Below are 941,258 nucleotides of genomic sequence, written 5' to 3'. Positions count from 1 at the left end.
CTATAAAATGGGAACATATTATGATCAATTCCGACAGCCAATCCCGCACACTTAAAGAAGAGTTACGACAGTCTGATATTCCTGCTAGAAAAGTGAAATACTATGGTCATGATTGGACAGTTTGCAATGATCTGAACGTGCGAACCATACTTGGCCAACGGTCGGGTTGCACAATATTCCATTACTTTCTGCACGAATGGGATATTAGAGCCAGAGCTGGTTATTGAATTATAAGTTGTCAAAAAGTACTAATCTCAAGCTTGGAAACTAAAATGCTATCAATGCGCGACTTCTCCTCAAGCAAAGTGCTTCTGACACCACTACATATAAAACTGGAATTATGAAACGATTTATTAAATCCATTAAGAAAAACGGTTATTTTCAGTAGGAAGTTTCAAAATTTCCTTAGATGCTAAACTTCGCGCAGATGTTTTCGATGAACCACAAATCGGAGAGTAGCAGCAAGATGGTAATTTTACAACTTCTGTATCCTAGCCCTTTTAATTTGAAATGCCAAATAAACAAAATGACTACGAGAAGATTTTTATCGACATGATTACTAGTTTCAGAAAATATCGATTGCAACAGAAGTGTAAAGGTTCATTTTCTGCATAGGCTCGAATATTTTGCACAGAACTTTGGTGCAATAAATTAAGAGCTGAATGAAAAGTTTCATAAAGATTATGGAAACCATAACAGGATAAATGTAATAAAGCAATGATGGTAGACTACTGTCGATGTCCTAAAGGTATTTATCTATTGAGCACAAGTTTCAAAAATGCGCAAATTTATCCTTGTTCAAAAAAAACCTGGTTGAACCTTTAAATAAAGTAATTTGATTTAGTGAGATAACTGAGTACCATGTACGTTAACGTTTGTTCTTAATACTCTACACTGAAACTGCTGAATGTTCAAAACATATTTTGCTTCATGTAGTATTATACAGGGTGTCTCAAAAATATTGGTACAAACGTTTAGGAGAGGTAGGTAACATCTAAAGGAATGTGAATCGCATAGGAACCCATAACCGAAAACGTCACCGTAAGTCGGTAGACGGCGCGGTAGTCGCCGCACGAAGAGTATGCATCGATATACGAACTGTGAGATGGCAGACATGCATCTAGTGTATGGATTAGCAGAGGGCAATGGACGAGCCACTCAACGAATTTATGGAGAACGCTTCCCAGACAGACATCTACCGGACCACCGTTTGTTTCGTGTGTGCATCAACATTTGTGCGATTATGGGTCATTTAGAGGCAACAGGAGTAGTGCGGGCAGACCACGTTCGACGCGAACTCCCGCCATGAAAGAAAGTGTGTTGAATGCCGTCCAGAATAATCCTACTACCAGCACATGCCGTTGCCTCTCCCCTAGGAGTGTCTCGTTGCAGTGTACAGCTTGTCTGGCACGACGATTCCTTACATCTCCAAAGGGTTCAGTTACTGCTCCCCCAAGATCATCCTGCACGTGTGGCTTTTGCGCAGTGGTTTCTCCAAGAAAGTGTTAGACTTAATTTTCCAGCCTATATTTTGTTCACGGATGAGGCTTATTTCACTCGGGAAGTCTTATTCAATCAGCACAATGCTCATGTGTGGGCTCACGACAACCCACACGGTGTGCGCCCCATGCGGCACATCGCTTCGCAATATATTTGTGGGCAGGTATGGTCGATGACTGATTAGTCGGCCCATACCTGTTACCATCCCGCATGAACTCCGCTAAATATCGGATCTTTCTTGAACAAGCTCTACCAGGGTTACATGACGATGTTCCAGCAAATGTGAGACGCAACATTTGGTTTCAACATGACGGAGCGCCTGCCGATTATGGAAGGTGTGTTCGTGACCATTTGAACAGGCGTTTTGGGCGTCGATGGATTGGCCGTGGTGGACTCGTTGCCTGGCCCCCACGCTCACCTGATTTATCGAGTCTTGATTTCTTTCTGTGGGAGCCCTGTTCGACTTGAGAACAGTTCGACTTGAGAATAAACAACACATTTTTCCAACACAAGGATAGCCATAAATATACTTGGTCACAGGAGACAAGACAAATTAGATCAGTTATAGATTACATTATTTCAAAACATTCAGGGACATATGTATTGAAAGATGTCAGAGTATATAAAGGAGCTGAATGTGGATCTGACCATTTTGTTGTTAAAACAACACTGAGGTGGAACTGGATTAAGCAAATGTGTGGACAACCAACAATACAGAGAAGGAGAAATGCTACAAGTGGATCAATTTAACATTGACCTACTCCAGGACGACAGCATTAGAAACACAACGCCCAGAAACTGGATGCTGCAATTAACATAGAGATAAAAGGTAATACTGAAGAAATCTACGAATATTTAAAAAATACTGTTAAAAAAAAGCTCATGAAATCCTACGCAAAAAGAAGAGCCAAGGACCAAAAAAGACCTGGATTACAGAGAAAGTAAGAGCTGCTGTAGAGGAAAAGAAACTTGCATATATATATCAGAAATGGTTGGGTGACAGGACTGATGCATATAGGAACATTTATGCTGAAAAAAAGAAAATAGCCAATCGGTTGGTAGTAGAAGCGAAGAATGGGAAAGGAAATGCGCAACTATTAATAGCAAATTGGGCTTCAAGTAATCAGCGGAATCTTGGAAGGTCCTTAAAGACTTGAGAAAACAGAATAAACACAATGCTGGTTTGCAATTAATACCTTTGAAAGACTGGATGGAGTACTATGAAGTACTTTTAAAAGAAGACCGGGAAGAGTTCAAGACGATGGAGGATTTTGGTGTAGAAGACTCGGGCTTGAAAGTTTCTGTCAGGGAAGTGGAACTCCTGCTAAAGGAAGGAAGGAATGGCAAATCACCTGGACCTGGAGGAGTTTACATGGAACTTCTGAAATAGGGAGGAAGAGGAGTGGCTGTTCTGATACAAAAACTGTTAAACACTTAGAGGAGAAGAAATACCGAAAGAAATGATAACAGGATATATTACATCAATTTATAAGAAGAGCGATCGGAAAAGCTGTTCAAATTACAGAGGAACATGCGTCCTGAACCGCTGTTAAAGATACTTGGAAAATGAATCAGGGACCATTTAGAAGCCCGAATCGAGGTATCAGAAAAACAAAGCGGTTTTTCAGCTGGGAGGTCATGTATAGATCATATCTCAACAGTACGACAGATACTTGAAAAATGCCAATCAAAAGGAAAAAAAATCTTTGATTTTCATTGACCTTGAAAAGGCATACGACAGTTTTCCAAGAAAACTCTTATGGGAAGCACTGAAAGAGGCAAATATTGATGGACAACTGATTAACATTATTAAGGCAAGTTACAGGAATAATAGATGCAGAATTAAAGGGGATCAGCTTTGTCACCTGAATTTCACACTTCAAAAGTCTTATTACAAGATTGTTGCATGTCACCAACATTTTTCAAAATTTATATCGACATCTGCCTAAGATCCTGGTCAAAAAATGTAATAAAATAGGATTGCCGATTAATAAGAACACCTATATTCACAATTTACTTTTTGCAGATGATCAGGTGGTGATAGCAAGACATAGAAGATGCGATGTACGCATGTCGTCAATTGTTTGAGGAATATAAACAATGGGGTCTAAAAATCAATTTTAGCAAGACTGAAATGTTGTCTTCAGGGCCAGGACACGTTCTAAATATTGCAGGTTTTAAAATCAAACAAGTCGATAAATTCAAATATTTGGAATCAATCTTACAAAGTGATGGATCATCCCAAGCAGAGATCAATAAGAGAATTACAGACGGAAGAAAGGCTATCGGCATGTTAAACTCTGTTCTGTAGAGCAAAAATATCCTAAATAAAACAAAGAAACTTATATTTCAAACGATTGTACAAAGTCTTCTATTGTATGGAGCGGAAACCTGGACATTGAATATGCGAGCGGAAAACAAATTGCTCTCCACAGAAATGGATTTTTGGAGACGCTCACCAGGAACTTCTAGAAGAGACAGAAAACGGAACGAAGACATAAGAGAAAAAATGGAAGTGAAAAAGACTTATTGACACCATCAAAGAAAAGCGTCTAACATGGTATGGACATGTAAAACGGATGCAAGAAAACAAATATCCAAAGGCTATCCTGGAATGGATACCTCCTGGAAGGAGAAGAGGAAGACCTAGGAGGACATGGATGGAGTACGGGAGTGCATGACAGCCCGACGCTTAACCGACCAAGACACCTTGAACCGCACTTCATGGCGGGAAAAAATTCCTAACAAGAAATAACTTGTAGGCTGAGGAAACCCATTGTAAATGGAAACACTCCTGTTGAAGAAGAAGAAGGAATGAAGCCACAATTATTAAATAAGGATACTGCACTATTAAAATAGTGGAAGTTTAGTTGGCTAGGTCGGGCATATGGAAAATCGGAAGACAGAAGGGTGTCTCATCGGCTTCAGCCGAATAATTAAAATTAAAAGTTGCACGAAGTGGTGGGGATGGGAACAGCCTAAGTAGTGCTACTGACCAATTTATCGAGATCAAAATACTGGGAGCTTTGAGAGTTAATATTTTAAAATATTTATACCAGTCTAGATGAAAAAAATTCACAAGCCAATCATTTCTTGAACAGAATGAAATGGCATATGCAGAGCGTTTCTTCATATGCCATTTCATTAACTTATTTTCATCTTTATTTTTACTGAATTTTATTTTATTTTTTATTTTTTTTTTACTTATTTTTGTCTTTAATTTTTCTGATTATTTTATTATTATTTTTTTTTTAATTTACTTTATTTGCTCATACTTTGAATGATTTCGACATTCAGTACGTGACACTCGAGGTTTGTTGCGGTTCACGCTCATTTGTGGCCCGCCTCCTCGCGGCGTAGACGGGTATCAGGACGCACCACCCTCGTGCTTGTTGCTTCCTGATAGCAAAGCGGCCATAAACAACAAACACATACACGGCACAAACACAGCATTACACATATTTCTGACCTTTCCGCAGAGTTTTTGTAACATCAGTGTACCACGGCGGAGTTGAACTAGCGTTTGGGAGCCGCCTTACATAAGACACTATAACATGTCTATTGCACTATAGCCATAGCAGCTAATGCGCCAATAAACACCCATACCACACACACACACACACAGAATAAAAAAAAAAAAAAAAAAAAGATGTCTACTGTTCTTGAATCGGGAGAGTAGGATGGACGGCTGATCTGTATAATGACATGTTTCGGTTGTTGTTGTAGTAGGATTTTAGGAGTACGGGCGACTAAGACCATATTGCTCCATGTGTACTGTCTGTGAAGTGCATATGTTTTGTGGACGATTTTCTGTTTGCTGAAAGAAAAACACGAGTTTCCGGGAGAAAAGACCCTGTTACCCTCCACCGTGACCGAATAACTCAAGCAATGTTGTGAAAAAGGCCCATAAAAATTTCTCACGTCATCGACGGGAATCGAATTCGTGTCATTTTCCACCCCAATGTGTGGAGGCCGGTGATTCTATCAATTCTGCTACACACGAGGGCCTACTGTGTTTCATCAGAAATACTACTATTATATTCAATAAGTGTGAAATGGTCGGAGTTATTGTCTTTCAACAAGAACCAGCTGCCTTTATCTAGAAATTGCGACCTCACCCAGGAAATGCGCTTCATTGGTTTTAGAAACACCTTACATAGAGCAAAGCATTGATTGCCAATATTCAAAGCAGTAGTCACCAATCCGGTGCTCGTGGGCACCAAGAAGCTTGCCAAGTCATTTTTGGGTACCCACATTTTTACGGAAAGAGGCAATAATGAAGGTCGTAATAAGAGAGTAAGGAATGCACATTAATAGTATAAACTAAACTCACGTGATACGTCAACTCTAGGCGCATGCAAAGTGTCTGAGTTTATTATTATAGCAAGTGATTTCTTTCACCCCTTTTACACAGCTGACCGGCCAGAAGGGTGTAACAAAAATGCAAGCATGGCAATTTTTACACTACAATATTTACAAAGCATGTTAACAATATTTACAAAAGTGCGAATCATTTACAGAATGTAATTATCGACAACATTAGAAGAGAAAATTATTCACAGTATCATATAAAAGTAGAGGTCCAACAGTTATTTTATATTTTGGTCATTCCTTCCTATTTATAAAGTTCAAGTTCCTAGCTTTTTTCTAGTTCAAGCAAGCTGTAAGCTTCAGAGAGGCTCTTCACTCTGTATTGCTTGCCTTCACAGTATCACAGGGTCTATTGCCAATTAACTGAAAAGGGGGACTGCGTTGTTCGGAAAGAAGTTATTCAGCCAGCGCAGGTTGGGCAGTGTAGAATGTAACAGAGGATTGTCATTACTGCGTCCAGCACGTGAAGTAGCGATAACTCCGTGAAGACTGGGGGCGTCAATCACACCAGTTAGCATCTGAGACAGAAGAAGAATATTCCTGGATGCAATGTGAACTCTCCAGGGAGTGATATTAAAGTTGGTATATAAAACAGCCCTGGAGATTGTTTGTTTAAGTTTATGTTAATTTACCTCCTGGCCAGCCCTGGCGGATAGTACAGTGCATATAAGCACCGTTCTCATACGTGTGGAAAAGGCACCGGTTCGAATCCCTCACTAATGACCACAGGAAATTTTATGGGCTTTTGTCACAACGTGGATGAGTTAGTCGGTCTCAGGCGAGGGTTCCATAAAATTGACCCGACAACTCAGTTTTTCCATTTAATTGTAAAAATGGTCACAATGATATTATAAGTAGTGATGGTTTACAAAGTCTTGTATAAAGAAATGTACAAAAAACTCCAATTTATTTATGCCTTTTCTGTTCAATATTACCTGTACAATTTCAGAACTGTACATTTTTCAATTGTATATTTATCATTTTTTAAGGGAACATCCCCTAAAAAGCCATTAGCTTATGTGTTCTCCCTTCTTTTTTGCTATTATCTCCCAAAAAAGTGTAACATAAAATAGGGATAAATAAATTATTATTAAATCGAGCTACCTTACAGAGCCGCATATTATGCAAATTACTCATGCCTGTAAAAACTGGTTACGAACTTATGACCCATTACCTCATTCCCGTTTTTTGGCTTGCTCAGTGGGACAGATACATCTCCAGTACTTAGGATGGCAAGTCATCGTCGTTTAGATGATTCTTTAAGATGGCGGGCCATTGCACGACTTGAAGCCGGGCAGTCGCAGGCCGCGTTGACTTAACGTCTCGTCTCGGCCCTATGTACACAGTTTGTCTGCGCGCGTAACACAATGGTATTGTCACCGTCCTCTCCACACCGGGTGGAATAGGCCCGAGTTCGAATCCCGTCGATGACGCGAGGAACTTTAATGGGTTTTTTTACTCCATGGCTGAGTTAGTGGGTTATAGGCGTAGATAGCAAAGGTATTTTGTCCAGCAAAACAGACAACTTGACCAGAGAACACACGCAATTAACAGATATAAAACACACAGCATGGCAGATGAATTTAATTATTCGGATGGCCTAAAAATAAGTTTGGTACCATCCCTCCAACATCAGAGAAAGGGACACTTACGCTGGGTGGTGTTGTCCTGTGGGACGGAATAATTTTCAACGGCCGCATCTCCTCTTCATGTTTTTGATAGGGATATCGTAACTTGGCAGAGGTACCGAGAACAGATCCTCGAACTCTATGTGTCACTGCACATAAAGCTCAAGTGGTGGAGCAATATCTTGAAACTGAAGATATCCAACGACTGCCATGGCCAGCACGATTTTCAGATTTAAATCTAATTGAGGATGTGTGGAATGACAGAGAACTGCTCGGTCACTTGATGAGCTGGGGTCTGTGCTGGTGGAAGAGTGGGATTTGTTGAATCTTAATTTCTCTCACAGAACCTTATAGACGCCCTTATATTGAGCATGGTTCACAGCATTCAGCCTGTTTAGCCGTTGTAGGGGATCACAAGCCGTACGGATGTCATGTGACCGTATTTTTCAGCATCTTGTATCACTTTGTAATGTGACCTCTTTCATAATTCTTATACATGTCCCATATAATTGTCTGAAGTTTCTTGCTGTCTCCTCATTTCATTGTTATTCTATGGTACACAATAATACCAAATTTTATCCCGCTTCATCTCAAGCTGTACGAGTTTCACCACGTTTTCTACGCATTCTGTTAATTTTGTCGAGCAGTGTATATAAGGAGCAGTAAGGTCTAAGTTACTGATGGGCCTAAAACCCTATTACAACAACCTCCTAACCGGATGCCAGTATCGCGCGACGTGCACTATATAGCTAGCGAGGGAGGGCGATGAGTGGTACTGTCCCCCACTTGAAGAAAGTCGCACAACAATTTCAGTAGTGTAGCTACTCTTTTTCGGGCCCTACTTAATGAAAATTGCAAAAACAGGAGACAGCCAAAGACGTCGGGCCCCTAAAGGGCCTGGGCCCGGAAGCAATTGCCTTGCCTTGCCTACCTACATTGTAGCTACGCCACTGCACAATTTACAAGACCTCGCTTTGCTTTTGCAGAAATTTTCATGTGCCGCGAAGGAATACTGCTTACCAGTCGTTATTAGTAAGTTGGCGCATCCGTAGCCAGGTGGGAAGGAGCAGCAGTGCATAGCACATGCTTCTTGATTAGACCGGGGTTGGAGCCCGTCACCACCAAATACGGAGGATGTGGAAAGGTCAGGGAATGACCACTGCATATCCCGGAGCAATATGGCCTTAGTTGCTAATGCTCCTACAAACCAAATAACTAACTAACTAATTAGTAAGTTTCGCGAACACAGAATGAAAATACGTGGAATGTGAGTTCTACTAACAAATGTTAACAAATCTGAAGCCATGAAAGCCTACATTGATAAAACAATAAAGGTAGAGACGACACTATTTAAGGCAGGACATGATGAATTCCCTCAACAACTTAATCCGATCAAATGGCTTCACTACATTATAAGATTTAAGCAAACGTTTACATCATACCTTAAGAACCTTCACAACAGTTGTCTGCGAGATACTTGTCTAGATACTATGATCATCTAGACAAGACTGCAGCAATAATTCAGACACAGCATGGGTTTGTTAAAGGAAAGTCTTGTCTGACATATTTGATTGGATATTATGATGTGGTTACAAAAGAACTGGATGCAAAAAATAATTTTGATATCATATACTTGGATTTCAGGAAAGCTTTTGATACTGTTGCGCATGGAAGACTACCGTACAAATTGGAGCAGAATGGTATTAATGGTAAGTTACGACAATGCATAAAAGGATGGTTGAGTGGGAGAAGACAGAGGGTGGTAATCAATGGGTGCTGCTTTTCGTGGACTAATGTTAATAGTGGAGTCCCCAAAGGGTTCGGTGTTGGATCCTCTGTTGTTTTGTATATTTATCAACGATATTGATGAAGGTATATCAGGTTTAATGTCCAAGTTTGCAGATGATACAAAGATTGGCAGGGTTGTTAATGACAGTAATAGCAGTGTGCTACTGCAACAGGATCTAGAAAATTTGGGCAGATGGGCTGAGAAGTGGCAACTGAAGTTTAACATTGACAAATGCAAAGTACTGCATATGGGTAGAAGTAACCCCAGAGAAACGTACCAACTGTGTGGTACTACGCTTAAGGTGGCAGAAAATGAAAAAGACCTGGGAGTAATTGTGCAGTCAGATATGAAGTTTTATGAGCAATGCAGACAGGCTGCCAGGGACAGTCATGGGGTTTTGTCAATGATATACAGGAATTTTGCTAGCAGGGAAAGGGAGGTGATTGTCCCTCTGTGTAAGGCAATAGTCAGGCCACGCCTTGAATACTGAGTAGAGGTCTGGAGGCCTCATTTCAGGAAGGATGTAGATTTGCTTGAGCGTGTACTGAGAAGGGAAACAAGATTGGTGAGGGGAATTAAGGGATCCTCTTTCGAAGAGAGGCTTAAGTTCTGCAAATTGCAATGGCTGGAGACTAGGCACCTGCGAGGTGATCTGATTGAGGTGTATAAGGCCTTGAATGGGTTGAGCACGCTGAATTCTGATGGGATTCTTCCACTTGTTCAGATTACGAACCTAAGGGGGCATAAATTCAAATTGAGGAAAGACAGATGTAGAATAGATGTGCGGAAATTTGCCTTTAGCCAGCGGGTGGTTAATTGCTGGAACAAACTTCCATCTGTCGTTGTGGAAGTTGATAGGTTAAATAAATTTAAAGAGAAACTGGACAAACATTTAGAGGGAATGGTTGTGTAATTTTTTTTATTTTATTATTATTATTTTTTTTATTTATTTTTTATTTTTTGGCTGATGCTGCATAAGCTCATACACTTGCTTTCTTGCATCACATGCCACTACTACTACTTTCGCATCCATGATCATTACAAAAGGAGAGCTCATCCAGGCGATCAATGGTATCCCACCCACGTCATACGCTGGATTTGATGAGATCCCAAAATTTACCGTTTTCATCACAGATGCGCTTCTAGGAATCCTAAATGAAATTCTCACAACTCAAAGTTTTCCAACAGCCTGGAACCAATACGTAACTCGGCCATTCCAAAAACACATGGAGCCACCTCACTATCACAGCTCAGGCCAATTATGAAATCCTCCTCATGTATCCTCAAAGTCATGGGGAAGTGGCTTCTTCCCACCTTAACCAACCAGGTTCTCCCATGTGATTTATCATTTATTCATTATGCACTGAAACTCAGGTCCACCATAACCAACCTGCTGGCAACCACAACGTCATTCTGGAGGTTGAAGAAGATAGAGCGGTGATGGCAAATGTTTATCGAGATATTCAGTCCTCCTTCGACTGCACTGACGACTTGCCCCTCCTTCAGTAATGCGAGAAGGAATACCAGATCAAAGGCAATATCCTTAAATTCTTAAAGCCCCTTCTTACGACCAGGGTTCTTCACCTGGCTGTGAATAAAAAATTCTTCACTAACAAAGTTAGTGCAGGTGTTGCCGAGGGAGGAGTCCTTTCTGGGCTCCTTTTTACGGCTGCCATCCACCCATTCCTGTGCCAGCAAACGGATTTTCTCAGCTGCAAATGATTTGAAGTTCCTCTATCGGATCCGTGAGACCGACCGACCGACTTGAGACTGCTTCTGAAACCATCATCATCAACAACCTAAAGAATCTTGCTACATACTTAGCACAGTTCTCTTAACATTAATCCACCCATTTCTGTAGCCGTAAAATTAGTAGAAGGTACACTGGTGTTCAGAGAAAGTGCATCACCCCTTAAAATTGCAATTGTCATCCGAATAACGTAAGTATATGGAAATATTTCTTACAGATTGCAGCAGATAAGATTAACATGCGTAGGTGATGACGTAATATTGCATTAGCTGTTACTTTCAGCTATATAAGCACGCTCTGCAAGAATTGCAGTCATTCCATGCTTGTGTCAAGATGGCGAGTTAAGTGCAGTTGACTCCACGAAGAAAGAGTGCTATTGTTTCTTTACGTGAGGAAGGATGCTCTTCCCGTAACATTTGCTTATACTGTCTTGTAATCAATCGAAAGTGAGTACATTTCTTTCCAAATTCAAGAATACTGGTTCTGCTGGAAAAAAGGAACCGGACGCAAACGAGTCTCTACGCCAAAACAGGACCGTGTTTTGAAGCGCTTATGCCTTAAAAACCGTAAAGCTTCTTCGTGTGACCTGAAAAGAGAATAAGAAGAACACACGGAAGTGGTAGCATGTGCAGTAAGAGTCAGAAGAGGCCTCTTCAAAAATGGACTTGTAGCCCGTCGTCCTAAGAAGCAGGCCCCTCTTCACACAAAAAATGAAAAAGGCCCGATTGATCTTGTGTAAGGAGCATGTCAAATAGATCCTCGAGCAGTGGAAGTCAGTTATTTTCTCGGATGAGAAGAAATTCAATCTCCATTGCTCTTCGATTCAACGTAGACGTGGTGAAGAATACCATCCAGACTGTATGGTGTCTACAGTGAAATTCCCTACCAGCCAAATTATATGGGGTTGCATTTCGTATCGCGGAGTAGGTCACCTGCAGTTTATAAAAGGTTCCGTAAATGCCAATGGATACCTGGCTATACCGGAAGGCAAATTGCCGCTATCATTAGAGACCATTTCAACCTGCTAAGTAACTGCATCTTTCAGGACGTCTCTGCTCATTGTCATCGGGAGAAAAGTGTAAGTAGGCACTTCTGTAGTTACTTTAGCTTCATTTATGCGTTAGTGGTTCGACGGTAATGTGTTTACATTTGTTACAGATGAAAAAATTGGTTGGAAGAACAGTCCATTATAACTCTTAGCTGGCCAGTAAACAGCCCGAACCTGAATCCTATAAGAACTGTTGGTCTGATGGAATCTGCAGTTGCCAGAAAGAAACCAAAGACACTTCTGGAACTTCAGGAAGCCATAATTCGTGTTTGGAACCACGAACTATCAGTTGATTATCTTCAGAAATTGATCTTGTCAATGCCTCGACGGTGTGCTGCTGTCATCAGAGCCAGAGGCGATTCAACTAAATATTAGTTTGCACCTAGTGAACTTTTCGTTTTGTTTTCCATTTAAAATGATAAACTGAAGCAAATTGAGGGCTTCTGATAACATTTCAGCCATAATTGTCGTGTTTACCAAAACTTTTGTATAAAGGTTGCAAATGCTCATTTTTGAATATTTTGAGAGCACCCGTCAAATATTACTTAGCTTTGCCTTAACTATTAATAAATATCTTTTTTGTATTTCTATTTGTGACGCTAGTCATTAATGTAACATACCATCGCGAAAAAGGGTTAGAAATGTGAAATTAATAGGTGATGCACTTTCTTTGAACATCAGTATATACTGTACTCTATGAATTTTTTTACGAAAAGCAGGACATATCAGGCTTATTAATCGAATTCCAGAGTATATACTCGTGTGTGTGTGTGTATATATATACACACACCAGATAAAGGTGGAAAAATTTAGTAAAACAGTGTAGAGAGGGGGGAAAGAATATTACAAAAAAAAAAATCGGATACGGGGGGGAAGAATATTACAAAAAAATTCTAATGCAAGCTATATATATATATATTTTGATACGTAATAGAGGTATTTCATCAGGGGACTACACCACCTAATTATGTATAAATGCCTTCGTTTCAATGCTTACCCGTATTTGTGAAAGAAAAAGGAATTCAAAAATGAGTGTGGAAAAAAAATTTACCTACCTTACCTATCTCTGTGGAAGCAAACCTTCCACAGAGATAGGTAAGGTAGTCTCACTGTGGTGTTCTTTGTAAAGCATAAGTAAAGTAAAATTAGTATATATAGTGGTGGACAAAAAAAACTGCATCACTTGTGAATTTTGCAAATAATGTGTTTTGCGCTGCATTGTGGGTTGCAGAAATGTATTTGTCAGATGGGATATATATCTCTGTGAATGAAATCCAATAAAAAGACTCCACCTGATATACCTAATTGCCATAAATAGCTTCCCAAAGGGTAAAATGCGTAATTAATGGAAATATGAAAAATCATGCAAATGGCAATCATGACAACCAAACATACATTTTATTGCATTTACGTGTACAAATTGAAATGACAAGTTAACGTAATAGTATTATGTACTTTAAATCAACAAAATTAAGTCCTCAATATTTATTGTTCCTTCTTGAGCTGCAATTACAGCCTTGCAACGTCTGGCATAGAGTTTTTAATAAACTTCCGGATATACGGTTGCCCAATTTCATGCTATCACACCCTTACAATGCTCTCCTGCAGCTGAATCTTACTCGTTGGCTTCTTCTGAGCAATTTTAGATGCCATCATGTACCAACAATTTTCAATAGGGTTCAAATCTAGACTACTGCGAGCCAGTCCAACACTAATGCCAGCATTTCTGAGGTATGACTGCACCTTAAGGGAGAAAAAACGAGCCTTGTGAGACAAGACAAACTCTTCATTAAATCTAAATAGCATAAAACTTACCAATTTTGCTGTGCGGCAAGGTGCTGAGTCTTTTTGAAAAATGCAGTTTTGGACGTCTGTGTAGTGATCCATAATAACGGGTTTCAGGCACTCCTCCAAGGTAGTAGTGTAGGTTTCTGCATTCACCGTTCCGTTAATAAACTTAATTTGCCCCACCCCTTTGCTTGTTATGCATCCCCAGGCCATCTGGGATTTTACATTCGGTGTTATGCAGTCAGGATGCCATGCCTCCGATTTTCGTCTTCTGACATATCGCTTCCCATCCAAGCCATGCGGTCCTGCAAACTAAAGTCCTAGGAGTAGTTATAGACCACAAGTCATTTCTTCCCCACCTCCAGCAAAAGTCAAGAAATTCACCACATCCATAGTTAGGATTTCCAGATGTGAGTGGAGACTGTCTCGCAGGACACTCTTATATTATAAAACTGTATTCTTGCCGATTGTAACTTACGCTGGCGGGGCCTAGTTTCACCGAGTGACTATGCAAAAATGCGAGAGAAACTCCAATCAATACAAAGTATGATCCTTGTCACCCATCGGTTCTGCCGGACTGTGTCCACGGTGGCCATTCAAGTCATCGCGGGGACAATCCCGCTGGATTTGGCTGTGATTTTCCTAGACCTTTGCTTTCGACTGAAGAAAATAATCCTGACCTCCACACAGAGCTGAACCTCGATACTGACGTCAAGCGAGAAAAGACTAGATGTTACAATGAACTTATCAATCTGTGGCAGACCAGATGGGACACCTCTACCACTGGAGCAGTAACTAAAAAATTCCTCCCGTTCGTAACCTTTGCAACATCTAAAACCACCATGTCATGGTTTTCATTGAGTCTGGAAACTACATATTGTCACCGGCCACAGTTCCCTTAACGACAAGCTCCACTAACTGGGATTAATCAACACAGATCTTTGCATCTGTAGCAACAAAGAAAACTGATACCACATCATTTCATATAGATCATATGAAGAAAAACTACTCCAGCTTTGCAACTGACCAAAACGATAAGTGTTTGCCTTTTATTTACATGATTGTTGTTTTATATTGTACTTAATACGTAGTCATATAGTTATAGTTACGCTGGTTATTTTTTATTTTAATTTAGATAAAGAGTTTTGTGGATTTTACTTACGATAGGTAAAACCGTTATTTTTGTTCGATTTTTGTAGCCATTGTTTTTGTATATAGGGAATTCAAAGTTTTTGTAGGGAATTCAAAGTTTTTAATTGAGGTAGCTCTAACGCATAATTATATAGTAATACGCTTCACTGTTTCTATTTCATAGTTTCTATTCAAATACTACTGACATTTAATTTATTGATTTTATTAATTTAAACTACCATGCCCCGAACTAGAGCAGCAAAGCAACGGGCACAAAGTGGCAGGAGTGTTGTGACTCGGGGGAGAACTGAGGGGGGCGATTCTCCAACGCGTCACAGCCTAAAAAAATGTGCAACTTGTGAAATGTTTGCCGAACTCTCTGGAACGGAACATGATATTGCCATGGGGGATGTCTTTGTGTGTGCGCGATGTAAGGAGTGTAAGGAAATCAGGCGACAACTCAGCGTTGTTATGGGCCTATATGAGAGTTTGAAGGACAGGGTGGATGCCCTCGAAGGAAATAAATTGAGGGGCCCATCAAGCTCTCAGCTGCCCACATCAACGCCAGAGCTTGCACTTGGTCATCACGCAACACAGCGGCAACCCCCAAGGCAGAATGCGCTGGTCCCACAGGAACTATTAGTTGTTGGTGACTCTATTGTCAGGGAAACGGGGAACATGCTATGTAAAAAGGATAGGTGGAACAGGACCAGGGTATGTCTGCCAATGGCAAAGGTTGATGACGTTGTAGAGCGGATATCATCTTTCAAGGGCACAAAAGGTGATATAGTTGTACACGTTGGCACTAATGATATTAAGAGTAGGAGACCGGCAGAATTACTCAACAAGTACAGGTCACTGTTGAAAAAAAGCCGAGAATTAGGGTTGAACTTAAAAGTGTCTGCAATTCTGCCCAGACACGATAGGAGGGAGTATATGATGAGAGCCTTGTCGATCAATTCGGCCCTGGAAAGATTGTGCAAGGCTCAAGGGGTAGAATTTTTTTCAGCCTGGACTGTACTTGTTAACAGGAGAGATTGCTTCTACAGGGATGGGATACACTTAAATAGAAAGGGTGCAAGAATATTTGCTGATGCTATCGAGGCAGTGTTAGGTGGGTCGGAAAACTGCTAGCTTGGGGGGATACAAAGACTAATAGTTTAACAGTAACCGCAGGCAGAGGTGAAGGTGATTCTTGCACAACTTCTATTAGAATAAGAAGCGACCTGGAGCGAGGGGTGTTGGGGGTTTCAGGGACGGATGGCAGTCATCCTGGAATAGTTGGGTATATGGGATGTGTTAGGGTAACAAGGAATAGGCATAGGAGCATGTATGCTTGCATGTATACCAATGCTAGAAGTATAGTAAATAAATTTGATGAATTTGAAGTGTTGGTCAAGACATCAAAGGCGGATATTGTTGGGATAGCAGAGACGTGGTGTCACAAAGATATAAGGAATGCAGAACTGGAATTTGGGGAGTACAATGTGTACAGAAAGGATAGACAGGACAGAAAGGGAGGAGGTGTTATGCTGTTAATTAAGAAAAACATAAAATCAAAAGAAGTGCATCCAGTTGATATAGATGGACAGTGCACTGTTGAGTCAGTTTGGTGTGACATAAGCACTGCAAAAGCAAAGATAAGAGTAGGAGTGTGTTATAGGCCTAATGACTCGAATGAGTACAATGAACAATTGTACAGAGAAATAGAGTGGGCCAGTAAATCAGAATGTCTTATAATGGGGGATTTTAACTTCCCAGATATTGACTGGAACTTGTGGGTTGGTCACTCACACACTAGTCAGACTTTTGTGGATTTATTGGATGATTGTTTTCTGCAGCAGCATGTTCGAGAGGCAACCAGAGAAAGTAATACTCTTGATCTGGTTATCATCAGTGATCATTCGTGTATTAAGAATTTGCAGATAAAGGAACCACTAGGTGGCAGTGATCACAGTGTGCTGAAGTGGGATTTACTCAAAGAGGTAACTACCGTCAGGGGTAAAGGAAAGGGTTTTTGCTTCCGTAAAGGGGAGTACAGTGGTCTCAGACAGTTTTTAAATTCTGTACAGTGGGATCGACTGACGATGTTACAAACAGTAAATTCTAAGTGGGAAGCATTCAAGGAATTAATCGTGGAAGCTACTAGACTTTTCATACCGATGAAGAAATATTGTTCAAGGTTTAGGCCTAAATGGTTATCAAATGAACTAATGAGACTCGTGACAGAGAAGAAAAATGCATGGGATGCATATAAATTATCAGGCGACGCAGAAGCCTGTAGCAGATATAAGCTAGTCTGTAATCAGGTCACAAAGGAGGTTCGGCAGGCAAAGGCGGATTACGAGAAATCTTTGGCAAAAGATGCTAAGAAAAACAGCAAGGATTTCTTTACTTATATAAATTCTAAAAGGAAGGGGCTGAATATGATTGGTCCACTTGACATCGATGGTTCGACTGTTGATGATCCTGCTCAGATAGCAAACAAACTGAATGAGTATTTTGCATCTACATTCACACGTGAGGAATCATTACAGTTTGAAAATGGAAGAAGGTTATCAAATTGTAGCAGTGTGCTTAATGATTTTGTAATAACTGAGAGCAAAGTGGAGGAGAAATTGTTGAAGTTAAACATAAGAAAGGCACCTGGGGCGGATGGGATCTATCCAGTTATATTAAAGGAGGCGGCAAAGCAACTAAGCAAACCCTTAGCCATAATTATGAGAGCATCCTTGGATTCAGGGGAGGTTCCCACGGACTGGAGATGTGCAAATGTATCCCCAATTCACAAAGGAGGTTCGAAGGGTGACACGAATAATTACAGACCAGTTAGTTTAACTTCTGTTCCGGGTAAAATAATGGAGTCACTGGTTAAAGATGCATTGCAGGATCATCTAGACAAGACTGCAGCAATAATTCAGACACAGCATGGGTTTGTTAAGGGAAAGTCTTGTCTGACAAATTTGATTGGTTATTATGATGTGGTCACAAAGGAACTGGATGCAAAAAATAATTTTGATATCATATACTTGGATTTCAGGAAAGCTTTTGACACTGTTGCGCATGGAAGACTACGGTACAAATTGGAGCAGAATGGTATTAAGGGTAAGTTGCTACAATGGATAAAAGGATGGTTAAGTGGGAGAAGACAGAGGGTGGTAATCAATGGGTGCTGCTCTTCGTGGACTAATGTTATTAGTGGAGTCCCACAGGGTTCGGTGTTGGGTCCACTGTTGTTTTGTATATTTATCAATGATATTGATGAAGGTATATCAGGCTTAATGTCGAAGTTTGCAGATGACACGAAGGTTGGCAGGGTTGTTAATGACAGTAATGGCAGTGTGCTACTGCAACAGGATCTAGATAATTTGGGCAGATGGGCTAAGAAGTGGCAACTGAAGTTCAACCTTGACAAATGCAAAGTACTGCATATGGGTAGAAGTAACCCCAGAGAAACGTACCAACTGTGTGGTACTACACTTAAGGTGGTAGAAAATGAAAAAGACCTGGGAGTAATTGTGCAGTCAGATATGAAGTTTTCTGAGCAATGTAGACAGGCTGCTAGGGCAGGTCATGGGGTTTTGTCAATGATATATAGGAATTTTGCTAGCAGGGAAAAGGAGGTGATTGTCCCTCTGTATAAGGCAATGGTCAGGCCACGCCTTGAGTACTGCGTACAGGTCTGGAGGCCTCATTTTAGGAAGGATGTAGATTTGCTTGAGCGTGTACAGAGAAGAGCAACACGATTGGTGAGGGGAATGAAGGGATCCTCTTACCAAGAGAGGCTTGAGTTCTGCAAATTGCAGTGGCTGGAGACTAGGCACCTGCGCGGTGATCTGATTGAGGTCTATAAGGCCTTGAATGGGTTGAGCACGCTGAATTCTGATGGGATCCTCCCACTTGTTCAGAATACGAACCTACGGGGACATAAGTTCAAATTAAGAAAGGATAGATGTAGAATTGATGTGCGGAAATTTGCCTTTAGCCAGCGGGTGGTTAATTGCTGGAACAAACTTCCATCTGTCGTTGTGGAAGTTGATAGGTTAAATAAATTTAAGGAGGAACTGGACAGGCAATTGGAGGGTATGGTGTGATTTTTTTTTTTTTTTTTGGCTGATGCTGCATAAGCTCCTACACTTGCTTTCTTGCATCAGGTGCCACTACTACTACTACTACTACTACTAGATCATATGAAGAAAAACTACTCCAGCTTTGCAACTGACCAACTGGAGCAACTCATCCAGAACCCTGAGAACCTCCCCTCCTTGGAGTTTCCCAAAGCTGTCTTTTTAAGGCGTCGTACCATGCTGGCAAACGCTAACCCAGCAATAATTAATATCCATAATCTCATCATTATTAATTTTTAATTTTTTTAAATATTATTTCCCCCCTTCTCTCTCCGCGCTCTGCTCTGACTCTAGGGCTGTCCTTGGAATTGGAGAAGCTCTTCTCTGCACTCCTTCCTTTTCCCCTTCTAATCCCATGCGGGATGAAAAATATTTTTTTTTAATCGCGTTCTGCTACTCTGAACTGGAGCTCCTCAGGACAGGGCAGCTCCTCTTTCTCCAAAAAAAAAAAAAAAAAAAAAAATTTATTTATTTTTTATTATTATTATTTATTTAATTTCTTTCCTCTTCTCTCTCATTCTACCTTGGATTGGGACTTCCCTGGGCCGGGGAAGTCGTCCTCTCTTCCCCCTTTCTCTCTTCGTCTTTAGATAGTTCTACTTCCTCCCTGAGAAACTCGTTCCTCGGGGAAGAGGGCGAGCAGATAGTAGGGAAGGCCTACTATCAGGTACTGCTCTCAGGTAGCCAAGAGGCCAATACACAACACAATATGACGGGACACATACAGGCAGTATTTATTTTCTTTCCTGTCCTTCTCTTGTGTGGAATAAAAAAAAAACTTTATTTTTTTTCTTTCCCCCCCTCTCGGCTAACTATCCTTTTCCTGCCTGTGCGGGAAAAATTTCCCGTGCAAGTGGAATTTTTTTTTTTTTTTAACACTACACACTGGCCTTACCTTGACAGTCTGTTAAAAAAAAAAGTAAAAAGTAACCAGGCGGAGTTGAACTTATGTTCTAGGAGTCCCCACCACACATACAGGTTTAATTTCGATTCGTCAGAAAAGATGACTGTGTCCCATTGCTTTTTTGTCCATGAAACAATGAGTTTTAGTCCAAGAAAGTCGCTTTTGCCTCATTTGTCGGGTCAACAAAGACTTCTTCTGGGACCGATAGGCATGCAGACCTCATCCGTGCGCGAACTATCCGTCTTTGGATAGTTCGCGCACTTGTTTCTACACCAGAGGCCATCTCAAAGTCCAGTTTTAGATGATGAGTACTAGCATGGCAATTACGGAGGCGTAGCCGTTTGAAATATCGATCTTGGGTATGCGTAGTCACTCTCTTACGGCCTGATCCAAGTCTTCTCTTCACAACACCGGTTTCACGCTTTAATTTCAGCACCCAGGATTCTGTTTACTGGTGGCTGCCTATTTTATTATTATTAGCTATATGATGTAAGGAAGCCTGAGGCTTATGCTGCATCAGCCAAAAAAAAAAAAAAATTCCCAAGTTACCCTGAGAGTGAGAGAGAGAGAGTCAAAAGTAGAAGGGAATCACCACGAAAGAAAAGAATGATGATATCCTGCACAGCACCCTGGGTATGCCAAGCCCATACCCACCAGATGCGAGCCCCTGAGGTTTTATCAGCGATAGCACGCATAGAAATTACTTCCTGGGACAGAGCAACAGCTACACTTTTTTTCTTGGTGTCAACTGAACATATGAAGCCATACTTACACCTCCACAAAACAGGATACTAATGAGCGTGTACACCCTTCTAACGCCGTATTTATAGAAACTGCTGCTGTAATTACTTTGCAAGGTAATTGCATCAGCAATAGAAGCGTTATCTAACGCAATACCTTTGCTTTATGACAAAGAAAATTACTGTAATCAAACAATATCTTATACGTTTCACTACAAATGTTACTTTAAGGTGATGCAGTTTTTTTGTCCACCACTGTAGTATACTATGCCTAGCAGCAGAAACAGCATTGGTTTGTTAAAGGGAAATCTTGTCTGACCAATTTGACTGGATACTATGACGTGATCACAAAGGAACTGGATGCAAAAAATAATTTTGATATCGTATGCTTGGATTTCAGGAAAGCTTTTGACACTATTGCACATGGAAGACTACTTTACAAATTGGAGCAGTATGGCATTAAGGGCAAGTTGCTACAATGGGTAAAAGGACGGTTGAGTGTGAGAAGACAGAGTGGTAATCAATGGATACTGCTCTGCGTGGACTAATGTTATTAGTGGTGGCCCTCAGGGTTCAGTGTTGGGTCTGTTGTTCTTTTGTATATTTATCAATGATATTGATGAAGGTATATCAAGCTTAATGTCAAAGTTTGCAAATGATACAAAGGTTGGCAGGGTTGTTAATAACAGTAAGCTACTACAATAGGATCTGGAAAAATTGGCTGAGAAGGGGCAACTGAAGTTTAACATTTGATAAATGAAAATTACTACATATGGATAGCAGTAACCCCAGAGAAATGTACCAACTGGGTAGTGGAGAATGAAAGAGACCTGGGAGTAATTGTGCAGTCAGATATGAAGTTTTCGGATCAGTGTAGACAGGATGCCAGAGTAGGTCATGGGGGTCTTGTCCATGATATACAGCAGTTTTGCAAGCAGGGATAAGGAGGCGATTATCTCCTTGTATAAGGCAATGCTCAGGCCACACCTTGAATACTGCGTACAGGTCTGGAAGCCCCATTATAGGAAGGATATAGGGTTGCTAGAAGGAGTACAGAGAAGGGCAACAAGACTGGTGAAGGGAACAAAGTGGTGCTCTTATGAAGAAAGGCTTAAGTTCTGGAAATTGCAGCGTCTGGAGACTATGCACCTGCGAGGTGATCTGATTGATGTGTATAAGGCCTTGAATGGATTTAGCAGGCTCAATGCTGATGGGATTCTTCCTCTTACTCAGATTACAAACCTGAGCATAGATTCAAACTGAGGAAAGACAGTTTTAGAATAGATGTGCGGAAATTTGCCTTTAGCCAGCGGGTAGGTGATTGCTGGAACAAACTTCCATGTGTTCTTGTGAAAGTTGATAGCTTAAATAAATTCAAGGCAGAACTAAAAAAACATTTGGAAAAAATGGATCAGTGAAATGGGAAGGGTTTTTTTTTTTTTTTTTTTTGGCTGATGCTGTATAAGCTTGCTTTCTTGCATCATGTGCCTCTACTGATGCTAATAAACTAGATACGATAATAGGAGCAAAAGGAATTAGCTACATTCGTGTGAAAGATAATGACGTGATATAGAAAAGATCGTAATTTTGAGTGTAGTATAAGAAGAATTTAGAGTTTAGTATTAGAAGAATATGTAATAAAATAGTATAAAGCAAGGCAATAAAGCGAGGTGAGGGAGGGAATGAAAGCGCATATAAAATTACGCGAAGATAGCGAAGGGTGAAAGAAGGTAAAAACGTTCGTATCGCCCTCGTATTACACTAACAACTTTACGAACGAGAAAAAGGAGGAGTAGAAAGATAAAAAGCAGAGAAAAGAATATTAAAAGTACTGGGCAAGCTGGGGGTGTAAATTCCCAACCTTTTAGAAAGGTCCATGGCTAAGCGAGTGTTAGTCGAAATCGAAGCTAATACCAAATGCTTGTAAAGTAAGAAAACAATGCTTGCAGAATGGAAGAAGACAATGTCAAGAAAAAATGTAATCCTTAGGAAAATTTTGACAAGAACTGAAGAAGTTCAAGAGGGAAAAAATGTATATTAAATCCATAGAGGCGTTAGAGATTGCAAAAAGAACATTCAATTCAGTATATAAAGGTTTTGTAAAATCCAAGATAGAATTGGAAGTATTTAGACTCTGGAAGATAAATAGCTAGAGAGTAGCTGTTGATAATTCTAGTAGTTAAAAATAAACGGATCTAACAGTGACAAAGGAGAATAGCAGCAGAATATAAGTCATGATCACTATAGGTGAACGTGTCCAAAAACCGATGTGTTGGAGTCTGTTTAAAGAAAGCTTCAAGTGAGTGCACGAGAGCTTTAGTAGTTCCAAGAAAAAAAAAAAAAAAAAAGTTAGATGATGAGTAAGGTATGGAGATGATTAAAACTGGTATATAAAAAGTCCTTGAAAATTCAAGATATGAAGTGAGGAATGTAGTTATCTGGACGCAGAAGGTAACTAACCAAACTACATTTGCAGTGATACCTGAATGCATAGTATGGCATGTTAGAACGATAGTAAATGCAATTACAGATGACCCCATGACAGAATTTTTAAAAAACACCAAATAATAGCAAGGAAACAGTTTATAAAAGGCATAAAGAAACTTAAGAGAGTAAAATAAAACAATAAGATCATTCCAAAGCAAATCATATGATGATATCACTCTAAGTGGTGGAAATACAGTACCACCATTCAATATTACATCTAGACGCTGAAATAAAATAAATCCAAATTTATGCTTGATAAACTGAATAACAACATTAAAAATGTAGTTAATAAAATGAATGAAACTTGCATATGTTAGCAAGTCTGATGATCTGAGTACATATATATATTTTAATAGAAATATTGTAATTCCAATTGGTGAGGTAAATAATGTTATAAAAGTTAAATTTCTTTAATATTAACATATGCAGTAACTAAATATTATTCACTAAATTGATAAGAAAAAATATCCCTGTTCATTTTATTAATACTCTCCTTTGTCACTGTTAGATCCGCTCATTTTTAACTACTACAATTGGCCCCGGGTGCCAAGCGAATGTGATCGAGCGTTTTCTCTGTACTTAAAAAGTGATTATCAAAAGCGATCTAAAGTTATATTAAGTTACTGTCCTTAAGAAATTTATTTTTTATATCAGCTACTGTCACAAAAAGTACTTGTACAGAGCAAGAAAGAAAAGCTACCTTTCTTTATTTTTCATACTTCTTTTACTAACACCTAATAATCTACGCTTGGTCACACCAGGCACTGCTCCTGCCTCCCCGTGGCGGGGCCGGAAGTCTTGGCAGAAAAGCTCATCTGCCAAGGACTAAAAGGAGCAAACATGGATCAACATGCCTTTCCGCCTCTCGAGCCGACAAGCTCTCGGCCAGAGTTAGACAACGAGCATAACACGTCGCAACCCAAGAGGATGAAAACCACTTCCTCAGCGACAAATTGTCCTGCATTTCTAATAATGCACTCTCTTGGAGATCAGCCTCTCAGTAAGCTCTCTCCGTTTGTTATCCAAAAACATCTGGAAAGTCTGGCAGGATCGCCTAAGACAGTCAAGAGGCTGCAATCAGGCGACCTACTAGTGGAGACAATAAACCATGGACATTCGCAGAAACTACTAAACCTTGCCAACTTTGCTGGAATTCCAGTAAAGGTTTCTCCCCATGCTACCCTAAATACATCCAAAGGGATTATATCCAGCTGGGATCTTTTGAATGTCACGGAGGAGGAGATAATGCAAGAACTTCAAGACCAAAATGTCATTGCAGTCAAAAGGATTAAGACTAAAAAAGACAATATACTTGCACCTACAAGGAACATTATCCTCACTTTCAATACACCAAATCTACCAACATCGATAAAAGCAGGCTATCTACATTGTCGAATTAGGCCCTACATTCCTAATCCTTTGAGATGTTTTAAGTGCCAAAAGTATGGTCACTCTCAAATGGCATGTAGAGGAAATCAAGTTTGCCCCAATTGTGGGTCCTCTGAACACACTCAAAGTGATTGCTCAGCAAAAGAAATGGCCTGCCCCAACTGTAAAGGCAACCATCCTGCCTATTCCAGGTCATGCGAGAAATGGAAAACTGAAAAGAAAATTGTGACATATAAGATTGAAAATAAAGTAAGTTTTCAAGAAGCAAGGAAAGTAATTGCTCCCAGTTTAACTAAGCGTACATACGCCAGTATTGCGCAAAAGTATCAATCAGTGGGCACCCAAACCGATGTTACAATACCTACAAACACTTCAATTTCTGACTGGGCTCGGGCTGTTCTCTCCTAGCAACAATCCAATACCCCTAAGCAGATGAACCAGGCAAATAATACTGCAATTACAGTACCAGCAACATCTCCTTCTCCACCCACAGTGACTGCTTCTACATCAAATAATCGGAGCTCACATTTAAAAAAGAATATCCCAGAAACATCTATGGATACATTCGACTCATCTAGACAAGAACCTATATTAGAATTACATGCGGAAGAAGAAATGGACACCGGTCGACCATTCTTTTCCAAAAAAGACAAACCAAAGCCTGAACGTCACAAGCCAACCACATTAAAAAAGCAGTCAGATACAGCTTCTTCTACTAAACACCAATAATGCCTTATATTCTACAGTGGAATTGCAGAGGATATCGTAGCAACCTTAATGATATCCAAGTCCTAATTCACCGCTATTCTCCAGTTGGTTTCTGTCTACAGGAAACCTACCTAACTCCACAAATTTCCACCAACATTAAGAACTATGTCATCTATCGACAAGATCGTAATACTTCAAATGCTGCCCGTGGAGGTGTGGCCATCTTCATCAGCTCAAAGATCCCGACCAAACAAATTGTTTTGCAAACTGATATTGAAGTTGTTGCCGTACGTCTGATAACCCAGATTGCGTTAACACTAGCATCGGTCTATCTCCCACCAAGTCATACTTTCTCTTACCAAGATCTTGAAAACCTGCTAATGCAATTGCCACCCCCGGTCTGTCTGTTGGGTGATTTCAATAGCCACAATCCCTTATGGGGATCAACAAAAGTAGATACACATGGCCGACTAATTGAAACTTTTCTAGACAAACAAAACCTTACTGTTCTTAATACTGGTGCACCCACTCACATACAATTGCCAACTGGACAAACTTCTGCAATTGATCTATCAGTATGTTCCCCGACTCTGTATCCAATCATAGAATGGTCTGTTTTAGATGACCCCTTGGGCAGTGATCATTTTCCCATTATTTGTGATCTGCTCACTGCTCAACCACCATTAGTCAATCCCTGCAGGAAATGGAAGTTTTCTCAAGACAACTGGGTCAAATTTAAATCTTTAGTCACCCTGGATGAGCAATATATACGGACACAGTCGATAGATGAAGCCACAGATTATATCACTTCACACATACTATCTGCAGCTGTGTTCAATTCCATTGTCGAATCCGCATTCCCGACAGCACCATAATTATTGGTGGAATGAAGACTGCACTAAAGCAAAGAAGTTAAAAAATAAAGCATGGAATATATTTCGCAGATCACCAACCACGACTAATCTAATCAATTACAAGAAACTAAGAGCGAAAGCACGTCTCATTCAAAGGCAAGCCAAGAAGAATTCTTGGATTCATTTTGCATCTACCATAAACAGAAACACTAACTCCAGGTTAATATGGAAGAAAATCAGACAGATTTCTGGAAAATTCCCTACAACCCCCTCACCTATTCTTTCATGGAATGGGCAGGAACTCTCAGCTCCTGAGGACATAGCAAATGCTTTGGGCAAAACGTTTGCTAAAGTTTCAGCGGTGTCAAATTATTCGGCGGATTTTCAGAAAATAAAGACCAAGACTGAAGAACGAGCCATAAACTTTCGAACCTCAGTTTTCCTTCCGTATAACCAGCCTCTTCAATATCACGAACTCCTACATGCCATGAAAACGACACACAACGGTGCTGCTGGGCCAGATGGCATATCTTATATCATGTTACAATACCTTGGTGACAAAAATTTACAAATACTACTGGTCTACTATAACAGAATATTTATGGAAAACATTTATCCCATCTCCTGGCATCATGCCACAGTTCTTGCCTTTTTGAAACCTGGAAAAGACCCTACAAGGCCATACAATTACCGACCAATTTCCCTCTCCAGTTGCCTCGGTAAATTACTTGAAAAAATTATTCATAATCGACTTGTTTGGACCATCGAAACACAACACCTAATGAGTAATAAACAGCATGGCTTTCGTAAGAACAGGTCCTCCTTAGATCTCATGATTAAAGCAGAGTCTGCAATTCGCAATGCCTTCGTAAAAAATGAACATCTCGTTTTGGTTTCCATTGACATAGAGAAGGCATTTGACACTACCTGGCGTCATGGCATTCTCAGCGACCTCCATGCCCTTGGTCTAAGGGGCAACCTTCCTATATTTATCAGAAACTTTCTCCAGAACCGTTCGTTCCAAGTCCGATACCACAACTCTCTTTCTAAGACATTTTTACAGGAAGAAGGAGTGCCACAAGGTTCTGTATTGAGTGCAACCCTCTTCGCCCTTAAAATTGATTCTATAACAAAAGAACTCCCAAATACAGTTGAGACCTATCTTTATGCGGATGATCTATCCATTTCTTGCCATTCTCAGAATATGAGATCCATTGAACGGCAACTGCAGTTATCCTTGAATAAGGTGCAAAGTTGGGCAGGACTCAATGGCTATCGTCTATCTCAGCAGAAAACTGTTGCAGTCCACTTTTGTAATCAACGAAAAATGCATACAGATCCTGAACTTCAGATGTCAAATTTTCCCATTCCAGTGACCAACAATATCAGATTCTTGGGATTAATCCTTGACAGAAAATTAAATTTCCTTGAACACATTAAATCGCTACGTACTTCCTGCCTTAAAAAACTGAACATACTGAGAGCTTTATCTGCAATGTCTTGGGGAGCAGACCGTACATCTTTGCTTCTGCTATATAGAGCATTGATCAGATCCCGTTTGGATTATGGTGCTCCAATCTACGATTCTGCCCGAAAGAGTACACTACGCTGGTTAGATCCTATACAGCATAGTGCACTGCGGATTGCCCTTGGCGCATTCAGGACATCCCCTACGCAAAGTTTATATATTGAAGCACATGAGCCCCCTCTTTGTCTCCGCAGGAAAACACTACTTCTTAAGTATGCAGCCCGAATACAAAACTGCTGTCAGCACCCTATTGGGCCGTATCTCTTTAATCCACCACTGCAAAACCTTTATAGAAACAAACCCAGTAAAATAAGACCGGCAGGCTTACGACTAATTGAAATAACACAGAGTTGGAATATTCCTAATGTCAACAGGCTAGACATAATGAAATGCTTACACCCACCTTGGACACCTCCTCCACAATTAACTTGTGATACTTACCTTCAAAAATGGGGAAAGAATCTTTTACCGTCACTGAACATGAAACAACTCCATGCAAGCCATATTCAGAAATATGCTAGTTTATTGCCAATATATACTGATGGCTCCAAATCACACTCAGCTGTTGGAGCAGCAGCAGTATTTCCCTCTACAATCATTTCTGCTTCCCTTCCACCTGAGTATAGCAGCTTCTCTGCAGAACTTCATGCAATAAAGTTAGCTTTAGAAAACCTGAATCTCTACCCATCTCTAAAATATATTGTATATACTGACTCTCTAAGCTCAATTACAGCAATACAAAACTTTCGTTATAAGGTTCATCCTATATTAAACCAAATCAGAAGCCTATTATTAAAAATTGAGGAACATCATCAATCAGTGACCTTTTGCTGGATCCCAGCCCATTCGGGGATAAAGGGGAACGAACTCGCTGACAAAACTGCCAAAAATCCAACAACTTATGATTTAACCCTTGCTCCTATTCCAATCTATGACTATAATCATATCATACAAACAACATGTCTTGCGATGTGGAAAGAGATATGGGACACCCAAAGCAATAATAAACTTTATCAGTTGAAACAGGATCCACAGCTTTGGCGCTCTAGCATCAAAACAGTACGAAGAGAAGAAGTAGTGCTTGCACGAGCACGGATAGGACATACATATCTGACTCACCTTCACCTACTTACAGGAGAGGATCCTCCTCATTGTCCACACTGTTCCTCGCACTTATCAGTCAAACACATTCTCGTTGACTGCCCTCACTATGATCAGGACAGAATATCCATCCTCCTTTCCCTAAAAAATTTTCCGGAACCGAAGACATTAAAAAATATTATAGGTGACGATGCAAACATCAATGAATTCTTCTCTTTTTTGAAAAAAATTGGATTGTATCATAAATTTTAAAACATCACTCTAATAAGCCATAAATTGATTCTATCCAAAATTTGAGTTTTATTATTTTCCTATGAATAGGCGCACTATAGCCCCAGCAGCTTGTGCGCCATTAAACCCCCATCACAACAACAACTACTACAATTATCAACAGCTACTCTCTAGCTATTTTTTTATCTTCTAGGCCAGTGGTGTCCAATCTACGGCCCGAGAATAAATTTTATAAGGCCCGCGCGGAAAGTGAACTAAAACAGCATCGATCGCCACTGTGTGTACAGGCATGCAAGCGTCCAGCTCGACTGTATCAAACTTGTACATGTGGTTCAGTGCAATCATATGTACGCTAAATACAGTTATGTATTTTGATATAGCTTGTTCATTGCATCAATTTGATTAAAAAAAAAAAAAAAAAAAAAAAAATTCTTAAAAATGTTCCAAAAGGGGAAAATCTATTTGGAGTGTCGTGTTTTTGATCCAAGGTGGACTGGAGACTATTTCTTCATTGATTACGACGAAAAAGCAGGGGGTTTGGTGTGTCAGGAGACTTGAGTTTTTTAAAGAATATAATTTAAAACGACACTGATTCCAATCATAAATCTTATGATCAACACAAAGGAGTGCTGCGAAATGAAGTGTTCAAAGTTACAAAACGAATTAAAAAAACAACAAAACATATTGAAAGCGTATCAGTCAAGAAATTTATCTGCTGTACGTACCAGTTATCAAGATTTCCTAGATTTTGTTGCATATTTTGATTGCTTTTGAAAGCAAATAGTTCAACGATGGTGAATTTGTTAAGCATTGTTTGTTAAAAGTTGTGGAAGAAATTTGTCCGGAGAAACGAACAAGACAAACAATACAAGACAGCTTGTCTCGACAAACAATTATGCGAAGAGTAGAAAAAATTGGAAAGAATTTGTTCGAACAACTTTTGGAAAACATAAAACAAATGAAATATTTTAGTGTGGCACAGGATGACAATACTGATGTAAATGACACAGCCCAACTCCTCTTCTTCATACGTGGAATTAATGATAATTTTGTACCAATTGAAGATTTAGCTCATCTACAGAGTATGCGCGGAACTACAGGTGAATCTTTTTGAAAATTTTTGCCAATTTATCGAAAAGTTAGGATTAAATATTAAAAACCTGGTAGGAGTCACAACTGGCGGTGCAAAAAATATGATTGGTAAAAACATTGGGCTTATGGGTAGGATAACCAAGAAAATTATAGATATCGGAGCTGAAACTCCGATTGGAATTCACTGCATTGTGCATCAAGAAGCTTTTTATGGGAAAGTATTGGATCTCCAACACGTTATGAATGTGGTTATTTCAACTGTAAATTTTACAATATCACATGGCCTTAATGTGGCTGTTGAAATATCACTGAATGTTTCATGGCGCCTCCGTAGCCAGGTGGGAAGGTACAGCAGTGCGTAGCACACGCTTCTTGATTAGACCGGGGTTCAAGCCCGTTACCACCAAATACGGAGGATGCGGAAAGGTCAGGGAATGACCACCGCATATCCCGGAGCAATATTGCCTTAGTTGCTAATGCTCCTAAAAACCAAATAACAAACAAACAAACTGAATGTTTCAACACAGAAAAAGGGAAACCAATAAAATAACTATCAAATATGGAATGGCTGTTTGATCTTGAAATTCATACATACATTTATAGTCATTTAAATGCTCTTAATTTAAAATTACAAGGGACAGGAAAATTGGTCTGATTTGTTTGGTGACATCAAATCATTTCAAAATAAGTTATTATTTAAATCCCAGTTGAGCAAGACAATTTAGTTCCCTTTGAATGTTGTACTGAGCTAAAGGAGAAACATTTCCAAATTATCGTTGCCTTTAATTACAATTACTTTTTGACAAGTTTGAAAGTCGATTTTCTGATATAAAATCCCATTAAAAAACAAGATTTTGTTTGAAAATCCCATTTATTTCTATGGCTCAAAGCTATAATCCCAGATTGCAACTTGAAATTATTGATCTTCAAGCCAAAATATGATTCAAAAATAAGTATATAGACTGCAAAAATAAACTATTTGAATTCTACAAGGCTTTCCCATCTGAAGATTTGCCGCTAATAAAAGAAAATGCCAGGAAAATGGCTACTTTGTTCGGATCAACGTATGTTTGCAAGCAGATTTTTTTTTTCACTCGTAAAATCAAATAAATATTTAAAAAGAAACAGAATAACACATGAGCATCTTTTTTTTATATATATATATAAAAACCCCAAACAAGAGAGGTATTAGAACCTATAGTACCGTGCATGGGTTGGAGGTTAAGAAGATATTTGTTGACATTAGACTTAAAGCTCTGTACACTGTAATTTTCAGGGAATACGTATGAAGGAAGGTTGTTCCAGAAAACGGCAGTTGAATGAATAAATGAGGAAGATGAAAAGTTGGTTCTGTGGGTTTGAAGTTGGACAGTAAATGAATGTTGGTTGGTGGCGGCACGTGTTCGGACTGTTTTGCAGAGAGCGGGAATTAAACGAAGAAAATTCAGAAGCGTGCCCATGGAAGTATCTGTAGAAAAGGCATGCAGCAGAAACAGTACGTCTATGAGACAGCGAGTGAAGAGACTCTGTTAGAGAGGAGTCATTAATTAACCTAACTGCCCTCTTCTGAATGGAATCTAGAAGCCTTAGAGGTTTTGGGGGCACCGCCCCAGATGTGGGAACAATATTCCATGGTAGGGCGAATTTGCGATTTGACCAGAGTGAACAGCTGTTTGGAAGAAAAGTAACGCCGAGAGCGAAAGAGAAAACCAAGTTTTTTAGATGCAGAGGAAGCAATATTTGTAATGTGCTTGTGCAAAGAGAGAGATCAGAAGTCAGGATAATCCCAAAAGAGATATATCAACTTGCCTAGAAATCAGAGTGTCACCAAAGATGAGCATAGGAGCAGAAGAATCCTCTTTTTTGAGCGATATAAGACAGGACTGAGTTTTAGGACTAAAATCAACTAAGTTGTCTTTGCCCCACTGGAGAATTACCTGGAGATCGGCATTTAAGGAATTGATTGCGGATATTCGAGAAGTTGAAGCTGATTTGAGCAGGGCAAGATTTGTAAAACTGGAAAGTGGAATGCAATGTGCTATCATCAGCAAAACTATGGTTAGGATCAATGAAAAAAGGTCATTATTATACAAGAGGAAAAGAATGGAGGGAAAGAACTGAACCTTGGGGGACACCAGCATTAGTAGTGGTTGGAAGACAGGGCCATCTACCATCACCCTCCGTGAGCGGTTAGAGAGAAAACTGGATAACCAATTACAAAGAACAGTTGGCAAACCATAAGATGGAAGCTTGTTTAGAAGCTCTTTATGTCAAACACGATCGAAAGCCTTTGAGATGTCAAGGGCAGCTGCTTGTGTTTCACCGAACTTTTCCATTGAAAATGTCTATAAATTGGTAACACAGGCCAGAATATCACCTGTGGATGGACACTGACGGAATGCATACTGGCGATCGTTGATCAGACGGAAGGTTTCTAGGTAGTTTAAGAGTTGACGGTTAAGTGATTTCTTCACTACTTTAGAAAGTGGTAGAAGTAATTGGATGGGAGGGATTTGTCACCCTTTTTAGGAACTGGCTGAATATTGAGCAAATTTCCAAGCAGAAGGAAAAACACCTTTGGAATAAGAAAGTGAATAAAGGTAGCATAGAACAGGAGTAAGTTCAAGAGCGCAGGTTTGGAGAATAAGTGGAGAAATACCATCAGGACATAATCTTCATTATGTATTGAGATTGGAGCTACAATTTTGCAACCAAATTTTTTTTGAACAATTATTTAAAAATTGTCCAGCCTCAGTCATCTCATTATATGAGAAGTTTTGTTCAGTAAATGTTATTTTGTATTGTACTTAATAAAATTTTCAAATATTTCAAGTTTAGGTTTTATCATTATACTGTATTTATTTACCTTAATATTGAAAAGCAGTGATCTTTTCAGGTTGTAAATTTTCTAAGAGCATTTAAAAGCAAAAGTAAAGTATTTTTTTTAAACAAAAGTGAAGTACGGTATTTCAAATAGAAACAACCAAAAGTATTTAAAAAAATAATAAGTCATATTTTTATAATTTTAATAAAATCTAAAAAATAAATCACTGACAGATTTGTTGCACATAAAACTGCTGGGAATTTGCATTTTTTTTATATATAGCTTGAAAAGAAAAAAACGATAACATGAAAATAGAAACTTCCTTTTCCGGGTAAAAAGTGTAAGCACCCTCTTTAATTGTAAGGCGCGCTCTTCTCCCTTGTTTTGGCACGCCAATTGTATGCGACCGCTTTTATTTAGTTCCTTTCTTACGTTAATTTTTGGGAGAATGCCTACTTTTATTTTAATAGGTTACTCTTGTTAGGTTACTTAATAGGTTACTTTTGGGCCACTGACTGCTTCAGAAAATTTCAGGATTACTATTATTCTTAGCTAGAATCTGAGTGAGGCAATGAACAACACACAGGATAAAATTTAACATGTTTAATTATAGAAACTGACTTAGATACAAACAAATTTTTATCAACAAAACTTTTCATATTAAAGTTTCCCTCTGGGAAAAACAATTTCAATAATTCCATACAGTATATCTCTTTTCTAATCTAACTAAAAGTTCCTTTACAACCTTCAACTTGTTATTCCAGCTATTTCTTAGGCTAGACAAATTAATCGTACTTAGGATTTCAGAATGCCTTTCCTTTCCATTTAGGATGACTAGAAACAATAATACAAAACAGTACTTACAATAAGTTTTACTTCTCAGTGTTTTAGGATCAGATCCTTGACCTTCCCGTACTATCTGTGACGGCTTCCACATCTGATATCCGGCTTTTAATTCCGAACTTCCCTTCGACCCAACTCGACTCCTCTTGGATGCTTTTAACTTAGTTGACTCCGAATAACCCTTTTCCTTTCCGAAATCCAGCAAAATTCGCCACTTCCCGAATAACTTCTATCTCCAATAATTCCACGACTACGCTTACTAAGACAAGACTACCTCCTCCTCCTCCTCCTCCTCCTCCTCCTCCTCCTCCTCCTCCTTCTTCTTCTTCTTCTTCTTCTTCTTCTTCTTCTTCTTCTTCAACAGCTGTATCACTTTCATTTCCCGACTCTTCAACTAACTTAACCCGTCCTTATATATCCGCTATGTTTCCCGGCATACCCTGAAATTTTGACTGACCTCTCCTCTGTTAGGTTGAAATGTTCACCGTAATTTCGCGTATCATGGTCTCGCCCGTAAATTTCCATAGTAACTTATAACTACTCTTACTGCGTGTATAAGCGTCCGTTCCCCGAGTGTGTTTTTTTTTTTTTTAAGTAAGCCTTAAGCTTACACAAGATATAGAAAATATGACAATTTTTTCTCGAATCATTCTGTGCGGCCCGCGAAACAAATCTAACTTTGAATACGGTCCCCGTACGGGAAAACGTTGGACACCACTGTTCTAGGCTGTTCACTTCCAATTCTACGCTAGTATGGATTTAACACCATCTACCTGCTTTTCAACAGATTTATTACTTCTACCACATATATCAGGGTCAGCAACATGCGGCTCTTTGAACATGTAAATGCGGCTCTTTAACTTTTAGCCCACATGAAGCACAATTTGAAATGGAGTTAGTGGACTTAAAAACCAAGGACGTATGGAGTGCAAGATTGAAATTGAGGATTTGGAGAGACAAAAAGGCTGCCTTTGCAATTTTACACAAATGGACAGCTATAGATGAGTTGAAAATGAAAGACCAAATTGTGTTCGATGCATGGAGTAGCTTACCAGACACGTATACAAATTTGAAAATATTTGCATTCTTCAGTGAAGAGCCATTTTTGAAGAGTCTTCACTCAAAAAAGGTTGCCGAACTCTGCCATATACAGTACAGTATACTTTGTATCTTTTGCTGCTGCATAGCGCACTTAGGTACAACTGTCATATTACTTTTATCACTTAATTAACTTTTCGCCTCATATTTATTATTATATATATATATATATATATATATATATATATATATATATATTTATATATTTAATAATATAATAATAATAAATTCAATAATAAGAATATAGAATATAGGCAATTAGAGTAAAAGTATACCTATTGTGCCATAAGGCAAAATACTTAAGTAACCTAAGTATAATAAAACACAATAAAATAATATAATGATAATTCAAGTATTCAAATTTCAAATAATTCAAATTCAAATAAAATTCAAATAATTCAAATTCAAATAAAATTCGAATAATTCAAATATTATTATTATATTATTTTATTGTATTTTATGTGTTTTATAATGGAGTATAACTTTGGGCCATAAGGTATACCTTATATATAGGTATACAGTGCCATAAGGCCAAATACTTAAGTATTTGGCCTTATGGCACAATAGGTTTACTTTTACTCTGATTGCCTATATTCTTATTAAATTTCATATGGCCTTTTGGTTCTCTTGGTATACCGTTCAATAAATACTGTAGTATATATTTTACAGACTGATGTAACGTTTAATCAACAATTTGATGGCATTAATCTGATCTGAGACATTTCAAATTTTCTATTCTTTATTTTATTGTTTTTAACATTCTATCACTTATCACTTATTTCAGAAATCTGTTATACACACACGGCATATTTACTTACTTATATATACGGCATATATATTAAAAATAATAAAACTATAAGTATTGCCTAAGAATCAAATTCTAATAAATTTATTTTTTAATTTTCAGTAAATATTTTAATAATATTTGTTTTTTCAACGCTTTCAAAAACCAGAAGGCATACGCTAATCACCCCAAAAAATACAGAGGATACAGTAATATAGGCACGTGATGCAAGAAAGCAAGTGTATGAGCTTATGTAGCATCAGCCAAAACAAAAAATTCACACAATATTATTTATTATTTAGATTATTGTAGATTATTATTTATTATTTATAATAATAAATAATAATCTACAACCATTCCCTCTAAAAGTTTGTCCAGTTCCTCCTTGAATTTATTTCAGCTATCAACTTCCACAACGACAGATGGAAGTTTGTTCCAGCAGTTACCACCCGCTGGCTAAAGGCAAATATCCGCACATCTATTCTAAAACTGTCACAAATTTGAATTTATGCCCCGTTAGGTTCATAATCTAAGCAAGCAGAAGAATCCCATCAGAATTCAGCGTGCTCAACCTATTCAAGGCCTTAAACAACTCAATCAGATCACCTCGCAGGTGCCTAGTCTCCAGCCGCTGTAATTTGCAGAACTTAAGCCTCTCTTGGTAAGAGGATCCCTTCGTTCCCCTCAATACGGCAATTTTCTGATTTTCCCCTAAATACGGCAATTCCTTATACGATGTATACCCTCCACTACACCCCTGTGCTTTATCTAATATACAATATTTTAATATATCTTAGTTAATATAAACGTAAAATCACATATCTGCGAAATATGACTTTTTTATTCCAAACGGAGACAAGTTTTACTACTCAACTCATTAATATTCGCTAAAGCACAGAGCATACATTATAATTAAATTAAGTTGATAATTTACCTGGGTAAATAAATTTCTTGAGAGGCTTTTCTTCGACTATTTCTATAACCAACTGAGCACAAATTATAATCATTTTGTTTATTAGCAAAAGCTTCTACATTAAAAACAATAATCTACTTTCAAACACCTACTACCCCCGAGAATCAGACGAAATTAACAGCGCAATTTAGCTTCACTTCTGCATTCACAACTAATCTAGCAGCCAGCGTTTCAGTAAATATACATACGGCTCAATGTTTAAAATTGAGAACTTTTTTAATGTCATTCTTTCTTTTAATATTATAATAGCTTCAATTACGAATAGCAATAGTATAGGATTTTCAAATGAAAAAAAATATATTAAGTAAAAATTTTCAATTGCCCACTGTCACTTAACAGAACAGCGCATATCGTACGAAGGGCCATGCGCTACGATTGTTTTATGTTAAGTGTCTACTTAAATCTTACGCGAAAGGTGTCTAAAACGGCATAAAAAAATTACTTAATTTTAATTATTTAAAAATCTTTTGTATGAAATAAATTATTTATATATACAATGTACTGTTGAAATTTTCCCTAATACAGTATACCCTCCCAGTAGACTTGTGGTTATAACCACTTTCCTTTTACATTGTGTGCAAGCAAAGACTATAGGCTCAAGTAGCTACAAGAAGTGTGGAATTTTTACTAGCTTTAATAACAAAGTGGAACGAATGTAGTCATCAGTGTTTTCGTTAAGTGTTCAATGGGAATTAAATGATTTTATGACAGTTAAGTGATGTGGGATTTATTTCAAGAAATCACTACATCAGAGCTAAAAGGAAGGGATATTGAGCAGAGTTAGTTATAATGGGTGGAATATATTTTTAAACTCTTTCAGTTGGCCAACTGATATTGTTAAAAATTCAAATGACAAAATGGGAAGTGTTCAGGGAGGTAACTTTACATAACATGTAAAGTTACCTCCCTGAACACTTTACTATTAAGCTTTACATATCAAAGGAAGTTGCTAGGTTCAGACTAAAATGAATGTCAGATGAACTAATGAGTTTAGTAGCAAAAAAAAAAAAAAAAAAATTGTAATAATATATTAGATAATCATAAATTGGCAGAGAGTGCGGAAACCTATAATAAACATGAATTAGTCTATAATTTACTCAAACCTATCGAGTTACTCAGGCGAGACATATTAAGAGAGAGAGAGAGAGATGACAAGAAGACTTTTGCAAAGAGTATAAAAAAGTAGCAAGGAATTCTTTGCTCATGTTAACACTTGAAGGAAAGTGATGAATCGCATTGGTCCACTTCATATGAATTGCATAATTATTAATAATCCTATTAATAATTATGCAATCCTATTTGTCAGCCAGGTGGCTGACAAATAAAGGGAACAAATATTTTTTGCTTTTACTTTCACACATGAAGAAGCTTTTGGAGATATGATTAGCAGCTACTTATCTAATACTGAGTGGGACTACATAATTTTATAATAAATGAAAGGAAGCTGGAAGAAAAATTTCCGCGGTTAAAAGCAATCAAAGCATCTGTACTGATGAGATCCATTCAACTATATTAAAAGAGAAGTGGCAAAAGAGATAGTCAAACATTATCTGTAATACTGAGGGCGTCCTTGGGCTCAGGAAAAGTACTTACAGAAATGTAAATGCATAACCTATTCACAAGATTATTATTATTAATGTGAAGTTTTTGTTGTTGTTGTAGGATTTTAGGAGCATCAGCGACTAAGGCCATATTGCTCTGTGTGTACTGTTTATAAATGGCGTGTGTTTTCTGGACGAAAAACCCGAGTTTGCGAAGAGAAAACACATACTACCCTCGCCTGAGATCGACTAACTCAGCCACATTGTGAAAAAATTCCGTAAAGATTCTTCATATCATCGATGGGACTCGAACTCAGGTCTTCTCCACCCGGTGTGGGGGAGGACGGCGATTCTACCAACTGTGCTACCCACGAGGACTGCAGATCTGTTCCTGGGAAATAATGAAGTCAACAAAGACCATAAACGTTCATGGCCTTTGTTACATTAGCATATACTTCTGTAAATTGCGTGTATTTAGTGATTGGTTTACTTGCTTTGCTGAATGAATATCATAAAAACCTGGAGAAAACCATTCAACCCACGCCTGACATAGTCTAATTCAGCAATGGTGTAAAAAACGCGTATAAAAATTCTGCTTATCATTATTATTATTATTATTATCATTAGCCATATGGCAAGGAAGCCTGAGGCTTATGCGACACCAGCCAAAAAAAATTTCTGAATTACCCTGAGAGAGAGAGAGAGAGAGAGAGAGAGAGAGAGAGAGAGAGAGAGAGTCCGAAGTTGAGGGGATTCATCAAGAAACAGAAGAATGATGATATCCAGCTCAGGACCCTGGGTGTGTCAAGCCCATACTCACCAGATGTGAGCCCCTTGATATGCTCACCAGATGTGAGCCCCTAATGATAGACGTCGAACCCAGTCTATGGAATGGAATGCCACGCAACCGTGAAAGACCAGCAGTTGTTACAGTTCTCTCTTCACAAGTCTGCCCAACCTATTTTGTCAATTCTAATAGTATTCTGTGCAGATAGATTAAAATGATGCCGTTTCTAACAGGACCTTGTAATGACATCTAGAGTTGAGATGCATGATTGATTTTGACTATCCCCTTCTTTTGTTAAACTATGTAATACCGATTTAAGAAAGGTTTATGGGACACTATAAACGTTATAAAGTGTTTATAATGTTACCGTTATACACATTATATTATAAACGTATCATGACATATTATAAAAACATTATATTATCTTTCTATGTATTAAAGTAATTTCCCTCCTAATGATATTTATTCAGCAATGGGAGAAGAGAGATGCGCGTTACGTGGTAATACGTAACAAATACAAAAATACGTAACAGAAGCTTGTTTTACTGTGGTAAAACAAACTTCTGTTTAATCGTGGTCACGCGCTATGTTTATCTAGCATGACCACGTGGTACCATTCTTTATTTCCGTATATAACATATTTATTTAAATAAATTAAACGCAACAAGTCGTAATATTTTAAGAGTTTAAGATTCTATATCAATATAATATCGGTGTAGATACACCATAGACAAGTCTTAAAGAAAAACTACGGTCGTAGTGTGAAAGGCACCCATCGATGAAAAGCCAACTACTTTTGAAACGGTGCCGTCTGGGTGGTAATACTCATCGATAATAAGTGACAATAGTCTTCTCTGTTAGTGAAGCGTTGCTTATTCGAGGTAATGTAATACATGGTAACTCGTTGTGAAGGAGGAGCACAATATTAGATGCAGATGAAATGATGCCTTTCACACTACGATCGTAGTCTTTCGTTAAGAGTTGTCTATGGTGTATCTACACCGATATTATATAGATATAGTAACGTATTTATGTATTCATAGCTGAGGAATACACACAGACACACACACAGTTGAAAGCTTCTGTAAGTATTTTATTTTATCAAAAGAAGCGAGCAGGAGGCGAAGCCCCCTAGTAAACATTAAAAAATTGTTATAGTAATTTATAACGTTACCGTTATAAACTTATTAAATCGTTATAAAATAGTTTAAGTCCTAAATCTTCTTAAATCTTTGTGTGTGCGTGTGTGTGTGTCAGCCAATGTCCTGCTATCCCTTCACAGGACCCAAGTTTCAAAGATAGAACAATTAGGAAAAGTTTGTTTGTAAATAAGCTTAATTTTAACCCAATTTTCTCATACTTCAGACACCAGGTGGTAGCGGTAGCAAGAAATGACGACTTGTGTGCTGTGTGTATCTGTTCCGAAGTTGGGTATAGTGTGAAGTATTATTAATAATTTTAGTTAGCCACTAGTTAGTTAAAAATCAATGCTAGTTTATACTTAGACTTTCTAATGTAGGAAAACTAGTTACAATTTTTGAGAGTTTTTTTTTTATTTTTGTTATAACGAAAATAAATACCCTGTTCAGTCAGCGCCGAAATTACATTTGTGTAACGCATTAGCAGGAAGATTATAAACATTAAACTAGGATTTAAAAGTTTCAGAATATTTTATAAGATATTTCCGTATGGCATATGCTAAAGAAATGGCAGTGCGAACTGTTCCTGGAGAACAAGATTCTGATGATGAGGGGGAGGTGTCAGTATTATACCGTCCTGACGAATATCGGCAGTCACAGGTGAGATATGACAATTTGCTGCTTGAGCGCATGATGCATAGCTAAAATATAATAAATAGGGTTCGGATTTTTATGACCTTAAAAATGTCAAAACATGATGAAAATATGTCATCAAATTTAACCATATATGACCTTAAATATGACTAAATAATTTACCTTTACATACCGTATAAATGATATTTACTTTTTTTATTATTTTAAAGTTGTACAACTTGTTATAAAAATTTCTAAAAAAAGTAATATAATGAAAATATCAATTTGCAACTTTTTTTTTGAAATATAAACATTAAAATAAATTTTTTTAAACATACAAAAACCAAAATGTATAGGCTAAGGTACTATGCTACTAACACTTAAGTTGCTAAGTACTTTCCATTGCATTGCGATACCTGTATCCACTCCAAATGTTTTAGAGTTAATCTCCTATCATCTGCTAATATTTGCTTGTAAGCAGAGAAGGACCTCTCAACATCACAAGATGTGATCGGTGCAAAATTAAATGCCTTAATGACATCAGGAGCTAGAGCAAGTCCCTCAATGGCCGTATCCTCTAAAACTTGGGAAATTTTGCGTATGTTGGAATAAGCCGGGTTTCTAGCAAAAACTGCATCTAGTTTATTAACAATTTTTTCTCTGATTTCCCCCGGAACTTGTTTCGAACGATTAAGAGCTGTATTCTTTAGAGCACCTTAATTAAGGAAGACCTTTTTAGTCAGTGATATCAGCTTATCAACATCTTTAAATTCCGAACGTACTTGTTCCGCTACACGGTGAAGACCATGGGCTAAACAAATAAGATGTATCATGCTCGGAAAAAATACCTCCAATGCTTTCCCATCTTTGAGCATGCAGGCTGCTGAATCCATTAATAAAAGAGGAAAATGATCAGTTTTTACACTGTCCAGCCAGAAAATACCTGAAACAAATAAGTAATTGTATATTAATTTTATTTATCATTTTATAAATTATACATTTACAATATTAAATAATTAAATAAGTAATTAATTATTTAATTGAATATTAAATAATAAGTTTAATTTTAACCGTATAGAGTCCCATTCCAATGTAGCAGCGATCAGTCGATCACAGAGATATGGTACTTACTAAGAGAATCATTAAGAAATCTAGCAATGGTTGCATGATTAGTTTTATCCAGAACCTTTGATGCAAGGAGATACGATTTAGATGGTTCATCTGAATCAAGCTTTCCGACAATAAAATTAGCTATGTATCTGCCTTCACAATCCATGGTTTCATCAACTGAACCCACACACAGCTGCTTCCAATATCTTCACGAATATTGTTTAGACACTGCAAGCAAGTAAGTAAATAAATAAACTAATTAAAATATAGCCTACACAGCGTTCAGTCTTGGATTTTATTAAATAATAAATTATTTAATAAAATCAATGAGAGCATTCCGATTTATAGCAGTCCTCAAGGTAATTTTTCCGCAATGTTGATTCATCCGGAATTTTTCGGGAGCAGTATTTTTCCAAGAAGCTTTTGAAGACCGGATTATTCACTTTGTTCCAAGGAATGTTTGCGGCAACCATTGCTTGGCATAAATGGTGGTTTTCTGCAGTAAGCAGCTGCTGTGTAGTATGCACCCCTGAAATTCTCTTTCTCCTTACTTTTGCTTCATGCAAAGCAGTAATGTTATGCTGTTGTAATTGGGATAATTTCGCACACAGAACCTTAAAAATGTATTTACGCATTTGTTTTAAGGTTATTATTATTTTCAGATTTATATGAAAAACTGTATGAAAAAACTAAACATGCATGAGCATTAAATTTGGAATGTCCGTATATCGAAGCATCCAAAAATAAAAATTATGATAGATCTATTACCAGGTAATTAATTAATTTACTTAAATAAACTAAATGCAACAAGGCATAATATTTAAGAGTTTAAGATTCTATATAATATCGGTGTAGATACACCATAGATAACTCTTAAATAACTACAATGGTACTGCGAATTAGTTCCTCTATATCTCGTAGTGTGCTCTTCCTTCAAAACGAGTTGCCCATGTATTGCACTACCTCGAATAAGTAACTAATAGAGAAGACTATTGTTACTTGTCTTACCACCACCACCCACCGATTAAAAGCTAACTAGCTTTGAAACCGTGCCATCTGGGTGGTGGTACTCACTGAGAATAGTTAACAATAGTCTTCTGTATTAGTGAAGTGTTACTTATTCAAGATAGTACAATACATGGGCAACTCATGAGGGAAGAGCACAATATGAGATACAGATGAAATGATGCCTTTCACATTACTATCGTAGTTGTTCTTTAACATTAGCATTAGCATTAGCATTAGTAGAGGCATTTGATGCAAGAAAGCAAGCTTATGCAGCATCAGCCAAAAAAAAAAAAAAAAAAAAAAGTAACATAAATAAATAAAAATAACCACTTCCACTTCACCCCTCTGTTCGTTCGAAATACCTGTCCAGCTGAGCCTTAAACTTATTTAGGCTATCAACTTCCACGACAAGGGATGGAAGTCTGTTCCACCCACCAACCACCCGCTGGCTAAAGGCAAATTTCCGCACATCTATCCTACATCTGTCTTTCCTCAATTTGAATTTATGCCCTCTCAGGTGATTTTTCTGAGCTAGAGGAAGAATCCCATCAGCATTGAGCATGCTCAAACCATTCAAGGCTTTGTACACCTCTATCAGATCACCCCGCTGGTGCCTAGTTTCCAGACACTGTAATTTGCAAAACTTAAGCCTTTCTTCGTAAGAGAACCCCTTTGTCCCATTCACCAATCTAGTTGCCCTTCTCTGTACTCGTTCCAGCAGCTCTACATCCTTCCTGAAATGAGGCCTCCAGGCCTGTATACAGTACTCTAGGTGTGGCCTGACCATTGCCTTATACAAGGGAATAATCACCTCCTTATCCCTGCTAGAAAAATTCCTATATATCATTGACAATACACCATGAGCTACTCTTGCAGCTCGTCTGCACTGCTCAGAGAACTTCATATCTGCCTGCACCACCACCCCCAGGTCCCTTTCATTCTCTACCACTGTCAGTGTAGTACCACAGAGTTGATACGTTGCTCTGGGGTTGCTGTTTCCCATATGTAGTACTTTACATTTGTCAATGTTAAACTTCATTTGCCACCTCGAAGCCCATCTGCTCAACCTTTCCAAATCCTGTTGCAGCAGCATAGTGTCAGTAGTGTCCTTGACAACCCTGCCAACCTTTGTATCGTCTGCAAACTTGGACATTAAGCCTGATATACCATCATCAATATCATTTATAAATACAGAAAACAATAAAGGCCCCAATACTGAACCCTGAGGGACTCCACTAATAACATTAGTCCACGATGAGCAGTGTCCATTGATTACCACTCTCTGTCTTCTCCCCCTCAACCACCCCTTTATCCATAGCAGCAACTTGCCTCCAATGCCACACTGCTCCAATTTGTGCAGCAGTCTTCCATGTGCAACAGTATCAAAAGCCTTTCTAAGATCCAAGTATATAATATCAAAGTTATTCCCTGCATCCAGTTCTTTTGTGACTGCATCATAGTATCCAATCAAATTGGTCAGGCAAGACTTCCCCTTAACAAAACCATGCTGTGTCCTAGCTATAACTGAAGTCTTGTCTAGATGATCCTGCAGTGCTTCTTTCACCAGTGCCTCCATTAATTTTCCGGGAACAGAAATAACGTTGGGATTTAGCCGTTCGTGCCTGCCCACACTGAAATGTGAAATGATTAAATGTAAATTCCCACGGTTTTTTAGAAATTTTAAGAGTTATCTATGGTGTATCTACACCGATATTATATATATTACTTAATTTACATACCTCTTTATTGCACTTGTTGCAATATATTATTTTTCCATCCATTTGGTATGTGTCTTTAGACTCTTCTTTAACAACAGAAGAAATCCATTTTCTAAAAAGCTTAATTTTGGCTTAATTTCGCCAACAGCTGAAGTTTCTACTGTATAAAATAAGTTGAACGAATAATTCGTTGAACTCAGTATAAGGCAAAACTATGGTAAAGTTTTAAATTACAGCTAAAATTACACTACGGTGTCGTTCTGAGTGACGAGCCATTCAGAATACTGTAACGTTGGGATTTAGCCGTTCGTGCCTGCCCACACTGAAATGTGAAATGATTAAATGTAAATTCCCACGGTTTTTTAGAAATATATTTTAAATCAATTTGATAAATAATTTGTCAGTTATTGTAAGATGAAATGTGAACATTTTATGTTGACGAGTATAAAATATGCTATTAAATTTTTTTGAAATTATGACCTACTGTGTAAAATATGATGAAATATGAAATTACAAACATGCTTGTAATTTCATATTTTATCATATTGAAACCGTGTAACATGGACTCTCGTTTCATGCCTTTATGTAAACGGAAAATGAATATGATAATACATAAAAATCCAAACCCTAATAATAAAATATAACTTAAGCAATCTAAAAGTAGGCGATAACTAGATATTTTTTTACTTCCAGTTGGAAATTATATACAGATGGAAATTGGACTTTTCATGGTATGTTCCTACATGCTGCTTCACGTTGAATTTTGGACATTCTGGTTTTGTAACGATGAATTAGCAACGACAATAATTACTGATGAAGTGATAGGAACATACTACAAAATGCCAGATTTCGAATGGAAATAAACCTATCTTTAGATCTTATATAAGTTAAGAGTGTTCGGGCATCTTTTAATAAATTCGATAGGTGATATTCGAAAGCAGTGTAGTGGGACAATAATTTAATGAGAAAAAGGACTATTAATATTAATAGTGACAAATGATGCAAGAAAGCAAGCTTATACGGCATTAGCCAAAAAAAAAAAAAAAAACTTCCCATATCACCTCTCTATCCTCTCTGATAGTTTTTCTAGTTCTTTTTTGAATTTAGTCGAATTACCCACTTTGATGACACCAGAAAGAAGTTTGTTCCAATAATCAGCTTAGATGGCCGATTGTTGGAATACTGGTCGAAGGCAAATTTCCACATATCTATCCTGCACCCAGCTGTCGATCCTCAATTTGAATTTATGTTCCCAGAGGTAGACTGGCCATAAGACTTTCTGGGGAAACCCCGGTGGGCCAGAGACAAATGGTGACTGGTGTGATTTTGGCCATAAACACTAGTATGAGGCCACTACAAGTTTTCCCCGGTAAGACTTTTTGAACTAGTCAGCCTCTGTATGCCCCAACTCATGTCTGAGAAGAGGAAGGATGACATTAGCATTCAGCTTATTGAATCTATTCATAGTTTTAAACACCTGAATCAAACCTCTTTGCATGTGCCTAGTCTCCAGATGCTGCAATTTGCATAACAAGCCTTTCTTGCTAATCTTGTTCACCCTTCTCCCCACCTGTTCCAAACTGAATGCTAATCTTAATTTGAATCTTAAACTTCAAATGCCACTTATCAGATTTGCCTAATGTTTCTAGATTTTACTGCAGTAACATACCCTATTACTGTCATAAACCACTTTGCCAATCTATCATCTGTAAACTTAGACATTAGGCCTGATATGACTTCGACAGTAGTATTAATAAATATTGAAAACAATGGGCCAAGCACTGAACCCTGAGGGACTCCACTAATAACATTACTGCAAAGAGAGCAGTGCCCATTGATATCCATTCTGGCATCTCCCCCTCAGCCATCCCTTTATCCATAGTAGTAACCTGCTCCTAATGCCATACAGCTCCAGTTTGTACAGCATTCTTTTGTGGGCAAAGTATCAAAAGCTTTTCTGAAATCTAAGTATATAATGACAGCATTATTTAATTATTTTAATTTAAACTATGAGATTGGTCAGTGCATTTGCATCATTTCTATAAAGCTGAATTTTTTAGATAAACTGAGGTTTGTACAGTGGAATCATTATTGTCCTCCTTATAGTGTCCTCCACAAATTGCCCTCCTTATACTACAAATAAGTAATACTTCTCCATTAAGGACTGCTGCTGTTACTTGTTTTCAGTTGATACCACCACCCAGACAGCACTGTTTCAAAGCTATTTGGCTTCTCATCAATGAGTGGGTAGATACCCAGAAGTATAGGGGTTGATGATCCAATTGCGATGATGCCACTGTACAAACTTTAGTTTTTCTAAAAAATTCGCCAATGGAGAAATGATGCAAATACGCTGACAAATCTCATAGTCTGAATTTTACATAGTTTGAGGCTTTCTGCCCTAAAATACCATTAGTCTAAGAAGAAGCACACCTTTTGGCATCTCATATTGTGAAACTAAGTCACAACTGAGTTTCAACCCAAATAGCTTTAAAACAGTACTGCCTGAAGAGATCCTTGCTTACTGAGAATAGAAAACAACAGTGTTACTTACCGAGATTTGAGGGATTTATGAGTGAACTACTGGAGTGAGTTTGAGGAGTAACTGCCCCTTCCATTTTTCAATGGCATTCCTTCTTCGTATCCTACTATCACTTTCCTCCACCCTTTCTATGTCTATGGACAGAGATATGGATGAGTGTTTATTATCCCATAGTCATACCCATAGCACAAACAGTGCTGTGTGGGGATCTGAATGGTGTCCATAGAGACTGATAATAAGTAAAAATAGTCTGCTTTATTTGGGAAGCAATTACTTATTCGAGGTATTGAGTGATTACCATGAGAGTGTGCGAGTGTTAACTTAGTAACTGCCCATTTCCTTTTCTGGAGCTTTCTTGGTATCAAGAACACTCTTGATACCAAGAAAATTAGAGAATTTTCTCATTCTCCGAATTCATGTTCAGGAGAATTCTTCTGACATCCTTCCACCAGAAGACCACAGGAGGCATTCAGTGGAGTGTGTTTAATATGGTAAAGAGGTGATTTACATGCAATCAATACACGAGTTGGAAAAATAAGTACAGGAGATTGCTTGATGACTTTCCAGCTTTGCAGCAATATTCCTTATTGTTGTAAGGATGTAATATCACCTTCTAAAACTGCATAAGAGTTGTTGCTTCTTTTCCATTGTAACAGCAGTAATGTGAGCAATAGTTCTTCTCAAATAATACTACTACTTAAATAATACTACTTAAAGGTGAAAATGGCCTTGATCCACAGATTTTCTTTTTCACTACTATTATTTTGATATGCTATTTTATATTATTATTTTAAATACTGAACAGTATTTTTTATATTATTTTGGAGTTTTATTATTGTTTTCGTTTTTTACTTTTCTGATTTTTTAAAATTTTTGTCTTTGTTTTTTACTTTTGAAATTTTTATTTAATAGTTATAAATAAAAACTGAACAAATATTCTAATCTTTGACTTATTTATTTTTGCAAATGAAAAAAGCTAGGTAACTATTTCTAGTTAATCGAAGAGTGTTCCGGTACTATTTTTTTAGCAATACACCTCTGTGTGAGAAGGCATAAATTCAAATTGAAGAAAGACTTGCAGAATAGATGTGCAGAAATCTGCCTTTAGCCAGCAAGTGGTTGATTGCTGGAACATACTTCCATCTGTTGTTGTGGAAGTTGATATCTTAAATAAATTCAAGGATCGAAAAATATTTCTTGACTGAATGTCTAAGAGTATGAAACAGGTTGTTTATGTATGGGTATAGCACTTCCATCATTTCTACTACCCAGGTAGTATGAATGCATCGTTTATTCATATCTCATATTGTGAATAACTTCACAATGAGTTGCCTAGGTATTGCATATTGCACTTCAAATGTGACACTTCTCTGGTAGAGAAGACTACTGTTACTTATTCTCAGATGGGCACCACCACCCAGATGGCACTGTTTCGAAGTTGGCTTCATCATCAGTGGGTGGGCAGGTACCAGCATCCCTCATATTGTGGAGTTATACTTCATAACTGGGTTGTCACTATTGCAACACCCATCCACTAATGATGAAGCCAACCAGCTTTAAAACGGTGCCGTCAGGGGGTGCTTTATGCTGCCTGGAGTTTCTGAGAACAGGTAACAACAGTCTTCCCCACTGGGGCAGCATTGCCTATTCGAGGAGTCTGAGTTTTTGAGTGGTGTGAGTTGGAATTAGTCCCTTTCATTCTTCTACACCGTTTCTTTTCTTCTTCCTCTCCTATAACTTTCTCTTTACTTTTTTGCTTTTCTAAGTCTAATAGCTACAAGTGGATAGTAGAATTATTATCCCATACATGTACAACTAGCTTCGAAACTGTGCCGTCTGGGTGATGGTACCCATCTGAGAATAAGTAACCAGTAGTCTTCTGTACCAGAGAAGTGTTACTTATTCAAAGTAGTGCAATACCTAGGCAGCTTGTTGTGAAGGTATTCACAATATTAGATATGAATAAACAATGCATTCATACTGCCTGGGTAGCAGAAATAATGGAAGTGCCATACCCATGCATAAACAACTTCTTTCAAATTCAAGGATGAACTGGACAAACTTTTGGAGCAAATCAATAGGTGAAATGGGCAGTTTTTTTTTTTGGCCGATGCAGTTATAAGCTTGCTTATGGCATCATATGCCACTACTAATGCATCCTACTTTTCTTCTAACTTTTATTGATGATCTTAGAAAACCACCTCTTACCATTCATTGCCCCCTGTGGTCTTCTGTCAAAAGAATTTTGAACGATCTAGATGCCAAGGAAGCTCCAGGTCCTGATGGTATTTATCCATTTGTTCTCAAAACCTGTGCTCCTGAGCTTTCTCCTGTTCTGTTTTGCCTTTTTAAACTCTTTTATTCCACTGATGTTTTTCTTTCTGCTTGGAAATTTTCTCATTCCAGCCAGTTCCTAAAAAGGGTAACCAATCTATTGCTTTGCACTTATTTCCACTCTTTCTAAGGTAATGGAGAAATCCATTAACTGCCAACTCATAAACTAACTAGAAGCCTTCCATCTGATCAATGATTACCAATTGTATACAATGTGTTGATCCACTGGTGATATACTGGCTTATGTTCCCCATCTATCAACAAATTCAATGGAATGTTTGGTGAAACTGAAGCAGTTGCTCTTGACATTTCAAAGGCTTTTTAACTTGTTTGTCATATAGGTCTTCCAAATAGGCTGCAGTCATATCAATTGCAACTCCTTTTTCTAAATGAAGTGTCCAGCTTTCTCTCTGACCGTTCACTGTGTGATTGTAGACAACTCTTGGTGTTCCCAAGGTTCATTTCTTTCTACCACTCTTTGCCTTTTGTTATTAATACCTTTTTCCATTGACAGGAAATCCTATTCATTGTTTTGTTGATGATAGCACATTGTATTCCACTTTCCAGTTTGAGAAACCTTACCCTACACAAATAGCTTCAACTTCTCAAATATCCATTACCAATTCCTTAAATGTTGATCTCCAGGTAGTTCTCCAGATGGACAAAGATAACTTAGTTAATTTCAATCCTTCTAAAACTCAATTTCCTCTTATATCCATAAAAAGGATTCTTCTGCTCCTATGCTTATCTTTGACAACAATCAAATTTCTTGGCAAGATCACATCTCTATTAGGGATTACCCTGACATCTAATGTTCCTTGGCATAAGCACAACAAAAATATTGCTTCCTTTGTATCTAAAATAACTGGGTTTTCTCTTTCGCTCTCAGTATTACTTTTCTTCCAAACAGTTACTCACTCTGTGGACATCTCGAATCTTGGAATGAGCATGTGCCAAGATGGTGCCGAAAATTTTAGATGAAGATCAGAAAATGAGAAGACTCCAAGTTTGTGAAGATGTTTTGAAAAAGATTGAAGTAAATCCAGATTTCTGAGTACTGCAGTTATTTCCAATGAAAGTTAGCTGTTACAGTTTGACCCAGAGACTAAAAGACAGTCAATACAATGGAAGACAAAACAATCTCACAGACCAAAAAAGCAAGAATGTAAATATCATGCTTTTTTGTTTTCTTCAATATGTGTGAAGAAATTAGGTATCAACTCAGCGTTCTGATGGGTATCTATGAGAGTTTGAAGTGTAGGGTAGATGCCCTCAAAGAAATTAATATGAAGGCCCATCAAGCTCTCAGCTGCCCAACTCAATGCCAGAGCTCACACCTGTGCATCAGGCAACATAGTAGCAGTCTCCAAGGCAGAATGCACTGGTCCCACAGGAGCTAGTTATTGTCTGTGGCTCTATTGTCAGGAAGACGGGGAATATATTATGCAAAAAGAATAGGTGGAACCAAACCAGGGTATGTCTCCCAGAATCAAAAGTTTATGATGTTGTAGAGGTAGAGCAAATATCATCTTTTAAGGGCACAAAAGATATAATATTGTTGTACACATTGTTGGCACTAATGACCTTAAGAGTAAGAGATCTGCAGATTTATTTAACAAGTACAGGTCAATGTGGAGAAAAAGTTGCTGGTTAGGATAAAATTTGAAAGTGTCAGCAATTCTGCCCAGACATGATAGGAGGGAGTATATAATGAGAGCCGTGTTAATCAATTCGGCCCTGGAGAGATTGTGCAAAGCTCATGGGGGCACAGCCGACCGGGCTAGCCGAGTGGGTAAAAGTACCTGCCCGGCAACCCAAAGGTCGCGGGTTCGATTCCTGCCTCGGGCTTGGATCAAAGTACTGCAAAAACCTTGGGAGGTGCAATATGGCCACAGAAGCCGATGCGCCAACAACTACCAAATCATGGGGGCACATTTTTTCAGCGTGGTCTGTACAGTACTTGCTAACAGGAGAGGCTGCTTCTACAGGAATGGGATACACTTAGAAAGAGCGTAAGATTATTTGCTAATGCTATTGAGGCAGTGTTAGGTGGGCCAGAGAACTGCTAGCTTGGGGGGGATTCACAGACAAAAAGATCAACAGTAGCTGCAGGCAGAGGTGAAAGTGATTCTTTCACTGCTTTTATTGGAGTCAGCATGAAACAAGTAAATACATGGGCTGTGTTAGGGAGAGTAAGAACAGGTGTGTGTATACTTGCATGTACACCAATGCTAGAATTGCTAAAATTAAAATTAAGAAACACAAAATCTAAGGAAGTGCATCCAGTTAACAGATGGTCAGTGCCAAGTTGAGTCAGTTTGGTGTGATGTAAGCACTGAGAAGGGGAAAATGAGAGTAGGAGTGTGTTATAGGCCTAATGACTCTGATGAGTACAATTAATAATTGTACAGAGAAATAGAGTGGGCCAGTAAATCAGAATGTCTTGTATTGGGGGATTTTAATTTTCCAGATATTGACTGGAACTTGTGGGTTGGTTACTTGCACACTACGAAGCCTTTTGTGGATTTATTGGTTGACTGTTTTCTATGCCAGCATGTTCGACAGGCAACCAGAGAAAGTAATACTCTTGATCTGATTATCAGCAGTGATTATTCGTGCATTAAGAATTTGCAGATAAAGGAACCACTGGGTGACCGTGATTACAGTGTATTGAAAAAAAAAGGCACCTGGGGTGGATGGAATCTATTCAGTTATATTGAAGGAAGCAGCGAGGGAAGTAAGCAAGCCCTTACCCATAATTATGAGAGCATTCTTAGATTCAGGGGAGGTTCACATGGACTGGAGATGTGCAAATGTATCCCCAGTTCACAAAGGGGATTCAAAGGGTAACACAAATAATTATAGACCTGTTAGTTTAACTTCTATTGTAAGGAAAATTATGGAGTCTGGTTAAAGAAGCATTGCAGGATCATCTAGACAAGACTGCAGCAATAGTTCAGACACAGCATGGGTTTGTTTAGAGGAGATCTTGTCTGACCAATTTGATTGGCTTCTATGATGTGGTCACAAAGGACTGGATGCAAAAAATTATTTTGATATCATATACTTGGATTTCAGGAAAGCTTTTGATACTGTTGCACGTGGAAGACTGCTGTACAAATTGGAGCAGTATGGCATTAAGGTTAAGTTGCTACAATGGATAAAGGGATGGTTGAGTGGGAGACAGCAGGTAGCGGTAATAAATGAACACTGCTCTTTGTGGACTGATGTTATTAGTGGAGTCCCCATGGTTTGGTGCAGGGCCCATTGTTGTTTTCTGTATTTATCGATGAAGGTATATCAGACTTAATGTCCAAGTTTGCAGATGATACAAAGGTTTGCAGGGTTGTTAATGACAGTAAAGACTGTATGCTACTGCAACAGGATATAAAATAGGCAGATGGGCTGGGAAGTGGCAACTAAAATTTAACATTAACAAATGCAAAGTACTGCATATAGGTAGCAGTAACCCAAGAAAAAAGTATCAACTGTGTGTTACTACACTCAGGGAAATGGAGAATGAAAAAGGGGATAATTGTGCAGTCAGATATGAAGGTCACTGAGCACTGCAGATGGATTGCCAGAGCAGGTCATGGAGTCTTGTCAATGATATATAGGAATTTTGCTAGCAGGGATAAGTCTCAAGATAGAATTTTTCTATCATGGCCTTCACACAAATTTCATCCTTTTACTATTGTTACAAAGTGCTACCATTGTCTGGGATATGGTTGTACTGCACAATTTTGTTCACACGAGTCCACATCCTGTGGGCATGTTTTTGCAGAGTGCTGCACAGAGAAGTGTGCAGTATCAATCATAAAAGGTGAAAGCACAACTACCAACATCCTGTCAGAGATGGTTCATGCCCTGAATATTTAAAAGCGCTAGATGCGGCACACCTAAGGACTGCCTATGAGTGACACAACTAATAGCCTTCTAAATACTGTATATTATAATCAAGATGTAAATAATTCTGATTCAATTTTGCCATATGTCTACTCATGTAATGGGAGAACCTCTCATCCAGTTCTGCAGGCTCTAGTACATTTGAAGATTATGCAAATTAATGGTCATCATTTCCAGGCAGTTACTGACGAGTTAAGGATTTCGGCAGAGGTTCATTCTGTGGACATTTGCAGAGGCATATGATACATAAAGCAAGCTTATGCAGCATCAGAAAAAAAAAAAAAACCAACTATTAAACTCGTCTATTCACTCCAAAATCTTATCCAGCAAAGCCTTAAATTTATTTAAGCTATCAACTTCCACAACAAGAGATGGAAGTCTGTTCTAGCAATCAACTACCCGCTGGCTAAAGGCAAATTTCTGCACATATATTCTACAACTATCTTTCCTTAGTTGGAATCCATGCTCCCCTCAGGTTCTTAATCTGAGCAAGAGGAAGAAACCCATTGGCATTGAGCTTGCTCAACCAATTCAAGGCCTTATACACCTCAATCAAATCACCTGGCATGTGCCTAGTCTCCAGGCACTGCAATTTGCAGAACTTAAGCCTATCTTGGTAAGAGCATCCATTTTCACCTTTTGAATCCCATTTGTGAATTGAGGATATATTTCCACACCTGTAGTCCATGGGGACCTCCCCTGAGTCTAAGGAAGCTCTCATAATTATGGCTTAGGGTTTGCTTACTTCCTTTGCTGCCTCCTTTAATATAACTGGATAGATCCCATTCACACCCCAGGTGCCTTCCTTATATTTAACTTCAACAAATTCTCCTCCACTTTGCTCTCAGTTATTACAAAATTACTTAGCTTCCTGTTAGAGTTTTATAAGCTTCTCGCATTCCCCTCCTTGAATACCTCGTGTGAATATAGGTGCAAAATACTCATTCAGTTTGAGCTACTGAGCATGATCATCAATAGTCAAACCATCTATGTTAAATGGACTAATCTGATTCATCCCTTTCCTTCTAGAGTTTACATAAGTAAAGAACTCTTTACTGTTTTTTTTTTGCATCCTTTGCCAAAGATTTCTCGTAATCTGCTTTTGCCTGCCTAGCCTCCTTCGTGACTTGATAGCAGACTAGCTTATATCTGCCATAGGCTTCTGTGTTGCGTGATAATTTATATGCATCTCATGCTTTTTTCTTCTCTGCCATGTGCCTCATTAGTTCATCTGATATCCATTTAGGTCTAAATCTTGAACAGTATTTCTTAGTTGGTGTGAAAAGCCCAGTAGCCTCCAAGATTAAGTCCCTGAAGACTTCCCATTTAGAATTCACCGTTGGTAACAAGTTGATCCCACTGTGTAGAATTTAAAAACTGTCTGAGACCACCATAAAATCCTTTATGAAAGCAAAAACCCTTCCCTTTTCCCCTGATAGTAGTAATATCTTTAAATAAATACCACATCAGTACACTGTGATAACTGTCACGCAGTGGTTCCTTTATCTGCAAATTCTTCTGCATGAATAATCACTGCTGATAATTAGATCAACAGTATTACTTCCTCTGGTTGCCTCTTGAACATGTTGCTGTAGAAAACAGTCATCCAATGTAAGCTCTAGTAGGAAGTGGATGAATCAGATTGCTGCACTTGATATCGATGGTTCAACTGTTGATGATCCTGCTCAGGTAGCTAACAAACTAAATGAGTATTTTGCATCTACATTCACACGCGAGGAGTTATTCAGGGAGGGGAATGCCAGAGGTGTATTAAACTCTGGCAGTGAGCTAGATGATTTTGTAATAACTGAGAGCAAAGTGGAGGAGAAATTATTGAAGATAAACATAAGAAAGGCACTTGGCGTGGATGGGATCTATCCAGTTATATTAAAGGAGGCAGCAAAGGAAGTAAGCAAACTGTTAGCCATAACCATGAGAGCTTTCTGGATTCAGGGGGTACCCGTGGACTGGAGATGTGCAAATGTGACCCCAATTCACAAAGGAGGATCAAAGGGCAACATGAGTAATTACAGACCTGTTAGTTTAACTTCTGTTCCGGGGAAATTAATGGAGGCACTGGTTAAAGAAGCACTGCAGGATCAACTAGACAAGACTTCAGTTATAGCTCGAACACAGCATGGTTTTGTTAAGGGGAAGTCTTGTCTGACCAATTTGATTGGATACTATGATGTGGTCACAAAGAAACTGGATGCAAAGAATAATTTTGATATCTTATATTTGGATCTTAGAAAGGCTTTTGATACTGTTACACATGGAAGACTGCTGCACAAATTGGAGCAGTGTGGCATTGGAGCAGGAAGATTGCTGGTATGGATAAAGGGATGGTTGAGTGGGAGACAGAGAGTGGTAATCAATGGACACTGCTCTTCGTGGGCGAATGTTATTAGTGCAGTCCACCAGTGTTCACTGTTTGCTGCATTGTTGTTTTCTTAATTTATTAATGATATCTATGATAGTATATCAGGCTTAATGTGTAAGTTTGCAGATGATACAAAGGTTGGCAGGGTTGTTATGACACTAATGACAGTACGCTATTTCAACAGGAACTAGAAAAGTTGAGCAGTGGGCTGAGAGGTGGCAAATGAAGTTTAACATTGGCAAATGTAAAGTACTACATATGGGAAGCAGTAACCCCACAGTAACGTATCAGCTATATGGTACACTGACGGTGGTAGAGAGCGAAAAGGAACTGGGGTTAATTGTGCAGTCAGATATGAAGTTTTCTGAGCAGTAGTTCATGGTGTCTTGTGAATGATATACAGGAATTTTTCTAGCAGGGATAAGGAGGTGATTATCCTCTTGTATAAGGCAGTGGGTAGGCCACACCTTGAGTACTCTATACAAGTCTGGAGGCCTCATTTTAAGAAGGATGTAGAGCTGCTGGAATGAGTACAGAGAAGTACATGCTTTCTTGCATCATATGCCTTTACTAGTGCTAGCGTTAATAAATCCACAAAAGTCTTGCTAGTGTGCAAGTGACCAACCCACAGGTTCCAGTTTTCCAGTCAATATCTGAAAAGTTACAATCCCCCATTATAAGACATTCTGATTTACTGGTCCACTCTATTTCTCTGCACAATTGCCTATTTTATTCATCAGATTCATTAGGCCTATAACGCACACCTACTCTCATTTTCCCTTTCCCAGTGCTTATTCACTCCATGCTTACTCAACTTTGCATTGTCCACCAATGTCAATTGGATGCACTTCCTTAAATTTTGTGTTTATTAACTAATAGCATAACCCCTCCTCCCTTCCTGTCCTGTCTCTTCTTTCTGTACACATCGTACTCCTCAAATTCCAATTCTGCACTGCTTATATCTGCGTGACACCCCATCACTGATATCCCAACAATATCCGCCTGTGATGTCTTGACCAGCACTTCAAACTCATCAGATTTATTAGCTATATTTCTAGCATAGGTGTAAATGCAAGTATACATGCACCTGTTCCTACTCTTAGTTACCCTAACACAGCCCGTGTATTTACTTGTTTCGCTCTGACTCCCAGCAGTCTTGGAAATCCCTAGCAACTTGCTTTCCAGGCTGCTGTTCATTCCAGTAGAATATTTGAATGACATAGTGGCTATTCAAGAGCCTTTTTGTGTACGTCTACACGAAGGACACTAAAATTTTGGGTTTTTCCTTGAGGACTAGGGTTTTATCCAGCCAGTGGATACAGATCCTAAATCTTGTGTGGTTGTTTTAAATTAGAATCTAAACATTACAGTTATTAATAGCTTGTGTAGCCAGTTTTCTACCCTTGTGTTATGGTCTCCTATTCTAATATTGAATTATACCTTATATCTTTATACTGCCCACCATCAGATGATTTGGATAAATTTTTGTTTTACCTGGAAAATGCCTTTAATCTTCCTGCTATATTTTAATCTCATCTGACATGAATGTTTAGCTCCTACAGTGATTTTTGTGGATTATGAACTCCTTGAGGAGTTTATAATTAGCTACAATCTCACCATTTTAAACAGGCCTCAAAATATCACTACTTACTCCAGTTTCACTGGTGAATCAAATATTGACTTAACTTTCATGAATTTACATTTTGATCTGATGGTTTCTGATTGAAGCATCAAACCTGACTGGTGTACAAGTGATCATCATGTGATCTTTTTCACGGTTTCATTCAAACCTATGTTACTTTCTGACTCCTTGCCTCTCCAGCCGGAACTAGTAAGATTCTCTTTGAAAAACATAAACTGGCCTGCTTTTGATTCTTCTATTCTTCGAGACTTCTCGGATACATCACCTAAATCATTGACATCCCTTTCAATTCCGGAACTTGTTGACAAAATTCAATAATTAAAGCTTCTTATCGATCTTCAAGAAAAAAGAAGATAATCTCTAGAACTTGCCTATTCCGGAACTTGTTGACAAAATTCAATAATTAAAGCTTCTTATCGATCTTCAAGAAAAAAGAAGATAATCTCTAGGACTTGCCTGTGGTGGACGCAGGAGCTATCCCGATTAAGAAAGAAAGTTCACAGTGCACGCTGTTTTTATCAGAAACATCAAGATTAGCCTCAGAATGATATAAGAGTATTCTACCAATGGTATGCAGACAGAAAAGAAATACGTTAAGGCTATTATTTCAACTAATTTTCTTTAAATTAATTATATTGCAACTCAGAAACAGGAAGCCTGGATGGCTTTTGTGCAATGCTCTGAGAATGCTGATCCTTGGGGCTTGCTGTATAAACTTTTGCACGAGAAAATGTTTACTCCAAATATATATGGATCTGTTTTGGCAGACTGGACTGAGCCATTAACTTGGACAGATAGTGTTAATGCTATACTAGACATTGTTTCTGGTGGATGGTGTGACCTCCGATTCTTTAGATCATTCACGGACTCTTGCTAACGCCAGTTATAGCGTTGATATCTAGAGAGCATTTTAATCTGCTTGAATTGAACACAGCTCTCCAAAAAATTAACATTGTCAAATATCCAGGCATGAATCTTGTTGAAAGTGCCTTTGTATTTTAAGACCTGAAATACTTCCATTTTTTGTTTAACGAATGCCTCAGGAGGGGTACTTTTCCAGAGGCTTGGAAAATCGCACTGGTCAAACTCATAAAAAAGCCTGGTAAACCATCATTTCATCTGTGGTCTTACAGACCGGTAGCACTCTTGGCAAACTTAGGAAAATTACTGGAACATCTTATGGCTATCTGTCTACACATCCTATCACAACTACAGGATTTAATATCTCCAAACCAATATGGTTTTTATCCTGGCAGGTCCTGTGAGGATGCATTGGTAGACCTGGTTGTTCATCTGGAAAATTCAACTTATAAATGTTTTAGCTATATATATTGACTTTGAGGATGCTTTCGATTCCCTTTGGTGGGTAAGTGCCCTCAAATGCCTTCGTATTGCTAAGTGTCCTCTATAACTATACCTCCTTTTCCGTAGCTGTTTTGACAATAGAGCAATAACCATAAAATATAAATTCGATCAAGTTTTTAGGCAGGTCTCGCGTGGGTATCCCCAGGGATCTATCTTGGGACCCCTTGTCTGGAACATGGTCCTGCAGCAGTGGATTTCTAGAACCTTTGAAAATGCTAAGATTATAGCCTACGCTGATGATTTAACTATCCTTGTCAGTGGCAATTCTCAGTCTAAGTTGGAATCTTTTGTCAGTAGTACACTTCAGGACCTATATGAATAGACTCTTCTTAACAAGCTAAATATTAGGCCTCAGAAGTCAAAGATGATGGTATTCGGAGGAAATTTAAATATCTTTCGTCCTCCAAGTTAAAATCAGTAATGTTCGTCTTCCTTTTGTCACAGAAACTAAAATGCTTGGAGTAACAATATACCGACAGCTAAATTTTATGATACACGTTACTAACTTGACAGTTAAAATCAAGAACTTTGCCAGAGTGTTAATAAGAATTTCAAGAGCTAAGTTTGGGGGTGCTTTCGAGAAGGACGTTAAAAATTTATAATAATGCAGTATTTATCCCAATGGCTACCTACGTCACCAGGACCTGGTTTCACATGGCATTAATTGTTAGAATCAGAAACAAGTTATATTCATTGCAGAGAACAATTTTATTATCTGTAGTTAGAGCATGTTGTACAGTGTTGACCCCTGCCTTACAAGTCTTAACTGGAGTTTTGTCCTTAGACCCACATTTGATCTTTAAATGATTCTTACAGGTTAAAGAAGCAAATCCTGACAGAGTTTATGGGAATCACTATTGACTGTCAACAGGATATCAAGTGTGAAAAAAAGAGAATTTGGAATGAATTGTTTAATAAGTGGCAGACCCACTGGGACACAACCTCTTTAGGATTGGTGACAAGATGTTTCTTCCCCAAAGTGACTTTTCTTCATGATAGAAAAGTAGTCTTGGCTTTCCATCAATCTATTCACTTCTTACCACAGGACATGGATCATTAAATCAGCAACTCTTCAGGTTCAGTTTGGCTACCACAGATTTATGTCTTTGCAGTGAGGCAGAGTTGAGATCACTTACTATAGGCTGCCGTAGCCTAGTGGTCAGGCGCGCAGGTGCATAAGTACACGTGCCTTGAGTGACCGGGGTTCAAGCCCATGACTGCTGAATACGGTGCTGTTTCTTGTATTCTGCCTAACTTGTGAACTCCTCTGACCGTTTGGTCGTCCCGGAGTATAAACAGAAAATTTATTTTTATTTTTACTATATTCATGTGCTAACTACGAGGATCAGAGAAGAACTCTCACAAATTATTGAGTTCTAGAGCCTGGCCAGGAATCTTTGCTTATCCAGAATGCTGAGATTTTTTCAGGCATTTCAAACTTTTGCCAGAGAGGTTTTTGAGAAAAGACAGCAGCTGTTATATACGGCTTCGTTTTCTACTGGATCATCGAATACCGGGATCTCTACTTCATAATTGTTCACATAGTCTTTAAATGGGACCTCGGTTAAGACTTCATTTGATACTGATTGTAACCTCATTTCTCTTAATTTTGTAAATAATGTATAACCGAACAATTTTTCTCCCTCTGGAGTGAACCCCCAGATTTATCTAGCCCACCTTTTGGCAACATCAGGTTGATCAGCGTCTTGAATTGAGCAGCATCAACACTATTGAACTGGTTCACCTTGTGGTGTTGACAAGTACCCAGAATCATCTCTCCAAGTGATTGATACTCCTGGGTAGCCAAGAGGCCAGAACAGAACACACATATAATACACACAAACCTACATTACCCACATATCTGGCCCTTTTCCAGTGGTGCCGACCGGGCTAGCCGGGTGGGTAAAGTGCCTGCCTAGCAACCCAAAGGTCGTGGGTTCGAATCCTGCCTCGGGCTTGGATCTTTCTATAGATATATCCATGGACACTGTTCTTCTGAATTGGCTTCTGTAATTCCTCCTCTCTCTTCCAAGGCACTTTGAACATGTGCCATCACAGTCCAGCATTCTTTTATTGTCCAACTTCAAACTCACAGAACAATTTTCTTCTTCCTCATTTATTCCTTCAACTCCCATTTTGTGGAATACCTCCATTCACACATATTTCCTCAAAATTACAATTACACAAATTCAAGTCTAATGTCAACAGATATCTTCTTTCATCTTCTCAACTCATGCACAGTACTAAGTACTATAGGTTCTAATACCTTTTGTGTTTGGAGCTTTTCATTAAAAAAAGAAAAATACAATTTATATTTATATTCAACTATGATTATCATATTAAGATAGTATATCTGTATGTATACAAATATAAGTTGGAAGTTTTGAATCTTTTAGATCTCACCATCCTTATCTCAGGGAATAGTAGTTTGTGGAGAAGCATCAGAATCTGATGAAGAAACAGGACTAGGGACACCTTCTGGATCCCAGACATCAGGTGATATGTTTAGCACATTTTATAAACAAAACAAAAAAAAAAAAAAAAAAAAGGCAAAAATAATTAGTATGGTTATGAGACACTCCATAATTTTCAAACTTTGTTTTAAATCCCTATCTTTGATTGAAAATTAGTGCAGTGGAACTACAGCTTCCTTGCAGATTCCTATTATTCTCTTCACTGGAAATTTCTTAAGGATAGTGAGTACTCAGTTCTTAATTTGCTGAGGACAAGCTTTCATGTGATACTAGTTTGATGTGATATATATGGATCTAATATATTTTTGCTCTAATGTTGGAGAGCCAAGTCTAAATAAGAACAAATTAATATTTAAAAGCATTCACAAACAAAGTATTTCTTTTTACAAAAACTTCAAAATTCCCCAAAGAAACTTGCTTCACAGAGCCACTGCCAACAGAAACTCATTACCTGTAGCCCACACACATTTAGGAAATTCAGCAGTGTTGGTCTATACAAGAACTAAATGTTACAGGCTATGTGCATTCATGAGCATAAGAAAGGGTTAATGAAATGGAAACTAAGTTGATCTTTAGGCTGAAAATCTTGTCATTTTGTGTTTTAATTAGCATTAGTACAGGCATATGATGCAAGAAACCAATCCTATACAGCTCATACCAGAGGAGGAAAAAAAAAAAAAAAAAAACTTCCCAATTTACCCATCCATTCTCTCCAAATGTGTTAGTTCTGCCTTGAATTTATTTAAGCTGTCAACTTCCACAACAACAGATGGAAGTTTGTTCCAGCAATTAACCACCTGCTAGGTAAAGGCAAATTTCTGCACATTTATTCCACAACTGTCTTTCCTCAATTTGAATTTATGTCCCCTCAGGCAATTAATCTGGACAAGAGGAGGAATCCCATCAGCATTGAGCTTGCTCAAACCATTCAAGGCCTTGTACACCTCAATCAGATCACCTCGCATAGGTGCCTAGTCTCCAGACACTGCAATTTGCAGAAATTCAGCCTTTCTTTTTAAGAGCAACCCTTTGTTCTATTCACTAATCTTGTTGCCCTTCTCTGTACTCGTTCCAGCAGCTCTACATCCTTCTTAAAATAAGGCTTCCAGACCTGTATATAGTACTCAAGGTGTGGCCTGACCATAGCCTTATACAAGGGTATAATACATCCTTATCCCTACTAGAAAAATTCCTGTATATCATTGACAAAACACCATGAGCTACTCTTGCAGATTGTCTGCACTTCTCAGAAAACTTCATATCTGCCTGCACAATTATCCCCAGGTCCTTTTTATTCTCTACCATTGTCAGTGTAGTACCACAGAATTGATACGTCACTCTGGGGTTGCTGCTTTCCATATGTAGTACTTTACATTTGTCAATGTTAAACTTTAGTTGCCACCTCTCAGCCCATTTGCTCAATTTTTCTAGATCCTGTTGCAGTAGGGCACTGTCATTAAGAACCCTGCCAATCTTCTACAAACTTAAACATTAAGCCTGATTATACTGTCATCAATATCATTAATGAATACAGAAAACAATGGGCCCCACACCAAACTCTGGGGTACTCCTCCTAATAATATTAGTCCACGAAGAGCAGTGTCCACTGATTACCACTCTCTGTCTTCTCTCACTCAACCATCCCTTTATCCATAGCAGCAACTTGCCCGTAATGTCATACTGCTGCAATTTGTACAGCAGTTTTCCATGTGCAACAGTATCAAAAGCTTTCGTAAAATAATGATGGAATTAGCATAAAATTTAGTTATCTTTTTGTGTGATATAACTTGACAAATCATTGAGTGTAAAATTTGCAGACTTTCCCCGCTTCAGCCTAGAGGTAACTCTGCCCTTAAAAAAATGTTATTATTTTATTATTAACAATAAAACATTAACCACATATCAGAAAAATGACTATATTACCATGTCTCAGTTAAAGGAGCTGAAGGCCAGAACATACAACATCCCAGCACTTTTTTGTCAGGTAAAGCTGCATAAAACCAGATTTCCTATTTGTCCCATCATTTCTTATAGGAACTTGGCATTTTTATCCTTAGCCCACATATGTATATAGTATTATAAAAATCTTTAGACAGGCGATACAATTTGGGATAAAAAAAACTACAATACATTATTTAATAACCTGAAGGACTATAGGCTCAGCGATAAAGGTAATTTATTCTCAGTGGATGTTGCTTCATTATATACAAATGTAAACATTGAATACACATTAGATATTCTTTGGGATATATTAAATAATAACTCTGTACTGATTAATGACCATATCACCTTTCGAGACAAAGTATACAAACTAATTTGTGGTTTGCCGATGGTATTGAGTCTAAGCGGCTTAATATCAGAGGTCTGCCTCTCAATGATTGAGCATATACATTTGATGCTTTTTTACTCCATATCACATATGTGGGAGGTATTTAGACAATGTTTTTATTATTATTATATTTGTTATTACTGATAGTTACACTATTCAAGACATTTTGCATTTGTTTAATAATATTCATTAAACAAATCTATTATATGTAATAAAATATATATACAGTATTATATTAGACTCAATTTTACGTTGGAAAGGGAAAATACTGAAACAAATCATTAAATTTTCTAAATTTCATGCTTACTTGAGACGCAAATGATGAAGTCCAATTTAACATCTATTGTAAACCAACAAACACTTGTATGAGTCTGCATTGTAACAGCTATCACCCATTCACCTACAAAAGGTCTATTATTTTTAATCAATTTCTCAATACCTATAAATATTCAACGACGGATTCTGCTTTAAACTCGGTAATATAGATATTAACCAGCAGATTCTTAAACAGGGGTTACCCCCTTGCTACAATAAACCGAATTAAGGTACAAACTAAGGATAGGATACAAAAAAAAAAAAAAACTACACCAACCACAATAGTAACATCAAAAAATACTTTTTTTCTGTCCCATTCATTGGACAGTGGCACAAACAGCGTAACACTCTTTAAAGATAACGAATTTAAAATTGTGGCTGGACCAATATGGAAATTACACACTATACTGAACAATCACTCAGTCCTTTCCCCTTTCACAACACAAATCAACGACCTGGTATACATTTCTTGCAGTGATTGCAACTCGTCTTATCAGGGCTCGACGCAGTGTATGATGGATGTGAGAGTAAAACAGCACTCATCCTCAGTCTGTGCTTATCATTCAGCAGCCACAGAATTGGCCTTTCATGCCATTAATGACAACTATACATTTTTATTCCAGTAGGCCAAAATACTTAATGTCAAATGTAATTATACTAGACTATTAATTGCAGAAACCATCGAAATTAAATTACATGAGAATTCTATTAACGTTCACCACCCATATCTAATCTCCGATTCATGGTCGTTTCCATGCATGTGCAAAGACAAATAATCTTGCTATTTAAGATCCAGGCTCTCACATACTCTGTAATTTCCATTCCTGTGATCAATACGTATGGTCAAAAAGTCCTGTCAGCTTCAGGAAGCTTCACTTTTTTATTTTTTAAATTAATTTTTGAATTGTTTTCGATTTATTACTGTAATCATTTTGCATTAATTTTATATTCATTTTAATTTCTGGAAAGTGTAATACAGAGGTGTTCTACATACCATATTGAGGTAAATTTCTCTTATTCCTCTACAAATATAAAAGATCTATTAATGTTAATGTTAGCTATATGGTGCAGCAGAAGCCTGAAGCTTCTGCTGCACCAGCCAAAAAATAAGCAGTAAGTAAATAAATAAATGTGATCATCATTTGTATATAAAACATTTCTTTTAAGTATTTTTTTTCATTTCCCCTTGGAAAGGTATAACACTTTTGATGGTTAAACATGTTTCTCAACAGTACAAGTTTTATATATTTTCCCCTTAATATTTGTCATGTTTTATATATTTTCTGCGTGTTCAATGTTTCATTAATAATTAATGAAGATTAGTAAAGGAGTGGTATTTTTATTTCAATACAGTAGTTGAAGTAATTAGATAAAAAATGCTACTTTGCATTCTGTTTAGCTGCCTTGGAAACAGTGTTTCTTTCAGGCTTGGGCTTATGCTCATTTTAGAAATTTCTTCATTATCTACAAGTCATAGCAGTAAAATTACTAATACATGTATTGTTTTTATTTGAATAACATCACCAAAATAGGTAACTCTGTCATTCACCTCTTTTGCCTTACAGATTTTAAAAATAACAAATTTGCCTATTTTGGTAATATTATTCAGTTAAAAACAATATTAGTAATTTTAAGTCAACTTGTGGATAATGAAGTTGTTTACAAAATGAGCATAAGCCCAATTCCATTGCTGTCAAATGAAGGAACATATTGTTCCTGTAACACTCAAACAGAAAAAGAGAATGTGCAGAAGCATTTATTCTTTTAAAAAATGGAATATGCTATACTTTTAAGAACTCTATTAATTACTCTCTAATTAATAGAATTCTTTTTTTTCCCTTTATAGAAAAGCAAGAGGTATGAAATATAAATGCATTCACTGTCACCTGTCGGAATGAAGGCAATTCATTCCGACACCATTTGGAAAAAAAAAAAACCTGGGTTTGTCTAGATGGAAAGGAGAAAGCTTTGTGGGGGGTTTCATACTTTTCATACCATGACTGAGTCAGTTGCTCTCTACCAAGGGTGCAGAACAAAAAAAAAAAAGTGTCCTGTCTTAGTAATCCTGGTTTGTATCCAACAATCTTTTTCTTTCAACTGGATGAAAGAGCACTTGGCACATATTTGTTTATGTTGAGTACTTTTTTGAGCACTGTGACTGGAAAGCCAAATGATGAAAAATGAGTTGGCTTGTCACATTGGGTTGCATGCAATGAAACTTTGGTGATTATATACCTTGCAGAAGAATATTACTAAGACTACAAATGTAATTATTAGTGGTGAATGTATTTGGAAGACTTTAGGTTGTGATTGTTCAAAGGCAGTGTGAATATTTACCCCAGGGGCTCACATCTGGTGAGTATGGGCTTGGCAAACTCTGAGTTGGATATCATCATTCTTCTCTTTCCTGCTTTCTTGGTGATTCCCTTCTACTTCTGACACACTCTCTCTCTCTCAGAGTAATGTGGGAATTTTTTTTTTGGCTAGTGCAGCATAAGCCTCAGGCTTCCTTGCACCATATGGCTAATATTTTTATAAGAATTATAAGACCAGTGTTTTCTTCCTGTTATTGAGATTTTGTAGTAAATGACTTACCTTTTGTTTTGTCTAGATGTAAGTTGTGGCCAAATGAAACTGGTAATATAGATTATATAGGGTGTTTTTTATTCATCTGAAGGAGATAAAATATTGTTTAGAAACAGAAATTCATACCTAAACTGTATTTAGTAGTGATGGGAAATTCATGCAGCAACATGTTCAGTGTGCCCTCCACATTTATCAATAATGTATTACAACTGGATTGTGAAGTTGGACATAATATGCCCCCAGTGTTTTTTTTCTCACACAGAAAAAATTTCACCTTCAGTTGTGTTTCTTCAGTGCGTGGATTTTTCTGAAACAGTATCTTTGGGAACTCCAGAGATAAATATGACATGAGTTTAAATCAAGTAACATTGGATGTCACACCAGTCCTTTGTCATATGCTACAGGTTAATGAATAAGAAACCATCTCATTGTCAAACTTTTATCCAGGAACTCCTGCAGTATTTAGTGTTGACAACCAAATCTTTCTGTACAGAGTAATGATGTTTTGTACAAAAAAATTTGAAGCTTGCAAAGAAAAGAAATAGTATGATAAATAAAAAATCACCCTGTGTAAGAAAGCATTTTAAAAACTCGTTTGGGATAAAAATTAGTAACATATTATTAAATAATAAGTATAAATTATTAATAAAAAAAAATTAAAACTGCATTGACATGTGTTGCAGATAATAATTTACGCCTAGAGGGAGAAGAAATTTTAAAAATCCGTTTTTGTTTTCCAGGTAGTGATTATTCATTTGCAGATCGATATTTATCTAGAGAAAGTGAAGAGAGATCAGATTATTCCAAATTTGAAGAAAGAATTAAATATAGCACGTAAGGGGAAGAACAGTTCCTATTTAGATTTTTTTTAAATGTATATTGTCTTGTATATATTTTATTCAGGTTATATTTTATTCAAAAGCTTAACATTTTTAAATCAATATTAAATCATTCTCTAGAGTTTTCTTCTGCTCCTCCTACACCTTCTTGGAACAGTTGTTATTGTTTTATATAATTTATTATATACATTTTTTACATTTTGACTGGACATGATATGCATATCTTCAAAAGTAATCTTAAAAATTTTGAATTTTATTCTCTTAAACTACAGTCACTTTAAATGCTGAATGAAAATAATTCCATGTTCTGTTGGCCTTTACAATATAGGATACTAGTAGTTAAGTATATACAAAAGAAACTAAAACAATTAATTGTTTAATATAGCAGTTTATGTCCTGCTATACAAGTATTGTAGAAAAACATCATTGTTTGCAGGGATTATATTCCTGAAAGTGTCTGGGAACTTCAAAGTTAAAGACCTGTGGGAAAAGAGGGGGCTTAGAGGGGAACAGGTATCCTGTGTGTGTTATCAGACACTCAGCCTAAAACACTGATGGATCCAATATCTCTCTATTACAGAAGATTTAGGAGAAGTCCGGTTGGCCTGCTTCCCTAAAATCCACTCATGCACACCTTCTCGATGGTAAGCCCTGTTACGTGACTTAGGTGGCAACAAACGTGTAGAATGGTTCTCTTCAAGACGCCTGGTCAGCGTGAAGAGGAAAAGACCAAACCCTCCAGCATATGACAGCACAACAAAACAAATGGCCCTCAGTCCCCAGCAGCTTTCACTCCCCCTCTTACGGCAGCAAGAGGATCAGAGTGGAATTAGAGGGTGCTAATAATCTCTGGGTATGACCAGGCTGCCATGCACGGAAACTGAACTTGACCTGTTTTAACATAAGATCACTCATCGGTGAAGACAGGATATTAGAGCCGGAAAAGGAATTAGAAAATGTGAATTGGAATATCATCGGTTTGGCTGAAACAAGAAGAAGAAATGAATCACCTATACGTTTATCAAGTTGAAATCTGCTGTACACCAATGGAAACAGTGAAAGGAGTGAAGGTGGAGTTGGGTTTCTGGTCCATAAAGATTTTAAAAACAACATTTTGGAATTCAAAAGCACATCACCAAGAGTGTCAAGACTAATACTCAAGATTTCTAAGAGATACAAGCTAAAGGTTATAATGATTTATGCACCAACATCGAGCCATGATGATGAAGAGGTTGAAGAAATGTACACTGAAATTGAGAGTCTTCTAGATGAGTAGAAAACCCACTACACTATTATTATGGGGGACTTTAATGCTAAGGTTGGAAAAAGGCAAAACAGCGCAGAAAGAGGAACTATAGGAAATTTTGGAATTGGTGAAAGAAATAAAAGAGGTGAAAGACTTGTGGAATTTGCAGAATCTCAAGGACTGTCAGTAATGAACACTTTTTTCAAGAAAAGGGTGAACAGAAAGTGGACATGGAAGAGTCCAAATGGATTAACAACTAATGAAATCGACTTCATCCTCACTAACAGAAGATATATTGTGAATGATGTTACCATCCTGAATAAGGTAAATGTTGGAAGTGATCACAGAATGGTAAGATGTACACTTGATATAGATGTAGGAAAGGAAAGGAAAAAACTGACTCTAGTAAATAATACAAAGGTCTTTGAAATAACAGAAGAGGAGAAAAGGCAGTATGTACTGGAACTTAAGAACAAGTTTGAGCTTCTACAGACTGCTCAGGACCAAGATATCGACGAGGAATATTACAACTTTCTGAAAGTGATAAAGCCCAAGAAACCTATAGGGAAAAAGAAATCCAAAGAAGAAAAAATTAGTCAAGAAACACTTGTCATGATGAACCAAAGACGACAAATGAAGAGCAAGAAAAACACTGACGGGGAGAAAATTGAGTATACTGAGTTATGCAAAGCCATTAAAAAGAGACTCGGAGAGGACATAAGAAGATTTAACACAAGAAAAGTAGAACAAGCATTAAGGGAAAACAAAGGATTTAAATCAGCAGCCATGAGCAGTAATACAGAAAGACAAATGATACTGAAACTGAAGAATAGCAATGGTGTACTTATAAACAGCATAATTCAAATAGCAGAAGACTACTATAGAGAATTATACAAGGAGCGAGGGAATGATGCCAGCAGTGAGGAAGATGGATTGCAAAGTAGCAACACATACGACATACCTGATATTCTTCCTGATGAGGTAGAACATGCATTGAAGAAAATGAAGAATCAGAAAGCCCTGGGGGAAGATGAAATTACTGTAGAGTTGTTAAAATTGGGAAGAAGAGACATAACACAAAAACTGGCAAGGCTCTTCACAAAGTGCATTAGAAAAGGTGTGACACCTAAGCAGTGGAAAAATGCAATCATAGTTTTGCTGCATAAGAAAGGAAATAAATCAGAAATTGGAAATTATAGACCAATTAGCTTGTTATCCCACATCTACAAGTTGTTCACAAGGGTCATTACTAACAGATTAGAAAGAATACTTAATGAGAATCAACCGAAAGAGCAAGCTGGCTTTAGGACAGGATTCTCAACTATGGATCACCTTCACATAATATCACAGCTAATGGAGAAAGAAAATGAATATTAAACACCATTATGCCTGGCATTTGTGGATTATGAAAAGACATTTGACTCCATACAGCATAAGGCAATGTTTCGGGCACTAGAAAGACAAGGCATAGATACCCCACATATTATGATTTTGAAGAAAATATATGAGAGTGCTACCTCCTTTATTAGACTAGACAAAGACAGTAGGAAATTTAAAATCGAGAAAGGAGTTCGACAAGGAGACACAATATCTCCGAAGCTCTTTACTGCTGCCCTTGAGGAAACTTTCAGAAGATTAGACTGGTTGCAGAAAGGAGTCAATGTGAACGGAGAGTACCTAAACCAAAATACCATTTGCAGATGACATTGTGGTCATAAGCCATGATCCCAAAGAATTAGAGGGAAATCTTAATCAGTTATGCACAGTTAGTAAGGATTTAGGACTAAAGATGAATATGGCTAAAACAAAAGTAATGATGAACAAGTATGCCACAGAAAGGGAAATAATGATTGAAGGAGCAGTAATTGAAAAGGTGGAGTCATATACTTATCTGGGACAAAGTTATTAGCTGTAATAATGATAAATGGCTGGAAGTCAAGAGAAGAATAAATTTTGGATGGATAGCATTCAGGAAATATAGTCACATACTGAAGAGCAATATCCCAGTTTGTCTGAAACGTAAAATAATGAATCAATGTATACTCCCCACCATGACTTATGGAAGTGAAACTTGGGCCCTCACCAAAAGAATGGAAGAGAAGCTAAGAACTACACAGCAAAGAATGGAAGAATTATATTGGGAATCAGACTGTAAGATAAGAAGAGAAACACATGGATTAGGCAGCAAACTGAAGTAAAGGACATTCTTATCAAAACTAAAGAACTAAAATGGTCTTGGGCAGGACACATAGCCCGAAGACATGATGACAGATGGACTAAAAAAATAACAAAATGGTACCCAAGAGGAGCTAGAAGAAATCCTGGAACACAAAGGCGGAGATGGATAGATGAAATTCATGAGTTTGTGGGCAGTAAATGGATGGCGAGTGCTCAAAACAGAAGGAACTGGAAAGTTGCTGGAGAGGCCTTCATCCTGCAGTGGATTGAAAATGGCTAATGATGATGATGAGAAAAGAGGAGTGAGTTCTCAGAAAAATGTTTTAATTGTTTAACTGTTGATTATTTTTTACCATCAAAACTCTATAGTCATTTTTAAAATTCAAACAGCCATAGCTCTGTAAGTGTTTAGAATCATACCAGTTTGGCATGAACTCTTTTTGCCTAAAACCACTCAAGAACTCGATCCCTGAAATTTGGCAGATTCTTCTGAGACAATTTATTTTTAATACCATATTGATGTATTTTATGCATACTGCACGTCATTGATTCTACTTGGTACACTGTGTAGCAATCTGGAGGGTAGCTGATTGCGAAGGATTTTGGTTTAAATTAACTTAACATTCCCAGAAATCAACAAAGAAAATTAGTCCTGTTCTTGCTCGGTAACAGAAAAATCAGTGTTACAAGGTGAAACAGATGATAGGAATAAAAAATACAGTTAGTTCCCTACTTTTGAGTTAATTCGTCCCTGGCATGCGCTCGTAAAATGAAAACTTGTAAAGCGGTAATTTATTTCCCATAGACATAATGTTAAAAACAGGGGTTACGTTCTCAGCAATGAAATTAGTTAGCTAATTAGTTTATGCTTAAACAATGATTGGTTATCCAAAGAAATAAAAACATAGCCTGTAAAATCAATCAAATTATAATAATAAAGAAATTATTTATGACTTACAAATGTTAAAGAATGTTCATTCTTCATCATCATTGACTAAATCAGTGGTTTTCAACCGGGGCTGCCGCAGCACACTAGGGTGTCGCAACAACATTCTTGAGGTGCCATGTAATTTCTTTCTGTTTAAGTTACTTAGTTATTTTTATTTTTTTTTTGAAATTTATACATTTATTTCGTTATAAAAAGGTGTACAGTATCCATTGTACCATCTTTTTAATTTTGTGGTGATCTATAATTGATCTTTATTTAGTACCTCAATATAAAGAATAAAATTTTGATATAGGTATATATTAAAAGGCCTAGGGGTGCCGTGAAAAAATTACTGGGACACTAAGGGCGCTATGAACCGAGAAAGTTTGGGAACCTCTGGACTAAATGCACACTCGTTGATTGCTCATTGTTGGCTTGGCACTCATTGGTTTGTTGTCTCGGCACTTGTTGTTGGTTTGTTGGAGCACAAGGAGTCATCTTCAGAAATGTGTCAAGAGGCCTTTGTTTCCAAGACAGTCTTCTCTTTTCTTTATTTGTAAAATAATAAGAGGAGTTTACCTCAGTATAGTATGTAGAACACTTCCGTATGATACTCTCCAGAAATTAAAACGAAAAAATCAAAAAACTTACATTAGAGTAAAAAATAATTAAAAACTAATTTAACACAATTAAAAATCAATTTAACTCAATTAAAAATATTAAAAAGAATCTATTGAAAATATAAAAAACGATTTTCCTTCCTTCTTAAATAGAGGTTATTCCCTTGCCACAATAAACCGAATTAGGGTACAGGCTAAGGATAGGATACAAAGGAAGGAAAATCATTTTGTATATTTTCGTTAGATTCTTTTTAATATTTTTAATTGCGTTAAATTGATTTTAATTGTGTTAAATTGATTTTTAATTATTTTTTACTCTAATGTAAGTTTTTCGATTTTTTTTCGTTTTAATTTCTGGAAAGTATCATACAGAAGTGTTCTATGTACTATATTGAGCTGTAATGCTCAATACGTTCTACATATCAATGTAGAACGTATTGAGCATTACAGCTCTGATTCATACTATCTCTTTTCTTTATAAATTTCACAATAGCATGCATAAGCATATTTTTTTAAATCTGTGGCAACTTTCCTAGTACACTAATTTTAATATTTGACTTGAAAATCTCAATTGCTTTTTCTATATGTTAAAAAGCTTTGTTAGCCCCTTGAGAGTGAAGGAACAAACAGGAGTTTCAGCTGTTAAATCTTCTTCACATTTTGCCATTTCAAAGAGGTCTTCATTTGTGAGCTCTCTATTGTGCTTGAAGCAGATCAGTTGCATCAGTTGTAGAAACGTCAAGCTGCAATTGGTTAACAATAGTAACGACTGCTTCTGTTTCTTTTTGTGTGATCTCTGCTGGTACTTGAAATCCTTCAAAATTATCAATAAACAGTTTATTCCAAACTCCCTTCATGTTCTTCTCTGTAATTTTGTCCCAGGTTCATTGTATTATTTTAATTGCATCTAAAATATGGAATTCTTTTCAAAATTCTTTGAGTTGGACCTCCTTCCTTATCTGTTGCATTAATTAGCATATCAAATGTCTCCCAAAGATAATGCGCTTTAAAAGTTGAAATCACGCCCTGGTCTGTTGGCTGCAAAAGTGATGTCGTATTTGGTGGCAAAAAAATTATTTTAACATTAGGGTGGTGACATTGCAGAAATTGTGGGTGGCCAGGTGCATCTAAAATCAGAATCACCCGAAAAGGAATATTTTTATCTTCACAATATTGTTTCACTTCAGATAATTCTGAAAATTTATTTATATTTTATGTATGATTAAAGATTTCAGTGAAGGGAAAACACATTTCAACATAATAATATAAAAACCCACACAATTCCAGCTATTGGTATTTTCGCAAATGTAATACCATCGAGTTTACCACCCGTTTATAATTGATTGCGCTAACAGAAAAGCCCAATAAACCGGAAAGTGCAAATTGTTTTATGGTCGTCACCTCCAGAAATGTGCTTTAGAAAAATATCACAAAGGTGTCCAGAATTCATTCTTATAGCAGAACATATGATAACGACGAAAGTGTAGTGATTTTAATGATTTGAATTGGTAATAGCTTAGTTATATAACGAAAATTTCAACTTCTGAGATTTTGGAATGAATAACCAAAAAAAAACTATGTTATTGGGTTCACATTAGGATATTTTCACGATCCGATGGTGCCTCTGGAACCGATTAATATCGTAAAGTGGGTGCACTGTATTGTATAGCTACGAGCATCATTTGAAATGTGGTATTTATGAATGTTTAACATTCATTTTTTGCAATTAATGTTCATATTTTTGATTTTGTTGATGCTTGATACTTGAAAAAAAAAAAAAAAAAAAAAACCTTTTAAACACGGGAACGCTTAAAGGGAGAACTGCCTGTACTTAAAAAAATCTAAAAGCCATTTTCATTATGTTCACAGGATACTCCCCCCCCTTTACCATTTTCATAATTTATAGCTTTGAATATGTATTTCCTATTGGTGAAAAGTCATACAGTTGTCTATAGGTAGCTTATCAGCAATAAAATCATCCAGAAAATTCATTAATTGACAGGCATCTTTCAGCCAATGAATACAAAGCTATGATAAAGTTTCCTGTGTAAATGACAATTTCCCCTAGTTAGCACAGTTGTTACAATCACCATTCTTTCACACCATGTAGTAAAGGCCTGTTTTCAAATCCTGTCGAGATGGGAGGAACTCTTATCAGTGTCTCACTCCCACCTCACTTAGTGCTCCTTGTGTTGTTTGTTTTATCTCCTGTAAACTGATTTTTTCATCCAGCAAACAAGCAAACTCACATCTGGTGAGTATGGGCTTGGCACACCCAGGGTCCTGAGCTGGATATCATCATTCTTCTCTTCTTGGTGATTCCCTTTTTTCTCTCTCTCTCTCTCTCTCTCTCTCTCTCAGGGTAACTCGGGAAATTTTATTTTATTTATTTATTTTTTTTGGCTGGTGCAGCATAAGCCTCAGGCTTCCTTGCACCATATAGCTAATAATAATAATGATAATACAAACAATTCCGAACACAATATATTAATGTCTTGGCACTTAAGCTATAACTGCCAAGCAAAGCTAGATTCATTGAATGATTGAACACCTGCTCAAGGATAGGTGGCCGCCTCCGTAGCCAGGTGGGCAGGAGCAGCAATGCGTAGTACACGCTTCTTGATTAGACCGGGGTTCGAGCCCATCACCACCAAATACGGAGAATGCGGAAAGGTCAGGGAATGACTACCGCATATCCCCGGAGCAATATGGCCTTAGTTGCTAATGCTCCTAAAAACCAAATAAACAAACAACAACAACAACAACAAGGATAGGTAAAGTGTGAGCCACAAAGAGTCAAAGTAGCTGCATGAGGTTCATAAAATAGTTTCAAAAACTAACTAAATGTAAACAAATCAGTGCACAGTAAAGCTGTGACCTACAAGGTTGCCCCGACATCAGGCGCAAGGGTGCAGAAGCACATGTGCTTTGAGTGGATGCAAATACATGTGACTGCAAAATACAGCTAATGATTGTATTCATTTTCAAAATAATTAATGTAGACTTTTTTTGAGTTAGTGGTCATGCTGAAATATAAGCAAGAACTTTTTTTTTTAAGTAGTTATTTAAAAAAATAAATACTTTTGTAACATAGTACATTTCCTACTTTGAATTTTAGAAGTGTATATTATGAGATGTATGATGCTTATATGTGTTGATATATAATTATAAGTGTTTATATAATAAGTAGACAATAATCCTGTGGTTCTCAGTTGGGGGTATCTTGAGTAGTACCAAGGTGTTACCTCAGGTGATTCATCCAAAATGGCAGATTTTCATATGCTTAGTTTTTAGTAAATTATTTATCAGCTAATTGTGAAATGTTACTGATTTTACCATGTATTTATTTCTGATACCCTAGAATTTATCGTGTTTTGTCCAGCTATCCTAGTGCTAAAGTGAACTCGTGTAATTTTTCCATATATCACTTGTCAGTTCATGTGTAGTTTTGTCTACTTTAGCCCTTAACAGTTTTTGCCATCCTAAGTGTAACTTCTAGTCGACAAAAGGATGTTGTGTTGTTGTTTACAAAAATTTATTTTGTAACTAATGTACTGCACTTGACAAACAGGAGCCATATTTCCTTCTAGAGGTAGCTGTTTGTAGTGTTCCACCGAAATACTTTTACTGCATTTCCAGGTGAGGGAAGAAACTGGATTTTTATAGTAATTATCCATTGATGAGTCCTGTTGTTGATACAAATATTACCAGGCAACTGAATATTCAACCTAAACGGAACCTAAATTCAACCTCTTAGAAATACAGATGTACAGTAGATACGAGTCCCAGAAATGCTTTGTGCTGGAGCGATGTGGTAGTTTTCTGTGTAACTATTTTTAATATTTATTTCACACCATCCAGTCATGGATAAATTTTTAGTAAGAGGAACAAAGACAGATTCTACAGAGAGAACAGCAAATCCTGAGAAAAGATGCAAAGATAAGTTGAGAACACCTCAATGTGACAGACCAGGTGGCAATAATCATGACCATTCACCAAGTCTGTCTACAAGCAAATCAGCACCACATAAGAACCAAAATTTTAAAAAAAGACGACAACGTTATCAAAATGAATGTTTTAAATATAGCTTCTGTAATTGTGGTAATGAGCAGAATATGTGAACAGAAACTCAGCAAAAATATGTGAAGCCCTTTATGTCGATGGGACATTATGAAAGAAATCGAGACTTGAATGGAAGCCTACTGCTTATTTTGAAGAGAAAAAGAATTGTTACATAAAAAACACTTCATTGGTGAAATCTATAATTGTTAACAGAAGAATTATTAGATGCCTCACTGAGAGTCAGCTATCACATTGCTTGTCAAGGAGAGGCCCACAATACTGTTAGTGAAAATTTGATAATGTCATGCACTATTGACCTGTGCGGAACAATATTTAGATCCAGTGAAACAGCAAAAATAAAACAGGTACTGCTCTCCAATGACACTGTAACTTATCCAGCTATATTAAAGGAGGCAGCAAAGGAAGTAAGCAAACCCTTAGCCATAATTATGAGCGCTTCCTTGGACTCGGGGGAGGTACCCATGGACTGGAGATGTGCAAATGTGATCCCAATTCACAAAGGAGGATCAAAGGGTGACACAAGTAATTATAGATCTGTTAGTTTAACTTCTGTTCCAGGGAAATTAATGGAGACACTGGTTAAAGGAGCACTGCAGATAATCTAGACAAGACTTTAGTTGTGGCTCGGACACAGCATGGTTTTGTTAAGGGGAAGTCTTGTCTGACCGATTTAATTCGATACTATGATGTGATCACAAAGGAACTGGATGCAGGGAATAACTTTGATATCATATATTTGGATCTTAGAAAAACTTTTGATACTGTTGCACATGGAAGACTGCTGCACAAATTGGAGCAGTGTGGTATTGGAGGCAAATTGCTGGTATGGATAAAGGGATGGTTGAGTGGGAGAAGACAGAGAGTGGTAATCAATGGACTGCTCTTCGTGGACTAATGTTATAAGTGGAGTCCCTCAGAATTCAGTGTTGGGTCCATTGTTGTTTTCTGTATTTATAAATGATATTGATAATGGTATATCAGGCTTAATATACAAGTTTGTAGACGATACGAAGGTTGGCAGGGTTGTTAACTACACTAATGACAGTACGCTGCTGCAACAGATCTAGAAAAGTTGAAGAGATGGGCTGAGAGGTGGCAAATGAAGTTTAATTTTGACAAATGTGAATTACTACATATGGGAAGCAGTAGTAGTAGTAGTGGCATGTGATGCAAGAAAGCAAATGTATGAGCTTATGTAGCATCAGCCAAAAAAAAAAAAAAATCACACCATTCCCTCCAAATGCCTGTCCAGTTCCTCCTTAAATTTATTCAACCTATCAACTTCCACAACGACAGATGGAAGTTTGTTCCAGCAATTAACCACCCGCTGGCTAAATGCAAATTTCCGCACATCTATTCTACATCTGTCTTTTCTTAATTTGAATTTATGCCCCCTTAGATTCGTAATCTGATCAAGTGGAAGGATCCCATCAGAATTCAGCGTACTCAACCCATTCAAGGCCTTATATATCTCAATCAGATCACCGCGCAGGTGCCTAGTCTCCAGCCACTGCAATTTGCAGAACTTAAGCCTCTGTTGGTAAGAGGATCCCTTCATTCCCCTCACCAATCTTGTTGCCCTTCTCTGTACATGCTCAAGTAAATTTACATCCTTCCTAAAATGAGGCCTCCAGACCTGTACACAGTACTCAAGGTGTGGCCTGACCATTGCCTTATACAGAGGGATAATCACCTCCTTTTCCCTGCTAGCAAAATTCCTATATATCATTGACAAAACCCCATGACCTGCTCTGGCAGCCTGTCTGCATTGCTCAGAAAACTTCATATCTGCCTGCACAATTACTCCCAGGTCTTTTTCATTTTCTACCACCTTAAGTGTAGTACCACACAGTTGGTACGTTTCTCTGGGGTTACTTCTACCCATATGTAGTACTTTGCATTTGTCAAGGTTAAACTTCAGTTGCCACTTCTTAGCCCATCTGCCCAAATTATCTAGATCCTGTTGCAGTAGCACACTGCCATTACTGTCATTAACAACCCTGCCAACCTTTGTATCATCTGCAAACTTCGACATTAAGCCTGATATACCTTCATCAATATCATTGATAAATATACAAAACAACAGTGGACCTAACACCGAACCCTGTGGGACTCCACTAATAACATTAGTCCAAGAAGAGCAGCACCCATTGATTACCACCCTCTGTCTTCTAGCACTTAACCATCCTTTTATCCATTGTAGCAACTTACCCTTAATACCATTCTGCTCCAATTTGTACAATAGTCTTCCATGCGCAACAGTGTCAAAAGCTTTCCTGAAATCCAAATATATGATATCAAAATTATTTTTCGCATCCAGTTCCTTTGTAACCACATCATAATATCCTATCAAATTTGTCAGACAAGACTTTCCCTTAACAAACCCATGCTGTGTCTGAATTATTGCTGCAGTCTTGTCTAGATGATCCTGCAATGCATCTTTAACCAGTGACTCCATTATTTTACCCGGAACAGAAGTTAAACTAACTGGTCTGTAATTACTCGTGTCACCCTTCGATCCCCCTTTGTGAATTGGGGATACATTTGCACATCTCCAGTCCGTGGGAACCTCCCTGAGTCCAAGGATGCTCTCATAATTATGGCTAAGGGTTTGCTTAGTTGCTTTGCCGCCTCCTTTAATATAACTGGATAGATCCCATCCACCCCAGGTGCTTTTCTTACGTTTAACTTCAACAATTTCTCTTCCACTTTGCTCTCGGTTATTACAAAATCATTAAGTATCTTGCTACAATTGATAACCTTCTGCCATTTTCAAACCTTAATAATTCCTCACGTGTGAATGTAGATGCAAAATACTCATTCTGCAGCAGCATGGGTGTGTGTTTCTCACACCCAGACCAAAATTCCCCACAGTCTTTTCTTCCCTTCTGTCTCCAACTACCGCATTCCAATCTCCCATAATTATCATTTTGTCTCTTGACCTGGTTTTCCATATTAATTCCTCCAACTGTTCATATGTATGTCTCTTCAACTAATTCATCACCACTATTTGAGGCTAGCATATAAACTTGTATAATTACCATGTCGACTGGATTTGCTGCAAATCTGACTATGATAAGTCTGTCCCAACGATTCCACATCTACTAGTGCTCTCATGAATCTTCTTATCTTAATTATTGTCACCCCCCCCCACCATTCGCCACTACTTCCAGAGTGCACAAATTTATAGACTCCACTTACAAATTTGCTCACTTCACAATGGCGGCAAAATTCAAACGTTCTTATCGATACAACACAGTGCTGGAAGAAGTCTACTGTGGTTTATTAAGCAATTATAAAGGCCAGGTAAAGAACAAATACACTAAATTAATCAGAATTACAAATAAATACTACACTGCTAATTTTAAATCAAAAGTTAGAGGAAAAACAATTTTAAATCAATAAATATAGTTCCACTTAGCAGCTCCCAAAAAAACATCTAGTCCAGTGGTTCCCAATCTTTTGTCACTAAAGTCACACTTTAAGTTAAAAGACGAATATTAGCGGTGCACAGAAATAGTGATTGCCATCAAACTCAGTGTAATTTTTCTTAATCTCTCCCCATACTTGAAAATGGTTGTAGCACTCCGATTGGAAACAACTGATCTAGTCAATAGCCTCTTCGACAGGAATTGCAGCTGTTATCCATAAGAATGGGGGCCCAACATGGTATTAGGAAGGTGGTCATAATACAGTGATCACTCAGTAAGTATATATACCTCATGGCCCACACACTAAAAACATATAATATACATACATAATCTGGAAAGGGTTAACATCCTTTTCCAGAATATTCATGTCTGTCATGAATATTCTGGAATTATGACGGTATAAAATAAAAATAAAATAATGCCAGCAGTACGGCAAGACAAGAGCGAAAGAACAAAATTAAACCTAATTTTAAATCAAGCAGGGGGGGGGAAGAGAGGGGTCTGTTTGGTGATATTTCACATAAATTTGGACCTGGTGCCCGTCAGAGGGGGCGCCGTTAAATTTCTATTTAATTGGCTCTTAAATTTCAAAGAATTATTATTCGTTCATTTAGATTTTCTAAATTAATTTAAGTTTCTGCTGCAATATTTTTACTCTTTTTACCCCTCTCTTCCCTCCCTGCTTGATTTAAAATTAAGTTTAATTTTGTCCTTTCGCTCGTCTTGCCGTACTGCTGGCATTATTTTATTTTTATTTTATACCTTATTTTAATTTATATGATTATATTTCAAGCATCATGTAGAGGAATATGCTTTTTGCTGCCCCTGATGTATGCTGTACCCTCCTTTTTATTTTTATTATGAAATATTTCGTTTTTCCAACTATTTTAACATTATTTAAATATATATATATATATATATATAAATAATTTTTTTTATTTTCCTTGGTTGGATTAATATTTTAAATCTGGTGTCAGTGTTTGCCCAGGTCGGATCAATGAAATTATTCTTGTGAGTGTGAAATCCTTTATTCCACACTACACCTTAAAATCTCATCATTTAACTAAACCATGGTTTTCTAATAAATGTGCTAATACTATTCAAGATAAGAATGTTGCATATTTCAATTGGCTTGCATCCAAATCTCCATTGCCTGGAGATTTGGATGCAAGTATATCATTTACTGCCTGATAGAGCTCATAACAGTGTAAAGCACTTTTTAATGTGTCCAAATTAGATACTGAACAGGGTGAGAGTAGAAAATTTGCTTCTTATCCAAATGGTAATTAAGCACTCTGGTCTCTTGCCAAAGCTCTTGGCCAGAAATTTTGCCCATCACTGCTCCCACCACTGTTAAAACCTGATGGTTCTATTGCTGCCTCAGCTAAAGATAAATCCAACTCACTTTTCCTCTAACTCTTATATTGATGATCTTGGTAAACCAAGATCATCAATATAAGAAGAATGTCAGAAGAATTTTGAACACCCTTGATGCCAAGAAAGCTCTGTGTCCAGATAGTTTCTCCATGTGTTCTTGAAACCTGTGCTCCTGAGCTTACTCCTGTTCTATGTTGCCTTTTTACGCTTTCTTATTCCACTGGTGGTTTCCCATCTGCTTAGAAATTTGCTCATATCTGGCCAATTCCTAAAAAGGGTGATATCCCTTTCATCGGATTATTGTCCCATTTCACTTACTTCTTCTTTCTAAAATAATGGAGAAATCCATTAACTGCCAACTCCTGAAATATCTAGGAACTTTCCATCTAATCAGTGATTGCCAATATGGATTCAGTCATTTTTGATTCATTGGTGATATACTGGCTTATGTTACCTATCTTTAGACAATTTCAATGGAAAAGTTTGGTGAAACTCAAACAGTTGCTCTTGACATTTCAAAAGGCTTTTGATCATGTTCTTCTTAAAGGTCTTCTTAATAAGCTTCCATCTTATGGACAGCCAACTGCTTTTTGTAATTAGGTATCCAGTTTTCTCTCTGACTGCTCACTGTGGGCTCGCTATGTATAGACAGCTCTCTGTTTTCTGACTCCACTAATTTTGGTAATTCCAAGATTTATTTCTTTCTCTTCTCACTTTTTACCTCTTGTATATTAATCACCTTCTTCCACTGACTGGAAACTTTATCCCTAGTTTTGCTGATGATAGCACATTGTATTCCACCTTCCAGTTTCAGAAATCTTCTCCTTCATAAACAGCAGTTTGTTTAGAGTATACTCAAACTTCTCGAATATCTACAAAAAAAAATTCCTTAAATTCTGATCTCCATGTGATTGTACAATGGCGACAAAGATAACTTAATTTAAATCTTTGTAAAACTTGGTCCTGTCTTATCCTGCAAAAAGCAGTCTTTTGCTCCATTGTGTATCTTGGATAACACTCAGATTTCTAGATTACCCTGACTTCTAATCTCTCTTGGCATAAGCATATCACAAATATTGCTTCCTCTGCATCTAAAAAACTGTTTTCTCTTTTGCTTGCAGCATTACTTTACTTCTAAACTATTACTTACTCTGTACCAATCTCAAATCCTTCCTACCATGGACAGATTTGATTTATTGTTCTCACCTTTAGGGTGGTCCTCCCTCCCCAGACATCTCTCTCAGACTTCTATCCTCCATTCAAAAAGAGTGCAATCAGGTTATTTAATGGCCCATCTCTTTACAAAATCTCTCTACACTGTCTCCTAGAGTTCTGTTTCTGCTGTATGCCATTTCTATTGATACTTCCATGGGCACTATTCTTTTCAATTGGCATCTATAATTATCTCTCTCTCTCTCTCTCTCTCTCTCTCTCTCCCTCCCTCCCTCCCAAACCAGTTCAACACCAACCCATTTCAGGGGAAAAAAACAACCTTCCTCTGTGTGTATTTCCTGAAAATTACATTCTACAGAAGTTAATGCTGTGTGCACATAGCTGTCATCTGTCTTCTCAGCCTTCAACTCATAAACAGAACTAAGTATTGTAGTTCCTAATATACCCTTTGTATTTTCATTAAAAAAAAAATAATAAATACATCTTTAGGCACAAAAATATACAGAAAGAACACACATATAGGTAAATTCTTACATTACCACTCACACCACCCTCTATATATCAAAAAAGCAGTTCTATACAACCAAATATACAACACTGTAAAATATAGTAACACACAAACAGACCTATCTGTAGAATTGTAATACCTCACCAAAAAATTCATCGACAGAAAATACCCATTACAACTAATAAAAGAAACCATCACCAAAGTCCATAATAACACTAATAACCCAAGCAAAATTAATAACCATGTGAATAAGAATAAGATACATAAACCCCTTATCGCCCTCCCATATCATCAACAATATGCTAGAAGACTTCAACAGATTTTTAAAAATACAGATATCAAATTAATATTCACATCTTATAACAAATTAAGTTCCAAATACAAGACAACACATGAGTATGGGACACAAGATCATAACAACATCATATATCTGATCAGATTGCCAAGCATGTTACATAGGCAGTACAACAGCAAAATTCGGAACATCAAAAATTTCTAACACGCGTGCATACTACCACTTTAATAGTTTCAAATCTAATTTAGCAAGTACAGAACTAACACAACACATCCAATCTTATAATCATAACCCACTCATTGATTCAGCCATCACAGAAGTCAAATTACATTCCAGCTATAAAATCCTTCAAAACGAAGCCCTCATCATTGAGTGGTTTAAGCGCCATACATCACTTAACGTATTAAACAAAAGGATTCCCGCCAACTTCTCCATTTGGAATTTAGCACGTATTAAGTTTCTACGTGCACTGAAATGCATTTCGGGAACCCAACCCATATATAACACACTCGCGCGCTCTCTTCCCCCCACTATAGCTAACTGAAGAAGATTTCGAAAATCGCTCGTGCGCAGTTATTAGCTTTTATCTTTCTTCATTTAATTTAATTTAATTAGGCAACCATAGAATGGAAGGTGCACTTTCCTTTCTTAGCAAAATTTTTAAAACCCATAACTTAGTTCTTAAATCCGTAATCCCCGTAAGTTATTAGAATCCTATAACCACTATGTATGTGGTAAAACTTTCCACCAACTAAGCGGATTACTATGAGGTGAGTGCTGAAAAATTAAGCTAAGCTATACATACGATCTAGTTATTACATTACAGCACATAAGGACTCCTTAAAAATCAAGAGTCAAAAAAAAAAATAATAATCAAATTAAACAAGTGAATTTTCCCAGAGAATATTCTTGTTATTCTGGGCAGCAACTACACCTTATTTTTGCAAGACTCCGTGCTTTCCTGGGTGAATATTCATGCTTTGTTAATTTGAAATTGTTTTTTGCAGTTTCATTGTTTTGTCTACTTTGGTTTATGGAATAATTACTTTGTAAGTAGAAACTCTTGAAGTGTGATAAAAAGTGATGAAAAAAAGTATTTAATCTGATGAATTATTAAATTTCTATACATATGATTGTAAATATGATTGCTGTTCTAAATTACTTCATTTCTAATACCTGTTGCTTTGTGTGATATAGGATTACTGCGCCATGTTATTGAGTCACATGAAATAAAATTAATAAATCAGTTCTCTGCCATTAGCTTGTAAAATAGCCTGCTTGTCATCTGTTTCATGCTGCATGTAAATTTTTTTTTTTTTAATTGAACATATGTGCCATGTTTGATTTTGTTTTGATTGTTATTTGTTTCATCACAATTTAAAAAAAAAAGACATAATATTATTAATTAAGGAAAGTAGGAAATTTTTAATGTTAATGTACATTTCTTTTTTTTTTCAGCCTCTTGCACAAGAAATTAAGTAAGCAAAATTTTATCTATTTATCTTATAATTAAATGTAAAAATTCATTAATTAAAAAAAAAAATTACATTGTATAGGATAACCAAAGAGTGTTCAGTAATATAATTGAATTTTTTGAAGATTTTGAAAATTCTTCATTTCAAAAGCACCATGTGCATTATATCTTAAATTTTGTTTTCTTAAAGCAGGAAATTATTTTAAAATAGTTGAGATGAGTTTAGTTTCAATGATTTTTCAATATTTGGTGAAGTTCATACTATATCAGTGAAAAATGGGAAAGCAGGTTAATTATCACTGGTTTACAGTGTATCTGGGGTTTGAGTAAAAGTATGTGGCCATTATTTATGCAAGTTTACTGATTACTAAACCAAAGTCCGTTTGTTTCTATCACGTAAAGATTCATGAACAAAATATTACCTAGGTATTATACGCAAATGTGTACATAACTATAGTTTCTGTAATGGTTTACAAGTTTTATGCCACTATATTCGTAATCAGTATCAAATATTTGCCTCAACAGATTGTGTATGTTTAACCCGTAACTACACACACTGCAAGGTAGCCGACCTTGACCCAGGAAGTAGACAGCCCCCACACCGCTCTTCCAGCCCATCTGTGATTCCCAGAATTTTATTTTCTGAGTGGTCTGGGAGACTCCTGTGTGTAGTTATGGGTTAAACTTGTCTGAGCATGCACTCACTTGTTTGTACAGTCAACTCAACCACAGACCCTATATAAGTGGCACATCCCTTATGCAGTCACAGTACTCCTGTAAAAACTATCATGAGTTCTCATTGTGTGTTAGTTTTATTTTAGTATGGCAACCAGAAAGTGTATAAACAGTCCCGATATGTTTTGTTACATATGTGGTTGTTTTGTTCCTGTAAAGCAGAGGCGAAATATTACCGATTTTGTAAAAAAAATTGTATTATGCATCATCATCATCATCAGCCATTTTCAATCCACTGCAGGATGAAGGCCTCTCCAGCAACTTTCCAGTTCCTTCTGTTTTGAGCACTGGCCATCCATTTACTACCCAAAAACTCATGAATTTCATCTATCCATCTCCGCCTTTGTCTTCCAGGTTTTCTTCTAGCTCCTCTTGGGTACCATTCTGTTATTTTCTTAGTCCATCTGTCATCATGTCTTCGAGCTATGTGTCCTGCCCAAGACCATTTTAGTTCTTTAGTTTTGATAAGAATGTCCTTTACTTGAGTTTGCTGCCTAATCCATGTGTTTCTCTTCTTATCTAACAGTCTTATTCCCAATATAATTCGTTCCATTCTTCGCTGTGTAGTTCTTAGCTTCTCTTCCATTCTTTTGGTGAGTGCCCAAGTTTCACTTCCATAAGTCATGGTGGGGAGTATACATTGATTCATTATTTTACGTTTCAAACAAACTGGGATATTGCTCTTCAGTATGTGACTATATTTCCTGAATGCTATCCATCCAAAATTTATTCTTCTCTTGACTTCCAGCCATTTATCATTATTACAGCTAATAACTTGACCCAGATAAGTGTATGACTCCACCTTTTCAATTACAGCTCCTTCAATCATTATTTCCCTTTCCGTGGCATACTTGTTCATCATTACTTTTGTTTTAGCCATATTCATCTTTAGTCCAAAATCCTTACTAACTGTGCATAACTGATTAAGATTTTCCTCTAATTCTTTGGGATCGTGGCTTATGACCACAATGTCATCTGCAAATCGTAAATGGTTTAGGTACTCTCCGTTCACATTGACTCCTTTCTGCAACCAGTCTAATCTTCTGAAAGCTTCCTCAAGGGCAGCAGTAAACAGCTTCGGAGATATTGTGTCTCCTTGTCGAACTCCTTTCTCGATTTTAAATTTGCTACTGTCTTTGTCTAGTCTAATAAAGGGTGTAGCACTCTCATATATTTTCTTCAAAATCATAATATATGGAGTATCTATACATTGTTTTTCCAGTGCCCGAAACATTGCCTTATGCTGTATGGAGTCAAATGCCTTTTCATAATCCACAAATGCCAGGCATAATGGTGTTTTATATTCATTTGCTTTCTCCATTAGCTGTGATATTACGTGAAGGTGATCCATAGTTGAGAATCCTGTCCTAAAGCCAGCTTGCTCTTTCGGTTGATTCTCATCAAGTATTCTTTCTAATCTGTTAGTAATGACCCTTGTGAACAACTTGTAGATATGGGATAACAAATCTCCTTTCTTATGCAGCAAAACTATGATTGCATTATTCCACTGCTTAAGCATCACACCTTTTCTAATGCACTTTGTGAAGAGCCTTGCCAGTTTTTGTGTTATGTCTCTTCCTCCCAATTTTAACAACTCTACAGTAACTTCATCTTTCCCCGGGGCTTTCTGATTCTTCATTTTCTTCAATGCATGTTCTACCTCATCAGGAAGAAAATCGGGTATGTCGTATGTGTTGCTACTTTGCAATCCATGTTCCCCACTGCTGGTATCATTCCCTCGCTCCTTGTATAATTCTCTATAGTAGTCTTCTGCTATTTGAATTATGCCTTCTCTGCTGTTTATAAGTACATTATCGCTATTCTTCAGTTTCAGTATCATTTGTCTTTCTGTATTACTGCTCATGGCTGCTGATTTAAATCCTTTATTTTCCCTTAATGCTTGTTCTACCTTTCTTGTGTTAAATCTTCTTATGTCCTCTCTGAGTCTTTTTCTAATGGCTTTGCATAACTCAGTATACTCAATTTTCTCCCTGTCAGTGTTTTTCTTGCTCTTCATTTGTCGTCTTTGGTTCATCATGACAAGTGTTTCTTGGCTAATTTTTTCTTCTTTGGATTTCTGTTTCCCTATAGGTTTCTTGGGCTTTATCACTTTCAGAAAGTTGTAATATTCCTCGTCGATATCTTGGTCCTGAGCAGTCTGCAGAAGCTCAAACTTGTTCTTAAGTTCCAGTACATACTGCCTTTTCTCCTCTTCTGTTATTTCAAAGACCTTTGTATTATTTACTAGAGTCAGTTTTTTCCTTTCCTTTCCTACATCTATATCAAGTGTACATCTTACCATTCTGTGATCACTTCCAACATTTACCTTATTCAGGACGGTAACATCATTCACAATATATCTTCTGTTAGTGAGGATGAAGTCAATTTCATTAGTTGTTAATCCATTTGGACTCTTCCATGTCCACTTTCTGTTCACCCTTTTCTTGAAAAAAGTGTTCATTACTGACAGTCCTTGAGATTCTGCAAATTCCACAAGTCTTTCACCTCTTTTATTTCTTTCACCAATTCCAAAATTTCCTATAGTTCCTCTTTCTGCGCTGTTTTGCCTTTTTCCAACCTTAGCATTAAAGTCCCCCATAATAATAGTGTAGTGGGTTTTCTGCTCATCTAGAAGACTCAATTTCAGTGTACATTTCTTCAACCTCTTCATCATCATGGCTCGATGTTGGTGCATAAATCATTATAATCTTCAGCTTGTATCTCTTAGAAATCTTGAGTATTAGTCTTGACACCCTTGGTGATGTACTTTTGAATTCCAAAATGTTGTTTTTAAAATCTTTATGGACCAGAAACCCAACTCCACCTTCACTCCTTTCACTGTTTCCATTGGTGTACAGCAGATTTCCACTTGATAAACTTATAAGTGATTCATTTCTTCTTCTTGTTTCAGCCAAACCGATGATATTCCAATTCACATTTTCTAATTCCTTTTCCAGCTCTAATATCCTGTCTTCACCGATAAGTGATCGTACGTTATAACAGGCCAAGTTCAATTTCCGTGCATGGCAGCCTGGTCGTACCCAGAGATTCTTAGCACCCTCTGCATCCACTCTGATCCTCTCGCTGCCGTAAGAGGGAGAGTGAAAGCTGCTGGGGACTGAGGACCATTTGTATTGTTGTGCTCTCATTGCTGGAGGGTTTGATCTTTTCCTCTTCACGCTGACCAGGCGTCTTGAAGAGAACCACTCTACACGTTCGTTGCCACCTAAGTGACGTAACAGGGCTTACCATCGAGAAGGTGTGCATGAGTGGATTTTAGGGAGGGAGGCAGGCCAACCGGACTTCTCCTAAATCATCTGTAATAGAGAGATATTGGATCCATCAGTGTTTTAGGCTGAGTGTCTGATAACACACAGGATACCTGTTCCCCTCTAAGCCCCGTACTTTGACATAAAACTAGGCGATCAGGATAAATCGTGGGCACCGCATAAAGTATGCCATACATGTGTCGAACATCTTAGAAAATGGAGTCGTGTGCTTGCCATTTGCTATTCCTATGGTGTGGCACAAGCCAATAAGCCATGCCGAATGTTACTTTTGTGTATGTGACGTTAAAGGTTACAATTCAAAAAATAAGATGGACATCAAATATCCAGATCTACCATCAGCCATAAGGCCGGTTCTGCATGGGCCTGATCTGCCTGTAAAACCTCCACCAGAAACTTTGGACTCCACATCTTCTTCCACCGAAGCAAAAGCTAAAGTTGTTAGTGAAGAGGAATATTATCAACCGGAAAATATTTTAACGCCACAGCAATTCACGCAAGTCGAACTGAACAATTTAGTAAGGGACTTAGGTCTTCCAAAGTATGCTGCTGAAATTCTGGGATCCAGACTTCAAGCGAAGAACTTAACTTTCTCCAGGTACATCATTTTCCTTGTACAGAAATCATGAAAGGGAGTTTATACAGTATTTTTCACAAGAAGGTCCTCTTGTATATTGCAGCGATATCACTGGTTTAATAAGTGCCTTATGAGCTCCATCATATGTTCCTAGTGAATGGAGACTATTTATAGACCCTTCTAAGACTAGTTTAAAATGTGTTTTCTTGTGTAATGGAGATAAGTACAGATCTGTGCCAGTTGCTCATTCAGTCCACTTAAAAGAAACTTATGACAATCTAAAGTTGCTTCTGGAGAAAATTAAATATCAAGATCACGAATGGCAACTATGTGGAGACTTAAAAGTGTTGTGTGTTGTTGGGGCAACAGGGTGGGTACACTAAAATGCCATGCTTTATTTGTGAATGGGATAGCAAAACTAAAGCGCTGCATTGGACAAAGAAACAATGACCATGGAGGCACAATCTTACACCGGCGTCAAAAAATATTGTGCACGAGAGTTTGGTAAAGCCAGATAAAATACTTTTACCTCCACTGCATATCAAGTTAGGTGTAATGAAGCAATTTGTTAAAGCATTGAATAAGGATGGCAACTGCTTTAAGTACCTTTGCAGTAAATTTCCCTGTTTATCTGACCCAAAACTTAAGGAGGGTATCTTCATTGGTCCCCAAATTAGAAAATTGATTTTAGATGGTCAGTTTGAAACTACTATGACTGACGTTGAAAGGGAATCCTGGATTGCTTTTAAAAGTGTAATGGAAAACTTTCTAGGAAATCATAAATCACAGGATTATAAGAAGATTGTTCAAAATATGTTCGAAAGGCTTGGCAATTTAGGTTGTAATATGAGCATCAAAATTCACTTTTTGCATGCCCATCTTGATTTTTTCCCCAAAAATCTTGCACAGATGAGTGAAGAACAAGGGGAGAGATTCCATCAGGACATAAAGGAAATGGAGCAGAGGTACCAGAGAAGGTGGAATACAAGCATGATGGCCGACTACGGCTGGTGTTTAAAAGGAGAGAAACCTGGCACTGTACATAAAAGAAAAAAATTAAATGTTCTTTTCAAACAAAGAGACGAAGGTCTGATTAATGAAAGTTTCAGAATTTTTGATTAATACTTGTTAGTATTTACGTATTTTTTGATATATGAAAATGTAATCCTATCAATTTGTCATTACTAAATACAATGAAGTTATATACTTTTGTAAAAAAACAATACTTTTTTATTTCTTAAATTGTGATGTATCTGGATGTGATAGGAAAAAATCTAAGTCTATTTGAAATCACAGCAACATATTTCGGCTGTAGGACCTATTGAAATTCAAACCCCAGTGAACAAACTTAAATTTGTAAACTAGTATTATTAGTTAGCCCATTTGTATTTATGCGAATATTTATATTTGTATGTACAGTAGACGTCCTCTTATCCAGTCTCACTTTAACTGGCCATATTTTCATCTAGATTTTTCTATGAATCAGATTTCCAATGTCATGGGCCCAGCAGGAAAACAAAATTAAGATTCTGGGAATGAGTACAGCATACTGTAACAATCCTATAACTTTTTTCACTTCAGTTAGTCTTTGCTATCTGAGCCATTTGGATTGCAGTCATTCCATGTGTACATATTTTCGTCATTAATTTTTGTTTTTTAAATTACGTTAACTTGAAATTATAGGCTCGAACAAGCGTAAACGGAATGTGTTAACTATTGATGTGTTGATAATGGCGAACCTGTAAAACAGATATGTAGTAGTAGTGGCATGTGATGCAAGAAAGCAAATGTATGAGCTTATGCAGCATCAGCCAAAAAAATCACACCATTCCCTCCAAATGCCTGTCCAGTTCCTCCTTAAATTTATTCAAGCTATCAACTTCCACAACGACAGATGGAAGTTTGTTCCAGCAATTAACCACCCGCTGGCTAAAGGCAAATTTCCGCACATCTATTCTACATCTGTCTTTTCTTAATTTGAATTTATGCCCCCTTAGGTTCGTAATCTGAACAAGTGGAAGGATCCCATCAGAATTCAGCGTGCTCAATCCATTCAAGGCCTTATGTAACGAACTGGCTGTCGGAAAAAGTATGGTGAATGATTGGCGGAGAAATGGGAAATCCCGTCAAGGCTTCAGTACACAAACAGAATCAAAAAAGTGCTCTCAGGCAGGTGCGTTATGAAAAAGCCAAAAAATGAAGTCGTTGACGATGCATTATGGATATGGTTCATGCAAGAATGACAAAGAAGAACACCTCTTAGGGGACTGGTTTTGAAGGAAAAGACAGTATACACTTGCACAAGAAAGTCAACAGCAGAGAAGAATTCTTAGCCAGCGAGGGATGGCTTTCGTGATGGAAAAAGCACCATTGAATTCATTATCTAGGTGTTTGCAGCAAGAAATTGTCAGCAGATCAAAATGCTGTAAGTGAATTATCCCAAAAATTTTAGATTATACAGAAGGAAAATCTGACTCCTGAACAAGTTTACAAGTTGCATGAAACAGGCATACATTTTAAGCTTCTTCCGACGAAAACGCTAGCAGCACTACAAGAAACATTTGCTACTGGTTTCAAAATGAACAGAGAATCACTGTGGCGCTTTGTACAAATGCTGCTTGGAGTCACAACCTGCCCCTTTTCATTGTAGGAAAGTCAACCAAACCAAGAGCGTTTAAAAATGTAAATTTCAATGCTTTACCAGTTTACTACAAAGCCCAGAGGTCAGCCAGGATGAATTCTTTTCTATTTGAAGAATGGTTTTCAACTGAATTTGTTCCAAAAGTTAAGGCACATTTGACATGTTTGAAATTGCCACTCAAGGCTGTTCTTGTCCTTGACAACGCTCCAACACATCCCATCAACCTATCTTCTGATGACATCTGGTGTTTTTACCACCTAGCGTTACATCTTTGGTGCAACCTGGTTCAAGGTGTGATAGTCTGAAAAGGCATTACAGAAACAAACTTCTTTCAGAAATTTTTGAGAAGACCTCCAATGAAGAAACGAAACTCACTGAGGCCCTTAAGAAAATTAACATCAAGGATGTGATTTACATGTTGTCATCTGCTTTTGAGGAAATGCCGTTATCAATGTTTTTGAGGTCATGGAGAAAACTATGGCCTGATGTCGAAAAATAAACTACAATCTGGACAAAGAGCCGTGCGCTGAGGATCTGACAGACCACGACAACATTGCTCTGCTTAAGGATTTGAGACAATTATCAGAGTTCAAAGACCTGGAAGAAAAAGACATCGATAAATGGCTTGTGGACAGTAACATTCTAGAGAATGAAATGTTAACAGACAATGAAATTATTGAAGCAGTTAGTCAAGGAGAAATGGTGGAAGATGAACCAGAGAACCCAGCAGGCATGAGCAGAAATAAAAATTACAAAAGAATAAGTCATTCGAAAAGAAAAAGCTCACGAAATTGCAATAAGATGTATCGAATAACATGATTATTCATCTGCCATTGATATAATTCTTATGAAAAAGTGCCATGATTTTGCTTCAAAAAACAAATTTAAATCAAAAAGACAAAATGAAAATTACCAATTTTTTGTCTAAGTAAATGCTTAATAAACATTTATATACAACATACTGTATACAGTATATATATATATATATATATTTTTTAATTTACAACATATAAATGGTATTTTGTATGTGTTTTCGGATTAACCGGACATTTGTTTATCCGGCCTGAGGTCCAGTCCCATAGGGGCTGGTTAATTGGGAGTCTACTGTAGTATTTCCTTTCATTCATATTTCAAACTAAAAGAGTACTTAAAATATTTTAAGGTTCTGTTACACTTTATCAACAAATTCCATTTATACGTGTGTGTATTCTCTCAAAACTCTACAGACACATGCTGCCACCTACCATTTGTCAACTATTTTTACAAGTAATAATAGTAGTTTTAATATTTACGATAGTTTTAAGAATTTGCATAGTTGGCATGACACTTTTAACAAGTTTTTTTAATTTTTATAGTTACGTTTTGTAGAGCAGTCCAGAAAATTTAGCTTTGAATCCAGTACCAGACATAGGAGAGGAAAAGTTATGATTACTGCAGTGCTTTCTAACTTTTTCGATGCTGTCTCACTATGTATATGCCAGATATTATGACATCCCTCCCATAATTTAGTAATTATTTATCACGCTACCCCTTTTTTTGTGTCTTTAAGTTGATGTTAAATGCAGTGGTAAGCAACTTCCTTTGACAAGAGTTAGAGGGGGAAGATAATAATGCAAGCTTAACCAAAACTACCTGAAATTGGCTATGTTAGTTATTAGCATTCAGAGAGAAACCTGGACAGGTTTCTCTCTGAATGCTAATAACTAACATAGGATGTGAAGAAACAAATATCATAAATTTTTAACGTTATTACTCAATAATTATCTTTCTACTAATCACAATGTATGCAGCGAAGGAAAATCAGCGTGAAAACAATACTGATGTGATACCACGATTTGATGTCCTATCAGATACAATGTTTTTGTGACCCTCATATGGAAAACTCTGGACTATTAGAATTGAAACGTTATTCAAGCATGTTGTTGGATCTGTGTACATAGTTTGCAACTTACAGAAACAAATGATGGTCAGCTTTGGACTAGCTATCTGGAATCCATTTCAATTCATTCAAGTCTCAATTTTACCAACTGCCAATTGTAACTGTCTTTCAGCAGCATACATGTATAATTAATAGTTGAAGGAATGACTTAAGCTAGATTATTTGCTCCGTTGGCAAAGAGAATTGTGCTGCTTTGAAGGATTCCTTCTTGTACTCAATGTTGAGGCAGCTGTCCAATTTGGACTTGAAAAGATGGACCACAAGGAAGTTTTGTATAAATCTGTGGACGTAACCTTTGAAGTTTGCTTTGTAAATATTTTGAAGGATTCACTATTTATGAAGTCAGAAGCATTTCAATATCAAAATTTATAGTAATTAAATGCTCTTTTCTAATGAAAGCATTTCTTTCCTGATTACTGTTTCAGCACATATATTTAAGGGGATCTGTGGGAATCTCGTACTGCTAACAGGATGTATGTAGGTGCTGTCTGTAGTGCTACAAGAGATGTTTTGTTTTCTATGTGAATAGTATAAAGAGATTAAGCAAAATGTTCAGCATTTATGATGACAAATTTGAGTGCTTGAAGAAAATGGTTGATGCTGCGAAAGGAATTAAAATGGTGGGGCATCAAGTGCTTGGCTGCCCAGTTGGAGCTAACTGTTTTGCATCAAGCAACATGGCAGGATCACTGAGGGCAAAAGACACGACCCACAAAAAGTCACTACTGTTGGTGACCTTTGGTGGTGGTGGTGGTGGCACTGCCGTTGCGGAGGTGAACAGGTGCATCTGCACGATGCTCCACTTGATGTCAACAGTGCAGTCAGATGTGAAGTTTGCTGACCAGTGCAGACAGGCTGAGAGCAAGTCATGGAGTCTTGTCAATGATATATGGGAATTTCTAGTAGACAAGGTGATTATCCTGTTGCAATACAATGGTCAGGCCACACCTTGAATACTGTGTACAGGTCTGGCGGCCTCATTTTAGGAAGGATGTAGAGTTGCTAGAATGAGTACAAAGAAGGGCAACAAGATTGGTGAGGGGAACAAAGGGATGCTCTTACCAAGATAGGCTTAAGTTCTGCAGATTGAAGCGCCTGGAGACTAGGCACATGCAAGGTGATCTGATTGTATAAGGCCTTGAACGGGTTGAGCAAGCTCGGTGCTGATGGGATTCTTCCTCTTGCTCAGATTAAGAACCTGAGGGGGCATAGAGTCAAACTGAGGAAAGACAGTTGCAGAATAGATGTGCAGAAATTTGCCTTTAGCCAGCAGGTAGTTGCAGTTGATAGCTTAAATAAATTTAAGGCTGTGCTGGACAAGCATTTGGAGTGAATAGATGAGTGAAATGGGAGGGGGATTTTTTTTGGCTGATGCTGCATAAGCTTGCTTTCTTGCATTGTATGCCTCTGTTAATGCTAGATGGCAGCCGGTGATCGTAGGACGACTCAGCTGGATTATGCATTTTCCTTAAGCATTCAACATGGATCTCTTGATTCCTAAGGTAATCACAGATGAAGAGAAATCCTTTATTTGAGGTAAGAGTTTTGTTCTTGATAGTTCATATATGTTTTTGAGCATATTTCTGTATGGCACGATTGCTACAGTGCTAGTTGTAGCGATCTTATTGTCAGAACTTATTATAATCACAGGTGGCAATGATTTTCCTGCCAAAACCAGGAAATCCCATTACTTGAGTTATAACAGGTCTGATTTGGGAATAGACATATCAAATTATTTCTCTCAACTGAAGAAACAATATATAGACAAAATGACTGAAAAGGAATTAAATATGGACAAAAAAAATGCAGAAACCAGGAATCACCTCTAACTTAAATATAGAAGATATCCCAGACTCAGATATCAGAGTTTTAAGGGAAACAACCCCTAACAATAATGAGGAAATAAATAGCAAAGACATTAAAGCATGCCCCTCGGGCCCCCTTGTTATGAAAATCTCCAAAAAAAGGGAGAAATCAAACAGAAATTAAAGAGTACAAAGAAAAACATAGTAATGAAAATGCAGAGAACAAAACAGAAGAGGAAATGAGGTTTGAAACTATTAACCAGATTCAAGACCTAATAAAACAAATTAAAGAGTTAAAACTTTACTAAGAAGACTTCCTCGAAAAGCAGACAAAATAGAATAATGCCTGCAACAAGGCTACAGATAATCAACTGCTGGACGGTCTTGGAGCAGAGAGTCAGAGTTGAATGTAGAAAACAGTTTTAAAAACCAAAGTGGAAACCGTGACAGAAGGAAAAAAAAAATAATTATAAAGAGATCAACACATTAATTATACCCAAGTAGCAAGGGCAAATAAAAGAGTGCCTACACAGCCAAAAGAGGTTAACAAGAAAAAGTAAAACGCACGTCTAGTTATCAAAAGGTTTCTGCCACAGGTGGCAATGGTTAGTACAAGGCCATCTAAGTGGTATGCCCCTGGACTTTTTACAACATTTATATTGACAGGTCACAGCTCCCTAAAGGCAAAACTAACCTCCTTAGGGCTGACTGATGACTCAAACTGCACCTGAGAGTGAAGACTGGGCACGCATTCTGTATGAATGTATAATTTATGACATCCCCAGAACACAGCTAATAGCACAGATTGACCCCCTTCCTAGTGGACTACATCTGTTCATTGTAGGAGAGGAAAACTATAGAGAGGGCGCTGACTCTCTTTAGAAAATACAGCTGCGAGTTACAGGCTCCGAAAAAAACGATAAGTGTTTGCTTTTTATTTACATAATTGTTATTTTATATTGTACTTAATACGTAGTCTTATAGTTCTAATTACGCTGGTTATTTTTATTTTAATTTATATAAACAGTTTTTGTAGATATACGTAATACTTTATAAAACTGTTATTTCGTTCGAATATTGCAGGCATAATTTTTGTATATAGTGATAGGGAATTCAAATTTTTAATTGAGGTAGCCAGGTAGCTCTAACATATAATTATAGAAAAAGTAATACACTTCACTGTTTCTATTAGATAGCGTAGTATTGACATTTAATTAATTTAATTTATTGATTTTATTAATTTAAAGTATCATGCCCCAAACTAGATCAGCAAAGCAACAGGCACAAAGTGGCAGGAGTGCTGTGACTCGGGGGAGAACTGAGGGGGGCGATTCTCCAACGCATCACAGCCTAAAAAAATGTGCAACTTGTGAAATGTTTGCCGAACTATATGGAACGGAACATGATATTGCCATGGGGGATGTCTTTGTGTGTGCGCAATGTAAGGAGTGTAAGGAAATCAGGCGACAACTCAGCGTTGTTATGGGCCTATATGAGAGTTTGAAGGACAGGGTGGATGCCCTCGAAAGATCTAAATTGAGGGGCCCATCAGGCTCTCAGCTGCCCACATCAACGCCAGAGCTTGCACTTGGTCATCAAGCAACACAGCGGCAACCCCCAAGGCAGAATGCGCTGGTCCCTCAGGAACTAGTAGTTGTTGGTGACTCTATTGTCAGGGAAACATCCTTTGTAAAAAGGATAGGTGGAACAGGACCAGGGTATGTCTGCCAGGGGCAAAGGTTGATGATGTTGTAGAGCAGATATCATCTTTTAAGGGCACAAAAGGTGATATAGTTGTACATGTTGGCACTAATGATATCAAGAGTAGGAGACCGGCAGAATTACTTAACAAGTACAGGTCACTGATGAAAAAAAAGCCTTGAATTAGGGTTGAATTTGAAAGTGTCTGCAATTCTGCCCAGACACGATAGGAGGGAATATATGATGAGAGCCTTGTCGATCAATTCGGCCCTGGAAAGATTGTGCAAGGCTCAAGGGATAGAATTTTTTTCCGCCTGGACTGTACTTGTTAACAGGAGAGACTGCTTCTACAGGGATGGGATACACTTAAATAGAAAGGGTGCAAAAATATTTGCTGATGCTATCGAGGCAGTGTTGGGTGGGTCAGAAAACTGATAGCTTGGGGGGATACAAGGACTAATAGTTTAACAGTAGCCGTAGGCAGAGGTGAAGGTGATTCTTGCACAACTTCTATTAGAATAAGTAGCGACCTGGAGCGAGGGGTGTTGGGGGTTTCAAGGACGGGTGGCAGTCATCGTGAAACAGGTGGGTATATGGGATGTGTTAGGGTAACTAGGAATAGGAGTAGGAGCATGTATACTTGCATGTATACCAATGCTAGAAGTATAGTAAATAAATTTGATGAATTTGAAGTGTTGGTCAAGACATCAAAGGCGGGTATTGTTGGGATATCAGAGACATGGTGTCACACTGATATAAGGAATGCCGAACTGGAATTTGGGGAGTACAATGTGTACAGAAAGGATAGACAGGGAGGAGGTGTCATGCTGTGAATTAAGAAAAACATAAAATCAAAAGAAGTGCATCCAGTTGATATAGATGAACAGTGCACTGTTGAGTCAGTTTGGTGTGACCTAAGCACTGCGAAAGCAAAAATAAGGGTAGGAGTGTGTTATAGGCCTAATGACGTGGGATTTACTTAAAGATTTAATTACCATCAGGGGTAGAGGAAAGGGTTTTTGCTTCCGTAAAGGCGAGTACAGTGGTCTCCGACAGTTTTTAAATTCTGTACAGTGGGATCAACTGACGATGTTACCAACAGTAAATTCTAAGTGGGAAGCATTCAAGGAATTAATCGTGGATGCTACTAAAAGTTTCATACCTATTAAGAAATATTGTTCAAGGTTTAGGCCTAAATGGTTGTCAAATGAACTAATGAGACTCGTAACAGAGAAGAAAAATGCATGGGATGCATATAAATTATCAAGCGACTCAGAAGCCTATGGCAGATATAAGTTAATCTGTAATCAGGTCACAAAGGAGGTTCGGCAGGCGAGGGCAGGTTACGAGAAATCCTTGGCAAAAGATGCTAAGAAAAACAGCAAGGATTTCTTTACTTATATAAACTCTAAAAGGAAGGGGATGTATCTGATTGGTGCACTTGACATCGACAGTTCGACTGTTGATGATCCTGCTCAGATAGCAAACAAACTGAATGAGTATTTTGCATCTACATTCACACATGAGGAATTATTAAGGTTTGAAAATGGCAGAGGGTTATCAATTTGCAGCAGGATACTTAATGATTTTGTAATAACTGAGAGCAAAGTGGAAGAGAAACTGTTGAAGTTAAACGTAAGAAAAGCACCTGGTGTGGATGGGATCTATCCAGTTATATTAAAGGAGGCGGCAAAGCAACTAAGCAAACCCTTAGCCATAATTATGAGAGCATCCTTGGACTCAGGGGAGGTTCCCATGGACTGGAGATGTGCAAATGTATCCCCAATTCACAAAGGGGGATCGAAGGGTGACACGAGTAATTACAGACCAGTTAGTTTAACTTCTGTTCCAGGTAAAATAATGGAATCGTTGGTTAAAGATGCATTGCAGGATCATCTAGACAAGACTGCAGCAATAATTCAGACACAGCATGGGTTTGTTAAGGGAAAGTCTTGTCTGACAAATTTGATAGGATATTATGATGTGGTTACAAAGGAACTGGATGCAAAAAATAATTTTGATATCATATATTTGGATTTCAGGAAAGCTTTTGACACTGTTGCGCATAGACTATTGTACAAATTGGAGCAGAATGGTATTAAGGGTAAGTTTCTACAATGGATAAAAGGATGGTTAAGTGCGAGAAGACAGAGGATGGTAATCAATGGGTGCTGCTCTTCTTGGACTAATGTTATTAGTGGAGTCCCACAGGGTTCAGTGTTGGGTCCACTGTTGTTTTGTATATTTATCAATGATAATGATGAAGGTATATCAGGTTTAGTGTCGAAGTTTGCAGATGATACAAAGGTTGGCAGGGTTGTTAATGACAGTAATGGCAGTGTGCTACTGCAACAGGATCTAGATAATTTGGGCAGATGGGCTAAGAAGTGGCAACTGAAATTTAACCTTGACAAATGCAAAGTACTGCATATGGGTAGAAGTAACCCCAGAGAAACGTACCAACTGTGTGGTACTACACTTAAGGTGGTAGAAAATGAAAAAGACCTGGGAGTAATTGTGCAGGCAGATATGAAGTTTTCTGAGCAATGCAGACAGGCTGCCAGAGCAGGTCATGGGGTTTTGTCAATGATATATAGGAATTTTGCTAGCAGGGAAAAGGAGGTGATTATCCCTCTGTATAAGGCAATGGTCAGGCCACGCCTTGAGTACTGCGTACAGGTCTGGAGGCCTCATTTTAGGAAGGATGTAGATTTACTTGAGCGTGTACAGAGAAGGTCAACAAGATTGGTGAGAGGAATGAAGGGACTCTTATCAAGAGAGGCTTAAGTTCTGCAAATTGCAGTGGCTGGAGACTAGGCACCTGCGCGGTGATCTGATTGAGGGGTATAAGGCCTTGAATGGGTTCAGCACGCTGAAATCTGATAGGATCCTTCCACTTGTTCAGATTACGAACCTAAGGGGGCATAAATTTAAATTAAGAAAGGACAGATGTAGAATAGATGTGCGGAAATTTGCATTTAGCCAGCGGGTGGTTAATTGCTGGAACAAACTTCCATCTGTCGTTGTGGAAGTTGATGGGTTGAATAAATTTAAGGAGGAACTGGACAGGCATTTGGAGGGAATGGTGTGATTTTTTTTTTTTTTTTTTTTTGGCTGATGCTGCATAAGCTCATACATTTGCTTTCTTGCATTACATGCCACTACTACTACTATCCTTCACACAGAAAGTATTCGAAATGCACAGAACTATCCAAAGAATGGCAATTCAGCCTCCCAGCAATTAAACAATAATCAATAGTTAAAATTGCCCACATTTCCCACCACACCCAGACGATGACTTAAAAACTGTCAGGATACCAGTATTCTGCACCCTGACAGAAACCTAACAGGACAAAACCAGATTGACCTCGGTACCACCCAGGACTATCCTGCCATGTGTAGGAACCTGGGGCACACCTAATAAGTAACCATGTAGGGGAGGTGTACAGGCAGCCTGGGAAGCAGATTAGCTGAAAAATAACAGCAAAGGGATACAATGTAGAATAAATGAGAATGAAAGACAATTAATGTGCTGGGCACTGAGTGAATTAGGAATTGTGATGAAAGGGAATAAATGTCAGTTTTTGGTGAAGGAAAGAGTGGCCTGGCAAGAGGGAAAGAGGAGTGAATGACTGTTATGGTTGAATGGGAATGAGTGGAAGAGCAAATGTAATTGGCTGAAAGAATACAAAGTTAATAATAACGTACATTACTTTATATATACTAACAAACATTCACTGACAACACAAACACTCTCACTGCATTCTCCCCTGGCCTGCAAAAAACTTGTGGCTAGGCCTGCACTACAACTGAAGAATTACATTAAGTTGAGGTGCCCACAGAGTACAGTGCAGAAAGCAAGAGTCGAACAAATGAAATGAAAGCCAGGAGAACGAATGAGAATGCAAGTGTATGAGAAAAAGAACACAAACCATAAATGATACAGTTAAGTGAACACTGACTCTAATTTAAATCTTTTATAATTTTGCTTATTTAGCTTATCTATTATGCATTAGTATTTAAATTTATATTACACACCATTGCATCCCCCCCCTGGTGTGTGACAAAAAGATGAATGAGTGAAAAAAAAAAAAAAAAAATATATATATATATATATATATATATATACAGTGACAAACAAAAAAACTGCATTACCTTAAAAAAAAGCAATGTTTGTAATGAAATGTATAAAATATTGTTGATTGCAGTCAATTTATTTGTCGCAAAGCAAAGGTATTGTGTCAGATAACGCTTATATTGCATCAGTCAATAATTGCAAGGTATTGCATCAGCCATTTCTATATATATATATATATATGGCATTGGAAGGGTATACATGCTCATTAGTATCCTGTTTTGCAGAGGTGTAAGCATGGCTCCATATGTTCAGTTGACATCAAGAAAAAAAGTATAGCTGTTGCTCCAGGGCCAGCAAGGGCTTTCTATGCGTGCTATCACTGATAAAATAGGCTGCCCCACCAGTCAACAGTATCCGGGTGCTGAAATTAAAGTGTAAAACTGGTGATGTGAGGAGAAGACCTCAATCAGGCCATAAGAGAGTGACTACGCCTTCCCAAGATCGATATTTGAAACGGCTATGCCTTCGTAATTGCCATGCTAGTGCTCCTGATTTTAAATTGGACTTTGAGATGGCCTCTGGTGTTGAAACAAGTGTACGAACTGTCCAGACGGCTTTTGGAATGTGGTCTGCATGCCTGTCAGCCCAAGAAGAAGCCTTTGTTGACTCAACAAACGAGGAAGAAGTAACTTGCTTGGGCTAAAACACGTTTCATGGATAAAAGAGCAATGGGACACTGTCATCTTTATTGATGAATCAAAATTCAACCTGCATGGTTCAGATGGGAAGCGATATATCAGAAGACAAAAATTGGAGGCATACCATCCTGACTGCATAACACCGACTGTAAAGTTCCCTGCCAGTCAGATGGTCTGGGGATGCATAACAAGCAAATGGGTAGGGTGAATTAAGTTTATTAACGGAACGGTGAATGCAAGAAACCTACACTGCTGTCTTGGAGGAGTGCCTGAAACCCGTTATTAGTGATCACCACACAGACAGTAAAAACTGCATTTTACAACAAGACTCAGCACCTTGCCACACAGCAAAATTGGTAAGTGTTATGCTATTTTTATTTAATGATGAGTTTGTCTTCTTGTCTCACAAGAAGGAAAACATACTTGTACCAATGGTTTCCTTCGTTTTTCTCCCTTAAGGTGCAGTCATGCCTCAAAAATGCTGGCATTACAGCGTTGGACTGGCCCGGCAACAGTCAGATTTGAACCCTATTGAAATGCTGGTACATAATGTCATCTAAAATTGTTCAGAAGAAGCCAACAAGTAAGATTCAATTGCAGGAGAGTTGTAAGGGTGTGGTACCACGAAATTTAGCAACCATATATTCAGAAGTTGATTAACTCTATGCCAGATCGTTGTATGGCTGTAATTGCAGCTCGAGGAGGAACAACAAAATATTGAGAACTTATTTTGCTGATTTACAGTACATAATACGTTAACTTGTCATTCCAGTGTGTACACGTAAATGCAATAAAATGTATGTTTGGTTGTCATGATTGCCATTTGTGAGATTTCTCATATTTCCATTAATTTTGCATTTTTCCCTTTGGGAAGATATTTATGGCAATTAGGTATACCAGGTGGAATCTTTTTATTGGATTTCATTCACAGAGATATATATCCCATCTAACAAATGCATTTTCAACATTTCTGCAACCCACAATGCAGCGCAAAGCACATTATTTGCAAAATTCACAAGTGATGCAGTTTTTTTCCCCGCCACTGTATATATATAACCTAACAGGGGAAGAAAAAAAAATTAAAAAATATAAGAAAAAGTATAAAAATAGAACGCAAGTAGAGTGAAAATGCAGATTATGAAGTAAATGTCTCTCCCACCCCCCACTGCCAGCTAACATATCCTACCCCCAAAGCAAGATGGGCAGTTTAGCCGTTCTACTGGAATCAACACTTACATGGACCTGACAGTGATCACCGAAGGAGCCATACTGCAGCTCTGCTGCCAACACACCATTTGGTGATCTGAACTGGGTACTCAAACCCAATTCCCTTTAAAACCCCAAGCAGGGGGGAGGAGATTAGTCTGTCTCCTCCCCTCCCTGCCTCCCCATACTTCTATCCTTTCTGTACAATGGTACAGAAAGGATAGACAGGATGGGAAGGGAGGAGGGGTTATGTTGTTAATTGAGGAAACAAAATCTAAGGAAGTGCATCCAGTTGGCATAGATGGACAGTGCAATTTTGAGTCGGTTTGGTGTGATGTAAGTACTGGGAAAGCAAAAATAAGAGTAGGAGTGTGTTATAGGCCTAACGACTCTAATGAGTACAATGAACAATTGTACAGAGAAATAAAGTGGGCCAGTAAATCAGAATGTCTTATAATGGGGGATTTTAACTTCCCAGATATTGACTGAACTTGTGGGTTGGTCACTCACACACTAATAAGACTTGTGGATTTATTGGATGATTTTTTTCTGCAGCAGCATGTTCGAGAGGCAACCAGAGAGAGTAATATTCTTGATCTGGTTGTCAAAAAAAGTAATACTCTTGATCTGGTTATCAGAAAAATACTTTTTTTTTTTTTCAAGGAGGAACTGGGCAAGCTTTTACGCATAAGCTTATACGCTTGTTTTCTTGCATCACATGCCTCTATTACTACTACTACTTTGCCTAGTATGGCTCGTCCTCACTGACCTCTTTGGGGAAGCCTACTCTACCTGTTTCCCTCAGTCTTCCATCTCTCCCCCCCCTCCACTGTGACTAAACTGACTGAGTACGCCCCTAACAATGCTACCAAATTCTAATTAATGTCTAAATTCTACCGCTTTCTCATAAACCTCTTTCAGCTTTTCCAAATTCTAGTGTTCACCCCTTTATATATATAAATGGGTATTCAATGTAACTCTATAAAGGGAATGTTTAAAGAGTTACATAAGAAAAAGGTATACAGTTGATGAAATGGTTTCAGTGAATGCAAAATTAATAAATAGGTATGACAGATGTACCAAAAAGCATAAAGCAGCATTAAAGGATGCAAGAGTAAATATAAGTTGGATTAATATATTGAATTAAATATGCATAAATGAATGTGATAGTTATACAAAGTGCCAGCAACTAGCAGGGTGAGGAAAGTAGAAAAAGAAGTGTAGTAGATTTATAAAAGGTGAAAGAATGTTAAAATCCTAGAGGTTATGATAAATTAAGAAAAACTATGGGCTGAATTACAAAGCCAATATAAAGTGGGGGAACTGTAAAGGAAAATTAGTACAGTCGATTCTGGTTATTTGGGACACATCGGGACTAGTGCATTTAGGCCCGATTAAGCGGCTGCCCCAATTATCCGAAGTTTCACGTAAATAGTTAAAAATACAATGGACCCCCCCTTTACAATTGGTTCACTGTACTGTACAATCAAATCACGTTACGATGGACTCACCATAGTAAAGTACCATTCACTATACGATGTGTAGTAAGCGCCGATCATTGTGATCACGTTTGTGAATCGAATTTTAATTCTATTAAACAGCGATTCTAATTAGCGAAAATAGGAGGAATATTATCCACAGGCTATAATATAAAAGTAAAGTATATTAAGCACAAATTTACCCTTTATTACCTTACCAATTAAAAAATTAAATGATACGTGAAATTTGGAAGAATATACGTGATAATCGTAATAATTAATACGTACTGTAATATGTACATACTAACTAGTTGACATTTCTGTTCACTCTACATTTGTGGGTGGGAGTTAAAATTTAAAACAGTAAAAAGATAAGCAAAATCAATAACAAAAAACACGCCATGCGCAAATTGCAAGTAACACGATACGCAAGTGAGAATGGAGTAACTAGTTATGAAGCTTTAAAAATAGGAATGAAGAGAAGATTCTGAAAATTATTTTTTTTTATATGATTGAAGATTCCATGGAAGTGTAAACACATTTCACCATAATAACCCACAGAATTCCAGCTTTCGGTATTATCGCAAATTCAAATTAAGATCGAGATTACTATCAGTTTAGTAGTAGTGGCATGTGATGCAAGAAAGCAAGTGTATCAGCTTATGCAGCATCAGCCAAAAAAAAAAAAAAATCACACCATTCCCTCCAAATGCCTGTCCAGTTTCTCCTTAAATTTATTTAACCTATCAACTTCCACAACTACAGATGGAAGTTTGTTCCAGCAATTAACCACCCACTAGCTAAAGGCAAATTTCCGCACATCTATTCTACATCTGTCTTTCCTTAATTTGAATTTATGCCCCCTTAGGTTCGTAATCTGAACAAGTGAAAGAATCCTATCAGAATTCAGCGTGCTCAACCCATTCAAGGCCTTATACACCTCAATCAGATCACCGCGCAGGTGCCTAGTCTCCAGCCACTGCAATTTGCAGAACTTTAGCCTCTCTTGGTAAGAGGATCCCTTCATTCCTCTCACCAATCTTGTTGCCCTTCTCTGTACACGCTCAAGTAAATCTACATCCTACCTAAAATGAGGCCTCCAGACCTGTATGCAGTACTCAAGGCATGGCCTGACCATTGCCTTATACAGAGGGATAATCACCTCCTTTTCCCTTCTAGCAAAATTCCTATATATCATTGACAAAACCCCATGACCTGCCCTGGCAGCCTGTCTGCATTGCTCAGAACACTTCATATCTGACTGCACAATTACTCCCAGGTCTTTTTCATTTTCTACCACCTTAAGTGTAGTACTACACAGTTGGTACATTTCTCTGGGGTTACTTCTACCCATATGCAGTACTTTGCGTTTGTCAAGGTTAAACATTCAGTTGCCACTTCTTAGCCCATCTGCCCAAATTATCTAGATCCTGTTGCAGTAGCACACTGCCATTACTGTCATTAACAACCATACCAACCTTCATATCATTTGCAAACTTCGACACTAAGCCTGATATACCTTCATCAATATCATTGATAAATATACAAAACAACAGAGGACTCAACACCGAACCCTGTGGGACTCCACTAATAACATGATAGATTTCACTAACAGAAAAGCCCAATAAACAGGTGACTGCTAATTGTTTTATGGTTATGACCTCCAGAAATCCAACCGAACTACATGGTACAGTCGGAGACAATCGTAGGGTAATCTTCAGTGCTGCAGTCTCCTGCCCCAATTAAACGGCATGTTGTCCCAATTAAGCGAAGTAAATCCTGGCTGTTTTCTCGATTGGGTTCTGTTTTTTAAGATTTGCCCCAAATAAACGGCTGCCCCGATTAACCGGTGGGCAAAATAACCGGAATCCACTGTAATCAAAATAATAATATAATGCAAATAAAATGAAAATAAAAATTAAGATGAAAATGTTATAGCTGTCATCAGATATGGGGGAACATATTTAGAAAAAGGTTGAATATAGGTAATGCAAATATGCATGATCTGATGTCAGCAGAAATAATTATTGATACATGATCAGGTATTTCATCGGGAGGGGGGGGGACTACACCTGACCATGTATCATGAACTGTGTTTCTACTTGTCCATAGTAGTAGTAGAAGAAAAGTGAATCATGGAAACAAGTTGTGATAAAGAAATTAGCACTTTCTAATACAGTATGGACAAGGTAGTCCCAACACAATGTAATTTATTGAGGTATAAATAATTTAGTTAAAATAGAAAAATGTTAAAATGAATATATAGAATTTATTGTAGGATTTAATTTTGTGTAGATAGGAAATCAATTTAGAAGAAGCAAATGGTATAAGGGTGAAGTATTAAGAGGAGGAAGGGAAAAAGGAGTATTTTAAATAAATAAAGAAGAAAAATAGCGATAGAAGTAGAATAATAGGAACGTTCATTTCACCCATGTATTGCACTAATAGTTCAATGAACAGGAAGAAATTAGAAATAGACAGCAGAAAGATAAAAAGCATAGAAAAAGTAATTAAAAGACATTAAGCTTGCTGGGGCTGTGAGGCCCAACCTTATAGTAAGGCTTTGGCATTTGTGAGCATTAGTATAAAAGGGAGCTAATACCAAAAGCTTGTATAGAAATATATGTGTTGAACATGCCGATAAAACAAATCTAAAACGAAACCGAAAGTAAAATAGGAAAGTGAACGTGTACCATACTTGGAATATTACAAGTAATGTGAAGTGAAAACTAGTCTGATGGGGAAAAAGGAGGGCAGATGAAGTACATCAATTCAGTAGAGTTGCTAAATGCAAGCAGATTTCAACCAAGTGAACAATATATTTACATGATAGAGCAATTTATAGCAGCGAAGCAGACTTAATAGTAAGCAGTGTAGAAATTCAAAAAGGCGGGAACGTAGTGACCTCTACAGTCGTATTTAGAATAAAAGTACAAGGAGATAATTTATAATAAGCATTGGAAAAAGTGAGAGATGCAATTGAAATAGTATAGCTTTAAATGTAATAAAGTCATACACAGTCAAACATTATCATTAATGTTGTGTCAAAAACCATATACACATATACCGAAAGATAGGGTTACGTTATAATAAGCTGAATATTAAACGTATCAGAGAAAGAAAATATGAATTGTAAATATTTTAAGATATAAATAAATTGATAATCTATTCAAATTTGCATGCAGGTACATCCAAGGAAAAATAACTGGTTTAGGTCCATGGAAAAGTAACATGGTGACTTGAGATCCTAAAATGGTATAGTAAAGGATACAATATTAAAAGAACATGCAATAGGCCCATGAGTATGAAACGATTCCAAAGAAACATTTAAAGTATAGAAGATAATAATTCAGTGTATATAAAATATACACATCCACAGGTAGTATTAGGTGTGTATTTTCTGTGGAAATATAAGTAAATGCAACCAAGGAAAAAGAATCAGTAGACATTATATCAAATGGTAGTAGTTGAGAATCCAGTTTTGAAGTGATATAAATTTCAGGGATATAAATAACATGGAATAATTAATGTAGTAATTCCATGGATACATTTAAAACTAGAAGAAACCACAGGAAGCATTGGTTGTGAATTAGACCAAGAAAAAGAATTAGTTGACATTATAACCAGTGGTAGTGTGATTAAGAATCCCATTATGAATAGGTATACTTCCAGGAATAAAAGTAATGTGGTGATTAAAGATCCAAAGGTGTAGCAAAGTCCGTGCAAAATAAGTAATTCCAAGGAATCAACTATAACATAAATGACCAGGAAATAATTCCAGGAATAACAAATCAGAAGCATCCACAGGTAAAAATTCACTGTGGAAAGAATAGTAGATGTATCCCAGGAAAAAGAACCAGTTGACAAATCCATTGGTAGTGTAGTTCGAAATAAATCCATGGACATGAAACAGTCTTTACTTTGGATGGAAGAATAAGTAATTCCAAGGAACCAAATATTTTGGATGTTTTTATAGTAAGAAGATTGTGTATATATATATATATATATATATACAATATGTATATATATATATATATATATACACAATATGTATTGTATATATATACAATATGTATATATGTATATATATATATATACAAGATGTATATATGTATATATATATACATATATATACAATATGTATATATATATACATATATATATACATATTGTATATATATATACATATATATACAATATGTATATATATATACAATATGTATATATATATACATATATATACAATATATATATATATATATATATATATATATATATATATATATATATTATGTGAAGTAAAAGTTAGGCAAAAGTAATAAAAATAAATAAATATGGCTATGTAGCTATCATTAGAGGCAGCAAATGCACATCCTCCACATGATGCCTAATTATATCTGATAATTAAAATAAATATGATATTTAAAATAAAAACATCAGCCAGTAGTATGGCAATAATGCAGAGCGAAACGAAACGCAAAAAAATATAAAATAAACAAACAGGGAAGGGAAAGTAAAGATAATAGGACAAAAAGGTAGTCGATAATCCCCTGTATAATTTAGTCAATTAAGTCATTAAACCCAATTAATAAAATGATGTAAATTTAAAATAATGCCAATGATAAATAATTTAGCGGTACCCCCCTCGAAGGTACCAGTTCCAAAAGACGTGAAATATCACCAAAAAAGGGTTAAAGAAACTACCAAAAACTAAAATATCAAAATGATAGACTGACCATCATGCCCCATATCGACAGAGGACCACGAGGCCAATAATGGTCATGGAATCGCTGCATTTCAATCGTCATACAAATCATCGCAAAGGCAGAAATATCGAAGGACCCAACCACCCCTCCATTCCCCGATAGATCAACCAATGCAGAGGATTTGCATGGCGGTGGTCCTTATGCAGCGAAACATAATCTATAGAACGGACAGCACTCTTGATCAGAGCCACACCACTGACATAATGCAAGCTTAACCAGCTTATATAATAGCAAGGAAAAGAATAGATGGCGGCACAGGCACTGCTTATTTAGCATATCAACCCACTACTACCATTAATTTATATTATGTGAGGTAAAAGTTAGGCAAAAGTAATAAAAATAAATAAATATGGCATGATGGTCAGTCTATCATTTTGATATTTTAGTTTTTGGTAGTTTCTTTAACCCTTTTTTGGTGATATTTCACGTCTTTTGGAACTGGTACCTTCGAGGGGGGTACCGCTAAATTATTTATCATTGGCATTATTTTAAATTTACATCATTTTATTAATTGGGTTTAATGACTTAATTGACTAAATTATACAGGGGATTATCGACTACCTTTTTGTCCTATTATCTTTACTTTCCCTTCCCTGTTTGTTTATTTTATATTGTTTTGCGTTTCGTTTCGCTCTGCATTATTGCCATACTACTGGCTGATGTTTTTATTTTAAATATCATATTTATTTTAATTATCAGATATATATATATATATATATATACAATATGTATATATATACACAAGATGTATATATATATATATACATATATATACAAGATGTATATATACCTATACAATATATATATAAAAATATTTTATATCAACATAGTTCCGGAAATGCTTGGTTTCAGAGTTTTGATGGTCTGTCTGTGACACTTAACTGTTCACATCACCTTATAGTAATTGTTCAAAATGTCCACCTTCTGCGGCGCCTCCGTAGGCAGCTGGGCAGGAGCAGCAGTGCATAGCACATACTTCTTGATTAGACTGGGGTTCCAGCCCGTGACCACCGCATATCCCCGGAGCAATATGGCCTTAGTTGCTAATGCTCCTAAAAAAAATAAAAATAAAAATAAAAAATAATAAATAAACCAATCCACCTTCCTCCTGAATACAGGCCTCACATCAACGTCTCATGGACTCACGAAGATGATGCCAAATTCCTGGCATGTTTCGTATTGTCCCACAATTCTATTTGGAAGTACGTACATGGGGGCCCAAATAACTTATCATCAAAAACACCCGCCCAGTTGTTTAGGCTGAATTGCTGTTGATGATGTGATGGAAGAATTGCATGTGGGTTTTCCTCAGCCCATACATGCTGATTTTGAAAGTTTTGGATTTTGTCTCGTGTGAACTGTGCTTCATCTGTGAATTTCACTAAGGCAGGAAAGCGAGGAGTTCTACCACACTGCTGCAAGAACCACTGGCAGAACATTACTCGCACAGGGTAATCTGCTGGTGACAAGGCCTGTACCCATTGCAGATGGGAAGGATACAGGTGGTGTTCTTGCAACACTCTCCAAATAGTTGTGTGCTGATTCCAGGAGTGGCATGCACATCATCCAAAATCTCCTTCTCTACTTCAGGAGTCGTAGATCTTGGTCATCCTCTGTCGGCAGCATGAGGTGTAAAGGTCCCATGTTCACAAAGGCAGTGATGGATACCTTCAAACGTTTTCCTGTCTGGACATCTTCATTCTGGGAACCTTTCGTGGTATAAACGATGAGCATTGCCGTCCGCCAAACCGCATAAAGTGCATATCCGCTTGCTCCTGATTTGAGTATATGGTCGGAATGGAAAACCACCAGATTCTGTCAGTACCTTGTGATGAAGGAAATCACCTGTGGGAGATAAGACATTCTGGTTAATAACTCGGGAACCAAGCATTTCCGGAACTATGTTGATATAAAATATTTTTATTGTCTACATATGAGGAACTCATTCCTGAAGTTATGCCGTGTATTTTTGAGACATCCTATATATATATATATATATATATATATATATATATATATATATATATATATATATGTGTGTGTGTGTGTGTGTGTGTGTGTAGGCCTTGTAGCTGAAATCCTCGGAAATTAGGTGGCAGGGCCTGCCAGAATTTTTAAATAATCTACTGGGTGTGCCTGACCTGCCTCCTCATGGCAAAGTATGGGCAACGGTGGGCCCAACAGCTAAATGGTCAGAGAAACAATCGAACATAACACTACACAACAAATCACTCCCCACACACTTTTTAAATCTCTGGCCTCCACAGAGTTCTGTGTCACACGTACAAAGAATACAATGTGGAGATGGGGGAAACCCCTGGTGCCATCAGAAAACTGACACTTTACTGCTCTTGGTGACCCTGTTTGTCAGGGAAATGGAAAATATATTATGAGCACATAGCAGTAGCTAAAAGATTGTGAGTAGGGCTTAAAACAACATCTTTTGAGTATATACACAGTGTTAACTTTAGTTTAGTGGGAAACTGCTTTGAGTGATTGATTACCTGCTTTTCTTATTTGTTGTATGTATGTACATGTACTGAAAATGGTGAAATTTGGACAATGTGCAAACATTAAATTTTTTTTTGTAAGCAGCCAGAAATGTGAAATATGAAATACTTGTCACAATTTAGGGAGATGATGCCAAAAAAAAAAAAAAAGTTTAAGTATTTTCAAAGGTTTCAGAAGGGAAATTTTTTGCTTGAAGGCGGCAGGAGAAGTACTTGCCCATCAAAATTCCAGAACTCAAGACGTCAATAAAGTCCACACTGTCATTCGATCATATTGACAATTGCCATTCAAGAAATTGCTGGAGAGATGCCTCTTTCGTTTGGTTTTGGTTCAAGCCCTTTTAGCTGAGGTTTTGGGCATGTGGAAAGTACATACCATGCATTTTTTGCTTGATATCAAAGACAGCATTAAGTTCTCATTTTGTGTAAGCTTGTTTGCATAAGTTGGGTTGGATCATGCATTTTTAACAAATTATGACATGTGGTAGGTCTTGGGTGTGTGGATATTATCCAGTGACCAAGCTTTTTTTTTTGTGCTTTTGATTGCCACACCTTTTTTGACCTTAGTTATAACATTGTTTCCTACTGGAAAACAGTGTCATCATCAAAGCCAAAAAAAGATATTTATAAGGTCTTGGTGATTGCATTTTTTGATGAGATGATGTTATCAGAATTCATTCTGTGAGGCATCACTGTTATTACAGTCTACTAGCAGTAAATTATAAAACAATTGAGCAATTCAGTCTACTGTAAACGACTTGAAAAATTACGAAAAAAGTTCCTTCACCATCAGAGTGCACTGTACCATATCACTTGCCCTTCAGCACTACTAAGATAAACATTACTGTCGTGCTTCACCAGCCTTTTTTGCTTGTCTGAAACCATGCAACATTTGGCTATTCCCAAAATTATAACATAACATGAAAGGAAAATGATTTCAGTCAGTTCAAGAAAGCCAATCAAAAAAAAAAAAAAAAAAGACTGTCTAAAAACATTTATAAAAGAAGACCTCTTAAAATGTTTTGATTTTAATAAACATATATCACATCTGAATAAAATTAATTTTCTGCAACACATTCACTGAAAACGTTTTGCCCAAACCTTGAAGTATAGTATAGTATATCTTCGTTAATTCAATATTGGATTATTCAAAATGCAATGAATTTTGAAGTCACTACTGTTCCCTGACCAATGATATAAAGTTTTATGTATATTTTAGTATGGATTATTTAAACTATATTTACAATGAGATCCTGTGACTTGTAAATAACTTTCTGATTCAACAAGCCTGCTTGAAACAAAACACAAGGCAAACATCATTATAATGAAATAGAACTATGATGAAAATTTGCTAGTACTGTAGAGCGACGAAAATCCGAATGTCAGTAATCCGAACGAGCCAGCATTTTTTTTTATTTTTTATGCTGGTGCCATAAAATAAGTACAGTAAGCACCAGTTATTGTGATCACATTTGTGAATTGAATTTTGATTCTTTTAAACAGCAATTCTAATAAGCGAAAATCTGAGAAATGTTATCCACAGGCTATAAAAATGAAGATATAAAGCACTGGTTTATACTTTTATTACCTTACCAATTAACAAAATTATATGATAAGTGAAAATCAAAAAAAAAAAACAATGATGAATCGACAAACAATCAAACCGAATGCTGTCCAACTCAATTACTCTTGCTGAAATGAGAGATCTGGCAATAAAGAAATGAAGTTCGAAAATGGTGTAGCAAAAAGTAATTATTTATATAAGTTAAAGGCCTATACATATGTGTTATTATAGCTGAAGGTTTCATTTGTTTTGTTACATATAAATAAAAATACATATGAGTAAAACTTGGTGTTTTTTTTTTTGTCTCCAGAACAGTATTTTTGATAAGTTCAAAAATTCAAATAAATCAGAAGTCCAAACTACCCCCGATCCCAATTAGTTCAGATTATCAGCACTCTACTGTATATTGCATATATTAAAGTATATGGCATCTTTAAATTTTATGCTTCTTTTTGCTTTCCAAAGAATTGCATGCGGAGAATTCACTTAACTGTAACTTGCTTACGGGTGCCCGTGAAATCCATTTTGTTTACATTGCAGGATAAAATGCATTGATCACTAATGCCACAAAATGATGACTTCCCAGTGTAGGTGCCATGCATCTTCAAGTTACTGCTTGTACATGCTCAGTTTGAGAAAGAATGATAATAAATGTGCTTCAGAGAGGAAAAATTCTTTCCCATTTGGGAATTTTAAAAAACTAACTATTCTTCATAACAGTAATAAAGAATGAATATAATATAGATGTGATAAAGATATAATAAGGATATAGATATATAAAGATGTAATAAAGATATAGAATCTCATCTATTTCTACAATAAATGAATAGGCGCATTATAGCCAAAGCAGCTTATTCACCATCAAGCCCCCATAATAACAATAAAGATATAGAGATATAATATAATAAAGATATAAAGACATAGAGATATAAAGATAAACAATAAAGAATTCATAACAAGGTATATGAAATCTTTTTAAATGCATCTCAGTGTATATGAGCTGTACATTAAAAACAAGTGCTGTTATACTTGTTTTAATGTACACCTCGTGTACATAGAGTATACCAGCTGGTAAGGTATATGCAATTATTATGTAATAATTGTACATACCTTGTAAAGAGAAAGTATCCATATTTGAGATATTTGCTGTTCAATATTTGTAATCCATGCAAAAAAATACTTCCTCTGATTCAGTAAACTTCAAACATGGTGCTAAACTACTCTTTCTTACAGCCACATAAAACTGGTCATATAGCACCTGTGTGAATTGGTGATGAGTTTGTTACTTTAGAGCACCTGAGAATGTAAGGGGGAGAATGCCCAGTGTGAGGATTTCATTACAGTTTCAAAATTTTACCTTGGTTTTGTGGAATTGAATCTAATTTTTATATGAATAAATTCGGTCACTGTTTACAGAAGAGATTAACCATAAAGCTGTTTTGGGAATTTTTTAATCTTATTCTCAGTATTACTTTGCTCAGCCAGGTTAATAGACAAAATATATAAAAATTTTATCACATACCTTCACATTCAAATTGAACAGTTTTAACACCCTGAAAATCTTTTCTCTTTTTGTTATATGTTATTTATTTTAGTATGGTTGTGCATTATATTTTAATGCAGCTTTCATAATTGATCTTTTCATAAATAGTAACTTATGCTCACAAAAAAAAAAAATTAATCCACATAATCAAGGTAAAATTTTCAAAATGTAATCAAGCATATTTTTCCTGCTGCACTCAGACACCAGGCATTTTCTGTATACCACTGCCCTAAAGTGATGCCTTCACTATCTTACTCCGTGTTGAGCATGCTAAAGCTAACTGACAACTGATAGATAATGTTTTGCTTTTACCACTCTCAGCTTTACTTATTATTTTCATTTTCTCATTAAGAATAATTGCGCATCTTTTCTCTTTTACCACAACAGTTGCAGGAGCACCCACATGTTCTTTTTTCATTTCACTCATCACAGCCACACGGTAAAAAATGCTTCTACAAGTTACTATTAAACTGAAGCTATGAAAATGGAGTATGTGTAACCACAACAGCAGTATTTGAGACTGCCAAAACAGTACTTGAAGAAAAACCTTTGTTTCTGTTCGTATTCAGCCATTCGTGGGATCAGAGAACTGTACAAGGCCGACCGGGCTAGCCAGGTGGGTAAAGTGCCAGCCTGGCAACCCAAAGGTCGCGGGTTCGAATCCCGCCTCGGGCTTGGATCAAAGTACTGCAAAAACCTTGGGAGGTGCATTATGGCCACAGAAGCCTATGCGCCAACAACTACCAAAAAAAAAAAAAAAAAGAAGTGTACAATTAGAGTAGTTGTTTCAAGGAAAGCATAATAGCATGTCAAAGACACAAAACTATATGTAAATGCAGATAAATGTATGCATATATATCAGACCAAGGGTATTAATATAGAATGCATGTATCATTGGATATCTGTTAACTGGATGCTGGGTGTACGCTTCTTGTTAATGGATGTTCAGATGGCTATCTGGGGATAATTGTAAAGTTTTAGTATATCAAAGAAAGAAAGAAGTCTCTTTAACAAAGTGATAAAAAGTGTGCTAGTGTTTTTTATAGGCATGTAAAGATCTCTTTCACTCAGCAGATAGTTCTCTTTCATTATATAGCTGGAAAGAAGAAAGAAACAGCTTTCCTAGGGGGGTAACTATTTTGATAAATGGCAACTGAATAATTGGAATTTTTGAGAATGAGACATAAATTTTTGAATTTTTGTGACATCATGCTAAGACTTGTTTTGGGCTAGGATAGTGAAAAGAAGCAGAATAATTCTCCACTATTGTACATGGATTTACGAGGCTAGTCAAAATGTTCCAAGAACAATGAATTTATATGAGTACTATAGAGTTTTGCAAGGTTCAAATGAAGTGACAGAACTGTGGTGTATTTGTAACCTTATACATGCAATACTATTATATCACCTACATTCAGTTATCATTTACACATTGCTGCGGTGGTATGTGTAAGCCTTATGTCACAATTGAAATGAGAATTTCTAAAAATACTATGTAATATGTTAAGCAGTAAATTAGGAAAATGGCTTCGGCACAAAGAGATTGCATAAGTTTTGTTTCAAGTTTTGTAAAGCTGCTTCAGAAATGTGTAATAAGCAGCCTTTCGAGAAGATATATTAAAAGTCTAAAACATCCAGGTAGTTTTTCAAGATTCAAAAGTAATTTATACTGCTGTCTTTCCAGCACTTTCTTGCCAAGAACTAAATGCTTGTAGTACCCACCCCACCCCACCCACCTTCCTTATTCCTCACACCTTCCCCTCGACGTGGGCACCTGTACGTGGTGAGGGGACCTCCCAGTGACGCTGCTGGACTTCCAGACTAGCATCACTGGGATCCAACGCCCACAGCCCAGGTTCCAGGCTTACATCAATGGAATCCGGCGTGTTTGCCGTGCGCTGCGACCCGTGGAAATTCGGAAAGGGGGATCCTGGTGGTTGAGGGGCCCATCTTCAATACACCACTTTGGCCCCTGCTTCGACAAGACGGGTGGTCCTGGAAGGCCCGGCTAGGATCAATCGGCTAGTAGGTTCGCCTGCAAGGGTCAACCGTGTCAATGCCACGCCCCTACCCTCATGGTCCGAGGGACAGGATTCAGGCTGGCGGCGGTGCGGGTATAGTGTCTGGGTAGCCCTGGCGTCCCACTCCCGAGCGCATTTATTGCATGCCAGGTAGTGGGCGTCCCTTTGGGCTCCGTGGTGGGTGGAGAGCCCGGGCACTGAACAATTTAAAATTTCTATGAATCCTGATAAACTTATTTCTTCAGGGGCCCCAACCCGGTCCCTATCTGAAAATACAGACGGAGAGGCAGATATTATTGCGAAAAAGAGACAGTGAACTGAAACATCATCATCAGGGCCTGTCCCAAGATTTTTAATTATACACTCGACGAATGAAAAACCGATTGGCAAAATGTCACCCTTCTTTATACAGAAAGGGTTAGATGGGTTAGTAGGGTCACCCAAATCAGTTAAGAGGCTCCGTTCTGGAGACCTCTTAATTGAAACCAAAACTGACAGGCAGTCTGAGCAGCTACTCCGTGCAACATCAATTGGAGGAGTACCCATAACAGTGACACCACATAGAACACTCAATTCATCGAGAGGTGTCATTTCAGAGTGGGACCTTCTCGACGTAACCGAGGAGGAAATCTGCTCAGAATTGAAACAACAGGGAGTTACTGCCGTCAAGAGAATTAACGCGCGTAGGGATGGGAAACTTGTTAAAACCAGGAGCATCATCCTGACTTTTAACTCTCCCAAACCTCCTGATGAGATTAAAGCTGGATACATCAACTGTTCAGTGCATCCGTACGTTCCAAACCCTTTACGGTGTTTTAAATGCCAGAAGTACGGACATTCTCAAATGGCCTGCCGTGGAGTCCTTGCATGCGCCCGATGCGGTGCAAAGGACCACGAAACAACAGCATGTTCAGCCACAAAACCCACCTGTATTAACTGTGAGGGAGAACACCCAGCCTACTCAAGAGCATGCCAGAGGTGGAAAGAAGAAAAAGAAATACAACGGCTGAAGGCAGAGCTAAACATATCGTACCAGGAGGCAAGGAAAGCGGTGAAACCGCTCAACATCAACAAACCTACCTACGCCCAGAAGGTAGCAGGGAGGTGTTCCATCGGAACACAGACGGACATGTCCATCCCTCCAAAGGAGTCTTTCACTCCCATCGCGCGTTATCTGTTAAGTCCGCAAAAACCTGCACAGAAGGACCAATCAACTGCCACTCCTGTATCAGTACCTCCTAATGCTCCACAAGTAACAAAGGCAGTCACCAAAGAAAAAATAAGAAAGGTGAAGTACCTCCTACTTCCCAAGAAAACATGGAGGTTGAGCAGAAGGAGGTACACGAAGATTCAGTCTTGGAACTCTTTGCGGAGGAGGAAATGGACACGGGACAGCGTCCATTCTTCCCCAAAAAGGACAAATCCAAGACTGATAAAAGTAAGCCCTCAGCACCTCGGAAGCCGCCTGATGGACCCACCAAGCCAAAATAATGGCTAAATTCCTACAATGGAATTGTCGTGGATTCCGGCGAAACATTGATGACATCAAGGCCCTCCTGCAAAAGCACGAGCCAGTTTGCTTTTGCTTGCAGGAGACATATCTAAAGGCAAATGATGATCCCACCATGCACAACATCACTTTTTTTCGAAAGGATAGAATTGCGGATGGCTCTGTACATGGGGGAGTGGCTATCCTTGTGGGTAACCAGACCCCAGTGCAGCCCTTGCTAATTACAACCAGCATAGAGGCTGTTGCAATTCGCCTTTCAGTGGGATTTTTAATAACTGTGTGCTTCATTTATTTGCCACCTGGGACTGACATCACCCAGGCAGACCTTGATGATCTTCTAACGCAGCTGCCTCCCCCTTTCTTACTTCTCGGGGATTTTAACGGACATAACACCCTGTGGGGTAGTGCTAACATCAACGGAAGGGGACGAGTCATAGAGCATATGCTCAATGACAATGACCTTTCCCTTCTAAATACTGGAACAAACACCTTCTTCCACATGCCTACCCGTACTTTTTCTGCCATTGATCTCTCTATCTGCTCCCCTTCTCTACTCCCTTCACTCACCTGGGAAGTCGAGGAGAATCCATACGGAAGTGATCACTTCCCCGTGATAACCTTGTTACACAGTGGGAGACCATGTCTTCCTTTTAGGTTACCACGGTGGAAGATTGATCAGGCTGACTGGACTGCCTTCCAACATCAGGCAAATTTTGATCTTAGCACAGTCAGTCAAGAGCCTATCAATGATGCAGTTAAGTACATCACAGAAAATATTGTCCAAGCAGCTGCGAATGCTGTTCCAAAAACATCTGCCCGGTTTCCACCATTTCCCAAACCTTGGTGGAATTCACAATGCACAGCAGCAAAAAAGGCTCAAAACAAAGCGTGGGGGATATTCCGTCGATATCCTACCACGAACAACCTTATAGCCTTCAAACGTGCACAAGCCAAAGCACGCTACATCCGTCGTCAGAGTCAAAAGGAATCGTGGATCCGTTTTACATCATCTATTAACCAGTCTACCAACTCTAAGGTAGTCTGGGATAAAATCCGGAAAATGAAGGGAAAATATACATCCCACCCTTCTTCAATCCTAGATTATAATGGATGCGCTATTGCAGATCCAACTGCAATAGCCAATGCTCTTGGGGAAACATTCTCTAACATCTCCGCAACATCCTCGTACTCCCCAGAGTTCCTGGTCCTGAAACATAAACTAGAAAAACAAGCACTTAATTTTAAGACCAAGGGCCTCTATCCCTACAACGGGGCATTCACTATAGAGGAACTGAAAAGAGCCCTCGCTCTTTCCAAAGCAAGTGCTGTTGGACCAGATGGCATCCATTATGACATGATTAAACATCTATCACCAAAATCTATGGATTGTCTGCTCCTTCTGTATAACAGAATCTTTACTGAAGGGCAGTTTCCGGACTCCTGGCGAAAGGCAATCGTTCTTGCCTTTCCTAAGCCAGGAAAGGATCCAAAAGTCACCACCAATTATCGTCCTATTGCTCTGACTAGCTGTTTGTGCAAAATCCTGGAGAGAATGGTTAATTCTCGTTTAATTTGGTATCTCGAAACAAATGACCTTCTCTCCAACATCCATTGCGGCTTCCGAAGGAACCGGTCCACTCTGGACCATCTTATTAGATTGGAAGCATCCATCCGGGATGCTTTCCTAAAATGCGAACACTTGGTGTCAGTGTTCTTTGACATGGAGAAAGCGTATGACACAACTTGGAGATTTGGCATCTTAAAAGATCTGCATAGCCTTGGCCTTAGGGGGCAACTCCCCATTTCTATCAAAAACTTTTTAGCCAATCGATCTTTCCAAGTTCGTGTGGGATCCTCACTCTCTCTCGTTCCTTCAGCCAAGAGGAGGGAGTACCACAAGGATCAGTATTAAGTGTCACGCTTTTTGCCATCAAAGTCAATTCCATCACAGAACAACTTCCTCCAACTGTAAACAGTGCCCTCTATGTTGATGACTTTAGCATTTTTTGCCAGTCGTGCAACATGAGGGTTATTGAAAGACAACTGCAGAAAGCCATTGATAGTCTGAATTGCTGGGCCCTTGCTAATGGCTTCAGGTTCTCGCCGGAGAAGACCGTTTGCGTACACTTTTGTCGCAAGCGTAATCTTCATCCTGAACCTGAATTAAGGCTCGGACAAAATGCTATTCCAGTAGCAGCAAACACAAAATTCTTGGGACTCATATTCGATAAAAAACTGACCTTCTTGGATCATGTTCGTCAACTCCGCACGAAGTGCACACGTGAACTTAACATTCTCCGCTCGCTCTCCTCCTTATCTTGGGGTGCAGACCGATGCACCCTTCTACGGCTTTACCGTGCACTTGTGCGATCCAAATTAGATTATGGGTCCCAAGTATATTCTTCAGCCAGAGACAGTGTACTTCGATGGCTGGATCCTGTCCATCATCAGGCTATACGTATCGCTACTGGAGCATTTCGAACATCTCCTGTCCAGAGTTTATACGTCGAAGCAAACGAACCACCGTTATCGTTTCGACGTAAGCAGCTGTCTTTAATGTACGCTTTAAAACTGAAATCCCTGCCAGACCATCCTACGTGGCCCTTCGTTTTTGAGCCACGATGGGAAAACTTGTACAATACCCGTAAGACTGCCAATCGTCCTTTTGGTGTTCGTCTCCAAGAGCTACTCAATGAACTGAATATCAAGGTAGACAAGGTTGCCCAAACATCAAAGCAACCCTTTCCACCCTGGCATGCTCTTGTCCCGGCATGCGACTTGTCGCTTAGAAACTGGGGAAAGTCGGACACGCCATCATGTGTCTACCTGCAGCTTCATTCAGCACACCGAACTGAATATTCCGACTTCGCGCCAGTCTATACAGACGGTTCGAAGTCAGAATCATATGTGGGATCTGCTTCTGTCTTTAAAGACAGCACTATATCAGAGCAGATTCCCTCTGAATGCAGTATATTACTGCAGAGCTGCACGCTGTAGAGTTAGCCTTGGACCATATTAGTAAATGCCAATACCAACGGTTCATTTTATATTCCGACTCTCTTAGCATGTTACAGGCTTTAATATCTGTGAGGTATAATCCTCATCCAGTTCTGTCTAGCATTCAGCAGAAGATTCACGTTCTCCATGAACGCGAATATGACATCCGCTTCTGCTGGATTCCCAGCCACATTGGGATTAGGGGAAATGATTTGGCTGACGCTGCAGCCAAATCAGCAATTCCCAATAATAACCGCTGCCTGTTAGTCCCCTGTACAGACTACAGGCAAATAGTACATCAAAAGGTACATTCCCAATGGCAGGATTCGTGGAATAGACAGACTGCGAATAAATTATATCGTATAAAGCCTGTAATTGAACCGTGGCAGTCTAGTCTACGCAGGAATCGTAAGGAGGAAGTTGTTCTAGCTCGTCTCCGCATAGGACACAGTCATCTTACCCATTCTTTTCTGCTGAGGGCAGATGACTGTCCTATGTGCGAGCAATGTGACACCATTTTATCCATTGAACATATTTTATGTGACTGTACCAGTTTTAGAAATGCTCGTTTTATCGCTTTTAATCATCTGACTGAGCCCTATACACTCAGTCAGATTTTATCTGACAATGACCATGTGTCTGCTATTTTTAGTTTTCTAAAATCAGTAACCCTTTTTACTAATATTTAAAAAAAAAAAAAAATCTTTTTATTTACTGATATTTGTCTTTTATAATTTATACTTGTTTTTTACCCGGACTTAGCGACCTAATTCTTTAGGTCACTGAAAATTTTACTTTTTATAACAAGTTTTTGGCGCATTATAGCCTTAGTTGCTGATGCGCCAATAAAACCCTATCAATCAATCAATCAATCAACCTCACACCTTATACTCTACATACGTTCTTCTTTCCAAAATTTCCTCTTTCTTCTTTCCAATATTTAAAATTGAAGCAAAAGGAAAGAGATTTAAACAAGCAGAAATTGCAGGGAAAACCTGACACTGCTGCATTTCTGAAATAACAATCCCACATTAATAGTTGATTAAAATTCTGAAATTTTTTTCTACCTTTCTAAATATAGTGAGACGAGAGGTATTAGAATCTATAGTACTTAGTACCGTGCTTGGGTTGGAGGTTGAGAAGATGAAAGAAGATATTTGTTGACATTAGACTTGAACTTCTGTACATTGTAATTTTCAGTAAATACGGACAAAGGAAGGTTGTTCCAGAAAATGTCAATTGAATGAATAAACGAGGAAGATGAAAAGTTGATTCTGTGAGTTTGAAGTTGGACAGTAAATGGATGTCAGCTGGTGGCGGCACGTGTTCGGAATGTTTTAAAAGAGAGAGTGGGAATTATAGAAGCCAATTCAGAAGAACAGTGCCCATGGAAGTATCTGTAGAAAAGGCATGTAGCAGAAACAGTACATCTATGAGACAGCGAGTGGAGAGAGTCTGTTAGAGAGGATTCATTAATTAACCTAACTGCCCTCTACTGAATGGAATCTAGAAGCCTGAGAGAGGTTTTGGGACACCACCCCAGATGTGGGAACAATATTTCATGGTAGGGCAGATTTGCGATTTGTACAGAGTGAACAACTGTTTGGAAGAAAAGTAATGCCGAGAGTGAAAGAGAAAACCAAGTTTTTTAGATGCAGAGGGAGCAATATTTGTAATGTGCTTGTGCCAAGAAAGATTAGAAGTCAGGGTAATCCCCAAAAGAGATATATCATTTTGCATAGAAATCAGAGTGTCACCAAAGATAAACATAGGAGCAGAAGAATCCTTTTTGCGAAATATAAGACGAGACTGAGTTTTAGAAGGATTGAAATCAATTAAGTTGTCTTTGCTCCACTGGAGATTTACCTGAAGCTCAGCATTTAAGGAATTGGTAGCAGATATTCGAGAAGTTGAGGCTGATTGAGCAGGGCAAGGTTTCTCAAAATGGAAAGTGGAATGCAATGTGCTATCATCGGCAAAACTGTGGATAGGATTTCCAGTCAATGGAAGAAGGTCAGACTAAGGCGCATTTAGGGCTAGAGCCTCAAGCTGCGAACAAATTTAGACTATGTATATAAAGTGCTTAGCATCATAATACACAGCCATTTCTGAATAAACAGAAAATTTTTAAGGTGGCATCGTTTTAGGTTATATCTCATATTGTGAATACCTTCACAACGAGTTGCCATGATATTGCACTACTTCGAATAAGTAACGCTTCACCTAAGGAGAAGACTAGTGTTACTTATTCTCAGATAGGTACCACCACCCAGACAGCACTGTTTCAGGGCTATTTGGCCCTTTGTCAGTGAGTGGGTAGGTACCCAAGTGATGCAATGATGGCAAAAACAGTTATGAAGTATAACTCCACAATATGAGAGATGCCTGATGGTGTATGATGTATTTAGACTAAGGCGCATTTAGGGCTAGAGCCTCAAGCTGCGAACAAATTTAGACTATGTATATAAAGTGCTTAGCATCATAATACACAGCCATTTCTGAATAAACAGAAAATTTTTAAGGTGGCATCGTTTTAGGTTATATCTCATATTGTGAATACCTTCACAACGAGTTGCCATGATATTGCACTACTTCGAATAAGTAACGCTTCACCTAAGGAGAAGACTAGTGTTACTTATTCTCAGATAGGTACCACCACCCAGACAGCACTGTTTCAGGGCTATTTGGCCCTTCGTCAGTGAGTGGGTAGGTACCCAAGTGATGCAATGATGGCAAAAACAGTTATGAAGTATAACTCCACAATATGAGAGATGCCTGATGGTGTATGATGTATTTAGACTAAGGCGCATTTAGGGCTAGAGCCTCAAGCTGCGAACAAATTTAGACTATGTATATAAAGTGCTTAGCATCATAATACACAGCCATTTCTGAATAAACAGAAAATTTTTAAGGTGGCATCGTTTTAGGTTATATCTCATATTGTGAATACCTTCACAACGAGTTGCCATGATATTGCACTACTTCGAATAAGTAACGCTTCACCTAAGGAGAAGACTAGTGTTACTTATTCTCAGATAGGTACCACCACCCAGACAGCACTGTTTCAGGGCTATTTGGCCCTTCGTCAGTGAGTGGGTAGGTACCCAAGTGATGCAATGATGGCAAAAACAGTTATGAAGTATAACTCCACAATATGAGAGATGCCTGATGGTGTATGATGTATTTAGACTAAGGCGCATTTAGGGCTAGAGCCTCAAGCTGCGAACAAATTTAGACTATGTATATAAAGTGCTTAGCATCATAATACACAGCCATTTCTGAATAAACAGAAAATTTTTAAGGTGGCATCGTTTTAGGTTATATCTCATATTGTGAATACCTTCACAACGAGTTGCCATGATATTGCACTACTTCGAATAAGTAACGCTTCACCTAAGGAGAAGACTAGTGTTACTTATTCTCAGATAGGTACCACCACCCAGACAGCACTGTTTCAGGGCTATTTGGCCCTTCGTCAGTGAGTGGGTAGGTACCCAAGTGATGCAATGATGGCAAAAACATTGCCAATTCAGAAATGGCTGTGTATTATGATGCTAAGCACTTTATATACATAGTCTAAATTTGTTCGCAGCTTGAGGCTCTAGCCCTAAATGCGCCTTAGTCTAAATACATCATACACCATCAGGCATCTCTCATATTGTGGAGTTATACTTCATAACTGTTTTTGCCATCATTGCATCACTTGGGTACCTACCCACTCACTGACGAAGGGCCAAATAGCCCTGAAACAGTGCTGTCTGGGTGGTGGTACCTATCTGAGAATAAGTAACACTAGTCTTCTCCTTAGGTGAAGCGTTACTTATTCGAAGTAGTGCAATATCATGGCAACTCGTTGTGAAGGTATTCACAATATGAGATATAACCTAAAACGATGCCACCTTAAAAATTTTCTGTTTATTCAGAAATGGCTGTGTATTATGATGCTAAGCACTTTATATACATAGTCTAAATTTGTTCGCAGCTTGAGGCTCTAGCCCTAAATGCGCCTTAGTCTAAATACATCATACACCATCAGGCATCTCTCATATTGTGGAGTTATACTTCATAACTGTTTTTGCCATCATTGCATCACTTGGGTACCTACCCCACTCACTGACGAAGGGCCAAATAGCCCTGAAACAGTGCTGTCTGGGTGGTGGTACCTATCTGAGAATAAGTAACACTAGTCTTCTCCTTAGGTGAAGCGTTACTTATTCGAAGTAGTGCAATATCATGGCAACTCGTTGTGAAGGTATTCACAATATGAGATATAACCTAAAACGATGCCACCTTAAAAATTTTCTGTTTATTCAGAAATGGCTGTGTATTATGATGCTAAGCACTTTATATACATAGTCTAAATTTGTTCGCAGCTTGAGGCTCTAGCCCTAAATGCGCCTTAGTCTAAATACATCATACACCATCAGGCATCTCTCATATTGTGGAGTTATACTTCATAACTGTTTTTGCCATCATTGCATCACTTGGGTACCTACCCACTCACTGACGAAGGGCCAAATAGCCCTGAAACAGTGCTGTCTGGGTGGTGGTACCTATCTGAGAATAAGTAACACTAGTCTTCTCCTTAGGTGAAGCGTTACTTATTCGAAGTAGTGCAATATCATGGCAACTCGTTGTGAAGGTATTCACAATATGAGATATAACCTAAAACGATGCCACCTTAAAAATTTTCTGTTTATTCAGAAATGGCTGTGTATTATGATGCTAAGCACTTTATATACATAGTCTAAATTTGTTCGCAGCTTGAGGCTCTAGCCCTAAATGCGCCTTAGTCTAAATACATCATACACCATCAGGCATCTCTCATATTGTGGAGTTATACTTCATAACTGTTTTTGCCATCATTGCATCACTTGGGTACCTACCCACTCACTGACGAAGGGCCAAATAGCCCTGAAACAGTGCTGTCTGGGTGGTGGTACCTATCTGAGAATAAGTAACACTAGTCTTCTCCTTAGGTGAAGCGTTACTTATTCGAAGTAGTGCAATATCATGGCAACTCGTTGTGAAGGTATTCACAATATGAGATATAACCTAAAACGATGCCACCTTAAAAATTTTCTGTTTATTCAGAAATGGCTGTGTATTATGATGCTAAGCACTTTATATACATAGTCTAAATTTGTTCGCAGCTTGAGGCTCTAGCCCTAAATGCGCCTTAGTCTAAATACATCATACACCATCAGGCATCTCTCATATTGTGGAGTTATACTTCATAACTGTTTTTGCCATCATTGCATCACTTGGGTACCTACCCCACTCACTGACGAAGGGCCAAATAGCCCTGAAACAGTGCTGTCTGGGTGGTGGTACCTATCTGAGAATAAGTAACACTAGTCTTCTCCTTAGGTGAAGCGTTACTTATTCGAAGTAGTGCAATATCATGGCAACTCGTTGTGAAGGTATTCACAATATGAGATATAACCTAAAACGATGCCACCTTAAAAATTTTCTGTTTATTCAGAAATGGCTGTGTATTATGATGCTAAGCACTTTATATACATAGTCTAAATTTGTTCGCAGCTTGAGGCTCTAGCCCTAAATGCGCCTTAGTCTAAATACATCATACACCATCAGGCATCTCTCATATTGTGGAGTTATACTTCATAACTGTTTTTGCCATCATTGCATCACTTGGGTACCTACCCCACTCACTGACGAAGGGCCAAATAGCCCTGAAACAGTGCTGTCTGGGTGGTGGTACCTATCTGAGAATAAGTAACACTAGTCTTCTCCTTAGGTGAAGCGTTACTTATTCGAAGTAGTGCAATATCATGGCAACTCGTTGTGAAGGTATTCACAATATGAGATATAACCTAAAACGATGCCACCTTAAAAATTTTCTGTTTATTCAGAAATGGCTGTGTATTATGATGCTAAGCACTTTATATACATAGTCTAAATTTGTTCGCAGCTTGAGGCTCTAGCCCTAAATGCGCCTTAGTCTAAATACATCATACACCATCAGGCATCTCTCATATTGTGGAGTTATACTTCATAACTGTTTTTGCCATCATTGCATCACTTGGGTACCTACCCACTCACTGACGAAGGGCCAAATAGCCCTGAAACAGTGCTGTCTGGGTGGTGGTACCTATCTGAGAATAAGTAACACTAGTCTTCTCCTTAGGTGAAGCGTTACTTATTCGAAGTAGTGCAATATCATGGCAACTCGTTGTGAAGGTATTCACAATATGAGATATAACCTAAAACGATGCCACCTTAAAAATTTTCTGTTTATTCAGAAATGGCTGTGTATTATGATGCTAAGCACTTTATATACATAGTCTAAATTTGTTCGCAGCTTGAGGCTCTAGCCCTAAATGCGCCTTAGTCTAAATACATCATACACCATCAGGCATCTCTCATATTGTGGAGTTATACTTCATAACTGTTTTTGCCATCATTGCATCACTTGGGTACCTACCCACTCACTGACGAAGGGCCAAATAGCCCTGAAACAGTGCTGTCTGGGTGGTGGTACCTATCTGAGAATAAGTAACACTAGTCTTCTCCTTAGGTGAAGCGTTACTTATTCGAAGTAGTGCAATATCATGGCAACTCGTTGTGAAGGTATTCACAATATGAGATATAACCTAAAACGATGCCACCTTAAAAATTTTCTGTTTATTCAGAAATGGCTGTGTATTATGATGCTAAGCACTTTATATACATAGTGGAAGAAGGTCATTAATATACAAGGGGAAAAGAGTGGGGGAAAGAACTGAACCTTGGGGGACACCAGCATTAGTGGAACAGTTAGAAGACAGAGAGCCATCTACCATCACCCTCAGCGAGCGATTAGAGAGAAAACTGGATAACCAATTGCAAAAAACAGTTGAAAAACCATAAGATGGAAGCTTGTTTAGGAGACCTTTATGCCAAACACAATCAAAAGTCTTTGATATGTCAAAACCCCGAACTTTTCCATTGAATTTGTCCATAGAAGCAGAAGAATATCACCAGTGGATCGACACTGATGGAATCCATACTGGCGATCCTTGATCAGACGGAAGGATTCTAGGTAGTTTAAGTGTTGGCAGTTAATTGATTTCTCCATTACTTTAGAAAGAGTAGAAGTAATTGCAATGGGGCGATAATTTGATGGGAAGAATTTGTCATCCTTTTTAGGAACTGGCTGGATATGAGCAAATTTCCAAGCAGAAGGAAAAACACCTTTGGAATAAGAAAGTGAAAAAGACGGCAGCAAAGAACAGGAGTAAGTTCAGGAGCACAGGTTTTGAGAAGAAATGGAGAAATACCATCAGGACCTGGAGATTTCTTAGCATCAAGATTCATCAAAATCCTTCTGAGATCCTTTTGACGAAAGACCACAGGAGGCATTGAATGCAGCATGTTGGGAATGGTGGGATCTGTTTTACCAAGATCATTGATACAGGAGTTGGAAGAAAAATGGGATGCTAGCAGGTCAGCTTTATCCTTGGCTGAAGTGACAACAGAACCATCTGGTTTTGACAGAGGTGGGAGCAGTGATGGGCAAAATTTACAGCCAATAGCTTTGGCAAGAGACCAGAATGCTCGGCTACCATTAGGGCAAGAAGTACGTTTTCTACTCTTAGCCTGTTCAAAATCTAGTTTAGACTGATTAATAACTGCTTTACAATTGTTGCGAGCTTTGGTGTAGGCAGAAAATGAATCTGAAGATCTGGAAACAAGCCAATTATGATATCCAGTGTTCTTGTCTTGAACAGCCTTAGCACATTTATTGGAAAACCAAGGTTTAGATAAAGGACGAGATTTTAAAGTGGAGTGTGGAATAAAGGATTCCATTCCTACAAGAATAATTTCACTGACACAATCTGAGGAAATGTTGACATCAGAAGTTTTGAAACAGTAATCTGACCAAGGAAAAGAAGAAAAGAAATCTTGCAGGTCATCCCATTTTGCATTCTTTTAATGCCAAACAATACGAGGTTGGGAATAGCCATGAGATAAAGGCTCCATTGGAGAAGAGACAATCACCAAGTTGTGATCTGAGGTGCCTAAAGGACCACTCACTTCGACCGTGTACTTAGAAGGGTTGTTTGTGAGAAAAAGATCAAGCGTGTTGTCTGCATGGTTAGGATTGTCTGGTATTCTTGTAGGTAAATGAACAATCTGTGCAAGGTCATTAGTAATTGCAAAAGCCTTAGCATCTCGACCAGCTGGGTCGGTGTGACTAGAAAACGGAAGCCAGCTGGAGTTGTGAACATTAAAATGACCAAGGAAAATTACCTCACTGTTAGGAAAGTTGGACTGGAGAAAGTCAAGTTGCAAAGAGAGGAAGCCAAAGAGCTCGAAGTGATTAGTGGAGTTTGGAGAATGGTAGAGACAACAGATGAATTTGACTCAATGATGTAGAGAGATTTTAAACCAGAGAAGATCGAAACTAGGAGATTCCAAATTACCAAGTCTCTGACAGGGAATATCAGAATGGACATGTGCACAAGTACAACCTTAGATGCGAAAGGAATCATACAGCGAATAATTTTGGTTATCGGTTGAATCAACCGATAACCAAATGGAAAATGGAAAAGGCTAATGGACTCATGTTTATGTTTCCTGAAATGTTTTTTTTTATTTTCAGCAGAACTGATTTTTACTGCATTTTTTTAAATATTTAATTTATTAAAAAAATAAAAAGTTACATGCAATAAATATTGCAATTCATTAAATATGACAAAATGTTGGTATTGTCCAAACAGAAGTCAAAAAAACCCAAAACGTTTTCCAGGCATTACAGAGAAATTAAAATTTGTATGTGTCAAATGCTCCACCAAAATACATGACATTTAAAATTTTTCACTCTTTTAAACTGAAAAATGGAAGATGCTAATAATTTTTTTTTCATTTTCAACAGAATTAATTTTTCGTTTTCCTTTTTTAAAATAGGTGTAAAGAAGTGCATTTCTTAAGTGTTTAATTTTTTTTATTAAAAAGTAAATTATATGCAGTAAGTATTGCAATCCATTAAGGATGAAATTTTGGTATTGCCCAAGCAGAATTAAAAAAAAAAAAAAAAAACAATGAGCTACAGGTATTAGCATTAGTAGAAGCATATGATGCAAGAAAGCAATCTTATATAGCATCAGCTAAAAAAAACCTTCCCATTTCACCAATCCATTCTCTCCAAATGTTTGTCTAGTTCTGCCTTGAACTTATTTAAGTTGTTGATCTCCACTACAACAGATGGAAGTTTGTTCCAACTATCAACCACCTGCTGACTAAAGGCAAATTTCCACACATCTATTCTACAATTGTCTTTCCTCAATTTGAATTTGTTCCCCCAGGAGAGTAATCTGAGCAAGGTTACTCATCTGAGCAGGTGAGTAATCTTAATGCCTATCAGCTTGCCCAAACCATTCAAGACCTTATACACCTCAATTAGATCACCTTGCAGGTACCTAGTCTCCAGAAGCCGCAATTTGAAAAACTTAATCCAGAAATTAAGAAATGTAATTATACTGAGTCATAAAGCAAAACTTAACTGGGAATAAACAAAGTGTTTAAAAATTTTTGAATTAGATAGAAATGGTACCATTATAAAAACAGATAAAAGCAATACAACAGCAGTTTAAATAAAACCAACTATATTAACAATTTAATGTGGCATTCCAAGACATTAAGAAACATTCAACTGCTAGTAGGAGAAGAAAGAAATCACAAAAGCTAAAAAAGACTTACCAGACAAAAGTATAATTAATAAAAGTGCACAATTTTATTAGTGCTATCAACAATGAAGCATGGAAATTGTTTGGAGCATAAAAATACAGTCTAGGGCAGAATTTGGCTAAATGGTTAATACACATTTTATAAAGCCACTCAAAAATAACCACTTAAACTCAGTTTACTTCATGAGCATTATCAAGAAAGAAAAATTTAATAATAGTATCGTTATTAATGCATAATGCAGAAGGCATATCTCTGAATGTTCCAGGAAGAAGCAATAGAAATAATTAAAATAGAAATAAGAGGGTGGAAAGTTAGAATTCCACAAACAGTATATTTTCTAATACTATGATAATTGAATTGTTACAATTAGCAGTTATTTCAAATTTGATGGAAAAATTTACATATAGACATGGGTTAAGCATATGGAATGCACTCTTTACCACTCACAGTGATATCTTTATGGAAGATTTTGAGGAGAGGTTCATTGGTTTGGTATTTACAAGATCCTTTATGCGGATGATATTGTTTTAATATGAAAACGCAGAACCACAATTAAAACAGATTTTGATTACATGAACAATAAATATAATTAAGTTCAAAAGAAAAAAAAAAAAGGTAAAGTGCAGCTATTATCAAACCACTGCAGGATGGAAGCCTCCTCAACAATTCATGCTGAAGGAAATGGACCATAATCTGCCACGCTGGTCCAGTGCGGATTGGCAGATCGACTGTATTCAGCAGTCAGGGGGCTTGAACCCCGGTCTACTCAAAGAGCGTGTGCTACTGCACTCCCGCTCCTGACTGCTCGGCTACAAAAGAAAACGAGAAGAAAATGGCGGAAAAATTCCTTCTTCACCAAGACCTAAAAATTGATATTAAAATGAGCATTATCAAAATGCTAACATGCAGAGCAATAAGAAACATCCAACTGCTTGTAGGAGGAGAAATATCCTATTGTGGCTAAAATAACCCATTTTAGCCACAATACCTCCCACCATTGCAGAGATGGATAAATTCAAAACAGAATTTGGATGGTTACCTTATGGGAATAGTGGAAATATTCTGTTTTATTTTATATTATACTTTTTTTTTTAAAATAATGATTAAGGAATTATTTGCATAGCATGCCAAAGCACAGAGGTCACTTGAAATCATTGATATATGGGTGGTCTTTGAAATTTATTGCATGCACTCTCTCTCTCTCTCCCCCCCTTATCAACATCATTAAATTTGTTATAAGTGAATAGTATATCTTTATGTTACATTACTTTGCATCACATTAACATAAATATCTGTATTTATTTATGCTAATGTGATGTATATATAAATATATATATATCTATCTAAATTACGATAAATTATTCATTTCATATCTCATTATTTAACTTTAAGTTGATTTGTAAAACATTTGTACTTATATAATATTTCATTTTTTTTTAGGAGAAAGGAATGCAAGTGTTCATAAAAATCTAGTAGAAATGGCTTGTCAACCTTATCAATCAGCATCTAAAGAAATTCATAGTATATCTCAACAGCTGATAAAATCTCAGTTATTAGTTCAGGTAGGTGTAGAATTTTTCTTTACCAGATACAAGCTCATCTTGTGAAGCTCAAAAGCAAAAGAAAGCAATTAAATTTCTGTTGGATTCTAGGACATGCAGGCATTGAAGGTAAGGAAAGTGCTGATCGAGCAGCAAAGAATCCTACAAATACAAATCTAAGGCTTTACAAAGTTCCACATTCCAATTACAGACCTATCATAAAACAGATTCTCCACACTCAGTGGTCACAAATGTGGCAAAATGAACCAAACAATAAACTGTTTAAAATAAAACATGAATTTCAGCCATGCAATTCAGTCTTCGTAACAATCGGCACGAAGAAGTCATTCTAACCAGACTGCACGTTGGACGTACACATCTCACACACTTGTACTTACTCACGAAAGCAAATCATCCAGAATGTCTTCACTGTTCTTGTCAACTCACTGTAAAACATTTCCTTATAGAATGTCTACAATACCACATGGCACAACAATCAGCCTTCCATATCCCTATAAATATTCAGGATTCCCTGACTTTATCACAAATCCTAGGCGATAACTCCAACATTGAAAATATATTTACTTATTTAAAACTAATAGGATATTTTAGCCAGATATAAACCATAATTAAGAAACATCGTCATTGTCACATAATACTAATAGATAGGTGCAATATGACCAAAGTTGCTTTTGTGCCAAAAAAGAAATCCAACAACAACAACCAACCTGTAGAATTTTTCCTTTATTATTAGTGATATATTAAAGATAATCAGAGAATCATTGAAGAAGGATGTCTTTTATAATTTTTTCAGAATGTTTCTTTTGATCCCTATTTCAGCCCTTCTACAGTACTAAATTATTGTAGGTTTCAAAAGAGCTTTGTGTATTGAGCCATATAAAATTTATTTTAAAAATCTTCTCTGAATGCACCATTTTTAAATGGAGATAAACCAAAACATGTTTATCACAAGATGCATAGCATCTTGTACTAAAATGAAGATAGTTCACGCTTTTGGAATACACAAATGGGTATATTGAAAACATCGTTTGAATTACAGTAAACTCTGTAAAATCCAATGTATTTTAAAAAACCAATTCAACACGCATATAATATAAACTCTCACATCCATATAATATAAACTCATTATAAACAACTGGATTTGTCCTTAACAATCCATGTAAAAAAGTGTATTTGGCTTAAGAATCCCAAGTGAAATTTCTTTCTTTATAAGATGCTTGCAGGACTATTTCATTCTTTAATCTATTTTGGTGACTAGTAGAATTTAATCTGTATATATAATGCAATGGTCATAATTGTCAAAAGAAATTTGCTTTTGCAATGAGTTGCCTTGCACTACATTCAAACAGATAACATCTCCAAAAGGTTAATTGGTCATACGTTTAGAAGATGAAACTGCTGTGACAGTCCATTTCAGAACTAGCTGGTCTCTCATTAGATAGCAGGTGGTCTCTAGTGGCAACACACAAACAGGTGCCTCTGTAGCCAGGTGGGAAGGAGCAGCAGTGCGTAGCACACGCTTCTTGATTAGACCGGGGTTCGAGCCCGTCACCACCAAATACGGAAGATGCAGAAAGGTCAGGGAATGCCCACCGCATATCCCGGAGCAATATGGCCGTAGTTGCTAATGCTCCTAAAAAAAAAAACCAAAATAAAAAACAAAACAGTTGTAAATAAGTTGGTTGATGCACAGTATACATAATCATCTTTCAAAGCTGTAATATAGCTTTGAAATCTGTTTAAAGTGGTGCAACACCAGGGTAACTCATTGCAAAGGCAAGTTTGTTGTTCTATGATAATTTCATTATCAGTACACCTCCTGCCCTCTGAAACATATGAAAGAACAAGATATGTTTACAGGTGTAAATAAGTTCAATTGTTTGTGCTTAATATTTATTGAAATGTGTTCTTCTAAAACTGCTCAACCACTAGGTACACCTGAAGGGGAAAGATATTTTGTTTGTTGATGACAGCTGAAAGATGTAATTGGAAAAAAAGGCCTAGTTACAGATTTGTGAGATGCTGATCTGTATGACAGTCAGCATCATATTTGTAACAAAACCACTGATGTAGAAAAAGGTCAAAACCCAGATACAAAAAAAGAAAGAAAGAAATTCACTGGCAAAGAGTTCAGAATGGGGGCAAGGAATGCCAGTCGTGTATGAATACAGAAAGAGATTAAATCTTATAGGTACCTTACAAGGTGGACATGGTGGATTCATAGACAATAAAAACTGCCACTTTATTCTTAGTTGTCTGTGGTGGATTTATAATAACCAAGAAGGAAGTGGCAGTTTTGTTGAATAGGTATTTTGGAATGCTCTTTACAATCAAAAGTACACCTGACCTAGCAAAAAATATTGGAGTGGAGTATCTCTGAGAATCATCTATTAGAAAATCTATTGATAGAAAGGAATAGTAAGGTCCCAGAGGTGAAAATGTACATTGAATTATATTAAAAAAGGTAATATATGAGTGTATTAAACTGACCATTAGTAATGTTAATGAGCTTATCATTAGACTTCAGGATGACCTCTTTGGACTGGATTGCTGCTAATGTTTTCCCAATCCATAAAGGAGGACCTAAAGTGGTGAGGGGAGAATGTTGATCATTGAGTTTAACCTCTGTGATCAGCAAGATCATGGAGTTTGTGGTTAAGGTCATGCTACTGTACCACCTCAATAAGAATGAAATTATAAAGGAATTGCAACATGAATTTGTGAAGGGGAAGTCTTTCTTAACCAATCTGGTTAATTACTGTGATGTGGTCACAAAGCAGTGGGATTCAAGAAACAACTTTAACATTATATAACTAGATTTTAGTAAATCTTTTGATATGGTCATCCATAAGGGTTTATTCTATATACTGGATTTAACTTGGGATTACAGGAAGTTCCTTAGTTGGATCAGAGATTGGCTGAAGGAGAGGTAATAGAATAGTCATAAATGGGCAATCTTCAGAGTAGACAAGCATAGCTAGTGAACACCCTCTCAGATATTGGTGCCAGAGTCCCCTCTTGTTTCTGATCTTCATTAACCATTCAGTCATGTCATTGCATGGAGGACTGTTGTCCTCCAGCATGTTTAAAACACATTACCCATGACTTGTACCCATGGGAATGTGCTGCATGTACTGTAACCAAATGCAGTACCTTGCATTTATGAATGTTAAACCTCAGTTACCAGTTTTCAGTCTATCTACTTAATTTATCCAGGTCTTGTTGGAGAAATGCTTCCCCCCCCCCGTTACAGAAAATATCCTTTCTTGCATCATTTATCCATTATAATATTGATACTACATATCCTGATTACTTCATTAGCTTCCCTGCCAGCCTTTTTTATTATCAGCAAACTTAGACAGTAAACTTGATATGCCTTCCTCAATATCATTTATAAATACTGAAATGAGTAAGGTGGGCCAAGAACGAAACCTAAGGCGACTCCACTAATAGCATTACTCCATGAAAAGTAGTGACCTTAATAACCATTCTCTGTCTCATTCCACTCAGTATATGAAGTCAGAATTATTTTTATATCCACTTCTTTTGTTACTGTCATGCTGACTAATCAGGTTCACTAGATAAGTTTTCCCCTTAACAAATCTCTACTGTGATTTTCATATAGCTGCCTTCCTGCCAAGGTGATCCTACATTACTTCTTTAATCACTGACTCCAATATTTTTCCTAAAAAAGAAGTTAAGTGGTATTGATCTACTTCCCTTCTGTCCCAGAGATTGAGAAAGCAAAGGAATTTAGTGAAATTACCTGCAAACCCAGAAGGTCTACCAGCACCTTCAGTTCTCATTCCATTCATGTCAATACATTCATTAATATGAATGAAATGCACAACAGGAATCAATGTCTGTATATTCCTGTGGTGAAGAAATACAGCCTTTCAAACTTTTATTTGAACTGTCTTTGAAAACATCCCACTATTCTGGAGTGTGACTAATACCAGTTTCTTCATAAAGCACAGTCAAATCAAAATATTAGTGCAAGGATTCTACAACGGTGTAAAACAAACACATGCATAATTGACACCTTTTTTTTTTTTCTGTATGTGGAAGCTGGGATCTAGGAGATTTCATTCTTTTAAATGAAACTTCAATAGTTCTGCATTGGATTTGGTTAGATCGAAGTCCTTGCTAAGTCATTCAGTTTTTGCTAATTAAGGAAATGAAGCACTTAATTTCATCAGCCTCCTGATGTGTATTCCCAATTATTGTTATGTTCACCCGATTCATCATCCAATTCCGAATTGGGAATTGCCAGGTATTCATTGTGTAGCAAATTTAGTATCCCGCCATAAAAGATTTGTGATACTACTGCTTTTTAAGCTGCAGGTATTTTCAATATTTTCAACTTGGATATATTCACCATAGAAAAGCAGCAGTCATCGTAATGATTTGTGGATTCTCTCCATTTTGTGCAACAACTGGTCTTCATCACCCATCGGCATTCCAGAATAGGCTTCATATGTGAAAACTCAGTGCCACCAACAGTATTGAACTTCACCAGCTTCAGACCTCTATAATATATACATATATAGCAGAAAACAAGTATGGAAATAATGTCTTTAGGTAGTAGCCATAGCAAACTGTGGGGGGGGGGGGCCTTATTATTGAGACACCTCCATAGCCAGGTGGGCAGGAGCAGCAGTGCATAGCACATGCTTCTTGATTTACCAGGGTTCGAGCTTGTGACCACCAAATACGGAGGATGCGGAAAGGTCAGGGAATGACCACCACATATCCCTGGAGCAATATGGCCTTAGTTGCTAATGCTCCTAAAAACCAAATAACAAACAAACAAACAAACAAGCAAGCAAGCAAGCTTATTACTGTGTCCAAACTTCATTTGCCACTAAAAATGATAGGCAACCAAGTCAGAATAAGAAGAAATTGATGTTTGAAATATCTTATATAATATCGGTGTGTGGATACACTATAGACAACTCTTAAGAAACTACAAAGTAGTTGTTGTAGGCTGGGTCGTCATGTCTGCAATACCAGGGTACCTGCCCACCCACTGATGATAGGCCAATAGCCTTGAAACATGTCTGGGTGGTGGTACTCACTGAGAATAAGTAACAATAGTCTTCTCTGTTAGTGAAGCGTTACTTATTCGAGGTAGTGCAATATCATGGCAACTCGTCGTGAAGGCAGAGCACAATATGAGAAAGAGCAAATGATGCCTACAACTACTTTGTAGTTTCTTAAGAGTTGTCTATGGTGTATCTACACACCGATATTATATAGATATTAAACTCTTAATGTATTATGCCTTGTGCATTTAGTTGTTTTAATTTTTACAGAATTTAAACTTTTATCAAGAAACTCACTCAATAGCCCCCCCCCCCCACCAATTGTAACCCATTATAGGAAGGTCACACTCATGAAAGGGTTATTGCTATTGAATAAAAGGCCTTGCACTCTGGAACAGAAATCCAGGAGTTCCTAACAGACTGGGGAGGGGGCACCGGATGTAAAAAAGCTTTAGTGTTAGAATACAGTCAAACATGAAGTTTATTATGCTGCATGAACAGGCTTCCGGGAAGCAACATGGTGTTCCATTAATGATTTATTGGATCACTGCAAGTAGGAAAAAGAAGTCATGATTCCTCTGTATCAGACAATAATGAGACTGCACTTGGATAATAGTGTCATTTTCTATACCTGCCCATTTTTAATTTGGAAATAAGCACATTTTCAAACTGTTTGTGTTATGTAGCAGTCATCTATGTTCTTGTTGAATGGAAATAAAATGCAGTTTTAAACAACTACATTTTATTTCCATTAAAAGTAGGATGTAGTGGCTAGCTTATTACAAAGTTTTGGTAATATTTAATTTTCTTTTTTTGTTATTAGGAAGTATCTTCAACATTAAGAAGACTTACTAATGAACTGTTTATGTTGGAAGATAGAGTACAAACCATACGTAGCTGCACATTCCTACCTGATATTGACATTCCCATCATTCCCACTGATGAAACTCCTTAAATTTGTTGTGTGTGCATGCATGTTTTTCCTTTTTGACAAAATCCAAGTTTCAGGATGACCAGACAATTCACATAATTATTTTCTAAAGTTGCTATGTTATTTTTTAAAATAGAATAAGGGTAGCTCTTTTGTTACTTGTGTTATATCATAAGATGACACCAGTTATTTTGTTTTGTTAGGATGTTGAGGTTTAAAATATATTTTACTTTTGAAGATTTTTTATTGTTAATTCTATATTTATTATGCTTGTTAGAATAATGAAAAACGTGCCAAATCTTAAATAGGATTTATCAATATAAGCAAAAAAGCCTATGTGCTCTGGATTCATATTTAATAAAATATTGTGCCATGGAGAAAAATAGAAAGAAAGGAAATAACAGGTTGCAGGTAAAAAATATGTTTAATGCTTACTATTCCCTCAACATGAATTGTTGAGGAGGCTTCCATCCCGCAGTGGGTTGATAATGGCTGCAGTTTACTACGTTTTTTATGAATAAAAAACACAGTAAAAAATACAAGGAAGTAATACGTCTTTCAGACGTGAGAGCGTCATTCATCAGTTGTGACCATTAATGGACAAATATACAGAATGTCATGTGCGTGCCATGGCAGTCGTATATGGTGAACTGCGTGCTACAAGTGCAGGTAACAATTAGCTGCTAGAAGGAAATGCTTGCAGTTGTAGCTGTAATGTTTGGGGATGTTGTAAATGCCAACGTTTATCAGCCAAGAGGATGGTCGTCTCAGTAAAGGGATACTCAACATCCTCTGTTCTGGTTAAAGGAACTGCTGCAGCACAAGATGTGCAGTGATTCTAACCAGATGTGGCGACAGTAATGGCGGGACCAATCAATAATCATGATGTCGTTCTTCTGGGTTGACCAGAAGTGCTCAGCAATGGCTGAGTGCTCCATGTCCGACCCCTGAGGAATGACCACAAACATCATCCACGTAGTGACACCAAAAGGCAATGGGAATCTGGCAAACCCACAAATGCACGGCTCTCTAGCTACTCCATTGCACTACCAAAGGTCAACAAGGAAGGAGTGCCCTTAAGACCTATTGTCTCCTGTTGTGGTTCACCAACCTATGAATTATTAAGTTTGTTTCGAGCTTGCTCTCGCTCCTAGTAGGCAAGACCACCAACACCATTTCTAACAGTGGGGAATTCCTGGACCGGATCCGTACCCTATCCACTCAGATGATCAAGTCACGGCTTCATTTGACGTGGTGTCTCTTTTCACTTCAATCCCATGTGTGCCAAGCAGTTTCTAGACGGCGACCAAACCCTCAGCAACAGATCTTCTCTAACTTCCGAGGACATTTGCACCACCCTTAGTTTGTGTCTGACTGGTGGAGCCGTCATGTTTGGTGACTCCATTTACTGACAGATACACGGTACAGCCATGTGTTCCCCGGTTAATTCAGTTACGGCAAACATCACAATGGTGGAGCTAGAGAGTTGCGCATTTGTGGGTTTGCCAGATCCCATTGCCTTTTGGTGTCGCTACGTGGATGATGTGTTTGTGGTCATTCCTCGGGGGGTCGAGTAACTGACTTTTGCACCACCTTAATTCTCTGTGACTATTTATTCAATTCACCATCGAACTAGAGTCAGACAATACTCTTCCTTTCTTGGATACCCTTGTCTTGCACGAGGGCATGCATCTGAAGACACCAGTCTATCTCAAGCCTATGTGTGTGTGTTGGCCAGTTCACCAACTACCAGTCAGCACATGCAGGCAGCCATCTTCTCGGCACTGCGTGAGCCCTACTAACCCGTGCCTGGACCCACTGTAGTTCTGCAGATGAGAGGCACACTGAGGTTACTATTGTTATGACAGATCTGGCAAAGTGCAGCTACCCCACCAGCGCCTTGGATTGGTGTGACCTACAAGCCCGCGACCACATAGCGGCCCACAGGACCATGTGCAGTAATGATTCCACCTCAACTGCCTTTATCCCCTTCTACCCGAACCTATCGTAACAAATTTCTCGAGTCACAAAGGCTCATGGGATAAAGTGATTACAACTCCCGAGCAGGCAGTTGTGATCCCTTGCCTTGACGGTTAACACATCAATTCCCCCCCCTCCCCCTGCTGCAGAGTGGATTAGTCTACCGTATTTCCTGCCATGTCTGCACTGGCTGCTACGTTGGGGAAACCGGTAGGAGACTCAGTATTCATGTCTCTGAACACGAGAAAGCTATCTGTTTAGCAGAATGGAGCACTTCTGGTCAACCCAGCACGACATTCATTGATCCATGCCACAATGTTGTGATTATTGATCGGTCCTGCCATCACCATTGCCGCGTCTGGTTACAGTCACTGCACGTCTCGTGCTGCAGCAGTTCCTTTAACCGGAACAGAAGATGTGTCGACCCCCATTACTGAGACAACCATCCTCTTGGCTGACAAATGTTGGCATTTACAATGTTTTTTCCAAGCATTACAGCTACAACTGCAAGCATTCCCTTCTAACAGCTAAGTGTTACCTGCACCTGTAGCACGCAGTTCACCATACGTGACTGCCATGGCACGCACATGACATTCAGTATATTTGTCCATTAACGATCACAACTGATGAAGGATGCCCTCATGTGAGAAAGCTATGTATTACTTTCCTGTATTTTTTACCTGTTATTTCCTTTCTTTCCATTTTGCTCTGTGGCACAATACTTTATTGAAAGAAGGATTTATGAAATTTTATTTCTCTTAAATGAGCATTCCAGTCATTGCCAAACATGTGTTTATCAAGTGTCATATTGGGCACTGTCTTCTCTGTTTAGAAATATTTCTTTTTCTGTAAGAAATAAAAATGGATGAACCTTTATCTTTCAACAATCATTGAATTATGTAATTATGTAATATTTGTGAATCCATTTTATCGATGTTTATTGTGATTATTTTCTTTCACAAAATTTTTAATAAATAATTGCTGCTAGATGTTTCAAATTATTGTTAAAGCACGATGTAGTGTTTATTTTCGTACCCTAATTGTGACTCTTTTGTTGAGCTGACTGGTTTATATAGGAAATGTGAAATATTTTGAGTATGAAAAATATGCAATGAAGGAATAAGAATTTGTATGTTTGAATTAAACATTATAAATATAATCTTTATAAATTTAATAAAATTCCTAAAAATATAAATTAAATATAAATATAGGCACATAACTCACTGATTTTGCTTCCTAAACAAATTAATGTGCACAGTTTGTTACATTTCAGGCATGTTAGCAAATAGCAATAATTTGTGATTTATAACAAAAGCAAACAGCAATAGACTTTTATGCGCAAACCAAGAACATTTAATTTCTGCACATCCACCATATTCTCATTCATTCCTCCAGTCAGTGCATAACAATGAATATAATAACCAGTTCTTTAGCTGTACTATACAGTATGTGGATGGCCTGTGTGATATTTATGAAAAAAGAATTAATTGCCTGATTTTTATTGGTCTGATTTTAATGAAATTTGGGAAACTTGAAAAATTATTCTAAAAGAGCTAAATCCATCCACTGGGTGTCATATTATTACGTGAAAATGGACAGACATGGTGAAGACAATAGGCACTTTATACATATTGCCAATGTACCCCTAAAAACGTTTGAGGCACATTTCTGTACTTTGTTTTGTTTTTATAGATTATAACCACATACATTTTGTGAAATAAATGTTTTCTCTGATGAAATTCACTTCTCATATTCATTTGGTTACTGCTTGACTAATTAGTAAAATTTTAAGATTTAACATAGGAATTGTCTCACAACAAATATAAATATTTATTGATAATAAGCTAATGTGTTGTTTTTATAAAAGTTTCTGTGGGCATTTGCTTTCAACACCACTGGAAAAGGCCTCAATTTCGTTTAAAAAAATTCATTTTATACTTTTCACATCCTGTTTAGTTTATAATATTGTTTATCTCAAAGTTATATATATTGTGCCATTATGCCATATGGTATGTAATATCCTTTGTGCTCCAAACATTTTCAATAAATTTTAGAGACTCATCAAAGATTTGGAAATCATGTCCCTTTTTATAGAATTTTAAAACCGTTTTCATTATATTTTAGAGATCAGCAAATACAGTTAATTTCACAGGACTTACATCCATCTTTTGTCAAACATGTTAACAGAAAAATAACAAAATATTAGTGCTATCTGAAAATACTTTTTTTTTTTCTTTCAAATAGATAGTGAAAAAGCTCTAGGCCAGTGGTTTTCAACCAGGGTGCCGTGTAATTTCGATTTAAGTTACTTAAAGTTATTTTTATTTATTTATTTTTTTTTTTTTTTGAAATTTATACATTAATTTCATTATAAAAAGGTGCATGGTATCCGTTGTACCATATCTTTTTAATTTTGTGGTGATCTATAATTGATCTTTATTTAGTACCTCTATAAAAGAATAAAATTATTATATAGGTATATATTAAAAGGTCGAAAACCACTGTGTTAGATATTTCTTGTGGCCCGGGGTGCTGTGAAAAAATTACTGGAACACTAAGGGCACTATGAACACAGAAAGTTTTGGAACCTCTGCTCTTGACTCCCTCCTAACATAAATATCTGTCCAGCTGACCTTTGAATTTCCCCAACCTGTCAGCCTCAACCAGCCATGGAAGCAACTTATTTCAGTAATTAATATCCCACTGGCTAAAAGAAAACTTCCTTCAAATCCAGTTTAAACTTCTGTCACTGTAATTTCAATCAATAGCCCCTAGTTCTGAAATCATAACAGTGAAAATTTCACCCTCATTCCTTTTACTTTAATCTCTCAGAGCCTGATACACTTCAGTCAAGTTTCCCCTAAAGTGCATAGTTTCAAGCTGTGTAGCGCACATTTGAAGTCTTATGGATGCCTTTTGCCAATCTCACCAGGTGCTTAGACTGTGTTTAGATCCTTTCAAGAAGCCCAACGTCTGTTTTTAGGTGTCTTCATGCTTCGGCACGTTATTCCACAAGTATGCCTTATACTAAAAGTACTTAAAGTACCGAAGCTTATAACAGCTACTAGGTGATCTGTAATAGAGCCACAGAAAAGGTTCGACAGGCAAAGGCAGTTTATGAGAAATCACTAGCAAACAGAGCAAAGAGGGAGGATAAGGAATTCTTTACATATATAAATGCTAAGAAGAGCAGGACAAACCAGATCGGACCTTTACATAAGGGTAAGGGGATAGTATTAAATACACCAGCTGCCGTTGCAGATGAACTCAACAGTTATTTTGCATCGATATTTACAAATGAAAAATCTTTTGTGGCAATGGGAAATTCTGTGAGCGAAGTTGAAAAATATGTAATTAATGATATTGAAATTTCACAAGATTATTTAATGAAAAAACTTTTGCACCTACAGGCCAGTAAGGCTCCTGGAGTTGATGGAATATACCCCATAATCTTAAGGGAGACAGCAAGTGAGCGCATTGAACCATTGAGGCTAATTAGCCTCAATAAAAAGGTAACAGCACCTTTTAGGGGATGACTGCTCCTTGTCATCGGGCGAAAAGTGTAATTAGGCACTTCTGTAGTTAGTTTAGCTTCATTTCTGCATTAGAGCTTCGACAGTAATGTATTTACATTTGTTACAAGTGAGAAATGGTTGGAAGCGGTCCATTATAACTCTTAGCTGACCAGGGAACAGCCCGGACTTGACTGCTGTAGAGAACTCGGCATCGTGCAGAATCTGTAGTTGCCAGAAAGAAAACCAAAGACCCTTCATGAACTTCAGGCAGCCATAATTTATGTTTGGAACCACAAATTATCAGTTGATTATCTTCAAAAATTAATCTTGTCAATGCCTCGAAGGTGTGCTGCTGTCAGCAGGGCCAGAGGTGGTTCAACTAAATATTAGTTTGCATCTGGTGAACTTTTCATTTTGTTTTCCATTTAAAATGATAAACTGAAGCAAATTGAGGACTTCTGATAACGTTTCACCCAAAATTATCATGTTTACCTAAACTGTTGTGTAAAGGTTGAAAATTCTCATTTTTGAAAATTTTTACAGCACCTGTCAAATACTACTTAGCTTTGCCTTAATTATTAATAAATCTCTTGTTTATATTTCTATTTGTGTTGCTACTCATTAATGTAACATACACCAATGAGCCGAAACATGACCAGCAAGTCATTATGACAATCGAAGCAACTGCAGGTGAAGGGTGCATGTGTGGGTTGGGATGGTATAATAAACACCTGATACTGAGCTCCGTTAATCAGCATTACTCTTGTTTTCATATGGAAATGCAGCAGACTTAGGTGAGTTTCACAAGGGGCAAATTGTAATGGTCAGATGACTGGGTCAGAGCATATCCGAAATGGCACAACGGGTGGGAAGCTCATGGTCAGCCATGGTTAGTACCAACCAAAAGTGGTCTGACGGGAAACCCACAAACTGCTGGTGAGGTGTTGGACCACCATAGCTCGATGCTTGAGGTGAGCGAAGGCTCTACCAGATGGTATGTGGCAACAGAAGGGCAACTTTGGTGCACCAAACCAGTAATTGGAATGCTGGTGACGGGAGTAATGTGCCACAACACACAGTATATTGAACCCTGCTGAAAATGGGGTTGCGTAGCTGCAGGCTGCTCCGAGTGCCCATGCTAATCACGGTTCACCAAGTATCGAAACTGGACCTTGAGTGATTGGAAGGTCATCTGGTCTGATGAATCAATTTCCTGTTGCACCATGTGGGCAGCTCGGTAAGTGTGCGTCATTTACCAGGGGAAATGATTGTGCATGGATGCACCGTGGGACAAAAACAAGCTGGTGGTGGTGCTGTCATACTTTGGTCAATGTTCTGCTGGGATACTCTGGGTGCAGTCCTCTGACTGCATCCAGAGCACCCAGAGTATCCTCATGTGCCAGGCACTCTGACATCTACCTCCTACCTAACGGGTGGTAGACATCAGAGCGTCTTCATCCCAGCCATGACATGCTGCGGAGGTGTGGTACACCAAGGCAAATATGGCAGTGAACAAAAGAAAGCTTGAATCCATTCAACGCTCCATGTTACGACTACTGGAAGTTTTGTGCTGTGGGCTGCTGTACCAACACTTGAAAGGAAGAGAAGTAACCCACATGGATTTCACTGTTGATCCAGCAATCAGCAAAACCTTACAACACAAAAGGCTTACAGAACACCTAAAAAAAAAACACCTGGCAGAACCGATGGAATTTATCCACCAAAGGTATCATTACCAAGAAGTTCCTCCCAGATATCAGCAGGGTGTATCTACTCTTTCCGGCATGGCTATCTCCCGGACTATACACCACATTTTTACTGACTGGGCATGGCTCCTTTAGAAGAAAGCTACACGAATTTGGCTCACAGACACCCTATTCTGTGCCTGTGGACAAGAAGAATCCCGGTAGCACCTCCTTCGTGAGTGTGACCTCTTTGAAGACCTGCGTGTACTACTATACACAACTATCCACTCGCTACTCAAGAATGAAGAGCACGTCATTTTACAGGAGCAGGACAACTACAGGGCCTTCACCCACTTTGCTCAGCTGCTGTTTACAAGACGAAAAACCCTTTTACCTCCTTAAAGAAAACGACACAACATAATAGGGGTAGGGTACATCTTTTGCCCCACACATCCAAATTTAATTAACACCAAAATTCTTGCCCAACCTATTAGGCCTCAAATCTTGATATTTCCAGCGCATAACCCCAACTATAGAAATTTTTAAAGTTATCGGCAGAATAGACTGCGTTCATCTTTTACTTCTTAGGTCCAACCACTGAAATCTCAGGAAAGTAGGTGGCAGGATCTGCCAGAGTAAATTTCTCCTAAGGGTACACCTGGTCAGCCTCCCCGTGGTTGGGTATGGTAACATCGGGTTCCACCAGGGGCGAGGTGGCTAACAGACCAGATGAACAATGGGCACAACACACTACATATCACATGATCCATGCACTTTTAAAATCTCTGGCTTTGACAGGGTACGGTCACTCGATACATAGAACATACGTGGAGATGGGAGAATTACCAGAAATCCCATACCTATATCTAACTCGTGGGCGCCCTCCCCCTGGACCTGGAGGTTGTGTGGCCTGCTCTACAACCTGACAAAAGGAAGGTCGACCACCTTCATGAACCACACCAGTGACCCGGAAAACAACCACTCTGTGGAAAAATGGCAACTCCACATTCCTCAAACAGACCTGGTAACAACGCTGGAATGACAACCAAAGGTGTAATAATGAAGGAATTCTTACCAGAGCTTGACAAAACCCACCCAGCACCACCATCCTGGTTCTCTCCAGGCCTCTTCACTACTTATCTAGACGCCTCCTTAGCCAGGTGGGAAGGATCAGCAGTGCATAGCACACGCTTCTTGATTAGATGGGTCCGAGCACATCACCACCAAGTACGGAGGATGCGGAAAGGTCAGGGAATGACCACCGCATATCCTGGAGCAATATGGCCTTAGTTGCTAATGCTCCTAAAAACCAAATAACAAACAAACAACAACTACTTACCTCTTGACTGGTCATGGTGCCATCAAAGGAAAACTAATCACACTAGGCTTGACTGACCCACTTTGCTCCTGTGGCCTCCTGGAATCCCATAACACTCAAATGTCTGCTACATTCGAGGTGAGCAGACGCATTTCATCAGGGCTCTTCAGTTAAGTGGATTGGATTACTGTTGATTATTGCTTTTAAATATTTGATTTATTTAGATATTATTCGATTATTTTTTTATAGGTTTTCCCATAACAGTTTGATTTTTATAATATTATAGACGTAATTTTTTAAAGATAATTTTCATTGATATTTAGCCAATTTTATAATGGTAGTTACGAGATCTGCCTTAAACACGTCACAGGGTATCGTGACTCACATGGACATAGACGATGGCTATTTACGGGTGAGTCGTGATTTAATCCATTGCGGAATCTGGAATGTTTTCGAATTCGACATAGTGACTAATCATAGCTCACCTGTGGATTCTTTATGATCGATGTAAGGAGTGCACCGAACTTAAATTACAGTTTGGTGCACTGATGGAACAATTTGAGTCACTTAAAAAACGGGTGCTAACCCTCGAGAATAATGCATCTGAGAGCTTGTCAGGGACTCAAGACTCCAGCAATCTACCAAGTGTTGCACAAGCGATTTGGGCCTCAAAACAGAAAAATCAAGTACAAACTACTGTGGTTCAAAAGGACATTGTTTTATTAGGAGACTGAGGGAAACGGAGAATATTTTTTGTAATAAGGATAGGATGAGTAGAACCAGGGTATGTCTGCCGGGAGCAACTATTAATGATGTCACCAAGAGATTGTCAGAATTTAAGGGGGGTAAAGAGAATATTCATGTGGGGACTAATGGCGTTAAATGTACAGGATCTGACGATTTATTGGAAAAAGTACAGGACCATGGTGGGGAAATGCCGCAAGCTAGGCCACAATGTCTATGAGTGTAATTCTGCCCAGACACAATTGGAGGGATTATATGTTAAAAGCCTTGTGGATTAACTCAAGATTTGAAGGATTCTGCATGGCTTTAGGGGGGAAATTTCTATCAGCATGGCCCACACCTGTATGTCGAAGGAATTTGTTTTGTAGTAGTAGTAGTAGTGGCATGTGATGCAAGAAAGCAAGTGTATGAGCTTATGCAGCATCAGCCAAAAAAAAGAAAAGAAAAAAAAATCACACCATTCCCTCCAAATGCCTGTCCAGTTCTTCCTTAAATTTATTCAAGCTATCAACTTCCACAACAGATGGAAGTTTGTTCCAGCAATTAACCACCCGCTGGCTAAAGGCAAATTTCCGAACATCTATTCTACATCTGTCTTTTCTTAATTTGAATTTATGCCCCATTAGGTTCGTAATCTGAACAAGTGGAAGGATCCCATCAGAATTCAGCGTACTCAACCCATGTAAGCCCTTATACACCACAATCAGATCACTGCGCAGGTGCCTAGTCTCCAGTCACTGCAATTTGCAGAATTTTAGCCACTCTTGGTAAGAGGATCCCCTCGCCAATCTTGTTGCCTTTCTCTGTACACGCTCAAGCAAATCGACATCCTTTCTAAAATGAGGCCTCCAGACCTGAATGCAGTACTCAAGGCATGGCCTGACCATTGCCTTATACATAGGGACAATCACCTCCTTTTTCCTTCTAGCAAAATTCCTATATATCATTGACAAAACACCATGACCTGCCCTGGCAGCCTGTCTGCGTTGCTGAGAAAACTTCATATCTGACTGCACAATTACTACCGTCTTTTTCATTTTCTACCACCTTAAGTGTAGTTCCACACGGTACTTTTCTCTCGAGTTACTTCTACCCATATGCAGTACTTTGCATTTATCAAGGTTAAACTTCAGTTGCCACTTCTTTGCCCATCTACTCAAATTATCTAGATCCTCTTGCAGTAGCACACTACAATTACTGTCATTAACAACCCTGCCATTACTGTCATTAACAACCCTGCCAACCTTTGTATCATCTGCAAACTTCGACACTAAGCCTGATATACCTTCATCAATATCATTGATAAATATACAAAACAACAGTGGACCCAACACCGAACCCTGTGGGACTACACTAATAACATTAGTCCATGAAGAGCAGCACCCATTGATTACCACTTCTGTCTTCTCCCACTCAACCATCCTTTTACCCATTGTAGCAACTTACCCTTAACACCATTCTGCTCCAATTTGTACAATAGTCTTCCATGCGCAACAGTGTCAAAAGCTTTCCTGAAATCCAAGTATATGATATCAAAATCATTTTTTGCATCCAGTTCCTTTGTAACCACATCATAATAACCAATCAAATTAGTCAGACAAGACTTTCCCTTAACAAACCCAAGCTGTCTGAATTATTGCTGCAGCCTTGTCTAGATGATCCTGCAATGCATCTTTAACCAGTGATTCCATTATTTTACCCAGAACAGAAGTTAAACTAGCTGGTCTGTAATTAATCGTGTCACCCTTGTAGAGATGGGATACACTTAAACAAAGGTGGTGCAACAGTTTTTGGCAGTATTATTGAGGATACTTTAAAGATTCAGGGAACTGCTAGTTAGGGGGGGATGTGGGTAATACTGACACGTATTTATCTGATAATATTGGTCAAAGTAACTCTTGCATATACATCAAGAGTTCTTATCTGATACCCCAACTGGACATATTATCTAGATGTTCTGGGGGTAGAAACGTTTCAAGTGAGCGGGTAGCTAATGCCAGGGAAGCGAGCCTAAAAAACTTCAAGGGTTGTGTTAGGGTTGTTAAATATACAAGAACAGTAAGTGTTAATTGTCTATATAATAATGTTAGAAGTGTCATCACTAAAATGAGCAAATTCGAACTGCTGGTTAAAACAAGTAACGCAAACATAATAGGGCTTACGGAGACGTGGTGCCACCCAGAAATTGGGGATGATAAGTTTCAGTACGGCTTGTATAATGTATTTAGGAAGGATAGGGTAGATAGAAGGGGTGGTGGGGTAATGCTCGTTATCAGAAGCAGCCTTAGTGCGACGATAGCTTTCCCGGATTCAGATGTTTCACATGCTAGTATAGAATCTGTATGGTGTAAGATAGTTGGAAACAAAAGTATAATGCGAGTAGGAGTAATCTACAAACCAGGTGATTTTTGAAGATTATGACGAAATCCTCTACATGCAAATGGAATGGGCAAGTAAGTGTCAATGTCTTATTATGGGTGAATTCAATTTGCCTCTAATTGATTGGAGTAAATGGGAAGGAAACTCGACATGGGGAACAAAATTTTTACATCAACTAGATGACTGTTATTTGTATCAACATGTCAGGGAAAGTACTAGAGAAAAGAATATCCTAGACTTCATCATCACCCATGAATCAGATGACAACAGGGCTGACAGTAGAGGAACCAGTAGCAGGAATTGATCCCGGTGTTCTTCGATGGATGATGATGAGAGAGGTAGCAGTAGTAAAAGGCAAAGGAATGGGTTTTAATTTCAGAAAAGGAAATTACGATGCCTTAAGGTACTACATGGCCTCTATTAACTGGGTAGATATCGCACAGAGAATGAATACAATTGAACTGTGGTATGCTTTTAAAACATTAATCACAGATGCCTTGAATGCGTATTTTACCATTAAAAAAATATATCACGAGGAGGATTCCAAGTTGGATGAATAGTAAAGTTGCCACATTACTTGAGCAGAAAAAGGTGGCATGGAAAGAACAGAGCAAAGAGGGCGGGGGGATAAGGAATTCTTCACATACAATTTTTTGTATATAAATGCCAAGAAGAGCAGGACAAACCAGATTGGACCTTTACGTAAGGGAAAGGGGATAGTGTTAAATAGACCAGCTGCTGTTGCAGATGAACTCAACAGTTATTTTGCATCGATATTTACAAATTAAAAACCTTTTGTGGCAATGGGAAATTGTGGGAGCGAAGTTGAAAAATATGTAATTAATGATATTGAAATTTCGGAAGGTTATTTTATGAAAAAACTTTCGAGCCTACAGGCCAGTAAGGCTACTGGAGTTGATGGAATACACCCTATAATCTTAAAGGAGGTGGGAAGTGAGTGCATTACACCATTGAGGCTAATTTTGCGAGCATCACTAGACTCTGGGGAGATTCCCTTGGATTGGAAAAGTGCCAATGTATCTTCCATACATAAGGGTGGCTCTAAGAGTGAAGTGGGAAATTATCGACCTGTCAGTCTGACTTCAGTGGTATGGAAAGTCATGGAGGCAATGATCAAGGATGGAATTCAGGATCATTTGGATCGAATTGAAATTCTCAAGGATACTCAGCATGGTCTTATAAACGGAAAATCATGTTTAACAAATCTGGTTCGCTATTTTGAAAGGGTCCTCACGAGCTGGATTTAGGGAATAATTTCGACATTGTTTATTTACATTTCAGCAAAGCTTTTGACTCAGTCCTACATGAGCGATTGCTTTATAAGGTGGAACAGGTTTGAATCACTGGAAAAATCCTTAGATGGATAGCAGGATGGCTTCAGGGCAGGAGGCAGAGAGTTGTGATAAATGGCTATTCCTCAGATTGGGTTGATGTAAGAAGTGGGGTTCCCCAAGGATCAGTATTAGGACCACTGTTGTTTTTAATTTTCATAAACGACATCGATGAAGGGATAGAGGGTGTGATGTCTAAATTTGCAGATGATGTTAAAATTGGTAGAGTAGTTAATGATCACTGTCAAGCTGAGCTTCTTCAGAGAGACCTAGTAGACTTCAGGAATGGTCAGAAAAATGGCAGCTATGCTAATCCAACCAAGTGTGAGGTATCGCACCTGGGAAACAGTAATCCCAAAATAGCTTATTCACTTGGTGGAGTTCAACTAAACCCAATACTGGAGGAAAGGGACTTGGGTGTTACGATACGGTCAGACATGAAATTCTCTGAGCATTGTAAACAGGCTGCAAGGAAGGCCCATGGTGTCCTATCGATGATCTATCGAACTTTTGCAAGTAAAGATAGGGACGTGATAATCCCATTATATAAGGCTTTTGTTAGACCACACTTGGAATACTGTGTTCAAGTATGGAGACTGCACCTGAAGAAAGACATCGAGCTTCTTGAAAGGGTGCAAAGACGGGTAAGTCGCCTGGTGAGATTGGCAAAAGGGCGTGGTTATGAAGAAAGGCTTCGAATATGTGGGTTGCATAGTTTGGAAACTAGACACCTTAGAGGAGATTTGATTGAGGTGTTTAAGGCTCTGAGAGGCATCAGTAAAATGAATGAGGACGAAATTTTAAAGATTATAAATAATGCTAGAACTAGGGGACATAAATTCAAGTTACGGCGGAAATGTTTAGATTGGACTGCAGGAAGTTTTATTTTATCCAGCTAGTTATAAATTACTGGAATAAGTTGCCTACATGGGTGGTAGAGGCTGACAGTTTGGGGAAATTCAAAGGTCATCTGGATAGTACCTTCAGGTGAGGGAGCGCATAGGATGATAGGTTTAGTTTCCTTTTTTTTATTAATCATTATTATTTATTTCTTTTTCTTTTTTTTATCATTGTTTTATTCCGGTTTATTTATTTATTTTTTGGCTGGTGCAGCATAAACCATAGGTTTTCTTGCAACCTGCAGCCATTACTAATACTAATACTAATATGAAGAGCACCGCTGCATACTAAAACTATTATTTTTAGGCCACCTGAATAATTAAATTAATCTTCCGTGCTGCGTGTCTGTTAATTGTGTGTGTTCTATGATCGATTTGTATGTTTTGCTGGACAAAAAACTCCAGTTTTTGGGAGAAAAACCTTGCTATGCCCCACGCTAACTGTTTAACTGAGTTGTCTTCCCTATCAACCCCTGAGACTAACTAACTCATCCATGGAGTGAAAAAAACCCATTAAAATTCCTCACGTCATGGACGGGATTCGAACCCGTTCCTTTTCCACCTGGTGTGGGGAGGACGGTGACGATACCACTGCTACCCACGCAGACTCCCTCCACTGCATACTGATCACAACCATCCATTTCAACCTAAAGGACCAGGAGCATTATCTTCTGGAATCAAAGGAAACACACAACGCCTTCACAAAATTCGCCCATGACCTGTTTGAGAGACGAAGAACAAGCCTACCACCATAACGTGACTCTCCCAAAGGAAAAATCACCACTCATATACCAAAGGAACTGACCATACCAAACTAACTGGTAGAAATCAACCACGCCTTAATGACTATGAATCTGGGATGGGATTCCTTCCACAAACGGTCCTAACACCTTGGAAACCAAGACTGGGATGCTGTCCTAGCCACGAGTTTTCTAATGGTTGTCAACCGACAGCTGTTGCCAATGTGCTGTACAGGCGATTTGAGCCAGCTCCCTTGCTGGCCACTATTCCTCCCCTCGCATGTGCAGGAGGGAGAAGACGGCTTCGCTGTCCCTCCCTTCTGCTACTCACACTTTCCCCTCTGGTGGGGCATGGGCATGCCCCACGATAACTGTTTAACTGAGTTGTCTTCCCTATCGGCTCCATATTTCTGTCTATCTCCCCCTCAGTCTTCAGGCTTCCCCCTACTCTACCTGAATGCAAGTGAATGCCCCACACAAACTAAATTCAACAATCTAAAATCAATTTCGCCCAACATTTTTGGCTTTCTTCTAGCGCTTTTCTACTATGCTACGAGAGCACTTTTTTTTTATTTAGGTCCTAGCCACTGAAATCTCAGGAAATTAGGTGTGCCAGAGTAATTCCTAAAATACTGGGTACCTGGTCTGCCTCCACGGGGCAAAATTTGGGAAACTGCGGGCTTCAGCTGAGGTCTGGCGGCTAAAGGGCCAGAAGAACAATGGTAAATGACATCACACACTTCAAGATCCATACACTTTTAAATCTCTGGCTTTTGCAGTGAGGCTCCTCCATAGCCGGGTGGGCAGGAGCAGCAGTGCATAGCACACGCTTCTTGATTAGACCAGGGTTCGAGCTCGTGACTACCAAATATGGAGGATGCGGAAAGGTCAGGGAATGACCACCCCATATCCCCGGAGCAATATGGCCTTAGTTGCTAATGCTCCTAAAAACCAAATAACAACAACAACATTTTGCAGTGATCTGTATCACCACACAATGTAAACTATATGGAGATGGGGGAAACCCCAGGTGCCATCTGACCCTAAATACACTACACTTTTACACTTTACCTAAACATCATTGATGACCAGGTACACCCTTTTTTGGCAACGGTCTTCCCCTCTGGTGTTGCAGTCTTTCAGCAGGGTAATGCACCATGTCACACTGCTTGGAAGATTGAAGATTTCCAGGTATTGCCCTGGCTTCCAAATTCCACAGACAGCAATCCCATTGAGCATCTGTGGTTTGTGTTGGAACAGCAACTGCGATCTGCAGCATCTCAACCACAGACCTTACAAGAGTTAAAGGATCTGCTGGTTATGCGTTGGTGCCAGGTATCACAAGACATATTTGAAATCATGTAGAGTCCATGTCTCGCCGGGTATGAGCGTTTTGGCTGCACATGTAGGGCCAACATCATATTAGGTTGGTCGTACATGTCCTGCATTTGGCTCATCGGTGTATTATGTAGGAGGTCATAATGTTTTGGCTCATTGGTGTACCATCGCGAAAAAGGGTTAGAAATGTGAAATTCCTAAGTGATGCACTTTCTTTTAGCACCAGTGTACTATATAGCACCAGTTATTATATACAGGGTGTTTCAGTTAAACGTTTCAGAACTTCTAAGAAGGGTAGGGTACATCCTGACAACTCGAAATCATATAGCAATGTGGGGTCGGAAATGCTTTCCTGAAGCGGTATTCTACACAGAAGTCGTCGTGCGACGTCGTGCAGCACAGATTCGATTTTCGGTCAATGTATGGGCCGGTATTATGGGAGATCATCTCATCGGACCTTACCCGTTACCGTGTCGTCTAACCGGACCTATCTACTTGATCTTTCTGCAGCAAGTATTGCCACAACTTTTGAGAGATGAACAGATTTCTGCATCGACGCAACAGACAATGTGGTTCCAACACGATGAAGCCCCTGCCCATTATAGCGGAGATGTTCGTAACTACCTGGATGTCACATTTGGTCAACAGTGGATCGGACGTGGTGGTCCCGTGCGTTGGCCTGCTCGGTCACCCGACCTATCATGTCTTGATTTTTATTTCTGGGGTCATATGAAATCGCTAGTTTATGACACCCCTGTTGACAATGCTGAGGAGCTGGTTGCAAGAATCGCAGTAGCTGCCGAAGAAATTCGAAATTCGCCTGGAGTATTCCAGAATGTTCGGATGTCCATGCGTCGGAGATGTGAGGCGTGCATTGTAGCCCGTGGAAGAAACTTCGAACACTTACTTTAATCCATGTACCTTTTGCTTCTTTTCATGTATTATTAAAACGATTTCTCACTTACGGTCTCTTTTCTTTATGGTGCTTCTGTGTACAACACCGCTTCAGGAAAGCATTTCCGACCCCACATTGCTATATGATTTCGAGTTGTCGGGATGTACCCTACCCCTCTTAGAAGTTCTGAAACGTTTAACTGAAACACCCTGTATACTGTATATGGTCGACCACTGTTTCGCGAGCCCCAGTTTGGGAAACGTATTAGAGCATGTAATGCCAAACTATCGTAGTCTGCTTTTATATTAAGGAAAAAGATGTCCAGCTGTGCTTTACTATTGAGTGTATGCTGAGTTCACAACAAGGTGTCAAGCAAGATGGAGATTGTGGATCTTCCCTGGACCACTGTGTTCAAGTGGGGATGCCTGTAACGGAAACAGTACTGAACGACATCGGACCATACGGAATTTTCAGATATCTTTAGGAGGGTGCAGGAGTTGGCTATTGGTCGGAAGTCCTTGAGTTCCTCGGATTCTTTGATTTGGGTACATAGTAGTGATTCCATATCTTTGGCATGGTTGCCTCATCCAAGATCTGATCAAACAGATGCAGGAGAGAGTCAATGGTGAAATTTTTGCATACTTTATCAAAAATTGTGGGAACCATCTGGTTCCACTGTGGTCTTATTTGGTAGAGCATTAATAATTTCCTTCAGGGTCTTACAAGCAATCCTAATTGTTCATAAAGAGGGTCTTCCGACTCGTCTATGGTTTGGAAATCCAAATATATTTGAACCTTTCAAATGTCATGTGAGTCCGCTCGAATGTTTTTTTCATTCATTTCAAAGCTTCAATGCCGTTTTTTTTATGTGTTTTTATTGCTCTTCTTTTACTCCTTAAGAAATTAGCTCTCTCTTTCTTATACATTATGTGGTCTTCTAGTCGAGAGGTCCGCTTCCATTATCAGTATGCTTTTGTCTTTTGAGAAAGTCCGTTTTCCGAGTTGAGCTGAGCCATGCCAATGTGCGGGGAGAGATTCAGACTACCTTTGCTCCGCCAATTGCCACCTGTCTTAGTTATTCAGCAAAGCAATTTGAGGCTTCTATCGATTTTAATTGCAACCCTTCCCAACACATCTTAATAGATATCTGAGAATTTTGACTGGTTTTATGAAATTAATGGAAAAAATTAGTTTGGTTGACTTTTTCCTGTTTCCCGAACTGCATACTGTTTCGTCACTGGTTACCAAATCGAATACACCTGCAAAAGGAGAATGATCTGACTGGAACTGACCAACAGTAAGCCTCAATTTAATCTCTTGGAGGTTGTGGAAGAGTAGATGAAGAGACTGTCCCCCCTGGAAGGTGGTGTTTCGAATTGATGTAGGTCATATATGAGAAGGGCTTTAGCTACAGCTTTCCTCGGCTCTAAACATTTAGGGTAGGGGCAAGTTGAGATCACCTAAAATTAAAGTGGACCAGTCAGGTTTCAGACTGCTCGCCATCCAGGTGATCACTTCTGTTCTGTCTTCAGTGTGGTCAGTTGGTATGTAAACTGTACAAATCTGAACGGTGAGGTTGACATTTTTTCAAACATAACACAAATTGATGAGTATTTGTAAGATTTGCTGACATGTATTCCAGTAAGTTTAAAGCTACTCAGATATAAAATACCAACTCTCTCCGCTTTCCTACCATCGCTGCGTCTGCCTATGAATTTGTATGAGGTCGAGAGTAGGAAAAATTCGAGATTCATGTCCTTTGACAGCCACGTTCTTGTTAGGCATATAAAATCATAATCCTCCACAAAGAGCACAGTTTATAAGAGTTAGAGTTTGTTAATTATACTGCTAACGTTTTGGTAGAAAAGGGCGAAAGACGTTTCCTGCGCAATTGGTTGTAAGTTACTCTTTGATTGCTATCCTTGGTTGCTATACTTTTGGGCATCACTGCAGGATGGAAACCTCCTCAACAATTCATGTTGAGAGAAATGGACCATAATTTGCCACGCTGGTGCGGGTTGGCTGATTGACCGTATTTAGCAGTCAGCGGCTTGAATCCCGGTCTACTCAAAGAGCGTGTGCTATTGCACTCTGGCTCCTGACCACTCTGCTACGGAGGCCGTTTTTTCACATACCAGTCATTTTTATGAATGGCTTGAACAAAACTACTGGAGACTAAAATTTAGCATCAATATTAGGGAGATCTTGTTTATAATCCCCTAACATCAACAATGAACCCATGCTAATTTTTGAACAGGCAATAATGTATTTCTTTTTTGTGTTTTGTGCCAAGCCTTAAAACAGAAATTTTGATTTTTTGAATGTTTTTGGACTCCCTCGATATTGTATACTGTACTAAGCCATTCCATCCATGTGGGAAATAACTCGGCGGGAAGGTAGTTGACTTCATATCTAAACCGGATGTGTCGTTATTTTATTTAGGCTAATAATATTTTATGGCAGAAAGCCTCAAACTGACAGCACAAATAGGACACCTCAGCTCTGGGGGAGGGGGATGTTGACCAGAAATTTTCTCCCAGATGTGACCTTTGTGATGTCCAAAAAGAACAGTGTCTGGTTTTCTCTCAGTCTTGAATCCTCGTTCCTTTGGGCATGGATAACTTAATGAAAAACTTCGTCAGTTTGGGCTTATAAATGCTAACTTATACTTCTGTGGACAAAGTGATAATTGTCACCACTTAATATTTGATTGTGTCCAATTGGTCAGGAGCCAGAGTGCATAGCATGCGTTCCTTGAGTGGACCGGGGTTCAAGCCCGTGACTACTAAATACGATAAATATTTGTATTGAAGATTTATTGTAAACTCTACTGACTTGGTTGTCGTGCCGGAGTATAAACAGAAAAATTTATTTATTCTTTAATCAAAACAGTATCAAAACTATTATTTTAAGGCCACCCAAATAATGAAATTCATCTGCCGTGCTGTGTATCTTATGTCTGCTAATTGCGTGTGTTCTATGGTCGATTTGTCTGTTTTGCTGGATGAAAAACCCCAGTTTCTGGGGGAGGAAACCTTGCTATCTACGCCTGAGACCGACTAACTCAGCCACGGAGTGAAAAAAGCGCATTAAAGTTCTTCTCCTCATCGATGGGATTCGAACCAACCCGGACCTTTTCCACCCGGTGTAGGGAGGACGGTGACGATACCACTGTGCTACCGCGCAGAGTGTGTCCAGTATCAAGAATGTAGAGACCTCCTCAAGAGGAGGAGGTCCATCAACTTTTCAGCACCTCAACCAAACTCGCTGCCTTTCAAGCCTTCGCCACAGACGTCTTTGCCAGCGGAAGTCACTAATTGCAAACCATCAACAAACTAACTCCAACTATAATTTCTTAATCATCACCTTAGTCCTGCAACAGTCATTGGTCCTTTACCACGTCACATACCCTTCAGCTAACGGAAAGATCGCAAAGCTGCAGATTCAGCGTTAAGGTAATAACATTTCACCAACAGTGCTTTATCCGGTAATAATAACATGACCTGACCGCTTAGCTTCTTTTCTTTTTCTTTCCCAAGCGTTCACTAAACTGCTTAGCTGTTGTTCTTGCAGTGCCTTTATAGCAGACACTTGCGCGACATCATTCACGGTACATCGCCACCTGGTGGACATATTTGGAACTGATTTTGACATTCTTTCGGAAAAATCCCCACGTAATTCTATGCATTTCTGCGCTAATGTCCTTACTATACGTCAAATACTGATTCTTTAGTTGTTTACTGACATTTGGATCACCCTGTATATAAATGCACCATGTAATATTTTTCCCTCTTCGTCTCTTTTTTATTTATTAATTTTCTTTTAATTTTTTTCCTCTGTTTTTTTTTTATTTTCTTCTTTTTTTTTCCCTCTCTTGTGTGCTTCCTTTTTTTCTCATCTTTTTTTGTTATTTTTTGTTGTTTCTTTTTTCTATTATTTTTTGTGTTTCCTTTTTTTTTCTGTTTTTTTTTTTTTTTTTTTTATATACACCACGAGAACCTTTTTTTATTATAAATACACCACGGGAACTTTTTTTTAATTTTATTTTCTCCTCTGGAGTCGGCTCCCAGAAGAATCTGGCCCACCTTTTGGCAACATCAGGTGGGTCAGAGTCTCGAATTGAGACACTACGAGCACAATTGGGACTGGCCCACCTTCCTATGGTGTGGACGAGTACCCAGAATCATCTCTCCAGGTGATTGATGCCTCTGGGTAGCCAAGTGGCCAGACACAACAACAGAATACATACATAATACACACAGACCTACGTCGAGCACAGCCCATTTGTAGTGATACTGTTCTTCACAGAGATACGAGGCGGGGTTGAACCGACGTTTCAGGAGCCGCTCTTTACAAAAACACATGTCCATGACATTAGCACATTTGCATAATTATAATGCTACCAGTGTACAAACTTCGTTTTGAATAAAAAATTCAACTGTGTAGTAATGATGTAAATGCACTAACTAATGTCGTTTATTTTATTTATTATTTTGACTAAAATATGAATCATCTCTAGGGGCAGTTCAACGTAATGTTTCCCTCAGAAAAGAGAGGTTGCTTGTATAGGCGAATTATACAATGAATGCTGAAAACTTTGGATACTTCTTTTGTTAAAATTAGAGTAGCATTTGACATAGAATAGTTTTATATCGCATGGAACAAGCACGTGGTGCTGTTACTGAACCAGCGCTCTATTTCATGAAAAGGATAGGTCTACCTAATAAAGCCTTTTCGACACTGTGTATGAAGGGACAACGATCATAACCACTGTACTGTTTGTATGGGGGAATAAGGTGATATCTCCCTTATAGGAGTAAAAGAAAAATACGAAAAGAAAACTTAAGCCTTTCCATTAATTCAAGAAGGACCCTTTGGACCGTTCAGATAATTTGCCACCTGCTAATCAGTGTTTTCTATTAGCGGAATGGCCGTGCGGCCACCTGCAGATTTAGATTTTGGACGCAACATGAAAAAGGACTCCGACTGCAGATTACATTTAATGAACCCCAAAGTATCGAATATAACGTAAGACATTAGAATTGATCATACTTCAGATGCTTCCCTTCCTATTGCTCTTTAACATCCATACGGTGCCACCGTCGATCTCCTGAATTCTAGCCTCGTCCCTTTAGTGGCGGATCTGACGGAATAATAGCTTCGTTACTGAAACAATACATAGGTTAAAGCTATGAGGCAACAGCATATGTGTCTGTAAATGTTTGCTCGACGAAAAACCTAAGTTTCCGGGACGGGAAAACCAGCCTGAACTCAACCCCAGGGGCTCACATCTGGTGAGTATGGAGCTTGGCACACCCAGGGTCCTGAGCTGGATATCATCATTCTTCTCTTTCTTGGTGATTCCTTTCTACTTCTCTCTCTCTCTTTCAGGGTAACTCGGGAATGTTTTTTTAGCTGGTGCAGCATAAGCCTTAGGCTTCCTTGCACCATATGACTACTACTACTAATAATAATAATATCTCAGCCACGTTGATAAAAAAAAAATAAATAAATTAAAATTTCTCGAAACCTCAATGTAATTTGATCCCAGGCATTTAACACCCAATATAAACATAATAGTGATTAATCAACTTCGCCACCCATGAGGGCCAATTTGCGCCTACTCAAGATATATGTTTTCAGATTATCTGCGTTAGCCGAGTAGTACTAATAATTTTGTCAAGCAATAAAGTAATAGCAAACTAAAACGCAAGAAAATGAAGTCGCCGTTTACAAAATAAGAATCACAAGCTGCTGCATGTGCATTGGAAAGTAAAATCTTATAATTCAATAAATTATAAAACAGAACGCAAATTCTAGCTATATTACCGCCAGTTATTTGCTGTTGTCTTTTTATGAAAATTCCGTTTTCGTTAAACATTTTGACATAGCACAGTACAGCAGAGCTGACGTTGAGGTGTTGCTCATATGGCGCATGGCCAAATCCCACAAATAACCTCGGGACATGCTTTTCGGCGTTGGAAGCCATCAATTTTCATTGCAGTTATTTATTCGGCTAAATGTATTGTGTGCTTTGCTTTCGCTGCACATTTTTTGGGGAATGGTAACACTCCGTTGTTCGGTCTCTAATATATCTCAAGGTACTGCTGCGTGTGTTAAAAAAAAAACCCAAAAAAAACCCAACAGTTTGTTACTACAGATACGTTAGTTGCTAATCTCGCTTTTTTTCCCCTCTATGCGGCAAGCATTGTAAAATACTCCCGAGTGACATGGTAATTCCACACTTTATACTCATCGCTAAGAAAAACTTTTCTTTCTAAGGTATTATTTGTTTAATTTTTTTATTTTTTGCTATCTCATGACGGGAGGAAAAAGTTCAAAAGTAATATTAAAACATGCTAATCTTTTAATTTAACATATAATACCTGATATTTATATTTGCATATAACATTTTACTATTAACACAGTACACAAGTCACGTCTAGGGGCATCGAGTAAGGACTTAGCTTCCTAGCAATTTTCCTTTTCTACAAATACGTCAGTGGTCCGGGCCCAAAATTATGTAGGGAAGGCCTGGAACATAAATTATAGAAACGAGGAATTGAAGGAGAAATATGGGCCAGTGACCTTATCTTTTTAAGATTTCCAGTTCTCAGGAAAATTTCGAAACTTAACTCTCCCCTCCTCCCCTTCACTGCCGGCAATTTCCTTCGGTATTTGCGTCCACATTGCATAAAGTACTATTACATATTTCTACAGTTATAGTTTGACAGTGTAAAAAAGTAATATGGTGTATGGTTTTTGGTGCTGATGGCATATTATATCCATCAGCACCAAAAACTTCAACTGCTTCAATAAAGAATGTTCTGTACAATTTATTAGACAAACCAAGATGTGAGATTTATCTTACTGTACTTCAACAAATTTCGAATCAAAAACATTAGCTAAAAAAAAAAAAGGAATTCATATATCAAGGAAACATAACCCCATGAAAACAGTAGCTGGTCCCGAAAGCTAGCTAGACTCATTCCTGGAAGAGCTCAACGCACACATCATTGCTTGAAGAAGTCGTTGTAAAACTATGTAGAACATCTTTGATTCTCAGACTATTCGAACAGCACCACAGTGACTGAGCGATCTACCGTTATTAAATTACAAATTTCATTCCTGTGTGTGTTCTTTATATCTGAGGGTGAAATTTTATTTATTTTATTTACGATTTCTGAGAATGAAAAACGTCAAATTTGAACATCCCGCAAACAATATAATTTTGCAAACCCGCTCCTGAAACATTGTAAATGGTGCTTCGGGTTTACCGAGAGGTTTCTCCGTCTGGTATTATCTTGTTGGAATGGCATTGTAGATTCAATAACGGCTGAAAAAGTTTAGCAGGCGATGATCGTGCTGAAAGACTTTTGACTACTCGATCACTCAAAAAAAAAAAAAAAAAAATTGAAACAGCCAGACAACTAGCGCATTAGAACATAGTGTCATGCTGTCATAGTGTGTTGAAGGCGCCACCCGTGGTTTCCCACATCTGCGCCATGGTACTTTGTGAGGAAGTACAGAAGCTCTGTAAAAGACAGAAAAGTGTAATATCTGGTTTGTGTCAGAGTAGTGTTATGTTCTGTTGTGTCTCTGGCTGCCTGGCCGCAGGGCCCCTAGTGGGACCCCACGTTGCCCGCCACCACCACTGGAAGGTGAGCCAGGCATGCTGCCCATCGTACTCTGGCTGGCCTCCTCCAGGATCGCCTGAGTTTCCTGACGAAGACCAAGTTAAAAAAAAAAAAAAAAATGTGTGCCGAGCACGCTTAGGGGAAGTTAAGTGAAACTTCTTTTGAAACATTTCTTATTTCAATACAGTGATTTAATATTTTATAATTGTTGTACACGTTTATTTAAAAGTTTTCACAGATCTCTCTTTTGTACTCAATGGAAGTGGTTTCGGTGGTCGCATTGCACTTATGCGTGACCTATACGCCTTACAACGCTTTCTATTAATATCTTTATTGCAATCAGCGAAATTAAGTAAATTTTACATGGATGCCTGATGCAATGCCCAATGTGCTCTCCATTTGGCAATTTAAATCTGTCTTAGATTAATTTAACAGGCAGTATTAATTATGATATTGACTGCTTCATTCAGTTCTCTAAAGAAATTTCGTTAGCATCATAATTTACGATAATGCGAAGTTTGTTCTGGTTCCTGATACAGTCAGTTAATGTAACCTACACCAGTTATTAAGTTCAAACAAAACCTGCTGTGACCTGGTTTCTAGTTGAATCAGTGAATTTCCTTCAATAAGCAACACAATACCATCGGCATATCCCACCATCTCTGTATGCTCGAAGTCCCTACGCAACAGTCCTCCAAAACTAGGTTCCACATTAGTGGTCCAAAAGCCGATCCTTATGGGCATCCGCTGGTCACCTCTCGTACACTAGAATCAACCGACGACTTAAACAGTCACTGTACGGTGCGTGAAGTAGTCGCATCAGAACAGAGTGTGTGTAGGGTGTGTTTAGTGTCAAACGGCACCAGGGATTTTCCCCATCTCCGCGTGCTATACATTGTGGGTGTGAAACAGAACACTGTCAATGCCAGAGGTTTAAAGTGTATGGATTTTGTACATGTGTAGTGTCGTGTACCGTTGTTCCTCTGGTCATTTAGCCGCTGGGCCCCTAATGGGGCTTAACGTTGCCCCACTCCGCCCCGTGGAGCCAGACCAGTCACATCAGAACAGCTTTGTGACTGTTGATAAACTTGCAGAAGTTATAAACATTTCACACGAAAGTTCATGGAACTTTATAGGATGATCTGAACATGTGCCGCGTTGCTTAGTATGTGGTGCCTCAACTGTATGCTTATCGATGATCAACGCAATGAGCGGATGACAATTTGAGGCAATCGTATAACGGCATCCGATAACCATCCTGGATTTCATCATCGCCGGGGATGAGACTTTGTGCTTTTTCTCTGACTCACAAACAAAGCGTGAGTAATCGATTTGAAAATCGCTTTATTCACCATGATCAAAAACATTTCGGCAGGAAAAGTCGAAAGGGAAAGTGATGTTCGATTTTTATTTATTTATTATTATTTTTTTTACTATCGTGTTATTTTGCACTACGAATTCCTACATCATGCTACCACGGTGAATAAAGAAAGATACGTAGGTATTGAGGTAGCTGAAAGAGGCAGTTCGGAAAAGCGTCCAGAACGGTGGACAGCGAAAGATTATAAGTTGTTGCATGATAATGCATCTCTTCCTCCTTTATATCGCTTCTTTCTGGTGTAACATGAACCCGCTAAAGTCAACAGTATTATGCTACCTTCTGCGCGGATAGCACAGTGGTATCGTTAATGTCCTCCCCATACCGGGTTCGAATCCTGTCGATGACTCAAGGAACTTTTATGAGCTTTTTTTCATTCCGTGGCTGAGTTAGTCTGTCTTAGGCGTAGATAACAATGATTTGATTTTTTTCCTGCATCACTTGTTGAAACTAACTTTCCAAGGGGTCCTAATATAATAGTTTAGTTTAGTATTATGCTACCAGATTTCCCTTATAGGGGGATGCAGTAGCATTGTGCCGACTAGGGACGATGCGACTTGGCACGATACATCGCCGTCTGCCACTCCTTGGGTAAAGGTCTGCGTTTGATTCCCGTCGTTGAGTGGAAGAATTTCCATCCTCTTTTACTAGCCTGACCATTCACCATACGATTTTTTCTTTTCCTTAAAATGAAGCGACATTTACGGGGTAGTCGCTTTCTTAGCCAACAAAAGGTTACTCTGAAACTATGATGCTATCCAGTCAACAGTTCTAGAACTACTACCAGCAATTCTACCAACGCTGGTAAAAACACAATATTCATCAGGAAGAGTTCTTTCAGAATGGCTGTCTCAAGGTTTAATTACTTTTAAAACGCGAGTCCGAGAACTTTTTGACTGTTCCACATAGATGGAACCCAATAGAAATTATGAACGTAATGGATTGCTGTAGGCAGAATCAGGTCTAGATACGACTAAGAGAACTCTTCATCAGACACTTCTATCTTCTAAAGATTGTAATTTCGTTTTTCTTCTTTTTGTTGGTGAAGGTCATTTGGGCAGTTTTCTTCAGATTTAGTTTCAGATCAATATAGTGTAAGTATTCTTCTAGCTTTCTAATTGTCTTGCTTGCTTCCTCGGATAGATGAAGTGCAGTTTCTTGCTCTTAAGAGATAACAAAAAATTTCAAACCATCAGCATATGTAATGAATTGGTCGCAATTTTGAGCTAAAAATGGGGCTAGTGCTATTGCAAAGAAGGTGGCGGACAATACACTCCATTTGGATACTCCCTGGTTGCCATTTCTTTTCTGTTAATTGCGATAATATGTCTTTCTTGAAGGTTGTTGGTCAGAACACTTAAGATGGCAAGGTGCTTCCTGTAATGAGGAAATGCTCCTCATTACAGGAATGCTCGATTATTGTCATAGCTGGGATAGAGATGTTGTCGAAGGCTGCTGCTACATCCAGGAAAATGATGTCTAACTGTTGTTTATTATTTAAGGCTCGCTTTATTCGTAGTAGTGGCTCCATTAAATTTGTATTACTTGACCTTCGGGGAAGCACAGAATGCAAGTATCCTGACCTGTCCCCAAATCGTGCTGATTTTGACGCTGTTTAGGATTGCTTTTTCAAATATCTTTTATAGAGAGAGAGAGAGAGTATCCGATTGCGATAGGCTTTAGGGTCTCAGGGTTGTTTGATTTTGCCACTGGTGTTACGTAAGATCTTTTTCATGCTTTCTGGATAACTTAGTATTCGTTGTAAGAACCGGTGAAGTGGGTTGATTATGTATGCACTACTTATTTTTACCATGAATAATGGGAGCTGGTCCGGCCCGATCGTTGCTTTACTGGGGAGAGAGTTAATAGCTTCCCTTAAGTTTTCCCTGGTAATATTCATTTCACATAATATTACGCTTCCAGCTCTATCTCGCTTAAGCACAAATAGATACTTGTAGCTTTCGAGGCCGAACGTGCCTCTTTATCAACAGAAATTAAAACTTTAGAGATAAAATTATTCTAACGGACACAGTTGTGCGAGCAGTGAGGCGTGCGAGGGCACGAAGTAGGCCAATCAATCATTAAACTGGTATTCATCGTTGTTGCATGGACGTGCGTAGTTTTTTCTCCAGCACTCATCTAGACTTAAAACGGTTGCCTCTAAGATGGGGTGTAGTCTCATGCCTTTGCAGCGGTTCATGGCTCTCGAATTACATAATATATTGAGTGACTCTAACCAGAGGCGGAGGCGAAAGTGTCGGGAGTGGTCAATTACTTCGTAGTCACGCTTGGGATTGAGGTCATGGTGAGTGGACCAGAAGTGTTCCGCGATTGCGGACTGCTCAGTCTCAGCAAGGCGAATCGCTCTGTCGTGTTCTGCAAGGCGGTCTTGAAGACGTCTCGAGGTTTCTGCTTGGTAGAAACTTATGTTCTCCAGTTTCCAATGTAAAGACCCCGGTCACTCCTCTCTTACACAGCAGTGTAATATACCGCATAGCCTGCAAAGACTGTGACAGTTGCTACATGTAGACATGTATAGTATCTTCTGTATAGCGGCTCCAGGAACGTAAGTTCATCTCCGCCCTGTTACTCTGTGATGATACAAAACTCTGTAGATCTGCCAGGAACGTGTAGTGTTATGTTTGTGTATATTGTGTGTTGTTGGGTTTAGTTGTTTCTGGCCTCTTTGCCACCGGGCAGGCAATCTCCTGGAAAGCGTGCCCGATGCCCGTCTACACCATGAGGAGGTGGGCCACAGCTAGATATGTCCTTAGCCAAGTGGAGATAGACCATTACAATCTTTGTCTGCCCTGAAGAGGGCGAAGTCCCGCACTCACTCGAGATAGTGCTATACCAGTGGGTGCCAGCAAATGCCGTACCCCCAGCTACCCAAACTTAGGGTACCAGCATAGAGGAAAAAATTATTAAATAAAATCATAATTAAAAAAAAAAAAAAAGTTAATTAGAAAAAACAAAAAAGTAAAATAAAATAAACTAAGATAAAAATTTATAGAGAAGAGTAGGAAAAAAATAACTAAAAAAATAAAATTTAAAAAACAAAAATAAAAATAAAATAAAACATTATTAAAAAAAACAAAAAAAAGGAAAATAAAATAAAAAATATATATCGATACAGAGTAAAAAAAAAAGAAATTGCTAATAAAATAAATAATAAATAAATAAAATGATGGTGAAGTAAAATCATATAAAATAAAATAAGATAAATAAATAAAAAAACCAGTTGCCCAGACTTTCTTCTATTTTCTCTAGCCGGTACCACTAAAGAAAATAGAAGAAAAGAAAAAAAATTACGCCAAAGTAAAAATAAATATATTAAAAAATAAATAAATAAAATAAAAAAAAGAAGAAAGAAAGAGAAAAAAAAAAGAAAAGAGAAAAATATATATAAATAAATTTAAAAGAAAGAAAAAAATAGATAAAAAAAATTTAAGTGAATTGTCTAAGATTGGACAAATCCCGCAACCACTGTAGGCAGTGCAATACCAGTGAGTGCCAGCTTCCTCGAGTTGCCCAAGACTGAGGAGATGAAAGTAAAAAAAATAATAATAAAAATAAAAATAAAAAAAAATAAAAAATAACTGGATCTATGTGATCTTCTAAGAGCTATTCAAGGTGACAATATTTTATCTTTGCAAGACATCGCTCACTGTTGCGGCTGACATTATTGAAGGTGCTGGAGGCTCCGTAGGAGGTGAAGCTGAAGCAGGATTGGTCAACAGAAGTTTTCTTCTAGCAAATAAATCAGAAGCAAATTGTTGTAGGATTCTAAGGTGTGAGGCAGATTCTACTAGATGTTTTTCGTTTCCAGGTGAGAAGGTGTTTATACAGTCTTGTAGGGATTTCCGTAGTCACCATAAAGAGGGCAGTGATAAAGCAGGTGGTTCCAGTCTTCCAGTTGGAGACAAAGGCAAGAATCGCTATTGCTTATTCTGAACTGAAAGAGTTTGGAGTTGAAAGAGCCATATCCAGTTATGATAAATGATGTGTAGAGGTTTGGAGAGAATCATAGGGAATTTTTCTTGTTGGCAGTAAAGGAGACATCTGGTATAAATTTATATGTAGTTCTGCCTTTAGGGGTTGTATTCCAACGATCTTGCCAAATTTTTGTTAAAGCAGACCAAATCCGGGTTTTTTCAGCTTTGGTGTCTACAAGGACGTCATTCTGTATTCCATAGAATTCCATGGACGTCTGATGTTTTTGAAAGTAGCAGAAGGCACGATGTAAAATGTGCAAGTCCAGAGGTAATACTCCAGCTATGACCTGCAGGGCATCAGTTGAGACAGTTCTGCAGGCACGGAACATTGTAAGAATCACGGATCTTTGCAGGGAGAGTAGTTTTGATTTCAGTTTGACGTTCTTAATTCTGTCATTCCAAACCGGAGCAGCATAGGTTGCAATAGGTATGAATACTGCTTTGTAATATAAGAGAAGAACTCTGCATCCAAGCCCTCAGTCGGTTCTCGTAATCCGAACAATAGCCATAGTAAATTTCTTGATTTTATCTGTTAAGTGGTTTACGTGGAGAGTAAAATTGAGCCTGTCGTCAATGATCACACCAAGATGTTTTAAGTGCTTGACATATGTTATTTGCTTGTTAGCTATTTTCAAGATACGAGGACGATGGATATTTAGTTGATCGGAGCAATATGGCCATAGTTGCTAATGCTCCTAAAAACCAAATAACAAACAAACAACAAACATTTAGTTGACCTTTAAAGATCATGAGCCGGGTTTTGTTTGGAGATATTTTAAGTTTGTTGACAGTTGCCTATTTAATGAGATCCTTTAAGACCGGAGAAGCCCTTGCTTGAATTTGTTGCCTGGAGTTGCCTGAGAAGACAATGACAAGGTCATCAGCATATGCGAATGGAGTAGCAAAATCGAACTGTATGGTTAGCCACGTATTTAGTGTAATGTTCCAGAAGAGCGGCCCCAGAACAGAGCCCTGAGGACATGCTCTATTGACAGCTCATGTTATGCTGCAGGTTTTTGAAATAACCTGTATTAGATCTGTCATCAAAGTAGGCTCGGATAGCTTGGTACAACTGAAAGGAGCATGAGATGTTCCGAAGGCTTGCGAGGGCACTCGCCCACATCATTTCACAATTTGATGTGGAATTCTGGATGTAATTTTTTAACGCAAGAAGTGCATCTTCACGAGACTTGCCCTTAACGAATCCATACTGGTGAGGTGAAAAGATATCTTGAGCTTGGAAAAGATCATAAATTCTTGGGGCAAGAAGTCGTTCGTAGAGTTTCCCCAAATTTGGTAGGAGAGAAATGGGACGGATGGCTCTTGGATCTGATGGGGGCTTGTTGGGTTTTCTTAGTAGGTTGACTAGTGCATTCTTCCAGAGACAGGGGGAAAGTACCACAGAGGAGACATTTGTTGAAGAGATTTAACAGGATGTTAGGATAAGTTTCTCCGAACTTCTTAAAGACAGTATTCTCCAGCAAGTGAGATTCAGGACATTTTTGGACATTGATTTTATTTAAAGCTGTTTGAAGCTCTTGTTGAGTAAACAGGTCAGTATCCACAGTGGAGGAGTATTGAAGATTGAGGGTTCTTGTTATGGGTTGAGTGGGGTAGTCTGTTGACTGATCATCCTGAGGGAAAAGTTTATCCAGAATCATTGTGACAGTATCATGCCAAGTCGTGGTTTCAGAGTCATTGGTCACTATGGAGTTGTAAATCTCATTAGTTGGCACTTTGTCTGTGCTAAGTTTATAGAGTAGCCCCCCCCCATGGGTTCGAGTTACCCACAGTGGAGACGAAAGACTGCCAGTTAGTGATTTTTTGCTTTCAGATTTCGAGATTATACTGATGTTTTACGGTTCTGTATTCATTTCTGAGTCTTTGTACTTCATTGGGAGGCCAAGAGCGTCGTCTTTGATACAGTTTCCTTGCCCTGTGAACACGTCTTCTTAAAACTGTTAGATGGCGATTCCATGATTCCACCAGGGAACAGATGATTTTTTGGAGCTATTCTCTTAGTTGAGCATTCAGTTGCTCATAGTAAGACAGTTTGGATATAGAAGGCTTGTTCTTCGGCATTAAGCTGACTAAATGAATCTAAAATTTCATCATGGAAGTCATGTTTAACTGATTCCAAGAACAATGGTCATTTTATATGCTTTATAGCAAATCTTGTCAAGTCCTGAGGAGGTAACCTCCGATTCTGTAAATTTGTGGTCAGTTTAAATGAAATTGCACTGTAGTCGCTACATGTTAGATCCTCAATCACAGCTCAGTTTGATATTTTGTTAGTGATGTTTGCAGTTGTGAGAGTCAGGTCGATGTTAGACTCACCATTTATTGTGAAGAAGGTACTGGATTGATTGGATTTATTTAGGATGTGCAGGTTATGGGATTCTCAGTGATGGCAACTCGGACTTCATCTGTGACATTCTTGGAGCGATGAGCATTCAGTTGCAGTATAGTAATATCCTGATGGTTAGGGAAAGTTGCATTAAGGGCAGAGGTCTGGTTGATGTTACTCATTAATGGTTCTTGTTTTAGCTTGTTCCAGTGCTCTAATGTATTCTGAACATGAAGTGTCCTTTACAGAGTGATCGTAATCCTTAAGACGCCTCTTCATGCCAGTATGAAGTTCTCTAGTTGTCCTCTGTGGTCAGTGGAGGTACTAAACCATAATGGAGAGGTCTGGAGGGCAGAGGTCTGGTGTTACTCATTAATGGTTCTTGTTTTAGCTTGTTCCAGTGCTCTAATGTATTCTGGAAATGAAGTGTCCTTTACAGAGTGATCGTAATCCTTAAGACACCTCTTGCAGTTGATGCATTTTGGTGTATCCTGTTTTTGAGGATAGTCTGCGTATACATGTCCTCCAATGGCGCAATGACCGCATGACACTACTTTTTGATTACAGTTGTGGGATGAATGACCAAAAGCCAGGCATCTTAAGCACTTGTTCACTATTGTAAACCGACGGTACTTATGGGCTTGATACCCAAGGTAAAGTCTGTCCTGTTCAAAATGACATTTTAGAAATTTTGCAGGGAAGCCAATGACCCAATTTGTTAAGTTGACTTTAGATCATGTATTAAACCTGAGATTTATGGATTCTTTGACTTCATCAAATTTGAAGCCAAAATTCTTATGATATATGTCAGATATGATATCATCTTTTGATAATTCTTTGGGAACATCATACACAACTATCGTGGGATCATTCATCTTCGGCTTGGCTGTAGCGAGACCTTGTTTTATAATTGTCTCAGAAGATGCAATCTTGTCTAGATCATCAGAGCTTGTGGTTTCCTGAACAATGCCTTTATTCTTAATTGTGCGTAATGATCTAATTTTAACATTTCTGTACTCTTCTCTCAGTGTTTTTGCAACTGTGTTTTTGATTTCATTACTTGTTTCCATTTTGCAATTATTCGTGGCACGTATGATCAATACATTTTGTTTTGGAGTTCTCTGGGAAGATTGATGCTGTTCATTTGATCTGGGTTGTCTTAGAATATAGTTGTCTTCTGCAAGTTGTGGTAAAACAACAGAGTTAGAGTAACTTTTGCACTTCACAGTGTTCAATCCCTGTTGCAAGTGTGGTGGCATATGTCTTCTTAGAGGAGTCCGATGGGACTTGAAAATGGCATTCTTGGTAGAGAACTTGTTTTCTGAGTTCTTCAGCTGCTACATAGGAGAGTCATCGAGACGTCTTCAAGACCGCCTTGCAGAACACGACAGAGCGATTCGCCTTGCTGAGACCGACCATTAGCATTAGCATTAGTAGAGGCATATGATGCAAGAAAGCAAGCTTATGCAGCATCAGCCAGAAAAAAAAAAAAAAAACTTCCACTTCACCCCTCCATTCGTTCGAAATACCTGTCCACCTGAGCCTTAAATTTACTTAAGGCTCAGCTGGACCAGTCCGCAATCGTGGAACACTTCTGGTCTACCCACCACGACCTCAATCGCAAGCGTGATTATGAAATAATTGACCACTCCCGACACTTTCGCCACAGCCTATGATTAGAGTCACTCAATATATTGTGTAATTCGAGCTATGAACCGCTGCAAAGGCATGAGACTACATCCCATCTTAGAGGCAACCGTTTTAAGTCTAGATAAGCGCTGGAGAAAAAACTACGCACGTCCGTGCAGCAACAATGAACACCAGTTTAATGGAACGAGAGTAGCTTTGTGCAGGAGTCGTTTTTACGGCTGAGGAACAGAGATGTTTTTTCTGTTTTATTAACATAAATTGGCATATTAACTTATTTTCTAGAGTAGCTTTATATTTCTTGTTACGATACTTAATTTAAATTTTAACGTAGATAGAGATTTTGTAGGTTATTACTTAGTATCGGTAAGGGTATCCAATCCACGTGTTTTACAAATTTTGCAGAGTCGGCAAACCGGAAGTTTTTTAATTAAAGTTAGCCACTTTATTGACCAACTGTTATATTATATCATTTTCTGTAAGTAGCTTATAGACCTAGGCAAGATCCTTGATTTATTCTGAATTGAGACAGCGAGATTTTGGAAGTTAATTAATATTTTAGTGTCCGCAGATTTACCGTTCGTAACTTGCCACCATTGTTATATGATACAACGTTATATCCCGAACTAGATAGCGTTAGCTTAGTATAGTATAGTATATAATATTATCAATTAATCAGTCAATTTATTAATCTTGTTGAACTTCATTGTCAATTAAATTGTACTTTTAATTAAATACATATAACGACTTAGATTTGACGAACGTAACATAATTAATTAATACATAACTTGATACGGAACTTATATAAAGAAACTCGAAGATAATACTTGACACTTAAAAAATATTTATACAGTATATATATATAGTGTTACAACTGCGTTGGGATACAAGTTTAGGGTTATAATTTTGTATTGAAATTGAAATTTTATTGAAATTGAATCAGAATAGAATCATGATTCAGACCAGAGCAGCAAAGCAAAAGGCTCAAGCTAATGGGAGTGCTGTGGCTCAGGGGAGAACTGAGGAGGGAGGGGGGCAGTTGCTCTCTGAATCACAGCCTTTTAAAATGCACTGCTTGCATGATGTTTGTGGAGCAATCGGGTACAGGACATGATATTGCCATGGGGGGATGTCTTTGTGTGTGCGCGATGCCAGGAGCGTAACGAAATCAGGCGTCAACTCAGCGTTGTTATGGGCCTATATGAGAGGTTGAAGGACAGGGTGGAAGCCCTCGAAGGATCTAAATTGAGGGCCCATCAAGCTCTCAGCTGCTCACACCAATGCCAGAGCTTGCACTTGATCATCACACAACACAGCGACAACCCCCAAAGCAGAATGCGCTAGTCCCACAGGAACTAGTAGTTGTTGGTGACTCTATTGTCAGGGAAAACGGGGAACATGCTATGTAAAAAGGATAGGTGGAACAGGACCAGGGTATGTCTGTCAGGGAAAAGGTTGATGACGTTGTAGAGCAGATATCATCTTTTTAGGGCACAAAGGGTGATATTGTTGTACACGTTGGCACTAATGATATTAAGAGTAGACGACAGGCAGAATTACTTAACAAGTACAGGTCACTGTTGAAAAAAACCTGTGAAATAGGATTGAATTTGAAAGTGCTTCAGTTCTGCCCAGACACGATAGGAGGGAAGTATATGATGAGAGCCTTGTCGATCAATTCGGCCCTGGAAAGATTGTGTAAGGCTCAAGGGGTAGAATTTTTTTCAGCCTGGTCTGTACTTCTTAACAGGAGAGACTTCTTCTACAGGGATGGGATACACTTAAATAGAAAGGATGCAAGAATATTTGCAAGTTGGATCAAAGGGCAACACAAGTAATTATAGACCTGTTAGTTTAACTTCTATTCCAGGAAAATTAATGTAGGCACTGGTTAAAGAAACACTGCAGGATCATCTAGACAAGACTTCGGTTATAGCTCGGACACAGCATGGTTTTGTTAAGGGAAAGTCTTGCCTGACCTGTTTGATCGGATACTATGATGTGATCACAAAGGAACTGGATGCAGGGAATAACTTCGATATCATGTATTTGGATCTTGGAAAGGCTTTTGATACTGTTGCACATGGAAGACTGCTGCACAAATTCGAGCAGTGTGGCATTGGAGGCAAATTGCTGCTGTGGATAAAGGGGTGGCTGAGGAGGAGAAGACAGAGAGTGATAATCAATGGACACTGCTCATCGTGGATTAATGTTATTAGTGTTGTCCCTCAGGGTTCAGTATTGGGTCCATTGTTGTTTCCTGTATTTATAAATGATATTGATGATGGTATATCAAGCTTAATCTCCAAGTTTACAGATGATACAAAGGTTGGCAGGATTGTTAACGACAGTAAAGACAGTATGCTACTCCATCTGGATCTAGAAAAGTTGAGCGGATGGGCTGAGAGGTGACAAATGAAGTTTAATATTGGCAAATGTAAAGTACTACATATGGGAAACAGCAACCCCTGAGCAACGTATCAACTCTGTGGTACTACACTGACAGTGGTAGAGAATGAAAAGGACTTGGGGATAATTGTGCAGGCAGATATGAAGTTTTTTTGAGCAGTGCACATGGTCTGCAAGAGTAGCTCATGGTGTCTTGTCAATGATATACAGGAATTTTTCTAGCAGGGATAAGGAGGTGATTATCCCTTTATATAAGTCAACGGTCAGGCCACACCTTGAGTACTGTTTGTATACAGGTCTGGAGGCCTCATTTTAAGAATGATGTAGAGCTGTTGGAACGAGTACAGAGAAGGGCAACAAGATTATTGAATGGTACAAAGGGTTGCTCTTACGAAGAAAGGCTTAAATTTTGCAAATTACAGTGTCTGGAGACTAAGCACCTGCGAGGTGATCTGATTGAGGTGTATAAAGCCTTGATGGTCTGAGCATGCTCAATGCTGATGGAATTCTTCCTCTTGCTCAGAATAATCATTTGAGAGGGCATAAATTCAAATTGAGGAAAGACAGATGTAGGATACATGTGCGGAAGTTTGCCTTTAGCCAGCTGGTGTTTGGTTGGTGGAACAGAGTTCCATCCTTTGTTGTGGAATTTGATAGCCTAAATAAATTTAAGGCTCAGGTGGACAGGTACTTGGAACGGAACATGTGCGGAAGTTTGCCTTTAGCCAGCTGGTGTTTGGTTGGTGGAACAGAGTTCCATCCTTTGTTGTGGAATTTGATAGCCTAAATAAATTTAAGGCTCAGGTGGACAGGTACTTGGAACGAACGGAGTTGTGAAATGGGAGCGTGGTTTTTTTTTCTTGGCTGATGCTGCATAAACTGGCTTTCTTGCATCATATGCCTCTACTAATGCTAATGCTAATGATTGATTGGCCTACATCGTGCCCTCACACGCCTTACTCGCACAACTGCTCGCACAACTGTGTCCATTAGAATAATTTTATCTCTAAAGTTTCCATTTCTGTTGACAAAGAGACACGTTCAGCCTCGAAAGCTACAAGTATCTATTTCTGATTAAAGATATTTCATTTTACAGGTTATACGTCTAATTATTTGTTATCCTACGGATTCCAGTACAACAGGCCCATTTATCCTCATATCCAGAGTATTCAAAAATATCCCATGACTGTACCTTTTCTCTTAAAGAGAAATGAGAATTACCCACCAGTAGATGGCACTATGCACTACAAAACTTTTCCCCCAAAGTTTGCGTTTCAAAATATGTGTCAAACAGGAAGATAGCATGTGGCGTCTCGTACTTGATAATGCCAGTTGACTGCAGAACGCGAGTCTCTCTCTCTCTCTCTCTCTCTCTCTCTCTCTCTCTCTCTGGCGGTATACTTTACCCGTCTTTTCGTTATCTAAAGCAAGCTAAAAATAAATAAATAAACCGCCGTGAATAATGCTTGCGTTATGTAGCTCAGCGGCTCTCAGACTTCCAGACTCAACGGCACACGTCTTAAAAATACAAACGTTCGGCCCGTACTAACCACACACGTGCATTATATTTAAAGCGCTGCACAGAAGATTATGTAACAAAAAGCATATGATGCATGGCGTGTAATAAAAGTATTAACGGTTCTGTGATATGCAATAGAAATTTTATACGGTGGTTTCTATATTCTAACACTGTCGTTTTAACTATCTGCTCATGTTTCCAAAGTTTTTGCTCTGGATTTGGAATAAAATGATTCTTCAAAGCTGGGAGTTTTTCGTGATTACGTGCGAGTCGTAAATGAAGTATGTCTATTATTATTCTGTTTATTATTATTTTTTAAAAATTTATTTCAATCAATCTGAAATAGACACTTCGCTCTGATTTTTTACCACGATAATGAATAACTCTGGGACGACTTCCACTTCTCTCCGTTTACTTGCACTCCAACAGAAAAGCTCTTACATTTGAGCTTCCAAAAATTATCAGTTACAGGAGCGGATTAAGGTCGGTTGAGACCCCGGGCGCAGAAGAAAATATTGGGCCCCTTAAAAAAAAAAGAGAGAGACAGGGAAAATAAAAATACATGTTAACCAATTTTTTAAATAAATAAAAAATATTATGTACTATTAATATTTTATTTCCAATAAAATTTGAATATAATATATGTATAGTATAGTTAATAATAGCATAATAATAATCACAAAGTTTTGAACTAATATGTTCAACTAATTTGTTGGGGTTTTTGGGTGGGCCCTTCAGAAGTCGGGGCCCAGGGCGCGCCCGGCGCGCCCGGTGCGCCCGCCGTTAAATCCGCCTCTGATCAGTTATTATTATTATTATTATTAGCCATATGGTACAAGGATGCCTCAGGCTTTTGCTGCACCAGCCAAAAAAAAAAAAAAAATTCCCGCGTTACCCTGAGAGAGAGAGAGAGAGAGAGAGAGAGAGAGAGAGAGAGAGAGAGAGAGAGAGAGGAATTACCAAGAAAGAGAAGAATGATGATATCCAGCTCGGGGCCCTGGGTGTGCCAAGCCTATACCCACCAGATGTGAGCCTCTGGGGTTAATTTGTGGTGGTTTAATTCCAATGATTGTTTTACAGACCTCTCCTATAAATGAACATTATATATATTTATTATTATTATTATTATTATTATTATTATTATTATTTTATTTTCATTTGTTTTAAAGGAGGACGACGTGTAATAATCTATCATACTAAAAGTCATGTAGCCCTTCTCTGACCACAGAAAATTGTGTGGGATTATGAAATGTTCAAATATTTTGGCCTAGAATGTGATCGGTGGTTAGCTGGGAATTCATTTCAAACTTTTACGCCGAACGATGAGCACATAGAATGCGCTAACAGAGTTTCAGAGTGGCAATGATAATTGGAACTCATGTAAGGAAAGCGCTCTGCATGCCGTTGCTCAAAAATAAGGCATTCTCACTGCTCGCAGTGCATGAAATCACGGAAGTTACGGGAACAATAAATAAATAAACTTTCTGTTTTTAGACTCCGGAACAGACACGTCAGGTCAGAGGAGTAAACAAGGGAAAATACAAGACCGTTCTACCATATTTCGTAGTCACGCAGCTTGAACCACGGTCATTTAAAGCGTGCGCACTTTTGTACCCCTGCCCTTGACCACCCTGCGCTTACACCTTATAACACGACAATACTCCATTTTTCAAAGCAAGGATTATGAACGTGTGGTTTAAAGAGATTAACATCCGAAAATTGCAGTAAACAGCACTAAGTTGGACCCTAACTCAACTAAACTCTATTGTCAGGGAAACGGGGAACATGCTTTGTAAAAAAGATAGGAGGAACAGGACCAGGGTATGTCTTCCAGGGGCAAAGGTTGATGACGTTGTAGAGCGAATATCATCTTTTAAGGGCACAAAAGGTGATATAGTTGTACACGTTGGCACTAATAATATTAAGAGTAGGAGACCGGCAGAATTACTTAACAAGTACAGGTCACTGTTGAACAAAAGCCGAGAATTAGGGTTGAATTTGAAAGTGTCTGCAATTCTGCCCAGACACGATAGGAGGGAGTATATGATGAGAGCCTTGTCGATCAATTCGGCCCTGGAAAGATTGTGCAAGGCTCAAGGGGTAGAATTTTTTTCAGCCTGGACTGTACTTGTTAACAGGAGAGATTGCTTCTACAGGGATGGGATACACTTAAATAGAAAGGGTGCAAGAATATTTGCTGATGCTATCGAGGCAGTGTTAGGTGGGTCGGAAAACTGCTAGCTTGGGGGGAGACAAAGACCAATAGATTGACAGTAGCCACTGGCAGAGGTGAAAGCGATTCTTGCACTGCTTCTATTAGAATGAGCAGAAGCCTGAAAAACAAGATGCATGGTATTTCAGAGACTGCTGGGAGCCATTGTGGTACAAGTAAACATATGGGTTGTGTTAGGGTAGCTAAGAATAGAAACAGGTGCAGGTATACTTGCGTGTACACCAATGCTAGGAGTTTAGTAAATAAATTTGATGAATTTGAGGTATTGCTCAAAACATCAAAGGCAGATATTGTTGGGATATCAGAGACGTGGTGTCACACAGATATAAGGGATGCGGAACTGCAATTTGGGGAGTACAACGTCTACAGAAAGGATAGACAGGATAGGAAGGGGGGAGGTGTTATGCTATTAGTTAAGAAACACATAAAAACCAAGGAAGTGAAGCCAGTCGACATCGCTGGACAGTGCAGTGTGGAGTCAGTTTGGTGTGACATAAGCATTGGGAGATCAAAATTGAGAGTAGGAGTGTGCTATAGGCCTAATGACTCTGATGAGTATAATAAGGAACTGTACAGGGAAATAGAGTGGGCCAGTAAATCAGAGTGTCTTATAATGGGAGATTTTAATTTCCCAGATATTGACTGGAATTTGGGGGCTGGATACTCACACACTAGCAGGGCTTTTGTGGATTTATTAGATGATTGTTTTCTACATCAGCATGTTCGGTTCGGGAGGCAACTAGAAGGAGTAATACTCTTGATTTGATTATCAGCAGTGATTCTTCATGCATCAAGAATCTGCAGATAAATGAACCACTAGGTGGCAGTGATCACAGTGTGCTGAAGTGGGATTTACTCAAAGAGGTAACTACCATTAGGGGTAAAGGGAAGGGTTATTGCTTCCGTAAAGGCGACTACGATGGACTGAGACAGTATTTAAATTCTATACAGTGGGACCAACTGATGATGTTACCAACAGCAAATTCAAAATGGGAAGCATTCAAAGAACTTATCTTGGAAGCTACTAGGCTTTACATACCAACTAAGAAATATTGTTCAAGGTTTAGGCCAAAATGGATGTCAGATGAACTAATGAGGCATATGGCAGAGAAGAAAAATGCATGGGATACTTACAAATTAACACATGACACAGAAGCCTATGATAGATACAAGTTGATATGCAACCAAGTTACAAAGGAGGTTAGGCAGGCGAAGGCAGATTACGAGAAATCCTTGGCAAGGGATGCAAAGAAAAACAGCAAAGAGTTCTTTACTTATGTAAACTCTAGAAGGAAAGGGATGAATCAGATTGGTCCACTTGATATTGATGGGTCAAGTGTTGATGATCCTGCTCAGGTGGCTAACAAACTAAATGAATATTTTGCATCGACATTCACACATGAGGAGTTATTCAGCGAGGGGAATGCCAGAGGTGTATTCAACTCTAGCAGTAAGTTACAGAATCTTGAAATAACTGGGAGTAAAGTGGAGGAGAAACTGTTGAAGATAAACACAAGAAAGGCACCCGGGATGGATGGGATCTATCCAGTTATATTAAAGGAGGCAGCAAAGGAAGTAAGCAAACCCTTAGCCATAATTATGAGAGCTTCCTTGGACTCAGGGGAGGTACCCATAGACTGGAAATGTGCAAATGTGACCCCAATTCACAAAGGAGGATCAAAGGCTGACACAAGTAATTATAGACCTGTGAGCTTGACTTCTGTTCCAGGAAAATTAATGGAGGCACTGGTTAAAGACGCACTGCAGGATCATTTAGACAAGACTTCAGTTATAGCTCAGACACAGCATGGTTTTGTTAAGGGGAAGTCTTGCCTGACCAACTTGATTGGATACTATGATGCAGTCACAAAAGAACTGGATGCAGGGAATAACTTTGATATTATATACTTGGATCTTAGAAAGGCTTTTGATACTGTTGCACATGGAAGACTGCTACACAAATTGGAGCAGTGTGACATTGGAGGCAAATTGCTGCTATGGATAAAGGGGTGGTTCAGGGGGAGAAGACAGAGAGTGGTAATCAATGGACACTGCTCATCGTGGACTGATGTTATTAGTGGAGTCCTTCAGGGCTCAGTGTTGGGTCCATTATTGTTTTCTGTATTTATAAATGATATTGATGATGGTATATCGGGATTAATGTCCAAGTTTGCAGACGATACAAAGGTTGGCAGGGTTGTCAAGGACACTACTGACACTATGCTTCTGCAACAGGATCTGGAAAGGTTGAGCAGATGGGCTGAGAGGTGGCAAATGAAGTTTAACATTGACAAATGTAAAGTACTACACATGGGAAACAGCAACCCCAGAGCAACGTATCAACTCTATGGTACAACACTGACAGTGGTAGAGAATGAAAGGGACTTGGGGGTGATTGTGCAGGCAGATATGAAGTTCTCTGAGCAGTGCAGACGGGCTGCAAGAGTAGCTCATGGAGTATTGTCAATGATATACAGGAATTTTTCCAGCAGGGATAAGGAGGTGATATTTCCATTGTATAAGGCGATGGTCAGGCCACACCTAGAGTACTGTATACAGGTCTGGAGGCCTCATTTCAAGAAGGATGTAGAGCTGCTGGAACGAGTACAGAGAAGGGCAACAAGATTAGTGAATGGAACAAAGGGGTGCTCTTACGAAGAAAGGCTTAAGTTTTGCAAATTACAGTGTCTGGAGACTAGGCACCAGCGAGGTGATCTGATAGAGGTGTATAAAGCCTTGAATGGTTTAAGCATGCTCAATGCTGATGGGATTCTTCCTCTAGCTCAGAATAATCACCTGAGAGGGCATAAATTCAAATTGAGGAAAGACAGATGTAGGATAGACGTGCGGAAATTTGCCTTTAGCCAGCGGGTGGTTGGTTGGTGGAACAGACTTCCATCCCTTGTGGTGGAGGTTGATAGCCTAAATAAGTTTAAGGCTCAGCTGGACAGGTATTTTGAACGAACAGAGGGGTGAAGTGGAAGTGGTTTTTTTTTTTTTTTTTTTGGCTGATGCTGCATAAGCTTGCTTTCTTGCATCAAATGCCTCTACTAATGCTAATGCTAATGCTAAACAACTTTGGAGTGAAATGGAATACAGAAATAGGGCAAAGTCAAGATGGTCCTCTTCATTGGAGTTGCTCACAAAAGCTTTAAAGGAAAAGCGGAGAGCAATACCATCAACTGTTTACAAAAAGTCAAGAAATCTTCCAACTCACAATGAACTGCCATTGTTGCCAAGGGTGGACCAATACGCTATTATTATTATTTTTTTAATAAATATATGCTTTGTTCATAACAGTTTATAAACAGGATGTTTATAATTAAAAACTGCATCACACTGGTAGACGGGCAATCGCACAAAGCTGAAAATTATTTTATATATTTATTTGATAAAACAAATAGGACAAATCTGCTGATAATATATGTGCAATTTGTACAGAAATATGGCCGACTGCCTCCATCGCTGAATATTGCATATAATATTTGGATATTTGCATAAAATATTTTAATACAGTATTTGCATAAAATCAATGGATATATGGTAGAGTATTTACGAATATGATGGAGAAAGCACAATATTTATTATTATTTGATTTGCCAAAGTAAACTTTAGTAGTAACTTGCCCCCAAAGATATTGTTCCAATTGTACAGCAGTCTTTCAAGTGGAACAGTATCAAACGCGTTTCTCAAAACTAATTATATGATGTCAAAATTATTTTTTTGCATCCAGTTCCTTGTTACTATGTCACTGCAGTTAATTAGATTAGTCAGGCAAGATCTCTCCTTAACAAATCTGGCCATATAACCGCATTCCTGTGAATATGAACCCCCTTAATTTCTTTGATTACGGACTTTATTATTTCCCTAGAACAAAGTCAAACTTACATGTGTATAATTACTCACTTTAGCCTTTGTCTCCTTTGTGAATAAGGGAGACATTTGCGCAAATCCAGTATGTAAGGATCTTCCCTGTACCCAAGGATGGGTGGCGCCTCCGTAGCAGGTGGGCAGGAGCAACAGTGTCGTAGCACACGCTTCTTGATTAGACTGGGGTTCGAGCCTGTGCCCACCAAATACGGAGGATGCGGAAAGGTCAGGGAATTACCACCGCATATCCCCGGAGCAATATGGCCTTAGTTGCTAATGCTCCAAATAACAAACAAACAAACAAAACCCAAGGGTGCGCTCATAATTAAGATTTCTTTATCTCTTTTGCTGTTTCTTGTAATATAAATGTTCTTGTTTATACTCCAGCAAGACCACCAGGTCAGAGAAGTTTTCAATAAATCATGAATATACAATCGTTAATCGTATTTAGCAGTCACCGGCTTGTGACCACGTCCACTCAAAGAGCATGTGCTAGAACACTCGCGCTTAACCACTCGGCTACGTCAGGCTTAAATTGGATGGATTCTGTCAGCCCCAAGAAGAAACTTTATTTACTTTTAGCCTCAACAATTTATCTTTCGTCTTCATTTAGTTATCATAAAATCATTTAACACCCACCCAGTTAGAGTTATGAATATTTTTGGTAATCCCATCTCTAAAAACTGCACGTTTGACTGTAGATGTAAAATATCTATTCAGATTGTCAGAAACTTGAATATGATCATCAATCGTTATGCCATTCATATCTAGTTGACCACTGTGGTTCATTTCCTTCCTTCTTTCTAGTGTTAACATAAGCAAAGAATTCTTTGCTACTTTTCTTCGCATTCTTAGACATTCTTAGACAAGACAATTAACTCAAGACTTGAAGGACTCTGCAAGGCTTTAGGGGGGAAATTTCTATCAGTATGGCCCACACTTGTATGTAGAAGGAATTTGTTTTGTAGAGACGGGATACACTTAAACAAAGGTGGTGCAAAAGTTTTTACCAGTATTATTGAGGATACCTTAAAGGTTCAGGGAAACTGCTAGTTAGGGGGGATGTGGGTAATACTGACACGCGTTTATCTGATAATATTGGTCAAATTAACTCTTGCACATACCTAAAGAGTTCTTATCTGTTACCCCAACTGGACATATTATCTAGATGTTCTGGGGGCAGAAACGTTTCAAGTGAGCAAGTAGCTAATGCCAGGGAACCGAGCCTAAAAAACTTCAAGGGTTGTTAAATATACAAGAACAGTAAGTCAGTCTTAATTGTTTATATAGTAATGTTAGAAGTGTCGTCAATAAAATGAGCGAATTCGAACTGCTGGTTAAAACAAGTAAGGCGGACATAATAGGGATTACGGAGACGTGGTGCCATCCGGAAACTGGGGATGATGAGTTTCAGTACGGCTTGTATAATGTATTTAGGAAGGATAGGGTGGATAGAAGGGGTGGTGGGGTAATGCTTCTTATCAGAAGCAGCCTGAGTGCGACGATAGCTTTCCCGGATTCAGATGTTTCACATGCTAGTATAGAATCTGTATGGTGTAAGATAGTTGGAAACAAAAGTATAATGCGAGTAGGAGTAATCTACAGACCAGGTGATTTTTGAAGATTATGACGAAATCCTCTACATGCAAATGGAATGGGCAAGTAAGTGTCAATGTCTTATTATGGGTGAATTCAATTTGCCTCTAATTGATTGGAGTAAATGGGAAGGAAACTCGACATGGTGAACAAAATTTGTAGATCAACTAGATGACTGTTATTTGTATCTACATGTCAGGGAAAGTACTAGAGAAAAGAATATCCTAGACCTCATCATCACCCATGAATCGGATGACATAACAGGGCTGACAGTAGAGGAACCAGTAGCAGGAAGTGATCACGGAGTTCTACTGTGGATAATGATGAGAGAGGTAGTAAAAGGCAAAGAAATGGGTTTTAATTTCAGAAAAGGAAATTAGGATGCCTTAAGGTACTACATGGCCTCTATTAACTGGGTAGATATCGCGCAGAGAATGAATACAATTGAACTGTGGCTTTTAAAACATTAATCACAGACGCTTTGAATGCGTATTTACCATTAAAAAAATACTCCACGAGGAGGGTTCCAAGTTGAATGAATAGTGAAGTTGTCACATTACTTGAGCAGAAAAAGGTGGCATGGAAAGGTTACAGAGGAATAAAAAGTACTGAAGCCTATAACAGCTACAAGGTGATCTGTAATAGAGCGACAGAAAAGGTTGGACAGACTAAGGCAGTTTATGAGAAATCACTAGCAAACAGAGCAAAGAGGGCGGGGGGATAAGGAATTCTTCACATATATAATTGCCAAGAAGAGAAGGACAAACCAGATCGGACCTTTACGTAAGGGAAAGGGGATGTTATGAAATACACCAGCTGCCATTGCAGATGAACTCAACAGTTATTTTGCATCGATATTTACAAATTAAAAACCTTTTGTGGCAATGGGAAATTGTGGGAGCGAAGTTGAAAAATATGTAATTAATGATATTGAAATTTCGCAAGATTATTTTATGAAAAAACTTTCGAGCCTACAGGTCAGTATGGCTCCTGGAGTTGATTGAATATACCCTATAATCTTAAGGGAGGTGGCAAGTGAGTGCATTGAACCATTGAGGCTAATTATGTGAGCATCACTAGACTCTGGGGAGATTCCCTTGGATTGGAAAAGTGCCAAAGTATCTCCCATACATAAGGATGGCTCTAAGAGTGAAGTGGGAAATTATCGACCTGTCAGTCTGACTTCAGTGGTAGGGAAAATCATGGAGGCAATGATCAAGGGTGGAATTCAGGATCATTTGGATCGAATTGAAATTCTCAAGGATACTCAGCATTGTTTTGTAAACGGAAAATCATGTTTAACAAATTTGGTTCGCTATTTTGAAAGGGTCCTCACGAGCTGGATTTAGGGAATAATTTCGACATTGTTTATTTAGATTTCAGCAAAGCTTTTGACTCAGTCCCACATGAGCGGTTGCTTTATAAGCTGGAATAGGTTGGAATCAATGAGAAAATCCTTAGATGGATAGCAGGATGGCTTCAGGGCAGGAGGCAGAGGGTTGTGATAAATGGCTATTCCTCAGATCGGGTTGATGTAAGAAGTGGGGTTCCCCAAGGATCAGTATTAGGACCACTGTTGTTTTTATTTTCATATACGACATCGATGAAGGGATAGAGGGTGTGATGTCTAAATTTGCAGATGATGTTAAAATTGGTAGAGTAGTTAATGATCACTGTCAAGCTGAGCTTCTTCAGAGAGACCTAGATAGGCTTCAGGAACGGTCAGAATAATGGCAGCTATGCTTTAATCCAACAAAGTGTAAGGTATCGCACCTGGGAAATAGTAATCCCAAAATAGCTTATTCACTTGGTGGAGTTCAACTGAACGAAAGGGACTTGGGTGTTACGATACGGTCAGACATGAAATTCTCTGAGCATTGTAAACAGGCTGCAAGGAAGGCGCATGGTGTCCTATCGATGATCTATCACGTCCCTATCTCGACTTTTGCAAGTAGAGATAGGGACGTGATAATCCCATTATATAAGGCTTTTGTTAGACCACACTTGGAATACTGTGTTCAAGTATGGAGACTGCACCTAAAGAAAGACATCGAGCTTCTTGAAAGGGTGCAAAGACGGGTAACTCGCCTGGTGAGATCTGCAAAAGGGCGTCCTTATGAAGAAAGACTTCGAATATGTGGGTTGCAGAGTTTGGAAACTAGACACCTTAGAGGAGATTTGATTGAGGTGTTTAAGGCTCTGAGAGGCATCAGTAAAATGAATGAGGATGAAATTTTCAAGATTATAAATGATGCTAGAACTAGGGGACATAAATTCACGAAGTTAAGGGGGGAAATGTTTAGACTGGATTGCAGGAAGTTTTATTTTAGCCAGCGAGTTATAAATTACTGGAATAAGTTGCCTTCATGGGTGGTAGAGGTCGACAGTTTGGGGAAATTCAAAGGTCACCTGGATAGTACCTTCGGGTTAGGGAAGCGCACAGGATGATAGGTTTAATTTCCTTTTCTTTTATTAATTATTATTATTTATTTATTATTATTTTTTTATCATTGTTTTATTCGGGGTTTTTTTTTTTTTTTGGCTGGTGCAGCATAAGCCATAGGCTTTCTTGCACCATGCGGCCATTACTAATACTAATACTAATACTAATACTAAGGACGCCTCACAATCTGGCTTAGCTTGCCTAATGACCTTAGTGACTTGATTGCAGGCTATTTTATATTTCCTGTATGATAATTTATAATTAATCATTTTATGTATTTTTCTTCTCTGCCATTAGTCTCATCAGTTCATCTGACATCCATTTAGATCTACACTTTAAGCAATAGCTTTTATTTGGTATAAAATGCCTGGTTACTTACACAGTTACTTCCGTGATTGATCCCATTTAGAATTCGCAGTTGGTAACATCATCACTTGATTCTACTGTAAAAATTCAAAAACTGTCCAAGACCATTGTAATCACCTTTACGAAAGCAAAATCCCTTCTCATTGCCACTGATAGCAGTTATATCACGAAATAGCAGGAAATCCAACATCAGAAGATTATAATCACTGCCACCTAGTGGTTCATTTATATAGAGATTTTTAATGTATGAAGAGTCACTGCTGATAATTGTATCAAGAGATCATTCTCTTGTTCAATATTTGGAAAGTTAAAATTCCCCAATATAAGACATTCTGATTTACTGGCCCAATGTATTTGTCTATATAGTTGTTCATTAGATTCGTGATAGTCATTAGGCCTATCACACACTGCTACTCTCTTTTTTGTTTGTCAATGCTTATGTCACACCAGACTGACTCCTCATTACACTGAGGCACTGCACACATCAACTGGGTGCAGTGCCTAGATTCTGTGTGCTTCTTAACCAAGAGCATACCCCTCCTCGCCTCTTGTCTTGTTTAATATGTATATATGAAATATTGTTTAGTGTAAAAATTATCGATCATAAAAGACCGACGAATGTTAAGTCGCAATTTTTTTTAAATACTGTACTTAACTAAATACAAAATTACACTAATAGTATTTATAGTAATGTTTATATCCAGTTAAATATACTTTTTTATATTGCACAAATAAATGTATATTTACTACGACACTCTGTTTTGGTGTCAAATTCACCGATAGCTAACAACAGCTGTTAATTCCAACAAGTATTTCTTCTTAAATACTGTACTTGCTTGTTTTAAGTAATAAACCCAGCTATGTGATCAGCGTTATTAAAAACTATAAAATGAAATAAAACGTTTAGATCATGTCTTTTGCATCCCAAATTTCTTCGAAGATCTCGATTGCTGAAGCTGGAATTCGTTTCCAATATTTTGATAATTTTCAACACTTGTGATTGTAGTAAACTTTCATGGCTACAATGCGTTTTAAAGTTTGGCAAAAAAATTTTGCCCAGTTTCAAGTTTTCGACAAAAAAAAAATCAAAAAAACTTTATAACATCGGGCTGAATAACAAAACTGAGCTCTCCCTTTCGGACATGGAGCTGAGTACGAATTAAACTAATAAAATAATGAAAATTTCTCCGTCTGTCCAACTGAATGAATTTGCAAAATAAAGAGAGAGAGAGAGAGAGAGAGAGAGAGAGAGAGAGAGAGAGAGAGAGAGAGAGAGAGTGCCTTCCAAAGTAGAATTACACAAAGTAATGACATCACAAATCGGTGTTTTCCTATACTTGTAGCATGCGAATATTTTGCTCTGTGTAACTTCTACGTTAATGGAAAAAAAAAAAAAAAAAAAAGGTCAGCTAGAAAGATACGGTGAATGTGGCCCTAGCCATAGGCGCCGAATGGAGTTAGACTTAGAATAACTGAATTTATAATTTATTTTAAAAATATGATATTATCTAAAGTAGTTATTAAAAAAGCCTCTCTTTATAAAAGTACCATTTCATGGATAACAATTTCATAACTATTTTCATAATATAATTTTAAAAAATAAATAATATTAATATTGTTAGTCCATAAATGAAATTATTAATATTGTAATTATAATTTAATTATTTTTATGAAAAGAGAAACGCAGTTCTGATATTTAGCCTTAGGTGTCAAAATTCCTAGTTACACTCTGCCCGTGTTTATTTCAGCTCTCTTCTCTGTCTCTTTCTACTCGTATGTCTGCCGTATGCCATTGTGTGCCTTTGGCAGACTTGCCATGGGAGCAGCATCCCTAAGGAGCTAAGAATAGTTGTCTCTTTGTTCTCCAAGAGTGCTTCCGCTACCAACCCTTTTTTGTATCTCTTCCTCACCAAAACATTTCGTAAGAAGCATCAATGGTAAGCAATGAATACATAATTGGAATAGGTAAGCAGTGAACAGATAGATGATAAACAATGTAACTGTAATGCAAAGTACAATTAAGAAGGGAATTCTAATCACCAAAAAAATAAATAAATAAAGTAAAATAAATAAATATTTTTATTTTATTTTATTGAAATATAAATATTTTTTTATTTATAATCCGGGACGACGTCGGAGGAGTTCACAAGATAGAGAAAATACAAGGAACAGCACCGTATTTAGTAGTCATGCAGGTTGAACCACGGTCAGCTATGTACCCTCGTACCAGACTACTGTTATAGATAAACGCATTAAATAAAAGAAATTAGAAATTATATTCCGGCACGGCCATGAGTCAAAAGAGGTGGTGACAGATTTACAAGAAATTCCGTATTTTTCGGGTTTAATAACCATTAAGTTGCAGTTGCGCAGATTTAAATAACAGCTATCAAATGTGCAGTTTCTCTTTATTTGAACCCCTGGCTCTGTGGCTGTCGTAGGCATAGCAACAATGTTTATATATATATATTTCTTCTGCTGTAATAAAAATTCTCTAAAATAAGTTTTTTTTTGTAAATTCATTTTAAGAGCTAATAGTACCTCAATTTAAATTAACAACTTCGTTCCACAGTGGCGGACAAAAAAACTGCATCACTTGTGAATTTTGCAAATAATGTGTTTTGCGCTGCATTGTGGGTTGCAGAAATGTTCTAAATGCATTTGTTAGATGGGATATATATATCTCTGTGAATGAAATCCAATAAAAAGACTCCACCTGATATACCTAATTGCCATAAATAGCTTCCCAAAGGGTAAAATGCGTAATTAATGGAAATATGAGAAATCATGCAAATGGCAATCATGACAACCAAACATACATTTTATTGCATTTACGTGTACACACTGAAATGAAAAGTTAACGTAATAGTATCATGTACTATTTTTAAACTGCTTCACATTCTTTATCTATGCTCCCTTTACACTCAAAATGTCCCATGTTGAATTCATATATTCCGTCTTATTGAAATTAATTGCCAAACCCCGTTCTCTATATTGTTCCAATAACTTTCTGCACATATAGTCAGCATCCTCCGCAATCGGTACCTGGTCATCTGCAAACAAAAGATTTGAAAAGACAGATGTTGTGAGTCACACATAATCCCATTGGTCTGCGTCTTTGGGACCAAGCCTCCAAAGTCACTTCCAGGTACAACTTGAATAACGAATCGGGATAAACAGTACCCCTGTAGCAAGCCTTTTGATGTTTTGAATTTCCTTGATATTTCTGATCCAATTTTAATGCAGCAAGTGTTATTTTTGTATATTTTTCTAATTATGTCGATCAGTGGTTGTCGTATTGATATTTTTTCCATGGCACTCTACAGCATCTTTCTTGGGACACTATCATAAGCTTTTTCCAAGTCAATAAACACTAATCCTATATCCTGTCCAGTAGCTTGGCATCTTTCCAGAATCTACTTGACTATGAATAAATGGTCAATACAGGACCGTCCAGTTGTAAATCCACACAGCTCCTCTGAAATCCTTATTTCTTTCTCTAGTTTAATTTTCAGTATCCCACTAAAAAGCTTTGCAACTGGGTTTAAAACACAGATTCCTCTGTAATTCGAGCAATTTAGTCAAAATATACCTTCAATTACCACCAAGATTTTTTTTTTAGCCCTGCCATTTCGTCCCCCACTTGTTCAATTTATTTTTTTCTTAAAACTCTTATTTTTGAAGATTCTAATGTTTGATCAATTTCTTTATTTCTTATCTAGCTTTCAACTTAATAGGCTCGGCTACAATTTAATACAAAATTCGTATCGTAAACAGTTAAGTTTATCTTTTAGCTAAATTTCTCTTTTGCTCCTAAAAAAAAATTGTTTAACTATTTTGCTACACTTCCTACTTTTCTCATTCTATTATTTATTTTAATTTCTAGTCTTCCATCTTCGGAGACTACCGAGCTACACAAAATCACTGACATCTGATAAGTTTTCAGGAAAGAAATCCAGATGGGAATGAAGGAAATGCATTTTCAATGACATTTGGCACCCCGTGTTCTTGTAACATTTCAGCAAGTTTGCTGAAATGTTACGAGAACCAGTTGCTCATAGTTGCTCATCTTCTTTTCTCTTTCCAAGGAATCCGTGTACCACAGTCTTGAAAGATCTCCATGCAGCCAGTTCAACATCATTCAGGTTTCTTTGAAATTCTTCATCTTTTAGGAGCTTTCTTATTTGAAGACCTATGAAAATTCCTCCCTTCAGCTTTTCATGAGATAAATTTGGAAATATTTTCAATAAATATGCGAATCTTCTGCTTTCTTTATCGAGTGCCTTAGTGAAATTCTTAATCAGTCCAAGCTTGATGTGTAAAGGGGGACGAAAAACCTTTTGTGGATCAACCAATGGAACATACTTTACATTGCTTTTGATGGGAATATATTCATCTCTCTTGTCCCAGTGTTGTACGACGTAGTGTTTGGCTGTTGCACGACTATCCCACAAACACAGGAAACAACAGTATTTAGTGAAACTACCTTGCAACCCAACAAGCAGTCCAATCACTTTGAGATCACCACAGATATTCCAACCATAGTCATTGTAACGTATAGCAGCAATAATCTGGTACATATTGTCGTAAGTTTCTTTCAGGCTAACAGCAAGAACAAGATGAATTGATGGTAAAGTATTTCCATTATGAAGCAATACTTCTTTCAAACAGCTTTGACGCATAAATGAACAAACGCCATTCAGAGGTTTTGTGAACAATTTTCAGTTCGTGCATAAGACCAACGACGTCTTTGCAGACACACATGTTGTTTTCCATTGCAAAATATCTTGAAAACTCTTCATTTCGCTTACGGTATATTGTAATGTTTGTACCTTTGGAGAGTAAGTTCCAATGTTGTAGTCTGGATCCGAGTAATTCAGCCTTCTCTTTGGGTAAGCCCAAGTCTCTGATCAAGTCGCTTAATTCTTCTTGTTCAATGTAGTGTGGAGCCTTTTCTTTTTTCTGGCTCGTAGTCCAAATCATGTGAAGTACGTGGTTCCGCGACATCTGGTAAAACGATTTCTTCTGTACCTTCATCACTACTTCCAATACCCCAAGATTTTGGTGGCACAGGTACTGGCAGTTCTTTACCGTGTGGCACTGGCCTAATTGCTGATGGGATATTTGGATATTTGATGCAGTGCTTGCTCTTTTTGGAAATACCTTTTATTTTTGTCATGCAGAAATAGCAGTCGTCGAAATGATTCTTGGGCTCGCGCCACATCATAGGGACGGCAAAAGGTAATGCTCTCAGCTTGCCATATAACCACAGCCTTAAGTTCATTGTACAAGTAATACAACAGACATGTGGAGCCCAATTTTTTTCTTGGTCACTGATCTTGCAGCCGAAGTAAAATGAATATGCAACTTTTGTAACATTGTATTTTTTCTTCCTCGGAGTTTTTGGAGTTAAGTGTCCACAAACATAGTAGAAGTTGTCTGGGTGGTTGACGCAAGTTTTGTGCTTTGTCTTGTCCATTTTAACAATGCATTAACCTAAAAATAGTAAAGGCAATCGATAAATTTGAACGGAAGGTGAATTCATGTAGCGTAGTTTATCATACACTATACACTTTGTATATTGAACAGTTGAATGGTGTAATAAAATTAATAAAAATACTGATTTGTCTGGAAAAGTGCATCAAAATCAAAATATACTTATTGCATGAACAGTGATGATGTACTCGCTTAACTTTTAGCTCAATAAACAAAACCAACCAAAAGTTAATAAGTTTAAAAATTGTATTACAAACAGTAATGCTATATATTTGTACAGAATCCAGTTATCTATCTATATCTTAAAACTGAGACGTGATAGGAAATTTTTATGATTGATTTTAAATTCTATACATAAAACTTGACCAGAAACAACCACTGATTTGCTGGAGGTAAAAATCATGTTGGGTAGTGTAAGCAATAAGGAATAACAATATCCACTATTCATAATCGTGTATCATAGTTTATTAATGTAGGATCATAGTCTATTAATGTGGGATTTATTCGAATAAATAATTACTCAAAGGAAAGTAAATACTTCATATATCATTAAGCAGGAACACACTGTAGAATGAGTGGTGTGTTCAAAACATGAAGCATTTCTGTAAGAGATGGCCACCCATTTTTCTCTTATTAGATTAAAAAAAAAAAAAAACTCAGCATTAAAATGATATGTAAAATAAATATCCAGCATCAAAACAAGTTCTTAAGAGTAAAGAGCATGTTAAGAATAAAAAATCATAAGGGCTCATAATTTATGAAACAAGTTAGTTCGTGTATGCGGTGCGTTTTTTCAGGCGCATTAGCAAATAATAATAATTCATGATTTATAACAAAACAAAAAAAAAAAAAAAAAACGAACAAAATGCAACGATTTTATGCGAGAAACGAGAACATTTCGTTTTTGCCCATCCTCCATACTGCCCATTCGTTTCTCCAATCACAATATTATTATTATTATTATTTATTATTATTATTATTACTAGCCATATAGTGCAAGGAAGCCTCAGGCTTATGCTGCACCAGCTAAAAAAAATTTCCAAGTTACCCTGAGAGAGAGAGAGAGAGAGAGAGAGAGAGAGAGAGAGAGAGAGAGAGAGAGAGAGAGAGAGAGAGAGAGAGAGAGAAAGTCAGAAACAGAAGGGAATCACCAAGAAAGAGAAGAATGATGATATCCAGCTCAGGCCCCTGGGTGTGCCAAGCCCATACTCACCAGATGTGAGCCCCTGGGGTGAATAAGTATAATATCCAGTGATGCAGCTACAATACTGTCCAGAATATGGAGAGCCTTATGTGAAATTGTCTGAAAAAAATAAATAAATAATAAATAAAGAATTGTCGGATAAATTGGTCTGATTTCAGTGAAATTTGAGATGATGTGATAAATCTTTCTAAAACAGCCAATTATAAATTTTCATGAAAATCCATCCACTAGGAGTCGAGTTATTAAACACAGATGGACGGACATGGTGAAGACAATAGCCGCTTTCCTAACGGGCCTAAAAATGATAAACGACAGAAGAATAAGATATAACGAATAATTACCGTAACTTGCACCAATCTATTAATGTTTGTAGCATCTTTTAAATGGCACTATGTGCCGGTGATGCCCTTTCCTTTGATGGTCCATAACGGAAACAATCATTAATAGATTGGTGCAAGTTCTGGTAATTATTCATTATATCTTATATAAATGCACAAATAACTTCAATTAAATGCACAAATAATATTCTCATGGAAACATGCTCTGCCTAGTATCATCTCTTCAATATGGAACCTACATAAAGAACATTTTAGACGAGTTTATAAGAGAGAGAGAAATCACGTGAACTTGAATCACGGTCACTCAAATGCGTGTATTTTTGTACCGTAGCGCATGATCACTAGGCCACAGTGGCCAACTGTTTCCACCGTATGCTTTCATCGTAAGAGAAATAAACAAAAAGAATAAAATATTAATTCAGTATCTCGAGTTTACTCAGGATAACCCTTATTAGTTAAACTTTTAAATTTGTTCTTTTCGTAAATAGGAATATCACTCGGCACTGTTTCAGATATGAATATTTTTCATATCTGAAACAGTGCCGAGTGATATTCATTAAGATGTTGATTGATTCCTGTTGATTCCAAGCCACTACAACAGTTGATGTGATAAAGCCATGGTAAAAATCGGTAGTGATATTTCTTTATCATATTCTAGCGCAATTGCTCCTAAGCTCGCGATTGCAACTGAGTTCTTGGCAGCAGCTTTCATGTGAACTACAGACCCCCAACGTAACGTCCTTTCACGTGATTTTCTAAAAGAAGAGTTTGATGCATGTGTCATTTTGGCAGGATGTCAACTCATCCTCTCTTTTAGACAGAAATACAGGAGAGACCGAATTCACGTGCAAGATAGACTTGAATTAGAAGAGACAACAATTCCTTTAAAACCAATCCCCTAATGGTAATAACAAAAATTATTAGCGGAAATCTCTATTTAGGATAATTATTTTTTTCTTTTTTTAGTAAAATATTACTTATAATCCTTCATCTTACCGGGAGAGTTTAAAAAAGAACTACTGGATACTGGAGTACTTTATTCGAACTGTGAAGTAGCGTGCAGCCTACTTAAGTTAGTTAAAGTTTTCACTGGGATTAAGAATAATAATAGCATTAATTAGATTAACTCATTAATGTTATTATTAAATAATAAATACATAAAATAATGGTAACATTAATGAGATTAACAATAATAATAACAAATTTAGCACCATATTTGTAATTACATTATATATACATAACAAAAACATCCAGCATTGTATAAATCAATCATACTGCAGGAATGGGTATAAAAACAACTAAATTCAAGGTAAAAAAAAAAAAAAAGGTTTTCGACATGTGTAGACTTTACGTGTTTGCTTTTTTTACACTTTTCTTCTACAGTGTGTCGAAAAGTGTATAAGAGCAAGCACGTAAAATAAACACGACAGCTATTTTAAGAAATGCGTAGTGCTTGAACAGAGAATTTTCATTTTCTGCGCATCCGCCATAATATCCATTAACTCAGTCGCAAGACTCGCAACATTAACTGGTTCTGTGGTTGCGGCTCATATTGTTTAATTTCCGCTGAACAACTATGATTAAACGACATTAACACATTCTCTTTCTGTAAATTGCGTGGTCTGGATGCTGTTTATCGGAAAAAAAAAAAAAAAAAAGAGTTTCCATTAGAACCGTGCAGCCACGCCCAAGACCAATTAACCCGGCCGAGGTAGGAAAAAAGCGAGGGTACATGTACACATGTCAAAAAAGTTATGTGATCGATAAAATTTTTATGCACATCAGGTAACAGACGTAGCTATCAAATCTGCGAACTTAACGGTCAATCAGAATAATGAAGTCGTATCTGGTAGCCCAGGTGCGTGGTCGGTTTGGGGCTGGGCCCCCCTTTCTTTTGATAACTTGTATTATAACAGCTAAAGAAACGCTGAGGGGCTCCCTTCTGTGTCGAGTCCCGGATGCACCACATCCAGTGCACCCCCATTTGCATGGCCCTGTAGTCAGTAAAAGTATACATATATATATCAATAAAAGCAGTTTGTTCCAGTTTTCTGGATGAAAAATGAAATTTCCTAGTTTTTCATCCAACAAACAATAAAACCGATCATATAATATGGGTAATTTACGGACGCAGTATACTAACTTTTTGTGACATTAGCTACCTCTTCACATAATTCAAATCAGTCAATCAAGTACTGCATCTGAATTACAATAAAAGGGCCAAAAAGAGGAGCGGGACTATTATCCGCGCCTTTCCATATAAAGTGGCCATCGCAAACAGAATCCGCCGCTTCCCCTTCCGAAATTCTCAACCACACTATAGTCAAGAGAAAGTTTATAGGCTGGTTGATGTTATTCGCTAGCATTCCTCTTCTCTCTCATTCCTTATGCCTTTCTTCTTCAAGAGGAGTGTTTCCATTTACAATGAGTTTCCTCAGCCTACAAGTTATTTCTTGTTAGGAATTTTTTCCCGCCATAAAGTGCGGTTCAAGGTGTCTTGGTCGGTTAAGCCTGGGGCTGTCATGCACTCCCGTACTCCATCCGTCCATGTCCTCCTAGGTCTTCCTCTTCTCCTTCTTCCAGGAGGTATCCATTCCAGGATATCCTTTGGATATCTGTTTTCTTGCATCCGTTTTACATGTCCATACCATGTTAGACGCTTTTCTTTGATGGTGAATCTTTTCTTTCATAATTCGTGAAATACCAACTGCTTACGTAAGCAGTGCATTTCTTAGTCTGTTGATGAGAAGGGGTGAAATTTTATCTTGAATAGATAAAATTTGACATTAGGATTCTTCATTTGTGAATTAATCTCCCTCCCAAAAATATGATTTTTTTATTAAATGGAAAATTAAGTTTAAGGTACAACTCCTCAGCTAGACATCAGGCTGGCTCCGAACGAATATGGAAGGACATTTTTTTTTTTACACTATTATCGCGTTAAAGACGCGAGACTTATTAAAACCATACTTAACATACAATCATGGGAGGTGGTCTTCTCTGTACAACAGAGGTCCTATGCTGATGTCTAATCCAACAACCATAGGTCCCCTGAAGCACCCTGACAGAGATTACTTTTATGTCAGATTTGATAAGACCAAGATATAACAAGAGTTTAGCAGAGTTCTTCGACCATATACCCCGATAAGACAAGGTAATGGTCGACACTACGGGTTTGTTTCCTTCCTGAGACTCTATTTGTTTCTTCAAGTAATGGTTCATATCATACTTACGTCTCTTTAGCCGATGTGCAGCCTCCAAACCATCTCCCGCATCCTGAATGCTGGCATAAAAATATGGATTTGGAACGTCTTTGGGGAGGTTCAGCCACTGGCGTACCGCTATTCTAATCTTTTTATCAAGGGAGTTGGGTCGCCCAGAAATTATCCGTCCAAGAACTAACCGATGACAGTACCTTGGAATTAGATAAGTTTTCAATATAAATAGCTTCTGCTGTGGTTTTAACGGGGCCTTTTTAAGACGACCCAACTCCACCTCGATACTTGCTTCAACTTTGGTTATGGCAGCATCTGAAAATTCAACACCAAAATAAGTCCATTTATCCTGCACTGATTTATTTGGGAGAGCCTCATTTAGCTCCGAACGAATATGGAAGGATTCATTCTGTAGATTCATTCGCCTATGGTATGTTGTGGGGAACTATACATCTCGTTATCACACATCAAATTAAATGGGATACTAAATTTCGTTAATGACTGCTACATATATTTCTTCCCTTATGTGATCTGACATTAGGATTATTCATTTGTGAATTAATCTTCATCACAAAAATATGATTATTTTATTAAATGACAAATTAAGTTTAAGGTACAAATCCTCAGCTAGACATCAGGCTGGCTCCGAACGAATATGGAAGGACACTTGAAGATGAAAGAGTCTAGCTCCAGATTTGACCATTCTTCCATCAGGATATTTGTCAGCTGCTGTATTGTGGTCGGTAGAGAAATGCAAGGTAAACTGCGTTTTCCAACATATTCCAGACATTCTCAATTGTATGCAGATCTGGAGAATTAGGAGTAATATTAATTTCAGCAAAAATCCGAAAGAAATACTGCTTTCACTATACTCCTCCAATTGTCAAGTTTAGTTACCATTGTGAACAGAATATGAATAAAAGTTATACTTATCACATTGTATTTTGATTTCCTATTAACAAAATCTTTTCAGTTAAACAGATAAGATAATTAAAATAATAAAAATAAAAATTATAATAATAATTAAAATAAAAATTAATTGAATTATTTTTTAATTAGCTGCAGAATGCGTGCCACATGTCCTCTCAAATTTGGTTTTTTAATCCATCGTATGTCTCTCTCACAATCCCCCCCCCCCACACTTTTTTTTTTTAGCGTTTGCTTTCTGTGTGATGTGAAAGCTTCTCAATAGTTCAATTGCATCAGTGCTATTGACATCAACTAGAAAACTGTAAGATGTTTCTGCCAAGTACTGTTAACATTCAAGGTTAAGGAAACACCTACAACGTTGTTTGGGTGGTGTGAAGTTCCAGAGAAAGTGTGAGAATTTAGAAATAGCAAGCCCTCAATAATATTGGCAGAGGAGTTTCCTAAAATTACCAGCGAGCGCATGCTATCAGTCTTGTTACAGATGAATAATTTTAAGGACGCGCAGATATTCAATTTAAAAACAAGGGATTCAATTTTCAAAGGCAACAGACCCATGCTAATCTTTTTAGCATCACAGTTCACAATCAGTTGCACACGAATAAGTTTGGTGCGTGTTGGATTCTCGTGTGTAATTCAGAAACCAGAACATTTTGGCAGTCTTTCAATATAAATTGGGTGGTTTCCACACGAGGGGGCGAATTTTTTTCACCGTGTTGCAATTGGCGATGAGACGAAAGCATTTCTAAGATCAAGGAATAAATGCTGACAGCCTGGTATGGCATCGCCCCTTTTCTACACATTTTGGCGAAGAAGAATTATGATAGGTAATAGAAACTTGTGTTCTGCGTGTGTGGAACATATGGAACAAGTGTCATTCTTATCTTTTTGAAAAGAACTGCCTTGCTCACCATGATTCATTACGAAATACTGCATCATCACTTAATAGCAGCGATGTTAGTACAAGGGTGCAGAACTGCCAACGAGGATTTTAATTTTGTAATATCAGTTGAACAAATTGGCATAACCTTGAGGGAAAAAAATATTTAACAGTACAAATATTGCAGTTCTAATTCTTGAAAACTAAATCGGATAAATTTACTACCTTGTCAGTCAGGCAGCTTTGTATTCTACACTGAAAATTTTCCATGACACAGCGTAATTAGAATTTTCTCTTGTAATGCAGCGATATGAAAGAACAATCGCGAAAAGCTATTTCCTTGAGGTGTCTTCACCGTTCCAATTGTTTTTAAAAAAAATTCCAGAGAAAAATGTTATGCAGGAAGGAATTGCAACGTCGGGACCATATTTTTCGAGGAGAAAGGTCAAACGGTAGCAGTGAATGAAGGATGATACGTTTATTTATCGCAGACGTTTTTTAAAAAAATTACTTACGAAGACTTGGACTTGACCAGAGTAGTATTTATCTCCAACGAGACGGCACAACAGCCCACACTTCCAGTGCAATTATGCAGGTCTCACGTAGAAGTTTTCTCAATCATTTTGTTTCAGGATTTAGCAACATTGTCTCCAAGTTTCTTGCATGGCTTCCAAGTTTCTCCGATCTCAGTGCAATTTTCAGCATAGATTAAAAAGCCGCGTAACTAAAGAGGGAACACATTTATCCCACTTTGTTTCTAATAACCACGTTATTTATAATGTTAATTAAAGTATTTTTCATAAAGTTATGTCAATTTGTTCAATTAATATTTCAAAATGCAAACCACTGGTTCGCAGTGCAGCACCCTTTTAAACCAAGTAAAAGAAAGTTTATCAAGAGAACTTAATAGGATACGGCCTGAGACACACACTTGAAAGGAAAATAAACATAAAATACTCGAAATTTTAATTTAGCATGGGATACGATATTATTATTTATTATTTATTATTATTATTATTATTAGCCATATGGTGCAAGGAAGTCTGAGGCTTATGCTGCACTAGCCAAAAAGAAAATTTCTGAGTTACCCTGAAGAGAGAGAGAGAGAGAGAGAGAGAGAGAGAGAGAGAGAGAGAGAGGGGGGGGGATCACCAAGAAAGAGAAGAGAAGCTCTCATTTTTTTTTTCTAAAATTAATTTTTATAGAAAAAATTATAATAAAAAATATTCTCAGATGTCACTCAAGTTTTTGATTTTTTTGTTCATTTCATTTATTAAAACAAATCGGTTAATATACGCAGTGCGTTACGTTATAAGCACGTGGACAAAGGGTGGAACGGAGATCGCGATGACAATAAGCGCTTTATGCATATGTGCTAACTCGCCTAAAAAGACTTATCTTATAAACAGGAAACACTAGAGATGTTTCTGTCTATCTATATCTAAAAATAAATATAGAGGTACAGTATATACATAAGAAGAGGGGCATAGATACGTTTTCTAAATATACAATGTTACGATGCATCGAGGTATATACATAAGAAGAGGGGCACAGATACGTTTTCCCTGGTTATCCTCCACTTTTTCAAGGAAGTAGCAGAGCAACCAGCAAGCAACAAGCATAACTGGTGCGAGTTTACATCATGTTTCTGCAAAGATGCATTAGTGTGCTGATCGAGCTTGCAGAAAGGTGGTAGTAAATTCTAACATTTGCTATGATTCATGAATGTGATAATTAATTATTATTATTATGATACTCAGCAGATATTGTAGTGTCAGTAATTTGCACTATACACGGCTGCAAATTACTGACCGGACCGCGCAGTGGCATCTTTGCGTGCTCGACTCGTTTTGGCGCCCATCTTTTGCTATAATAATTATATTTATAAAAATGTATCAAATGTGTATGTCCCCCTCTTTCTGTGGCACGACTGGAGAATTTTTGAACTCGCTATCCTCTTCCTTTCGTAACTGTCTTGATTTGTGACACCCCTTGATTTATTTTTTTTTATTTCCTTATGTTTCCCATTTTCTGAAGTACTGTATTGATGAACGTACATGCGGTATATAAGGTTCTTCCTCATGAGAGGCTATTACAGAAATTAGAGCAGGTTTAACAGGGAAAATCCATCGGTGGAACAGGGGCTGCTTGAAGGACAAGATATATAGTACAGTCATAAATGTGTATCCTTCAGAGCAGATTGGTAGCAAGTGAGATCCCACAGGAATCAATACTCGAACCTCTTTTGTTTCTTATCTTTTTAAATGATTTTAATGAGGGAATACAAAAGTGAACACAGGAGAATGTGCCAAAGTTTGCTGACTACTTAAATTTGGGTAGGTAGTTAACGAGCGGAAACAGTCTATGCTGCTTCAAAAAGGATTTGGGCCGATTGCAAGTAGTGGTGAAAAATGTCAGCCGAAGTTTAACGATAACAAATTTTAGATATAGGACTTTATAGATTAGGGGAAGGTGAATTAAAAGATGTTCAGGTGAGCAAAATTTAGGGATTGCGATGCAGAAATACATGCAGTACAACATGAGTATAACATGTAGCAAGAAGGGCACATGGTTTTCTGTCCATGATTTATCCGAATTTTTTTGCAAGCAGAAAGAAGAACTTCATTAATCCGCTCTATAAAATGATGGTACGATCACATTTAGAATATTGTATCCAGGTCTGAAGCCCTCATTTAAAGAAAAGCATAGAACTTCTGGAGATGAAAACAAGAGCTACCAGATTGAAAATAACATGCGAATACTTAAAGCTTTTCCGAATTTGGCGAGCACTAAGCATTATCCCTATGAGGAAAGGCTTAGAAGATGTGGTCTGCAGAACTTGGAAACTGGACACCTTAGGCCGGTTGCAAACGAAGGAAATAAAAGCGGAAGTGGCAGTGCTTATTGCCTCAACAAACCAAGGAAATAAAAGCGGAAGTGGCAATAAAACTAAAAACTCATTACTAGAGATGTGATGAGTCTTTAGTTTTATTGGTTAGTTGAGGCAATAAGCACTGCCACGTTCTCTTCTCTTCGCTAGCCTGCAACAACGAGTTTTTTTTTGTGTGTGTGTGTGTGGGGGGGGGGTTATCGAAAGGTATAGGATTTTGAGGAAGATTAGTAAAACGAATGAGGAATGAATATTCTGACTTGTGACTGAAACAAGAATCAGCAAAAACCTGTAATGGTGGCTGCGGCAGAGAGTTTGGCAAAAGCAGGTAATGGAAAGGCATTTTTGATGACGGGAATAATACGACACTTTGTTTTGGAATACATAGAATCAGTTGGCTTGCTTGTATCTATGCCAGTTTAATACTAAAATAAGCTTCGATATAAAATATTGAAATAAGGATTTCAATTTTAGTGTTTTCATGACATCTTTAGAAACAGACGAAAAGTCTGCAAATATCACAATTACCTTTTTCCTATATTAAATTTAAATAATTTTGAAAATACCCAGAATGTGAATAACTCATTATTTCCCTTTCATTCCTTATATCTTGTGAAAAAATTTCCCCTTTTCTAAGCAACGCTTCTAATCTCAGCTGTTAAATGTGTTCTAATCTCAGTTGGAATTGAAGGAGACAGTTTACAGTAACTTGTAGCTAACAAAATAAATAAATAAAAAACTTAGTTCCTTGCCAGATTCGCCTACTTGACACATAGACAGCGAGAGGAAGACAAAGAGAGTCGCTTGACAAAGACAAGCGGGAAATCCCACTCAGCTACAAGCAAAGATATGTCCACGTTGATGTTCATTCTTAGACGTCTGGGCAAAGTAAAGGAGCGAAGACAGAAATGACTCCAGCAGCTGTAAGAATGCGGAAGTACAAGTATTCGCAAAAAAAAAGGAAAAAAATTTCGTTACGAGAGGAAAATAAAAAAAGCGAAATCGAAACAGCGTGAAACAGATGAAGTAAAGAGAGTAACATAGTCTTTTAACTGTAATAGAATAGACCAAAGAAGTAAACTTCACCTGTGTTGCTACCGCTTTGTTTCTTACAAATATAAAACCACAGAAATGCCTAAAAAACATCATAGGCTGTTGCAGTGACCATGGATTATAACTAATCGCAAAGTACGATAAGTTATGTTTAATGTGTAATAAATTACAGAAAAAATATTGCACTGAAAGAGTACATGAAATATAACAGATGCTAGAAAATATATTAACAAATTCTTAATGGTTTTTCTTGCTTTTCGTTGGAAAGAAATCAGGAAAACCTTTTAGTAATCTTTTACCAGTAAGCCTTCTAGCGCCAACAACCAGTGGTGACTTGCTATTTTTTTGATTAACAGATTCCCTGATTTTGGAAATTAAAAAAAAGACAAAAAAGCGTACAAAAAATATGTACACAATTTATTTGTATTTTTAATTTTTCTCCGAACAAAACTGTCTGAAAATGAACATTGGCCTTAATAGGGTTTCTATCCAATTTTACCTTCCCTAAATTTGCTACGCTGATTTCAGAACTGAGATCCATTTTTAAGTATATTCGCCAAACTTAAAGCGCCTATTTTATTCACCTTGTCCATCAGTTCTTCCCATGTAACAACTCTTATTGAATGAAATGACACCTGGGTCTTTTGAAAGATTTGTCAAGCGATTCCAAATTTCATTAGAATCAGATTAATATAACTATAGTCCTTTATTGGAGTCGGGAGCAAGTTACATGTAATTTTCTTTCCGATGCCGACCAAACATGAAATGAAGCTTGCAAAGTGAACCAGAACGGTATCTATGACGACACAAAATTTTGACAACGATACTTATTTTTGGAATAACTGGAATTAAAAGAAAAAATCCAAAAACCCAGTGAGACGGTATGTCTCTTTAGAGCTTTTTCTGTAATGTAGCACATTGAAAGACTTGAAGAGAATTTCAGAAGTGAATACTCCAGAATGACAGTAAGACTATGTTTCTCTACTGTCCTAAAGCTATTATAAGGTGAAATGATGAATTAGAAAATAAATAAGGTCCGTCTAATGAAGAGAGGATGAAATTCATACATTGTATATAAAGAATAAGTGAAAATACCTGGAAAGAAGTAGAAGAATGCAGCTGCCGATATGCATTTCTTCAAAGGAAAGCTAAAGGCGACATTCCAATAGTAAAAAAATCAGATTAGGGTTACTTATGCTGATGATGTCCATAAATTACGTGTGTTCTCTAGTCGGTTTGCCTGCTTTGCTTTTCTGGACTCAAAAACCCGGGATTCCTGAAGAAAAAATCCCTGTTATCTCACTTGACGAGCCCGACTGCCTCAGCCACGATACAAAAAAAGGCCCATAAAAGAATCTCAAGTCATTGATGGGATTTATTTGAAATCAGACCTTTTCCACACGCAGTGAGGGAAAAGGTCTGATTTCAAATTCCACAGTGGACATACCAATGGGAGAAGGAAGAACATAGTGTTTCGATAACTTCTCAACTCATCAAGGCCTGAGTTGAGCGGCTGTAACCTCTACGCTACGATAACCAGTAAGCAAACATTTATTTAAAAAAAAAAAAAAAAGGCTAAGAAAAATAACTTTTTCACACCGAGGCAAAAATGTAATGGAGTTTTTTTTTTTTTTTTTTAATTTAATTTGAGATACAAAAAAAAAAAAAAAAAAATACACAGAGGGCCAAAAAAGTTCACATACTGCAGCCAGATAACATTATGAAGTTTCGGCAATATAAGTGCTAAGAGTAGTAAAAATAATGTGTTTACAGCTCCGTCTTCCTGGAGGAGAGGGTTGGGATCCCTAGGAATCAATAAGATACTAGAGTATGCATTCATGTGATTTTAATAAAGGGAAGGCCCATTCCATTCGAAACTGTTGCAGGGATCTGGAATTTGTACTTATGCCTCTGAAAGAACTTTATCACAGGTGAAAAAAAAAAAAAAAAAAAAGTCTTAAATTCTCAATTATACTTTTTTATTTTAGCTTCACTGCTGCTGTCACTAAAGGCATAATGCCACAACACTAAGACGGAACTCTTTAAATACGCACATTACTATTAGATGGAGGAGGACAAGACAGGTACTTCTCTGTGGCATTAATCAAGATAATGTCAGGCTAGAAATAACTTCTAATCCTAAAGTAATCGGAGACGGAGGAAAAATAAATTACTTGAGTTATGAAATAAAAAGAGTTGTTACTTGTGGATTACAGAAGATACTCGTTTTCATTGTTTTATATTAATTTCCGAAAATAAATAAATAACTCTACCAAAGTTACAATACTGATTGTTTGATTTTCACAAATTTTATAGAAATGTGAACTTGTTATTCTTTCATGAGTTTAAGCGTTGGAAATTTTGAACATAATATCTTTTGTTTATATTTCTAACGTACTTGCTTTCTGTACTTAGAGTTAGTGAGATTAGTATATCGGGGATGGGCTGTTTGGGTTCTAGACAAGGTAACTTAGTTCGTGAGAAAAGAGTGCCTCGTGTATATAAACCGCATGTAATCTCTGTCTCTCTTTAAAGCTGGTTTAGTGCAATATGGCCTAAGTAGCCATTGCACTTAAAACCCCATCAACAACAACAACAACAAAGCTGGTTTCACTGCATGTGCAAGGAAAGACAAAGGGAAACCCTCTGCGTAAAAATAAAAAATAAAAAAATCAGGCCATTTGAACATGCTCAACAAGAGCGACATCCAAACCTTTCCAAATGATAATAAATTATATAGTGGCAAAGCTTCTACAGAATTTATTGTAACAATCGTGTGTGGCCGTGGTTCAAGCCAATACGACGATGTTCTTGTGTTATTTTCATTTTGGGAGCTTCTCTGACTTTATGTGGTCGTCCCGGAGTGTAAACGGAAAATTTATTTATTTATTTATTCATTTGTTTATCCATCAAAGAACTAGAAAATCAACTTGCTATGAAGGTAAACGAACCACAACGAGCTGCAAGCATATTTCCGAATAGCCGTGCGTGTATGGGGGAGGGGGAGGAATAGAAGACCTCGCGACACGAAATTATAATTTCATCGAATGAAATTAATTGATATCAAAATGATTAATTGCCTGGCGAGGCATGCCAAAGTATTCAGTGAGCAGATATCAGAAAAGAAACTTGTTCAGTGAAAACCCAACTGTTGCCTGCCTAGTTCGATTTCTTAGTAATAATAAATAACTTATATATATATATATTTTAATTAATTGAATTATATTTTTCTGTGATTAATAGAAAAGAATATTAAATAATTAATTATATTGTTACCAGTTAATTACTAATGATTGACTAATAATATATATAAAAGTAACTATGTTTCATTTCAATGTATATACCTCCCGAAGTTCACTAGTGAAAGCATTTTGTAATAATTTGTAATGAACAGCGCATGAAACAAAATTACATTTCAGGCTCTGTAATCTTATGAATTAAACAATCGTGCTATGCTGTCAACGCTTTCGTAATGCAGTTTCCTTATTTCTTCCTGGATTTTCTTACAATATAACATGCATAACACGTTTAACGTTACTGCTATGATTAATATAATAAGAAAATAATAATAATTCATGATTTATGTCACAAAAAAAAAAAAAAAAAATGCAGCAGAAGCAAAGATTTTTTTATGTGCGAACCGAGAACATTTCGTTTTTGAGTATCCGCTATATTGTCCATCCATTCCTCAAATCAGAGCACGGAAACAAACAAAATATCTAGTACTTCACCCACAATATATGGCATCCTATGTGATATGAGAAATAAAAAAAAAAAAGAAATGATAATTGCCAGATTTCTATTGTTCTAGGAAGAAAACGCCAACGCATGAAGTGGAGCATGGAAATGAATACGTACATCATGCGAGCATACTATGAAATAACCAGGCTAGAGACCGATATGACAATGTACAGGTCGCGACTACATGCCCAGTGATTGGAACGATATCCGGATATTGAGGTCACCGAACAGCGATTAGCGGACCAAAGAAGGACCATTGTCACGAAGAACCTAATAGCTCCTGCCATCTTGGAAAAAATCAAGCAGGATGTCAGCGATCAACTACAAGCACAAAGAATATGGTCAATATGGAACCAGAGGAGGAAGAGCAAGAAGAAATACAACCCAGAGTTGCTGAAGTGGAAAGAGTCATGATATCCAGAATTGAAAACGAGTGGAAGAAGGCCCTAACAGAATTCGAAGGAATGGACCCCACAAGAACCCACGTGATACCTAAGCAGAGGCCAAATAAAATCCTGTGGAGAGTAATAGACCACCTCAATCGGCAAATAATGCCACATTACCTTGAGTTTATATTATTATGTTATTAATTAAAAAATTTATTAAAAATATTTTATAAAAAATAAAATAAATATAAAAATAAGTTTAAAATATTATGTTAAAAAACAATATTTTGTTTTTATGATTTTATTCTAGATATATAAACATAAACTATCTGTTTTTTTAATTTCTTTGTACTGTACTTATATGTCCTTTCTTTTTAGTTTATATAGAATTAAATTTTCTGTAGATATAAACAAATATTTGTAACTTTCTCTTTCTTCGATATTTTTGTTTTGTTATAAGCATCGTATTATTTAAATTATTTTTTTAATAAATACTAGGGGGCTCCGCCCCCAGCTCGCTTTACTCACTAACCCCGCACATGCTTTTCTACTTAACATGTAGAGGTATGACGGAGTAAGTCAAATCTTTTCTACATAAAAGACACACCTGTCGAAACATACTGATCGATATATAATCTAATGTATAAAAGAAAATAGAAAGTGTAAGAAAAAACTATAAGTAAAATTTTTTTGTGTGAATGTTGAGTGAATGAAAGTTATTATTAATTGCATATTTTATCTTAGCCTCTTCATTGGAGGATATGCAGGCCTCAGGGGCCTCATGGTTATCCAAGCTGGCAGGTACCAAGCTGGTGTAGGATGCTGGCACTGGCCATTAGGATAACCCAAGGCTAGTGTGGAACAGAGCTGCAAAAGCACGCTCCACCATAGGAATTTCTCTCCCTATGTTCTTTTATTCCTACCACCTGGGGTGGTTGAGTCTCCTTCCCCCACCCTGTGTGGCCCCTATCCCCTTTTGCCTGGTGGCTCACCCCACCACCCAGTTTCAACTCCCACCCTCTATACCAAGGATGGGCATCCTGTACCAGGGGTTCTCTTACTGTCTTCTCTTTTAAATCAGGCAAGTGCCTCAACACTGACCTCTCTGTTCTCTATCCCTTTTATCCCACCCTCTTCCTATCTTCCCATTATCTCCTTTCCAATATATTTTTTTTTGGGCTCTCCTTGGATGCCTAGGCTACCCCAGGGTTCACCCCTCTAGAGCTTTCTTCTCGCCTAATGTGTTCTGGCCTGCCTCCCCATGGCGGTGACGGAAACTAGGGTTGTTAGTGGCTCTGCACAGCCACCCCCCAACCCACACTAATACTTCACAAAACACGCTCTAATGCACACCTTGGCCTTATGCAGAGTATTGTATTCTAGACAAAGTAAAAATGCGGAGTTGGGGGAGATCCCCGGTGTTGCCAGACAAAAAAAAAAAAAAAAAAAAAATATATACCTACGTTCCCATAAATCACTTAGGAAAATGCCTTTTGCTATTATGTATGAGGAACATTGTTGCATCCGGAAGAGCAGGACTAAAATATTTACAAACAACTGTTATTTGGTTTTCAGGAGCATTATCAACTGAGGCCATATTGCTCCAGTGATCATTCCCTGACCTTTCCGCATCCTCCGTATTTGGTGGGCGCGGCCTAATCAAGAAGCGTATGCTACGCACTGCCGCTTCTGCCCACCTGGCTACGGAGTAGCCAGGTGGGCAGAAGCGGCAGTGCGTAGAGAGAATACAAGTTAGAGAGAATACAAGAAGTTAGAGAGAATACAAGAAACAGCACCGTATTCAGCAGTCACGGGCTTGTACGCCGGTCACTCAAGGCACGTATACTTATGCACCCGCGCGCCTAAACAACCGGCAACGGCGGTCTTAATTTTTACAAATACAGTGAAACTTCTCCTAACGGACACCTCTCGTTAATGGACATCTCTCTACAACGGACATTTTCAAATTCCCCAACTCACCTCCATTGGTTTTAACGTGTTTGCAGCTTCTAGCGGACATTCTCTGTAACGGACGCGGACAGGCAATCTGCACTGTTTCGTTTAGATTAGCACTTAATTTGATCTCCCCATAACGGACAGCGGGCGAGCTTACGGCCCTTTTTCTAGGAACTTTTCTTCCACATATTGCCTCAATCGTGTGTTTATTTTCTATTTCCGATTCTCTAAATTTTATCAAGGTTTACGTCGCGGTTCTAAACCCTTTTTCAAGAATTTTAAGGCACGTGTAAAACTTCCGATGAATTTGGTGTGTGCAAGGAGGGGGGGAATATGGTCGGCCTTTCGTCTTTTCAGTTTCAGTTTTCAGTTTTGTTCAGTGTCGTGTGAAGTGCACGATGTCTTCTCGTAAACATTTAACTTTAAAAGATAAAGTCCAACTCATTAATGCGTATGATCGGCAAAAAAATAGTGTTCGCAATTTCGTTGTAAAATTCAAAATCGGGAAGACGAGGTAAGCGACATCCTAAAGAAAAAAAATGAACTGCTCAAACAATTTTGGCAACACGTAAAAGATCAGGTTCAAAAATCATTCCCGAAAACTGTTGGACTTCAAATTTGTCGCGCACGTGCTAAAAAAATTCCCATTAATGGGCCTATTATTAGGGAAAAGGCTTTGGAGGTTGCGAAATCTATGGGAGTAAATGAGTTCAAAGCTTCTGTGGGATGGCTAGACAAGTTCAAAACTCGGCATAAAATTTCTTGGAAAACCGTAAGTGGTGAAGGTGGATCTGTTGATACTGGGGTTGTAACAGAGTGGACCGTCAAATTGGAAGATTTATGTCGTGATTTTGAAGCTAAGGATATTTACAACTGTGACGAAACAGAGTTGTTTTTTAAAGCTCTTCCTAAAAAAACGAGTCTAAAAAACGAAAAGTGCCAGGGCGGAAAAATTTCTAAGGAACGCTTGACTGTACTATTGTGTACAAATATGCTGGGAGACTTTGAACAACCTCTTGTTATAGGAAACCCACAAAATCCTCGTTGTTTCAAGGGCATAAAGTTGAATCTTTTGGATGTTGACTGGAAGTCTAATAAAAAAGCGTGGATGACACGAGATATCATGAGTGAATGGATAAATCACTTTAACCAAAACATGATTCGTCAAAACAGAAAAATTATTCTTTTCATGGATAATGCTGCATCTCACCCGCACATTGAATTGTCCAACATTGAAATCATATTTCTGCCACCAAACACATCTGCAGAGTGTCAGCCCTTGGATCAAGGGATAATAAAAAAATTTAAACTTCACTACAGAAAACGTGATTTAAGACATCTCATTGCAAACATGAACGATGTGACATGTGCGAGTGACCTTGCAAAGAAAATCAGCATCCTAGATGCGATTCAATGGATTTCCTCTTCAGTAAACGCAATTAGAAAACAAACTGTCGTGAACTGTTTTGTAAAGTCTGGCTTCTCAAACGCAAAAATTGAAGTTGTGAACAGCAATGTGGAGCACCAAGAAGAACAAGAACTTCAACATCTATTGATAATGTACGATACTCCCGCTACAAGTGACCCTGGATATATAGACTCAAACCTCACTACAGAAGATGGTACTCTAAATATCAACGACATTATCATCGATATTTTTCAAGAAGTTCCTCATGAGGATGAAGAAATGGAAGGAGGTCATTCTGACGAAGAACATATTAACGACGAACCACCGATGAAAATAGAAGAAGCGCTCATAAAAATCAATCTTTTAAAAGTGTTTTTCGCCGCTGAAGAAGATACTGAAGGACTTTCGATGGTTTCTTCACTCCAAACAAACGTTGAAAACAAAATTATCAGCCGGAAGAAGGTGCAGAAGAAAATAAGTGATTACTGTATGTATTTTTCTTAAGATAAAGTCATAATATGCATAGCACAATTGTATGTATATTATTTACAAAAATATTGTTCAAAATCTGTATATATTTTAATTTAATTTTACATTAAACGTTTAACGATTTTTCTTTCTTTCTTTTTTTTTTCCCCCTCAGACTTCTTGTTAGCGGACACTTCTCTCTAACGGACACATTTTCGTTCCCCATGGCTGTCCGTTAAAGGGAAGTTTCACTGTATACAATACTCATTAATATACAAAAAACGTTACAATGGAACATCAAATGTTAGAAGCGAAGCACGTGCAAGAAGTTAGTGAACGTTATGGAGGCAGTTGTCAATAATTAATTGCATTTGTAGTGACATAATTGCCTCGCTCTCTTTTCCCATTGGCTCGAATAAATATCACTAGGAGTAAAACTTTTTTAATGTATAGAGAGATATACAAATCGTAGACCGTTGCAATAGTTATTTTTATAAATTCATAAAGATTGCAGAGGCATAGCAAGGGGTGCAGAGGGGGATTCCCCCCTCCCCGGCGCCGTTATTCAGGGGCGCAAACTGAAGGAATTATCTCTCACAATCAGAGGCGCTGGGAAGACATGTTGCCCCAAAGACATTTTCATTTAATGACAATAAAAAATTATAGGAGTAGAAACTGACTGAAAAAAATAAATAAATAAACCCAAGCAAAATAAATTCGTATTAAGTATCAATCTCATCGCACGATGTTAAAAGAAATAAATAAAAATAAATAAATTAATAAACAGTTTCGCGAACGCATGGGTGTGTATGCGTGACGCCGCTAATAATTTGAGTGGAGTAGTTTAAGCACCTGTAGGACACCATTTCTGACATCCCTGAACGCATACATCCAAAAATTCACGCTTGACATGTGAATGTTTTTTTTTTAATGCAAAGTCTTGGTTAATAAAATAGCTGCCAACACTTTGTCACGTGTTCTACTACGCGAATGATGTCTTGCTAGCGAGTAATTGATAGCCAAGGTCGTGTTCAGTGACATTCAGGTTGACTTATAACGAAAAAAACAATTTAAAAATGTACCACACATGCTTAACACACTTAAGTGGTAGCTACATTCTACATTCAATGTCGCACAAAAAGAACTCGGTAAGTGTTTTGTGTACTATTGAATTCCATCAATGCCAGATTTGATGAAGCGCATAGGGAGCAGTACGGTGTTAGAAACCTGTCATCAAAGGTACCACGTCATAATTAAATTTATTTTATTTGTGATAACCACAAACATGATAAGCATTAGAAACCTTTAGTACTGTCGTACCATGTATTATATGGGTTGAAAGTTAAGAATGGACGTGAAGTTTGTTTGTTTTACGCTCATCAGCAAATGAGGCCATATTGCACAGTATACTCTGTAAATTGTCTGTATATGTCTGTAAATTTTATGTTCTTCATGTTATTTATAAAAATCTTCATGTTATTTATAAAGGTCTCTGCTATTATATTAAGAAAGGGATACCTATTCCCTTCCTATCTTTTCCTGAATCTACCCTTGGATTTCCTTAAACTTCTTCTTCAGGGTCCTATCCCTACTATAGGCTTCTCTGTTGTACTTTCGCCTGGGGATGTCTCTTTTGATATCCATTCTATGCCTTCCTCTTTCATTCAAACTGTTCCTACTATGAATCTCCTCTTCTTTTTTCATGGGCTTGTCTGCATTCTTATTGTGGTAAGAGGAGAGGCAATTTAACTAGCAGTTCTTTGAAACAGTTAAGGTAACCAGGACCTATCTTACTAACCCTCCGCGGATCACCTCTTGGTAAGCCCGGCTGGGGTACGACTTTTTCTAACAGTCTGTTGGAGGGCCGGATAACTCTCTGCCAACCCCCTTTGGGGGTTGGAATATCTAACCCCTTCTGGGATAGGAACAACGAGCAACTCCTTCAGCTGCTGACCCCTTCCGGGGTTGAATGAATTGCCAATCCCTTCTAGAGTAAGATTGATACCTATACCTCCATGTGGTCTGCGCGGGTAACAGAGTGGTATCGTCACATCCTCCTCACACCGGGTGGAAAAGGCCCGGGTTCGAATCCCGTCGATGACGTGAGGAATTTTAATGTGCTTTTTTCACTCCGTGGCTGAGTCAGTCGGTCTCAGGCGTAGATAGCACGTTTTTTCCCCCCAGAAATTTGGGTTTTTTTCGTCCAGCAAAACAGGCAAATCGACCAGAAAATGCACGCAATTTACAGACACAAATATATGTAGATTTAGATTTATGTAAGAAATTACGGGTGACCTTAATACAATAATTTGAATTTATACCTCCATGTGGACTTCATATGGCGCTCCTCATGGGCGCATCTATCTCCCATGACTTTTCTTCCTTGGGACAGTTTCCTTCCCCACTTCTCTCTGTTTCCATCTCTAGTAGGCCCCTTCTCCGTGGCCTACTCTTATTTAACTGCATTCTGACCCACCTTTCTTTGCTGTTTCCCTACTCATTCCTTTCCATTTTTTTTTTTTTTTTTTTTTTAGTTTCCGTCAAGAAGCTCAGGTGATCCTGGTAGAGGCCAGCCAGGCTCACCTCCAAGGGGTGGTGGCGGACAACGTAGGATCCCCATAGGATCCCTGCAGCCATATATCCCCGATATATGTACTGTGTTATGTTTGTAAATTGAGTGTATTCTCTGGTCGAGTTGCCTGTTTTGGTGGCCGAAAAACCCCCAGTTTCTGGGGAAAAACTCTTGCTATCTACGCCTGAGACCCACTAACTCAGCCTCGGAGTGAAAAAAGTTCATTAAAATTCATCGACGGGATTCGAACCCGGGCCTTTTCCACTCGGTGTGGGAGGACGGTGACAATACCACCGACTCCAAAATTTGTACAGAAATGGTTGTACCCCGGTCTCTGCACATCATACTTAATAAGAGGAAACGGATCATTGAATGTGAAGCTCTCACAGTTTAATCTCATCTATACAGATTCTTCCTTATGCGGTGGCATCGAAGACTGGCAATACATGCGTTATTCTTGCGAAATCTATCAAGGCTTTCAGCAGAAAATCTCAACTGTCTCATCATTTTTCTCCTGGAAACGAACATGATTTAATTTCAAATATTGGAAGTACTTCAGTTTTGAAGTACAGTTCTGGAATGTACTGAAACACCGAACACTCATCTTGAGTGATAATACAATCGGGGGAAATTAGGATTATCTTGACAAGTCTGGATGACGTCTTCGCATGATCCCACTCATTGTTTCTTCTGCCCATCAGTAAGTCTGCGTGGCACAAATTTTGCACCACACCTTACTTTTACCTTCATGCAGAATTTGACGAATCGTCTCATTAAAAAAAAATGAAAGTGCAGCCATTATCAACCCACTGCAGGATGGAAGCCTCCTCAGCAATTCATGCTGAGGGAAATGGACCATAATCTGCCACGCTGGTCCAGTGCGGGTTGGCAGATCGACTGTATTCAGCAGTCAGGGGTTTGAACCCCGGTCTACTCAAAGAGCATGTGCTACTGCACTCTCGCTCCTGCTCACTCGGCTACGGAGGCCTTATTCATATCCAACTCATTAGTCATCACTTTGAGGGTCAAAAGACGATCTCTTGTCACAGTTTCCCGAACTTTGGCAACCCTGTTCTCATTTCGAGAGGTAGATGAATGCCCATTGTGTCATCGCGAACAATTCTCAAGACCATCTTTAATCTGCTTTTGCCATTTAGACACACTGGTACGACTTAACGTTTCACCACCGTAAACAGTTTTTAAAATTCCATACGTTTCTGTTGCAGATTTTCTCAGTTTAAAGCAAAGGTTGATATTCGTTTGTTGCTTCATTGCAGGGTAGGGATCAGGTAACGTACTGGTCCTCCAGGTTGGGGGTTGTGCGGGAGGCTAGTTCCCACCCCATGTAAAAAAAAAAAAAAATAAAAACTCAAAGAGGAAAACCGGACGGACAAAAGGACTCAACTCGGATTAGGAAAAGGACGCGAAAAGGAATAATGGACATTTTAAATATTGTAACATGGAACATAAGAGGAGGATTAGGATATAAAGAAGTCGAAATACTTAAACACTTAAAACAGAAGAAAGTAAATATAGCAGTCATAACAGAAACAAAGAAAAAATAAAAAATTAAAAGGTACGAAAGATTACGATTCTTATATACAATGATATACAGTGGAGTAGATCAAAAGGAAAGAGCTAGTGGTAGCAATATTAATAGATCGGAAATGGAAAACCAAAATACAGAGCTACACACTTATGAATAATAGAATAATAACAGTAAGATTTAAATTAGACGGAGGTTATTTATGTATAATTGGAATTTATGTTACAGAAAATGGAAAAGAGGAAGAAACAGATAAATTTTATTTAGAGTTACAAAAAGAACTAGATAAGAATGTCAAAAAGGACTATGTAGTTATTTTAGGAGATTATAATGCTCGGGTAGGGAATAAGCCAATAAAAAATATGTGACCTCATGGAGAAAATAAAGTGAATGAATATGGATATAAATTAAGAGATTTTGCAACATTTAATAATTTAAAGATAACAAATACATTTTTTTAGAAAACGTGATATGCATAAATATACATGGTCGGCAAGAGGTACACAATCAATAATAGACTATGTAATAGTAAACCAAAAATTAGCAAAACAATGTCGAGATACTAAAGTGTTTAGAGGATATGATATTTATTCAGATCATTTTTTAGTGGCTTCAAAAATAGAGTTATGGGCTAAATGGAAGAAGAGAAAAGCTATTAAAAATAGCTTTTCTCTTCTCTTCTTTAAAATAGATTACAAAGTAGATACTTTGTAACCTTAAATAAGGTCTTGAATGGGTTGAGCAAGCTGAATTATGATAGGATCCTTCCACTTGTTCAGATTACGAACCTAAGGGGGCATAAATTCAAATTAAGAAAAGACAGATGTAGAATAGATGTGCGGAAATTTGCCTTTAGCCAGCGGGTGGTTAATTGTTGGAACAAACTTCCATCTGTCGTTGTGGAAGTTGATAGGTTGAATAAATTTAAGGAGGAACTGGACAGGCATTTGGAGGGAATGGTGTGATTTTTTTTTTGGCTGATGCTGCATAAACTCATACACTTGCTTTCTTGCATCACATGCCACTCCTACTACTACCACTACTTCAAGAAGAAAGTATACAGAATTTATATGAAAAAATGTTTAAAGACGAAATAAGTAAAACATCGGAGAGAGAACAAATAGAAGAAGAATGGAATAATATACGACATATAATTGAAAAGATAGCAAAAGAGACATTAGGACAATTCAGGAAAAACTATAAGAAGAGGGTCGGTAAAGATATGGAACGAAGAAATAGCTAAAGCAATACAAGACAAACAAGATAAATATTTTAAATATATACAAAACAGGACAAGGGGAATGAAGAAATATATAAACAAGAACGCAATAAAACTAAAGATATAATAAGGAAGGCTAAAGCAGAGTCATGGGATAGATTTATAAGCACAATGGAACATGATGCTCATGGAAGCCAAATTTTGGCATATAAAATAATGAAACACTTGAATAGCACAGACAAAGACACTGCAAGAATAAATATAATAAAGGAAGAATTGTGGAAAGACCCAACATCAAACAGAAGAGATACAGTTAGACCCAGTTAGTGATATAGATCCGATTAGGAAGGAAGAATTGGAAAAGGCATTAAAAGCTACAAAAAAATAGGAAAACAGTGGGAATTGATGATATAAATGCAAAAATGATCAAGTATGGAGGAAGATTTTTAAAAGATAGGATACTAAATTTATTTAATAAATGTTGGGAACAATATAAAATACCAGAGGAATGGAAGATACCAAAAATTAATTCAATATTTAAAAAAGGAAATAGAAATGATACAAAGAATTATAGAGGGATTAGTATATTAAATACAGTATATAAAATGTATAGCAAAATAATAAATAATAGAATTTAAATTATCTCTGATGAAATATTAATAGAAGAACAGGCAGGATTCAGAAAAGGAAGATCATGTAGAGATAATATATTTATATTCAAACAAATAATAGAAAAACGAAAAGAGTTTAATTTAGAAACGTATTTAGCTTTTTTAGATTATGAAAAAGCATTTGATCGAGTAAACAGATAAAAACTAAGGGACATATTGAGTAATAAAGGATACCCAAAGCATCTTACAAAAATAATACAGAGTTTATATTAAGGAACAAGGGGTAAAGAGAAGGGTTTTTGCTTTCGTAAAGGCAACTACGGTGGTCTGAGGCAGTATTTAAATTCTATACGGTGGGACCAACTGATGATGTTACCAACACCAAATTCAAAATGGGAAGCATTCAAAGAATTTATCTTGGAAGCTACCCAAAATAATACAGAGCTTTACACACCAACTAAGAAATTTTGTTCAAGGTTTACGCCTAAATGGATGTCAGATGAACTAATGACACATATGGCAGAGAAGAAAAATGCATGGGTTACATATAAATTAATGGGTGACATGGAAGCCTATTATAGATATAAGCTGGTCTGTAACCAAGTCACAAAGGCGATTAGGTAGGCAAAGGCAGATTATGAGAAATCTTTGTCAAAGGAAGCAAAGAGTTCTCTACCTATGTAAACTCTAAAAGGAAAGAGATGAATCAGATTGGTCCACTGGCTATTGATGGTTCAACTGTTGATGATCCTGCCCAGGTGGCTAACAAACTAAATGAGTATTTTGCATCTACATTCACACATGAGGAGTTATTCAGGGAGGGGAATTCCAGAGGTCTATTAAAATTTGGCAGTAAACTAGATAATCTTGTAATAACTGAGAGGAAAGTGGAGGAGAAATTGTTGAAGATAGACATAAAAAAGGCACCCGAGGTGGATGGCATCTATCCAGTTATATTAAAGGAGGCAGCAAAGGAAGTAAGCAAACCCTTAGCCATAATTATGAGAGCTGTTTTGGACTCAGGAGAGGTACCCATGGACTAGAGATGTGCAAATGTAACCCCAATCCACAAAGGAGGATCAAATGGCGACACAACTAATTATAGACCTGTTAGTTCTGTTCCAGGGAAATTAACGGAGACACTGGTTAAAGAAGCACTGCAGGATTATCTAGACAAGACTTCAGTTATAGCTCGGACACAGCATGGTTTTGTTAAGGGAAAGGCTTGCCTGACCAATTCGATTGGATACTATGATGTGGTCAGAAAGGAACTGGATGCAAGGAATAACTTTGATATCATCTATTTGGATCTTAGAAAGGCTTTTGATACTGTTGCACTTGAAAGATTGCTGAACAAATTGGAGCAGCGTGGCATTGGAGGCAAATTGCTGCTATGGATAAAGGGATGGTTGAGTGGGAGACAGAGAGTGGTAATCAATGGACACTGCTCATCGTGGACTAATGTTATTAGTGGAGTCCCTCATTGTTCAGTGTTGGGACCATTGTTGTTTTCTCTATTTATAAATGATATTGATGATGGTATATCAAGCTTAATGTCCAAGTTTGAAGACAATACGAAGGTTGGCAGGGTTGTTAAGGACACTAATAACAATATGCTGCTGCAACAGGATCTAGAAAAGTTGAGCAGATGGGCTGAGAGGTGGCAAATGAAGTTTAACATTGACAAATGTAAAGTACATATGGGAAGCAGTAACCCCAGGGTAACGTATCAACTCTGTGGTACTACACTGACAGTGGTGGAGAACGAAAAGGACCTGGGGGTAATTTTGCAGGCAGATATGATGTTTTCTGAGCAGTGCAGACGGTCTGCAAGAGTAGCTTATGGTGTCTCGTCAATGATATACAGGAATTTTTCTAGCAGTGATAAGGAGATGATTATCCCCATGTATAAGGCAATGGTCAGGCCACACTTTGAGTTCTGTATACAGGTCTGGAGGCCTCATTTTAAGAAGGATGTAGAGCTGTTGGAACGAGTACAAAGAAGGGAAACAAGATTAGTGAATGGAACAAAGGGTTGCTCTTACGAAGAAAGGCTTAAGTTTTGCAGATTACAGTGTCTGGAGACTAGGCACCTGCGAGGTGATCTGATTGAAGTGTATAAATATTGAGGTGTATTGAGCATGCTCAATGCTAATGGAATTCTTCCTCTTGCTCAGAATAATTACCTGAGAGGGCATAAATTCAAATTGAGGAAAGGCTAGATGTGCAGAAATTTGCCTTTAGCCATCGGGTAGTTGGTTGGTGGAACAGACTTCCATCCTTTGTTGTGGAAGTTGATAGCCTAAATAAATTTAAGGCTGAACTGGACAGGTATTTGAAACGAACGGAGGGGTAAAATGGAAGCGTTTTTTTTTTTTTTTTTTTTTTTTTCGCTGATGCTGCATAAGCTTGCTTTCTTTCATCATATGCCTCTACTTATGCTAATTCGAACAAAAAAAAAAAAAATAATAGATACAGGTAATAAATTAACAGAAGAAAATATAATAAATCAAGGAGTTAGACAGGGATGTAGCTTGTCACCAACGTTGTTTAACATATATATCGAGAATATGATATGTAAATGGAAAGAGGAAATTGATATAGGGATATATTTAAATACAAAGAATAGGATTAATACACTGTTATTCGTAGATGATCAAGTAATTATTCAAGATAGTGAAGATAATTTACAAAGAGCGGTATTTAAATTAAACCAAATAACAGAAGAATATAAAGTTAAAATATCAAAAATGAAAACTAGAACAATAGCTTTCAAGGAAAAAAATACGGTGAGAACAAAAATAGTTATAGACAATAAAATATTAGAACAAGTAAAACATTTTCTAGGATGTTATATAACATATGATGTTAAAGAAGATATGAACCAGAAATTGGCGAAATTTCAAAATATATGTGGAACAATAAAAAGAACTCTGGCTAAGAATACAAGGAAAGGAACACAATTGAAATTTTACAACGTAATGGCAATACCAACACTTCTCTACGGTTCTGAAACATGGATACCGAAACAAAGAGACATTAATGAAAAAATTGTAGAATATAGACAAAGATGGAAAGAACATGTAGAAAGAATGGAAGATAATAGATTCCCTAAATTAGCTTACACGTATAGAGCAAAAGGAAAAAGAGACAGAGGAAGACCGAAGAAAAGATGGACAGACCTCTTTGAGATCGGAATAGGTGGATCGCCTAATCCGTGAAGGAAGACAAGACAAGACAAGACAAGCTTCATTGCAATATCTTGACACTTCCGTGTCAAGATATTGCAATGAAGCAACGTTAACGCTGCTAACAAAACTGATTGTTTCTTGGAACTTGTCGGTCTCCTGGAAAATCCCTGTACCACCATCTGTTTGAAGAAGATTGAACTATAACATACCACTTCTATTTATTTTCAAACTCATCGAACATGACCACAAAAAGGCACCAGTCCGAGAACTTTATTATCACACCTCGTTTGTGTGTGTGTCTGTATTTATATATTTGTGTGTGTCTGTATTTATATATTTGTGTGTATGTTATTTCTTGATGAATTCAATCAGGAAATGGCATTCAGAAATCAATAATTAAAACACGAACCATACCTGTGGTTATCAACTAGATTAATCATATAAAAATTATCCATAATCCTGTCCACTTAATAAGTTGCTTTAGATTGCGTGACAAGTTAATATTTATCAAGGGTACGATTGTCAATCATACAACTAACGTCTCCAAGATGGAAGATCACGGTGGCTCTCTTTATCTTTTCCCTATCCATGTTAACCTGTCTGGTTTGGAGGACCCTCTTCCTCTAAGCCGGACAGGCCAATATGTAAATCTGAATTAGCCGGTCTCAGCGTATATAGCAAGGTTTTTCTCCGACAAAAACAGACAAATCGACGAGAAAACATATGCAACTTATATACATATTGCGAATGGGTAGGGGATTTTGTCTTAAGTTGCCCTAATTTGACAATTTTCCCCCATAAATTGAATTTATGAATCCTATTTCTGGAATAATTTATAACAGAGAAAACTTCGCCTTCATTCATTTTGATATTCCCTCTCAGAACCTTATAAATCTCAATCAGATCCGTATACAAAGCCTCTAGTTACCAAGTTCTGAAGCTTATATATTCAAAGTCTTTCTTTACTTCCGTCGTATGCCCTTTTGTCAATTTCACAAGAAACTTGCTCGTGTTTGGACCCTTTCAAGAAGTTCGATGTCTTTTTAGGTGTTGTTTCTACTTGATGCAGTATTCAAAGTGCATTTTACACTTGATTTATGCAATGGGATTCTGACCTCCTTATGGACGTCATTGCATTTTGCTGCATTAAACATGACTGCCCATCCCCTTTCTGATCATCCTTGAAGCTTGTACAATTCGTCCTGAAGGAACATTGCTTAAGTTGATCATTAACCATTCTCTCGCTCTTTATGTCATCTGCAAATTTTTGCAAGACATTGTTTATTCCTTAGTTGATGTCATTTAAGAAAATTAAAAACAACAGTTTCCCCAGTACTGATTCTTCAGGGATCCCACTTCTAATGTTAGCGCAATCTGAAGCGTACCATCAATGACAACTCTCTGCCTCTTGTCCTGCAACTACTACCATGCGATCCCGATTAGATTCTTATACGTGATCTCAATAATCTGAGGTTATTTCCTACATCTAGGTCATGAATAATTGTGTCCAAATAGTTAATCAGATTAATAAGTCTGCGCGTGTAGGACAGTAATATTGCAACCGTCTTCCGCACACTGGGTGGAAATGGCCTGGGTTCGAATCCCGTCGATGATGCGAGGAACTTTCATGTGCATTTTTTCACACCGTGATTGAGTTAGTCGGTTTGAAGCGTAGATAGCAAGGTTTTCTCTCGGAAACCGGGGTTTTTCGTCCAGCAAAACAGGCATATCGACCAGAGAACACACGCAATTGTGCAAAAGTACATATGGGTAGATGAAATAACTTTCCTGGTTACCCTAATAAATAGTTAACTGTATTAGTAAACACATGATCTTGTCTTAACAAAACCGCGTTGTGTATTCTTCAGAATTCTATCTAAATATTCCAGTAATGCACACTTCATCATTGCCTCAATGATTTTCCCTACCCAATGAAGTCAGATTGACCAGTAAGTAGTTGTCCGCTTCGTTCTTAGAACTCTCCATACGTATTGGCAAAAGGATGGCACTTCTCCGAACCAAAGAAATCTATTATTCAAAGATGCTTTCAAAATTAACCTTAATAGTTGAAAAAATTTAATCGATGCCTCCCTCAGAATTACTGGGCATATTATTTTCTATAAATTTCTTCTATTAACTCGTGCAGATGATACTAAGAAAAATCTTTCCCCATCAGCTTTTCAGAATCCACAAGATTTTCATCATACGTATATTCCCTCCTGTTATTCCTCGCGGGTTGGTAGAATCGCCTTCCTTCGCTCACCTGTTGGAAAAGAGTTGAGTTCGGATACCCTCAATGACGCAACGAAATTTTACGAGTCTTTTTCACAAAGTGGTTGGGACAGTTGGTCTCACGCGATGGTAGCATGGTTCCCCCCCCCCCCCCGGAAACTCAGAGTTTTCGTCCAGAAAACGCAGGGTTTTCGTCAAGCAAACAGCAAATCGACCACACGCAATTTTCAGACATATTATATACGGCACAGTATGGCTTAAATTACTAATGTGCCTAAAACCCTACAACAACAACCAATCACCAACTTCTCTTGTCATGCATCTGGACAGAAATGCAGACAAAAGTACATTTTTTGTCTCCTCGTAATAATTTTCCTACATTACTTTACATTTCTTGACCGAGTGATCTCTTCGTTTATGTTTTAAGTCATTGCTTCGTATATAGAGCACCATGCACCCTTTCATACCCATAAAAACTAATAGCTGGTTAGTTACATCATCATTTTTTTGGCTATGCATATGATGCAAGAAAGTAAGCTTTTTTGCACCCACTACTAATACTACTCGTTTTAACACCAGACAGATATTATAGTTCCGTTCCATTACAGAATTTGTTTCTGGTTTCTCTTACACTTGAATCACCCAATAAGAGATAGTAAAACCAAATAAGATTTCCCAATACGATTTACGTATTATGTAAATCTTACATAATAAAAACCTACAAAAGTTTCTTGCGTCATTGACCGGATTCAAACCCGGGCCTTTTCCACCCGGTATGGGGAGGATGGTGATTATAATCCTGTTCAACTCGTTCGAATGTTTTTAGGGAAAGAAGTTTAGACTGGATAACTTGAATAAATTACCTTCGTGAGTAATTTGAGACGTACAGCTTGTGGAAATTCAGAGGTATCAGTTGGACAACTGCCTACGTGAGGAGGAAAACACATGGGTAATTTATTTTCTTTTGTTGATTTATTTATTTATTATTATCGATTGATTTATTGATTTGTTATTATAATTATTAAAAATGGTAATATTTATGATAATAAGTTATATATTATTTATATATAAGAATGATATGATAGTAATAATGATAAATATCATTATAAAGGAAATATTTTCCTTTCCTTTTTATTGTTTACTCTATAAGACTAAATCAGAATGCTTATTTCTCTCTTTTCTCCTTTTGTCTGGGAGTGGAATTTTGTTGTTAAAGGTATTTATATTAATTCATTAGAATTTGTAAAACTTGCCAATAAGAAGCTAACTACTCCTTAACAAGTTCTTTGATGTATAAAATTTATTATTAGAATATTGTACTATTATTATTCTTATATTATTTCTCCCTGATTCTGGGTTCCACCTCGTGACGGGTATTGCTACCAAATACACAGGGTAGTTGTTGTTATGTCTGGTGTTACTGTTGGTCAAGAAACTCTCTGATTATCCTACAGGTGTTCAGGATTCCGACTTTCTGGAGTTCCTTGTAGGTGTTCGCTGGGAGACCCATTGCTGCTAGGCTGTTATGTAGAGTCTTTGGCACCATACCTGTGGTTGACAGGATGATCGGGATTGTCGTAACTTGTTGCATGTGCCACATTTCTTTGACCTCCTGTCTTATGTTCGTGTACTTCCCGATTTTTCCGCATGGGTTTTCTGCAGGTTGCCAGTGTTGGGTACTCCTATGTCGATTAGATAGGTAGCCTTTTCTTTCTTGTCCAAAAGGGTTATGTCTTGTCTGCTGTGAAGGATTGTCTTATTCGTTATTATGGCGCGGTCCCAGTACAGCTTGTAGGTTGGGGTCTCTAGTACTGCTTGGGTTCGTCCTTGTAGTACGGTACACTTTCTTCAATAAAATGGTATTTCCTTGCTAGCTTCTGATGTATTATCCTGACTACCTGGTCGTGTCTATGAGTGTTCTCAGTCTGGGTGATCACCTTGCATCGCGCGAGGATATGTTAGGATCGTTTCTGAGGCCAAGTGGCATCGTTGACATACGTCATCAGAAACTGCAGGCTCCTTGGCGATGTATTTTCTATAGTTTTTGGTGTTGATTGCCTAGTCTTGGATGGCAAGCATGAATCCTTCAGTCTCGGGGGAAGAGCATCCCGCTCGTGAGCCATGCATTGGAAGCAGTTTTATCTATGTTATCTTAATGGAGATCATTGTAGTTGCTTCCCATGAGTGTTTTCTCGGCCCATCTTTCTAGCTTCGTTTGTGTCTCCTGGTTGGGAGGGAAATCATTGCTTAGGTTAAGTGTGGTATACCGCTTGTCTATCTTCGTTATGTCCTGGTGGAGTACCGTTGTGTGTTTCTGGAAATAATCCTTCAGGTTAGCAATCACTGTTTTCTATTGCTCGATGAGGTCTTGTCAGGCCCCTTCCTCCTTCTTTCCGAGCAATTGTTGGTCTCACAATGGCTGACTTTGGGTGATGTTGGCGGCTCTTGGTCATCATTGTCTTTATCTTTCTCATGATATCCTCCATCTCGGCCTTAGTCCAATCTATGACCACGAAGGAGTATGTTAGCACTGGGACTGCACAAGTGTTTATGGTTCAGCAGGCTTCTGATTCTCTGACGGTATTTTTCGGCCAGGCAGGTCTTAATTTCCTTGTGCTGTAACTGCTGAGCCTGCATCATCCCCAAGTATTTGTAGGCCTCTCTCTCTGCCATGGCTTTGATCTCTTTACCAGCTTACAGCTGGTAGTTTCGGTTGACTAATATTCCCTGGTGCAATTCGTGGGTCTTGCTTTTGTCTAGACCAAATTCCAATCTAATATCATTGCTGAATTCTTCGGTGATCCGGAGTACTTGCTGGAGTTGCTTCTCGGTTCCTTGCATCCTCCTAGAACTTGATGTCATCCATGTACATCAGATGGGTGAAGGTGTACAGGTTCTTCCTTCCTTCATTGAGGTTATATCCATACTTGCTACTGTGGAGCATGGTATTTAGCGGGTTAAGTGCTAGACAGAACCACAGCGGGCCCAGGGCATCTCCCTGAAAGATTCCACTCCTGATGTGGATTGGGCTAGTTGAGATATTCTCGACCTTAATGGTGGTACTCCCTTATGCCATCTTTTCTCCTAGGAAGTTTGTCACTATCAGATTGACTTTGTAGATGTTCAACGAGTCTATTAGCCAGCTGTGAGGCACGGAGTCGAAGGCCTTGCGGTAATCGATGTAGACTGTGTACATGCTTCGGCGTTTCTTGTAGGCTTGCTTTATAACCGTGGCATTTATGGTTAATTGCTCCTTGCATCCTTTGCTCAGCCGCTTGCATCATTTCTGCTGTTCGGCCATTGTTCTGGCTCTCCAAGTGGTCTTATATCTTCCTGTTTATGCAGCTGGTCAGGATTTTGTACATTGTTGGGAGGCAGGTGATTAGCCTGTATTTCGCCGGGTTTCTTGAATCTTTGACTTTAGGATTCAGATATGTGATTCCTTAAGTGAGAAACTTTGAGATTGGGTCTGGGTGCCTTATCATTCGGGTTAACTGCTCTGCCAGGTGCTTGTATCTGCAAGTGAGCTTCGTGTACCAGTAGTTGTGGACGTTACCTATTCCTGCATTGCGCCAATTGTGAGAATTCTTGATCATCTGTTTTACTTCTTCTTCCCGAATCTCTCTCTCTCTCTCTCTCTCTCATCACTTGTACGTCCTTAGTTTTCTTGCGTTCTAGTTCTATCCAGAGCGCTCAGCTGTTTTGTCTTACTTCTCTGCTTCATATGTTGCCCCAGAGCTCCTTAATCGTCTTCTGCTCAGGTGGTCCATTTCCTTCTTCTACGAGACTCCTGTAGAAGCTTCCTTGGTCCTCATCGAAGATTCGGTTGTTTATTTTCCTCTCGGAGTCTCTTTGTATCGGCGTAGTCTCTTGCTCAGTACGAGGAGGTTCTGCTTCAGTGTGTCCAGGTACTCTCCTATTCTCTGATTTTTTTTTGTCTCAGGTTTGCTGTGGACGCTGTCTCTCTTGAGGATGCTTTTCACTTTTCCAATCAATTTCTACTCCTATTACCCCGTTGGTTCTGGGTCAATTGACCTATCTTGACTTTTAATTCTTCTCACTTCTGTTGAAGTATTCTTTCCCAAGCTGGTGGTTCCTTCTGTTTTCGGTTCTTCTGCTGCTGGTCTCTCGTTTCTTTTCCATTAATCCTAGTGGCTGCTATGGCAGCATAATACACGGCTGTGTGGATGGCCTCCAGTGTTTTACCATTGTTGTCGAGGTAATGTGGTATTATTTGCCGATTGAAATGGTCTTGACTCTCCACAAGGTTCTATTGGGCCTCTGCTTCGGTATCGCATGGGGCTTTGTGGTTCCCATTCCTTCGAATTCTCTTAGGGATTTCTTCCACTCGTCCTCTATTCTGGATTTCATGACCTCGTCTCTTACCACTTCAGCTGCTGTGGGTTGTATTTCTTCCTAATCTGGTTCTGCATTGACCATATTATTGATCCTTTGTAGTTGATCGCTCACGTCCTTCTTGATTTTTTCCAAGATTTCAGGAGCTGTTAGGTTTTTCACGACACGGTCCTTCTCTGGTCTGCTGTTCACTGTTCAGTGACCTGAATATCCAGGAATGTTCCAGCCACTTGGTATGTAGTCTCGCCCTGTATATTGTCATATAGGTCTCTAGCTTCGTTATTTCATAGTATGCTTGCATGCTGTACGTATTCATTTCGATGCTCTACTTCACTGCCGTTTTATTCCTTCCTGGATGGTCACTGGTGCAGTTGGGCAGGAAGCACTTCCAATTGGTGGGGCTGGATGGTCTTGCCCTTCTGCTTCAGGCCTGAACGTGAATGACTTTATTTTGTGCCACACTGGATGCAGTATGAGTAATATATCTCTCCCACATCTTCCATGTATTATTTATTAGGTATGTTCGGGGTCTGACGGCACTTGGGATTTCTCCCATCTCCCCGTATGTTCTTTGTATCGGACAAGCCAGAGATTTAAAAGTGTGTGGGATATTAAATCAAATTATTATATTAGGGTTACCTGTAAATGATTACATTAACCCGTATTCGTGTCTGTAAATTGCGTGTGTTCTCTGGTCGGTTTGCCTGTTTTGCTGGACGAAAAAACCTCAGTTTCTGAGGGAAAAAAACCTTGCTATCTATGCCTGAGACAAGTGTGTGGGATATGTACTATGTAGTTTGTTGTGCCCATTGTTCGTCCGGCCTGTTAGCCGCCGGGCCCCTAGTGAGACCCAACGTTACCAATACCCGCCACAGGGAGGCCGGCCGGGTGTTACCAATATTTGTACTCTGGCTGGTCTTGCCACTTACTTTCCTGGGATTTCAGTGGCTAGGACCAAAAAAAAAAAAAAATCGAGGTTGATATTAGTGATACTTAACAAGTTAGTATTAATAGTATGTGACGTGGGGCTGTGCGGTGAAAACGAGTTTTAAAAACCAAATAGGTTCGGGCAAGAATTTTGATGTTCTCTTTTGATTTTGAAATGTAGGGCTAAACGCTGCAAGTCAAAAGTTTGGGGGGAAGGTAGAAGACTGGGGGGAAGAAATTGGAAATAACTGGCCGACAGAGTAGATGGCCCTTGCAGGTAGTGAGGCATGCCCATGCCCCACCAGAGTGAGAAAATTGGGGAGGCAAGGAGAGGCTAGCCTCCCCCCCCCAAGGAGTTTGGAAAGAAAGATCTGCTCAAGAGAGTGCGGATTTGGGTCACCAATAGGCTGTTCCGGCGGGAGAGTGCCACCGTATGTCGTCTCCATCAGGTTGCACGCCCTAAAAAGCTGGCCGTTGAGTCTCATCTAGGTGGGACACTAATAGGTGGTTAAATCTGGGATGTCATCCTTCCAGACTGCATGTGGTCTGGGTCCTATTTTCTGGTCATTATCTTGAGGTCATAATCAAGTTTACTGGCTGTCATTATGGGGTTTTATCCCTTCCATGATGTTTGCTAGTCCTCACACTACCTTTTATCATTATGTAGTGGGTCTATGCTGCAAGGTCTTGGGGCAGTGTCCCTTTGTTCTGATGTCACGACTATTTAAAGTTGTTTTTCGCTTCCATTGGCGGTAATCATGACTCTTGTGGTTAGACAATATATTGTCACTTGTCTTTTCCCAGTGCATTTTGTAGTCAGTCCAAGGTCTGTATAGTCGGCTCCTCTGTGTCGTCTCCTGCTATTTGCAGGTTTGTTTTGTCTCGTTCCGTTAAGGTCGTCTGTATATTGCGGTTAGTGTTTGGCGCCTGGTAAATAATCCCTCAGCAAAATCAGTTAAGGCTAAATATTCTTCTTGTGTATCTAGTAGATGTGACTCAAGATCCCTCGGTAGATAGTGAACTCTAGTTATTAGTCTGCATCTAAGGTCTTCGTATTGTGCACACTCAAACATAATGTGCACCCAGCTTTCTTGTTCCCTGCAAGTACAATGCAGATCCTCCACTATTCCCAATGCTGTAAGCTTTGCATTGAAAGCCCCATGACCCGTAAGGAGGTAGGTTGTGTAAAGTCCGGGTTGCAGCCAGATTGGAAGAATGAGGTATACTCTGTCTACGTCCGGGATGAACTTTTTGGTGATATTCCCTTGTGTTGTGTTTGTCCAGCGGTATTGCCAGGTTTGTTTTAGGTATTTCTGCAGCCTGTTCTTTTCAGCCTTGTGGGTTACATTGTTATCCACTGTGTAGTCTAGATGGGTGCAAAGCATTCCTTTGGTTATATAATAGGCTATTCCAGTACGTATGATGTATGGAGGATGTATGATGTATCATCCATGTATGGAGGTGGACCTGTTTAGCTTCGGCTTATGTCCAGTGGTAGTTCTCGGGAGTGACACCAGAGGGCACCATAATCTACTTAGTCGCCACTCCGACCTTGGGGTAGGTAGGTCCATTGGAGCAACTTTCACTAATGTTTATTTATTTATTAATTTTTATTACTATTAATTAATTTATTATTATTATGATTTATTACTATTAATTTATTTATTATTATTATGATTTATTACTATTAATTTATTTATTATTATTATGATTTATTACTATTGTTATTATGATTTATTACTATTAATTTATTTATTATTATTATGATTTATTACTATTAATTTATTTATTATTATTATGATTTATTACTATTGTTATTATGATTTATTACTATTGTTATTATGATTTATTACTATTATATGTATTATTATTATTATTATTATATTTATTTTCTGGTAAAGCAAAAATCTCTTATTCCTTGCAGTATGTGGCTATTACTAATACTAATTTTTATGATTTTTATTATACCACGGGCGGAAGATTTCTGGACCTGTAACAAGCTTTGACTAATTTATTTTTACAAGCATAACTGGCTACAGTTGTAGCAACTTCTCGCACTTGCATAATAGTGTTTAGTTTGGATAATGCATAATGACTTTTGTGTATAAAATAAAATCTAAATAGTAATTACTGGTGTAAAAGTAATTTAAAATACTTTTATTCGCAGCACATCAAAGGGCAAAAGCGATAGTTAATGACGCATAACTGAATGCATCATAAAGGAATGTTGCTGCTAATGGCTTTGCAAGCTTATATTGATGCCCACATAGTGATGTATGGGATGATTGGTATTATTCCTTATGTATTATCCTCTAACATATGTAAACAAAACGTTTTCAGCTGATATTAACCTGAGCGATGGTCTTTTGTTGAAAAGTAACTCCACCTTTAAATTGCGCGAAGATTCATGGGACAGTCGGCATTCAGCCTCACGATGACGGTTCGACTGGTACGACTCATTCTTCTGCTGCTCTTAACTTCCTTCTGCTTTGCTAGGAGAAAATCTGAACCACAAACAAAAAATGTCATTGATGAAGTAAACAGAAGGGAGTTAGAGGAGCTGATACAAACCGAACAGTTTTTAGCAGTTTTCTTCTGTGAGTATTGCATCTCTGATTTTTTTTTTTTTTTTTTTTTCTTTTTTAAATCTTCTCTCCTGTTTCTTTACACGTGTACGTACTGACCCTGTAAACGCTAAGTGATGTTTACCGTAATCGCTAATATGAGATTTTTGGGAGCGCTATTCTGGTAAGGGAACATGCCACTAAGTCAGCGACGGTATTTGAGACTGTTGCACCTTTTGTTCCATTTTTGGCCCCTTACATGCCGCACTTCTCACATGTCCTACATTGCATTCGTATACATGATGTGATGTCGGCAACACTTCTTCATATTGCATAATAACTGCCTCAACATTGCATATACAGTAGGGTATTAACCTTTTTGTCACTAGAGGGCTCTTTATTCTAAATGGCGGCAATTTTGCATTCGGTGAAAGAGATTAGTAGAATGCAGGAGTGTTTTTTTGTAAATTTCTTATCTTGTGAATTATATGGAACGAGAATTTTGTTATGTTATTTGTTAAAAGGAATTTTCAGTGCCAAACAATTTGTGCCATTTATTAACAGTGGCTTTTGTCTTTGAATGATGTTTTTCTGTTTAAATTAAAAGTTATTATAATAACTGGTAATTACACATTAATTATCATATAAATACATCTTTGATAGATTCTTTACTATAAAGAATTGCCATAATGACTTTTATGAAATTAAAAACACTTATACCAGGTTGAAGACATAGTTTCAGCTGTAACAAGGAAAGAAGATGAAGTGCCAACTGCTACCTGCATACAACCTTGTCACATTTATTTTCAACATTTAATAAACTCAAATACAGGTAATTCCATGGGTCCATTGCATTTTATTTCGTTTATTATACCCCAACCCTCTTTAATTGGTATAATTCCATGGGTCTATTGCATTTTATTACTTTTGTTATACCCCAGCCCCCATTGACTGGTAGCCCAATTCTTGTCTGTTTAGTTAAGTTGCACATTTGTCTCTTACGTTTGTGTTTGGTTAGTAAATTTATCCAAGGTTGTATTTAATTTGAAGTTTTGTTATGTTGCAGATTTGCATTTTGTTTTGACTTACCAATTTGACAATCCACATCCAAAAGATGTTGTGGCAATCCAAAGATGTTGGCCCTGTGGAAATTCTCATATACTCGCATTTCTGTCATGCTTGCTAACAGCAAAAGAATCATGGATGCCCTTATGCAAATTAAGCCAGACAGATCAAACAAAAACAGGTCTTCAATAAGGCTAACCAATGACTAAGAAACAACTAATATTTTTAAAAAAATGCAAATTAGTTGTTTCTTAGTCATTGGTTAGCCTTATTGAAGACCTGTTTTTGTTTGATCTGTCTGGCTTAATTTGCATAAGGGCATCCATGATTCTTTTGCCGTTAGCAAGCATGACAGAAATGCGAGTATAAGAGAATTTCCACAGGGCCAACATCTTTTGAAAAAGTGGTAATCATGGTTCCCTTAACTTTCTTACTTTCTTTTTTTAGGATTTTCTTTTTTAGTGTGGTCAACATTGGCCCATGGGGGTTATTGGAGTGGGGATTTCTGAGCTTATTTCTGGTAGCAGTTGAGCTAATTTTAAGCAGGAAACCTTGGCATTTTGCTTCCCTGTGTAGGTTCAGGTTTCATTTATATATTTCTGAAAATTTTCTAATCCTTATTTTAATTTTCACTTATATAGGTAGCAGTTGGCACCTCATCTTCATTACTGGTTGCAGTTATAACTATCGCTTGTGTGGTATAACTGTGTTTTTAATTTAAAAACTCAGTCTTGTCTTATATCTTGCAAAAAGGATTCTTCTGCTCCTATGCTTATCTTTAGTGACACTCTGATTTCTAGGCAAAATGATATATCTCTTTTGGGGATTACCCTGACTTCTAATCTCTCTTGGCACAAGCACATTACAAATATTGCTTCCTCTGCATCTAAAAAACTTGGTTTTCTCTTTCGGTCTCGGCGTTACCTTTCTTCTAAACAGCTGCTCACTCTGTATAAATCGCAAATCCGCCCTGCCATGGAATATTGTTCCCACATCTGGGGTGGTGCCCCCAAAACCTCTCTCAGGCTTCTTGATTCCATTCAGAAGAGGGCAGTTAGGTTAATTAATGATTAATCTCTAACAGAGTCTTTCCACTCGCTCTCTCATAGATGTACTGTTTCTGCTGCATGTCTTTTCTACAGATACTTCCATGGACACTGTTCTGAATTGGCTTCTATAATTCCCGCTCTCTCTTTCAAAACAGTCTGAACATGTGCCGCCACCAGCCAACATCCGTTTACTGTCCAACTTCAAACTCACAGAACCAACTTTTCATCTTCCTCGTTTATTCATTCAACTGCCGTTTTCTGGAACAACCTTCATACGTATTTCCTGAAAATTACAGTCTACAGAAGTTCAAGTCCAGTGTCAACAAATATCTTCTTTTGTCTTCTCAACCTCCACCCAAGCACGGTACTAAGTACTATAGGTTCTAATACCCCGCGTGTTTGGGGTTTACATAAAAAAAAAAATAATAATAAAAAAAAATAAAAATCATTAATTGATTACACCACATTTATTTTCAATGTTTAATGAATTACTACAAGTAAGTGCCATTAAATCATTTTAACAACTAGCAACTTACTAAAGTAGTTCAAAATTGGCATCATTTAAGTATATTTCATATTGTGAATATCTTCACAACAAGTTTCAATGATATTGCACTACCTAGAATAAGTAATGCTTCAAGGGAGAAGATTATTGTTACTTATTCTCAGTAGATACCACCAACCAGACGGCACCGTTTCAAAGCTTGTTGGCTTCTTCTCAGTGGGTGGGTAGGTACCGTCAATAAACTTGCTCGCAATGTGAGGCTTTAGCCCTAAAAGGTTTTCATTCTGAATTACTATAAGTAATTTCTTTATTTTTCTTGTTCCAGAGTTTTACAAATTTGAATGGGATATATATATTTAAATGAAATATGAGATTCAAAAGTGAATTTAGACATTAGCATGCATACATAAAGATATTTACTCAAGGGGAGAAACAACCAATAATTTTTCAAGAATATGCAACATTTTTAAAAATATCATAAATCAGATAATATATTGATGTGAACAACCAAATAATAATCAGATGACTGGCTGGTATCCAAAGAGTACATGCAGTCTAACAGACTGTCCATAATTAACATTTAACGGCACAGTACAACAGTGGTGCGCAAAGGGATATATCAGAACACACAATACGTTGGATCCCAATGTATCGTATGTTCATGCATAACACACAACTTTCCTGGATTCAATTCTTATCAGACAAAAGCAAGCATCTTTAGATATGGTGGGCACAGAAACACTGACATTGGACATTTGATGAGAAGGGGGAAGTCTGGACTCAATCCTGGTAGGACCAGGGCATGGTGATGTCATGCCAGGTGTAAACATTGCAAGCTGGAGTGTGTTTTTGTATGTATTTGGTTCCTTGATACCAGCAGATCAATGACTGAATGCGACAACTTACTTGTTATTAACCTGGTGAATGCAACGCTCACTAAATGATTACTGCCTTATCATAAGGCACCTATTGTTTAGGAATGGTCCCAGCTGCACAACTGTGACTTTTCATTATTCATTGGTTGACTCAATCATTAGATGTAGACTGGAATGAGCTGTTCATGGCAGGCTTCTGCCACTATTCAGTCTGAGGCAACTGTGGGATGAAATCAAGCATTGATCGATATACCTGTGGAATGTTTTCACTTCTCAATAAAGTTCATTTAGAGGCTATTCTTCTGAGTAAAGGACCTGTGACTTGTTTGTGTATATTAACGAGAGTAAAAGTTCTTAATGGTTTAAGTAGCAAATTGCATTTCCTCAAAAGGTGAATTGAGAAATTAAAAAAATATATATAGAATTTTTTTATTAACAGTAAGAAATCAACAAAAAATAAGATACTTTATGACCCCACTTTTTATAACTTAAAAATTAAATATAAAACAGCAGAATAAATGAAACACTAAAATAAGTATTTGTGTTTAATATAAAAAATTATAAAGTATTTCAATGAAAATTTTTTAACACAGAAATAAATATAACTAGAATGCTTATTGGAATTAAGCAGTTAACACACAAATTTAAGTGTGATATTTGATGTTACTGAATCAATCCTCCTGTGGTCAAGGATTAATCTAATGTTTAAAGGCATTTCTCTACTGTGCTTGAATTCTCAGCCTTTTGAAATTTCAAAAATTCAAACATAGTGGCGGAAGAGTGTTTGTTAACTTTGAATATTTCATGATAATATAATGGTTACTGAACTATTACCAGTATTAGTGAGTAATAGTGATACCATATTAATATAAATGATAGTAAAGATAAATAAAATGCATAATCTTGCATTGTTAGCTTATGAAAATATTGTTTATTTTAGATACCAAACCATGTAAAAACTGTGAAAAAATTCTTCAAGAACTGGAGAAAATTGACAATGATGCTGAAAGTTTTGGTTTACAATTTGTTAAAAATAGTGAGCGTGCAACAGCAAAAACTTATGGAGTTACAAAATTTCCATCACTGGTTTACTTCAGAAATAAAGAATCAGTTGTATATAAGGGTATGTTACCATTTTTATATATTATAATTATGTGATATATTCAACAGTTTAAGCAATTTTAAAATATTTTTATTTTATTTATTTATTTTTTTGATAAAAAAGATAGCTTTGTTATTGGGGATAAGTAGGTCATTCTCCCATTGTACAAGGCAATGGTTAGAACACATCTTGACTACCACATGCAGATCTTCTGGAACAGGTGCAGAGAAGGGCAACAAGATTGATGAGGGGAACAAAAGGGTGGTCTTCAGGGCTGCATTTACACTTTTGGAGGCCCTAGGCACAACACAATTATGAGGTCCCAAAAGGTCAGGTCAAGTCAGTACAAAGTAAAAAAAAATTGCAACAAACGTTTATTTCAGTTAATCAAATTCATAAATATATTTTTTAATTATTGAAAATAAAAGTAGACATTTCTATAAAAACTCATTTTAATAAAATAAAAATAACACAGCACTGGTATATATGTATTAAAAATAAAGTATTATACATACATAAGTATATATGTATTAAATTAAAAAAAAAAAAAACTGTGTAACAGTTTTTTTTTTTCTGGCTTTGGTTTTAGCAAATATATCCATAATACCATCATAAATAATTGAGTCCATTGCATCTGATTCAATGAATAATAAAGATAGGTCACTTGTTTTATTTTGGTGCAAATTGCTTCTTAAATAATTTTTAATTCATTTCAACACCAAAAATGAGCGTTCAGCACTCGCATTTGAAATAGGCATAGTCAAAAATATTTTTAAAATAGTTGCTACGTTCAGGAAGGTAGACCTTAACCCATCGTTTATAAATTGGTACATATTTTTAATCGAAAAATTTTCTTCTTTCATCATTATTAAAAATTTCTTAACTTCGTCAATAAATTTTTCCAAATCAATATCAGTCCTAAAATTTTTTTTAGGACTGATATTGTTTGTGAAATTTTGTTAATACTATTCATGTACTTGTCTTGATCAGTGTCTTTCTTTAAAAGTATGTCAAACATGTCTAATATGTCTAAATAGTTTTTTGTCCTTTCGTTAATTTCCAAAATTAGCTTATCGCAAATGACATTAAAAGTATTAACAATGAAATTTTCTTTTCCATGTAATATAATGTCATCGTCGGATTGTGAAACTTCATCCACATTTTTTTCCTTTTTTTCATTCTTTTCTTCTCATCTTTAAATTGTGCCTCATAAATTCGCTTCTTCATTTAAAACAGCAAAACTATTTCTTATATCTAAAATAAAACCAACTAAAGACTGTAACAAATTATTAGCTAATAGCAAATCCATATTGGGATCTTGTAGAGATTTACGACTAGTAAATCTCTACAAGATTTGTTGTAAAAGTTTTTATTTGTTGTAAAATTTTGTCCCACACAATTGTTAAAATAGCTGTTTCTAAATTGTCAAAAATTTCAGCCAGTGATGAGCTTTCTAATTTAGAAATAGGTTTTTCATAAGGAGAAGTGGATAGTTCAAGTAATGCCTCCTTAATATGTTTATATCCACGTTTCAATGCCAATATAGCATCAGCTCTTGCAGCCCACCTTGTTTCACATAGTCTTTTATCTGTTAAAGATTTTTTTCTAAATGTTTTAGGAGTATGTCCCACCTTCTTGTTGAAGATGAAAAGTAATTATATACATTTTGAACAAAACAAAAATATTGCACTGCTTCTGGACAAGATTCTGTGGTATAGTTGCCAATTAAATTTAACAAATGACTAGAGCATGGTATGTAATGTGCAGAGGGACTATTTTTTTTCAGCGTAGCTTGTAAACTTGTATAGACACTTTTCATATTGGCAACGTTATCATAGCTTTGCCCTCTGCACATTTTTATATCCAAAGATAATTCTTCTAATTTTTTTAATAATACCTCTTCTAAATATAATGAATTATGTTGTGTAATACTGATGAACCCAATAAATGTTTCTCTAATGTCAGAATTTGCTGTAACTTACCTAATTATAATAGCCAGTTGGCCAATATGGGCAACGTCTGGTGTTGAGTCGAGTATTATTGCAAAATAAGCAGCTTCCTTAATTTCTGATATTAATATTTTTTTTTGTTTTATTAGCTATTAACTCTATGAATTCATCACAAGTGTGGTAAGAAAGATAATTTAATCTGCCAGAACCACAGTTGGCATACATTTTAATGTGATGTTTTAAAAAATCATCAAATCCACTTAAATGATGTAATAGTAATTGTGTAATAGTAAATAGCAAGAAAGCAAGCGTATGAGCTTATGCAGCATCAACCAAAAAAAAATTCAACCTGACCATTGCCTTATACAGAGGGACAATCATCTCCTTTTCCCTGCTAGCAAAATTCCTGTATATCATTGACAAAAGCCCATGACTTGCTCTGGCAACCTGTCTGCATGTAGACATAAATAATTTCCGCAAGAATGAGAAAAAATATCATTTGTATTGCCTCTAAATGATAGTTCCAGTTTACTCAGTAACTTAACGATAGCTATTATTCTTTTTAAAACCTCTCTCCAATAATTTTCTTCAGCTTGTATTTGTTTCATCAATTCAGAATCAATACAACTATTTGAAGAACTTGACTTTCTTTTGCAATATGTGCACATCGCTCGTATGTGCTCAGTAGAACGCTCGTGATCACATAAGGTTTGTGTTATATTTCTCCAGTCATTAAAACCCTTCATTAAGTTATTGTTTGACTTAGCAAACAAAGCAGTAAATTGATTTGCTCGTTTCTGAAAAAATTAGCCACTCTCGTTTCTCCTTTGTACCATTCGTCTTTTTACAGTAAAAATGTGATTCATTTACATTTCTGACATATATTCTATTGCGTTCTGTGTATTCTGTTTTTAAATTTTCGATTTTACCAACATTCTGAGGCGTATTTATTAAAATATGCTCGATAAATTTTTCATCTGTACTAATTGGTCACACAGCATATCAGTAGGATAAGAGATAACTTGCTTTCTGGTAAGTACAGACTCCGATTGAAAATTTTCTTCAAAATTCTGTTGATTTACTTCAGTCTATTCATTTACTTCTTCTATATTATGCACATTATTTTATGTTCTTCATTTTCGTCTCCTGATGCTGATAACAATGTTTCACTTTCATTTCGAGTAATTTTAGGTACATCTTCAGTTCTATGCAATTCTTCATTTTCAGAAAGTCGTAAGAAAGACAGAATTGCCCCCCTTTTGATTGTTTAGCTGTTTTGCCTTTTCTCCGAGTTGTTTTCTTTTATCAGCTCCGGATTAAAACTTTCTTGGCATCGTTATGTGTGTTATACTATTAAAAGCGAAATAAATATTTATTAAATTCAAAATATTAAAAGTAATTTTTATAATGAGTACTAAATTCTTGAGTTTTAGATCTATATTTATTTCTTTATATGTTACATATGTTAAATATCTTTACATATGATATTACTGTTATATACAATCATAAAGAAATAAGCATAGATCTAAAAACTCAAGAATTTAGTACTCACGATAAAAATTACACAAAAAGATCAAGAAACCAATTCAAATTAAGAATAACGTTAAAAGCTAAAAAATATAAAAAGAGAAAGAATAGTATTTTTCTGTACAAAAAAATCTTAGTTTTGTTAAAATAACAATAATAAATTTATTGAAAAATACATTCTTACTGACTCCAACAGCTACTTTAACCATATAATTAGGTATAGGTACTCGTATACTGCTATACCAATACTAATGGTAACTAAACTCTCAGTCGTTATGCGTGCATACGAATGACGGTTAACTTCGATCGGTTATGGCCATGTGATAAAACAATATTTCAAACGGAGGAGGGAGGCATCACAAATTTTTCAGGGATTCTAACTTTTATATTATGAATCTAATATTTAAAAATAAGTATTTTATTTTGCAACTATAACTGTACTGTTTTTTATATAGTTGTTTGTGAGGAGTTAGGTTTTAAAGTGAGGCCCCCCCAGCTTGTGCCTTATGGTAAATGCGGCCCTGGTGGTCTTACCAAGAAAGGCTTCAGTTCTGCAAATTGCAGTCTTGAGACTAGGCATTTGTGAGGTTATCTGATTGAGATGTTTATGACGTTGAATGAATTGAGCAAGTTCAATGCTGATGACATTCTTCCTCTTGTGCAGACTACACACGTGAGGAGAAATAAATTCAAATTGAGGAAGGTTGGTTGCAGGATAGATGGGCAGAAGTTTGCCTTCAGCCAGAAGGTAGTTGATTGTTGGAACAAGCTTCCATCTGTTAAGCAAGTGGGTAGTTTGAATAAATTCAAGGAAGAACTAGAAAAACTATTGGAGGGAATGGACATTTATTGTTATTTTTTCTTGTTGATGCTTTATAAGTTTATTTTCTTGCATCATTTGCCACTACTACTAATAATAATAATAAAAAATTGTTTTTTTATTTTTTTATTATGGTTATACATAATTATGTGTACAGACATTAAAACAATAACAATATGATTGTTATTGTTTTGGTTATTTTTATTAAAGGTAATTATTATTATATGTTTATTATACAAGCTTCACACTAGAGATTTTTATAATTTTTAATGAGTACATGTGAGGAATGCCATAAAATTAATGAGACTGATTTTAATGCAACATGGCAACCCTGTGCATGCATACTGCATATCAGTGTTGAATCCCCCCCCCTCTACACAACAAGAGTAATCACATCTCATTGTGTTCTGTTTGTGTGTGTGTTGGATCATTGTGAAGTAAGCAACCACGTGTTTGTCAGCTGCATCACAAAAAATGGAGTGAGAGAATATCAGTAAAGTTATGCTATTAAATTTTCTGTCAAACTCAACTAAAGCATGGTAGAAATGTACTAAAAGTTAAAAAGAGCTTATGAACATGACACTTTGTCCTGAGCCCAAGTTTCCTGATGGCACAAGGCCTTTTGAGAGGGTGTAAAGCTGTTGAAGGGGAACCGTGTCCAAGGTGACCTGTCTTGGTACCAACAGAGGAGCTTGTGTTGGTAAGGGTTCTGATTGTGTGTGACTGACGGTTAACTATGAGATTGATGGCCAGTGAGTGGAACATGAGTCAGCAAGCTGTCCATGACATTTTAATAGATCATTTGCATGTGTATAAATCTCACTGAAGAACAGAAGCAAAATTGGAAGAACATCTCTACCTCAACCTTATCGATTAAAACTGAGCCAGAATTCCTTCATTGACTGATAACAGGTGACAAAAAAAACAAAAATACAGAGAAGAATGGCACACTGCAAATTTGCCACACCTGAAGAAAGTACGAATGAGCAAAGATTCGGGGAGTCTACTTCTAGGAACTTCCCAAATCAAATTAATGTTCATATGTTTTTTTGATCAGTGTGTAGCTTGAAGGGTTTGTGCCTCAAGGTAACCAAGCAATAAAACTGTCAACCAACTTTCTACCAACAAGTCCTTGAATGGCTATGGAAAAGGAATCAGTGCTTTCAACCTGAAAAAGGCCCTAAACAGGATTTTGCATCACAACAATGAGCTCTGCCGCTGCACAATGTCTTACAGAGGTTTTGACCTCCAAAAATATTCTAGTGCTCCTGCAGCCACTGACTCTCTGCATCTGTTGCCATGCAACTTGTTTTTTTTTTTTTTTTCTTTTTCAAAGATCAAGAATTGTTGTTGTTTTGGTTTTAGGAGCATTAGCAACTAAGGCCATATTGCTCTGGGGATATGCGGTGGTCATTCCCTGACCTTTCTGCATCCTCCGTATTTGGTGGGCACGGGCTCGAACCCCGGTCTAATCAAGAAGTGTGTGTGCTATGCACTGCTGCTCCTGTCCACCTGGCTACAGAAGTGCCCATCAAGAATTGTGTGAAAGGACATCATTTTGGGATGATCAACAACATTCAGAGCACTGTAACCAATGCACTGCGGTACCTCACAGAAGATGTATCCAGCATCTCTTCCGGGGATGGAAGGAGCACTGTAGGCGAAATGCAGCTTCCCAAGGAAGCTACTTTGAAGGAGAGACCCTTCAGTTATAAAAAAAAAACAATTAGCAGTCACCTGTTTATTGGGCTTTTCTGTTGGTAAAATTTTTTTAAAATCAGTCTCATTAATTTTGTGACAGACCTCCTATGAAAAATATACTTCCTTATCTTTATATCCAGTGGCACCCAGTTTTATTTAGTCACTTTCATTTAATTTGGAACAACCAGGGCAGCTTGGGGGGATGTTGCAAACGGTCATGTGAATTGGGAGGAGGACACACTTTTAGGGACCCAACATGAATATGCTTTGGTTTGCCTCTTTATATCTTTATAGTTTAAGTGACATAAATCTTGTCTCCTGAAATCAAATAATTTTAGGCCTTCGAATTTTATTGAAATTTAATAACTAGGAATTTAGAAAAAACTATGTATAACTTGTTTCAGCCATTTAGCCATTCTTCGCTGTTTTTATAGATGGCAGAATATTTTGACAAAACATCTTTTCCTTTTGGTGTCTTGGAAAGTCCTATTCTCACTATGAAAGAAAAAAGAGCAGATTAATTGGCTCTTTTTATCACTTAAAAATGAAATAAAATGCTGTTCACACATTCTTAAGATGGTAGTTTAAGTAAATAACTTTTTGTGGTATTAGCAAGTGCACTTTAGAGAAAGAGTAATTTCTTCAATTATATAGTTTGGACCAACTTGATTGTATCATGTGTATTGGCAAAGTGCATTTCCATGGACTTGTCCCAGATGCTGATATACCTATGTCTTCTTCAAAAGTAGGCCTGCTCCTACTTTTTAAGAAGAAGTTATTTGAGAAATTTTCCCCAACATAGACAAACCCAGGTATGTCTGTGTTGGGAAAAGTCCCTAGAGGTACATCCTAAGATAGTGATGTAGCAAGGGATGATTGAAAAGGATAGGTGCATAAGGTGTAACTTTACTGGGGTGGGAAGGATTTGTTACATTCTTTTTATTCTAGTTCTTGAGTAAAAAGAATGAATCAAGGGACCATGGAGTTTCGGTGTTTCACTGAACCTTTCCATTGAATTAGTCCATAAATGGGTAACATAAGCCAGAACATCACCAGTGGATCGACACTGACGGAATTTATACTGGCGATCGTTGATCAGACGGAAGGTTTCTAGGTAGTTTAAGAGTTGGCGGTTAATTGATTTCTCCATTACTTTAGAAAGAGTAGAAGTAATTGCAATGGAACGATAATTGGATGGGAGAGATTTGTCACCCTTTTTAGGAACTGGCTGGATATGAGCAAATATCCAAGCAGAAGGAAAAACACCTTTGGAATAAGAAAGTGAAAAAAGGTGGCAAAGAATAGGAATAAGTTCAGGAGCACAGGTTTTGAGAACAAGTGGAGAAATACCATCGGGACCTGGAGCTTTCTTAGCATCAAGATTCGTCAAAATCCTTCTGACATCCTTTTGACGGAAGACCACAGGAGGCATTGAATGGAACGTGTTGGGAATGGTGGGAGGTGTTTTACCTAGATCATTAATATATGAGTTGGAAGAAAAATGGGATGCTAGCAGGTCGGCTTTATCCTTGGCTGAAGTAACAACAGAACCATCTGGTTTGGACAGAGGTGGGAACAGGAATGGGAAAAAGTTGCGGCCAATAGCTTTGGCAAGGGGCCAGAATACTCAGCTACCATTAGGGCAAGAAGCAAGTTTTCTACTCTTAGCCTATTCAAATTCTAGTTTGGACTGATTAATAACTGCTTTACAATTGTTGTAATCTTTGGTGTAGGTAGAAAATGAAACTGAAGAATTAGAAACAAGCCAATTACAATATGCAATATTCTTCTCTTGAACAGGCTTAGCACATTTATTGGAAAACCAAAGTTTAGATAAAGGACGAGATTTTAAACTGGAATGTGGGATAAAGGATTCCATTCCTGCAAGAATAATTTCACTGACACGATCTAAGCAAACGTTGACATCAGAAGTTTTCAAACAGTAATCCGACCAAGGAAAAGAAATCTCGCAGGTCATATCATTTTGCATTCTTGTAATGCCAAACAACACGAGGTTGGGAATAGCCATGAGATAAAGGCTCCATTGGAGAAGAGACAATCACCAAGTTGTGATCTGAAGTGTCTAAAGGCCCTCTCACTTCGATCGTGTACTTAGAAGGGTTATTTGTGAGAAAAAGATCAAGCGTGTTGACTGTATGATTAGGATTGTCTGGTATTCTTGTAGGTAAATGAATAATCTGTGCAAAGTCATTAGTAATTGCAAAAGCCTCAGCATCTCGACCAGCTGGGTCGGTGTGACTAGAAAATGGAAGCCAGCTGGAGTTATGAACATTAAAATCACCAAGGAAATTTACCTCACTATTAGGAAAGTTGGACTGGAGAAAGTCAAGTTGCAAAGAGAGGAAGTCAAAAATCTCCAAGTGATTAGTGGAGTTGGGAGAACGGTAGAGACAACAGATGAATTTTGCACAATGAGGTAGAGAGATTTTAAGCCAGAGAAGATCAAAGAGAGTAGATTCCAAATTGCCAAGTCTCTGACAGGGAATATCAGGATGGACATATGCAGAAGTACCACCTTTGAGGCGAAAGGAATCATACAGCGAATAATTTGGGAATCTGAGATGAGCAGTAGTTGAATCAACCAATAACTGAGATTCTGTCAGAAAAAGTACATGGGGTTTGGTAGACTGCAAGTGGAAATGGACATCGTTAAGATTAGAATTGAGACCACGTATATTTGTGAAATGAATTAGGAAGTGCTTGGGAGGTTTAGATCTTTTCGCAGATAAGCTTGCTCTATTAGTTTGACAATTCATGGTATATTCAATAGTAAGAAAAAGTGAGTGGGACATGCTGTATGATGTAACGAAATTTTTGGATATGACTTACACATGGTAAGAATATACCCAGATCCTTGACATAACGTGGCCTCAACAATGCTCCCCGCATGCGCACTACTCGGACTCCCTCCAGTCACTATCTGGCAGAGTAGAGGTAGCAAGATTATACACTAGCTGATCCCGAAGCCTCCTAGAGAGTTACCAATAGGTTCAGTCCGGTGACTAACTAGCGGCTGGCCTGCGAACACCATTTTAGAGCTGTACCCTCGAAATGTAAGGAATATTGGATCTCACCACGATTTCATCATAACCTCAAAAGTCATCAATCATACTGCATGATGGAAGAGATAGGGAAGGGTTGACCAGAACTTAGCTCTAGAGACTAAACATGGGTTCCATCACTTCAGGCCTCCAATGGAGAACCTAAGACCCAAAAATATTGCACAAGACCCTACCTCTGTTGACCCCTCTGCTCTATCTCTGACTGAAACTATTAGTTACTGGCCAGGGATCATGTAAAATTTTGCAAATCCTCAGACTACGCATGGATGCTTATGTTAATAATCTGATTGTAAGAAATGCACAATAAGGACAACATGCAACCAGTGGTGAGCTGTGAATTTTTAACAATGGGCTGGGCTCGCAGTTGAGTGGCAGTGCATAGCACACGCTTCTTGATTAGACAGGGTATCGAGCCCGTGACCACCAAATACGGAGGATGCAGAAAGGTCAGGGAATGACCACCGCATGGGATACATATAAATTATGTGACACAGAAGCCTATGATAGATATAAGTTGATCTGTAACCAAGTTACAAAGGAGGTTAGGCAGGCGAAGGCAGATTACAAGAAATCTTTGGCAAGGGATGCAAATAAAAACAGCAAGGAGTTCTTTACTTATGTAAACTCTAGAAGGAAGGGGAGAATCAGATTGGTCCACTTGATATCGATTGTTCAACTGTTCATGATCCTGCTCAGGTAGCTAACAAACTAAATCAATATTTTGCATCTACACTCACACATGAGGAGTTATTCAGAAAGGGGAATGCCATAGATGACGTAAACACTGGCAGTGAGTTAGATGATCTTGTAATAATTGAGAGTAAAGTGGAGGAGAAATTGTTGACGATAAATACAAGAAAGGCACCTGGGGTGGATGGGATCTATCCAGTTATATTAGAGGCAGCAAAGGAAGTAAGCAATCCGTTAGCCATAATTATGAGAGCTTCCTTGGACTCAGGGGAGGTACTCACAGGCTGGAGATGTGCAAATGTAACCCCAATTCACAAAGGAGGATCAAAGGCTGACACAAGTAATTATAGACCTGTGAGTTTAACTTCTGTTCCAGGAAAATTAATGGAGGCACTGGTTAAAGAAGCACTGCAGGATCATCTAGACAAGACTTCAGTTATAGCTCGGACACAGCATGGTTTTGTTAAGGGGAAGTCTTGCCTGACCAATTTGATTGGATACTATGATGTAGTCACAAAAGAATTGGATGCAGGGAATAACTTTGATATTATATATTTGGATCTTAGAAAGGCTTTTGATATTGTTGCGCATGGAAGACTGCTGCACAAATTGGAGCAGTGTGGTATTGGTGGCAAATTGTTGCTATGTATAAAGGGATGGTTGAGTGGCAGAAGACAGAGAGTGGTAATTAATGGACACTGCTCATCGTGGAGTCCCTCAGGGTTCAGTGTTAGGTCCATTGTTGTTTTCTGTATTTATAAATAATATTGATGATGGTATATCAAGCTTAATGTCCACGTTTGCAGACGATACAAAGGTTGGCAGGGTTGTTAAGGATGCTACTGACGCTATGCTGCTGCAACAGGATCTGGAAAGGTTGAGCAGATGGGCTGAGAGGTGGCAAATGAAGTTTAACATTGACAAACATAAAGTACTACATATGGGAAACAGCAACCCCAGAGCAACTTATCAACTCTGTGGTACTACACTGACAGTGGTAGAGAATGAAAAGGACCTGTGGGTAATTGTGTAGGCAGATATGAAGTTCTCTGAACAGTGCAGATGAGCTGCAAGAGTAGCTCATGGTGTCTTGTGAATGATATACAGGAATTTTTCTAGCAGGGATAGGGAGGTGATTATTCACTTGTATAAGGCAATGGTAAGGCCGCACCTTGAGTACTGTATACAGGTCTGGAGGCCTCATTTCAAGAAGGATGTAGAGCTGCTGGAACGAGTACAGAGAAGGGCAACAAGGTTAGTGAATGGAAAGAAGGGTTGCTCTTACGAAGAAAGGCTTAAGTTTTGCAAATTACAGTGTTTGGAGACTAGGCACTGGTGAGGTGATCTGATAGAGGTGTACAAAGCCTTGAATGGTTTGAGCATGCTCAATGCTGATGAGATTCTGCCTCTTGCTCAGAATAATCACCTGAGAGGACATAAATTCGACTTGAGGAAGGATAGATGTGCGGAAATTTGCCTTTAGCCAGTGGGTAGTTGGTTGGTGGAACAGGCTTCCATCCCTTGCTGTGGAAGTTGATAGCGTAAATAAATTTAAGGCTCAGCTGGATAGGTATTTTGAACGAACGGAGGGGTGAAGTGGAAGGGTGTTTTTTTTTTTTTTTTTTTTTTTGGCTGATGTTGCATAAGCTTGCTTTCTTACATCAAATGCCTCTGCTAATGCTAATGCATATCCCCGGAGCAATATGGCCTTATTTGCTAATGCTCCTTAAAACCAAATAACAAACAAACAAACTACTAGTAGTGTGATTAGAGTTTTTGATGCATTTTTCGTGACTGGTATGATATCTCGAGTAAGGGGTGGACAGATGGGACTTATTACCTCCTTAACCCTGCTTTTAGTGAATTTGTAAAATGTTCCTAGGTCTATCTAAAAAAAAAAAAAAAAAAAAAAACTTAAAAACCTGGTCGTCATGTCTCCGCTTATGATGATAACTGGATATGATAGTCTCTGGAGTTCTAACTTTTTAGAATTCTTGAATAGTAGAATGTCACAATCATACTTCTTGAAGTTACTACTGCAGTAAGTATGATTGCAACAATACAAGTATTTGTCAACAATTTCTTTTTTTCGTCTCGTATTTTCATTCCATTCCATTGTTAGGTGCCCCTAACAGCTGCGTATGCCGTTTCAACTACAAGATCGTTACTTCAATCGACACTGTTTTCCAGAGACATTAAGATACATTGCAATTGCAAGTATACATCGCTTACTTTAGTTATCATAAATCCATTGTATCTTGTCTTCCAGAAATTATGTAAATTTGTGAATGATCAATAAAATATTTATAATAAAAAGCTCTTTTATTTCATAATCAATATATACAAATCAAAATACCTAAAAGAAATGCGAAGGATGTTTCACATAAACTATCTACAGCACATGCGCAACTTTTTTATTCATCTTTTTTTTTTTTAATAACTAGGGAAATATAATGGATGCATTTTTTTTCTGATAAAATTTTAATATCGCAAATAAAAAATAACATGAAATATTTTCCATATCACAAATAACATAAAAACTATCAAAAAACATTCCACAATATAAAAACAAGTACAGTGGATTCCGGTTATTTGGGCCACTGGTTAATCGGGGCAGCTGTTTATTTGGGGCAAATCTTGAAAAACAGAACCCAATCGAGAAAATAGCCAGGGTTTACTTCTCTTAATTGGGACAACATGCTGTTTAATCGGGGCAGGAGACCGCAGCACTGGAGATTACCCTACGATTTTCTCTGACCGTACCATGTGGTTCGGTCGGATTTGTGGAGGTCACAACCATAAAAAAATTAGCAGTCACCTGTTTATTGGGCTTTTCTGTTAGTGAAATCTGTCATAAACGGACAGTGAACTTGATCTTACTGAATTTTCGATAATGCCGACAGCTGGAATTCTGTGGATTATTATGGTGAAATGTGTTTACACTTCCATGAAATCTTCAATCATATAAAAAAATTAATTTTCAGATCTTCTCTTCATTCCTATTTTTAAAGCTTTGTAACTCATTACTCCGTTCTCACTTGCGCATATCGTGTTACTTGCAATCTGTGTATGCCGTGTTCTTTGTTATTGATTGCTTATCATTTTACTGTTTTAAATTTTAACCCCTACCCACAAATGTCAGTGAATAGAAATGTCAACTAGTTAGTATGTACATATTATAGTACGTATTAATTATTCCGATTTTACTTACCATTTAATTTGTAAGGTTATAAAGGGTAAATTTGTGCTTAATATATCTTTACTTTTATAGCCTGTGGATAAATTTCCTCCTATTTTTGCTAATTAGATTCGCTGTTTTAAGAGAATTAAAATTCAATTCATAAACGTGATTACAATGATGGCGCTTACTACACATCGTATAGTGAACGGTACTTTACTATGGTGAGTCCGTTGTAACGTGATTTGATTGTACAGTGACTCAAATGTAAAGCGGGGATCCATTGTATTTTTAACTATTTACGTGAAACTTCGGATAATTGGGGCAGCCGCTTAATCGGGCCAAAATGCACTAGTCCCGATGTGTCCCAAAGAATTGGAATCGACTGTATTACATAAAGAACAAACTTTCTAGAAAAAGTACACAAAATCACAGATTACACAAAAAAAAATTATTACACAAATATTCAAGAAAAATTTATTCTAAAAATTGCCATATGCAGTTTACTTCTTTATTAATATTTGTTGTTGATCTTCTGCTTTGCTCAATAGTTGAGCAATGATTACAGAGGAAAGATTTGACGTAATGATCCAGATCAAACTGAAGCAATGGTTTTCCATTTAGATGTATGGTCATTATAATCTGCAACGTGTTTAATTGTCAACATTATTCATTCATTATGCTGAAAGCTCGCTCAGCTTCAGCAGTGTTAATCGCAATGGTTTCAAAGATATTTCTGGCTTTCTTAATTGAAAAGGGAATTTCACTCGATTTTAAAGATAAAACTGTCTTTGACAAAACATCTAAAATCATAAATTTTTATTATTTTATATTTTATCAGAAAACAAATATTTTTATTTGGTTTTCACCGTCTTGCCACTGAGATGAAAGTTCTTTCATATTCCATGATTTCTGGTAGCACATGTTTAAAATTTCTTTCAATTATATCATTATTTTCTTTATTTAATTTAAAATCACCCTGTTGCATTAATAACTTATCTTTTAAGGATAAAACAATGCATTTAATAACTTGTCATGAGGTAATTTTTTAAATGTGTTCTTACTTTTGAATTTGATTCCTTCAAATTCTTTCCACTTCAACATGCTCTCAATTTTAGCTTCATAATTTCCTTCAGAATTTTTCAAATTTGCAATAGCATTGATAGTTAAAATAAATAATTTATCTGCTTTTACCATAGTGATTCTGTAAAGCTTCTGAAAGGTAAGAGAGCTCCTTCAAGATGTTGATCACTAGTGCTAAATGGTTACGAAATTCCAGATTAAAAGTTGATTTAATAATCCGCAATATTTAACTTCTGATTCCAAATGTTTGCACAAAGCGGAATAATTCCTCTGACCTACAGTTGCTGTCTGCAAGCTACATCATGGCCTGAACACATGATCGATCTTTATAGTTTCCACATCAAGTTCTTTAGCAATCATCCTTAATTCACGTTGGTTTTTTGGAGATTGGTGATATAATGCATACAGTTTTTTTTTAAATTATTGCCTGTATGCCATTAAAGTATAGAATATTTTCTACGCAGTGAAAGCCTCGATGAAGTTTCAAAAGGCAACATTTCATCTTCGTAAAGTTTAGATAATATCTTAGTTGCTTCAATCCCCCCCCTACGTTGCTACTGTCACTAGTTCTTTGAATACTGTGCAAAATGTTGGAATCACTCGGATATTTAGCTACTGTGACCATGTAAACATAGACTGAGAAATTAACACTTGCATCACTCACTTCTCTGAAAAACACGTCCGTTTGTCGGAGTAAAGGGGAACCACAGCACAGGTTGACCACGGGCTATTATCCGTGTCAGGAACCTTCTTAATCCTCTGACTGGCTATGGAAAGCATATTGACTAGTGCGACTTCTCGGTATGTGACTGCATAGGTTTTACAGACACCACTAACATTGTGAAATGGTAATCCCTTTCACTCTTAATTTGCACTTTCTAATTACCTAAATTGCCTGAAGGCCAGAGGTAAGAACAATGCATACAAAGTTCTCTCCTAATCCATTCCTTACACGGAAATTTTCTTCATTCATCAGACACAATTTTAAATGTAATTACCAAGAGGAATTTTAAAAAATTTTCTATAAAGAAGTTGGTTAAACAGAGGTCCGACTGTAATTAAATCAAAAATGAAAGAATTTTAAAATACATAGCTGATCGATTGCACCATTAAAATGCTGGGGATGGGATCCTGCTCATTCCACCGTAGTTTCGGCTGTGGATACTCAATAATTGCATTCAGGATTTCATTTGTAAAATAAATGATCATCTCAACAGTGGGCTCGCAAAATTTTCAAAAAAAAAAAAAAAAATAGCAGTGGGCTCTTGTGAGCCTACTATTGCTCACCACTGCATACAACAATAAGCAAGTGTTTGTTGAGGAATGCTTTGCCCTCCACTAGACCCAGCAGTTATATAGGGTTAATGCCCTTGAAAGATTAAAAGAGAGAGAGAGACCCCTTCAAGCACTCATCTACCCAGCCCAATACTTGAGCCCATGTTCCAGCATCATACAACACAAAGACATCCTCTGCAGCATTTCCTTGGTCCTACAGGAAGTAGCTATAGTTGGTGACTTGACTGTCAGGGAAGCATTTTGTTCAAAACGGACATGTGGAATATGGCCAGGGTATACCTGCAAGAGGCTAAAGTAGATGACACTGTAGAGCAGCTGTCTTCTTTTAATGGCAGAAAAGGTGATATTGTTGTACATGTTGTTACTAATAAGATTAAGAGGGCTGATTTTTAATTAAAAAGTACAGACAAATGTTGAGAAAAAGTTGCAGAAGAGTTAGCATTGAAATTGAAGGTGTCTTGAATTCTGCCCAGACTATAGGAGGGAGTATATGATTAAGGGCCAAGTCAATCAACTTGGCCATGGAGAGGCTGTGCAAAGCTTATGCGGAAGGCACTTTTCTTAATGTGGTCTGTGTTTGTTAATAGGAGAGATTGTTTTATAGCAAGACTGCCTTGATAGCAAGAATATTCTGATGCTATCAAGGCTGTGTTAGGTGAGTAGGAAAACTGTTAGCATTGGAAGGGGGTACACAGACTAATAGACTAACAGTAACCACAGGCAGAGGTGAAATAGATTCTTGCACTGCTTATATTGGAACAAGCAGCAGTCTGTAAATCAAGGTGTTGGGGATTTCAAGAACTGCTGGAGTCCTCATAGAACAAGCAAATACTTGGGATGTGTGTTAGGGTTACTAAGAGTAAAAGCAGTAGTAGGTATACTTGCGTGTACACTAATGCTAGGAGCATAGTAAATATATTTGAATTTGAAGTGCTGATCAAATCATAAAATGCAGACACAGATAAAGTGGGGATATCAAAGATATAGTGGGATTCAGAATTTGAATGTGGGGAGAACAATGTGTATAGAATAGACAGGAAAGGAGGGGTTGTTCTCTTAGTTAAGGAGTACATAAAATATAAGTGCCTCCGTAGCCGAGTGGTCAGGAGCGGGAGTGCAGTAGCCCACGCTCTTTGAGTAGACCGGGGTTCAAGCCCCTGACTGCTGAATACGGTCGATCTGCCAACCCGCACTGGACCAGTGGTGTGGCAGATTATGGTCCATTTCCCTCAGCATGAATTGTTGAGGAGGCTTCCATCCTGCAGTGGGTTGATAATGGCTGCAATTTATTTTTTTTTTTTACATAAAATATAACGAAGTGCATCCAGTAGACGTGGATGGCCAGTGCAACTTTGAGTCTGTTTGGTGTGACATAAGTACTGAGAAACAAAAATGAGAGTGGGAGTGTGTTATAGGCATAATGACTGTGATGAGTATAACAAACAATTATATAGAGAAATAGAGTGGGTCAGTAAATAAGAATGCCTTATAATGGGGGATTTTAATTTTCCAGATATTGACTGGGACTTATGAGTTGGTCACTCACTCACTAGCAAGACTTTTGCGGATTTATTGGATGACTGTTTTCTACAGCAGCATGTTAAAGAGGTATCAAGAGGAAGCAATACTCTTGATCTGATTACCTGTAGTGATTCTTCATGCATTAAAATTCTGCAAGTCAAAAACCCAAAAGTGGTAGCGATCACAATGTATTGATGTTGGATTTACTTAAAGATGTAACTATTGTCAAAGGCACGGGAAGCATTTTATACCAACAAAGAGATACAGTTCAAGGCATAGACCTAAATGGCCATTAGATGAACCAATGAGACTTGTGGCAGTGAAAAAAAATGCATGAGATGCATAAGATTATTATCAGGTAATATAGATATCTGCAGTGAATATAAATTAGTCTGCAATCAAGTCATAAAGTAGATTAGGCAAGCTAAGGCAGATTATAAGAAGTCTGTACCAAAGAATGCAAAGAAAAGCAAAAAAGATTGTTTACTTATGTTAATAGTAGAAAGAAGGGGGTTAATCACATTGGTCCTCTTGATTATTTGTTATTTTTATTTATTTATTTTTTTTCTTAGGAGCATTAGCAATTAAGGCCATATTGCTCCGGGATATGCGGAATTCCGTGACCTTTCCACATCCTCCGTATTTGGTGGTCACGGGCCCGAACACCGGTCTAATCAACAAGTGTGTGCTACGCACTGCTGCTCCTGCCCACCTGGCTATGGAGGCACCGGCCCTCTTGATATCAATGGTTTAACTGTTCATGATACTCAGCTTGCTAACAAACAGATTGCGTATTTTGCACCTACATTCACACAGAAGGAATTTTGTAGGAATGGGGACCAGAATTGAGTCATTTTGGTGGGGAGCTGAATGATTTTGTGATATCTGAGAGGGAAGTGGAGGAGAAATTGTTAAAGCTAAATGTTGAAAAAAGGCACTTGTGGTTTATGAGATCCATCCAGTTATTTTAAAGGAGTCAGCAAAACAGGTAAGTAAACCTGTAGCAATAATTACGAGAGCAGCCCTGGATTCAGGATGGGTCTCTGTAAATGTATCCCAAATTCACAAAAGGGGATTTTTTCTTTTTCCTGGTAGTCTAAAACACTGATGAAACGGATATTCTGGTAACATTCAAGTCAAGTGGATCCAATTTTGGCAAAGACCGGACAGTCTGTGACAGCGAAATCCTCTGCTTGCACTTTCATGATGGTGGGGCTGTTAGTAATCCTGGGTATAACCTCTGTGCACAAGACTGTGCGTGACCACCCAGGTTTAAACCAACGTAAGCAGGGGTCCAGGTGTGGTGCCCACACCACATGGAGGAATGCCGCCCCTCTGTGTTACCAGGCAATACTAGGTGGTAGATGACTCTCATCAACCAGTGCAATACCACCACTTTGCTTATTGGAGGCTTTAAGTGGTAGAACCCATGTTTTAGTCTCCAGAGCTAAGTTTTAGTCAACCCTTCCCCATCTCTTCCATAATGCAGCATGTCTGATGACTTTTGAGGTTAAGATAAACATCATGGTGAGATCCAATCTTCCTTACATTTCAAGGGTACAGCTCTAAAATGGTGTTTGCAGGCCAGCCACTAGTTAGTATACTGGACCTATTGGTAACCTTTTAGGAGGCATCCAGATCAGCTAGTTTATAATTCTACTCTGCCAGATTGTGACTGTAGGGAGTCCGAGTAGTGTGTATGCCGGGGGTCATTTTCGTTATGTCAAGGATCTGTGTATATTCTTACCATGTGTACGGATTATCCAAAAATTTCATTACCTCATACAGCATGTCCCCCCCCCCCCACACTTTTTTTACTATCGAATACACCACAAATTGTCAAATTAATAGAGTAAGCTTTTCTGCAAAAAGATCTAAACCTCCCAACCACTTCCTAGTTCATTTGACAAATATATATGCTCTCAATTCTAATCTCAACGATGTCCATTTCCACTTGCAGTTTGCCGAACCCCATGTACTTTTTCTGACAGAATCTCAGTTATCGGTTGATTCGACCACTGCTCATCTCAGTTGCCCAAACTATTCGCTATATGATTCCTTTCGCCTCAAAGGTGGTACTTGTGTATATGTTCGTTCCGATATTCCCTGTCAGAGACTTGGTAATTTGGAATCTTCTCTGGCTTAACATCTCTCTACCTCATTGTGTAAAATTTATCTGTTATCTCTACCATTCTCCCGACTCCATTAATCACTTGGAGCTCTTTGACTTCCTCTCTTTGCAACTTGACTTTCTCCAGTCCAACTTTCCTGACAGTGAGGTAATTTTTCTTGGTGATTTTAATGTTCACAACTCCAGCTGGCTTCTGTTTTCTAGTCACACTGACCCAGCTGGTTGAGATGCTGAGGCTTTTGGAATTACTAATGACTTTGCCAAGATTGTTCATTTACCTACAAGAATACCGGACAATCCTAACCATACAGCCAACAAACTTGATATTTTTATCACCAACAACTCTTCTAAGTATACGGTTAAAGTGAGTGGTCCTTTAGGCACGTCAGATCACAACTTGGTGATGGTCCCTTCTCCAATGGAACCTTTATCTCATGGCTATTCCCAACCTCGTATTGTTTGGCATTTCAAGAATGCAAAATGGGATGACCCGTGAGATTTCTTTTCTTTTCCTTGGTCGGATTACTGTTTCGAAACTTCTGATGTCAATGTTTGCCCAGATCGTGTCAGTGAAATTATTTTTTTTATTTATTATTTTTTTTATGTGAACCCCAAACACGAGAGGTAATACAACCTATAGTACTTAGTACTGTGCTTGGGTTGGAGGTTGAGGAGACGAAAGAAGATATTTGTTGACATTGGACTTGAACTTCTGTAGATTGTAATTTTCAGGAAATACGTATGGAGGAAGGTTGTTCCAGAAAACGGCAGTTGAATGAATAAATGAGGAAGATGAAAAGTTGGTTCTGTGGGTTTGAAGTTGGACAGTAAATGGATGTTGGCTGGTGGCAGCACGTGTTCGGGCTGTTTTGAAAGAGAGAGAGCGGGAATTATAGAAGCCAATTCAGAAGAACAGTGCCCATGGAAGTATCTGTAGAAAAGGCATGCAGCATAAACAGTTCGTCTATGAGAGAGCGAGTGGAGAGACTCTGTTAGAGATGAATCATTAATTAACCTAACTGCCCTCTTCTGAATGGAATCAAGAAGCCTGAGAGAGGTTTTGGGGGCACCATCCCAGAGGTGGGAACAATATTCCATGGCAGGGCGGATTTGCGATTTATACAGAGTGAGCAGCTGTTTGGAAGAAAAGTAACGCTGAGAGCGAAAGAGAAAACCAAGTTTTTTAGATGCAGAGGAAGCAATATTTGTAATGTGCTTGTGCCAAGAGAGATTAGAAGTTAGGGTAATCCCCAAAAGAGATATAACATTTTGCCTAGAAATCGGAGTGTCACTAAAGATAAGAATAGGAGCAGAAGAATCCTTTTTGCGAGATATAAGACAAGACTGAGTTTTAGAAGGGTTGAAATCAACTAAGTTGTCTTTGCCCCACTGGAGAATTACCTGAAGATCGGCATTTAAGGAATTGGTAGCATATTTTCGAGAAGTTGAAGCTGATTGAGCAGGACAAGGTTTCTCAAAGTGGAATGCAATGTGCTATCATCGTCAAAACTATGGATAGGATTTCCAGTCAATGGAAGAAGGTCATTAATATACAAAAGGAAAAGAGTGGGGAAAGAACTAAACCTTGGGGGACACCGGCATTAGTGGAGAAGTTAGTAGACAGAGAACCATCTACCAACACCCTCAGTGAGCGATCAGAGAGAAAACTGGATTACCAATTACTAAAAACAGTTGGCAAACCATAAGATGGAAGCTTGTTTAGAAGACCTTTATGCCAAACACGATCAAAAGCCTTTGAGATGTCAAGAGCAACTACTTGTGTTTCACCGAACCTTTCCATTTAATTAGTCCATAAATGGGTAACATAAGCCAGAATATCACCAGTGGATCGACACTGACGGAATCCATACAGGCGATCGTTGATCAGACGGAAGGTTTCTAGGTAGTTTAAGAGTTGGCGGTTAATTGATTTCTCCATTACTTTAGAAAGAGTAGAAGTAATTGCAATGGGACGATAATTGGATGGGAGAGATTTGTCACCCTTTTTAGGAACTGGCTGGATATGAGCAAATTTCCAAGCAGAAGGAAAAACACCTTTGGAATAAGAAAGTGAAAAAAGATGGCAAAGAATAGGAGTAAGTTCAGGAGCACAGGTTTTGAGAACAAGTGGAGAAATACCATCGGGACCTGGAGCTTTCTTAGCATCAAGATTCATCAAAATCCTTCTGATATCCTTTTGACGGAAGACCACAGGAGGCATTGAATGGAGTGTGTTGGGAATGGTGGGAGGTGTTTTACCAAGATCATTAATACATGGGCTGGAAGAAAAATGGGATGCTAGCAGGTCAGCTTTATCCTTGGCTGAAGTGACAACAGAACCATCTGGTTTGGACAGAGGTCGGAGCAGAGATGGGCAAAAGTTGCGGCCAATAGCTTTGGCCTGAGACCAGAATGCTCGGCTACCATTAGGGCAAGAAGCAAGTTTTCTACTCTTAGCCTGTTCACACTCTAGTTTGGACCGATTAATAACTGCTTTACAATTGTTGCGAGCTTTGGTGTAGGCAGAAAATGACACGAAGAATTAGAAACAAGCCAATTACGATATGCAACATTCTTCTCTTGAACAGCCTTAGCACATTTATTGGAAAACCAAGGTTTAGATAAAGGACGAGATTTTAAAGTGGAGTGTGGAATAAAGGATTCCATTCCTGCAAGAATAATTTCACTGACACGATCTGAGCAAACGTTGACATCAGAAGTTTTGAAACAGTAATCCGACCAAGGAAAAGAAGTCTCGCAGGTCATCCAATTTTGCATTCTTGTAATGCCAAACAACACGAGGTTGGGAATAGCCATGAGATAAAGGTTCCATTGTAGAAGAGAAAATCACCAAGTTGTGATCTGAAATGCCTAAAGGAGCTCTCATTTCGACCGTGTACTTAGAAGGGTTGTTTGTGAGAAAAAGATCAAGCGTATTGGCTGTATGATTAGGATTGTCTGGTATTCTTGTAGGTAAATGAACAATCTGTGCTAGGTCATTAGTAATTGCAAAAGCCTCAGCATCTCGACCTGCAGGGTCGGTGTGACTAGAAAATGGAAGCCAGCTGGAGTTGTGAACATTAAAATCACCAAGGAAAATTACCTCACTGTTTGGAAAGTTGGACTGGAGAAAGTCAAGTTGCAAAGAGAGGAAGTCAAAGAGCTCCAAGTGATTAGTGGAGTTGGGAGAACGGTAGAGACAACAGATGAATCTGACACAATGAGGTAGAGAGATTTTAAGCCAGTGGTGATCAAAGAGAGGATATTCCAAATTGCTAGGTCTCTGACAGGGAATATCAGAACTGACATATGCACAAGTTACCACCTTTGAGGTGAAAGGAATCCTACAGCGAATAATTTGGCATCTTGTAGAAATGGAATGCTTTATTCCACACTCCACTTTAAAATCTCGTCCTTTATCTAAACCTTGGTTTTCCAATAAATTTGCTAAGTCTGTTCAAGAGAAGAATGTTGCATATCTAATTGGCTTGTTTCTAATTCTTCAGTTTCATTTTCTGCCTACTCGAAAGCAGTTATTAACCAGTCGAGACTAGATTTTGAACGGCAAAGAGTAGAAAATTTGCTTCTTGCCCTAATGGTAGCCGAGCATTCTGGTCTTTCCAAAGCTATAGGCTGCAACTTTTGCCCATCCCTGAACCCACCTCTGTCAAAACCAGATTTTTCTGTTGCCACTTCAGCAAAGGATAAAGCTGACCTGCTATCATCCCATTTTTCTCCCAACTCATGTATTGATGATCTTATTATTATTATTTTATTATTATTATTAGCCCTGAGGCTTATGCTGCACCAGCCAAAAAAGAAAAAAAAAAAAAAAAAAAAATTCCCGAGTTACACTGAGAGAGAGAGAGAGAGAGAGAAGTAGAAAGGAATCACCAAGAAAGAAAAGAATGATGATATCCAGCTGAGGACCCTGGGTTTGCCAAGCCCATACTCACCAGATGCGAGACTGGGATTTTTGATAAAAACACCTCCCACCGTTCCCAACACACTCCATTCAATGCCTCCTGTGGTCTTCCATCAAAATGATGTCAGAAGGATATTGACGAATCTTGATGCTAAAAAGCTCCAGGTCCTGATGGTATTTCTCCACTTGTTCTCAAAACCTGTGCTCCCGAACTTACTCCTGTTCTTTGCCGCCTGTTTTCACTTTCTTATTCCAAAGGTGTTTTTCCTTCTGCTTGGAAATTTGCCCATATCCAGCCAGTTCCTAAAAAGGGTGACAAATCCTTCCCATCCAATTATCGTCCCATTGCAATTACTTCTACTCTTTCTAAAGTAATGGAGAAATCAATTAACTGCCAACTCATAAACTACCTAGAAACCTTCCGTCTGATCAATGATCACCAGCATGTTGTTGTTGTTGTTGTTGTTATATGGTTTTTAGGAGCATTGGCAACTAAGGCCATATTGCTCCTGGGATATCTGGTGGTCATTCCCTGACCTTTCCACATCCTCCGTATTTGGTGGTCACGGGCTCGAATCCCGGTCTAACCAAGAAGCGTGTGCTATTCACTGCTGCTCCTGCCCACCTGGCTATGGAGGTGTCTTGCCAGTATGGATACGATCCACTGGTGATATTCTGGCTTATGTTACCCATTTATGTACAAATTCAATGGAAAAGTTTGGTGAAACACAAGCGATTGCTCTTGACATCTCAAAGGCATAAAGGTCTTCTAAACAAACTTCCATCTTATGGTTTGCCAACTGTTTTTTGAAATTGGTTAACCAGTTTTTTCTCTGATTGCTCACTGAGGGTGATGGCTCTCTGTATTGTAACTTCTCCATTAATGCTGGTGTTCCTCAAGGTTCAGTTCTTTTCCTCTTGTATATTAATGACCTTCTTCCATTGACTGGAAATCCTATCCATAGTTTTACCAATGATAGCACATCGATAAAATCAGCTTCAACTTCTCGAATATCCGCTACCAATTCCTTAAATGCCGATCTTCATGTAATCCTCCATTGGAAAAGACAATTTATTTGATTTCAATCCTTCTAAAACTCAGTCTTGTCTTATATCTAACAAAAGGATTCTTCTGCTCCTATGTTTATCTTTGGTGACACTCCGATTTCTAGGCATAACGATATCTCTTTTGGGGATTACCGTGACTTCTAATCTCTCTTGGTACAAGCACATTACAAATATTGCTTCCTCTGCATCTAAAAAACTTGGTTTTCTCTTTTGCTCTTGGCGTTACTTTTCTTCCAAACAGCTGTTCACTCTGTGGAAATCGCAAATCTTCCCTACCATGAAATACTGTTCCCACATCTGGGGGCGATGCCGCCAAAACCTCTCTCAGGCTTCTAGATTCCATTCAGAAGAGGGCAGTTAAGTTATTTAATGACTCATATCAAACAGAGTCTCTCCACTTGCTGTCTCATAGACATACTGTTTCTGATGCATGCCTTTTCTACAGATACTTCCATGGGCACTGTTCTTCTGAATTGGCTTCTATAATTCCTGCTTTGTCTTTCAAAAAAGTCCGAACAGGTGCCACCACCAACCAACATCCATTTACTGTCCAACTTCAAACTCACAGAACCTACTTTTCATCTTCCTCGTTTATTCATCCAACTGCCGTTTTCTGGAACAACCTTCCTTCATATGTATTTCCTGAAAATTACATCTACAGGAGTTCAAGTATAATGTCTACAAATGTCTTCTCAACCTCCAACCCAAGCACGGTACTTAGTACTATAGGTTCTAATACCTCTCGTGTTTGAGGTTTTCATAAAAAAAAAAAAAAAAAAAAAAAAAAAAACTATTAGATGGGATGGACAAGTGTAATGGGAAGTGTTTGCTGTTTTTTTTTTGGGAGGGGGGAATAGGAGGCTAATGCCTTATAAGTTTGCATTCATGGCAAACGATGAATGACTGGTCATTTTGCACACTGGTGTGCAAAATTTAAAGACCAGTAAGGTTTTCACCTGCAGCTTCTCATTTGAGTGGCCTGGATATTAGCATTAGTAGAGGCATAAGATGCAAGAAAGCAAGCTTATGCAGCATCAGTCAAAAAAAAAAAAAAAAAAAAAAAAAACCCTCCCATTTCACCCCTCCATTCATTCCAAATTCCTGTCCAGCTCAGCCTTAAATTTATTTAGGCAATCAACTTCCATAACAAAAAATGGAAGTCTGTCCCTCCAATTAACTACCCCACTGGCTAAAGGCAAATTGCCGCACATCTATTCTACATCTGGCTTTCCTTAATTTGAATTTATGCCCCCTTAGGTTCATAATCTGAACAAGTGGAAGAATCCTATTAGATTTCAGCGTGCTCAATCCATTCAAGGCCTTATACACCTCAATCAGATCACCGTGCAGGTGCCTAGTGTCCAGCCATTGCAATTTGCAAAACTTAAGCCTCTTTTGGTAAGAGGATCCCTTCATTCCCGTCACCAATCTTGTTGCCCTTCTCTGTACAAACATCTACATCTTTTTAAAATGAGGCCTCCAGACCTGTATTCACTACTCAAGGCATAGCCTGACTATTGCCTTATACAGAGAGACAATCACCTCCTTTTCCCTGCCAGCAAAATTCCTATATATCATTGACAAAACCCCATGACCTGCCCTGGCAGCCTGTCTGCATTGCTCAGAAGACTTCATATCTGACTGCACAATTACTCCCAAGGCTTTTTCATTTTCTACCACCTTAAGCTTAGTACCATATAGTTGGTACATTTCTCTGGGATTACTTCTACCCATATGCAGTACTTTTCATTTGTTAAGGTTAAACTTCAGTTACCATTTCTCAGCCCAAAGCCCATATTATCTAGATCCTGTTGCAGTAGCACACTGCCATTACTGTCATTAACAACCTTGCCAACCTTGTATCATCTGCAAACCTCGACACTAAGCCTGATATATCTTCATGAATATCATTGATAAATATACAAAACAACAGTGGACCCAACACCGAACCCTGTGGGACTCCACTAATAACATTAGTCCACAAAGAGCAGCACCCATTGATTACCACCCTCTGTCTTCTCCCATTCAACAATCCTTTTATCCATTGTAGCAATTACCCCTTAACACCATTCTGCTCCAATTTGTACAGCATTCTTCCATGCGCAACAGTGTCAAAAGCTTTCCTGAAATCCAAGTATATGATATCAAAATCATTTTTTGCATCCAGTTCCTTTGTAACTACATCATAATAACCAATCAAATTTGTCAGACAAGACTTTCCCTTAACAAACCCGTGCCGTGTCTGAATTATTGCCTTATACAGAGGGATGTTTAGAATAAAAGGATTTTACTCTTATCTTACAAAGATAATTACACTGCCACGATATGAGCAAACACTAACATCAGATGATTTAAAACAGTATTCCAACCAAGGAAAAGAAGAATAGAAATTTTGTATTCTTATAATTCCAAAGAACATGAGGTTGAGGATGGCTACAAGGAAAGGCTCCATTGGAGAAAAAGCCATCACCATATTGTGATCTAAGGTGCCTAGAGAAACCTTCATCTCAGCTATGTATTTGGAAGGGTTGTTTGTGAGAAAAAGATGGAGTGTTGGCTGTGTGGTTAGGATTGTCTGGTAATCTGGTAGGTAAATGTATAGTCTGTGTGAGGTTGTTAATAATTGCAAAAGCCTTAGCATCTTAACCAGTGAGTCCATGGTCTTCTTCTTGAGGACTTTATTATAAGTCACAACCTAGCAGTCCATAATTGACCAGGCCAGCTCTCCACCTATTGCAGCTCAACTGGGGAGTCGAACATTGACGTTACACTCACCAGCAGTGACTTAAATTCACGCATCAGTGACTGGGTTACATTTCCAGATTGGACACTCAGTGATCACAGAGCCATTGTGTTCCACATCTCTGTCGATTCGCCTAATGGCTGCAACTCACCTAGAACACCAGACTTCGTCCGATTCTGCACAAAAACTGTTGACTGGGACTCTTTTGATGCCTCCATCACTAATGACTTTCCGTCAAACCCTCCAGACAGCTTCAGCTTAACTTCTGCAGAAAATCCTAGCCCAACCTATCCAACAATCTCTTATAAAAGCCTCCTATAAATCAGCAAAGAAAAAGACCATCCGCTCTAAAGTCCGCTCCTGGTGGACCCAGGACCTTATTACTCTTCGCAAATCAATTTACCGAGCTCGAAGGTTATATCAGCGACACCGCAACTGGCCTGCTTACGTTATGCTATTATATAATGACTACATTGCAAAAAAAAAATGCCTTCTGTAAAGCAATTGCAACGAGAAAAAGAGAAACCTGGACCATCTTTGTAAAAGAATCGAACAGCAAAAACCCATGGGGCCTCATGTACAGGATAGCTCGGGAGAGAACATTTACCTCTGATGTCCTTGGTATTGTTACCACTGAGACTCGGCCCCGGGTGCCAAGCGTTCCGTGGCCAAGCGATTTCAGTGCGTTCGTTAAAGCGATCCTCCTAAAGAGCTTTTGCCAGATATAGATTCTTTTTCGTTCTAAATACCGTTTTCCTCATTTTCTATTAGAGTAGCTCTTTCGCACTACAAGTAGTAGGCAAAGGCCCAGAAAGGAAAGTCACCTTTCTGTTTCTTTTTCTTATTTCACTAACACAACTAACAGCCGCTTGGTCACCTCGTGGCACTGCTCCTGCCTCCCCGTGGCGGGGCCGGAAACCTGGAAGGAAAAGTTATCCTTCCGGGGCCAAAAGGAGCAATTATGGATACCGAAAATTTTCCACCTCTCAAGACTGTAAATCCTGCTTCTTTGGATTTGCAACAAACTGACTCTGACTATCAAACACGGAAGAGGATGAAAACAGATGTACCTCAAATGGAATATCCATCTTTCCTCATACTGCATTCCCTAACGAATCAGTCTTTGGGTACTTTGTCTCCTTTTTATATACAGAAATGTCTAGAAAGTGTAGCCGGATCACCAAAAATGGTAAGAAGACTGAAGTCTGGCGACCTATTAGTCGAAACCACCAATCGTAAACATTCTGAGTCCCTTCTGAAACTTACATCGTTTGGTGGAGTTCCTACTAAAGTATCTCCTCATGCTACCCTGAATAGCTCCAAAGGAGTAATTTCCGAATGGGATCTGTTGAACGTCAAAGAGGAGGAAATTGTTCAAGAACTCCAAGACCAGAAAGTTACTGAAGCAAGACGAATAATGGTGAAGAAAGATGGAGAATTTGTTCCTACTCGTAGCATCATTCTCACATTTTCTACACCAAACCTTCCTTCAGCAGTAAAAGCAGGATACTTAAACTGTCGCATCCGTCCTTATATACCCAATCCTATTCGATGCTACAAGTGTCAGAAGTTTGGACATTCCCAAACTGTCTGCCGAGGAGATTCAGTTTGCTCAAACTGCGGATCAAAAGAACATGTCCATACTGATTGTAATGCTGAATCATTACGGTGTCCAAACTGCAAAGGCAACCATTCAGCCTTTTCCAGATCCTGCGAGCAATGGAAGCTGGAGAAAAAAATCCAAAAATACAAAGTGGAGAACAAGGTCACATACCCTGAAGCCAGAAAGAACCTATTACAAAACATGCCTAAGCGTACATATGCTGAAGCATCCAAAAGACAACAAACAGTTTCAACGCAAACAGATATATCAGTCCCACCAAAAGTGTCAATTTCTGATTGGGCTCGATCATTGCTATCACCTGCATCACAGCCAACAAAACACCAAACAGTAGATAGGACAAACAATACCCCGATCTCGATACCATCCACTGCTAAATTAGATCCAGTTACTGCAGATCAGAAGGAAAATTCAGTTCATGTTAGAAAGAAATTATCTGATAACACAGCTATGGATATTGCAGAAAACAATACTTGTAATGAACCTATCCTAGATCTTCATGCAGAAGACGACATAGACACACGTCCAGTCTTTCCAAAAAAGGACAAAATAAAAATTGACCGTCACAAGCATAGTAACATTAAAAAACAGACAGATTCAACTTCTAATTCAAAACCAACACAATGAACAACATAATTCAATGGAATTGCAGAGGCTTTCGTAGCAACATAGACGATATATATGAACTAATTGATCGTTATCATCCTGTGAGCATATGCCTACAAGAAACAAATCTAACACCACAAGCGTCCGTGTCAGTTAAATATTACACTGTTTTTCGACAAGACAGGACAAACAGTGCTCATGGTGGAGTGGCCATACTCATAGACTCAAGGGTTCCTTGTAAACAAATTCCTCTTCAAACTGCCTTAGAAGCTGTTGCGGCTCGTGTAATGATTGGCATTTCTTTAACGATCGTTTCAATATATCTCCCTCCCAATCAGCAATGTACGATTCATGAACTAGAAAACCTTGTTTTGCAATTACCGTCACCAGTTTGCCTATTAGGAGACTTTAATGGACATCATACACTATGGGGATCCCCCGTCTCAGACAGACGCGGAGAACTCATTGAGACACTACTAGACAGACAGAATTTAACATTACTGAACACAGGTTTACCCACTTACATTCATTTTCCTACTGGAACACCATCTGCAATAGACCTCTCAATCTGCTCTCCGATCCTCTTCCCAAGTATCGAATGGACAACACTTGACAATCCTCTCAACAGTGATCACTATCCAGTAATATGCAGAATTCAAACCACGAACTCCAAAACAACTGATCCACAAATGAAATGGAAATTTTCTAAAGCAGACTGGACTAAATATAAAAATCATATCTCTTTTGATGATCACATCATTGAGTCTGCCTCTATCAATACTGTCACAAAACATATCACAATGCAGATACTATCAGCTTCAAAGGTTGCCATCCCACAGTCTCAATTAAGAAATCGTAGACATACCAACCACTGGTGGAACGATGACTGTAATAAGGTGAAAAGAGAAAAGAATGCAGCATGGAACTTATTCCGAAAATGCCCTACCACTGCCAACCTTATCAATTATAAGAAACTTAAAGCCAAAGCACGGTACATCAGGCGAAAGGCTAAAAAAGACTCTTGGATAAAATTTGCTTCATCAATCAATAAAGACACTGATGCCAGAATAATATGGAAAAAAATAAGGCAGCTAAATGGTAAATACCCTACATTACCTGCACCTATTTTTAATTGGAATGGGAAGGAGATCTCTAATCCCGAAGATATTGCAAATGCCTTAGGAACAGTGTTCTCTGAATTGTCCGCCTCCATCGCGTATCATCCATCATTCCAAAAAATTAAAGCCGATACTGAAAAATTCAAACTAAATTTCAAAACTACCCGCTGTTTACCCTATAATCAACCGCTCACACTATCAGAATTGAAAGAATCTATAAATATGTCCCACAACAGTGCCCCTGGCCCTGATGGAATTTACTATGTAATGCTTAAAAACCTAGATCAGCAATCGTTATCCTCTCTACTGAAATTTTACAATCGGATATTTTATGAACACACATTTCCTAGCTCCTGGCAACATTCATATGTAATTGCTATTCCTAAACCAGGAAAAGATCATTCGATCCCTAACAACTACAGACTGATTTCTCTAACCAGCTGCTTAAGTAAAACTTTAGAAAAAATGGTGCACCGTCGATTGACGTGGTACCTTGAGTCTAGAAACATAATCAGCGACAATCAGTTTGGCTTTCGGAAGAAGAGATCATCCTTGGATCTCATGATAAAGGCTGAATCAAATATAAGAAACGCTTTTATCAGGAATCAACATCTCGTCATGGTGTGTCTCGATATAGAAAAAGCTTTCGACACCACATGGCGTTATGGAATCCTAAAGGATCTCCATTCTATGGATATGAAAGGGCATTTACCATATTTTATCCAAAACTTCCTTTGCCACAGGACATTCCAAGTTCGATACCGGCAGGCTCTGTCTCACACGTACAGACAAGAAGAAGGTGTCCCTCAAGGCTCTGTCCTCAGTGCCACTCTATTTGCTATACGAATTAACAATATCACAAACAGCATTCCAAACACTGTTGACTCATATATTTATGCTGATGATCTTACCTTGTCCTGCCATTCTCAGACTATAAATTATATTGAGAGGCAATTACAAATATCAATAAATAATATTGAACTATGGATGACACAAAATGGATATCGACTATCAAAACACAAATCTATGGCCACGCACTTCTGCAACAAGCGGAAAATGCATCCAGAACCCGAGTTACACTTGGCCAATCATCCTCTTCCAATCGTTAACAGTATTCGTCTCCTAGGGCTAATTTTTGATAAAAATCTAAATTTTCAGGAGCATGTTAAACACCTACGAACCACCTGCCTTAAGAAAATTAACATACTTCGGGTCGTCTCCAGTACATCTTGGGGTGCAGACCGGTACACCCTGCTCCACATGTATAGGTCTCTAATTAGATCTCGCCTAGATTATGGAGCGCCTGTGTATGACTCTGCTAGAGAGAGTACTTTGGCTCGTCTTGCTCCAATCCAACACGCTGCCCTTAGGATTGCCCTGGGTGCATACAGAACATCACCTGTTCAAAGTCTGTATGTTGAGGCTCACGAACCTCCACTCAGTATCAGGAGAAAGATGTTACTGTTAAACTACTCGGCTAAAATTAAAAGCATCCCCACTCATCCTATTTGGCCACTACTGTATGATCCGCAGTGGAGAACACACTATGGAAACAAACCCAGAACAATCCGACCTGCCGGTATCAGATTACAGAACCTATTAGAATGCTGGAATATTTCCTTTCATAATATCATCAGAGATTTAAAAGACCCGGATCCCCCATGGATTACCTTAACTGTTTCATATGATGATTACTTTGAAAAATGGGGAAAAGGTGTTCTAGCAGATGTTAACATCAGACAATTGCATCTTGTCCATGAAGAAAATTATTCCCACTTTTCTAAGATCTACACTGACTGTTCAAAGTCTGGCAATAAAGTGGGTGCAGCTGCTATCTTCCCTAATACAACTGTTTCTATTCCACTTCCAGCTGAATGCAGCAGCTACACTGCTGAACTCTATGCAATTAAACTTGCCCTGGAAAATATTTCCCTCCTGTCAACGAATAAAAGTATAGTGTACACTGATTCCAAGAGTGCTCTCTTAGCTCTCACAGACACCTCTCCTTGCAATCCTTTGGTAAAGCTAATAAGACAAGAACTGATACATCTCCATGAGCAACATTGCACTGTTGTCTTCTCCTGGATCCCAGGTCACAGCGGTATTCCTGGAAATGAGTGCGCTGATGATGCCGCAAAGCATCCCTCCAACGTAGCCTTATCAAATGATCTTGTTCCCTATCCTGATTATAAACATAAAATACAAGAAATATGTATGGAACAATGGACTCTTTTGTGGAAAAAGCAAACACGTAATAAACTGTTTCAATTGAAACCCGAACCACAACTATGGACCTCTAGCCTCCGTAAAATCAGAAAGGAAGAAGTACTTCTAGCCAGAACCCGAATTGGCCACACTCACCTTACTCATCTGTTTCTGCTCACAGGAAATGATCCCCCTCAGTGCACGCACTGTTTGCAGCCGTTATCAGTGAAGCACATTCTGATTGAATGTAGCTTGTTTGACACTGCCCGACAGACTACTTTCAGCTCCATCTCAAACCCCTTGTCTCTCAACAGCATCATAGGTAATGACGCAAAACTCTCCGAATTTTTCACCTACTTGAAAAAAATTAAAATGTATGACCAACTCTAATTGCTCCCAGAGCAGTTATCACACGTACACTTAATTGCTTTGATAGGCGCAATATGGCCTATGTAGCCCTTGCGCCAGAAATCCCATAACAACAACAACAACAACAACACTGAGACTCATGAAACCTCTGGCTGGACAGACTCTATCAGCCAAATTCTTGATAACTTATTCCCTATGGATAATCCTTCTGAAGATTCTCCAGAGCATATGGCAATTCGGAAGGCAAATAACAAATACACCATTGAGGAACGTACCAAGCCATTTATTTTAGAGGAACTTACCTCGGTTGTCAAGACAATCAATGTGAAGAAGTGTCTGGGAATGGATATGATTGAATATGTGTTCATTCTCTGGCTGTTAAAATTAAGACCTCTCTACTTGCTCTTGCTCTTCAATAAATGCCTCATGGAAGGCATCTTTCCCTCTGTTTGGAAGGTTTCTTTGCTCCATCTTATCAAAAAACCAGATAAGCCTGCCTCAAATCCATGTGCCTACATGTTTCCTAGATTAGCAATTGCGCTGCTTGCTAATCTAGGAAAGATCTTGGAGCAGCTTATGGCTCCTCGACTAACAGCTCTGTTTCAACAACAAAATCTCTTTTCTCCCTGTCAATATGGCTTCGCCCCAGGTCATTCTTGCGAGGAGGCCTTGTCTGACATTGTCTGGCACATTATAAATTCTAAATCCAAGTTTGAACTAGCTATTATGGTCGACTTCGAGGGCGCCTTTGACACTGTCTGGTGGGACAGCGCCCTTGAACATCTCCGGTGTGCCAGATGCTCCTTTCATATGTACAAATTATTTCAAAACTATTTCTCTGACCGCTCAATAATTGTCAAGTCCAAATTCCTCCAAATCTCTAGGAAGGTTTTTCAAGGGTGCCCCCAAGGTTCAGTCCTGGGGCCCCTTATCTGGAACATTGTGCTTCAAGACTGGCTGGGCCACTCTCTCCAGAATTGCAAAATTTTTGCTTTCGCCGATGACCTGACAATTGTGGTCTCGGGCAGTTCTCGTGCAGTGTTGGAGGTGAATGCAAACCAGATTTTAACTGACCTTTCCACCTGGTCATCGGCTAACAAACTTAAAATTAATCCAGCGAAAACAAAAATGATGCTTTTTAAATTAGATCTGAGGCGGCTTCCCCAAGTCAAAATTTTTGGCAAGCGGCTTCCTATAGTCACTGAGGCAAAACTCCTTGGTGTCATTATTGACCATAAGCTTTCCTTCTATCCTCATCTGATTCACATAAGTACCAAAATCAAAAAGTTCACAGGGTCAATTATTCGAATTTCCAGAGGGGAGTGGAGTCTTTAACCTAAAATTAGGTTAAAACTGAATTCCATCCAGTGGAGCATTCTCCTCTCTGTTCTCCGAGTCTGTAGAACAGTTTCCACTGCTGCAGTGCAAGTTATTGTGGGGTCCCTCCCATTGGATCTATTGTCATCTATCGTGGCATCTGTTTTCGACACAAAAAACAAATACCTTTAGAATTACTTGGTATCCAGCTAAATTTAAATGAAGATCCTAAAAAAGAGAAATCCAGATGGTTTAACGAGCTAATTAGCATCTGGCAGACCAGATGGGACACCACCACACTTGGAGCGACGACAAGAAAATTCCTGCCTGATGTGACCTTCTTACTCTCTAAATCAGTTAAAACCTGGTGCTCTTTAACTATGCAAACTTCCTTTCTGAAAACAGGACATGGCTCTCTCAATCAAAAACTCTTTCAGTTTCGCTTGCATCACACCGATCTCTGCAGCTGCCGAGTATACAGAAGACTGGAGTCACCTGCTCTTTAACTGTGCAGTCTACGACGATCTTAGGGTGAAGCTCCGAACTGACGTTCCAGATCTCTCTCCGGGGAAAGAGGAAATGCTTCTGCATAATAAGAATCATCTCTCAGCTCTTCAGAACTTTGCCTCCGAGGTGTTTGCTTGCAGAAAAAGAATCAATGCCAGATTAGCGCATCAGAACAATCCACCAAATCCAACTGTGTAAGCGGGACAATAGTTTGCTTCTCTGATTTATTTTCTTCTATGGTTCATGTCTGCATGAATTGTCATTGCACTGATCCTAAAGGTCATCAGTTCCACATCTGAATTATTCTGGATACAAGAGTATTTATTGAAGACTACCCTTTTTTTTTTTTTTTTTTTCTCACCAGCGCCAGTTTGTGTTTTTTTTTTTTTTCTTTCTTTTACTATTAGTTTATTATTATTTTATTTTATTATTTTATTTATTTAGTATTTTTTTTTTTTTTTTTGATCGCAACGTGTCTCTTTTTTTTTTTTCTCGCTAATGATTTTTTTTTTTTTTTTTTTACCAGAACCACAGGTTGTGTTTACTTTATCATTATTATTATTATTTTTTTTTTTATTATATTATTATTTTTTTAAATTTCTTTATTATTATTATTTTATTTATTTTATTTTTTCTTTTCTCTCTCACTCCTTCCTTTTTCCTCTGGAATTGCCCCCCCCCCCCCGGAGGAATCTGGCCCACCTTTTGGCAACATCAGGTGGGTGGACGAGTACCCAGAATCATCTGTCCAGGTGACTAATGCTTCTGGGTAGCCAAGTGGCCAGAACACACACAATACACACAAATCTACATCACACACATATCTGGCCCATTTGTAGTGATACTATTCTTCACAGAGACACAGACGTTCTAGGTGCCGACCATTACACATACACATGTCCATGTGATTAGGAAATGGAAGCCATATGGAGTTGTGAACATTAAAATCAACAAGGAAAATTACCTCACTGTTAGGAAAGTTGCAATGAAGAAAGTCAAGTTTCAAAGAAAGGAAGTCAAAGACTTCTGAGTGATTAGTTGAGTTGGGAGAATGATACAGGCAACAGATGAATTTTACAGAATGGGGTAGAGAGATTTTAAGCCAGAGATGAGATCAAATACCACCTTTGAAGTGAAAGGAACCATATAATGAATGGTTAAGACAACATAGATGAGAGTGGTTGAATAAACTGATAATTGGGATTCTGTCAGAAAAAGTAAGTTGGTCTTGGTAGAAACTGTACAGCTACTCCCCGACTTACATAAAGGTTACATTCTGTGGAACTCTACGTAAGTTGAATTTTACGTAAGTGAATTTCCCTAAATGCTTATGCAGCAATCGCAACTATCCGCACTGAATTTAATTGAAAAATAATAATAAATTTTCAATGAACATGTAAATGGAATTATTTATTCAATTTCAATGATCAAATAAAAACCAACTCCATCTCTCAAGCAGAATGGAAGCAACACTATTCCAAACTATGGTATAACCCTGGCACTAGGGAATTGAAAGATGGATCTGTGGTAACCAAAGATGAAGAAAACATAACAATGGAAGAACTAGAGTTAATATTTCAAAAAACCGAAAAAGCCCAGGCATAGACAATTTGAATGTAGAACTATTTAAATATGGTGGCACCTTACTAAAAAAATGCACTACTAAAATTATTTAACATCATATGGCATAAGCAACAGATACCCAAAGATTGGGAAACAGGAATAGTAATAAATTTACACAAAAAAGGCTCTAGAAATAACCCTGACAATTACAGAGCGATAACACTATTATCAACTGCTTCAAAGCTATACTCTAATATACTAAAGAATAAAATTAATAAATACAGTGAACAATTCTTAGAAGAAGAACAATGTGGGTTCAGAAAAGGGAGAAACACAATAGATGCCATTTTCTCATTACAACAAATTTTGGAGAAAAGAAGTGAATTCAATCTACCAACATTTCTGCTGTTTATTGATTATGAAAAAGCATATGACAATGTAAACTGGGAAAAACTTTGGCAGATTCTACGTGAAGAAAATATCCCAACTCAACTCCGGAAAGCGATGCAAAGCCTATATAAAAACTGCATAAAATATTCTAATGACTATCAGACCCAATTAACACCAATAAAGGAGTAAAACAAGGATGTGGACTATCACCAAATTTATTTAATATCTACATCAATAAAATTATTAAAGAATGGAAACAAACAATTAACAACAGAATACAGTGAACAACAGCAGTAAAATCCAAACTATATATGCTGATGATCAAGTAATAATTGCAAAATCCAAAGATGAACTACAGATAGCAGCAAATGAACTGAATAAAATAGGTAAAAAGTAAGAGATGAAAATCTACACCTCAAAAACAAAATCAATGGGATTATATGGAAAAAACATAAAAAGAGTCAAAATTGTTATTGATGACAAAATAATAGAACAAATATCTGACTTCACCTATTTGGGAAATTTAATATCAAATGAAGGGAAAGACATCCACACTAAACTACAAAAATATAATAAAATGAATGGAATGATTAAACGCCACTTCGGAAAACAAATGACAACTGAAACAAAATTATGACTGCACAACATCACTTCAAAATCATTCCTCTTCTACAGCTGTGGGACTTGGGTCATAAATAAGAAATATGCACACAAACTGGAAGCAGCACAAATGAGATTTTTAAGACCATTATTAGGCTTTACAAGACTAGACCACCATAGAAATTTAGATACTGTGAGAAATTAAAAGTAGATAACATAGTAAATGACATACAATAGTGTCAGGAAAAATGGATCAGCCTCATAGAAAGAATGAACCCAGACCGGATCCCAAAATTAGCCTTTAACTACAAACCTACAGGCAAGAGAGATGTGGGTCGACCAAGACAATGATGGCGAGATCAAGACCACCTCCAAGAGCTACAACAGACAGGTCTTAAAAGACCTAAGCTGGACCAAGTTCATGATGATATTCAATTTTTTTATTTTGCACAGGAAAAATTACAAAAATGTGCTTCGAAATTTTCAATAAAAAGATTAAGACAAGTGGCAGTACAAACACCTCAGGGGCATTTGCTTCTGAATCAGATTTCCCATCCTTATTATTAATAGCTTTTCCATCTCCAATATAGCACCTGAACACTGTTTTGTCATCACTGTTGCTCCTTTAACATGTTCTTTTATATGTGCACTGTCCTTTAAAATAGAATTTAATGTTGAAGCATCAAGCCATAATTCTCATGCAATAGATAACATACTTTGTCCTGCTTCGTACTTACTCATTTTCACCTTCATTTCTAAATCACTTTTGTTTTGTTTCCTAGCACTGCCCCATTTGCACTTTCGTTTGGTCGCTTTCCCTTCATCATTGTAATAAGTAAATAGGAGTGGAGAGAAGATTCTGAAAATTTGTTCTTTATATGATTAGATATTTCAGTGAAGGGGAAACACATTTCACCATAATAACATAAAAACCCACACAATTCCAGTTATTGGTTTTATCACAAATACAATAAGATTGAGTTTACTACCTGTTTATAATAGATTGCACTAACAGAAAAACCCAATAAACCGGAAAGTACAAATTGTTTTTATTATTTTATGGTTGTGACCTCCAGAAATGTGCTTTAGAAAAATATTACAAAGGTGTTCAGAATTGATTCTTATAATGGAAAAGATGATAACGGTGAAAGTGTAGTGCAATTTCCATTATTAAAAATGACCTTTTAGAGAGATAAATAGCTTATTCACATTATGGTATTTTCACAATACCTCACAATACATTTATTCCTGTGGGATGCAAAATATGTTTCCATGATTTTTTTTTAAGATTGCACCAGCCGGCAAAAACTTGCACAAAGTCGAATTTGTGTAAGTCTAGTATTTTGTAAGTCGGGGAGTGCATGTATGTGGAAATGGACATCATTGAGATTGGAACTGAGACCACGTATATTTGTGAAATGAACAAGGAAGTTAATATTTAAATAAAATTAAAATTTAGATAAATAAAATTAATTTAAACTAGTGGATATTCCTACTGGTCTAAGTTACACCATATTTTGCATGGTACAGGTCGACCATCACTAATCCGGCAGTGTTGGAACCTCTGGGATGCCGGATTAGTGAGTTTGCCTTATCACTGGTGGTTATTTTAGCACATACATTTTACCCAACATTTTAACCTTAAGAAAAAAATTCCCCAGGGGCCAAAAAATAATTAGATTAGTAATTCTAAAATAAATATTGTAATGTCAGTGTTGTTGTTTTTTCACTTAAAATATATAAAAAAAAAATTCTTTTTTTTTATGTTGCATATATGTGGCCACATATGTTGGTTACTTTATTTCTTGAGAAGCGGTGTCTGGCACATACATGTAATGCTATTACGGCATGCATATGAAGGTCGTCTGTGATTAGTTATTGCATGCGCTGCATTAAAACTAATTGCGATAAAATACTCTCAAACGTCGCAATAAGTTTGTCAGTATTATTAGAGATTTTGTGAAAACAAGTTTGTTAGGGTGCTGTATTATCCATTATATTGTGTTGTGTTTTCCTGCAAATTTGTTGTAAAAAAAAAAAAAATTCTAAAAAGGAATGACTAAAAGAAAATTACTAAGATAAGAGGAACTGAGAGCAAGTTGCTGGAATTTACAATTAATCAGAGTTAAACTTCTCACAGACACACTGCTGTCGAGTTTTTTCAGAAGTTCAACTTTATCTGTTATAGACAATGTACAGTGTTTGGCTTTACACCACGAGAGGCACTTCCTTTATGCATTGGAACCATGGCTGGGGCTAAATGTGAGCAGGTTATAATAATAATAAATGCAGAGAAACAAGTGGGAATGGCTTGCCAGTGTTTACGATTTCACGCCAACAGCTGATGCTACAACCAACGCCACCAAAACAGTAGCGGCAGGTCGGGCGAACCCGGGAAATTTGAAATTATGTTTGCGGAAATTATGTCCGAATTAGGTGGAACCGGATTACCGGTGGCTGGATTAGTGATGGTCGACCTGTATTTCACTCTAGAATGATGTGTCCCTACTAACCATCCCAGAAGCGAGAATATAGTTTGTCCTTAATAAAAAGTTTGCATGAATTAATATACACATTTTTGTATTATTTATATTTAAATGTAAATTAATTCATGCATTGCCCTTGACATCACAAACAGATGCATTCCAAATATCACTTCAAGTGATATTTGGAATGCATTTGTTTGTGATGTTTAAAGTTAAAAAAACGTTATTCCAGATACACTCTGCAAATTAAATGTAATTCTGTTTTTTTTCTTTCTGTTTCTTTTTTTTTTCTTTCTTTTTTACGACAGTTCCTTACTGTATCAATATGCATATTATTGAATTTCCAAACATGGAATATTGTCCTTTCCATTATAATGAGAATAAGTAAGTTAAACTAAATATAGAAATATGTTTAAAGTAAATTATCCAATTTTAAATTCAATTTTTTTCTTTAAATTTTATAAATGAATTATTTTGATTTGCCTTTCTTAGGTGACTTGATGAAAGAAGATAGTGTTTTAGCTTGGTTGACTGATATTGAATCAATGGAATTGCCTGATGCAATTGAAGAAGTGAATGCCAAAGTATTGCAAAATATAATTGATGAAACAGAATATGTGGCAGTTCTGTTTTGTAAGTCATTTAGTATTTTATCATTTGAGAAAATGTATTATCAGAAAAGTTATGATCTGGAGTACTTAGAGTACTATCTTAATTTACAGAAAGTTATAATTTAGATTTAACCTAAATTAGGTTTTTAATGACATTAAAACATTAACTTCATTTAAACAAATGATAAATGAGATAGTCTTTTATAAAAGAAATATATCAAGCACAAATTATTATAAATAAATATATCTTTTAAAAGAAAAGGTTTGCACAATAAAAAGGACTCAGTTTGCAAGCTGCTAAACATGATGGTTGTGTTCATGGAACACAACCATCATATTTTGAGAATAAAAAAATAGAAAAAATTGATTATGGATAGAATGAATATATACAATTAGAAAATGTACCCACTATATACGTGAGACCCCCAGAAAGGAATTAATTGGTGATGGTTCTAATAGTAAGATCAACTACTGTTTCTGTAGCCAGACAAAAGGAAAGGATTCCCTTTAGATCACACACCAAAACGTGGACTGAGTCCAAGCATGTTATAATCATTGTGCCATCCCAGTAAATAAAGGCAAATAAATAAAAAAAAAAACATAAACAAGAGATCAGTTTAATCTGCAGATTCAGTAAATACCCAGAGTTCAGAACAAATACAAAAAGTCTGAATTCCTTGGCTGGTTAAATACTAGCACATGTACAAGTGGGTATGTTGTGACTTCCAAATAAATTTTGGAACAGAAACTAAATAACCTTGTTAAAATCATAATTTTATTCTTAAACATGGTGGTATTTTGTTCGTAAACATGGTGGTAAACCTGGCCGGTCCAACTTTTTTGACATTCATATCCTCAAACCAGTGTGTCACAATGCAAGCAGTATGACATGGAGCATTATCCTGCTCATACAGGCATGGACCTTCTATGACGTGCTACTGCAATGTAGGTGACACATTATTGTCCAGGATTCTAGTAGCCCTCAAAATTCATGGTTTTGAATGCTATCTGGACAACTAATGTTCCCAGTCCAAACCATGAAAAACAGCTGATCATGCTGTCTTTGCCAAACATCATTGTTGGGACGATACAGTCCAGCAGCTAGCTTTCTGTGGTATCTGCCACACCTAAGCATTACCATCAGACTGGTAGACTGTGTGGTGACTTATCACTCAAAAACACAGCTTTCTGTTGGTTTACAGTCCAAGAAAGGTGGGCCTTACACCAAGCTAGATAGCATCTGGCATTAGTTCAGACAATTAGTGGCTTGTGGACAGCTGTATGACTAGGGCTACAGGTATAATTTATGAAACCGGGATACAGGTATTCCAAAAAAAAAAACATTTTTCGCAATAAATTTTGATGACAATTAGGTGCAATAAAGTAAGGAAAGGACAAGTAATTACTTGAATTCATTTTAAATCAAACTTTTATTACAATAATAATTTAGAATAACTGTATGTTGAATTATTAAACATACAGTTATTCTAAAAACAAAAAAATAAGCATCCACGCTACCTGTCCGAATAAGTGAGCTCTCAAGAAACTCAATAGTGTTATCGTTTAAACTGGATCTAATTTTAGCAGCAGAAAACGTCCTCTTGGATTCTGTGCTGGTTGGTGTTTTGTACTGAGATAGTTGTAGATGAGTTGCAGTTTAATCCCTCCTTATTCCTTCATCTTTAAAAAATCTTATTTCCTTTTTATCAAAAATAAAAAAATATTTCCTTTTTGACTTTTTATGGCACTATATCCATATTAACAAAAGAGAGGGATTGACAGTTAAGCTTGGTGAGGAAACCAAATCTAAGTTATGGGGAGGTTATTTATTTATTTATTAATTTTTATTTCACTGTACCTTGGTATCGCCGTCAGTGGCCATTGTTGTGATTTTTGTACAGCAGCTCCCCTCAAGCACTAAGCTCCACAAGCTACCTGACTGCATTAAAAAATTAGAATTTCCAGAAGTGAGGGATGTTCCTCCCCATACACACGAGTATATATATTGTATGTGGGCTGTCAGTTTCTCAAGAGCAATGACACAAATATAAAACAAAAATCATTTATCATACAAATCTACTTACAATACATAATTGGTGTTTATTTACATCTAATTTATTCATTTTTAATCTGTTAAAAATTTAATCTGTTAGTACATGCTATCATTTCCATAAAATTTCTCTCAATTAACAATCTCAACTCTCTCTACAGCTTCAAACACTAAACTAATTCAATCTTAATCACTTCCTCATATTTCTCTTAATCACTAATATTAATTCTCTTCACAACAGCAATCCATAAGTTACTAACTTAATGCTAACAATTCCATGTAATCTCTCTTAATTTAGCAATATCAATTTTCTTTACAACTTCAACCAATAAACCAACTCAGTACTAAACATTTTGTTATTTCTCGTGTTTGTTCAACTTCAACCTTATCTCCCACTTTATCTATGTACCATTTCCAAAACAACACAGTTCACGGTGGGATTCCTTTGTGCGGGTTCCTTCCACGGAATGCAGTGATGTCTCTCTCTCTCTCTCTCTCTCTCTCTTCTTAGTTGAACTCTGCATCTCTGCAATATAGCTCTTCCAGTACTGTCTTATTTCAAGAACAGTTCTCTGTTAATACTGAAGGAAATTACCACAGCAGTAGTAGAAGCCAGGGCACTGTCTGACTGACTTGTTATTCAACTTCCGGATTAACTTCTAGCACAGGAACAAGCCCAGCGGAACTCTTCACTGTATACCTGGACACTTCCAGAACTGAACTCAGAACTACCACTGGAAGATGGCGCCTCCGTAGCCAGGTGGGCAGGAGCGGCAGTGCGTGGCACGCGCGCTTCTTGATTAGACCGGGGTTCGAGCCCATGACCACCAAATACAGAGGATGCGGAAAGGTCAGGGAATGACCACCGCATATCCCCGGAGCAATATGGCCTTAGTTGCTAATGCTCCTAAAAACCAAACAACCACCACTGGAAGTCTGCAACCCTTCCGAACAACAACCACAAACCCCCTCTTTTGGTGTGAGCACCTTATTTCTTTCCCATTTATTTATTTATTGAATTGATTGCAAGTTACAATTGCCCCTTGTATTACTTTTTTATATGCAAGCTTATGTGCAAACCCCAGAGGAGTTTGCACGCATTTATGTATCTCCCCCTATCTAATTTAAACCCGACACAATCACTGTGTTATTCTTTAAACTCACTCTTCTTCTTCCTTTGAAAAACAGAATATTTTTCCTACACAACGAAACGTTTTCATCTTTTACCTCTAGATCACCTGCTCACAATACCTTTGAACTGCTCCATACCCCGACACCCTTTCCCAAAATGCATTAAGTGTCGCATCCTCAAATAGCGGTGTAATAGAGGGATTAAATTATTGTTCAGAAGCTTTTAATTTTAACCCTTTTGCATCTGCCATACCATTTTTCACCATATTTCTTAATTGCATTACTAGGCCTACTGCCACTAATGGAAATATTTCTGTAATGATGTTTTCATTATTCCTTAAGTGCTTTACTTCCACATACACTATACTCACTAAGAGAAATATATTTGTAAGATTTTGTCTTGCAGTTTCATGACGTTTTCAAGTTTCCGTTGCATTTGTACTGTGTATAACAATCCCTCGTTTGCAAATTCAGCAGTATTAATGATTTATTGTTGTCTGCTTTATGTGAATAAATCATGGATAATTATTTTTTAAATTAGTACCAAAAAACTGGTGTTTTTGTATCAATACCGTGGCTGGGATCCCAGAATCTCGGTATTGTAAGCCCTATGTATGACTGTATGATCGCCCATGCTGGTTGGAAAAATCAATTCCCCTGACTTCTGGGATATATGCCAGTGGCATGTTCCACTTCCGTCCTTACGAGCCACCCCTCTTCTTCAGCTACAACGGAACAGGCTGAAGATCAGTGACAGATTCCTACCTGGACAAGTACTTCCGATAGTACAAGCCCTGCTAATGATCGGAGTTGACCTGCAGAAATTCGCTTCCGATCGCAATTACAGGCGCTCGTTGGCCGAACTTGTTCCCCTTTTGTTTGGCCCCTGATGTCGACTCATACTGATATCTCCACCTGCTATCTCCTATGAGGCGCATAACGGCACGTCGCAGGCAAATCGACGAACTGTCTTCACAAGAAAATGCAATACCGAACAATAATTTGGCACTGTGAAATATTCTGACTTGTGTGAATATGCTTAAATATGTGCTTTGTACATATGAACGTGTACATACCTTGGTGTACTGTCTGCTTCACATCTATGTACATACTCATATCTATTGAATGGTTAATGCTACGTTTTTAATTGTTATGTAATCTTTTATACTGCACAAATTTTTATACTGTACATATTTTTATATTACCCTATATCATTGTCAAGCCCCTGGCCTCCTGGCTGTGGCGGGCACATTATTGTATCTTTACTGTACAATAAAGATTTTCTTCGTCATGTAGTGACTTGCACACTGTAGTGGTGGTAACACATGTCCCAGTTATCTCACTGAGGGCTTGTGAGTGTGCGTACGGCAATGACATGAATCTGCATTCTGAGCAGACAATTAGTGGAGGACTGTCCTATCATATTCTGTCAGCTTTGAAGTTTTTCTAGATCATTTTTTGACGGTTTCAGCACCAGTTATGTTATGTTGCTCTACCTAGGGGATCATGCTTATGTGGCATCCTGCTCTGGAAGTTGCTTAATTCTGTTGATCACAGCATTTTGTGTTCACAATCCTACTACTATCTTCTTGAAGACCTACAAGCATATTTACAGTTGTCTAGCACATGGTCTTGGGTAGGACATGAACTATTAATGAAGGAGTGTCTGGGTATTAATGGTAGGGCAGTGTATATAAAGGATGTTTTGTAATGTATTGGTGAAAAATTAGGAGAATGTTTAGAGGTTCAAGTACATTAAAGTTTCACTTAACATTCAGCCTGTTTTTGTCAACTTAAAAGTTTACATTACAACTAAATTCAGTTTTCAAAATGATCGTTTGTTACTGTATGCTTGTTGCCAGGTGTTGCTCCCTTAAACCTCCCCACTACATGCATATTTGTTTTTGCTGCCACTAATAGCTTCCTTTATGTCTGTCAACATCGGTCTTGTTTCTGCCTTACTGTTATAGTACCTTAGACTAAGGAGGAAATTAATGGGAAACTTACCAAGGTCAACTTGGGTGACTGAGCTGGCCGTGCAATTATTTCCCCTGTCTCTGTCCATTTTCCTTTATGATTTTTGTTCAAGAATTGCACAATCTCTCTGCCAAAATATGGAGATGCTCCATCATGTTTTATCCACATTCATCCTTGTGTTGCATGAGGTACACTCTCTGAATACAATGGCAATTAATTTTCCAGAAAATTCTTGTATTATACAACTGATCAGTGCCTCTTGATAAAATGTGGTCCAAGTAGGTTGAATTAAAACTATACATAACAATCCACCCAATACATTTTTCAAAAATTATGTTTTGCTACATGTGGATTTTCTTGTGCCCAGAAGTGAGAATTTCTTGCATTGTAAATACCATCATTGGTAAATTGAGCTTCGTTTACGAACAGCATATCACAGAAAATTTGTACCCATGCTCCTTTCTGAATGTACAAGATGTGATATCCCAGAAAGAGGTTTGTGCTCTTTGGGGGTAACATAGATAAAACCCATCACTGTTCAAAATCCTCCACACCTTTGACAGTGCAGAACCATTCATCATGGAAATTCTGCACACTTGTACATGGATTTTGCTGACTGTAATCCAGACATTTTCTCCAGACCATTTTGTTCACATTTTGCATTTGTTCATGGGAAGGAACTGGTCCCCTGCAAAGTTTTGTTTAATTATGTAAATGTTTGCTGAAACATGTTGCATTACGGAATTCTACGATGTGGATATCATCACTGGTTTTTCGTTACAGTAGTTCTACCATTTTCATTTTAGAAACTGTATGCAAGATGCATATCAGCATAGTCTTAGTTTGTGAATGTTTTCTGGATTATAAATAACTCTAGAAAACAACACCACCACCATACCACCCAAGATGCACAAGCAGACTAAGAGTCGCATAGTAGTCAGCTCACTGTTATACTAACACTTAACTTGATAATGGTAAATGATTTATAGGACATTTCAAATCTAAATATCCAAATCCAGAAATCAAACTTGCTCTAGAAATTTGGCAAGTACATTGCAGAACATCCTGTATATTAGCATTAATAGAGGCATACGATGCAAGAAAGCAAGCTTATGCAGCATCAGCACAACAAAAGATGGAAGTCTGTTCCACCAATCAACTACCCCCTGGCTAAAGGCAAATTTCCGCACATTTCTCCTACAACTGTCTTTCCTCAATTTGAATTTATGCCCTCTAAGGTGATTATTCTGAGCAAGAGGAAGAATCCCATCAGCATTGAGCATGCTCAAACCATTCAAGGCTTTATACACCTCAATCAGATCACCTTGCAGGTGCCTAGTCTCCAGACACTGTAATCTGCAAAACTTAAGCTTTGCTTCATAGGAGCAACTCCCTCGTTCCATTCACTAATCTTGTTGCCCTTCTTTCCAACAGCTGTACATCCTTTTTAAAATTCGTTCCAACAGCTGTACATCCTTTTTAAAATAAGGCCTTCAGACCTGTATACAGTACTCAATGTGTGGCCTGACCATTGCCTTATACAAGGGGATAATCACCTCCTTATCCCTGCTAGAAAAATTCCTGTATATCATTGACAAGACACCATGAGCTACTCTTGCAGACCGTCTACACTGCTCAGAAAACTTCATATCTGCCTGCAAAATTACCCCCTGGTCCTTTTCATTCTCTACCACTGTCAGTGTAGTACCACAGAGTTGATACGTTACTCTGGGGTTACTGCTTCCCTTATGTAGTACTTTACATTTGTCAATGTTAAACTTCATTTGCCACCTCTGAGTCCATCTGCTCAACTTTTCTAGATCCTGTTTGTTGTTTGTTATTTGGTTTTTAAGAGCATTAGCAACTAAGGCCATATTGCTCCAGGGATATGTGGTGGTAATTCCCTGACCTTTCCTCATCCTCCGTATTTGGTAGTCACAGGCTCGAACCCCGGTCTGATCAAGAAGCGCGTGTGCTATGCACTGCTGCTTCTGCCCACTTGGCTATGGAGGTGCCCCCTCTAGATCCTGTTGCAGTAGCATACTATTATTACTGTCATTACCAACCTTTGTATTGTCTGCGAACTTGGACATTAACCCTGATACTTTCATCAATATCATTGATAAATACAGAAAACAACACATGAGTTGTAAGATTACTTGTGCTTACACTTCACATGTACACTGAACTGGCTTTGTATATGCAACACTTCCTCGTGTAGACTGGTCAGTGATGCTGCTGAAGGTTTTGGAAAGTCAGGAACAGTTGATATAAGAGTGTAGTTTGCACACATGGTGATCACATCTTCAGTGTCTGTAAGGAAGAATAGGTCAGTGTCAAGATCTTTCTGACTTTGCATGCATAATGGTTGTGAAGGCAAGATGTGCAGGTGCCAGTATCTCAACAAGAGCCAATGTGATTAAGTGCTCCGATTCTGTGGTGACACAAGTCTAATATGACTGGCTTAGCAACAGTTGAAAAACCAGCAAAAGGACACGTGGGATAGCCACGCATAGTCAACACCTGTGATGATCATTGTGGGTCTCATCTCATAACATAGCAGTAATGCAGCAAAGTGGCCCAGCTAACCACCCAGTACAACATAGGAATAGCAAGTCCAATATTCACATAGACTGTGCGCCAAACATTAGCTTGTATTGGCTATGGCATTTCATGGCTATCATGGGTACTTGTGCTCACTGTGAGAACCAAGAAACTGCAACTTGCATTGGCATGTCAGTACAAAGACCAGACCACCAATGTGTGGAAATCTGTCACCTGGTCTGATGAATCTTGTTTGCAACTCTGTCATGCTGATGGGTATATCTGCATTTGACGAAAGCAGTATGAGGCCATGGCACCAATGCACTCACTGTTGTTGTTTAGCAGGCTGGAGGTGGTGATATTATGCTTTGGGGACTGTTTTCATGCCATACCATGAGTCTTCTGATCACCGTTAATCAGCAGCATGATGGGAATGTATCTTTCTATTGTCGCTAACCAAGTACACCCAGGACAGTATATCCAGGCAACTCCGGCATCTATCAACAAGTCAACATGCCATGCAGTAAGGATCAACAGATTGCTAACTGGTTTCAGGAACATGACAGTGAATTCTGCATCTCTCCATGGCTGTTCAATTCATCTGATCTCAACCCATTTGAGCATGTTTGGGACCTACAGGAAAAAGATGTAGTAGTAGTGGCATGTGATGCAAGAAAGCAAGTTCATGAGCTTATGCAGCATCAGCCAAAAAAGGAAAAAAAAAAAAAAATCACACCGTTCCCTCCAAATGCCTGTCAAGTTCCTCCTTAAATTTATTCAAGCTATCAACTTCCACAACGACAGATGGAAGTTTGTTCCAGCAATTAACCACCCGCTGGCTAAAGGCAAATTTCCACACATCTATTCTACATCTGTCCTTTCTTAATTTGAATTTATGCCCCCTTAGGTTTGTAATCTGAACAAGTGGAAGGATCCTATCAGAATTCAGCGTGCTCAACCCATTCAAGGACTTATATACCTCAATCAGATCACCGCGCAGGTGCCTAGTCTCCAGCCACTGCAATTTGCAGAACTTAAGCCTCTCTTGGTAAGAGGATCCCTTCATTCCCCTCACCAATCTTGTTGCCCTTCTCTGTACACGCTCAAGTAAATCTACATCCTTCCTAAAATGAGGCCTCCAGACCTGTACGCAGTACTCAAGGCATGGCCTGACCATTGCCTTATACAGAGGGACAATCACCTCTTTCTCCCTGCTAGCAAAATTCCTATATATCATTGACAAAACCCCATGACCTGCACTGGCAGCCTGTCTGCATTTCTCAGAAAACTTCATATCTGACTGCACAATTACACCCAGGTCTTTTTCATTTTCTACCACCTTAAGCGTAGTACCACACAGTTGGTATGTTTCTCTGGGTTTACTTCTACCCATATGCAGTACTTTGCATTTGTCAAGGTTAAACTTCAGTTGCCACTTCTTAGCCCATCTGCCCAAATTATCTAGATCCTGTTGCAGTAGCACACTGCCATTACTGTCATTAACAACCCTGCCAATCTTTGTATCATCTGCAAACTTCGACATTAAGCCTGATATACCTTCATCAATATCATTGATAAATATACAAAACAACAGTGGACCTAACACCGAACCCTCTGGGACACCACTAATAACATTAGTCCACGAAGAGCAGCACCCATTGATTACCACCATCTGTCTTCTCCCACTTAACCATCCTTTTATCCATTGTAGCAACTTGCCCTTAATACCATTCTGCTCCAATTTGTACAATAGTCTTCCATGCGCAACAGTGTCAAAAGCTTTCCTGAAATCCAAATATATGATATCAATGATGTTCGATGATATGACTATCTACGTGACAATGTGCAGACATTACTGGATATATTGTACAAGGATAGCACTACCACAATACTCCGCAACACCTTGTGGAGGCCATGTCAAGACATGTACAGGCTGTATTATGGCAAAAAGAAGCTTTGTTAGTTTGTTATTTGGTTTTTAAGAGCATTAGCAACTAAGGCCATATTGCTCCGGGATATGCGGTGGTCATTCCCTGACCTTTCCGCATCCTCCGTATTTGGTGGTGACGGGCTCGAACCCTGGTCTAATCAAGAAGCGTGTGCTATGCACTGCTGCTGCTTTCCACCTGGCTACGGAGGTGCCTCAAAAAGAAGCTGCACGAGGTATTATGTAGATGTTACTAATGGAAAGCCAACTTAGTGTGTATGAAGTGTAAGTACTGTAATGTAACATATCTCAACACATATTCCTGTGTTGAGTAAATATCAATGAAAAGCAACAAAAAAATACAGAGACTGTTCTTCAGTAGTTTCCTGACTCAACACAATGGAATATGCCTGAATGGGAAGTTAGTTTTATTATATTTGATTTGAAAGTAGTCAGCAAAGATTGAAGTTATTACAAGACAATTCCTTCCATCTATAATGTGAGGGTAGACAGGATTGTCTGACATGAGATGATTATTTTTTTTTTTCTCATCATCATGGCACGTACTGGACATACCTAAAGTTGAAAGCTTGTTAATTAATAACTGGGTTTTTTTTGTAATGTGCACAGTATCAAGATTTATGACTGTTTGCACTATAATCTGTGACACTGTAAAAATGTCTGTACCATAATGTGCAATACATTGTAGATATGCATAAACTTAGATTTAAAGGCAGTGCTCAATACTATGGTAGTATTGAGCACTGCCTTATATGGTAGTATTTGTAAGGCATAGAATTTCTTCTGTTTGCTGTAGCACAGACTGAAAAACTTGCGCCATTACTCATATTACGCAGCAGAATGTCATTACAAAGTTGAAACTGAAACTTCTACAATTCAACAGACTTGCAGCTGTGGATTACTTATATTATCTCTCTTGTAAAAAGTATATGATCAATAAAAATGTTGCCTCCACTAACTTCTAAATTGTAAATGAAATGCTAACTTAATTGCTTAAATTTCTATGAAATAATCTCCAAGTAAACTGAAACGCTTGTACAACCAGCATTAGGGTTCCTCGAGGAATTGTTGAAAACAATTTTGATTTCTACATAATGAAATAATCTCTATTCTATGAAATAATCTCCAAGTAAACTGAAACACTTGTATAACCAGCATTAGGGTTCCTCGAGGAATTGTTGAAAACAATTTTAATTTCTACATAATGAGCATGTAGAAACAGTTGAAAGATACATTATACCTCTCACATGACAATTTCTGACAAACTATATTTGTATTAAAATATAACTTTTTTTTTTTTTTGAATATCACTAGAGATTTGTAACATAGCTGACTATCAGCAAATCTCTCATTGTTAGAAAACTAATTTCTCTGGCTCACACAATATAGAACTGCAAATAGGGAGAAAGTATTACTATGGGTAATAACCTGATAGGCCAACGTACATGAACACCCTCCAAAGTATCCAGATGCATATCAATTTCACATCGACATCATGGCTGCTTGCTTCAATAGAGTTGACTTGGCACATTATAGCCTTAGATGCTAATGCGCCATAAAACCCTAAAACAAACAAACAAACAAGCTTCAATAGAGTGCCAACTTATGTTTTTTTTTTTATTTATATTTCAACCCTTACTGAGTTTTTTCTAAGCTCCAAAACTAGAAGTTAGTAAACATGATATAAATATTGAAATAATTTACAATAATCAAGTGAAAAATGCAGAGAGCTAGAAATAAAAAAATAAAGAAAACAGACTTGATAAAACTGTCTAGTTAAAAAAAAAATTTTTTTTTTTTTGCTTACTTAAAAACTTAAGCAAATGCTTATTAAACATTTTAAAATTTACAGACAGATTGAGGTTCAATTAATTTGCAAGGCTCATTGCTCTGATAAATAATTGGTAGATTTAATTATTTGTTTTAGATTTGTATAAGTAAGGACAGTTCAACCTTAATATGTACAGTGCCTGGTTATACCACAGTTTTAAATATAATGTAAGTTCACACTTGTATTGTGTCCCCCAAGATGAACATAAAATAATGAAGCCTATAGCAAACGTTAAATTTCCCAACAGACACTAGTAGAAGGAAACTTCTCTTCACAGAGAGGAACCAGCTGCTGTAATGGTTTCGAAAGTGGGGACTACTGAGCTGTTGTATTCTATTCTTTTATGAATAAGAGTAGCTATCCATGATTAATTATAGATGTTCAGCTTCTCTCCATCTCACTTCAATTAACAATTCAATAAAACAGAAAAAAGTAGTTAATTTTTTAATTGCACATGGGACAATTGCAAAACTAAATTTTTAGCAACTTTTTTTCAATAACTGGTCCTTTACTCTCAGAGGAGACCAGTTATTGTATTTGTTAGTTTCAGTATATTCAGTTATAAATTTTTGTAAATAACAGCATCAAGAATGAAATGAAATTGCTCTCCTTAATTATACTGAAGTATTGTAAAATTCACTTGTGTTGTTCAAACCCAAAGTAGTACATCCTTGTAGGGGGAAGTCTCTGATCCAGAATGTAATCCAGCTGTATTGCACTATTTTTTTTTTTTTTTTTTATGGAAAATGATTTCCTTAGATAGTAAGAGTATTTGCCATATAGTGCAAGGAAGCCAGAGGCTTTTGCTGCACTGGCCAAAAAAAAACCAAAAAAAAACCAAAAAAAAAAAAAAACAAAAAAAAAAAAACCCACCAAGTAGATAAGAATATACAAATTATATACTTCCCACTTCATACAGGTATCCTATCCAGTTGATGAGTTTGAAAATAAATGGAAGTGGTATGTCGTATTCCAAACTTCTTCCAACAGATGGTGGTACAGAGATTATCCAGTAGGTTGCCAGACATTGCAAGTAACAACCAGTTTTCTTGTTATTGTGCCACAATGGTAGAATTATGCATAATTCATGCATAGGTTATAATTGGAAATTATTCTTATGCTAGCTTTATTAAAACTGAAAAAAAAAATAATAATTAATAAACACAGATAAGTGTGAATTAAAAATAAAATAAATTTCAGTTATTATGTATTCTGATTATCTGTGCTTCCCACCAGGATAATCAGAAGTCTACCATAGTATATTTAGAACAGTGTTCTTATGAAAAAAATAAATAAAGAACATAAATAAAAGCAATTAGACTTTTCATAAGTTTTCATTATGCTGTAGGTCACCCATTGACTATGGAGAATAATCAATTTTTTGCAGAAAGGAAGTGCATTCTGAAATTGTATTTGAAGCATGAAAACATTAAAAGGGTTTAGTGTGTGCATGAAAACATTGCTATGGAATGAAAGCATCAATGCATCTAAGAATAATTTTGCTACTGTCATAAGTTTGAAGACTGTAGAGCTGTTCACATTCTTAATAAGGAAAGCTGTGGAAGGAAAAGAACATCAAGAATTGATGTTTTTTTTTCCTTTCACAAAATCATTTAAGCTATTAGAAGTGAGTTCCAGACTTCACTGCCCAACCAATTACTAGTGAAGTCACCAGGACAACATTCTTGAGAACTGTGTTTGAGTCAATGGAATATTATGAGAATCTTAAAGGACATAAAACTCAAACCATTCATGCTTTGACTATTGTTGCACTTCAGGAAGGCAATCCTGATCAATAAGCATAAATTTTTTTACTAGTGGTGATGTCAGAACAACACTGAAGCTGGCAATGTTCAGGATGTAATCAATATGGTCAAATAAAGTGACATTCAAATTAAATTGTCACTAGAATCATCATAGGCATTTTTCCTGGGCCAGTGACATTCCTCACCTTACTCTACAGATAGATGTTAACTCATCATAGGTCAGTGCATGGATGGGACTCTCCTCTCATGAAATATTTAGACCTTATAGATGATATTGTTACTGAGTGGAATTATCTCAGATTGTTAGTGAATGATGCAATTCCCCCAATAAAAAGCATTTTTCTTGATACGTTAGAGAACTTTACTTTCGACAGGATGGTTCACCATCACATTTTCACTCTGTCCATGCCTAACTAGATAGCGAATTTCCCAAATGATGGATAAATTGCAGGAGGAATGCTTTTGAATGGTCCTAAGGTCTCCAGACCTCACTGCCCTAGACATTTTGTATGGGGATACCTGAAAGATAAGTTGTACACTCACAGGTCATAAACATTGCAAAATTTGGGTGTTTGGGTGATAATATAACTGTGAGCAGGCACAATTACAGCTGGTATGTGCACCACTGGGGTTGGACTGTTGAGAAACGATGTTGCTCATGTATGCATGTTGGTGGCAGACAGTTTAACATCTGATGTAACTTCTGTAATTTAGTATACTAGATACATATGGATGATTCTAGTATACTAAATACATTTTGGTACATGTTTGCTCCAACTTTGTGATGAAACTTATCCAGGTGTTTTATACATAATTTGATTCAACCTGTATAAATAAATCAATTTTATTGCAATACAGCTGTTACTGTATGTCTATAGAGCCAGTGCTATGCATACATTATCACCAATATACATATTAGAATTGTGTGTGTGTGTGTCACTTTTCTGAGCAAAATTTTTTATGTAATTTTTTTTTTTTTTTTCTGTGTAAATGGAAATACTGACAACGAAAACCATTTTACAGAAAGATAATGAAATTGCACGAATTTGCTACCATTGATTTTTTTAAAGTTCTACATATAGATCAGTTGAAGTTAGAACTCTTTTTAAAGGCTCAGTGCGTAACTGGCAAACCCAAGGGAAGTCTTAACATCTCTGTTGAGTAAATATTAGAAATGTGGTGTACACTTTCTTTATTGTAGTTGAGTCATAGCTGATAACATAATGTTTCTGTTATGAATTCTTTATCTTTTGTGAATGGTATGTGTGATCCATCCTCTCTACTAACACCTTTATTAATAACGTAACATTTTTTAATTTAATAGTTTGAAATTCTTTTGAGATCATATTTTGTTTCCTGTATTTTTTCATATAACACCACTCTGCATGATTTTTGATGTTTGTAAACTAATAGCTGTTTTTAACTCAGTTTTTATGCTGATTTCAGAAATGTTATTTGTCTTTTTCTATCATGTACCATTTTTTTTTCACAAATCTCTTAAGTTGATGTCATGTTCTATTATTGAATGTATTAAGTTAGGAGTAAATGCTGGGAATTTGTAAACTAAATCTTCACATGTTGGCAACACTGCCTTCAGTCATTTGTTTCTTGACCTTGAGAGCTCCATTGCAGCAGTGTTTATCAATGTGAGCTCATTTTATTTTTGAGGTTATGTCAGAATTCTTGAAAAGTGAGTAAAATGTTTCATGCAAGTGTTTGAACAATCTGAGCTTCTTTTGTTATATTTGTGGAAGATTAGTCCTCAAGCAAAGACAGGATATTACGTAATTTTTAAAAAATGTGTATTGTTTTTTTTTTTTTTTTTTTTCTTGGTAGTTGTTGGCGCATTGGCTTCTGTGGCCATAATGCACCTCCCAAGGTTTTTGCAGTACTTTGATCCAAGCCCGAGGTGGGATTTGAACCCGCGACCTTTGGGTTGCCAGGCAGGCACTTTACCCACCCGGCTAGCCCGGTCGGCATGTGTATTGTGCTTATTTTGGAATGAAACTTTGGTGACCAAGATAAGCAACGGGCTCCACATAAAGTTTGCTGAGCCTGCATTGAGATTGTGGAAAAATGTTAAAAAGGAGGCCATGCCATTTGCAATTCCCATGATTTAGTAGTAGCCTACAAACCACTGTGATGACTGTTACTTTTGCTTACTTAATGCAGAGGGATACAATGCAAAGAGTAAGAAGGACATTATGTATCCTAATATTCTATCTACCATTAGACCAGTCCCACATGGAAATAACTGCAGATTCCATGCCCGCCACTTATATTGGAGACAATAGCAGCAGAGTGCTGAAAGTGAAGCTTCTGAAGAGATGAAATTGATGTCTACATGTCTGGAGACATTGAGTCCAACCCTCAACTATTTTCTGTGAAAACAATTGAGGGCTGGGCTCAATGTCTTCAGGTGTGTAGATCTAGTAAGAGATTTTACCAAACGAATCTGCAGAATTCCTTGGTTGTAGACTTAAGTCAAAAAATCTTCTAGTACATGCAATGTTTTTCTCACAGTAAGGACACAGAGAATGAGAACTAGAACTAGTCCACTACTTTTCTGAGGATGATTATGATTCTGTGGTTTTTTGCACTAAAATAAATGCCTTAATGAACTATTTAGGAATTAGTTACAGTCATACACAGTGAAGACTTTTTATTGACTCATCAAAAAGAAGTCCCCAAGATGCATTGCTCCACAATAGAAATAAATATGGGTCAATTCCAGTAGCTCACTTGAAAGAAACATATGAGAACTTGAAGTTGTTGACAAATATTAAGTAGGAAGAACATGGTTGCTAGGTCTATGCTGACTTTAAAGTGATAGACATGTTACTTAGACAGCATTCCGGCTACACAAAAATGCCTACTTTGTTGTGTGAGTGGGACAGGCGGGCAAGGAGTAAGCATGGGATGTCAAGGTCTGGTTAGAGAGGTGCAGTTTTTTGCCTGGATCAAAGAATGTAGTTGATAAACTACTGGTAGACCCAAAACTGTCCTCCTTCCACCCTTGCACATCAAACTGCATTTAATGAAGCAGTTTGTGAAAGCTTTACTTCAGGAAGGTTCCTGCTTCAACTACCTTTTTGCTCAATTCCCATCAATCACTCAAGAGAAGCTAAAACAAGGTATTTTTGTTGGACTTCAAATTTGCAAACTGATGAGGGACTAAGATTTTGAGGGAATCAGAATAAAAGAGAAAAACAGGCATGGGTTAGCTTGAAGTCTGTTGTTGAGAACTTCTTAGGGAACAACAAGGATCCAGACTACAATAATATAGTTGAAAATATGTTGGCAAACTTCAAGAGGCTGGGCTGCAACCTGAGTGTCAAGGTACAATTTTTATGCTCCCACATAGAATACTTCCCAGAAAATCTAGGAGGTGTTAGTGAAGAACAGGGTGAGAGGTTTCACCAGGACATTAAAGACCGGGAGGTGAAATGTCAACACAATAGCTGACTATTGCTGGATGCTGAAGAGAGAGAGAGAGATTCTAGAACGATCTGCAAGAAAATCAAAGAAATCAAAATTTGACCCATCGTAGATCAGTTTTTAAAATGAGAGGTGAGTGTTTAGTGGACTTTTTACTTACACTCCCCTTTTTAATAGTGTTTTCAACATGTATTTATATATAAGAGTCTGGTAAAAGTAGCATTTTGTTATAATTTTAGTGCATAAATTCTGCCAAAATTAATAAAAATTTGTGAAAAATCAAATTTTCTTTTGTGTTTTTTAAAGAATGATAATGTGATGGAAACAAACAAGTCATTTTTCAAATCAGCATTAGAAAATGAGAAAATAACTGAATTTTTTTTAAAAATGCAGAGTAGTGTAATCAATATTTATATTACTTTGATGTATATGAAAATTAAACTGAGAAATATTTGCCTAATAATATAAATATTGAAAATTTTTATCTTATATTCATAGTTGCCAACTCTGGGTTTATGACAGAGAATCCATCTTTTTAACATGATTTCACCATTTCTCTGTCATAACATATAACTATCTTTTGGCAGTAATGTAGATTTTCTTCTTTTTCTTTTTTTTGAAATAACATATTTTTTCCCTCTTTTTTTTTCAAAAAGAAAAAGAAAAAAAAAAAAAAAATGGTAAAATTTAAAAAATTCTGTAAATTTATTTTCATTAATAAACTGACCATCCCTGGGCTATGTCATGTGCATTGTATTGGAAATTAAAATAACCTTTATATAACTTATAGGGCTGACTGGGCTAGCTGGGTGGGTAAAGTGCCTGCCTGGCAACCCAAAGGTCATGGGTTCGACCTGCCTCGGGCTTGGATCAGAGTACAGCAAACCCCCGCTATTTGCGGGGGTTACGTTCCTGAGAAATGCTGCGAATACCAAAAACGTTATGGCTCCCATAGTAATAAAAGGGTTCCGTTCCAAAGTATGAAATATATAAGAAAAACTAGTCTAAAATTTTGTCTATGTATGTATTATATGTACCTTCATAATATGACTATGTACATAGACAGCACATAGTGAAATGCAAGCATATGGCATCGAAATGAAAATAAGAAACAATTTAATATTAAATGTAATATTTATTAGAAATTTGAAACAAATCTTTCAAACCAGTGCCTTTGCTAGCTAAAAAACTTATCCCGCCAGTGCTATCACCAGTTTCGCTAAAAGTGTTCATAAAGGAGTTTTGCCTTTTCAAGAATGATGAGTGAACTTAATGGAATTTTATTTTGAGTTCGGTCTTCTATCCACAGATTTTAAGCTTTTTCAATTTTTTTCTAATTTAACATCACGAGTTACAGAGCAAATTTTTGAAGCAATTAGCGCGTTTTCACAGACACTACGGCAGATTTTTTCTTCCGATTTCTTGATTGATCGTAGTGTTGACTCATTCATTTTATAATGTTTTGCCACTGAGGAGACACTTTCACCATTAGAAATTTTATCTAATAACTCAATTTTATTCACTAATGTTATCACCTTCTTTGATCTTTTCACATTTCCCTTGTTATTCGCAGCCATATTTTTGTATGGGTTAGAAAGAACTTGTCCACAATAAAATCACTTTCTTCCATTAACACACTCCAAAAAGTCTGTTTTACACTGCAAAACGATAGATTTATCACTTTTATAAGCATATCAATTTTAAATTGATAAATACATTCAGTTTATAAGCATATAAATTAAAAGCAAACGACGAAACCTTCCATGACAAGCGCATAACACATACTAAACAAGGATTAGCGAGAAACATCCACGCTCGCGATTTTGTCACCCCTCTCTCCCCACTCACTGAGCGCTGTTTTGACGGGGAAAGATAATTTTAGCCACGTCCATGTTTTTTTATGGCGGAAAATGGTCACGGCGCTTTAAAATTCATATTTTTTTAGGTTTCATTTAAATTAAATCAGTGACCGCGAATACAGATACTGCGAATAGCGGGGGTTTACTGTAGTGCAAAAATCTTGGGAGGTGCATTATGGCCACAGAAGCTGATGCACTAACAAAAAAAAAAATAATAATAAAATAAAATAAATAAAAATAAAAAATAACTTATAGAATATAGTTTGCTTTTATTTTTGTATTACTAACTGAAATATTACATCCTCAAACAGGCCTATGGAGCTGTGAAAGTCCATATTCAAGAAAATTAATACTCAAACACCAGCCAAGTATTTAATAAAATAAGATGATACAGTAAACTGGACTATTACAATAAGTACTAAAGATATATATAAAATCGATATGATAAAACAGTTAACAACAATACTAAAATCATTAAAATACCGGAAATCCAAAGTTTTCGGAGACAGCTGTCTCCTTTCTCAACAGTGTACTGTTGCTACAATGACACATCCTTAAGTAACAGGCCCATGGCACTCATGTGACTCACCAGTAACATCATCAGTATTCTCTATTTGCGCACCGGAGACGGAAGTGACCTGGGAGCGTGCCACGTGGAACCGATCATTGCGTCTGAGGACATTCGCCTCAAACGCGGGGTGTAATCACACACCCCTGTCCCTTTTAATGGTATGACAGGATGAACCAATTCGCAAGCTCTTGAGCCACTTGCATTCCAAGAACCCATGCGCACGGTCAGTAATGACCGCATCCTCAGGGGAGATCCGATGCTGCTTCTCCCAAAAGTGTTCCGCCACAGCAGACCTAGCATAGTTCGCAGTCTTGAAGGCGGTCAAATGTTCCCCCAGATGGTCTTTTAGACGTCGCCCTGTCTCCCCCACAATCCGGGCACTTAATCTCATAAACTACACTACTGGTGGAATCCCGGGTTACAGGGTCTTTGACCTGAGACACCACTGTGTGCAGACTCCGCCCCAGAAGCTGCACACAGCGGGTCTAACACTCCCGCAGTGCCCCAGCCGCACGCTCTGAAAGGCTCGGATAGTAGGGAATGTAAGCAGTAGCCACTGAGGGAGGGGGTTTCCGGCGATTGGACCCATCCTATAAACATATTTGTCTAAGACCCTCTGGGGGTAACCACACTTACTAAGGTCTGCCGTGATCTTACTAACTTCCATTTCCCTGTCCTCGGGGGTACTGCAGCAGGACAACACCCTATTTATTAATGCCCTGGCTACGCTATCTTTATGTTGGTAAGCCTGTGCTGAACTGTAATGGACATACTGACTACGACACATTGATTTTCTATAAACTGTAATCTTCACTCTAGCACCATCTCTAATAACCAGGACATCAAGAAACGGGAGGGTACCAGCTGTTTCCACCTCCGAGGTGAATTGTATAAATGGGGAGAAGCTATTAAATAAGTTAAGTATTTCATCTTCCTTCCCCTTTTTTATAATGGTAAACGTATCGTCAACATATTTCTTCCATTCGTGCATTGGAAAATCTAACTGTAGTCACGGGCTCAAAATCCCGGAAAATCCTGGCTTCTAGTTCCTCCATAGCTAAATTAGCCACTATGGCACTAATGGGGGAACCCATGGCTGTGCCATGGACCTGTTTATACATAACATTTTGGAAAATCATAGTGGTACTGGCAAGGCAGGATTCCACCCCTTTACAAATGTCATCAATGCTTAACAAACACCTGGCACTAATAGCATCAGTGCCTCTGTAGCCAGGTGAGCAGGAGCAGCAGTGCATAGCACACGCTTCTTGATTAGACTGGGGTTTGAGCCCGTGACTACCAAATACGGAGGATGTGGAAAGGTTATGGAATGACTGCCGCATATCGTTGGAGCAATATGGCCTTAGTTGCTAATGCTCCTAAAAACCAAATAACAAACAACAACTAATAGCATCGTCTTGTTCTAAGGCTGATCTTACACAATGAACCCCATGTTTAATTGGGATACATGTGAACAACGATACCACATCGAAGGAGATCATAAGATCATCATCACCTATAATCTGATTTCTTACATACTCTACAAATTCTTTGCTGTCCGTGACCACTAAACCGGTACGTCTATAGGCGAAATAATCCTAGCTAGAAATTTCGATAAGGCATAGGTGGGACTACCCACAAATGAAACTATCAGTCTCAACGGAACAACGACCTTGTGGGTCTTCGGGAGACCATAAAACCGAGGTATCCAGCATCCTGAAGCATGTAAAGGCCAATACCTTCTTTATATTCGGCTTCAGGATGCCGAATACCTCAGTTTTATGGCCTCCCGAAGACCCACAAGGTCAGTGTTCCATTGAGACCGATAGTTTCATTTGTGGGTAGTCCCACCTATGCCTTATCGAAATTTCTAGCTAGGATTATTTCGCCTATAGTAGGACGTTCCGGTTTAGTGGTCAAGGAGAGCAAAGAATTTGTAGAATATGTAAGAAATCAGATTATAGGGGATGATGATCTTATGATCTCCTTCGATGTGGTATCGTTGTTCACGTGTATCCCAATTAAACATGGGGTTCATTGTGTAAGATCAGCCTTAGAACAAGATGATGCTATTAGTGCCAGGTGTTTGTTAAGCATTGATGACATTTGTAAAGGGGTGAATTCTGCCTTGCCAGTACCACTATGATTTTCCAAAATGTTATGTATAAACAGGTTCATGGTACGGCCATGGGTTCCCCCATTAGTGCCATAGTGGCTAATTTAGCTATGGAGGAACTAGAAGCCAGGATTTTCCATCAGTTAGATTTTCCCATGCACGAATGGAAGAGATATGTTGATGATACGTTTACCATTATAAAAAAGGGGAGGGACGATGAAATACTCAACTTACTTAATAGCTTCTGCCTATTTATACAATTCACCTCGGAGGTGGAAACAGCTGGTACCCTCCCGTTTCTTGATGTCCTGGTTATTAGAGATGGTGCTAGAGTGAAGACTACAGTTTATTGAAAATCAATGTGTCGTAGTCAGTATGTCCATTACAGTTCAGCACAGGCTTATCAACATAAAGACAGCGTAGCCAGGGCATTAATAAATAGGGTGTGGTCCCACTGCAGTACCCCCGAGGACAGGGAAATGGAAGTTAGTAAGATCACGGCAGACCTTAGTAAGTGTGGTTACCCCCCAGAGGGTCTTAGACAAATATGTTTATAGGACGGGCCCAATCGCCGGGAACCCCCTCCCTCAGTGGTTACTGCTTACATTCCCTACTATCCGGGCCTTTCAGAGCGTGTGGCGCGGGCACTGTGGGAGTGTCAGACCCGCTGCGTGCAGCTTCCGGGACGGAGGTTGCACACAGTGGTGTCTCAGGTCAAAGACCCTGTAACCCGGGATTCCACCAGTAGTGTAGTTTATGAGATTAAGTGCCCGGATTGTAGGGATTGTTATGTGGGGGAGATAGGGCAACATCTAAAATACCATCTGGGGAACATTTGACCACCATCAAGACTGCAAACTATGCTAGGTCTGCTGTGGCGGAACACTTTTGGGAGAAGCAGCATTTGGATCTCCCCTGATAATGCGGTCATTACTGACCGTGTGCATGGGTTCTGGGAACGCAAGTGGCTCAAGAGCTTGCAAATCGATTCATCCTGTCATACCATTAAAAGGGACAGGGGTGTGTGATTACATCCCCTGTTTGAGGCGATTGTCCTTAGACGTGATGATCGGTTCCACGTGGCACGCTCCCGGGTCACTTCCGTCTCCAGTCCGCAAATAGAGAATACTGACAATGTTCCTGGTGAGTCACATGAGTGCCATGGGCCTGTTACTTCAGGATGTGTCATTGTAGCAACAGTGCTGTTGAGAAAGGAGACAGCTGTCTCTGAAAGCTTCGGATTTCCGGTATTTTAACGATTTTATATTGTTGTTTTTAACTGTTTTTATCATATACCTATTTTATATATATCTTTAGTACTTATTGTAATAGTCCAGTTTACTGTATCATCTTCTTTTATTTTATTAAATACTTGGCTGGTGTTTGAGTATTAATTTTCTTGGATATGAAACATTACAGCAGTAAACACCTGAGAATAGTTTGCTGTAATGTTTCAGTTAGCCATACAAAAATAAAAGCAAACTATATTCTGTAGGTTATTTTCATTTCTAGTACAATGCATATGATACAGTCCAGGGATGAAACCCTCTCCAATTTAGAAAGGAATAATGTTAATGAGAGAACTTAAAAAAGTTTATTAAAAACTAATATTATCACAAATTTATTTTCAAAGAAAATAAATATATGGGCTGGCAACTTCTCCAACTTATATTGTCAATATAGTCTAGAAATATGAGCCAAAACACTTTCCTCCTTATCATTAAATTAATAAAAGCTGCTTTCATTGCAATCGAAATTATAAAAAAACAACGAGATATGAGTACAGAGGCAGTACATCATGAACATCAAGTTTATGGATGAATAACTGATCAGTGGTATGCCACAACTTTCGTGGGAAAGTATGATAAGTGTTTTATACATATGCTAAAAAAAAAAAAGTGTAGTTCTGCCAGCGTTATGTGACTGAGATGTTTGTGTGCTGATATAATCCAGTGAAGGCTTATGACTTCAAATATTTCATACACTCATAGCAGAAGTTGTATGATTTTTATGAATTAGTTTGATAAACTGCTGTCTTAGTTTGGAAGCCAGCTGACTTTCCATTGTGAATTCCTAAGGCAGACTGATGCGTTTCCTCATGGTAGTCAAATGTCTGTTTGCTTCATATAGAATTCATTGATAAAACATTGACAAACAGCATTTTAAGAAGTGTTAAGTATTATTCACCTTAAAGAAATATAATTGTGTAATTGTAACTTAAGTATTTGAAGAACCAATTCATCATCCATATAGAGAACAAGTTTTTTTTAAACCAAGTTGAAATTAATCACTTTGGAAAGCACACACATCCACATGCAGTTTCTGTTACTTCCCAGTATCATTGAGGATAAAGAGATAGATATTTTGCAGTATCAATATTGTCAATTCTTTTTTCATTATTATGAAAGAAGAAAGAATTGATGTATATGGTCCTTGACAGATGAACTGACAAGTTCACGAGGAACCTTTAAATATAGCAAACTATCCCAAGTTATGCTTGGCATTTTAACAGTTGCTCATAGCAGTGCTGCATGTGATAGAATATTCAGTCAGGTGAAAAAATGAGTTCAGCTCTCTCTCTTTGGTGAAGCTTTGGAAATGCTTTTGGCAACAAAATCTAAACAGTAGTGCCATTGTTATGAACAAAACTTTTGACTCCATATTTCTGAAGAGGGCAAGTCTCCAACAGTGTCTTTCTTGAAACAGTAATCTATTGGTATCCAATAGACAATTGAAACAGAAATCTACAAACAGAAGAATCTGAGATAAGTTAATATTTGAAAACATATTGTACTGTTAAACAATTGTATGAAATTTAATTTCTAGTGCAGTGTGCCCTAAATGTCCTGCCTTTTTGCTAAAAATTGTCTTTTTTTTTTTTTATAAGCTTCTTTTTTGACTAGAAAATTTCCTGGTTTCTAGCTGCTTATAGTTACTCAATGCTCAGTTTATTTTCAAAGTCAAACGTTGGCAGCTATGCATATTTATATACATCGTAATGTCAGATAGGTGTTTGAGATAAAGTGATTTCATATTGATAGTATTATTAACTATGTGATATCTATTTTTCAGCTTTGATAAATAGAAAGTTTTAATGCATGCTGATTTCCTCATTGAGATGGCAACAGAATAAGAAATGTTTCAATGATTTATGGTTTAGCGGACATCTGCATGACCAGCATGATATTCAGGTTGGACTAATTTGTGAAATGAATGAAATTAAGTAATTATTAAAGTAGCAGTTGTTAAAATGTTCCAAGTTGTGCATATAAAATTTATTAGTTCTCATTTTACGTTGTGCTTGTAAATTTCTAATTACTTATTAGGAATAAAAATAAACAATTTGTTTTCTAAATAATCAGAGTAACATTATAATGGTCTTTTTGTGTATTAAATAAAGGTATAACATTTATAAATAGAACTATTCACTAACACTACCCGACATATTTTTTTGTTCATCATACCTCTGGAATGAAAGTTGGTTATTCTGAACAAAATTAATGTTCTGATTATGAAAATATCAATCTTTTACTTCTGTAACATCTACATCAAAAGATATATGCATTTTTTAAATTCCTTGTTTTTATACAATATCAGCTTACATGGTTGTAATTATTACACACAGTATATGTTATTTAGACATGTTTCCCACTGAATGATTTCCTTTTATACTCCAGATTTATTTCCTGTTTAAGGAACCAACAGTAATCTCCCATCATGTCAGAGTTCCAGCGACCTTGGTATCGTTTTTCCATTGCAGATACATCCTGATGGAAGTGCTCTCCTTGTTTATCATTGACATCTGCTAAGTTTTCAGGAACGAAATCCAGATGGGAATGAAGGAAATGCATTTTCAATGACGTTCTGCACTCCATGTCCTTGTAACATTTCAGCAAGTTTGTCACCAGTATCTCATAGTTTTCTTCTTTTCTCTTTTCTAGGAATCCATGTACACAGCCTTGAAAGATCTCCATGCAGCCAATTCAACATGATGCAGGTTTCTTTGAAATTCTTCTTTTAGGAGCCTTCTTTATTTGAGGACCTATGAAAATTCCTTCCTTCAGCTTTGCATGAGATAAATTTGGAAACATTTTCAGTAAATATGCGAATCCTCTGCTTTCTTTATCTAATGCCTTAGAGAAATTCTTAATCAGTCCAAGCTTGATGTGTAAAGGGGGAAGAAAACCTTTTGTGGATCAACCAATGGAATATACTTTATATTGCTTTCCCAGTGTTGTATGACATAGTGCTTGGCTGTTGCATGACTCCCACAAACACAGGAAACAACAGTATTTAGTGAAACCACCTTGCAACTTAACAAGCAGTCCAATCACTTTGAGATCACCACAACTATTCCAACCATAGTCATTGTAACATATAGCAGCAAGAATCAGGGACATACTATCATAAGTTTCTTTCAGGCCAACAGCATTAACAAAAGGAATTGATGGTAAAGTATTTCCATTATGAAGCAATACTGCTTTCAAACTTAGCTCTGATGCATCAATGAACAAACGCCATTCAGAGGTATTGTGATCAATGTTCAGTTCGTGCATATGACCGACAACATCTTTGCAGACACATGTTGCTTTTCATTACAAAATATCTTGAAAACTCTTCATTTTGCTTACGATATATTATAATGTTTGTACCCTTGGCGAATAAGTTCCACTGTTGTAGTCCGGATCCGAGTAATTCAGCCTTCTCTTTGGGTAAGCCCAAGTATCTGATCAAGTCGCTTATTTCTTCTTGTTCAATGTAGTGTGGGGCCTTTTCTTTTTCTGGCTCGTAGTCCAAATCATGTAAAGTACATGGTTCCGCAACATCTGGTAAAACGATTTCTTCTGTACCTTCATCACTACTTCCAATACCCCAAGATTTTGTGGCACAGGTATTTTTGTGGCACAGGATTGTTTTCTATATCAGCATGTTCGGGAGGCAACTAGAGGGAGTAATACTCTTGATCTCATTATCAGTAGTAATTCTTCATGCATTAAGAATCTGCAGATAAAGTAACCACTAGGTGGCATTAATCACAGTGTGCTGAAGTGGGATTTACTCAAAGAGGTAACTACCATCAGGGGTAAAGGGAAGGGTTTTTGCTTTCGTAAAGGCGACTACGATGGTCTGAGACAGTATTTAAATTCTATGCAGTGGGACCAACTGATGATGTTACCAACAGCAAATTCAAAATGGGAAGCATTCAAAGAACTTATCTTGGAAGCTACTAGGCTTTACATACCAACTAAGAAATATTGTTCAAGGTTTAGGCCTAAATGGATGTCAGATGAACTAATGAGACATATGGCAGAGAAGAAAAAAATGCATGAGATACATATAAATTAACTTGTGACGCAGAAGACTATGAGAGATATAAGCTGATCTGTAGCCAAGTTACAAAGAAGGTTAGGCAGGCGAAGGCAGATTACAAGAAATCTTTGGCAAAGGATGCAAAGAAAAACAGCAAAGAGTTCTTTACTTATGTAAACGCTAGAAGAAAGGGGATGAATCAGATTGGTCCACTTGATATCGATGGTTCAACTGTTCATGATCCTGCTCAGGTAGCTAACAAACTAAATGAATATTGTGCATCGACATTCACACATGAGGAGTTATTCAGTGAGGGGAATGCCAGAGGTGTATTCAACTCTGGCAGTAAGCTAGATAATCTTGTAATAACTGAGAGTAAAGTGGAGGGGAAATTGTTGAAGATAAACACAAGAAAGGCACCTGGGGTGGATGGGATCTATCCAGTTATATTAAAGGAGGCAGCAAAGGAAGTAAGCAAACCCTTAGCCATAATTATGAGAGCTTTCTTGGACTCAAGGGAGGTACATAGACTGGAGATGTGCAAATGTGACCCCAATTCACAAAGGAGGATCAAAGGCTGACACAAGTAATTATAGACCTGTGAGTTTAACTTCTGTTCCAGGAAAATTAATGGAGGCACTGGTTAAAGAAGCACTGCAGGATCATCTAGACAAGACTTCAGTTATAGCTCGGACACAGCATGGTTTTGTTAAGGGGAAGTCTTGCCTGACCAATTTGATTGGATACTATGATGCAGTCACAAAAGAACTGGATGCAGGGAATAACTTTGATATTATATACTTGGATCTTAGAAAGGCTTTTGATACTGTTGCACATGGAAGACTGCTGCACAAATTGGAGCAGTGTGGCATTGGAGGCAAATTGCTGCTATGGATAAAGGGGTGGTTGAGGGAGAGAAGACAGAGAGTGGTAATCAATGGACACTGCTCATCGTGGACTAATGTTATTAGTGGAGTCCCTCAGGGTTCAGTATTGGGTCCTTTATTGTTTTCTGTATTTATAAATGATATTGATGATGGTATATCAAGCTTAATGTCCAAGTTTGCAGACGATACGAAGGTTGCCAGGGTTGTCAAGGACACTACTGACACTATGCTGCTGCAACAGGATCTGGAAAGGTTGAGCAGATGGGCTGAGAGGTGGCAAATGAAGTTTAACATTGACAAATTTAAAGTACAACATATGGGAAACAGTAACCCCAGAGCAATGTATCAACTCAGTGGTACTACACTGACAGTGGTAGAGAATGAAAAGGACCTGGAGGTAATTGTGTAGGCAGATATGAAGTTCTCTGAGCAGTGCAGACAGACGGGCTGTAAGAGTAGATCATGGTGTCTTGTCAATAATATATAGGAATTTTTCTAGCAGGGATAAGGAGGTGATTATTCTGTTGAAGAATAATCACCTTGAGGTCAGGGCACACCTTGAGTACTGTATACAGGTCTGGAGGTCTCATTTCAAGAAGGATGTAGAGCTGTTGGAACGAGTACAGAGAAGGGTAACAAGATTAGTGAATGGAACAAAGGGTTGCTCTTATGAAGAAAGGCTTAAGTTTTGCAAATTACAGTGTCTGAAGACTAGGCACCGGCGAGTTGATCTTATAGAGGTGTATAAAGCCTTGAATGGTTTGAGCATGCTCAATGCTGATGGGATTCTTCCTCTTGCTCAGAATAATCACCTGAGAGGGCATAAATTCAGATTGAGGAAAGGCAGATGTTATCTTTTATTTTTGTCATGCAGAAATAGGAGTCGTCGAAATGATTCTTGTCCCGCACCACACCATAGGAACAGCAAAAAAGGTAATGTTCTCAGCTTGTCATATAACTACAGCCTTCAGTTCGTTGTACGTACAAGTAATACAACAGATATGTAGAAAACAAATTTTTTTCTCGGTCACTGATCGTGCAGCCAAAATACAATCAATATGCAACTTTTGTGACATTGTACATTTTTTTTCTTTGAGTTTTTGGGGTTAAGTATCCACAAACACAGCAGAAGTTGTCTGTGTGATAGATGCAAGTTTTGTGCTTTGTATTCTCCATTTTAACAATGCATTAACCTAAAAACAGTAAAAGCAATTGGTAAATTTGAACTGAAGGTGAATTCTTGTAGTGTAGTTTTTCATACACTATATATTGATCAGTTGAATGGTATGATAAAATTAATAAAAATACTGACTTATCTAGAAAAGTGCATAAAAACGAAAATGTACTATATTGCAAGGACAGTAATGTTGTACTTGCTTAACTTTTGTTTTTTGTTTTTTTTTTATGTAAACCCCAAACACGAGAGGTATTAGAACCTATAGTACTTAGTACCGTGCTCTGGTTGGAGGTTGAGAAGATGAAATAAGATATTTGTTGACATTGGACTTGAACTTCTGTAGACTGTAATTTTCAGGAAATACGTATGAAGGAAGGTTGTTCCAGAAAACGGCAGTTGAATGAGTAAACGAGGAAGATGAAAATTTGGTTCTGTGAGTTTGAAGTTGGACAGTAAATGGATGTTGGCTGGTGGCGGCACATGTTTGGACTGTTTTGAAAGAGAGAGCGGGAATTAAAGAAGCCAGTTCAGAAGAACAGTGCCCATAGAAGTATCAGTAGAAGTATCATAGAAGTACATGCAGCAGAAACAGTACGTCTATGAGACAGCGAGTGGAGAGACTCTGTTGGAGATGAATCATTAATTAACCTAACTGCCCTCTTCTGAATGGAATGAAGCAGACTGAGAGAGTTTTTTGGAGGCACCACCCCAGATGTGGGAACAATATTCCATGGCAGGGCGGATTTGCGATTTATACAGAGTGAGCAGCTGTTTGGAAGAAAAGTAATGCCGAGAGCGAAAGAGAAAACCAAGTTTTTTAGATGCAGAAGAAGCAATATTTGTAATGTGCTTGTGCCAAGAGAGATTAGAAGTCAGGGTAATCCCCAAAAGAGATATATCATTTTGCCTAGAAATTGGAGTGTCACTAAAGATAAGCATAGGAGTAGAAGAATCCTTTTTGCGAGATATAAGACAAGACTGAGTTTTAGTAGGGTTGAAATCAACTAAGTTGTCTTTGCGCCACTGGAGAATTATTTGAAGATCTGCATTTAAGGAATTGGCAGCAGATTTTCGAGAAGTTGAAGCTGATTGAGCAGGACAAGGTTTATCAAAATGGAAAGTGGAATGCAATGTGCTACCATCGGCAAAACTATGGATAGGATTTCCAGTCAGTGGAAGAAGGTCATTAATATACAAGAGAAAAAGAGGGGGGGGAGAACTGAACCTTGGGGGATACCGGCATTAGTGGAGAAGTTAGAAGACAGAGAGCCATCTACCATCACCCTCAGTGAGCAATCAGAGAGAAAACTGGATAACCAGTTACTAAAAACAGTTGGCAAACCATAAGATGGAAGCTTGTTTAGAAGACCTTTAATACCAAACATGATCGAAAGCCTTTGAGATGTCAAGAGCAACTACTTATGTTTCATTGAACCTTTCCATTGAATTAGTCCATAAATGGGTAACATAAGCCAGAATATCACCAGTGGATCGACACTGACGAAATCCATACTGGCAATTGTTGATCAGATGGAATGTTTCTAGGTAGTTTAAGAGTTGGCAGTTAATTGATTTCTCCATTACTTTAGAAAGAGTAGAAGTAATTGCAATGGGATGATAATTGGATGGGAGAGATTTGTCACCTTTTTAGGAACTGGCTGGATATGAGCAAATTTCCAAGCAGAAGGAAAAACACCTTTGGAATAAGAAAGTGTAAAAAGGCGGCAAACAATAGGAGTAAGTTCAGAAGCACAGGTTTTGAGAACAAGTGGAGAAATAACAACAACAACAACAACCTGGAGCTTTCTTAGCATCAAGATCCGTCAAAATCCTTTTGTCATCCTTTTGATGGAAAACCACAGGAGGCATTGAATGGACCATGTTGGGAATGGTGGGAGGTGTTTTACCAAGATTATTAATACATGAGTTGGAAGAAAAATGGGATGCTAGCAGGTCAGCTTTATCCTTGACTGAAGAGACCAGAATGCTTGGCTACCATAGGGCAAGAAGCAAGTTTTCTACTCTTAGCCCGTTCAAACTCTAGTTTGGACTGATTAATAACTGCTTTACAATTGTTGCGAGCTTTGATTTAGGCAGAAAATGAAACTGAAGAATTAGAAACAAGCCAATTACGATATGCAACGTTCTTCTCTTGATCAGCCTTAGCACATTTATTGGAAAACCAAGGTTTAGATAAAGGATGAGATTTTTAAGTGGAGTGTGGGATAAAGGATTCCATTCCTGCAAGAATAATTTCATTGACACGATCTGAGCAAATGTTTTCATCAGAAGTTTTGAAACAGTAATCCGACCAAGGAAAAGAAGAAAAGAAGTCTTGCAGGTCATTCCATTTTGCATTCTTGTAACAACACGAGGTTTGGAATAGCCATGAGATAAAGGTTCCATTGGAGAAGAGACAATCACCAAGTTGTGAACTGAAGTGCCTAAAGGACTTCTCACTTCGACCGTGTACTTAGAAGGGTTGTTTGTGAGAAAAAGATCAAGCGTTGTTGAAAAAGATCAAAAGAAAAAGGTTGTTTCAGAGAAAAAGATCAAAAGAAAAAGGTTGTTTCAGAGAAAAAGATCAAAAAGATCCAGGATTACTAACAGTCCCTCCATTGTATGATTAGGATTGTCCGATATTCTTGCAGGTAAATGAACAATCTGTGCAAGGTCATTAGTAATTGCAAAAGCCTCAGCATCTCGACCAGCTGGGTCGGTGTGAGTAGAAAACGGAAGCCAGCTGGAGTTGTGAACATTAAAATCACCAGGGAAAATTACCTCACTCTTAGGAAAGTTGGACTGGAGAAAGTCAAGCTGCAAAGAGAGGAAGTCAAAGAGCTCAAAGTGATTAGTGGAGTTGGGAGAACGGTAGAGACAAGATGAATTTGACGCAATGAGGTAGAGCGATTTTAAGCCAGAGAAGATCAAAGAGAGGAGATTCCAAATTGCCAAGTCTCTGACAGGGAATATCAGAATGGACATATGCAAAAGTACCACCTTTGAGGCGAAAGGAATCGTACAGCGAATAATTTGGTCATCTGAGATGAGCAGTAGTTGAATCAACCGATAACTGAGATTCTGTCAGAAAAAGTACATGGGGTTTGGCAGACTGTAAGTGGAAATGGACATTGTTGAGATTAGAGTTGAGACCACGTATATTTGTGAAATGAATTAGGAAGTGCTTGGGAAGTTTAGATCTTTTTGCAGATAAGCTTGCTCTATTAGTTTGACAATTCATGGTGTATTCAATAGTAAGAAAAAGTGGGTGGGACATGCTGTATGAAGTAATGAAATTTTTGGATATGGCACACATTGTAAAAATATACCCAGATCCTTGACATAACGTGGCTTCGAAAATGCTCCCCGCATATACACTACTCGGACTCCCTTCAGTCACTATCTGGCAGAGTAGAGGTAGCAAGATTATACACTAGCTGATCCGGAAGCCTCCTAGAGAGTTACCAATAGGTTAGGTCCGGTGTACTAACTAGCGGCCGGCCTGCGAACGGCATTTTAATGCTGTACCCTCGAAATGTAAGAAATATTTGATCTCGCCATGATGTTTATCATAACCTCAAAAGTCATTAATCATACTGCATGGTGGAAGAGATAGGGAAGGGTTGACCGGAAGTTAGCTCTAGAGACTAAACATGAGTTCCACCACTTCAAGCCTCCAATAGGCAAAGTGGTGGTATTTCACCGGTTGATGAGAGTCATCTACCACCTAGTACTGCCTAGTAACATAGAGGGATGGCATTCCTCCATGTGGTGTGGCTGCCACACCTCAACCCCTGCTTACGTTGGTTCACACCTGGGTGGTCACCCACCATGTACTTGTGCATGGAGGTTATACCCAGGATTACTAACAGTCTCACCATCGTGAAGGTGCAAGCAGAGGATTTGGCTGTCACAGACTGTCCTGACTTTGCCAAAATTAGGTCCACTTGACTTGAGTGTCATCCGAATATCAGTTCCATCAGCATTTTAGACTCCCAGGTAGCAAGTACAGCTTGTCTGGCATATCTGAGAGAATGTCTGTGACAATCTCAAGGACCAAATAAACAAAACCAACCAAAAGTTAATAAGTTTAAAAATTGTATTTCAAACAGTAATGATATCTTTGTACAGAATCCAGTTATATATCTATATCTTAAAACCGAGACGTGATAGGAAATTTTTATGATTGATTTTAAATTCTATACATAAAACTTGACCAGAAACAACCATTGATTTGCTAGAGGCAAAAATCATTTTTGGTAGTGATAATTAGTGTTTTTTTTTTTATATTTAGGGTATTTGGGTGTGATGTATATATATATAGATATTTTAAATGTTCCTTTATTAAAAGTAAATAAAACAGCAATACGATATTTATGAAATAATATTACATGGTATTCACAAAATGCTTGTTACAGCATTTGCTTTATCAATAATGTGTGTGTGACTAGAATGCCTGTTACGCTCTCTTCCTCCATACCCAGTAACAGGGAATGATGCATTATTTTTGCTGGTTTCTGTTGCTCATTTGTGATAGAGTTGCAGCATAGAGAATATTTTGGTTAGTTTTGCAATTCTGAGTTTTTTTTATTTTTGATAGATCTTGTCTAATGAATTCCAAGGTTTTTGATATAGCTTATCCAAAGGTGACTCAAATTTTCCAGACCAGACTGGAAAGGGAGAATAAGTTTAATCATGAACAGTTTTTTCTTGTAATTTTCTGTTCATTAAATCATGAACCAAGTTTCAAGAGGCTATGTTTCAAGAAGAGTTATTAAAAAGTGTCACTAAAAAGTTTCTACTTATAACAATAATCATTTATTGTACAGAATTTCTGATCAAAACCATGCATTATGGTGAGACCTGTATTTTTTAGATTGTTAAGTTTTGGGAATAATGTTCTTCATAAAATTGCTGCTTTTTTATGCAGTGTCAATTTCAAATATTTTTCTGTTACTAGTATTTAAACTACATGGAATTTGCTGATGTGAAGTGATATACAAAAAAAGAATAAAGAGTTGGGGGAATATAATCACACTAAACTTGTAAATAAGCCCGTGATATCATTTAAAGGTTCAAAGTACATGTTTGCATAATATTGTGATTACTTGGGCAATTTATTTTTGCATTTCCAAGTTTTATTGTTGTAAATTTTTTTTTACAAGTTTTCATTTTTTATATATTAATATCTACTTTATATATTAATTATATAAGAGGAAACAACTCCATGCTAATGTGACTTGAAGAGTATGACTCAGAATTTACTAAGAAAGTATTACAATGAAAACATTTAAAACTACATGAGTAAAGATGCTATTTAATGAGCTCATTTGAGCAAGTAATTAAACTGATAAATAGCAATAATTATATACAACTTGTTAACAAAGGAAAGAGGTGTGGCAAAAACAAGAGACATGTATTTAACCAATCACCTAGGTGATGTTAAATAGTCCAATACAGATTTCAATAGATATTATACTCTCATTATCAAGCACATTGAATATTATTCCATGTGCTTGATAATGAGAGTAGAATAGCCTTAGGAAATAATGACAGTAGAACAGCCTCAGGAAATAAAAGGGATAGACAGCCTCAGGAAATAAAAGGGATAGACAGCCTCAGGAAATAAAAGAACTAGGTATGAAAGGTACAAATAAGCCACACAAATACAGCCAAAATTTGAAAAGCAATGCAGAATCCAGGCACCAGTGTTAACACTATAAAATGCATTTGTAAAGAAGTCAGTAGTCATGCCATGATTTGAAAACTTTTTTATGAATGTTCCAAGATTTATATTGGTAAATATTGAAGATTACTGTTCTCATGTGTTCAGGTACATTGAAGGAAGCAGTAATCCATTCTGTTGAAGGAGGTTGTGGATGGTTCTCTCTTCAGAGAGAAAGTATAGCTTTTGTAGTATACTCTTCCCTGATGTTCTCCCAAATGTTATGTTCATATTACTGATATGGGAATGGAAACTAACAACTATCTATTGTGCTTCCAGACAATAAGATTATTACCAAGACACCAGACCTAGAGCTCAGATATGTTTGAGAAACTTGTTAGAATAGCTTATCTTTTCCAAATCTGCCATGAAGGCCTCTGCTAGGAGGATGACAGCAGTCTTCCATTTTTTTGGGGGTAGAACAGTCTCAGAAAAGAAACATGGGTAAGCTTGGTCTACCATAATATTTCATGATGTTATTGATCAAGAGTGGTATAGGATGGTTAATGTATGTTTCTGTGTCAAGTTTGTTTGCCAGGCTAGATTTGGACTGGATGGTGGAGGATACATAGATATCATGTTAAAGCTTGCCAGCATGTTCATTTATAATAAGTTTTGATAGGATAGAGGCTTGCCACTGTGCTTGTCCTGGATGAAACTTGCCACTCACTATGGTACATGCTGGGAAGCCTTCTTTGTGAGCTGTAATGATCTCAAAGGTGAATAATTGAATATTGGGATTGGTGTTCTAGTAAATGGTCTCATCTGTTTTCTTGGCATGTGGTGGAGTGGTTGAGCAACACTGTTGAGGGCACTATATGTTTCTTTCTCTTGTAATACATTATCGATTTTTTAATCAGATAGGCTTATCAGTTGATTCTACCCACTTCATACATTGATCCCATGATTCTTAATAAGCTTTGCAAATATGGTGGAGTGGTCTCTCTCTATCTCTCTTGAAAGACTCGAGAGCTTTGGTTTCTTCTTGGCTGAGGTTTTGCAGTTTGACTATTTTTGTTGTGATTGTTATTTTAGTGATCTGTTATGCAGGTGAATGATATCATGGGTGATGTTCTTTCTAATATAGGGATCTAGAATTACTTCTATATCTTCAGATGAGTTTACAGAGTACCATTATACCTTAAAAATCAGTGACTCATTTTTGTTATGTAATAAAATTCAAAAATGATACATGTATGGTGACTCCATTTAATACAAATGAATGTTGAATACCCAGAGGAGATAACAGAATTACAGTAGTTCATGATGAGGAATGTAAAACCCATTTCAACCAAGGTTGATGTGTGGAACTTGGGCAGGAAAAATGTCCACTTTGTATCCACACTTGTGGAAGAAAAATGTTTGTTCTTGTTAGTTTTCCTTGCTTCATAGCTAGTCAAGAAGGGATTGAGTACTATCAGCAATCCCCTGTCCACAAAAGAAAAAAAAAAAAAAAAAAAATCCTACAAGTAACAGAAAGTGAAAATCTTCAGACCCTTAGGGTTTAAAGCCTGATATTGATTTCTTGGTTAGTAGACGTAAAGTACACATTAAAATATCTGTCAGATATTTGTTTTAATGTAGTATTTGATTTGGTTAGATCTGATGTTTTTTTAAACATTTATTTTATCAAAACTTTGTTGCTAAATTGATATGGAAAGTGGTCAGTGAATTAATAAAGCATAGAGACCACTGGTCTATAAGTCTTACTAGCATAAAATCGTATTTTATTTTGTTTCAATTTATTAAGAATTGCAGGTTTTCCAGATATCTGATTGCCATGCATTATTCGAAGTTTCATATTGATTACAAGTTTATGTACTTAGATTCCATATTTGATTATAGTTTTATTTATTTGCAGGTTTCATATTTGATTACAGGTTTATTGGTTACATTTTATATGTGGTTCTTTAACTCTTTTGTTTGGATGGATTTATTCTGCAGTGTTGGAAACCTTACTAGGTAATTCCATTTCTTAAAATTAGTCACATGTATGAGGCAGAGGTGGGAATTATTAGAATAAAAATTAGACTAAAACAATGAATCCTTATTTAATTATTCATTGGGAAGGTCTCGTTTTTCATTCATTATTTTTATTTGCACTTCAGATAGATTATTACGTGTCATTTCTTATAGCTTTCTCCCCTAGTAACATGCAGTACACTGTATGTACTGTGTAGTTTAACTAAAGACTTCAGTGAAATGTTTATTCTTATATAACAGTGAATGCAGAATACTTTTTCTTTCTTCATTGACTGTTTTGCTTATATTTCATTACTCAAGAGTGTTTTTATTTTATTTTTTATTTTTCATTTCAGTTTGAGAGATTTTATTTCTGTCACATCTGCTTTATCAGATTTCAGTTTTTTTATTGCATTTCTGAAGAAATTATGTTAATTTACTCTTTAATTTTTTTTTTCTTCTCTTTTGAACCCGCCACGAGTGATAGTAATGCTTTTGAGACTTTTGACTTGTTATACCGACTTAGATTACAAACGTAACATAATTAATTAATACATAACTCATACGGAAGTTATATAAAGGGAACTCGGAGATAGTTAATACTTGACACTAAAAAATATATATACCGTTATAACTGTGTTGGGAGATAAGTTAGGGTTATAAACTGGAATTGAAATTTTATTTAAATTAAAAGTAATCATGACTCAGACCAGAGCAGCAAAACAAAAGGCTCAAGCTAATGGAAGTGCTGTGGCTCAGAGGAGAACTGAGGGGGGCAGTTGCCTTCTGAATTACAGCCTTCTAAAATGCGCAGCTTGCATTATGTTTGTGGAGCATTCAGGTACGGGACATGATATTGCCATGGGGGATGTCTTTGTGAGTGCGCGATGCAAGGAGTGTATCGAAATCAGGCAACAACTCAGCGTTCTTATGGGCTTATATGAGAGCTTGAAGGACAGGGTGGATGCCCTCGAAGGAACTAAATTGAGGGGCCCATCAAGCTCTCAGCTGCCCACATCAATGCCAGAGCTTGCACTTGGTCATCGTGAAACACAGCAGCAACCCCCAAGGCAGAATGCGCTGGTCCCAAAGGAACTAGTAGTTGTTGGTGACTCTATTGTCAGGGAAACAGGGAACATGCTTTGTAAAAAGGATAGGTGGAACAGGACCAGGGTATGTCTGCCAGGGGCAAAGGTTGACGACGTTGTAGAGCAGATATCATCTTTTAAGGGCACAAAAGGTGATATAGTTGTACATGTTGGCACTAATGATATCAAGAGTAGGAGACCGGCAGAATTTCTTAACAAGTACAGGTCACTGTTGAAAAAAAGCCGTGAAATAGGGTTGAATTTGAAAGTGTCTGCAATTCTGCCCAGACACGATAGGAGGGAGTATATGATGAGAGCCTTGTCGATCAATTCGGCCCTGGAAAGATTGTGCAAGGCTCAAGGGGTAGAATTTTTTTCAGCCTGGACTGTACTTGTTAACAGGAGAGATTGCTTCTACAGGGATGGGATACACTTAAATAGAAAGGGTGCAAGAATATTTGCTGATGCTATCGAGGCAGTGTTAGGTGGGTCGGAAAACTGCTAGCTTGGGGAGAGACAAAGACGAATAGATTAACAGTAGCCACTGGCAGAGGCGAAAGAGATTCTTGCACTGCCTCTATTGGAATGAGCAGAAGCCTGAAAAACAAGATTCAGGATATTTCAGAGACTGCTGGGAGTCATTGCGGTACAAGTAAACACATGGGTTGTGTTAGGGTAGCTAAGAATAGAAATAGGTGCATGTATACTTGCGTGTACACCAATGCTAGGAGTTTAGTAAATAAATTTGATGAATTTGAGGTATTGCTCAAAACATCAAAGGCAGATATTGTTGGGATATCAGAGACTTGGTGTCACACAGATATAAGGAATGCAGAACTGGAATTTGGGGAGTACAACGTCTACAGAAAGGATAGACTGGATAGGAAGGGAGGAGGGGTTATGTATTAGTTAAGAAATACATAAAATCCAAGGAAGTGAAGCCAGTGGACATCGCTGGACAGTGCAGTGTCGAGTCAGTTTGGTGTGACATAAGCATTGGGAGATCAAAATTGAGAGTAGGAGTGTGCTAAAAGGCCTAATGACTCTGATGAGTATAATAAGAAACTGTACAGGGAAATAGAGTGGGCCAGTAAATCAGAGAGTCTTATAATGGGAGATTTTAATTTCCCAGATATTGACTGGAGTTTGGGGGCTGGTCACTCACACACTAGCAAGGCTTTTGTGGATTTATTGGATGATTGTTTTCTACATCAGCATGTTCGGGAGGCAACTAGAGGGAGGAATACTCTTGATTTGATTATCAGCAGTGATTCTTCATGCATTAAGAATCTGCAGATAAATGAACCACTAGGTGGCAGTGATCACAGTGTGCTGAAGTGGGATTTACTCAAAGAGGTAACTACCATTAGGGGTAAAGGGAAGGGTTATTGCTTTCGTAAAGGCAACTACGATGGACTGAGACAGTATTTAAATCCTATACAGTGGGACCAACTGATGATGTTACCAACAGCAAATGCAAAATGGGAAGCATTCAAAGAACTTATCTTGGAAGCTACTAGGCTGTACATACCAACAAAGAAATATTGGTCAAGGTTTAGGCCTAAATGGATGTCAGATGAACTGATGAGGCATATGGCAGAGAAGAAACATGCACGGGATACATACAAATTAACACATGACACAGAAGCCTATGATAGATACAACTTGATCTGTAACCAATTTACAAAGGAGGTTAGGCAGGCGAAGGCAGAGTACGAGAAATCTTTGGCAAGGGATGCAAAGAAAAACAGCAAAGAGTTCTTTACTTATGTAAACTCTAGAAGGAAGGGGACGAATCAGATTGGTGCACTTGATATCAATGTGTCAACTGTTGATGATTCTGCACAGGTAGCTAACAAACTAAATGAATATTTTGCATCGACATTCACACACGAGGAGTTATTTAGCGAGGGAAAAGCCAGAGATGTATGCAACTCTAGCAGCAAGCTAGAGAATCTTGTAATAACTGAGAGTAAAATGGAGGAGAAACTGTTGAAGATAAACACAAGAAAGGCACCCGGGGTGGATGGGATCTATCCAGTTATATTAAAGAAGGCAGCAGAGGAAGTAAGCAAACCCTTAGCCATAATTATGAGAGCTTCCTTGGACTCAGGGGAGGTGCCCGCAGACTGGAGATGTGCAAATGTGACCCCAATTCACAAAGGAGGATCAAAGGCTGACACAAGTAATTATAGACCTGTGAGTTTAACTTCTGTTCCAGGAAAATTAATGGAGGCACTAGTTAAAGAAGCACTGCAGGATCATTTAGACAAGACTTCAGTTATAGCTCGGACACAGCATGGTTTTGTTAAGGGGAAGTCTTGCCTGACCAATTTGGTTGGATACTATGATGCAGTCACAAAGGAACTGGATGCAGGGAATTACTTTGATATTATATACTTGGATCTTAGAAAGGCTTTTGATACTGTTGCACTTGGAAGACTGCTGCACAAATTGGAGCAGTGTGACATCGGAGGCAAATTGCTGCTGTGGATAAAGAGGTGGCTGAGGTGGAGAAGACAGAGAGTGGTAATCAATGGACACTGCTCATCGTGGACTAATATTATTAGTGGAGTCCCTCAGGGCTCAGTGTTGGGTCCATTATTGTTTTCTGTATTCATAAATGATATTGATGATGGTATATCAAGCTTAATGTCCAAGTTTGCAGACGATACAAAGGTAGGCAGGTTGTCAAGGACACTACTGACACTATGCTGCTGCAACAGGATCTGGAAAGGTTGAGCAGATGGGCTGAGAGGTGGCAAATGAAGTTTAACATTGACAAATGTAAAGTACTACACACGGGAAACAGCAACCCCAGAGCAACGTATCAACTCTGTGGTACTACACTGACAGTGGTAGAGAATGAAAGGGACCTGGGGGTGGTTGTGCAGGCAGATATGAAGTTCTCTGAGCAGTGCAGACGGGTGCAAGAGTAGCTCATGGTGTATTGTCAATGATATATAGGAATTTTTCTAGCAGGGATAAGGAGGTGATTATTCCCTTGTATAAGGCAATGGTCAGGCCACACCTAGAGTACTGTACTGTATTCAGGTCTGGTGGCCCCATTTCAAGAAGGATGTAGAGCTGCTGGAACGAGTACAGAGAATGGCAACAAGATTAGTGAATGGAACAGAGGGGTGCTCTTACGAAGAAAGGCTTAAGTTTTGCAAATTACAGTGTCTGGAGACTAGGCACCAGCGAGGTGATCTGATAGAGGTGTATAAAGCATTGAATGGTTTGAGCATGCTCAATGCTGATGGGATTCTTCCTCTCGCTCAGAATAATCACCTGAAAGGGCATAAATTCAAATTGAGGAAAGACAGATGTAGGATAGACGTGCGGAAATTTGCCTTTAGCCAGCGAGTGGTTGGTTGGTGGAACAGACTTCCATCCCTTGTCGTGGAAGTTGATAGCCTAAATAAGTTTAAGGCTCAGCTGGACAGGTATTTTGAATGAACAGGGGAGTGAAGTGGAAGTGGTTTTTTTTTTTTTCTTTGGCTGATGCTGCATAAGCTTGCTTTCTTGCATCAAATGCCTCTACTAATGCTATACCTTACTAAATCAAATGAACTGGAACCTTCACAAATTACTAATATGGATCAGGCTTACATTATAAGAGAAAATAAAAGAATGAATTGGCATCTGACTTAATCATTTTAGATGGTAAGTTTTTTTAAAATTTTTACTAGAGAATAGCTCTCTAGACTCCAATGCTGAAACGGCTCTGCAATAATGTTAACGAGAGAACATTAGCATATAAGTTAGTGCCCTAGCATCATATCTGGAATCCGGAAAAGTTGCCCCCCCCGGCACATTTTGCCCCCAACACATTTCGCCCCCAGTAGATAATGAATAGGCTATAGAAATGTAAATAATACACCTAATTTTTTATTAATTCTAATTTATTTTGTTTTAATAGAATCAATCAATCAAAGGTAAAGGTAATCAAATCAAAGGTAATCAATCATAGAATAAATGCGCATTATTATTGTTTAAAACTCGAAGTTGTATGCAATGCCTCTAAGGTAATCAATCACATTACGATTTTGAAAATCTTGGACTATTCTTTTGATTCTAGCCGAAATTGCAGCATATTTCTTGTTCTGTCAGAAAACCACTCCTGGCTACGTGCCAATAACTGACGATTGTTACTAGTGGAAAAAATAAGCATGCGACCCGGGAGCAGTTCGTCCTGAGAATCGTACAAAAATTTGTACATTAAAAACTGTTTAATAGATTTGATAATTGAGAGCTATTAAGTGCTCGATAATTCCTATATTATATTATATTATATTATAAATCAAAGGGATTACCTTTATTTTAGATATAGGAAGCTTCTTTTCCAACTCTTCTAGTCTAACTCGCTAATAATTCTTGAGGATGGCGATTTCAATTTTGCAAAACAGGTGGGACATCTTCTCCACTGTCAGAACCATAGTGTTCAGACCGTGCGGACTCACCGATGAGCACTCAAGACTTCTGTCTTCAAACACCATACCTCTGGCAACAAGGAAACCATTACATGGATTGGCATAAAATTAGATTTTTGAAGGTCTAAACTGTTTAATAAATATGGACCGATTATTTCTTTTGGTCCTGTAGCTGGACTTTAGAGTTAAATTTAGGGGTCTAATAAAATTGGATATGGGGGGGGGGGATTATTCTCTACATTACTTAAGTCGGACTAGAACTTTTCAGGTGTCATGTTCACAGGAATAGAGCAACTCACAATTAATCATTGATATCGCCATCCTCAAGAATTATTAGCGAGTTGGACTAGGAGAGTTGGAAAAGAAGCTTCCTATATCTAAAATAAAGGTAATCCCTGTTGATTTATAATATAATTAAAAACTGTTGTACGTTGCCATCGATAATAATTTCTTGATAATTTTGTGGAATTACTAGGTCCTGGAGATTGCTCGGTAAAGCAGGAGTACCATTAGTGTATCGAACATGACGAATGGTTCGTTTAAGTGAATCCTTTTTACGAAGTAATGCCGTGACATCGGTATGAGCCTCTGCAATAACTGATGCAACAATTTGCTGTGGCCCTTCGTTCGTGGTTGGTCCATGTTGCCGTATTTGACCAATCAATTGCAATGCTTCTGACCTTGCAGCTTGAGCTGCATGGTTATGTTTAGTTACGACTTTCACAACTGGGCCTTCCAAAACCCTCTGTCCAAACACGCCATTTGCAGGTGGAACATTTTTGAATTGAGCAAGAGACCACTCTGTATCTTACTTCTCTGTGGACACGGCGAAAACAGCAAATGCGCACTGTCGACTGCGCCACGAAATGTGAGGAGAGCCAGATGCAGGAACTTTTGTTTGAATTTAGACAAATCAGAACAAGATTCACTTGTTACTGAAAAGACTCCTATAAGATTAGTCACTGTTCCCTCCCCCATGTCCTTCACTAACCACGTGACTATCGCCCTCGTGGTCGAGTATGTATTCTTTCCATTGTGAAAGGATTAACAGTTCCAGTTAATCCTTTCACAATGGAAAGAGAACCCTGAAGACATACAAAAGGGGAGAAATTAGTTTAAAAGCTATGTGACAATTTGTACACAAATCATTTTGAAAATTTGTTTTGAAAAGTTAAAGTTATTGGAAGTTCAGTTTGAGTCGAGAGAGTTTAACATGGAATCTCCACTAAAGGGGCTGGGACTTCAATAAAAATTCGAGTTATCGAGAGTTGACTGTACAGTATTTACATTTCTGTAGCCTACTCATTATCTACTGGGGGCAAAATGTCCCGGAGGCGAAATGCGGGGGGGCACTTTACCATAAACCTCATATCTATACGTAACCGACTGCTGAGTAGTTGAAAATGGCATTTAAATATATCTCATATTGTGAATACATTCACAACCCTTTACCATGATATTTCACTACCTCGAATAAGTAGCGCTTCACCAGTGGAGAAGACTACTGTTACTTATTCTTGGCGGATACCACCATCCAGATGGCATCATTTCAGAGCTTTTGTCTCCTCATCAGTAGGTGTGCAGGTACCCTAGTGTTGCAACCCAGTTGTGAAGTACACTGAGTGGAGAGAAATCATGGGATACTTACCTAGTAATGAATAGGCCCACCTTTCTCCTAGATAAGTGCAGTTACAGATAAGGCATTGAGTCCACTAGTTCATGAAAGCATTCCACAGGTATTTCCATCCATGCTTACTGCACCGCTGTCCATAATTCCATTGCATCCCTGGGTGAAGGATCCAAAGCTCAAATGGACCTTTCCACAGCATCTCAAAAGATGCAGGGTTCATGTCCGGTGAACGGGGAGTCCATTCCATGGTAGTAAAATCTGTGGAATGCTCAGCAATGACTAGAACCATGTTCTAGTCACTGCTGCTCTGTGGCGAGGCGCATTATCCTGCTGGAAAAGTCCATTGCCCTGTGGGTGCACGATGACCATGAAGGGATGGAGATGGTCTGCAAGGTTGGACATGTGTAACCTGGACCGTTCAGACGTGTGTAACCTGGACATGCCAGTTGAACATGCCCCAGACCATTACTGACTGTCCACCTGCCTGAACAATTCCTTGTTGACATGACGGGTGCATAGCTTTATGCGGTTTCTGGCGGATATACACCCTCCTGTTTGCTTGAAACAGGACTCGTTCGGCCGGGAGACCTGCTCCAATCATCAAAGGTTCAGTGCAGGTGTTCTTTCGCCCAGTTGAGGCATAGAGTCATTTGTTGTGATGTTAGCAATGGGACTGTGGTGGGTTGATGGCTCCCATAACCTATCGTAGCTAATGATCACCCGATGGTCTTGGTGGAGATGTTTCTGGCTCCTCACTCATTGAAGTCGGCTGTGATTTGTGCCACTGTCACTCTCAGGTTGGCTTAAACAATGCAAGACAGATGTCGACAGCTACGTTCATCCACCACCTTTCTACGCCTACAGCGTTGTCCACAATGAGATGTTATTCCAGAAATGGCATATTCTCGATACTCTTGATACTGTTGAACGGGGGATAGTGCGATTTCTGTACTAACTCTGCAATAGAGTGACCCATGCGTCGTGCACCCACTGTCATCCCTCTTTCAAAGTCGGTTAACTCGCGACGTTTATTCATACTGACATCAAATTGCCATCTGTGTGAATGCAGTGATGCAGTGTACGTATATACCTGCCAAGCGATGGGTTCGTCCACTAGTGAGAGGGGTGACAGTGTCGCATTGCTCAGGAACCAGGTATCCCACGAATTCTGTTCATTCAGTTTATAACTTCACAATATGAGAGATGCATATTGGTGTTCAGTAATTTAGATTACATAATACATTTAGGGCAATAGTCTCAGGTTACATGGAAGTTAACTAGCATATAAGTTAGTGCTAAAGCATCATGTCTAGCACTACTTATATGCTTATACTTTTTCTCAATTGAGCAGCAAATAAAGACTTTTTTTTTTTTTTTTTTTTGTTTGATCCTTCTGGATAAAGGGATAGTTGAGTGGGAGAAGACAGAGTGGTTATTAATGGCTACTACCCTTTTTTGAATAATGTTATTAGTGGAATCCCCCAGGGTTCAGTGCTGGGCCCATTGTTGTTTTCTGTATCTATTAATGATATTGATGAAGGTATATCAGGCTTAATGTCTAAGTTTGCAGATTATACAAAGGTTGGCAGGGTGGTTAATGACAGTAATCAAGGTAAGCCATTGCAACATGATCTAAAAAATATTGGCAGATAGGCTGAGAAAAGGCAGTTGAAGTTTAACATTGACAAATGCAAGGTACATATGGGTAGCGGTAATCCCAGATTAATATACCAGCTGTGTTGGTACTACACTCAGGGTGGTGGAAAATGAAAATGATCTGGGAGTAATTGTCAGACACAAAGTTCTCTGAGCAATGCAGACAGGTTCCCACAACAGCCCATGAGGTTCTATCAATGGTATGCAGGGATAATTACTGCAGATAGGCTTTGGAGGCCTAATCATAATAGGATAATTGCTTCATTTGAGGAAGGATGTAGATCTGTTGGAACAGCTGCAGAGAAGGAAAATTAGATTGGTGAAGGGAACAAAAGATTGGGTGGTTTTACCAAGAAAGTCTTCAGTTCTGCAAATTGCAGCATCTACAGACTAGGCACCTGTGAGGTAATCTGATTAAGGTGTTTAAGGCTTTGAGTGGATTGAGCAAGTTCGATACTGATGTCATTCTTCTTCTTGCTCAGACTACACAACGAGGGGCATAAATTCAAATCGAGGACGGATTGTTTCAGGATAGATGTGTGGAGGTTTCCCTTAGCCAGTGGGTAGTTGATTATTCAAAAGGAACTTCAAGAACTAGACAAATTATTGTAGAGCAGGGGTCGGCAACCTTTTTTGAGTGAAGAGCCATTTTTCATCTAATTTAAAAAAAAAAGAGAATCCGAAGAGCCACAGCTCAGCTCAGCTAAAGGAGGGGGGGGGGAGCGTTTTTTAAGAAAGAGTGGGAAGGTGTTTTATTAAAACTATATATATTACATAATTTGTAATATATATATTTTGTGTATATATATATTATAAAAATATATATTTTCAAATATCATTTATTAATACTGAAAAAACATAAACATCCAATCAGGTACAAATTAACTTGGATTTTGCTGCTGAACTTCTTGAGCTATTCTCTCAACATCAGGCGAGTATGCCATAATTTTCATCTTTAAACATGTTGAGAGTCTCGCATTGTTCAGACGGTTTCTTGATTTATTTTTAAAATAGTTAATGTTCGAAAATATTTGCCCGCAGAAATACGTCAAACCAAAAACTGAGAGAAGTCTAAACACAAATTTTGAAATTTATATACTTGTCTGATAAGCTAATCCACACGTCAAACATAATTTGGTCTTGCATTTTCAACTCATCTATCGCTGCGCTGTCCATTTGTGTAGAATTGCACGGGCAGCCTTTTGCCTCTCAAAATCCTCAATTTCAGTTTTAAGGCATTTTAGTCCTGCACTCCACCATGTCCTTGATTTTTAACTAATTCCATTTCAAATTATGTTTCATGTGAGCTGAAAGTTAGAGCCACAGTTACATGTTCAAAGGGCTGCAGGTTGTGGCTCACGAATGATGGAGGCTTACAGGTGATGGAGGCTTTTTTTTTTTTTTTTGTATGCTTTTTTTGGCAGACACTTTATAAGCTTGCTTTCGTGCATCATATGCCACACCACCACCACCACCACCACTACTACTAATAATAATTATGCAATCTAGCATCAAGTTTCGAGACAGTATGATTCCCATAATGTTTTTTATATGATGTCAGATATAAGGGATGCAGAATTTGAATATGGGAAGAACAATGTGTACAGAAAGGATAGAGAAGATAGGAAATGGGGGGTTTATGCTCTTAGTTAAGAAGCACATAAAATCTAAGGCAGTGCATTCCTCCCTTTCTTTTTAGTATTCATTTGACTTGAGTACATTATATCCCATGCACTTCCTATACATTTCAAAAAGGATATGAAGTAGCAATGTTAATCTGTTAATCATTTGTTTAATTGTAGCTTCAAATTACTACTTCATGTCCTTTTGATTTTCATTACTAAGTCATTTCATTTCAATTTTCATCATTAATTTGCATGCTATGGCTGACAATTTGATTTTCATAGTCTTACAATTGATTTATGACTATAATTTACTACTTTACTAATTAACAATGCATAATATGGAAAATATGCACTTTAGTCAAAGTTTCGCTCGCATATGTACTTTGTTTGTAATAAATATCCGCACCTCAATTATAGTCAATGCATGATATTTAATTGTATTACAATGGCATTAGAGATTATTTCCAGATACATGTGTAATGTAATTTATTTGTATTTACAGACAAACATGGTTGCGAAGAATCTAGTAGTGTATTACGTGATCTAGAAGAAATTGATGATGAAGCTGATCAAAATGGCATCGCATTTGTAAAAGTCATTGATGAAAGTTTATCAGTAGATTTTGGATTAAATAAGCTTCCAGCACTGGTTTATTATAGAAACAGAATGCCAATGCTTTATGATGGTAAACTTTTAATATTTATGGAAAAATAATTTTAGAGAAATTCACTTTTCACAATTTTAAATTAAATATTTTTAATCCAAATAATATTGTGTGAATCATAATGTTATACTGTTTTTTCATTGCATAGTTTGTTGACATGACCTAACGTTATTTCAAAAAAGCAGCGTTCACAGAATAGCCAAAGTGCTGTGGCTCGCGGGAGAACCAAAGGGGCAATTCTCTAATGCATCACAGTCTAAAACAATGTGCGAAATGTTAAATGTTTACAGACCTATCTAGAACAGGACATGATCTAGCCAAGGAGGATGTCTTTGTGTGTTTTAGGTGCAGAGACTGTGAAGAAATTAGGTACCAACTCAGTTCTGATAGGCATCTATGAGAGTTTGAGGTGTAGGGTAAATGTCCTCGAAGAAATTAATATGAGAGGCCCATCAAGCTCTCAGCTGCCCAACTCAACGACAGAGCTCATTCATGTGTGTCAGGCAATCTCCAAGGCAGAATGTGCTGGTCCCACAGGAACTAGTTATTGTTGGTGATTATTGTCAGGGAGATGGGGAATATATTATGCAAAAAGGATAAGTGGAACAGGACCAAGCTATGTCTGCCAGGGGCAAAAGTTGATGATGTTGTAGGGCAGATATCATCTTTTAAGGGCACAAAAGATGATATTGTTGTACACGTTGGAACTAATGACCTTAACAGTAAGAGATCTGCAGATTTACTTAACAAGTACAGGTCAATGCTGGAAAAAAGTTGCTAGTTAGGGTTAAATTTGAAAGTGTCTGCAATTCTGCCCAGACATGATAGGAGGGAGTATATGATGAGAGCCTTGCCAATCAATTCGGCCCAGGGCTCACAGGGTAGAATTTTTTTTCAGCGTGGTCTGTGCTTGCTAATAGGAGAGACTGCTTCTACAGGGATGGGATACACTTAAATAGAAAGGGTGCAAGAATATTTGCTGATGCTATCGAGGCAGTGTTAGGTGGGTCGAAAAATTGCTAGAGTGGGGGGTGGATTCACAGACTAAAAGATAAACGGTATCCACAGGCAGAGGCGAAAGTGATTCTTGCACTGCTTCTATTGTAATGAGCAGCAGCCTAGTTCCTGGGGACTTCTAGAGGAGCTGCTGGAAGTCATCATGGAACAAGTAAATACATGGGCTGTGTTAGAGTAACTAAGAGTAAGAACAGGTGCATGTATGCCAATGCTAGAAGTATAATAAATAAATTTGATGAATTTGAAGTGCTGATCACGACATCAAAGGCAGATATTGTTGGAATATCAGAGACTTGGTGTCACACAGATATAAGCAGTGCAGAATTGGAATTTGGGGAGTACAATGTGTACAGAAAGGATAGACAGGGAGGAGAGGTTATGCTGTTAGTTAAGAAACACAAAATCTAAGGAAGTGCATCCAGTTGACACTGGTGGACAGTGCAATGTTGAGTCTGTTTGGTGTGGCATAAGCACTGGGAAAGGGAAAATGAGAGTAGCAGTATATTAGCATTAGCATTAGTAGAGGCATATGATGCAAGAAAGCAACCTTATGCAGCATCAGCCAAAAAAAAAAAAACCCTCCCATTTCACCCCTCCATTCATTCCAAATGCCTGTCCAGCTCACCCTTGAATTTATTTAGGCTATCAACTTCCACAACAAAAGATGGAAATCTGTTCCACCAATCAACTACCCCAATGGCTAAAGCCAAAACTCCGCTAATAACATTAGCCCACATAGAGCAGTGTCCATTTATTACCATTCTCTGCCGTCTCCCACTCAACCATCCCTTTATCCATTGCAGTAACTTCCCCTTAATGCCATACCACTCCAATTTATACAGCAGTCTTCCATGTGCAAGAGTATCAAAAGCTTTCTAAAATCCAAATACAGTCAATCTTCGTATAACACGTGTTTACACTACACAAATTCGATCATACATGATTTATAAATAGGGGAACAATATCGTATATAACACAAACCAATATTCGCTTATGCATGATTCGCCTTTGTGTTTACAAGAAATGGCAATCGAACATGGAATCACTCCAATTGAACGCAACACGATAGGAATGAAGAGAAGATTCTGAAAATGTATTTATGTTTTTTTATATCAGTGAAGGGGAAACACATTTCACCGTAATAAGATAAAAACCCACATAATTTCAGCTATCGGTATTATCGCAAATGCAATTAGATCGAGTTTACTACCAGTTTATAGCAGATTCCACTGGAAATTGTTTTTATTATTTTATGGTAGTTAATCCCCAGAAATGTGCTTTAGTAAAGTGTGAGGTGTTAATAGTGTATCTCTGCCTTTACGGTGTTGTTTATTCAGTTGCTACACACATGTGCAGCTTTGTTTATGTGTATCAAGCATGCCTCCTCGTTTTGTAATTGTGCTTTATTCCCTAAAAATGAGTAAAATACTTAAAAGGTGTGAAAAGGAAGTATCCTGGTGAAGACACTGCAGATTCAGAGAGAAAAAGAAAAGCAATATCGATAAACAGAGGCGGACTGGGTCAAAAATTCTTACCCGGGAAAATTTGTAGTGGCCTCATTCTATGGTTTATGGCCAAAATCACACCGGCCTCTGGCCCACCGGGGTTTCCCTGGTAAGGCTTATGGCCAATCTGCCTCTGTCAATAAAGAAAAAATATGAAATTGTGAAATGCTTTGAGCGAAATGAAAGACCATGTGATATTGCACGTGCTACAGCCCTAAATGAGGCAATGCCGAGAATTAGAAAGATGCATAAAAACAACTTTCATAGCAGGAAAAACTCACAGTGTAATTAAAATCGATTAGATCAAGACACAAAGAATTTTATTACGTAATAGTCATAATAAAATACATAAGTATTTTATAAATTTGATAATCGAGAGCTATTAAATGCTCGATAATTCCTATGTCAATTCCTATGATGTTATGTCAAGGATCTGGGTATATTCTTACCACATGTACACCATATCCAAATATTTTATTACTTCATACAGCATGTCCCACCCACTTTTCCTTACTATTGAATACACCATGAATTGTCAAACTAATAGAGCAAGCTTATCTGCGAAAATATCTAAACCTCCAAAGCACTTCCTAATTCATTTCACAAATATACGTGGTCACAATTCTAATCTCAAAGATGTCCATTTCCACTTGCAGTCTGCCAAACCCCATGTACTTTTTCTGACAGAATCTCAGTTATCGGTTGATTCAACTACTGCTCATCTCAGATGCCCAAATTATTCGCTGTATTATTCCTTTCGCCTCAAAGGTGGTACATGTGCATATGTCCGTTCTGATATTCCCTGTCAGAGACTTGGCAATTTGGAATCTCCTCTCTTTGATCTTCTCTGGCTTAAAATCTCTCTACCTCATTGTATGAAATTCATCTGTTGTCTCTACCGTTCTCCCAACTCCACTAATCACTTGGAGCTCTTTGACTTCCTCTCTTTGCAACTTGACTTTCTCCAGTCCAACTTTCCTAACAGTGAGGTAATTTTTCTTGGTGATTTTAATGTTCACAACTCCAGCTGGCTTCCGTTTTCTAGTCACACCGACCCAGCAGGTCGAGATACTGAGGCTTTTGCAATTACTAATGAACCTAGCACAGATTGTTCATTTACCTACAAGAATACCGGACAATCCTAATCATACAGCCAATACGCTTGATCTTTTTCTCACAAATAACCCTTTTAAGTACACGATCTAAGTGAGAGGTCCTTTAGGCACTTCAGATCACAACTTGATGATTGTCTCTTCTCCAATGGAAACTTTATCTCATGGCTGTTCCCAACCTCGTGTTGTTTGGCATTACAAGAATGCAAAATGGGATGACCTGCAAGACTTCTTTTCTTCTTTTCCTTGGTCGGATTAATGTTTCAAAACTTCTGATGTCAATGTTTGCTCAGATCATGTCAGTGAAATTATTTTTGCAGGAATGGAATCCTTTATCCCACACTCCACTTTAAAATCTCGTCCTTTATCTAAACCTTGGTTTTCCAATAAATGTGTTAAGCCTGTTCAAGAGAAGAATGTTGCATATCGTAATTCGCTTGTTTCTAATTCTTCAGTTTCATTTTCTGCCTACACCAAAGCTCGCAACAATTGTAAAGCAGTTATTAATCAGTCCAAACTAGAGTTTGAACAGGCTAAGAGTAGAAAACTTGCTTCTTGCCCTAATGGTAGCCGAGCATTCTGGTCTCTTGCCAAAGCTATTGGCTGCAACTTTTGCCCATCTCTGCTCCCACCTCTGTCCAAACCAGATGGTTCTGTTGCCACTTCAGCCAAGGATAAAGCTGACCTGCTAGCATCCCATTTTTATTCCAGCTCATGTATTAATAATCTTGGTAAAACACCTCCCACCATTCCCAACACCCTCCATTCAATGCCTCCTGTGGTCTTCCGTCAAAAGGATGTCAGAAAGATTTTGACGAATCTTGATGCTAAGAAAGCTCCAGGTCCCGATGGTATTTCTCCACTTGTTCTCGAAACCTGTACTCCTGAACTTATCCCTATTCTTTGCCACCTTTTTTCACTTTCTTATTCCAAAGGTGTTTTTCCTTCTGCTTGGAAATTTGCTCATATCCAGCCAGTTCCTAAAAAGGGTGACAAATCCCTCCCATCCAATTATTGGTCCCATTGCAATTACTTCTACTCTTTCTAAATTAATGGAGAAATCAATTAACCGCCAACTCTTAAACTACCTAGAAACATTCCATCTGATCAACGATTGCCAGTATGGATACCGTCAGTGTCGATCCACTGGTGATATTCTGGCTTATGTTACCCATTTATGGACTAATTCGATGGAAAAGTTCGGTGAAACACAAGTAGTTGCTTTTGACATCTCAAAGGCTTTTGATTGTGTTTAGCATAAAGGTCTTCTAAGCAAGCTTCCATCTTATGGTTTGCCAACTGTTTTTAGTAATTGGTTATCCAGTTTTCTCTCTGATCACTCACTCAGGGTGATGGTAGATGGCTCTCTGTCTTCTAACTTCTCCACTAATGCCGGTGTCCCCCAAGGTTTAGTTCTTTCCCCACTCTTTTCCTTTTGTATATTAATGACCTTCTTCCATTGACTGGAAATCCTATCCATAGTTTTGACGATGATAGCACATTGCATTCCACTTTGAGAAACCTTGTCCTGCTCAATCAGCTTCAACTTCTCGAAAATCTGCTACCAATTCCTTAAATGCCGATCTTCAGGTAATTCTCCAGTGGGGCAAAGACAACTTAGTTGATTTCAACCCTTCTAAAACTCAGTCTTGTCTTATATCTTGCAAAAAGGATTCTTCTGCTCCTATGCTTATCTTTAGGGACACTCCAATTTCTAGGCAAAATGATATATCTCTTTTGGGGATTACTCTGACTTCTCATCTCTCTTGGCACAAGCACATTACAAATATTGCTTCTTCTGCATCTAACAAACTTGGTTTTCTCTTTCGCTCTCGGCGTTACTTTTCTTCCAAACAGCTGCTCACACTGTATAAATCGCAAATCCGCCCTGCCATGGAATATTGTTCCCACAACTGGGGTGGTGCCCCCAAAACCTCTCTCAGGCTTCTTGATTCCATTCAGAAGAGGGCAGTTCGGTTAATTAATGATTCATCTCTAACAGAGACTCTCCACTCGCTTTCTCATAGACGTACTGTTTCTGCTGCATGCCTCTTCTACAGATACTTCCATGGGCACTGTTCTTCTGAATTGGCTTCTATAATTCCCGCTCGCTCTTTCAAAACAGTCTGAACAAGTGCCGCCACCAGCCAACATCCATTTACTGTCCAACTTCAAACCCTGTGTATGGTAAAATTAAGGAAGTTTATGGAGTGGGTTTCTGCTTCTATTTCTAATTCAAATTTTAATCTCTGATGGATGTTATTAAAAACCTGAAGAATATTGTGTATGGTCAAATGTTGTTTATGGTCAAACATTTGACCATAAACAATATTCTTTAGGACAAAAACTAAATTTCAGCATATATAGAAAACTCACTAATAAGGGGATGCTTTTGCATTTCCACAGTTATCATCCCCAACCATACAAAAAATTGGTCATGCTGAACCAATTTCTTAACGCCTTTAAATATTCTTCAATCCAAATTTCTCTAACCACTGAAATAAATGAATTAACTACAAGTTTCTCAAATAGGGGTTACCCGCTAACCTATATAAATAAAGTCAAAACAATAGCCCGTGATAAAATAAATAACAACAACCTCGCAACAAACATTGCAAAAAAATCTGACAAGACCAAAATACATTTTGTCACAATTCCATATGTCGAGTACTGGTACAATAAACTTAATAAAATATGCAAGGGAACCAACATGAAAATCATAGCAAAACCCATGAACAAATTATACACATTCTTCAGTAATTGACCTTCAAACACCACATTCCAATCACGGCATGACCTCGTATACAGCATCCCATGCAAAAATTGCAGCGCTGTCTATGTAGGATCTACCATGGAAGTGGCACAGCTTCGAGCAAAACAACACAAAGCTTCTGTGCGGGCAGGTCGTTCAAATGCATCGGAACTTTTGTTCCACGCAATAAATGAACGACATTCATTCAGCTTTAATGGCACAAAAATTATAAATATTCAACACAACTATCACAAACTACTAATTGCAGAAACCTTAGAGATAAAACTACACAAAACTTCAATCAATATCCGTAGGCCATTCCTATTGTCCGACGATTGCTCACTTATACGCATGCTTGAAGAACAAACACTACAACATAAGACAAAAGTTTCGGATTAATTGTGAGTTGCCCGTTCCTGTGAACATGATGCCCGAAAAGTTCTAGTCCAACTTAAGGAATGTAGAGAACAATCCCCCCATATCCAATTTTATTAGATCCCTAAATTAAACTCTAAAGTCCAGCTAAAGCACCGAAATAAATAATAGGTCCATATTTATTAAACAGTTTAGACCTCCAAAATCTAATTTTATGCCAATCCAAGTAATGGTTTCCATGCTGCCAGAAGTATGGTGTTTGTAGACAGCAGTCATGAGCGCTCATTGTTGAGACTGCACGGTCTGAACACTACGGTTCTGACAGTGGGGAAGATGTTCCACCTGCCTTACAAAATTGATATCGCCATCCTCAAGAATTATTAGCGAGTTAGACTAGGAGAGTTGGAAAAGAAGCTTCCTATATCTAAAATAAAGGTAATCCCTGTTGATTTATAATATAATAGAATATATTTTTTTTTTTTATGAGAACCCCAAACACGAGAGGTATTAGAACCTATAGTACTTAGTACCGTGCTTGGGTTGGAGGTTGAGAAGACGAAAGAAGATATTTGTTGACATTGGACTTCAACTTCTGTAGATTTTAATTTTCAGGAAATACATATGAAGGAAGGTTGTTCCAGAAAACGGCAGTTGAATGAATAAATGAGGAAGATGAAAAGTTGGTTCTGTGGGTTTGAAGTTGGACAGTAAATGGATGTTGGCTGGTGGCGGCACGTGTTCAGACTGTTTTGAAAGAGAGAGCGGGAATTATAGAAGCCAATTCAGAAGAACAGTGCCCATGGAAGTATCTGTAGAAGAGGCATGCAGCAGAAACAGTACGTCTATGAGAAAGCGAGTGTAGAGACTCTGTTAGAGATGAATCATTAATTAACCGAACTGCCCTCTTCTGAATAGAATCAAGAAGACTGAGAGAGGTTTTGGGGGCACCACCCCAGATGTGGGAACAATATTCCATGGCAGGGCGGATTTGCGATTTATACAGTGTGAGCAGCTGTTTAGAAGAAAAGTAACACCGAGAGCGAAAGAGAAAACCAAGTTTTTTAGATGCAGAAGAAGCAATATTTGTAATGTGCTTGTGCCAAGAGAGATTAGAAGTCAGAGTAATCCCCAAAAGAGATATGTCATTTTGCCTAGAAATTGGAGTGTCCCTAAAGATAAGCATAGGAACAGAAGAATCCTTTTTGCGAGATATAAGACAAGACTGAGTTTTAGAAAGGTTGAAATCAACTAAGTTGTCTTTGCCCCACTGAAGAATTACCTGAAGATTGGCATTTAAGGAATTGGTAGCAGATTTTCGAGAAGTTGAAGCTGATTGAGCAGGACACAGTTTCTCCAAATGGAAAGTGCAGTGCAATGTGCTATCATCGTCAAAACTATGGATAGGATTTCCAGTCAATGGAAGAAGGTCATTAATTACAAAAGGAAAAGAGTGGGGAAAGAACTAAACCTTGGGGGACACCGGCATTAGTGGAGAAGTTAGAAGACAGAGAGCCATCTACCATCACCCTCCGTGAGCGATCAGAGAGAAAACTGGATAACCAATTACTAAAAACAGTTGGCAAACCATAAGATGGAAGCTTGTTTAGAAGACCTTTATGCCAAACACGATCAAAAGCCTTTGAGATGTCAAAAGCAACTACTTGTGTTTCACCGAACTTTTCCATTGAATTAGTCCATAAATGGTAACATAAGCCAGAATATCACCAGTGGATCGACACTGATGGTATCCATACTGGCAATCGTTGATCAGATGGAATGTTTCTAGGTAGTTTAAGAGTTGGCGGTTAATTGATTTCTCCATTACTTTAGAAAGAGTAGAAGTAATTGCAATGGGACCAATAATTGGATGGGAGGGATTTGTCACCCTTTTTAGGAACTGGCTGGATATGAGCAAATTTCCAAGCAGAAGGAAAAACACCTTTGGAATAAGAAAGTGAAAAAAGGTGGCAAAGAATAGGGGTAAGTTCAGGAGCACAGGTTTCGAGAACAAGTGGAGAAATACCATCAGGACCTGGAGCTTTCTTAGCATCAAGATTGATCAAAATCCTTCTGATATCCTATTGACAAAAGACCACAGGAGGCATTGAATGGAGGATGTTGGGAATGGTGGGAGGTGTTTTACCAAGATCATTAATACATGAGCTGGAATAAAAATGGGATGCTAGCAGGTCAGCTTTATCCTTGGCTGAAGTGGCAACAGAACCATCTGGTTCGGACAGAGGTGGGAGCAGAGATGGGCAAAAGTTGCGGCCAATAGCTTTGGCAAGAGACCAGAATGCTCGGCTACCATTAGGGCAAGAAGCAAGTTTTCTACTCTTAGCCTGTTCAAACTCTAGTTTGGACTGATTAATAACTGCTTTACAATTGTTGCGAGCTTTGGTGTAGGCAGAAAATGAAACTGAAGAATTAGAAACAAGCCAATTACGATATGCAACCTTCTTCTCTTGAACAGGCTTAACACATTTATTGGAAAACCAAGGTTTAGATAAAGGACGAGATTTTAAAGTGGAGTGTGGGATAAAGGATTCCATTCCTGTCGATCGGTGTGACTAGAAAACGGAAGCCAGCTGGAGTTGTGAACGTTAAAATCACCAAGAAAAATTACCTCACTGTTAGGAAAGTTGGATTGGAGAAAGTCAAGTTACAAAGAGAGAGGAAGTCAAAGAGCTCCAAGTGATTAGTGGAGTTGGGAGAACAGTAGAGACAACAGATAAATTTCACACAATGAGGTAGAGAGATTTTAAGCCAGAGAAGATCAAAGAGAGGAGATTCCAAATTGCCAAGTCTCTGACAGGGAATATCAGAATGGACATATGCACAAGTACCACCTTTGAGGCGAAAGGAATCATACAGCGAATAATTTGGGCATCTGAGATGAGCAGTAGTTGAATCAACCGATAACTGAGATTCTGTCAGAAAAAATACATGGGGTTTGGCAGACTGCAAGTGGAAATGGACATCGTTGTGATTAGAATTGAGACCACGTATATTTGTGAAATGAATTAGGAAGTGCTTTGGAGGTTTAGATCTTTTCGCAGATAAGCTTGCTCTATTAGTTTGACAATTCATAGTGTATTTAATAGTAAGAAAAAGTGGGTGGGACATGCTGTATGAAGTAGTGAAATTTTTGGATATGGCGTACACGTGGTAAGAATATACCCAGATCCTTGACATAACGTGGCCTCGACAATGCTCCCCACATACACACTACTCGGACTCCTTCCAGTCTCTATCTGGCAGAGTAGAGGTAGCAAGGTTATACACTAGCTGATCCGGAAGCCTCCTAGAGAGTTACCAATAGGTTCGGTCCGGTGTACTAACTAGCGGCCGGCCTGCGAACACTGTTTTAGAGCTGTACCCTTGAAATGTAAGGAATATTTGCTCTCGCCGCGACGTTCATCATAACCTCAAAAGTCATCAATCATTCTGCATGATGGAAGAGATGGGGAAGGGTTGACCGGAACTTAGCTGTAGAGACTAAACATGGGTTCCACCACTTCAAGCCTCCAATAAGCAAAGTGGTGGTATTTCACCAGTTTATGAGAGTCATCTACCACCGAGTACTGCCTGGTAACATAGAGGGGCGGCGTTCCTCCATGTGGTGTGGGCGCCACACCTCGACCCCTGCTTGCATTGGTTCACACCTGGGTGGTCACCCACCATGTACTTGTGCATGGAGGTTATACCCAGGATTACTAACAGTCCCACCATCGTGAAGGTGCAAGCAGAGGATTTGGCCATCCAGACCATCCAGACTTCATTGTATAAGCAGTTCTAAGACTAATTAACTAGAGGCTGGTTTGTCTGACTTCTGTGGTGCGAAAAATGTTAGTGGCAGTAATTAAGATTGTAATCAAGGGACATTTATATAGATACGGCATTCTGAAGGATACACAACATGGCTTTTTTAAGGGAAAATCATGTTTAATTAACTTAGTAGGCTATTTTGATACAGTTATTCATGAACTGGATTTAAGGAACAATTTCAACATAGTTTATTTGGATTTTAGCAAAGCATTTGGCTTGGTCCCTCCTTAAAGGTTACTGTATAAGCTTGAGCACATTGGGATTACTGAAAAATTCTAAGATGTGATGAAGGTTGTGATTAATGGATATTCTTCAGATTGGTGTAACATCAAGATTGGGGTCCCTCAAGGATCAGTTCTTGGACCACTGTTGTTTCTCATTTTCATAAATGACATTGACAGACGGATAGAAGGCATGATGTCAAAATTTGAGGATAATGTAAAGATTGGCAGAGTTGTTAATGATCAGTGCCTCTTCGTGATGACTTAAACAGACTTCAGAGATAGTCAAAGAAGTGGCAGCCATGTTTTAATGCTGCTAAATGCAAGGTCTTTCACTTGGGGAATAACGACTCACAAATATGAATTATATATTTAGTACAGGAGGAAAAGGATCTGGGAGTTACAGTACGGGCAGATATGAAATTATCTGAACAGTGTAGACAGCATCCAGGAAAGCCCATAGTGTCCTATTGATGATTTATCGAATGTTATGCTGAAGAGATGAAGAGGTCTTAATCCCACTGAATAAGGGTTTTGTAAGACCACATTTGGAATACTGTGTTCAAGTACGGAGACCTCATCTGAAAAAAAACATTGAGCTTCTTGAAAGGGCCTAAAGACAAGCAACTTGAATGGTGAGATCAGCCGAAAGACGACCATATGAGGAAAGACTCCGATAATGTGGGCTACAGAGTTTGGCAACCAGGTACCTCAATGGTGACCTATTTGAGGTTTATAAGGCTCTGAGGGGGATTAGTAAAATGATTGAAGGTGGAATTCTCACTGTTATAAAGAATACCTTGCCTTCTTGGGACTTCGTCTCAGGTGGGTACAGCAAGATGTTAGTAGATCCTGGCCACTTCCATTTGGTGGGGATGGGATGCGGTGACCAGGTGTTGCTACTTTTCACCTGCTAAGAGTGGTGCTGGCCAATAACAGAACACATCATTACACTTACAAACTCAACACACTACATACAAATGGCCGGCTTTGGCGCAAGCTTCTTCACAAGATGTACAATAGCAGCTAATGGGAGTAACCGTGGGGTCCGCCACAACAACACACGAAATCCCCTGTTATAAAGAATACCAAAACTAGGGGTCATAAATTCAAATTACAGGGGTTGAGGTTATCTCCAGTCCATGGGGACCTCCCCTGAATCCAAGGATGCTCTCATAATTATGGCTAGGAGTTTTCTTAATTCCTTCGCTGCTTCCCCTAATATAACTGGGTATATCCCAGCCACTCCAGGTGCCTTTCTTATGTTTAACTTCAACAATTTCTTTTCCACTTTCCTCTTTGTTATTACAAAGTCATTTAGCTCCCTGTTAGAGCTTGATAAACTTCTCTTATTCCCCTTCCCTAAAGAATTCCTTTTGTGTGGATGTAGAATACTCATTCAGTTTGTCAACATCCTGAGCAGGATCGTCAACAGTCAAACCAACAGTATTGAGTGGACCAATTTGATTCATCCCATTCCTTTTACTGTTTACATAAGTAAATAAACCTTTGCCGTTAATCTATTAGTCTGTGTATTCCCCCCAAGCTTTCAGTTTCTTGACACACCTAACTCTGCCTTAATAGCATCAGTGAATATTCTTGCACCTCTTCTATTTAGGTGTATCCCATCCCTGTAAAAACAATTTCTCTGTTGTTAACAAGCGCAGGCCGTGCTGGGAAAAATTCTGCCTCATGAACCTTGCACAGTCTCTTCTGGGCTGAAGTGATTAACAAGGCTTTGAACATATACTCCCTCCCATCATGTTTGAGCAGGATTGCAGAATTGTGCAGGATTGTGACTTTTTTCCCAACATTGCACTGTATTTGTTAAGTCCTGATATTATTAGTAACCTCGTGTACAAAGGTATCACCTTTCGAACCCTTAAAAGACAACTTCTCTTCACTGTCATCTACTTTTGGCCCCATAAACTATAAACTAGAGCTTAAAATGATTGCAGTGGAAGTGATTATAAGTATTTAGATTGCATGCAAGCAACAGGTGGGTACTGTCTATTAGTGCCTATAGTGTCACATCACCAGTTTTTTGATTATTAGAATTGGACTTCCTTGTACACCTCCAGTTTTTTTTTTTTTTTTTTATGAAAACCCCAAACATGAAAGGTAACAAAACCTATAGTACTTAGTACCGTGCATGGGTTGGAGAAGTATGGGTGAGGGGAGGGGAGGGGGGTGCCGGAAACTTTGCTGTAGAGACTAAACATGGGTTTCACCACTTCAAGCCTCCAATAAGCAAAGTGGTGGTATTTCACTGGTTGATGAAAGTCATCTACCTACAATAAAATTAGAATCTTTCAGTAGCTGCTGTTGGAGTGTTTGATGTAATTGGCAAAGAATGAATTATATATTGTTCATACAATGCTTACATGGTAGTGATAATGATTAATACTGTCAGGAATTTGTATCTAAATTTTAATACTGTGTTTAATAAATGTGTTATACTAAAGTATTAAAATAATAGTCTATAAAGCATTTAGGGCATAAGCCTCAAGCTATGGAAAAGTCTAGACTATGTATAAGTATAGTGCGAAAGCATCAATAATACATAGACAAATCTGAATGAACAGAATATTAGCAAAGCGGCATCGTTTTAAGTTATATCTCATATTGTGAATACCTTCACAACGAGTTGCCATGATATTGCACTACTTCGAATAAGTAACGCTTCACCTGAGGAGAAGACTAATGTTACTTATTCTCAGATGGATACCACCACCCAGACGGCACCGTTTCAGGGCTATTTGGCCCTTCTTCGGTGGGTGGGTAGGTACCCGAGTGATGCAATGATGGCAAAACAGTTATGAAGTATAACTCCACAATATGAGATATAACTTAAAACGATGCCGCTTTGTTAATATTCTGTTCATTCAGATTTGGCTATGTATTATTGATGCTTTCGCACTATATTTATACATAGTCTAGACTTTTCCATAGCTTGAGGCTTACGCCCTAAATGCTTTATAGTCTAAATACATCATACACCATCAGGCATCTCTCATATTGTGGAGTTATACTTCATTACTGTTTTGCCATCATTGCATCACTCGGGTACCTACCTACCCACCGAAGAAGGGCCAAATAGTCCTGAAACGGTGCCATCTGGGTGGTGGTATCCATCTGAGAATAAGTAACATTAGTCTTCTCCTCAGGTGAAGCGTTACTTATTCGAAGTAGTGCAATATCATGGCAACTCGTTGTGAAGGTATTCACAATATGAGATATAATAACTTAAAACGGTGGCGCTTTGCTAATATTCTGTTCATTCAAATTTGGCTATGTATTATTGATGCTTTCGCACTATACTTATACATAGTATTAAAATTATTAAAAATAGACTAACTTCTCTTGTAAACATTTCATTTTCATTGAAATATAATATGGTGACACTCTCTGGACATGATTGGAAGGACTGTGGGACAGCTCTGTTTGGCATTTCAGTTTCAGTTTTTTTGCAGCGCCACTAGTATTATTTCCATACACCTTCTGTATGTTGATAGTTTCCTTCTCACACACACCAAGAATTTAATAACAGCGTACTGCTTCTGATGGATGTTCACATAGGTGGCCATGTTTGATAACTACCACAGCAACACTACCATGGGAAGACAATGTCATTTGAATAACAAGAGGCTGCAAAGATGTATCTATACAGTTAAAAAAAAAAAAAAAAAAAAAAAAAAAAAAAAAAAAAGGACATTACTTTGGAATGAGTATACGTAAAGATAATGGACTTGTTTATTTACTATTTAACCCCTTTGGTGCTAGCTTTACCAGTTACCTTTATAAACCAAATTCCAAAAATTATGTGCAGAATCAATCAGGATTGGGAGGCAGAGACATTTTTAGGCTTTTTTCTCACTATGGCTGAATTAGTCATCCATTGTTGGTTACTTGACAGAAGTATCTGATTTTTCTTCTGTCAATTGGAAGAAAATAGTTCTTAAAGTCAGTTTTTTGTCCAAGTGGAATAAAAATTCCATGATGCACATGTGCATCAGCATGCAATTAACATGTTAATGTGTAGCCACATGAAAAGAAGGTTAATCCTTGTACTTAGCTTTGATCTCCCAGGTTACAATACTAATACTATGAGTTGCAAAAAAAAAATAAGTAATACTTATCTTGGAAAAACGATGAGGGTGATATGAGAGTTGATTGCTTCTTGCACTTGGTCTGACAAGTTAAGATGCAAGTGGTAAGATTGTAGCTGCCACTTAGAGAAACTGTATTTATTGAAATATAGTATTTGTAGAAAGTATATCCATTAGAAAATGAATGTTTTTTTGTAATATAAAGTAGAGCGAATTGTGTAAGTAAGAATGGGTCATTGACTAATTGGATCAGTCTATTTGAAGCAAAAGTAAAGTTTTTTACAGAAACAAACTTGTATAAGCTTGGTTTAGCAAGTTGGTATAGGCTTGGTCTGAAAAACTGCTCATTGAACAACTAATTATTAAGAAAATTAGTTGTGCAATGAGCAGTTTGTTAGTCTTTTATAAATTGATTAGCAGTACCACTAATAGAATCAGTGATATTTAGACCAATTTTAAAATTTTACTGGGTTGATATCTATTCAAAAGAAATATAGCAATTTGGTGTAAAATCTAGCATTTGGATGTTGCAAAGGCTGTTCTTATGTCAGCAAAGATAGAGACTGAGATTATCCCAAGCATGTAATAGCTAGGCAAATTTGTTAGAAGCAAGCAGAGGAGAAAATTATCATTTTTATACAGCATTTGCATTGTAATGCTATCTCATCCAATTGAAGAAGCCTGGAATTTGGTATGGCTAAGAAACATTACATTGTATAAAAAATAATTTAATAAGATTTTCAGTTCTATATAATTGTATACATTATGACCTCACCCTGAAGGCTGTAATAATTTAACTTAATATTACACACTAAGTTAAATTATGATTTCATACTAAAGAATACTTGCAGTGCAAAATACATTATAGTTTGTTGTAGGAGCAACAAAAGTTGACAATAAAAGATTGTTAGATTGAAACAGAGTTCTTTTCAGTTTTGTTCAATTCCTTAATGTATGACACTGTATGAATTTGGATTTTGTTTTTTCAAATTATTTTTTGCACAGTGAATTGTTTTAGTCGTATTTATAACTTGTTAGTGTACCCTTCTGTTCAATATGTAAGTCAGGAGTTTAGCATTGAAAGAGCCAATGGAGGGTAATTTCAAGGAGCATTGAAGGAGCTGATAGAGTAATTTCAAGGAGCATTGAAGGAGCTAATGGAAGATAGTTTCAAACAGCTCAGCTCTGAAGTAGCTCATGGAGGAATTTTTGGACTTTAGTAAGAAATTTGGATTTAAGATTTTTGGACTTTAAGATTTATTAGATGAATTAAAGAAATCCTTAATATTTGCTGGGAAAAAATATTCGGTAGAGGTATAGCATTTTGGGTACTCCTGCATTATTCAAAAAGTTGCTAACTAAAAATAAAAAAGAAAGAGGAAAGCCAATTGCAAAAAAACTACTCCATTATTCAAGTAAGGTGACATTTTGAATTATATATTGTGTTCTATAGTTGTGATTTTATTTATACTATATAGTATTCAGTATTGATAGGAACTTTGTTTTATGGCTAGATAACCTTGAAAATACCACAAACTTGCCATATAAGTATGTTTATTTGATTACTTAATTATTTGATTTTTCTGTTTGCAAAGAATCCATTAAAACTTGTAATGAAAACTTCATATCCATAGCTAATGCAGAGCTTGTTTCAGGCCTCAAAATTTTTTAATTGAATCAGAAACTTGGCTGTTAGTGGATAAGTGCAAAAGGAATTATACTAATAAATTATATGAATCTCAAATAAACATCTTATTTGAGAGTTAGTGAATTGCCAAGGATTTTTTACTAGCATTAAAGTTTGTTCTTTTTAGGCCTATCATTAGTTGCAGATTCTATCCTACCCTCAGTCTACCGTCTACCATCATTTTATTGAAAATGAATTGACTCTCTATGATAGAATCTGAGTTAATTGTACATCAACATTGTTCGGTGGTACAAGCATTGTAAATAGGTTGTGGGGTTGCCAGGAAAGCTGGTGGCTGGAACTACATAGTACGATAACTAAAAAAAATAATAATAATAATAGCCAGCCGTCCATATTTGTAATTTATATACAATGAAAGAAAGGTCAAGATTAATATTGAAAGAAGCTTAGCATGAAAACTGTTTCCATTTTTTGATATAAATCATTAAATGCAATTCACATACTTTAAATATCAGAGTGTAATTGCACTGAATTATGATTTAAGTGGTGATAATCTTTTCATTTAAACTTACTGCAATTCATATTATAGAAAATTAGTTTTGTTAGGTATTTTAATTATTAATATTACATTTAAATATAAAAGAGCTTCAAGTCTAGATAAAAATATGTGCTAAGCAAGAGTTGAACATGCAGCATTTTAGTGTTATACATTTCTTCATTCCACCTGCAGTCCCACATTTTTATTTTTGGTGCAAAATTCATTTTGTAATATAGCTTATCATAGCAAAAGAATATTACCATTAGCAGAAGCATATGATGCAAGAAAGCAAGTTTATACAGCATCAGCCAAAAAAAAAAAAAAAACCTTCCTATTTCGCCCATCCATTCTCTCTGAAAGTTTGTCCACTTTTTCCTTGAATTTATTTAAGTTGTCACCTTCCACAACAACAGATGGAAGTTTGTTCCAGCAATAAACTACCCGCTGGCTAAAGACAAATTTCCGCACACCTGTTTGACAACTGTCTTTCCTCAGTTTTAATTTATGGCCGCTCAGGTTTGTAATGTGAGTAAGATGAAGAATCCCATCAGCATTGAGCCTGCTCAATCCATTCAAGGCCTTATACACCTCGCAGGTGCCTAGTCTCCAGATGCTGCAATTTGCGGAACTTAAACCTTTCGTCATACGAGTACCCCTTTGTTCTCCTCACCAGTCTTGTTGCCCTTCTCTGTACCCGTCCTTGCAACTCTACATCCTTCCTAAAATGAGACCTCCAGACCTGTACATAGTACTCAAGGCATGGCCTGACTAATGCCTTATACAAGAGGATAATCATTTCCTTATCCCTGCTGGTAAAATTCATGTATATCATTGACAAGAATCCACGAGTTGCTCTAGCAGTTTGTCTGCACTGCTCATAAACTTTAACATCTGACTGCACAATTACCCCCATTTCTCTTTCATTCTCTCCTACCCTGATCGTAGTCCCACACAGTTGGTACGTTACTCTGGGGTTACTGCTTCACATATGCAGTAATTTGCATTTGTCAATGTTAAATTTCAGTTGCCACTTCTCAGTCCATCTGCCCAATTTTTCCAGATCCTGTTGCAGTAGCATACTGTCATTAACAGCCCTGCCAACCTTTGTATTATCTGCAAACTTTGTTGAAGGTATATCAGGAATTGATGAAGGTATATTAGGCTTCGACATTAAGCCTGATATACCTTCATCAATATCATTGTTATTGTTGTTATTTGGTTTTTAGGAGCATTAGCAACTAAGGCCATATTGCTCCGGGATATGCGGTGGTTATTCCCTGAATGACCTTTCCGCATCCTCCGTATTTGGTGGTGACGGGCTCGAACCCCGGTCTAATCAAGAAGTGTGTGCGAATATCATTGATAAATACAGAAAACAACAGTGGGCCCAACACCGAACCCTGGGGGACTCCACTAAGAACATTAGTCCACGAAGAGCAGTGTCCATTGATTACCACTCTCTGTCTTCTCCCACTCAACCATCCTTTTATCTATTGTAGCAACTTGCCCTTAATGCCATACTGCTCCAATTTGTACAGCAGTCTTCCATGTGCAACAGTATCAAAAGCTTTGCTGAAATCCAAGTATATGATATCAAAATTATTTTTTACATCCAGTTCCTTTGTGACGACATCATAGTATCCATTCAGATTTGTCAGACAGACTTCCCCTTAACAAACCCATGCTGTGTCTGAAATATTACTGCAGTCTTGACTAGATGATCCTGCAATGCTTTTTTAACCAGTGAATCAGAACAGAAGTTAAACTAACAGGTCTGTAATTACTCACGTCAACCTTCGATCCTTCTTTGTGAATTGGAGTTACATTTTCACGTCTCCACTCTGTGGGGACCTCCCCTAAGTCCATCGATTCTCTCAATTATGGCTAAGGGTTTGCTTCATAATTAGCCATAATTATGTTAGCGTCGATGCTAACATAATTATGGCTAAATATATCTTAACTATTAATTTGCTTAGTTTTAATATTATGCAATAAATCAATTATTCTAAATCTGATAGAAGTTACCTGACTATTTGATCTGGTTACCTCATATGCAATATCTCTGTGATTTGATTCCTTTTATATATATTTTAGGAGATCTTCATAATGAACAAAGTGTGTTAGATTGGTTAATAGAGCACAAAACTCTTCCTGGGGATGCTGACTATATAGAAGATATTTCTAGCAGTACTTTAATTTCACTTGTTGAAAGTTCTCCATTTTTGGCAGTATTGTTCTGTAAGTAATATCAGTAATATGTTTCATTCCTTTTTAAAATTTTAGGAAGTCTTTATTATCACAATCCAAAGCACAAAAGCACAACTTATATCAAAAATGATATAAGTTGTTGAAACTTATATCATTTTAGCTGTGGACAAGGTAAAGAAGGCAGAAATTATTATATACCCTGAATGGCCACTTTATTAGGTATACCTACCTAATAGAGTGCAGTTCCCACTTTAGCCCTCAGAACAGCTAGGATTTATCCTCAGTAAAGAAAGCACTTTACTAGATCAGGAGGAAAAATAACCTTCTTTCTTTCTTCTCTTAGTTTCTTTTTTAATTACTGACGCACTACTGTTTGGTCACAAAGGTGGCACTGCTCCTGCTTCCATGTGGCAGGGCTGGTAATCTGCAGGGGGAAACCTTTCCCTTCCAGGATAGAATGGAGAAACATTTTGTAAAGCCCAGAAATCCACTGGTTGCATAGATAAAACCCTTGCAGGGTGAAAAGAAGCGGAGCCTGATTTTTTACAAACAAATCTCAAAAGACTGACATAGACAGGATCCGAACTCCAACATTCTTCATTATCCACTCAACTCAAGAACAACTAACAGGAAAACTATTGCCATTTCTAGTGCAGAAATGCCTTGAAAACACAATAGGTACACCCCACTCCCCAAGATATTTTGTCATTTATGATTGGGAGATGAACTATCTTTGTGAGGGGGGGGTACCTATTGTGCTTTCTGGTTTTAGAAGTTGACGCTGCTCTACAGTCCGAGCAACTACTAAAACTAAAAACATATGGTGGAACTTCTTTGCTGGCTAAAGGCAAATTTCCTCACATCTATCCTACATCTGTCTTTTTTCAATTTGAATTTATGCCCTCTCAGGTGATTATTCTGATCAAGAGGAAGAATCCCATCAGCATTGAGCATGCTCAACCCATTCAATAATATTAGACCGCAAACTAAATTTCCAAGCTCACATTACTTATTTGAGAACTTCTTGCTTAAAGCATTTGAATATACTTCGTTCGGTCTCATCTATGTCATGGGGAGTTGATCGGTGTACTTTGCTGCATCTCTATGGAAGTTTAATCCGTTCACAGTTAGATTATGGTTGTCCAGCGTATGGCTCTGCCAGGAGTACTACTTTAAAACGGCTAAATATGATCCATCACAGTGCTCTGAGGGCTGCGCTGGGAGCTTTCAGTACTTCTCCGATCCAAAGTCTATATATTGAAGCTCATGATCCCCCATTACACCTGCGTAGAAAATCACTACTGCTTCACTATGCTGCTAAGATGCAGAGTCTACCATCGCACCCAAGTTGGGAGTATCTCTATAATACTCGTTGGGAAACCTTCTGTGAGAGCAAGCCAAATGAAAATAGACCCGCCTCTCTCAGGATCAAAGAGCTTGTTCAGATTTGGAATGTCAATCTAAATGAAATCTTCCAAGACACAACTACACCTGTTGCTCCTTGGACTTATGTGTCTGTCTCTCAAGATACACACTTCCTCCAGTGGGGGAAAAATATACCATCCTGCAATATCAGACAGTTACATTGAGCTCATGCTATGAACAACCATGCCTGTAAAATTTATACGGATGGTTCAAAAACTGAGAGTATGGTAGGTGTTGCGGCAGTTTTTCCTTTATGTACAAGTTCAGCCACACTACCGCTTGCCTGCGGCGTCTTCACAGCTGAATTATATGCCATTAAGTTAGCACTTAGTAAGATAATTGAGCTTTCCATCTCATCTGCCATAATTTACACAGATTCTCTTAGTGCTGTCTCTGCCATAAGGAAGAATTCCTCCACTTCTCACTCTACATTGAAACAAATTCATTCCCAGTTATTCGCTTGCAGTGTGTCCAATCAGGAAATCAGTTTTTGCTGGATTCAGGCATTCCGGGAAATGAAAGTGCTGACTTTGCTGCTAAACATCCTCAATCCGCTCTCTCACAACATCCTCAGGTTCCTTTCTCTGATTTTAAGTCTGTCATATGCAAAGCCTGCTACGATAAATGGTCACAGACCTGGAAAAGTGACACTACCAATAAACTTTACCAGATAAAAGAAGATCCAAAGCTGTGGCTGTCTGGCTTACGAAGAAACAGACGAGAGGAAGTGGTATTGGCAAGACTCAGAATTGGACACACTCACCGTACTCATCTCTTCCTATTATTGGGTGAAAGCCCACCACAGTGCTCATCCTGTCAGACGCAACTTACAGTCCGTCATTTCCTGGTTGATTGTCCCTTACATTCAACCATCCGGTCAAACACTTTTCAGTCACTCTCTACATTGAATATATCACCTGATTTATCTCGCATCTTAGGAAATGAAGCAAATATTGAAGAACTTTTATTATATCTAAAACATATTGGTTTGCAGAAGCATATAATTTAATCTCTCTAACAATACGCTTTTTGTCAATTAACGACGAAGAGACACAATTTGGCCTTAGTAACCCTTGTGTCGTTACACTGAACTACAACAACTTGGAACATAATTCTCACTTTTGACCACTAAATTACTAACAATAATCAAAGCAGGTTACCTTAACTGCTGTGTTAAGGCCAGCATTCCAAACCCCTTACACTGCTATAAGTGCCAGAAGTTGGGCATTTGCAGACAGTGTGCAGAGGAGCAGCTGCCTGTGCCACATGTGGATCCACTGTGCACATTAATACTGATTGCACAGCCACAACACCCAGTTGTCCTAACTGCAAAGAATCACATTCAGCATTTTCCAAGGAGTAACCCCTTTGGAAGTGAGATAAAAAGATAAAGCAATATAAAGCTGAGCACAGTGTTACCTACCAAGAGGCCAAAAAATCCATATGCACCGTGAATATGAATAAGCTCATTTATGTCCAAATAACCATAAGAACAATGTCAATTGCTACCCAAACAGAGGTAACCATACCACCAAGCGAACTGCTATATGAGCGGTCAAAGTTAGTATTTACCACTGAACCAATAATCAAATGCAAGCAAAGTAAAGCTGTTGATATACACTGAATTACGACCACTACCTAATACTTTGTAGGTCCCCCTTTTTCCCTCAGTACAACAGCTATCCAACATTGCATTGATTCAACAAGATGTCGGAAGCGTTCAGGAGATATGGCCAATCAAGCTCTGTGTAATGCAGGTACGGAGGTGATTGGTGTATCCAGACATCTGATATGCCTTTCCATAGGGTCCCACAAGTGCTCTATGGGATTGATATCGAGGGGGAGGGGGGGTGTTGGAGACCAGTCAATATGCTGGGAGTCAGAACTGTGTTCCTCAAACCATTCCTGCATGAATGCCCGATGGCTCGACGTATTGTCATCTTGGAAGACACCATCACCATTCGGGAAAACTGTAACATACTGGGATGAACACAGTCAGCAAGCAGTTGACGATAGCGGAGTCCACCAATACGTCGTTCCACATGCACCAGGGGTCCAAGTTCCTGCCAGTGAAACATGCCCCACACCATACAACCGTCTCCACCGGCCTGCACTTTTGATACCATGCATAATGGATCAAGAGCTGCATGTTGTTGACGCCGAATCTATACACGATCATCCACAGTGTGGAGTAAATGTGACTCATCTGACCAGCACACCTTCTTCCAGTCTTCTAATGTCCAACTTGTATGCTCTTTGCGTCAGGCGAGTCTTTTACGCCGATGACCCTTGGTTAGGAGAGGATGCTGTAGAGATTGTCTGCTGGTATAGCTCATATGTGCAAGCATGCAATGCATGGTCATGCCAGATATTGTTCTGTGTCGACCCATGTTGTATTGGGTAGTCAACTCTTCAACAGTGCTGCACCTGTTCGCCTGTATGAGTTGTTGGACCTGGTGCTCACCTCTAACATCAACCTTTCGCTGACATTTCCAGGTTTGCCGTCGGGTTGTTGTTTGACCATTTAGATGCTGTTAAAGTTTACCAGGACTGGTGTTGTTTGACGCCAGTCCTGGTACACTTTAACTACAGCGGCTCTCGAACACCCCACCAGTTCAGCCGTAAATCGAGGCACCAGCTTGTTGAGCACCCACAATCTGTCCTTTATCAAAGTCTGATAAATCCTTTTTACCCATCACGCTCAGAATTTTACTACCTACTGAACCACTGACACCTTATCTATGCTATGTAGGTCGACTAACTCCGCAATCTCATGCCTCACATGATCAACGTGTTACATTCAGTTTTCATAGGCGTGATCATAATTCAGTAATCACTCAGTGTATGCTGATTATTGTGTAACCAGATTGACATTCCACAGCAGAATATTACTTTATCTACTGCTCCAGATGAAAACCAAACCAACAAACAAACTGCATGGACCTAGGAGGTAGTTCACACCAAGATGACCAAATATTAGAACTGTTTACTGATGAGAATACAGGGAAACTATACTTTCCAAAGAAGGGAAAAAGTAAATTTGAGCAATGTAAATCTGCAACTCCTTAAAAACTAATCAAGGGTTTCTTTTTTTTTTTTTTTATATCGTACGATGCGAGCAATACACGAAGGTAACAGTTTTTTTCTGCTTCCTTTGTGTATCGTGGCTGTGAGATCCAACCGAATAGTGGCACCATTGTGATATCCAAGCCCGAGGTGGGATTCGAACCCCCGACCTTTGGGTTGCCAGCCAGGCAGGCAGGCACTTTACCCAACCGGCTAGCCCAGTCGGCAAGGGTTCCACTAAATCCAAATAATGCTTCCCTTCTTGCAGTGAAACTGTAAGGCTATCGTAGTAACTTGGCTGATATCCAAGCTCTCATCTCACAATATGACTTTATAGCCTTCTGCTTATAGGAAACCAATCTAACTCCATATATAACTGTTTTCACTCTGGAGTTACATAATAATCAGCAAGATCATGTTGCACACATTCTGAGCAATCTGGCACATGGAGGGAGGGGTAGTGCTGACAATCAACTCTCAAATACCCTCGAAACCAAGCCTACTAAAAACAAACCTCGAGGCAGTTGCAGCACGAGTCACCATTAACTTTGATTTAACTATAGTCTTGTTATACTTCACCCTAACCAAAATATAAGCTCTGCCAACTTAAAAGAATTGCTACAACTACAACTTCCTTAAACCTACTGCATGCTAGGGGACCTCAACAGTCACCACCCGCTATGGGGAAATCAGCACCTGGACAAACTGGTGAAAAATTACTTGACCAACACAGTCTGATAACTCTCAATAATGGAGCACACACTTATATGCAACTTCCTACAAGATCTACTTCAGCTATTGACACTCTCTCTCTCTCTCTCTCTCTCTCTCTCTCTCTCTCTCTCTCTCTCTCTCTCTCTCTCTCTCTCTCTCTCTCTCTCTCTCTCTCTCTCTCTCTCTCTCTCTCTGCTCAGCAATCGTATATCCTCTATTTGGAAGGACTATTCATAGCAAACCACAGTGCAGTGATCATTACCCTGTGATATGCTGCATTTATACAGCATTCTGCACTTTTCTAACCGAATTGCCAAATGAAACTTTTCCAAAGCTGAATGGGATGTATACAAGCAGTTAGCAATCATCATCATCAAGAGGAATGTTTCCATTTACAATGGGTTTCCTCAGCCTACAAGTTATTTCTTGTTAGGAATTTTTTCCCGCCATAAAGTGCAGTTCAAGGTGTCTTGGTCGGTTAAGCCTCGGGCTGTCATGCACTCCCGTACTCCATCCATCCATGTCCTCCTAGGTTTTCCTCTTCTCTTTCTTCCAAGAGGTACCCATTCCAGGATAGCCTTTGGATATCTGTTTTCTTGCATCCGTTTTACCTGTCCATACCATGTTAGACGCTTTTCTTTGATGGTGTCAATAATAGTCTTTTTCACTTCCATTTTTTCCCTTATGTCTTCATTCCGATTTCTGTCTCTTCTAGAAGTTCCTGCTGAGCGTCTCCAAAAATCCATTTCTGTGGAGAGCAATTTGTTTTCCGCTCACCTATTCAGTGTCCAGGTTTCTGCTCCATACAATAGAAGACTTTGTACAATTGTTTGAAATATAAGTTTCTTTGTTTTATTTAGGATATTTTTGCTCCACAGAACAGAGTTTAACATGCCGATAGCCTTTCTGCCGTCTGCAATTATCTTATTGATCTCTGCTTGGGATGATCCATCACTTTGTAAGATTGATCCCAAATATTTGAATTTATCAATTTGTTTAATTTTAAAACCTGCAATATTTAGAACGTGTCCTGGCCCTGAAAGACAACATTTCAGTCTTGCTAAAATTGATTTTTAGACCTCATTGTTTATATTCCTCAAACAGTTGATGACATGCATACTTTGCATCTTCTAAGTCTTGTGCTATCACCACCTGATCACCTGCAAAAAGTAAATTGTGAATATAGGTGTTCTTATTAATCGGCAATCCCATTTTATTACATTTTTTTGACCAGGATCTTAGGTAGATGTCAATATAAATTTTGAAAAGTGTTGGTGACATGCAACAACCTTGTAATAAGCCTTTTGAAATGTGGAATTCAGGCGACAAAGCTGATCCCACTTTAATTCTGCATCTATTATTCCTGTAAATTGCCTTAATAATGTTAATCAGTTGTCCATCAATATTTGCCTCTTTCAGTGCTTCCCATAAGAGTTTTCTTGGAACACTGTCATATGCCTTTTCAAGGTCAATGAAAATCATAAAGATTTTTTTCCCTTTGGATTGGCATTTTTCAAGGATCTGTCGTACTGTTGAGATATGATCTATACATGACCTCCCAGCTGAAAAACCACATTGTTCTTCTGATACCTCGATTCAGGCTTCTAAATGGTTCCTGATCCATTTTCCAATGATCTTTAACAGCAGGTTCAGGACGCATATTCCTCTGTAATTTGAACAGCTTTTCCGACCGCCCTTCTTTTCTAGCACTACATGTAACCTTGCATATAGCTGCTTGTATTGCAATTTTTTTTGTGAAGTTTGCTCTAGTTAGCATCCAACCATATGTCAATTGATGAGATGGCAGATAGTATTGAAAGAGCTATTACACTGTTATCATCTACCTTTTAATAAATAAATACATAATTTTTAATAAATAAATAATTTTTTTTAATAAGTGAACAACTTAAATCTTTTAAGTTGTTTATTGGAGAGTAGTACAATACTAGAACCAGCTCACTATAAAGTGCTCATATTGAAAGGATTTTTCATTAAACATTAATTTGTAAAGCATTAGGCAAAATGGGGGAGAGAAAATATTTTAATCATAAATGGAATGTTCAGTCATTTAAACTGTTACTTTCAGCATTACAGTTTTCATATTTTTTTACAGGTTTTTACTTTATTAATAATGCTTTTTTTTAGATGATAAAAATAGCGAAGAAGACTTAAATACTTTATCAGAACTGGAAACTATTGATGATGATACAGATCGTTATGGTATTCCTCTTGTGAAGATTAATGATCAGAAAGTAGCCAGTGATTATGGGATTGATGATCTTCCAGCACTTATATACTTTGAAAATAGAGTGCCAAATTTTTATCAAGGTAAAATTCAAATGCTATCCAAAAATTAAATCTTTTACATTAATATTTAGAAAGTTCACCTATTAGCTAATTGCAAATAATTCTTGTAAAGTTTTATTTAAATTTAGGCCTCAATTTCCATTAATATTTTAGTAATTGTAGAAGTGGTTTATATATGCCTACTTAACTTAAACAGATTATATTTTAATTTGAAATAAAAATGTTTTATATCTCTAAGAATGCTACATAACATCTGCATTTTTTCATTCTCTAGTAGTAGTAGTGGTAATGGAGGCATGTAATGCAAGAAAGCAAGTGTATCAGCTTATGTAGCATCAGTCCAATGCTATCCAAAAATTAAATCTTTTACATTAATATTTAGAAAGTTCACCTATTAGCTAATTGCAAATAATTCTTGTAAAGTTTTATTTAAATTTAGGCCTCAATTTCCATTAATATTTTAGTAATTGTAGAAGTGGTTTATATATGCCTACTTAACTTAAACAGATTATATTTTAATTTGAAATAAAAATGTTTTATATCTCTAAGAATGCTACATAACATCTGCATTTTTTCATTCTCTAGTAGTAGTAGTGGTAATGGAGGCATGTAATGCAAGAAAGCAAGTGTATCAGCTTATGTAGCATCAGTCCAAAAAAAAAAAAAGAAAATTACAATTTCACACATCCATTCCCTCTAAACGTTTGTCCAGTTCCTCGAATTTATTTAAGCTATCAATTTCCACAATGACAAATGGAGGTTTGTTCTAGCAATTAACCACCCACTGGGTAAAGGCAAATTTCCACACATCTATTCTACAACTGTCTTTCCTCAATTTGAATTTATTCCCCACAGGTTCGTAATCTGAGAAAGCGGAAGAATCCCATTAAAATTCATTGTGCTCAACCCATTTAAGGCCTTATAGATCTCAATCAGATCACCTCACAGGTGCCTAGTCTCCAGCCACTGCAATTTGCAAAACTTAAGCCTTTCTTCGTAAGAGGACACCAATCTCATTGCCCTTCTCTGTACATGCTCAAGCAACTCTACATCCTTCCTAAAATGATGCCTCCAGACTTGTACGCAGCACTCAAGGCGTGGCTTGACCATTTCCTTATACAAAAGGATATTCACCTTCTTTTCCCAACTAGCAAAATTCCTGTATATCATTGACAATACCTCATGACCTGCTCTGGCAGCCTGTCTGCATTGCTTAGAAAACTTTATATCTGACTGCACAATTACTCCCAGATCTTTTTCATTTCCTACCACCCTAAGTGTAGTACCATACAGTTGGTACATTTCTCTTTGGTTACTGCTACTCATATGCAGTACTTTGCATTTGTCAATGTTAAACTTCAGTTTCCACTTCTCAGCCCATCTGCCTAACTTTTCTAGATCCTGTTGCAGTAGCATACTGTCTTTACTGTCATTAACAACTCTGCCAACTTTTATATCATCTGCAAAATACCTTCATCAATATCATTGATAAATACACAAAACAACAATGGTCCTAGCACCGAACCCTGGAGGACTCCACTAGTAACATTAGTCCGTATAGGGCCGCACTCTGCCATCTCCCAGTCAACCATCCCTTTTTCCATTGTAGCAACTTGCCCTTAATGCCACACTGCTCCAATTTATACATCAGTCTTCCATATGCAACAGTATCAAAAGCTTTTATGAAATCCAATTATATAATATCAAAATTATTTTTTGCATCCAGTTCCTTTGTGACCACATTGTAGTATCCATTCAAATTGGGCAGAAAAACCTCCCCTTAACAAAACCATGCTGTGTCTGAACTATTACTGCAGTCTTGTCTAGATCATCTTGTATCACCTCTTTAACCAGTAACTCCATTATTTTCCCTGAAACAGAAGTTAAACTAACAGGTCTATAATTATTTGTGTCACCCTTTGCACCCCCCTTTGTGAATTGGGGATACATTTGCATATCTCCAGTCCATGGGAACCTCCTCGGAATCTAAGGATGCTCTCATAATTACAGTAAACCCCCGCTATTCGCGGGGGTTACGTTCCTGAGAAATGTCGCGAATACTGAGTTATTGCTCCCATAGTAATAAAGGGGTTCCGTTCCAAAGTATGAAATATATAAGAAAAACTAGTCTAAAATTTTGTCTATATGTATTATATGTACCTTCATAATATGACTATGTACATAGACAGTACATAGTGAAATGCAAGCATATGGCATCGAAATGAAAATAAGAAACAATTTAATATTAAATGTAATATTTATTAGAAATTTCAAACCAGTGCCTTTGCTAGCAAAAAAACTTATCCCGCCAGTGCTATCACCAGTTTCGCTAAAGTGTTGATAAAGGAGTTTTGCCTTTTCACGAATGATGAGTGAACTTAACAGAATTTTATTTTGAGTTCGGTCTTCTATCCACAGATTTAAAGCTTTTTCCATTTTTTTTTTTTTTTTAACATCACGAGTTACAGAGCAAATTTTTGAAGCAATTAGCGCGTTTTCACAGACACTACGGCGGATTTTTTTTTCCGATTTTTGGATTGATCGTACTGTTGACTCATTGATTTTATAATGTTTTGCCACTGAAGAGACACTTTCACCATTAGAAATTTTATCTAATAACTCAATTTTATTCGCTAATGTCATCACCTTCTTTGCTATTTTCACATTTCTCTTGTTATTCGTAGCCATATTTTTGTAGGGGTTAGAAAGAACTTGTCCACAATAAAGTCACTTTCCTTCCGTTAAAAAACTCGAAAAGGTCTGTTTTACACTGCAAAACGGTAGATTTGTCATTTTTGTAAGCATAATAATTTATAAATTGATAATGGCTGCAGTTTACCTTTTACTGAAAAAATATTGCGCATCAAGGGAAAAAAATAAACGCAAAGATAAAAAAAAATGATAATAAGATCAATTTATAAGCATATAAATTAAAAGCAAACGACGAAACCTTGCATGGCAAGCGCATAACACATACCGAACAAGGATTAGCGAGAAACATCCACGCTTGCGATTTTGTCAACTATCTCCCCCCACCCACTGAGCGCTGTTTTGACCGGCAAAGATAATTTTAGCCACGCTCATGTTTTTTTATGGCGGAAAATATTCATGGCGCTTTAAAATTCACATTTTTTTTTAGGTACCATTTTATATTAAATCGGCGATCGCGAATACGCGAAACCGCGAATACAGATACCGCGAATAGCGGGGGTTTACTGTATAGCTAAGGGTTTGCTTACTTCCCTTGCTGCCTCCTTCAATTTAACTGGATAGATTCCTTCCACCCCGCGGGCCTTTTTATGTTTAATTTCAGCAATTTCTCCTCCACTTTGCTCTCCATTATTACAAAATCATTTAGCTCCCTGTTAGGGTTTAATTTACTTCTGTCCTCCCCTTCCTTACAGAATTCCTCATGTGTGAATGTCGATGCAAAATATTCATTTAGTTTGTCAGCTATCTGAGCAGGATCATCAACAGTCGAACCATCAATATCAAGTGGACCAATCTGATTTATCCCCTTCATTCTAGAGTTTATATAAGTAAAGAAGTCTTTGCTGTTTTTGTTTGCATCCTTTGCCAAGGATTTCTCGTAATCAGCCTTTGCTTGTTTAACTTCCTTTGTGACTTCGTTACAGACTAGCTTATACATGCCATAGGCTTCTGCCTCACCTCATAATTTATATACATCCCATGCATTTTTCTTCTCTGCCACAAGCCTCATTAATTCATCTGACATCCATTTAGGTCTAAACCTTGAATAGCATTTCTTAGTTGGCATGAAAAGCCTGGTAGACTTCCAAGATTAATTCCTTGATGGCTTCCCATTTAGAATTCACTGTTTTTAACCTCATCAGTTGATCCCACTGTATAGAATTTATTTAACAACTGTCTGAGACCACTGTAGTCACCTTTAGGAATGCAAAAACCCTTCCCTTTATCCTTGATGTAGTTACATCTTTAAGTAAATTCCACTTTAGTACACTGTGATCACTGTCACCTAGTGGTTTCTTTATCTGCAAATTCTTAATGCATGAATAATCACTGCTGATAATCAGATCAAGTGTATTGCTTCCTCTGGTTGCCCCTTAAACATGATGCTGTAGAAAACAATCATCCAGTCAATCCACAAAAGTCTTTCTAGCATGCAATTGGCCAAATCACAAGTTTCAGTCAATATCTGGAAAGTTAAAATCCCTCATAACAATCTGATTTACTGGTCCACTCTGTTTCTCTGCACAATTATTCTTTGTACTCATTAGAGTCATTAGGCCTATAACACACTCCTACTCTCATTTTTCCTTTCCCAGTGTGCTTATGTCACACCAAAGGAACGCAACATTGCACTGTCCACCAATGTCAGCTGGATGCACTTCCTTACATTTTGTGTTTCTTAACTAACAGCATAATCCCTCCTCCCTGACTGTCCTTTCTGTATGCATTGTACTCCCCAAATTCCAATTCTGCACTGCTTATATCTGTGTGACACCATGTGTCTGATATCCCAACAATATCTGCCTTTGATGTCATGACCAGCACTTCAAATTCATCAAATTTATTTATTATACTTCTAGCATTGGCACCTGTTCTTACTCTTATTTATTATACTTCTAGCATACAGCACCTGTTCGTACTCTTAGTTACCCTAACACAGCCCATATATTTACTTGTTCCATGCTGTCTCCCAGCAGTTTTTGAAATCCTCAGCTACTTGCTCTCTAGGTTGTTGCTCATTCAAATAGAATCAGTGCAAGAATCACACCGCTGCCTACAGCTACTGTAGGCAGCGGTGAAATTTATTCTGTGAAATTTATTCTCCCCAAGCTAGCAGTTTTCTGACCCACCTAACACTGCCTTGATAGCATCAGCAAATCTTCTTGCACCCTTTCTATTTAAGTGTATCCCATCCTCCCTGTAGAACTAGTCTCTCCTGTTAGCAAGCACAGACCACACTGAAAAAAATTCTACCCCATGAGCGTTGCATAATATGTCCAGGGCCGAATTGATTAACAAGCTCTCATCATATACCCCCTGGACAGAATTGCAGATATTTTCAAATTTAACCCTAAGTCAGCTACTTTTTTTTCAACATTGACCTGTACTTATTAAGTAAATCTGCAGATTTCTTAGTCTTAAGGTCATTAGTGCCAATGTGTACAATAATATTACCTTTTGTGCCCTTAAAAGATGATATCTGCTCTACAACTTCATAAACTTTTGCCCCTGGCAGACATACCCTGGTCTTGTTCCACCCATTCCTTTTTGCACAGTATATTCCCTGTCTCCCTGAATAGAGTCACTGACAATAACTAGCTCCTGTGGGACCAGCGCATTCTGCCTTGGAGATTTTCACTGTGTTGCCTGATGCACAGGAGTGAGCTCTGGAGTTATTGTGCAGCTGAGAGCTTGATGTTCCCCTCATTAATTTCTTCGAGGGCATCTACCCTACACGTCAATCTCTCATAGATGCTCATCAGAACACTGAATTGATGCCTAATTTCTTTGCGCTCCTTGGCTAGATCATGTCCTGTTCCAGATAGCTCCTCAAGCATTTCACATATTGTGCATTCCTCCTTGGCTAGATCATGTGTTCCAGATAGTTTCTCAAAGATTTCACATTTTGTGCATTTTTTTTTTAGAGTATGATGCATTGGAGAATCGTTCCCTTTGGTTCTTCTCCGAGCCACAGCAATCCTGCCACTTTGTGCCATTGCTTTGCTGCTGTAGTCTGGGTCATGATTCAGTTTAAGCACAATTTAATTAATAATGAATTTTAATAAGATTAATAAATTTTGCTCATTAATTGAAAATACTATACTAAGCTAACAGATTTCTAAGATAATGCTACGTATTATGCGATCTAGTTTTATGTTTAACTTTAAGCTATCAAGTTCAGGATATACTTTACGCTATTCCTTATCGTTTTACTATGGTTAGAAACTCAAACTTCATGGATAAAGGAGCCACTAGGTGGCAATGATCACTGTGTGCTGAAGTGGGATTTTCTCAAAGAGGCAACTACCGTCAGGGGTAAAGGGAAGGGTTTTTGCTTTCATAAATGTGACTACGGTAGTCTGAGACAGTATTTAAATTCTATATGGTGATGATGTTACCAACAGCAAATTCAAAATGTGAAGCATTCAAAGAATTAATCTTGGAAGCTACTTTTCTTTTCATACCAATTAAGAAATATTGTTCAAGATTTAGGCCTAAATTGATATCAGATGAACTAATTAGACATGTGGCAGAGAAGAAAAATACATGGGATACATATAAATTAACATGTGACACGGAAGCCTATGATAGATATAAGTCACAAAGGATATGTCACAAGTCACAAAGGAGTTTAAGCAGGCAAAGGCAGATTACAAGAAATCTTTGGCAAAGGATGCAAAGAAAAACAGCAAAGAGTTCTTTTCTTATTTAAACTCTAGAAGGAAGGGGGTTCCTCCATAGCCAGGTGGGCAGGAGCAGCAGTGCATAGCACACACTTCTTGATTAGACCGGGGTTCGAGCCCGTGACCACCAAATACGGAGGATGCGGAAAGGTCACGGAACGACCACCGCATATCCCCAGAGCAATATTGCCTTAGTTGCTAATGCTCCTTAAAACCAAATAACAACAATAAGAAGGAAGAGGAAGAAACAGATTGATCCACTTGATATCGATGGTTCAACTGTTGATGATCCTGCTCAGGTAGCTAACAAACTAAATGAATATTTTGCATCTACATTTGCACATGAAGAGTTATTCAGGGAGGGGAATGCCAGAGGTCTATTAAACTCTGGCAGTAAGCTAGATAATCTTGTAATAACTGAGATTAAAGTGAAGGAGAAATTGTAGAAGATAAACATAAGAAAGGCACTTGAGGTGGATGGAATCTATCCAGTTATATTAAAGGAGACAGCAAAGGAATTAAGCAAACCCTTAGCCATAATTATGAGATCTTCCTTGATCTCAGGGGAGGTACCCATAGACTGGAGATGTGCAAATGTGATCCCAATCCACAAAGGAGGATCAAAGGGAGACACACAGGTAATTACAAACCTGTGAGTTTAACTTCTGTTCCAGGAAAATTAATGGAGGCACTGGTTAAAGAAGCATTGTAGGATCATCTAGACTAGACTTCAGTTATAGCTCGGACACAGCATGGGTTTGTTAAGGGGAAGTCTTGTCTGACCAATTTGATTGTATACTATGATGTTGTCACAAAGGAACTGAATGCAAAGAATAATTTTGATATCATATATTTGGATCTTAGAAAGGCTTTTGATACTGTTGCAGAAATTGGAGCAGGTGTCATTGGAGGCAAATTGCTGCTTCGAATAAAGGGATGGTTGAGTGAGAGAAGACAGAGTGGTAATCAATGGACGCTGCTCTTCGTGGACTAATGTTATTAGTGGAGTTCCTCAGTGTTCGGTGTTGGGTCCATTGTTGTTTTCTGTATTTATAAATGATATTGATGATGGTATATATCCGGCTTAATTTCCAAGTTTGCAGACGATACAAAGGTTGGCAGGGTGAGTATGCCAGGTGCCAGTACGTCTGTGGTGGGTATGCCTGGCAGTTTTTTAATAAAAATGACACTAATGACAGTATGCTGCAACAGGATCTAGAAAAGTTGAGTAGGTGAGCTGAGAGGTGGCAACTGAAGTTTAACATTGACAAATGTAAAGTACTGTATGTGGGAAGCAGTAACCCCAGATTAATGTATTAACTGTGTGGTACTACACTGACAGTGGTAGAGAGTGAAAAGGATCTGGGGGTAATTGTGCAGGCAGATATGAAGTTTTCTGAGCAGTGCAGATGGTCTGCAAGAGTAGCTCATGGTGTCTTGTCAATGATATACAGGAATTTTTCTAGCAGGGATAAGGAGGTGATTATCCGTTTGTATACAGCAATGGTCAGGCCACACCTTGAATACTGTATACAGGTCTGGAGGCCTCATTTTAAGAAGGATGTAGAGCTGTTGGAATGAGTACAGAGAAGGGCAACAAGATTAGTGAATGGAACAAACGGTTGCTCTTACGAAGAAAGGCTTAATTTCTTAATTTGCATCTTCTGGAGCTAGGCACCTGCGAGGTGATCTGATTGAGGTGTATAAAGCCTTGAATGGTTTGAGCATGCTCAGTGCTGATGGGATTCTCCTCATTGCTCAGAATAATTGCTTGAGAGGGCATAAATTCAAATTGAGGAAAGACAGTTGTAGGATAGATGCACGGAAGTTTACCTGTAACCAGCTGGTGTGTTGATTGCTGGATCAAACTTCCATCTGTTATTGTATTGTAGAAGTTGATAGCTTAAATAGATTCAAGGGAGAACTAGAGAGACATTTCAAGCGAGTGAATGGGTGAAATGAGAAGGGTGTGTATGTTTTTTTTTTTTATTTGGCTGATGCTATATAAGTTTGCTTTCTTGCATCATGTGCCTTTGCTAATGCTAACTCATATGCCATGGAAATATGGGCATCTGCTGCTCAACCAACTATCCACAGAAGCTTCACAGACAGATTTTGGTTTTTGAAATGGATTGCATACAAACATCAATCTGGTCAGAATTTTACACATCATAGCTTGCACCACTTCTTAACTATCAGAGAGTAAAATTTGATAAGAAGGCTGTTAGTAACGATTAAAATGCTCATCAGTCATTTGAATCTTTCTGATACTTGGAAAAACCACTGAATGGTGAGTATGCCAGGCAGTTTTTTAATAAAAATCTTCTCTCTGTGCCAGCAAGCAATGCCTTCAACTGTCAGGATAGTTTCTTCTTATCGATTTCTAGAGATAAAGTTTACCAGCATTAAGTACTCATAGTCCGTAAGCAGGTGACTTTAAATGAAGCATGGAGCTTTTTACTCTTATCCCTTTAAAATTAATTCTTGATTTGCTTACATTATGCTCAACTATTTTGTAGCCTGTTTTCATTTTAGTGCATGGTGATGCCACTCCTGTTGTTTTCAGCCAGAGCTTATTATTTTGATGTGTTTTCAAGTTGTACTTTTTTCTTATTCTCTCTATTTTACTTTCTTATTTTATTTTATTTTTACTTTAATTATTTTCTTTTACTTGGTTTTATTATTTCAACTGTATTTTCTGTAAAACCTGTAGCTTCTGATTTTGATGGCCTGTGTTTGTTATTTGGTTTTTAGGAGCATTAGCAACTAAGGTCGTATTGCTCTGGGAATATGCGGCGGTCATTCCCTGACCTTTCCGCATCCTCCGTATTTGGTGGTGACGGGCTCGAACCCCAGTCTAATCAAGAAGTGTGGGCTATGCACTGCTGCTGCTGCTCCTTTCCACCTGGCTACGGAGGTGCCTGATGGGCTGTGTGTGTAAGCATGTTGTCATGCAGAAGTAACCAGTTCCCATTACAAAAATTGTAGTCTCATTTGTTGTGTTCTTTCCAGTATGATTTCATTGACTTTATAATATTTACCATTGAAAGCCTGCTTGAATTCCTTATGGACGATCTTTTCTCTCTCAAGAATATGGCAAGCATGGCTTTGAGTTTAGATTTTGTGCAGCATGGATAACATTGGTGATCCTCATTTTGCACTTTGTTTCTTGGTTTATCAGGCTTGAAAATTTGAACACACCACAGCTCATCACCAATTAGAGTTGATTTGAGTATTGAAGGCCACCATCTGCTCTTTGCACGGCATCTATTTATTACTTTTTTTGATCAGTCATAGCATATAGAACTAACATAACAGGGAGAGCATAGTGATTAGAGAGGATTAGATTAGGACTAAGAGGTTGGATTATTGATTTTAAATAATTTAATATATTGTAAAATTTATTTTGATATGTTTTTCCTGTAATAGTTTGTAAATATAATATTTTAAAAAGTTACTTTTTGTGGTATTTAGTAAATTTAGCAGTGGTTGAGACAAGATCCACCTTGAACCACTTTGTCAGGTGGTATCATGACTCATACAGAAATAGCTGATGGCGATTTCCAGGTGAATCATGATTTCATCATTTGCAGAACCTGTGGCATGTATTCCAAATTTGACATCGTGGATAATCATAACTCACCTGTCGATTCTTTTCTTTGTCACTGTTGTACAGAGTGTACCGATCTAAAGTTAAAATTAATGCATTGCTAGAAGAATTTGAGTCACTGAAAAAATGGGTGCTTGCTGTCAAAAAAAAAATGTAACTGGAAGCTCATCGGGGACTCAAGACTCTAGTAACCTATCAAGTGATGCATTCCTGATTCGGGCCGTAGAGCAAAATAACCAAGTGCAAACTGCTCTGGTTCAGAAGGACTTTGTTCTATTAGGCGGCTCCATTGTTAGGGAAACGGGAAATATATTTTTTGTAATAAGGATAGGTGGATTTCAACCAGGGTATGTCTGCCGGGAGCAACAATTAATGATGTCACCAACAGATTGTCAGATTTTAAGTGGTGGGGTAAAGAGAATATTATTATTCATGTGGGGACTAATGATATTAAGCACACATAATGTGATGATTTTTTAGACAAATATAAAACAGTGCTGAAGAAATGCTGCGAGTTAGGTCAGATGTGTGTGTGCGTGTGCGTGCATGCAATTCTGCCCAGGCACAATATGATGGATTATATGCTGAGAGCTTGTGGATTAATCCAAGACATGGACTCTGCAAGGATTTTGGGGAGAAATTTTTATCAGCTTGGCCCACACTCTAGGTAGAATTCTGGAATCAGTTTTGTAGAGATGGGATAGATTTAAACAAAGGTTGTGCAAGAGTTTGTGCCAGTATCATTGAGGATACCTTGAAGATTCAGGTAAACTGCTATTTTGGTGGGGGGGACAAGGTTAATATAGATACATGTTTATCTGATAATATTGGTCAAAGTAACACTTGCACATACCTCAAGAGTTTAAGTTTGTTACCACAACAGTTCATATTAGCCCGATATTATGAGGGCAGAAATGTTTCTAATGAGCTGGAAGCTAATGCCAGGGAAGCAAACTTAAATAACTTCAAGGGATATGTCAGGGTAGTTAACTATAGAAGAACACTAAGTCTTAAAGAAGTAAAGGTGACTACAGTGGTCTCAGAGTTTTTTAAATTTTATACACGAGACCAATTGATGATGTTACCAACAGCATATTCTAAATAGGAGGCATTCAAGGAATTAATCTTGGAAGCTACTAGGCTTTTCATACCAACTAAGAAATACTGTTCAAGGTTTAGGCCTAAATGGATGTCAGATAACCTAATGAGACTCGTGGCAGAGAAGAAAAATGCATGGGACACACAAATTATCAGGAGATAATTTGTGTGTCCCATGCCTATGGTAGATATAAGATAGTCTGTAATCAAGTCACAAAGGACTTTAGGGAAGCAAAGGCCAGATTACGAGAAATCTATGGAAAAAAATGCAAAGAAAAACAGGAAAGACTAATTTACCCTATAGGGAAGTGAATGAATCAGATTGGTCCACTTGACATTGATGATTCGATTCTTCATGAACCTGCTAAGGTAGCTGACAAACTGAATGAGCATTTTGCATCTACATTTACACATGAGGAGGTGTGTAGGGAAGTGGCCAGAAGCTTATCAAACTCTAGCATGGAGCTAAATGATTTTGTAATAACTGAGACTAAATTGGAGGAGAAATTATTGAAATTGAACATAAAAAAGGGTGGGTGGGATCTATCCAGTTATATTAAAGGAAGCAGCAAAGGAAGTAAGCAAACCCGTAGCCATAATTATGGGGGATGTCCCCATGGATAGGAGATGTGCAAATCTGGTCCCAATTCACAAAGAGGAACAAAGGGTGACACAAGTGATTACAGACCTGTTAGTGTAACATTCTGTTCCAGGGAAAATAATGGAATCACTGGTTAAGGAAGCGATCACGTAGACAAGACTGCACTTATAGTTCAGACACAGCATGGGTTTGTCAAGGGGAAGTCTTCTTTGACAAATTTGATTGGATACTATGATGTGGTCACAAAGGAAAAAGGATAAAAGCAATGGTTTAGTGGGAGAAGACAGAGGGTGGTTTTCAATGGACACTGCTCTTTGTGGACTAATGTTATTAGTGGAATCCCCCAAGGTTCGGTGTTGTGCCCATTGTTGTGTTCGGTATTTATCAATGATATTGATGAAGATATATCAGGATTAATGTCTAAGTTTGCAGATGATAGAAAGGTTGGCAGGGTTGTGAGTGACAGTAATGATAGTACGCTACTGCAACAGGATCTGGAAAAGTTGAGAAGATGGGGTGAGAGGTAGCAACTGAAGTTTAACATTGACAAAAGTAAAGTACTGCCTATGGAGTTATGCAGTACTGTAAAGTACTGCATAACTCCATAGGCAGTACTGGGGTTATGCAGTACTGTAAAGTACTGCATAACTCCAGAGTAACGTATCAACTGGGTGGTACAACACTCAGGGTAGTGGAAAATGAAAAGGACCTGAAGGTAATTGTGCCATCAGATATTAAATTTTCTGAGCAGTGCAGATGGTCTGCAAGAGTAGCTCATGGTGTCTTGTCAGTGATATACAAGGGATTTTGCCAGCAGAGATAAGGTGATGATTGTCACCTTGTATAAGGCAATGGTCAGGCCACACCTTGAGTACTGAATACAGGTCTGGAGGCCTCATTTTAAGAAAGATGTAGAGCTGCTGGAACGAGTACAGAGAATTGCAACGAGATTGGTGGGTGGAACAAAGGGTTGGTGTTACTAAGAAAGGCTTAAGTTCTGCAAATTGCAGCTTCTGGAGACTAGACACCTGCTAGGTGATCTTATTGATTTGTATAAGGCCTTGAATAGTTTGAGCAAGTTCCAGTGCTAATGGGATTCTACCTCTTGCTCAGATTACTCACCTGAGGGGACATAAATTCAAATTGAATAGAATAGATGTGTGGAAATTTGCCTTTAGCCAGCGGGTGGTTGAAAGTTGGAACAAACTTCCATCTATTGTAGTGAAGGTAATAACGCTGACATAATGGGCATACAGAAATGTAGTGCCACCTAGAGATAGTGGATGACGAGTTTCAGTACGGTACATACAATGTATTTAAGAAGGACAGGGCAGATAGAAGGGGTGGTGGAGTCATGCTTCTTATCAAAAGCAACCTGAGCACAATGAAAGCTTTCCCAGATTCCGACGTTTCTCATGCTAATATAGAATCTGTATGGTTTGGAGATAGTTGGAAGAAAAGGTATAATGAGAGTGGAAGTAATCTAGAGGCCAGGTGATTTTGAGAATTATGATAAGAGCCTCTACATACAAATGGAATGGGCAAGTAAGCATGAATGTCTTATTATGGGCGATTTTAATTTGCCTTTAATTGATTGGAGTAAATGAGAAGGAAACTCGACATGGGGGAAAAATTTTTACACTAACTAGATGATTGTTATTTGTATCAACATGCCAGGGTGAGTAGTAGGGAAAAGAATATTCTTGACGTGATCATCACCCATGAACTAGATGACATAGTAGGACTAATAGTACAGTAAACAGTAGCAAGAAGTGATCATGGAGTTCTAAGGTGAGACAATGAAAAGAGAGAGGTAGCTGTGGTTAAAGGCAAAGAAATGGGTTATAATTTCAGGAAAGGAAATTATGACGGCGTAAGGTGCTACATGGCCTCTATTAACTGGGTGGATATCTCACGGAGAGAAAATACAATTGAATTATAGTATACCTTTAAAACATTAATCGTAGAATCTTTGAATGCGTATATACCATTATAAATATACTCCATGAGGAGGATTCCAAGTTGGATGAATAATGAAGTGGCCAGATTACTTGAGCAGAAAAAAACAGCTTAGAAAAGTTAGAGCAATAAAGTGCTGGAGCCTATAACAGCTACAAATTTATCTGTAATAGTGCCACAGAAAATGTTAGGCTGGCAAAGGCAGATTATGAGAAATCACTGGCAAAAAGTGGAGATGAGGAATTCTTCACTTATATAAATGCAAAGAAGAGAAATACAAACCAGATCGGACCCTTATGTAATGGATGTGGGATAGTGTTAGATACCCCACCTGATGTTGCAGAACTTGACAGTTACTTTATATCCATGTTTACAGAAGAAAAACCCTTTATGTAAATGAGAAATTATGGAAGCAAAGTTGAAAAATATGTAATTAATGATATTGAAATTTCTCATGATTATTTAATGAAAAAACTTTCAAGCCTACAGGTGAGTAAGGCTCTTGGGGTTGATGGCATATGCCCTATAATTTTAAGGGAGGTGACAAGTGAGTGCATTGAACCATTAAGGCTAATTAGGAGAGTATCACTGGATTTGTGAGAGATTCTGTTGGATTGGAAAAGTAAAAGTGGCAATGTATGTCCAGTACATAAGGGCAGTTCTAAGAGTGTAGTGGGAAATTACTGACTGGTCAGTCTAACTTCAGTAGCAGGGAAAATCATGGAGGCAAGATCAAGGGTGGAATTTGGGATCATTTAGATAGAAATGAATTCTGAAGGATACTCAGCATGATTTTGTAAAGGGAAAATTATGTTTAACAAATCTGGTTAGACTCAAGCGTTTAGGGCATAAGCCTCAAGCTATGAAGGAGTCTAGACTATGTATAAATATAGTGCAAATGCATCAGGAATACATAGCTGTATCTGAATAAATCAGATTATTAATAAAACGGCATCGTTTTAAGTTATATCTCATATTGTGAATACCTTCACAACGAGTTGCCATGATATTGCACTACTTCGAATAAGTAACGCTTCACCTAAGGAGAAGACTAATGTTACTTATTCTCAGATGGATACCACCACCCAGACGGCACCGTTTCAGGGCTATTTGGCCCTTCTTCGGTGGGTGGGTAGGTACCCGAGTGATGCAATGATGGTAAAACAGTTATGAAGTATAACTCCACAATATGAGAGATGCCTGATGGTGTATCATGTATTTAGACTCAAGCGTTTAGGGCATAAGCCTCAAGCTATGAAGGAGTCTAGACTATGTATAAATATAGTGCAAATGCATCAGGAATACATAGCTGTATCTGAATAAATCAGATTATTAATAAAACGGCATCGTTTTAAGTTATATCTCATATTGTGAATACCTTCACAACGAGTTGCCATGATATTGCACTACTTCGAATAAGTAACGCTTCACCTAAGGAGAAGACTAATGTTACTTATTCTCAGATGGATACCACCACCCAGACGGCACCGTTTCAGGGCTATTTGGCCCTTCTTCGGTGGGTGGGTAGGTACCCGAGTGATGCAATGATGGTAAAACAGTTATGAAGTATAACTCCACAATATGAGAGATGCCTGATGGTGTATCATGTATTTAGACTCAAGCGTTTAGGGCATAAGCCTCAAGCTATGAAGGAGTCTAGACTATGTATAAATATAGTGCAAATGCATCAGGAATACATAGCTGTATCTGAATAAATCAGATTATTAATAAAACGGCATCGTTTTAAGTTATATCTCATATTGTGAATACCTTCACAACGAGTTGCCATGATATTGCACTACTTCGAATAAGTAACGCTTCACCTAAGGAGAAGACTAATGTTACTTATTCTCAGATGGATACCACCACCCAGACGGCACCGTTTCAGGGCTATTTGGCCGTCTGGGTGGTGGTATCCATCTGAGAATAAGTAACATTAGTCTTCTCCTTAGGTGAAGGGTTACTTATTCGAAGTAGTGCAATATCATGGCAACTCGTTGTGAAGGTATTCACAATATGAGATATAACTTAAAACGATGCCGTTTTATTAATAATCTGATTTATTCAGATACAGCTATGTATTCCTGATGCATTTGCACTATATTTATACATAGTCTAGACTCCTTCATAGCTTGAGGCTTATGCCCTAAACGCTTGAGTCTAAATACATGATACACCATCAGGCATCTCTCATATTGTGGAGTTATACTTCATAACTGTTTTACCATCATTGCATCACTCGGGTACCTACCCACCCACCGAAGAAGGGCCAAATAGCCCTGAAACGGTGCCGTCTGGGTGGTGGTATCCATCTGAGAATAAGTAACATTAGTCTTCTCCTTAGGTGAAGCGTTACTTATTCGAAGTAGTGCAATATCATGGCAACTCGTTGTGAAGGTATTCACAATATGAGATATAACTTAAAACGATGCCGTTTTATTAATAATCTGATTTATTCAGATACAGCTATGTATTCCTGATGCATTTGCACTATATTTATACAAATCTGGTTAGCTATTTTGACAGGGTCACTCATGAGCTGGATTTAGGGAATAATTTCGACATTGTTTATTTAGATTTCAACAAAGCATTTGAATCAGTTCCACATGGGTTGTTACTTTATAAGCTGGAACAGGTTGGAATCACAGGGAAAATCCTTAGATGGATAGTAGGATGGCTTCAGGGCAGGAGGCAGAGGATTGATAAATGGTTATTCCTCAGATTGGGTTAGTGTAAGAATTGGGTTCCCCATGGACCAGTATTGCAAGCACTATTGTTTTTGATTTTCTTAAATTACATCGATCAATGCATAGACTGTGTAATGCCTAAATTTGCAGAAAATGTAATGATTGGTGGAGCAGTCAATGATCACTGTCAAGCAGAGCTTCTTCAGCATGACCTAGATAGACTTCAGGGGTAGTCAGAAAAGTGGCAGCTTTGCTTTGATCAGCAGATTGTTAAGATCTTACACCTGGGGAACAGTAACCCCAAAATAACTTATACACTTGGAGTTGAACTAAAGTCAATAGTGGAAGAAAGGGACTTGGGAGTTACGATACGGTCAGACAAGTTCTCTGAGAATTGTAGACAGGTTGAAGGAAGGCCCCTGGTGACCTATCGATGATTTATCAAACATTTGCCAGTAGTGAAGATGTGATAATTCCATTATACAGTAAACCCCCGCTATTCGCAGTATCTGTATTCGCGGTTTCGCGTATTCGCGATCGCCGATTTAATATAAAATGAAAACTAAAAAAATGTGAATTTTAAAGCGCTGTGAATATTTTCCGCCATAAAAAACATGGGCGTGGTTAAAATGATCTTTCCCGGTCAAAACAGCGCTCAGTGGGTGGGAGGAGAGGGTGAAAAAATCGCGAGCGTGGATGTTTCTCGCTAATCCTTGTTCAGTATGTGTTAGTCATGGAAGGTTTCGTCGTTTGTTTTTAATTTATATGTTTATAAATTGATATGCTTACAAAAATGATAAATCTACCATTTTGCAGTATAAAACAGACTTTTTCGAGTGTGTTAACGGAAGAAAGTGACTTTATTGTGGACAAGTTCTTTCTAACTCCTACAAAAATATGGCTACGAATAAAAAGAGAAATGTGAAAATATCAAAGAAGGTGATGACATTAGGAATAAAATTGAGTTATTAGACAAAATTTCTAATGGTGAAAGTGTCTCCTCAGTGGCAAAACATTATAAAATCAATGAGTCAACAGTACGATCAATCAAGAAATCAGAAGAAAAAATCTGCCGTGGTGTCTGTGAAAACGCGCTAATTGCTTCAAAAATTTGCTCTGTAACTCATGAAGTTAAATTATAAAAAATGGAAAAAGCTTTAAATCTGTGGATAGAAGACTGAACTCAAAATAAAATTCTGTTAAGTTCACTCATCATTCGTGAAAAGGCAAAACTCCTTTATCAACACTTTAGCGAAACTGGTGATAGCACTGGCGGGATGTTTTTTTTGCTAACAAAGGCGCTGGTTTGAAAGATTTGTTTGAAATTTCTAATAAATATTACATTTAATATTAAATTGTTTCTTATTTTCATTTCGATGCCATATGCTTGCATTTCACTATGTACTGTCTATGTACATAGTCATATTATGAAGGCACATATAATACATACATACATAGACAAAAATTTTAGACTAGTTTTTCTTATATATTTCATACTTTGGAACGGAACCCCCATAGTAAATGGGAGCAATAACTCAGTATTCGCGTTTTCAGTATTCGCGACATTTCTCAGGAACGTAACCCCCGCGAATAGCGGGGGTTTACTGTATAAGGCTATTGTTAGACCACACTTGGAATACCGTGTTCAAGTATGGCAACTACACCTAAAAAAAAAGACATTGAGCTTCTTGAAATGGTCCAAAGACTGGTAACTTGCCTGGTGAGATTGGAAAAAGGGCATCCATATGAGGAAGGACTTAGAATATGTGGGTTACAGAGCTTGGAAACTAGACATCTTAGAGGAGACTTGATTGAGGTGAGTGAGAGACAAAAGTAAAATAAATGGAGACAAAATTTTCAGTTATAAATGATTCTAGAGCTTGGGGCCATAAATTCAAGTTGCAGGGGGAGAAGTTTAGACTGGATTGCAGGAACCTTTATTTTAGCCAGCGAGTTATAAATTACTGGAATAAGTTACCTGCATGGGTGGTTGAGGCTGACAGTTTGGAGAAATTCAAAGGTAAGCTGGATAGGTTACCTACGGGAGGATGGAAACACATACATTATTTATTTCCATTTCTTTTATTATTTATTAATTATTTGTTTTATTTTACGCTTTCTTTCTATTTTTTTTTTTTTTTTTTTGGCTGGTGCAGCATAAGCCTTAGGCTTCCTTGCACTATATGGCCATTACCACTATGAACACTCCTATTTTATTAATTTTTGGTATGAATTGGCTTTATCATTTCTTTTGTTAATATGAGGCTCTTTAGCCAACATTCTTAATGTCACATGATCTTTTGACTATTAATTAACTCATTGATTCCACTATCTCTGGTGTTCAACTTGGCTGTTCTGAGTGAGTATCATCATTACGCTCTTCACGTCCTTCTTAAAACTGTGCTTGCATTTCAAACATTCAGGAGTGATAGTTTAATTAAATTTTTTATCATTTAATATGTTTCTCTAGCACTTTTACCCTGTTTGGAACAAAACTTAATCAAAACCTAGAAGAGCCTTAACTTGTGGAACTCTTCCTGAAAGAACAACTATGTAGAAATTGGATTTCAATAAAATCCATCAGGATACTTACTTTCCTGATCTGACTGGGGCTCTTACTCCTTGCTGTAATGACTCCTTCACACAATGGGATTTGACAACCCATAGTTTCCAACAATGGGTTGGCAAATCCAAGTAAATTTCCTTCAATACACAGTATACATGGATGGAGCGAAATCTGACAACCGTGTAGGTGCAGAAGCCATTTTTTCTTCCTTCACAGAGCGTATTCACTACCACTAGAATGTAGCATACCGACAGCTGAGCTGTATCGTGCTCCAGATAACCTTGATAAAATTCTTCAGTCTTTCCTTATGCCCTGCCACAATTTATACAGATTCCTCAACGGAGCTATTCAAAATAATCTCTCCTCTTCTCATCAGTATTGAAAGACATCAGAAATCACCTTCAGTACTGTAAAGAACAGGAATAATGCATTAATATAATAATAACATGCTGAATACTAGGGCACCCTGGTATTCTGGAAAATAAAACAGCAGACCACATAGCTGAATGAACTGACCATTTGTCTCTGTCTTCTTCTCTAGTTTTCTGTGTGGATTTTCAGAACATAATCCAAAAAAGCATGCAATCTTGAATATTATTATTATTATTATTATTAATAGCTACATGGTGCAAGGAAGCCTGAGGCTTGTGCTGCACCAGCCAAAAAAAATTCCCAAGTTACCCTAAGAGAGAGAGAGAGTGAGTGTGTGTCGAAGGGAGTCACCAAGAAAAAGAAGAATGATGATATCCAGCTCAGGACCCTGGGTGTGCCAAGCCCATACTCACCAGATGTGAGCCCCTGGGGACAGGTGTGGAGAGGACAGGCTTGTAACAAACTCTGTTATCAAATTAAAACTGAATCACGAAAATGGATTCCTAGCGCCTGCTGAAGCAGACCAGAGGAAGTTATACTAGCATGTTTATGCACTTATTGGCTACATATATCTTACTCATCTGCATTTACTTATGGGTAAAAGTTCTCCTAAATGAAGTTAATGTGAACCCAGCCCACCGTCAAACATATCTTAATTGGCTGTTCCCATTACGCAAATATCAGGTCTGTCACTTTTCAGACTCATTCAAACTTACATGGCCCTCCAACACTGCAACATTTAGAAAATGCAGCAAATTTTAATGAGCTTTTTTCCTTATTTAGCCAGATCAAACTTTGTCTAGATTTAATTGACAATTAATGTGCTGCTGATAATCAGATTTTCAAGTGAATTGCCGAGAGACACATTTAGACCTCAGCTGCCCTTGTGTCATTAAGCATTGCGCGCTTGTGCGCACACACCTGTTCCTAACTGCTTGTTGTAATAAATAAATAAATAAATATATATTTACTCTAGAATTGCTCCCTAAGTTCAGAGGAGTTTACAAGATAGAGAGAATACAAGGATAACACTTTGTTTAACTGTCATGTGGGCTAGAACCGTGGTTAACTTAAACATGTACTACTACAGGCAACTCTTGATTTACGAACGAGTTCTGTTCCAAGACGTTCGTTATGTGTATCTTGCATTCCTGAGCTTTTATGACATGTATCGTATACGTTAGCAGCCATTTTAAAGCATTAAAACCATGCAATAAACATCAAATGGTCTATACCAGCATTTCCCAAACTGTGTTCTGCAAAAAATTTTAATTAATAATTCAAAAAAATAAATAAAATAAATAAAATAAATAAATTTTTGCATATTTGTGCAGACACCACTTTTGTATCATTATAATTTTTAGCGTTTTTTTTTTTTTTTTTTTTTGTTGTTAATATGCTGGCATAGATAGATAGATACCCCACCTTATGTTGCAGAACTAATATTCAAATAGACCACGGAACACTTTATTTTGGTGGGCTTTGAAAAAAGGAAGTATGCATAGAGGTAATGACATCTACAAAAAAGTAGCAATGTAGTGATCTAATATGTTATTCGTATGTGATTTAGCCTGGAATACACAGGTTGAAGTGAACCCATATCATAACTAAACTCGCTTCCATTTTTAAATTTTTTTTGATAATTATCAGTATTTTGAAATACTATTATTAAAAAAAATGACCATGGATTTATGGTTGAAAAAAGGAACTTTAAAATGAGAAGCAAGTACTTCTAGTATTGCAACTGTTGTTGATGAAAAAGAACACAATATTGTCACACTTCAAAGTGAGGATGAACAGTTGTAGCCTTTTGTTCCCCAAAAATCCAAAGTGAAAAAATCAGGAAACAACTATTAAAAGACCAAAACGAAAGTATGATGACAATTATTTGAATTTTGGCTTTATGTGTATTGGAAATAAAGATGCTGCTGATGCACAGTGTATCATGTGTAAAAATATTACAAATGGTTCTTTGGATCCTGCTCAACTTGTTTCATAAGTGTTCGGGCACCTCCGTAGCCAGGTGGGAAGGAGCAGCAGTGTGTAGCACACACTTCTTGATTAGACCAGGGTTCGAGCCTGTCACCACCAAATACGGAGGATGTGGAAAGGTCAGGGAATGACCACTGCATATCCCGGAGCAATATGGTCTTAGTTGCTAATGCTCCTAAAATCCAAATACCAAACCAATCATAAGTGTTCTGTAAATACACTGGTGATCAAAGAAAGTGCATCACCCCTTAAAATTGTAAGTATATTGCAATATTTCTTACAGATTGCATCAGATAAGATTGAGACGTGTAGGTGATGACATAATATTCCATCAGCTGTTACTTTCAGCTATATAAGCACACTCTGCAAAAGTTGCAGTCATTTCTTGCTTGTGTCAGGATGGCGAGTTGCATGCAGTTGACGCCATGAAGGAAGAGTGCTATTGTTGCTTTATGTGAGGAAGGATGTTCTTCCTGTCATATTGCTTATAGAGTGTCTTGTAATCAGTCGACAGTGAGCAGATTTCATTCCAAACTGAAGAATATTGGTTATGCTGATAGGAAAATAGGGACCGGACCCAAATGAGTCTCTATGCCAAAACAGGACTGCGTTTTAAAGCACTTATGCCTTAAAAACTGTAAAGCTTCTTCGTCTGATTTGAAAAGAGAATGGGAAGAACATACAGGAGTGTTAGCAAGTGCAGTAACAGTCAGAAGATGCCTCTTCAAAAATGGACTTGTAGCCCATCGTCCTAAGTTAAGAAGCCTCTCCTCACACAAAAAATGAAAAAGGCCCGATTAATTTGGTGTAAAGATCATGTCAAATGGACCCCCCGAGCTGTGGAAGTCAGTTATTTTCTCGGACAAGAAGAAATTCAACCTGCATGGCTCTGATGGGAGACAAACGATTCGCCATAGATGTGGTGAACAATACCATCCAGACCGTATGGTGTCTACAGTGAAATTCCCTACCAGCCAAATGATATGGGGGTGCATTTCGTATCACAGAATAGCTCACGTGCAGTTTATAAAAGGTTTTTGAATGCCAAAGGATACGTGGCTATATTGGAAGGCAAATTGCTGCCAACCATTAGAGACCATTTCACCCTGCCAAGTAACTAACTATATCTTTCAGGATGACTGTGCTCCTTGTCATCAGACGAAAAGTGTAAGTAGGCACTTCTGTAGTTACTTTAGCTTCATTTCTGCATTAGAGGTAATGTTGAGGTGCATTAGAGGTAGAGTTTGACAGCAATATGTTTGCATTTGTTAGAGGGGAAGAAATGGTTGGAAGAACGGTCCATTACAACTCTCAGCTGGAAATAGCCAGACCTGAATCCTATAGAGAACTGTTGGCATCGTGTGGAATCTGCAGTTGCTAGAAAGAAACTAAAGACACTTCGTGAATTTCAGGAAGCCATAATTTGTGTTTGGAACCATGAACTATCAGTTGATTATCTTGTCAATGCCTCGACAGTGTACTTCAGTTGAACTAAATATTGGTTTGCACCTGGTGAACTTTTAGCATTAGCATTAGTAGAGGCATTTGATGCAAGAAAGCAAGTTTATGCAGCATCAGCCAAAAAAAAAAAAAAAAAAAGTAAAATAAATAAAAAAAAATAAAATAACCACTTCCACTTCACCCCTCTGTTCATTCAAAATACCTGTCCAGCTGAGCCTTAAACTTATTTAGGCTATCAACTTCCATGACAAGGGATGGAAGTCTGTTCCACCTACCAACCACCCGCTGGCTAAAGGCAAATTTCCGCACATCTATACCACATCTGTCTTTCCTCAATTTGAATTTATGCCCTCTCAGGTGATTATTCTGAGCAAGAGGAAGAATCCCATCAGCATTGAGCATGCTCAAACCATTCAGGGCTTTGTACACCTCTATCAGATCACCTCGCTGGTGCCTAGTCTCCAGACACTGTAATTCGCAAAACTTAAGCCTTTCTTCGTAAGAGCACCCCTTTGTTCCATTCTCAAATCTTGTTGCCCTTCTCTGTACTCGTTCCAGGAGCTCTACATCCTTCTTGAAATGAGGCCTCCAGGCCTGTATACAGTACTATAGGTGTGGCCTGACCATTGCCTTATACAAGGGAATAATCACCTCCTTATTCCTGCTAGAAAAATTCCTATATATCATTGACAATACACCATGAGCTACTCTTGCAGCCCGTCTGCACTGCTCAGAGAACTTCATATCTGCCTGCACAACCACCCCCAGGTCCCTTTCATTCTCTACCACTGTCAGTGTAGTACCACAAAGTTGATACGTTGCTCTGGGGTTGCAGTTTCCCATATGTAGTACTTTCATTTGTCAATGTTAATCTTCATTTGCCACCTCTCAGCCCATCTGCTAAACCTTTCCAGATCCTGTTGCAGCAGCATAGTGTCAGTAGTGTCCTTGACAACCCTGCCAACCTTCGTATCGTCTGCAAACTTGGACATTAAGCTTAATATACCATCATCAATATCATTTATAAATATAGAAAACAATAAAGGACCCAATACTGAACCCTGAGGGACTACACTAATAACATTAGTCCACGATGAGCAGTGTCCATTGATTACCACTCTCTGTCTTCTCCCCCTCAACCACCCCTTTATTCATAGCAGCAATTTGCCTCCAATGCCACACTGCTCCAATTTGTGCAGCAGTCTTCCATGTGCAACAGTATCAAAAGCCTTTCTAAGATCCAAGTATATAATATCAAAGTTATTCCCTGCATCCAGTTCTTTTGTGACTGTATCATAGTATCCAATCAAATTGGTCAGGCAAGACTTCCCCTTAACAAAACCATGCTGTGTCCAAGCTATAACTGAAGTCTTGTCTAGATGATCCTGCAGTGCTTCTTTAACCAGTGCCTCCATTAATTTTCCGGGAACAGAAGTTAAACTCACAGGTCTATAATTACTTGTGTCAGCCTTTGATCCTCCCTTGTGAATTGGGGTCACATTTGCACATCTCCAGTCCATGGGTACCTCCCCTGAGTCCAAGGAAGCTCTCATAATTATGGCTAAGGGTTTGCTTACTTCCTTTGCTGCCTCCTTTAATATAACTGGATAGATCCCATCCACCCCAGGTGCCTTTCTTGTGTTTATCTTCAACAATTTCTCCTCCACTTTACTCTCAGTTATTACAAGATTCTCTAGCTTACTGCTAGAGTTGAAATCACCTCTGGCATTCCCCTCACTGAATAACTCCTCATGTGTGAATGTCGATGCAAAATATTCATTTAGTTTGTTAGCTTCCTGAGCAGGGTCATCAACAGTTGACCCATTGATATCAATTGGACCAATCTGATTCATCCCCTTCCTTCTAGAGTTTACATAAGTAAAGAACTCTTTGCTGTTTTTCTTCGCATCCCTTGCCAAGGATCTCTCGTAATCTGCCTTCGCCTGCCTAACCTTCTTTGTAACTTGGTTACAGGTTAACTTGTATCTATCATAGGCTTCTGTGTGTAATTTGTATGTATCCCATGCATTTTTCTTCTCTACCATATGCCTCATTAGTTCATCTGACATCCATTTAGGCCTAAACCTTGAAAAATATTTCTTAGTTGGTATGTAAAGCCTAGTAGCTTCCCATTTTGAATTTGCTGTTGGTAACATCATCAGTTGATCCCACTGTATAGAATTTAAATACTGTCTCAGTCCATCGTAGTCGCCTTTACGAAAGCAATACCCCTTCCCTTTACCCCTAATGGTAGTTACCTCTTTGAGTAACTCCCACTTCAGAACACTGTGATCACTGCCACCTAGTGGTTCATTTATCTGCAGATTCTTAATGCATGAAGAATCACTACTGATAATCAAATCAAGAGTATTACTCCCTCTAGTTGCCTCCCGAACATGCTGATGTAGAAAACAATCATCCAATAAATCCACAAAAGCCTTGCTAGTGTGTGAATGACCAGCCCCCAAATTCCAGTCAATATCTGGGAAATTAAAATCTCCCATTATAAGACTCTCTGATTTACTGGCCCACTCTATTTCTCTGTACAGTTTCTTATTATACTCATCAGAATCATTAGGCCTATAGCACACTCCTACTCAATTTTGATCTCCCAATGCTTATGTCACACCAAACTGACTCGACACTGCACTGTCCAGCGATGTCGACTGGCTTCACTTCCTTGGATTTTATGTGTTTCTTAACTAATAGCATAACCCCTCCTCCCTTCCTATCCTGTCTATCCTTTCTGTAGACATTGTACTCCCCAAATTCCAGTCCTGCATTCCTTATATCTGTATGACACCACGTCTCTGAAATCCCAACAGTATCTGCCTTTGATGTTTTGAGCAATACCTCAAATTCATCAAATTTATTTACTAAACTACTAGCATTGGTGCACGCAAGTGTACATGCATCTGCTCTTCCTCTTAGCCACACTAACACAACCCATGTGTTCACTTGTACCCCCATGATTCCCAGCAGTCTCTGAAATATCCTGCATCTTATTTTCCAGGCTGCTGCTCATTCCAATAGAAGCAGTGCAAGAATCACTTTCACCTCTGCCAGTGGCTACTGTTAATCTATTAGTCCTTGTATCTGCCCAATCTAGCAGTTTTCCGACCCACCTAACACTACCTCGATAGCATCAGCAAACATTCTTGCACCCTTTCTATTTAAGTGTATCCCATCCCTGTAGAAGCAGTCTCTCCTGTTAACAAGTACACACCAGGCTGAAAAAAATTCTTTTCATTTTGTTTTCCATTTAAAATGATAAAAGGAAGCAAATTGAGGGCTTCTTGGTAATATTTCAGCCATAATTGTCGTGTTTACCAAAAGTGTTGTATAATGGTTGAAAATGCTCATTTTGGAATATTTTGAGAGCACCTGTCAAATATTACTTAGCTTTGCCTTAACTGTTAATAAATAACTTTTGTTTATATTTCTACTTGTTGATGCTAATCATTAATGTAACATACTATTGTGAAAAAGAGTTACAAATGTGAAATTCCTAGGTGATGCGCTTTCTTTGAATACCAGTGTATATGTGTTCTGTGAATATATTGTGAGATGAAAAGTGTTCCGTGACTAAAAAAGTTTGGGAAATGCTGGTCTATCAATACAAAATTTATTATTATAATGTATGTATGCATTATGGTTTATTGTATACTATACATAATGTAAAATAAAATAAGAAAAGAATAAATGATCATGTAGTACAATTGCATTTATGAGTTGCCTTCATACTGTAATTTAGCTATGTAATTGTATACTGTATCTTAGCTGGAAACTGCAAAATAATGCTACTTATACTAATATGAAAAACCAGCTACTCTGGAACTTTTCAAACCACAGTAGACAGAAAGAACTTTGTTTCCTTTTGTTTAGATTATTAAAACTTTTCAGCATTTGTTTAGTGCAGAGTAGAACACACCAGCAATATAAAATTTAATTTGTTATTAATATTCCAGCTTGCAGTTGTTTATTTTTATTTGAATAAATAATAAAATGTTTAATGTTTAATAAATAATAAAATATTTAAATACAACTAACTGTTAAATATCATGATTATGACAATTCATATTTTTAACAGGAGACCTTTCAAATGAAGAAGAAGTCCTGCAGTGGTTAATAAGACAGAAAGAATCTGATGAAATTGAAGATGTTACAGACAAAGTTCTAGAACTAATGGTTAAAAATAATGACTATTTATCTGTTTTATTTTGTAAGTATCAGTTTATATGCGGAGTCTTAGATAAATTTCTAGCCTCATAGAAGAAAGATATTTGGTGCATATATACAATTTTTCAATAATCTGAAGCTTTATATGAACACATGCAAAGTTATTACTACATTACTTGCAACTTTTTTTTGGATCATTCAAGTATGAGCCTGCATAAATGGAAAAAATTTGAACATCAAGCTAAAATAAAATATCTTTAATATAAAGTGTTATCTAGCAACGATATTCATAAAGACATGGTGAATACATTGGAATAACCTGCCCCATCATGTGCAACTGTCACAAATTGAGTGGCAATTTAAACATAGCAGAACTGGCATTCATGATATGTTGGTGGTAGTGGTCAATTGGCAAATAACTATTAAAGAAATGGTAGTGGCTACATGTATCTCAATTGAATAAGTGCACTCTGAGAAGGATTTCTATATAATGGCGCAGAAACCTTCTAATGGTTAGTGCATGTTACGTGGTTGAAGGCTCACTGATTACTTCACAATAAACATATATCTTTCTTTTTGAATCGTCCTGTCTACACACACACACACACACACACGGCAGACACATGCTGTGAGCAAATACTCAGGGTGGGCAGTAGGCATTTATAAAGTAAATTGTAAGCAAAAGGCCTTGTTGCTATAAAACAATATGTAAAAATATTTTAAACAAAAAATATTCACACACAGTTTTATTTGTAGATGAACTTCATTCTTCTCTCTTTGCTAGTACTAAAAATATTGGTCACTTTTTCATAGAAATTGTAAGTTGGACTTTGCTGCATTTTAATTAATCTTTCCTTTTCAATGGAAATTAAAGCAAGTAACAGAAGCCTTTCATTTTTCGTTCTATTTCTGGTGAAGCTTTTGATTCTTTTCAAAGCTGAAAATTACCTCTCAGCAGAAACTGCTGTGGCTGGAATTGTTAAAATCAGAACTTGAAATTAATGTAACTTCTGAGATTATGTCATGGTTTAAAGAGTGGAAATGTGTTTGTTTATTTTTTACTTTAGAACATTTATTATATTTAGGAAAGAATGTTATCACAGAAGTTAGATAAAGCAGAAATGTGTACCGGGAATTTTGAATTTAAAATTGAACATAAAAAAAGGCAATGTTATAATTTTTTCATGTTATTGTTGATAAGTTGTTTGAATAAATTGAATGAAATTCTACCTTTGAAACCAACACTACTTTCACCTTATGCAATATTTCTTCTTGGAACAAAATATTCATAAATGAATTTCCTTTTTTTCTGTTTTATTGGTGAGCAGATGACATACAAAATATCTACTGAAATCTCTTCATGCTAAATACATTAACTACATTTTCAAAAAGCAGAATTTTGTCTGTCCATTTGTCTGACCAATTTTCCTTTATATTAGTTTTTTTTTTTTTTTTTTCCATTTAGTCCTACATTGATAAAAACACCAAAAATGCCTATTCATTTAGTGAAAGCAAACCCAGTCATACTATATGGAACAGTTGGAAACTATACTTTATTAGAACAAGTTTCCTTTGCATAATAATTTGTTCCTTTTACAAAAAAATTTTGTAATTTAGTCGACTTCTGTAATTTATTTACTATGGTGCATGAGATAATTAGTTATTTGAGTTTTTTGACCTGTCAAACCAACTAAAGGAGTCTGATAGACTGTAAAAAGAAAGATTTTTCTTTTGTGGAAAGATTTCCACAGGAATATAGGAGCTCTTCACAACTTGAAGATAAGTTACAAAATAAAGCTTTACATAATGTACTGATGACTTACAAAAAGTTTATTATGGTCTAGGTAACTCAGTTTTACTTAGAATTTTGTGATTCATGTATGAGCCTACCCTACCACAACCTTTAGGAAGGAAGCATTTAGCTTAACGTGTTGATTTTAAAGAGAAAATTTATTTCTTTGGTTAATTTAAAAAATAAACGGAACTTTAAATTTTTCACATGAACATATATTATTTCAGCTGAAATATACGATTTTTTTTTTGCTTATAAACTGAGTAACTTAAGAGCTGGGGATTAATTTTATTTTCATTGTTATTAAGATAGCTTGGTAACCATGGTTTCTAAACTATGATGGACAGTTATGCTCAGGGTGATCAAACAGGAAATGTATTTTTTTTTAACATTTATTGTTGCTATCAATAAAAATTGTTCATTTATCTTTTAAACGGTGAGAATGTTTTATTGGAATACACAAGTAGCTCATCGAGATAATAAGCTATATTTTGAACCTTTCAAAAATACATCATGACATTTCCACTTTAACTGAAATCAGTTTCAGCTTGTTCTTTGAATTTGTAATAGTTCTGTTGCCTAGTTTTTGTTGTTTTTTTGTTTGTTATTTGGTTTTTAGGAGCATTAGCAACCAAGGCCATATTGCTCCAGATATGCAGTAGTCATTCCCTGACCTTTTCGCATCCTCCATATTTGGTGGTCACGGGCTCGAACCCCGGTCGAATCAAGAAGCGTGTGCTACACACTGCTGCTCCTGCCCACCTGGCTACGGAGGTGCCAACAAGCTATTGCCTAGTATAAATCATGAATCTATACAAAAATCTTAGCACTCTCCCCATTTACAAATAATTTTCACACTAATTTTTGAGGTTTCATTGGAAAATACTTCATGCAGTGTCTTACTTTGGCAGCACATGCAGTTTATTGATTTCACCACCAGTCACTTGTTCGGAGAGCTCTGTTTTCAAATTAAGTCATTAATTGAAAGAATTGTTCAAGGCTGCTTCACTTAGGAGAACAGTGAGGCATCTCAGGCAAAGAGTTTTGTGACACCCACAGGTTATTCAAAGTATTTTTCAGCCTGCAATACATAAATCAACCTATGAACACATTTAGTTTATATTTGCATAACAGTGCATCAGTAGTAGTAGTAGTGGCATGTGATGCAAGAAAGCAAGTGTATCAGCTTATGCAGCATCAGCCAAAAAAAAAAAAAAAAAATCACACCATTCCCTCCAAATGCCTGTCCAGTTTCTCCTTAAATTTATTTAACCTATCAACTTCCACAACGACAGATGGAAGTTTGTTCCAGCAATTAACCACCTGCTGGCTAAAGACAAATTTCTGCACATCTATTCTACATCAGTCCTTTCTTAATTTGAATTTATGCCCCCTTAGGTTCGTAATCTGAACAAGTGGAAGGATCCCATCAGAATTCAGCGTACTCAACCCATTCAAGGCCTTATACATCTCAATCAAATCACCTCACAGGTGCCTCATCTCCAGCCTCTGCAATTTGCAGAACTCAAGCCTCTCTTGGCAAGAGGATTCCTTCGTTCCCCTCACCAATCTTGTTGCCCTTCTCTGTACACGCTCAAGCAAATATACATCCTTCCTAAAATGAGCCCTCCAGACCTGTACGCAGTACTCAAGGCGTGGCCTGACCATTGCCTTATACAGAGGGACAATCACCTCCTTTTCCCTGCTAGCAAAGTTCCTATATATCAGTATATAGTAGCATTATCTTCTGTTCACTGCAGCACCATTCCATATGCAAATAAATAAATTACTAAATTGACACAATTTCTTTAAAATGGAATAATTGAATAACTTTCAGGTGTTTTATGATTTGACCGAGTTGATGAAGATGATCGTGGTCTTTGTGATCTGTAATCAAAAGTTTTGTTTCTCATTGAAATTAATGTAACACCTAATCATTGTTTTTGACTTGCTGTATTTTTTTTTTCAACAAAGGTGGTTGCTTCAGTAATTATACATGCTTAGAAAATGAATTACAGCTGTGTCCTTGTATCTTCCTAAAAAAAATAATAATAAATTTGCCTCATTTCATATTTTATCCACTTCTAAGAACAGGGTGTGCTAGAAATCAGGGTACACTTTAAGTTTACTGGAAAAGTAGAAAAACATTATAATAAAAACTAAATTTTATTATTTATCAAACCCAAAATATTGTTATGGCCACACAGAAATGTATCTTGAACTTCAAAATGGTGCCCTTTAGCCTTGATGCATGAATGCAGTCTTTTTTACAAACTCAAACATAAGGCATAATTAGCTTTGGCAGATTCCCTAGTTATTATTGTTTTTAGGTTCTTTGTTGTATTATGTTTCTGGAATAAAGTCTTTTAAATAGCCATACAGAAAAAACTGTTGCAGTTAACTGTGGTGACTGAGCATCCACTTTTTAGGACCATAATGCTCACTCCACTTGTTCAGTAATTTTTCATTTAGGAATTCATTAACTTCAAGGAATAATGTGCAGAAGCATCATCCACTTTAATTTTACGATAAGAAATATTGTATAACGTTGATAAGGAGCTGCCTGAAGTAACACTTTAATGAAAAAAAAAAAATGGTCTATCAGTCATATCTGAGCAAATTCTGACCCAAACAACAATGCCCAAAAAGTTTAATTCTGTTTCAGTTTTCAGTGGCTCAATAAACATAGTTGTATTGGTTAACATGGCCATTCACCTTGAAAATTGCCTCATCAGACAAAGTGATTTCATAGGTAATGCACTGGAGAAGGTCCTAAACTAATTTTCATTAGTTTCATACATCTGGAGGAACCCTTTTACAAATGGAACTCCCTGACCTGGATCATTCTCATTATGACGCTAGTTTGTAATATAAACATTATGTTCTGAATCTTTTTAATGTTCTTATTGAAATCAAAGTTTTCAGCGTTCTGAATCTATTAAAATTCTTATAGAAGTTTGGGGTATTTTTATCTCACTTGAAAGCTTTGTTGTAGATTTTTTTGAGTGGGAGTATAGATTGATCTTCAGCTTGCTTAGCACATCTAGCATTATCTTTTATTCAAGTGTAATGTGGTCTTCCACTTCTAGGAGAGTGGTAGTACTTCGTATCTCTTGAACACGTTTAGTTAATTGATAGATAGCATGTTTCTAAGGAAGAGTCAGAAAACAAGCCATTAACTTCAAATGGTTCTCACTTGAATGTTTTTAATAGACTTTTGCTTAAAAATTCTCTCCTTGGTTGTTATTTCAGCCATGATGAATGCAAAAAAAACTTAAATTCTTCCTGATATTATTTATAGAAAGCTTTTCTCCCCCTCCCCTCTAAAAAACATTTTCTGCATATATTTTAAGATATATATTTTTTGTTTATGAAAATAGTTAGTTTCCTCCTTGCAGCATTAAACTGCTCTTCCACTCTCTTGGGCATTACAAAGGTTAAATAATGAGAAAATAGCTCCTTGTTAAAGTTTAATCTTCTTTTAGGTTCAGAAACTCAGAAATATCATATTTCTGAATTTAACAATTTCAAAATTGAAAGCAGTGCTAAATTTTCATATAACTGCATTATTACATTATTTGCATTTCTATTGGCATGATTCATTCTCTTTGCAAAAGAAATCAAATTAACAGAATAAAAGATAAAGTTAACATATTCTTAACCTTTTAAGTTGCGAGTCCAAAGTTCAAGCACTGTGTTTGGTTTTTGCTGTTCTGCATGAATACACAGAAAATCATTTAGTGCACTGGAGAAGGTCCTAATTCTGATTAATTCATGTGGGGCTACGAAGACCCAGAGGCACACACCCATTGGGTCAGGGTAGTCTTTGAACATAGTTTTGAACATTTATAGACTAAATAATCAGTTGAGTGAGCAATCAGTTGATTGGGCAAACAAGGCAGTTCTATCATGATTGTCCATTCATGACACACACACACACACACACACACACACACACACACACACACACACACACACACACACACACACACACACACACACACACAATAGAACCCAGATAAGAAATTCCCGCATAAGAAGTTTTCCCCTGTACAGGCAACTCTCGGTTTATGATATTCGATTTACGAACATTCGCTATAATGAATGTCACAATCCATTCAAAATTTCTTAAAGCTCCCAATAGATAGTGTTCCTTATAAAACAAAATGCCAAAGGTATAGTGAACATAACTGTAAGATTTAAATTAATAAAATTTTTAAAAATGTATTCATTACAATAATTATCAGAAAATTATTTATGATAATTATACTATAGATGTAAAAACACCATAGACAACTCTTAAAGGAAAAAACTACAATTGTAGTATAAAAGGCATTTCAACTGTATCTCATATTGTGCTCATCCTTCACAACGAGTTATCATGTATTGCACTACCTTGAATAAGTAATGCTTCACTAATAGAGAAGACTATTGTTACTTATTCTCATTGGGCACTACCACACAGACGGCACCGTTTCAAGGCTAGTTGACCTTTCATTGGTGGGTGGGCAGGCACCCTGGTATTGCAAGCATGACAACCGAGTTGTGAAGATAATCCCACAATATGAGAGATGCCAAAAGGTGTACGTGATAATGATTAAGTAAGACTAAATGCAACTGGGCATAATATTTTTAAGAGTGATCTATATAATATAGGTGTAAAAACACCATAGACAACTCTTAAAGGAAAAAAAAACCACGATAGTAGTGTAAAAGGAATCATTTCAACTGTATCTCATATTGTGTTTTATCCTTCACAATGAGTTACCATGTATTGCACTACTTGGATAAGTTGTTATTTGGTTTTTAGGAGCATTAGCAACTAAGGCTCCGAGGATATGTGGTGGTCGTTCCCTGACCTTTCAGCATCCTCTGTATTTGGTGGTCATGGGCTTGAACCCTGGTCTAATCAAGAAGCGTGTGCTATGCACTACTGCTCCTGCCCATCTGGCTATGGAGGCGCCCATTGAATAAGTAACGCTTCACTAATAGAGAAGAATATTGTTACTTATTCTCATTAGGCACTACCACCTGGACGGCACTGTTTCAAGGCTAGTTTGCCTTGTTTGCAATACCAGGGTGCCTGCCCACCCACCGATGAAAGGCGAACTAGTCTTTAAATGGTGCCGTCTGGGTGGTGGTGCCCAATGAGAATAAGTAACAATAGTCTTCTCTATTAGTGATGCGTTACTTATTCAAGGTAGTGCAATACATGGTAACTCACTCTGAAGGATGAGCACAATATGAGATACAGTTGAAATGATGTCTTTTACACCACTATCTTAGTTTTTTTTTCCTTTAACAGTTGTCTTTGGTGTTTTTACACCTATATTATATAGATCACTCTTAAAAATATTATGCCCAGTTGCATTTTAGTCATACTTAGATAATTATACTGAACTGTTCTTGGTTAATAAAACTAATCTAGCCAGTAAAAAAACATTGGTTTACATGCCATGTAGAATGTTGCTGTGATGAAGATATTGACGAGTAAAAGTTGAATACATATGTATGTACAATACATATATTATGTTAGTACTCATTTTATTTATTTTTATTGTGTAACTCTTTATTTTTAATTAAAATTAACAAGTACGATATTTTGTTTTTTTTATTCTTTTCTTATTTTATTTTACGTTATGTATTGTATACGATAAACCATAACGCATATGTACATTATAATAAAACATGTTGTATAGACCATTCAATGTTTAGTACATGGTTTTAGTGTTTTAAAATGGCTGCTAACATATACGATATGTATCATAAAAGTTCAGGAATGCAAGATATACATAACAAACAACGTCTTGGAACAGAATTCGTTCGTAAACCTGTTGCCTGTATTGGTTTGGTTTCTTAAGTCCCAGTTTCAACTCTATATGTTGTAATGTATTATTTTCCCGAGTAAGAAGTTTCCCGGGTAAAAAGTTTTCCCACATAAAAAGTTTATGATAAAGAATATTATATAGTGGTCTATAACTATATATTTCCCACTTAATACATTTTTTTTAAATATAGAAATTATTTATTTTTAATATTAAAAAATATTAAACAATATAAACATTTGGTAATTGAACAAGTTAGTGCCAAGCATCATTTTAGTTCGTATAAACCAATGAGAATAAGTAACAATAGTCATCGTTCTATTGTTACTTATTCTCGTAAATGGAATCGTTCTTGATATTCATGTATCTCGTATTGTGGATGTCTTCACAATGAATTGCCTGATATTGAACTACCTCCAATAAGCAATGCTTCACCAATGAAGAAGACTAATGTTACTTATTCTTAGTGCAGTGGGGTGGTTGTATCTGCTGAGAATCCATTGGCGTAGTAGTAGTAGAGGAGATATGTGATGCAACAAAGCAAGCTTAAGTAGCAAGCTCAATTTCACACATCCATTCTCTCTAAAAGTTTGCCTATTTCCTCCTTGAATTTATTTAAGTTATCAACTTCCACAACAACAGATGGAAGTTTTTGTTCCAGCAATCAACTACTCACTGGCTAAAGGCAAATTTCTGCATATCTATTCTATAACTGTCTTTCCTCAATTTGAATTTATGCCCCCTCAGGTTCATAGTCTGAGCAAGAGGAAGAATCCCATCAGAATTGAGCTGCTCAACCCATTCAAGGCCTTATACACCTCAATCAGATCATTCACAGGTGCCTAGTCTCTAGATGCTGCAATTTGCAGAACTTAAGATTTTCCTGGTAAGATCACCAACCACTTCGTTCCCCTCACCAATCTTGTTGCCCTTCTCTGTACTCGCTCAAGCAACTCTACATCCTTCCTAAAATGAGGCCTCCAGACCTCTACGCAGTATTCAAGGTGTGGGCTGACCATTACCTTATACAGAGGGATAATCACCTCCTTTTCCCTACTAGCAAAATTCCTGTATTGCCTATTTAAGAATCCATTGTTAAAGCGTTGCTTATTCGAGATAGTTCAATATTGGGGCAACTCGTTTTGAAGGTATTGACAATATAAGATATAGCAGAAATGATGTCATTTTACCTACTTCAGTGATTTACTACAAAATAAAATGATTCTATTCACTAATTTGTTTGATTAGTGAATTTTCCTTAGTCTGAGGCTTTTAGTGCTAAAACCTTTTTAGTATAAACATTTTGATATAATGGAAGTGACATATTGCATTTGTTTTCATCGATATTCATAATCGGATACATAGACCACGTTAAGCATTAAGTTCTGATGGTTGTGAAAGTTCTGAATTACTTACTGGATTTTTACTCTATCTTATTGTAATTGTGACCTTTTAAAGGTATGTTGAAACTCCAAAGGAGCTCATTTTCGAACTTAGTAATGAGGGAACAGAATGTTAAGCAATTAGAAATCCTCAGAAATCCTTTAAAAATGTTTCCCATAGAATTCTATAATAGTACTTAAAATTTATCTTTAACGTTGTATGTGTATCTTTTAATTTTTCTTTGTGTAGTTAATATTACATATCCTTAAGTCATTTTCCCTTCTAAGACGTTTTCCCGCGTAAGAAGTTCTAAACCTCCACTCCTTTGGAAAACTTCTTATCTGGGTTCTACTGTATTTTTTAATGTGTACCCTGACTTATGGCATTTTACCTTCTTTATATCCAATCCTTTCTTGAATCTTCATAAATTCTTTAATTCTGCAAGGTTGAGGTTATGTTATCTTGTTTCAAAAGCTGACAACCGTTATGTCAAATGCAGTTATTTTTCTTTAATTTGAATTTGATTTGATTTGATTTTTTTAATCCTGTGTTTGTATCATTTTTAGAAAAATTAAATATGTCCATTTAATATTAAATGGTAAAAGTAAAACAAACTTATTTAATAATAAGTTTGTTTTACTCTTTTAAGGCCTTAAAAACTTGAATTCGATTACTCTTCAACTATCTAGTGTTTCTAGACGTACATTATATTCATATTATATTCATATTATACTTCATATTAAATCTGTAGAAAGTCTGTTAAGTTTCTTAAGAATATCTCTTTGTATCCACAACTGGTCTTTGTTGCCCTACTTTGTACTCTTTCATGAAGTCAGTATCTTTCTAAAAATGAGGTTTTCAGCTTATATGTATATGTTCTCCAAGCTGTGTTTAATTTAAGTAGGATAACGTAACAGGTTAGTGCATTAACATCATGCTTATACATAGTGAATTACCAAAAATCGTAAAACGCCATTGTATTTATCCTGTCTCATATTGTAAATACCTTCACAAGTTGTCTTATATTGGACTACCTTGAATAAGTAATGCTTTACCAGTAGAGAAGACTGTTGTTACTTTTTCTCAGTAGATATCACCCAGATGGGCATTTCAAGGCTGTTTGGCCTCTCATCGGTGGGTGGGTACCTACCCACCGACAAGAGGCCAAACAGCCTCTTCACAATATGAGATATGATAAAAATGATGCCATTTTACCATTTTCGGTAATTCACTACTTACGAACATGATGCTAGTGCGCTAACCTGTTACGTTTAGTGAATTTCCTCTAAATTGAGGCTATTGTACACCATCTGGCGTCTATCATATTGTGGAGTTATACTTCATAGCTGGATTTTCACTTATTGAAGCACCAGGGTACCTACCTACCCACCCACCAATGAGAGGCCAAACAGCCTTGAAACGGCCATCTGGGTGGTGGTGGTGGTATCCACTGAGAATAAGTAACAATAGCCTTCTCCACTGGTGAAGTGCTACTTATTTGTGCCTCCATAGCCAGGTGGGCAGGAGCAGCAGTGCGTAGCACCCGTTTCTTGATTAAACTGGGGTTCGAGCCCGTGAGCCACCAAATAAAGAGGATGCGGAAAGGTCAGAGAATGACCACTGCATATCCCTGGAGCAATATGGCCTTAGTTGCTAATGCTCCTAAAAAAAAACAAATCGAGGTAGTGCAATATTAGGCAACTCATTGTGAAGGTATTTACAATATGAGATATGATAAAAACAATGCCATTTTGCCATTTTCAGTAATTCACTACATACAAACATGATGCTAATACACTAACCTGTTATGTTTAGTGAATTTCCTGTACATTGAGGCTTTAGCCCTAAATATTTCTAGTCTAAAGTAGGATAATTATCTTTTTATCTGTAGTGACAAAAATCTTGTTACTAGTAGAACTCTGTGCCCTATCCTAATAGTGCACTCCCACTGCTCTGTTAAGAGAATTGTCTGTCTGTATTACCATTTCTAGGTGTTTTTCATCTTCATCTGTGTTGAGTGTTATCACCACCCCTACTAAAATAGTTGGTAATTCAACTTGCAATTATTGTGATTTATTGGAGAACCATAAATTTACAGTTCAGTTAAGCATCTGAGCTTAAATGCCATTTTTAGGCTAGATGTGTAATGTATCCATTTACTAACATCAAAGCATAAATGCCATTTTTTTTAGATTAATTGTGTAATTATATATTTCCGTTAACAGCTGTACCTATTTTAATATCATGGTATTAATATCATCTTAATGTTTCAGTTAAGAACTCATTAATCATTTAATCCTAATCATTTTATCTTTTTTTTAGAAATTATTTTCATGTTTTAGGGTTATAGAATTTTGAAAATGTGTTTAACTTTCATTTCCACTTATTACTTATTTATATAGATGATAGTAAGGATCCACGAAGTCTGCATGTGTTACAGGAACTTGAAGCCATTGATGATGATGCTGATAAGCATGGTATTCCATTTGTGAAAATTGATGATAAGGATTTAGCTTTAGATTATGGAATTAAAAAATTACCAGCTTTGGTTTATTATGAAAATCAAGTTCCAAAGTTTTATGAAGGTAAGCAACATATAAATTTTCTTTTAGATAACATAGTATATTTCACCCTTTGAAAATATTCAAAGAAATAATTCCTTCATGGAAATGGGCGATTTCCATCTAAATGATTTCTCCTCAGTTAGAAACTTTTTTGCACTGATTTATCATTTAATATTTTGATCACCCTTGAGAAAAATTAGTTCAGCAATGGCATGGGTAAAAAATGTAGACTGCATATGCATTTCTGGGTTGCAATTTAGTCTCCATTATATTATGTGGAGACTAAATTTTCTGTGGCCTTATATGTATATTCTGCTTATGAATTAGCCATTCATATGAAAAATGGGCTTCATCTCTAAGACAAGGTACATCTTTCTTGTTAGAACAGTAAGATTAATCTCCAAAAAACATGCAGAATTAGACCAAAGCAGTCAACTCTCTTGTCTGTATTACTGTTATTCAAGAGAATGATGCATTTGCATTTTTGTGTATAAACTGTGAAACATCTTTTTTGAACAATTCTACATGTCGATAGCTTTTCTAATTTTATTTGTCGAGCAAGACATCTTACTGATTTTCTAAGCACTTCATAACAGTGTATTATGAACTTTGTTTGATGCCATCCTCACTATTTTATTTTTACTTATCATGTCATTCTTATTGTCAGCTATAAACCATCTGTCATAATTGTTAATTAGTCTGTTTATTGCAGACTTTGGAGCTTTCCTGTCAGCTGCTCAATCCATGCTGAACTTAACTAACACTAGCAGTTTGGTAAACTCATTTCACTAAGATCCCCATGCTGTTCTGTTGCATATGCTATCTTCTTCAATACTGCTTTCTTAAAGTCATCAACAGGGGCAGCACATTCTCCCAAGACTGCTGAGTTCATAGAGCTTATTGATACATTATCGTGTATTTTGCTAAATATATACAAAAGTATATACTTAGTAAAATACTTTAGAAAAATACATAAGTCTTGATGCATTTTTCTAAAAAAAAGATGAATTTTTTTAAGACTGATGCATCTTTTTGGAAATGATAATATAAACTAGAGCTGTGATGCTCAATATGTTCTATGTTGATTTCAATATTTGTAAATTTTACAACTCTTTTTGGAAAGAATCTGTTTATGTAATAATTAATATATTCTTTATTTCAGAGAACTGCTGATTTTATTATTTTCACTTCCTATTCAATCTGTAAAATTATTATTATTTCTGAAAAATTGGTCATCCTATACTTTATTTGTAGAAAGGAGAATGTGTGCAAATAAAAGTATGTGAACACTCAAGAAAAATTATGCTATGCATTCAAATTGAACCAGTCTTTCTATATAGCCCTTGCCATGAGCTGGTGCCCTTAATCTTTCATTCAAATTGAAAGAACATCCTACTTGTCTCATTTTTCAGATTGGCTGCTTATTGACCATCTTAGGAAAAGCCAGCTTTTGGTACTGTTAATCCTATAGTCTAATTGGGTGCTGAAAAGTGAGCATGCAATAATTACATGCTATTGGTTATTTAGAGCTACTGTGTCCATTGATGACCATTTGTGCATTCTCATAATTCTAACATATCCTTATGCCAGTTTAGTTACATTGCACTCTTCATTATATACTCTCATAAGTAATTATATTCCATTAATACATTATATGCTGATTATATGTTAGTCAGCATATCTTAGATGGGAATTGCCTTTTAGCACATGTGCTAAAGAGTAGTTCCCAACAAAGAGCAGTTTATTTATTATTGTTTAATACCGTGAAATGAGAAAAAATAAATATACAGGGTGGTTATATAAAGCCTTTGATCATATTTGGAAATTAATAACTGGAAAAAGAAGTCCAGTTAGAAAAAATACAGTTTACACTTACCTATATATCCTGTATGGAACTTTTTGAAGCCAAAAAAACAGTTGCATTGATATTTATAAAGCAAAGAAATGTTTTTGGCATAATGTAGCATTTGGAATTTCACAAGACCAAGCATTACTAGTTTGCCTCTGCTGCAAAAACAATGCCAGTGTCATTCATTATCATCAGCCATTTTCAATCCACTGCAGGATGAAGGCTTCTCCAGCAACTTTCCAGTTCCTTCTGTTTTGTGCAATGGCCATCCATTTACTTCCCACAAACTCATAAATTTCATCCGCCCATCTCCGTCATTGTCTTCCATTTTCTTAGTCCATCTGTCATCATGTCTTCGAGCTATTTGTATTTCTACTAAAGACCATTTTAGTTCTTTAGTTTTGATAAGAATGTCCTTTACTTGAGTTTGCTGCCTAATCCATGTGTTTCTCTTCTTATCTGTCTGATTTCTAATATGATTTGTTCCATTCTTCGCTGTGTAGTTTTCAGCTTCTCTTCCATTCTTTTCGTGAGTGCCGAAGTTTCACTTCCATAAGTCATGGTGAGGAGTATACATTGGTTCATTATTTTAAATTTCAGACAAATTGGGATATTGCTCCTCGGTATGTGACTATATTTCCTGAGTGCTTTCCATCCAAAATTTATTCTTCTCTTGACTTCCAGCCATTTATCATTATTACAGCTAATGCCTTGTCCCAGGTAAGTATATGAATCCACCTTTTCAATTACTGCTCCTTCAATGATTATATCCCTTTCTGTGGCATACTTGTTCATCATAACTTTTGTTTTAGCCATATTCATCTTTAGTCCGAAATCCTTACTAACCTGCATAACTGATTAAGATTTTCTTCTAATTCTTTGGGATCATGGCTTATGATCACAATGTCATCTGTAAATCATAAATAGTTTAGTTACTCTCCATTCGCATTGACTCTTTTCTGTGACCAGTCTAATCTTCTGAAAGCTTCCTCAAGGGCAGCAGTAAACAACTTTGGAGATATTGTCTCCTTGTCGAACTCCTTTCTGAATTTTAAATTTACTACTGTCTTTGTCTAGTCTAATAAAGGTGGTAGCACTCTCATATATTTTCTTCAAAATCATAATATATGGGGTATCTATGCCTTGTCTTTCCAGTGCCCAAAACATTGCCTTATGCTGTATGGAGTCGAATGCCTTTTCATAATCCACAAATGCTAGGCATAATGGTGTTTTATATTCATTTGCTTTCTCCATTAGCTGTGATATTACGTGAAGGTGATCCATAGTTGAGAATCCTGTCCTAAAGCCAGCTTGCTCTTTCGGTTGATTCTCATCAAGTATTCTTTCTAATCTGTTAGTAATGACCCTTGTGAACAACTTGTAGATGTGGGATAACAAACTAATTGGTCTATAATTTCCAATTTCTGATTTATCTCCTTTCTTATGCAGCAAAACTATGATTGCATTATTCCACTCCTTGAGTGTCATGCCTTTTCTAATGCATTTTGTGAAGAGTCTTGCCAGTTTCTGTGTCATGTCTCTTCCTCCCAATTTTCAGAACTCTACAGTAACTTCATCTTCCCCCGGGGGCTTTCTTATTCTTCATTTAATTCAACACATGTCTACTTCATCAGGAAGGATATCTTCTATGTCGTATGTGTTACTAATTTGTAATCCATCTTCCCCAAACCTGGCATCATTTCCTTGTATAATTCTCTATAGTAGTATTCTGCTATTTGAATTATGCCTTCTCTACTATTTATAAGTACACCATCTCTATTCTTCAGTATCATTTGTCTTTCTGTATTGCTGCTCATAGCTGCTGATTTAAGTCTTTTGTTTTCCCTTAATGCTTGTTCTACTTTTCTTGTGTTATATCTTCTTATGTCCTCTCTGAGTCTCTTTCTAATGGCTTTAACTCAGCGTACTCAATTTTGTCTTTGTCAGTGTTTTTCTTGCTCTTCATTTGTTGTCTTCGGTTCATCATGACCAGTGTTTCTTGATTAATATTTTCTTCTTTGGATTTCTTTTTACCTATAGGTTTCTTGGCCTTTATCACTTTCAGAAAGTTGTAGTATTCCTTGTTGATATCTTGGTCCTGAACAGTTTACAGAAGCTCAAACTTAAGTTCCAGTACATTCTCCTTTTTTCCCTCTTCTGTTATCTCAAAGACCTTTGTATTATTTACTCGAGTCAGTTTTTTTCTTTCTTTTCAATATCAAGTGTGCATCTTACCATTCTGTGATCACTTCCAACATTTACCTTATTCAGGACGGTAACATCATTCACAATATATCTTCTGTTAGTGAGGATGAAGTCGATTTCATTAGTTGTTAATCTATTTGGACTCTTCCATGTCCACTTTCTGTTCACCCTTTTCTTGAAAAAAGTGTTCATTACTGACAGTCCTTGAGATTCTGCAAATTCCACAAGTCTTTCACCTCTTTCATTTCTTTCACCAATTCCAAAATTTCCTGTAGTTCCCCTTTCTGCGCTGTTTTGTCTTTTCCAACCTTAGCATTGAAGTCCCCCATAATAATAGTGTAGTGAGTTTTCTGCTCATCTAGAAGACTCAATTTCGGTATACATTTCTTCAAACCCTTCATCATCATGGTTTGGCATTGGTGTATAAACTTTAGCTTGTACCTCTTAGCAGTCCTGAGCAGTTAGTCTTTGACACCCTTGGTGATGTACGTTTGAGTTCCAAAATGTTTTTTATATCTTTATGGACCAGAAAGCTAACTCCACCTTTGCTCCTTTCACTGTTTCAATTGGTGTACAGCAGGTTTCTACTTGATAAACTTATAAGTGATTCATTTCTTCTTGTTTCAGCCAAACTGATAATATTCCAGTTCACAATTTCAAATTCCTTTTCCAGCTCTATCCTATCTTCACCTGATGAGCGATCTTACATTGTATCAGGCCAAGTTCAGTTTCTGTGCATGGCAGCTTGGTTGTACCCAGAGATTCTTAGCACTCTCTACTCCCACTCTGATCCTCTTGCTGCCATAAGAGAGGGAGTGAAAGCTGCTGGGGACTGAGGGCCATTTGTTTCGCCATGCTGTCATGAGGTGGAGGGTTTGGTCTTTTCCTCTTCATGCTGACCGGGCATCTTGAAGAGAACCACTTTGCACGTTTGTTGCTACCTGACATAACAGGGCTTACCATTGAGAAAGTGTGCATGAGTGGATTTTAGGGAGACATCCCAAACAGGCCTTTCTGTTTCAGAAGATTTAGGACAGACTTCTCCTAAATCTTCTGAAACAGAAAGATATTTGATCCATCAATGTTTTAAACTGAGGGTCTGATAATACACAGAATGCCTGTTTCCCTCTAAGCCCCTTATTAATTTATTGGACATTACTAATGAAAAGTGTCATTATTAACGTCCAATCTACTCTGTATTAAAGTGTCATTATTAACATCCAATCTACTCTGTATTATAGTCATAGAGGAGAATGAGTAGGTACATTCCAGCAATTTTCCATTTTCATGGCCTTCAGGTTTAGACCTGTCCATTTCGACAGACTTGAGGTAAGAGTTCACTTATAGAGATATCCCTCTTTATTTGCATTTTCTGAATGTCTATTCAGCACAAGGTTTATTCCATCTTTTCTGGCATGCGTCAGGTGAGTGTCAACAAAAAGGATATAAACCATGGGAGTGGTTGCTGGAACTCTACTAATAACATTAGTTCAAGAAGAGCAGCCCATTGATAAGCACTATGTCTTCTCAACCATTCCTTTATACATAGGAGTAACTTGCCACTAATGCCACATTGCTCCAATTTGTGCAGCATTCTACCTGGAACAATATCAAAAGCTTTTCCAAAATCTATGTATACGATGTAAAAATTATTTTTTGCATCTAGTTTCTTTATTACTACCTCATGTTTTAATGCTCCTAAATGCAAGGTCTTATATATACATGGGGAATAGCAACCCATAAATAAATTATACACTTGGTGGGGTTGAATTAAAAACAGTGGAGGAGGAAAGGGATCTGGGAATTACAATACAGACAGATCAAATTTTCTGAACACTGTAAAGAGGCAGCCAGGAAAGCCCACGGTGTCCTATCGATGATTTATCAAATGCTGTAATAAAGAGATAGCATTAGTAGAGGCATTTGATGCAAGAAAGCAAGCTTATGCAGCATCAGCCAAAAAAAAAAAAAAAAAATAAAATAAAATAAAATAAATAACCACTTGTTCGTTCGAAATACCTGTCCAGCTGAGCCTTAAACTTATTTAGGCTATCAACTTCCACGACAAGGGATGGAAGTCTGTTCCACCAACCAACCACCCGCTGGCTAAAGGCAAATTTCCGCACGTCTATCCTACATCTGTCTTTCCTCAATTTGAATTTATGCCCTCTCAGGTGATTATTCTGAGCAAGAGGGAGAATCCCATCAGCATTGAGCATGCTAAAACCATTCAAGGCTTTATACATCGCTATCAGATCACCTCGCTGGTGCCTAGTCTCCAGACACTGTAATTTGCAAAACTTAAGCCTTTCTTCGTAAGAGCACCCCCTTTGTTCCATTCACTACTCTTGTTGCCCTTCTCTGTACTCGTTCCAGCAGCTCTACATCCTTCTTGAAATGAGGCCTGTAGGCCTGTATACAGTACTCTAGGTGTGGTCTGACCATTGCCTTATACAAGGGAATAATCACCTCCTTATCCCTGCTAGAAAAATTCCTATATATCATTGACAACACACCATGAGCTACTCTTGCAGCCCATCTGCACTGCTCAGAGAACTTCATATCTGCCTGCACAACCACCCCAGTTCCTTTTCATTCTCTACTACTTTAAGTGTAGTACCACAGAGTTGATACGTTGCTCTGGGGTTGCTGTTTCCCATATGTAGTACTTTACATTTGTCAATGTTAAACTTCATTTGCCACCTCTCAGCCCATCTGCTCAACCTTTCCAGATCCTGTTGCAGCAGCATAGTGTCAGTAGTGTCCTTGACAACCCTGGCAACCTTCGTAGTCTGCAAACTTGGACATTAAGCTTGATATACCATCATCAATATCATTTATAAATACAGAAAACAATAATGGACCCAATACTGAACCCTGAGGGACTCCACTAATAACATTAGTCCACGATGAGCAGTGTCCATTGATTACCACTCTCTGTCTTCTCCCCCTTAACCACCCCTTTATCCATAGTAGCAATTTGCCTCCAATGCCACACTGCTCCAATTTGTGCAGCAGTCTTCCATGTGCAACAGTATCAAAAGCCTTTCTAAGATCCAAGTATATAATATCAAAGTTATTCCCTGCATCCAGTTCTTTTGTGACTGCTTCATAGTATCCAATCAGATTGGTCAGGAAAGACTTCCCCTTAACAAAACCATGCTGTGTCCGAGCTATAACTGAAGTCTTGTCTAGATGATCCTGCAGTGCTTCTTTAACTAGTGCTTCCATTAATTTTCCTGGAACAGAAGTTAAACTCACAGGTCTATAATTACTTGTGTCAGCCTTTGATCCTCCTTTGTGAATTGGGGTCACATTTGCCATCTCCAGTCCATGGGTACCTCCCCTGAGTCCAAGGAAGCTCTCATAATTATGGCTAAGGGTTTGCTTACTTCCTTTGCTGCCTCCTTTAATATAACTGGATAGATCTCATCCACCCCAGGTGCCTTTCTTGTGTTTATCTTCAACAATTTCTCCTCCACTTTACTCTCAGAGATTACAAGATTCTCTAGCTTATTGCCAGAGTTGAATACACCTGTGGCATTCCTCTCGCTGAATAACTCCTCATGTGTGAATGTCGATGCAAAATATTCATTTAGTTTGTTAGCTACCTGAGCAGGATCATCAACAGTTAACCCATCGATATCCAGTGGACCAATCTGATTCATCCCCTTCCTTCTAGAGTTTACATAAGTAAAGAACTCTTTGCTGTTTTTCTTTGCATCCCTTGCCAAAGATATCTCATAATCTGCCTTCGCCTGCCTAACCTCCTTTGTAACTTGGTTACAGAACCACTTGTATCTATCATAGGCTTCTGTGTCACGTGTTAATTTGTATGTATCCCATGCATTTTTCTTCTCTGCCATATGTCTCATTACTTCATCTGACATCCATTTAGGCCTAAAACTTGAAAAATATTTCTTAGTTGGTATGTAAAGCCTAGTAGCTTCCAAGATAAGTTCTTTGAATGCTTTCCATTTTGAATTTGCTGTTGGTAACATCATCAGTTGGTCCCACTGTATAGAATTTAAATACTGTCTCAGTCCATCGTAGTCACCTTTACAAAAGCAATAACCCTTCCCTTTACCCCTAATGGTAGTTACCTCTTTGAGTAAATCCCACTTCAGCACACTGTGATCACTGCCACCTAGTGGTTCATTTATCTGCAGATTCTTAATGCATGAAGAATCACTACCGATAATCAAAGCATGAGTATTACTCCCTCTAATTGCCTCCCAAACATGCTTATGTAGAAAACAATCATCCAATAAATCCACAAAAGCCTTGCTAGTGTGTGAGTGACCAGCCCCCAAATTCCAGTCAATATCTTGGAAATTAAAATCCCCCATTATAAGACTCTCTGATTTACTGGCCCACTCTATTTCCCTGTACAGTTTCTTATTATACTCATCAGAGTCATTAGGCCTATTGCACACTCCTACTCTCAATTTTGATCTCCCAGTGCTTATGTCACACCAAACTGACTCGACACTGCACTGTCCCGCGATGTCGGCAGGCCTCACTTCCTTGGATTTAATGTATTTCTTAACTAATAGCATAACCCCTCCTCCCTTCCTATCCTGTCTATCCTTTCTGTAGACATTGTACTCCCCAAATTCCAGTTCTGCATTCCTTATATCTGTGTGACACCACATTTCTGAAATCCCAACAATATCTGCCTTTGATGTTTTGAGCAATACCTCAAATTCATCAAATTTATTTACTAAACTCCTAGCATTGGTGTACACGCAAGTATACATGCACCTATTCTTTTTCTTAGCTACCCTAACACAACCCATGTGTTTACTTGTACCCCAATGATTCCCAGCAGTCTCTGAAATATCCTGCATCTTATTTTCCAGGCTGCTGCTCATTCTAATAGAAGCAGTGCAAGAATCACTTTCACCTCTGCCAGTGGCTACTGTTAATCTATTAGTCCTTGTATCCGCCCAATCTAGCAGTTTTCCGACCCACCTAACACTGCCTCGATAGCATCAGCAAACATTCTTGCACCCTTTCTATTTAAGTGTATCCTATCCCTGTAGAAGCAGTCTCTCCTGTTAACAAGTACAGTCCAGGCTGAAAAAAATTCTACCCCTTGAGCCCTGCACAATCTTTCCAGGGCCGAATTGATCGACAAGGCTCTCATCATATACTCCCTCCTATCGTGTCTGGACAGAATTGCAGACACTTTCAAATTCAACCCTAATTCACGGCTAGGAGGACATACCCACTGTATTAGGCAATTGTAAGACCACATTTGGAATACTGTGTCCAAGTATGGAGACCTCATCTGAAAACAAGACATCAAGCTTCTTGAAAGGGTCCAGGAGGCATCGGTAGAAGGACAACTGTATGAGGAAAGAGTCCATTTATGTGGGCTACAGAGCTTGGCAACCAGGCACTTTGGAGGTGACCTGATTGAGGTTTACAAGGCTTAGAGGGATTAGTAAAATGAATGAAGGTGAAATTGTCACTGTTATAAAGAATTCTAGAAGTAGGGGTCACTAATTCAAATTATGCTTGAGGTTTAGATTAAATTGTAGGAAGTTTTCTTTTAGCCAGTAAGCTGCTGATTACTGGAACAAGTTACCCTCACAGGTAGTTGGGGCTGACAATTTGAATAAATTCAAAGGTCAACTGGATACTTACCTTTGTGTGGAGGGAAGCATATATTTTGTGTTTTCTTGTCTACTTGGTTGTTTTATTTTTTGCCAGTGCAGCAAAAGCCTGTGGCTTCCTTGCACTATATGGCAAATACTATTACAATAATGTCTAGTCAGACAAGATTGTTGCTTAACAAGTGTATGCTGTGACTGCTGTGTAACTGCATTACTGTTTAGATGGTCCTGCATTACTACTTTAACCAGTGACCTCATTTTTTATGGGACAGAAGTCAAGCTGACAAGTCTGTAATTCACTCTTTGATATTCATTTGTGAATTGGGTATACATTTGCACACCTCCAATCCATAGGGACCTCCTCCGAATTCAAGGATGCACTTATAATTATGACTGAAGGTTCATTGACCAAATTTTCTGCTAGTCGAGAGCTTTTACTGCAAGGTGAGATATTCAGATGTTTTCAATGTGTCAGTTGAAACTTGATGGAACCATGCGCAGTATTACTCTGAAAATGTTGAACTCCGACAGCTGAAGGCTGTGTACATTGGGGGAGGAGTGTAAGTTGTTTTCTAAAGTGTTAGTTATGAAAGTTAGTTGATTGAAAGTGAAGAAAATTACAATGCTCAATACAATGGAAGTTCTTTTGTTAAATGTAATGATGAAAAATGTGATCTTTTGCTAAAGTTCTTCCTGATCAGTTGTTTTTGGGCATCCCTCTCCACAGCAATCATTAAGTGAATATATTCATGAATGTTTCTCAATACTGTCTCTAGCCATAGTTTGTCTTATGATCTGAATGAACTGAAGAGAGCTGTTTTTGGAAGAAGATGCTAATTATTTGAGGAATTTATTCAGTAATGTCTGATCCAAGATTCAAGTCAAATGAAATGAAAATGATGTAATTAGAAACAAATGGAACAAATGATGTTACCAATGTTGCATTCTAAATGGGAAGCCTTCAGGGATTTAATTTTGGAGGCTGCTAGGCTTTTCGTTCAAACTAAGAAATACTGTTCAAGGTTTAGGCCTAAATGGATATCAGACGAACTAATGAGGCCTGTGGCAGAGAAGAAAATTGTATGAAATGCATATAAAGTATCAGGTGACACAGAAGCCTATGGCAGATATAAACTATTCTGTAATCAAGTCACCAAGGAGGTTAGGCAGGCGAATGCAGATTACGAGAAATCCTTGGCAAAGGATGCAAAGTAAAACAGCAAAGAGTTCTTTACTTGTGTAAACTCTAGAAGAAAAGGGATGAATCAGATTGGGCCACTTTACATAGATGAGTTGACTATTGATGATCATGCTCAGCTAGCTAATAAATTGAATGAATATTTTGCATCTATATTCACACATGAGGAGCTATTCAATGAGGGGAGTGCCAGAAGTTTATCAAACTCTAATAGGCAACTAAGTAATTTTGTAATAACTGAGAGCAAAGTGGAGGAGAAATTGTTGAAGTTAAACGTAAAAAAAGGCACTGGGGTGGATGGGATCTATCCAGTTATATTAAAGGAGACACCAAAGGAAGTAAGCAAACTCTTAGCCATAATTATGAGAGCTACTTTGAACTCATGGGAGGACCCCATTGGACTGGAGGCGTGCACATGTATCACCAATTCACAAAGGGGGGGTTTCAAAAGGTGACACTAACCTATAGACCTGTTAGTTTAACTTGTGTTCCAGGGAAAATAATAGAATCACTGGTTAAAGAAGCATTGCAGGATACCTTAACTATTCTTGGGGGGATACAAAGACGAATAGATTAATAGTAGCCACTGGCAGAGGTGAAAGAGATTCTTGCACTGCTTCTATTGGAATGAGCAGAAGCCTGAAAAACAAGATTCAGGATATTTCAGAGACTGCTGGGAGTCATTGCGGTACAAGTAAACACGTGGGTTGTGTTAGGGTAGCTAAGAATAGAAATAGGTGCATGTATACTTGCGTGTACACCAATGCTAGGAGTTTAGTAAATAAATTTGATGAATTTGAGGTATTGCTCAAAACATCAAAGGCAGATATTGTTGTGATATCAGAGACTTGGTGTCACACAGATATAAGGAATGCAGAACTGGAATTCGGGGAGTACAACATCTACAGAAAGGATAGACAGGATAGGAAGGGAGGAGGGGTTATGCTATTAGTTAAGAAATACATAAAATCCAAGGAAGTGAAGCCAGTGGACATCGCTGGACAGTGCAGTGTCGAGTTAGTTTGGTGTGACATAAGCGTTGGGAGATCAAAATTGAGAGTAGGAGTGTGCTATAGGCCTAATGACTCTGATGAGTATAAAAAAAACTGTACAGGGAAATAGAGTGGGCCAGTAAATCAGAGAGTCTTATAATGGGAGATTTTAATTTCCCAGATATTGACTGGAATTTGGGGGCTGGTCACTCACACACTAGCAAGGCTTTTATGGATTTATTGGATGATTGTTTTCTACATCAGCATGTTCGGGAGGCAACTAGAGGGAGGAATACTCTTGATTTGATTATCAGCAGTGATTCTTCATGCATTAAGAATCTGCAGATAAATGAACCACTAGGTGGCAGTGATCACAGTGTGCTGAAGTGGGATTTACTCAAAGAGGTAACTACCATTAGGGGTAAAGGGAAGGGTTATTGCTTTCGTAAAGGCGACTACGATGGACTGAGACAATATTTAAATTCTATACAGTGGGACCAACTGATGATGTTACCAACAGCAAATGCAAAATGGGAAGCATTCAAAGAACTTATCTTGGAAGCTACTAGGCTTTACATACCAACTAAGAAATATTGTTCAAGGTTTAGGCCTAAATGGATGTCAGATGAACTGATGAGGCATATGGCAGAGAAGAAACATGCATGGGATACATACAAATTAACACATGACACAGAAGCCTATGATAGATACAAGTTGATCTGTAACCAAGTTACAAAGGAGGTTAGGCAGGCGAAAGCAGATTACGAGAAATCTTTGGCAAGGGATGCAAAGAAAAACAGCAAAGAGTTCTTTACTTATGTAAACTCTAGAAGGAAAGGGATGAATCAGATTGGTCCACTTGATATCGATTGGTCAACTGTTGATGATCCTGCTCAGGTAGCTAACAAACTAAATGAATATTTTGCAGTAAGCTAGAGAATCTTGTAATCTCTGAGAGTAAAGTGGAGGAGAAATTGTTGAAGGTAAACACAAGAAAGGCACCCGGGGTGGATGGGATCTATCCAGTTATATTAAAAGAGGCAGCAGAGGAAGTAAGCAAACCCTTAGCCATAATTATGAGAGCTTCTTTGGACTCAGGGGAGGTACCCACAGACTGGAGATGTGCAAATGTGACCCCAATTCACAAAGGAGGATCAGAGGCTGACACAAGTAATTATAGACATGTGAGTTTAACTTCTGTTCCAGGAAAATTAATGGAGGCACTAGTTAAAGAAGCACTGCAGGATCATTTAGACAAGACTTCAGTTATAGCTCGGACACAGCATGGTTTTGTTAAGGGGAAGTCTTGCCTGACCAATTTGATTGGATACTATGATGCAGTCACAAAGGAACTAGATGCAGGGAATAACTTTGATATTATATACTTGGATCTTAGAAAGGCTTTTGATACTGTTGCACATGGAAGACTGCTGCACAAATTGGAGCAGTGTGACATTGGAGGCAAATTGCTGCTGTGGATAAAGGGGTGGCTGAGGGGAAGAAGACAGAGAGTGGTAATCAATGCGCACTGCTCGTCGTGGACTAATGTTATTAGTGGAGTTCCTCAGGGCTCAGTGTTGGGTCCATTATTGTTTTCTGTATTCATAAATGATATTGATGATGGTATATCAAGCTTAATGTCGAAGTTTGCAGACGATACAAAGGTAGGCAGGGTTGTCAAGGACACTACTGATACTATGCTGCTGCAACAGGATCTGGAAAGGTTGAGCAGATGGGCTGAGAGGTGGCAAATGAAGTTTAACATTGACAAATGTAAAGTACTACACATAGGAAACAGCAACCCCAGAGCAACGTATCAACTCTGTGGTACTACACTGACAGTGGTAGAGAATGAAAGGGACCTGGGCGTGGTTGTGCAGGCAGATATGAAGTTCTCTGAGCAGTACAGACGGGCTGCAAGAGTAGCTCATGGTGTATTGTCAATGATATATAGGAATTTTTCTAGCAGGGATAAGGAGGTGATTATTCCCTTGTATAAGGCAATGGTCAGGCCACACCTAAAGTACTGTATACAGGTCTGGAGGCCTCATTTCAAGAAGGATGTAGAGTTGCTGGAACGAATACAGAGAAGGTCAACAAGATAAGTGAATGGAACAAAGGGGTGCTCTTACGAAGAAAGGCTTAAGTTTTGCAAATTACAGTGTCTGGAAGCTAGGCACCAGCGAGGTGATCTGATAGAGGTGTATAAAAAGCATTGAATGGTTTGAGCATGCTCAATGCTGATGGGATTCTCCCACTTGCTCAGAATAATCACCTGAGAGGGCATAAATTCAAATTGAGGAAGGACAGATGTGGGATAGACGTGCGGAGATTTGCCTTTAGCCGGCGAGTGGTTGGTTGGTGGAACAGACTACCATCCCTTGTCGTGGACGTTGATAGCCTAAATAAGTTTAAGGCTCAGCTGGACAGGTATTTTGAACGAACAGAGGGGTGAAGTGGAAGTGGTTTTTTTTTTTTTTTTCTTTTGGCTGATGCTGCATAAGCTTGCTTTCTTGCATCAAATGCCTGTACTAATGCTAATGCTATTACACTGGAGTCTAGACAAGACTACAGTAATAGTTAAGACACAGCATGGGTTTGTTAAAGGGAGGTCTTGTCTGACCAATTTGATTGGATACTATGATGTGGCCACAAAGGAACTGAATGCCAAAAATAATTTTGATATCATATACTTGGATTTCAGGAGAGCTTTTGATACTGTTGCACATGGAAGACTGCTGTACAAATTGGAGAGGTATGGCCTTAAGGGTAAGTTGCTACAATGGATAAAGGGATGGTTGAATGAGAGACGACATAGAGTGGTAATCAATGGACACTGCTCTTCGTGGACAAATGTTATTAGTGGAGTTCCCCAGGGTTCAGTGTTGAGCCCATTGTTGTTTTGTATATTTATCAATGATACTGATGAAGGTATATCACGTTTAATGTCCGAGTTTGCAGATGATACAAAGGTTGGCAGGATTGTTAATGACATCAAAGACAGTATGCTGCTCCAACTGGAGCTAGATAAGTTGGGCAAATGCGTGGAAAAGTGGGAACTGTAGTTTAATATTGACAAATGCAAATTTTTATGTGGGTAGAGGTTTAGACTGGATTGCTTGAAGCTTTCTTTTAGCCAGTGAGTTCTTAATTATGGGCATAAGTTGCTTCCATGGATTCTGACAGGCTGGGGAATTTCGAAGGTCAACTTATAGGTGCTTGAGGAGGGAGTCATATAAGTGGTTTATTTTGTTATTTATTTATTTATTATTATTTTTTTTAAATTAATTAAATTACTTTTTAATTACTGCAGCAAAACCTTCAGGCATCTATACACCATTCATATGGCTAATACTAATACTTAAGCTGTATCTGTTAAGATAAGTGATATTCCAAAAAAGGAGGCATTATCAAGGTTTTCATTCCAGCAAGGGCATTCATCCTTGCATCTACTGGCCCTAGGTCATCTCAAGATTACTGATCATAGAGTTCTTGTTAAGGCATTTTTCTGTCTTGAGGTGTTTCCAGGTTCATGGTTCATTTAAAGAGTAGAAATGTTATTCCCCTTTAAGTAGAACAAACCTCTGTAGCAAATCTTGAAATTCATTGGCAGCTACCCAGTGAGTGATGAATTATAGTGCATCTGTCAAAGCAGTCCATCAGGCTGTAAAACTGTACAGGAGCATGAAACATTGCTGTGAAGCAACCGGGCCTAGTGCTGGGGGTGTGCAAGTGAAGCACTTGCCACATGCACTGCTAGATGCACTACTGCATATATATATATATGTGTGTTAAGATATGATATGAATTAGGGACTGTTAAAAGGTTTTGCCTCAGTTGTTGTTGTTGTTGTTATTTGGTTTTTAGGAGCATTAGCAACTAAGGCCATATTGCTCCGGTGCGGTGGTCATTCCCTGACCTTTCCGCATCCTCCGTATTTGGTGGTGAGGGGCTCGAACCCCGGTCTAATCAAGAAGCGTGTGCTACGCACTGCTGCTCCTTCCCACCTGGCTACGGAGGCGCCTTTTGCCTCAGACACCACAAATGCTAGGGCCAGCTTTGGAAAAACTGCTTCTTAATAGTCACTTATCGATCATTTATGAACTGTGGTATCAGCCCTTGCCTTCACAGCTCATAAATGAGAAATAAGGGTTAAGGCTTTTTCTCTAAGACCCCAGTTTTTGTGGGTCTTAGAGAAAAAGTATCTTGTGGGACCTTCAAGATGCATTTTTTTTTTTTTTTTTTTTTTGGTAGAAGAATCCTCTTTCCACACAATTAATTTAGACCCGGAAGCATGTCTTCAGTATATTACAAGATTTGAGCCTTCTATCTTCGTGTCATCTCCTACTCTCACTGATGGGACTCACTTAGATGTGTTAGCTACCATCAAATTTACAAAAGACCAGCTAACATCAGCTATCAATTCAATGTCTCCAACAATAACAGCAGGGAATGATATAGTGCCACATTTGTGGTCAGATGTGTGAGTCTATATCTTATTGATTGCCTCCTCAGAATCTTTAATGACACTGACTTCAGAGTGTCATTAACTCCAACTGCAGATGTCAGACCCATTGCCATAGCCTAAGCTGCCTACCTACTAAAACTACTCGAGAGACCTGCTGCTCCCAACTTTGCCCCTGCAGTTCTTGCAAATAACCCCCTCAAATCCACTATGTCACTATCTATGAATCTGTTAGACACTTCCTCCAGAGTTCTCAACTCTTGAAGAAAATGCAGAGATCAAGTGTTGTTTACATTGATCTGTAGTCAGCATTGATTGCCTCCTCTATCTCTGCCAGGAATACTACCACATCAAGGGAGAGTTAACTTGCCTCTCCAATAGGAGACTTGCTTGCATTTCTCCAATCTCTCTTCACCTCAAGAACATGTTGTTTAAAAGTAGGCTCCAAGGTTCTCACCCAAATGTTCATGCAGCTGTTCCTCAAGGAGGATTGTTGTCTGGCTTTCTTTTACTGCTGCTGTACCCTATTGTCACCTCCCTTCCTAATATTGTCTACTATGCAGATGACATAAAGCTATTCACAGTTATTAAAGCTGGATATGATCCACAGCCTAACTCATCACTTGAATACTACTCTCTGTGGATTGTCTCAATATTTTTCTCACTTTGGTCTTAGCTTAAACCTTAATAAATCAGCTCCGATGACCTGTTCCCTCAAGATAAGTACCAACTGCCTTCAACCAGCCATACTACGAACATCCATTCCACAGGTTGTTTCTCACATTGACTAGAGATCACGTTTGATTCCAAGTTGACCTTTCATGATCATGTCACTCATCTATATACAAAGAGGTTCACAATGTGATAGTGAGCAAAAACAGCAATTACTTTGTCTCTGATCTTAAGAACACTGTTAAATATGTCAACCGAATTATCCACTTGGTAGTCCTATATACAGTGGAAATTTGAACATCCACTGCTCCCACAACTATTTACAGAATGTTTGTGGATGAATACTGGTTGTTGAAGTGGATTACTTACAAATATCCTATCTATTTAGAACTTTGCACATCACAAGCTCTTGCAAGAGCTCTTGATTATCAGAGGTTAAATGTCAAAATTTATAATGCATGGCTGGTTGCAACCATTAAAATGCTCATTGGTGATCTGAATCATCCTGATGCTTGAGAACCAGAGTGGAGGATAGTCCAACCAGCTTTTTGAGTGAAATCTCATCTGGACTAGCAAGCAATGGCTTCAGTCCTTGAGAAGATTTCTCCCAACACAAATACTACCTGCAGTCCAAGTTCTCAACGATGGCTTTTATAGGTAAGTAAACCTGTCTGCCATCTTGTGTATAATGCCAAGTCCACCACTGTATTCTACCAAGGCCAGATATCTCAATGTTGACTTTGGCTTTTTCCATATTAAATTTTATTTCACTTTCTCATTTATTTTACTTTCATTTTACTTAAAATTTTATTATTTCCTCTTATTTGAGTTATTCTTTCAGCAAAATACTCTGTAAAACCCTTAGCCTGTGGCCATTGTGGGTTCTGGCAACGAAGATCTTATGTACAGTAAATTCTTGTTAAACTCATTTTATACAAAGTACTCATTTACATGAAGCACATAACCATTCCCCTGCAAAAGGATAGGCTTTTCTATGTAAATATATTCATTTCTTACAAAATTTGGTTAATATGTATTACAAAGTTATTTTTCACCCTGTGAGAAATAAATATTGTCATTTTGTATGTTTAATACAAATCTTGGTAGAGCTGTCTGATTATTGCCCCTATTATTGCCTCTGACCACCTGGCTCCCTACTTCCCGAAGGATGGCACTGACTTGTTAGAAATTAGTTTTGTGTAAACAAAAGCAGTTTATGGTAGCTACAATGTCAAGTGCACTTGGAAAAACATCTTTCTGAAGAATGAGTCGTTAAATTAACAAAAGAATAAAAAGTTTTCTAAGTTGTTTACATGCACTCCCTCTCTCTCCACGGGAATAAGGTCAGTTGCAATTGTTACCCCAGTTCAAAGAGTCTTTTGCTACCGTATGCAGCAATCTATTTTTTGTGCCATTTTATCTGAGCCGATGTCTTTTATGGAACTTGTCTTTAAATTAATTTAAAATTTGTTTATATTAAATCTTATCTAGCAGTGTTATGGTGACAAGATGTAAATGGACGGAAATAAGCCTGGAAATTAAACTAAAAATTATACAAAAGGCTGATAGGATGGAAAGAAGCAAAACAGGCATTGCAAAGGAATACAAAATCCTTTACCTACTTTATCTACAATACTGAAAAAGACTTGAAGAAGTGCGTGGCACTGGAGCAGTGATGAAAAACAGGAAATGAATTAGCATTAGTAGAGGCATATGATGCAAGAAAGCAAGCTTATGCAGAATCAGCCAAAAAAAAACTTCCACTTCACCCCTCTGTTCGTTCGAAATACCTGTCCAACTGAGCCTTAAATTTATTTAGGCTATCAACTTCCACAACAAGGGATGGAAGTCTGTTCCACCAACCAACTACCCACTGGCTAAAGGCAGATTTCTGCAAATCTATCCTACATCTGTCTTTCCTCAATTTGACATTTAATTTGAATTTATGCCCTCTCAGGTGATTATTCTGAGCAAGAGGAAGAATCCCATCAGCATTGAGCATGCTCAAACCATTCAAGGCTTTATACACCTCTGTCAGATCACCTCGCCGGTGCCTAGTCTCCAGACAGTAATTTGCAAAACTTAATTTGTGGTGCAAAACACGAGGAGCTTGAAACAAAACTTTTCGAGTGGTACCAACAAATACATGCATTTAATTTGCCAATATCAGGTCCAATTTTATAAGAAAAAGGAAAATTATCTAGCTCAGCAACATGGAATTAGTGATTTCAAATGCAGTAGTGGGTGGCTTCAAAGATTTAAGGACAGGAATAACTTGGTTTCGCGAAATGTTTGTGGTGAGTGTGGATTAGTCGACAAAGAAAAGGCTACAGACTGGTTGTGTTCTGTACAGTCCAGTCTTGAAAAATATGCGGCAAAGGATATTTTTAATCATGACAAGTTAGATTTATTTTATAATTTGCTGCCAAACAAAACATTTGCTGTTCGAAGAGTCTTGTCATGGTGGAAAATTTAGTGAACAAAGACTCACTGTTCTGTTATGCTGCAATTCAGATGGCAGTGAAAAACTACGCCCACTTGTGATTGGTAAGTTTTCCAAGCCAAGATGTTTTTAAGCAGTTAACCAACTTCCCTATGATTATGAGGCCAATAGAAGTGCTTGGCTTACAGTCAGAATTTTTCAGTCTTGGTTATCAAAAGTGGAAAGAAGAATAACTTCAGAAAAAAGGAACATTTTGATGATTCTAGATCGTTGTACAGCACATGCTGCCAAGAAACTTAAGTTGACAAATATACGGCTGTTGTTTTTCCCCCTATACCACCAGTTTAATGCAACTACTTTTTAATGAAAGCACACAAGGCATTATTTATAACCTCAAGACAGCATACAGAGCCCACCTGATAAGGTACTTGATCCGTAACATAGAAGGAGGGAACAATTTGCAGCCAGATTGGAATGTCTTGGATGCTATCCGTAATCTTGTTATTGCTTGGGACAGTATTGCATCAAGTGTAATAATCAACTGCTTCAGAAAGAGTGACTTTGGAGAGAATATCATCGAAAAACATGGTCCCGCAGAACGAATGTGATAGTTACATTGAGGAATGGAGGTATTTGAAGGAGCATATGGATTTTGTTGGCAAATTTAAAGAGTTTGTGAAGGTGGATGATGAAGTTGCTACCACTGCAGTGGTAGCAGTGAGCTTCACTGCAGAAGAGCTGCTGAGCACCAATCAAATTGATGATGTTTTTATTACCAGCGGCAGCAAATGTAAAGAAGCGCACACGCTGCCATCTAAAAAATGCCCAAAATGCATTGAACATAATAGAGAATGTGTTGGCCTGCAGTAACATTAATAAAGAAACAACTATTGCATTTGATAATGTCTGTGCTGTAGTTAAAAATGCATATGTTGTTTGCACAAAAATTGTGCAAACAACATTGGATTCTTTCTTTAAATTAGATTAATTTATTAAAAAGTTAATGGTTTGTATGTCTTCTTTTATATTAAGATTGTAATTATTTTTAATGCAACTACCTCTATATACTACTAAAATATTGTATATATCAAAATTACTGTACTGTACAAAAATACTGTACAATATTTTAATTTCCGTTAATTGCTTTTTTCTTAGTTGCCTTACAAATAAAATCTTTAAAAAAATGTTATTCCTTTTACTGTGTTGTTAGACAAAGCTTTTATTTTATTAATTTAAATTAATTTATTTTTGATATTTGATATACAGTATGTACCAAAAAAAAAAAAAAACAGTAAAATTTTAACGCTTTTGGGGGATCTCATTACTACAAACCTTGTTATTACAAAACATGAAAATTTAGATCCCTTGAACTTTGTATTATTGAAATTGAACTGCATAATCCAGAATTAAGGCTTGGACAAAACATCATCCCAGTGTTAGCAGAAGCCAAATTCTTAGGACTTCTTTTTGACAAGAAGCTGATCTACACATTGTCCTTAGACATCTGTCAGCTAGGGATGAGGTTTACAAAGAGTTTAACATTCGCTATGCCTCCTCCCCAACTTCATAGCATGCAAACTGATGTAACATACTTCACCTATACAATGCTCTTGTCTAATCTAAACTAGTTTTTTTTTCCTGGTGTATGTTTCTGCTAGATATGACACTTTAGTCGTAGACCTAATCCATTCTTAGGCTATCCATATTTTCACAGATAATTTTATACATTTTCTGTCTGAAACTTCTATGTCAAAGAAAATGAATAACTTTTGTCTTTTTTAATATATGCAGTTGACTTTTGCTTATCAACTGAAATTTGTGTCTTAAAAACTCTTTATGGACATCAGTTTTTAGCCACAATGGTAAAACTTATATAACACTAGTCAGTCTGTCATTGGATCCTTTGGTATTGGATCTCAGAATTATTAATTGATCTACACAGTTTTCTTCACTGTAGCATGTTAAGTTTCTGACATATGACTTTTCCCTTGAGAACTGGAGCTGGAGGAATGCTGCTATGCATTTGCTTATCAGGAGCTCTTTGCAGAACATTGAGTTTATTTTGACTTCTTGCATCAACACAGCTAGTTTGAAGTGAGAATAAATCTCTGTGATCACCTGCCATCCTCTTTCACAGCAAACATCCAAACAGATCTCACCAGAAAGTAGCATATACACAGCCAAAGTTACAAGTGACAGAACTAGCTTTAGGGGGTGTAAAAACTAACCATTAGTAGAGATGTATGGTATACACTGATTTTTTTTAAAGAATATTATGGATTTTATCAGTGGCATATCTCGCTCGGCACTGTTACAGATTCGGAAGTTGCTGCACTCTTCAATCTGAATTTGATATCTGCTTCTAGAATCCAAAGCCACATTGTGATCAGGGTAAATATTCATAGATTCCTTTTATTTTTTGACTTGTTGCTTTAAAACCTAAGCTGCTGATTCACAGTAAAATGCTAAATAATCATTTCTCTCTCTCTCTGTCTCTCTCTCTCTCTCTCTCTCTCTCTGTTCTAACCTTATAAATTCTTTGAACCAACTGATCTAATCTCTTTGGGTTGTCTTTTTTGTATAAAGACATATTTATAATTATCATGATTGATTTGGTTTGTAAAATAACTCACTGTAATTTTTCATTCATACTAATTATTTTTTGTACTGTATAAAGATTTATTTGAATTCTATTAGGTGATCTCACCAAAGAAGACGAAGTCTTAGATTGGTTAGTGCATCAAATGAGTTCTGATGAAATTGAGGATGTTACTCCCAAAATACTTCAACAGATGATTAAAACTACAGAGTATTTGGCTGTCTTATTTTGTACGTATAATTTTAGAAAAGTTGCTAAAATTGATATGTGATTTCAAATAAAAGTCTTGCAGCAGCAGCTGTGCTTTTCAAATTATTATTGTGGAATTAAATATTTTTTCTATTATGAAAGCAAAATAACTTGCGCTAACAAATTTTAATTGTATAAAATATAAGATATATAAAATTGTATAAAATATAATGTATAAAAGTATGCCACTTTAGGCTACAAGTGTTATGATGATCATGAAAATGAGAAGTAGAAAGTTGTAGCATATGCAGTATTGTTATCTAGTTTATTTTTATGCAAGGTAGATGAGCATATACATTTATTATGTGCTTTGAAATAATAATATTATTTAAAAGAGAATATACTTTTATTTGCTAAACATCATATTCTTTTTTATATAGAAATATTAAAACAGAAAATGCAAAAGCGGGCTGAAAATTTAATAAAATATAGGTAAACCTCATTAATTTAAATCTCAAGGAAACTGAAATTACCACTCAAGTTAAATAAATTAGAATTATGTGAACATTTTACAAAATTTTAGTAAGGGTAAAAAAAAGAATGAAATTATTTTCTTCTACTGCTATCACTGCCAGTTAATCTTTACAAGTAGGTATCCCTTCCTTGGATCTTTGCGACAATCAATGATAGACAAGTGTAGCTCCTCCCACTTATTGCTCTGACAGGCTGCTAATTACCAGTGGTTTGTGTTAGATCGAATGCAGTCTTTCCACTGACTAAAGCCAGCAGGTTTTCATTAGAGTTTACGGAAACACAGTACCATATTCTAAAGATGTGAAGAATGCCACCAAGGTCCATAGGATACTGGTTGCATTGACAAGTTGCTAATTAACAGTAGTTTGTTAGAATGAATACTGTCTTGAATCTGGAAATGAGTTCCCCCACCCCTTGGTGCTGGTTTAAAATAAGGAAATGGGTCTGCCCATGGTGCTGATTTAAAATCAGAAAATGAGTTCCCTCCCTCGGTGCTGGTTTGAAATCGGGAAAAAAGTCCCACCTCACCCACCCTCTGGCACTGGTTTGAAAGCATTTTCCGATTTTAAAACAGTGCCAAGATGGAGGAACTCATTTCCCGATTTTAAATGAGGATTAAGGGAGACTCATTTTCTGATTTTAAACCAGTACCAAGGAGGGGGAACTTTGATTTCAAACCAGCACCAAGATGGCATTCACTCTATGCATTATATTGCTTCTTTACAAGAGGATATCCATATTCCCTCTTATCACTTGTTGCAAAGATCCAAGGGAAATCACTTGCATGGCAGCATAATGTCACGTGACCAGTCTGTTGGGAGGAGCTGTGCTTGCCAAATGTACTGTGCTGGGAATGGAGAGAGGTGGTTTACCAAGATCATCAGTACAAGAGTTAGAGGATAAGTAAGATGCTAGTAAGTCAGCTTTATCTTTAGCTGATGTGACATTAGAATCATTGGGTTTTATAAGGAGTATAGATGGGCAAATGTTGCGATCAATAGCTTTGGCAACGGACCAGAATGCTCAACTGTTGTTTGTACAAGAAGCAAGATTTCTACTTTTAGCCTGTTCAAAATCTAGTTTGGACTGATTAATAACTGCTTTACAATTGGTGTGGGCTTTGCTGTAGGCAGTAAATGAACCTGGAGATTTTGATGCAAGCCAATTGCTAGCATCATTCTTATCTTGAACAGCCTTGGCACATTTATTGGAGAACCAAGGTTCAGATAAAGGACGAGATTTTAAGTTGGAGTGTGGAATAAAGGATTTCATCCATATAAGATTAATTTCACTGATACCATTTGAGCAAACATAGAATCAGACAATTTAAAACAGCAATCCAACCAAGGAAAAGAAGAATAAAAATCTTACAGACTATTCCATTTCGTGTTCTTGTAATGCCAAACAACACGAAGTTGAGAATGGGCACAAGAGAAAGGCTCCATTGGAGAAGAGACTGTCACCAAGTCGTGATCTGAGGTGCCTAGAGGACCGCTCAACTCAACCATGTAGTTGGATGGGTTATTTATTAGAAAAGGATCAAGAGTGTTGGTTGTTTGGTTAGGATTATCTGGTATTGTGATAGATAAATGAACAATCTGTGTGAGGTCATTAGTAATAGGGTCAGCATCTCTGTCTGTGTGACTAGAAAATGAAAGCTAGCTGCATAACAGGTAAACAGCTGGATGCACAAGCAGAAGGGAGCGAACTGTTTATAAGAAGCATTAAAAAGTTGCTTTCTTTCTGCTCACTGTAAAATAAGGTTTTGAATTTATTAATGTTAAACCCCTAGCATTGTCGCTGTTGTGGGTATTATTGATTCAGGCAAACCAATCACTGCCTGCAATAAAGATATATTAATTTGAATGTGAATCACATCAATTCAGATTAAAAATTAGTCACATTTCAAAATAATTGTACTGATTCAGCATACAAAACCCCATTTGCACGACAGGAGAATGAATTGAAACCACTTTGGATTATCAGTTATGTGGAATTAGCTGATATAAATTAACAAGATTTACCTGTAATTTCTTCCCTTATATACAGTTTCAATTCTTTGTAAAGTCCAATGGTAGTCTCCTGTTATGGCTGAGTCCCTCATTCTTTGATATCATCATTCCATTATACTTGTATCTGTGTGGAACCTTTCATCTTCTTTAACACCAATAAACTCCAAATTATCAGGTTAAAAATCTGTCTACAAATATTAAAAGTGCATTTTAAGGGACATCAACAACTTAATTTTCATAGTGTAACAGCTCTTCCACCACTTGTTTATAGGTTATTACCTAAAAACCTGAGAAGTAAAGATTTAAAATATTGTTATGCAATTGGTGGGTAATTTTTGTTTTAAATTGCTGTCAAATGTTAGTTTTCTAAATTTGCAGTCCAACAAAGATTACTTTCTTGAATTTTGGATCAGTTAATTTTAATAATTTTTCCTGGTTAAAACCATCACTTTCTTTATCCACACTCTTTCACTAAATATTTCATTAAGACTGAATTTGTTATCAACAGAGGAAGAAATAGCAATATTTGATGAAGACACCCTGCAATCCAAATAAAAGCATGTTATTAAAAATCACCACACAACTGCTACTAATGTTCCTTATATTTGATTGCATTCAGTATTTAGGATAGTCTCATAAGTTTTTTTTTTTTTTTTTTTTATTCAAACAGAAAGGTTTACAGCTGTTATCATAAGCATTAGTAGAGGCATATACTGCTAGAAAGCAAGCTTATATAGCATCAGCAAAAAAAAAAAAAAAAAAAAGGCCCTTTCCCATTTCACCCATCCATTCACTCCAAATATGTATCTAATTCTGCCTTGAACTCATTTAAGTTAGTTGTTGACCCCCACTATATAAGATGGAAGTTTGTTCCAACTATCAACTACCCACTGGCTAAAGTCAAATTTCTTCACATCTCTTCTACAATTTTCTTTCTTCAATTTGAATTTATATCCCCTCAGGTGAGTAATCTGAGCAAGTGGAAGAATCCTACCATCATTGAGCTTCCTCAAACCATTCAAGGTCTTATACAACTCAATTAGATCACCTCGCAGGTGCCCAGTTGTCTGCAGAACTCTTAAGTTCTTCATATTGCAGCATCACTGCAATTTGCAGAAATTAAGCCGTTCCTGGTAATAGCAACTCTTCGTTCCACTCACCAATCTCAATGCACTTCTCTGTACTCATTCCAGCAGCTCAACATCCTTCCTAAAATGAGGCCTCCAGACTTGTATGCAGTACTCAAGGTGTGACCTGACCATTGCCTTATACAAGGGAACAGTCACCTCCTTATTCCTGGGTGACTCCGTAGCCAGGTGGGCAGGAGCAGCAGCAGCAGTGCATAGCACACGCTTCTTGTTTAGACCGGGGTTTGAGCCCGTAACCACCAAATACGGAGGATGCAGAAAGGTCAGGGAATGACCACCGCATATCCCCAGAGCAATATGGCCTTAGTTGCTAATGCTCCTAAAAACCAAATAACAACAACAACAATCCTTATTCCTGATTGTAAAATTCCATGAGCTACTCTTCAGCCTGACTGCACAATTACACCCAGGTCCTTTTCATTCTCCAACACCCTGATTGTAGTACCACCCAGTTGGTATGTTACTCTGGGGTTACTGCTATCCATATGCAGTACTTTACATTTGTCAATGTTAAACTTCAGTTGCCACCTGTCAGGCCATCTGCTCAACGTTTCCAGATCCTGTTGCAGTAGTGTACTATCATTACTGTCATTAACAACCCAGCCAACCTTTGTATCATCTGCAAACTTGGACATTACCCACGATGTACCTTCATCAATATCATTGATAAATACAGGAAACAACACTGGACCCAACATCGAACCCTGGGGGACTCTACTAATAACATTAGTCCACGAAGAGTAATGACCATTGATTACCACTCTGTCTTCTCCCACTCAATCATCCTTTTATCCATTGTAACAACTTGACCGTAATGCCATACTGCTCCAATTTGTATAGTAGTCTTCCATGTGCAACATTATCAAAAGCTTTTCTAAAATCCAAGTATATGATATCAAAATTATTTTTTGCATCTAGTTCCTTTGTGACCACATCATAGTATCCACTCAAATTTGTCAGACAAGACTTCCCCTTAACAAACCCATGCTGTGTCTGGACAATAGCTGCAGTCCTAGATGATCCTGCATTGTTTCTTTAACTGGTGACTCCATTAGTTTCCCTGGAACAGAAGTTAAACTAACAGGTCTGTAATTACTTGTGTCACCCTTTGATCCCCCTTTGTGAATTGGAGACACATCTCCAGTCCATGGGAACCTTCCCTGAGTCCAAGGAAGCTTTCATAATTATGGCTAAAGGTTTGCTTACTTCCTCTGCTGCTGCTGTTTCCTTTAATATAACTGGATAGATCCCATACACACCAGATGCCTTTCTTATGTTCAGTTCCAACAATTTCCCCTCCACTTTGCTCTCAGTTATTACAAAATCATTTAACTACTTGCCAGAGTTTGATAAGTTTCTGGCCTCCACTTCCCTACAGACTGCCTCATGTATGAATGTTGGTACAAAATACTCATTCAGTTTGTTAGCTACCTCAGCAGGTTCATCAAAAATCGAACCATCGATGTCAAGTGGACCAATCTGATTCAACCCTTTCTTTCTAGAGTTAACATAAGTAAAGAAGTCTTTACTGTTTTTCTTTGCATCTTTTGCTTGCCTAAAGATTTCTCTTTAGGCAAGATTTCTCTTTCTCTTTGCTTGCCTAATGTCTTTTGTGACTTGATTACAGACTATCTTATGTCTATCATAGGCATCAGTCTCCTCTGATAATTGATATGCATCCATGCATTTTTATTCTATGTCATGAGTCTCATTAGTTCATCTGAATGTTTTATGCTTATTTTATGTAATATAGTGCTTTTAAATTTAATATATATGAGTTAGCAAATAGTTACTATTTATCAGCGTTGTTTTCAAATTCCAGTTCTTTCTTCCATCAAGATATATATATATATATACAGGGTGTATCGTAAATAGTGATCCAGAGTAAAGGAGTCGGTACACTGTGTTCTTAGGTATCACGTACAGGAATTTCAGTTACTTTTAGTCAAGATTCGCAAAGATTAAATTTTTTGCGAAACGACCTCCCTGAGTTATTGAGAGATGTCGACCAAGAAATACGAGACACAATGTGGCTGCAGAATGATGGCTGTCCCGCTCACTTCGCTGTTATTGTAGGAAAATAAATCAAACTTTTCCACAAAGATGGATTGGGCAGTTAGGCCCAATTTTATGGCCACCACGTTCATCGGATCTCAACCCCCTAGATTTTTTCTACTGGGGGTGTCTGAAAGAAAAGGTCTACAAAGAGGAAATCACTTCTGTCGAACAATTGCGTCAAAGGATTTAAACAGCGGCTGAAGAAATTAATGCAAACGGATTTGCTCGCAGACTCAAACGATCTTTTATTCGGCGATGCAGAGCATGCATCACCGCTACTGGTGGCCATTTTGAGCATTTCGTTTAGTTGAAATAAATAGTTAATTTGAAAAGAATGTTTTATTTCAAAAAACCCAATCAAAGAACTTAAAATAAAAAAGCTTTGAATCCAAAATATCTTAGGCAATTAAGCTGCTTTTTGTTTTAAATGCCAATAACTTTTTTTTCTGAACTGTTAGCAATTAATGTTGTACCATTTTAGAATTTTGATTTGATAATGATTTTTTTAAATTAATGGGCACTGACAGTGTAGTACATTTTTTTTTTTAGACAATATGCACCTAAAGTCACATGACTTTTTGGAGATGAGTATCGAAATAGGAAAAAAATGAATTTCTTTAAAAACCTTTGACTTTAAATTAGTTGAATGTATTTGTTTACGATAGTGCACCTGTTCAGAAGTAATAATAAAAAAACAGATTTAAAAAATATTGATATTTGTTGAAATTATAGGCAAATTAGTGATGCAAGACACAGAAATTTAAAAAAAAAATGAAATTTATTTTTTTCCGAGAATCTTGACTAAAAGTAACTGAAATTCCTGTACGTGATACCTAAGAACACAGTGTACCGACTCCTTTACTCTGGACCACTATTTACGATACACCCTGTATATGTCTTTTTTTTTGAAAATGATATGTACAAGGCATAATTCTAATTGGTTTTGGTAATTAACTATATAGTATCAGTGTAAATACACCATAGTTAACCCATAAATTTGAACTACGTAAGTAGTGTAGAAGGCATCGTTTTAATTGTATCTCATATTGTGGTTGCCTTCACAACAAGATAGTGTCGAAGCAAACGAACCACTGTTATCGCTTCGACGTAAACAGTTGTCTCTAAAGTACGGTTTAAAACCTGAAATCCCTGTGAGACCATCCTACATGGCCATTTTTGAGCCATGATGGGAAAATTTGTACAACACCCGTAAGACTTCCAATCATCCTTTTGGTATTCGTCTTCAAGAGCTATTCAAAGAACTTAAGATCAAGGTAGACAAGGTTGCCCAAACACCAAAGCAACCCCTTCCACCCTGGCATGCTCATGTTCCAAGTGTGACTTGTCCCTTAGAAATTGGGGAAAGTCGGACACGCCATCATCTGTCTACCTGCAGCTTTATTCAGCACACCGAGCTGAACATTCTGACTTCGCACTAGTTTACACAGATGGCTCGAAGTTGGAATCATATGTGGGATCTGCTGCTGTCTTTACAGACACCACTACATCGAAGCAGATTCCCTCTGAATGCAGCATATTTACTGCAGAGCTGCACACTATAGAGTTAGCCTTGGATCACATTAGTAAATGCCAATACCAACGGTTCATTTTATATTCCGACTCTCTCAGTGTGTTACAGGCTTTAATAACTGTGAGATATAATTCTCATCCAGTTCTGTCTTGCATTCAGCAGAAGATTCACTTCCTCCGTGAACATGAATATGATATCCGCTTCTGCTGGATTCCCAGCCACATTGGGATTAGGGGAAATGGTTTGGCTGACACCGCAGCCAAATCAGCAGTTCCCAATAATAATTGCTGACTGTCAGTCCCCTATACAGACTACAGGCAAATAATACACCAAAAGATACACTCCCAATGGCAGGATTCGTGGAATAGACAGACTACGAATAAATTATATCGTATAAAGCCTGTAATTGAACCATGGCAGTCTAGTCTGCGAAGGAATTGTAAGGAGGAAGTTGTTCTTGCCTGGACCCGCATAGGACATAGTCATTTGACACATTCGTATTTGCTGAGGGCTAATGATCCTCCTATGTGTGAGTCCTGTGGCACAATTATTATCAATCAGACACATTTTAATTGACTGTCCAGTTTTTAGCAATATACGTCTTACCGCTTTTAACCATCTGACTGAGCCGTATACACTCAGTCAGATTTTATCCGACAATGACCATGTGTCTGCTATTTTTAGCTTTTTGAAATCACTAAACCTTTTTACTGATATTTAAAAAATTGTTACTTGTTTATTGATATTTGTCTTTTACAGTTTTTACTTGTTTTTATACCTTGACTTAGTGACCTAATTCACTAAGGCCTGAAAGTTTTACTTTTTTTATGACCAGGTTTTGGCACATTATAGCCTTAGTTGCTAATGCGCCAATAAAACCCAATCAACAACGAGATAGTTGTATTGCACTACTTCAAATAAATAACGTTTTTACCAACACCATTTGGCAATCTCTCATATTGTGGATATAACTTTATAACCATGATGGCATGTTGTATTACCAGGGTACCTTCCCGCCCACCCATGATGAAGCCCAATAGCTTCGAAACGATCATCTGGGTGGTGGTATCCTTTGAAAATAAATAACAGTAGTCTTCTCTACGCGCCTCCATAGCCAGGTGGGAAGGAGCAACAGTGCGTAGCACATGCTTCTTGATTAGACCGGGGTTCGAGCCTGTCACCACCAAATACAGAGGATGCGGAAAGATCAGGGAATGGCTACCACATATTCCCGGAGCAATATGGCCTTAATTGCTAATGCTCCTAAAAACCAAAATAAACAAACAAACAATCTTCTCTACTAGAGATGCGTTATTTATTGGAAGTAGTGCAATACTGCTATCTCGTTGTGAAGGCAACTACAATATGAGATACAATTAAAACGATACCTTCTACGCTACTTACGTAGTTCAAATTTATGGGTTAACTATGGTGTATTTACACCAATACTATATAGTATATATATGTTTATATCTAGGACTAAAATTGAATGGTGCAGAAAATTGTAATCAATTTCCAATTTTCTGGACCATTTCCTTTAAAACCAAATAGCATAGAAAATCTTGTAATGTAATTATGTAGGTCTATGGCACAGCATACTAGATTTGAATAATGATTGGTAATTTACATGATTTGTAAGATACTAATGGTAATCACTGGTCCTGTAAGCAAATACCTGCAGCATGCAGCCATTTGCTTACAAGCAATGAACCTGACCTCACAGGTGTTTCCTCTGTTTAAGTGCTGTACTTGACAAGGCAGAATGCTAAAGGAAGTGTTGCCATTCTAGTGGATAACAGAGTTATCCACTAGAATGGCAACACTTCTACACAATGGCAACACTTCCACACAATGGCAAGTGAGATTTCTTGAAAAAGGGATATGTCTAGAGGGCTTGCATTTAATCATCTAAATTTTCATTTAGAATTACACTTAACCTTTGCTCAGTATATTTTTCATGAGATCTGACATATTCTTATAGAACTTAATGCACTTATCTTACAAATACTGACTCCTTTCTGATTAAGAGGAGAGTTTACTGGACATTGCCCTCTCTGGGGATGTGCCCATGTAATAACATGGGCACATCTCAGATATTTAGTACTTGAGGCTGTGAGAGATTCTCTCAGGTATGATAAGCTAGTCATTGCTACCTGGGAGTCTAATATGCTGATGGAACTAATATTCAGGTGACACTTGGGTCAAGCTGACTAAATTTTGGCAAAGTGTGGTTGTTCTGTGACAACCAAATCCACTGCTTGCACCCTCATAATGGCAGGACTGTAAGTAACTGAATATACTATCCGTGTGCAAGTTCTGAAACATTGCATGTAGTACGCTAAAGGTGACCATCAGTTGTGAACATAAGCATGGATCAAGGTGTGGTGCCCACACCACACAGAGGAATGGTACCACACTGTGTCACCAGGTAACTAAGTGGTAAATGACTAATCAGTTGGTGCAGTACCACCTCTTTGCTTATTGGAGGCTTAAAGTGATGAAATAAACTAGTCTGTAATTAATCACAAAGGCAATTAGGCAAGCAAAGGCAGATTACGAGAGATCTTTGGCAAAGGATACAAAGAAAAACAGCAATGACTAATTTACTTATGTAAAGTCTAGAAAGAAGGGGTTGAATCAGATTGGTCCACGTGATATCGATGGTTCGACTGTTGATAATCCTTCTCAGGTAGCTGACAAACTGAATGAGTATTTTGAATCTACTTTCACACATGACTAATTCTTTAGGGAAGTGGAGGCTAAAAGTTTATCAAACTCCTACGGGGAGCTAAATGTTTTTGTAATAACTGAGAACAAAGTGAAAGAGAAATTGTTGAAGTAAAACCTAAGAAAGGCACCTGGAGTGGATGAGATCCATCCAGTTATATTAAGAGAGGCAGCAAAGGAAATAAGCAAACTCTTAGCCATAATTACGAGAGCATTTTTGGATTCAGGGGAGGTCCCCACAGACTGGAGATGTGCAAATGTATTCCCAATTCACAAAGGGGATCAAAGGGTGGTACGAGTAATTACAGACCTGTTAGTTTAACTTCTGTTTGAAGGAAAAAATAACGGAGTAACTGGTTAAAGAAGCAATGCAGGATCATCTAGAGAAGACTGCAGTTATAGTTCAGAAACGGCATGGGTTTGTCAAGGGGAAATCTTGTGTGACCAATTTGATTGGATTCTATGATTTTGTCACAAAGGAACTGGTTGCAGAAAATAATTTTGATATCATATGCTTGGATTTCAGGAAAGTTTTTGATACTGTTGCACATGAAAGACTGCTGTACAAGTTGGAGCAGTATGGCAATAATGGAAAGTTGCTTCTGTGGATAAAGGGATGGTTCAGTGGGAGAAGACAGAGAGTGGTAATCAGTGGATACTGCTCTTTGTGGACTAATGCTATTAGTTGAGTTCCCCAACATTCGGCGTTGGGCCCATTGTTGTTTTCTATATTTATCAATGATATTGAAGAAGGCATATCAGGCTTAACGTCCAAGTTTGTAGATGATACAACAGTTGCAAGGTGGATAATGATGGTATGCTACTGCAACAGGATCTAGATAAGTTTGGCAGATGGGCTGAGAAATGGCAATTCAAGTTTAACATTGACATGAAAATTACTGCATATGGGTAGGTATAACACCAGAGTAATGTAGCAGTTGTGTGCTAATACACTCAGGGTAGTGGAAAGTGAAAAAGACCTGGAGTAATTGTACAGTCAGATATGAAGTTCTCTGAGGAATGTGGACAGGCTGCCAGGGACAGCTCACGGGGTTTTGTCAATGACATACAAGAATTTTGCTTGCAGGGATATCAAGGTGATTATCCCATTGTATAAGGCAATGGTCAGGCCACGTCTTGAGTACCACACACAGGTCTGGAGGTCTCATTTTAGGAAGGATGTAGAGCTGCTGGAATGGGTACATAGAAGGGCAATGAGGTTGGTGAGCAGAACAAGGGGTACTCTTCCAAGAAAGACTTCAGTTCTGCAGATTGCAAAATCTAGAGACTAGGCACATGCAAGGTGTTCTGTTTGAGGTGTTTAAGACTTAAAATGGATTGAGCAAGCTGATTACTTGGTTGCCAAATTGATGTGTGGAAGTTTACTTTTAGCCAGCAGGTTTGCTGGATCGTACTTCCATCTTTTGTTGTGGAAGTTGATAGCTTGGAGAAATTCACGGAAGTCTAGGCAAACTATTGGAGGGAATGGATAGGTGAAATAGGAAGCGTGTTTTTTTTCTTTTTTTTTTTTCTGATGCTGTATATGCTTGCCCTCTTGCATTATTTACCACTGCTAATGATAATGTTAACCCAATTTTAGTCTCCGAAGCAAAGCTTTCGGAACTCCCCATCTCTTCAATCATGTAGTATAATTGATGGCTTTTGAGATTATGATGGGCATCACGGTGAGATCCAGTCTCCCTTACATTTCGAGGGTTAATCTCTAAAATGGTGTTCACAGGCCAGCTGTAAGATAGTCCATCGGATCACACCTATTAGTAACTCTTTATAATCTCGCTGCATGTACTCTGCAGATAGTGACTGGACAGAGTCTGAGTAATGTGTGTATGGAGGGAGGGGGCTTTATCGAGGCCACATTATGTCAAGGAGATGGGTATATATTCTTGCTGTGTGTATGTACACCACAATCAAAAGTTTTCATTACTACATACAACCCCACCTTTTCTTACTACCGAATACATTATGAGTAGTCTAACTAAGAGAACAAACTTAACTGCAAAAAGATCTAAACCTCCCAAGCATGTCCTTGTTCATTTCACAAATATGCATGGTCTCAGTTCCAATTCCTAGCCACGTGGGAAGGAGCAGCAGTGCGTAGCACACGCTTCTTGATTAGACCGGGGTTCGAGCCCGTCACCACCAAATACGAAGGATGCGGAAAGGTCAGGGAATGACCACCGCATATTCCCGGAGCAATATGGCCTTAGTTGCTAATGCTCCTAAAAACAAAAAAAAAGTTGTTCCAGTTCCAGTGATGTCCACTACTACTTACAGTGTGCCAAGCCCCTCTAACTTTTTCTGACAAAATTACAATTATCAGTTGATTCAACTACTGCTCATCTCAGTTTTCCTAATGTTATTCACTATACGATTCCTTTTGATTCAGAGGTGATACTTGTGCATATGTCTGCTGCTCTGATATTCCCTTTCAGAGACTTGGCAATTTGGAATCTCTTCCTTTTTGATCTTCTCTGGCTTAAAATCTCACTATTCCATTTCTTTTAAATTTTCCCAATTCCACTAATCACGTAATGCTTTGACATCCTTTCTTTGAAACTTGAATTTCTCCAGTACAACGTTCCTAACAGTTAGGTAATTTTCCTTGATGTTTTTAATTTTCACAACTCCATATGGATTCCATTTTCTAATCACATGAATCCAACTGATTGAGATGCTAATACTTTTGCAATTACTCACACAGGCTGTTCTCAGACAGATTGTTCATTTACCTACCAGATTACCACACAGCCAACACTCTTGATCTTTTTCTCACAAACAACATTTTCAAGTTCATGGTTGAGATGAGTGATCTTCTAGGCATCTCAGATCAGAACTTGATGATGGTCTCATCTCCAATGGAGCCGTTCTGTTGTGGCCATTCTCAACCTCATGTTGTTTATCATCACAATTTGTAGATAATTCTGGCTTTGTTCGTACCAAGTGTCATATGGTTGATTTGCTGCATTCCAAAAATTAAAGCAACTGAAAGGCGGAAAAAATAAATGAGGTAAGTACAGTGTAGTTGATGACATTAATTTTATAAAATACATTTCTCTATTTTAATAAAATATTGCTTAATTGAAAGACACCTTGGTTTAAAGATCTATACCAGAGGCTTTTGGTCTGTTTATGGCTGTTCTTTTACACTGAGTAGACTGTGACTATAGGTAGTTTTTCCTTATGTGTCCCCTGAATTTAAAACTAGTATTTCACAAAATATAGTTTTGCATTGACTTTTGAAAATATTGATTTATGTTAATATTTGATTTTTTTTTGTTTTTTATGATGTTTTATATATTTTACTTAGTGTTTAACAATATTATTATAACTATTAGTGTTATATATAATAATTGTTATAAATAATACTTATAAATAGCAGAAGACTACTATAGAGAATTATACAAGGAGCAGGGGAATGATGCCAGCAGTGGGGAAGATGGATTGCAAAGTAGCAACACATACGACATACCCGATATTCTTCCTGATGAGGTAGAACATGCGTTGAAGAAAATGAAGAATCAGAAAGCCCCGGGGGAAGATGAAGTTACTGTAGAGTTGTTAAAATTGGGAGGAAGAGACATAACACAAAAACTGGCAAGGCTCTTCACAAAATGTATTAGAAAAGGTGTGACGCCTAAGCAGTGGAAAAATGCAATCATAGTTTTGCTGCATACGAAAGGAGATAAATCAGGAATTGGAAATTACAGACCAATTAGCTTGTTATCCCACATCTACAAGTTGTTTACAAGGGTCATTACTAACATTAGAAAGAATACTTGATGAGAATCAACTGAAAGAGCAAACTGACTTTAGGACAGGATTCTCAACTATGGATCACCTTCACGTAATATCACAGCTAATGGAGAAAGCAAATGAATATAAAACACCATTATGCCTGGCATTTGTGGATTATGAAAAGGCATTTGACTCCATACAGCATAAGGCAATGTTTCGGGCACTGGAAAGACAAGGCATATATGCCCCATATATTATGATTTTGAAGAAAATATATGAGAACGCTACCTCTTTTATTAGACTAGACAAAGACGGTAGCAAATTTAAAATCGAGAAAGGAGTTCAACATGGCAACTGGCAACACAATATCTCTGAAGCTGTTTACTGCTGCCCTTGAGGAAGCTTTCAGAAGATTAGACTGGTCGCAGAAAGGAGTCAATGTGAATGGAGAGTACCTAAACCATTTACGATTTGCAGATGACATTGTGGTCATAAGCCACAATCCCAAACAATTAGAGGAAAATCTTAATCAGTTATATAGAGTTAGTAAGGATTTTGGACTGAAGATGAATATGGCTAAAACAAAAGTAATGATGAACAAGTACGCCACAGAAAGGGAAGGGACATAATGATTGAAGGAGCAGTAATTGAAAAGGTGGAGTCATATACTTATCTGGGACAAGCTATTAGCTGTAATAATGATAAATGGCTGGAAGTCAAGAGACGAATAAATTTTGGATGGATAGCATTCAGGAAATATAGTCACATACTGAAGAGCAATATCCCAGTTTGTCTGAAACATAAAATAATAATCCAGTGTATACTCCCCACCATGACTTATGGAAGTGAAACTTGGGCACTCACCAAAAGAATGGAAGAGAAGCTGAGAACCACACAGCGAAGAATGGAACGAATTATATTGGGAATCAGACTGTTAGATAAGAAGAGAAACACATGGATTAGGCAGCAAACTGAAGTAAAGGAAATTCTTATCAAAACTAAACAACTAAAATGGTCTTGGGCAGGACACATAGCTCGAAAACATGATGACAGATGGACTAAGAAAATAACAGAATGGTGCCCAAGAGGAACTAGAAGGAAACCTGGAAGACAAAGGCAGAGATGGATAGATGAAATTCATGAGTTTGTGGGTAGTAAATGGATGGCCATTGCACAAAACAGAACAAACTGTAAAGTTGCTAGAGAGGCCTTCATCCTGCAGTGGATTGAAAATGGCTGATGATGATGATGAAAATAATTGTTGAATTTTTTTGAACAATTAAAATATGAAATTAAAAAAATGAAACTAAATAAAATGTTATTAATTAAAATCAAATTCTATTTTTTAAAAAATTAGTAATTAGTAACTTGCAACCTGCTTTCAAGACGCCTGGTCAGCGTGAAGAGGAAAAGACCAAACCCTCCAGCATATGATATCATGACAAAACAAATGGCCCTCAGTCCCCTCTTACGGCAGCGAGAGAATCAGAGTGGAAGCAGAGGGTGCTAAGAATCTCTGGGTACGACCAGCTACCATGCACGGAAACTGAACTTGGCCTTTTATAACGTAAGATCACTCATTGGTGAAGACAGGATATTAGAGCTGAAAAAGGAATTAGAAAATGTGAATTGGAATATTATCGGTTTGGCTGAAACAAGAAGAAGAAATGAATCACTTATAAATTTATCAAGTGGAAATCTGCTGCAGAAAGGGGAACTATAGGAAATTTTGGAATTGGTGAAAGAAATGAAAGAGGTGAAAGACTTGTGGAATTTGCAGAATCTCAAGGACTGTCAGTAATGAACACTTTTTTCAAGAAAAGGGTGAACAGAAAGTGGACATGGAAGAGTCCAAATGGATTAACAACTAATGAAATCAACTTGATCCTCACTAACAGAAGATATAATGTGAATGATGTTACCGTCCTGAATAAGGTAAATGTTGGAAGTGATCACAGAATGGTAAGATGTACACTTGATATAGATGTAGGAACTCATAAAAAAGCCTGGCAAACCATCATTTCATCTGAAGTATTACAGACCTATAGCGCCCTTGGCAAACTTGGGAAAATTACTGGAGCGTCTTATGGCTATACATTTACACAACCTATTACAACTGCAGGATTTAATATATCCAAACCAATATGATTTTATGTCCTGCGAGGATGCTTCAGTAGACCTGGTTGTTCATCTGGAAAACTCAAATTATAAATATGTTTTAGCTATATATATTGACTTCAAGGCTGCTTTCGATTCCCTTTGGGGGGGAAAGTGCCCTCGAATGTCTTCATATTGCCAAGTGTCCTCTACAACTATACTTCCTTTTCTGGAGCTATTTTGACAACAGAGTAATAACCGTAAAATCTAAGTTTAATCAAGTTTTTAGGCAAGTTTTGCGAGGGTGATACTGTTCTTCACAGAGATACGAGGCGGAGTTCAATTGACGTTCTAGGAGCCACCCTTTACATACACACATGTCCTCCCTGTCTACTCCCCATACTTCGCCTGATGGGGCTCGTCTCCACTGACCTCTTTGGGGATGCCTATTCTGTCTGTTTCCCCCATCTTCAGTCTCACCCCTCTCTCACTAAACCGACTGAGTACAATGCTGCCAAACTCTAATCAACGTCTAAATTCTACCATTTTCTTGTAAATCTCTTTTGGCCAAATTCCAGCGTACACCCACCCTTTTTTTTTTTTTAAGGCCTTGCCACTGAAACCCTTGGAAATGAGGTGGTGGAGCCCCCCAGAGTACTTAAATAATGTACTGGGCACCTGACCTGCTTCCTTGTGGCAAAGTGTGAGCAACGATGGATCCCAGTAGGGGCCCAATGGCTAAATGGTCAGAGAAACAACAGAACATAATTAGCATTAGCATTAGTAGAGGCATTTGATGCAAGAAAGCAAGCTTATGCAGCATCAGCCAAAAAAAAAAAAAAAAAAAAACCACTCCCACTTCACCCCTCTGTTCGTTCAAAATACCTGTCCAGCTGAGCCTTAAACTTATTTAGGCTATCAACTTCCACGACAAGGGATGGAAGTCTGTTCCACCAACCAACCACTCACTGGCTAAAGGCAAATTTCCGCACGTCTATCCTACATCTGTCTTTCCTCAATTTGAATTTATGCCCTCTCAGGTGATTATTCTGAGCGAGAGGAAGAATCCCATCAGCATTGAGCATGCTCAAACCATTCAATGCTTTATACACCTCTATCAGATCACCTCGCTGGTGCCTAGTCTCCAGACACTGTAATTTGCAAAACTTAAGCCTTTCTTCGTAAGAGCACCCCTTTGTTCCATTCACTAATCTTGTTGCCCTTCTCTGTACTCGTTCCAGCAGCTCTACATCCTTCTTGAAATGAGGCCTCCAGGCCTGTATACAGTACTCTAGGTGTGGCCTGACCATTGCCTTATACAAGGGAATAATCACCTCCTTATCCCTGCTAGAAAAATTCCTATATATCATTGACAATACACCATGAGCTACTCTTGCAGCCCGTCTGCACTGCTCAGAGAACTTCATATCTGCCTGCACAACCACCCCCAGGTCCCTTTCATTCTCTACCACTGTCAGTGTAATACCACAGAGTTGATACATTGCTCTGGGGTTGCTCTTTCCCATGTGTAGTACTTTACATTTGTCAATGTTAAACTTCATTTGCCACCTCTCAGCCCATCTGCTCAACCTTTCCAGATCCTGTTGCAGCAGCATAGTGTCAGTAGTGTCCTTGACAACCCTGCCTACCTTTGTATCGTCTGCAAACTTCAACATTAAGCTTGATATACCATCATCAATATCATTTATGAATACAGAAAACAATAATGGACCCAACACTGAGCCCTGAGGGACTCCACTAATAACATAAGTCCACGACGTGCAGTGTCCATTGATTACCACTCTCTGTCTTCTCCCCCTCAGCCACCCCTTTACCCACAGCAGCAATTTGCCTCCAATGTTACAATGCTCCAATTTGTGCAGCAGTCTTCCATGTGCAACAGTATCAAAAGCCTTTCTAAGATCCAAGTATATAATATCAAAGTTATTCCCTGCATCCAGTTCCTTTGTGACTGCATCATAGTATCCAATCAAATTGGTCAGGCAAGACTTCCCCTTAACAAAACCATGCTGTGTCCGAGCTATAACTGAAGTCTTGTCTAAATGATCCTGCAGTGCTTCTTTAACTAGTGCCTCCATTAATTTTCCTGGAACAGAAGTTAAACTCACATGTCTATAATTGCTTGTGTCAGCTTTTGATCCTCCTTTGTGAATTGGGGTCACATTTGCACATCTCCAGTCTATGGGTACCTCCCCTGAGTCCAAGAAAGCTCTCATAATTATGGCTAAGGGTTTGCTTACTTCCTTTGCTGCCTCCTCTAATATAACTGGATAGATCCCATCCACCCCAGGTGCCTTTCTTGTGTTTATCTTCAACAATTTCTCCTCCACTTTACTCTCAGTTATTACAAGATTCTCTAGCTTACTGCTAGAGTTGAATACACCTCTGGCATTCCCTTCGCTAAATAACTCCTCATGTGTGAATGTCGATGCAAAATATTCATTTAGTTTATTAGCTACCTGAGCAGGATCATCAACAGTTGACCCGTCGATATCAAGTGGACCAATCTGATTCATCCCCTTCCTTCTAGAGTTTACATAAGTAAAGAACTCTTTGCTGTTTTTCTTTGCATCCCTTGCCAAAGATTTCTCGTAATCTGCCTTCGCCTGCCTAACCTCCTTTGTAACTTGGTTACAGATCAACTTGTATCTATCATAGGCTTCTGTGTCATGTGTTAATTTGTATGTATCCCATGCACGTTTCTTCTCTGCCATATGCCTCATCAGTTCATCTGACATCCATTTAGGCCTAAACCTTGAACAATATTTCTTAGTTGGTATGTAAAGTCTAGTAGCTTCCAAGATAAGTTCTTTGAATGCTTCCCATTTTGCATTTACTGTTGGTAACATCATCAGTTGGTCCCACTGTATAGAATTTAAATACTGTCTCAGTCCATCTAGTCGCCTTTACGAAAGCAATAACCCTTCCCTTTACCCCTAATGGTAGTTACCTCTTTGAGTAAATCCCACTTCAGCACACTGTGATCACTGCCACCTAGTGGTTCATTTATCTGCAGATTCTTAATGCATGAAGAATCACTGCTGATAATCAAATCAAGAGTATTCCTCCCTCTAGTTGCCTCCCGAACATGCTGATGTAGAAAACAATCATCCAATAAATCCACAAAAGCCTTGCTAGTGTGTTGAGTGACCAGCCCACAAATTCCAGTCAATATCTGGGAAATTAAAATCTCCCATTAAAAGACTCTCTGATTTACTGGCCCACTCTATTTCCCTGTACAGTTTCTTATTATACTCATCAGAGTCATTAGGCCTATAGCACACTCCTACTCTCAATTTTGATCTCCCAATGCTTATGTCACACCAAACTGACTCGACACTGCACTGTCCAGCAATGTCCACTGGCTTCACTTCCTTGGATTTTATGTATTTCTTAACTAATAGCATAACCCCTCCTCCCTTCCTATCCAGTCTATCTATCTTTTCTTTAGACGTTGTACTCCCCGAATTCCAGTTCTGCATTCCTTATATCTGTGTGACACCAAGTCTCTGATATCCCAACAATATCTGCCTTTGATGTTTTGAGCAATACCTCAAATTCATCAAATTTATTTACTAAACTCCTAGCATTGGTGTACAAGCAAGTATGCATGCACCTATTTCTATTCTTAGCTACCCTAACACAACCCATGTGTTTACTTGTACCGCAATGACTCCCAGCAGTCTCTGAAATATCCTGAATCTTGTTTTTCAGGCTTCTGCTCATTCCAATAGAAGCAGTGCAAGAATCTCTTTCACCTCTGCCAGTGGCTACTGTTAATTTATTTGTCTTTGTATCTCCCCAAGCTAGCAGTTTTCCGATCCACCTAACACTGCCTCGATAGCATCAGCAAATATTCTTGCACCCTTTCTATTTAAGTGTATTCCATCCCTGTAGAAGCAATCCCTCCTGTTAACAAGTACAGTCCAGGCTGAAAAAATTCTACCCCTTGAGCCTTGCACAATCTTTCCAGGGCCGAATTGATCGACAAGGCTCTCATCATATACTCCCTCCTATCGTGTCTGGGCAGAATTGCAGACACTTTCAAATTCAACCCTATTTCACGGCTTTTTTTCAACAGTGACCTGTGCTTGTTAAGCAATTCTGCCGGTCTCCTACTCTTGATATCGTTAGTGCCCACGTGTACAACTATATCACCTTTTGTGCCCTTAAAAGATGATATCTGCTCTACAATGTCATCAACCTTTGCCCCTGGCAGACATACCCTGGTCCTGTTCCAAAATGCTAGACAACAGACCACTCCCCACACACTTTTTAAATCTCTTGCCTTGACAGAGTTCTGTGTCACTTGCAAAGGATACAATGCGGCGATAGGGGAAACCCCTGGTGCCGTCAGACAACTAACACTTTAGTACATCGAACCCTGCTGAAAATGGGGCTGCGTAGCTGCAGGCTGCTCCGAGTGCTCGTGCTAACCACAGTTCACCAGCGACAGTGCCTACAATGGGCACACGAGTGATTGGAAGAAGGTCATCTGGTCCAATGAATTATGTTTCCTGTCGCAACATGTGTACAGCTGGGCATGTGAGTGTTGTTTACCTGGGGAAGTGATGGCGCCTGGACGAAAACAAGCTGGTGGCAGCAGTGTCATGCTTTGGGCGATGTTCTGCTCGGATAGGCTGGATACCCTCATTCATGTGATGGGCGCTCTGACATCTACCACCCACCTAAACATCATTGCTGACCCGGTACACCCTTTCATGGCAATGGTCTTCCATTCTGGTGGTGCTGTCTTTCAGCAGGATAATGTGCCATGCCACACTGCCTGGATTGTTCGAGACTGGTTCACAGAAAATGAGGAAAACTTCCAGGTAATGCCCTGGCCACCAAATTCCTCAGACATCAATCCCATTGAGCATCTGTAGTTTGTGTTGGAACAGCAACTCCGATCTGCTGGTTACGTGTTGGTACCAGATACCACAAAACACATTTAGAAATCTTGTAGCATCCATGCCTCGCTGGGTACGAGCTTTTTTGGCTGCACATGGACCAACATCATATTAGGTTGGTGGTCATAATGTTTTGACTCATCAGTGTATACGACCATCTAGCATGGGATATATGAAGGTTTTTCATAATTTGGATTTTTTTTACAAAGAAACATTGATAGGATTCTTTCTCTTGCTGAGATTACTCGCCTGAAGGGACATAAATTCAAATTGAGGAAAGACAATTGTAGAATAGATGTGCAGAAATTTGCCTTTAGCCAGCAGTTGGTTGATAGTTGGAACAAACTTCCATCTATTGTAGTGGAGGCCAACAATTTGAATAAATTTAAGGCAAAACTAGACAGATAAAAGATGGAAGTCTGTTCCACCAATCAACTACCCGCTGGCTAAAGGCAAATTTCCCATCTATTCTTCAACTGTCTTTCCTCAATTTGAATTTGTCCACTGCCAACCAACCTTTGTATCATCTGTAAACTTGGACATTAAACCTGACATACCTTCATCAATATCATTGATTAATGTACAAAACAACAATGGGCTTAACACCGAACCCTGGGGAACTCCACAAATAACATTTGTCCACGAAGAGCAATGTCCATTGATTACCACTCTGTTGTCTCCCACTCAACCATCCCTTTATCCATTGTAGCAACTTACCCTTAATGCCATATCTCTCCAATTTGTACAGCAGTCTTCCATGTGCAACAATATCAAAAGCTTTGCTGAAATCCAAGTATATGATATCAAAATTATTTTTGGCATTCAGTTCCTTTGTGACCACATCATAGTATTCAATCAAATTGGTCAGACAAGACCTCCCTTTAACAATCCCATGCTGTCTCTTAACTATTACTGCAGTCCTATCTAGATGATCCTGCAATGCTTCTTTAACCAGTGATTTCATTATTTCCCCTGGAACACAAGTTAAACTAACAGGTCTATAGTTATATACCTGTGTCACCTTTTGTGAACCCACTTTGTGAACTGGTGATACATTTGCACGCCTCCAGTCCATTGGGACCTCCCCTGAGTCCAAGGAAGCTTTCATAATTATGGCTTAGGGTTTGCTTACTTCCTTTGCTTCCTCCTTTATTATAACTGGATAGATCCCGTCCACCCCAGATGCCTTTTTTATGTTTAACTTCAACAATTTCTCCTCCACTTTGCTCTCAGTTATTCCAAAATCATTTAGCTCCCTGTTAAAGTTTGATAAACTTCTGGCACTCCCCTCGTTGAATAACACCTCATGTGCGAATGTAGATGCAAAATACTCATTCAGTTTATCAGCTACCTGAGCATGTTGCGGGTTAGAATCCTGCCTCAGGCTTGGATCAGAGTAGTGCAAAAACCTTGGGAGGTGCATTATGGCCACAGAAGCCGATGCACCAACAACTAACAAAAAGAAAAAAAAAAAAAAAAAACCTGAGCATGATCATCAATAGTCAACCCATCTATGTTAAGTGATCCAATCTGATTCATCCCTTTCCTTCTAGAGTTTACTTAAGTAAAGAACTCCTTGCATCCTTTGCCAAGGATTTCTTGTAATCTGCCTCTGCCTGCCTCACCTCCTTTGTGACTTGATTACAGACTAGTTTATATCTGCCATAGACTTCTGTGTCACCTGATACTTTATATGCATCCCATACATTTTTCTTCCCTGTCACAAGTCTGATTAGTTCATCTGACATTTATATAAGCCTAAACCTTGAAAAGTATTTCTTAGTTGGAATGAAAAGTCTAGTAGCTTCCAAAATTAAGTCCCTGAAGTCTTCCCATTTAGAATTCAACTTTGCTAACATCATCAGTTGATCTTACTGTATACACAATTTAAAACCCATCTGAGACCCCTGTAGTCACCTTTATGAAAGCAAAAGCCCTTCCATTTAGCCTTGATGGTAGTTACATCCTTAAGTAATTCCCAAATCAGTACACCTAAACCTCCTTTTACACGATAGATACGTTCCTAAAAATTATGCGTAAAAAGAACTACTGACTCCATAGAAAAAGTGAAGATTGGTTCCAAACCTGAAATATAAGCAAAATAATGAAAATAAAAATTAAATTCGTTAGGATTATAAGATTTTTATTTACATTTCATGGAGAACATACATACATATAATGAATTTTAATAACTTAAAAAAACATATTCATTTCAGTTGTTTGCTAAGGATTCTATAAAAAAATTGTTATACTCTATCAGTTTCTGACAATAAATGCGAAAGTTTTCATTTTTGTGAGACTGTAATATCACAAGGACTACTAGATATGGTATTATCATCATCGACTTCCGCCTCGACTTGTGGAATTCTTCTTGTCATGTCTTGAACAAAAGTACCACTGGTTGTTTCAGTAGTTTTAGGCATCAACTCAGTTATTAATTGCTGCATTGATGCTTTAGATAAGTTGCGATATAATTCTCTGTATGAAGACATTAACAACTGAAGCTCACGTGAAAACTTCAGAGCACATTCTTCATTGTGATCATGTCGGGCAAAATAATTGCGTAAATTACTGGCCAGTTTAAGACCTTATTTCATTATATCAGCAGTAAAAGTAGAATTATCTTGATCATTATCATTAACTTCTTCGAGTCTCAGAAACAATCTCCACTATTTCATCTTCGCTAAGAGATGTACATTTTTTGTCAATTAACAATTCTTCGATATCTGCTGACGTAAGATCATCGAATCCTTCTCTGCCAATTTCACATGCCAAATTTATTATATTGGGGAATTCTGCAGTATGAGTGAAAGGAACAGGAGCATTTTCTTTAACACATATGCGCCAAATAGCGTTCCAGCATGCATTCATAGTTTCTGGTCTCAATTCAGATAACGAAAATCAAACCAGATCAATACAATCCATAATTGAAAATTTTTTCCACACACATCCATAACTGACGGTGTTTCATCATCATTTAGCTTGTTCAAAATGAACTGAAATGTTCGTCTGACATATGTTTTAAAATTCGCAATTATACCCTGATCTAGACGTAGCAATGATGTGGTATTGGGCGGCAGAAAACAAAATTGCACATTTGGGTGTTCTATGGCAGGATGACCAGGTGCATTATCAAGAATCAAAAGCACGTTAAATTCGAGACACTTGTCATTTAAATAGCATCTAACTTCTGGCACAAAATGTTTGTGGAACCATTCAGTGAAAATATCAATGGTCACACAAGCTTTTTTGTTGGCCCTCCAATGAACTGGCAATTTTTGAAAATCTACGCTTTTCATTGGCCGTGGTCTTAATGATCGATTTATGAGCAGTGGTTTTAACATCCGATCTAAAGCGTTCGAACAAAATAGGAGTGTTATGCGATCCTTTGCTGCTTTGAAACCACCAACAATTTTTTGTGTTTTTGATATGCAAGTTCTGTTTGTCATTTTTATCCAGAAAAGGCCAGTTTCATCCATATTTCAAACTTGTTCACGAGTGTAACCTCCATCTTTAATTATTTTAGCAAGTTTTTGTGGAAATGCTGTAGCAGCTGTTTCATCAGCAGAAGCCGTTTCACCTTTAATATTTATATTATGAAGAGCATGTCTTTTAATAAACTTAGCCAGCCAACCATTGCTTGCATGAAATTCATATTTTTTCCTTGATTGAGATGAAGTATCTGGCTGCAGTTTTTTAATCTGTTCATAAAATTTCAATGCTGATTGCTTGATGGAATTTCTGTCAACTGGCATTCTTTTTTGTACATTATCTTCTATCCACATCACTAAAGGTTTTTTGGCCTTTTCTAGAACAATATCTCTTGTGTATGATGATAATTTCACACTTGATTTTGTACCAGAACATACCACTTTTCTAATAGCCTCTTCATTTCTCTTTATAGATCTGGTATTTGATTCATGTACTCCAAAATGCTTACCCACAGCCGTCGCACCTTGTTTGAAGACGATCTAAAATTTGAATTTTTATATCCAAGGAAACGGCTCTCCTTATTTTTTTGGTTATCGGCAACATCATGTGAGGGCTGGATTAAAATCTTCGGTTAATGAAATGAAAGTTTGAAAATTACATAAATTGTAGCTTATCATTTATTATTTCTTAGCAAAATTATTAATTTTATAACACGATTTTTATTTTGATTTCACTTAAAAAATGCAAATGCAAAAAATGCAGTAACTGTGTTGTCTACTCAAACACCAAATTCAAACTGCTAAGAACTGCTTCTTTATGCGCAGTCAGTTATGTAATTCGGGGAATTCCGAATAAATGAAATTCGTAAGAATTTTCTAAGTTGATACGAGAAACCAAATTCAAACTGCAAACAACTGCTGTTTTTTTTTGTTTATGCGCAGTCAGTTATGTAATTCGGGGAATTTAGAATTTTCTTAATGGAAACGAGAATGCAATTCTACGAAATTCTCAGAACTTTCTTGAATTAGGATTTTTTCCTAACTTAGACTTTAGGTTTGTTGTGTAAAAGTGAATAAAAATCGCGTAAAAAAAATTATTTTTAATATCCCAATTCTTGTAACTCCGAATTCGCATAAAGAGAGGTTTAGGTGTACATTGTGATCACTGTCACCCAGTGGTTCCTTTATCTGCAAATTTTTAATGCATGAATAATCACTGCTGATAATCAGATCAAGAGTATTACTCTCTCTGATTGCCTCTTGAACATGTTGCTGTAGAAAACAGTCATCCAATAAATCCACAAAAGTCTTGCTAGTGTGTGAGTGACCAATCCACAAGTTCCAGTTGATATCTGGAAAGTTAAAATCCCCCATTATAAGACATTCTGATTTACTGGCCCACTCTATTTATCTGCACAAATGCTCATTATACTCATCAGAGCCGTTAGGCCTATAACACACACCTACTCTCATTTTTTCTTTTCCAGTGCTTATGTCACACCAGACTCAACATTGCATTGTCCACCAACATCAATTGGATGCACTTCGTTAGATTTTGTTTCTTAACTAACAGCATAATCCCTCCTCCCTTCCTGTCCTGTCTATCCTTTCTGTACACATTGTACTCCCCAAATTCCAATTCTGCACTACTTATGTCTGTGTGACACCACATCTCTGATATCCCAAAAATATCTGCCTTTGATGTGTTGACTAGCACTTCAAGCTCATCAAATTTATTAACTATACTCCTAGCATTGGTGTACATGCAAGTATACATGCGCTTGTTTCTACTCTTAGTTCCCCTGACACAGCCCATGTATTTATTTGTTCCACTATGACTCCCAGCAATCCTGGAAATCTCCATTGCCTTGCTTTCCAGGCTGCTGCTCATTCTAATAGAAGCAATGCAAGAATCATTTTTGCCTATGCCTACGGCCACTTAACCTTTTAGTCTGTGTATCCCCCACAAGCTAGCAGTTTTCCGACCCACCTAACACTGCCTCGATAGCATCAGAAAATACTCTTGCACCCTTTCTATTTAAGTATACCCCATCCCTCTAGAAGCAGTCTCTCCTGTCAACAAGCACAGACCAGGCTGAAAAAAATTCTACCCCTTGAGCTTTGCACGATCTCTTCAGCGCCAAATTGATCGACAAGGCTCTCATCATATACTCCCTCCTATGGGGTCTGGGCAGAATTGCAGACACTTTCACATTCAAACCTAACTTGCAACATTTTTTTCGACATTGATCTGTATTTGTTGAGTAAATCTGCAGATCTCTTACTCTTAATGTTATTAGTTCCAACGTTACAACAACAACATCACCTTTTATGCTCTTAAAAGATATCTGCACTGCAATTTCATCAACTTTTGTCCCTGGCAGACATACCCTGGTCCTGTTCCACCTATCCTTCTTACATAGTATATTCCCCGTCTCCCTAACAATCGAGTCACGAACAATAACTAGTTCCTTTGGGACCAGCGCATTTTGTCTTGCAGATCGCCTCTGTGTTGCATGATGCACAGGACTGAGCACGGCCGTTGAGCTGGGCAGCTGAGAGCTTGATGGGCCCCTCATATTAATTTCTTCAAGGGCATTTACCCTACACCTCGTAGGTGCATTCTCGTCTATGAGAGCATAGACGCCCATCAGAATGCTGAGTTGGTGCCTAATTTCTTGACACTCTAGGCATCTAGCACACACACACACACAAAGACATCCTCCTTGGTTAGAGCTTATCAAGACATGATTCATAAAAGTATCCCACATTACAAAAAAAGCCAGAATGTTATTCTGACATGTAGTGTGTATCATGTTAGTAAAAATGATACTTCAAAAGAAAAAAAAAAGCCTGAGAGCATAACATTTTACATTTTGAGGGGAGGGATGACATATTTGGGTGAGTTGTGTGCCATGTATGATATCAGCCAGAATACTTACTATATGCTGATCTGTGATGCATTTTTACCCCTCTAACCAATTTAGCAGCAATCAATTTGGAAGTGACATACAGGTGGTAATATGTAAAGAAGCAGGTCATAAGGAAAACAAAAAATGATTATAGTAAAAGATGAGTGCAAAAAGCAAAGTATCGAAATTATTTTTATATTTCAGCAATGCAAAATTTTCATACGAATGTCACAAGTATTTTGAAAAAAAAAAAAAAAAAAAAAGTGAGTAATTGCACATTTATAATATTCATTACTTACACACAAAATTAATTGAAACATTATTTTTTTCATTGAAATGCATTAATTTCAAAGTGTTTTTCATAAATATTGACTTAATTTGTTTTGTTGGAGTAATGCTGAAGTTACATGCAATTAATACCTCCACAAATGTAAATTTGTCAGAGATTAATCGTTTCATGTTTTCATTTTACATTACCAATATTTTTCTGAAATTTAAAGTATAATTAATAAACTTTTCTTTTCATTGAAACTAATGTGTATTTAGTGCCAAAAAAGTATATAACAAAATTTTAAATTTTTATTTAAACAATGAAGAACTGAAAATTAATAAGCATTGCAATCTACTAGCAACAGGTCAAGCATTAGTACTTTCCAAGCACAATTCAAAAAACCAAATAATTTTTTTCAAATATTAAAGGTAAAATCTGTCAGGTGACTGATATCACATTCAGTTACAAACAGGGTAATATTATGCCAGGTTAAGATATTTCTTACTTTATTTCAATTTTCAATATTTCTTACTTTGTTTCAATTTAGAGACTAATTGGTGTCACTCATGTTGCAGATGTGTTTTCATTGTTTCTGTTTTGACACACACTGCACTCATAGTTGTGAAGCAATCTGAAGTAACAGTATGTTGAAACAACTATGAGGATGGTGCCACTATATTTCTCTATAGAGAAGTGCCTTTTATTTTTACTAGTTAGATGCAATTCATGGGTGATTGCCTTTTATATGAGAGATCAATATCTTATCAGAAACAAAAGGTTATCTTAAACAAGTCTAAGATTTTTTTATCCCTTTATAAAACAAGGGATATAAGTCCTGCTCTTTTAATTACTATACATTATTTCTTTTTCTGTTTATACTTCTTTATTCAATACAAAATTTAAAATACTTTAATATTATAAATTTCTAGAAATTTAAATCATTATTTATCAACTAACCCCTAGATGATAAAGAGGATGAGAAGTCAAAAAAAGTGATTAAAGAACTAGAAAATATTGATGATGAAGCAGATCAGAGAGATCTACCATTCATCAAAATTGATGATTTTGAATTGGCAAGGTCATATGGCATTGATGATGAATTACCAATATTAGTGTACTTCGAAAAACAAATTCCAAGCTTGTATCAAGGTAATGTTTTATAAATAATAATAATCATTATTATTATTATCATTAGGGGTATTAGTATTATAATTGTCAGTATAATATATATATATATATATCAATATGTACTTTAGCTAACATCAGATTTTTGCAAACATGTTTTTCGACTTATAACTAAATTTGCCCACCCATTTCTGATGATAGCTATCTCACCTTTTATTTTATTTGTTTTATCATTTTATATTAATCATCTTACTTTACAGTTCCCTCACCTTTAATTGGCTTTGCAATTCAGCCTATAATTTTCTTAATTCATCATAACATCTAGGATATTCACATTCTTTCTCTTTTTTTTACAAACCTACAGTACTTCTTATTTCTGCTATCCGCACTCTTTTGGCACTTTGTATTTTTCACTTCCATCTGTGCACCTTTATCAGACTTATCAACTTCTACATACATATATAAACTTTTGCATCCTTTACTGCTGCTTTGTGTGTTTTGGTGCATCTGTCATACCTTACTTATATATATATATATTTTTATCTATCAACTGAAACTACATATTTAATATTACATTTCATATACAGTAATACCCCGACTTACGCTACCCCGACTTACGCGAACTCGGAGTTACGCGGTTCTTGATTTTTTTCGTTTGGCAACGCTGCCGCCCACTATCTTCAAGGTCGTTTTTCGTATGTTATCGATATACGGTGCGACGGCGGAGAATGAGAGCGAAAGATGAAAAAAATGCAACTTTGTTGCTTTTATGTTTTTTATATCAGTGAAGGGGAAACACATTTCACCATAATAACGTAAAAACCAACACAATTCCAGCTATCGGTATAATCGCAAATGCAATTAGATCGAGTTTACTACCAGTTAATAACAGATTTCACTAGCAGAAACGCAACTGGATTTTTATTGTTTTATGGTAGTAACCCCTAGAAATGTGAGGTGTTAATAGTGTATCTCTGCCTTTATGGTGTTGTTTATTCAGTTGCTACATGCGCGCAGCTTTGTTTATGCGTATCAAGCGTGCCTCCTCGTTTTGTAATTGTGCTTTATTCCCTAAAAATGAGTAAAATACTTAATTAAAAGGTGTGAAAAGGAAGCGTCCTGGTGAAGACACTACAGATTCAGAGAGAAAAAGAAAAGCAATTATCGATAAACAGAGGCGGACTGGGTCAAAAATTCTTACCCGGGAAAATTTATAGTGGCCTCATACTATGGTTTATGGCCAAAATCACACTGGCCCACCGGGGTTTCCCCGGTAAGGCTTATGGCCAGTCCACCTCTGTCGATAGAGAAAAAATATGAAATTGTGAAACGCTTTGAGCGAAATGAAAGACCATGTGATATTGCACGTGCTACAGGCCTAAATGAAGCAATGGCGAAAAGCACATGACAATTGCAAACTTGACAGGTTGAAAATTGAAAAGGGCTCAATTGTAAAGGGCTTAAAAATTTTAGAAAACATAGACTCCAACGAAGAACGCGTTATAGCTACAAAACAAGGAATAAAAAAAATTATTAGCTTGCTACGAAGAAATTCTGCGTGAAAAAAAGAATGCGCTGTATCGTCAGACGAATTTGTTAGATTTTATGAAGCCATCGACATCGAAATAACTTTTTTACGTAAGTCATTTGTTTTTTTTAATACATATTTTGTATTAATATGTATAAAGAACTGCAATTTTATTAATATTTTTCTTCTAAACTAGTGTTTTTGTTAGTCCTTGGTCCCAATTAAGCAAAATTTATATGTATTTATATGCAAAGTTGTACCCCGACTTACGCGAATTCGACTTACGCGATTTTCGTCGGACCCACCTATCGCGTAACTTCGGGGTATTACTGTATATATATATATATATATATATATAATGTAATATAAAAGTTAGGCAAAGGTAATAAAAATAAATAAATAAATATAAAGCTATCATTAGAGGCAGCAAATGCAAATCCTCCACATGAAGCCTAATTATATCTGATAATTAAAATAAATCTGATATTTAAAATAAAATAAAAACATCAGCCAGTAGTACGGCAAAAAGGTAGAGCGAAACACAACGTAAAATAATATAAAATAAACAAACAGGGAAGGGAAAGTAAGGGTAATAAGACAAAAATAGTCGATAATCCCCTGTATAATTTAGTCATTAAACCCAATTAATAAAAATGATGTAATTTTAAAATAATGCCAATTATAAATAATTTAGTGGTTCCTCCCCAGAAGGTACCAGTTCCAAAAGACGTGAAATATCACCAAAAAGGGGGTTAAAGAAACTACAAAAAATTAAAATATCCAAATGATAGACTGACCATCATGCCCCATATCGACAGAGGACCACGAGGCCATAATGGTCATGGAATCGCTGCATTTCAATCGTCATACAAATCATCGCAAAGGCGGAAATATCGAAGAACCAAACCACCCTACCATTCTCCGATAGATCAACCAATGCAGAGGATTTGCATGGCGGTGGTCCTTATGCAGCGAGAAATAATCTATAGAACAGACAGCACTCTAGATCAGAGCCACACCACTGACATAATGTAAGCTTAACCAGCTTATATAATAGAAAGAAAAGAATAGATGGCGGCACAGGCGCTGCTTATTTAGCATATCAACCCACTACTGCCACTAATTATATAATGTAATATAAAAGTTAGGCAAAGGTAATAAAAATAAATAAATAAATATAAAGCTATCATTAGAGGCAGCAAATGCAAATCCTCCACATGAAGCCTAATTATATCTGATAATTAAAATAAATCTGATATTTAAAATAAAATAAAAACATCAGCCAGTTTCAATTTCAATCGTCATACAAATCATCGCCTTTGCGATGATTTGTATGACGATTGAAAGACTAGACACCTGCAAGGTGATCTGATAGAGGTGTATAAGCCTTGAATGGTTTGAGTATGCTCAATGCTGATAGGATTCTTCCTCTTGCTCAGAATAATCAACTGAGAGGGCATAAATTCAAATTGAGGAAAGACAGATGTAGGATAGATGTGTGGAAATTTGCCTTTAGCCGGTGGGTTGGTTGGTTGGTGGAACAGACTTCCATCCCTTGTTGTGGAAGTTGATAGCCTAAATAAATTTAAGGCTCAGCTGGACAGGTATTTCGAATGAATGGAGGGGTGAAATGGGAGTGGTCTTTTTTTTTTTTTTTTTTGGCTGATGTTGCATAAGCTTGCTTTCTTGCATCATATGCCTGTACTAATGCTAATAGCTGATCATATAAGGATAAAGGGGAAAATAGACTAACCAGATTAAAAAGAGGACCACATGTGTGTGGGATTTATGTATTATGTTTCATTAATAATTTCCAAACCACTTTTTGTTTTATACAGGGTGTCTCAAAAATACACGGCATAACTTCAGGAGTGAGTTCCTCATATGTAGACAGTAAAAATATTTTATATCAACATAGTTTCGGAAATGCTTGGTTTCCGAGTTTTGAAGGTCTGTCTTAACTGTTCACATCACCTTATAGTAATTGTTCAAAATGTCCACCTTCTGCCCGAATACAGGCCTTACATTGACGTCTCATAGACTCGTGAAGATGATGCCAAATTTCTGGCATGTTTCGTATTGTCTCACGACCTACCACAATTCGATTGTGGAGAGTTTTCCATATCAGCTACTGGAGTCAAATGCACCAATGACTTTAAATGGCCCGACATGAAATCTAGATCAGGAGGGTTTAAATCAGGAGGGAGCATGGTGGCCAGGCAGTTGGTCCACCCCTCTACTTCAGGAGTCGTAGATCTTGGTTGTCCTTTTTCGGCATCACCGACCCCCTCAATTGAGAACAACTGACATGGCTGAGCAGATAAATGCACCTGGGCTCTTGAGGTTAATTGACAGCAGACATTTAATGACTATATTAAAAATGTACATAGGAGTCATAAACGCCTCAAACATCTGGGATATCTGTCAGTGGTAGAAAACCCAGATATTGGGAAATTCCTGATTGTGAAAAATTTGGATTCCGTCTCGTGCAAACTGTGCTTCATCTGTGAATATCACTAAGGCAGGAAAGTGAGGAATTGTACCACACTGCTGCAAGAACCACTGGCAGAACATTAACTCGTGCAGGGTAATCTGCTGGTGACAAGGCCTTTACCTGTTGCAGATGGAAGGATACAGTTGGGGTTCTTGCAACTCTCCAAATAGTAGAATGTTGAACAGCCAGTTGCATTGCTATTCTGCGTGTGCTGATTCCAGGAGTGGCATGCACAACATCCAAAATCTCCTCCTCTACTTCAGGAGTCGTAGATCTTGGTCGTCCTCTGTTGGCAGCACGAGGTGTAAAGGTCCCATGTTCACAAAGGCGGCAGTGGATACCTTCAAACGTTTTCCTATCTGGACATCTTCGTTCTGGGAACCTTTTGTGGTACAAACGACGAGCCTCTAGAGCATTACTGTCTGCCAAACCGTACATAAAGTGCATATCTGCTTGCTCCTGATTTGAGTACATGGTCGGAAGGGAAAACCACCAGATTCTGTCAGCCTTGTGATGAAGGAACTCACCTGTGGGAGATAAGACATTCCGGTTAATAATTCGGGAACTAAGCATTTCCGGAACTATGTTGATATAAAATATTTTTATTGTCTACATATGAGGAACTCACTCCTGAAGTTATGGCGTGTATTTTTGAGACACCCTGTATATTTCTTATATATGTAATTGTTATTATATACCTTGATTTATGTACGGGATTATTATTAAGCCCAACATAAATCAAGGTAGCCTTTGATTTATGTTGGGGTTAGGTTCCTGGGGAGATAGGTGCAAATATAATCTGCGCAAATGGAACCCTTTATATAACGGAGTCAATCGGAAATCATAGGGTTAGGTTCCGGGCACCAAACATTTTACCTACCACTTTGCATCGATTGTTTTATTTTATTAGCATTCTTTATAGTTGTAGTAATAAACTTCGGAGGCATATTCATAGCCCTACACACACACACACACATTAGGCCGGCTTTCACCAGATTCCATACTCCGAATATTGCACTAGGATTCAATAAACTTCTTTTACCAGACATGGTGTTTCTTTATTCTATTAAATTAAAAACTTTATAACATGATTGGTAAAAACTGCACATGGATATCACTATTATTTTTATTTAATTTATTAATAGCACAATTAATAAAAAAATGCCAGTGTAATAAATTTCCAACACGTGTAAACAGCGTAAACAACAACCAACTGAATGGTTCACTGCATGGACCTTTACTACCCACATCCACGAGTGGTTACTTTGAGGGCGAGAATCTTTCTTGTCTCTGATATGGATGTGCTAATTGCAGATTGCCTCAGATTGTCCTAAATCACATGAACGGTGGATAGCACAGTATGATGCCGATAAATAAATAAAAATAAAAATGGTGTTGTGGTTAGTGATTGGCGCAAATCGGACCAGCACAAACCAAGGGCTACCTGTATTTGCAAATATAAAGTCATTCGTTTTGCAAGAATTCAATACTAATTCACAGTATAATACTAGAAGCAGTGGTATTTATTTAGTTTTTAAGGAGATTCAATTGATGAAATCATATATTGCACTGTTAATTACTCATATTAAAAGATGGACAATTGCAATGATTGTACTGGAGGCAGGATTGGCTATCACTCTGTGGAGATTAGGGATCAGGGTTATGTAATTGGCTTTATCTAATAAGAATATTCAAATATGATTTCAAATAATACTTTTATATTATTTAGTTAGAAAAAAGTATGCTTATTTTATTATGCAATTGAAAGCTTCCCCAAATTCAACTTAGTAAAATTAGCATAATGTTCCTAATATACAACTAACCCTTTCACATTAATAGAACTTAAAGAATCATTAAATAGATCTTCCAGTAGTGCTGCGGACCCATGGAGTTCATTACATTATGCTGAAACAATTACTTGAAGTGAAATTGCATACCCTGTTGATTTTCTACAATTGGATTTTCTCTAAAAATGCCTATTCTCCTTCTTAGAAATTCTTTCATTATTGCCTTATCAAAACCAGGCAAATTTTACCCATGTTGGTCATAAGAGATATTGACATAGCCAATATCTCTTATGAACAACATGGGTAAAATTTTTCGAAAGGATGGTTCATATGAAACTCATAGATCCTAGAATCATAGAATCTCCTGACAGGTCATCAGTATGGCTTTTGGAAGAGCAGATCAGCTCTAGACATACTCATCTGATCTTGTTTCACGATTTGCCTCTGATCATGTGACTGCATTAAATTATGCTATCAGCTCACCTGAGCTTGATTTCTATAGAATACATACATAATATGAATGTATATATCTTATAGGCTATGTGCATAATGTTTCTAACATACAACCAACCCTTCACATTAATTAAAGAATCAACTAATAATAGAATAGCAATTGCTTAAAAAACGGTACTCACTTTGAATAAATCTGCAGTGGTATATTGAGAAGAGGTGGTTAGTATTTAGGTTGAATTGTTAGTTAAGAAACTAAGGGGGGAAAAAGAAGAAAAACGGAATTTAAAATAAGCGCAAGGAGGTAGAAGTGTACACATCCGATCCTTGGTTGTCATTGAAGAGGGAAGAAGTATTTTGAAAGCTTGAATAAAATAATATGGTGAGACCAATAGTCATTACGAAGGACTTTCATTAAATAATAACGTCTTCAGTTGGCAGTTGAATGGGCAGAGAATGCGTGTTGTTTTAAAGGTTTAAGTTTATACTCTCGTGATGCACTTTTTGACATGTGGGAAATTTAACGGCTAAAGGTTCCAAGCTGGTGAAAGGTTGAAGGGGAGTTTAGCGTTAATAATTTTAAGATTAGAATGATGTCAACACCATTCAATCACGAGTGCTTCATATTGAAGAATTCTATAATTAGATTTGAGTTTAATAATGGAAATAGCAGAGTCGACGAGAGGGGTGTGATTGTGAGTTTGGGCATGAATTGTGAGTTCTGTACTGGCTTGACTTGTTCTAAAACTGTTGAAATGGTAATATGCGTGGGTGTTGGAAGATTTCTAAGAACCGAATTTGGTGGTAGTACTGCCAATGTAACAGGCGTCACAGTTTGGCTGACATTTTATGAGGTATATTATATTATTAAGATCGCTGGTGGAATAAGTGTGTGTATCTTTATAGGAAATAAAAAAAGATCCTAGTTTATTGTAAGCGGAAAAGATGAGAGAAATAATTGTGTTATTAAAAATATGACGGAATTGTCCTGCAAGTTCACTATGGTAGGGGAGGACTATACAAGTGTTGGTTTTGTTATTGTGTCCGGTTGGATTAATAAAAATTCATGCCCAAACTCACAATCACACCCCTCTCGTTGACTCTGCTATTTCCATTATTAAACTCAAATCTAATTATAGAATTCTTCAATATGAAGCACTCGTGATTGAATGGTGTCGACATCATTCTAATCTTAAAATTATTAACGCTAAACTCCCCTTCAACCTTTCACCAGCTTGGAACCTTTCGCGGTTAAATTTCCCACATGTCAAAAAGTGCATCATGAGAGTATAAACTTAAACCTTTAAAACAACACGCGTTCTCTGCCCATTCAATTGCCAACTGAAGACGTTATTATTTAATGAAAGTCCTTCGTAATGACTATTGGCCTCATCATATTATTTTATTCAAGCTTTCAAAATACTTCTTTCCTCTTCAATGACAACCAAGGATCGGATGTGTACACTTCTACCTCCTTGCGCTTATTTTAAATTCCGTTTTTCTTCTTTTTCCCCCCTTAGTTTCTTAACTAACAATTCAACCTAAATACTAACCACCTCTTCTCAATATACCACTGCAGATTTATTCAAGGTGAGTACCGTTTTTTAAGCAATTGCTATTCTATTATTAGTCCACCAATACGGTATTATGAGATTTCTAAACTTTTATATTGTTAAAGAATCATTAAATAGATCTTCCAATAGTGCTACAGGCCTAGATGGTGTTCATTACGTTACTCTGAAACAATTACTTGAAGAGAAAACTTTTATACCCTGTTGACTTTTTATAATTGGATTTTCTCTGAAAATACCTGTCATTCTTCCTGATGCCAATTACTTTCATTATTGCCTTACCAAAACCAGGCAAAGCCCAGTCATTTGGAAAAATTATAGGCCAATATCTTATGAGCTGTGTGGGTAAAATTTTCGAAAGGAAGTTTCATATGAAGCTCAAATAGATCCTAGAATCACAGAATCTCTTGATAGATTCATCTGATCAATATGGCTTTTGGAAAAATAGATCAACCTAGATGTACTCATCAAAGCTGAATCTCATATCTTGTTTGGTTTTTAGGAGCATTATCAGCTAAGGCCATATTGCTCCAGAGATATGCGGTGGTCATTTCCTGACCTTTCCGTATCCTCTGTATTTGGTGGTCAAGGGCTCGAACCCCGGTCTAATCAAGAAGCATGTGCTATGCACTGCTGCTCCTGCCCGCCTGGCTACGGAGGCACCTAATCTCATGTCTGCAATGCCTTTGTTATGAAACAAAGGTGTTATGATGTTATGGATCTTTATCCTGTAGGACTAAGGGACCATTTGCCTGAAATAACTTAATTTCCTGTGACTGTGTTCTTTTCAGGTCTGATATCAAAACATACTGTTTATGTATGTTTTGAACAGAGAAGAAAAATGCATGGGATGCATACAAATTAACACGTGACACAGAAGCCTATGATAGCTACAAGTTGATCTGTAACCAAGTTACAAAGGAGGTTAGGCAGGCGAAGGCAGATTACGAGAAATCCTTGGCAAAAGATGCTAAGAAAAATAGCAAGGATTTCTTTACTTATATAAACTCTAAAAGGAAGGGGAAGAATCTGATTGGTCCACTTGACATTGATGGTTCGACTGTTGATGATCCTGCTCAGATAGCAAACAAACTGAATGAGTATTTTCATCTACATTCACAAGTGAGGAATTATTAAGGTTTGAAAATGGCAGAAGGTTATCAAATTGTAGCAGGATACTTAATGATTTTGTAATAACTGAGAGCAAAGTGGAAGAGAAACTGTTGAAGTTAAAAGTAAGAAAAGCACCTGGGGTGGATGGGATCTATCCAGTTATATTAATTAAAGGAGGTGGCAAAGCAACTAAGCAAACCCTTAGCCATAATTATGAGAGCATCCTTGGACTCAGGGGAGGTTCCCACGGACTGGAGATGTGCAAATGTATCCCCAATTCACAAAGGGGGATCGAAGGGTGACACGAGTAATTACAGACCAGTTAGTTTAACTTCTGTTCCGGGTAAAATAATGGAGTCACTGGTTAAAGATGCATTGCAGGATCATCTAGACAAGACTGCAGCAATAATTGAGACACAGCATGGGTTTGTTAAGGGAAAGTCTTGTCTGACAAATTTGATAGGATATTATGATGTGGTTACAAAGGAACTGGATGCAAAAAATAATTTTGATATCATATATTTCGATTTCAGGAAAGCTTTTGACACTGTTGCGCATGGAAGACTATTGTACAAATTGGAGCAGAATGGTATTAAGGGTAAGTTGCTACAATGGATAAAAGGATGGTTAAGTGGGAGAAGACAGAGGGTGGTAATCAATGGGTGCTGCTCTTCTTGGACTAACTAATGTTATTAGTGGAGTCCCACAGGGTTCGGTGTTGGGTCCACCGTTGTTTTGTATATTTATCAATGATATTGATGAAGGTATATCCGGCTTAGTGTTGAAGTTTGCAGATGATACAAAGGTTGGCAGGGTTGTTAATGACAGTAATGGCAGTGTGCTACTGCAACAGGATCTAGATAATTTGGGCAGATGGGCTAAGAAGTGGCAACTGAAGTTTAACCTTGACAAATGCAAAGTACTGCATATGGGTAGAAGTAACCCCAGAGAAACGTACCAACTGTGTGGTACTACACTTAAGGTGGTAGAAAATGAAAAAGACCTGGGAGTAATTGTGCAGGCAGGTATGAAGTTTTCTGAGCAATGCAGACAGGCTGCCAGGGCAGGTCATGGGGTTTTGTTAATGCTATATAGGAATTTTGCTAGCAGGGAAAAGGAGGTGATTATCCCTCTGAAATAGGCAATGGTCAGGCCACGCCTTGAGTACTGCGTACAGGTCCGGAGGCCTCATTTTAGGAAGGATGTAGATTTACTTGAGCGTGTACAGAGAAGGGCAACAAGATTGGTGAGGGGAATGAAGGGATCCTCTTATCAAGAGAGGCTTAAGTTCTGCAAATTGCAGTGGCTGGAGACTAGGCACCTGCGTGGTGATCTGATTGAGGTGTATAAGGCCTTGAATGGGTTCAGCACGCTGAATTCTGATGGGATCCTTCCACTTGTTCAGATTACGAACCTAAGGGGACATAAATTCAAATTAAGAAGAGACAGATGTAGAATAGATGTGTGGAAATTTGCCTTTAGCCAGCGGGTGGTTAATTGCTGGAACAAATTTCCATCTGTCGTTGTGGAAGTTGATAGGTTGAATAAATTTAAGGAGGAACTTGACAGGCATTTGGAGGGAATGGGGTGATTTTTTTTTTTTTTTTGGATGATGCTGCATAAGCTCATACATTTGCTTTCTTGCATCACATTCCACTACTACTACTACTACTTGATAAATCCATGACAGCCATAGCCACATCTTCAACATGAGAGGAGCCCACTCGTTTTCGACCTCTACCTGGTTGAACACCAAGATGTCCTGTCGTTTCAAATTTTGCAATCATTTTGCGGACAGCACAAACAGCCATAGGTCCATGCCTTATGCACTTCTGACACCGTAATTCTCTGATAGCCGCAGCTGCATTGTGCTGTTCTGATAGTACAGTTTCACTAATAGCACCTTCTTCTGCAACGTTGTTGGCATTGCTGCTGTAGTGCAGGCACACATCTACTGTATGATTTTGAAGAGACTGCTTTGCTTTTATACAGTACAGTAGAGCTGAGTAGTGGTGCTGTGGCAATAATTCATGATTATGCAAATAACTTACATTATTTGCATAATTGTAACTACAATAGTTATGTGCCATACAGTGACAAATTTAACTAATTTTTTTTTTCAAATAAGTGGCAAGTGCATTCTTTATTGTACCTGTCGTCCAAATTTCTCTTCAGCCTTAGAACTTGCTCCAGAGCCCTCTACATAGGGATACTTTAATTTTAACAACCTTGTAGTTTGAATAAATTCAGGGAAGAACTAGATAAACTGTTGGAGGGGATGGTCATGTGAAATGGGAAGTGTTGCCTTTTTTTTTTTTTTTTTCTGGTGTTGTATAAGCTTGCTTTCTTATATCATTTGCCAGTAATAATAATAACAATAAACAAGTAATATACCAGTATATAAGGAAAGTTTATGAGCTACACAGGTTAATTGTTCATCATTGCACTTAGAACCAGATGCTGATTTTGGGAAGGGGATTATTTTTGCTGGATGTCCATTGCTAGCATGTCAATTTGCATAACTATTGATATTGCTCTGTGCTATACTGCTGGTGCTGTTCAGTAATAGTTAATTCACATGAACATGAATGTACAAATGTTATTACTCTGAATAAAAATCATTGCTCTGAGTAATTTTTATTTTTACTTTTTTTTTTTAAATTTGTATATTTATGCATTTGTTGTTGTGTTTGATAAAAATGAACGATTAATTTTCATATGTCAAAAGGCAGCTTACAATTAGTTCTCAGGTTTAATGAATGACATAACTCTTTATTTTATTAATATATATATATATATATAAAAATTTATTTATTTTTTATTTCCTGAAGGTGAACTAACAAATGAAGAAGAAGTGTTGTCCTGGTTGGTGAATCAAATGTCATCAGATGAAATTGAAGAAATATCAGACAAATTGCTTGACCTTATGATTTTAAAACATGATCATCTGGCAGTGTTATTTTGTAAGTTCCCTAAAATGCAAGTTTTGTTATTCGTATCATAAGTGTGACTTATTTGCTAATTTAATTTACTAGCAAATTAAGATTGTATTTTCTTTAATATCTTTTTTTTATTTGATTTAATTTACTAGCAAATTAAGATTGTATTTTCTTTAATATCTTTTTTTTTTATTTGATAGGCACTAAATAAATAAATATCTATATAAGAGTATCTTTTCTACCCTTTTGTCAGTTTTGTCATCACTGCTTAGAGTAGTAAAGAGTTTAGTCTGATTTAATTATACAGCTCAAAAGGGTTCTGAAACATGGAATTTAGATCTGGATTATCTGTGCTACATTGTAATACACTTAGGAACCAATAAACTTATTCAAGTTAAATATAATATTCCTATTCCATTAAGTGCTTCAAGAGTTGGTATTAGTATTAGCCATATGGTGTAAGGAAGTTCTGAGCTTTTGCTGCAAAGCATAGGGCTTCAGTGCACCATGAAGTTAATAGTTGTCAGATATCTTTATTGTCATCTTGACAAATCAGACATCTTGAGCTCTGGCTCAAGATCAGTCCTGCTAAGTCTGAATTCATGATGTATTCATTGAAGCAAACTCCTTCTTCTCTCCAGCCTTCGGTCGGCAACACCCTCATCCCAATTGTGTCCAGCTATCGTGATCTGGGCGTTGTATTCGACTCCAAACTTTGATTCAACGCCCACACAGACATGCTCCTCACACGTGCTTCAAGACTCCGGTGGATAGCAAAACAGCATCTCCTTCATATCAGAGATAAAAAGACCACCGTGAGGTACATAAGAACGATTATCTTTCCACCTTTGCTCTATGCTGCTGAAATTTGGGCATCAGCGGCACCGTCAATAAAGAAACCACTCTTTGCCACAGAATTCTGGCTCCTAAAGTGGGCCAACAGGAAGCACAACCTTCCAGCTCTGATTCGTACCATGCAGCTTGCCAACTCTCTCGGGATTCCACGCCTTTCCACCTTAGTCGACGACCAACGCCTCCTAGCAACAGTCAAGATGATAACAGGCATAATTGCAACACCTTCATTCTGGGATACCTGTGGCTGGAGGATCCCCCTGCTGCCCTTAGGGCCAATCCTGAGCTCTACTCGCATTCAGCACAACTCCATCTCTCGGACAGGTTCCTCCCTCAGCAGATGTTCAAGCAAACCCAGGAACTTGACGCCGACCTGAACAAATTCGCTGTTGACCGGACTTACTGGAAAAAAATTATGACTAGTAGGACTAATCAGCAATGACTGATGTGTACCTTGCATCTGCCCTGTCTGATTGAGCTGGTGCTCTTATCTCGATGTTAAGCCAGCTCAATCAAACATAACTCTCGTAAGGAGTTCTCTCCTTTGTATTGTATCAAAATATGTTTTCATTTGTAAAATTACCTCTTTTTTTTTTTATAAATAATTGTTCGATTTTCCCGGAAGTTTCGGGAGGCTGTAAAAATGTAAACCCCTGGCTTTTTGGCCGTGAAGGGCATTAAAGATTATCTCTCTCTCTCTCTCTCTCTCTCTCTAAATCCCAGAGATGGACATGTGGCCAGAATGAATTAGTTAATTTCACAAGACAAATATAGAGATATCTAGTTATATAATTTAAATATCAGTATAATACTATTTCAGATTTTTGCATGAAATATAGGTTTCAATGATGGTGGTGTGTAGGTTTTTAGTTTAGAAGAGTTAGAATTACATCATGCTGGGGAGTCAGTCAGTCTGTTGGGATTGCAATACTTTTGTTAACAAAACTCTATTCATTTCTATCTAGTATCATAATCCAATTCATGAAATGCTGAAAAATTGTATTATTTCATTTAGAAACCTATTGTAAACATTTACTAGTAGTGAATGAGTAGCATTTGTCTTACTGCAATAAAAATTTTGTGCAAGAAAATTGCATTTTTTTTAAGGAATGGTAAGCAAGTTAAAAATTATTTATATTCATTTAGTAATTTCACTAACAGAAAGTTATTGCACTTCATTGCATTGCAGTTTTTGTCATGTTTATTATTACCATAGTACTTGCATGTATTAAAAATTAAATATTAATACTGTTGACATGTAATTTGTCCTCCTCCTATAATTTTATTCAAAATTGTATTTCCTTTAAAAATCTACTAAATTTACTGAAATTCTTAGCAAAGTTAAATTCTTGTAATAGTCTTTTTACAATAGTAAAAATTTTGTAATAGAATTTATTATAATATATACAATATACAATAATATACAATATTTTGTAATAGAATTTATGATATTTCATGTAAATATCAGTGTTGTGACCCTTGATTACATGAAAAATCAAGGGTCACATGATTTTTATTCCTGGAAAATTGGGATTTTCATCAAGCAAACAATAACTTGACTGAAGAACACACAGTTATAGACATAATATATTGATGCCTCATAGCTTAGTTCTTTGGCATTTAACACATACCTAACTTATATATATAAAAATATCTTTCAAAATCCTTCTTTTAGCTTATATCACTTTGTTTTTTTTAGATTGAATTTTGTGCACAATTTATTTCTTGTTTTGTCAGTGTGATAACTTTCACATTAATGACATGCAGTCATTAATGTGACATCAGTGTCACACTGACAAAAACAAGAAAGTTATCACACTGAGGAAGTAAGGTCCATGATGTTTGTAAATAATTTTTTGATGGATTTCAGTTTTAGTTTCACCCCCCCCCCCGGCATTATACTGGCTAAGAACACAGCAGAAAACAAATATTAGTATTTTCTGCTATATTTCTAAGTTCAGAAAAAAGTAAACACTGAAAAACTCACTATGACAAAGGAACAGGCAGTACTGTCTGCCCTTTCCAAGTGGGCTGAGAACAAAAAACTTTCAGTCTCTACTGAAAAGAGCAAAATCCTTCTACTGAAAGGAAAGTTGGATGTGAGGAGGCCTCCGACCATCCGTTATAAATGGCAATCACTCAAAAACCAACGCGCTGTCAAATATCTGGGTATTAAACTGGATGACCGAGGAACTTTCATTTCCCACCTATGTTCCATCAAATAGAAAATTAAAGCCTATATTAACATGCTGACACACTTCACCTGCAAAAACAGGGGCCTCAAAGGCTGGGTTTTACATCTTCTTTACACGGCTGTATTTATTCTCATTGTCACATATATGGTGGCACAGTGTGGTATAACAGGATGACAATAGTAAGAATGCAACGTGTGATCCTTCAGGTCCAGCGGCTTATGATGCTGCAAATACTCGTGCATGTCAGACCATGTCAACTGTTGCACTAAAAGTTCTTACTGGATGCCTACCCCTAGATCTCCATGTCATGTACTTCACCCTCTCTCATGCTATCAAGAAGAATAAAGAGGTTGAAATACTCACCATTAAAATGCGTACAGACACTAATATCAAACATGAGATGACCCATGTGTGGACTGAACTGGTTTCCCTATGGCAGACACAGTGGAATAACTTATCAACAGGTGAAATTACTAAACTCTTTATTCCGGATGTAACCTTCCTCAACAAACAACATCATTGCAACTGGTTCTATCCTAACGTATACACATCCTTTCTTTTGACTGGCCATGTATCATTTAAAAGTGTCTTCTCGACTTTGGTCTGGCTGACGATGCTTTTTGCATCTGTGGGGAGTCAGAGGACTGGAACCACATGATGCACTCCTGTCCAATCTATCTTGACCACTGCAACCATCTTCTTCTGGACTTCAATGCACTGACAATCCATCCAGAGGCTAGGGTATTGGAATCAGAAGAAGCCTACAAAGCATTCTTGACCTATGCCACCGTGGTCTTCAACAGATGCCGCTATCACTCACAACCACCACCAACTGGCACACCTATTACAGCAGCTCATTCTGTCGACTAGCTTCCCCACTGCCAGTCACACCAGAAATTAAATAACTTGTCAGCTATAAGGATATACCAAACCCAGTAATGATTCTCTACTTCACAAGATACACCATTGCAATCACATCACCAAGTCTCTATTATGTGGCCACTCGAGAGCTGCCTCTAATTTTTTCCCCTGTCCATCCAGAGTAACTTCATCTTCTCCTGCAAATGCTCCAACATGTTCTCTGTTGCTCCTAGAAGACTTCACCAGGTGAACTTTTCTTGACAAAGCTTCCACCAGAGATTCTTGCCGACGCCGACACTTCTCTCTGGAGGGGATAAACCAATGGGATTCTTGCCTTCAGATCTTCTCCTTGAAGCTCCTTTGCTGACCCCGCCTCTCCATCAGTGTGGGATTAGATGCTTTTGGGCTCTTTTGTTGGCCTGGGACACTCCCCAGGTGGGATTTTAACCACCCTCGATGAATCCTCATCAAAGGGGTTCTGCTGGTGCTGGTCAACTGACAGGCATGGGATCATCTGGCCATTTGGCCCTCTGCTGGGGGTAGCCTTCCGCTCTGCCTACCCTTGCTTTCTTCCCCTTTTCTTACCTTTCCTATCCAACTCGCTCTGTTCCTCTAACCTGGCCTCTCTCCTCCCTTGCTTTGCAAGTGGGGAGAGAGCCGTCATGCATTCCTTCTTGGCCTGGTTCCTCGTGCCAGTGGACGGATGCCGAAAGGCTCCTTCCATGGTGATCGAGCCTCCCAGTAACTAAGAGGCCAGTCAAACAACACACTACTCACACTGACTGGCTTTGCAAGGTTGTGCATACATCACAGTGTACTCAACGCAGATTTGTGGGGAACCACAGGAACTGCTTGACAAAAACACTATGACAAAGGCACATTATACACTCTTCTTTATTGCTTTAACCAGACTGCCAAATCCATATATAATGATAAGTTTAGGTTTAAAAATATATTTAATATATTTCCATTATTTAAATTAATTATATTTAATATACCAGGGGTTCCCAACATGTAGCCTGTGAGCTACTGTAGTTTAAAAAAAAAAAAAAAAAAAAATTAACAAAATGAATGGAATAAATTGAAATGAATAGTTTAGATGAAGTTGCTCTACTAAATAAACTTATTTAATAAGCAAAAAAAAAAAAAAAAAAACTTTAGTATAATATGATAGATAGATTCTCATTTATACAGGGGCAGATTAACTGGAATCTGTAAGATCCATGTAGGTCTAAATTAGATAACAAAAAGAAATACATGGAATCTGTTACAGGTGTTGTCAGATTAGATTTTGTAATATTCCTTTTCTACTGTTTGGGTAATTTTAACATTCTTTCATAGTTTTTTTTTTTTTTTTTTTAATTTGCGTCTGTACATGACCATTCAAAAAATGGAAAAGGATTATTCTTTCTACTGAACAAAAAACTTCAGCCCATTATGAATCTCCAAATGTGGAACAAGGGGATGCTGCTGTCACTTATCGGATTGTGCTTTGAAATTTAAATAGTACTATTCACAGTAAGGTAAACTAAGAGAAAAAGAAATCTTGTTTTCCCTTTTTAAAAAAAATCATTTGCATTAAATTTTTATATCAGGTATTTTCACACTATTATATATTTTTTGAAATATGAATGATGTGTATGCAAATAATTTTTTTTTTTTTGTCACATTTAAAGAATTTTTCTTTCATTCTGTTATGGCTTATCCAAGTTTTGATTATCCAGGCAAATTTAATTCCCAACCTCACTGGATAATTAGGAGTCTATTGTACATGTGGTATTTTTTGACATATTGCTTGCTTACTAGTGCATTGTGTTGCAGTGAATTTGTCATATGCAGATTTCCAAGTTGGTAAAAAGCTGCAAAAAATCTATTTATATTGAGAGTGCTTATTTTTGCAGCTGTCATGATCCTTATGCAGTATGGGCAATAACATACGCTTTTGTTATCGTGCCTATTCTTTCTAGATCTAGTTTTAGAAGTGAGTTCCTTTTCCTTTACATGTTTTAAAATATATTTCTTATGTCTTGCAAACTAATCTCAGCATCATTATTTATTTTAAGCTTGAATTTTCATTATTTCTGAAATGTAGATGATAGTTCATCTGAAGACAGTGATGAAGTTCTGCATGAATTGGAAAAAATTGATGATGAAGCTGATCAGAATGGTATAATATTTGTAAAAACTGATGATCTTACAGCTGCTGAAAAATATGGAATTGAAATTCTCCCAGCCTTAGTATTTTTTTATAAACGACTTCCCAATGTTTATGATGGTAAGTATTATTTATATGATTATTCTACTAAAGTGTTTGTTAACCCTTTCTTATTGAGTTCCTAGTAGTGAATTTCTATAGCAGTGTCTTTCTGTAGAAGTTTCTTGGTTTACGCATCAAATGATTATTTTCTCAAACTTACTGATCAGAATTCCCAAGAATTTATCTTTTGTATGTCCAAATTGGACAACTGCACTAATAGGTATGAGTTATATTCAAAATTATTTTCTTGCTACCACGACCTGTTATAAACGGTGTCTACAACTTCTTTGGAAAGAGAGATAAGATACCGCAACACATATTCGAAAAATTTATGCATCAATGAACATATCATAGAAATGACCTTGAAACATAGGTACATGATATTTTCATTAAAAGCCACCAGGGACTATCTTGCTCATTTTTAGGATTTAGGCTATTTGATGTCTGGAACTTTTTTTGTCATATTTAGGTTGAAATTTTTGAATTTGATGTTAAAATTGGACTAATATTACTGCTGAGATTTTAGTTTCAAAATGAAATTGTAAAATCTGTTGTGGGTTTATTCAATGTAGTAATACGTAGCTTACTTGAAATTTTGCCCAATCAACTAGTTTTTCTTAGGGACACAGTATTTATTTCCTGTCATCAGTTTAGTGTGCAAAAATTATCGTTGTACTCCTGAAATGAATGTAAGCCAATTTTATTCACATAAAATTGGCTTACATTCAAACAGAATGGTTATAAGCATGAGACAAAAATTACCCTTGTACAGTTAATCCCATGCCTTCTAATTGCATGTACCTGAGCAAACATCACATATACCATTGTTTTTTTTTTTTTTTTTTTTCCCTCTAATAAAATCAGTTTTTGCATTTTGCACATAATTGGACTAAACCAAGAAAAAGGAAAAATTTTGCCATTGAAAAGAAATGCAGTTTATTAGGCAAAATTTAAATTTATAAATACTAAAATCTGAATCGTAATACGAAGTCATCAGTTTAATTCAAATCGATGAATTTAGCATAAAATTCAAAAATTTTAGCCCAAATATACTCTGTAAAAGGTAAGAAAATAAATGGGCCTAAATCTGAAAATAAAGGAGACAAATCCTATGCCTTCTAATTGAAATATCCTTTGTGTACATACTCCACAAATCCCACACTTGATAATTTATTTTTCCTTATTTTGTGTTACACTTGTTGGGAGATAACAGCAAGAAGGAAGGGAGAACACATAAGATAGGCTTTTTAGGGGATGTTCCCTTTGAAAAAGATATGAGTAATAATAAAAACAGATCTGAAATTGTACCGGTGTTATTCAAGATAAATCATAAATAAATCAGATATATTTCTACATTTCATTACAGAGACCTTTGAAAACCAACCACATGTGTCACATGGCTTACAATAGTACTTATAATTACATTGTGAACACTTTTACAATAAGAAGTATGTCACACAGACATAAGCAGTGCAGAACTGGAATTTGGGGTGTACAATGTGTACAGAAAGGATAGATAGGACAGAAAGGAAGGAGGGATTATGCTGTTAGTTAAGAAACACACAAAATCTAAGTAAGTGCATCCAATTGATGTTGGTGTACAATGCAGTGTTGAGTCTGTTTGGCGTGTCATAAGCACTGGGAAAGGAAAAAATGAGAGTAGGTGTGCGTTATGGCCCAAATGAATCTGATGAGTATAATGAGCAGTTGTGCAGAGAAATACAGTGGGCCAGTAAATCAGAGTGTCTTATAATGTGGGATTTTAATTTCCCAGAGATTGACTGGAATTTGGGGGTTAGTCACCCACACACTAGCAAGGCTTTTGTGGATTTATTGGATGATTGTTTTCTGCAGCACCATGTTCGGGAGGCAACTAGAGGGAGTAATACTCTTGATTTGATTATCAGCAGTGATTCTTCATGCATCAAGAATCTGCAGATAAATGAACCACTAGGTGGCAGTGATCACAGTGTGCTGAAGTGGGATTTACTCAAAGAGGTAACTATCATCAAAGGGTAAAGGGAAGGGATTTTGCTTTCGTAAAGGTGAATACGGTGGTCTGAGACAGTATTTGAATTCTATATGGTGGGATCAACTGAGGATGTTACCAACAGCAAATTCAAAATAGGAAGCATTCAAAGAATTAACCTTGGAAGCTACTAGGCTTTTCATACCAACAAAGAAATATTGTTCAAGATTTAGGCCTAAATGGATGTCAGATGAACTAATTAGACATGTGACATAGAAGAAAAATACATGGGATACATATAAATTAACATGTGACACAGAAGCCTATGATAGATACAAGCTGGTCTGTAACCAACTTACAAAGGAGGTTAGGCAGGCGAAGGCAGATTACGAGAAATCTTTGGTAAAGGATGCAAAGAAAAACAGTAAAGAGTTCTTTACTTATGTAACAAACTCTTTGCTGGAACGAAGGGGATGAATCAGATTGGTCCACTGGATATCGATGGTTCAACTGTTGATGATCCTGCTCAGTAGCTAACAAACTAAATGAATATTTTGCATCTACATTCACACATGAGGAGTTATTCAGAGAGGGGAATGCCAAAGGTGTATTCAACTTTGGCAGTAAGCTAGATACTCTTGTAATAACTGAGAGTAAAGTGGAAGGGAAATTGTTAAAGATAAACATAAGAAAGGCACCTGGGGTGGATGGAATCTATCCAGTTATATTAAAGGAGGCGGCAAAGGAAGTAAGTAAACCCTTAGCCATAATTATGAGAGCCTTCCTGGACTCAGGGGAGGTACCCATGGACTGGAGATGTGCAAATGTGACCCCAATCCACAAAGGAGGATCAAAGGGAGATGCAGGTAATTACAGACCTGTTAGATTAACTTCTGTTCCAGTGAAAATATGGAGTAACTAGTTAAAAAGTGGTACAGAACCATCTAGACAGGAGTGCAATTATACTTCAGTCACAGCATGGATTTGTTAACGGGAGATCTTGTCTGACCAGTTTTATTGGGTACCATGATGCAGTGACAAAGGAACTCGATTCAAAAATGAATTTTGATATCATATACTTGGATTTCAGGAATTATTTGATACTGTTGTATATAAAAGGCTGCTGTACAAAGTGGAGCAGTGTGGCATTAAGGGAAAGTTACTGCTATGAATAAAGGATTGGCTGAGCGGAAGAAGACAGAGTGATTATTAATGGACATTGCTCTTCATGGACTAATGTTCTTAGTGGAGTCCCACAGGGTTCAGTACTAGCCCATTGTTATTTTCTGTATTTATTAATGATATTTATGAGGGCATATCAGGCTTAATATCTAAGTTTGCAGATAATACCAAGGTTGGCATGGCAGTTAATGACAGTAATGAAGGTATGCTGCTGCAACAAGATCTGGAAAAATTAGGCAGATGGACTGAGAAATGGCAATTGAAGTTTAACATTAACAAATGCAATGTACTGTATATGGGTGGCAGTAATCTCAGAGTAATGTATCAACTGTGTGGTATTACATTCAGAGTAGTGGAAAATGAAAAGGACCTGGGGTAATTGTGCGGTGTGATATGAAGTTCTGTGATCAGTGCAGATAGACAGACAGACAGACTGTCAGCACAGCTCATAAGGTTTTGTCAATGATATACAGGAATTTTGCTAGCAGGGATAAGGAAGTGATTATCCCATTGTATAAGGCAGTGGTTAGGCAATGTCTTGAGTACTGCCTACAAGTTTGGAGGCCTCATTTTAGGAAAGATGTAGAACTACTGGAATGAGTACAGAGAAGGGCAACAAGATTGGTGAGGGAAACAATGAAGTGCTCTTACCAAGAAAAGTTTCAGTTCTGTAAATTTCAGCATCTGGATACTATGCACCTGTGAGGTTATCTGATTTAAGTGTTTAAGGGTTTAAATGGCTTGAGCAAACTCAGTGCTGATAGGATTCTTCCTGTTGCTCAGACTATGCACATGAGGAACATAAAATCAAGTTAAGGATGGATGGTTGCAGAATAGATGTATTAAAGTTTGCCTTCAGCCAACAGGTGGTTGATTGTTGGAACAAGCTTCCATTCATTGTTGTGGATGTGGATAGTTTGAATAAATTCAAGGAAGAACTGGACAAACTATTGGAGGGGATGGATAGGTGAAACAGATTTTTTTATTTTTTTTTTATTTATTTATGTTTTTTTTGGCTGATGCTATGTGAGCTTGCTTTCTTGCATCATTTGCCACTATTTATACTAATTGTTTCCATACATTCTGCCACATAATATTCCATAAAATAGTTGAGCTTTCAGCAAATGTTGTAGAAGCATGCGATGCTAGAAAGTATGCTTATGTAGCATCAGCCAGAAAAAAAAAAAAAAAAAAACTATTTCACACATCCATTCCCTCTAAAAGTTTGTCCAATTCCTCCTCGAATTTATGTAAAACTGCCAGCACTGTCCTCAAAAAACTGCAAATCTGTATGTATGAGGATTAATCAATTTTGTTATCCATGTGTGATTTCCACCCCCCACCACTTTGTTTGATAACTTATTGTAGAGTTATTAAATTGTAATGAAAGAAAACACAGTAGGAGTTTGTAAAAATTCAACTCCTGTTATTCTGTTTAGGTTTTATTAATAAAATGTACATCAGGAGGAAGTATGTACAAAAGTCATAAAAATAAAGCAAAAATTAATCTACCAAAAAAAAATCCTGAAGTCATGACATTTCAGTACAAGTGACCCCCATTTAACGCTGATAATTCTTTCTGGAAAAACAGAGCGCTAAATGAATCCGCGCTAAGTGAGCGCCGCATTCCCATAAGGTAACATATGTATTTGTGAGTTGCGATCGGTGCCATAAGATATTTCCTAATCAATAATAAACGGTAGTGAAAAGATGCACAAATGTCGGTTAAAATATTTTTTATCCAAATATTTGTACAGTAACCCCTATTCGCAGGGGTTATGTTCCTGAGAAATGCCGCAAATACCGAAAACGCGAATACTGAGTTATGGCTCCCATAGTAATAAAGGGGTTCCGTTCCAAAGTATGAAATATATAAGAAAAACTAGTCTAAAATTTTGTCTATGTATGTATTATATGTACCTTCATAATATGACTATGTACGTAGACAGTACATAGTGAAATGCAAGCATATGGCATTGAAATGAAAATAAGAAACAATTTAATATTAAATGTAATATTTATTAGAAATTTCAAACCAGCACCTTTGCTAGCTAAAAAACTTATCCCGCCAGTTCTATCACCAGTTTTGCTAAAGTGTTGATCAGTGGCAGATTACCCATTAAGGCAATGAGGCATGTGCCTAGGGGCCCCAAGCCAAGACTATGGCGTTCTAAAATAGATTAACGTTTTCAGTAAACATCATAAAAACTTGATTAATTTAAGTGAAAATTTAAGCAAAAAATTCAAAAGTACAAAATTTCATTTATTTGCCACCTAACTTTTATTCTTTTTTTTTTATTATTATTTTTTGGGGGGAAGCCCTCAAATATAATTTGCCTAGGGGCCCCAACTATCCTTAATCCACCACTGGTGTTGATAAAGGAGTTTGCTTTTTCACGAATGATGAGTGAACTTAACGAAATTTTATTTTGAGTTCGGTCTTCTATCCACAGATTTAAAGCCTTTTCCATTTTTTCTAATTTAACATCACGAGTTACAGAGCAAATTTTTGAAGCAATTAGCGCGTTTTCATGGACACTACAGCGGATTTTTTCTTCCAATTTCTTGATTGATTGTACCATTGACTCATTGATTTTATAATGTTTTGCCACTGAGGAGACACTTTCACAATTAGAAATTTTGTCTAATAACTCAATTTTATTCGCTAATGTCATCACCTTCTTTGATCTTTTTACATTTCCCTTATTATTTGTACGGGTTAGAAAGAACTTGTCCAAAATAAAGTCATCACTTTCTTCCGTTAACACACTTGAAAAAAGTCTGTTTCCATGACAAGCGCATAACACATACTGAACAAGGATTAGCGAGAAACATCCATGATAGCAATTTTGTCACCCTTCTCCCCCCACCCACTGAATGCTGTTTTGACTGGGAAAGATAATTTTAGCCACGCCCATGTTTTTGTATGGCGGAAAATGTTCACGGCGCTTTAAAATTCACATTTTTTTAGGTTTCATTTTATATTAAATCAGTGACCACGAATAGCAGGGGTTTACTGTATATATAAAATATTCTACATTACATATGAATATAATTATGTGGTAACTACTTTATGTATCAAAATTAAACTTAAAATTTCAATTAAAATCATGAATTTAATTGATTTAATCACGAAAATTGTGTCGATTTTGGATTGTACTTCAGCCCTGTTCCTGGTAAACTAAAAGGGGTTTTAATTTAAAGTCCCCTGCAGCATTACCACCCAACAAAGTCAACCGATCCTTCGCCGCTTCGAAACCTGGCATGTTTTTTCTTTCAATATGAAACTTCTTTTAGGCATTTGTTTCCAAAAAAAAGTCCTGCTTCATTTATGTTACAAACTTGTTGAGAAGAATAACACATAATATCCCTCTTCAATAATTTTAACAAGTTCTTTTTTGAAAGTTTCAGCTCCTTGATCTGCACTTGCGGCTTCTCCCTGGATTTTAAATCTATTCATCCAGACCTTACTAGTTTTAAATGGTTCCACATTTTTTTTTTTAGTTGAGCTTTCTTCAGATCATCATATAGGCTAATCTCCTTTTATATATACAAATATATATATAGAAAATTATTTTTAATGTTATGTGTAAATCTTTAATTTAACTTATGCTAATAATGAAAATACCGTGTACCCTGGGAGCGATGTATGTTGAATAAAGGGGGAAGAACGGAAAAGAAAAGTGTAACGTTATAAACAAAGTGCGAATTTTGAAAAAATGCAAAATTTGAAAAGAACGACCAAGGTAGAAATAGCAGATTTTTGAAAAGAACGACCAAAGTAGAAATAGCATTGCAGTATCTTTCATAATTTCTGTGTCTTCTTCAGAGGTCATCCACCTAAATTATGAAAAAGAACAGCAATACTCTTACTTCTGTTTCTGACATGTTCTGTATGTCAAAAAACACGTGTACGCGGACACATGGTAAAAAATAATTTAGAATATAAATTTTGAATAAATAAAATACAAGTTAAGCAAAAATATTATGCCAAAGTATAACATACAGAACATGGATGACCTTACAGAAGTAAGTAGCCCGCCAAAAAGAGAAGACAAAGGAAGCGAGTGTCCGAATGACAAGAATGACAATAACTTACCGCTACTTGACCGGTCGACAAAAAAGAAAGAGCCGGAGGCTAACCCATGTATATATGCGAAGAAACGCTAGCGGCACCTAGCGTTAGATGAATTTTGGTGTATGTATATTTTGTAATTTACGTAAGCGGTGGAGCTACGCTAGGTTAAAGTTAAGTACATGATACTCAAACACCCGGGATAGCAAAGAAATATAATAGCTTACAAAGTAGCAGTAGAGTAGCTAAACTTTGTTAAGGCGAAAAATTATGATTGGGTATAGTAAGAAAAATAGTACTCTGATATTGCTTTCGTTACACTAATCGCTCACAGAGCATAAAATGTAGAATTTAGTAAAGCAAAAAGATGATTAAATTAGGGATATGAAGTTGGGCTAGGGTAGTTCGGGGTTGCAAACCTGTTCCTATAGTTAGGACCCTGAACGAATGTCCGAGAGTAGGTGCATCATGTACTTAAGTCAGTTGTGTTAAAGTGTAAGATATATATAAGTTACAATTAACAATTAAATAGATAAATAAATCAAGATATAATTAAAATTAATTACAAGGTAATTACAAGGTAATACACTATGTTAGACCAATCGGTGGGTACAAGTTTTCCAGACCGTAAGACACCAAAGAGGCCTAGTGTATTGTTTTTACACTATTTACAAACTTGATGCGTATGGGAGTAATTATTAGTTATAAACTAATAATGCTGTTTATATTGATATCTATTAAGTTTTTGTGCCTTAATATGTTAAGGGCTTTATTGATATGATGACGCAGGTATTTAATAGGAAAAAGATTTCTGGTCAGTTTACTGTACAATATTCTGATGTTATCAATAACTGTTGTTTTGTCGCTGCATATCGTTGCTATTCTGATGCATTGTGCTAAGATAACATTAGCATGTACCTGTTTGGAAATATTGGAATTCCATTGTGTATAGTTTACTATGCTAAAGTTGAAAGCTTCACGTTTGTTGTACAAATTGATGGAGGCTATACCGTTTTTTATATTGATGTCTAGATCCAAAAATTGGGCTGCTGTGTCAAATATATATATATATATATATAATATTTAACTTAACTGAATTCTGTGTTGGATATTATCTTCAATAAAATTAGTTGAAGTTTCTCCATTTCAATCATAATAGCCGGTCTAGCCCTAGTTGCTTAAAGTGGAACAACTGTCTTTCCAGCTGTCAGTGGAACTGCTAAAATTAATTCTTTATTTTTTATAATTGTTCTTACAGTTAAACTTGCCAGTCCTAAATTATGGTACACATTCGTTTGTTGTTGATTGGAATTGATTTGCTTCAAAACAACTAATTTAATTTTCAAATTCAGTCTTTTTCTTACATTTGTAGTCTTCATACTGTGTCCAGACGTTGCTTTTTCATTCTTATCTGTCATTATTAACTCTTCAAAAATGTAACTGCATTGGTTGCATCAATTATGATACAATGTTCGAGTAAACTGTCCGAAACTGTCCGTTATGTGTGATGTCTAATACTGTACTGAGTGATGACTTCGGATAAATCCATATAACGCAAATATTACAAGCGAGATACTTGATCATTGTTTAAAATTTTGATCTCGGAACTACGTAACAAGTCACTGTATTGCAATTAAATTAGCGTGCGAGAAAATTTCACTGAGCGTGGGAAAATTTCTCAAGTCGGCGTTGGAAACGTTTTAATACTGTTTTGCTATCAACTTTTTCAAGCTATCGACTCCATCAGATGAAACGTTTTCATTAAATATGCCAAAAATGCAATCTGTAGGCTGGTAAAAGAGCATTATAGTGAGTTGTTGTTATTTGGTTTTTAGGAGCATTAGCAGCTAAGGCCATATTGCTCCGGGAATATGCGGAGGTCATTCCCTGACCTTTCCACATCCTCCGTATTTGGTTGTGACGGGCTCGAACCCTGGTCTAATCAAGAAGCATGTACTACGCACTGCTGCTCCTTCCCACCTGGCTATGGAGGCACAATAGTGATTTGTGACAGTGTTATAATCAGATAGGGGTTTATAATATAAGAACAGCATTATAGCAAATCAGCGTAAAGTGAACCACGTTATAACAAGGGCCTGCTGTACTTTAATAGGAGCTGTGTACTGTGCTGTGCTGTGCTGTACAGGCGCCTCCGTAGCCAGGTGGGAAGGAGCAGCAGTGTGTAGCACATGCTTCTTGATTAGACCGGGGTTCGAGCCCGTCACCACCAAATACGGAGGATGCAGAAAGGTCAGGAAATGACCGCCGCATATTCCCGGAGCAATATGGCCTTAGTTGCTAATGCTCCTAAAAAAAAAAAAAAAACCAAACAAGCTGTGCTGTGCTGTACTGTGCCGGTAAATCTAAAAATAATTGGTGTAAATGGCCACTTAGAGCCTCAGACTTCAGTGCAGCTGCAAAATTATCCATCCACTCCAACAGTAGTTCTTCCTTGAATTTATTCAAGCTATCCACTTCCACAACATCAGATGGAAGTTTGTTCCAGCAGTCAACCACCCACTCGCTGTGGTGTTATCTTAAAGTAATTGGATTACTCACTGGTCTACAGATGGGTTTCACAAAATGCTGTTGTTTTGTATGTTTGTGGGACAGTGATGCAACAGAAAAACATTATATTGCAGCAGTGGAAAAAGAGGGAGGAATTTTTACCGTGGAGAAGTAATATAAAATGTTCCACTGATTGAACTCAAAAATAGTTCTTAATTTTTTCATATAAAGCCTGAATAATTGAAGAATTTTGTTCTGGTCTGTGGATAAAGAATGAAATGCATTCTACCTAAGGGAAGTGTTACCCAGTTTAATAGATGCAAACTGAAAGAAGGAATTTTTCATTGGGTCTCAAATAAATGCATCTTTATTTCGATTACATCCTCAAAGATAATTTATTTGAAACAAAGCTACACAGAAGCTCATGGATTTCTTGAAGATGGAAAGAAGATAATTATCTATTTCTGGTATCAACTGTACTGCAATTTTATAAAGATTTTGGTTGCCAAAGTTCCTTCCAAAGGTCTTTGAAAATTAATTTTCATCATTCCCATCTCAGTTTTTTCCCTCAAAATTTGGGAGGTGTAAGTGATGAGCAAGGGTAACTCTTTCATTAAGATATATCTATGTTGGAAAAGTGATCCCAAGGTTGCTAGGATATTGGGATGATGGACGAGCCCTGCTGGTTTCTTAAGAGGGAAAGCAGAATGGACTATAAGAAAAACCGAGTGGAAAACATAATGTATCATTACATTTCTAAAGAAATAGAATGTATGTTTTTCATTATATGCTTGATTAAAGTGTTTTAAAATAAATGAGACTCAGTTTTAAGATAGATATTTATTATTCTATGATATTTGAAAACTGAAAGGTGTGGGGATTTACAGAGCCTGCTGAGGTTCTTTTTTTCTGTACCATTCTCAGATACACAGGTTGTGTTAAAGTTACTAAGAGAAAAACAGATGCATTGGTGCAGGCATTCTTTCTTTCCATTGTCTTTTTTTTTGACATAACTTCCAGACATAATTTCCATCATGTCTTTCTTTCCATTATGTCTGAGTAGTGCCACTTGGACATAAAGGGATGCAGAATTTGAATATGGTGAGTGTAATATGTAAAGCAGGGACAGATAGGAGAGGCGAGGGAAGGGAGGAGAGAAGAATTATGCTCTTGGTTAAAATGCATGTAGATTCTAAGTCAGTACACCAATTGCCATGGACAACCAATCTAATGTTGAGTCATTATGGTATGGCATAAGCATTGGGAAAACAAAAGGGAAAGTGGGAATGTGTTATCATCCAAATGACTGTGGTGAGTATAATAAACAACTGTACAAGACAGAGTGGGCCAGTAAATCACAATTTCTTATCATGGGCATATTAAGGGAATTTTAACTTTCCAGATGTTGATTGGAACTTCTGGATTATTCACTAACTCATTAGCAGAACATTTCTGGATTTATGGGTTGACTGTTTTCTATAATACCACATTAAAGAGACTACATGAGAAAGCAATGCTTTTGATCTAATTATCAAGAGTAAATTATGTGGAGAAGTCTGTGGTCAGGGGTGGATTTGCTAACAAAAACTGAATTTTTTTTTTTTAGTTTAGTACACATTATTTTTATACTTTTAAAATGCTGAAATAAGATTCATGTGGGGATGGGTTAACTAATTAGGTAACATTAGGTAACAACTGTCTTTATACTTGTGATAAATTTTCATTTTTGCAACTATATATTAGGCAAGCAGCATAAAAATGCTATTAAGCAAGCAGCAATTTCAGAAGAAATCAAGGAGAAACTTTTTTGAGATTTTGACTAAGAGTATGCTAAAGATTGCAAGGCATTGAATTTATTTCTGTGTCCTTGCAGAAAATAAAGGGTGACCTGGAACAACAGTTGAGTAATGTGTTCTTTACAGAATTCCTTTCATTCACATTAATCTGTTTATGTGGGGCAAGTTCTTTGCTATGACAGAATTATTAAAAACAAAATTAGAAATCTTATGTCACCAGAAAATAATTTAATTGCAGTCCTAAACAGTTTAAAAAATATAATTGAACTTTTGATTTTGTTTAAAAAAAAAAACTAAAATTTTGTTTTAAATTAATTGTAACATTTCTTGTAATTTTATTGATCACTGTTTATTGATGTATTTATGTAATATATGTATATGTAACATATATGTATGAATAAGAAATAGAGCTTATTTTTATGCTATTCTAATTTTTGTTTAGACTGTTTTGCATAGTTATAAGTATATGATGGCAAATGTATTGCTTGTGAGTAATTTTTTCCCAACTAATCAATTAGAATTAATTTGTTTAAGATTTAAATAAACCTTGGCACAATGGTAGAAAAAAAAAAAAAAAGTCTAAAAATTATAGGTACTGTGGTACTTATAATATTTCTTTTTAAAAAAGAAATCCTTTGCCAAAAAGATAAAGAAACATTGATGTATACATATACTATTCCTTTTAAGTAGTCTGAAAGATAAAAATCTGGGAATCTTGGAAAATGATATGCCCCCTTTGTGGTAAATAATTTGCTACTAGTTAGAGACTAAACACTAACATACGAGGGGTTTCCGAAAAGTAAGGTAACAAATTTTTTTTCTTAATAATTGTGAAAGGGAATAGGATGAAATGCAGTGGACAGATAGATCCGTTAATAACATTCAAAAAGACTGCCAGTGCAGTGTTGTGGTACTGCCGCCTCACAGCAGATTCCAGTTGCAGAATGGCAGCTATTGTGCAAGTGTGCTCTAAAACAGGTGTTTGTGAAGTTGTTTGCTTTTTGCAAGCAAATGGGTCGTCACCAAGTGACATTCACTATGAACTGGTTGCTGTGTATGGCGAAAAGGAGATGACTAAGAAGCAGGTGTGTTTTTGGTGCAATGAATTTAAAGCGGGCCACGTTGACATTGAAGATTGACATCAGGCGGGCAGGCCTTCATCGAGCAAGACAGAAGACAACATTTTGCACATTAAGGGCATCGTTTTTGAAAACAGGCAAGTGAAATTGCACAAATAGTGAACGTGGTGTTATTCTTGTTGTTGTCATTTGGTTTTTAGGAGCATTAGCAACTAAGGCCATATTCCTTCGGGGATATATGGTGGTCAATCCCTGGCCTTTCTGCATCCTTCATATTTGGTAGTCACGGGTGCAAATCCCATCCTAATCAAGAAGCATGTGCTATGCACTACTGCTCCTGCCCACCTGGCTACAGAGGTGCCTAGTGAATGTGAGTAAGTCAACTGTTCATGATGTCCTTGGCTTTCGAAAGGTGTGCTGCCACTGGGCACCCTGACAATTGTCAGAGCAAAATGCATGGGGATGTGTCTGGAGAACCTGTTGCGATACAGCGACTAGGATTTTCTCGCTCGCATAGTCACAGCAGAAGAAACATGGGTTCATCACTTTACCCTGGAGAGCAAACAAGACTCCATGTCCTGGAAACATCCACAATCTCCTGTGCGCAAAAAATTCAAAACCGTTCCCAGTGTCCGAAAAGTCATGGCCACAGCGTTCTGGGATTTCCAAGACATTCTGTTGGTGGATTTCTTGATGAAGGGAGGAACAATCAATGCACAGCTTTACTGTGCAACGTTGGAAAAACTGAAAGCCAACATTTAACACAAATGACTAGGACTCCTGACAAGTGGCGTGATTTTGTTGCATGACAACGCAACTCCACACATTGCCCACACCACTCGTGAGTGATTGTGCTGTAATCGTTGGGAAATTCTGTCACATCTCCCTTACAGCCCAGACTTAGCACCTTCAGACTTCCATTTATTCGGCCCTCTGAAAAAACACCTTTCAGGAAAGTTTCACCACGGATGAGGAAGTTCATCAGCTGGTGCAATGTTGGTTATTGCGTGTGAGTAACCGGTACTGGTATTTATCAATACCACTACTGACTATAAGCTGGTCTGTACAGTCAGTACTGAGTATAAGCTGATGCTCTATAAACTTGCTTTCTTGCATCATGTGCCTTTGCTAATCCTAATACTTCTTCAGTACTGGTATTGATAAACTGATCCATCGTTGGGACAAGTGCATCAGTAAAACAGGAGACTTCGTGGAGAAGTAGTGTATGTTCACTTATTTCTTGGTGTGTAATTTCAACTTCATATTATTAAACATCATCGAAAGAAAAATTGTGTTGCTTTACTTTTCGGAAACCCCTCATATAACAGCAATGACTGTTGGATACTTGAAGATGATCAGTGCTACTACTGTAGCAGTTAGAATCAGATTCTATCAAGTTGTTGGTGAACACTCCCAATCAACCTGGAGTGAGAACAGGCTCTGTTTTCACCACAAACATTTCCTTTATTATGCTGGAGTGAACTTCAAGTGGAACTGGTGTGCCACTTCCATTTGAAGTTCACTTTGTCTTTATACATTGTACAATGTTCTCTCCAGAAAATTTTACGTGCTAGGTGGCATTATGAAGTAGCTGGGCAGGGAAGTGTAATACTTCGCAATATTATAAAATTTTCTGTTATTTATAAATGTGACTTAAGCAATCAAGCAGAAATTAATTGCATAATTTAATGTTATATTCCCCTGTTGCATTGATCTTGATAGCGTAGTATGTTTGAATTAATATTGATCGAGATCAGTGAGCATTGTATATATATAAATGCCTTATAAAGGCATTTATAATATGTAAAATCATGTCCGATTGTCATCAAATGTCAGTGTATGAGCAATGTAAGAGATCTGGTAATCCCAAGATGATAATTAACTTTTCCAAATCAAACTAGACAGTCTCTGGCAGTCCAGTATCTATTCAAGCAGAAAAGTAGTAGTCAACTTTCAAGATTGCCCCACCTACTTTTCTCAATTTTACAAGATCTGAATCCTCAAACTGTTTAAAGTGTAAATGCATATCTCTCACTCCACCATATCCTCCTTGAATGTCTGCTCCTACAGGATTAGACAAGCTGCTCTTTTGAGTCAGACTGCCCAAGATCCTCTATTTTCTGAGGTCTGGATCTGGTATGACTAAAGTTTTCTCTTTTAAAAACATATTAATTGCTATGATGGTGTATGGCAGTTTTACTTTATCTTGAACTGTGTACCTCAAACTTATGTTTTGTGCATTATGGTCCTGGCAGCCCATGTATTGTGAAGCCTTTACAAAAAAGAACAACAATATTTCATATACTTTGTATTAATATGAAATAGTTGTTCTTTCATTAATATTCTTAGTTATTTCATATATTAATATTCTCTACTAAGAATATTAATATATTTCATATATTAATATTCTTAGTAGTGAAAATGTAACTTTTTAATGATTTATAAATTGTTATTTTTGTTATGTATACATTTAGGTATGCTTGTTTGAGAGACCCACAGAATTGTTTGAGGGTTTTGTCTTCTTTTTCTTATACACATAATTTGTGAAAGAATAAGAGAAGTTTACCTCAATATGATATGTAGAACACTTCCGTATGATACTCTCCAGAAATTAAAATGAATATAACATTACAGTAATTAAATTGAAAACAATTTAAAAAATTTAAAATATTAAATTACAGTAAAAAATAAATAGAAAACAATTAAAAACCAATTGAACACAATTAAACATTTTGCTAAACAATTTTCCTTCCTGAAGCTGAACGCTTTTCGACTGTATGTCATGATCACAGGAACGAAAATTTTCTGGAGATTTTCATATTGGTTATTATTTCTTATTCTTTTCATTATATACGAATGTAAACATTGAATACACATTAGATATTCTTTGGGACATGTTAAATAATAACTGTATACCAATTAATAATATGAAGCTTCCTATTAAAGAAATTTTTCACTTAATTAAACTCTTAGTTGAAGCCAACTACATCACCTTTCGAGACAAAGTACACAAACAAATTTTTGGTTTGCCAGTGGGATTGAGCATGAGTGGCTAAATATCAGATCTATCTCTTAATGATTGAGCATATAAATTTGACATCTTTATACCCCGTATCACATGGGAGGTATTTAGATGATGTTCTTGTTATTACTGATAGTAGCACCCAAGACATTTTACATTCATTTAATAATATTCATCGTAGGCTCAATTTTACATTGAAAAGGGAAAATTCGGATACTAAGTCATTAAATTTTTTCAATTTAATCAATTTTTCACTTTAATCAACTTCTCAATGCCTATAAATATTCACCAACGAAATCGGTATTGGGCTCAGAAATACAGATATTAACCAGCAGATTCTTAAACAGGGGTTACTCCCTTGTACAATAAACTGAATTAGGGTATAAGCTAAGGATAGGATACAAAAAACTACAATAGGAACATCAAAAAATACTTTATTTCTGCACTATATGTTGAAGATTGACACAAACAGCTTAACGGATTCTTTAAAGATACTGAATTTAAAATTGTGGCCATACCAATACGGAAATTACACACTATACTGAACAATCGCTCAGTTCTTTCCTCGTTTGCAACACAAATAAGTGACGTGTACAACATTTCTTTCGGTGATTGTGACTCGTCTTATCAAGAATCTGCGTGATACTCTCTGAATCTTCATGTTAAACAGCACACGTCCTCAGTTTATGCTTCTCATTCAGCAGCGTCAGAATTAGCCTTTCATGCTGTTAATGAAAAACATACTTTTTTATTTGACGAGGCCAAAATACTTAGTGTCCAATGTAATTATATGAGACTATTAAGTGCAGAAACCGTCGAAATTAAATTACATGAGAGTTCTGTTAACGTTCGCCATCCATATCTAATCTCCCATTCGTGGTCTATGTGCATGCACGAAGACAAATAATCCCTATGTAAGATTCACGCTCACACATATTCTGTAATTTTCATCCCTGTGATCATCATATACATTGTCAGCTTGTAATTCTCATTCCTATGATCACAACATATGGTCGAAAAGCATTGTCAGCTTCAGGAAGGAAAACCATTTCGCAAAATTTACATTAAATTCTTTTAATTAATTTTTAATTGCATTCAATTGGTATTTTAATTGTGTTCAAATGATTTTTAATTGTTTTATATTTATTTTTTACTGTAATGTAATATTTTTGATTTTTTAATTGTTTTCAATTTAATTTTTTACTATAATATTATATTCATTTTAATTTCTGAAGAGTATCATAAGGAAGTGTTCTACGTTATCATATTGTTGTAAACTTCTCTTATTCTTTTACAAATATTGAGATCACTGTAGAACATATTGAGCAGCACAGCTCTGGCTTATACCAGAGCTGTGCTGCTCTGGTATAAACAGACATCTCTTTCTATAAGTAATTAAACGAAATTTAATTACTTATAGAAAGAGATGTCTAAGTGTTTAACTTCGCTTACATACTTACAGAAAGGGGATTTTTCTGTTGATGTAATTTGTATATTAAAAAAATGATATAAGTACCTTTTGTATCTGAATTACTTTTAACTATAGAATAGCTTTATTTGAAATCTAGGTGACCTTGCTGATGAAGAAGGTGTGCTAGAATGGTTTGTAGATCAGTTAACAAAAGATGAAATCGAAGATGTCACTGAAAAGATGTTGATTAACTTAATAGAAATGTCTCCAAATCTAGCTGTCCTCTTTTGTAAGTAAATACTCAAAGTAGGTATTAAAAATTGTAATCATAATTAATATATGAAATATTGCAATTTTTTCCCTTATGCAATGTATTATAATCACAGATTACATTAATTATTTGAATTGAATGGACACTAATTTGCATGAATCTAATCCTGTCCAGCAGGCTCAAACCTAATTACAGATAATGTTGGTACTGCCAGTACTTCTTGATTGCAAAAACAACAGTAAATAGCAGCACCTAATTGACATACCAGCAATTAGAGGACATGATTGAGAAGAAGCAATGCCAAAAGAGAGAGACAGTAAGTTGTCAGTCAGAAGGGAACATGCTAAGACAGTTTAGCCTGGCTTAGTACAGTATTTAAAGGGACAAAAAGTAAAATGAAAAAAAAAAAAAAAAAAAAAAGGATAAATTTTTATAGAATAAGAAAATGTACAAGACAGGATGTGGAGAGCCTTTGTCCACCACATTATGAGGTAAAAAAGAGGTCGATCTAATACTAAATAAGAAGCTGTCTACAAAAATTATCACGAAAAATATTTGAAATTTGAATTTGTTTCAATTATTGTTAATGATAAACCAGATCATAAATATGTATTTTGCCTTGAGTTATTAGCTAATGATAATATGAAGCCAATATGATTAGCAAGACATTTAAAAACTAAGCATCCAGAACATGAACATAAACCTGTACAATTTTTTTGTCGATGTTTAGTCATGCAAAACTCAATCCAGTACTTTAAGAATTTCACCATACTTAATGATAAATATTTTGAAGCTTCTCTGAGGTTTCTTACTTAATAGCAAAAGATCAAAAGCCATATACCATTGAGGAAACACCTATTCTTCCTGCTGCAGTAAAAATGGTTGAAATAATACATGGAAAACAATACACCTACAAACTAAAATCCATTCCTTTGTTACAAACACCATTAGAAGACATACAGAAACTGAAGATTTAAAAACACAAGTAATAGAATAAATTATGCTGTGTGGGAAATTTACTATAGAGTTGAATGAAAGTATAGATGTTTCTAACATGTCTCAGCTTTTGGCATTTGCTAGATTCTGTTTTAATAATGAAATACACAAATCAATAAAAATAATATTTTATGGGAAAACTGTTTGAGTATAACTAGTGATGGAGTGGCTGCTTTGACCAGGGCTGTGGAGCTGGAGCCTGGAGCCAAAGCTAGTAAAAAAAAAAAAAAAAAAAAAACTGGCATCGTGGCTCCAACTAACTTGGTCAATCATAATCATGAGGGTGGCATATATGTCATATGCTTTGATGCTTCATGGTTTAGTTTTCATTTCCCTGTTCTTTTTGTTTACTATGTTTTTTTAATGTCTGAACCAGTGAGTGGTGTTTGAATAATGCACATTTTATTTTTTCAGAAATGCCAAATGTCTGGAAGCCCTCAATGATGAACAACGAATCTAGAACAAAGTCTAATGTTTTGAATATTTTAAGTCACTGAAGATGATAAATACTATATTTGCACATGCCAAGTGAATGACACTAATGGCAAGATTTTGACTTGTGGATCAAAAATTAGTAAACCTTTGACCAATAAGACTAATGTTTCAACAAGAGCATTCAATTTGAAGCGACACATAAGTTGTAATCATCCTGAAGTGCTTAAGAGTATAGAAGAGAGAGCCTCAAGCTTAATAAGCCAAGCACTTCTAATTTTTCACCATAAAATAGTCAAGTAAATCAATGAAATATTTTTAAATATTTTGTTAGTCAAAAAGTCACTGTGTTCATGACAGCAGATCAATTCAAGTATTACATTATTGAGTTAGTGGTTAAGAATTCTTTATCTCTGAGTGTCTTTTGTAAGCCAGCCATGCTTGGTTTGATAGGAGAAATGGCCCAAAAATTCAAAATTAGTTTGGACAGAGGGTATTCGAAGTTTTATAATAGAGAAAGCAAAGAAAGAGAAGTTTGCCTTTATAAATGATCTAAAAGGACATTTTGCATATTTGAAATGGATGCTTGCACACATTGTAGAGTAACTGCTTTGCAATAAACTTTTGATTTGTTGATGCCAACAATAAAATAATTACACATACATCAGCAGTAAGGGATACCAAAGCCCAACCTACAAGCAAGTACCTTCAACTAGTGAAAAGACATTCTGAAAGAGTTTGAAATAGAAAAAGAGCATGTATTTTACATTGTGACTGATAATGCCTCCAACATGTCAACTACCTTTCACATGTTGGAGGCATTATCAGTCTTTTGAGAGGTGATTCAATAACAGATGACGAAAGTAAAAGGATGAATCAGGTGGTCAGACTCCAGAATTGGAACCTGATAATGACGCAGAAGCAGAAATGGATTAAAGTGACATTATGGATAAAATTTCAAGCCTCTCGAGCATCCAGCACTTCTGTTGTTGTTTTAGCATTAGCATTAGTAGAGGCATATGATGCAAGAAGGCAAGCTTATGCAGTATCAGCCCAAAAAAAAAAAAAAAAAAAAAAACCACTCCCATTTCACCCCTCCGTTTGTTCAAAATACCTGTCCAGCTGAGCCTTAAATTTATTTAGGCTATCAACTTCCACAACAAGGGATGGAAGTCTGTTCCACCAACCAACTACCCACTGGCTAAAGGCAAATTTCCGTGCATCTATCCTACATCTGTCTTTCCTCAATTTGAATTTATGCCCTCTCAGGTGATTATTCTGAGCAAGAGGAAGAATCTCATCAGCATTGAGCATGCTCAAACCATTCAAGGGTTTATACACCTCTATCAGATCACCTCATCGGTGCTCTTAATACCATTCTGCTCCAATTTGTACAATAGTCTTCCATGGGCAACAGTGTCAAAAGCTTTCCTGAAATCCAAATGTATGATATGAAAATTATTTTTTTGCATCCAGTTCCTTTGTAACCACATCATAATATCCTATCAAATTTGTCAGACAAGATTTTCTCTTAACAAACCCATGCTGTGTCTGAATTATTGCTGCAGTCTTGTCTAGACGATCCTGCAGTGCATCTTTAACCAGTGACTCCATTATTTTACCCGGAACAGAAGTTAAACTAACTGGTCTGTAATTACAAGTGTCACCCTTCTTTCCCCCTTTGGGAATTGGGGATACATTTGCACATCTGCACATTTGCACTCAGGGGAGGTCCCCACTGAGTCCAAGGATGCTCTCATAATTATGGCTAAGGATTTGCTTAGTTGCTTTGCTGCCTCCTTTAACATAACTGGATAGATTCCATCCACCCCAGTTGCCTTTCTTATGTTTAACTTCAACAATTTCTCCTCCACTTTGCTCTCAGTTATTACAAAATTATTAAGCACCCTGCTACAATTTGATAACCTTCTGCCATTTTCAAAACTTAGTAACTCCTCATGTGTGAAGGTAGATGCAAGATACTCATTCAGTTTGTTTGCTATCTGAGCAGGATCATCAACAGTCGAACCATAGATATCAAGTGGACCAATCAGATTCATCCCCTTCCTTTTAGAGTTTATATAAGTAAAGAAATCCTTGCTGTTTTTCTTAGCATCCTTTGCCAAAGATTTTTCACAATCTTCCTTCGTCTGCCTAACCTCCTTTGTGACCTGATTACAGACTAGCTTATATCTGCCATAGGCCTCTGTGTCATTGATAATTTATATGCATCCCATGCATTTTTCTTCTCTGTCACGAGTCTCATTAGTTCAGTTGATAACCATTTAGGACTAAACCTTGAACAATATTTCTTAATAGGTATGAAACGTTTAGTAGCTTCCACGATTAATTCCTTGAATGCTTCCCACTTAGAATTTACTGTTGGTAACATCGTCGGTTGATCCCACTGTACAGAATTTAAAAACTGTCTGAGACCACTGTACTCACCTTTACGGAAGCAAAAACCATTTCCTTTACCTCTGATGGTAATTATATCTTTAAGTAAATCCAACATCAGTACACTGTGATCACTGCCACCTAGTGGTTCCTTTATCTGCAAATTTTAATACAAGAATGATCACTGCTGATAACCAGATTAAGAGTATTACTCTCTCTGGTTGCCTCTCGAACTTGCTGCTGCAGAAAACAATCATCCAATAAATTCACAAAAGTCTTACTAGTGTGTGAGTGATCAACTCACAAGTTCCAGTCAATATCTGGGAAATTAAAATTCTCCATTATAAGAAATTCTGATTTACTAGCCCACTCTATTTCTCTGTACAATTGTTCATTGTACTCATTCGAGTCATTAGGCCTATAACACACTCCTACTGTTATTTTTGCTTTCACAGTGCTTATGTCACACCAAACTGACTCAACAGTGTACTGTTCATCTATATCAACTGGATGCACTTATTTTGATTTTATATTTTTCTTAATTAACAGCATGACACCTCCTCCCTTCCTAACCTTTCTATACACATTGTACTCCCCAAATTCCAATTCTGCAGTCCTAATATCAGTGTGACACCACATCTCTGATACCCCAACAATATCCGCCTTTGATGTCTTGACTAACACTTCAAATTGATCAAATTTATTTACTATACTTCTAGCATTGGTATACATGCAAGCATACATGCACCTATTCCTATTCACCCTGACACATCCCATATACCCACTTGTATCATGATGACTGCCATCAGTCCCTGAAACTCCCAGCACCCCTTGCTTCAGGTCGCTACTTATTCTAATAGAAGTTGTAAGAATCACCTTCACCTCTGCCTGCGGCTACTTTTATCCTTTTAGTCTGTGAATCCCCCCAGCTAGCAGTTTTCCGACCCACCTAACACTGCCTTGATAGCATTGGGATACCTACTCGACCATTGATGAGAGGCAAACAAGTTTCAAAACAGTGCTGTCTTGGTGGTAGTGGTTGTATCTGCCAATAATAAGTAACATTAGTCTTCTCTGCTGGGGAAGCATGGCATATTTGACGTAGTAAACTAACAGGTAACTTATTGTGAAGGCATTCACAACATGAGAAGTAACAAAAACATTTACTATGAACATTTGTTCATACTAAATCACCTAGTTTGAACTATATCACCTACTTTGAATTTACTGTGAACAAAATGATGTTTGCACTAACTTTTGTCATCAGTAAAAGATTGTTATTGACTTGAATGTGAACTACTGTACTGGTGCTTTTTACATTTCAATAGCTCGACCTCATCACCAGAACCCCTTCCCTAGTTCCCAAGAAACTTTATTAATGTAGAATGAAATTTTAATTTTCCTTTGTTCTTTCTTCTAGAACACCTAGTTTTGCCTTCATATCAGTACAGGTAAATTACCGTATTTCCCAATGTATAAGATGCACCTTTTTTCGAAATATTTGGGTTCTAAAAACTGGGTGCATCTTATACACTGGTTGTAGATTTTTTTACTTGCATTTCCCACTTTTTCACGCTTGTTGTCGTTGCGCTCATTGTTTCGCACTTGTTACTGGTATATTAGGTTACGTTTTGCTACGTTCTGCCCAGAAATGGCTCAGAAAAGTTTTCGTACAGTGCTGAATTCAAGTTAGGAGTTGTATGAATTTTATGATTTTTTTTTTTTTTTTTTTTTTCATGTAAACCCCAAACATGAGAGGTATTAGAACCTGTAGTACTTAGTACCATGCTTGGGATGGAGGTTGGGAAGACGAAAGACGATATTTGTTGAGATTGGACTTGAACTTCTGTAGACTGTAATTTTCAGGAAATACGTATGAAGGAGGTTTGTTCCATAAAACGGCAGTTGAATGAATAAACGAGGAAAATGAAAGGTTGGTTCTGTGAGTTTGAAGTTGTACAGAAAATGGATGTTGGCTGGTGGTGGCACGTGTTTGCACCGATTTCAAAGAGAGAGCGGGAATTATAGAAGCCAATTCAGAAGAACAGTGCCCATGGAAGTATCTGTAGAAGAGGCATGCAGCAGAAACAGTACGTCTAAGAGAAAGTGAGTGGAGAGACTCTGTTAGAGATGAATCATTAATTAACCTAACTGCCCTCTTCTGAATGGAATCAAGAAGCCTGAGAGAGGTTTTGGGGGCACACACGAGATGTGGGAACAATATTCCATGGCAGGGCAGATTTGCGATTTATACAGAGTGAGCAGCTGTTTGGAAGAAAAGTAATGCCGAGAGCAAAAGAGAAAACCAAGTTTTTTAGATGCGGAGGAAACAATATTTGTTATTTGCTTCTGCCAAGGGAGAATAGAAGTCAGGGTAATCCCCAAAAGAGATATATCATTTTTCCTAGAAATTGGAATGTCACTAAAGATAAGCATAGGAGCAGAAGAATCCTTTTTGCGAGATATAAGAAAAGACTGAGTTTTAGAAGAGTTTAAATCAACTAAGTTGTCTTTGCCCCACTGGAGAATTACCTGAAGATCGGCAATTAAGGAATTGGTAGCAGATTTTCAAGAAATTGAAGCTGTTTCAGCAGGACAAGGTTTTTCAAAATGGAAAGTGGAATGCAATGTGCTATTGCCAGCAAAACTATGGATAAGATTTACAGTCAATGGAAGAAGCCATTAATATACAAGAGGAAAAGAGTGGGGGAAAGAACTGAACCTTGGGGGGGCACCGGCATTAGTGGCGAAGTTAGAAGACAGAGGGCCATCTACCATCATCCTCAGTGAGCAATCACAGAGAAAACTGGATAACCAATTACTTAAAACAGTTGGCAAACCATAAGATGGAAGCTTGTCTGGAAGACCTTTATGCCAAACACGATCGAAAGCCTTTGAGATGTCAAAAGCAACTACTTGTGTTTCACCGAACCTTTCCATTGAAATGGTCCATAAATGGATAACATAAGCCAGAATATCACCAGTGGATCGACACTGATGGAATCCATACTGACGATCGTTGATCAGACGGAAGGTTTCTAGGTAGTTTAAGAGTTGGCGGTTAATTGATTTCTACATTACTTTAGAAAGAGTAGAAGTAATTGCAATGGGACGATAATTGGATGGGAGGGAGTTGTCACCCTTTTTAGGAACTGGCCTGATATGAGCAAATTTCCAAGCAGAAGGAAAAACACCTTTGGAATAAGAAAGTGAAAAAAGGCGGCAAAGAATAGGAATAAGTTCAGGAGCACAGGTTTTGAAAACAAGTGGAGAAATACCATCAGGACCTGAATCTTTCTTAGCATCAAGATTTGTCAATATCCTTCTGACATCCTTTTGACGGAAGACCACACGAGGCATTGAATGGAGCTTGTTGGGAATGTTGGGAGGTGTTTTACCAAGATCATTAATACATGAGTTGGAAGAAAAATGGGATGCTAGCAGGTCAGCTTTATCCTTGGCTGAAGCGGAAACAGAACCATCTGGTTTGGACAGAGGTGGGAGCAGAGATGGGCAAAAGTTGCGGCCAATAGCTATGGCAAGAGACCAGAATGCTCGGCTACCATTAGGGCAAGAAGCAAGTTTTCTACTCTTAGCCTGTTCAAACTCTAGTTTGGACTGATTAATAACTGCTTTACAATTGTTGCGAGCTTTGGTGTACGCAGAAAATGAAACTGAAGAATTGGAAACAAGCCAATTACGATATGCAACATTCTTCTCTTGAATAGCCTTAGCACATTTATTGGAAAACCAAGGTTTAGTTAAAGGACGAGATTTTAAAGTGGAGTGTGGGATAAATGAAACGATCTGAGCAAACGTTGACATCAGAAGTTTTGAAACAGTAATCTGACCAAGGAAAAGAAGAAAAGAAGTCTTGCAGATCATCCCATTTTGCATTCTTGTAATGTCAAACAACACGAGGTGGGGAATAGCCATGAGATAAAGGTTCCATTGGAGAAGAGACAATCACCAAGTTGTGATCTGAGGTGCTTAAAGGACCTCTCACTTTGATCGTGTACTTAGAAGGGTTGTTTGTGAGAAAAAGGTCAAGTGTATTGGCTGTATGATTAGGATTATCTGGTATTCTTGTAGGTAAATGAACAATCTGTGCAAGGTCATTAGTAATTGCAAAAGCCTCAGCATCTCGACCAGTTGGGTCGGTGTGACTAGAAAACAGAAGCCAGCTGGAGTTGTGAACATTAAAATCACCAAGGAAAATTACCTCACTGTTAGGAAAGTTGGACTGGAGAAAGTCAAGTTCCAAAGAGAGGAAGTCAAAGAGCTCCAAGTGATTAGTGGAATTGGGAGAATGGTTGAGACAACAGATGAATTTGATGCAATGAGGTAGAGGGATTTTAAGCCAGAGAAGATCAAAGAGAGGAGATTCCAAATTGCCAAGTCTCTGAGAAGGAATATCAGAATGGACATATATACAAGTACCACCTTTGAGGCGAATGGAATCATACAGCCAATAATTTGGGCATCTAAGATGAGCAGTAGTTGAATCAACCGATAACTGAAATTCTTTCAGAAAAAGTACATGGGGTTTGGCAGACTGCTAGTGGAAATGGACATCATTGAGACCACGTATATTTGTGAAATGAATTAGGAAGTGTTTGGGAGGTTTAGATCTTTTCGCAGATAAGCTTGCTCTATTAATTTGACAATTCATGGTGTATTCAATAGTAAAAAAAAGTGGGTGGACATGCTGTATGAAGTAATGAAATTTTTGGATATGGCGTACATAGGGTAAGAATATACCCAGATCCTTGACATAACGTGGCCTCGACAATGCTCCCCGCATACACACTACTCGGACTCTCTCCAGTCACTATCTGGCAGAGTAGAGGTAACAAGATTATACACTAGCTGATCCAGAATCCTCCTAGAGAGTTACCAATAGGTTCGGTCCGGTGTACTAACTAGCGGCCGGCCTGCGAACACCGTTTTAGAGCTGTACCCTCAAAATGTAAGGAATATTGGATCTCACCACGATGTTCATCATAACCTCAAAGGTCATCAATCATACTGCATGATGGAAGAGATAGCGAATGGTAAAACTTGAGTTCAATAACTTTATGTAATATATATTTTTTTTTTTTTCAAATTTTGTTCACCAAAATTAAGGCGTGTCTTATACATGGGGAAATACGGTATCTCATTTATTATTTTTATTTATTATTAGTAATTTATAGCTTCATTTTGAACCACTGATCTTATATAGAGATGATAAGAATTGAATTAATAGGTTCTGTATGGAATCTGTGTTTCTTGCTAATTGTAATAAAGATATTACAGTGAAACTTCTCCTAACGGACACCTCTCTTTAACGGACATCTCTCTACAATGGACATTTTCAAATTCCCCAACTCTCCTCTATTGGTTTTAATGTGTTTTTGTCTTCTGTGTAGCGGACATTCTCTGTAACGGACGCAGACAGTCAATCTGCATTGTTTCGTTTAGATTAGCACTTAATTTGATCTCCCCATAACGGACAGCGGGCGAGCTCACGGCCCTTTTTCTAGGAACGTTTCTTCCAAGTTTTGCCTCAATCGTGTGTTTATTTTCTATTTCTGATTCTCTGAATTTTATCAAGGTTTAAGTCGCGGTTCTAAACCCTTTTTCAAGAATTTTAAGGCATGTGTAAAACTTCTGATGAATTCGGAGTGTGCATTGGGGGGGGGGATTTTGTCAGCCTTTCGTCTTTTGAGTTTCAGTTTTCAGTTTTGTTCAGTGTCGTGCACCATGTCTTCTCGTAAACATTTAACTTTAAAAGATAAAGTCGAACTCATTAATGCGTAAGATCGGCAAAAAAATAGTGTTCACAATCTCGCTGAAAAATTCAAAATCGGGAAGACGCAGGTAAGTGACATCCTAAAGAAAAAAAATGAACTGCTCAAACGATTGTGGCAACATGTAAATGATCAGGTTCAAAAATCATTCCCAAAAACTGTTGGACTTCAAATTGACAATGTTATGTATGAGTGGTTTTGTCGCGCACGTGCTAAAAAAATTCCCATTAATGGGCCTATTATTAGGGAAAGGGCTTTGGAGGTTGGGAAATCTATGGGAGTAAATGAGTTCAAAGCTTCTGTGGGATGGCTAGACAAGTTTGAAACTCGGCATAAAATTTCTTGGAAAACCGTAAGTGGTGAAGGTGGATCTGTTGATACTGGGGTTGTAACTGAGTGGACCGTCAAATTGGAAGATTTATGTCGTGATTTTGAAACTAAGGATATTTGCAACTGTGACGAAACTGGTTGTTTTTTAAAGCTCTTCCTGAAAAAACAGAGTCTAAAAAACGGAAAGTGCCAGGGCGGAAAAATTTCTAAGGAACACTTGACTGTACTATTGTGTACAAATATGCTGGGAGACTTTGAACAACCTCTTGTTATAGGAAAACCACAAAATCCTCGTTGTTTCAAGGGCATAAAGTTGAATCTTTTGAATGTTGACTGGAAGTCTAATAAAAAAGCATGGATGACACGAGATATCATGAGCGAATGGATAAGTCACTTTAACCAAAACATGATTCGTCAAAACAGAAAAATTATTCTTTTCATGGATAATGCTGCATCTCACCCGCACATTGAATTGTATCATTCAAATCGTTTTTCTGCCACCAAACACATCTGCAGAGGTGTCAGCCCTTGGATCAAGGGATAAGAAAAAATTTTAAACTTCACTACAGAAAACGTGTTTTAAGACATCTCGTTGCAAACATGAACGATGTAACACGTGCGAATGCCCTTGCAAAGAAACTCAGCATCCTAGATGCGATTCAATGGATTTCCTCTTCAGTAAACGCAATTAGAAAACAAACTGTCGTGAACTGTTTTGTAAAGTCTGGCTTCTCCAACGCAAAAACTGAAGTTGTGAACAGCAATGTGGAGCACCAAGAAGAACACGAACTTCAACATCTATTGATAATGTACAATACTTCTGCTACAAGTGACCCTGGCTACAAAGATATAGACTCGAACCTCATTACAGAAGATGGTACTCTAGATATCGACGACATTATCATCGATATTTTTCAAGAAGTTCCTCATGAGGATGAAGAAATGGAAGGAGGTCATTCTTTCGAAGAACATATTCACGACGAACCACCGATGAAAATAGAAGAAATGCTCATACAAATCAATCATTTAAAAATGTTTTTCACCGCTGAAGAAGATACTGAAGGACTTTCAATGGTTTCTTCACTCCAAACAAATGTTGAAAACAAAATTATCAGCCGGAAGAAGGTGCAGAAGAAAATAAGTGATTACTGTATGTATTTTTCTTAAGATAAAGTCATAATATACATAGCACAATTGTATGTATATTATTTACAAAAATATTGTGCAAAATCTGTATATAATTTAATTTAATTTTACATTAAACGTTTAATGAATTTTCTTTATCTCTTGTGTATGTAATTGTATATTATTTGCAAAAATATTGCTCAAAATCTTTATATATTTTAATTTAATTTTACATGAAACGTTTAACGATTGTTCGTCCTTTCTTTTTTTTTTTCTCCCTCAGACTTCTTGTTAACGGACACATTCTCATTCCCCATGGCTGTCTGTTAAAGGGAAGTTTCAATGTATTATGTTTAATATTAACAGTGTTTTGTTTTATATGTAATCAGATGATAAAGAATCAGAAAGCAGTGCCATAGTTTTAAAAGAACTGGAGAACATTGATGATGATACAGAGAAGAATGGAATTCCTTTTGTAAAAATTGATGATGACAGCTTTGCAAAAGATATGGGATTAAATGATGAACTTCCAATATTAGTATACTTTGAAAACAAGCTTCCTAGTGTTTATGAAGGTAGGAAAATCATTTGTCATGTTTTTTTTATTCATTTGTATGGTGTTTTAAATGTCATTTGCGTAACTAAAACAAAAAGTTAATTTGGAATTATTACGTAAAGTATTTTTTATAGGTGTTTTAAAATAAGAATAGCTACATTTGAATGTGTGTTCATTAAATTTATAACTTTAACAGTAATAAAGAATAAAGTTAAGTAACTTTCTTTTTTTTTCTATTGGTAGTAATGCACAGGACAAAGATTTGAAAACTTTCACTGAGAGATGCCAGCTTGCTAAATTTTTCATTGTTGGTATTGCTTTTTAAGGGCTTTTATATGGTCTATAGTTTACTTGTCATTTGGAATATAATGACATGAAATATAGTACTTACAGATCAAAAAACACTATTGCTTATAAGTAAAAATTGTAGGCCTATCACTGGTGTATTACTGTATTTTGTAATAATAAATGCTGATGAAGTTGTTTCTTTTACAACATTTAATGGTTCAGAAGGTGTGTAAATTCCATCAAGTGAATGGTGTGTGTGTGTGTGTGTGTGTGTGTGTGTGTGTGTGTGTGTGTGTGTGTGTGTGTGTGTGTGTGTGTGTGTGTGTGTGTGTGTGTGTGTGTGTGTGTGTGTGTTTATTGGCAGCATTAGCTGCTATGGCTATAGTGCGCCTATTCGTAGCAATAATAAAAAATAATCCAGTTTAAATTAGTTTCAGTTCTGAAGCCTATTTATAAAAGATGATACACTCCAATTTGTTTTAAAAAGCAGAAAAGCTCTTTAACATTTGCGTCCTCTCCAATGATATGATGTAATGTCAATGGTTCTCGACGATTAGCCAGATTTTGAAGTATTGTAGCTCGATGTTGTTGATACTGTGGACAGTCAAACAGAATGTGTTTGACTGTTAGATATTCTAAGCAGTGTGGACACTGAGGAGGATCATCGCCCATTAGTAGATGGAGGTGAGTCAGATGGGTGTGTCCTATTCTCATTCGTGTGAGTACCACTTCTTCCCGCCGCACTGTCTGATTGCTGGAGTGCCAGAACTTTGAGTATTGTTTCAGCTGGAAAAGTTTGTTATTCGTTTGGTTATGCCATAATTCTGTCCACTGTGCATGGCATGCTGCTTGAATTAAGATATTATAATCGGGTGCTGGAATAGGGACAGAAGTTTGGTCTGAACTTGGACTTTTGGCAGATATATCAGCCACTTCATTCCCTTTTATGCCTGAATGTGCTGGAATCCAGCAAAACTTCACTAGTTGTTGACGATGATAAATCTGCAATAACAAACTCCTGATTTTCATTACAATATGGTGATTCTTTTGAGATGTATTGTGCATTGCTTTAATTGAGCTGAGAGAGTCAGTATAAACTATATATTTTGCAGATGGATGTAGTCAAATTTTCTAGAGCTAATTGTATTGCATACAGTTCTGCTGAAAAGTTGCTATACTCAGGTGGAAGAAAAGCTGATATGATAGCAGTGGGAAACACTGCTGCTGCTGCTGCTCCAACAGTTGACAGAGATTTGGAACCATCTGTATATATCGGCAAGAAGTCAGCATAAGTTTGAATATGGTTAGCATGGCGTTGTTGCACATTCACTGCCGCTAGGCAATTCTTTCCCCATTGAGAAAATAGGTATCAGAGGTCAGTTGAGGAAAGGTGGTCCATGGTGGATGAGAGTAATTCTTTATCTGTTGCCTATTGTGGAGAGGAACATTCCAGTTCTGTGATATTTCAAGGAGCCATAGGCCAGCTGGTTGGATTTTACTTGGTTTATTTCTATAGAGATTAACTAGTGGTTGATTAAAAAGGTATGGCTGAATAGGATGTGAAAGGCAAGTCTGTATTTTGGCTGCATATTTAAGTAGTAACATTTTTCTACGAAAATGCAAAGGGGGCTCATTAGCTTCAATGTATAGACTCTGAGTTGGAGATGTCCTGTATGCACCAATTGCAATCTGCTGTGCATTATGTTGAATAGGATCCAGCCAGCATAGCACACTATTTCGGGCAGAATCATAAACTGGAGCACCATAATCTAGATGGGATCTGATCAGTACTCTATATAAGAGCAGCAAAGTTGTACGATCTGCTCCCCAAGAGAGGGCAGATAAAGCTCTTAGCATGTTGATCTTTTTAAGACAGGCAGTACGTATTAATTTAACATGCTCAAAGAAGTTGAGCTTACTGTCCAGGATTAGTCCCAAGAATTTCATATTGCTGGCATTCGGAATGGTGGAATTTGAAATCTGAAGTTCAAGATATGCATGCAATTTGTGTTGACAGCAAAAGTGGATCGCAACTGTTTTCTTTTGGGAAAGACGATATCCATTGAGCTCAGCCCAATTTTGAACTTTATTGAGGGACATCTGCAATTGCCTTTCGATAGATCTCATGTTCTGCGAATGGCAAGAAATAGCGAGATCGTCAGCGTACAGGTAAGCCTCTACAGTATTTGGGAGTACTTTTGTAATGGAATCAATTTTAAGGGCAAACAAGGTTGCACTCAAAACTGATCCTTGCGGTACTCCTTCTTCCTGCGAGAATGTAGCAGAAAGGGAATTTTGATATCTCACCTGGAAAGATCGGCTCTTGAGGAAGTTCCTAATAAATATGGGTAGGTTGCCTCGTAGACCAAGATTATATAGGTCACTGAGAATGCCGTACCGCCAGGTAGTATCAAATGCCTTCTCTATATCGATGGAGACCATGACAAGGTGTTCGTTTTTCACAAAGGCATTGCGAATTTCAGATTCCGCCTTGATCATCAGATCTAGTGATGACCTGTTTTTGTGAAAGCCGTGTTGGCAATTACTCAGTAGATGTTGAGTTTCAATGATCCAAGTCAGTCGACTGTGGATCACTTTTTCAAGAATTTTACCAAGGCAACTTGACAGAGATATTGGTCTGTAACTATTAGAACTTGAGGGATCTTTTCGGTTTCAAAAACGCCAAAACTGTAGCGTGGTGCCAAGAGGTTGGATAAATATTTTCCAGGAAGATCCGGTTAAAAAAGATTAGAAGCAGTTGTAGGTTTTTCTCATCGAGATGCTGCAGCATGACATAATATATGCCATCTGGCCCAGAGGCACTGTTTCTTGTTGTTCTGATGGCCTGTAAAAGTTCACAATATTGCAGAGGCTGATTATATGGAAGTGACAGTGAGGTTCGAAAGTTGATAGGTCTCTGTTCGTTGGCGGTCTTAATTTTCTGGAATTTTGGAGTGTAGTTTGATGCAGCCGATATTTGAGCAAAGGTTTTGCCCAAGGCATTGGCTATATCTAGAGGAGCAGAGAGTTCTTGCCCATTGCAGGAGAGAATTGGGGAAGGAACAGCTGGAAACTTCCCAGAAAGATGCGTAATTTTTTTCCATATTAGTCTGGAGTCAGTGTTTCTATTGATAGTTGATGCGAACCTAGTCCGAGAATCTTTCTTGGCCTGCTTTTGAATGTAACGCGCCTTTGCCCTTAGTTTCTTGTAGCTAATTAGATTAGCCGTGGTTGGAGATCAACGGAATAAATTAAATGCTTTATTTTTTTCCTTCTTTGTTTTTGTGCACTCTTCGTTCCACCAGTAGTTGAAATGCCGTCGGGACGGGGGATTTGATAATGGAGTTGAGTACTTAGTTGCAACTAAAAGGCAGGATGTAATATAATCAGTAACTTCATCTATGGGCTGTAGTTGAATAGTTTTTTTGTCAAGAGTGATTGCTGACTTAAATTTGGCCCAATTGACTTTAGAGAATTTCCATTTCCTGCAGGGCTGTTGTAATTGTGGTTGTGTAGTCAACAGATTACAAACAATTGGAAAATGATCACTGCCCATGGGATCATCCAGAGTGGACCACTGCATAGCTGAAAACAGTATCGGGGAGCAAATCGATAGGTCAGTGGCAGAAGTCTGTCCATTAGGTAACTGTATATGGGTGTGCGAGCCACTGTTAAGAAGAGTGAGGTTTTCTTTTTCCAGTAAAGTTTCAATCAGTCAGCCGCGTCTGTCTAATTTAGATGAACCCATAAAGGGTGGTGGCCATTGAAATCCCCTAGCAGGCTGATAGGGGAGGGTAGCTGTAATAAAAGTTCTTTAAGATCATTATAAGAGTAAGTATGATTTGGTGGGAGATAAACTGAGACTAGAGTTAATGCAGTCTGAGTAATCAGATGCACAGCGACAGCTTCGATTTGAGTTTGGAGAGTGATTTGCCTAGCTGGAATCCATGTACTAATTAAAATAGCTACACCACCACGAGCAGAATCAGATGTATTCCGATCTCGTCTGTAGACCAAGTATTTTTTTATGGAAATGGAAATTTGAGTAGTTAAATAGGTTTCTTGCAGGCAGAAACCAACTGGAGAGTAGCGATTAATTAAGTAACGGATGTCGTCAATGTTTCCACGAAAGCCTCTGCAATTCCATTGCAAGATGTTAGGCATTACTTGAATTTAGAAGAAGAAGCTGTACCTGACGTGGCTGTCTTATGGCGTTCTGGCTTTGGTTTGTCTCTTTTTGGAAAGGAAGGGCGACCAGTGTCCATCTCTTCTTCTGCAAATATTTCCAGAATTGGATCTTCCTGTTTGGATGGGTACTCTGCCTCCATCAATGTGTCCCGAATAATCTTTTTTGAAGTCGAACTATCATTATTTGTAGTAGTGGCATTCACTGGCGGAGATTGAGATTTTGCTGGTATTGAGAGACAGGCGTATTATTTGCTTGGTCTGAATGCTTAACGGCACTGGACTGTTGCTGAGAGAGGACAGCCCGAGCCCAGTCAGAGATGGAAGTGTTTGAAGGAACGGTAACATCGGTTTGTTTGGCAATGGTTTGATATTTTTTTGCAATATTGGCATAGGTACGGTTAAGTATACTGCGTGCAATTAATTTTTTTGCCTCCTGATAACTAACTCTGTTTTCAACTTTATATTTCACAATTTTTTTCTCTGTTTTCTACCTCTCACATATTTTAGAGTAGGCCGGATGATTGCCTTTGCAGTTGGGACAGATCATTTCTTTCACCGAACAATCACTTTGAATGTGATCAGAGGATCCACAGTTGGGACAAACTGGGTTGCTTCTGCATGTCGTTTGAGAGTGGCCATACTTTTGGCATTTATAACATCTCAACGGATTGGGTATGAAAGGACGAGTGGGGCAAAGTAGATATCCAGCTTTTTCTGATGAGGGTAGGCTTGGACTGTTAAAGGTGAGAATGATATTTCTGGTAGGTGTGAGAATATTGTCTTTTTTTATCATAATTCTTTTTACAGCAATTACATTTTGTTCCTGAAGCTCTTCTTTAATTTCTTCCTCCATCACATTCATCAGGTCCCAACTAGATATTACACCCTTTGATGTATTTAGGGTTGCATGTGGAGTTACTTTCACTGGAATACCAGCAAAAGTTGTCTCTTTTAGTAATTTTTCAGAGTGTCTGCCATTTATAGTTTCAATAGGTAAGTCCCCTGATTGCAGTCTCTTAACCGTCTTGGGAGACCCTGCAATGCTTTCCAGGTGTTTTTGGATTAGAAAAGGGGATAGCTTACTGAGAGGCTGGTCAGATAGTGAGTGCATAATTAAGAATGCAGGTAAGTCTGTCGCCGAGGGATTGGTTTTCAACCTCTTTGCTTGCGACGAATCATGGTCATTTTCTGTGTTTGGCCGACAGCTCGACGACTCTGAAGTTGGAAACATACTTTGTTCCATGTTGGCTCCTCTTAGCCCCTGGCAGATGAACTTTTCTGCCCTGGTTACCGGCCCCGCCACGGGGAGGCAGGAGCAGTGCCTGGTGTGACCAAGCGAAAAGTAGTAAGTGGTTAGTAGTAAACTGGAAGAAATAAAGAAAGGTGTCTTTCCTTTCTTGCTCTGTACAAGTGTTTTTGTAACAAGAGCTGTTTTTAAATGAATAAATTTATTAACGTCAAGAACGTAAAATAACTATAAATCACTTTTCGGAAATCGCAGTAATAGCACAGAGAAATCACTCAGTCACAATCGCTTGGCACCTGGGGCCTCAAGTGAATGGGAAAATTTTTATTTGCCGGTTTTTTTTAACTTAGGCAAGGAAAATTTTAAAATTGTTTTTTGTTTCATGCCACCCATCTTTTCAATGTGTAATTAATTAATGCATCTGTAAAGAGCCCATTTTTTTTTTTAAATTAAAAACATATACGGTAGTTCTCGACTTTACGAGTTAATTCATTCCCAGCGCGCGCTCGCAAAGCGGGAATTTATCTCATAGATATATGGTTAAAAATAGGGGTTACATTCTCAACAATGAAATTAGTTAGCTAATTAGTTTATGTTTAAACAATGATTGATTTATCGAAATAAATGAAAACATAGCCTATAAAATCAAGCAAATTATAATAATAGAGAAATTATTTACGACTTACAAATGTTAAACAATATTTATTTTTCTTCATTGAGATCGAGTTTACTACTCATTTATATTTGCTTGCAGTAACAGGAAAGTCCAATAAACCGGAAAGTGCAAATTGTTTTATGGTCACGAACTCCAGAAATGTGCTTTAGAAAAATATCACAAAGTCGTTTAAAATTGATTCTTATAACGGAATGTATGATAACGGTGAAAGTGTAGTGCATTTTATATGGCCTTAAGGTTACGCTCATGACCTTAAAAATGACATTTTAGATAGATAAATAGTTATACAGTGAAAATTTCAACTTCCGAGATCTTGAAATGAATTACCAAAAAACAGTGTTATTGGGTTCACATTACGATATTTTAATGATACGATGGTGTCTCTATGATGGAACTGATTAATATCGTAAAGCATAGTACATTCTATTGTATAGCTACTCACATGGTTTGGAATGTGGTATTTATGAATGTTTAACATTCATTTTTTGCAATTAATCTTCATATTTTCGATTTTGTTGATACTTGGGGAAAAAAAGCCTCGCAAACTTGGGAGCTCGTAAAGCAAGAATTTCCTGTATTTTAAATATTTTTTCACATAATGCCATTGTGGCTTGTGTTTGAATTCACCTTCCTTCTTTGAGTATGGCATAATTTGTTTCCATGGGAAGAATAAGCCTCATGCTGCTAAGATTAGTGGAGAATGGCACTTGTGAAAACAAAACTAACACATTCTGTGTAATTGGCAGTTGGAATTGTTTACATTGGCACCTTTTGTTTTCACAAGTGGAAATGAAACTCCTGCATTCTTCAGTATTGGTGCTTGTATTGTTTATATAAGCCAGCACATATCAACAATTCAAGCTGCTCCTAAAACACATTAGGACACTGCACACTGCCAGAATGACAGATAGATCTTGCTAATTTTAAATTCATATTTTTAATGATTGCATACCTTAGGTTTAATGAAAAAGTGTTATTTTATTCATTTATGGCAAAACTTCTTCATTAACAAATCAATTAACGATACAGATAAAAAGCAAACAAAGCAGTTGAGGAATATTAAAAGTGTCATTCTTGATGATAGGCTTCTTTTTTTTTTTGGGAAAAAAATGGCTGCCTTTGCACATTGCAGATATATGTACTTACTGATGGGTTAAAAATCTCAATTGTTTAATATCTGATTTTTACAGTCCACAGTCCACTGTTTTGGAAACTAAACAAAAGATAGTTACTTACATTTGGAAACATAGACAACAAATTCCCTTCCTGTGACGAAAAATAATACAAAGTGACTTATAACTGAAAACTTTTCTATAATAGATACAATAAAAACAAAACAATTTGGTATATTCTCTAAATTACTTTTCACTATATGTTGACAGTAGCGTTTTTTCGTGTAAGTTAAGCAGTAGAAATGATTAGTGTGAAAATATTCATCAAGAGGTCAGAGGAACTGACCTCTTGATGAAGATAAGCATTCTATAAGAGAGAGTTAGACTTGTATATAATCCACAATTGATACTAAGATGAAGAAATGAGCATGAAGTGCTAGTCAAGACATCAAAGGAAGATATTATTGGGATATCAGAGACATGGTCACACAAACATAAGCAGTGCAAAACTGGAATTTGGAGAGTACAATGTGTAAAGAAAGGATAGACAGGACAGGAAGGGAGGAGGGGTTATTTGCTGTTAGTTAAGAAACACATAAAATCCAAAGAAGTGCATCCAATTGGTGTTGGTGGACAATGCAATGTTGAGTCTGATTGGTGTGACATAAGCACTGAGAAACGAAAAATGAGTAGGTGTGTGTTATAGGCCTAATGAATCTGATGAGTATAATGAGCAATTGTGCAGTGCAGAGAAATAGTGGGCCAGTAAATTAGAGTGTCTTATAGTGGAGGATTTTAATTTCCCAGAGATTGACTGGAATTTGTGGGTTGGTCACGCACACACTAGCAAGGCTTTTGTGGATTTCTTGGATGATTGTTTTCTACAGCAGCATGTTCAGGAGGCAACTAGAGAGAGTAATACTCCTGATCTGATTATCAGTATTTGATTCTTCATGCATCAAGAATCTGCAGATAAAGGAACCACTAGGTGGCAGTGATCACAGTGTGCTGAAGTGGGATTTACTCAAAGAGGTAACTACCATCAAGGGTAAAGGGAAGGGTTTTTGCTTTCGTACTGTTGTCTAAGACGGTATTTAAATTCTATACGGTGGAACCAACTGATAATGTTACCAACAGCAAATTCAAATTGGGAAGCATTCAAAGAATTAATCTTGGAAGCTACTAGGCTTTTCATACCAACAAAAAAATATTGTTCAAGATTTAGGCCTAAATGGATGTCAGGTGAACTAATTGGACATGTGACCGAGAAGAAAAATGCTTGCGATACATATAAATTAATATGTGACACAGAAGCCTATGATAGATATAAGCTGGTCTGTAACCAAGTTACAAAGAAGGTTAGGCAGATTACGAGAAATCTTTGGCAAAGGATGCAAAGAAAAACAGTAAAGAGTTCTTTACTTATGTAAACTCTAGAAGGATGGGGATGAATCATATTGGTCCACTTGATATCGACAGTTCAACTGTTCATTATCCTGCTCAGGTAGCTAACAAACTAAATGAATATTTTGCATCGACATTCACACATGAGGAGTTATTCGGGGAAGGGAATGCCAGAGGTGTATTCAACTCTGGCAGTTTGTTTGTTTGTTTGTTATTTGGTTTTTAGGAGCATTAGCAACTGAGGCCATATTGCTCCGGGGATATGCGGTGGTCATTCCCTGACCTTTCTGCATCCTCCATATTTGGTGGGCACGGGTTCCAAATACCGGTCTAATCAAGAAACGTATGCTACGCACTGCTGCTCCTGTCCACCTGGCTACGGTGGCGCAAACTCTGGCAGTAAGCTAGATAATCTTGTAATAACTGTGAGTAAAGTGGAGGAGAAATCGTTGAATATAAACACAAGAAAGGCACCTGGGGTGGATGGAATCTATCCAGTTATATTAAAGGAGGCAGCAAAGGAAGTAAGCAAACCCTTAGCTATAATTATGAGAACTTCCCTGGACTCAGTGGAGGTACCCATGGACTGGAGAAGTGCAAATGTGACTCCAATCCGCAAAGGAGGATCCAAGGGAGACAGGTAATTACAGACCTGTTAGTTTAACTTCTGTTCCAGGAAAATTAATGGAGGCACTGGTTAAAGAAGCATTGCAGGATCACCTATACAAGACTTCAGTTATATCTCGGACACAGCATGGGTTTGTTAAGGGGAAGTCTTGTCTGACTAATTTGATTGGATACCATGATGTAGTCACAAAGGAACTGAATGCAAAGAGTAACTTTGATATCATATATTTGGATCTTAGAATAGCCTTTGATACTGTTGCACATGGAAGACTTCTGCACAAATTGGAGCAGTGTGGCATTGGAGGCAAATTGCTGCTATGGAAAAAGGGATGGTTGAGTGGGAGAAGACAGAGAGTGGTAATCAATGGAAACTGCTCTTCGTGGACTAATGTTATTAGTCGAGTCCCTCAGGGTTCATTGTTGGGTCCATTGTTGTTTTCTGTATTTATAAATGATATTGATGATGGTATATCAGGCTTAATGTCCAAGTTTGCAGATGATACGAAGGTTCGCAGGATTGTTAATGACACTGAAAGTACACTGCTGCAACAGGCTCTAGAAAAGTTGAGCAGATAGGCTGAGAGGTGGCAAATGAAGTTTAACATTGACAAATGTAAAATACTACGTATGGGAAGCAGTAATCCCAGAGTAACGTATCAACTCTGTGGTACCACACTGACAGTGTGGTACCACAGAGTTGATAGAACGAAAAGAATGAAAAGGACCTGGGGGTGCAGGCAGATATGAAGTTTTCTGAGCAGTGCAGACAGTCTGAAAGAGTAGCACGGGCTCCAACCCTGGTCTAATTAAGAAACGTATGCTACGCACTGCTGCTCCTGTCCACCTGGCTACGGAGGCACAAACTCTGGCAGTAAGCTAGATAATCTTGTAATAACTGTGAGTAAAGTGGAGGAGAAATTGTTGAATATAAACACAAGAAAGGCACCTGGGGTGGATGGAATTGGATATACAGGAATTTTTCTAGCAGGGATAAGGAGGTGATTATCCCCTTGTATAAGGAATTGGTCAGGCCACACCTTGATTACTGTATACACATCTGGAGGTCTTATTTCAAGAAGGATGTAGAGCTGCTGGAACGAGTACAGAGAAGAGCAACAAGATTAGTGAATTGGACAAAGGGTTGCTCTTACGAAGAAAGGCATAAGTTTTGCAAATTACAGTGTCTGGAGACTAGGCACTGGCAAGGTGATCTGATAGAGGTGTATAAAGCCTTGAATGGTTTGAGCATGCTCAATGCAGATGGGATTCTTCCTCTTGCTCAAAATAATCGCCTGAGAGGGCATAAATTCAAATTGAGGAAATACGGTTGTAGGATAGATACGTGGAAGTTTGCCTTTAGCCAGCGGGTAGTTGATTGCTGGAACAAACTTCCATCTGTCGTTGTAGAAGTTGATAGCTTAAATAGATTCAAGGCAGAACTTGACAAACATTTGGAGCAAGTGGATGGGTGAAATATGGATTTTTTTTTTTTTTTTTTGCTGATGCTATATAAGCTTGCCTTCTTGCATCATGTGCCTTTGCTAATAAAATAAATTTTATTAATTCTTGATATATCCTGTTATACTGCTTGCCAAAAGTCTTTTGAATTCCAGAAGGGCTCGACAATTCAATTCCCATTAACCAAAGTAAACATTTTTTGTTACATTTATTTATTTAATTTTTTTTTTTGCAGAGTCCCTTAAAATATTTTCTAAGCATGAAACCTTTCACTTGAGGTAATTACACATTTTTAACTTTTACAAACAACAGAAAACTCAAAATATAGATAACACTTATCTTTTCTTTTTAATTTTTATGCAAATTTATCACTAGGTGCAGGCAGTGCTAACAACCAAGTATAGTTCATGTGGGAAAATGCAATAGAAAATGCCCTACATGAAATGTGGAAAATGTGAGTGTGAAGTACAGAGAGAATAATACTGCATATCAGGTGTGTGAACTCAGCAAAAAATGTAATTACTATTGAGATTGTATTATTCATAAAAATCAATGGATTACGCAGGGTTAACAAGGTAAACAAAGATAAATCAAACTAACTATATATGCAATATTTTGTACATAAGTAATCTCTTGCAACTACTAATAATAATGGTAATGGTGGAATGCATTATACAGCAATAACAGGTGTGATGTGGGAAGATAATCCGTGAAGATAAGATTAAAAGTACTAATTGATTATCTACAGTCCAGATACTTCTACAAGACATAAAATTCAGTTCATAAAAATGTCCATGAAGAACAAGTACAGCTTCTACAGTTAGCACATGCATTTGAGTTAACTCTGGTTATAGCTCACATGACTGTTAAATAGTTAATGGTTGTATTTGTTAACAAAATGATTAATTGTAAACTTTTTTTGAGCTGGTGTAAATGCCTGAATATAAACAGAACATAAGAACCATCAGGATATAATGGAAATAGAGGTTATGGACAGCAGTTGCATCCAGTAGCTTTAATAAGAAGACTTAGTTACCATTAGACAAGAAGCAAGTTTCCTACTGTTAGCCTGTACAAAATTTGTGTAGATTGATTAATGCCTCCTTTTTTTTGTAATTGTTGTGAGATTTGGTTTAGGAAAAAAATGATACTAGATATATATTAGATTATTCCTCTCCACTTATATTACTTTATATATATATATATATATATATATATATATGATCAAATTAATCCGAAAATTAAATAAAGAAATAGAAATTAATAAAATATATATTAAAAATAAATAAGAAAAAATAGTGGGGGTAGCGTGACGATGTGCTAACGCTGTGTTCGTACCGCCATCTATAGCTTAATTTGATTCTATATATTTTCAGTTCAACTATTGTTTTGTCAGTGGTGTGGTTTGGCCATGCGATTACTAGGCTTTCTGTTTTATTATTTTTTGCTGCATAAGGACCACTGCTATGTAAATCTACTGCATCGGCAGTCTGATCCATAGTATCATTCTGTCGTTGCATCGATTTGTTTAGCGTTCGAAATGCAGTGATTCCCTGACTATTATTGGCCTCGTGGTCCTCTGTCAAGATGGGGCATAATGGTCAGTTTATATTTTATTCTATTTCATTTTATTTTATTTTATTAATTGGACATGTAATGTTGTTAGTCTACGTTTTCAGTTTAGTGAGATTTCACATAATTCGGAAACGGGTTCCTTCCGGGGAGCGCTGCTAAATTTCTTTTAATTGGCTTAATTTTCTAAATTATTTTAGGAACGTTGCTTCGACACTACCCTCTTCTTATTTATCCCCCATATATATTTTTCTGTTAATGTTATGTTATTTTTTATTTAAGTTCTTTTTCACTCAACTGGTTTGCCATGCTACTGGCAAATATCCTATTTTAATTTAGTTTATTATATATATATATATATATATATATATGAATTGGCTCTAGATAGCGTTAGTTGAACTTCGTTAGCAGTTAAATTGTACGTTTAAATAAATACATATAACGACTTAGATTACAAACGTAATATAATTAATTATATTTAACATAATTAATAACATAACATAATTAATTATAATTAATTAATAAATTAATAGAATCATGACTCAGACCAGAGCAGCAAAGCAAAAGGCTCAAGCTAATGGAAGCGCTGTGGCTCAGAGCAGAACTGCGGGGTGCAGTTGTCCTCTGACTCACAGCCTTATAAAATGCACTGTTTGCTTGATGTTTGCAGAGCAATCGGGTACGGGACATGATACTGCCAAGGGGGATGTCTTTGTGTGTGTGTGCGCGATGCAAGGAGTGTATCGATATCAGGCAACAACTCGGCGTTCTTGTGGGCCTATATGAGAGCTTGAAGGACAGGGTGGATGCCCTCAAAGAAACTAAATTGAGGGGCCCATCAAGCTCTCAGCTGCCCACATCGACGCCAGAGCTTGCACTTGGGCATCGCGTGACACAGAGACAACCCCCAAGGCAGAATGCGCTGGTCCCGAAGGAACTAGTAGTTGTTGGTGACTCTATTGTCAGGGAAACGGGGAACATGCTTTGTAAAAAAGATAGGTGGAACAGGACCAGGGTATGTCTGCCAGGGGCAAAGGTTGATGACGTTGTAGAGCGAATATCATCTTTTAAGGGCACAAAAGGTGATATAGTTGTACACGTTGGGACTAATAATATTAAGAGTAGGAGACCGGCAGAATTACTTAACAAGTACAGGTCACTGTTGAACAAAAGCCGAGAATTAGGGTTGAATTTGAAAGTGTCTGCAATTCTGCCCAGACACGATAGGAGGGAGTATATGATGAGAGCCTTGTCGATCAATTCGGCCCTGGAAAGATTGTGCAAGGCTCAAGGGGTAGAATTTTTTTCAGCCTGGACTGTACTTGTTAACAGGAGAGATTGCTTCTACAGGGATGGGATACACTTAAATAGAAAGGGTGCAAGAATATTTGCTGATGCTATCGAGGCAGTGTTAGGTGGGTCGGAAAACTGCTAGCTTGGGGGGAGACAAAGATCAATAGATTGACAGTAGCCACTGGCAGAGGTGAAAGAGATTCTTGCACTGCTTCTATTAGAATGAGCAGAAGCCTGAAAAACAAGATGCATGGTATTTCAGAGACTGCTGGGAGCCATTGTGGTACAAGTAAACACATGGGTTGTGTTAGGGTAGCTAAGAATAGAAACAGGTGCAGGTATACTTGCATGTACACCAATGCTAGGAGTTTAGTAAATAAATTTGATGAATTTGAGGTATTGCTCAAAACATCAAAGGCAGATATTGTTGGGATATCAGAGATGTGGTGTCACACAGATATAAGGGATGCAGAACTGCAATTTGGGGAGTACAACGTCTACAGAAAGGATAGACAGGATAGGAAGGGGGGAGGGGTTATGCTATTAGTTAAGAAACACATAAAAACCAAGGAAGTGAAGCCAGTCGACATCGCTGGACAGTGCAGTGTTGAGTCAGTTTGGTGTGACATAAGCATTGGGAGATCAAAATTGAGAGTAGGAGTGTGCTATAGGCCTAATGACTCTGATGAGTATAATAAGGAACTGTACAGGGAAATAGAGTGGGCCAGTAAATCAGAGAGTCTTATAATGGGAGATTTTAATTTCCCAGATATTGACTGGAATTTGGGGGCTGGTTACTCACACACTAGCAGGGCTTTTGTGGATTTATTGGATGATTGTTTTCTATATCAGCATGTTCGGGAGGCAACTAGAGGGAGTAATACTCTTGATTTGATTATCAGCAGTGATTCTTCATGCATTAAGAATCTGCAGATAAATGAACCACTAGGTGGCAGTGATCACAGTGTGCTGAAGTGGGATTTACTGAAAGAGGTAACTACCATTAGGGGTAAAGGGAAGGGTTATTGCTTCCGTAAAGGCGACTACGATGGACTGAGACAGTATTTAAATTCTATACAGTGGGACCAACTGATGATGTTACCAACAGCAAATTCAAAATGGGAAGCATTCAAAGAACTTATCTTGGAAGCTACTAGGCTTTACATACCAACTAAGAAATATTGTTCAAGGTTTAGGCCAAAATGGATGTCAGATGAACTAATGAGGCATATGGCAGAGAAGAAAAATGCATGGGATACTTACAAATTAACACATGACACAGAAGCCTATGATAGATACAAGTTGATATGCAACCAAGTTACAAAGGAGGTTAGGCAGGCGAAGGCAGATTACGAGAAATCCTTGGCAAGGGATGCAAAGAAAAACAGCAAAGAGTTCTTTACTTATGTAAACTCTAGAAGGAAGGGGATGAATCAGATTGGTCCACTTGATATTGATGGGTCAACTGTTGATGATCCTGCTCAGGTAGCTAACAAACTAAATGAATATTTTGCATCGACATTCACACATGAGGAGTTATTCAGCAAGGGGAATGCCAGAGGTGTATTCAACTCTAGCAGAGCTACAGAATCTTGAAGTAACTGGGAGTAAAGTGGAGAAGAAACTGTTGAAGATAAACACAAGAAAGGCACCCGGGTGGATGGGATCTATCCAGTTATATTAAAGGAGGCAGCAAAGGAAGTAAGCAAACCCTTAGCCATAATTATGAGAGCTTCCTTGGACTCAGGGGAGGTACCCATAGACTGGAAATGTGCAAATGTGACCCCAATTCACAAAGGAGGATCAAAGGCTGACACAAGTAATTATAGACCTGTGAGCTTAACTTCTGTTCCAGGAAAATTAATGGAGGCACTGGTTAAAGAAGCACTGCAGGATCATTTAGACAAGACTTCAGTTATAGCTCAGACACAGCATGGTTTTGTTAAGGGGAAGTCTTGCCTGACCAACTTGATTGGATACTATGATGCAGTCACAAAAGAACTGGATGCAGGGAATAACTTTGATATTATATACTTGGATCTTAGAAAGGCTTTTGATACTGTTGCACATGGAAGACTGCTACACAAATTGGAGCAGTGTGACATTGGAGGCAAATTGCTGCTATGGATAAAGGGGTGGTTGAGGGGGAGAAGACAGAGAGTGGTAATCAATGGACACTGCTCATCGTGGACTAATGTTATTAGTGGAGTCGCTCAGGGCTCAGTGTTGGGTCCATTATTTTTTTCTGTATTTATAAATGATATTGATGATGGTATATCAAGCTTAATGTCCAAGTTTGCAGATGATACAAAGGTTGGCAGGGTTGTCAAGGACACTACTGACACTATGCTGCTGCAACAGGATCTGGAAAGGTTGAGCAGATGGGCTGAGAGGTGGCAAATGAAGTTTAACATTGACAAATGTAAAGTACTACACATGGGAAACAGCAACCCCAGAGCAACGTATCAACTCTGTGGTACTACACTGACAGTGGTAGAGAATGAATGGGACTTGGGGGTGATTGTGCAGGCAGATATGAAGTTCTCTGAGCAGTGCAGACGGGCAACAAGAGTAGCTCATGGAGTATTGTCAATGATATACAGGAATTTTTCCAGCAGGGATAAAGAGGTGATTATTCCATTATATAAGGCAATGGTCGGGCCACACCTAGAGTACTGTATACAGGTCTGGAGGCCTCATTTCAAGAAGGATGTAGAGCTGCTGGAACGAGTACAGAGAAGGGCAACAAGATTAGTGAATGGAACAAAGGGGTGCTCTTACGAAGAAAGGCTTACGTTTTGCAAATTACAGTGTCTGGAGACTAGGCACCAGCGAGGTGATCTGATAGAGGTGTATAAAGCCTTGAATGGTTTAAGCATGCTCAATGCTGATGGGATTCTTCCTCTAGCTCAGAAAAATCACCTGAGAGGGCATAAATTCAAATTGAGGAAAGACAGATGTAGGATAGACGTGCGGAAATTTGCCTTTATCCAGCGGGTGGTTGGTTGGTGGAACAGACTGCCATCCCTTGTGGTGGAGGTTGATAGCCTAAATAAGTTTAAGGCTCAGCTGGACAGGTATTTTGAACGAACAGAGGGGTGAAGTGGAAGTGGGTTTTTTTTTTTTTTTTTTTTTGGCTGATGCTGCATAAGCTTGCTTTCTTGCATCAAATGCCTCTGCTAATGCTAATTTCTTTTAATTGGCTTAATTTTCTAAATTATTTTAGGAACGTTGCTTCGACACTACCCTCTTCTTATTTATCCCCCATATATATTTTTCTGTTAATGTTATGTTATTTTTTGGTTAAGTTCTTTTTCACTCTACTGGTTTGCCATGCTACTGGCAAATATCCTATTTTAATTTAGTTTATTATATATATATATGTATATATATACATATACACACACACACAGGTAGCCCTCATTTTGTGCTGGTCCAATTTGCACCAATTCATAATAGCACCGATCACTAACCACAATGCCATTTTTATTTATTTATTTTTCAAATTTTTTATAAATTGAAAGTTTAAAATTGTCAGACAAAATTTATCGGCATCTTACTGTGCTATGTATCATTCACGTTATTTAGGACAATCTGTGCCAATCAGCAATTAGCACATTCTTATCAGAAATGAGAAAAATTCCCGCCCTCAAAGTAACCACTCGTGGATGCAGGTAGCAAAGGTCCATGCGGTGAGGCATTCAGTTGGTTGTTGTTTACGCTATTTACAAGTATTGGAAATTTATTACGCTAACATAATAACATTTTTTATTAATTGTCCTATTAATAAATCGTGTTATAAAGTTTTTAATTTAATAGAATAAAGACATGCCATGTCTGTTAAAAGTAGTTAATTGAATTCTAGTGCAATATTTGGAGGATAGAATCTGATGAAAGCCACCCTAATGTGTGTGTAGGGCTATGAATATGTCTCCATTGACTATTACTACAACTATGAAGAATGCTAATAAAATAAAACAACCTAACCCTGGAACCTAACCCTGTGATTTCCGATTGACTCCATTATATAAAGGGTTCCATTTGCGCCTGTCCCCCCCAGGAACCTAACCCGACATAAATTGAGGGCTACCTGTGTATATATACAGTCGAACTTCCCTATAACGAATTCGATAAATCCAGCGAAAAAATTTGGTTATAGAGATTACAGAGAATATCTTTTTTGTTAGAAATTGTTATCCAATTAGAAAATGAAAACGATCTACATATATTTTTAATTCAAAAACACTTATTTAAATTACATTTACACAATTTTTGCCAGTATCGCAAATTAAAAATAATCGGTAATTTTCGTTTGCACAGTAAAATTAAAAAATGTCTGATTCTCAAAGAACACCTCACATTTGTTCAGAGCATTAAAAACATTATCAGGAACATTTTAACAAAACTGTAGACCCATATGAACCGTTTTAAAAGCATGAATCATTTCTTCGCAAGTTGGCTTTTCTACTGGTTGTTCTGATGCGTCTTCAGCGTCATCGTTAATTTCTTCGTGATCATGGTCGCGTCTAACACTGTTCAGCAGTATTTCATCTTCATTTGGATGTTCTGTTGTAGTAAGATCTTGATCTACATAAACATAACCATCCAGTGTTATTTCATTTTCTCGATGTTTCCAGACGATTCTAATAATGTCCAAAAGTTTTTCAGTTGTGAAAGAGGCAGTTCATCTTGTTCGTCCAGTTGTTATCCGACTTCTGTATTCAATGCAAATCTCGCTTTTGAAAAACAAATTTTGAATAGTGTATTCAGTGACATCATTTGTCCAAACATTTTCCAGTTCAGAGATGCAGTCTCTAAGGTTAATTGTAACCTCCAAGTTTTTATTTTCTGATAATGCATTGACAATCTTCATTATTATTCTCTTTTGATAATGAAATTAAAAATTTTTATTAATGCCTTGGTCCATTGGCTGGAGTTTTGACGTTACGTTTTGTAGTAAAAACAACAACTTCACACTTAAGTTTGGCAGAATTACTGGCAGGATGTGCCGGACAGTTGTCAGTTACCAACATGATTTTCCTTTTTTCTTTTGTTATATGCTTGTCTAGTTTTAATATCCATTCTTCAAAAATATCACTTGTCATCCATGCTTTTTTATTAAAGGTGTAGTCAACTTCCAAAGATTTTGTGCCTCTAAAACATCTTGGGTTTTTTGATTTTCCGATGACTAAAAGTCTTAATTTTTTACTTCCTGTCATATTTTCTCCAATTAGCACAGTGATTCTTTCTTTGCTTTGTTTTCCACCAACACATTTATCATCTTTAAAAGCAAGCGTTCTATTCGGGGAAACATTTAAAGAATAAACCCATTTAGTCAGCATTAAAAACGTCCTTAGGTTCATATTATTCCAAAATTTTCTTTAAGGCATTTTTCCTCCAACTGTTGCAATCTTTTTCACTTACATTAACACTTTCTCTGCAAATAACCTTTTCCACAATTCTGTGGAGCTTCTTAAATTTATCTAGCCACCCAGTGCTCACATTAAATTCTGTATGTCCAAGGGACTGTGTAAATTTCAGAGCTTGTTGCTTAATTATTGGACTCGATATTGGTATATTCTTTTCACGTAACATTTGCACCCATTTTAGATTACGAAGATGTTGATAGCTTTATCAACATCTTCGTATATACACAACTTAATTCGCTTCTTGTCTGCTCCTCCTTCAATTGCATTTAAAACTGATTCTCGATTTTTTAAAATCATGGATAAACTGTTTGCAGGTATGCCATATTTCTCCGCAACATCTTTTTTCTTAAAACTCTGGTCAATATCATGAAGAATCTTTACTTTATCATTAATACTTGAACACTTTCTGTTCGACATTGTTTCCGCAACTGTAAAAATTACTCAACTGCAGCTGTTGCCGATACACACACCACAAACTTCGCTGCACCAGCAATATAGTGGATTGTTAGTACTGCCTACTGAATGACGTCTGCTTGCCAATTCAACATTATCATGTGACCTTTCCTATCTGTCACTTTGAAAAAACATACGACTTTGTGAATTTCTTTTATTCTGCTTTCATTCATATATACACAACAAAAATTTATGGTTAATGTATTCTATATGTTACTTTTCAGGAAAAAAAAAAAAAAAGTGCATACAGCCTATGTGAGTGATGATAAATTGTTCTAAAAGAACGACATAAAAAAAAAAAAAAAATCATGAAAACCATCTACTGGGAGTCCAGTTAGATAAGAACGGACATATCATATAATGATTGACAGGAAGGTCACATGGTATGGTTGAAGTGAGAACAGCGATTGTCACTCAGTAGGCATTACTAAAAACTGACTATGGTAGCATTCTATGTATTGTCGCCGCAGCACGCTAAAGGTTTACCGCAGCGAATTTTGTTTTCCCCTTAGCCAACATCAATTTACAAATCTACCCTATTTATTGTAAAGTTTATGACCACTTTTAAGAAAACCCATTTGGTTTTATAACTGTAACAAAAATGAAACAAAGACCTTCCTACTGGCGTCAATGGCCACAAGTGTTCACTAAAAGGACGACTAATTCCAGATGCTAATGTGCAATTTCGCAGGGAAAGAGGCCGTATATTTGACCAGCTGTTTAGCAGTAAATGCTTGAAAATCTTCAAAAATGCTTTTACTAATTGTTTTAAAAATTCATTATAGAGAGACTAACACTTTGCTATATGGGGTTAATTTTACATGTAATTTCGTTTCAAGGTGCAATGTTTTGCGAAAAAATTCGTAATATAGAGAAATTCGTTAAATAGAAGTTCGTATTAGAGAAGTTCTACTGTATGTATTTATATATACATACATATATATATATATATATTTTTTTTTTTTTTTTAATTTATTCTTTTTTTTATTGATACATTTTTGCAAAATTTAATGATGTTATCCACAAAGGTGTTTTCCACTGAGACAAAATACATCTTTATAACTGGAGAAACATATCACATACAAATTTTTACAAGCTATGTCAGGACAGACAGGGTCGTTCAAAAGTGCGGGGAATGCGTGATCAATATGCAGGCGGCAAATACCATAAAAATTGAAAACCAGAACTAGCCTCTGTGAATATGTTTTATATCAATAGCACCCCTACTACTTTGTTTTTCATGTTATGTATGATTGTGTCAATTGTTATGGGTATACTTTGTGCAGAATTTGTATTAAATGATTGTGGTGCAAAGTCACAGACAATGTACTTGTGTGTTTGTGCAAGGATTCCATCGTGACTAAAGTAAGAGACGCATAGACACTGTGTATGAGAAGAAAGAATATCATTTAGAAAAGCGTTTCTTTTGCTAACCATTTTATTAATTTAATAGTAATGAAATTTTATGATTAGTGAAAATAATAAAGGTAAGTGTTTTTAACTTTTTAAATAAAACAGTTAAAATTACTGAAATATCTCAGAGCAAAATACACTAAATATTAATTTTTAAAATCATTAAAAAAATTATTGTTTATTGAACCAGGTAAAATGTTTCTGAGGAAACAATTAAGTGGAGCAGAATATAAAAAAAAAAAAAAAACAGAAAAACAAGAAGAAACAATATAATGAGAAGGAAGCATGTTAAAATATTGCAAAAGTACTACATCTATTGCACATGCAGAAAAAGATCATGAATCGGAGCAAGTTTCTGATGATGATAAGGCAATAGGACAACCAATAGCAGAACAAGAAAATTATGCTTCTATTGAAGGGGTAAAATCAGAAGCAGTGGATAAAAACATTCCCAAACAACTAATCCCATTTGTTGTTTTAAATTCCAGAAATATGGACACTCCCAGCAGGCATGTAGAGGTGATGCCATATGTCCTATCTGTGGTTCCAAGGAGCATACACAAGCAGATTGTTCAGCCTCAACTCCCGTCTGTCCTAACTGTAAAGAAATTCATCCAGCCTTCTCTAAATTTTGTGAAATGTGGAAAACAGGGAAGAAAATACAGAAATATAAAATAGAACATAAAGTCACATACCATGAGGCACGCAGGCAAGTTATGTCGACCATGCCCAGTCGTTCTTATGCATCTCACACTCAAAGCTCTCATTCAACAGCAGCTCAAACAGATATAACAATACCACCCAGAATATTTCTAGCAAACTGGGTTAAAAATACACTGTCAAACTCTGGAAAAGATATACTTCAAACTAAAACCAGCGAGCAACCAACACTCCAATCAGCATTCCTACTAATATTCCTACAGTCCCACATGACAAAGAAAAACTGAAAACTAAAGACAGCAAGAAAACTGAATCATCCACTAATAGTATGGAAATATAAAAATGTACACTCAGATTATGAGGAACCCATAACCCATAGAACTTCAAACCCATAGAACTTCATGCAAATGACACCGTGGAAACTGGACGCCCTACCTTCCCAAAAAAAGACCAGAAAAAATGCTGCTCAAATAAAAAACTGTCAGATGAATCATCCTCAGCTAAACCAAAATGATGCACAACATTTTACAATGGAACTGCAGAGGCTTTTGTTGCAACACAGATATTAAAGACCTAATTAACTAATATTCACCAGTTGCCATTTGTCTTCAGGAAACTTACCTAACCTCGCAAATTTCTTCTTCAATAAAGAACTATTGCCTTTATTGAAGAGATCATAATACAGCAGATGCTGCCCATGGTGGTGTAGCAATCCTGATAATCTCTTCATGCAGATATCTCTACCTGTCTGTATGCTAGGAGATTTTAATGAGCACCACCCCTTATGGGGTGATCCTAAACCAGATAGATGTGGTTGACTCATTGAACGCTTTCTAGAGCACAAAATCTCACTATATATACTCAATTCTGATGCACACTCACATACAGCTTCCATATGGACACACCTCAGCAATAGACCTCTCAATTTGTTCTCCAGAGCTGGTCCTGACCATAGAATGGTATGTTATAAATGATCCCATGGGCAGTGACCATTTTCCAAACGTATGCAACTTTCTATTAGCATAGATGCCTTCAACTAAATCCTGCAGTAAATGGAAATTTATCTGAGCAAACTGGGCAAAATTTCAGTCCTCCATCTCTCTCTTGATGAGCAAAAAAAAAATCTGCCTCCAGCATATTGATAATGTGACAGCTTACATCACATCTCTTAAAAGTGGCCAAAGACACAATACCATTATCAAATCCTCCGGGCAAAAAGCATTATAATAACTGGTGGAATGAGGAATGCACAAAAGCACGAAAGCAAAAAATAAAGCCTGGAATTTATTTTGATAACATCCAACCACAGCAACCTCATTAATTATAAGAAGTTAAGGGCAAAAGAATGTTTCATACAAAGCCAAGCCAAGAAAGAAAGAATCCTGGACATGTTTTGCATTGAGCATTAACAGAAATACTCACATCAAGATAATATGGAAAAAAATTAGAAAGCTTTATGGTAAATTTCCTACCACACCTTCTCCAATCCTTTCCTGGAATGGGCAAGATTTATCCAGTCCCTCAGATATTGCTAATGCTTTGGACAATACTTTTGCTGAAATCTCAGCAGCATCAGCTATACAACAACATTCCAACGAATTAAAAACACTACAGAGAAGCATGCTATCAACTTTCACTCTGCCTGCCTTCTTCTATATAACAAATGTCTGCAATATTCTGAACATCTGCATGCCATTAAAACAGCCCACAATGGTGCTATCAGGCCAGATGGGATTTATTATGTAATGCTACAACATCTTGATGACAAAGTTTTGCGCCTGCTCTTGGTTTTTTACAATCGTATACAGGGTGTTTCAGTTAAACGTTTCAGAACTTCTAAGACGGGTAGGGTACATCCTGACAACTCGAAATCATATAGCAATGTGGGGTCGGAAATGCTTTCCTGAAGCGGTATTGTACACAGAAGTCGTCGTGCGACGTCGTGCAGCACAGAATCGATTTTCGGTCAATGTATGGGCCGGTATTATGGGAGATCACCTCATCGGACCTTACCTGTTACCGTGTCGTCTAACCGGACCTATCTACTTGATCTTTCTGCAGCAAGTATTGCCACAACTTTTGAGAGATGAACAGATTTCTGCATCGACGCAACAGACAATGTGGTTCCAACACGATGGAGCCCCTGCCCATTATAGCGGAGATGTTCGTAACTACCTGGATGTCACATTTGGTCAACAGTGGATCGGACGTGGTGGTCCCGTGCGTTGGCCTGCTCGGTCACCCGACCTATCATGTCTTGATTTTTATTTCTGGGGTCATATGAAATCGCTAGTTTATGACACCCCTGTTGACAATGCTGAGGAGCTGGTTGCAAGAATCGCAGTAGCTGCCGAAGAAATTCGAAATTCGCCTGGAGTATTCCAGAATGTTCGGATGTCCATGCGTCGGAGATGTGAGGCGTGCATTGTAGCCCATGGAAGAAACTTCGAACACTTACTTTAATCCATGTACCTTTTGCTTCTTTTCATGTATTATTAAAACGATTTCTCACTTACGGTCTCTTTTCTTTATGGTGCTTCTGTGTACAACACCGCTTCAGGAAAGCATTTCCGACCCCACATTGCTATATGATTTCGAGTTGTCAGGATGTACCCTACCCCTCTTAGAAGTTCTGAAACGTTTAACTGAAACACCCTGTATATTTAGAAAATGTTTTTCCGTCTTCTTGACATCACTTTACAGTTTTGCCTGGAAAAGATCCAAACAACCCTCATAGCTACAGACCAATATTTCTTTCAAGCTGCCTCAGCAAAATCCACGAAAAAATTGTACACAGAAGACTCATCTGGATCATCGAGTCTGAACATCTGAGCCATAGTCAATATGGCTTTCACCAAAATAGGTCATGCATGGATCTCATGGTGGAAGCAGAATTTGCCATTCATAATGCTTTTGTTAAGCATGAACATCTAGTAATGGTTTCAATAAATATAGAGAAAGCTTTTGACACCACCTGGCAGCAAGGCATACTTAATTGGCTTTACTCTCTTGGTTTACAGGGCAACCTTCCTATATTTGTTCAAAACTTTCTACATACTATATCAACATTCATTCGGGAAAAAGGTGTCCCACAGGGATCAGTACTGAGTGCCACTCTTTTTGCTCTTAGAATAGATTCTATCACTAAACAGCTTCCAAATACAGTTCAAACTTACCTTTATGCAGATGACCTTTCCATCTCCTGCTATTCCCAAAACATGAGATCCATTGAGCAGCTTCAGATATCACTTAAGAAAATACAGCAGTGGGCCAGAATCAATGGCTATTGACTCTAGCAGCAGAAAACAGTTGCTATCCATTTTTGTAGACAAACAAACTTCATCTGGATACTGAACTTCAAATAAATTCAGTTCCAAATGTTGTCATATCACTGAGAAATTTTTTGACTCTTCCAATTTCTGTTTCAACTGTTGAAAGAAATTTTTCTAAATTAAAGATCTTTGCAAATTATTTAAGATCTACAATGCTTCTAGAAAGACTGTGATCTTGCAATAACTGTCGATCAATTCTGCTCTGGAGAGATTGTGCAAGGCTCAAGGGGTAGAATTTTGAGAGTTCTGAGAGCAAAGTTGGAGGAGAAATTGTTGAAGTTAAACATTAGGAAGGCACCTGTGGTGTATGGGATCTATCCATTTATATTAAATATAATAATATGAGCGTTACCTCAGTATCCAAATAGAAGATCTTTTTTTCAATTTCTAGCATAAAATGAGATAAATTAAAATTACATTAAATTAAAAACACCGAATTTAAATAAATAAATAACCTAAAACACCTCAATATGCTCATACTTCCCACACATGAACCCTCCAAGCACCGGAACACGCCTAACATCAACCATCCCCAGACATCAGATAACCCATGCACTAAAGAAGACTGAGCACATTTCTGTCAAAAATAAACCTTATTTTAAAATGCATAATCTTTTATTATTAAAACCCAGGTATCCTTCGAAGGGACCAAACTTTTCGTCTACGAGATGTTTTCACCAGAAGGTTAATGATACTGAAATCTCAAATTTCCCCCCCTAAATTTAAAAGTTGATATGAAAGATTGTCAGTTGCGCATGTGCACAAAGACACATGAGTCCGAGATTATGTAGGGACAACGAATGTTAATAGAATGTTCTTGAATCTTCATTTCTATGGTCTCTCTGCTATGAGTAGTTTAGTAAAATTTCACTGTGTATTAAGAACCTTCGTTTCATGAAGTGAAAACGAATGGCCTTTATGTATCACGTGGAAAGAAAGTTCTGAGGCTGCTGACCTGCGAGCCCTAACTGTAGCCTCACATTGTTTCCGTCTTATGCAAAGCATATTTTTTGAAGAACCTATATATAGCGCATTACAATCACCACATGGAATACAATAAACAATATCATTCTTTTCAACACTATTATTTAATACCAAAGAATTTTTAATTAAAGACTGAAGTTTATGGGTGGACTTTGCCACTATCTTAAATGCTGTGTTCTTAAAAAGTATATTTAATTTTTTATGCCACTGTTCAATATAAGGAAGCGAAATAAAATATTTTTTTGAAATTGTGTTATTGTATGGTTTATTCTTTATTTTATTAAGGCTGTAATTTAATATTATTTATGGTGTTTAGGAGATAACGCCTATTTAAAAACCGATTTGTCACTTCCTCTATTTCATTCCATAGGTCTACCTGTGGAATGAAATAGAGGAAGTTATATATTTATAGGCATTCATAAACTGATTCAAAATAACCGACCATTTATACGAAAAGGGGTGATAGTTTTCATAATGTAAAAATAGTCCTACATTCGTGGGTTTTCTATATATTTTAAATTGAAGAGAGCCCATTCACTCTTATTAGAGTGAAGTTTAGGAAATTAATTGAATTTTTGTTTGCATCCTTGTATTCCAATGTAAATTTTAATCTACTATGATTTACTATTTGGAATATTATTTGGAAAATATCAACTATTTTTTTTTTTATCAGTTGTAATTAAAATGTCTTCAAGATACCTTCTGTAAAATTTTATGTTCGATAAAAAGGGGTAATATGTAATTGTTCAATCCTATTGAGGTAAATCTGCACAACCAGACCACTCAAACTTAAACCCATTGGTAGGCCAAATATTTGTCTGTAGACTTTGTTTTGAAATTATTTTATATAAAATTATATAAAATTTGTATTAATAATTTTATCAATTTAAACTTTGAGTTTTGGTAATCTAATGGGAAAGATACTAAAGGAATCTTTATTTAAAAGATCCCACAATATGTCTAATAAAAATTCAATATCTACATTGGTATAGAGAGACTCTACATCTCGAGAACATAAAACATTATCTGCTTCCAACTTACAATCTTTTAACATCATAAATAGGGAGTCTGAATTTTTTATATTAAACTTTAGCAAACTTCTAAATGGTTTTATAATATAAAGAAACGTTGCCAAAGGGGCAAAAGCTGAGTTTCTATATGACACTATTGGTCTTATTGGATAACCTACTTTATGGAGTTCTTGCTTTTAATTCTTTTAGTTGGTAAATTGTAATGTAGTCAGATTTCCTATATTCCGTCAAAGTTCTATTGTAATCCTTAACTAAATTATCAAACACGGTTTTATCTCATATGTAGAATTATCTGATATAATATCATTTAATTTTTTTACATAATCAGCATTGTTCAAAACTACCACAATGTCAATCATATTGCAAGCACATTGTATAACTATATCTTTATTGTTTTTTAATTTTTTTATAGCTAATCTCTCCTCTCTCTCTCTTTAAAATAGGTACATTTTACCTCTTTAGAGTTATTAATAATATTATTCGCTTGTTGAATTATTAATTGAATTATTAATTCAATTAATAATTTAATTTTCTTGTTGAATTATTAATACAACAAGCAAATTAAAGGAGGCAGCAAAGGAAGTAAGCAACACCTTAGCCATAATTATGAGAGCTTCCTTGAACTCAGAGTAGGTCCCCATGGACTGGAGGTGTGTAAATGTATCACCAGTTCACAAAGGGGATTCAAAAGGTGACACAATAACTATAGACCTGTTAGTTTAACTTGTGTTCTGGAGAAAATAATGGAGTCACTGGTTAAAGAAGCATTGCAGGATCATCTAGACAAGACTGCAGTAATAGTTAAGACACAGCATGGGTTTGTTAAAGGGAGATCTTGTCTGACCAATTTGATTGGTTACTATAATGTGGTCACAAAGGAAGTGAATGTCAAAAATAATTTTGATATCATATACTTGGATTTCAGAAAAGCTTTTGATACTGTTGCACATAGAAGACTGCTGTACAAATTGGAGAGGTATGTCATTAAGGGTAAGTTTCTTCAATGGATAAAGGGATGGTTGAGTGGGGATGACAGAGAGTGGTAATCAATGGACACTGCTCTTCGTGGACAAATGTTATTAGTGGAGTTACCCAGGGTTCATTGCCGGGCCCATTGTTCTTTTGTGTATTCATCAATGATATTGATGAAGGTATATCAGGATTAATGTCCAAGTTTGCAGATAATACAAAGGTTGTTGTTTTGTTTTGTTATTTGATTTTTAAGGCCATATTGCTCTGGGGATATGCGGCGGTCATTCCCTGACCTTTTCGCATCCTCCGTATTTGGTGGTCACGGGCTCGAACCCCAGTCTAATCAAGAAGCGTGTGCTATGCACTGCCACTCCTGTCCACCTGGCTACGGAGGCACCGATAAAACGGTTGGCAGGGTTGTTAATCGCAGTAAAGACAGTATGCTACTCCAACTAGATCTAGATAAGTTGGGCAAATGGGCTGAGAAGTGGCAACTGAAGTTTAACATTGACAAATGCAAAGTACTGCATATGGGTAGCAATAACCCAAAAGAAATGTACCAACTGTGTGGTACATTTCTTTTGGGGTTCTGGGAAGTGGAAAGCGAAAAAGACCTGGGGGTAATTGTGCAGTCAAATATGAAGTTTGCTGAGCAGTGCAAATGGGTTGCCAGGGCAGGTCATGGAGTCTTGTCAATGATATATAGGAATTTTGCTAGCAGGGACAGGGAGGTGATTATCCCATTGTACAAGGCAATGGTCAGGCCACACCTAGAGTACTGTGTACAGGTCTGGAGGCCTCATTTTTAGGAAGGATGTAGAGATGCTAGAATGAATACAAAGAAGGGCAACGAGATTGGTGAGGGGGAATAAAGGGATGCTCTTACCAAGATAGGCTTTAAGTTCTGCAAATTGTAGTGCCTGGAGAGTAGGCACCTTGAATGGGTTGAGCAAGCTGATGGCTGATGGGATTCTTCCTGATGCTTAGATTAAGAACCTAGGCATAGATTCAAATTGAGGAAGGACAGTTGTAGAATAGATGCACAGAAATTTGCCTTTAGCCAGCGGGTGGTTGATTGGTGGAACAAACTTCCATCTTTTGTTGTGGAAGTTGATAGCCTAAATAAATTTAAGGTTGAGCTTGGACAGGCATTTGGAACAAATGGAGGGATGGAATGGGAGGGTGTTTTTTTTTTTTTTTTTTTCTCCTTTGGCTGATGCTGCATAAGCTTGCTTTCTTGCATTGTATGCCTCTACTAATGCTAACTTATTGCTGTTGAGAATGATATTTCACAGAGCATTGATATGGACGATTTAATCAAAGTACTTGCTACAATTAAAGCATGAAAATTTATGTAAAATTAAACGTTGAGTTGAATGGATAAGTATTTTTTAATGTTGTTTTATTATTTTTGTAGTTTAGTGTCTTTTACTGTTATTTTTTATATACTTAATAATACTGTGTATATGCACCTGTATGAAATTATTGAAATTGAAATAAAAAAAAATTCTAAGCTAAAATTGTTTGTTTCCTACATTAAAAGGCGTATTTTTAAAATTAAAACGAGGCACACATATCCCTAGGAACCAAAAATAGAAAATTAGTTATGATGAAACATCATAATTAGTAGGAAAATGTATTGAACTTTTGTCATTGTATCGAAGAATGTATGCAGTGAGAATAAAACCCTGAAACTCCATAATCAGCATTTAATTCCATTAGTTTAGCCGTTAAATAAAGCCCAGAAAATCAAGAGCATATATGAAGTTCATCGCATGGAAATTATTAAAATTTTGTCAAATATCGTTTTAATCCAAATATTTTCAGAGGAATTACGAAAATGCCCATTAAGCAGCACAAAAATGTATTATGTAATAATACCTTTATCTGATGATTTCTTAATACAGTATCTCATGATTCTCAGTAATAAATATGGAATGAAATCTGTAAAAATTACAATTGTATATCCAAAATGAATGAAAATATTTTCTTATGAAGTTTGATTATAACTGCATTTTTTGTAAGAGAGTCAATACGAATGGCATTGCATAACAATATTATTAAATAGATTTCTAACTATAAAGTTGTTTATAGTTTATTCTAATTTGAATAAACATCTCAGAATTCCATAAAATATTATTCTATTACTAATCTTCAAGCCAATTTTTACTGTCTTTTTCATAGGCTGTAATGAAGATCTTGGGCACACTTCAGTATGGTGGACAAGGAAATGCTAACCCAAAATCTTTTTTTTTTTTCCTTTTTTTTTTTCAACTAGCTTCCAACCTCTTTTGTATTATGTGAAGGAATTGGAGCCAAAACTAAAAATTTGATAACAAAAATAGAAATATTTATGGAATTGTCTTTAAAATGATGCCCGTCCCATTGTAGTTAGTATATAAATAGTAATCTAATTCTGCAAAAGAAAATGATGCCGTAAAGTTGAAAAATCAAATTGAATTTCACATTTATTATTTTGGAAATACACAACTTTCTTCTGGGGTTGAAAATGAATAGTTTTCCTAGGACCCTCCTAGTGAGTAGAAACAAAATTTACCATATGTCTCTCTAAATCAAGCGATTTTTAAAATAGAGCAGGGGGACGAACACTTCAAGAATTATGTATAGGATAGGATTATTATGCAGTTTTGTGTATCACTTTCAGTAAAAATTTAATTTAAATTTGTATCATTGTGTTCATATTACTACTAAAAACTGAGTAGTAATTATATGATGAAGTTTTTTCTTAGTCAGTAATTATATGACTAAGATGAAGTTTTTCAGAAAAGTTTTTTCCCTTTAAAAATACAATGTAAAAGGGTGCCAAATACTTGCTGCATGCAGGCGGCCAAGAAGTAGGAATGGCCCTGTGTCAGGAAATATATAAAATTCACATAAAGGGTCTGCATTGTCGAATTTATTGCTGATAATATATCTGAGTTTCCTTTTACAGAATTTTAAATTCTGTAAAAAAAAGTACAGTGATTGAGAGTTGTTGTAGGTTTATGAGGAAAAGAGAAGAGCCTCATAAACCTCTGTCATACTGTTTATTGTGGGGGCATGGAGCATTACAATTTGGGCACTGAATAATGGAGTCAGGCTATGTTTTCTAATGAGATAAGATTCAGCCTAAATAGTGATTCTCACCAGTATTACATCAAGAAAGAACATGGTGTACAATATCAGCCCTCCAATATACAGGAAAAGAGCAGTTTTTGTGGAGAGAGGAATAATGGTATAGGGCAGCCTAGCTATAAATGGCTATGCAGCCCTTTATGTCTTTGAGATTGGAAACTTAGTGTTCAGTGATCTAATTATGAAATCTTAGTCCTGTGTGAGGCTGTTGCTGGGTACAGTTGGTTCTGAGTTCTGTTCTGTATACAATAATGCAGTCTCTCTCTCTCTCTCTCTCTCTCTCGGCCCCGGGTGCCAAGCGAATGTGATCGAGCGTTTTCTCTGTGCTTAAAAAGTGATTAAGCGATTTAAAGTTATATTAAGTTACTGCCCTTAAGAAATTTATTTTTTATATCAGCTACTGTCACAAAAAGTACTTGTACAGAGCAAGAAAGAAAAGCTACCTTTCTTTATTTTTCATACTTCTTTTACTAACACTTAATACTCTACGCTTGGTCACACCGGGCACTGCTCCTGCCTCCTCGTGGCGGGGCCGGAAGTCTTGGCAGAAAAGCTCATCTGCCAAGGACTAAAAGGAGCAAACATGGATCAACATGCCTTTCCGCCTCTCGAGCCGACAAGCTCTCGGCCAGAGTTAGACCCTGACCATAATACGTCGCAACCCAAGAGGTTGAAAACCACTTCCTCAGCGACAAATTGTCCTGCATTTCTTATAATGCACTCTCTTGCAGATCAGCCTCTCAGTAAGCTCTCTCCGTTCCTTATCCAGAAACAACTGGAAAGTTTGGCAGGATCTCCTAAGACAGTCAGGAGATTACAATCAGGCGACCTGCTATTGGAAACAGCGAACAGTAGACATTCAGAGAAACTGCTAAAACTTACAAGTTTTGCTGGAATTCCAGTAAAGGTTTCTCCCCATGCCACCCTAAATACATCTAAGGGTGTTATATCCAGCTGGGATCTATTGAATGTCACGGAGGAGGAGTTAACACAAGAGCTTCAAGATCAAAATGTCACTGCTGTGAAAAGAATTATGGTGAAAAGAGAAAATATACTCACACCTACAAGGAATATTATTCTAACTTTTAACACGCCAAATCTACCACCATCGATAAAAGCAGGCTACCTACTCTGCCGCATTAGACCATATATTCCTAACCCATTGAGATGTTTTAAGTGCCAGAAGTATGGCCACTCTCAAACGGCATGCAGAGGAAACCAGGTTTGTCCTAATTGTGGGTCCGCTGACCACACCCAAACTGACTGCTTGGCAAAAGAAATGACTTGTCCCAACTGTAAGGGAAACCATCCTGCCTACTCAAGGACGTGCGATAGATGGAAAACTGAAAAGCAAATCGTTAAATATAAGATTGAAAATAAAGTGAGCTTTCAGGAAGCACGGAAATTAATTGCTCCCAGTATGAATAAACGTACGTACGCCAATATTACGCAAAAATATCAATCAGTAGCCACTCAAACTGATGTTACAGTCCCTTCTACCACCTCAATCTCTGACTGGGCTCGGACTGTTCTCTCTCAGCAACAGTCCAATGTCCCGAAACAGTTGAACCAGGCAAGTAATACTGCACTTACAGTACCAGCTACAACTTCTTCTCCTTCCCCAGTGATTTCTTCTATACCGAATAATCGCAACTCAAATTTAAAAAAGAATATCCAAGAAACGTCTATGGATACTATTGACTCATCCAGACAGGAAGAACCGATCTTAGAAATATATGCGGAAGAAGAAATGGACACCGGTCGACCATTATTCCCAAAAAAAGATAAACCAAGGCCTGAACGTCACAAGACAGTCACATTAAAAAAACAGTCAGAAGCAGCTTCTTCTACTAAACATCAGTAATGCCTTACATTCTACAATGGAATTGTAGAGGATTTCGTAGCAACCTTAACGATATTCAAGTCTTAATTAACCGCTACTCTCCAGTTGGTTTCTGTCTACAGGAAACCTATCTAACTCCGCAAATTTCCACCAACATAAAGAACTATGTAATCTATCGGCACGATCGTAATAATTCAAATACTGCCCGTGGGGGTGTGGCCATCTTAGTCAGCTCAAATATCCCGACCAAGCAAATTTTTTTGCAAACTACAATTGAAGTTGTCGCCGTACGTTTGATAACCCAGATTGCTTTAACACTGGTATCAGTCTATCTCCCACCAAGTCATACCTTCTCTTACCAAGACCTTGAAAACCTGCTAATGCAACTAGAACCCCCTGTCTGTCTCTTGGGTGATTTCAATGGCCACAACCCCTTATGGGGATCGACAAAATTAGATATCCATGGCCGCTTAATTGAAACCTTTCTGGATAAGGAAAACCTTACTGTTCTTAATACTGGTGCACCTACTCACATACAACTACCAACTGGACAAACCTCTGCAATCGATCTATCAATATGTTCCCCGATTCTGTATCCAATTATAGAATGGTCTGTTATAGACGATCCCATGGGCAGCGACCATTTTCCGATTATTTGCGACCTGCTCACTGCACAACCACCATTAATCATACCCTGCAGGAAATGGAAGTTCTCTCAAGCCAACTGGGTCAAATTTCAATCAGATGTCACCCTGGATGAACAATATATACAAACACAGTCGATAGATGAAGCCACAGAGTATATCACTTCACATATAATATCTGCAGCTAAATGTTCGATTCCATTGTCGAATCCCCAGTCCCGACGGCACCTTAACTATTGGTGGAATCAAGAATGCACAATAGCTAAGAAGTTAAAAAATAAAGCGTGGAATTTATTTCGTAGATCCCCAACCACAGCTAATCTTATCAATTACAAGAAACTAAGAGCAAAAGCACGTCGCACTCAAAGAGAAGCAAAGAAGAATTCTTGGATTCGGTTTGCATCCACCATAAACAGAAACACTAACTCCAGGTTAATATGGAAGAAAATCAGGCAGATTTCTGGAAAATTTCCAACCACCCCTTCACCAATTCTTTCATGGAATGGGCAAGAACTATCTGCTCCTCAAGACATTGCAAATGCCTTGGCTAAAACTTTTGCCGAAGTTTCTGCGGCATCAAATTATTCTCCGGATTTCCAGAAAATAAAGACCCAGACTGAACAACGAGCCATCAACTTTCGAACTTCAGTTTTCTTTCCATATAATCAGCCTCTGCAATATCATGAACTTATACATGTCATTAAAACAACACGCAACAGTGCCGCTGGACCAGATGGAATCTCTTACATTATGTTACAACACCTTGGTGAGAGAAATTTACAAATACTGCTGGTCTATTATAACCGGATATTTATGGAAAACATTTATCCCAGCTCTTGGCATCATGCCACAGTTCTTGCCTTTTTGAAACCCGGTAAAGATCCTACCAGTCCTAACAGTTATAGACCTATTTCTCTATCCAGTTGCCTCGGTAAATTACTTGAAAAAATGATCCATAATCGCCTTGTTTGGATCATCGAAACGCAACAACTAATTAGCAATAATCAGCATGGCTTTCGAAAGAACAGGTCCTCCTTAGATCTCATGATCAAAGCTGAGTTTGCAATTCGTAATGCCTTTGTGAAAAACGAACATCTTGTTATGGTTTCCATAGACATAGAAAAGGCATTTGATACTACCTGGCGTCGTGGCATTCTCAGTGACCTCCATGCTCTAGGTCTACGAGGCAACCTTCCTATATTCATCAGGAACTTTCTCAGGACTCGTTCGTTCCAAGTTCAATACCGCAACTCGCTTTCTATGACATTTTTACAGGAAGAAGGAGTGCCACAAGGGTCCATACTTAGTGCAACCCTGTTTGCCCTAAGAATCGATTCCATCACAAAAGATCTTCCAAATACTGTTGAGACCTACCTTTATGCCGATGATCTCTCTATTTCTTGCCATTCTCTGAATATGAGATCCATTGAACGGCAGCTGCAGATATGTTTAAATAAAGTCCAAAGGTGGGCAGAGTTAAATGGCTATCATCTATCACAGCAGAAAACTGTTGCAATCCACTTTTGTAATCAACGGAAAATGCATACAGATCCCGAACTTCAGATGCAAAACTTTACTGTTCCAGTGACTAACAGCATCAAATTCTTGGGCTTAATCCTTGACAGGAAACTGAATTTCCTTGAGCACATTAAATCTGTGCGTATATCCTGCCTCAAAAAGCTGAACATACTAAGAGCTTTATCTGCCTTGTCTTGGGGAGCAGATCGTACATCTTTGTTGCTCTTATATAGAGCATTGATCAGATCCCGATTGGATTATGGTGCTCCTCTTTATGATTCCGCCCGTAAGAGTACATTGAAATGGCTGGATCCTATACAGCATAGCGCATTGCGGATTGCACTTGGTGCTTTCAGGACATCTCCTACTCATAGCTTGTACATTGAAGCTGATGAGCCCCCCCTTCACCTCCGCAGAAAAACGCTGCTTCTAAAGTATGCAGCCCGAATACAAAATTGTGGTCATCATCCTGTTCAGCCATACCTCTTTAATCCACCACTTCAAAACCTCTATAGAAATAAACCCAGTAAAATAAGACCAGCAGGCTTACGCCTCATTGAGTTAATGCAGAGTTGGAATGTTCAGATTTTCAACAGGCAACATTTAATGAATTACTCCCAACCGCCATGGATTCCGCCTCCTCAGTTATATTTCGATACTTATCTTGACAAATGGGGAAAGAATCGTCTACCAACACTCAATATGAAGCAACTCCATGCAAGTCATATTCAGAAATACGTTGATTTTTTGCCCATATATACTGATGGCTCCAAATCACATTCAGCCGTTGGAGCAGCGGCAGTATTTCCCTCTACTATCATCTCAGCTGCCCTTCCACCTGAGTACAGCAGCTTCTCCGCAGAACTTCATGCAATAAAATTAGCTTTAGAAAACGTGAATCTCAACCCATCTGTAAAATATGTTGTATACACAGACTCTCTCAGCTCAATAACTGCAATGCAAAACTCCTCCTACAAGGCTCATCCTGTGTTAAATCAAATCGGAAGACTCCTATTACAAATTGAAGAACGTCATCAATCAGTGACCTTTTGCTGGATCCCAGCACATTCGGGGATAAAGGGTAACGAACTTGCTGATGAAAATGCTAAAAATCCGTCAACCTTTGATTTAACCTCCAGTCCGGTTCCAGCCTCTGACTACTGTCACATCATACGAACAGCAGGTTTCGCGAAGTGGAAAGAGCTATGGCACACACAAAAGAATAATAAACTCTATCAGTTGAAACAGGATCCAAAGCATTGGCGCTCTAGCACCAAAACAGTGCGAAGAGAAGAAGTGGTTCTTGCACGGGCACGTATTGGACACACATATCTGACCCACCTCCATCTGCTCAGAGGCGAAGATCCTCCTCAATGTCCATACTGTTCAGAAAATTTAACAGTAAAACATATTCTGATAGACTGCCCTCAATATCAACAGGACAGAACATCCGTCCTCTGTTCCCTGAGAAATCTACGAGAACCAATGACATTGCAACATATTATTGGAGATGATGCAAACATCAACGAGTTTTTCTCTTATCTGAAAATAATTGGGCTTTATGATAAATTCTAAAGTATCTCTGTAAACGCAACCAAGCTGTTATGCCTAAATTATGTTTTTAGCTATGCTTAAATTTTGTGTTTAGCATTTTCATGTGAATAGGCGCATTATAGCCACAGCAGCTTATGCGCCATTAAACCCCCATAACACACACACTCTCTCTCTCTCTCTCCCCCCCCCAAGGCTCAGTTTGTTGATTAAATTCCAGGACACTTCAAAGAATGAGTAAGTGGCCTGTCAGGTCCCCAAGACCTGAACCTTATAGTACATGCCTGAGATGCTCGAAAGTGAACTGCAAGCTTCTCTCCTACCCAACAAGAATTTTTTTCTTAAAAAATAATGGAATTTATCCTGCTGACCTGAATAACTTTGTTAGCTGCATGAGGGAAGAATTGTATATCAGGCAGGGAGAGCTTTTAAGCCTTGTATAATTCTTTCTTTGCAATGTGGAATTTGTATGATTTTTCACAAAATGATGATTATTGCTTGTTGCATTCTTACAAGTTATTCATTTATAAACATTTATGCAAAAAGTTGAAGTTAAAAGTTCAGCAAAATTTTAACAGGAGGCAATCAGATATTTCAAAAAAAGAAAAGTGTATCTTTCGAACATAAGTATGTGTATATATATATATATATTTATGTCAAATTTTATCATTGTGTCCAATGTAGGTGACTTGAAAAATGAAGAACAGGTCTTAGCATGGCTAATCAAACAGATGTCAGAGGATAGCATTGAAGAAGTAACAGAAGAAATTTTGGAAGATCTCATTGCCAAAAAGCGCTATGTTCTCGTATTTTTTGGTAAGACTTATTTTAATTAATTTCAGCTTGAAATATATTTGAAAATTGCTAATATAATTTAAGGAGAATGATATGTGATGGTTCATTATGACCTTGGTAAAGAAAACAGATTGACCCATATGAAATATTTGTATAAGGGCCATTCAAATGAACACAACAGAACTAACATAAATTGAAATACGTTGGCAACACTGAGTGCCTATGTGGCACCATCTGCTAGCATTATTTATGAGCAAATTTCAAGATGGTAGTACCTCTGCAGATATAGAGATACAATCTGTAATTTAATTTTTGATTGCAGAAGGATTAAATTCTGAAATTTATTGCAGAATGTTGGCTCAGTATGGTGAAGCATGCATGATTCATTTGGTAAATCTGCTATTTGGTGAATAATATAAGAATGGTATTAAAGTTGTTGAAGATTCTCCTTGGCTAGAACAAGCACATTGTGTTATGATACCAGAAGTTATAGTAACAGTATAAGAAATCATACTAGGAAAATATTGCATTACTGTTAAAGCATATGCCATGGTGTGCAAGATTAATGTTGGTTCAGCACATAGTATTGTTAACAAAAAGTGTGCGCTCAATGTATTCCTCGACTTTTAACACCAGAACTGAAGGAATTCCTTCAGTTCTGGTGTATAATGGAACATAAACATGAATTCCTTCATATTTATGTTCCTTGACAGTAAAGATGACACCTTCTTAGGGCATATTTTGCAGATAAATTCTGAGTGCAATATTACACACACCAGAAAGCAAATGTACAAGTCCAGAGTGTTACCATACAGGCTCACTTCAGCTAAAGAAAGTCCACACAAGTATAAGCCAGGAAAGTATTACTCACTATATTCTGAGATCTTATGATCTCAGAATATCATAAGGGAGTGATTCTATGACTTTTTGTAGATAGGAGAGTGATGACTGACAAATACTGCGATATACTTCTGAACCAATTAAAGCCAACAATTTGGGAAAAAAAAAAAAAAGTCATGATTTTCTGTCCTCGGGTGTGTAATAATAACATTCTATGCTGAACAGATACATGAGATAGAGTTTGAGGTATTATCTCATCATCCATATTCACCAGATGTAGCTCCATGCAATTATCACCTTTTGTGGGAGGGGGACTACTTGTAAAAGATGCACTTGTATTTAGATAAAGTGGTGAAAACAGCAGTGCACAAATATTTTCAACACCAACCACAGAACTTATCTTGAGAAATTTGGGTATTAATGCAGCATTGGATAAAGTGTCTTGAATCAATGGGAAATACACCAGTGAATATTGTAGTGAAACTACACAATCATGTGTAGTTTCCTTGTCATTTGCAAAATGCAATTTTTATTTAACATTTGTGAATTTTATATGAATGACCTTTGTGTAATAAATTGTGTTAAATAGGGTCCAAACAGTCTGCCAACTGACCACAGTACAACTGCTAAAATAAGGCAAGCTTAATTTAGTAATTGATGAAGAAGCTAGAAATGAACTCGGTTCTCTTCTGTCTGTCTCCTTCTACGCCGCATCCACTTTTTGGCCTTTGTAACCTGATGATTAGATTCAAAACTGAATCCAGAAACTGCATTAGCTTAGTGTATTGTGGTGAATTTGTTGACTTTCTGTAGTTTATTAAAGGGTTAACCGTCTCATTATTGGTTAATTGATTGTTGGAATAAACCTAAACTTCCATCTGGTGTTGTTGAAGTGGATAATTTTAATAAATATAAGGAAGCATTAAACAAATTATTAGTCGGATGGGCAGATGAATTAGAATTTTTTTTTTTTTTTTGTGTGATGCTGTATGAGCTTTCTTTTCTGAATTATTTTTTCTTTTTATACTAATTGGAAATATTATTAGAAATGTATTTGAAAAAAAAAATATTTTTTCCTGATACATTTTTTTTTTTTTTTTTTTTTTTTTTTTTTTCAATATACAATAGTATTTGAAATTGCTTTGAAAAAATGTAGATCCAAAGTACGAGTCAAACTGTTTCCAGAGTGGTGCAATAAAATTAATTTAGGCTTCCATTAATTCTATGTTGGTGTTGTCCCCTCCAGAGTTTATACATTAATTTTAGTGCTTCTCACACCTTTTGAAGCATTTTTGGAACTCCTATGTTGTGATGCTGTCCAACACTTTTTGCACTTGAGCTGGAATCTCCATATGTCTTCAAAACTTCAACCTTTTTAATGGAGGAATGTGTTTTGGGGAACATGAAGAAGTCACAGGAGCCATGTCAGAAGAATAGTAAGATGCGGGACCATCACCATTTTGTTCTTGGCTAAAAACTGCTGAACCAACAAAGCTGTGTGGGCTTGGCACATTGCATAAACTAATTCAGAAGGCACCATTTGTCTGAGAACTTTCTTCTGACTACCTCCCTCAATTGTCTTAGGCAATTTTGATGTAGAACTGGTGATTAACATATTGCCCTGGTAGAAGGAACTCGTGAACAGTTACTGCATTATTGAAGAAAACAGTCAGAATGCTCTTGACGTTTGATCTCACCTGCCGTGTCTTTTTTTTGGATATGTGGAGGTGGACTTTTCCACTGGGATGACTGCCGATTTGTTTCTTGGTCGTAACCGTAATCATTTCTTGTTAAGACCTTGTAGATCCAAAAATCTACAAGGGAAGGCAGTTTCTGTTTTCTCTGGCCTTGCAAGCACAGGCAAATGCTTGCAAGTCTCTGCACACAGAAAGTCAATTCTGTTTCTGTTTGTCACTCAGGAAAGGACAAATTTTTGCAGCAATCTATGTCCTGTTTAAATTTATCAGTTAAAATGCATTAGCATGTACTGTACAAGAATGCCTAAAATGTCACAAATATTTTTAACTGTATGCTGTCTCTACTTGTGGATATCTTAATGCATTTTTTCCACATTTTCTCCAGTCTAACTTGATGATAGATGATCTGAGCACTCAAAATCTTGAATAAAAGTTTGGCTGCCTTGCAAATGAGAATACCATTAAAAAGATTGTGTTCTACCTGTAGCATTATCATCACCAACTTGTTTAATCATTTTATACGTCTCCAAAGCTGTTTGGTGCCTCAGTGGATAGGAGTAGCAGTGCATAGCACACGCTTCTTGATTAGACCAGAGTTCGAGCCCGTGACCACCAAATACGGAGGATGTGGAAAGGTCAGGGAATGACCACCGCATATCACCGGAGCAATATGGCCTTAGTTGCTAATGCTCCTAAAAACCAAGTGACAACAACAACAACCAAAGCTGTTTTCCAAAGTTTATGAAGAAAAAACTGCTGAACTAACAAAGCTGTATAGACTGACACATTGCACTGATAAAGAAAATAATTCAGAGTGCACCATTGGTCTGAGCATTTTCTCCTGACAACCACCCTCAAACGCCTTAGGAACCCTGATGTTGAACTGGTGATTTACAGTTTGCCCAGTTGGAAGGAACCCTTGAACAATTCCCTCATTGTTGAAGAAAACAGTTATTATCCCCCTGATGTTTGAACTCACCTGCCTCGACTGTTCAGTATGGAGGTGATGAACTTTGTTTCTGGGTCATTTGTTTTCTACAACAATATGTTAGAGAAGTGACAAGAAGAAGCAATACTCTTAGCATTAGCATTAGTGGTGGCATATGATGCAAAAAAGCAAGCTTATGCAGCATCAGCCAAAAAAAAAAAAAAAAACAACACTTCGACTTCACCCCTCCGTTCGTTCTAAATACCTGTCCAGCTGAGCCTTAAATTTAATTAGGCTATCAACTTCCGCAACAAGGGATGGAAGTCTGTTCCACGAACCAACTACCCGATGGCTAAAGGCAAATTTCCACACATCTATCCTACATCTGTCTTTCCTCAATTTGAATTTATGCCCTCTCAGGTGATTATTCTGAGGAAGAGGAAGAATCCCATCGGCATTGAGCATGCTTGAACCATTCAAGGCTTTATACACCTCTATCAGATCACCTCATCGGTGCCTAGTCTCCAGACACTGTAATTTGCAAAACTTAAGCATTTCTTCGTAAGAGCAACCCTTTGTTCCATTCACTAATCTTGTTGCCCTTCTCTGTACTCATTCCAGCAGTTCTACATCCTTCTTGAAATGAGGCCTCCAGACCTGTATACAGTAATCAAGGTGTGGCCTGACCAATTCCTTATACAAGGGGATAATCACCTCCTTATCCCTGCTAGAAAAATTCCTGTATATCATTGACAAGACACCATGAGCTACTCTTGCAGCCCGTCTGCACTGCTCAGAGAACTTCATATCTGCCTGCACAATTACCCCTAGATCCTTTTCATTCTCTACCACTGTCAGTGTAGTACCACAGAGTTGATATGTTGCTCTGGGGTTGCTGTTTCCCACATGTAGTACTTTACATTTGTCAATGTTAAACTTCATTTGCCACCTCTCAGCCCATCTGCTCAACCTTTCCAGATCCTATTGCATCAGCATAGTATCAGTAGTGTCCTTAACAACCCTGCCAACCTTTGTATCGTCTGCAAACTTGGACATTAAGCGTGATATACCACCATCAATATTATTCAGCCTGGACTGTACTTGTTAACAGGAGAGATTGCTTCTACAGGAATGGGATACACTTAAATAGAAAGGGTGCAAGAATATTTGCTGATGCTATCGAGGCAGTGTTAGGTGGGTCGGAAAACTGCTAGTTTGGGGGGATACAAAGACTAATAGTTTAACAGTAACCGCAGGCAGAGGTGAAGGTGATTCTTGCACAACTTCTATTAGAATAAGAAGCGACCTGGAGCGAGGGGTGTTGGGGGTTTCAGGGACAGATGGCAGTCATCATGGAATAGTTGGGTATATGGGATGTGTTAGGGTAACAAGGAATAGGCATAGGAGCATGTATGCTTGCATGTATACCAATGCTATGCTCGGGGGGAGACAAACCAACTGCTAGCTTGGGGGGGAGACAAAGACTAATGGATTAACAGTAGCCACTGGCAGAGGTGAAAGAGATTCTTGCACTGCTTCTATTGGAATGAGCAGAAGCCTGAAAAACAAGATGCAGGATATTTCAGAGACTGCTGGAAGTCATTGTGATACAAGTAAACACATGGGTTGTGTTAGGGTAGCTAAGAATAGAAACAGGTGCAGGTATACTTGCGTGTACACCAATGCTAGGAGTTTAGTAAATAAATTTGATGAATTTGAGGTATTGCTCAAAACATCAAAGGCAGATATTGTTGGGATATCAGAGACGTGGTGTCACACAGATATAAGGAATGCAGAACTGGAATTTGGGGAGTACAATGTGTATAGAAAGGATGGACAGGACAGGAGGGGAGGAGGGGTTATGCTATTAGTTAAAAAACACATAAAATCCAAGGAAGTGAAGCCAGTCGACATTGATGGACAGGGCAGTGTCGAGTCAGTTTGGTGTGACATAAGCATAGGTAAATCAAAATTGAGAGTAGGAGTGTGCTATAGGCCTAATGACTCTGATGAGTATAATAAGATACTGTACAGGGAAATAGAATGGGCCAGTAAATCAGAGAGTCTTATAATGGGGGATTTTAATTTCCCAGATATTGACTGGAATTTGTGGGTTGGTCACTCACACACTAGCAGGGCTTTTGTGGATTTATTGGATGATTGTTTTCTACACCAGCATGTTCGGGAGGCAACTAGAGGGAGTAATACTCTTGATCTGATTATCAGTAGTGATTCTTCATGCATTAGGAATCTGCAGATAAAGGAACCCCTGGGTGGCAGTGATCACAGTGTGCTGAAGTGGGATTTACTCAAGGAGGTAACTACCATCAGAGGCAAAGGGAAGGGTCTTTTCTTTCGTAAAGGCGACTATGATGGTCTGAGACAGTATTTAAATTCTATACAGTGGGACCAACTGATGATGTTACCAACAGCAAATTCAAAATGGGAAGCATTCAAGGAACTAATCTTGGAAGCTACCAGGCTTAACATACCAACCAAGAAATTTTTTTTTTTTTTTTTTTGATTTGGTAGTTGTTGGCGCATCGGCTTCTGTGGCCATATTGCACCCTCACAAGGTTTTTGCAGTACTTTGATCCAAGCCCTAGGCGGGAATCGAACCCGCGACCTTTGGCTTGCCGGGCAGGTACTTTACCCACTCGGCTAGCCCGGTCGGCCAACCAAGAAATATTGTTCAAGGTTCAGGCCTAAATGGTTGTCAGATGAACTAATGAGACATATGGCAGAGAAGAAAAATGCATGGGATACATACAAATTAATGGGTGACATGGAAGCCTATGATAGATATAAGTTGGTCTGTAACCAAATCACAAAAGAGATTAGGCAGGCAAAGGCAGATTATGAGAAATCCTTGGCAAAGGACGCAAAGAAAAACAGAAAAGAGTTCTTTACCTATTTAAACTCAAGAAGGAAAGGAATGAATCAGATTCGTCCACTGGATGTTGATGGTTCAACAGTTGAGGATCCTGCTCAGGTGGCTAACAATCTAAATGAGTATTTTGCATCTACATTCACACATGAGGAGTTATTCAGGAAGGGGAATGTCGTAGGTGAAGTAAACATTGGCAGTGAGCTAGATTGTTTTCTAATAACTGAGAGGAAAGTGGAGGAGAAATTGCTGAGGATAAACATAAAAAAGGCACCAGGGGTGGATGGGATCTATCCAGTTATATTAAAGGAGGCAGCAAAGGAAGTAAGCAAACCCCTAGCCATAATTATGAGAGCTTCTTTGGACTCAGGGGAGGTACCCATGGACTGGAGATGTGCAAATGTAACCCCAATTCACAAAGGAGGATCAAAGGCTGACACAAGTAATTATAGACCTGTTAGTTTAACTTCGGTTCCAGGAAAATTAATGGAGGCACTGGTTAAAGAAGCACTGCAGGATCATCTGGACAAGAATTCAGTTATAGCTCAGACACAGCATGGTTTTGTTAAGGGCAGGTCTTGTCTGACCAATTTGATTGGATACTATGATGTAGTCACAAAAGAACTGGATGCAGGGAATAACTTTGATATTATATATTTGGATCTTAGAAAGGCTTTTGATACTGTTGCACATGGAAGACTGCTGCACAAATTGGAGAAGTGTGGCATTGGAGACAAATTGCTGCTATGGATAAAGGGATGGTTGAGTGGCAGAAGAGAGAGAGTGGTAATCAATGGACACTGCTCAACGTGGACTAATGTTATTAGTGGAGTTCCTCAGGGTTCAGTGTTGGGTCCATTGTTGTTTTCTGTATTTATAAATGATATTGATGATGGTGTATCAGGCTTAATGTCCAAGTTTGCAGACGATACCAAGGTTGGCAGGGTTGTTAAGGACACTACTGATACTATGCTGCTGCAACAGGATCTGGAAAGGTTGAGCAGATGGGCTGAGAGGTGGCAAATGAAGTTTAACATTGACAAATGTAAAGTACTACATATGGGAAACAGTAACCCCAGATCAACGTATCAACTCTGTGGTACTACGCTGACAGTGGTAGAGAATGAAAAGGACCTGGGGGTAATTGTGCAGGCAGATATGAAGTTCTCTGAGCAGTGCAGACGAGCTGCAAGAGTAGCTCATGGTGTCTTGTCAATGATATACAGGAATTTTTCTAGCAGGGATAAGGATGTGATTATTCCCTTGTATAAGGCATTGGTCAGGCCACACCTTGAGTACTGTATACAGGTCTGGAGGCCTCATTTCAAGAAGGATGTAGAGCTGCTCGAACGAGTACAGAGAAGGGCAACAAGATTAGTGAATGGAACAAAGGGTTGCTCTTACGAAGAAAGGCTTAAGTTTTGCAAATTACAGAGCCTGGAGACTAGGCATCGGCGAGGTGATCTGATAGAGGTGTATAAGGCTTTGAATGGCTTGAGCATGCTCAATGCCGATGGGATTCTTCCTCTTGCTCAGAATAATCACCTGAGAGGGCATAAATTCAAATTGAGGAAGGACGGATGTCGGATAGATGTGCGGAAATTTGCCTTTAGCCAGCGGGCAGTTGGTTTGTGGAATAGACTCCCATCATTTGTTGTTGAAGTTGATAGCCTAAATAAATTTAAGGCTCAACTGGACAGGTATTTCGAATGAACGGAGGGGTGAAATGGGAGTAGTGGTTGTTTTTTTTTTTTTTTTGGCTGATGCTGAATAAGCTTGCTTTCTTGCATCATATGCCTCTGCTAATGCTAATGCTAGAAGTATAGTAAATAAATTTGATTAATTTGAAGTGTTGGTCAAGACATCAAAGGCGGATATTGTTGGGATAGCAGAGACGTGGTGTCACAAGGATATAAGGAATGCAGAACTGGAATTTGGGGAGTACAATGTGTACAGAAAGGATAGACAGGACAGAAAGGGAGGGGGTGTTATGCTGTTAATTAAGAAAAACATAAAATCAAAGGAAGTGCACCCAGTTAATATAGATGAACAGTGCTCTGTTGAGTCAGTTTGGTGTGAGATAAGCACTGCGAAAGGAAAAATAAGAGTAGGAGTGTGTTATAGGCCTAATGACTTGAATGAGTACAATGAACAATTGTACAGAGAAAGAGAGTGGGCCGGTAAATCAGAATGTCTTATAATGGGGGATTTTAACTTCCCAGATATTGACTGGAACTTGTGGGTTGGTCACTCACACACTAGTCAGACTTTTGTGGAGTTATTGGATGATTGTTTTCTGCAGCAGCATGTTCGAGAGGCAACCAGAGAAAGTAACACACTTGATCTGGTTATCAGCAGTGATCATTCGTGTATTAAGAATTTGCAGATAAAGGAACCACTAGGTGGCAGTGATCACAGTGTGCTGAAGTGGGATTTACTCAAAGAGGTAACTACCGTCAGGGGTAAAGGAAAGGGTTTTTGCTTCCGTAAAGGGGAGTACAGTGGTCTCAGACAGTTTTTAAATTCTGTACAGTGGGATCAACTGACGATGTTACAAACAGTAAATTCTAAGTGGGAAGCATTCAAAGAATTAATCGTGGAAGCTACTAGACTTTATATACCGATTAAGAAATATCGTTCAAGGTTTAGGCCTAAATGGTTATCAAATGAACTAATGAGACTCGTGACAGAGAAGAAAAATGCATGGGATGCATATAAATTATCAGGTGACGCAGAAGCCTGTGGCAGATATAAGCTAGTCTGTAATCAGGTCACAAAGGAGGTTCGGCAGGCGAAAGCGGATTACGAGAAATCTTTGGCAAAAGATGCTAAGAAAAACAGCAAGGATTTCTTTACTTATATAAACTCTAAAAGGAAGGGGATGAATATGATTGGTCCACTTGACATCGATGGTTCGACTGTTGATGATCCTGCTCAGATAGCAAACAAACTGAATGAGTATTTTGCATCTACATTCACACGTGAGGAATTATTACAATTTGAAAATGGAAGAAGGTTATCAAATTGTAGCAGTGTGCTTAATGATTTTGTAATAACTGAGAGCAAAGTGGAGGAGAAATTGTTGAAGTTAAACATAAGAAAGGCACCTGGGGTGGATGGGATCTATCCAGTTATTTTAAAGGAGGCGGCAAAGCAACTAAGCAAACCCTTAGCCATAATTATGAGAGCATCCTTGGACTCAGGGGAGGTTCCCACGGACTGGAGATGTGCAAATGTGTCCCCAATTCACAAAGGTGGATCGAAGGGTGACACGAGTAATTACAGACCAGTTAGTTTAACTTCTGTTCCGGGTAAAATAATGGAGTCGCTGGTTAAAGATGCATTGTAGGATCATCTAGACAAGACTGCAGCAATAATTCAAACACAGCATGGGTTTGTTAAGGGAAAGTCTTGTCTGACATATTTGATTGGTTATTATGATGTGGTCACAAAGGAACTGGATGCAAAAAATAATTTTGATATCATATACTTGGATTTCAGGAAAGCTTTTGACACTGTTGCACATGGAAGACTACTGTACAAATTGGAGCAGAATAGTATTAAGGGTAAGTTGCTACAATGGATAAAAGGATGGTTAAGTGGGAGAAGACAGAGGGTGGTAATCAATGGGTGCTGCTCTTCGTGGACTAATGTTATTAGTGGAGTCCCACAGGGTTCGGTGTTGGGTCCACTGTTGTTTTGTGTATTTATCAATGATATTGATGAAGGTATATCAGGCTTAATGTCGAAGTTTGCAGATGACACAAAGGTTGGCAGGGTTGTTAATGACAGTAATGGCAGTGTGCTACTGCAGCAGGATCTAGATAATTTGGGCAGATGGGCTAAGAGGTGGCAACTGAAGTTTAACCTTGGCAAATGCAAAGTACTGCATATGGGTAGAAGTAACCCCAGAGAAACGTACCAACTGTGTGGCACTACACTTTAGGTGGTAGAAAATGAAAAAGACCTGGGAGTAATTGTGCAGTCAGATATGAAGTTTTCTGAGCAGTGCAGACAGGCTGCTAGGGCGGGTCATGGGGTTTTGTCAATGATATATAGGAATTGTGCTAGCAGGGAAAAGGAGGTGATTGTCCCTCTGTATAAGGCAATGGTGAGGCCACGCCTTGAGTACTGCGTACAGGTCTGAAGGCCTCATTTTAGGAAGGATGTAGATTTGCTTGAGCGTGTACAGAGAAGAGCAACATGATTGGTGAGGGGAATGAAGGGATTCTCTTACCAAGAGAGGCTTAAGTTCTGCAAATTGCAGTGGCTGGAGACTAGGCACCTGCGCGGTGATCTGATTGAGGGCTATAAGGCCTTGAATGGGTTGAGCACGCTGAATTCTGATGGGATCCTTCCACTTGTTCAGATTACCAACCTACAGGGACATAAGTTCAAATTAAGAAAGGACAGATGTATAATAGATGTGCGGAAATTTGCCTTTAGCCAGCGGGTGGTTAATTGCTGGAACAAACTTCCATCTGTCGTTGTAGAAGTTGATAGGTTAAATAAATTTAAGGAGTAACTGGACAGGCATTTGGAGGGAATGGTGTGATTTTTTTTTTTTTGGCTGATGCTGCATAAGCTCCTACACTTGCTTTCTTGCATCATGTGCCACTACTACTACTACTACTATTTAAAAATACAGAAAACAATAATGGACCCAGCACTCCACTAATAACATTAGTCCACTATGATCATTGATTACCACTCTCTGTCTTCTCCCCCTCAACCACCCCTTTATCTATAGCAGCAATTTGCCTCTAATGCCACACTGCTCCAATTTGTGTAGCAATCTTCCATGTGCAACAGTATCAAAAGCCTTTCTAAGATCCATGTATATAATATCAAAGTTATTCCCTGCATCCAGTTCTTTTGTGACTGCATCATAGTATCCAATCAGATTGGTCAGGCAAGACTTTCCCTTAACAAAACCGTGCTGTGTCCGAGCTATAACTGAAGTCTTGTCTAGATAATTCTGCAGTACTTCTTTAGCCAGTGCCTCCATTCATTTTCCTGGAACAGAAGTTAAACTCACAGGTCTATAATTACTTGTGTCAGCCTTTGATCCTCCTTTGTAAATTGGGTTCACATTTGCACATCTCCAGTCTATGGGCAGGCGCCTCCGTAGCCAGTTTGACAGGAGCAGCAGTACGTAGCATACGTTTCTTGATTAGACCGGGGTTCGAGCCCGTGACCCACCAAATACAGAGGATGCTGAAAGGTCAGGGAATGACCACTGCATATCCCCGGAGCAATATGGCTTTAGTTGCTAATGCTCCTAAAAACCAAATAACAACAACAACCAGTCTATGGGCACCTCCCCTGAGTCCAAGGAAGCTCTCATAATTATGGCTAAGGGTTTGCTTACTTCCTTTGCTGCCTCCTTTAATATAACTTGATAGTCCCATCCACCCCAGGTGCCTTTCTTGTGTTTATCTTAAACAGTTTCTGCTCCACTTTACTCTCAGTTATTACAAGATTATCTAGCTTACTGTCAGAGTTTAATACACCTCTGGCATTCCCCTCCCTGAATAACTCCTCATATGTGGATGTAGATGCAAAATATTCATTTAGTTTGTTAGCTACCTGAGCAGGATCATAAACAGTTGAACCATCGATATCAAGTGGACCAATCTGATTCATCCCCTTCCTTCTAGAGTTTACATAAGTAAAGAACTCTTTGCTGTTTTTCTTTGCATCCTTTGCCAAAGATTTCTCGTAATCTGCCTTCGACTGCCTAACCTCCTTTGTAACTTGGTTACAGATCAACTTATATCTATCATATCTCTTGATGTGGTTATCAGCAGGGATTCTTTGCACATTAAGAACCTGCAGTTAAAAGATCCTTTGGATGTCAGTGATTACTGTGTGCTGATGTGAGATTTACTTAAAGATATAACTACAGTCAAGAGTAATGTTAAGGGGTTTGGCTTTCATAAGGATGACTGCAGTAATCTCAGACAGTTTTTAAATTCTATGTGGAGGGACCGTCTGATGATGTTACCAACAGCAAATTCTAAATGGGAAGCATTCAGGGAAATAATTGTAGGTGCTACTTGGCTTTTAATATCAAAATGAAATGCTATTCTAGGCTTAAACCTAAATGGATGTCAGCTAAACTATGAGACTTGTGGCAGAGAATAAAGATTCATGGGATGCATTTTAAATATAAGGTGATACAGAAGCTTATGGTAGATATAAAGTAGTCTGTAAGCAAATCACAAAAGAAGTAAGGCAATCTAAGACAGATTATGAGAAGTCTCTGTCTCAAAGAATGCCAAGAAGAGCAGCAAAGACTTCTTTACTTATATTAACTGTAGAAAGAAGGGGTTTAATCACATTTGTCCACTTCATGCCAATGGTTTAACTGTTGATGATCCTGCTCAGGTTGCTGACAAACTGGATAGGTATTTTGCATCTACATTCACATATGAGAAGCCCTATAGGGAGGGGGGATGTATAAGTTGTTCAGTCCTGCAAATTGCAGCTTCTGGAAACTAGGTACCTGCAAAGTGATACAATTGAGTTGTTTAAGGCTTTGAAAGGGTTTTTTTTTTTTTTTTTTCCTTTGGCTGATGCTTTATCAGCTTGCTTTCTTGCATCATATGATACTGCTAATAATAATAATGATATTCATAAGATTTCATCCCCAGATTTCATTAAGGAACAGCAACTTTGATGCAAATTCACTGTTCCTTATTGTCTGCCATCTTACTCCAATACAAAAATTGCAAGACACACCCAGCAGAAACAAACTTAAATGGCAATTGCCTAAAAGTACAATGTCTTATTTTTGTGAAACTTGCCACACAAAATCGCAATGAATTAGTTAAGCAGTATCTAACAGCAATTTCTATACTACTTGTGATTAGTGCTCCACACTTCCAGTCCAGAAACTTTTGGCTTACAGATCATGTGTGTACATGTTCCTGGGAGCCCACATCTGAAAAACACTGAGCAATGTACATACTTTTTGGAAAAGCTTAATGTACTTGAAGGCCTTATGGCTGTAGTGCATTTTATTGCTATAATATTAGGCTAAACCACAATCATTTATAACCTCATATCACAGCTGCCATTGCAAAATATTGAATAAGTGCATCAATGTGTATAACTTCATGTATTTGGAGCTTTAATATTTCAACAGAGATGTCAAAGCTTTTCGGTTTTATTAAGTCTGGAATGATGATAATTTTCTGTGAGTTGACATCAACCAAAGTTATTTAATAGCTCATTCTGCAAACTTATAGAAGTGACAGGGTTCTTCCTATTCATTCTTTGAGGTAATGCTGTGAGAATGATAGAATTTAGTATTAAGTGGGGTGTTTCTTTCTTAATGAACTTTTATTGTCCCTAAAGTTTAGTAAGAATCATTATTACAGATAATAGCAGAGTTACAAATCTGCTTGAAGATTATATTCAAAAAAATTATTTAATGAAATAAATGAAATTGCCTTTGCTTCTTTAGAAGATTGGAATCATCTGAGAAATGGAGATCCTGAGAGAGAGAGAGAGAGAGAGAGAGAGAGAGAGAGAGAGAGAGAGAGAGAGAGAGAGAGAGAGAGAGAGATTAGATTAGATTAGATTAGATGCTATTACTCATTCTCATTTTCTATAAATTGCTGCATTTCATAACAAAGAAACTGTTTAACATGTGTGTGTATGGGGGACCTAACATTATGGTAATTTGCTAAGACACTTATCTCTTCTAAATTTCTTGTAAGATTCAGATAAAATATTCTTTATTTTATTTTTCTAGTATTCATTAACACAGATTGTTGTTGAATTTATATTCCATTAGTACAAATAGGTTTGATGAACATAAAGAATGGATTGACATCGAACACGAATATCTCATCATCATCTAAATCTGTTAAACCCAGTCAGTGTACAGGTAATTGTGATAGTGGACTCGTTCCTTCTGGACTATCAGCCCTCCATTCACTGTTTTACTTCATTCTGTCATATTTTCTGTTACATCTTTAAAACCATCCTAGGTAAGCATTCTTTCTTTATGCCCACTTTATACAATTGATCTCTTATTATATTAGCATACATTGCAAGAAGAAATTGGATGCTTTGGCTGCATCAGTTAGAGGTGGGGACATTACTCCGTTTGTTTCTTTTTCTTCCCATTGTTACTTATCCAACAGGCTTTGAATTCCCTAAAATTGTCTTCCTAACTACCTGTAGAAGCAACTTGTTCTAACAATGAACATATGGCTAAAGGAAAACCTCCTACAGGCCAGTCTATAATTCTTCCTCCTTTTATTGTCAAAAGTTTCTCCATTAATTTTATTCAGCATCATAAATCTCAGTTGTATTAAATCTTTGAGGTATTTAATTACCAAGTTGTGTTAATTTTAGTCGTATAATACAAGTAAACCATAAGCTTATACTGCACCAGTCAAAAACAAAAATAATAATAATAAAGTAAAAAATAAAATATATAAATAAAGTAAATAAGCAGCTATCTATGTATTTTCTTCCTCACATAGGTAACTATCCAGCTGACCTTTGAATTTACCCAATCTGTCTGCCACAACTATCCATGGAGGTAACATAACTCAGTATCAGAGCCTTAATAGACCTCAATCAGATGCCTTGTAAAGGTACCTAGTTGCTAAGCTCTGTAGCTCACATAATTTGTGCTCCATAGCTTTTTTCATAGTAAGTGTGTTACTTTTAGTAATGCTAAGTATTTAGTATCAAAACTCCTCTCGAAGAACTGAATAAGAATATGTACATTCTACGTGCAAAGCACGAACAGGTAAACATTTATTTGAATATTTCCCATAACAAATAACCTCTATAATGTCTTGTGAAACACACAGTCAAGTTCAAGGCCGCCTACACAAGCACAGAGGAAGTGCAAAGAAGACAATGAAAAGTCTAAGTTGCTAAGACCTCCCTTCCTTCCTTCCTTGAGTCAATTTTTAATCCCTTGAACTTCTCTTATCCTTGTGAATATAGGTCACATGAATAAGCTCTTTCTCACTAACAGCGTTTCTATACTGAAATCTAAAATCAATAAAACATAGAGAATGCAAAGTAAATTAGAACATAGGCCATATGTTCTAATGGTGACACTACCAATCTGCTTAATTTGCAGTAAGGAAGTGGAAATCCATATCATGTGCACTTCCTGCTGTAGGTCTTTCTGCGAATTCTGTCTAACGGTTGATATTAAAAACATCGGTAAGCAATAAAAAAAAAAAAAAAAAAAGCCCAACTTATCGGACAAAATGTGACCAGAATATCCAACAAGCAGCAGAGGTGCCTACGTAGCCAGGTGGGCAGGAGCAGCAGTGCAAAGCACACGCTTCTTGATTAGACCTGGGTTTGAGCCCATGACCAAACCAAATACAGAAGATGCGGAAAGGTCAGGGAATGACCATCGTATGTCCCTGGAGCAATATGGCCTTTGCTGCTAATGCTCCTTAAAAAAAAAAAAAAAAACCAAACCAACAAGTGGCAGAAAAGAACCTTATATCAATTATGAACAAATAGGAAGGGCACAAGAGATGCTAACTTGATAACCGACGAGAACATTTCTTCTGGAAAAAGCTACAATGCATTAGATAAAGATGACCTAGTTGACAGGCTGTATGAAACTTACCACCTACCAGTACAAGAATTGAAAATAAAACACAACCGCCAGGCCTACCTTGATCCTCCACAAGATTCCCTCTTAATTGAAATTTCCACAGTCATTAAAAATACCCTGTGTGAACAGATTGCAGAAATCACCAAGATTCTAATGGCGTGTCTACAGTCTCTCTCTCTCTCTCTCTCTCTCTCTCTCAGAGAGGTACATGCAGATTCAAACTTGCATGCATCTCTGTGTCCAGGACTTTACAAATTATGCAAAAACTTCTTTGCCACATAAAAAAGGGACTCTCCCTGCCAAAAAAAAAGTATTTTTTTTTTAATGGCCTAAAGTCCTAATAAGAATAGTAATGCTGACCCATGTTCCATTAGTGTGTTTCAAGTGACCTCAACCCGGCACCACCGAAGACCAGGATGCAGTCTCTGGTGGTGCACCAAACAAGTTTTTGAGACTGCATCAAACTGGTCTGATGCAGTCTCAAAAACTTCTGTGATTGTTACAATAATATTTTATTATTAATTTTAATAAAAACATTCTATTTTGTCTAGTCTGTAGCTACTTGCCAGCTGGAAATATCTACTTGCCATGGGTGAGTGTATTTGTTTGATCCCTGTCTGTTGATTTCAGAGAAAAATCAACTATGAAATCAAAATGCAGTCATCCAACAGAGCCTGGATGAAGTGAAAGCCTACCTGCATGACCTTAAGCAGTTCATCGGGGAAGTTGAAATATCTTCTATATGGCCTATGTTCATGGAACCTATACTGTCCCACTCTTCCTGTCTTGTAGAACTGACTGGGCTGGCTGATAGTCCAGTCTTCATGAGTGAAAACCACAGGACCGGTCCTTTCCTGTCTCTGAACAAAAGATATTAATGATTACTTTGCCAATTACAAAACATGTGAACCAGGAAATAATGCTACACACCAGTGCTCAAGTTTCAACTGGAAATTCTAGGAGAGGGGTATCTCCCTCCTCAGAACCATTACATTCAAACGAACAGATGGAGGACGATTCTCCTCCTGCAGAGGGAAATTTAGGCCCTATTGGGCTGGCTCCTCCCCCTAGTCAGATATTTGTATGGCAAAAGCTTAATAGTCAAATCCAAAGTAGAAGAACCACTTATGCTCAAGTGGCATCTCTCCAACATAGCCGTAGTCCTTGGAACCAGCAATGTTCACACGACAACCTTACTGTGACCCAGATCAAACCTCAGAGAGGGCCCATCCAGAAATAGAAGCCCTGAATATAGACTGAACATAACTTGGTGTGCAAGATAAGAGACTAGAAGATGCCTATAGCATAACTGCAGTACAAACAAAAGAGAAGATTTTTGTATCAAGACAGTCTTATGATGCAAGCTGATAGTGTCATGGCACTTTTTGAAAAATAGTACGGGATAACTGTTGATGTCAGGGCATTGAAAACAAAACACCTAACCTAGACATCATTCATAGTCACATGTTCTAATAGTTTTGAGTATGTAATTTTAGACTTGAATTGCTGGCCACTAGGTACCCTTGTGAAACCCTTCAGTGCTAGGAGGTGCCAGCAAGAAATCAGGAGAAGTACTGATCAACAGTCTGCATAGCAGTCAATCTGCAGTCCATGCTCAGATAAGAACTCTATCCAGATGCACTTTTTTTTTTACAAAATGTATGTAGCCTATATAATAAACTGCACCCTCCCCAGACTTTACTCTCTTGTTTCTTAAGGGATTCAACTTTGTGTCTCGCTGAGATCTAAAGGAAGCGAGGCAAAAGCCCCAGGGGCTCACATCTGGTTATTATAGGCTTCGCACACCCAGGGTCCTGAGGCTGAATATTGTCATTCTTCTCTTTCTTGGTGATTCCCTTCTCTCTCTCTCTCTCAGGGTAACTCAGAAATATGTTTTTTTTTTTTTGGCTGATGCAGCATAAGCTTTCTAACACCATATGGCTAATAATAATAATGACTTGATCTACTATACCGCTCAGCAAAATTAACAGAACAAAATGTTTTTCATGAAATTTTATTGTGAAAAGTGTTGCCGAAGGTAAATATTTGATATAATAGGCATCCTGGCATGCAAATTCTGAGTATCCAATAGAAATCGATCTGCCACCTTACAGAGCTGCACATTATGCAAATTATTGTTGTTGTTGTTGTTTGGTTTTTAGGAGCATTAGCAACTAAGGCCATATTGCTCCGAGAATATGCGGTGGTCAATCCCTGACCTTTCCGCATCCTTCGTATTTGGCGGTGACGGGCTCGAAACCCGGTGTAATCAAGAAGCGTGTGCTACGCACTGCTGCTCCTTCCCACCTGGCTACAGAGGCGCCTGCAAATTATTCAAGCCTATAAAAACACCATTTGCAACCACATCACTTCATTCCCGTATTTGCTTGCTCAGTGGGATAGCCACATCTCCAGTACTCAGGATTGCAAATCATCATCGTTTAGATCAGGGATTCTTAACAGGGGAGATATAGCCCCCAAAGGGTGAAAATTGGTTTTTTGGGGGTCAAAAAATCATGGGTATTACAATGGTTTGTGGCCCTCCAAAGTTCAACCCAACCCGACGATGTCTTATTCCTTAATATTTAATTTCTCTCATTGGGTTTTATTTTTCCCTGAGACAACTGATTTTCAAATAGGTATACTATATTAGGATTGAGTGAGAAATTTTGATAAAAGGAAGATAATGGGCATGATTTAATTCAACCATCTTTGCTTTTCACAGGCATTAAATGCCTAAGTGTGCTTTCAGAGGTAATGTCTATGTCTCCGCAACCCTTGACATTTGTGCCTTTCCGACAGCTGTGACCTTGGCAGCGGCATGGTTTGTTTATTTATCCTTTTGTTTCATTGGTCAATATATGAGGCATGGATGGGATGAGGAAATGTATTTTCTAAGTGACAATTAGTACTGATTTATTGTTTCCTTGTGGAAGCTGTTTATTTTTGATCCACAGTGCTTTTGTCAATATATGAGGCATGGATGGGATGAGGAAATGTTTCAGAGTTAAATAAAAATTGTTTATATTTTATTATTTAATTCTTTGTAGTTATTCAACCCATCATCAATCATGTCAAGTGCTGAAAAGAAAAAAGAAAACATGTCGACAGTATCTGGATGAATATCTAGCTTATGGTTTTATTGAAAGCCCATGTCTTATGTGTAATAGTTCTTTTTCAAATGAGGCTACAAAACCAACAAGACTTTTAGATCACTTAAAAAGGAAATATCTTGATAAAGTTGGTAAAATATCGAATATTTTAAAAATTTAAAACAGAATTTTGAGCAACATAACACTGTTACTTCCTTATTTAAGAAGAATACACAGACAAATGATGATGGAATGATTGCATCTTATAAAATTGCAGAAATCATTGCAAAACCTGGTAGTTCTCATACAGTTTCTGAGACTGTTATATGGCCTGCATTAGAAACTAATTTCAACAGTGATGCATCAAAATCCTTCCAGTATTTTAAAAGCATTGCCATTGAGCAATGGTTCAATTCAAAGACAAATCGATGATATGTCAGTTAACATTGAAGAGCAGCTAATTGACAAACTAAAAATGAGAAAATTTTCTATTCAGATTGATGAATCCACAGTTACTGACAATAAGGCCATTCTGATGGCATAAGTTTGTTATTTCGATGATGATTGTAAATTGCAAAAAGAGATGTTGTTTGTAAAATCTATAGAAACTGACTGAACTGGAGCATCCATTTTTGCTGCTGTAAAAACATGGTTTGATGAAAAACAAGTACCATTGGAAAATTTGGTATCCTGGCCACTGATGGTGCTACCTCCATGGTTGGAAGACAAAGGTTTTATAGCCCACCTAAAGGAAGCATGTCCCGAAGTTCTTGCAATACACTGCATTGTGCACCAACATCATCTGGTTAAAAAAAAATATTAGTCTAGTTCTTTATCAACCACTCAGTATAGTTATTAAAACCATCAATAAAAATAAAGTCACATAGCAAATACGATCGTCTTTTCAGAACATACAGAAGTCAGATGGCTTTCTAAAGGAAGCTGTCTAACATGATTTGTAAATCTTTTTGATATGTAATTAGTTTTTTAGAAAGTGGAAGAGACAGATTTAGCGAAGGAGATCAGGAAACACAAAAACAATATATACAATATATGGCTTGGATTTTTCGAAAACCTAATGAAGTATCACTTCAACTTCAAGGGAAATTAATTACGGTGATAGACTGCAAACGTGTATTAAAAGCCTTCACTGAAAAACTGGATTTGAAAGAAATTTAATGAGAAAACAATTTCATAGTATGCTAGCGTTAGCTGAAATCAATGAATCTCATGCCAAGAGTGATATTAAGAATTATTCAGATCATTTGTGTTCTTCAAAAGGTGAAATGAAAAAATAGATTTTCAGATTTATTTTCTTTTGAAGTGTTACCATGGATGTTAGATCCAATTGGATACAATGCCAGGCCTGCTAGTGAAGAAATTCAAGAAGAACTCATTGAATTAAAATGCAACAAAGAGTACAAATGTAAATTCAAAAAGGGCAGAATGGCTGAGTTGTCAGGATAATAAAAAACAACTAAATTTCATTATCCAACAATGTGGTCTGAAATGGCCGTAGTACTTTTTTGTTTTCCAGTGTCTTATATGGTTGAAAGTCGTTTTAGTTCAGTAAATAAAATATTAACAAAGGAAAGAAACAAAATTGATATATGTTCAAGAGGAGACATTAGAATTAAACTTACTAACATCATACAAAACATTGAACTTTTAGTTAAGAAGCATCAGGCTCAGGGATCCCATTGAATAAAAAGAGTAAGTATAAAGTATTTCCTTGTTTAAAATTTCATGGGGGCGATTAGGAAAAAAAATTGTCTAAAAAAGTCCTTTAGGGGTGCTAATTAAAAAAAGGTTGAGAAACACTGATTTAGATGATTCTTTGAGGTGGTGCTCTGTTGGACAACTTGAAGCCAGGCATTCACAATCAGAGGTGGCTTGTTGGCTTAATATGGTGATCATATTTACTATGTGACTTTAGGCGATCATATTGATATGTGACGTTAGGCAATCGTATTTGCTATGTGACTTCTCAAGCAGTTTCAGGAGACAGGAACCATTACAAGAAGAGCTGGCCAGGGTTGCCCGAAGGTTTGTCAACCAGAATTGACTGTTATCTGGCTCTAACAGCAAGGCCTAGCCCTACAATGTCTTCTCATCCACTGTCTCTTGAGGTTGCTGCAGCAACAGGTGAAAACATTTCCAACCAGACTGTTAAGAAGGCTCAATTCATGTGGACTCTATGCAAGGAAGCCAGTGGTTTGTATCCCATTAATCCCAAACCACCGCAGAGCTCATCGAAATTGGTGCCATGAACTGAACCACAACTGGAGAAACTAATTATGGAATTGTAAAATTATACTACACTTTGTATCAGTAATGATGGAGGTTATCTTGAATCTTAATAATATATAATTATGTATGTATCCGAAAAACTAGACCTTTCCATTGCATTTTACAGATTGTTTTTTTATCTTATAGATCCTAAGTTATTAGCAGTTTTAAAGTGCACAAGGATTTTATGCATACCCTAGTATGATGGCAGAATTACTCCTCGCTTCTAGTTTTTTTTTTTTTGTAATAACCTTGTAGTGCTAATTAGATTAGTCAGACAGGATATCCTCCCCTTAACAAGGCCATGTTGTTTTTCTGTTACAATTCCATTTGTACCTATATTATATCATTAATTAAGAATTCCATTATCCTCCTCGGAACAAAAGTGAAAGTTATCACTTTATAGCTATTTATTTTACTCTTGTGGCGGCTGCTTTTGCAGGGACAATTGCCCATCTTTAGTCAGCATAAATTTCATCTGACTCCAAGAATTCTCTCATTATAATAGTTAATAGTGTGATGACCTCATTTTCTTCCTCCTTTAATAATTGGATAGATTCCATAAGTTCCTAATACTATCAGCAGTAATTGTAGCAAATGATGCAAGAAAGCAAGGTTATACAACATCAGCTGAAAAAAACAAACCTTCACATATCGCCTATCCATCCCCTCCAACAGTTTGTTTAGTTCTTCCTTGAATTTATTCAGCTATCTACTTCCACAACATCAGACAGAAGTTTGTTCTAGCAATCAAAAAACTATTGGCTAAAGGCAAACTTATACACACCTATTCTGCAACCATCCTTTCTCAGTTTAAATTTATGCCCCCTCGTGTGTGTAATCTGAGCAAGAGGAAGAACATCATCAGCATTGAGCTTGCTCAATCCAGTCAAAGCCTTCAACACCTCAGTAAGATTGCCTGGTAGGTTCCTAGTCTCCAGACACTTCAATTTGCAGAACTGAAGCTTTTCTTGGTAAGAGCACCCTTTCATTCTCCTCACCAATCTCGTTGCCCTTCTCTGTACCCATTCCAGCAGTCCTACATCCTTTTTAAACAAGACATCCAAGACCTGTATGCAGTATCAAGAGTGGCCTAACCATTGCCTTATACAATGGGATAATCACCTCCTTATCCTTGCAAGCAAAATTCCTGTATATCATAGGGGAAACCCCCCTTCCTGTGCTGTCCTGGCAGCCTGCCTGGACAGCACATTTACTACAGAGTTGGCCTGTTAATCTTGGATTATTACTACTGCTACTTGTATGCAGAAGTAAATCGCCATTTCTAAGCCCAACTGCCTAAATTTTCTAGATCTTGTAGTAGCAATAGTCTTTACTGCATTAACCCTTCCAACTTTCATAAAATCTTAAAACTTAGACATTAAGCCTGACATACTACCTTCATCAATATCATTATTAAATACAGACATGTGCAAATGTGACCCCAATTCACAAAGGAGGATCAAAGGCCGACAAGTAATTATAGACCAGTGAGTTTAACTTCTGTTCCAGGAAAATTAATGGAGGCACTGGTTAAAGAAGCACTGCAGGATCATCTAGACAAGACTTCATTAATAGCTCAGACACAGCATGGTTTTGTTAAGGGGAAGTCTTGCCTGACCAATTTGATTGGATACTATGATGCAGTCACAAAAGAACTGGATTCAGGGAATAACTTTGATATTATATACTTGGATCTTAGAAAGGCTTTTGATACTGTTGCACATGGAAGACTGCTGCACAAATTGGAGCAGTGTGGCATTGGAAAGGCACCTCTGTAGCCAGGTGGGAAGGCGCAGCAGTGCATAACACACGCTTCTTGATTAGACCGCGGTTCGAGCCCGTCGCCACCAAATACAGAGGATGCGGAAAGGTCAGGGAACGACCACCAGATATCCCGAAGCAATATGGCCTTAGTTGCTAATGCTCCTAAAAAAAAAAAAAAAAAAAAAAAAAAAAACACCAAAAGTGGCATTGGAAGCAGATTGCTGCTATGGATAAAGGGGGCGGTTGAGGGGGAGAAGACAGAGTGGTAATCAAATGACACTGCTCATCGTGGACTAATGTTATTAGTGGAGTCCCTCAGGGTTCAGTGTTGGGTCCATTATTGTTTTCTGTATTTATAAATGATATTGATGATGGTATATCAAGCGGAATGTCCGTGTTTGCAGACAATACAAAGGTTGGCAGGGTTGTCAAGGACACTACTGACACTATGCTGCTGCAACAGCATCTGGAAAGGTTGAGCAGATGGGCTGAGAGGTGGCAAATGAAGTTTAACATTGACAAATGTAAAGTACTACATATGGGAACGAGCAACCCCAGAACAACGTATCAACACTGTGGTGCTATACTGACAGTGGTAGAGAATGAAAAGGACCTGGGGGTAATTGTGCAGGCAGATATGAAGTTCTCTGAGCAGTGCAGATGGGCTGCAAGAGTAGCTCATGGTATCTTGTCAATGATATACAGGAATTTTTCTAGCAGGGATAAGGAGGTGATTATTCCCTTGTATAAGGCAATGGTCAGGCCACACCTTGCAGGTCTGGAGGCCTCATTTCAAGAAGGAAGTAGAGCAGCTGGAACGAGTACAGAGAAGGGCAACAAGATTAGTGAATGGAACAAAGGGGTACTCTTACGAAGAAAGGCTTAAGTTTTGCAAATTACGGTGTCTGGAGACTAGGCACCGATGAGGTGATCTGATAGAGGTGTATAAAGCCTTGAATGGTTTGAGCATGCTCAATGCTGATGGGATTCTTCCTCTTGCTCAGAATAATCACCTGAGAGGGCATAAATTCAAATTGAGGAAAGACAGATGTAGGATAGACGTGCGGAAATTTGCCTTTAGCCAGCAGGTAGTTGGTTGGTGGAACAGACTTCCATCCCTTGTCGTGGAAGTTGATAGCCTAAATAAATTTAAGGCTCAACTGGACAGATATTTCGAACGAACAGAGAGGTGAAGTAGAAGTGGTTTTTTTTTTTTTTTTTGGCTGATGCTGCATAATCTTGCTTTCTTGCATCATATGCCTCTACTAATGCTAACACAACAGTGAGCCCAACACTGAACCCTGGGAAGGGGCTCCAGTCCACTCTTTGTCTTTTCCCACTGACCTATCCCTTTATCCATAGCAGTAACTAGCCCTTAATGCCACACTGCTCCAATTTGTATAGCAGTCTATTATGTGCAACAATATCAAAAGTTTTCCTGAAATTCAAGTATATGATATCAAAATTATTTTTGCATCCAGTTCATTTGACACTGCTTCATAGTATTTGACCAGATTTGTTGGACAAGATTTCACCTTGACAAACCTAGGTTGTGTCTGAAGTATAATCACCTCGTCTAGATGATCCTGCATTACTTCTTTAACAGTGATTCCATTAATTTCGCTGGTTAAGAAGTTAAACTAACATATCTGTAATTACTCAGATACTCATGTCACCCCTTGGTCCCCCTTTTTATGAATTGAGGATACATTCACAATGACCTCCCCTGAATCCAAGGATGCATTTATAATTATGGCTAAGGGCATACTTACTTCTTTCGTTACCTCCCTTGATATAATTGGATAGATTCTGTCCAATTATATACTTCTTTCACTTTCCTCTCAGGTTTTACAAAATTCTTTAGTTCCCTTTGGTGTTTGATAAACATCTAACATCCAGTCTGTTAAAGAATTCCTCATCTGTGAATGTAGATGCAAAGTACTTCTTCAGCTAGTCAGCAATCTTAGCAGGATCATCAGCATTTCAACTATAGATATCAATACCTTTCTGATTCATCCCCCTTCCTTCTAGCATTTACGTAAAAAAGAAGGCTTTACAATTTTTTTTTGCGTATTTTGTGACTTCATTACAGACTAATTTTTATATACCATAAGCATCTGTATTACCTGATAATCTATATACATCAAATACATTTTTCAGCTAAGGTAAAGAAAGGCAACACAAGAACCACGGGAAGCTTCAGTAAACTTATGCCGGGCAAACTTGTTTCTCCCTGAATTCTTGGTAAACAGATGGTGTGTGTTATCAGTAGTGGCAGTAGAAGTTGATAATGATGTATTGATTAGTTTTATCTCATTATTAAAAGTAGGTTATTGGAGTTCATGAGTGGGCTGCAATTTCCTTACTGGTATGCCCTCCAGACTGCCTCAGTCTTATGGTGTTTATCCTCCCCCCTTCCTGCTGTTTCAACCCGTTAGGAAAACGACTTCTAATGCCACTGCTGATAACACACACTCTCTGTAGAAGTTGTCTTCCTATTTTAAAACAGCGGGGAGGGGAGATAAACATCCTAAGACCGAGACAGTCTGGGGGGGTGTACCCGTAAGTAAATTCAGCCGCGAAGGCATTACACTCACGAACTCCAATAATCTGCTTTTAATAATGAGAAAAAAGTAATCAATACATCGTTATCGGCTTCTACTGCTACTACTGATAACACGCACCATCTGATTACCAAGAATGTAGGGGAAAACTACGGTAGCAGGAAATGAATTTGCCCATTAAGTCCCACATAAGTACACTGTGGTCACTGCCACCAAGTGGTTCTTTTATCTACAGATTCTTAATGCATGAATAATCACTGTTGATAATAGTGAATGTTGATCAAGGGTGTTATTCCCTCTGTTTGCCTCTTGAACATGCTACTGTAGAAAACAATCATCCAATAAATCCACAAAAGTCTTGCTAGTATGCAAGTGATGAAGAATCCAAAAGGACAAATGTTATTAGTGGAGTTCCCCATAGATTGGTGCTGGGCCCATTGTTGTTTCCTGATATACCTTCATCAATGATATTGATGGAGGTATATCAGGAGTAATGGCCAAGTTTGCAGATGATACAAAAGGTTGGCAGGGTTGTTAATGACAGTAGAGACAATATGCTACTCCAGCTGGTTCTAGACAAGTTGAGCAAATGGGCTGAGAAGTGGCAACTGAAGTTTAACATTGACAAATGCAAAGTACAGTCAGTCCTCATATAACGTGTTTACACTACACAAATCCGATCTTACACGATTTATAAATAAGGGAACGATATCGTATATAACATGAACCGAATTCGCTTACGCACAATTTGCCTTTGTGTTTACAAGAAATGGCAGTCTAATGCAGAATCACCCCAACTGAACTCAACATGATAGGAATGAAGAGAAGATTCTGAAAATGTATTTGTTTTCTATATCAGTGAAGGGGAAAGACATTTCACCATAATAATGTAAAAACCCACACAATTCCAGTTATCGGTATTATCGCAAATGCAATTGGATTGAGTTTACTACCAGTTTATAATAGATTCCACTAGCAGAAATGCAACTGGAAATTGTAGTAGTAGTAGTAGTAGCAGTGGCATTTGATGCAAGAAAGCAAGTGTATGAGCTTAAGCAGCATCAGCCAAAAAAAAAAAAAAAAATCACACCATTCCCTCCAAATGCCTGTCCAGTTCCTCCTTAAATTTATTCAACCTATCAACTTCCACAACGACAGATGGAAGTTTGTTCCAGCAATTAACCACCTGCTGGCTAAAGGCAAATTTCTGCACATCTAATCTACATCTACATTGTTTTTATTGTTTTATGGTAGTAACCCCCAGAAATGTTCTTCAGTAAAATGTGAGCTAGTGAGGTGTTAATAGAATATTAAGATGTCTAATACCCTTGTAATCCTCTCTCCTTCCTCTCCTCTGTATTGATTTGATAGTTCTAAAATTTATGAATTTTAGTGTTTGAAATGAAGATAATTATCCAATACATTTTTTTTTTTTTTTTTTAGCTCCTGATAACTGCAAAAACTGTGCTGCTATATTGAAAGAATTAGAGAACATTGACGATGACACAGATGAACATGGCATTCTTTTTGTTACAACAGATGATGTTAAACTAGCTAAAAAAATTGCTAGGGTGGCACAGTTTCCTAGCTTGGTTCTTTTTCGTGGTGGCGAACCAGTTCCATTTAGAGGTATTCATATGATTTAAATAATTTATTGTAAACTACAGTGCCATCTTAATATAATGTATACAAGCTTACTGCTTTATAGCTGAAAATGAAATTTACATAATTTTTTATATGAATACACAGTGAGTAAAAGACCTGAACAATTAAGCAAGCATTTTTATTAGTAGTAAATTTCTATTTTTAATTTTGAAATGATTTACTATTTTGACATGATGATATGAATAAGTATGTTAGTGTTTATAGTGGCAACTGCAATGTTACTGCAGATTAAAAAATGTATTTTTATAAAAAAAAAAAAAAAAAAAATGTATTTTGTTGTAAATTAACAATATTAAATATGTGCATAAGCACTGCTTAGTACACTACATTATAATGTACACTATATAATGTCATTTTCATTTTATGTAACTGGACACAAATGAATCTTACTTGACTCAATTTCCAATTGACATTATTAACGAAGCTTAAGAATAAAATTGCTATTCTTTTCAGAAAGGCATAATTGTTGTATGCTACTTGATTAATATTTTGATTTACTAAAACATCAAGCAGAGTTGAATGGTGATGCTTTATGAAATCCCTCTTGATATTGAGGTGCATTGAACTGAATAAAATAACTTTTTTTAACTTTAAAAGAAACACAGAAATGCACCTTGAACTACAAAGGCAATCATCAAGAAGATGTTAGAATTTGCCGACCGGGCTAGCCAGGTGGGTAAAGTGCCTGCCTGGCAACCCAAAGGTCCTGAGTTCGAATCCCACCTTAGGCTTGGATAAGCTGATGCGCCAACAACTACGGAAAAAAAAAAAAAAAAAAAAAAATTAGAATTTGAGGAGTACAATGTGTACAGAAAAGATATAGTGTAAAAATCTGTAGAAGGCAGATGGCGTGAGTTTTTGTGAAGTGTTGGTGTAGGGTTGTGTTGTGTTGTTCATCCGGCCACTTTGCCTAGGGATCTGTGGAGGCCACATACCCCTAGTTACGGTCCTTCACCACAAGGAGGTGGGCCGGGTCAGTAGGAAGAAATAGACTCTGGCAGGTCGAATTCTGGGGTTGCCTGAGCTTCCCAGGGAGGATCCAGAAAAAAAACGAGGGGGAAAAATAGAAGTGGAAATGGGGTGACAGTTGGGGACCCCGAAAACTGAATGCCCATCCTTTTCAGACTAGCTTATATCTGCCATAGACTTCTGTGTCACTGATAATTTATATGCATCCCATGCATTTTCTTCTCTGTCACAAGTCTCATTAGTTCATTTGATAACCATTTAGGCCTAAACCTTGAACAATGTTTCTTAATAGGTATGAAACTTTTAGTAGCTTCCACGATTAATTCCTTGAATGCTTCCCACTTAGAATTTGCTGTTAGTAACATCATCAGTTGATCCCACTGTACAGAATTTAAAAACTGTCTGAGACCACTGTACTCAGCAAAAACCCTTTCCTTTTCCCCTGATGGTAATTATATCTTTAAGTAAATCCCACATCAGTACACTGTGATCATTGCCACCTAGTGGTTCCTTTATCTGCAAATTCTTAATACACGAATGATCACTGCTGATTACCAGATCAAGAGTATTACCCTCTCTGGTTGCCTCTCGAACATGCTGCTGCAGAAAACAATCATCCCATAAATCCCCATAAGTCTTACTACTGTGCGAGTGACCAAGCCACAAGTTCCAATCAATGTCTGGGAAGTTAAAATCACTCATTATAAGACATTCTGATTTACTAGCCCACTCTATTTCTCTGTACAATTGTTCATTGTACTCATTCGAGTCATTAGGCCTATAACACACTCCTACTGTTATTTTTGCTTTTGAAGTGCTTATGTCACACCAAAAACTGACTCAACAGTGCACTGTTCATCTGTATCAACTGGATGCACTTCTTTTGATTTTATGTTTTTCTTAATTAACAGCATAACACCTCCTCCCTTCCTATCCTGTCTATCCTTTCTGTACACATTGTACTCCCCAAATTCTGATTCTGCATTCCTAATAACTGTGTGACACCACGTCTTTGATGTCTTGACCAACATTTCAAAGTCATCAAATTTATTTACTATACTTCTAGCATTGGTATACATGCACATATTCTTAGTTACTCCAACACATCCCATATACCCACCTCTTTCACAATGACTGCAATCAGTCCCTGAAACCCCCAGCACTTCTCACTCCAGGCCCTGCTTATTCTAATAGAAGTAGTGCAAGAATCACCTTCGCCTCTTCCTGCAGCTACTTTTAACCTTTTAGTCTGTGAATCCCCCCCCCAGCTAGCAGTTTTCTGACCCACCTAACACTGCCTCGATAGCATCAGCAAATATTCTTGCACCCTTTCTATTTAAGTGTATCCCATCCCTGTAGAAGTAGTCTCTCCTGTTAATAAGCACAGACCACGCTGAAAAAAATTCTACCCATTAAGCCTTGCGCATTCCCTCTAGGGCCGAATTGATTGACAATAAATGAGGAAGATGAAAAGTTGGTTCTGCGAGTTTGAAGTTGGTTAGTAAATGGATGTTGGCTAATGGCGACACATGTTTGGATTGTTTTGAAAGAGAGAACAGGAATTATAGAAGCCAATTCAGACGAACAGTGCCCATGAAAGTATCTGTAGAAAAGGCATTCAGCAGAAACAGTACATCTATGAGAGCGTGTGGAGAGACTCTGTTTGAGATGAGTCATTAATTAACCTAACTGCCCTCTTCTAAATGGAATCTAGAAGCCTGAGAGGTTTTGGGAGCACCACTCAGGATGTTGAGAACAATAGTCCATGGTAGCGTGAATTTGCAGTTTGTACAGGGTGAACAGCTGTTTGGAAGAAAAGTAAAGCCAAGAGCGAAAGAGAAAACCAAGTTTTTTAGAAGCAGAGGAAGCAGTATTTGTAATATTCTTGTGACAAGACAGATTAGAAGGCAGGGTAATCCCCAAAAGAGATATATCATCTTGCCTTGAAATCGGGGTGTCACCAAAGATAAGTATAGCAGCAGAAAAATCCTTTTTGTGAGATATAAGACAAGACTTAGTTTTAGAAGGATTGAAATCAACTAAGTTGTCTTTGCCCCACTGGAGAATTACCTGGAGATCAGCATTTAAGGAATTGGTAGCGGATATTCGAGAGGTTGAAGCTGATTGAACAGGGGAAGGTTTCTCAAAATGGAAAGTGGAATGCAATGTGCTGTCATCGGCAAAACTATGGATAGGATTTCCAATCAATGGAAGAAAGTCATTAATATATAAGAGGAAAAGAGTGGGGGGAAAGAACTGAACCTTGGGGGACACCAGCATTAGTGGAGAAGTTAGGAGACAGAGAGTATATGATATCAAAGCTATCTACCATCACCCTCAGTGAGCGATCAGAGAGAAACCTGGATAACCAATTACAAAAAAACAGTTGGCAAACCATAAGGTGGAAGCTTGTTTAGAAGACCTTTATGCCAAACATGATCGAAAGCCTTGGAGGAGATGTGAAGAGCAACTGCTTGTTTCACTGAACTTTTCCATTGAATTTGTCCATAAATAGGTAACATAAGCCAGAATATCACCAGTGGATCGACACTGACGGAATCCATACTGGTGATTAATAATCAGATGGAAAATTGAATTCAGTATCTGTGGCATGCCTCAAAAAGTGTCATATAGGCTGAAGTATCTTGTCTGTATCTTTGAAAAGTGAAGGTTCCTTCCTCAAAGTTGTGAAGATTGATATGACCATTCAATTATAATGTTTCTCTAGATGATTGAACCACTTTCATGGTAGTGAGTGGGGTGTATTCCACAATATTTTTCTCTAGATGAGACCATGACGAGAATTGATTTCATGAGTAAATTTTTACTCACTCAAAAAAGAACATTGATTTAAGTTTTAGAGGTGTTCTCTGCACACTCAGATGGTCTCTTCTCTGGAGGAGAGAAATGGAAATACAAATAGCGGGCCATCTTTTAGACTCTGCTCTCCTCTCCTGAAGTTATCCTGTATATAGTTTGTGCTTGAAACTAATTTTTCTGACCATTGGAGAAGGGAGAGAGAGAAACCGACTGACTGACCAACCATCATTGCCTTATGATGTTTTGTTGAACCTACCTTCAGGACAGCATGCCAATCTCTTGATGTTTTCACAACCTTAAGGTCTTGGTCCCGAAGAAGAAAATTATATTCTGATATAATATTCAGATTTGTCATGCTAAATAACATCAGGATATCAAATTTCATATAAAAATTTATACAATTAAATTGATTGCTACTTAATTTTTGGTCACAGGGCCTGGCAGTGATTTTTTTTTTTATAATTGTTATTATATCTTTTTAAAATTAAATATTAGATCTAAATCAGGGGTATCAAATTCAGAAATACTCATGGGCTGCACAAACATTTCTTGTGGTTTGTGGGCCACACTAGTGTGTGTGCATAGTACTGTACACCAGTGGTATTACCAAGAGAAATATATTAAATACCGTACTTCACCAATTCCAAGATGCCATCAATTGTAAGATGCACCATTATTTTCAGTACCACTAACAAAGGAAAAAATGAAATGCTAAAATGAATTGACAAAAAAAAATTATTTCAATAAAATACAATTTACTGGCATTTTATCATATCATTTTAACAGTTTTATCATACTATTGTTTTATCAGAGTCTAAAAATTCTCATTCAGAGTCTGAGTCTGGTTCTGAATCAATTCTTGACTCATAAAGTCATGTTTTCCTACACAATATCATCCTCTGTGCCATCTAAAGCATTGATGATGCAGTATTTCTTAAAAGAGTGCTCCACTATTGTGTTTGGGATTTCCTTCCAAGCCACTAACATCCATTCTGCAAGTTTTTGTTGCCAGTGCTTTCTTTATCTTACCAGAAGGTGTCGACAGAAGGTTTTTCAATCAATAACCAGGACTCATATTCCTTCCTTAAATAGTTTGTTGACTGAAATGTTGAGGGGTTGCAGTTGGCTAGTCATGCCACCAAGTCACTACACTTTTCGCCCAGCTTATTCTTTGTCTTCAGATAAATGTCCACAAAACGCATCAAGAACTATCGTACAAGGTGGATTATGTAGAAAACCCAGAAATAAATGTCATTTATTCCAAATGACATTTAGCCAGTTGTCCTTCCAAATGATTTCAGCCAGTTGTCCTTCCTCATGACAGCTCAGCTGTCATCCATCCATTTTTTTGTCCATGCACAATAACATCTTTGGGAAATATTTCATTCTTTGTAGTTTTTGGTTTAAAATTATATATGGCGGCAATCTTTGTCCATCAGTAGTTATGCATAGCGTCACAGTGATATGCTGTTTTTTGTAACCATTACAAATGGTCTTGATTTCTTTAGCATCAACAGTATAATTTCAAGGCGTATCAAAGAATACTGGGATTTCATCAGCATTTCCTATTTGACTAAATTCATAATTTCATTTTCTCCTTAATTGAATTGTGTCACTGGAAGTTAAGCAGCTTTTGTTGAAAGTCAGCAGGAAGTTTTTGACAAACTGATGTGTGATGCCTTAATAATAGTCCTACGTGATGCATGAATCGGTTGCACCAGCCACTCATTGCTTTGGAAGTTTTTTTCATCAATTCCAAGGGATTTGGCAATTTCTCCTGCCTTCAGTTGCATTTCTTGGCATGAAATAGGCAATCCTTTTTGCATGCATCTCAGTAACAAAAAATAATACAACTTCATCTATTTATGGGTATTTTCATTCTCATTCTGAATTGTGTCACTGGAAGTTAAGCAGCTTCTGTTATGAAAGTCAGCAGCAAGTTTTTGACAAATTGATGTGTGATGCATGAATTGGTCACACCACCTCTCATTGCTTTGAAAGTTTTTTTTTCATCAATTCCAAAGGATTTGGCAATTTCTCCTGCCTTCAGTTGCATTTCTTGGCATGAAATAGGCAATCCTTTTTGCATGCATCTCGGTAACAAACATAATACAGCTTCATCTGTTTATGGGTATTTTCCTTTCTTAGATCCTGTAAAGCACTTGGTTATTGTTTTGCAAGAAAATATGAAATTGCAATTAATATTTTCTTCACTAATATGAGTGAAGCAAACAATGAATATTTGCTTCACTAATATCAAATTTATTGCCTGCTACTCTGTTTCCATGCTTTTCTGCATACACAATAAGGTTTTGTTTTTCAGTGTGGCATCATAGTGAAATCTTTTTGAAAACATTTTAATTGACTATTAGAGGTCAAAATTTAGTCACACTTATACTAGTACCAATGAACATAACTCAACTGAAGTGACAATAGGATGAACAGATATGCTTGCGCAGGCACTCCTGCATGCCTGGCAATCTCCTTCCCACCTGACAACCACCCCTCCCACAACTTTTTTTGACAGTCATTGTAAGATACCATCAATTGTAAGATGCACCCCAATTTCAGAGATGTTAAAATGTGAAAATATATGCATCTTAGAATCAAGGAAATACAATATAATTCAATTTTATTTAAATCTTATATCAATGTATGTAGTTCTTATAGATTTAAATGGTTAACCTACAAAAGTCAGCAGCACTTGGGGGCCTCATTATAAAATTAGAGGACCATTAGCGTGTCATATCTAAATGCTTAATACCTCAAAATATATTCTTGGCTTTTACATATGTTGTATGATGTGTTTGTTATGAAAATTATTTTAAATTTATGATCTTATTTGACTTGGATCACCACTTGATGTCATCATTTGAGATGGGGGTAATTCTTTAGTAAAATGTGCAGAATATATATTATGCATTATGGTAGTCTGCCAATTTCTTGATAAATTAACTTTTATAGACTTCTATTTATAAAATTTAAAATTTGATATATTTAAAAATTTTAGTGCACTAAAAATTTTATTTATACAAACTGTAACTGTAGGGAATCTTATGGATGAAGATGAAGTCTTGAGCTGGGTAACAAGTGGAGACACATTATCTATTGCAGATGAAATAGAAGAAGTAAATAGAAAGATGCTAGAAAAGCTTATGAATGAGTCTGATTTCTTGACTGTTTTCTTTTGTGAGTAGTACTAAAGACAACTAAAGGCAAATATGATTTATATAAAAATTGCAATTTAATGCAATAACTTTATAATTTTAATGATTGAGAATGGGCTAATTATATACTTTATAATTTTAATGAGAATGGGCTAATTATATACTGTTTTTGCTGATTACATTCACTTTTGTCTGAACATTACAGAGGAGACTTCATGCATATCAGGTTAAGTGGTGTAATTAATTATTTTTTTCTTTGCACCATCTGGGTTATGCAAATGAAATGGTGGCCAATTTCAAGCCCATTTCACAGCTTGAAAGATCATCCGAGGTACATACTGCTGTTCATGGAACCAGTTTGGAGTGTTGTACAATTGATCAGAATTTTTGGAAAGTATTCTGCACTGGATTTCCTCCCTCTCTTTCTGAGATGCTCTTATTTCAGATTTCTGACATAAGTATTTACACAGGTATTAACTCAAGAGCATGCATATATACGCTGCAGATGACAGTGATAGCTGTAACCAGGATGCTATTTATCCTATTTCTGAGTTTTTTGGCCTTAGATGTACCTTGCTAAATTCTGAGTCATAATGGTGGGTCTAATTCCCATGATCCTGTATAATGCAGGATTAATCACAATCTAGCTATTCTTTCATTGAATCATCCTTGGCACATTAAACCAGTCATTTATGTGCCCATTATCTCCAAATAGGCCTACAAGGCTGGGACAATCCATATTGAGCAATTAGACTTTGCACCAGCCAGTATTTAAATAAACAAATTTCAATCCTGCAACTAAAACACTTCATTTACAATAAAATAAAATAAAATTACAAGTATATAGAATAAAAATATAATAATCTAAAACTGATGTGGTTTAATTTACAATAAAATATGATGATAAAAACAGTAAAATAAAATACTAAAATACTACAACAACTGTAGCCTTCGGAGACAGTGGTCCCCTTTCTCAACAGCATACTTCTGCTGTGCGGCACATCCTGAAATAGCAGATCCACGGCATTCGTCACATGGTTCCTCAGGAATATGGTTGGAATTTCCCATTTGTGCACCGGAACTGGAAATGACTCTGGAGCACGCTAGCTGAAACTGTTCACCTCGTCCAAGAACAACGGTTTCAAAGATGGGATGTAAGTGTACACCCCTGTCTCTATTAATGGAATTGCTAGCTGCCCAATATGTAAACTCTAAAGCCATTTATGGTCCCAGAACCCCTGTGCATGATCTGTGATGACAGCATCCTCCGGGGAAATTTGATGTTGCTTCTCCCAGAAGTGTTCTGCCACGGCAGACTTCCAGTAGTTTGTGGACTTTATTGCATTCATATGCTCCCCCAGACAGTCTTTCAGTCGCTGCCCCGTCTCCCCCACATAACACACCCCACAATCCGGGCATTTAATTTCGTATACCACCCCACTGTTGGCTTCTTTCATTATGGGGTCTTTAACACGGGATATCACTGTGTGCAACCTCCATCCCAGGAGTTGCACACAGCATATCTGATACCCCCGAATTATTCGTGCAATGTGGTCTGAAAGGCCCGGATAGTAGGAAATGTATGCAGTGCTCACAGGGGCAAACGGCTCATTACGGGTGAACTCTGCTCCTCTAATAAATCTGTCCAACACCCTCTGGGGGTAGCTGCATTTCTTGAGGTCTGCTGTGACAAGAATAATTTCATTATCTTTATCCTCGGAGGTGCTACAGTGGGACCACACCCTATCTATTAAAGCCTTGACAACACTATCATTGTGTTGGTTGGCTTGTGCCGAGATATAGTGGGTATATTGACTCCGGCACATGGGCTTTCTAAACACCTTGGTCTGCGCCTACAACCATCCCTAATTACCAACATGTCAAGGAATGGTAGGGTCCCGTCTGTTTCTTCCACCTCCGAAGTAAATTTAATAAAAGGGAGAAGCTATTAAGTACATCAAGCACCTGATCCTCCTTCCCCTTTTGTATAATGGTGAATGTGTCATCAACAAATCTTTTCCATTTGTGCATGAGAAATTCCAAACCCTCAAAAATTCTGACTTCCAACTCTTCCATGGCTAAGTTAGCCACTATGGCACTAATGGAGGAACCCATGGCTGTGCCATGGACCTGCCTATACATGATGTCTTGGAAAACCATGGTGGTACAGGATAAACAAAACTCCACACCTTCACAAATATCATTAACACTTAGAGGAGACCTAGTACTTAAAAATACATCCTTTTCTAATGCCATTCTGACACATTGGACTCTGAATTTGATAGGGATACAAGTGAACAATGATGTAACATCGAAAGAAATCATAATTTCGTCTTCTCGTATAGTCTGTCCTTTTATGAAATCCACAAACTCTTTGCTATTCTTGATAAAGTTGGAAAGTCCTACTATGGGTGCAATCAGCTTAGCTAGGTACTTTGATAGAGCGTACGTGGGACTATTTACGAATGATACAATTGGCCTGAGTGGTATGCCCATTTTATGTATCTTGGGGAGCCCGTAAAATCTGGGTAAGCGGCATCCAGCAGCATGTAATGACCAATATACCTCCTTGGATATCCATCCTGATTTGTGCCAACGCTGTATAAGGTTATTCACTTTTCGCTCCAGACTAACCAACAGATTTCTGCGGGTGACTTTATATGTAGTCATATCTTGCAATAGTTCCAAGGCTTTATTAAAATATTGTTCCTTGTCTAAAATAACTGTAGCTCTACCCTAGTCTGTTGGCAAGACGACTGATTTTGTCATCTTGTTAAAGTTCCCTCAAAGACCTTTTATGACTAATACTAAGGTTGGAGAGGACTAACTTGGCCTGGCTCAGGATAGCCGCAGTTCTAATGCGTACTTCATCAGCCTGGATCGCTGGTAACTTATAAACGGCTCTCTCGATACCCATGGCTATTTCCACGATGGGAGGTTTGTTGGGCATCAGAGCAAACTTGGTACCCAAGCTTAAAACCCCCTCCTGTTCCTTAGTTAGCTGCTTTCTACTGAGATTACAAATAAAATTAGTATTAACATGGTCATGCGTAATCACTGTCTCCTCTAATAATCTATTAAATTTGCTGATTTGCCTCTGTTTATACACATCTGAAATCTTAGTCGTTTTCTCCGAGACTAATTTCACTATCGATGATCGATGCACAGGAGGTATATTACTAACACATTCTAGAGCCAAACCAATTTGTCTTCTGGTAATCCTTAGATCATCATGTAGTTTATGGATCCAGATACAAAATCCTTTTTTGAAACCAGTTGGTAGCTCTAACTGAGCGATCATCGTCAAAAGGCATCTTTATACAAAACCTATATGGAACTAGGCCATGTGCTTTTACATCTGTACGCAAATCTTAAATGCTGTATCTCTTAAATTCGCGGATGCGCCACACTACGGAGTGGCCATAGCTATTAAGGATATCTCCAAATAGGCCTACAAGGCTGGGACAATTCATATTGAGCAATTAGACTTTACACCAGCCGGTATTTAAATAAACAAATTTTAATCCTGCAACAAAAACACTTTATTTACAATAAAATAAAATAAAATTACAAGTATATAGGATAAAAATATAATAATCTAAAACTGATGTGGTTTACTTTACAATAAAATAAGAAATGTAAAATAAAATATGATGATAAAAGCGATAAAAACAGTAAAATAAAATACTGAAATACCGTAACAACTGTAGTTTTCGTAGATAGCGGTCTCTTTTCTCAACAGCATACTTCTGCTATGTGGCACATCCTTAAATAGCAGATCCACGACACTCATCACATGGTTCTTCAGGAATATGGTTGGAATTTCCCATTTGTGCACCGGAAATGGCTCGGGAGTGCGCTAGCTGAAACCGTTCATCTCGTCCAAGAACAACAGTTTCAAAGAGGGGATGTAAACGCACACCTCTGTCTCTATTAATGGAAATGCTAGCTGCCCCAATATGTAAACTCTCAAGCCATTTACAGTCCCAGAACAACTGTGCATGATCCGTGATGACAGCATCCTCCGGGGAAATTTGATGTTGCGTATCCCAGAGGTGTTCTGCCACGGCAGACTTCCCGTGGTTTGCGGACTTTATTGCATTCATATGCCCCCCCAGATGGTCTTTCAGTCGCTGCCCCATCTCCCCCACATAACACACCCCACAATCAGGGCATTTAATTTCGTATACCACCCCACTGTTGGCTTCTTTCGTTATGGGTCTTTAACATGGGATATCACTGTGTGCAACCTCCATCCCGGGAGTTGAACACAGTGTATCTGACACCCCCGAATTATTCGTGCAATGTGGTCCACATTACACTGCCTATACTGAGACGTCATGTATAGGCAGGTCCATGGCACAGCCATGGGTTCCTCCATTAGTGCCATAGTGGCTAACTTAGCCATGGAAGAGTTGGAAGTCAGAATTTTTGAGGGTTTGGAATTTCTCATGCACAAATGGAAAAGATTTGTTGATGACACATTCACCATTATACAAAAGGGGAGGGAGGATCAGGTACTTGATGTACTTAATTGCTTCTCCCTTTTATTAAATTTACTTCGGAGGTGGAAGCAGAGGGGACCCTACCATTCCTTGACGTGTTGGTAATTAGGGATGGTTGTAGGCTAAAGACCAAGGTGTTTAGAAAGCCCATGTGCCGGAGTCAATATACCCACTATATCTCGGCACAAGCCAACCAACACAATGATAGTGTTGTCAAGGCTTTAATAGATAGGGTGTGGTCCCACTGTAGCACCTCCGAGGATAAAGATAATGAAATTATTCTTGTCACAGCAGACCTCAAGAAATGCAGCTACCCCCAGAGGGTGTTGGACAGATTTATTAGAGGAGCAGAGTTCACCCGTAATGAGCCGTTTGCCACTGTGAGCACTGCATACATTTCCTACTATCCGGGCCTTTCAGACCACATTGCACGAATAATTCGGGGGTATCAGATATGCTGTGTGCAACTCCTGGGATGGAGGTTGCACACAGTGATATCCCATGTTAAAGACCCCATAACGAAAGAAGCCAACAGTGGGGTGGTATACGAAATTAAATGCCCGGATTGTGGGGTGTGTTATGTGGGGGAGACGGGGCGCCGACTGAAAGACCATTCGGGGGGAGCATGTGAATGCAATAAAGTCCTCAAACTACTGGAAGTCTGCCGTGGCAGAACATTTCTGGGAGAAGCAACATCAAATTTCTCCGGAGGATGCTGTCATCACGGATCATGTACCAGGTGTTCTGGGACCGTAAATGGCCTGAGAGTTTACGTATTGGGGCAGCTAGCATTTCCATTAATAGAGACAGGGGTGTATTCTTACATCCCCTATTTGAAACTGTTGTTCTTGGACGAGAAGAACGGTTTCAGCTAGCGCGCTCCCGAGCCATTTCCGGTTCCGTTGCACAAATGGGAAATTCCAACCATATTCCTGAGGAACCATGTGATGAGTGTCATGGATTTGCTATTTAAGGATGTGCCGCACAGCAGAAGTATGCTGTTGAGAAAGGAGACTGCTGTCTCCGAAAGCTACAGTTGTTACGGTATTTTAGTATTTTGTTTTACTGTTTTTATCACTTTTATCATCGTATTTAATTTTACATTTCTTATTTTATTGTAAATTAAACCACATCAGTTTTAGATTATTATATTTTTATCCTATATACTTGTTATTTTATTTTATTATAAATAAAGTGTTTTAGTTGCAGGATTGAAATTTGTTTATTTAAATACCGGCTGGTGTAAAGTCTAATTGCTCAATATGTGCCCATTAACCCACAAACAAACAAAACAGTTGAATCACTCTTAATGTACAAGTTTTTTTTTTTTTTTTATTCAGGGTGTTTCAAAAGTGATGATCAATAATTTAAAGGTGAACTGTGCAGACTACAATATGCAAAAAAAGCGTAGTAAACATGGGTCTTTAAGTGAATCGTTTTCGAGATATTGCACATTTCTAGTTGGGATCCTCCACTGACTTGTTTGTTTAGGTTAGATTATGCTCATTCTCTCCCTTTCCCCTCTCTCAATGCTCTGATACGTAGCAAGTATACTAGTACTTGTCAAAGGATAGTCAATAGTTAAGAGGTTACAGCAACGAAGAGTATGCGGACATGCATTTCATGTATGGTAAAGCCAATGGCAGTGCACTTGGTGCCTCTGTAGCCAGGTGGGCAGGAGCAGCAGTGCGTAGCACATGCTTCTTGATTAGACCGGGGTTCTTACCCGTGACCACCAAATACGGAGGAAGCTGAGAGGTCAGGGAATGACCACTGCATATCCCCAGAGCAATATGGCCTTAGTTGCTAATGCTCCTAAAAACCAAATAACAACAACAGGGCAGTGCACTCGAGGCTGCACCTTTGTACCAAGAAGCATTTTCCCACCAAAGCAGCCCAACAGGTGCACATTCATCAGGGTACCTCAATGTCTTAGAGAACATGGGTACTTCACACATGGAGTAAGAGCAGGTAGGCCCAGAAGCATAACACCTGATGTTGAGGAAAGGGTGTTAGAAAGAATAGAACAAAATCCAGGAATTTTGACAAGGAGGGTTGCTCTGCAAGAGCGTGTACTGAGTCATAGCAGTGTGTTGCGACCGAGTGGGTAAAGTACCTGCCCGGCAACCCAAAGGTCGCGGGTTCGATTCCTGCCTCGGGCTTGGATCAAAGTACTGCAAAAACCTTAGGAGGTGCAATATGGCCACAGAAGCCGATGCGCCAACAACTACCAAATCAAAAAAAAAAAAAAAATCGCAGTGTGTTGCGAATTTTACATCGCCAATTACTGTACCCCTACCATATCCAGCATGTACAAGGTCTCAGCAATACAGCCTACCGTCCCAGAGTAAACTTCTGCCAGTGGATGCAACAACAGTGTGTCCTGAACACCCCAATTTTTTTTTTTTGCGGCCTCCGTAGCCAGGTGGGAAGGAGCAGCAGTGTGTAGCACACGCTTCTTGATTAGAGTGGGGTTTGAGCCCATCACCACCAACTACGGAGGATGCGGAAAGGTCAGGGAATGATATTTCCGCATCCTCAAAAAAACTTAGTTGCTAATGCTCCTAAAAACCAAAATAACAACAACCCCCAATTTTTAAACATTTTGTTCACTGATGAAGCTAGATTTACTCTTGATGGTATTTTTAATTTTCATAACCGTCATGTTTGGTCCGATGAAAACCGTAATGCCATTCACGAGTCACAACATCAGCAATGTTTCTCGTTGAATGTCTGGGCAGGACTACTAGAAGACCGTCTAATTGAACCATCCTTTCTGCCAAACAGGCTAACAGGAGAGCTGTGCTTTCAGTTCCTGCAGAATGTTCTTCCAAACCTCCTTGATGATGATAATATTCCACTTCAGCAACTCCAGAACATGTGGTTTATGCATGATGGTGCACCGGCACATTTTGCTCAAGTTGTGACTCAGTATCTAACTAGAAGGTATGGTCAATGGTGGATAGGTAGAGGTGGGCCTGTAATGCGGCCTCCCAGATCACCAGACTTAAATCCTATGGTTTTCTGTATCTGGGGTCATGTAAATAGTTTGGTGTACACTTCTGACATTAACACAGTTGAGGAATTGCAGCGTTGGGTTTGAAGGAGCCTTTCAGCAAATCAGAAATGACCCATTAATGCCTGAGAGGATTCACAACTCAGTGCAGAGAAGATTACAAAGATGCATATGGATGCAAGGACAGCATTTTGAACACCTTTTGTAACATCCTGTAACATATAACATCTGTAAAATCCTGTGGTGTTTGAAACCAAAAATTAAAAATGTATTATCTTATGTTTAATAAAACCACCCATAGCAAAGGCTTTTTTCTAAACTAGTGCTCCCGTAGTCAGTGGCAGATCTTAACAGAAAATGTGCATTATCTCGAAAACGGTTTATTTGCAGCCCGATGTTCACTGGGACATTTTTGCTTATTTTAGTTTGTACTTTTCACCTTTAAATTATTCTTGATTAGAATGGGGTTCGAGCCCATCACCACCAACTACGGAGGATTGAAACACCTTGTATATAAAAAATAAATATTTATGAATAAATAATTATAATGACTGTGCTGTGATCACCCCTTTTCAAGGTATTTTCCATTATTTATATCATCGTTGTGGTAAAATGATGTTGACAGTATAGAAAATGTAGGCTGATCCCATAGTCACTTCAGATACCACAGTTCTCTTATTCATTGGTTTGCAATTTCTACCTCTCCAAAATGCTCTTTTATTGGCATGAGCAAGTGAAAATTCTTGGAGACCCAGTCTGGGTTGTAAGGGGGATAGTTCATGATTTTCCAGGATCCAAGTTGCCTGTTCATTACTATCAAAGGTTCTGCATTATTAACTAGGATGGTCTGCTTTGATAGTCCGCACCTTTAAAAGTTGTCTGGTACATATATTTGTGTATCAGGTTTTTATAATACTGTATATTATTTGTTAAACCCTCATGGAAGAAAATCAACTTGGTTTACTCCTTTATTCCAAATTACACTAGCCTTGCCAACTGATGGCTGTATTTTGAATTTTTTGGTAGTGGGATATCTGCAACAACACTCTGTCCCAGACTACTTTGATGCAGTATGAAGTGGTACATACATGTCTTTTTGTGAATAAATATTTGCTGCAAGAATGCATCTCCCTCTGATTCAAACTACTGCAAATATTCTATGGATACTGTGATGCAAAATTTTTTAAAGTTAACAATTTTGGCACATATTCTATGACCAGCAGATGGTTTGGAAAGTTCATGATTGTTTCTGTATAGTTTTAATGCAATATCATGCATCCTTGATGCACTTATTTTCTGAACTCATTTCCTCAATGCAGTGGTTGTTCATGCCATTGACAGTGTTCATATGAACAAGAGATTTGTCAGTTGTTGACTGCTTTGTGGTGCTCTGAAAACTTGCTTCACCAGTCATACTGTTCATGTGTTATAGGATGTCTTTATTTCCATACAATGTGCATAATCTGTATAGAATTTCAGTGGTTTCTTTAAATGATGGGCATAATCAAAAGAGTCATAATTGGTTATTTCAGTAATCAAATGATTCATAATTGGTTATTTCAGTAATTAAATGATTTCCTTAATCAATTATGAAATATCAGCACTAACCTTAAGTTTTGTATTGTCTTATCTCTCTCTCTCTCGCTTCCCTTCTCACTGTATCAGCTACATTCTAAAAATCCCTAATTTCACTTTCTCTTTTGCTAGAAATTTGATAATACAGTGTCATTACATACTTGAAGTGACAGTCTTATGCCATGTTGTTGTTGTCTACTGTGCAAAATCTGAAAGCACAATCATATGTAAATAGTAAGCGGAATAGTGCAAAAACCTGTTATGGAAATCATATTAATACAGGAATTCACCGATTTACGTAATACTCGACTTATAGAAATTTGACTTTACGTATGTTTTTGCTGGTCAGTGCAAACTTAAAAAAAAATCATGGAAATGTATTTTGCATCCCGTAGGAATAAATGGAGGTATCGCGAAAATATCGTAATGTGAATCCAATAACTTTTTTTTTTTTTTTTTTTTTAAATTCGTTCCAAGTCCTTGGAAGTTGAATATTTCACTATATTACTAAGCTATTTAGCTCTCTAAAACATCATATTTATAATGGAAATTGCACTACACTTTCATTGTTATCATATGTTCCATTATAAGAATCAATTTTGAACAACTTTGGGATATTTTACTAAAGCATGTTTAGTAAAAATTTTTTATGGAGACGTGCCATAAAATAACAAAAACAATTTGCACTTTCTGTTTTATTGGGCTTTTCCGTCAGTGCATCTAATTATAAACGGGTAGTAAATTCTATCTTGTTGCATTTGCGATAATACCAGTAACTCCAATTGTGTTGGTTTTTACGCTGTTATGGTGAAATGTGTTCCCATTCACTGAAATCATTAATCATATAAAAAACAAATTTTTAGAAACTTTTCTTCATTCCTATTTACGTATTACAATGATTAAGGGAAAGCAACCAATGGAAAGTGCAAGTAGTGATAGGGCCAGGAAACGAAACGAAACAAAATTGATTTAAAAATGAAAGTGATTAAGAAGTACGAAGCAGAACAAAGTTTGTCATCTATTGCAAGGGAATTAGGTCTCACTGCTTCAACAGTGAATACCATTTAAAGGACAGTGTGCATATAAAAGAACATGTTGAAAGATCAACGCACTTAAGATCAACAGTGATCACAAAACAGAGTTCAGATGCTCTATCAAAGATGGAACAGCTGTTAATAATATGGATGGAAAATCTGATTCAGAAGCGAGTGCCCCTGAGCCTAATGACCATTCAAGCAAAAGCAACGAGTATTTATAAAGATATTAAGGATAAGTATGGCGAACCCCAAGCCAAGTTCGTGGCAAGCAACGGGTGGTTTAATAGGTTGAAGCATCACGCTGGTTTCCACAACATTAAAGTATGTGGTGAAGTCGCCAGTGCCGATTCTGCAGCTGCAGAGAAATTTTGTGATGCGTTGGAAAAAATTATTGATGAAGGTGGCTATTCAACGCAGCAAATTTTTAATGTTGACGAGACTGCTTTGTATTGGAAAAAATGCTGGGTTGAACATTGCCAAAAAGGAAAATACAATGCTAGGTTTCAAGGCATCAAAAGATAGCGTCATGCTCTTGCTTGGGGCTAATGCAGCGGGAGATTACAGATTAAAACCATTGCTTTTGTACCATTCTGGAAATCATAGTGCATTTAAGGACATCAATAAAGCCACCCTACCCGTGCATTTCCAATCGAACTAGAGAGCATGGATAACAATATCTCTCTTTGAGGATTGGTTTAAATGTTGCTTCATTTCCAAGGTTGAAAAGTATTGTAAAGACGACATTCCTTTCAAGATTTTGCTTCTATTAGATAATGCTCCTGGACATCCTACACATCTATATGATTTCAATTCTAACGTGAGAGTCATATTTCTACCGCCAAACACGACTTCACTTGTCCAATCTACGGATCAGGGTGTTATTTCAAATTTAAAAGCATACTATTTATGCACAACATTTGCTCAGGCATTGTCTGCAGTAGACGATGAGAAAAATTTTATGTTAAGAGACTTTGGAAATCTTACAATACTTACCACGGCAAACATTAATAAGGCCTGGGCAGAAATTACTGAAAGTTATTTAAATGATGCATGGAAGAAAATATGCCCACAGCACGTAAAAGGCTTCAAAGGGTTTGAAAAAGACTAATCATATGAAGAAGTTACAGATAAGATTGTAAGGGTTGCAGAGCTACTTCAGTTGGAGGTTGTTGCCAAAGGGTTAATAGAGGAAGAAGAGAAGGAATTATCTAACAAAGAACTTAACGACCAGCTACAACACCAACAGTGACGAGCCATCCACAAGGGCATTCATCCCATACTACCCCAACCTGTCACAACAGATCGGTAGAATCCTGAGAACGCACGGAATAAAGTGCATCCAGCTCCCAGGCAGGAAACTGCGTTCTTTCATTTCCAACGTGAAAACACCTGTCCCCACCCTTCTGCAGAGCGGTTTAGTCTACCGCATCTCTTGCCGTGACTGCACTAGCTGCTACTTCGGAGAGACTGGACGTCGACTCGAGAAACGTCTCTCGGAGCACAAAAGAGCGATCCGTTTAGCGGATATAGAACACTCAGCTATCGCCGAACATGTCTGGACAACCCACCACGACATCGACCCACACCGCGATGTCGTGGTGGTAGACAGATCCCACCATTACCTAAAGCGTACCTGGTTGGAATCATTAAATATAAAATCTTCGGATAAATCCTTAAACAGGAACAGTGGTTGCCAAGTCAACCCGATCACAGAGTCAGTAGTTCTGTCATTGGACAAGCGCTGGCCACGTCATCATGCGTCACAGCCACAGACGTCAACAAACAATTAAACCTCGCGTCTCACGCACCTGGCAGTGCACATCTTCATTCCAACTGCCATTCATGTATTTTAATTCTGACGAAGGCTACCATATAGCCGAAAGCTCATATATTTCTGCTTTATCTGTACGCTCTGTGTTTAAGCCACAATAAAAAATTCCTCAATGAATCCAGAGCGCGTAGGCCTGTTTCGTTATGTTCGTACTATTCTTGGCCAACCAGCATACGACATGGTCGTGAGACTACAGAAAGATTTTATCTTCATAGCCCGTAGTAGACAACACCTGAGGTTTGCACATAGGTGCAAAGCTAACGAGATTATACCGAAAGGGTTTCGCTACAAACAACCGTTTTCTAATGAGCGCATGAGACGTGCCTGTCGGAACTTCGGCCTCAAAACCCTACGTATATGGATCGGCTGCCTCCATCATGACATACAACGTGCTTCAGCGAGCAAGGCAACCCTACTAGCCGACCTTAAGACTCTGATTCCCGATCCCGTTTACACCGATGTGGTCAACACTTTATGTCACCAGGCCATCAGAGAATCAGATCTTTATTGTACCCGACAGAAACGTAAGTTTTGTAATTTGATTAATGAATCCCGTCAATTGCGCAGCCAATGTAATACCCCTCTCACTAATTCCACGGACTTCGTATTGAACCTAAGCAGCAAACAGTTATCTGCGGACCAAGTAAACTTATTGACTCTTGGCATGATGTTTGCCGTTCTTCCTAAGCACCCGCCGATCACCGACATCGCCTTAGGTGTGGAAGCCAGCTTATCACGCCTCCCAGAAGATGTAGCCAACACAATCCGCTTGAAGACTGCAGCAGTTCTACACCGTGCTCGCCCCGTCTCTTCTAACCTCAACCGTACACAGTTCTCTGCCCTCAAGGCATTGAAACAGGATTCGTCCATCGTCATTCTACCGGCAGACAAAGGCCGCCGTACGGTTGTAATGGATCACACTGATTACATGGCGAAAGCGCTACTACTTTTACGGGATACTACTGTATACAAACCCCTGACCATCAACCCCAACAGAGTTTTAGAACGATGGGAATCAGAGGTGAATATCCTCGTCAACAGTTGGCTGAAACAAGGGAAGATCACACAGTCAACCCGTAATCACCTCCGTGCTTCCGGATGTCAGATCCCACGTTTTTACGGCCTACCGAAAGTGCACAAAGAAGACACACCACTGAGACCAATTGTATCCTGCTGTGGATCACCGACTTACGAGCTGTCTAAATTTGTCTCGAGACTTCTTTCTCCTCTGGTTGGCAAGACCACCCACACCGTTTCCAACAGTGTTGAATTCATAAAGAGGATTCGCACTGTATCCATCTCGCAGAATCAAGTTATGGCATCGTTCGACGTCATATCGCTCTTTACCTCCATCCCTGTGGAACTTGCCATTTCTTGTGCAAAACAACTCTTGGACAATGATAGAACCCTCAACGAAAGAACTGGTCTCACACCCGATGACATTTCCACCGCCCTCAGACTGTGCTTAACAGGGGGTGCGATCATATTTAATGACTCAGTCTACCAGCAGATACATGGCACGGCCATGGGTTCCCCGGTCAGCTCAGTCACAGCAAACATCGTGATGGAGGAGTTAGAGGGACGTGCGTTTGCACACGCACCTGATCACATCGCCTTTTGGTGTCGCTATGTTGACGATGTGTTCGTGGTCATCCCTAGAGACTCAGGTCAGCGACTTCTATCATACCTCAACTCACTATCGCCCTTCATAAAATTCACGATTGAGCTGGAGTCGAACAACTCTTTACCATACTTAGACACACTTGTCCGACGTGAAGGCACATACCTGAGGACTACAGTTTATCGTAAGCCCATGTGTGCTGGCCAGTTTACCAACTTCCGGTCAGCACACGCGCGAGGCCACCTCCTCTCCACGGCCCGAACCTTGCTTACTCGCGCCTGGACACACTCCAGCTCCGCCGATGAAAGACGCAAAGAGGTCACTAGGGTCAAAGTAGACCTTACGAGGTGTGGCTACCCCATTGACGTCCTCGACAGGTGTGATCTACAGACACGTGACATCGTGACGACCAGCTACAACACCAACAGTGACGAGCCATCCACAAGGGCATTCATCCCATACTACCCCAACCTGTCACAACAGATCGGTAGAATCCTGAGAACGCACGGAATAAAGTGCATCCAGCTCCCAGGCAGGAAACTGCGTTCTTTCATTTCCAACGTGAAAACACCTGTCCCCACCCTTCTGCAGAGCGGTTTAGTCTACCGCATCTCTTGCCGTGACTGCACTAGCTGCTACTTCGGAGAGACTGGACGTCGACTCGAGAAACGTCTCTCGGAGCACAAAAGAGCGATCCGTTTAGCGGATATAGAACACTCAGCTATCGCCGAACATGTCTGGACAACCCACCACGACATCGACCCACACCGCGATGTCGTGGTGGTAGACAGATCCCACCATTACCTAAAGCGTACCTGGTTGGAATCATTAAATATAAAATCTTCGGATAAATCCTTAAACAGGAACAGTGGTTGCCAAGTCAACCCGATCACAGAGTCAGTAGTTCTGTCATTGGACAAGCGCTGGCCACGTCATCATGCGTCACAGCCACAGACGTCAACAAACAATTAAACCTCGCGTCTCACGCACCTGGCAGTGCACATCTTCATTCCAACTGCCATTCATGTATTTTAATTCTGACGAAGGCTACCATATAGCCGAAAGCTCATATATTTCTGCTTTATCTGTACGCTCTGTGTTTAAGCCACAATAAAAAATTCCTTAACAAAGAACTTATTGACCTGCAGGCAGCAATAGTGAAAGAAGAAAATGCTGCCGAAGCTCAAGATGAACAAAATGAGGAGCCAAGATGCTTCATCACCAGAGAGAGAGAGATGGCAATGGCAATTTTGTGAAATTGCATCAGCAATGGAAGATGGATCCTGACAGCAAACGATTTTTAAAAGTTAATGGAGGAGTGAATGATATGCTTGCTTGCTACAAAGAAATCTAAGAAGAAAAGAAAAAAGCCACTGTCCAGTCATCCGTTAATATGTTCTTTCATATGGTTGAGTGGCTGACCCCTTCTAAAATCTGCACAGCAGCATACTGATAAGTATTTTACCTCTCTTTTTTGTAATTTTATAATTTTGAAATTTTTTTAAATTGCACTCTTTTGTAATTTTTCTGCGCATGAGATAAAAAATAGAATAAATAATTCTATTTAGATGTTCGACGAACATTTCTTTTTTGATTCAATCAATTCAGCAAGCACAGTTGTGAATGCAGCACAAGCATGGGGGAAATTCCGGCTTATGTAGCGTTCCGTGGAACATGACCCTTACGTAAATCCTGGATACTTAAAAAAAAAATCTAGATTAGCCCTGATCCACTGTCATATATATACATATTTGCTGTTGATAAAAGAAGCAGGTATTGTCAGAAGCATCAGTATGTGTGTGTTTTTATATTGATTTATTTTTAATGGATTTTATTATGAAAAAAATGTACCAAGTTAGGTCAGAATGTGTATTTGTATGCAATACCCCCAGGGGCTCACGTCTGGTCAGTATGGGCTGGGCACACCACCCAGGGTCCTTAGCTGGATATCATCATTATTTTCTTTCTTAATGGTTGTTCCATCTACTTCTCTCTCTCTCTCTCTCTCGCACAGGGTAACTCGGAAATTTTTTTTTTTTGGCTGGTGCAGCATAAGCCTCAAGCTTCCTTGCACTATGTGGCTAGTAATAATAATAATAATAATTCTGCCCAAAAATGATAGGAGGGATTATATGCTGAAAGCCTTATGGATTAACTTGAGATTTGAGGGAATCTGCAAGATTATGGATGGTGGGTGATTTTTATCAGTGTGGCCTGCACTTTAGGTAGAAGGCATCTATTTTGTAGAGATGGTATTCATTTGAACGAAGGTGATGCAAGGTTTTTTGCCAGTATCATTGGGGATACCTTAAGGGTTCAGGGAAACTGCAAATTGGGGCAGAAAGGTAATATAGATCTGCATTTATCTGATGATATTGGTCAAATTAATGCTTGTGCTCACGTCAAGAATTCTTGTGTGTTGCCACAATAGCCGATGTTGATATGATGTTCTGGGGGTAGCAACGTTTCAAATGAGTGGGATGAGAAAGATAGGGAAACAAGGCTAAATAATTTCAAGGAGTGTGTCAGGGCAGCAAAGTTACTTAACCTTAACTGTGTCTACAGTCATGTCAGGAGTGTTGTCAATAAAATGGCTGAATTTCAGCTCCTGGTTAGGACAACTAATGCTGATGTAATAGGGCTAACAGAAATGTGGTGCCACCCAGAAATTGGGGATGACGAGTTCCACTATGCTATGTATAATGTATTTAGGAAAGATAGGAGGGAGGGGGGGCATCATGCTTCCTATCAAAAGCAGCCTCAGTGCAAAAAGAGTTTTTGCTGAATCTGAAGTTACATCTGCCAGCATAGAATCTGTGTGGTGTGAGTTGGAAGCAAAGGTATAATGAGACTGGAAGTAATCTATGGACCAGAAGATGGTGAAGAATATAATGAGAGTGGGAGTAATCTACGGACCAGAAAATTGTGAAGAATATCACCAGAGTCTTTACATGCAGATGGAATGGGAAAGAAAGTGAGAATGTCTTATTATAGATGACTTCAATTTGTCCCAGATTGAGTGGAATGAGTGGGAGGGGAACTTATCCTGGGGAAAAAATTTTCTAAATAAACTAGATGATTATTATTTGTAACAGCATGTCAGAGATAATACTAGGGGTGAAAATATTTCTTGACCTCATCATTACTCACAAATTAGATGACATCACAGGGCTTAAAATACAAGAACCATTGTCAGGAAGTGATCATGCAATTGTCAGTTGGAAAATAAAGAAAGATGTTGCAGTAGTTAAAGGTAAAGGCATGGGTTGTAATTTCAGAAGAGGGGATTTTGACAGTTTAAGGTGCTGTATGGCATCTATTAATTGGGCGGATTACAGAGTGAGAGTAAATACACTTGAAGTATGGAATACCTTTAAAGCAAAATTCACAGAAGCTATGAATGTATATGTACAACTAAGAAAATATTGCAGGAGGAGAATGCCGAAATGAATAAACGTGGAGCTGGCTGGTCAGATAGAGCAGAAAAAGATAGCAAGGGACAGTTACAGAGTGATGGAAAGTACTGAAGCCTACAACAGCTTAAAGTTGATTTGTAATAGTACCACATTAGGGAAAGACTCTGTATATGTAGGTTACAGCACTTGGCTACCATACACACCAGAGGTGATGTTTATAAGACTCTGAGAAGGATTAGTAAGATGAACAAAGGCAGATTTTTCATTGTTATATTTCAGAACTTGGGGAACATAAATTCAAATTACAGGGGAAGAGGTTTAGACTAGATTGTAGGAAGTTTTCTTTTAATCAGAGAGTCATTGATTGCTGGAACAAGTTGTCTTCACAGGTAGTCGAGGCAGAGGCGTAGCTAGGTTTTCGGTGCCCTTGGCAAATTCGTGGCTACGTGCCTTTTTTCGATAATTGGTAAAATTATAATAAATAATAAGTAGTCGGACCTCTATTTAACAAACTTCTTTATAGAATTTTTCTGTTTAGAGATAAATGTTTTCTTTTTACCAAATTTTTTTATTTCTTCGTTTTATGGAAACGAAAATTTTCTTTCTTTTTTTTTATGGAAACGAAAATTTTCCACATAACGACTGACTGCATTACAAGACTTAACTGGGTACACATCGTTTGCACCTATGGCCTTCAAGTAAGCAATAGTGCTGTTGTTACGCCCAAATTAAAAGATAGAGATTACCATCTGCAACTCAGTGGGACCCGTAAAACCTATCCGACTACCTGTCCCACATACCGAGAAGTCGAGCTGGTCAACTACTTTCTGTGTATCCATAGCCAGTGGGCAGACCAAGGTGTATTAAACATTCGGACATTAGGCTCTGGTCAACCTTCTATTGTAAACACCTTGTTGGAGATTTAGAAGAGAGTGGTTTTCCTTTATCCCGATAAGCGGTCATCTATTGTTTCGTGGCACCTCCGTAGCCAGGTGGGCAGGAGCAGCAGTGTGTAGTACACGCTTCTTGATTAGACCAGGGTTTGAGCCCGTGTCGACCAAATATGGAGAATGTGGAAAGGGAATGACCATCGCATATCCCCGGAGCAATATGGCCTTAGTTTCTAATGCTCCAAAAAAAAAACCTATTGTTTCGTGGAAGTAAAACAGCACAATATGAGATACAGAGGAAATGATGCCTCCCACACTATTATTGTAGTTTTTTCTTAAGAGTTATCTATGGTGTATCCACACCAATATTATATAAATATAAAACTCTTACTCTTAAAATATATTATGCCTTGTTGCATTTAGTTATTTTAAATTATTTCACTTCGTACTTTTGTTGCTAACAAATTAATAAATTCATTCTGAATTTCTGGAGATAATTAGTGTGGTGTTTAATATGCGATTCCAGAGCATTTTTCATACCCAAGTCAAATTGGCTGATAAATTTTATCAAGTTTAAAAATATGCCGCAATTTTTTTCTTCGGTATCGATATTACTAGCATGTCCACGAAATGCCAAATTATTTTCAGCACTGAACAATATACATTTCAATATTATTTTCAATATATGATGCCATTTCGAAATTTCGCTTCTTAGTGTTGCTTGTGCAGGGTCGTCAGTTAGTCCACCTTTTTTGAAGACCCTTTTCTAATAATTTCCATTTTGTGAAATTGTTTGTGCGTTGTAATGAATTATCATGAAAAGGAACGTTTGGATTTAGATGTTTCCAATCCTTAAATCCATCTAAACTGCAAAATGGAACATTATTTGTGGAGATACAAATAAGAAGCACAGAAAACAATATATTGCATCTTTGTTTTTGCAATAAAATAACCATTTCCTCTCTTCTTTTTTTCAATACCTTCATTTTTGTATTTCCAAGAATTTCCCTAATGAGTCTTTCCCTAATGTGGTACTATTACAAATCAACTTTTAGCTGTTGTAGGCTTCAGTACTTTTCATCACTCTGTAACTGTCCCTTGCTATCTTTTTATGCTCTATCTGACCAGCCAGCTCCACATCGGTCATTAGTGATAGGATACATATTTAAGACTATGTTCGGGACCTTGTTTCACCATAAGAGATCTGTTTTTGTGGGTATTAAAGTTCCGTGTGGTCGGATCATTAAAATTTAGACTTACATGTTCCACGTTAATATTATTGCTACCATCATTTTCTTCTGCCAACTGTTGGTGGTTATTGTCCACACTTTCTAATTATTTTAAAATAACTTCAACTGTTTGAGCTTTTTCTTGGACTTCCATTCAGTGGCATCATCATTTATTTCATCTTCATTTGAATCATGTTCGTTTTCGTTGTCACTTTCAGGTTTGGAGTGGCTTATTGTAAGCCAGTTTTGTAAACTAGTGGAATGTTTTTTTCTAAATATACACAGTGTGTGAATTTCGAACTGCTATGCATTTGAGCATGCGGTGAAGCAATCGCCTGATTGGTCCCTTCAAAGTTACATTCTGGACAGCAAATAGATCTATAATGCTATGCAGTATGTACTCAGATGTAAGGATGTATGCAGGCTTGAATCACACAGTGATTCAAGCCTGCATGAATCACTGTGTGAAAATTAATTTTCGCCCTCCCTGTGCTGTCATCTTGATTCGACCTCATTGAGGAGTGCCATTTTGTCAGCTAGCCTTGGGTGTCGAAATAGCTTGGCACTGTACTGATGTGGCCTGTCAGTGGCACCCTTCTCCTGTCGGTGCCCTTGGTACCTGCCCCAGTGCCAAGGCGTTCTTCACCACTGAGTTGCTAGTCATGGCGCATTATAGCCATAGTTGCTAATGCGCCAAAAAATCCAAACAAACAAACAAACAAACAAACCACTGAGTTGAGGCTGACAGTTTGAATAAATACAAAGGTCACATTACCATTATTTTACTGTATAGCACTTTTAACAGTCTATAATTATAATTATATTTCCTTTGTATTTTTTATCTTATCTGTATACACTATATTACCAAAGGCAGACAAGTAGTTGCAAAAAGGTTTTTAATCCAAAAACCCATATATTATAGTGTCACCTTTTGGCCTCTGTTACAGTCTTTATATGATTGGGCAAGGTATTCACAGTCGCATAAAGACTATAAAAAATGACAGAGAAAAAGGCACCAGAAATCAATATCATGAATTCAGTAGCAGCCATGCAATAAATTCTGAATACTCAAGTAACATAACATTTCCACTTTTCACAATGTATTGTTTATTTATGTAATCAGTGCAATATAGGTTAGATATTGTGATATCAGGATATATGATTAATAAACACTACATAAATCATTTTGGAGTGATGATGATAGGAAGAACAAGAATGTTGTCACATTACTTAAATAATTAAGAAGTTCATTTTAAAAATGGGTAATATGGGTAGCTCACCTAGTATTTTAATTGCCATGAAGCTATTTGAATTAGGTCAGTATTTATTTTTATATTTATTATAGATAAAATTGCAGTGTTTGATTTAGAGTGACTCAGAACATTTTCTGTTACTGTGCACTCCATATTTTGTTTGATGATAAGATGTGTGCATTAATCTAAAAACAGAAACTGAAATCTTGTTTAACATGTGAACACATGAGGCACTATGTTAAAAAGAGAAAAAAAAAAAAAAAAAGGAAATGAGGAATAATGAATGTAGGTAATGGGAGTTTTATACATGTGTATCAAGTGGTTTATTGTATTAATGGTCCCTCCATAGCCAGATGGGCAGTAGCGGAAGTGTGTAGCACACGCTTCTTGATTAGACCGGGGTCCGAGCCCATGACCACCGCATATCCTCGGAGCAATATGGCCTTAGTTGCTAATGCTCCTAAAAAAACCGAAAAAAAAAAAACCCAACATTGTATTAATAGGGAAACTAAAGCATTTATTGTATGATTAATAAAAAAAAATGATAATAATAAAAAAAAAATTCTTTTTATACTCTTCGGACTGGGATGACCACACAGAGGAGATTACAAGATAGAGGGAATACAAGAAATAGCACAGTATTTTGTAGTCACACAGCTTGACCCTTGGTCACTCAATGCATGTGTGCCTGACCACATAGCTGTTATCTAAAAGACAAAGGCTGATGAAAGCAGAGAGAGACACACACACACACACAATATATTGGTAAGAGGAAACCTTAATTTTTATTGTATGAAAGGGGAAAAAAATAGCACTCTAAGATTTACTGAATTTGTATCATTAGTGAGTGAAACTGAATTTGAATGAAATTTAAATGGGTACCAGTCAGTTTTAAAATATTGTTGCTAAAGATGAAATTAAGTGTTTGAAAAGAGTTGTTTTCAATATTAATATGATGTGTTTTATAGTTATGGTTTTTAGCTTACTGATTTAAAAAGTTACAAGTAGTTAATAAATAGTGGTAACTTTTTAAATCTTGTATGAATGTATGCTTATGTTTTGCTTTTATTGGACCTAACAACTAAACAAATCTGTGTGACAAAATATTCCAAAAAGTTTTACTTCTTTTCATTTATAAAGATAAATAGCTCAAGTTATTATTTTCATGTAAGAAATACAGATTTGCATTGTAGAATTTCACATTCATGGACCTGCATTTGATTGGCAAACCTAACATCAATAAATAATAAACAAAGAAAATATTTATGAATATGCTTACCACATTTATTTTTGGGGACACAGGTGAAGTAGGTTCTTTGAATAATAAAGGTTGAAATTAGCAGGACTGCAAAACAGGAAAGATCCCACAAGTTTTTTTTTACCTTTCTTTTTATCCTTTCAATGCTTGCTAGAATTCTAGCAGTCCCTTTTCACACCATAACCTCATCTACATCTATTATGTGATGATAACTGTAGAAGTGGTTGTTGGTCATGCTTCTTATCAAAAGCAGTCTGAGCATAAAAAGAGCTTTTGCAGAGTCAGAAGTTATACCTGCCTACAGAATCTGTGTAGTTTGAGTTAGTTGGAAGCAAAGATATAATGAGAGTGGGAATAATCTACAGGCTCTAGAGGATTGTGAACAATATGACAAGAATCTCTACATGGAATGGATGAGCAAGTGTGAGTGTCTTATTACGAGTTATTTCAATTTGCCCTTAATTCTTTGGAATAAGTGGGAGCTTGGAGCATGGGTAACAAAATTTTTAAATAAACTAGATGGTTATTATTTGTACCTGCATGTACCTGCACTAGGTATAAGAATATTCTAGACCTGATCATTACTCACAAATCAAATAACATCATAAGGATCACAGTACAGGAATCATTGGCAAGTGATCACACAGTCATTAGCTGGAAGATGAAGAAAGATGTTGCAATGGTTTTAAGGTAGAGGCACAGGTTACTGTTTTAATTTAGAAAAGGAGACTGTGACAGTTTAATACACTACAAAGCATCTTATCAACTGGGTAGATTGCAGAGGGAAGGTGAATACATTAGAATTATGGAATATCATTAATGCATGTATACCATTAAGAAAATATTGTTGGCGCCTCCGTAGCCAGGTGGGAAGGAGCAGCAGTGCGTAGCACACGCTTCTTGATTAGACCGGGGTTCGAGCCCGTCACCACCAAATACGGAGGATGCGGAAAGGTCAGGGAATGACCACCGCATATCCCGGAGCAATATGGCTTTAGTTGCTAATGCTCCTAAAAACCAAAATAACAATAACAATAACATATAGCACAAGGAGGATGCTGAAATGGATGAATACAGAACTGGTCAATCTAGTAGAGCAGAAAAAGATGGCATGGGAAAGTCAAAATGAAAGTATTAACTTTCCTATGCTAGAAAGTCAAGATGAAAATATTAACTTTCTTATGCCATCAATGAAAGAGTTGCAATTGATGCAGCAATCTAAAAATTGTATTCTATAACAGACCTAACATAAAAGATTAGGGTGGCCAAGGCTGAGTATGAGAAAGCACTGGATAAGAGAGCAAAGATTGTGGACAAGGAATTTTTCATGTATGTGAATACAAGGAAGAAAAAAACAAATCAGATCAGGCTGTTGTGCATTGGGCATAGAAAAGTCTTAGACAACCCAGCTGATGTTGCAAATAAATTGAGAAGGTACTTTGCATCTGTTTTTACTGAAAAAAGACCCTTCATGCTGAGAAGAGGCTGTGCAAGTGAGTCTGAGACACATGAAATTAGTGATTTTAAAATTAGAGATGATTGTTTATTAGAAAAACTTTTTAGCCTAAAGGCAAGTAAGGCTCCTGAAGTTGATGGGATATATATCCAGTAATTTTGAGGTGGCCAGAGTATGCATGGAACAACTGAGGTTAATTGTTAGAGCATCATTGGACTTGGAAGAGATTCCTTTGGATTGGAGAAGTGATACTGTATTGCCAATACATAAAGGCAGTTTTAAGAGTGGTGTTAGTAACTACAGACCAGTTAGTCTGACATCAGTGGTAGGTAAAATGTTGGAGGTAATGATTAAAAGTGCAATCCAGGGACATTTAGATTGATATGGCATTCCGAATAACATGTAATGGTTTTGTTAAGGAAAAATCATATTTAACTAACTTAGTAAGCTATTTTGACACAGTTACTCATGAGCTGGATGGAGGGAACAATTTCAACATAGTTTATTTGGATTTTAGCAAGGCATTTGACTCAGTCCCTCATGAGGGGTTATTGTATAAGTTGGAACACGTTGGGATTACTGGAAAAATTCTAAGGTGGATTACTGGGTAGCTGCAGGGCAGAAGGCAGAGGGTTGTGATTAATGGATATTGTTTAGATTGGTGTAGCATCAGAAGTGGTTTCCTCAAGGATCAGTTCATGGACCACTTTTGTTTCAGATTGCCATAAACAATATTGAAAAGGGGATAATGGATATGATTTCAAAATTTGAAGATGTAAAGATTGGGAGAGTCATTAATGATCACTGCCAGGCAGCATTCCTTCAAGGATGATCAGAAAAGTGGCAGTTATGTTTTAATCCAACAAAATGCAGTCATACACTTTGAGAATAGCAATCCAAAAATAATATACACTTCATGGAATTGAGAACAGTAGAGGAAGACGGGGATCTGGGAGTTATTATACTTGCAGATATGAAGTTCTCTGCATAGCATAGGATAGCATAAGCTTTCCTGGCTGCCAGGAAAGCCCATGCTGTCCTATCGAAGATTTATCGAACAATAGTCTGTGGAGATAGGGAAGTCATAATTCCACTGTATGAGGTAATTGTAAAAGCCCACTTGGAATATTGTGTCCAAATATGGAGACCTCATGGAACTTCTTGAAAGGTCCAAAGATGAGCAACCTGTATGGTGAGATTGGCAAAAGGGTGACCATATGAGGAATTACTTCAGTTGTGTGGGCTACAGTGTTTGCAGCCAGGCACTTTACAGAGGACATGATTGAGATATATATGGGTCTGAGAGGGGATAGTAAAATGAATGAAGGAAAAATTTTCACTGTTATAAAGGATTCCAGATTTAGTGATCATAAATTCCAGTTACAGGAAAGAATCTTAAACTGGATTTGGATTGTAGTAAATTTTATTTTAGCCACGAGAATCTCATGCACCTTGTCTGTCCATTTGTTTGTGTTTAGGCATTTGTTTTCATGTACCAAGGATACTTTCTTAAAGCTTGGAAAAGAATTGTTACCTGAATGTATTAATATTGCCCTTGGTTGGCCAGACACCTTTTATATTTTTAAGAATTTGGAAGGTATCACAAAAAAAAAAAAAAAAAAAAGAGAGAAAATTAATATCTACCAAAAATAATGCACTTCTTTATTGGTTTTTATATTATAAAAAGCAATGAAGAATTATTTTTCATGATATAAAAAGGAATCCATCTTTAAATATTTATTACATGAACATTTAATGAATAAATATTCATTCAGTTGACTTTTAAATTTGCTTGTGCAAATTTATAGGCAGCTTTAAGTATTTTGAGTTTTATTATTTTCAGTTATAGAACATCATTTTAGTAGTAGAGGTAAGAAGAAATTTAAATGCTCAAAACATTTATTTTTATTTTAGAGTGATTAATTTGTGGTGCATACATCCTAGAATTTCCTCCAAATTCTCAGAAAAAGATGGTTGTTGATTTATGGTTGCCATTGCATCTATGGACTTTGTTGGATGGCCCTGTCTTATGGTATCAGTCCATGGTATGATAACATTGATGAGGAAAATAGTATGATTGGAATTCTGCAGCCCCATATAGCTTCTAAATTGTTCTCATGTGATATTAGGTTGCCATACATCTTCATTTATTCCTTTTTATTTTCTTTCAGAAAAACTGTTCTCCATGTGCTTTTTGATAAAACTGCATGGTTTGACAATTAAGCTCAGGGCTAAGTCGATGTAGAGAAATCAGATTAGAATGGAAAAAAAAAATAATTTTTTAAAGTAATCATCCTATATCTTGTGAGATTGCTTGACATTTCTTTTAATATCCACTAACCATTAAAATATCATCCTTTCAGGGTGGATTTGATTTTGGGGAACAAAAAGTAGTCCAGTGGAGATAAATTAGAATAGAGGGGGGGGGAGCGGCTGTTTAGTTCCTCAAACTATGATTTGCATTTGCCAAAAACTTTTTGAAAATCAGTGCAGATTTTAGCCAGCAATTGCCATGTGATAACTAGCTTACTTTATCTCAAAACTGAAGTCTTTCTTGGTAAATTCTTTTAACCAAATGTTCCTAAAAACTTATTTATAGTGTACTCCTTATTTAATGTATTCTGTTATATTAAAAGTGAAAGGATAGTCAAGTCTTTATCCATAATAATCAGAGGAGGTTCCTACAGATTGGAGATGTGCAAATGTATCTCCTATTCACAATGGGTTCAAAGGGCAAAGCTAACTATAGACCTGTAAATTTGACCTCTGTGCCTAGCTAAACAAGTAATGCAAGATCATCTTGTTAGGAATGGAGCTATAATACAATCACTACATGGATTTGTTAAAAGGTGAAACTAACCAATCTTATTAGCTATTTTGATGATATGGAAATGATGCCAAGAAGAATTTTTACATTGTATACATCAATTTTAACAAAACCTTTTTATAATGTTCCATGTGAACAGTTATATTAATTGGAGCAGTTGGCATTAAGGGCAACTTAACTCTTATGGTTAAAGGGAATGGTTAAGGGGTAGGAAACAAAGAATAGTTTTAAGTGGTCACTGTTCTTCATGGAATAAAGTGATGAGTGGGTTCCCACTGGGTTTGATGTTAATAAATAATTAGAACATTAATAAATAATTAAAAACAGTAAGGGGGCCAATTACTGTTTTTGATTATTTATTAATGTTTTTGACATAGGAATTTCAAGTTTTGTGTCTAAGTTTTCTGATGGTAAAGAAGTGGGCAGAGTGGTTAATAACAGTAATAAGGGTATGCTACTTCAAGGTCTAGATAAACTAGGCAAATGAACTGAAAAATTGCAGTTGAGGCTTATGACATTTCTTTTAATGTCCACTGTGGAGATCAGCCTTGATAAATTCAAGGTACTACATTCAGGTAGTAGTAATCTTGGAATAACATACCATTTGGATAGCACCAAACTCAAGTAAAAACACTTAAGGCTAATTGCACAGTCTGACACAAAGTTCTCTGAGTAGTGCAAATAGGCTGCTGAAGAGGTTGTGGAGCTCTGTCAATGATATATACAGAAACTTTGTCAACAGAGATGTACAGGTGATCATCTCAGCGTATAAGGCAACATGTGGTGTGGTCATCGTAGTTGTGAGGCCACATCTTAAATACTGCATATGGGTTTGTAAATTTCATTTTAGAAAGAATATAGATCTGTTGGAATGGGTGTTGAGAAGCACAACAGGATTAATTTCGTACCAAATAAGAACTACTGTTCAAGGCATGCCAGATGAACTATTGAGACACATGGCAGAGAAGAAAGGTGCATGGAATGCATATAAATTATCAGATGATACAGAAGCCTATGGTAGATAAACACTAGTCACCAATCAAGGTAGATTGTTAGATGTCTCTGAGCAAAGAATACCAAGAAAAGCAGCGAAGACTACTTTAAGTATATTAGCCATAATTTTGAGAGCATCTTTGTATTTGGGAGAATCATTGTGGACTGGAGATGTGTGAATGTATCCCCAGTTTATAAAGGGGAAATTAAAGAGTGACATGAGTAATTACAGACCTCTTAGCTTAACTCCTGCTCCAGGGAAAATAATGGAGTCACTGGTTAAAGAAGTAATACAGGATCATCTAGACTAAGTCAGTTATAATTCATACACAGCATGGGTTTGTTAAGGGGGAGATCTAGTCTGACATATTTTTTTATTTACTATGATGTATTGACAAAGGAACTGAATGCAAAAAATAATTTCAATATCATATACTTGGATTTCAGGGAAACTTTTGATACTGTTGCACATAAAATACTGCTGAACACAAGTGGCATTAAAAGACAGTTATTGTTATGTGTAAAGGTATGGTTGAGTGGAAGAAGACAGTGGTTATCAGTGGACACTGCTCTTCTGAACTAATGTTATTAGTGGAGTCCCACAGGATTCAGTGCTGACTCCATTGTTATCTGTATTTATTATGATATTTATGAGAGTATATCAGGCTTAATATCTAAGTTTGCAAAAAGATCTAAAAAATTAGGCGGATGGGCTGAGAAATGGCAACTGCAGTTTAACATTGACAAATGCAAGGTGCTGCATATTAGTAGCAGTAATCCCAGGTTAATGTACCAACTGTGTGTTACTATGCTCAGGGTAGTGGGAAAATAAAAAAGACCTGGGGGTAATTCTGCAATTAAATATGAAGATCTGAGTAGTGCAGACAGGCTGCCAGGACAGCACAAGGGGTGTTTTCCTAATATACAGGAATTTTGCTAGCAGGGATAAGGAGGTGATTATCCCATTGTATAAGGCAATGGTTAGGTTACTCTTGGGTACTGCATACATGTCTGGAGGCCTCATTTTGGGAAGGATGTAAAACTGCTGGAATGAGTACGGAGAAGGGCAATGAGATTGGGGAGCAAAGGGGTGCTGTTACAAAGAAAGGCTTAAGTTCTGCAAATTGCAGCTTCTGGCGACTAGGCATCTGCGAGGTTGCTGATGGGATTCTTCCTCTTGCTCAGACTATGCACATGAGAGAGGCATAAATTCAAGTTAAGGAAGGATGGTTTCAGAATAGATGTGTGGAAATTTGCCCTCAACCAACAGGTTGATTACTGAACAAGCTACCATCTGTGATGTTTCCCATTATCTTGCAGTCTAATGAAAAACATATGAGCGAGATAGAGCATCAATTACCATACACCTTATGTGATGATCTAATTAAAGTATATAAGAGAAAACCAACACGAGAACCACGGAAAACTTTGAGGAAACTTTCAGTGGTCAAAAGCAGTTTCCCAGTACTGCATCTTTTCCCTGCATTCTTGGTAAACATATGGTGCATGTTATCGGTAGTGGCAGTAGAAGTCACTAATGATGTATTTATTAGTTTTTCTTATTATTAAAAGCAGATTATCGGAGTTCATGAGACTTATGACACTGCCCTTTAGGGATAAACACCCTAAGACAGCCTCAGTCTTAGGGTGTTTATCCACCCCCTTCCTGCTGTTTTAATCCGATACGAAAACAACTTCTACAGACAGTGTGTGTTATCAGTAGTTGTAGTAGAAGTCATTTTCCTATCAGGTTAAAACAGCTGGAAGGGAGGGGGATAAACACCCTAAGACTGAGGCAGTCTGGAGGGTGTACTGTAAGTAAATTTTTGCCATGAAGGCATTACACTTATGAACTCCAATAATCTGCTTTTAATAATGAGAAAAAACTAATCAATACATCATTATCGACTTCCACTGCCGATAACACACCCACCTGTTTACTGAGAATGCAAGGAGAAGCTGCGGCACCAGGAAATGCTTTTTACCACTAAACGTTTCCCATGGTTCTCATGTTGGCTTTCTTTACCTTCACCAAAGTGACTAATATTTACTAATTCATGTTTCAGTTGCACTTTTTTACAACTAGAAACAAAATTTAATGTTTGATCTTTGTTTCATCACTTAATACAGTAACACAGCCCCAAACAATTGCCTATTTGCTACTATTCATTATGGCGCCTCCGTAGCCAGGTGGGCAGGAGCAGCAGTGTGTAGCACATGCTTCTTGATTAGACTAAGATTCGAGCCCGTGACTACCAAATATGGAGGATGCGGAAAGGTCAGGGAATGACCACCACATATCCCTGGAGCAATATGGTCTTAGTTGCTAATGCTCCTAAAAACCAAATAATAAACAAACAAACAGCTATTCATGGACTAACATTATTAGTAGAGTCCCCCAGGGTTCAGTGTTGGATCCACTGTTGTTTTGTATATTTATCAATGATACTGATGAAGGTATATTGGGCTTAATATTAGCATTAGCAGAGGCATTTGATGCAAGAAAGCAAGCTTATGCAGCATCAGCCAAAAAAAAAAAAAAAAAAGTAAAATATATAAATAAAAAATAACCGCTTCCACTTCACCCCTCTGTTCGTTCGAAATACCTGTCCAGCTGAGCCTTAAACTTATTTAGGCTATCAACTTCCACGACAAGGGATGGAAGTCTGTTCCATCTACCAACCACCCGCTGGCTAAAGGCAAATTTCCGCACATCTATCCTACATCTGTCTTTCCTCAATTTGAATTAATCCCCTCTCAGGTGATTATTCTGAGCAAGAGGAAGAATCCCATCAGCATTGAGCATGCTCAAACCATTCAAGGCTTTATACACCTCTATCAGATCACCTCATCGGTGCCTAGTCTCCAGACACTGTAATTCGCAAAACTTAAGCCTTTCTTCATAAGAGCACCACTTTGTTCCATTCACTAATCTTGTTGCCCTTCTCTGTACTCGTTCCAGACCTCCCCTCTTGAAATGAGGCCTCCAGGCCTGTATACAGTACTCTAGATGTGGCCTGACCATTGCCTTATACAAGGGAATAATCACCTCCTTATCCCTGCTAGAAAAATTCCTATATATCATTGACAATACACCATGAGCTACTCTTGCAGCCCATCTGCACTGCTCAGAGAACTTCATATCTGCCTGCACAACCACCCCCAGGTCCATTTCATTCTCTACCACTGTCAGTGTAGTACCACAGAGTTTGATACATTGCTCTGGGGTTGCTGTTTCCCATATGTAGTACTTTACATTTATCAATGTTAAACTTCATTTGCCACCTCTCAGCCCATCTGCTCAACCTTTCCAGATCCAGTAGTATCCTTGACAACTCTGCCAACCTTCGTATCTTCTGCAAACTTGGACATTAAGCTTAATATACCATCATCAATATCATTTATAAATACAGAAAACAATAATGGACCCAACACTGAACAATGAGGGACTCCACTAATAACGTTAGTCCACGATGAGCAGTGTCCATTGATTACTACTCTCTGTCTTCTTCCCCTCAACCACCCCTTTATCCATAGCAGCAATTTGCCTCCAATGCCATACTGCTCCAATTTGTGCAGCAGTCTTCCATGTGCAACAGTATCAAAAGCCTTTCTAAGATCCAAGTATATAATATCAAAGTTATTCCCTGCATCCAGTTCTTTTGTGACTGCATCATAGTATCCCATCAAATTGGTCAGGCAAGACTTCCCCTTAACAAAACCGTGCTATGTCCAAGCTATGTCGGACACAGCTATGTTATAGCTGTGTCCGAGCTATAACTGAAGTCTTGTCTAGATGATCCTGCAGTGCTTCTTTAACCAGTGCCTCCATTAATTTTCCGGGAACAGAAGTTAAACTCACAGGTCTATAATTATTTGTGTCAGCCCTTGATCCTCCTTTGTGAATTGGGGTCACATTTGCACATCGCCAGTCCATGGGTACCTCCCCTGAGTCCAAAGAAGCTCTCATAATTATGGCTAAGGGTTTGCTTACTTCCTTTGCTGCCTCCTTTAATATAACTGGATAGATCCCATCCACCCCAAAAAAACTTCTCTGTTCCAAGAGCGGCAGAAAGGCACGTCCGCACAGGCGACTCTCAACTAAGGCCATATTGCTCCGGGGATATGCCGTGGTCATTCCCTGACCTTTCCACATCCTCCGTATTTGGCGGTCATGGGCTCGAACCCTGGTCTAATCAAGAAGCGTGTGCTACGCACTGCTGTTCCTGCCCAACCTGGCTACGGAGGCGCCACAATATTAATGATATTGTCAATTATATACAGGAATTTTGCTAGTAGGGATAAGGGGGTGATTGTCCCTTTGTATAAGGCACAATGGGGGTGGGTTTGAAAAGTTTATGGCCGGAATATGAAAGGGTCGTGGCATAGTGTTAAAAAAAATTCTGTATTTAATGTGTAACTTCAAATACCTACTACCTGGTTTTGTTGGATGAGGTATGGTCCATCACTTTCAGCCAGAGACAAAGAAGCAGTCGAAACAGTGGAAACACAGCTCTTCTTCCCGCCTCCAAAGAAAGCCGGTCAATCCTTTCTGCTGGAAAGGTGATGGCATCATTTTTTTGGGATGCTGATAGTGTTGCTAGTGGAGTATCTTCAGAGAGGCTGAGAGTCACAGGGGCATATTACGCACAGTATGAAGCGTTTTCGTGAAAACATTGAAGAGAGATGCCTAGGAAAGTTCAGTAAAGATTCTTGTGTAACAAGGGCAATATATTATTTTATATATTAAAAATAATATTTTATATTATTTTTAACGTTTTTATCGTAGTTTATTTTATCGTAATTTATTGTAATATTTTAGTCTTCCGATAGTGTTTTCATTATATTTTATTAATGTATATTTTATTTTTATAGTAAAAAAATTTTTAATTCCTTGGCTGGTCTTTAATTATTTCAGTAAGGGCAATATAGCTGCTCACGAGTCTGTTGTTGTTGTGGCTGCACTGCATGAATGTGGTTTGAAATTGTGGATTATTCTCCATATTCACCAAATCTAGCACTATCAGACTTTCACCTATTTTTTGCTAATTTCAAAAGATACCTAGCTGGTATCCATTTCCCCACTGATAGTGGCATCATTGCTGCAGTGGATGTATTCCTGTAGTCCCAAGATAAAACTTTCTTTGCAGCTGGAATCAGTGCATTGCAGCAGTGGTGGCAAAAGTGTTTTGATGCCAAAAGTAACATGTTACCAGACTCTTCAAATAAACCCTTCATACTTAGGCCAGAAACGTCTCACACACACACACACACACACACACACACACACACACACACACACACACACACACACACACACACACACACACACACACAGTCTGCATTATTATTGAAATAATTTAACTTTTAAGTGGAATTGGATAAATAGTTGCAGTTTTCATCATTATAAAGATTAATTTAAAATAATGTTTTACCATATTATATACAGATGTGACAAAATAGCAGTGCAGTTATATGAGAGAATTCATGGTGTGTGTTTTGGCTTGCTCACTACAAATTTTGTGATTTAGTTTCAGCATAATTATTGCAGAAATTTAGATATGACATTCCATCAGTTCTTTTAAGAAAATTCATGAAGTATTTCAGCAAAGCTCAGGCAAGTCAATTCACTGTGCTTCTTAATTATGAAATTAATTATGCACAAAATTCACAAAATACTTCCTGCTATTCACTTGTTAACTTCAAGTGGTCCTGGAGCTACTACCAAACTGATACTACCAGCATATGAACAGTTTTTTTTCATCATGCTTTTATTTATTAAAGGTGGTCACAACAATAAACCAAAGTTATATTTCCCTGATTAAATAAAGCTTTGTGTTTCAGTTATGTGAACTATCGTTATGCTTGCATGTGGAATTTGAGAGTTTACATGTATGTAAAGAAATGTGAGATAACCTTGAAATTAATGTGTGGCATGAGCTTTGTTACAATAAAGTTATTAGTCCATACCCCCCGTTGAGAAGTCAGTATATGGTATATTTTTTTCTTGATGCTTGGAGAGTTGTGTATTTTTATAATTTAAGAAATGACAGTGAAACATCACTTTGCAAAAGAGTGAGGCCTCACCTCATTGGAATCATACCAATCATGAGCCTTAGTTGCTAATGCTCCTAAAAACCAAATAGCTAACTAACTAACTAACCAATCATGAGCAACTTCATTGAATTGGTTGTGGTGGATTCTTGTTTGCCCGTGATGGTCACTTGATAAACTCCTGACTGACCTTTTGTGGGGGGGGGGCTGGATATGTTAAGGATATTGTGTGTTGAACAGGAGAAACTGATTTTCCTGCACTGAAAAATAGAATAATCACAGCAATATTTGCCTTCATTTTATCTGAGATTCTACCAAACTGAAGATAGGACTGTCCTGTACATCCTCAGAACCACTAAAGGGACTGACCTTTAAGTTTGTTGACTTATTTAAAAATAAGTCAACAAACTTAAAGAAACAAACTAAATTGAGAATTAGTCTTTACATTAGTAAAAACTGGAAGTGTTTATGTTTTCTGTGTTCAAAAGTTATCAATTTTCCCAATAATAAAGTTTTTTATTTTGGGATGCTGTATAACATGTAGATTCAATCAGACACATTAAGGAAGGGAACACTTAGCTTCTCAAAAGTTTATTATTATAGTTTTATAATATTGAAAAAGTTGCCAAATTTTTTACAACATAAAGTACATTTTTTGGCTTAATGCTTTTGACTTATTTTTTTTTACTTTTTTCATTGTTGTTAAAATAAAAATGTTTGCAAGTGCAATATTTTGAAACATTATTTTATATTTATAATTTCAGATAAAGATAACTGTCCTGAATGTGAAGAGGTAATGAAAGAATTAGAACACATTGATGATGAAGCTGAACAACATGAAATTAATTTTGTTAAAGTTGCCGATCCAAATATTGCGAAAGAGTATAATATTTTGACATTCCCTACTTTAGTTTTTTATCGTAAAGATGCAGTTCATTTCTTTGATGGTAAGTAATATATGCAGTATTAATAGTACTGCTTTGCTAAATATTCATATTATATCAGAGAAAAATGCTGTAAAATAATCATATTGGTTAGAAATGAAAATGCAGATATATATTTATTATATTTTGGGGATGAAATTGATCTTCAAGACTGAAATTGTTATTAAATTAATGATTTTTTCTTAAAATGGTTGATTATTTAACTTAAAATAATAATATAAACCATTATGTTTGTGAAACATTATAGTTGGATTTCCCATCATATTCGAAATCTGGATGTATCTGAACAAGAGAAACTGAGAAAGAAACTTAGTTTCTTTGTTTAGTAAGCAGACATCACACAGACAGAACCACCACTGGCTGCTGCTCTTGTATGTCATCCAAAATTTAAATCAGTTCATAACTTTTGAATACAGGGTAAACTTTTAAACCAGTAATTTCAAGGTTCAGTTTCAAATTATTGATTTCAGAATGACAATTTTAGTAGTGGTTGTATTGCCTACTCTATCATTGCATAATATATTATACTGTACAATGCTGTTTTTTTTTAATTATGTATATGTTAATTAAAGATTATATAAATGTAATAATGGTTTTCCACACCTTTACTGTAACATCATTATAAATTATAACTGATTTGAATTTTGGATGAATTCAAGAGCAGCAGCCAATGGTGTTTCTGTCCACTTATAATAAGTCTGTTATTTTCTGTTTTAATTCAGTTATTAAGTGGAAAAACTGTTTTAGATCAAAAATCATTTTCTGTTTCTCTTCAGAAATTAAATAACCTTTGATATTCTGCTGTAGTTGTATAACTGTGAAGATCTTTGAGAGCACTGGCCATACTGCTGTTAGACTTGTGAGAATGACACTAAATTAAATTAAATTACATTATAAATAAGGATAAAAAAAGAACAACAATTTTTAACTTTAACTCTGCTGTTTTTAACTTTTAAAAGTTGTAACTCTTTTGTTGTTTTTTTTAATTGATATTTTGTGGGATTTTCCTCTGGTTTGGTTGACTTCCCAGATCATATTGCATAATATTATTTCAGATATTTTTATTATACAATATATCTTTACGTGCATGTGCGTGCGTGTGTCCGCTCGCTCAAAAAGCTGAACTGAAGAATTCACGAGGGGATCATACTTCCTCTACTACAGCCTTGATTGAAGAGAATTTAAATTATTTCATTCATTTATATTTATATGAATAAAAATGATTGAATAATTTCAGGATCACTTTGGGAATGGTCAGGTTAGTGACAGCTCATTTTAATACTGAAAATACAAATTTTCACTTGTGGGAAATAAATAAACCCTAAAATAATTGGAGAGGTAGCTTTAAAATAGCAGATAAAGAAAGGGATTTGGAGGTTCTGTTAACCCACGAAACCAGCTGCATTCCATTTGCCTATTTCAACATCAATGCTGAAAATTGATTCATTTTAATGCAACTTCTTTTCATTCTCAAAATAGTTCATAGATTAAAATCAGGAAAAATTGGTGATTAACATTAGACTGAACTGGTATTGGGAGAATTAACAATCTTCTGAACAATATACAGCATAGTTTAAAAAGAATTAGGTCTACATTCGATCATTTGGTCAAAATGAAGGTTGGTGTATGAGATGCGTTCTTTCATTTGTCAGAGCATCAGGTAACAGTGTGCTTTGACATAAAGTCCGCAGACTGGCGCTGTTGCAGTCACGCTTGACGAGTTTGGAAATAAATGGAAGTGGTATGTTATTATTCAAAATCTTCCAACAGATGGTACAGAGATTGTCCAGTAGGTTTACGGGTTGCAAGTAACAACACCAGTTTCATTAGAGCTTTAATGCTCTCTGTCACGATTTTGCAATGGAGCAATGAACGAATGGGAAAATCTGCAACAGAAATATATGAAATGGAAAAAACTGTTTATGGTGATGAAGTTTTAAGTCATAACTGTGTGTTTGAATGGTATAAGCAGTTAAAAGGCAGACAGAAGAATATTTTTGATGACCCAAAAAGTGGTGTCCATCAACCTCTGAAAATTAGGGCAGAGTTGCAAAAGTTTGGGAAATTGTGGCAAGATTGTTGTTTGACTCTCAGTATGGTTGCTGTTAAGTTGGATATAAGGGAATAATTTGGCAAATTCTGCATAAAGATTTAGGGAAAAGGAATGTCTGGGCAAAATTTGTGCTGCGCAGCTTAATGGATGAACAAAAGCAAGAAAGAGTTAGATTACATCCATATTTGTCAAGACAGTCCTAATTTCCTCAACTATATTTTCACTGGAGCAGAGTGTTGGGTGTTTCAGTATAACCCAAAGACAAAACATCAGAACATGCAGTAGAATTCAAAACCATGATCACATGGGCCCAAAAAGTTTTGTTTACAGAAGTCTAGGATCAAGACAATGCTGTTCATATTTTTCAACAAACAGTATGTGATTCGCAAGGAATTTGTACCCGAAGGGGGGGGGAGGGGGTAGAGTCAATACTGTGTTCTACATAAGTGTTTCAAAGACTTGAATTGCATTTCCTGGGTGAGGCACAATTTTGAGAGAAAGGCAGCTGATTCTTGTTGCACAACCATGCTCCCACCAATTCTGCACTTGTGAAGACATTTCTCATGAAACATGGAATCATACAGATCAACCATTCCCACAACTTTCCTGATCTGGCCCCAACGGACTTCTTCCTCTTTCCCAAGGATATGGTGTACACACAGAAAATTATCCTCAAAGGAAAGAGATTTCAGGATGTTGAGGACATAAAGAAAAAACATAATTACTCAACAGGCGCCTCCGTAGCCAGGTGGGAAGGAGCAGCAGCGCGTAGCACACGCTTCTTGATTAGACCGGGGTTCGAGCCCGTCACCACCAAATACGGAGGATGCGGAAAGATCAGGGAATGACCACTGCATATCCCGGAGCAATATGGCCTTAGTTGCTAATGCTCCTAAAAACCAAATAACAAACAATAATTACTCAACTGAGTATTATCTCTTTGGACGGCTTTGCTGACTCTTTTCAGTGAAGAAAAAATAAACTTTTAGAATGGTGTATCTCCCTACTCTCTTGATTAGCAGACTTCCTCCTCTTTTCCAAGTTGAAAACAACCGTCAAAGGAAGAAAAGGATGTTGAGGATATAAAGAAAAATCTAACTGCCAAACTGAATACTATCACTTTGGACACCTTCACTGATTCTTTTCAGCAAAGAAAAAAGATACTTTTAGAATGTTGTGATAAGTGCATTCAGTCAGGTGGTGATTACTTGAATAAAAATAAAACAATTTTTGAGCTTCTTCACTTTGTGTTCTTTTTATTGCACCAGTCCAGGAACTGTATTGGCACACCTTAATGGTATAGAAGAGCTATGAGATAAACTTGTACATCACAGCATCATTAGCATTAGTAGAGGCATAGGATGCAAGAAAGCAAGTTTATGCAGCATCAACCAAAAAAAAAAAAAAAAAAAAAAAAAAACGACTCCCATTTCACCTCTCCATTCATTCGAAATACCTGTCCAGCTGAGCCTTAAATTTATTTAGGCTATCAACTTCCACAACAAGGGATGAAGTCTTTTCCACCAACCAGCTACCCGCTGGTGGCTAAAAGCAAATTTCTGCACATCTGTCCTACATCTGTCTTTCCTCAATTTGAATTTATGCCCTCTCAGATGATTATTCTGAGCAAGAGGAAGAATCCCATCAGCATTGAGCGTGCTCAAACCATTCAAGACTTTATACACCTCTATCAGATCACCTCGCTGGTGCCTAGTCTCCAGACGCTATAATTTGCAAAATTTAAGCCTTTCTTCGTAAGAGCAACCCTTTGTTCCATTCACTAATCTTTTTGCCCTTTTCTGTACTCGTTCCAGCAGCTCTACATCCTTCTTGAAATAATGGCCTCCAGACCTGTATATAGTACTCAAGATGTGGCCTGACCATTGCCTTAAACAAGGGAATAATCACCTCCTTATCCCTGCTAGAAAAATTGCTGTATATCATTTACAAGACACCATGAGCTACTCTTGCAGCCCATCTGCACTGCTCAGAGAACTTCATATCTGCCTGCACAATTACCCCCAGGTCCTTTTCATTCTCTACCACTGTCAGTGTAGTACCACAGAGTTGATACGTTGCTCTGGGGTTACTGTTTCATATATAGTACTTTACATTTGTCAATGTTAAACTTCATTTGCCACCTCTCAGCCCATCTGCTCAACCTTTCCAGATCCTGTTGCAGCAGCATACCGTCAGTAGTGTCCTTAACAACCCCGCCAACCTTTGTATCATCTGCAAACTTCGACATTAAGCTTGATATACCATCATCAATATCATTTATAAATACAGAAAACAATAATGGACCCAACACTGAACAATGAGGGACTCCACTAATAACATTAGTCCATGAAGAGCAGTGTCTATTGATTACCACTCTCTGTCTTCTCCCCCTCAACCATCCCTTTATCCATAGCAGCAATTTGCCTCCAATGCCACACTGCTCCAATTTGTGCAGCAGTCTTCCATGTGCAACAATATCAAAAGCCTTTCTAAGATCCAAGTATATAATATCAAAGTTATTCCCTGCATCCAATTCTTTTGTGACTGCATCATAGTCCAATCAGATTGGTCAGGCAAGACTTTCCCTTAACAAAACCATGCTGTGTCCGAGCTATAACTGAAGTCTTGTCTAGATGATCCTGCAGTGCTTCTTTAACCAGTGCCTCCATTAGTTTTCTTGGAACAGAAGTTAAACTCACAGTTCTATAATTACTTGTGTCAGCCTTTGATCGTCCTTTGTGAATTGGGGTCACATTTGCACATCTCCAGTCTATGGGTACCTCCTGTGAGTCCAAAGAAGCTCTCATAATTATTTCGCTAAGGGTTTGTTAACTTCCTTTGCTGCCTCCTGTAATATAACTCGATAGATTCCGTCCACCCCGGGTGCCTTTTTTATGTTTATCTTCAACAATTTCTCCTCCACTTCCCTCTCAGTTATTACAGAATCATCTAGCTCACTGCCAGAGTTAATTTAACCTCTGGCATTCCCCTTCCTGAATAACTCCTCATGTTTTTTTTTTTTTTTTTTTTTTTTTTTTATGAGAACCCCAAACACGAGAGGTATTATAACCTATAGTACTTAGTACCGTGCTTGGGTTGGAGGTTGAGAAGACGAAAGAAGATATTTGTTGATATTGGACTTGAACTTCTGTAGAGTGTAATTTTCAGGAAATACATATGAAGGAAGGTTGTTCCAGAAAACAGCAGTTGAATAAATAAATGAGGAAGATGAAAAGTTGGTTCTGTGGGTTTGAAGTTGGACAGTAAATGGATGTTGACTGGTGGCGGCACGTGTTCGGACTGTTTTGAAAGAGAGAGCGGGAATTATAGAAGCCAATTCAGAAGAACAGTGCCCATGGAAGTATCTGTAGAAGAGGCATGCAGCAGAAACAGTGCGTCTATGAGAAAGCGAGTGGAGAGACTCTGTTAGAGATGAATCATTAATTAACCTAACTGCCCTCTTCTGAATGGAATCAAGAAGCCTGAGAGAGGTTTTGGGGGCACCACCCCAGATGTGGGAACAATATTCCATGGCAGGGTGGATTTGCGATTTATACAGAGTGAGCAGCTGTTTGGGAGAAAAGTAACGCCGAGAGCGAAAGAGAAAACCAAGTTTGTTAGATGCAGAGGAAGCAATATTTGTAATGTGCTTGTGCCAAGAGAGATTAGAAGTCAGGGTAATCCCCAAAAGAGATATATCATTTTGCCTAGACATCGGAGTGTCACTAAAGATAAGCATAGGAGCAGAAGAATCCTTTTTGCGAGATATAAGACAAGACTGAGTTTTAGAAGGGTTGAAATCAACTAAGTTGTCTTTGCCCCACTGGAGAATTACCTGAAGATCAGCATTTAAGGAATTGGCAGCAGATTTTCGAGAACTTGAAGCTGATTGAGCTGGACAAGGTTTCTCAAAATGGAAAGCTGAATGCAATGTGCTATCATCGTCAAAACTATGGATAGGATTTCCAGTCAATGGAAGAAGGTCATTGATATACAAGAGGAAAAGAGTGGGGGAAAGAACTGAACCTTGGGGACACCGGCATTAGTGGAGAAGTTAGAAGACAGAGAGCCAATTACTAAAAACAGTTGGCAAACCATAAGATGGAAGCTTGTTTAGAAGACCTTTATGCCAAACACGATCAAAAGCCTTTGAGATGTCAAGAGCAACTACTTGTGTTTCACCGAACCTTTCCATTGAATTAGTCCATAAATGGGTAACATAACCCAGAATATCACCAGTGGATCGACACTGACGGAATCCATACTGGCGATCGTTGATCAGACGGAAGGTTTCTAGGTAGTTTAAGAGTTGGCGGTTAATTGATTTCTCCATTACTTTAGAAAGAGTAGAAGTAATTGCAATGGGACGATAATTGGATGGGAGGGATTTGTCACCCTTTTTAGGAACTGGCTGGATATGAGCAAATTTCCGAGCAGAAGGAAAAACACCTTTGGAATAAGAAAGTGAAAAAAGGCGGCAAAGAATAGGAGTAAGTTCAGGAGCACAGGTTTTGAGAACGAGTGGAGAAATACTTTCAGGACCTGGAGCTTTCTTAGCATCGAGATTCATCAAAATCCTTCTGATATCCTTTTGACGGAAGACCACAGGAGGCATTGAATGGAGCGTGTTAGGAATGGTGGGAGGTGTTTTAACAAGATCATTAATACATGAGCTCGAAGAAAAATGGGATGCTAGCAGGTCAGCTTTATCCTTGGCTGAAGTGACAACAGAACCATCTGGTTTGGACAGAGGTGGGAGCAGAGATGGGCAAAAGTTGCGGCCAATAGCTTTGGCAAGAGACCAGAATGCTCGGCTACCATTAGGGCAAGAAGCAAGTTTTCTACTCTTAGCCTGTTCAAACTCTAGTTTGGACTGATTAATAACTGCTTTACAATTGTTGCGAGCTTTGGTGTAGGCAGAGAATGAAACTGAAGAATTAGAAACAAGCCAATTACGATATGCAACGTTCTTCTCTTGCACAGCCTTAGCACATTTATTGGAAAACCAAGGTTTAGATAAAGGACGAGATTTTAAAGTGGAGTGTGGGATAAAGGATTCCATTCCTGCAAGAATAATTTCACTGACACGATCTGAGCAAACGTTGACATCAGAAGTTTTGAAACAGTAATCAGACCAAGGAAAAGAAGAAAAGAAGTCTCGCAGGTCAACCCATTTTGCATTCTTGTAATGCCAAACAATACGAGGTTGGGAATAGCCATGAGATAAAGGTTCCATTGTAGAAGAGACAATCACCAAGTTGTGATCTGAAGTGCCTAAAGGACCTCTCACTTCAACCTTGTACTTAGAAGGGTTGTTTGTGAGAAAAAGATCAAGCGTATTGGCTGTATGATTAGGATTGTCTGGTATTCTTGTAGGTAAATGAACAATCTGTGCTAGGTCATTAGTAATTGCAAAAGCCTCAGCATCTCGACCTGCTGGGTCGGTGTGACTAGAAAACGGAAGCCAGCTGGAGTTGTGAACGTTAAAATCACCAAGGAAAATTACCTCACTGTTAGGAAAGTTGGACTGGAGAAAGTCAAGTTGCAAAGAGAGGAAGTCAAAGAGCTCCAAGTGATTAGTGGAGTTGGGAGAACGGTAGATACAACAGATGAATTTTACACAATGAGGTAGAGAGATTTTAAGCCAGAGAAGATCAAAGAGAGGAGATTCCAAATTGCCAAGTCTCTGACGGTATATCAGAACGGACATATGCACAAGTACCACCTTTGATGCGAAAGGAATCATACAGCAAATAATTTGGACATCTGAGATGAGCAGTAGTTGAATCAACTGATAACTGAGATTCAGTCAGAAAAAGTACATGGGGTTTGGAAGACTGCAAGTGGAAATGGACATCATTGAGATTAGAATTGAGACCACGTATATTTGTGAAATGAATTAGGAAGTCCTTGGGAGGTTTAGATCTTTTCGCAGATAAGCTTGCTCTATTATTTTGAGAATTCATGGTGTATTCAATAGTAAGAAAAAGTGGGTGGGACATGCTGTATGAAGTAATGAAATTTTTGGATATGGCGTACATGTGGTAAGAATATACCCAGATCCTTGACATAACGTGGCCTCGACAATGCTCCCCGCATACACACTACTCGGACTCCCTCCAGTCACTATCTGGCAGAGTAGAGGTAGCAAGATTATACACCAACTGATCCGGAAGCTTCCTAGAGAGTTACCAATAGGTTCAGTCCGGTGTACTAACTAGCGGCCGGCCTGCGAACACCGTTTTAGAGCTGTACCCTCGAAATGTAAGGAATATTGGATCTCGCCACGACATTCATCATAACCTCAAAAATCATCAATCTAGATGCAAAATACTCATTTAGCTTGTTAGCCACCTGAGCAGGATCCTCAATTGTTGAACCATCAATATCCAGTGGACCAATTTGATTGATCCCTTTCTTTCTAGAGTTTACATTAGTAAAGAACTCTTTTCTGTTTTTCTTTGCATCCTTTGCCAAGGATTTCTCATAATCTGCCTTTGCCTGCTCAATCTCCTTTGTGACTTGGTTACAGACCAGCTTATATCTAACATAGGCTTCCATGTCACCCATTAATTTATATGTATCCCATGCATTTTTTGTTCTCTGCCATGTCTCAATAGTTCATCTGACATCCATTTAGTCCTAAACCTTGAACAATATTTCTTAGTTGGTATGTAAAGACTAGTCAATGTTAAAGCCTAGTCAATGTTAGTAGCTTCCAAGATAAGTTCTTTGAATGCTTCACATTTTGAATTTGCTGTTGGTAACATTATCATTTGGTCCCACTGTATGGAATTTAAATACTGTCTCAGACCATCATAGTCTCCTTTACAAAAGCTTTACCCCTGATGGTAATTACCTCTTTGAGTAACTCCCACTTCAGCACACTGTGATCACTGCCACCTAGTGGTTCCTTTATCTGCAGATTCTTAATGCATGAAGAATCACTACTGATAATAAGATCAAGAGTAGTTGCCTCCCGAACATGCTGATGTAGAAAACAATTATCCAATAAATCCACAAAAGCCTTGCTAGTGTGTGAGCGACCAATCCACAAAAGCGTTGCTAGTGTGTGAGTGACCAACCCACAAATTCCAGTCAATATCTGAGAAATTAAAATCCCCCATTATAAGACTCTCTGATTTACTGACCCACTCGATTTCCCTGTACAGTTTCTTATTATACTCATCAGAGTCATTAGGCCTATAGCACACTGCTACTCTCAATTTTGGTCTCCCAATGCTTATGTCACACCAAACTGACTCGACACTGCACTGTCCAGCTATGTCGACTGGCTTCACTTCTTTTGATTTTATGTGTTTCTTAACTAATAGCATAACCCCTCCTCACTTCCTATCCTGTCTATCCTTTCTGTACACAATGCACTCCCAAATTCCAATTCTGCATTCCTAATATCTGTGTGACACCACGTTTCTGATATACCAACAATATCTGCCTTAGATAGTGATGGAGGGAGTCCGAATAGTGTGTACGTGGGGGACATTGTCTAAGCAATGTTATGCCAAGGAGTTGGGTATATTCTTTTCTGTGTGTATGCCATATCCAACATTTTAATTTTTTTTTTTTTTTTTTTTTTTTTTTTTTGATATAAACCCCAAACACGAGAGGTGTTAGAACCTATAGTTCTTAGTACCATGCTTGGGTTGGAGGTTGAGAAGATGAAAGAAGATATTTGTTGACATTGGACTTGAACTTCTGTAGACTGTAATTTTCAGGAAATACGTACGAAGGAAGGTTGTTCCAGAAAACGGCAGTTGAATGAATAAACGAGGAAGATTAAAAGTTGGTTCTGTGAGTTTGAAGTTGGACAGTAAATGGATGTTGGCTGGTGGTGGCAGCACGTGTTCGGACCGTTTTGAAAGGGAGAGCGGGAATTATAGAAGCCAATTCAGAAGAACAGTGCCCATGGAAGTATCTGTAGAAGAGGCATGCAGCAGAAACAGTACGTCTATGAGAGAGCGAGTGGAGAGACTCTGTTAGAGATGAGTCATTAATTAACCTAAATGTCCTCTTCTGAATGGAATCAAGAAGCCTGAGAGAGAGGTTTTGGGAGCACCACCCTGTATGTGGGAACAATATTCCATGGCAGGGCGGATTTGCGATTTATACAGAGTGAGCAGCTGTTTGGAACACCGAGAGTGAAAGAGAAAACCAAGTTTTTTTAGATGCAGAAGAAGCAATATTTGTAATATGCTTGTGCCAAGAGAGATTAGAAGTCGGGGTAATCCCCAAAAGAGATAAATCATTTTTCCTAGAAATCGGAATGTCACTAAAGATAAGCATAGGAGCAGAAGAATCCTTTTTGTGGGATATAAGACAAGACTGAGTTCTAGAAGGGTTGAAATCAACTAAGTTGTCTTTGCCCCACTGGAGAATTACCTGAAGATCGGCATTTAAGGAACTGATTGAGCAGGACAAGGTTTCTCAAAATGGAAAGTGGAGTGCAATTTGCTATCATCATCAAATCTATGGATAGGATTTCCAGTCAATGGAAGAAGGTCATTAATATACAAGAGGAAAAGAGTGGGGGAAAGAACTGAACCTTGAGGGACACTGGCATTAGTGGAGAAATTAGAAGACAGAGAGCCATCTACCATCACCCTCAGTGAGCGATCACAGAGAAAACGGGATAACCAATTACTAAAAACAGTTGGCAAACCATAAGAGGGAAGCTTGTATAGAAAACCTTTATGCCAAACATGATCGAAAGCCTTTGAGATGTCAAGAGCAACTACTTGTGTTTCCCCAAACCTTTCCATTGAATTAGTCCATAAATGGGTAACATAAGTAAGAATATCACCAGCGGATCGACACTGATGGAGTCCATACTGGCGATCGTTGGTCAGATGGAAGGTTTCTAGGTAGTTTAAGAGTTGGCGGTTAATTGATTTCTCCATTACTTTAGAAAGAGTAGAAGTAATTGCAATGGGACGATAATTGGATGGGAGGGATTTGTCACCCTTTTTAGGAACTGGCTGGATATGAGCAAATTTCCAAACAGAAGGGAAAAACACCTTTGGAATAAGAAAGTGAAAAAAGGCGGCAAAGAATAGAAGTAAGTTCAGGAGCACAGGTTTTGAGAACAAGTGGAGAAATACCATCGGGACCTGGAGCTTTTTTAGCATCAATATTCGTCAAAATCCTTCTAACAGCCTTTTGACAGAAGACCACAGGAGGCATTGAATGGAGCGTGTTGGGAATGGTGGGAGGTATTTTACCAAGATCATTAATACATGAGTTGGAAGAAAAATGGGATGCTAGCAAGTCAGCTTTATCCTTGGCTGAATTGACAACAGAACCATCAGGTTTGGACAGAGGTGGGAGCAGAGATGGGCAAAAGTTGTAGCCAATAGTTTTGGCAAGAGACCAGAATGCTCGGCTGCCATTAGGGTAGGAAGCAAGTTTTCTACTTTTAGCCTGTTCAAACTCTAGTTTGGACTGATTAATAACTGCTTTACAATTGTAGCGAGCTTTGTTGTAGGCAGAAAATGAAACTGAAGAATTAGAAAGAAACCAATTACGATATGAAACATTCTTCTCTCGAACAGCCTTAGCTCATTTATTGGAAAACCAAGGTTTAGGAAAAGGACAAGATTGTAAAGTGGAGTGTGGGATAAAGGATTCCATTCCTGCAAGATTAATTTCACTGACACGATCTGAGGGAACGTTAACATCAGAGGTTTTGAAACAGTAATCCGACCAAGGAAAAGAAGAAAAGAAGTCTCGCAGGTCATCCTATTTTGCATTCTTGTAATGCCAAACAACACGAGGTTGGGAATAGCCATGAGATAATGGTTCCATTGGAGAAGAGACAATCGCCAAGTTATGATCTGAAGTGCCTAAAGGACCTCTCACTTCGACCGTGTACTTAGAAGGGTTGTTTGTGAGAAAAAGATCAAGCGTATTGACTGTATGATTAAGATTGTCCGGTATTCGTGTAGGTAAATGAACAATCTGTGCAAGGTCATTAGTAATTGCAAAAGCCTCAGCATCTTGACCAGTTGGGTCAGTGTGACTAGAAAACGGAAGCCAGCTGGAGTTGTGAACATTAAAATCACCAAGGAAAATTACCTCACTGTTAGGAAAGTTGGACTGGAGAAAGTCAAGTTGCAAAGAGAGGAAGTCAAAGAGCTCCAAGTGATTAATGGAGTTGGGAGAACGGTAGAGACAACAGATGAATTTGACACAATGAGGTAGACAGATTTTAAGCCAGAGAAGATAAAAGAAAGGAGATTCCAAATTGCTGAGTCTCTGACAGGGAATATCAGAACGGACATATGCACAAGTACCACCTTTCAGGCAAAACGAATCATACAGTGAATAATTTGGGCGTCTGAGATGAACAGTAGTTGAATCAACCGATAACTGAGATTCTGTCAGAAAAAGTACATGGGGTTTGGCAGATTGCAAGTGGAGATTAGAGTTGAGACCACGTATATTTGTGAAATGAATTAGGAAGTGCTTGGGAGGTTTAGATCTTTTCACAGATAAGCTTGCTCTATTAGTTTGACAATTCGTGGTGTATTCAATAATAAGAAAAAGTGAGTGGGACATGCTGTATGAAGTAATGAAATTTTTGGATATGTCGTACACATGGTAAGAATATACCCAGATCCTTGTCATAACGTGGACTCGACAATGCTCCCCGCATACACACTACTCGGACTCCCTCCAGTCACTATCTGGCAGAGTAGAGGTAGCAAGATTATACACTAGCTGATCCGGAAGCCTCCTAGAGAGTTACCAATAGGTTCGGTCCAGTATACTAACTAGCGGCCAGCTTGCGAACACCGTTTTAGAGCTGTACCCTTGAAATGTAAGGAATATTGGATCTCGCCACGATGTTCATCATAATCTCAAAGTCATCAATCATACTGCATGATGGAAGAGGTGGGAAAGGGTTAACCGGAACTTAGCCCTAGAGACTAAACATGGTTTCCACTACTTCAAGCCTCCAATAAGCAAAGTGGTGGTATTGCACTGGTTGATGAGAGTCATATACCACCTAGTACTGCCTGGTAACATAGAGGGGCGGCATTCCTCCATGTGTTGTGGGCGCCACACCTCGACTCCTGCTTACGTTGGTTCACACCTGGCTGGTCACCTACCATGTACTTGTGCGTGGAGGTTATACCCAGGATTACTAACAAGCAGGAAGGTGCAAGCAGAGGATTTGGCTGTTACGGACCGTCCGGAATTCCCCGAAATTGGGTCCACTTGACTTGATTGTCACCCGAATATTAGTTCCATCAGCGTTTTAGACTCCCAGATAGCAAGTACAGCTTGTCTGGCATATCTGAGAGAATGTCTGTGACAACCTCAAGGACCAATTAATTCATACAGTGCCCCCCCCATCCCCCCCAACATCTTCTGAAGGCATCAGGAGCAAGAAAGGTAATAGAACAAACTTATCTGTAAAAAGATTTAAACTTTCTCATTCATTCCAGAAATATCTGTAGTTTCAGTTTATATCTCAATGATTTCTGTTTCCATTTATTGTCTGTCAGGTCCCACTTATTTTTTCTGACAAAAAATCCCAATGTTTTGAGCATTATCTCAAATTCATCAAATTTATTTACCAAACTCCTAGCATTGGTGTAAACGCAAGTATACATGCACCTGTTCCTTTTCTTAGCTACCCTAACAGAACCCATGTGTTTACTTGTACCTCACTGACTCCCAGCAGTCTCTGAAATATCCTGCATCTTGTTTTCCAGGCTGCTGCTCATTGCAATAGAAGCAGTGCAAGAATCACTTTCAATTGTGATGCTGCATTGAAGAACTTTTGTACTGCAGATGACAGTTTGTTTGTAAACCCCATTTCTTCCATCATGCAATTGAGATTATAATGGGCATTCTGGTGAAATCCAGTCTTCTTTGCATTTTGAGGGTACAACTTTAAAATAGTGTTCAGAGGCTGGCCACTAGATTGTTCCCCGGGCCAAAACAGTTGGTTACTCTTTAGGAGGTATCTGGATTAGCTAGTGTATATGATCTTTTGCTGCCTCTACTCTGCTAGATAGTGATGGAGGGAGTCCAAATAGTGTGTATGTGGGGGACATTGTCTAGGCAATGTTATGTCAAGGAGTTGGGTATATTCTTTTCTGTGTGTATGCCATATCCAACAATTTAATTAATTCATACAATGTCTCCCCCCCCCAACATCTTCTGAAGACATCATTAGCAAGAAAGGTAATAGAACAAACTTATCTGTAAAAAGATTTAAACTTTCTCATTCATTCCACAAATATCTGTGGTTTCAGTTTATATCTCAATAATGTCTGTTTCCATTTATTTTTCATGTCTGTTTCCACTTACTTTTTCTGACAAAAAATCCCAATTATCAGTTGCCTCAACCACCAGTCATCTCAGTTGTCCTAGTTGTTTGCTGTGTGATTTCTTTCACTTCAAAGGTACTTCTGCATATGGCCTCTCTGATATTCCCTGTCAAAATCTTAGTAATTTGGAATCTCCTCTTTTTGAACTTCTCTGTCTCTACCTCATTTTCTATCCTATTTTCTACCAAATTCATGCTCCAGTACACTGTGGCAATAACAGCTTGCAATATTAGCCGTTTCTCATAATTTTTCATAACAGTAAATGCTACCCTTGTGTATATTCTTCCACAGGGATTTCACTGTACAACAGAATCTCTACATTTAGACTTCAGTGTAATAAGATAGTAGTTCTCAGTTCAGAAGGTGATGTGGAAGGTCATTATTAGGGTCAACTATAATGAATATATGTGGCTTGTGATGAGCATGGTATTGACCTAAAATATTTTTGCTGTACATAAGCAGATCTGCACATCTGCGATCAACAAAGGCCTACTACTGCTTTACTTGTTTTTAATTGATGCTTTTTTTTCAAATGAATGTTTTAGTATTAGTGTAAGTAGCAAAAAAGATACAACAAAGCAAGCTTATACAGCATCAACAAAAAAAAAAAAAAAAAAAGCACCCTCATCACCCTCTAACAATGTGTCTGTTCCTTTCTTAAATTTATTTGAACCATTCACTTCCACGTCACAAGATGGAAGTTTGTTCCAATGATCAGTTATCCTCTGGCTGAAAGCAAATTTTTGCAAATTTGTTCAGCAGACATCCTTTCTCAAAGTCCATTTATGTGCATTGTTCTGAAAAAGAGAAGGTGCTATCGGTATTTAGTTTACTCAAACCATTTAAAGCCTTGAACACTTCAATCAGGTCTCCTTACAGTTAGTCAGCAGTTTTGAAATCTACTGGTTGAAGATGAACAGATTTTTAGGAATAAGTATTTAAATAGCCTGTTTTTCATTTTGTCTTTTATTTTACTGCTAGAAACAATTGAAATGTAGATATATATGATCACACCATAAGCAAGCTAGCTATGAGAAAAAAGTTTCCTTCATTAAAAAGATCATTATGCTTATTGTCATTTTCCATCTACTTATTTTCTATGTAATGAAAAGATATAACACAGTGCTAAGCTCTCAAGATTCCTCTAACTTGAGATCATATAATTTTTAATTTACTTTCCAAAAATGGAAAGCAGGCTTATGAGGTCACTTGGTCTGTTTCTGCCTGTTTATTATCCTCAATAATTTTTGCGTTTACCCTCTGATCCACGCTAAATTTATACACTATATTTGTAAGGTGGAGGTATTCTAATAGAAATGTTTATATTTTGATCTGCTACCTTGAAATAAGAAGATTAATGCTCAATTTATGAGTGCTAATGATTAGTACTTTTGTATTTAGAGTCTAATTTGAACCAAATTTGCAATACATGCAAGGTAGTTTTAGGGCATCTTGATGGGGTGTATTTTTTTCCATCTACCATCCTGAAATAGCATGGCAGCCACAAAAATTATAAATGCTAAATGTTTAGAATTCTGTGTTTATTCTGACATATCAAACTTACACCAATTTGAAAGGTGGAGAAAAGGTGCCTATTTAAACTCCTCTATTTGCATTCCAGAATCTGAAATGCTATGCTCCTATTTTGATTTGTCACTTTGAAAAAAGGTGATAGCCAATTAAAGTATAGACCTCATCCATTTAGAATTGTTTTAATCTGAGATAAATTAAAATATATAAGAGTAGATTATAGGATATTTTGACTGGAAACTTTTATTTCAATCTTCATCTTGACACAAGATTGAAAAGGCTTGTTTATTTACCATGTTAAAGGAAGTGGAAATCAGTTTCATTAGTTCTACCTAGAATTTCTTATTTAAATTCCTTAATATATTCAAAACCATTGCATAGTATTTTTGCTTGTCTACTACTGCTAGTGGTATTTGCATGCATTCTTATTACAATATTTCTGATTCAAACAGTTAGTATATCATAGTGTTCTTTCGAATTTAATCCAGATATCATGTAATGTTAGTCATGTAGCATATAATCTCTTTGACTGTGGTCATTAATCACTGTGGAAGAAGAAATTTATATGGTAATTCTCATGATATTTCTCTCTTATATACCACTTAATATAGATAATGGCTTTGAAATTCTGCTGAAATGATTTGGTGAGGAGGAATTAATGCACCCAAATACTCTTTTGTATATGCTAATATACTAGTTATAAATGTGCACTCATGAATATAAGATATTGAATCACTGTAGCTCTTCCCCTCCCCATCCCATATCCGTGATAATGCAAAGGAATTCTTACACAGTTGATTTCTGCAAAATCATACCAATTTTCTCTCTACTTGGTTGGTAAAACAAAATTCTAGTAAGGAATTAAAGTGCTCAATATTCTGATCCCTTCCTAGTTTATGCAAGGAATTTGTGCATGTCAGGTTCCTTTTCACAAGCATGAAACATGAACACTAAGCAAATTCTGCTATTGCGATTAATGTTGGAAGCAATCTATCAGCTGTTGTGCATTAAAACATTTCAACATTGGAATGTAGGTTACAATTAATGTAATTATCTTCAATTAATGTTATTAATTTTATTATCTTCCATCTGTTAAGCATTAAGTGTGTATTTTTGTTTCTAAGGTGATCTCAGTAATGAAGAAATAGTTCTAAAATGGATGGTTGAAAATAAAGAAAGACCTGAAAGTATTATAGAATATGTTGATAGAAAAACATTAGAGATGTTACTAGAAGAAGTGGAAACTGTGGCAGTGTATTTCTGTAAGTTAACAATTTCATTATAATTGCTATTTTTATGTTTATAATATCATTATTTTTAATTAAGTATTTTAAGTGAAGTATTTTAATTAGTTTGTTGGTATGCAAAGGTCAATTGGTACAATTAGCCAGTTTTTAGTTATTATTATTAGCTATATGGTGTAAGGAAGCCTGAGGCTTATGCTGCACCAGCCAAAAAAAAATTCCAGAGTTACCGTAAGAGAGAGAGAGAGTCAGTCAGTCAGTCAAAAGTAGAAGGGAATCACCAAGAAAGAGAAAAATGGCGATATCAAGCTTAGGACCCTGGGTGTGCCAAGCCCATACTCACCAGATGTGAGCCCCTGGGGTTATTGCGATTGTTTGGGGTCCATTCTATACCAATAAACTAATTAAAATATTTCATGTAGAAGAGTGTCTTTATTAAATCTCATAATCATTATTTTTTGTTTTCTACACTCCTGTTTTTGATTATTGTAGTTAAATCTATGTGTGTGTGCACGCGCTTGCACACGTGCTGCTTGCGCATGCATGCGTGTGTATCAGCATTGTTTCTATAAGATATGTAATTTTTTTTTTTTATTCATAAGGGGCATTGTTTTGAAATTTTCTTCTTCTAGTTCTCTGCCCTCAGGTAGGTTCAAGGCTCCACTGATGCCATGCTTCCCTATCTTGTGCTTTCCTTTTAAGTTTGAAATTCCTTTTAAGAATTTCAAACTATTCAGGCATTACTTCATGAACAGGATGTAAAACTATGCATCACAGCTTGCATTGCTAGAACAATTTGAGTCGCTGAAAAACAGGTGCTTACCCTCGAATAATATAACTGGGGGCTCATCATGAACTCAAGGCTCTGAACTCAAGGAACTCATCACTTGGTAGTAACCTACAAAGTGATGCACTTCCGATTCGGGGCCCTAAAACAGAATAACCAAGTGCAAACTACTCTGGTTCAAAAAGATTTAGTTCTATTAGGAGACTCCATTGCCAGGGAAATGGGAAATAGGCTGCCTGGAGCAACTATTAATGATGTCACCAACAGACGGTCAGATTTTAAGGGAGGTAAAGAGAATATTATTATTCATGTGGGAACTAATGACATTAAGCAACACGATCTGATGATTTGTTAGACAAATATAGGACCATGCTGAAGAAATTCCGCGAGTGAGGTCACAATGTCTGTGTCTACAATTCTGCCCAGACACGATAGGAGGGATTATATGCTGAAAGCCTTGTGGATTAATTCAAGGCTTGAAGGACTCTGCAAGACTTCCTTGTGGATTAACTCAAGGCTTGAAGGACTCTGCAAGACTTCCTTGTGGATTAACTCAAGACTTGAAGGACTCTGCAAGACTTTTTGTAGGGAAATTTCTATCAACTTGGCCGCACTTGTAGGTAGAAGGAATCTGTTTTGTAGAGATGGGATACATTTAAACAAAGATGGTGCAAGAGTTTTTGCCAGTATTATTGAGGATACCTTAAAGGTTCAGGGAAACTGCTAGTTTGGGAGGACAAGAGTAATACAGATATGCATTTATCTGATAATATTGGTTAGACATATCTCAAGAGTTCTTGTTTGTTACCACAAGCAGAACATATTAGTAAGAGAGCAGAAACGCTTCAAATGAGCTGGTAGCTGTTACACAGGTGTTTCATTTGGGGTTCATTGGGAGGTATCCATTATTATGCCGGGCTGGTTTTATCTCTTTGCATACGCCATACAATATGCTCACCTCTCAGGGACGGTTTGGAGGCTGAGGAATCTTAATTGAAGTATGTTCCTGAAAACACCAGTGTACTTACGTAACTGCCTAGTGGTTTTTATAGTAGGACAATGGCCTTGAGCCCTAAAAGATCTATTCTACCGCGTAGGTAATAGAACCCGCAGCTCCGGTCAGCGTTGTGTTTTTCACTACAAGATCCTATTGATTATAGTCAGATCTTGAAGTGCCACAATACTAGTTCTTTATTCTAAAATTTCTATTATGGTTGTCGTGTAGCAAGAGGTCTGAGGCAGGGATACTTAAACAAAACATAGTTTATTATTGAATCATACTGAACTGTTATACACACAAACATAAGTACCGAACAACTTGACTTCAATAAACAATAGAAAGACAACTTATGTGCCTTTAGTTAGTGATGTAGGTTGTGTATATGTTCTTCGTGTAGTTCTTCCATGGATGGCTCATCTCTAGCCCATACTCCACATCCTGGTGATTATAGAGGCATGTAACAATTTGTGTAGCTACATTAAGGATAAGCTAGTCAGGTCTACAGACATTGTATCATAATGAAGCACAACAATAGCTATCACAACATTTCCCAAGTTACCCTAAGAGAGGGACACACACACACACACACACACACACACACACACACGCGCGCGCGTGCCAAGAAAGAGAAGAATGATGATATCCAACTCAGGACCCTGGGTGTGCCAAGCCCATACTCACTAGATGTTGAGCCCCTGGGGTGTAATTGTTTTACCGGTATGTCATTAATGTCTTATTATATTGGTTGACTAAATTGGAAAATAGGTCCGGATTGACCTCTTGGTAAGTTAAAGAATCTAATACTGCAGAATTTAATTTGTTGATATAACCTTGCTTGTCTAAAACTACAAATGTGTCACCTTTGTCTGCTTTTTTGAATCATGATATCTTTTTTTTTTTTTTTTGAAGGTCACACAGCACTGAGATTTCCTTTCTATTTAATTTGGGAAGGTGTGGGCTTTTAGGATTATTGACTATCTGGTTAATTTGCTGAATGATTATGCCTTCCTGTGGAATGTTTCGAAGTCCAAATTCGACGTCTATAACAAGCTGTTTTTTAGGCAAATTGTGTGGTCATTTGCCTAATTTGGTCACAGATTAGGGATCTTGTAGAGAGATTAGTGACACGGGGCTGGCCAGGTGTGTTGCACGTTGAGTGGGGTGGTTCTGGGTAATTAGCGTGTAGGTTTTTTGTTATCTGGGATAGCCTGTTTAGTTTATTTCTGTGTCCATCTCAAATTTCCAAAGCTAGTGTTTCGAGAAGAAAATTGACAGTGGTTTTTAATGCTGACCAATCTTTAAGGCATATGCATTTTCTTAATTTATTATGAATTTGTTTTACTTGATGCAGATATTGTTGCTTGATAGAATAACAGGATTTCAAGGTGATGCTATCAAGCAACAATGAATGTCAAATACACCTTGGATTGTCTAGGACATGTTAAACAATAATTCCCTACCTATTAACCATAGAAAACTCCCAATTACAGCTATTTTCGATTTGATAAAACTTTTAATTGAAGCCAATTATATTACCTTCCAAGGTAGTTTTCAAACAGTTTTTCCGTCTACCCATGGGATTAAATCTGAGTGGTTTATTAGCGAAAATATACCTTACCAGCATCGAAATAACACATTTAACACCCTTTGTTCCACATATCACCTATTATGGTAGATATCTTGAAGATATACTTTGCGGGCGCCTCCGTAGCGAGGTGGGAAGGAGCAACAGTGCGTAGCACACGCTTCTTGATTAGACTGGGTTTCGAGCCCGTTACCACCAAATACAGAGGCTGCGGAAAGGTCAAGGAATGGCCACCGCATTTCCTGGAGCAATATGGCCTTAGTTGCTAATGCTCCTAAAAAAACCAAAATAACAATAATAATAATAATAATAATAATAACGATATACTTTGCATCACAGATTCCAGGACCATACAAGACATTCTACGGAACTTTAATAATATTCATGCAAGATTAAACTTTACACTAGAAACCAAAAATACTGAAATGAAATCATTACAATTTTTAAATTTCATAGAGGTTACTCCTTACCTATTATAAATGAAATAAGGTTACAAGCAAAAAATAGATTACATGATACCACACCAACCATCAATAATAATATAATTTTTTTTTTATTTCTTTACCATATATTGAACAATGGTACAAACAACTAAATAGTATTTTGAAAATCATAGCCAAACCTACAAAGAAACTATATGCAGCCCTTAATAATCACTCAGTCCAATCCTGTACCATGTTCCAAATAAACGATTTAGTTTACAATGTATCTTGCAAGGATTTCTGTACACTCAATACAAGAATGAAGCAACATTCAAGTCCATCCTTGCATCCCACTCCTCTGCTTTGGAACTTGTATTCCAGGCAATCGGTGAAGACCACACCTTTCTATTTATCGAAGCAAAAATCCTTAGCATCCAACACGATTATACCAAATTATTAATTGCTGAGACTCTAGATTAAATTTCATCAAAATTAAGTCAGTGTACGTCACCCTTACCCCATCTTAGATTCATTGTCCTTCCCGCGCATGTGCCAAGATAGCAACTAATCTCCATGCTATAAATTTCGTTACACAACTTGTGGTTTCACTTTTCTGTGATCATGACATTAGTCGAAAAGCTATGTCCACTTCAGGGAAGTAAAAATATTTTTTTTAATTCCTTACTGTTTCAGTGGATCCTTAATGGTTTTTTTTGTTTTTGTTTTAACATTTGTTGTTAAAGTATTTAAAGGATGGACTCATTGCTTAAATTTGTTTCAAAGCATTTAAATTGTTTTTAAAGTATAGACTTATTGTCTTCTTGCACTCAAAGATTTCTGTTGTTGATTCAATGTAATTTTGGAGTCTGATTTGGGGCTGCGGGCCACTGATTCTGTGGTGCATTTAATCATTGATTCTGTCTAAGAGTGTGACAAATTCATGTAAATTATTTGCATAGTTAATTCAACAATAGAGAGTATCAGCACTGAAGTGTTCTACAAGACATCATAGAGGTAATTCCTCCTTTCTTAACTAATTAATTTTTTAAATAAAGAAATAAATATTGATTCTACGTATTCCTACAATTGGTAAGGTCTGTTTTGTGTTATGTTACACACTTTATGTGGAAACATTTTCATTTCGTTATACAACTTAATTACTTAAAAATTTAATCTATTTTGTGAAATCTACTTAGAATATTTTTCCTAATTTTAGAATTTTTGCATATCTGTTCTAAACTAGTCAGGAAAATTTTCTCTCTCTCACTGTAATTAGCAATACAAGTTTATAATTTTTCTATTGAGTAATTAGTGCTGTTATTTATAATTAGATGAACCAGAATGTATTGAATGTGGCAGCATAATCCATGAGCTAGAACATATTGATGATGATACTGACCAGTATAATATTACATTTGTAAAAACAGATGATATAAATTTTGCTCAGGATTTAGGAGTTTCAGAAATTCCTAGTCTCGTATACTTTGAAAATCAGATTCCAAGTATATATATTGGTAAGTTGAATTATTTTAATATTATATTATAAAATCATTTAATCTAATAGCATGTTAAGCTCTGTTATTTTTTGATATAAGAAATACAACTGCCATTCAATTTTCAAGTACTCATAGATTCTATTTGGAAGAGAGAAAAAGATATCAAGAGACCTGCAAAGAACGTCTATATAAACATTTCCATAAAATGTTGCTGGTGTTTTAGGCAGCATGCATGCACGCACATATGAAAGTTTCACTTTTTCCCCTCCCTTTTCTTTTCTTAAATGAATTATTTCCAGAAATGCCTGGCATATCATACCATATTTCCTTCATTTTTAACCTCTATGCAAAGTTTTCAAAACTTCTATGAATGGCTTTTGTGTTTGACAATATCTCTTGCTTATACCAGTTAAATAATTGAGAATTGACATGACCAGTTATATCATAAAATGAAGCTCTCTCACATTTTTGAATGGTAGTTGAATCACTATATTGCCCCAACAGTGATAGCAGTTTATCTGATAACTATATCCTCTCCTTCACTATTCCTTCATAAGTAATTCTTAATTCTCAAACAAGTCTTAAAAAATCCAAGGAAACCTAAAAGTGAAAGATATTTATGGCACACATTTGCCAAAAAGTCACTCAGTCTGAAAAAATGTTATATGAGCATTTTCATGGAATATTTTGTATATCATTCAAGATAGGATATTTTTGAAATGAAGGCACTTATTAACAGTATAAGTGATGAGGGACATGGCTAAAAACATAGTTTTGAAACTTTGAATTAAATAAGCACTTGACTTCATTGGTTCATAATTAAGTTAATAACTTTAATTACATTGTTAACATTACTGATTAACATTTTGGACTGATTCTCCCTCATCAGTGGTAATAACATAAAGTATTATATAGCATAAATAAATGAATAACAAAATATAGAGAGACTTTAATTTAGAGGTAAATATTCTGACAGTCACTTGCATCATCATCACCACTTGAGCCTACCAACTATTAAAGGATAACCTTTAATAGGCTGGTAGGCTGAGGGTAAGTAAAGAATGTTTATTGATTGTGAGTGTCTCTGCTTATAGCTAACCAATTGGAGCATATGGGGGGGCAGGGTGAGTTGTAGAGCTGTATTTATACTGGATTGTTCAAAATTGGAGGAAGTGATGTGCTTTTTGTAGAAGTTGCAGTACTGTACTTTGCAGTTCTGTTTACAGGACTAGTTGCACTGTCATCATGAACAGAATGCTATTGCTTGACGGATTAGTATTAGGTCTTCTGTGGTTTTTTTCTCTTTTTTTTTTAAATTTTTTTATTTATACTAGGGGTAAAGTATTTGTACTCTGTTTGTGTAACACAGAACTCTGTGAAGGCCAGAGGTTTTACTAAAAAGTGTGTGTTGTATTGTTCCTCTGACCTTTTAGCCGTTGGGCTGCTAGAGGGACCCCACATTGTCCACACTTGCCCTGAGGAGTCAGGTGGAATAGAGGGATCGCAGTAGAAGTTTGTACTCTAGCAGGTCCTGCCACCTAATTTCTTAAGATTTTAGGGGCTAGGGCCTATATATATATATAAGCCCAGGGGCTCACATCTGGTGAGTATTATGGGCTTGGCACACCAGGGTCCTGGTGTGCCAAGGATATCATAATTTTTCTCTTTCTTGGTGATTCCCTTCTACTTCTGACTCTAGTTTTCTCTCTCTTTCTCTCAGGGTACTTAAAAAAAATATATATATATATATATATATATATATAAATTAAGTGCTGGAAATTAGGTTATGGCTGAATTGGAGTTTAAGTTAGGGTATGGTTAAATTTAGATGCTAAGTTAAGTTTCATTTAGATTAAGAGCAAGTGCTATGGTTGGATAATTTAGAGTAGGGAAGAACACTGACAGCTGGGGAAGGGAACAAATAGAAGTATGGGGACAATAGGGAAGGCAGCCCCAGAAATATCAGTTGAGATAAGCCTCACCGGGGGAAAGAGGGGGGATGGCACAGCTGGCAGCAGAGCTGCATGTTGTCAGTGGGGGAAATAGACACACATTTACTTCATTTGTAATCCACACTCTCACTCTACTTTCATTCTATTTTTACTTTTTTTTTTTTTTTTTTTTTTTAACATTTTATAGTAAATTATTATTTTTTATATTTTATAGTAATTTTTATATATACAGTATATGTATATATACTGTATATATAAAAGTAAAAATAATAATAAAAAAATATATATATATATATATATATATTTTTTTTTTTTTTTTTTGTTAGGTTGTGTGTGTGTGTATTTTTTTTTTTTTTTTTTTTTTAATTATTATTATTTTTTTCACATGCTGGGGAATGCAGTGGTCTGTAATGTAAATTTAATACTAATGCATAATAATTAAGCTAAGTAAGAATATAAAAGATTAAAACTAGGGTTGGTGTGTACTTGGCTGTAGCATTTGCTTGACTCTTGCTTTCTGCACTGCACTCTCCTGGCACCTCAACTTACTGTTATTCTTCACTTGTGGTACAGGCCAGGGGAGAATGCAGTGATAGCGCATGTGTTGTTAGTAAATGTTTGTTAGTATATATTAAGTAATGTAAGTTATTATTAGCTTTGTATTCTTTTGGCCAATTACATTTGCTCTTTCACTCATTCCCATTAACCATAACACTCATTCACTCTTTCTTGCCCTCATGTTCGGTCACTCTGTCACTCAGTGCCCAGCACATTCATCCTGTCTTTCATTCTCATTCATTAGCTTATTTATTCTTCTTTCATTCTACATTGCATCCCTTTGCTACTAGCTTACAAATATTTTTCAGCTAATCTGCTTCCCTGGCTGCCTGTACATCTTCCATCCCTACGTGGTTATTTAGTATGGGGCCCCAGGTTCCTCACATGGCAGGATGGCACCTCCGTAGCCAGGTGGGTAGGAGCAGCAGTGCGTAGCACACACTTCTTGATCAGACCGGGGTTCGAGCCTGTGACCACCAAATACGGAGGATGCAGAAAGGTCAGGAAATGACCACCGCATATCCCCACAGCAATATGGCCTTAGTTGCTAATGCTCCTAAAAACCAAAACAACAACATGGCAGGGTAGTCCTGGGGTGGGGGGTATCTATGTCAATCCAGTTTTGTCATGTCAGTTTTCTGTCAGCGTGCAGAATACTGCATTCTGTGCTGAGAGATGTGGGCAATTTTAGCTATTGATTATTTTTTAATTGCTGATGGGCTGAATTGCTCTTCTTTGGATAGTTCAGCATATTTTGAATACTTTCTGTGTGAAGGTTGTAATGGTTTCATAATTTTCCTCTTCTATGATGAATAGATATTCTTCTCCCCTGGGAAGGAGGCCAATCTGTGTTCTGGGGAAATTATACATTCATACAGAATGTGTGCTTAGTCTTCACTCTCACACAGGTGCAGTTTGGGTCATCAGTCAGCCCCAAGGAGGTTAGTTTTGCCTTTAGGGAGCTGTGACCTGTCAATATAAATATTGTAAAAAGTCCAGGGGCATAACACTTAGGTGGCTTTGGACTAACCTTTGCCACCTATGGCAGAAACCTTTTGGTAACCAGACCTCTGGTTTCCTGCTCCTGGAGGAAGTTCATGGAGCTTTGCGGCTATTCTTTTTCTTTTCAGCCTTGATGGTGTTGGTTGTGTCAAGCTATCCCCAGAAAATCTGTGGGTGTGCCCTTTTTTAAGTCTATAATACAAGCCTCTTTTGGCTACTTCCAAATAAAGTGGGAGATCTGTGGCCAGCAACTGCAGCACAGGTGTGCCCACTGTGCGACATGCTCTGGTAATAGTGAGAAGTATTGTCCTTTGTATTGATTCTAATTTATTCTCATTTATTACTATGGCTGAGCAGGCGAACCTTGCACTGGCTCCATAGGTGATAACAGGTAGGAATATTCCACAGTATACAATTGCCAGGGTCTTTCTTTTGAGCCTCCAGTCTGCTCGACTGATCCTGGCAATCATACCTGCATAAATTCTCACTTTCTTTGCCTAGTAGGTCAATTGGGGGTAAAAGGTTAATTTTGAATTGAAGACTACTATCGAAGACTAAAACAAGATATTTTAGTTCTTTGAATTTTTGTTTGCATCCTCGTATTCCAGTGTGAATTTTAATTACTATGATTTGCTATTTGGAATATTATTTACTATTTGGTATATTATTTGCAAAATATCAACTATTATTTTTTTATCAGCTATAATTAAAATGTCTTCAAGATACCTTCTGAAAAATTTTATGTTCGATAAAAAATGGGTAATATGTAATTGTTCAATCCTATCGAGGTAAATCTCCATAACCAGACCACTCAAACTTAAACCCATAGGTAGGCCAAATATTTGTCTGTAGACTTGGTGTTAAAATGATATAAAATTCGTATGTATTAATAATTTTATCAGTTTAAACCTTGAGTTTTGGTAATCTAATGGGAAAGATACTAAAGGAATCTTTATTTAAAAGATCCCACAATATGTCTAATGAAAATTCAATATCTACATTAGTATAGAGAGATTCTACATCTTGAAAAAACATAAAACATTATCTGCTTCCAACTTACAATCTTTTAACATCATAAATAGAGAGTCTGAATTTTTTTATATTAACATTTAGTAACCTTCTAAATGGTTTTATAATATTATAAAGAAATGTTGCCAAAGGGGCAAAAGCTGAGTTTCTATACAACACTATTGGTCTTATGGGATAACCTACTTTATGGAGTTTAATTTGACCAAATAAATTTGAAATATTATAAGTTTTTGCTTTTAATTCTTTTAGTTGGTAAATTGTAATGTAGTCATATTTCCTATATTCCGTCAAAGTTCTATTGTAATCCTTAACTAAATTATCAAACACGGTTTTATTTATCTCATTATATGTAGAATTATCTGATATAATATCATTTAACTTTTTTACTTAATCAGCATTGTTCAAAACTACCACAATGTCACCCGTACAGCATATTGTATAACTGTATCTTTATTGTTTTTTAATTTTTTTATAGCTAATCTCTCCTCTCTCTCTTTAAAATAGGTACTTGTACCTCTTTAGAGTTATTAATAATATTATTCGCTTGTTGAATTATTAATTCAACAAGCAAATTAAAGGAGGCAGCAAAGGAAGTAAGCAAACCCTTAGCCATAATTATGAGAGCTTCCTTGGACTCAGAGTAGGTCCCCATGGACTGAGGGTGTGTAAATGTATCACCAGTTCACAAAGGGGGTTTAAAAGGGGACACAATAACTATAGACCTGTTAGTTTGACTTGTGTTCTGGGGAAAATAATAGAGTCAATGCTTAAAAAAGCATTGCAGGATCATCTTATAATGTATTACCCTATACATTATAGTAACCAATTTGATTGATTACTATAATGTGGTCACAAAGGAAGTGAATGTCAAAAATAATTTTGATATCATATACTTGGATTTCAGAAAAGCTTTTGATACTGTTGCACATGGAAGACTGCTGTACAAATTGGAGAGGTATGTCATTAAGGGTAAGTTACTTCAATGGATGAAGGGATGGTTGAGTGCAAGATGATAGAGAGTGGTAATCAATGGACAAATGTTATTAGTGGAGTTACCCAGGGTTTGGTGCTGGGCCCATTGTTGTTTTGTGTATTCATCAATGATATTGATGAAGGTATGTCAGGATTAATGTCCAAGTTTGCAGATTATACAAAGGTTGGTAGGGTTGTTGATGACAGTAAAGACAGTATGCTACTCGAACTGGATCTGGATAAGTTGGGCAAATGGGCTGAGAAGTGACAACTGAAGTTTAACATTGACAAATGCAAAGTACTGCATATGGGTAGCAATAACTCAAGAGAAATGTACCAACTGTGTGGTACTACACTCAGGGAAGTGGAAGGTGAAAAAGACCTGGAGGTAATTGTGCAATCAAATATGAAGTTTGCTGAACAGTGCAAACGGGCTGCCAGGGCAGGTCATGGAATCTTGTCAACGATATATAGGAATTTTGCAGCAGAGTACATCTCTACATCCTTCCTATTTTAGGAAGGATGTAGAGATGCTAGAATGAGTACAAAGAAGGGCAACAAGATTGGTGAGGGGAACAAAGGGGTGCTCTTACCAAGATAGGCTTTAAGTTTTGCAAATTGCAGCACCTGGAGAGTAGGCACCTGCAAGGTGATCTGATTGAGGTGTATAAGGCCTTGAATGGGTTGAGCGAGCTGAAGGCTGATGGGATTCTTCCTCTTGCTCAGATTAAGAACCTGAGGGGGCATGGTTTCAAATTGAGGAAAGATAGTTGTAGAATAGATGTGCGGAAATTTGCCTTTAGCCAGCAGGTAGTTGATTGGTGGAACAGGCGTCCATCTTTTGTTGTGGAAGCTAATAGCCTAAATAAATTTAAGGCTGAGCTAGACAGGCATTTGGAATGAATGGAGGGGTGAAATGGGAGTTTTTTTGTTTTTTTTTTGCTGATGCTGCATAAGCTTGCATCATATTCCTCTGCTAAATCTAATCTCTGATTCATATATATGTCATTCCACCATTCAGTTCCAAGATTCTTTACCTGGATTAATTAACAAAACCTTAATTACGTCACAGACTTCAGTCCATCTGGCTGGATATAAACATCATATCAGAGGCCCCAGAGCTAGGGATATCCAGATACTTCATCTAAGCGATTTCATACCACTGTAACCACAGTCTTAAATCTTATCTCTTAGTATATTTCAATTCTGTTCTATAACATTCTGTAAACCCAACCGTAAGAGTTGGCACCACTGCTGGATCTATATCTATACTAATCATTGTAGTCGGGTTCTTCGTTTTAATATATCTAGCACCCTCACATACTCAGGGCACTGTCTATCAACAGCCTAGAGGAAATCTTCCTCCTCCAACATTTGACATAGAGCAGCGATTCCTCCTTTTTTGTACACTCTCTAAAGGTATGACTGCTGTGGTAAGAGTAATTTTTTTGTCATTTGAGTGAAATTTCATCTAGGCGGCCAACCGGGCTCCTGCCCATATGCTGCTTATTCTTAGCTTTGCTGCATCTTAACCTTTTCTGGTTAGTAATCCAAGTTCAAACATAATCAAATTAACATGAAAGCAATGACCTTTGGCCTCTAGGCAGGGACAGCATCTCCATCCCCACCACGAGGAGGTAAGGCTCCCCATCCAGGAAACCTTATTTCTAATGATCAAACTGTCGTTGATAACCATAAAATAAAATCAAATAATCAATCCACCATTTAAGCTGTGGAATCTCTCACCCATCCCTATTCAAGAGCCTAGCTTAAATAGGTGGGAAAAGAGTCTCACTCTCTTCTTACATTAATCAAGGTAATTGGCATCTCTAATCACTACTACAATAAACAATTCCGCAATTCTCTCCATCTCTACTAGTGAGATTTTATTACATATAACCTTTGCACCGGGCAAGTAACCCGACGTACAACCCAGCATATCACTATTGACACCTCCATGCCACCAGCTGAGACAGCCACCTCCAGATCATGCACAATGAGGGCTTCTACCCTTTCTTCCTACCAAAGGAGGTGTCACAGAGCAACACTGCAGGATTAAGTTCTAAACTTCATAATCAGTTCTTCTTTTGATTATGTTCAGTGCCCTAAGGTAATTGAGACACTTTTTATCAACTGCGACGTGCCCAGATGGACACTTTCTACTACTCCAAAACTTTTGCACACTTTGGTGGCTGTTCTTTTTTAGTGCATTCTCTAAATGAGTGGCCATGCTCAGCACAGTGGCCACAGATCACATCTGCACACAGTGCTTGGCCACATGGCCATATAACATACATTTATAGCACTGGGTTGGCATCATTAGAACTCTCACCCAGTGCGGCGACCATCCTATAAATGTCCTTGTCCATGCCATCAGAATTCATCTAATGGCACCAAACACCTCAAGAATGTAATTAAGTCCAGAAGATCCTCTGACCTTATTTTTAATCAGAATTCTCACTTCTTGCATCTGATTCTGAGTCGCCCCACAATCTGCCAGGTTCTTCTCATAGAGCTCTTGAAGAAAGTAATCTTGATTCAAACTTTTGTCAACATCAAACACCACTAATCTCTGGCTATGGTAGGGGTCATTTATTAAAACATTAACTATATTAGCCACCTGGCTTCCTTCCATATGCCAATTTTAACTCTGCTATAATCGTTACAGCTTGATATGGTTAGAATTATCACAATAACAAAATAGTCAACCTGTTGTATCAATAACATAAACTTGATAGAATGACCTTTACCTAGTGGTGGGAATGATGGCTCCGCCCTCACCATGAGGAGGTAGGGCACCCTATCTAACAAAACCATATCTGACAACAAAAATAACAAATTCTGGAATTGATCTCATTAAGTGACTTTATTAATTCCAGATACAGAGTAACAATCCTCCTCTTTACAAACTTGGTTCAAGTATAACATAATTTTTAATATTAACTACTAGAGCCACACCCCTACCATGGTAGGGGTCATTTGTCAAGCTTGGTCTATTGGCCTCCTAAGCTTTTTCTCATATGCCAGCAATTCTGTGCTGTATGGTATTGTTACAGCACAGAACCTTAACTGGTTAGTTTTGTCACAGAAACACAATCAACTTTGACTATAACAAATAACAATAAGGAGAGAAATTACCTTTGGCGTCCACAACAAAAGATGGAAGCCTGTTCCACCAATCAACTACCCGGTGGCTAAAGGCAAATTATCACACATCTGTTCTACAACTATCTTTCCTCAGTTTCTTAGTTTCAGCAAGATGATGAATCCCATCAGCATTCAGCTTGCTCAACCCATTCAAGGCCATGTACATCTCAATCAGATCACCTCGCAGGTGCCTACTCTCCAGGCACTGCAATTTGCAGAACTTAAGCCTTTCTTAAGAGCTTCCCTTTGTTCCCCTCACCAATCTTGTTGCCCTTCTTTGCTCATTCTAGCAACTCTACATCCTTCCTAAAATGAGGCCTCTAGACCTGTACACAGTACTCTAGGTGTGGCCTGACTATTTCCTTGTATAACAGGATTATCACCTCCCTGTCACCTGCTAGCAAAATTCCTATATATCATTGACAAGACTCCATGACCTGCCCTTGCAGCCCGTCTGCACTGCTCAGCAAACTGGCGCCTCCGTAGCCAGGTGGGCAGGAGCAGCAGTGCATAGCACAAGCTTCTTGATTAGACTGGGGTTCGAGCCCATGACCACCAAATATGGAGGATGTGGAAAGGTCAGGGAATGACCACGCATGTGCCTGGAGCAATGTGGCCTTAGTTGCTAATGCTCCTAAAAACCAAATAACAACAACAGCTCAGCGAACTTCATATTTGGCTGCACAATTACCCCCAGATCTTTATCACTTTCCACTTCCCTGAGTGTAGTACCACCCAGTTGGTATGTTTCTCTTCGGTTATTGCTTTGCCTTTGCATTTGTCAATGTTAAACTCCAGTTGCCACTTCTCAGCCCATTTTTCCAACTTATCTAGATCCAGTTGGAGTAGCATACTGTCATTAACAACCCTGCCAACCTTTATATCATCTGCAAACTTGGATATTAAACCTGATACACCTGCATTGATATCATTGATAAATATACAAAACAACAATGGGCCCAACACCAAACCCTGGGGAACTCCAGTAATAACATTTGTCCACACAGAGCAGTATCCATTGATTACCACTCTCTGTCGTCTCCCACTCAACCATCTCTTTATCCATTGTAGCAACTTACCCTTAATACCATACCTCTCCAATTTGTACAGCAGTCTTCTATGTGCAACAGTATCAAAAGCTTTCCTAAAATCCAAGTATATGATATCAAAATTATTTTTGACATTCAGTTCCTTTGTGACCACATCATAGTATCCAATCAAATTGGTCAGACAAGACCTCCCTTTAACAAACCCATGTTGTGTCTTAACTATTACTGCAGTCTTGTCTAGATGATCTGCAATGCTTCTTTAATCCGTGATTCCATTATTTTCCCCGGAACACAAGTTAAACTGACAGGTCTGTAGTTACTCGTGTCACCTTTTGAACCTCCTTTGTGAATTAGTGATATATTTGCACACCTCCAGTCCATGGGGACCTTCCCTGAGCCCAAGGAAGCTCTCATAATTATGGCTAAGGGTTTGCTTACTTTCTTTCTGCCTCCTTTAATATAACTGGATATTATAAATTAATTAATAGTCTTACTTAAAATATAGTAATTACACTCCTGCAAAACTAATTACTATATAGTATATATAGTAATTACTATATTAAAAAATATAGTAATTACTATAGTAATCTGATAGTAATTACACTCTTGCAAAACTATAGTAATCTGATAGTAATTACACTCCTGCGAAACTATAAAAGAGAATTTGAAATAGTAATATGAAAAAGAATACGAAATCTCAGTGCAATTAACACTAACAATAGCAGCAGAACAGCAGCTCTTACTCTGACACTTTTTTATTATTCAGCAATGTTGGAATCCAGGTAAGAAAAGTTTTACATACTCTATCACATTAACACAAATAAAACTTCTTCACTAGTTTTAAATAAAAACAAAACAAAAAACAATCATTTTTAAGTTAAAAAATGTCTACTTAGTGGAGCTCAAATAATGGTGCCTAGTCTGTTTTGTAAAAGACAATTCATTAATTAACCTCACAGTTCTCTTTTGAATTGTGTTAAGAAGTGTGAGATGTTTTGGGAGCCCTACAAAGATCTGGGAAAACAATATTCTATAGTAGGGCCTATATGTGGGATTTGTACAGAGTAAGTAGTTGTTAGAAGAAAAGTAATGCTAAGAACAAAAAAGAAAACCCAGTTTTTTTTATGCAATGGAAGCAGTATTTCTGATATGCTTATTCCAAGAGAGAGAGAGAGAGAGAGAGAGAGAGAGAGAGAGAGAGAGAGAGAGAGAGAGAGGTTATAAGTCAGGGTAATCTCTAATAGAGATATGTAATCCTGTCTAAAAAGCTGGATATTATTGAAGAGCAGCATAGGACCTGTAGCCTATTTTTGCAATAAGAACTTATTTAACTAAGTTGAAGACAAGTTTCCTTTGTCCCATTGGAAAATTAACCAGAGATCAGCATTTAAGGAATTGGTGATGGATGTTTGAGAAGTTGATGCTGTTTGTTCAGAGAAGGCTTCTCAAACTGGAAGGTGGAAGGCAATGTCCTATCATCAGTAGAAATATGGTTACGATTTCCAGTGAAAGAGGCAATTAATATACAAGAAAATCTACAATAATCATGCATATTCTTTGCATGATTGATAGTCAATAGTAAACTAGGGCTCCACATGTGCACTGTATTACCAGCATTACAAACTGAGCATGTGACAACTGGGAAAATTAAAAGTGTGCCTTTTGCAGTTCTTTTCCTATGGTGTACTGCAAAACACACAACCACATTGATAATTGTTACTTTTGCATGACAAAAATATTAGGTATGTCCAGAAAAAGCAACAGGCCTTATTGCAGATAACACATTATATGCAATAAGGCCTGTTCCACCTTACGAAGACCTACCAATACCGGATCCCTGAAATCATGGGATAAAGGAAGTAGTGATGAGTATAGTGAAGATTCTTATGTTGCAGTTTTTGCCAGACCATTAACTTCAACAGAATTTGGTCTATCAATCAGAAAATTATAATATGCCGTACTTGATCATGCAAAAAGAGTTTGAATGACTTAGCTTGTGATTTAAACTTATCTAAATAGCAAGCAGACCTCCTTGGTTCTGGGTTACAACATTTTATTATTATTATTATTAGCCATATGGTGCAAAGAAGCCTGAAGAAAGGAATCACCAAGAAAGAGAAATTTGATGATATCCAGCTCAGGACCCTGAGTGTGCCATGCCCATACTCACCAGATATGAGCCCCTGACATTGAAGTTACTTGAAAGAGGAACTAAAATTTATAAAAAATATCACAAAGTATTTTCAAAATAATTTATTATGGAAGATGATACATGTTTCTGTAATGATATTAGTGGTTTTCTGAACAAACCGGGCATTGAACACTATCCTAATGAATGGTGTATGTTTATTAATGTCTCAAAATTAAGTCTAAAGGCAGATTTTTTGCATAATGGAAAATGTATTTCCATCTGTTCGTCTTCATGCTGTTGGTTTGAAGGAAATATATGAAAATATGTCCAAGATCCTGAGTGCCATAAAGTAACATGATTTGCTTGGAATGTCTGTGGTCATCTTAAGTAATTGGATTCATAAAATGTTGTTGTTTTCTGTTTGTGTGACAATCTTGTGACAGAATAATATATTGTACAACAGTGAGAAAACAGGGAAGAATTTTTATCAGGGAGAAGTAATATAAAATGTTCCACTGGTTGAACCAAAAAAGATTTTACATCCACTTTTGCATGTAAAGCTTGGATTAATGAATAATTTTGTTAAAGCTCTCTAAAAAGAAACTTCTGAAAGGTGAGGTATTTGAAACAAAGCTACAGGATACTGAACTAGCAGCTTGGTGATCATTTAAAGCAATTGTGCATGGAATTCTTTTAAGAAAGAAAGAAGATAATTATGAATCTCTTGTGTCAACTTTATTGCAATGTTAAAAATGTTATGGGCTGCCTAATGTCTTTGAAAATTTATTTTCTTTATTACCATTTCAGATTTTTCTCAAAATTTGGGAAATGTGAGTGATGAGCAGGAGGAACACTTCTGTCAGGATATATTTGCAATTGAACAGTGATACCAAAGTCTCTGGGATACTGCTATGATGGGAAATTACTGCTGGTTAATTCAGAAGGAAAGCAAGATGGACTGTAAGAAAAACTTTGAGTGGCAAAGACTTTAAGAAAATATAATGTATATAGTACATTATATATTTGGTTGAAGTATTTTAAAATGAATCAGATTATTTTTTAAGATAACATGCATTATTGTATGATACTTGAAATTGATGGTTCATCAAGCTACTAAAGTTTCAGTGTATCTTTCAATGGAGCTGTGATAAAGACATCATTTTGGTATTTTTGCAATTAGCAGAATTTTCTATGGAATCTGCAACTTTTGCTCTAGAGATACAAAAAATTGTTTTGTTGGCTGGTGTTATCCAGTTGTATCAGGCAATAGTTAGACCACACCTTGAGTACTGCATACAAGTGTCTGGAAGCCCTGTTTTAGGAAGGATGTAGGTCGGTTGGAACAGGTGGAGGGAAGAGCAGCAGGATTAGTCAGAGGCACAAAAAAATACCTTTGCCAAGAAAGACTTCAGTTCTGTAAATTGCAATGGTTGGAAACAAAGCACCTGTGAGGAGATCTGATTGAATTGTTTAAGGCTTTAAATGTATTTAGTAAACTAAATACTGATGGCATACTTGGATGAGACACTTATATAAGGGGACATTAATTTAAATTGAAAAATGGTTGTTGCAGGATGGGTGAAAATTTGCTTTCAGCCAAAGAGTAATTGATTGTTGGAACAAACTAATCTGGTTTTGGAAAGTGTGTAGTTCAATAAATTTGAGGAAGGATTAGATTATTAGAAAGTCATATAAAGTCAGAGTCACCTGGATTTAAAAAAATTTTGATTTTGTAATTCAGAGATTAGCAGCTTAGTTGAGCATTGGTGCACACAGTCTTCTCTTTGGGTATTGGCACTAGAAGAATGTCTACGTAAACCTCGTGATCATATACTATATATGGTTTAGATTGGACCACAGACATTAGTTTAAAAACATTTGGCTGTGGTAATTTTAGATACAGTCATCTTGTTTTAAGTACGTAGATTAAAAAAAAAAAAAAAACACCTCTGTTAGAGAGCAATAGCCTCCTCAATAGGTATTGTAAATTTAGTTTGGATTAGACATAAACACAAATATTATTTTGACCACATAACTGATAATCTCATCAGTCTACATTTCATTTTTGGAAAGTAGTCTAAAAATAACCTTCATTAAATATAATGTCTCTTTTGTTTGCTCTTTTGTTATGTACTATTGCATTTATGAAATTTTGAGGAATTGAATTATTGACAACCTATCTGAAATTTCTTTAGAGTTCTTCAGTAGATGTGAAACAGTCAACAGAAACACTGATATGTTTATACGGATTAAAAAAAAATTTTTTTTGGTTACAGAAAAGCAGGGAATCTAGATGTTGTCCAAATGAGTTGTCCTAACTAGCATCAGGACAACTCATTTACTTATTCCTATTGGAATAATGATAATTTTAAATTGATGATTACATGTTATTAATTGTTACCATATTAGCCTGATTTATTTTCTTTTCAGGTTTAATCTTTTGTTGCATTTATTTTGAATTTGACTTAGATATATTAAAAATTTTGTATCTTTTGTTTGACACACACACACACACACACACACACACACATATATAAATTGTAATAATATTAATTTAATTAAGTATGCATAAATGGATGTGAAAGTTACACAAGGTGCCAGTAACTATAAGGGTGAGGAAAGTAAAAAAAGAAGAATAGTAGATTAGTGAAAGGTGAAAGAATGTTAATATCCTAAAGGTTATGATGAATTAAGTAAATTATGGGCTGAATTGCCAAGCCAATATAAAGTGGGGGAACTGTAATATAAAATTAGTACAACAAAATACTAATATAATGCAAATAAAATAAAAAATAAAATAAAAATGGTATAGCTGTCATCAGGTATGGGGGGGAACATATTTAGTAAATAGTCTAATATAGGTAATGCAAAAAATGCTTGATCTTATGTCAGCTGAAATAAATATTGGTACATGATCAGGTATTTCATCAGGGGACTACACCTGACCATGTATCAGGAACTGTGTTTCTATACTTGTCCATAGTAGTAGAAGGAAAGTGAAAGACCAAAAAGGAATGAAAAGAAATTAGAATTTTCTAATACAGTGTGGACAAGGTAGTCCCAACCAGTGTAATTTATTTAGGCAAAAATTAATTTAGGTAAAAATAAATATCAAGTTGGGATAAAAATGGTTAATATCAATATGTTTAATATAAATATGTAGAATTTAGTGTAGGATTTAATTTTGTAAAGATAAGAAATCAATGTACAGTCGATTCCGGTTAATTGGGACACATCGGGACTAGTGCATTTTGGCCCGATTAAGTGGCTGCCCCAATTATCCGAAGTTTCATGTAAATAGTTAAAAATACAATGTACCCCCCCCCCCTTTACAATTGGTTCACTGTACAATCAAATCACGTTACGATGGAGTCACCATAGTAAAGTACCATTCGCTATGCGATGTGTAGTAAGCGGCAGTCATTTGTGATCACGTTTGTGAATTGAATTTTAATTCTATTAAACAGCGATTCTAATTAGCGAAAATAGGAGCAATATTATCCACAGGCTATAAAAGTAAAGATATATTAAGCACAAATTTACCCTTTATTACCTTACCAATTAAAAAATTAAATGATACCCTAAAATCGGAAGAATATACGTGATAATTGGAATAATTAATACGTACTGTAATATGTACATAACTAACTAGTTGACATTTCTGTTCACTGACATTTGTCGGTGGGGGTTAAAATTTAAAACAGAAACAAGATAAGCAATCAATAACAAAGGACATGGCACACACAAATTGCAAGTAACACAATACGCGCAAGTGAGAACGGAGTAACAAGTTAAAAAGCTTTAAAAAGGAATGAAGAGAAGATCTGAAAATGAATTTTTTTTTTATATGATTGAAGATTACATGGAAGTGTAAACACATTTTACCATAATAACCCACAGAATTCCAGCTGTCGGTATTATCGCAAATTCAGTAAGATCGAGTTTACTATCCGTTTATGATAGATTGCACTAACAGAAAAGCCCAATAAACCTAATTGTTTTTATTGTTACCTCCAGAAATCGGACCGAACCACGTGGCTTGGTCGGAGTCAATCATAGGGTAATCTCCAGTGCTGCGGTCTCCTGCCCTGATTAAACGGCATGTTGTCCCAATTAAGCCAAGTAAACCCTGGCTATTTTCTCGATTGGGTTCTTTTTTTTCAGATTTGCCCCAAATAAATGGCTGCCCCGATTAACTGATGGCCCAAATAACCGGAATCCACTGTATTTTACAAAATAGATTTGGAACAAGCAAATGGTATAAGGGGTGAGGTATTAAATTGAGGATAGGGAAGGGAAAAAGATGAAAGATAGCAATAGAAGTAGGAGTGTTTGTTTCACCCTCGTATTACACTAATAGTTTAACGAACGGGAAGAACTTTAGAATTAGACAGCAGAAAGATAAAAAGCATAGAAAAAGTTATTGAATAACACTAAGCTTGCTAGGGTTGTGAAACCCCAACCTTGTAGTAAGGGCTCTGGCATTTATAAGAATTAGTATAAAAGGTAGCTAATACCAAATGCTTGTATTGAAAGGAAAAATATGTTGAGACATGCCGAGAAACGAATCTAAAACAAAACCAAAAGTATGATAAGACAGTGAAAACTTAAAATACTCCAGTTATACGATACCTGGAGTATTTTAAGAAATGCCAGATAAAACGAGCTGGTGGGAAAAATAAAGGCGGGGAGCTGAAATGCACAAATTTAGTAGAGTAGAGTAGATGAATGCAAGCAGGCTTAAACCAAATGAGCAATATATCTACAATTTACAGCAGCGAAGTGAACTTAATTGTAAGCTGTGAAGAAATTCAAAATAGCTGGAAAGTAGAGACCTCTATAGTCGTATTTAGAATACAAGTGCATGGAGATAATTTATAATTAGCGTTGAAAAAGAAAAAGAAACTCGGTTGGAATAGTATGGCTTTACAGTGATACAGTCATACAAAATCAAACATTACCATTAATATATAAAGAATTATACGGTGGCAAAAAAAATATTACTTGTATTCTAAATACAACTATAGAGGTCTCTATTTTCCCGCTATTTTGAATTTCTTCACAGCTTACTATTAAGTTCACTTCGCTGCTGTAAATTGCTTTCTCATGTAGATATATTGCTCATTTTGATTTAAGCCTGCTTGCATTCAATCTACTCTACTGAATTTCTGCATTTCTTAAAATACTCCAGGTATTGTATACCTACCTGGAGTATTTTAAGTTTTCACTGTCTTTCACTTTCACTATCTTATCATACTTTTGGTTTTGTTTTAGATTTGTTTCTTGACGTGTCTTGACAGTCATATTTTTCCTCTCAATACAAGCATTTGGTATTAGCTCCCTTTTATACTAACGTTTGTATTAGTAAATTAATAAGAGGAGTTTACCTCAATATAGTATGTGGAACACTTCCGTATGATACCCTCCAGAAATTAAAACGGAAAAAACGAAAAAATCGACAACTTACTGGTACATTAAAGTAAAATATAAATAATTAAAGTAAAATATAAATAATTAAATAATCAATTTAACACAATTCAAAACAATTAAAAATTCAAATTAACGCAATTAAAAGAATCTAACGAAAATGTTCAAAACGATTTTCCTTCCTGAAGCTGACGATGCTTTTCGACCGACTGTCGTGATCACAGGAATGAAAATTACCGAATCAGGCTAAACCTGCAACTTAAATAGTGATTATATGTCTTCGCGCATGCGCGTAAAGGTCCACGCATCGGAGATCAAATATGGCCGCCGAACATTAACAGAATTCTCGTGTAATTTAATTTCAACGGTTTCTGCAATTAATAGTCGCGTATAATTATGTTGAACGTTAAGTATTTTGGCCTCGTTAAATAAAAAAGTATGTTTTTCGTTAATGGCATGAAAGGCTAATTCTGACGCTGCTGAACGAGAAGCACGAACTGAGGCTTCGTGTTGATTTACACGAATATTAAGAGAAAACCGCGTCGAACCCTGGTAAGATGAGTCGCAATCACCGCAAGAAATGTTGTATACTAGATCATTAATTTGTGTTGCGAACTCGGAAAGAACCGAGCGATTGTTCAGTATAGTGTGTAACTTCCGTATAGGCCTAGCTATAATTTTAAATTCGGTATCTTTAAAGAATCTGTTAAGTTGTTTGTGCCACTGTTCAACATATGGGACAGAAATAAAGTATTTTTTGATATTACTATTGTTGATTGGTGTAGTATTTTTTATCCTATCCTTAGCTTGTACCCTAATTCGATTTATTGTGTTAATGGGATAACCCCTGTTCAAGAATCTGCTAGTTAATATTTGTATTTCTGAGTCCAAAGCAGAATCCGTCGTTGAATATTTATAGGCATTTAGAAATTGATTAAAGATAATCGATCTTTTGTAGGTGAACGGGTGGTAGCTATTATAATGAAGAAGCATACCGGTGTTTGTGGGTTTTCGATAGATGCTAAATTGTATTTTGTTCGAGTCACGGGTAAGCGTGAAATTTAGAAAGTTTAATGACTTAGTATCCGTATCTTCCCTTTCCAATGTAAATTTGAGTCTAGAATGAATATTATTAAACGAATGTAAAATGTCTTGGATAGTACTACTATCAGTAATAACTAGAACATCGTCTAAATACCTCCCATAGTATGTGATACGGGGACGAAAAGGTGTCAAATGTATCTGCTCAATCGTTGAGAGATAGATCTCTGACATTAAGCCACTCAGGCTCAAACCCATTGGTAATCCAAAAATTTGTTTGTACACCTTGTCTCGAAAGGTGATGTAGTTAGCCTCAGCTAATAGTTTAATTAAGTGAAAAATTTCCTTAATGGGCAGCTTCGTATAATTAATCGGTGTCGAGTTTTTATTTAACATATCCCAAATAATATCTAATGTGTATTCAACGTTTACATTCGTATATAATGAGGTAACATCTAATGAGAATAAATTGTCATTGTCGCCGAGTCTACAGTCTTTAAGATTATTAAATAATGTATCGTAATTCTTAATCCCAAATTGTATAACCTGTCTAAAAGGTTTTATAATATTATATACATGTGTGGCTAAGGCTGAAAATGCCGAGTTCTTGTAGGAAACAATAGGTCGAATCAGAAATCCAGGCTTGTGTAATTTTACCTGACCAAAAAGTGCAGGAATATTGTATGTTCTGGACTTCAATTCCTTCAACTGAACCATAGTAATGTAGTCGTTTTTTCGATATGTGGTTAACGTTTTATTGTATTGATTTACCAAATTGGTAAACAGTGCCGGGTCCACTTCACGATAAGTGGAGGTATCAGACACAACTGAATCTAACTTATTAATATAATCATGTTTATCTAGTATTACCACTGTATCTCCTTTATCTGCCCTCTGTATAATAATGTCCTTATTTTCTCGAAGTTCTCGTAAAGCTGAACTGTCATGTGTATTCAATTTAGGAAGTTGCGTTTCTTTTATGTTATTTACTACTTGGTTAACTTGTTGAATAAATACATCTTTTTGTGGAACACTACGAAGTCCAAATTCAATATCAATTACGCATTGTTTTTTTGGCAGCTTTCGAGGTGGTAAATTATAATTTAATCCTTTGGATAAAAGTGAAATCTGGTCCTGCGATAGTGTACACGAGGAAAGATTTGTAACCTGTTGATATGTTGGTTCGTTGGATACTGGGTGAGGGGGTGTTCGTGAACTAGCCGACATATTTTGTGGTAGTGCGTTATGTGTCTGTGGGGGGGATGTCACCCAACTCGTGTGAACTTGGTCGCAAGCTCGCGACAATGTGTTAGAAGTCGCATGAACGTGTCTTGAACTATTCGATAATGTTTGCAACTTATTAACGTGTCTGTTTTTTTATTTCTGAGGCTTGTGCTTCCCGTCGCAAATCTATGGAGGTCTTCAATACAGACCAATCGTTCGGATGTAGATAATTTTTTAATTTATCGCGAAGCTTCCTAACCCGGGAAAGGTATTTTTGTTTATCCGAATATCGAGATTTTAAGGCAAGCTTAACAATATTACGCGATATATTCCGTTTTAATTTCTGGAGGGTATCATACGGAAGTGTTCCACGTACTATATTGAGGTAAACTCCTCTTATTAATTTACTAATATTATTATCAACGTAGAACATATTGAGTATTACAGCTCTGATTTATACTATCTAATACTAACGTTTATAAATGCCAGAGCCCTTACTACAAGGTTGGTCTTCACAACCCAGCAAGCTTCCTTAGTGTTATTCATTTTTTTTTTTTTTTTTAATTTGCATTTTATTAGTATTTTGTTGTACTAATTTTACTTTGCAGTTCCACCACTTTATATTGGATTGGCAATTCAGCCCATAATTTATTTAATTCATCATAACCTTTAGGATATTAGCATTCTTTCACTAATCTACTACTCTTCTAATTCTACTTTCCTCACCCTTATAGTTACTGGCACCTTGTGTAACTTTCACATCCGTTTATGCATACATTAATTAAATTAATGTTATTAAAGCTTACATATACTCTTGCATCATTTAATGCTGCTTTGCACTTTTAGGTGCAACTGTCATACCTAATTTATTGAACTTGCTTTCACTGAAATCATTTCATCTACTGTATACCTCTTTTCTGTGTAACTCTAAACTTTTCCTTTAAAGAATTACATTGAAAAACTCATTTATATATATATATATATATATATATATATATATATATATATATATATAAAATTTCATAAAAATTTTCATAAAAATTTCATTGCAACATATAAAAATGCAGTATATGTAGCTTCATTTATAGCATTTTTTTATAAAATTAAATACAAATAAAATTTGAATTGGATATTATTACAGGAGAATTAACTGATGAACAGGCTGTATTAGAATGGCTAGTGCAGCAGAAGACTGAGGATACCATTGAGAATATCAATCGAGACATGTTATTTAGAATGATCGAAGAACAAGAATATCTAGCCGTCTACTTTTGTATGTATTAAAATTTTAACTCTGTTTATTTTAAATGCATTTTTGATAAACAAACATTGTCAGTAGTCAAAATACTTAGTATTACATTGAATTAAATATTTTAATGGATGGTACACAGTATGATTTGTTTTGTGCTTCTTTCTTTGATAATATCATTAACAAAAGTTAATTCAACAGTTGAGGATCCTGCTCAGGTGGCTAACAATCTAAACGAGTATTCTGCATCTACATTCACGCATGAGGAGTTATTCAGGAAGGAGAATGATGTAGGTAAAGTAAACGTTGGCAGTGAGCTGAATGATTTTGTAATAACTGAGAGGAAAGTGGAGGAGAGATTGTTGAGGATAAACATAAAAAAGGCACCTGGGGTGGATGGAATCTATCCAGTTATATTAAAGGAGGCAGCAAAGGAGGTAAGCCCTAGCCATAATTATGAGAGCTTCTTTGGACTCAGGGGAGGTACCCATAAACTGGAGATGTGCAAATGTAACCCCAATTCACAAAGGAGGATCAAAGGCTGACACAAGTAATTATAGACCTGTTAGTTTAACTTCTGTTCCAGGTAAATTAATGGAGGCACTGGTTAAAGAAGCACTGCAGGATCATCTAGACAAGAATTAATTCAGTTATAGCTCAGACGCAGCATGGTTTTGTTAAGGGCAGGTCTTGCCCTACCAATTTGATTGGATACTATGATGTAGTCACAAAAGAACTGGATGCAGGGAATAACTTTGATATTATATATTTGGATCTTAGAATGGCTTTTGATACTGTTGCACATGGAAGACTGCTGCACAAATTGAAGCAGTGTGGCATTGGAGGCAAATTGCTGCTATGTATAAGGGGATGGTTGAGTGGCAGAAGACAGAGAGTGGTAATCAATGGACACTGCTCAATGTGGACTAATGATATTAGTGGAGTTCCTCAGGGTTCAGTGTTGGGTCCGTTGTTGTTTTCGGTGTTTATGAATGATATTGATGATGGGATATCAAGTTTAATGTCCAAGTTTGCAGATGATACAAAGGTTGGCAGGGTTATTAAGGACACCACTGACGCTATGCTGCTGCAACAGGATCTGGAAAGGTTGAACAGATGGGCTGAGAGGTGGCAAATGAAGTTTAACATTGACAAATGTAAAGTACTACATATGGGAAACAGTAACCCCAGAGCAACGTATCAACTCTGCGGTACTACACTGACAGTGGTGGAGAATGAAAAGGACCTGGGGGTAATTGTGCAGGCAGATATGAAGTTCTCTGAGCAGTGCAGACGAGCTGCAAGAGTAGCTCATGGTGTCTTGTCAATGATATAGAGGAATTTTTCTAGCAGGGATAAGGAGGTGATTATTCCCTTGTATAAGGCAATGGTTAGGCCACATCTTGAGTACTGTATACAGGTCTGGAGGCCTCATTTCAAGAAGGATGTAGAGCTGCTGGAACGGGTACAGAGAAGGGCAACAAGATTAGTGAATGGAACAAAGGGTTGCTCTTACGAAGAAAGGCTTAAGTTTTGCAAATTACAGAGTCTGGAGACTAGGCACCGGCGAGGTGATCTGATAGAGGTGTATAAGGCTTTGAATGGTTTGATCATGCTCAATGCCAATGGGATTCTTCATCTTGCTCAGAATAATCACCTCAGAGGGCATAAATTCAAATTGAGGAAGGACGGATGTCGGATAGATGTGCGGAAATTTGCCTTTGGCCAGCGGGTGGTTGTTTGGTGGAACCGACTTCCATCACATGTTGTTGAAGTTGATAGCCTAAACAAATTTAAGGCTCAACTGGACAGGTATTTCGAGCGAACGGAGGGGTGAAATGGGTTTGGTGTTTTTTTTTTTTTTTTTTTGGCTGATGCTGAATAAGCTTGCTTTCCTGCATCATATGCTTCTACTAATGCTAATGCTAAAAGTATTTCAAATTATATATGAAATACTTTTATGGAATATTAAATTACATTACTTTTCCTTAATTAGGACATCATTTTAAAGAATAAGAAACTATCTAATTCTGTAAGAAAATTCTCATTGTAGGAATTTTATCAGTCACCCACGAAAGGGTATGTTCTTATAAATTATCGATAGTGAATCATGCCTGTCAGGACCACGAAGACCAAGGGGTAGTGTCTTGGTAAAGTCTGCAACAGTGGAAGAAAAGCTGTATAATCTGATGAGCCAATGAGCCATTTGCATCTTCCTTTACTCCAGTGCTTGTATTGTCATGGTATAAAAAAAAAAAAAAAAAACTGAGTCCACTTTTAAGTTCAAGTTTCTGTAAATTCCATTTACTGGTAGTGAAGCAATAGGACCAGATCATTAGATATAAGCTACTTACACCAATGAGCCAAAACATTGACCAGTTATGCAAATCGAATCAACTAGATAGCATAAGGTTTAACAGAATACTAGATAGCGAGTATAGTAGTATCAATTAATCAGTAAAATTTGTTAATCTTATTAAATTTCATTGTCAATTGAATTGTACTTTTTTAACTAAATAAATATAAAGCGAACTAGTTATTACAAACGTAACATCATAAATTAATACATATAAATTGACAGGGGATAAGAAAGTCATATAATGTAACTCGGAGGTAATATTCGATACGGAAATACATATATATAGTGTTATAACTGCATTGGGATATAGGTTTAGGGTTATATTTTGTATTGGAATTTTATTGAACTTGAACAGAAATCATGGCTCAGATCAGAGCAGCAAAGCAAAAGGCTCAAACTAGTGGAAGTGTGATGGCTGAGGGGAGGGGGGTCAGTTGTGCTCTGAATCACAGTCTATTGAAATGCACTGCTTGTTTGATGTTTGTGGAGCAATGAGTAACGGGACATGATATGGCCAAGGGGAATGTCTGTGTGTGTGTGCAATGGAAGAAGTGCGAGGAAATCAGGCACCAACTCGGCATTGTTATGGGCTAATATGAGAGTTTGAAGGACAGGGTGGATGCCCTCATAGGATTTAAATTGAGGGCTCATCAAGCTCTCAGCTGTCCACATCAATGCCAGAGCTTGCACTTGAACATCACGCAACAAAGCGGCAACCCCCAAGGCAGAATGCAAAGACTAGGTCCCAAAGGAACTAGTTGTTGTAGGTGACTCCATTGTCAGGGAAACGGGGAACATATTGTGCAAAAAGGAGAGATGGAACAGGACCAGGGTATGTCTGCCAGGGGCAAAGGTTGATGACATTGTAGGGCAGATATTATCCTTTAAGGGCACAAAGGATGATATTGGTGTACACGTTGGCACAAATGATATTAAGATAGCAGACCAGCAGAATTACTTAAAAAGTACAAGACAGTGCTAAAAAAAAAGCCGTGAGTTAGGGTTGAATTTGAAAGTGTCTACAATTCTGCCCAGACACAATAGGAGGGAGTATACGATGAGAGCCTTGTCGATCAGTTCGGCCCTGGAGAGATTGTGCAAGGCTCAAGGGGTAGAATTTTTCTCAGCCTGGTCTGTGCTTGTTAACGGGAGACACTGCTTCTACAGGGATGGGATACACTTAAATAGAAAGGGTGCAAGAATATTTGGTGATGCTATCGAGGCAGGGTCAGGTGGGTCAGAAAACAGCTAGCTTGGGGGGATACACAGATTAACAGTACACGCTGGCAGAGGTATAAGTGATTCTTGCACTACTTCTATTGAAATGCAATTGAGCAGCAGCCTGGAAAGCAAGGCAATGGGAATTTCCAGGACTGCTGGGAGTCATAGTGGAACAAGTAAATACATGGGCTGTGTTAGGGTAACTAAGAGTAGAAACAGGTGCATGTACACCAATGCTAGGAGTTAAGTTAATATATTCAATGAGCTTGAAGTGCTAGTCAAGAAATCAAAGGCAGGTATTATTGGGATATCAGAGACATGGTGTCACACAGACATAAGCAGTGCAGAACTGGAATTTGGTGAGTACAATGTGTACAGAAAGGACAGACAAGACAGGAAGGGTGGAGGGGTTATGCTGTTAGTTAAGAAACACATAAAATCTAAGGAAGTGCATCCAATTGATGTGGGTGGACAATGCAATGTTGAGTCTGTTTGGTGTGACATAAGCACTGGTAAAGGAAAAATGAGAGTAGGTGTGTTATAGGCCTAATGAATCTGATGAGTATAATGAGCAATTGTGCAGAGAAATAGTGTGCCAGTAAATTAGAGTGACTTATAATGGGGGATTTTAATTTCCCGGACATTGACTGTAATTTGTGGGTTGGTCACTCACATACTGGCAAGGCTTTTGTGGATTTATGGGATGATTGTTTTCTACAGCAGCATGTTTGGGAGGCAACTAGAAGGAGTAATACTCTTGATTTGATTATCAGTAGTGATTCTTCATGCATTAAGAATCTGCAGATAAATGAACCACTAGGTGGCAGTGACCACAGTGTGCTGAAGTGGGATTTACTCAAAGAAGTAACTACCATTAGGGGTAAAGGGAAGGGTTATTGCTTTCGTAAAGGCGACTACGATGGACTGAGACAGTATTTAAATTCTATACAGTGGGACCAACTGATGAAGTTACCAACAGCAAATTCAAAATGGGAAGCATTCAAAGAACTTATCTTGGAAGCTACTAGGCTTTACATACCAACTAAGACATATTGTTCAAGGTTTAGTCCTAAATGGATGTCAGATGAACTAATGAGGCATATGGCAGAGAAGAAACATGCACAGGATACATACAAATTAACACATGACACAGAAGCCTATGATAGATACAAGTTCATCTGTAACCAATTTACAAAGGTGGTTAGGCAGGCGAAGGGAGATTACGAGAAATCTTTGGCAAGGGATGCAAAGAAAAACAGCAAAGAGTTCTTTACTTATGTAAACTCTAGAAGGAAGGGGATGAATCAGATTGGTCCACTTGATATCGATTGATCAACTGTTGATGATCCTGCTCAGGTAGCTAACAAACTAAATGAATATTTTGCTTTGACATTCACACAAGAGGTGTTATTCAGCGAGGGGAATGCCAGAGGTGTATTCAACTCTGGCAATAAGCTGGAGAATCTTGTAATAACTGAGAGTAAAGTGGAGGAGAAATTGTTGAAGATAAACACAAGAAAGGCACCTGGGATGGATGGGATCTATCCAGTTATATTAAAGGAGGCAGCAAAGGAAGTAAGCAAACAAACCCTTAGCCATAATTATGAGAGCTTCCTTGAACTCAGGGGAGGTACCCATGGACTGGAGATGTGCAAATGTGATCCCAATTCACAAAGGAGGATCAAAGGCTGACACAAGTAATTATAGACCTGTGAGTTTAACTTCTTTTCCCGAAAAATTAATGGAGGCACTGGTTAAAGAAGCACTGCAGGATCATCTAGATAAGCTTCAGTTATAGCTCGGACACAGCATGGTTTTGTTAAGGGGAAGTCTTGCCTGACCAGTTTGATTGGATGCTATGATGCAGTTACAAAAGAACTGGATGCAGGGAATAACTTTGATATTATATACTTGGATCTTAGAAAGGCTTTTGATACTGTTGCACATGGAAGACTGCTGCACAAATAGGAGCAGTGTGGCATTGGAGGCAAATGAGAACAATGAACATTTGTACAGAGAAATAGTCGGCTAGTAAATCGGAATGTCTTATAATGGGGGATTTTAACTTCCCAGATATTGACTGGTAATTGTGGGTTGGGCACTCACACACTAGTAAGACATTTGTGGATTTTTTGGATGATTGTTTTCTGCAGCAGCATGTTCGAGAGGCAACCAGAGAAAGTAATACTCTTGATCTGGTTATCAGCAGTGATCATTCATGTATTAGGAATTTGCAGATAAAAGAACCACTAGGTGGCAGTGATCACAGTGTACTGACGTGGGATTTACTTAAAGATTTAATTACCATCAGGGGTAAAGGAAAGGGTTTTTGCTTCCGTAAAGGCGAGTACAGTGGTCTCCGACAGTTTTTAAATTCTGTACAGTGGAATCAACTGATGATGTTACCAACAGTAAATTCTAAGTGGGAAGCATTCAAGGAATTAATCGTGGATGCTACTAAAAGTATCATTACTATTAAGAAATATTGTTCAAGGTTTAGGCCTAAATGGTTGTCAAATGAACTAATGAGACTCGTAACAGAGAAGAAAAATGCATGGGATGCATACAAATTAACACGTGACACAGAAGCCTATGATAGCTACAAGTTGATCTGTAACCAAGTTACAAAGGAGGTTAGGCAGGCGAAGGCAGATTACGAGAAATCCTTGGCAAAAGATGCTAAGAAAAACAGCAAGGATTTCTTTACTTATATAAACTCTAAAAGGAAGGGGATGAATCTGATTGGTCCACTTGACATTGATGGTTCGACTGTTGATGATCCTGCTCGGATAGCAAACAAACTGAATGAGTATTTTGCATCTACATTCACACGTGAGGAATTATTACAATTTGAAAATGGAAGAAGGTTATCAAATTGTAGCAGTGTGCTTAATGATTTTGTAATAACTGAGAGCAAAGTGGAAGAGAAACTGTTGAAGTTAAATGCAAGCAAAGCACCTGGGGTGGATGGGATCTATCCAGTTATGTTAAAGGAGGCGGCAAAGCAACTAAGCAAACCCTTAGCCATAATTATGAGAGCATCCTTGGACTCAGGGGAGGTTCCCACGGACTGGAGATGTGCAAATGTATCCCCAATTCACAAAGGGGGATCGAAGGGTGACACGAGTAATTACAGACCAGTTAGTTTAACTTCTGTTCCGGGTAAAATAATGGAGTCACTGGTTAAAGATGCATTGCAGGATCATCTAGACAAGACTGCAGCAATAATTGAGACACAGCATGGGTTTGTTAAGGGAAAGTCTTGTCTGACAAATTTGATAGGATATTATGATGTGGTTACAAAGGAACTGGATGCAAAAAATAATTTTGATATCATATATTTGGATTTTAGGAAAGCTTTTGACACTGTTGCGCATGGAAGACTATTTTACAAATTGGAGTAGAATGGTATTAAGGGTGAGTTGCTACAATGGATAAAAGGATGGTTAAGTGGGAGAAGACAGAGGGTGGTAATCAATGGGTGCTGCTCTTTCTGAACTAATGTTATTAATGGAGTCCCACAGGGTTTGGTGTTGGGTCCACTGTTGTTTTGTATATTTATCAATGATATTGATGAAGGTATATCAGGCTTAGTGTTGAAGTTTGCAGATGATAGAAAGGTTGGCAGGGTTGTTAATGACAATAATGGCAGTGTGCTACTGCAACAGGATCTAGATAATTTGGGCAGATGGGCTAAGAAGTGGCAACTGAAGTTTAACCTTGACAAATGCAAAGTACTGCATATGGGTAGAAGTAACCCCAGAGAAACGTACCAACTGTGTGGTACTACACTTAAGGTGGTAGAAAATGAAAAAGACCTGGGAGTAATTGTGCAGTCAGATATGAAGTTTTCTGAGCAATGCAGACAGGCGCCAGGGCAGGTCATGGGGTTTTGTCAATGATATATAGGAATTTTGCTAGTAGGGAAAAGGAGGTGATTATCCCTCTGTATAAGGCAATGGTCAGGCCACGCCTTGAGTACTGCGTGTACAGGTCTGGAGGCCTCATTTTAGGAAGAATGTAGATTTACTTGAGCGTGTACAGAGAAGGGCAACAAGATTGGTGAGGGGAATGAGGAGATCCTCTTATCAAGAGAGTCTTAAGTTCTGCAAATTGCAGTGGCTGGAGACTAGGCACCTGCGCGGTGATCTGATTGAGGTGTATAAGGCCTTGAATGGGTTCAGCACGCTGAATTCTGATGTGATCCTTCCCCTTGTTCAGATTACGAACCTAAGGGGGCGTAAATTCAAATTAAGAAAAGACAGATGTAGAATAGATGTGCGCAAATTTGCCTTTAGCCAGCGGGTGGTTAATGCTGGAACAAACTTCCATCTGTCGTTGTGGAAGTTGATAGGTTGAATAAATTTAAGGAGGAACTGGACAGGCATTTGGAGGGAATGGTGTGATATTTTTTTTTTTTTTTTTTTTTTCCATCTGATGCTGCATAAGCTCATACATTTGCTTTCTTGCATCACGTGCCACTACTACTACTAATTGCTGCTATGGATAAAAGGGTGGTCGAGGGGGAGAAGACAGAGTGTGGTAATCAATGGACACTGCTGATCGTGGACTAATGTTATTAGTGGAGTCCCTCAGGGTTTAGTATTGGGTCCATTGTTGTTTTCTGTATTTATAAATGATATTGATGATGGTATATCGGGCTTAATGTCCAAGTTTGCAGACGATACGAAGGTTGGCAGGGTTGTCAAGGACACTACTGACACTATGCTACTGCAACAGGATCTGGAAAGGTTGAGCAGATGGGCTGAGAGGTGGCAAATGAAGTTTAACATTGACAAAGTTAAAGTACTACGTATGGGAAACAGTAACCCCAGAGCAATGTATGAACTCTGTGGTACTACACTGACAGTGGTAGAGAATGAAAAGGACCTGGGGGTAATTGTTCAGGCAGATATGAAGTTCTCTGAGCAGTGTAGACCGGCGGCAAGAGTAGCTCATGGTGTCTTATCAATGATATACAGGAATTTTTCTAGTAGGGATAGGGAGGTGGTTATTCCCTTGTATAAGGCGATGGTTAGGCCGCACCTTGAGTACTGTATACAGGTCTGGAGGCCTCATTTCCAGAAGGATGTAGAGCTGCTGGAACGAGTACAGAGAAGGGCAACAAGGTTAGTGAATGGAATGCAGGGTTGCTCTTACGAAGAAAGGCTTAAGTTTTGCAAATTTCAGTGTCTGGAGACTAGACACCCGCGAGGTGATCTGATAGAGGTGTACAAAGCCTTGAATGGTTTGAGCATGCTCAATGCTGATGGGATACTGCCTCTTGCTGAGAATAATCACCTGAGAGGGCATAAATTCAAATTGAGGAAAAACAGATGTAGGATAGATGTGTGGAAATTTGCCTTTAGCCAGCAGTTGGTTGATTGTGAACAGACTTCTGTCTTTCGTTGTGGAAGTTGATAGCATAAATAAACTTAAGGATGATCTAGACAAATATTTGGAGTGACTGGTTGGGTGAAATGGGAAGGATTTTTTTTTTTTTTTTTTGTCTCATGGTATATAAGCTTGCTCTCTTGCATCATGTGACTTGAATCTTCCATTGGGTTCCCTTTTTGTTTATTGGGAATGTGATGTTCTTTCCATTGAGTTGGGTGGGTAAAGTACCTGCCCGGCAACCCAAAGGTCGCGGGTTCGATTCCCGCCTCGGGCTTGGATCAAAGTACTGCAAAAACCTTGGGAGGTGCAATATGGCCACAGAGGCCGATGCGCCAACAACTACCAAATCAAATCAATCAAACCATTGAGTTGGTGGCACAGGAATAGGAGGACTATTTCCATCAGGACTGGCCTCATTGCAGAAACTCTGTTTGAATATATTTTATTTTTGTTGTTCCTCTAATATCAGAAATTTTTATATGACAGTAATAGTCTTTGTTGTGGCTGGTTTGTTCTTACAATGGGCACAGCTAATGGCATGGTAAAAATTGTTCCAATGACATGGACCAATATTAGTGTACCCTAGCCATAAAAGTTTAGTCCCAGGTCCCTTTAACAAATTTGTGACATTAATTTTGTCTTCTTTGTCATCATTGGACTTTTCTTTTAAACACTGGGTGCCATGTCTGGGCTATGTGGTGAGTGGTTGAAGATTTTCCGGTTAAATTGCACTAACAGTTTTTGTGTGGGAGTGGCAGAATGAGGTCTTACAGCATCATTCAACAAATGAACTCCCTTGCAGTGAACTGTGCCATTTGTTTTGAACTGCTTTCCATTGTTTCCATGAAGTCTTGCCACATGTATCTGCATTTGTAATTGTTCCTTTTGGTTCAAATTCAACTAAAATTAATCGAGGCAATTAATCACGTTAATCGCCTCGATTAATGCAATTAATTCATCCCACGAGCGCATCACGCAAAACGGAAATGCGTTAATTGAATATAATAACCAATAGGAAAAATTATAATTGGTCCTTGACCTTCTGGAATGTGCATAAAGAATTTTAAAAATACTTTTTAACTGTATACAATGTAAAAGATAATGAAAATAATTATGGAATGAAATGATTATTGTATAAAACAGCGGTTCCCAAACTGCGTGCCAAGGAATATTTTAAATTTTCGAGGGAAACACAGCAATACTCGACATCTGTCGGACACCGCGCGAACTACTATCTCGAGGTAGTTCACAGTTTCAACATTTCTTATTAAGTTGTTTGGACCTAACTACTAAGTGGAACTGTTAGGTATTTCTTTTGGTCTGAGTGCGCCTTGAAAAAATTACTGAGACACTAAGAGCACCATGAACCGAGAAAGTTTTGGGAATCTCTGACATAAAATACACAATGAAGAAATGACTGTTGTGGAAATATTTGAACAGTGTTGACTTTCTCTTTTCATCAATAAATTTCTGATAGCCGACAACAATCTTCTCTGGGCCCTGGCGAAATAAATATTGCAGAGAACCTCAAATTTTTTGTTTGTGGTTCTATGCGATATGAAAGATTTCATCTAATTCTTTTACCGTTATCTCCTTCACGGTAACATTTTCATCTGGCTGATTTAAAAATTTGAATTTTTATGCAAGTGTGCATTGACTTTATTAGCAGGAGACAAACCAGTAAACACGTCTTCTTCTGATGGAACACACCGAGGTGGGCAGCAGGCAAACGTTTGTTTATTGACTGTACTACTCACGATAAGCTTAACGCGCGATTCAAATCTTTTTCAACTATCGTATAAAAAAAAAGATCGCGTTAACTGGAAATTTGCATCGTTTAAAGGAAAAAGTGGTATAATTTTTCAAATAGCATTAACTGAAATTCGCGTTAATCGAACTCGTGTTATGCGAGGCCTTCCTGTATTGATGATTTTCCATGATTTTGTCACTTACATTCGAGATGAATCCATGTGGTGTATTAATTGGCATTTACTGTCTGTGGTGGCTGACCCAGCTTTCATTACTGTTTTGTCTAAAAAAGAATCACCCTCCTCTGTATAATGCTGCAGAAATATTAATGTGCTTGCCACTCATTTCACTGAGCATTGGTTAACATTTTCAGTACCCATTTAGTACACAATTTGTGGTGGTTCAATGCATCTGAACTACCACAAATAATTATTACAATAACTAATAATTTTCACAATTTCATGAAGTATTGATCATTCGATATCGGGGAAACTGTCATAAAGAACTGAAATTATTCACCTCGTGTCTTTCTAAATACTTTGAATCACATTGCCATTCCATTTTTTATATCATGGACTCCTTCAAATACCAGTGATCCATAACATTTCCTTTATAAATCTCTCTGAACTGCTGATGAATGTCTGCAGGCTGAACATTCCTAGTGTTTAAAAATCTGTTAATTAATATTGTGGGATTTTCAGTGGGCATGCTGATTGTTAACTTATATTGAACAACACAGTGCATTTCTAGTAATTAAACTGGTATACTGTGTGATAACTACTACTGTGTGTAGTATGACATCGCCATGGCAGACTTTTCCCCTCCTCCACCACCACTTGTTTTTAAGTTTACTGTATGCATTGGGCCTTTACTTTCTTGACACACTTTATTCATCAGTGAACATGATTGTGATGTTACATTGGTGCAATTAATAACAATAGTTACAAAATGTGAGCAGTCCATGCCATTTCCAAAGAGGTGTTATTCTATGAAAACGTTTGTTTGTTATTCACCAATAAAATATTGGATTTAAGTCCAATGAATTTATTAATATTTATCCAAGTTTTTACTTCTAGATGCAGAAAATGAACGAGAAAGTAAAGAAGTTTTGAAGCATTTAGAGCAGATAGATGATGACTGTAGTGATTTTGAAGTTCAGTTGGTAAAAATGTCAGATCATTTAATGGCCAAAAAATATAAAGTGCGTGATCTGCCTGGACTTGTGTTTTTTCGCCATGGATTACCGATAAGGTTTAATGGTAAGAAATAATTGCTTTTTTAGCACAATGAATTTGTGACGTTGCATTTTAAAATCTGTGCCATGTCACCTTATCCAGTTAGTTTTATTTAAAATGAAAAATACATATCTACTAAAAAGGCCTCTGTGGTCAGGAAACCTATCCATAATTGATGCCCCCAACTCTGACCAGTTATAACTTTATAAACATAAGCGAAATAAAATACAAATAAAATAAAATAAATAAGTAAAATCGAGTGTAAAGTATAGATTAAAATCGCTAAACTCGTACTACTATAAAACTGAATAAAATTACAAATAAAATAAAATAAATAAGTAAAATCGACTGTAAAGTATAGATTAAAATCATTAAACCATACTATTATAAAACTGAAGCTTTTTGCTGCATCGACAATTCATTATAAAGCACTAAGCCTTCCCAGGAGACCCAGGATGCACTATGGTACCTGCGCATACTCCATTTCCCATATGTTAGCACCGGAAGTGGCACTGGGCTGTACGACCTTAAAGTGTTCATTCCTATCCAGGATAACGGTCTCAAACATTAATCCTACAACCCTTATCCCTATTCAAATTAAAATCACCCAAGGAACAAATCCTTAGGCTCTCCAGCCAGTTCCAGAAACCCTCTACTTTATCTGTAATTACAGCTCCTTCGGCTGTTATACCATGCACGGTTTTTCTGGAATGTTCCGCCATGGCCGACCCCGAGACATTAGCCAACCTAAGCACCCTACTATGCTCTCCCAGTCTATCACATAATCTGCGCTTAGTCTCACCTATGTAACATCCCCCAAAATCCGGACACTGAATTTTATAGACAACCCCACTGTTGTCAACTCCCACAGCAGGGGTCTTTAACCGCCGCCATCCCATCACCGTGCGCAGCTTCCGGCCTGCAAGCTGCACACAATGTAATTGGTACGACTGTAAAATGTATAAATTCCTGACTATTCCTCACTGTCCACTCAGTCAGGCTCAAAACAGGGACGGACTGACCCTGTTTTTTTATACGGTTTGCCCAGGATTAGAACATTGAAGAAGAAAAAATTTTGATATCATTTGATGTGGTTATATGGAATGCATGTGAATAATAGTGTCATTATTCACATGCATTCCAGTGGATCATGCTTTGAACTGTGTGTGAACTGGCTTGGAGAGCAATAATACTTTGAGAGATAGGATGAATTTGAGTGTACAGGACATGTGTGAAGGTGTTAGCTTGTGTTTGTCCAGCACCACTATGGTATTTGCAGGTGTGAAGTATCAGCAGATCCGGGGTGTAGCTATGGGTTCACCTATTAGCTCAATCATTGCTAATTTAGCAACGGAAGAATTTGAGGATAGGATGTTGATTTCCTCAGGTCCCACTACCCCTGCGAGTAGTGGGACCCTATATCTTCTACTCTGGTGGGGCAGGGGCATGCCCCACTGAAAACTGGGGCTACCTACTCTATTGGCCCCATATTTCTGTCTTTCTCCCCCCAGCGTTCTGCTTCACCCCCTCCCTCTACCTATACTCTAGCAAAAGCCCTTCACACTAAAAACTTAACATGTCTAAATTACCTTATGCCCATAACTTGGCCTAGCAAAACTAAGCGATTCTACCCCTACGGCGATTCGTTTCTTTCTTCTCTCGTTTTTTTTTTTTTTTTTTTTTTGTTTTTTTTTAGGTCCTAGCCGCCGAAATCTCAGGAAATTAAGCGGCAGGACCTGCCAGAGTGAAAAGAGTGAAACTGGGTTCCTGGTCTGCCTCAGCGGGGCGTAAGTGTAGCAACGTAGAGGCCCAGCGGCTAAATGACCAGATGAACAACGGTACAAGGCATCACACATATACAAAGTCCATACACTTTTAAATCTCTGGCTTTTCCAGTCAACTGGTTGACCCACAATGTAAACTATGCGGAGATGGGGGAAACCCTTTGTGTCGTTTGACCCTAAACACACTTTACACTTTCACTTTACCCCTGTGGGTGGAACCTCAGGTGGTGCTGCTGATGCTTTAGAAATTTTGCTGCTTATGCTCTAGTTGTTATTTTAAGGTAACGTTTGTATTATAAACTGAAAGAAGGCTTTACCTATAGCTAGGTGGATGCTATCTAACTTCCTGTGCAATTTTTGTCTATTTTATCAGGTATTCCCTTTACATATTATAAAGTTTGTCTCATTAGGCTTAGCATTCTGCTGACCGTACACTAATACGTTATGTCACGGATTGTTACATCGTAAACACAGAGATTAGGCTTAGCGTGTTGGCTACTTGTTACTGCTTAAACTCTGATAGCAAATGCTCATTAACACCAGTTATTGAATCCACTGATATTAGTGAATCACTACCACATCCCGCTGGGAAAGTAGTCCCGTTCTTCTAGGGGCATTTCTATATCTGGCGTTTCCCATCCCCTCTCTTAATGCTGTGGGGATACCCCCAAAACTTCCACAGTCCACTGTGTGCCTCCAAATATACCCACGAACTTGTGGTTGCCATCAATTGCCATCATTTTTAACAAACTATTTGACCCCAACACTGTGAACCCGATTAACCGAACATTTCCGGTAATCCGGAATCCACAGATATGGAGAAGAAATTAGACAAGCAAGCACAAAGATCCCCTGACTGAGACACAAAATGATGTCCCGTCATTATTGATCAACTGGAGGATATAGAGGACACCCGACCTGGGACCCCCCTCAACCAAACGGAAAACCCGCAAGCGAGTGGTTCTCGAATCGGAACGGGAAACATGATCTCGGGCTGAAATAAAGGAACAGACAGAAGCCACTGCATCGCAAAAAGAAAAAAATTATGAAAAACAACAAGAACCATCTCTGGACCATACCATACCAGAGGGCTCCGTATATGAGAAAACTCTCTTTCTGAAAACGGCCCTCGAAACCATTTTTAAGGAGAATCCCAGTAGGATATCATCTGGCCCGAGATCGCAGATTTTCACCATCTTTCACAAGATGGAGACAATTCTGCATGACACATGTAGAAAATGAGAGAGCCATCACACGGCTACATGCCTACATGGAATTCAGGGCAAGACAAATGCCATAGCGCGCCCCGACATATTCTGAAGCGCTGAGGACCAAACCTGCCACTACTACTGTCACCACGACCAATCCGGCACCCAGGAAGACACTGCTCCCTACTCCACACTTCGTGGTTCTCAAACCTACAACCACTAACACTCTTAAAACTAGTAAAGAGGTAAAAAAAAAAAGGTCATTGACTCCCTAACTCAAGAGTTTAGAATGGCTAAAATCAGAGCCATTAGGAAGACACGAAACACAGGGTCATAATTGAGACCGAAAACAAAAGTGATGCAGATCTCATCATCAATAACTCCAAGATTCCGATGCTTGGACTCTCTGCTGAGCTGCCCAGAGAAAAAGGCCCCTCCATTGTCATATTTGATATCGACAAAGACCTGACTCCTACAGTCAGTCCTCGTAACACATGTTTACATTACACGAATTCGATCATACACGATTTATAAATAGGGGAACGATATCTTATATAACACAAACTGAATTCGCTTATGCACGATTCGCCTTTGTGTTTACAAGAAATGGCAGTAGGAAGCAGAATCACCCCAGCCAAATGCAACGCGATAGGAATGAAGAGAAGATTCTGAAAATGTATTTATCTTTTTTATATTAGTGAAGGGGAAGCACATTTCACCATAATAATGTAAAAACCAACACAATTCCAGCTATCGGTATAATCGCAAATGCAATTAGATCGAGTTTATAACAGATTCCACTAGCAGAAACGCAACTGGAAATTGTTTTTATTGTTTTATGGTAGTAACCCCTAGAAATGTGCTTTAGTAAAATGTGAGGTATTAATAGTGTATCTCTGCCTTTATGGTGTTGTTTATTCAGTTGCTACAGCTTTGTTTATGTTTATCAATGTGCCTCCTCGTTTTGTAATTGTTTTTTATTCCCTAAAAATAAGTAAAATACTTAAAAGTTGTAAAAAGGAAGTGTCATGGTGAAGACACTGCAGATTCAGAGAGAAAAAGAAAAGCAATATCGATAAACAGAGGTGGACAGGGTCAAAAATTCTTACCCGGGAAAATTTGTAGTGGCCTCATACTATGGTTTATGGGCAAAATCACACCGGCCTCCGGCCCACCGGGGTTTCACCGGTAAGGCTTATGGCCAGTCCACCCCTGTCGATAAATACGGAGGATGCAGAAAGGTCAGGGAATGACCGCATATCCCGGAGCAATATGGCCTTAGTTGCTAATGCTCCTAAAAACCAAATAACAAACAAACAAACCCTGTCGATAGAGAAATAATATGAAATTATGAAACGCTTTGAGCGAAATGAAATACCATGTGGTATTGCACATGCTTCAGTCCTAAATGAGAATTACCGAGAATTACAAAGAATGCAGAGAAAATAAAAATAACTTTCATAGCAGAAACAACTCAATGTGTAATTAATATACATTAGATTAAGACACAAAGAATTGGAAGAGATGGAACGGCTATCATCTGTTTGGATAGAAAACCAAACAAAAAAACAAGTTTGCTTACGATAGAAGCAAAAGCAGTAGCAATATTTTATAACGTAATAGTCGTAATAAAATACTTACGTATTTTATTACGACTATTTATTGTGTTTGGTAATGTTTTGGTTACAAATATGGGTTCAATCTTGGGTGGTCGGCACCTAACCCTATTTTTCCCATAGGGCCTGTTGTTTATATTGCACGATTTTGCATTGCACGAGGGTTTCTAGGAAGACAACTATCGTGCTATACGAGGACTGACTGTACTGCCATATGTGAGGAGATATATATATATACGCACCCTCCAGCAAGACTTACCCGATAGAGACCATACTACCCTGCTAATGCCCAAGCACCAAACCAAGAGTAGGAATGACAACTTGACAAACTGGATGGTCGGATTGACCCCCGATGCATGGAAACTCATAACAAAACAAGCACATTGCCATGCTAAAATGCTTTCGGTGTTGCCGATTCGACCACACCACCCACATGTGCGCCCAACAGGAACCAACCTGCAGACACTGTGCCGAGAAGGGGCACAACTATGATAACTGCCCGAACAAAGGAAAAGAACCAGCCTGCGCAAACTGCAAGTGACAGAAGCTTCCCCACATGAACAAATGCCTGGTATACATAAAAGCAAGAAGTGCACAACAAATAAGAATAAATTATGGGAACTCTCCCTAAAAGGTACAGTAACAACTGTATCAAATTTCTTCAACTGAATGCGCAGCGGGCTATTGCCGTAGCTGGTCAAATTAGACAAAAAGCTGAAGAAGAGAACCTGGACATCCTCCTGCTGCAGGAGCCCTACACCTGTGCGGGTGCTGTCTGGGGTTACCCATTCAGCTACAAAATTGTTCAGGTAGAGGGAGCCACACCCTGGGCTGCGGTGGCTGTCAGCAATCCCGACATTACTGTGACAACAATAACACACCTGTGCTCCGAGCGGGCGGCCTGCACTCACATTGTTACTCCATTGGGAGAGCTATATATCATCTCACTGTACTGCCGCCCAGAAGCAGACATCCAACCAGCCATCCAATACCTAAATCAAGTACAAACAGAACTTGTGGGTTCCAGGATCCTCATATCTGCGGACCTAAACTGTCGTTCGCCACTGTGGCATAGTGAGACTCCTGAACGTTGAGAAATCAGGAATGGCCAATATGTGGAGGAATTCCTGGCTAACAGCAGTTTCATTGTCCTAAATCGACCAAACAGTCTTCCCACATTAACTCTACTCTCTGGGAGGTCACTCTAGATGCAACAGTGGCTACCAGATCCCTTGCTGGGCACCTAAATGATTGGACTGTGCAGGAAGACTGGACCTCCTCAGACCACAGGGCTATCACCTTCACGATGCACAGATCGCTTCACCAAGCTGCAACAAACAGCTACAAACTCAACAGATATGCCGTTGACAAGGTCAACTGGAACAACTTTAAAGAAGCCATAAGTAGGAACCTGTCTTCCAATAACCTCCACAACCAAACCCCCGATCAACACCAGCGTGCTGTCACTAATGCCATCCTACAAGCAGCGGACCAGTCGATCCAGAGAAGGGGGTCCCCCAGCCAGGCGCTGTGCCGTGGTGGTTGCAGGAACTTGACCTACTTAGGAAATATATGAACAGGAAAAGATGTGCCTTCCAAAGAGCCAGATTGTCTGGGCCTGCTCCTGAGGTTGAACCCCTCAGACAACAATACAGGGAGCCAAGGAATAACTAAACTGCGATGATCAGGCAGCGGAAGAAACTGTCCTGGGAGCATCTGGTTTCCACAGTCCGCAATACAGACCCATGGAGCATCATATATAGAATAACCACAAACAAGTTAACAAGGGGAGAGGTCACGCCCTCCACCATCACCCCACAAGGCACCATGACCAACTGGCACGACACTATCAACAACATTCTCAATGCCATCTTCAATCCAATCGAAGAGGACAACACACTTCAACAGCAACAGCTGTGCCATGACAGCAAAACCTACCAATTGGCCCAAGTGGAACAACCATTCACTCTGCAAGATTTACAAACTGCAGTACAAAAAATAAAAAAACAAAAGAACACCTGGACTGGACATGCTTGAACCAGAACTGGTAAAAAAGGTGGCAGAATGTGCCCTGAACTTGCTGTTAGACTTATATAACCACTGTCTTCGTCAGGGCTGGTTCCCCTTGGATTGGAAGGTAGCCAGCATAAAATTAATCATAAAAAACCCATCAAAGCAGCCGCATATGCCGGAGTCCTACCGACCTATAGCCCTCCTGTCTGTACTCAGCAAAGTCCTGGAACAACTTAGACTGAGGCTCGAAGTACATTACACCGCAGCAAATTTAACATCAGACAAACAATTTGGATTCAAAACAGGGAAATCCACTCTGGATGCACTAGAATATATCATGAATGCCGCGCCAAACTGCCAACGAAAGTACCTTCTTCTTATCTCTGTGGACTTTGCAGGGGCGTTCGACGCACATCATTCACCGGCAGAGCATCCTCGCAAGGCTAAGAGCTGCCAACCTGCCAACAAACCTATATGGATGCATTCAGAGCTACCTGAACAATAGGCAGGTCCTAGTGCAGGCTCCCTACTGCAAGGTTGAACGACAGGTACACGGGGACTGCCCTCAGGGCTCTGTACTGAGTCCCCTCCTATGTAACTACGTGCTGAATGAGTTCCTCTCCCTGGAACTGGGGGGCGTGTAAGCGCTAGCATATGCAGATGACCTCTCCCTAATCCCCTCTGCTGATTCAAGAGCACAAGTGGAAACACTTGCCAACTCAGCACTTTCTACACTAAGAGAGTGGACTGAAACTCATCACCTTAATATCTCTGCCACCAAAACCCAATCTATCCTACTAAAGGGATATCTATCTCCTACCAGACCACCACAGATAAAAATCTACAACAGAATGATCAAGTTGGCCACAGAACTCAAGTACATAGGAGTTATCCTGGGCCGAAATTTATCGTTTACACCCCACTTAAAATACATCCAGAAGAAAATGAAAAACTACGCTGCCATGCTTGCCAGGATTACCCACTGCGACTGGGGGCTGAAAAGAAGAACCCTAGCAATACTTTACAAAGCAGCCATCATCCCTGCGATTGCATATGCTTCTGGTGTCTGGCACCATAAGGCCTTTACGGCGGTAAATCTTCAGCTGCTCAACATCATTCACCGACTGATTTTATTAACCCTCACCAGAGGGTGCAGCACCATATCTACTCATGCGCTGCAAGTACTCACTGCGACCCTCCCCCTTGATCTTGAAGTGATTCGCCTAGGCATGTTACAGCAGCTTAGACACGGAAATACAACTACCTTCCAGGATCACACCACAGACCCAACTGCAAATCGGACAGTGGAGAACAAAAGACTCCAGATCAATTTGCGATCAATATGGCAGCAGCGCTGGATGACCTCCACAAAAGGGGAAGTCACGTGGAGGTTCCTCCCCGATCTACAACAAATATACCCACAGTATCTGGCATGGCTTTGCCCTGGATAGTACAGCATGTATCTCTTAACAGGAAATGGGGGCGATACGCCACAAATTACACCTTTTCGGACCCGAAAACAACCCAATGTGTGCATGTGGCTCTGTGGAGACCTGGGGACATCGGATGTATGACTGCGAACTTTATGAAGATCTTCGTGTTGAATTAATCATCCAAGTGCTTGGATGGTCCTTGAGGTTGTCACAAACATTCTCTCAGATATGCCAGACAAGCTGTACTTGCTACCTGGGGGTCTAAAACGCTGATGGAACTGATATCCGGGTGACACCCAAGTCAAGTGGACCCAATTTCGGCGAAGTCCGGACGGTCTGTGACAGCCAAATCCTTTGCTTGCACCTTCACGATGGTGGGACTGTAGTAATCCTGGGTATAACCTCCATGCACAAGTACATGGTGGGTGACCACCCAGGTGTGAACCAACGTAAGCAGGGGTCGAGGTGTGGCACCCATACCACATGGAGGAACGCCGCCCCTCTATGTTACCAGGCAGTACTAGGTGGTAGATGACTCTCATCAACCGGTGAAATACCACCACTTTGCTTATTGGAGGCTTGAAGTGGTGGAACCCATGTTTAGTCTCTAGAGCTAAGTTCCGGTCAACCCATCCCTATCTCTTCCATCATGCAGTATGATTGATGACTTTTGAGGTTATGATGAATGTCGTGGCGAGATCCAATATTTCTTACATTTCGAGGGTACAGCTCTAAAACGGTATTCACAGGCCGGCCGCTAGATAGTACACCGGACCGAATCTATTGGTAACTCTCTAGGAGGCTTCCGGATCAGCTAGTGTATAATCTTGCTGCCTCTACTCTGCCAAATAGTGACTGGAGGGAGTCCGAGTAGTGTGTATACGGGGAGCATTGTCGAGGCCACGTTATGTCAAGGATCTGGGTGTATTCTTACCATGTGTACGCCATATCCAAAAATTTCATTACTTCATACAGCATGTCCCACCCACTTTTTCTTACTATTGAATATACCATGAATTGTCAAACTAATAGAGCAACCTTATCTGCGAAAAGATCTAAACCCCCCCCCAAGCACTTCCTAATGGCTCTCTGTCTTCTAACTTCTCCACTAATGCCGGAGTCCCACAAGGTTCAGTTCTTTCCTCCACTCTTTTCCTCTTGTATATTAATGACCTTCTTCCATTGACTGGAAATCCTATCCATAGTTTTGCCGATGATAGCACATTGCATTCCATTTTCCATTTTGAGAAACCTTGTCCTGCTCAATCAGCTTCAACTTCTCGAAAATCTGCTACCAATTCCTTAAATGCCGATCTTCGGGTAATTCTCCAGTGGGGCAAAGACAACTTAGTTGATTTCAACCCTTCTAAAACTCAGTCTTGTCTTATATCTTGCAAAAAGGATTCTTCTGCTCCTATGCTTATCTTTAGTGACACTCCGATTTCTAGGCAAAATGATATATCTCTTTTGGGGATTACCCTGACTTCTAATCTCTCTTGGCACAAGCACATTACAAATATTGCTTCCTCTGCATCTAAAAACTTGGTTTTCTCTTTTGCTCTCGGTGTTACTCTTCTTCCAAACAGCTGCTCACTCTGTATAAATCGCAAATCCGCCCTGCCATGGAATATTGTTCCCACATCTGGGGTAGTGCCCCCAAAACTTCTCTCAGGCTTCTTGATTCCATTCAGAAGAGAGTAGTTAGGTTAATTAATGATTCATCTCTAAGAGAGTCTCTCCACTCGCTTTCTGTTAGACGTATTGTTTCTGCTGCATGCCTCTTCTACAGATACTTCCACGGGCACTGTTCTTCTGAATTGGCTTCTATAATTCCCGCTCTCTCTTTCAGAACAGTCCGAACACGTGTTGCCACCAGCCAACATCCATTTACTGTCCAACTTCAAACCCACAGAACCAACTTTTCATCTTCTTCATTTATTCATTCAACTGCTGTTTTCTGGAACAACTTTCCTTCATACGTATTTCCTGAAAATTACAGTCTGCAGAAGTTCAAGTCCAATGTCAAGAAATATCGTCTTCTCAACCTCCAACCCACGCATGGTACTAAGTACTATAGGTTCTAATACCTCTCGTGTTTGGGGTTCACATAAAAAAAAAAGTGCGCCTTAATCCCAAAAACCAGGAACACTACTTACTGGAAGATGAAGCCTCATATATAGCATTCACCAAGTTTGCCCAGAACCTGTATGCCTCTGAGAAGCTTTGTGTCAAGCAAAGCTTCTCAGAGACCCCCAACCAGACGTCAGGTTTGACTGCTTGATCCTTCATGCAGGACAAAACTGGAACTCTTATGGGAAGTGACAAAACTTCACTTCCCAGAACATTGACTATCGGACGGGACAACAATCTCACGAATGACTCCCAACTATGACATTTTGCACAACCTATTCACTAAACCAACATTATATCGCCTCTGCTGAGCCTCAAGCTTTTGTGGATGGTGCGGACCTGACCCTGTGGTCTGGTTTGCTTCCACCCATGCACACAGGCCACATTGGCAACCTGAGCCGGCTCCCTTGTCTGGCTCACTGTCTCACCTCTTCCTGGCAGGGTGGGGAGTGGACAGTTTGCTGTCCCCTCCCCACCCTGCCACCCTATTTCTTCCTTCTGGCAGGCGCCTCCGTAGACAGGTGGGAAGGAGCAGCAGTGCATAGCACACGCTTCTTGATTAGACCGGGGTTCAAGCCCGTCACCACCAAATACAGAGGTTGCAGAAAGGTCAGGGAATGACCACCGCATATCCTGGAGCAATATGGCCTTAGTTGCTAATGCTCCTAAAACCAAAATAACTAACAATCTTCCTTCTGGTGGGGCATGGATATGCCCCACTGTAAACTGGAGTTGCCTCCCCTTTCGCTCCATATTTCTGTCTATCTCCCCCCCCCCAGTCTTCAGCCTTCACCCCACTCTATCTGACAGCAACATGAACACGCCTCGCACAATCTAAAATCACCAATCGAAATTAATTTTGCCCAACATTTTGGACTTCTCCTAGCGCTTCCCGCGATATGTACGCGATTTTTTTTTTTTTTTTAATATATAGGTCCTAGCCACTGAAATCTCAGGATATTAGGTGGCAGGACCTGCCAGAGTGAACTTTATACTAGTGAGTACCTGGTCTGCCTCCATGGGGTAAAAGTGGGACAACGTTGGGCCTCAGTAGTGGTCTGGCAGCTAAATGACCAGATGAACAACGGTACAAGGCATCACACATATACAAAGTCCATACACTGAAATCTCTGGCTTTTCCAGTCAACTGGTTCACCCACAATGTAAAATACGCATAGATGGGGGAAACTCCTGGTGCCGCTTGACCCTAAACACACTTTACACTTTACCCCTGCGGGTGTGGAAGAAGTATGTGGATGATATGTTTGCTATACTACATAGGGGATGTGGGCCAGAGGTTCTCAATTGGCTTAATAGTGGCTCCCCCTTTATAAAGTTTATCTCCGAGGTTGGGGAGCTCTGCCAATTTTGGATGTTTGGTTTACAAGGTGGGCTGACAATTATAAAGAAGAGTGTATTCAAGTGTTTAGGAAGGAAATGTCTGGCCCAGTATACTCATTTTGGTTCTGCCCACCCTGGAGGTCATAAGAAGAGTGTGGTTAGGGCTTTAATGAGCAGGGCTTGGTTGCACTGCTCATTAAAGGACTGCTCCCTATCATTCCTCGGAGGATAGGGAGAAAGAAATCAAGCAGATCACGGCCGACCTTATGAGATGTGGATACCCCCGGAACGTGATTGAAGGTTGTTGTGGATATGGTACTCGGAGGGAGGAGGGGGTACCTGGTTCCGCTGCATACATTCCTTACTATCCGGGCATGTCACAGCCAATAGCCTGCATTTTACAGTCGTACCAATTACGTTATGTGCAGATTCCGGGCCTGAAGCTGTGCACTGTGATGACGGTGGTTAAAGACCCTGTTGTGGGAGTTGACAACAGTGTGGTTGTCTATAAAATTCAGTGCCCAGATTGTGGGGGATGTTACGTAGGTGAGACAAAGCGTGGATTACGCAATAGACTGGGGGAGCATTGTAGGGCGCTTAGGTTGGCTAATGTCTCAGGGTCAGCCGTGGCAGAACATGCCTGGGAAACCGGGCATGGTATAACAGCCAAAGGAGCTGTAATTACAGATAAAGTAAAGGGTTTCTGGAACCAGAAGTGGCTGGAGAAGCTAAGGATTTGTTCCTTGGGTGATCTTAGTTTGAATAGGGATAAGGGTTGCAGGATTAATGTAATGTTTGAGACCGTTATCCTGGATAGGGATGAACATTTTAATGTCGTACAGTCCCGTGTCACTTCCAATGTTAACATATGGGAAATGGAGTATGCGCAGGTACCATAGTGCATCCTGTCGATGCAGCACTAATGTTGAGGAAGGCAGCAGATGCTGCTGAAAGCTTCAGTTTTATAGTAGTAAGAGTTTAACGATTTTAATCTATACTTTACAGTCAATTTTACTTATTTTATTTTATTTGTATTTTATTTCACTTATGTTTATAAAGTTATAACTGGTCAGAGTTGGTGGCATAAATTATGGAAATACATAGGTAAATGGTAAGTGATTATTTCATATTTACTATGCAAGTTAAAATGCTTTCATAGTTTTAATAATTGTGATTAATGCTTTACAGTTTTTGTTTCAAAAATTTCTGCTTTTTTTTTTATGTGGTATTGTCTCGGAGACAAGATTTTTGCTACAAATTCCAAGTTTTTAATTCCGCCACACATATGAATCTATCTTTTGAACCTATAATACGGATGATTCGAAAGACATACAACCCATAGTATATTATTAGTTTTATTTCAATTATTATTATAAATATAATTATAATAACGCTTTCAATAAATGTGAGAAGTGCCCTCCTTTCCAAGTGTAAACACAAACTCTTTTCACCATCTTTTCAACTTTATCACTCTTTTCTATGATGATTCTTGACATAGTATTTAAATAGTTAACAAAATTTCTGATTTAATCTTGACTTTAAATTCTTCCAATAGCTGGCACTAGCATTTACGGCACCTGAGGCAAAACCTTATAACAGTGCCTAATTCATATCATATCTTAACATGCATATATGTGCAGTAGCGCATCTATCAGTGCCTATTTTAGGCAGCACCTGTGGCAAGTGCCTCACTTGTACACCCCTAGTGCTGTGGGCCTGTTCCAATATGTGAAGGTTAGTAGTGTATACTAGAGTCCTGCATCAGGCTGGGTACCAATGGGGACCCATAAGTCACCCACAATGTAGGTCAGATCTTCAGCACTTTTGCAATTTGCAAGTCTGGTGCAGTTCCAGTTTTTTTAATGTAAATAACTTAATACAATAATATCAAAAATTAATATACGGTGCATGCCACTTATTGTAATCATGGATAATGTTATTATTCAGATAATGTTATCACTTTTATGAAATCCTGATGAGATGAATGCTGTTTATTATAATCAGTGCTTTTATTTATGTTATCTCTTTTTTGGTTTATTGCATGTGCAGTGGAAGTGATTACATGACATTCCGATTTGGTCTTGAACTCTGACATGTTGTGTGGCTAGTTACTGATTTTGCTTTGTACAATTCATATTGGTGTTGTTGAAAGTATTGTATCTGTACTCTTACCAGTCTGTTTTACTGTAGAGCATTAACCCTTTTCTTGATTTTAATATATTTTTTATTTGTTTTTAATTGTTTATATGGATTTACAGAAACATTGATAGTTTCACTTTTATTGATTTTTCTAAACAAATATGAACAATCCAATTAAAGTATTTTATATTGGTTGTTTTTTTCTTGTCCCCTTCCACTTTTTTCAGTACAAATTTCTTTCCATTGCTTATAGTTATCAATCGGTTATTGTTATCGCTTAGCCGAGCCTTAAATAATCACAATAAGCAGGATCCACTGTATTAATTCATGAAGTAACTATTTGTTTTTATTATTTTTTTTTTCTAAGAATGCATCATAGTTTTATTGTGTAAATTGGATTACACCTAACACTACTCAACTGCTGATATTTTTATGAATTCTGTACATCCTCCTAAGTTTTCCAATTAGTTTTCTAGATTTAAAACTATCTTTAACTCCCTTCTCTCTCTCTCTCTCTCTCACACACACACACACACACACACACACACACACACACACACACACACACAAACACACAGCCTGGTGCCTCCGTAGCCAGGTGGGCAGGAGCAGCAGTGCGTAGCACACGCTTCTTGATTAGACTAGGGTTCGAGCCCGTGACCACCATATACAGAGGATGCGGAAAGGTCAGGAAATGACCACTGCATATCCCCAGAGCAATATGGCCTTACCAAATAACAACAACACAGAGCCAGACATGAAAAGTAGAAAAAATAGGCCTTCTCTTTTGATTTTTCGATTATGTCTTATTATAATGTTATTATACCATACATAAGGCCATATATAGCCATTGCTAAAAATTAAATATTTCATTAGAAAACTAAAAGAAGAAAATCGCTAAAAGTTTCCCACAATTGCTGTTTAGATGAGCACTAACTTTTTAGATTACATTTATCACAAGAAATTCTGAATTTCTTATAATTGTAAGCAGCTTATGTACTATTTACAAAATCTTAAATATTTTAAATGTTTTTTTTACTGTTTATTAAAATTATTTTTACAAAGTATATGCATGACATTTTGCAAATTTAATTTTTATAGAAGTTACCTTCTATGGTATTTTGTAAATTTAACAATGATTGCTACAAATTCAGTGTTGAGTACTTTGTCAGAGGCTATTGTGACAGGTGGAAATGGCCACAGACAATTACTGTGGGAGTCACAACTTCACAACTTGCATTGCATATGGCATGTATTAAAGGGTTAACCTAGTTGCTAACATAGTTTAGCTGATGATTCTTTTCTTTGCCCATTGCAAGGAGTGTAATGATCTAAAATTGAAACAAATTGCATTACTAGAAGAATTTCAGTCGCTGAAGAAATGGATGCTTGCCCTACAGATAAATTCAACTGGAAGCTTGTCAGAGACTCAAGATCCTAGTAATATGCTGAGTGATGCACCCCCAATTTGGGCCTCAGAACAGAATAATCAAGTGCAAACTGCTCTGGTTCAGAAGGACTTACCTGTAGTTCTAATGGGAGATCCCTTTGCCAAGAAAAATGCTAACATTTTTTGTATAATGATAGGTGGGCTAGAATCAGGGTGTCTGCCAGGAGACACTCTGGTTACAGCTTTTTTTTTTTTTTTTTTTTTTCAAATTTAAAGGAGGTAAAGAGAGCATTATTATTTATGTAGAAACTTGACTAATGATTTTAGCTCACACAAACTGATAATGTATTGGAAAAATAAAGGGCATGCTACAAAAATGGCATAAGTTAAGTCACAGTATATGTCTGCAATTCTGCCCAGCCATGGTAGGAGAGACTACATACTGTGAAATACTTGTGAATCAAACCTTTATTGGGTGGAAATTTTTATCAGATTGGCACACGTGTGGGTAGAAGGAATATGTTTTGTAGAGATGGGATGGCACTTGAACAAAGGTAGTGCAAGGATTTTTGCCAGTATCAATGCAGATACCTTAATGTTTCAGGGAAACTGTTAGATGATGGGGGAAGGAATAGGGAAAAAATAGATATGCATTTATCAGATGATATGGGTCAAAGTAATGCTGGCACATATCTCGGGAATTCTTTTTTGTTGACACAACAGCTGATATTGGCAAGATTAATATAAGAGCAACAACAATAATATTTCTCCTTAATTGGGGGGTTCCACTCTGTGACGGGTACTGGTACCAAGTACACAGGGTGGTTGTAATGTCTGGTGTTACTGTCGGTCGAGGAAATCTCTGACTATCCTACAGGTGTTCAGGATTGTGACTTTCTGGAGTTCCTTTTATGTGTTCTCTGAGAGACCTATTGCTGCTAGGCTGCTATGTAGAGTCTTTGGTACCATACTGGTGGTTGACACGATGATTGGGATGTACATTGCTAGTGTTGGGCACTACTATGTCAATCAGGTAGGTAGCCTTTTCCATCTTGTCCACGAGGGTTATGTCCGGTCTGTTGTGCGGGATGGTCTTATCCATTATTATGGCGCGATCCCAGTACAGCTTGTGGGTTCGGGTCTTTGGTACTACCTGGGGTTCGTACTTGTAGTATGGTACACTTTCTTTGGTTAACTGGTATTTTCTCGCTAGCTTCTGATGTATTATCTTGGCTACCTAGTCGTGTCTATGAGTGTATTCAGTCTGGGTGATCACCTTGCACCCCGCGGTGATGTGTTGGATTGTTTCTGTGGTATCGTCGACATGTGTCATCTGGCATTCCGGACTCCTTTGCAATGTATTTTCTATAGTTTCTGGTGTCGATTACCTGGTCTTGGATGGCCAGCATGAATCCTTCAGTCTCGGGGAAGAGCGTCCCACTTGTGAGCCATGCATTGGAAGCAATGGTGTCGATGTGAACTTGATGGAGGTCATTGTAGTGTCTGCTATGGAGTGTCTTCTTTGCCCATCTTTCTAACTTCATTTCTTGTACTATCTGGGCCGGAGGGGTTTCCTCGCTTAGATCGAGTGGGGTATACTACTTGTCTATCTTCCTTATGGCCTGGTGGAGTGGTGCTGTGTTGTCCTAGAAGTAATCCTTCAGGTTAACAATCGCTGTTTTCTGTTGTTCTGTCAGGTCTATCAGGCCCCTTCCTCCCTCTTTCCGAGGTATTGTTATTCTCTCCACTGCTGACTTCGCGTGGTGTTGGCGACTCTCGGTCATCATTGTCCTTGTCTCTCGCATGATATCTTCTAGCTCGGTGTTAGTCCAATCTATGACCCTGAATGTGTATGTTAGTACTGGAGCTGCATAGGTGTTTATGGCTTTAGCTGTGTTCCCTCCATTCAATTTTGCTTTCAGCAGGCTTCTGAGTCTCTGATGATATTTTTGGGTCAGGCACTTCTTGATTTCCTTGTGCTCTAACTGCTCAGCCTGCATCATCCCTAGGTATTTGTAGGTCTGTCCTTCTGTCATAGCTTCGATCTCTTTACCAGTCAGCTAATTTTCCCTGGTGCGGTGTGTGGGTCTTGCATTTTTCTAGACCAAATTGCATCGTGATGTCCTTGCTGAATTCTTCGGTGATCTGGAGTAGTTGCTGGAGTTGCTTCTCAGTTGCCGCGTAGAGCTTTATGTCATCCATGTACATCAGGTGGGTGAGGGTGTACAGGCTCTTTCTTCCTTCTTTGAGGTTATATCCATACTTGCTGCCATTGAGCATGGTAGATAGTGGGTTGAGTGCTAGACAGAACCATAGTGGGCTCAGAGCATCTCCCTGAAAGATTCCTCTTCTAATGGGGATTGGCCTGGTTTTGATGTTCTCGACCTTAATGGTGGTACTCCATTTTGCCATTGTTGCTCCTAGGAAGTTTGTCACTATTGGGTTGACCTTGTTTATCTTCAGCATCTCTATTAGCCAGCTATGAGTTACAGAGTCGAAGGCCTTGCGGTAATCGATGTAGGCCGTGTATAGGTTGCGGTGCTTCTTGAAGGCTTGCTCCATAACTGCAGCATCTATGGTTTGCTCCTTGCATCCTTTCTGCTGTTCGGCCATTATGTTCTGACTCTCTAAGTGGTCTGATATCTTCTTAGTTATGAAGCTGGTCGGGAGTACATCGTTGGGAGGCATGTGATTGGACTGTATTTCGCTGGGTTTCTTGTATCTTCATCTTTAGGCTTCAGATATGTGACTCCTTCGGTGAGAAACTTCGGGATTGTCTCCGGGTCACTTATCATTTGAGAGAACTGCTCTGCTAGGTGCTTGTTTTGCAGGTGAGCTTCTTGTACCAGTAGTTGTGGATGTTATAAATTCCCAGGGTTCGCCAGTTGTGGGTGTTCCTGATCGACTGTTTTACTTCTCGAATCTCCCACTCTCTCATCTCTTGTATATCCTTTGTTTTCTTCCATTCTACTTCTATCCAGGATGCTCTGCTGCTATGTCTTACTTCACTGCTCCAGATATTTCCCCAGAACTCTTCGATTGTCTTCTTCTTAGGTGGTCTGTTTCCTGCTTTCTCATGTTCACCCAGTTTCCTGTAGAAGGCTCTTTGGTCCTCATCGAAGATTCGGTTGTTTATTTTCCTCTGGGTGCTCTCTTTGTATCGGTGTAGTCTCTTGCTGAGTGCGAGGAGGTTCTGCTTCAGTGTGTCCAAGTATTCTCCTATTCTGATTTCTGTTCTCGTGTTTGCTGTGGACACTGTCTCTCTTGAGGATGCTCTTCACCTTTCCAATCAATTTCTTACTTCTATTACCCTTGGTACTGGGTCAACTGACCCATCTTGACTCTTAATTCTTCTATCTTCTGCTGAAGTCTTGTTTCCCAATCTGGTGGTTGCTTCTGTTTTCGGTTCTTCTGCTGCTAGTCTCTCATTTCTTTTCCATTAATCCTAGTGGCTGCTATGGCAGCACAGTATACGACTGTGTGGATAGCCTCTAGTGTTGCACCATTGTTGTCAAGGTAATGTGGCATTATTTGCCGATTGAGGTGGTCTGTTACTCTCCACAGGATTTTATTTGGCCTCTGCTTAGGTATCACGTGGGTTCTTGTGTGGTCCATTCCTTTGAATTCTCTTAGAACCTTCTTCCACTCATCTTCTATTCTGGATAGCATGACATTGTCTCTTTCCACTTCAGCTGCTCTGGGTTATATTTCTTCTTGCTGTTCCTCCTCTGGTTCCATATTGACCATATTCTTTGTGCATTGTAGCAGATCGTTGACATCCTGCTTGATTTTTTCCAAGATGGTAGGAGCTATTAGGTTCTTCGTGACGATGGTCCTTCTCTGGTCTGCTAATCGCTGTTCGGTGACCTGGATGTCCGGGTATCGTTCCATCCACTTGGTATGTAGTTGCAATCTGTACATTGTCATATTGGTCATATTGTCATATAACCCAGAGCAGTCCTGTCTGTTGTGTGAGATTGTATTGTCTGTTATTATGGCACAATCCCAATAAAGCTTGTGGGTTGGGGTCTCTAGTATGTCCTGGGATTTGTACTTGTAATACGGTACACTTTCTTTGATTAATTGGTATTTCCTTGCTAGCTTCTGATGTATTATCCTGGCTACCTGGTCTTGTCTGCAAATGTACTATGTCTGGGTGATCACCTTGCATCCTGTGATGATGAGTTGGATTATTTCTGAGGCCAGATGGCATCATTGACATGTGTCATCTGACACTCCAGGTTCTTGTGTGATGTATTTTCTGTAATTCCTAATGTTGATTACCTAGTCTTGGATGGCAAGCATAAATCCTTCAGTACCGGGGAAGAGAGTCCTGCTCATGAGCCATGCATTGGAAGCCATTTTATCTATGTGGTCTTGATGGAGGTCATTGTGGTGTCTACCGTGGAGTGTCTTCTTTGCCCATATTTCTAGCTTCATTAGGTAGAACTGTCTGGGTGGGAGGGGATTCCTTGCCTAGGTTGAGTGGGATATGGCACCTGTCTGTCTTCTTTATGGCCTGGTAGAGTGCCATTGTGTTTTTCTGGAAGTAATCCTTCAGGTTAGCTATCACTCGGATTGTTTCTGTTGCTCGATGAGGTTTATCAGGCCCATTCCTCCTCTCTCCATGGCTGACCTTAGTCATCATTGTCCATGTTTTTCTCATGATATCTTTCAGCTCGGTGTTAGTCTAACCTGTGATCCAAAAGGAGTATGTTAGCACTGGGACTGCATAGGTGTTTATGGCTTTAACTGTATTCCCTCCATTCAGCTTTGTTTTGAGCTGGCTTCTGAGTCTCTGATGATATTCCTTCCCCCTCCCCCCCTCCCTGTCATGGCTTCGATCTCTTTCCAGTCTGTAGCTGGTAGTTTTGGTCAACTAATTTCCCCTGATACTATCCATCTTGCATTTGTCTAGACCAAATTTCATCCTTATATAATTGCTGAATTCTTTGGTGATCCAGAGTAGTTGCTTCTCGGTTGCAAGAACTGAGATGGGATGCATCCAGCAACTGCTCTGAATCAACTCTGTAGAGCTTGATGTTATCTATGTACATCAGGTGGAAGAGAGCATTCAGGTTTTTCCTTCCTTCCTTGATGTTATATCCATACTTGCTATTGTTGAGCATGGTGGATAGTGGGTTGGGTGTTCTAAACAGAACCACAGTGGGCTGGGGCATCTCCCTAAAAGATTTCTCTCCTGATGGGGATCAGTCTAGTTATGATATTCTTAACCTTGATGGTGGTACTCCATTTCACCATGATTTTCTCCTAGGAAGTTTGTCACTATCGGATTGACCTTGTAAATATTCAGCATCTCTGTTAGCCAGGTATGGGGCACTGAGTCAAAGGGCTTGCAGTAATTGATGGGCACTTGTTGCGACACTTCTTGTAGGCTTGCTCTGTAACTATGGCAACAATGGTTAATTTCTCCATCTGTCCATCTGGTTGTATCCTTTCTTCTGTTTGACCATGATGTTCTGTCTCTCCAAGTGGTCTGATATTTTCTTGGTTTTGCAGCTGGTCAAGATCTTGTATATTGTTGGGAGACAAGTAATCAGCCTGTATTTTGCTGGGATAATCTGATTTCCCTGGCAAAATACAGGTTTCTTGTATCTTAGTCTTTAGCCTTAGATATGTGATTCCTTGAGTAAGAAACTCCAATATTATCTCTTGGTGACTTATAATTCAGGGGAACTGCTATGCTAGGTGCTTGTGTGTGTGCAAGTGAGCTTCTTGTACCAGTAGTTGTGGACATCATCTATTCCTAGGGTTTGCCAGTTGTGGGACTTCCTGATTGAATGTTGTGCACCTTCCTCTCATCCCTTGTACATCCTTGGTTTTCTTCTGTTCTACTTCTATCCAGGGTACTCGGCTGTTATGTCCTACTTCACTGCTCCATATGTTGCCCTAGAGCTCCTCCTCGATTGTCTTCTTCTCAGGTGGTCTGTTTCTGTCTTTCCCATCTTATGTGATACCCCTGTAGAAAGTGCTTTGGTTTTCATTAAAGATTCGGTTGTTTATTTTCCTCTGGGAGATCTCTTTGTATATGGTTAGTTTCTTGCTGACTGCAAGGAGGTTCTGCTTCAGTGTGCAAGTATTCTCCTATTCTCTGATTTTTGGTCTAGTGTTTGCTGTGGATGTTCTCTCTTGAGGATCCCCTTCACTTTTCCAATCAACAATATTACTCCTGTTACTCTGTTGGTAGGTCAGTTGGCATACCTTGACTCTTACTTCTACCATCTGCTGAAGTCTTCTTTCCCAAGCTGGAAGTTCCATGTTTTTCCAGTTCTTTTGCTGATGGTCTCTCATTTCTCTTCCATTAATCATAGTGGCTGGTATGGCAGCACAGTATATGGCTGTGTGGATGGCGTCCAGTATTGCACCATTGTTGCAGAGGTAATGTGGTATTATTTGCTGATTGAGGTGGTCTGTGACTCTCTACAGGATTCTATTGGGTCCCTGCTTCAGTATCACATAGGTCTGCATGGGGTCCATTTCTTCGAATTCTGGTAGGGCCTTTTCCACTCTTCTATTCTGGATATCATGACCTCATCTCTTTCCACTTCAGCTGCTCTGGGTTGTATTTCTTCTTGCTCTTCTTGCACTTCCTCCTCTGGTTCAGTGTTGTCCATAATTGTTCTTTGTAGTTGATCGATCATATCCTGCTTGATTTTTTCCAAGGTTGCAGGATCTATCAGATTCTTCATGATGATGGTCTTTCTCTGGTCTGCTATTTGCTGTTCAGTTACTTGAATATCTGGGAATCATTCCAACCACTTGGTATGTACTCTCAACCTGTACATTGTCATATTGGTCTCTAGCTTGATTATTTCATAGTATGTTCACATGATGAACATATTATTTTAATGCTTCACTTCATGCATTGGCATTTTCTTCCTTCCTCGGTATTCACTAGCATAGTTGTACAGGAAGCACTTCCAGTTGTTTGGGGTGGATAGTCTTCTCTTTTCCCTTGTGATATCCATACAGGGAACAGACAATGCCACTTGCTCCACTGTCTTCCTTGGGAGACTGTCCAACTTTTCGAACTGACTCCACTGCCTAAGGCCTGAATACAAGTGACTTTATCATGCACCACACTCAATGCAGTATGATTATTACTTTTCTTCGACATTATCAAGGCGCCTGCATAGCCAGGTGGGTAGGAGCAGCAGTGCATAGCACACACTTCTTGATTAGACCAGGGTTCGAGCCTGTGATCACCAAATACGGAGGATGTGGAAAGGTCAGGGAATGACCACCACATATCCTCGGAGCAATATTGGTCTTAATTGCTACTGCTACTAAAAAAAAACCAAACAACAATAACAATCGACATTATCATCCATCTGTGGAGGTGGTCCTGTTTAGGTTCAGCTTATGTCCAGTGGTAGTAGTAGTAGTTCTTGAGAGCGACACCAGATGGTGTGACTATCTGCCTTGGCCATCACTTCGACCTTGGGGAGGTTGGTTAGCTGAAGACACTTTTGGAATGTTTTTTTATTATTTATTATATTTTTATTTATTTATTATCAGTAGCAGTAGTAGTAATAGTAGTGGCAAATGATGCATGAAAGCAAGCTTATACATCATTATCCAAAAAAAAAACAAAAAACAACAACATTTCACCAGTCCATTCTCTCTAAGAGTTTATCTAGTTCTTCCTTGAAATTGTTCAAACTATTCACCTTAACAAATCCAGATGGAAGTTTGTTCCGACAATTCATTACCTTCTGGCTGAAGGTAAATTTCCACACATTCACCTGACAGCATCCTTCCTCAATCTTGTCCACTTATGTGTGTAGTCTGAGCAAGAGGAAAAATGCCATCAGTAATGAGCTTGCTCAGTCCATTCAAAGCCTTAAACACCACAATCATATTACCTAGCAGGTGCAGCCTTCAGATGCAATTTACAGACCTGTCTTGATAGGACCATCTTCCGTTCCCTTCAGCAATCTCTTTACCCTTTTCTTCAGCCAATTGGAGATCTGCATCCTTCCTAAAACGAAACCTCTAGGCCTGTATGCTGCAGTACTCAAGATGTGGCCTAACCATTGCCTTATATAATGTGATAATTACTTCCTTTTCTTTGATAGCAAAATTCCGGTATATTATAGACAAAACCCCATGAGCTAACCTGGCAGCCTGTCTGCATTGCTCAGAGAAATTCTTATCTGACTGCACAATTACCCCAGGGCTTTTACATTTTATACTTCCCTCAGTGTGGTACCATAGTCAGTACATTAAACTGGGATTACTGCTCCCCCATATGAATTACAGCTAACCCCCCCGACTTACATAAGGTTTGCGTTCCGTGGAACTCTGCGTAAGTCGAGTTTTACGTTAAGTTGGAATTTCCCTGAATGCTTATGCAGTACTTGTAACTATGCATGCTGAATTTGATTGAAGCAAAAAAGAAATGTATGTAAATAGAATTATTTAAAAGAGAATGGGCCTGTGGTACTGGTTTACATGGTTTAGAAGAAGAAAATACAGTAGAGAAAGTACTGTATTTGTACTGTAGACAAATTAGAAAATACAACGAAGAAGCTTCTTCATCATATTAAAACTTATTAAATTTATTTTAGTTACCGCTTCCACTGGCTCTACTGTATTTTCTTCTTCTAAAATTATTTATTCAATTTTTTATCTTATGTGCAAGGAAAATGACAAAAGTGTACAAAATTACAAAGATTTCAAAATTATAAAATTACAAAAAGAGAGAGGAGATAGACATAACGTCAGCAAGTTTTTCATTTCGAGCATCATTGCCGGAATTAACTCTCCAGCTGATAAGAATGCTGCTGTGGAAGTTGAGTGCTGTGGAGATTCAGAAGGGGTTTTTTCTAACACATCACAAAATTTCTCTGCAGCTGCAGATCGGCACTGGTGACTTCACTGCATACTTTAACTTTGTGGAAACCAGCGCAATGCTTGCTACAAACTTGGCTTGGGATTTGCTGTACTTATCCTTTAATATCTTCATAAATACTTCTTGGTTTTGCCATTGGACTCAGGGGCACTTGCTTCGGAATCTGATTTTCCATCCATGTTATTAAACTTCCGCACATCTGTCTTTCCTCAATTTGAGGAAAGACAGTTGTAGAATAGATGTGCGACAGTTTGTCTTTAGCTAGCAGGTAGTTGATTGCTGGAACAGACTTCATCTGTTGTTTTTAAAAGTAGATAGCTTAAATAAATTTAAGGCTGAACTAGACAAACATTTGGAGTGGCCAAATGGGTGAAATGGGAAGGGGATTTTTTTTTTTTTTTGGCTGATTCTGTGTAAGCTTGCTTTCTTGCATCATATACCTTAAATAATGCTAATATTATTAATAGCTTTTCCATCTTCGATATAGCACCTGAATGCTGTTTTGTGATCACTGTTGATCTTAAATGCTTTGATCCTTTAACATGTTCTTTTATACATGCACTGTCCTTTCAAATAGTATTCACTGTTGAAGCAGCGAGACCTAATTCCGTGCAAAAGATGACGAACTTTGTCCTGCTTCATACTTCTTAATTAATCATCTTCATTTTTAAATCAATTTTGTTTCATTTACTAGCACTGCCAGCACTTGCACTTTCCATTGGTCCCTTCTCCTTCACTTGTAATAAGTAAATAGCAATGAAGAGAAGATTCTGAAAATTTATTTGTTTCTTATATGATTGAAGATTTCAGTGAAGGGGGAATACATTTCACCATAATAACGTAAAAATCCACACAATTCCAGTTATTGGTATTATCACAAATGCAATAAGATCGAGTTTACTACCCCTTTATAATAGATTGCACTAAAAGAAAGCCCAATAAACTGGAAAGTCCAAATTGTTTTTAGTTTTATGGTTGTGACCTCCAGAAGTGTGTTTTAGAAAAATATCACAAAGGCATTCAAAATTGATTATTTTAATGGAACATATGATAACAATTGGAGCGAATTACCAAAAAAAAAAAAAAATGTGTTATTTGGTTCACATTGTGATATTTTCATGATACTTCCATTTATTCCTATGGGATGCAAAATACGTTTCCACAATTTTTTAAAGTTTGCACCGGCCGACAAAAACTTGCGTAGAATTGAATTTCCGTAGGTCGAGTATTACATATGCTAGGGAGTGCCTGTACCCTGTATTTGTTGATATTAAAATTCAACTTCTACTTCTCTGCCCATCTACCTAATTTGTCTTATTTCAATCGGATTGGTCAGACAAGATTACCCCTTAACAACACCATTCTGTGACTGCAGTATAACTTCATTCCTGTTTAGATGTTCTCCTGTAATATTTTTTTAACCAGTGACTCCATTATTTTCCCTGGAATAGAAGTTAAGCTAACAGGTTTATAATTACTCATGTCACCCTTTGTACCCCTTTGTGAATTTGGAATATATTTGCACATCACCAGTCCACCCCTGAGTTCAAAGAATCTCTCATAATTCTGGCCAAGGTTTACTGATCTCCTTTGGTGCCTCCCTTAATATAATTGGATAGATCTCATCCACCCCAGGTGCCTTTTTTATGTATAAACAATTTCTCTTTCACTGTTCTCTTGGTTATTACAAAATCATTTACGTTGTACTCCTTCTCGTGCACATTTTTAAAAATATTTTTTTAAGCATTTGTGTTCTTAAAGCTGAACAAAACAATATAATATGAGAATGAGTGTAATCCTGGGAAAAGTATTAGCCAATACAGTATAAAACTCTGACTGTTAGCTAACCATATGATAACACAGGGTGAAAATAAATGTTGCATATGTGTGTGTTGATATAATTTTGGGTCGAGAATAGTGTACTTTAACTTAGTGGTTGTTGTGGGTCCTCTGACAGTTTAGAAAACATTCTTGCTTTAGTCAATGTTTAAAAATCTGAAATTTTAGCATTATTGAGGCATATGATGCAAGAAAGCAAACTTAAATAGCATCAGCCAAAAAAAAAACCCTTCCCATTGCACCCATCCACTTGCTCCAAATGTTTGTCTAGTTCTGTCTTGAATTTATTTAAGTTGTCAACTTCTACAATGACAGATGAAAGCTTGTTCCAGCAATCAACCACCTGCTGGCTAAAGGCAAATTTCTACAACTGTCTTTCCTCAATTTGAATTTATGTCCTCTCAGGTGACGAACCTAGGAAAGAGGAAGAATCCCATTAGCATTGAGCTTGCTCAAACCATTCAAGGCCTTATACACCTCAATCAGATTGCCTCACAGGTGCCTTGTATTCCAGACACTGCAATTTGCAGCACTTAAGTCTTTCTTTGTAACAGCAACCCTTTGTTCCATTCACCAATGTTGTTGCCCATTTTTGTACTTGTTCGAGCACTTCTACATCCTTCCTAAAATGAGGCCTCCAGATATACAGCCTCAAGGTGTGGCCTCACCATTGCCTTATACAAAGCGATAATCTTCTCTTTATCCCTGCTAGAAAAATTCCTGTATATCATTGACAAGAGACACCATGAGCTACTCTTGCAGACTGGCTGCACTGCTCAGAAAACTTCATAGCTGACTGCACAATTACCCTCAGGTCTTTTTAATTCTCTACCACTCTGAATGTAGTACCACACAGTTGATATATTACTCTGGGGTTACTAATACACATATGCAGTATACTTTACATTTGTCAATGCTAAATTTCAGTTGCCATCTCTCAACCCAACTTTTCTAGATCCTGTTGCAGTTGCGTATTGTCATTAGTGTCATTAACAAGCCTGCCAACCTTCATATCGTCTGAAAACTTTCACATTAAGCCTGATATACCTTCATCAATATTGTTAATAAATACAGAAAACAACAATGGACCCAACATCTAACCCTGGGAATTCCACTAATAACATTAGTCCACAAAGAGCAGTGTCCATTAATTACCATGATCTGTCTTCTCCCACTCAACCGTCCCTTTATCCATAGCAGTAACTTTCCCTTAATGTCACACTGCTCCAACATGTACAGTAGTTTTCCATGTGCAACAGTATCAAAAGTTTTCCTGAAATCAAAATATATGATATCAAAATACACTGCAATTTGCAGTGTATTGGTGAATTCCATTCACCAATCTCATTTGTTACGGGCAAGTCAGACAAGACTTACCCATAACAAACCCATGCTGTGTCTGAATGACTTTTCTTCTGCTTTCCTAAATATAGTCAAACTTCTACTGCAATATTTCTAAAGCTTTTTTTTTAATATGGAATTTGTGCTGAATCACACAAGAACCTGTTAAGAGACCTGTCACTGTCTTTGCAACTATTTGGCTTTTTGCTTGAAGAATGGCATGGTAGTAGACGAGCATCGATTCTTTGTTTGTTTAGTTTCAGCTTACTTGTTTTTCTTCTCCTACTGTGCCGCCTCCGTAGCCAGGTGGGCAGGAGCGGCAGTGCATAGCACACTCTTCTTGATTAGACCAGGGTTCGAGCCCGTGACCACCAAATACGGAGGATGCGGAAAGGTCAAGGAATGACCACCGCATATCCCAGGAGCAATATGGCCTTAGTTGCTAATGCTCCTAAAAAAAACAAATAACAAAAACCTTTTCCTACTAGTTGAATAAGCATGTACCATCTTACCCTAGTTGCTTTTGAAATATTTATTGTTTTCACATGGTAAAGACAATAACATGAAACCTGACATTCTTTCAAGATGTACCTGTACTGCAGGAAGCAGGGTACATATTTTAAATTTCACATGCTGTGAAGGATGCCAAATTTGAAATAAACTTTGAAATGAACCTGAAAGTGGAAATAACTAATAGCTTTGGTTTGTCTAGGATATTTCAGGATAATTTTAGTTAGTGTAGGATAGTTCAGGATAATTTTAGTTAGTGTAGGATATTTCAGGATAATTTTAGTTAGTTTAGGATATTTCAGGATAGTTGTACTTAGCTTTAGTTTATTTTCTAATTTTGACTGAAATGTTTTGTGAAGTAAGGATTGGAATAATGGAGAAATATTGAAATGGCTTCTAATGTGATTTTTCTTGGAATGGTGTTACATTTTCTTTATATAAAATAATTTAGAAAATTTTCCTATATAATACTGAAAGAATTTGGTGAAGTTGTTTGTATATACAGGCAACTCTCAGTTTACGAACATTCAATTTACAAACATTCGCTATAACAAACATTGCAATTCATTCAAAATTTCTTAAAGTCGCCAATAGATAGAGCTCCTTATAAAACAAAATGTCAAACGTAAAGTGAACATAACTAAGATTTAAATAAATAAACATTTTAAAAAATGTATTTATTATAATAATTATCAGAAAATTATTATGATAATTATACTGAACTGTTCTAGGTTAATAAAACTAATCTAGCCAGTAAAAAAAGTTGGTTTACATCCCATGCCACGTACAATGTTTAAACGCTTTTAAATCCTTGAGGTTATCGCAGTCATTCTCTCAGATGTGACAGACAAGCTGTACTTGCTACCTGGGAGTCTAAAACGCTGATGGAACTGATATTCCGGTGACATTCAAGTCAAGTGGACCCAATTTTGGCAAAGTTCGGATGGTCTGTGAAAGCCAAATCCTCTGCTTGCACCTTCACAATGGTGGGACTGTTAGTAATCCTGGGTATAACCTCCTTGCACAAGCACTTTGGGTGACCACCCAGGTGTGAACCAACGTGAGCAGGAGTCGAGGTGTGCCGCCCATACCACATGGAGAAATGCCACTCCTCTGTGTTACCAGGCAATACTAGGTGTTAGATACCTCTATCAACTGGTGCAATACCATCACTTTGCTTATTGGAGGCTTGAAGTGGTGGAATCCATGTTTAGTCTCCGGAGCTAACCCTTCCCCATCTCTTCCATCATGCAGGATGACTGATGACTTTTGAGGTCATGATGAACATCATGGTGAGATCCAATCTTCCTTACATTTCGAGGATACAGCTCTAAAGCGGTGTTAGCAGGCCGACCACTAGTTAGTACACCAGACCAAACCTATTGGTAACTCTTTAGGAGGCTTCCGGATCAGTTAGTATATAATCTTGCAACCTTTACTCTACCAGATAGTGACTGGCGGGAGTCCGAGTAATGTGTATGCGGGGGGGGGGGGCATTGTCAAGGCCACATTATCTCAAGGATCTGGGTATATTCTTACCATGTGTATGCCTTATCCAAAAATTTTATTACTTCATACATCATGTCCTCCCCACTTTTTCTTACTATTGAATACACCATGAATTATCAAACTAATAGGGTAAGCTTATCTGCGAAAAGATCTAAACCTTCCAAACACTGCCTAGTTCATTTCACAAATATACGTAGTCTCAATTCTAATCTCAACAATATCCATTTCCACTTGCAGGCTGCCAAACCCCATGTACTTTTTCTGACATAATCTCAGTTATCGGTTGATTCAACTACTGCTCATCTCAGTTACCCAAATTATTTGCTGTATGATTCCTTTCGCCTCAAAGGTGGTACTTGTGCATATGTCTGTTCCGATATTCCTGTCATGCGGACTTGGTAATTTGGAATCTCCTCCTTTCGATCTTCTATGGCTTAAAATCTCTTTTTTTTTTTTTTTTTTTTATGAGAACCCCAAACACGAGAGGTATTAGAACCTATAGTACTTGGTACCGTGCTTGGGTTGGAGGTTGAGAAGACGAAAGAAGATATTTGTTGACATTGGACTTGAACTTCTGTAGATTGTAATTTTCAGGAAATACATATGAAGGAAGGTTGTTCCAGAAAACGGCAGTTGAATGAATAAATGAGGATGATGAAAAGTTGGTTCTGTGGGTTTGAAGTTGGACAGTAAATGGATGTTGGCTGGTGGCGGCACGTGTTCGGACTGTTTTGAAAGAGAGAGCGGGAATTATAGAAGCCAATTCAGAAGAACAGTGCCCATGGAAGTATCTGTAGAAGAGGCATGCGGCAGAAACAGTACGTCTATGAGAAAGCGAGTGGAGAGACTCTGTTAGATGTGAATCATTAATTAACCTAACTGCTCTCTTCTGAATGGAATCAAGAAGCCTGAGAGAGGTTTTGGGGGCACCACCCCAGATGTGGGAACAATATTCCATGGCAGGGCGGATTTGCGATTTATACAGAGTGAGCAGCTGTTTGGAAGAAAAGTAACGCCGAGAGCGAAAGAGAAAACCAAGTTTTTTAGATGCAGAGGAAGCAATATTTGTAATGTGCTTGTGCCAAGAGAGATTAGAAGTCAGGGTAATCCCCAAAAGAGATATATCATTTTGCCTAGAAATCGGAGTGTCACTAAAGATAAGCATAGGAGCAGAAGAATCCTTTTTGCGAGATATAAGACAAGACTGAGTTTTAGAAGGGTTGAAATCAACTAAGTTGTCTTTGCCCCACTGGAGAATTACCTGAAGATCGGCATTTAAGGAATTGGCAGCAGATTTTCGAGAACTTGAAGCTGATTGAGCAGGACAAGGTTTCTCAAAATGGAAAGTGGAATGCAATGTGCTATCATCGGCAAAACTATGGATAGGATTTCCAGTCAATGGAAGAAGGTCATTGATATACAAGAGGAAAAGAGTGGGGGAAAGAACTGAACCTTGGGGGACACCGGCATTAGTGGAGAAGTTAGAAGACAGAGAGCCATCTACCATCACCTTCAGTGAGCGATCAGAGAGAAAAACTGGATAACCAATTACTAAAAACATTTGCAAACCATAAGATGGAAGCTTGTTTAGAAGACCTTTATGCCAAACACGATCAAAAGCCTTTGAGATGTCAAGAGCAACTACTTGTGTTTCACCGAACCTTTCCATTGAATTAGTCCATAAATGGGTAACATAAGCCAGAATATCACCAGTGGATCGACACTGACGGAATCCATACTGGCGATCGTTGATCAGACGGAAGGTTTCTAGGTAGTTTAAGAGTTGGCGGTTAATTGATTTCTCCATTACTTTAGAAAGAGTAGAAGTAATTGCAATGGGACGATAATTGGATGGGAGGGATTTGTCACCCTTTTTTGGAACTGGCTGGATATGAGCAAATTTCCAAGCAGAAGGAAAAACACCTTTGGAATAAGAAAGTGAAAAAAGGCGGCAAAGAATAGGAGTAAGTTCAGGAGCACAGGTTTTGAGAACAAGTGGAGAAATACCATCAGGACCTGGAGCTTTCTTAGCATCAAGATTCATCAAAATCCTTCTGATATCCTTTTGACGGAAGACCACAGGAGGCATTGAATGGAGCGTGTTAGGAATGGTGGGAGGTGTTTTACCAAGATCATTAATACATGAGCTGGAAGAAAAATGGGATGCTAGCAGGTCAGCTTTATCCTTGGCTGAAGTGACAACAGAACCATCTGGTTAGAACAGAGGTGGGAGCAGAGATGGGCAAAAGTTGCGGCCAATAGCTTTGGCAAGAGACCAGAATGCTCGGCTACCATTAGGGCAAGAAGCAAGTTTTCTACTCTTAGCCTGTTCAAACTCTAGTTTGGACTGATTAATAACTGCTTTACAATTGTTGCGAGCTTTGGTGTAGGCAGAAAATGAAACTAAAGAATTGGAAACAAGCCAATTACGATATGCAACATTCTTCTCTTGGACAGCCTTAGCACATTTATTGGAAAACCAAGGTTTAGATAAAGGACGAGATTTTAAAGTGGAGTGTGGGATAAAGGATTCCATTCCTGCAAGAATAATTTCACTGACACGATCTGAGCAAACGTTGACATCAGAAGTTTTGAAACAGTAATCAGACCAAGGAAAAGAAGAAAAGAAGTCTCGCAGGTCATCCCATTTTGCATTCTTGTAATGCCAAACAATACGAGGTTGGGAATAGCCATGAGATAAAGGTTCCATTGGAGAAGAGACAATGACCAAGTTGTGATCTGAAGTGCCTAAAGGACCTCTCACTTCGACCTTGTACTTAGAAGGGTTGTTTGTGAGAAAAAGATCAAGCGTATTGGCTGTATGATTAGGATTGTCCGGTATTCTTGTAGGTAAATGAACAATCTGTGCTAGGTCATTAGTAATTGCAAAAGCCTCAGCATCTCGACCTGCTGGGTCGGTGTGACTAGAAAATGGAAGCCAGCTGGAGTTGTGAACGTTAAAATCACCAAGGAAAATTACCTCACTGTTAGGAAAGTTGGACTGGAGAAAGTCAAGTTGCAAAGAGAGGAAGTCGAAGAGCTCCAAGTGATTAGTGGAGTTGGGAGAACGGTAGAGACAACAGATGAATTTGACACAATGAGGTAGAGAGATTTTAAGCCAGAGAAGATCAAAGAGAGAAGATTCCAAATTGCCAAGTCTCTGACAGGGAATATCAGAACGGACATATGCACAAGTACCACCTTTGAGGCGAAAGGAATCATACAGTAAATAATTTGGACATCTGATATGAGAAGTAGTTGAATCAACTGATAACTGAGATTCAGTCAGAAAAAGTACATGGGGTTTGGAAGACTGCAAGTGGAAATGGACATCATTGAGATTGGAATTAAGACCACGTATATTTGTGAAATGAATTAGGAAGTCCTTGGGAGGTTTAGATCTTTTCGCAGATAAGCTTGCTCTATTATTTTGACAATTCATGGTGTATTCAATAGTAAGAAAAAGTGGGTGGGACATGCTGTATGAAGTAATGAAATTTTTGGATATGGCGTACATGTGGTAAGAATATACCCAGATCCTTGACATAACGTGGCCTCGACAATGCTCCCCGCATACACACTACTCGGACTCCCTCCAGTCACTATCTGGCAGAGTAGAGGCAGCAAGATTATACACTAGCTGATCCGGAAGCTTCCTAGAGAGTTACCAATAGGTTCAGTCCGGTGTACTAACTAGCGGCCGGCCTGCGAACACCGTTTTAGAGCTGTACCCTCGAAATGTAAGGAATATTGGATCTCGCCACGACATTCATCATAACCTCAAAAATCATCAATCATACTGCATGATGGAAGAGATAGGGAAGGGTTGGCCGGAACTTAGCTCTAGAGACTAAACATGGATTCCACCACTTCAAGCCTCCAATAAGCAAAGTGGTGGTATTTCACCGGTTGATGAGAGTCATCTACCACCTAGTACTGCCTGGTAACATAGAGGGGCGGCGTTCCTCCATGTGGTGTGGGCGCCACACCTCGACCCCTGCTTACGTTGGTTCACACCTGGGTGGTCACCCACCATGTACTTGTGCATGGAGGTTATACCCAGGATTACTAACAGTCCCACCATCGTGAAGGTGCAAGCAGAGGATTTGGCTGTCATAGACCGTCCGGACTTCGCCGAAATTGGGTCCACTTGACTTAAGTGTCACCCGAATATCAGTTCCATCAGCGTTTTAGACTCCCAGGTAGCAAGAACAGCTTGTCTGGCATATCTGAGAGAATGTCTGTGACAACCTCAAGGACCCTTCACCTCATTGTGTCAAATTGTCTCTACTGTTCTCCCAACTCCACTAATCACTCAGAGCTTTGCAACTTGACTTTCTCCAGTCCAACTTTCCTAACAGTGAGGTAATTTTAATGTTCACGACTACAGCTGGCTTCCGTTTTCTAGTCACACCTACCGAGCTGTTTGAGATGCAGACGCTTTTGGAATTACTAATGACTTTGCACAGATTGTTCATTTACCCACAAGAATACCGGACAATCCTAACCATACAGCCAAAACACTTGACCTTTTTCTCACAAACAACCCTTATGAGTATACAGTCGAAGTGAGTGGTCCTTTAGGCACCTCAAATCACAACTTGGTGATTGTCTCTTCTCCAATGGAGCCTTTATCTCATAGCTGTTCCCAACCTCGTATTGTTTGGCATTACAAGAATACAAAATGGAATGCCCTGTGAGATTTCTTTTCGTCTTATACTTGATTGGATTACTATTTCAAAACTTCTGATGTCAACATTTTGCTCAGATCGTGTCAGTGAAATTATTTTTGTAGGAATGGAATCCTTTATCCCACACTCCACTTTAAAACCTTGTACTTGATCTAACCCTTGGTTTTCGAATAAATGTGCTAAGGCTGTTCAAGAGAAGAACGTTGCATATTGTAATTGGCTTGTTTCCAATTCTTCAGTTTCATTTTCTGTCTACACCAAAGCTTGCAACAATTGTAAAACAGTTATTAATCAGTCCAAACTAGACTTTGAACAGGCTAAGAGTTGAAAACTTGCTTCTTGCCCTAATGGTATCAAAGCTATTGGCCACAACTTTTGCCCATCTGTGTGGCACCTCTGTAGCCAGGTGGGAAGGAGCAGCAGTGCGTAGCACACGCTTCTTGATTAGACCGGGGTTCGAGCCCATCACCACCAAATACGGAGGATGCGGAAAGGTCAGGGAATGACCACTGCATATCCCGGAGCAATATGGCCTTAGTTGCTAATGCTCCTAAAAAAAAACAAATAACAACAACCCATCTCTGCACCCACCTCTCAAACCAGATGGTTCTGTTGTCACTTCAGCAAAGGATAAAGCTGACTTGCTAGCATTCCATTTTTCCTCCAGCTCCTCTATTAATGATCTTGGTAAAACACCTCCCACCATTCCCAACATGCTCCATTCAATGCCTCCTGTGGTCTTCCGTCAAAAGGATGTCAGAACTATTTTGACGAATCTTGATGCTAAGAAAGCTCCCTGTCGTGATGGTATTTCTCCACTTGTTCGCAAAACCTGTGCTCCTGAACTTACTCCTGTTCTTTGCCGCCTTTTTTCACTTTCTTATTCCAAAGGTGTTTTTCCTTCTGCTTGGAAATTTGCTCATATCCAGCCAGTTCCTAAAAAGGATGACAAATCTCTCCCATCCAATTATCGTCCCATTGGAATTACTTCTATTCTTTTTAAAGTAATGGAGAAATCAATTAACCACCAACTTTTAAACTACCTAGAAACCTTCCGTCTGATCAACGATCGCCAGTATGGATTCCGTCACTGTCGATCCACTAGTGATATTCTGGCTTATGTTACCCATTTATGGACTAATTCAATGGAAAAGTTCAGTGAAACTCAAGCAGTTGCTCTTGACATCTCAAAGGCTTTTGATCGTGTTTGGCATAAAAATCTTCTAAACAAGCTTCCATCTTATGGTTTGCCAACTGTTTTTTTGTAATTTGTTATACAGTTTTCTCTCTGATCACTCACTGAGGATGATGGTAGATGGCTCTCTGCCTTCTAACTTCTAAACTAATGCCGGTGTCCCCCAAGGTTCAGTTCTTACCTTCACTCTTTTCCTCTTGTATATTAATGACCTTCTTCCATCGACTGGAAATCCTATCTATAGTTTTGCCGATGATAGCACATTGCGTTCTACTTTCCATTTTGAGAAACCTTGCCCTGCGCAATCAGCTTCAACTTCTCGAAAATCTGCTACCAATTCCCTAAAACTTAGAAGGATTGAAATCAATCCTTCTGAGTTTTAGTAGGATTGATTTCAATCCTTCGAAAACTCAGTCCTGTCTTATATCTCGCAAAAAGGATTCTTCTGCTCCTATGGTTATCTTTGGTAGCACTCTGATTTCTAGGCAAAATAATATATCTCTTTTGGGAATTACCCTGACTTCTAATCTCTCTTGGCACAAGCACATTACAAATATTGCTTCCTCTGCATCTAAAAAACTTGGTTTTCTCTTTCACTCTCGGCGTTACTTTTCTTCCAAACAGCTGTTCACTCTGTACAAATCGCAAACCGCCCTACTGTGGAATATTGTTCCCACATTTGGGGTGGTGCTCCCAAAACCTCTCTCAGGCCTCTTGATTCCGTTCAGAAGAGGGCAGTTAGGTTAATTAATGATTCATCCCTAACAGAGTCTCTCCACTTGCTGTCTCATAGACGTACTGTTTCTGCTGCATGCCTCTTCTGCAGATATTTCCCTGGGCAATATTCTTCTGAATTGGCTTCTATAATTCCTGCTCTCTCTTTTTCAAAACAGTCCAAACACGTGCTGCCACCAGTCAACATCTATTTACTGTTCATCGCCAAACTCACAGAACCAACTTTTAATCTTCCTCGTTTATTCATTCAACTGCCATTTTCTGGAACAACCTTCCTTCATATGCATTTCCTGAAAATTAGTCTACAGAAGTTTAAATCCAATGTCAACAAATATCTTCTTTCATCTTCTCAACCTCCAACCCAAGCTGGTAGATGACTTTCATCAACCGGTGAAATACCACCACTTTGCTTATTGGAGGCTTGAAGTGGTGAAACCCGTGTTTAGTTTCTAGAGCAAAGTTTCCGGCATCCCCCTCCCCCCATACTCCTCCTTCAACCCATGCACGGTACTAAGTACTATAGGTTTTGATACCTTCGTGTTTGGGGTTTTCATAAAAAAAAAAAAAAAAAAAAAAAAAAAAAAGCACGGTACTAAGTTATTTTTTGGATTTTTAGGAGCATTAGCAACTAAGGCCATATTGCTCCGGGATATGCGGTGGTCATTCCCTGACCTGTCCGCATCCTCCGTGTTTGGTGGTGACGGGCTCGAACCCCGGTCTAATCAAGAAGCGTGTGCTACACACTGCTGCTCCTTCCCACCTGGCTACGGAGGTGCCACACGGTACTAAGTACTGTAGGTTCTAATACCTCTCGTGTTTGTGGTTTTCATAAAAAAAAATAAAATCAATTTCTGAGGATTTGGCAATCTTTGAAGAAGAAGATGTAAATATGGAAAGAATTGCAAACATGAAAAGAGGCATTTATAACTCTCTAGCATGCTACAGTGAGATTTTTGAAGAAAACTGTGCAATCTTCTATAAAAGCATATTTTTACAAATTGGAAAACCCAACTGTTTCTTCATTATCAGATGCCTTTCCATCTACCTCATCTGCACCCAGTGTCACTTATGTGGAAAATATTGAACTCTGATGAAGATATCGACGAGTAAAAGTTGAATACATATGTATGTACAGTACATATATTATGTTAGTACTCATTTTCTTTATTTCTATTTTGTAACTGTATGTTTTTAATTAAAATTAACAAGTTCGATATCTTGTTTTTTTATTCTTTTCTTATTTTATTTTACGTTACGTATCATGCGATAAACCATAACGTATACATCCGTTATAATAAAACATATTGTTTAGGCCATTTGGTGTTTAGTACATGGTTTTAATGCTTTAAAATGGCTGCTAACATATACGATATGTATCATAGATGCTCAGGAATGCAAGATACACATAACAAACAAAACGTGTAATGAACAAAGTCTTGGAACGGAACTTGTTTGTAAACCGAGAGTTGCCTATACATGATATGTATTTGATTATGCTCAATACATTTGTATTCCATATGGGATGTTTTTTGAAGTGTTATAGAGTAGCCCAAAGTAGATATTTCTCATTGGTTTTTTTTTGGAAAGATTTCAGTTTGCTATAAGCTATATGGCAGCTAAGTATCATATTTATAATTATAATAGTTAATCTGTGAATTTTTTAAAACAACTTTCATTGTTATGCAGCTGCATATTAATATTTTTCTTTGTTTTTTCAAATAAAATTTCTTCTAAAGAGCTCTTATTTTACATGTTGAAAATTTTAATTTCAGTACTAAGTTCCCTGATTTCATTTAGCTCCCGATATTTTTTTAATTAAATATTATACATATTGCAGTATAAAATTGCCTTAATTTTTCCGAAATTAGAAAAGAATATGACTTCACATATTTTAGGAGATATGACAGATGAAGAGGATGTCTTAGAATGGTTGACAAGCCCTGAAAACATGGAAAGTAGTGATGCCATAGAAAAAGTTAATAAGCGAATGTTTGAACGGGTCCTTCAGCGATGTGACTTCTTGGCTGTGTTTCTTTGTAAGTTTCTAGAAACTATTTATATAATGCTTCTAGTGATATTAACTTAATTTGTTCTTTTATATACTTTAATGGAGTAAGTGATTTTTAATAAGTGAAGCTAAAATTAATGAGTATATTGAAGAATATTGGTTGCAGCCTAAATAATCCCAGTTATCTTTAAAAGTTTCTTTAGTTTGACAATGTATTTGGCCAATCCCCAGTTTGGAACTCTGAATGGTTGAAAGCTGATTTACCTTTTTTTTTTATTGTAATTTATATAGTTAACAAAAGAAGAAATTCTTAATTATTAACCTGTTGCATTAAATTCAATTTGGCTATTTAATTTTCAAAAATAATGGGCATTAATTAATTAATTTTGTAATCTCAAAGTATAAAACTAAATGGCTATGGTTACACCAGTCACTGCTCCTGCCTCCCCATTGGCAGGGCTGGAAACCTTGACAGAAAAGTTAATCTGCCAAGATCTAAAAGGAGCAAATGTTGACATTGATACATTTCCTCCAGTAGAGAGTCATCAAGCTCTCAGTGTGCTTATGATCATAAAACTGATTGTGACCACTTCATTCCCAAGAAAATAAAAAAGGGTTTGAACACGAACTTAGATTTAGATCAGTGGGAATTTCCAGCTTTCCTGATACTGTTTTTTGTCATTCCAACCTGCAAGCGGCCTCCTTCCTTTGACCATCCAGAGATATATAGAACATGCAGTAGGATCACCCAAAATAGTGAAGACACTCCAATCAGGAGACTTATTGATAGAAACCACACAACCCAGGCACTTAGAACTCTTATTAAAACTATCCTCCTTAAGTACAATTCCAGTACAGGTCATTCTTCTCTTTCTTGGTGACTCCAATATACTCAGATTCCCTTCTACTTCTCTCTCTCTCTCTCTCTCTCTCTCTCTCTCTCTCTCTCTCTCTCTCTCTCTCTCTCTCTCTCTCTCTCTCTCTCTCTCTCAGGGTAATTCAGAATTTTTTTTCTTTTCTTTTTGGCTTGCAGCAAAAGTCTCAGGCTTCCTTGCACCATATAGATGATAATAATAATAATACCACACTTAACTCATCCAAGGAAGTTATAACTGAATGAGACTTATTAAATGTATTGGAAGAGGAAATAATCAAGGAATTACAAGTGCAAAAAGCAATACACGCAAGAAGAATTAAGATTTGAAAAGATGGCAACCTGATTTCGAAACGTACGAGGCGCATCTGAAAAGTTTTAGGACTACATTCATAAAAAGTTAATCTCAAGGAAGAAAATTTATTACCATTTAATCTTCAAAGTACATCCTTCATAAATTGATGATGTACAACTCTTTGCACAGTTGTACAACTTTTGGATGGTTCTATGGAACCCTGTTTAACTCTCTCAACATGCTGGTTTGAATCTCTGAATCATTGTCAAAATGATGCCCCTTCAGATGGGATTTCACTTTGGGGAACAGAAAATAATCAGCAGGTACCAATTCTGGCAAATACATGGGATGGTGAATATGCATTGTCGTGAATCAAGAGCCACACCTGACTTGGCCACATCTGGCCTAACGCACTGAATACTTTACAACACTGTCCGTCACCCCTTTTTAAAATTCAGCATTGACTGTCTGTCCTTTCTTGGTACAAATTTTTTATGCACAATTCCTTGTCAATCAAAAAAAAAAAAAAAAAAAAAAATCACCAACATCATTTTGGTTCAAGACTTTTGGAGTTATTTTGGCCTTGGTGAATTTTCTCCAACCCATGCAGCTGATTGTCTTTTTGTTTTGTATTTGTACACAAAGCACCAGTATTCATTACCAGTTATGATTTTTGAAAAAGTCTGGCTCACTGTCTGCCATCTCAGTCAAATATCGGCACATAGCAACTCATTGAGGCGCCTCCATAGCCAGGTGGGAAGGAGCAGCAGTGCGTAGCACATGCTTCTTGATTAGACCAGGGTTCGAGCCCGTCACCACCAAATACGGAGGATGCGGAAAGGTCAGCGAATGACCACTGCATATCCCAGAGCAATATGGCCTTAGTTGCTAATGCTCTTAAAAACCAAATAACAAACAAGCAACTCATTGATCTTTCTGTTCTGCCATCAATGCATGGAGTACGAAGTGCAAGCAAACTTTCTTTTTTTTTTTTAAATCTTTGACAACATTCGAATGCATGCTATCCTTGCTGATGTGAAGATGGTCTGTTATCATTCTGAGGGACAGGCAAATACAGGATAGTGATCTTCCATTAACAGCTGTCAAACTTTTTCAATGAAGGCTGTATGAGACTGTGATGGGTGACCACTCCATGCATTGTCCTGAACATCGTCTTGCCCTTTGTGAAACCGCCCACACCAATGAAAAATGTTTGATCATGATAGAGCTTCATGTCCATAAGCTGCACTCACCATTGCAACTGTTTCATTTTAATTTTTTACAGCTTTAAAATAAAATTTTATCACCACTCTTTGCTTGATCCTTCAATCTATGACGACACGATTTTATTATGCCAACTTAAACGCGACTTTCCAGTTGGCTGCCTTTGTGCACACTGATGAAACTTGCCACAGAACCAGTTCAGACTTGATAGTGATTAGTTTCAAGAGTGGCTAATCAATAGAAACTAATCAATAGTGATTAGTTTCAATATCATTTTAAAAAAATCAAGTCTTAAAACTTTTTAGATACACCTTGTAATATCATTCTGATATTCAGTTCTCCAATATGTCAACCTCAGTAAAAGCCAGATATTTACATTGCCATTTCACTCATACATCCCACAAGATATTACAAATGTCAAAAATTTGGCCATTCCCAAACAATGTGCAATGGTTACATTCCCTAACTAGATCTAAACCACTCACAAATGGAATGCACTGCAAATTCTAAATATTCTAATTAAGAATATTCTAAATTATGCGAATTATGGACAATTAGGAAAAAAAATACAAAAATACGAAATTGAGAATAATGTATTGTACCAAGAGGAAAAAAAGCAAGTTAAATTAAAACACACATATGCCTCCGCCACCAAAAATAGCCAGGCTGTTGCAGGTGGTCAGGAGCAGCAGTGCTTAGCACACACTTCTTGATCAGACCGGGGTTCGAGCTTATGACCACCAAATATGGAGGATGCGGAAAGGTCGGGGAATGACCACCGCATATGCCCGGAACAATATGGCCTTAGTTGCTAATGCTCCTAAAAACCAAATAACATCAACAGGAACTCAAACAGATGTGTCAATCCAATCCTACCAGACACATTGATCACAGAATGGGCTCGATCAGTACTCTTAAACCAATAGATACCAACATGATAGATAAAGCAAACAATACTCCAATCACGATTCCTTCCAAAATCACCTTAATAGTGAAGCAAATGAAAAACCACACAACTTGGAGGCTGTTGGAGTGAAACAATATCCAATTTGTTTGGATGCAGATAATGCCAACAAAGATGAAATAGTGTTTAATCTACATGCTGAAGAGTACATGGAGATTGGATGTCCTATTCATCTTAATACAGATACAACAGATAAAGATTCTGGATGCACTTTTTTCCTAGAAAAGAAAGGACTAAATACAATAGACTTTCAGAATAATGGCACCTTTGGGGATTCAAGGTGCCATTATTTCAATTTTTCTGTTATCTGGCAAGTTTTATTTTTAATGTATTTAATGCAGAAATAATGAGGCCAAATAAGAAATAGAGAGATCAAGAATTCAGTTAAACTGCACACAAAATTAACATAAACATGTTGACGATGCAGTGTTATCTAATGCTATTAGACTAAACTTGATATAATAAAGAAAATGCACTTCTGCTTACACCCTGTTCTATTTTCTTTATTATATCAAGTTTAGTCTGCATGAGTAGCATAGTGGTACTGTCACCGTCCTCCTCACTGCAGGTGGAAAAGGTTTGAATTCCATCAATGATGCAAGGAACTTTTATGGGCTTTTTTTCACTCCGTGGCTGAGCTAGTGGGTCTCTGGGTAGATAGCAATGTATTTTGTTTAGCAAAACGGGCAAATCGACCAGAGAACAGACACAATACACATGAGTATATGAGTTAACTTTCCTGGTGACCCTAATAGTTTGAATTATATCAAGTTTGCCACTAAGCTATAATGTTGTTCTTCTTTTCTTCTCTGTATGAGGTTTATTAACTATAGGAGACAGTGAGAAGTTTTTAATTATTTAAATTAAATGTAAAACAGCAGTATAATCCATGATATCAGTACAGAATTCACTCTGAAAATGGCAAACATAAATGAATACAGTAATTGCATGACGCTGTTTTCTTTTTTCAATGTATACATAAAGCGCAGATGTCTTGCATCTGCACTTTATGTATACATCCGATCTCAATGTGCGGTTATTTCGAATGTGCCATTATTTTGACAGTCTATCGGATGACTGTCACATGCATGCAACTAATAAAAAACAGACAGACAGACACATTTTCTACCAAAACTAAGTAATGCAATATACCATTCAATGGAACTGCAGTGGTTTACATAACATTATTGATGATATCTATGACCTGATATCCCAGTACAATCCCAGCTACTTGCTTGCAATAGACAAACTTAATGCCACAGGTTACTGTCAAGATCAAAAATTACATAATATACTGAAAAGATGAAAATTCAACCTCCTCTGCACATAGATGGGTGGCACACACAAGAATCCCATCAAAACACATTCCGGTACAATCCTTTCTGGAAGCAGTTTTTATTCGTGTCATCCTTGAAATTACTCTAATTAGGGTATCAATATACCATTCACTGAATCATGTCTGTGACACTAAAGATCCTGAAGAACTTATAGCAAAAATACCAGCTCCGTTCTGTTTTTTTGGTCACTTTAATGTGCACCAACCATTATGGATATTTCCTCATATTTATAACAAGGGGAAGGTCATTGAATTGGTCCTAGATCAACACAACCTGAACTTGTTAAATACAGGATCAGATACCTATATACATTTCCTAGTGGGATCTGCCACAGCTGTCGACCTGTGTGTATATATATGTATATATAACCATACAAATAAATTAGAATGAGAGTTAAAAATAAAATAATGTCAGCAATATGGCAAGAGAAGAGGGAAAATAGTTGAAATTAAACTTAAGAATCAAACCAAACAGGGATGGAAGAGAAGGGTAACAAGAGTAAAAATATTGCAGTAGAAAATCTCTAAGATAATTTATAACATCTAATTATAAGAATAATAATTCATTAAATTTTGAAAGCCAATTAAAATATAAATGTAACGGCGGCCCCTCTGACGGGCACCAGGTCCAAATTTATGTGAAATATCACAAACAGATCTAGACCACTACAGTAAAATAAAACAAAAATAGACTGACCATTACGCCCCATCTCAACAGAGGACCACAAGGCCAATAATGGTCAGGGAATCGCTGCATTTCGATCGCTGGACAAATAGCCCCAAAGGCGAGTTGACCGAAAGATCAGTCCACCACCCGATCCCCAGATCGAACCACCAGTGCATAGGACTTAAATAGCGGTGGTCCTGATGCAATGAAAATTAAAAATAGAACAGATGCATATGAAAGTACTCCAGTGCAAAGCCACACTACTGACAAAAGTAATCTGAACCAGTTTATATAGATGAAAAAGGAACTAGGGTGAACTAGTGTGGCTTTGCACTGGAGTGCTCGCATCTGTTCTATTTTTAATTTTCGCTGCATCAGGACCACCGCTATTCAAGTCCTTTGCATTGGTGGTTCGATCTGGGTGGCGGACTGATCTTTCGGTCGACTCACCTTTACAGTGATTTGCCCGGTGATCGAAATGCAGCGATTCCCTAACCATTAATTGGCTTTGTGGTCCTCTGTTGAGATCGGGCGTAATTATCAGTCTATTTTTGGTTTATTTTTTTTTATTATTTTACTGTAGTGGTCTAGATCTGTTGGTGATATTTCACATAAATTTGGACCTGGTGCCCATCAGAGAGGGTGCCGTTAAATTTCTATTTTAATTGGCTTTCAAAATTTAAGGAATTATTATTCTTATAATTAGATGTTCTAAATTATCTTAGAGATTTTCTGCTGCAGTATTTTTACTCTTGTTATCTTCTCTTTCCTCCCTGTTTGGTTTGATTCTTAAGTTTAATTTCGACTATTTTTGCTCTTGTCTTGCTATACAGCTGGCATTATTTTATTTTTTATTTTTAACTCTCATTCTAATTTATTTGTATGGTTATATTTCGAGCATCATGTAGAGAAATATGCTTTTTGTTGCCTCTGATGTTTTCTGCAACTTTTTATTTTATTTTTATTATGAAAGATTCATTTTCCAACTATTTTAAATGTTATTCAACTATATGTATATATAATTATTTATATATACACTGTACTGCCACTTTAACGACGTGCTGGACAAAGCATCTCTGAAACGCAGTTCTCTTGAACTTTTCATGCACCACAGTTTCAAGGGTGTATCAAGAATGATGCAGTGAACAGAAAACATCCTCTCAATGGCACTCCTGTAGAAGAAAATTGCTTGTTGATGAGAGAGGTCTGAGGAGGAGGGTTAGAATTGTGCAAGCAAACAGACGAGCCACAATGTCGCACATGACATCAGAATACAACCTTGGTGCACAGAACAAAATAATGCAACAGACCACTAGTCACACTTTGTCGCAAATGGGTTACAACAGCCGACGGCCACATCGCTTACCTTTGTTATCAATGAAGAACAAGAGAGCACACCTCCTGTGGGCACAGCAACACCAGCACTGGACTGTTTGTTTGTTTGTTGTTTGGTTTTTAGGAGCATTAGCAACTAAGGCCATATTGCTCCGGGAATATGCGGTGGTCATTCCCTGACCTTTCCGTATTTGGTGGTGACGGGCTCGAACCCCGGTCTAATCAAGAAGCGTGTGCTACGCACTGTTGCTCCTTCCCACCTGGCTACGGAGGCGCCTCGCACTGGACTATCAAGGATTGGAAAACAGTTGCTTGATCTGACAAGGCAAAGTTCTTGGTGCATCACGATGGAAGGCTGATAATTTGGCGAAAACAACATGAATCCATGGACCCGTCATGTCTGACGACTACTGTGCAAGGTGGTGGGATAAGTGTTATGGTGTGGGAAATGTTTTCTTGGCACACGGTGGGTCCATCAATATCCATAGATTCACGTCTGAATACCACGTCGTTGCTGAGCAAGTGCATCCATTTATGTTGACAGTTTATCCTCAGTCAGATGGTTACTTCCAGCAGGATAATGCGCTGGTGCACAAAGCCCGAATCACTATGAAATGGTTCCAGGAACATGACAATGACTTTTCTTTGCTGCAGTGGCCCGCTCAGTCTATGGATCTCAATCCTATTTGGGATGAGCCGGAAAGGGCTGTTTGCTGCAGGCCTACAACTCCATCTTGTTAAATCCATGCTTGGACGAATTCAGGCTGTTTTGAAGGCTAAAGAGGCTCAACACGCTACTAGGTTGGTGTACTTAATAAAGTGGCAGCACAGTGGAACTTCTCTATTACGAACTTCTATTTAATGAATTTCTCTATATTACGAATTTTTTCACAAAACATTGCACCTTGAAACGAAATTACATGTAAAATTAATTGCGGAAACAATGTCGAAGAGAAAGTGTTTAAGTATTAATGATAAAGCAAAGATTGTTATGATATTGACCAGGGTTTTAAGAAAAAAGATGTTGCGGAGAAATATGGCATATCTGCAAGCAGTTTATCTACGCTTTTAAAAAAACTGAGAATCAATTTTAAATGCAATTGAAGGAGGAGCAGACAAGAAGCGAATTAAGTTGTGTATATACGAAGATGTTGATAAAGCTGTTCTAATATGGGTGCAAATGATACGTGAAAAGAATATCCCAATATCGAGCCTAATGATTAAGCAACAAGCTTTGAAATTTGCAGTCCCTTGGACATACAGAATTTAATGCGAGCACTGGGTGGCTAGATAAATTTAAGAAGTGCCACAGAATTGTGGAAATGGTTATTTGTAGAGAAAGTGTTAATGTAAGCAAAGAAGATTGCAACAGTTGGAGGAACAATACCTTAAAGAAGATTTTGGAAGAATATGAGCGTAAGGATGTTTCTAATGCTGACAAAATGGGTTTATTCTTTAAATGTTTGCCGAACAGAACACTTGCTTTTAAGGATGATAAATGTTTTGGTGGAAAACAAAGCAAAGAAAGAATCACTGTGCTAGTTGGAGCAAATATGACAGGAAGTGAAAAATTAAGACTTTTAGTCATCGGAATATCAAAAAACCCAAGATGTTTTAGAGGCACAAAATCTTTGGAAGTTGACTACACCTTTTAATAAAAGAGCATGGATGACAAGTGATATTTTTGAAGAATGGATATTAAAACTAGACAAGCATATAACAAAAGAAAAAAGGAAAATCGTGTTGGTAACTGACAACTGTCCGGCACATCCTGCCAATATTTCTGCCAAACTTAAAAGTGCGAAGTTGTTTTTACCACCAAACGTAATGTCAAAACTCCAGCCAATGGACCAAGGCATTATTAAAAATTTGACATTTCATTATCGAAAGAGAATAATAATGAAGATTGTCAATCGTTATCCGAAAATAGAAACTTGGAGGTTACAATTAACCTTAGAGATTGCATCTCTGAACTGGCAAAAGTTTGGACAAACGATGTCACTGAATACACTATTCAAAATTGTTTTTTGAAAGCGGGATTTGCATTGAATACAGAAGTCAAACAACGACTGGACGAACAAGATGAACTGCCCCTTTCACAACTGAAAAACTTTTGGAACATTATTAGAATCGTCTGGAAACATCAAAAATGAAATAACACTGAATAGTTATGTTTATGTAGATTACAGCAGAACATCCAAATGAAGATGAAATACTGCTGAACAGTATTAGACGCGACCATGATCACGAAGAAATTAACGATGACGCTGAAGACGCATCAGAACAACCCGTAGAAAAGCCAACTCACGAAGAAATGATTAACGCTTTTAAAACGGTTCGTATGGGTCTACAGTTTTGTTAAAAATATTCCTGATAATGTTTTTAATGCTCTGAACAAATGTGAGGTTTTCTTTGAGAATCAGACAATTTTTTAATTGTACTGTGCAAATGAAAATTACAGATTTTTTTAAATTATGTTTACACAAATTGTGTAAACGTAATTTAAATAAGTATGTTTTTGAAATAAAATACATTAAAAATAAATGTAGATTACTTTTACTAATTAGATAACAATTTCTAATAAAAAAGATATTCTCTGTATAACGAAATTTCTCTATAATGAATTTTTTCGCTGGATTTATCGAATTCATTATAGGGAAGTTCGACTGTACACACACACACACACACACACACTGTGTATATGCAGTGTATATACTCTGTGCTGCCACAATCCTTGCCTAGACAAATTTAGGCTGTTTTGAAGGCTAAAGGAGGCTCAACACGCTACTAGGATAGGTGTACCTAATAAAGTGGCAGCACAGTGTATATATACTCTGTGTATATACATTGTTCTGCCACTTTATTAGGTACACCTACCTAGTAGCCTGTTGAGCCTCGATTAGCCTTCAAAACAGCCTGAATTCATCTAGGCATGGATTGAACAAGATGCTGAAAACGTGTAGGAATGGAGTTCCATGCAGACATGAGTGCATCACGCAATTCCTTGAGATTTGACTGAGGTGTACGCCTGCAGCAAACAGCACTTTCCAGCTCATCCCAAAGATGTTCAATAGGATTGAGATCCGTGGACTGAGCGGGCCACTGCAGCAAAGAAAAGGCATTGTCATGTTCCTGGAACCATTCCATAATGATTCGGGCTTTGTGCACCAGCTCATTATCCTGTTGGAAGTAACCATCTGACTGAGGATAAACTGTCAACATGAACGGATGCACTTGGTCAGCAATGACGTTTAGGTACAATCACAACCAGTTTGTACAAACTGTAAAGGCCTAAAAATGGACTCTGTGCATTCCATAAGAGACAGCAAATGTCCAGTGTACCTTAATGCTAAACATTTATACCAGGCAAGACTTGATTATGGGGACACGCCTTAAGGAGTACAACACCACCGAGGTTAAGTTCATACAAATAAACGCACAGAGGCCGCGGGCAGTGGCCAATCAGTTACGACTTAAAGCTGAAGAGGAGAACATTGACGTCTTAATTTTGCAAGAACCATATGCCCACATGAAAATGGTCTGCAGGTATCTCCTGAAATACAAGATCATTCAGGTGGAGGATGAGACTCCCTGGGCAGCCATTGTCATCCGGAATCCAGACATCACAGCTACTAGAATTACACACCTCTGCTTTGCTTGGGCCACATGTACCCACATTGTTACCACCATGGAAGCCCTTTACATAGTGGCCCTGTACTGCTGCCCAGGTGAGGATATCACCTTCACCATAAATTACCTTCACACGGTAATCAACACCTTTCCAAACTCGAGAATAATTATCGGCACAGATGCCAACTGCAGGTCCCCAGTGTGGCACAGTTACACACCTGATCGACCGGGCACAAGGAACGGTCAAAAACTGGAAGAGTTCCTGGCAAATGCACCAATAACAGTATTAAACCTCCCCACAACCTGCTGACCTTCTGCAATACGTTGTGGGACTATAGATGTCACCATGGCCTCCAGAAACATAGCGAGCAATATTACTTTGTGGTCAGTCCAAGATGCCTGGACCACCTCTGACCACTGTGCTATAACCTTCCAGTTTATCTGCTCATTAACTAGGAACCCAGTATCAAGACAAATGCAGCATAGGTACACTATTCAGAAAGCAAATTGGGACATCTTCCAGACCGAAATCTCAACTGCCTTAGACGAACATAATGCCCAACTCCAGACCACTAGCAACCCAGAACTCCTTCAGCAGAAGACAACAGCCCTCATCACTCAGGCCTGTGAAGCTGCAATACCTAGGAAACACCCAGCCCCGGGTGCAGTGCCATGGTGGAACCAGGATCTGCAGCGCCTTAGAAAGGAGACTCAGATCCAATGCAAGGCATTTCAAAGGGCCAGAAGATCTTGGCCAGCTGTAGCAGTGGTACAGAGAAGCGAGAAATGCCTACACCGCACAGATATGTCACTGCAATCAGGAGACTTGGCAGCGATTGGTCCCAACTACTGGCAATAGCAATCCCTGGGGGGGGGTCTACAAGATCACCACAAACAAGCTCCCTCGGGGGGGGGGAGGTTGTCACCGCTACTAGAACTCCACAAGGTGCTATGACTACAAACTGGGAAAGCACCATAAACAATATTCTTGACGTGGTCTTTCAACAACCGGCCGACCGCAGATTGACGATCAGAAGAAAATGTGCCAGGATAACGCGACCTACAATAACCAAGCAATGGAACTGCCTTTCACCAGGGAGGAGCTAATTGCTGCAGCATCAACTATCAGAGGAAATAAATGCCCAGGGCCAGACCTGCTAGAACCAGAAATTGTTAAAAAGACAGTGGAACATGCCCCTGACCTGATGCTAAATCTTTACAACAAATGCCTCTAGGCAGGGGTTCGAGCCCGTCACCACCAAATACGGAGGATGCGGAAAGGTCAGGAAATGACCACCGCATATCCCGGAGCAATATGGCCTTAGTTGCTAATGCTCCTAAAAACCAAATAACAACAACAATCTAGGCAGGAGCCTTTCCAACATCATGGAAGGTTGCCAATGTCAAACTTATCCTAAAAAATCCTTCCAAGTCTCCTATCCTCCCAGACTCTTACAGGCCTATAGCCTTGCTCTCCATGGTCAGCAAGCTCTTTGAGCGCCTATTACATGCTTGTCTGCAACATCACTACAATACTGCAGGACTATTAACGCCCATCCAGTTCGGCTTTCGACAGGGTCATTCTGCCATAGATGCCCAGCAGCACCTCCTGGAGAAGGGGGAGAACTGCAACAGAAAATACTTCTTGATCTCTGTGGACTTTGTTGGGGCGTTCGACACACTTTGGTGGCCGAGCGTTCTGGCCAAACATAGAGCGGAAAATCTTCCCAGCAACCTCTACAAGACCTTACAGAACTACCTATCCAATAGATTCATAGTAGTGAATGCGCCCTATCAGACCCTCTCTAGAAGAATCCACTGGGGGCTGCCCTCAGGGTTCGATCCTGGGACCATTCCTATGGAACATCATCTTGGACAGCTTCCTTGTCTTGGACCATGGAGAAGTGGATGCTCAGGTATTTGTCTACTACCTCATTCTCTGTCTCGGTGAACTCAAGGGCAAAACTGGAAGAATCTGCAAACCTGACCTTGGAGCTACTGCACAACTGGGCAAAACAGAATCACCTGAGAATATCACCAGAAAAAACAAACTTAGCCTAGTGGACCTATGACGGCCTCCTCAAATTAAGATAAACCAGAAGACAATCAAATTCTCCAAACAATTCAAGTATCTAGTATCATCAACTATCATCAACTCAATCCACTTCAAGTATCAACTCGACCCAAAGATCGATTCTACTATTTACTTCTCGCGCCTGCAGCACAGTGAGCACCCACGCTTTACAGGTCCTGACCGGAGTTCTCCCCCTTGACCTGGAGATTGTGGGCAACGGATTACTTTACCACCTGGCAAAGGGCACCTCAAGGGCTTGTCTCAGATATACAACTGAATCAGCAAATAACTGCACCACTGAAAAGAAGCAGCTCTACGCTCACCTGCTGCAGGTGTGGCAAGAGAGATGGATGAACTCCCACACAGGGGAGATAACCAGAAAGTTTATACCTGACATTGGCAGGGTCTACCCTAAGTTCCCAACCTGGTTCTCACCTGGACTCCATGTGGCATACCTTCTCACCGGACATGGTGCCATCAATGCCAAACTTTGCCTTTTGGGAATTGAAGAGAAACCTACCTGTGTTTGCAGCGGTCTGGAGAGCTGGCAACACCTAATGTATGATTGCCAGCTTTATGACGACCTCTGCAACATCCTAATAACAAAGATCCTATATTGTCCTAGATGATAGGAGCACAACATACTGGATACAAAACAAGAGTACCTGGCTTTCTCCTGTTACGCTCAAGAGCTCTTTGCAAGAAGACGAGTGCTCGCTGCAATGGAGCACAACTGAACACTACACGTGACAACCAGGAATAACAACTGAACATACTTAACCAATGACAAGAACTGTATAAACCTCCAGAACTGGCACGAAGCAGACTACCATACTAATACACCTGTACTGACAACCGACAGGTGCTCTGCACCATTGTAGGCAAAACAACAACCTGCGAGGATGATATGTGCAGACACAGCCCCTGACTGGCGAACCTGTGGACTAGCATGTCGAGTGCAAGGGAAACAGACAAACATGATCAGAAAGAAACACCAGCTCAACAGTGACAAACCACCGGACTTGACTATACTGGACGGGACCTGGTCCCACAAGTGATATCCCAAATGGGAACACCAATACCACTGAAGACCAACCAGCGTGCTGCTGGTCATCTTGGCTCTCAAACCATGCTCCCTTGCATGGTCCTATCTTCCCCCCCTCTCCCCCACAGGGGGAGGAAGGGATCGTCTTTTCCATCCCCTCTCCTTGCCACTCCTCTCTTCGCCTGGTGGGGCATGGGTCTGTCCCACTGATTATCTGGGGTCACCTTCTCTATCGTCCCCATATTTCTGTCTTTTCCCCCTAGCCTTCTGCCTCCTCCCCCACTCTACCTAATACACTAGCATATACCCCCACATAACTTGAAAAATTTAATAATGACTAAATTTAACTGTGTTCACACTAGACTCATTTGGCATTTCTACTCACCCCCCCCCACCGAGCGAGAATTTTTTATTTATTTATTTTTTTTTTTTTTTAGGTCCTAGCCACTGAAATCTCAGGAAATTAGGTAGCAGGACCTGCCATAGTAAATATCTAATTACTAGTGTACCTGGTCTACCTCCACAAGGCATAGTGTAGACAACATTGGGCCCCAGCAGGAGTCTAGCAGCTAAATGACCAGAAGAACAATGATACACAACACTACTTCTACAAAATCCATACACTTTTAAGTCTCTGGTCTTTACAGTGAACCATCACACCCACAATGAAAGCAATGCAGAGATGGGGGAAACCCCTGGTGCCGTTAGACACGAATGCGCCACACGATGTGGCATTCAGACATGAATCTATGGGTATCAGTGGACCCAATGTGTGCCAAGAAAACATTGCCCACACCACCTTGCACAGTAGTTGTCAGACATGATGGGTCCATGGATTCATGTTGTTTTTGGCAAATTCTGAGCCTTCCATCAACATGATGCACCAGCAACTTCGACTCGTCAGAGCAAGCAACTGTTTTCCAATCCTCGATAGTCCAGTGCTGGTGTAGCTGTGCCCACAGGAGGCGTGCTCTCTTGTTCTTCATGTGGATGTGGCCGTCGGCTGTTGTAGCCCATTCGTGACAAGGTGTGACTAGTGGTCTGTTGCGATATTTTGTTCTGTGCACCAAGGTTGTATTCTGACATCATGTGCGCCATTGTGGCCTGTCTGTTTGCTTGCACAATTCTAGCCATCCACCTCCTCTGACCTCTCTCATCAACAGCCGATTTTCTTCCACAGGAGTGCTATTGAGAGGCTGTTTTTTGTTTGTTTCACATTCTCTATACACCTTTGAAGCTGTAGTGCGTGAAAAGTTCAGAACTGCCATTTCAAAGCTGCTTTGTCCAGCAAGTCTTGCACCTCCAACCATGGCACGTTTGATGTCCATTAGATCACTCCTTTTCCCCTTTCTTGCTACAGTTTGTATGCTTAACTGATACTAGAAAAGTTGTTTTCCTGCATTTATATCCACAACGGTGGTCATGTGACTTGCAATGTTGTGGGACAAACCATTTGTGCGCACAGCAAAGATTACAATTACTCATTGTATGCTGCACCAAAGCACTTGATATTGATAGTTGCAAAGACATTACCAGAAAAATTAAGGAAAATTTTGTCTACTGTAGTAAACTTTATCAAAATGTATGCACCAAATCATTGCCTTTTTTGCAAAGAAATTGGTGCTGAACATGTCATGCTTCTTTTCCATACATGGAAAAGAAGCGTGATAAGGATGCAACAACATATTTTGAGAACAAAAAGGATGCATCTTCTTGTAAAGATTAAGAACAATTGTTCTAAATAGATGATTCTAATTTCCTGACATGTGAGAGTGCATTGATGTAAGAATATAAGATACTTAGTCGAAATGCATTATATTCTCAAATCTTGTGTTAAAATTGAGTGTATATCCTGTAAGAAATATCATCTCTTCTGTAGCTTCATGTATAGTTAAATTTTGATCACCTGATCAGATCATGAACACAAGCAATTTAGTCATTGGTTTTGAAGTTTGTGTCCAGCGGGAGGGAAGACATCTTCAAATGACGTGCCCTCCCTTTAAAATTTGCTAACCTCTGAAAAGCCTTTGAATGATACATAGTATCTTCTTTGAAAGTTGTGTTTTTAATATTCCATGGATTTGCTGTTGCTCTTTTGCATAATTTAATGAAAATTTTCTGTTCAGTAAAATCTCTCATTTTCAAATGCAGCGAAATACAGAAAATATCTTCCCTTCAACTCATTAATTCTGACTGTAGATAAAAAGCAATTCATGCATTACTATTTTACAACAAGTCATAATTCGCTGTGACACTGCTGTTTCAAGATGCAGTCAGTTCCCAAACTTTTTGATCACACTTCTATAAATGTGTACACTGATTTCCAGAAAGCCACACAGTATCTTATCAGTGATTTTCGATACAATCACAAGTCATTGATACAGCATTTGGAACCTTCTGTTTTGTATTGGAGGCTTCATCTAAAGAAAATTTTGAGTTCAAAGACACATAACTAATCTAGTAAAGTAAGGATAGGAATGTGATGTCTGTACCTTCCAAAGCTGTGGATTTATGGAGCTTAGAAACTATTCATCTCTAGGAAATCCAGTGGAGGTGTATAAGTGGAGAGGTGTGAAATAAATGATGGTGGAATTTTTACATTAAAAGTGACACAAAAACCAAGTGATATGAATATAGATTCTCTAGAAAAACTAATATACTGGACCTCAGAAAGCTTGTTTGGATATCATGTTGTTAATCATTGAAATGAGATGTCTCCCTGGTTGGTTGAAGTTGACAGGGTGGCAAAATTTAAGGATAGCTAGTTTGGTACCATGTGGCGATGGGAAGAATATACTCATACTCTTCTCAATCAGACTGATATCAAGTGGATATAGGCAGTATAGACAGAATTTTTTAAAATTTTATTTTGGAATTCCTATAGATTAGTGTTTTTCATTTCTTATAATGGCTCTGTTCAGGTCTTATTATTCAGTTTTAAAGAACATTTTAATATTATTTACAACTGAAGCAATTGGTGCTGTGACGTTCTCACATCAGTCTTTCTACACTTCCTTTCCTATAGTTTGTTTATATTAGTTACTTCTAATTTTTTTTTATATTATTACAACATAGTTATTGGCTGCACTAGAATAACTGCTGTAGGCAATGAAATAATAAGTTATTTAAATAAAGCAATAAATACATATATAAAATAATGGATTGTGCAAACTGTGAATTAATTTTAAATAAAGATTTGTGTCCCTGTGATAGAATAGTGTTAAATTTAAACTTACATATAAAAGTTTTTACTGTATTATAAATTTTAAATAAATTTGAATATATCAAAGCTAGTTTAAGTTCATTTTAAATTCATTTGTATTTTTCTTTTGCCACTTTTACAGACAAAAAAACTAGATGCCGTAAATGCATAAAAGCTTTGGAAGAGCTGGAAAAAATTGATGATGATGCAGAAGCAGCTGGAATTCATTTTGTTAAAATTGATGATGCAAACCTTGCCAAAAAATTTGGTGTTTTTGCTGTACCTGCTATTGTATTTTTTAAATATGCTGAATTAGATCCAGTTATATTTGCAGGTAAGAATTTAAAAGGAGTTCAGCTTAGTTTATTATTGACTGATTGATTGTATCCACAAAATGTGATTAGACACATAAAAATATTCTCTGTATTAATATAAACAATGGACCCAGTTGAACTTAATTCTTTTTTTTTTTTTTTTTCACTCACTCAGGCTCGTGGTCTCTAAACTGATTAGATTGTGTAGGACAATACTTAACCTTTTTCTTCCAGTATAGTAGTAATAGAGGAATGTGATGCAACAAAGAAAACGTATCAGCCAAAAAAAAACAATTTCACACAACCATTCCCTCTAAATGCTTGTCCAGTTCCTTCTTGAATTTATTTAAGCTACAACTTTTACGACAGAAGTTTGTTTCAGCAATTAACCACTCGCTGGATAAAGGCAAATTTCCGCACATCTATTCTATAACCATCTTTCCTCAATTTAAATTTATGGCCCCTTAGGTTTGTAATATGAACAAGCAGAAGAATCCCATTAAAATTCAGTGTGCTCAACCCATTCAAGGCCTTATACACCTCAATCAGACCACTTCACAGGTGCCTAGTCTCCAGCCACTATAATTTGCAGAACTTAAGCCTTTTTTGGTAAGAGGACCCCCTTTATTCCCCTCACCAATCTTGTTGACCTTCTCTGTACATGCTCAAGCAACTCTACATCCTTCCTAAAATGAGGTCTCCAGATCTGTACGCAGTACTCAAGGTGTGGCCCGACCATTGCCTTATACAAAGGGATAATCACCTTTTCCTTGCTAGCAAAATTCCTGTATATCATTGACAATACCCCATGACCTGCTCTGGCAGCCTGTCTGCATTGCTCAGAAAACTTCATATCTGACTGCACAATCACTCCCAGGTCTTTTTCGTTTTCTACCACCCTAAGTGTAGGTACCACATAGTTGGTATGTTCCTCTGGAGTTACTTCTACCCATATTCAGTACTTTGCATTTGTCAATATTAAACTTCAATTGACACTTCTCAGCCCAAATTTACTAGATCCTGTTGCAGTAGCACACTGCCATTAATGTCATTACAACCCTGCCAACCTTTCTATCATCTGCAAACTTCGACACTAAGTCTGATATACCTTCATCAATATCATTGATAAATATACAAAACAACAGTGGGCCCAACACGGAACCCTGTGGGACTCTGCTAATAACATTAGTCCACAAAGAGCAGCATCCACTGATTACCACTCTCTGTCTTCTCCAACTCAACCACTCTTTTATCCATTGTAGCAACTTACCCTTAATACCATACTACTTCAATTTGTACAGTAATCTTCCATGAGCAACAGTGCCAAAAGCGTTCCTGAAATCCAAGTATTTGATATCAGAATAATTTTTTGCATCTAGTTCCTTTGTAACCACATCACAGTATCCAGTCAAATTTGTCAGACAAGACTTTCTCTGAACAAACCCATGCTGTGTCTGAATTATTGCTGCAGTCTTGTCTAGATGGTCCTCCAATGCTTCTTTATCCAGTGACTCCATTTTACCTGGAACAGAAGTTAAACTAACTGGGCTGTAATTACTTGTGTCACCCTTAAATCCCCCTTTGTGAATTTGGGATACATTTGCACATCTCCAGTCCATGGCGACTTCCCCTGGGTCCAAGAATGCTCTCATAATTATGGCTAAGAGTTTTCTTAGTTCCTTTGCTGCCTCCTTTAATATAACTGGATAGATCCCATCAACCCCAGGTCCCTTTTTTATATTTAACTTCAACAATTTCTCCTCCACTTTGCTCTCAGTTATTACAAAATCATTAAGAACTTGTTACAGTTCAATAAACTTCTGGCATTTTCTTCCTTTAATAACTCTTCATGTGTGAATGTAGATGCAGAATACTCATTCAGTTTGTCTGCTATCTGAGCAGGATTATCAACAGCCGAACAATCAATATGAAGTTGACCAATCTGATTTGCCAAAGATTTCTCATAATCTGCCTTCACTTGCCTAATCTCCTTTGTGACTTTATTACAGACTAGCTTATATCTGCCATAGGCTTCTGTGTCACTTGATAATTTATATGCATCCCATGCATTTTTCTTCTCTGCCACAAGTCTCATTAGTTCATCTATCATCATTTGGGCGTAAACCTAGAACAGTATTTCTTAGTTGAACTAAAAGCCTACTAACTTCCGAGATTACTTCCTTGAATGCTTCCCACTTAGAATTTGCTGTTGGTCCCACTGTACAGAAGGAAAAAACCCTTCCCTTTTTCCCTGATGGTAATTTTATCTTTAAGTAAATCTCACATCAGTACACTGCAATCACTGCCACCTACTGGTTCCTTTATCTGCAAATTCTTAATACACTAATAATTACTGCTTCTAACCATATCAAGAGTATTTTCTGCAGCAGCATGTCCAAGAGACAACCTTCTCTGGTTGTCTCTTGGACATGCTTCTGCAGAAAACAATCATCCAATAAATTTACAGAAGTCTTGCTAGTGTGCAAGTGACCAATCCACAAGTTCCTGTCAATATCTGGTAAGTTAAAATCCTCCATTATAAGACATTCTGATTTACTGCCCCAGTATATTTCTCTGTACAATTGTTTGTTGTACTCATTTGAGTCATTAGGCCTGTAAAACACTCCTACTCTTATTTTTTCTTTCGCAGTGCTTATGTCACACCAAACTGACTGAACATCACACTGTCCTTGTATGTCAACAGGATGCAAAATCTTCCTTAGATTTTGTTTTTCTTAATTAACAGCATAACTGCTCCTTCCTTCCTATCCTATTTACCCTTTCTGTACACATTGTACTTCCCTAATTCCAATTCTACATTCCTAATATCTGTGTGACACCACATCTCTGATATACCAGTAATATCTGCCTTTGATGGCTTGACCAGCACTTCAAATTCATCAAATTTATTTAATATACTTCTAGCATTGGTGTACATGCATGTATACATGCACCTATTCTTAGTTACCCTAACACAGCCCATGTATATATTTTTTTCATGATGATTGCCATCAGTCCCTGAAATCCCCAGCACCCAGCCTTCCAGGCCACTGTTCATTCTAATAGAAGTAGTGCAAGAATCACCTTCACTTCCACCTGCAGCTACTTTTAACCTTTTTCTCTGAATCCTCCCCAAAGCTAGCAGTTTTCCAACCCACCTAATGCTGCCTTAATAGCATCAGCAAATGCTCTTGCACCTCTTCTATTTAAGTGTATTCCTTCCCTGTAGAAGAAGTCTCTCCTGTTAACAAGCACAGACCAAGCTGAAAAAAATTCTAGGGCTGAATTGATTGACAAGGCTCTCATTATATACTCCCTCCTATCATGTCTGGGCAGAATTGCAGAGTTTCAAATTTAACCCGAATTCACAACTTTTTTCAACAGTGACTTGTTAAGTAAATCTGCACAACTTCAACTCTTAATGTCATTAGTGCCAACGTGTACACAATATCACCCTTTGTGCCCTTAAAATATGATGTCTGCTCTACATCTTAATAACTTTTGCCCCTGGCAGATATACCCTAGTCCTATTCCATCTATAATTTTTACACAATACGTTATCCAGCTCCCTGACAATAGAGTCGCCAACAATAACTATCTCCTGTGGGACCAGCGCATTCTCCCTTGGAAATTGCCACTGTGTTGCCTGATGCACAAGAGTGAGCTCTGGCATTGAGTTGGGTAGCTGAGAGCTTAATAGGCCCCTCATATTAATTTCTTTGAGGGTCCTACACCTCAAGCTCTCATAGACACTCATCATAATGCTGAGTTGGTGCCTGATTTCTAGACACTCTAGATCATGTTCTGTTCCAGAAAGTTTACCAAACATTTCACAAGTTGCACATATTTTTAGGCTGTGATGCATTGGAGAATCGCTCCCTTCATTTCTCCCATGAGTCACAGCACTCCTGCTAATTTGTGCCTGTTACTTTGCTGCTGTAGTCTGGGGCATAATATTAAAAATTAATAAGATCAATATATTTAATTAATTAATTATCAATACTACACTATCTAATAGAATCCTAAATGCAGTGATATGTATTATGCTATCTAATTGGCGCCTCCGTAGCCAGGTGGGAAGGAGCAGCGGTGCGTTAGCACACGCTTCTTGATTAGACCGGGGTTCGAGCCCATCACCACCAAATATGGAGGATGCGGAAAGGTCAGGGAATGACCACCGCATATCCCGGAGCAATATGGCCTTAGTTGCTAATGCTCCTAAAAACCAAATAACAACAACAACATAACAACAGCTATCTAATTTTCCATTAGAGCTAGCTATTTACCACAATTAAAAATTTTAATTCCCTACCACTCTGTATATAAAAACTAAGGCCGCTAGATTCGAACGTAACAATGGTTTTACATATATTAATTAGTAACCTACAAAAACTCTATATCTAAATTAAAAAGAAAAATAACCAGCATAACTAGAACTAAAGGCTACTTATAAAGTACAATATAATGTAACAATTAAGTAAATAAAATATCAAACTCTTATTGCTTTTTGGAATCTGTAATTCACAGCTGTAATTTTTAAAGAGTCAGTGCCCACTTTACAGTGAGAACATTCTACAACATTCTCCAGTATTATTATTATTATTATTAGCCATATGGTGCAAGGAAGCCTAAGGCTTATGCTGCACCAGCCATAAAAATTAAAAATTCTGAATTACCCTGAGAGAGAGAGAGGGGGGGGGGGGGGGCCCTTAGGACCCTGGGTGTGCCAAGCCCATACTCACCAAATGTGAGTCCCGGGCACTGCATTAAAATTATGATTATTGTTACAGGAGTGATACTTTTAAATTGATAATCCTCATCCCCCCCCCAAGAGAGTGCCCCATATCCCTGGATCAAAGCTATTATTTTTATACCAGAGCTGCACAAACTTATTTCACTTGCAAACCCCCCCTTTATTAAATAAAAAATTGACTTGATCCCCAATGTAAAACTCGAGGCAGGATGATCAGATTTTTAGCGAGGAAAAGTAGCATTTTATAAATTATGTAGTAGAAAATTTTATTCGACTACTGAGAAAGGAATAAAAAAATTTGTTTCCATTTTAATTTACACATTAAAATAATTGTTTAATATTTTAATTGAATTTAGCAAAAACAACAAATCAAATTCTCATTCTTTGATTAAGATTACAAAACAATAAAAAAAAAAAAAAAAGAACGATTTCAAAACAAAGCAATTTAATGAGAAGGATGAGCTTGGATAACTGATAATATCTGATCCATATTTGAGATTGCTAATCTCGTGTCAACATCCGGATCATGTCTGGAATGCTGTTTTGTTTTTATGGCTCTTAATTTTGAGAAACAAATCTCACATAAATATGTAGACTCAAAGGGTAGCAATGTTTGTATCGCCATTTTCGATAATTCTGGATACTCGTCTCGAAGTGGAAGCCAAAATTTTTCACAAGTTGTAGTCTTGAAACGAGCATGTGCAATGGTTCGTCAGAAGACAGGTTGATTAGACCTTCCTTTTGCTGAGTGTCAATTTCAGGACATGAAGAAATTTCAAAAGCAAAGCGATCACGAATCCAATACAAAATTTTTTTTTTCTTTTTTTTTTTTTTTCTTCTGGAGATATATTAAAATGTTTGGAAAAAATTTAATTAGCATTATTAGGTAAGTGGCAATGATTTCCTTAAATTGTAAAATGTCAATATTATTAACAAAATAAGAAAAACGTTTCAGTATTATTATGCTGAAATTCAGTTTTCCAAAGATTAAGCTCCTTTTTGAAAGCTTCTATTTTATCACTGATTATTAATATATTTGTTCCCTGTCCTTGAAGACTTAAATTTAAATCATTAAGTTTTTCAAATATATAAACAAGGTAACTAAGTTTTCCAACCCATTTTCGATTTATAAACAATTATGATTGTTTATAAATCGAAGCTTATGATTTTTATCTGATAAAAACAATAAATCTTCTATTCACCTCAAACTATTGCCTCTTCTGTGCTACTCCAGGTACACTGGAACACATACCTGGCATGCCCTGTAAACAAGGAACTGATCATGTTTGGAGTCAAAAAGAAGTCTCAACACTTTACCATTGGACAACCACCTCTCATATATACAGGGTGTTTCAGTTAAACGTTTCAGAACTTTTAAGAGGGGTAGGGTACATCCTGACAACTCGAAATCATATAGCAATGTGGGGTCGGAAATGCTTTCCTGAAGCGGTGTTGTACACAGAAGCACCATAAAGAAAAGAGACCGTAAGTGAGAAATCGTTTTAATAATACATGAAAAGAAGCAAAAGGTACATGGATTAAAGTAAGTGTTCGAAGTTTCTTCCACGGGCTACAATGCACGCCTCACATCTCCGACGCATGGACATCCGAACATTCTGGAATACTCCAGGCGAATTTCCAATTTCTTCGGCAGCTACTGCGATTCTTGCAACCAGCTCCTCAGCATTGTCAACAGGGGTGTCATAAACTAGCGATTTCATATGACCCCAGAAATAAAAATCAAGACATGATAGGTTGGGTGACCGAGCAGGCCAACGCACGGGACCCCCACGTCCGATCCACTGTTGACCAAATGTGACATCCAGGTAGTTACGAACATCTCCACTATAATGGGCAGGAGCTCCATCGTGTTGGAACCACATTGTCTGTTGCGTCGATGCAGAAATCTGTTCATCTCTCAAAAGTTGTGGCAATACTTGCTGCAGAAAGATCAAGTAGATAGGTCCGGTTAGACGACACGGTAACAGGTAAGGTCCGATGAGGTGATCTCCCATAATACCAGCCCATACATTGACCGAAAATCGAATCTGTGCTGCACAACGTCGTATTGCATGCGGGTTCTCGACCGCCCAGATATGGTCGTTATGTGTGTTGAAAATTCCTTCCCTTGTGAAGGATGCCTCATCGGAAAACAACACTTCAGCAGGAAAAAGGGGATTTGTAGCACATTTTCCAAGGTACCACTGTGTGAAAGCAATACGAGGTTGAAGAAACTTCGAACACTTACTTTAATCCATGTACCTTTTGCTTCTTTTCATGTATTATTAAAACGATTTCTCACTTATGGTCTCTTTTCTTTTTATGGTGCTTCTGTGAAAATGGCGCTTCAGGAAAGCATTTCCGACCCCACATTGCTATATGATTTCGAGTTGTCAGGATGTACCCTACCCCTCTTAGAAGTTCTGAAACGTTTAACTGAAACACCCTGTATATATAAAAGAAGCATTTCATAAGCGGATCCCATTTCGTTGCGAAGTATAGTGAAATGTCTCCTATTTAAGCTTCTGCTTTTAATAAAGCTGATCACACTGTATCTTTCAAAACTTCGCAGGGAGACCAAAAGATTCAGCAATTACAAATTTTTTTCTATTAACAACAATGCTCTTAAAGCTTTACAAGGAGCTATGTTTCTTCATGAAAGATTTCACACCTTGTATGGTGTCGGCATGTCTTTTGAAAAAGGATTCAGTTTTTTCCATTAGCTCTGGATGTTTATGTAAGTGTTATGCAATTTTCTCTCTAACCACTCACTGAGGATGATGGTAGATGGCACTCTTCTAACTTTTCCACTAATGATGGTATCCCCCAAGGTTCAGTTCTTTCCTCCATTCTTTTCCTCTTGTATATTAATGATCTTCTTCCATTGACTGGATATCCTATCCATAGTTTCACTGATGATAGCACATTCCATTCAACTTTTCAGTTTGGAAACATTGCCCTGCTCAATCAGCTTCAACTTAGCATTAGTAGAAGCATACAATGCAAGAAAGCAAGCTTATGCAGCATTAGCCAAAAACAAAAAAAAAAAAAAAAACCTCGGGAACCTACCAAGTAAATCTGATCGGTCACGGAAATGACTCCATCCACGGCATCTGCCAGAAGTGCTTCCCATGCTCACACCACTACTATGTGCGTAGCACTCACTAGTAGTATGATTAGAGCAAGTGACGCATTTTTCGTGACCACTACAATATCTAGAGTTCTAACTTTTTAGAATTTTTGAATAGTATGATGTCACAATCATAGTTTCTGCAGTAAGTATGATTGCAAGTATTTGTCATATGACTACAACAATACAAAGATTTGTCAACGATTTCTTTTTTCGTCTCGCATTTTCTCATAACAGCTACATGTCATTTCAACTGAAATATTGGGTAACTCAATTGAAGCTGTTTTCAGAGACATTTAAATATGTTGCAATTGCAAGTATACATCTCTTACTATAATTATCACGAATCCATTGTATCATGTCTTCCAGAAATTATGGAAATTTGTGAATGACTAATAAAATATTTACAATACTAAACCTCTTATATCGTATTCAATATATGCAAAATCAAAATAAAAGGAATGCAAAGGACGTTTCACATAAAACCATCTACTACGCGTGCTCAGCAGATGAGCGAATTTTTTATTCTTTTTTTACAACTAGAGAAATATAATGGATACATTTTTTTTTTCATGATAAAATTTTAATGTTATGAATGAAAAATAACACGAAATATATCCCATATCACAAATAACATAAAAACTATCAAAAACATTCCACAATATGAAAAATATTACATAAAAATCAAACTAATCTAGAAAAGGTACACAAAAATCACAGATTACATGAAAAAAAAATTATTACACAAAAAATTGCCATATGCAATTTACTTCTTTATTAATATTTGTTGTTGATCTTCTGCTTTGCTCAATAGCTGAGTGATGATTACAGAGGAATGATTTGATGTAATGATCTGGATCAAATTGAAGCAGTGGTTTTCCATTTATATGTATGGTCATCATACATATAAATTCCTTCATTTATACAATATTATCCATTACACTGAAAGCTTGCTCAGCTTCAGCACTGCTAATTGCAATGGTTTCAAGGATATTTCTGGCTTTCTTAATTGAAAAGGGAATTTCACTCGATTTTACTTTGACAAAATCTCTAAAATCATTAATTTTTATTTTTATTTCATATTTTATCAGAAAACTTTTTATTTGGTTTTCAAGATGGTGAAAACCAAATTTCTTATTTGGTTTTCACCGTCTTGCCACCGAGACAAAAGTTCTTTTATATTCCACGATTTCTGGTAGTATATGTTTAAAATTTCTTTCAATAGTATCATTATTTTCTTTATTTAATTTAAAATCACTCTCTGTTACATTAATAACTTTAAGGATAAAACAAATTAATAACTTGTCACGAGGTAATTTTTTAAATGTGTTCTTACTTTCAATTTTGAATCCTTCAAATTCTTTCCACTTCAACATGCTCTCAATTTTAGCTTCTTAATTTCCTTCAGAATTTTTAAAATTAACAATAGCATTGATAATTTGAATAATTAATTTATCTGCGTTTACCATATGGAAAACGCAGATAAATTAAAGCTTCTGAAAGGTAAAGTTCTTGCAGGATGGGAAAGGAAAGCTTCTGAAAGGTAAAGTTCCTGCAGGATGTCGATCATTAGTGCTAAATCGTTAAAAGATTCCAGATTAAGTCGGTTTAACAATCCTGAATATTTAACTTCTGATTCAAAATGTTTGCAGAAAGTGGGATGATTCCTCCAACCCGCAACTGCCGTCCGCAAGCTACATCATGGCCCGAACACTCAACTGATCTTTATAGTTTCCACATCAAGTTCTTTAGCAATCATCCTTAATTTGCACTGGTTTTTTGGAGATTGGTGATATAATGCATACAGTTGTTTTTTTTTTTTTTTTTTTTATTGCCTGTATGCCATTTCTGTACAGTGAAAGCCTCGACGAAGTTTCAAAATCTGCCAACATTTCATCTTCGTAAAGTTTATGTAATATCTTAGTTGCCTCAACCCCATGTTGCTACTGTCACTAGTTCTTTGAATATTGTGCAAAATGTCGGAACCACACAGATATTCAGCTACTGTGACCATGTAAACATAGAGGGAGAAATTTACTGGAAGGCGTGGATCACTCACTTCTCTGAAAAACATATGCCTGTTTGTCGGAGTAAAGGGGAACCACAACACAGTTTGACCAGAGGCTATTATCCATATCGGGATCTTCTTAATCCTCTGACTGAATATGGAAAGCATATTGACTAGCACGATTTCTCGGTATGCGACTACATAGGTTTTACGGACACCACTGTGAAAGGGTGAAAGGGATTACCATTGTGAAATGGTAATCCCTTTCACCCTTAAATGGTGCTTTCTAATTACCTAAATTGCCAAAAGGTTAGAGGTGAGACTAATGCGTACAATGTTGTCTCTCGTAATCCGACTGTTATATGGAAATTTTCTTCGTTCAACGTAAACTATTCTAAATGTAATTACCAAGGGGGAATTTTAAAAAAAATTCACTATAAAGAAGTTCATTAAACAGAGGACCGACTGTAATTAAATCAAAATTTTAAAATACATAACAGTTTCAGCTCTGGATACTCAGTAATTGCATTCAGAATTTCATTTGTAAAATAAAAGATCGTCTCAACAATGGGCTCTTGTGAGCCCACTATAAATCACCACTGGGGATGCCCGTCATCAACTGCCAAGCCCAGCTTACATAACTTGATTGTCTGGCCATGGCTGGTCACTAAGAAACAACCATATACATTCCAAACTGCAAATGTGAATCCCAAGACCTCCTGAGAGATATCTTCTTAGTAAGATATGTGAGACCTGCTTGAGTAATAAGCAAGTCAGCTGTGATATCTCACTGGCCAAGACCTGTAGAACATCAGTAGAGACTTCTGCTTGCTCTGGTTATGCTGAGAATAGCAAATCTCTATGTTGACTAACGTGGTAATCAAAAATCATTTGATAACAAGTGATTTTTTGATTACTGCATTAGTCACCCCTGTATGCCAAGCTTCAGAGGCAAAGTTATAATAAGTACAAATAAACATTTTTTCAAATAAATAAATCCTTTTGTACTCCATTCAACTCTAATAACACATCTGAGCTTGGCATACAGGGTTGTAATTTTATTCTTAAGGTAAATAGCATGTTTTGTAAAAAAAAAATAATCTCTCTTCTAGTGCCCCAGGTATTTGACCTGGCAAATGTATCGCGAGGAAACACCTCCAGATCGAACAAGAAGAGGGATGCTTAAGAGTATGCTTAACTTTACAACAAGAAGAGGGATGCTTAACTTAATCAACGCTGAGACAGTTTTACTTTGCAGAATAACAAGTTCATGGGTATCAGACCATTCTTTTAAAACCATTCTATGCATTAGAAACATGGTCAAGTTGTTTTCTGAAATAATAATAAACAATAAAACCAGATCAACAGTGTAGGCAATAGAATCTGTGCCCTCAGTATCATGCTGTAAAACTCATCCTTTACAAAGTTTCCATATAAAGGATTCTAGTATCAATCCCTGTGGACAGCTTTCCACCATTAAGATTTCTTCCAAATAATTAGTTCTTACAGTCACCCATGCCGTTGCGCCGTAAAACATTAGCATTAGTAGAGGCATTTGATGCAAGAAAGCAAGCTTATGCAGCATCAGCCAAAAAAATAAAATAATAAAATAAAATAAATAAATAAAAAATAACCACTTCCATTTCACCCCTCTGTTCGTTCGAAATACCTGTCCAGCTGAGCCTTAAACTTATTTAGGCTATCAACTTCCACGACAAGAGATGGAAGTCTGTTCCACCAACCAACCACCCGCTGGCTAAAGGCAAATTTCCTCACGTCTATCCTACATCTGTCTTTCCTCAATTTGAATTTATGCCCTCTCAGGTGATTTTTCTGAGCAAGAGGAAGAATCCCATCAGCATTGAGCATGCTCAAACCATTCAAGGCTTTATACACCTCAATCAGATCACCTCGCTGGTGACTAGTCTCCAGACACTGTAATTTTCAAAACTTAAGCCTTTCTTCATAAGAGCAACCCTTTGTTCCATTCACTAATCTTGTTGCCCTTCTCTGTACTCATTCCAGCAGCTCTACATCCTTCTTGAAATGAAGCCTCCAGGCCTGTAGACAGTACTCAAGGTGCGGCCTAACCATCGCCTTATACAAGGGAATAACCACCTCCCTATCCCTGCTAGAAAAATTCCTGTATATCATTGATAAGACACCATGAGCTACTCTTGCCGCCCGTCTACACTGCTCAGAGAACTTCATATCTGCCTGAACAATTACCCCCAGGTCCTTTTCATTCTCTACCACTGTCAGTATAGTACCACAGAGTTGATACGTTGCTCTGGGGTTGCTGTTTCCCATGTGTAGTACTTTACATTTGTCAATGTTAAACTTCATTTGCCACCTCTCAGCGCATCTGCTCAACCTTTCCAGATCCTGTTGCAGTAGCATGGTGTCAGTAGTGTCCTTGACAACCCTGCCAACCTTCGTATCATCTGCAAACTTGGACATTAAGCTTGATATACCATCATCAATATCATTTATAAATACAGAAAACAATAATGGACCCAATACTAAACCCTGAGGGACTCCACTAATAACATTAGTCCACGATGAGCAGTGTCCATTGATTACCACTCTCTGTCTTCTCCCCCCTCAACCACCCCTTTATCCATAGCAGCAATTTGCCTCCAATGCCACACGGCTCCAATTTGTGCAGCAGTCTTCCATGTGCAACAGTATCAAAAGCCTTTCTAAGATCCAAGTATATAATATCAAAGTTATTCCCTGCATCCAGTTCTTTTGTGACTGCATCATAGTATCCAATCAAGTTGGTCAGGCAAGACTTCCCCTTAACAAAACCATGCTGTGTCCAAGCTATAACTGAAGTCTTGTCTAGATGATCCTGCAGTGCTTCTTTAACCAGTGCCTCCATTAATTTTTCGGGAACAGAAGTTAAACTAACAGGTCTATAATTACTTGTCGCCTTTTGATCCTCCTTTGTGAATTGGGGTCACATTTGCACATCTCCAGTCCATGGGTACTTCCCCTGAGTTCAAGGAAGCTCTCATAATTATGGCTAAGGGTTTGCTTACTTCCCTTGCTGCCTCCTTTAATATAACTGGATAGATCCCATCCACCCCAGGTGCCTTTCTTGTATTTATCTTCAACAATTTCTCCTCCATTTTACTCTCAGTTATTACAAGATTCTCTAGCTTACTGCCAGAGTTGAATACACCTCTGGCATTCCCCTCACTGAATAACTCCTCATGTGTGAATGTCGAAGCAAAATATTCGTTTAGTTTGTTAGCTACCTGAGCTGGATCATCAACAGCTGACCCATCGATATCAAGTGGACCAATCTGATTCATCCCCTTCCTTCTAGAGTTTACATAAGTAAAGAACTCTTTGCTGTTTTTCTTTGCATCCCTTGCCAAAGATTTCTTATAATCTGCCTACGCCTGCCTAACCTCCTTTGTAACTTGGTTACAGATCAACTTGTATCTATCATAGGCTTCTGTGTCACGTGTTAATTTGTATGTATCCCATGCATTTTTCTTCTCTGCCATATGTCTCATTAGTTCATCTGACATCCACTTAGGCCTAAACCTTGAACAATATTTCTTAGTTGGTATGTAAAGCCTAGTAGCTTCCAAGATAAGTTCTTTGAATGCTTCCTATTTTGAATTTGCTGTTGGTAACATCATCAGTTGGTCCCACTGTATAGAATTTAAATACTGTCTCAGTCCAACGTAGTCGCCTTTACGAAAGCAATAACCCTTCCCTTTACCCCTAATGGTAGTTACCTCTTTGAGTAAATCCCACTTCAGCACACTGTGATCACTGCCACCTAGTGGTTCATTTACCTGCAGATTCTTAATGCATGAAGAATCACTACTGATAATCAAATCAATAGTATTACTCCCTCTAGATGCCTCCCGAACATGCTGATGTGGAAAACAATCATCCAATAAATCCACAAAAGCCTTGCTAGTGTGTAAGTGACCAACCCACAAATTCCAGTCAATATCCTGGAAATTAAAATCCCCCATTATTAGACTCTCTGATTTACTGGCCCACTCTATTTCCCTGTACAATTTCTTATTATACTCATCAGAGTCATTAGGCCTATAGCACACTCCTACTCTCAATGTTGATCTCCCAATGCTTATGTCACACCAAACTGACTCGACACTGCACTGTCCAGCAATGTCGACTGGCTTCACTTCCTTGGATTTTATGTATTTCTTAACTAATAGCATAACCCCTCCTCCCTTCCTATCCTGTCTATCCCTTCTGTAGACATTGTACTCCCCAAATTCCAGTTCTGCATTCCTTATATCTGTGTGACACCACATCTCTGAAATCCCCACAATATCTGCCTTTGATGTTTTGAGCAATACCTCAAATTCATCAAATTTATTTACTAAACTCCTAGCATTGGTGTACATGCAAGTATAGATGCACCTGTTCTTTTTCTTAGCTACCCTAACACAACCCATGTGTTTACTTGTACCCCAATGATTCCTAGCAGTCTCTGAAATATCCTGCATCTTATTTTCCAAGCTGCTGCTCATTCCAATAGAAGCAGTGCAAGAATCACTTTCACCTCTGCCAGTGGCTACTGTTAATCTATTAATCCTTGTATCCCCTCAATCTAGCAGTTTTCCGACCCACCTAACACTGCCTCGATAGCATCAGCAAACATTCTTGCACCCTTTCTATTTAAGTGTATCCCATCCCTGTAGAAGCAGTCTCTCCTGTTAAGAAGTACAGACCAGGCTGAAAAAAATTCTACCCCTTGAGCCTTGCACAATCTTTCCAGGACAGAATTGATCGACAGGGCTCTCATCATATACTCCCTCCTATAGGTCCTTGAGTTGGTCACAGACATTCTCTCAGATATGCCAGACAAGCTGTTCTTGCTACCTGGGAGTCTAAAATGCTGATGGAACTGATATTCGGGTGACACTCGAGTCAAGGTGGACCCAATTTCGGCGAAGTCCAGACAGTCTATGACAGCCAAATCCTCTGCTTACGCCTTCACGATGGTGGGACTGTTAGTAATCCTGGGTATAACCTTCATGCACAAGTACATGGTGGGTGACCACCCAGGTGTGAACCAACATAAGCAGGGGTCGAGGTGTGGCGCCCACACCACATGGAGGAACGCCGCCCCTCTATGTTACCAGGCAGTACTAGGTGGTAGATGACTCTCATCAACCGGTGAAATACCACTTCCTTGCTTATTGGAGGCTTGAAGTGGTGGAACCCATGTTTAGTCTCTAGAGCTAAGTTCCGGCCAACCCTTCCCTATCTCTTCCATCATGCAGTATGATTGATGATTTTTGAGGTTATGATGAATGTCGTGGCGAGATCCAATATTCCTTACATTTCGAGGGTACAGCTCTAAAACGGTGTTCGCAGGCTGGCCGCTAGTTAGTACACCGGACTGAACCTATTGGTAACTCTCTAGGAAGCTTCCGGATCAGCTAGTGTATAATCTTGCTACCTCTACTCTGCCAGATAGTGACTGGAGGGAGTCCGAGTAGTGTGTATGCGGGGAGCATTGTCGTGGCCACGTTATGTCAAGGATCTGGGTATATTCTTACCACATGTACGCCATATCCAAAAATTTCATTACTTCATACAGCATGTCCCACCCACTTTTTCTTACTATTGAATAACCCATGAATTGTCAAAATAATAGAGCAAGCTTATCTGCGAAAAGATCTAAACCTACCAAGGACTTCCTAATTCATTTCACAAATATACGTGGTCTCAATTCTAATCTCAACGATGTCCATTTCCACTTGCAGTCTTCCAAACCCCATGTGCTTTTTCTGACTGAATCTCAGTTATCAGTTGATTCAACTACTGCTCATCTCAGATGTCCAAATTATTTGCTGTATGATTCCTTTCGCATCAAAGGTGGTACTTGTGCATATTTCCATTCTGATATTCCCTGTCAGAGACTTGGCAATTTGGAATCTCCTCTCTTTGATCTTCTCTGGCTTAAAATCTCTCTACCCCATTGTGTAAAATTCATCTGTTGCCTCTACCGTTCTCCCAACTCCACTAATCACTTGGAGCTCTTTGAATTCCTCTCCTTGCAACTTGACTTTCTCCAGTCCAACTTTCCTAACAGTGAGGTAATTTTCCTTGGTGATTTTAACGTTCACAACTCCAGCTGGCTTCCGTTTTCTAGTCACACCGACCCAGCAGGTCGAGATGCTGAGGTGTTTGCAATTACTAATGACCTAGCACAGATTGTTCATTTACCTACAAGAATACCGGACAATCCTAATCATACAGCCAATACACTTGATCTTTTTCTCACAAACAACCCTTCTAAGTACAAGGTTGAAGTGAGAGGTCCTTTAGGCACTTCAGATCACAACTTGGTGATTGCCTCTTCTCCAATGGAACCTTTATCTCATGGCTATTCCCAACCTCGTATTGTTTGGCATTACAAGAATGCAAAATGGGATGACCTGCGAGACTTCTTTTCTTCTTTTCCTTGGTCTGATTACTGTTTCAAAACTTCTGATATCAACGTTTGCTCAGATCGTGTCAGTGAAATTATTCTTGCAGGAATGGAATCCTTTATCCCACACTCCACTTTAAAATCTCGTCCTTTATCTAAACCTTGGTTTTCCAATAAATGTGCTAAGGCTGTCCAAGAGAAGAACGTTGCATATCGTAATTGGCTTGTTTCTAATTCTTCAGTTTCATTTTCTGCCTACACCAAAGCTCGCAACAATTGTAAAGCAGTTATTAATCAGTCCAAACTAGAGTTTGAACAGGCTAAGAGTAGAAAACTTGCTTCTTGCCCTAATGGTAGCCGAACATTCTGGTCTCTTGCCAAAGCTATTGGCCGCAACTTTTGCCCATCTCTGCTCCCACCTCTGTCCAAACCAGATGGTTCTGTTGTCACTTCAGCCAAGGATAAAGCTGACCTGCTAGCATCCCATTTTTCTTTGAGCTCATGTATTAATGATCTTGGTAAAACACCTCCCACCATTCCTAACACGCTCCATTCAATGCCTCCTGTGGTCTTCCGTCAAAAGGATATCAGAAGGATTTTGATGAATCTTGATGCTAAGAAAGCTCCAGGTCCTGATGGTATTTCTCCACTTGTTCTCAAAACCTGTGCTCCTGAACTTACTCCTATTCTTTGCCGCCTTTTTTCACTTTCTTATTCCAAAGGTGTTTTTCCTTCTTCTTGGAAATTTGCTCATATCCAGCCAGTTCCTAAAAAGGGTGACAAATCCCTCCCATCCAATTATCGTCCCATTGCAATTACTTCTACTCTTTCTAAAGTAATGGAGAAATCAATTAACCGCCAACTCTTAAACTACCTAGAAACCTTCCGTCTGATCAACGATCGCCAGTATGGATTCCGTCAGTGTCGATCCACTGGTGATATTCTGGCTTATGTTACCCATTTATGGACAAATTCAATGGAAAAGTTTGGTGAAACACAAGCAGTTGCTCTTGACACCTCAAAGGCTTTTGGTAGTGTTTGGCATAAAGGTCTTCTAAACAAGCTTCCATCTTATGGTTTGTCAAATGTTTTTTGTAATTGGTTATCCAGTCTTCTCTCAGACCACTCGCTGAGGATGATGGTAGTTGGCTCTCTGTTTTCTAATTTCTCCACTAATGCCGGTGTCCCCTTAGGTTCAGTTCTTTTCCTCTTGTATATCAATGACCTTCTTCCATTGACTGGAAATCCTATCCATAGTTTTGCCAATGATAGCACATTGCATTCAACTTTCCATTTTGAGAAACCTTGTCCAGCTCAATCAGCTTCAAGTTCTCGAAAATCTGCTGCCAATTCCTTAAATGCCGATCTTCAGGTAATTCTCCAGTGGGGCAAAGACAACTTAGTTGATTTCAACCCTTCTAAAACTCAATCTTGTCTTATATCTCGCAAAAAGTATTCTTCTGCTCCTATGCTTATCTTTAGTGACATTCCGATTTCTAGGCAAAATGATATATCTCTTTTGGGGATTACCCTGACTTCTAATCTCTCTTGGCACAAGCACATTACAAATATTGTTTCCTCTGCATCTAAAAAACTTGGTTTTCTCTTTCGCTCTCGGCGTTACTTTTCTCCCAAACTGCTGCTCACTCTGTATAAATCGCAAATCCACCCTGCCATGGAATATTGTTCCCACATCTGGGGTGGTGCCCTCAAAACCTCTCTCAGGCTTCTTGATTCCATTCAGAAGAGGGCAGTTAGGTTAATTAATGATTCATCTCTAACAGAGTCTCTCCACTCGCTTTCTCATAGACGCACTGTTTCTGCTGCATGCCTCTTCTACAGATACTTCCATGGGCACTGTTCTTCTGAATTGGCTTCTATAATTCCCGCTCTCTCTTTCAAAACAGTCCGAACACGTGCCGCCACCAGCCAACATCCATTTACTGTCCAACTTCAAACCCACAGAACCAACTTTTCATCTTCCTCATTTATTCATTCAACTGCCATTTTCTGGAACAACCTTCCTTCATACGTATTTCCTGAAAATTACAATCTACAGAAGTTCAAGTCCAATATCAACAAATATCTTCTTTCGTCTTCTCAAGCTCCAACCCAAGCACGGTACTAAGTACTATAGGTTATAATACCTCTCGTGTTTGGGGTTCTCATAAAAAAAAAAAAAAAAAAAAAGTTTATCTTAAAAGGGGAAAAAAAACGAAAAAATGTTCTTGTATCACCCATTTTAATATTTGTATAAAACTGAAATCACATTAAAACTTTGGATTATGAACAAAACTGATTTATATTTGAAATCAGCACAAAAAAGAAAAAGTCCTTTCAAATTCACTTTGATATGTGTGGCAGAAAATAAGTATTCTTGTTTTTATCTGTGTGTGTGTGTTACTAATGATTTCTGAGTTCCTAATGATTTAAAACAGCATAATGAAATAAATATAACAAACAACTAAAACCAAGAAATTTATTTGGAAACAAAACTGGGATCAAGGTAGGTGCGATTATGGAAAGTATGATTCTACAAGACAAGGCACTCATTAAGTTTTTCTGTCAGTAAGGAAATGTAATAGTTTAATTGAGACAGTAGTGTCCTGTTAAAGAACTCAGAAGTGGACTATGTTTCTTGTTTGCCATTTTGGTGCTTGTTTGCCAGTTTGAAACAAAATATTGTTTCAAATCAGCAAATGAGTCCCAGATTAGCTGTAGTGGGAATGTTGTTCCCAAAAACAAATGTTGATCTGGTCTGTGAGGCAGCTGATCAGCTGACTGTAAACAAATCAACATAGAAGGTGGTGGTGCATGACAAGCTATTGTCCAACTCAATGCCAAAGCTAACACTTATGCATTAGGCAACACAGTGACAATCGCAAGGCAGAATGCAGTGGTCCCACCGGAGGTAGTTATTGTCAGTGATTCTGTCATGGAAATGGGTAATATATTGTGCAAGAAGGATGGGTGGAATAGGATTAGGAGTATGTCTGCCAGAGGCAAAAGTAGATGATGTTGTAGAGCAGATATTATCTTTTAAGGGCACAAAAGGTGTACAACATGTACAACAAATATTGTTTTACACGTTGGCACTGATGATATTAAGAGTAGGATGATCTGAGGACTTAACTATTGTTCTCCCAACTCCACTAATTGACTTCCTTTCTTTGAAACCTGATTTTCTCTACCGTGCAATTGCTAACAGTGAAGTATTCTGATTTTAATGTTCACAACTCCAGATGTCTGTCCACTGTCTGTCCGCTCTTGGAACAACTTAACAACACTAAAAATAGCACAAGATTTGAATTTTCTTTAATAATGCAACCCTTCAACCAGTACTTGACAATCATCCCTTTATTAAGGTCTGTCAGATCATATCCCTTGCCCACATTGTATGCACTGCATGCCAAAAACCTATAATATCACATTTAACAGTTCTTATCACATGTGCCATTAGGCAGGGAGGAAAGGCCAACTGTTAAAACTTGGGAGTGATCATAATGATTTGAGTCGACAGCGTGTACCTATAGATCAAAATCAGCTCCACTTTAAGTGGAGACAGAATTTCCAAACGTCATCTCAATACAGCTACTGACTGAATGCAGCAACTATACTTTTGAACTGTATGTGATAAAGTTAGAAATAGAAAAGTTTTCCTTTCTTGCACTCTCCCAATCATATAATATATACAGACTCTCCAAGTGAAGAGTAAACAACTCATCATGAAGTGCAATAACTGCATTACAGAACAATACCAATTCTATTCATCCTATCTCGAAAAAAAAAATATATATATATATATATATATATTGATGCAAAAAATGCTAGACAAAAATGCATGAAATGGTTAATTTTTGTTTGATTCCAGCCCACTTGGGGATATCTGGAAATGAATATGCAGATCAGGCTGCAAAACATTGAACAAAAACTGATATGCCACAAATGATTTGGTTATCCAGTTTTCTCTCTTATCACTCACTGAGGGTGATGGTAGGTGGCTCTCTGTCTTCTAACTTCTCCACTAATGCTGGTGTCCCCCAAGGTTCAGTTCTTTCCCCCACTCTTTTCCTCTTGTATATTAATGACCTTCTTCCATTGACTGGAAATCCTATCCGGAGTTTTGCCGATGATAGCACATTGCATTCCACTTTCCATTTTGAGAAACCTTGCCCTGCTCAATCAGCTTCAGCTTCTCGAATATCTGCTACAAATTCATTAAATGCCGATCTCCAGGTAATTCTCCAGTGGTGCAAAGACACTTAGTTGATTTCAATCCTTCTAAAATTCAGTCTTGTCTTATATCTCACAAAAAGGATTCTTCTGCTCATATGCTTATCTTTGGTGACACTCCGATTTCTAGGCAAAATGATATATCTCTTTTGGGGATTACCCTGACTTCTAATCTCTCTTGGCACAAGCACATTACAAATATTGCTTCTTCTGCATCTAAAAAACTTGGTTTTCTCTTTTGCTCTCGGCATTACTTTTCTTCCAAACAGCTGTTCACTCTGTACAAATCGCAAATCCGCCCTACCGTGGAATATTGTTCCCACATCTGGGGTGGTGCTCCCAAAACCTCTCTCAGGCTTCTTGATTCTGTTCAGAAGAGGGCAGTTAGGTTAATTAATGATTCATCTCTAACAGAGTCTCTCCACTCGCTGTCTCATATACATACTGTTTCTGCTGCATGCCTCTTCTACAGATACTTCCATGGGCACTGTTCTTCTGAATTGGCTTCTATAATTCCTGCTGTCTCTTTCAAAATAGTCCGTACACGTATCGCCACCAGCCGACATCCATTTACTGTCCAACATCAAACTCACAAAACCAACTTTTCATCTTCCTCGTTTATTGATTCAATTGCTGTTTTCTGGAACAACCTTCTTTCATACGTATTTTCTGAAAATTAAAGTCTACAAAAGTGCAAGTCTAATGTCAACAAATATCTCCTTTCGTCTTCTCAACCTCCAACCCAAGCACGGTACTAAGTACTATAGGTTCTAATACCTGTTATGTTTGGGGTTTTCATAAAAAAAAAAAAAAAAAAAAAAATAGTCCAATTCACTAATTACACATTATATAGATAAATTCTGTTGTATAAACTGCATGTAAAACCCAATGGATATAAATATGACAGACCCACACAAACAACAACAAACTACGGAAAAAAAAAACACAAAAACCTTGCCTGTGGAAGTTGACTGCCTGGCTAAATAGGAAAGTTGAAATTATTCTTGCCAGGAACATTTAGGCTATACTTGCCTAAATATCTCTATACCATACTTGCCTAAATGCATCTCTTTTTACTCCTCACTAGGGAAGATCTACCTCAATGTCAACACTTACTCTATATGCTCAATAAAACATATTCTCAGAGGGTGCATTTATCTAAAAAAAAAAAAAATTTTTTTTTTTTAGATAAATGATAGGTGAAGATGCAGATTTAACAATATAACAGAAATCTTATGTTTCTGAAGAGAATTTGTGTCTATATTTGTTTCTAACTGCCATTTATAAATTTATCCAGCCTTAAGCTCACACAGTAGTACTGATTAAGAAACCATGAAAGACGCAATATAGCCTTAGTAGCCCTTGTGCTAATAAAAATTTAACAACAGCCACCGCATATGGCAAAGTTATTCAGGTAAAAACAATATTAGTAAATTTAGGCCAATTCATGGATAACAATGTCATTTCTAAAGTGGGCATATGCCGAAGCCTGTTGATGGAGTGAACAAATGACTGCATTACACACATTATTATACTCTGAAGTATTATTTAACTTTTGTAAATTTCAACCTTGATTTTATTTTTGGAAGGCAATTTTTTAGTGTTGTAAGAGTGGAAATTATATTTGTTGTTATTAGCGATATCATCTAGACACTATTGTGACTTATTTTATAGGAGATCTTCAGAATGGGGAAGAGATTCTTGAATGGCTGATAAAGCAGAAAGATCCCTCTAGTGATATGATTGAAGATATGGATGGAGATGAATTAGAAGAACTAATTGATAGTGCTGAATTCTTAGCAGTATTATTCTGTGAGTTTTGATTCTTAAAATAGGTATTTATTGTTAGTGTTTGTAAACCTGAACAAGTTATTTATAAATATCTGATGAATTTCAAAAAAAAAAAATGTAGGTGTTTCTCTAATGGAGGATAAATTTTTAATGTTGATATACGTTTTTTCTTAAATAACACTAGCTAATAAAAAATATTTTTGTCATAACTCCGCAATGAAAATATAATTCTGTAGGAAATAATCGCTCTGATTCCAAAAATCACCATAAAAAGTCTCTATCACGTCTACATCAAAAGATGTACCAATGTTTAATGTTAAAAAGGGATATATACATATAATTCAAGTTTGTAATAGTAAAAGTGTAAAAAAAAATTATACTTTCTCTATAACTCATTTAAATTCAGAAAAAATATCATAAATCATTGCAAAATACTTAAACTTCAATAATATATAATCAGTATACCTGTAATTATCCTTAAAAATGTTTTCTCCTAAGGGTATTCTTTTATACTCTTGTATTCCTGCTTAATCTCCCTCACAAGGAACCAGCAGTAATCCTCCATCATTATAGGATCCCAGTGACCTTGTTACTGCTCTTCCATTGTGGAAAAATCTTGATGAAACCACTCCCCTTGTTCATCACTCATCTCCAAATTTTGGGAAAAATATATAGTGACCTTGTTACTGCTCTTCCATTGTGGAAAAATCTTGATGAAACCAGTTCCCTTGTTCATCACTCAAATCTCCCAAATTTTGGGGAAAATATTTGAGATGTGAATGAAGAAATTGAATTTTAAACAACATTCGACAGCCCGTGTTTTCATAGCACTTGAGTAAATTACACACCAAAATTTCATAGTTTTCTTCTTCCCTATTACCCAGTAAACCATGTACTACCACCTTAAATGATTGCTAATCTATCAATTCAACCTCCTTTAACTGGGTTTCGAGCAAATCATGTTTCAGGAGTTTCCTAATTTAGGGTCCTATGAAAATTCCTTCCTTAAGTTTGGCATATGTTAAATTAGAAAACACACTTCTCAAGTATGCAAATCCATTACCTTCTTTATCTAGTCCCTTCATGAAATTTTTCATCAATCCAAGTTTGATGTGCAGGAGTGGAAGAAGAACCCTTGTTTGATTGCACTAAAGGAATATATTTTACATTACATTGTCCTGGTATGAACTTGTCCTGTTTGTCCCGATGTTGCACAACATAATGTTTTTCTGTCACACAGCTGTCCCACTAACACAAAAACGACAATATTTTGTGAACACCCACTGCAAACCAACAAGCAAACCAATAACCTTAAGATCACTGCATATTCCAACCATAATCCTGGTATTTTATAGCATGTAGAACCCTAGACATGCTTTCATGACTTTCTTTAAGTTCAACTGAATGAAACACAAGAACTGATGGAAATTCATTGTCATTATGAAGCAAAACTGCTTTTAAACTTAATTTTGAGGCACCTATGAATAAACACCATTCATTTGACTTATGACACCTGGTTCTTTCAGAAGTCCAATAATGTCTTTGCAAAAACATATACTGTCCTCCATAGAAAAATATTTCGAAAACTTTTCATGTCTTTTTTGAAACGATGAAATCTTTGTTCCTGCTGCGAGTATATATTCCACTGCTGTAACCTAGAACCTAACGGTTCAGCTTGTTCTTTCAGCAAGTGCAAGTAGTGTAAGTCTCGAACCAAATCATTCAACTCATCTTGTTTGATTAAATGTACCTCACTACCTGAACTTATTAGTGGATAGTCGACATCTTGTGTAGTGGTAGGAGGCCCTTCGAGAGTAGAAGGGCCTCAGCCTCCTACTCTCGAGGGGCTGTTTATGTTTGGAGAATAGATTCACAACCCAATGAACATGTCATGATCAGTTAATACGGTACTTGGAAAAGCTTGGCACAGCCTACAAAAATCTTCACCAAAAACGCTGTATGCTCTCTTCAACTTGTAAATTGTTGCATTGGAATTTGAATCTAAGAACCATAGGTAGAAGTCTGATTATGTTTAACACAAGAAAACCGATGCCACAATCGATTGCTAAAATTAAGAGAATTAGTTTATATTTGTTAAAATAAATCAGTATGTCATACATTACTGGCTAGATTATGCAAAATTGGCATATTTTGGTAAAACGTAACTCCCTCTATATTTAATAACTGTGACGTGATGCAAAAATATCATGGTTATTTTCAAAATCTGCGCATAAAAATTGATTAAAAAACAGCATTTAAGTTCTTGGAGGTAAAAATCGGGTTAGCTAGTGTAAATTATTGAATTATAAAATGTATAGTATAGTGTAGATACTAAATTATACCTACACTCTCTTCTTGTACTTGTTCTGCTTTTAAGTCACAGAATGGCCATCATTGTATGGTTTGCTTACCAGCGTGTTTCGTATAATTTACTTTTCTTTTTCTTTTTTTTTTTTTTTTTTTTATTCCATTGTGAATTTCATCTTTTACACCCTTCTTCCTGCAAATTCTCAGAATAAATTTGGATAAGTATATAATTTTTTTTTTTCAAAAATATGGAAATTAATTCAATGAAAATGAAAAGCCTCATTTTAACTCAGAATCTTGTAACTGATTGAAGTACATTGCTGTTCCTAGTTTCTCTTAGTTTTTTTAGAAACTCCAAAGCATATTTTGAAATATTTTTTTATATTCTATTAACCCTTTCAGTAGTGAGTTTGCAGAACATGTGTGGGATTAATACAGTGAGTTAATCACTAGGGGCTGGCTTTCTGGAGTGAGTTTGTTTCTGGAATTTTGAAATTTTGTAAAAGTGAAAATGTTATATGTACAGTTTTAAAAATTAGTTTGTACATACTTAGTTTTACTTGATTGTCCAATATTAGGATGAAATTATTGTTAAAAATCAAATCAATTTAGATAAAATAAAACCCCATTTTTAACTTTTTTTTTTAATTCAGTAATATTCCCTATATCTATTTATTTTTTTTTAACTTGATTCAACTTAAATTTTGGATAATTCCAGAGAATGTTTTCAATTTTGGGCAGTTATTATTGTTATTTTCTTTCATTATTATGCTTCCTCCCACACTCCTTTATATGTTTAAGTATTTAATTTACAGTATTAAATTTAAAAGTTGAGTGATTATATTTTCTGTGAATAGCTAAGTTGAAGGCTCAGAAAAGCTGACTTAGATGAGTTCTTAATATTTTTAGAAAGAGCAGTGCTAATAAAAACTAATCACAAAGAAAGAATAGTATTGTTTGGATATTTAAATATGAGTGTAGGAAATGACAACTACAGATATTTTAGGAAGATTTGGAGTAAATGGTAAACTTAATAACAATAATGAACAAAGGATACTAGAATTATGTGCAAGCCATTAATTACAAGCAGTATTTCAGCATGAAGATAGCCAACAGTTTCTGGAAGGAGCATAATAGGGGGAAAAAATCTTAATTCATCATTACAGAAGAGGATTTTTAATAACTAGCTCAAGGTACAAGAGTATATAAACAACTTAAAATTGGAAATTGTCATGTATAATTATCTTTTATGAAATTAAAAATGATAATTAATGCTAAAAATGAGAGAGAGAGAGAAAGTTAAAATGAAAAATAATCAGATAGCTGTCAGATATTCCCGCACCCATTAAATATAGCAACCTTCTTGCTTAAAAGTTAATGGCATTACTGATCCAGTGAGACCAGGTGAAGAATAGCAAAATATCTTTTGCAACTTTTGCTGACGGTAACGTCAGCAAAAGTTGCAAAAGATATATGTGAGGAAAAGTTCTATAAAGACAGGAAATCAGAAAACTACAGTGAACCCAAGAATTTAAAGAGCTTTTTAGAGAAAATAAAAAAGAAGTTATAAGAAAGTTTGACAAATAAAATCTAATAAATCATTATTGGAATATAAAGGAAAATGCAAAGGACTCCAAAGAAAAAATTTTTATGAAAAACCAGTATCAGGAAGGTAGAAAAATGTTCTGGCATTTAGTTCAACCACTTAGAACAGAATAAAAACCATAACTAAGTAACTAAATATAATGTGCACAAAATTAATATAGAAGTATATTTTAGAAGTATGGAATAAATACTTTGAATTACTAAGAAAAGTTGCTAAGGACACTGAGCCCATGACTCTTCCACGATTCCAGTGATTCTGTGACCATTTCAGCCTCTATTATTGAAATAGAAATGTCCATGGAAAATATCAAATATGGAAAGGCAATAGATGTGGATGAAATTGGCCCAAAATTTTGTAAGCTGGAAGAAAAATAGTGTCATGTGGGTTACATCCAGTGGTGAGCTGTGAATATTTTAACAATGGGCTCACAGTTTTTCTGACTTTTTGATGTGAAACATCCTTGGGGATTCCCGCCGCGGATGATGCCACGGAAGTGAAGTCATCACACTACTAGTCTGCATTGGCACTACTAGTCTGCACTGAGCACTCACTAATAGTGTGATCAGAGTGCATGACATTTCTTTTGTGACCAGTATGATATCTCGAGTTAGCCTAGTCATCATGCTTCCCCTCTTTACGATGATACCTGGATACGATAGTATCTCGAGTTTTAACTTTTTAGAATTTTTTAATAGTATGTCGTCACACTCATACTTCCTGAAGTAAGTATGACTGCAACAGAACAAATATTTGTAAACAATTTATTTTTTCATCTCGCATTTTCGTAACATTCCATCATTAGGTTCCCCGAACAGCTGCATATGTCGTTTCAACTACAAGGTCAGTACTTCAGTTGACTATGTTTTTCTAGACATTTAGATATGTTGCAATCGCAGGTACACATCAATTACTTTAGTTATCATAAATCCATTCTATCTTGTCTTCCAAAAATTATAAAAATTTGCAAATGTTCAATAAAATATTTACAATACAAAAGCTCTTATTTATTTTGTAATCAATATACAAATCAAAATACCTAAAAGAAAGGCAAAGGATTCACATAAAACGATCTACTGCACGTGCTCGGTACAGGTGCCACTTTTTTATTTGTCACTCGTTTTTTTTTTTTTTTTTAACAACTAGAGGCTTTAACCCTAAACTATACTGCAACTAGGGAAATATAATGGATACATTTTTTTTTTTTTCATGATAAAATTTTAATATTGCGAATAAAAAAATAACACAAAACATTCTACAATATAAAAACAAATATTACATAAAACACAAACTCTTCTAGAAAAGATACACAATACTCACAGATTACATAAGAAAATTATTATACAAATATTCAAGAAAAATTTATTCTAAAAATTGCCATATACAATTTACTTCTTTATTAATATTTGTTGTCGATCTTCTGCTTTGCTCAATAGCTGAGCGATGATTACAAACGAATAATTTGACATAACAATCCGGATCAAATTGAAGCAGTGGTTTTCCATTTAGATGTATGGTCATCGTAATCTGCAATGTGTTTAATTGTCAACATTATTCATTCATTTATACAATATTCATTACGCTGAAAGCACTGCCAACCGCAATGGTTTCAAAGGTATTTCTGACTTTCTTAATTGAAGAGGGAATTTCACTCGATTTTAAAGATAAACTGTCTTTTACAAAATCTCTAAATCATTAATTTTTTTTTAATATTTTATCAGAAAACTTAAATTTCTTATTCGTTTCACACCATCTTGCGATGGAGACAAAAGTTCTTTCATATTCCACAATTCCTCATCGTCAATAGTATCATTATTTTCTTTATTTAATTTAAAATTACTGTTTTGCATTAATAACTTATCCTTAATAACATGTCACGAGGTAATTTTTTAAATGTGTTCTTACTTTCGATTCCTTCAAATTCTTTCAACTTCAACATGCTTTCAATTTTAGCTTCATAATTTCCTTCAGAATTTTTCAAATTAGGGATAGCATTGATAGTTAGAATAATTAATTTATCTGCTTTTACCATAGTGATTCTGTAAAGCTTCTGAAAGGTAAGAGAGCTCCTGCAAGATGTCAATCATTAGTGCTATATCTTTAAGAAATTCCAGATTGAAAAGTCAGTTTAATAATCCAGAATATTTAATTAACTTTCTGATTCAAAATGTTTGCACAAAGCAGGATAATTCCTCCAACCCTCAATTGCTGTTCATAAGCTAAAAGCTGCCCATTGTGATCCGAACACACGACCGATCTTTATAGTTTCCACATCAAGTTAAACATCCTTAACTCGTGCTGGTTTTTTGGAGATTGGCAATTATTATTTTTTTTAATTATTGTCTGTATGCCATTATATTTTGGAACATTTTCTTCGCAGTGAAAGCCTCGATACGGTTTACAAATCTGCCAACATTTCATCTTGGGAAAGTTTACTTAATATCTTAGTTGTAGTAGAGAAAGGCAATGTGCTAAAGTTATGGAAAACAAAGGGCTAACGGAACAGAAATCACTATCATGGTGACCAAAGAAGGGAGTTAAGATAAAAAGAAGTGATAAGAATTACTAAATTCTGTTCATCCTGTGACCTCAGCACCTTCATCCAGGGCCAGCCGCTGAAATCAAAGGAGGAAACGGCAATAAGTAGGTAAAGCCTCTGTTTCTGACACGAAATATATGCAGCACTTGGTACAGGTGAAAAGTAGGTAAAGTAAGTTAGGGTTAAATTTTAAATTTAAATATAAATCATAGAGCATGTGTATATTTCATGGCTGACCCAACAGAGGCTGGAAGTAAAGATTAAAAAATAATAAAAAGAAAGAAATAGGATAACATACTGGGGTCATGACAATCTGTACTGCAGTGGAGTAATAAAAAGCTTCAGCTGAATGTGAGCTAATGTATATATGGTTTAAGCTGGCAAATAAGGCACTGAGGTCATGGGATGAACAGCATTAAGTAATTCTTAGTAATTCTTTTTATCTTAGCTCCCTTCTTTGTTCACCCTGATAGCGATTTCTATTCCGTTAGCCCTTTGTTCTCTATAACGTTAGTGCAGTGCCTTTCTGTACTACAAACTTATGTAGCCATTATAGTCGTTGGGTACTTTCTGCATATAGCAGTTTCCCAGGTCCATAATCCATTATTAATAATATTTTAATCTGTAGCTTTCTTATAAAAAAATATATATATATATATATATAGAGAGAGAGAGAGAGAGAGAGAGAGAGAGAGAGTTTTTTTTTTTTTTTTTTAATGAAACCCCAAACAAGATAGGTATTAAAACCTATAGTACTTAGTACTGTGCATGGGTTGGATGTTGAGAAGATGAAAGAATATACTTGTTGACATTAGACTTGAACTTCTGTAAATTATAATTATCCGAAAATACATATGAAAGAAGGTTGTTTCAGAAAATGAAAGATGAAGGAATAAATGAGGGGAAAAAAAAGTTGGTTCTGTGAGTTTTAAGTTGGACCATAAGATGGAAGCTTATTTAGAAGACTTTTATGCCAAACAAATCAAAAGGCTTTGAAATGTTGAGAGCAACTGTTTAAATTTCACCAATCTTTTCCATTGAATTTGTCCAAAGATGGTTAACCAGTGGATCGACATTGATGGAATCATTGATCATATGGAAGGTTTCTAGATAGTTTAATAGTAAGAAGTTTAAGAGCAATATTAAAATATAATAATATGGTTTATGAACTAGAAACACTGCATATTTTGGCAAAAAGAACTAGAATTAGAAAGAACCCACTGACCATAATGGATATATAAGTTAGTTGAGAGGATGAGGATAGGAAATGAGCTATGAAACAGGAATAGTAAGATGGAGGGAAATAAGATGCAGCTGAAATTGACTGAGACTAAAGTTCGTTTCTTCATAGGTGCTGTTTTGGTTGTCCCAAGCTTTGATTCGGACACAAGCAGGGCTGATAGCAGCAACGTTGGCATAAGACCGCTAAAAGATTGTTTTTGTTGTGGAGCATTTAGGCTGCAGCAGATGACCTCATTGAGCATATCCTCTGAATTAGTACTGGCAAGTGTTATGTCTTCTGTCTTTTGAGTATCATTTTTTTCAGCATATCCTCTGTCGTCTTTTTTACTTTATGAATTTCAGATGAAGGGTTATTATGCCTAGAGATACAGCTCTGGGAAGAAAGGTTTGTACTATTATGCAAAGGCTTAGCAATTTTTTTCTGTTTGAGTGGGATAAAACTTTCTTGAGCTTGTGGTGTGTATCTCTTTTTTGATGAAATCTTCACTGGGAACTGTTCGTTACGCATGGTTATGAGGATTTTCTCTGGCTCAAGTGTGACAATACCATCAGTGACCAGTTGTTAACTGTTAACTTTTTGTTGAGATCACATCTGAATCTTGATATTTATCCCATTGTTTTTACTTGCCATATGCTGTACTTCTAGGTCTCAGTGCATGTCCTGGTAGGTGATACAGATTCATGAAGAATTGCTTGAGCATGAATATCTCTCGAGGTAGATTTCTGCATTTTGCGCTTAAACTATTTGGTTTTTGTCAATCAAAACTGCTAGATTTTCTTAACCCACACCTTCATGTGTGGGGTTACCATAAAATTAAAGACACCAAAGCCATTGTAGGTCTGTAAAATCAGCACATAGATTACAAAAATAAAAATAAATAATAATAAGAGGACAAAAAAATATTCACAGCTTCCTGTGCTGTTTGAATTTTATCACCATGCTAAAACACGTGCATCACGTTGACTGGTCAATAAAGAAATAAAGAAATAATTAATGTTGCCTAATTAAGATAAAGTTTGATTAGGTACAAAACTGAAAAAAATTGACTGGTTATACTATTTTTGAAATACTACAATTTTGCAATAGATGGAAAAAAGACAAAAGTTTTACCTGCCTACTTCGAAAATTCTTAATTAATAATATACTACACTTGTGTAATTTTATATAATAGTTCTCACCTTGTATTACTGCTTATAATTTTATCTCTGATATAAAAAACAACCTCAGTCAACAAGTGTCTTGTTGTTCTATTTATTTATTATTATTATTATTTTTTTTTTTAATGTGTATTTTCTTTCCTGTACAAGGATGTGTTTATGGCCTGATTAAAATATTGTGCAGGCTGAAAAACCATTTAGCAAAATTGCCATCGTTTTGGTTATATCTCATATTGTGAATGCCTTCACAACGAGTTGCCATGGTATTGTACTATATGAGATATAACCAAAACGATGCCAATTTAATTAATTAAACTACTTTGGTAGATGGCTACGTTAAAATAATGCTTTTGCACTAACCTACACATTAGTCATTCTACCTCGTAGCATGAGGCCTTTGCCCTTAAATATTTTTTAGTCTGTATCACTGCACACCATCAGGCAACTCTCATATTGTGAAGTTATACTTCTTAACTGGGTTATCACCATTGCAACACCAGGGTACATGCCCACCCACCGAAGAGAAGCCAACAAGCTTTGAAACGGTGCCGTCTGGGTGGTGGTATCTGCTGAGAATAAATAACAGTAGTCTTCTCCACTGACGAAGTGTTATTTATTTGAGCTAGTACAATACCATGCAACTCGTTGTGAAGGCATTCACAATATGAGATATAACCAAAATGATGCCAATTTAATTAATTAATTTAACTACTTTGGTTGATGGCTACATTAAAATGATGCTTTTGCACTAACATGTATACATTTTTAATAATAAACTAGGGGGCTTGGCCCCCTGCTTGCTGCGCTCGCTTCTTTTGATAAAATAAAATACTTACAGAAACTTTCGACACTATGTGTTTGAGTTCCTCAGCTATGAATACATAAATACGTTACATATGGAAATCAAGAATGGTACCCCGTGGTCACGCTAGATAAACAAAGCGCGCACCAAGGTTTATCTAGCATGATCACCATAAAACAGAAGCTTGTTTTACCACAGTAAAACATGCTTCTGTTACATATTTTAGCATTTGTTACATAATACCACATAACCTGCATCCCTCTTCTCCAATTGGCTAAATGAATATCACTAGGAGGAAAATTATTTTAATGTATAGAAAGATATACATTATGTGAAAAACTAATAGAGGTAAATAACGTTTATTAGTTTTTCACATTGTACAATATTTATTTTATTTTTTGCAAAAAAGTGTATATAATGATATTATTTTTAGTGAAAGCCACAAAAAACATCTTGGTTTTAGGTAGGTCATGTAATTAAAAATTTTGAGAAATATTTGGATTTTTACCACATGCCAGCAGTTCCATTGCATACTTGCATTGAATCATCTTATATTCTTTACCACAAGAGCATGTGCAAACCTTGTGTTATAGTTTGAAATTGCTGATTTTAAAGAATCATCAATTTCAAACTGCAGTATAACATAAAATATTGAAAACAGTATGCAGTGAGGAAACATTAAGTTGTGCAACAAAACCTAAGAGCAGTTGAATAAAGCATGGCAGATGTATTGATTTTTAAAATGAAAAGGCATAAGTACCAATATGTGAATCAGACATTCTGTGAAAAGATGTATATTTATTGTTTTTTTTTTTTTTTTTTGTTAGTTGTTGTCGCATCAGCTTCTGTGGCCATAATGCACCTCCCAAGGTTTTTTGCAGTACTTTGATCCAAGCCCGAGGCGTGATTTGAACCCCCAACCTTTGGGTTGCCAGGCAGGCACTTTACCCACCCAGCTAGCCCGGTCGGCATATTTATTCTGTAATGTTACATATGTATACATTCTGTCAAAAGGCATTAAGTTAGAAGGAAATGCATGCCAACAGCAGTGGGAAAATAACACTTGTCTCCTTTGTTGTATAATGTGTAAACTCATACTGCATTGTTTGTAGTTGAACTTCTGGCAAAATACAACATTCCTCTGTGGTGGCATACAGGAAAAGGGTTTTGCTGCTTTTCACATCCTAAAGTTGAAGAATATTTGACAAAAAAGGAGGATATTATTGTAAATACAATGAGAATATTGAAATATTATGCCAATCCAGATTTCAGGCATGCTTAAGCAACTGGCAGCAGCATCACTACAATAAGGCTATTCACCTTGAAGGAAACTGCTCTGAAGGCAGTACATTCCGATATTGTGTAAGTAATCCTATTTTTGTGCTATTGAATCAGTTTTGAAACTTGTTTGGGTCCTCATATTATAGTATTTTAATTGAATCATTTTGATGTGAAATTTACTATTTATCATCTTGAAATTTCCTCCATTATAAAATATTACCTAACCAGAAAATATTTTCAGATGATCCTGATATAGAGGATTGTCCTGACTGTCAGGCAACTTTGGCTGACTTAGAAAACATTGATGATGATACTGACAGGCATGGAATATTATTTGTAAAGACAACAGATGACAGCATTGCAGCTGATTATGGCATCAGTAGTTTTCCTGCTCTGATCTACTTTGAAAATAATGTCCCAAGTATATACGAAGGTAATATATATTAGAACATATCATTCTGTACTATTTTTTAATTCTAGTGTAGAAGTTTATTGTTGACTGTTAACTCTCACTCTCTCAGAGATAGTGAGAGAGACAAACAACTGCCATCAACAGTTGTCTCCTGGCATTAAGCATTCTAGAACCAAAGCATTCCAGTAACTTTAAGCTTTTTTTGCTTTGCTGTTCTAGTTTGAGACATGATTTTAGTCTAAATGTGGTTTAAAAATACCACACAAACTAAGAATATGTTAACACTGCATTACTGCCAACATACTTTCAACTGATGGCAGTATGTATACACTATTATGTTCATACATAACACTTGACTTTCTAAATGCTTAGCTAAATACAAAAATAAGCTAACCTACATGATTAGTACTTTTGAACTGTATATTTACTATAATTTAAAACACTGCAGTTAACTATTACAATGTAGTGCACTAAAATTTATTAGTTATGAGGTACAATGTTCACACCAAAATTACCAACAATGAAGGTTGTGTGAATATTAAAATGAAGTCCTTATGAAATCCTTAGTTGACTTTAAAAAAAAGTTAAAATATATAATTAGGACAATTAAAAGTATTTATCAAACACAAATTAATATGGTAATTAAAAAGGGGGGGGGGGTCAAAAACTGATCTCTTTTCAAGAGGTTTTAAATTTTCAGCAGCAGCACACCATGATGGTGATTAAAGAATGTGGTCATATATTATTAGAAGGAATGGGCAAATGAAATGGTTTTGTTTTTTTTGCTATTGCTATATAAACTTTAATTCCTTGTATCACATTTGCCACTAATGCTTACTGTACTCCCTTTATCCCACTTGTACAGATACTTTTGAATATGCATCTATAATTCTAGGACAATTCACCCCTTGTTCTAATAAAATGGTTTTCATGTAACTCTCAAAACATATTTTGTTGATCCAAGTTAAATTGAATCCTAGGTATTCACATGTTTCTTGAGTGTTGTGATGTAACTCAGATTTCTGTAACAATATAAAGGTTACACCCTGCGTATTTCTCTAGTCGCTCCTAGGATGGAAATACTTAATTATTTCCAAGTTATCACTGATAATACAGGCCTGGCACACTTGCCAATATGAAAATAATTTGGAGAATGTAGTAAGGGTTACTGGTGTCAAAACTCATTCTAAACTAGCTTTTCTCAAGTTATGTTGGGAACATAATTTCTTTCCAAAAATCCTCTATGTCAGTTCTCTTGGGAGCTGTTTTCAATTTCTACCTTCATAATGTGGGATGCATGATTAGTAGATTTGGAGGGGGGGGAGGAAACCAGAAGTTGTATATCAAGATAAACAAAACCTTTCCTTTTCGTTCCAATCGATCAATCACAATTTGGCTAAAGTATAACAAACAATATGAATTGTCATTTTTATTTCTCTGTCTTTTGCCTTTTTCATTTATCAAAATTTTTAGACAGGTAGTATTTTATCTTATTGAACCAACATTCTGCCTGTTGCGCAAAGAAAGTAGCTCTAGGCCACCCACGGGTCACTTGTTGTCAGCCCTCGGTCTACGTTATCTTCATATCATTATGTTGGAGCCACCATTTAATTTCATTTTGGGGTGTACTAGGTGCAGGGACCCTGACAGTTTCTCAATTAGGTTATGTAATCAGCCTAATTGAATGCAGTAGAATGTGATTGAAGTCTAACATCTCTTCAGTGAAGGGTGGACTTGTAATTTTTCAATCCTTATTACAGACAAATAGAATCCCCCCCACTTTTTTTTGTAGCATTTGGCATGTAATTGTTAAATAATAAGTTTGAGATCAATCTGTCTGGGAAATTAATGTTTAACTTTTACTTTTTGCATAACACTTTACTTCCAGATTTAATTGGTATCGGTTGAAGAATGGTAATTCCTAATTTGATTATTATTATTATTTAATTCACTTTATCAATTTCAAGGGTATAAATCTTTTTTTGTCTTTAACTTTTCTTAGCTATTTCCTCCTGTTACAATAGAAAAATATTTTCTATAATTTAAATTCTTATTTTTTATTTTAAGGGTTGCCTTTTCACTTTCATTTCTTATTTAATTCCATTTTAAATTCAGTGCTTGTGACATTTTTCTCTGATTGTGGGACTGGGTAAGACAACCTGTTGTTTTTGTTGATTTTATTTTTATATTTTGAATATTTTAATTTCAATTTACTCTAACAATTTCATTATTTCAAGAATTAAATAACAATTAATTAAATTGTTATTTGATGCTTGAATTGATGTTTTATGTATATTTTCCAACACCATTGTTTGCTTTTTGTTCTGCTTCATAAGTTCCTCTGATTGTCTCAATTTACATGCTTCTTACTTTTCATTTCTCCTAACAGAGCAATTCTCATAGCACTCTAAAAGCATACTTTGTTTACCTGCTTTAAGCCAATTATCCATGAATATTCTCCAATCACTTTGAGGATGGAAATATGTATTATTTCCAAAGTTATTATCAATAAATAAATTGTTGCTTTCTCAACAATTTATTATCACTAATACATAATTTGTATTACTTGAAACCATGCATTTTTTAAGCAGTGAAATATACATTTTATGTATTTTTTTTATTCCATATTTTGAGACATTTTAATTGTTAACAAGTAGCTAAAAGTTTGATAGCTTTGCCAAATATGATAAAAAAAAAAGAAAATAATTAGTGTTTAGTGTTTAATACTCCCATGGCAATAGCATGGAAGTATTAAATACAGTACCGAATTATCAGTTGATAGAAGTAGCATGTATTGTCAAGACTTGGATGTAGTTCCAGTCTAGCTCATAGTTCTGGGATTGATACTGCCCCCTTCTTCAGCAACCTAATGATCTATTTGCATTGTTTCAGTCTGGTCTCAGCATATACAAGGAGGCAGATGAGGCCCATGAACCAGAAATTCGCTGAAGCTGAGTAGTATCAACCCTGAAGGCTATGAGATATGTCAGCAAATCTAGGCTGGAGCTATGCAAAGTTTCATCTTGAATTTGAATTTAGTGAGTATGCTGTAAAATTTTAAATTAAATATTTTAAAAAATAATTATTATTCCTCTTTATTTAAATAAGTGGTAGTGTGAACTGTGATAGGAAGCAAATTTTGAATTCTACTAAGTAGAATTTTGTATTTCTTAAAAGTTTTTGGTTTTTGTTATATATCTGTTTAAAATTAGTAGATCAATGTTTATTTGTATTTATCCAATGTAGTAAGTGTAATTGTTTTCTACTTTGCCTTTAAAATTGCTTAAAAAATGAAATTTGAACAGGACGATTGTTCTGTATAATTCTGTAAGAGCATAAGTAATATTGCCAACCGGGCTAGCCGGGTGGGTAAAGTGCCTGCCTAGCAACCCAAAGGTCGTGAGTTCGAATCCCACCTCGGGCTTGGATCAGAGTAGTGAAAAAACCCTGGTAGGTACATTATGGCCACAGAAGCCGATATGCCAGCTAATAAAAAATAAAAATAAATAAATAATATTAGAAGTTTTTTGTTGGTTTTTATTAAGTCTATGAACTATTCATTTACAATTCAGTGAAACAGATATATAGGGACACCTTGTTATGGACACCCAGTCTTGGGTCCCAGCCAGAAGTGTTAGAAATTACATGCTAGATGGCCTCTGCAAAATGGACACTCATCTAATATGGATGCAGAGACTTTAATAGGTGTCCTTTTTGGTATTTTAACCTCCCTGGATGGGACACTATAGTAATTGACACACACACATCACTTAGCAAGGCAATGAAATTGCCAAACTGAAAAATGCTATTTCCATAATTTAAAAAAAAAAAAACCATCTACCAACAGACTGCATGGATAATTTCGACCAGTAGCCTATGAGGATCTTCAGCATATACAAACCTCCTTTCCAAAACTAAATATTGTGTGAACAGGGTACATGATACAAATCTGAAACTACTTCCAAATGACAGAGGATATTTCAACTTTTTATTCAACAACTGAGAAAATTGCACTCTGCAGTAAATAGCAGCATAATTGCTTAACTGCTGTTAAGACAGAATTTACCAACTCTGAGAAGGTGCAGTGCATACTTTGGTTCAACAAGCTGCAGTCTGTTACTACTTTTATGCATGAATTTTGAACACAGTTAAAAAGAAACCACCAAGTAGACTTACAATTCTGCAATATTATGGAAAATTCATAAAGGACACTTGTTTGTACATCCATCCTGCCCAAGGTACTGGCCGGACAATAGTCAGCGAGGATGCACTTGAGCTGTTTCAAGAAAGTTTCACACAAAGCCCAGGGAAATCCATATGACATACCAGTCATGAGCTTCACATATATTGCTGTTTTAGGATGAAACCGCAGTTCATACAGAAGGTGTCAACGACGAAACCAAGAGGATGGAATTTTTTTGCTAAACTTCTCTATGATTTGATTACAGATTTTATGATTGATTATGGTGCCATTTACTGCAGCATGCACATTTTCTGATTGATGAATGAAAACTTAAAAATAACCTCTAACACTTGGAAGTGGTTTCAAATTTGTGTCATGTAGATGTATCCTATGCATGAAAAAATGTTTTAGTTTTGTAACCAAAGTTTGGGGACGCCATTTTTCAATATATGTATATTCCTGTGTATTCAATAGCTGTGCAATGCTTAGCATTACTTTCATAACTGCTCTGCTCTTCAATGACAGTGATATCCAACGTTTTTACTGAGGGATGATGACAATTTTCCTGTACCATCACTACACTCACTTGGCAGTGAAAAATGGTAATTATTTAAGTAGCTACATATGAAGTTTGTTCACATATGCAGATTTTACCTTTGAATACTGGTGGTTTAAATTTTCCATTACATTGATTGTATGCTATTTTTTTTAAGAAATGAAAGTTCTTGATGTTTGCAGCAGGGCTGTATGATAATGTTTGAAAAGAGTGTGATTTGATCCATTAAAGGGGTGGTATCCTATTGCATTAAAAAATTTTGTTATCAAAAATGTTGAATATGGACTAAAACTAGTAAGTGATCTAATTATCCATAATAAAAATGAAATTGTCAAAATGAAATGTTCTAAACAAATCCATTTATATTCATTTTTGCTATAAGTTAATTAATTGAAACACATATACAATAAAAATCAATAATAATAATAAAAAAAAAAAACTCTGAGTAAGCAACCAGTTATGGTGGATATCATTTTTCTGAATTATTGAAACTGGCTACACTGACTCCTGCAAGGCATCAATGTAGACCTCTATGGTGGCCACCTTCTTCTAGTCCACTCTAGAGAGGTTTCACTGTAATATAAAGGTGATTTTATAGCGTAACATATCCACAGTATATAATGTAATGGTTTTTTAATCGCTATAAGAATAATATAAAAGATGTTTAGTATTAGCATTAGTAGAGGCATATGATGCAAGGAAGCAAGCTTATACATCAGCGGGGAAAAAAAAAAAAAAAAAAAACTTCCCATTTTACCCATCAATTTTCTCCAAAAGTTTGTCCAATTCTTCCTTAAATTTATTTAAGCTATCAACTCCCACGATGATTGATGGAAATTTGTTCCAGCAATCAACCGCCTGTGTAATCCCATAGGAGTATAATGTTAGAGTTAATATTAGAACTGTTTTTATTGTTTATAAACTAGAAACTTATAATAATGAAAATTTGATTATATAATGTAACTATATCACATTATGTAACTTAAAATAGTAATAACACATTCGTCTACACATTCATTCATGTTCCCATGTTATGCCATCACATAAACTGGGAGTGGTGTACCATTATTATACTTGCATCTCTTAGTCTCATGTGGTATTTTAAAATTCAATTTAGACTAAAATCATGCCTCAAACCAGAGGCATTATTGCTTGACTCAGCAGAGAACTGTCAATGGCAGTTCCCTTATGAATCGGGACTGTCCGCAAAACTACCTGTCGTAGTGCAACATGGTACAACCAAAGTGAATGTCTTTGGTTAAAAAGTGTGAGGAGTTTAACCACAAATTCAGCATTTTGGTGGGCTTATAATGGTGGGCTTATTTTAGTGGCCTTGAAGGACAAAATTGATGCTCTTAAAGGATTTGAATTGAAGGAACCGTCAAGCACATGGCTGCCCAGCTCAGTGCTGGAGTCCACACTTGATCGTCAGGCAACACAACAACATCCTCAATGGCAGAGATCTTTGGTCCCACAGGAATTAGCTGTTGCCAGTGACTCTATTGTCAGGGAAACAGGAAATATATAGTGCAAAAAGGAGTGGTGAAAAATGGCCAGGATATGTCTGTCCGGAACAAAAGTTAATGATGGTGTAGAGCAGAAGGTATAGGGCAATGTTGAGAAAAGTCACAATTTAAGATTACATTTGAAAGTATCTGCAATTCTCCCCAGACACCATAGCAGGGACTGTATAATGAGTGCCTTGACACTCAGTTCCACCCTGAAGAGAGAATATGTAAGGCTTATGGGGTAGAGCTTTTCTCAACATGGTCAGTGCTTGTTAACAGGAAAGACTGTTTATGCAGGGATGGGATACACTTAAATATAAGAGAAGAAAGAATATTTGCTGATGCTATTAAGGCAGTGTTAGGTGGGTTGGAAAACTGCTAGCTTGAGGGTATACACAGAGTAATAGATTAACAGTAGCCACAAGTGGAGGTGAAATTGATTCTTGCACTGCATGTTATTCTTCTTATTATTTTTTTTTTTTTTTGTAATTTTAAAAATTATTTAAAAAACTATTTGTATTTCTAGATATTAACTGAATTTGTAAGTCAGTGGCTCACACAGTTACAGAGCTTTTCTGGAAGTATTGGATGACTGCTTTTTCCACGAGCATTTTAGAGAGGCAATGAGAGAAAGTAATACTCTGGATCTAATTTTCAGCAGTGAACTTTCATGCAATAAGGATTTCCTAATAAAATAGGTTGTTATTTGGTTTTTAGGAGCATTAGCAACTAAGGCCATATTGCTCTGGGATATGCGGTGGTCATTCCCTGACCTTTCTGCATCCTCTGTATTTGGTGGTGACGGGCTCGAACCCCGGTCTAATCAAGAAGTGTGTGTGCTACGCACTGCTGCTCCTTCCCACCTGGCTACAGAGGCGCCACCTAATAAATGAACTACTAAGTCACAGTGATGATGATCTTGCATCATATGCCTCTGCTAATGTTAATATTGAGACATATAGCATCCTGGAAAGCAAAATTTTGGAGATTGCAAGGACTGCTGAGGATCTTCAAGGACAAGCAAATACATAGTGATGAGAGGGTTTCTTAGAGCAAGCACATGTGCACCTACAATAACTGCTTATACAACAACTCTAGGAGTAAGCAAAATATTTGATGAATTTGAAGTAATAGTGAAGTCACCAAATGCAGACAGGGTACGGATATTAGATACACAGTACCACCTAGCCCTTAGGGATGTGGAGTTTGAATATGAGTACATAATATTGCTGAAGCATATAGAAAGAAGAGACAGGACAGGATGTTGGAGGAATACACTCTTGCTTAAGAATCTCATAAAATCTAAGGCAGTGCACCAGTTGATGTGGGTGGTCAATGCAATGCTGAGGCAATTTGCTGTGATATAAGCATGGGGAAAACAATTATGAAAGTAGGAATATATTTTAGGCCATGAGACTGTGATGATGATAATGAACAGCTGTGGACAAATAGAGTGTGAGATCAATTCAGAATATCTTATAATGAGAGCACTCCTTTTAACTTATTACTTTCTAGATATTAACTGAACTTGTAAGTCAGTGGCTTGCACAGTAGCAGAGCTTTTCTGGAAGTATCGGATGACTGCTTTTTCCACCAGCATTTTAGAGAGGCAATGAGAAAAAGTAATACTCTTGATCTAATTTTCAGCAGTGAACTTTCATGCAATAAGGATTTCCCAGTAAATGAACTACTAAACACAGTAATCATGATATAGGAATGGGGGATTTTCTAAAAGATATAACTACTCTCAAAAGTAAAAGGAAGGAATATTGCTTTCATAAAGGTGACAGCAATGGCCTTAGACAGTTTTTAAATTCTTTTCAGTAGGGCAAACTGATGAGGTTACCGACTTCAAATTCTAAATCGGAAGCATTTAGGGAAGTAATCATAGGGCTTCTAAGATTTTTATTTCAAATAAAAGGTATTGCTAAAGATTTAGACCTAAGTGGATGGCAGATAAACTGATGAGTTTAGTGAGAGAGAAGAAAAATGCATTGGATAATTATAAATTATAAGAGGACACAGAAAGCTATAGTAAGTACAAACTAATTTGCAATCAGATTGCTAAGGTGGGGAAGTTAGGTAGGCTAAGGATGACTATAAGGATTTCCCAGTAAATGAACTACTAAACACAGTAATCATGATATAGGAATGGGGGATTTTCTAAAAGATATAACTACTCTCAAAAGTAAAAGGAAGGAATATTGCTTTCATAAAGGTGACAGCAATGGCCTTAGACAGTTTTTAAATTCTTTTCAGTAGGGCAAACTGATGAGGTTACCGACTTCAAATTCTAAATCGGAAGCATTTAGGGAAGTAATCATAGGGCTTCTAAGATTTTTATTTCAAATAAAAGGTATTGCTAAAGATTTAGACCTAAGTGGATGGCAGATAAACTGATGAGTTTAGTGAGAGAGAAGAAAAATGCATTGGATAATTATAAATTATAAGAGGACACAGAAAGCTATAGTAAGTACAAACTAATTTGCAATCAGATTGCTAAGGTGGGGAAGTTAGGTAGGCTAAGGATGACTATAAGGATTTCCCAGTAAATGAACTACTAAACACAGTAATCATGATATAGGAATGGGGGATTTTCTAAAAGATATAACTACTCTCAAAAGTAAAAGGAAGGAATATTGCTTTCATAAAGGTGACAGCAATGGCCTTAGACAGTTTTTAAATTCTTTTCAGTAGGGCAAACTGATGAGGTTACCGACTTCAAATTCTAAATCGGAAGCATTTAGGGAAGTAATCATAGGGCTTCTAAGATTTTTATTTCAAATAAAAGGTATTGCTAAAGATTTAGACCTAAGTGGATGGCAGATAAACTGATGAGTTTAGTGAGAGAGAAGAAAAATGCATTGGATAATTATAAATTATAAGAGGACACAGAAAGCTATAGTAAGTACAAACTAATTTGCAATCAGATTGCTAAGGTGGGGAAGTTAGGTAGGCTAAGGATGACTATGAGAGGTCTTGGCCTCTCATAGTCATCCTTAGCCTACCTAAAAAAAATACCACGCTATGCGAAACTGCACTGATCAAGGTATTATTAGCATGTATTTTAATGTAATGCATTCTGACAATTTGATTATATGGGTCGAGTTGCAAAAATATATATGTGTTTGTTTACTATAAATTGATGCACATGAAATTCTTGCAAAAAAAACCTAAAATGATAAAAATGAAAAATACTAGTAAATACAGTACAAATTATTTTTATTGCAGTATAAAGAATATAAGAACCAAAAGAATATAAGTGAAGTATGTACTGTATTTTTTATTTTGAAAAATAACTGATCAGCTTAGTTTGCACAGTTTTTTTTTTTTTTTTTTTTTTTTCCTTCTTTTTATCTGCATACATCTCTTTATAACATCGAATGTCATTTTGCAACATCTGCCTTACTTTCATACCTCGTTCGATGTTTGGATCTGGAAGAACACTCAGTGCCATTACATCTCTTCTTTCCACTCCTATTTGCGTATAAAGGTGTAATGTTTTTAAAAAATAATCTTTAATAAAAATACAAAGAAAAAATATTTGTACAGCTTACGCACAATCAACGACCTCACTGCTTAGAATCTAGAGTGCTTACTAATCTATCAAAACTAGCAGAGTTTATATATAATGGGAGTTGCGGCAACAGTCAACGTGGCCTTGAATCCATAATGCATTGGCCTATGTGCTGGCATTATAATACATACGTATCAAATGTATTGGTGCGTAACGCAGTTAATTTTTTTTTCAATTTGTAAACCATGCTGTTCGAAACTCGCGCTGTGCAAGGTATTCCTGTACATTCATATGTGAAGAAGTTTTTAAGGATAGCAATACTAGAAGTATACTAAGTTATAATTGAGAAATAAGGTAACTGAAAAGAAAGGAGAAGGGTAACTTTTGAAGATAGAAGTAAATAAAGCACCTGGCCAAACATTGGCCATAATTATGAGATCATGGTTAGATTCAGATGAAGTGCTTATGGATTTTAGTAGTGGCATATATGATGCAAGCAAGCAAGCTTGTAAAACATCAGCCAAAAAAAAAAAAAAAAAAAAAAAAAAATGTATTCCCACCTTACCTGTCCATCCCCCCCCCCAATAATTAGTCTTCTTCTTCTTCTTCTTTGAATTTCTTCACACTAACCACTTCCACAACAACAGATGGAAGTTTGTTCCAAAAATTCAGCCCTTGCTGGCTGAAAGAAAAACCCCACGCATTTGTCCTGCAATCATTCCTCAGTTTGAATTTATATCCCCCCATGTGTGCATGGTCTGAGAAAGAGGAAGAATGCATCATCATTGAGCTTTCTCAATCTGTTCAAAGCCTTAAACATCTCAGTAAGATCATTTTACAGGTGCCTAGTCTCCAGACACTGAAATTTTAACAGAATAGAAACTTTTCATGGTAAGGCCACCCTTTTGTTTCCTTCACTCATCTTGTTGTCCTGCTCTGCACACGTTCCAGAAAATATACAGCCTTCCTAAAATAAGGCTTCCATAGCTGTATGCAGTACTCAAGATTCGGCCTACCCATTTCTTAGTACAATGAGATAATCACTTCCTTATCCCTGCTAGCAAGTTTGTGTATATCACTGACAAAAACCCATGAGTGTCCTGGCAGCCTACTGCATTGCTCAGAGAATGTCATATCTGACTGCATGGTTACCCCCAGGTCTTTTTCATTTTCTGCTATCCTGAGTGTGGTATGCAGTTGATACGTTAATCTGGGATTACTACTACCACATGCAGTCAGTGCCTTGCATTTGTCAATGTTAAACTTCAACTGGCATCTCTAGGTCCACCTGCCTAATTTTTTAGATCTTATTGCAATAGTATAGATTGGTTACTGTCATTAATCACCCTGTCAACTGTTGTATCATCAGCAAACTTAGTCATTATGCCTGATATACCTTCATCAATATCATTAATAAATATAGAAAACAGCAGTTGGTTCACCTTATAATGTAATTGGGAAAGGACATAGTAGTAGAGGCATGTGATGCAACCAAGCAAGCGTATGAGCTTATGTAGCATCAGTCAAAAAAAAAAAAAAAAAAAATTCACACATCCATTCCCTCTAAAAGTTTGCCCAGTGCCTTCTTGAATTTATTTAAGCTATCAACTTCCACAATGAGATGGCAGTTTGTTCCAGCAATCAACTACTATTCACTGCCTAAAGGCAAATTTCCACTCATCTATCCTACAACTGTGTTTCCTCTATTTGAATTTATGCCCTCTCGAGTTTGTAATCTGATCAAGCAGAAGAATCCCATCATAATTGAGCCTGCTCAACCCATTCAAGGCCTTATACACCTCAGTCAGATCACGTCGCAGGTGCCTAGTCTCCAGATGCTGCAATTTTCAGAACTTAAATGCCTTTCTTGTTAAGAGAACTCCTTCGTTCCCCTCACCAATCTTATTGCCTTCTCTGTACTACATCCTTCCTAAAATGAGGCCTCCAGACCGCTCTGCACTACTCAAGGCATGACCTGACCCTTTTTTTCCTACTAGCAAAATTCCTGTATATATATCATTGACAATACCCCATACCTGCTCTGGCAGCCTGTCTGCACTGCTCAGAAAACTTAATATCTGACTGCACAATTACTCCCAGGTCTTTTTAATTTTCTACCACCCTAACTGTATACCACACGGTTGGTACATTTTTCTGGGGTTACTTCTACCCATATGCAGTACTTTGCATTTGTCAATGTTAAACTTCAGTTGCCACTTCTCAGCCCATCTGCCCAACATTTCTAGATCCGTTTGCAGTAGCACACTGTCATTACTGTCATTAACAACTCTTCCGACCTTTGTATCATGCATACTTTGCCTGATATACCTTCTTCAGTATCATTGATAAATATACAAAACAACAGTGTGCCCAACAGCAAACCCTGGTTGACTCCACTAATAACATTAGTCCACGAAGAGCAGCATCCATTGATTACCACTCTGTCTTCTCCCACTCAACCATCCTTTTATCCATTGTAGCAACTTGCCCTTAATACCATTCTGCTCCAATTTGTACAGTAGTCTTCCATGCACAACAGTATCAAAAGCTTTAGTGAAATCCAAGTATATATTAAAATTATTTTTTGCATCCAGTTCCGTTGTAACCATATCATAGTATTCAATCAGATTTGTCAGACAAGAATTTCCCTTAACAAACCCATGCTGTGCTATGTCTGAATTATTACTGCAGTCTTGTCTAGATGATCCTGCAATTCTTCTTTAACCAGTGACTCCATTATTTTCCCCGAATAGAAGTTAAACTAACAGGTCTGTAATTATTCTTGTTACCCTTTGTGAACCCCCTTTGTGAAATGGGGATACATTTGCACATCACCGGTCCATGGGGACTTCCCCTGAGTTCAAGGATGCTCTCATAATTATTGTTCTGTTAAGTGGTTTCTATCCATATGGTAAAATTTATACTGTGTGTGTATATATATATATATATCCAATAATTCAAAATAAAACAATATATATATATAAACACAAAGCAGCAGCAGCAAAGGATTCAGATGTATATATATATATATATATATACATATTATAATAAATATAAAGATGTAAATATGAGTTATACAGAAAGCCAAAAGCCAAAAAGGAATAATAGCTGAAACATAAAAGAAATATTTTAAAGGAAGTGACCTGGAAAATAAATTAATGGTAGCAGGCATCAGACAATGGTGGATAAATTTAGCCATAGTTCAAAAAAAGGGGAAATAGAACAAAAATACTATTCAATCCAATGTCAGTGAAAATAAAAGTTGATACATGATCAGGTTTTTCATCAGGGAACTACACCTGACCATGTATCAAAGGACTGCATTTCCATACTTGTCCAAAGCTGTGTAAGAGTATTTTTGGCTTTCCGTGTAACTCCTACTTACATCTTTATATATATTATAATATGCATACACTGGTGTTCAAAGAAAGTGCATCACCCCTTAAAATTGTAATTGTCGTCCGAATAATGTAAGTATATGGCAATATTTCTTACAGATGCATCAGATAAGATTGATACTCATAGATGATGATGTAATATTTCATCAGCTGTTACTTTCAGCTATATAAGCACGCTCTGCAAGAGTTGCAGTCATTCCTTGGTTGCTATTGCTATTGTTGCTTTACGTGAGAAGGGATGTTCTTCCCCTCATATTGCTTATAATCAGTCGACAGTGAGTAGATTTCTTTCCAAACTCAAGAATACTGGTTCTGCTGATAGGAAAAAAGGAACCGGATGCAAACGAGTCTCTACACCAAAGCAGGACCAAGTTTTGAAGCTCTTATGCCTTAAAAACTGTAAAGCTTCTTCATCTGAGCTGAAAAGAGAATGGGAAGAACATACAGGAGTGGTAGCAAGAGCAGTGAGAATAATTTCAACCTGCATGGCTCTGATGGGAGACAAACAATTCGCCATAGACATGGTGAAGAATACCATCCAGACGGTATGGTGTCTAGAGTGAAATTCCCTACCAGCCAAATGATATAGAGGGTGCATTTCTTATCGTGGATACCTGGCTATATTGGAAGGCAAATTGCTGCGTACTATTAGAGACCATTTCAACTTGCCAAGTAATTGCATCTTTCAGGATGACTCTGCTCCTTGTCATCGGGCAAAAATTGTAAGTAGGCACTTCTGTAGTTACTTTAGCTTCATTTCTGCGTTAGAAGTTCAACTGTAATGTGTTTACATTTGTTACAGGTGAAAAAATGGTTGGAAGAACGGTCCATTACAACTGTTAGCTGGCCAAGAAACAGTCCGGACCTGAATCGTATAGAGAACTGTTGGCATCGTGTGATATCTGCAGTTGCCAGAAAGAAACCAAAGACCCTTTGTGAACTTCATAATTCGTGTTTGGAACCACGAACTATCAGTTGATTATCTTCAGAAATTGATCTTGTCAGTGCCTCGACGGTGTGCTGCTGTCATCAGGGCCAGAAGCGGTTCAACTAAATATTAGTTTGCACCTGGTGAACTTTTCATTTTGTTTTCCATATAAAATGATAAACTGAAGCAAATTGAGAGCTTTTGATAACATTTCAGCCATAATTGTCATGTTTACCAAAATTATTGTATAAAAGGTTGCAAATGCTCATTTTGGAATATTTTGAGAGCACCTATCAAATATTACTTAGCTTTGCCTTAACTATTAATAAATATCTTTTGTTTATATTTCAATTTGTGATGCTAGTCATTAATGTAACATACCATTGCAAAAATGGGTTAGAAGTGTGAAATTACAAGGTGATACACCTTCTTTGAACACCAGTGTGTGTGTGTGTGTGTGTGTTAATAAGTAATATTGATATATATATATATATATATATATATATATATATATTAATAAGTAATATTGATATACTGAATTAAGTATGCATAAATGGATTTGAAAGTTACACGAAGTGTCAGTAACTAGAAGGGTGAGGAAAGTAGAAAAAGAAGTGTAGTAGATTTGTGAAAGGTGAAAGAATGTTAATATCTTAGAGGTTATGATGAATTAAGAAAATTATGGGCTGAATTGCCAAGCCAATATAAAGTGGGTGAACTGTAAAGTAAAATTAATACATCAAAATACTAATAAAATGCAAATGGTACAGCTGTCATCAGATATGGGGGGAAATGTTTTTAGTAAATGGTCTAATATAGGTAATGCAAAAATGCTTGATCTGATGTCAGCAGAAATAAATATTGATACATGATCAGGTATTTCATCAGGAGACTACACCTGGCCATGTATCAGGAACTGCATTTCTATACTTGTTCATAGTAGTAGAAGAAAAAGTGAAAGGCCAAAAAAGCAACGAAAATGAAATTAGCACTTTCTAATACATTATGGACAAGGTAGTCCCAATGCAATGTAATTTATTTAGGTAAAAATAATTTGGGTAAAAATAAGTATCGAGTTGGGATAAAAATGATTAATATCAATATGTTTAATATAAATATGTAGAATTTAGTGTAGGATTTAATTTTGTATAGATATGAAATCAAAGTATTTTAAAAATAAATTTAGAACAAGCAAATGGTATAAGGGTGAGGTATTAAATTGAAGATGGGGAAGGGAAAAAGGAGTATCTTAAATAAATAAAGATGAAAAATAGCACTAGAAGTAGGATAGTAGGAATGTTCGTGTCACCGTCACCCTCGTATTACACTAATAGTTTAATGAATGGGAAGAACTTTAGAATTAAACAGCAGAAGGACTTCCTAATTCATTTCACAAATATACGTGGTCTCAATTCTAATCTCAACGATGTCCATTTCCACTTGCAGTCTTCCAAACCCCATGTACTTTTTCTGACTGAATCTCAGTTATCAGTTGATTCAACTACTGCTCATCTCAGATGTCCAAATTATTTGCTGTATGATTCCTTTCGCCTCAAAGGTGGTACTTGTGCATATGTCCGTTCTGATATTCCCTGTCAGAGACTTGGCAATTTGGAATCTCCTCTCTTTGATCTTCTCTGGCTTAAAATCTCTCTACCTCATTGTGTCAAATTCATCTGTTGTCTCTACCGTTCTCCCAACTCCACTAATCACTTGGAGCTCTTTGACTTCCTCTCTTTGCAACTTGACTTTCTCCAGTCCAACTTTCCTAACAGTGAGGTAATTTTCCTTGGTGATTTTAACGTTCACAACTCCAGCTGGCTTCCGTTTTCTAGTCACACCGACCCAGCAGGTCGAGATGCTGAGGCTTTTGCAATTACTAATGACCTAGCACAGATTGTTCATTTACTTACAAGAATACCGGACAATCCTAATCATACAGCCAATACGCTTGATCTTTTTCTCACAAACAACCCTTCTAAGTACAAGGTTGAAGTGTGAGGTCCTTTAGACACTTCAGATCACAACTTGGTGATTGCCTCTTCTCCAATGTAACCTTTATCTCATGGCTATTCCCAACCTCGTATTGTTTGGCATTACAAGAATGCAAAATGGGATGACCTGCAAGACTTCTTTTCTTCTTTTCCTTGGTCTGATTACTGTTTCAAAACTTCTGATGTCAACGTTTGCTCAGATCGTGTCAGTGAAATTATTCTAGCAGGAATGGAATCCTTTATCCCACACTCCACCTTAAAATCTCATCCTTTATCTAAACCTTGGTTTTCCAATAAATGTGCTAAGGCTGTCCAAGAGAAGAACGTTGCATATCGTAATTGGCTTGTTTCTAATTCTTCAGTTTCATTTTCTGCCTACACCAAAGCTCGCAACAATTGTAAAGCAGTTATTAATCAGTCCAAACTAGAGTTTGAACAGGCTAAGAGTAGAAAACTTGCTTCTTGCCCTAATGGTAGCCGAGCATTCTGGTCTCTTGCCAAAGCTATTGGCCGCAACTTTTGCCCATCTCTGCTCCCACCTCTGTCCAAACCAGATGGTTCTGTTGTCACTTCAGCCAAGGATAAAGCTGACCTGCTAGCATCCCATTTTTCTTTGAGCTCATGTATTAATGATCTTGGTAAAACACCTCCCACCATTCCTAACACGCTCCATTCAATGCCTCCTGTGGTCTTCCGTCAAAAGGATATCAGAAGGATTTTGATGAAACTTGATGCTAAGAAAGCTCCAGGTCCTGATGGTATTTCTCCACTTGTTCTCAAAACCTGTGCTCCTGAACTTACTCCTATTCTTTGCCGCCTTTTTTCACTTTCTTATACCAAAGCTGTTTTTCCTTCTGCTTGGAAATTTGCTCATATCCAGCCAGTTCCTAAAAAGGGTGACAAATCCCTCCCATCCAATTATCATCCCATTGCAATTACTTCTACTCTTTCTAAAGTAATGGAGAAATCAATTAACCGCCAACTCTTAAACTACTTAGAAACCTTCCGTCTGATCAACGATCGCCAGTATGGATTCCGTCAGTGTCGATCCACTGGTGATATTCTGGCTTATGTTACCCATTTATGGACTAATTCAATGGAAAGGTTCGGTGAAACACAAGTAGTTGCTCTTGACATCTCAAAGGCTTTTGATCGAGTTTGGCATAAAGGTCTTCTAAACAAGCTTCCATCTTATGGTTTGCCAACTGTTTTTAGTAATTGGTTATCCAGTTTTCTCTCTGATTGCTCACTGAGGGTGATGGTAGATGGCTCTCTGTCTTCTAACTTCTCCACTAATGCCGGTGTCCCACAAGGTTCAGTTCTTTCCCCCCACTCTTTTCCTCTTGTATATCAATGACCTTCTTCCATTGACTGGAAATCCTATCCATAGTTTTGCCGATGATAGCACATTGCATTCAACTTTCCATTTTGAGAAACCTTGTCCAGCTCAATCAGCTTCAAGTTCTCGAAAATCTGCTGCCAATTCCTTAAATGCCGATCTTCAGGTAATTCTCCAGTGGGGCAAAGACAACTTAGTTGATTTCAACCCTTCTAAAACTCAATCTTGTCTTATATCTCGCAAAAAGGATTCTTCTGCTCCTATGCTTATCTTTAGTGACACTCCGATTTCTAGGCAAAATGATATATCTCTTTTGGGGATTACCCTGACTTCTAATCTCTCTTGGCACAAGCACATTACAAATATTGCTTCCTCTGCATCTAAAAAACTTGGTTTTCTCTTTCGCTCTCGGTGTTACTTTTCTCCCAAACAGCTGCTCACTCTATATAAATCGCAAATCCGCCCTGCCATGGAATATTGTTCCCACATCTGGGGTGGTGCCCCCAAAACCTCTCTCAGGCTTCTTGATTCCACTCAGAAGAGGGCAGTTAGGTTAATTAATGATTCATCTCTAACAGAGTCTCTCCACTCGCTTTCTCATAGACGCACTGTTTCTGCTGCATGCCTCTTCTACAGATACTTTCATGGGCACTGTTCTTCTGAATTGGCTTCTATAATTCCCTCTCTCTCTTTCAAAAGAGTCCGAACACGTGCCGCCACCAGCCAACATCCATTTACTGTCCAACTTCAAACCCACAGAACCAACTTTTCATCTTCCTCATTTATTCATTCAACTGCTGTTTTCTGGAACAACCTTCCTTCATACGTATTTCCTGAAAATTACAATCTACAGAAGTTCAAGTCCAATATCAACAAATATCTTCTTTCGTCTTCTCAACCTCCAACCCAAGCACGGTACTAAGTACTATAGGTTATAATACCTCTCGTGTTTGGGGTTCTCATAAAAAAAAAAAAAAAAAAAAGAAAGATAAAAAGCATAGAAAAAGTTATTAAATAACACTATTTGTAAGCATTAGAATAAAAGGAAGCTAATACCAAATGCTTGTATTGAAAGGAAAAATGTGTCGAAACATGCCGAGAAACGAATCTAAAACAAAACCGAAAGTATGATAAGATTGTGAAAGTGTGCGATACCTGGAATATTTCAAGAAATGCGAAGTGAAAATGAGCTGGTGGGGAGATGAAGTGCACAAATTCAGTAAAGTAAAAATGAATGCATGCAGGCTTCAACCAATTGATAACAACAATGATAAAGCAGTTTATAGCAGTGAAGCGGACTTAATAGTAAGCTGTGAAGAAATTCAAAATAATATACGTTACATACTTTTGGTTTCATTTTAGATTCATTTCTCGGCATGTTTTGATACATTTTTCCTTTCAATACAAGCATTTGGTATTAACTCCCTTTTATACTAATGCTTACAAATGCTAGAGCCCTTACTATAAGGTTGGGCTTCGCAACCCAGCAAGCTTAGTGTTATTTAATGACTTTTTCTATGCTTTTTATCTTTCTGCTGTTTAATTCTAAAATTCTTCTTGTTTGTTAAACTATTAGTGTAATACGAGGGTGACATGAACATTCCTACTATCCTACTTCTATTGCTATTTTTCGTCTTTATTTATTTAAAATACTCCTTTTTCCCTTCCACCTCCTCAATTTAATACCTCGCCCTTATATCATTTGCTTGTTCTAAATCTATTTTTAAAATACTTTGATTTCCTATCTATACAAAATTAAATCCTAAACTAAATTCTACATATTTATATTAAACATTGATATTAACCATTTTTATCCCAACTCGATACTTATTTATTTTTACCTAAATAAATTACACTGCATTGGGACTACCTTGTTCACACTGTATTAGAAAGTGCTAATTTCATTTTCGTTGCTTTTTTGGCCTTTCTCTTTTCTTCTACTACTATGGACAGGTATAGAAACCCAGTTCCTGATACATGGTCAGGTGTAGTCCCCTGATTAAATACCTGATCATGTATCAATATTTATGTTTGCTGACATCAGATCAAGCATTTTTGCATTACCTATATTAGACCATTTAATAAAAATGTTTCCCCCCCCCATATCAGATGACAGCTATACCCTGTGGCGCCTCCGTAGCCAGGTGGGAAGGAGCACCAGTGTGTAGCACACGCTTCTTGATTAGACCGGGGTTCGAGCCCGTCACCACCAAATACGGAGGATGCGGAAAGGTCAGGGAATGACCACCGCACATCCCCGGAGCAATATGGCCTTAGTTGCTAATGCTCCTAAAAACCAAATAACAACAACGACAGCTATACCATTTGCATTTTATTAGTATTTTGATGTATTAATTTTACTTTACAGTTCACCCACTTTATATTGGCTTGGCAATTCAGCCCATAATTTTCTTAATTCATCATAACCTCTAAGATATTAACATTCTTTCACCTTTCACAAATCTACTACACTTCTTTTTCTACTTTCCTCACCCTTCTAGTTACTGGCACTTAGTGTAACTTTCACATCCATTTATGTATACTTAATTCAGTATGTCAATACTCTTGCATCCTTTAATACTGCTTTGCATTTTTAGGTGCATATGTCATACCTGATTTATTAAACTTCCATTCACTGAAACCATTTCATCAACTGTATACCTCTTTTCATACGTAAAACTCATTATATATGCAAAACTCTTTAAGGGGTTATATTGAATACCCATATATATTTTTAAAAAAAAATGTTCTGAATTACCCTGAGAGAGAGAGAGAGAGAGAGAGAGTCAGAAGTAGAAAGGAATCACCAAGAAAGAGAAGAATGATGATATCCATCTCAGGACCTTGGGTGTGCCAAGCCCATACTCACCAAATGTTGAGCCCTTGGGGTTGAATATATAAGTTAGTAGTCGTGAAAGGTAATGTGCTAACGTTATCGTACTAGTAATGCTAGTACTGTAATTATAGTCGTTGGGTACTTTCTGCATATAGCAGTGACCCAGGTCCATAAACCATTATTATTATTTTTATTATTAATATCTTACTCTGTTGCTTCCTTAAAACATATATAAAAATAATATAATAATAATAAAATAACACTATATATACCACATGAAAATTCTTAACAAATACGTTTTATTAAGCTCATATATAATACAAACTCAATACTATACTAATTTGTTAGTAGATGAGTGACATTTCAGCATTCTTGCTGAACCCTATCTTCAGACTATAAATGCTATGTGAGGATATAAGAACATCTTCACATCATGAAAATGACTATGAAATTAGCAAATTAGTGTAGTATTGAGCTTGTATTATACAGAGGGTCCTCGATATACATTGTGCTGACATACATCATTTCGCATACGCGTCTTTGATTAATTAGGGACGGTAAACTCAATATACATTTATATTTTCCTCGAATCTTCTCTTTCCCTTTTGTATTTAAATTTATGATACCTACTGTATATATTTTTACATTTTATATACAGTATGTAATTATGAATTTGTCTAGAGGAAGAAGGTTATGATTCTAGACAAGTTTTTAACTTGGATGAAACTGGCCTCTACTAGAAGAGAATGCCATCTAAAACTCATTTCAATCCACGAAAAAAGCGTTCCAGGGTTTAAGGTCTCCAAAGGCTGCTTAACACTTTTGCTTGGGGGGGGGGGAATGAAAATAGAGGAAAGAAGCTTAAGTCACTACTTGTGTATCACAGTGAGAATCCTAGGGCCATGACAAATTATGTGAAATCTCTCCTCGCTGCAACCTGGAAATCCCAGCGAAAGGCTTGGATTACAAAGCAAATCTTCCATGATTGGTTTGTAGAAAGTCTCGTTCCTGAACTAAAACTTTATTGCCAACATGAAAATTTGTCATTTAAGATTCTTCTGTTGTTGGATAATGCCCCAGCCCATGACATTGAATTTGAAGCTTTGTGTTCAAACATCAAAGTTGTGTTTCTGCCACCACTAACTACCTCACTCATTCAGCATATGGACCAAGGTGTCATAGCAAATTTTAAACTTACTATTTAACAAACATTTAGAAAGCTAATCCATGAGACTGATGGTGAAGGCAAACCAACTGTTCAGGAGTTTTGGAAGAGCTTTAACATCAAGGATACAGTGTACATTATTGGTGAGTCATGGAATGAAGTAACAGTTAGGTGTATGAACAGTGTTTGGAAGAACATTTATCCTGAAGCTGTGCATGGGGAACTGGTGTCTTTGGCAAGGCAAGTTTTTGATAATGTCGAGGAGGAGGATGTTAAAGAGCTGCTTGAGTTGCACTCACAGCTGTTAACTAATGAAGAAGTGGCTGAACTGAATAAGCAGGCATTTGATGAAGAGACCATGGAAGATGAAGACACGGGCCCAACAGAAGAAAACAACTTAACAACAAAGAATCTTAGGCGTGTTTTTAGCCTTGCTGATGAATTAACAGACATTCTGCAGAGTTGTGATCATCTGCCTGATCGGTCTGCTAAGGTAACCTGACTCATAAATAATAGTTTGTCTTGCTATCATGAGATTTATGATGCAGACTCCTTCTTCAAGAAAAAAGTCAGAGAACCTCAACCTTGAAGCTAGTCACAGAAGCATCAGGAACCTCAGCTACAGTTGCAGCAACTTCAAGTGCTGATGAGGAGCAATTGTAATAGGAAGAATAATAAAAAAAATTTATTTTTATGTTTTATTAATAATTTCATAGTGTATTTTCTAATTATTATTAGCAATTACAATAAATTATACTGTATTACGATTTAGTGTAAATAAAATAAGTATTTCCTATTCATATGCCTGTACACTTCTACATAAATTCAATTTTTTAAATTGGTCAGGAACATATCTCCCAATAATATATTGATTCGATGTCCGATATACATTGTTTCATTATAAGTCGTGCTTTTTAGGGACGTAACTACAACATATATTGAGCCCCCCCCCGGTATATGAGTTTAATAAAACCTATTTGTTAAGAATTTTCATATATATTAGTGTTATTTTATTGTTATTTATATATTAATATAAAGTGACTTTTTAATTTACACGTCTTTAAATTACGCAAATTAAAATAATGCGTGGCAACCATATTTATGGAAAGCACCATGAGAGGCCAGCATGATAGCCTGCCATTTTCCTATTTTGTTTTGCTGAAGATTGTCAATTGATCGTCTATTCGAAGTGCATAATTTTTTTCTTTTGTGCTTATTTTTACTTATTTTGTTTTTATTATTGCCCTTATGGCTAGTAAACGTCCTTGTAATTCTAGTGGAACTTGATGGTAAGCATTCAAGGAAATTGATTTCACTTGAAATGAAACTGGAAGTGCTTAAGCACTGTGAACAAGGTGAGAGCATGGCATGCATTAAACATGCTCTAAGTCTGAGTAAGAGTACATTATGTACTATTCGAGATAGGATAGTGCTGATAAAATCAAAGAAAGTGTAAAGAGTGGTGTGCCCGTGACTGCACAAAAGTCAATGTATGCTCGGTCAAATTTGATGGAATGCATGAAAAAAATGCTTGCTAAATAAGTGACCAAATAATTAGCCTAGTGCAAGCTCATAACCTTTATAATGATCTAAAAGAATGTGAAGATAAGGAAGTTAAGCCCAATTTTTGCAAGTTCAAGATGGTTTGTAAATTTTCATCAACAGTATGGTTTCATAAAGTGAAAATGTGTGGAGAATTTTAAGATAAGCACACTTCCAGATGGTGGGGAGGACTCCATCTTGCAGGCAAGAGTTGAAAAGATTTTGCAGTATAGCTGGAGACAACAACCAAAGCTTTTTGATTACTTTGACTTCAATTTAGTCTGTAGCTTGTAGCTTCTCTGACATGCTGATGTAGAAGCCTGGGCATTTGCCAGATTTAGTTGTAGCTATTGCATTTTCAATTTCCTCTCTGTCAAAGTTTCTTCCTTGATAGGCAAGGTCATCAATACGCATGTCAGCCCAGATGTTTTATTCTTTTCTCCTATCATCCTGGTAAATGATGGAAACCAGAATCTTAGAAGCTGATTGTTTCCATGAGAGGGTCTCAGCATTGTTTCTATCTCAGATGGACGAGTAGACCTCCCCTGGGTGGAGCTTATTGTTATTATTATTAGCAACATGGTGCAAGGAAGCCTGAGGCTTGTGCTGCACCAGCCAAAAAAAAAAAAAAAAAAATTCTGAATTACCCCGAGAGAAAGAGAGAAGTAGAAGGGAATCACCAAGAAAAAGAAGAATTATGATATCCAGCTCAGGACCCTGGGTGTGCCAAGCCCATACTCACCACATGTGAGCCCCTAGGGTCTCTCAATGATGATCCTATAGGTTAGTCCCCATGGGTCTGAGTTACAGTTCCTCTCAACAAGCCTTTCCCAGTCAGAACATTTTTCATGGTAGATCATTCTGTTATATATCCTTCTGTTTTCTTTGTAGATCTTATTTAATATATTGACCATGAGTCAGCCTATGAAGTCCTCATCAATCTTCTCTGCGCAGTAAATTTTTCTGTCCTCCAAGGAACACAGGTTGTCTCTTCTGTCTAGGGACGGCAGCATCGCAGGTCTCAAGTATCAGTTTTTGTCCTTCCAGTGCCTGGGTTTCGGCTGGAAGTGCTAATAGTCTGGTCTGTTGCTCAGCTTTAATGACTTATATGTGCTGTGTAAATATATCCCATTTTTCATTTTTGATGTATCAGGTGAAATCTTGAGAGGAGTGCCGTCTGTTGGTATGTTCAAGAACTGTACTGTAAGTAATGGGATTGGGGTCACTGCCACACCACAAAGTATGTATCTGACATTCACTGATCCTATTTTGGAGAGTAATTCTACTAGCAGTTCTTAGGAAATCATGTGCACCCTGGCATGTTGCATTTTTTTCCCTGGACAGAAATGTGATCTTCTAAGCCAATAATGTGGCATGTCATTGGGCCTCCACTGTGCACATGGTTTGTGGAACAGTGAAGATTATTACCTGTCTTCATTGGCCTCCAAATTTGCATTAGTAGGTAATCATAATTCTGCGATGACTGTCACTTTATGTATTGCATCATTACATAAAAGGGTATTGTTTGATAAGAAAAATTTTGAATTTAAATCTATTCAGATTAGCTACAATAATGTGGTTATTAGAATGATAGTGTAATGTATAGCTATACAGTGAAACTTCTCACTGTATAGCTATACAGTGAGAGAGAACGGACATCTCTCTACAACGGACATTTTCAAATTCCCCAACTCTCCTCTATTGGTTTTAACGTGTTTTCAGCTTCCGTCTAGCGGACATTCTCTGTAACGGACGCGGACAGGCAATCTGCACTGTTTCGTTTAGATTAGCACTTAATTTGATCTCCCCATAACGGACAGCGGGCGAGCTCACGTCCCATTTTCTAGGAACGTTTCTTCCACGTATTGCCTCAATCGTGTGTTTATTTTCTATTTCCAATTCTCTGAATTTTATCAAGGTTTACGTCGCGGTTCTAAACCCTTTTTCAAGAATTTTAAGGCACGTGCAAAACTTCTGATGATTCGGTGTGTGCATGGGGGGGGGGGATTTTTTCGGCCTTTCGTCTTTTGAGTTTCAGTATTCAGTTTTGTTCAGTGTTGTGTGAAGTGCACAATGTCTTCTCGTAAATATTTAACTTTAAAAGATAAAGTCAAACTCGTTAATGCGTATGATCGGCAAAAAAATTAGTGTTCGCAATCTCGCTGCTTTGTTATTTGTTATTTTGGTTTTTTTTAGGAGCATTAGCAACTAAGGCCATATTGCTCCGGGATATGAGGTGGTCATTCCCTTGACCTTTCTGCATCCTCCGTATTTGGTGGTGACGGGCTCGAACTCTGGTCTAATCAAGAAGCGTGTGCTACACACTGCTGCTGCTCCTTCCCACCTGGCTACGGAGGTGCCCCAATCTCACTGCAAAATCAAAATCGGAAAGACGCAGGTAAGCGACATCCTAAAGAAAAAAAAAAATGAACTGCTCAAACAATTTTGGCAAAATGTAAATGATCAGGTTCAAAAATCATTCCCGAAAACTGTTGGACTTCAAATTGACAATGTTACGTATGAGTGGTTTTGTCGCGTACGTACTAAAAAAATTCCCATTAATGGGCCTATTATTAGGGAAAAGGCTTTGGAGGTTGCGAAATCTATGGGAGTAAATGAGTTCAAAGCTTCTGTGGGATGGCTAGACAAGTTCAAAACTCGGCATAAAATTTCTTGGAAAACCATAAGTGGTGAAGGTGGATCTGTTGATACTGGGGTTGTAACAGAGTGGACCGTCAAATTGGAAGATTTATGTTGTGATTTTGAAGCTAAGGATATTTACAACTGTGACGAAACAGGGTTGTTTTTTAAAGCTCTTCCTGAAAAAACAATGAGTCTAAAAAACGGAAAGTGCCAGGGCGGAAAAATTTCTAAGGAACGCTTGACTGTACTACAAAATCCTCGTTGTTTCAAGGGCATAAAGTTGAATCTTTTGAATGTTGACTGGAAGTCTAATAAAAAGCGTGGATGACACGAGATATCATGAGCGAATGGATAAGTCACTTTAACCAAAACATGATTCGTCAAAACAGAAAAATTATTCTTTTCGTGGATAATGCTGCATCTCACCCACACATTGAATTGTATCATTCAAATCATTTTTCTGCCACCAAACACATCCACAGAGCGTCAGCCCTTGGATCAAGGGATAATAAAAAATTTTAAACTTCACTACAGAAAACGTGTTTTAAGACATCTCATTGCAAACATGAACGATGTAACATGTGCGAGTGACCTTGCAAAGAAACTCAGCATCCTAGATGCGATTCAATGGATTTCCTCTTCAGTAAACGCAATTAGAAAACAAACTGTCGTGAACTGTTTTGTAAAGTCTGGCTTCTCAAACGCAAAAATTGAAGTTGTGAACAGCAATGTGGAGCACCAAGAAGAACAAGAACTTCAACATTTATTGATAATATACGATACTTCCGCTACAAGTAACCCTGGCTACAAAGATATAGACTCGAACCTCACTACAGAAGATGGTGCTCTAGATATCAACAACATTATCATCGATATTTTTCAAGAAGTTCCTCATGAGGATGAAGAAATGGAAGGAGGTCATTCTATCGAAGAACATATTAACGACGAACCACCGATGAAAATAGAAGAAGCGTTCATACAAATCAATCGTTTAAAAATGTTTTTCGCCGCTGAAGAAGATACTGAAGGACTTTCGATGGTTTCTTCACTCCAAACAAATGTCGAAAACAAAATTATCAGCCGGAAGAAGGTGCAGAAGAAAATAAGTGATTACTGTATGTATTTTTCTTAAGATAAAGTCATAATATGCATAGCACAATTGTATGTATATTATTTACAAAAATATTCTGCAAAATCTGTATATAATTTAATTTTACATTAAACGTCTAACGATTTTTCTTTATCTCTTGTGTATGTAATTGTATATTATTTACAAAAATATTGTTCAGAATCTGTATATATTTTAATTTAATTTTACATTAAATGTTTAACGATTTTTCTATCTTTCTTTTTTTTTTTTCTCCCTCAGACTTCTTGTTAGTGGACACTTCTCTCTAACGGACACATTCTCGTTCCCCATGGCTGTCTGTTAAAGGGAAGTTTCACTGTATAACCTCTATTATTTTTATTTTGGAACTAATGGACAAAATTATTATAGCCAGGCACATTCCTCAAATGTTCACGTGTCTGCTATACTATTACTTTTCCAAGAGAGCTGAGACTAAATGAAAGTAGTCAGTGGACCTTACATGGTCCCTGTAGCAAAATCCCTCTAGGGGCTCACATCTGGTGAGTATGGGCTTGGCACACCCAGGGTCCTGAGCTGGATATCATCATTCTTCTCTTTCTTGATGATCTTTTACTCCCCCCCCTCTCTCTCTCAGGCTAACTCAGAATTTTTTTTTTTTTTTTTTTGCCTGGTGCAGCGAAAGTCTCAGGCTTCCTTGCACCACATGACTAATAATGATAATCACCGATTTAAACCTTTTGAAAGTGAATTTGCCAAATGTTTCAGTCAGTCACCCTGGAGCAAGTTTCTTCATAAAATTGGGGAATATTTTGTAAAAATGAAAATGTCTGAATGATTTAAAATATTTTTTTCTTTAAATATTAACTTTTTTTTTCTTTTTTTTTTTTTTGACTTGATTGCCCAGCACTAGAATAAAATTAGTCAAAAATCAAACAAACCAGAATTTAAAAAAAAAAAATTCCAAAAAAGGCATAAAAAAAACTTAATTTTTTTGATTAAAGCAATAATATCTTCTACATCTTTTTATGCATTATTTAACTCAGTTTGTAAGCCATAATCAAACAACAGGTGCAATATCCTCCTCCTTCTCCAGTTTTCAGAGCTATTTTCATGCTGCCTCTATTAAAAATGTCTACTATTAGTTAGAAACAGAGAAGATGTGGTAGTATGTATGGGAAAACTTTCAGGACAGTTTGTACATAAACGAACACATTATTTGAAATGTAGTTGAAATGACCTTGAGAAATGTGCATACAAGAGTTAAATAAATAATCTAATAATATGAATTTTAATATTACTAATTTCAGGAGATTTGTCAGCAGAAGAAGAAGTTTTGCAATGGCTTATTCATTCAAGATCAGAAGATACCATTGAAACTGTGAACAAAGATATGCTAGATCGTCTTATTGACAATACTCCATATCTGGTAGTAGTGTTTTGTAAGTAAGCCAATTTTTTTACTTGTAGCATCTTATTTATTTTATTTTATTTTTTTTGTCAATACTCACTAGTTTTTAATACAATCTAGTTTTACTGTTTCAATCGGAAGATCACCAGATATTTGTGCATGAATTGTTCCAGGAGGTGAAGATTAGTGTGGGCTCTGTTTCAACAGAGCCCACACTAATCTTCACCAACCTTCATGACCAACTCCTGAAATTGAAGACTGATCGACAACAGAAATCACAAGAGTTGTTAGCCCTGTGCCAAAAAAAATGAGGAAGACTAATCACTCAGGATGAAAGTTGGATACACCATTTCGACCCTTAAAGTAAGATCATGGTTGGCAACATCATGGTTTCCCCTCCCCAAGAAGGCAAGGGTCCAAGCATCAGCAGGAAAGGTCTTGCTGACAGTGTTTTGGAATGAGAAAGGTGTAATAATGACTGATTACCTGCCAAAAGGTAGAACAATTAAAGGTACCTATTTTGCCAACTTACTCACAAAATTATGGTAGAAAATCAAAACATGTAGGTGTGGCATGCTGTCCAAAGGTGTGAGAATGCTTCAAGACAATGCCCCAGTCTACACTTCTGAAATTGCAAAAACACAAGCGGTCATTTTTGGATATGAAATACTGCCCCATCCAGCCTATTCACCCGATCTTGCACCATTGGACTTCTTGTTTCCTTCCCTTAAATAATTTCTTTGGGGGACCCACTTCCCTGACGACGAGACACTCATTTCTGCAACAGAATCATAGTTCAAAGACCAACCTCGCCACTTCTACAAAAACAGTATCCATAGCCTCATCCATCGATGGGGAAAAATGTGTAAATCTGCACAGTGATTATGTAGAGGAGGACTAAAACCTGTGCCAAGAATCAACAGGCTAGCACCCTCTGCAGATAGGTCAGGGCGATTCTTGATTGAACCACCCTTTTAGATGTCAAATAAGTACAATCATTTAATTTTCTTCCTCTTCATCATTGCTAAGCACATTCAAACCAGAACGTTTTCTCCATTGCAGAATATCTTCAACTTCTGAACTTTCTTCTGCAGCATCTAGATTTCAGACATGGTCATCTCGACGATTGTAACTCAGCAATGGTCAACTCAGTGACGGTAAACTCGGTAAAAAAATTATAATAAAAACTTTTCTGTTAAATTTATTTCATGAATAATAAATATTTTCTTGTGATTATGATTGCTATTTTAAAGATTGCTATTGCTATTATGATTGCTATTAAAAAGTTTATTAGCTATTTATATTCACAAAGTTGATGAGATATATTAAATTTCAGTGTTTCATTAAATTTTTAACATAAAAAAATATGAATGAGAGAGAGAAATTCCTGACTATAGACACTTTTCGAGTAAACAATCCTGTTCTCAGACACTAGGTGGTTGTTTTACATTAAGGTTATTATTATATTAATACCATTCTTATATACCACATGAAATTAATAATATAGTTTATTAGGCTTTTCACTTACATTCATGCAAGTCTAGAAAATTATTTACCAGTTTGTTGTTGTTTGTTTGTTATTTGGTTTTTAGGAGCATTAGCAACTAAGGCGATATTGCACCGGGATATGCGGTGGTCATTCCCTGACCTTTCCGCATCCTCCGTATTTGGTGGTGATGGGCTCGAACCCCGGTCTAATCAAGAAGCATGTGCTATGCATTGCTGTTCCTTCCCACCTGGCTACGGAGGCACCTTATTTACCAGAAGAGTTTGAACCAATTTTAGAATGATTTACCAATATGTATATAGGACATCTTATAGGTGACAGCTGCACCAACATTTCCCTTTTGGCGCCTCCATAGCCAGGTGGGCAGGAGCAGCAGTGCATAGCACACGCTTCTTGATTAGACCGGGGTTCAAGCCCGTGACCACCGAATACGGAGGATGCGGAAAGGTCAGGGAATGACCACCGCATATCCCTGGAGCAATATGGCCTTAGTTGCTAATGCTCCTAAAAATTAAATAACAAACAAACAAATAACATTTCCCTCCAATATTTGGTCCTTATACCAATGAACATTAAGTAAAAGCAGTAGAACAAACAATTTGGCTGAAACTTGCCATTGCAAACTACAGTTAGCCTTTGGTAGCAGTATTGCTCACCCTACTTTGTGGATTTTTATAGATAAGTTAAGGAAATTCAAACAACTTATGATATAGATTTTGAAAGAATTATTGCCGGCCATGAATGTCCATGGAAACGAACATGCTCTGAAGAAGCTGACCGCCGGATTTTAAATAAGATAAATAAATTGGCAAAATATAGAATATCTTCATGGTACATCCTACAACTACAATATGGATTAAAAAATTAAAGGATTTGTTGTTTTATTATATAATTTATAGTTTATTTTCCAGGATTATTAAAAAAATTCAAAGATATATACTTAACTATGCAATAAATTCTCTTCTAATAAACATGTGTTTTAATAAATAACATATTGCAATAATATATTTGACTTAACAAATTTCCATTAATAAATTTATAACCCTAAATGAAAACATTTATATAATTTTCTTTTCAAAATAATTTTTGAAAAGAAAATTATTTTTGTCCCTGAGTTGCGATTGCCAAGTTGACGTTGCTGAGTTGTTTTTTTGCATACCCTCTAGCTTTTGTGTATCTTCTACTCTAAAAAATCAGTAATCTAGGTTTGTTTGATAGATCTTTGTAAATTTCATGGTATGGAGCTAAGCATGTTTGAAGCTCCCTTTTTAACTTTGTGCTCCTTTCAGTCGAAAGATCTGCATTCAAAAAATAAGATTCTAATTGCTTGGCTAAGTTTATGCCTTCCTGTATGCTTTTTAGTGCACAATTTCGAACTTCTGAATTTGCATCTGTGCTATCATCCTCTGAATTGATTTGGTTTACCTCCAATGCCATTTCCACCAAATCTGCTTTGCCAGCCTCTTTTTCTACCAGTAGTTCTTAAACTTCTTCACTAGTCATATCATACTATTTAAGGCCTGGAATATAATTCACAACAAAGAAATATTCCAATAAGGTCCTGAAGAACAAAGTTTAGTAATACATACCCGGAAAAATTTATAACCGATCAAATGAAAACCAAAATAATCTTACCAATTTCTTAAAAGTCACAAACTGCAAGCTTCAAAGTCACAATTTTTTATGGTCTTAAACAAGCACAAGTCCAATAGCACAAACCTAACATTGTTTTTTTTTTTTTTTTTTTGCATATTGATAACGAGTCAACAGCGGGGGATTAAAAAAAAAAGAATGGAAATGTTGAAAAATTACATCCAACTTAATAGCAGGGTTTCCCCTGCACAAAATCTAAAAAATACCATGTTATGCAAGGTTTGCCACAATTCTCTAACTGTGAGCAAAACTGCATTATATAAGGTTTGGAGCTAAACCGTGTTGTAGAAGTAACTTGTTATATGGAGTTGCCTGTACAACAAAAATGTAATGATAATGCCTTTGTCTATAGCACTACAGACAAATATTACAGCAGTAGTTGAAATCAAATAAAATTCTTATGCTATACTTCATTCAATTTTCAGTCATAGGGATCATTCTGCTTTCACTAAAGGCCAAAGTCGAATATTCAACTCTGAGGTTTGAGCTTATGTTAAACTTAGAGACAAATATTGTTATCCCTGGTTCTACCTAAGTTGCTAATATCTTTTTAAATTGTATAGAATCATATGAACAGCATGAATCTGCTATAATTTAACAACCCTGTGTAATTGCCAGCCAAAAAAAAAAAAAAAACTGTTTATTTGGCTCCTTTCAAAAGGGTAAACTTTTCCAAGTGTCATAATTGTCAATAATAGTATGCTTCAACAGCTTTATTTATATTACTGTTCTTTGCAGTTAACTATACCCAATCTCAATAAGTAATGATAAACCCAGTCAAGTTTATCATTAGTGGCAAATTTTACTGGCTATTGCTGAATGTGTGATTGGCATTTTGACAGTTGTCCCACTCTTAATTCTGTCAAAAACACTAACTTTAGCAAATTGGCACAGATCCACTTAGAGTAAGGAGGTGCAAAAGTAACGGTAAGGAGATGCAAAAGATGCAAAATTTGCTATTTTTTTATTATCATTGACAAAGTTAACAAAACTTTTAATTAAATCTGCATTATTAGACTTCAACAACCTGTTTCATGTTCTCTGCATATTTTATGTTCTGTACCTCTTCCTTCAGAAATTTCTATGCATTTCAGCATAGGAAACCCATTCTATTATTCTTGTCACTTTTAGACATCCTCTTAACCAGAAAATACATGTTTTGCCTACTTCAGTTAATATAAAATCAACAAATAATGAGAGATTATTAATTATACATTATTTATATTAAAGCCTTTGTCCCTGCTATTTCCTGCCCTCCATGTGTTCTTTCATAACCTCACCTATTGTTACCTACATACCCATTTATCTCTCCCACTCTCACTTTCTTCTTATGTAGATCCTGCAATAATCCATCCGTGTCTTGCCAGAATTTCTCCTTCATCTCTTTATCACACAAACTCTGTAGTCATACATACTGACTACAATTATTTTCTCTGTACCTATCCACAGTTGACCACTATTACTCTATAACACTTATTCTCTGTACATCTACACCTTCATTTCTTCATATACCTGCTTGCCTGCTTCACTTCTCCTTTCCTTTGTCCTAAAATAAATCAGCCTTAAAGCATCTCCAGTTTTTCTTGATCTTGCTTCCTACCATCCTGTTTCCTCCCTACAATCTGTCTGTATCTTTCAACTTGGAGGCATTGGAGGCAAATTGCTGCTATGGATAAAGGGGTGGTTGAGGGGGAGAAGACAGAGAGTGGTAATCAATGGACACTGCTCATCGTGGACTAATGTTATTAGTGGAGTCCCTCAGGGTTCAGTATTGGGTCCTTTATTCTTTTCTGTATTTATAAATGATATTGATGATGGTATATCAAGCTTAATGTCCAAGTTTGCAGACGATACTAAGGTTGGCAGGGTTGTCAAGGACACTACTGACACTATGCTGCTGCAACAGGATCTGGAAAGGTTGAGCAGATGGGCTGAGAGGTGGCAAATGAAGTTTAACATTGACAAATGTAAAGTACTACATATGGGAAACAGCAACCCCAGAGCAACGTATCAACTCTGTGGTACTACACTGACAGTGGTAGAGAATGAAAGGGACCTGGGGGTGGTTGTGCAGGCAGATATGAAGTTCTCTGAGCAGTGCAGACGGGCTGCAAGAGTAGCTCATGGTGTATTGTCAATGATATATAGGAATTTTTCTAGCATGGATAACGAGGTTATTATTCCCTTGTATAAGGCAATGGTTAGGCCACACCTAGAGTACTGCATACAGGCCTGGAGGCCTCATTTCAAGAAGGATGTAGAGCTGCTGGAACGTGTACAGAGAAGGGCAACAAGATTAGTGAATGGAACAAAGGGGTGCTCTTACGAAGAAAGGCTTAAGTTTTGCAAATTACAGTGTCTGGAGACTAGGCACCAGCGAAGTGATCTGATAGAGGTGTACAAGGCCTTGAATGGTTTGAGCATGCTCAATGCTGATGGGATTCTTCCTCTTGCTCAGAATAATCACCTGAGAGGGCATAAATTCAAATTGAGGAAAGACAGATGTAGGATAGATGTGCGGAAATTTGCCTTTAGCCAGCGTGTGGTTGGTAGGTGGAACAGACTTCCATCCCTTGTCGTGGAAGTTGATAGCCTAAATAAGTTTAAGGCTCAGCTGGACAGGTATTTCGAACGAACAGAGGGGTGAAGTGGAAGTGGTTATTTTTTATTTATTTATTTTACTTTTTTTTTTTTTTTGGCTGTGCTGCATAAGCTCGCTTTCTTGCATCAAATGCCTCTACTAATGCTAAATGCTAACTTTTAAGTATATCCACCAATTCTATACTTCTTCCAGTCATAGCTGCATTATTCCACAGTGCTCTGTGTAGGACTCTTGTCATTCTTGTTTGGACTTAGCATTCCAGACAATGCGGACTGAATTGCTAAGTCCAAGTGTGTTGCTTAAAATGGATGCTAACCTGGATAAAGACATGCTCATTTAATTTGTCATGTGTTTTTACAGATGAGTTTTGCCATGTAGCCTGTAAATCACTTTTATTTTACTTGTTAACTCGTGTATCATTGCAGAGAACTTCTTCTCATATGATGAGATGTATTGAAAGACACTACAAGGCACCATTAACAAAATAGTCTCTTGGGCCAAAAATAATGGATATCGGCTTTCTAAACCAAAAATGGCTGCTATGCACTTCTATCGCAAACGTTCTTTACATCCTGATCCAGACCTTCAGTTGGATTTTCATTCTATTTCTTTCCAACCTAGTATTAGATTTCGTGGTTTAATACTTGATAAAAAATTAAACTTCCTAGAACATATAAAACATATTCGTACAAGTTGTCTTAGAAAACTAAATCTTCTCAGAGTAATTTCTTCTATGTCATGGGGTGCAGATCATTACGTGTTGTTACATCTATATCGCTCACTAATCAGATCCCAGTTAGACTATGGGTCTCCTGCATATGACTTGGCCAGGCCAAGTGTATTGAAATGGCTCGATCCTGTACATCACAGTGCACTAAGATTTGCACTGGGGGCTTTTCGTACATCACCAATCTTAATCCTCTATACCGAAGCTTGTGAACCACCGTTACGCCTTAGGCAAGAAGTTCTACTACTAAATTATGCAGCCAAAATCAGCAGTCTCCCACATTATCCCATGTGGCAATGCCTCTTCATGCCAAAATGGAGAAATCTCTATCAAACTAAACGGCGTTTTAACAAACCATTTGGTATTAGGCTTCAAGCTTTGATCACAAGCTGAGGCCTGAAGTTTTCTAGTACTCTTCAGGACACTAGCATGGAAACTCAGCCATGGCAATTGCCTCCGGTACATATTGATAGACATTTTCAGCAATGGGAAAGAATAACTTCACCAATATCAACATTAGACAAATACATATGGCTCACTCCACCAAGTTTAGTAGTTTCATTCAACTATACACAGATGGATCCAAAACTGGTAATAAAGTAATACTACCAAATGCCACCATCTCCAGACAACTCCTATCAGAATGCAGTACTTATACCTCAGAGTTATATGGTATTCTACTAGCCCTAGAGACTATAATAGAAGCCTTGTACGCTAAATCCATAATATATACCGGCTTGTTAAGTGCTCTACAGTGCAAATCCTTCTCTAGTCATCATCTGATACAGAAAATTTGGGCACAGTTATTAGCACTTCATGGACATGGACAGCTCATAATATTTTGTTGAATCCCTGGACATGTTGGAATCCTAGGAAACGAGCAGGCAGATTTAGCTGCTAAAATTGCTACAAATGTGATGCCATGTAATTTCAGGACTCCTTATAGTGATCATAAGTCCTTTATCAAACAGACATATAAAGAACTGTGGACATGCATGTGGAAAGATCAAACAAATAATAAACTTTTTGAAATCAAGAGAGAACCTAAACAGTGGCAATCCAGCCTGAGACGAAACAGAAAGTATAAAAACCATCCTGGCCAGATTACGCGTTGGTCATACTCAGTGAGGAAAGTATGGTCATACTTTCCTAACAAACAGTGACCCTCCACAATACAGTAATTGTTTATGCCCATTAACAGTAAAGCATATCATCATAGAATGCCCACAATATCAAAAAGAATGGAAAGCATTTTTTTCTTCTAATTTTCATAATTGCGATCAGTTAACACTACGGTGTGTCCTAGGAGATCGAGAGAACATGGATGACATTTTTCTTTTCCTAAAATTGATAAATAAATATCACCTTATCTTGAACCCCTATCACCCGTAAGAAAAACGAAGAAAATATCAGACAGTAATTAGTGCATTATGGCCTAAGTTGCTGATGCACCAACAAATCTAACAACAATGTCTTCTCATATGAGAAAAATTGGATTTTTTTTTAAAAGAATAAACTCTACCTGATTTATCCTTAATTATAGAAAGATAAAATGTATAGCTTAATTAATTACACATTCACTGTCAGTAGTTAGAATTTAGACTGCTGAATTTTTATCAAAGAGGAACAAATAATATTAGTAGTGACAAGTGATGAAGAAAGCAAGCTTATCCAGCATCAGCCAAAAAAAAAAAAAAAAAAACCACTTAGTATCACCTGTTCATCCCTCTAACAATTTGTCTACATCTTCCTTGAATTGATTCAAACAATAATTTACCCACTAGCTGAAAGCAAATTTCCACATAGCTATTCTTCAACCACCCTCAATTTGAATTTATGTCCCGTCATATGTGTAGTCTGAGCAAGAGGAAAGATTCCATTGGTATGGTGTCAATCCATTCAAAGCCTTAAGAAGCACCAATCAGATCTCCTTTCAGGTGCCTAGTCTCTAGATACTGCATTTTGCAGAACTGAAATCTTCCCCAGTAAGAGCACCTGCTTTGTTCCATATCACTAATCGTGCTGTTCTTCTCTGCACTTGTTTCAACAGATCCACATCCTTCCACAAATGAGGCTTCCAGACCCGTATGCAGTACTCATCTTGTGGCCTAACCATTGTCTTACAATAGGATAATCACTTCCTTATACCTACTGGAAAAATTCCTATATATCATTGGAAAAAAACTCCATGAGCTGGCCTTGAGAGCCTGTTCTACACTGCTCAGAATTTTACATCCGACTGCACAATTATTGCCAGGTCTTTTTCATTATCCTCTACCCTGAGTGTAGCACCACACACAGGTGGTATTTTAATCCAGGATTGCTACTACCCATATGAAGTACCTTGTATTTGTTCAACAAAATATTGTTGAAATCAATGTGCAACTTCTCAGCCCACTGCCTAATTTTTCTAGATGTTGCAGTATCATAACTTCACCTATTCCTACCTACTTGGTACTAACAATAACTACCCTGCCAATCTTTATATCATCTGCAAACTTACACAATAAGCCTGGTATACCCTCATCAGTATCATAAATGAACGTTGGCAACAAGCCCATCACTGAACCCTGTGGGATTCCACTAAAAACATTAATCCACAAAGAGCATTGCCTGTTGATAACTACTCTTTGTATTATCCCACTAAACTGTTGTTTTATCCAGAGCAGTAAGTTGATCTTAATGCTGCACTGCTACAATTTACACAGCAGTCTTTTATATGCAACAATATCAAAAATTTCCTGAAATCCAAGTATATGATACCAGAATTATTTGCATCCAGTTCCTTTGTTACTTCATTGTACCATCCAATTAAATTGGACAGGCAAGATTGTACCTTAACAAATCCATGCTGTGACTGCAGTATAACTGCACTCCAGTCTAGATGGTTGTGCAGTATTTTTTGAACCAGTGATTCCATTATTTTCTCCGGAACTGAAGTCAAGGTAACGAGTCTGTAATTATTTGTGTCTTCCTTTGAAACCCCTTTGTGAATTGGGGATACATTTACACATGTCCAGGCCACAGGGACATCTCTCAAATACAGTAATGTTCTAATAATCATGGATAAAGGTTTGCTTACCTCTTTTGCTGCCTTACTTAATATAATTAGATAGATTCTATCCACTGCCAGATGCCTTTTTATGTTTACCTTCAACAATTTCTCTTCCCCTTTCCTCTCAGTTCACAAAATCATTCAGCTTCCTGTTAGATTTTGATATACTTCTGACATCCCCATCCCAAAAAATTACTTTTTGTGAATGTAAATGCAAAATACCTGTTCAGTTTCAGTTTTCAGCACTCTATGCAGGAGTATCAACACTTATAACATCCATATCTTCTTTACTTATAAGTTTTTATAAGTAAAGAAGGCTTTGTTGCTTATCTTTATATTCGTTACCAGAGACTTTTCATAATCTGCCTTAATTTTTCTAACTCTCCTGTGTGACTTGATTGCAAACTTTTTTTCTTTTTTTTTTATAAGGACTTCAAGCATGGGAAATACAGTAGACTCGATTTTCCAGGATAGATAGTAAAAATAAAATCCCGTTTAATCCAGAAATATCGAAAAATGTTCTGCAACGTACCTAAAAAATATGACGATAGATAAAAAACAAAAAACTTACCTCGCATTACTTGCATGTCCAGTAACAATGCTTGCATAGGTATAAAAATATACCTATAGGTAATGATGTATGCTTGTCTCAGATACCAAAGTCTGCCAATAGTGGTGCACAATAATTTTCACAATATTTTCTTACAAGTTTTGTTTTAACTTAAAAAGTCTATGATATCTTTAAAACATGTTTTGTTTTTAACCTAATATTTTTATATTTTAATTTTACAAAAAATAGAAGAGACAAGCGAAAATCAATTCACTTAGAGAAATACGAAATTGTAGAAGATTGTTTTTTTCCTTTTGTAACTTTTTGATGAATGGCGCGTTGAATATTTCTTAAAACCATTTTTTGTGACAGAACAGTATCATCTTGCTGTTCCAGGTAGTCAAGAAGTGCTTTTGTGTGGCTTAAAGCAATACTGTGGCTAATTTTTTGTGATGATATCAACTCTTCTTCCCCTTCTTTAGGTTCACCATCATTATTTAGTGGTGGTGGTGTAGTAGTCGTTATATGATGTAAAATTTCTTCATCATTTAATACTTCGTGGCCAGCTAAATCTTTGTCAGAATTAAGCCAATCATGAATTGATTGCTCAACGATGTCCCTGCACCCCTCAATTTGTTGAAAATTTCGTAACATTTCTTGTACCAAATCTTCACAGTTTTCTTCAAATTCTAAGAATTCTTCATTTCCCGGTAAAATTTTATGCCAAGACCTCTTTAAGGTTATGTTTTTTATTGATTTCCATGCTGCTTAAACTTCATAAATCGCATCCAATACAGTCATGTTTTCCCAAAATGTCAATAAATCAAAATTATTTTCTTACACTAACTTGAGAGAGAAATTTTGGCGATAAATTGCTTTTATTTGTTGGATGACACCTTGATCCATCGGTTGTATTAAAACTGTCACATTGGAGGGTAATTATTTTACGAAAATATTTCCGTCATCTGATTTTAGAATTTCTTCATTAGGATGACTTGGTGCATTATCTAATAGCAGGACAGCTTTCTGTAGCACCAGATGTTGATGCATTGAAGGCACAAACTTAATTCTAAACCAACTGGAAAATATCTCCCTGTCTTTCCAGGCTGACTTATCGTTGTAGTAATCGACAGGTAAATTTGATATTGAAATACTCGAGAAAGCCCGTGGTTTTTTTGCCTTTCCAATTATGCAGAGTTTCAAAGATGAGACCCAGCAGCATTTACATAGCAAAGAACCATCTATCTTTGCTTTTGAATTTTGTCCTGGATCCTGGAGCTTTTACCTTGGTTTCGTAAGCCAAAGTTTTTGTTGGAAGACATTTCCAGTACAATCCTGTTTCATCAGCCTTGTAAGTTTGCTCTGGCACAAGTTCATTGGTTTCAATAAATTTTTGAAACTCACTGGTGAATTCTTGGGTGGCAGGTGCATCACTACTTAGTTTTTCACCTTGATGGAAATCTGACGAATGCCGTGCCTCTGTTTAAACGGTGCCAACCACCCAGAAAATGCATTAAAACCGCCTTGCAATTTTAATACGTCGAAAAAATATTTTGCAAATTTCCCCAGAGACTGGAATGCCTTCTGCTCTATTGGCTAAAATGCAACACCATTGCCTTGTCAAGGTTCTTGTATGTAGACTGTTTCATCTTTTTTCTGTTAATCATGCTTTAAACACTATCAGATGTGCCCCCAAAATCTAATAGCTTCCCTTCATTTTTTACAATGTCACGTATGGTTTGGTCACCAACATTGTAATGGTTCATTAAAGATTTAATGGATGCATTGTTTTCAAACTTTTAAATAATTTCAACTTTTTGTTCAATTGAAAGCACAACTCTTTTGCATTTACCCATCATTTTCACGATTTATAGACAAAAAAAATATTTACTATTAAAAAAAATTCGACTGACTTAAATAATGAAACAAAATTTTTCTTTTAGCAGTGCTATAGAACACAGCAATCCACGCGATGCACTAAAACAACCTAAACATTTGTTCTTTCTGTTGTTTATTTGAGTGAGGATGTGAAGACAGCGGGGGTTGCTGGGTAATAGGTTCATCTCCCAATCAAGACTTAGAATGCTGCTGCTTGTCGCTTATTTATGACTTGGCAAAATATCTGTTTATACCTATTCTATTTATTACTTGAATTTTGTGATTTACAGTGGATTTTTTTTTTTTTTACTTTGGAATCTTGAAGTGTCCCAGTATATTTGAGAGTTTGCTGTATTAGAACCTATAATACTTGGTACAATGCATGGGTTGCAGGTTGAGATGAAAGAAAATACTTGTTTACATTAGACTTGAATTTCTATAGATTGTAATTTTCAGGAAATGTATATGAAGGAAAGTTGTTCCAGGAAACGGAAGTTGATGGATAAATAAGGAAGAAGAAAAGTTTATTTTTGAGTTTGAAGTTGGACAATAAAAGGATGTTGACTGGTTGTGGTGTGTGTTTGGACTGGTTTGGAACAGTGAGCAGGAATTATAGAATCCAATTCAAAAGAAAAGTGTCCATGGAAGTATCCATAGAAAAAGCATGTAGGAGAAACAGAACATCTATAAGACAGAGAGTGGCGATGCATTGTTAGAGATGAGTCATTAATTAACATAACTGCCCTCTTCTGAATGGAGTCTAGAAGCCTGAGAGAAGTTATGGGATCAATATTTCATGGTAGGGCAGATTTGTGATTTGTACAGAGTGAATAGCTGTTAGGAAGAAAATAATTCCAAGAGTGCAAGAGAAAACCCAGTTTTTCAGATGCAGAGGAAACAATATATATGCGATGTGCTTATGCCAAGAGAGATTAGAAGTCTCTCTTGGATAATCCCAATAGGGATATGTGGTCTTGTCTGCAAATTGAATGTCGTCGAAGATAAGCATAGTAGCAGAAGAATCCTTTTTGTGAGATATAAGACAAGGCTGAGTTTTAGAAGGAATGAAATCAACTAAGTTGTCTTTGCCCTACCTGAGAATTACCTGAAGATCAGCATTTAACAAATTGGTATATTTGAGAAGTCAAAGTTTTGTGCAGGGCAAGGTTTCTCAAACTGGAAGATGGAATGTAATGTGCTGTCATCTGCAAAACCATGGATAAGATTTCTTGTCAAATGAAGAAGGTCATTAATTTACAAGAGGAAAAGAGTGGGAGAAAGAACCAAACTTTGAGGAATGCTAGCATTAGTGTAGAAGTTAGAAGACAGAGAGCCATCTACCGTCATCTGCAGTAAGTGGCCAGAGAGAAAACTGGATACCCAATTACAAAAAACAGTGCAAACCATAAGATAATGGAAGCTGTTTAGAAGACATTTATGCCAAACAAAAGCCTGAAGAGGAAAACACTTGTGAAATAGGACAGTGAAAAAAACAACACAGAATAGATGTAAGCTCAGAGAACAAGTGGAGAAATACCACCAGAACCTGGAGCTTTCCTAGCATTAAGATTGTTCAAAATCCTTGTGACATCATTTTGACAGAAGTCCACAGAATGCATTGAATGGAATGTACTGGGAATGGTAAGAGGTGGTTTACCAAGATCGTCAATACATGAGTTAGAAGAAAATAGAAAGGAGTGGCAATAGAATCTTCTGGTTTTGAAAGAGGTGGGAATAGAGATGGTGGGAATAGAGATGGTCAAAAGTTGTGGCAAGAGCTTTCGCATGAGACCAGAATGCTCAACTACTATTTGAACAAGAAGCAAGTTTTCTACTCTTAGCCTGTTCAAAATCTTGTTTGGACTGATTAATAACTGCCTTACAATTGTTGTGAGTTTTGGTGTAGGCGGAAAATGAATCCTGCTGATTTGGATACTAGCCAGTTGCGATATATTTATTGGGAAGCCGAGGTTTAGATAAAGGAAGAGATTTTAGGGTTGAGTGTGGAATAAAGGATTTCATCCCTACAAGAATAATTTCACTGATTATTGTAATCCTATCAAGGAAAAGAAGAAAATAAATCTCGCAGATCATCTCATTTTGCATTCTTGTAAAGCCAAACAACATGAGGTTTAGAATAGCCACGAGAGAAAGGCTCCATGTTTATATCTGCTGTAATCTTCCATATCACCTGATAATCTTTATGCATCCCATGCATTATTCTTCTCTGCCATGAATCTCATCAGTACATCTGACATCCATTTAAGTCTAAGCCTTGGACAGTATCTCTTAATTTGTATAAAACACATAGTAGATTCTATAATGATGTCCCAGAAGGCTTCCCATTTAGGATTTTCTGTTCATAACTTTATCAGCTGGTCCCACTACGAAGAATTTAAAAGCTGTCTGAGACCACTATAGTGACCTTTATGAAAAAAAGAGCCCTTTTCTTTGCCCTTGACAGTAGTTACATCTTTAAGTAACTCCCCCTTCAATATACTAAAATCACCTCCACTTAGTGGGTCTTTTATTTCCAGATTCATAATGCATGTATGGTCACTGCTAATAATCAGTTTATGAGTGTTGCTTTCTCTTATTGCCTCTTTAATGGACTGGTAAAGAATACATTCATCCAGCAAATCCACAAAAGTGTGAATAACCAAATCACATGATCCAGTCACTGTCTGGAAAGTTAAAGCTCTCCATGTAAGACATTCTGAGTTACTGGCTTCTGTTTGTCTGTAATAAAATGAAATATGTTTTCATGCAGAAATAAACCACGATGCCAACAATGAATAGTACTCATGCTAGCCTATACATGCAAATCATAAAGATCATAGTATGAATGGGTGGCTGACCACCAGGGGCATTTATAGAGTGAGGAAAAAGAGAGTAGTTGGGTATAGAAATTTAAAAGAAGGGATAATGGTAAGTTGATCCCATTATATTTGTAAAATGGACAGTTCAGTGTAAATGTTACAAAAAAAAGTAATCTAAAAAAAGCAATTGTAATTTGCCACAAAGTTGTTCAAAAATCATTACGTAGAGCTGGATAAAGCATTGTGACAATGAATAAATGAAATCATTGATCAATGCAATATTATGTAGTGCTGTTAATTAAATCTGGAATGTTTCCAACTTTGGAAATTTTCAACATTGTATCCAGGTAAACTGACCTTTGGTGAGATAGAGAAGAAGGTAGTTTGCAACTAATTACAAGACTAAGGTAGGAGGAACTTTTGTATTAATATGATTACTATTTATTTATTTATTTTTATTTTTTTGACACGGGGAGAAATATTGACAAGGGACCAGGAATGAAGAAATCAGCAAACAAGTTTCTCAAAGATGGGAAAATTGAATATCAATTTGTGTTATTATTTGTCTTTAGTTCCTAATCATCACAAGATCTCTTGCTGCTAGTTAACATAGCCATTATAGAATAATCTTTAGTATTTCAGTGCTTTCTCTCAGGTGCCTCTGTAGCCAGGTGGGCAGGAGCAGAAGTGCATAGCACACGCTTCTTGATTAGACCAGGGTTCAAGCCCATGACCACCAAATACAGAGAATGCGGAAAGGTCAGGGAATGACCAGTGCATATCTCTGGAGCAATATGGCCTTAGTGTCTAATGCTCCTAAACAAAACCCCAAAACATAACAGCTTTCTCTCACTAAAATGAATATATATTCTTTTACTGTGCAATGTAGCATTAGTTGAGGCATATATACATGGGCTTTGTTAGGGTAACTAAGAGTAAAAACAGGTGCATGTAAAATGCAAGGAGTATAGTTAATAAATTTCATGAGCTTGAAGGCCTAGTCAAGACATCAAAGGCAGATATTGTTGGGATATCAGATACGTGGTATCACACAGATATAAGCAGTGCAGAATTGCAATTTGGGGAGTACAATGTGTACAGAAAGGATAGACAGGACAGGAAAGGGGGAAGTGTTATGCTGTTAGTTAAGAAACACACAAAATCTAAGGAAGTTCATCCAGTTGATGTTGGTGGACGATGCAATGTTGAGTCTGTTTGGTGTGACATAAGCACTGGGAAAGACAAAATGAGTGTGTGTGTGTGTGTGTGTGTGTGTGTGTGTGTGTGTGTGTGTGTGTGTGTGTGTGTGTGTGTGTGTGTGTGTGTGTGTGTGTGTGTGTTATAGGCCCAATGAATCTGGTGAGTACAATGAGCAATTGGGCAGAGAAATAGAATGGGACAGTAAATCAGAATGTCTTATAATGGGTGATTTTAACTTTCCAGATATTGACTGGAACTTGTAGATGGGCCACCCACATACTAGCAAGGCTTTTTTGGATTTGTTGGATGTCTGTTTTCTACAGCACTATTTTCAAAAGGCAACCACAGCTGGTAATACTCTTGATCTGATTATCATCAGTGATTATTCATGCATTAAGAATTTGAAGATAAAGGAACCACTGGGTGACAGTGATCATAATGTACTGATATGGGAATTACTTAAAGATGTAACTACCATCAAGGCTAAAGGGTAGGGCTTTTGCTTTCATAAAGGTGACTACAGAGGTCTCAGACAGTTTTTAAATTCTGTAAAGTGGGACCAACTGATGACATTACCAACAGCAAATTCAAAGTGGGAAGCATTCAAGGAAGTAATGTTGCAAGATCCTAGGCTTTTCATTCCAACTAAGAAATTCAGTTCAAGATTCGGGCCTAAATGGATTGCAGATAAATTAATGAGGCTCGTGGCAGAGAAGAAAAAATGTATGGGATGTGTATAAATTATCAGGTGATGCAAAAGCCTATGGCAGATATAAGCTTGCCTGTAATCAAGTCACAAAGGAGGTTAGACAGGCGAAGGCAGATTTCGAGAAATCTTTGCCAAAGGATGCAAAGAAAAACAGCAAAGAGTTCTTTACTTATGTAAACTCTAGAAGGGAAGGGATGAATCATATTGGACCATTTAACATAGATGGGTGGACTATTGATGATCATGTTCAGGTAGATGATAAATCGAATGAGTATTTTGCATTCACACAAGAGGAATTATTCTATGGGGGGGGGCGAATGCCAGAAGTTTATGAAACTCTAACAGGGAGCTAAATGATTTTCTAATAACTGAGAGCAAACTGGAGGAGAAATTGTTGAAGTTAAACATAAAAAGGCCATCCAGGGTGGACGGGATGTATCCAGTTATATTAAAGGAGGTAGCAAATGAAGTAAGCAAACCCTTAGCCATAATTATGAGAGCTTCCTTGGACTCAGGGGAGGTCCCCATGAACTGGAGGTGTTCAAATGAATCACCGATTCACAAAGGGAGTTCGAAAGGTGACACAAGTAACTATAGATCTGTTAGTTTAACTTGTCTTCTGGGGAAAATAATGGAGTCACTGGTTAAAGAAACATTGCAAGATCATCTAGACAAGACTGCAGTAATAGTTAAGATACAACATGGGTTTGTTAAAGGGAGGTCTTGTCTGACCAATTTGATTGGATACTATGATGTGGTCACAAAGGAACTGAATGTCAAAAATAATTTTGATATCATATATTTGGATTTCAGGAAAGCTTTTGATACTGTTGCACATGGAAGACTGCTGTACAAATTGGAAAGGTATGGCATTAAGGGTAAGTTGCTACAATGGATAAAGGGATGGTTGAGTGGGAGACGACAGAGAGTGGTAATCAATGGACACTGCTCTTCGTGGACAAATGTTATTAGTAGAGTTCACCAGGGTTTGGTGCTGGGCTCATTGTAGTTTTGTGTATTTATCAATGATATTGATATTGATAAAGGCAAACTTCCGCACATGTATTGTACAACTATCTTTTCTCAATTTGAATCTATGCCCCTTCAGGTTCTTAATCTGAGCAAGCAGAAGTATTCCATCAGCATTGAGCCTGCTCAAACCATTCAAAGCCTTATACACCTTGATTAGATCACCTCGCAGGTGCCTAGTCTCCAGCTGCTGCAATGCAGAACTTAAGGCCTTTCTTCATAAATGCACCCCCTTTGTTCCTCTCACCAATCTTGTCCCCTTCACTATACTTGTTCTTGCAACTCTACATCCTCCCTAAAATGCAGTCTCCAGACCTGTATTCAGTACTCAAGGTGTGGCCTGACCATTACCTTATACAAAAGGGATAATCACCTCCTTGTCCCTGCTAGCAAAATTCCTATATATCATTGACAAAACTCCATAGCTTGCTCTGGCACCCGTTTGCACTGCTCAGGGAACTTCATGTCTGACTGCACAATTACCCCAGATCTTTTTCATTCTCCACCTCTCTGAGTGTAGTACCACACAGTTGGTACATTTCCCTTGGGTTACTGCTACCCATATGGAGTACTTTGCATTTGTGAATGTTAAACTTCAGTTGCCACTTTTCTGCCCATACTGTCTTTACTGTCATTAACAATCCTGCATCATCATCTGTAAACTTGGACATTAAGCCTGTTATTCCTTCATTGATATCATTGATAATACACAAAACAAAAAATGGTGTAGCACCGAACCATGGGAGACTCCGCTAATAACATTAGTACATATAGAGCAGTGTCCATTTATTACCACTCACTGCCGTATTCCACCCAACCATCCCTTTATTCCTTGTGGTAACTTGCCCTTAATGCTATACTGCTCCAATTTGTATAGCAGGCTTCCATGTGCAACAGTATCAAAAGCTTTCCTGAAATCCAAGTATATGATATCAAAATTATTTTTTGCATCCATCATAGTAGTACGACCGGGCTAGTAGAGTGGGTAAAGTGCCTGCCTAGCAACCCAACGGTCGCGGGTTCGAATCCCACCTCGGGTTTGGATCAAAGTACTACAAAAACCTTGGGAGGTGCATTATGGCCACAGAAGCCGATGAGCCAACTACTACTACTAACAAAAAAAAAAAAACATCATAGTAGTATTCAATCAAATTGGTCAAACAAGACTTCCCCTTAACAAACCCATGCTCTGTGTGAACTATTACAGCTGATCCTGTATTTCCTCTTTAACCAGTGACTCCATTGTTTTCCCAAGAACAGAAGTTAAACTAACGGGTCTATAATTATTTGTGTCACCCTTTGAAACCCCTTTCTGAACTGTCAAGTTTAGAAAGGGGTTTCTAGAATCTCAAGTCCATGGGGACCTCCCCTGAATCTAAGGATGCTCTCATAATTGTGGCTAAGGGTTTCCTTACTTCCCTTGCTGCCTCCATTATAACAGGATAGATTCCATCTGCCCCAGGTGCATTTTTATGTTTAACTTCAACAATTTCTCCTCCACTTTTCCCTCAGTTATTACAAAATCACTTATCTCCCTGTTAACTTCTGGCATTCCCCTCCTTGAATAAATCCTCGTGTGAATATAGATGCAAAATACTCATTCATTTTATCAGCTGCTTGAGCAGAATCATCAATAGTCGAACCATCTATGTTAAGTGGACCAATCTGATTCATCCACTTCCTTCTAGAGTTTACATAAGTAAAGAAACTCTTTGCTGTTTTTCTTTGCATCCTTTACCAAAGATTTCTCATAATCTGCATTCACCCGCCTAACCTCCTTTGTCACTTCATTACTGTGTCTCCTGTTCTGTGTCTCCTGATAATTTACATGCATCCCATGCATTTTTCTTTTCTGCCGCGGGCCTCATTAATTCATCTGACATCCATTTAGGCCTGAACCATGAACAGTATTTCTTAGTTGGTATGAAAAGCCTAGTAGCTTCCAAAAGTAAGTCCTTGAAGGCTTCCCATTTAGAATTCACCGTTGGTAACATCATCAGTTGAATCCCACTGCATAGAATTTAAAAACTGTCTGAGACCACTGTAGTCACCTTTAGGAAAACAAAAACCCTTGCCTTTACCCTTGATGGTAGTTACATCTTTAAGTAAATCTCACATCAGTACACTGTGATAACTGTCACCTAGTGGTTCCTTTATCTGCAAATTCTTAATGCATGAATGATCACTGCTGATAATCAGATCAAAGGTATTACTCCCTCTGGTTGCCCCTCAAACATGTTACTGTAGAAAACAGTCCTCCAATAAATCCACAAAAGTCTTGCTAGCGTGTGTGTGACCAATCCACAAGTTTCCGTCAATATCTGGAAAGTGAAAATCCCCCATTACAAGACATTCTGATTTACTGCCCCATTCTATTTCTCTGCACAACTGTTCATTATACTCATCATAGTCATTAGGCCTATAACATACTCCTACTCTCATTTTTCCCTTCTCAGTGTTTATTTCACACAAAACAGACTCAACATTGCACTGTCTACCTGTGTCAACTGGATGAACTTCTTTAGATTTTGTGTTTCTTAACTAACAGCATAACCCCTCCTCTCTTTCTATTCTATCTATCCTTTCTGTACACATTATACTCCTGAAATTCCAATTTTGCACTCCTTATATCTGTGTGACACCATGTCTCTGATTTCCCAACAGCATCTGCCTTTGATGTCTTGATCAGCACTTCAAATTCATCAATTTTATTTACTATACTTCTAGCATTAGTGTACATGCAAGTATACATGCACTTGTTCTTACTCTTAGTTACCCTAACACAGCTCTTGAAGTCCCAAAGTGAAATTTGCTCTCTGTGCTGCTGCTCATTACAATGGAAGCAATGCAAGAATCACTTTCACCTCTGCTTGCAGCTACCGTTAGTCTTTTAGTCTGTGAATTCCCCCAATCTAGCAGTATTCTGATCCACCTAACACTGCCTCGATAGCATCAGCAAATATTCTTGCACACTTTCTATTTAAGTGTATCCCATCCCTGTAGAAGCAGTCTCTCCTGTTAGCAAGCACAGACCACGCTGAAAAAAATTCTACCCTGTGAGCCTTGCACAATCTCTTCAGTGCCGAATTGACTCCTATCGTGTCTGGGTAGAATTTCAGACACTTTCAAATTTAACCCTAACTCGTGACTTTTTTTCCTCGTTGACCTGTACTTGTTAAGTAAATCTGCAGATCTCTTACTCTTAAGGTCATTAGTGCCAAGGTGTACAACAATGTCACCTTTTGTGCTCTTAAAAGATGATATCTTCCCTACAATGTCATCAACTTTTGCCCCTAGTAGACACACCCTGGTCCTATTCCACCTAACCTGTTTGCATAATATATTCTGCGAATATATTATGCAAACCTGAGAATAGAGTTACCGACAATAACTAGTTCCTGTGGGGCCAGCACATTCTGCCTTGGAGATTGCCTCTGTTTTGCCTGATGTACAGCAGTGATCTCTGGTGTTGAGTTGAGAATAAACCACATAGCTTGACTAGAACTATAAAGCTACTTATAGAAAATAATTTAGTATAACAATTAAGTCAATAAAATGACTAAATATAAATTAAAACTTTGCGTTCGCCAGAGCTGCAAAAATCTTGTTCAACATGGTAACAACCCCCAAACCCCAGTCCATATATCTGTAGAAATTTCCAGAACGGAGAAAACATAACTCAATGCTCTATTCTTTTGTTCAAAAACATGTCATTATTTGTCTATGTCATTTATATTTGGGAGGGGAAATCACTTAAAGATTTAAAGAAATAGCACTAAATAAGTAAAACATAGTAGTCTGTTTTACCTCAGAGTTAATGGTTGGGTTTTTTTTTTGTTACACCCTCATATATTCGTATATTCATAATGCGTGTTTGAAAATATCTTTCAAAAAGCTCATAATACATTTTTAAATATAAACGATAAGGGCTCACAGAAGCGAAGCACTGGTTATAGTGACAGAATCTCTATCAATTCAATTTGTTGGATGTATAGAGACTTCAGTGATTTCCTTAATTCTAGCCAATACTCAGCAGTGTCTAAGGATACAAGCTTCTGTCTCATGACCTAAGGAAAAAAAAGGAATAGCCCATTCTACATTTATTGTTTCAATTATGTTTGAAGTAGTCATATACTTTATAAACAATATTAGCATAAATAATCTAGTTCTCAGCAGTTATGTTACTAAAATTTTCCAAAAAAAAAAATAGAAAGATTACTAACCTCATATTATTGATAGAAACAGTGCAGTCTTTACATTCTGTATTCTGTATTTGGCGCCTCTGTAGCCAGGTGGGAAGGAGCAGCAGTGCGTAGCACACACTTCTTTATTAGCTCAGGGTTCGAGTCCGTCACCACCAAATACGGAGGATGCAGAAAGGTCAGGGAATGACCACCGCATATCCTGGAGTAACATGGCCATAGTTCCTAATGCTCCTAAAACCAAACAACAGTAACAGTAACATTCTGTATTTCTGAATGATGATCTACACAACTCTAATAAATTCTCTTGAATTGCTAATGATATGTTTTTATTTCTTTATGCACATTCAGTCCACTCTTGATTAGTTTCGTAAAAGATGAAAAGTTGTAATTATGTGAATATGTGAGATTAGTATAGAGTTTCCTGTAGCATCTTTTTCAGCAACTTAATGATAGCAAGGATAGCAATTACCATAATTCAGAATCATATGTCAAAAACATTTTTCTCGGTAAAGAGTAAGACAAACTGTGTAAAATAACTATTTGAATACAACTTACTTAAATTTTTCAGATAAATCACCAAACCGAAAGTGTGATGAAGTTCTGGAACATTTAGAAAACATTGATGCTGAAGCAGATGAATATGGCATTCAAATGGTCAAAACACAAGACAGTGCACTTGCTAGAAGATATGGAATTAAGAGTTTTCCTGCGCTAGTATTTTTCCGAAATGCCCATCCAGCTGTATATAGCGGTAAGAATCTTTTCTTTTATTTGTTACTATTGTGAGGGTTTAGATTGCTAAACAATCTCTCTCTCTCTCTCTCTCTCTCTCTCTCTCTCTCTCTCTCTCTCTCTCTCTCTCTCTCTCTCTCTCTCTCAACACAAGAGAGAAAGAGTTCCTGAATGATTTTCTTTTACACTTACCACTCCACACATAGATATCTACATCCAGGTATTGGTTTGTTGTTCTCTTCTCTTCTCCTGAAAAGTAAACTAAAGACAAATAGAAGAAACAGAGCAGGATACAGTTAATTCTTACAGATTCCAGCAAATTACTGTTCCTCAAAAAGTTGGAAAATGATATTTTTAAGTAGTTATCTTATAAAAATGATAGGCATTCTGTTCTAACATGACTGTATAGAGTTCTCTGGAGTACAGGTTTTTTTGACATGACGGATATTTAAGGATACTGCAAATATTATACAATAAAATTTTACATATTGTTATGGTTAAATAAAATGCTTTAGTTATCATTCAGTTTTTGTTCTGTGTTGAATTTGTTCTGTATTGCCTTTTTCACTTTCTTATTCCAAAGAAAACAGGAATGTTTTCTCTTTTGCTTGGAAATTTGCTCATATCCAGCCAGTCCTAAAAAGAGTAATCACTGACATCCAGTTATCATCCCATTGCATTTACTTCTACTCTTTCTAAAGTAATAGAGAAATCAATTACCTGCCAACTCTTAACCTATCTAGAAACCTTTCATCTGATCAATGATCATCAATATGGATTCCATCAATATTGATCCACTTGTGATATTCTGGCTTATGTTACCCATCTGTGGACAACTTCACTGGAAAAATTTGATGAAACTGAAGCACTTGCTGTTGACCTCTCAAAGGCTTTTGATCATGTTTGGCATAAAGGTCTTCTAAATAAGCTTCCACCTTATGGTTTGCCAACTGTTTTTTTGTGACTGGGTATCCAGTTTTCTCTCTGATCGCTACAGTGCTAGTGTTCCTCAAGGTTCAGTTCTTTCTCCCACTCTTTTCCTCTTGTATATTAATGACCTTCCATTGACTAGAAAGCCTACTAGAAACACATTGCATTCCACCTTACAGTTTGAGAAACCCTGCCCTGCACAAACAGCTTCAACTTCTCGAATATCCACTACCAATTCCTCAAATGCTGATCTCCAGGTAATTTTCTAGTTGCACAAAGATAAGCTAGTTGATTTCAATCCTTCTGCTCAAGAATTCTTCTGGTCCTATGCTTATCTTCCTTCAATGGCACTCTGATTTCTAGGCAAGATCATATATCTCTATTGGGGATTAGCCTGACTTCTACTTTCTCTTTGCATAAGCACATCATAAATATTGCTTACTCTGCATCTTAAAAACTGGGTTTTCTCTTTCAGATTCAATTCAGAAGAGGGCAGTTAGGTTAATTAATAATTCATCTCTAACAAAGTCTCTCAGTCTCTCCATTCTCTGTCTCATAGACATTCTGTTTCTGCTGCTCTCTCTCTCTCTTCGAAACCAGTCCGAACACATGCCACAACCAGTTAACATTCTTTTACTGTCCAACTTAAAACTCACAGAACCAACTTTTCTTCTTCCTAATCTTTTCATTCAAGTGCCATTTTCTGGAACTATCTCCGTACATATTTCCTGAAAATTGCAACCCATGCACGGTACTAAGTACTATAGGTTGTAATACCTCTTGTGCTTGGGGTTCTCAAAAAAAAAAAAAAAAAAACCATTAGACATCTTTAAGGAGACCTGATTGTAGTATTTAAGGCTTTAAATGGATTGAGTAAACTAAATGTTGATGGCATCTTTACTCTTTCTTGGATAACACACATAAGGGATGTGTATTTATAAACTTAAAAAGGATGTTTGGTACTAAATGTTGGAAAATATTTTCATCTGGTGTTGTGGAAGTCAGTATTTTGAATAAATTTAATGAACAAGTTAATGGCTAAATTTAATGTTAATTTGTGGCTAAAGCTTTACAAGTCATAAAACTCAGAGGTAGGCTAAATTTGAATCTGGTAGCACAATGCACAGCATCTCTCTACCTGCAAGTAAACTCTTATTCAGACGGAATAACTGACTGCAGTTATGATCATCGTAATGTATGCAGCATACATTTAAAATAACAAACTTCTGATTTACACATTATCTGGTGCTCTGGTTTCTTCAGTAAGTGTAAAAATGTGCAACAGTTAACTAAATTTATAGCATTGACTAAATTTTAGTGCTTCAGCTATACTGATTTTATTTTTTTTAAATAAACAGAAAATTTTAACCCCCAAAAAGACATTGATAAATGATACATTTCAACCCATTAGAATCTTATCAAAATTAAGTGTAGTACTGCCAAAAGCTTTAGTAGATTTATAATTTCATTGTGTTTGATTTATTATATATAATATTAGTGTAAATACATCATAGTTTACTCATAGATTTAACTACATAAGTAATGTACGGCATCTTTTGATTATATCTCATTGTGGAGCTTGTTGGCTCATTCATTGATGGGCGGGCAGGTACCCTGATAATGCAGACATGCCATCATGGTTGCGAAGTTAATTCCACAATATGAGAGATGCCAAATGATGAAGATAACAATAATATTTTGAAGACTAGAAGACTGAAGCTCTGAAACGCATCTGGGTGGTGGTGGTGACCACTGAGAATAAATAACAGTAGTCTTCTCTACTAGAGAAGCGTTATTTATTCGAAGAAGTGCAATACCTGGTATCTCATTGTGAAGGTAGCCACGATATGAGATATAATCAAACGATGCTGTTACACTGCTTATGTAGTTAAATTTATGGGTAAACTGTGGTGTATTTACACCAATATTATATACAGTGAAACTTCTCCTAACGGACACCTCTCTTTAACGGACATCATCTCTCTACAACGGACATTTTCAAATTCCCCAACTCTCCTCTATTGGTATTAACGTGTTTTCAGCTTCCGTCTAGCGGACATTCTCTGTAACGGACGCGGACAGGCAATCTGCACTGTTTCGTTTAGATTAGCACTTAATTTGATCTCCCCATAACGGACAGCGGGCGAGCTCACATCCTTTCTAGGAACGTTTCTTCCACATATTGCCTCGATCATGTGTTTATTTTCTATTTCCGATTCTCTGAATTTTATCAAGGTTTACGTCGCGGTTCTAAACCCTTTTTCAAGAATTTTAAGGGACTTGTAAAACTTCTGATGAATACGGTGTGTGCAGGGTGGGTGAATTTGGTCGGCCTCTCATCTTTTGAGTTTCAGTTTTCAGTTTTGTTCAGTGTCGTGTGAAGTGCACAATGTCTTCTCATAAACATTTAACTTTAAAAGGTAAAGTCGAACTCATTAATGTGTATGATCGGAAAAAAAATAGTGTTTGCAATCTCGCTCCAAAATTCAAAATCGGGAAGACGCAGGTAAGCGACATCCTAAAGAAAATAAATGAACTGCTCAAACAATTTTCAAAAATCATTCCCGAAAACTGTTGGACTTCAAATTGACAATATTATGTATGAGTGGTTTTGTCGTGCACGTGCTAAAAAAAATTCCCATTAATGGGCCTATTATTAGGGAAAAGGCTTTGGAGGTTGCGAAATCTATGGGAGTAAATGAGTTCAAAGCTTCTGTGGGATGGCTAGACAAGTTCAAAACTCGGCATAAAATTTCTTGCAAAACCGTAAGTGGTGAAGGTGGATCTGTTGATACTGGGGTTGTAACAGAGTGGACCGTTAAATTGGAAGATTTATGTCGTGATTTTGAAGCTAAGGATATTTACAACTGTGAAGAAACAGGGTTGTTTTTTAAAGCTCTTCCTGAAAAAACTATGAGTCTAAAAAACGAAAAGTGCCAAGGCGGAAAAATTTCCAAGGAACGCTTGACTGTACTATTGTGTACAAATATGCTGGGAGACTTTGAACAACCTCTTGTTATAGGAAAACCACATAATCCTCATTGTTTCAAGGGCATAAAGTTGAATCTTTTGAATGTTGACTGGAAGTCTAATAAAAAGCGTGGATGACACGAGATATCATGAGCGAATGGATAAGTCACTTTAACCAAAACATGATTCGTCAAAACAGAAAAATTATTCTTTTCATGGATAATGCTGCATCACATTGAATTGTCCAACATTCAAATCGTTTTTCTGCCACCAAACACATCTGCAGAGGTGTCAGCCCTTGGATCAAGGGATAAGAAAAAATTTTAAACTTCACTACAGAAAACGTGTTTTAAGACATCTCATTGCAAACATGAACGATGTAACGTGTGCGAGTGACCTTGCAAAGAAACTCAGCATCCTAGATGCGATTCAATGGATTTCCTCTTCAGTAAACGCAATTAGAAAACAAACTGTCGTGAACTGTTTTGTAAAGTCTGGCTTCTCAAACGCAAAAATTGAAATTGTGAACAGCAATGTGGAGCACCAAGAAGAACAAGAACTTCAACATCTATTGATAATATACGATACTTCCGGCCGACTGGGCTAGCCGAGTGGGTAAAGTACCTGCCCGGCAACCCAAAGGTCGCGGGTTCGATTTCCGCCTCGGGCTTTGATCAAAGTACTGCAAAAACCTTGGGAGGTGCAATATGGCCACAGAAGCCGATGCGCCAACAACTACCAAATCAAAAAAAAAAAAAAAAAAAAAAAAAAAAATACGATACTTCCGCTACAAGTGACCCTGGCTACAAAGATATAGACTCAAACCTCACTACAGAAGATGGTGCTCTAGATATCAACAACATTATCATCGATATTTTTCAAGAAGTTCCTCATGAGGATGAAGAAATGGAAGGAGGTCATTCTGTCGAAGAACATATTAACGACGAACCACCGATGAAAATAGAAGAAGCGCTCATACAAATCAATCGTTTAAAAATGTTTTTCGCCGCTGAAGAAGATACTGAAGGACTTTCAATGGTTTCTTCACTCCAAACAAATGTCAAAAACAAAATTATCAGCCAGAAGAAGGTGCAGAAGAAAATAAGTGATTACTGTGTGTATTTTTCTTAAGATAAAGTCATAATATGCATAGCACAATTGTATGTATATTATTTACAAAAATATTGTTCAAAATCTGTATATATTTTAATTTAATTTTACATTAAACGTTTAACGATTTTTCTTTCTTTCTGTTTTTTTTTTCTCTCTTAGACTTCTTGTTAGCGGACACTTCTCTCTAACGGACAAATTTTCGTTCCCCATGTCTGTCCGTTAAAGGGAAGTTTCACTGTAGTTAATCTCAACCCATAACATATTATGCCTTGTGCATTTAGTCTTCAAAAGTGTTTGATTTATTTGCTTCAAATATTTTAATGCTGGAATTCTTAAAATCATGCATGTGAAATTGTTCCACTTCCAGTTCAGTTTCATATTCAGCATTGATGTCATTAGACTATAGATCCACCAGGATTTTGGATCTGTGTCCATTTATACAAAAATGAATTGTATTTTGGGATTGCTCAATGTATTCCGCATTGCATAACTTACAGATCAGGAGAGACAGAGATCAGAAAGGCAAGTCTTTTTTGGGGAATTTGTCTTCCAAATTATAGAAAGGATGTGAACAAGATTGTTGATAAGTATTATTAGGATATGGTTGAGCCAGAAAAGTAACTGTGGGATAGGCTTCCATTCACAACTAATACATCACTCCCTCTTGTACATTTAATACATCACTCCCAAGATCTTTAGAGCCATTTCAAGATATTTAGAATGTACATTTTGGATGATGTAAGTGATCCAATGCATTGTCAGGTGAGTTAAAATTATGTATGAACACTTTGATGTGCTCAGAAAGTTTATTTGATAAACATAAACCAAAAATGTTTTCATATACATTAGACACCTAGAAATGGGATGCATTACAAAAGTATCAGATGTGGCCCTGGGTGCCAAGTTTTCCACAGACAACTTTTCCTACACTTACAGAACATTTTCTACTGCAACTAATAGTTCCCTAATTTTCTCTACCTAAATACTCTACTTTCTTAAAAGTATTAACAAAAAAAGCCCAGGAAAAGGAAAGCACTTTTTTTTTTTTTTTTTTTTTAACTTCTTTCTATTAATCATACTAATCCCTAAACTTGGCCACTAAATAGCTCTGCTCCCACCTCCCTGTGGGGATGACTGGTAATTTTGGAAAAGCTGATTAACCACCAGAGCCAAAGGAAACAAAATAGGAAATGAAACATCTACTGTTGGAGCCTTTGAGCTTTCAAACCATAGACTGGTATGAAAATGTGCAAACCATTGAAAAGAATCTGAATCATTCTGAATATCATACATTTAATAACTAATCAGCCTTTGAGCAATCTTTCTCTCTGTTTCTCTCTCTCTCTCTCTCGAAAATGCTACTGGAGCACACATTTTAAAATGGTGGCGAAAAGTTAAGGGATTATGGGTGGATGTCAGATGCTGGCTTATGCAGTGTTGAGTCAGATTCATATGACACAAGCACCAGGACTAAAATGAGAGTAGTAGTCTTCTATAGACCAAATAAGTGTGATGAGTATAATGAACAACTGTACACAGGTAGAGTGGGCCAGTAGATTGAAATGTCCTATATTGAGAATCTTTCAATTTCTAAATATTGACTGAAACTTGTAGGTTGGTCACATACACAATTGCAAGACTTTCTCAGATTTATTGGATGACTACTTTCCACAGAAGGATGTTAGAGAGGAAACAAAAGAAAGCAATGCTCTTGATCTGATTACCAGCAGTGACTCTTTATGCATTAACAATCATCAGATAAAGGAACCACACTAGATGGCAGTGATCATAATATATTTATGTGGGATCTACTTAAAGATATCACTACTGTTGGAGGGTAACATGAAGGTTTTTACTTTTGTAAAGGTGACTACAACGGTCTCAGACCGGTTTTAAAACTATTCAGTGGTTATACTAAATGCGAAGCATTCAGGGAAGTAATCATACAATGGCAGACAAAAAAACTGCATCACCTTAAAAAAAAAGTAACATTTGTAGTGAAATGTATAAGATATTGTTTGATTACAGTAATTTTGTTTGTCACAAAGCAAAGGTATTGCTTCAGATAATGCTTCTATTTTGATCAGACAGTAATTGCAAGGTATTGCATCAGTTGTTTCTATAAATACGATACTATACGCACTCATTAGTATCCTGTTTTCCAGAGGTGTAAGCATGACTCCATTTGTTCAGTTGATACCAAGAAAAAAAGGTGTAGCTGTTGCTCTGTCCCAGGAAGGGCTTTCTATGCATGCTCTCACTGATAAAATAGGCTACCACCAGTCAACAGTATCCCGGGTGCTGAAATTAATGCGTGAAACCGGTGATGTAAGTGAAGACCTGAATCAGGCCGTAAGAGAGTGACTACGCCTTCCCAAGATTGATATTTGAAATGGCTATGCTTTCGTAATCACCATGCTAGTGCTCCTGATCTAAAACTGGACTTTGAAATGGCGTCTGGTGTTGAAACAAGTGCATGAACTATCCAGAGACAGCTTTCGGAATGGTCTGCATGCCTATTGACCCAAGAAGAAGAAGCCTTTGTTGACCCAACAAATGAGGAAGAAGCGACTTGCTTGGGCTGAAATGCATGTTTCATGGACAAAAGAGCAATGGAATATCATCATCTTTTCTGATGAATCAAAATTCGATGGCTCGGATGGGAAGCGATATGTCAGAAGACGAAAATCAGAAGCATACCATCCTGACTGTATAACACCGACTGTAAAGTTCCCCACAGGGCAGATGATCTGCGGATGCATAACAAGCAAAGGGGTGTGGCGAATTAAGTTTATTAATGGAACAGTGAATGCAGAAACCTACACTGCTATCTTGGAGAAGTGCCTGAAACCTGTTATTAGGGATCACCACACAGACGTCCAAAACTGGATTTTTCAACAGGACTCAGCACCTTGCCACACAGCAAAATTGCTAAGTTTTATGCTATTTAGATTTAATGATGAGTTTGTCTTCTTGTCTCACAAGGTTTAAAACATACTTACACCAATGTTTTCCCTCGTTTTTCTCCCTTAAGGTGCAGTCATACCTCAGAAATGCTGCGTTGAACTGGCCTGGCAACAGTCTAGATTTGAACCCTATTGAAAATTGCTGGTACATGATGTCATCTAAAATTGCTCAGAACTGCAGGAGAGTATTATGAGGGTGTGGTAGCATGAAGGGCAACTGTATATCCAGAAGTTTATTAACTCTATGCCAGATTGCTGCAAGGCTGTAATTGCAGCTCAAGGAGGAACAACCAACAAATATTGAGGACTTACTTTGTCGATTTAAAGTACATAATACTATTATGTTAAGTTGTCATGATTGCCATTTGCATGATTTCTCATATTTCTATTAATTATGCATTTTACTCTTTGGGAAGATATTTATGGCAATTAGGTATATCATGTGGAGTCTTTTTATTGAATTTCATTCACAGAGATATGTAACCCATCTAACAAATGCATTTCTAATATTTCTGCAACTCACAATGCAGCACAAAACACATTATTTGTAAAATTCACAAGCGATGCAGTTCTTTTTCTGCCACTGTAGATGCTATTTTTTATACCAACAAAGGCACGGAGGTTTCTGTATACCCCGATATTGGTTTACCTTCATATCTTATTTGATCGAGTCGTATTGGGTGAGTTCGCATTTAGTTAGTCTTAATCAGCCATTTCATTTTATTTCCTTAGTTGTGCATATTTTATTTTCAATGAGATGCTATGTTAATTTATAGTTACCATTCTTTAGCTTCCTGCTTCTTTCAACTTACTACTTTTATATATATATGTCCAGGGCTGTCACTAGCACGGATGGGAATTTGCACTCCCGGACAACCGGAGCTACAACTGTATTTGTTCAATGTCTGTACCTAAATGGATGTCAGATTAACTGAAAGACCAATAGCAGAGAAGAAAAATTCTTGGAATGAATATAAATTAACAGATGTTACAAAAGCCTACAGTAGATATAAACTAGTCTACAATCAAGTCACACAGGAGATTAGGCAGATTACGAAAAGTCTGCGGCAAAAAATGCAAAGATCAGCAGCAAAGACTTTTTTATTTATGTAAACATTAGAAGGAGAGGGATGAACAATATTGGCCCACTAGATATGCATCGCATAATTATTGATGATCCTGTTGAGGTTGCTGACAAGCTAAATATTTTGCATCTACATTCACCTGTGAAGTACATTTTAGAAATAGGAATACCAGAAGAACACAAAGTTATAACTGTGGGCTAAAGGATTTTGTTATAACTGAGAAGAAAGTGAAAGAAAAATTACTGCAGCTAAAAGTGAACAAGGTACCTGGGTGCCAGTGGAATCTATACAGTTATATTAAAAGAAGCAGCAAAAGAAGTAAGCAAACCATTAGCCATAATTATGAGATCAACCTTGGATTTAGGGGAGGTTTGTATAGATTGGAGGTGTGCAAATGTATCTCCTATTCATAAAGTAGAATCAAAGGGCAACATGATCAGTTACAGACATGAGTCAAGCTCACATGTCTGTAAGCTTGACAGAAAAAATAATGGTTTCAATGTTTAAAGAAGTAATAGAGAATTACCTTAATAATGACGGAATTATGTTGCACTCACAGTTCAGATTCATTAAGGGAAGACTTTGTCTGACTAGTGTCATTGGTGACTGCAACATAATAATGAACTGAGTGCCAAGCAAGTGATCATAGCGATTTACAAAGTGATTTGAAACCATCTTTTTTTTTCAAGCGACTGAGTAGTTCTTAAAGCCTTTTATTATATAAAGTTATTTCTTACTTCTTTATTCTTCCTAAATAAAGAAGTAAGCTTCCTGCCAAGAAAGGAAAGACACTTTTCTGTTATATATATTAAACAATAACACTGTGCATGGAGGTGTGGCCAGTGGTGGGATTCAGCCGGTTCGCACTGGGTCGGCAGAACCGATACCTAATTTTTTGTTGAGTTCGACGAACCGGTTGTTGAAATGGCACTTGTGATCAGGGTTCTCTCTAAAGTAATTAACTTCTCTATCACACTAACCACTAACCTCTTATTGCTTGTCACTGATGGCACCACTCCTGCCTCCATGTGGCGAGGCCGGTAACCTGGGAGAAGAAAATCCCTCTCCCAGGGCTAAAAGAAGCGAAAGTGAAATTTGATAATTTCGTCCAATTGAGCCTCGACACTCATCATGTCCAAAAGTCAATGACACTGACCATGACACATCACAGTCGAAAAGACTGCAAACTGACAAAGAGCATCAGGAATTCCCATCTTTCCTAATCTTCCACTCCTTGTCAAGCAAATGCATGAGTATGCTCTCCCCATTTCTGATACAGAAATGCTTGGAAAGCTCATCAGGTTCACCTAAAATGGTGAAAAGACTTAGATCCAGAGATTTACTAATTGAAAGTGCGAGTATAAGCAATCAGAGACTCTGCTGAACCTCTCAACCTTTGGTTGTATTCCTGTACAAGTTACCCCACATGCAACACTAAACACCTCCAAAGGGGTAATTGCTGAGTGGGATTTGATGAATGTCACAGAAAAAGAACTGGTCCAAGAGTTAAAAGAACAGAAAGTCATACAAGCTAAGTGGATTGTGATCAGAAAAGATGATCAGCTTGTTCCCACACAGAACATCATCCTAACATTTGGCACACCAAATTTACCATTGAATGTTAAAGCTGGCTATCTCAATTGCCACGGAAGACCCTACATTCCTAATCCCATCAAGTGTTATAAGTGCCAAAAGTTTAGGCACTCTCAGACTGTCTGTCGAGGAGGTGCAGTGTGCCCAAACTGTGGTTCAAAATCTCATACACAAACAGAATGTGATGCTGAAACCAAATTGTCCTAACTGTCAGGGCCAACACTCCACTTATTCAAGGACCTGTGAACTATGGAAAACAGGAAAAAAGATCCAAAAATACAAAGTAGAGCAGAAAATGACTTGCCAGTAGGCAAAGAAGCAAATTAAAATAAAATATTTGCAGCAGCAGCAGCAAAGAAATTCCAGTCAGCAGCCACTCAAACTGATGTGTCAGTTCCCCCAACCATGTCTATTACAGATTGGGCCTAAGAAATACTCTCAGCCTCACAGCAATCTACTAAGGAACAGCATGTGATAGATTGTGCCAACCACAGTCTATCACACCCATTACAGTACTGCCAACTGCATCACAGTCTTCCTCAGAAACCATAAAAACTAAAACAGCAGCTCCAATGCAGAAAACTCAGCCAAATTTAATAAATATGGATACAGAGGAAAACATCAGCCAAGATGAGCCAATCTTAGATCTGTATGCAGAAGACGACATGGACACCGGATGACCTATCTTCTCGAAAAAAGAAAGAATAAAATTGGAGAGACAGAAACAGATTGGACATAAAAGGCAGACTGTACCAAACCCAACTGCTAAAAACAAATAATGGATCACATCAACAGTGGAACTGTAGAGGCCTACATAGCAACATTGATGATATCTATGACCTGATCCAACAGTATAGTCTTGTAAGCATACGTTTACAAGAAACTAATCTATCACCACAAGTAATTCCAAAAATCAAGAACTATACTATATATCAGTATAATAGAAATAACAATAACACTGCATGGAGGTGTGGCCAGTGGTGGGATTCAGCCGGTTCGCACTGGTTCGGCAGAACCGATACCTAATTTTTTGTTGAGTTCGGCGAACCGGTTGTTGAAATGGCACTTGTGATCAGGGTTCTCTCTAAAGTGGGTGCCTGGTATTCTATCGTATTTTAGCATTAGCATTAGTAGAGGCATATGATGCAAGAAAGCAAGCTTATTCAGCATCAGCCAAAAAAAAAAAAAAAAAAAAAAACCCAACCACTACTCCCATTTCACCCCTCCGTTCGTTCGAAATACCTGTCCAGCTGAGCTTTAAATTTGTTTAGGCTATCAACTTCAACAACAAGCGATGGGAGTCTATTCCACAAACCAACTGCCCGCTGGCTAAAGGCAAATGTCCGCACATCTATCCGACATCCGTCCTTCCTCAATTTGAATTTATGCCCTCTCAGGTGATTATTCTGAGCAAGAGGAAGAATCCCATCGGCATTGAGCATGCTCAAGCCATTCAAAGCCTTATACACCTCTATCAGATCACCTCGCCGATGCCTAGTCTCCAGGCTCTGTAATTTGCAAAACTTAAGCCTTTCTTCGTAAGAGCAACCCTTTGTTCCATTCACTAATCTTGTTGCCCTTCTCTGTACTCGTTCCAGCAGCTCTACATCCTTCTTGAAATGAGGCCTCCAGACCTGTATACAGTACTCAAGGTGTGGCCTGACCAATGCCTTATACAAGGGAATAATCACATCCCTGTCCCTGCTAGAAAAATTCCTGTATATCATTGACAAGACACCATGAGCTACTCTTGCAGCTCGTCTGCACTGCTCAGAGAACTTCATATCTGCCTGCACAATTACCCCCAGGTCCTTTTCATTCTCTACCACTGTCAGTGTAGTACCACAGAGTTGATACGTTGATCTGGGGTTACTGTTTCCCATATGTAGTACTTTATATTTGTCAATGTTAAACTTCATTTGCCACCTCTCAGTCCATCTGCTCAACCTTTCCAGATCCTGTTGCAGCAGCATAGTATCAGTAGTGTCCTTAACAACCCTGCCAACCTTGGTATCGTCTGCAAACTTGGACATTAAGCCTGATACACCATCATCAATATCATTTATAAATACAGAAAACAACAATGGACCCAACACTGAACCCTGAGGAACTCCACTAATAACATTAGTCCACGTTGAGCAGTGTCCATTGATTACCACTCTCTGTCTTCTGCCACTCAACCATCCCTTTATCCATAGAAGCAATTTGCCTCCAATGCCACACTTCTCCAATTTGTGCAGCAGTCTTCCATGCGCAACAGTATCAAAAGCCTTTCTAAGATCCAAATATATAATATCAAAGTTATTCCCTGCATCCAGTTCTTTTGTGACTACATCATAGTATCCAATCAAATTGGTCAGACAAGACCTGCCCTTAACAAAACCATGCTGTGTCTGAGCTATAACTGAATTCTTGTCCAGGTGATCCTGCAGTGCTTCTTTAACCAGTGTCTCCATTAATTTTCCTGGAACCGAAGTTAAACTAACAGGTCTATAATTACTTGTGTCAGCCTTTGATCCTCCTTTGTGAATTGGGGTTACATTTGCACATCTCCAGTCCATGGGTACCTCCCCTGAGTCCAAAGAAGCTCTCATAATTATGGCTAGGGGTTTGCTTACTTCCTTTGCTGCCTCCTTTAATATAACTGGTTAGATCCCATCCACCCCAGGTGCCTTTTATATGTTTATCCTCAACAATTTCTCCTCCACTTTCCTCTCAGTTATTAGAAAATCATCTAGCTCACTGCCAATGTTTACTTCACCTACGACATTCCCCTTCCTGAATAACTCCTCATGTGTGAATGTAGATGCAAAATACTCGTTTAGATTGTTAGCCACCTGAGCTGGATCCTCAACTGTTGAACCATCAACATCCAGTGGACCAATCTGATTCATCCCTTTCCTTCTTGAGTTTAAATAGGTAAAGAACTCTTTTCTGTTTTTCTTTGCATCCTTTGCCAAGGATTTCTCATAATCTGCCTTTGCCTGCCTAATCTCCTTTGTGACTTGGTTACAGACCAACTTATATCTATCATAGGCTTCCATGTCACCCATTAATTTGTATGTATCCCATGCATTTTTCTTCTCTGCCATATATCTCATTAGTTCATCTGACAACCATTTAGGCCTGAACCTTGAACAATATTTCTTGGTTGGTATGTAAAGCCTGGTAGCTTCCAAGATTAGTTCCTTGAATGCTTCCCATTTTGAATTTGCTGTTGGTAACATCATCAGTTGGTCCCACTGTATAGAATTTAAATACTGTCTCAGACCATCATAGTCGCCTTTACGAAAGCAAAAACCCTTCCCTTTACCTCTGATGGTAGTTACCTCCTTGAGTAAATCCCACTTCAGCATACTGTGATCACTGCCACCCATTGGTTCCTTTATCTGCAGATTCCTAATGCATGAAGAATCACTACTGATAATCAGATCAAGAGTATTACTCCCTCTAGTTGCCTCCCGAACATGCTGGTGTAGAAAACAATCATCCAATAAATCCACAAAAGCCTTGCTAGTGTGTGAGTGACCAACCCACAAATTCCAGTCAATATCTGGGAAATTAAAATCCCCCATTATAAGACTCTCTGATTTACTGGCCCATTCTATTTCCCTGTACAGTATCTTATTATACTCATCAGAGTCATTAGGCCTATAGCACACTCCTACTCTCAATTTTGATTTACCTATGCTTATGTCACACCAAACTGACTTGACACTGCCCTGTCCATCAATATCGACTGGCTTCACTTCCTTGGATTTTATGTGTTTTTGAACTAATAGCATAACCCCTCCTCCCCTCCTGTCCTGTCTATCCTTTCTATACACATTGTACTCCCCAAATTCCAGTTCTGCATTCCTTATATCTGTGTGACACCACGTCTCTGATATCCCAACAATATCTGCCTTTGATGTTTTGAGCAATACCTCAAATTCATCAAATTTATTTACTAAACTCCTAGCATTGGTGTACACGCAAGTATACATGCACCTGTTTCTATTCTTAGCTACCCTAACATAACCCATGTGTTTACTTGTACCGCAATTACTTCCAGCAGTCTCTGAAATATCCTGCATCTTGTTTTTCAGGCTTCTGCTCATTCCAATAGAAACAGTGCAAGAATCTCTTTCACCTCTGCCAGTGGCTACTGTTAATCCATTAGTCTTTGTCTCCCCCCAAGCTAGCAGTTTTCCGACCCACCTAACACTGCCTCGATAGTATCAGCAAATATTCTTGAACCCTTTCTATTTAAGTGTATCCCATCCCTGTAGAAGCAATCTCTCCTGTTAACAAGTACATTCCAGGCTGAAAAAAATTCTACCCGTTGAGCCTTGCACAATCTTTCCAGGGCCGAATTGATCGACAAGGCTCTCATCATATACTCCCTCCTGTCGTGTCTGGGCAGAATTGCAGACACTTTCAAATTCAACCCTACTTCACGGTTTTTTTTCAACAGTGACCTGTACTTGTTAAGTAATTCCGCTGGTCTCCTACTCTTAATATCATTAGTATCATTTAATCTGCATAGCCTATGCCATTTATTAATTCAGCAAGAAATTTCGTTTAGTATCAATAGAATGAAGAAAATGTATGTTCTGACTGATGTTTATCAATGGTTATAAGCATAGTGCTTTGTTTATAAAAGTTTATGATACGACCACACGTGGACAGAACCAGTAAAAATATTCAAATATATAGGCACATATCCACTCCTGCTCTATAATATATTAAAATAAAACATTTTTAAAATTTTTTGCAGTAGCCCTTAAAAGGATGAAAAGGCAACAGAGTTTGACAGATTTTTTCAATAAGAAACCAAAATCAGAATTTGTTGTATTAGAATTGGCCTTGGATTCAGTTACATCACCAACAAACAATTTTCGTTGAACTAGTTGAATTGGAAAAACAAGATGCAGAGACAATATGTTCTTCAGTTATGGAAAAAAACTAAGAACTACCTAGAAAAAAATTTAATAAGATTTTTCTCCGATGGTACCAGCGTTATGCTTGAGAGAAAATCTGGAGTGAGCACTAGTATTGCAAAAGAGTTTCCAAACATAATAATATGGCACTGTTTAAATCATCGCCTCCATCTTTTTTTAGATGATTCGATAAAGGAAATAAAGCAAGTAAATCATTTTAAAATATTTATTGATAAGATATATACTATTTTTCATCAGTCCAATAAGAACCAAATTGAACTTTCCAAAATATCTGAACAACTTGGGATTGAAATTATAAAGATTGGTAGAGTTTTCAGACCAGGTTGGGCTGCCTGTAGTTTAAGGTCAAATAAAAAGTACTTAGGTATGGCTGCCCGTCTTGAAAATATATATTTTATAACTGATTTGGAATTGATGATTGATATTTTAAACGAAATTTCTCTTCTTTCAAATGCACTGCAAGCAAGAAATATAGACATAATAAAGGCTAAAAAACTCGTGATAAGATCTATTAAAGCATTTCAAATGCTTGGAAAGGGAAAGGGTCCATACGAAAAAAAAGTTGATGAATTAATTACTTCAGAAACCTTCAAAAATATAAAATTTGTAGAAAATCATCGATTTGTTGGGCTTCCTCGGGGAAGACTTTTAGAAAACATCGTAACGAATTTGAAAAAAAAGACTAATGGATTGTGAACATTTAAGACTAATGGAATGTGAGCATTTAAGAGCATTTGTAGCCAATTTAAAGATAGGAATAAATTACAATTTCTCAATTTTTTGGAGCCAGATTACTGGAATATTGAAGAAGTACTAGTTCCATGGAAAGCAGCTGAAGAACAATTGCTCGTATTTAATGACATTTTTAATTACCAAATTGATATTAATGATTATCGAGATTTCGTGGAAAATGTTTTAAAAAATTCCCAGAATTATGCAATTCCTGAAAGTGTTCAAAGAGCTAAAAATATTGTCAGAACAATTGCTGTAAATTCAGTAGAAGCGGAAAGAGGTTTTTCAAAGATGAACATAATATGTTCAGAGAAGAGAAGTCGCCTAACTGTTTCTAATATATCAAACAAAATGACTATTAGTTTAATCGGCCTACCTCTAAAGGAATGGGATCCTACTCCTACAGTGAAAAGATGGTTAAGGATAAATCACTCAGCCAATGATGCTCGGATAAAAGTGAAGAAAATTGCAAGTGGGGACGCCAATCAAGAAGCAATATGGAAATATCTTAAATAACAGTTTTATTGTTTTTTGTCAGGTATTATTTAATATTTTTTCATTAATATTTTAAAACTCTTTCTTATAACATAATCTAGTTTTGTGGACCTCTTTTATTGTTCTTATTTAAGTATTAACTGCATGAAATAATAAACTACCTTTCAGTATATAGTTTTTTATACTTAGAAAGGTCATTAGAGCAGTGAACCGGTTGTTAAATTATTTGAATCCCACCACTGGGTGTGGCCATTCTTGTAAACTCAAGAATCTCTACTAAACATATTCCATTTTAGACCCTCTTAGAAGCAGTAGCAATATGTGTCTCCTTGGGAATCATATTAACAATAGTTTCAATCTACCTATCACCAAACAAAGAATATACTTATAATGACCTAGAAGAACTTCTGCTGCAGATCTCTCCTCCCTTTTGTTTATTAGGGGATTTTAATACCCACCATGCACTCTGGGGGCTTCCCACATACAGACAGACGAGGAAAAATTCTGGAATCACTGCCTGACAAATGTAATCTAACACTGTTGAATACTGGTGCAGATACTTACATTCATTTCACTACTAGAACAACTACAGCTATAGACTTAAAATCTGCTCTCCAACATTGTATCTACTCATCCGCTGGTCAACTCTGGACAATCCCCTAAACAGTGACCATTATACGATAATTTGTGAAATCCAACTAGAATCCCTCAGTAAAATAATACCCACTTAAAATGGAAATTTTCCAAGGCGGATTGGAAGTTGTTTGCTTCTAATATCTCGTTCGACATTGAAATTATCAGACATCAATCCATCGATGATGCCACACAACACATCACAACTGAGATTCTAAATGCCGCAACCAAGGCCATACCCAAAATCCATATTGGTTCCCGTAAACACAACAATTAGTGGTGGAAGGATGCATGCCAGCTTGCCAAAAAAGAGAAAAACCAGGCACGGAACCTGTTTCGAAAACACCCAACAATAGAGAAACTTATAAATTTCAAAAAACTTAAAGCAAAAGCACGATTTGTAAGAAAAAAGGCTAAAAAAGATTCTTGGATCCAGTTTGCCTCTACTATAACGAAAGATACCAATAGCAGAATAATCTGGAATAAAATAAAAAAACTGTATAGTAGATTCCTACCAGCACCCTATGCAATACTGAGATGGAATGGACGAGACTTATCTCCAGTTGAAATAGCTAATGCTCTTGCAGAAAATTTTGCCAAAATCTCAGATATCGCTGCATATGAATCATCCTTTCAGCAACATAAAACGAGGGCTGAGAAATGCAAATTAAATTTCAGCGCAAGACTAATACCTCCATATAATCAGTCCTTTACAATTTTAGAGCTACAGGATGCTCTAAAAAAATCAACAAATGGGACATCAGGTCCTGATGGGATTTATTACCTCATGTTGCAACACCTAGACAAAAAGACATTAAATTCCCTATTGCTGTTTCTAAATTGGCTCTTCTCCAAAAGCCACTATCCTTGCTCATGGTGTCATTCAACAGTGCTAGGTTTTCTTAAACCTGGAAAAGATCAGATGAATCCATTCAACTATAGACCAATATCCCTTATCAGCTGCTTGAGCAAGACATCAGAAAGGTGATACAGACTTGTATGGTACATAGAATCCCACTCAGTCATCAATTGTTATCAATATGACTTCCGTAAAAACCGATCCACATTAGACTTAATGGTGAGAGCTGAGTGTAACATACGAAATGCCTTTATCTGAAAGGAACATCTTGTCCGGTGTGCTTAGATATTGAAAAAGCATTTGACACTTACTTGGCACTATGGCATTCTACAAGACCTCTATGCCATAGGACTCAGAGGTCGGCTCCCAATGATGATAGAGAGCTACTTTAAAAATAGAACTTTTCAAGTGAGCTACCATAATGCACGCACAATGTTTTGTCCAAAGAGAAGGTGTACCACAGGGATTGGTACTACACTAAGTACCAATCGGTGCTACACTCTTTGCTCTTAGGATAAACAATTTAGTGCACTACTAAATTGTTTATCATAAAAGCATAAAGATAGATGTCTACAACATTTTGGGTAATGTAGACATCTATCTTTATGCTGATGACCTTGCAATATCTTGCCATTCACAGAATATGCATTCCATTGAATGACAACCGCAACTTGCAATAAACAAAATACTGTCACATACTTCACGTAATGGTTATCATCTATCAACAACCAAAACTACAGCCATTCACTTTTATAAAAAACAGTTACATCCAGAACCCAAATTAACATTGGGAAATAAAACAATGCCAATTAATAGCAATATTCGATTCTTGGGCATGACTTTGACACCAAACTGACATTCCAGAAGCATATACTACAAACATGAACTCTCTGTATAAAAAAGCTGAATATACTTAAAGTCATCTCATCCATTACACAGGGAGCTGATCGCTATACTTGGTGCCATCTATACCGAGCTTTAATAAGATCTCGATTAGATTATGGTGCTCCAGTTTATGATTCCACTCAAAAGGCTTTGTTGGCATGTCTTAACACAGTACAACATAGTGCACTCAGGATTACTCTTGGGGCATTCAGGACTTCGCCAGTCCAAAGCCTATATATAGAAGCCAATGAACCTCCACTCTGCCTTCGGAAAAAGATGCTGCTCCTCAACTATGCAGTTAAAATAAATAGTTTTCCATCTCATCCTATCTGGTCACACCTCTATGATCCTCAATGGGTAAACCTTTTTAGAAATAAACCTCGTGAAAACAAACCTACAAGAACTAATTCAGCAGTGGAATATGCATTTGAACAATTTTCATCAAGACAGAGAAATCATGCGACCTCAATGGAAAGCATGCATACCTCCTTGTGATGATTACTCCCAACGTTGGGGGGAAACAATCCCCGACTAATGAAACTTTTCAGAAACTACATGCAGCCCACTCCTTGGCAAATGCACAAACTCTGCAAATTTATGACGGCTCCAAAAGTCATACAGCTGTGGGAGCTGCTGTGGTTCTACCAACAACAGTCTTTGTCTTGTTACCTCTGGTTTGCAATGTTTTCACTGCAGAACTCTATGCCATTAAGATGGGTTTGACTTTGATTGCTAATAACTCCACTCCGAAGACTATAATCTTAGCAGACTTTTTGAGTGCAGTGGACAGCCCTCCATGGCAATTCTCACTGTCCACATCCATTGATAAATCAAATAATTCAAATATCGAATCATCATAAAAATAGGCAGAGTGTCACTTTTTGTTGTATCCCAGGGCACACTGGAATACCAGGAAATGAGCATGCAGATAAAGCAACAAGAAATCCCAGTGACATGACAATATCCAGATTCCTTACACAGACTATAAATTAATCATACACTGAATATGCAATGAAAAATGGAGAGAAATTTGGCATAATCAGTTAAATAACAAGTTATGAAATGTAAAACAGAATCTGCAGGTATGGAAATCTAGTTTCTGCTCAAATAGATGCGAAGAGGTTGTTCTTGCCAGTTTTGTTATTTGGTTTTTAGGAGCACTAGCAACTAAGGCCATATTGCTCCAGGGATATGCGTGGTCATTCCCTGACCTTTCTGCATCCTCCGTATTTTGTGGTCATGGGCTCAAACCCCGGTCTTCAAGAAGCGTGAAGTGGGTATTGAACATACCCACTTTATGCATCTCTATTTATTGCAAGGAAATACTCCCCCCCCCCCATGCTTGCATTGTGATTCACCACTAACTGTAAAATATATTCTTATAGAGTGCGATCATTATCAGTCTGCCAGATCCGCATCATTTCGATCCCTCCGTAACTTGATTGAGTCTCTTCAATTAAGACATATTATTGGAGACAACTCTAATTTATCTGAATTTTTTCACTTTCTGAAACAGATTAATATATATATATATATATATATATATATATATATATGCTCTTATAAACTTGTTTTACAATTTGGTGCAAGGTAGCCCTTGCACCAAAAAACCAACAACAACAGCAACATAATGACATAGGAACTAGATGATTAAAAAAATAATCGTCATATATTTAGATTTCAGCAAATCTTTTGACACTTCCACTTGAAGGACCATTGTGTAAGTTGGAGAAGCATTAGAAGCAAGTTACTGCTACGTATAAAGGAATGGTTGAGTGGGAGATGACAGAGAGTGGATATCAATGGGTACTGCTCTTCCTTGAACTAATTTTATTAGTGGAGATCCCCCCCCAGGGTTTGTTGCTAGGTCCATTATTGTTTTCAGTATTTATTAATGATATTGATATATCATTAATAAATACTGAAATAAATACTATATTGAGGCAATCAGGCTTATTGTCTCAATTTGTAGATGGTGCAAATGTTGGCAGGGTGGTTAATAACAGTAATTAAGGCATGCTGCTGCTGCTGCTGCACAAGATCTAGAAGAAAAATTAGGAAGATAAGATAATAAGCAAGTGGCAATTAAAGTTTAATCTTGACAGATGCAAGGTATGCATGTGAGTATCGTAATCCCAGAATAACTCACTCACTATATGGTACCACACTGAAGGTGGTGGAGAATGGAAAAGATCTGGGGTAATTGTGAAGTCAGACATGAAGTTCTCTGAGCAGTACAGATGAGTAAGACAGCTCATGTGGTTTTATCAATGGAATTTTGTCAGCAGGGAGATGAGGAGAATAATTATTCCACTGTATAATGCAATGGAGTACTGCATACAGATCTGGAAGCCTCCTTTTAGGAAGGATGTAGGTTAGTTTGAACAGGTGCAGAGAAGAGCAATGATATCAGTAAGGAGAAGAAAGGGTTCTTTTACCAAGATGACTTTAGTTCTGTAAATTGTATCATTTGGAAACTGCAAAGAGATCTGATTGAGTTGTTTAAGGTTTTGAATGGATTAAGTTCAGTGTTAATGCTATCCTCAGGCAGCACACATAATGAGACTTAATTAAAATTGAAAAATGGTGGTTGCATGATAGGTGTATGAAAATTTGCTATCAGCCAGAGAGTGGCTAATTGTTGGAACAGACTTTTGTTTGGTGTTGCAGAAATGGATAGTTTAAATAAATTTAAGGAAGGATTAGACAAATTGTTAAAGGGGATATACAAATGAAGTACAGGTTATGAAGTTTTTTTTTTTTTTTTTTTTGCTGATGCTATAAAATCTCGCTTTCTTTCATCGTTTGTCCCTATTAATACTATTAGAATATAAAGAGTATATACCCCAGCCACTTTGACAGCAAAACTGAATATTGTATCATCATCTATGACCAAAAAATCTTTTAACAAATTTGCAATACCTTTGAGCTGCTCCTTGGAAATGGAAACATCATTGAGCTGATAAAAGGATAGTCCTGTTGCCAAAAATATTTGAAGACCAATTTGGTAGGATGGATTACACTTCACATGTTATACCTAATCTTCCAGAAAAAAAATCTCAGGAAAAGAAATTCTAGAGTCCAAAAATATATGCCAACCCTTATGAGCATCAGATTAAATATAGTCATCAATCATTCCAGGTTTCACCATTTTAAATTTAGATTGAAAAAAAAAAAAACAAAAACAGTGTAATATTCAGTCAAAATATTCCAATAATAAGAACAATAAATCTACTAATCTGTAATAACTGAAAGCAAAGTGGAGGAGAAATTGTTGAAGTTAAACATAAGAAAAGCACCTGGGGTGGATGGGATCTATCCAGTTATATTAAAGGAGGCGGCAAAGCAACTAAGCAAACCCTTAGCCATAATTATGAGAGCATCTTTGAACTCAGGGGAGGTCCCCATGGACTGGAGATGTGCAAATGTATCCCCAATTCACAAAGGGGGATCGAAGGATGACACGAATAATTACAGACCAGTTAGTTTAACTTCTGTTCCTGCTAAAATAATGGAGTCACTGGTTAATGATTCATTGCAGGATCATCAAGACAAGATTGCAGAAATAATTCAGAGACAGCATGGGTTTGTTAAGGCAAAGTCTTGTCTGACAAATTTGATAGGATATTATGATGTGGTTACAAAGGAACTGGATGCAAAAAATAATTTTGATATCATATATTTGAATTTCAGGAAATCTTTTGACACTGTTGCGCGGGGAAGACTGCTGTACAAATTGGAGCAGAATGGTATTAAGGGCAAGTTGCTACAATGGATAAAAGGATGGTTGAGTGGTAGAAGACAGAGGGTGGTAATCAATGGGTGCTGCTCTTCGTGGATTAATGTTATTAGTGCAATCCCACAGGGTCCACTGTTGGGTCCACTGTTGTTTTATATATTTATCAATGATATTGATTGAAGGTATATCAGGCTTAGTGTTGAAGTTTGCAGATGATACAAAGGTTGGCAGGGTTGTTAATGACAGTAATGGCAGTGTGCTACTGCAACAGGATCTAGATAATTTGGGCAGATGGGCTAAGAAGTGGCAACTGAAGTTTAACCTTGACAAATGCAAAGTACTGCATATGGGTAGAAGTAACCCCAGAGAAACATACCAACTGTGTGGTACTACACTTAAGGTGGTAGAAAATGAAAAAGACCTGGAGTAATTGTGCAGTCAGATATGAAGTTTTCTGAGCAATGCAGACAGGCTGCCAGGGCAGGTCATGGGGTTTTGTCAATGATATATAGGAATTTTGCTAGCAGGAAAAAGGAGATGATTATCCCTCTGTATAAGGCAATGGTCAGGCCACGCCTTGAGTACTGCGTACAGGTCTGGAGGCCTCATTTTAGGAAGGATGTAGATTTACTTGAGCGTGTACAGAGAAGGGCAACAAGATTGTTGAGGGGAATGAAGGGATCCTCTTACCAAGAGAGGCTTAAGTTCTGCAAATTGCAGTGGCTGGAGACTAGGCACCTTTGCAGTGATCTGATTGAGGTATATAAGGCCTTGAATGGGTTGAGCATGCTGAATTCTGATGGATCCTTCCACTTGTTCAGATTACAAACCTAAGGGGACATAAATTCAAATTAAGAAAAGACAGATGTAGAATAGATGTGCGGAAATTTGCCTTTAGCCAGCGGGTGGTTAATTGATGGAACAAACTTCCATCTGTCGTTGTGTAAGTTGATACGTTGAATAAATTTAAGGAGGAACTGGACAGGCATTTGGAGGGAATGGTATAATTTTTTTTTTTTTTTTTTTTTGGCTGATGCTGCATAAAATAATGTATTATTTTGCCATGGCTTGCTGTAAATAGAGATGGAATGAATGCCACCTCAAGTTATAACAAGTTACATAATATAATGTTTTAGAAGAGAAGAAAACAGAAGCATTCCAATAAACTAAAACCAGGCCCCGGGTGCCAAGCGTTTCCATGGCCAAGCGATTCTAAGCGATTGAAAAGCGTTTTTCTCTAAGCGACTAGGTTCTCTTTTATTTTCTCCCTTACTTATTAAACTTTTCCGTTAAGTAGCCCTTTTTTCTTAAAAGCACTAAGAAAAGAGCCCAGAAGAAGGAAAGAACCTTTTTCTTTAATTTAATTCATCTTACTAACTGTACTAACCTATATGCATGGCCACAAGCGGCACTGCTCCTGCCTCCCCGTGGGTGGGCCGGTAATCTGGGCGGTAAAAATATACCCCCAGGGCCAAAAGGAGCTAATATGGATACGAATAGTTATCCACCTTTAGAGCCATCAAGCTCAAAGTCAGAAATTCCTGACAACGTCCGTGACATCAACAACCCCAAAAGGCTTAGAAGGGAACCTCAATGCCATGATGAATTACCAAATTTCTTGGTGATTCATTCTTTATCCTCCCAACCTATAGGAAAATTATCACCATTCTTGATTCAAAAATATTTGGAATCAATTACTGGATCACCAAAAATGGTGAAAAAACTACAATCCGGAGATCTCCTCATAGAAACTGCCACCGCTAAACATTCTGAGCGGCTCTTAAACACAACATCATTTTGTGGGCTCACAGTATCAGTTACTCCACACAGAACCTTAAATTCATCAAAGGGTGTAATCAGTGAGTGGGACCTAATTACAGTCTCTGAAGAAAAGCTACTTCAAGAATTAAGTAGTCAAAAAGTTACAAATGTGAAACGGATTATGACTAAAAAACTAAAAAAGATGGAAATCTCACTCCAACGAGATCCATCATTTTATCATTCATTACGCCAGACTTATCATCCTCAATTAAAGCTGGCTATTTGAATTGTCGTATTAGACCATATATCCCGAATCCCGTTTGCTGCTTCAAATGCCAGAAATACGGGCATTCGCAGCAGGCATGTAGAGGTGAGGCCATATGTCCCATCTGCGGCTCAAAAGATCACACTCAAGCGGATTGCTCTGTCAAAACCCCTGTTTGTTCAAACTGCAAAGAAAGCCACCCAGCTTTTTCCAAAACATGTGAGCTATGGATTACAGGAAAGAAAATTCAAAAATACAAAATAGAAAATAAAGTCACCTTTCCTGAGGCACATAGACAAGTTATGTCGCCCCCGCCTAATAGTCGTTCCTATGCAGCTTGCACTCGGAACTTCGTTTCTACTGCAGCTCAAACAGATGTATCAGTTCCACCTAACACCTCTCTAGCGAACTGGCTCAAATCTACGCTTTAAACCTCAGAGAAAGAAAATACTCCAAAAAGAACTAATGAAGCCACAAATACTCCAATCAGCATTCCTACTCATACCCCCATCAGTCCCAGTTGGAAAAGAACAATTAAAATCTGAATCAGTCTCTAAAAAAACAGAATCTCCCTCCAAACGCATGGATGTAGATGAGCTGCTAGACAATGAGGAACCTATTCTAGAACTCCATGCAGATGACACCATGGATACTGGATGCCCCACATTCTCAAAAAAGGACCAGAAAAAATGTCCCACGTACAGAAAACAGTCAGATGAATCACCCTCAGGTAAATCTAAATAATGAATAAGATCATACAATGGAATTGCAGAGGACTAAGCACTCATTCTGATGACTTAAGAGATTTAATCCCATAAGTGTATGCTTACAGGAAACATTCTTATCACCCGAAGTTTTGCCAAAATTTTCAAGTTATACCATTTACAGACGAGATAGGAACTCAGTATCACCTGCACATGGAGGAGTTGCTATTCTTGTTAACGCTAACATACCATCCAGGCCGATCCAATTGAGAACTACCCTAGAAGCTGTGCCAGCTCGCCTTGCAGTTGGTACGTCATTTACCATTGTTTCCATTTATATTCCGCCATCTGCACCACTTTTGCTTTCAGAACTTGACAACCTCATTGCACAACTCCCAACTCCAATTTGTCTTTTTGGTGACTTTAATGGACACCATTCATTGTGGGGGATCGGACACAATGGATATAAGAGGCAAATTAATGGAGGAATTCATGCATAATAATGATCTTAATTTATTAAATTCTGGATCTCCTACCTACATCCACTTAGCAAATGGATCTGCTTCCGCAATAGACTTGTCAATTTGTTCACCATCCATATTTCCAATCATGACATGGTCGGTATTAACCGATCCCTTCAACAGTGATCACTTTCCAATTATTTGCTCACTACAAACAGGGGTAACTTCAAATCCTGACCAACAATCCACTTGGCAGTTTAAAAAGGCAAACTGGGGTGGCTATTCTGCCCAGATACGCTTAGACAGATTTTATGTTGAAAGACAACATATTGATGATGTAAACACTTACATAACCAATCAGATTCTGACTGCAGCTAAGGCCTCCATTCCAAAATCCACACCATATCGAAAACACAGAAATCACTTGTGGAATACAGATTGTTTAATTGCCAAACAGGGAAAAAACCGTGCCTGGAATCATTTCTGCAAGTATCCCACCACTAGTAACCTAATTGCTTTTAAAAGACTAAAAGCAAAAGCTAGACAAGTTGGGTAGAAACGAAACGGGATTCATGGATTGCTTTTGCCTCCACCATTACCAAAGACACAGACACACAAGTCATCTGGAAAAGAATACAGGCACTAAATGGCAAATTTGCTCAGCTGCCCTCTCCAATACTTCATGGAAAGGGAAAGACATTTCTACTCCCGAAGAAGTTGCAAATGCATTAGCAGAATCATTTGCAAAAATCTCAGCTTCTGCCACCTACACCTCCACCTTCCAGAACATCAAAGCAGGTGCAGAACGGTATAAAATTAACTTCTCCACGCGCCGCTCATTCCCGTACAACCAACCGTTTACGTTAATAGAACTTCAGGAATCATTAAACAGATCTTCCAATAGTGCTGCAGGTCCAGATGGAATTCATTACATTATGTTGAAGCATTTACTTGGAGAAGACTTGAGAACCCTATTAATTTTTTACAATCGGATCTTCTCTGAAAATGCCTATCCAACTTCATGGTGCCATTCGTTCATTATCGCCTTACCAAAACCAGGAAAAAATCCTTCCTGTATTGAAAACTACAGAATGGTTCATACTAGGCTCACTTACATCCTGGAAGTCAGAAAATCTCCTTCCAGATCACCAGTATGGCTTTCGAAAAAATAGATCAACCCTAGATGTGCTCATTAAAGCCGAGTCTCATATCCGAAATGCCTTTGTCATGAAACAACATCTAGTCATGGTTAATTTAGATCTTGAAAAGGCATTTGATACTACATGGCGGCATGGTATTATTATGGACCTTTACCATCTGGGGCTTAGGGATCATTTGCCAGAAATAATTCAAAATTTCCTGCAATTGCACTCTTTTCAAGTCCGATACAAAAAAGTCCTCTCTACATCTCACATTCAGGAAGAGTGAGTCCTGCAGGGATCAATAGTCAGTCCAACACTGTTTTCAATCCGAGTTAGCAGCATGACACGAGATATCCCAAAAACTGTTCAAACTTATATGTATGCAGATGATCTTACCATTTCCTGTCAATCTCAAAGTATGAATACCATTGAACGGCAGCTACAACTTGCCATAACCAAAATAGAATCACAGAATGGTTACAGACTGTCAGAAAAGAAATGCACTGTCACTCACTTTTGCAAGAAACGAGCTCTCCATCCCGAACCTGAACTACAAATACACAATACTCCAATCCCGCTTGTTAATACAGCCGACCGGGCTAGCCGGGTGGGTAAAGTGCCTGCCTGGCAACCCAAAGGTCGCGGGTTTGATTCCCGCCTCGGGCTTGGATCAAAGTACTCCAAAAAACTTGGGAGGTGCATTATGGCCACAGAAGCCTATGCGCCAACAACTACCAAAAAAAAAAAAAAAAAAACCGCTTGTTAATACCGTTAAATTTCTTGGATTAATATTAGACCGCAAACTAAATTTCCAAGCTCACATCACTTATTTGAGAACTTGCTTAAAGCATTTGAATATACTTCATTCGGTCTCATCTATGTCATGGGGAGCTGATTGGTGTACTTTGCTGCATCTCTATAGAAGTTTAATCCGTTCACAGTTAGATTATGGTTGTCCAGTGTATGACTCTGCCAGGAGCACTACTTTAAAACAGCTAAATATGATCCATCACAGTGCTCTGAGGACTGTGCTGGCAGCTTTCAGGACTTCTCCGATCCAAAGTCTATATATTGAAGCTCATGATCCCCCATTACACCTGCATAGAAAAACACTACTGCTTCACTACGCTGCTAAGATCCAGAGTCTACCATCGCACCCAAGTTGGGAGTATCTCTATAATACTCGTTGGGAAGCCTTCTATGAGAACAAGCCAAATGAAAATAGACCCGCCTCTCTCAGAATCAAAGAGCTTGTTCAGACTTGGAATGTCAATTTAAATGAAATCTTCCAAGACACAACTACACCTGTTGCTCCTTGGACTTATGTGTCTGTCTCTCAAGATACACACTTCCTCCAGTGGGGGAAAAATATACCTTCCTGCAATATCAGACAGTTACATTCAGCTCATGCTATGAACAACCATGCCTGTAAAATTTATACGGATGGTTCAAAAACTGAGAGTATGGTAGGTGCTGCCGCAGTTTTTCCTTTATGTACAAGTTCAGCCACACCACCGCTTGCTTGCAGCGTCTTCACAGCTGAATTATATGCCATTAAGTTAGCACTTAGTAAGATAATTGAGCTTTCCATCTCATCTGCCATAATTTACACAGATTCTCTTAGTGCTGTCTCTGCCATAAGGAAGAATTCCTCCATTTCTCACCCTACATTGAAACAGATTCATTCCCAGCTATTCGCTTGCAGTGTGTCCAATCAGGCAATCAGTTTTTGCTGGATCCCTGGCCATTAGGCATTCCAGGAAATGAAAGTGCTGACTTTGCCGCTAAACATCCTCAGTCCGCTCTCTCACAACATCCTTGGGTTCCTTTCTCTGATTTTAAGTCTGTCATATGCAAAGCCTGCTACGATAAATGGTCACAGACCTGGAAAAGTGACACTAACAATAAACTTTACCAGATAAAAGAAGATCCAAAGCTGTGGTTGTCTGGCTTCCATAGAAACAGACAAGAGGAAGTGGTATTGGCAAGACTCAGAATTGGACACACTCACCATACTCATCTCTTCCTATTATTGGGTGAAAGCCCACCACAGTGCTCATCCTGTCAGACGCAACTTACAGTCCGTCATTTCCTGGTTGATTGTCCCTTACATTAAACCATCCGGTCAAACACTTTTCAGTCACTCTCTACATTGAATATATCACCTGATTTATCTCTCATCTTAGGAAATGAAGCAAATATTGAAGAACTTTTATTATATATAAAACATATTGGTTTGTACAGAAGCATATAATTTAATCTCTCTAACAATACGCTTTTTGTCAATTAACGACGAAGAGACACAATTTGGCCTTAGTAGCCCTTGTGTCATTAAACCGAACAACGACAACAAACTAAAACCAACTAAGCAAGACGAAATTTTGTGTCCAAATATTCTAGGGTAGCATAGGGGAGAAGAGTGTCCCTCTGAATAACTCAATTTGCAGGTCTGGTATTCCTTAATCCAGGAATTGTGCAAAGTTAAATCAGATTCAGTAATAAGTGCATTATGATCATACTTGAATATTACCATTTAACTCAAAAACACTAACAGATATGTATGACTATAAAACCTGAAAGAAAAAAAAAAGTATTGCAAGTGATGCTTCTTTTTTTGAAACACAATTCTGAGAAATAATGCTGGAGATGAAATAGGATATTACTAAATATTTAAGTGGACGAGTGATATTATTTCTGTTAAATGTGTGTTTATTTGTTACCATCATTGACTGTTAAAATAATCTCTGGAGATTTTAATGCATCTGTGTTCTTTAATGCTTATATTGTCACTTATACACACTAGAACTGTTGTTAGAAAAAAATACTTCAAGTGACTTTGCAGCCAACTATCTGGACTTGGATATAAACGTGAATAATGGGTCTACTGTTATTGACATTTATAATAAACATGATGCATTTAATTTCTGTGCTATTAATTTTACCCACTGGCAATCAAATATTTCTAAAATTGTCCACTCTAATATTATTTTCTCACAGTGTCACAGAATTGCCACTATTTGCAACTACACAGTCTGGTGATTAGCAATCTCAGAAAATTCTATCGCAAACTGATTAATAATCAATTTCCTATTGCTTACGTATACTTTCATTTTCATAAAGCTGTTAATATTATTAACCATAAAAAGCTTTTTTTCAGATCAGTTCTGCCTTAACCATATTGTTAACTGACTAAACCACCAGTTTTCTTGACTTTTTTCTCATTCCTTCATGTCCCTTTTGTTTGGGTGTGTACATATTGACACATAGTTGCTATGGTTTTCTATGGTGGAAAACATGTATCCATGATTGCTGTTTGCAGAATGTTTATATATGTACAATGAACACTGTAGCCATATCTGCTGGGTGTCCAGTATATTTTTATTATTATTTATTTCTCTCTTTTAGGTATTTCATCCTAGCAGTGTGTTTTTCACACAGTATGGCCGCAGTGCTCACTGGGCACCTTTCTAAATTATTATTTTTCAAAATATTTCACCTTCTTGACACAGGTTTCTAGTATACATGTCGGTATTGGTTTACCTTCATATCTTATTTGATCGCGTCATATTGGGTGAGTTCACATTTAGTTAGTCTTAATCATCCATTTTGCTTTATTTCTTTGGTTGTACATATAGTTAGTCTTAATCAGCCATTTCACTTTATTTTCTTAGTTGTGCATATTTTATTTTCAATGAGATGCTATGTTAATCTGTAGTTACTGTTCTTTAGCTTCCTGCTTCTTTCAACTTACTACTTTTATATGGCGCATTATAGCCTTAGTTGCTAATGCGCCAATAAAATCTAAACCAACCAACCACTTTTATATATATGTCCTGTCATTAGCACAGATGGGAATTTGCACTCCCAGACAACCCGAGCTACAACAGTATTTTCTTTGGTCATATACTGTTTACTTTCCTATAATTATAATTTTCCACATTCTGGGCTATTATTGTAATACTAGGGCAGCAGTCTCTCTTTCTATTCTAATTACCTACTTAATTTTGCCTCCAATTAGCTAAACAGTTATAATATTACTTATAAAAAGGTTTTATATATTTATATGCATTTCAGTAACCTTTGTCTATTCTCAACAATATCCTTTGTCTACTTATAAATTGGTTCTTGTCTTTATTCATTTCTGTTTTAGCTTTAGTTTAATTGTTCGATGTTCATATTATACCTATTGTCGGGACCTCTGTCATGTCAACCTTAAATGACATGCCAGCATTCTTCATTATCCCCCCTCCTTATAGCTTAAATTTTACATTTCCATATATTTTTGATTTTTTTTTTTTACAATACTATATTTTGATGTAATACTATTTTGCCATGGCATGTACTTTATGTTAGAAATGGAGGACATTTTTCTCAATGTTTTCATTTTCTCAACAAGATGACACTATACTGTCGTCTTGTAGGACAATTCTGGCTGACACTTGAAAACAACACCAAGATTGAGTGTTATATGACAATATATTCATATATATATTTAGTTTAATATTTTTGATATATTTCTTTATATATGTATTAATTTTTTCCCTTTTCCCTCTTCTTGCTTACTTATCTCTACAACTTTTTCTTTACTAAATTCTCTTATCTCTGCTACTTTAATTTGCATACTTACTATATTATTATATTTGTGATAGCCTTTCTGGCTATCAGTTGTCCTTTCTGGCTATTAGTTACCCTGGTCTATAATCAACTTTCTTTTTTCATACTCCTCCCATTAATTTTTAAAATAAAAAAAATTTTTTATATATATATATACAGTAAACCCCCGCTATTCGCGGTATCTGTATTCGCGGTTTCGCGTATTCGCGATCGCCGATTTAATATAAAATGAAACCTAAAAAAAATGTGAAATTTAAAGCGCCGTGAATATTTTCCCCCATAAAAAAACATGGGCGTGGCTAAAATTATCTTTCCCGGTCAAAACAGCGCTCAGGGGAGAGGGGTGACAAAATCGCGAGGGTGGATGTTTCTCGCTAATCCTTGTTCAGTATGTGTTATGCGCTTATCATGGAAGGTTTCGTCGTTTGCTTTTAATTTATATGCTTATAAATTGAATAAATTTATCAATTTATAAATTGATATGCTTAAAAAAAATGATAAATCTACCGTTTTGCAGTGTAAAACAGACTTTTTCGAGTGTGTTAACGGAAGAAAGTGACTTTATTGTGGACAAGTTCTTTCTAACCCCTACAAAAATATGGCTACGAATAACAAGAGAAATGTGAAAATCTCAAAGAAGGTGATGACATTAGCAAATAAAATTGAGTTATTAGATAAAATCTCTAATGGTGAAAGTGTCTCCTCAGTGGCAAAACATTATAAAATCAATGAGTCAACGATACGATCAATCAAAAAATCGGAAGAAAAAATCCGCCGTAGTGTCCGTGAAAACGTGCTAATTGCTTCAAAAATTTGCTCTGTAACTCTTGATGTTAAATTAGAAAAAATGGAAAAAGCTTCAAATCTGTGGATAGAAGACCGAACTCAAAATAAAATTCCGTTAAGTTCACTCATCATTCGTGAAAAGGCAAAAAACTCTTTTATCAACACTTTGGCTAAACTGGTGATAGCACTGGCGGGATACATTTTTTTAGCTAGCAAAGACGCTGGTTTGAAAGATTTGTTTGAAATTTCTAATAAATATTACATTTAATATTAAATTGTTTCTTATTTTCATTTCGTTGCCATATGCTTGCGTTTCACTATGTACTGTCTATGTACATAGTCATATTATGAAGGTACATATAATACATACATAGACAAAATTTTAGACTAGTTTTTCTTATATATTTCATACTTTGGAACAGAACCCCTTTATTACTATGGGAGCCATAACTCAGTATTCGCGTTTTCGGTATTCGCGACATTTCTCAGGAACGTAACCCCTGCGAATAGCGGGGGTTTACTGTATATATATATATATATATATATATATATTATTATTGTTATTATTAGCTATACAGTGCAAGGAAGCCTGAGGCTTATGTTGCACCAGCCAAAAAAAAAAAAAAAATTTCTGAATTACCCTGAGAGAGAGAGAGAGAGAGAACACAAGAGTCAGAAGTAGAAGGGAATCACCAAGAAAGAGAAGAATGATGATATCCACCTCAGGACCCTGGGTGTGCCAAGTCCATACTCACAAGATGTGAGCCACTGGAGTTATATATTTAATTTATTATGAAATAATGGAAAGGTAGTAAAAGTCTGTAATCTAATTTTTACTCTAATAGTGTAATATGTACAAAATAAGTGATCAAAGTGAGTCTACAGACCAAAATTTTGACCCCAGGGGCTCACATCTGGTGAGTATGGGCTTGGCAACCCCAGGGTCCTCAGCTGGATATCATCATTCTTCTCTTTCTTGGTGATTCCTCTCTCTCTCTCTCTCTCTCTCTCTCTCTCTCTCTCTCAGGGTAACTCGGGAAATTTTTTTTTTTTTTTGGCTTGGGCAGCATAAGCCTCAGGCTTCCTTGCACCACAGGGATAATAATAATAATAATAATAAAATAATAAAAGAGCAAACATATGATAAAACTTTAAATCTAAATAGCTTAATAGTATAAGAGTACTAAGCGAGCCATTAGGCAAAAAGAACCTGTAAAGACTAAGATAGCCTGTGCTGGTTTACTTTGTTATACCCTGCAAATAAACATATAATTAGCAATAAAATAATAAAAATAAAATAATGATTGAAGCTAATTATTGATAATAGGATACCTTGAATGGTACATTTTCAAGGGCTAGTATCATTCAATATATCCAACCAATAATCAGCAAGGCTATTTGTTTCTGTTTGTTATCTGCCTGTTTAACTAGGTCCAAATGATCAAAATATGGACCTATTTTGATTCATCAAATTGTGGACTTATTTGGACCTATCAAAATTTGGATCATTACTGTAATACCGGGATCTCTTACTAAAGGGTCAGGTAGTTATGCTCCTGGTATATCTAAGCAGGGGCAACTCATCGATAGGCACTGCGGAACTGCAACACCCCCAGCTTTTTAAATCTAAATATACAGTCAACGGAGTTATATGAAATTTTGTGATGAACAATGCAACACAATATTTTTATTAACAGGTCCCGCATATAGTATATCATCCTCTATTACCAATAGTTATTTCAATAATAAACAAATAAAAACACAAAATCGTTTTCAACTTTGAAGTTTAACCGTAAGGGGAACTGTGTGCTACACAGTTTCATAGTTTGGCCCCAGTGTTTGAGTCGATGCTTAGTTGGCAGGTTGCCAATACGCATTTTTAGAGCTGATAAAATGAGTCAAAGGAACTGCAGAGTGAGCAGTGCCGATTTGAATAGTGCACCAAACTTGAATGAAAACGTTATTAATCTATTTTCAACAAATAAAAACCGAAGAATGGATTTTATTGTTAAATAAAATTTCAAGATTACCCTAGTCTGTTAATGGTAAGTGCCCAGTTAATGTTTTGTAGTATTTTTAACTTGCTTATTATTATTACTATCTATGTCAACATGTCTTATAACAAAGGCAATTTAATGTAACTTTAAGAAGCAGCACTCCCCATACGTCAGAGTCACGAGCCGCCATTGATCCTAAGTACCATTATTAGAAGCTATTTTCTTTGCTTTTCACTTTTTACTTTCTAACTCTAGATTTTTATACCTCAAAATCTATTAGAATAATTTGAGGGAAATTGAGGTGCTATGGCTTTACTTATTCTTACCTCCTTTCCCCTTATGTCAGCATAAGCTTTCTTTTTCACATGAATATAATAAATACACCACAACTGAAATGATATTTATTGTTGGCTCTCATTTTCAGTATTATTTGTTTCAAAGCTATCTGTCAGGCTAGCTGTTATTGCCTGTTTGCTGTTAAATTCAAATTTAAATATAGATTGCCAAAATGCCTATAATTTTGATCATTTTGACCTAGTTAAACAGGCAGATAACAAACAGAAACTAGCCTTGCTGATTATTGGTTGGATATATTGAATGGTGCTAGCCCTCAAAAACGTACCATTCAAGGTATCCTATTATTAATAATTAGCCTCATAATAATTATTTTATTTTATTTTTTTATTACTAATTATTTGTTTATTTGGAGGATATAACAAAGTAAACCAGCACAGACTATCTTAGTCTTTATAGGTTCTTTTTACCTAATGGCTTGCTTAGTACTCTTCTACTATTAAGCTAAAGTTTTATGATATATCTGCTCTTTTGGTTTATAGACTCCTTTAAGCACTTATTTTGTATATATACACTATTACAGTAGTAATTATATATATATATATATATATATATATATATATATAAGTTAGTAGTCGTGAAAGGCAATGTGCTAATGTTATAGTACTAGTAACGCTAAATATGGAGAACAAAGGACGAATGGAACAGAAATCGCTATCATGGTGAACAAAGGAGGGGACTAAGATAAAGGAGAAGTAATAAGAATAACTTAGTGCCGTTCGTCCTGTGACTTCTGTTTCTGACATGAAATACACACCGCACGTGGTGTATGTGAAAAGTAGGTAAGTTGATAAAGTTAGTTAAAAATTTTTTTTTTTTAAATTTTAATTTTAATCATGAAGTGTGCATATATTTCATGGCTGACCATTTCATGTCAGAAACATTGGCTTTACCCACTTATTGCCATTTCCTCCTTTGATTTTGGCACCTGGTCCTTGCAAAGGCGCTGAGATCACAGGACGAACGACACTAAGTTATTCTTATTAATTTTTTTTACTTCTCCTTTATCTTAGCACCCTTCTTTGTTCACTGTGATAGCGATTTCTGATCTGTTCTCCCTTTGTTCTCCATACTTAGCGTTACTAGTTTTTGTTATTTGTTATTTTTTTTTTTTTTTAGGAGCATTAGCAACTAAGGCCGTATTGCTCCAGGAATCATTCCCTGACCTTTCCGCATCCTCCGTATTTGGTGGTCACGGGCTCGAACCCCGGTCTAATCAAGAAGCGTGTGCTACGCACTGCCGCTCCTGCCCACCTGGCTATGGAGGGACATTACTAGTACCGTAACATTAGCACATTGCCTTTCACGACTACTAACTTATATAGCAATTATGATCATTGGGTACTTTCTACATATAGCAGTGTCCCAGGTCCATTAACCATTATTATTTTTTTTATTATTAATAATATCTTAAACTGTTGCTTCCTTTAAAACATATATATATATGTTTTAAAGTAGAGAAAGGCAAAGCGCTAACGTTACTGTACTCGTCATTACCGAGAAGAAAGGGCTAACATAACAGAAATTGCAATCACAGAGGACAAAGAAGAGAGCGAAGATAAAAAGAAGTAATAAGAATTATTAATGCTATTCATCCTGTGATTTCAATGCCTTCATCTGGTGCCATCCGTTGAAATCGAAGAAGAATACGGCAGTAAGTAAAGCTTCTGTTTCTGACATGAAATATAAGCAGCACGTGATACACGTGAAAAGTCAGTAGTGTATATTAGGGTTTAAATTTAAATCATAAGGCATGCATATATTTCATGGCTGACCTGACATAGGCTATGAAATATACATATATTTTGTATATACATATATTTCAGTGGCTCGCATCTGGTGAGTATGGGCTTGGCACACCCAGGATCCTGGGCTGGATATCATCATTCTTCCTTTTTTTGGTGATTCTCTTCTACTTCTCTCTCTCTCTCTCTCTCTCGGGTAATTCAGAAATCTTTTTTTGGCTGGTGCAGCATAAGCCGCAGGCTTCCTTGCATCATATGGCCAATAATAATAATAATTTACATATATTTCACGTATAGAATTACGTATACGAATTATGTATAGAAACAAGCTTATGCAGCATCAGCCAAAAAAAAAAAAAAAAAAAACTCTTCCACTTCACCCCTCCATTCGCTCGAAATACCTGTCCAGCTGAGCCTTAAATTTATTTAGGCTATCAACTTCCGCAACAAGGGATGGAAGTCTGCTCCACCAACCAACTACCCGCTGGCTAAAGGCAAATTTCCGCACATCTATTCTACATCTGTCTTTCCTCAATTTGAATTTATGCCCTCTCAGGTGATTATTCTGAGCAAGAGGCAGTATCCCAGCATGCTCAAACCATTCAAAGCTTTGTACACCTCTATCAGATCACCTTGCCAGTGCCTAGTCTCCAGACACTGTAATTTGCAAAACTTAAGCCTTTCTTCGTAAGAGCAACCCTTCGTTCCATTCACTAACCTTGTTGCCCTTCTCTGTACTCGTTCCAGCAGCTCTACATCCTTCTTGAAATGAGGCCTCCAGACCTGTATACAGTACTCAAGGTGTGGCCTGACCATTGCCTTATACAAGGGAATAATCACCTCCCTATCCCTGCTAGAAAAATTCCTGTATATCATTGATAAGACACCATGAGCTACTCTTGCAGCCCATCTGCACTGCTCAGAAAACTTCATATCTGCCTGCACAATTATCCCCAGGTCCTTCTCATTCTCTACCACTGTCAGTGTAGTACCACAGAGTTGATACATTGCTCTGGGGTTGCTGTTTCCCATATGTAGTACTTTACATTTGTCAATGTAAAGCATATACACATGCCTTGTGATTTAAATTTAAACTTTAACCCTAATATACATTGCTGACTTTTCATGTGTACCACGTGCTGCGTATATTTTGTCAGAAACAGAGGCTTGGCTTTACTTTACTTACTTATTGCCATATCCTCCTTTGATTTTGGTGGCTGGCCCCAGATGAAGGTGCTGAAGTCACAGTATGAACAGCATTAAGTAATTCTTATTACTTCATTTTATCTTTGCACCCATCTTTGTTCTCCGTGATTGCAATTTCTGTTCTGTTAGCTGTTCATTCTCGGTAATGACGAGTGCAGTAACATTAGTGCTTTGCCTTTCTCTGCTTAGTCTTATATAGCCATTATGGTTGTCGGGTACTTTCTGCATAATTATAGCAGTCATCCCTGGTCCATAAACGATTATTATTAATAATATTTTAAATTGTTGCTTTCTTTTAAAAAAAAAAAAAAATATATATATATATATATAGATATATATATACAAAAAGTATATTGTATGTAGAAAGTGTGAAGAAGATTTTGATTTAAACCGATTGAATATACGGTATACCCTGTGAGTGATATATGGTGTGAAAAAGAAGAAATAGATAGGAAATTAAAAATAAAGATAAGAAGTGAAAAGGCGACCAAAATAAGATAACATTGCGGTGTCTTATATATATATACGTGTATATATATATAAGACACACACATATATATATATATATACACACAGTAGACTGTTCCACAGGCTTCCTTCTGTTTTAGCGTGCCTGCTTGTCTATATAATGTTCTCTGTGAATCACTCGGCTTCTGACAAGGCTGTATGCTAATATGTATTTCCAGAAGACCTGGGTTTCAAATGATAGTCCAGTAGTTGGATTAGGACAAAAATCTTGCACCCTCAAGCCCACTCAGACTTAAATAAGAGTAAGCCCGCAACATCAAGATTGCGTTGTGATTAACTCAAAGGTTCTCCTTAAGTTGAACTTTGAGCCTGCATAACTCCAACTCAAAATCTACTCAATAAATTATGTGTAACAGAGAATTGTCACAAGGCAAAATGATCAACAAAACAAGATTTATTAAACATATAAGTCATATACATGAGTACATTTGAACTGGTCAAAGCTTTAGAATAATTGGTATGTGGTTACTTGGTAAATTAACTGAATAACAAGCATTATCTTGCTGTTAGCAGTACTAGAATTTTGGAATGTTCTTCATGTGCTTTTCCACTATTTCTCTTTCGAAAATTCACAATCACTGATGACAGTCGTGTCATACAATTGTTCCATTATTAGAATACGAATACATCTGTCAACCTAACAATTACAGTGAGTATTATAACAACTAATTGGTCAGGTCACGTTAACTGTTAAATTCTAACTACGTAAAGTAGATACACATTTGTCAGAATAATTTTTATGAGAAGAGAGGTCAGTGTGTGTGTGAATTTAAGGCAAAGTATAATTAACTTCTAATGGTTGAGTTTGTTGTTTCAGAAAAAGGCTAATCACTTACCAACAAAATATCTTTCTTTCTCGGCGCTCCTTGGTACTACCGTTTGATCCATAATTACGACTTTGGGCTATCTTCCTCGATTTTCTTTATCGGCTGATCTTCCACTCTCTCTTCACTACTTTCGGCGCTAGAAAAACTCTGCCAGATACTGGAAAAACCTCTTGTAAATCTTCAACTGTTTTCTAAGTCTCTCAAATCTCACTCTGACTCTTCCAACACCGAATCCCACAAAATTTACGTTAAGACTCGCAAGCTAAGGAAATCCCATGTTTGTGTAAGGCAGTTTCTTTTGTTTTAAAATCGCGTCATCGAACATAAATTGATATACTTTTACGAATGGAATTTTAGAATGACAGTCATTGGGTTTATTAGTTTCGATCTCGTAAGGAATTATGTCTCATGTTCTAATTTCTCACTCTCTTCTGTCACAAGTCGCAATCTGCTCTTTTCGTTCATGAGGCAGTTTAAGCAAATGCAAACTACCCGTTGCCATCGGGGAGAGGGGACTAACGTCATCTAATTGCTCTGGGCACTAAACGCAGTGCATTGTTTCAACAAGCCGACCGGGCTAGCCGGGTGGGTAAAGTGCCTGCCTGGCAACCCAAAGGTCGCGGGTTCGATTCCCGCCTTGGGCTTGGATCAAAGTACTGCAAAAACCTTGGGAGGTGCATTATGGCCGCAGAAGCCTATGCGCCAACAACTACAAAAAAAAGGGGAAAAAATCGTTTCAACAACAACTTCCCCCTAGGGCGGCGACTGACTGCTGCTACGAAATCGAAAGTTAAACGACGTTCATTCCGTCAGATTAGTTGTATAGACTGTGGAAAAAGTATAGGACACTTTGAAGAATAAATGCTTCTTAAAAGCAGGTGAAAGGGATAAAAAATGATGGCATTTTTTAACACTTTAACAAGACTCTCGATTTTCCGGGATAGATGGTAAAAAAAAAATTCCCAGATAATTGATTTCCCAGTTAATCCAATAATACATTAAGTCCCTGACATACATAAGTGATACGTTCCAGGACTTATTACGTAAGTTGAGTTTTACGTAACTCGCGAATGTTTAATAAAATATTGCTACTATATCCCTGATATGCCAAAATTACAAAAACCACATAATATCCTGAGAAGAATGAAGGAAAATAGTTATATATTTATAATTAGTTCAGTTAAAAACTTTATCTGGGGACAGCGGTGAAGCAGCCAGAGTGGCACATAAGAAAATAAAACATAAAAGGAATAAAAAAACACGTGTTATTGTACTGTAAAACTGATATGTATTTCGTAGCCTTGGTTATTATAGTTCACTTCATTGGTGCCAATCACTTCACCACTTCTTGTAATTCCGTCATTCTCCTTTATGATTGTTCACCGTTGCCACTGACAAATCTGAATTCTTAGCGATACTTGATAATGTTTGGCCATTTTCATACATCCTTATTATTTTAATTTTCTGATCCAACTCGATCGCTTTCCTTTTCTTGATAGATTTACTAGTACCGCTGCCACTTATTCTCTTAGTCGGCACCGTGATAACAGTCAAAATTAAATTTTCTGAAAATAACTTCACAGGGCAAAAACTTGCTATTATCACCCCACGCGAGCTAAAGCACATTTCTGGAGATCACTGCCATTAAACAATAAAAACAATTGGAACTTTCTGGGTTATTGGGCTTGTGCATCTAATTATAAATGGGTAGTAAACCCAATCTTATTGCATTTGCGATAATACTGATAACTGGAATTCTATAGGTTTTTACGTTATTATGGTGAAATGTGTGTCTCCTTCACTGAAATCATCAGTCATATAAAAAATATATGAATAACGTAAGTCCGAAGCTATGTAAGTCGCCAACTTACTGTATCGAAAAATGTTCACCAACCTACGTAAAAAGTATGGTAATATAGATAAAAAACGAAAAAACTTACCATGCACTACTTGTGTGTCCGATACGATGTTTCCCTTTATTTCTTTATTTTTTATTTTTTTTACAATGACGCATATGGTTTGGTCACCAACATTATAATGGTTCTTTAGAGATTTAGCGGATGCACCGTTTTCAAACTTTTGAGTAATTTCAAGTTTTTATTTAATTGAAAGCACAACTCTTGCGTTTTCTCATCATCTTCGTGATTTCTAAACAAAAAAAAAAAAAAAAAAAAAACAATAGTTACTATAAAAAAAAAAAATTCTAACATCCCTGACAAATAACGAAACAAAATTTGCCCTTTTGCAGTGCAACGGAACACAACAATAGACGACGCACTAAAACAAACTAAACATTTGGTCTCTCTCTTTTTTTTTTTTTTTTTTTTTTTTTTTTTACTGATGGGTGTGAAGACAGTTGGGGGGTGTTGCAAGATAATAGGTACACTAATCTCCCAATGGCAACTTATAACGCCGCTTCTTGTCACTTATTTACGACTTGCAAAACACCTGTTTATGCCTATAGATTTATTACTTGAATTTTATTTAAGATTTCTGGTTGGTATATATTGATATATATATATTTTTTTAATTTGGAGTCTTGAAGTATCTCGGTTAATCCGATCCTGGTAAATTGAGAGTCTGCTGTATATTATTTGAGGTTTGCAAGTAATATATTCCAAAGTGGTAACATTAAGTTTATGGAAAAGTATTTTGTACATTATTCTCATTTCCATTGTACTTTATTTTTGAGGAACATCATTGGGGGCTGCTTGCTATTAAAATTTATAAAAAACTAGAAATAATTCTTAGACCATGATGACAGAAAGGGGCACGAAAATACATGATCCTATAATTATTTAGGCACAGGTGGTTTGGAATATAGTAGCGTTACTGGAAACAACCTATCATCGTAGTTCAAATGAAGTCAACATATTTGTCAAATATCTGTAGTTTTTAATTGTCATCACAATATTCATTATTAATGTTATATTTTGAACCATAGGATGAAGAAATTCGCAGAGTTTAATGTGTGAATTTTTATTTGCAATCCATTTTTGGCTATCACAAAAGTTTTTTTTTTCCAAGATTGCTTTTTAAAGTGCTTTAGCCAATTAGACTGCTTCCTCGACAAAAACTATATGACATTTTTGTCAGAATATCCTCCCTTAGAACAAACTTCCATATGGTGCTGTAAAGGTGGGTAGTTTGAGTTAATTCAAGAACTATTAGAGGGGATGGACGGGTGATGTTCAAAAGTTTTTTTTTTTTGACTGATTCTGTATATTACAGTACTAATACTATTCCTCGTATACCATTTAAGCTCTTCACATTCCTTCATTAGGTTTATTATTTTCATCTCCTTGTTTCATCACCAAAGAAATATACCTATTAAATCTGAATTTCTTTTCAGGCCCTGAACTGTCCCTGACATATTTTAATATTTTGTTATATTTACACTTTGATAAGTAAGGAAACCTGACTCTGAGGTTCTGTGATAGCACAAAAACTATATAATTCAGTCAAATGTGGAACTGAAAATTCAGTACTAATCTTTATTTTTTTTAATTTTAAAGTTTTTCAGTGACTTGTAGTGGATCTTCATTGTTAATTGCTCTTTTCTTGAATAGTGCTTCTGTTAATTTTAAAAAATTCTTTAGTGTAAAAAATAAATAAATATAAAACTGTTCAATCTGACCAAAAAATTCAGTGTATCTTGAAGCAATATTTTTATCAGTTAAAACCATATAACTGTTACAGGTTTAAGAACATTATCTGTCGAACAAATTGTGGTTTTCCCGTGATCCGAACATCATAAACATGTGCCAATTTCTGTAATTTGTACCGAGGCTCAGGCTCTGGTTTTTTTTTTTTTTTTTTCCTCATAATTATGAAAATAAAAAAAAACATTTTTACCATTTGTCAAAATGATTTCATGTCAGGTATCAAATCCCCATATATGGGTAATTTTTATGTTTATCGAATTTCAGCCAACTCTCATAATGGTGAGAAAAAATTTAATTTTTTTTTAATTATAATAGTACATTAATAATTTTAATGAATTTGAATTATGATAGTACATTAATAATTTTAATGATTTTGAATTAATTACTATTGTTTTAATTTATTTTATCTTGTGCTTATTTTATAGTTATTACAATTATTTATTTTATCAGGTGAGCTTTTGAATGAAACCTCAGTCTTAGATTGGCTTCTGGATAAGGACACTCAACAGTTACCAGATGAAATAGAAGAAGTCAACTCAAAAATGTTAGATAAACTGATTGAATCATCACCCATGTTGGCGGTTTATTTCTGTAAGTTTTTGTATATAAATAAAATCTGCATACAATTATTTTTCTGAACAAATTAAAATTGCTATTAAATAACATCTGAATAACTGCTGAACAAAATAAAATTTACCAACTGATTAGCACACGCTTCTTGATTAGACCGGGGTTCGAGCCCGTCACCACCAAATACGGAGGATGCGGAAAGGTCAAGGAATGACCACTGCATATCCCGGAGCAATATGGCCTTAGTTGCTAATGCTCCTAAAAACCAAATAACAACAACAACCAACTGATTAATCAAGTTGAGACATAACCAGTAATAGTGAACAGCTCACTTTTCATTGAGCTGCTACCAAGAGTAAGCCAGACATAACAACAACCACCCTGTGTACTTGGTAGCAAAACCAGTCAAGAAGTAGCACCTCCAATCAGGGAGAAATGATATGAGAGCAATAATAATAATAATAACTCAGAGAAAGAAAATCTACAGTATTACTAAACATGTGTTCTTTATGCAAGATCAGAAATTTGCATTTCATATGATTTCCTTACACATTGGCCCTTCCATCTATTGCAGCAGCGTACAAATGATTTTCTGTCTCTTTGGTTTTATCTGTTTTGATCCTCAGTATTTTTCTCTTCTTATGTGATTTCTTGTTGATGCTCTGGCTATTATTTTATGTAGATTTCTTGTTGATGTTCTGACTATTTTATGTAGATTTCTTATGGTACACTCAGTCCATTTCTTTTTCATCATTTTTTCTGTTCATAATTTCTATTTTTGTATTTTCTTCTTCTACTTTAATCTACAGTAATTCATTGCTGATTTTATTCAGCCAGTTTTTTGACCAGTTGTCATGTTCTGCCACCTTCTGTATTTATTATCCATTCTAGAACTCTAAAGCTTTCAACTTCCTGGAGTTACTTGTCTTAAATTTAAACTTTTATGTTTAAATTTTGCTTTGGATTAAATTTCATTATTTTAGTTTTGTTTCTAGTTTATTTTTGTGTATGTAAAAGTAACCTAAAACATGACCTCTTCTCTAAATATAAATATATACCTGTAGGATAGTAAGAGAGTTCCTTGATCAACAGTAATAATAATAGAAATTGGACACAACCAACCACCCCATGCACTTGGTACCAATACCCATACAGGGACGAATAAATCCCATAAAGGAGAAAAAGGATTGTTTTTTGTTTGTTTTTTTTAATAATAGGTGTTTCAGACCCAACTCTCTTCATGATGCATCTTTGGTGTTGACACACAGATTTAGAGAAAAGGCCATGTTTTAGTTTTAGAGCACTTATTTATTTTTTTATTTTTTTGTTGGCACATTAGCTTCTGTGGCCATAATGCACCTCCCAAAGTTTTTGCACTACTCTGATTCAAGCCCGAGACAGGATTCGAACCCGCGACCTTTGGGTTGCCAGGCAGGTACTTTACCCACCCGGCTAGCCCGGTCGGCAGAGCACTTATATTTTAGTGTTTGGAAACATGACATGACTATAATTATGCTTCTTAAATTTTGCGATAAATGTTTAGAATGACTAAAATTGGATATTTCAGCAACAGGCAGGGGGAGATTAAACGTAAAAAATTGTTCAGATAGCAAAATGTCAGTGTTTGCTGAGGTAAAGTTTACATTGACTCACAGGAACATATTTCTCTTATCACTTTTCCAGAAATTTGTCTAGTGTTGCACTAATTTAAAAAAAAATAATAAATTCCTCAGAATAGGAATATTTTTCTATTTATTGACATCATCCTTTAAATGCAAAAAGTCACAAAATGCTATTCCTCTTTGGGTGTAGGTGGAAGGCTGTTTAAAAATAATTGCAATTAATTCAAGAAAATTAATAGCAGAAGTTATGAAACAGATTTTATTTTAGTGTACTTTAAAAGGTTAGTAAAAGAGGACTTATGTTTTAGTATTTGGTAATAATCCCATATTTACAACATTGAGTGTATTCCAGTGCATGTCCAAGAACTTCATGCATTTTACAGTATGAAGTGCTTGGACATGCACTGGAATTGAGCCTCTTAAATTTTGGGATAAATATCCTGAAAGATTCACTGGTCTTATTTTAGAAACAGGTTTTATTTTGGCATGCTTCAAGAGGTTAATAAAAGAGCACTTATATTTTAGTGTTTGGTAACATGACATGTACTATAATTATGCTTCTTAAATTTTGGAAAAAATATTTAGAACAGCTCACTGGTCTTGTTCTTCCTACTTGTGCATACCAGCATTAAACACCAAAAGTGGTTTCACATGTTCATAATTTCCTAGTTAAATGCATAATTATTAGTTATTACCAACGCCTACTGTCACAGCACACATAGTGCACTGATTTGAACCAACGTGCTGTCTTCAGTATTGTAATTTTTGATTTTGTGTGCTTGAGCATTGTGTTTTCTTGTCATTATTATTAAATGAATATGATTATCATAAAATTCAGTGAAATTCTCAATAGTGGCAATTCAAAACTGCTTAAAGTTATTTGCAGACAAAGAAACATTTTCACATGAAAGTATTTGTTTGTCATTAAGGAAAGAATAAAGTCTTAATGCCAGATCAAATGACCATAGTTGGATTTTATTTTTTTGGAAATGTTGTAGTTGTTGAAAAATGGCACCTTTTTTAACCCAGTGATGGGTGCATGTGACCAAAATTTGCTATGGCAGTTCATTAAATGTAAATAAAAGATTATCTGTTAGAGTGATAGCGTCAATTTTAGTATTCTCAATTATTGCACTTCCTTTTGATCTGCATCATTAATTGTTTTTTAATGAAGTTTGACCATAAAAAATTAAATTAACATTATTTCTTTTAATCTAATGTATACAAACATTAATCATGGTCTTCCTGTCCAATTCTGGCAGTGCACCTACTTGCATGAACAATTCAAGCACCAATACTGAAGAGCATGGGAGTTTTGTTTACACTTGCAAAAATGAAAAGTGCAAACATAAACTACTCTAGCACCAATTGTGAATGCATTAGTTTCAAAATACTGCTCATCTTAGCAGCATTAGGCTTCTCATGGCAACTTATGGCAATTTGTCTCATGGCAACACATTGTACCCCAATCAAAAAAGGGAGGTGAAGAGTTCAAACAAGAACAGCATGAACGTTCCAGTGGTGTTATTTTCTAAAAATATGTTTTCAGTATAAAAGAATGAATTGTTCACAATTCTGTTCATAATATATTGAAAGTGTAGGGTAGTGTCAAAATGTGAACAATTTTGAATTATTTCTTGCTGATAAAAAGTTTTAAAAACATATCATTTGAGGGGTGATGCATTCTGTAGTGTAATGGCCATTATGTGTTCACCATACAATTAAGGACTTTAATTTTTAAAATGCAAAAGACTGCTATCAATGTTAATATACACAGTGAACCAATTGGAAAACGAGACTGATGTTATGAGACAAGTGACTGCTGACAACTCTGACCCATGGCGTTATTACGTAAACTCAGCAAAATAAAATCCACTCTACTAAGGTTTACAAAACTGTTGTTAGCAACAGTTTTGTAAATGTAGAAACACTAAATTGGCAGGACACCGTCAGTGCTATATTGGACAGGCTACTTCTGCACAGTGATCAAAATCCACTGATTCCCCCAAGCATTGTTCTATTAGAAATAACAACTGTTCATGCCAATCTCTTGAAGACATGAAACTCTTTACCATGAGTGAACTGAAACCAGCCATCTCCAACATCAGAATCAAGAAATGTCTGGGCCTTAACTTAGTTGAAAACGTATTCATAATAAAACTTTTTGAAATAATGCCAGAAGTACTCATCAATTTATATAACAAAGCTTTATGGAAGAAATTTTTCCAGTTTTATGGAAAGCTAGCTTCAGATCTGATAGCCTACAGACCAATTTCATTGCTAGCAAATTTAGGAAAATCATTTGAAAGACTACTTGATCTGAGAATTATAAACTTGTTTGAAAACAGTAACCTAAATTCTCCCCGACAGTATCGGTTTAAAAAGGGAAAGTCTTGCGAAGGTGCCCTTGTGGATCTCGTCTATCGCATTGAGACCTCTCAGGCTGAATATGAATTGGCCATTTTTATTGACTTCAAGGGCACTTTCAAATCTCTGTGATGGGGAAAGCACCCTTGATAGACTCCTGAAGGAGTCTGTCAAGTTCCTCAAATGTTCCTCATTACATGGAACAGTTGCTCTTGACAACTGTTCCATGTAATTAGAAGATACTTTCAACACAGATATATCAAATTCAACTCAAAACAACAGTATCTAACAAGATAAGTCCCAGAGGGGTGTCCCCAAGGTTCTGTCGTAGCACCCATCATTTGGAATATAGTCCTAGACAGTTGGTTACTTCATAGATTTGATAAGACACACGCAATAGCATATGCTGACAATTTGACTCATTTTTGCAGCCAATCTTGCTTGGATCTTGAGTCCTGCACCAACATGGTGCTATCTAATCTTCTTGCTTGAGCAGCTACTAATAGGCTGAGTATATCTCCTTCAAAGATCAAGATGACAACTTTCAAGGGAAAATTTTACTATGGAAGACTTCAGCTCATTAAAATTAATGGCAGTTCCATCCCAATGGTCCCACAGCTTAAATATCTCAGAGTTATTGTGGATGACCAATTAAATTTTGTGGTCCAGTTGCCAGATTTTCATGAAATTTTATATTTAAGCTTTTTAAAAGTATTTTGTTAATCAATTCAAAATTTTGCTAAAATAAGACAAATATAAATCTGGTGGCAATTATTTCTTTTATTTCTTTTTTTTATTTTCTGTTTATACTCCGGCAAGACAACCAAGTCAGTAGAATTTATAATAAATCGCCAATACAAATATTTATCGTATTTAGTAGTCATGGGCTTGAACCCCGTACCACTCAAGGAACACATGCTATGCACTCTCGCTCCTGACCACTCAGCTACGTTTTTCCATACAGTTTGTACATAAAAAAGATTAAATGATTTAAATTAAATGTAATTTATGCATTCAATGTATACATTACATTAAGCTGGTATTCAGTTCAAACCAGAAGGTAACTATTTTTCTAATTTTAGAGATAAATGCAGTAATAGCCATGTGGTGTAGAGAAGCCCAAGGTCTGATTTTTAATTAATAATTATTATAATAATTAATTAAAAATAAATAGATAATAAAATAATAATTATTTGACTCTCTCTTTCCCCCACATAAACAGCTAAGCAGATTATGTCATATCTTTTGATTAAGAATCAATTCCAGCTGATAATACAGTTTTTGGAAATTCAGATTAATAGTTCAGTATCTGCTATTGTTGTCTGTTTCCCCTGCTCAACTTTAAAGGTTTATTAATTGCAATCTAGCCAATCCTTTGTATTTCCCCAAATTGCCAGCCCCACCACCCATGGAGATAGCTTATTCCAATAATTATCAACTCACTTGCCAAAGCTAAAGAAAATTTCCTGCAATACAGTCCTTCTCCGCCATAATTTGAATTTATGGCTGTTAGTTCTGGAATCATTTATAACAGTAAAAATTTCATCCTCATTTATTTTACTTTCTCTTCTCAGAGAATTATGCACCTTAATCAGGTCTTCTCTAAGGTGCCTAGTTGCCAAGCTTGTTATCCTATATATTTGAGGTCTTTCCTTTTGGCAATCTCACCAGGCACGTTGCCATCTTTGAACCTTTCAAGAAGCTTAATTTTCATTTTTTTTTCGGTACGGTATCTGTAGTTGAACACAGTATTCCAGGATGGGGTCTTACAATTGCCTTATACGGGGGGTGGGGGAGATTATGATCTACCTATCTCCACAAGCAAATGTTTGATAAATCATCAATAAGACACCATGGGCCTTACTTGCCACTTATCTACACCGTTCAGAAAACTTTATGTCCAACCATATTGTAACTCCCTTTCTTTCTCTACTGTTTGTAGTTTAACCCCACCAAGTGTACAAGTTATTTTGGGGTTGTTGTTCTCCAAGTGCAATACAGACCTTGCATTTTGCTGCATTAAAAGATAGCTGTTTCTGACTATCCTTGAAGTCTGTCTAAGTCATCATGAAGCTGCTCTGCTTGTTGTTAATTATTAATTACTATACCAATCTTTTCAGCACCTGCAAATTTTGACATCATTGCCTTTGTCCTTTCATTGATGTCATTTAAGAAAATCAAAAACAACAGTGGCTTCAGTACTTATATTAACCTAATCTGAAGAGTAACCATTAATCACAGTCCTCTGCCACCCACCCTTCAATCATCCTGTGATTCATCTAAGTATTTTATGTATGATTCCAATATCTTCCAGCTTATACAGTAACTTCTCTTGCATGACAAAGTGAAATGTTTTACTGAAATGCAAGTAGCACTTAATCTGTGAACCATCTAGTGATTTATTTTTGAAACAAACTTCAAAACCCACTATATCTTACTCATGTGCTAATAATGCCAAGTTGAATATTAACACATAGTGAATTGACTGTTAGTAAATTCATCATCTATTCATAAAATTCATGTAATTTCATCTGTGTAAACATATAGAGGTTTGGAATAAAGTGTTTAAATTAAATGTCAGTGATTTTTCTTCTATAATCTTTAGCACTTGTTCCACATAACTGGCCCAGATTTCATAGCTGATTATAATTTCAGATGAAAAGGAGTGTGAAGAATGCATTGAAATCTTAGATGAATTAGAAGAAATTGATGAAGAAGCTGACTTATTTGGTATTAGCTTTGTGAAAATTAGTGATGTTACTGCAGCTACAAAGTGGAATGTTCTCAATCTTCCAAGTCTAGTTTATTTTCGAAAAGCTGTTCCTGTTTTCTATGAAGGTGAGTTCTTATACTGTGCTATGAAACGCACCCAAAAATACTTGTGTGCAATGCTTGTATTTTATTTATTTCCCTTTTTTTGTAATATCTTTCACATCAAAGAGATACACACACACATACACCTGTATTATTCTTATTGTAATGAAAATTCACCAAAAATAATGATAAAAATGATAGCATTTTATAGTACAATTAAACATAAAAATAAGATGTACTGAAAAACTACTCAATGTTTGTTAGTATTCAGAAGACCACTTGTAGATTATATGGTGTCTCTTATTGATGAATTATACATTCTGTATAATGACCACAGCATTGAAGACAGCTCATATTTATCTCAAGGAATAGGCAGATATTCAGAGCAACTCTTATATAGATCCTTCAACATACTTGATGTTGTCTTTAAGTTATTCAAAGAATAGGATTATGATACATTGGTACACATTGCTCTTGCAATGTGTACCATGAGCATCACTTGGCAAGAGGCATGTGAAATGAAAATCATGTAAAAAGGTTTGGGAGAAATTTGAATTCAAGAAATGACATGATCTTGAAATTAAATCCTAGACACAGTGTTACTGATTGAGCAGTATACAGTTGATATATTTGCCATCTTGTTAAACCCACTGTCTATGAAATGCTAACTTGTGTGAACAGAAACAGCGAACGTTTCAGATTTGATCTTCCATCATTGTTTTCAATTCAGGATGGGAAACTGTTGCAGGAATAAAGATGTTAATAATACCATTTATAAGAATGATCTCACTTCATTAGTTCTTAATCTAAGATTGTTTCCATATGTAGTGAAACAAAAGGAATGGGGAAGGGGATTGCTGTTAATAGTGCAGCATTCTTCCATTGTGAATTTGTGTTCAGCTCAGTTGCTCCTCTTTGAGACTTTAGTGGTAAGAGCTAAGGTTGCTCATTCTTATCTTCTAGTGATATGTGTTGTGTTCTCCTGTCACTTCAGTTGTATTTGATGAACTTGGTTGATGATAGGTAACTGTGTCCCTCAGATGTCACCCTTAATATGGTAACTCTGTGTTTCTGGATATTGCTACTAGTTTGCTGAACAGATTTTTATTCTTGGTTGTGGGGAAAATCCCCCCCAATGCACAAAAGATGGGGCTTGCCTTAACAGAGTATTTGCTAACCTTTCTGCATCAGTATATTAAGTAATATTCAGTTTAGTTTTAATTTGTTTCACATCATTTGCCAATAGTGGTTGGTTGGTTTTCTTTGGTTGTTATTGCAACTAAACTACCTACCTCGCTTTTATATCACAAAAGACTTGTAATTTCTCCCAAATACTTAGAACTGGATTGATGAATTTTTATTTTTAATATTTTCATGGATTATCTGTTTTAATATTCTGCTTACTGATACATGGTTTTGAATTGCTTTGTAGGTTATGCTTAAAGTTTACTCAGTTTCTTGGATTAGCTAGTCTTCTTGAAATCCAAATTGGCAATTCTGTTTTTAGTAAAACAAATGTCAGGAACTTACCATTGGCTCTGTCATATTATTTATGTTTTTATCGTATTATTTGTGGTGGTTTTTTTTTTTTTTTTTTTTTTTGTAATCAGGCCCACACTATTTAATTTTGATATTGCCAAGAACAAAAAGAGGATTTTTCCCAAGTATGCTTTCATGTATTTAGTGTTTTTCTTTTGATTTAAACCGCCAAATAGATTGTCATATTTTTTGATTAAGAATCAGTCCAGCTGATGATACAGTTTTTGGCAACCGAAATTAATAGTTTTTTTTTTTTTTTTTTTTTTTTTATGAAAACCCCAAACACGAAAGGTATCAAAACCTATAGTACTTAGTACCGTTCATGGGTTGAAGGAGAAGTATGGGGGGGGGGGGATGCCGGAAACTTTGCTCTAGAGACTAAACATGGGTTTCACCACTTCAAGCCTCCAATAAGCAAAGTGGTGGTATTTCACCGGTTGATGAAAGTCATATATATATATATATATATATATAGTGAACTATTGTTCTTATCTCTTGACCATAAAATTTTCTCAATTGCTATCCTGATTTTTCAATGGCTGGATTCTGACCATATTCTAAATAGCTGCATTAAGATCGTAAATTTCTTCATTTTTGGAAATTTTGGTAGTTCTGTATAATTGGACTTAAATCCAAGCTGTAATGTATGTGGGTCAGAAATGGTATAGAGCAACTCCACTTTCAAAATACGGTAACTTGATCAGTCTGAATGATTTTTGATCTGTGCATACTCTCATCACTGCAGATTCTTAAAATGATAATACTTTATAGAGTTTAACCAGTCATATTTTTTCAGTTAGGCCATATTTCATTTACCCCTTGATATCTCTCACAGATCTACCAAAAGCAAAGATTCGGTCAGTTTTTGTCTTTTGTGTATGGCAGAATAAAAATAATCTTCATTACTTTTTTCATTGACATATCACATGACTTTGATGCTGTGGCAATTTCATCAGTGTAGTATATATATATATATATATATATATATATATATATATATATATATATATTTTTTTTTTTTTTAATTTAAAGTTTCCTTTTGAAGTTTTAGTGTTTTGCACAAGTAAAATATTATTATAATTGATTTTTATGGCCATTATACTAGGCCGTTCCGACTTAGCTCATTCTGTCTTGTTTTCTTCTGTTAATTTGTTTATTTTTTTCCCCAAACGAATTTGCAAAGGTGGTAATGTTTATGGGGGGTAAATGGGTGAAATGAGTAATTATAGACCTGTGAGCTTGAGTTTTGTTCCAGGAAAACTATTGAAGTCAGTGGTTAAAGAGATAATGAAGGAGAACCTGAATAGGAATGTAGTTATATGGCATTATTAGTTCATTATTATTATCAGTGTCAAAACAGATAATCTTTGGATTATCTGTTTTGACACTGATATATCCACTGATATTATGCATAATCCAAAGATTATCTGTTTGGATTGTCTGCAGCATGGATTTGTTAAGGGAAGATTTTGTCTGACTAATCTGATTGTATACTATGAAGTAGTAACAAAGGAAGTGGATGCAAAAGTTTTAGTATCAGTAGTGGCAATAATGCATGAAAACAAACTTATATAGCATCAGCCAAAAAAAAAAAAAAAAACACTTCCCATATCACCCAACCATTCCCTCTGATAGTTTGTCTAGCTCCTCCTTGAATTTACAAATTACCCACTTCAACAACACCAAATGGCAATTTGTTCCAACAATCAAATACCTGCTGACTGAAGACAAATTTCTGCACATCAATCCTACAACCATCCTTCCTCAGTTTCAATTTATGCCTCTTGGTGCATGTAATCTAAGCAGGAAAAAACATTTCATCATCATGGAGTCCTGGATCATTACATAGAACAGGACCAGGCATTGTCTGTCAAGAGCGAAGGTTGATGACGTTGTAGAGCAGATACCATCTTTTGAAGGTAGGAAGGTGATATTGTTGTACACGTTGACACTAATGACATTAAGATTAGGAGAACAGCGGAATTACTTAACAAGTACAGGTCAATGTTGAAAAAAAGCTGCGAGTTAGGATTGAATTTGAAAGTGTGCAATTCTGCCCCAAACACGATAGAAGGGAGTATATGATATGAGCCTTGTGGATCAGTTCAGCCCTGGAGACGTGCAAGGCCCATTGGGTAGAATTTTTCTCAGAATGGTGTGTGCTTGTTAACAGGAGAGGCTGCTTTTACGGGGATGGGATACACTTAAATAGAAAGTGTCCAAGACTATTTGCTGATGCTATTGGAATGCACAACAGCCTGGAAAACAATGTGCTGGCGATTTCAGGAACTGCTGGGAGTCATCAAGGAACAAGTAAATACAGCAGACTCTCGATTTACTGGGATCAGATTAACCGGGACACTTCAAGATTCCAAATTGGAAAAAAAAAAAAAAAAACAGAAATCATAAAATTCAAATAATAAATATGAAGGTATAACCAGATGTTTTGCAAATTATAAATAAGTGACAAGACATGGCATTATAAGTCATTATTGGGAGACTAGTGTACCTCTTATCTTGTAACCCCCGCTGTCGTCACGCCTGCCACTCAAAAAAAAAAAAAAAAAAAAAAAAAAAGAGAGGCCAAATGTTTAGTTTGCTTTAGTGCATTGCGTTGATTGTTGTGTTCCGTCACACTGCAAAAGGACACTTTTTTTTTGTTTTGTTATTTGTCAGAGATGTCGGATTTTTTTTTTTTTTTTTGTTTAGAAATCGCGAAAATGAAGGACAAATGCAAGAGTTGTGCTTTTAATTAAACAAAAACCTGATATTATTCAAAATCTTGAAAACAGTGGATCTGTTAATCTGGTGAGTATGGGCTTGGCAAACCCAGGGTCCTGAGCTGGATATCACCATACTTTTTATATAGGTTGCCAAATATTTTTCGATACAGTAAGAATAGGGGTGCGTTATACACCTAATGACTCTGATCAGTATAATGAACAACTGTGCAGTGAAATAGATTGGGCTAGTAAATCAGATTCTCTTATAATGGGATTTCACTTTCCAGATATTGACTGGAACTTGTGGGTTGGTCACTTGCACACTAGCAAGGCTTTTGTGGATTTATTGGGTGATTTTTTCCTACAGCAGCATGGTCGAAAGGCAATCAGATGGAGTAATACTCTTGATCTGATTATCAGTAGTGATTCTTCATGCATTAAGAATGTGCAGATAAAGGAACCACTAGGTAGCAGTGATCACAGTGTGCTGATGTGGGATTTACTCAAAGATGCACCTGCCATCAGGGGTAAAGGGAAGGGTTTTTGCTTTCATAAAGGTGACTGCAGTGGACTGAGACATTTTTAAATTGTATACAGTGGGACCAACTGATGATGTTACCAACAGCAAATTCTAAATGGGAAGCATTCAAAGAATTAATCTTGGAAGCTGGTAGGCGTTTCATACCAACTAAGAAATATTGTTCAAGGTTTAGGCCTAAATGGATGTCAGACGAACTAATGAGACTCATGGCAGAGAAGAAAAATGCATAGGATGCATATAAATTATCAGGTGACACAGAAGCCTATGGTAGATATAAGCTGGTCTGTAATCAAGTCACAAAGGAGGTTAGGCAGATTACAAGAAATTTTTGGCAATGGATGCAAAGAAAAACAGCAATGAGTTCTTTACTTATGTAAACTCTAGAAGGAAGGGGATAAATAGTACAGATTGGCCCAGTTAATATCAATGTTTAGATGGTTGATGATCCTGCTCAGGTAGCTGATAAACTGAATAAGTATTTTGCATCTACATTCACGCATGAGGATTTATTCAGGGAAAGGAATACCAGACATTTATCAAACTCTGGCAGGGAGCTAAATGGTTTTGTAATAACTGAGAGCAAAGTGGAAGAGAAATTGTTAAAGTTAAACATAAGAAAGGCACCTGAGGTGGATGGAATCTATCCAGTTGTATTAATGGAGGCAGCAAAGGAAGCAAGCAAACCCAAAGTCATAATTATCATAGCTTCCTTTGACTCAGGGGAGATCCCGATGGACTGGTCCCCATGGAAACATGACCCCAATTCGCAAAAGGGGATCAAAAGATGATACAAGTAATTACCAATCTGTTAGTTTAACTTTTGTTTCAGGGAAATTAATGAAGGCACTGGTTAAAGAAGTACTGCAAAATTATTCTTTGTATCCAGTTCCTTTGTGACCACAGCATGAGTTTGTTAATGGGAAGTCTTGTCTGACCAATTTTATTGGATACTATGATGTGGTCACAAAGGAACTGGATGCAAAAAATAATTTTGATATCATATACTTGGATTTTAGGAAAGCTTTCGATACGTTGCAAATTAGCATTAGTTGAGGCATATGATGCAAGAAAGCAAGCGTTATACAGCATCAGCAAAAAAAAAAAAAAACCTTCCCATTTCACCCATCCAGTCACTCCAAATGTTTCTCTAGTTCAGCCTTAAATTTATTTAAGCTATCAATGGGTGGAAGTCTGTTCCAGCAATCAACTACTCGCTGGCTAAAGGCAAATTTCCACACATCTATTCTACATTTACCTTTCCACAATTTGAATCTATGCCCCTCAGATTCTTAATCTGAGCAAACGGAAGTATCCCATAAGCATTGAGCTTACTCAAACCATTCAAGGCCTTATACACCTCGATCAGATCACCTCATAGAGGCCTAGTCTCCAGATGCTACATTTTTTTTTTTTTTTTTTTTTTTTTTTTTATGAAAACCCCAAACACGAAAGGTATCAAAACCTATAGTAATTAGTACCGTGCATGGGTTGGAGAAGTATGGAGGAGGGGGGGGTGCCGGAAACTTTGCTCTAGAGACTAAACATATGTTTCACCACCTCAAGCCTCCAATAAGCAAAGTGGTGGTATTTCACCAGTTGATGAAAGTCATCTACCACCTACAACTTGCAGAACGTAAGCTTTCCTTCGTAAATGCACCCCTTTATTCCTCTCACCAATCTTGTTGCGTTTCTCTGTACTCATTCTAGCAACTCTACATCTTCCTAAAGTAACGCCTCCGGACCTGTATACAATACTTAAGGTGGCCTGGCCACTGCCTTATACAAAAGGATAATCACCTCCTTGTCTCTGCTAGCAAAATTCCTATATATCATTGACAAAACTCCATGACCTGCTCTGACAGCCCTTCTGCACTGCTCAGAGAACTTCATATCTGACTGCACAATTACCCCTAGGTCTTTTTCATTCTCCACCTCTTTGTATTAGCACATGCTTCTTGATTAGACCGGGGTTCGAGCCCGTGCCCACCAAATACGAAGGATGTGGAAAGGTCAGGTAATGACCACCACATGTCCCCGGAGCAATATGGCCTTAGTTACTAATGCTCCTAAAAACCAAATAACAAACAAACAAACAAACCTCTTTGTGTAGTACCACACAGTTGGTATGTTTCTCTTGGGTTACTGCTACCCATATAGAGTACTTTGTATTTGTCAAGGTTAAACTTCAGTTGCCACTTCTCATCCCATATGCCTAACTTTTCTAGATCCTGTTGCAATAGCATACTGTCTTTACTGTCATTAACAACCCTGCCAACCTTAGTATCATCTGCAAACTTGGACATCAAGCCTGATATACCTTCATCAATATCACTGATAAATACACAAAACAACAATGGAGCCCAGCACCGAACCCTGGGGCACTCTGCCAAATAACATTAGTCCACGTAGAGCAGTGTCCATTTATTACCACTCTCTGCCATCTCCTGCTCAACCATCCCTTTATCCATTGCAGTAACTTTCCCATAATTCCATACTGCTCCAATTTGTACAGCTGGCTTTCATGTGCAACAGTATAAAAAGCTTTCCTGAAATCCAAGTATATGATATAAAAATTATTTTTTGTTTATCTTGTCTAGGTGATCCTGTATCACTTCTTTAACCAGTAATTCCATTATTTTCCCTGGAACAGAAGTTAAACTAATAGGTCTATAATTATGTGTGACCCTTTGAACCCCCTTTGTGAATTGGGGATACATTTGCACATCTCCAATCCATTAGGGGAGCTCCCCTAACTCGGAGGATGCTCTCATAATTATGGATAAGGGTTTGCTTACTTCCTTTGCTGTCAATTGGATAGATTCCATCTGCGCCAGGTGCCTTTTCTATGTTTAACTTCAACAATTTCTCCTCCGCTTCACTCTCAGTTACAAAATCACTTATCTCCTTGTTACACGATAAACTTCTGGCATTCCCCTCCTTGAATAACTCCTCGTGTGAATGTAGATGCAAAATACTCATTCAGTTTATCAGCTACTTGAGCAGGATCACCAATAGTCAAACCATCTTTATCAATTAAACCAATCTGGTTCGTCCTCTTCCTTCTAGAGTTTACATAAGTAAAGAACTCTTTACTGTTTTTCATTGACTCCTTTGCCAAAGATTTCTCGTAATCTGCCTTTGCCTGCCTAACCTTTGTGATTTGGTGGTAGTTACATCTTTGAGTAAATCCCACATCAGTACACTGTGATCACTGTCACCTAGTGATTCCTTTATCTGCAAATTCTTAATGCATGAATAATCACCTGATAATCAGATCAAGGGTATTATTCCCTCTGGTTGCCCCTCGATCGTGTTGCTGTAGAAAACAATCCTCCAATAAATCCACAAAAGTCTTTCTAGTGTGCGAGTGACCAACCCATAAGTTCCAGTCAATATCTGGAAAGTAAATATCCCCCATTACAAGACATTCGGATTTACTGGCCCATTCTATTTCTCTGCACAACTGTTCATTGTATTCATCAGAGTCATTAGGCCTATAACAAACTCCTACTCTCATTTTCCCTTTCCCAATGTTTAAGTCACACCAAACAGACTCAACATTGCACTGTCCACCCGTATCAACTGGAAGCACTTCTTTAGATTTTTTGTTTCTTAACTAACAGCATAAGCCCTCCTCGTTTCCCACCCTGTTCATCCTTCATGTACACATTGTACTCCTCAAATTCTAATTCTGCTCTGCTTATATCTATCTGACACCATGGCTCTGATATCCCAACAATATCTGCCTTTGATGTCTTGATCAGCAATTCAAATTCATCAATTTTATTTACTATACTTCTAGCATTAGCATACATGCACTTGTTCTTACTCTTAATTACCCAAACACAGCCCATGTATTTACTTGTTCAATGATGACTCCCAGCAGCTCTTGAAGTCCCCAGCAACTTGCCCTCTAGGCTTCTGCTCATTACAATAGAAGCAATGCAAGAATCACTTTCACCTCTGCCTGCAGCTACCATTAGTCTGTGAATTCCCCCAATCTAGCAGTATTCTGACCCACCCACCCAACACTGCCTCGATAGCATCGGCAAATATTCTTTCACCCTTTCTATTTAAGTGTCTCCCATCCCTGTAGAAGCAGTCTCTTCTGTTAGCAAGCACAGACCACGCAGAAAAAATTCTATCCCGTGAGCCTTGCACAATCTCTCCAGGACTGAATTGATTGACAAGGCTCTCGTCGTATATACCCCTCCTATCATGTCTGGGCAGAATCAGACACTTTTAAATTTAATTCAATATCTGGTAGGTTAAAATCCCCCATTACAAGACATTCTAATTTACTGGCCCATTCTATTTCTCTGCACAACTGTTCATTGTACTCATCAGAGTCATTAGGCATATAACATACTCCTACTCTCATTTTCCCTTTCCCAGTGTTTACATCACACCAAACACTCAACATTGCACTGTCCCCCCCCATGTCAATTGGATGCACTTCTTTAGATTTTGTGTGTTTCTTAACTATCAGCATAACCCCTCCTCCCTCCCTACCCGATCTGTCCTTTCTGTACACATTGTACTGCATGTGGCTACCATTAATCTTTTAGTCTGTGAATCCCCCCCCAATCTAGTAGTTTTCCAACCCACTTAACACTGCCTCGATAGTATCAGCAAATATTCTTGCACCCTTTCTGTTTAAGTGTATCTCATCCCTGTAGAAGCAGTCTCTTCTGTTAGCAAGCACAGACCACGCTGAAAAAATTCTATCCCGTGAGCCTTGCACAATCTCTCCAGGACCGAATTGATTGACAAGGCTCTCATCGTATATACCCCTCCTGTCATGTCTGGGCAGAATCAGACACTTTCAAATTTAATTCAATATCTGGGAGGTTAAAATCCCGCATTACAAGACATTCTGATTTACTGGCCCATTCTGTTTCTCTGCACAACTGTTCATTGTACTCATCAGAGTCATTAGGCATATAACATACTCCTACTCTCATTTTCCCTTTCCCAGTGTTTACGTCACACCAAACACTCAACATTGCACTGTCCCCCCCATGTCAATTGGATGCACTTCTTTAGATTTTGTGTGTTTAACTATCAGCATAACCCCTCCTCCCTCTCTACCCGATCTGTCCTTTCTGTACACATTGTACTGCATGTGGCTACCATTAATCTTTTAGTCTGTGAATCCCCCCCCCAATCTAGTAGTTTTCCAACCCACTTAACACTGCCTCGATAGTATCAGCAAATATTCTTGCATCCTTTCTATTTAAGTATATCTCATCCCTGTAGATGCAGTCTCTCCTATTAGCAAGCACAGACCACGCTGAAAAATATTCTATTCCGTGAGCCTTGCACAATCTCTCCAGGGCGAATTGATTGACAAATATTGACCTGTACAATTGATTGTACAGGTCAATATTTGACCTGTACTTGTGAAGTAAATCGGCAGATCACTTACTGTTAAGGTTATTAGTGCCAACGTGTACAACAATATCACCATGGATGACTACTGTACAAATTGGAGCAATATGGCATCAAGGGCAAATTGCTACTATGGATAAAGGGATGGTTGAGTGGGAGAAGACAGATTATGGTAATAAATGGACACTGCTTTTTGCGGACTAATGTTATTAGTGAAGTCCCCAGGGTTGGGTTCATTGTTATTTTTTGTATTTATTAACAATATTGATGAAAATATATCAGGCTTAATGTTCAAGTTTGTAGATGATATGAAGGTTAGCAGGGTTGTTAATGACACTAGCGACAGTAACGGGTTATAGAAAATTCTTTGGCCTTGCCATCAACCTCAAGAAATCTAAATATATCATCTTCTCTGTAGGTCATAAAACTCCTGCTCTTTGTCCCATTATTGATGGACACCAGCTCACTCCTTCACCTTCTATCCTATTCTTAGGTGTTACCCTTGACTCAAAGCTTAGCTTTTCAGACCATATTTCCCCTCTCCACATAAAATCACTCAGGGCAATTTGGAATCTAAAAATGGATCTCCATTATAATGAATTGCATTAAAGCCTGTTTGGTGTCTGTACTCTGCTATGCCTCTATGGCCCTTATATCCTCCTTCCACAAAATTCAGAGTATTGAATACTGTGTTCTGAAATAGGCCATTGGATGGTCTAACCAGCTGCAAACCTTGTAGCCAGATATTAATGTGATCCCAAATCTGATTACCTAAGTTAATAAACATTTCAAGTTGCCAATTCTGATTCTATATGCAGTGAGTTTACTGATAAGATCACATTAATATTTGAGAATATATTGGCTGGAGAATCTCTATAGATCATTTAGGAACAAATATTGACTGGAGTTTGGGGGCTGGTCACTCACACACTAGCAAGGCTTTTGTGGATTTATTGGATGATTGTTTTCTACATCAGCATGTTCGGGAGGCAACTAGAGGGAGGAATACTCTTGATTTGATTATCAGCAGTGATTCTTCATGCATTAAGAATCTGCAGATAAATGAACCACTAGGTGGCAGTGATCACAGTGTGCTGAAGTGGGATTTACTCAAAGAGGTAACTACCATTAGGGATAAAGGGAAAGGTTATTGCTTTCTTAAAGGCGACTACGATGGACTGAGACAGTATTTAAATTCTATACAGTGGGACCAACTGATGATGTTACCAACAGCAAATGCAAAATGGGAAGCATTCAAAGAACTTATCTTGGAAGCTACTAGGCTTTACATACCAACTAAGAAATATTGTTCAAGGTAAATGGATGTCAGATGAACTAATGAGGCATATCGCAGAGAAGAAAAATGCATGGGATACTTACAAATTAACACATGACACAGAAGCCTATGATAGATACAAGTTGATCTGTAACCAAGTTACAGAGGAGATTAGGCAGGCGAAGGCAGAGTACGAGAAATCTTTGGCAAGGGATGCAAAGAAAAACAGCAAAGAGTTCTTTACTTATGTAAACTCTAGAAGGAAGGGGATGAATCAGATTGGTCCACTTGATATCGATGGGTCAACTGTTGATGATCCTGCTCAGGTAGCTAACAAACTCAATGAATATTTTGCATCGACATTCACACATGAGGAATTATTTAGCGAGGGGAAAGCCAGAGGTGTATGCAACTCTAGCAGTAAGCTAGAGAATCTTGTAATAACTGAGAGTAAAGTGGAGGAGAAACTGTTGAAGATAAACACAAGAAAGGCACCCGGGGTGGATGGGATCTATCCAGTTATATTAAAGGAGGCAGCAGAGGAAGTAAGCAAACCCTTAGCCATAATTATGAGAGCTTCCTTGGACTCAGGGGAGGTACCCGCAGACTGGAGATGTGCAAATGTGACCCCAATTCACAAAGGAGGATCAAAGGCTGACACAAGCAATTATAGACCTGTGAGTTTAACTTCTGTTCCAGGAAAATTAATGGAGGCACTAGTTAAAGAAGCACTGCAGAATCATTTAGACAAGACTTCAGTTATAGCTCAGACACAGCATGGTTTTGTTAAGGGGAAGTCTTGCCTGATCAATTTGATTGGATACTATGATGCAGTCACAAAAGAACTGGATGCAGGGAATAACTTTGATATTATATACTTGGATCTTAGAAAGGCTTTTGATACTGTAGCACATAGAAGACTGCTGCACAAAGTGGAGCAGTGTGACATTGGAGGCAAATTGCTGCTGTGGATAAAGGGGTGGCTGAGGGGGAGAAGACAGAGAGTGGTAATCAATGGACACTGCTCATCGTGGACTAATGTTATTAGTGGAGTCCCTCAGGGCTCAGTGTCTGGTCCATTATTGTTTTCTGTATTCATAAATGATATTGATGATGGTATATCAAGCTTAATGTCGAAGTTTGCAGACAATACAAAGGTAGGCAAGGTTGTCAAGGACACTACTGACACTATGCTGCTGCAACAGGATCTGGAAAGGTTGAGCAGATGGGCTGAGAGGTGGCAAATGAAGTTTAACATTGACAAATGTAAAGTACTACACATGGGAAACAGCAACCCCAGAGCAACGTATCAACTCTGTGGTACTACACTGACAGTGGTAGAGAATGAAAGGGACCCGGGGGTGGTTTTGCAGGCAGATATGAAGTTCTCTGAGCAGTGCAGACGGGCTGCAAGAGTAGCTCATGGTGTATTGTCAATGATAAATAGGAATTTTTCTAGCAGGGATAAGGAGGTGATTATTCCCTTGTATAAGGCAATGGTCAGGCCACACCTAGAGTACTGTATACAGGTCTAGAGGCCTCATTTCAAGAAGGATGTAGAGCTGCTGGAACGAGTACAGAGAAGGGCAACAAGATTAGTGAATGGAACAAAGGGGTGCTCTTACGAAGAAAGGCAAATTACAGTGTCTGGAGACTAGGCACCAGCGAGGTGATCTGATAGAGGTGTATAAAGCATTGAATGGTTTGAGCATGCTCAATGCTGATGGGATTCTTCCTCTCGCTCAGAATAATCACCTGAGAGGGCATAAATTCAAATTGAGGAAAGACAGATGTAGGATAGACGTGCGGAAATTTGCCTTTAGCCAGCGAGTGGTTGGTTGGTGAAACCGACTTCCATCCCTTGTCGTGGAAGTTGATAGCCTAAATAAGTTTAAGGCTCAGCTGGACAGGTATTTTGAACGAACAGAGGGGTGAAGTGGAAGTGGTTTTTTTTTTTTTGGCTGATGCTGCATAAGCTTGCTTTCTTGCATCAAATGCCTCTACTAATGCTAATGCTAATGCTAACAACCTAAACCTCTGCTCTGCTCTGACGTCAACAGAATAAAATCACTAAACATTCTTTCCATATGCAATAATTAGCATCTTCAAGGAGTCTATTATCAATCTGGATTTGTGGAAGTCAGCACTAACTACGGGTAAAAATTTGTACCACCTGGAAGACGTGAGCAGTTTTTTTGGAAGATTTATTGTTGTAACCTGCAGGGCTCTGAATCTGTGAACTTAATAATTTTCTTTAATCTTCAGTTATCTGAACAATACTTGTTTTAAGCGAATTGTTTAAGTTTTTCTCTGCATTAGGAGCTCACCTGCCTGCAATTGTGAATTAGTGATTTTTCCCTCCCAGCAGAGTGGTGGGGAAGGGAGGTTGTTATTAAACCTGTTCAGTTAAATATATATAAAAATATTGCATTACTTCTAATGTGTATAAACCTGAATGTACTTTTTATTTCAGGAGACCTGAGTTATGCAGAAAGAGTTTTGGATTGGCTAACTAGTCTGGATATGATTGAACTGAAGAATGAAATTGAAGAAGTAAACAGGAAGATGTTTGATAAGCTACTTCAAGAAAATGACTTCTTAGTAGTTTATTTCTGTAAGAATATATACCAAAATATTATATTTTTTGTTCAAATGCTATATATGTATTATAAAACCAATTTATTATAATGATAATTCGTTATATAGAAATGTTGGTTGGAAATATGCAATCATTTTGTTTTGCAATGGTTTATATATGTAAAAAGTGAAAAATATTTGGATGCATGTATTTTTAATCATTTAACTATCATTAATCCAGCTGACCTTTGAATTTCCCCAAACTGTCAGCCTCTACAACCCATGTAAGTAACTTATTCCAGTAATTTATAACTCACTGGCTAAAATAAAACTTCCTGTAATCCAATCTAAACATCTACCACAGTAACTTGAAATTATGGCCCCTAGTTCTAGAATCATTTATAACTGTGAAAATTTCATCCTCATTCATTTTACTTATGCCTCTCAGAGCCTTAAACACCTCAATCAAGTCTCCTCTAAGGTTGCCTAGTTTCCAAGCTCTGCAACCCATGTATTCAAAGTCTTTCCTCGTATGGACACCCTTTTGCCGATCTCACCATGTGAGTTACCCACCTTTGTACTCTTTCAAGAAGCACAATGTTTTTCTTTAGGTGCAGTCTCCATACTTGAACACAGTATCCCAAATGTGGTCTAACAATAGCCGTATATAATGGGATTATGAAGTCCTTATCTCTACTAGCAAATGTTCAATAAATCATCGAATCCCTTTCCTCTTCTACCGGCTATAGTTCAACTCCACCAAGTGTATATTTTGGGGTTACTGTTCCCCAGGTGTAATACCATACACTTTGCTGAATTAAAGCATAGCTGCCATTTTTCTCACCACCCCTGAAGTCTAGGTCACTCTGAAGAAGCTCTGCTTGGTGGTGATCATTAACTACTCTACCAATCTTTACATCATCTGCAAATTTATACATCATGCCCTCTATCCCTTCATCAATGTCATTTATAAAATCAAAAACAACAGTGATCCTTGGGGGAACTCCACTTCTTACATCAACCCAATCTGAGAAATAACCATTTATCACAACCCTCTGACTCCTTCCCTGAAGCCATCCATCTATCCATCTAAGGATTTTCACTGTGATTCCAACCTGTTCTAGCTTATAAAGTAACTGCTCGTGTGAGTCTGAATCAACTTTGCTAAAATTCAAATAAACAATGTCGAAATTATTCCCTGAGTCCAGCTTTTGGGTGACCCTGCCAAATTAGCTAACCAGATTAGTTAATCGTGATTTTCCCTTTACAAAACCATGCTCAGTAACTTTCAGAATTCCATTTCTATCTGAATGATCCATCCTGAATTTCACCCTTGATCATTGTCCCCAATATGGTATGAATGTATCATATTGATCATATGATACATATCATATGATATATTCCCTTGATAAGGCAATGGTTAGGCCACATCTTGAGTACTGTATACAGGTCTGGAGGCCTCATTTCAAGAAGGATGTAGAGCTGCTGGAACGGGTACAGAGAAGGGCAACAAGATTAGTGAATAGAACAAAGGGTTGCTCTTACGAAGAAAGGCTTAAGTTTTGCAAATTACAGAGTCTGGAGACTAGGCACCGGCGAGGTGATCTGATAGAGGTGTATAAGGCTTTGAATGGTTTGAGCATGCTCAATGCCAATGGGATTCTTCATCTTGCTCAGAATAATCAGCTCAGAGGGCATAAATTCAAATTGAGGAAGTACAGATATCGGATAGATGTGCGGAAATTTGCCTTTGGCCAACGGGTGGTTGGTTGGTGGAACCGACTTCCATCACTTATTGTTGAAGTTGATAGCCTTAAACAAATTTAAGGCTCAACTGGACAGGTATTTTGAGCGAATGGAGGAGTGAAATGGGAGTGGTGTGTTTTTTTTTGTTTTTTTTTTTTTGGCTGATGCTGAATAAGCTTGCTTTCTTGCATCATATGCCTCTACTAATGCTAATGCGATATGTATAACTGTTGTGACTGTGATTAGTGGGTGTATATGCTGAGTATATGCATTACAGAGGTTTTTTTTTTTTTTTATTGTTTCTAATAGTTTTGACTGATCTTTGTCAATTTTTTTCAAGATCCATTGCCAAAAGCTAGGTGCCAGCTTGGGGATGAGAGGGGTGGGGACTGTATTCTAAAAAAAAAAAAAAAACCTTCTGGAACTAGCATTTACTTCGCTTTCTATATGAATTTAATACCTGTTTGCTTTAAATTCATATAATGCAAACCTCATGTTGCTGTATTGAATGGTCCATAAAAAAGCACAAGACATGTTAAAATTGCCAAGTCATTCCCTGAGTTAAAATTAGCATTAGCATTTCATTTGCTCCAAATGTTAGTCTAGTTCTGACTTCAATTTATTTAACCTGTCAGCTTCTACAACAACAGATGGAAGTTTTTTCCAGCAATCAACCACATGCTGGCTAAAGGCAAACTTTTGCACATCTGTTCTACAATTGTCTTTCCTCAATTTGAATTTACGTAGTCTTTCCTCAATTTGAATTTACGTAGTCTTTCCTCAATTTGAATTTATGTAGTCTTTCCTCAATTTGAATTTATTTAGTCTTTCCTCAATTTGAATTTATTTAGTCTTTCCTCAATTTGAATTTATGTAGTCTTTCCTCAATTTGAATTTGTGTACCCTCAGGTGGTTAATCTAGGTAAGTGGAAGAATCCCATCAGCATTGCACTTGCTCAAACCATTCAAGGCCTTATACACCTCAATCAGATCGCCTCACAGGTGAGCAACCTTTTGTTCCATTCACTAATCTTGTTGCCCTTCTCTACTCATTCTAGCAGCTCTACATCCTACCTAAAATGAGACCACCAGACCTGTGTACAGTACTCAAGGTATAGCCTGACCATTCCCTTATACAAGGGGATAATCACCTTATCCCTGCTAGAAAGGTTCGTGTATATCATTAACAAGACACCATGATCTACTCTTGCAGACTGTCTACATTGCTCAGAAAACTTCATATCTGACTGCACAAATACCCCTAGGTCCTTTTCATTCTCTACAATCGTGAGTGTAGTACCAGACAGTTGATATGTTACTCTGAGGTTACTGCTACCCATATGCAGTACTTTACATTTGCCAATGTTAAATTTCAGTTGCCCCCTCTCAGCCCATCTGCTCAACATTTCTAGATCCTCTTGCAGTAGTGTACTGTCATTAACAACCCTGCCTACCTTCATATTGTCTGCAAACTTAGACATTAAGCCCGATACACCTTCATCAATATCATTAATAAATACAGAAAACAACACTGAACACTGGGGGACTCCACTAATAAAATTAGTCCATAAAGAGCAGGGTCTATTGATTACCACTCTCTGATGTCTTCTCCCACTTAACCATCCCTTTATCCCTAGCAGCATTTTGTCCTTAATGCCATACTGCTCCAAATTGTACAGTAGTCTTCTATGTGCAACAGTTTCGTCACCACCAAATACGCATCCTCCGTATTTGGTGGTGACGGGCTCGAACCCCGGTCTAATCAAGAAGCGTGTGCTACGCACTGCTGCTCCTTCCCACCTGGCTACGGAGGCGTCTCGATTTTGTAATAACCAAGAAGAAAGTTGGAGAGAAACTGCTGAAGCTAAAAGTAAAAAAAAAAAGGCAACTGAGATCTATCCAGTTATATTAAAAGAAGTAGAAAAAACAATTGGTAATAATTATGAGAGCATTGTAGGATTCAAGGGAGTTTCCTATAGATTGTAGGAGTAAAAATTTCTTGCCTATTCACAAAATGGGGGCTGACCGGGCTAGCCGGGTGGGTAAAGTGCCTGCCTGGCAACCCAAAGGTCACGGGTTCGAATCTGGCCTTGGGCTTGGATTAGAGTAAAAACAAAAAACTTTGGGAGGTGCATTATGGTCACAAAAGCCGATGCGTCAACAACTAACAAAAAAAAAAAAAAAAATGGGGTCAAGGGTCAACATGAGCAATTAAAGGCCTGTAAGCTTAACTTATTTTCCAGAGAAAATAATGGAATCAGTGATAAAAACAGTATTGTGGAATCATCTAAACAGGAATGGAATTATACAGAAATTACTGCATGAGTTTAAGGGTGGATCCTGTCCCACTAGCCTGATTAGCTACTTATGATGCAATAACAAAAAAGAATTTGCTGTAAACAATTTTTATATCACACATTTAAATTTCAGTAAAGCTTTTGACACTGTTCCACACGAAAGACTTCTGTACAAATTGGAACAGCATGGCATTAGAGGAAAGTCACTGCTATGGATAAAAGAATGGTTGAGTGGCAGAAGAAGGAGGGTAGTTATAAAGGGCACTGCTCTTCTTGGACTAATGTTATGGATAGAGTGCCCCAGGGTTCAAGTGCTGGGCTCTTTACTGATTACAGTATTTATTAACACCATTGATGAAGCCATATCAAACTTATGTCTAAGTGTACAGTAATACACAAGTTGGCAGGATCAAGGAATTCTGCTGTAGAAAGACCTACACAAATTAGGCTGATGGGCTGAGAAGTAGCAACTGAGATTTAACATTAGAAAATGTAATGCATGTGGGCAGCAGCAATCTCAGAATACTGTACCAATTAGGTGTTACCATACTGAAGGTGGTGGAAAATGAAAGGGACCTAGGTGTAATTGTACATACAACATGAAGCTCTGAGCAGTGCAGACAGGCTGCCAAAAAAGCTCATAGGGTGCTATCAATGATATACAGGAACTTTTCCAGTGGGAACAAAGAGGTCATTATCCCATTGTGTAAGGAAATGGTTAGGCAGCATCTTGAATACTGCACATAGGTCTGAAAAGCCTCACTTTAATGAAGATATGGATCTCATGGAACAGGTACACAGAAAGGTAACCATATTAGTCAAGAACACAAAAGCGTACTCTTATACTACAAAAGATTTTTCTGCCAACTGCAGTGCTTGGATAGGCACTTGCATGGAGCCATGATTGAAGTGTTTACGGTGTGAAATGGATTGTGTAAACTGAAAGTTATTAGAGCATTTTTAATTAGTTTTTTCTCAATGTTGTTATACAAACTTAATTTTTTAACTGATTCATTAAAACTTATTGTTTATCACACAGAACTATCTTTGCATGCATAATTGTTTTAAGTTGGATAATTTCGGATAGGTGGAACAGGACCAGAGTATGTCAGCCAGGGGCAAAAGTCGATGATGTAAAGCAGATATCATCTTTTAAGGGCACAAAAGGTGATATTGTTGTATACGTCAGAACTAATGACATTGAGAGTAAGAGACCTGCAAATTTATTCAACAAGTAGAGGTCAATGTTGAAAAAAAAGTCGCGAGTTAGGGTTGAATGTGAAAGTGTCTGCAATTCTGCCCAGACACGACACAAGGGAGTATATGATGAGTGCCTTGTCAATCAATTCAGCCCTGGAGATGTTGTTATTTGGTTTTTAGGAGCATTAGCAACTAAGGCCGTAATGCTCCGGGAATATGCGGTGGTCATTCCCTGACCTTTCTGCATCCTGCGTATTTGGTGGTGACGGGCTTGAACCCCGGTCTAATCAAGAAGCGTGTGCTACGCACTGCTGCTCCTTCCCACCTGGCTACAGAGGCGCCTGCCCTGGAGAGATTGTGCAAGGCTCATGAGGTAGAATTTTTTTCAGTGTTGTCTGTGCTTGTTGACAGGAGAGACTGCTTCTACAGAGATGACGTACACTTAAATGGAAAGGGTGCAAGAATATTTGCTGATGCTATCAAGGCAGTGTTAGGTGGGCTGGAAAACTGCTGGTTTGTGGGGATACACAGACTAAAAGATTAGCCATGGCCACAGGCAGAGGCAAAAGTGATTTTCGCACTGCTTCTATTAGAATGAGGAGCAGCCTGGAAAGCAAGGTGCTGGAGATTTCCAGGAATGCTGGGAGTCATAGTAGAACAAGCAAATACATGGGCTGTGTTAGGGTAACTAAGAGTAGAAACAGGTGCATGTATACTTGCGTGTACACCAAAGCTAGGAGTATGTTAATAAATTTCATGAGGTTAAAATGCAGGTCAAGACATCAAAGGCGGATATTGTTGGGATATCAGAGACATGTTGTCACACAGGTATAAGCAGTGAAGAACTCGAATCTGGGGAGTAAAATATGTACAGAAATGATACACAGGATAGGAAGGGAGGAGGGATTATGTTGTTGTTATTTGGTTTTTAGGAGCATTAGCAACTAAGGCCATATTGCTCCGGTGGGGTGGTCATTCCCTGACCTTTCCGCATCCTCTGTATTTGGTGGTGATGGGCTTGAACCCCGGTCTAATCAAGAAGCATGTGCTACGCACTGCTGCTCCTTCCCACCTGGCTACGGAGGTGCCTAGGGATTATGCTGTTAGTTAATAAACGCATAAAATCTAAGGAAGTGCATCTGGTGTTGAGTCAGTTTAGTGTGACATAAACACTAGGAAAGCAAAATTGAGAGTAGGAGTGTGGCTACAGGCCTAATGACTCTGATGAGTATAAAAAACAGTTGTACAGAGAAAGAGAGTGGGCCAATAAATCAGATTGTCTTATAATGTGGGATTTTAATTTCCCAGATATTGACTGGAATTTGTGTAGGTCATACTTGGGTAGGTCATTCACACACTAACAAGGCTTTTGTGGATTTATTGGACAATTGTTTTCTACAGCAGCAGCATGTTCAGGAAGCAACTAGAGGGAGTAATATTCTTGATTTGATTATCGGTAGAGATTCTTTATTCATTAAGAACTTGCAAATAAAGGAACCACTACGTGGCAGTGATCACAGTGTGCTGATGTGGGATTTACTCAAAGAGGTAACTACCATCAGGTGTAAAGGGAAGGGTTTTTGCTTTCATAAAGATGACTATGGAGGTCTGAGACAGTTTTTAAAGTCTATGGAGTGGGACCAACTGATGATGTTACCAAAAAAATAGCAAATTTTAAATGGGAAGCATTCAAAGAATTAATCTTGGAAGCTACTAGACTTTTCATACCAACCTAGAAATATTGTTCAAAGTTTAGGCCTAAATGGATGTCAGATGAACTAATGAGACGTGGCGTTTTTCCATTTATTAATACACACAGTTTACATACATTCATATATATACATAACTTACATAGATTTATATATATACACTTTCATCATCCAGGGTGTGTGTGTGTGTGTGTGTGTGTGTGTGTGTGTGTGTGTGTGTGTGTGTGTGTGTGTGTGTGTGTGTGTGTGTGTGTGTGTGTGTGTGTGTCATGGTGGCTCCTAGCCCACCTCCACCTTTGTTCTCTGTGTTGGTGTAGAAACTCTAGGCCACTTTGCCACCAGGGAGCAGCGAACATCTGGGCAGCTGCTGCCTGGTGCCCATCCCCAGGCAAGATGAAACTGGCCTGGGTCTATTGTTCTATATGTGCACAAAATCCTGCACTCACCGGAGGTAGTGCATTACCAGTGGGTGCCAGTAATCCCGCTCCCAGATTACCCAGTCCTGGAAGCTAGCAAAGAAATAAAATAAATAATAATAAAAAAAGATAATAATATAAATAAAAATAAAGTGGCATAGTTACCCATAGTAGTACCACTACCTATTTTTAGGTAAACATGGCACTTGATGCTTAAATTATAGCAATTTATCACTACTTAATTAAGTTTAGTGATAAAAGTACCGAGTCCAAACAAGGCATGGAGAAGCCTCGAAAAGAGTATGACTTTTAAACATTACATCATCTACACCAGTGTTTCTCAACCTTTTTTGTTTGCGTACCCCGAAAGAACCACGTTCTTATTTTTTTTACCCCCATATATGTATGTCTACTATATTTTACCAATACAAAACACGCTTAAATAAATAGAATAAATCATCAATTCTGATGAATCACCACTTAGCTTAATAATGGCAATAATCTAATTACTACAGAATACGGTTAAGTAAAAAATATGTTTCAATCGTTCCAAAATATTTTTGGTTCTTGTTAATCTCTTGTGTACCCCCCCCCCCCCCCGTAAGCTCCCATGTACCCCCAGAGGATGCCCCTGGTTTAATAACGCTGATCTACACTATTTATAATATAAACATTTAAGTGCTGCCAAGGCCCAACTCGGGCAAACACAATGGCAACTGACACAGCATCTTACATTTTAAGTCTTCTCCCACACTGAAGGATTCTTTACAAGTCCTCACCTCAGAGCCATGTACTTACACAAAATAGTTTAATTGTAATTAGTACAGTCTCCAAAGTGGATCAGATGTGTCTAATAGATAATATCCAAGACAGAAAAGCAGAAATTTCATTTGTCTCCAGTTTTGTCCAAAACAGCAATGTTGATAGTATACAGAGCCATTGAACGCGTTTCGCCTGAAGTCCACGTCCAAGAAGTCACTGAGAATAGAGTCCTTGTCACACAAATCTAGAAATCGCACCCGTTGTTTTATACTGTGGTTCCAGGTTAGGTGACTTGTCACAATATGGCAACTATGCCCCAAAGCCGATTTCCATCTATTACTTTAGATTTTCAAGATCTATTAAGTGAATTGCCTAGCAGTTTGAGCTCTCAGCTCAATTCTCTTCTTGAAAGCCAAGGTGGAGAAAATCTGTAATGCCTTGAAATTAATTTTATTTTCCACAAGTATGTTTACATTAGCCTCCGTAAGATCTGGAACTGCCGTTTGTAGGTACAATTTGACCTGTGAGTATAATAGGCAATGGAAAAGTACATGGTCCCACGTCTCCAAGCCTCTGCAGGGGCAATAAGGATCAGGTTCCAATCCTCTTTTGAAGAGCATAGAACAGAGGAAATCACGACCTGTAAGTAAATAAGATGTGGTCACAGAGGGTGTAAATCATGGGAAAACTTGAATCTTTGAAACAAAATCAGCTTAGGAACAAATTTCCTAGTAACCAATCCATGCTCACTTTCATCCCAACGTATTTGCCACACCTTTACAAGTTCTTCCCAAATTTTGGTCTTTTCTATCTTTAAGTTATTTGCTGGATCTGAGGAAATCCCCAATATTTTGGTAGAAAGGCCCTTCCTCAAACGATGAGTCACTGCTTTATATATAATAAACAGGTCAAGGGGCATCATACCATCTAACACCTGTAAAGCATTAGAAGATACTGTTCTAGAAGAACAATTTATAGCTAAAAGAACAGAGCTTTGTAAGGATATCAGTTTGGTATGTATTTTCACTTTGATAACATTTCTGAACCATACACTGGTGGCATAAGACACAATTGGTAAGAATATTGTCTTATAGTGTACTGAAAGGGTTTTCTTCGTCAATCCCCATTCTTTTTTAGAGATATTAACCATGGAGTAAGTGAAGTTCCTAATTTTTTCAAACAGTTTTGATGCATGCGGCGAGAATGATTATCTGTCATCTAGTGTTACACCTAAATATTTGTTGCTTGAGACATAGGGAATTTGAGAATTGTTTATTAAAACTTTTGGAGGTCTACTGTATGCCAAATGAGTTCGGAAAATCATAAAATTTGTCTTGCTGGTAGAGATTTTTAGTTTATTCACTTGTGTCCAAGCCAATAGATCGTCCAGTATGGGTTGGATTCACTCTTCAATTAACCTCCTTGACCGTCCTTCCACTCCAATAACCAGATCGTCGGCATAAGCTATTTTGAGTGTCCTCGTGATCTTTGACCAAGCACTGGTGCAGCACTGTGTTCGCTTTCCCACCATAGTAAGTCAAAAGTGCCTTCGAAGTCAATGAACAAAGCTATACACAACACAGCTTTTGAATGTAATCTTGTCTTCTCTGCCACATTTTGTGGCAGAGAAGACATTATATTTATTATTATTATTATCATTATTATTATACATTATTATTATTAGTAATATGGTGCAAGGCAGACTGAGGCTTATGTTGCACCAGCCAAAAAAAAATTCCTGAGTTACCCTGAGAGAGAGAGAGAGAGAGAGAGAGAGAGTGTCAGAAGTAGAAAGGAATCACAAAGAAAAAGAAGAATAATGATATCCAGCTCAGGACCCTGGGTGTGCCATACTCACCAGATGTAAGCCTCTGGGGTATATAAATTAAAAGGTGACACAGAAGCCTATGGAAGATATAAGCTGGTCTGTAATCAAATCACAAAGGAGGTTAGGCAGATTATGAGAAATCTTTGGCAAAGGATGCAAAGAAAAACAGCAAAGAGTTCTTTACTTATGTAAACTCTAGAAGGAAGGGGATGAATCAGATTGGTTGACTTGATAAAGATAGTTCAACTGTTGATAATCCTTCTCAGGTAGTTAACAAACTTGAGGTCCTTGAGGTTGTCACTGACATTCTCTCAGATATGCCAGACAAGCTGTACATGCTACCTGGGAGTCTAAAATGCTGATGGAACTGATATTTAGGTGACACTCAAGTCAAGTGTATCCAATTTTAGCGAAGTCTGGATGGTCTGTGACCCAAATCATCTGCTTGCACCTTCACGATGGTGGGACCGTTAGTAAACCTGGATATAACCTCCATACAGGCTGCCTCTGTAGCCAGGTGGGCAGGAGCAGCAGTGCGTAGCACACGCTTCTTGATTAGACCGGGGTTCAAGCCCGTCACCACCAAATACAGAGGATGCGAAAAGGTCACGGAATGACCACCGCATATCCCGGAGCAATATGGCCTTAGTTGCTAATGCTCCTAAAAACCAAATAACAAATAACATATTACAAAATCATTTATTGTCAGTTATAACTCTGTGTACTTCTGGTATTCCTATCTAAAAAGTTCTTCACAGGTGAATGTAAATGAAAAATGTTTAGCTTTTTATCACCCTGAAAAGGGCCTTCAATAATTATGCCATTCATGTCTAGTGAACCAATGATGTTCATCGCTTTCCTTCTAGTGTTAACATAAGCAAAGAATTCTTTGGTACTTTTCTTTATGCTTTCTTAGCCAAGGACTTCTCATAATCTTGCCTATGTATGTGACCTGATTGTAGACTAGTTTGTACTTACTGTGGGTTTCCATGTCACTTGCTAATTTAATCATCCTACACATTTCTTTTCTGATATTAGTCATATATTTATTTAGACCTAAACCTTGAATGATATCTCTTTGTTGATATAAAAAGCTTAGTAACATTGTGTTATTTCCTTAAGTGCCTTCCATTTAGAATTTGCACTTGGTAACATCATCAGTTTGTTCCAACAAAAGGAATTTAGAAACTATCAAAGACCACTGTAGTTGCCTTTACAAAAGCAAAATCCCTATTCTTTACCTTTGAAAGTTTTTATATCTTTTACATAGATCCCACATCAATATACGAGGTGTGTCTAAAAAGTAATGAGACTGGTGCTATAAAATTTTTTATTAACAACCGAACTACAAATCAACATTATCCCCTTCAAATTAGTTCCCTTGGGAAGCCATACACCACTGGAGATGTTGCTCCCACTCCCGGTAGCAGTGCTGGAAGTTTTCAACTGAAAGTGCCTTCAGCTGGTCTGTGACAATCTTTGAGGTGGAATTTGAGCTTGGGGAAAAGGAAGAAGTCACATGGACTCAGATCAGGCAAGTATGGGGGCGGTGGAACCACTGGAATATAACTTTTTGGTAAAAAATTCGGTCATGGAAATGGCAGTGTGACAGGGAATGTGATGATGCAACATCCAAGAGTCTGCAATCTCCAGCTGGACACGATTGACCCTTTTTCTGAGTCGTTCAAGGACCTCACGATAGTACTGTGGATTAACTGTTTGTCCTTGAGGCACTAATTCCTTATGAACAACACCTTGACTGCCGAAAAAAACAAATTTGCATGGATTTGATTTTCGATTTGCTCATTCTTGCTTTTTTTTGGGCACGGTGATTTGCTTGTGTACCACTCCGAACTTTGTCGTTTGGTTTCGGGATCATACTCAAAAATCCACTTTTTTGAGTATGAAAAAATCACCTGTTATGACATGTTTTAAAAAATTTTCGTCGTTTTCAATGCATTCAAGAAGGTCCAGGCACACATTCCTTCAATTTTCCTTTTGTTCTTTGATGAGGTTTTTTGGAACCATCATCATCATCAGCCATTTTCAATCCACTGCAGGATGAAGGCCTCTCCAGCAACTTTCCAGTTCCTTCTGTTTTGAGCACTGGCCATCCATTTACTAGCCACAAACTCATGAATTTCATCTATCCATCTTCGCCTTTGTCTTCCAGGTTTTCTTCTAGCTCCTCTTGGATACCATTCTGTTATTTTCTTAGTCCATCTGTCATCATGTCTTCGAGCTATGTGTCCTGCCCAAGACCATTTTAGTTCTTTAGTTTTGATAAGAATGTCCTTTACTTGAGTTTGCTGCCTAATCCTGTGTTTCTCTTCTTATCTAACAGACTGATTCCCAATATGATTCATTCCATTCTTCGCTGTGTAGTTCTCAGCTTCTCTTCCATTCTTTTGGTGAGTGCCCAAGTTTCACTTCCATAAGTCATGGTGGGGAGTATACATTGGTTCATTATTTTACGTTTCAGACAAACTGGGATATTGCTCTTCAGTATGTGACTATATTTCCTGAATGCTATCCATCCAAAATTTATTCTTCTCTTGACTTCCAGCCATTTATCATTATTACAGCTAATAACTTGTCCCAGATAAGTATATAACTCCACCTTTTCAATTACTGCTCCTTCAATCATTATTTCCCTTTCTGTGGCATATTTGTTCATCATTACTTTTGTTTTAGCCATATTCATCTTTAGTCCAAAATCCTTACTAGCTGTGCATAACTGATTAAGATTTTCCTATAATTCTTTGGGATCATGGCTTGTGACCACAATGTCATCTGCAAATCGTAAATGGTTTAGGTACTCTCCGTTCACATTGACTCCTTTCTGTGACCAGTCTAGTCTAATCTTCTGAAAGCTTCCTCAAGGGCAGCAGTAAACAGCTTCGGAGATATTGTGTCTCCTTGATGAACTCCTTTCTCAATTTTAAATTTCCTACTGTCTTTGTCTAGTCTAATAAAGAAGGTAGCACTCTCATATATTTTCTTCAAAATCATAATATATGGGGTATCAATGCCTTGTCTTTCCAGTGCCCGAAACATTGCCTTATGCTGTATGGAGTCAAATGCCTTTACATAATCCACAAATGGCAGGCACAATGGTGTTTTATATTCATTTGCTTTCTCCATTAGCTGTGATATTACGTGAAGGTGATCCATAGATGAGAATCCTGTCCTAAAGCCAGCTTGCTCTTTCGGTTGATTCTTTCTAATCTGTTAGTAATGACCCTTGTGAACAACTTGTAGATGTGGGATAACAAGCTAATTGGTCTATAATTTCCAATTTCTAATTTATCTCCTTTCTTATGCAGCAAAACTATGATTGTATTATTCCACTGCTTAAGTGTCACACCTTTTCTAATGCACTTTGTGAAGAGCCTTGCCAGTTTTTGTGTTTTGTCTCTTCCTCCCAATTTTAACAACTCTACAGTAACTTCATCTTCCCCCGGGGCTTTCTGATTCTTCATTTTCTTCAATGCATGTTCTACCTCATCAGGAAGAATATTGGGTATGTCGTATGTGTTGCTACTTTGCAATCCATCTTCCCCACTGCTGGCATCATTCCCCTGCTCCTTGTATAATTCTCTATAGTAGTCTTCTGCTATTTATGCTTGAATTATGCCTTCTCTGCTGTTTATAAGTACACCATCGCTATTCTTCAGTTTCAGTATCATTTGTCTTTCTGTATTACTGCTCGTGGCTGCTGATTTAAATCCTTTGTTTTCCCTTAATGCTTGTTCTACTTTTCTTGTGTTAAATCTTCTTATGTCCTCTCTGAGTCTCTTTCTAATGGCTTTGCATAACTCAGTATACTCAATTTTCTCCCTGTCAGTGTTTTTCTTGCTTTTCATTTGTCGTCTTCGGTTCATCATGACAAGTGTTTCTTGACTAATTTTTTTCTTCTTTGGATTTCTTTTCCTTATAGGTTTCTTGGGCTTTATCACTTTCAAAAAGTTGTAATATTCCTCGTCGATATCTTGGTCCTCAGCAGTCTGCAGAAGCTCATACTTGTTCTTTAATTCCAGTACATACTGCTTTTTCTCTTTTCTCCTCTTCTGTTATCTCAAAGACCTTTGTATTATTTACTTGAGTCAGTTTTTTCCTTTCCTTTCCTACATCTATATCAAGTGTACATCTTACCATTCTGTGATCACTTCCAACATTTACCTTATTCAGGAAGGTAACATCATTCACAATATATCTTCTGTTAGTGAGGATGAAGTCGATTTCATTAGTAGTTAATCCATTTGGACTCTTCCATGTGCACTTTCTGTTCACCCTTTTCTTGAAAAAAGTGTTCATTACTGACAGTCCTTGAGATTCTGCAAATTCCACAAGTCTTTCACCTCTTTCATTTCTTTCACCAATTCCAAAATTTCCTATAGTTCCCCTTTCTGCACTGTTTTGTCTTTTTCCAACCTTAGCATTGAAGTCTCCCATAATAATAGTGTAGTGGGTCTTCTGCTCATCTAGAAGACTCAATTTCGATGTACATTTCTTCAACCTCTTCATCATCATGGCTCGATGTTGGTGCATAAATCATTATAATCTTTAGCTTGTATCTCTTAGAAATCTTGAGTATTAGTCTTGACACTCTTGGTGATGTACTTTTGAATTCCAAAATGTTGTTTTTAAAATCTTTATGGACCAGAAACCCAACTCCACCTTCACTCCTTTCACTGTTTCCATTGGTGTACAGCAGATTTCCACTTGATAAACTTATAAGTGATTCATTTCTTCTTCTTGTTTCAGCCAAACCGATGATATTCCAATTCACATTTTCTAATTCCTTTTCCAGCTTTAATATCCTGTCTTCACCGATGAGTGTTCTTACGTTATAACAGGCCAAGTTCAGTTTCCGTGCATGGCAGCCTCGATGAGTGTTCTTACGTTATAACAGGCCAAGTTCAGTTTCCGTGCATGGCAGCCTCGTCATACCCAGAGATTCTTAGCACCCTCTGCTTCCACTCTGATCCTCTCGCTGCCGTAAGAGGGAGAGTGAAAGCTGCTGGGGACTGAGGGACATTTGTTTTGTTGTGCTGTCATATGCTGAAGGGTTTGGTCTTTTCCTCTTCACGCTGACCAGGCGTCTTGAAGAGAACCACTCTACACATTCGTTGCCACCTAAGTGACGTAACAGGGCTTACCATCGAGAAGGTGTGCATGAGTGGATTTTAGGGAGGCAGGCCAACCGGACTTCTCCTAAATCTTCTGTAATAGAGAGATATTGGATCCATCAGTGTTTTAGGCTGAGTGTCTGATAACACACAGGATACCTGTTCCCCTCTAAGCCCCCTTTGGAACCAGCTTTGCACAAATTTTCCACATGCCCAATTCCTTGGTCAAAATGTCATGAACAGTTTGGTGATTCAAATTCAACTCACTACCGATCATTCTGACTGTCAAACACGAGACCCCTCACTTTGGTCACATTTTTGTCCATTTTTTGACGTACAAGGTCTTCCACACTCATATGGTGCCAAGCGCTATATGATCAAGCGATTCCCTGAGTGATTTCTAGAGCTTTTTTATCAAAGCTACAGTTATATTCATTTGTAAAAGCTTTCTTATGTTCCCATTAATTAATTGTTAACCTAGTATTACGAATTGTAACTAAGTTACAGGAAGGAAAACCGCCTTTCTTTTTTTCCATTACACTAACTTACTAACCTTTACACCGCTTGGTCACTCTAGCGGCACTGCTCTTGCCTCCCCATGGCGGGGCCGGTAACCTGGGAGAAGAAATCCACTCTCCTGGGGCTGAAAGGAGCAGAGATGGAAAAAAAATCTTCTTTTCCACCTTTAGAGCCATCGATCTCAAGACTAGGAAAAGACACCAAAAATGACTATTCTCAACCAAAGAGGTTGAAAACAACCCCACAAGAGGAAATACCAGCATACTGCACTCTCTATCAGAGCTGCCTCTGAGTAAATTATCCCCATTCCTTGTCCAAAAATGCATCATGTCTACTGCAGGTTCAATAAAAATAGTAAAGCAGCTCCAGTCTGGGGATCTTCTGGTAGAGACCATGAAATCCCAGCATTCCGAAAAATTATTAAATATGACTACTTTTGGCGGACAACCAATAAAAGTTACTCCCCATGCCACCCAAAACTCCTCGAAGGGAGTAATCACGGAATGGGACTTGTTAACTGCATCAGAGGAGGAGATAGTTCAAGAGCTACGTAAACAAAAAGTCATACAAGCAAGGAGAATTATGGCTCGGAAAGATGGTGTTCTTGTTCCCACTGGGAGCATAATTCTCACTTTCAGCTCTCCCATCCTACCATCATCTGTTAAAGCAGGCTATCTCCATTGCCGTGTCCATCCTTACATCCCAAACCCAATCAGGTGCTACAAGTGCCAAAAATACGGACACTCCCAAACTGTATGTCAAGGTGAGTCAGTATGTCCAATTTGTGGATCGAAGGAGCACAATCAAACTGTGAATGCACTGCTACGACTTCTCTTTGCCCAAACTGTAAGGGTGATCACTCAGCTTTTTCCAAAAGTTGCAAACTTTGGAAGCAAGGAAAAAAAATCCAGAAATATAAAGTTGAGAATAAAGTGACATATTCAGAGGCAAGAAGGCAAATACTAAAAACAGATCCAAAACACACATATGCAACGGCTGCTAAACAATTTCAGTCAATAGGTACACAAACAGATGTTGCCGTTCCCCCAAATATATCCATCGCTAATTGGGCACGCTCCATGCTCTCTGCCCCCAAACAGTGCCCTTCGCAACAAAAAACTGAACAAGCCTGTAATACCCCAATTACCATTCCAGCTAATGTAAACCCAACAGCAAAACAAAAAGTGACAGAAACCATGGTACTGAAGCCACCAAATTCAATAAGAATGGATATTGACTAGCACAATGACTCAGAAGATGCCATATTAGAACTTCATGCAACTGATGAGATGGACGTAACACGTCCCTACTTTCCAAAGAAAGACAAAGGAAAATCGGATCGATGCAAACAAGTCACAACTAAAAAGCAGTCAGAAACAAAAACAACCAGCAAAACCGCTTAATGGAAAGAATTCTTCAATGGAATTGTAGAGGGTTTCGCAGTATAAAAGATGATATATGTGATCTCATCCACCGTTATGATCCAGCAGGCATATCCCTACAGGAAACTTATTTAAATTTACAAGTGTGTCCTACTATAAAAGATTACTCTATCTTTAGAAGAGATAGAAATATCAACTCGCCAGCCCGTGGAGGAGTGGTGGTTCTTATAAGAAACAACGTACCATCCAAACATATTGCTCTTCAGACTCCTTTTGAAGTAGTGGCAGTGCGCATTGAAATTGGCATCACTCTTACAATAGCATCTATATATATATTCCTCCTAATTTCTCATTTTCTTCAGAAGAACTAGAAAATTAATAGAACAGCTACCGTTTCCTTTCTGCTTACTTGGAGACTTTAATGCTCATCATCCAATGTGGGAATCTCCAACAATTGACAAGAGAGGCAAGTTAATAGAATCCCTTCTGGACTCTTATCAACTTACCATTTTGAACACTTGTCAACCTACCTATATTCATTTTTCGACAGGATCCATGAGCGCAATAGATCTATCAATCTGTTCTCCCTCCGTATATAGTATTATGGAGTGGTCTGTTCTTGAAAATCCACCAAAGTGATCACCTTCCGATTCTCTGCAAGCTGCAAACACAGGTAAACTCTCCTTCACTACGTTGCTCCACTTGAAAATTTTGTAGGGCACACTGGTATGAATATGCATCTCGTGTGCAGCTAGACAATAAAATAATCCAATCTCAAACCATAGACAATGTCTTCAAACAGGCCTATGGGGCTGGGAATTTCCATACTATAATAATTAATGATAAACACCAGCCAAGAAATTGAACTGAAAATTTACTATAAAATAAAATAATATACAGTGAAATGTGATGAAAATAAAAACACTGATTAAATTATAGTTATAATATAATTAAAAGCAATAAAATATTCTAAAATAAACTGGGTTAAAAGCGATAAAACAATGAAACCTGGAACTTTCGGAGAACTGCCGTCTCCTTTTCAACAGCATACTACTAGTGCTAAGACACATCCTTAAGTAGCAGGTCCATGGCACTTATGCACATGATCATCAGACTCATGATCTACATTCTCCATGCACGTATCGGAAACGGAAGTGGCTCGGGAGCGTGTCAAACAGAAACGGTCATCCCTTCTGAGGACAACTGCCTCAAACAGGGGGTGTAAACGGATCCCCCGTCCCTGTTAATAGTATTGTGACTGGATGAACCGATTCACAAGCTCTCGAGCCACTTGCGTTCCCAAAATCCATGGGTGCGGTCAGTAATGACCGTGTCTTCAGGGGAGATCCGATGCTGCCTTTCCCAGAAATGCTCTGCCACAGCAGACCTCGCATAGTTAGCAGTCTTGATAGCGGTCATGTGTTCCCCCAGACGGTCCTTTAAACATCGCCCCATTTCCCCCACATAACACTCCTCACAATCCGGGCACATAATCTTGTAGACCACATTGCTAATATGGTCCTGGGCTACAGGATCTTTAATTTTGGATATCACTGTGTGCAACCTCCGACCCGGAAGTTGCACGCAGCGAGTCTGGCATTCCCGCAATGCCCGTAGCCACAGGGGCAGGCGACTCCCTACGATTGGACTCAGCCCTATGAATATATTTGTCCAAGACCCTCTGGGGGTATCCACATTTCCTGAGGTCTGCCGTGACTTTGCAAATTTCTATTTCCTTTTCTTCAGGGGTACTACAGTGGGTCCCCACCCTATTCAACAATGCCCTGGCTACACTGTTCTTATGATGACAAGCCTGTGCTGAGCTATAATGAACAAATTGGCCACGGCACATAGGCTTTCTATAGATCGTTGTTTTTAATCTAGATCCATCTCTGCTCACCAAGACATCCAGAAACGGGAGGGACCCAGCTTCTTCCACCTCCGAGGTAAATTGTATAAACGTGGAAAAGCTTTTGAGTAAATTGAGCACCTCATCTTCCTTTACCTTTTTTAAAATAGTGAAGGTATCATCCACATATCTCCTCCACTCACGCATGGGGAAATTCAACTGATGGAAAACCCTAGTTTCCAGTTCCTCCATTGCCAAATTGGCCACAATGGCACTGATGGGGGAACCCATGGCCGTGCCATGGACCTGCTTATACATAACTTTTTGAAACACCATGGTAGTGCTTGCGAGGCAAAATTCAACACCTTTACAAATATCATCAATGCTTAGTGAAGATCTAGCACTAAAGCAATCATCCCGTTCCATGACGAACTCATGATTTCGTTTGACATGGTATCCTTGTTCACATATATCCCCATTGAACATGGGGTGCATTGTGTAAGATCGGCCTATCCGGGCCTTTCAGAACGTATTGTACGGGCATTGCGGGAGTGCCAGACTCGCTGTGTGCAACTTCCGGGTCGGAGGTTGCACACAGTGATATCCCAAGTTAAAGATCATGTAGCCCAGGACCATACTAGCAATGTGGTCTACGAGATTAAGTGCCCGGATTGTGAGGAGTGTTATGTGGGAGAAACGAGGCGGCGTTTAAAGGACCGTCTGGGGGAACACACGACCGCTATCAAGACTGCTAACTATGCGAGGTCTGCTGTGGCAGAGCATTTCTGGGAAAAGCAGCATCGGATCTCCCCTGAAGACGCGGTCATTACTGACCGCGCCCATGGATTTTGGGAGCGCAAGTGGCTCGAGAGCTTGTGAATCGGTTCATCCAGTCACAATACTATTAACAGGGACAGGGGGATCCGTTTACACCCCCTGTTTGAGGCAGTTGTCCTCAGAAGGGATGACCATTTCTGTTTGACACGCTCCCGAGCCACTTCCGTTTCCGATACGCGCATGGAGAATGTAGATCATGTGTCTGATGATCACGTGCATGAGTGCCATGGACCTGCTACTTAAGGATGTGTCTTAGCACTAGTAGTATGCTGTTGAAGAAGGAGACGGCAGTTCTCCAAAAGCTCCAGGTTTCATTGTTTTATCGCTTTTAACCCAGTTTATTTTAGAATATTTTATTGCTTTTAATTATATTGTAACTATAATTTAATCAATGTTTTTATTTTCATCACATTTCACTGTATATTATTTTATTTTATAGTAAATTTTCAGTTCAATTTCTTGGCTGGTGTTTATCATTAATTATTATAGCATAGACAATGTCACAGAACATGTAACTAATCAAATATTACAAGCTGCTACCTCTGCAATACCAAAATCTTTCCCGGGGAAATGGAAACATAGTAATTACTGGGGAATCAAGATTGCACACACGCCAAACAGTACAAAAAATAGAGCTTGGAATTTATTTCGTAAATTCCACACAACTACCAATCTAATTAACTTCAAAAGACTGAAAGCCAAGTTCCGCCAAATAAGACGAAAAGCAAAGAAAGATGCCTGGATTAGCTTTTCCTCGAGCATAAACAAGGATACAGACAGCAGAATTATCTGGAGGAAAATACAAACGCTTAATGGCAAATACGTTCAGTTCCCAGCTACAATACCAAACTGGGAAGGGTAAGAGTTGTCATCCCCAGGAGAAATAGCAAATGCCTTAGCGGAATCATTCGCCAGTATATCAGCAATAGCCTCCTACAAACCAACCTTTCAGCGAATTAAAAAAAACTGCAGAGCAGCATAAGATTAATTTTTCCACAAGAGTTTCGCATCCATATAACCAGCCATTCACATTAACAGAACTTTTTGGAGTGCTCAATAAAACATCAAATAGCACTGCTAGTCCAGATGGGATCTACTATATAATGTTAAAACAACTGAACAACAGAGCAAAAAGATCATTGTTAAACTATTACAACCGAATATTCTTAGAAAATGCTTACCCAATCTCCTGGTGTCACTCACTAGTTCTAGCCTTCCCAAAGCCCAGAAAGGATCATACCTTTCCACATAACTATAGGCTAATTTCACTGACCAGTTGTTTAGGCAAAGTCCTGGACAAAATGGTTCACAAGGCGGTTAATATGGTTTCTGGAAACTAACAACTTGCTAAATAGTAATCACTACGGGTTTCGAAAAAAATGTTCCACCTTAGACGTAATGATAAAAGCAGAGGCAAATATACGTAATGCCTTCATAAGGGGACAGCATCTGGTCATGATTAATCTAGATATTGAGAAAGCCTTCGATACCACCTGGCGATATGGTGTTCTTCAAATTCTTCATTCTTTTGGCTTGAGAGGTCATCTACCCCAATTTATACAAAGCTTCCTATGCCATAGAACTTTTCAAGTCAGATACATGAATAATTTATCCAAAATATTTGAACAAGGTTCCATTCTCGGTCCAACGTTATGCACCAAAAGGTTCCATTCTCGGTCCAACATTATTTGCAATAAGAATCACCAACACGACAAGGGATGTACCAAATACAGTACAATCGTACATGTTTGCCGATGACCTCATTATCTCTACTCAATCCCAGACTATGAACACCATCAAAAGGCAACTTCAAATTGCTATAGCTTGAATAGAATCATGGGCATTGCAGAATGGTTATTCCCTAGCAGAAAAGAAGTCTATTGCTATTCATTTCTGTAAAAAACGGAAACTACATTTGGATCCAGAAATATTTTTAAAAAACAGCCTGATTCCTGTCACTAACAATTTCCGTCTGTTGGGGTTACATTTAGATAATAAACTTAATTTTGCTTCCCATATGGCGTACCTCCGGAATGCTTGTCTTAAAAAACTGAATATCCTAAAAGCTGTCTCTGCTATGTCCTGGGGTGCTGACAGAAGCTCTCTCCTACATCTCTATAGAGCTTTAATAAGATCGCGCTTGGATTATGGAGCACCTGTCTACGACTCCGCCAGGAAAAGTTCTCTATTACGTCTGAACACCATCCAGCATAGTTCCCTTAGGATAGTTGTTGGAGCCTTCAGAACATCTCCGGTTCACAGCTTGTATATTGAGGTAAACAAATCCCCTCTGCATCTCATGAGAAAAATATTATTGTTTAATTATGCAGCAAAGATTGGAATTACACCAGCCCACCTCAGCTGGCAGTATCTGTTTGATCCTCAACACACCCTACTATATCACAATAAACCTAATGAAAACTGTACCACAGTGATTCAACTGCAAGAACTCGTGATCAGTTGGAAAATTAACTTTAAGAATATATTCAAAGACCTTGCTACTCCTGAATCTCCCTGGACTGAATTCATATCTCTCTGTGACAATTTCTTTTCAAGATGGGGAAAATCCTCCCTGGCAAATACCAACTTTCAACAGCTACATAAATTGCATTCTTTGGAAAACTCAGAGAAAGTTCATATCTATACCAACGGCTCCAAAACAGATACGGCTGTTGGTGCAGCAGCAGTTTCTGCCACTTTCTTAACAGTTGCCTCTCTTCCCACTGAATGCAGTATCTATACTGCAGAATTATATGCAATAAAACTGGCTCTAGATAACATAAACAAATATCATATCAAACAATCGCTGATATATATAGACTCTTTAAGTGCAATCGGTGCCTTTCACTCTACCTTTCCTCCCTCTCATCCCGTTCTTAAAGAGCAAGGTTACCTTCTGGTCATGTTGGCATCCAAGGTAATGATCGTGCAGATGAGGCTGCTAAACATCCCGACTCTGGATCTTACAGTCAACTGAAAGTTCCATACACAGATTACAAATCCATTATTAAAAAAACATGTTGGAAACAATGGTCTCACCTCTGGCAATCTCAAACCAATAATAAACTGTTCCAGATAAAAAAAAGAGCCTCAACTGTGGATATCTAGTTTTAGAAGAAACAGGCGACAGGAAGTAATTCTGGCAAGGCTTCGCATCAGTCATTCACATCCAATTCATCTGCATTTGCTTTTGGGAGAGACTTCTCCTGCAAGTTGGAGAGGGAGCTTCAGCTCCCTCTCCAATTTGCAGGAACCCTTAACCTTATCACATATTCTTGGTAATGAAGCAAATTTTGAGGATCTATTTTTAAAACGCATAAATTTATATAATAGTATTAATAGTATTCAAGTATTTAAAACGCAAATTTTGAGGATCTGTTTTTAAAACACATAAATTTATATAATAGCATCTAATCATAATGTGAAATCAGTGATACCCAAACCATGAACAGGTGCAATATGGTCCAAGAGGCCCTTGTGCCAAAAACCTCAAATACAACAACAGCAGCGACCTGGAGCGAGGGGTGGGGGTTTCAGGGACTAATGGCAGTCATTGTGAAACAGGTGGGTATATAGGATGTGTTTGGGTAACTAAGAATAAGAACAGGCGCATGTGTACCAGTGCTAGAAGTATAGTAAATAAATTTGAAGTGTTGGTCAAGACCTCAAAGACAGATATTGTTGGGATATCAGAAGCGTGGTGTCACACAGATATTAGGAATGCAGAATTGTAATTTGATGAATTCCATCAAATTCCAATATATATTGGAAATGATAGGATAGACATTTTAGATATTAATATTATTTTAGATTTTAGACATTAATAGATATATTGGAAATTGGAAAGGATAGACAGGGTAGGAATGGAGGTGTTATACTGTTAATTAAGAAAAACATAAAAGAAGTGCATCCAGTTGATATAGCTCAACAGTGCACTATTGAGTCAGTTGGGTGTGACATAAGCACTGCTGAAGCAAAAATAAGAGTAGGAGTGTGTTATAGGCCTAATGACTCGAATCAGTACAATGAACAATTGTACAGAGAAATAGATTGGGCTAGTAAATCAGAATGTCTTAAAATGGGGGATTTTAACTTCCCAGATATTGACAGGAACTTGTGGTTGGTCACTTGCACTAGTAAGACTTTTGTGGATTTATTGGATGATTGTTTTCTGCAGCAGCAGCAGCATGTTCGAGAGGCAACCAGAGAGGATAATACTCTTGATCTGGTTGTCAGCAGTGATCATCCATCTATTAACAATTTGCAGATAAAGGAACCACTGGGTGGCATTGATCACAGTGTACTGATGTGGGATTTACTTAAAGATATAAATTACCATCAGGGATAAAGGAAAGGATTTTTGCTTCCGTCACGGTGACTACAGTGGTCTCAGACTGTTTTTAAATTCTGTACAGTGGGATCAACTGATGATGTTACCAATAGCAAATTCTAAGTGGGAAGCATTCAAAGAATTAATTGTGGAAGCTACTAAAAGTTTCATACCTATTAAGAAATATTGTTCAGGGTTTAGGCTTAAATGGTTGTCAAATGAACTAATGAGACTCGTGGCAAGAAAAATGCATGGGATGCATATAAATTATCAGGTGACACAGAAGCCTATGGCAGATATAAGCTAGTCTGTACTCAAATCACAAAGGAGGTTAGGCAGGCAAAGGCAAATTATGAGAAATCTTTGGCAAAGAATGCTAAGAAAAACAGCAAGGATTTCTTTACTTATATAAACTCTAAAAGGAAGGGGATAAATCTGATTGGTCCACTTAATATCGATGGTTCAACTGTTGATGATGCTTCTCAGATAGCAAACAAACTGAACGAGTATTTTGCATCTACATTCACACATGAGGAGTTATTAAGGTTTGAAAATGCCAGAAGGTTATTAAATTGTAGCAGGGTACTTAATGATTTTGTAATAACTGAGAGCAAAGTGAAGGAGAAATTGTTGAAGTTAAACATAAGAAAGGCACCTGGGTTGGATGGGATTTATCCAGTGGAGGCAGCAAAGGATGTAAGAAAACCCTTAGCCATAATTATGAGAGCATCCTTGGACTCAAGGGAGGTCCCCATGGACTGGAGAAGTGCAAATGTATCCCCAATTCACAAAGAGGGATCGAAGGGTGACATGAATAATTACAGACCAGTTAGTTTAACTTCTGGTTAAAGATGCATTGCAGGATTATCTAGACAAGACTGCAGCAATAATTCACACACAGCATGGGTTTGTTAAGGGAAAGTCTTGTCTGACAAATTTGATTGGATATTATGATGTGGTTACAAAGGAACTGGATGCAAAAAATAATTTTGGTATCATATACTTGGATTTCAGGAAAGCTTTTGACACTGTTGCGCATGGAAGACTACTGTACAAATTGGAGCAGAATGGTATTAAAGGCAAGTTGCTACAATGGATAAAAGGATGGTTGACTGGGAGAAGACAGAGGGTGACGCTAACTTCATGGACTAACATTATTAGTAGAGTCCCACAGGGTTCGGTGTTGAGTCCACTGTTGTTTTGTATATTTATCAATGATATTGATGAAGGTATATCAGGCTTAGTGTCGAAGTTTGCAGATGATACAAAGGTTGGCAGGGTTGTTAATAACAGTAATGGCAGTGTGCTACTGCAACAGAATCTAGAAAATTGGGGCAAATGGGCTGAGAAGTGGCAACTGAAGTTTAACATTGACAAATGCAAAGTACTGCATATGGGTAGAAGTAACCCCAGAGAAATGTACCAACTGTGGTAATACACTTAAGGTGGTAGAAATGAAAAAGATCTGGGAGTAATTGTGCAGTCAGATATGAAGTTTTCTGATCAATGTAGACAGGCTGCCAGGGCAGGTCATGGAGTTTTGTCAATGATATACAGGAATTTTGCTAGTAGGGAAAAGGAGGTGATTGTCCCTCTGTATAAGGCCATGCCTTGAGTACTGCGTACAGGTCTGGAGGCCTCATTTTATGAAGGATGTAGATTTGCTTGAGCGTGTACAGAGAAGGGCAACAAGATTGGTGTGGGGAATGAAGGGATCCTCTTACCAATAGAGGCTTAAGTTCTGCAAAATTGCAGTGGCTGGAGACTAGGCACCTGCGAGGTGATCTGATTGAGGTGTATAAGGCCTTGAATGGGTGGAGCATGCTGAATTATGATGGGATTCTTCCACTTGTTCAGATTACGAACCTAAGGGGGCATAAATTCAAATTGAGGAAAGACAGATATAGATGTGCAGAAATTTTTGTTTAGCCAGCAGGTGGTTAATTGTTGGAACAAACTTCTATTGTTGTTGTTATTTTGGTTTTTAGGAGCATTAGCAACTAATGCCATATTGCTCCGGGATATGCGGTGGTCATTCCCTGACCTTTCCGCATCTTCCGTATTTGGTGGTGACGGGTTCGAACCCCGGTCTAATCAAGAAGCGTGTGCTACGCACTGCTGCTCCTTCCCACCTGGCTACGAAGGTGCCTACAAACTTCCATCTGCCATTAACAGTCTTAATTATTGGTTGCCCTAACTATTCATTTCAAAGGTGGTACTTGTGCATATTATTAACTCAAAAAAGATTCCAAATTATAAACTCTCTGACAATGGAGTTTATAATTTGGAATCTTTTCTTTATGGTCTCCTCTGACTTAAAATCTATATGCTCCATTCTGGCAAATTCATCTGTTGCCTCTACCTTTGTCCCAACTCCACTAATCACTTGGGACTCTTTGAGTTACTTTCTTTAAACTTGATTTCACTATGTTGAGTTTCTTAACAGTAGAGTAATTTCTCTTCATGATTTTAACGTTCACAACTCCATCTGGTTTTGGTTTTCTAGTTACATGGATACAACTGGTTGAAATTTCCATATTTTTGCAATTCTTTTTCACACAAACAACTCTTCAAATTTCATGGCCAGTGTTAGTGATCCTTTAGGTACCTCAGATTATAATTTTGCAATAGTCTCTTCTCCAGTGGAGCCTTCTCTTATGACCAGTTTCAGCCTCACATTGTTTGGTATTACAAGAATTCTAAATGGAATTATCCGTGAGATTTCTTTTCTTCTTTACATTGGTTGGATTAATGTTTTAAATATTTTGATGCCAATGTTTGTTCAGGTCATGTCAGTGAATTCATTCAACCTTAGAATCTCATCCCTTATCTAAACTTTAGTTTTCCCATAAATGTGCTAAGGCTGTTCAAGTTAAAAATGTTGCATATTGCAATTGGTTTGCATCCAAATATCAGGGTACATTTTCTGCATATGCTAAAGCTCACAACAATTGTAAAGCAATTATTAATCAATCCAAACTTGACTTTGAACAGGTGAAGAGTGGGAAACTTGCTTCTTGTCCACATGGTAATCAAGCTTTTTGGCCACTTGCTATGGCTATTGGCTCTGCAACTTTTATCCATCTATACTCCCACCTCATAAAACCTAGTGGTTCTATTGCCTCCTCAGCTAGATATAAACCTGACTTACTAACATCCTACTTTTACTCTAATTCTTCAATTGACAGTTTTGGTAAGCTAGTTGCTATAATAACTGATACACTCTGCTGAATGCCCCCTATGGTCTTCTGTCAAAAGGTTGTCAGAAGAATTTTGACCAATCTTGATGCCAAGAAAGCTTTAGGTCCTGATGGCATTTCTCCACTTGTTTTCAAAACCTCCACTACTGGAGGTTTTGAAAACAAGTGTGACACACTGAGCTTGCTCCTGTTCTGTGTCACCTTATTACACTTCCTTATTCCACTAGTGTTTTTCCTTCCAGTTGGAAATTTGCTCTTATTCAGCCAGTGCCTAAAAAAGGATGACAAATCCTATTGAATTATCATCCCATTACACTTACCTCTACTCTTCTCTATCAAAGTAATGGAGAAATTCATTAGCCACCACTCCTAAGCCATCTTTAAACCTTCCATCTGATTAATGATTGCCCATACTTATGTTACTCGCCTATGGACAAATTTTGTAGAAAAGTTTGGAGAAACAAAAAGCAGTTGCTCTTTAAATTTTTAAGGCCTTTGATTGTATTTGGCATGAAGGTTTTCTAAACAAGCTCCCATATTATGGATTGCCAACTGTTTTTCCCATTCTTTTTCTCTTATGTATTAATGACTTCTATCATTAACTGGCAGTCCTATCCATAGTTTTGCTGATTATATAACATTACATTCCACCTTCCAGTTCGAGAAACCTTGCTTGCATAAACAGCTTGATCTTCTTGAACATCCACTGGATATCATCATTCTTCTCTTTCTTGGTGATTTCCTGTCGGTCGATCGGAATATGAATTTTCCCAACCCCAGCTATTTGAAGATTTCTTTTAACATTCTTCCTCCTTATGTATTTCCTGAAAATTACAGTATACGCAATTGAAGTTTTGGTTTCATATTATGCATAATGTAATATATATCGATTAACAATGAAATAACCATGAATGAGTGAATGACCTTCTCTGAAAGTTTTTTTTTATGCTGATTTTCTGACTTTTTCTAACTTTTTATGCTGATTATAATTCTCTAGAATATGAAATGAATGAGAGGTGATGCCATTAAAATATAATTATGACTTTTAACCTCACATATTCATACTGTAGAAAGTTTTTATTGCACAATCAATAGTTATCATGCTATTAATGCAATATGCAATAGTTATCATGCTATCATGCAATAGTTATCATGCTATCATGCAATAGTTATCATGCTTGTGAATTACTTAACAAGTACAGGTCACTGATGAAAAAAAGCCGTGAATTAGGGTTGAATTTGAAAGTGTCTGCAATTCTGCCCAGACACGATAGGATAGGGAGTATATGATGAGAGCCCTGTCGATCAGTTTGGCCCTGGAAAGATTGTGCAGGGCTCAAGGGGTAGAATTTTTTTCAGCCTGGTCTGTACTTGTTAACAGGAGAGACTGCTTCTACAGGGATGGGATACACTTAAATAGAAAGGGTGCAAGAATGTTTGCTTGTGCTATCGAGGCAGTGTTAGGTGGGTCGGAAAACTGCTGAATTGGGGGGGATACAAGGACTAATAGATTAACAGTAGCCACTGGCAGAGGAGAAAGTGATTCTTGCACTGCTTCTATTGGAATGAGCAGCAGCCTGGAAAATAAGATGCAGGATATTTCAGAGACTGCTGGGAATCATGGGGGTACAAGTAAACACATGGGTTGTGTTAGGGTGGCTAAGAGGAAGAGCAGGTGCATGTATACTTGCGTGTACACCAATGCTTGGAGGTTAGTAAATAAATTTGATGAATTTGAGGTATTGCTCAAAACATCAAAGGCAGATATTGTTGGGATTTCAGAGATGTGGTGTCACACAGATATAAGGAATGCAGAACTGTAATTTGCGGAGTACAATGTCTACAGGAAGAATAGACAGGATAGGAAGGGAAGAGGGGTAATGCTATTAGTTAAGAAACATATAAAATCCAAGGAAGTGAAGCCAGTCGACATCGCTGTACAGTGCAGTGTCGAGTCAGTTTGGTGTGACATAAGCATTGGGAGATCAAAATTGAGAGTAGGAGTGTGCTATAGGACTAATGACTCTGATGAGTATAATAAGAAACTGTACAGAGAAATAGAGTGGGCCAGTAAATCAGAGAGTCTTATAATGGGGGATTTTAATTTCCCAGATATTGACTGAAATTTGGGGGCTGGTCACTCACACACTAGCAAGGCTTTTGTGGATTTATTGGATGATTGTTTTCTATATCAGCATGTTCAGGAGGCAACTAGAGGGAGTAATACTCTTGATTTGATTATCAGTAGTGATTCTTCATGCATTAAGAATCTGCAGATAAATGAACCACTAGGTGGCAGTGATCACAGTGTTCTGAAGTGGGAGTTACTCAAAGAGGTAACTACCATTAGGGGTAAAGGGAAGGGGTATTGCTTTCGTAAATGCGACTACGATGGACTGAGACGGTATTTAAATTCTATACAGTGGAATCAACTGATGATGTTACCAACAGCAAATGCAAAATGGGAAGCATTCAAAGAACTTATCTTGGAAGCTACTAGGCTTTACATACCAACTAAGAAATATTGTTCAAGGTTTAGGCCTAAATGGATGTCAGATGAACTAATGAGGCATATGGCAGAGAAGAAAAATGCATGGGATACATACAAATTAACACGTGACACAGAAGTCTATGATAGATACAAGTTGATCTGTAACCAAGTTACAAAGGAGGTTAGGCAGGTGAAAGCAGTTTATGAGAGATCCTTGGCAAGGGATGCGAAGAAAAACAGCAAAGAGTTCTTTACTTATGTAAACTCTAGAAGGAAGGGGATGAATCAGATTGGTCCACTTGATATCGATGGGTCAACTGTTGATGACCCTGCTCAGGTAGCTAACAAACTAAATGAATATTTTGCATCGACATTTACACATGAGGAGTTATTCAGTGAGGGGAATGCCAGAGGTGTATTCAACTCTAGCAGTAAGCTAGAGAATCTTGTAATAACTGAGAGTAAAGTGGAGGAGAAATTGTTGAAGATAAACACAAGAAAGGCACCTGGGGTGGATGGGATCTATCCAGTTATATTAAAGGAGGCAGCAAAGGAAGTAAGCAAACCCTTAGCCATAATTATGAGAGCTTCCTTGGACTCAGGGGAGGTACCCATGGACTGGAGATGTGCAAATGTGACCCCAATTCACAAGGGAGGATCAAAGGCTGACACAAGTAATTATAGACCTGTGAGTTTAACTTCTGTTCCCGGAAAATTAATGGAGGCACTGGTTAAAGCACTGCAGGATCATCTAGACAAGACTTCAGTTATAGCTCGGACACAGCATGGTTTTGTTAAGGGGAAGTCTTGCCTGACCAATTTGATTGGATACTATGATGCAGTCACAAAACAACTGGATGCAGGGAATAACTTTGATATTATATACTTGGATCTTAGAAAGGCTTTTGATACTGTTGCACATGGAAGACTGCTGCACAAATTGGAGCAGTGTGGCATTGGAGGCAAATTGCTGCTATGGATAAAGGGGTGGTTGAGGGGGAGAAGACAGAGAGTGGTAATCAGTGGACACTGCTCATCGTGGACTAATGTTATTAGTGGAGTCCCTCAGGGTTCAGTATTGGGTCCTTTATTGTTTTCTGTATTTATAAATGATATTGATGATGGTATATCAAGCTTAATGTCCAAGTTTGCAGACGATATGAAGGTTGGCAGGGTTGTCAAGGACACTACTGACACTATGCTGCTGCTGCAACAGGATCTGGAAAGGTTGAGCAGATGGGCTAAGAGGTGGCAAATGAAGTTTAACATTGACAAATGTAAAGTACTACATATGAGAAACAGCAACCCCAGAGCAACGTATCAACTCTGTGGTACTACACTGACAGTCGTAGAGAATGAAAGGGACCTGGGGGTGGTTGTGCAGGCAGATATGAAGTTCTCTGAGCAGTGCAGACGGGCTGCAAGAGTAGCTCATGGTGCATTGTCAATGATATATAGGAATTTTTCTAGCAGGGATAAGGAGGTGATTATTCCCTTGTATAAGGCAATGGTCAGGCCACACCTAGAATACTGTATACAGGCCTGGAGGCCTCATTTCAAGAAGGATGTAGAGCTGCTGGAACGAGTACAGAGAAGGGCAACAAGATTAGTGAAGGGAACAAAGGGTTGCTCTTACAAAGAAAAGCTTAAGTTTTGCAAATTACAGTGTCTGGAGACTAGGCACCAGCGAGGTGATCTGATAGAGGTGTACAAAGCCTTGAATAGTTTGTGCATGCTCAATGCTGATGGGATTCTTCCTCTTGCTCAGAATAATCACCTGAGAGGGCATAAATTCAAATTGAGGAAAGACAGATGTAGGATAGATGTGCGGAAATTTGCCTTTAGCCAGCGGGTGGTGGGTAGGTGGAACAGACTTCCATCCCTTGTCATGGAAGTTGATAGCCTAAATAAGTTTAAGGCTCAGCTGGACAGGTATTTCGAACGAACAGAGGGGTGAAGTGGAAGTGGTTATTTTTTATTTATTTATTTTACTTTATTTTTTTTTTGGCTGATGCTGCATAAGCTTGCTTTCTTGCATCAAATGCCTCTACTAATGCTAATTCTCTCAAGAAGTAGTGATATTATAATTTGAAGGTATGGAAAGTTCAGTGGGACTGAACTACAGTGGGTCCCCAGTATCCAAGTCCCCACAGTTACGAGGTTGCAAGGTTACAATATGAAGGATGCAATGAAAATAACATGGAGGATTTTTGGAAAAGTTTTAATAATCTGCACAGTATAAAAATGATTGGAGATTCTTGGAAAGAAATTTCGTGTAGCTTAATGAATAACTCATGAAAAAAATTATACCCCAATGCTGTTCGTGAATATGAAGAATGCGATGTGACCAGGTTACAAAATGAAATTGTAAGTCTTACAAAAACACTTACAAATGAGGGGCTAGCAGAATTAACCTCATCTACCCACAGAAGAAGAAGAAGCTCAAAATTATGATATGCTGGATTCACCAAAGGATAAAGATTTAAGAATTAAAGGAAGCCCTTGAGAAAATTGATCAAGCAGTTGAATATTTTTGTGAGAATGACCCTCTTCATGATCGTGCAGCAAAAGTTAAGTGTGAAGTCAAAGACATAACTAAATGCTACAACACAATTTTATCTGAAAAAATACAGCAAAAAAAACAAACATTGGATTCATTCTTTATTCATAAAACTGAAAAACAGTGCAACTTCAATAAACTTTACTTAACCTTACATTGTTCAACATATGATAATAAAAAATGTCTAATAAAATAATTCTTATTTTTCAGTTCCTTCAATCCATTTTTTGCTTATGTACAAGTACGTAATACATGTCAAATACATGGTCCCCGTTTTAAGTGGAATTTTCTGAAACTAATTATCTTCAGATAATGAGGACCCCTGTATTAGTTTTTGTTCATAAAATTTTTAAAGAATTTACGATGCTCAATTTCTTAAAAAGTCAGGAGAAGTGACTGGATACCTTAATGCATTTATGGCAACAGTCAGAATTTTGTATTTTACATAGAATAATATCATTTCTTGCTAAATTCTGTGCAAATTCCATTTTGTTTAAAAAACAAAATGGAATTTTCATGGAATTTAGTAATTTTTTAAATGAAATTTTGTCAATTTTATAGTTGTTTCCTGTGATCCAACTGAAACCATTCATTTCCTTATTTAAATTAATAACAGGACAATTATTTTTCCTATTTCTTCACACTTCCTTATATAATAAACAAATTTTATTTATTATCTTTTAGATGATAATGATTGCTCTGAATGTGAAAGTGTTCTTCATGAATTAGAGGGCATTGATGATGAAATAGAAGAACTAGATATTCTGTTTGTGAAAATTCAGGACCTCCAATATGCACGCAAATATGGCATGAAAACCTTACCAGCCTTGGCTTATTTCAGAAAAAGATTTCCATCCATATATAGAGGTAATAATATTTATTTTGCTGTTGCAATGTATTTGCATTCAACATTACAAAATGTTGAAGGCTTCAAAACCAACTAGTATTTCCAAACAATTTAAAATAATAAATATTGTACAGCTAATAATAAGAATCCTCTTTTTTCTTTTTATAACTTTCTTGCATTTTAAAGTTCTTTCTAAATAAAGTACTGAATGCAGTGTTCAAAATGTACATTAATTTATTTAAATTGGAAAGGCTGAAAGACATTATTACATACATAGGGGTCAACAGTTTTGTAAATGACAACAATGTACTGTGTTGAATTAGCATAATTTAGCACATATAATATTATAATAGCTAATAAATGTGTTAAACTACATTACAATTCTCTGTGGCAACTTCATATTATAATGACAACAAAAAGTTAATTTACAACTGCTACATTTTTTAATCCAGCAGGAATGCAGCGAAATGGAACTATAGTGCATTGACTAGATACCAAAATGTAGTGACTGTAAATTGTACAATCATTTTTCCTTTTTATTATGGAGAGAATATCCAAAAACTGATGACCCTGAGACTAGTCGGTTTTTCTGATTTTTTGGCAATAAATCTAAAGAAGCATAAATTGTCAATCAAATGTCAAAATCTCTGTCTGTCTGTCTGTCTGTCTGTCTGTCTGTCTGTCCGTCCGTCCGTCCGTGTGCGTGCGTGCGTGCGTGCATGTGTGTGTGTGTGTGTGTGTGTGCAAATAAGAAAGAATTGGCTTGCTTAGTTGGCAACAGTGCCTACTTCTTGGCAGTTTATTTATGCGATTAATTTATTAACATTATTAGATTGATTATTTTATTCTTTTATCCCTATGGCTGTTGGTTATAATTTTGAAATGAAAACCTGCAGTTGAGAAACCCAGACACAAAGAAACTGATGAGCAATTACTGACAAAAAAATTACATTCTATAATGTTCCATAAAAATAAATAAAAAGACAATTCTTCTGGTTATCATTTGTCATATATTATCTACAATCTGTTTATGTTTCTCTTAATTTCAAGCTTCTCATTCCCATATTTTTTTACCAAAATATATCATATGCTTGACATGGCCGAAAGTCCATGCAGGGGGGGGGGTAATACATATATTTTAGTTGACCATGATTCAAGCCCACATTTCTCAACATATTATCTTTGATATTTCTCTATCTTGTAAGCTCCTCTAATCCTACATGGCCATCCCACAGTATAAACAGAAATTTTATTTACTCATTTTATTTATAGAAATAAGTTTTAGTCATACGGGGAAATTGACAGGGAGGTGGCTACTACTAACTGAACGGTCTACTAATGTATTCTGCATATACTTCTTAGATTGAATTACATTGTTCCAGTAGATATGAATAGTTTAACTGTTGATGAACCTGTTCAGCCTACTGACAAACTGAATATGTATTTTGCATCTCATTCACACATGATAACTTGTTTTGGGGATGGGGATTGAGATTACTGAGAGAAAAGTGGAAGAGAAATTGCTGAAGCTAAATGAAAAAAAAAAAAAAAAAACAGGCACCTGGGGATGAAGATTGGATCTGTCTAGTTATATTGAGGGAGGCAGAAAAAGAGCTCAGCAGTTCTTTAGCCATAATTATGAAAGCATCCATGGATTCAGGGGAGAGCCCTATGGACTGAAGATGTGCTAATTTATCCCCAATTCACAAGGGGGGATTAAAGGGTGATATGAATAATTACAGAACTGCTAGCTTGACCAGGGGCATATTCAGGGGGGACAGAGGGAGAATATTCCCCCTTAACCATGCTTATCACTGTGTGCATATAAGTGTCCCTAGGTCTACCTAAAAAAAAAAAAAAAAAAAAAAAATTTAACTGGTCATCAACCCCCCCCCCTACGATGATACCTGACCTGGATGCAATAGTGAACTTGACCTCTGTTCCAGGGAAAATAATGGAGTCACTGATTAAAGAAGTAGTGTAGGGCCATCTAGACAGGAATGCATTTATACTGTAGTCACAGAGTGGATTTTTTAAGGGGCAGTCTTGTCTGACCAATCTGATTGGATTTTATGATACAGTCACAAAGGAACTGGATGAAAAAATAATTTTTATGTTGCATACTTAGATTTCAGAAAAGCTTTTGATACTGTTGCACATAAAAGATTGCTGTACAAATTGAAGCAGTGTGTATTAAATGCAAGTTACGGTTATGGATAAAGGGATGGTTTAGTGGGAGAAGACAGAGAGTGTTATCAATGGGAACTGATCTTCGTAGACTAACATTATTAGTGGAGTTCCCCCAGGGTTCACTGTTGAGCCCATTGTTTTCAATATTTATTAATGTAATCAGTGAAGACCGGGCATAATGTCTTAAGTTTGCAGATAATATAAAGGTTGGCAGGGTAGTTAATGACAGTAATCAAGGTATGCTACTGCAAAATGATCTAGATAAATTAGGCAGAGGGGCTGAGAAATAGCAATTAAAATTTAACAATAAATAAAAGGTACTGTGTATGCATAGCAGTAATCCCAGATTAACATACCAACTGTGTTGCCATACTCAGGTAAGTGGAAAATGAAAAAGACCTGGAAGGGGGAGGGAGTAATTGTTCATTAAGACTGCCAGATCATCTCACAGGGTTTTGTCAGTGATATACAGGAATTTTGCAGGAGGGATAAGGAGGTGATTATCCCAATTTATAACGCAGTGGTCAAGCCACATCTTAATTCCTGCATACAGGTCAGGAGGTCTCATTTCAGGAAGGATGTGGCTCTGCTGGAGCAGGTGTAAAGAAGAGCAAAAAGATTAGTGAAAAGAACAGAAGGGTGCACTTACTAGGAAAGGTTTCAGTTCTGCAAATTACAGCATCTGGAAACCATTCAGTTGTGAGATTTGATTGAAGTGTTTAAGGCTCTGAATGGATTGAGTAAGCACAGTGCCGATGGCATCCTTCTTCTTGCTGAGACTATGCACATGGGGGAAACAAATTCTAATTGAGAAAGAATGGTTGCAAATAGATGTGTGGAAATTTGTTTTCAGCCACAGGTAGCTGATTGTGGGAATAGAATAAAATTCCATCTGTTATTGTGGAAGTGGATAGTTTGAATAAACTCAAGGAAGAACTAGACAAACTACTGGAGTGGTGGATGGACAGGTGTAGAAAGCGTTTTTTTTTTTTTTTTTTTTTTGTGATGCTCTGTAAGTTTGCTTTCTTGTATCATGCTACCAGTACTAATATTGCAACATTAAGTACAGCATATGAAAATAATGAGTTAATTTTATATACTCTCAAAAATGTGTATGTGTGTATAAATTCTTTCCTCCTCCTGGTGATATAAAGTCATGATATAGGTTTATTAATTCCTATATTGTTATTGATTTCAAGGTGATAAGCTACTTTGACTACCAATTTTAAACACACCACCAACCGTTTATGACTGATTGAATAAAATAAAATAAAATAAAATGATAGAAAAGACTGTAAAATAATATTTACAAAAAACTTTTAATAATTTACAAAAAACTAAACTATAACAGAAGTAAAATAAGTAAATAAGTTAAAATGCATTAAAATATAAATATAAAAGCGATAAAAAGACGATAAAAAACACTAGAGCTTTCGGAGGTGTCTTCCTCCTTCCTCAGTAATAGTGAGACTTAAATGACACATCCTTAAATACCAGGTTCACGGCACACGTGGATGATCAGGCGCATACTCAGCATCCCTTTCACTTGTACCAGAACCGGAAGTGGTCTGGACCCGTGGAAAATTAAAACGTTTGTCTCTTGTCAAAACCACCGCCTCAAAAAGGGGGTGAAGCCTAACTCCCCTGTCTCTATTTATACTATTGTTACCAGAGGACCCAATCCACAGACTTTCCAGCCACTTTCGGTCCCAGAATCTATGTGCCCGGTCAAGGATGACAGCGTTGTCGGGGGAGATCTGGTGTTGTTTTTCCCAATAGTGCTCGGCAATGGCGGATTTATTGAGCTCTGCGGTCCGTATCGCTCGTGAATGTTCTCCCAGACGGTCCTTGAGACGCCGTCCTGTCTCCCCCACGTAACATTCCCCACAATCCGGGCATGTGATCTCATACACGACCCCACTACTAGAATCCCTAGTAATGGGGTCTTTGACCTGTGACACTACTGTGTGCAACCTCCGGCCCGGAAGCTGCACACAGCGTGTCTGAAAGTCGCGAAGCATTCTCGCAATGCGATCTGACAGGCCCGGATAGTAGGGAACATACACTGTGGTAAGCGGTACAGGCGGAACTACCCGATTGGGCTCTTCCTCTCTGTTGTATTCATCAATGACCCTCTGGGGGTAACCGCACCTCATAAGATCCGTCGTGATTTGCCTAATTTCCTTCTCCCCCTCCTCAGGGGTACTGCAATGCGTTCTCACCCTACCCAAAAGTGCTCTGGCCACACTATTTTTATGTTGGACAGTCTGTGCCGTCCTATAATGTGTGTACTGGCCCCTACACATTGGTTTCCTATAAACCTTAGTTCTAAGTCTGGGGCCTTCCCTATATACCATTATGTCCAGAAATGGGAGGGTACCATCTATTTCTATCTCCGAGGTAAATTTTATGAAGGGGGAGAAACCATTGAGAAACGAGACCACATCTTCCTCTCTCCCCTTCTTTACAATAGTAAACGTGTCATCAACATATCGTTTCCACTTCCGCATAGGGAACTCCAATCTTGCGAAAACCCTATTCTCAAATTCCTCCATAGCCAGATTTGCAACAATGGCGCTGATTGGAGAACCCATGGCTGTACCGTGAACCTGTTTATACATCACTCCTTGGAAAACCAAGGTTGTACTAGAAAGACATAATTCAACAGCACCACATATATCTTCTATGTTTAGGTGGGATCTGGCACTCAAAGTATTATCCTTTTTGTAAAGCCAACCTTACACATTCTACCCCATGTGCTATGGGGATACAAGTAAATAATGCTATAACATCAAATGACATCATCATCTCGTCCTCCCCTATTTCTTGACTCCTTACAAAGTTCACAAATTCCGCACTGTTTCCAACGACCAACGCGGACCGCCCCACAACCGGGGAAATCAGCTGCGCCAGATATTTTGATAAAGCATACGTAGGGCTACCAATGAAGGAAACTATGGGCCGTAATGGAACATTCTCCTTGTGTGTCTTGGGTAACCCATAAAATCTGGGCAGTCGACACCCTGTTGCGTGCATGGACCAATACTTGTCCTTTGGAATCTTTTCCATTCTTAGCCAGGAAAGTAGCATCTTATTTACATGCTGTTCTAAGCTAGCCAAGGGGTTTCTCTGAACAATCTTATAAGTACCATTATCACCTAATAAGTCTAACGCTTTCTTTCGGTAATCTTCTTTGTTTAATACCACAGTTGATCTGCCTTTATCTGCTGGTAGGATTATAATATCTTCGTCCCGTTTAAGTTCTTCTAGTGCTTTCTTCTGTTTCGGGGTAAGATTTGGAGCAATCGTTTTTGCTTGGCCCAGGGTGGCGACAGCTTTAACACGAATTTGATTAGCAATATGTTCAGGTAACTTACTAATTGCCCTCTCAATACCTATAGATGCTTCGGTAATTGGAGGTTTAGAGGGTAGCAATGCAAACTTAGGTCCAAGAGCCAAAAGTCTCTCTTGTTCTTGGGTTAACGATTTGCCACTTAAATTTTGAATAAAGTTGGAATGGTCGCTACCCCTAAATACAGTGGACTGCTCCTCTAATAACGTGTGAAACTTCCTAATATGTCTCTGTTTATAAGAATAGGTAATCCTATTCGTCCTCTCCAGAACTAACCTCTTCACACCTATCAGGTGTAGGGGGGGCAATCTACTACTAATATCACCTAATGCTACATCAATCAATCTCCTATTATGTCTCAAGTCATCATGAAGTTTCTGAATCCACGTATTCAAAACCTTCTTTTGATACCATGTGATAATCCTGGACAAACGGGCATCTTTAAATGGTGTCTTGAACCTAAATCCATGTGGCATAAGATTATGATCCCTGCAACGGTAGGCAAACCTTAAGTGCTGTTGCTGTTTGGACTCAGCTACGCTATATCTCTGGAACCTTCGGATGTGCCGCAAAACTGTATGGCCATAAACATTAACTATATCTGCAATAAGGCCTCTGAGGTTGGGATAATCCATACTACCAATTTTAAACACACCACCAACCGTTTATGACTGATTGAATAAAATAAAATAAAATAAAATGATAGAAAAGACTGTAAAATAATATTTACAAAAAACTTTTAATAATTTACAAAAAACTAAACTATAACAGAAGTAAAATAAGTAAATAAGTTAAAATGCATTAAAATATAAATATAAAAGCGATAAAAAGATGATAAAAAACACTAGAGCTTTCGGAGGTGTCTTCCTCCTTCCTCAGTAATAGTGAGACTTAAATGACACATCCTTAATCGGGTAGTTCCGCCTGTACCGCTTACCACAGTGTATGTTCCCTACTATCCGGGCCTGTCAGATCGCATTGCGAGAATGCTTCGCGACTTTCAGACACGCTGTGTGCAGCTTCCGGGCCGGAGGTTGCACACAGTAGTGTCACAGGTCAAAGACCCCATTACTAGGGATTCTAGTAGTGGGGTCGTGTATGAGATCACATGCCCGGATTGTGGGGAATGTTACGTGGGGGAGACAGGACGGCGTCTCAAGGACCGTCTGGGAGAACATTCACGAGCGATACGGACCGCAGAGCTCAATAAATCCGCCATTGCCGAGCACTATTGGGAAAAACAACACCAGATCTCCCCCGACAACGCTGTCATCCTTGACCGGGCACATAGATTCTGGGACCGAAAGTGGCTGGAAAGTCTGTGGATTGGGTCCTCTGGTAACAATAGTATAAATAGAGACAGGGGAGTTAGGCTTCACCCCCTTTTTGAGGCGGTGGTTTTGACAAGAGACAAACGTTTTAATTTTCCACGGGTCCAGACCACTTCCGGTTCTGGTACAAGTGAAAGGGATGCTGAGTATGCGCCTGGTCATCCACGTGTGCCGTGAACCTGGTATTTAAGGATGTGTCATTTAAGTCTCACTATTACTGAGGAAGGAGGAAGACACCTCCGAAAGCTCTAGTGTTTTTTATCGTCTTTTTATCGCTTTTATATTTATATTTTAATGCATTTTAACTTATTTACTTATTTTACTTCTGTTATAGTTTAGTTTTTTGTAAATTATTAAAAGTTTTTTGTAAATATTATTTTACAGTCTTTTCTATCATTTTATTTTATTTTATTTTATTCAATCAGTCATAAACGGTTGGTGGTGTGTTTAAAATTGGTAGTATGGATTATCCCAACCTCAGAGGCCTTATTGCAGATATAGCTACTTTGAGTTGGGCTGCCAATGGTGTGCAACATTTATTTATAAATAAAAACATTTGTTATACTTGTGTAATAATGTACAGGCTCTAGAAATAGATTTGGGAATTATGGCTTGCTTCTTTACTATTATGTTCCATATATGAATGAGCACATTTTACATTTGGCAGCCAGAAGATCCTGTTGTGAATTTATAAGGCCATAACTCTTAGTTATGTCACTTAAAGGATACTGGCTGCTAAACAGAATGCATTCATTTTTACATTGAATATATTAGTGAAAAAGCAACTGCTGAATTTTCATTTGGTGGAGAAGCAGCTGTCAAAATTTTGTAAGTTCAATATTATTCAACTTTAACATAACATAATTAGAAGAGTGTTTGCCATCCAACAGAACAACTCAGATAAGTTTTATGCTACCTTAGGTGGCAGGAGGGCCTGTCAGTCTTAAAAATGTTTAAGATGTTCTACACATTGTGAAATGTTTGACTCAGGAGGTGGAGGGCAACCTAGCTGCCAAAACTGCTACCGATCCTATAGACCAATCCTTCACTACACCTGCATCTGACTATAAGTACATTATAAATAAACGATGCCTTGAACAATGGCAACATATCTGGTAGAATCAAGTCAATAATAAGCTACTTGGCATAAAAAAAGATCTAAAACCATAGAGATCTAGCATACATGAGAACCAACATGAAGAAGTCGTATTAGCCCGATTAAGGATAAGCCACACGCACCTGACACATCTTTATTTGCTTGCAGCCACTGACCCACCACTGTGTACAAACTGCAACACTCAGCTCACTGTCCACCATCTACTTATTGATTGTCCCAAGTACAGTACTGAGCGACAAGCTATGTTTATCTCATTTCCCACGAGGAACACCTCTCTCAGCATTTCTGACCTACTAGCAGACACACCACATGTGACCAAAATTTTTGATTTCCTCAAACAGATAAAACTGTACAACACAATATAAACTTGAATAACATCTATACAGATAGAACTATGTATTTAATATCACCATAGTTAGGCGCGTTATGGCCTTTGCTGTCTTTGCACCGTAAAGCCCTTAAACAACAACAGGAGGTGGAGCTATAGTGCTTAAAACTGTAAGTTGGTTTAATGTGCTTATTTATTTTCTATTAATTATATTAAATTATGCTAATTCAATGTAGTGCAATGATGTCATTTCCAAAATACATCCATTTAGTAATTGAACTAGTGAAATGCTTCTGCATCTTACTGATATTTCTGTTTTACCTTTTTCGTTTGAATTTTGTAACTGTTTTATTAATTTTAAAATAAACTTTAAAATGCTTATGTTCAGCAACTGTGTCTTAAGATATCTTTTTTGAATCTTTTTTTTGTGTAATGAACACTTGTACATATACAAGAGAGTTGATGAAAAAAAGTAGTAAAGGAACAGCTTTTTTTTTATTTCAATAATTAGATAACAAAATAATTTTAAATAATTAGCTAAGAAAATATATAATGCATCTTTGCATTATATATATTTTTTTAGGTCTGGGCTTATAGTATGCTTACTTTATAAATCAATTATCCATGAGTTAACCAGAAATTACTTATAATTTTTATCTTTTTGATGTAGGAATTTATTCAGTTATGGCTTTTGCATGTCAAAATTGAATGACTAGCTAACAGATGCATACTTTTCTTCTGATTTTCAAAGCTCTTTTCTAACTGCTACTATTATTAAATGTGTGTACAATTACTTGGCAGCACTTATTTGAATATTTTTAGAATTCTTAAATAAATGGACACGTTATTTGAAATGACTTTCAAAATGTATTTAGCTTCTCTTGTTATGATGTCCTACTTTCCCCATTTTCAGACCTACATTCCAAAAAAAAGTAGTAGAAATGTGCACTATAACTTGCATGTTTTCATATAACAGTCAGAATAGATTACATAAAGGATATAATAATCACTACTTTCCCCATTTTCAGACTTATTTTTATCAATATGTATTGTGGTATGATTGGTAAATAATGTATTAAAATTCATAAAAGTCATTGAATAAATTTTATTGAAATAAAATATATGTGAGCAGCATTGTTTCATTTTAAAAGAATAACATTTTAATCAGAGGAAGTGTGTGTGTGTGTGTGTGTGTGTGTGTGTGTGTGTGTGTGTGTGTGTGTGTGTGTGTGTGTGTGTGTGTGTGTGTGTGTGTGTGTGTGTGTTGGGGGAGCTTCTTGTAATGGGCTTATTTTTAATAAATAAATAAAGTCTAGCTTTCTTTTTTATATTCTAAAATAACTCTGTAATCACTAATCAGATTACCCAATTTTCTTTTGAATGTGTGGGCTTCTTTTATTGTCTGGATCATGTAAAAAGCCATTTTCACCAAAACTATTTTTTTTTTTGTGTGAAACACTGTCATCCTTTTTTTTTTTTCTCTCACTCATTGTGTACAGCAACGTTCTCAACTGGTGTGCTGCGAGATAAATTAAAAAATTAAATGGACAAATTTTTAAATTTGTGAGAAAAATAACAAAAACGTACTCCTATGTGCTATCACCTGTTTGTCAGGAGTTAATACCAGTCAGATATAATAGAGACGTTATTATATGAAGATGGAATTTATCTTCTGTGCATGGTCCCAACATAAGTCTGGGGAATTCCCACTAGAATGACCCTTTAGTGGCATGGTTATGATTTGTTTATAACCTCCTTGTAGCTGTCACCTTACTTTCAACTTGCTTTTCCGTAATTCCTCAGCATTGGAAGGAATTAGCGATCAGGGCAGAAATTTCATAGAGAGAGAGAGTGTGGCACCCTTGATGGGAATACCTGAACTTTTTTATTTCTATTAGATGAATTGGCCAATAGGCATAAGTTGCTACATAGAACTCTCACTCAGACAGCTAGCACCATGAGAAGGCCAATTCGCCTAATAGAAATAAAAAAATTTCAGACAGTTTTGCTATGTGATTGGCAGAGATATAATCAGTGTTGTGAGTACATCCATACAATTACATAAAGCATTTTAGCAGTCTGTTTTTTTTTTTTTTTTTTGTTTAATTTAATTGTTACTTTTTCATGCTTAAGTAGTCACCCTAAAAGTAAAATGGAAAATTTTATCAAGAGTCATGAAGAAGAATGCTGCAACAAGGATTATATTGGGTGGCTGACAAGTGATAAAAGCCAGCTTGGAACACACAAAACGAAGAGGTGCAAATTTATCTGAAAGTATATTGAAATTTATTTAAGTTTCTGATTTTCTTCATGCAAAGAGGACTGTCCTCTACTTTTGTGTGTTGTTGTTTGTGGTGAAAAATTTTCTAGTGATGCATGTTTTCTAGCAAATTGATGAGAAATTCAATCACTAATCATGCAAATCTTGTGGATATAGATTTGAACTATTTCAAAAGATTACCTGAACAGCAAAAAAAACAGGCATTCTATTTTGAGAAAAGAATACGATTTCTGAAAAAGCTCAATTGCTTCTTAACAAATAAAGAAATCATTACCATTGCAGAAGAAACTGTACATCATATCTGAGTTCCTTATTTGCCAACTTGTTTGATTTTCAGAACATTGGTGAGAACATTGCTACTGGCTATAGACACAAGATAGCAGTTGACCAGCATGACTTCTTGGTACAGCATGTGGGAGAGGCAGTTGTAAATGTGTTAGAGACACCATTAAATTGTGGAATGCTAATCCCTTTAGCTCTTATTCATTCTTTCTACAGCAGCAGCTTGTTCTATTGCCTAAAGGCCAGAGGTGCAAACATTGTAAACCCAGGTCTCTCGAAATCCGTTCGTTATATGGAAATTTTATTCATTCTACTGAAACTGTTTTAATTGGATCACCCACGAAGTTGAGAATCTATATAAGCTGATACCCAAAAACTAACATTTAGTTAAATTTAGCAGTTGATGTGTAAAGTTAACGTGTGATATGTATTTTTAAAAAATCATATAGAAATGTACGCAAATTGCAGACCTGGTAAAACAAATTACCATTCACACAAAACCGGTGATGAGTTTATAAATTTAATGGCAAATAAAAAAAAAAAGAATCTTTATTATCTGAAGTAAAACAAGCTGCGTACTTTTCAATGGTTATCGACTTTACATCCAACATAAGTTGCATTGATCAGTTAGGGCTAATAATCAGGTATGTTTCAAAAGATGGTAAAATTAAAGAAAGAAATTTCCGTGGAATATCACAATGCAGAGTATCTTGAAAAAATCATTCCAGTCAAGTTATCCATAGATATCAAAAGATGCAGAGGCCAAACTTATGATAATACTGCCAATATGGCTGGGAAATATTCGCTCTATTAAAAACAATTAGGAACAAAGTATTGGAGAGACTAAATGCTACTAGCAAATTCCATCAGGACCTAAAATAAATTTACTAAAAAGTGCAGATCTTTTAAATTTTAGATGTTAGAAATAATTTTAAATAGTTGAAGATGAAGCTAAATTATTAACTGTCGATACTTAATATAGAGATGAACCAAACCGAATAAAAATAAATAAAATTATGTACAATGAAATATGAGACAATGATGTCATTTTAACTGGCAGAAAATTATTCATTGTTAACATGCTAATGTTATTTGTGATATGCTTATTGCTGAATTAAATTGCCAATCTGAAGTATACACTGAGAGATTAAATATGTTTAGTGTTTTTAAAGGACACTATGGAGGAAAATGAGTTTGATTTGTGTATTGACATATTAAAAGAAAATGTTTCAAATGTTGAAACTATTCTGAATATATTTCTTACAATGCCTGTGCAAATGCAAGTGGCGAATGGTCTTTTTCAGCACTAAAAAGAACAAAAAACTATTTACGAAATAATTTAATGCAGGACAAAATGTCCAGTTTATCATAATTATTTATTGAGTCCAAGGTAATGAACTCTGTAAATTATGATGACATAATTAATAAATTTGCAAAATTAAGAGCAAAGAAAAAAACATTTTAACTGAATGTTAGATTCCGGTGAAATTTAAAAAACTCCTGTCTGCATATGAATTGCAGATAGTCTGGAATTTTATAAGACTGGACAGATATATTAAATATTCTTATGTTCTTAATTCTTATTTAATAATTTGTTAATATTTGATACCATACCGGTATTTGTTAAACCATTATTCCGGTATTCTGTTAAACTCTTGCATTTTATATAATACTTGCTTATAATTATGTTATATAAATAAATTATTTTGGCATTACAAAATTTTTATTGTCATACTTTATCAATAAGAAAGTTCAGGGGCCTCAAAATAATTTTTACCTCAGGCCTTGAAACACGTTAGCATGACCCTGAATGTGCACATTCCACAGTGCCCATGCTTAACCTTCCATCATTTGGCCCTCAGTTTAACAGAGACACTCATGTGGATCTGTGTGATACTGCATTTTGCTTAAATAAAAAAATAAAAATTTTGCTTTTTTACTGAATTGAAATTGGTGATCTATTATAATTTTATAAAGTCTAAAAAATTTCCTCGTAAGTAAAAATTATTGAACAAAAATAAACAAGATAAACCAATAATAAAGTTTTTATCTTGTTTTTTAGAATTTTCAAGGTCACTCATCCCTCGGATTAAAATCCAGATGCTTGCATGGCATCCTGTATTTTTGTCAGCTGTTAACATTTATCCAGTGAAACTAAAACTCTACAGCAAGGTTAGACATCTGTTGGCAATGTCTCACAGATGTTGCATGAGAATGGGAATTTCCTAGAAGAAAGATACTTTTTGGTCACCCGGCATTTGTTAAATGCCAAACAAAAAATGAAAGTCTCAATTTATAGCATATTGAGATGAAAACAGAAAATACTGTATAATCATCTAGAGAATATTGGTGGGGAAAAGTACATGGGATGGTTGGATGTCATTTACAAAATTAAAAAAATAAAAAAAATACAATACAGAAAAATTTTTAAAAATTCAGTCTGTCAGATGCCATACTAGCAAAGATTAATAAATACATATAGGGCAAGTTGCTGCTATGGTTAAGGGATGGCTGAGTGGGGGAAGACGGAGAGTGGTAATCAGCGGGCATCGTTCTTCATGGACTAATGTTAGCAGTGGAGTCCCCCGGAGTTCAGTGTTAAGCTCGTTGTTTTCTTTATTTATCAGTGATATTGATGAAGGCATATCAGACTTAATGTCCAAGTTTGCAGATGATACAAAGGTTGGCAAGGTGATTAATAATAGCATGCTACTGCAACAGGATCTAGAAAGTTAGGCAGATGGGCTGAGAAATGGCAATTGAAGTTTAACATTTATAAATGCAAAGTACTACATATGAGTAGCAATAACACCAGAGTAGTAGTGGTGACAAATGATCCAGGAAAGGAAGTTTATAAAGCATCAGCCAAAGCGCATGCTTGCGCACACACACACTTCAACCATCCCTAGTTTTCCTTGAATTATTCAAACCATCCACTCCCAAAACAACAGATGGAAGCCTTTCCAACAATCAACAACTCTCTGGCTGAAAGCAATACTCTAAATGCAGCCTACCATGGCCTTCTAGTAAAGGATAATCACCTCCCTATCAGCAAAGTTTCTGTATATCATTGACAAGACTCCGTGAGCTTTCCTGGTAGCATGTCTGCACTGTTCAGAGAATTTCATATCTGATTACACAATTATCCCCTGGTATTTTTCATTTTCTACTACCCTAAGTCTACACAGTTGATAAGTTACTCTGAGATTACTCCTTCCCACATGCAATACCTTGCATTTGTTAAAATTAAACTTCAACTGCCATTTCTCAGCCCATTGACCCAATTTTCCCAGATATTGTGCAGTAGTTCACTGTGATTACTGCCATTAACCACCCTGCCAACCTTTGTATAATCTGCAAAACTTGACATTAAGCCTGATATCATTAAGACATTAAGCCTTCATCATTAATAAATATTGAAAACAACAACGGGTCCAGAACTGAACCCTGGGAAACTCCACTGATAACCACTCTGTCTTCTTCCACTTAACCATACCTTTATCCATAGCATTAGCTTTCTCTTAATGCCACATGGCTCCAGTTTATATAGTAGTCTTTTATGTGCAACAGTATCAAAAGTCTTCCTGAAATCCAAGTATATGACATAAAAATTATTTTTTGCATTCAGTTCCTTGGTCACTGCATCATAGTAACCTATCAGCTTGGTTAGACAAGACTACCCCTTAACAAATCCATGCTGTGACTGTGGTATAATTGTATGCCTGTCCAAATAGTCCTGCATTACTTCTTTAACCCAATGATGCCATTATTTTCCCTGGAACAGATGTTAAGCTGACAGATCTGTAATTACCCGTGTCATCTTTGGTCCCCATTTATGAATTGGGGGTACATTTTCACATCACCATTCCATATGAACCTCTCCTAAAACCAAAGATGCACTCATAATTTGGCTAAGGCTTTGCTCACCTGCTTTGCTGCCTCCATTAATATGGTTGGATACATCCCATCGACCCCAGGTGCCTATTAGCATTAGTAGAGGCATATAATGCAAGAAAGCAAGCTTATGCAGCATCAGCCAAAAAAAAACCACTCCCATTTCACCCCTCCGTTCATTTATTTAGGCTATCAACTTCCACAACAAGGGATGGAATTCTGTTCCACCAACCAACTACCCACTGGCTAAAGGCAAATTTCCACACATCTGTCCTTCATCTGTCTTTCCTCAATTTGAATTTATGTCCTCTCAGGTGATTATTCTGAGCAAGAGGAAGAATCCCATCAGCATTGAGCATGCTCAAACCATTCAAGGCCTAGTGCCTAGTCTCCAGACACTGTAATTTGCAAAACTTAAGCTTTTCTTTGTAAGAGCAACCCTTTGTTCCCTTCACTAATCTTGTTGCCCTTCTCTGTACTCATTCCAGCAGCTCTACATCCTTCTTGAAATGAGGCCTCCAGACCTGTATACAGTACCCAGGTGTGGCCTGACCATTGCCTTATACAAGGGAATAATCATTTCCTTGGTGAGGGGAATGAAGGGATCCTCTTACTGAGAGAGGCTTAAGTTCTGCAAATTGCAGTGGCTGGAGACTAGGCACCTGCACGGTGATCTGATTGAGGTGTATAAAGCCTTGAATGGGTTGAGCACGCTGAATTCTGATGGGATCCTTCCACTTGTTCAGATTACGAACCTAAGGGGGCACAAATTCAAATTAAGAAAAGACAGATGTAGAATAGATGTGCAGAAATTTGCCTTTAGCCAGTGGGTGGTTAATTGCTGGAACAAACTTCCATCTGTCATTGTGGAAGTTGACAGGTTAAATAAATTTAAGGAGGAACTGGACAGGCATTTGGAGGGAATGGTGTGATACAAAAATATATATATATTTTTTTTTTTTTTTTGGCTGATGCTGCATAAGCACATACACTTGCTTTCTTGCATCACATGCCACTACTACTACTACTAATCCCTGCTAGAAAAATTCTTGTATATCATTGACAAGACACCATGAGCTACTCTTTCAGCCCGTAGTACCACAGAGTTGATACGTTACTCCGGGGTTACTGTTTCCCATATGTAGTACTTTACATTTGTGAATCTTAAACTTCATTTGCCACCTCTCAGCCCATCTGCTCAATCTTTCCAGATCCTGTTGCAGCAGCATAGTCAATAGTATCCTTAACAACCCTGCCAACCTTTGTATCGTGTGCAAACTTGGACTTTAAGCTGGATATACTATCATCAGTATCATTCATAAATACATAAAACAACAATGGACCCAACACTGAACCCTGAGGGACTCCACTAATAACATTAGTCCACAATGAGCAGTGTCCATTGATTACCACTCTCTGTCTTCTTCCCCTCAACCATCTCTTTATCCATAGCCGCAATTTTCCTCCAATGCCACACTGCTCCAATTTGTGCAGCAGTCTTCCATGTGCAACAGTATCAAAAGCTTTTTTTATGTTCAGCTTAAACAATATCTCTTCCACTTTCCTTTCAGTTATCACAAAGTCATTTAGCTCCCTGTTGGAGTTTGATAAACTTCTGACATCCCCTCCTGTAAATAATTCCTCATGTGTGAATGTAGATGAAAAATATCTATTCAGTTTATCAGAAACCTGAGCTTGGTCATCAAGAGTTAATCCATTGACAGCAAGTGGCCCAATGTGATTCAACCCCTCACTTTTTCTGTTAATATAAGCATAGAAGTGTTTGCTGCTTTTCTTGGCATTCTTCTCCGGGGACTTCTTATAATCTGCCTTATCTTGCCTAACCTCCTTTGTGACTTGATTACAGACTAATTTATATCTACCATAGGCTTCTGTATTACCTGATAATTTATCCCGTCCAATTTTTCGCTGAAATGTGTCTCAGTAGTTCATATGACATCCATTTAAGTCACCCATGTTGACTGGATGTACTACCCTTAAATTTAATATGCTTCTTAACTAAGAGCATAACTCCTCGACTCGTTCTGCCCTTGTATATATAGGGTGTCTCAAAAATATTGGTACAAACGTTTAAGGGAGGTAGGTAACATCTAGAGGAATGTGAATCACATAGGAACCCATAACTGGAAACGTCACCGTAAGTCAGTACACGGCGCTGTTAATCAGTTCACGAGAGGAAAAATTTCTGGTTTACTCATTCAAACAGTAGTCGCCGCACAAAGAGCATGCATCGATATACGAACTGTGAGCTGGCAGACATACACCTAGTGTATGGATTAGCAGAGGACAATGGACGAGCCGCTCAACGAATGTATGTAGAACGCTTCCCAGACAGACATGTACCGGACCACCGTTTGTTTGCGAGTGTGCATCAAAATTTGTGCGATTATGGGTCATTTAGAGGTAACAGGAGTAGTGTGGGCAGACCACATTCGACGCAAACTCCCGCCATGGAAGAAAGTGTGTTGAATGCCGTCCAGAATAATCCTACTACCAGCACACGTGCCGTTGCCTCTGCCTTAGGAGTGTCTCGTTGCAGTGTACAGCTTGTCTGGCACGACGATTCCTTACACCCCTTTCATCTCCAAAGGGTTCAGTTACTGCTCCCCCAAGATCATCCTGCACATGTGTCTTTTGCGCAGTGGTTTCTCCAAGAAAGTGTTAGAGACTTAATTTTCCAGCCTATGTTTTGTTCACGGATGAGGCTTATTTCACTTGGGAAGGCTTATTCAATCAGCACAATGCTCATGTGTGGGCTCACGACAACCCATATGGTGTGTGCCCCAGTGCGGCTCAACATCGCTTCGCAATAAATGTGTGGCCAGGTATGGTCAGTGACTGCTTAGTTGGCCCATACCTGTTACCATCCCGCATGAACTCTGCTAAATATTGGATCTTTCTTGAACAAGTTCTACCAGGATTACTTGACGATGTTCCAGCAAATGTGAGACACAGCATTTGGTTTCAACATGACGGGGGCGTCTGCCCATTATGGAAGGTGTGTTCATGACCATTTGAACAGGCGTTTTGGGCGTCGATGGATTGGCCGGGGTGGACCCGTTGCCTGGCCCCCGCGCTCACCTGATTTATCGAGCCTTGATTTCTTTCTGTGGGGAGCCCTCAAATTTATTGTGTATGAATTGCCTGTGAAGACGGAAATGGATCTCGTGGCGAGACTCGTCTGCGCTGCTGCTACTGTCAAAGAAACTCCAGGTTTGTTCGACCGTGTCCACCAATCCATGCTGCATCGGTGTCACGCATGCATCGCATCTCATGGTGGAATCTTTGAGCATCTGTTGTAACATTATGAAATGCATCCATCTCGTACTCCATTGTTAATATTATGTCAAATAAATGTTTGCCACTAATTACTGTCTTGTGTCATCTCTGCTACTACTTTCCCGTGACGTTTCCGGTTATGGGTTCCTATGCGCATTCACATTCCTTTAGATGTTACCTACCTCCCCTAAATGTTTGTACCAATATTTTTGAGACACCCTGTATATTGTATTTCCCATATGTAAATTTAGCATCACTTATGTCTGAGTGACACCATGTCTCCACTATCCCTATAATGTCTTCATTTGATGACTTAATCAGTACTTCAAATACATGAAATTTATTTACAATGTTCCTAGCATTAGTGTACATGCACATGTTCACTTACATGTCCATATAGATGCTAGTGTAATCTATGATGACCAACAGCTTGTTTTCCAGGCTGATGCATTTTCCAATAGAAGCAGTGAAAAAAATCACCCCTGTCTGCAGCTCTAGTTAATCAGTTAGTCTGTGTATCCCCCCCCAAAGCTAGCAGTTTTCCGACCCATCTATCACTGCCTCGATAGCATCATGAAATATTCTTGCTCCCCTTCTATTTAAGTGCATCCCATCCCTGTGAAAACAATCTCTCCTGTTAACAAGCACAGACCATGTTTGGAAAAAGTCTACCCTATGAGCCTTGCACATTCTCTCCAGATCCAAATTGATTTACAAGGCTCTCAACATGTACTTCTTCCTATCGTATCTGGGCAGAATTGCTGACACTTTCAAACTCAATCCAACTCGCAACTTTTTCCCAACATTGCCCTGTACTTGCTAAGTAATTCCTAAAATCTCCTCCACCTAATATTATTAGTGCCCGTGTGTACAACAGTATCACCTTTGTGCCCTTAAAAGATGATATCTGCTCTGCAACGTCTTGTACTTTTGCTCTTGACAGACATACTCTGGTCCTATTCCGTCTCTCCTTCTTGTACAACATATTTCCTATTTTCCCTGACAATGGAGTCACTGACAATAATCACCTCCTTTTTGGGACTAGTGCATTCTGCCTTGGAGATTGCTGTTCTGCTTCCTGATGTGAGCTCTGGCATTGAGTTGGGCAGCTGAGAGCTTGATGGGCCTTCAAACTCTCATTTTCCTGCTCTTCAAACTCTCATAAACACCCATCAGTGTGAATAAATTAGGCGATAGCTCAGCTATCGCGTAATTTATTCACACTCTCTGCACCAAACCCACACGAAGACATCCCCCTTGGCTGCTTCATGTCTTGTTCCAGAAAGATCAGTAAATATTGCACAAGTTGCACATTTTGTTAGGCTGTAATTTGTAGGAGAATTGCCTCCTTTAGTTCTCCCCCGAGTCACAGCATTACTGCTACTTTGTGCCTTGCTTTGCTGCTCTGGGGAATGATTTCTGTTTTGATACAATTTAATTGATCAACAATGAAAATTAATCAGTTAATTGACAATACTACACTAAGCTAATAGATTACTAAATGCAGTGATACATATTCCACCATTAAGTACAAGATGTATGTTGTGCTATACTGTTACTATCACAGTTTTCAATTAACTAACAAAAAAAAAAGGTAAACCACAGCCATTATCGAACAACTGCAGGATGGAAGCCTCCTCAGCGATTCATGTTGAGGAAAAATGGACCATAATCTGCCACACTGGTCCAGTGCAGATTAGCAGATCGACCGTATTTATCACTCAGGGGCTTTGAACCCTGGTCTACTCAAAGAGCATGTGCTACTGCACTCCCGCTCCTGACCATTCGGCTACAGAGGCCTGTTTAATTAACTATGTCTTTACTAAGAAGTAAAATTCCTTAGATAAAACAAAAAAAGACTATATGCTTAACAAGTGATTAGGACTTTCGAGTGACTTATCACAATTAGACCCTATTATTCCACTGAACTAGTTACGATATTCACTCCAAAACAGCGATACTATACTGGTACAAATAATACATCATAATCTACACAATCACTATCTAAATTTAAATATAAGCTAACAAAAATGTCTAAGGCTATTAACACAATTTAATATGTTAATTAATCAAAAATACGGTAAAAATTTCCAAATAACTTATCCATTCCCACGAGCTCAAAATTCTTTGACTTCATGCCAGTACTTCCATAGCCAAAACGCAAGTAACATAATGTACCAACTGTGTGGTACTACACTTGGGGTAGTGAAAAATGAAAAAGACCTGAAGGTAATTGTGCGGTCAATTATGAAGTTCTCTGAGCAATGTGGATAGGCTGCCAGTACAGCTCATGGGGTTTTGTCAATGATATATAGGAATTTTGCTAGCAGAGATAAGGAGGTGATTATCATCCCATTGTATAAGGCAATGGTCAAGCCACGTCTTGAGTACTGCATACAGTTCTGGAGGCCTCATTTTAGGAAGGATGTGGAGCTGCTGGAATGAGCACAGAGAAGGACATGAGACTGGTAAGCAGAACAAAGGGGTGCTCTTAAAAAGAAAGGCTTCAGTTTTGCAAATTGCAGTGTCTAGATACTAGGCACCTGTGAGGTGATCTGATTGAGGTGTTTAAGACTTAATTCTATCACACTGAGCAAGCTCATTGCTGATGGGATTCTTCCTCTTGCTCATATAACACACACGTGAGGGGACACAAATTCAAATTGAGGAAGATTGGTTGCAGAATGAATGTGCAGAAATTTGCCTTTAGCCAGTGGGTGGTTGCTTTCTGGAACGAACTTCCATCTGTGGTTGTGGAAGTTGATAGTTTAAATAAATTCAAAGAAGAACTAGACAAAATTGGAGGGAATGAATAGGTGAAATAGGTGTTTTTTTTTTTTTTTTTTGGCTAATGCTGTATAAGCTTGCTTTCTTGCATCATTTGACATTGCTAATGTTAATGCTAATAATTGTAATACATTACAGACTACAGTGACTTTTCTGACCTCTTACTGAGAGAAATAACTTGATATATTAGATTAAATTGAACAGTTGTATTATAGAATAAAATTAAAAAGGTTAATAAGAATATTACATTAAACAATGTTTAGTGGTTACCTGGTCTTGAATCATTGTCAGCACTAATGTGTGCTGACAATGATTCAAAACCAGCACTAATCTGTATACTACTGCACTCCCATATTGATATCTCAACTTTGTCAGACTAGATATTGGCTGGTATGTGGTCTAAAGCATTTTAGCCATACTATTTGGGACATGATTATAGGGGGGAGGGGGAAGGGAGAAAGAGTTTGGGTTTGTTAAAGAAAAATCATGTAACTGAACTATTTTAAATGTTATGTAGATGATCATAGAAGTAATCTTTCCTCCATTTTAATAACCAACAGTGACCAATGTACATCTTCTAGAAATGCTTTAGATCCTTATCAGGGAGTGGGATTAGATCCTTCTCCATTCACCATCAAAATATAGTTGATTACAAAGAGTTCTTCCCAAAAAATTAGTAAAACTACATTAAAATCATAATTTTTAAAAAATTCTGCAAATTTTTCTGCTTGTTTTCATTAAAATATTGCCCAGGTGTGCTAGCCTTATTCTGTCAATTTGATCATTTCACCACGCTTGTGTAAGGTGAAGCTAATTAACAATTTTCTTCATAAGATGCCAAAAAAAAACAATTTAAAATTTCAAATGACATATATGTGGAAATTTTCCATGTACAGTCAGTCCTCGTATAGCACGTGTTTACACTACACAAATTCGATCATACACGATTTATAAATAGGGGAACGATATCGTATATAACACGAACGAAATTCGCTTATGCACGATTCGCCTTTGTGTTTACAAGAAATGGCAGTCGAATGCGGAATCACCCCAACTGAAAGCAACACAATAGGAATGAAGAAAAGATTCTGAAAATGTATTTGTTTTTTATATCAGTGAAGGGGAAACACATTTCACCATAATAACGTAAAAACCAACACAATTCCAGAAATCGGTATAATCACAAATGCAATTAGATCGAGTTTACTACCAGTTTATAACAGATTCCACTAGCAGAAACGCAACTGGAAATTGTTTTTATTGTTTTATGGTAGTAACCCCTAGAAATGTGCTTTAATAAAATGTGAGGTGTTAATAGTGTATCTCTGCCTTTACGGTGTTGTTTATTCAGTTGCTACAAACGTGCAGCTTTGTTTATGTGTATCAAGCGTGCCTCCTCGTTTTGTAATTGTGCTTTATTCCTTAAAAATGAGTAAAATACTTAAAAGGTGTGAAAAGGAAGCGTCCTGGTGAAGACACTGCAGATTCAGAGAGAAAAAGAAAAGCAATATCGATAAACAGAGGCGGACTGGATCAAAAATTCTTACCGGGGAAAATTTATAGTGGCCTCATACTATGGTTTATGGCCAAAATCACACCGGCCTACGGCCCACCGGGGTTTCCCCGGTCAGAGGCTAATGGCCAGTCCACCTCTGTCGATAGAGAAAAATATGAAATTGTGAAATGCTTTGAGCGAAATGAAAGACCATGTGTTATTACACGTGCTACAGACCTAAATGAGGCAACACCAAGAATTACAAAGAATGCAGAGAAAATATAAACAACTTTCATAGCAGGAACTCAGTGTTATTAAAATCCATTAGATTAAGACACAAAGAATTGGAAGAGATGAAACGCTGTCATCTGTTTGGATAGAAAATCAAGCAAAAAAGTTTGCTTATGATAAAAGCAAAAGCATTATCAATATTTTATTACGTAATAGTCGTAATAAAATACTTAAGTAATTAAAATGCTTACGTATTACTTATTTTATTACGTATAATAATAAATAATCGCAATAAAATACGTAAGTATTTTATTACGATTATTTATTGTGTTTGGTAATGTTTTGGTTACAAATGTGTGTGTGTTCAATCTTGGGTGGTCGGCACCTAATCCTATTTTTCCCATAGGGCCTGTTGTTTATATTGCACGATTTTGCATTGCACGAGGGTTTCTAGGAACACAACTATCGTGCTATACGAGGACTGACTGTATTGAAAAAACTGAAAAATGTAACATGTTGCTTACATACTGCAGTGGATGTGATTTTTTTCAGTTTTAAGCAGTTTGTAATCAGACATTTGCAAACAAATAATCATAAGTGCAGTGTAGTGTACAGAAAGAAATGCAAAAATACATAGCATTTCATAGTGACATTGTGTAATATTTGTATATCCCAAATGTTCATTTCCATCTGTTAGTATTAGGAATGGCAAATGATGCAAGAAAGTGAGCTTATAAAGCATTATAGGGGAAAAAATTAGAGGGGGAAAAATATATATATATAAGTACCATGTTTCTATATTTATATTTTTAACTTTTTTTTTTTTTTTTTGATAGTTGTTGGCGCATCAGCTTCGGTGACCATAATGCACCTCCCAAGGTTTTTTTGCAGTACTTTGATCCAAGCCCGAGGCGGGATTCAAACCCGCGAAGTTTAGGTTGCCAGGCAGGCACTTTACCCACCCGGCTAGCCCGGTTGGCATATTTTTAACTATATAGCCTAATATTAGTACGCAACCATGGCCTAAAAAGGAAACCAAATATCCACCATAACTAGCGAAGTCATACTTAATTTAAAGTTAACATAATAACAAATCAAGAGTATCATGATGCTGTTACTGCACAAGGCCTACATTGAAAGGTACGTCAACTTGAGCTAGCACCTCTCAATATATGCTATCAGTAACAACATGAGCCATCTGTTTCTGCGAGTTACATGCCAGTCACACCTTATTAATATATACCAAATATAGTATATAAAAAAGCTGAAAAGTCAATTTTGAATTATTTAAATTTTAAATTTTTTAAGCTAAGTTAAGCTATGATTTAAGACAAGTTAAAGTTACCAATAGCTTAATATGCTAAACTTGCCGAATATGACTTAAACGATAAAATTTTTTAAAAACGGCTGCCTGGAAAAATATAACTGCTAGCCCTACAGATAGCTTTACTCTTACCATATTTACATGAACGTTTCTGTTACCGTAGCTAAATGGGCGGGCAAAAGGCAAAGGGCATAAACCAAAGAAATAGGCAAACGGAACAGGCAAAAGCAATGGTGGTAGTGCCTCAACTTCCCTCGAATTACTCTAATAGATTTCGAGGCAGAAGAAATTAGAGTTAGAAAGAATGTAGATAAAAGAATAGGTAAAGATAGCAGAATACTACAGAATATTTTACCGGGGGTGTAAATCCCCATCCCTTAGTAGGGTTCCAGGTAATTTGTTGTGTGAAGAATTTTGTGCTATTACAACTAAGATTAAGTGACTTAGATGCATAAGTGGACGCCATTGTAATAGCTAGCATTAAGTACCACAAGACAATCTTCTAGAAAAAATGCAAAAAGGCAAAAATTTTACCAATATGTTGGAGCTAACAATAATACAAAAAAGGCAAAGATTTTTACCAATACCTTTGTAGCTACCAAAAACTTGGACTGACCCAAGCTACAGTGAGAAACAAAATAAAGTTCAAAGCTCCCTCTTTAGGCTCATACGATTATGGAGATAGCATCCACCAATTAGAAGCGATATGAGTAAAAAAAAGTCTCGCAACCTCTGGCGAGAGAGAAAAAAAAATTGTTCCTTCTTGTAGAACAACCATGAGTACAACTTTTCCAGAGCATAAGACACGGATCAACTGTTCCATGAGAAGTATCTAGTATATACTTATATACATAAGTTCCACCTAAGACATCACTTCAGTGTTACCCCAAATTCCTAACAATATCTTGTGGGCATATTAACATGCCATAATTTTATTGCAATAAAAATAGCTCTACATAGATATCTAAATATAAATTTATGAGGAAAGCCATTTTTACATAGCTTGTTGATAAAATCGGTTAGTGATGCTATGATATTAATTTGACTACTGCATATTCTTATTATTCTCAATCCTTGTGATTTAATTACATTACTATGAATTCTACGTGATATGTTCGAATGCCAGCACGTGAGATTTATAGTTTCAAATTTAAAGTCACTATGTTTGTCGTTACACTATAGTATCAACATTCCCAGCATTAATTTTAATGCCAATATCTAAAAATGTGGCAGTAATAAAACTATCATTATTAGTACATTCAAGCTGCAGATCCGAAGAATAAAAAGTTGCCATTTCCTGCAGAAAACTTGGCTCATTGATTGTTATAAGATCGTCAATATATCTATAAAGTATAGCATTTTTGTTAAATTTACTTTCAAAGTGGTGCAAATATAGGTTGGCCACAATACATGAACTACACGCACCCATGGCTATACCCGTATGTTGCCTATAAACCTCACTTCCATTAACTATAAAGCAATTAAATAAACAAAACAAATATATATATGTACACACACAGCTCACCCAGCTATAATGCAGGACATACATTCTGGAAAAAAAAAAAAAACATAGTAGAAATGCTTGCTACAAAGGATAGGTACCATGAAAGGTATAATCTGTGAATAGTTATTGTATTTCCAAAAACTTACTTTTATCATTATATATTATGATATATTGGTAAATAAATCACATACTAAAACTCAAGTTATTTTAAAAAATATATCAAAATAAAATATAGTTCAGAAATACTGTTTTGTTTTTGACAGCTGATCTTTCACTTATGAAAGGGGGAAATATTGTGTTGTACTGACCTGACTTTTTTTTAAGAATGACTGTAAGGTCAGTTGCCATCATGCTTCTTTTTTTTTTACAACTTTTAAAATAAATCTGTATTTGCCCATCAGAACATCCAATTTTCTTTTGAACATGCAGTTTCTTTTCATTTCCAAATCCATGTCGGAAACCATTTTCTTCAAAACATTAATATGTATGAGCTGAAGAATGAAAACCCCAACTACAAAAGGTATTAGAACCTGGTGTGTGTGTGGGCTGAAGATTGGGAAGATGAATGAAGATTCTTGTTGACGTACTTGAATTTCTGTAGATTGTAATTTTCAGGAAATATGTAAAAAGGGAGGTTGTTCTTCAAAACGGAAGTTGAAGGAATAAATGAGGAAGAAGAAAAATTGGTTCTGTGAGTTTGAAATTGGACAGAAAAAGGCGATTGTGATACAGGTTTGGAAGCTACAGGAGGAATTATAGAAGCCAGTTCAGAAGAACAGTTCTCATGGAAGTATCTATAGAAAAGGCATACAGCACAAACAGAATGTCCATGAGACAGAGAGATTATATAAGAAATGGGTTATTAATTAACCTAACTGCCCTCTTTTGAATAGAGTCCAGATGGCTGAGAAAAGTTAAGGGAATACCTGACCAGATGTGGTAACAATATTCCATGGTAGAGTGGATTTGAGATTGCTACAGGGCAAGTAACTATTTAGAAGAAAAGTAACATCAAGAGCAAGAGAGAAAACCTAGTTTTTTAGATAGAGGAAGCAATATTTGTGGTGTGTGCTTATGCCAAAAGAGATTATAAGTCAGAGTAATCCCCAGCAGAGATATATGATCTTGTCTAAAAACCTGAGCATTATCAAAGGTAAGCATAGGTGCAAAAGAATCCTCTTTGTAAGATATAAGACAAGGTTGAGTTTTAGAAGGATTGTAATTAACTAAGTTATCTTTTCCCCACTGGAGAATTACATGGAAATCTTGAATATCCACTATCATTTAAGGAATTGCTAGTGGATATTTGAGCAATTGAAGCTGTTTGTACAGGGCAAGGACAATACTATTCATAGTTTTGCTAATGATAGCAAAAATTAATCAGAAAAACTATGAATAGGATTTCCAGTGAGTGGAAGAAGATAATTAATACACAAGAGGAGAAGAGCAGAGCAGAAGGAAAAACTGAACCTTGTGAAGCATCAGCATTAGTAGAGAGGTTAGAAGACAGAGAGGTCCATCATCAGTGAGTGGGCAGAGAGAAAACTGTATACCCAATTTAAAAAAAAAAAGTAGGTAAACCATAAGATGGAAACTTATCACAATCAAAAGCCTTTGGAATGTCAAGAGCAACTGTTTGAGTTTCACCAAACTTTTCCATTGAATTTTCCATATCTGGGAAACATGGAGTCCAGATAAGCCAGTATATCACCACTGGTTCAACACTGACAGAATCCATATTGGTGATCATTGATCAGATGGAAGGTTTCTAGATAGTATAGGAGTTGGTGGCTAATGGATTTCTCCATTATTTTAGAAAGAGTAGAAATAAGGGCAATGGGATGATAATTGGATGGGAGGGATTTGTCCCGTGTTTTGGAACTGACTGGATATGAGCAAATTTCCAAGCAGAAGGAAAAACACCAGTGGAATGAAGAAAGTGTAAAATGGTGACAAAGAAACAGTAAGCTCAGGAGCACAAGTTTTGAGAACAAGCAGAAAAATAATGTCAGGACCTAACACTTTCTTAGCTGTGGCAATACAACCATCAAATGTTAAAGGAGAGTGGGAGTAGAGATGAGCAAAAGTTTCAAATAATAGCTTTGGAAAGAGCCCAGAATGCTCAACTACTGTTTGGACAAGAAGCAAGTTTTCTACTCTTAGTTTGTTAAATCTAGTTTGCACTGATTAATAACTACTTTACAATTGTTGTGAGCTTTGATGTACACAGAAAATAAACCTAAAAATGTGTATGCAAGCCAATTGCAATATGTAACATTCTTATCATGAATAGCCTCAGCACATTTATTGGAAACCGAATTTTAGATAAAGAATGAAATTTTAATTTTAGAGTGTAGAATAAAGGATTTCATCTCTACAAGAATAATTTCACTAACATGATCTGAACAAACATTGACATCAGAAAATTTAAACTAGCAATCAAACGAAGGAAAAGAGATCTTGCAGATCATCCCATTTTGCAAACAACACAAGGTGAGAATGGCCATGAGAGAAAGGCACCATTAGAGAAGAGACTATCAACAAGTTGTGATCTGAGGTGCCTAGAGGACCACTCACCTCGACCATGTACTTAGAAGGGTTGTTGGTGAGAAAAAGATCAGGAGTGTTAGCTGTGTGGTTAGGACTATCTGGTATTTTGGTTGGTAAATGAACAATATGTGTGATTTCATTAATAATGGCAAAAGTTTCAGCATCATGACCAGCTGGGTACATGTGACTAGAAAACAGAAGCCACCTGGAGTTGTGAAATTAAAATAACTAAGGAAACTTACCTCACTGTAATGAAAGTCGGACTGGAGAAAGTTAAGATTCAAAGAAAGACAGTCAGAGAGTTAAAAGTGATTAGTGAAGTTAGGAGAATTATAAAGGTAACAGATGAATTTGACAGAATGGGGGTAGAGAGATTTTAAGCCAGAGAAGATCAAAAAGAAGAGATTACTAAGTCTCTGTCAGGGAGTATTAGAGTGAATTTATGCACAATATTACCTTTGAAGCAAAAGGAATCATACCAAATAATCAGGACAACTGAGATGAGCAGTGGTTGAATCAACTGATAATTGGGGTTTTGTCAGAAAAAGTTGGAGGGACCTGTTATAACAACACATGCACACACACACCACATGTAAACTGCCATACACACTTTTTTTATGACATATATTTAGGGAAGGCTGATTTTGGAACACAACACTACATTCTCTTGCACAAAATTGCCATTTTGCATTCACCATCACAATCACTATACAGCTTAATATAATAAGAATATCTTCCCTTAAACTACAAGTCGGGCTTGACAGACTGTAATTGGAAATGGACATTGTTGTGGTTGGAACTAGGACCATGTTTATTTGTAAAATGAATGCGGAAGTGTTAGGAAGATTTAGATCTTTTCAAGATAAGTTTCTTCTGTTAGTTTGACTATTCGTGATATATTCAATAGTAAGAAAGGTGAGGTGGACATATTGTATGAAGTAATGAAAGTTTTAGTTATAGCATACACACAGCCAGAATATACCCAGCTCCTTACCATATGTCCTCAACATCTTTATAATTTGAATATAAATGAAGAATATGCCAGTTACTTGGCCAGCCAAGTAGTGGGAAATTGAAATTAAACCATTACATAACCCGGCAACAAACAAACAGGAAGTGTGTGTGGGGGGGGTAAATCGAGATTAAGTGTTACAGAAGGATTATGCTTTTAATAATTTAGAAAAATCCCAATTAGTAAAAATACCAAATAATATAAATATTTTGTATATATTTTTATATCTTTTATTTTGTATATAAAAAATATAAATAAAAGGGAAAAAAGAGAGATAATGTTAATAGACTAGGGCTACTGATAACTAGAGAAAGCCCAATGACCATGTTAAGTAAGCAAACCCTTAGCCATAATTATGACAGCATCGTTAGATTTGCAAAGATCCCCATGGACTGGAGATGTCCAAATATATCACCAATTCACAAAGGGGGGTTTCAAAGGGTGACACAAATAATTATAGACCTGTTAGTTTAACTTCTGTTCTGGGGAAAATAATGGAGTCAATGGTTAAAGAAGCATTGCAGGGTCATCTAAACAAGACTGCAGCAATAATTCAGACACAGCATGGGTTTGTCAAGGGTCTTTTCTGATCAATTTGATTGGATACTACGATGTGGTCACAAGGAACTGGATGCAAAAAATAATTTTGATATCAAATATTTGGATTTCAGGAAAGTTTTTGATACTGTTGCACATGGAAGACTGCCTTACAAATTGGAGAAGTATGGCATTAAGGACAAGTTGCTACAATGGATAAAGAGATGGTTGAGTGGGAGATGACAAGAGAGTGGTAATAAATGGACACTGCTCTTCGTGGACTAATATTATTAGTGGAGTCCCCCAAGGTTCGATGCTGGGCCCATTGTTGTTTTGTGTATTTATCAATGACATTGATGAAGTTAATCAGGGTTAATTAGTTTACCCTGATATACTTCATCAGGGATGAAGTATATCAGGGTTAATGTCTTAAGTTTGCAGACGATACAAAGGTTGGCAGGGTTGTTAATGACAGTAAAGACAGTATGCTACTGCAACAGGATCTAGAAAAGTTAGGCACATGGGCTGAGAAGTGGCAACTGAAGTTTAACATTTACAAATGAGAAGTACTGCATGTGGGTAGCAGTAACCCAAGAGAAATGTACCAACTGTGTGGTACTACACTCAGGGAAGTGGAGAATGAAAAAGACCTGGGAGTAATTATGCAGTCAGATATGAAGTTCTCTGAGCAGTGTAGATGGGCTGCCAGAGCAGGTCATGGAGTCTTGTCAATGATATATAGGAATTTTGCTAGCAGAGACAAGGAGGTGATTATTTATTTGTATAAGGCAATGGTCAAGCCACACCTTGAGTACTACATACAGGTCTGGAGGCTTCATTTTAGGAAGGATGTAGAGTTGCTAGAATGAGTACAAAGAAAGGCAACAAAATTGGTTAGAGGAACAAAGGGGTGCTCTTATCAAGAAAGGCTTAAGTTCTGCAAGTTGCAGTATCTGGAGACTAGGCACCTGCAAGGTGATCTGATTGGGGAGATAAGGCTTTGGATGTTTTGGGCACGCTCAATTCTTCCGCTTTCTTCCTGGGATTCTTCCGCTTGCTCCGATTACAAACCTGAGGGGACATAGATTCAAATTGAGTAAAGACAGTTGTAGAATAGATGTGCAGAAGTTTGCCTATAGCCAGCAGGTAATTGATTGCCAGAACAGACTTCCATCTGTTGTTGTGGAAGTTGATAACTTTAATAAATTTATGGCTGAACTAGACAAACATTTGGAATGACTGGATGAGTGTAATGGGAAATTTTTTTTTTTTTTTGGGTGATACTGTATAAGCTTTCTTTCTTGCATCATATGCCTCAACTAATGCTAAGTATTAGTTGTAAAGTTAGTTTAGAAACGAAAAAAAAAATAATAATAATAATTAGATATTGAAGAGGTATATAAAAATCATAAGGAAAGTGTAAAATTATTTTAATGGCAAAAGTAATAAAAGTAGGAGAGAAATAGAAAAGAGAATACATAATAATAAAATAATAATATACTAAAGAAAGAGATACTGTTGCATAACACATCCTTGGTCTTACTGATCGCCAAAATTTCAAGAAAAAATGACGGAGTCTGTCTGTTTCGAACATAAAATACATGCCATAAGAGATTGGGGTTAAAACTATGTGTACTAAGTAATTTGGAATAAATTAAGTTATAAAGGAAGTTGAGGTATTTGAGGAATTAAAGCCAAATGTGGGGAGGGGAACAGTATAGCAAGAATGTAGTTTATAATTTGACCCTACAGAGAACACATATAATAGGAAGGAAAGTGAACTTATTGCCGCAAGAAAGCATGCCAGACTGAATTTGACACCGAAATAAAAAATGAAAGCTATATATATAAAAAAAGCACTAGCTAGCAACATCTATCATCGCAAAAAAAAAATAATAATAAAATAAATAAATAAATTTGAGATAGTTATTACAAATGAGCATAGAAAGGAAGTATATATAGTGATCAAAGTAGTGGAGAAAGATGCTAAAAACTTTGTGAAGACAAAAAAAAAAAAGTTAATATAGGAGGAAAATAGCATCTCGCTACACATTCTTAAAACTAATGGATCATGAGAAATAAGAAGGTACAAGAAAAGTTAAAATAAGAAGAAAGTATAGAAAATATTGATGCTTGGGTAGTCCAGGGTTGTGAATCCCATTCCTGTAGTAAGGACCTTGGACTGATTTCTGAGCAAATGAATCAAAAATTTAATGGAAACAACTCAAAGGTAAGTGAATAAAGTAATGTGGATAAAAGTGAAAAAATAAGTGGATAAACACATACCAAAATGAGTGAAAATAAAGATAAAAACCAATTGAAAGGTAAGTGAATAAAATAATGTGCGTAAAAGCAAACAAGTAATAAGTGAGTAAACACACACACACAAAAAAAAGGTACATACATCATATAGTAAAACAACAGTCATGATCATTCATCATACAATGCATGAAATTTATAAAATGTACAAATGAAAAAAAAACCAAAAGCTTTTCTAAAATTGAGAAGTTGGAATAACAAGACAAACGATTATAGAGATCTAGTAGGAAATCTACTATAAATCAATATGATATGGAAATAATTTCTTGTAATTAATAATAAAGGGCTTTATGAAAGTGTGATACCTCAGATAGGACAAGGCAATATAGTTGCCGATGAGTTTAAGGTAAATTTTTTTAATGTTAGAAATGGCAATATTGGAATGATTTCAATGTTGCCATTTCTAACATTTGAAAATTTTAATTTAATTTTTCAAGATAATATTCATCTACAGAAGATTTCCTATTAAATCTCTAAATTTCTATAATTGAGAAACAATTATAGAAATTTAGAGATTTAGTAGGAAATCTCTCTCAATTTTGTCAGTTTTGGTTTATTTCATGATGCTTTTTCTCATCATTTAGGTGTGTACATTTTGTAAATTTCATGCATTGCATGATCAATGGCTATGAGTGATGTTTTTCTTTCCACTGTATGCACCCTTTTTTTTTTTTTTGTTTGTGTGTTTATTCACATTTTCATTATTCATTATTACGTTTTAACTTTTATCTGCATTATTTTATTCACTTACCTTTCGTATAGTTTTTATCTTTATTTTCATTCCTTTTGGTATGTATGGTTATTTACTTATTGTTCTCTGTACTTATTAATTCATATTTTTATTAATTCATTAATTCTTGATTCATGTGCTCAGAACTCAGTTCAGGGTCCTTACTGTAGGAATGGGCACAACCCCAGACTACCTGATCATCACTATTTTGCTACATTTTCTTTTTACTTTTCTTGAATTTTGTCTTATTTCTCACAAGCCATTAGTTTTATGAATGTGTAGCAAGATGCTATTTTCCTCCTGTATTAACTTTTTTTACCTTCACAAAATTTTTAACATCCTTCCCCACTGCTTTGATTGCAATATATAATTCTTTTCTATGCTGAGCTGTAAGTATCACAATTTTAATTCCTACTTTTTTTTTTCTGCCAACTAGATGTTGCTAGTGCTTTTTTTATGTAGTTTTCAGTTCTTGTTTCAGTTTTGAAATCAGTTTCGTGCGCTTTCTTGTGGCAGTGAGTTGCTTTCCTTCCTGTTACATCTGTGTTCTCTGTAGGGTCAATTATAAACTATATTCCTTCTGCATTGTTTCTCCCCCCCCCCCTTTTATATTTTGCTTTAATTCCCTTAACCTCAACTTCCTTCATACTTTAATTTATTCCAAGTTACTTAGTGCATTTATGTTTGAAACAGGCTGAATATTGTCTTTTTTTCCTTTCAATTTTGGTGATTTATCCGTGATCAGTAACACTGAGGTTATTCGTTATACAACAATATCTCTTTCCTTAATATATTTTTTTTATTTTATAATTTTTTTTTCTCCTCTATTTTCTTTTCTATTTCTCTCTTTTATTACTTTTGTCATTAAACTAATTTCAAACCTAACATATATGTATATTGGAACAGTATATAAATTTTTACATGTAAAATATATATGAAATCAAAAAATGCAACATGTGCTCACTGACAACTATTAAGTGAAATGATATTAGTGAGACATGGCCTGTGCGAGTTTCATGCACATAATGTGGACAAAGGTGGCATATTATAGTTGGATGAACTGTATATATAATAAAAATAATAATAAATGAATATAAACTAAAAGAACATTGTAGATATATTCAAAAAAGAACTAACAGGAGGAAAGACACTACTGAAAATCATATAATATGGAAAAGCATCAAGATTGGTGGATAAAAAAAAAAAACAAAAGAAAAAGAACTATGGCAGAAGAAGAAGAAGAAAAATACAGTTTATACTGGCAACTGGTACTACTGGCACCATTAGCAACCCACTGGATAAATAAATCATACAAAATTACATACTGTTATTTACTGTCAACAGAAGATAAAAATAAATCTTTGCATATGTTCAACTAAAATGCCACCTACTGTAAAAGATTATAAGTTACAAAATAAAGTAAGCATTCTTATTTAATGTTCAAATATATTAAACAAATTCAATTCTAGAACTTGATCAACTCTAACTACAATTTGACTCATGGAACATGTTTATGGATTGTGTCAGATTATTTTTGAAAGTACTATCTCTTATTTAATTTATTTATTCATATTTTTCATTTTTATCTTGAGTTGAATAAAGATCCAAGACTGAATTTGTGAGAAATATCTGAATATTGAATAAGAAAGCCTTATTTTATTTCGTAACGTAGACTGTCTAGAATCTTTTATGCTATATGGTATTATTATACTGATATTGTTTCTCCCTGACTGGGGGGGGTTCCACCTTGTGATGGGTATTGCTATCAAGTACACAGGGTGGTTGTTATGTCTGGTGTTACTGTTGGTCGAGGAATTCTCTGACTATCCTACAGGTGTTCAGGATTGCAACTTTCTAGAGTTCCTTGTAAGTGTTCTCTGAGAGCCCTGTTGCTGCTAGGCTGTTATGTAGAGTCTTTGGCACCATACTGGTGGTTGACACGATGATATTATTATTATTATTATTATTATTACCACCAATTGATCAAAGAAAGTGTTATTATTATTAGCCATGTGGTGCAAGGAAGCCTGAGACTTTTGCTGTAGTTTAAGTTCAGAAAATATATCCGACGCAAATTTCTTTGAGAATGGAGATTTCGCTATTTGAAATTTTTTATAGCATGGAAAATGGTCAAACTTGGTTAATGTGATTTGTGTTTCAAACAATGCAAATTTTTGACGATATGACTTTACGATAGAATACGTTTCACATATGAGCACTGTTTTCCCCTGTAATTTTAAGTTAAATTCGTTAAGGTATCCGACGATGTCTGTAGCAAATGCTAATTTCCATAGCCATTCATTGTTAGATAATGAATGTGGGCAATTTTTCTCATTTAGAAAATTTTCATTGCTTCTCTGAGTTCAAAAAATCTCAATAAAACTTTTCCATTGCTGAGCCATCGAACTGCTGTATGGTAGGGCAAATCAGGATATTCGGCTTCAATCTCTAATAAAAAATCACGAAACTGACGATGGTTAAGCCCACGAGAGCGAATAAAGTTAACCGCTGACACAACTGGTTCAATAACACATGACAAATTGAGGTATTTCCCACAAAGAGCCTGCTGGTGAATAATACAATGAATTACCAGAGGTTTTGAAGATTTAGCTTCTTCACAAGCCTTAAAAATTTGTCCAACTAATCCTTTCCCCGTTCCACACATATTTTTACCACCATCAGTTGTGACACATTTTAACTGATTCCATTGCAAATTGTACTGTGTTAGCGTTTTCTCGACTTCCTTGAAGATATCTTCGCCTGTAGTTGTTCCATCAGACTATTCATAGAAGCTAATTCTTCAGTAACCTCAAACTCAGTATTGACTCCTCGAATAAATAGCAACAATTCGGCAGTATCAGTAATGTCTGTAGACTCATCAAGAGCCAACAAAAACCACTTGAAATTTTTTGCCTTGTCTTTTAATTGACTTTTGATGTGGCTCCCGATGTCCTCAACTCTTCTAACAGTTGTTCCCGCCGAAAGACTGATAGATCAAAACAAATCCATTTTCTCTGGATACATTTCTTCGGCTGCCACAAGCAAACATGATTTAATTAATTCACCATCGGTAAATGGTTTCCCTTTCCTGGCTAATAAATGAGCTATTCATAAGCAGTAACTATTTAGCAGTAACTATTTAGTTACTGCTTCATTATCATTTTTTATTTTAACGAATAAATTGCATTGTGATGATGCATTACATTTTAAACTTTCCAATTTTAGCTTCCATTGATTTTCTGTGAGTTTTGAATATTGTGCCATTTGCTTACTTTGGTAATGACGACGTATATTGTACTCTTTTCGCACAGCTATTGTGTCATTACATAATAAACATGATACTTTGTCATTTATTTCTATGACAAAATAATTCACACTCCATTCAGCTTTAAAAGCACGACATTTGAAGTCCACTTTTCTCTTCATATTTGGTCTTGAGGGTGACATGGAAACGGTGAGTAATAAATAAAAGGGAAAAAAAAGATCGCAGAGCGCCGTGACAGACAATACCACGTGCACCGCTAAAGCAAAACTGAGAGAAATGCTGGCAACACTTGTTCTACGGTAGACGACAGAATGCGAATATGCGACGCCAGTATTGCCACGTGCGGTCATTATTCTCAACTCAACTATTGCAGCACGTAATTTGATTTATTTTTAATTTTTTTCATGTAAAAACCAATATTAACCCGCGGGCCATAGTTTGCCGATCCCTAGCATAAAGTATACAGTTTCTCTGCATATCTATTGCATATTGTTTCTTCTGTGTTTTGCTTAGCATATTGTTAAAATGTTTAAACAGAAGCAAGGGAAGTGTCTGAATCACCTGGAAATTTCTGTTATGGACATGGATGGTTTGTAACGAAACTCAGAGGAAGAAAATATATAGTATTACTGAACAAGCATATTCATTCTATTTTTATTGTAAGTTCAGTAATCAGGATAAAACTTAGTCTTCACAAAAGTGCTATATTATCTGCACTACAAATCTGAGGATGTGGCTAACTGGGAAAATTGAAAGTGTGTCTATTGCTGTTCCTATTATATAGCAACCACGCAAAAGGTATACTAGTTACAGAAATATCAAGAATGTCCAGAAAAAGCAAGTACAGCATCAAATATCTTGTCATATCATATGCAGTAAGGCTAGTTCCATGTAATGAAGACCTGCCGATTCCAGATTCCCCATGATATCCATAAATCATGGGATTAAGGAGGCAGTGATGAAGCAAGGATTTTCTGTTACAGATGTTGCTGGACTATTCACTTAATTAAGCAAAAATGAGTTAATGATTAGTTTGTGATTTAAATTTATCTAAAGAGCAAGATTGTAACCTACACCCTCTTTGGGTGTAGGTTACAACAGTAGAAGTTACTCCAAGCAGGAACTAAAATTACAGTATATTGAAAATGTCATAAATGTTTTACATAATATTTTGTTATGGAAGGTGGAATGTGTTTCTGTAATGATAATAGTGGTCTTCTGAATGAATTTGCCATTGAACAAAATGCTGTACTTAGATTTCAGCAGTCTTTTCTGTTATGCATAAAAGACTGCTAGGGTAAGGCCAAGTAGCCACTGGCCTAGGGGCACCAACACCCCTAAACCATAGTGCAAATTGGTAAAATTACTCATTTTAAAATTAAAATCTTTGCATCATTGGGAGGGGGGGGGGTTGCCATCAGTCAATGTGGCCGAGAGACACCATATACCCTTGACTACTGCAATAATTAAAGACAAACACCAGCCAAGGAATTAAAAATTTTACTATAAAAATAAAATATACAGAAATAAAATATAATGAAATACTGTGATAAACTATCGGAAGACTAAAATATTACAATAAATTACGATAAAATGAACTACGATAAAACGTTAAAAATATATCGAAGCAATAAAATTATCTAAAATAAACTGAATTAAAAGCGATAAAACCTGAAGTTTCGGAGACTGCTGTCTCCTTCTTCACAGATGTGTCGAAGCATCAAATGGCCATAATTATTTACTATATCTTTAAACGGGCCTATGGGGCTGGGAAATTCCATACTGCAATAATTAAAGACAAACACCAGCCAAGGAATTAAAAATTTTACTATAAAAATAAAATATACAGAAATAAAATATAATGAAATACTGTGATACACTATCGGAAGACTAAAATATTACAATAAATTACGATAAAATAAACTACGATAAAACGTTAAAAAATGTGAAGAAGGAGACAGCAGTCTCCGAAAGCTTCAGGTTTTATCGCTTTTAATCCAGTTTATTTTAGATAATTTTATTGCTTCGGTATATTTTTAACATTTTATCGTAATTTATTGTAATATTTTAGTCTTCCGATAGTGTATCACAGTATTTCATTATATTTTATTTTTATAGTAAAATTTTTAATTCCTTGGCTGGTGTTTGTCTTTAATTATTGCAGTATGGAATTTCCCAGCCCTGAAGGCTGCTATACAAATTGCAGCAGTGTTGGATTCAGGCAAGTTACTGCTATGGATAAAGGGTTGTTGAGAGGGAAAAGGCAGAGAGTAGTTATTAATGGACACTGCTCTTCATGGACTAATGTTATTAGCGAAATCCCACAGTGCTGGGCCCATTGCTGTTTTCTGTATTTATTAATGACATGGATGAAGGAATATCACACTTAATCTCTGTGTGCAAATGATACGAAGGCTGTAGAGGTGGATCCTGTGTTGTATGCTACTTCAACAAGATCTGGACAAATTAATTAGGTGGGCTGAGAAGTGGAAACTGAATTTTAATATAAACAAATGCAAGGTACTTCATATGGGGAGCATTAATCCAGATTAACGTACCAACTACAGTACCACACTCAGGGAAGTATATGTTTATTAAAATATTAGAAATATGAAGTTCTTGGAGCAGTGCAGACAGACTGCCAGGACATATCATGGGACTTTTTTAATGATATACAAGAATTTTGCCAACAGGGCAAAATATATCCCATTGTACAAGGCAGTAGTTAGGATGCCTCATTTTAGGAAGGACGTGGATCTGTTGGAACAGCTACAGAGAACAGCAAAAGATTAATGAGGGCACAAAAGGATATATATATTATTACCAGGAAAGACCTTGTGTGTAATCTTTCCAGATGACACACACACATGCACACGTGCACACGCATACACATGCACACCACACAGCATAAAGGAACATAAATTTAAATTGAAAAAGAATAGCTACAGAACAGATGTACATGAAAAACATCCAGATTTGAGCAATTGTGGAGCTGTAACAATTTGAATATAAAAAAATGGTAATGGAATTTGAGTGGTAAAAAATAAAAAAGAATAAGCAATAAGCAGCTTACGAAGTGTATAACTGCTTATTCTTATTTTTTTTATTATCTTGTTATTTTTATTATTTTAATATTCTAAGCTCCCTGTATAAAAATATAACTTTTCAGATACATAGTTGACTTTTTTTTTACTTTTAACACTAGAGTTTGTTCCATCCAGCCATCTGACAGATCACAGATCTGTGTTCTTCCAGAAGTTAGGTTCTTATTTTGCACCCTAGAATATGTTCCAGAATTTGCTGTGCTTACTTTGGAAACACTTTCTGTTTTTGAATCACCTGGTCTTTATAAAATGTGTGTGTTTAAAAAATTTCTTTTTAAGAGAAAAAAAATTCCAAACTTCTTGAATCAGACAACAAAAAATATATTTTTAAAAAAATGTGTGATATAAGTAATGAATATACGAGAAGCATGACAAAAGTTTTGACACTTAATAGAGGGATGAGTGGTATATTTTATATTGTTATGAGGTCTCTTTTATCAGTAATAAAATTTTGATTTGTTTGCTTTTAGAATATTTAGTATATACTGTATTTATTTATCAAATGTAATTAGTAGTAAACACTGCTTTTTTTTTTTTAATTTTATTTTATTATTTTTTTTATTTTTGTCTTACAGGTAACATGATGGACAAAGCAGATATGTTATCCTGGTTAAAGAAGAATCGATATAGAGTTCCAGAATTAAACTTATTCATGTTTGCCATGATAGCAATGTCAGCAGCATTTTTCCAGTATACTCTTTTTCTAATATTCTGTTTTCAGCCAATGTTAGAAAAAGATAAGCAAGGGTGACAATTGATAATAATGATAAACAAATAACTTTTCTATACATATGGGACCTTTCTTGAATGTGAATTGTTGAACAAGATTTTTACAAAGGGCAACTACTTCTCTTTTCTTCATCTCCCTGCCTGATTCATTCTGGATTATGGAATCCATAAATTAATTTGGATATCTCTCTGCATTCCTCATTTGATAAAAACTTCATAGAAGCCGTATTGTAAATTAAGATGAGAAAACAATATGCAAAGTTTAAAAGTTAAGAGCTGACATTAAAATTAGTATACCATATGCAATTGAGCCCAAAATAATTCATTGTATGAATGGCATCTGTATATAAAAGTCGTTAAATACCATCATTCCTATTTTCACGTACTCAGATTTTATCTATCCAGTTTTCATTCTTATTTGAAATACATATGCTTATTGTCTTTATAAATGATTTAATGAATTCCATTTTAAAGACTAAAATTAAACAGCATTGGTTCTATGACAGGTATTTTTAACTTGTTTCATTGAAAAATTTATTGCAATCAAAAATTAGTTTGGAAGAGAACTAATAAACCTTTTTCACTTAAAAAATAATAATAATTCGCATAGAAAACAAAGTACATTTAGAGCCTTTTTATTCATTTCATTTTAATTTATTCAATTTATTTTTATAGATTAGCTCTTAAAATTATCGAAGACAACTGAAGCTTACTGTGTAAAGTAAACTTTAGTTGCATTTAAATAAATAAGCAGAATCTTTGCAATTTTTGCCTTCATCTCCGTTGTTCAATGTGGGTAATATAAATTGACTCCATGTTAAATGTTGAAGTTGTATCACTTTAATTGAGATACATATTTGTTTATCAAGTTTTGGTGAAGAGACATGATAATACAAATTGGCAATAAAATGCTTATCAGTTATATGATTTTCTGCTTATTGCCTTTAAAAGCCATATTATATACTGGATGCATGTCATACCAGAGTCCTTTAGTTCATTATTACCTTAGAGACTTTGTTATTAATCTTTATGTAATTATCTTTTTTTTCCATGCTTTTAAAAGTATTTAGTCTCTAAAAAGATACTTCCTTTATAAAAACAATTCATTGATTTCCTTTATAAAAAAAAAATGCAACAGAAATAGAAAAAATTCTGTTCTTACTTCATACAAGATAATAGTGAAAATTTTTTAATTCTCTTCCTGGTATTATTTATAAAAACATATTTTGCCAAAAATATATTCAATGTATTTTTGCTATACTAAGTGGTTTTATTTCATCTTAAATTATTAAAAAATAAATAACTAAATAAATAATAATAAAGGAAAGAAGAACAAAAATTTCATCAGACACCTATTATTTTAGGATGATCTGGTCATGAATATTAAAAAATTTTAAGAATAAAAGTGTAAAACCTGTTTATTTCTTTGGCCTTTTTTTGTTAATTTTATGTGCATATTCAGATTGTTTCTCACTTAAAGCATGTGACCTCTAAAATTATATAAAAAAAAACTAACATACCAGTGGCTATTTGTAATGATGACATCACTTCATTATTATTAACAAATTTACTTAAAAGCAAATATTCATAAATAGTTTTTTTTCAGTGTTGGAAAAGACTCATGTGATCTTCTCCTTAATGTTGAGCCATTTTGTGACATTGTTTTAGATGCATCAAAATATAGTTTGTTCAAAATATTTACTTCCATATCTATATCTAAGGCAAGTGATTCCAGTGGCAATTGATTTTATAAAGGGAAGAGGTGGGCCAAAGCAATGTTTGGGGAATTATCAAGCACCGGTAAAAATTGCACATTATTTTTACCATGGGGGGCTAGATTTCCCCCTTATGGTGAAAATAATGTGCAATTAGCTGGGACCACAACTGGAATGAACGTAAAAATGGGCTTTCAAGCCCACTGAATAATTTCCAGATAGAATTGGCATATTTCAGTTTATTTTAATGATCACACCAATGTAATTCTGCCGACTGGGCTAGCCAGGTGGGTAAAGTGCCTGCCTGGCAACCCAAAGGTCGCGGGTTCGAATCCCGCCTCGGGCTTGGATCAAAGCACTGCAAAAACCTTGGGAGGTGCATTATGGCCACAGAAGCCGATGCGCCAACAACTACCAAAAAAAAAAAAAAAAAATGTAATTCTCATAACAAAAAATCTTTGGATCATTTCAGGCCTATCATCCTTATTTAACCTAATTGTAGTTGAAATAGTAATTAACACTTTGCTTAAAATAATGTAAAGTATAATTGAAGTACAGTGCACACTGTTTAATAATATGCTGCTTATTGTAATTACAGATAATTTATCAATTTTAATTGAAGTCCCAATTGGATTTATATAAATACATAGAAAAAACATTTATTGTAAATCGGGCTTCAGTTTATGTTATCACCTTTTTTGCCTTATTGCAGTTTACACATGTGCAGTGGAAGTGATTATGAAACATCCCAATTTGTTTGAATTCTGACACATTATGTAGTTAGTAATTGATTTTGCTTCATACAGAAAGTACATGAAAGAAAGTACTGTATCTCCACCCCTACCAATCTGGCTGTTTTTACAGTAGAGCATTAACCCTTTTCTAATTCTTGATTTTAATATTTTCTTTATTTGTTTTTAATGATTTGTATGGATTTCCAGAAACATTGACAGTTTTGTTTTTATTGATGACTTTTTCAATGAAATAGTGGACAGTCACATTAAATATTTTATATTGCTTGTTTTTCCTCTTTTCTTCCTCACCACTTCACCTTTTTTTTGTACACATTTCCAGTCTGCAATAGTAAACAATGCTCAATAGCTGCATTCTTGTTCCACTGGTTAGTGTTATCAATCGGTTGTAGTTATCACTTTAGCTGAGTCTGAAGTGATCACAGTAAGTGGCTTCCACTGTATATGATATCCACAAAAATTAGATTTACTAAGCATTAATTTAGTGCAAATGCATCTGTATGCAGCAAATTAACGAAATTTAATATAGTCAATTGTTTCATTACATCTCATATTGTGAATGTCTTTGCAACTCATTGTGAAGGCATTCACAATATGAGATATAAGAAATGATGCCACTGCAATAAATTGGTTAATTTGTTGCATATAAACATGATGCATTTTCACTAACTTATGTCTGTAAATTTTCTTGCGATCTGTGGCTTTTTCCCTGAATCATTAATTAAGCATTAATTTTTAATATTTTTACAATTGCTTCCGCCCCTTTTAAGTCATCGAATCCTTTCCCTAAATTGTTTAAATTTTAATTTAAACATTTATTACAAAAAACAAATAATTTTTAAATAATTCTTAATTTTTAAAGCTTCTCAAAATTAATATAAAACATTATCTAAAAATTACACACTTTAATAAGGGACAATTAATACTGGTATTAAAATGGCAGAACAGTGCAAGGAACAAAGCTCATGTAACATCTGCCATGAAATATAAATAAATAAATTGATTAATAAAATAAAGAAAATAAAATAAGAAATAACAAATTAGGTAATTTATGCATTTCATTACATTTCAGGTGCATTTGATTATCATATAATGTACCTAAAGTCTTTTATGCTATATTCAAGAAGCACTTTCCAAAACCTCACCATGTGATATCATGACATTATGGGCAAACATGTGATGAGATTTGTGTAGCATAATTGGGAAGGGGGGGGGGGATGTGTTAACTTATTGATATGATATTTGGTAAAAAGGTCTAGAAGAATATACTAAAAAAAAATGAAATTTTGAAAAATATTGGAACTGCTGTTCCAAATTAATCACATTGGAACTGATGAAATTGGAACAGTAGTTCTAATCCTGACATAATCAGGATTAGAATTGCTGTTCCCCATTTGTTTTTTGGAGGGAGGCTATGGAATTGGACCTTTTGTTGAACCCTGAGACCAGTAAAACATGTCAAAAATCTGGTGGTGATCCTACTTTGCCTTCTAATGCTCGGACATCGAGACTGATATCAATTTCTATAGGTAGGAGGTGGGGGCTGTTAAATTAGAATTGATCCTAAAACCTTCGGTGAAAATGTTCTGATATTTCACAGAAATATCAGAACATTCCCTAAAAATTTGGTATCATTCTTGATTTTTTCTTATCAAGCAATGCCCAAACAACAGAAATATATTTCCATTTATGTTCAGAGATAACTTTAAATTTTACCAAAAAAAATGCTGAATTTTTGTTATTCCAATTTTAACAAAATTTGAGATTGCTTTACAAATTTTTCTAAAAGACCAAAATATAAAATTTCATGAAAATTGGTCCACTGGGAGGTGTTGTTACATGTGTACGGATAAACGTGGTGAAGACAATATGTGCTTTGTGCATATGTGAACACACCTAAAAAAGAATGAACAAAGCAAAAATAAATTGACTGCCTAATTTACTATTTAGCATTAGCATTAGTAGAGACATATGATGCAAGAAAGCAAGCTTATACAGCATCACCCCACCTCCCCAAAAAAAAGCGTTCCCTTTCATCCAACCATTTACTCCAAAAGTTTGTCTAGTTATGTTTTGAATTTATTTAAGCTATCTACTTCCACAACGACAGATGGAAGTTTATTCCAGCAATCAAATTTCCGCACATCTATTCTATAACTATCTTTCCTCAATTTGAATTTATGCTTTTGAATTTTGAGGTAAGTGTCGCTTACAGGTGGCAAAAAAATTTTTGACATATACAAGTCAGACCTCTATTTAACAAGCTTCTTTATAGAGAAATTTGATATTTAGCAATTTTTTTAAATTCTCCTGGGTAATTAATTACTTTTATAATAGTTTCAATAGAATGAAGAAAATTTCCATAAAACAACTGATTACAAGAGACTTTACTGGGAACACGTTGTTCACATCTATTGAGTCAATTAGTGCTGCTGCTAAGCACGAATTAAGAGCCAAAGGGATTACTATTCTGCAACTTAGTGCTACTCTTAAAACCTATCCAACCACTTGTCCCATACCCAGAAGTCGCGCTGGTCATCCGATCGGTTTTATACAATCATATGATCAGCGTGACTTCCATCGTTTACCAGTATTCAACATAACAGGTAAATAATTCATTTGAAATAGATACAGTACACGAAATTGCAGGCATATTAATTTCCTTATCCAGATCTGTGTTTCATATTTATATTTTGCAGTTATAAAATCTTTTTCTTAAAGTTCTTTGCCCTCGGGCAGATTCAGAGCTTCATTCACGCTGTGCTTCTCTATCTTTTGCTATACTTTTAATTCCTGCATAATTTCCTTTTACCGTCTAATCCATCATTCCAATTCTCCTTCTCCCAACAGTTCTCTTTCCACACATCTACCCCTCAATCCCTTTTCTCAGCATGTTTTCTCTTCTCAATACTACATGTCCTATAAAGTTATTTTGTCTCCTTAATTCTTTACAAACATCCTCTCTTCTACTTTCCGCAAAATCTCATTCTCACTCTGTCCACCCATTTCACCCTTTCCATTCTCTTCCACACCCACATCTCAAAAGCTTCTAGACATCTAATCTCCTATTTCCCAGTGCCCATGTCTCAGAGCCATTATTATTATTATTAGCCATATAGTACAAGGAAGCCTGAGGCTTATGCTGCATCGGCTAAAAAAAATTTCCGAGTTACCCTGAGAGAGAGAGAGAATCACCAAGAAAGAGAAGAATGATAATATCCAGCTCACGACCCTGGGTGTGCCAAGCCCATACTGACCAGATGTGATCCCTGAGTATAGTAAACAGTTTATATTAATGTTTTCATCATTTGCTTTCTTAATTCCTCCTTGAAATTTCTTCTCAATAGTTCTTTTATATTACTAAATGCTTCTTTTCCATTGTAATTCTTGTTTTTATTTCTTCCAGACTTTTCCCAATGTCTGTCATTATGCTTCCCAAGTATCCGTCTCTTTTGACCTGTTCCAATATTATTCCATCTAATGTTATATTCATCCTTCTTCCTGGCCACTTTTAAATTAACATTACATTGGTTTTATGGCTGTTAATCTTCATATTTCACTCCTTTATTGTGCTGTTCAAGATATCCAAGGAGCTCTGTAATTCTTCATTATTAGCAATCTAGTCATCTGCAAATCTTATTGTCTTTATCTTCCCCCTTCCTACTTTTACATCTCCTTTCTGCTCTTCTTTGAACTCATTCATCAGTGCTTCTGCGTATAAATCAAACAGTACGGGAACATGGAACATCCTTGCCTTGCACCCCTACCAGTGGGAAATCACAGAATATTTTTAAGAAAATATAACAGAGGAAGCATTCCAAAAAATTCTCGATTTGGCTGCTATCACTGGCATTGCCACTTCATTTCCAGAAGTAAGTACTGTAAGGAAAAGATTGAAAAGACATCATTTTGATTATGAACGTAAGAGAAAGCTATTCAGGATCTGCAACAAAATTTCAAAATTAATTTTTTCTTTCAAATTATTGAGACATTAATTTTCTCGTTAACTGAAAGGTTTAGAAATATGAAAGAACATGTAGAAATATTTAAAATATTTTATATTTCTGAATTTAAAAAAATGGTAATATAATTATTTCTTAAATCTTTGCAAAGATTTACGTAATAAATTAAGTGACTTTTTTTTTATATGAAAACCCCAAACACAAGAGGTATTAGAACCTGTAGTATAGTACTTAGTACCGTGCATAGGGTGGAAGATGAAAGAAGATATTTGTTGACATTAGGCTTGAACATCTATAGACTGTAATTTTCAGGAAAGACAATGATCGTAATGAGTTGGATATTGATCCTTTAGCATTATTTGAAGAACTCAGAGTACTTGGTTGGTTGGTTGGTGTCGTGTCCATTTGAAGTCAAATTGAACCATGCGCTGATATCACTGCTTTAGCTAAGTCCATGATCTTTTCGTTGTAAAGTTCTCCCTGAAAAGGGGATTCGTCCATGCTTTGCAAAGTCGCCTGAATTGCAGGACAGCTGAAGATGTGTTCCGGAGTAAGCTGTTCTCTCGGGCAGTTTCTGCAAAGTTTATAAGTTCTGGTACCATCCGCACTAATTTTCATACCTGCCATGTGTCGAGTTCTCAGTCTGGCAATGGTCTTAGTGATGTTCGTATTTGCATTAATCTCGCAGATTTGGTGATCAGTTTCTATATGTTTCTGTCTGAGTCTGTGTCTGGCGATGGCATTAGCATCATCTAGAGTTATGGTTTTTGAGGTGTTGTGATTTAAGTTTCTTGCCTCTTTTGCCAGTTTATCGGCCGCCTCATTTCCTTCTATACCCACATGCGCAGGCATCCACTGTAGTGTGCAGCTCTTTCCCAATTGATGAACTGTCTCCAAGTGTCGGTGAATGTCCTGTGCGAGTCCTGTGCATCCATGTTTTATTGCCAGCAGGGCCGCTCTTGAGTCGCAGAAGATTACAAGCCCTCTGGCTCTGTCTATGTCTCTTAGTGAAATATAACTATTTAGGGCCTCAAGGATTGCCCTTAGCTCACATGTAAAGTTAGAGGCGATGCTGCCTGCACCTATGCTTTGTTGCATTTTTGTAGTATTTGTCAGGGTGGTGTGTATGCCTGCTCCGCCCTTGAGGATAGTCTCGTCAGAGGATCCATCGGTATACATCTGTACTAAGTCACGCCTCGAATAAGTCTCAATTGTTTTGATTCCTATAGCTTTGACAATGGTCTCGATTTCTTTTTTTGTACAGTGTTCCACGAGATCCAAATTTATTGTGGTATTTTGGGGGATGCAAGATGGTAAGGTAGGCTCTTGAAGTATGTCATATTTTGTGAGTTCAAGATCAAGACTTTCTCTGATTTCCTTATCGTATTTCATGGTGGATGACCTTTTGAGTCTTGACCTGCAGTTCCAATTTATAAAGGTCCTACGGGAGATATGATCAATGTCTCTGCTGTTAGCCTTATTAGTGAATTTAATTGTGTGATATCTTCTTTGATTGAGTGTCTGAAGGCCGCATTCCCGCTCTGCTTTGGTGTTGTTTGTAGACGAAACAGCCCCGATGATTATTTTGGCTGCTCTTGCTTGGATCCTGTCCAGTTTTCCAAGTGCAGACTCAGAAGCATGTGCCCATATTGGTGCTGCATATTCCAAATTAGCCCTGATAAGTGAGGTATAAGTTGTTTTAAGTGTTTTCGGATTTGCTCTCCAGTTCGTACCACATAAGCTTTTTAGGATGTTTAACTTCTTCAGTGCTCTGTTGGAGCTGTTTTCAATGTGTTTGGTGAAACGTAGTTCTGTGTCTAGGGTTATACCCAGATATTTTGGGTTATCCATTTTTGAAGTGGGCATGCCGTCTATAGCGATAGCTGGGTTAAAGTTCTTTCTGCGGCTTCTGTCTGTGGTAAAAACTGTGTGGTTAGTTTTATGGGGATTTATCTGTAATTTCAGTTCTCTTGCCCAGTCCACAATTCCTTTTAGTGATCTGTTTATGGATATTTCTGATTTTGCCATGTCTCTGCTGGTATGCCATATTGCTATGTCATCTGCATAGCATGCAATCTTGGTGTCTTCGTCTATATGTTGATGGACGTTATTAGTGTATAGCAGGAAGAGCAGGGGACTGAGAACAGAGCCTTGCGGGACTCCCTGCCATGTTCTTCTGTCCCTGGAGTAGGCCCCATTATATCTTACTCTGATCTTTCTGTCTCTTAGAAAGTCTGCAATCCATATTAGGGCGTTACCCTTTATACCATGTTTGTATGCTATTTCAATTAATTTCTTTCTCCAGACTGTGTCAAAGGCCGATGTCATGTCGAGGAAGACAGCAATAGTCTTTTTTGAAGGGTTTTCTTGCAAGCCGTCTATGATTGACTGACATAGATAAAAGAGTTGATCTTCTGTGGCATGTTGTTTCTTGTAAGCTGTTTGGTAGAAATTTAATATTTTCATTTTTATGAGTTCATTCATAATTCTAGAATGTATTATACGTTCCGTGATTTTGCAGAGAATACTAGTGAGTGCAATGGGTCTGTAATGTTTACACTCGGTGGACGATTTCCCCGGCTTAAGTAAGGGGACAATGATTGAGGTTTTCCATGCCTTGGGGAGTTTTCCCTTTTGCCAAGTTATGTTTATTATTTCCAGTAAGCATTTTGTAGCGGTTTCTCCAAAGCGCTTGACCATCTCCCCAAAAATTAGATCACTGCCTGGAGATTTTCTTGCATCAATGTTCCTGATCGCTGTCTTAAGCTCTTGGCAAGTTATAGCCTGAGTAAAGGTATCATCATTTTTGTATCCTCTTGCCTCTGTCAGAAGTCTTCTAACTCTTCTATTCAATTTCTTGTCTTCCCTATTGAAGGATAATTTACTGATGTTGGAGTAGTGTGTTGCTAGCATATTTTCTGCCGCTTTGTTTGTATCTGCATCAGAACCAGAAGAGTTAATGATGTTTGAATTCTGATCTGTTGTACTAGGAGCGTTTATTTAGGGCTCCGACGACTTTCCAATACTTTGCATCTTTCCTTGGGTCTAAGCTGTTGCAAAATTCTGCCCATTTTTTACTCCTACCCTTTGCTATCTCTTCCTCTACCTTTCTTGTAGCTTCGGCAAGCCTGTTTCTGTTTAGGCTTGTGTTGTTGGTCTTTACTAGTTCGTTTAAATGGTCCCTTTCTTTAATCAAAGAATCAATGTTGAGATCTTTCCAATAAGGGACCCACTGTTTTTTCCTTTTACCTCTGGGTATGAACCTCTTGGCCGCAATTGTGATGTTCTTTGTAAAGTTTGAAGTCTTTTCTTCAAGACATTCAGTTCGAGGCTCATTTAAGCATAGTTTGTCCAGTAACTGTGTGAAACCTGTCCAATCTGCTTTTCTGAAGTTCCATGATCTCTTTTTCTGGTCAACTTCCTCCGCTTGAAATTTAAGTGTGGTTATAATGGGGCGATGATCACTCATGGCACTATTCAAGATTCTCCAGCTGCAAAGGCTTGAGATATGATAGCTGACTGCTGTGAGATCAAGGGCAGATTCCGTGCCAGTAGTTCTTGATAAGTAGGTATTTTGCTTGTTATTTAATATGATCAGACCTAGATCAATTAGGATATCTTCTACCTACCTGCTGTCCCTTTTCATCCAGGACAGGTGATCCCCAAGTGGGACTTTTTGCATTAAAGTCTCCTACCATAATAACAGAGTCTATTGGAATGTTGCTTATTTCATTGAATGAATTGGGGCTGATGGAGGAGTTATCAGGATGATACACATTGACCAAGATGAAGGAGCGCTCTGGAGAGATGATCTCCAGAGCCTGGACTTCTGTGTTGCCAGTATCTTGCCCTGCAGTGATAACTTTATACTTGACAGCAGAGTCTTTAATTAGGAACGCTAATCCACCTCCACGTTTATTCTCTCTATTCTTTCGAATCGTAGTGTAACCTTTAATGTTGAGCTGTATTTTGTCGTTCAGCCATGTCTCCTGAAGACAGGCAATGTGAACATCATTTTCAAGTGAAAGACTCTGTAGTTCGTCTCTTTTCCTCTGTGTTCCATTAATGTTTAGCTGTAGGATATTGATTGTCCTCGTAGCACATTTCCCATCAAGTTCCCGGACTGCAGAGCTTGACGCGTCGGCTACCCCGTACGTGGGAGCATGGTCTAAATCTGTGAATTGACTTCTCATGGAAAAAGGGTTGCCATTGCCGTAGAGAGGTTGGACTTCTACCTGTTGGTCCGCGGAAGGTATTTGATTTCCCTTCTACCACCCAATGGGAGGCATTCCCCGATCCGCCACCTGGGGACGCGCCCTCTAGGGGTTACAGGCTCCCCCGAGGGCTCAGAGTACTTAAAATTTATATTAAAGACAATATTACTCCATCTGAAGTATTACAATATATTTTTAAGTATATATTGTAACACTTCAGATACTTTTTCAAATGTAGCAGTTGCATTAAAAACTTATGCAAATCAGGGGAACAAAGGGGTACTCTTACCAAGAAAGGCTTAAGTTCTGCAAATTGCAGCATCTGGAGACTAGGCAACTTTAAGGTGATCTGATTGAGGTGTATAAGGCCTTGAATGGGTTGAGCAGGCTCAATGCTGATGGGATTCTTCCTCTTGTTCAGGTTACGCACTTGTGAGAGCATAAATTCAAACTGAGAAAAGACAATTGGGCTAAGGTAAAGAAAGCCTGCACAAGAAGCATGCAAAAGTTTGATGAAATTTACCGGTAAAAGTACTTTGCCGTAACGGCATTTGTATTGTTGCTCGCTCGGTAAACAGACGGTAGGTGTTCTCGGTCTGGAGTATAAGTCGAATTCCACAGGAGCCTGAAATCCTCCTGAAGTGGAGGGGGGCTAACCTGACCTTTTTTCTTTAGAATCACCAATTGAATCACAAACAGTGTCATATTGGAAGTTCTGGCGTCGTAAAAATTGTTTGTAACGTAGTTTCACCGGTAAACTTTTTCAAAGTTTGCCGTGCTTCTCGTGTGAGCTTCCTTTGCCTTTTTTTTCTTAATAAACAATTTATCCACTAGTCCAGCAGTGATTCTAAAGAAAAAAGGTCAGGTTACCGCCTCCACTTCGGGAGGGATTCAATTTCTACTCCTGACAGATAACACCCAACGTCTGTTTACTGAGCAAGCAATAATACAAATGCCGTTACGGCAAAGTACTTTTACCGGTAAATTTCAATGAATTTTTGCATGCTTCTTGTGCAGGCTTTCTTTACCTTCGCCAACAATTGTAGAACAGTTGTTCAGAAATTTGCATTTAGCCAGCAAGTGATTGATTGCTGGAACAGACTTCCATCTGTTGTTGTGGAAGTTGATAGCTTAAATAAATTCAAGCAAGAATTGGACAAACTTTTGGAGCAGATGAGGGGTGAATGGGAAATGGGTTTTTTCCCTTTTTTTTTTTTTTTTTTGGCTGATGCTGTATAAGCTTGCTTTCTTGTATCATATGCTACTACTGATGCTAATGCCAGTTTTTCCGACAATTTTTCTAGTTTCAGTTGGTTCAGGTGATTGGAGTTTTTCGAAATTAAAATTAATGAAAAATGTGTCAACAACGACTCTTTAATTTGGCAATAATTTCAATGGAAATTGATCATTTGGAACAAATAAACATAAATGAAATTATTAATAAATGTGCATCTCTTAAAGCAAGGAAACATCATCTTCTTCCAGTCACATAGTTCCTTGAGGAGCTGTTGTGGCCACCAACACCCCAATTGCATCCAGCATGTGCTATACGAGCGGCATCCCAAAATGTCACACCCAAAATTCACTGGTCCCATTCTTCCACCTAGTTTCAGGTCTTCCTTTAATAGCAGTTTTTGGAGGTGGTTTTGTTATGATCTCTGTGGCATCAGATAATGTGGTGCTATACCATTGCATACCACATGGCCAATTTTGAAAGGGGCAGGGTTTAATCATCATGCATCCCATGAGATCCTCTTGAAGAGGAAAGGTGACTACAGCAGAGCTCCACTTAGTGCAGAAGGCTGATTACAACTAGTTTTTTGGCCGACCGGGCTAGCCAGGTGGGTAAAGTGCCTGCCTGGCAACCCAAAGGTTGCGGGTTCGATTCCTGCCTCGGTCTTGGATCAAAGTACTGCAAAAACTTTGGGAGGTGCATTATAGCCACAGAAGCCTATGCGCCAACAACTACCAAAAAAAAAAAAACTAGTTTTCGCCTGGTTTCCAAAGGTCGTTTGTATATATTATTCATTAGATTCTCACAAATAGTTATTATATCTTCAGTCAATGAATTCACAAGGTGATGCTATTATCCCTGTTCTTCCTTCTTCGATGTCTGATTAATGTACAATATTTCCAATTAATTACGTTGAATATATTTTAAAATAATTTCCATACCATAAACATATTTTCGTGCTGATTCACACAACCTTAACCCCCAATGAATACATTTCTTACGTTTTAAAATGTTCGTTCCTGTATTTAAAATTTATACATACGAATTTCAAATGATTTTGTTATTTTTTTTTTTTTTTTGTTGTTTCATTATATTATATGTGAGATATGTGTTAATTCTTTTCTTTTTCAATAAATTAGTAATAATTATTTATGTCTTATTTTATTTTTTAATCAAAATATTTTTTGGCGGAAAATTGGATTTCGCTTACTGGAGTCACGGTGGCCCTGGCCCCCTCAGGTGCATAATCTGAGCAAGGAGAAGAATCCCATCAGCATTGAGCTTGCTTAAACCATTAAAGACCTTATACACCTCAATCAGATCACTTTGCAGGTGCCTAGTCCCCAGACATGCAATTTGCAAAATTTAAGCCTTTCTTCATAACAGCAACCCTTAATTCCACTCACCCATCTCGTTGCCCTTCTCTTTACGTGTTCCAGTAACTCTACATCATTCCTAAAATGAAGCCTCCATACCTGTATGCAGTGTTCAAGGTGTGGACTGACCACTGCCTTATACAAGTGGATAATCACCTCCTTATCCCTGCTGTAAAACGTCCTGCATGTCACTGACAAAGCCCCATGAGATAACCTTGCCGCCTTTCTGCACAGCTCAGAAAACTTCATCTCTGACTGCACAGATATGAAGTTTTCCCCAGGCCTTTTTCATTCTTCATTACCCCGAGTGTAGTACCACACGGTATGTTACTGGGATTACTGCTACCCACATGCAGTACTTTGCATGTGTCAATGTTAAACTTCAGTTGCCACCTCAGCCCCATCTCAACTTTTCTAGATTGCAGTAGTGTACTGTCAGTACACAACTGCAATCTAGAAAAGTAATGTACTCTCATTAACAACTTTGCCAACTTTGTATCATCTGCAAACTTGGACATTAAACCTGATATACCTTGATCAGTATCATTGATATATACAGATAACAAAAAATGGGCCCAACACCGAACCCTGGGGGGGGGGTCCACGAAATGCAGTGTCCATTGATTACTACTCTCTGTCTTGTCCCACTCAACCATCCCTTTATCCATAGCAGAAACTTGCCTTTAATGCCATACTGTTCCAATTTGTACAGTAGTTTTCCATGTTACAAAAATATCAAAAACTTTCCTAAAATCCAAGTATATTTTATCAAAATTATTTTTAGTGTCCAGTTTCTTTGTGACTACATCATAGTATCCAATCAAATTGGTCAGACAAGACTTCCCGTTAACAAACCCATGCTGTGCCTGAACTATAACTTCAGTCTTGTCTAGATAATAATGCAGTGCTTCTTTAAGCAGTGACTCCAATATTTTCTCTGGAACCAAAGTTAAACTAACAGGTCTGTAATTACTCGTATCTCCCTTTGATCCCCAATTGTTAATTGGGGATTCATTTGCACATCTCCAGTCCATGAGGACCTCCCCAGAGTCCAAGGAAGCTTTCATAATTATGGCTAAGGATTTGCTTACTTCCTTTGCTGTTTCCCGTAATATAACAGTATAGATCCCATCCACCCCAGGTGCCTTTCTTATGTTCAATTTCAACAATTTTTTTCTCCACTTTTCTCTCAACTATTACAAAATCATGTAGCTCCCTGTTAGTTTGATAAGTGTCTGGCCTGTACTTATTCATTGATGCAAAATACTCATGTGACTGTTGATGCAAAATACTCATTCAGTTTGTCAGCAACCCAAACAGAATCATCGACGGTCGAACCATTGATATCAAGTGGACCAATCTGATTTATCCCCTTTCTTCTAGAGTTTAAATAATTAAAGGAATCTTTGCTGTTTTTCTTTGCATCCATTGCCAAAGATTTCTCGTAATATGCTTGTTTGTTTGTTTGTTCTTCCTGTGTTAAAGATTACAATGCTTGATCCTTTTTTCTTGGGAGTTTCTGCTTGTAGGCCCAGGGATGGCACTTTCGTGTTTGCTATAATTTTGTTGGCCTCCTCCTGTGTTTCCTGATGAAACACAGGAGGAGGCCAACGCCTGTCCTTCATGACGCCGACGTTGCAGGTCTTCCTTATCGATTTTATTCTGGTGTGTTTTAATTCATCGCTAAGTTTAGTAGTTACAGTCTTCTTTACTTCTTCACTTGTGTGAAGAGTCTCGGTGTTTGTTGGTTTCAGTATGACCAGGTTGGGTCTTGGTAGTAGTGGTACTTTCTTTTTGCTGGGAGCACCGAGGGTTGGTGGTCGCTTCGTTGTCGCTGTGGTCCTCAGCGCTTGGGCATATGTGGGTGCGCGCTATTGCATTTGGTTTGCCCCACATTCCGTGTATGCCTGGAGCTTTGCATTGGCTCTCTCACTCTTGAGGTAAGTTTCCGTAAAGAGTGTGCCCAGCTTGTTCCACAAGTTCACGATTTGTGCCCTTAGCCCTGATAGATTACTCCTTAAATAATGTTTCCAAGGCAGCCTTGAGGAACAGAGACTTCTCGTGAACTGTACCCTCTGGCAAGGAGGGATCCAGGGGAGCCTCCGGTGGCTTCTCCTCGCTGGTGTCCTTTTGGTTTGTTTGGTTTTCTGTTATGTCTTTTGATTCAGTTTGGGAGCGCATCTCCCGCCCTGGATTAGATGTTGGCTTTCTATACTTGCGTTTTCCTGTTAGCGGGGCCCCCGAATGGGGTTCTGACGTCTCCTGTTGTTGGTCTATGACGAAGGGGTCGTCATTTTGGCTCTGATGCGTGGCATCCGTGGGTTTTTCAATTTCCTACCCATCTTTGCGAATTTCGGATTATCGAACTTTTACGGATAATCGGAGTTTACGAGGTCCTGCGTGAAAGAGCTCGTGGAGGTGAGCAAGAGGCCACCTTCGTCAAGTCTCTGTTTGAATTTGGAGCTGAATAGTCCTTCAGCGTAGATTTTGGGCTGTCCTCCTCTGTCACTTGGGGTGAGGGGGAAACAGCCAGATGTGGAAATGTCCGTAGAAGAACGGGTTAATTTCCTATTGGGTATTTTATATCGGCGAAGACGTTGGTAGTGTTATTTTTTTTGAAAAGCTCATCGGAACAGAAGTAGCTTCTCTCCATGGTCAGTTTATGGTAGAGGAGGGGGGGATAAACAAAAAATCATTGTTTCCGGTTGGAATTTCACTAAGTTGATAAGAGTTAATTGGGACACAATCACTGTCCAAACTTTCACCGAACATTACCCAGTCAAGAGCCAGATAGGTACGTGGCGCCCGCGTTATATCGGTGCCTCTCTATTTCCCTATTTTATTTTAGATCCTATTTCCTCTTTTATTTCCCTCTCTATTTTAGATCATCTGCCAGTTTTGTTATTACGGTATTTTTAACCGCGTCGTTTGTGGCATGCTCTTCTGAGGATGTTGGTCGGAGGATGACCAAGTATGGAGTTGGTAATAGAGTTTTGCGCTTGATTATTGCTGCTGGTAGCTCCTGCATATTTGTCCTCAGCGCTTGGGCATATGTGGGAGCGTGCTGTGGCATTTGCTTTGCTCCACATTCTTTGTATGGTTTTAGACTCATGATGGCTCTATCTCATTCAAGATGTGTGTTCACTAATATTGTTTCCATTTTGTGGAAGATTGTGACTATTTGGGCCCTAAGGCTAGCGGATACTCTACTTGCGTTTCCTTTGAACAGATTTTCAAGGGTCGTCTTTAGTAACAGGAATTTCTGGTAAACCGTACCCTCTGGCAGTGTAGAATCCAGTGGTGGGTCCTACTGCTTGTTGTCACTCATTTCCTTCTGTTGTCATGCTGTGTCCAGATGCTCTTTCGTCTCTGTGTGGGATCACGTTTCCCGTTCCAGTTTGGGACCCGTCCTTTTCATGTTTTTCCGCTTGGTCGGGAGGGCACCCGGTCGGGTGTCCTCCATATCATCCATTTCTTCTGAGATAATCTGGACATCCTCATACTGGTTGGTTTGCTGAAAGTCCTTTCTTTTTTCGAGTTTCCCTACCATGTCGATGTCGTGCGGATAAGCGGGAACTGTCGGGATTAGCGGGAAGCGGTTTGTGGAGCCTGCTGGAGCTTACTGGGAATTTAGTACATTACCAGCGTTTTTATCTGTGTCCTTTGTTGTCTGACTACAATGGTCACCATGTGGCTGGCAGCAGGGCCATAGAGAGGCACTGATATGAAGCAGAAGCCACGTTGGTAGTATACACTTGACTGGGGAGCTGGCAGAAGATTTGCTGGCAAAAGATGTCAGCCACAAGTTTGTAGGCCAATTTGGTGGCTACCACTGAGCAGTTTAAGTTTTGGGCTGGTCTACCAGTCATTTGGGGGGCGGGAAACAGCCTGTTATTAAAATTCCCCGAGACGAGCGGGATCACTTCCTTAGGGGGGTATCTGAAGGCGGCAAAGACGTGGTAGCATTGAAAAAGTTGGTAGGCGCACAGGGAAGAAAATAGCACATTACCATTTTAAGTTTATGTGGGAGTGGGGGGGGAAGTACAACAGCCATTGTTTCTGGTTCAGATAGCACACGATTTTACACAATTCGGCCGTTTACGACACAGTTTGCCGGAGCGGTCTCTCAGCTCAGTTTTAAACACAGTTTGAGCAGCTCCCCAGTCAAGTGTATACTACCAACGTGGCTTCTGCTTCATATCAGTGCCTCTCTATGGCCCTGCTGCCAGCCACATGGTGACCATTGTAGTCAGACAACAAAGGACACAGATAAAAACGCTGGTAATGTACTAAATTCCCAGTAGATAATAAAACCAATCTCACCTGCGGAATCCTCCAGTTTAGCTCTTTCGAGTGGGACACTTTTTTAAACTGATTACACATTTTAAACACTTAATTTACAGATAAATTCAGGAGCGCGAAATAACGTGTCCGGTTGTAACGGCAGCCATATTGGCGATCTGATGTTTAGGTAAAGTTTAAAGTGTAAAGTGTATCTAGGGTCAAACGGCACCACGGGTTTCCCCCATCTTCGCGTAGTTTACTTAGTGTGATACAGTTCACTGTAAAGGCCAGAGATTTAAAAGTGTATGGATCTTGAAATGTGTGGTGTCATGTACCGTTGTTCTTCTGGCCATTTAGCCGCCAGGCCCCTGCTGAGGCACGACGTTGCCCCACTTTCGTCCCGTGGAGGCAGACTTGGTACCTAGTAATTTGCATTTACTCTGGCAGGTCCTGCCACCTGAGATTTCCTGAGATTTCAATGGCAAGAACCTAAAAAAAAAATAAAAATAATAAAAAAAATAAAATAAATAAATAAATAAAAACAAAAGAAAATAATTTTTTCACGTTGTATGTTGATCACATACATGTTTCCCGGTTTCAAGGGGTTGTGTTTGAGAATTTAATGGCCGAGGAGAGGGCGAAATAATTTAAAGAAGCTAGAATTTTGGTGTGGGTCTTGCGCTGGCATACAGATAGAGAGGGGAGGAGACTGAAGGCTAGGGGGGGAATAGCTAGGAAATACTGGGGTCAATA

General features: G+C 37.6%; 2 protein-coding genes across 2 annotated transcripts; both read left to right on the top strand.

The window, feature by feature from the left end:
• Positions 1-40,407: 40,407 nt before the first annotated feature.
• Positions 40,408-139,113, top strand: Blos3 (Biogenesis of lysosome-related organelles complex 1, subunit 3). The gene is made up of 6 exons (XM_090383227.1): positions 40,408-40,815; positions 61,190-61,289; positions 67,238-67,331; positions 84,634-84,653; positions 132,839-132,960; positions 138,829-139,113. The coding sequence occupies exons 1-6, from the start codon at positions 40,705-40,707 to the stop codon at positions 138,958-138,960; spliced, it is 579 nt and encodes a 192-aa protein (XP_090239353.1). The 5' UTR covers positions 40,408-40,704; the 3' UTR covers positions 138,961-139,113.
• Positions 139,114-230,252: 91,139 nt separating this feature from the next.
• On the top strand, positions 230,253-923,514 carry LOC150091328 (uncharacterized). Its single transcript, XM_090375165.1, has 33 exons — positions 230,253-230,434; positions 234,836-235,018; positions 274,987-275,127; positions 322,332-322,514; positions 341,693-341,836; positions 349,157-349,339; positions 376,150-376,281; positions 387,641-387,823; positions 409,945-410,076; positions 438,407-438,592; positions 450,343-450,474; positions 456,451-456,633; positions 473,815-473,946; positions 485,390-485,575; positions 523,070-523,201; positions 550,298-550,483; positions 557,357-557,497; positions 591,201-591,383; positions 608,447-608,584; positions 613,692-613,874; positions 634,530-634,661; positions 646,440-646,622; positions 684,243-684,383; positions 701,144-701,335; positions 723,550-723,687; positions 734,840-735,031; positions 763,017-763,148; positions 785,620-785,802; positions 829,232-829,372; positions 835,996-836,178; positions 850,098-850,238; positions 883,144-883,326; positions 922,815-923,514. The coding sequence occupies exons 1-33, from the start codon at positions 230,272-230,274 to the stop codon at positions 922,988-922,990; spliced, it is 5,343 nt and encodes a 1,780-aa protein (XP_090231291.1). The 5' UTR covers positions 230,253-230,271; the 3' UTR covers positions 922,991-923,514.
• Positions 923,515-941,258: the final 17,744 nt, after the last annotated feature.

Source organism: Mastigoproctus giganteus, chromosome 1 (assembly GCF_048544385.1).
Source record: "Mastigoproctus giganteus isolate SK-2022 chromosome 1, ASM4854438v1, whole genome shotgun sequence".
Taxonomy (NCBI): domain Eukaryota; kingdom Metazoa; phylum Arthropoda; class Arachnida; order Uropygi; family Thelyphonidae; genus Mastigoproctus; species Mastigoproctus giganteus.
The sequence above is the reverse complement of the archived record's forward strand: the minus strand, read 5'-3'. Positions and strand labels throughout refer to the sequence as shown.

Excerpts from the sequence above, each read along its gene's own strand:
- Blos3 (XM_090383227.1), top strand. The coding sequence starts at position 40,705 with ATGGCATATGCTAAAGAAATGGCAGTGCGAACTGTTCCTGGAGAACAA. Across the intron at positions 84,654-132,838 it reads CCTCTTGCACAAGAAATTAA|GAGAAAGGAATGCAAGTGTT; the intron begins GTAAGCAAAATT and ends ATTTTTTTTTAG. Across the intron at positions 132,961-138,828 it reads AATCTCAGTTATTAGTTCAG|GAAGTATCTTCAACATTAAG; the intron begins GTAGGTGTAGAA and ends TTTTGTTATTAG.
- LOC150091328 (XM_090375165.1), top strand. The coding sequence starts at position 230,272 with ATGACGGTTCGACTGGTACGACTCATTCTTCTGCTGCTCTTAACTTCC. Across the intron at positions 473,947-485,389 it reads AAATCTAGCTGTCCTCTTTT|ATGATAAAGAATCAGAAAGC; the intron begins GTAAGTAAATAC and ends ATATGTAATCAG. Across the intron at positions 829,373-835,995 it reads CATGTTGGCGGTTTATTTCT|ATGAAAAGGAGTGTGAAGAA; the intron begins GTAAGTTTTTGT and ends TTATAATTTCAG.